A 1,153,433-nucleotide genomic window follows, 5' to 3' on the forward strand; every position below is an offset into this window, starting at 1 on the left:
AAAAAAAAGTACGTGGGGCTTCGCCCTATTTTTGTGTCCAGCCAGGTACAACTAGGCAGCTGGGGGCTGGAATCTGCAGCGCAGGGAGGCCCAAGCTTTCTGGGCCCCCCCCCCCCGCTACAAATTGCAGTCCGCAGCCACCCCGGAAAATGGCGCGTTCATAGAAGCGCCATCTTCTGGCGCTGTACCCAACTCATCCAGGGCCCTGGTGCGGTGGCTCACTGGGTAATAAAGGGGTTAGGGCCAGCTTGGTATTATCAGCTGGCCCCAAGCCCAAAATTCATGGGGTCACGCCAGTATTAGACATGACCGCCATGAATTTCTAGTAAAGTATTTAAAAAAAACACAACACCCAGAATAAAGTCCTTTAATTGAAATAAAGACACAATTCTTTATTGTTCTAAATTAAACCATACTTACCATCACACCCATTCCAGCTGAAGCCAACGATCTCCTGCAATAAAAGAAAAATAATAAACCAACCTCATCCTTACCTTTCCATGGTTCCCACGACAGCTTCAGCTCTGCTACATCGAGATGACTGGCTGGACCGCAGCAGAACGCTGCCATCCAGTCTGTCATCCCGCAGACACTGAGAAGCGCAGGCATGCTTGCGCTCCTCACTGTCTCGCTGTGACGGCATCCAGATGAGCCGAGGTCATGTCCAATGAACTCGGCTCACCTCATGCACGTCACTGACAGCGTGGGAAAATTCTCACGCTGAAGTGCTGAGTGCAGGAGAATTCTCCCACGCTGTCAGTGATGTGCATGAGGTGAGCTCATGTCCAATGAACTCAGCTCACCTCCTGCACGTCACTGACAGCGTGGGAAAATTCTCCTGCAATCAGCGCTTCAGCGTGAGAATTTTCCCACGCTGTCAGTGACGTGCATGAGGTGAGCCGAGTTCATTGGACATGAACTCGGCTCATCTGGATGTCGTCACAGAGAGACGCTGAGCAGCGCAAGCAAGCCTGCGCTTCTCAGTGTCTGCGGGATGACAGGCTGGATGGCAGCGTTCTGCTGCGGTCCAGCCTGTCATCTCGATGTAGCAGAGCTGAAGCTGTCGTGGGAACCATGGAAAGGTAAGGATGAGGTTGCTTTATTATTTTTCTTTTATTGCAGGAGATCGTTGGCTTCAGCTGGAATGGGCGTGATGGTAAGTATGGTTTAATTTAGAACAATAAAGGATTGTGTCTTTATTTCAATTAAAGGAATTTATTCTGGGTGTTTGTGTTTTTTTTAACTTTGACTATGGGGTTAGTAATGGGGGTGTCTTATAGACGCCTCTCCATTACTAACCTGGGCTTGATGTCAGCTGGCATTATAAGCTGACATCAACCCCAACCCTATTACCCCCTGCCACCGCACCAGGGCAGCGTGGAAGAGCGAGGCTAAGTGCCAGAATTGGCGCATCCTATGAATGCGCCATTTCTGGGGCGGCTGACGGCTGGTGTTTCTAGCCTGGGAGGGGGCCAATATTCATGGCTCCCTTCCTGGGCTATTAATATCAGCCCCCAGCTGTCTGCCTAGCCTTTGCTAGCTATTAAATTAGGGGGGACCCCACGTCATTTTTTTTGGGGGGTCCCCCATTTTAATAGCTAGTAAAGGCTATGTATTCAGCTGGGGGCTGATATTAGTAGCCTGGGAAGCTCCGTGGGTATTACCCCCTTCCCAGGCTTCAAACATCTGCCCCAGCCGTCTGCTTAACCTCCGCTAGAGCCTAAAATTAAGGGGAACCCCACGCCAATTTTTTTAATAATAAATCCTTTATTTTAATACTAAATGACAAGTACAGTAACCAACACTATCACTGTACTTCATATATATGTGACTGACATGTTTCTATCTATCTAATATATGTGTGATGCTCTATCTTTCTGTTCTAAATTGTCGGGTACCGCTGCTGAATTGCCGGCCGGCTTTTTTAAAGAGACAGTGCATGAAAACACTATTATTTTTTTAAATAAATCCTTTACACTAAATGACAAGTATAGTAAGCAACACTATCACTGTACTTATTATATATGTGACTGACATGTTTCTATCTATCTAATCTATGTGTGAAGCTCTATTCTTTCTGTTCTAAATTGTCGGGTACAGATGCTGAATTGCCGGCCGGCTTTTTTAAAGAGACGGTGCATGAAAACACTAATATTTTTTTTAATAAATCCTTTACACTAAATGACAAGTGCAGTAACCAACACTGTCACTGTGCTTCTTATATGTGTGACTGACATGTTTCTATCTATCTAATCTATGTGTGATGCTCTATTCCTTCTTGTCTAAATTGTCGGGTACCGGTGTATGCCGCTGCTGAATTTGCCGGCCGGCTTTTTTAAAGAGAGTGTCTTCTGAGCAGTTTGTCAGCTTTTGGACACCTTTGCAGGTGTTTTCTATGTGTTTCTATGTGTTTTTGTTTGCCTGCCATTGGTTTTAACGGTGTTCGACGGTGTTCTAAGGTGTTCGACGAACAGTTCGACGAACAGTTCCTCGAACATCCCGGTGTTCGACGAACCGAACCGAACCCGAACACTACGGGGGTGGCTCAACACTAGGAGCGACCCAACCCACCTGGAATTGACGATGCCAACGTCACGTAAGACACAGCAAGGGGACTCCAAAAAGAGTCTCCATTTTTTCCCAAAATTCTGGCACAGACACCACTTAACCCTAGAACGCATACCCGGGGCCTCGCAGGCCCGCACTGTTAATTGTTTTCTATTTTCTGCAAGATTACTTTAGTTAGAATTTTGAAACTCTAGGTATTCTTCATGTATATAGTTGTTTGTCATTTGAGTTTGAGTTATTCCATGTTATTTGCACACGAGCCTAAAAGGCCCCAGGTATATGAAAGTGTAGATTTTTATGGTCATGCGTTCTAGGGTTAAGTGGCATCAATTGCCCCACAGTTGCTTAAAACGGTTGGTGAGGTGATTTTACCAAATCCTCAAGGTTTTAGTCTCCCAAGGATAACACAGGGGTAGAAAAGTCCTTGCGAATCCATGATTTGTTCATCTTTATGAACGTGAGTCTGTCTACATTCTCAGTGGACAGACGCGTGCGCTTATCTGTCAGCACACCACCAGCAGCGCTGAACACACGTTCAGAGAGAACACTGGCTGCAGGGCATGACAAGATCTCCAAGGCGTGAGTGGCGAGCTCCGGCCATTTTTCCAGATTGGAATACCAAAATGAGCAAGGGTCCAGTGACACAGTCATGGCTTCGATGTTCACTTGGAGATACTCCTGCACCATCCTCTCTAGGCGTTGACTATGTGTCAGACTTCTTGTCTCCTGTGGCCTTGCAAAGGATGGTCTAAAAAAGTGGTGAAACGATTCCACAAAATTACTGTTACCAGCAGATACTGTGTTACTGTTACGGTTTGAGTGATGAAGACTCGACAGTCCCACGGTTGGCAAGTTAGAACTGTGAGATTCACTACGTGCACCACTGGTGTTTTGTGGAAAAGCACATGTAAGATTCTGCAACAGCATCTGCAGATACTCCTGCATGCGTCAATCCCTTTTTATGGCAGGAATTATTTCGGCAAATTTACTTTTGTACCGGGGATCTAAGAGTGTGGCAACCCAGTAGTCGGGATTACTTCGAATTCTGACAATCTGAGGGTCATGTTGCAGGTAGTGCAGCAAGAAGGCACTCATGAGTCTTGCGCATCCAGGAGGACCAAGTCCTTGTTGTGTTGGTAGCGAGGTAAGAATCATGCTTCCTTCCTCTGCCCTCTCCCCTCAACCTCGCACAACAGAAATGTGATCAAGGTCTCCCTCATCTGATGAGTCTTCCATGCCCATCGCCAGTTCGTCCTCCACTTCTTCCTCGGCTCCTGCACCTTCCTCAACAGTTTGGCTGCTACCATGCGCCCTGGTTAATCCCTCTCCCCCACCCTCCCATGCCTGCCGCCTTGGTGATGCCAACCGTCTGGACCTTGGAGATGTTATCCCTTCCGCATACGACTCCTCCTCTACTTCCTCCACCTCCTCTTGTCCCACCACCTGACTCTGAATTCTGTTTAGTGTGTGCTCCAGCATGTAAATCACCGGAATAGTCATGATGATAATGGCATCGTCGTCAGCACTAAACATCTTCGTCGCCATTTCAAAACTGTGCAGAAGGGTGTGTGGCGCCCCTGAGGGTTCAGTCGCCACAGAGTTACTGCATCTCACCCAGAGGTGTGGTATCTCACCCTCAGGTAAGGAAGGCATATGGCTCGGGACCCTAACACCTGCATCCAACACATACCCGCAGTGGGGGTAGGGCAAGATTGCTCCTAAGGGAGAGCACAGTCCCAGGTCCCTAAGCGGTGGAAGGGTCCTATGTAGTGGGTGCTTAGTGGAGCAGCTTAGCGGAGCACATGACAGGGAGAGTATAAATAGGAAGCTATCTTAGAAAGAGCAAGCCAGTCAGAGGAGGAAAAGTGACAGGAGCAGAGGCTCGGCATGAGCTCTGCTCCAGAGGCGGGCCTAGCCTGGGAGGCACAGGACTGAAGGAGAGAAGAGAGGAGTGGGAGCAGGAAGGCTCCAGGAACCAAAGGGACCCTAGGGCTATGGGCCGTGCAGAAGGCCACCCGTACTCCTGCTGCTACCAGGAGGTAGAGGGGTCAGACCAGATAAGGGGAACCGGTCCCTCAACTAGCGGAGAAACAGCAAGGCTCAACTAGAAACTAGAGGCTGCAGCATTTCATGTACTGCAGGTAAAAGTCCACACCAGTCTCACTAAGAAGGTAGCCACATAGAACCTAGGGGACGGAACACAAGTCGCCCGCCAACGCCCGAGGATACCGGATAGAAGTGTCACTGGGTGTGAGGTGCAGGTAGAAGGTCAGAGAAAGGACACACAGAAGGGGGTCCTGCTAAGTACTCCGGAGCTATCTGGGGGTGGACTGAGCCCCTCACTGAGTACGCACAGCACGACGGGTGAGAATGCTCTGGTACCTGTAATCTGGACTGCAACAACTGTGAGTAAAGATCTTGGGACTGCATCACACGGACTCTGTGTTCATTACTGACTCCCTGCACTACAACCACCATCATCCACCCACACTGCCCTCAAGCTACACTCTTCCTGTGGTGAGTAATAATACCATTGCTGCAAAACCACCAGCTTCAGAGGACTGTTCCGCAGCGGCGGCCCCTTTTGCCCCACTCCAGAGATGGCGTAGTCGGACATTATAAAACCCATATATACAAATTACCCTTAGATTGACCGCCCTGGATCACGGACCGGGTTGTTAGAGCCTTGCTCTTAGGTTTTTTCCTTTGCTGGTCACATGACCTTGTTGGCCTATTTAATCCTGCTCCGCCCTTCTGGCTTTGCTGGACTTCATTGTATAACTACTTTCTAGCTAGCCTGTGCTCTGTATCTAACTCTGTTAGTTTGCTTGGTCTACGGACCTCTATGTTCTATATATTTTGCTTGTTCGTCTGTCTGCTACTATTTCTGTTAGGAGGTGTCCCATTTTCCTCCCAGTCCTTAGTACTTGTAGGGATTCCTTCCCCACATCTATAGGTCTCCATGCAGACTAGCTTAGGACTTTAGCAGGTCTGATCGCAGGATCAGGTTCCCTGTTACATCGTAGGGATTCAGCTGAGTTCTATCGTAGGGACAGATCTCCTCTCTTTCCTTAGCTCTGGTAGCAGAACATAACAGTAAGTCCAGCCTGCAAATTCTCTAAGGAAAGATTTTTCTGTTCCATCATGGTGTCGGTTCAGGATTTGGCTCATCGCCTGCAGGGACTCTCTCTGGAGGTGGCCGAGCTCCGTCAGCACGTGAGTAACTGTCCTGGAGCACATTTCTTGGAGCCTAAGGTATGTTTGCCGGATTTATTTTTTGGTGAACACCGAGAATTTTTTTCATTTAAAAATGCTTGCTTATTGTATTTTCATTTGAGACCCAAGTCCTCTGGGGATGAATCCCAGCGCATAGGGTTCATTATGTCACTTTTGCGCAAAGAGCCTCAGGAGTGGGCCTTTTCTTTGCAACCTAGTGATACATGCTTCAGATCAGTGGATAGTTTTTTTCTGCTTTTGGACTATTATATGATGATCCTGACCGTGTCGCATCAGCTGAGACTGAGTTGAGACGTTTGAAACAGGGATCAGGTAATGTGGAAAAATATTGTGCTCATTTCCGTCGTTTGTCTACTCAAACAGGGTGGAATGATTCTGCTCTGAAAAGTCTATTTCTTGCTGGCCTCAATGAAAGGGTTAAAGACCTGCTAATTGCTTATCCTACACCTGAAGATTTGCAACAGGCTATGCAATTAGCTATACGGGTGGATAGGAGACTGCGTGCAAGGGTTAATGAGAGCAAATCCTCTGCTATGTCAGTTTCTGGTTATGAGAATGTGTGTACTAACAGTGGTGAACCGATGGAGATTGGATCGGTGGCACCTCGCTCTCAAGAAAAAGACCGTAGATTTTCTGAAGGCTTGTGTTTCTATTGCGGAAAATCTGGTCATTTGATTAAAGGCTGTGAGCTTCGTATGAAGAAAGAAAAAAAAATGGTCAGTCATGCCCGTATTGCCTGTTTAAATTCCAAGGGTGTATTTTTAGCTGCTTCCACGATTGCTCAGGAAAAATTAATGGAATTTCGGGTGTTTGTTGATTGTGGGTCTACTCTGAATGTAATTGATGGGGGATTCTTGGAAAGACTCAATTTAAAACCCGAACCTTTATCATCCCCCATTGCTGTGGTTTCTGTGGATGGTTCCCCTTTGAAGAATATTACTCTCAAGGTCTGTGAATTTCCTCTCACTATTAATGGTGTTCACCATGAGAAATTGGATTTGGTAGTTTTGAATAACTTGCCTTCTCCAGTAATATTGGGATTGCCCTGGTTAAAATTTCACAATCCTGTACTGGATTGGTCTACCAGTGAAATTAAATCCTGGAGCCATAAATGTTATGACAAGTGTTGTAACGGGCGTATTGCAGCTTTGGATAGGGGAGAATTGCCTGTTCCTATTCAGGATTTTTGGAGAGTTTTTTCTGAGAAGGAATCGCAGGTTTTGCCTCCCCATAGAGACTATGATTGTTCTATTGAATTTGTCCCTGGAGCGACTCTTCCTAAAAGTCGTTTATTTAACCTTACTATTCCTGAGAGGAAGGCTTTGGAGGAATACATACAGACAAGTTTGGCCGCCGGTCACATTAGGCCCTCTAAGTCTCCTGTGGCGGTTGGATTTTTTTTTGTAAAAAAAAAGGACGGCGGTTTACGTCCTTGTCTGGATTTTCGTGAGATTAACAAAATTACTGTACGCAATCCTTACCCACTGCCATTGATTCCTGATCTGTTTAACCAGTTAATGGGGGCCAATTGGTTCTCTATAATTGACCTTAAGGGGGCATACAATCTGTTGCGCATGAAGGAGGGTGACGAATGGAAGACTGCTTTTAACACTCCTGTGGGTCATTTTGAGAATCTGGTTATGCCTTTTGGTCTTACTAATGCTCCTGCATTTTTCCAGAATCTTATTAATGACATTCTTAGACCTTTGATCGGCAAAAATGTGGTTGTGTATTTGGATGACATTTTTATTTATTCGCCGGATCTGGAGTCTCATTGGCGGAGCGTACGTGAGGTATTACAGTTGTTAATGGACAATTCGCTTTTTGCTAAGCTGGAGAAATGTGAGTTCACTGTACAGAGAATTAGTTTTTTGGGTTACATTATCTCCAGCGAAGGTTTTGAGATGGACCCGGTTAAAGTTCAAGCTGTACAGGAATGGCCTAGGCCTATTGGTTTGAAATCGATACAGAGGTTTTTAGGTTTCGCCAATTATTACAGAAAATTCATAAAAAATTTTTCTAGTATTGTCAAACCTCTGACCGATCGCACCAGGAAAGGTGCTGATGCGGTTCAGTGGTCTTCTGAGGCCATTGAAGCTTTTGTGCATCTCAAGGAGAGGTTCACCTCTGCTCCCATCCTTATGCAGCCTGATGTGACTAAGCCGTTTTTGGTTGAGGTTGATGCTTCCTCTGTGGGGGTTGGCGCAGTATTGTCTCAGGATAACGGGGATGGATTACATCCCTGTGCCTTTTTTTCAAAAAATTTTTCGGAGACTGAACTGAATTACGATATTGGTAATCGGGAATTATTGGCTATTAAACTCGCATTTGAACACTGGCGCCACTTCTTGGAAGGTGCGGAATTTCCCGTTCAGGTTCTTACGGATCATAAAAATCTGATATATCTTGATGCTGCCAAGCGCCTGAATGCCCGTCAGGCTAGGTGGGCACTGTTTTTCTCGCGGTTTAATTTCTCCGTTACTTACATCCCTGGTACTAAGAATGTTAAGGCGGATGCCTTGTCTCGCAGTTTTTCTCCCATAGTCGGTGCTGAGAAAGAGGAGAACATTTTACAAGAAGGTGTTGTGATAGCTGCTTTGGACTCCGTTTTGGAAGATGAGATTCTTAAAGCACAGGAGAATGCCCCATCTAACACTCCTCATGGGAGGTTGTTTGTGCCTGGGACCTTTAGGAGAGATTTGTTTGTTGAGTGTCACGAATCTCGGTTGGCAGGTCATCCCGTAATCTCTGAGACCAAGAGACTGGTGGGTCGCAGTTTTTGGTGGCCTGGATGGCAGAAGGAAGTCATTAAGTGGGTGCGTCAATGTACTATATGTGCTAGATCTAAGTCCTCACATACTCCTGCTGCGGGGTTGCTTTGTCCTTTGGAGGTTCCCAGTGCTCCTTGGACACATTTGGCTATGGACTTTATAACTGACCTTCCCCCCTCTGAGGGTTTTACTGTCATCTGGGTGGTCGTGGACCGTTTTAGCAAGATGTGTCACTTGGTTCCCTTCGACAAACTGCCCTGCGCTAAAACTCTCGCTAAGGCCTTTGTCAAGGAAATTGTCAGACTTCATGGCGTTCCTACTGACATTGTTTCTGATAGGGGTCCTCAGTTCGTGGCTCGTTTTTGGCGTGCCTTTTGTGACAGGTTGGGAGTTCATTTGTCGTTCTCGTCCGGATATCATCCTGAATCTAATGGCCAGACAGAAAGGAAAAACCAGGATGTTGAGCAGTTCTTGCGTTGTTTTGTGGCAGACAATCAAGAGGGGTGGTCTGAGTTTCTGCCACTTGCTGAATTTGCTCTGAACAATCATACATCTTCTTCTGCTGGTTGTTCGCCTTTTTTTTGTTGTTCTGGGAGACATCCGTCGTTTGGGTCGTTCTCCAAGTTGGGATCTGCCGTGCCTGAGGAGGAGAATTTTTCCGGTGATTTGGAGAGAGTTTGGACGGATGTGCGTGGTAATCTTCAGAAGGCCAACAGAAAATCTAAAGACTACTTTGATAGGAAACGACAGGAGGTTTTGTTCGCTGTTGGTGACATGGTTTGGTTGTCCTCTAGGAATCTGCGGTTGAGGATTCCTTCTAAGAAATTGGGTCCCAAGTTTGTAGGGCCCTTTAAGGTGCTTCAGGTTGTCAACCAATCTGCTGTTAGGTTGGAGGTTCCTACCTCCTGGAGAATTAATCCGGTATTTCATGTCTCTCTGTTAAAAAAAGCTGTTGTGTCGGATGGTGACGCCTCTGCCTCTGTTCCTCCGGTGGTGGAAGACGGGGAATATGAAATTTCTCGCATCCTTAACTCTAGACGGTATAGAGGTAGTTTGCAGTATCTTGTGGCCTGGAAAGGTTTCGGACCCGAGGATAACTCTTGGGTGAGGTCAGATGATGTTTCCGCGTCCAGACTTATCAGAGCGTTTCACAGGAGATTTCCTGATAAGCCTGGTCCTAGAGGATCCGGAGGATCCTCTTAGAAGGGGGGGTACTGTTAGAACCATGCTCTTAGGTTTTTTCCTTTGCTGGTCACATGACCTTGTTGGCCTATTTAATCCTGCTCCGCCCTTCTGGCTTTGCTGGACTTCATTGTATAACTACTTTCTAGCTAGCCTGTGCTCTGTATCTAACTCTGTTAGTTTGCTTGGTCTACGGACCTCTATGTTCTATATATTTTGTTTGTTCGTCTGTCTGCTACTATTTCTGCTAGGAGGTGTCCCATTTTCCTCCCAGTCCTTAGTACTTGTAGGGATTCCTTCCCCACATCTATAGGTCTCTGTGCAGACTAGCTTAGGACTTTAGCAGGTCTGATCGCAGGATCAGGTTCCCTGTTACATCGTAGGGATTCAGCTGAGTTCTATCGTAGGGACAGATCTCCTCTCTTTCCTTAGCTCTGGTAGCAGAACATAACACGGGTCACCGTCACAGTGACTACAACCCCCAGCGTCTACCGGCCCAGCTCAGGGTACCCCACGGCCCAGGGGGCACGTCAACTTCATAGGTCCCTGATCTGAGACCACTCCTGCAGCGTGATTTGCCCCACCTCTGGATCTCGTTGGCCCAGGCTATACATCAGAACGTATTGCACCAGGGCTTGTCGGTGCTGCCACAGTTGCTGAAACATGGTCAGAGTTGAATTCCACCTTGTCGGCACATCGCATTTCAGCCGGTGAACTGGCAGGCCCAACGACTTCTGTAGAGATGTAATTCATTGAGCTGCGGGATGCGAACGGCGGAAGTGAGCACACAGCGACCGTGCCCCCTGCAGAAGGCCATCTAGTCCGGGATAGTGGGCTAACAATTTATGGACAACCAGGTTCAACACGTGAGCCATACAAGGCACGTGTGTGACATTGCCCCGGCGATGCAGCATTGTCGCACACGGCCTTCCCTGGTTGCAGGTCCAGTGGAGACAACCATTCATGAAACTGGGTCTCCAGAGCTGACCACAACTCCTCAGCTGTGTGACTCACATTTCCCAGACATTTCAAAGTAAACGCTGATGCCTTGAGCCCTGCTGCCAGCATAGTAAGGAGGTGTGCAGGATTCCTTCTGCGCAGTTAGAATGCAGGTGGCATTACCAGACAGGCTTTGGGTGCAGGTGGAGGACCGAGAGGAGGTTGAGGAGGCAGAAGCAGTGGAGGAACTTCGAGATAAAGAGGATTGACGCACAACTCGTGGGGACGGTAAGACTTGGACAGCAGCCCCTTGTCCTGCTGTCACCATAGTTACCCAGTGCCCAGTCAGCGACATGTAACGCCCCTGTCCATGCCTACTCGTCCAAGTGTCTGTGGTGAAATGCACCCTGTCACACACAGAGTTTCTCAAAGAAGCGGTGATGTTGTGTGTGACATGCTGGTGGAGCGCAGGCACACCTTTCTTTGAGAAGTAGTGCCGACTGAGCATCTGGTACTGGGGCACTGAGACGGACATAAGGTCTCGAAAATCCACTGTGTCCTCCAGGCAGAAAGGCAGCATTTCTGTAGCCAAGAGCTTGCAGATGGTGAAATTCAACCTCTTAGCTTTCTCATGGCTAGGAGGAAATGGTCTTTTACTTTTCCACATCTGAGGGACCGAGGGCTGGCTGCTGTGCTTAGACGGGGTTGAGTAGGATGTCCCCGGCAAACTGCCGGTCTGTGAGGAAGATGCAGGTGGACATGTTAGATTGCCTTGATCCAAAGCTGGTGCTCTCGATGTCAGAGAGCGCTCAACACCAGCAGGTGTTTCCACTTCCCAATGAACTGATGACCTGCCAATCACACTGGCTGTTGCAGGTAAAGAGGTGGCAGGTCTGCGTCCAAAAACATGTGTGACTGCTGTCCCCCCAGTCACAGAGGATGAAGAGGCCGCGGATGCACAAGATGGGGCAGACGGTGGTTGGCCCAGCCTGCTAGGCCGCATTGTAGCACAGTGAGCTTCCCACTGCAACTTATGCTTCATATCCATGTGCCGGTTCATGCATGAAGTACTCAAACTATGGATTTTTTGGCCTCTACTTATGTTTTGGTTACAAATATTACAGATAACACGAGTTGAGTCATCTTTATCATTCTGAATAAATGCCCAGGCTATGCAAGGCTTAGAGCCCATGCGACCTGAAGAGCCACTACGACTTGTGGTCAGAGGCAGAGTTGTGGTTGAGGATGCAGTTGTTGACGTGCTTCCAGTACTCCATCTGTGTCCAGGAAGGCGCAACCTAACCTCGTCGTCAATAGCATCTGTGACGCCCCGCTGTGCTTGGTATCACATATCCTAGAAGAGTGTATTGATGGAATCCTCCACAAGAGGCCCCCATAAACATTCACACATCTCCACCTTCCACCTCAGACCAGCAGAGGGAGCCAGTTAGGGATATAAATAGGGAAGGTGGAGCTAGGCAGTTCAGTTCCTCTGAAGAGTTCCTGCAGTAGAGAAGCCTAAGAGAGGTCAGTCTGCAGTGGAGCTCAGTCTAGTCTAGAGAACTCAGTTAATAGTTCAGCAGTGGAGCACGAGGCTCCTGCTAACTAGATTCAGTAAGGCATAACCGGAATCCCTGGAGAACTACAAGTCCCAGGATGGCTAAGGTGCTGATACGTAACAGAGCCAGGAGATGCTTAGGCCCCGCATAGTGGGAGCGTGAACTCCAAGAGAAGGCCCTACCACAAGGTCAGCCAGCGCAGGACAGAGACAAAGTTAGGCCTAGCTCCAGGCAGGTCAGAAACTTACTACGCAGAGGCAAGAAACAGGCGGCCCTACACACGCTCATTGGGGAGGATCCTGATATTCACCCTTCACCCTACAGTGCTCCGGGATGTGCCTGAATTTCCTCCAGTAAAAGGTACTGAAGTGACTACCATTTCCGTTCCCGTTCTTGCTCTGACCCAGCTGGGTCTCGCCTGTCCTGCATTCCCCCTGCATACGCTGCCCTGAGACCTAGCTCCACCTGTGGGGAGCTATACCATCGAGCAGCCTTATCACGGGTCTCAGTGGACTGCTGCAGCGCTGGTGCTTCTCACCAGATACCACAGGTGGCGTCACAAACTCTTATAAAATTAACCATTATCCACTCTTTTAAAGAGTGACCCCAGGGTACGGGCCAGGGAGCCGACCACCGCGACATCCCCAAGGCCAGGCAAAGGCCCGGGTACCGAGTCATCCCCATCCCCTGGGCTAGTCACATCCTCCTCCACCTCCTCCGTTGACCTCATCGACTGGCTGACTGTGGGTTGACAGTAAGTGGGATCTCCAACCTCGTCATCATCACCCTGTGTGTTATCACACCCGTCGTCCTCAAAGCCAACCTCTTCCTGCGCTGACCGAAAAGTCAAGTTGTCGCTCCAATCAGGTATTTGAGTCTCATCATCGTCTTCATCATTGTCTCCACCAACAGGAGTAACAGTTTGGGAACGAGGGTCTACATTATGCTCAGAACCTTCTTCATCTGGTCCTGGATCCGACTTATAAAGATTCTGGGCATCAGTGCAGATCATTTCCTCGTCTGGATTAACAGAAGCTCTGGAGCAGACTTACGTTTCCCAGGCTATAGTATGAGTAAACAGCTCTGCAGACTCAACCATCTGTGTTACCCCATACTCAGACGGGCAGCTGGAGACTTGGGAGCTGTGAGGAAGCAAGTGCGATTGGGGTGACACCTCTGAGGACTGGAATATTTGTAATGTTGAAATTGAGGTGGAGGAGAGCCCACTTGAAGGAGCACTTGATATCCGCTGAAGCACCTGCTGTTTTTGTGCCTCATCTGGAATTTGTAGCGATGGGCGTGTCCATAAGAAAGGGATCGTATCACATTGTCCACGAAAAGAAGTCGACATCTTAGCTTGGCTGGAAGATGGTCTTTCTTCTGCTGATGTTACCCCCCCCCCCACTGCGGGGGGGCTCGACCCACCAGCGGACAGGCACCAGTATTGGGAGAGGGGGGCTGGCCGTCAGGGTCCACCGCGGCTCTGGCACAAACCCGGCGACACGGAGGTGGCACGGGCAGGAACGAACTGGCCGTGTCGGCTTCTCACTTTTTGGATTTTAGAAGGGCATGACATGCCTATATCTGTGTCTCCCCCTCCTTTTACTCCTCCACCTCTTTTCTTTTCGCATGACTATATGTACTTGTCACTTTTCCATGTGTTAGTTATGTCTTCTGAGCAGTTTGTCAGCTTTTGGACACCTTTGAAGGTGTTTTCTATGTGTTTCTATGTGTTTTTGTTTGCCTGCCATTGGTTTTAACGGTGTTCGAAGGTGTTCGACGAACAGTTCGACGAACAGTTCGGCGAACACACGGGTGTTCGACAAACCGAACCGAACTCGAACACTACGGGGGTGGCTCAACACTACTCTTAAACAAAAGCACTGATGACGCTTCGTTTCAGAGAGGGGGAAGAGGTTGCGGCAGTCACTGACACTTCATTTCAGTATCAAGCATGCACTGGGATTCTCAAATGAAGCATCATCAGAGAGGAAGTAGTAAAAAAAATATAGCAGTTAATGTAGTTAGGGAAGGATAGGGAATTTTTAATTAAAGTATATTAGTAAAAAAAAAGATTATGACATTAAATAGAGTTTAGGATGAAAATATAATTTAGTTTTGGACCACCCCTTTGTTTTGTTTTGAATGTTTTATTTATTAAGAATCAAAAAATAATGACATTTCAGAAACATCATTGGCGGAACAACAACTGGAAATAGATCTATACAGGAAAATCAAAATGAAAGAGCAAAAAGAAGTGCCAGTTGTGTCAAGATAATGATTAGAATGGATTCCGTCAATGAAAATGGGAAAGCTTAGATAAGTGATTCTAATTTTTCTTCACAATCAAGAATTAACAATAAAATCAAATTTAACAATTTTAGACGATTCTATAGTAACGAGAATAAACAATAGAATCAGAATTAACGATTCTAGTCATTTCTGAAATCTTAGGTAAGGAAAGGTATGAAAATAACTAGAAAATGGGAAATCAATAAGGAAGGGGGGGACTTAGAGGGGAGGAATAAGTAGGTCCATAGGTAAGTTAAAGATTTCACATTTCTATAAGTAAGATCTAGGTGATTAAGGAAATAAATTTGACGGATTTCCAAAATGTTTCCCATGGGAACCAGATTTGAGCAAAAAAGGAGAGGTTTTGTTGTGAAAGAGCAGCCACCTCTTCAATATGATACAGATGGTCAATTTTAAGAATCAATTGCTTCTTGCTTGGGATGTTATGTGTGCGCCAAAGAGCGGGTATAAGGAGTTTACTTGCTGATAAAATGAAGAAGGATAGTTTTGATTCAGATTTTTTGTTTGGATCTATTGGTAGTTTCAAAAAAATATGTTCAGGCGTTAGAACAACGTGCATGTGAAGAACTTTGGACAGAATTTGGGACACGATTTTCCAAAATAATTGTATGGTCTGGCAAGACCACCAAACATGGAGATATGAACCCTTTTCTCTTTCACATCTCCAGCAAAGATCTGAGGTGGTAGGAAACTATTTGTGCGTCTGGAGAGGTGTGGTGTACCATTGGGTAATTATTTTGTAGCTATCGGACTACCCCTTTAAACAATGCACACTGTACGATCTGTCCCATATTATATTGAATCTCTTGCTATATATAGCGCCATTTCTTATTACATAGCATCCTCTATTATGTATATGTCTATGTTAGTTATAGCGCTGTACATAAGGGGAAAAAATGAGTGAGCCACCGGTGAGGTCAGCTGACAGGCTGGACAGGACATAAAATAATTCAATATCTCTCGGTGACATCCGGGCCAGTAGAACCTCTGGAGAATCCTCTCTTGGGTTTTTTCTACTCCCAGATGACCACCTAGGACATGTACATGGGCCAAATCTAAAACCTTGCGTCTGTACAGCCCTGGCACTAGTAACTGCTCAATTACCTCCCTTCTGAGCTGGTGACCCGATATAATAGCTCCCCATTTACGGCAAAGTGCAGATATCGGGTGTCAGCCACCGACTCTTGAGCAACACCATTCAGAACAGTGAGTTAAATTCCGGAGCAGGGACGGTTCCAAAGTTTCCCCTGGACACCTCCAGGTCAGGGTTGTTGGCCTCCGGGGATGCTGCCTCAGCCTCATCCCCAGTAAGCACACAAAAAGAAAACCCGTCGGCTGCGGCCTGTAATGAGGTTTCTTTAGGAGCGAACTGGTTGTTGTCCGGACAATCTGGCTTCCTCCCTTTGTCCCACAAGTCCCAAAACAAGGCAAAGTCCCACTCTATTATAACAGAATGCAAACGGTCCTTGAATATGTCCAACTCATGGCACTTGGCGCCACAGTTTGTGTCTATGATGACTCGGGCCTCTGGGTAGTCCTTAGCGTCCCCATGGATACAATGGACAGCATCCTTTTCCCCCGCAACCAGCCGATGAGGAATTGTGGCCCTCACTAGGGTTACCAAACTCCACGAGTCTAACAGAGCAGTCACTTGCACTCCATTTACTGACACAAGGCATGCTTGCGGTCCCTCGCCTGGTTGAGAGACAGCACTGCAGACAGAATATGCAAAGTACGAACAGCGCTGTCCTGTGCTGCAGTCCATTGGCTCATTTGTCATGGGGTAACGGGTGTCTATGTGACCTGGAGTGTGACATCTTCAACATAATATGTTATTGGGCGGGACCTTTGGCAGCAACTCAAACCCCTCCTTGGCTCTAGGACACCCCCTAAATGTGGCTCTAGTTCCCCTCTTTTGGGTGTCCGCCCCATTTTGGGATCCCCAGTATGGAGACGCAATGACCCCTTGTATCCCCAAGGAGCTCTCAAATGCCTGGTACCTTTCCACCAACCCCACCAAGTCATTGGCATTACGGGGATCTTCCTGGGCAACCCAGGATTGCACCAACCTCGGAAGGGAGTGTATGAACCTGTCCATGACAACTTTCTCCACCATCTGTGCTGGGGAGGAAGATTCAGGTTGCAACCACTTTTGGACCAGGTGTAGGAGGTAGAATATTTGGGACCGGGGAGGTTTGTCATTGCAATATGCCAAGTGGTGCACCCGTTGCGTTTTGACAGTCAGAGTCACTCCCAAGCACGCCAAAATCTCAGTTTTCAATTTGGCGTACTTCTTTGCATAGTGCAAGGCCAGGTCATAATAGGCCTTCTGCGGCTCCCCTGTTAAATATGGTACCAGCACCTCCGCCCGCTGCTCAGGAGGCAATTTCTCCCATTCCAGGCCCCTTTCAAATAAAGTCAGGAACGCCTCGACATCATCACCTAGGGTCATCATTTGTAACGCTCTCCTAACCTTCTTCCTGACGTGGGAGTCATCACCTGGACTTGCTGGTGCCACCGACCGCCTCTGCAAGCAACTCGAACTGCTGCTGCTGTTGACAATGCTGATCGTGTTGCTGCTGCTTCTGGAGCTGTATCTGCTGCATCAACACCTTAGTGGTCTCCTTTTACACCATTTGTTGCTGATGCAATAATTGCTGGTCCTGCTGGTGTTGTGCCTGCTGCGCATGCACCAGATGTTTCAGCAGGTCCTCCATTTTGCCTGGCATCACTTGCTGGCTTGTGGCAGACTTCACCCAGGACATACAGTGTCACATGATGTTGTAATGGTTGAATCATTACTAAAATTCAAGAAGGTCAAGAAGGGTCTGGACTAGTGTTGAGCCTTATTTAAAAAAGTCTGTTATACACCAGTAAATTATAACTGTGGTTTTGCTGTTCCATGGTTAAAAAATCTCTATCATCCTGCTTTTGGCATTTTTTGCCGTAAAAAAAACTAATAGTGTCTCCCTGATTTTTCAGACACAAATATATCTGTTGAAAATAGTCTGGTGTAGGCCAGAGAAACAGAAGTGTGGTTTTGCAGTTCCATGGTTCAAACGTCTGTATTATCCACTTTTGGGTCATTTGAATCTAAAAAAAAACAGTTTGAGTGTGTCACTCACTGTTCAGCCGCAAATATATATATTTAAAAACGTCTGGTATACACCAGTAAATTATAAATGTGGTTTTGCTGTTCCACGGTAAAAAATCTCTATTATACTGCTTTTGGCATTTTTTGCCGTAAAAAAAAACTAATAGTGTCTCCCTGATTTTTCAGACACAAATATATCTGTTGAAAATAGTCTGGTGTAGGCCAGAGAAACAGAAGTGTGGTTTTGCAGTTCCACGGTTCAAACCTCTGTATTATCCACTTTTGGGCCATTTGTATCTAAAAAAAAAACAGTTTGAGTGTGTCGCTCACTGTTCAGCCGCAAATACAGTACAGACCAAAAGTTTGGACACACCTTCTCATTTATAGATTTTTCTGTATTTTCATGACTAGGAAAATTGTACATTCACACTGAAGGCATCAAAACTATGAATTAACACATGTGGAGTTATATACTTAACAAAAAAGTGTGAAACAACTGAAAATATGTCTTATATTCTAGGTTCTTCAAAGTAGCCACCTTTTGCTTAGATAACTGCTTTGCACACTCTTGGCATTCTCTTGATGAGCTTCAAGAGGTAGTCACCGGAAATGGTTTTCACTTCACAGGTGTGCCCTGTCAGGTTTAATAAGTGGGATTTCTTGTCCTTATAAATGGGGTTGGGACCATCAGTTGTGTTGTGCAGAAGTCAGGTGGATACACAGCTGATAGTCCTACTGAATAGACTGTTAGAATTTGTATTATGGCAAGAAAAAAGCAGCTAAGTAAAGAAAAATGAGTGGCCATCATTACTTTAAGAAATGAAGGTCAGTCAGTGCGAAAAATTGGGCAAACTTTGAAAGTGTCCCCAAGTGCAGTTGCAAAAACCATCAAGCGCTACAAAGAAACTGGCTCACATGAGGACCGCCCCAGGAAAGGAAGACCAAGAGTCACCTCTGCTTCTGAGGATAAGTTTATCCGAGTCACCAGCCTCAGAAATCGCAGGTTAACAGCAGATCAGATTAGAGACCAGGTCAATGCCACACAGAGTTCAAGCAGCAGACACATCTCTACAACAACTGTTAAGAGGAGACTTTGTGCACCAGGCCTTCATGATAAAATAGCTGCTAGGAAACCACTCCTAAGGACAGGCAACAAGCAGAAGAGACTTGTGTGGGCTAAACAACACAAGGAATGGACATTAGACCAGTGGAAATCTGTGCTTTGGTCTGATGAGTCCAAATTTGAGATCTTTAGTTCCAACCACCGTGTCTTTGTGCGACGCAGAAAAGGTGAACGGATGGACTCTACATGCCTGGTTCCCACCATGAAGCATGGAGGAGGAGGTGTGATGGTGTGGGGGTGCTTTGCTGGTGACACTGTTAGGGATTTATTCAAAATTGAAGGCATACTGAACCATCATGGCTACCACAGCATCTTGCAGCGGCATGCTATTCCATCCGGTTTGCGTTTAGTTGGACCATCATTTATTTTTCAACAGGACAATGACCCCAAACATACCTCCAGGCTGTGTAAGGGCTATTTGACCAAGTAGGAGAGTGATGGGGTGCTATGCCAGATGACCTGGCCTCCACAGTCAGCAGACCTGAACCCAATCGAGATGGTTTGGGGTGAGCTTGACCGCAGAGTGAAGGCAAAAGGGCAAACAAGTTCTAAGCATCTCTTGGAACTCTTTCAAGATTGTTGGAAGACCATTTCCGGTGACTACCTCTTGAAGTTCATCAAGAGAATTCCAAGAGTGTGCAAAGCAGTCATCAAAGCAAAAGGTGGCTACTTAGAAGAACCTAGAATATAAGACATATTTTCAGTTGTTTCACACATTTTTGTTAAGTATATAATTTCACATGTGTTAATTCATAGTTTTGATGCCTTTAGAGTGAATGTACAATTTTCATAGTAATGAAAATACAGAAAAATCTTTAAATGAGAAGGTGTGTCCAAACTTTTGGTCTGTACTGTATATATATTTAAAAAAGTCTGGTATACACCAGTAAATTATAACTGTGGTTTTGCTGTTCCACGGTAAAAAATCTCTATTATCCAGCTTTTGGCATTTTTTGCCATAAAAAAAAACTAATAGTGTCTCCCTGATTTTTCAGACACAAATATATCTGTTGAAAATAGTCTGGTGTAGGCCAGAGAAAGAGAAGTGTGGTTTTGCAGTTCCACTATTCAAACCTTTGTATTATCCACTTTTTGGCCATTTGTATCTAAAAAAAAAGTTTGAGTGTGTCGCTCACTGTTCAGCCGCAAATATATATATTTTAAAAAGTCTGGTATACACCAGTAAATTATAACTGTGGTTTTGCTCTTCCACGGAAAAAAATCTCTATTATCCTGCTTTTGGCATTTTTTGCCGTAAAAAAAAAAACTAATAGTGTCTCTCTGATTTTTCAGACACAAATATACACTACCGTTCAAAAGTTTGGGGTCATCCAGACAATTTTGTGTTTTCCATGAAAACTCATACTTTTATTTATCAAATGAGTTGCAAAATGATTAGAAAATATAGTCCACACATTGACAAGGTTAGAAATAATGATTTTTGTTAGAAAGAATAATTTTCTCCTTCAAACTTTGCTTTCATCAAAGAATGCTCCCTTTGCTGCATTGCAGACCTTTGGCATTCTAGCTATTAAATTGCTGAGGTAATCTTGAGAAATTTTACCCCATGCTTCCTGAAGCCCCTCCCACAAGTTGGATTGGCTTGATGGGCACTTTTTGCGTACCATACGGTCAAGCTGCTCCCACAACAGCTCAATGGGGTTGAGATCTGGTGACTGCGCTGGCCACTCCATTACAGATAGAATACCAGCTGCCTGCTTCTTCCCTAAATAGTTCATGCATAATTTGGAGGTGTGCTTTGGGTCATTGTCCTGTTGTAGGATGAAATTGGCTCCAATCAAGCGCTGTCCACAGGGTATGGCATTGCGTTGTAAAATGGAGTGATAGCCTTCCTTATTCAAAATCCCATTGACCTTGTACAAATCTCCCTCTTTACCAGCACCAAAGTAACCCCAGACCATCACAATACCTCCACTATGCTTGACAGATGGCGTCAGGAACTCTTCCAGCATCTTTTCAGTTGTTCTTCTCCTCAGAAATGTTCTTCTCTGTGATCCAAACACCTCAAACTTTGATTTGTCTGTCCATAAACCTTTTTTCCAATCTTCCTCTGTCCAATGTCTGCGTTCTTTTGCCCATATTAATCTTTTCCTTTTATTAGCCAGTCTCAGATATGGCTTTTTCTTTGCCACTTTGCCCTGAAGGCCAGCATCCTGGAGTCGCCTCTTCAATGTAGACGTTGACACTGGTGTTTTGCGTGTACTATTTAATGAAGCTGCCAGTTGAGGAGCTGTGAGGTGTTGATTTCTCAAACTAGAGACTCTAATGTACTTGTCTTGTTGCTCAGTTGTGCAGCGGGGCCTCCCACTTCTCTTTCTACTCTGGTTAGAACCTGTTTGTGCTCTCCTCTGAAGGGAGTAGTACACACCGTTGTAGGAAATATTCAGTTTCTTGGCAACTTCTCGCATAGAATAGCCTTCATTTCTAAGAGCAAGAATAGACTGCCGAGTTTCACATGAAAGTTCTCTTTTTCTGGCCATTTTGAGAGTTTCATAGAACAAACAAATGTAATGCTCCAGATTCTCAACTAGCTCAAAGGAAGGACAATTTCATAGCTTCCCAAATCAGCCAAACCATTTTCAGCTGGGCTAACATACTTGTGCAAGGGTTTTCTAGGGTTTTCTAAACATCCATTAGCCTTCTTACACAGTTAGCAAACACAATGTACCATTAAAACACTGGAGTGGTGGTTGTTAGAAATGGGCCTCTATACACCTATGTAGATATTGCAATAAAAACAAGACGTTCGCAGCTAGAATAGTCATTTACCACATTAACAATGTATAGAGTGTATTTCTGATTCATTTAATGTTAGCTTCATTGAAAAAAAATGTGCTTTTCTTTCAAAAAAAAGAAATTCCTAAATGACCCCAAACTTTTGAACGGTAGTGTATCTGTTGAAAATAGTCTGGTGTAGGCAAGAGAAACAGAAGTGTGGTTTTGCTGTTCCACGGTAAAAAATCTCTATTATTCTGCTTTTGGCACTTTTTACCATAAAAAGACAAACTAATAGTGTCTCCCTGATTTTTCAGACACAAACATATTTGTTGAAAATAGTCTGGTGTAGGCCAGAGAAACAGAAGTGTGGTTTTGCAGTTCCACGGTTCAAACCTCTGTATTATCCACTTTTGGGCCATTTGTATCTAAAAAAAAAACAGTTTGAGTGTGTCGCTCACTGTTCAGCCGCAAATATATATATTTAAAAAAGTCTGGTATACACCAGTAAATTATAACTGTGGTTTTGCTGTTCCACGGTAAAAAATCTCTGTTATCCTGCTTTTGGCATTTTTTGCCATAAAAAAAAACTAATAGTGTCTCCCTGATTTTTCAGACACAAATACATCTGTTGAAAATAGTCTGGTGTAGGCCAGAGAAACAGAAGTGTGGTTTTGCAGTTCCACGGTTCAAACCTCTGTGTTATCCACTTTTGGGCCATTTGTATCTAAAAAAAACAGTTTGAGTGTGTCGTTCACTGCTCAGCCGCAAAAATATATTTTTAAAAACGTCTGGTATACACCAGTAATTTATAACTGTGGTTTTGCTGTTCCACGGTAAAAAATCTCTATTATCCTGCTTTTGGCATTTTTTGCCATAAAAAAAAAACTAATAGTGTCTCCCTGATTTTTCAGACACAAATGTATCTGTTGAAAATAGTCTGGTGTAGGCCAGAGAAACAGAAGTGTGGTTTTGCAGTTCCACGGTTCAAACCTCTGTATTATCCACTTTTGGGCCATTTGTATCTAAAAAAACCCAGTTTGAGTGTGTCGCTCACTGTTCAGCCGCAAATATATATATTTTAAAAAGTCTGGTATACACCAGTAAATTATAACTGTGGTTTTGCTGTTCCACGGTAAAAAATCTCTATTATCCTGCTTTTGGCATTTTTTGCCGTAAAAAAAAAACTAATAGTGTCTCCCTGATTTTTCAGACACAAATATATCTGTTGAAAATAGTCTGGTGTTGGCCAGAGAAACAGAAGTGTTGTATTGCAGTTCCACAGTTTAAACCTCTGTATTATCCACTTTTGGGCCATTTGTATCTAAAAAAAAACAGTTTGAGTGTGGCGCTCACTCTTAAGCCACAAATATATATATTTAAAAAAGTCTGGTATACACCAGTAAATTATAACTGTGGTTTTGCTGTTCCATGGTAAAAAATCTCTATTATCCAGCTTTTGTTATTTTTCCGTAAAGAAAAACAGTAATTGTCTCTCCCTGATTGTTCAGATTGTTTAAAAGAGTCGGGTGTAGGCCAGAGAAATAGAACTGTGGTTTTCCTCTTCCTCGGTTCTAATCTACTTTTTATTACCCTTTTTCCATTGATACTGCGAGTGTAAGCTATTTTACTTCCTTTACAATGGGCAAGGCGCGTGGCAAGGGACGTGGAACTGGAAGTTCTGGTTATGGTGCGTGCAGAGGACGGGGCCGTGGCCAAGGTGAAAATGTGCCACAACCAACAGCCACATCTTCTCGCTCCCACTTCTTGACCGAATTACTAGGGAAGCACAGAACAACACCAGTATTGCGAACTGATCAGTGTGAACAGGTTATTAATTGGATAGCAGATAATACTTACAGTTACCTGGGCACCACAACCTCCGGTCTGCCTTCCACATGGTCAAATCTTAGTAGCCGTGAGTCTCAAACGCATACTCCTCCTCACCCTGATGCTCCTTTCCCCCACATGCCGAGTGTCGTCAGACAGCAACTGATCCCACACTTGGACTCTCTGAAGAGCTGTTCACTGGTCCATTTCCAGATTTGTACCCCTCGCCTGCTCCGCTTGAAGTGGTGGAAGAGGAGATCCCATGTAGCGATGCACAAATATTTGAACAGCCACAGCCACAGGACGTCGACGCTGGCAATTTGTCACAAGAGGTGGACGATGACAAGACAAAATTGTCAGGAAGTGAGGAGGAGGATCGTGGTGTGCAAGTGGAAGAGGAGGAGGTGGTGGATGATCTACTAATTGACCCAACGTGGCAGGAGGACATGCAGAGCGAGGCCAGCAGCACACAGGGTGAGGGAGGCAGAGTACCCAAACAGGCAGGAGGAAGCAGTGTGGTGGCCGCACACAGAAGGCAGGCAACAGTTCCCCGTAACACCAACACGAGGGACGTTGCCAGTACAACCTGTAGGTCTTCCAGAGTCTGGAATTTTTTTAAAGACTCTGCTGATAACCCCAAAAAGGCCATTTGTACCACCTGCCATGCCAGCATCAGCAGGGGTGACAAAACTACCAGCCTGACCACCACCAGCATGATCAGGCACATGGCAGCAAAGCACCCGACTTTGTGGGGCGAACCCCAAGGTCCACGACCAGTGTCAGCGGGTGTCACCACTGCTTCTTCCGCTGTTGTGCGTGCAATAGAACCCCCTGTTGTGTGTGCAAGGCAATCCCCTGTCCATACTGCATGCAAAGATGCCCCCTCCTCTCAGTCTTCACTTGTTATGGCAGTTTCTCAAGAAACAGCATCAACGTCCACGTCCACTTCTCACCGCAGCGTTCAATTGTCCATATCCCAGACCTTTGAATGAAAGCGGAAATTCGCAGCTAACGCACCACAGGCCACAGTCCTAAATTCGCACATTTCACGACTGCTTGCGTTGGAAATACTGCCTTTTAGGCTGGTGGAGACGGAATCCTTCCGCAACCTTATGGATGTGGCCGTCCCTCTGTACTCGGTCCCCAGCCAACACTATTTTACCCGTTCTGCCATCCCCGCACTACACAAGCACGTGTCCCAAAACATCTGTCGTGCCCTCAACAACTCTGACTTTATGTTACGCTGCCTTAACTGTGACCCTCGCGTTGTCAAAATGTTGGGTGATAGTCATTACTGGTTGGTGACACTTTTAGACCCCCGCTACAAGGAAAACTTTCACTCTCTTATTCCTGAGGTGGAGAGGTCTACAAAAATGGGGCAGTACCAGAAGGCCCTTGCTGCAGAACTGTTAAAAAAATTCCCATCTGAACACGCTAGCGGCAGAGGTCACAGTTCGTTGGCCAACCAAGGCGTACATGCGAGAGAGAGGCAACTCCAATCCAGCAGAGGCAGGGGAACACTGTCAACGTTCTGGGACAGTTTTCTAAGACCCTCCCTTCGGACAGACCCTGAGGCGCGGGGTACTGTCACAAGGAGTGGAAAATTTCAAAAGATGGTGAGGAAGTACCTTGCCGACCGTACCAGTGTCCTCTTTGATTCCTCTGTGCCTTTTAATTATTGGGTATCCAAGCTGGACACTTGGAATGAACTCGCTCTGTACTCCTTGAAGGTCCTGGCCTGCCCTAGACACTAGCGTGTTATCGGAGCGTGTTTTTAGTGCCGCTGGGGGAATTATAACTGATAAGCGCACTCGCCTGTCAACTGACAATGCTGCAAGCTGACCCTTATCAAACTGAACAAGGGCTGGATTGGGCCAGACTTCTCATCACCACCAAATGACAGCAGAGTAACATAAAGTCAAATCCACTGTGTTATTTCGGGAGGTGTATTCACATGCACCGCTTCACACCCACATATGGGTATACGCTTCCTCATTTCGGCTGTTTTATGTTCTTTTCCTTATCCTCAGCCTCCACCACCACTATACCACCAGAGTGACCGTGGTCCGTGTTGCCATTATTAAAAGTTGCTCCGTCCTTATTTTTGTCAGTTTTTGCTTGGAAGACATAAGCAAAGACTGTGGGAGACCCACTCCCCAATAATAGGAATAATATTTTTAAGATGCTGTACTGTATGGCTCTTGTAAGGGGCATTAAAACCGTCTTGTTAAGCTACTGCGACCTCCACCTCTTTTCTAAGGGGCATTAAAACCGTCTTGTTAAGGTACTGTGACCTCCACCACTTTTCCAAGGGGCATTAAAACCGTCTTCTTAAGCTACTGGGACCTCCACGTCTCTTCCGAGGGGCATTCAAACCGTCTTGTTAAGCTACTGCGACCTCCACCACTTTTCCAAGGGGCATTAAAACCGTCTTGTTAAGCTACTGCGACCTCCACCACTTTTCCACGGGGCATTAAAACCATCTTGTTAAGCTATTGGGACCTCCACGTCTCTTCCGAGGGGTATTAAAACCGTCTTGTTAAGCTACTGGGACCTCCACGTCTCTTTGGAGGGGCATTAAAACCATCTTGTTAAGCTACTGCGACCTCCACCACTTTTCCAAGGGGCATTAAAACAGTCTTGTTAAGCTACTGGGACCTCCATGTCTCTTCTGAGGGGCATTAAAATCGTCTTGTTATGTTACTGGGACCTCCACGTCTCTTCCGAGGGGCATTACAACCGTCTAGTTAAGCTACTGTGACCTCCACATCTCTTCCGAGGGGCATTAAAACCATCTTGTTAAGCTACTGTGCCCTCCACCACTTTTCCAAGGGGCATTAAAACCATCTTGTTAAGCTACTGTGACCTCCACCACTTTTCCAAGGGGCATTCAAACCGTCTTGTTAAGCTACTGCGACCTCCACCACTTTTCCAAGGGGCATTAAAACCATCTTGTTAAGCTACTGGGACCTCCACGTCTCTTCCGAGGGGCATTAAAACCATCTTGTTATGTTACTGGGACCTCCACGTCTCTTCCGAGGGGCATTACAACTGTCAAGTTAAGCTACTGTGACCTCCACGTCTCTTCCGAGGAGTATTAAAGCGGTCTTATTAAGCTTCTGTGACCTCCACCACTTTTCCACGGGGCATTCAAACCATCTTGTTAAGCTACTGTGACCTCAACCACTTTTCCAAGGGGCATTAAAACCGTCTTGTTAAGCTACTGCGACCTCCACCACTTTTCCAAGGGGCATTAAAGCCGTCTTGTTAAGCTACTGGAACCTCCACGTCTCTTCCGAGGGGCATTAAAACCGTCTTGTTAAGCTACTGGGACCTCCACATCTCTTCCAAGGGGCATTCAAACTGTCTAGTTAAGCTACTGTGACCTCCATGTCTCTTCCGAGGGGCATTAAAACCATCTTGTTAAGCTACTGTGACCTCCACCACTTTTCCAAGGGGCATTAAAACCGTCTTGTTAAGCTACTGTGACCTCCACGTCTCTTCCAAGGGGCATTCAAACCATCTTGTTAAGCTACTGGGACCTCCACTTCTCTTCAAAGGGGCATTAAAAGCGTCTTCTTAAACCACTATGAACTCCACAGCTCTTCCAAGGGGCATTGAAATGTTGTTTTTAATTAACTCTAACCCCCATGACTCTTCCAACGGGCATTGCATTTCCTCCTAATTTTAGTAAACTTTTGCTTTTCAATGCAAAGGCGAAAACTAAGCGAGACCCACTCCCCAATAATGGGTAGAAGGTTTTTAGTACGCTGTAATCCACATCTGTTTCAAGGGGCATTGCAGTTCCTCATAATTTTTGGAAAGCCTTCCATTCACTGCTTAGGCCAACAGTGTACAGGAGATCCAGTTGCTATAAATGGAAAAAACGGTTTAGTTAAGGCCCTCTGACCTCCATGTCATTTCCAAGGGGCATTGGAGTGCCTCGAAATTTTTGGTAGGCATTGCACTCACTGTATGCCCTATAACTGTGTAGCCAAACCGCTCCTTTTGTTATAGAATTATATCCTACAAGACATATGTGGTTGACTGGCCTGATATTGATGTGAATGGTCCCTGTTCCTCCTGCTTTCTCCTTTGCCACCACCTCATCCAGCATTTATCACCTGAAGCTTTGTTTTAACGGGAGTCATAGAACTGGGATAGTAGCCTGAAAACATCCAGCAATCCTCAGAGGAGGTAGGATATGCGCCGAAACGCTGACCACCTCAAGCCTAGCCGCTACTACATACATGCGCTTGCATTCCAAGAAAGCAAAGCAGATGCTAACTTCTATCATCATCATCATGCTCCTCACCTTGGCACTCTCAACTCCACTGATGGAGAAGCCAGGACCCACCGGAGGAGTCTGTTTCTCTGGTGGGCTCGTCCAATGCTGCCCTAAAGCAGGCCAGGCTAAGAAAAGTGTGTGGGGAGGTGACAGGAGAAATAGGGGCGGCTGAGGACTGTTTATGGACATCCGGCCGCCCCCAGGTGGCTGGGGACCGTCTGTGGACACTCAGCCGGGGGGTGGCTAGGTACCGAGTATGGACACCCGTCCGCCCCCTGGCAGCTGGGGACCGAGCGTGGACACACGGCCGCCGGCCTCTGGGGACTGAGTATGGATACCTCGCTGCCGAAGCAGCCATGAGGTAGTGGCCAGCTTCGGCCACATCCAAACTAAAAGGCCCAATTTCAAGTGCAAGCTAGCAGTATAGTATTGCAGCCTGGGGTGGGTGGCTGCATATTTGCGCTTGCATTGCAAGGAATGGGGGAGGTACAATTGAATACTGCCCTGGGACAAGGACTTGCACGGGGATAGTTGCAAGTCTGCATCTTCTGATGCGGCAAGGATCACTTCTGATGGGCGCACTTTTAGGCAGAGACCTGGGTGTCAGAGATGCTTCCAGGGGTCTTCCCCATGCTGTTCCCATGTCTTTTCAGCACTGTATGCATGTGTCACACAGCACATGGCCAGATAAGGTTGTAAAATGTTACAATTACATTTCCCAGTGAATGCATTTGTCACGGTTGAAAGCAATGCAAAAGTGCAAAAACGCATAAAAAATGCTAGTTGTGAACATAGCCCAAGGTGTGGAGGAGTATTTTTTGGGGGGTTTATTTATTTTACCTTATACACAAGTCTTTACCCTGGAAAGGAACTTCCTTAACATATTTCACAGGAAAGCAGTTTCAGTTTCTTTTTTGAACGTTTTATTGTGAGCCCTTAAAAGTGGCTTAATATCTTTGACCACGTTGTTGACAGCAGTGACCTGGGGGTCAGAAATGCTTCCTGGGGCGATCTCCATGCTGTCCCCATGTTATTTGAGCACTGTCACTATGGTTTTGGGCACTTGTTAGGCTTTTAAAAGACTGCCGGGGGTGCCGCTGCAAAAATGCTCTGGTCTCAAATAGACTAACATTGGGCTCGTTGCTTGGGTCGAGCACCCGAGTATCACGGCGAGCTCAGCCCGAGCTTCAAGCACCCGAGCATTTTAGTGCTCGCTCAACACTAGTCTGGACGCCTTTCTTGATAAATATAATATTACAGGTTATGGGCACTAGATTCTGTGATTTGACGTTGATCCACAGAGCTAGTCTGATTGCCATATGTGGAGTCGGGAAGGAATTTTTCTCCTAATATGGAGCAATTAATGTCTTCCCCGTGGGTTTTTTGTCTTTCTCTGGATCAACATGTTGGGCTATAGGTTGAACATAATGGACTTAAGTCTACTGTCAACCTTAAAAACTATAAAACTATGAAAAGTCTGTCATTGCACTATGCTATTAAATAGACTGTTGCTTACTACTAGTTACTATCTATTTCTATGCTGAGATCACTTTCACATTACTAGGCGGTGTTAGTACTAAAAATCTTGAAAATGATTGGATACAGTCCTAGGAGACCTTAAAGTGATACACCTGTGTTTTAAGGGCAATTTGAGGAATTGCAGTATTGCAATTAGTGGCAAATCGATTAGGTGCAAATACAATTTGTTTAAGTTTTGACAAATCTGGAGAATTAGAATTTCAAAAGATTCGATCACCTTTACTAGCCATCATTTTCCCTTTGGAATCATGAGATAGAAAATGAAGTAAGCTTGCTAAAACAGGATACAAACCTGATGATAATGCAACTGACCATCCCTATGTTTAAAAACACCATTCAGGAAATTACAGCCTATGTTATTACCCTGCCCATTGTCATATGTACGTGTTTTAATCAACTTTAGTAGCTAAGTTTTAATTGATTAATGACTAGGTAACCCGTGCCTATAGGCAATTTACATTTCTGTCTCATAGTTTTAAGAACACCTTTATCTCTTATCACCCTGACAGCAGTCCTTCCCCTTCTATCTCTTATCACACTGGCAGTTGCATCCCTGCCAGGTAACACTATTGGGAGGACTCAATAATATTTCTAACTGTAAACCAATTGCTTCTGTGTTTTAAATTTAGAATATCTTTTATTAAATTATTAATGTCCTCATATCACTTCATTGTTTTATACATATTTACAGATTTTCTTTACTAACTGACATAATTCTCTCACTGAAAGGTGACGCTCAGTGAGAAATGACTGATTAGAACAAAAGTAAATATTAACGTTATTAAAATATGGAGACTGAACTAGTTTGACCATTGCAGCCATATCACATACACTGTGTGCAGAATTATTATTCAAGCTGTATTTTATAGGATTATTTTTATTATTGATCAACAACTATGTTCTCAATCAACCGAAAAGACTCATAAATATCCAAGCTTAATATTTTTGGAAGTTGGAGTGGGGTTTTTTGTAGATTTGGCTATCTTAGGAGGATATCTGTTTGTGCAGGTAACTATTACTGTGCAGAATTATTAGGCAACTTAATAAAAACCAAATATAATCCCATCTCACTTGTTTATTTTCACCAGGTAAACCAATATCAGTGCACAAAATTTAGAAATAAACATTTCTGACATGCAAAAACAAAAACCCCAAAAATTAGTGATCAATATAGCCACCTTTCTTTATGATGACACTCAACAGCCTTCCATCCATAGATTATGTCTGTTGCTTGATCTGTTTTCGATCAACATTGCGTGCAGCAGTCACCACAGCCTCCCAGACACTGTTCTGAGAGGTGTACTGTTTTCCCTCCGTGTAGATCTCACATTTTATGATGGACCACAGGTTCTCTATGGGGTTCAGATCAGGTGAACAAGGGCGCCATGTCATTATTTTTTCTTCTTTTAGACCTTTACTGGCCAGCCACGCTGTGGAGTAGGTGGATGCATGTGATGGAGCATTGTCCTGCATGAAAATCATGTTTTTCTTGAATGATACCGACTTCTTCCTGTACCACTGCTTGAAGAAGTTGTCTTCCAGAAACTGGCAGTAGGTCTGGGAGTTGAGCTTCACTCCATCCTCAACCCGAAAAGGTCCCACAAGTTCATCTTTGATACCAGCCCATACCAGTACCCCACCTCCACCTTGCTGGCGTCTGAGTCGGAGTGGAGCTCTCTGCCCTTTATTGACCCAGCCTCTAGCCCATCCATCTGGCCCATCAAGAGTCACGCTCATTTCATCAGTCCATAAAACCTTTGAAAAATCAGTCTTAAGATATTTCTTGACCCATTCTTGACATTTTATCTTATGTTTCTTGTTCAAAGGTGTTCGTTTTTCAGCCTTCCTTACCTTGGCCATGTCCCTGAGTATCGCACACCTTGTGCTTTTTGATACTCCAGTAACGTTGCAAGTCTGAAATATGGCAAAACTCGTGGCGAATGGCATCTTGGCAGCTTCATGCTCGATTTTCCTCAATTCATGGGCAGTTATTTTGCGCCTTTTTTGGCCAACACGCTTCTTGCGACCCTGTTGGCTATTTGCCATGAAACGCTTGATTGTTCGGTGATCACGCTTCAAAAGTTTGGAAATTTCAAGACTGCTGCATCCCTCTGCAAGACATCTCACAATTTTGGACTTTTCAGAGCCCGTCAAATCTCTCTTCTGATCCATTTTGCTAAAGGAAAGGAATAATAATTAAGCACACCTTATATAGAGTGTTGATGTCATTAGTCAACACCCCTCCTTATTACAGAGATGCACATCACCAGATTTACTTAATTGGTAGTTGGCTCTCAAGAATATGCAGCTTGGAGTAGGACAACACGTATAAAAAGTATCAAAGTGATCAAAATACGCATTTGCCTAATAATTCTGCACGTGGTGTAGACAAAAGGCAGATTTGCAGAAATTCCCTGCACACAAAATCAGTCAAAGAAATTTTCAAACACAAAAAGATAAAGATTTCAATAAATTTGGTGGTTACCCAAAATATCTAAGATTCTGTTCTGATCTCCACTGTAAACTGTTACGCTACCGGGTGTGGGAACCACTGTACTGTGGTACAAGAAGGGACCAGAGGGGCATAACTAGGGGCCTCACCCAGACCAACCTTGGCTATATGGCGGCTTAGTCGACTCAGTGAACCAAGGAAGGACCAGGAAGGTAGACCGGGTGCTACTCTGGAACCGACCTCGTGTGAGAGCAGGCGACTCTCACAGGACTGATGGCTGGCGCCGACTGGCACGGCAGATAGGCAGGTTGACACGGTTGGCGGACAGGCAGACAGGCTCAGCTGGCAGGCACGGCTGGTAGGCAGGCGGGCATAGTTGGTACCCAGGCGGGCTCTGTTGATAGGTTGGTGGGCACAGCTGATAGACAGGCTGGCAGGCACAGCTGATAGGCTGGCGAGCACGGCAGATAGACAGGCTTGCAGGCAGCACTGTTACCTAAGGGCTGATGAGAGTGTTAAGCACTAACATACAACATTGCTCAGGCACCTCCATATTGGGGGAGGTGCCTTATATTGTAGATGCCCTCCAGCCATGGGCCGGGGACATCTTAGGATGGCGTGCATGGCCCCTTTAAGAGACAGGAAGCGTGCGTGCCCTAAGCACAGTGCCCGGGGATCTGCGTGCGGCACGCGCACCCCAGGCAGACTGAGCGTGGGAGCCGGAAGGAGGAGCGGCGCGCAGACGACCGGGACCGCGGCGGTAAGGGGGTCGACGTCTCTGCTGGGGGAGAGAGGCAGAAGGCAGAGACGCCAGTGCTACCCCTTTTATGCTCCCTCTTCTTCAAGCCCGTAAGAAATTTGTCCAGAAGAAGAAGAGTATGAATGTTCTCCCTGGGTTCCCAGGACCTCTCCTCAGGACAAAAGCCCTTCCAATCCACAAGAAAAAAGGTTTCTCCTCTTACTTTCTTGGTAGCCAGAATACTCTCTACCTCAAAAACGTCCTCGGCGGAGACTAGAGCTGGAGTGGTACCCGGATCGTCAGAGAAAGGATTGAGAACAACAGGAGAGACACGTGAAAGGAATTGAGGATCTGTAACGAGGCAGGGAGTTTCAGTTTGTACACCACAGAATTAATTTGCCTCAAAACCTCGAAAGTACCAATGAAGCGTGGACCCAACTTGTATGACGGTATTTTGAGACGGACATACTTGGATGAAAAAACAGATCTTATCCTCCGGAGGGAATAGAGGCGGATCCAGACATCTCTTGTCTGCATGTTTCTTCTTCCGCTCAGAAGACTGAGTGTCCTCCCAGATCTCAGAAAAGTTCCTAACTAGAGACTCTGCAGCAGGGTGGTCAACAGAAGCTGATAAGAAATCCAAAGCAACATTCAGAAGCTTGCACGTAGCCCTCCATAAACGTGAAGTATACTGGACCCCTTTATCTGAGACAATATGAAGAGGTAGGCAGTGGAGACGGAAGATGTGCAAAATGAATTTCTCTGCCAGCACTGGCGTGGAGGGGAGGAGCAGGCTAGAGAACGAAGTGAGCCATTTCAGAGAAGTGGTCAGCAACCACCCAAATGACAGTACAACCGGCTGACACAGGAAGGTCCGTGATGAAATCCATCGCAATATGCTGCAACGTAGCGGAAGGCACAGGTAGAGGAAGTAGTATACCAGTTAGAAGTTGCCTACGAGTCTTGTTTCGGGCACAGGAAGAGCAGGCGGAGACAAAATGCACAACATCCTTGCGCAGGGTCAGCCACCAATAATGTCGGGAAATGAGCAGAACCGTTTTCTTCTGTCTGTCATGGCCTGCCAGCTTAAACGAATGATCCCAGATTAGGACCCTCTTCCTATCCAAAGCCGCCACAAAATCTCACCAGGTGGAAGATGAGACAGATCAAACGGGGCAACAGTAATTATTCTGGAGGGCTCAATGATGTGTTGAGGCTCCTCCTGTTGATTGGTCGACAGAAATGATCTGGCGAGCACATCTGCCTTGATATTTTTATCCGCCAGCCGGAAGTGGAGAGTGAAATTGAAGCAGGCAAAGAACAGAGACCATTTGGCCAGATGAGGATTAAGACGATGAGTGGACTGTAAGAAGGCAAGATTCTTATTGTCAGTGTAGATGACCACCAGATGCAGGGCCCCCTCAAGTAAGAATCGCCATTCCTCCAGCGCCATTTTAATGGCAAGCAGTTCCCGATCTCCAATGGAATAATTGCGCTCTGCGGGAGAGAAGAGCTTGGAAAAGAAGCCACAGGTCATCATTCGTCTGGACGAGGATCTCTGGTTGAGAACTTCTCCGGCCCCTGAGGAAGAAGTATCTACCTCCAGGAAGAACTGCTTGTTACAGTCTGGATGATGCAGCACTGGAGAAGAGAAGGCTTGTTTCAAGGACACAAAGGCACTCTCCGCCTCGAGAGTCCATTCCTTGGGATTAACCCGTTTTGCGGGTCAAGGCAGAGATGGGAGCAGTCCGGGAAGAGAAATGAGGAATGAACAGGTGGTAATAATTTTCAAATCCTAGAAACTGCTGAATAGCCTTCAACCCCTCAGGTCAGGGCCACTTTAGAACGGCGGACACATTTTCGGGATCCAACTTAAGGCTGGTCTCCGAGATGATGTATCCCAGGAATGGAAGAGAAGTCTGCTCAAAAACGCATTTCTCGAATTTGGCATACAGACTATTCTTTCTGAGCCTCTGCAATACCTGACGAACGTCTCTCCGATGTGAGGGCAAGTCAGGAGAGAACACCAGGATATCGCCCAGGTACACCACCACACATGTATAGAGAAGATCTTGAAAGATGTCATTCACCAGCTCTTGAAAGTCCGAAGGACATCATGCGGTACTCGTAGTGGCCGTCCCGAGTGTTGAATGCCATCTTCCATTCGTCACCCTGGTGAATCTGGATCAGAACATAGAAGGAGATTTTCTCCAAGTGTAGCATTCCAAAAAACCACAGGCTCTGTGACGAACAAGATGTACTCGAAAGGGGCTTTCGATCCACTGAAGAAACTGCCAACAAATCCGGGAAATGCTGTATAGGGATCTGATACTGCTCCACAATGGCTTGTTGGATGAGATTCCCAGCAGTGCTGGAATCCAGATAAGCAGACTCGACAAAATGGATTTTGCCGCAGGATATCGCTACTGTCAGAGTCAGGGATTTAGAGGAAAGATTCTTGCCCAGGATGACCTCTCCAAGTGATTCTAGGCTCTGAAGTTTCCCAGTCTCTCTGGACAGGAGCGGATTACATGATCCGAACTACCACAATAAAAGCATCTTCCCTCAGTGCATAGATTCTTGGGTAGATGCCAAGGCAGTGGCTTTTAGCGAGACTGGTTTTTGAAAGGTTGGTGCAAGGTGTAAAGGTCTTCTCTCATGGACCACCTCCTTAGAACGCTCCTGGAACCTGATGTCAATCAGCAAGGTCAAAGACACTAGGTCATCCAGAGAGGTGGGTATGTCACGACCAGCCAGTTCGTCCTTGATCCGCCCAGAAAGGCCTTCCCAAAAGGTAGCCACCAGAGCCTCATTATTCCAGGCGATTTCAGACTAGAGGGTGCAGAAACGTACAGAGTACTGGCCCACTTTGAAGTTCCCATAGTGCAGATGGAGGAGAGAGGAGGCTGTTGAGGACATGTGGCCGGGCTCATCGAAAACCCTCTGGAAGGCCGCAAGGAAAGCCTGGAGATCAGACACCAGAGGGTCCCCCCTTTCCCACAGGGGATTGAGCCACGCCAATGCCTCTCCTATGAGATGAGACATGATGAAGGCCATTTTAGCTCGGTCAGAAGCAAACTGATGAGCCAGAAGCTCGAAGTGCAGCGTGCACTGATTTACGAAGCCCCGACAGAGAGGGATCACCGCCAAATCATGGAGGAGCATACAGTTGGGGTCCAAAGCTGGATACAACAACGCCACTGTGTTGAGGTGCCGCGGTTACCGCTTAGGTAGAGGCAAACACAGCCGGGGTTGACAGTGCATCCAGGTGGGAGTGTACAGTCCGTAGAAAGGACAGGATTGTATCCTGTTGAGATCTCTGGTTGGAGACCTCTTTGTAAAGGTCCGAGACCAAGGGAGTCTGGGAGCCACCGGATTCCATGGCCTGAGCACACTGTCACGCTGCCGGGTGGTGGAACCACTGTGCCGTGGTACAAGGAGGGACCAGAGGGGCATAACTAGTGGCCTCACCCTGACCGACCTTGGCTATATGGCAGCTTAGTCAACTCCGTGAACCAAGGAAGGACCGGGAAGGTGGACCAGGTGCTTCTCCAGGACCGACCTTGTGTGAGAGCAGGCGACTCCCATGGGACTGATGGCTGGCGCTAACTGGCACGGCAGATAGGCAGGTTGGCACAGTTGGCAGACAGGTAGGCAGATGGGCTTGGCGCGTGGCGCACACACCCCGGGCAGAATCAGCGTGGGAGTCGGAAGGAGGAGCGGCGTGCACAGGACTAGGACATGTAGAAATACGCATGTGCAACAATAATAGCGCCTGCCGGGAGCAGTATTCAAAAACATGGGTGGTGCCATCAGTGACTGAATCCGGCGCCAACCCCTGACTGAGTAGCAGAATCACACCCCTATGACTGAAAACGAGCAGGTGGGATCTAAGTGCATAAAAGGTTATAAAATCATTATAATAGCACCAATTTTATTGAAAAAAGCTTGTTAGTGATGCACATTGCATCACTAACAAACAAGTGGGGGCAGTGTAGATAGTAGCTAGGACATGACAGGTGCAATATAAACACGCAGTGAGTGAACACAATCTTCTCTGTTCTTCAGACTGGAGGGATTTTTATTGTTATATTTTACAGCTTGTTGCCTAGGTAATCAGTCACCTCTGCAGTCTATCAGAGGTGGCTGGTTTTCTAGGCCAAGAGTGGGTGCTTGAAGATGTTTGCAAATTCTGCCCTGAAGCTAACCAAATTGCTAGATCACAACTCAGTGCCCTTGTGCTCTTTTGATGCTACAGAGGTAAAGCTGCCTCTGCTTCCAGTATGGTTGTAACCACAGTTCAGACCAATGGCACAACCATGCCACTGGTCTGAACTGTCAATCTTTAGGAGATCATGGACCCCAGGCAAGCAATAAGCTGGGAGGCAGAAGAGCAGTGCTCTCCTTAAGAAAAAAGGTTAGACAATGCCTTCAAGGTACTTTTATTATCCACAAAATGCAGTTTTTACTCATACTGATACACTTTCCATTTTAGATAACTCGTTCCTTTAATCCATGATCACCTCTACTAATGATAAAAATAAAGACATTAAAAATAGGTAATGCCCATCCCGAGCATCTGCAAGTGATTATTAATAACTAACAAGATTTGCCGGCTATAAGTATACTGAAGACATAAGCAGATGGCAAATGTGGGAAGAAAAGTTTAAGATCAATGATAATATTATACACCAAGTACAGTTATTTATCTATTTGTAGAAAGAAGAATATGTAAATGAGCTATTTCTGCTAAATTCAGCTTAATTACTCAGTAGTGATTAGAGGAAATGCCCTCAAATGGCTGTCAGAATTGATGTGTGGCTTGACAAATATCCCTAATTCTATTGTAAGGCTTGCTGGACATTGGCTCATTGAGAGTTCACTTGTTGCAAACCACAGGTGCAATGTGTAAACCTATTTTGAAAGGGTACCCAACTCCAATAGACCACTATTTTTTTTTAACTTCTGGGAGAGAGCTAATTTGCATGTTTTTCTCCCATGAAGCATTGCCAATAAGACTTCATGCACAACAGGTCTACTTAAAAGGGTTAGCAGTTTATTTTTACACTTTATGGGGGTACATCATTTTTTGTGGCGCGTACTAATTCATAAATATTGTACTGCACTTGTTAGACCTGCCTCACTCACAAACTGTATAGCTCTCCTGTCCATAAAAATGACTGCTCATGGAGCTGTAGGTGACCATATCCATCCATCAACCTCTTCCAATTGAAAAACACTACACATAAGAAAGTTGTCTTCAATTGGAGACAACTGATAGATCGGTCTGATCACACGCTCCCCCATCAGCAGCCATTTTATGGACTGGAGAGATGTGCAGTCTATGAGTAAGGTGGCACTAACCAAGTGCAGGAGGAGAACCTGTCCTACTTGAATATTAGTAAATGCCACAAAATCATGTCCCCAAAAACTCATATATATTTTCAGTTAATTTCCGCTGCAGAAGTGCATTAAAAATGTATGTAATCCACACATTACTGTATTAATAATGTTTTGTCAAAGCCAAATACCAGGAAGTATCACAAACAAAGCAGCTTTATTTAAAACATAACATATCAAAAAGAGACAAAAAACTGCAGCATCAAAAATAAAATAAAAACGTATGTAAAAAAACGCATTCAAGAACGCAATAAAAATGGATGTAAAAAAAACGCAATCGAGAATGGAATGAAAAAACCCAAGTAACATAATGGCGCTGACAGGAGCAGAAATTCTACAGAAAATGTTCAAAATCAAAAATTCACTAAAGACTCACCATGGGAACGAAACCTAACATGTCATTAGCTCCATTTCTATGTGAAACTAAATATCAAATACAGCAGTGATATCACGACCAGTTATACAATCTTACAAGCTAGAATATACTATATTTCACAACAACATAACTACAACAGTGCAACAAATAGGAAAGGTGCAAACAGATAATTGTAACATAGAGAAAATTCACGCTTTTGAATTTTATTCTGCTCAAATGAATGGTGGCAATATAGAAAAAATAAGAAATTTCATCAAACCGCAGTCTGGAGTTACAGGATTCTCCTTAGCACAAAGCAGTCACCAGACAGAGCAATGGAAGAGTAGACCTGGGAGTAAATGCATGTCTCCTCTGAAGATTCCTCATTGCCGTCAATAATAGCCATATACAGTTAGGTCCATATATATTTGGACAGAGACAACATTTTTCTAATTTTGGTTCTAGACATTACCACAATGAATTTTAAACAAAACAATTCAGATGCAGTTGAAGTTCAGACTTTCAGCTTTCATTTGAGAGTATCCACATTAAAATTGGATGAAGGGTTTAGGAGTTTCAGCTCCTTAACATGAGCCACCCTGTTTTTAAAGGGACCAAAAGTAATTGGACAATTGACTCTAAAGCTATTTCATGGACAGGTGTGGGCAATCCCTTCGTTATGTCATTCTCAATTAAGCATATAAAAGGCCTGGAGTTGATTTGAGGTGTGGTGCTTGCATTTGGAAGATTTTGCTGTGAAGTAAACATGCGGTCAAAGGAGCTCTCCATGCAGGTGAAACAAGCCATCCTTAAGCTGCAAAAACAGAAAAAAGCATCCGAGAAATTGCTACAATATTAGGAGTGGCAAAATCTACAGTTTGGTGCAGATTCCATGAAAACTTCCCCCTATTTTATAATCTTTCTATGCATATTATGAATAAAACATACAATTCTCTTGATGGGTGAAGTTCACAGCTTTAATGAGATCTATATATTTATAAAAAAGGCACTTGAACACCAAATACACAGGACAAGGAGTGTAATGGTACCGTAAGACTCCAAGTGAGTAAGCCAGCCTCCTGTATCAATCATGTCCGAATTATTTTGATCACCGCTGTGACTTGTCTAAAACAAAGAAAACACAAACATAATAAACACAATGAATAGCACGAGGAATCAAAAGCAGAAGGTTTCACTACCTGGACCAACAGGAGAGGAAGAAAGCTTGTATTTCTGAGCTAAAAAAAAGGTACTGAAAAATGTTAGGGGCTAAAGCCTTTTTGATTGGGCTACTTTGGTGAAATCAATCACAAAATAAGAAAAGGGGGAAAAAGAGGGATGGAGAAGACTATTGTCATAACTCTGTTGTGGGATATCCCGGGGCCAGAGGCTCCTTCCCGGTCACAAATGCTAGGGGCGCTCTGGCTATATCTGTTCTTCAGATTACTTCTAATGGTGAAGACGCCAGGGCCACGTACCTTGCTGGGCTCCTGAATCCGGCCCCCATTCTGTTCCCCCCCCACCCAGGGAAGAGGGGAGTAAAAGTATATGGCAATACACCAACCAGACTAACAAGGTAATATGTAATTTACATTTCCAGCAAAGTGTAATAGCAGGCCCTGTGCTTTCTTACGCAACCCAACCTGCGGAGCAATTTTGAAATCTGCAATATGTCAATCTCTGCTGCATCAAATATGCTTTTTTTGGATTCTCACTATAGACTTCAATGAGGTTTGGAAAATCTACAGACAAAAACATACATATGTGTAATACTGCATTTCTGAAACAAAATAAAGTCACATGCAATTTGCACATGACTTCATAAAGAAAATGTTAACAATGCCAAATAAAAAGAAGTTTCCAAAACAAAGCTGTTTAATTTAAAACATGACACATCAAAAGGAGACAAAAGCCACAGCTGAAAAAAATGCTATAAAAATACATTATAAAGAAAACATGCACTCAAAATGCAAAAAAAAGCACAAGTATCTTGAGATGATTGCATTTATCCGTAGAGGTTGAACTTTGAGGTGAATTTCCTGAAATTCGCAGTTTAGCACAATTTCAAATATTTTGAGATTCGATTCACGATTCTCGAATTAAAAAAAGCTTCCCCGATACCATTTCCCACAACTCCTGAAGTATCAGAGAGAAGGCTGACGTCACAGGCCTCCCCATAATGCCTTGCAGCTAAGGCATCTTGCAGATTATCACAGTGGGCAGTGGTGGTCAGTACCTGGGTCATCACAGATCAGCAGTTCCCAGTGGAGCACAATTTATATGGCAGACATTTTCCATCTCCAGAATCACTTGGAAAAGTTTCTATCTCCTACATTGTGTAAGTCTTATGGTCAGTGGTGTCCTCTATCTCTCCTGTAGAGTGTAAGCTCTTACAATCAGCAGGGTTCTCTCGCTTTCTCTCTTTTATAGTGGGTAAGTTCCTAGGGTCAGTCGGGTCTTCTTTCTCTCCTCTCATCCACGTGTATTTTCCAAGCCATTACAAGCTTTCCAGTATTGAAATTCACACAAGTTTATTCACAGCTAATCAAAGTCAACAAATTCAAATTTCAAATGATTCACTCATCTCTGCAAGTAAACTAATTTAGGTAATTGGTGTAGAAATGCAGAAAATCTGCAGCATCAAAAGTGCACCAAATACTCATAGAGGGAACTTAGCTTAAAAGCTCAGGAATCAGACACCAGGATAAAAGGTTAAAGGGGTTGTCTGGTCCAAATCATTAAGTCTGCAGTCACTCTGTGTGACTGCAGACTTATGAATTCTCCCATCATGCATAATGTGCCGGTTTTAGACCCATGAACGGAGGGTATGTATGAGTTGTACATACCCCCGGCCAGTGGGTGAGGCCTCGCTTCATACACTTGTATAGAGTCGAAGCCGCGCCCTGTCTAGTGACAAGCAGGGTCGGACTGGGGTGTCTGGGGCCCACAGGGGAAATAGACTCTAGGGGCCCACGTACAGCAATATACAAATATCTGTTATATCCCTGTTATAGTGGTGCATTGACTGGCAGCTCCTACACATCTACCGTGCACATACTATAACTGCGATGTACAATTACGGTAGTTTGCATTAAAGGGGTTCTTTAGTTAAAACAAGTTATCACCGATCCATGGGCTCCACAGGATAGGTGATCACTTATTGATCGTTTGAGTACGAACTTTGGAAAACACACTGATCGGAAGAATGGGGAAGTTTTATCCCTGACAGGACACTTATCCCCATTTTAAAATGCAGCAACAGGTGGGACGTCTGCCTGCAGCTCTATTCATTCTCTTGGGGAATTCCAAAAAAGAGCAGCGCTCGCAGCCACTGAGGGAATGAATGGATCAGTGGTCGAGTAGCACATGAACTCCAGTCTAATGGGGAGAAAAGCTCCACATTCTGCCGATTGTGTGCCTGCAGTCAGACCCCCACCAATCAATAAGTTATATCACTTATCCTGTGGAGAGATGATTACTTGTTTTCTCAAGAGACCTTTGTAAGTGCATCTCTGCCGCTTTGGCCCAAGTACTTAATCTCTAAGGCCACGGCCCCACTATCAGTATTCGATCAGTATTTTTTCTCAGGAGTGGGACCCAAAGCCAGGTGAGGAACAATCAGAGAAAAGGTATAATAGAAACAAGTGCATCAATTCTGCATTTATCACCCACTCCTGGTTTTGGCTGCCACTCCTGAGCAAAAATACTGACCGAATACTGATAGTGGGGCTGTGTACTAATGGAAAAAATCTTTTCCTAGCTAATATCAGCGAGAACAAATGACCCCCATACAGAACACAATCCACTATGCCAACACCAATGCATGACCAGATCACATATTACCACCACAAAGTGACCGAATAATACCACATACAAGGAACAAATACCGCCACACCATGACAAGATTACATATTACCACCACGGTGACCAAATAATACCACATACAAGCAACAAATACTGCCACACCATGACCGGACCACATATTACTACCACAAAGTAACCAAATACTACAATACTGATTATAAATACAAACCACAATACTAACAACACTGTTATTAGCACCAGCGACATTATACACAGGAGCTCTGTATATAGTGTCAGTGTACAGGTAACACAGTGATCATAAGTGACATTATAAACAGGAGCTCTGTATATAGTGTCAGTGTACAGGTAATACAATGATTACCAGGAACATTATAAACAGGAGCTCTGTATATAGTGTACAGGTAATACAGTGATCACCGGTAACACTATAGACAGGAGCTCTGTATATACAGCGGTGGCCAAAAGTATTGGCACCCCTGCAATTCTGTCAGATAATACTCAGTTTCTTCCTGAAAATGATTGCAATCACAAATTCTTTGGTCTCATTATCTTCATTTAATTTGTCTTCAATGAAAAAACACAAAAAGAATTGTCCTAAAGCCAAATTGGATATAATTCCACACCAAACCTAAAAAAGGGGGTGGACAAAAGTATTGGCACTGTTTGAAAAATCATGTGATGCTTCTCTAATTCGTGTAATTAACAGCACCTGTAACTTACCTGTGGCACCCAACAGGTGTTGGCAATAACTAAATCACACTTTCAGCCAGTTAAAATGGATTAAAGTTGACTCAACCTCTGTCCTGTGTCCTTGTGTGTACCACATTGAGCATGGAGAAAAGAAAGAAGACCCAAGAACTGTCTGAGGACTTGAGAAACCAAATTGTGAGGAAGCATGAGCAATCTCAAGGCTACAAGTCCATCTCCAAAGACCTGAATGTTCCTGTGTCTTCCATGTGCAGTGTCATCAAGAAGTTTAAAGCCCATGGCACTGTGGCTAACCTCCCTAGATGTGGACGGAAAAGAAAAATTGACGAGAGATTTCAACGCAAGATTGTGCGGATGGTGGATAAAGAACCTCGACTAACATCCAAACAAGTTCAAGCTGCCCTGCAGTCCGAGGGTACAACAGTGTCAACCCGTACTATCCATCGGCGTCTGAATGAAAAGGGACTGTATGGTAGGATACCCAGGAAGACCCCACTTCTTACCCCGAGACATAAAAAAGCCAGGCTGGAGTTTGCCAAAACTTACCTGAGAAAGCCTAAAACGTTTTGGAAGAATGTTCTCTGGTCAGATGAGACAAAAGTAGAGCTTTTTGGGAAAAAGCATCAACATAGAGTGTACAGGGAAAAAAAAGAGGCATTCAAAGAAAAGAACATGGTCCCTACAGTCAAACATGGCGGAGGTTCCCTGATGTTTTGGGGTTGCTTTGCTGCCTCTGGCACTGGACTGCTTGACCGTGTGCATGGCATTATGAAGTCTGAAGACTACCAACAAATTTTGCAGCATAATGTAGGGCCCAGGGTGAGAAAGCTGGGTCTCCCTCAGAGGTCATGGGTCTTACAGCAGGACAATGACCCAAAACACACTTCCAAAAGCACTATAAAATGGTTTGAGAGAAAGCACTGGAGACTTCTAAGATGGCCAGCAATGAGTCCAGACCTGAATTCCATAGAACACCTGTGGAGAGATCGCAAAATAGCAGTTTGGAGAAGGCTCCCTTCAAATATCAGGGACCTGGAGCAGTTTGCCAAAGAAGAATGGTCTACAATTCCAGCAGAGCATTGTAAGAAAATCATTGATGGTTACCGGAAGCGGTTGTTCGCAGTTATTTTGGCTAAAGGTTGTGCAACCAAGTATTAGGCTGAGGGTGCCAATACTTTTGTCTGGCCCATTTTTGGAGTTTTGTGTGAAATGATCAATGATTTTATTTTTGCTTCATTCTCTTTTGTGTTTTTTCCTTGCAAGCAAATTAAAAGAAGATAATAATACCAAAGAATTTGTGATTGCAATCATTTTCAGGAAGAAACTGAGTATTATCTGACAGAATTGCAGGGGTGCCAATACTTTTGGCCACCACTGTAGTGTATTGGTAATACAGTGGTCACCAGTGACATACACAGGAGCTCTGTATATACTATATAGTTTAAGTGTACATGTAATACACTGACTCACCAGTGACATCTCTAGGTGAAGTCCTTCATCTTTGCTTTTCTTCTTCATCTGGCACAGACGGCCATCACTTCTTCCAGCCAGGAATCATCTCTGCATGGAATAACACACAGTCATCAATAACTGATCTCTTCTAGAGCACATTCCCACTTTTCCCCCCTGACTTCTACACTACACCAGTTGAAGAAAAAAAGCGGCATATTGCCGCCGTGCACAGAAAACAGGACCCCCCTTCCCCCCTTTTGTCCCTTCCCATGGAAAACAGTTTCCTAAAAAGTAAATTACATGTAATAATGCCTCTAATTGGACTAATAAAGTAATAATGTTCCCCAATTGCCACCATAAACCCATAAAGTTCCTCAATCTGGCCCCCAAACAGTAATTAAGTCCCTTGTCTGGCCTGGCCCCCCCATTTATCCTTCCTGGCCCCGCCAACTGCATATATCCATCCTGACACCCCCTCCATATATCCCTTCTGGCCTCCATATGTCCAGTGTGGCCCCTCCATATATTTATCCTAGCCCACATGAATCGCGCTTGCCCCCTCCCATATATCCATCCTAGCCCATGTGTCTAGCCTGCCCCCCATATATCCATCCTGGTCTCCATGTGTCCAGCCTGCCCCCCCATATATCCATCCTGGCCTCCATGTGTCCAGCCTGCCCCCTCCCATATATCCATCCTAGCCCCCCATGTGTCTAGCCTGCCCCCCTATATATCCATCCTGGTCTCCATGTGTCCAGCCTGTCCCACCCATATATCCATCCTGGCCTCCATGTGTCCAACCTGCCCCACCAAATATCCGTCCTGGCCTCCATGTGTCCAGCCTGCCCCCCATATATCCATCCTGGCCTCCATGTGTCCAGCCTACCCCCCCAAATTCCATCCTGGCCTCTATATGTCCAGCGTGGCCCCCATATATCCATCCTGGCCTCCATGTGTCCAGCCTGCCCCCATATACCCTTCAGCTCCCCCTTCCCATGTGTCCAGCCAGCCCCCCCTTATGTGTCCATCAGCCTGCCCCCCTTATGTGTCCAGCCTACCACCCCTTATGTGTCCAGCCAGGCCCCCCCCTTATGGGTCCAGCCAGGCCCCTCCGTTATGTGTCCAGCCAGGCCCCCCTCCCATGTGTCCAGCCAGGCTCCCCCTCCCATGTGTCCAGCCAGGCTCCACCTTATGTGTCCATCCATGCCCCCACTCCCATGTGTCCAGCCAGGCCCCCATCCCATTCTGCATTCATTCACACACACACACAGACACACATACACAAAGATTCCTCTTCTTACTTTCCTGCGCTCCCGTGCGGTGTCCTCCTCCTCCAGCGGTGGAATTGCGCACTTCCTTCACAGCAGGTGCATAACGATGATGTCATACGCTGGCCTGTGAAGGGAGATGCGCAGCTTCAGCTGCTTCACTGGGACGTTCGCCGCGGCGGTTCAAGTAATGAATGCCGCGTGTGCGCGTCTCTGCATGCACTGTGCCTGCGCTTTTAAAGGGCCCGTGCCCCTTAAAACCGCAGGGTTTTTTTTCCCCGTTTCTCTTCTCCCCCCTCTCCTCTGCAGCAGGGGGAGGGGCCCACTGGTGAAATCCCCAGTACCCTGCCAGCCCAGTCCAACCCTGGTGACAAGTGTATGGAAACGAGGCCATGCCCACTGGCCAGTAGTATGGATAACTCATACATACCCTTCATTGCTGGGTCTGAAACCGATGAATCCCTGGAGCGTACAGTGCGTGCACTGGGGAGATTTATAAGTCTGCGGTCACACAGAGTGACTGCAGACTTATCGATTTGGAGCGTGAAACCCCTTTAATGTAGAATACCTATAAGTACTAAAGCTACAAAGCCTGTTGGACACTTTGGTAAAGCAATAAAACAAGTGGAATGAAGATATCTCAATGTGGGGAAAAGAGTAAACAATAGGATGTGTTATGCACACGCCCGGGCTAAGCGGCGTGTGCGTGTGATTGGTAGTGATTCCACTGGACCGTGCCGGAGAGTGAATGCCTGGAGGGGCGTGACTAAGTATTCACCCGATCCGACCAGGGTCGCACGACGGCATACGACGCCAGTGTACCAAGGAGGAACCGAGCAGAGGGACCAGGTGCTACTCCAGGACAGACCCCGGACACGGCTGTTGACCCACACAGGGGAATACAGGAACAGGCTGGTAGGCTGGCACACAGACTGGTGGGTATAGGCAGGCACGACTGGTATGCAGGCAGGCGGGTATGCAGGCAGGGGGGTAAAGGCAAGCACAGCTAGAGTGCAGACAGGGAGGCACTAGCAGGTAGGAACACAGGCGGGATAGGACCCAGTACACACCGGGACTCAGGAACAATACAGGCAGAGGGTTACAGGCAAGCACAGCTAGAGTGCAGACAAGGCTGAGCAGGGAGGACAGGGCTCTGTTCACACGGAACAGACAGGAAGGGAAAGACAGAGCCAGATACTCACACAGTACTTGCAGAGACAACAAGCAGGAGTTAGGTACGAGTTCAGACTCTGCAGAAAAAGGAAGGGAACGGACATAGAGGCAAAAACAGGTAAAGGACAGGAGAGAGTTCAGACTGGAACTGAGTGAACGGAGGAGACCGACACTGCAGAGGGATACAGGAGCGGGTCTGGGAATACGGCCCCCAGAGAGGCGGAACGAACAGGCAAGGAGCGTGTTCAGACAGGACAGACCAGACGCAGGAGCGGGTCTAGGAAATCGGCCACTAAAAGGCGGAACGAACAGGCAAGGAGCGTGTTCAGACAGGACAGACCAGAGAACACAAAAAGGACACAGTTCAGACACGGGAGCTGATACCGCAAAGCAGGAGACATACAGGACTCAGTTCAGACACGGGAGCTGAAACCGCAAAGCAGGAGACATACAGGACTCAGTTCAGACACGGGAGCTGATACCGCAAAGCAGGAGACATACAGGACACAGTTCAGACACGGGAGCTGATACCGCAAAGCAGGAGACATACAGGACTCAGTTCAGACACGGGAACTGATACAAAAAGCAGGAGACAAGAGACGGGACCTGGCACCTTCAGAGTGCAAGCACACACTGAAGGAAACACTATGCTCAGGCAGGGATAGAAGGGAGCTGCTGAGCTATATACCAAGTGACAGACAGCAATAGGCTGAGGACGCACAAGGGGTGTGACCCACAGCAGGTACAAAAGGCAGGAAGTGATCGGGCGCCGCCCTTAAGCAGCAGAAACAGACACAAACAGACAGCATGGAGGGAAGCCAGAGAGACATTCTGGACAGGAGATCAAGTGCGCGCTCCTGCACAGTGGGAGATGGACCACTATGCAAGGACGCCGCCAGGTATGTTACAGTACCTCCCCCCTTACGCCCCCTCTTCTTCAGGCCTGCCAGAATCTTCCGCAGGGAATTCGAGGACCAGTCGTTCACTGGGTTGGAGGGGGACAGAGACTTGAGGGTAATCTCTGCTTCGAGGTACATCTTGTCAAGCTCACAGGAAAAAATAGACGGGTTATCAGGTACATAATGAGGAAAAGTCACTGTCTCTTTGTTATCTGGTGGTATCCTGGAGGATTCAGGAAACAACTGGAGGTCCTCCGCCGGGTCAGAAGAGTGCAGAGGCTCAGAGAAAACAACTGCTTCAGAGTACACTAGGTCGGACTCACTGGAGGAAGCAGGCGAGGTATCGGGTACCGAGTATAGGAAAGTCTCTGTCCATTCACCACCAGGTGGCACCCCGAAGGGTTCTGAACACAACTGGAGGTCCTCCGCCTGGTCGGAGGGGTGTAGAGACTCAGGAGTAACCTCTGCTTCGGAGTACACTAGGTTGGACTTACTGGACGAAGCGAGCGAGGTATCAGGTACCGAGTATAGGAAAGTCTCTGTCCATTCACCACCAGGTGGCACCCCGAAGGGTTCTGAACACAACTGGAGGTCCTCCGCCTGGTCGGAGGGGTGTAGAGACTCAGGAGTAACCTCTGCTTCGGAGTACACTAGGTTGGACTCACTGGACGAAGCGAGCGAGGTATCAGGTACAGAGTATAGGAGAGTCTCTGTCCTTTCGCTACCAGGTAGCACCCCGAAGGGTTCAGGAGACAACTGGAGATCCTCCGCCTGGTCGGAGGGGTGTAGAGACTCGGAGGTAACTACCACTTTGGGGTACCCATTGTCAGGCTCACAGGATGAAGCGGACAAAGTATTGAGTACCGGGTGTAGAGAAGTCTCTCTCCATTTGTCATCGAGTGGTATCCCGGAGGGTTCAGGAGGCAACAGGGGATCCTCCGCCAGGTAGTAGAGGTGCACAGACTCTGAGGTAACCACAGCTTTGGAGCATCCTTGGACATGCACACCGGTTAAAGAGAAAGAAGCATCTGATGCCGGGTGCAGGAAGTTCTCCTGTGTGGAGTCTGGATGGGCAGGAGTCTCTTCGTCCAGAAGAACTGGTGCACTACCCACGCACATTACCCATTGGGGTTTCTCCGGGATACAGGGAGATGAAGCTTCAGTAGGGACTTCAAGGTTGGGGTCAGGAGGTCTCAGGGAGGACAGACCCTGGCGTGACGGCTTGCCTCTAAGTCTAGCACGTCTGGACTGCCTCTTGAGGTTGAGAGAAGTATTCCGGAAAGCGTAGTCACCCTGTGAGGATTCTGGGTGGGCAGTAGTCTCATTGGGCTGGAGGACTATTGCGCTACCCACACACATTACCCGTCGGGGCTGCTCCGGGATATTGGGAAGTGAAGCTTCAGCAGGGGCTTCAGAGTTAGGGTCCTCGAAGACCATACGAAAGGCCACCAGGAAGGCCTGCAGGTCAAGGATGACAGGATCCCATGCTTCCCATAGGGGGGTGACCCATTTCAAGGCATCACCCGCTAGGTAGTCAATCATAAAGGCCACTTTAGCCCAATCGGAAGGAAAATAGAGAGGGTAGGCCTTAAAGTGTAGCATGCATTGCTCCACAAATGCACGACACTGTCTTGGATCCCCATAGTAACGTGGCGGATCCGCAGGAATGAGAGCTGATAGATCCATCTGGACGGGTGCGTAATTCGCCTGGAACTCAGCTAAAGGGGGAAAAAAATTTATTTATTTATTTTAATGCATGTATTCGCTGGAAAAACTTCTCAAAGAGCGAAGGCCGTGGGGCTCAACGGGAACCATGGCCTGAGCATGCTGTTATGCACACGCCCGGGCTAAGCGGCGTGTGCGTGTGATTGGTAGTGATTCCACTGGACCGTGCCGGAGAGTGAATGCCTGGAGGGGCGTGACTAAGTATTCACCCGATCCGACCAGGGTCGCACAACGGCATACGACGCCAGTGTACCAAGGAGGAACCGAGCAGAGGGACCAGGTGCTACTCCAGGACAGACCCCGGACACGGCTGTTGACCCACACAGGGGAATACAGGAACAGGCTGGTAGGCTGGCACACAGACTGGTGGGTATAGGCAGGCACGACTGGTATGCAGGCAGGCGGGTATGCAGGCAGGGGGGTAAAGGCAAGCACAGCTAGAGTGCAGACAGGGAGGCACTAGCAGGTAGGAACACAGGCGGGATAGGACCCAGTACACACCGGGACTCAGGAACAATACAGGCAGAGGGTTACAGGCAAGCACAGCTAGAGTGCAGACAAGGCTGAGCAGGGAGGACAGGGCTCTGTTCACACGGAACAGACAGGAAGGGAAAGACAGAGCCAGATACTCACACAGTACTTGCAGAGACAACAAGCAGGAGTTAGGTACGAGTTCAGACTCTGCAGAAAAAGGAAGGGAACGGACATAGAGGCAAAAACAGGTAAAGGACAGGAGAGAGTTCAGACTGGAACTGAGTGAACGGAGGAGACCGACACTGCAGAGGGATACAGGAGCGGGTCTGGGAATACGGCCCCCAGAGAGGCGGAACGAACAGGCAAGGAGCGTGTTCAGACAGGACAGACCAGACGCAGGAGCGGGTCTAGGAAATCGGCCACTAAAAGGCGGAACGAACAGGCAAGGAGCGTGTTCAGACAGGACAGACCAGAGAACACAAAAAGGACACAGTTCAGACACGGGAGCTGATACCGCAAAGCAGGAGACATACAAGACTCAGTTCAGACACGGGAGCTGTAACCGCAAAGCAGGAGACATACAGGACTCAGTTCAGACACGGGAGCTGATACCGCAAAGCAGGAGACATACTGGACACAGTTCAGACACGGGAGCTGATACCGCAAAGCAGGAGACATACAGGACTCAGTTCAGACACGGGAACTGATACAAAAAGCAGGAGACAAGAGACGGGACCTGGCACCTTCAGAGTGCAAGCACACACTGAAGGAAACACTATGCTCAGGCAGGGATAGAAGGGAGCTGCTGAGCTATATACCAAGTGACAGACAGCAATAGGCTGAGGACGCACAAGGGGTGTGACCCACAGCAGGTACAAAAGGCAGGAAGTGATCGGGCGCCGCCCTTAAGCAGCAGAAACAGACACAAACAGACAGCATGGAGGGAAGCCAGAGAGACATTCTGGACAGGAGATCAAGTGCGCGCTCCTGCACAGTGGGAGATGGACCACTATGCAAGGACGCCGCCAGGTATGTTACAGGATGACACCCTGTGGAGAGAGAGTGGGTAAGTGTTTGGTTAATAGCCACCTGGTGGAGATGTGACAGGCACAACACCAATGTAAGCATGAAGAAAATACCGTATTTTTCGGACTATAAGACGCACCGGACCATAAGATGCACTTAAGTTTTAAAGGAGAAAAATAGGAAAAAAAATGTAAGCAAAAAATGTGGTCATGATGCCCTGTTATGGGGGAGGGGGTCTGCTGCTGAAACTGGTATTGAGGTAATGTCCCCCAATTCTGTTAATATCCTCTATCCTGGTATGTATGGCCCCTCCTTCCTGGTATAAGCGGCCCCCATCCCATCCTGATATACCTGGCCCTCATCCTCATCCTGGTATGCATGGTACTCCTTGAGCCCCTATCCTGGTAAGCATGGCACCTCTTTATCCCCCATCCTGGTATGCATGGCACTCCTTGAGCCTCCATCCTGGTATGCATTATACCCCCTGAGCCCCCATCCTGGTATGCATGGCACCCCTTGAGCCCCCATCCTGGTATGCATGGCACCCCTTGAGCCCCCATCCTGGTATGCATGGCACCTCTTGATCTCCAATCCTGATATGCATGGTACCCTTGAGCCCCCATCTTGGTATGCATGGCACCCCATGAGCCCCCATCCTGGTATGCAAGGCACCCCTTGAGCCCCCATCCTGATATGCATGGCACCCTCTGAGCCCCCATCCTGGTATGCATGGCACCCCTTGAGCCCCCATCCTGGTATGCATGGCACCCCTTGATCTCCCATCCTGGTATGCATGGCACTCCTTGAGCCCCCATCCTGGTATGCATGGCACCCCTTGAGCCCCCATCCTAGTACGTATGGCACTGTCTGAGCCCCCATCCTGGTATGCATGGCACCCCTTGAGCCCCCATACTGGTATGCAGGGCACCCCTTTAGCCCCCTTCCTAGTATGCATGGCACTCCTTGAGCCCCCATCCTGGTATGCATGGTACCTTCTGAACCCCCATCCTGGTATGCATGGCACCCACGGAGCCCCCATCCTGGTATGCATGGTACCTTCTGAGCCCCCATCCTGGTATGCATGGCACCCACTGAGTCCCCATCCTGGCATGCATGGCACTCTCTGAGCCCCCATCCTGGTAGGCATGGCACCCTCTGAGCCCCCATCACGCTGCCTACAAAAAAAAATAAACAATCATACTCACCTCCTCTCTCCTCCAGCGCTGTCCCGCTCTGCTGCCAACACTCTCACTGTGTGAGCCACGCATGGCAGGGCGCGCATGGCGTCCCTGCCATGTGCCCTCACACAGTGTGAGACGCTGTGCTGGAATAGTCACTGCTCCCCACGCCGGGACTCTGTGCGTGGGGAGCAGTGACCACTCTGTCTGTTCAATAGCTGGCACACTGTACCACAGCGCGGCTCCTGCTGCCACTCTGCGGCCTCTGTCCCGCTATTAAAGACCATGGATATTCACTACAACTCATGGGAGTGGGTTGTAGGGAATATTTAATAGCACACACACAGACCGCAGAGTGGCAGCAGGTGTGACGGCTATTAATAAAAATGAATATTCATTGCTCTCCACGCTCATGGGCGAGGGGAGCAGGGAATATTCATTTTCTTTAGTAGCGGCCACAGCATAGGCTGCAGCAGGCGGCTACTGCCTCCTGTGCCACGCTGATCCCCCCCTGCCACTCCCCCACACCCACCACCATGCTCAGCCATGTATATAGTATTCGGACTATAAGACGCACCCCCCACTTTCCTCCAAAATTTTGGAGGAAAAAAGTGCGTCTTATAGTCTGAAAAATACGGTAGCTGCTGCTGCCCCATAAAGATGCTGGTACGGCGTTGAAAGGCGTTGTGAATAAAAAAAACTTATTATCATCATTGTTTAAGAATCTGTTTACTCCAGTAGCGCAGCCCACCTCGCATGTTTTATCCAGCTGGATCCAAAACAAGTGGAATGGACATTCTAAAGACTCATCATTATTAGAGATGAGAAGATGTGCCAAAATTCACATTTGCCAAATCAGGCAGATTTCACCAAGAAATTTGATTTGCAGCAAAGATATTTTCCTCAAATTGAATGTTCCTTATGTCTCTCCAAAACCCAGAGCATAATAAACATAAAGTAAAAAAATATATATAGAGTGGTGGCCAAAAGTATTGGCACCCCTGGAATTCTGTCAGATAATACTCAGCTTCTTCCTGAAAATGATTGCAATCACAAATTCTTTGGTATTATTATCTTCATTTAATTTGTCTTCAATGAAAAAGCACAAAAAGAATTGTCCTAAAGCCAAATTGGATATAATTCCACACTAAACCTAAAAAAGGGGGTGAACAAAAGTATTGGCACTGTTTGAAAAATCATGTGATGCTTCTCTAATTCGTGTAATTAACAGCACCTGTAACTTACCTGTGGCACCTAACAGGTGTTGGCAATAATTAAATCACACTTGCAGCCAGTTAACATGGATTAAAGTTGACTCAACCTCTGTCCTGTGTCCTTGTGTGTACCACATTGAGCATGGAGAAAAGAAAGAAGACCAAAGAACTGTCTGAGGACTTGAGAAACCAAATTGTGAGGAAGCATGAGCAATCTCAAGGCTACAAGTCCATCTCCAAAGACCTGAATGTTCCTGTGTCTTTCGTGCGCAGTTTCATCAAGAAGTTTAAAGCCCATGGCACTGTGGCTAACCTCCCTAGATGTGGACGGAAAAGAAAAATTGACGAGAGATTTCAACGCAAGATTGTGCGGATGGTGGATAAAGAACCTCGACTAACATCCAAACAAGTTCAAGCTGCCCTGCAGTCCGAGGGTACAACAGTGTTAACCCGTACTATCCGTCGGCGTCTGAATGAAAAGGGACTGTATGGTAGGATACCCAGGAAGACCCCACTTCTTACCCCGAGACATAAAAAAGCCAGGCTGGAGTTTGCCAAAACTTACCTGAGAAAGCCTAAAACGTTTTGGAAGAATGTTCTCTGGTCAGATGAGACAAAAGTAGAGCTTTTTGGGAAAAAGCATCAGCATAGAGTGTACAGGAAAAAAAAGAGGCATTCATAGAAAAGAACATGGTCCCTACAGTCAAACATGGCGGAGGTTCCCTGATGTTTTGGGGTTGCTTTGCTGCCTCTGGCACTGGACTGCTTGACCGTGTGCATGGCATTATGAAGTCTGAAGACTACCAACAAATTTTGCAGCATAATGTAGAGCCCAGTGTGAGAAAGCTGGGTCTCCCTCAGAGATCATGGGTCTTACAGCAGGACAATGACCCAAAACACACTTCCAAAAGCACTATAAAATGGTTTGATAGAAAGCACTGGAGACTTCTAAAGTGGCCAGCAATGAGTCCAGACCTGAATCTCATAGAACACCTGTGGAGAGATCTCAAAATGGCAGTTTGGAGAAGGCACCCTTCAAATATCAGGGACCTGGAGCAGTTTGCCAAAGAAGAATGGTCTACAATTCCAAAAGAGCATTGTAAGAAACTCATTGATGGTTACCGGAAGCGGTTGTTCGCAGTTATTTTGGCTAAAGGTTGTGCAACCAAGTATTAGGCTGAGGGTGCCAATACTTTTGTCTGGCCCATTTTTGGAGTTTTGTGTGAAATGATCAATGATTTTATTTTTGCTTCATTCTCTTTTGTGTTTTTTCCTTGCAAGCAAATTAAATGAAGATAATAATACCAAAGAATTTATGATTGCAATCATTTTCAGGAAGAAACTGAGTATTATCTGACAGAATTGCAGGGGTGCCAATACTTTTGGCCACCACTGTAGATTCATTTTTTTTTCTCTTTAGCCAAAACTGTACACTAACTATTAGAAAGCACAGAAACAATAAAGCAATGATCTATTTTTAGTAACCATTAAATATTTCCAAGGTGTGTGTGTGTGAAGATCTGAGATTGAGGCTTTTAATAATCACCTAGGCAGGTTAACAATGCAACAATATTTTATTTCTTACATTCATGGTAATACAGCAATTCCAGGTAAATGTCCACAATACAATTCTCTCAGTCCACAAGTTCCCCTCCCCGGGGCAGTGGTTCAGCTGCCTTTGTGCCAGGCGATACTAACTGTCCCCAACTTTTTGTTGGCCCCCAGATTTTGTATCTCTAGTCAGTATAGTCTGTAGTCACAGTCCAGGATACTCCATATGACAGATAAAATGATAGAAGCAAAGGTATCCAGTAGCAACAGTCCTTTATAAAATCCAGATGACAGATCCCACAACTGTAGCACATTATCCAGCCCAGTTGGCAGCCGAGCTCTACTCCATAAGCCATCAATCCATCCGGTCCAGGTTCTCAGACTAGATCCTATCCCTTCGACTACATTCCATCAACTCCCCACTAAACATATGGCTTCTTTTCTCCTTCACTGGGATCAACCCCCTGAATGGGCAGAACAGCTCTCACCCTCCCCCCCAAAGCTAAATGTGCATTAGTGGAGGTATTTTTCTCAGGTTGAACCCATCACCTGGGTCTGCATGTGAGACTCCCTGTGGTGACGGCTCCACCAGATCTATTTTCAAAACTCACACAATGGGCCTAGTCGCTGTTGGAACAATGGTTAGAGGCTCCTGAGATACTAATGAGATTACTGGAATGCTGGACACTTTACAAGGGAAATTAGTGCACATACTGACAAGCAAGCAGAACAATAAAACGCAGCAAGAAATCACGAATAAAACACAAAAATAAGATCAATGAAAATTTGTGCTCCATGCTGGAAAAGTCTTTAGTAAATGGGCAGCTCCTCACAGTGTGCTACTAGCCCATCAGGGGTGAACTAGACCTGATTCGTAAAATCATGTACTTATAACCTGTTTCTGTTTAGCTGCTAGCATGTGTTTGGTTTCTGTAAATTGACTAATATTATTTTTATATTTTTACTTAATTTCCCTTGGCCCTGGTATCTTAGGCTATAAAGATAATTGAATGTTATCTTAAGGACTGGGTATAAAGGGCTGAGGGAAACACTATATAAAATATTCTGATAAATATAAAGCGATGGCCATTTGTCCTGTTGTTTCACAGAGTTCTAAAAAAAAACAACAACATTTTTTAGTTTCAGTGATCATTGACGTCTATCATAACTGAAGTAACGATTAATAATACTATATTTGATGAGTCAGAGGTATGCAGCAATAGCGAAAAGCACTAAATAAAAATCTATGATACATTTCGTTCAGGGAATTCAGTTGAAACTATGTTCAATACAAATGAAATGAATAAAAATGCTGAAATCTTCCAGGACTTTAACATGCTCTCATCTTTGTTTATGATTTATGGATATACAGTATGTGTAACCATTAATTTGCCATGAAAAGGGACTGTATGTTAAGGTTAAATGGAATCTGTCAGTAAGATCAGTATATATGGGCAAGTAGGTCTTTGAAATGTAACTCAATCAAAACCTTTATATCTTCTACAGATTGCTGCATCCCAAAGTAATTTGCATTTCAATACTTTTGTGAGATCAAGAGCTAATCAAGAAACTAAGACAGTAAGCTATCAATCAAATTAAAGAGACAGGTGCTGGGCAGGGAAACACATCAGGAGCCCTGTGGCTCCTTAAGCGCTTTGTCATGCCCAGAGCACTTAATGCCTCATTTGTAGAAATAAGTTGATCTGGCGAGATTCAAATTTCCCAAATCACATGGATATTAATATAAAATTTAATTTGCAGGGAATTCATTCTCCAAATGTCCATTATTATTCTCTGAGGTCCAGAGACATCCCAGAACATAGTAAATGTAAGATGTAGAAAAAAAAACTAATACCTCATTGCTCAACTTAGCTGCTCGCTGTCCACCATTCAGATCATGGTACTACTTCTTACAGCTAGATACTGAAACTCCAGGCATTGTTCCCCTAAGCTGGGACTTCCAGCCATGACAAGGCCCAAGACATCTCTTCTCATGTGTACAATGTAACTGTGACCTTACAACATGCTTGTGCAGAGATGTCCCAGGCCTAGAGTATACATCTGAAAGTTATCCATTTTGTGATGCGCCACAAGTTCACAATGCACATGCGGCGTTAGTTAGAAGAGGCTCCGAGGATCTTACGGGTGAGGGCAAGCAATGGAAGTGACCAGAGAGATGAGCATTCAGGTGATTATTATTTTTTTTTAATACCTTTTGTTCGCCCTCTATGGGATACTATCTGCCATTTTGATTAATTTGTGCAGAGTGAATTTCAAAATATTCGCGTTCTGGAGAATATGGATTTTTGTAAAATTCATGGACAATTCAATTCCACTCGAATAAATTTGCATACAAATAAAATGTAGAAATGGATAAAAGACTTAATGGATTAATGGATTTACGGTTTGGGAGGGTTATTTTCCTCATAGATTCCTTTCAAGGCATAACTTTCCAGTCTATTGTACAGTCCATTTCAATGTCACTTTTCTCTGTTAGATAAAAGATATGCTGTAGCTTCTAAATTTGCCATATGACCTAACCATCACCTCAGCGAATGTCACAATGTTCCTGGTCTATCTCACAAAACCCTGGTAATAAGGTTGTCATAATATTAACTGCCAAGTGCTCTCAATCAAGTCACAGCCTGCTGGAAGCAACATGTTATATATAGTAAGAATATATAAAGGGAATGCAACTTATTTTTGGGTTACTGGATTTTCTTAGAATTTTCTTTAAATGATTATAGTGGCACGAGGTGCCGTTCTGTGGACAGCAGTTCCATTGTTTCCCTTAACAGTAAGCATCTGGACAGAAGAATGTTGTGCAGGGAGAAAACCGTAGTTCAAGGTATGGCCATCATATATTGTTATATACTAGTTACAATATTAATAAAGTTAAAAAAATAAGCATTTTAAAGAAGATCAACCAGAGGAAAGGAGGAAAAGAGAAGATTTAGATAAAGGGTATTGTCAGGAGTAAATTTTGCAACTTCATTACCCTCTAATCCATCAAAGGAAGAAAAAAAAACATAGCGCATAAGCTAATTTGAAGTATATATATACGGTATATATATATATATATATATATATGTATATATATATATATATATATATATATATATATATATATATATATATATAAGCAGAGGGCCTAAAAATTAAAAAACTGGAACATCCTTTCCAGGGTAAACACCTGTATATAAGGCAAAATAAATATACAAAAATGCCCCTCCACAACTTGGGCTATGTTCACACATAGCGTTTTTGATGCGTTTTTGCACTTTTGCATTGCTTTCAACCAAGACAAGTGCACTCACCAGGAAATGTCATTTTAACATTTTACAACCTTATCTGGCAATGTACACTGTGTGCAGAATTATTAGGCAAGTTGTATTTTAGAGGATTATTTTTATTATTGATCAACAACTATGTTCTCAATCAACCCAAAAGACTCGTAAATATCCAAGCTTAATATTTTTGGAAGTTGGAGTGGTTTTTTTTAGATTTGGCTATCTTAGGAAGATATCTGTTTGTGCAGGTAACTATTACTGTGCAGAATTATTAGGCAACTTAATAAAAACCAAATATAATCCCATCTCACTTGTTTCGTTTCACCAGCTAAACCAATATCAGTGCACAAAATTTAGAAATAAACATTTTTGACATGCAGAAACAAAAACCCTCAAAAATAGTGATCAATATAGCCACCTTTCTTTATGATGACACTCAACAGCCTTCCATCCAGAGATTCTGTCAGTTGCTTGATCTGTTTTCGATCAACATTGCATGCAGCAGTCACCACAGCCTCCCAGACACTGTTCTGAGAGGTATACTGTTTTCCCTCCCTGTAGATCTCACATTTTATGGTGGACCACAGGTTCTCTATGGGGTTCAGATCAGGTGAACAAGGGGGCCATGTCATTATTTTTTCTTCTTTTAGACCTTTACTGGCCACCCACGCTGTGGAGTAGGTGGAGGCATGTGATGGAGCATTGTCCTGCATGAAAATCATGTTTTTCTTGAACGATACCAACTTTTTCCTGTACCACTGCTTGAAGAAGTTGTCTTCCAGAAACTGGCAGTAGGTCTGGGAGATGAGCTTCACTCCATCCTCAACCCGAAAAGGTCCCACAAGTTCATCTTTGATGATACCAGCCCATACCAGTACTCCACCTCCACCTTGCTGGCGTCTGAGTCGGAGTGGAGCTCTTTGCCCTTTACTGATTCAGCCTCTGGCCCATCCATCTGGCCCATTAATAGTCACTCTCATTTGATCAGTCCATAAAACCTTTGAAAAATCAGTCCTAAGATACTTCTTGGCCCATTCTTGACATTTTATCCTATGTTTCTTGTTCAAAGGTGGTCGTTTTTCAGCCTTCCTTACCTTGGCCATGTCCCTGAGTAGCTTTTTGATACTCCAGTAATGTTGCAGCTCTGAAATATGGCAAAACTGGTGGTGAATGGCATCTTGGCAGCTTCACGCTTGATTTTCCTCAATTCATGGGCAGCTATTTTGCACCTTTTTTGGCCAACACGCTTCTTGCGACCCTGTTGGTTATTTGCCATGAAACGCTTGATTGTTCGGTGATCACGCTTCAAAAGTTTGGAAATTTCAAGACTGCTGCATCCCTCTGCAAGACATCTCACAATTTTGGACTTTTCAGAGCCCGTCAAATCTCTCTTCTGACCCATTTTGCCAAAGGAATGGAAGTTGCCTAATAATTAAACACACCTTATATATGGTGTTGATGTCATTAGTCAACACCCCTCCTTATTACAGATATGCACATCACCAAATGTACTTAATTGGTAGTTGGCTCTCAAGCCTATGCAGCTTGGAGTAGGACAACATGTATAAAAAGTATCATGTGATCAAAATACTCATTTGCCTAATAATTCTGCACACAGTGCAGTATGTGACACCTCATCAGACACACCCTGTTTCATTTATGGTGGAGGGACTCTGAAAGTCACAAAGCCTAGTTTTATAGTGCCATCAGGCGGCCCTTACTATTCTTAAAAGGCCAGCAGTCAGCCCTCGCTATTGATAGAGAGCCATCGGCCGGCTATGCTTTGTTGTTCCCATTATTAAAGAGTAGGTCTCCTATACTGTTATTGCATATGCAGTGACTGCAAGGACTGCCAAAAATTTGCAAGCAACCCAATACCCCTTTGAAAAGACATAGAGTAGGGTCTCTGTAAAAAAAATGTTCCCATTATAAAGGAGCGGGTCTCCTATAGAGGTAATGCCCAGGCTGTGACTGCAAGGGCTGCCAAAATTTGGGAAAGACTCCACTAACAATTTAAAGACACATCGAGCTGGGCCACAGTAACAACATGTTCTAATTAGAAAGGAGAAGGTCTGCTATTCAGTTATAGGGTAAGCAGTGAGTCCAACGGCTGTCAAAATTTAGGAAAAACCCTAGTAACAATTTAAAGACACATAGAGCTGGGCCACAGTAATGACATGTTCCCATTAGAAAGGAGAGGGTCATATTGTATGCAGTGAGTGCAACGGCTGCCAAAATTTAGGAAAAACCCTACTAACAATTTAAAGACACATAGAGCTGGGCCACAGTAACGACATCTTCACATTAGAAAGGGGAGGGTCTGCTATATAGTTATAGAGTATGCTGTGAGTCCAATGGCTGCCAAAATTTAGGAAAAACCCTACTAACAATTTAAAGACACATAGAGCTAGGCCACAGTAATGACATGTTTCCATTACAAAGGAGAGGGTCTCCCATACTGTTTGCCTATGCAGTGACTGCAATTGCTGTCAAAAATTTGGAGGCACTCCAATGCCTCTTGCAAGAGACATAGAGGTCAGGGGGCCTCCTGAAAAAAATGTTCCCATTATTAGGAAGTGGGTCTCCCATACTGTTTGCCTACACAATGAAGCAACGGCTGCCAAAAATTTGGAGGAACTCCAATGCCCCTTGCAAGAAACGTAGAGGTCGGAGGGTCTCCTGAAAACAATGTTACCATTAAAAGGAAGTCCGTCTCCCATACTGTTTGCCTATGCAGTGAAGCAACGGCTGCCAAAAAATTTGGAGGAACTCCAATGTCCCTTGCAAGAGACGTAGATTTGTTGATATGGTACATATGGTGGTGATATGGTGGTGCAGGATGACGATGCGAAGAAGGGGGAGGACAAGATCAAATAGACAAAATCAGGAAGCGTATACCCATGTCTGGGTGTGAAGACAGAGGTGCATGGGAATAGAGTTAGACCTCCCAAAAAAGAGACACTGTATTTGAGTATATGTTACACTGCTATCATTCAGAGGTGTTGAGAAGTCTGGCCCAATCCAGCCCTTGTTCATTTTTATAAGAGTCAGACTGTCAGCATTTTCAGTTGACAGGCGGATGCGCCTCTCGGTTATAATTCCATCAGCAGCACTAAATACCCGCTCTGACAAAACGCTAGCGGCAGGGCAGGCCAGGACCTCCAAGACGTAGAGAACCAGTTCATGGCACGTGTCCAGCTTGGATACCCAATAATTAAAAGGCACAGAGGAATCATGGAGGACGTTGGTATGGTCGGCAAGGTACTCCCTCAGCATCTTCTGCAACTTTTCCCTCCCTGGGAGAGTACCCGGCGCATCAGAGCTTGTGTGATAGGAGGGTCTGAGAAAACTGTCCCAGAACTTTGACAGTGTTCCTCTGCCTCTGCTGGATTGCATTTGTGTCTCTCTCACCTGTACTCCTTGCTTGTCCAACAAACTATGACCTCTGCCGCCAGCGTTTTCAGATGGGAATTTTCTTAATAATTCTGCAACTGTTATGATAGGCTACAAGCACTAAGGAAAGACAGGAGATCTGTCCCTACAATAGAACTAAGCTAGATCCCTACGATGTAACGGGGAACCTGATCCTGCGATCAGACCCGCTAAAGTCCTCAGCTAGTCTGAACGAAGACCTATAGATGTGAGGGAGGGATCCCTACAAGAACTAGGGACTGGGAGAAAGATGGACACCTCCTAGCAGAAATTGTAGCAGTAAAAAGACAAACACACAACATAGAACATAAAGGTCAAAAGACCTAGCAAAAACTGACTGAGAAAGGTTACAAAGCACCTGGCTAGCTTAAGAGTAGAAATTACAATGAAGTCCAGCATGGCCAGAAGGGCGGAGCAGGATTAAATAGGCAAAAAAGGTCATGTGACGAGCAAAACAGAAAAAAACTAACAGGAGAGTTCTAACAGCAACAAGGGCCTTCTCGTACTGCACCATTTTATTAGGCCTGTCCTGCAATGGAATAAGAGACAGAAAGTTCTCCTTGTAGCGTGTGTCTAGAAGTGTCACCAACCAATAATGACTGTCACCCAAAATTTGAACAATGCGAGGGTCACGGGAAAGGCAGCGTAAGATAAACTCAGCCATGTGTGCCAGACTGCTAACAGGCAAGACTTCCGTGTCCTCACCAAGAGGACGACTGACCATGCTCTCCTCCTCATCTTCCTCCTCCTCCTCCCTCTCCCTGTCTTCAGGCCATCCACGCTGAACAGACGGTATGACAGTTGTGTAGGTAGTACTGTCTATAGCACAGGAAACTAGCTCCTGTTCTTCCTCCTCCTCTTCCTCATTGTCACCCAATCCATGTTGGGATGAGAAGACAGAGAAGCGGGATGGTGACACTAATTGTGGCGTCATCACCGCTCACCATCTTGGAGTCCTCAAAGTTTTGGAGGATGGTACATATGTCTGACATTCATGTCCACTCCTGAGGTTTTATATGTGGAGTCTGATCTGAATACCAACAGCCTTGTTGATGCTGGTAGTCAACAACTGCTCATAAATCCTTTCCAACATCTGCAATGTAGAGTTCCAATGCATGGGGACATCACAGATCAATCGGTGAGCTGGAAGCTGCAAATGCTGCTGAATCATGGTAAGGGTGGCGGAAGCTGTAGCTGACTTTCTAAAATGGGCACACAGGCGACATACTTTGACAAACAGATCCAACAGATCTGGGTAGGTTTTGAGAAACCGGTGAACCACGAGGTTAAGCACATGGGCCAGGCATGGTACATGTGTGAGCTCGCCTCAGAGCCGGCACCAGATTCCAGCCTTTGTCACACACGACCATGCCTGGCTGTAGGGTCAACGGTGTCAGCCACAGATCTTCCTGCTCTTTCAGAGCTGTCCACAACTCTTCAGCATTGTGTAGTTTGTCACCTAAACATATTAGCTTCAGCACAGCATGTTGCCACTTGACCAAGGCAGTGCAGCAGTGCTTCCAGCTTGTGACTGATGTGGTCATTTCGGAGATGGAGGCTGAAGAGGAGGAGGAGGAAGAGAAGGTGCAGCAGCTGTAGAATGTGAAGGCAATCCTGATTGACCCAGGGTCTGCAATCCTCGGCGTCGGGAGGACGTATTCTGTCCCAAGCTGGGTCCCAGCTTCCACTATATTAACCCAGTGTGCCGTCAGCGAGATGTACCGACCCTGCCCACAAGCACTTGTCCACGTGTCCGTGGTTAGGTGGACTTTCCCAGTAACTGCGTTGTTGAGGGCACGTCTAATGTTGTGGGACACGTGCTCGTGTAATGCGGGGATGGCACACTGGGAGAAAAAGTGACAGCTGGGGACCGAGTACCGAGGGATGGCTGCTGCCATTAGGTTGCGGAAAGCTTCTGTCTCCACGAGCCTAATAGGCAACATTTCGAGCGCAAGCATTCGCAAAATGAGTGAATTTAGTAGTGTGGCCTGTGGGGCCTTGGCTGCGTATTTGCGCTTTAGTTCCAAGGACCGGGGTTGGGACAACTGAACACTGTGCTGGGACAAGGATGTGGACGTGCTTGCTGATGGTTCTAGTTGAGAGTGTTCAACGACAGGTGTAGGGCGGGAAGCATCTTGGCATGCACCATGGACAGGGGATTGGCGTGCACGCACAACAGCGGAACAAGCAGTGGTGTCACCTGCAGACACTGTTTCTGGACCCTGGGGTTTGACCCACTTAGTCGGGTGCTTTGCTGTCATGTGTCTGATCATGCTGGTGATGGTCAGGCCGCTAGTTTTGCTACCCATGCTGATGCTGGCCTGGCAGATAGTGCAAATGGCCTTTTGGGGTTATCAGCAGAGTCTTTAAAATATAACAAGACTCGGGATGACCTAACAGTTGTACTGGCAACTTCTGTCGTGCTGGCGTTACGAGGAATTCTTTCCCATCTTGTGTCTGTGGCCATAACACTGCTTCTTTCTGTCTGTTGTGGTTCTACACCTCCCTCCCCCTGTGTGCTGCTGTCCTAGCTCTGTATGTCCCCCTGCCAGGTTGGGACAGTTACTATATCATCCATCACCTCGTCTTCCACTTCTGCACCCTGGTCCTCCTCCTGACTTTCTGGCAATTGTGTCTTATCATCATCATCCACCTCTTGCGACAGTAATTGCACTTTCCCACTGTTGCCTTCGTGTGACCGTGGCTGCTCCAATATTTGGGTCTTGCTACACACGTTCTCCTCTTGACTCGCTTGAAGCTGGCCGGGCGAGAGGCCCGAATCTACAAATAGAAAAGTGAACAGCTCTTCGGAGTGTCCAAGTGTGGGATCAGTTGGGTCCGGGCACTCGGCATGGTGGGAGGAAGGAGGATCAGGGTGAGGAATAAGCAGTCCAGACTCACGGCTGTGGAGACTTGACCATGTGGAAGACAGGGTGGTGGTGGTGGCAAAGTGTCTGGAAGCATTATCTGCTATCCAACAAACAAACTTTTGAGACTGCTCTGTGTTCAATAGTAGTGTTCTGCGGTCCCCTAGTAATTGGGACAGGAAGGTCGAGCGACAAGATGTGGGTGTTTGTTGTGGCACAATTTCAGCTTGCCCACGGCCACGTCCTCGGCCTCTGCATGCATCATCACCATCACGTCCACTTCCCCGTCCCTTGCCACGCATCTTGCCCATTTTTAATGGATTACAATATTTTCCACGTTCACGAGAAATGGCTGATTTTGGAATGCAGTTATATGTGATATGTTTGACAGAGAACCACAATTTTAAATAGCAGGCCTGTAATTTACTAATATTATTCTGCACAGAGACCTAGAGTGAATAGTTTGACCGACACACTGCAACAGAATGGAAATGGAAGAAATGTTTCATTTTGGAACAGTCTTATTTGTCTGACAGTGAACCACGGTTTTAAATAGCAGGCCTGTAATTTACTAATACTATTCTTCACAGACACCTAGTGTGAATAGCTTGACTGACACACTGCAACAGAATGGAAATGAAAGAAATGTCTGATTTTGGAACACTCTTATAGGTGTATTGTCTAACAGAGAACCACGGTTTTAAATACCAAGCCTGTAAATTACTAATACTATTCTTCACAGACACCTAGTGTGAATAGCTTGACCGAAGCACTGCAACAGAATGGAAAAGGAGGCCAATATTTTCCGCGTTCAGTTTAAATTTCTGGATTTTTATCGCTGAAATATGGAACAGATCTGGCTTTATTCTGCAGTGAGAACAGGCAAATGGAGCAGAATAATGGTGTACTCTGGATTGCTTTTTAGGAAACATAACCAGGATTAAGATCAAAAAAAATTTTTCCCTGGCCCCTGATATCTGGGGCTAGGTCTACAAATATCTGTAAGAACAGCAGCAACAGGATCGTTCAATGGACCCTCTTGAACTATATGCACTGCAGACTGTCACATACACTGCCTGCCTAATTCCTGCTATCACCACTGAATATACAGTTAGGTCCACATATATTTGGACAGAGACAACATTTTTCTAATTTTGGTTCTAGACATTACCACAATGAATTTTAAACAAAACAATTCAGATGCAGTTGAAGGTCAGACTTTCAGCTTTCATTTGAGGGTATCCACATTAAAATTTGATGAATGGTTTAGGAGTTTCAGCTCCTTAACATGTGCCACCCTGTTTTTAAAGGGACCAAAAGTAATTGGACAATTGACTCCAAGGCTATTTCATGGACAGGTGTGGGCAATCCCTTCATTATGTCATTCTCAATTAAGCAGATAAAAGGCCTGGAGTTGATTTTAGGTGTGGTGCTTGCATTTGGAAGGTTTTGATGTGAAGTAAACATGCGGTCAAAGGAGCTCTCCATGCAGGTGAAACAAGCCATCCTTAAGCTGCAAAAACAGGAAAAAAAACATCCGAGAAATTGATACAATATTAGGAGTGGCAAAATCTACAGTTTGGTACATCCTGAGAAAGAAAGAAAGCACTGGTGAACTCATCAATGCAAAAAGACCTGGGCGCCCATGGAAACCAACAGTGGTGGATGATCGCAGAATAATCTCCATGGTGAAGAGAAACCCCTTCACAACAGCCAACCAAGTGAACAACACTCTCCAGGAGGTAGGCGTATCAATATCCAAATCTACCATAAAGAGAAGACTGCATGAAAGTAAATATAGAGGGTTCACTGCACGGTGCAAGCCACTCATAAGAATCAAGAATAAAAAGGCTAGACTGGACTTTGCTAAAAAACAACTAAAAAAGCCAGCACAGTTCTGGAAGAACATTCTTTGGACAGATGAAACCAAGTTCAACCTCTACCAGAATGATGGAAAGAGAAAAGTATGCCGAAGGCATGGTACAGCTCATGATCCAAAACATACCACATCATCTGTAAAACACGGCGGAGGCATGCATGGCTGCCAGTGGTAATGGGTCACTAGTGTTTATTGATGATGTGACACAGGACAGAAGCAGCCAGAGGAATTCTGATGTATTCAGAGCCATACTGTGTGCTCTGATCCAGCCAAATACAGCTTTCTGATTGGTCGTCGTTTCATACTACAGATGGACAATGACCCAAAACATAAAGCCAAACCAACCCAGGAGTTTATTAAAGCAAAGAAGTGGAATATTCTTGAATGGCCAAGTCAGTCACCTGATCTCAACCCAATTGAGCATGCATTTCACTTGTTAAAGACTAAACTTCAGACAGAAAGGCCCACAAACAAACAGCAACTGAAAACCACCGCAGTAAAGGCCTGGCAGAGCATCAAAAAGGAGGAAACACAGCGTCTGGTGATGTCCATGAGTTCCAGACTTCAGGCAGTCATTGCCAAAAGGGTTTTCAACCAAGTACTAGAAATTACTAGTCCAATTACTTTTGGTCCCTTTAAAAACAGGGTGGCACATGTTAAGGAGCTGAAACTCCTAAACCCTTCATCCAATTTGAATGTGGATACCCTCAAATGAAAGCTGAAAGTCTGAACTTCAACTGCATCTGAATTGTTTTGTTTAAAATTCATTGTGGTAATGTCTAGAACCAAAATTAGAAAAATGTTGTCTCTGTCCAAATATATATGGACCTAACTGTATGCAGCTAGATTAGTCTCAAGAACTGTTAGTCCAGATGGATATACAGTGGGTACGGAAAATATTCAGAACCCTTTAAATTTTTCACTCTTTGTTTCATTGCAGCCATTTGGTAAATTCTAAAAAGTTCATTTTTTTCTCATTAAAGTACACTCTGCACCCCATCTTGACTGAAAAAAACAGAAATGTAGAAATTTTTGCAAATTTATTAAAAAAGAAAAACTGAAATATCACATGGTCATAAGTATTCAGACCCTTTGCTCAGTATTGCGTAGAAGCACCCTTCTGAGCTAGTACAGCCATGAGTCTTCTTGGCAATGATGCAACTAGTTTTTCACACCTGGATTTGGGGGTCCTCTGCCATTCTTCCTTGCAGATCCTCTCCAGTTCAGTCAGGTTGGATATTGAACGTTGGTGGACAGCCATTTACAGGTCTCTCCAGAGATGCTCAATTGGGTTTAGGTCAGGGCTCTGGCTCGGCCAGTCAAGAATGGTCACAGAGTTGTTCTGAAGCCACTCCTTTGTTATTTTAGCTGTGTGCTTAGGGTCGTTGTCTTGTTGGAAGGTGAACCTTCAGCCAAGTCTGAGGTCCAGTACGCCCATGGATGAGGTTTTCATCCAGGATATCTCTGTACTTGGCCGCATTCATGTTTCCTTTTATTGCAACCAGTCGTTCTGTCCCTGCAGCTGAAAAACACCCTCATAGCATGATGCTGCCACCACCATGTTTCATTGTTGGGATTGTTTTGGGCAAGTGATGAGCAGTGCCTGGTTTTCTCCACAAATACCGCTTAGAATTATCACCAAAAATTTCTATCTTCGTCTCATCAGTCCAGAGAATCTTATTTCTCATAGTCTGGGAGTCCTTCATGTGTGTTTGAGCAAACTCTATGCAGGCTTTCATATGTCTTGCACTGATGAGAGACTTCCGTCGGGCCAGTCTGCCATAAAGGCCCGTCTCGTGGACGGTTGCAATGATAGTTGATTTTTTGGAACTTTCTCCCATCTCCCTACTGCATCTCTGGAGCTCAGTCACAATGATCTTGGGGTTCTTCTTTACCTCTCTCACCAAGGCTCTTCTCCCACGATTGCTCAGTTTGGCTGGACGGCCAGGTCTAGGAAGACTTCTGGTGATCCCAAACTTCTTGTATTTAAGGATTATGGAGGCTACTGTGCTCTTAGGAACCTTGAGTAATGCAGAAATTCTTTTGTAACATTGGCCAGATCTGTGCCTTGCCACAATTCTGTCTCTGAGCTCCTTGGGCAGTTCCTTTTGAGCTCATGATTCGCATTTGGTCTGACATGCACTGTGAGCTGTGAGGTCTTATATAGACTGGTGTTTGCTTTTCCAAATCAAGTCCTATCAGTTTAATTAAACCCAGCTGGACTCCAATGAAGGAGTAGAACCATCTCAAGGAGGATCACAAGGAATGGACAGCATGTGACGAGTGTCTGAGCAAAGGGTCTGAATACTTATGACCATGTGATATTTCTACATTTCTGTTTTTTTCTGTCAAGATGGGGTGCAGAGTGTACTTTAATTAGAAAAAAAATAAACTTTTTAGAATTTACCAAATGGCTGCAATGAAACAAAGAGTGAAAAATATAAAGGGGTCTGAATACTTATACTCATATTCACCTTACTCTCATTATTGCTCTCCCACACCACCCACATTTATTGTTCTCCCCCACCACCTCCATCACTGTTCTCTCACACCACCTCCATCACTGTTCCCCCCTACCACCCTCATCATTGCTCTCCAGCATGACCCTCATCATTGCTCTCCCCCACCACCCCATCATTGTTCTCCCACACTACCCCATTATTGTTCTCCCCATCACCCTCATCATTGTTCTCCCACACCACAACCATCATTGTTTCCCCCACACCACCCCAATCATTGCTCTCCCTCAGCACCCCCATCATTGCTGTTCCCCACCACCCCATCATTGTTCTCCCTCATCACCCCATCATTTTTACCCCACACCACCCCATCATTGTTCTCCCACAACACACCTCAGTGTCCTCTCCTCCACTGTCCTCTCCTCCACCACCCCATCATTGCTCTCTTTCACAACTCCAATCATTGCTCTCCCTCACCACCCCCATCATTGCTCTTCCCCACCACCCCCATCATTGTTCTCCCTCACCACACCCTTCATTGATATCCCACACCAACTCATCATTGTTCTCCCACAACACACTTCAATGTCTTCTCCTCCACCACCCCATCATTGCTCTTCTCCATCACCCCCATCATTGCTCTCCCCATCTTTGCTCTCCCCCACCACCCCTATCATTGTTCTCCCCCACCACCCCATCATTGTTCTCACCCACCACTCCATCATTGTTCTCTCACACCACTCCCATCATTGTTTCCCCACAACACACTTCAATGTCCTCTCCTCCACCACCCCATCATTGCTCTTCTCCATCACCCCATCATTGCTCTCCCCATCATTGCTCTCCCCCACCACCCCTATCATTGTTCTCCCCCACCACCCCATCATTGTTCTCGCCCACCACTCCATCATTGTTCTCCTCCACCACCCGCATCATTGTTCTCCCCCGCCACCCCCATCATTTTTCTCCCACACCACTCCCATCATTGTTTCCCCACAACACACCTTAGTGTTCTCTCTTCCACCACCCCCACCACTGCTCTCCCCCATCACCACTCAGTGTCCTCTCCCCAGGGTGTTGGTTTAAAAAAAAACACACACACTTACCTCTCGGTCCTTTCCCCTGCAGCATCGTCGTCGCTGTCAACTTTCTCTCTGATATAGGCGTGCAGTGTGCTGAGGTCATCCCTGTAGCTCCGCTGCCATTTTCTCCTATTCATGGCTAATCAGGCCAGATTGCCTTCAGTATTAGCCGTCCGGCAAGGGCCACCCTTCACCTCCAGTATGTCTGCCCCTGAAAACTGCACCAGGGGTTTGAACCTCAGACTGAGCACATCATTAAAAATGAGTCTTTTGGCAGAAAAACATGATAAATGCACATTTTTTTGGCGTTTTAGCATATGTTGTTGATGCATTTTATTCCCATTCATTGAAATTGAATGTAAAAATGCAGAAAGAATTGACATGCTGCAGAACTGAAAATACTTCAAATTTGCAAGGAAAAAAATATGCAACATGTGTATAAGATTTCAGAAATCTCATTCATTTTTCTGGGACAGTAAAATGCTGTGTTTTTCAAGGCAAAAACATATAGAAAAAATACAGAGAAAGATGAATCAAAAATGCAAAGTGTGAACATACCATAAAGGAGAGATTTCACCTCTACATACTTTTTTTTTCAAGATGAAGAAGCATGCCAGCCTTTGTGGCTTTTCATCATCGTTATATTTATATGACTATACACATTAATCATAGATACTCTAGATTTCTTTAAAAAAACAAAATTATTTAGAATCTCTTGAAGGGGTTTTATAACCAATTCTTAGAACAAGACATCAATATCAGATTGGGGAAAAGTTTGTCTCCCAGCATCCACATTAATCAGCTGCTTGAAGGGGCTTTAACCCTTTTACAACATCATCTTTCCCGGCAAATGATGGCAGAGCTCCATCCGCAGCTGTTAACCTGTTAAATGGCTCTGTCAATCTCTGACAGCAGTATCTTACACTCTTACACGCGCCAGCAGGGTTACGCACCTGTAAAGTGATTGTGAGATGCTGGTGGGTTGCCATGACAGCCAGAGGTCGGATGAAGACTTCAGTGCTTATCTTGACAATTCTCCCGTGAAAGCCACCCTATAGCTGGCGTTCATAGGAGATCATGATTTTCTCTATACATAGCAGTGCTGACGATCACAGCTTCAAGTAACATAGTTTTTTTTAAGGTTGAAGGAAGACTAAGTCCATCTAGTTCAACCCATAGCCTAACTTGTTGATCCAGAGGAAGGCAAAAAAAAACATGTGGCAAACACTAAGCTCCACATTGGGGAAAAAAATTCCTTTCCAACTCCATACGACAATCAGACTAGTTCCCTGGATCAATGCCCTATCACGGGATCTAGTATTTATAACCTGTAATATTATACTTTTCAAGAAAGGCATCCATGCCCTTCTTAAATTTTAACAGTGAATCAGTCATTACAACATCATGCGGCAGAGAGTTCCATAGTCTCACTGCTCTTTCCTCCAGGCGTAGAAGATGCCCCCTTGTCCCCGTCTCAGGCCTCAGAGTAAAAAGATCAGCAGAAAGGTCTTTGTACTGTCCCCTCATATACTTGTACATAGTAATAAGATCACCCCTAAGCTTTCTTTTTTCAACAGTAAATAACCCCAAGTGTAATAACCTGTCTTGGTATTGCAGACCCCCCAGTCCTCTAATAACCTTGGTCACTCTTCTCTGCACCCGCTCTAGTTCAGCTATGTCTTTCTTATACACCGGAGACCAGAACTGTACACAGTATTCTAAGTGTGGTCGCACTAATGACTTGTATAGAGGTAAAATTATGTTCTCCTCATGAGCATCTATGCCTCTTTTAATGCATCCCATTATTTTATTTGCCTTTGCAGCAGCAGCCTGACACTGGCCACTAAACGTGAGCTTGTCGTCCACCAATACACCCAGGTCTTTTTCAGTTACAGTTTTGCCCAGTATTTTACAATTAAGCATATAATTATACATTTTATTTCCTTTGCCCAAGTGCATTACCTTACATTTATCCCCATTAAAGCTCATTTGCCATTTATCAGCCCAAGCTTCTAGTTTACATAGATCCTCCTGTAATATAAAATTGTCCTCCTCTGTATTGATTACCCTGCAGAGTTTAGTGTCTTCTGCAAATATTGAAATATTACTCTGTATGCCCCCTACAAGGTCATTAATAAATATGTTAAAAGAAGGGGGCCCAATACTGACCCCTGTGGTACCCCACTGATAACTGAGACCCAGTCTGAGTGTTTTCCATTAATAACCACCCTTTGTTTCCTATCACTGAGCCAATTCTTAACCCACATACATATATTTTCCCCTATCCCCATTGTTCTCATTTTATGTATCAACCTTTTGTGTGGAACCGTATCAAAAGCTTTTGAAAAGTCCATATACACAACATTCACTGCATTTCCTTGGTCCAGTCCAGAACTTGCCTCCTCATAAAAACTGATCAGATTAGTTTGACAGGAACGGTCCCTCGTAAACCCATGTTGATATTGGGTCATGAGGTTATTCTTCTTCAGATACTCTAGTATAGCATCTCTTAGGAAACCCTCCAGGATTTTACCCACAGTAGAGGTTAAGCTTACCGGCCTACAATTTCCAAGTTCAGTTTTTGTCCCCTTTTTGAATATTGGCACCACATTTGCTATACGCCAGTCCTGTGGTACAGACCCTGTTATTATGGAATCTTTAAAGATTAAAAATAATAGTCTATCTATGACGTTACTTAATTCCTGCAGTACTCGCAGGTGTATACCATCCGGGCCCGGGGATTTGTCAACTTTAGTGATTTTTAGACGCCGCCGTACTTCCTGCTGGGTTAAGCAAGTGACATTTACTGTAGAATTTTTGCTATCACTAATCATGTTTTCTGTCATGCGATTTTCTTGTGTAAATACGGTTGAAAAAAAATCATTTAGCATATTGGCTTTTTCCTCATCCTCATCCACCATTTCACCCAGACTATTTTTAAGGGGGCCAACACTATCATTTTTTAGTTTTTTACTATTTATGTAGTTAAAGAATATTTTGGGGTTATTTTTACTTTCTCTGGCAATGATTCTCTCTGCCTCAATCTTTGCTGCCTTGATTTGGTTTTTACATAATTTATTTAATTTTCTATATTTATTTAATGCCTCATCACTACCTACTTGCTTTAGTTCTCTAAATGCTTTCTTTTTGTCACCTATTGCGCCCCTTACAGCTCTATTTAGCCATAGTGGTTTCCTCCTATTTCTAGCATGTTTATTCCCATTGGGTATATATTGTGCACAGGTCCTATTCAGGATGTTAATAAATGTCTACCATTTGCTTTGTGTAGTTTTATGTCTCAGGATATCGTCCCAGTTTATTGCACTAAGATCATTTCTTAACCGTTGGAAATTTGCCTTCCTGAAGTTTAGTGTCCTTGTAACCCTTCTACTACACATCTTATTAAAGGTTACATGAAAACATATTATTTTGTGATCACTATTACCCAAGTGACCCCCAACTCGTATATTTGATATGCGGTCAGGCCTATTGGTTAATATTAGGTCTAGCAGTGCCCCTCTTCTTGTTGGGTCCTGAACCAGTTGTGAAAGGTAATTGTCTCTCATAGTAGTCAAAAACCTATTTCCTTTGCTTGAACTACATGTTTCTGTCCCCCAATGTATTTCAGGGTAGTTGAAGTCTCCCATAACAATGACTTCTCCTTGAGTCGCTGCTTCATCTATTTGCTTTACGAGGATATTCTCCGCTACTTCCATTATTTTTGGAGACTTATAACAAACTCCTATCAGTAATTTATTATTTTTTCCCCCTCCCCTTATCTCCACCCACAGAGACTCTACATTTTCATTAGATTCACATATATCCTCCCGCAAGACAGGTTTTAAGGATGATTTTACATATAAACACACACACCCGCCTCGCTTGTTTGTACTCCTAAGGTGAGTTTTTAAATACAGCAAAAAAAGTTTATAAAAATATAAATAATAAAAAAAAAAGTTCAAATCATCCAGCTTTTGCCTATTAAAAATAAAACACCTAAAATAAAAATGAAAAATACACCTTTGATATCACTGCGTTAGTAAAAGTATGATCTATCAAAATATAAAGCAAATTAATCCGATTCGTAAACGGCATAACAAGAAAAAAAATCAAAACACCAGAATTACGTTTTTTTAGGCCACCCCAACATTGCAATAAGATGCAATAAGAAGCAATCAAAACATATAACCCAAAATGGTATTAGTAAAAATATTAGCTCAGGGCACAAAAAAATAAGCCATCACCGAGCCCCAGATTCTGAAATTTGAAAGTGTTACGGGTCTCGGAAAACGGCGACACAAGTAAAGTTGCTTTTTTTAAAAAAAAAATTCAAATTTTTTTTCACCGCTTAAATAAAAAAACCTATAAATGTTTGGTATCGGTGTAATCATACTGACCTGGGGAATCATATTTCCTGATTAGTTTGACTAAATAGTGAACATGGTAAATAAAAAAGCGAACGAAAATAAAAAAATGGAAAATCGCCTGGGGGTGATGGGGTTAATGCTCAGCCAAGTTTTTTAACCTTTACATTGTTTACGTTATTCAGTATTGTCATATTGACAATGTCAGACTGGGGTGCCAAGGGCCAGCCGGAAACCAACTCCAGGACCCCACTTTTTAACTACATGTAAATGTGACATTATCCTCAATCACAAATATATATAACATCGAACTGGGTAGATTGTTAAATTAATAAGATGCTGCCTTTGTCTGTACATAGTGATTCAAGAATATTGTGGCAAGTACTGCTCATATAAGAGGGTGGTGGCGACTCCTGCACAGGGGCCCACTGGAGGATTGTCCTGTTCTCCTGTGGGCCAGTCCAAGCCTGCATATTGAGCTATCCTGACCAAAGGATCTTGTTATACCGAAAAACTCTTAATCTTTCCCTATAACTAAGGATCCATTTACACGGACCGACCGGCGGCACTAAACGACTGCCGATCGGTATACCACGCCATGTTGCATTTGGAGAACTCCTGATGCCCCTAAACAGTGGAAACCCCCCATAAGTGACCCCATTTTGGAAACTAGACCCCTCAAGGATATTATCAAGGAGTATAGTGAACATTTTGAACCCAGAGGTATGACACAGAATTTGATAACATTAGGTCATCATATTGAATAAGTTGTCATTAGTCTTGAGCATAAGTGCTCGCTTCTTGAGTTTGCATCGGGTACTGGCGTATGCACCATGCATTGCGGGTGCTCGAGTGACATGCATGTTTCACAGTTGTTAGACACTCAAAAAAAAACATGCGGAGTTCACTCGTGCATGGCAGACAATCCCCCAATCCCCACAAGTATTTTTTGGCTGTATAACAGCCGTGATACATATGGGGCGGAGACTCGAGCATGTCACTTGAGCACCCGTGGTGCTCAGTGCATACCCGAGCACCCGATGCAAACTCAAGTAGCGAGCACTTGCGTTCAACACTAGTCGCCATATAGACATCATTTTTTTTTCTTTAATTTTGAAAAAATCCTAACCCCAACACAACCCTAACCCCTACCCTAATACAACCCCAACCCTAATACAACCCCAACCCTAGCACAACCCCAACCCTAGCACAAACCTAACCATAGCACAACCCTAACACTAGCACAACCCTAACCCTAGCACAGCCCTAACCCTAGCACAACCCTAACCCTAGCACAACCCTAATCCTAACCCTAGCACAACCCTAACCCTGGCACAACTCTAACCCTAGCAAAACCCTAACCCTAACCCTAGCACAACCATAATCCTAACCCTAGCACAACCCTAACCCTAGCACAACCATAACCCTAACACAACCCTAACCCTAGAGTTTATTTTTTATGCCTTTCCTCGTGCGGTATAAGTGATTAAATGACTTTATTCATTGGGTCAGTGTGATTACAGCGATACCAGATTCATATCGGGTTTTATGTTTGGCAGCTGTCACACATTAAAAGACACTTTTTTTTGCAAAGACTAGTTTTTGCAATCATTTTTCCATATTTCAGCTGACAGTCATGTAAGGGCTTGTTTTTTCCGGGACGAGTTGACATTTTTATTGGTACCATTATCGGGCATGTGACATTTTTGATCACTTTCTATTCCGATTTTTGGACGCAGAATAAACAAAAACCAACATTTCAGGAATTGCTTTTTTTTTTTATGCCGTTCTGCGTGTGGTAAAATTGATAAGGCAGCGTTATTCGTTTACGTTTTTTGGATTATTTTCTCTTTTCTTTTTTTATATTTTTACAATTTTTTTTTCTTCACTTTCTTTCACTATTTTTTACTTTTACACTTTGTTCCACTATGGGACTTTCATTTTTTGCAGGTTGATCACTTGTATAGCATAGGGATGCAGCAACATCTCTATGCTATACAGCCTGTCAGCGCTGCACAGGCACAAGTTACTTTGATCGTGCACTGCGCATGATCAAAGTAACTTCCTGATGCCTGGTGACCAGGATGTCGATGACGACATCGGGTCACCATGGCAATGACCAGGACTCAGCGCCGGACTCCGGAAACAAGGTAAGAGGAGTGCGCTTACCACCCCTTGCTCCCAGAATGCTGAGATCGACTTTGATAGCAGCATTTTGGGGGTTAATGTGCCGGGAGCGGTGCGGGACCGCTCCTGGCACATAGCACCGGGTGTCAGCTGTGAGTACATTGTGCGTAATAGTACTTACCTGGACCAATAGCCCCAGGGCACAGGGACATACAATTACTGACATTGTCAGTAAGGGGTTAAAAATTATGGTAATCCTAATTGACCTAAGACGGGAAAGGTTTATTCTGATTGCATGTCAGATATTGAGAAAAATATGCACATGTGTCTTTTTATATAGTGTCTGTAAACTTCTGGCTTCAACTGTATTTCAGTACTACTAATGGTGAAATAGACCACTGAAAACTTCCTTATTACTAGATGTAAAACACAGTCTCATATGGGCTATTAGATCATGTGATTGTATAAAGCCCGCTCTTAAAAGGACTCTGTCAGCACAGAATGATTATCCTGCCGCTCGGTGCTTCACATTTATATACACCTACCCACTTTCTTGTTTTTCATCTATCTCCACTCTTCTCTAGCTCTATGCAGCCAGAGCTGTCAATGAAAAAAGAGTGGAGATAGAGGAAAACAAGCAGGTGGGAAGGTGTATTTACATGTATGGCCCCCAAATGAAGCACCAAGCGGCAGGACTTAGTTTGAACAGTCATACTGTGCTGACAGAGTCCATTTAAGAGTGGTGGTGTGAGGTCAAAAGAACACCTGTAGCTGGATGTCTGACTAATAGCCTAATGTCTTGCAAATGCCTTCTGATGGTTTGTATGGACACTATTTGGCACCTTACACTTGATATTTGATATTCAATTTCACTTTCAATACAGAATGGTACAGCCATTGCTCCAAAGTGTCCCAGAAGCGATTTTTCTACACAAAACTGCAAGGCTGACTCTCATTGAGCACATCTAGAACATCATTTGTAAAGGGAGCTGACAGCAGTGGATGTTGATGGTTTGTGTACCCAGGTGCATTCAGCGTGACAGAATATACCTTAGACAACCAATAATGACATCATTGATAGCAACAAAGGTGTGTAAGTGCAGGGATTTCTTCACTTAATACTCATATCTGATACCGAATAAATCAATATGTTTTGATTTTGTTTGCAAAACTCCATGAACCTCAAACACAGATTTCTTAGCGGAAGCAGGAACTTCCTTGTCACAGAGGTACAAGGTGCATGATTTCACCTCTGTGACAGTTTTCTTTAAGAGAAAAAGGATCAGTCATATGAATCCTTTTTTATCCCCTCCTTAATGTATCCATATTTAAACTCTTTGTATTAAAATTTGTTGGAAACAATATTGTCAATTAAAAGGGTTGAGAATGGTTATATCATAAAGACTTTAGTCTTCAGCTGTTCTAACCCTTACCAATCAGCTTTTAAAAATCATGTCTAGGAATACATTTCTCCTGCAGTGGTCACTTGCTGACCCTTTAACATTTAGAAAGTAACCATTTGTCCTTAAGTACTAAAAGTGGGTGTTGCGCACCTGCTTTAGCTCAGCAGGGCTCCACCACCTTCCACTATGGCCGCTGCACTCTGCTGTGCCCACGTCAGGTTTTAAAAGTCGATTGGTATGCCTCCATGACATCACCCACCTAGACCTATTTAAGGCCAACTAAGACATACCTGTGTCTTGGTATTAACCACTTCGCGCCAGAGCCTGTTTTTGCCTTCGTGACCAGGCCAATTTTTTCAATTCTGACCACTGTCACTTTATGAAGTAATTACTCTGGAACGCTTCAACGAATCCCCCTCATTCTGAGACTGTTTTTTCGTGACATATTGTACTTCATGATAGTGGTAAAATTTCTTTGATATCACTTGCGTTTATTTGCGAAAAAATCGGAAATTTGGTGAAAATTTTGAAAATTTTGCAATTTTCAAACTTTGAATTTGCATGCCCTTAAATCAGAGAGATACAGTATGTCACACAAAATAGTTAATAAATAACATTTCCCGCATGTCTACTTTACATCAGCACAATTTTGGAACCCAAATTTTTTTTTTGTTAGGAAGCTATAAGGGTTAAAAGTTGACCAGCGATTTCTCATTTTTCCAACAAAATTTACAAAAACATTTTTTTAGGGACCACATCTTATTTGAAGTGACTTTGAGGGGCCTTTATGACAGAAAATACCCAAAAGTGACACCATTCTAAAAACTGCACCCCTCAAGGTGATCAAAACCACATTCAAGAAGTTTATTAACCCTTCAGGTGTTTCACGGGAAATTTTGGAATGTGGATGAAAACAATGAACATTTAACTTTTTTTCACAAAAATGTTACTTTAGACCCAATTTTTTTATTTTCACAAGGGTAACAGGAAAAAATGGACTACACAATTTGTAATGCAATTTCTCATGAGCATGCAGGGTTCAGAAGGGAAGGAGCGCCATTAGACTTTTTGAAAGTAAAATTTGTTTGAATAATTAGCGGACGCAATGTTGCGTTTGGAGAGCTCCTGATGTGCCTAAACAGTGGAAACCCCCCACAAGTGACACCACTTTGGAAACTAGACCCCTTAGGGAACTTATCTAGATGTGTGGTGAGCACCTTGAACCCCTAGGTGCTTCACAGAAGTTTATAATATTGAGCTGTAAAAATAAAATTTTCACATTTTTCCCACAAAAATGTTTTTCATCCCTTAATTTTGCATTATCATAAGGGTAATAGGAGAAAATGCACCATGAAATTTGTTGTGCAATTTCTCCTGAACACGCTGATACCCCATATGTGGAGGAAAACCACTGTTTGGGCGCACAGCAGTGTTTGGAAGGGAAGGAGCACCATTTGACTTTTTGAATGTAAAATTTGCTTGAATAATTAGCGGACGCCATGTTGCATTTGGGGAGCCCCTGATGTGCCTAAACAGTGGAAACCCCCCACAAGTGACACCACTTTGGAAACTAGACCCCTTAGGGAACTTATCTAGATGTGTGGTGAGCACCTTGAACCCCTAGGTGCTTCACAGAAGTTTATAATATTGAGCCGTAAAAATAAAATTTTCACATTTTTCCCACAAAAATGTATTTCATCCCCTAATTTTGCATTATCATAAGGGTAACAGGAGAAATTGCGCCATGAAATTTGTTGTGCAATTTCTCCTGAGTACGCCGATACCCCATATGTGGGGGAAAACCACTGCTTTGGTGTATAGCAGGGTTCGGAAGAGAAAAGAGCGCTATGTTGGCTGGGATAGGTTGCAGACACCATGTCACATTTGAAGAGTCGCTGACATGCCGAAACAGCAGAAACCCCCACAAGTGACCCCATTTTGTAAACTACACCTCTCAAGGAATTCATCTAGGGAAGTAGTGAGTATTTTTTTTAGCTTTTAAATTTATACCATTGGGCAGTGAAGAAAACATAATTATATTTTTACCACAAAAAAATGTTTTTCCCTCATATTTTACATTTTCACACAGGGCAATGGGTAAAAATGGTGCCGAAATATGTCACACAATTTCTTCTAAAAGTAGCAATACCCCATATGTGGCTGTATCATACCGCTTAGCCATACGGCGAGATCTGGGAGGGATTGAGCGCTATTTGACAATTGGAGAACAAATTATTGAAGAATAGGCATTTGGATTTGGTACCACAAAATTTTCTGAATTTCTTTTGGGGGGCAAGGGCCATTTCGCTTTTCCAGAGCTTTTCTGCTACCAGTAACTTGGAAGTTTTTTTTGAGGACTGAGTTGAAGCTTTTATTGGGAACATTTTACGTAACATTTATCCGGCGCTCTAGGCTGAGCACTTACATCGGGGTTTCCATCTAAATTTCCAAGTGATGTAATTCAGATGAAACCCCTGCGGGATCCATTCACTATAATGAGGCAGCAGAGTTACTCTGGACTCTGTTTGGCCTCTGTTTAGCAGTGTCCTTTTTTTCAGAAGTGCACAAAACTGTGGCCAACCGCACTTTTATGCACGCCTAAAAAACTGACACCGTGGGATCACAGTCCAGACGGCATCCACAGTGGCCTATATCTGCCTCATTACAGTGAATCTTCCGTCATGGGTTCCGTCTGAATCATGTATTTCAGAGATTTACACGGAAACTCTGGTGTAAGTGCTCAGCGCAGAGCGCAGGATAAATGTGAGCAGAGCCTTACTGCGATCTTTGGGAGACATAATAAACAAATCAGTAGCAGGTGAAGAATTGGTTTTATTTATTTTTTACGGCGTTCCTCGTGCGGTATAAGTGATGATATTACTTTATTCTTCGGGTCGGTGCGATTACAGAGATACCAGATTTATATCGGGTTTTTATGACTGATAGCTGTCACACACTAAAAGACGCTTTTTTGCAAAATCTAGTTTTTGCATCGCCATATTTTGAGAGCTATAATTTTTCCATATTTCAGCCGACAGAGTCATGTGATGGCTTGTTTTTTGCGGGACGAGTTGACATTTTTATTGGTACCATTTTTCTGTATGGGACATTTTTTGATCGCTTTCTATTCCGTTTTTTGGGAGGTAAAATTAACAAAAACAAACAATTCAGGAATTGTTTTTTGAGGCTTTTTTTTATGCCGTTCTGCGTGTGGTAAAAGTGATAAGGCAGCATTATTCTACGGGTCAGTACGGTTACAGCAATACTACACTTAATGTATTTTTTTTTATGTTTTGGTGCTTTTACACAATAAAACAATTTTATAGAAAAAAATATTTTTTTTGCATTGCTTTATTCTGAGAGCTATAACTTTTTTATTTTTCGGCTGATGGAGCTGTGTGGCGGCTTTTTTTTTGCGGAACAAGATGATGTTTTTAGCGGTTCCATTTTTATTTCCATTTTACTTTTTGATCGCATTTTTTTCCACTTTTTGTTTGGCGATATGGTGAAAAAGCATAGTTTTTCGCTCCGTTTTTTTATTTATTTTTATTAAGGTGTGCACAGAAGGAGTTAATTAGTGTGACAGTTTTATAGATCAAGTTGTTTCGGACGCGGCGATACCAAATATGTGTACTTTTTTTGTTTTTGCATAAATATACGGATTTATTGGTTTAATATTTTATTTATTTATTTTTATTTATTTTGTGAATTACTTAGTCCTGTATGGGACATTAATTTTTATTTTTCTAATCACTGTTCTCATGCAATGCAATAGACATGTATTTGCATTGCATGAGAGCTTTGCTGACAGTTTCACACTGTCTCCTGCTGGACTTCAGCTGCAGGCTGAGCCTAGCAGGACACCATACATGGCAGATCTGGAGGCGGTCATGTGACCTCCGGCTGCCATGACAACGGCAGGTTCTGTAAGACATCAGGGGGCCGTTGGAGAGGTAAGTGGACGACCCCCTCTCCTCTCACTATCTTCTAAATGCCGCGATCACTATAGATCGTGGCATTTAGAAGATAGCAAAGGGTTAACATCATTGGGACCTGATCCAATCAGGTCCCGATGATGTCCCCTATCAGAGCTGTCGCTCTGCACCGCACCCGCAGCGCTTGCAGGACCCTAGGGGTCCTGAGGACTGCGGGACCACCGACCGTTCATAAACATCAGTGCTACATAGAGCCCAGGCAGCGTCGACGTTTATGTACAGTGGGCGGTCTGGAAGCGGTTAAGATTGTTAGTACTGTGTTATATTTGTTTTCTGTGCTCTTCTATTAGCTTCTAGTCTGTATCTTCCTTGTGACACTGCATACCTGTTGCCTTTGTTATTTTGGACTTTCCTGCATCCTCCCTACAACTGTCCTCCTGCTGTCCTGTTCCAAGTCCTCACTACACATGTGCCTTCCTGTCTGCTACACCATCATCCGGGGTCCATGTGTCCACCTTAACCTTAGGCTTTAGGGGATCCACCTTACGAGGTGAGCCTTTTTTGTATTTCAATACATTCATATTAAAATAGTCCCATATGTCTTCTCCCAGAAGATATGAGCCAATGTACATTTTGCAAGGTCTCTAATGTATATCAATAAGATGCAAACACTTTTGACCACATTTAAACTATTATTGCCAACTTGCATCATCTAGAAACATTCCCATTTCTCTTTAAAACCCTCATGAAGTTATGGTCTTTTCTTGCCAGATCCCCACCTCATTGACCTTAGACAATTCACCAATTGGCATCTGCTGCTTGATATCTGACACTTGAGGTGAAGAAGTAATAAAACTTGACACAAGTTCCTAAATGCATAAAAGATTTAGGCTGAGCAGACTAAGAACCAAGCAATTATGGTAAAACAAGTGGTCAGGATAGTCAGGCAGGCAGAGTCAAAACTGTCAAAGCAAAGGTAACCAGGCAAACATGCAGGTCCATGAAAAAAAGGAGACACAGTCAAAAAAGCCAGGAGTCAAATCCAAGAGTACTGAGCAGAATAGTCAAATACATGTAAGAGTAGAGGAGTATTCCAGCCTAACCAAGTTATCACCTAGCTAATGGATAGATTACAGTGGGCCCTGCTGCTAGAATGCCCATTAATCAGCAGGACTTGTGACCATCTAAGTTTAACATTGAAGATATCAACTGCACTGGCCTATTTCTGCCAGTGATATAGCCATTACAGATTAACTTCTTCTGGCAGTAGTCTTGCATCCAGGGTAGAAGCAGGAGAAAACAGGAAACACAAATCCCTTGTTTTGGTGCTCTAACAGTTATAAACTAACCAGTGGATAGGTGACAACTTGTATAAGATACAATAACCCTTAAAGGGAATCTGTCACCACATTTGACCTATCTAAACTATTAATATGGGCATAAAGGTTATAGACTGCCTTGTGGTTGATAAATCATCTTTTATCACTTTATATAAATGAGTTCTTCCTGGCTATGGGGAAGACCCTGCCTGGAAGACAACTCCACCTCCAGAGCTTGTTTTACATGAAGGGGGAGTTACCAGTGTGATGTGTAATGGCCGCTCTCTGCTCTCCTGATCTCACTGCAGAGCTGTGTGTGATTATACCTGACACATCTGCAGGTTCCTCTCCGCTTCACCTACCATCTCACAGGCAGACAGGAATGCAATGTTGTTGCAATACAGCAGAGCTCAGAGAGCTGCAAAAAATGTGTTTGCAAGAAGAAAAATTTCATTTCTCCTGTTCTGTATTTTAGTTACTTGTCTCACACTGGAAACTCCCCCTTCATGTAAACTGGAGGCAGAGTTATCTTCCAGGCAATATCCTCCCCATATCATGGAAGAGGTCATTTACATATAAGAGAAATGTGGATTTCTCTGGCGTAAGACATCAGATTGCAGATATCAAGGTATCAGTTTATTAAGCTTCTTATGACCTACATGCTTAGGAGGGTTGGTCCTACTGACATATTCCCTTTAAACAAATGGCATGCTAGAGCAGATATATGGATTTTATTTTCATAATTTCATAAGCAAGAAACTGCTATCCATGCATGTGATTCTTAATCTTCTACCTTCTTTAATTATGTGTACTTTGGCCTGTAGCTTTGGATGCTCAGTTTCCTGCATAGCGTCAGTCGGATGCACTTCTAGAAAAAAAAAAATAGCTAGCTTGGTTGTCCAAGGCCACTTCTCTTATTATTTCGGTATGACACTAATATGCCAATAATATAGTGTTGTTTAATATGTAAAGATAACAAAATAATAATAATAATAATAATAATAATAATAATAATAGTAAGAAAACAATATCTCACTACGCAATATAATGTGTAAATTTGTAACGTAGCTTTGGAAAATGTCTCTATGCCGTCTACTCTTCCATTCAATTTGAGCATAAATTAAAGTATGCAACAACATTAAGTTCCAATGGAGGAGAGATTAACATATGAAGTTTTTGCATTTCATGTGGCATCACAGAAGAAATTGTATATGAGTGCTATCAGTTATCTAACTGAAAAGAAGCTAGACTTCAAAGAACTCTTTGAGAAACTGAGCTGTCTGGGACCAGTTCTGCTATTGCATTACACATAGATCAATAGTGAATGGCTTTGTGGTGAGAATCCTCTGATTCCTTAATTCAATCCAATAAAAGAGTCAAATCTAATTTTATTAAATGTCACCATCAAAATATTACTTAAAAAATAAATATTGCATAATACTATGCAATAATAAACTATAAATATATAGTATTATACTATAGTGCTTACTTTTACCTGTTCCTCTTGGTCTTAAAAACAGAAACAGATTTTAGGGGCAAAAAATATTAGATAAATAATAGATAAAATGGGAAGATTGTCACCATTAAAAAAAGATAAAATAAAGCAGCTTTAATGTAGTATATGGTGAGCTCATCATATTCTGTAAGACTCCACTCATTGATATTTTACATGCATGGAAACTTATATAAATGACAACCATTTAATGATGCTTTTCCCTCACAGTGACTGCTATGGGAAATGGTAGGAGTCCATTTTTAAACAAAGGTTCTCCTATTTACAAGGGTTGTCCACTAATTTAGTACTGGTGACCTATCCTTGGAATAAATAGGTCATCAATATTAGTTTGGTGGGGTTCTAGTCAAACCATTGATCAGTTGCTACCAGCTGGATGTTTACTCATCTGTCCGCCATTGGAACTGATATCAGCTGATCGATGGGTGTGCCAGGTGTCGGACCACCATCAATCTCATATTGATGGCCTAATCTAGAAATAGGTAATCAATATTGATGTATTGGACATCCCTTTTAAATATAATAATGCATTTATAAGTGTTGGGTGTCCACTGTGTAGAACTCTTGGAAAAATTATTCCTACTTCTCTCCTAATAAAATAATCACAATATTTTAAATAAACATTATATTAATGTGTGTGCTACCATCCCCAGGTTACAGTTCCTTTTTGCCACACTAGAATAAATACATACCTAACCAAACACACTACATTATATTCATCCTTTACTTATATATTTATATATTCCTAAACAAGTTTAAGGCACCTGTGCCAATCTCAGGTAGCCGAAGCAAATTTATAAAATAAATATATTGTCAGGGAAACAGAACTAAACAGTACATAAATACAGTACCAGAACCAAACTCGTAAGTACAGCATCAGAACTAACCTCCTGTGTACATATGTATACTACCAGAACAAAGCAAATATAAAGCACCAGAACCAAACTCATAAGTAGAGCACCAGAAATAACCATGATTACATAAATATGCTACCAAAACCAAGCACATATACAGCACCAGAACTAATCTGAGAACATAAATATAGCATCAGAAAACAGACTCATAACTTAAACAAACATAAAGGTATGCTGAGAGTTGTTGTATTACAAACAAGAATGCTAGCATCCATCATCACAATGTATTCCATTATAGTTACTATAGTACTGATCACATGCAACCAGCTGCAGAATAAACATTCACATTCAGTGACTCTTAGAATGGAGATGCTCTTTTTTTCTTCTCCATTTGGCTCAGACATTCATTATGACTGCTCAAAGTCATTACTTTACAGAATTCATCACACAGATGCCTTTGGCTCTTAAGTTTAACTAGTAAAAATATGCCACACACTGTGGCCATACATAAAAATAGGCCCAGCACTTTAACCCTGAATAAATATGCCCAACATTGTGATGCCTCTTGTCAGAAGATGGAATGTAGAAGAGGGGGTTGCCGGCAGCAGAACGGAGAAGCTGCGCCCATCCAATACGTGAGTATAAGTTTTTTTCTTGCATCATCATGGGCCCATTAAATAGGATCTTTCATCAAATGTTTCAGGTTAAACTGGACACAAGATGTAATAGTGATTCTAGAGTAAAATAACACTTTTTGTATTTTTTGTTTGTTTGTTGTTTTTGTCTCTCCATTGCAGAGATATTGGCAATTTGGCACCTGATGAGTTAACTTTTTTAAGTCCAAGTGGGCGTCATTAGACAATCATTTTTCATTGAGCACTTGCACTTCTTTTCAAAGTATAGAAAGCACAGATGACTAATACCTTTCAGATAAGGTACCTGGGGGGGGCAGCACAGCAGCTGAGTTTAGCTGTGTCTCATTACAAATCCTTCTATCAGTTCTCCTCCTCTCCTAGCACTGTCAGCTCTGCTTTACTGCCAATCTCCCACATTGCCTAATTGGTTGCCATGGCTCGGTTTCTGAATTTGGTCTGCTGACATGTTGCTCCATGGTTGGTTCCTCTGTCTGCTGAGCTGTTGCCTTTTCTTCTTTGTCCAAATGTTGATAGTTGCAATTGTCTTTGTTTCCCCGTCTTGGTTTGTTCCTCTTCAGGTGTTTTCCATTTTCCCACTTTGGCCAGTCCTATCACTGTCAGGATTATCGCAGCCGGGAAGGTCACGCAGAACCTACCCGCTGTGATCTTTGTGTCAAACAGCTCTCTGCCGCCCCCTATCATCTGGATAATTACACGATTAGCCGACGACTAACATAGGAGGCAGAGGGCCATTTGCATTAACATGCCAGTTACTGGAAAACTAACAGTGAGCGTATGATATATACACCTCTGGATTCCAACACATGAAATATATGTATATACCCCTGTACAATCACTGCTAACTTCACGATAACCCAAGAAAGATTATTAGCTGCCACCACCAGTTGGGGTTTATACAGGCTGACTGGATGCCTAGGATGCGCCCCCTAAGACCGTGGGGTGCTCGCCACCGGGTCGGTCGGTACCTAGGGATTGTCACGGGGCTTGACCCGGTCTGGGGCCCTAGGCGGTCATTAAAAACCAAGGACAGTTTGTTTAGGGGAAAAGTTTTGTGACGCCACCAGTGGTATGTGGCTATAGGTGGCCGCCCCTGCTGAAAGAGACCGCTAGGGCCATTGGTGACACAGATGGGATGGATTTGCTCCCGACTGGTAGAGCGAGGCCCCAGGGCTACCGGTACCGTTCATGTAGGGGGCTGTGGATGTTGGGGTGCAGGACTGAGGGTGCAGATAATGACCAGACGACACAAGAATGGCGGTTTCCTCTACCTTTATTTGAGGTTTGATGGTGTAGACTGGGGCACTGGTAACAGAAGGTAATGGAGATCCGGGCGAACTAGGAGCAATTTGGGGATCCACCTCGCCAGGTGGAGTTGTAGGCCTTCCTTCTGAGCTGTCCTCTTTGGCCCTGCAAAGCTATGCTGCGGCCCTCTTTCCTGAGCAATCGTTTAATCCTCGCCCGTATGACAGGCAGTTCGAGCCTTTTTCCTGCGTCGCTCCTTCGTGGCGGCTCCAGGCTCTAGTATGCTGCTGAGCCGCCAGGTGTTTGGTGGGGCCAGGAGACCTGCAGTCTCCTGCCCTCCGGATTTAGCTGCCGGGACTTCAGTACCCGAACAACCACGGACTCCGGTGTCCAGTTTCTCGCGCTTTTCTCTGGGGCGAGCTTGGTCACAGCTCCCCTCCCCAGGTTCTCTCTCTTCGCTCTCCTGTCTCCAACTGACTTTTCTCACTCCAACTGACTTTTCTAAACCCTGCCTCCAGGCTCCAATTTAAAGGGGAAGCTCCCCTGAAACCGGGATAGAGCTCCCCCTTCTAGTCTGGAGCCAGGAAATGTGTTGGATGCTGGCGTTACCTGATAAGGGGACCCCTCCTTGCTTCTAGTCATGGCATCACCCCCTGTGAGGGAGGCAATGCCAATGTGGCAACTGGACCCCTGGGGTGCCACATTCCCCCCTAAATTCAGTACTCCCGGACAGAGGACACCTTTAGAGTTAAACAATTAACAACAATAACGATTTATATTCCAAAAAAATTACAAAGTCTCAAAAAGGCAAAAATTGCAGAGCAACAAAAAACAAACAAAAATTGGGAGCAGTCATTGTGGCGCTTATTCTTTATGCCGCTATCCGGGAATTGTCTTTTTCCGGGCACCTGAAGGTTGGTTGGTGGGAACCGCCTTAACCCACTTTGTGTATCGTCCCTGGGAGTGGCTTCAGGGCACTCTGTCGGTGGGCCTGGTTTTCGGCCACGCCTGCGGTTTATTTTTAAGGCTAACAATTAAGTTTACTCAATATTGCTCTGACCACATCTAGTCCTGTGGTCCATTTGTCCATAAATATAATAACTATATACACTCACGATTGTTTAAAAGTTCTTACAGGAAGTCTCTGTAGGCTCTCATGCTTAACGGTTGCAATTATATACTATACACTATTATTTTATTACACCTTAATCCCTATAACGTGCAGGGAGCTGACCTCTAGTACTTCGGGTTGATCTGCGCACAACAGTTATTGCTAATGACCTACCCGGGTCTCTAGTGTGGTGGGTGCACTATTCACTGCGCTACTTGTGGACTTACGTAGTACTGGTATACCAAATTGCTTTCTGCAAACTCCTAAACTCACCATGGGAGTGACAGATTCACCGCTAGCAGGGAACAGATTCACTCGTTCCACTGCAGTTGTGGCATCTGTTGCTGGGGCCGTCTGGTCTCTCTGCTGTTTTAGAGTCTCTGCAGCTTCGGGTAAGGCTACATGGGGAAAGGTCAGGACAGGTACGATGATTGCTTGGTTCACCTGTGTCCAAGACCGGGGAAATTCTCCTAGGGTGGTTTGGACCATCTCTTCCACCTTTTCTGTGTGCTGGGGGCTGTTTTGGTCTTCCTCTTGGTGTCTCAATCGATCAGGGCATATCTTTAGGTGGTCTCTTGAGACTGCTGCCGAAGTCTCTGCTCCATCTTTACTGATGAGGCATACCTTGGTGTTGTCGAAATTTGAAGGTAAGACGGTGTTTGGCTCAACCTCCAACTGATCGTCTAATTTGTGAACTCGTCTCTTCCTTTTGAGTACCTGTTCTCCAGGTGACAAGGGAACTGCAGGTGCGTGCTGATTATAAGTTCTTTCCTGCCTCTGTCTCGCCTGGTACAAACTTCTCTCTACAAATTCTTGCACCTTGCGGTATTGTTGCTGCCACTCCGTATCCCAGTCTGCATCTGGTGATGTCGTCTCAGGTGTTAAAACTCCCATGTCTAAGTCAATGGGTAACGTGCCACGTCTTGCCCTCATCAGGTAGGCGGGTGTACAGTTGGTGGAGTTCACCGGGATGTGGTTATATAGGTCTACCAAATCCGGTAACTTCTCTGGCCACAGGCTACGCTCTTCAAGGGGCAGCGTCTTCAACAGGTCTAGTACTACCTGGTTTATTTTCTCGCATAACCCATTGGTCTGGGGATGATACGGCGTCGTCCTTATTTTCTTGCAGCCGTACAAGTTACAGAACTCCTGAAACACTTCTGCTTCAAAGGCTGAGCCTTGGTCGGTAAGCACTCATTCAGGGTAACCGTGTGGGTGACAAAAGTGTTGTTGAAACACTTTGGCTGCCGTCTTAGCCATCTTATCCTTCACTGGCACTACTACCAGGAACGGGGAGTAGTGGTCTACTATGGTGAGAGCGTAGACATAGCCTGACTGGCTTGGGGATAGCTTCACGTGGTCCAAGGCTACCAGTTCAAGTGGTTGTTTGGTGGCTATGGGCTGCAGGGGAGCTCTCTGGCTATCACGGTCTTTCCGTCTCAGGTTGCATGGACCACATTCTCGACACCATCTCTCGATTGCTTTCCTCATGCCAACCCAGTAGAATCGCTCACGTAGCAGGACTTCCAACTTCTTCCACCCGAAGTGTCCTGCTCCATCGTGGTACGCCTCTAAGACCATTGGCGCATCTCGCTTCGGGACTACCACCTGCCAGACCAGTCCGTGTGTCCAGGAGTTGATGCTTCTCTGAAACAGCTTTCACTCGTAGATGAACAGCTTGCCCTTCTCCTTCCACAACTGTTGGGTCTTCTGTGGAGCATCTGGACCAGGGTGTAAGTCAGCTTGTGCCAGCAACTCCTTTGCTAGATAGACAGCCGGGTCGCTATCCTGCGTATCTGCCCATCCATGGTGGGGCAATGGGTTAAACGTGGCCTATCTGTTGGCGGAGTGCTTGTCCCTCACACAGTGGAAGCACTGGGTCACCCCATAACGATGGAAAGCCGGTAGCTATCTCCTCCAGCTCTTCCACGTCTTCTCCCCCATCTGGCAAATTGGGCATCCTGGATAGCGCATCAGCATTAGTGTTTTTATGCTCCTCCCGATACTTGATGGTAAACTCGTAGTTGGACAGCCGGGCCATTCATCGCTGCTGTTAGAACTCTCCTGTTAGGTTTTTTCTATTATGCTGGTCACATGACCGTTTTTGCCTATTTAATCCTGCTCCGCCCTTCTGGCCTTGCTGGACTTCATTGTAATTTCTACTCTTAAGCTAGCCAGGTGCTTTCTTTCCTTTCTCAGTCAGTTTAGCTAGGTCTTTTGACCTCTATGTTCTATGTTGTTTGTTTGTCTTTTTACTGCTACAATTTCTGCTAGGAGGTGTCCGTCTTTCTCCCAGTCCCTAGTTCTTGTAGGGATCCCTTCCTCACATCTATAAGTCTTCGTTCAGACTAGCTGAGGACTTTAGCGGGTCTGATTGCAGGATCAGGTTCCCCGTTACATCGTAGGGATGTAGCTTAGTTCTATTGTAGGGACAGATCTCCTGTCTTTCCTTAGTGCTTGTAGCAGATCATAACAGTAAGTCCAGCCCAAAAAAATTCTCTAAGGAAAGACCTCCAGTTTCCATCATGGTGTCGGTTCAGGATTTGGCTCAACGCCTGCAGGGACTCTCTCTGGAGGTGGCCGAGCTCCAACAACATGTGAGTAGCTGTTCTGGAGCACATTTTGTGGAGCCAAAGGTACGATTGCCTGATTTATTTTTTGGTGAACAACAAGATTTTTTTTCCTTTAAAAATGCTTGTTTATTGTATTTTCGTTTGAGACCCAGATCCTCTGGTGATGAATCACAGCGCATAGGGTTTATAATGTCACTTTTGCGCAAAGAACCTCAGGGATGGGCATTTTCTCTCCAACCTAGTGATCCGTGCTTTAGATCAGTGGATAGTTTTTTTTCTGCTTTGGGGTTGTTGTATGATGATCCTGATCGTGTCTCATCAGCTGAGACGGAATTGAGACATTTGAGGCAGGGATCAGGTAATGTGGAAAATTATTGTACTCACTTCCGTCGGTGGTCTGCTCAGGTGGGGTGGAACGATTCAGCTCTGAAAAGTTTGTTTCTTGCTGGGCTAGGTGAAAGGGTTAAGGATCTGCTGATTGCTTATCCTACACCTGGAAACTTGCAGGAGGCAATGCAATTAGCTATACGGGTGGACAGGAGACTGCGTGCAAGGGTTAATGAGAGTAAATCCTCTGCCATGTCAGCTCCGAGTCTTGAGAGGGTCTGTACTGACACTGGAGAGTCGATGGAGATTGGGGCGATGTCACCCTGCTCTCAGGAAAAAGACCGCAGGTTTTCTGAAGGTTTGTGCTTTTATTGCGGCAAATCTGACCATTTCTTTAAGAACTGTGTGCTTCGTATGAACAAAGAAAAAAAAAAGGTCAGTTACGCCCGTATAGCCTGTTTAAACACTAAGGGTGTATTTCTTTCGGCTACTACCGCAGCTCAGGAAGAATTAATTGAATTTCGGGTATTTGTGGATTGTGGTTCAACTCTGAATGTGATTGATGGGGGATTCTTGGAAAAACTTAATTTAAAACCCAAACCTTTGTCATCCCCTATTGCCGTGGTTTCTGTCGATGGCTCTCCCTTGAAATGTGTTACTCACAAGTCTTATGAATTTCCCCTCACTATTAATGGTATTCACCAAGAAAATTTGGATTTGGTGGTATTAAATAATTTGCCTTCTCCAGTAGTTTTGGGGTTGCCCTGGTTAAAATTGCACAATCCTGTACTGGATTGGTCTACCAATGAAATTAAGTCCTGGAGCCCTAAGTGTTATGACAAGTGTTGTAACGGGTGCATTGCTGCTGTGGATAAAGGGGAATTACCTGTACCTATTCAGGATTTTTGGAAAGTTTTTTCTGAGGAGGAGTCGCAAATTTTGCCTCCCCATAGAGACTACGATTGTACCATTGAATTTGTCCCTGGAGCGACTCTTCCTAAAAGTCGTTTATTTAATCTGACTATTCCTGAGAGAAAGGCTTTGGAGGAATACATACAGACGAGCTTGGCCGCCGGTCATATCAGACCCTCTAAGTCACCTGTGGCTGTTGGATTTTTTTTGTTAAAAAAAAGGACGGAGGTTTACGTCCTTGTTTGGACTTTCGCGAGATTAATAAAATTACTGTACTTAATCCCTACCCACTGCCATTGATTACTGATTTGTTTAACCAGTTAGTGGGGGCCAAGTGGTTCTCTAAAATTGATCTCCGGGGGGCATACAATTTGTTGCGCATGAAGGAGGGTGATGAATGGAAGACTGCTTTTAACACTCCTGTGGGTCATTTTGAGAATTTGGTTATGCCTTTTGGTCTTACCAATGCACCAGCATTTTTTCAGAATCATATTAATGACATCCTTAGACCTTTGATCGGCAAAAATGTGGTTGTGTATTTGGATGACATTTTGATTTATTCGCCTGACCTGGAGTCTCATTGGCGGAGCGTACGTGAGGTATTGCAGTTATTGATTGACAATTCACTTTTTGCTAAGCTGGAGAAATGTGAGTTCACTGTACAGAGAAATAGTTTTTTGGGCTACAATATCTCCAGCGAAGGCTTTGTGATGGACCCGGTGAAAGTTCAAGCTGTGCAGGAATGGCCTAGGCCTATTGGTTTGAAATCGATACAGAGGTTTTTGGGTTTCGTCAATTATTACAGAAAATTAATTAAAAATTTTTCTATTATTGTTAAACCACTGACCGATCTCACCAGGAAAGGTTCTAATACGGTTCAGTGGACTACTGAGGCCATTGAAGCTTTTGTGTTTCTAAAGGAGAGGTTCAGCTCTGCCCCCATCCTTATGCAGCCTGATGTGACTAAGCCGTTTTTGGTTGAGGTTGATGCTTCTTCTGTGGGGGTCAGTGCGGTGTTGTCTCAGGAAAACAAGGATGGAGTAAATCCCTCTGCCTTTTTTTCAAAAAAGATTTCTGAGACTGAACTTAATTACGATATTGGTAATCGGGAATTGCTGGCTATTAAACTCGCATTTGAACACTGGCGTCATCTCTTGGAAGGTGCTGATTTTCCCATTCAGGTTTTCACTGATCATAAAAATCTGATCTATCTTGATGCTGCCAAGCGCTTGAATGCCCGTCAGGCTAGGTGGGCACTTTTTTTTTCACGGTTTAATTTTTCCATTACTTACATCCCAGGTACCAAGAATGTTAAAGCTGACGCTTCGTCTCGCAGCTTTTCTCCCATGGTCGGTGCTGAGGAGGAGGAGAGCATTTTACAAGAAGGTGTTGTGATAGCTGCATTGGACTCCGTTTTGGAAGATGAGATTCTTAAAGCACAGGAGAATGCCCCATCTAACACTCCCCATGGGAGGTTGTTTGTGCCTAGGACCATTAGGAGAGATTTGTTTGTTGAGTGTCATGAGTCTCGGTTGGCAGGTCATCCTGGAATTTCTGAGACCAAGAGACTTGTGGGTCGCAGTTTTTGGTGGCCTGGATGGCAGAAGGAGGTCATTAAGTGGGTGCGTCAATGTACTGTGTGTGCTAAATCTAAGTCTTCACATACTCCGGCTGCGGGGTTGCTTTGCCCTCTGGAGGTTCCTAGTGCACCTTGGACACATCTTGCTATGGACTTTATTACTGACCTTCCCCCCTCTGAGGGTTTCACGGTCATCTGGATGGTCGTGGACCGCTTTAGCAAGATGTGTCACTTGGTTCCCTTCATCAAACTGCCCTGCGCTAAGACACTCGCTAAGGCCTTTGTCAAGGAGATTGTCAGACTCCATGGTGTTCCTACTGACATTGTTTCTGATAGGGGACCTCAGTTCATGGCTCGTTTTGGCGTGTCTTTTGTGACAGGTTGGGAGTTCATTTGTCATTTTCATCTGGATATCATCCTGAGTCTAATGGCCAGACAGAAAGGAAGAACCAGGATGTTGAGCAGTTCTTGCGTTGTTTTGTGGCATACAATCCAGAGGGGTGGTCTGAGTTTCTGCCGCTTGCTGAATTTGCTCTTAACAACCATACATCCTCTTCTGCTGGGTGTTCGCCATTTTTTTGTTGTTCTGGGAGACATCCGTCTTTTGAGTCATTCTCCAAATTGGTATCGGCTGTGCCTGAGGAGGAGAGTTTTTCCAGTGATTTGGAAAGAGTTTGGACAGATGTGCGTGGTAATCTTCAGGAGGCTAACAAAAAATCTAAGAGGTACTTTGACAGGAAACGTCAAGAGGTTTTGTTTACGGTTGGTGACATGGTTTGGTTGTCCTCTAAGAATCTGCGGTTGAGGATTCCTTCTAAAAAATTGGGTCCCAAGTTTGTAGGGCCCTTTAAGGTGCTTCAGGTAGTTAACCAATCTGCTGTTAGGTTGGAGGTTCCTACCTCCTGGAAGATTAATCCGGTGTTTCATGTTTCTCTATTGAAAAAAGCTTATGTATCAGATAGAGACGCCACTGCCACTGTTCCTCCGGTGGTGGAGGACGGGGAATATGAAATTTCCTGCATCCTTAATTCGAGATGGTATAGAGGGAGTTTGCAGTATCTCGTCGCTTGGAAGGGTTTTGGTCCCGAGGATAACTCATGGGTGAGGGCAGATGATGTTTCTGCTTCCAGACTTGTCAGAGCATTTCACAAGAGGTTTCCTGATAAGCCTGGGCCTAGGGGATCCGGAGGATCCTCATAGAAGAGGGGGTACTGTTAGAACTCTCCTGTTAGGTTTTTTCTATTATGCTGGTCACATGACCGTTTTTGCCTATTTAATCCTGCTCCGCCCTTCTGGCCATGCTGGACTTCATTGTAATTTCTACTCTTAAGCTAGCCAGGTGCTTTCTTACCTTTCTCAGTCAGTTTAGCTAGGTCTTTTGACCTCTATGTTCTATGTTGTTTGTTTGCCTTTTTACTGCTACAATTTCTGCTAGGAGGTGTCCATATTTCTCTCAGTCCCTAGTTCTTGAAGGGATCCCTTCCTCACATCTATAGGTCTTCGTTCAGACAAGCTGAGGACTTTAGCGGGTCTGATCGCAGGATCAGGTTCCCCGTTACATCGTAGGGATCTAGCTTAGTTCTATTGTAGGGACAGATCTCCTGTCTTTCATTAGTGCTTGTAGCAGATCATAACAGCTGCTCCAGCACACCTAGCTTCGCCGTTTCAAGGTGGGTAAGCGGATTATTGTCTGTGAAAATGGTAAACTTCACTGAAGCCAGGTAGTGTTTGAAGCTCTGTGTTACAGCCCAGACTATGGCTAAAAACTCCAACTTGAAGGAACTATAGTTATAACAGTTCCTTTCCGTGGGACGGAGCTTCCTGCTGGCATAGGCAATCACTCTCTCTCTGCCCTGCTGTACCTGAGACAGCACCGTTCCCAATCCCACATTGCTGGCATCCATATAGAGTATAAAGGGTTGGCCATAGTCGGGGTAGGACAGGACTTCGTGTCCCGTAAGAGCCACCTTCAGTCGAGTGAAGGATTCTTCTTCATTTTTACCCCACTTGAACGGAGGATTCGGGTTATTTGCCTTCTTGGACTGGCCCACTAAGAGGTCCTGCATGGGTGCCTCTATCTTGGTGAAAGCCTTGATGAATCTCCTGTAATAGCCTACCAGCCCGAGGAACTGCCGCACTTCCTTGATAGTGGAGGGTCTTGGCCAGTCCTTGATCACAGTGACTTTTTCAGGGTCTGGTGCTACACCTTCGGCTCTTACTACATGGCCTAAGTACTGCACCTTGGGCTTCAACAGGTGGCACTTGGACGGCTTTATTTTCAGGCCAAAACAGGATAAGGCCTCGAACACCTCAGCCAGGTGCTCCAGGTAGTATTCATACGTCTTTGAGTAGATGATTACGTCGTCCAGGTACAGAAGAACGGTTTCAAAGTTTTTGTGCCCTAGGCAACACTCCATTAACCGCTGGAATGTTCCCAGGGTGTTGCAGAGCCCGAATGGCATGCAGTTGAACTCGCAGAGGCCCATTGGTGTCGTAAATGTGGTCTTCTCTCTATCCGCCTCTGCCACGAGAACCTGCCAATACCCACTGGTGAGATCTAAAAAGGAGAAATAGTTAGCGGATCTCAGTGCAGCTAATGATTCCTCAATTCTAGGTAATGGGTAGCCGCCCTTATATGTAATGCGGTTAATCTGCCTAGAATCAACGCACATCCTCATTGTACCATCTTTCTTTCTAACGAGGACTAATGGAGCTGCCCAGGGGCTTCAACTATCTCTGATCACCCCAGCCTCCTTTTTCTCCAGTGACATTCCCTTGGCACATTGATAGTGAGCTGGGGGTACAGGGCGGTACCTCTCTTTAATGGGCGGATGATCTCCTGTGGGGATATGATGTTGGACCCCTTTTACCTGCCAAAGTTTAGTGGGTGATTGCTAAAGACTCGCTCATATTCTTGGACCACCCGGTACACCCCATGGGGTGGAGTCAGTGCCTACTTGTAGCTTCTGACACCAATCCTCCATATGCCCCTTGGAGCCATTGTCCTCCGCCTGTTCGGATGAAGGCAAAGGTTCCACTGCCTTTATTGCGTTGTTACTGACAGTGAACAACTAGCAAGGGTGGCATACCGGGGTTAATGGACCTCTTTCTCCCCACAATTCAGGATGCGTATCGGTACTTTCCCCTTGCGGACATTGACTACCCCCCTGGCCGTCAAGATGGTGGGCCTACTATCAGAATACATGGGTTCTACCAGGGTCTGATAATCTTGACCACTGAGACCTATTGGTGCCCGACACCATATTAACATTTCACTCCAAGGGGGTATTGCAGTGGGGAATGGATCACTCACTCTGATACTGCCGACTCCACCAGACAGCTCTACCTGTTGTCTCTGCATCAGGGCTTTGATCTCCTTCTGCAGAACTCTCTGCTGACTAAAACTGGCAGTCTCTGTGACCTGTTGCAACAAAACAATAATTTCCCCAAGACAATTCTCTATCACATTGGTGCCTAAGGTTATCATAGGGTGGCTTTCTCTGAGATCAATATCTACAATAATCAACCCTTGTGATGGCAATTCTACTCGGCCAACCTTTATGGTCACCTCTTTATACCCCACCTGAGGCGAGGGCTGACAAAGATGTTAAAGTGTTCATCTGGACTGCGGGTAATGTCTGAATCAGCCCAATATATATGACATTGTTGTCACCTGGGAACCAGTGTCCTGTAACGTGTTCATCGGGATACCATCAAGCACGACAGGCAGGACCGGTCGTCCTCCCACGTACTTGTCTTGCCAGCTTTGTGGGCCTGGTCGTCTCACTCCTGGGGGTGTGGATGTTGGGGTGCAGGACTGGGGGTGCAGGACTGATGATGCAGATAATGACCAGATGACACAAGAATGGCGGTTTCCTCTACCTTAACTTGAGGTTTGATGGTGTAGACCGGGGCACTGGTAACAGAAGGTAATGGAGAACCGGGCGGCCTAAAAGCAATTTGGGGATCCACCTCGCCAGGTGGAGTTGTAGGCCTTCCTTCTGCTCTATCCTCTTTGACCCTGCTGCTTAAAGCTATGCTGCGGCCCTCTTTCCTGAGCAAATGTTTAATCCTCTCCCGTATGGCAGGCATCTCCAGCCTTTTTCAGGCGTCGCTTCTTCGTGGCGGTTCCGGGCTCTAGTATGCTGCTGAGCCGCCAGGTGTTTGGTGGGGCCAGGAGACCTGCAGTCTCTTGCCCTCTGGATTAAGCTGCCGGGACTTCAGTACCCGAACAACCACGGACTCCGGTGTCCCGTTTCTCGCGCTTTTCTCTGGGACAAGCTTGGTCACAGCTCCCCTCCCCAGGTTCTCTCTCGTCACTCTCCTGTCTCCAACTGACTTTTCTCACTCCAACTGACTTTTCAAAACCCCGCCTCCAGGCTCCAATTTAAAGGGGAAGCTCCCCTGAAACCGGGTTAGAGCTCCCCCTTCTGGTTTGGAGCCAGGAAATGTGTTGGATGCTGGTGTTACCTGATAAGGGGACCCCTCCTTGCTTCTAGGCATGGCATCACCTCCTGTGATGGAGGCAATGCCAATGTGGCAACCGAACTCCTGGGGTGCCACACCTGGTTCTGGCAGCATATGGCTTCGGGTGCAGTGTATCGAACAAAAGGAACAGAACTATTCAATTTTATATTTAATCCAGAACAATAGACAGTGTTTAAATAAATATACAAAAGATTTTACAAAGGGGACAAAACAATACAGAATATACAATTACATAGAATAAAAGGATAAACCAAGAAAACTTACTGGACCTGATGTCACAGAAATGGCTTCAGATTTAGGGAGGCTCTCCAGGAAAAACAGACAGCACCTACAGTGAACTGTGCCTCCAAGTACTGACAACTCCCAATAGTGGCATTTGCTTTTTATTAGCTCCTATGTTACACCCACACACCTCCCCTTCATAACTCCATAGAGGGTTGGGTTTGGGCTGTGGCTTCAGTTTCAGAAAATTATGAGATTCCCTAAACGGACTATATCTTTGCTCCGGAGAGGTGCATGTGCTCGATATCGACGTCATATTTTATATCATGGTTTTATCTTTAAATAGACACCAAATATGACAGGTGTCGCCTCGTCTATCAGGTCCAAATTCAGTTGACAGTATTCTGGTCATCGCTCAGTGACTTGAAACCATGCTTTACATTTGCCACTTCATCACGTTTCTGAAAATATGATTTTCCTATCTATTGGATCAACGCAGCTCATGCAAACCTCCCTTCTTAATGTATAGCAATCACACAAAGGATACCCAGATCTTTACATTTTCTAAAACGCTTATCTTGGTCGTAAATCTAATCCACATTCCTGAAGCAGGGCCTCACTTCTGTTTAGCCTTTGGAGTATCTAAGGTTACCTAATTCCAAAGGAGGGGGTCAACTGCACAAAGGAGAGTGCAGGCTCTTCTCTCTCATCTATGTAAGCATTTTACTTTTCTCCATGACAATCATATTTGGGTTTTAAATGTTCACCCTTCACTGCACTTCTTTGTTGGCTATACCTCTAAGTTGACTTGGGTTTAGGAGTTCCTGCCCTTCAGCTAAGGGGTTTACCTTGCTTGATAAACACCAGTTAAATTCCTGCAATGAATCTGTTTGTTTTCCTTCCCAGTTCCTCTTCCTTTCACCTCTTTTGGTTTCTGGGAGGTTATACTTGATACGTTTTCCTTTGGCTTGCCTTAGAGTTTCCCCTCTACCTGATATGAATGTGTTTTAATTTTCTCACCCTGGGTTTCGTATCTTCCTGCACATTTTTCTCTCCTCTTGTTGGCAGTGTGTTGTGGCCTCCCCTCTGGTTCCTCAGGAGGTACAAGAAACCCCTTGATGGCCTTTTAGGGAGCCAGGTCAAAGGTGGTGTTTTGAGTTGAGCAGCTAGAGTCTTTCTAGTTTGTACAGGGATCAGTTTGGTGTGGGTGCGGCATCTCCCTGTAGTAGGGCTTACCTTTTTCCTTACCTGTAAGTGGATGTGTGTTACATTCATAACACCGGTGTTGTGTTAATAATCACACTTATGTCTGTTGTGCTCAACTTATACTTGCTCTGCAGTGCAAACAGAGCAGGGTCTCATTACATATTACACAAGACTTGTCACAATCCCACCACTCGCAGTGCCGTAAGGATGCTGTGAGTGACAGTTCAGCTGCCCTATAGGATCAGGGGCGTGTTGAGCTGTCAGGATTAGTAGTGACAGCTCAGCTGCCAAATTTGAAGCATGAGCTGAGCTGACAGTATTGTGAATGACAGCTCAGCTGTCCAATTTGGCTGGGTCTGTTCTGGGAGATTACCTGGCTATTTAGATGGCTGGCAATGATTAGAAGATTGCCAATTGTAGCTTAGCTCAATTGGTGTGTGTTTGCTTTGTGCTCTGAGTTCTTATATTCTGATCTTTGTTTTCTGACCTTGGATATGTCTTTGACTATCCGTAAGCCTAGCTCCTTTGTCTTGATCCACAACCTTCTTGGAATTCTGACCCCAGACTGTGACTTGACTATGCCTTTGTCTCACCCCTCTGTTTATGACTTACCCTCCTGGCTTATGACCTCGGACTCCTTGACTTCCCCGACTCATGGCTTGCCCATGAGAAGTGACTCAGTGTCACAGGAGTAGTCCAGAATAGACTGCTCCTGTATGAGCATTAAAATGACAGCCTGATCTCTCTGCAGAGCGATTATAAGTTGCTTGAGCACAACAGACATAAGTGTGATTACATTTCACACACTTAGAAATGTGCTCTAAGTTATGGTGGGGTGTGAGCTTCTTTCCTTTGAGTGTTGCTACCTACTTATAATTGGTCAGGATCATACAGTGAGAAGAAGTACACACCCCAGTGAAAACTATCTGATAATACACATTTTAGTAGTACATTACTCATTAGTAAACCTAATCAAATTGGAAGTCCAAAACTCAGTTTAGCAAACACAACCAGTTGGGCCCATAAATAAAAAAAAAGGGGTCCTGGAAACCAGAGTTATTGATGAACAAAAATTGTCCTTTATTTTACACAAGTGAAAAAGATTAAAAACAATACAGTACCACAAAAGGGAAGACAACCACTCCACAACATGCCAAATGACTGAATTATTACATTAAAAGAAATTAAGCGTAGTAATAAATCATATATCATATAGACAGGTATTAGGCCGAATTGATCATATGTAGTTATAAGTCATATTTAGTTACTACCAAAAAGTGCCAAGTGCCATAATAAACAGGGAAAAACATGCTTGAACAAAAGTCAATGCATAAAAGTACTATAGTCTGATGTACTGCCCGCTACATAAACAATCATCCTAAGTCCATAATAAAGATGTGTAAAGTGACAAGTGCATTTAAATAAGAATCAGGGTAGAGGTAATTCATAGATCAATGCATCATAAGTTGACAGGTACCGCATCAGATTCAGCCCTAAAGGTGTACCTTAATAGCACTATGACTTTTACTCCATAATGTCACAGGAAAAAGGTAGGTATACTTACAATCAAAATGTACTGTATGGAGTAGAGACCTCCGCTCTCCAATGCATGTTTCCCCCTATCTTCGTCAGGGGGTGTGTTTTTATGGGCGGTGGGGAGTTACTTAAATAGGGCACGGACATCGCCATGATAGCAAACCAACCAATCCGGTGGAGCAAGGTGTCGCCGACAAATAATACTTCCTGTGGCGTCAGTCCATCACGGCGCATGCACCACCGCAGATCACTTGCTGAAGGACACTTCTGTCCGGCGGGGGTGGAATGGAAGCACACCACCGCTGCCAAGCAGCTGTGCGTGTGCCAGCGTGCACTGTGCCGCCAGGCCGAAGGTCCGAGAGCAACAACGGTGCACATGCGCGCTGATGATGCACAGGTGCGGCAGTATCGTGACAGTGCGTGTAAGTTAAAAAGACAACATAATTCAGAGTTCAAATGCTACCATATGCACTGTCACACCAGGTTATGACTATTTGTAGAGAACAAAAATCACATGCAATTACAAGAAAACAGGTCTATACAAATTGAAATGCGGACCAAGTGAATCATATACTGTAGTTAATATAATTAAAATATAAGAACGCAGGGCATGGACCACTTTCATTGGAGTCAAAAAACCCTCAAATAATGCAGTTATGTAAACATATGAACCATGACTGCAAGCTATCATTAGGTTCCCATACATGTACAAAAGAATTTAGGCATGAGTAAATATAAATAAAACCAGCCTATCATCATAGAGCAATATTCCCTGCTCCTCATTTCAATCAGCAAGCCCTTAAGTAAAAAACTCATATAGTGTAAACAGATTGTATAAAAATTGGATGAAGACTGTCAAATACTCCAAATGAGTTATAACTAGTGTTGAGCGATACCTTCCGATACTGGGAAATATCGGATCGGATTGGATCGGACAGATACCCCAAAAGTATCGGATATTGCCGATTCCGATACCGGAAGCCAATGCAAGTCAATGGGACAGAAATATCGGAATGAAAATAAACCCTTTCTTTCCTTGTAGGTTAATTCTACATGAAGGAAAACAACTAAGAATAATGTAGAATGTATTGGGGGAGGTGGGGGAGACAATAAAGGCATAGAGGTTTAGCCCAATCAAATGGAATAGCAGGAATTAATATTTTTTTTTAAGACGTTCTGAGTTACGGAAATATTGACTATGTTAAGTATTTTTATATTTTGTCAGATATTTATGTTTCACTACGTCCATGCTCTTCACCACCTTTTTACTTCTCCCACACTTTCTCCTTCATCATCCTCAGCATCAGCATCTTTTTCATCAACATCTTCTTCACCTTCTTCATCTTCTTCTTCTTCACCTTCTTCGTATTATTCTTTTTTTTTACATTCTTCATATTCTTCTTATTTAACTATTATTCTTCTTCATATTCTACTTCTTCATCTTCTTCATATTCTTCTTCTTCATCATATTCTTATTTGTGACAGGCATTCCTGTAGTTGTTATCTATAAAAGTTTGAACATTACACCTTTCGTTCTGCCCATCACAAAAGATTTACAACAGGATTTGTCCGCGTTCAGTTTGGCCTGCAGCAGCAGTTCTTTTCCAGGGGCACCACGAGGAGGAACGGACTCACCCCCATACACTGCTTAGTCATCTTCTGCTTATAATTTAGATATTATCTTTTGCTCTGATTTTTAGTCTTATGCTTAATGTTCTTCCGCTTTTTGTTCTGCAGCTTCTTCTACTTCAGCTTCTTGGTTTTCTGTCTCTTGTTCTTCTGTATCTTGGTGGTTGTCTTCTCTTCTTTGTCCTCTTAGTCAACTTCTTCAGGGTCATCTTCTTGGTCTTCTTCGGGGTGATCTTCAGGGTCGTCGTCTTCGGGGTCCTCGTCTTCAGGGTCCTCGTCTTCTTCGGGGTGGTCTTCAGGGTCCTCGTGTTCAGGGTCGTCGTCTTCAGGGTCCTCGTCTTCTTCGGGGTGGTCTTCAGGGTCCTCGTCTTCTGGGTCCTCGTCTTCGGGGTCCTCGTCTTCTTCGGGTTGGTCTTCAGGGTCCTCGTCTTCAGGGTCCTCGTCTTCGGGGTCCTCGTCTTCTTCGGGTTGGTCTTCAGGGTCCTCGTCTTCGGGGTCCTCGTCTTCTTCGAGTTGGTCTTCAGGGTCCTCGTCTTCGGGGTCCTCGTCTTCGGGGTCCTCGTCTTCTTCGGGTTGGTCTTCAGGGTCCTCGTCTTAGGGGTCCTCGTCTTCTTCGGGGTGGTCTTCAGGGTCCTCATCTTCAGGGTCCTCGTCAGGGAGATCCAGAGTGATTACCGAGAACCATTTCAAAAAGCTTGAACTTGGAAATGTAGCAGAAGGTACAAGAAGGCTGAGGAACTACCGAGGACCAACTGACGGTACTGTAACCCGGATGGGTAGTTGAAGGTGCAAGAGCAAATGGAACTAACGAGGACCAGCTGACGGTACTGGAACCCGGATGAATAGCAGAAGGTACAAGAGCCAATGGAACTACCGAGGACCAGCTGACGGTACTGGAACTCGGTTACTAAGCAGGAGGTATCTGTGCCAGAAAGCACTACCAAGGACCAGCAGACGTTGGTGGAACTTGGATACCGAGAAGGAGGCACCTAAGCCAAAGGCACTGCCGAGAACCAGCTGACGGTACTGGAACCCGGATGGGTAGCAGAAGGTACCCATGTAAAAAAAAGTTTCAAGGCCGCGAGCCAGCCACAGTTACCAAAACCCACAGTCCAACAGGGGGTGCTTGTCCTATTGGCACTATGGAACCAGCCTTCATTGCCAGATCCCGCAGCCCACATAGGAGTCACCTAGACTGCACGCACCATAGAGTCGGCTAACCCGACCGCAACACGACAAGACAACGCATTGGAGGCAAAGTGACGTTGACACTACCCGGAAACAGCTGGCGTGCTGGAACCAGGCTGGGCAGGAGGGAGTACCCGTGCCAAAGATACTGCCGAGAACCAGCTGACGGTACTGGAACCCGGATGGGTAGCAGAAGGTACAAGAGCCAATGGAACTACCGAAGACCAGCTGACGGTACTGGAACTCGGTTACTAAGCCGGAGGTACCTGTGCCAGAAAGCACTACCAAGGACCAGCAGACGTTGGTGGAACTTGGATACCGAGAAGGAGGCACCTAAGCCAAAGGCACTGCCAAGAACCAGCTGACGGTACTGGAACCCGGATGGGTAGTAGAAGGTACAAGAGCAAATGGAACTAACGAGGACCAGCTGACGGTACTGGAACCCGGATGGGTAGCAGAAGGTACAAGAGCCAATGGAACTACCGAAGACCAGCTGACGGTACTGGAACTCAATTACTAAGCAGGAGGTACCTGTGCCAGAAAGCACTACCAAGGGCCAGCAGACGTTGGTGGAACTTGGATACCGAGAAGGAGGCACCTAAGCCAAAGGCACTGCCGAGAACCAGCTGACGGTACTGGAACCCGGATGGGTAGCAGAAGGTATCCATGTAAAAAAAAGTTTCAAGGCCGCGAGCCGGCCGCAATTACCAAAACCCACAGTCCTACAGGGGGTGCTTGTCCTATTGGCACTATGGAACCAGCCTTCATTGCCACATCCCGCAGCCCACATAGGAGTCACCTAAACTGCAGGTACCATAGAGTCGGCTAACCCGACCGCAACAAGACAGGACAACGCATTGGAGGCAAAGTGACGTTGACACTACCCGGAAACAGCTGGCGTGGTGGAACCAGGCTGGGCAGGAGGGAGTACCCATGCCAAAGATACTGCCGAGAACCAGCTGACGGTACTGGAACCCGGATGGGTAGCAGAAGGTACAAGAGCCAATGGAACTACCGAAGACCAGCTGACGGTACTGGAACTCGGTTACTAAGCAGGAGGTACCTGTGCCAGAAAGCACTACCAAGGACCAGCAGATGTTGGTGGAACTTGGATACCGAGAAGGAGGCACCTAAGCCAAAGGCACTGCCGAGAACCAGCTGACGGTAGTGGAACCCGGATGGGTAGCAGAAGGTACCCATGTAAAAAAAAGTTTCAAGGCCGCGAGCCGGCCGCAGTTACCAAAACCAACAGTCCTACAGGGGGTGCTTGTCCTATTGGCACTATGGAACCAGCCTTCATTGCCACATCCCACAGCCCACATAGGAGTCACCTAAACTGCAGGCACCATAGAGTCGGCTAACCCGACCGCAACACGACAGGACAACGCATTGGAGGCAAAGTGACCTTGACACTACCTGGAAACAGCTGGCATGCAGGAGCCAGGCTGGGCAGGAGGGAATACCCGTGCCAAAGACACTGCTGGGAAACAGCTGGCGGTGCTGGAACTCAGGGTAAATACTAAAAACAGAGTGGAGCCAGAGGCGTAATTGGAGCAACTTTAAAATCTGTAGTAGTGTGAATGTGGACAGAGCAGGAGAAATTGCCGGACACACAGCTGGGGATCAGCTGACGTTACTGAACCCCAATAACACTGGAGCAAGCATTGACTGTGCAGACGGCACTTCTGAGCAGCAACTAGCGGTGTTGGAGCTCAGGGATAATACTGAAAACAGAGGAGCCAGAGGTGTAATTGGAGCAACTTTAAAATCTGTAGTAGTGTGAATGAGGACAGAGCAGGAGAAATTGCCGTCCGCACAGCAGGGGAACAGCTGACGTTACTGAACCCCAATAACACGGCAGCAAGTGTTGACTGTGCAGATGGCACTTCTGAGCGCCAACTGGCGGTGTTGGAGCTCAGGGATAATACTGAAAACAGAGGAGCCAGAGGTGTAATTGGAGCAACTTTAAAATCTGTAGTAGTGTGAATGAGGACAGAGCAGGAGAAATTGCCGTCCGCACAGCAGGGGAACAGCTGACGTTACTGAACCCCAATAACACGGCAGCAAGTGTTGACTGTGCAGATGGCACTTCTGAGCGCCAACTGGCGGTGTTGGAGCTCAGGGATAATACTGAAAACAGAGGAGCCAGAGGTGTAATTGGAGCAACTTTAAAATCTGTAGTAGTGTGAATGAGGACAGAGCAGGAGAAATTGCGGTCTGCACAGCAGGGGAACAGCTGACGTTACTGAACCCCAATAACACGGCAGCAAGTATTGACTGTGCAGACAGCACTTCCGAGCGCCAACTGGCGGTGTTGGAGCTCAGGGATAATACGGAAAACAGAGGAGCCAGAGGTGTAATTGGAGCAACTTTAAAATCTGTAGTAGTGAGAATGTGGACAGAGCAGGAGGAATTGCCGTCCGCACAGCAGGGGAACAGCTGACGTTACTGAACCCCAATAACATGGCAGCAAGTGTTGACTGTGCAGACAGCATTTCTGAGCGCCAACTGGCAGTGTTGGAGCTCAGAGATTACAGTTCAGGTGGTAGAAACATGAACACAACAGGAGACCTGGATACTGTTGCCAACCAATTATTTATTCTGGAAGAGGAATGGCAAATTCATGAGAGATCTAGGCCTTGTTCATTTTGAGAAAAGTAAGCCGGTCAACGTTATCGGAGGATAGTCGCATGCGACGGTCTGTTAGTACACCACCTGCGGCACTAAAGACGCGTTCCGATATTACACTAGCAGCAGGGCAAGCTAGCACCTCCAATGCATACTGACTAAGCTCTGGCCATGTATCCAGTTTACAGACCCAAAACTTGAAGGGAGAAGAGCCATCTGGGAGTACACTAAGAGGGCAAGACATGTAGTCTGTCACCATCTGAGGGAAACGTTGCTGACTGGAGCCGTCTGTGATGGTGTAGACATTTGTGGCGGCGGGGATACAAAACTTTGCCACATTTCGGCCATACTGGTCTTGCCTTGTGCTGAGGCACTGCTTCTGCTCCCTCTTTGTGCAGAGCTTCCTCCACTGCCTCGACGCACTGAGCTGCTTTGTAAAGCACTAGCAGCACTGCTCTCGGTTGGAATGGAGAACATGATGGAATGCACCAGTGCGTCTTGGTACTCCCGCATTTTACGCTCCCGGTTCAATGGTGTTATGAGGCTTTGTAAGTTGTCCCGGTAGCAAGGATCTAGGAGGGTGGACACCCAATAATCAGCCGTGTTGAGAATGTGGGCGATGCGGCAGTCGTTTCTCAGGCACTGCAGCATGAAATCAACCATGTGCTGCAGACTGCCAACTGGCCAAGAAACGCTGTCCCCTGCTTGAGGCGTGATCTCTGCCTGCTCTGCATCACCCCACCCTCGCTCTAGATACTGACTACTAGAGCATTGTGTACCTCCCTCCTCTGGACAGATGTCTTCCTCATCCATTGACTCCTCCTCATCCTCCTCACAAAGTGTCCCCTGCCTAGGCCTTTGTGAGGAACCACGTTGCGCAGACTGTAGAGAAGCAGATGGCATTTGTGACTCCTCATCCTCCACCTCTTCCAAAACCTCGTCTCTTAGTGCTTGCAGTGTTTTTTCAAGCAGGCAGATAAGGGGTATAGTCATGCTGACTAGTGCATCATCTGCACTCACCATCCGCGTGGAATAATCGAAGGCACGCAAAACGTGGCAAATGTCCTTCATAGAGGCCCACTCAGTGGTGGTGAAGTGTGAACGGCGCGCACTGCGACTTGTTTGCGCCTGCTGCAGCTGGTACTCCATTACTGCTGCCTGCTGCTCACACAACCTCTCCAACATATGTAACGTTGAATTCCACCTGGTGGGTAGGTCACATATGATGCGATGTTCCGGAAGACGTAATCGGCGCTGCAGAGCTGCAATGCGTGATCTTGCATTGCTGGAACGCCGCAAGTGAGCGAACTCTATGCGGACCTTGTGAAGCAGTGCATCAAGATCCGGATAGTCCCTCAAAAAACTCTGCACGACCAAGTTGAGCACATGTGCAAGACATGGGATGTGAGTGAGGTTGCCTAGGCCCAGAGCTGCCACCAGATTTCGGCCATTGTCACACACTACCATGCCTGGCTGGAGATTCGCTGGCACAAACCACACGTTGCTCTGCTGCTTGATGGCATTCCAGAGCTCCTGCGCTGTGTGGCTTCGATTCCCCAAAGAAATTAATTTTAATACGGCCTGTTGACGCTTGGCCACGGCTGTGCTCATATCGGTCATCATAACAGGTAACCGTTCACGGGTCGATGTGGAGGTAGACCGTGACGGCTCCTGCAGAGCTGATTCAGAGGAACTGGAGTATGAGGAGGAGTCAATGTGTACAGACTGGATTCCTGCAATCCTTGAAGTTGGCAGAACAAATACAGCGCCACTCTCAAGATCTGTACCCGGCTCCACAACATTTACCCAATGGGCAGTGAGGGAAAGGTATCGTCCCTGTCCATGCTTACTGGTCCACGCATCGGTGGTCAGGTGGACCTTGCTACTGATGGAGTTTTGTAGCGCATGTTTAATTTTTCCCTCCACATGATGTTGCAGGGCAGGGACGGCTTGCCTGCTGAAATAAAAGCGGCTGGGCACGTTGTATTGTGGGACTGCCAATGCCATAAAGTTACGGAAGGTGTCAGTCTCCACCAGCCAGAATGATAGCATTTCAAGGGCCAGTAGTTTAGCAATGCCAGCATTCAGAGCCTGTGCTCGGGGGTGGTTTGCCGAGTATGGGTGCCTTTTCTCCCATGCCTGTGCTAACGATGGCTGTAGACTGGCCTGGGAGTGTGAGGATGACTGGGAAAGTGGTGCTGTGGTGGAATTACACTGTGTCTCTGTACAACAGTGCCAGAGATTCTTCCATGGCGATCCTGTGAGGAAGCCGAACCAGCTGTGTGTGAGCTGGAGGAAGAGGCTACAACACGAGCTGAAGAGGTGGTAGGTGGCGCTGTAGGTTGGCCTAGGTCTTCAGTGTGTTTTTGTAACTCCACCACGTGCTTGGTCCGCACATGTTTCCACATATTTGTGGTATTGAGGTTGCTGACACTTTTCCCTCTTTTCACCTTCTGATTACACAGCTTCCATTTGACAAAGCAAATGTCATCTGCAACTGTGTCAAAAAAGGACCAGGCACTGCAAGTCTTGGGAGCGCCCGCTTTGGATTTTGGAAGAGCCATGCTCCTAATGGGTGCTGAAGTGGAGGCTACAGGCAACCAAGTCTGCCCCCTCCCTCTCCCTCCTTTTTGGGCTGTTCGGGGAATCTCTTCCTCAAAGCTGCTCCCACCACCTTCCTGTCCCTCACGCCATGATGGGTCAAGGACCTCATCTTCTACACCACCCTCTTCAAACAACTGCTTCTCCTGGGTAGTCTCGACAGCACAGTACGCACCAGAAAGTGGCACCTGAGTCTCATCATCAGATGCGTACTGAGGTGTGCTGCTGACCATAGGCACTGGCCCACCCGCCTCTTCAGATTCAGAGAGACAAAACGGTTGCGCATCACTGCATACTACCTCTTCTTCAATTTCTCGAATTCTGCTTGGCTGGCCCCCTCTTTCCAAGCCAAGAGATTCAGAGAACAGAAGTAGAGATGGCTCCTGTCCAGGGCTCTCTGTCTGCCTGGGCAATTTCGCAGGTGGTGAAGAGACAGATGGGTGCTCTTCAGTGCTCAGGACCTGAGAGGATCTGGAACTAATTGAAGTCGATGCATTAGCTGCCATCCATCCGACAACGGCTTCTATTTGGTCCTCCCGCAGCAGTGGGGTACGGCTAGCTCCTACAAAGCTGCGCATAAAGGACTGTTCCCTGGTAAAACTGGGGGATGCTGAGTCACTGGTGCCTGCAGCAGGTACAGAATCCCCACGTCCTCTCCCTGCAGGCCCAGAATCCTCACGTCCTCTCCCTGCAGAAACTCCATGCCCACGCCCACGCCCATGACCACGACCACATGCCTTACTCCCTGCCTTCTTCATCTTGGTAGACTGATAAAGATAGGCAGAAAAGTACTAAGGGCTTAGTGTGCTTATTCCTGAACAGCTGCTAACAGGTATAAGAAACACTAATTTTATAAAGTGTGGACTAGACTTTAATATGAGCTAATGTGGCCTACACAACTGTAAAGTGGAGTGTTTGGTGAACTTTATTTAGGTTTTTTTTGTCACAAAAAGACACTGGATGTGCCCAAAGATGTAATACCGATAGTATCACAAACTTTTTGTAGCTATTACAATGTAGGAAGGTAACCTACAATGCAATAGATGAGGCTGCAAAAATTAGGCTAATACTAATCTGGCTGGGGCTGCAGGGCTCAATGCTGCAGAAAGGCTCCTCTAACTACTCCTATATAGTGTGTCTGGAACCAATGTAGCTGAATACGGATGGAACCACCACACTAATAGGAGAAATCAGGAAAAATTATGAATTGGCAAAAAAGGACAATATATGAGGCACACACTGAGTGCACTACAACCAGACGTGGCTGAAGCACACACTACAGGGTGAGCTGCACTCACACACACAGACCTTGCAGACAGCGGTGAACAGTGCAGATACAGAGCAATGTGCACTAGCGCTGCAAGACAAAAAAAAATTCTCTATCTACTCCTATATAGTGTGTTTGGAACCAATTTAGCTGAATACGGATGGAACCACCACACTAATAGGAGATATCAGGAAAAATTATGAATTGGCAAAAAAGGACAATGTATGAGGCAGTGACACACACTGAGTGCACTACAACCAGACGTGGTTGAAGCACACACTACAGGGTGAGCTGCACTCACACACAGAGACCTTGCAGACAGCGGTGAACAGCACAGAGAACTGTGCACTAGCGCTGCAAGGCACAGCGATTTATAAAGTAGCTTGGGTAAAGCAGAATAGACCAAATAGGTAGCTAAAACTGTCCCTCAGAACAACAGCGTCCTATCCCTAACTGAATTCACAGCAGAGTGAGCTGAAAATGGCGGCTGTGGCTTTTATAGTGCATCATGACATCATTTCAGCAGCCAATCACAGCCATGCCATTAGTTAAGATGCCTACATGCCTAACAGGATGTGCCCACACTTCTTAGGATCCTCATTGGCTGAATAAAATGAAACTGGCTCATTGCATTATGGGAACTTCCGATTCCGGTATACAATATTGCAAAAGTATCGGAATTAAGTATCGGAATTCCGATACCACGAATATCAGCCGATACCCGATATTTCAGTATCGGAATGCTCAACACTAGTTAGAACTAATTCCCATGATTAAGATATTGAAAATTCATCTGTTCTTCCTTCATCAGGGACCAAAGTGGGACAAGGCCAAAATCGAGGTCAGGACCAGAGCACCAACAATGGTTCTATGGTAACCCAGCGACCAATCTAAAAATGTAAACATCAAACAGACAAAATTAAAACCATACAAGAAAAAATTAAAAACCCATAAAAAACAGGGAGACCCATACGCTTTATATCACAGGAAAGACCCAAATCCACAATTCTCATTTAAGCCGAACGGGGTGATGGTTTTGAGCCTATATATCCAACGGCTCTCTACCTGTGAAAGTACCTTAAATAGGTGTAAGGCAGCGCTAGTCATCATACTGGGGGATACTCACTGCATCGGGTCAATTAAAGCACACCAGCCACGTTTTTCCAGTTTTCACACTCCAGCAGTTTATTATACAACATAACTGCTATAACCAAGTCCAACTCAGTGGCTCGCTGACATATTACATATAACGTCCAGGAGCCTTTCAAGTGGCAGACAGGCCCACTTGGCTCCAGTTGCAGCCCCCAACAAAGTCACTTATAGAAATGTCCACATCAATCAGTGTTTTTACCTTCGCCGGGTTTTAGCTGCTTCAGACTTATTCTGCCACCACTGTGGCTTTACGGCTTCCCAAGGCTACTGGTATGCTTACACAGCCAACATCCAGCCTCTGCCTTTCAGACTCTTGCCTTCCAAGCCTCTGGCCCTCCAAGGCTACTGGGATCGCCCACACAGCTAAGGATCCAGCCTCCGCCTTTCAGGCTTCACCAGGCTTCAATAGGCCTCACTGGGCCTCACACTCTAGCGGTGTCCCACACAGGAACAGGCCTCACGCCTTACACACCCTGTCTCAAGACTACCAGGGTATATATATCCTGTAGTACACACACACAGGACCTGTGCTGATGTCACAGTCATGTGATCAGACATTCTGTGTGCACAGGACCTGTGCTATGTCACAGTCATGTGACCAGACATTCTGTGTGCACAGGACGTGTGCTATGTCACAGTCATGTGACCAGTCACCTGAGGGGGAGGTACATGGTCAACCAAAACACATCCTGGACCATTACCGTAATGCCGCAAGTCGCTGCATTACATAGGTCACCACTCCTAGACCCCAGTTATACCTGATCAATGGCCAAGATCTTTAGATGCCTTGCATCACTGTTGTGAAAATTTCGAAAATGCTTTGGAAGCGTTTTTAATTCAACATCATCATCCACATCTTTAGACTTCTCTATGTCCCTTACATGTTCCCTTAGCCTGACACGCAGTTCACGGGTGGTCATGCCAATATACAACTTTTGGCAGGGACACTCAGCCAAGTAAATCATATCCTTAGACTATGTGCCCACGATGCAGAAATGCTCCAGATTTTTCCTGAGCGTTTCTGTATCTCCCTGGCAGAAAAAACGCATGCGGATTTTACATGCATTTTTCCTGCCAGGGACAAGTGTAAGTGAAGCGTTTTTCACATGCGATTTCGCTTGCGGGTTGTCAAGCGCTTTTCCAAGTGATTTTAGCATCACTTGGAAAAGTGCTTGACAACTTGGTCACACTATATAAATCCATGCAACCGCCATGGATTTATATAGTGTGACCAAGTTATAGTAAAAGAATGGTAAAAAATAAACATTATACTCACCTTCTGATGGCCCCCAGTCTCCTCCGGTGCGTCCAGTATGTTGGGTGGCTCGCGGTGGTCTAAAAGGACCTTCCATGACGTCATTTAGTCATGTGACAGGTCACGTGACCGCCGATGTCAGCGGTCGCGTGACCTGTTACATGACTAAATGCCGTCATGGAAGGTCCTTTTAGACCATCGCAAGCTGCCGGGGAGCCAGGACGCATCGCTATGGGGCCATCAGAAGGTGAGTATAATGAATTTTATTATTTTAAATTCTTTTTTTAACAGGTACTATGGTACCCGGGTCTGGAGAAGAGGAGACTCTCCTCCAGACCCGGGTACCATAGTACCTGTAAAAAAAGAATTTTTACAGGTGCACATTGAATCGCTTAATATCCGCATATGCACATGTAGTCATGCAGATATTAAGTGATTCAATGCAAGTCAATGGCGGCAAAAACGCAGATTTTTCTGCAATGATAATCCGCAGCCGGAATTTCTGCAGCATGTGCACAGCACAACATAGCAGACCTTCTACCAAGCATTTTTAAGCGTTTCTGTGGCGGAATTGCCGCTGCGGAAACGGTTAAAAAATGAATAGTGGGCACACAGCCTTAGAGGAGCACGTCAGGAACCGATTAATTACAAATTCCTTAATTTTATCCGAATTCTGGATTTTTTATCTTTTAATGAGATTTTGACATGCTTTGCAACGTCCGTAAGGGCAGAATTCCTTAATATAATTAGTAAAGGATTCATCCATTGTTTTGTCCTTTTGATAATGACTACGGACCAATAAGTCCTTAAGGTTTTTAGACCTCTTTGCTGTAATACAAGGTTTGTCCTTAATTATTTTTCCAAGAATCGGATCGGTTTGCAGAATACCCCAGTGGTCATAGATAATCTTAACAAATTGCTTCCACTGACTATTAAAGGGTGTTATTAATCTCACCTGATCCAAATTATCCTTTCGTTCCTTTACATCATTACTAGTGTTGAGCGACCACTAAAATGCTCGGGTGCTCAAAGCTCGGGCCGAGCTCGCCGTGATACTCGGGTACCCGACCAAAGCAACGAGCCCAATGTTAGTCTATGGGAGACCCGAGCATTTTTGTGGCGGCACCCCCGGCAGTCTTTTAAAAGCCTAACAAGTGCCCAAAACGATAGTGACAGTGCTCAAAGGACATGGGGACAGCATGGGGATCGCCCCAGGAAGCATTTCTGACCCCCAGGTCACTGCTGTGAACAACATTGTCAGATGTATTAAGCCACTTTTAAGGGCTCACAATAAAACGTTCAAAAACGAAACTGAAACTGCTTTCCTGTGAAATATGTTAAGGAAGTTCCTTTCCAGGGTAAAGACTTGTGTATAAGGTAAAATAAACAACCCCAAAAAAATACTCCTCCACACCTTGGGCTATGTTCACAAGTAGCATTTTTTATGCATTTTTGCACTTTTGTATTGCTTTCAACCGTGACAAATGCATTCACTGGGAAATGTCATTTTAACATTTTACAACCTGATCTGGCCATGTGCTGTGTGACACATGAATACAGTGCTGAAAAGACACGGGAACAGCATGGGGAAGACCCCTGGAAGCATCTCTGACACCCAGGTCGCTGCCTAAAAGTGTGCTCTTCAGAAGTTATCCTTGCCGCATCAGAAGATGCAGACTTGCAACTATCCCCATGCAAGTTCTTGTCCCAGGGCACTGTTCAATTGTACCTCCCCCATTCCTTGCAATGCAAGCGCAAATATGCAGCCAACCACCCACCCACCCCCAGGCTGCAATACCATACTGCTTGCTTGCACTTGAAATTGGGCCTTTTAGGCATGTGGAGGCGGAATCTGGCCACCACGTCATGGCTGCGTGGGCAGCCTGGAATCCATACTCAGACCCCAGCCGCCTGGTGGTCGGGTGTCCACACTCAGTCCCCAGCCGACCCCGTGGCCGGGTGTCCATACTCGGTCCCCAGCCGCCCCACGGCTGGGTGTCCACACATGGTCACCAGCCGCCTGGGGGCAGCCGGGTGTCCATAAATGGTCCCCAGCTGCCCAGATTTATCCTGTCAACATCCCCCCACACACTTTTCTTAGCTCAGCCTGCTTTAGGGCAGCATTGGACGAGCCCACCAGAGAACCAGACTCCTCCGGTGGGCCCTGGCTTCTCCATCAGGGGATTTGAGAGGGCCAAGGTGAGGAGCAAGATGATGATGATAGAAGTTAGCATCTGCTTTGTTTTCTTGGAATGCAAGCGTAAGTGTGCAGCCTGCCACCCACCCACCCCCAGGCTGCAATACCATACTGCTTGCTTGCTTGCACTTGAAATTGGGCATTTTAGGCATGTGGAGGTGGAATCTGGCCACCAAGTCATGGCTGCGTTTGCGGCCTGGAATCCATACTCAGTCCCCAGCTGCCCGGCGGCCGGGTGTCCATATTCAGTCCCCAGCAGCCCCGCGGCCGGGTGTCCACACAAGGTCCCCAGCCGCCTGGGGGCAGCCGGGTATCCATAAACGGTCCCCAGCCGCCCCTATTTCTCCTGTCAACTTCCCCCCACACACTTTTCATAGCCAGGCCTGCTTTAGCGCAGCATTGGATGAGACCACCAGAGAACCAGACTCCTCCGGTGGGCCCTGGCTTCTCCATCAGGGGAGTTGAGAGTGCCAAGGTGAGGAGCATGATGATGATGATAGAAGTTAGCATCTGCTTTGTTTTTTTCGAATGCAAGCGTAAGTGTGCAGCCTGCCACCCACCCACCCCCAGGCTGCAATACCATACTGCTTGCTTGCCCTTGAAATTGGGCCTTTTAGGCATGTGGAGGCAGAATCTGGCCACCACGTCATGGCTGCGTTGGCGGCCTGGTATCCATACTCAGTCCCCAGCCGTCCGGAGGCCGGGTGTCCACAGTTGATAGTGGCAAGGTGAGGAGCATGATGATGATGATAGAAGTTAGCATCTGCTTTGTTTTCTTGGAATGCAAGCGCAAATATGTAGTAGCGGCTAGGCCTGAGGTGGTCAGCGTTTTGGCGCATATCCTACCTCCTCCGAGGTTTGCTGGATGTTTTCCTGCTACTATCCCAGTTCTATGACTCCCGTTAAAACAAAGCTTCAGGTAATAAATGATGGATGAGGTAGTGGCAAAGGAGAAAGAGCAGGAGGAACAGGGACCATTCACATCAATATCAGGCCAGTCAACCACATATGTCTTGTAGGATATGTTTCTGTAACAAAAGGAGCGGTTCGGCTACACAGTTATAGGGCATACAGTGAGTGCAATGCCTACCAAAAATTTTGAGGCACTCCAATGCCCCTTGGAAATGACATGGAGGTCAGAGGGCCTTAACTAAACCGTTTATTCCATTTATAGCAACTGGGTCCCCTGTACACTGTTGGCCTAAGCAGTGAATGGAAGGCTTTCCAAAAATTATGAGGAACTGCAATGTCCCTTGAAACAGATGTGGATTACAGCATGCTAAAAACCTTCTACCCATTATTGGGGAGTGGGTCTCCCTTAGTTTTCACCTTTGCATTGAAAAGCCAAAGCTGACTAAAATTAGGAGGAAATGCAATGCCCGTTGGAAGAGTCGTGGAGGTTAGAGGTAATTAAAAACAACATTTCAATGCCCCTTGGAAGAGCTGTGGAGTTCAGAGAGGCTTAAGAAGATGCTTTTAATGCCCCTTTGAAGAGACGTGGAGGTCACAGTATCTTAACAAGACGGTTTTAATGCCCCTCGGAAAAGACGTGGAGGTCCAAGTAGCTGAACAAGATGGTTTGAATGCCCCTTGGAAGAGAAGTGGAGGTCACAGTAGCTTAACAAGACGGTTTTAATGCCCCTCGGAAAAGTGATGGAGGTCGCAGTAGCTTAACAAGACGGTTTTAATGCCCCTTACAAGAGCCATACAGTACAGCATCTTAAAAACATTATTCCCATTATTGGGTAGAGTGTCTCCCATAGTCTTTGCTTATGCCTTCCAAGCAAAAGCCGCCAAAAGTTAGGATGGAGGAAATTGCAATGCCCCTTTCAAGAGCCGTGCAGTACAGCATATTACAAACATTATTCCCATTATTGGGGAGTGTGTCTACCATAGTCTTTGCTTATGCCTTCCAAGCAAAAGCTGCCAAAAATTAGGATGGAGGAACTTGCAATGCCCCTTACAAGAGCCATGCAGTACAGCATATTACAAACATTATTCCCATTATTGGGGAGTGTGTCTCCCATAGTCTTTGCTTATGCCTTCCAAGCAAAAGCTGCCAAAAATTAGGACGGAGGAACTTGCAATGACCTTTAAAGAGCCATGCAGTACAGCATATTACAAACATTATTCCCATTATTGGGGAGTGGGTCTCCCATAGTCTTTGCTTATACCTTCCAACCAAAAGCTGCCAAAAATTAGGATGGAGAAACTTTCAATGCCCCTTACAAGAGCCATGCAGTACAGCATATTACAAACATTATTCCCATTATTGGGGAGTGTGTCTCCCATAGTCTTTGCTTATGCCTTCCAAGCAAAAACTGCCAAAAATTAGGACGGAGGAACTTGCAATGCCCCTTCAAGAGCCATGCAGTACAGCAAATTACAAACATTATTCCCATTATTGGGGAGTGGGTCTCCCATAGTATTTGCTTATGCCTTCCAAGCAAAAGCTGCCAAAAATTAGGACGGAGGAACTTGCAATGCCCCTTACAAGAGCCATGCAGTACAGCATAATACAAACATTATTCCCATTATTGGGGAGTGTGTCTCCCATAGTCTTTGCTTATGCCTTCCAAGCAAAAGCTGCCAAAACTTAGGACAGAGGAACTTGCAATGCCCCTTACAAGAGCCATGCAGTACAGCATATTACAAACAATATTCCCATTATTGGGGATTGTGTCTCCCATAGTCTTTGCTTATCCCTTCCAAGCAAAAGCTGCCAAAAATTAGGACGGAGGAACTTGCAATGCCCCTTACAAGAGCCATGCCGTACAGCATATTACAAACATTATTCCCATTATTGGGGAGTGTGTCTCCCATAGTCTTAGCTTATGCCTTGCAAGCAAAAACTGCCAAAAATTAGGACGGAGGAAATTGCAATGCCCCTTACAAGAGTCATGCTGTACAGCAGATTACAAACATTATTCCCATTATTGGGGAGTGGGTCTCCCATAGTATTTGCTTATGTCTTCCAAGCAAAAGCTGCCAAAAATTAGGACGGAGGAACTTGCAATGCCCCTTACAAGAGCCATGCTGTACAGCATATTACAAACATTATTCCCATTATTGGGGAGTGTGTCTCCCACAGTCTTTGCTGATGCCTTCCAAGCAAAAGCTGACAAAAATTAGGATGGATGAATTTGCAATGCCCCTTACAAGAGCCATGCAGTACAGCATATTACAAACATTATTCGCATTTCTGGGGAGTGTGTCTCCCATAGTCTTTGCTTATGCCTTCCAAGCAAAAGCTGCCAAAAATTAGGACGGAGGAACTTGCAATGCCCCTTACAAAAGCCATGCAGTACAGCATATTACAAACATTATTCCCATTATTGAGGAGTGTGTCTCCCATAGTATTTGCTTATGCCTTCCAAGCAAAAGCTGACTAAAATTAGGAGGAAATGCAATGCCCATTTGAAGAGTTAATTAAAAACAACATTTCAGTGCCCCTTGGAAGAGCTGTGGAGTTCAGAGTGGTTTAACAAGACGCTTTTAATGCCCCTCAGAAGAGACGTGGAGGTCCCAGTAGCTTAACAAGACGGTTTTAATGCCCCTCGGAAAAGTGGTGGAGGTCCCAGTAGCTTAACAAGACAGTTTTAATGCCCCTCGGAAAAGTGGTGGAGGTCACAGTAGCTTAAAAAGACACTTTTAATGCTCCTCAGAAGAGGCGTGGAGGTCCCAGTAGCTTAACAAGACGGTTTTAATGCCCCTCGGAAAAGTGGTGGAGGTCCCAGTAGCTTAACAAGACAGTTTTAATGCCCCTCGGAAAAGTGGTGGAGGTCACAGTAGCTTAACAAGACACTTTAATTGCCCCTCAGAAGAGGCGTGGAGGTCCCAGTAGCTTAACAAGACGGTTTTAATGCCCCTCGGAAAAGTGGTGGAGGTCCCAGTAGCTTAACAAGACGCTTTTAATGCCCCTCGGAAAAGTGGTGGATGTCACAGTAGCTTAACAAGACGCTTTTAGTGCCCCTCGGAAAAGTGGTGGAGGTCGCAGTAACTTAACAAGACGATTTTAATGCCCCTTACAAGAGCCATACAGTACAGCATCTTAAAAATATTATTCCCATTATTGGGGAGTGGGTCTCCCACAGTCTTTGCTTATGTCTTCCAAGTAAAAGCTGACAAAAATAAGGATGGAGGAACTTTCAATAATGGCAACACGGACCACGGTCACCCTGGTGGTATAGTGGTGGTGGAGGCTGAGGATAAGGAGAAGATAAGGAGAAGAACATAAAACAGCCTATAAGTTTCAGCACAGCATGTTGTCAGGTGGACTCTCCCAGTAACTGCGTTGATGAGGGCACGGCAGATGTTTTGGGACACGTGCTTGTGTAGTGCGGGGATGGCACATCGGGCAAAATAGTGTCGGCTGGGGACCGAGTACCGAGGGACGGCCACCGCCATAACGTTGCGGAAGGATTCCGTCTCCACCAGCCTAAAAGGCAGCATTTCCAACGCAAGCAGTTGTGAAATGTGCAAATTTAGGACTGTGGCCTGTGGGGCGTTAGCTGCAAATTTACGCTTTCTTTCAAAGGTCTGGGATATGGACAATTGAACACTGCGGTGGGACGTGGACGTGGACGTTGATGCTGTTTCTTGAGAAACTGCCATAACAAGTGAAGACTGAGAGGAGGGGGCATCTTTGCATGCAGTATGGACAGGGGATTGCCTTGCACACACAACAGGGGGTTCTACTGCACGCACAACAGCGGAAGAAGCAGTGGTAACACCCGCTGACATTGGTCGTGGACCCTGGGTTTCGCCCCACAATGTTGGGTGCTTTGCTGCCATATGCCTGATCATGCTGGTGGTGGTCAGGGGTTAGTTTTGTCACCCCTGCTGATGCTGGCATGGCAGGTGGTACAAATGGCCTTTTTTGGGTTATCAGCAGAGTCTTTAAAAAATTCCAGACTCTGGAAGACCTTCAGGTTGTACTGGCAACATCCCTCGTGTTGGTGTTACGGGAAACTGTTGCCCGCCTTCTGTGTGCGGTCACCACACTGATTCTTCCTGCCTGTTGGGGTACTCTGCCTCCCTCACCCTGTGTGCTGCTGGCCTCACTCTGTATGTCCTCCTGCCACGTTGGGTCAGTTACTAGATCATCCACCACCTCCTCCTCTTCCACTTGCGCACCACGATCCTCCTCCTCACTTCCTGGCAATTGTGTCTCGTCATCGTCCACCTCATGTGACAAATTGCCAGCGTCGACTTCCTGTGGCCGTGGCTCTTCAAATATTTGGGCATCGCTACATGGGATCTCCTCTTCCACCACTTCAAGCTGAGCAGGCGAGGGGCACAAATCTGGAAATGAACCAGTGAACAGCTCTTCAGAGTGTCCAAGTGTGGGATCAGTTGCTGTCTGACGACACTCGGCATGGTGGGAGGAAGGAGCAACAGGGTGAGGAGGAGTATGCGGTCAAGACTACTAAGAGTTGACCGTGTGGAAGACAAACCGGAGGTGGTGGTGCCCAGGTAACTGGAAGTATTATCTGCTATCCAATTAATAACCTGTTCACACTGATCAGTTCGCAATACTGGTGTTGTTCTGTGCTTCAATAGTAATTCGGTCAAGAAGTAAGTGGGAGCGAGAAGATGTGGCTGTTGGTTGTGGCACATTTTCACCTTGGCCACGGCCCCGTCCTCTGCACGCACCATCACCAGAACTTCCACGTCCTTTGCCACGCGCCTTGCCCATTGTAAAGGAAGTAAAATAGCTTACACTCGCACTATCAATGGAAAAACGGTAATAAAGAGTAGATTAGAAACGTGGAAGAGGAAAACCACAGTTCTATTTCTCTGGCCTACACCTGACTCTTTTAAACAATCTGAAAAATCAGGAAGAAATTATTATTGTTTTTCTTTACGGAAAAAATACCAAAAGCTGAATAATAGAGATTTTTTACTGTGGAATGACAAAACCACAGTTATTGTTTACTGGGGTATACCAGAAAATTTTAAAGAGATATATTTGCGGCTGAACAGTGAGCGACACACTCAAACTGTTTTATTTTAGGTAAAAATGGCCCAAAAGTGGATAATACAGAGATTTGACCCGTGGAACTGCAAAACCACACTTGTATTTGTCGGGCCTACACCAGACTATTTTCAACAGATATATTTGTGTCTGAACAATCAGGAGACACTAGTGTTTTTCTTTACGGCAAAAAATGCAAAAAAGCAGGATAATACAGAGATTTGATGCGTGGAACTGCAAAACCACACTTGTATTTCTCGGGCTTACACCAGACTATTTTCAACAGATATATTTGTGTCTGAACAATCAGGAGACACTATTATTTTTTTTTACGGCAAAAAATGCCAAAAGCAGGATAATAGAGATTTTTTACTGTGGAACAGCAAAACCACAGTTATAATTTACTGGTGTATACCAGACTTTTTTAAATATATATATATTTGTGGCTGAACAGTGAGCGACACACTCAAACTGTTTTTTTTTTTTAGATACAAACAGCCCAAAAATGGATAATACAGAGGTTTGAACCGTGGAACTCCAAAACCACACTTCTGTTTCTTTGGCCTACACCAGACTATTTTCAACAGATATATTTGTGTGTGAAAAATCAGGGAGACACTAGTAGTTTTTTTTTATGGCAAAAAATGCCAAAAGCAGGATAATAGAGATTTTTTACCGTGGAACAGCAAAACCACAGTTATAATTTACTGGTGTATACCAGACTTTTTTAAATATATATATTTGCGGCTGAACAGTGAGCGACACACTCAAACTGTTTTTTTTAGATACAAATGGCCCAAAAGTGGATAATACAGAGGTTTGAACCGTGGAACTGCAAAACCACACTTCTATTTCTCTAGCCTACACCAGACTATTTTCAACAGATATATTTGTGTCTGAAAAATCAGAGACACACTTATTTTTTTGGGGGGGAGGGGACACCAAAAGGTTAATAAGATGGGTATTTGTACAGTGTGAAGGAGGAAAAAAAAAAGAGGATTTAGATGAAAAAAAAAGGATTTTTCCTGGCCCCCGAGACCTGGAGCTAAGTCCAGCAATTTCAGCAACAGGAGCACACAGGACTGTAATGCATCGTTTGCAGGTATAACCACTCCGTCTCCTATACAGCCTGCCTGCCTGCCTGCCTGATATCTGGGATGCATATTAGTCCTGAGAAGGACTGTTTGTTTGATCTGGCAGCCTTTACAGACCCTACACTAACTATTTCGCAGGATATATCTCTCCCTAAATCAGCAGCGTTGTCCCTACACTGTCTGATCCGGAGCGACTGTGTCCAAGATGGCGGCGCCCGGTTTTAAATACTCGAGGTGACGCTGTGCGGCCAGCCAATCACTGTAATGCCCACAAACAACATGGCTGCGGCATTACAGTGATTGGCTGGCAATCCCTGCATGTTCATTGGCTCTGTAAAGAGCGCCAAACATTCAGGGCGGAGACCCGAGCTCCCGCCCGAGTAACCCGGAAATGCTCGGTGCTCGCCGAACATCCCGAGTAGCGTGATGCTCTGGCGAGTACCGAGCAGTGTCGAGCATGCTCGCTCAACACTAATCATTACTATAGAGTAATTGATCCATTGAGAGGTTCTTAGTCCTCCTATAACCCTTCTTGATCACTCTATGTCCATAACCCCTATCTCTGAATTGTGAGTACAAGTCTGTGGCCTCATGTTCAAAGGCCTCCTCAGTAGAGCATATACGCCTGGCCTTTAAGTACCGGCCTATAGGTATTCCTTGGAACGTGGACGGAAGGTGAGAAGAGTCTGCATGCAGTATGGAATTCGTGGCCGTAGCTTTTCTAAAGATATCAGTCATTATCTATCCATCGTGGGTGACTTGGAGATCTATATCCAAAAAATTAAGTTTTAAACTTCTTGAGTATGTTAATTTGATATTGACATCATTATTATTCAAATTGAACATATATGCATCCAACTCATCACATATACCCACCCATACAAAAAAAATGTCATCAATATAGCACATCCAGTTGTGGGCCCTATCAGATCCCACAACTGGAGCGCATTGTAAAACCTCCCTCTCCCATGCCTCCATAAACAGGTTAGCACACATGCCGCCCCCCATAGCTGTTCCTTGGGTCTGAATATACACCTGCTCGTTAAAGATTAAACAATTATGCATAAGGATGTATTCCAATAATACCATAATCACCTCTATTAGTTGGAGGTTGAGGTTACTATTGGTCAAAAACCAGTGGGACGCTTTCAATCCGTCTGTATGTTTGATAGAACTGTATAACGCTTCCACATCAGCAGTTACAAGCATCATACCCTCCTCAAATTGTACTTAATCTAACCTTCTCAAAGCCACTGTAGTGTCTTGGATAAAGGATGGTAAAGTCGACACTATGGGTTTTAAGAAGTGATCAATCATCTGGCATATACCCTCACATAATTCCCATTCCCAGATATTATCGGACGTCCTGGGGGGTCGGTCAGATTTTTATGGACCTTGGGGATTAAATAGAATGTCCTTAGACGAGGTTTCAATGTGATCATTTTATCTAGAAAACTCTTAGGAATGATGTTGTTATCCTGAACAATTTGGTGTAAGGTCCTCTTCAACAAAAGTGTTTAAAAGTAGTGGACAACTTCATTAAATTAAACAAGAAATATAGTTGCCCCCCACCGATTTAGTCTGTTGTATTTTCTGTATGATCTTGAAACACTCAGTCTTGTAGAAAATTTGCAGCCACAATGGGGGTTACTCTCCTGATGATAAGGTTAACGTACACTCGGTGTCTGACTAAGGACACTTTCCCTTGACCAAGGGGTTGGCTTTCCAATCTTTTAAGGAGGGACGTGACCGATCCTTAGATACTCAAAGTAGAAAACTTAGCACCACAAAAAAGGAAATGGGTTTGTAGTTCTTGCTGCAGTGTTATTTATTTTGATCTGGCAAGGAGTCAAAATAGATATGGTCCAACCAGAGAGGTATTTGTCAAGGACATCTAAGTGTGGCAAGAGCCTGGAAACAGGAAATGCCACAGGGTATAGGCCGTGGTATCCAAAGATACTGAAAGATCTCTATGTACAATTATGTTCAAAAGTTTACAGAATTTTTCCATTCTTGGCCTTGTTTCAGAGAATATGAATGATAACAAAAAACTTTTTCTCCACTCAGGGTTATTGGTTGGGTGAAGCCATTTATTGTCAAACTACTGTGTTTTCTCTTTTAAAATCTTAATGACAACCAAAAACATCCAAATGACCCTGATCAAAAGTTCCCATACCCTGGTTATTTTGGCCTGATAACATGCACAGAATTTGACACAAATGGGTTTGAATGGCTACTAAAGGTAACATCCTCACCTGTGACCTGTTTGCTTGTAATCAGTGTGTGTGCATAAAAGCTGAGTGAGTTTCTGGGATCCAGACAGACTCTTGCATCTTTCATCCAGCCACTGACATTTCTGGATTGTGAGTCATGGGGAAAGCAAAAGAATTGTCAACGGATCTACGGGAAAAGGTAGTTGAACTGTATAACACAGGAAAGGGATGCAAAAACATATCCAAGGAATTGATAATGGCAGTCAGCAGCGTTCAAACTGTGATTAACAAATGGAAAATCAGGAGCTCTGTAAAAACCAAACCACGGTCAGGTAGACCAACAAAAATTTCGGCCACAACTGCCAGGAAAATTGTTCGGGATGCAAAGAAAAACCCACAAATAACATCAGCTGAAATTCAGGACTCTTTGAAAAGTAGTGGTGTAGCTGTTTCAAGATGCACAATAAGGAGGCACTTGAAGAAAAATGGGCTGCATGGTCGAGTCGCCAGAAGAAAGCCATTACAGCTCAAGTGCCAAGTATCTCGCCTACAATACGCCAAACAGCATAGAGACAAGCCTCAAAACTTCTGTAACAAGGTAATTTGGAGTGATAAGACCAAAATTTAACTTTTTGGCGACAACCATAAATGTTACACTTGGAAAGAGGTCAACAAGGTCTATGATGAAAGGAACACCATTCCTACAGTAAAGCACAGAGGTGGTTTGCTGATGTTTTGGGGATGTGTGAGTTACAAAGGCACAGGAAACTTGGTAAAAGTTGAAGGAAAGATGAATGCAGAACGTTATCAGCAAATACTGGAGGCAAATTTGCACTCATCAGCTCAGAAGCTGCGCATGGGATGTACTTGGACGTTTCAACATGACAACGATCCAAAACACAAGGCCAAGTTGACCTGTCATTGGCTACAGCACAACAAAGTGAAGGTTCTGGAGTGGCCATCTCAGTCTCCTGACTCAATATCATTGAGCCACTCTGGGGAGATCTCAAGCGCGCAGTTCATGCTAGACAGCCCAGGAATTTACAGGAACTGGAGGCTTTTTGCCAAGAAGAATGGGCAACTTTACCATCTGAGAAATTAAAGAACCTCATCCACAACTACCACAAAAGACTTCAAACTGTCATTGATGTTAGAGGGGGCAATACACGGTATTAAGAACTGGGGTATGTGAACTTTTGATCAGGGTCATTTGGATGGTTTTGGTTATCATTAAGATTTAAAAAGAGAAAACACAGTAGTTTGACAATAAATGGCTTCACCCAACAAATAACCATGAATGGAGAAAAAGTTTTTTTGTTATCATTCATATTCTCTGAAACAAGGCCAAGAAAGGAAAAATTCTGCCGGGGTATGTAAACTTTTGAGCACAACTGTATTTCTCAGTTTTAATTGCAATATCAGACAAAACAGGATTAAAGCAAAAGAACTCTAACAATGGAAATGTGCAAAAGAAATTACGTTTTCTGTCACCCAACATTGCAGTAGGACGCCTGTCTCTAGCTACTCCTCCTCCCTCTCCTCTCTACACAAAACTTTATGAGCATGAGCTAACATCTCCCATGTCAGTAATGGCAAAGTCTGTATTCATTGAAGACAAATTTTACTACTGCATAAAGAGTTTACAGAGTGAAAGATCAGTCCTAGAGGGCAAGGAATCAGATTTCTCTGATAAGATACCTGTATATTACCAGTTTTCAGATTTCTCTGAGATATATTATACGTTTCTTATTTTCCTGTCTACTATTGATTAATGAAAACAATTAAAACAATGGCTACTCTTTAATTAATTGTTATTTTTTTTTAGTTATCCAACAGTGTCTACTTTAATTGTCAATAATGGGTCTAAACTGTCAATGATAATATTGTTTTTTCTGTGAAAACAAGAGCAATGTGATAATAGCTGCAACTATCTCAATTACCTGAAAAGACAAATATTCTTTTCAGGACTGTGTATTCAACATTAAAAAAGCTACCAGTGTAACAGATCGAAAGATTGGAGATGTTTTCTAGACTGGAGATCGTTTTTCTTGTAGAGTTTTTTAGGCATGCTATGTGATTTTTGCAGCGGTCACTGCTGGATGGAGGGTAGAGGTAAGCTGTAACTATTTGTTATATACTAGAGGTTTTATCATTGTAATTCTACATGTGATAATAATGGGATGAATACTGAAAAGTGGCTTAGTGGCCAGGGTGAACACTGTAAAATTCTAGTAATTGAAATAATAAGATAATAATTAAGTTGCCATAGTGGTGCAACCTCATTAACACTGATTGTGACTTTAGCAAATTAGTCTGGCTATTGGTGCCAGTCATGGGCGTGCTGAGACAATATGGAACTTGCAAACAAGCTTTACTTTGACTTTTAAGAGGTACTCAAGCAAAACAGTTACATGTCAATCAGGTACAGCACCAAAGTGGCACACAGAGGCACAATACTTAACGTATATACTTGGAAAACTGAAATGCTGACGACCTATGTGATGGAACTTTAGGACTCTTATGATTTTTAGGTGGTTGCAGTCTATTTCACCAAAAAATTGTTATGGCATGTCTAACACAGGTCTCACTCTCTACGATACATAAAGTCTATGTTCTCCATCTGCCAGGTCTCAAAACCGGTTTGCACATAGACTCCACTCTCCAATCTACACAATGAGCCTGTAAGACCTAATCTGCTTATCCCAATGACAAATACAATTCTTTGTTTCTACTGTAGCTGGACAACAATTTATAGGAAGCTATGCCATTGGGCCTCACTCCCAGGAGATGCTCATATCCACAAAGCAGTAAAATTACACCTATAGCTTCAAGTCTAACCAACTTGAATTGAGTCAACTTCACCCATTAAATGGTAAGTCATGAACACACCCCATGCTGTGATGACAGCCTCTGTTATACAAAGGAACCATGATGGTAGCCTCAACCAACATGACATCAGAGCTGATATTCCCAAGCACCATATCGCCAAGCTCAGATGGGACTAACTACTGTATGCTCCCACTTAAATGGGAAAAACAGTAACTCTCACATAATAAAATGCTAAATAGTTTGTGCATTTCAGGGGAAAATTAACTTATCTTACTTATCAGGATAAGATGGTTGGCCAAGAACATGTTTCTCCAACATAGTAAATTAGTTTCAAAACTGTCCATAAACAACTCTATTACCTTCATGTACAGCAAAGCAAGGACATCACATGTTTTGAACCCAACTCAAAAGCACAGAATTGTCTCTGTCACTGTTGCATACATTCCCTGGTTGACTGAATTGTCAGTTTACTGGCACAATTATGCCATCCCAACAGCTGCACTTACACAATGTACATGTTTGTACAGATCAGGAAAATAAGCAAATAAAAATTTCATTAGATTAAACATTCTTGCCAATGTTACACAACTTTCAAGACGATAGCCGACTTCCACATTTTAGAATGTCACAAAAAAACTGGGTTGTTTTCTAATGACACAATTCACCATTTCCAGTGTGTGTCATATGTTCTCTATAACCACAAGCATCCTTACAGGGTAAAGTCTATCTTTAGTCTAATGTCACATATCCAAAATGCTTCACTGCACAAAGACTGTTAACAGTATGACACATTTAGGTCCTACAGAGGTTGCCTAATAACATATGTCCCCACGCATTCTCTAAAGGGGTTGCCCACTACTATGATATTGTTGGATAGGTCATCAGTGTCAAATTTATGACACCTGGCAACCACACCAATCATTTGTTACCAGCTCTGGCAACCACAACAATCATCTGTTACCAGCTCTCGCAACCACACCAATCATCTGTTATCAGCTCTGGCAACCACAGCAATCATCTGTTACCAGTTCTGGCAACCACACCAATCATCTATTACCAGCTCTGGCAACCACATCAATCATCTATTACCAGTTCTGGCAACCACACCAATCATCTGTTACCAGTTCTGGCAACCACACCAATCATCTGTTACCAGCTCTGGCAACCACACCAATCATCTGTTACCAGTTCTGGCAACCACACCAATCATCTATTACCAGCTCTGGCAACCACACCAATCATCTATTACCAGTTCTGGCAAGCACACCAATCATCTGTTACCAGTTCTGGCAACCACACCAATCATCTGTTACCAGCTCTGGCAACCACACCAATCATCTGTTACCTGCTCTGGCAACCACACCAATCATCTGTTACCAGATCTGGCAACCACACCAATCATCTGTTACCAGCTCTGGCAACCACACCAATCACCTGTTACCAGCTCTGGAAACCACACCAATCAGCTGTTATCAGCTCTGGCAACCACAACAATCATCTGTTACCAGCTCTGGCAACCACAAAAATCATCTGTTACCAGCTCTGGCAACCACAAAAATCATCTGTTACCAGCTCTGGCAACTACACCAATCATCTGTTACCAGCTCAGGAAACCACACCAATCATCTGTTACCAGCTCTGGCAATTACACCAATCATCTGTTACCAGCTCTGGCAACCACACCAATCATCTGTTACCAGCTCTGGAAACCACACCAATATCTGCTACCAGCTCTGGCAGCGGCTGAATGTAAACACTATATGGAACAAACACTGCAGCTCCATCACACCATGTACTGCTGGGCACTACAGATCAACTTCTAGTTATTTGAATAAGAGCAAATCTGCAGTGGAAAACCCCGGTCATATAAAGGTGTCTCTTTGTTCGTCTTCTAGCTGGTTCAGATTTGTTCATTGAATCTGAGTATTAAATCCTGCATCACTGGGCTTATATTTAAAGGGGTTGTCCCTTTTACAATTTTACACGTGATATCACCGCTGCAGCTGATCAACAAAGACCAGCGCAGTGGCGGAGATGCAACACTGGACCAGAAAAAGGGGAACAGTTCAATGTGTTATTTTATACCTCTGCATCTAGATGGCATGATAACATTTTAAAAATGACAAACTTCTTCAAAGAAATTGTCCCATGAACAAATATTATCAATCAATAAGTAAGGAAAAAAATGCTCCTGTGTCTTGCGTGAAGCATAGTCACCATTTTGGTCGGTATACACATTACCTTTTGGTATTTGCTTGATTTTATTTGGTCACTTAGGATGTTTTATATGTCTAGAAGTATTGATTATTTTTTATGCCTGGTAGTTTTCCTCTCTTGGCTTCTGTTGATTACATGCAACTGATACAACAATTACAGCTTCTGTTTTGTGAGTTTGATGAAATGGTTGTTTCAATAATGAGAATTAACTTTGGGGAACACTTTTGTCCTGCGTACAATTTTTACGTTATGCTTCATCCACAATTCTGTTACGGTAAGTATTTCTTATGGCACCCTATCCTTTTTATTACTTCTTAAAATGTCTACCTTATTTGACAGAGCTGGTGGTCACACATGCTTAGTATCACTGCCAGGGTTGTAAACCATTGTCACACAAGCTTAGTATCAATGTCATTGTTGTAATCAGTTGTCAAACATGCTCAGTATCACCGCCAGGATTGTAACCCATTGTTACACATGCTCAGTTTTTCTGTCAGGGTTGTAAACCCTTGTCACACATGCTCAGCGTCACTGCTAGGGTTGTAAATTGTTGTCACACAAGCTTAGCATCAATGCTATGGTTGTAAACTGTCACACATGCTCAGTATCACTGCCAGGATTGTAAACCGTTGTCACATATGCTTAGCATCAATGTCATGGTTGTAATCTGTCACACATGCGCAGTATCACGGCCAGGATTGTAACACATTGTCACACATGCTCAGTATCTCTGTCAGAATTGTAAACCATTGTCATACATGCTCAGTATCACTGCCAGGGCAGTAAACCTTTGACTCATATGCTCAGTATAACTATCAGCATTGAAAACCATTATCACACATGCTCAGTATCACTACCAGCATTGAAAACCATTGTCACATATGCTCAGTATCACTGCTAGGCATTGTAAAATATTGTTATATGTGCTCAATATCATTGCCAGGATTGTAAACTATTGTCATACAAGCTCAGTATCACTGCCAGGGTTGTAAACCGTTGTTACACAAGCTTAGCATCAATGTCATGGTGGTAATCTGTCACACATGCTCAGTATCACTGCCAGGACTGTAACACGTTGTCACACATGCCCAGTATCTCTGTCAGAATTGTAAACCATTGTCACACATGCTCAGTATCACTGCCAGGGCAGTAAACCTTTGATTCATATGCTCAGTATAACTATCAGCATTGAAAACCATTGTCACACATGCTCAGTATCACTGCTAGGGTTGTAAACTATTGTTATATGTGCTCAATATCATTGCCAGGATTGTAAACTATTGTCATACAAGCTCAGTATCACTGCCAGGGTTGTAAACCGTTGTTACACAAGCTTAGCATCAATGTCATAGTTGTAATCTGTCACACATGCTCAGTATCACTGTCAGTGTTGTAAACCATTGTCACATATTCTCATTATCACTGCCAGATTTGTGAACCTTTGTCACACATGCTCAACATCACTACCAGCATTGTAAACCTGTCACACATGCTCAGTATCACGGCCAGGATTGTAACACGTTGTCACACATGCTCAGTATCTCTGTCAGAATTGTAAACCATTGTTAAACATGCTCAACATCACTGCCAGGGCAGTAAACCTTTGATTCATATGCTCAGTATAACTATCAGCATTGAAAACCATTGTCACACATGCTCAGTATCACTACCAGCATTGAAAACCATTGTCACACATGCTCAGTATCACTGCTAGGGTTGTAAACTATTGTTATATATGCTCAATATCATTGCCAGTATTGTAAACTATTGTTATACAAGCTCAGTATCACCGCCAGGGTTGTAAACTGTTGTTACACAAGCTTAGCATCAATGTCATAGTTGTAATCTGTCACACATGCTCAGTATAACTGTCAGGATTGTAAACCATTGTCACACATTCTCATTATCACTACCATGTTTGTGAACCTTTATCACACATGCTCAACATCACTACCAGCATTGTAAACCGTTGTCACACATGCTCAGTATCATTGCTAGGGCTGTAAACGATTGTCACATACTACATGCTCAGTATCACTGCCACGATTGTAAACTGTTGTCACACATGCTCAGTATCAGTACCAGGGTGGTAAAACACTGTCTCACATGCCCAATATCACTGTCATGGTTTTAATCTATTGTCCCACATGTTCAGTATCCCTGCCAGGGTTTTAAACTATTTTCACACATGCTCAGTAGCATTGCCAGGGTTGTAAACTGTTTTGACACATGCTCTGTATCACTGCCAGGGCTTAAGACTGTTGTCTCACAAGCTCAGTATCACTGCCATGATTGTAAACTGTTGTCACACATGCTCAGTTTCAGTACCAGGGTTGTAAACCACTGTCTATCATGTTCAGTATCACTGCCAGGGTTGTAAATCACCGAGAAATTCCTGGATAGTCGGTAAAAACAAGGTACCTTTTTCTCCTGTCCATAAAAAAAATTGGATGTGTCCATCATTGTTTTACTGGAAATTACAGATTTATTATGACTGTAAATCTCATCGTTTTACAGTTCACAGTGAATGCAGCTAATTAGTCTTCTTCATATCAGAATTTTGGGCTGTAGACGTATATCACTTAAAACCTTAATATTTTACGGACACGTTTTCCAACGTATCTGTAAAAAATGTTGGCTGACTCCGATTTTATGATAATCTATCCAGAAAAAATAAAAAATCAAGTTGTCAAATCTGATCATTACCCAGATTTTGTTGTATACAGGTGGCTAAGAATTTCCTGCTTTTGTGAAGGTTATACAGTTATATGAAAACGTTTGGGCACCCCTATTTATCTTAAGCTTAAAGTTTTATAAAAATTGGTGTTTTTGCAACAGCTATTTCAGTTTGATATATTTAATAACTGTTGGACACAGTAATGTTTCTGCCTTGAAATGAGGTTTATTGTACTAACAGAAAATGTGCAATCTGCATTCAAACAAAATTTGACAGGTGCATAAGTATGGGCAACCTTATCATTTTCTTGTTTTAAATACTCCTACCTACTTTTTATTGACGTACTAAAGCACTTTTTTTGGTTTTGTAACCTCATTGAGCTTTGAACTTCATAGCCAGGTGTATGCAATCATGAGAAAAGCTACTTAAAGTGGTCCCTTGCAAGTTGTTCTCCTGTTTGAATCTCCTCTGAAGAGTGGCATCATGGGCTCCTCAAAACAACTGTCAAATGATCTGAAAACAAAGATTATTCAACATAGTTGTTCAGGGGAAGGATACAAAAAGCTGTCTCAGAGATTTAACCTGTCAGTTTCCACTGTGAGGAACATAGTAAGAAAATGGAAGAACACGGGGACAGTTCTTGTTAAGGCCAGAAGTGGCAGGCCAAGAAAAACATCAGAAAGGCAGAGAAGAAGAATGGTGAGATCAGTCAAGGACAATCCTCAGACCACCTCCAGAGAGCTGCAGCATCAACTTGCTGCAGATGGTGTCACTGTGCATCGGTCAACTATACAACGCACTTTGCACAAGGAGAAGCTGTATGGGAGAGTGATGCGAAAGAAGCCGTTTCTGCAAGCACGCCACAAACAGAGTCGGCTGAGGTATGCAAAAGCACATTTGGAGAAGCCAATTTCTTTTTGGAAGAAGGTCCTGTGGACTGATGAAACCAAGATTGAGTTGTTTGGTCATACAAACAGGCGTTATGCATGGCGGCAAAAAAACACAGCATTCCAAGAAAAACACTTGCTACCCACAGTAAAATTTGGTGGAGGTTCCATCATGCTTTGGGGCTGTGTGGCCAATGCCGGCACCGAGAATCTTGTTAAAGTTGAGGGACGCATGGATTCCACTCAGTATCAGCAGATTCTTGACAATAATGTTCAAGAATCAGTGAAAAAGTTGAAGCTCCGCAGTGGATGGATCTTTCAGCAAGACAATGATCCAAAACACCGCTCCAAATCTACTCAGGCATTCATGCAGAGGAACAATTCCAATGTTCTGGAATGGCCATCCCAGTCCCCAGACCTGAATATCATTGAACATCTGTGGGATCATTTGAAGAGGGCTGTCCATGCTCGGCGACCATTAAACTGAACTGAACTGGAATTGTTTTGTAAAGAGGAATGGTCAAAAATACCTTCATCCAGGATCCAGGAACTCATTAAAAGCTTCAGGAAGCGAATAGAAGCTGTTATTTTTGCAAAAGGAGGATCTACTAAATATTAATGTCACTTTTCTGGTGAGGTGCCCATACCTATGCACCTGTCAAATTTTGTTTGAATGCAGATTGCACATTTTCTGTTAGTACAATAAACCTCATTTCAAGGCAGAAACATTACTGTGTCCAACAGTTATTACATATATCAAACTGAAATAGCTGTTGCAAAAACACCAATTTTTATAAAACATTAAGCTTAAGATTAATAGGGGTGCCCAAACTTTTTCATATAACTGTAATGTGAACAGCTTCTTCTCACCAGCATCGAACAGGGAATCAAAGGAACAGAAGAGTCTCTACCATAATGATGTAGCAGCAATACTTTGAATATTACACTTTAAAAAAAAATAAATACCGTAAATGCAATTATAAATGTGGTATATTTCAGACAATCTAACAAAGCAATGTAATATATAATTATGAGGCAACTCTTATAAATCCATCATGGAAAATCCCTTTATTGTTAGAAGGGTTCTCTCTTATGGACATGGGTGGGTCTTCCTAACAGATTTAATATATTTTATGCCTGAAACACAGCAGAAATCGGCATGTACTCATAACTGGTGTAGATTCCGATTTCTAACAGCGCAAAGATACACTAAAGATACACTACAATTATTAAGAGGCAGCACCTCGTGATTCACGTGCACATTTTACTCTGGTAGGATTTTGATCGAGACTTGAGAATAAAATACCAGTTTTGATTAAGTTTCATCTAAGATTTAGTAACTCTGCCCCTATGTTTTTTTTTGCTATTGATGTTAATAGACAGACATCTCAGCCGGGTGAGAGCTTAGACATCAGTTTGTCTGTGCCATATTTAACGGAATCTGTAGAATGAAATAATGTAATATGTATAAGGGGCCTAAGTCTGTACATACAGATTCATTATGAATTCAAGGGATAAATCACATAAATTATGCAGACTTCATAAAAAAGAATAAAACGGTAGAAACACAAGATAGATATATTGTATTACCTACATTTTTGTTTAACGATACCTTTAGTAAAAAAAAATTAATACAGCATGCTGCACTTTTTATTTTGGTAAAATAACAGGCACCATAATGTAAAATCGGACAGACCCTACTGTAGCCAGAAGGGGGGAAATTTGTGCATCCATTGCAAACTGGGTCCATGTTCCATATGAATTCCATTTTTATGTTCCTAGAATGCAGGTGTGAACAGAGCCTAAAACGATCAAATGACATCAAGTAGTAATTGCTAGATTTCACCAGCTTCGGTGCCCCTGCGTTCCTCCGATGCCGCAGAGGCAAAGTTGCTTCCACTTGCAGCATCGGACAGCGCAGAGTTACACGAATGAGCGTTGTCTGCAGTGTGAAGTCCTGCGGATCGGCCGCAGCGGTGAGCAGAGGGGCTGTGAGCGATGCTCTGGACCTCACACAGTAAATGCACAAATGAGCATTCTCTGCAAACAGTCCACACTCCAAGCAAGTGTCCTCTATCACGAATAGGGAGGTGGCCTCATGCAAAAAACAGTGGAGGGACGATACACACAGAACACAGCGGCTCCGCCACAACAAGGATGCACCAAGCACTCTAGGTAGCATAGAAAGGTTTAAAAGTAAAGCTGTGGGTTTTACAGGGGCTATATTCCCTCTAATGCAGTATCCTTAGCTTAATATGTAAGTTTGGGGTATATGGGAAGCTTATTATAAGTGGATTTCACGTATGGTATGTTCACACAGAGTTTTTTCACACAGATCTTGATGTATACAATGTACTGAAATCCATTCAAAATTACCCTCAAATGACCAACCTACTGTTATAAAGGGGGAAATCTGCGTTGCTTTTCATAAGGCTGTAGATATGAAAACTGCTACATTAAAGGGTACTCCCACCTCCAAGATCTTATCCCAATATGTAGTAGGTGTAATAATAATAATATTAGCAAACACCTCCAATTAGAAATGTAGTATAGTTCTTCTGATTTGCTATGTCGCTTACCCCATGTGCAGGGCATTGCATTAGCTTAGGTATCCATGGTTACAACCACTCATACAGTGACAGTTAGTTAGCTGCTAGTGGTCATTAGCATGGATACCTAAGCTACTGCAATGTCCTGCACATGAGGTAAGAGACATAGTTATTAGGAGAACTATACAGCATTTCTAATTGGAGGTATTTGCTAATATTGTTATTATTGCACCTACTACATATTGGGATAGGATTTTGGAGACAGGAATACCTCTTTCAGAAGTAACAGGTCAGATTTACAGTTTGAAAAGCTGAAGGTCCACACACAGATTAGCGCCATTCAATCCTTCTATGGCTACCTGCCATGGCTCCTGAGCCAAATTTGCATAGAAAGCATCTCAATGAGTGTCGTTTATAGAAGTGGTTTGGAAATCTGTAGATTGAGAAAATCATGACAGATTTCACATTGAAAAAAATGTTTTTGGGTAATTTTCAAGTTGATTTCACAGCACCAAAATCTATATGAAAAACCCTTCTGATAATGCAATAAAAGTGTCTTAGGCTGTGTGCCCACAATGCGTTTTTTAAGCGTTTCCGCAGCGGCCATAACGCTGCAGCAATGTTTAAAAAACGCATGGTAGAAGGCCTGCCATGTTCCCCAATGATAATCTGCATGTGTTGTGCACATGCTGCGGAAATTTCCGCTGCGGATTATCATTGCGGAAAAAAAAGCAGCACTACCAATTATTTTGCGGAAGCGCTGCGTTTTCGTCGCTATTGACTTGCATTGGAACGCATGGAATATGCATCACTGGATCTGTAGATGCGCATTCCATGCGTTTCAATGTGCGGACGGTACCCGGGTGTGGAGGACAGGAGACTCTCCTCCAGACCTGCCACCGTAGTACCTGTAAAAAAATGAATAAAATAAAAAATAAATATTATATTTACCTTCTGATGGCCCTGGGTGTGCTTGTCTTCGCTTGCCGGCAGATCGCGGTAGACTAAAGGATCTGCGCTGACGTCATTTAGTCATGTGACGGCAGGTCCTTCAGTGTACCGCGATCTGCCGGCAGCCAGGAAGGATCGAATAAAGACTGCTGGGGCCATCAGAAGGTAAGTATAGATTTATTTTTTTATTTTTTACCATTCTTTGGGGTCACACTATATAAATCCATGTCGGTTGTATGGATTTATATAGTGTGACCAAGTTGTCAAGCACTTTCCAAGTGATGCTAAAATCGCTTGGAAAGCGCTTGTCAACCCGCAAGCGGAAATGCATGTGAAGAACGCTTCACATCCGCATGTCCCTGGCAGGAAAAACGCATGTACAATCCGCATGTACAATCCGCATGCGTTTTTTCTGCCAGGGAGATGCAGAAACACTCAGGCAAAATCTGGAGCATTTCTGCATCGTGGGCACATAGCCTTAGTCTAGTGGATAGAAAAATAGAAGCTTGTGGTTGGCGTGTCGCCCTGAGGGAGAGAATCCAAGGACAGTAATGGTAGGCAACCTCTTTATTAATGAAGGTGTTGAGATACAACATGTTTTGGGGACATAGTGACCCTTCTGTACCACAAAAATACAATCAATTGGCTTTGCTGGTGGTTTTACAAAAATAAGAAACTCGGCATTCCAAGATATTCAGGTAAAAAAGACAAAAGTTTATTTGTGCAAATCCAAAAATGTGCAAAGAAATATTGACTTTTCGGTCTAAAATCTTGACCTTCATCAGAACGGTTGTGGAAGCTAGGAGATAAGCTATAGCTGGCGAGTAGAGATGAGTGAACCTGAACTGTAAAGCTCGGGGTTGTACCAGACATCTAGTGTCCGGTGCTGAACTCCGAACACTTCTCCAGGGAGTCCATTTTACAGTTCGGAGTCCGAGGACGAGAGAGGGAGACAGAGAGAGAGTTGTAGCTCCAAAGTTCGGGTCCCCAATGATGTCAATGGGGTTCGGGATCAGGTTCAAGTTCGGGTACAGTTCTGGACTAAAGTTTGGTCAGGTATCAGAACCTGAACTCCCACGGGACCGCTCATCCCTACTAGTGAGCGGTCTCCTAGCAGAGGACGCCCGACATATGTACATGTTGCTTCTTCTCGGTTTCCAAAGCCAGAAGCAGTTAAAACAAGTGACAAGGACTGAACCCGGTGATTTGGTGTTTTCCATTGCTGCATTATGGCCATTGTTTGTGGTGTTTTATCGCTGCACGGAGTCTGCCTGATAAAGACGCTGTGTGCACAAACCCATGTGGTTCATTCATGCAGAAAAGACGCTGTGTGCACATCCCCTCCAGAGGAATGAGCCACCATGCCCCACACCTGCCCATATATATATATATATATATATATATATATATATATATATATATACAGTCATATGAAAAAGTTTGGGCACCCCTATTAATCTTAAGCTTAATATTCTATAAAAATTGGTGTTTTTGCAACAGCTATTTCAGTTTGATATATGTAATAACTGTTGGATACAGTAATGTTTCTGCCTTGAAATGAGGTTCATTGTACTAACAGAAAATGTGCAATCTGCATTCAAACAAAATTTGACAGGTGCATAAGTATGGGCACCTCACCAGAAAAGTGACATTAATATTTAGTAGATCCTCCTTTTGCAAAAATAACAGCCTCTAGTCGCTTCCTGTAGCTTTTAATGAGTTCCTGGATCCTGGATGAAGGTATTTTTGACCATTCCTCTTTACAAAACAATTCCAGTTCAGTTAAGTTTGATGGTCGCCGAGCATGGACAGCCCTCTTCAAATGATCCCACAGATGTTCAATGATATTCAGGTCTGGGGACTGGGATGGCCATTCCAGAACATTGTAGTTGTTCCTCTGCATGAATGCCTGAGTAGATTTGGAGCGGTGTTTTGGATCATTGTCTTGCTGAAAGATCCATCCACTTTGTAACTTCATATTTATCACTGATTCTTGAACACTATTGTCAAGAATCTGCTGATACTGAGTGGAATCCATGCGTCCCTCAACTATAACAAGATTCCCAGTGCCAGCATTGACCACACAGCCCCAAAGCATGATGGAACCTCCACCAAATTTTACTGTGGGTAGCAAGTGTTTTTCTTGGAATGCTGTGTTTTTTTGCGACCATGCATAACGCCTTTTTGTATGACCAAATAACTCAATCTTGATTTCATCAGTCCACAGGACCTTCTTCCAAAAAGAAATTGGCTTCTCCAAATGTGCTTTTGCATACCTCAGCCAACTCTGTTTGTGGCGTGCTTGCAGAAACGGCTTCTTTCGCATCACTCTCCCATACAGCTTCTCCTTGTGCAAAGTGCCTTGTATAGTTGACCGATGCACAGTGACACCATCTGCAGCAAGTTGATGCTGCAGCTCTCTGGAGGTGGTCTGAGGATTGTCCTTGACTGATCTCACCATTCTTCTTCTCTGCCTTTCTGATGTTTTTCTTGGCCTGCCACTTCTGGCCTTAACAAGAACTGTCCCTGTGTTCTTCCATTTCCTTACTATGTTCCTCACAGTGGAAACTGACAGGTTAAATCTCTGAGACAGCTTTTTGTATGCTTCCCCTGAACAACTATGTTGAATAATCTTTGTTTTCAGATCATTTGACAGTTGTTTTGAGGAGCACATGATGCCACTCTTCAGAGGAGATTCAAACAGGAGAACAACTTGCAAGTGGCCACTTTAAGTAGCTTTTCTCATGATTGCATACACCTGGCTATAAAGTTCAAAGCTCCATGAGGTTACAAAACCAAAAAAAGTGCTTTAGTAAGTCAGTAAAAAGTAGGTAGGAGTATTTAAAACAAGAAAATGATAAGGGTGCCCATACTTATGCACCTTTCAAATTTTGTTTGAATGCAGATTGCACATTTTCTGTTAGTACAATAAACCTCATTTCAAGGCAGAAACATTACTGTGTCCAACAGCTATTACATATATCAAACTGAAATAGCTGTTGCAAAAACACCAATTTTTATAAAACATTAAGCTTAAGATTAATAGGGGTGCCCAAACTTTTTCATATGACTGTATATATATATATATATATATATATATATGTCCTATATATGACTCCATCACACCAGTGTACACTGGTTTCCTACATTGTAGACATTGACCATTGGCAGTGAGGAATTTCTGAGAAGTTGCCAGTCATCTGCACTTCACAGCCCCGTGTGTACCAGTGTCAGACCGCAGGCTTCTGGGAAGGAAACAGTTAACAAAGCAATCTAAGGAGAATTTATAATAGACATCAATGGCAGCGGAGTTTTTAACACTCTCACCGCTGGAGGGCTCGTCTCTCAGGTGCTCGGTGAGGAGAGGGAGGCCGCTGAGCCCCTCCAGCTGCAGAGCAGAGCCCTCCTCCCCCGATAGCTGCTTACTATGACAGCTATCACGGTTTTGGCCACCTAATGACGTCACATATCCCGACAGAAGGGGCGTGACCACAGCCGGCTAGAGGGGCGGGGCTGTGTCTGAGAAGTAACGGAGGGAGCCTGCCGCTGCTGCTGCCGGTGATTGTGCGCACCGCGGCTGCAGCCACTCTATGCCTGAGCATCAGCTGCCCATCTCTGAGGAGGCTGCAGCTCGCAGGAGACCACAGCAGCTCCTTCACCTGATTCCTCCTGTCATCTCTTATTACTACAAGGAGAACCTGAGGATCGGGAGCTCCTGCATGCCAGGGACTATAAGACATGCGTTCTATAAGGAAGAGGTGGACGATCTGCACCATAAGTATCCTCCTGATCTTCTATAAGACCACGGAGATCGCCAGGACTGATGAGCACCAGGATTCACCTCTCAATGGGTGAGTGCTGGCAGAGTGTGGAGGCTCTGTGCCAGTGTGCCTGCCACCTGTCTGGCTTCTGACCCCTGATTTGTGGGAGCTCCTGCTGGCATGCCTGCTAACAAAGGACAACTTTGCCTGTGCTGTCAGTGCTTTGTGTGGTGCTAGTGGAGGCTGAGGATTTCCTATGTTTCGCCATCAGACCCCATCAGAATGTGTCATTGTGTCAGTGCTGCACTAAACCAGCAGCCCTGGTGGCAGATGTGCTTGCTTTGCTGGTTTCCTCCTGTTTTGCTCACTGCTTGTGTCCCTGAAGTGATCTTTAGTAGTCTGCACACTTCCTCTAACTTTTTTCTGGTTTTCTGTATGACTGATCACACTTTTTTTTCCCTATTCTTTTCTTCTTTCACAAGTATTTTGTATATATATTTTTTTAAAGATGTTTTAAAATGTAACAACTTTTCATTCAGTAGGAGTCTGTTATAACAATGGTCATTGTAACAAGTCATCAGATGAATCGCAATCCCTTTTATTATTATTATGATCAGACTTTTTTGTCCCATCATCACTGTGCATGTAATTTATGGTGAATCACGCTGAACACGCCGGTTATGGCTCTTTCTCATACAGTACAAGCCTCGTGTATGGAGAAATTGGTTTGATTAAAAAATATTGGATTTTAAGAATTTTCTTACACTTCTGGCCAATGATATCCGTGTTCATCTTGCTTAGTAGAATAGTAATATCCCAGTATTTAGTGAGGTGATAGTTTGGATCGTGTTCCTCTCGTAGGTAATAATTAAAGGCTTTCAGTCTAAAAGACTCTACAGTAATATTTCGTACAGCGTGTTTAGTATTTCCCAGGGTTTTCTAGTGCAGTGAATGTGTGCTGATATACACAGTCTTTATATTGACAGACAAAAGTGAATCTCCTGCTGACTGGGGCTGCAATAAAATGGGTACATTAGCTAAGTACTGTAATTTTCTATTGAACTAAAATGTAATGCTGCTATAAAGCCCCAACATATGATTGACTGAAGCGGGAAAAAAATGTTGGATCACAACACTTTATCTCTGGTTTTATCACTGCCATTGATATTGGAGAAGAGCAAAAAAATAAAGTGTGACGCTGAATCCTAATCTGGGAACGCAGAACCCGAAAAGGAAAAATCTAGATGAGTGTAAAGGGAAGGTCAGAGGAGTCAAGAGGTTAAAAAATAGGGGGCCCGACTAATAAAAGGGACCGCTACTCGGTGAATGGGTAAAAGGCAAGACCAGAGAAAGGGAGAAGCACAAAGCCAGAAGAGCCTAACATGTAGGCACAGACAAAGAAACATGCATAGAGAATGAGCGAAACAAAGAAATGGATAGACAAAGCAGCCGGCCATAAGATGACCATATATAAATCAGGCCACCCCTAGATATAGGTACTCCTGGGATATAGGGTTGGAAGACAAAGCCAGATGGATATATAGAATCTGCCAGCAGAACATGCAAGTACATCAAGAAACCCATTGCTTGCTGCAAAAGTGAAAGCTTATAATAGGGGTATACCACAACAGACAGACACTCATTGTACAACATAATGGAGTAATCTTGTCTGAAAGAACGTGCAAGATAGGTGCGAGACATGTTGTCTGATATTCAGCTGAGCTGTCAGTCTCCCGCTTCTCATTTATTTCCATTCTTATTCAAAGAAAAGGCAAATGGGCGAGGGGCTGTGGCATGGCATGGACAGCAATCTGGTATCATGACAATGGGATTAATGTCATTAAGTCTTTAATTATCTATCCACTCTCACTGATTTCCCTTCTCGGTTATAATAAGCTTATCATAAGTCATGTGATTTGAAGGGGGGGGGGATAAAACCCCACCTGCTTCAGTGGTATAGAGGCACCCATGCCCACATCCCAGCCCCAGGAAGGTTTTTGTTACAATAATCAGGGGAGCACATGCAGTTCAGCCAGCATCACCCAATGTATTAATTAAGTTCAGCAATTACAAAGCTGTGGGTTGTGACAGATCGGTTGCTCTCCAAGTCTAAAGCCTTCTGTTGTTCTTATTTGCTTAACACTATTCAAAGCTAAAGACCACAAATGTTCGGCTATAAAACTATACTACCTCTAAGGGACATTAGTGTTTTCTAAAGAGTTCCATCTTAAGCCCATTACATTTCCCAGTTCGTACAGAACGAGGTTTGGATGTTCTCCAGGTTACTTCAGACATCACGATGCACATTTTTACCAATCCAGATTGTGACTATGGTAATTAGCACAACACTTCTGCTTTCCACAAAAGTAATTAGGGCCACATTATGCAACATGCATATTGATTATCACAGTCATGTTTTCTATTTTTTTTCTCCCCCCTAAGGAAACATGATGTGTTTTTGTTTGTCCTCGACTAGAAAAAACACATCTGTGTCCTGCTATAGGAAGTCTGCTTAATCTGCGCTACAATCATTGTCTTCATTCTTGTGATGGAAGTCACTAATGAGGCGAGATTTCTGTTCTCAGAAACTTGGCTGGAACTTAGTGTTCATAAAGTTTCATTGCTTAAAATTTTAACGTGGGCAGTGTATTGTTATGGGAGAAGGCAGAATTCTAATTATTTAATTCCTTGGAATATGAAACCATTTACTGTTATTGTTTTGAGGTGGTGAAATTGGTTTTCCAATATTTCTACTTTGGCACACCTTATGAAACTGCTTAATGGTTCAATATATTTATACAGTTGTCTTTATATAAGATCTGAATATGAAATGTCAGCAAAATATTATAGATTTTTTTGTTGTTGCAGTCAGGTCCAGTAAGACACTAAATCTTTGTACAGAATCTTTTAGTACTGCTGGATTTCATACAAATTTTTAGATTTTACAGGATGATTCCTTTTAAAGTTTTCACCCTAAGTTGGACGACCACATACTCAAATTATGTAGAGATTTCACTTGTTCTCTGCTTCATTTCTAATTCCTGACTGCCTCATCACCTACCTTTTAAAGCTAGCATGCCCATCTGCTTACCCATTTTGAACCCTTTAATAGTGAACAGTGGGTGCATATATTCAAGAGCTCATAAGGCTTTTTCTGACACAAGGTTGTGTATGCCTTGAAATTGAAATGAACCATAAAAAAAACATACATCTGTGCAGCATGGGATCCCATGTATGATGGAGAAATTTGTAGAGCACATTGTATTGTAAATTTCTGGTTTTGCCCTGAAACCAGTCACACAGATATGTAATATTAAAGGGGTATTGTCATGACATTAAATTGCTTTAGTTAGACACCATGAAAATATGGAAGTTTGCAACTGACTTGCTTTTTCTATCTGATGTCATTTTTCTGCAATGAGAACTTTTATCTTACATAGTGTACAGTTGGTTTCCATGTAGCTCGGTCACTACTGCTTGCCCAGGTCCTGGCCAAAATGTGCAGTAGTGACATTCCAGGAGAGGAAATCCAGTCATCTTTCTCCAACTCATTGATTTCTATACACTAGCTAGCTGCTCACCTTTCTTCCCCTTCCTCTCATCTCCTGTTAGGGTTTCTATCAGTCTGGTGGAATCACTATTTACCAGCCCCAAACATTGGCAGTTTCCAGGGCAGTTCTTCTAATCAGGACTCTCACTTTCCTGAGCTATGCGCTTGTTCACAGAAACTTTCCATGGAAGACTGGCACTACTGCTCCTAAAGTATGTGCTTTAGGTAAGGACAGTAGTGCAGGAAATGCATCATACCTCAGAATCTCGGATACCACAATCAATTTTTCAGAAAAAAAATGTGGAGCTCAACACCAGGTTATGAATTCAGGAGTGGCAGTGAAACTGTGATGAAAAAGATGGCATAATAACTTGGCACGTGTGCTAAAGCAGGGATGGGGAACATTTTTTGTGCCAAGGGCCATGAGGATCTTTATACCATCTTTCGAGGGCCGTACAAAATTATCATCTAAAAATATTTGGTCAAACATTTAATACATCACAGAAGATTTGGGTCTGCGGTATAGGCATCACATGGGGCTGGGGTATAGCCATCACCGGAGACATAAGGCTGCAGCATAGACATCACAGGTGATGCTGCCGCTGGTGTCTTCTGTGGGATGGGAGCACATTGAGTGCTCACTCCATCCACAGACTACGTGCAGACTCTGGCACTGGCCAGCATGATGACGTAATCTTTCATTGCACGTGTACTCAGTTTTCAGTACTGAATGCTGCGCGCGCGTACTCGCAGAGCAACAAGAAATTAAAGGGCCAGCAGCCATCAAAACGTAGCTGCTGGCCCGTGCACTGCAGTTCCTCTGTATCTGTGTGGGGGCTGGAGAAAAGGTCATTGAGGCCCAAGCCTGAGGTTCCCCACCCCTGTGCTAAAGTTTTAACCACAAATGTATTAAGAAATTGCATAAATACAAAGCATCTCTGAAAACAGAGACTGAAGTGCATTCACATTTGCTGAAAAAAATCTTTGTTATTACATAAGAGCAAGTATTTAAACCTGGATGCAAAATTCCTAAAATTGGTCTACTTCATGTCATCAGCAGTCACCCATGTATGGCTGTTTGGTATGAGATGTGCCATAATATATTGCTTCTTGTCAATTAATAGACACAGAATTATATATATTGAGCTCTGGTTTTGTAAAAAATGTGATTTCCTCACCAATACTTTAATTCTGGGTCACATATGCCTGTGCAGTGTGTGAATGGGCCCATAGATGCAGGTCTGTATTTTAACTTTTCTTTTCCTAAGAGGAAATTGTGCTTATCTGACTGACTGCATATTGTGATAAAATCTCTCACTTTATGAGAAACGCTTTTTTGTTTGGTTTTTCAGTTTGTATTCTAAATTAAAGCAACTTGTGAAATCCATCATTTAGGTGTCATGACATATAGGTCTATTAATCTCGCTGCTGGGCCACATATGCTGTCAAAGCTGTGATATATGGATCATGATGAAAACCACAAGAATATGTTGAGTGATTTTCTTTCTTTGTGGTAAACTCAGATCAGAATGTTGCTCTATTTAGTATACCGTTTAAAATGTGCAGTGCTATAGCATTGTAAAACTAGCCACAGACATGAGGAAACCGTTGGCTGAAGTGAACCTTTTCAAGTATTGTTCATTATTTTTATCCATTTATCGAAAATGTACAACAATCTTAACCTGTCATAAGTTTTTGTGCTGGTAGTTTATGGTAGAGTAACTGTTCCCATCAGCCCAAATTGGACTTCCACAGCCAGACTTACGGCCAGCCAGTCCGGTTAGTAGAAGTTAAGGAACTCCCTGGTTTTCAAATTTTAACACTTAGGCTGGGACGACACGGCGACTTTGGAAGTGACGCAGGTTGTGCTTTCAAGGATTGCTTTATGCTGCTGCCACATCACAGAATAAAACAAGAACTGGGGTCACATTGTGACCAATAAGGTACTGCGATAAGCAAATTACAAAGAAGCCACCTTCACTCTGAATTTTTGTAGCTTGGTTGTCTCAGAATCTTGGAGGTAATGGTGCAACTCCATTTACCTTCACTATGGTGTGGTGTTGCAGTGGCATGAAACGATCTTTAGCCATGTGACCTATGTTGTGTCCAAAGTGGCTGTGTAGTCCCAGCCTTGGGCTAGGTGCACATGAGCGTATTTGCTATCCGAGTGCAATTCGACAAAACATCGGATTGCACTTGGACCAATGTTATTCTATGGAGCCGTGCACATGTCCAATTCTATTCTTCTTCCTCGGACAGAGACTATCCAAGGAAAAAAATCGCTGCATGCCCGAGTTAGATCTGATATTTGGATCCCACTTGGCAAAGCAAGTCAATGAGTGCATGGGAAAACTTCAGACTGCACTCGGATGGAGAAGTTCTCTAACTTCTCATCCGAGAGAATCGGATCGCACTATCCTCACACTCTGATCAGAGTGTCACTTGCATAATTGATTTGATTCTCTCGGATGAGAGAATCTATGTTCATCTGCACCTGTTATTGTAGATAAATGGAGTTCGCTTAAAGAACTCCAGGTTGAGTCATAATAAATCTGCACACTAATAGTTGCCCAATAATTCTGCACACATGGATATTCTCCTAAAGAAGACAAAACCTCGTTATTACTTTCTCAAATATTCAGATTTATTAACCTTTTGGATTGAACGGCAGCACTGAAGTTGTTCAATAATAAAATTAATCATAAAAAATACAAATTGCCTAATAATTGTGCACTTTTTTTGCCATAGTTTTTTTTTCTCCTCTCAGTCTATTTTGTTCCTAAAGGTCCAGGGGCTAGAAGATAAAATAAGTCATGTAAATGCCACCAGTAGGAACTATTGAACTTCTTCTAATACCAGCACAAGAGCATATTCTGTACTTACCCGGAGAACTACAGGGATTGTTAGTGCGGGTTGTGCTGATCTACAGCCTTAGCATAAGGTGAGAATCTGTATGGATCACTGGTAAATATGAAATTTGCTTGTGAAGGGAAGCACAGAGTCCCAGTGCAGCAATAATTGCCTCCAATTGCTTCCTATAATTGATGTCTCTCGTTCCTGTTTCATCCCGCTTCTCTTTAACAAACTGCTTTCATTAAGACTCATTGATTGGTTTTCATGCACAAACTGCTTGTTTCTGATTTAGAAGATATAACAGAAAAATCTTAAGATATAGAGGGTAACAAGGCTTTGGGGCGCTCGAAAATCACAGTGGGAGTCATTATCTCTAAATAAAGAAGGCTTGTAGTGAAACTTCCCAGGGGTGACTGTCTACCAAGCTGACTATAAGGGCAAATGGACAATTCAGATAGAAAGTGGCAGGAACTTACTGAAAAACATAAAGTCTCTCTAGTCTTAGTTAAGGTGAATAATCCTGAGGAATCCTCAATATGACAAGATGAAGCAAAAATGACATTCACCAAAAAAGAATAATCCGAGACTGTTCTAAAAGTACATTAAAGTGACGACTACTTGTTACAAATTTGCAATTTGGGGGCAATAAGAGACTTTTTTCACTTCAGATATGTATTTTGACGACTTGACAAAAGAACTAAACCCCTATCTCTTGTGTATATCATACTCATGGCTCCTACCACTAGGCAATAAGTCCTCAGCTTTTAAAGGACTCATCATTTAGATAATGTTTGTTACTTGTAACGGAATTCTGCTGGTTACTTTAAAGCTTTTTAAAGAGTACGAGTCTATATCTAGTAGTATTATTATTATGCTTTTTTTTTCAGTAACGGACAGTAAAATCATTTTGCTGGTTGAATTATGTGCTTTTATTGGTGTGCTCAGATCCACATTAGTAATTTATGTTCATTTATTGAATTATGCTTTGAGTTTTGTATACCAATAATAAATGAGGATAGATGATGAAGTAGCTTCTATCAATAACAGTAAAAGGGCAACTCAGGATGTAGCCATGAATGCCTTCCACTCAGAGTTTATATCATCCTAAGTGTATTTTATTACTTTGTTGCTTCTTTGTGATATTTAGGTGTATGATGAATATTCTGTACAGCATGGTCTGGTTTGCTGTAGTGATTTACTATATGTTGTCTGCATAGTAATAGGGAGACTGAGTGGATACCTATAGAAAAGGCATGTCAAACAAACACACAAAATGGCCAAAATGAAAAACTTGGACAAAGTCGTGGGCCAACTAGTATACAGAATAGTGGCCCCACATAGTGCTCCATACAGCGTAATGGGCCCCATATAGTCCTCCATACAGAATATTGGCCCCCATCGTCCTCCATAGAGCGTAATGGGCCCCACACAGTGCTCCATACAGCGTAATGGGCCCCACATAGCCCTCCATACAGAATAATGTGCCCCACATAGTGCTCCATACAGAATACTGAGAATAATGGGCCCCACATAGTGCTCCATACAGATTAATGGGCCCCACATAGTCCTCCATACAGAATAATGGGCCCTACATAGTCCTCCATACAAAATAATGGGCCCCACATAGGGGTGGTAGTTTTGGTGTCGCATGACAAATATAACCACCATGCGGGCCAGATTTGGCCCACAGGCCAGAGTTTGACACGTATGCTCTAGAGCATGTTAGCTCCCGATCCCTTCCAGCTTCAGTGCAGTTGTGCTCCCCCGATACTGCAGAGGTGATGATGCGACTAGTCCAATCTTTCACTCACATAGGAACATGCCACTCCCCCAGCAAGAAGGAATCCTGAAAGCAAGGGAGTACACACCTGCAGAAAAAAAATGAACCAACCCCTTTAAGTTTTCCAATATTTACAACATAATTTTAGAAAATCTCTGGCGCCATTGCTGCAGTTTTTTTTTTTTTTTTTAACTGTGCTTTATTCACTCTCGCTGGTCCAGCGCTGAGTCTCTGCTGCTGCTCCCGGTGTTTGTTATTGGCTGCACTGCTGACGTAAAGTCCACAGTACTGCAGCCAGTCAGTGAGCTCAGCAGCTCATACCATTAACTCTGGCAGAGCCGCTGAGCTCAGGTATTGGCTGCAGCGCTGTTGATGTGATGTCAGTGCTGCAGACATTTATTGGCACTGGGAGCATAGTTTGGTTGGTTGTAAAGCACAGTTTGTTATTTAAACGAAACTACAACGTGGGGAATGTTTTACAAAATCATAAAACCCCTTTAAGACTATATCTTTAACCACTTCCCACTGCATGATGTAACATTATGTCTTGGAGCTGTTGAATAGAGAGGGCTCAAGAGCTGAGTCTACAACATATCTGGCAGATGCCGACTGTGCCACACAGCTGGCTCCTGCTGTAATCTCTTAAATGCCATTGTCAATCTCTGACAGTGGTATTTAAGGTGTGCCATTCCTGGTAAATTGATGTGGTATCTAAAGCTGACAGCTGAATGCCACAATGGCTGCCATGTTGGTACTGCTGTGAAGTCCAGCCAAAGTCTGGGCTTCATAGTCAGAGGGGATTGCTATTCTATATACAGATGTGTTTGAAAGTTTTTGAACCCTTCAGAATTTTGAAAATGTCTGCATAAATCTGCATCAGATTTTCACATAAATCCTGAAAATATATAGAGAGCCAAATAAAACAAGTCAAAATATGAGACTAATATTTTTAAGATATGGAAAATGATCCAATATCACTTGCTTTGAAAGGCAAAAGTATGTGAACCTTTGTTTTCAGTATCAATTGTGAACCTCTTGTGCAGATCCAGCAATAACTGCATATAAACATTTCTGGTAATGGTTGATTAGTCTTACGCATCAGTTTGGAGGAATTTTATCCCTCGCCTCTTTCATATGTCCAGATATTTCCGGTACTGGAAAAACCAGTACCGGACATATGCGTGTCCGTGTCTTTGTGTCCATGTGTATGATATGTGTGGCATCCCTGTGCCGCCCATGTGCCGCATCAGAATCACACGCATCGGCGCCTGGGAGTCAGTGGTGCAGTTCCCAAGTGCCAGGCGCTGAACGCTACTCTCATCATTGACCCCTGCCAATGCTGCAATTCGCGCCAGCAGGGGACAATGTTGAGAGTAGTATTCTGCTCCCGATGTCTCCAAAACCTGTAAAAATAAGTATAAAATAAAAAATCCTTATACTCACCTGTCCCAAGTGTCCCACGCTGTAATCCATCTGACCACACACGCTGAGGAGAATGACGCGCTCCAGCGAGCGGGCCCCTGTCCTCCACTGAGCTCACTGAGCGGTGTCCCGTCACTCAGTGAGCTCAGTGAGTTCAGGGGCCCACTCGCTGCAGCACGTCATTCTCATCTGCTTCTCAGCGTGTGAGGTCAGATGGATTACAGCATGGGACACTGTTCTGTGAGATTCCTGGGTTGACTTGCATGCACTGCTATTTTGAGGTCTCGCCACAGATTTTCAATGATGATCTGATCAGGGGACTGTGAGGACCATTGTAAAATCATCAGCTTGTGCCTTTTGTGGTAGTCTGTTGTGGATTTTGATGTGTTTAGGATCATTATCCATTTGTAGATGCCATCCTCTTTTCAACTTCAGCTTTTTACCGATGGTGTTATGTTTGCATCAAGAATTTGTTGAGATTTCATTGAATCCATTCTTCCCTCAACTTGTGAAATGTTCCTCGTGCCATTGGCTTCAACACAACCCCAAAGCATGATCGATCCACCCCCTTGCTTAATGTTTGGCGAGATGTTCTTTTCCTGAAATTCTGTGCCCTTTTTTCTCCACGCATATCTTTGATTACTGTGGCCAAAGAGTTCTATTTTAACCTAATCGATCCACAGGACTTGTTTCCAAAATGCATCAGGCTTGTTTAGATGTTCTTTTGAATATTTCTGACGCTGAATTTTATGGTGAGGAAGCCGGAGAGGTTTTCTTCTCATGATTCTTCCATGAAGGTCATATTTGTGCAGGTGTCTCTGAACAGTAGAACAATGTACCACAACTCCAGAGTCTGCTAAATCTTTCTTAAGGTCTTTTGCAGTCAAGCGCGGGTTCTGATTTGCCTCTCTAGCAATCCTATGAGCAGCTCTCACTGAAATTTTAATTGGTCTTCCCGACCTTATCTTCACCTCCACTGTTCCTGTTAACTGCCATTTCTTAATTACATTTTGAACTGAGGAAAGGGCAAATTGAAAACGCTTTATCTTCTTATAGCCTTCGCCTGCTTTGTGGGCCTCCACCATTTTCATTTTCAGAGTGCTAGGCAGCTGCTTAGAAGAACCCATGGCTGCTGTTTTTTGGAATGAGGTTAGATGAGGTTGGGTTTTTATAAACCTGGGAAATTTTCATCACCTGGCCTTTCCTAATGATAATAGTGAACAAGCCATAACCCTAACAGGCTAATTAAGGTCTGAACCCTTGGTCAAAGTTATCTGAGCACGCAAATCTCCAACGGTGCCCAAACTTTTGCATCGGCCCATTTTCCTTTTTGTAATTTTGAAAATGTAAAAAATGACTTTTTGGCCTAAAATACAAAGGAAATGTGTCATCTTTAACTTTAGACATTTTAGAGATCATTTCATCTTCTACTGTTCACAATAACAGTAATTTTGACCAGGGGTGCCCAAACATTTACATGCCACTGTATATCTCATCAGAAAAATGTGCTTCTTTTTCTGCCAGAATTGATCAGCCACTATCAAAATTCTCATTTCTGAGGTAAAAAAATAAATGTATTGGGGCAAAAAATATAAACATATGGGGGCAATTTAATGGACACATTAGGGCGCTTTTAACAGCAGGATCAGGCTGATGGGTACTACTGCTCCCATCGAACTGATCCTGCTGGCACTAGTGGATGGGGAACAGACATAGGCCGATGGGAGTAGTAGTGTCACATCGGCCTATGTCTACCTGCATGCAGACCCCACGCAGACTCACACAGACACTTACCATACTAATCCTGACAGGGACATTCAGGTCTATCCTCTTGTACCATCCCTGGTGCTCAGCCATGATCCAGGAAGAGGGGAATGGTATGCAATTCTTGTCTTCCTGGATTTATGGGATGGATTTATGGGATGCTCATGGGATGGCCGGAACGCCCCCACATGAGGTTACTTCCCATTTGCTGCGGATTTGGGCTACAAAATCGCAGCAAATGCGCTTCAAATCCGCAAGTAGTTTTACATATTTGCGGATTTGAAGCAGCTCAAAGCAAGTTTATGGCGGCGAAATCGCCGCGATTACGCAAAATAATTGGTGGTGCTGCGTATTTTTCCGCAATGACATCCGCATCACTGGATCTGTACATGCGGATACCATGCGTTTCAATGTGCGGATGGTACCCGGGTGTGGAGGAGAGGAGACTCTCCTCCGGACCCGGGTACCATAGAACCTGTGAAAAAAAGAATAAAATAAAAAATAAATATTATACTTACCTTCTGATGGCCCCCGGTGTCCTGGTCTTGGCTTGCCGGCAGCTCGTGGTAGACTGAAAGGACCTGCGGTGACGTCATTTAGTCCTGTGATTGGTCATGTTGTGGCGCCCCTGAGGGTTCGGTCGCCACAGAGGTACTGCACCTCACCCAGAGGTGTGGTGTCTCCCTTCTCTCAGGTAAGGAGGGAGTGCTGCAAAGAACCCCAACACCTACATCCAACACTACACTACCCCAGGCCAGCAGGAGGGGCAAGACGCAATGTAGTTTTCTGCTGAGCCCTGTCCCTGGCTGGGGTGGGGGGAACCCAAAGGTAGGGGGAACCAGTAGTGGGTGTGGGTGGAGGAAGTAGTTTATGGGAGCACTTATACAGTAGAGATATAAAAGGTAGACATCTTAACAGTAATTGGAGTCGAGGAATGTGGTTCAGAGGAACAGTCTGGGAGCAGAGTCTCTATAGGAGCTCTGCTCCACTACAAGGGCCCAGGACTGAGGCCCAGGAGGGGAGCAGGGAGTAGGCTCCGTTTTACAGAAGGGATCCTAGGGGAGTACGGCGAGTGCAGGTGGCACCCGTACACCCCGAACCTGCCAACTGTCAGGAGGGTCTGGGCTGCAAGAAGGGGACCGGCCCCTTGCCCAGTCGTGCAGCTTCAAGCCTCAGTTGTAAAAACCGGAGGCTTCTGGGTTTTATACCCAGAAGCCAAACCCCCACTCTAATCCAAGTAAGGTCAAGCAGGTCTGTGCAACTCCGACTGACAGAGGGGACCTCACAGCACCCGAACAGGATTAACAGTGGGAAGCGCAGGGCAGGAGGGAGTAAAGACCCAGCGTGAAGTCAGTCTAGAGAGGCACATAAGAAAGTGAGGTTCTGCCAGGTACACCCGAACTGCCTGATGAAGGACTGAACCCCTGCCCGGTGAACGCAGTGTGACGCGGGAGGCTTGCACCAGTACAGTGCACCTGTGGCCTGTCTAAGAACTGTGAGTAAATCTTGGATGACTGCACTGAGCTGCCTCCGCTTCTTTATTTCGCTGGTGCCATTTCCCTCCCTGCACTACAACGCCCAGTGCCTCCATTCGTTTACACTGCCCTGAGGCCTGCTCCACATGTGGGGAGCCGTTCCATCTCAAGCTGCCCTAACACCTGCCTCAGAGGACTGTCGCAGCGCTGGTGATCCTCACCAGACACCGCAGGTGGCGTCACGACAAATCCCCTATAAATTTCCCCTTTTTGCACTGACCGCCCTGGGTCACGGACCGGGCCAGCCACCGTGATCTCCCCCTAAAAAAAGCAGCCATAAGGCCCGGTGGCCGAGTACCCCATGGCCCTGGGGGCAAGTCAATATGACCACTGACGTCAGCAGGTCCTTTAATCTACTGCGAGCTGCCGGCAAGCCAAGGCAAGGACACCGGGTGCCATCAGAAGGTACAGTGCCTACAAGTAGTATTCAACCCCCTGCAGATTTAGCTGGTTTGATAAGATGCAAATAAGTTAGAGCCTTCAAACTGCAAACGAGAGTAGGTTTTATGAACAGAAGCATAAATCTTACAAACCAAAAAGTTATGTTGCTCAGTTGAATTTTATTAAATTTTAAACATAAAAGTGTGGGTCAATTATTATACAACCCCTATGTTTAATATTTTGTGGAATAACCCTTGTTTGCAATTACAGCTAATAATCGTCTTTTATAAGACCTGATCAGGCCGGCACAGGTCTGTGGAGTTATCTTGGCCCACTCCTCCATGCAGATCTTCTCCAAGTTATCTAGGTTCTTTGGGTGTCTCATGTGGACTTTATTCTTGAGCTCCTTCCACAAGTTTTCAATTGGTTTAAGGTCAGGAGACTGACTAGGCCACTCCAACACCTTGACTTTTTCCCTCTTGAACCAGGCCTTGGTTTTCTTGGCTGTGTGCTTTGGGTCGTTGTCTTGTTGGAAGATGAAATTACGACCCATCTTAAGATCCTTGATGGAGGAGCGGAGGTTCTTGACCAAAATCTCCAGGTAGGCCGTGCTATCCATCTTCCCGTGGATGTGGACCAGATGGCCAGGCCCCTTGGCTGAGAAACAGCCCCACAGCATGATGCTGCCACCACCATGCTTGACTGTAGGGATGGTATTCTTGGGGTCGTATGCAGTGCCATCCAGTCTCCAAACGTCACGTGTGTGGTTGGCACCAAAGATCTCGATCTTGGTCTCATCAGACCATAGAACCTTGAACCAGTCTGTCTCAGAGTCCTCCAAGTGATCATGAGCAAACTGTAGACGAGCCTTGACATGACGCTTTGAAAGTAAAGGTACCATACAGGCTCGTCTGGAACGGAGACCATTGCGGTGGAGTACGTTACTTATGGTATTGACTGAAACCAATGTCCCCACTGCCATGAGATCTTCCCAGAGCTCCTTCCTTGTTGTCCTTGGGTTAGCCTTGACTCTTCGGACAAGCCTGGCCTCGGCATGGGAGGACACTTTCAAAGGCTGTCCAGGCCGTGGAAGGCTAACCGTAGTTCCATAAGCCTTCCACTTACGGATGATGCTCCCAACAGTGGAGACAGGTAGGCCCAACTCCTTGGAAAGGGTTTTGTACCCCTTGCCAGCCTTGTGACCCTCCACGATCTTGTCTCTGATGGCCTTGGAATGCTCCTTTGTCTTTCCCATGTTGACCATGTCTGAGTGCTGTTCACAAGTTTGGGGAGGGTCTTAAATAGTTAGAAAAGGCTGGCAAAAGAGATCTTTAATCAACACATGTGAAGCTCATTATTCTTGGTGCCTGAACTACTTCTTAATAAAGTAGGGGGGCCAAATAGAATTCTTGTGGTTTGAGGGGTTGAATAATAAATGACACTCTGAATTAACTTTTAACGTTTAAAAAAAAAAAAAAAAAAAAAAATTTGCTGCAGTGCATTTCCCACTTCCAGGCTGATCTACAGTACAAATGTCACAATGCCAAGTTAATTCCGCATGTGTCAACCAGCTAAATCTGCAGGGGGTTGAATACTACTTGTAGGCACTGTAAGTATAATATTTATTTTTAGCATTCTTTCGGTTACATTATATAAATCCATGCCATTTGTATGGATTTATATAGTGTGACCAAGTTGTCAAGGACTTTCCAAGTGATGCTAAAATCGCTTGGAAAGCACTTGATAACCCGCATGCAGAAATGCATGTGAAGAACGCTTCCCATCCGCTTGTCCCTGGCAGGAAAAACGCATGTACAATCCGCATGTACAATCCGTATGTACAGTCCGCATGCGTTTTTTCTGCCAGGGGAGATGCAGAAACGGTCAGGAAAAATCCGGAGCATTTCTGCATCGTGGCCGTATAGCCTAAATCTGTATTCAGTGCAGACAGACTTTTCCATCACTGTGATAGAAGATGGAAGTTGCTACAGATGCAATTCTATATTAATGAGAGGAGGGTGGAGCTCTGTCTCTAGCTCCTTCCACTCCTATCTACAGAGAATTGTATCCACAAAACAAAGACACCTGAACCCCAGTCCAGAATCAAGAAGTGTAAAGATAAAAATTGTATATCTAAAATCACTTTTTATTTATATCCATAAGTAAAAAAATATTTATTTAAAATAAGGTGCCTCAAGACTTAAAGGGACGCAGTCTTAATACATATAATAAAGACTTATGACGCGCCCCCTGGGCCAGTGCTGTAGGGGATACCCGGAGCCGGATCTGGATAGGGGTAGTAGTCCTTGTGGCGGTGACCCGGTCCGTGCCCAGGGTGTCAAACTAAGTGGCAGTCTATGGCAGTAGATGTTAACTTGATTGTCGACTACGCCACCCGTTGAGTGCGGCTTTGAAGCCGCCGCTGCAGAGCAGTCCACTGAGGCCGGTGGTATATGTGCAGCAGTGATGGTATAACCCCCAACGGGAGGGGTATGGCCTCAGGGCAGCAGGTGTAGATGATGGGGGTTGTGCTGATGCAGAAAGAATATTCAGAGTCAGGAGATGCAGTTCAGGGTTTTTACTTACTGGTGTTCTCTTGGTCACTCTGGCCTTGAGTGACCACCCGAGCCGTGCTGCGTCCACCAGGTCCTGGACTCGGCCAACCCCCAGGCAATTCCGGAGCGTGGTCCTGAGCTCCTTTCTGACTCTCCCTTCCTCTGGCCGTTCCCACCAGGGATCCACTTTTGGCCGGCTCCCTCGGGTCTCTTGGTGGTCAAGCCTCCTCTGGGCTCCCTGACCCTATGCTCGGTGTGCCTTTCTAGTGGATTTGGTGAGGGTCGTGGCGGATCCTGACCACGACCTCCGGTTCCTGGCTAAGGTTCGTTTTGGGCCTCCGCCAGCTTGGGATCCGGTACCCTTGTCCGCCAACCCTTCACCCTTCTGTCCTTATTCTGGGATCTTGGGGTTCCTTCTTGTTTCCTCTCTGGGTCCTTCTCACTCCTCTCTCTCTCTCTCTCTCTGCAGGCTCTGCTCTGGAGCTGGGCCCAGCCGGAGCCGCAGCTCCCTGTCAGCCCTCCTGGCTGAGCTCCTCTGCTCTGCTCCTCAGGCTAAACTCTCACCCTGTTCTAAGATGGTGCCCACCTTATATACTCCCTCTATGTGTGAGCTCAGGTGACCAGCACCCAATGAGCTCCTATCTTTACCCAGACTACTCCCCCTATCTGCCCCTACACTACTGGGATGTTCCACCCCCCTCCCACTCCAGCCAGGGACAGACGCTGTCGTACCTGCACATAAACTGGTGGGAGTACCGTCGTTCTGTCCCCCGGAAATGGGATGTATGTAGTGCATGCAGCCTACTAGCTCAGTTCCACACTCCATCCTTACCCGGGAGTGGAATACCACACCTCTGGCTTGAGGTGTAATACCCCTGTAGCAGCCGAGTCCTCAGGGTGCTACATTCCCCCCTGGTAAATCACAGCACGTCCTCGGGCTGTAAAAGAATAAAAACATCCACAAACATACAATTTTTTTCAAAAACATCATAAACATATAAAACATTATATATATCATCAGCATAAAACTTTTTCATATAAACATTCTTGTTCCTCCGGCCATGGTGCAACTTGTGACCGGGTAATGTGCAACAGTCTCTTCAAGAAAAAACAGTTTCCTATAAAACCGGTAGGGGGCGCCTTAGAAAGCGCAACTATATACAAGGGATATGGCCGCTCTCAGTCCTCGGCCAGTGGGGAAAAGGGATGGCTGCTCACAGTCCTCAGCCTGTGGGGAGATGGGACACACTGTAACTGTTCACTGGTCCCAACGGGGACTATAATGGTAACAGTTCCTGTACCCTAACGGGTAACTATTTTACAGTTCCATTTACCGTACTTTAGTAGCGGCGTCCTCCTGATGCTTCCTCCCTGTACCCTTCAGACCCGTCCGGGTCCTCTTGCTCCTCCTGACACCTCAGCTCTTTCTCTGTCAGTCGGTGCACATGAAGGGCATAGGGTCCTTTGGCACATTGGTGCCGGGTGAAGGTGACCTCATCACCCAGGTAAAGATCACGACCTCTGTGTCCCTCCGGTAGGTGGGACTCGACATCTCTTCTGGTCACGAAGACGTCGCCGGGGGTGTGATGATCTCTGATGAAGCCCCAACCGTGCTGCAGTTGGAATTTAATTACAGTCCCGGTGGCACGGGGACCGTGGGCTGCACGGGGGTTCCTCCTGGTCCGGCTCTTCTGTTCTGCACTTTTTATTTGCAGCCGCTGCTCGCGGACCCGCCTCTCTCTTCTTTCTCGGTCAAAGGCTTCCAACTGCTGGCGGCAGCACTCTGCACGCTCCGCTGCAGCCGCCCGGGTCTCTTGAGTGAACCCGATGAGGTCTCCTCCTGCGGGGTCCCACTCAAACTGCGCCTCCTCTAACGAGAGCGGGGTCATCTTGACGGGCGCCGGAGCCGGGATCAGGGGCTCATCCAGAGGTCTTTCTTTCCGGAGTCGGGGATGGTGGAACTCCGGTGGCCACACAAAGGGCTGCCCATCCGGGCATGTGTGCTGGGCAAATAGGTCTTCACCCAGGTGTGGCGCTGTGGACGTTGAGGGCGCTGTTGTGGTGGCGGTGCCCGGGTTCACCAGGCCTTGCGACCAGGCTTGGGGCACCCTGAATGTAAAGGGCACCGTGAAGACGGCGGCGCCCGGGGTTACTTGGCCCAGCGACCAGGCCGGTGGCTCAGTGGAGGTAGAGGGCGCTGTTGGCACTGCGGCGCCCGGGGGTACTCGGCCTTGCGACCAGGCCGATGGCGCTTCCTGTTTGGTCGCACTCTGATTTGAGGCGCGTGACGTCACGGGGAGCGCGGCCGCGGCTTCTGTTTGAGGCCTAGTCGGGAGCGGTGACGGTGCAACGACGGGCACGGCAGGGGAAATTTCGGGCTCTGCGACGGGGAGCTGGGGCAGGCTCACGGCTTCTCGGCTCGGGGTAGTGACGTCCCCTTTACCTGCCTCCGTTTCTTTAGCTCCTTCCTCGGCGTCGTCTCCGGCCTTGATTCCTCCTGCGCCATCCTCAGAGGCGGTCTGACTCCTCGTCTCGGGTGGCGTGCTTCGCTGGCGGGTTCCAGCCTGCTGGGCCATCTCTCTGCTCCATGCGGCCAGTACGTCCCGCTGCACTCGGGCCATCCTCTGAGCCAAGCCCTCCAGTGCGGTCTGTGCACGCTCCCGGTCTCGGGGGAGCTGTGCCAGGATCTCCACCAGGCCTTCTGGGGTTGTCGCTTGCAACAGGCTCCTGACCACTGGGTCGGTGCTGCCTGCCTCTCCCTCCATCTCCAGGTACGGCTCCTCCAGACTCCTCCAGGCTGCTCCCATCTTCTCTCTTTTGTTCTGTATGCGCCCATACTGAGGGCGGTCCTGGGGTAACTTGGTGATTGTCAGTTCCAGGGGCAGTCCCCTCACGCTGATGGACATCTCTAACATCACAGTCTCTGCTGGTGGGGGCGGTTTCTGCTTTTGGCGCCATTCCTTGACCTGGCCCACGATGGGAGGTGGCCTCTTGCCACCCTCCGGCACGCCCATAATGGCGTCCGCTCTGCCAGGGCAGGAAATCTTCTGAAATGGCGGGAATCGTCTCCCAGTGGCGGGAAACTCCGTGGATGGCGGGAATCTTCACCGATGGCGGGAAGAAGGCTGAAGATGGCGCCGGATGGCGGGAAAACTTCACGGATGGTAAGTTTTAAAAGTCTCTTTTTCAGGCACGCAGTACCCGGTGGTTGCGGGCACGTTATCCTGCCGACTACGCCAAAAGTTGACGCGCCCCCTGGGCCAGTGCTGTAGGGGATACCCGGAGCCGGATCTGGATAGGGGTAGTAGTCCTTGTGGCGGTGACCCGGTCCGTGCCCAGGGTGTCAAACTAAGTGGCAGTCTATGGCAGTAGATGTTAACTTGATTGTCGACTACGCCACCCGTTGAGTGCGGCTTTGAAGCCGCCGCTGCAGAGCAGTCCACTGAGGCCGGTGGTATATGTGCAGCAGTGATGGTATAACCCCCAACGGGAGGGGTATGGCCTCAGGGCAGCAGGTGTAGATGATGGGGGTTGTGCTGATGCAGAAAGAATATTCAGAGTCAGGAGATGCAGTTCAGGGTTTTTACTTACTGGTGTTCTCTTGGTCACTCTGGCCTTGAGTGACCACCCGAGCCGTGCTGCGTCCACCAGGTCCTGGACTCGGCCAACCCCCAGGCAATTCCGGAGCGTGGTCCTGAGCTCCTTTCTGACTCTCCCTTCCTCTGGCCGTTCCCACCAGGGATCCACTTTTGGCCGGCTCCCTCGGGTCTCTTGGTGGTCAAGCCTCCTCTGGGCTCCCTGACCCTATGCTCGGTGTGCCTTTCTAGTGGATTTGGTGAGGGTCGTGGCGGATCCTGACCACGACCTCCGGTTCCTGGCTAAGGTTCGTTTTGGGCCTCCGCCAGCTTGGGATCCGGTACCCTTGTCCGCCAACCCTTCACCCTTCTGTCCTTATTCTGGGATCTTGGGGTTCCTTCTTGTTTCCTCTCTGGGTCCTTCTCACTCCTCTCTCTCTCTCTCTCTCTCTCTGCAGGCTCTGCTCTGGAGCTGGGCCCAGCCGGAGCCGCAGCTCCCTGTCAGCCCTCCTGGCTGAGCTCCTCTGCTCTGCTCCTCAGGCTAAACTCTCACCCTGTTCTAAGATGGTGCCCACCTTATATACTCCCTCTATGTGTGAGCTCAGGTGACCAGCACCCAATGAGCTCCTATCTTTACCCAGACTACTCCCCCTATCTGCCCCTACACTACTGGGATGTTCCACCCCCCTCCCACTCCAGCCAGGGACAGACGCTGTCGTACCTGCACATAAACTGGTGGGAGTACTGTCGTTCTGTCCCCCGGAAATGGGATGTATGTAGTGCATGCAGCCTACTAGCTCAGTTCCACACTCCATCCTTACCCGGGAGTGGAATACCACACCTCTGGCTTGAGGTGTAATACCCCTGTAGCAGCCGAGTCCTCAGGGTGCTACACTTACATATAATAATGATCAAATCAATCACATGCTATGCTGGTAATTAAATAGATATTTAAAGCAATATCCTTGAAAGGCATAAATATTATCCACAATGATTGACAAATGTGTGTATCATATATGGTAATAGTTTATATAGAGGCATAAGTGCAGAATGTCAAACAGATTGGAATTAGTAGACCATAGATAGTTGTTGGATGTATATGGGTCTGTCAAGTAGCCATAAATGTAGTAACAATATCTTGCCCCAATAAAAGTGCTAGTGCAAGGTACAAATTGTTCTAAAGTGAATACGCCAATGATAATTTAAGTACATACAAGTCTATGAAGTAGCTATAAATTGCGTCCCTCACCCCAACGTGCATTTTGCCTATCTTCTTCCGGGAGCGTGAACGTTCTTAGGCTTGTAGTAAAAAAATTAAATATTCATGGATAATCCCTTTAAAACCTATCTGATGACCACCAAGGATTGAGGGTGAGATACAGATTTCTGTATTTTCAGTCAACCTCACTTTATTTGATCATGTGCTAAGTAAGGAATCTACAAATTAATTAAAAATTACGTTGTCTCCCTCCTCCCCAAAATAAAATTACTCTAAGCTGCAGGCCACCACTCTTCTGTCTTTACCTTGCTGTCCACTGCCGGTAAAATCATCAAATGGGAACCATCACTAATAGTAAAGATTTTGAAACGGATTACTGGAAGTGGGGATGGGTTTTGTTTCTCTTCTCCGCCTCTCTTATCTGATACACTGCAAACAAGCATAGCAGAGGTGGGCTTTCAGTTTAGGGCAGGCTAGCTGTTGTCAAGCAAAGTACATGCTGGAAAGTGTGGGACAGGAAGTCCCAGCACTTGTAGTGCTGACAGAATATTGACCAAGAGGACCCGCCAAACACAGCCCATGACCAGAAGTGATGTTCTTTTTGAAAATGGCAAACCTTTTTATCTAATCTGGAGTTCTAGCCATTATTCTGAAGTCATTGGACGTTTTCATTGTGTTGTGGCTTAGTGACAGCAAAGACCTTTGTACGAAAAAAAACAGTCTTGCAAACTTAGTGCCTAGGAGAACAGTTCTTATAATAATAATTGTATACTTGCATAAATAAGGATGTAAGGAAGCAGAGCTATACCTCCAAAGTTTATTTAAATACGTAAACCACTTAATGTACAATACTTTTATGAGTGAAGAGCTTTCAAGTATTGATGTTTTACTGTCCACAGCTGTTTCAGTGTCTCATGCATAAGAAATATTTATTGACTATGAAGCTAATTAGCTCTTGTGTCTTTGTTACATTTCAGGGATGGTGAGCTCACATTGAGCAGACTGATGGTGAATAGCTCAGATAAAATCTTAAGAAAAGAAGGGTCAGCAGTCTTTAACCATGCAGAAGCAGGCTGGAAGATCAATTCTTCGTTGGCTTTGGAAATAAGGTGAGCGATCCAGAGTGTAAAATTGCAATGAATGAAAGTTAAATAATATTGTTTATGTGGCTGCAACTCTTGTACAAATCTGAAGATCGAACTTAAACCTGTTGATTTATCCTTAAAGAGGTTGTTCACTACTTTTACATTGATAATCTATCCTTAGGGTAAGTCATCAATGACCGGCCAGGGTCCGACACCTGGCCCCCCGCCGACCGGCTGTTATCGGTGTCGCCGTCCGCCAACTGGAGGTACTCACTTGCCAAGCAGCTCCATATTCTGGTAGTGGCCGACGCTTGGTACTACACATCCATCTAATATTCAAATCAATAGGAGGCGGATATTTAGTACCCTGAGATGACCAGCTCCGCAAGTGAGTACTTCCGGCCGGTGGCTGCCAACATGGATAACATCTGATCGGCAGGGGTGCCTGGTGTCAGACCTTGACCAATCAAATAGGATAGGTCATCAATGTAAAAGTAGTGGACAAACTCTTTAACCTGTTGGAGCATTTATTGGTTTGTCTGGTTTTGAAAACATTTTCAAATGACGAATTAAAAAACTATATTATCAGTTATAGTTGTGCTCAAAAGTTTACATACCCCGATAGAATTTTTCCTTTCTTGGCCTTGTTTCAGAGAATATGAATGACAACAAAAAAACTTTTTCTCCACTTATGGTTATTGGTTGGGTGAAGCCATTTATTGTCAAACAAATGTGTTTTCTCTTTTTAAATCTTAATGACAACCAAAATCATCCAATTGACCCTGATCAAAAGTTCACATAACCTAGTTCTTAATACCATGTATTGCCCCCTCTAACATCAATGACAGCTTGAAGTCTTTTGTGGTAGTTGTGGATGAGGTTCTTTATTTTCTCAGATGGTAAAGCTGTCCCATTCTTCTTGGCAAAAAGCCTCCAGTTCCTGTAAATTCCTGGGATGTCTAGCATTAACTGCGCGCTTGAGATCTCCCCAGAGTGGCTCAATGATATTGAGGTCAGGAGCCTGAGATGGCCACACCAGAACCTTCACTTTGTTCTGCTGTAGCCAATGACAGGTCGACTTGGCCTTGTGTTTTGGATCGTTATCATGTTGGAATGTCCAAGTACGTCCCATGCGCAGCTTCCGGGCTGATGAGTGAAAATTTGTCTCCAGTATTTGCTGATAACGTGCTGCATTCTTCTTTCCTTCACCAAGCTTCCTGTGCCTTTTGTAGCTCACACATCCCCAAAACATCAGCGATCCACCTCTGTGCTTTACTGTTGGAATGGTGTTCCTTTCATTATAGGCCTTGTTGACCTCTCTCCAAGTGTAACGTTTATGGTTGTGGCCAAAACGTTTTGAGGCTTGTATCTGTGCTGTTTGGCGTATTGTAAGCGAGATACTTTGTGGCATTTGCGCAGTAATGGATTTCTCCTGGCAACTCGACCATGCAGCCCATTTTTCTTCAAGTGCCTCCTTATTGTGCATCTTGAAATAGCTACACCGCTAGTTTTCAGAGAGTCCTGAATTTCAGCTGATGTTATTTGTGGGTTTTTCTTTGCATCTCAAACTATTTTTCCGGCAGTTGTGGCCAAAATTTTTGTTGGTTTACCTGACCATGGTTTACAGAGCCCCTGATTTTCCACACTACAGAAAAGAGAGGGGACCTCACTGACCATAAGAACTTAGTCTAGAGAACAGAGAGACATATCCAATGACTTTGAAGGTGGTAAACGACTTTACTGTACAAACTGCTCCGCTGATCTGTGTATGGCCCAGGTACTGACCACCAATGTACAAGATATGATAATCAGCTAAATGTCACAGCTGCAGGGCATTATGGAGAAGCCAGTGCGGACAAGCAAAAAGACATTCATCCACTTATTGATGCAGTTTCACACAAACTTGAACTTAATCCTTCGCGGATCGATCCACTCATCTTCAGTTCATAGGGGTGGCTCCCCATGCAAAATCCTCATCTGTTACCCGAGGAGAGAATGACTATAAAAAGTATCTCTCACTCGGGTGCACGCAGCACATCAGTTGGCCATTGATTTTTCCCTATGATGGCGTTGAAGGTGCATTGAAATTTTTGTTGATTCACAGTTCCCCATTTAAAGCTGGGTAGCCCAGCAAAAGAACAGATTGGGATTATTTTAGAGTTGAGTAATGGAATTCTCCAAAGACAAGTAGCACTTTCTGAAAGACAGAAGGATCTCGCTAAACTATTATTGGATGGTAACGAACACACTTAGAGTATATGCACAAGACTTCTTTTTCCACGTGGGTACGCCACAAAATGCAACTGAAAAAGAGCTCAAAGTGCTCAAAACAATGCAAATGTGCGTTTCCTAGTTGAAAATGACTTGCTGTGCATATGTTCAGGCATTTGAGTGTCTTTTAGCCACTCCAGGTTTCGAAACCCGCTAAACGTAGGTGTAGCGCCCCGAGGGTTCGGCCGCTACAGGGGTATTGCACCTCAACCAGAGGTGTGGTATTCCACTCCCAGGTAAGGATGGAGTATGGACCAGGGCTCAGTTAGCTGCACACTTATACACTCCTCATTTCCGGGGGACAGCTCGACGGTGCTCCCATTAGTATGCAGGCACGACTGACTATGACCCTGGCTGGAGTGGGGAGGGGGGAACCTAGTGATGTGGGAGCAGATAGGGGCTGGTTTCTGGGCATAGGAAGGAGCTCATTGGATGCAGGTCACCTGGGCTCAGACACTGAGGAGGAGGTATAAGAGGTGGGCACCATCTTAGAGTTCAGTTCAGTCTGTGAGGAGAAGACAGGGAGCAGAGGCTCTGCAGGAGCTCTGCTCCAGAGCCAGGCCCAGGGATGCGGGCAGGGCGAGAGAGAGAGAGGAGAAAGGAACAGAACAGAAAGAGAAGGAACCAAGGAGTGGAGAGGCCCAGAAACACGAAGGCAGAAGGGACCCTAAGGACCCAGGAGATTACGGGTGACGGGTCAGGCAAGAAAAGGGTACCGGAACCCAAGTTGGTGGAGGCAAATAATCCTCAGCCAAGAACCGGAGGTCGTGATCATCTATTGGTGCGACCCCCTGCTAAACCTGCTAGGAAGGCACCATATAGGATAGCTGGAAACGGGGCCCACGTTTGCCCGCATAGATCCGCGGCAGCTGGACAGAAGTTTGGTCACTGGTAGGGCACGAGCCAGAGAAAGGATAGAAGGGAGTTCTGTGCCATACTCCTGAATTGCCTGGGGGTTGACCAAGCCCCGCACCTGGTTGACGCAGCATGGCTTGAGCAGTCCTACTTGCGCAAAAGTGAGTTGGATAACAACTGTGAGTAAAAGAACCTGAACTGCAACACCTTGTCTTTGTGCTTCCTCGTCGTGTCAGCACTAACTGTACTGGGACGCCCTGCACCATCACCCCCAGCATCCACCTACACTGCCCTGGGGCTACACTCTTCCCGTGGGGAGTTATCCTACCCCTGCGCTGCACACCAACACCAGCCTCAGTGGTCTGCCTCGCAGCGGCGGTTATCCCTGACCGCAATCCACGGGTGGCGTAGTCGGACATTCAAGAACACTGATAAATAGACTGCCACCATTTGGTCTGACCACCCTGAGCCACGGGATCGGGTTGCCACTACTTCCACCAGCATCGTATAGAAGGCCCGGTCTCGAGTAATCCACGGCCTAGGGGGCGAGTCATAGGGACCTGACCATTCTTCAGGCGTCTTCCACTCTGAAGTTGCAGTATATTTTACTGAACAACTCAATGGGAAAGTTTAACGGTGCCTGGAAGACGCCCGAACATCTTTGAGCATTTTCAATTCAGGAACTGCTAGCGGTTTCTTCATTGTTGAATGGAGAAAATAAAACCCCAGAAAACGCTAGTGCAAAAGACGACCCAAAAGACGATTGAAAAAAAAACCTCATGGACACTGAAAAAGATGCTTCAGGCCAAAAAATGCCTACGTGTCCTGAAGCGTCTTCCTCTTCGAAAGCTTGGTGGGTTCACCCAAATTTGATGTATGTCATATCGTTAAAGCCCACGGCTTTTCACACCGCATTCTTGGTATCCCAACACCCCACCTATAGCAGATATATCTTGAAAAAGACCCTTTGGGTCGAAACGTTGGTCAATTTGGCATCTGCTTTGCCATATGGGGTTTAAATAAATTTTATTTGCATCATATTTGGAGTGCTAAAGTTTTTCTACTAATTTTGGAATCTACTATTACTTCAGAGCACCCGACATCAAACAGTCGAGCGACCCTTCTTTCTGGTTTATATCCTTAAAGAGAACGTGAGAGATGATGCATGCTGTCTAACTACAGGCAGAAAGTATCAAACACTGGCTGTATGGTTTCATCCATATATGTTTGACTTTACAATGCTGTGATGTTTCAGAGAAAAACATACTTTAAAAGCTACCAGGTACCAAGCTGCATCGGAGACTAGTCAGACAGGCGTGTCCCAGGCAACTTCACCCCACCCGCTCCTCTGGAGTGACAGGTCTCTCTGTGTGTGCATGTATAGGGAGAGACCTGTCAGTTATTAACAGGTAGAAACTGTCAAGGATCCACCTCTGACTAGTCTTCCATGCAGCTTGGTTCCAGGCAGCCTTTAAACCATGTTTTTCGCTGAAACTTTACAGCATTTTAGAGTCAAACATACTTGGCTGAATTCATACACCCAGTGTCTGTCATTGGGGCAGCAAATGTCTGCTGTCAGGTTGCCTTTAAAGTGCCTCTTGCCGGAGATGAGAAATCAAGCAGTATCCTCTGCAAAAACCAAACAAAAATAAAATGCTTATTTGCCCAGTGGCTATATTTCCTGATTCTTCCATACACATGAACACTGGGTGCACTGAGCAAGCATGTGTTTTCAATGGGGAGAGGAGAGTAAGCTGCTTCTAGATGCCTCTCCTGACTACAAAGAGGATCGGGCGTCTACATGTAAACTACCCTATTATATTATCCGTTGGGGAGAGTTAGGAGGCCTAATTACATATTAGATGGGCTGCCACTCCTGCCAATCATCCCGAGTTGGCCGATGTTATACTAATGTCTATTGGGGCCTTGTATATACAGTCTCTCTTGACTTTGTGAATACTGATGTGAGGACTAGTGTTGAGTGAACATACTTGGATGACATGTTATCTGAGCATGCTCGGTCTTATCTGAATATTTTCGGCGTGGTCGGCTAATATATTTGTCTCCCTGCGGCTGCATGTTTTCCAGTGGTAGACAGACACAACACATGCGGGGATTGCCTAACAAACAGGCAATCCCCGCATGTATTGCATCTGTCTACTGCTGGAACGCATGCAGCCTCAGGGAGACAAACGTATCCAGGACATGGGCTACAAGAGTCTCATTCCTTGTCAAGCCACTCATGACCAATAGACAACACCAGAAGCGTCTTACCTGGGCCAAGGAGAAAAATACCTGGACTGTTGCTCAGTGGTCCAAGGTGTCGTTTTCAGTTGAAAGTAAATTTTGCATTTCATTTGGAAATCAAGGTCCCAGAGTCTGGAGGAGGAGTGGAGAGGCCACAATCCAAGCTGCTTGAGGTCTAGTTTGAAGTTTCCACAATCAGTGATGGTTTGGGGAGCCATGTCATCTGCTGGTGTAGGTCCACTGTGTTTTATCAAGACCAAAGTCAGCACAGATTATTCTGTTTTTGATAAATGTGAACCTATGAGTTTATTACTTCTATATACAAAGTATATAAGTAATATAATAGAGACGGTAACACTAATAACAGTATGAATCATGTGAGAAGTAGGTGAAATAAATTGAACTCGTACTAATAACCGCACTAAACCTTAGGGAGAGGTTGTTTTTTTTTCACACAAGTTTCAGATAATTAGTTTTGCAACTCTTGAAGTGTGAGACTTTTAGCGGACTTCTTCAGTTTTTTCAGTTTTCAAGTTGCACAGTTGACATTGTGCAAATACATTTTGGAAACTTTCAGTATGTTGGGTAATATCATCTGGCTTGTTTCATGATCTTAATATGGGTCATTTTCCAAATGCCTCGCTACCTGTGTTTTTCCAGATAACACAGCCGTCTACCGCTGGTTCTATTATTAGTTAGTCCACTTAAAATATAGCACAGGGCATTGCAACATCAAAACGAACAATGGCAGGGGATCCTGTGCTGTGGTTTAACGGAAATGTCTAACCAATGGCACACTTTTGTGTAGCGTTTTCTTCTTTTTTTTAAAAAAAAATGAATATGCTGTAGACACAGTTTACCTGTCCTATACATTTATTTATCTGTACTAGGGAATATTGAAAGTGTATTTTAGAAAGGGCATATCCTTTACCTTCTTGCATTCAATGTTTCACATTCCCTGCTTAGAGGAACATCCTCAGCCCCCAATATCTGCAGAAAAAATGCGCTAAATACTAGAGCTCCAGAAAAGTCCAAAATGCTTGAAAAGTTCTTGGTTAGCTACTTTTATAGTAAGGCCACGGCCCCACTATCACTATTCGGTCAGTATTTTTTCTCAGGAGTGGGAGCCAAAACCAGGTGAGGAACAATCAGAGAAAAGGTATAATAGAAACTAGTCACCAATTCTGCATTTATCACCCACTCCTGGGAAAAAATGCTGACCAAATACTGACAGTGGGGCTGTGGACTAATGCTGCTCTTGGTTTCATCAACATCGGCTACCAGATTCACTTTCAGATCTCTTCAAAATGCCCATCAGAATTATCAGATTAGTTAAATACTAATCAGATTTTCAGTGAGTAGGCCCAATTAAAGAAAAAATTAATGGGCCGATTCATGAAGACTGACATTGTTCATGCAGGTCTTGATGAGGGTTGTGCTGGAGTCAGACATTCCTGGAGCGTCTGACGAGTGGCGTGCGCCATGCCCGAAATCTTACTCCAGTCAGGGACCGGAATGAGATTTCTGGTGTAGGGAACGTCACAGCTCATCATGGATTAGACAAGCTGTGGCATCCAGCTCCACCCATTTTGATGGCGTTGGGAGGAACTGGTGTGATGAATTGGGCCCTATATCTATTAAGACTGCATAAGGAAGTCTTTAGAATAGCATGGGAAGAACATTGCTTCCTAGTGGTTTTTACACACCTGCCTCTGTACAATAAAATAATATATAGATTTTTTTTTCAAATCCCTTGCTTTTGTATGTGACCTGCATACCAGCTTCTGAAGAAAAGTCAATCTAGACAGCATGCGAAGGTTTAAGGAACGCATCTGCTCAGCCCTGTTAGATATCTGCCTTGTGGTTTGTGGGTGACATTGAGCTATCGGTGTAATGTATCTCAAGCACAATTATACACTGGCTGCAAAATAAGTCTAGGAAGTGATGTGTCATCTTTTCAGTTCATTATACATTAGTTTAGCTATGTTAGTAGAAAAAAGACTTTCCTAGTTTTACTTTCCTTATCTTAAAAAAAAAGTTCTAGAAACCTGTTTAAAAAACTAAGATACACAAAGAAGCAAAGCCACCTAAGGCATAATAAAACAACCTTCTTCTAAAGACAGATCAGTATAGGGAGCTAGAAAAAGAGCCTGCTTCCCAAAATGAGCACCACGCATAGTGGTCCAGTATTGCATCCTAGTCTAACTTACTTGAACAGGATTGCATCACAGATTTCTAGAGAGGCTGCCCCTTTTTCTAGAGATCAGCATGGAATACAGTGATTAACAAATCTGCTGAACTTCAATTTCTGCAACTCACTTGAATCTGGCTAAGAAATTAAATTAGCTTCAATGTCAGTCAAATGTGCCTTATTTTGCTCAGTGGTCTCTCTAGACTTTGGAGTAGTGTTCCTCAACTCCCGTCCTCAAGAGCCACCAACAGATCATGTTTTCCAGATTTCCTTAGATTTTCTTAGTATTGCAGAGGTGATGAAATTATCACCTGGGAAACACTAAGGTAATCCTGAAAACATGATCTCTTGGTGGCTCTTGAGTACTGGAGTTGGGGATTATTGCCCTAGAGCACACATGTCAAACTCTGGCTGTGGGCCAAATCTGGCCCTCAGGGTGAATATATTTGGCCTGCGACGCAATATAGAGGACTATGTGGAGCCATTATTCTGAATGGAGGACTATGTGGGGCCCATTACACTGTATATAGGGCTGTATGGGGATCACAGTTGGGGCATTATACTGTGTTGGAATCACCATACATTGCCAGAGGATTTGAAGGGGGTACAGTAGGGTAATCATACAGTGTATGTGGAATGTACTGTGGAGGAATTCACTCTCGGGGTATCATACTGTGTTTGGGGGACACTTTTGTTGGCATCATACTTTATGGAGGCAATGAAAGGGCAATCTAGGGGCTTCAATAGGAGGAAAAATACTTTGTAAGGGCTGCAAAGTTGTGTGATATGCTCTTCTGTGACCCCATCAAATGTTAAGTTGTTTTTGTTTTTTTTGAGGTGGGGCGGGGCCCAATTAGAACTTTTGCTATGGGACGCCATGATTTCTTTGTGTATGGGGTATTTCACCTGCCCGTGAGGAACTACCCAATGCTCTAGTCATGTGTCTGTCTCTTAAGATTTATTAATTAAAATATACTTTGTTTGTGGGACAACCCCTTTAAGTTTGTTTCCATATTAGATGATAAGGACAAACTTCCTCAGTTGTAGACTTTTTTTTTTTAATAAATATCAAAGTTGGTCCACAACTTTGTCTAAGTTTTTAATTTTGGCCCTCTGTGTATTTGAGTTTGATCTCCCTGCCCTAGAGCATAATAAAAATGGGGGCTAAAAAAAAAATATTAGTCCCCTCGCTGCTTACCACTTATCCGCCGCTAGGTCCCCCCGAGTCTAGTCATTTCTAGTCCTCCTCTAAATTGACTAATGCCTATTCTGTGCAGGAAACGCCAGTGCAGATTGAAGATAGACCAGAAAAGTCTCGAGCTGGATTCGGCTAAGGACTGGGCTGAATTTTAGCCGAAAATTCTTTTTTTATTCTTCTCCCTGGAGATAAGCTACCAAAGGTGATTAAATTCCTGTTAAACATTTGCTTATTTCAAGAGCTGGTGGTCAGTTTTTTTTTAAGAACACCAGAAAAGATTGGAGATGAAGCGAGCCAGCTGAAAACCTGGAGATAAGCCGACACCAGTAGTGTCTGGCAGCGGCTCTCATAGACCACACAGGCACGCTCAGCAAAGCTGAGTATTCCTGTGTATGGAAAAATCGGGAGATAGCTGTCTGCCAAATGATCTGTTGGCAAACTATGCCAAATATGCATGTGGGGGAGTGATTTGCCATTACACTCTTGCAAAATAAAATAAACAATCTTGCAGAACCACTTAGGAAAGCTAGATAATAGCCACCATTTAGCCCAACGTTCTGCCTTTTAATGAGCTTTTTACAACATGACCAGGAATAAATGGCAGCCAGAAATTCATCTACAGATGGCCTGTTTTGGGGTGTTTGCCCCTCATCAGTGAAGAACAGCAGTTGGCTGCCTAAGTAAGACATTGATTATGCAACATGGGAGTCCTCTAAAACAGGCAGAGTCTGGCTGATTATAAAGCATGGCCTATAAGACTTTATATGCACCTAATCTCTTTAAGGAGAACCAGTACTTCTACCATGTTGCCTACATGGTGTCTTACTCAGCCAACCAGATGTTGTTCTACATTCATGAGGGGCAAGCAATATAAACAGACATGCACACAATAATGCATTGTATAGGCCGATAGGTTAGCATTATGTGGCAGAAGTTGTGTGTTTCTGTATGGAAATTATTGCTTTTAGGGTGGAATATAATTTGTGCTGAATCTGTAAGAAAAGAAAATTGATACCCACAAGGGTAAAGAAGTGGCCAGTGGCAGGTTGTGGGCATCTCCTAAAGGATCTGTACAACATGGATTCACAGTACAGCCGTGTACACGAGTTCTTACTGTATAAAAGGACCTGAACAGTTCCTGAATTATTACAATCATGTTTACGTGGTGTCCTCTCAAGCAGAAGGCAAGTTTCCTGTTTTTGCTCATAGTTTAGGGTTCCGTTTTTTATTGTTGTTCTTAGTGTAACGTTTTAGATACACGCCTAGTAGCAATTATTTCAGATCTTATCATACAAAGGCACATCACTGTAGCAATAGTAAGGTACTCAATATGATGGCACTTATCCATATCTGACAAATAAAGGAAGTAATTGAATCGAATATAAATGGCAGTATTACATTTATTACATCTGATGGTTCTGAAGATTTATATAACATTTCTCTTTTTGAATGTAGAAATTTACTAAAGTTACAGAACACCAAAAGCCATACTTAAACTGGCCAAATACATAAGATAAAAAAATCTTTTGAACATACCTATTGTAAGCCGCATTGACCCACGGTCTTACGTGTATAGATGAAGACGTGGAAAATTGAGAGATGTCAGACTCCTATAGCTGCTTGTAAGGGTATGGTCACATAACCATTTTCTTTCCATCTGAGAATAGTCTGATTATTCTGATCAGAGTGATGTCAGTTTTTATCGGACCGCACTCTAATGTGTTTTTTATTTTATTCTTATTTTTACACCTGTGGGAGACAGCGAGGGCAGAATACTACTCCCAACATTGTCCTTTGCTTGCGCTGAACGCATCACAAACAGGGGACAATGATGAGAGATGCCTCTAGCACCCGGCACTTGGGAACAGCGCTAACTGTACCGCTGATTCCCAGGCACCGTACATGTCACACTAATGACACACGGATGTTATCCATGTGTCATCAGTGTGCACGTGCGTTTGCTGCCTGTGCGACATGTAAAAAAAGAGACATGTCTACGTGTGGATTACACGGACACACTGTCTGTGGAAACACACTTACATGTGCGCAGACTGATTCATTTAAATGGGTCTACGTGTGTAAGTGTCTCCGATACGCGTGAAAACTTTCACCACACGTACCGGACATGAGGCCTAATGGAGAGGTTTCAAACTCGGGCAGGTAAATGGGTCGCACATTGAAAGAATTTGAAGTTAACAGGTTACATTACTTAAAGGACGATACATTTTTTTTTGTAATACAACTTTTTTTTCTACACTATTTTTTAACCACTTTCTATTCCATTCTTTGTATGTAAGTATTTAAAAAAATGTACATTTATCTTGTTTAAATTTCTTTTTATGGTTTTCATTGTATGGGTTATGGATCAGTTTTATAGCTTGGCTCATTCCAGACAAGGTGATCCCAAACATACTTTTACCAGTACGTCCATCATAACGGCATGACAGGAGTTAAGTCCTCTGTTCCTCTAGGGACAGGAAACGCATGAGAGGTTAAAAGCCCCCCCCCCCCCCATCACACCCTCAGTGTGTTTTTCCTGTCCCTAGCAGGACAGGACGCTATGGAGAGGTTCTCCGAAGATAAGAAGTTACCTGAGAGCCAGGGGGATTGGGGGGGTCAGAGAACTCTCCCCTTCCTTCGGTCCAGAAGCTCCATGCTGATACCCCTTTGCGGGGTCCCTCAGCCAGAAGACCGCCGCTTGCTGCTGTATCCCCCGGACAGGGGGCTCTGAGCGTTGCGCTATCCCACCGGCTGAGGGGCCGGCGTGCGCTCCACGGAGGAGCACGGTGTATGGCTTCCGGCTGGAGGCGGAGTTATTAAGGAACATCCGCTTTGGGGCCGGAGTCCATTCCAGGGTGGAGCGCACGCCGAGCGTGGTGCGAGACTTCCGGCCGGGAGGCGGAGTCAGAAGAGCGGACATCCGCTTTGGCCGGCGTGCGTTCCAGGGTGGAGTGCACGCCGCTTCTCCTTCCGGCATTGAGAAGGGGGGCTTCGGCATCCAGAACGCACAGGTGCCCGGAGGCAGTGGTGAGCCTCCAGGGCATTAAGAATGGCAATTATCGTTGGGGGCGTGGCTACCACCTGGATCAGGTAAGACCTTATAAAGGGTACACCTCAGCCACACACACACTGACACCATGGAAGCTAATCCTTCACGGTCAGAAGCCCCTTCAGAGTCCCTGGGCAGTGTGAGTACAGCCTTAGGCCCTTCTCTGGATAAAACAGAGTATTCTAGGACAGGTTTTTATAGTAAATCTCCGGTGTCCTTTTATATTTTTTTTTATGGATTAGGAGAGGGGAACCCAGAGGTCTGGATCTTCTTCCAAAAAATCAAGGCGATGTGTAGACTGCGACACAAAGCTTCAGGACTCGTATAAAAAGCGGCTGTGTAAAAAATGTATAGCCGAGGTCCTAAAGGAAAAACTTCCTTTTTGACGGATATAAGATCTATGATACTTGAGGAGGTCCAGAGTACAGTCTCGAGCCTTATGCCTTCCTGTACACAGCCGTCACCCCAAATAGTTCAGCCCTCTCCTCGCCAGAAAAGACCTAGGTGGGAGATTCAGATTCCGCATCAGAGCACAGTCTAGAAGAGGATGAGGATCGCTTCTCTCAGTTACCCTCACAAGAGAGAAAGAAATATGACTTCTCTACGTAACATACGGATGAACTATTAAAGTCCGTCAGGCGTACTATGAACTTGGAGGACACTCAGGTCTCCCATTCCAGACAAGATGAAATGTTCGCAGGTCTGAGAACTCAAGAGAAATAGTGTTCCCTGTAAATGAGCATTTAAAATCAATGATTATGGAGGAATGGGAAGAAGTGGAGAAAAGACTCATTGTACCAAGAGACTTTAAATCCCGCCTTCCTTTCAATCCGGAGGACATCAAACTTTGGGAAGAAATCCCTAAAGTAGATGTTCTAATAGCGAAAGTGGCTAAGAAAACATCCATCCCCTTTGAGGACTCGTCTTGCCTCAAGGACGCAATGGATAGGAAGGCAGAGAGCATGCTCAAGAGAAGTTGGGAGGCCTCAGCAGCCATAATTAAATCAAATATTGCTGCCACTTCAGTGGCAAGATCCATGTGCCTTTGGTTAGACGAGCTGTCAGATCAAATTAGGTCGGACTCCCCTGTAGAGATGCTATCAGACTCTCTTCCCATGTTAAAGCTGGCAACGCAATTCATGGCTGATGCCTCGGCCGAATCGGTCAGATTCGCAGCTAGGTGTAGCGTATTATCTAATACAGCTAGACGGGCGATATGGCTAAAGACGTGGTCGGGGGATAGCCACTCAAAGAATAAATTGTGCTCAATTCCCTTTTCGGGTGCTCGGGTCTTTGGTCCAGTGTTGGACGAGATCCTAGAAAGAGCATCCGACAAGAAAAAAGGATTTCCCGAAGATAGGGTTAAAAGATACCGGCCCTTTCGGGGACCCCGTCGATCCCCTAAACGTGATTACAGGGGTAAGGGTAAGACGGGGAGATGGTCTTACAGGAAGGGAGGAAAGGACAGAGCAGATCAGGTCGCCTCTGGGGCCCCAGTTAGACCATGACGCCATTGGAGTAGGGGGCAGGCTTCTTTTCTTTCAGGACAAGTGGGCGTCCATGACAAAAAATCAATGGATCCTACTTTCCTTAGGGGAAGGTTTCAAAATAGACTTCTCCCGTACCCCCCCTCGTCGTTTCCAAATCACTCGTCCTCGCTCCCCCGTAGATCTCAAAAGTCTATGGCAGGATATATTAGTCCTTCAATCCCTACACGTGGTGAAACAGGTCCCCCCCTTCAGAGCAGGGTTTAGGCCATTATTCCTCCCTTTTCTCGGTGTTAAAACCCTCGGGCAAACGCCGTACGGTTATAAACCTCAAGCCCCTAAACCAGTGGGTGGAATACAAAAGGTTCAAAATGGAAACTATAAAAACCAGCATTCCATTGATAGAGAAGGGATCGGTAATGTGCACCCTAGACCTCAAGGATGCATATTACCATGTTCCAATTCACCCAAGTCACCAGCAATACCTAAGGTTCGCTCTAGAGCAGGAAGGCACAGTACACCACTTTCAGTTCACTTGCCTACCCTTCGGTCTATCCTCGACTGTCAAAAGAACTAAAAAACTCCCTTTCTTGGTGGACAGACCTTTCAAACTTGGAAAACGCAGTAGACTGGATCCTTCTTCCTTCAATCCATATCCATACGGATGCCAGCCAAAAAGGCTGGGGAGCAAGCATAGGAAACAGATATCTACAAGGGATGTGGCCCAAGGAGATGCAACACAGGTCGTCAAATTTCAGGGAGCTAAAGGCGGTCTGGGAGACTCTTCAAAGATGTCAGCATTTGCTCAGAGGAAATCATATAAAAATTTTCTCAGACAACAGCACCACCATCGCTTTTCTTCGTCGACAAGGAGGTCCAAGAGGAAAATGGTTACAATCCTTGGTGTCAAGAATTTTCTACTGGGCGGAGAGAAATGTCCTTTCAATATCGGCTATTCATCTAAGGGGGTCCAAAAATGTGGTAGCAGACTTTCTTAGCAGAGCAAGAGTTGGTTCCTCAGATTGGGAGCTGAATCCGGAGGTGTTTCATCAAATCATTCAACGATGGGGCACCCCGTTCATAGACCTGTTCGCAACAAGAAGAAACAGGAAGCTGCAGCACTTCTTTTCCTTGGACCCAGCCGACAGCCCAGAAGGAATAGGTGCCCTTTCTCAATCATGGGGGACAAAACTGGTGTACGCCTTTCCTCCAGTCCCTCTCATCTCAAGAGTACTAAGGAAAATCCAACAGTAGAGGGGAGCTCTTATTTTGATAGCGCCCTACTGGCCCAAAAAGAGCTGGTTCCCCCTGCTACACCGGATGGCGGTGGATCTCCCTTTCAGACTCCCAGCCAGGAGAGATCTTCTATTGCAGGGTCCCTTGTTACATCCGAACATCCAATTCCTCCAATTGACAGCATGGAACCTGAGAGGCGGATCCTAGCCTCTAAGGGCCTTTCCCATCGGGTAATTACAACTCGACAAGCCTGTAGGAAACCAGTAACGTCAGCCATCTATACTAGGATTTCCCATAGACTTTGCAGGTCAGTCTATGGGAAATTCGTCTCACCCCAATATTCCAACGATATTGGATTTCCTCCAAGAGGGGTTTGATAAGGGTCTGAGGCCAAATACGTTAAAAGTTCATATCTCGGCCCGAAGTGCTTTTTTGGACTACTCCTTAATAGACCACCCATGGATATCAAGGTTCATAAAAGCAACTTCTCGTTTAAAACCCACGATAAGGAGTCTAGTACCGCCGTGGGATCTGAACCTGGTGTTGAGGGCTTTATGTAAGTCTCCCTTTGAACCCCTGGAAGAAACATCAGTAGACCTGCTCTCTATGAAATCAGCCTTTCTTGTGGCAGTTACTACAGCGAAACGAGTAGGTGAGATCCAGGCCCTCTGTTCTGGACCCATACCTTAAGATTCTGGAGGACAGATTGGTTCTTAAACTGGATCCTTCCTTTCTCCCTAAGGTGGTGTCCGGTTCGAACCTGAATCAAGAGATAATACTGCCGTCTTTCTGCCAGTCCCCCAAAAATGAAAAGGAAAAATCCTTCCATACCTTGGACGTCAGGAGGGCAATTGTTCGGTATATAGAAATCACAGCCCCCTGGAGGAGAGACTCAAACCTTTTTCTACAATTTTCGGGTGTGAATAAGGGCAAGAAAGCTTCTAAGCCGACTCTAGCAAGGTGGTTGACAAGGACTATCGCCCTCGCGTATGAATCTGAGGGGAAGGATCCACCAATTTCCCTTAAAGCTCATTATACTCGGGCAATCTCCGCTTCTTGGACAGAGAAAGCTGGAGCATCAGTGGGCCAAATTTGCCAGGCAGCAACCTGGTCCAATATATCCACATTTAGTAAACATTATAAATTGGATGTATTGTCCAGTCAACAATTAGCCTATGGCCGTAAAGTCCTCCAGGCAGTAGTCCCGCCCTAAATGTTCCATTTCTTTGATTTGGTATGTCTCCTGTCGTGCCGTTATGATGGACGTACTGGTAAAATAGGAATTATTCCTACCGTTAATTACGTTTCCAGGAATCCATCATAACGGCACCATATTTCCCTCCCCTGCTCTTGACACTAATATGAATGTAACATTGGTATATGTATATAATAAAATAGAGTTGCATCCATCCTGGTTTGGTGATTAGTACTAACACTGAGGGTGTGATGGGGGGGGGGGCTTTTAACCTCTCATGTGTTTCCTGTCCCTAGAGGAACAGAGGACTTAACTCCTGTCGTGCCGTTATGATGGACTCCTGGAAACGTAATTAACGGTAGGAATAATTCCTATTTTTCTGTTTACTTTTGCTTTTAGATAAAACAGCATTTTTTTGTGGCAACATAGTTTTCTGTTATTTTTTCATACTTTATTTTGAATTTTAACTTTTTTTTTTTTTAAGCTTGGTCACTATATAGGACCTTATCTTTTAACTTGCTGATCTAATGACCTGCAATACTTCTGTACTGAATGATATTAGATCTTTCAGTTTTAGGCTGGGGTCACAAGACTGTATGTTCTCTCATACGAGAGAATCGGGCCGATTATGGTAATGTCACTCTGTCAGAGTTTGACCCTAGTGTCATGTTAGTGTGACCCGAATCTCTCGTATGAGAGGGTCGTATCACAGGTACGGATAAGACTGAGAACGTAATTTCTACATCTTCTCCATTGCCCGGGTCCATGGTAATTGGATAGCACTTGGATGACATCCGAGTGCAGTCTAATGTTTTACACGCACCCATAGACATGACTGTAATAAATGATAACATCAATCGTGGCTGTTGCAGCAGGGCGTTGGCTATGATATATAGTTGACACCCACTGATGATGGTTTCAGCTTTGCTTGTGAGCCGGAGCCATCCTTACGCCATTTACATACGTCAGTTTGTAGGAAGTCGCCTCTACGGCGGATGTCCGGAGGGGGTTAAAAATCTGCGATCAGCAGCACAGGAAAGAGACGCCCCCGGTCTGACACACTGTGCTCCATTGCGATGTAGTAAAGGGGAGCTGGCGCAGCCCTCTACGGCCTGTATTTTGCTGTCCTAAGGATGATGTCCTGGGAGGTCTGCTGCCCTACGGGCAAGAGATGATGGTTTCAGGTACCATTCAGCAAAGCCAAACGTTCATGTGTATGAGGAAAATGGGACAGATGGGTAACTGCTACTGCGGGAACGTATTAAATATGTGTATGCATTTTTAACTGCGGATTTTCCTCATCTCATTCAAGTCTGTGGGGAAAATCTGCAAATAATATGCATATTTACCTCCAGAGAAATTGACATGTTGCAGATTTTAAAAACACCCCGTAGGTCAGTTTACGCAGGGTTAAAAAAAAACAAAAAAAAAAAACATAAGATTCCTATAAGTCCCATACATTTTTCTGGATTTGTAATACGCGGCATATTTTGTATAATGAATATATGAAGTGTAAAAAAGAACACCAAATACTCGTTGTGGGAACTTAGCCTAAGAAGGGAAAACCTCTTCAAAAGCTCTTTTTAAGCTTATAAAAAGTTGCTGAAAGACAGGCAGCATGATAAAATAACCAGAGAAGCCATAATCATCCATTCTATCCTCAGCCACCCTGCCGCCACCTCTCGGATGTCCCCGCCGTCCTTCATATACTTGGCTGTAGCAATAACGTCTACCCTCATAACTGTTGTAGCCAGTCACTGGCCTCCGCTGTGTACGGCGTGAGACTGCTGAGGCCAGTGATATCCTTAGCACCCACTTTGGTAAAGGGGCACCTTGATGCAACAACAGCGGGGAGCACTTGAGTAGCGTGGTGGGAGCGGCAGGTGATGAAAGGAATGAGCACAGGAGCTTTTTTATTTTTCTACATTGCCTGCCTTTTTTTAAAAGCCATAAAAACACCTTAAAGATTGTCAAGTGCATGTTTACAGGGCAAAATCTTAGTAGAGCTTGGCAGAACCTGAAAACCAGTGGCGTACCGCCAATGGCGGCAGACCACGCGACTGCTATGGGGCCCGTGAGCCGGGGGGGGCCCCATAGCAGTCCAGGGTTGGACATACCGCCACCGGTGCAGCTGCGCCGGGTCCCCACCATGCAGCTGCACCAAGGGGCCCGCAAGGTGCAGCAGCTCCTTGCACCTGGCGTGCAGCAGCTCCTTGCACCTGGCGGTCAGTGAGTGATCCCTGGAGCTCTGCCGCTGTCAGGAGGAGAATAGCAGCGGAGCTGGAGGGTTCGTCCTCTGCTTCCTCTCTGGCCCAGGCGTGTGCAGCTTGATGACATCATCATGCAGCGCGCGCCTGGGTCAGGGAGAAAGCTGCCGGTAACCAGGAGGATGTTGCAGGAGAGCGAGCTGAGGTAAGTTTTGTTTTTTACTGAAATGCTGGGGAGGGGAGAGCAATAATGGGGCTGATGCCGGGGCTGGGGAGAGGAATGATGGGCTGGGAAGAACAATAATGGGGTTGATGGGGCTGGGGAGAGGAGTGATGGGGCTGGGGAGAGGAATAATGGGGCTGGGGAGAGGAATAATGGGGTTGATGGGGCTGGGGAGAGGAATAATGGGATGGTGGAGCTGGGGAGAGGAATGACGGGGGCTGGGGAGAGGAATGACGGGGGCTGGGGAGAGGAATAGACGGGGGCTGGGGAGAGGAATAGACGGGGGCTGGGGAGAGGAATAGACGGGGGCTGGGGAGAGGAATGACGGGGCTGGGGAGAGCAATGATGGGGATGGTGGGGCTGGGGAGAGCAATGATGGGGATGGTGGGGCTGTGGTGAGCAATAATGGGGCTAGGGAGAGGAATAATGGAGCTGGGGAGAGGGGAGAGGAATAATGGAGCTGGGGAGAGGAATAATGGAGCTGGGGAGAGGAATGAAGGGATGATGCTGCTGGGGAGAGCAATGATGGGGCTGGTGAGAGCAATGATGGGGCTGGGGAGAGGAATGACGGGGGCTGGGGAGAGGAATAATGGAGTTGATGGAGCTGGGGAGAGGAATGAAGGGATGATGGGGCTGGGGAGAGCAATGATGGGGCTGGGGAGAGCAATGATGGGGCTGGGGAGAGCAATAATGGGGCGGGAGAGCAATGATTGGGATGGTGGGGAAGGGGAGAGCAATGACGGGGTGGTGGGAGAGAGCAATGATGGGGGTGGGGAGAGGAATGACGGGGGCTGGGGAGAGGAATAATGGAGTTGATGGAGCTGGGGAGAGGAATGAAGGGATGATGGGGCTGGGGAGAGCAATGATGGGGCTGGGGAGAGCAATGATGGGGCTGGGGAGAGCAATAATGGGGCGGGAGAGCAATGATTGGGATGGTGGGGAAGGAGAGAGCAATGACGGGGTGGTGGGAGAGAGCAATGATGGCGGTGCTGGGACAGAGCAATGATGGGGTTGCAGGGACAGAGCAATGATGGGGGGATGGGAGAGAGCAATGATGGGGTGCTGAGAGAGAGCAATGATGGAGATGGTGGGAGAGAGCAAAGATGGGGGTGCTGGGAGAGAGCAATTATGGGGATTTCACTTTGCTTGTACTGTGAAGCCTCGTATGTTTTCCGTGTGCACATAGCCTTACAGTTAATTGGGGAGAGTCACAGAGACTGAATAATTTATATTATTGGCTGGTAGAGATTATAGTTAATGGGGGGCACAGTGCTGCTTATCACTTTATATTTTGATTACGAAGTGGCTAATAGTATATTAATGGGGGGGGTACATATCTGTATTCGAGGACGCTGAGCAGGAGAAACACATGTATGCATACAATATGTGACCTTGTTATTTTCTAGGCTGGAGATCATCGTGACAAGATGAGTCGTGGCTGGGAGATGTCGACATGAAGGTCTGACCAGATGGAGAAGAAGCAGCAGAAACCGACTCTGATCAGACGAGACGTCAGCGGTAAGTGTCTGGATGTAAATATTATTCTGTATCTGCACTGTGTGACTTGGAGTGATAATGTTATCTGTAAAATCCCTTAGGCGACATTCTCACAATTGTGTGAAATGTCTGTGTGCTGCCAGATTTTTTTTGTCTGACAGTCTACTGGACTCGTAGAGTTTTATAGATCCATTCACACATCCATGAAAATCACGGATCTGAGAATGAGATCTAAGGGGGTCAGAGAATGTCCTGTTCTGATCCGATTTTGAGGATTAGAATAGGACATGCTAAATGCGTCGGTAAAACAGGGCAGCACACCGACACTGCACACAGATGCAGGAATGTAGCCGTATTATGTATAGCACAGTCCCTTAGTATATAGTGTACTCACTATATCCTTAGTTATATAGTTTCCTCTTTTATTATGTATAACACCCTCCCTTATTATGTACCATCCTCTCTAGCTCTAGGGGCTCACAGTTGGGGGATCATACTGTGTTGGGGTCAGCATACTTTGCCCTGGGAGTTGAGGTGGGGTATAGTAGGGTCATTATACTGCGTATGTGGAGGAATTCACCATGGGGGTATCATACTGTGTTTGGGGGGCCCTTTTATTGGCATCACATTTTATGGGACAATGAAAGAGAGATCTCGGACTTCAGCAAGAGGAAAATTACTATGTAAAGGATGGAAAGTTGTGAGATCTGATCTTTGGTGACCCCGACTATTATTTACATTTTCTTTTGACGGGGGGACCCAATTAGAACTTCTATGGGGCCCCATGATTTCTATGTACGCCCCGGCTGAAAACTCTAATTTAGGACTTTTGTAAAGAAAACGTGACGTCTTACAGAAATATATACTGTACAAGGGGCATAACAATAGGAACTGAAAGGTCTACGTGGCAGTGGGGTTGTTAAATATAGAAATGTCTTCAGGGCCATTTTATTCTCTAATATTGTACATGGGAGCGACTTACATTTATTATTTAGCGCTGTGTGCATTGTGTGTGGGCGCACAGGAAACACAATCATTTGTTTATTATAACACTGCTATCCTGGGCATATGTGAAAGACGATGTCTGACTTTTCGACTGAGCCAGCGACTTGTTTTTCAGCTCATGTACTGAGATCTAAAAAGAGAATCATATGGAGCAAGTCACCAGCATTTAATAACATTAATATCCTTTCTGCGTATCCGTAGTATTAATAGAGCTGCAGTTCAGAGCAATTTATTCTATGAACTTAAGTGCAGCTGTTTCCTTTGTTAGCACATGATGTTGATGATGTCTGGCTGTAAGTGGCTTTTTGTTTCTAGCCAAATAATAACGGATGGGTTAGTTTCTCAAAATTCTTTATCTAGTAACATGGATTTCTGTTATCTCATATATGATAAGTAAAATCTTTTTAACTATAGGTCAGTGTCTCAATACAAAATTACTCTCCCCCCAAAAAGGCTGCTTAAAGTATAACTAAACCAGTCTAAATTGTTTTCTATAATGCAGGGCTTTATGCTCCCTGTAGATTTGTGGGGGGTCTGGGTCCTGAGACCCCCCTTGAACGCTTAAGCCACAGTACTGGAGCACTCGGCTCCACAGACCGGAGTGTTCATCCCCTACCTGAACGCATGCACAGAAGAGTACAGGCTCAAAAAAGTATACAGGTCCATACACTGTTGTGCAGGAGCTGATCACTTCTGCCTCGTGAGCAGAGTGCTTTCCCCCATGGTTTGAGTGCTTGGTGGTATCACCCAGACCCCCACCGATTTACAGGTAATTTTTTTAGAGGCCGCATTATATAAAATAAAAAGTTAGAAAGGTTGTTATTTTGATAATATGCCATTTACAGAGTACAACATGTTTTCTTTTCTGTCTGATTTATATGTAATCTGTTAGAAAAGCTTCTGTGCAAATGAAATGGAAGTATACGGAAAAGTAAGGCCGTATAGAATGGTTTATATAACTCAAATGCCGTACAAGACTAAAACCGATGTGTCCACCCTTTAAAGGGAGTATGATGGCTGATATACAACCCCTGGCAAAAATTATGGAATCACCGGGCTTGGAGGATGTTCATTCAGTTGTTTAATGTTGTTGAAAAAAAAGCAGACCACAGACATGGCACAAAGCTAAAGACATTTCAAAAGGCAACTTTATGTCTTTAAGAAACACTAAAAGAAATCAAGATAAAAAATGTGGTACTCAGTAAGGGTAATTTTTTTCAGACCAAGCAGAGGGAAAAAATTATGGAATCACTCAATTCTGAGGAAAAAATTATGGAATCATGAAAAACAAACACAAAAAAGAACACTCCAATACATCACTAGTATTTTGTTGCACCACCTCTGGCTTTAATAATAGCTTGCAGTCTCTGAGGCATGGACTTAATGAGTGACAAACAGTACTCTTCATCAATCTGGCTCCAACTTTTTCTGATTGCTTGTGTTGGAGCCTTTTCATGGACCATTTTCTTTAACTTACACCAAAGATTTTCAATTGGATTGAGATCCGGACTATTTGCAGGCCATGACATTGACCTTATGTGTCTTCTTTCAAGGAAGATTTTCACAGTTTTTGCTCTATGGCAGGATGCGTTATCATCTTGAAAAATGATGTCATCATCCCCAATCATCCTTTCAATTGATAGGATAAGAAAACTGTCCAAAATATCAATGTAAACTGACTGTGGAAATTTGCATGTTCTCTTCATGCAGTCATCTTTATAAATCTCATTGGAACGGCACCAAACAAAAGTTCCAGCATCATCACCTTGCCCAATGCAGATTCGCGATTTATCACTGAATATGACTTTCATCCAGTCATCCACAGTCTACGATTGCTTTTCCTTAGCCCATTGTAACCTTGTTTTTTTCTGTTTAGGTGTTAATGGTGGCTTTTGTTTAGCTTTTCTGTATGTAAATCCCATTTCCTTTAGGCGGTCACAGACATTGACTCCAGTTTCCTCCCATTCGTTCCTCATTTGTTTTGTTGTGCATTTCCTGTTTTGGAGACATATTCCTTTAAGTTTCCGGTCTTGACGCTTTGATGTCTTCCTTGGTCTACCAGTATGTTTGACTTCAACAACCTTCCCATGTTGTTTGTATTTGGTCCAGATTTTAGACACAGCTGACTGTGAACAACCAGCATATTTTGCAACATTGTGTGATGATTTACCTTCTTTTAAGAGTTTGATAATCCTCTCCTTTGTTTCAATTGACATCTCTCGTGTTGGAGCCATGATTCATGTCAGTCCACTTGGTGCAACAGCTCTCCAAGGTGTGATCACTCCTTTTTAGATGCAGACTAATGAGCAGATCTAATTTGATGCAGGTGTTAGTTTTGGAAATGAAAATTTACAGGGTGATTCCATAATTTTTTCCTCAGAATTGAGTGATTCTATAATTTTTTCCCTCTGCTTGGTCTGAAAAAAATTACCCTTACTGAGTACCACATTTTTTATCTTGATTTCTTTTAGTCTTTCTTAATGCCCTAAAGTTGCCATTTGAAATGACTTTAGTTTTGTGCCATGTCTGTGATCTGCTTTTTTTCAACAACATTAAACAACTGAATGAACATCCTCCGAGCCCGGTGATTCCATAATTTTTGCCAGGGGTTTTATGCTGCTCGATCCACGGGACAGGATCAGACACTGGCTGCATGATTACATCCATATATGTTTAAGGCTGTGTGCCTACTATGCGTTTTTTAATCGTTTCTGCAGCTGCAATTCCACCTTAGAAACGCTTAAAAAGCGCTTGTTAGTAGGTCTGCTATGTTCCCCAATGATAATCCGCATGTGCTTTGCACATGCTGCGGAAATTTCCGCTGCGGATTATTAGTGTTGAGCGAACATGCTTGACACTGCTCGGTACTCGCCCGAGCATCACGCTACTCAGGATGTTCAGCGAGCACCGAGCATTTCCGGGTTACTCGGGCGGGAGCTCGGGTCTCCGCCCTGCATGTTTGGCGCTCTTTACAGAGCCAATGAACATGCAGGGATTGCCAGCCAGTCACTGTAATGCCGCAGCCATGTTGGTTGTGGGCATTACATAGATTGGCTGGCCACACAGCATCACCTCGAGTATTTAAAACCGGGCGCCGCCATCTTGGACACCGTCGCTCCGGATCAGCTAGTGTAGGCAAAGCGCTGCTGAGCTAGGGAGAGATTTATACTGCGAAATAGTTTAGTGTAGGGTCTGTAAAGGCTGCCAAATCAAACAAGCAGTCCTTCTCAGGACTAATATCCATCCCAAATATCAGACAGGCAAGCAGGCAGGCTGTATAGGAGACGCAGTGGTTATACCAGCAAATGCTGCATTACAGTCCTGTGTGCTCCTGTTGCTGAAATTTCTGGACTTAGCTCCAGGTCCTGGGGGGGCCAGGAAAAATCCTTTTTTTTTTTTTTTTTTAATCTAAATCCTCTTTTTTCTTTTCCTCCTTCACACTGTACAAATACCCGTCTTATTAGCCTTTTGGTGTGCCCCCCCCCCCCCTCCAAAAAAAAAAATATGTGTCTGTGACAGTTCAGACACAAATATATCTGTTTAAAGTAGTCTGGTGTAGGCCAGAGAAACAGAAGTGTGGTTTTGCAGTTCCACGGTTCAAACCTCTGTATTATCCACTTTTGGGCCATTTGTACCTAAAAAAAAAAAAAAAAACCACAGAAAAAAAAACAGTTTGAGTGTGTCGCTCACTGTTCAGCTGCAAATATATCTATTTAAAATTGTCTAGTATACCCCAGTAAACAATAACTGTGATTTTGCCATTCCACGGTAAAAAATCTCTATTATTCATCTTTTGGTATTTTTCCCATAAAGAAAAACAGTAATAGTTTCTCCCTGATTGTTAAGATTGTTTAAAAGAGTCGGGTGTAGGCCAGAGAAATAGAACTGTGGTTTTCCTCTTCCACGGTTCTAATCTACTTTTTGTTACCCTTTTTCCATTGATAGTGCGAGTGTAAGCTATTTTACTTCCTTTACAATGGGCAAGGCACATGGCAAGGGACGTGGAAGTGGAAGTTCTGGTGACGGTGCGTGCAGAGGACGGGGCCGTGGCCAAGGTGAAAATGTGCCACAACCAACAGCCACATCTTCTCGCTCCCACTTCTTGACCGAATTACTAGGGAAGCACAGAACAACACCAGTATTGCGAACTGATCAGTGTGAACAGGTTAATAATTGAATAGCAGATAATACTTCCAGTTACCTGGGCACCACCACCTCCGGTCAGTCTTCCACACAGCCAAATCTTAGTAGCCATGAGTCTCGACCGCATACTCATCAGACAGCAACTGATCTCACACTTGGACACTCTGAAGAGCTGTTCACTGGTCCATTTCTAGATTTGAGCCCTTCGCCTGCTCCGCTTGAAGTGGTGGAAGAGGAGATCCCATGTAGCGATGCCCAAATATTTGAACAGCCACGGCCACAGGAAGTCAACGCTGGCAATTTGTCACAAGAGGTGGACGATGAAGAGACACAATTGCCAAGAAGTGAGGAGGAGGATCGTGGTGCGCAAGTGGAAGAGGAGGAGGTGGATGATCTAGCAACTGACCCAACGTGGCAGGAGGACATGCAGAGCAAGGCCAGCAGCACACAGGGTGAGGGAGGCAGAGTACCCCAACAGGCAGGAAGAAGCAGTGTCGTGGCCGCACACAGAAGGCAGGCAACAGTTCCCCGTAACACCAACACAAGGGACGTTGCCAGTACAACCTGTAGGTCTTCTAGAGTTAGGAATTTTTTTAAAGACTCTGGTGATGTAACATACCTGGCCGCGCCCTTGCATGGTGGTCCATCTCCCACTGTGCAAGAGCGCGCACTTGATCTCCAGTCCAGAATGTCTCTCTGGCTTCCCTCCATGCTGTCTGTTTGTGTCTGTTTCTGCTGCTTAAGGGCGGCGCCCGATCACTTCCTGCTTTTTGTACCTGCTGTGGGTCACACCCCTTGTGCGTCCTCAGCCTATTGCTGTCTGTCACCTGGTATATAACCCAGCTGCTCCAATCAATCCCTGCCTGAGCATTGTGCTTCATTCAGTGTGTGCTTGCACTCTGAAGGTGCCAGGTCCGGTTCTGTGTTTCTCTTGTCTGCCTGTCCTGGAGGCTGTATTTCCAGGCCTGTCTGAACACGCTCCTAGCCTGTTCCTCCCGCCTTCTAGAGGCCGATTACCTAGACCCGCTCCTGTATCTTGTCTGTCCTGTCTGAACACGCTCCTAGCCTGATCCTCCCGCCTTCTAGAGGCCGATTACCTAGACCCGCTCCTGTATCTTGTCTGTCCTGTCTGAACACGCTCCTAGCCTGTTCCTCCCGCCTTCTAGGGGCCGATTACCTAGACCCGCTCCTGTACCTTGTCTGTTCTGTCTGAACACGCTCCTTGCCTGTTCGTCCCGCCTCTCTGGGGGCCGTATTCCCAGACCTGCTCCTGTATCCCGCTGCAGTGTCGGTCTCTTCCGTACACTCAGTTCCAGTCTGAACTCTCTCCTATCCTTTACCTGTTTTGCCTCTATGTCCGTTCCTTTCCTTTTTCTGCAGAGTCTGAACTCGTACCTAACTCCTGCTTGTTGTCTCTGTACTCCCGTTTGTGAGTTTGTGGTCCACTCGCTGCTTCACTGCGGGTGCCCTGTGGGTGTCTGGCTCTGCCTTTCCCTTCCTGTCTGTTCCGTGTGAACAGAGCCCTGTCCGTCCTGCTCTGACCCTTTTGCTCACTGCTCCGGCAGCCTTGCTCCGCTCTGACCCTTTTGCTCACTGCTCCGGCAGCCTTGCTTCGCTCTGACCCTTTTGCTCACTGCTCCGGCAGCCTTGTTCCGCTCTGACCCTTTTACTCACTGCTCCGGCAGTCTCGCTCCGCTCTTATCCTTTTGCTCACTGCTCCGGCAGTCTTGCTCTGACTCCTTGCTCACTGCTCCAGGCGGCCTCGTCCTGCTCTGACTCCTTGCTCACTGCTCCGGCAGTCTCGCTCAGCTCTGACCCTTTGCTCACCGCTCCAGGCGGTCTCGTCCTGCTCTGCTCTTGCTCAGCGCTCCAGGCGGTCTCGTCCTGCTCTGCTCTTGCTCACCGCTCCTGGCGGTCTCGTCCTGCTCTGCTCTGCTCTTGCTCACCACTCCAGGCAGCCTCGTCCTGCTCTGCTCTTGCTCACCGCTCCAGGCGGTCTCGTCCTGCTCTGCTCTTGCTCACCGCTCCAGGCGGTCTTGTCCTGCTCTGCTCTTGCTCACCGCTCCAGGCGGTCTCATCCTGCTCTGCTCTTGCTCACTGCTCCAGGCGGTCTTGCTCACTGCTCCAGGCGGTCTTGCTCACTGCTCCAGGCGGTCTTGCTCACCGCTCCAGGCGGTCTTGCTCACCGCTCCAGGCGGTCTTGCTCACCGCTCCAGGCGGTCTTGCTCACTGCTCCAGGCGGTCTCAACCAGCTCTGCTCTTGCTCACCGCTCCAGGCGGTCTCCTCCTGCCCTGCTCTTGCTCACCGCTCCTGGCGGTCTCGTCCTGCCCTGCTCTTGCTCACCGCTCCTGGCGGTCTCGTCCTGCCCTGCTCTTGCTCACCGCTCCGGGCGGTCTCGTCCTGCCCTGCTCTTGCTCACCGCTCCGGGCGGTCTCGTCCTGCCCTGCTCTCGCTCACCTCTCTGGGCGGCCTCACTCTGGTGTGTTTGTCCGCCACATCTGTGGTTCTGTTCCAGAGTCCCAGTGTGTACTGGGTCCTATCCCGCCTGTGTTTCTACCTGATAGTGCCTTCCTGTCTGCACTCTAGCCGTGCTTGCCTGTACCCGCCTGCCTGCATACCAGTCGTGCCTGCCTATTCCCACCAGTCTGTGTGCCAGCCTAACCAGTCTGTTCCTGTATTCCCCTGTGTGGGTCAACAGCCGTGTCCGGGGTCTGTCCTGGAGTAGCACCTGGTCCCTCTGCTCGGTTCCTCCTTGGTGCACTGGCGTCGTATGCCGTCGTGCGACCCTGGTCGGATCGGGTGAATACCTAGTTACGCCCCTCCAGGCATTCACTCTCCGGCACGGTCCTGTGGAATCACACGCACACGCCGCTCAGCCCGGGCGTGTGCATTACAGCATGCTCAGGCCATGGTTCCAGTTGAGCCCCACGGCCTTCGCTCTCTGAGACGTTTTCCAGCGAATACATGCATTAAAAATAAATAAATACAATTTTTTTTTTCTCTAGCTGAGTTCCTGGCTAATTACGCACCCGTCCAGATGGATCTATCTGCTCTCGTTCCTGCGGATCCGCCACGTTACTATGGGGATCCAAGACAAAGTCGTGCATTTGTGGAGCAATGCATGCTACACTTCAAGTTCTACCCTCTATGTTTTCCCACTGATCGGGTTAAGGTGGCATTCATTATGTCTAACCTAGCGGGTGATGCCTTGGAATGGATCAACCCCCTATGGGAAACACAGGATCCTATCGTCCTGGACATAATGGCCTTCCTGGTGGCCTTTCTAATGGTCTTCGATGATCCTAACCCGGAGACTCCTGCTGAAGCTTCACTTCCCAATATCCCGGAGCAGCCCCGATGGGTAATGTGTGTGGGTAGCGCAATAGTCCTCCAGCCCAATGAGACTACTGCCCACCCAGAATCCTCACAGGGTGACTACGCTCTCCGGAATACTTCTCCCAACCTCAAGAGGCAGACCAGACGTGCTAGACGTAGAGGCAAGCCGTCACGCCAGGGTCTGTCCTCCCTGAGACCTCCTGACCCCAACCTTGAAGTCCCTACTGAAGCTTCATCTCCCTGTATCCCGGAGAAGCCCCAACGGGTAATGTGCGTGGGTAGTGCACCAGTTCTCCTGCCCAAAGAGACTACTGCCCATCCAGACTCCACACAGGAGAACTTCCTGCACCCGGCATCAGATGCTTCACCCACTTTAACCGGTGTGCATGTCCAAGGATGCTCCGAAGCTGTGATTACCTCAGAGTCTGTGCACCTCTACTATCTGGCGGAGGACCCCCAGTTGCCTCCTGAATAGTGTTGAGCCACCCCCGTAGTGTTCGAGTTCGGTTCGGTTCGTCGAACACCCGTGTGTTCGCCGAACTGTTCGTCGAACTGTTCGTCGAACACCTTCGAACACCGTTAAAACCAATGGCAGGCAAACAAAAACACATAGAAACACATAGAAAACACCTTCAAAGGTGTCCAAAAGCTTACAAACTGCTCAGAAGACACAACTAACACATGGAAAAGTGACAAGTACATATAGTCATGCGAAAAGAAAAGAGGTGGAGGAGTAAAAGGAGGGGGAGACACAGATATAGGCATGTCATGCCCTTCTAAAATCCAAAAAGTGAGAAGCCGACATGTTCAGTCCGCTCCTGCCCGTGCCACCTCCGTGTCGCCGGGTTTGTGCCAGAGCCGTGGTGAACCCTGACGGCCAGCCCCCCTCTCCCAATACTGGTGGCTGTCCGCTGGTGGGTCGAGCGAGCCCCCCTGTGGTGGAGGCAGCTCTAAGCTTTTTAATTTAAATTGTCTCTCTAATTTGAATAAATACACTTTAAATCCATTTACAAGGATCTATTGGAGGGCAAGTCTCATGCCAGCAGCCGCGTAATTCCAGCTCCAGTAGCGTCCACTAAAGCTGCTGCAGTTAAAAAGCTTTTATAAGGATCGAGCTCGGCTGTCCACCGCAAGGCATCCTACTGCCAGTCCGAGCCCCTATGCCTTGGGGTGCCTCCTGATGCTCTTCACTGAGTATCCCGTGGTCCCGAAGCATTTCCTTTGAAAAAATGAAGTGTCCAAACTACAGGTGGTGTAGCTTGCTTAACAGCCAGGATAATCCGCTGACTAGCAGACCCTGCTACTAGGCACAAAGTATTTCCTGGGCTAGATGCAGTTAAAAATTTGTAATTCGATACTCTCGTTGGATGCTGAGAAAGCATTCCATAGAGTCTCCTGGCATGCCATATATGATTCTCTTAAAAAGCTTGGGGTAGGGGTCTAGGGGACCCTTTTATAGCCCAAATCACGGCCCTGTATCGCAATACGTCATCTAGGCTGAAGATAAATGGAACTGTAGCACCCTGAGGGCTCGGTTGCTACAGAGGTATTGCACCTCACCCAGAGGTGTGATATCTCACTCTCAGGTAAGGATGTAGTGTGGATCAGGACCCGACACCTGCATGCATTACACCACATTGCCGTAGGTCAGGGCGACCAATATGCCCCTGAGATGGGCACGACAGTCCCTGTCCCTGGCTGGAGTGGGGGGAGGGAACACTGAGGAAGGGGAACCCTGTAGTGCAGGAGCAGGGAGGAAGCAGTTCCTGGGTGCATTGAGAAGGGAGTATAAAAGGTGGGCACCATCTTAGTTCAGTGCAGAGAAGTCTGAGCAGAAGTGGCAGGGAGCAGGGGCTCTGCATGAGCTCTGCTCCGGAGGCGGGCCTAGTAACAGAGGCCCAGGCCTGGAAGAGGGAGAAGGAAGGAAGAGGAGCGGAGAAGGCTCCAGGAACGAGGAACGAAGGGATCTCAGGGGTGCGGACGGGCGAGTCGCCACCGCACGCCCGAATCCACCTGCGTGGAGGGGTCAGGCCAAAGGGGGAGACCCGTCCCCGAAACTAGTGGAGGCAGGAAACGACCCTCAGCTAGAAACCGGAGGCTGTGACATTTTATGTGGCGCAGCCCCTCGCTACACCCGCTAGGAAGGCACCACATAGGGTCAGGGAAACTGGCGCCAAGTTTACCAAGAGGAGGCCCGAGGCAGCCGGACAGAAGGGTTGGTAAGAAAGGCCAGACAAAGGACACACAAAGGGGGTCCTGTGAAGCACTCCAAAGTTATCTGGGAGTTGTCTGAGCCCCTCACCTGGTGAGCACAGTACGACGTGGGCAGCCGTTACCTGCAGACGTGGTCTGGATAATAAGAACTGTGAGTAAAGGCCCTGGACTGAATCACTGACTCCGTGTCATTACTGCTGCTGCCCTGCACCATCACCCCCATCCTCCGCATACACTGCCCTGAGGCTATACTCCTCCCGTGGGGAGTTATGCTACGCTCTGCTGCACCCACAACACCAGCCTCAGCGGTCTGCCCTGGAGCGGCGGTTCACTCTGACCGCAATCCACGGGTGGCGTAGTCGGACATTTAAACATCAAAACCACATAAATAGTTCCGCCACTGGTTTGACCGCCCTGAGCCACGGAACCGGGTTGCCGCCACGGAGACTACAACCACCAGCATCCACCAAAAAGGGTCTGGCTCCGGGTGTCCCAAGGCCCAGGGGGCGCGTCAGAACATTTTCATCACCTTTCACAATCACCAATGGGACAAGGCAGGGATGTCCTCTGTCCCCTCTCTTATACATCCTAGTGACGGAGCACCTGCTCTCATCAATTCGCCATAACCCCAATATTAGGTGGATTGAGGTGGGAGGCACCGAGTACAAGTGCTCTCTATTTGCTGATGATGTCCTAGTATATATCACTCAATCACATATATCCATCCATGCTGTTATGGCTGAAATAGATCACTTTGTTACATGGTCAAATTTTAAAATCAATGCAGCGAAGTCTGAGGCCCTTGATGTCTCCCTCCCCAAATCCATATAGGATTCCATCCAGTCCAACTTTCCCTTTGCCTGGCCCTCACAGGGTATCAAATACTTAGGAATTCCTATTCATAGAGACCTCTCCCATCTATGTTATCTTAATTTTGGGCCCTTTATTGAACAACTCCATACAGACCACGGTTGGCAAGTTAGAACTGTAAGATTCACTACGTGAACCACTGGTGTTTTGTGGAAAAGCACATGTACACTGCGTTCCAAATTATTATGCAAAAAGTGTTTAGGAGTGATAAGGGAAGAATTTGTTTGTTTGTCAGTTAAACTCATTGATGGTGATGTGTGTCAGGGCTCTTTATATCACTGTAAGCAATTGCAGACACCTGTGCTAATTAGTTTGGCAGGTGTGTCCAATGAAAGGCAAGACTACTTAAGAAGGCTCTCTCACATTATTAAGCAGCCTACATTTTCTGCCAAAATGGGAAAGAAAAAGGATGTGTCGGCTGCTGAGAAGCAACAAATTGTGGAGTGTTTAGGTCAAGGCATGACTACAATCAACATTGTGCGATGATCAGGATGAAGTGTCTTGGCAATCAAGAAGTATGTAGCTGATTCACAGTACACACGTGTGCGTGCTGATAAGGGCAAATTGAGGACTCTTTCCTACAGGCAATTACGTCAGGTTGAAAGAGCAGCGGCAAAAAAGCCTTGTCATAGCAGCAGACAAGTTTTTGAAGCTGCTTGTGCCTCCAACGTCCCCCGAACAACAAGATGCAGGGTCCTTCAGAGGTTTGCAGCTGTGCATACGCCATCCTGTCGACCTCCTCTATCCACTTCACACAAGCAGAAACGGCTCCAGTGGGCCAAACATTACATGAAGACTGATTTCAAAACTGTTTTGTTCACGGATGAGTGCCGTGCAGCGCTCGATGGTCCAGATGGATGGAGTGGAGGATGGCTGGTTGATGGACACCCCACGCAAACACGGCTACAGCGCCACCAAGGAGGAGGTGGAGTAATGTTTTGGGCTGGAATCATGGGGAGAGAGATTGTCGGCCCCTTTAGGATCCCTGAAGGCGCTAAAGATGAACTCCATAATGTATGTGGATTTTCTCAAACAGCACTTCCTGCCATGGTTCAAGAAGAAGAACCGTGTATTTCACAGCAAGATCATTTTTCTGCATGATAATGCACCATCTCATGCTGCACATAAAACATCTGCATCTCTGGCTGATATGGGCATAAAAGGGGACAAACTTATGGTGTGACCCCCATGCTCCCCTGACCTGTACCCCATTCAGAACCTTTGGAGCATCATTAAAAGGAGTGTCTATGATGGCGGGAGGCAGTTCACATCTAAGCAACAGCTCTGGGAGGGTATTCTGTCCTCATGCAAAACAATTGAAGCAGAAACCATCCAAAACCTGACAAATTCAATGGACGAGAGAGTTCAGAAGCTCCTTTCGAACAAGGGGTCCTATGTGAAAATGTAACATCACCTAGAATAAAGTTTTGAGTTGAAAACTGTTTGATTTCAGTTTCTAACAACCTGCTAATGCTTATAATTTCAAAAATGACCATTTTTTTGGTCTTTATTAAAATGAAAAGGTTGATCGAAAAGTTTGGGGGATCTAAGAGTGTGGCAACCCAGTAGTCATGATTACTTCGAATTCTGACAATATGAGGGTCATGCTGCAGGTAGTGCAGCAAGAAGGCACTTATGTGTCTTGCGCATCTCGGAGCCCCAAAATTATTTTCCGGGCTAGATGCAGCTAAAAATTATTATTAATTTTAAATCTGGTGAAGCTTTAGTATAGATGGCCTAATAGGATCAGTGCTGCACACTGCTACAAAGCCCAAATTATTTTCCAGTCAAGATACAGATAAACATGATTAGTAATTTTAAATCTGGTGGAGCTTATTATAGATGGCCTAATAGAATCAGTGCTGCACACTGCTACAAAGCCCAAATTATTTTCCAGCCAAGATACAGATAAACATGATTAGTAATTTGAAAGCTTAAAACTGTTGGTAGGGTGATTTTAACCAATCATCAAGCTTTTACTCTCCCCAGGATGACACAGGGGTAGAAAAGTCGTTTCGGATCCATGATTTGTTCATCTTTATGAACGTGAGTCTGTCTACATTCAGTGGAGAGCCGCGTGCGCTTATCTGTCAGCACACCACCAGCAGCGCTGAACACACGTTCAGACAGAACGCTGGCTGCGGGGCATGACAAGATCTCCAAGGCGTAAGTGGCTAGCTCCGGCCATTTATCCAGATTGGAAGCCCAAAAAGAGCAAGGGTCCAGTGACACAGTCGTGGCTTCAATGTTTACTTGGAGATACTCCTGTACCATCGTCTCTAGGCGTTGACTATGTGTCAGACTTCTTGTCTCCTGTGGCCTTGCAAAGGATGGGCTAAAAAAGTGGTGAAATGATTCCGCAAAATTGATGTTACCAGCAGATACTGTGGTTCTGTTACGGTTTGAGTGCTGAACACTTGACGGTCCCACGGTTGGCAAGTTGGAACTGTGAGATTCACTACGTGCACCACTGGTATTTTGTGGAAAAGCACATGTAAGATTCTGCAACAGTCTCTGCTGATACTCCTGCATGCGTGCATCCCTTTCTATGGCAGGAATAATTTCTGCAAATTTACTTTTGTACCGGGGATCTAACAGTGTGGCAACCCAGTAGTCAGGATTATTTCTAATTCTCACAATTCGAGGGTCATGTTGCAGGTAGTGCAGCAAGAAGGCACTCATGTGTGTTGCGCATCCAGGAGCACCAAGTCCCTGTTGTGTTAGTGGCGAGGTAACAATCATGCTTCCTTCCTCTGTCCTCTCCCCCCAACCTCGCACAACAGAAATGTGATCAAGGTCTCCCTCATCTGATGAGTCTTCCATCAGTTCGTCGTCCACTTCTTCCTGGGCTCCTGCACCTTCCTCACTAGTTTGGCTGCTACCATGCGCCCTGGTAAAACCATCTCCCCCACCCTCACATGCCTGCCGCCTTGGTGCTGCCGACCGTCTGGACCTTGCAGATGTTAGCCCTTCCGCATACAACTCCTCCTCCTCTACTTCCTCCACCTCCTCTTGTGCCACCACCTGACTCCGAATTCTGTTTAACATGTGCTCCAGCATGTAAATCACCGGAATAGTCATGCTGATAATGGCATCGTCAGCACTAAACATCTTCGTCGCCATTTCAAAACTGTGCAGAAGGGTGCATAGGTCCCTGATCTGAGACCACTCCTCCAGCGTGATTTGCCCCACCTCTGGATCTCGTTGGCCCAGGCTATACGTCAGAACGTATTGCACCAGGGCTTGTCGGTGCTGCCACAGTCGCTGCAACATGTGCAGAGTTGAATTCCACCGGGTAGGCACATCGCATTTTAGCCGGTGAAGTGGCAGGCCCAACGACTTCTGTAGAGATCTAAGTCGCTGAGCTGCGGGATGCGAACGGCGGAAGTGAGCACACAGCGACCGTGCCCTCTGCAGAAGGCCATCTAGTCTGGGATAGTGGGCTAAAAATTGCTGGACAACCAGGTTCAACACGTGAGCCATACAAGGCACGTGTGTGACATTGCCCCGGCGAAGGGCCGCACCCAGGTTTGCAGCATTGTCGCACACGGCCTTCCCTGGTTTCAGGTCCAGTGGAGACAACCATTCATGAAATTGGTTCTCCAGAGCTGACCACAACTCCTCAGCTGTGTGACTCACATTTCCCAGACATTTCAATGTAAAAACCGCCTGATGACGTTGAGCCCTACTGCCAGCATAGTAAGGAGGTGTGCAGGATCCCTTCTGCGCAGTTAGAAAGCTTGTGGCATGACCAGACAGACTTTGAGTGCAGGTGGAAGACCGAGAGGAGGTTGAGGAGGCAGAAGCAGTGGAGGAACTTTGACATAAAGAGGATTGACGCACAACTCGTGGGGACGGCAAGACTTGGACAGCAGCCCCTTGTCCTGCTGTCACCATAGTTACCCAGTGCCCAGTCAGCGACATGTAACGCCCCTGTCCATGCCTACTCGTCCAAATGTCTGTGGTGAAATGCACCCTGTCACACACAGAGTTTCTCAAAGAAGCGGTGATGTTGTGTGCGACATGCTGGTGGAGCGCAGGCACACCTTTCTTTGAGAAGTAGTGCCGACTGGGCATCTGGTACTGGGGCACTGCGACGGACATAAGGTCTCAAAAATCCTCTGTGTCCACCAGGCGGAAAGGCAGCATTTCTGTAGCCAAGAACTTGCAGATGGTGAAATTCAACCTCTTAGCTTTCTCATGGCTAGGAGGAAATGGTCTTTTACTTGTCCACATCTGAGGGACCGAGGGCTGGCTATTGTGCTTAGACGGGGTTGATAAGGGTGTCCCCGGCAAACTGCCTGTCTGTGAGGAAGATGCAGGCGGACATGTTAGGTTGCCTTGATCCAAAGGTGGTGCTATCGATGTCGGACAGCGCTCAACACCAGCTGGTGTTACCACCTCCAAAGAAAATGATGACCTGCCAATCATACTGGCTGTTGCGGGTAAAGAGGTGGCAGGTCTGCGCCCCAAAACAGGTGTGACTGCTGTCCCCCCAGTCACAGAGGATGAAGAGGCCGCGGATGCACAAGATATGGCAGACGGCGGTTGGCCCGGCCGGCTAGGCCGCATTGTAGCACACTGAGCTTCCCACTGCAACTTATGCTTCATGTCCATGTGCCGGTTCATGCATGAAGTACTCAAACTATGTATTTTTTGGCCTCTACTTAGCTTTTGCTGACAAATGTTACAGATAACACGAGTTGGGTCATCTTTATCGATCTGAAAAAATGCCCAGGCTATGCAAGGCTTAGCACCCATGCGACCTGAAGAGCCACCACGACTTGTGGTGAGAGGCAGAGTTGTGTTTGAGGATGCAGTTGTTGACGTGCTTCCAGTACTATGTCTCTGTCCAGGAAGGCGCAACCTGACCTCGTCGTCACTAGCATCTTCCTCCACCTCCTCTGCTGACCTCATCTCTTGGCTGACTGTGGGTTGACAGTAAGTGGGATCTCCAACCTCATCATCATCACCCTGTTCGTTATCACACCCGTCGTCCTCAGAGCCAACCTGTTCCTGCCCTGACAAAAAACTAAAGTTGTCGCTCCAATCAGGTATTTGAGTCTTATCATCGTCTTCCTCATTGTCTCCACCAACAGGAGTTACAGTTTGGGAATGAGGGTCTACATTATGGTCAGAACCTTCTGCGTCTGGTCCTGGATCCGACTCATAAAAATATATTCAGTTTGCAACCTGATGGAGGTCAGTATAGATGGACTAATACAACAAGTCCCACACACAGCTAGAAGCCCAATATTTTTTCAGAGGTAGATGCAGAAAAAAATATATTCAGTTTGCAACCTGATGGAGGTCTGTATAGATGGATTAATAGAACAAGTCCCACACACAGCTAGAAGCCCAATATTTTTTCAGAGGTAGATGCAGAAAAAAATATATTCAGTTTGCAACCTGATGGAGGTCTGTATAGATGGATTAATAGAACAAGTCCCACACACAGCTAGAAGCCCAATATTTTTTCAGAGGTAGATGAAGAAAAAAATATATGCAGTTTGCAACATGATGGAGGTCAGTATAGATGGACTAATAGAATGATGCTATGCCCAAAAGATTTTACTTCACTAGGTGCAGTAAAAAAATTGGTATTCTATACACAGGTGGTATATCTTGCAACACAGATAGGCTACTCCACTGACTAACACACTCTGCAATAGGCCAAAAAGGATTAGCTTTGCTAGATTCAGCCAAATGCTGTGAAAAAAACTTGCACAGCACTGGCACAGACCTGCCTGGCAAAAACTGATAGGAACTGATGTAACCTAGTCCTGAAAAGGACTCCAATTACAATTAGTCTTTACTCCCACAATCTATCTATTTAAGAGCACAGACCTGCCTGATAAAAGTCGTAGGAAATGCTGTAACCTAGTCCTTAAAAGGACTGCAATCACAACTATTCCCTACTCCCAAGCTATCTGTAGATTTGTGCGAAAATTGGCTTGAAATTAACAAGGTATAGAGCACACAGCAACAGCGGTGCCGTCTAACACGCAGCTGCAGCAGTGAGAAAATGGTGGCGACGGGGAAAATTGCTTGGTCTTATAGGGCAAGGACATGTGACATACACTGCCAATGACACATGCCCTTGCTTGTGTGAAAAAAAGCACTTCGCTCCGTGTGTGCACTGCTGATAGGCTGACAGATTGCACCTCCCCACTGTAAATGCGGGAAAGAGAAAAAAAAAATGGAGATCTTCATTGTTCCTGCAGAGATCCATCCCCTGCCCCTCCCGCCACCCCGCTGTACACTCAAACTGCGTATTAACATTAATTTTCATCATTACTGAGAAAAAATCCAGTTATGATTTTGGTGCACGAACAGTTATCGAACATAACCTCGAACAGCCGAATTTTTCTCAAATTGTTCGTGTTCGCCGAATGGCTCGAACACCGCCCAAAACAGCTCGAATTTGAGATTGGCGAACAGTTCGAGTAGAACAACGCTCATCTCTGCTCCTGAATTCTCCGGGATACCACTCGATGACAAATGGAGAGAGACTTCTCTACACCTGGTACTCGATACTTTGTCCGCTCCGTCCTGTGAGCCTGACAATGGGTATCCCAAAGTGGTAGTTACCCCCGAGTCTCTACACCCCTCCGACGAGGCGGAGGACCTCCAGTTGTCTCCAGAACCCTTCGGCGTGCTACCTGGTAGCGAAAGGACAGAGACTCTCCTATACTCTGTACCTGATACCTCGCTCCCTTCGTCCAGTGAGTCCAACCTAGTGTAATCTGAAGCAGAGGTTACCCATGAGTCTCTACACCCCTCTGACCAGGCGGAGGACCTCCAGTTGTCTCCAGAACCCTTCGGGGTGCTACCTGGTAGCGAAAGGACAGAGACTCTCCTATACTCTGTACCTGATACCTCGCTCGCTTCGTCCAGTAAGTCCAACCTAGTGTACTCCGAAGCAGAGGTTACTCCCGAGTCTCTACACCCCTCCGACCGGGCGGAGGACCTCCAGTTGTCTCCAGAACCCTTTGGGGTGCCACCTGGTGGTGAATGGGCAGAGACTTTCCTATACTCGGTACCCGATACCTCGCCTGCTTCGTCCAGTGAGTCCGACCTAGTGTACTCTGAAGCAGATGTTTTCTCTGAGCCTCTGCACTCTTCTGACCCGGTGGAGGACCTCCAGTTGTTTCCTGAATCCTCCGGGGTACCACCAGATAACAAAGAGACAGTGACTTTTCCTCATCCTGTACCTGATAACCCGTCTATTTCTTCCTGTGAGCTTGACAAGATTTACCTCGAAGCAGAGTTTACCCCCAAGTCTCTGCTCCCCTCCAACCCGGTGGAGGACTTCCAGTTGTCTCCTGTACCCTCTGGGGTGCCACCTGAAAATATGTGGAGAGAGACTTCCTTGTGTGCTGTTCCTGGTACTCCACCCGTTTTGTCTGTTGCTGAGGATGGCTGGATAGGAGGTAGCATCCTAGCTAACCAGATGAGACCAGTTTTTCCTGTGGACAGTGGGAGTGATCTCCTTGAAGTGAAGGATTGGCCCTCGAATTCCCTGCGGAAGATTCTGGCAGGCCTGAAGAAGAGGGGGCGTAAGGGGGGGGGGTACTGTAACATACCTGGCGGCGCCCTTGCATGGTGGTCCATCTCCCACTGTGCAAGAGCGCGCACTTGATCTCCAGTCCAGAATGTCTCTCTGGCTTCCCTCCATGCTGTCTGTTTGTGTCTGTTTCTGCTGCTTAAGGGCGGCGCCCGATCACTTCCTGCTTTTTGTACCTGCTGTGGGTCACACCCCTTGTGCGTCCTCAGCCTATTGCTGTCTGTCACCTGGTATATAACCCAGCTGCTCCAATCAATCCCTGCCTGAGCATTGTGCTTCATTCAGTGTGTGCTTGCACTCTGAAGGTGCCAGGTCCCGTTCTGTGTTTCTCTTGTCTGCCTGTCCTGGAGGCTGTATTTCCAGGCCTGCCTGAACACGCTCCTAGCCTGTTCCTCCCGCCTTCTAGGGGCCGATTACCTAGACCCGCTCCTGTATCTTGTCTGTCCTGTCTGAACACGCTCCTTGCCTGTTCGTCCCGCCTCTCTGGGGGCCGTATTCCCAGACCCGCTCCTGTATCCCGCTGCAGTGTCGGTCTCTTCCGTACACTCAGTTCCAGTCTGAACTCTCTCCTATCCTTTACCTGTTTTGCCTCTATGTCCGTTCCTTTCCTTTTTCTGCAGAGTCTGAACTCGTACCTAACTCCTGCTTGTTGTCTCTGTACTCCCGTTTGTGAGTTTGTGGTCCACTCGCTGCTTCACTGCGGGTGCCCTGTGGGTGTCTGGCTCTGCCTTTCCCTTCCTGTCTGTTCCGTGTGAACAGAGCCCTGTCCGTCCTGCTCTGACTCCTTGCTCACTGCTCCGGCAGCCTTGCTCCGCTCTGACCCTTTTGCTCACTGCTCCGGCAGCCTTGCTCCGCTCTGACCCTTTTGCTCACTGCTCCGGCAGCCTTGCTTCGCTCTGACCCTTTTGCTCACTGCTCCTGCAGCCTTGCTCCGCTCTGACCCTTTTGCTCACTGCTCCGGCAGTCTCGCTCCGCTCTTATCCTTTTGCTCACTGCTCCGGCAGTCTTGCTCTGACTCCTTGCTCACTGCTCCAGGCGGCCTCGTCCTGCTCTGACTCCTTGCTCACTGCTCCGGCAGTCTCGTTCAGCTCTGACCCTTTGCTCACCGCTCCAGGCGGTCTCGTCCTGCTCTGCTCTTGCTCACCACTCCAGGCGGTCTCGTCCTGCTCTGCTCTTGCTCACCACTCCAGGCGGTCTCGTCCTGCTCTGCTCTTGCTCACCGCTCCTGGCGGTCTCGCTCTGCTCTTGCTCACCGCTCCAGGCGGTCTCGTCCTGCTCTGCTCTTGCTCACCGCTCCAGGCGGTCTCGCTCTGCTCTTGCTCACCGCTCCAGGCGGTCTCATCCTGCTCTGCTCTTGCTCACCGCTCCAGGCGGTCTCATCCTGCTCTGCTCTTGCTCACCGCTCCAGGCGGTCTCCTCCTGCCCTGCTCTTGCTCACCGCTCCAGGCGGTCTCGTCCTGCCCTGCTCTTGCTCACCGCTCCGGGCGGTCTCGTCCTGCCCTGCTCTCGCTCACCTCTCTGGGCGGCCTCACTCTAATGTGTTTGTCCGCCACATCTGTGGTTCTGTTCCAGAGTCCCAGTGTGTACTGGGTCCTATCCCGCCTGTGTTCCTACCTGCTAGTGCCTTCCTGTCTGCACTCTAGCCGTGCTTGCCTGTACCCCCCTGCCTGCATACCCGCCTGCCTGCATACCAGTCATGCCTGCCTATTCCCACCAGTCTGTGTGCCAGCCTAACCAGTCTGTTCCTGTATTCCCCTGTGTGGGTCAACAGCCGTGTCTGGGGTCTGTCCTGGAGTAGCACCTGGTCCCTCTGCTCGGTTCCTCCTTGGTGCACTGGCGTCGTATGCCGTCGTGCGACCCTGGTCGGATCGGGTGAATACCTAGTTACGCCCCTCCAGGCATTCACTCTCCGGCACGGTCCAGTGGAATCACATGCACACGCCACTCAGCCCGGGCATGTGCATTACAGCTGATAACCCCAAAAAGGCCATTTGTACCACCTGCCATGCCAGCATCAGCAGGGGTGACAAAACTACCAGCCTGACCACCACCAGCATGATCAGGCACATGGCAGCAAAGCACCTGACTTTGTGGGGCGAACCCCAGGGTCCACGACCAGTGTCAGCGGGTGTCACCACTGCTTCTTCCGCTGTTGTGCGTGCAATGGAACCCCCTGTTGTGTGTGTGCAAGGCAATCCCCTGTCCATACTGCATACAAAGATGCCCCTTCCTCTCAGTCTTCACTTATTATGGCTGTTTCTCAAGAAACAGCATCAATGTCCACGTCCCAACGCTGCATTCAGTTGTCCATATCCCAGACCTTTGAACGAAAGCGGAAATTCGCAGCCAACGCCCCACAGGCCACAGTCCTAAATTCGCACATTTCACGACTGCTTGCGTTGGAAATGCTGCCTTTTAGGCTGGTGGAGAGGGAATCCTTCCGCAACCTTATGGCGGTGCCCGTCCCTCGGTACTCTGTCCCCAGCCGACACTATTTTGCCCGGTGTGCCATCCCCGCACTACACAAGCACGTGTCCCAAAACATCTGCCGTGCCCTCAACAATGCAGTTACTGGGAGAGTCCACCTGACAACGGACACGTGGACAAGTGCTTGTGGCCAGGGATGGTACATCTCCCTGACGGCACACTGGGTAAACATATTGGAAGCCGGGACCCAGTCGGACCTTGGGACGGAACAAATCCTCCCCACACCGTGGATTGCGGACCCTATGTCAGTCAGAGTTGCCCCCACAGTGTACAGCTCCTGCGCATCCTCCTCCTCCTCCTCCTCATGTTCAGCCTCCATCTCAGATATCACCACATCAGTTACAAGCTGGAAGCACTGCAGTACGGCCTCTGCCAAGCGACAACAGGCTGTGCTAAAACTCAGAAGCTTAGGTGAGAAACCTCACACTGCTTGTGAGTTGTGGACAGCTGTGAAAGAGCAGGCAGATCTGTGGCTGACACCGCTGAACCTACATCCAGGCATGGTCGTGTGTGACAATGGCCGTAACCTGGTGGCGGCTCTGAGGCAAGGCGAGATCACACACGTACCATGTGCTTAACCTCGTGGTTCAGCGGTTTCTTAAATCGTACCCCGAGTTGCCAGATCTGCTCGTGAAAGTACGCCGCCTGTCAGCTCATTATCGCAAGTCGGCTACAGCTTCCGCCGCCCTTGCTGTGTTGCGGCAGCATTTGCAGCTTCCGTCACACCGACTGGTGTGTGATGTCCCCACACGTTAGAACTCTACCCTCCACATGTTGCAAAGGTTTTGTGAGCAGAAGAGAGCAGTTGTGGAGTACCAGCTGCAACAAGGCCGTCGATATTCAGGTCAGACTCCACACATAAGACCTCAGGGGTGGACCTGGATGTCTGACATATGTACCGTCTTGACAAACTTTGAGGAGTCCACCAAGATGGTGAGTGGCGATGACGCCAGCATTAGCGTCAACATTCCACTTGTCTGTTTTTGCAACGCTCTCTGCAGAGAATTAAAGAGGAGGCATTGCAGCCAGAGTATGATGAGATGGATCAAGAAGCCATAGCGGTCGATTACACACAGCCCAGCCTCATCTCATCCAAAATTGCATTGGGGGACAATGAGGGAGAGGAGGAGGAGGAAGAACAAAAGCTTGTATCATGCGCTGTAGACGGTAGTACCTGTACAACTGTCATACCGTCGGTTCAGCGTGGGTGGCCTGAGACAGGGGGGAGGAGGAGGAGGAGAGCATGGTCAGTCGTCATCTTGGTGAGGACACGGAAGTCTTGCCCGTTACCAGTCTGGCACGCATGGCTGACTTTTTTACGCTGCCTTAACCGTGACCCTCGCGTTGTCAAAATGTTGGGTGACAGTCATTACTGGTTGGTGACACTTGTAGACCCCCGCTACAAGGAGAACTTTCACTCTCTTATTCCTGAGGTGGAGAGGTCTACAAAAATGGGGCAGTACCAGAAGGCCCTTGCTGCAGAACTGTTAAAAAAATTCCCATCTGAACATGCTAGCGGCAGAGGTCACAGTTCGTTGCCCAACCAAGGCGTACGTGCGAGAGAGACGCAACTCCAATCCAACAGAGGCAGGGGAACACTGTCAACGTTCTGGGACAGTGTTCTGAGACCCGCCAAGCTTACAGGCCCTGAGGCGCGGGGTACTCTCACAAGGAGTGGAAAGTTTCAAAAGATGGTGAGGGAGTACCTTGCCGATCGTACCAGCTTCCTCCGTGATTCCTCTGCGCCTTTTAATTATTGGGTATCCAAGCTGGACACTTGGAATGAACTCGCTCTGTACGCCTTGGAGGTCCTGGCCTGCCCTGCCGCTAGCGTTTTATTGGAGCGTGTTTTTAGTGCCGCTGGGGGAATTATAACTGATAAGCATACTCGCCTGTCAACTGACAATGCTGACAAGCTGACCCTTATCAAAATGAACAAGGGCTGGATGGGGCCAGACTTCTCATCACCACCAAATGACAGCAGAGTAACATGAAGTCAAATCCACTGTGTTATTTCGGGAGGTGTATTCACATGCACCGCTTCACACCCACACATGGGTATACGCTTCCTCATTTCGGCTGTTTTATGTTCTTCTCCTTATCCTCAGCCTCCACCACCACTATACCACCAGGGTGACCGTGGTCCGTGTTGCAATTATTGAAAGTTCCTCCGTCCTTATTTTTGTCAGCTTTTGCTTGGAATGCATAAGCAAAGACTGTGGGAGACCCACTCCCCAATAATGGGAATAATATTTTTAATATGCTGTACTGTATGGCTCTTGTAAGGGGCATTAAAAGCGTCTTGTTAAACCACTTTGAACTCCACAGCTCTTCCAAGGGGCATTGAAATGTTGTTTTTAATTAACTCTAACCTCCATGACTCTACGAACGGGCATTGCATTTCCTCCTAATTTTTGACAGCTTTTGCTTGGAAGGCATAGGCAAAGACTATGGGAGACGCACTCCCCAATAATGGGAATAATGTTTTTAAGATGCTGTACTGTATGGCTCCTGTAAGGGGCATTAAAACCATCTTGTTAAGCTACTGTGACCTCCACGTCTCTTCCAAGGGGCATTAAAACCGTCTTGTTAAACCACACTGAACTCCACAGCTCTTCCAAGGGGCATTAAAACTGTCTTGTTAAGCTACTGTGACCTCCATATTTCTTCCAAGGGGCATTGATATTGTCTTTTTATTCCACTGCGACCTACACTTCTCTTCCAAGGGGCATTAAAACCGTCTTGTTAAGCTACTGTGACCTCCACTTCTCTTTCAAGGGGCATTGATATTGTCTTTTTATTCCACTGCGACCTCCACCACTCTTCCAAGGGGCATTGATATTGTCTTTTTATTCCACTGCGACCTCTACTACTCTTCCAAGGGGCATTAAAACCGTCTTGTTAAACCACTCTGAACTCCACAGCTCTTCCAAGGGGCATTGAAATGTTGTTTTTAATTACCTCTAACCTCCACGATTCTTCCAACGGGCATTGCATTTCCTCCTAATTTTAGGCAGCTTTTGCTTTTCAATGCATAGGCGAACACTAAGGGAGACCCACTCCCCAATAATGGGTAGAGTTTTTAGTACACTGTAATCCACGTCTATTTCAAGGGGAATTGCAGTTCCTCATAATTTTTGGAAAGCCTTCCATTCACTGCTTAGGCCAACAGTGTACAGGAGACCCAGTTGCTATAAATGGAAAAAACGGTTTAGTTAAGGCCCTCTGACCCCCATGTCACTTCCAAGGGGCATTGGAGTGCCTCAAAATATTTGGTAGGCATTGCACTCACTGTATGCCTTATAACTGTGTAGCCGAACTGCTCCTTTTGGTACAGAAACATATCCTACAAGACATGTGTGGTTGACTGGCCTGATATTGATGTGAATGGTCCCTGTTCCTCCTGCTCTTTCTCCTTTGCTACCACCTCATCCATCATTTATCACCTGAAGCTTTGTTTTAACGGGAGTCATAGAACTGGGATAGTAGCAGGAAAACATCCAGCAATCCTCGGAGGAGGTAGGATATGCGCCAAAACGCTGACCACCTCAGGCCTAGCAGCTACTACATACATGCACTTGCATTCCAAGAAAACAAAGCAGATGCTAACTTCTATCATGATCATGCTCCTCACCTTGGCACTCTCAACTCCCCTGATGGAGAAGCCAGGGCCCACCGGAGGAGTCTGGTTCTCTGGTGGTCTCGTCCAATGCTACCCTAAAGCAGGCCAGGCTAAGAAATGTGTGTGGGAAGGTAACAGGAGAAATAGGGGCAGCTGGGGACCGTGTGTGGACACCCGGCCACCCCCTGGTGGCTGGGGACCGTGCGTGGACACCCGGCCGCCGGGCGGCTGGGGACTGAGTATGGATACCTTGCTGCCGAAGCAGCCATGAGGTAGTGGCCAGCTTCGGCCTCCTCCAAACTAAAAGGCCCCATTTCAAGTGAAAGCTAGCAGTATGGTATTGCAGCCTGCGGGTGGGTGGGTGGTTGGTTGGCTGCATATTTGCACTAGCATTGCAAGGAATGGGGGAGGTACAATTGAACACTGCCCTGGGACAAGGACTTGCACGGGGATAGTTGCAAGTCTTCATCTTCTGATGCGGCAAGGATCACTTCTGATGGGCACACTTTTAGGCAGTGACCTGGGTGTCAGAGATGCTTCCAGGGGTCTTCCCTATGCTGTTCCCATGTCTTTTCAGCACTGTATGCATGTGTCACACAGCACATGGCCAGATAAGATTGTAAAATGTTAAAATGACATTTCCCGGTGAATGCATTTGTCACGGTTGAAAGCAATGCAAAAGTGGAAAAACGCATGAAAAATGCTACTTGTGAACATAGCCCAAGGTGTGGAGGAGTATTTTTGCTTTTGGTTATTTATTTTGCCTTTACACAAGTCTGTACCCTAGAAAGGAAGTTCCTTAACATATTTCATAGGAAAACCGTTTCAGTTTCGTTTTTGAACGTTTTATTGTGAGCCCTTAAAAGTGGCGTAATACCTCTGACCACTTTGTTGACAGCAGTGACCTGGGGGTCAGAAATGCTTCCTGGGGCGATCCCCATGCTGTCGCCATGTCATTTGAGCACTGTCACTATCATTGTGGGCACTTGTTAGGCTTTTAAAAGACTGCCGGGGGTGCCGCCGCAAAAATGCTCGGGTCTCCCATAGACTAACATTGGGCTCGTTGCTCGGGTCGAGCACCCGAGTATCACGGTGAGCTCGGCCCGAGCTTCGAGCACCCAAGCATTTTAGTGCTCGCTCAACACTACGGATAATCATTGCGGAAAAGTCCGCAGCACTACCAATTATTTAGCGGAATCACAGCGTTTTCGCCGCCATTGACTTGCATTGAATCGCTTAATATCCGCATGACTACATGTGCAAATGCGGATATTAAGCGATTCAATGTGCAGATGGTACCCGGGTCTGGAGAAGAGGAGACTCTCCTCCAGACCCGGGTACCATAGTACTTGTAAAAAAAAAAAAAAAAAGATTTTAAAATAAAAAATAAACATTATACTTACTTTCTGATGGCCCCCGGTCTCCTTAGCGATGCGTCCTGCCTCCCCGGCAGCTCGCGATGGTCTGAAAGGACTTTCATTGACGTCATTTAGTCATGTGACAGGTCACGCAGCCGCTGACGTCGGCGGTTGCGGGACCTGTCACATGAATAAATGACATCATGGAAGGTCCTTTTACACCACCGCGAGACACCGGGAAGAAGGAGATCGGGGGCCATCGGAAGGGGAGTATAATTTTTTAATTTTTTTACCATTTTCATTCTTTTTTTTAACTAACTTGGTCACACTATATAAAATCCATGCAAGTTGCATGGATTTATATAGTGTGACCAAGATGTCAAGCACTTTCAAAGTGATGCTAAAATCGCTTGAAAAGCGCTTAACCTGCATGCGAAATCGCATGCTAAAAACGTGTGACAAACGCTTGTCCCTGGCTGAAAAACGCATGTACAATCCGCATGCGGTTTTTCTGGCAGGGAGATGCAGAAACTCTCAGGAAAAATCCGGAGCATTTCTGCATTGTGGGCACATAGGCTAACTCTGAAACGCTGCAGCATTTTAATGAAAAATATACTTTAAAATCCGCATTGAATGCTAGTCGGACAGGCGGGTCCCTGGTGGCTTCTCCCCACCCCCTGCCAGTGACTGACAGGTCACTCCCTGTGTGTGCATATAGGGTCAGACCTGTCACTCCAATGTAGTAGGTGGGGAGTAGCTGCCAGGGACTCGCCTGTCTGACTAGTCTCCTATGCGGCTTTTAAACAGTATTTTTCTGAAATGCCGCAGTGTTTCAGAGTTAAACATATATTGCTGAAATCATGTAGCCAGCATCTGAAATATGCTGCTTGATCCATGGGCAGCATGTATCAGGTTTTAGTTTCCCTTTTAAAGGGAAGCTGTCACTTGAAAAAAAAATGCTATTAACCTGCAGATATGGAGTTAATATTCTGATTAATAGCGTTCTGAACCTGCCTGGCTCCAACATTGAGAGCTCCACTGCCAGGAGGAAATGAACTTTATTCCTCCCGGTAGCGTTTGGTGTTCAGTCATGGTGGTGGCGCTGGCGCCCCCTTTAGTCACCACTCAGTGTATAGTGAGCGCCGGCTGTAACCGCGCCCCTGGTACTGACGGACAGCTCACTCAGCATAAGATCCAATGGGTGTAATTGATGCCTCTTCCATCATCGCAGTCACCGTCTCTCCAGCTTTGATTTACATGCCTGACTTCTCGTACATCATCCACACTTTCTTTTTAACTCTTGCTTGACAAGTAGGGAACAAGCGCTGTGCAGGTGCAACAGACTGTCTGAATGACATCTGCACGTCAATCAAAGCTGGAGAGAAGGCGCTTGCGTGGAACAGAAGGTATCCATCAAACTGCTCGGTGCAGATTATATCTTATGGAGAGGAACAATTATCAAAGGCGTTTTCTTGGGTGTACGGGAGAGCTGTAATCTTGTGAAGAGGTTGCAGGAATGCTATTAAAGAGATTATACACTACCCTAACTCATTTCATTTTTAATTCATTAATCTTTCTATTATGTGCCAGTAAATGCATCATACTCTCATTATAGTAATCATGCGGATAGCATCACTTGGTGTCATCAGCTGCAGCTCTGATGTTTACATCGATCACTTCCTGTCCCCAGGCTTACTGTGTTCTAATACTACAAGTTCCATCATGCATTGCAGTGGCCTGTGAGCCAGCACTTATCACACCCTCTCCATTCTTCACCCAAAGGCCTTCCTCTCTCCCCACTCTTCAGGAGGCATGCTCAGGCAAGCTGTCATTCAATCCAAAACGTGTGCACCGATCACCAGGAGCAAAGTGACCACTTCCTTTCATTTCGTACAATTCCTGTGCTGGAAAAGGAAGTACCATATTTTTCGGATCAGAAGACACACTTTTTTCCCTCCAAATTTGGGAGGAAAATGGGGTGTGCGTCTTATGGTCCGAACGTAGCTTACGGATAGTTGCTTTGGTGGTGGAGCAGGATCGTAAGGTCCTCCCTTAGGAACTTGCCGGCGGCGGCAGCAGAAGAGGTGAGAATCTGCAGGGCCGGTGTCTGTCTGTCGGCGATGAGGCAGAGCAGCGTGCGCTGCTTTCTGGTGGCCGTGGCCATCTTCCTGAAGCCGTGTTCTACAGGAAAATGGCCGCCCAAGCTGGCCCATGCGCGAACTGGGAGCTCGGGTGGCCATTTTCCTGTAGATCACGGCTTCAGGAAGATGGCTCCGGCCACCAGAAAGCAGCGCACGCCGCTCTGCCTCACCGCCGACAGAAAGACACCGGCCCCGCAGCATCTTCCTCTTCTGCTGCCGAAGCAGGCTTCCTGAGGGAGGGAGGGAATGGAGGGCCCTGCGATCCTGCTCCCCCACGACCGCAACTCTCCGCTGCTGGAGCACCGCCTTCTCACAGCCAATGTCCGCAGCATTCCTCCACTTCCACCGGCTTTATGAAGGACCCTGCCTCCTGTGACTCCGCTCCCCAGGTAAGATACTGTACCTATTCAGACGGACCCCCATCTTATAAAAAACTATTTTTTTACTATTTTTCACCCCAAAATTTGGGGTGCGTCTTATAGTCCGAAAAATACAGTATCAGAGGAGGAAGAAGAATCTTCATAACAATCCAGTGCCATATGATCCCTGCTGAGATGCGCTCATAGAAGCTATACATCTAATACAAGTATATTACAAAAGGTATTATTTTGGAGAGCTATGATATATAACGGAGGTAAAAAAGTAATGGAAAACCCATTTAAAGACAGGATAAGGGTGGTGGATAGTGTTTATATAGGAAAAAAACTGATGACTGGTTGTCTAACTTTTGGCCCACAGATGGCAAATGTCAGAGGTATCCATCATAGCCATCCAGTAAAGTATACCTTATACACATACAGATGAGTGAATGGATGATGGCATCTGACTAGGTATCTGCTAGATATATACATTTTTTTTATGTTTGGGTAACCATTCTCATTACCGTATATATCTTGAAAAATGTTGGATTTAGAGACTAGTTAAGAAAGGACACATCTGTACATCCGCGAGGCCTTAGCCTGTCCATGATGTTCAATATGCATATACAGAAGTAGAGTAAAAGTAGTAGAACAGAAAAGTAGCAGAAAAAATTGAGTCAGCAAATTATAGCACCGAGTAAGCATTAAAAAAAAGGAATAATGTTAAAACCCAGTTGGAGGTGGTGATGACCTCTGGAGAACTGTTCCAGGCTAAGCCGGTTGCCTATAATAGTAAATGATTACTAACCTCTATCCTGAAAACCACAAAATATTAAAGAAACTGTAAGCAAAGATTTTATTTTTACAAATGCGTTACAGGTCTGGAAAACTGCTACCCATTAATTCTTTCGACCGAAACTGATATGCTGCACAAAATACTGAGATTGACTGACAAATTTAAAGAAGCACTCCTCTCATCAAAGTTTTATCCTCTTAATATATTGCAGTCATCATATTATATAGCACTATGTACTTACAATTGCTCATTTTGCCTTTCTACCCAGATGCTCTATGTAAGTCTATGAAAGTCTTTTGTGCCTGCAGAAATTATTCCTCTTCGACTCCTGACCCAGCTGCTCCCTCCTCACCCCTGCCATTGACTTTTGCAGTGACTGATGAGTCATATAGGCAAAATTAACCTCCTGTTTCTACATAGAACTTAGAAGGATTCAGCTAGTAAGTTTTTAATTAAATGATTTCATAGATCTAATGGAAAACAGAAGAATTAAGTCTATTTTTCTCTGAAAAATTTTCTGGTGTTCCAGAGAAAATCTAATCAGAAAACCTTTTCTCATAGCTACCAGAAGTGATTGACAGATCTCTCGCTGTGAAAGAGTCCTAGCAATCACTTGCAGCTGCGCTGTGAGTAGCCGGCTGGGGACCATAGATAGAGATGTGGCTAGATCAGAGCCGCCCCCGGATCTTCAATTGCCAGAGCACTTCAGAGAAAAATACACCTGGCTACAATCGTGCATCCAGAATCTGATACAAGCTTCCATGGTTTGGGGTGCATGAATCAGTTCACAGGTTCCCTTTAAATGGGTTGTTCAATCTTAAGCTACAAGACCTGTGAATCCTCTCATTGTGTGCACTGCACACTGTGAGGTTTCTGTCTGTGCCGACTCTGGGAGCAGGCGGTCATGTGACCGCAAATATTTGATTTGCATACTTCCGGCCACATTCTGAATAGACTATATCCGGCCTCACTCCATACAATTGCGTGAAGCGGTACCACGCCCATCTATTCGGCACGAAATCGAACTTATTAAACCTGACAGGGCACACCTGTGAAGTGAAAACCTTTTCCGGTGACTACCTCTTGAAGCTTATCAAGAGAATGCCAAGAGTGTGCAAAGCAGTCCTCAAAGCAAAAGATGACTACTTTGAAGAACCTAGAATATGACATATTTTCAGTTGTTTCACGCTTTTTTGTTAAGTATATAATTCCACTTGTGTTAATTCATAGTTTTGATGCCTTCAGTGTGAATGTACAATTTTTATAGTCATGAAAATACAGAAAAATCTTAAAATGAGAAGGTGTGTCCAAACTTTTGGTCTGTACTGTATATACTGCGAAATAGTTAGTGTAGGGTCTGTAAAGGCTGCCAGATCAAACAAACAGTCCTTCTCAGGACTAATATCCATCCCAGATATCAGGCAGGCATGCAGGCTGTATAGGAGACGCAGTGGTTATACCAGCAAACGCTGCATTACAGTCCTGTGTGCTCCTGTTGCTGAAATTGCTGGACTTAGCTCCAGGTCTCAGGGGCCTGGAAAAATCCTTTTTTTTTTTTTTCATCTAAATCCTCTTTTTTTTTTTCCCTCCTTCACACTGTACAAATACCCGTCTTATTAAACTTTTGGTGCCCCCCCCCAAAAAAAAAAGTGTGCCTCCGAGAAACAGAAGTGTGGTTTTGCAGTTCCACTGTTTAAACCTCTGTATTATCCACTTTTGGGCCATTTGTATCTAAAAAATAAAAACAGTTTGAGTGTGTCGCTCACTGTTCAGCCGCAAATATATATATTTAAAAAAGTCTGGTATACACCAGTAAATTATAACTGTGGTTCTGCTGTTCCACGGTAAAAAATCTCTATTATCCTGCTTTTGGCATTTTTTGCCAGAAAAAAAAGACTAATAGTGTCTCCCTGATTTTTCAGATTGTTTAAAAGAGTCGGGTGTAGGCCAGAGAAATAGAACTGGTTTTCCTCTTCCACGGTTCTAATCTATTGCGAACTGATCAGTGTGAACAGGTTATTAATTGGATAGCAGATAATACTTCCAGTTACCTGGGCACCACCACCTCCGGTCTGTCTTCCACACGGTCAACTCTTAGTAGCCGTGAGTCTCGACCACATACTCCTCCTCACACTGATGCTCCTTCCTCTCACCATGCCAAGTGTCGTCAGACAGCAACTGATCCCACACTTGGACACTCTGAAGAGCTGTTCACTGGTCCATTTCCAGATTTGTGCCCCTCGACTGCTCCGCTTGAAGTGGTGGAAGAGGAGATCCCATGTAGCGATGCCCAAATATTTGAACAGCCACGGCCACAGGAAGTCGACGCTGGCAATTTGTCACAAGAGGTGGACGATGACGAGACACAATTGCCAGGAAGTGAGGAGGAGGATCGTGGTGCACAAGTGGAAGAGGAGGAGGTAGTGGATGATCTAGTAACTGACCCAATGTGGCAGGAGGACATGCAGCACACAGGGTGAGGGAGGCAGAGTACCCCAACAGACAGGAAGAAGCAGTGTGGTGGCTGCACACAGAAGGCAGGCAACAGTTCCCCGTAACACCAACACGAGGGACGTTGCCAGTACAATCTGTAGGTCTTCCAGAGTCTGGAATTTTTTTAAAGACTCTGCTGATAACCCCAAAAAGGCCATTTGCACCACCTGCCATGCCAGCATTAGCAGGGGTGACAAAACTACCAGCCTGACCACCAATAGCATGATCAGGCACATGGCAGCTAAGCACCCGACTTTGTGGGGCGAATCCCAGGGTCCACGACCAGTGTCAGCGGGTGTCACCACTGCTTCTTCCGTTGTTGTGAGTGCAATAGAACCCCCTCTTATGTGTGCAAGGAAATTCCCTATCCATACTGCATGCAAAGATGTCCCCTCCTCTCAGTCTTCACTTGTTATGGCAGTTTCTCAAGAAACAGCATCAACATCCACGTCCACGTCCCACCGCAGCGTTCAATTGTCCATATCCCAGACCTTTGAACGAAAGCGGAAATTCGCAGCTAATGCCCCACAGGCCACAGTCCTAAATTCGCACATTTCACGACTGCTTGCGTTGGAAATGCTGCCTTTTAGGCTGGTGGAGACGGAATCCTTCTGCAACCTTATGGCGGTGGCCGTCCCTCGGTACTTGGTCCCCAGCCGACACTATTTTGCCCGGTGTGCCATCCCCGCACTACACAAGCACGTGTCCCAAAACATCTGCCGTGCCCTCAACAACGCAGTTACTGGGAGAATCCACATGACAACGGACACGTGGACAAGTGCTTGTGGCCAAGGACGGTACATCTCCCTGACGGCACACTGGGTAAACATAGTGGAAGCCGGGACCCAGTTGGACCTTGGGACGGAACAAATCCTCCCCACACCGAGGATTGCGGGTATTATGTCAGTCAGAGTTGCCCCCACAGTGTACAGCTCCTGCGCATCATCCTCCTCCTCCTCCTCCTCATGTTCAGCCTCCATCTCAGATATCACCACATCAGTTACAAGCTGGAAGCACTGCAGTACGGCCTCTGCCAAGCGGCAACAGGCTGTGCTGAAACTCATAAGCTTAGGTGAGAAACCTCACACTGCTTGTGATTTGTGGACCGCTGTGAAAGAGCAGGCAGATCTGTGGCTGACACCGCTGAACCTACATCCAGGCATGGTCGTGTGTGACAATGGCCGTAATCTGGTGGCGGCCCTGAGGCGAGGCGAGATCACACACGTACCATGCCTGGCTCGTGTGCTTAACCTCGTGGTTCAGCGGTTTCTTAAATCGTACCCCGAGTTGCCAGATCTGCTCGTGAAAGTACGCCGCCTGTCAGCTCATTTTCGCAAGTCGGCTACAGCTTCCGCCGCCCTTGCAGTGTTGCAGCAGCGTTTGCAGCTTCCGTCACACCGACTGGTGTGTGATGTCCCCACACGTTGGAACTCTACCCTCCACATGTTGCAATGGATTTGCGAGCAGAAGAGAGCAGTTGTGGAGTACCAGCTGCAACAAGGCCGTCGATATTCAGGTCAGACTCCACACATAAGACCTCAGGAGTGGACCTGGATGTCTGACATATGTACCATCTTGACAAACTTTGAGGAGTCCACGAAGATTGTGAGTGGCGATGACGCCATCATTAGCGTCAGCATTCAACTTGTCTGTCTTTTGCAAGGCTCTCTGCAGAGAATTAAAGAGGAGGCATTGCAGCCAGAGTATGATGAGATTTGTCAAAAAGCCGTAGCGGTCGATTACACACAGCCCAGCCTCATCTCATCCTAACGTGCATTGGGGGACAATGAGGGAGAGGAGGAGGAGGAAGAACAGAAGCTTGTATCATGCGCTGTAGACGGCAGTACCTGTACAACTGTCATACCGTCGGTTCAGCATGGGTGGCCTGAGGACGGGGGGGGAGGAGGAGGAGGAGGAGAGCATGATCAGTCGTCATCTTGGTGAGTACACGAAAGTCTTGCCCATTACCAGTCTGGCACGCATGGCTGACTTTATGTTTCGCTGCCTTAACCGTGACCCTCGCGTCGTCAAAATGTTGGGTGACAGTCATTACTGGTTGGTGACACTTATAGACCCCCGCTACAAGGAGAACTTTCACTCTCTTAATCCTGAGGTGGAGAGGTCTACAAAAATGGGGCAGTAACAGAAGGCCCTTGCTGCTGAACTGTTAAAAAATTTCTCATCTGAACACGCTAGCGGCAGAGATCACAGTTCGTTGCCCAACCAAGGCGTACATGCGAGAGAGACGCAACTCCAACCAAGCAGAGGCAGGGGAACACTGTCAACGTTCTGGGACAGTTTTCTCATACCCTCCCTTCGGACAGACCCTGAGGCGCGGGGTACTCTCACAAGGAGTGGAAAGTCTCAAAATATGGTGAGGGAGTACCTTGCCGACAGTACCAGTGTCCTCCGTGATTCCTCTGTGCCTTTTAATTATTGGGTATCCAAGCTGGACACTTGGAATGAACTCGCTCTGTACGCCTTGGAGGTCCTGGCCTGCCCTGCCGCTAGCGTGTTATCGGAGCGTGTTTTTAGTGCCACTGGGGGAATTATAACTGATAAGCGCACTCGCCTGTCAAAAGACAATGCTGACAAGCTGACCCTTATCAAAATGAACAAGGGCTGGATTGGGCCAGACTTCTCATCACCACCAAATGACAGCAGAGTAACATGAAGTCAAATCCACTGTGTTATTTCGGGAGGTGTATTCACATGCACCGCTTCACACCCACACATGGGTATACGCTTCCTCATTTCGGCTGTTTTATGTTCTTCTCCTTATCCTCAGCCTCCACCACCACTATTCCACCAGGGTGACCGTGGTCCGTGTTGCCATAATTGAAAGTTCCTCCGTCCTTATTTTTGTCAGCTTTTGCTTGGAAGGCATAAGCAAAGACTGTGGGACACCCACTCCCCAATAATCTGAATAATATTTTTAAGATGCTGTACTGTATGGCTCTTGTAAGGGGCATTAAACCGTCTTGTTAAGCTACTGTGACCTCCACCACTTTTCCAAGGGGCATTAAAACCGTCTTGTTAAGCTACTGGGACTTCCACGTCTCTTCAAAGTGGCATTAAAATCGTCTTCTTAAGCCACTCTGAACTTCACAGGTCTTCCAAGGGGCATTGAAATGTTGTTTTTAATTACCTCTAACCTCCACGACTCTTCCAACGGGCATTGCATTTCCTCCTAATTTTAGTCAGCTTTTGCTTTTCAATGCAAAGGCGAAAACTAAGGGAGACCCACTCCCCAATAATGGGTAGAAGGTTTTTAGTACGCTGTAATCCACGTCTGTTTCAAGGGGCATTGCAGTTCCTCATAATTTTTGGAAAGCCTTCCATTCACTGCTTAGGCCAACAGTGTACAGGAGACCCAGTTGCTATAAATGGAAAAAACGGTTTAGTTAAGGCCCTCTGACCTCCATGTCATTTCCAAGGGGCATTGGAGTGCCTTCGAAATTTTTGGTAGGCATTGCAGTCACTGTATGCCCTATAACTGTGTAGCCGAACCGCTCCTTTTGTTACAGAAACATATCCTACCAGACATATGTGGTTGACTGGCCTGATATTGATGTGAATGGTCCCTGTTCCTTCTGCTCTTTCTCCTTTGCCACCACCTCATCCATCATTTATCACCTGAAGCTTTGTTTTAACGGGAGTCATAGAACTGGGATAGTAGCAGGAAAACATCCAGCAATCCTCGGAGGAGGTAGGATATGCGCCAAAATGCTGACCACCTCAGGCCTAGCCGCTACTACATACATGCGCTTGCATTCCAAGAAAACAAAGCAGATGATAACTTCTATCATCGTCATCATGCTCCTCACCTTGGCACTCTCAACTCCCTTGATGGAGAAGCCAGGGCCCACCGGAGGAGTCTGGTTCTTTGGTGGGCTCGTCCAATGCTGCCCTAAAGCAGGCCAGGCTAAGGAAAGTGTGTGGGGGGGAAGTTGACAGGAGAAATAGGGGCGGCTGGGGACCGTTTATGGACACCCGGCTGCCCCCAGGTGGCTGGGACCGTGTGTGGACACCCAGCTGCGGGGCGGCTGGGGACCGAGAATGGACACCCGGCCGCCCCCTGGCGGCTGGGGACCGAGTGTGGACACCCGGCCGCCGGGCGGCTGGGGACTGAGTATGGATACCAGGCCGCCAACGCAGCCTTGATGTGGTGGCCAGATTCCGCATCCACATGCCTAAAAGGCCCAATTTCAAGTGCAAGCAAGCAGTATGGTATTGCTGCCTGGGGGTGGGTGGGTGGCAGGCTGCATACTTGCGCTTGCATTGCAAGGAATGGGAGAGGTACAATTGAACACTGCCCTGGGACAAGGACTTGCACGGGGATAGTTGCAAGTCTGCAACGACAGGTGTAGGGTGGGAGGCATCTTCGCATATACCATGAACAGGGATTTGGCATGCACACACTACAGCGGAATAGACTGTCCTTCCCACTAAATGCACAGGTAATATTTTGGTATGCGCGCTTAATCTTATGTATAAGGCACACCGGGACAAATAGGGGCGGCTGGGGTCTGAGTATGGATACCTCGCTGCCAAAGCAGCCATGAGGTAGTGGCCAGCTTCGGCCTCCTCCAAACTAAAAGGCCCCATTTCAAGTGAAAGCTAGCAGTATAGTATTGCAGCCTGCTGGTAGGCTGCATATTTGTGCTTGCATTGCAAGGAATGGGGAGGTACAATTGAACACTGCCCTGGGACAAGGACTTGCACGGGGATAGTTGCAAGTCTGCATCTTCTGATGCGGCAAGGATGACTTCTGATGGGCACACTTTTAGGCAGTGACCTGGGTGTCATAGATGCTTCCAGGGGTCTTCCCCATGCTGTTCCCATGTCTTTTCAGCACTGTATGCATGTGTCACACAGCACATGGCCAGATAAGGTTGTAAAATGTTGAAATGACATTTCCCGGTGAATCCATTTGTCACGGTAGAAAGCAATACAAAAGTGCAAAAACGCATAAAAAATGCTACTTGTGAACATAGCCCGAGGTGTGGAGGAGTATTTTTGTTTTTGGTTATTTATTTTACCTTATACACAAGTCTTTACCCTGGAAAGGAACTTCCTTAACATACTGTATTTCACAGGAAAGCAGTTTCAGTTTAGTTTTTGAACTTTTTATTGTGAGCTCTAAAAAGTGGCTTAATACCTCTGACCACGTTGTTGACAGCAGTGACTTGGGGGTCAGAAATGCTTCCTGGAGCGATCCCCATGCTGTCCCCATGTCATTTCAGCACTGTCACTATCGTTTTGTGCACTTGTTAGGCGTTTAAAAGACTGCCAGGGGTGTCGCCGCAAAAATGCTCGGGTCTCCCACAGACTAACATTGGGCTCGTTGCTCGGGTCGAGCACCCGAGTTTCACGGCGAGCTCGGCTCGAGCACCCGAGCATTTTAGTGCTCGCTTAACACTATTCTTTACATGTAATCGCTGTCTTCTAGATCAAAGAGTTGGTCTGTACTGTATGTGTGTGTGTGTGTGTGTGTGTGTGTGTGTGTGTGTGTGTGTGTGTGTGTGTGTGTGTGTGTATGTATATGTATATATATATATATATATATATATATATATATATATATATATGTAGCACCCTGAGGATCCGGCTGCTACAGGGGTATTGCACCTCAACCCAGAGGTGTGATATTCCACTCCCGGGTAAGGATGGAGTGTGGACCTGAGCTCGGTAGGCTGCATGCACTACACACATCCCATTTCCGAGGAGCAGACCAACGGTACTCCCACTTAGAAATGTGCAGGTACGACCGAGTCTGTTCCTGGCTGGAGTGGGAGGGGGGTGGTACATCCCAGTAGTGTAGGGGCAGATAGGGGGAGCAGCCTGGGTAAAGATAGGAGCTCATTGGGTGCTGGTCACCTGAGCTCACACATAGAGGGAGTATTTAAGGTGGGCACCATCTAAGATCAGGGTCAGTCTGTCAGAGTCAGTAAGAAGCAGAGGTCCAGATGAGCCTGCAGAGAGAGAGTGGAGCAGAGAAGGAAAGACCCAGAGGGGGAAAAAGAAAGGACTCTGAGAACCCAAATTCAATCCCCGGGTGAAGAGTCGGCAATAGGGTACCGGATCCCAAACTGGTGGGGGCAAAAGCACACCCTAGCCAGAGACCGGAGGCCGTGGGCAGCGTCTGCCACGGCCACCCACCACATCCACCCCGAAGGCAAACCACGTGGAGGGTCAGGGAACCCAAGGCCAAGGGTCTCCCAACAGAAGGCCCGAGGGAGCTGGACCTAGGTGGATCACTAGTGGGGACGGCCAGAGGAAAGGACAGAAGGAGAGCTCAGGGTCACGCTCCGGACTTGTTTGGGGGTTTGCTGAATCCAGGACCTGGTGGACGCAGCACGGCTCGGGTGGTCACTTGAAGCTGGAGTGACCGGAACATCAGCAGTGAGTAAATACCCTAAACTGCACAACCCGACTCTGTCTTCACTTAACATCTACGCTGCACCACCACAACCCCCATCCTCTGCACCTGACCCCCTGAGGCTATACCCCACCCGTTGGGGGTTATACTACCAAAAGCTGCACCAACACCATCAGCCTCAGCGGACCCTGCTGCAGCGGCGGCCATAGTGACCGCAATACAACGGGTGGCGTAGTCGACAATAAAGAACTTAATAACATCTGTAGGACTGCCACATACAACTGAGTTTGACACCCTGGGCACGGACCGGGTCACAGCCACTCGGCGACTACAACTCCCATCTGATCCGGCTCCGGGTATTCCCCCTAAAGAATATGGCCCAGGGGGTGCGTCAACTTTGGCGTAGTCGGCAGGATTACGTGCCCACAACAACCGGGTACTGCGTGCCTGAAGAAAAGAACAAGTTTACCTCAAAAAGAAGTCTCCCGCCGGTTCCGGAGGGTCCCCGCCATCGGACTCCATCACAGATCGATTCCTGCCGGTTGTCCGCCATTAACAGCTTTTTCCCGCCATCTGCAGAGTTTCCCGCCACTGGGAGACGATTCCCGCCATTTCCAAAGGTTTCCCGCCTTGGAAGAGCGGACGCCATTATGGGCGTGCCAGAGGATGGCAAGAGGCCGCCTCCCATCGTGGGCCAGGACCGAAAATGGCGCCAAAAGTGGAAACCGCCCCCACCAACAGAGACTGTGATGCTAGAGGTGTCTGTCAGCGTGAAAGAACTGCCCCTGGAGCTGACAATCACCAAGTGGCCCCGGGACCGCCCTCGAAGTGGGAGGACTGAGAGCAAGAGAACAAAGATGGGTGCCGCCTGGAGCAGTCTGGAGAGAGCGCACCCGGAGGCAAGAAGCCTGGAGAAGAGTATCGGAGGAGCTTACCCGGAGATGGCGAGAAAGCAGAGCAGCACCGGCCCGTTGGCCAGGAGCCTGCTAGAAACAGAGGAGGGAGAGCAGAGCAGCACCGGCCCGCTGGCCAGGAGCCTGCTGGAAACAGTGGAAGGAGAGCAGAGCAGCACCGACCCGTTGGTCAGGAGCCTGCTGGAAGCAACGACCCCACTAGGCCTAGTGGAGGTCCTAGCACAGCTCCCCCGAGACCGGGAGTGTGCACAGACCGCTCTGGAGGGCCTCGCAAGGAGGATGGCCCGGGTGCAGCGAGAGACGTTGGCGGAGTGGAGCCGTGAGATGGCCCAGCAGACAAGAACTCGTCAGCGGAGCACGCCACCCGAGACGAGGAGACAGACCGCCTCTGAGGATGGCGCGGGAGGACTGAAGGCCGGAGACGGCGCCGAGAAGGGAGCCGAACGAAAGGAGGCAGGTAAAGGGGACGTCTCTACCCCAAGCCGGGAAACCGCGTACCTGCCCCAGCTCCCCGTCGCAGAGCCCGAAGTACCCCCTGCCGTGCCCGTAACCGCAACGTCACCGCCACAGACTAGGCCTCAACCGGAAGCCGCAGCCGCGACCCCTGTGACGTCACACGCCTCGACCCCGAGCGTGACCAAGCAGGAAGTACCACCAGCCTGGTCGCAAGGCCTAGTACCCCCGGGCGCCGCAATACCAACAGCGCCCCCTACCTCCGCGGAGCCACCGGCCTGGTCGCAGAGCCAAGTAGCCCAGGGCGCCGCCGTCCTTACGGTGCCCTTCACCTTCCAGATACCCCAGGCCTGGCCGCAAGGCCCGGGCAATCCGGGCGCTAACACCACCGCGCCCATAAGACCAAGAGTGCCGCATCTGGGAGAGGACCTGTTTACCCAACACACGTGCCCGGATGGGCAGCCTTTCATCTGGCCCCAGGAATATCATGAACTGGAACGGCAGAGGAAGGCTGGGGCCATGTGTGCACCCCTGATCCCGGCTCCAAAGCCCGTAAAGAGGATCTCGCCCCCGCTAGAAGAGGCCCAATTTGAGTGGGACCCCACCGGAGAAGATCTCATGGGGTTCACTCAGGAGAATCGGGCAGCTGCAGCGGAGCGTGCTGAGTGCTGCCGCCAACAACTCGAGGTCTTTGAGAGGGAGCGGAGAGAGAGGCGGGTCCGGGAACAGCAAGCTCAAATAAGGAGCGCGGAGCAGAAGAGCCGGGCCAGGAGAGACCCCCGTGCAGCGCATAGTCCCCGCACCACCGGGACTGTGATCAAGTTTAACATGCAGCATGGGTGGGGCTTCATCCGAGACCACCGCACCCCAGGCGACGTCTTCGTAACCAGGAGAGACGTTGAATCCCACCTACCGGAGGGACACAGAGGTCGTGACCTTTACATCGGGGACGAGGTCACCTTTACCCGGCACAAGTGTGCCAAAGGACCCTACGCCCTCCATGTGCATCGCCTGACGGAGGAAGAGCTGCGGTGTGAGGAGGAAGAACAAGAGGACCCGGACGGGTCTGAAGCTAAAGGTAACCACAAAGAAAGAGCAGGAGGACGTCGTCGTTAAGTACGGCAGAGTAGAGGCTGTACATAGTTACCCGTTGGAGTACCAAAGAAACTGTTGCTGATAATATAGTCCCCGTTGGGACCAGCATGTGTGAACTGTTTACCCGTTTATCCCTTAAATCCCACTGACCGAGGACTGAGAGCGGTCATTCCTCCCTTATACCTGGCCGAGGACTGAGAGCGGCCATATCCCCTGTATATAGTTGCCCGTCCTAAAGCGCTCCCTACTGGTTTTACAGGAAAGCCACGAGTTTTTCAAGAAAAGACTGTCGCACTTTACCCGGTCACACGTTGCACAGTGACCGGAGGAGGAGCAGAGGTGACGAGAATGTTATTTATATGAAAAGTTTTCTGATATATATATGATATTTTATATGTTTTTACTATGTTGTTTATATGAAAAAAATTTGTATGTTTTGTGGTGTTTTGTTCTTACAGCCCGAGGACGTGCTGTGATTTACCAGGGGGGAATGTAGCACCCTGAGGATTCGGCTGCTACAGGGGTATTGCACCTCAACCCAGAGGTGTGATATTCCACTCCCGGGTAAGGATGGAGTGTGGACCTGAGCTCGGTAGGCTGCATGCACTACACACATCCCATTTCCGAGGAGCAGACCAACGGTACTCCCACTTAGAAATGTGCAGGTACGACCGAGTCTGTTCCTGGCTGGAGTGGGATGGGGGTGGTACATCCCAGTAGTGTAGGGGCAGATAGGGGGAGCAGCCTGGGTAAAGATAGGAGCTCATTGGGTGCTGGTCACCTGAGCTCACACATAGAGGGAGTATTTAAGGTGGGCACCATCTAAGATCAGGGTCAGTCTGTCAGAGTCAGTAAGAAGCAGAGGTCCAGATGAGCCTGCAGAAAGAGAGTGGAGCAGAGAAGGAAAGACCCAGAGGGGGAAAAAGAAAGGACTCTGAGAACCCAAATTCAATCCCCGGGTGAAGAGTCGGCAATAGGGTACCGGATCCCAAACTGGTGGGGGCAAAAGCACACCCTAGCCAGAGACCGGAGGCCGTGGGCAGCGTCTGCCACGGCCACCCACCACATCCACCCCGAAGGCAAACCACGTGGAGGGTCAGGGAACCCAAGGCCAAGGGTCTCCCAACAGAAGGCCCGAGGGAGCTGGACCTAGGTGGATCACTAGTGGGGACGGCCAGAGGAAAGGACAGAAGGAGAGCTCAGGGTCACGCTCCGGACTTGTTTGGGGGTTTGCTGAATCCAGGACCTGGTGGACGCAGCACGGCTCGGGTGGTCACTTGAAGCTGGAGTGACCGGAACATCAGCAGTGAGTAAATACCCTAAACTGCACAACCCGACTCTGTCTTCACTTAACATCTACGCTGCACCACCACAACCCCCATCCTCTGCACCTGACCCCCTGAGGCTATACCCCACCCGTTGGGGGTTATACTACCAAAAGCTGCACCAACACCATCAGCCTCAGCGGACCCTGCTGCAGCGGCGGCCATAGTGACCGCAATACAACGGGTGGCGTAGTCGACAATAAAGAACTTAATAACATCTGTAGGACTGCCACATACAACTGAGTTTGACACCCTGGGCACGGACCGGGTCACAGCCACTCGGCGACTACAACTCCCATCTGATCCGGCTCCGGGTATTCCCCCTAAAGAATATGGCCCAGGGGGTGCGTCATATATATATGTGTATATATACACACACACACACACACACACACACACACACACACTATATATATATAATCTTGAAAACTGCAGCAAGCAATGTGTGAACTAAGCTTAATAATGGTAACAGTAGTGTAAAACTTATAATATCGTACAGCATTTTATTCTTAAATCACTTGCAGCTAATATTATAAGGAATTTCTTCCATTGCTGTCTCTCCATGGGCAGCATATGCATGTACTGTTGCTTCCAGCACTCATAAATGTTATCTGACAGTTCCCATAGCAGCATGCTTGGTAGAAAATATGTGGAAAGATGGGTATACAGATAAATCTGCAACAATCTGCAGCATGCCTATGTTATACCAGTTTAGTGCAGATTTCCCCCTTTGCAATTATAAAGGATGAAATTCGTCACAAAATCTAAATATAACGCATGCAAATATTATAATGAATTCACCATAGATTGGCAGTAAATTTGTGCTGTGCTTTTTTTCGACTGTTGACTTATCCTGTCGATAATGTATATGGGGGCTTCCTGATTCTCCCCTGACAAATGATGTCCGGGAGAGAATTATCTGACCTGTCTGATTTCCAACGTAATCTGGCAGATGCTGTCTCAAAGGGAGCTCAGGAAATCTCAGCCAAGCCATGCGTTCCTGTACATCGTAAAATTGGGCTAGATAGCTGTTGGCTTACAGCTCGCCATGCACATTAGATAGCTGTCAGCCATCTGCAGATAGCGGCTATCTCTCCCCAACACTCGGGAATCCAATGAAAGCTGCTGTCTAAATCAGCTTGTCTCTGCACCAAACAAAAGGATCAAGCAATTAAATTTCAACCGCCAATCCATATGCCCCCTACATAAAGTATCAGGGACCATATACGCATTAGATCAGGGCTGGAGAACCTCAGGTCCGAGGGCCATTTATAGCTCTCGATAACCTTTTCTCCGGCCCCCGGGCAGATTCCCAGGGACAGCAGTGCTTGGGCTGGCAGCTATGTTTGACAACCACCAGCCCTTTATTTTCTTCTTGGTTATGTTAGCACGTTCACACAGCATTCAACACTGAATGCTTAGGAACATGCGTGAACGATTATATCCTCACACCAGTTCCACCGTCAGGACGTATGTTGTGGGAGAAGTTTGTACGGCCTCTGAAGGATGATATAAATATCCAAATGGTCCTTGGCAGAAAAAAGGTTCCTCACCCTTGCATTAGATGGTCTAACAGTCCTTCTAAAAATTACCGGTTTGGCCAACTTTTTATAAAATTTTGTGTGGATTATTTAAAGTGCCCACAAACTTTAGGTAGTTGTAAACTAAACTTTCATTTTGGCAACAGCTATTCTCTCTCCCAACTCCCCCCAAACACACAAATGTTCAGCTAGCTGGAGCAGCTGGGGTTTAAAGAGATCCTGTCAGCACAATTTTGTAAGGTAAGGACATGGCTGTAATGGGGCTGTAATACAGATTCAATTGATACTATTGGTTAAGAAATCTACTTTTTGGTTCTTTTTTAATCACTATTTGAAGTTTTCTGCTAATCATATTTCGGTGCACAGGGGCCGGACTGTACATGGGGTATTCTCCTCCCTGTCTGCGATCCCCTGGTACCTCTGCCTGCCTCTGGTCTTTGAATGAGAGGTCATTGCTTTTTCAGTGACCTGTCTCCTCTATTTGCAATCTCCTCTTTAAGGAGGCAGGTGAAGGGCCTGTATAATCACAGGCAGGAGGGAGAAGACACAGTGCACAGTCCGGCCCCTGTGCACCGAAATCTAAGTAGAACAAAACTTCAAATGGTGATAAAGGAAGAACAACAAAGCGCATTTCTTCACCAAGGGTGTCAATTTAATCTGTATTCCAGTGACATTACAGCCGAGGCTTTACATTATAAGATTGTTTTGACAGGTTCTTTTTAATGAGTAGGTTATTGTTCTTATACTATACTGTAGCATTCCCATCCCCCAGCTTGCGTGTGTGTGTTTTTTCTTAATTCCGGCACAACCACTTGAAATATTGTAACGTAGAGCGAGGCCAGAGCATGGCAGTTTTGTCTTCTCATTAGAATCTCCATCAAGTCGCATTCTATTAATAAGTTCCATCTAGAAGAGCAACATTTATAGCTTTATATGCAATGTGTTGTCTCTCAGCAGCAAACAGAATCTGATGGAGCTAATGAGTAAAAAGTAACAGCAAGTGATTCCATTATATCGCTTATTAACACATAATGGATCATGTTTACTTGCCACCAGCAGCTATTACTCTGTTTGCTAGTCTGTTTCTGCAAGTTATATTTTTGGGATTTTGGTAATTAATATTGGCACTTTTTATTAGTTACATTTAGACGAAGTGGCAACACAAAATATAATTAAAGCAGTAATGTGTAATAACTTGATAATGACAGTACTTCTGCTATTAAAGAAGTACATTCAATTTTTACCAGGAGGAGTGAAAAAAACAAATTCCTACATACGGTAAATCCTGTAAAACACAATTCTATTTTACTTCTGTCTTCAAAGTTTAATATTTATTGTCAAGATATTTGGCCAATAAATGACCAGTTTCTAATATTTAAGAAAAGTATGTTTAGCTGAAAAGTAGATTAATAACACATTTATCAGTATTGAATTTCACTTAATTTTCTATATCCTTTTACAGCTCTGTCATTCCAGTCTCAGGCACTGTTCACACGGCATTTATGCAGTGCATGTACTATATGACTCTGCTGGGGGATTCGTCTAAATCAAATGGGCCCGTTCCCCCACAGAGCCACAGAGTGCAATAATACAAACAGAATTGCAATGGACTCAGATTATTGTATTGTTTTTTTTTTTTTCCATCTATGTGAATCTTTTCAGATGTGCACAAAAACATAGATGACATTCATGTGCCATCTGAAAAGGCAGGTGCCATCCCAAAAAAAGCACAAACAGTGCATTTCAAATCCATTTTTGTAATTCCCCTCTCTGGCTACATTGGGGATTTTGTCTGAGTCCTATTTTCAGGAGTTCAGATGAAACCATTACTAGAATCATAGACTCTACAATGTATTTTTTCAACAAAAAGGTCTCACATAGCTGTTACTAGTTTTATCTTTCAAAAAAACTTTGGTAGCTTCCACACTTCTTTTAAGGCTAAGTGCCCACGATGCAGAAATGCTGCATATTTTTCCGCTTCTCCCTGGCAGGAAAAACGCATGCGGATTTTACATGCCTTTTTCCTGCCAGGTAGAATAGTTTGTCAAGCGTTTTTCACATGCATTTCCGCATGCGGGTTATCAAGCGCTTTTCCAGGCGATAGCATCACTTGGAAAGTGCTTGACAACTAGTTCACACTATATAAATCCATGCAACCGGCATGGATTTATATAGTGTGACCAAGTAATAGTTAAAAAAAAAGAATAAAAATGGTAAAAAATAAAGATTATACTTACCTTCCGATGGACCCCGGTATTTTCTCCGCTCTGTCTGGTCTGTTGTATGGGTCGTGGTGGTGTGAAAGGACCTGCAATGACGTCATTGAGTCATGTGACAGGTCACATGACTAAATGACGTCATGGCATTTCCTCACACCACCGCGACCCATACAACAGACCGGACGCATCGCTGAGGAAACCAGGGGCCATCAGAAGGTAAGTATAATCTTTATTTTTTATTTTAAATTCTTTTTTTAACAGGTTCTATGGTACCCGAGTCTGGAGGAGAGTCTCCTCTTCTCCAGACCCGGGTACCATCCGCACATAGAATCGCATAATATCCGTGTGTGCAAATGTGCTGACACGTATATTAAGTGTTTCAATGCAAGGCAATGGCGGCAATTACGCTGCGTGTCCGCAAAATTAATGGAGATGCTGCATCTTTTTCCGCAATGATAATGAAATTTCCGCAACATGTGCACAACACATGCGGATTATCATTGGGGACCATTGGGCACGTATTACCAAGCGTTTTTTTAAGCGTTTTCGCATTCGTTGGGAAAGCGCGCTCTGGATGCTGAGCTGTGATGCGTGGTGAAACCCCACCCACAGCCCATCAATCAGGGGGAGCACGTCACTGGGTCACGCCCGGATGCAGCAGGAACTTGACGTGATATCAGCGGATGCCAGAGTTGGCTGCAGTCGGGGTCACGTGATGCCTGTGAGCGACCAGCGATAGCGCTGCTCACAGGCAAGACTCACAACAGAAGGTAGTTACCAAAAAACATATTTCCACCATTTAAATACATTGGGGCATTCTCCATAGTAGTGGACAACCTCTTTAATCATGTGATGTCATAGACCTAATGGAAAAGAGAAGAATTAGTTGGGTAGAAAGGCAAAAATGAACAATTGTAAGTACACAGTGCTATATAATATGATGACTGCACGACAGTATATTAAGAGGATAAAAACTTTGATCAGAGTGCTTTTTTAAGGTAGAGTATGTTTACTCTTTTGCTTATACAGCAGAATTGTTACTTTGTAATGTTTGTCCTGGACTATCAAATGTACATGCGAATCAGATGCCTCCAATAAATGCAGTACAGCAACAACTATCATTGGTGTCCCAATTTAAAAAGAAAACATATATACTTTTTACTGTATACCATTGTGGGAAATGAGGTACAACAAAAGTGAGATGTGCTTACCCGGCAGTAATTTAAAGTTCTCGGGCTGATACAATGAGTAAGAACTGTTAAAGTTTGAAACGCGTAGGTTTTCAACTCTGGCTCTTATCTGTGTATGGATATTTATCATTATGAAATAAAAAAGTTACCATTTTAAATAAACACTGGATTGTGTGACGGACATTTTCCAATTTCAGTGTGGTACATATCATCACTATTCCATACATTTGTTGTATGTGGTCTGCTGGTGTACACCAGATAGATGGATGGCAAAAGGAGACTCTTTTGGCCGCCTTTGGGCTATTATGATTTCATGAACACTATTTGTTGGGAACTCTAAAGAAATATATTTGAAAAAATATTTTTAAAATCTTAGAGATATAGAGAAATGAAGACTTCCATCAGCACTATAAGGCCTGGTGGACTATCAGATACACAGAACTTTAAAGTGGTTATTCCACAAACAACTTTAACTATGGTAACTTGGTTAGATTATAAAAAAAAATCTATGTTTTGAATTCGAATAATTTAAGAACAAATGCTGTTGTCTAGATTGATATTACATTTGTGACACCTTCTGCTATGCCAGTAAAAATTTAATACAATTGGCTTCGTCTTACCAGCGTCCAGCACCAGATCTTTATTAAAAATAAAACATAAGTAGTAACCCTTGAGTTTTGCCACTGGCACTATATTAGACTCATACTGTCCTTTCAGAAACCGTTTATAGAAGTCTCTCATCAGAAGCAGAATTACAATGACAGGTAATAACGCTATACAATACTGATTAAATTGGATCCACCAATCACAATAGTTGATGTCACAGCTGACCCTACCCCATCTTCGGGGGCGGACATATCATTTGTGCACAGGGGCCCAAAAGGTAAGGAGGTCCATTTATACCCCAAAGCAGGTGCAATTTTTCATTTTTAGGAGCTCTTGGACTGCAAAGGGCCCATATATTGTTCTTGCACAGGGGCCCTTTTTTGTCTCTGTCCGACAGTTCCCATCTCCCTTTACAAAGACCATTGCATGCTCTTTAGATGCCTCAATACAGATAGGATCAGTATGTTCATTGTGGTTAATGTACATGTGGATTTCCTAAAACAAGAAGTTAGAGAGTAAAAAAGTCCCAGTAGCCTGCAAGATTTTTAATTATTTTTAATAAAGATTGTGGTATGGAAAATAAAAACATTCCCAAATTTAAAAAAATCTACATTTAACACAAAAGCCTGATTTTTAAATAATAAATCATATTTTGATGATGGCTTCACTTTTAAAGCCATTCTCATCTAGGGTTATTGCTGGAGACAGGTTGGGGGAAGCATGGATTTGACCTTGACTCAGTTATCTCACTAATAGTTTAACGTAGTGTGATTTAATATTATTACTAGTGATGAGTGAGCATGCTCGTTACTCGAGATTTACGAGCATGCTCGGGTGTTTTCCGAGCATCTTCGGCGTGCTCAAATGTTATGTTTGAGTCACTCCGTGTGAATGATTTGCGACTGTTTGACAGCTTTAATATACGTGAGAAATGCCTGTTTGTTAGGCATTCCTCACATGTATTAAAGCTGTCAAACAGCCGCAAATCATGCCCACGGAGTGACTCAAACATAACATTTGAGCATGCCTCAAATACTCGGCGAGCACCGAAAGGGTTAACAGAACACGCTCGCTCATCACGAATTATCACATTTAGGGGCTCTAATTTTTTTCCAGTAGCATTGTGTTCTTCAGGGTCTTATTATGCTTGGGATTTTAATGAAATATTTACTTGACCTTTTCCACCTAAACATCTTGAGTGGAGATGGGTGGTCCAGCATCCAGGACAGTGGCACTCGGCGGCTAGACGGGAGGCCCGCGAATCTCTTTCTTTTGGTGTCCCCTGCGTGGCATTTGTTTTGTCAGTGCTGGCACAACGTCATCTATGCATCACGTCACACAGATGACGCTGTGCCGGGGACACCAGAAGGTAAGAGATTTGCAGTTCTACAGTCTAGCTGCCATGTACCACTGACCTGGATGCTGGATCGCAATCCTGTGAACCAATCCGCTCATCAGTAATCATGAGTTGTGTTCATTTCCTAGGATTATGAGTTGACCAAAGCACCCTATCACCGCAGGAGACACTAAATAGACCAGCTACCTCTGATCAGTGATCCCAACATCATTGAGTGTGTGCCAGATTACTTAGGCTTATTTCCTGCTTCTCACAATCTAAACCTTCAGCTATCATAAGAAGCATGGAAAAATATCCAGAAATTCTGCTAACAAATCACTGTAAAATGCTAAAAGCAGGCAGCACAAAAGGAATGAAAGCTGTAATAACGGCAAAGGGCAAACACACGGAATATTGAAAATTCTGATATTATATTTAGCTACGGAGGCTTTTATGTATTTTAATAATACAGAACCTGCAGAATTAAAATATACTCCAAACACCACTTTACTGTTATTACAATCTCTAGGCTTTAAGCAAGGCTTTTCACACCTTTTTCAGGATAACTTCTGACCACTGGCATCTCCTATAACAGGCTTAAACAGAAACTCACTAGAGTAAGGCGAATCCAAATACATTTGGCCCATCTTGGGCTCTCCATATGCCGCAAAGTGAAATCTATGTGTCTCATAAACTAGCGAGATTTTTGCTATACTTTGCTCCAATTCATGGTGTAAATGTTACGAAATCTGTTGGGCATTCGTTACACTCACCCATGACCAGGGGCCTGTATATACATTATTGATGCCTGTGTGAACTATTTTATGCTTTAAAAAAAGTCTCCTGCATATGACATGAGACTACGGCACTGAGCGCTAATGATTCCACGGTTCTCTGTGCTGAAAGCGCCAGGGATCTGCAGGGAGACTTAGTGATGGAGTAGAAGAGGCAGCAGGGCTTTGTAGTTGGGAATGAAAGGAGAAAAGTACTCCCTGTGTCAATCCTTCAAAGAGGGATCAAGTCACATAAAGCTGCCTGCAAGGATCATGTTAAGGGAGGACCCACAGCAATACCAGGTCAGATCTTGCTTACATTGCCCACTTGGATATTTCATAGTTTTGTAGCAGACGGCCAGGGCATTTAAGCCCTGTCCCTAGACCCACTTACATCTGGGGACCTAATTTGCATAAGCTCCACCCTTTTCAGAACAACCTATTTCCCCAGCATTACTGTATACTTACTACCAATGGGATAGCTGATAAGTACACCCCTGTACTCCTCTACCCCGTTGCTGGTGAATGCATGTCCACTGGGGAGAATTATGCACTAATATTGCATTGTGCTAATGCTATGTGGTCATAAATAAATCTATATTTATATGAAGTGGTGTCCATAGATGTATACATTGCAACAAAGTGAGACAACGTCTGGATCATCGTTTTTCCAATCAGCCACATCAATAGTATACTCTATCACTGCAAATTATGCCTTTAACAAAACCTCTTCATGGGTGAGGAAATCATCAGATTCTGGAAGACCATTGAGATGCGTTTTGATCCCATAAACAGGACAATTATTACTTATAGTCACATCATGTGAAAAATTGCTCCATTTGATTTAGGTTATTTTGCATTTTACAAATGAGAAATTCAGCCATTTTCCAGATAAAATTATGCAAACAGCTTTATTCCTAAATAGATTAAAAATAGGCAATCCAGGTAGGTAGTCCAAAATTGTAAGAATAAAGCCTATGCGTTTCAGACTAAAACTTAGTCCTTACTCATGGATCAAAGACTAAGTTTTAGTCTGAAACGCGTAGGACACTAGTCATCTATGCATCACATTTGCAGGCCTTCTCAGGATGCATGGTTTTAGAAGAAAACACTTACAAATTATTATCTCGTTGGTATAATACAACTAAGTGAAATATGCTGCGGATTGTGAGAGGTGGCTACATAATAATCACATTTAGTGGTGAGAGAAAGTTAGAGATTTCACTTAGTTGTAATATCCATTTATTGCCACCATAAATACATTGTTCTATGTAGTTATTTGTTTGTTACACGCTCTTTCCCCTTTACCAAAAAGGTATGTTTTGGGATCTGCAAAGGGGGTTGGGGACTTATGTACAGACTGCTGTAAACAAGACATTAAAGATGGTGGCCTTAGTTTATATTTGGAAAACCTGGTGGCAGGTTGCCTTTAAAAACTATGCCAGAATGGTGTTTTAACACTGATTTTAAAATGAGCATTTTATGAGTCCAACTAAATAGTGAAAGTGCTTGTGAGTCCAAGTGAATGCAGTCTCCACCTACCCAGCCTGACTGACAGCTGCAGCTTGTACTGAGCAGTGTAAGGTGGAAGCAGCAGGGAGGAGGAACCCTGATTAGCTGAATATCGGACACATTTGCTGAGATTAAATTTAAAGATGATGTTCGGCCCCGGCTGCAGTTTGTAAAAACATAACAAACCAAGCAGTACTCGCCTTCCCGGGTGAGTCACCACCATTGCTCCCATTGTCTATGATTGGCTGTGGGACTAACATCAGCGTGGCAGCATATCAGTGGGCTCCGCAGCTCTGCCCATGTAGACAGAATAACTTGTACAGAGTTTGCTGAGCTCACGGACTGGCTATCACACTGTTGGCGTAATGTCTGCACTGCGGTCGATGCCAGTCACCAGGAGCAGGGTGGGAGCCTTGTCGATGGACCCAGAGAAAGGAAATACAGTGCAGTTGGTTATGCTTTAATAAACTGCAGCAAGAGCAGAAACTGTCTGAAAGGGTACTACCCCTTAAAGGGAATCTGTCACCTGGTTTTTGCTATGTAATCTGAGAGCACCATGATGTAGTCCATGTCCTGGGTGTTCAGAAAATATAGGTGTCATTCTTGGCTGCTTCTCTTGTTCTCTACTGGTTCTATAACAATCTCAGGGATGGCATGCAACTGTTGCCAGCATGTTATGTCTGTACATTTACCAATATTGATTTTTTTTTTTTTCCAAAATAATACAAGTCTAAGGTTCATGTATCCGTGATATATACAATTTTTGATAGTATCTCGGTGTTACTCCGATTACTACTTTATAAACAGTCATGACCGAAAGTGTTGGCACCTTTGAAATTGTTTTAGAAAATGAAGGTAACATTGTCCTCACAAATCTTAAGGAATGCTAAAAATTTAGATTAGAAGATCATCAAATAGGTGTGTGTGAAAGCAATTGCTCCAGAACCTTGACATTAAAAATGTGTTGCCATGACAAACCGTCTACAAGTGTGCACCATGATTGCGGCTGCTGTTCTGACTTCATGGTGGAATCAAATAATCTCCATATAAACAGTCACATTTACAGGCTGCACGGTGGCTCAGTGGTTAGCATTGCAGCCTTGCAGCGCTGTGGTCCTGTGTTCAAATCCCACCCAGGACAACATCTGCAAGGAGTTTGTATGTTCTCCCTGTGTTTGCGTGGGTTTCCTCCAACTCCAAAGACATACTGATGGGGAATCTAGATTGTGAGCCCCAATGGGAACCATGCCGATAATATCTATAAGGCGCTATATAAATGAGTAAAATAATCCCTCAGGATCAAGCGATCTAAAGCCTAAAGCTTCTCATACACAGTACATACAGCGGGTACAGACAGTATTCAGACCCCTTTAAATGCTTCACTCTTTGTTTCATTGCAGCCATTTGGTAAATTCTAAAAAGTTCATTTTTTTTCTCATTAAAGTACACTCTGCACCCCATCTTAACTGAAAAAAAAACAGAAATGTAGAAATTTTTGCAAATTTATTAAAAAAGAAAAACTGAAATATCACATGGTCATAAGTATTCAGACCCTTTGTTCAGTATTGAGTAGAAGCACCCTTTTGAGCTAGTACAGCCATGAGTCTTCTTGGGAATGATGCAACAAGTTTTTCACACCTGGATTTGGGGATCCCCTGCCATTCTTCCTTGCAGATCCTCTCCAGTTCCGTCAGGTTGTATGGTGAACGTTGGTGGACAGCCATTTTCAGGTCTCTCCACAGATACTCAATTGGGTTTAGGTCAGGGCTCTGGCTGGGCCAGTCAAGAATGGTGGCAGAGTTGTTCTGAATCCACTCCTTTGTTATTTTAGCTGTGTGCTTAGGGTCATTGTCTTGTTGGAAGGTGAACCTTCGGCCAAGTCTGAGGTCCACAGCATTGTGGAAGAGGTTTTCATCCATGATATCTCTGTACTTGGCCGCATTGTACTTATTGCATCTCTGGAGCTCAGTCACAGTGATCTTGGGGTTCTTTACCTCTCTCACCAAGGCTCTTCTTCCACGATTGCTCAGTTTGGCTGGACGGCCAGGTCTAGGAAGAATTCTGGTGGTCCCAAACTGCTTCTATTTAAGGATTATGGAGGCCACTGTGCTCTTAGGAACCTTGAGTACTGCAGAAATTCTTTTGTAACCTTGGCCAGATCTGCGCCTTGCCACAATTCTGTCTCTGAGCTCCTTGGGCAGTTCCTTTTGAGCTCATGATTCTCATTTGGTCTGACATGCACTGTGAGCTGTGAGGTCTTATATAGATAGGTGTGTGCCTTTCCAAATCAAGTCCTATCAGTTTAATTAAACACAGCTGGTATTTTGAACCACATGAGTTCTTAATCATAGTCATAGTCCCATGTGGTTTGCGTCCGGAGAGCTTCTGAGTCCAAGCATTTTCAATCTCCGCCCACTGACAGCTGCAGCTTGTACTGAACAGATAAAGATCTCAGCAGCAGTGAGGAGGGAAACTGAGGAGGTGTGAATCAGGCTAAGTTGGGGAGATAGAGTTAGACTATGTATTCTTTTATGAATGTTTTCCCTCACATTGATTTTCAAAACAAATATGCTAGCCTCATCAGGTTTTAGAGATCTATTTACTATTGATACAGTTTGTATTGTGAAATCTGGTGACGGAGCCGCTGTAAGGGATTGCTAAGAATAAGATTTTCATATAGTTGAACTATAGGTGTCAGTGATGTGAGAGCATGACCAAGCTCCTGAATTCTGGATTCAGATTTGATGTATGCATGGGATGCTTTAGCAATGCTGATTTGTTTATTATATTCCTTTCTCACAGGAAAGATATTCTTCGATTTCTGGATGCTGAAAGAGATGTATCTGTAGTTAAAAGCAGCTTCAAGCCGGGAGATGTAATTCATTATGTTCTGGATAGACGCCGTACTCTAAATATTTCACAGAATCTGCACAGTCTTCTGCCTGAAGTATCACCGATGAAGAGCCGCCGGTTTCAGACTTGTGCAGTCGTGGGTAATTCCGGAATCCTTCTCAACAGTGGATGTGGCAACGAGATTGACAGCCATGACTTTGTAATAAGGTGAGCCGCTGTCTGTTTCTGGAGATTATCACTTCATATGTATCATAGGCATTTATCAGTCTCTGGTGCTTGACAAAGATATATCAAAGTCACAAAATGAAAAGAGCCCGGACCAGATGAAGTGATTGATTTAATGCTATTTTTCACCTTCAAAAGTGCAGCATTTTATGGCAGGTTTATTCTTCTTTGAAGTATTGTAATTATAGAAGTCTTAATAATAAAGGCACGTTCTTTGGAGTAAAAATTATTGCTAAAAATCCTGAAACTGGCTAAAAGTATTAAAAGAATATCCCTAATTTTCCTGCAAATCTCTCTTCTGGTGCTCACCCAGTTTTCTTAATTAGTTCCAACCAGTCTGTGCTTCTTGGTCTCGTCATTGTCTCCAAAAAAGGCCTGAAACACCAGATCTGCCAATCACTTGCCAGAGCAGTGACCTGCCTCAGACAGCTTTTCTAAATGGCCATTTCCAGTGTGTTCAAGACAGAACCAGAAGACATAGACCAAAAGGCCTCCCAATGAACAATGAGGAGGGACATACAGGGATTAGGAAGGGTGAGAATCAATGTGTGCGTGTGTGGATTTTTTTTTTTTAAAACCTGTCCAAGAATTTTTAGCAATTATTTTTATTCCATGGCAGTAGAACCCTCTAATCACTTTGTATGATATACTTATATTTCTACTGTCTGATTCATGAGTGAAATGGAAATGCCATATTAGAAAAGGCTTTCAAGAAGCTGATGCATCACAAGCTCCCAACTTCTTTATTGTTTCTCCAGCTCTAAGATAGTCCCACCGGTCTCAGCTCTGCGAAAAATGTACATGTAGACTGCAATTTGAGGGTACTTTCAATGCTCTTCCCTGTGTACGAAAGTCACTCGCTATTTCACCAAAGTCAATATGATTTCCCCTGAGTGCATTTCTATTACTTTACAGGTGCATCTCACAAAAAGTTAATTTATTTCAGTTCTTCAATACAAGAAGTGAAACTCATATATTATATAGTCATTACAAACACAGTGATCTATTTCAAGTGTTTATTTCTGTTAATGTTGATGATTATGGCTTTCAGCCAATGAAAACACAAAGGTCATTATATCAGTAAATTAGAATACATTATAACAGCTTGAAAAATGTTTTTAAAATCCGAAATGTTGGCCTACTGAAATGTGTGTTCAGTAAATGCAGTCAGCACTTGGTCGGGGCTCCTTTTGCATCAATTACTGCATCAATGCGGCATGGCATGGAGGAGATCAGCCTGTGGCACTGCTGGGGTGTTATGGAAGCCCAGGTTGCTTTGATAGCAGCCTTCAGCTCGTCTGCATTGTTGGGTCTGGTGTCTCTCATCTTCCTCTTGACAACATCCCAGAGATTCTCTATGGGGTTAAGGTCAGGCGAGTTTGCTGGCCAATGTAGCACAGTGATACTGTTGTTTTTAAACCAGGTATTGGCACCTGTCCACACTTACAAAAGTACCAGGTCATGCTGGAGAATGAAATTTCCATCTCCAAAAAGCTTGTCGGCAGAGGGAAGCATGAAGTGCTCTAAAATTTCCTGGTAGATGGCTGCGCTGTCTTTGGTCTTGATAAAACACAGTGGACCTACACCAGCAGATGACATGGCTCCCCAAACCATCACTGATTGTGGAAACTTCAAACTAGACCTCAAGCAGCTTGGATTGTGGCCTCTCCACTCTTCCTCCAGACTCTGGGACCTTGATTTCTGAATGAAAATTGGAACTCTGGGACCTTGTGGAGTGTGTCAATGACTGCCTTCTGGACATCTGTCAAGTCAACAGTCTTCCCAATGATTGTGGAGCCTACTGAAAGAGACTAAGTGACCTTTTCTAAACCCTTAGCAAGCCTTTGCAGGTGTTTTTTGTTAATTATTCTAATTTACTGAGATAATGACTTTTGCGTTTTCATTGGCTGTAAGCCATAATCATCAACATTAACAGAAATAAACACTTGAAATAGATCACTCTGTTTGTAATGACTCTATATAATATGAGTTTCACTTTTTGTATTGAAGAACTGAAATAAATTAACTTTTTGATGATATTCTAATTTTGTGAGATGCACTGTATATTCATTTTAAAAAAGTATTTTGAAAGGACGACCTCTCCTGCCAGCTGTTATATGCCATATGCACCATACATGGCTTATAATTCTACATCAGTACTTAGGGTCCAGAAATTCTAGGACAGTCCGTAAAAATTGTGCACTTTTTTGCCCTGTCCATAAAAAAAATTTAAGGCGTCATTGATTTTTTTTGAGGCTGAAGCAACTTATTCAGGTTATTTTACCTGTAATTATCATCGCTTTAGAGTTTCCAGTGATTGCAGCTCATGTATTCATATCAGAACTATGGGCTGTAGACATGTATCACTTATAATCATAATGATTTATTTTGGTTTTTCAAGGTGTCCGTAAAAAATAGTCTGTGATTTTTTTATAAGCTGTCCAGGAAAAATAAAAAGTCGGCAACCCTGCTTTCCACCTATACATCTGCTTTGTGACTTCTGAACGTATAACAGATGACATGTTGCAGTACGATGGAGTAACTAAATGCTTGTGGGCCCAATGCAAAATGTCCAACAGGGTTCTCAACTATTACAATCTTTAATAGTATTGGTCTTTGCATATAGGCCATAGCGACCATATGGATCTTTCTAGAATCTAGGACACGGGTGCTGCTGCAACCTCTGCACCCATTGTAGGTAGTCATTGGCCAACAATGCAAGTGTGAACGCCGCCTTAGCTTTACATTAGAACTGTATATCTGGCATCACATTTATGAATCGGGAGTCTCAGGATTAACCTCCCCTCGATGAGAAAGTGATAGTGTATGAAATTGACAGGAGACTGAGAAATAGGGAATTGAAGTGGTAACAATGGTGACAAAATATGATTATCTCTAGTAAAGTAATAATGCGTGTGTGGCGCAGTCTGTGGGGTGCACTGGAATATTGCTTTAATTATATTGCTTTTGTTAAATAATTGAAAATCTAGAATAAAATGCTTCAGTGTCCAGACTGACATCACTCTCGGTAGCATTACATGTCTATTGTTCGCCTAAGCAAACTAAACAGCTATTTTGTGTGTTAAGCAATTATTTCTAGAATGCAGCCTATCCTTTCCCTAGGGATCAGTAACATCCGTGATATATGTGGTTATTATACTGATTGTTTAGATTTTTCCATAGACTGCCAAGCTGAAATCTTTTCATTATTGGTTCAGTCTAACAGTACAGTTTACTTTTATTCCTAGATGCAAATATGTGTGTGTTTGATGTAAATGAAGCTATAATATATTGTATTTGTCTTTTATACCTTATTATCTGTATATTCTTATATTTTTATTTCTGATTTATGTGCTATCAGTTAATGGTAGTCTGTCCCCTTTAGAATGCTAATTTAAGGGAGTTTGTCACTCCAGATTTACACTACAAACTAACCACATAGACTTGTAGGAGATGGAGCATCAATAAAAATCGTTCTTTTTGTTTTTAAATCTTTTCCTCTATTTCCCTAATAACAACTTTATTGTAATGCGTAAATGAAGTTTCCCAGTGCACCCTTAGCGTGGCTAGTGCCTCACTGCACCAAGTCTGGAGATGTTGCAGGTCATGGTAGCTCCTGGGACTCTTTGGAGAAATGAATAGACCACTGGTTCCACAAATAAACCGTTCCATGCTGCTAGTGGAATTGGACATGAGTCACATACCAAGGCTACCGTTTCAGTGCCTACACAGACCATCAAAAGTCATTTGCACAACTTTTTGCTATGAGCCATACCTCCAGCTACAGTTATTCATTTGCCTCAAGCCATCACTTTTAAAGGCTATCATGGTGCAGATCATGATGTGTAATGGAGGGTGGAATATATCTGTCTTCTCACTTAATTCTTGCCTGGAAGAAATGATAACCGGAAATTGGTCTACAGACCAAATGGGCAATGCCATGAAGAGGGCTTCATGAGATAATGTCACACTTGTCATACTCTCGGAATTATAATGTGGGGTGGCATAAGTATAATATCCAGACTCCTCTAGTCTTCATTCCAGCTACACTAACAGCTCGACTGTACATTTATTGGGTCATGGAACCAGTGGAATGGACATTTCTCTTAAGTGTTAATTGAGACATTTTTTAAAAAGGCAACGCCAGGCTTCATGTTGCTCATGCTACTGTGCAGACCAAGCATGGCCTAAACATGCTATCATTGTACAGAGACCACCCTATAAGCAGTGTTCCAGGATAATCTGAAAAGACGTGTAAATAGAATTTAGGTTCATTCATCAAACCCAAAGCAATACCGAATCATCTCTCTAAATTTATCTGAAGCTATGGTGACGCCACTAAAGAGGCCTTTTGCTTTTGCACTTAAGCTCTAATGGATATACTGTAATTGCACAGAATGCTATTGGCTATTATCTTTTTTCTCGGGCTATATTTAGACCAGTCTTTAATCTGTCTATATTTATAAGAAAGACCAAAGGAAATAAGAATGTCAGAAATTACCACTGTAAATGTTCTGAAGTGTTGAGGTGAATGAGTGAAAGCTTTCATTATTTCTTTAAGATTTTCATCATGGCCTCCATTAGGGGCTCACAATCTGAATTCCCTATCAGTATGGACCTTAGGAGAAAACAGGAGAACCCAGTGGAAACCCATGCAAACATGGGGAGAACATACAAACTCCTTGCAGATGGGGTCCTAGGTGAGATTTGAACCAAGGACCCTAGTGCTGCAAAAAATAGTGCTAACCACTGAGCCACCATGCTGTCCATGGTGCATCATGCGATGGTTCTAACATACAAGTCCTACTGCTTAGAGAATGTGGTCATTTGGTGTTTTTCAAGTATATATCATGTAACATTTTCCCTACCAATACTTAGGAATGGTTAGTTTTTATTTCAGATTTATTCTTACCTTTTTATCTTTTAAATAAATCAAAATGCAGAAAAAAACAAATTTAGATTGGCTGTTATTTACTGTTCATTCTATTTTATAGCCTTGCTTTTCATTAAAAAGAATGTGTCATCAGAAATATCCTATTGTTTATAACAGGTTTTTATTAGTGATGAGCAAGCATTCTCGTTACTCAAGATTTACGAGCATGCTCGGGTGTTTTATGAGCATCTTCGGCGTGCTCGAATGTTATGTTTTTGTCACTGCGTGTGCATGATTTGCGACTATTTGACAGCTTTAATATATGTGAGGAATGCCTGTTTGTTAGGCATTCCTCACATATATTAAAGCTGTCAAACAGTCACAAATCATGCACACTCAGTGACTCAAACATAACATTCGAGCACGCCGCAAATACTCGGCGAGCACAAAAGGGTTAACAAAGCACGCTCGCTCATCACTAGTTTTTATGTTAAATGTTTTGAGAGTGTATTTTTTCGTATCGCAATAGACTAACTCAGAACCTATTAGTTTGACCCTTTTAGAAGTATAGACTGTGTATGCTGTAATCTTGGCAAAGTTCATTGTGAGGGAAGGTGGAGAGCTGTGACTATTATCTATTGTAAATGGATCTTGTGTTTTTTACTGTCTAAATAGCTACATGGACCCCATGAGTTGAAGGGCAGTGGGTGAATGGGTCAGCCCTGCATCCACCCACTTCCCCTGATATCTGCCAAATATGTATGCCAGAAGTCAGATTTGAGCCCACACTATACCTGGTGAGTGTTGGCTATTTTGTACAGCAGATACTGGTAACTGCCACAATTGGGACTAACTCTGATCAAAACAGTTTTAAGCCTTTATTTATTTATTTATTTTACTCACTTATATAGCACCATTATTTCTACAGCGCTTTACAGACATTATCAGCACTGTCCACATTGGGGCTCACAATCTAGATTCCCTATGAGGCTATGTGCAGACGAAGCGTTTTTGATGCGTTTTCGTGGCAGTTTTCCCGCCGCGGTAATGCTGCGAAAACACTTGTTAATAGGTCTGCCAGGTATAGCAATGGTAATCCGGATGTTCAATGTGTAATACGGATTCGCATTGCGTTAAAAACTGCAACATGACCATTGTTTCTGCGTTTACGCCGCAAATTCACGCCCATTGACTTGAATTGAATTGCAGCAAACCCGCAGGTATAATATCTATATGTGCTGTATTTCAATTAAAGCCAATGAGCGTGAATTCGCGGCGGAAACGCGCTGCGGGTGGTACCCAGGTCGGGAGAGGAGGACTACAACTCTTCTCATCTGACCGCCGCTTATGCTGATAAAAGCGAGAGCGGCGTGGCTGGGAGGAGCAGTAGTCTGTTCTGCCCAGCCTGTGTGCCCGCTGTAAAAAAATAAAATAAAAAAAAATAAATAAAAAGTAAAAAAAAAAAAAAAAACCTCATACTCACTTGTCCGGCAGCCACATGTCTTCCTTGAATCATGCGGATTTACCGCATTCAATACTTTCTAGTGGTCAAATTTCTGTTGCGGACACTAGCTACTCCGCAAGAGAATTTGACATGCTGCGGTCCTTAACCCCCTTTACAACCCAAGGTGGTTTGCACTTTAATGACCAGTCCAATTTTTACAATTCTGACCACTGTCACTTTATGAGGTAATTACTCTGGAACGCTTCAACGGATCCCCCTGATTCTGAGATTGTTTTTTCGTGACATATTGTACTTCATGATTGTGGAAAAATTTCTTTGATATCACTTGCGTTTATTTGTGAAAAAAACGGAAATTTGGCGAAAATTTTGAAAATGTTGCAATTTTCAAAATTTGAATTTTCATGCCCTTAAATCAGAGAGATATGTCACACAAAATAGTTAATAAATAACATTTCCCACATGTCTACTTTACATCAGCACAATTTTGAAACCAAAATTTTTTTTTTTATTGGGGAGCTATAAGGGTTAAAAGTTGACTAGCGATTTCTCATTTTTCCATCAAAATTTACAAAACCATTTTTTTAGGGACCACATCATATTTAAAGTCACTTTGAGGGGTCTTTATGACAGAAAATACCCAAAAGTGACACCATTCTAAAAACTGCACCCCTCAAGGTGCTCAAAATCACATTCAAGAACTTTATTAACCCTTCACGTGCTTCACAGGAATTTTTGGAATGTGGAAGAAAAAAATTAACATTCAACTTTTTTTCACAAAAATGTTACTTTAGACCCAATTTTTTTTATTTTCGCAGGGGTAACAGGAAAAAATGGGCCCCAAAATTTGTTGTGCAATTTCTCCTGAGTAAGCAGATACACCATATGGGGGGGGGAACCACTGTTTGGGCGCACGGCAGGGTTCGGAAGGAAGGAGCGCCATTTGACTTTTTGAATGTAAAATTTGCTTGAATAATTAGCGGACGCCATGTTGCATTTGGGGAGCCCCTGATGTGCCTAAACAGTGGAAACCCCCCACAAGTGACACCATTTTGGAAACTAGACCCCTCAGGGAACTTATCTAGATGTGTGGTGAGCACCTTGAACCCCCAGGTGCTTCACAGAAGTTTATAACATTGAGCCGTAAAAATAAAATTTTCACATTTTTCCCACAAAAATGTTTTTCATCCCCCACTTTTGCATTTTCATAAGTGTAACAGAAGAAATTGCACTATGAAGTTTGTTGTGCAATTTCTCCTGAGTTAGGAGATACCCCATATGTGGGGGAAAACCACTGTTTGGGCGCGCGGCAGGGTTCGGAATGGAAGGAGCGCCATTTGCCTTTTTGACTGTAAAATTTGCTTGAATAATTAGCGGATGTGCCCCTGATGTGCCTAAACAGTGGAAACCCCCCACAAGTGACACCATTTTGGAAACCAGACCCCTCAGGGAACTTATCTAGATGTGTGGTGAGCACCTTGAACCCCCAAGTCCTTTACAGAAGTTTATAACATGGAGCCGTGAAAATAAAAAAATCAAACTTTTTCCGCAAAAATTTTTTAGCCCCAATTTTTTTGTTTTCACAAGGGTAAGAGGAGAAAATGGACCCCAAAAACTTTTGTGCAATTTCTCATGAATACGCCAATACCCCATATGTGGGGAAAGTACAGTGTTTGGGTGCACGGCAGAGTTCAGAATGGAAGGAGCACTGTGTGACTTTTTGAACGTGAAATCGGCTGGAATCGAGAGCGGACGCCATGTCGCGTTTGGAGAGCCCCTGATGTGCCTAAATAGTTGAAACCCCCCACAAGTGACCCCATTTTGGAAACTACACCCCTCAAGGATTTTATCAAGGGGTATAGTGAACATTTTGAACCCAGAGGTACGACACAGAATTTGATGACATTAGGTCATCATATTGAATAAGTTGTCATTACTCTTGAACGCAAGTGCTCGCTACTTGAGTTTGCATCGTGTACTCAAGTATGCACCATGTATCACGGGTGCTCAAGTGAAATGCTCGAGTCCCCGCTTGCATGTTTCACGGTTATTAGACACCCAAAAAAAAACATGCGGGAATCGCTCGTGCATGGCAGGCAAACCCCGCGAGTTTTTTTGGCCACGAAGAATATGGGGCGGAGACTCGAGCACCCGCAATACCCGATGCAAACTCAAGTAGCGAGCACTTGCGTTCAACACTAGTTGCCATATCGTCATCTTTTTTTAAATTTTTTATTTTATTTTTACTTTTGAAAAAAAAAAACAACCCTAACATTAGCACAAACCCCTAACCCCAACCCCAGCCCTAGCATTTATTTTTTACGCCGTTCCTAGTGCGGTATAAGTGATTAGACGACCTTATTCTTCGGGTCGGTGCGACTACAGAGATACCAGAATGATATCGGGTTTTTATGATTGACAGCTGTCACACACTAAAAGACACATATTTTGTAAAATCTAGTTTTTGCATCGCCATATTTTGAGAGCTATAATTTTTCCATATTTTGGCCGACAGAGTCATGTGATGGCTTGTTTTTTGCGGGATGAGTTGACGTTTTTATTGGTGTCATTTTCAGGCACGTGACATTTTTTGATCGCTTTCTATTCCAGCTTTTGGGAGGCAGAATAAACAAAAAAACAACAATTCAGGAATTGTTTTTTTTTTTTTTTCTATTCTACTCCGCGTGTGGTAAAATTGATAAGGTAGCTTTATTCTTCGGGTCAGTGCGTTTACAGTGGTACCACATTTATATCGTTTTTGTATGTTTTGGCGCTTTTACACAATAAAAGCTATTTTATAGAAAAAAATATTTTTTTTGCATCGCTTTATTCTGAGAGCTATAACTTTTTGATTTTTCTGTATGGCAGCTTGTTTTTTTGCGGGACAAGATGACGTTTTCAGCGGTACCATTTTTATTTATATTCGTCTTTTTGATCGCGTGTTATTCCATTTTTTGTTTGGCGGTATGATGATAAAGCATTGTTTTTTTCTTCGTTTTTTATTTTTTACCGTGTTCACTGAAGGGGTTAACTAGTGGGACAGTTTTTATAGGTCAGGTAGTTATGGACACGGCGATACCAAATATGTGTACTTTTATTGTTTGTTTGTTTTTTTCATAATAATATTTATTGATGGGTACATTCTATTTTTATTTTTTATTATCCCTGTGTCATGCAGACAGTCAGCGCTGCACAGTGAGAAGATTGTTTGGTCATGCACTGCGCATGACCAAAAAATCTTCCTGCTGTCTGGTTACCCGGATGTTGTCATGACGACATCGGGTCATCATGGCAACACCCGAGAAGCCGCGGCAGACAGCGCTGGAGGCCGGAAGAGGAGGTGAGTATTGCGATCACCTCCCCTTAGCCACCGCAATGCTGTGATCGACTTCGATCGCTGCATTGCGGGGGTTAATGTGCGGGACCACTCCTTGCGCATTGTCACAGCTGACACCCAGTACTATCAGCTGACACCCGGCGGCGATCGCGCCCGCACAGCCTGTGTGCGCTTGCGATGGCGATGACGTACTAATACGGGTCATGCTCTTAAGTCCCAGAGCACAGACGCGTATTAGTACGTCATGGGCTTTAAAGGGGTTAAAGACGCGACGCATGTCAGTGTCCATGGGTGATCCGCAGCCTCAGATGCACGCATAGTGGACATGAGATTTCTAGAGCTCCCATCCAATATGCTATAACACCTGGACCAAACCTAATTAAAGTATAGAGTTAAATAAACACAGACACAGAGTAAACACTTTATTTGAAATCCAACAGACACATTCTTTAATCATTCAAATTAACCAATATACTCACCCCAGTTCTGATGGTAATCCAAGGTTTAAACAATGTCCCACCCAATAACTTTATTTAGCTCCAAAAAGCATTCATTGATGTACAAAAACGCATCAAAAATGCATGGACAATCTGCATGCGTTTTTCCTGCCAAGGAGATGCGGAAACGCACATGAAATTTCTGCTTCAAATATGGACTGTGCGCACATAGCCTCAGTATGTCTTTGGAGTATGGGGGAAAACCCACGCAAACACAGGGAGAACATACAAACTGCTTGCAGATGTTGTCCTTGGTTGGATTTGAGCCCAGGACCCCTGCACTGAGAGGCTGCAGTGCTAACCACTGAGCCACCGTGCTGCCTTTAGATCTTGTAATGAACAATCATGTTGTTCTCTCATCAGACTGACAGAATCACAGGACCCCGATTAGTATACATACTACTGGCAACTGTATGCCTTGGGGCTCCCAAATTGGACCTTTGCTATGGGGTCAGTATATCTTCTATAGACGTGTTACATTTATTGCAATATTGTCTGTCATGATAATGAGAGTACTGAAAAGTCATGTGTCTAGAACAGGAAGAGTCTAATATTTGTTTCAGTGGCCAGTTTGAAAATTGCAAGCTTTCTGGGTGGGAGTTCCAATTCTTTTTAATATATTTTTAATTCTCCATGTCACTATGCAAAATTTTCTGAAGACCTATTTGCTTAACCCCGTCCCGACATATTATGCACTGGTATGTTATGTCAGGTCCCCTGTGTGTGGAGTCGCCTCACGTGCCGAGAGACAAAGTCCCATTCCCACTTCCTGTAATCTCTATTTTGGCAATTTTTCTGCTAGAGACTGATTACGCTTGACAACAGGCGGTGGAGAATAAAATAGAAAGAATCGCCTTTAGAATATTTATCGGGACTACGGCATACTGTGGTCAGTATGAACACATTGACCCTGAGACGACGCCACTTTTGAACTTCATATAAAACTCTTCTTCTTGGAGCTGTTGTCACTTTGTGATGTTTGCAGTGCATTGCACTGCTGAAAAGAATCTCCGTTTTCATGCTTTATGCTGTCAACCTAGTCCTGGTTCCGGAACTGAAGTGATTTCATTAGTCTCTGGTGTTTGGGGGTTTCTGGCTTTCAGCCCAAATTGATTTCTTTCATCTCCACTTAAGCGCTTGTAAATACTGTATGGATGGTTGAGCCTTTGCCTGGTGGGCATTCTTCTGTGCTCTCAGACTGTTGGGAAATGCACTACAGAGGATGGTCCGAGGATACGGCAGTAATCATTCTAACAGTAGAATTGAACGTTCAGGCTCAAGGACATGCCGAGGTTGAGAATAGAGTGACTGCGGGGAAATACAGGTAAAAATTCAATAATGGACAACTTGTAATTCTTAGTACATATACTTGCAGACTGAGCATGTTGTGTTGGTTTAACATCTGTGATCTTATTCAATACATAACCTTATCGTTTTCTGGTTTACAGTAACAAGTTAATATTTCCTAACAGGATGTTAAGCAAGTTGAGTAGGGTCATCTTAGTATTTAGCCTAAGGAAACTATTTATCTCAGTGTGCAGCGGCTAATATAGTGCTACAAGCTGAGCCATTATTATACACCTGGACTTTTTCTGTATACTGTTCTCCAGTGGCCTCATAAAGAGGCCAATGGATATGTATGGTACCAAATCCAGGAGCGGAAAGTGGGGAAAATAACAGCACTCCTGCATGGCACAACAAACTTTTTTTTTGTCATGGTCATCTCCTTAAAGGGAATCTGTCACCTCCTGGGCGGTATCAGACCTCTATTATGGCCATACAGGTGATAGAAAAGTACATTTATACTTACCTGTAAGGCTTATAGTAGAGGTCTGATTGCTGAGAAATCTGGTTTTATAAAGTCTGTTTTCCAGAGGCTTGGCGTCCGGGGGACAGGAAGCAAACCCCTCCTATCTGCTTACTATTCCCCTAAACCACCCCCTCTGTGCTAAATTACCATATTCCCCCCTCCCCTGCATGTCACAGGGCCCAGTGACAGGCCCTGTGGGGGGCCCTTCACTGCATCCCCTGCCACGCATGTGCAAAGCATGCCACCGGCCTCGTTTGGCTGCGTACTGCGCCGCAGCCTTGTATTGCGCAAGCGATGGTGAGTCACTGAGACTTCTGCTCCGCTGGCAGTACGCAGCCAAACGAGGCCGGAGGGAAAGAAAGCGCACTCCATGTAAGCGGCGCTTTGCGAATGCGCGGGAGGGGAGGAAGAGCAGGGCACGTCACGTCACAGGGCCCTGTGACGTGCAGGGGAGGGGGGAATATGGTAATTTAGCACAAAGGCGGTGATTTAGGGGAATAGCAAGCAGATAGGAGGGGTTTGCTTCCTGTCCCCCGGACGCCAAGCCTCTGGAAAACAGACTTTATAAAACTAGATTTCTCTGCAATCAGACCTCTGCTATGGGCCATACAGGTAAGTATAGATTTACTTTTCTATAACCTGTATGCCCATAGTAGAGGTCTGATATTTCCCAGGGGGGTGACAGATTCTCTTTAAAAAGGTTGTTCACTATTTTAACATTCATGACCTATCCTTAGGATATTCTTAGGATAGGTCATCAGTGTTTGGTGGGGGTGTGACACCCAGCTCCCCCACCGATCAGCTATTCTCGTTGCCGGCAGTGGCCTGAAGTGCTCAGTTACGGAGCTGCTCTGTCTACTGATAGTGGCCGCAGACGGATGCTGCACATCCTCCTCCTTTTCAAATCAATAGGGGGCGGATGTGCAGTACCCGGCCGCAGCCACTATTCAATAAACAGAGCAGTTCCGTAACTGCACTTCTGGCCGCCGCCGGCACTGAGAGCAAGCTGATTGGCAGGGTTGCCGGGGTTCGGACCCCGACTAATCAGACATTGATGACCTATCCTAAGGGTCTTGATTAAGAGCTAGTTTAGCTCAAAACGCATAGACCGTTGAGCTAATATGTTTTTTAACTTTCACTTTTTCATGTTTTAATCTACAAATAAATGTGATGTTATAATAAATTTTGCGGTTGCTAGATTTTCCATATTTCTTTTTACGGTATCCTAAGGATATCCTAAGGGTAGTTCATCAATGTTAAAGTAGTGGACAACCTCTTTAAATTTGTAGGTCTCATTGTCAGTACAGGAAGGAAAATAAACGTGGAACACAGAAACAGACACGCATTTGTAGTTTCCATCAAGGACGGGTGACTGCTACCGTGGTACAAAACAGATGTAGCTAATATCACTAGCTACATAATATTCATTATAATTATGGAAAAACCACACAGAACAGAAAGATTTCATTGGCTCTTAAATAATATGACGCTGCACTTGTTTTTTCGATCTGCAACTTTTACCGAAATTCAGCTGGAAACTTTAAAGCCACAGTCTTGTGTAGTGTAAACTCTGCGTTACTTCCTCTGTTTTTTTTCCTGCACTGAACAGATCAAACAAAGTGGATATGATTTCATGAAAACTCCTGTCCACTGAGCGTTTAAAGATGTTGTTGAACTGTGCGTTTTTTTTTATTTGATTTTTCCTTGTAGACTTCTTTTGGAAGTGGAAAAATACATGTAAAAAAGCAATTGGATTTTTACGTGCAGAGTCCCAGTGTTTCTGCATTAAACACAATGTTATACCGAAACTGAATCAAATCAGATTGCTATGGAGTATGTTGGTGTGGACACCTGCAGAAAAAAATTTAGCACTGCCTTTCCGTCCATGGGCACATGGCCTTAAACTGCCAGCCAGAAAGCGATGGTCACATTAACATTTGAGCTGTGGATTGGACAGGGGGGGTTTGATCTCCACAAAAAGCTGGTCCAGTTGCTCCTCACTTTCAGTAAGGCGGCCGGGCAGCATTGTAGTGCAATTTACTTGCAGATTAACCCTATATCTGCAGGGAACTCATGTTTAACAAGGTGCCATGTTCCTATTAATGTATAAGCGACCATAGCAGACTGCACTCTCCTATACGAAGAATCCACTGCAAAAAAATGAATACCAGTAATATGTTTTTTTATATACAGTACAGACCTATATATATATATATATATATATATATATATATATATATATATATATATATATATATATATATATATATATATATATATATATATATATATATATATATATATATTACTTTTTATCTGGACACACCTTCTGATTTAAAGATTTTTCTGTATTTTCATGACTATGAAAATTGTACATTCACACTGAAGGCATCAAAACTATGAATTAACACATGTGGAATTATATACTTAACAAAAAAGTGTGAAACAACTGAAAATATGTCTTATATTCTAGTTCTTCAAAGTAGCCACCTTTTGCTTTGATGACTGCTTTGCACACTCTTGGCATTCTCTTGATGAGCTTCAAGAGGTAGTCACTGAAAATGGTCTTCCAACAATCTTGAAGGAGTTCCCAGAGATGCTTAGTGTAGCACCCCGAGGGCTCGGCTGCTACAGGGGTATTGCACCTCGAACCAGAGGTGTGGTATTCCACTCCCGGGTAAGGATGGAGTGTGGACTGGAACTCTGTTAGCTGCATGCACCACATACATCCCATTTCCGGGGGACAGATCAATGGTACTCCCACTAGGTGAATGTGCAGGTATGACAGCGTCTGTCCCTGGCTGGAGTGGGAGGGGGGGAGGAATATCCCAGTGGAGCAGGAGCAGAGAGGGGAGGGACTCTGGGCATAGGAAGGAGCCCATTGGTGGCTAGTCACCTGGGCTCGGGTGTCAGAGGGAGTATAAAAGGTGGGCACCATCTTAGGAGGGAGAGAGTTCAGTCAGACAGAAGAAGAGGAGAAGAGTAGTGACAGGGAGCAGCAGCCCTGTCTGGGTGCTGCTCCTGAAGGGAGCAAGAGAGAGAAAGACAAGAGGAAAGGAACAAGGAAGGAATGGAACCTGGAGAAAGGCCCAGAGACATGAAGGAAGAGGGAACCCTGAGATCCCACGAGTGAGCTAAAACGGGTGAAGGGTTGGCAGATCAGGGTACCGGATCCCGAACTGGTGGAGGCCACTTATCCTCAGCCAGGAACCGGAGGTCGTGGCCACGTCTTGGCGCGACCACTCACTACACTCACCACGAAGGCACGCCACATAGGGTCAGGGAAACCGGAGATAGGTTTCGCCACCAGAAGGCCCGAGGAAGCTGGACATGGGTGGGTCCCTAGTGGGGACGGCCAGAGAAAGGAACGGAGAAAGGAGTTCAAGGTCACACTCTGGAACTGCCTGGGGGTTGGTCGAGCCCCGTACCTGGTGGACGCAGCACGGCTCGGGTCGTCATCACCTGCAGGACTGACACTGATAACATCTGTGAATAAAGCATTGAAAACTGCAATCAGTCTCTGTGTTCCATCGCGCTACCAGCACTAAAGGTACCGGGACGCCCTTTCTATCACTCCCTTCACCCGCACCAGCTGCCCTGAGGCCATACCTCTCCCGTTGGGGGTTATACCACCATTGCTGCACACATACCACCGGCCTCAGCGGACTGTTCTGCAGCGGCGGCCTTGCGACCGCAAATCAACGGGTGGCGTAGTCGACACTTAAACAACATCTACTGCCATAGACTGCCATTTAGTTTGACACCCTGGGCACGGACCGGGTCCCCGCCACTCGGAGACTACTACCCCCATCGGATCCGGCTCCGGGTATTCCCCCGCGCACACGTGCGCCGCACTACAGCACTGGCCCAGGGGGCGCGTCACTTAGCACTTGTTGGCCCTTTTTGCCTTCACTCTGCGGTCCAGTTCATCCCAAACCATCTCGATTGGATTCAGGTCTGGTGACTGTGGAGGCCAGGTCATCTGGCGTAGCACCCCATCACTCTCTCTCTTGGTCAAATAGCCCTTACACTGCCTGGAGGTGTTTAGGGTCATTGTCCTGTTGAAAAATAAATGATGGTCCAACTAAACGCAAACCGGATGGAATAGCATGCCACTGCAAGATGCTGTGGTAGCCATGCTGGTTCAGTATGCCTTCAATTTTGAATAAATCCCCCAGTGTCACCAGCAAAGCACCCCCACACCATCACACCTCCTCCTCCATGCTTCACGGTGGGAACCAGGCATGTAGAGTCCATCCGTTCACCTTTTCTGCGTCGCACAAAGACACGGTGGTTGGAACCAAAGATTTCAAATTTGGACTCATCAGACCAAAGCACAGATTTCCACTGGTCTAATGTCCATTCCTTGTGTTCTTTAGCCCAAACAAGTCTCTTCTGCTTGTTGCCTGTCCTTAGCAGTGGTTTCCTAGCAGCTATTTTACCAAGAAGGCCTGCTGCACAAAGTCTCCTCTTAATAGTTGTTGTAGAGATGTGTCTGCTGCTAGAACTCTGTGTGGCATTGACCTGGTCTCTAATCTGAGCTGCTGTTAACCTGCGATTTCTGAGGCTGGTGACTCGGATAAACTTATCCTCAGAAGCAGAGGTGACTCTTGGTCTTCCTTTCCTGGGGCGGTCCTCATGTGAGCCAGTTTCTTTGTAGCGTTGATGGTTTTTGCAACTGCACTTGGGGACACTTTCAAAGTTTTCCCAATTTTTCGCACTGACTGACCTTCATTTCTTAAAGTAATGATGGCCACTCGTTTTTCTTTATCTAGCTGCTTTTTCCTTGCCATAATACAAATTCTAACAGTCTATTCAGTAGGATTATCAGCTGTGTATCCACCAGACTTCTGCACAACACAACTGATGGTCCGAACCCCATTTATAAGGCAAGAGATCCCACTTATTAAAACGGACAGGGCACACCTGTGAAGTGAAAACCATTTCCGGTGACTACCTCTTGAAGCTCATCAAGAGAATGAAATTCCACATGTGTTAATTCATAGTTTTGATGCCTTCAGCGTGAATGTACAATTTTCATGGTCATGAAAATACAGAAAAATCTTTAAATGAGAAGGTGTGTCCAAACTTTTGGTCTGTACTGTACATGTTTTACAGGAAGAGATAGAAGTATTTAACATATTCCCATTAATTATGTTAGCTTAGAATTTGCCTCCATATTTCAGCAAACAAATGGTTTACAGAGTACTTTTTTTTTTTAACTTTCACACTTTGTTATTGGTTGTCTACATTCCTTTTTTGTTTTACAATTTTTTTTTACACCATTTTAAAATGGTCTTAGCCATTTCTTTATACTCTGGTACAAAAACCACGTGCTGCCTGTAGAATTCTCGATTATTATTTTTTTAAAAAAAATATGGGTAATATCAACAAGAATGAGGGCAACATGCAGCTTTAAAAAAAAAAAAAAAAAAAATTATATATATGGATTCAGCTCTTAATGTATTTCATGTACAGTCATTTATAGCTAATTCTATTGTTCCTATAGAAATTCTCTAATCAGCGAGGATCTTGGCAAATATCAGACATTTAGGTAACATATCCTATATGTATGCCATTAATGTTTAAGGCTAAGTGCCCACGATGCAGAAATGCTCCAGATTTTTCCTGAGCGTTTCTGCATCTCAATGGCAGAAAAAACGCATACGTATTTTACATGCGTTTTTCCTGCCAGGGACAAGCATAAGTGAAGCGTTTTGATCATGCGATTTCACATACGGGTTGTCAAGCGCTTTCCAAGCGATTTTAGCATCACTTGGAAAGTGCTTGACAACTTGGTCACACTATATAAATCCATGCAACCCGCATGGATTTTATAGTGTGTGACCAAGTTAGTTAAAAAAAATAATAAAAATGGTAAAAAAAATCCCAAAACATATACTCGCCTTCCGATGGCCCCCGGTCTCCTTATCCGATGCGTCCGGTCTTCCCGGTGTCTCGCGGTTGTGAAAAAGGACCTTCCATGATGTCATTTAGTCATGTGACAGGTCACGTGACCTCCGACGTCAGCGGTCGCGTGACCCGTCACATGACTAAATGACGTCATGGAAGGTCCTTTTAGACCATCGCGAGCTGCCGGGGAGCCAGGATGCATCGCTATGGAGACCGGGGGCCATCGGAAGGTAAGTATAATGTATATTGTTTTTATTTTAATTCTTTTTTTTTTTTACAGGTACTATGGTACCCAGGTCTGGAGGAGAGTCTCCTCTTCTCCAGACCCAGGTACCATCCGCACATTGAAGCATTGAATATCCGCATGTGTACATGTAGTGATGCAGGTATTAAGTGATTCAATGCAAGTCAATACACCGGGATTGCGCAAAATAATTGGTAGTGCTGCGGATTTTTCCTCAATGATAATTCACAGCGGAAATTTCCGCAGCATGTGCACAGCACATGCGGATTATCATTGGGGAACATTGCAGACCTTCTACCAAGCGTTTTTTAAGCCTTTCTGCAGCGGAATTGCCGCTGCAGAAATGTTTAAAAAACGCATAGTGGGCACACAGCCTAAGACTGAAATACTTTTTTAGACGGTTTCTCCAATTTGGACAGTCCGTACTTATTAGAAGAGTCTCTTGACAATTGGCAGATCATAATGTGTCCCCCTGTTGTCCTGTTTTCTCACATATTACAGGAAGTGTTCAGTTATTCGGCAGAACCACTTCAGGGGAAATGAAGCATTACACACTGCCAATTAAATGCATTGGGTTGTCTGTGTAACGCCGACAGGACAGGTCCTCCAGAGTAAGAAAGCTCATGTAACCCTTTCTATTCTGTCGTAGAGATGAAAATCCTAAATAGGACTATATTAACTCAGAAATATCTAATTAAAGAAGCACTCCTCCCATAAACGTGTTTATCCTCTTAGTAAGTTGCAATCCTTATGTTATATAGTACTGTATACTTACAATTTCTCATTTTGCCTTTCTACCCAGTTAATTCTTCTGTTTTTCATTAGGTCTGTGACATCACATAGTTAAAAACTGACTAGCTGAATCCTTCTAAGCTCTACATAGAAACAGGAAGTCAATTTTTCCTGCATGAGTCACGAGTCACTGCAAATGTCTCTGGCAGGAGGGAGGAGGGAGCAGCTGGGTCAGGAGTTGAATGATAAATGCAAAGACAAGAAACCTGTTTCTACATAGAGCAGAGAAAAGAGAAGAATTAGCTGGGTAGAAAGGCAAAATGACCAATTGTAAGTACTGTATTTTTCGGACCATAAGACGCACCTAGGTTTTAGAGGAGGAATATCCCCCAATTCTGTTAATATCCCCCATCCTGGTATATATGGCCCCCTCCTTCCTGTTATACGTGGCCCTCATCCCCATCCTGATATGCATAGCACCCCAATCCCCCATCCTGGTATGCATGGCCCCCTCATCCCTCTTCCTGGTATGTATGGCACCCTTCATCCTGTTATGTATGGCCAATGGTCATTGCTCCCCATGTACACTGTCCCGGTGTGTGGAGCAGTGACTATTCCGGCACCGAGCTGAACACAGAGCTGGAGGAGAGAGGAGGTGAAAATGAAAGTTTATTTTTTTTCTGTGCAGCGTGACGGGGATCAGCGGGTGCCAAGCATACCAGGATGGAGGGGGGCCATACATCCCAGGATGAGGGATGAAGGGTGCCATACATACTAGGAGCCGCGCTGCGGGCACAGTGTGCCAGTTATTAAGGAAAATTTTCTTTAGTAGCGGGCACAGTGTAGACTGCAGCAGGCGGCTGCTGCCTCCTGTGCCCCGCTACTCCGCCACTGTCGCTTCCCTCACGTCCTCCACCACCCCCAGCATTTATGTATATCGGACTATAAGACGCACCTCCCACTTTCCTCCAAAATTTTGGAGGAAAAAAGTGCGTCTTATAGTCCGAAAAATACGGTACACAGTGCTGTATAATATGATGACTGCAATATATTAAGAGGTTACAAATTTTGATGGGGGGGGGGTGCTTCTTTAAAGGGAATCTGTCAGGTGATTTCTGTGTACCCTAATAATAGTATCCTGAAATAGAGCTTGTGCAGCCCTTTCAGGATATGTAAGTTCTATTTCTGTACGTGTCCCCATTATGTTCCTGTAAGCCCTGGACAAATGTATTGTCTTGTTCCAGCAAGTTTTCTTCTTCTTTTTCTTGCTTATATAGCGCCATCATATTCCATAGCGCTTTACAGACATGATTATCTCTGTCCCCATTGGGGCTCAAAATATAGATTCTCTATTAGTATATCTTCGGAGTGTGGGAGGAAACCACGCAAATATGGGGAGAGCAGGGCCGGCGTCAGCACCCGGCGTACCCGGGCAAGTGCCGGGGCCCTGGAAAATCAGAGGGGCCCAGCCGCCCACTCACTGTCGGGGCCCAGCCGCCCACTCACTGTCGGGGCCCAGCCGCCCACTCACTGTCGGGGCCCAGCCGCCCACTCACTGTCGGGGCCCAGCCGCCCACTCACTGTCGGGGCCCAGCCGCCCACTCACTGTCGGGGCCTGACCCAAACACCCGCCTGCCCGCCCACTCACTCACTGTCGGGGCCGGGCCCACACACCCACCTGCCCACTCACTGTCGGGGCCGGGCCCACACACCCGCCCGCCCACTCACTGTCGGGGCCGGACCCACACACCCGCCCGCCCACTCACTGTCGGGGCCCGGCCCAAACACCCGCCTGCCCGCCCACTCACTCACTGTCGGGGCCGGGCCCACACACCCACCCGCCCACTCACTGTCGGGGCCGGGCCCACACACCCACCCGCCCACTCACTGTCGGGGCCGGGCCCACACACCAACCCGCCCACTCACTGTCGGGGCCATGGCCGCATCTTCGGCACCTGTTCAGTGACACAGGCGCTGCTTGATTGCCGGCACTTCCCCCAGACATGGCCGCGCGCTGTGTGGCTGTGTCTGCTAGTAATGACGCGGCAGGGTCGACGGCACTGCACCTTTAATTTTGCTTGTGTGTCGCCCCTGCCGCGTCATTACTAGCAGACACAGTCGCACAGCGCGCAGCCATTTCTGGGGGGAGTGCCATCAAACACCGTCGGAGCGGAGGTCCTGCACAGATGGGGGGGGGGGAGCGGCCCGGACCCGACCGCAAGTGGGCCCCTCTGATGGTCCAGGGCCATGAAGTCTGTGACACGCCGGGGGCCCTGCACTGCCCCATACCTGAGGAGCTGCTGGACAGGACACTGGACCGGGGACAGGTGAGTGGGGCTTCCCCAATCCCCATATTAAAAATACTTGTAATGGGTCTGTGTGAGTGCATGTATGTGAATGTCAGTGTGTATGACTGTGTATATATATTTGTCTGTTTTATATATGTCTTTAAGAATTTGTGTAAAAATATGTGTTTGTCTGTATGTGTACATATCTGTGTACCGTGTGTGCGTCCGTGTGTGCGTGCGTGTGTGTGTCTGCGTACCGTGTGTGTCTGCGTACCGTGTGTGTGCGTGTGTCTGCGTACCGTGTGTGTGCGTGCATGTGTCTGCGTACCGTGTGTGCGTGCGCATGTCTGCATATGTGAAGGATGAGGTGGCAGGCTGGGCCCTGTGTACTATATATATATATTTCTCCGCCGTATCTGTGCATCATGAATCGTGTATGTGTTAAAAGGGTCCACTGAGACTCTTTCGCCCGGGGCCCAGAAAAACCTGGAGCCGGCCCTGGGGGAGAGCATACAGAATCACGGCAGATGTCTTTGGTGGGATTTGGACCCAGAACCCCAACACTGCAAGGCTACAGTGCTAACCACTGAGCCACCGTGCTGCCCAACGTTCAGCCACTTCAGTCCCAGGTGCAAACCCTACACTTCTGGCTTTATGCTCCGCATGAGACGACATTTCCTGTGTTGTCACCTGACCACTGATCCTAGGAGGATGGTTTGCTGCTCATTTCAATTACTAAGCCAGCCCCCTTATCTGTCTATTCATTAGCCATGATAGATAAGGGTGTTGGCTTAGCTACTTGAAAAGAGAAGACAGACAGCCCCTTTCACACCAGAAAAACCCTTTAAAATCCCTGCTTTGGCTTACCAGCCTTTTTGATCTTTGAAGGAAAGTTTAGAAAATAATTTACTTTTCACTTGACTGCTATCTGAAGGTCATTAGTGAAAGAAATTACAGCAATAGATAAGAGCCATGGAAAATGTGCATCTAAGGATATTAACATCTTAATACTATAGATTTCACAAGTGAAGTCAATGAGATCATGATTAAGTCTTTTTTTACATACAGTGTCCAAAGCCAAAAGGACACGACCACCTTGAGAGTTTTCTATTGATGCGTCGCACAATCAGAATTGTTAGGTATTCTTCTAATAGGAAACTGTCAGCAGAACAAGTTCCCATCACAGAACCAGTATGACACCCTATCAATGCTGAAACTGTGGGCTCTTGTTCCCATTCCTTCGGAAAAAGGCTGTATGAACATTACAAGTTTTTGCTTCGTTTTTTTTTCTGCAGCCAAAACCTGCTCTTTTGGCAGTAAAAAAACTGTGCTCAAAACACATGTTTTTGATGCTTTTTTGGATGTGGATTAAATGTGTGCTTTGTTTATAAAGTTAGGCAGCGAAAATGCAGCAAAAAAGTGTTGTGGTTTTTTTTTTACTTTCTCATTGCTATCTATGGGTGAAAAAACACTGCAAAAACGCTGCATGTGAACATAGCCTCAAGGCTGCAGGGAAGTACATGACATGACCCTTCTTGTGGAGCTAGGCATAGGTGGTTACTAATTTCCAGAGCACATTTTAACACTTGGAGTAGGGGGTTAATCCGTCGGCAAGATTGCATTCTCGCGGATCTACTGGATACCCTAATGTAAGTCATATCACAACACACAACTGAGACTTAAAGGGGTTTTTACACGAACAAAGCAAATTTTAATCAATACATTTCGGAATACTAACAATTTCCACAATTGGAGGTGCTAAAAAAATGTCAAGCATATGTAAATGACAAAATTAATATTCATCACTTCCCCTGCACATAATCCTGCCCACCCATCTGCACTGGCGTCACTGATTCAGTCAGAGTGCTAAGTTACTCGCCCGAGGATCGCATCGCAATCCTCGGACTGGCTGTCTGCACTCCTGCATAGAAATACATGGTGTCACATTCATGACAGGACAGCAGACGGCTAGTCCAAGGATTGCGATGCGATTCTCAGGCGAGTAACTCAGCAGTCTTACTGAATCAGTGATGCCAGTAGGGAGGGATGAGCGTGATTATGTGTTATGGGTGAGTGAATGGTTGAATATTCGCATTTATATATGCTTGGCTTGCTGGTGCGCATGTAAACTTGAAATGAATATTCACCCTGTAACCCACTTATAATCTCACCCATCCCTACCGGTTAGTGTCACTGATTACAAGCAGTCAGACCGCTGTGTTACTCGCCCAAGAATTGCATCTTCTGGCCATAGGCTCTCCTGACATGAGTGTGACACCATGTATTTCTATGCAGCTGTCACTCTCAGGTCAAGACAACAGATGACCAGTCCGATGATTATGATGCAATCCTCGGGCATACAGCACTCTGGCAGAATCAGTCACGCCAGTACAGAAGGGTGAGCGGGATTATGGATAGGGGAAGGGGTGAATATACATTTGCCATGTACATACGCTTGACATGCCGGTGTAAGGTGCACAGGGCGGTAGTCATGGGTGAGGGGCTGTTGTTCTCTCACACCCCGGCACCCCAGAAATAAATAGTGTCCCAGTTCCCATATGCTGTAGATGCAATGCAGTACACTCACATTTCAGCCAGAGGCATCCAAAGATCCCGGATCCAGGAACAGCGCACATAGACCAGGAAACACTTGCTTCATATCAAACAGTTCAGCTTTACTTAGCAGTCCATGTTCAATTGATGATACAACAAAGTAGATTGCCATGTTCTCTGTATGTTCAGCCTATGCTATCCCTTCACTTGATGGCACCCGGGCCGCCGGGATACTCCATCCTGCTCTGCAGCTCTCATGAGACCCATCCCGTCTCCACCTCATGTCTCTCCATCGGGCTTCCACTTGTTGGAAGGGTATCAGGCACACATTCCAGTACCTAGTTCTGGCCGTAAGCCCCAAACATTGCAGGGATGTCAGAAAGTTGTTCTCATGCTGCCTGAACAGTTCGTACTTTTTGTACCCTCTGGCCTTGAACACTGTTAAAATAAATTTTATCATCCAATCTAATCTCTAACTATAATTTCACACTGCAGTAACCTGGAAATACTCCCCTTTCTTAACTAACCCTTCCTCCTCCCATGCTGGGGCTGACCCCGAACACTTTAACTGTTTGCTAACCTTACTTCCTACTTCCTGTATGTAATGTACCCCCAACTGAATCTTTCCCTTCCTAGCTTAATCTCTAAGCCCTATGCTATACCTATGTCCTATACTTAACCCTAGACTTTCCCTAATATGTTACTCATAAAGAATATTATACATTAATCACATTACATCATATTAACTGCTCACATTAGTGCCTATTCATTCTATGGAGTTTCACATTTTACATTACTCATACAATACAATAAAACAATGTTCTAACAAATATTCACACACAGTTACTGCAGTTACTGTTGTCTTTAGGGGGAAAGGAGTATGACAGCTCCTGTCACACCCTTACATCGGTGCGAGACAATATATTTGTCCGGAGCTTACAGCAACACAATGGGCCTCGTAGAGAAATAAAAGTTACATATCATCAAAGGGCTGCACAAGCCCTATTTCAGGATACTATTATTGACCGATTCCTTTTTAGTATATTAATGTCTCTCTAAAACCCTTTAAGCTTTCACTATATATGTACTGTTTGTATGAAATCTATATCTACAGACCAAAAGTTTGGACACACCTTCTCATTTAAAGATTTTTCTGTATTTTTATGACTATGAAAATTGTACATTCATACCGAAGGCATCAAAACTATGAATTAACACATGTGGAATTATATACTTAACAAAAAAGTGTGAAACAACTGAAAATATGTCTTATATTCTAGGTTCTTCAAAGTAGCCACCCTTTGCTTTGATGACTCCTTTGCACACTCTTGCTTCAAGAGGTAGTCACCGGAAATGGTCTTCCAACAATCTTGAAGGGGTTCCCAGAGATGCTTAGCACTTGTTGGCCCTTTTGCCTTCACTCTGAGGTCCAACTCACCCCAAACCATCTTGATTGGCTTCAGGTCTGGTGACTGTGGAGGCCAGGTCATCTGGCGTAGCACCCCATCACTCTCCTTCTTGGTCAAATAGCCCTTACACAGCCTGGAGGTGTGTTTGGGGTCATTGTCCTGTTGAAAAATAAATGATGGTCAAACTAAATGCAAACCGGATGGAATAGCATGCCGCTGCAAGATGCTGTGGTAGCCATGCTGGTTCAGTATGCCTTCAATTTTGAATAAATCCCCCAGTGTCACCAGCAAAGCACCCCCACACCATCACACCTCCTCCTCCATACTTCACGGTGGGAACCAGGCATGTAGAGTCCATCCATTCACTTTTTCTGAGTCGCACAAAGACACGGTGGTTGGAACCAAAGATCTCAAATTTGGACTCATCAGACCAAAGCACAGATTTCCACTGGTCTAATGTCCATTTCTTGTGTTCTTTAGCCCACACAAGTCTCTTCTGCTTGTTGCCTGTCCTTAGTAGTGGTTTCCTAGCAGCTATTTTACCATGAAGGCCTGTTGCACAAAGTCTCCTCTTAACAGTTGTTGTAGAGATGTGTCTGCTGCTAGAACTCTGTGTGGCATTGACCTGGTCTCTAATCTGAGCTGCTGTTAACCTGCGATTTCTGAGGCTGGTGACTCGGATAAACTTATCGTCCGGAGCAGAGGTGACTCTTGGTCTTCCTTCCCTGGGGCGGTCCTCATGTGAGCCAGTTTCTTTGTAGCGCTTGATGGTTTTTGCAACTGCACTTGGGGACACTTTCAAAGTTTTCCCAATTTTTCGCACTGACTGACCTTCATTTCTTAAAGTAATGATGGCCACTCGTTTTTCTTTACTTAGCTGCTTTTTTCTTGCCATAATACAAATTCTAACAGTCTATTCAGTAGGACTATCAGCTGTGTATCCACCAGACTTCTGCACAACACAACTGATGGTCCCCACCCCATTTATAAGGCAAGAATTCCCACTCATTAAACCTGACAGGGCACACCTGTGAAGTGAAAACCATTTCCGGTGACTACCTCTTGAAGCTCATCAAGAGAATACCAAGAGTGTGCAAAGCAGTCATCAAAGCAAAAGGTGGCTACTTTGAAGAACCTAGAATATAAGACATATTTTCAGTTGTTTCACACTTTTTTGTTAAGTATATAATTCCACATGTGTTAATTCATAGTTTTGATGCCTTCAGTGTGAATGTACAATTTTCATAGTCATGAAAATACAGAAAAATCTTTAAATGAGAAGGTGTCTCCAAACTTTTGGTCTTTACTATATATATATATATATATATATATATATATATATATATATATATATATATATATATATTTTATTTATTTATTTATTTTTTTTTCATTCTACTTGAAAATTTAATAAAAAAATATTTGAATATAAAACCCTTTAAACTGTATAATTCTAGCACAATCTCTATTTTCCTCCAAATGCAATTCCTGTGCTGTTATTATTCTAGCGTATATTCTGTTTCTATTTCAACAAAGGTAATTTGCCGAAGACCTGGAGATATGACCCAATTCTCTATACTGGTAAAGACACAGGATGCAAACCCTAGAGGGAAAGCTAGAGGGATAGGAGAAGACATGTAGGCTAAACAACGTTATAGGGTTACATGAGTCTTAGAATCAGTTAAAATAAGAAAATCATAGGCAGTTAGTTACCTTGACAACAATTCTCGAAGCCCCCTGTGACCACACTAATAATTTTAAAAGCTCCCAGAACATCGGGAAGAAACAGGTATGTTCACATGTATACAGGATGGTTCTTGCCTGATGCTAAGCATCTGAGATTTACTGACGAGACATATTCTCACATCCTCCAAATAGATCATTAATCCTTCCTATTACAGGTCAGAAGTGAGCTATATGCAGTACATTAATCTACTGCAAACTACGATATACAGAAAAGCTGAAAATATGTTCATACAGTCATAACTTGTGGCTCCTGGGCCCTAGCAAAACCACAAGGCCAACAATGCCCTCATATATCTATACTTAATGTGATGGAATTGCTTGTAGAGCCTCAAAATATAATACAAAATAAAAATTTATTTTATGGTTTATTTTACAGTTCTTTTAATAGTTTTAATTCTCTCCTTGTGCAGTTGTAAAAAATAAGATAAGGCCAGCACACCTATAGTATTAAATTTAATATGCAGGTGTACACATACAAGTATATATACAAACACTGTGCAGTTAATCTATGCATGAGCTTCACAATACTGTAGTTACACACATAAACGAGAGGTACTTGGTCTACAGTTTTGATCAATATTGTGTAAGCCCACCTACAAGCGATAAGGTGACCTCTTCTCAGATGGAACCCTAAATCTACAGACCCCATTCTTCATGTGTCTTAGCCTCAAATAAACAGGGGAAGAACAGGATCCAGCTATACTTTGCTCTAATTTAAAACAGGCTAGCAAGTGATTTGCTTTCACCAGAACTGTACACATTGGAGCCGCCTTACTAATAAAATATAGAGAAAAGTAAAACAGCGCTCAAAACTTGGTTTGCTTCAACCATAGATTTGTTGACAAATTCCACACTCTACAAAAACACTGCTTTTGTGAGTCTTATTTATAACTAGCAACGTTTCGGGTCAAGAGACCCTTATCAGTCAGGGGATTTAGAGTCATGAGGGTCCATCTGCGAAAGTACGAAGGGTAGTGTCATTGTGTTATGGACCTGATAGTATGCAAAGTTCTAGTGTGCTAAAAAGAATGTGCCAGAATTCTGACTCCAGTTGAGCCAAAGTTTCTACCGTACACACACCTAGAACCACAATTACTGTATACTTAAAAAAAACTTTTGCACTTTTTATGGCAAGGGGTATGGCTACAACTTTTTGCTATCAAACCAAAATGTGTAACCTTAGATAAGAGTCAAATTATACAGTGTTTGAAATTTATCATCCATCCTGAACCACTCTGAAATAAATAATAAATATGGCACAAGTAGTCTTATCCTAAACTTTCTAAATTTAAGACAGTAGTAATAAATCTACCCCATAAAAGAGGACCTTTCAGCAAATTTTACAGGTTGAACCAGGCACATGATGTAATAGTGGCTGCAGAGAAGAATAAAACTTTTTTTTAAATTTTTAGTTGCGGAGATATTGGCACCTAATGAGATAGCACCCACTTGGCCTTAACAAAAGTTATCAAATAGCAACTTATACAGGGAGAAGAAGCACACGCCTTCAGTTAAAACTGTCCACCCACTTGGACTTAACAAAAGTTAACTCATTAGGTGCCAAATACTTTGCTGATATCTCCACAACAGGGATGATAGAAATTTAAAAAATAAGAAACATATTTTATTCCACTCTGCAGCCACTACACCATGTGTCCAGTGCAACATGTTATTCTTATGTACAGCACCATGGAATCAATGGCGCTATATAAATAAATAATAATAACATGTAAAATTTGGTGAAGGTCCTCTTTAAATGGGTTGTCCAGCTACAAGCCTGCAGTCACTGTATATGAAAATAGTCTTGTGAATCCTCAAATCGCGCACACTGTCTGCTGTTAGGATTCTCCTGGAGTGTGCGGTAATTTAACTACAAGTATGCAATTTGCATACTTCCGGCCACATTCTGACTTGACTGTATTCAGCCTTGCTCAATACACTTGCATTGAGTGAGATCGCACCCATCTAGTCAGCACATGACTTGCGGTCACGCTACAGGTGTCAGCACCAGAGAATCCTCACAGTTTGCAGTGCGCGCGATGTGAGGATTCACAAGTATGCAGTCACATAGAGTGACATAAACTTGTAGGCTAAGGCCCGACAAGCCATTTAAGGATTTATTGACACGTGATTTTTCCACATGCAAGAAAAAATGACTGATTATTCTGATCACAGTTTGATCAATGTCATCTATTTTTCTCATATGTGGAAACATTTTTAAAAACCCGATCTCCATCGTCAGTATGTTAATATTAGAGTGTTTTTTAGTAGAATATTTTTATTTATTTTTTTTGCTGTTATTTTTGGCTGAATGCCAATTGTGACATATAAAGGGCTGTATACATTTTTTTTGTTTGTACCATTTTTCTTTCTTTTTGTTGCATTTTTTGGCACATGATGACTTTTTCATACTAGTGAAAAGAACACATGAAGAAATGTATGCATAAGAAAAAAAAAAGCTTTTGAAAAACAGAGAGCAGGTAGCGCCCACACAGCTTATAAAATTATGTGCCACAAAACCTGTCCAACACAGGAAAAATGAAAAGGTAGCTCTAGAGATTGGGTCAAATTCTAGATATTGGGTCAGGTTCACTGAATAATGTAGTTTATTAGATAAACTGATCCAAAAAAGCTTGTAAATAAGTTTCTCACTAAAATACAGCTTAAAAAAGCAGAAATATGCGTGGGCACTTACAATGTCGTGGATATGGAGGATTATAATAAATAAATCAAGAACGTTGGACCCTTGGTGCATTGCTGCTGGACTGATGTTGATATCATTGCTCAACTCCTTTTTCTACTAATTGTCTTTTGGATTTTTATATTTCCCACAGTGTATGTACTGCTCTTTTGATTAAGTTTCAAGTAAAAGCAAAGTCCATTGCTCACATTTGGCTTTGCTAAATGATTCCCATTGCAATAAGTAATACCAGATAAAATCCAGTCACGATGTAAAGTTTTATGGTGGAAGGTCCACATGGTCCTGACACACCTGTGGGAAAACAGTTCTCTGGCCGGGGACACTGTATGAAAGATCTAAAAGTTTTAATACTAAAAGGTTACTTCAAAGGCAACAAAGAGAGAAAAATTTGGGAATTCAAATTGATAAGGATGTTCAATTCACTGACAACAGGACTAAATATAACACCTGGGTTCATGACTCACTTCATGGACCCAATTCACACCTCCAGATAATTAAACATTCCCAAGGCCACTCATTTTGCAGTAAAAAAGCATAATTTGATCTTCCTGACTTATCAGTAGGAGGCATCACAACTTACACCTCATGAACAATTTTCTTGTTGTAGCATCTCTCAAATGTTGTGCCTTTTGTATAATGAATTAATTTGTAATCTTGCCTGACTAAGGAGCCTCTGTGCTCTGAAAGCTTGCATATATATATTTTTTCTGGTTAGCCAATAAAAGTATCACTCCGAGAATACTTTTGTCAATTTTAGCATAAAAGCATTTACATTGATTTTTCTGGCTAACACGGTACCACAATATAACTTTGTATTGTACATCATCTTTTTTTCACAAAATTTTTACTTTAGACCCAATTTTTTTTTACTTTCACAAGGGTAACAGGAGAAAATGGACCCCAAAATTTGTTGTACAATTTCTCCTGAGCACGCTGATACCCTATACGTTCGGGAAAACCACTGTGTGGGTGCAAGGCAGGGCTCCGAAGGGAAAGAGCACCATTTGACTTTTTGAATGTAAAATTTGCTGGAATAATTAGCGGACTCCATGTCACATGTGAAGAGCCCCTGATGTGCCTAAACAGTGGAAACCCCCCACAAATAACACTAATCTGGAAACTAGACCCCTCTGGAAACTCATCTAGTTGTGTGGTGAGAACCTTGAACCCCCAGGTGCTTCAAAAAAGTTTATAATGATGAGCTGTGAAAATAAAACAATTCCATTATTCCCACAAAAATGTTCTTTAGCCCCATTTTTTTATTTTCACAAGGGTAACATGAGCAAAATGGACCACACAATTTGTTGTGCAATTTCTTCTGAGTACGCAGATATCCCATATGTAGGCGAAAATTACTGTTTGGGCGCACGGCAATGCTCAGAAAGGAAGGAGTGACATTTTGGAACTGCTAGGAATCGTGGTTCTGTGCTCCCACCTGGGAATGGAGCAAATCTGGTGCTACACTTCTCCCATTTCCAATCAACGCAGGACGCTGCTCTGTCTGTCACTATGCAGTGGTAGAATGTTGTCCATTCTGCTGTTCAAGCTAGCAGGGAGTGACTGTCTGGGGATGATTGGGAGGTATTCAACACCTGATCATTAAGCGGGCTATTTAATCTTGCTCCCGGCTCAGTCCTTTGCTGTTTATTGCAGTTCCCCATGTTCTTGGTGGTGAGTGGTGCTAGCATTAGTGTTGTTATATTTTCTTGAGTTTTCATATTTTCTCTTCTGGTTACACTTCCTGGGGCTCTTGCAGAGGTACTCACTTGGTTCTTGACTAGGCACTGACCACGTCACCAGATGCCATCTGTCCTGCTACTGTGGGCCTGGGAAGGGCTCTGCCAAAGTCCCCCTTCCAATTACCGATAGCTGGGTGAAGAGTATTCCCAGCCCTCTAGGGCTCACCTAGCTGGGCAGCTTGCACCAAGTGTGTCTGTAGCTGTGCCTTTGCTAATTTAGTGCCAGTCTTTTTGGGTCCCTCTGTAAAGCGCATAACAAGAACGCAGACTTTGATGCAATGGTCTGCGGGTGTCATGTAGCGTTTGGAGAGCCCGTGATTTTCCTAAACTGTGGAAAACCCCCACATGTAACCATTGGGCAATGAAGAAAAAAATAATTACATTTTTACCACTAAAATTTTGTTTTAGCCCCAGATTTTACATTTTCACACTGGGAAATGGGTAAAAATGACACCAAAATTTGTTCCACAATTTCTGCTGAATGTAGAAATACCCCATATGTGGCTGTACAGTACTGCTTAGCCATACGGCGAGACTCTGTAATGACAGAGTGCTATTTGCCTCCTGGAGTGCCGATTTTTCTAGAATAGTTTGCAGACTCCATATACTGAGCCCCTAAGTGCTAGCAAAGCAGAATCCCCCCTCAAGTGACCGCATTTTGGAAATTGTACCCCTTTGTGAATTTATCTACAGATGTAGTGACAATTTTGACTCCATGAGTATTTTCCAGAAACAAGCAGCAGCAGATGTTGCTTAGTGAAAATTGCAAACTGCCGTTGTAGTGACCAGTATGTTGTAGTGACCAGTATGTTGTAGTGACCAGTATGTTGTAGTGACCAGTACGTTGTAGTGTCCAGCTCATGCTTTTGTAGACATGCACCGCTAAATTAGGCGATTCTCACCGCTACTGAAATGCCAAACATGTGGACGCTAACTGCGGTTAGGCTCAAAAGAAGAGGGGGCATTTGGATTTGAGAGCACAGAATTTGCTGAATTCCTTTTGGAGGGTGAGGGCTATTTCGCTTTTCCAGAGCCTCTGTGCTACCAGTTACGTGTAAACCCCCTGTATTTCAAATAACAGATGATGGACCTGAGTGGTGACTTGCTTTTTTTTGTGGATCTATGCTGAGCATTTACATCAGGGTTTCCTTCTAAATCTGAGTGATGTGATTCAGATGAAACCCCCGAGGGATCCATTCACTACAAAGAGGCAACAGAGTTTCTCTGGACTCCATCTTGCCTCTGTTCAGCGTTGTCCTTTTTTTTCAGAGATGCACAAAACTGTGGCGGACCACACTTTTATGCATGCTTAAAAAGACTGACACTGCCAGATCACAGGTCAGACAGTGTCCATAGTGCCTCCATCTGCCTCATTATAGGGAATCTTCCACCGGGGGTTCTGTCTGAATCATGTATTGCAGAGATTTACATGGAAACCACTTTGTAAGTGCTCAGAGCAGAGCACGGGATAAATGAGAGCTGACCCTTACTGCAATTTATGGGAGGCAGAATAAACAAATGAACAGCAGGTGAAGAATTAGTTCTATTTATTTTTTATTCCATTCCTCATGCAGTATAAGTGATTAGACAACTTTATTCTTCGGGTCAGTGCGATTACTGCAATATCAGATTTATATCGGGTTTTTATGTTTTGGCGCTTTTACACAATAAAAACTATGTGATAGAAAAAATAAATAATTTTGCATCGCTTTATTCTGAGAGCTATAACTTTTTTATTTTTCCCCTGATGGAGCTGGATGGTGGCTTGTTTTTTGTGGGACAAGATGTCGTTTTCAGCTGTACCATTTTTAGTTACATTTGTCTTTTTGACCACTTTTTATTCAGCGGTATAATGAGAAAGCATCCTTTTTTGCCTCGTGTTTTTTTTTTTTTTTTTTTCTTTAAATTTTATTTTTGTGTTAGCTAAAGGGGTTAACTAGTGGGACAGTTTTATAGGTCGGGTCGTTCTGGATGCAGTAATATCAAATTTGTGTAATCTTTTATGTTTTTTTTTTCTTAAAAATATTTATTTATGGATACAATATTTATTTTTTTATATTTTTACCATTTTTTTTTACTTTTTTTCACTTTTTTTTACTTTTTTTACTTTGTCCCACTTTCACTTTTTGCAGGTTGATCGCTTGTAAAGCATTGGGATGCAAGAGCATTCCTATGCTGTACACACTTCCAGCGCTGCAGTGACAGACCAACTTACTAAATCATTCTCTGAGCATGGTGTAGCAAGTTTGCTAGCTCTGGTGACCCGGATGTCATCATGACGACATCGGGTCACCATAGCAATGATTGGGTCTCTGCCATGACGTCGCGGGGGCGCTGTTCCAAGGGCAGAGGGGCGCCATCCCTCTGCCTGCTCTCTAAATGCGGTGCGGCACTGCTCCTGGCACTCAGTGCTGGGTCTCAGCTGTCAGAATCAGCTGACATTCAGCGGCGATCGCTCGCACAGCCTCTGTGCACGCAAAATCTCCATAAGGTATTCATACGTCCAAGGTCGGTAAGTACCAGGCAACCTGGATGTATGGATATGTCAAAGGTCGTGAAGGGGTTAAAAGACTATGGCTGCTCTCCATCAATCAACCTCAATATACTTAATTATTTTTATAGATGAAGGACGTCTTTCAGATTTCTACAAACAGCTTATCTTTGCATATCATGAAAAATATCATGCCATTTGCATGTTTCATGCATTTTAATTAGTAATAAAGTTTTGCATTTTGTAACACACTGTAAATTATCAATTAACTGTAGCACATAAACTGCTCGATTCAATCTGTTTTAACTGCCTTTTTATGCTACATTTATTGCGCTCAAACTTTATTACTCAATTAAGTTAAGTTACAAAATGCTGCAAGTTTGAAGATGTGTGGCGATTAAAAGTCAGACCAATAGATTACCTGATCTAATATCTAAACCTTTCTAAAGAAATGAGAATTATTAGTCCACAGACACATATTTTAAGTGCTAATGAAATTAAGCATTGAAATTGAAAAAAATACACAATTGTCATATTTTATACTCATAATTTATCTATTATCTATTTTATTTATCTAGTAAGTAGTGTTGTTTTACTGATGTTTTGGAGAGTTTAGAAAACTATTACGTTTTGGGACTCTGACATCTTTCCTTTGTAATCTTTTTGAATGCTCTGCCCCTTTAAGCTATGTTCACACATCACGTTTTTTTCAGTGGTTTTTTGTGTTTTTTATGCAAATTTTCAGTTACGTTTTGCAGTACCAGCAAAGTTTATGAGAGAATTCTTAGTTCACACATGTTTTTTTTTTTTGTTCAGGATTTTGTGGCTTGCATGTTTTTTTGCAAAATAGAGCATGTCACTTCTTTCAGCGTTTTTCACTCATTGGAAGTAATGGGTAATGAAAAAATGCTGAAAAAATGTCAAGTGTGAACATGGCTATCAGGTTTTGCTGCGTTTTTAGTGAAAATAAGTAAGTACAACAGTATGTGAAATTCGTTTATTTTTGTGATTTTACCATCTTGTTTTGGTCACTGAAATGGTAGTTTGTGTTAGTACAGTGTAATTAAATTAATGATGTGTACAGTGTAAACATTGGCTGAGCTACCTGTACCTGTGAGATTGAACAATACCTGTGACCCAGTCAGGTGTGAAATTGAACAATGCCCTGAGCAACTCAATGGCAGACCCCATAATGTGAAAGTAAATAGTGTCATACAAACTCAATGCACTGCCAGTGTCATAGGTAAACTATTCCTGAACAGTTCACCTCCCCCACTGTACATTTGAAATTCTGGTTAATATGGTTTCACATATGTCTTGCTTGGGTGGCCTGTGTTCATGCTTCTGTGGTAGAAGCAAAGCTGAACTTAACAGAGACAAAAGAACAATGAGAAAAACGCTGAAAAAAATGCACCAAAGAAAAAGCAAGAAAACAGCAACAAAAATCCTGAACATCCTCCTGGCAAGAGATCCGGTTTTGCTGCAGAAAATGAAATTTGAAAAAACCATAATGTGTGAACATACACTTACAGGTTACTGTAATTTTCAGACTATAAGACGCACTTTTTTCCTCCAAAATATTGGAGGAAAGTAGGGGGTGTGTCTTATAATCCAATATACATAAAATACTGTAGCTGTGGGGGATGTGGGAGAAGCGGCAGTGGCGGAGTAGCGGTGCACAGGAGGCAGCAGCCGCCTGCTGCAGCCTACACTGTGTCCGCTACTAAAGAAAATTAATATTTACTGCTCCCCACACCCATGGGCGTGGGGATCAGTGAATATTAATTTTTCTTAATAACCGTCACATTGTGCCTGCAGCGCGGCTCCTGGTAAGTATGGCACCCTGTATGTAAGACCCCCCTCATCCCGGAATGCATGGCCCCCTCATCCTGGTATGCATGGCCCCCTTCATCCCTGTATGTATGGCCCGCTCATCCAGGTATGCTTGGCACCCCCTGATTCCCCTCATACTGCACAGAAAAAAAATAAACTTTCATACTCACCTCCTCTCTCCTCCACCGCTGTGTCATGCTCTGTGCCGGAATAGTCACTGCTCCCCACGCTGGGACTCTGTGCGTGTGGTGAATATTCATGACCTTTAATATCGGGCACACTGACAGCCGAGCGCAGCAGGAGCCATGCTGCGGCTAAAGTATGCGCGTTATTAGGGAGAATGAATAGTCACCGCTCCCCACGCACGCAGTCTCGGTGTGAGGATCAGTGACTATTCCAGCACAGAGCGTGAGACAGTGCTGGAGGAGAGAGGCGGTGAGTATGAGTGTTTATTTTTTTTCTGTGCAGCGTAACGGGGATCAGGGGGGGCCATACATACAGGGATGAGGCATGAGGGGGGCCATACATAAAGGGATGAGGCATGAAGGAGTCCATACTTACAGGGATGAAGGGGGCCATACATACAGGGATGTAGGGGGCCATGCATACCACGATGAGGGGGGCTATACATACAGGGATGAAGGGGGATGACGGTGCCATACATACCAGGATGGGTGTGAGGGGGGGCATACATAACAGGATGAAGGGTGCCATACATACCAGGAAAAGGGATAAGGGGGGCCATGCATACCAGGATGGGGGATTGTTTGCCATGCATATCAGGATGGGGATGAGGGCCACATATAACAGGAAGGAGGGGGCTATATATACCAGGATGGGGGACATTAACAGAATTAGGGGACATTACCCCTATAACAGTGTCAGCAGCAGACCCCCTCCCCCTTAACAGGGCATCATGACCACATTTTTTGCTTACATTTTTTTTTCTATTTTCCTCCTCTAAAACCTAGGTGCGTCTTATGGTCCAGTGTGTCTTATAGTCCGAAAAATAGGGAACTTTGTTGCTACTTCATGTATTACCCACTTAACTGCCACTGCTTCATTTCTATGATCTAAAAATCAGGTTTTCTATCTCTTGCCTCCTTTGTAATATAAACTTGGCAGTGGGAGAGGTGCTGGTCTCTTACTGGCACACTACCAGCTTGTTTGCATTATGCTTAAAGGCTATGGACACCTTTGACATAGGTTGGAGAAAACCTTTAGTTAATTCAATTTTATTAAGTTTCAATCTGTAATCCTTTTTTTTCATTCTTTTTTAGACCCCTTATATGCAGTTTGTAGCCTGTTCCAAGTTTCAGAATTTTTTCCTCTCGGAGTTTCTCTCCCAGTAATATAGGCTGGATCCAAGGTCTGTGTATGCTGCAATCTTCACTGTATCACAAATCAGCACAGCTTCTATCTGGCACTTATTTCTTCATCATGTGCTTTCTTCCTTATCTGCGGTCACTTTATCCTTCTGGAGAGTGTAGACACTTTATGCCCTTACCACACTGCGAATATCTGTGTGCATCCCCTTCCCTATCCCTGTTGAGAGAGAGTTATCAGAACCAGGAACAAGAACTCTGATGGATTTGTATCTATTTTGGAGAGTACTCAGCTAAAAAAAGAACAAATATTCTGTAGCAGCAAAACGATTGAACATTTTTTTATATCTACTTCAGTCCTCTGTGACTCCCTCTGAATCTTTGATCCTAATCTGAGGTCTGTGGTGCCGACTATATTGACGTGAATGGGTCTTTTACAGTCTTTACTTCAAGTTTTGGTCTCTTGTTTGGTTTTAATAACTCTGTGTTTTGCATGAAACAATAATTAAAATAAAAACTGCAAACAAACAGCATTTAATGACATGCAAAAAAGCATATTTTATGCAAAAGCGTATTTTACATATGTCAAACCTTATGCTGTTCATCTGTCAGTGCATTATGATCAAAACAGCTGAACCAGAGGATGGCCAATAGGCTTCTTTACAGTCTGCATTTAAAAGACAACCCATATACAGCCTAGCAGGATCTGTAAGTGGTCACCTGCTGCGAGCATCCTATCAGAATCTTATTTTCAAGAGGATTAACTGTGTTGGTGAAACAGAAAAATACAAGGTTCATCATGTTCAATATGGTATTACAGTAAATGCCTTTATCTAAAATAAGTCCAATTTAACCCCTTTCAACTAACTGACCTGTAATAATCTCTTTATTTTGTATTATGAATTATAGAAGTATTAATATATTTCCTTGCGAAGAAGAAAGCATTCATTACTTTCCCAATGCCATTACCATGTCCATTGATTTAAAATATATACCATGTGCAATTTGTTAAAAGCAGGGGTAGTCAGAGATATGACCCCTCTGTAAGCAAAACATATGGTCTTTTACTTAAGAGAACCCCCATAAAAGTTTTTATCCTCTTAATACAGTGCAATGATCATATTATATAGCAATGTGTACTTACAATTGCTAATTTTGCCTTTCTACCCAGATAATTATTCTCTTTTCTCTGCTCTATTTAGAAACCAGAAGTCTTTTCCCTGTATTTATCATTCCCTTCTTCAACTTCTGACCCAGCTGCTCGGCTCCACCCCCATGTCTGGAACATTTGCAGTGACTGATGAGTCATACAGGGAAAATTGACTTACTGTTTCTACATAGAGCTTAAAAGGAATCAGCTAGCCAGTATTTAATCATGTGATGTCATAGACCTAATGGAAAAGATAAGAATTAGCTGGGTAGAAGGGTAAAATGAGCTATTATAAGTGCTCTATAATATGATGTTTGCAATATATTAAAAGGATAACAATTTTGATGGGAGTGCTTCTTTCAATAGTTTGCACTTGAATAACTCATCCTATGTTTCTAACAAAATAAAAATAATTGTTGACCCATGAAAATCATATTCTTCCTTTATTTGTCACTTCCTTGCCATTGATCCTATTTTCCATTTTGTCTCACATTGCCGTTAAAGGGAATCTGTCACCACTTTGGAGTTATCAGACCTCTACTATGACCATACAGGGTATATAAAAGTAAATCTATACATAGTCGACTAAAGCTAAGCCACTTTCCCCATATCTGTCTCCCCTTGCTGTCGTTATTTGTCAGTAGGGATCAACTAGTGCTCATCCCCCTCTTCCCTATCTAGGAAGTGGGGTACCACAGGGCTCCGTCCTGGGACCTGTATTGTTCAACATCTTTATCAATGATTTAGATGAAGGAATTGAGGGTAAACTGATTAAATTTGCTGATGACACAAAGCTAGGAGGGATAGCTAATACTAGAGAAGAGAGAGAGAGGATTCAAATAGACCTAAATAAACTGGAGCAGTGGGCAGCAACCAACAGAATGGTTTTTAACAGGGAAAAATGCAAAGTACTATATCTGGGCAATAAAAATGAAAAAAGCATATACAGAATGGGAGGAATAGAGCTAAGCAACAGTACATGTGAAAAAGACTTAGGTATACTAATAGATCATAGACTGAACATGAGTCAACAGTGTGATGCAGCAGCAAAAAAGGCAAATACAATTCTGGGATGTATTAACAGAAGCATACAGTCTAGATCACGTGAAGTCATTATCGGTCTTTACTCCTCTTTGGTCAGACCTCATCTGGAATACTGTGTACAGTTTTGGGCACCACATTTTAAAAAAGACATAGACAAACTGGAGCAAGTTCAGAGAAGAGCGACCAGAATGGTGACTGGTCTGCAAACCATGTCCTATGAGGAACGGTTGCAGGATTTGGGAATGTTTAGCTTGCAAAAAAGAAGACTGAGAGGAGACTTAATAGCTGTCTACAAATATGTCAAGGGCTGTCACATTGTAGAAGGATCATCTTTATTCTCATTTGCACAAGGAAAGACTAGAAGCAATGGGATGAAACTAAATGGGAGGAGACACAGATTAGATATTAGAAAAAACTTTTTGACAGTTAGGGTGATTAATGAGTGGAACAGGCTGCCACGAGAGGTGGTGAGTTCCCCTTCAATAGACGTCTTCAAACAGAGGCTGGACAGACATCTGTCTGAGATGATCTAGTGAATCCTGCTTTGAGCAGGGGGTTGGACCAGATGACCCAGGAGGTCCCTTCCAACTCTACCATTCTATGATTCTATGATTCTAGGGCCAAGTGCTAGGGAAATATAGGGATAAGTTCCTGTGCGGCGATTGGTGTGGAACCAATATAGGGATGGTAGGGGAGCCAGGGTGATTGCAGATCAGCCTAGGAGGTCTCCACTTCCCCCTTTCCCTAGTGTCTGGGCTCCCTTCTCCCGCATCCCTTCATGTCGCACTTTGTCTTTTCTACACTGCGCGTGACATTGTCACCGGCCGTGCCCATTTAGAAAAAAAAACTGACACTTGGATTTAATGGTGTGTTTTTTTTTTGGGTGTGTTTTTTTTTTTTCCTTTCTCCCTTGGTATGGTTTAAGTTGCAGAGCTCACAGAGCGGCTGTGCAGTCTGTCTCTGGAGGTGAATGACCTCCGCTGTGGGGTTCAGCAACAGCATCAGCTGCTACAGGTCGCTAATGTGGGGGTCTTGTTGGTAGGCCTGTTCAGTCTGAACCCAAGGTTGCCCTCCTGGACAGGTTTTCAGGAGGTAGGGACAAGTTTTTTGTATTCAAGGAGGCCTGCAAACTGTATTTTAAACTTTGTACTTACTCCTCCGGAAATGAGGAGCAACGGATTGGAATTGTGATCTCTCTACTGCAGGGAGATCCTCAATCGTGGGCATATTCTTTACTGCAGGATTCGGTTGTCTCCAGTCTGAAGAGGAGTTTTTCAGGGCTCTGGCCCTCATCTATGATTACCCTGACCGAGTCGCCTTGGCTGAGTATAGGCTACTTCGCCTTCAGCAGGGGAATCAGTCAGTGGAGAAATACAGTTCTGAATTCCTTAGATGGGCAACGGATTCTAAATGGAATGACTCAGCCCTTAGAAGTCAATTTTGTGAGGGTCTTACTGAAAGTTTGAAAGGTGCCTTGGCAATATGTGAAACCCCTCAGTCCTTGGAGGCTGCCATGTCTTTGGTCATATGTCTTGATAGACTCCTTCGGGATAGACGGGTGAGACCACCTTCTCCAGGGCCTTCTTATCGGGGTTATGTAACTCTGCTGGGGGAGCAGTCTGGTGGTGAAACAGTACTGGGGGAGGTGTAGGAACCCATGCAGTTAGGGGGTATCTTTACATGATATGTTTCCCCAGAGATTCGTAAGAAAAAGGCCTATATTTTTTTTTTGTGGGGAGAAAGGGACATTTTATTGGGATCTGTCCTTCAATTCCTAAACAAAAGGAGACTCGATTAACTCTTGATAGTCTGGAGTTGGATAAGCAAGGGGTGCATTTGTTGCCAACCCGCAGTTCCCGGTTTGTCCTGACAGCAGAGGTAGTGCTAGAGAGCAAAACCGAGAAAATTTCTGTGTTTGTTGACAGTGGAGCCGGAGTCGGCAAGGTTGATGCTGAGTTTGTGAAAACTCATGGTCTTGCTTGCTGTACTGTAGCTAAATCTATTTCCATCTTCGCCATCGACTTGATTCCACTTGCACAGAAGGCATTAACTCAGATTGTACATAATGTAAAACTGAGGGGGGGGTCAGTTCATTGTGAAATAATCCCTTGCTATGTCCTGGATAGTCTTCCCACTCCAATTGTTTTGGGTCTCCCCTGGCTTGTTAAACATAATTTGTTGGTGAATTGGCAAGCCGGAGAGATAATTGAATGGGGAGTTTACTGCCATGAGAACTGTTTAGATATTTCCCTTGCTGCTGTCTCTACAGAAATATTACCTGCCTTTCTGTCTGGTTTTGAGGATGTTTTTTCTGAGAGGGGGTGTCAGGATTTGCCTCCTCATCGTACATACAGTGCCTACAAGTAGTCTTCAACCCCCTGCAGATTTAGCTGGTTGACACATGCGGAATTAACTTGGCATTGTGACATTTGTACTGTAGATCAGCCTGGAAGTGGGAAATGCACTGCAGCAAATTTTTTTTTTTTTTTTTTTTTCTTTAAAAACGTTAAAAGTTAATTCAGAGTGTCATTTATTATTCAACCCCTCAAACCACAAGAATTCTGTTTGGTCCCCCTAAAGTATTAAGAAGTAGTTCAGGCACCAAGAATAATGAGCTTCACATGTGTGGATTAAAGATCTCTTTTGCCAGCCTTTTCTGACTATTTAAGACCCTCCCCAAACTTGTGAACAGCACTCAGACATAGTCAACATGGGAAAGACAAAGGAGCATTCCAAGGCCATCAGAGACAAGATCGTGGAGGGTCACAAGGCTGGCAAGGGGTACAAAACCCTTTCCAAGCAGTTGGGTCTACCTGTCTCCACTGTTGGGAGCATCATCCGTAAGTGGAAGGCTTATGGAACTACTGTTAGCCTTCCACGGCCTGGACAGCCTTTGAAAGTGTCCTCCCGTGCCGAGGCCAGGCTTGTCCGAAGAGTCAAGGCTAACCCAAGGACAACAAGGAAGGAGCTCCGGGAAGATCTCATGGCAGTGGGGACATTGGTTTCAGTCAATACCATAAGTAACGTACTCCACCGCAATGGTCTCCGTTCCAGACGAGCCTGTATGGTACCTTTACTTTCAAAGCGTCATGTCAAGGCTCGTCTACAGTTTGCTCATGATCACTTGGAGGACTCTGAGACAGACTGGTTCAAGGTTCTATGGTCTGATGAGACCAAGATCGAGATCTTTGGTGCCAATCACACACGTGACGTTTGGAGACTGGATGGCACTGCATACGACCCCAAGAATACCATCCCTACAGTCAAGCGTGGTGGCAGCATCATGCTGTGGGGCTGTTTCTCAGCCAAGGGGCCTGGCCATCTGGTCCGCATCCATGGGAAGATGGATAGCACGGCCTACCTGGAGATTTTGGCCAAGAACCTCCGCTCCTCCATCAAGGATCTTAAGATGGGTCATAATTTCATCTTCCAATAAGACAACGACCCAAAGCACACAGCCAAGAAAACCAAGGCCTGGTTCAAGAGGGAAAAAGTCAAGGTGTTGGAGTGGCCTAGTCAGTCTCCTGACCTTAACCCAATTGAAAACTTGTGGAAGGAGCTCAAGAATAAAGTCCACATGAGACCCCCAAAGAACCTAGATAACTTGGAGAAGATCTGCATGTAGGAGTGGGCCAAGATAACTCCACAGACCTGTGGCGGCCTGATCAGGTCTTATAAAAGACGATTATTAGCTGTAATTGCAAACAAGGGTTATTCCCCAAAATATTAAACATAGGGGTTGTATAATAATTGACCCACACTTTTATGTTTAAAATTTAATAAAATTCAACTGAGCAACATAACTTTTTGGTTTGTAAGATTTATGCTTCTGTTCATAAAACCTACTCTCGTTTGCAGTTTGAAGGCTCTAACTTATTTGCATCTTATCAAACCAGCTAAATCTGCAGGGGGTTGAATACTACTTGTAGGCACTGTACACTGCTCAAAAAAATAAAGGGAACACTCAAATAACACATCCTAGATCTGAATGAATGAAATATTCTCATTGAATACTTTGTTCTGTACAAAGTTGAATGTGCTAACAACAAAATCACACAAAAATCATCAATGGAAATCAAATGTATTACCCAATGGAGGCCTGGATTTGGAGTCACCCCCAAATTTAAAGTGGAAAAACACACTACAGGCTGATCCAACATTGATGTAATGTCCTTAAAACAAGTCAAAATGAAGCTCCGTATTGTGTGTGGCCTCCACGTGCCTGTATGACCTCCCTACAATGCCTGGGCATGCTCCTGATGAGGTTGCGGATGGTCTCCTGTGAGATCTCTTCCCAGACCTGGACTAAAGCATCTGCCAACTCCTGGACAGTCTGTGATGCAATGTGATGTTGGTGGATGGAGCGAGACATGATGTCCCAGATGTGCGCAATCGGATTCAGGTCTGGGCAACGGGCAGGCCAGTCCATAGCTTCAATGCCTTCATCTTGCAGGAACTGCTGACACACTCCAGCCACATGAGGTCTGACATAGTCCTGCATTAGGAGGAACCCAGGGCCAACCGCACCAGCATATGGTCTCACAAGGGGTCTAAGGATCTCATCTCGGTACCTAATGGCAGTCAGGCTACCTCTGTCGAGCACATGGAGGGTTGTGTGGCCCTCCAAAGAAATGCCACCACACACCATTACTGACCCACTGTCAAACCGGTCATGCTGAAGGATGTTGCAGGCAGCAGATCACTCTCCACGGCATCTCCAGACTCTATCACGTCTGTCACATGTGCTCAGTGTGAACCTGCTTTCATTTGTGAAGAGCATAGGGCGCCAGTGGCGACTTTGCCAATCCTGGTGTTCTGTGGCAAATGCCAAGCTTCCTGCACGGTGTATGGTTGTGAGCACAACCCCCATCTGTGGACGTCGGACCCTCATTCCACCCCCATGGAGTTGGTTTCTAACAGTTTGTGCAGACACGTGCACATTTGTGGCCTGCTGGAGGTCATTTTTCAGGGCTCTGACAGTGCTCCTCCGGTTTCTCCTTGCACAAAGGCGGAGGTAGCAGTCCTGCTGCTGGGTTGTTGCCCTCTTACGGCCCCCTCCACGTCTCTTGGTGTACTGGCCTGTCTCCTGGTAGCGCCTCCAGCCTCTGGACACTATGCTGACAGACACCGCAAACCTTCTTGCCACAGCTCGCATTGATGTGCCATCCTGGATGAGCTGCACTACCTGAGCAACTTCTGTGGGTTGTAGAGTCCATCTCATGCTACCACGAGTGTGAAAGCACAACCAACATTCAAAAGTGACCAAAACATCAGCCAGAAAGCATTGGTACTGAGATGTTTTCTGTGGTTCCCACCTGCAGAATCACTCCTTTATTGAGGGTGTCTTGATAATTGCCAATAATTTCCATCTATTGTCTATTCCATTTGCACAACAGCATGTGAAATTGATTTTCAATCAGTGTTGCTTCCTAAGTGGACAGTTTGATTTCACAGAAGTTTGATTTACTTGGAGTTATTTTCTGTTGTTTAAGTGTTCCCTTTATTTTTTTTGAGCTGTGTATGACTGTCCTATTAACCTGACCTCCAGAGCTAAACTACCGAAGTCCAGACTGTATAATCTTTCTGGCCCTGAGAGACAAGCCATGAAGGATTTCATTACGGAAAGTCTGGAAAATGGACACATTAGGCCCTGATCTTCACCTGTGGTGGCAAGGTTCTTCTTTGTGAAGAAAAAAGATGGTGGTCTACGTCCCTGTTTAGATTTCCGGGAAATAAATCAAATTACCATCCGAGATCCATACACTCTTCCTCTGATTCCTGATTTGTTCAGCCAGGTTGTAGGAGCTAAGGTATTCTCCAAGTTGGATTTAAGGGGAGCCTACAATCTGGTTTGAATCAGTGAAGAGGACGAATGGAAAACAGCATTCAATACCCCTGAAGGGCATATCAAGAGTCTGGTTATGCCTTTCGGTTTGACCAATGCACCAAAAGTATTTAAGCATTTCATAAATTATATTTTCCATCATTTGGTGGGGAGGTTTGTGGTGGTCTTTCTGGACGATATTTTGGTTTACTCACCTGGTTTTGAGACACATCAGGGGAATGTTAAACAGGTGCTCCAGATATTAAGGGATAACAAACTTTATGCCAACCTGGAAAAATATGTTTTCGCCGTCCAGGAGGTGCAGTTTTTGGGGTACTTGTTGTCATCTTTGGGTTTTTGGATGGATCAGGAGAAGATCCGTGCAGTCCTTGATTGGGACCGTCCCGAGAACCTGAAGGCTCTACATCGTTTTCTGGGCTTCACTAATTTTTACCGGAAATTCATCCAAAATTACTCAATAATTGTGAAACCCCTTACTGACTTGACTAAGAAGGGGTCTGATTTTTCCAAATGGTTGTATGCCTCCCTCCAGGCTTTTTCTTCCCTAAAGAATTATTTTCCCACTGCACCTACACTGTCAATCCAATGTTTCCCAACCCTTTATTGTGAAAGTTGATGCGTCGGATGTGGTGGTTAGGGCTGTGTTATCTCAGGGTCCATCCTCTGGTAAATGGCGTCCATGCGCCTTCTTTTCCAAAAAATTGTCTTCGGCTGAGAGAAATTATGACGTGGGTAATAGGGAACTTTTGGCGATCAAATTGGCGTTTGAAGAATGGCGACATTGGTTGGAGGGGGCTGTCCATCCTATTACTGTTATTATAGACCGTAGAAACCTATCATGTCTCCAGTCAGCTAAACCTGTCAACCCTAGGCAAGCCAGATGGTCCCTGTTTTTTACTAGGTTCAGTTTTGTTGTCGCTTTCCATCCAGGGGTCAAAAATGTCAAGGCTGATGCTTGTCCCTGAGCTTGCCTGGTGGCGGTGACCATGAGAACCCTTTCCCGAAACTACAGAAGGGGGTAGTCATTTTGGCATTATATCCTGAAATGGAGGGTGAGGTGTTGGAGGCTCAGGGGGACACCCCTGCCTCCTGCCCTTCAGGAAGGTTATTTGTACCACCTAATATGCGCCACAAAGTAATTAAGGAACATCATAACTCTGTGCTTGCTGGTCATCCTGGTGGTAAGGCAACCGCGGACCTCCTCTCTCGTTGTTTTTGGTGGCCGGGGTTGTATCGGGATGTGATTGAAAACGTATCTGCTTGTATTATTTGCGCGCGTTCTAAGGTTTCGCATACCCGTCCATATGGTACTCTTCTTCCGCTACCTATCCCTAGTAGGCCATGGACACACTTGTCCATGGATTTTATTTCTGACCTACCGGTTTCTGCTGGTCGTTTTGGTGGTTGTAGATAGGTTTTGTAAAATGGTTCACTTCGTCGCATTTTCTGCACTTCCAAATGCCAAGACACTTGCTCATGTGTTCATAAATGAGATCGTGAAGCTTAACTGGGTTCCCTCTGATGTGTCAGAATGGGGGACCCAGTTTGTTTCCAAGTTCTGGAAGGCATTCTGTTCTGGACTGGGAGTGCAGCTGTCCTTCCATCCTCAGTCGAATGGTCAGACCGAGCGTGTCAATTAGAATTTGGAGACATACCTCAGGTGTTTTGTCTCTGAAACTCAGGAGCATTGGACATCCTACTTACCGCTGGCAGAATTTGCCATCAATAATCATCGTCAAGAATCGACTTGCAGATCACAGTTCTGTGATGCATACTGTTACCACCCACAATTTGGTACCTTTTGTGGAGGAGGAATTTCGGGAGTTCCTGAGGAGGAACATTTTGCTTTGTCGCTCTCCTCGGTGTGGCAGGCGTTCCTGAGAAATTTAAAGAACGCTTGTCCGATCAGGACCTGAATGTGAATGACTTTGTGTGGTTGACTACTAGGAATATTAAAGTGGTTGTACACTACTTTATAATACACCCCCAATGTATCTCCCCGGGGCCCCTAAGCCTTTTTTTAAATACCTTATGTTGCAGATAATGCCTGTGAGCGGCGCTATCACTGACCGCTCACAGGCATCACGTGACCCCCGGCTGAAGCTGGCTCTGACATCCGCTGATTTCATGACAAGTGCTGGCAGCAGCCAGGGGTCTTTGTCTTCCACATTCCAGGTGGATGCCAGGCTGTGGGCGGGGTTACCCCCCCCCCGTATCACACCCGGCATCCACCGCATTCTCTGCCTCTCCCCATTCAATGGGAAAGCGCGCGGTGGATGCTGGGTGTGACGCGGGGGGTAACCCTGCCCACAACCCAGCAGCCACCACGGGGACCCCAGCGCTGAGTCATGCCTCACTTGTCGTGACGTCAGCCTGGGGTCACATGATGCCTGTGAGCGGCCACCGATAGCGCCGCTCACAGGCATTATCAGTAACATAAGGTATTTACAAAAAGTCTTAGGGGCCCCGGGGGGGATACACTAGGGGGGTAATATAAAGTACAGTAGTATACAACTTCTTTAAGTTGAAAGTCCCTTCTTGGAAGCTGGGACCTAGGTTTATTGGTACCTATAAAATAACCACCATCATTAACCCAGCAGCGTTTCGTCTTGAGCTTACCCAGGCCCTTAAGGTCCACAATGTTTTCCACAGTTCCATACTCAAGAAATATGTGGAACCTCTTGAGCCCTCACCCCTACCACCTCCCCCAATAAAGGTTGTTGGTAATCTTGAGTTTCAGATTTCGAGGATTGTAGATTCTCGTCTCCAACATCATTTCCTACAATACTTGGTGCACTGGAAGAGTTTTATGGTCCAGAAGAGAGAATGTGGATTTCGGCATCAGAGGTGAATGCTCTCATATTGGTTCGCAAATTCCACACCTCTTATCCTGAGAAACCTGGTCCTGAGTGTCCGGAGGCCACTTATAGAGGGGGGGGGGGGGGGTACTGTCATGGGTGTGTCAGAGTTGGCACTATACTGTATTATGGAGCTGTGCTGTTTCACGCCATTTCCAGAGCTGGTAACTGGTGATCAATGGGGCTACTGTCTGTGGAACCCCTGCCCCCCCTGCCCCTGATATTGATGACTAATCCTTAAACAGAACATCTTAAGCAATCTAGCAACTATATCTTGTAATAACTTTCCACTGAAGAAAGGCTCTCAGGGCCCTTTTAAGATCATTATGTAAATTTTGGTATTGGGACCAAGTGAATTCCCCACAGAATGATGAGGAGATGGACATGTACATGCATGGAGATGTTTTTTGCTTTGCCAGCGTCATTTTAATAAAATAAGAAATGTGTTGTCTGTACAATGGTGTGTTCATAACTGTTGTTTTATTCTTATAGGTGCAATTTAGCGCCTGTTGTTGAATTTGCTGCCGATGTTGGAACCAAATCAGACTTTATTACCATGAACCCATCTGTTGTGCAAAGAGCATTTGGAGGATTTCGCAACGCAAGTGACCGGGCAAAATTTGTTCACCGACTCTCTATGCTTAATGACAGCGTGCTCTGGATACCAGCTTTCATGGTCAAAGGTGGAGAGAAGCACGTCGAATGGGTTAATGCTTTAATTCTTAAAAACAAACTTCGAGTACGCACTGCCTATCCATCGCTAAGGCTCATTCACGCAGTCAGAGGGTAAGTACCTGAAAATGACTAGTCTCTCTTGTTCCAATTGATTTCTTCAGTTAATTTTCTTCTAAAAGAATGATTTATGGGAAGACTTGAAAAAGAATATATAATTTGACTAGAGGCTTGTGTTCATATTGTAGAATAACTTTACATTTGAGAACAACGCGATGTAATGATTTATCGTGAAAGCATGATCCCATGCTATAAAGGAATATTTGATTGTGCATTAGTGTTTAACCTTTTGTTATAGTCGCCCTTTTGTGGAGAAAGATGACCATAATGTAAAAGGTTTAAATGTATGAAGTTGTATGCCAACAAAGGATGAATAATTGTTCCCTGTGGTACCTTACAGCGTACAAAACCGAACAGCTATTCATTATGTCTCTCTGAAATGTGAAAGACTATAAAAGTTAGGAGTGACAGAGTAGAAATATGAAACATATTACATATACATTGTTTTATATTCATGTGTCCTTCAGTTTTAACATTTTCCCTCGTAGTTTTCATATCTCCCGTTTCCTTCACCACCATGTTGTTCCCTAGGTGCATGATTTATTATATCTATAAAGTACAGAAATGTAGCCTTAGATACATTGTTGTTGGCCAGCGGTGTAGCATTGAAATATGAGCACAATTGATAGACCAGGACAAAATTGCCTGTGTTTCAGGTTCTTCCCATGTTTTTTGCAATTTTGCAACATAACATATTATGGGCAGTTAAGTAGTCTTAAAGGTTAATCTCTGAACCAAACTATTTACCAATTTTCTTGAGAATGATTCAGCATTTAACGTTATGTAAGGATGTAAGACTAAAGGTTATGCACACCTTCAAACTGAATTTCTTTTTGTTTATTTGCTTCTAAAATGCAAAGTTAAAGCTGTTTTTCTCTACTCTACGGCTCCTGCTTAAAGAAGCACTCCCATCAAAATTTGTATCCTCTTAATATATTCTAGTCATCATATTATATAGCACTGTGTACTTACAATTGCTCATTTTACCTCTCTACCCAGTTAATTCTTTTCTTTTCCATTAGAGCTATGACATCACATGATTAAGAACAGACAAAATCATTCTAAGCTCTATGTAGAAACAGGAAGTCTGTTTTCCCTGCATGAGTCAGCATTAGAACTACATTCCTACATCACTGAAAGTCCCTGGCAACCCAGCTCCACCCCCTCTTCAATTTCTGACCCGACTGTTCACGCCCCCACTTGCTTTTATCTCCTTTCTTTGTTTCCTTTTATGTGTGATGTAGGATTGTAGTTTTAATGCTGACTCATGCAGAAAAAAAGAGACTACCTGTTTCTACATAGTTCTTGGAAGGATTCAACTTTCTGTTTTTAATCACATGATTGAGAAGTTCTGGAGAGGCACAGAAGCGCACACAAACTAGGGCAATACCATCTGGTAGGGAATAGGTATAATCGATAGTAGCACTCACCTAAAGGTGTTGTGTTCCAGCACAATACCCATAAAGGTGTGGAAAGCCGCTGCTACTGCCCCATGGCTGGAGGAAAAGGTTCTTCCAGAGATATAATGGCAAAAATGGAAGCAGGCACGTTTACATGAGCTGCGCTGCATGAATGAAGAGGCTTGGGATTCCAAAATGTTTTTTATTAATGCCAAAGCATTTTATTAAAACAATGAACTCGGTTTTTATACCATGAGAAAGGCACCGGTCTGGTGCAGAAACATGTTGGTATTAATTAAAACCGTTTTGGAATCCCAAGGCTCTTCATTCCCGCAGCGTAGCCTGCCTAAAGGTGCCAGCTTCCATTTTTGCCCTTAATCATATGATGTCATAGATCTAATGGAAAAGAGAAGAAATAACTAGGTAGAAGGTCAAAATGAGCAAATGTAAGTACACTGTGCTGTATAATATGATGGCCTGATAAAACAATGGATACTTGCCTCCCTCAGCAGCAGCATTCCAGGAATGTCAACATTGCTGTTCCTGGAGAGTGAGGTGACTTGTTTCACATGTCCACTACAGCTAATGAGCAGCTCCTCAATATTTCATCAAGGTGGATGTCCACTCCTTAAATAGTAGGGGCTCAAACCAACCAGGGGCCATTCAATAGCTGCAGCCTGCACATAACACAACAAAAGTCACATCACCATCAGGGATCAGAGGAGCTGACATCACTCGAATGGTGCAGTTATGGGAGATATGAATTGTTTTTAACCTAATTGGAGTCCTCAATGGATTATCAGGGGTTGTCATAGTTCTTTATCTAGTTAAGTGATTAACAAAAATGATACAATTTGTAAGAGCTTCTGTTCCTTTGACTGTTTTTACTGCTCCCCCCTTCCTTTCTCTCAGTGTTAGAGATAGCAGCAGGGAGCTTTAGGGGTAGTACATATATCTGCAGTAGACAGATGGAAAAGAATCTAAAGGATAGCAAAGAAAACAGTCTATAGAAAACAAAAGGAATGAAAACACATGATGAGGGAATTACGGGATAGAAGTTGTAATGATGTATAAGCAACATCCAGAAGTGAAAAATCTGAAACCTGGACCTGAATGCAAATTGTAAATTAGGGGGGTTGAAAATAGAATTTAGGAACGAAGATTGCAACTGAAATTTAGTGCATTTTTTTAACTAAAGGGGACAACTGACATATGTAAAATTATTTTTTTTCCCCCTCTCCCATGACAGCACCACCTGAGAGAGGGTATCCGCCCACCAAGGACAGGAACCTACCGAATAAAAAGGCGGTACCTCTCTTCAGCATCAGTTTTGGTTCCAGTCCTTGATGGGAGCCTCTCTAGGTGGTACCTTGTACCTGTCGTGGGGTCTGGAGTGGATCCCGGGATCGATGCGGCCTGGAGGCCGTAAAGAGACAGCAGATGGCCTCCTGTTCCCAGCCCCATCTTGCTGTGCCTGGGTCTGCGTGCGGGGGGGGGCGTCTTCCGGTGTCCTCTCCCGCGTGCGCCGGGTCCTGCAGCCGGGTCTGCGCATGCACGATGGTCGTGGCTGGGCGCGCCGGCAGGCAGGCCTTCCGGGCTGCACACGCGCAGGGTCATGTTGCGCCCTGGCGCGAATGCTCCGGAAGCCCGGGTCTGCGCTTGCGCGGGGTACGATTTCCGGGTCATCCCCGTGCAAGCGCGCCGGGAGCCGCTGGGCTGCGCAGGAGGGATCCTGCAGCATAGCGCGCCAGCCGACAAAGAGAAAAAAAAGAAGGAATAATACATATGTATTTTATTATAAATTAAAAAAAAAAAAAGAAGAAAAAATAAAATAATTAGAAAAGAGAGAGCGCACTGCTGCCGGAAGGGGAGGAGGCCAAAGGAGGTGGAGCCCCTTATGCTTTTAAGGAATGGGAAGCTGTCAAGATGGCGTTGTCTGCATCCCCATCATCATGAGTGAGGAGCCGCAGTCACCTGGGCAGCAGCTGTCACCGCCGCAAGAGGAACAGCAGCAGCCACATGCGCCTAAACAGCGTAAACAGGTCAAGCAAAATGTGAGACAACCGGAGCAACGAGAGTCTTCCCATCATCAGAGCCACAGCAGTGGGGGTCGTACGAGTGCCAGCAGAACCGTTCAGAAGAAATCTCGTGAATCCACCTCCGCCAGATGGGAGCGTTCATGTGAATGGCAACCACCGCCTCCGGTACCCTAGTCTGAACGGCAGTGTGGTGAGTGATCTTCGTGAAAGTTCACCTTAGTAATGTGCTCTTCTCTGTTTTTTCTCTTTTCTCTCCTTTCATTTCCTTCTGGTTGTTAGGAACCAAAAAAGAGTAGTTCCAAAATTAAAAATAAGGAGTGTGCATTATGTAAAGATAGCCTTCCCAGCTCCTACGCTAAGAACCTTTGCTCTGATTGTATAGAGAAAACTATAGCGGAGGAGTCCCCTAGTTTTTCTATGGACTTAAAAACTTTAATCCAGACAGAGGTCAGGGATTCCTTAAAGAACTTAACCTCTCGTAAGAGGAAGAAGCAGAAACGTGTTTCCTCGGTCTCCGAGGAATCAGTAGTGTCCCATTTCACGAGAGAATATTCTTCCCCCTCTGACCTCTCTTTATCATCTTCAACAGAATCTTCGGATGATGATGGAGGGGGTAGGCCTTGTTTTTCGGTGGACAATACTGAGAAATTGGTCAAGGCTATCAGAGTGACTATGGATATTGCCGATGCCAAAACTCCCAGAACAGTTCAGGACGTCATGTTCAGGGGTTTAGATCAGAAGAGGAGATGTACAGTACAGACCAAAAGTTTGAACACACCTTCTCATTGAAAGATTTTTCTGTATTTTCATAACTATGAAAATTGTACATTCACACTGAAGGCATCAAAACTATGAATTAACACATGTGGAATTATATACTTTAACAAAAAAGTGTGAAACAACTGAAAATATGTCTTATATTCTAGGTTCTTCAAAGTAGCCACCTTTTGCTTTGATGACTGCTTTGCACACTCTTGGCATTCTCTTGATGAGCTTCAAGAGGTATTCACCGGAAATGGTCTTCCAACAATCTTGAAGGAGTTCCCAGAGATGCTTAGCACCTGTTGGCCCTTTTGTCTTCACTCTGCGGTCCAGCTCACCCCAAACTATCTCGATTGGGTTCAGGTCTGGTGACTGTGGAGGCCAGGTCATCTGGCGTAGCACCTCATCACTCTACTTCTTGGTTAAATAGTCCTTACACTGCCTGGCGGTGTGTTTGGGGTCATTGTCCTGTTGAAAAATAAATGATGGTCCAACTAAATGCAAACTGGATGGAATAGCATGCCGCTGCAAGATGCTGTGGTATCCATGCTGGTTCAGTATGCCTTCAATTTGAATAAATCCCCAACAGTGTCCCCATCAAAGCTCCCCCACACCATCACACCTCCTCCTCCATGCTTCACGGTGGGAACCAGGCATGTAGAGTCCATCCGTTCACCTTTTCTGCGTCGCACAAAGACACGGTGGTTGGAACCAAAGATCTCAAATTTGGACTCATCAGACCAAACACAGATTTCCACTGGTCTAATGTCCATTCCTTGTGTTCTTTAGCCCAAACAAGTCTCTTTTGCTTGTTGCCTGTCCTTAGCAGTGGTTTCCTAGATGCTATTTTACCATGAAGGCTGGCTTCACAAAGTCTCCTCTTAACAGTTGTTGTAGAGATGTGTCTGCTGCTAGAACTCTGTGTGGCATTGACCTGGTCTCTAATCTGAGCTGCTGTTAACCTGAGATTTCTGAGGCTGATGACTCTGATAAACTTATCCTCAGAAGCAGAGGTGACTCTTGGGGCGGTCCTCATGTGAGCCAGTTTCTTTGTAGCGCTTGATGGTTTTTGCTACTGCACTTGGAGACACTTTCAAAGTTTGCCCAATTATTCAGACTGACTGACCTTCATTTCTTAAAGTAATGATGGCCACTTGTTTTTCTTTACTTAGCTGCTTTTTTCTTGCCATAATACAAATTCTAACAGTCTATTCAATAGAACTATCAGCTGTGTATCCACCTGACTTCTGTACTACACAACTGATGGTCCCAACCCCATTTTTAAGGCAAGAAATCCCACTTATTAAACCTGACAGGGCACACCTGTGAAGTGAAAACCATTTCCGGTGACTACCTCTTGAAGCTCATCAAGAGAATGCCAAGAGTGTGCAAACAAAGCAGTCATCAAAGCAAAAGGTGGCTACTTTGAAGAACCTAGAATATAAGACATATTTTCAGCCTTTTCACACTTTTTTGTTAAGTATATAATTCCACATGTGTTAATTCATAGTTTTGATGCCTACAGTGTGAATGTACAATTTTCAAAGTCATAAAAATACAGAAAAATCTTTCAATGAGAAGGTGCTTTGGGTCAGTACTGTACATTCCCAGTTAACGAGAGGATCAAGACTCTTCTAGATAGGGAATGGAAAAAAACAGAGGGGAAAGGCCAGCTGCCTTCTTCTTCTAAGCGGAGATACCCCTTTGAAGAGGAGTATGTGGCTACATGCGACAAAACCCCTAAAATTGATGTGGCCATCGCGAAGTCCTCAGAAAGATCCACACTACCCTTTGAGGATTCAGGGGCCCTAAAAGATCCGCTTGATAAAAAGGCGGAGTCTTTTTTAAAGCAGGCCTGGGAGTCCTCAGCAGGGGCTCTGAAACCTGCAGTGGCTGCCACCTGCACCGCCAGGTCTATGATGATCTGGCTTCAACAGTTAGAGGACCAGATCAAAGGGAATGTCTCTAGAGAGAAAATTCTGTCGGGTCTGCCTCTTTTGTAGGGGGCGGCTGCATTCCTTGCAGATGCATCGGCAGTTTTAGTTAGGCTGGCTGCCAGGTCAGCAAATCTTTCCAATGCAGCCCGCAGGGCATTATGGCTCGAGAGCTGGCCAGGGGATGTGCAGTCAAAATCTAAACTCTGCTCAATCCCTTGCGAAGGGGACTTTCTTTTCGGGAAGGACTTAGATGACATCCTGGATAAGGCAGCGGACAAGAAACATGGGTTTCCTTCTGTGTCTGCTCCCCGATATAAGAGCTCCTTTCGGAAGAGGAAATACAATCAGAGCTCCTTCAGAACCATTGTCAACTTCAAAAGCTGAACGACTATTTGATTTACAGGCCATTCAAAATGGAATCAATAAAATTGGCCATAAAAATGTTGTTTCCAGAATGCTATATGTGCGTCCTCCATTTGAAGGACTCCTACTACCACGTCCCAATCTTTCCTGCACACCAACAGTTTCTGAGGGTAGCTGTACGGTTTGGCAAGCACATAAGGCATTTTCAGTTTGCAGTTCTTCCCTTTGGCATCTCCATGGCTCCAAGGGTTTTCACAAAGATTATCCTGGAAGTCACAGCGCATCTAAGGGAGAAAGATATCCTAGTCATCCCTTACCTGGATGATTTTTTAGTGGTGGGCAGATCAAAACAGCTCTGCGCACTGGCTCTGGCAGAAGTGTTGGCCAGTCTAAATTGCCTGGGGTGGATGTTAAACTTAGAAAAATCGAGACTAGAACCAAAAAAGGTTCAGTCATTCCTGGGTCTCATTTTGAACTCGGAAAACCAGACCTGTTTTCTGCCAGAGGGCAAGAAACTGAAGATCAGCTCCCTCATATCACGCGTAATCAACAATCCATCCATGACATTGAGGAATGCAATGTCTCTATTGTGTACAATGATATCTTGTATCCCAGCAGTTCAGTGGGCCCAGTTCCATACCAGACGTCTTCAGCAGGAGATCCTGACAGTAGACAGACGGCTCAGAGGTCGCCTGGATGTAAGAATATCCATTTCGAGTTTAGTAATCAACTCGCTGGAGTGGTGGATGAATCCGGAAAATCTATCTCTGGGGGTTCCTTGGTCTTTCCAGGTGTCGGATACGATTACGACAGACGCAAACGCAGAAGGCTGGGGAGCTCACCTGAGAGATCATTCAATATAAGGCCTCTGGTCAGACAGCAAGACGGGTCTCTCCTCCAACATAAGGGAGCTGTTGGCAGTCAGAAATGCGCTAGTAGAGTTCAGTTCTCTTCTTCAGGGTCATCACATCCGGATAATGTCGGAAAACCGAACGACAGTCGCCTACTTCAATCGTCAGGGGGGTACCAGATCCCTCCCTCTGATGTTGGTAGCGGACCAGATCCTTCGCTTTGCGGAGAGTCATCTGTTTACGCTCTCAGCGCTGCATATAATAGGAGAGGAGAACGTAAAAGCCGATTTTCTAAGTCGACACATCTTGAGACAAGGAGAATGGGAATTGAATCCAGCGGTATTCCAGCAGATTGTCGGCAGATGGGGACAACCTCAGATAGATCTGTTTGCGAACAAACACAATCGGAAGACCAAAATCTTTTGCTCCCTGAATCCAAAGGAGATGCCTTTTGCGGTAGACGCGCTGCAAATTCCTTGGGACTTTACCTTGGCCTATGCCTTTCTCCCTCTAATGCTGATCCCTACTCTCCTGAGGAAGATCCGAGAAGAACAGGCGAGGGTTATATTGATCGCCCCATTTTGGCCCAAGAGACCATGGTTCACTTGGATGATGAGAATGTCCCAGGTGGATCCATGGGTTATTCCAGACACCCCAGATCTCCTCAGGCAGGGCCCAGTCTTCCATCCCTAAAGTTCGGGCCTGCATTTGACTGCCTGGATTTTGAAAGGTCACTACTAACGCAGGAGGGGTTCTCTCCAGGTCTAGTTACTACTCTACTGGCGAGTAGGAAGCCGGTGACTACTAGGATCTATGGCAGAACCTGGGTTAAGTTTCTGTCTACCTCGGGTCAGTCCGCCAAAGTGATGGTTCCTATTGGGGCCATCCTGGAATTCCTTCAGAAAGGCTTAAGCATGGGGTTAGCCACCAGTACCCTTGAGGTACAAGTATCAGCTCTGGGGGCACTATATAATTACAACTTAGCAGCGAATAGGTGGATCATTAGATTCATTAAAGCTTGCAGTAGATCTAGACCTATTCCTACTCCAAGGATGCCTCCTTGGGATCTTAATCTGGTTCTAGAAGCACTAACCAAGTCCCCCTTTGAGCCCTTAGAGGAAGCTTCGGAAAAAATTCTCACCTTAAAAACAGCCATGCTGGTAGTTCTAACTTCAGCTCGTAGGGTTAGTGATCTGTACGTGCTGTTAGTTAACCATCCGTTCATGCAAGTGTGTATGGATAGAGTAATCTTAAGACCAGACCCGGCCTATCTTCCAAAAGTGGCCTCCAAATTCCATAGGACACAAGTAATTACTCTCCCTGCCTTCTATCCTGACCCTAGGGATCCGGAGGAACAAAAACTTCACACTCTAGATGTTAAGAGGGTATTAGTCCAGTATTTGGAGGTAACAAAGGCCTGGAGATAAAGTGACGCCTTATTCATTTCATTTCAGGGGGCTAGGAAAGGGCTTAAGGTTACAAGAGGGACCATAGCTTGGTGGGTCAGGGACACCATTGGCTTAGAATACTCTTCTAGCAATCTGCCAGTTCCAGAGAACCTGAAGGCCCACTCCACCAGAGCTGTAGCTGCTTCCTGGGCGGAGAGAACGGATGTGCCCATCGACATCATATGTAAGGCGGCAACTTGGTCACCCCCCGCTACATTTTACAAGCATTACCGTCTTGACCTTTCCTCTTCTACTGATCTGTCCTTTGGGAGGACAGATCTACTGATCTCTCTAAATCTCTCACGTGTTGCTGTCATGGGAGAAGGGGAAAAGATCCTAGTTACTTACCGGTAACGGGATTTTACAGAGCCCATGACAGCACCCTCCCCTTTATCACTTCTTAGGGTGTTTTATTAAGAAATGTTTAGGTGGCAGTTATGTACTAACCTATTTTTCGGAGGCCCTCTCATGCTCTGAAGCAAAAACTGATGCGGAAGAGTGGTACCGCCTTTTTATTCAGTAGGTTCCTGTCCTTGGTGGATGGATACCCTCTCTCAGGTGGTGCGGTCATGGGCTCTGTAAAATCCCGTTACCGGTAAGTAACTAGGATCTTTTCCGTGTCAAAGGTGTCCATAGATTTTAAAGGGATTTTATTCCTACAGATAGGTCATCAATTTAACAAGGATGGAAAACCCCTGTAACGATTATGGACATCTTTGACATGGGCAAATAAAATAATTTTTACATGTGGTAGTGGTTGCTTCTAGATAATAAAATTGCACTCAATTTCTGCCTGCAATCTTCATTTCGAAGGATATGTCATCGGTATTGTATGGCTAGTAAAAAACCTTTTTGTTCCTTTTTCAAATAAGTGTTTCCAATTGTGCTCTATATTTGTGTCAAGGCTTAGTGGTCCAAATTGAACGATAGACAAATTATGATTGACTTTCTGTTGGGCCCTGCAATTCAGCAAATCTGTTTTTTATATAGCATTCATATTAATCTTTGTATTACAGACTAAACTGTGAAGATGCAGGTCTGAAAATGTCACGACTATCTTTTGCTCATATCTATATGTAAACCGTTATAGAATAACCAAAATTCATAGTTAAAGAGATTTTCCAGCCTTTAACAATAATACTTAATGGGAGTAGTAATCTCTTCTTTGATAAACTCTGTCTGCTGCTTTCTCATGCTTTCCTTATACTTGATAACACCAACTGAAAACAATATTTTATCCAAAACCACAATCTGTGATTCTGATAGTTATTGAGTTCTTGAATATTATTACTGCAATATTTTACAGTGATATATAATAAGAATGCTGCCAATGCAGTCAGTATAATCTCCTGCATTTACAATTGTGAGAATCGCAGGAATTTTTTTAAGATTATTATATACAGTGGTGTGAAAAAGTGTTTGCACTCTTCCTGATTTCTTCTTTTGCGTGTTTATCACACTTAAATGTTTCAGATCACAAAACAAATGTAAATATTAGACAAAGATAACACAAGTAAACACAAAATGCACCCTTAGCAGCAACAACTGCCATCAAGCGTTTGCGATAACTGGCAATGAGTCTTTTACAATCCTCTGGAGGAATTGTAGCCCACTAATCTTCTTATAAAATTGTTGCAATTCAGCCACATTGAAGGCTTTCCGAGCATGAACCACCTTTTTTAGGTCATGCCACAGCATCTCAATCGGATTAAAGTCAGAACTTTGACTAGCCCACTCCAAAGTCTAAATTTTGTTTTTCTTAAGTAATTCAGAAGTGGACTTGCTGATATGTTTTGGATCATTGTCCTGCTGCATAATCCAAGTGCTCTTCAGCTTGAGGTCACCAACAGATGGCCGGACATTCTCCTTCAGGATTTTTTGGTAGACAGCAGAATTCATGGTTCCATTTACCACAGCAAGTCTTCCAAGTCTTGAAGCCGCAAAACAGCCTCAGACCATCACACCATATTTTACTGTTGGTATGATGTTCCTTTTGTGAAATGCTGTGTTAATTCTATACCAGATGTAATGGAACATACTCCCTCCAAAAAGTGCAGCTTTTGTCTCGTCAGTCCACAGAGTATTCTCCCAAAAGTCTTGGCGATCATCAAGATGTTTTCTGACAAAACTGAGGCGAGCATTTATGTTCTTTTTGCTCAGTAATGGTTTTCATCTTGGAACTTGCCATTTTTGCTCCGTCTCTTATGGTGGAGTTATGAATACTGACCTTAGCTGAGGAAAGTGAAGCCTGAAGTTCTTTGGATGTTTTTGTGGAGTCTTTTGTGACCTCTTGGATGAGTCGTCACTGCGCTCTTGGGGTAATTTTGGTCTACTGGCCACTCCTGGAAAGGTTCACCACTGTTCCATGTTTTCGCCATTTGTGCATAATGGCAGTCACTTTTGTTCGGTGGAGTCCCAAAACTTTAGCAATGGTTTTATAACATTTTCTAGACTGGTAGATCTCAATTACTTTGTTTCTCATTTGTTCCTGAATTTCTTTGGATCGCAGCATGATGCCTAGCTTTTGAGGATCTTTTGGTCTACTTCACTTTGTCAGGCAAGTCCTATTTAAGTGATTTCTTGATTGAGAACAGGTGTGGCAGAAATCAGGCTTGTGTGTGGCTACGGAAATTGAACTCAACTTCCCAAAGATGTGATAAACCACAATTAATTTATGTTTTAAGGGGGAGGGGGCAATCACTTTTTCACACAGGGCCCTGTAGGTTTGAATTTATTTTTCCCTTAATAATAAAAGCCTTAAAGGGCTTTGCCCAGATTGCAATTTACTTTTTATTAACATTTGCCCCTATTCACCTGAAAGATCTACCTTTATTTGATTGTTAATGTTTGTTTCCAATGGAAGTGGCCACTACTGCTGTCTGATAGCGGTGGCTGAGCATGCGCAGTGCTTACAAGCACTTTCCTCGTGTGCTTCTACATACCGCACTACAGTCGAGCAGAATCCATCCAGAATGCTGTTAGTATATAATCTTAGTCACTTCTCTGTACTTCCGATGCTGCAGAAGTACAACTACATCATATAACATGATTGTAAGCACGCAGAGTTCAGGTTAGCCGCTCGAGAAGCAGAGCACTCCTGAATAGGAAAGTCGAGATGGACCCAGTAATATTTCCTTGTCATCATTGCTCTAAGCTGGTCTTAACAACAGCCCATCCAATTCACAATTCTTCAGATGTTTTTCACGTTCGTATGAAGAATTAGGGTTAACCATTTATAGGAAAGGAGAAAAAATCGTAATCCGCTCACCTTCCTGCAAGAACATTTCAGTGTGAAAATTACTTGTATTCACATAGGAACCCTGGTAGTTCTTGTTTGGTCAGGGTGTGGTGCAAGGAGTGTAAGAACACACAAGACTGATATCCAGGTCCAAAACTGAAGAAGGGTCCATGAGGACTGGGCTTCAGCACCAATGGGAAAATGTTAAAAAAATACTTTTACTGTGACCTTAAAAACATGGTGAGAAAAAAAAAAAAAAAATTAAGGATCCCCAAGTTTACACGTTTCGGGAGTTGCTAGTGCTACGCTTAAACGTATGGATCCTTAATCTTTTTTTATCCTTTTTTTTGCTTTTTCTCACCATGTTTTTATTACACACTAAAAGTTAGGTTTTAACATTTTCCCATTGGTGCTGGAGCCCAGTCCTCATGGACCCTTCCACCATTAACCATTTCTAACCATGGTCTACATCTGGGGTCTCAATCTCGACTGGGTAAATAGGTCAAAAACTATTTTAATGGTTAGGCTGCATTCCTTGTGGTCCGAGATTACATTTACGGTGATACCATTTTTTTTTCTATATGACTTTTTGAACACCATTTATTTATTTATTTTTGTGTGTCAGTAAGATGAAAAAGTTACATTTTTCTTATTTTTTTTTTAATTGGTCATCACCATATGGATTGTGGTGCACTTTTATAGCTTGGGTCATTTACTCTGTATTGATGACTTTTTAACGAGGAAGTCTGAACAGTACATTTAAGGAGCATTAAAGTGATAAAATAATCTTCTGTCCAAGGGTAACATCACTGTCCGTCAAAAGGGGAAATAATAATGGAATGATCCATAATTCTTCTAGATAATGCTGTAGGAACTCATCATGCCAAAATAGTAGAACACAATTACAGTGGTCAGTCTGGTGTTGGAAGTGTAACGCTCTGGTACATATTGTCACTAGATAATGACCCAATATGTTTGCACCAGAAATGTTCTTCTGGATAATGTCTTATCTTAATGTTTCATGGCTGAAGTGTTTGAGGTGTTTTTTGGCTATGCAGATAGACAGTAGAGAGGGTGTAATATAACGTTCAAAATGTGGTCGGCACTCTGCAATCTTTTTGTGGTGCACGAGGAGAAATTATGTGTCCAAGAGCAAAAACGAGTCCTGGCACTCAGATGTGGTGAATTAATTTTGTTTATTTCCACATCCCAAAACGTTTCAGCTCATCCAGAGCCTTTGTCAATTGGCAAAGGCTCTGGATGAGCTGAAACATTTTGGGATGTGGAAATAAATGAGATTAATTCAATAGAGAGGGTTTGACTTTACCTACAGTAGCAGTTTGTTTAAAAAAAATCACCAGTGTGTCTGAAATGAAGAAATTCTGCAAGAAAAGATGGGGTAACCTCCCACAGAAGTGAGGTAATAGTCTGGTGTGAATTTATAGCGTTCGGTTTCAGAAGACAGTTACTTTTTTACAACACTGTTATGTGCGATGTGCAGTGGATCCTTTATCGCCTTAGTCACATTTGAAGTTTACATATACCCTGAATATACACTTAAATGAGATGTGAATGTAGCCTTACAAAGCTCTGCCATATAGCCAGTCTGCCATTATCCTAGTACATGTGAACCACAATGCTGATATTCTTGTTCCCAAGCTCTGATCGTGTCAGTGAACTGTGTGAAGATTTGAATTTAATATTTTCTTCGGTGCCTTCTTGGCCACAATTCATCTGTGTCTCCGCCAGCTGCTCCTTCTGATACCATAATACGGTACAAGCCATCAGGGGAGTACTTAGCATTACTCCTGAACTTCGCTGCAGTCATATTGAAATGCATGCATTCCCTCACTTCTCCATGCAGAAGAGCTTAGCATATTTTTTCTGATGCGTATTTATTTGACCTTCGCTGTTAACTTTTCATCATCCTAGGTGGAACAAGGTAGATCTGCTAAACTGCTGAAATGCAGAAGTGTAAAATGAGAAGTGTGTGGGAATAAATGTCTTTTTAAAACATTAAATGTGTTTTCCTACTTATGAAAAAAAATAAATTTAATTTCTTTGGTTGCAAAATCTGCATATATCACATTAGTGTCTAGCCAAGGAAATCAACAAATAATGTGCATATTCATGTAGCTCTGATGCTCCCTGTTATTCATTTATGCTCTATCAGGGGGGGGTTACCTATCTGAGCAGTCTGCCAGGAATATACTTACAGCAATTTCCACAATTTGCAGTGACCAATGAGAAGCCACCCCTAAATAGAAACCCCTCTTCTCTGTATTCTTGTCTGAGCTGTGACAGGTGAGAGCTGGAGTCTACAGACTGCAGCACAGTAAGAGCCAGAGGGGAGATCGAGCTGACAGCACAGTGAGAGCCAGAGGGGAGATCAAGGTTACAGCACAGTGAGAGCCAGAGAGGAGATCAAGGTTACAGCACAGTGAGAGCCAGAGAGGAGATCATCGTGACAGCACAGTGAGAGCCAGAGGGGAGATCAAGGTGACAGCACAGTGAGAGCTAGAGAGGAGATCGAGGTGACAGCACAGTGAAAGCCAGAGAGGAGATCGAGGTGACAGCACAGTGAAAGCCAGAGAGGAGATTGAGGTGACAGCAAAGTGAGAGCGGAGAGATTTAGCTGATAGACATCAGTATGAATAGTTAGGCTATATTCACATGTTGCTTTTTCACGGCATATTTTCCTTCAACCACAACCTTCTCTTTTGGCAGTAAAAAGCTGCTTATAAAAAGTAGGTTTTCCTGCGTGTATTTTTTTTTGCTGCATTTTTGGTGCAGATTATATGTGTCATTTGTCTTCAATACATGTTTAATAAAGTTAGTTTCATTCACCAAAAAAGCAGCAAAAAGGCATGGCTGCTTTTTATGCAGCATTTTTGCACATTCTTTCTATTGTGAAAAAAACACTGCCAAATTTCCGCAAAAAAATGCTTACAGAATTGACATGCTGTAGTTTTAGAAAAAGCAGCAGTTTTCCAATTTAGTCAGGGAAAAAAAAGCAATTGTGCGCATGAGATTTCTAAAAACTCATATCTTTTGATGGTACTGTAAAAAGTAGCTTTTAATTTGCATAAAAAGTGCTCAAAGGAAAACGCTGCAAAAACGCAACATATGAAAATACCCTTAGGCTGTGTGCCCACTATTTAGTGAACATACAGCAGCCTTAAATGCATGCCCAAAAGCAAACATAGCTGATAAACCATAAGAGCTAGATCAGCATGAACTCGACTCCAACAACATACTGAACCAGGAGAAAAACAGGAGTAGCTTGAATAAAAAACAGTCTTTATTAAATACATAAATATCAGAAATAAGTATTCAAGTCATAGCATTAACATAAATGGGGATACAGAAGGAGTGAAGTGGTGGCAGCACAAATCAGCCTGTGAACCCCCATGCATCCACATTATTAGAGTAATTTGTGGGCTGGGGGCTCCTAAGGCAAGGTACCCATCATATTCAAGAAAAAATGGACAGGGGACATTCAATCATACGTAATAATCAGGACCGAGTAAATAATGACATTTAGAGGTCCACAGTCCAAGTAAATCTAAGTGAAGAGAAGGAACCTTACCAGAGGAGGTAGAACACAGGACTAAAGTGCTGAGTGCAATAAACCCATGGGAGGGAGCGCCTCAACGCGCGTTTCGCCTGGGTGAATGTGGCTTTCTCAAGAGGCTGGGCAATGGTGCGTGTGAGGACCTTAAGTATGTCACTTCCGTGGTCATGTGACGCGTCACATGACCAACTAGTGGTACCAGACTTCCGCATAACGGCGCATGCGCCGTGTGTATCCTGTCGCGCGCACGCGCGTCCAAGCCGTCACGCTTACCGCGCGTGCGCGAAGCGCACAGAGCAGGAGGCTGCAGACAGCGGGGCGCGCGCGCTCCAAGGGAAACCAACGGTGTGTACACAGACAATGGCCAGAATATCCAATACAATACAACAAGACATATACAGTATTGCACATAATGGAAGTTCATGTTGTATTCTCAAATGGCATAAAGCCATTAGTAACATCACTCATCGCATAGTTATTATAACGTTGCAGAAAATAGATGTTCCTCCCAGTAGCTGGCGATGAAAGAGTAGACACGGACCTGACCACAGAAGCACTCTGTACAGAGGTGTACAACGCAACATCACTGAAATAAGGATAAAAATGTAAAAATTAGTACCAATATAAGAGACTATACAGCTAAAAAGTGAGTTAAAATAAATCACATGGGACCTTGGTCACTGCAGATACGTGGTATAGAAGTGGTGCGTCTCTTCTCCCGAGGTGGAAATATTAAACAACGGCTAGCCCAACGGGAGGCAAGATGGATGGTCACTCTGGACACGGTTAGCCCACGCGGATTAAATGAGGCTCTTGGCTTCGCCTCCTTCTTATGATCCAGCATGCTTTTTGGCACTGCTCTCCTGTTTCCTCTGTAACTATATCTCATGTGATTTATTTTAACTCCCTTTTTAGCCATATAGTCTCTTATATTGGTACTAATTTTTACATTTTTATCCTTATTTCAGTGATGTTGCGTTTTATGCCATTTGAGAATACAACATGAACTTCCATTATGTGCAATATTGTAGATGTCTCGTTGTATTGTATTGGATATTCTGGCCATTGTCTGTGTACACACCATAATTATTGACTTGTTTCATACTCTCACTATACAGTTTGCTGTAAATATGCTGGCTGACGTGGTGCGCATGCGTACCGTTTGTTTCCCTCGGAGCGCGCGTGCCCCGCTGTCTGTGGCCTCCTGCTCTGTGCGCTTCGCGCACGCGTGGTGGGCGTGACTCCTTGGATGCGCGCGACAGGATACCCACGACGCATGCGCCGTTATGCGGAAGTCTGATACCACTAGTTCGTCATGTGACGCGTCACATGACCACGGAAGTGACATACTTAAGGTCCTCACACGCACCATTGCCCCAGCCTCTTGAGAAAGCCACATTCACCCAGGCGAAACGCGCGTTGAGGTGCTCCCTCCCATGGGTTTATTGCACTCAGCACTTTAGTCCTGTGTTCTACCTCCTCTGGTAAGGTTCCTTCTCTTCACTTAGATTTACTTGGGCTGTGGACCTCTAAATGTCATTATGGACTTTACTCGGTCCTGATTATTACGTATGATTGAATGTCCCCTGTCCATTTTTTCTTGAATATGATGGGTACCTTGCCTTAGGAGCCCCCAGCCCACAAATTACTCTCATAATGTGGATGCATGGGGGTTCACAGGCTGTTTTGTGCTGCCACCATTTCACTCCTTCTGTATCCCCATATATGTTAATGCTATGACTTGAATACTTATTTCTGATATTTATGTATTTAATAAAGACTGTTTTTTATTCAAGCTACTCCTGTGTTTTTCTCCTGGTTCAGTGTGTGCCCACTATGCGTTTTTTAAGCGTTTCCGCAGCGGCAATTCCGCTGCAGAAACACTTAAAAAATGCTTTGTAGAAGGTCTGCCATGTTCCCCAATGATAATCCGCATGTGCTGTGCACATGCTGCGGAAATTTCCGCTGCGGATTATCATTGCGGATAAATCCGCAGCGCTACCAATTATTTTGCGTAATCGCGGCGTTTTCGCCGCCATTGACTTGCATTGAATCGCTTAATATCCGCATCACTACATGTGCACATGCGGATATTAAGCGATTCAATGTGCCGATGGTACCCAGGTCTGGAGAAGAGGAGACTCTCATCCAGACCCGGGTACCATAGTATCTGTAAAAAAAAGAATTAAAATTAAAAAATATACATTATACTCATAAGAAAGAAAAATGAGCTGCACTCACCAGTCCTTAAAAGCAGTATCTTTATTCCATGAGGATAAAAAGTCCAGCAAGCAGGAAGAGCGGGGAAGAAAAAAGCAGACATGTTTTGTGTGTAACACAGACCTGTAGAAGCGAAACAGCTGTTGTCTGCTTTTTTCTTCCCCGCTCTCCCTGCTTGCCAGACTTTTTATCCTTATGGAATAAAGATACTGCTTTTAAGGACTGGTGAGTGCAGCTCATTTTTCTTTCTTATGGTTATTTTGGACTGTTTAAACTTTTTTATGAGATTTTGCACCTGAAATGTTACCAAGTCCTATTTAGGTGTCTGCATTGTACTTGTTCAGGTTTGCACTGACTATTGCAGCTGCTTGCTGGTGGTGCAGGTTCTTCACTTTCCTTGCTGTAAGATTTATACATTATACTCACTTTCTGATGGCCCCCGGTGTCCATAGCTATACGTCCTGGCTCCCCGGCAGCTCGTGATGGTCTAAAAGGACCTGCCATGACGTCATTTAGTCATGTGACAGGTCACATGACTGCCGACGTCAGCGGTCGCGCGACCTGTCACATAACTAAATGACATCATGGAAGGTCCTTTCACACAACCGTGAGACACCGGGAAGACCGGACGCATCGCATAAGGAGACTGGGGGCCATCAGAAGGTGAGTATATGTTTTGTTGTTGTTTTTTACCATTTTTATTCTTTTTTTTTTTTTTAACTAACTTGGTAACACTATATAAAATCCATGTCGGTTGCATGGATTTATATAGTGTGACCAAGTTGTCAAGCACTTTCCAAGTGATGCTAAAATTGCTTGGAAAGCTCTTCACATCCCGCACGCGAAATCGCATGATCAAAACGCTTCACTTCCGCTTGTACCTGGCAGGAAAAGCACATGTAAAATCCGCATGCGGTTTTTCTGCCAGGGAGATGCAGAAACGTTCAGGAAAAATCCAGAGCATTTCTGCATCGTGGGCACTTAGCCTAATGATTACCGTCCTCTGTTTTATCCTGTTCAGTTACTATTCCTTGTGTATAGGTATGCCTTCTATATGTTATTAGACAGAGGATGGGGTGCAGACAGTGAAATCTTCTTTGATGTACTGCTAAAATTGGCTTATATATTTATGGGGAAATTGAAAAGTTGATTATGATGGGGCAGCATTGAGGTGGAGGACAGGGAGTTTAATAATTACTGTGTGGAGAGTAAAGGTTATGGGCAGTGCTTTTCCAAGTTATTTCAAAGCTGCTTACAACCAGCAATAAAGCTATAAAAATAAACTGCCCCATGCTATCCCTGCCCATGCAGTGTTTTATCTATGATCAGCCTCTGGTTTTATGTTAAACTTGGCAGCAGCTGAATATCCCACGTGACTGTAGTAGCCAGTCACTGGCCTTAGTTAATCCATCACATGATATCACTAAGGCCAGTGACTAACTGCAGTGGTCACCTGTGATATTCTGGGTGACTGCATTTCAGCCAATATAAAAAAAGATCAGCATGGTGCACCAGGAACAGGGGATTAAATAGGTGACTATGTATACTGTATATATACAGTGGTGTGAAAAAGTGTTTCCTGATTTCTTATTCTTTTGCATATTTTTCACACTTAAATGTTTCAGATCACAAAACAAATTTAAATATTTGACAAAGATAACACAAGTAAACACAAAATGCAGTTTTTAAATGAAGGTCTTTGTTATTAAGGGAAAAAGAAATCCAAACCTACAGGGCCCTGTGTGAAAAAGTAATTTCCCCCCTTAATTTATATTTTAACTGTTGTTTATCATATCTTTGATAAGCTGAGTTCAATTTCCCTAGCCACACACAAGCCTTATTACTGCCACACCTATTCTCAATCAAGAAATCACTTAAATAGGACCTGCCTGACAAAGTGAAGTAGACCAAATGATCCTCAAAAGCTAGGCATCATGCTGCAATCCAAAGAAATTCAGGAACAAATGAGAAACAAACTAATTGAGATCTATTAATATGGAAAAGGTTATAAAACCATTTTTAAAGCTTTGGGACTCCAGTGAACCACAGTGAGAGCCATTATTCACAAATGGCAAAAACATGGAACAGTGGTGAACCTTCCCAGGAGTGGCCTGCCCACCAAAATTACCTCAAGAGTGCAGCGACAACTCATCCAAGAGGTCACAAAAGACCCAACAACAACATCCAAAGAACTGCAGGCCTCACTTGCCTCAGTTAAGGTCGGTGTTCATGACTCCACCTGGAAGGGGCTACCCCTCTGTTAGCCCCTTCCAGGCCGATGCAACAGGAAGTGGGAGGAGGCCTGACAGGAAGTGGTGGAGGCGGAGCCTGCCGTGTGCTGCAAGAGTTGTGCTGTGTGTGGAGAGAGCTCCTGGGAAGGGAGGAGAGCCAGGCGGAGGTGACCGAGCAGACCGGGAGGACCAGTAGGAGGCGACCGGAGGGACGAGCGCAAGAGAGCGCTGTGGCAGCGTGCAGTGCCGGCCAGCGGAGGGTGCCAGGTGGTGGTGACCAGGAGGTGATCAGGAGGACCGGTAAGAGGCGACCGGAGGGACAAGCGCGCTGTGATAGCGTGCAGCGTCCCTAGAGGAGGTGAGTAAGGGGCAGTAGGCCGCGATAAGCGGCCCTACTGAACCCAAGTGTGTACTGTACTGTATTGTATTTGTATCTGTATTGTAATTGTATTGTATTCCCTAGTCCATATTTAATTGATTACCCCCCCGTCCATATTTAATTGATCACCCCCGTCCATATTTACATTGATTCCCCTGAACACCCCCGTCCATATTTAACTGATCCCTCTGACCACATTAAATTGACCCCCCCGTCCTCATTTAATTGATCCCCGACCACCCCCGTCCATATTAAAGTGATCCCCCTGACCACATTTAAATGATTGACCCCCCCAGCCCATAATTGATTGATCCCCCTTGTCCTATTTAATAGATTCCCCTTGTCCACTTTTACTCATCCCCAGTCCCTATCTATTTGCCTTATCCCCCACCATATTTAATTAACCCCTGTCCATAATTAATTGATTGATTCCCCAGACCACAATTAATTATTTCCCCAGTCCATATTTATTGATATTATTGATACTTATTGATCCCCAGTCCTTAGTTAATTGACCCACCGTCCATACCTATTTATTTGCTTTACCCCCCATCCTATTTAATTAAACCCCCTGTCCATAATTAATTGATTGATTCCCTAGTCCACAATTAATTATTTCCCCAGTCCATACTTATTGATCCCAGTCCATAGTTAATTGACACACCGTCCATACTTAATTAATCCACCTGACCCACTCAGCTGATCCCCCGTCCATACTTAATTGATACTTAATTGATCCCCCGTCCATACTTAACTGATCCCGCGCCGATATCTAATCGATACACTTGCACATCCCTAATTGATCCCCGTCCATACACCTATATATAAATAATTGTGTTTTGTACTTGTACATATATACTGACTGTATCCCCATATTTAGAATGACGTCCATGTTGGCCGGAGCCGTGCAGTGTACATCTTGCGCAATGTATGCATTCCCTGAGCTACCGCTCAGGAATCCATACTGCTGCGAGAGATGTGAGCATATCGTGCACTTGGAAGCCCAAATCCTGGATCTAAGTGCTCAGATAGCGGTACTGAGGAGCATCGACAACATGGAACGGAGTTTGCTGCTCACCGAGCAGACACTCAATGGGTCAACACTGGGGGTGGAGCTTAGTGGGGAAGCGCAGGCTGAACAGGCAGGGAGCTGGGTAACAGTTAGAAGGGATAGAGGGAAGAAGTATAGGAAGGCTGGTTCAGAACCGGCATTATTGGAGCACGACAGATCCTCTGACCGCCGGGGGAGTGTATGCTCCAGTAATGAGGGGGAGGGGGGAAGTGTAGGGCAGGCTAGACAGGTCCTGGTAGTGGGTGACTCTATTATTAGGGGGACAGACAGGGCAATCTGTCACAAAGACCAGGATCGCCGAACGGTGTGCTGCCTCCCTGGCGCTCGAGTCCGGCACATCGCGGATCGGGTTGACAGGTTACTGGGTGGGGCTGGCGAAGACCCAGCGGTCATGGTCCACATTGGCACCAATGACAAAGTGAGTGGTAGATGGAGGGTCCTTAAAAATGATTTCAGGGATCTAGGTAGGAAGCTTAGGGCAAGGACCTCCAAGGTAGTTTTCTCAGAAATACTACCAATCCCGCGAGCCACACAGGAGCGCCAACGGAAGGTTAGGGAGGTGAATAAGTGGCTAAAGAGTTGGTGCAAGGCAGAAGGGTTTGGGTTCATGGAGAACTGGGCCGACTTCGCTGTCGGCTACAGGCTCTTCCGTAGGGACGGGCTGCACCTCAATGGGGAGGGTGCAGCGGTGCTGGGGAAGAAGATGGCTAATAGGTTGGAGGAGTTTTTAAACTAGAGACGGGGGGGGGAAACCAAGGAAATAGGTGGGATGTGAGGCAAGCAAGGGGGAAGGGGAGAAGTGAATATAATGAGGGTGGAGAGGGGGGTGGGGATAGTACAGTTAGATCGTTAGAGAAGAATAGGATGCTAAATAACCCCAAAGTTTTATCTTGCATGCTGACCAACGCAAGAAGCCTGACCAATAAGGCGGATGAGCTGCGGGCGCTTATATCGGAGGAGAGGTATGACATCGTAGGTATAACAGAGACTTGGCTAGACGATAGCTACGACTGGGCGGTAAATTTAACAGATTATAGTTTATTTAGAAGTGACCGAAAACAGGGGAAGGGCGGAGGAGTCTGCTTATATGTAAGGTCACGTCTAAAGCCCAGACTAAGGGAAGATATAGGAGAGGGAGAAGAGGGGGTCGAGTCCATGTGGGTAGAGATAGAGGGGGCAAAAAATAATAATAAAATATTACTGGGGGTCTGCTATAAGCCACCTAATATAACAGAGGAGAATGAGAAACTGCTATTAGGACAAATAGACAAAGTAGCAAAACATAATGAGGTGATTGTAATGGGGGACTTCAACTACCCGGATATTGACTGGGAAACAGAAACCTGTAGATCGCAGAAAGGAAAAAGGTTCTTGACAAATATCAAGGATAATTATCTCTCCCAACTAGTGCAGGAACCAACGAGAGGGAAGGCCGTGTTGGACTTAATATTGACTAATAGGCCTGATAGAATAACTGAGGTACAGATAGGGGGGCACCTAGGTAATAGCGATCATAATATTATCAATTTCAAAATGCCCTTCAGTAGGGTTATCAATAAGGGAACAACTAAAACATTAAACTTTAGGAGGGCGAAGTTTGATCAGCTGAAAGAAAACCTTCAACTTATAGACTGGGACAAAGTTCTTAATCAAGGAAATACGAATAGTAAATGGGAAACCTTCAAAAGAATTCTGAATACTCAGTGCGAGAGGTATATACCGTATGGGAATAAAAGGGCCAGAAATAAGAGGAAACCAATATGGTTGAATAAGAACGTAAAAGGGGCGTTAAATAGCAAAAAAGAGGCATTCAAGAGATTAAAACAGGAAAACAGCAAGGAGGCACTAATGTGTTACAAGGAAAAAACGAGAACCTGCAAAAAACAAATAAAAATAGCAAAGGAGGAAACAGAGAGACGTATTGCTAGGGAAAGTAGATCAAATCCCAAACTGTTCTTTACGTATATAAATAGTAAAAGGATTAAATCGAATAATATTGGACCGATAAAAAGTGATGAAGGCAAAATCATAGAGAAAGATGAGGATAAAGCTAATCTATTAAATAAATTTTTTTCGGCAACTTTCACAAAGGAAAAAGAACTAACAGGCGAAATGAGAAGTGACAAGCTTAATCCTCCACTAAGTATGACAAATCTAACCCAAGCTGGGGTACAGAAACGCCTCAGTAACATTAAAATAAACAAATCACCAGGACCTGATGGCATACACCCACGGGTACTAAGGGAACTAAGTAATGTGATAGACAGACCGTTATATCTTATATTTAAGGACTCTGTTGAGACTGGGTCTGTACCACTTGATTGGCGACAGGCGAATGTAGTGCCAATATTCAAAAAGGGAGCAAAAAGTAACACCGGAAACTATCGGCCGGTGAGTCTGACGTCCGTTGTGGGCAAAATTTTTGAAGGCTTTATTAATGAGGCAATCATGGAGCATCTTGATGCTAATAATCTATTAACCCCGAACCAACATGGATTCATGAGGAATCGCTCCTGCCAAACAAACCTGATTGACTTCTACGAGGAGGTTAGCTCTCGAGTAGATCAGGGGGAACCAGTGGATGTCGTGTATCTCGACTTCTCAAAAGCGTTCGATAGCGTGCCACATAATAGGTTGGTATACAAAATGAGAATGATGGGGCTGGGGGAAAATGTCTGCAAGTGGGTAGCTAACTGGCTAAAGGATAGAAGGCAGAGGGTGGTTATAAATGGAATATTCTCAGATTGGGTAAGCGTCACTAGTGGGGTACCACAGGGGTCTGTACTAGGCCCAATGTTATTTAATATCTTTATTAACGACATAGTCAACGGGATAAATAGTAAAATATCAATATTTGCAGATGACACAAAGTTATGTAAAACAATTAATACAAAAGAGGATAGTGAAGACCTACAGAGGGATTTGGATAAGCTGGGTAGGTGGAGCATTAAATGGCAGATGAGGTTTAACGAGGAGAAATGTAAGGTCATACATATGGGAAGGAAAAATGGAAGTCACCAGTACTCACTGAATGGGAAACCATTGGGGAATTCAGAGATGGAGAAGGACTTGGGCATCTTGATTGATAGCAAACTAAATTGGAGTGCCCAAAGTCAGGCCGCTGCTGTAAGGGCAAACAGGGTAATGGGATGTATCAGAAGAGGTATAGCTGCAAAGGGTGAGAACATTGTTCTTCCACTGTACAAAGCACTGGTCAGACCACACTTGGAATACTGTGCTCAGTTATGGGCCCCAATATATAGAAAGGATATAAATGAGCTTGAAAAGGTACAAAGGAGGGCAACAAAATTAATAAGGGGAATGGAGGGACTGCAATACCCAGAGAGGTTGGCAAAACTAGGACTATTCAGCCTGGAAAAGAGAAGGTTGAGGGGGGACATAATAAATGTGTACAAATATGTTAGGGGACAGTATAGAGACCTTGCCCGGGATTTGTTCAAAAGGAGGGATATTACGGTAACAAGAGGGCACTCACTAAGACTGGAAGAGAAAAGGTTTCAGCACCAGCATAGGAAGGGGTTCTTTACGGTAAGAGCAGTGAGAATATGGAATTCACTGAGTGAGGAGACGGTAATGTCGGATTCACTAAACCAGTTCAAGCGGGGACTGGATGCTTTTCTAGATACCAGGCAGATTTCTGCATATACTTAAAAATAAAATAAAATAGTAGGTTGATACAGGGATTTATTCTGACTGCTGGTTTCAGAGTCAGGAGGGAATTTTTCCTCAGGTGAAGATTGGCTAAATCATTTGGGGTTTTTGCCCTCCTCTGGATCAACTTTAGCAATTACAGAACTAACAGGTCGAACTTGATGGACGCAAGTCTTTATTCGGCTTTACTAACTATGTAACTATGTAATCATAACAAAGAGAGTGGACAAAAATAGCACGCATGGCAGAGTTCCAAGACAAAAACCACTGCTGAGCAAAAGGAATATAAAGGCTCCTTTCAGTTTTGCCAGAAAACATCTTGGTGATCACTAAGACTTTTGGGAGAAAACTCTGTGGACTGATGAGACAAAAGTTGAACTTTTTGTTAAGTGGATGTCCCATTACATCTGGCATAGAAGTAACACAGCATTTCAGAAAAGGAACATCATACCAATAATAAAATGTGGTGGTAGTGTGATGGTTGTTGCTTCAGGACTTGCTGTGGTAAATGGAACCATGAATTCTGCTGTCTGCCAAAAATTCCTGAAGGAGAATGTCCATCCATCTGATGGTGACCTCAAGCTGAAGCGCACATGGGTTATGCAGCAGTACAATGATCCAAAACACATTAGCAAGACCACCCCTGAATGGCTTAAGAAAAACAAAATTAAGACTTTGGAGTGTCCTAGTTAAAGTCCTGACCTTAATCCAATTGAGATACCGTGGCATGACCTTAAAAAGGCGGTTCATGCCTGGAAACCCTCCATTGTGCCTGAATTACAACAATTTTGCAAAGATGATTGGGCCAAAATTCCTCCAGAGCATTGTAAAAGACTCATTGTCACTTATCGCAAATGCTTGATTGCAGTTGTTGCTGTTAAGGACCCAACCAGTTATTAGTTTTAGAGGGCAATCAATTTTTCACACAGGGCCCTGTAGGTTTGGATTTATTTTTTCCTTAATAATAAGACCTTCATTTAAAAACTGCCATCAATTTGTGACCTCTCAACATGGGCAGCACATGTGGCACGCAGATTCACAATGGTAGCTTAAGTCTCTCTCTTAAGTTTACTTGTGTTATCTTTCTCTAATATTTACATTTGTTTTGTGATCTGACCCATAAATTTAGAAGCTGCATAAGGGGTGCATGCGTGTGGGGTTGATGCATGCATCTTCTTCAGCAAAGTACAATACCTCTGCTTGCTGTCTGTCATGTGTTGCTACTCCCCCCTTGAAACAATCTAATGGTACAGTACCTCTGCTTGATATTTCTGCTTTATCTATTACATTCCATTGAATACTCAATGGTATGTCTGTCCTTTCCCCACTGTAGACTTTATCAGATATCTAAAGGTGCTAAACTGCATATTCCCACACAGCCGGAGCTCTTTCTTTGATCATCCAGCCATCTCCTGGTAATCTTACCAGCCTCTAATTTATCCAAAAGCAGCTCCCACAATGCCCCTCATCTGGTGGTTTAGTCTGACCCATAAATTTAGAAGCTGCATAAGGGGTGCACGCGTGTGGGTTGATGCACGCATCTTCTTCCACAAAGTGTGTCTTCGTCGCCAAGTGTGTGCAGTTACTTCAGAGGCAGTTAGTCAGGGCAGAAGTCGGGTAACTCTCACTTGGACTGCTTACTCTCTTTTAACTATGTTTTTGTTTGTTTTCACTCTCACCCCCATAATCATTCACTTTCTACTAACCCCCCTAATCCCTACACCTAGTAATGAACTCTTCATCTCTCCCTCCATCCTCCCCATCCACCTCACCTCCTCCTTAGATCTATTCCTCATCATTCAATCTTGTGTCTCTACACACAGACAGACACCTCATGTTCTCTCCTGCTCCCACCTGCTAACACTTTCTCTGGCCCTCCTCACTGCTGGTGATATCTCTCCAAATCCTGGTCCTTGTCACCACATCCCCACAGTCACTTCCACCTCCTATCTGTCACAAACTCTCGCAACCTCTCTAGCCTCATTAACATTCACCCTGCCCCCGCTTGTGCAGTCCCTCTAACAGGAGCTCGCTCCGTCTGTAGCAAACTTTCCTACATTTATGATCTTTTCATTACTAACAAACTTTCCTTCCTCACCATCATCGAAACCTGTTTCACCCCTTCTGACACAGCTTCTCTAGCTGCTCTCTTATATGGTGGATTCCACCTTTCCCACACCACCTGCCCCATCAGCAAACATGGTGGAGGCATAGCCTTTCTCCTCTCTGATTCATGTGCCTTCACCCAAATGCCACTACCGCCCTCCGTTACTCTCCCCTCTTTTGAGGTGCACTGTGTGCATCTACTCCCCCTCCAACCTCCAACTGGCTGTCCTTTACCGTCCCCCAGGGTCAGCCACCACCTTTCTCGACTATTTCACCACCTGGCTACTTCACTTCCTTTCCACTGACATCTCTACTATCATCATGGGCGACTTCAACATCCCCATTGACACTTCCCACTCATCTGTCTCTAAGCTTCTATCCCTCACTTCCTCCTTCGGCCTTGCTCAGTGGTCTTCCATAGCCACTCACAAAGATGGCCACACACTGGACCTCATCTTCACCTGCCTCTGTTCCCTATCTAACCTCTTTAACTCATCTCTCCCTCTATCTGACCACATCCTACTTACATTCTCTTCCCGCTCCTCTCCAGGTCCAGAAACCCCACACAACAAACTTACACATCCTCGCATAAATCTCAAACACCTTGACCTACACTCACTCTCTGAATCCCTCTTCCCTCTTACAGACATAAGTTCCTTACATGATGCAGATGTTGCTGCTGCTTTATATAACACCACAACAGCTGCAGCTCTCGATTCGGTCGCCCCCCTCACACTCACCAAAGCTCGCACAATCAATAGGCAACCCTGGCACACCAACTGGACTAAAAAACTGCGACGGGCCTCCAGGGTTGCTGAGCAGAGATGGAAAAGGTCCTGCTCCAACGAGCACTTCATTGCATTCAAACAATCCCTCATCATTTTCAAGTTCACACTCACTGCTGCAAAACAAACTTCTTATCTCTCATATCCTCCCTGTCTCACAACCCTAAACAGCTATTCAACACTTTCAATTCTCTTCTCCATCCCCCAGTGCCTCCTCCCTATCCTCTTATCTCAACTGAAGACTTTGCCTCATTCTTAAAGCAGAAGATTGACACCATCAGACAAAGCATTTGCCTTAAGTCCCCACAGCCTCTCCTCATATCTACCCAACCTTCCTCCTCCAAAACCAGCTTTTCCACCATTACAGAAGATCAAGTTTCCTCTTTGCTCTCCAAATCACACCTCACCACCTGTGAACTTAACCCAATCCCATCCCACCTAATCCCTAACCTTTCCACAGTCTTCATCCCAACCCTAACCCACCTCTTCAACCTGTCACTAACAACTGGTGTCTTCCCCTCATGCTTCAATCATGCCTCAAACACACCCATCCTCAAAAAGCCCTCCCTCGACCCATCTTCTCTGTCTAGCTTTCGCCAGATATCACTCCTCCCCTATGCCTCAAAACTACTGGAACAACACGTCCACCTTGAGCTATTCTCCCACCTCTCCTTCTGCTCCCTCTTTGACCACTTACAATCAGGCTTCCGACTGCACAATTCTACTGAAACTGCCCTAACTAAAGTCACCAATGACCTACTAACCGCCAAATCCAAGCGTCACTACTCTGCCCTCCTCCTCCATTCCCTCTTACTACATACTCTCTCTTCTCTTGGCATCACTGACTTGGCCCTATCTTGGATCTTTTCATACCTAACAGACAGGACATTCATCGTCTCCCACTCACACACCACCTCCTCGTCTTGCCCCCTATCTGTCGGTGTCCCCCAAGGTTCAGTCCTAGGGCCCCTGCTCTTCTCTATCTACACCTTTGGCCTGGGACAGCTTATAGAGTCTCACGGCTTTCAGTATCACCTCTATGCTGATGACACACAGATCTACCTCTCTGAACCAGATATCTCCTCCTTACTAACCAGAATCCCACAATGTCTGTCCTATATTTCATGCTTCTTCTCCGCCAGATTTCTAAAGCTTAACATGGACAAAACTGAATTCATCATCTTTCCCCACCTCACTCAACCCCCCCAACTGACCTATTCATCAAAGTTAATGACTGCCCACTCTCCCCAGTAACACAAGCTCGCTGCATCGGGTTAACCCTGGACTCTGATCTCTCCTTCAAACGACGTATCCAAGCCCTCTCCACTTCCTGCTGACTCCAACTCAGAAATATCTCCTGGATCCGCACATTCCTCAGCAAAGACTCTGCAAAAACACTAGTGCATGCCCTCATCATCTCCCGCCTCGACTACTGCAACCTCCTGCTCTGTGGCCTCCCTTCTAACACTCTCGCACCCCTCCAATCTATACTAAACTCTGCTGCTCGACTAATCCACCTGTGCCCCCGCCATTTCCCAGCCTCTCCTCCCTGTCAATCCCTTCACTGGCTCCCCATTGCCCAGAGACTCCAGTTCAAAACCCTAACCATGGTATATAAAGCCATCCACAACCTGTTACCTCCATACATCTGTGACCTAGTCTCCCGGTACTTACTTGCACGCAACCTCCAATCCTCACAAGATCTCCTTCTCTACTCCCCGCTTATCTCCTTTTCCCAAAAATCGCATACAAGACTTCTCCCATGCATCCCCCTACTCTGGAACTCTCTACCCCAACATATCAGACTCTCGCCTACCGTGGAAACCTTCAAAAGGAACCTGAAGTCCTACCTCTTCCGACAAGCGTGCAACCTGCAGTAACCACCGCTCCACCACACCACTGCACGACCATCTTTACCCCCACCTACTTTATCCTCACCCATCCCTTGTAGATTGTGAGCCCTCGCGGGCGGGGTCCTCTCTCCTCCTGTACCAGTCGCTGACTCGTTTTGTTCATATTATTATAAGTGTATTTGCTATGTATACCCCTTTTCACATGTAATGGAATAAATGACGCTATAATAATAAATAATAATAATAATCTGAAACTTTTATGTGTGACAAACATGCAAAAGAATAAGAAATCAGGAAGGGGCAAACACTTTTTCATACAACTGTATATTAGTTCCTTATTTTCTTTTTCTTTTTACTGCATGTGTGCAGTTTTCTTTTAGTTAACTTGTAAAACCCTTTTAACTGGAATCCATGGATACTAGAGAAGCAGTTTATATATAACCTTATAGAATTTGTATATGATACAATTACTGAATGTTTTCCTAGAGGTAAAACACCCCGACCAGTGAAAGCCTATGGCAGTTGTCAAACTGGCCATTACTTCTGCATTTATTGCATTTTGAAATAAATCAACTGAAAGTCACTGGAGCATTGTTGCTGATCAGTCTAAACATTTCAAGGTAGCCTGGCATAATCTGTAATAGTGGACAAATTTTCCAATATGAAATGAAAAAAGGAGTACAGTAATTATACAGACAGAAAGGACTCAAACTCTGAAATATGCCAGTAGCATTATGAGATCTATTCCCTTCTTCCCTTTTGTAAGCATAAATAGGAGTGGGAAATTTTCAGATGAGGAAATAAAAAAAGCTTTACAATATGAAGGGTTTAAGAATGCTATTTCCTTTTTTATGACAAAAAGGAATAGGTCTGTTTAATGACTCAAAAGGAGGCTTTCAGCGAGCAACCAACCAAAAAAACTTTTCAAACTAAGCACAAGCACTTGGTGCACCCTTGACGTGGTTGAGCGGTTCAGGCCGATCAGTTCCCACCTACGGTACTTGTTTTTCTTCTCTCTTTGCCACCTCTTTCTTGATTGACATCTCTGGCTTAATAAGAGGGAGATGAGCTCAGAGATGGAAAGCAATTAAGTGGGAAGTTGCACTGAAATTTTTCGCCATGTAAGTGTACACTGAGCACTTGCGCTTGGTTTGGACAGTCATTTAAACAATCGTTTCTTTAAAGATATATACACAAAATCATAAGTTGTGTATAAAAGGATAGACATAAAGCCTGTGCAGCTGATTTAAGTACACAAGGGCCCAAGAGAGGGGAGGGTGAAGGCAGCAAATTGATTTGTAATGATCTGATCAGAATTTGCCTTTAAACGCGGGATTGCCTTTCTCTACATGGTGTATACTTTATACTGCAGCCTCAGGACCCACCAAGGCCATCAAGGTGCCATGGCCTAAGGGGTCCATTGCTGCTCTGTGCTTTGTGCATGTCCTGTCTAGTGTATATACACAGAAGGGGTTATGATGAGGCTGAATGCCCATATACATGTCCTGCATAGGAGTGTAGGGTGCCAGAGGGTGGTAGTCATGGGCGAGCTGCTTCTCCATGTTGCCCTAGCACTCTATAGGAAATTTGTATCCCAGATCAAATGTGCGGTGGTATGTGGGGTGTGTTGCACGCCCTTGTAGGCCGCAAATCTCAGCTGTCTCCAAGTCTTCAGTTTCAGGAGCCACTGCACATGAATCAGGGGAGACCCAGTTCATTTCATGACAGAAGTTTACTCAACAGTCCATATGCATCATATTACAACACATAGTATTGGTCACAACACTTTCTGTTTCTTGTTTCCACAGTATAGTACACTTCCAGATTTTCCTTCCGTTCTACCTGGACTATCCCTGCTTTGACTGATCCTGTCAATCCCAGGGATCCCCAGCCCTGTCCCGCAGTACGTCCGAGGTCCGTTACTTCTATTACCCGTGACTCCACCTCAATCTTCCTCTGCAAGGAAGGGGATAAAGTGCTCACCATCACACCAGGATCGAGCCTTGATCTCTAGACGTTACAGAAATATATTCCCCCAGTGAATTATAGTAAGGTCTCATACTGTTCCGATCAGGGCTGTGGAGTCGGAGTCATGGAGTTGGATTCGGAGCTCAATTTGGTGGAGTTGGAGTCGGTATAAAATGGACCGACTCCAACTCCTAAAATTTATAGTAAATTGGGTACAGTAGTTCAATGCAGTTTGTAGGGGATATATTTTTTTCATAACAATTTGGGAAAGTTATGACATGTCCTATAAATGTCTGTCCTATTCCTGATCTAAGGGTCTGGACTTTTAGCTGAGATGAATCTGCTACAGTAAATTTATCACTTAAGCATGAGCCATGTATGAGGGAGTCGGAGTTGGTGTCATGGAAATTGAGGAGTCAGAGTCGAAGGTTTGGCTTGCCACCTCCACATCCTTGGTTCCGATCACCATGTACTCTCTTTTTCTATTCAGTCCCTAACTAACTTCTCCCCAGAAATCTATTCCTGTTTCTACACACCCCTCCTACAGTAGACTAGTTCCATGCTTAACCGTTTCCTGCCCTACATAACATTCCTTAGCATTTTATACTTATATTATACATTTTGCCTTACTTATCACACTCGCTTTACCTTACTTATATCACACTATGCAGAAACACATTACACTTCACATCACAATTCATATTAACCCGTTGGGTGTCTTGAGGGGTAGGAACATGACCACTTCCGTACAGGAGCAATTTACTGCCTATGTCCACCTCTGTGTGTATGGAAAAGGAAGTATAGACCGTTATATATGTGATTATTTTTCATAGCTACGAGCTTTCCATTTATGTTTTTTTGGCTTTCTGTCTCATTATTAAGTCTTTTATGAGTATTTTACACATATAGGTATTCATCTTTGTCTCTATTGAGTCTATTGTCTGTCTTTATGACCCATTCATATGTTTGTGAATGTGGGTACTGTGAGAATTATTAAGATTTATTGGGCGGGGGAAGAGATTTGTTGCTCTTCCTATTGTTATATTGTTATTATACAGCAGAATGTTAGCGAGTGTATGAGCCATTCTCCTGTAGCTTGGCTGTCATTATCATGCATCACTTCAAATTGCTTTTTTTTTTTCCACAATTTCTATGTGAATGCAGATGTATTGACAAAGAAACCGATATGCCGTGTAATCAGTCTAACAATACAGGATAAAAGTTACAGAGTACAAATGAAGGCTGTAATTGATTAAGATGATTTGTCGTTCTCTCTAGTTGTTCCCTGGAAAAATAATTACAAAGTAATTCCAGTTAGCGTTTTAATGACCTTGAACTAATAGGGCATTTCTAAAGAAGATAAAAATCAACTACTTAAAAGATGTTATTCTTGATATGTGTGGCTCAGGGAACAGGAGCAAAAAGAGATTAAGGGGTGTCTGTCACCTCCAAATTGCTAACTAAAACACTTATGTACTGGGTCTTAGCCTACATTAGTCATACCAGTATTAACATGTTTAGTGATTAAAATTATTTTGTATGCAAATGAGGGGTCTCTGATGCACCCTTGGCATAGCCAAAAGGCTCAAAGCACCATTATGCCCCCTCAATTTGCACACTTAACATTTTGTCATATTTTGACTTCACATTCTCCAGCCGCACTCACATTGCTGGCTCTCATCGACGGCTCTGGTCTGCGGTGGATACTCTGGACTGTACTGCAGGCTGCATTCTAAAAAAAATCACATAATAAAGGAACTCGCACCCATATAAACTTTTTCAAAAATGCTATTTTTCTTTTTTCTCAAAAATATTATACACATAAAAAATTTCAGTTCACAGACTAATCCATCAATGTGAAGTCAAATACTTGCTGGACATATATCTCCTTTTAGGCCATTTTATCAGAAAGTCCTCCCATATCATTCAAAGTGTGAAGAATCCATGGAGCAACCCAGCTGTATGCACAACCATCAATTTGATGGACACATCGCAAGGTGGGAGTCATTGTCAAGATGCATCGATAACTGCAACGTTTGGGGGTGGACCCCTTTTACAAGCATCAGGGATATTTATCCAGCAAGTATTTGACTTCATATTGATGGATTACTCTGCGAACTGGAATTTTTTATGTGTATAGTGTTTTTGAGAAAAAAAAAGAAAAATTATATAATTTTTGAAAAGGTTTATATAGGTATGTGTTCTATTATTATGCAGATTTTTTTAATGTGAAGTATTTGATGGTGTGGGAAACCATTTTATCCGCTTTCAGACCCAGTTGTTAACGTTACTCCTTATTTTTTTGCAGGCTGGATTGCACAATTACACTATGTGAGTGCCTGCAGAGTATATGGGCAGTCAGAATATTACAACATGCTCAGTATGCAAATTGAGGGGGCAGAGTGATGCAATGAGCCCTTTGGACATGTCAAAGGTACACCAAACCCCCTCATTCACATACAAAATATTTTTTTTTGCCAACTAAATCACTAAAAGCCATGCTACAGGTATAATTTTTATAGGGAAAAGCTAAGTCTCCTACACTGCTGTATAAGTGGTTTAGTTACTGTTTTGGAGGTGTTAGACTCTCTTAAAAGGAGAGATCTTGGACTTTCACCCTTAGGATATTACATGAAATATCTGAGTGATGAGAGATTAACTACTGTCATTCTCCATTGATTTGCTGTTTGAAGAGGCAAAGTGCTGCACTCCTTTCATTGTCTACTAGGCACAGCTCCATTCATTTTTACAGTTTGGTACTGCAGCTTTCTCCTGCAAAGTCACATTTTAGCTTCTGACACTAGGCTGCAATAACAGGCACAGCCACTAGGAAATATACAGGGCTGTATCTAAGAAAGAGACATGGGTTCTCCAATCAGCTGATCAGTGGTGGTTTCAGGAGTCATTAACCACCAATCAGATATTTACAGGATTAGCAAATCAATATTGCAGATAATCACTTTCAATTTCATAACATAAAATTCTGGAGTTTAAATGTCTTTTAAAAAGTAGCTCACTTCTACAATTTGTTAATGTTAGGCTGTGTGCCCACCATGCGGATTTAATGGGTTTCCGCGGCGGCATTTCCGCCATGAAAACGCATTAAAAACGCTTGTTAAGTTGTCTGCCATGTTTCCCAATGACAATCCGCATGTGCTGTGCACATGCTGCGCAAATTTCCGCTGCGGATTATCATTGTGGAAAAATCCGCAGCACAACCATTTCTTGTACGTTATCGCAGCGAAATCGCTGCCGTTGACTTGCATTGAACCACATAACATACGCATATATACATGTATGCATGCGGATGTTATGCGTTTCAATGCACGGATGGTACCCGGGTCTGGAGAAGAAGAGACTCTCCTCTAGACCCCGGTACCATTAGTAAAAAAAGAGTTAAAACGTAAAAAATAAAATAAAACATCATACTTACCTCACCGGTGGCCCCCGGTCTCCTCTCCCGTGGCGTCCTTTGTCCTCGGCGTCTCGCGGTGTTCTGAAAGGACCTGCGATGACGTCATTTATTCATGTGATGGTCATGTGACCTGTCAGCTGAGTGTTTAGTAACATAGCAGGTCATTGCTGAGTAATTTAATTACTGTAGTTTTTTTGGTTACATGATTACACTCTGCGGACAGGGTGCTGGGAGTGTATGGGCATTTGCCTATTACAACCTATTTTACTATCAGATTACCCCTTGATCATAAAGGGAGTAATTCTAATCGGCGGCTGTCCATGAACATCAGCAGCCCAGCTTTTACATTATGGCTCAGGAAATACAATATACAGTGAATAAAAAAGTCTACACGCCGCTGTTTAAAATTGCCAGGTTTTTGTCATGTAAAAAAAAGTAATTCCAAGAATAATAATGTCTGAATCTTTTCCGCCTTTAATGTCATCAAGAATATGTAGAAAACAAAAAAGGAAATCTTTTTGGGTGGAAAAAGAAAAATAAACAACTAAAATAATGTGGTTGCAGAAATATACACACTATTACATCTTGCACACATGATCCTATAACATGTCTGAGTGCTATCCAATGTTTTATCGGATATCACTTGGACTAATTTTATACTATGGGGCTGTACAGGTCTGCGATTTTTTTTTTCTGATGCGAATTCGGCATGAAAAGAAAATCGCAGCATGCTGTGGAGTGGCTCCGATATTCCGATTGCACTCACCGATTCAAGTCTATGGGTGTGTGTGAAAAATCAGACTGCATCAGACTGCACTCGGATCCTGATAGTTAGCAACTATGCTGGAGAAAGTGGGGACCGAACCTCATTGTGGGGCACACCGGAGGTCACTGGAGTGGAAGTCACAGTGACTCCCCGGCGCCTGCACACTAGAGCACAGCAAGTTATAGGCGCACTTTGGATGTGCAGATCTAGAGTGCACGTCACAGGGCCCTGTGACGTGCAGGGGAGGGGAGGGAATATTTAAATTAAGTAGGTAGGCGAGCATTTCTTGGCGTCCCCCAGTCGCCAAGTCTAAGAAAACTGATTTTATAAAAAGATATATCAAAGCAAGCAGAACTCTAATATGGGCCATACAGGTAAGTATAGATTTACATTTCTACCACCTGTATGCCCTTATTAGAGGTCTGAAAAGTCCCAGGGGGTGACAGATTCCCTTTAAATCTATTAAAGAAGTACTCCTGACAATTATTGTATCCCCTGAACCATTGTGAATATGTAAATGTAGTGCAGTTGTATAAAATACTTACGATAGCAAACTTTTCTGGTTTCCAGTGTTGGTCTGGTCTTATACTGGGTCACGTGACTTCAAATCAGGCTCGCCGGATCACACTGGGATTTATGTATGCACTAGAAGTCACTTTAACAATTTAAAGGGAATCTATCACTAGGATTTTTAACTTCTTCCTCCCCCAAACAATTTTTTTGTAAACTATCTTTATAAAGAAAGGTCCAGTGATACCTTTAGCTAGACAGTCTATTTGTTCATTCTCATGAAATCTGATATTGAATTGATGTGTAAATGAGACTGGCACCTGCCAAATACACTTCAAAGCACTGCCCAAACCTCTGTCACTCCAGCTCTAATTCCCACCCAGTGCTGCCTTTGTCTGCTTTACTCTTCTGCTTAAAGTCCTACAGCAAAGGAGCTGTCAGTTGAACAGGAGAAGGCAACCCTGGATGGGAATTACAACTAGAGAGAGCAAAAGCTTGGGAAGTGCTTTCACACGTGACAAAAGCACTTCAGCCTCATTTGCATATAGATTTGAATCGGGAAGACTGCGATCGTTAAGTATGTTATTCCAACTACACTATATTATAGACCTATTTGGAAAGATGATCACATGGCTGATGTATTGGAGATGTTAGAGAGTTATAGGTTAAGATAGAAACTTTGCTGACTGTGCCACATTGAAATTGAGAGATCCTGGATTATATACAGTGGCTTGTGAAAGTATTCACCCCCTTGGCTTTTTACCTATTTTGTTATATTACAACCTGTGTTTAAATAATTTTGTCATCTGATTTTTGTGATGCATCAACACTAAATAGTCTAAGTTGGTGAAGTGAGAAAAATACAGGCATGAATTACATTTATGGGATCAAATAACTAAAAACTGGCATGTGCATATGTATTCACCCCTTTTGAAGCCCCTTAAATTTTCTGGTGCAAGCAATTACCTTCATAAGTCACATGCTTAGTGAAAGGTAGTCCACCTGTGTGCAATCTAAGTTTCACATGGTCTGTCAGTATATACACACTTTTTCTGAAAAGCCACAGAGGCTGCAACATCATTAAGCAAGAAGCACCGCTAATCAAACAACACCATGAAGACTAAGAAGATCTCCAAAGAAGTCAGGGACTAAGTTGTTGAGAAGTACAAATCAGGGTTGGGTTATAATAAAAATATCCCAATTTCTGATGATCCTCCAGAGCACCATCAAATCCATTATCATCAAATGGAAAGAACATGGTACCACAGCAAGCCTGCTAAGAGAAGGCGTTCACCAAAACTCTCAGCCTGGGCAAGGAGGGCATTAATGAGAGAGGCAGCACAGAGACCAAAGGTAATCCTGAAGGAGCTGCAGAGATCCCAAGCAGAGACTGGAGTATCTGTCCATATGAACATAATAAGCTGTACACTCCATAGAGGTGGCCTTTATGAAAGAGTGGGCATAAAAAAGCCTTTACATACACACAAAAATTGTAAGGCTCATTTTGAGTTTACCAAAAGACATTTGGTAGACTCCCAAAATGTATGGAGGAAGGTGCTGTGGTCAGATGAAACCAAAATTGAACTTTTTGACCACCAAGTTAAATGCTATGTCTGGCGCCAAACCAATACAGCTCATCACTCCAAGAACGCCAACCTGACAGTGAAACATGGTGGTGGCAGCATCATGCTGTGGGAATGTTTTTCAGCAGCAGGGACTGGGAAAATGTTCTGAGCTGAGGGGAAGATGGATGGTGCGAAATACAGGGATATTCTTGAGCAAAACCTGTTTCAGTCTGTAAGTGATTTGAGACTGGGACGGAGGTTCACCTTCCAACAAGACAATGACCTAAAGCATACTGCTAAAGCAACACTCGAGTGGTTTAAGGGGAAATGTGTAAATGTTTTGGAGTGGCCTAGTCAAAGCTCAGACCTTAATCCAATTGATAATCTGTGGTGAGACTTTATAATTCCTGTTCACCATCTAACCTTAAGAATCTGGAGAAGTTTTGCCTTGAGAAATGGACAAAAATCCCAGTGACAAGATGTGGAAAGCTCATAGAGATTATCCAAAGCAACTTCCAGCAGTAATTACAGCAAATGGAGGCTCTACAAAGTACTGACTTTAGGGGGGTGAATAGTTATGCATACTGAAGTTATCAGTTATTTTGTCCTATTTGTTGTTTGCTTAACAATAAAAAGAAAACCAAATGTTCACAATTGTAGGCATGTTCCTTACATGAACTGTTGCAAACTCTCAAAATAAAAAACGGTGAAATTTCAGGTTGTGAGGTTTCAAAATGTGGAAAAAATGCCAAGGGGGTGAATTCTGCCACTGTAATGGTGCAATTCTACATGTAAATTAGAAAATTAATGTATTTGTAATAACATCAAAAATGCTCAAATCTCTGTAAACCTCTTTTAACTTTTTTTTTTTAAATAAATTCTATGTACATTAATGTCTATGAACATGGAGTGTGCACTAGTAGATGTGGATGTTATTGGTTTACACAAGGCACCAAGTATGTGAACTTTAGTGGCTGTCATTTTATATTAAAAAGGTGATGTATGCCCTAATATCATGCTATCAGCGCTGCGCTCTGTCTTGTGTGAGTATGCAGTTTTCTGTAATTTTATGTAAGTGATATACATCAGCATGGGATATAGTTTGTCTCAGACTTAATTGTAAAGAATCATTAAACGGGAAGAAAACACATTATTGGGCAAACTAAATGGGCCAATTAATCTTTATTCCTTCATCACATTCTGCGTGTCTGTTGTAATGGGGTTTCGTGTGTTATATTATCAGGGCCTAGGGTGTAAACACAGGATAATGTGGTGTTCAAAGATGAAGAAGTAAGCACAGTATGCAGAATTTATCCAGTGAAGTTAGCCGCAGTGATGATGAGATGATGGCTGCTTAGAGGCCTTGAATAACAGAACTGTGCCAAGGCAGCAATTCAGACATATCCAGGACATGCTGCTTAGTCAAGACTTTTTTTTATTATAATTTCTATATTGCTTATTTAACGTTGTAGAAAAAAAGTACACATAAAAGTGGGTAAAACATGGAATAAATTAGGTTTAACTAAACTGTGGATGAATACATATGAGGGGCGTTCATTAAAGATTTACCCTGGCCCATTTCCTGTGGACTGAGAGCAATGAAGTAATGCAGTTATTAGTCCTTCTCTTCATAGGTGCCACCTAGGAAGACACACTTCTCCCATCTCTAATAAACTATAAACACCTCGCTTGTAGAAGTCGACAGGTTGCTCCAAAAACCACGTTGTGACTTCGGAAATCATCATCTGGAAAATGCTTGTCCTTCAAAAATAACTTCATTTTTGGAAAGAGGTGGAAGTCCAATGGTGTGAGGTCGGGTGAATAAGGGGGATGTGGTAGAATTTCAACACAGGAGCATGCTTCCATTTGGGCAACATGCGAGTTGTGAACTGGTGCATTGTCTTGCAGAAGCCGGACACCTTTGGTGAGCATGCTGCATCTCTTGGTTTTGATGGCCTTCCACAGCAGTGAAGCATAGTATGCCCTAATGATCATGGACCTACCTTGGTCCCAAAATACTGTGAGCATGACCTTGCCTGCCGAGAGTTGGGCACGTGCCTTCTTTGGAGGCGGTGAGTAATGATGCTTCCATTGCATTGACTGGACTTTAGTCTCAGGATGATAGTGATGGACCCAGCTTTAATCCTGTGTGATCAGTCTGTTGAAAAAAGTCCTCCTGGTTTCCATGGCACATCGTCAATAGAGCCTGAGAGCATTCGACTCTTTCCTGCTTCTGGAAAAGGTGTTTGCAGCCAGGAATCCCAGCGAGCGGATCCCTTATGCATGTGAAGATGGTCTTGGATGATTTTTTCCACGGACCCCACACTAATCTTGACATTTTGGAATAGGTGGCGAATGGTTACTCTGCGATTTTCCAAAATGGAGACCTCCACTTGCTGGATGATTTGTTCATCAATAGCAGAGTGGGGTCGCCTAGGAATTGGAGCTGTTTGCACCGAAGTTCGACCACATTTCAGTTGACCATGCCAGTTCTTGACTACATCATATGATGGGGAAACATCACCATAACCTCTTTCATCTCATCGAACGTCTCCTTTGGTGTGCGGCCTTTCAAGTAAAGGAACTTTATGACTGCTCTGTATTCCACTGGGTACAAATCAAGACCGTTATCAGTTCTGAGTTGCAAATTGGCATGTAATCTATAGAGACTTATATCATTACACATGTGAAGTTTCAGCATCCTGTGATAAATAGAAGTGGGTCAGGGGAAATCTTTAATGAATTCCCCTTGTATTTAGGTTACTATCAGACGAAGTTTTATCAGTTTGTGTGTGCAAAAGACTGCCCATGGGCAAGACGCTGACCGATGTTAGCCAATGTGCTGGTGCACATATGCAATTTTCGTTGGAAAAAAGTCTCAGCATGCACAAATCCAAGACCATTGCCTGGCAACTTATGGAGCCGCACAAGACTAGTCCAAGAATACAAATACCGTCTGGACATTGCCTAGCAATATTTCCACTTTTATCGCCATAATAACTTGGTAAAGTTGACAAATACAAGTCCGTCACGTTCATTCTATCATTGAGCACTGTTGATCCAAAGAAAGCCAGTAGCCAATTTTCCTCATGAAGTGTATGAAAACATAAATCCCGAATAAACTCTTGGATCAGCAACACACGTCCATGCAATATACTTTAGATGACTTATAATATTACATATTTCTAGAAAGAGCCCAGAGTTTCATTATTGACGTATACAGAATAAATTTGTTCCAGATGCTGCCACCATGCTTGTCTGTTTTTTTTACCATGACGACTCTCAGCAGTTGTACCTTCTCCAAAAAATATATTCTTCCTGCTGCACAGAAGTAGACCCACATAGTGCCTAATCCAGAAGCATTGGTGAATGTCTGATGATGTGATCCTCACCAGCCTTCAGTAATAAAAGAACAGAATTCCGACCAATTAATTTACATAGAGCTGTGACGTGAATGCAGTGTGGTAGCTGGTGAGCGCCTATGTGTAGAAGGAACTGAATTGACAAGTATTTCAATATGTTCTCAATAGTTAGACTCTCACTGATTACAATGTTATGTCACAACATGAGATATATAGGATAGGAATATCAATTTTTTACCTTACAAGTGTTTTTTGTGGGATGACCTAATAATTAACAAATATACCAATGGTACTGATAACCATTAACTAGTTAAAAGAATTCTCCTTTTTTTTAAACAATAAAAAATAAAATTAGCAGCAAAAAAAGGAAACAACTTAAATCCCTTTTTCATCACTGATCCAGCACAGAAGATCCTGCGGTCCTACTGGTCCTTCTTTACAACAGGCCAGCATGTGACCTCTGCAGCCAGTCAGTGGCTATGTGCTGTACTTTAATGGCATCACTGTTCAGTATTGATACCAGTAGCCCAGAATGTGACTGTTGTAGCCACTACAGCTGTCAAAACAGAGGAGGAAACAGACTTCCAGAACCCAGAATTGATGCATTGATATCTTTATATCATGGCTGTTTTTTAAACTCATGTACTGTTGAGCTTTTGTAGCTTTTGCAATTTAAATGAGACCTGTCAGTCCAGAAAAGCTTTTTACCTGAAGATATAAAGTTAATCTGCACACAAATAGCTTTAGAATCATACCTGCCTTCCTGTAAGCAGATCTACAGGCAAAAAATACTTATATCCTCCCTGTAGCCACTCACTTTCAGTCAGAGGACTGTGCAGGGAACAGTAACAGTCACTGCTCACTATGCTGAGATCATGGCTGTAATCAGTCCCCATCAATTTGAATGATGGCTACTCTGCTGCGTGTGTGTGCAGCATGTGGGTGTGCATAGCAGGCTGTCAATCAATGTTCCGGGATTAGTTACAGCGCTCTCACTGTTTAGTGAGTGGTGACTTTTACAGCTCCCTGCATGCCCCTATGATTGAAAGTGAGCAGCTTAAGGGAGAATAAAACTTAATTTTCTCTCTGTAGCCACTGCTTAAATAGCAGTACATCGCAGCTTGGACTAAGATCTTTACAGATCGAAACGCGTCGCTATATTTGTTATTTTTGTTCAAGTTTTACTGCCTCTTTGTCATGGACCACACATCCTTTTTACTTTTGCTAATAAACATGGACTTTTAGAAGAATTCTTTTTTGCAGGACCTATCTTTCTTCAGCTTTTAATATAGCTCTGTGTTGTGTCATTCCTCCATTTTTCTTCCTAGAAATCTCTCCAATGTATTCTACCAAACCACTGCAGGTGCAAACTACCATGGTACCAGACGTATAGATTTAAGAGTCTGTATGGATCCCGAACCAATGAGCACCATGGAGAATAAACTATTGGACACTGGGGACTGTCAGGGACATAAAAAACACTGAAAATGATGGTGGTCTGTGGCACTAATAAAATGGACAGCAGAAGCTCACTAAGCCACTAGGCAGACCTGGAAGCTGACGTACGATGATAGAGAAAGGAGAACATTTCAGTCTTCTTACTTCTACTGTAACTAATGGAGTGTAGTCAAATAGTTATTTTTGTCACACATACTATAGTTTATAACACCTAGTTCTGCTGCTAGAACAATGACTCATGAACTTAAAAGGGAACCTGACAGCAGATACATGGTGCCCGATCCACGGGTAGCATGTATCAGACGGCAGCTGTATGATTTCAACCATGTATGTTTGACTCTGAAACGCTGCAACATTTCGGTAAAAAACATATTTTGAAACTCGCCAGTAATCAAGTCGCACGAGAGACTATTGGACAGGCGGGTCACCGGTGACTTTTCTCCGCCTGCTGCCCTGGAGAGACAGATTTCTCCCTGCATTCAGAGACTGTGAGACTCTGCAGCAGGTAGGGAGATGCCGCAGGAGACCAGTCCGACTACTCCCTTGAGCTATTTGGTCCTCAGGCGCTATTAAAGTATGTTTTTCTCCATTCGTTGTGTCACTTTTCTTCACAATTTAAGAAGTTTTTGTTTCAATTCAGCTGAGCTAGTAAAAATATTTTTTAGTTTATTTTTTTTTTAATCTGTAAAAGCTGCTATAGTCACATGTTATATGATTCAGACTCTTCCATTACATTTGTTTTTGTCCTTTCTTTCTAAAACCAAGGAGGACGATCTTTAGCTTTAATGCTGAAACGCTGCTCATTTCCTGTAGCCAGGATTCTAGGGGAAACCCTAGACTTGTGCACGTTTCCTCTTCCTAAAATTTCTCCTGACCTAAAGCAAAAACAGTGAACAAAAGCTATAGAATCACTGATTAATTAATTATATCTCTGGTCCTGAACATTGAATTTTTTATATTTTTTTTCATCTCCATAACCTTTTTTGCCATTTTCTCTGTGAAATTCTTCTTGAAAAAGAGCAGAGGTTTCAATAAATGAAACAATTACTTTATCGCTTAGAGATGCGGACAATTATTGCCTCATGGACCTGGGGAACTTTTAATTTTAGATCACTGCATTATGACGGCCATAACCTTTAAATTGTTTCATTTACATAATTATTAGGGCATTTTTTTTTTTTTGCATGATGAGTTGTATTATTTATTTAGCACGAAGCTATCATATTTAACTGTAGTCGTAGTGAGGAGCCATGATAGGAGAACAACGAAGTCCCCTCCCTTTGTTTTGGTCAATTAGATGCCAAAGTCACTATTCACAGCTGCATCTTAGGGGATAGACCGCAAAGATCTGAATTTTCTACAATTCCTGCCAGCTGTCAATCAAGCTATCATTGTAAGGAAAGAGTCAGACGGCTGTATAACTCAGACGAGGAATGCAACACAATGCTTGGACTGGCCATCTGCTCACCCGACCTGAGAGTGACGGCTTCATACATTTCTATGCAGCTGTCGCGCTCAGGCTCGGAGAGCCACCGGCCAGTCTGATCATTGCACTGCATTCCTCTTCCGAGTTATACGGCCTTGTGACTCTTCTCTTACTTCCCTTACGTTATATAATGACTGTATAATGCAGGCTTACAGTACCATGACTTTTAGTGCAAAGTGCTGTAAGAACACGGCACAGCAATGGACACAGCTAACACTCCGCTAGGATCACATTTATCTCTGATCCTGGCTGTTGCCGCCATTTATTCACAGAGATGCACAATCAGTGAGACTAAAATATTTAAGTGGTTAGATACATAAAGGGACAATGTGTCAACTCATTAAAAAAATATTTATTGCATGAAAGTATTAAAAAATAATGATAAATTTACATATTTTGATCATATAGACCAGCAAAATAAAGTTGTCTTTTTATATCGAACAGTCCAGGTCCTGGTGCTTAACCTCTGTGAAGAGACAATTTGCAAATTTCCCAGAGGAGCATTGTGGCTTTAAGTCTCCGCACCTGATGTGCTTAACATGTCGCTCACCGCAAGGAGAAATGTTACCCCTTAGATACTGGTCTGACGCCTCTCACTCAGCCAACCCAGAACTCACACTTTGCATTGACGAGGCACAGTACCCCGAAACAGTGTCTGAAAATTGAGTTTCTAGTTCTGGCTTATATCCTAAGTCATGTGATAAGGCTCGTTAAAGGGTCACTATTGACTTTTAGGATTGCTACTTCCTGTAGGTGGCACTAGAGTTCTGGTCCTCTTCCTCTCTGAAGAGTCAATTTGCATATTTCCCAGAGGAGCATTGCAGCTTTAAAAGTCTCCTCACCTGACGTGCTTAACATGTCGCTCTCCGCAAGGAGAAATGTTACCCCTTATATAACGAACAGTAAATGCTGTATAAATAAAACCCCAAAACAAGGGCAACATTGTGACTTTCCATTTTTCCCCTGAAAAAAATAAATTAATACATTGTATTAAAAAAATAAAGTTTTATACAGCTATATTAATAAATAACAAGTCAATAGATATAACGCTCAGAAAGTAGTGATGAAAACGAAAAAAAAAATTGCTATGTGTATGAGGCCCAAAATACCCACATGCTTATAGGATTATGGATATATACGACTTTAACTTCTTTTTTTTTTGTCTTGATTGCTCTATTGCAGGAGTTGGGAAAATCTGGCCTGCAGGCCATAAACGTCATTTTCTCCGGCCCCCAGGCAGATTTCCGGAGACTACAGTGCTTCAGCTGCTGGCTCCATTTTGCCGGCTGTTGGCCCCTTAAATCCTACTTACACTGTGCACATGCAGTGATCACTACTGATTGCTGTGGCACATGCAATGAAGGATTACGTTCTGCTATTTCCTAGTCATGGGCGGAGTTAGCTCGCTCTGTGCTCCCGACCCTCTCATGATGAAGCTAACTGTCGCAATGTCTTCTTTGTGAAGTATATGCTTCTGCCCCACTAATATGAAATGTATTTACACCAACCCCATTGTCTCCCATTAGTGATAAGTGCGCGTGTTCTGTTAACCCTTTCTGTGAAACAGGCTTTCCTCACATGTATTAAAGCTGTCAAACAGTCGCAAATCATGGACACGCAGTGACTAAAACATAACACTCGAGCACGTCATAAATATTCTGCGAGCACCCAAGCATGCTCGCCGAAAGGGTTAACAGAACATGCTCGCTCATCACTATTTCCCATTTATTCTATAAACATCAGTTCCACTGTCTCCTATGTAATGTATGCACCAGTCCCACAGTATCCTAAATAATGTGTGCACCAGCCCCACTGTCTCCTATGTGATGCTTACAGCAGTCTCAGTATCTCCTATGTCATGTCTGTGTCTCCTTTGTGATGTATACACAACAGTCTTAGTGTACCCTATGTGATGTATATACAGCAGACCTCCCACTGTTTTTTGTTCTTTAAATATTACATGAGCAGTGATAAATTTCCCACTGTGAGGAGACCTGCTGTGTAATATACAGTACAGACCAAAAGTTTGGACACACCTTCTCATTTAAAGATTTTTCTGTATTTTCATGACTTTGAAAATTGTACATTCACACTGAAGGCATCAAAACTATGAATTAACACATGTGGAATTATATACTTAACAAAAAAGTGTGAAAAGACTGAAAATATGTCTTATATTCTAGCTAGGGTCTTCAAAGTAGCCACCTTTTGCTTTGATGACTGCTTTGCACACTCTTGGCATTCTCTTGATGAGCTTCAAGAGGTAGTCACCGGAAATGGTTTTCACTTCACAGGTGTGCCCTGTCAGGTTTAATAAGTGGGATTTCTTGCCTTATAAATGGGGTTGGGACCATCAGTTGTGTTGTGCAGAAGTCAGGTGTATACACAGCTGATAGTCCTACTGAATATACTGTTAGAATTTGTATTATGGCAAGAAAAAAGCAGCTAAGTAAAGAAAAATGAGTGGCCATCATTACTTTAAGAAATGAAGGTCAGTCAGTCCGAAAAATTGGGCAAACTTTGAAAGTGTCCCCAAGTGCAGTTGCAAAAACCATCAAGCGCTACAAAGAAACTGCCTGCGCTCTACAGTGTCTCTGAAGGATGACAAGCTGGATGGCAGAACTCTGCTGCGATCCAGTCTGTCATCTCAATGCCATCCTAGCTTGGGAGAATTCTCCTGCTCAAGTGGTGAGCGCAGGAGAATTCTCCCACGCTGTCAGTGACGTGCATGAGGTGAGCTGAGTTCATTGAACATGAACTCGGCTCATCTGGATGCCGTCACAGCCAGACACTGAGGAGCTTCTCAGTGTCTGCGGCATGTCAAGCTGGATGGCAGCGTTCTGCTGCGCTCCAGCCTGTCATGTCAATATAGCAGAGCTGAAGCTGTCCTGGGAACCATGGAAAGGTAAGGATAAGGTTGGTTTATTATTTTAATTTTATTGCAGGAGATCGTTGGCTTCAGCTGGAATGGGCGATACGGTAAGTAGGGTTTAATTTAGAACATTAAAGGAATGTGTCTTTATTTCAATTAAAGGACTTTATTATGGGTGTGTTAGGAGGGCGGTTGCAGACAACTTTATTTAAATGGAATGCAACCGACCCCGGGGTCCGCGATGCAGCCTGGTGGACTGCTGCCGAACACTTCCCGGGTGGAAAGGGAAGAAACCAACTAAACTGATAACCCGTCCGTGTTAACAGCACACTGGACCGGGTAAAGCGGTACGCTCTATCTCCATTAACTGCACGGAGGGAGAGCGACCGGCGACGCACCTACAAGCTATCTAAGCCCTTCGTGTTAATGCACACGGAAGGGTAAGACGGTTCGCACAATCTCCAAGAACCGCAGGGAGACGTGCGACCGTGGGAAAAGCAGTAGCCCTGTCTTCGATACAGGCGCTACGCTATAGGAGTTGGCGCTAGCGTGCGGGTGTGATTCCCGCCGGGTATTCGTGCACTCAGCTGGCGTGCTACCGGACTGTGCAGACCCGCTCTATATGGCTCACAGGCGGTACTGGGAGAACGGCTACTGCAGACGGCTCGGGGTGTAAGGCGAACCCCCTGGTCAAAGCCGAGCTGTCAGCCTAAGCTACCTGCCTACATAAGCTATGGCTCTTCGAGGAGCTCAAGAGTAAGCGTGCACACCACAAACAACCAGCTTAAATGATCTGAGCGCATCGCCATGTTTGTGGGCGGGCCTTTAAAAGATTAAGCCCTGCCCACCGACGCGCCATTGGTGACGTTACCCGTGGACCAATCAGGCGGTGCCAGGTCACCGGGTCAGGTGGGTGCCAACCCACCAATCATGATCCGCCAGGTCACGGACATGCTCTGTGCGGCAAATCCTGGACTTAGATTCCATAAGCCCTGTCTCCCTCTGCAACCCAGGCTTAACATTGCTAGGCACAACTATCTGGGAGACAAACAGTGCTCGCGGACCAGCTAGGCGTTGGGGCTGACGGCGATGCTGAGCAGCATCAGCCCCGGCTGGACTGAAATGGGAGACCACAGAAGGTCCTGGTCCTATGGATGCGCCATTTCTGGGGCGGCTGACGGCTGGTGTTTCTAGCCTGGGAGGGGGCCAATATTCATGGCACCCTTCCTGGGCTATTAATATCATCCCCCAGCTGTCTGCCTAGCCTTTGCTAGCTATTAAAATAAGGGGACCCCACGTCATTTTTTTTTGGGTCCCCCATTTTAATAGCTAGTAAAGGCTAGGTATTCAGCTGGGAGCTGATATTAGTAGCCTGGGAAGCTCCGTGGGTATTACCCCCTTCCCAGGCTTCAAACATCTGCCCCAGCCATCTGCTTAACCTCCGATAGAGCCTAATATTATGGGGAACCCCACGCCAATTTTTTTTTTAATAAATCCTTTATTATAACACTAAATGACAAGTACAGTAACCAACACTGTCACTGTACTTCTTATATATGTTACTGACATGTTTCTATCTATCTAATCTATGTGTGATGCTCTATTCTTTCTGTTCTAAATTGTCGGGTACCGGTGTATGCCGCTGATGAATTGCCGGCTTTTCATGTTTCACTGTGAGCACTGTTCCCATCGATTTGGGCAATCACTGTAATGCCACAACCACCATGGCTGCGGCATTACAGTGAGTGGTAGACAATCCCTCATGATTGATGCTCTAATTAGCGCCAGACATGCAGGACGGGGACCCGAGCTCCCGCACGAGCATCTCGAAAGTACTCGGCGAGCTCCGAGCATCTCGAGTACCGAGCAGTGGTGAGCATGCTCGCTCATCACTACTCAGCAGGAATTGGAGTAGGATTTATGGTGAGGCGCACACGGAGGTGTATGTCACTCAGCAGATGCTCCCGATTCATTTATCAGGAGCGTCTGACTCCAGCACACCTGCTCATTAAGATCAGCATGAACAACGCCAGTCTTGATGAATTTTTACATGAGGTGCTGATTATTATCAATTATTGGATGCATATCCAGAGGATTGGTCATCAATTTCGCTGTGGTGGCATACCCATTGAAGCAAATCCTCTGTAGTCGCTAGCTTTTCTTCTTGGAAATATGTGTAGTCTAATTTGTCATACTCCCTTTCCTCTGCCCTTCTATTAGGCAGAGTAATATAGTCTGTAATGAAGGAGCTACATAGTCCCTTATGGCAGTCCTGCACAATATAGTGGGGCAGTTTGGGGGGTTATTTTGGAGAGGGGCAGTGTGTTTGGCTGACATTATGGAGATGGGCATTGTGGGAGTACATTAAAGAGAGGGGCAGTGTGGGAGGGATATTTTGTGCAGGAAGCACAGTCAGGGGTAATTATTTATTCAGGGGCATGGGAGATATTTATATTTACAGGGCAGTGTAATTATACTTTTATTTTTAATATGCACTGTGTCGGGAATCACTGCTGAAGACTGAGAAGAGAGAAGTTTAAAGAGATGAGCTGTGTGAGTGAAATCTCTGTACTTCCTGTAAACAGCCTGAGAATGACTCCAATCAGAAAAGATATCACCTACAATGTACCTGCATGCAAATGTTTATTTGCGATGCTGACTTTCTCATCAGTGCTGTGGTTCCTGTATGGTCTGCAGTCTGATGATGACATTGTTAAGGACATACTGGGAATTGCAGGTTAAAGTAATACAATTAAATATGGGGCAGACCTGACATTACAATTGACTTCTGTACTAAGCTTGGTGCTGTATACATGTACCAATGGTGGTTCTAGCACTGCATTCATGTACTGACTGTGGTTCTGGTGCTGAATTCATGTACTGATAGTGGTACTGGCGCCGCACTCACGTGCTGACGGCGGTTTTGATCTTGTATACATGTAGCAATCAATAACATGCTTCAAGTCTATGTTAAAACTTACAATTTCTCAAAACTTAAAGATTTGATATTGTGAGGAAGATGAGACAAGTTTCTGCTCCAAAAACTCAGTTTAAGTTAGTGTGTGTTCACATTGATTTTTTTTTAGCAGAAACCAGGCAGAAACTCTCCAAATCTTCCTCAAATACTCAAAACGTGGTTCTGATTATGTAATAATGTACTGATGGTGGTTCTGGTGATTGTATTCATGTAATTAAATCTTTAAAAAAATAGCAGACCTTTGAATTGGTTCAGTATGGCCCTTGGACCCAAAAAATGTGCACCCATGCCTTATAGGAACTAGAGACAAAGTGGCAGAAAATGTTTAATGAAGACTATATGCACATTAGTTTATTTTTTCATTTTAGATACTTTGAAATAATAACAGATCTTTCTAATTGGATATACTCATATGTTCTAATTAGATTGCATATAATTATTTGGCCCTATAAAAGTAATAATATCCATGAATAAATACAATAGTTGCACTGTATTTTCATTTTTTGCATGCTAAAATCTAGCCTGACATAAAGAACTGAAGGTATTGGTAATTCCAATAGTAAAAACAACATAAGGAATAATTTACCATGACTTGTTATGCATGAACATAATTTTCAGTGCCATTTGCATAAAACTTTGTTGTTGGCACTAATAACTTGATGTAACCTGATGTTATTGTGCTAAAGATAAATTCCCATCCATGCGGTGTTTTAGGTTAAATTATGCAGGCTCCAAGTTTAGGAGACAGACATGATTAAAGGCTTTAAGCAGTGATCAACATTTGCTATAAATGTTTATATGTAGATGATCAATAATTCAATAAAGATTGGAAATTAAAAGTGCCATTTGTTCCTGACAAGCAGTAACTGATACATATTAATAACGGCATCTTAATTATACTTTTACTTGTTATCATACGTTACAAAGGATGACTGATGGTAATCTGATTTATGACACCAGAAAGTCCAGCCATGTTTATCTTTTAATTATTATCTTCTCATCAACTGCACAATACTGATTAATCATGCTGAGAAAATGACAGTGGCTTGTCACTGTCTGAGAAACCAATTCAAAAGTGACAACTGTCAGAAAAACAGAAAAATGCCAATTTTTATGTCAGTAAAAGAAACATAACTACTAAACTTTCACAACTGCTATAACTTTTGATTTACTAATATATGACTCGTTCATACTACTTGTTTTCCTAAGGAATATAATGGAAAAAGTCACTATAATGTGATAGAAAACTTCAGAGGATTCAAGGGTGATAGCAGAAGACATCTGAAAGTACGGTTGTCTCCTGAAGCGGATATATAAAATACAATCTATTAATTTTATATGAATTTATTTTGCTCTAACTTCCTGGGGTAATCCTTTTGAAAAAATGTTATACACATTCTCTTTACAGCTCACCAATGGCTTTCAAGTCAAGGGAGTTAAAAAGTCTATACACCCTTCTTAAAAAGCCAAGTTTTTGTCATGTAAAAAAATCATATCAAGAAGAATCATTTCAAAACTTTTTCCATCTTTAATGTCCCTCATAATCTGTACAAATCAATTGAGAAACATATATAAATCATTTTGAGAGTGAAAATAAAAATAACAAAACTAAAATAATGTGGTTGCCTAAGTGTGAACACCCTCTTATAATTGGGGATGTGGTTGTGTTTAGAATTAGCCAATCACATTCACACTCATGTTAAATAGTCGAACACCTCTGTCATCATTTACAGTGATTCTGATTAGCCCCATATGAAGTTGACCTGTTCTAGCAGGATTTTCCCTGACATTTTCTTAGTTGCATTTTACAGGAAAAGCCATGGCCTGGTCAGGAGAAGGGTACAATTTTTTTTGCCAAGCATTACATATACAATGTAACACTGTGAAGATAGTCATCATGAAGTGGTTTAAATTTGGCACAACAGTGACATTACCTAGAACTGGACGTCCCTCAAAAATTGATGAAAAGACAAGAAAAAAAATTGTCCATGAGGCTACTAAAAGGCCATCTGCAACATTAATGTAGCTGCATGAATTTCTGGCAAGTATTGGTTGTGAACTGCTTGTGACAAGAATCTCCCGTATTCTTAATATATCTGGCCGCCTGTGGATTAGGGTGACAAGACTGAAACCTTTCCTTACACAGAAAAATATCCAAGTCCAGATACGTTTTTCAAAACCTACATCGTCTGCCGAAAGCATGTGGGAAAGCGTGTTATGGTCCGATGAGACTAAAGTTGAACTTTTTGGCCATAATTCTAAAAACGTATATGGCCACACTACACATCAGCAAAATAACACCATACCCACGGGGAAACATGGTTAAGGCAGCATTATGCTTTAGGGCTGTTTCTCAGCAGATGGAACTGGGGCTTTAGTCAAGGTGGAAGGGATTATGAACAGTTCCAAATATGAGTCAATTTTACGTCAAAACCTTCAGGCCTCTGCTAAACAGCACATGAAGAGGAATTTCATCTTGCAACCTGCAAAAACCCTAAGCATACCAACAGAAGAAAGGCTTTGCCAGAAGAAGATAAGTTTTGGTATGACCCATCCAGAACCCAAACCTGAATCCAAATGAAAATCTGTGGATTGACCTGAAGAGGGCACTGTACACAGGAGATACCCTCACAATCTGACATAATTGGAGTACTACTGAGAGGAAGAGTGGTCAAAGATTGCCAACTCTAGATGTCCCCTGCTGATATGCTCCTACCAAAAAAGACTAAATGCTGTCATAAACTCAAAGAGTACTTCAACAAAGTATTAGTTTAAAAGCATGACTATTTAAGCTACCACATTATTTCAGTTCTTTATTTTTTTTCCACCCAATTAGACTTCAATTTGCTTTTTAATTGAAAAGTTGAAAATGTGAAAAATGCTCTCTTGGCAGTAAAAATGCTGCTTTCAAAACATCCATTTTCCGGAGTTTTTGCAGCTTTTTTTTTTTTTTTACAGCATTTTTTGGGTGCGGATTACATGTATTTTACATGCTTTGTTTACAGTACACGTTTAATAAAATTAGTTTTATTCACCAAAAATGCATCAAAAAATGCTGTTGCGATATCTGCAGCTTTTTTTCATTTGCTTTCAATGGGTGAAAAAACGCTGAAAGAATTCACATGATGAAGATTTAAAAAACGCCGCAGTTCTGAAAATCAGTCAGGAAAAAAAACAACCACGTGCAGGTGATTTCCGAAATCTCATAGCTTTTGCTTGTGCTGTAAAATGCAGCTTCTTATTTGCCGAAAAAAAACACTACAAAAATAGTCAGAACAGCTTCACCGTCCTAGTAGCAGTTCTGGCTTTCATTGTTCTGTTGCTGCAAGGGTTAAACTGCTTGTTGGACTCCTGGTCTTTATTGTGTCAGCTGTTCTGAGATTGTTACTCTCTGTGGGTTTAAGAACCCTCCTCTTGGCTTTCTTCCTTACTGGTGATAGTTTTACCATTTCTTGGTTTGGAGTTGACGGAGGAGTTCGGTGTTAGTACCACATTTTTGGAGTGATTTTCAGGAGATTGCGATGTGAAGTTGGTTTGTGTGTTTTCCTTATCCTGTGCCATTTGGTTTGTCTCTCCTACACCTCCCCTGTTTCCCACTCAGTTGTTTTGTGAGTGTTTTTGAATGATCGTAGTTTTCTTTTATCCCTGTCTATTTACCCCTGTCTGGTTTGTGTTAGGCTGTGTGCCCACTATGCATTCCCCAATGATAATCCGCATGTGCTGTGCACATGCTGCGGAAATTTCCGCTGCGGATTATCATTGCAGAAAAATCAGCAGCACTACCAATTATTTTGCGGAACCGTGGCGTTTTTGCCACCATTGACTTGCATTGAATCGCTTAATAGCCGCATGACTACATGTGCACATGCGGATATTAACCCCTTTCCGATGACGTCAGTAATAGTACGCAGCTGTGCCCTGGGACTTATGGACCAGCTACGTACTATTACGCGTGCGGCGATCGCGCCCACACACAAGCGGTGTGGGGTGATCGCCGCCGGGTGTCAGGTGATTGTCACAACTGACGCCTGGTGCTATGTGTAGGGAGTGGTCCCGCACCGCTACCTGCACATTAACCCCCGCAATGCTGCGTTGGAAGTCGATCGCAGCATTGCTGTGGCAAGGGGGGAGGTGATTGCTATACTCACCTCTCCTGCCGGCATTCCGCAGTATCTGCGGCTGCTTCCAGGTGTTGTCATTACGACCCGATGTCATCATGACAACATCCGGGTAACCAGGAGGCAGGACGTTTCTTTGGTCATGCGCAGTGTATGACCAAAGTAATGTCTCCCCTGTGTGCAGCGCTGACAGGCTGCATGACATAGGGAGCTGCTGCTCTCTATGCCATGCAGCCAATCAGGCTGCAAAAAGTGAAAGTCCCATAGTGGGACATAGTGTAAAAGTGAAAAAAAAAAAAAATAAATGAAAAAAATAATCCCCAAAAAATAAAAATATATTGAACTCATAATATTTAATTATTATGGAAAAAAAAAAGAAACCTATAAAGGTCACATATTTGGTATTGCCACATCCAGAACGGCCTGACCTATAAAATTGTCCCACTAGTTAACCCCTATACGTAGTGAGCACGGTAAAAAATAGAAATGAAAAACGAAGCAAAAAACAATGCTTTATCGTCATGCTTCCAAACAAAAAATGGAATAACACGCAATCAAAAAGACGAATGTAAATAAAAATGGTACCGCTGAAAAGGTCATCTTGTCTCGCAAAAAACAAGCTGCCATACAGCTCCATAATCCGAAAAATAAAGAAGTTATAGCTCTCAGAATAAAGCAATACAAAAAAATTATTTTTTCTAGAAAATAGTTTTTATTGTGTAAAAGCGCCAAAACATAAACTATATAAATGCGGTACCGATGTAAACATACTGACCCAAAGAATAAATCTTCCCTATCAATTTTACCACACGCGGAGCGGCATAAAAAAACATCATTAGAACAATTCCGGAATTGCTTTTTTTTTTGTTTATTCTTCCTCCCAAAAATCTGAACAGAAAGAGATCAAAAAATTTCACATGCCCGAAAATGATGCCAATAAAAACATCAACTTTTCCCGCAAAAAACAAGCTGTCACATGACTCTGTCGGCCAAAATATCGATATGAATCTGGCATCGCTGTAATCGCACCGACCCGAAGAATAAAGTCGTCTAATCATTTATACCGCACGATGAACAGTGTAAAAAAAAATAAACTTTAGGGTTAGGGTTGTATTAGGGTTGGGGTTAGGTTTGGGCTAGGGTTAGGGTTGAGGTTAGGGTAGGGTTGGGGATGAGGTTGGGGTTAGGATTGGGGTTGGGGTAGGGTTAGGGTTATGCTAAGGTTGGGCTAGGGTTAGGGTCGGGCTAGGGTTAAGCTAGGTTAGGGTTAGGGTTAGGTTTGGGCTAGGGTTAGGGTTGGGGTTGTATTAGGGTTGGGGTTAGGGTTGGGACTTTTTCAAATGTAAAGAAAAAAAAAATGATGACGATATGGCGACCAGTGTTGAGCGCAAGTGCTCGCTACTTGAGTTTGCATTGAGTGCTCGTGTATGCACTGAGTATCGTGGGTGTTTGAGTGACATGCTCGAGTCTCTGCCCCATATGGTTCACTGCCATGCATGAGCAACCCCGCATGTTTTTTTTTGGTGTCTAACAACCATGAAACATGTGGGGCAGGAACTCAAGCATGTCACTCGAGCATCTGTGATACATGGTGCATACCCAAGTGCCCGATGCAAACTCAAGTAGAGAGCACTTGCGCTCAAGACTAATGATAACTTATTCAATATGATGACCTAATGTTATCATATTCTGTCATACCTCTGTAATGTAAACTATACCCCTTGAAAAATCCTTGAGGGGTCTAGTTTCCAAAATGGAGTCCATTGTGAGGGGCTTCCACTATTTAGGCACATCAGGGGCTCCCAAAATGAAACATGGCGTCTGCTCTTGATTCCAGCCAATTTTGCGTTCAAAAAGTCACGCAGTGCTCCTTCCCTTCTGAACCCTGACGGGCGCCCAAACAGTGTTTTTTCCCCGCATATGGGGTATTGGCGTACTCAGGAGAAATTGAACAACAGTTTTTATTTTCCAGTTTCTCCTCTTACCCTTGTGAAAATAAAATATTTGAGGCTAAAAGATTATTTTTGTGGAAAAAGTTAGATTTTATTTTTTATTATTTTCACGGCTTCATGTTATAAACTTCTGTGAAGCACCTGGGGGTTAAAGGTGCTCACCACACATCTAGATAAGTTCCCTGAGGGATCTAGTTTCCAAAATGGTGTCACTTGTGGGGGGTTTCCACTGTTTAGGCACATCAGGGGCACATCCGCTAATTATTCAAGCAAATTTTACATTCAAAAAGTCAAATGGCGCTCCTTCCCTTCCAAACCCTGCCGTGCACCCAAGAAGTGTTTTTCCCCCACATATGGGGTGTTGGCTGACTCAGGAGAGATTGCACAACAAGATGGATGGTGCAATTTCTCCTGTTACCCTTACGAAAATGCAAAACTGGGGACTGAAAAACATTTTTATGGGAAAAATGTGAAAATTTTATTTTCACGGCTCCATGATATAAACTTCTGTGAAGCACCTTGTGGTTCAAGGTGCTCACCACACATCTAGATAAGTTCCCAGAGAGGTCTAGTTTCCAAAATGGTATCACTTATGGGGGGGTTTCCACTGTTTAGGCAATTCAGGGGCTCTCTAAACGCAACATGGCGTCCGCCAATTATTCAAGCAAATTTTACATTCAAAAAGTCAAATGGTGCTCCTTCCCTTCTGAGCTCTGCCGTGCGCCCAAACAGTGTTTTTTCCCCATGTATGGGGTATCTGCGTGCTCAAAAGAATTTGCACAACAAATTTTGAGGTCCATTTTTTCCTGTTACACCTGCAAAAAAATTGGGGTCTAAAGTAACATTTTTGTCAAAAAAGTTAAATGTTCATTTTTTTCTTCCCCATTCCAAAAATTCCTCTGAAGCACATGAAGGGTTAATAAACTTCTTGAATGTGGTTTTGAGCACCTTGAGGGGTGCAGTTTTTAGAATGGTGCCATTTGGGGGTATTTTCTGTCATAAAGGCCCCTCAAAGTCACTTCAAATGTGATGTGGTCCCTAAAAAAATGGTTTTGCAAATTTTGTTGTAAAAATGAGATATCGCTGGTCAACTTTTAACCCTTATAGCTCCCTAATAAAAAAAAATTTGGGTTCCTAAATTGTGATTATGAAAAGTAGACATGTGGGAAATGTTATTTATTAACTATTTTGAGTAACATATTCTCTCTGATTTAAGAGCATAAAAATTCTAATTTTGAAAATTGCTAAATTTTCACAATTTCCGCCAAATTTCAGATTTTTTCACAAATAAACGCAAGTGATATCAAAGAAATTTTACCATTATCATGAAGTACAATATGTCACGAAAAAACAATCTCCGAATCAGAGGGATCTGTTGTAGCGTTCCAGAGTGAGTGACAGTGGTCAGAGTTGAAAAAATTGGCCCAGTCATTAACGTGCAAACCACCCTCGGGGGTAAAGGAGTTAAGCGATTCAATGTGCGGATGGTACCTGGATCTGGAGAAGAGGAGACTCTCCAGACCCGGGTACCATAGTACCTGTAAAAAAAAAAGATTTTAAAATAAAAAATAAACAACATACTCCTCTTCTGATGTCCCCCGGACTCCTTAGCGATGCGTCCAGGCTCCCCGGCAGCTCGCGATGGTCTAAAAGGACCTTCCATGACGTCATTTAGTCATGTGACAGGTCACGCGACCGCTGACGTCGGCGGTCGCGTGACCTGTCACATGACTAAATGACGTCATGGAAGGTCCTTTTAGACCACCGCGAGCCGCCCAACACACCGGACACACCGGAGGAGACCTGGGGCCATTGGAAGGTGAGTATAATATTTATTTTTTACCATTCTTTTACTATTAACTTGGTCACACTATATAAATCCATGCCGTTTCCATGGATTTATATAGTGTGACCAAGTTTTCAAGCACTTTTCCCAAGTGATGCTAAAATCGCTTGGGAAAGCACTTGACAACCTGCATGCGAAATCGCATGTGAAAAACGCTTCACTTATTCTTGTCCCTGGCAGGAAAAACGCATGTAAAATCCACATTTGTTTTTTCTGCCAGGGAGATGCAGAAACGCTCAGGAAAAATCCAGAGCATTTCTGCATCGTGGGCACATAGCCTTATCCTATTCACTTCTGGCACACACCTCCCTGGGTGGGGGAGGGAACATATCAATGTTAATATAGAAGCATAGCAAGGTACGAGACTTCAGCATCAGGAACAGGGGGACAGGAATAACCTAGGGTTCCCCTAGCTTGAGAGACAAGGTAGGTGCCCATTGTCCCTGACAATAATGTGAAACTGCCATTTACAGTGCCAGCTATGAGATTTCAGAAATCTCCTGCATGTGCTCGTTTTTTTTCTCCTGACTGAATTTCAGAAGTGCAGCATATTTGAAATCTGCAGCATGTCAATTCTTTCATCGTTTTTTCACTGCATTTTGACTGCATTTTTTAAGTGTTTTTAGTGAATTTAACTTTATTAGAACACTAGGAGTGGATGAAGAATGCAGAATTGGTGCACATTTCTAATATACTTTTCCTCTGATTGTTCCACTCCTGATTTTGACTTACAAATACTGATGTAAAATACTGACCAAATACTGAACGTGTGACAATGGCATTAATCATATTGTAGACAAAGCAAACATTCTATCCCCCCCAAAAAAAACTTTAAAAAAGTGTAAAGAACACAAAAAACGCTGAAAAACTGGAGTTTTGAACACAGCGTTTTTATTGCAAATATAACTGGTTTTGGCTACAGAAAAAAACAGTGTGTGTGACCATAGCCTTACTCTGGAATGCTATGACTTTTCAAAGAAAACCTAGTATAAAAAGCTGACCAGGAACTAAGGGGGCAATTCATTAAGACTGGCATTGTATATGCCAGTCTTAAAAGGAACTTTATACAGTGAGCGGCGGCTGTAAGCTAACCCCGGCACTGACTGTTAATTGGTCCTGCAGCATATCAGTACAGAGCCAGCTGTCAGTTATTGCTGGGGGCGCAGTTACAGCTTCAGCTCACTATGTACCTGATCAGTGACTGAAGGTGCACCTCTATGACTGAAAGCTGTAGGCTGCCGGAAGGAATAAAGTGAATTTCCTCCCATTGGCCATACTGCAGCTGCACAGCTTTAGAACACTATAAACCTGCAGACTAACCCCATATCTGCTGATTTATAGTGTTTTGGGATATGACATGTTCCCTTTAATGAGGGGTGTACTGCCAAAAATATTACTCCAGTCAGGGACTGAAGTAAAATTGGCATAACTTTTCATGAATTAGCCCTGGCCAGGCTCGGCCCATGCTGGGTGGAACTGGTGTGAAAGCACCAAAAGTTGCACAATTTTTATGTAAAAATGTTGTGACTTATTAAGGTATTTTAAACCAGAATTCTGGCATAAACACCTTAATGAATTGGGGCCTCTGTGCCTTGGCAGACTACTCCAAGTTCGGTCCGTAGCAGGCTCTCCCCAAAACTGCTCACCTAGACTGACAGGTCTCTCCTATACATACATGACTGCAATAACCAGCTAGTGCCTGATTCATGAAGCCTGTGATTTGGATAGCCAGAATCTCATGTCAGGTTCCCTTTATAAAAGCACTGGCTCCGGGCCCCTCTGCCAACTGTATCCGCTTCCTGCACATGTAATGTAGCCTAAATGTTTCTTTGTGATGGTACAGTATATTAGCATTTGGGGCCTCACTTCATACTTTTGTCCAGGTCCCCACTTTGTCTAAAACCGGTCCTAATTGGCAGTTTCTGCAATATATGAGGAATGTAACCACAAGAGTATACTAACAGGGTTAAGAGAGTGGCAAGTGTAATATAAGCTTTCAGGCTTCTAGAAACAGTAACTGTAATCAGACTGTATCTGTAACATGGCAGTGATCACAACTAGCAAATTAGGGAGAAGAGTTCTGTAGCCCAAACTACAGAACTGTGATGGAAAAGGCACCACAAAGATGTAGTACATGAGATTCAAAGAGCACTGTGAACGTTTTTTTTATTTTTCACAGAAGTTATGTTGAAAGCTGCCTGCCTTGCTCGTTTCATGATTTAAAAACTTTTGAATCTCAAGGTTCATATGTATTAGATGTAACACAATACTTCCCTAGAATAACAAGTTCCAAATTGGAAAAATGTCTGTTCTTTATGTTTCCGTCTTGACAGATTCAAATGCCTACAAAAGGTTTCTGGTAGCTCCTGTCCATTCTGTATCACATTGAACCTCGGCAAATTGGTAATTTAAATCAGTCTTTCCCATAATGCTATATTTTCCCTTTTATTTCGATGATCATCATTCAAGTCTAACTATTGATAAGAAATTGAGCTCTAATACACTTCTACTTCCATTTCCCCAGTCGTCGATATTACAATTAATTTATTAATCCAATATGTAGATTTTCCTGCATATGTATTTTATGTACCACAATTGTTTTTCATTTGAATATTTACTTTAAAACTTCCATATTCTCTTTCTTTTCTTAAGATTCATCCTGTATAATGTGGATATGCTTGACAAAGTAAGGAACTCATGCCTGAAAGAGCAGGGAACCGAGCTTGTCTCTTAGAATTTCAAACATTGTTACAGACATTTGGCCGACTTCAAAGCCTTCATCCCAGTGAGAATATATTTGTATGCTTCTACAATCACTGGCCATGGCTAGTCCTTTCAGCTGACAAAGCATTTTGGGCTTTGTAGCTGTTTCCTCTTCTATAAACAGTTGCCGGTAACATTTCAGACATTTTTGTCTCCAGTGATAATCCAACTGCTTATATAGATGATCTGTATGTAATCATAACACCAATTGTATTAAAAATCATTCAGGCTCTGCAATACCTTCAGGAATAAATTGAAAATGCAGCACAGGGCCACAGCATAATAAATGGCCTTTAAGCAACTTTCCTAGTAATGCAGTCAGACTGCTCCACCTGTTCTATTTTCAACATATTGCTTAACAAGTTAAAAGGGATATTTACATCTGCGACATTTTTGGAGCTCCCATAGTAATGATTGAAGAGTGCCATTCATGTGCAGCCACCTCTCTATTTATGACAGTATATGCCCACGGCCTCATTCTAAATATAGATATGGGTGATGGCAGTGGGATTTTGTAAGGTTCCAGAGGGCGGTAGTCGTGGGCGAGCTGCTGCTCCATGTTGCCCTGGCACTTTACAGGAAAATTGTGTCCTAGTCCCAATATGCTGTCGCATGTGTGGTGTGTTACACTCACTTGCAGACTGACTCCAGGTCTTCAACTTCAGGAGCCGCTGCACATAGATCAGGAGACACCCAGTTAATTTCATCTCACAGCATTATACATATAAACATGCATTATATACAGTGTCTATATTACATATTTGGGGGAGCCCCTATTGTACAGCATCACGCAGATTTTTTCTAAGGAGAATGAACTTAACCTTCTTCTCGTGGGCTCCAATGTTCTTTGTCTAACGCAAACTCATGATGACACAGGATACTGCAGTACCTTGAAAAAATATTGATATACCGTGAATTTTCCACATTTTTAATGTTACACATTCCATGTTCCACCCAAAAACTTAAATGTATATTATTTGGATTTTATGTGCTATATCAACACAAAGTAACAAGTGTTTGTGAAGTGTAAAGGAAATAACCATGGTTTTATAAATATAATCTAAACCTGAAAATTGTAACATGCATTTGTATTTACTCCCCCTTAGTCAATACTTTGTAAGACCACCTTTCATTGCAATTACTGCTGGTAGTTTTTTTTTTAGGTATGTCTCTACGAGCTTTGCTTCTCTAGACCACAGATTCTCAATGAGATTTAGGTCTGGATTTTGATTAGGCCAGGCAAACACACAAATATGCTTTGATCTAAACAATTCCATTGTAGCTCTGGCAGTATGTTTACGGTCACCGTCCTGCTGGAAGTTGAACCAATGCCCCAGCCTGAAGTCTTTTGCAGCCTTTGTTGCCCTGTATTTAAAGAAGTTGTCCATTACTTTATATTACCCCCCAATGTATCCTCCCCGTGCCCCTAAGGATTTTTGTAATTAGCTTACGTTGCAGATACTGCCAGTGAGTGGCCTATCCTTGGCCGCTCACGTGACTCCGCACTGACATCATGACAAGTGAGGCGTGACTCAGCGCTGGGGTCCCCGTGGTGGCTGCTGGGTTGTGGGCGGGGTTATCCCCCACGTCACACCCAACATCCACCACGCGCTTTCCCAATGAATGGGGAGAGGCAGAGCGCGCGGTGGATGCCAGGTGTGACGCGGGGGGTAACCCCACCCACAGCCTGGCATCCACCGTGGAACGCAGAAGACAGACACCCCCGGCTGCTGCCATCACTTGTCGTGACTCCAGCGGATGTCAGCGCCGGCTGCAGCCGGGGGTCACGTGATGCCTGTGAGCAGCCAGTGATAGCGCCACTCACAGGCTGTATCTGCAACGTAAGCTAATTGCAAAAATCCTTAGGGGCCCCGGGGGGATACATTGTGGGGGTAATATAAAGTACTGGACAACCCCTTCATCCATCTTCCCATCAACTCTGACCAGCTTCCCTGTCCCTGCTGAGGAAAAGTATCACCACAGCATGATGCTGCCACAACCATGTTTAATGGTGGGGATGTTGTTTTCAGGGTGATGCTCAGCGTTAATTTTCCACAACACATAGTGTTTTCAATTTAGCCACAAAATTTCTACTGTGGTCTCATCTGAACATGTCAATTTCTTCCACATGCTAGCATGGGTTTCTGAAAACTGCAAACGAGACTTCTTATGGCTTGCTTTCAAATATGGCTTTCTACTTTTCACTCTTTCATAAAGGCCAGATTCGTGAAGTATATGACTAATTCTCCTTTAGACAGGTTCTCTCACCTGAGCTGTAGATCCCTACAGCTCCTCTAGAGCAGAGGTCCCCAACCTTTTTTGCACCAGGGACCGGCTTTAAGCAAGACCAGTTTTCCATGGCCCGGTGGGGGTGGGGGCGGGGCTTTGGTCATATGGGGGTGGGGTTATGGAGGGGTGGAGCTGTATGGGGAGGATGCTGGCGGGACCTCGGTGTACAGCGCTGCTAAGTAGCAGCATTGTACATTGAGCTTCAGTGTATACAGCGCTGCTGCTTAGCAGCGCTACACACTGAACACCGGTACCGGGAGCCGCGTCACTGAAGCCAGTCTGCTGCCCCAGCACGCCCCACATAACATGTTCTGCCGGGGGCGTGTCAGTGAGGAGAGCCTGCCGCCCCACCCCGTCAGGAACACACCATGCTGTGCAGGAGGACTGCGTCACTAAGACCCGCCCGACGCCCCACCCCGTCCTGAATAATGTTCTCTGCCGGGAGCTGCGAGCTGTCACGGCTATGGCAGAAAACATTATAAATCCACACAGAGCGAGCTCTGACCAGGCGCAGGGCCGCGGAGCTAGCTGTCAGCGGCGCCGCGGACCGGCTGAAAAACCCCAACGGCCCGGTCCTGGTCCGCGGACCGGCGGTTGGGGACCTCTGCTCTAGAGTGACCATGAGCCTCTTGGGTACTTCTCTACTTAGTGCTCTCGTTGCTTGGGATGTCATTTTAGGTGGATAGCCATGCTTTGATAGGTTTGCAGTTGTGCCATACTCCTTCCATTTTCTAATGATGGATTGAACAGGGCTCTGTGAGATTTTCAGAGCTTAGGCTATTTATTTAGAACCTAACCCTACTTTACTCCACAACTTTATCCCCGACATGTTTGATGTGTTCCTTGGTTTTTATGATGCTGTTTGAACCCTAATGTTCTCAAACAAACCTCAGAGGCCTTCACAGAACCGCTGTAGTTATACTGAGAATACATTACACACAGGTGGACTTAATTTATTAATTATGTGACTTCTGGAGGCAATTAGTCTCTCAGGATTTTATTCAGAGGTATCAGACTACAGGGGACTGAATACAAATGCAAATCACAATATTCAGATTTGTATTTTTAAAATAATTAGAAAACCATGTGTCATTTCCTTTACACTTCAAATTGTCTCTTCAGAGAGGAAGAGGACCAGAACTCTAGTGCCACCTACTGGAAGTAGCAATCCTAAAAGTCAATAGTGGCCCTTTAATGAGCCTTATCACATTACTTGGGATTTAAGCCAGAACCAGAAACTCACAAATACTTGCTACTTTGTGTTGGTATTTCACATAAAATCCTAATAAAATACATTTATTTTGGTCTTATTCGTCTGTAAAGATCCTAAGTTAAACTGTACTTTGTCTTTGTTCAGTATTGTCTTGTTGGATTTATTGGTTAAAATTAACAAACCTACCCCTAACTATACAGTAGATGAAAGAGGACTTTATTACAAGACATTTTAGTTAACATAGCAACAGTTTGGGAGAAACTATTATTAATGAAAACTCCGTAGAGACTTTTAGTAACAGACTAGCTTGCTGTCTTTAGTCATTGCAATTTACAACATTTTTTTTCTACAGAATAAAAAAAACACATGTAAATTCTACATTTTCAAAGTTGTGATAACTTTCTGATGCCTATTGATCCGACCACAATGACACTAGATCAAAAAATGGGGCTCTGATTAAATTTCATTGATGTGGAATATCTCTTTATTATCTTGTCTTCTAAAGTGCTTTGCTCCTCTTCTGCTTGCTTGGGAGTGCTGTTTTCCTGCTTTATTAACAGATTGGACCCAAGTCATAGCCACACTACTGGCCTATACTGTGTGCTATCCAATACGGCCTGTGGAGACAGATTTTTGCCTTTGCAGCATTGGAGGAGCGCAGTTGCACTAAAACTGGCCCACTTCAGAGCAGCACTTTCAGGCTCTTTAGTAAGTGGTGACTAGTAACCTAGGCAAGGGACAGTAAACAATAAAAAATAATAATAAAAAAAGCTTTAAAAGGAAGAGGTCACAAACTTTTTGCACAACACAGATTTGCGCGAAAAAAAAAAAAATGCAAATGCGGCGGTTGACTTTTTCACCTGGAGCTGTGGAGGAACCCAGATAGGGTGTTACCATACTCGACTGGCCAACTCATCAAATCTGCTGGTGCTTTCTATGCCAGAAATTCTAATCTAGTTGTTGATTAGAGTAGCATTTGCGGCACATCTTATGGAGGCACGTAGTAGAAGTGCTGAATTCACTGAGTGATGTGCGTAATGACGTAGTGTGAGCATGATGATTCAACCCCTTTGTCTTTTGATGTTCTGCATTGTCACTAGCAAAGTAGCAGGTAAGGTCACCAGCTGCCGGAGTTAGCTGGGGATCTTGGGAGGAAGACAGAAACAATATTTAGTAAATAGAAGTATCAGCAATCTAGATGCTTCTTTTGATCCCAGCGATCACATGGCTACTGTGCCTCTGCCATATATAGCACAGCTGCTGGGACTTGGCAGATCAACTAATTTCTAACTTTTGAAATAGAGGAAAAACATCCCCCTGCTAACTTGGATGCCCCTGTTTCGGTGAAAAACTGAGAAAGAAAATGAAAATATAGTGTCCCATAGAAGTGTTTTTTTTTTCACCTGTTGTGGGACGTATTATGTAACAAATGCATGTAAATATAAAATGTAAAGGAATAATGTCATGATGAAAGCAATTCTATCCCCCCAGAAAATAACAGAATGCCACCATTTAGTATAAAATATACCATAATAACCATAAGAGTTTATTCATCAGGTTATTTTGTATGAAATGTAAACTGTGTACATAGAAGCAAAATAACCCCCCCAAATAGTTTTCTTTTTATATTATTATTATTATTTATTATTATAGCGCCATTTGTTCCATGGCGCTTTATATGTGATAGGGATATACATAGCAAAAACATTTACATAATCTTAACAAAACGAGTCAGCGACTGGTACAGGAGGAGCGAGGACCCTGCCCGCGAGGGCTCACAATCTACAAGGGATGGGTGAGGATACAGTAGGTGGGGGTAGAGGAGGTCATGCAGTAATGTGGTGGAGCGGTGGTTACTGCTGGTTGTAGGCTTGTCGGAAGAGGTAGGTCTTCAGGTTTCTTTTGAAGGCTTTATATTTGCATTATAAAATAAAATGAATATCAATTGCACAGTAATTTGGATGAACTCACAAAAATCACTGAAAAATAACATCCTCGTACAAAAAAAGTTACGACTTCAGAGGCTAAAAAAATAGAAAAAAAACAGCTGTTCATAATACCTATTCAGGCTTGGTTATTTAGGGATTAAAGAGATAGTTGGAAGATTTGTTTAGTTTTTTTATAGTAGATCCCAAAGGATGGTACTACATCCATCATGCGCTGCTACGATAAATGCACAACTAACATTCTGATGAAGGAAATGTTGGCGATGACAAGAGGTTTGAAAGAGTGTTGATGTAAGGGTTAGATATAGACTATAAAAGGTAGTCAGCGCTTTATGAATATTGGTATTTTTTTGTGTTGTCTGAAAATTGACAGCTGCAAAACTTAGATAACTTTGTCCAAATATGATATATAACAATACCCTTGGCGAATGGATGAGCTTCCTGATGGTACTGTCTGCTATCTTATCTTCTAAAGTAGCTAATGTTTTCAATTGTTTGTACTTTGTTGTGGATTATTCCTTTACTTACAGTTGTCTGTATTCCTACTCCTTCAACTGCAGCTTAAATTTCACATTTTTTTTGCAACCGTACAACTTGAAGAAAAGATTCTAAGGTACAAAAGATGCTTCTTCTCAGTTATTACACCTTTTAGTAGAGAAACGTATCATTTTTTCAGGGCATTTTGTTACATAAGCTTTCACAATATGGATGTTACAAAAAGTCAAGAATGTTTCTCTAGGCATGTAAATGAAATTCTTAAGATGATCTTGAAGAGACTATCTTCAGTAGTGCTTTGCTAAATAAAGTGTTAGTACAGATAACCATATGAATTCTTTATCAAAGGAATGTATATAAATGATCCAGTTCATCAGTTCTGTTAATACTCATTGTGGATTATTAATCAGACACACTTTAACTTTTTTGACTGCATGCTTATTAAAAGGAACCTTTATTTCTTAGGATCTTAAAATAGTATTGTTTTTTTAATATATATATATATATATTTTTTGCAATACAATTTTACTTTAGTGTCTAAATAAAAAATATATGATTACGATGTAACTACTCAATCTACTGAAGCAAAAATCCTGTTTACAAAGTAAGGCTGGATTTAGACATCTGTGTTTCGCGGTATAAGTGTGGTCCGCGATGCATGGAGCTGCTGTCTCCTGATTGAAGCTTAACCGTCCTATATGTGCCTAGGAAGCTCTCAGGAGACCCACAGCTGGTTCATTCATCGTGGACCATACTCAGAATGTAGAACAAGGATGTGTGAATTAGACCGAAGAGTGTCCTGTACCTTACACGCGCTGCAAGGGACAGTAGGCATGTGTGAATTTCCTCAGTCAGCATAATAGGAGAAAAATTAAAGGAGAAATATTTACTGGAAAGTCCTTTTATTCTTAAATAATAAGAGAACTAAATAAAAAAATATATCCCAGAGAACCTCTTAAATTTGTATTGAGCTATTATAGCACTACAATATTAACCAACAGGCCAGACCGCATATCAAATATACGAGTTGGGTAATAGTGATCACAAAATAATAAGCTTTCATGTATCCTTTAATAAGATGTGTAGTAGAGGGGTTACAAGGACACTAAACTTCAGGACGGCAAATTTCCAACAGTTGAGAGATGATCTTAGTGCAATAAACTGGGACTATATCCTGAGACATAAAGCTACACAAAGCAAATGGGAGACATTTATTAGCATCCTGAATAGGACCTGTGCACAATATATACACTATGGGAATAAACATGCTAGAAATAGGAGGAAACCACTATGGCTAAATAGAGCTGTAAGGGGCGCAATAAGTGACAAAAAGAAAGCATTTAGAGAACTAAAGCAAGTTGGTAGTGATGAGGCATTAAATAAATACAGAAAATTAAATAAATTCTGTAAAAACCAAATCAAGGCAGCAAAGATTGAGACAGAGACTCATTGCCAGAGAAAGTAAAAATAATCCCAAAATATTCTTTAACTACATAAATAGTAAAAATCTAAAAAATGATAGTGTTGGCCCCCTTAAAAATAGTCTCGGTGAAATGGTGGATGAGGATGAGGAAAAAGCCAATATGCTAAATGTTTTTTCAACAGTATTTACACAAGAAAATCGCATGACTGAAAACATGATTAGTGATGACAAAATTTCTTCATTAAATGTCACTTGCTTAACCCAGCAGGAAGTATGGCAGCTTCTAAAAATCACTAAAGTTGACAAATCCCCGGGCCCGGATGGGATACACCCTCGAGTACTGCAGGAATTAAGTAACGTCTTAGATAGACCATTATTTTTAATCTTTTAAAGATTCCATAATAACAGGGTCTGTACCACAGGACTGGTGTATAGCAAATGTAGTACCAGTATTCAAAAAGGGGACAAAAACCGAACTTTGAAATTATAGGCCAGTAAGCTTAACCTCTACTGTGGGTAAAATCCTGGAGGGTTTCCTAAGAGATGCTATACTAGAGTATCTGAAGAAGAATAACCTCATGACCCAATATCAACGTGGGTTTACGAGGGACCATTCTTGTCAAACTAATCTGATCAGCTTTTATGAGGAAGCAAGTTCCAGACTGGACCAAGGAAATGCAGTGGATGTTGTGTATATGGACTTTTCCAAAGCTTTTGATATGGTTCCACACAAAAGGTTGATACATAAAATGAGCACAATGGGGATAGGGGAAAATATATGTATGTGGGTTAAGAACTGTCTCAGTGATGGGAAAGAAAGGGTGGTTTTTAATGGAACACACTCAGACTGGGTCTCAGTTAACAGTGGGGTACCACAGGGGTCAGTATTGGACCTGCTTCTTTTTAACATATTTATTAATGACCTTGTAGGGGGCATGCAGAGTAGTATTTCAATATTTGCAGATAACACTAAACTCTGCAGGGTAATCAATACAGAGGAGGACAATTTTATATTACAGGAGGATCTATGTTAACTAGAAGCTTGGGCTGATAAATGGAAAATGAGCTTTAATGGGGATAAATGTAAGGTAATGCACTTGGGCAGAGGAAATAAAATGTATAATTATATGCTTAATTGTAAAACACTGGGCAAAACTGTTTGGTGGCCAGTGTCGGGCAGCTGCTGCAAAGGCAAATGAAATAATGGGATGCATTAAAAGAGGCATAGATGCTCATGAGGAGAACATAATTTTACCTCTATACAAGTCACTAGTGCGACCACACTTAGAATACTGTGTACAGTTCTGGTCTCCGGTGTATAAGAAAGACATAGCTGAACTAGAGCGGGTGCAGAGAAGAGCGACCAAAGTTATTAGAGGACTGGGGGGTCTACAATGCCAAGACAGGTTATTACACTTGGGGTTATTTACTTTGGAAAAACGAAGGCTTAGGGGTGATCTTATTACTATGTACAAGTATATGAGGGGACAGTACAAAGACCTTTCTACTGATCTTTTTACTCTGAGGCCTGAGACGGGGACAAGGGGGCATCTTCTACGTCTGGAGGAAAGAAGGTTTAATCATAATCACAGACGCGGATTCTTTACTGTAAGAGCAGTGAGACTATGGAACTCTCTGCCGCATGATGTTGTAATGAATGATTACAACTGGATGCCTTTCTTGAAAAGTATAATATTACAGGTTATATATACTAGATTCCTTGATAGGGCGTTGATCCAGGGAACTAGTCTGATTGTCGTATGGAGTCGGGAAGGATTTTTTTTCCCCAATGTGGAGCTTAGTGTTTGCCACATGGTTTTTTTTTTGCCTTTCTCTGGATTAACATGTTAGGCTATGGATTGAACCAGATGGACTTAGTTTTTAAGGTTGAAGGAAGACTATGTTTCTATGTTATGTTACAAGAACATTATTTTGCTAGATTTCTTTAGGCGGGCGGGTGGCACAAAGTTATGCTCTATGTATACCACACGCAATTATATATAGACCCCAGATCAGACCTCCCTTTTACGCAATCTCCAGAAGAAAACCTCTTCCAAACCCTTGTCCAGACCTCTCATTTGTGATATCCACAAACTAAAGCTCCATTTATTTGGGCCAAAGATCACAACAGATCCCCCTTTTATATATATTCTTGGATCAGGTCCCAGGCCATGTTTACAGATACTCGTGTCTTTTTCATCTAGCCCCCTCTTCACTCTTGAGCACTATGGCAGACAATCTTAATTACAGATATGGGTTAGAATTGGGGATAAGGGAGTATGTTTTAAAAATATACAATGCATGTAAGGGTGGTTCTGTCCATGTAGTATATGAACACAAGAAGCCAGCAGGTGGCAGATATAACACAACCTAACTTATTAATTAAATGTGGATTATAAAGTGATGTGAGACCGGCCTCCATAGACATCCATGTATCACAGACATAGGGCCTGATTCATTAACATTGGCGTTGTGCAGGCCAGTCTTAAGTGATGAGGACCGCTGGCATAAGGTGCGCCTAATTCATGAAGAGACACATGCCACTTAAAGTGAACATGTCAGCAGGATTTTGCTAAGTAAATTACAGGCCGTGTCATGTTGGGGCTGCTGCACTGATGGGCACTGATGATGATGCCTGTGGGCAGGACTTATCTTGCTGATCTGGCCTAGAGGACCAAGGAAAGACCCTGCCTACAATCCCGCCCCAGAGCATGGGTATATCATTAACTCCAGACTGCAAACACTGATTACACAGAACCACAAGATGGATTTCTTCACCTCAGGTATCATATTAACCAGTGCAGCAACCCCAACACGACACTGCCTATAGTTTACTTAGCAAAATCCTGCTGACAGGTTCACTTTAATTGAATTCACCTTATGTCTGCCATGTGCCTGCACAAGAAATGTACTCCTGTTAGCTGCACTAAACCACTTTAAAGGATTTGTCCAGCTGTAGAGATGAACTCATCTGACAAAATTTGAATTTACCAAATTCAATTTACAGCAAAGTTATTCTTCACAAATTTAATGTTCCCTATTAAGCTTTGTGGTCTTTACAGATGCTAGAACATAATAAATGTGAGATGTGAAAAGAAAAGAAAAACGCAGTCACATCATCGCTCACCTCTCTGGCTGCCCCCGCTGCTCCTTGCCGGCTGTCCAGTTCCCCACATCTCCATGGTGCCACATCTCCTGCTCAATATTCATTCTAGGCCAGGACTTTTAGGTGGGAGCAGGCCCTAGAGTTCACTGGCGGATGAAAATCCAGGCCCAGAGTTAACAGTGGGCCAAAGATGCTGAACATCGGAGGCGAGGAGAAGTAGAAAGGGAGGAGGATGCACCTAGGGTGGGGGAAGCAGTAAGGAGAGTATGTTGTTTTTTTTTTACATTTTAAAAAACTCAAGGTTACCTCAGCACCCACCGCCTAGGCCACACTGGCTGCTCCTTACCTGTTGTCCAGTTCTCTGCACCACTGTTGTGCTACATCCCTGACCCAGTGTTCATTCAAGGCAAGCAAAGGCTGTTTGCTGCCCTAAGTCCTGGGCTAGAGTGGCTGCCAAGCTGGAAGTCCGAGCCCAGAGCTAGTTTGACCATTGTTTTTTTGTTTTTTTTTAATTTTATGGCATTCAACTTTCTGCACAAATAGTGTTTATCTTATTTTTTGGGGTCAGTACAATAATGGCAATACCAAATTTATATAGTTTTATTTACTGCTTTGCACAATAAATACACAGTTTGAAAAAACAAAAAGCTTTTGTTTTTGTGTCATCATATTTTAATAGCTATAAGGTTAACATTTTTCCATTAATGGAGCAGTGCAATTTCGAATTTCTTTCAAGCCAATATGTAGTTTTGATTTGGTACAATTTTGTGCTATATACGTCTTTTATTATTCTTTTTTCTTTTTACACTTTTTGGTAGGTAGTGATCAATGGCACAGCAATTTTTGGTTATAAAACGTTTTTTGTATTTGTTTGTTTTTTTAAATACTGTTCATCTTTAAGTATAATTGACATATGTTTATTCTGTGGGCCAAAATAATTGTGATGATACCAAATTTATATAGTTTATTTTACTACTTTTGCACAAAAAAAGGAGTTTTATTCAGGCTTGTTTTTTTCAGGACCAACTGTGGTTTGCAGTTCTGCCATTTCATACATACAAAGTTTTAATAATCTTTTATTCCTTTTTTATCAAGAATGAATAAAAAACAATGTGAATATAAAAAACATTTCCAGATATATTTTTTACAGCTTTTGCAATATAATTCACGTTACCTTTATTCTGCGGCTCAATATGTTTATGCGGATAGCAAATTTATATACATTTTTTTATTTGACTAATATTGCAGAAGAAATTTTTTTTTTCTAAAAAATCTTTGTTTTTGTGGGGGGTCATTATATTTATTTTTTAGAGAATCTGCAGAAAGACTAATGGAAAAATTCCCCTCTAATCACAAATTTATCATAGTTCAATTAACATTCCCATAAGCTAAACCAAAGAATTATAATGAATGAAAAACAAATGCCACAAGCAGTAAAGACTGCAGAGAGTACATAGGTATGTATGTGTATAGATATATATATAGATCTATTTATATATAGACATATAGATATATATAGATCTATTTATATATAGACATATAGATATATATATGTGTGTAAATGTGTGTATATATACTACCAACGGATCTTTTTCTCTGCATATATTTTTATATATACACTACAGACCAAAAGTTTGGACACACCTTCTCATTTAAAGATTTTTCTGTATTTTCATGACTATGAAAAATGTACATTCACACTGAAGGCATTAAAACTATGGATTAACACATGTGGAATTATATACTTAACAAAAAAAAGTGTGAAACAACTGAAAATATGTCTTATATTCTAGGTTCTTCAAAATAGCCACCTTTTGCTTTGATGACTGCTTTGTACACTCTTGGCATTCTCTTGATGAGCTTCAAGAGGTAGTCATCGGAAATGGTTTTCACTTCACATGTGTGCCCTGTCAGGTTTAATAAGTCAGATTTCTTGCCTTATAAATGGGGTTGGGACCATCAGTTGTGTTGTGCAGAAGTCAGGTGGATACACAGCTGATAGTCCTACTGAATAGACTGTTAGCGGCTTTCTTCTTGCCATAATACAAATTCTAAGTAAAGAAAAACGAGTGGCCATCATTACTTTAAGAAATGAAGGTCAGTCAGTGTGAAAAATTGGGCGAACTTTGAAAGTGTCCTCAAGTTCAGTTGCAAAAACCATAAAGCGCTACAAAGAAACTGGCTCATATGAGGACCGCCCCAGGAAAGGAAGACCAAGAGTCACCTCTGCTTCTGAGGATAAGTTTATCCAAGTCACCAGCCTCAGAAATCGCAGGTTAACAGCAGCTCAGATTAGAGACCAGGTCAATGCCACACAGAGTTCTAGCAGCAGACACATCTCTTCAACAACTATTAAGAGGAGACTTTGTGCAGCAGGCCTTCATGGTAAAATAGCTGCTAGGAAACCACTGCTAAGGACAGGCAACAAGCAGAAGAGACTTGTTTGGGCTAAAGAACACAAGGAATGGACATTAGACCAGTGGAAATCTGTGCTTTGGTCTGATGAGTCCAAATTTGAGATCTTTGGTTCCAACCACCGTGTCTTTATGCGACGCAGAAAAGGTGAACGGATGGACTCTACATGCTTGGATCCCACCGTGAAGCATGGAGGAGGAGGTGTGATGGTGTGGGGGTGCTTTGCTGGTGACACTGGGGGATTTATTGGCTACCACAGCATCTTGCAGCGGCATGCTATTCCATCTGGTTTGCGTTTAGTTGGACCATCATTTATTTTTCAACAGGACAATGACCCCAAACACACCTCCAGGCTGTGTAAGGGCTATTTGACCAAGAAGGAGAGTGATTGGGTGCTACGCCAGATGACCTGGCCTCCACAGTCACCAGACCTGAACCCAATTGAGATGGTTTGGGGTGAGCTGGACCGCAGAGTGAAGGCAAAAGGGCCAACAAGTGGTAAGCATCTCTGGGAACTCCTTCAAGATTGTTGGAAGACCATTTCCGGTGACTACCACCTGAAGCTCATCAAGAGAATGCCAAGAATGTGCAAAGCAGTCATCAAATCAAAAGGTGGCTACTTTGAAGAACCTAGAATATAAGACATATTTTCAGTCTTTTCACACTTTTTTGTTAAGTATATAATTCCACATGTGTTAATTCATAGTTTTGATGCCTTCAGTGTGAATGTACAATTTTCATAGTCATGAAAATACAGAAAAATCTTTAAATGAGAAGGTGTGTCCAAACTTTTGGTATGTACTGTATCTTATTTGACCACGATTGGAGAAGTTGATTTAGCCCAAAAATTGAAACTCTCTGTAATACAATAAACGTGACATCCAGATTTTTCATTTGCTTTTGGGTATTTTTCCCACTTGGTTACTATAAAAGGAAGTTCCACTTTCCACAACGTTGTCACAATATTGCTAAATATTTTTGCAAATACTCAGTCCTCTCATAAATCTGTTTTCTGTTCTTATTTTCAGGTACTGGTTAACAAACAAGGTTCAAATCAAGAGACCCAGCACTGGCCTTCTAATGTACACATTGGCTACTCGGTTTTGCGATGAAATTCATCTTTACGGATTTTGGCCTTTCCCGAAGGATGTTTATGGAAACCTAGTAAAGTATCATTATTACGATGAGCTGAAATACAAATATTTTTCTAATGCCGGTCCCCACAGGATGCCACTTGAATTCAAGACATTGAACTTATTGCATAACAAAGGGGCGCTAAAACTTACTACTGGCAAATGTGAACAGCAATAAAGTTTACTAAAATGCAATCAGTAAAGCATCTCAGTCGAGATATTTTCAGGATATGTTTAGAGCTGTGCTCTTTTTAATGGAAGAGAATATGGTGTGACATTTTAGAAAACCTGTTCACACATGGGTTCTAGTTGATGTGCAAGGTGCTATAAACCAGTGTTACGGGAAGATGCTTGGTTCAGAGTAAGTGCCACTGAGTTGAATACTCGAATGTTTTACTAGTGTTTACAAGACCAGAAAATACAATCACTTGAACTGGAAGAATGAAGATAAGTCTGTGATTACATGATGAAAGTGCAAGTGATCCATGATGGTTGTTAAAAAAAACAAACTTAAGGCACCTAGTTTACATTCACATCTCAATCAATATTTATGTGGATTCCTTTTTTTGCTGTTAGACCCATTATTTTGATTGCCCTTGTAATATAAATTTGTAATTTTTCTAAACTTTTTTGTAGAGTAGAAACAATAAGAATGTCACGAGCGTAAGAGACAAAATAGTTACTTGGTATAGACTGTCTAGCATGATCATTGAGGTTGAATGAGTCTGCCCTTTGTAGAACATGTGGTTTACAAAATAAGTGGAAGACAACTAAACAGTTTATAATGGGCAGTCCATAATTTATAGATTGGAATTAGATGCCTAGTGATGATAGATGTTTCTGTGCTATCAGTTTTAGACTCTGCCACATCTGATGTTATTGGAAAGTTTGCCATTTTAGCTTTACAATTAGTGGACTAGAATAATGTACCATCAATACACCAACAGGCCTGGAAGAACACATGACAATAGATTGCGTATCTATGTTCACTCTTATCGCCAATACACAGCTGCGTTCTTGGGTTAGCGATTGGTCCACTTTACAGATTTCATGTTTTGTATATATAGATATTGGGGTGCTTTACACATACAGATATCTGATCAATTTCTGCTAAATTGAGTCAATGAGTTAAAAATGTTTGTGTGAACATGGGCAATTGATCTTATTGAAAACTGTCCCATCTGCCAGAAAAAAGTGGCTGGCAATCATGATGTAGTGTGTAAGTGGCATCTAAAATATGTAAACTCAACTCCAATTATAGGTAATAGAAAAGTCTCAGCTTAAGGCATCCATAGCTGATGAGGAAGATGAGAATTTGCTTTACAAAAATTTTGTGTGAAACTCATAATTTCGTTTCAGTAAAATTGGTCGGCTTAGTCAGAAATCTGTGTGTGTAAACCCAGCTTTATAAGTCTTTAAGGGAATACAGAAGGAATATAATAGGATGAGTTTGAAGTCGTTTTAAGATCCCCCCCCCCCCCCTACACATGAGATTTTTAGTTGATGGCAGTAAAAAAATTCAACTAATGAACAATATAGTTTAACAAGCAATTGTAATGCAGACAAAACTATGCACAGTTTAGTCCATATTGCCCCTCATAGTCTAACAACCTGGCCAAACATGTTTGATACCAGATAATCTTTCTGGGAATATTGTGACTGAGAAAAAATCTTCATCTTTCTTCAACCATGGCCAAGAAATATATTTTGTCTGACTTTCAAATGAAAAAATCAAATGTGGCCGACTTAAAGTGGTTGTCTGGTCTAAAACTACAAGTCTGCAGTCACTCTATGTGATGGCTGACTTGTGAATCCTCACATTGCGCGTTGTGAGGATTCTCCTGTGCTGGGAGCGGCACTGTGTGACCGCAGTTAAGTGATATGCACACTCCGGACTACATTCCGACTAGATGGGCGCGACCTCACTACATACAAGTGTATTGAGCAAGGCCTGAAACAGTAGAGTCGGAATGTGGCCGGTAGTGGCTGCAGACTTGTAATTTTAGACCGGACAATCCTCTTCACTTCAAACTATGACGGTCTGTGTTTGGTCAGCTAAAATGTCAATTCTTAAGCTTTTACCTGACAAACCATTTTGGTTAAAATTGTTCATTTTAATCAACTTTAATGTAATGTATATGGGGGTTTTAAAATTATTAGTGCAGTCTGATCCTTAGACCAGCCATGGTATTACTGTAGAGCAGCAAATACATTTCTAAATTTTCTGCGATTTTAGAACATTTTGTTACCAAATATAGGTGCCCTTAATTTTGGTACCAAAGATTTCAGTGATTTTGTATAAATATTTGTGTTCTATAATTTGATGTATTTCTAAATCTAATGTACATTTAGTATTGCAAAAGCTATGCTGCTGGAATATATATGTATATCAGTTATGTTTATTTTCAATAGTTTATTATACTGTTCTATTTTAAATTCATTTATTGAGAAGTTGCAATTTATGTTTATTTATGTTAATGTGGAGCAATGGTGTAATCATTTCAGTCTTGTACCAGATTGATGCCAATATACAGAAAAAAAATGGAATTTATGTTTACATAAATATTTCTTTTAATTGCCACAAATACAAAAGTTTGAAAATTCTTTACAGTTTTACATAAAGAGGCAACTTTATCTCGTAGAATTCTTGTGATTCAACATCAACAGTTTATTTTGTCTACTGAGTTCTCAGCACTGCCTTCTTGTTCAGTGTGCAGTTACTGGGGTGTTGGTACTACAACATGTAGTAATCGCATGTAAAAATATTTAAGGCAGAATATTAGCTAAAGACTGTGTCAATAATTGCTCATTTCTGAGGAATTGTGCCAATTATTGTGTTGTGCCAATATATAAAGCAAATCAACTGCAAATGTCTGCTGAAAAATCAGTGACTCAAGTATTGGACTTTGCGGTATTGTGATTACTACATTAGTGCAGTGACAGCCGCTGAATAGTACAACAAACCTATTCAAATGTTTTTTTGGCATAAAATGTAGTAGATTCTGTAGCTCATTATATTCGTGCAAAAAGTTGAGACTTTTTGTGATTTTACGACACTTTCACCAGCTTTGAAATGTGGGTGGAAAAATCATTGTAGTCAGCAAGGTTAGTAGGTGTGTGCCAAATGGATGAATTATGACTTTTTAAAAAGCCACAACCTCATTCTATTGGGAGGACATGTGGTGTACAAATTAGAGAAACCTCTGTAGACACAAGTGCTATCATGAAAGATTGAAAGATGGACCAAATTTATCAAAAAATTGTGCTATATTTTGATAAGTCTGAATTATCTTGCAGTACAAGAAACAGCGACACAACCTCAAGAAAATATGACTTAAAGAAGCACTCCCATCAAAATGTTTATCCTCTTAATATATTGCAGTCATCATATTATATAGCACTGTGTACTTACAATTGCTCATTTTTCATTTCTGCCCAGTTAATTCTTCTGTCTTCCATTAGGTCTATGACATCACGTGATTACAAACAGACTAGCTTAATCCTTCTAAACTCAAGGTAGAAACAGGAGGTCTATTTTCCCTGCATGAGTCATCACTGCAAGGTCCCTGGCAGAGGGAGGAGAGAGCAGCTGGGTCAGGAGTTGAATAGGGGATGACTCATGCAGGGAAAAGAGACTTCCTGATTCTACATAGAGTTTTGAAGGATTCAATTAGACTGTTTTTAATATTGTGATGTCTTAGACCTAGTGGAAAAGAGAAGAATTAGTTGGGTAGAAAGGCAAAATGAGCAATTGTAAGTACACAGTGCTATATAATATGATGACTGCAATATATTAAGAAGATACTTTGATGGGAGTGCTTCTCTAAAAGATACTGCGTATTCTAAATCTCCCTTAATATTAATAAATCTGATCCAATGAGCCTGTTGACATGCTATTAACTAGTTCCAGTGATGATATGCAGAATTGTGATTGCAGCTCTAGGCTACAACACATGCCATGATGTAAGATGAATGCAAGATGCATATAGATACTTATTTATATGTATTTTGTCTATTTATAAACTGTAAAATCACATTCAGAGACTAACTTTTAATGAGTAATATTTTCAGTTATTCCAGCAATATTTTTCACAAAAAAATACTGTTTGCTTATACTTTACAGACATCATCGCTGTCCACATTGGGGCTCACAATCTAGATTCCCGATCAGTATGTCTTTGGAATATGGGAGGAAATCATAGTACCCAGAGGAAGCCCACGCAAGCACGGGGAGAACATAACTCTTTGCAGATGTTGTCCTTGTGGGATTTGTACCCTATTGCCTTCTATAGTTTCACAAAGCACAATAGTATTTGCCCCTTATCCTACTGCACCATAGTTTACCAGGACATTTTATAAGATATTTATTTAAGGCATTGATGTATTTGATAACTAATAAATTAATGGATAATTTAAATCAAAGAATTTTAATTTTGTAATCATTTGCTTGAGCCCCAAAATGCAATACTTCCTTTACCAACCCCATTTGGACTACATTTTTTAAGTAAAAATTGTGTCTAGAACCTAAAGGGGTTGTGTGGTGTCAAAAAATAGGTTTGCTTTTTTACTACAGAAACCACTTTACTCTTGTCCATGAATTATGGTTGGTATAGCAGCTCCGCTTTATTCACTTGAATTAGGGGTCGTGCACACCAATGTATTTTAGGTCCGAGTGCAATGGGACAAAATATCGGATCACACTCAGACCAATTTTATTCTATGGGGCCGTGCACATGTCTGACTTGACCTCAGACCGGCAGCATGCTCGAGTTGGATCCGATTGACAGATCGCACTCGACCATGCAAGTCAATGAGTCCGTGGAAAACATTGGACTGCACTAGGATGACATCTCAGTGCAGTCCGATTTTCACGAACTGACAGAATGAAGAAAAGGTAGAATCTTTCTTTCCATCTTCCCCTCATCCCAGAAAATTGGATGACATAATGATCAAACTCTGATAAGAGTGTAATTTGCACAATTGGTCCGATCCTCTTTAATGAGAGAAAATACGTTGATGAGGGTCTAGACTTGGGGTGAGTAGTAATACCTAACCCAGCTTCTAGAGTGGAGCAGTTTCTGGAAAAAAAATGTGGGCTCTGATTTTGCGCCCCCTCAACGCCCCTCCAGAATGAGTTTAGTCAGGTGGTAAGTACTAGAAGAATTGTCATTGGCACCAGGAGCAGAATCTCACTAGATTCCTTGGGCTTGGGGCATAGGATTACTTTTTTTTATTTCATTTATTATTTTATGGAGGTATAGAATTAAAGAATGGCTAAAATAAAAAAATAAATGACCGTCTGGATAATTCTCTGAGTGTTTTCAGTATTATTATTTTCAGACTGGAATAGTATTAACCTTTTCTTCATTGTCCAGCTAAACCCCCGTGACACATATAATATTATACTACCAACAAAATGTATTGAAAACCTTTGCGAGAGCAACAATTGAATTTTTTAAACTTTGCCTTATTTGACCATTTATACAAAGATTTTCATTGGAATATTTATTTCATAACAGAATTAGTGACTTACATTGCAGAAATCATCAATACTCTTCTTTTTTACTCTTGTACAAAACAATTTGCCATTGTCAATGTTTTCTAAATTCAGAATAGCTAAAAAGCAGAACTCCATATTTTCTTTTGTATACAAAAACAAGAAGAGGTGACCAACATCTGTGGCAATGTGTCATGGATTTCACAGATTGCATCATCCCTCTAAAATAACATTTAACATTTCATGCATGGGGCTGGTTTGGGTGTGAATTTATCAATAGAGTGGCTTACATGGCATGCATAAACATAATAGACATATTTGCATGAAAGTACAGTATATGTACCTTTACGAATATTCTGTTGCCTTAATTCTAAAGAGATTTCCCAGAATTAGTCTGATTTTTTTTCTTTTTCCAGGACACGGCCCATCCTGAAGATGCGCTGCGATACCAGACGTAGCCCTTAGTCTTACGCGGTGCTGTTTTTGATGTTCTTTTTTTCTAATTGTAGGCAATCTCTTTAAACTAAATATATTACATTACATTTCAATGATACACAATATGAAATTATTAATATAATAAAATATATTTGACAGATATCAGCTATAATTAAAGACATGTTATGAAATTAGTCTTATAATGTAACAGTAAGACAAAAAAAACATTGGGTTACAATCCATGACCTAGTTTTGATTCTATACAATGGAGATCTTACTAATAATCCAAACCGATTTCTATATAGACTAAAACATATTTCTAGAATTACTTGTTAGAGGCCAGTAGCCCAGCAATAGGAACCTTCTAGGCTACAAAACAGCCCAAAATTTTAGGAACCAGAAGCAAATTCTTCAGCAAATTGGCTAGTTGGCTGCCGGGATTTGTCCATGTCTACTTTTATGTATTACATATGTTACTTTACTATACAAACTTTAGATTCTGACTTAATTATGAGACAGTGTGATTTTATATTTAGCAATGCTGTTTGCACATGACTGGACTCTAATGAGAATGTACTGCCGATACGATAGATCTCGCGTGGAAACAGATGGTAATCTTTAAACTTGATCTGGGAACTTTTCATCTTAGTTTTAATTTGAGCTTTGCTCTTTTTTCATTTTATCTTCACCGAATCGCACTTTTCATATTATTATCACAGTTGTAGAAAGAGTTACATAAATAAACAAATTCTTAAATCCTTTTACCATCAGGCTTTATATTTTGTCAATAGCTATTCAATTGCAAAGTGATTATAATAGAAATAGCTGCACATACTTTGGGGTTATGCCATATTGTCAGATTGCACCGAGGTTTACATGAAACTTAAGTAGCTTAAAATAGCAAAAAAATTCTCCATCTACACCTTCACAGGAGATTACTGCCCCTTTTAGCAGATTATTTTTGTCACACCTCACTTCTGCAACATATTCTGCCCCTTCATTCCGACATATACTCCATCTCCATTGCATCACATTTGTTCCCTGTCCTCCATTATTATAGCATATCCTCCCTTTTCTTATGCTGATTTTTCCTCTCCTTAGAACAATTCCCCACTCCTACCTTTAGTAAAAAAATTACCATATCCGTATGGAATCCAATTATTTTTTATTTTTTTTGCTCACCCATAGTCTCATCCAACAGACAGAAGAACTTAGTGCACGTGCAGGTTCACTGGCTTGAAAAAAAACTTTCATTAGCACCGCTCCATTGAATAGCACTGGTCTGAGTGCGGTGGGTTTTTTTTTTCTCTTGGAGTGCACTCGGATCAAAAATACGATTGTGTGAACTTGGTCTTATAGAAAGAGTTGAGCATGACCAAACTCTTTAAAGTGTATGTTTTTTTTTTCCCCAGAGTTGTATCCAATGGATATGCCATAAGTGTTTAAACAGGAATACTCCTTTAATATTCTAAAATTGCATATTGGCAGTGTCTACGAGATTTGTATTTAGAAGTCACTATATTATGTTAAACTTAGTTACCTATCAAAACTGTCCATGTAATTATTATAATTCCTGCCTTATGTGACCCAATAAAGCAATCGATGAGATGTCCTTAGCATGGACGTAATGGTCCCAGTGTTCCCAAGTCACATTTCCCCTACTCAAATAATAGTTCTCAAGATTATGTTCAGACACTGTTGTACATTAGAACCGCAAAATGTTGACTATCCTAACACCCCAGATACACATTGTGTGTTTGGGGTACATTCAACAAAGGCAAATAACCTAGATTCATTGATTGGATTCCCTGTTGGATATAAAATTGACCTATTAGTACAACTGACTTACCACTGTACATTCCAAATATGAACATCACCGGTCTGTCGTACACTATTTCACTCCCTTCATTGACAAAGCATACTTCAGCATAGTCAGAGGAGTCAGAAAGTCCAATACTTTTCTCTATCAAGATCTTGAAAGATCTTTCTTCCTTTCTGAACCTAATACAATATATTTCTGTTCTCACTAATAAAACAGTAACATGTGTTTTGTAAATGTATTGTAAATTGTTGCATTCATCTTTTGTGGATTTAGCCCTTTAATTCTGAAGAAGCAGTACTTTACCTTTGTCAGTAATAAATCTAAAATGTAGATGTTTATGTTGATAGCAAGTGAACGCAAACTGATAGCTTTTGAATAAGCGAAGAGCCTTTTTGCCTTTTTTAATTTTATAATATTTGCACATTTCTTGTTATAAGTACTGGTTATGTAGGTAAAAGCACAATTATTTCTATAGGGATTGCATTTTACAGTGTATGATGTAAGCTGGTCAGTACTACTGAGTATTATGAATATTGTAGTTATTACAGCAAACCATTCCTTTAAATACCATTGTACGATATGTGTTCTTATTGGTGTACAGCTTTTTTATGGTTATTTTATCATTTGTACAATTCTGAAACTTTATTAAAACATCTTTTCTATGAAGCTGTCAGAATGTATTTTTTGGGGGTATTCTAAATATTTTCTTTGGTTACCACAATGATACCATCGTTTAAAAAATAAGACAGTTTTTAGCAAAATATTAGCACAATTTTTCACTTAGATTCACCCTGTTACTTTGTATATCTTGGTGCTTTAGATTAGTATAAATTTTCTTGTCTTCATTACATGAATCTTAAAATATGAAATCATTAATTTAGAAAAGCAGCTTTGTAGGACAGGCTTCTGGCATAGGTCTGACCAGGCAACTGTACAATTATAATCTATTCAACATTTTTACAAGCAGACACTATTTCTGTGTGGGGACACGTAGAAGTCGACCAATTAACAATATTATGAGCTATCCACAGAATAAATGATAAATGATTGAGGTCTTGCTGCTCAGAACTCCACCATTTCCAGAAATGCGGCTTTCCTGTGTAAATCAAGTGGTAGTGACGACTACTCATATAGACAGTGAATAGAGCCATGGTCCGGTGCCATGATACTGAAGCCCACGGTAAGGTCAATCGGCTCAAGCGCCGTCTGCAGCTAGGACAGCGCAGGCGGGAGATTTAAATAAGGGATCGCTCGCACTGCCATATAACATGGCTAAGTGCTATCCGATGTTTTATTGGATAGCACTCAGATCAATGTTATACTATGGGACAGTGCAGATCAGCCATTATTTTCTCATGCCAATTCGGAATGAGAAAACCATTGCAGCATGCTGCGAGCAACTCCGATATTCATATCATACACCCCTATACAAGTCTATGGGTGCTTGTGAAACATCGGACTGCACTCTGATGTCATCCAAGTGCAGTCCAATTACCGCGGGCGCTGGCAATGGAGGAAATGAAGAAATTACTTTGTGTCTCCTCCACATCTTCTGAGATTCTCTCCTGCGAGGGAATCAGATCACAGTGCACTGACACTCAGCTGAAACCCTGTCAGAGCTTGAGAAGAGTGTCATTTGCATAATTGGTCCCTATTCACATGATAGAATCGAAGGCCATGTGTGTGACCCCGGCCTAAGGAAAAGGTTAAAGACACCAGAAGCAGCAGAGGGACCATGGCAGAGATGAATACCCTACCCACAGTCCCGCCCTAATGCATGGAGACCAAAACCTCTAATGGTGATTTTAAAACAACCAAGCTGTGGATATCATAACAACACCAGTATTAAATCAGTATAACAACACCATTATGGGTATACCTTTTAGTTTAATATGCATAACACTGATGACAGGTTCTCTTTAAAAATATCTCTGCCTTCGTTTTACCAAACTAAATAACTCCAAGTTTGATAACCTTTTTTGGTATTGAAGTTCACCTTTTCCCTTAATAACTTTAGTTGCTTTTCTCTGCATCCGTTCTAGATTAGCTATTATATGTCCTTTGTAGAATACCGTGCACAATTGTGGTCTCCAGTATATAATCCACGTTAGCATCTTCTGTATTTTTCACCCACTTCTGATTTTGGCTTACAAATACTAATGTAAAATATCATCTGAAGTGGTGCTCGTGTTTCTATTATACTTTATTTTCCTCTGATTGTGCCACTCCTGATTTGGGCTTACAATTACTGGTGTGAAATACTGACCAAATACTGAATGTGTGAACGTGGCCATAGTGTGGCCACACTGGATACTTGTGTAGCGGAAAAAACAATGTTCTCACAATGAGCATCTATGCCTCTTTTAATGAACCCCTTGATTTTATTATCCTTTGCAGCAGCTGCCTGGCACTGGTCACTAAGGATGAGTTTGCTCTACATCCATACACCGAAGCCTTTTTCAGTGATCGTTTTACGTAGCATTTTACCATTTAGTATAGAACTATGTATTTTACTTCCTCTGCTCAAGTCATGACCTTACATTTATGTACATTAAACTTGAATTACCATTACTCAGCCCAAGTGTCCAGCTTCCATAAATCTCTTAAATAAGCTCTGCAATATTAAATGTAATTATTGTGTTGATTACCTTTCAGTGTTTAGTATCTTAAAATATTAAAATTGTATGCCCTCTACAAGGTCATTAATAAATATGCTAAAAAGAAGAGGCCCCAATCAGAGTATATTCCATAATAAACCACCTTCTGTTTCCTATCACTGAGCCAATTACACATATGTTATCTTCATCCCATTCCTCTCATTTTACGTACCAAGCTTTTATGTGGTACTGTATCAAATGCCTACAGAGATGAGACATGGAAGTCTTCATGGTGATCTGAGACAGATGGAGAAGAGAAAATGAATGACTCCAACTAGAAGAGACATCACGAGTGAGTTACTAGATTTACCTGTACAGTAATAATCATAATCACAGACGGCAATTTTTTACAATGGAATTATGGAACTCTCTGCCATCTTTTGTTGTAATGGTCGTTTCAATACAAAATTTCAAGACGAATCTGCATGCCTATGTTGACAGATATAATACTATAAGTTATGAGTACTAGATTCTGTGATGGGACATTGTTTCAGGGAACTAATCTGATAGTCCTATGTGTAGTCTGTAAGATTTTTTTCCGTCATATGGGACACTGAGCTTATGCCTTCTTCTGGATCAACATGTTGGATGGACTTACTCTATGTCTACCTTTAACTTTAAAAACTATGACACTATGAAGAAATAACTTGTACAATATTCAGAGCTGATAACTCCGACTATATGGCCAGATGTATATGTATAATATTGGATTCAGTGTTCATATATTAAAATATACAAAAATACTGAAGTCATTGTACGGCAGTATTATTTGTCCCATATATAGAGGTGTTATTGATAATAAACTGCTACACTATATTTTTTGAGGAAAGAACATATATTCAACATTAACATTGCAATCCCGGGAAGGAAAATATGTGGAATTATGTAAATCACAGAATTGACAGACATATTATTGATAAGCAAATGACACTGTTTACAGCCAAATTGGTTCAGAGACGAAAACAGTTGAGCTTAACTAATATTGTGGTGCTGAAAAAGATTATATGATGCTTAAATTTGCTGATTGGATCTCATTTTCAAGATCCAGAGGAGGTTGTAATTACTTATGACTAGTGTTGAGCGAACATGCTCGACACTGCTCGGTACTCGCCCGAGCATCACGCTACTCGGGATGTTCGGCGAGCACCGAGCATTTCCGGGTTACTCGGGCGGGAGCTCGGGTCTCCGCCCTGCATGTTTGGCGCTCTTTACAGAGCCAATGAACATGCTGGGATTGCCAGCCAGTCACTGTAATGCCGCAGCCATGTTGTTTGTGGGCATTACAGTGATTGGCTGGCCGCACAGCGTCACCTCGAGTATTTAAAACCAGGCGCCGCCATCTTGGACACAGTCGCTCCGGATCAGACAGTGTAGGGACAGCGCTGCTGATTTAGGGAGAGATATATCCTGCAAAATAGTTAGTGTAGGGTCTGTAAAGGCTGCCAGATCAAACAAACAGTCCTTCTCAGGACTAATATCCATCCCAGGTATATCAGGCAGGCAGGCAGGCAGGCTGTATAGGAGACGCAGTGATTATACCAGCAAACGCTGCATTACAGTCCTGTGTGCTGCTCCTGTTGCTGAAATTGCTGGACTTAGCTCCAGGTCCCGGGGGCCAGGAAAAATCCTTTTTTTTTCATCTAAATCCTCTTTTTTTTTTTCCTCCTTCACAATGTACAAATACCCATCTTATTAACCTTTTGGTGCCCCCCCCCCCCCCCCAAAAAAAAAAAAAAAGTGTGCCTCTGATTTTTCAGACACAAATATATCTGTTGAAAATAGTCTGGTGTAGGCCAGAGAAATAGAAGTGTGGTTTTGCAGTTCTATGGGCCATTTGTATCTAAAAAAAACTGTTTGAGTGTGTCGCTCACTGTTCAGCCGCAAATATATATATATTTTAAAAAGCCTGGTATACACCAGTAAATTATTACTGTGGTTTTGATCTTCCACGGTAAAACATCTCTATTATCCTGTTTTTGGCATTTTTTGCTGTATAAAAATAATAATAGTGTCTCCCTGATTTTTCAGACACAAATATATCTGTTGAAAATAGTCTGGTGTAGGCCAGAGAGACAGAAGTGTGCTTTTGCTGTTCCACGGTAAAAAATCTCTATTATTCAGGTTTTTCCGTATAGAAAAACAGTAGTGTCTCCTGACTGTTGTGACACAAAAATATATCTGTTGAAAATAGTCTTGTGTAGGCCCGACATCCCAGTGTGGTTTCGCAGTTCCACAGGTCAAATCGCTGTACTATCCAGTTACCCTTTTTCCATTGATAGTGCAAGTGTAAGCTATTTTACTTCATTTACAATGGGCAAGGCGCGTGGCAAGGGACGTGGAAGTGGACGTTCTGGTGATGGTTCGTGCAGAGGACGGGGCCGTGGCCAAGGTGAAAATGTGCCACAACCAACAGCCACATCTTCTCGCTCCCACTTCTTGACCGAATTACTAGGGAAGCACAGAACAACACCAGTATTGAGAACTGATCAGTGTGAACAGGTTATTAATTGGATAGCAGACAATACTTCCAGTTACCTGGGCACCACCACCTCCGGTCTGTCTTCCACACGGTCAACTCTTAGTAGCCGTGAGTCTCGACCGCATACTCCTCCTCACCCTGATGCTCCTTCCTCCCACCATGCCGAGTGTCGTAAGACAGCAAGTGATCCCACACTTGGACACTCTGAAGAGCTGTTCACTGGTCCATTTCCATATTTGGGCCCCTCGCCTGATACGCTTGAAGTGGTGGAAGAGGAGATCCCATGTTGCGATGCCCAAATATTTGAACAGCCACGGCCACAGGAAGTCGACATTGGCAATCTGTCACAAGAGGTGGACGATGACGAGACACAATTGACAGGAAGTGAGGAGGAGGATCGTGGTGCGCAAGTGGAAAAGGAGGAGGTGGTGGATGATCTAGTAACTGACCCAACGTGGAAGGAGGACATGCAGAGTGAGGCCAGCAGCACACAGGGGGAGGGAGGCTGAGTACCCCAACAGGCAGGAAGAAACAGTGTGGTGGCCGCAGACAGAAGGCAGGCAACCGTTCCCCGTAACACCAACACGAGGGACATTGCCAGTACAAGCGGTAGGTCTTCCAGAGTCTGGAATTTTTTTAAAGACTCTGCTGATAACACCAAAAAGGCCATTTGCACCACCTGCCATGCCAGCATCAGCAGGGGTGACAAAACTACCAGCCTGACCACCACCAGCATGATCAGGCACATGGCAGCAAAGCACCTGACTTTGTGGGGCGAAACCCAGGGTCCACGACCAGTGTCAGCGGGTGTCACCACTGCTTCTTCCACTGTTGTGCGTGCAATAGAACCCCATGTTGTGTGTGCAAGGCGATCCCCTGTCCATACTGCATGTAAAGATGCCCCCTCCTCTCAGTCTTCACTTGTTATGGCAGTTTCTCAAGAAACAGCGTCAACGTCCACGTCCCACCGCAGCGTTCAATTGTCCATATCCCAGACCTTTGAACGAAAGCGGAAATTCGCAGCTAACGCCCCACAGGCCACAGTCCTAAATTCGCACATTTCACGACTGCTTGCATTGGAAATGCTGCCTTTTAGGCTGGTGGAGACGGAATCCTTCCGCAATCTTATGGCGGTGGCCGTCCCTCGGTTCTCTGTCCCCAGCCGACACTATTTTGCCCGGTGTGCCATCCGCGCACTACACAAGCACGTGTCCCAAAGCATCTGCCGTGCCCTCAACAACGCAGTTACTGGGAGAGTCCACCTGACAACGGACACGTGGACAAGTGCTTGTGGCCAGGGACGGTACATCTCTCTGACGGCACACTGGGTAAACATAGTGGAAGCCGGGACCCAGTCGGACCTTGGGACGGAACACATCCTCCCCACACCGAGGATTGCGGGCCCTATGTCAGTCAGAGTTGCCCCCACAGTGTACAGCTCCTGCGCATCCTCCTCCTCCTCCTCATGTTCAGCCTCCATCTCAGATATCACCACATCAGTTACAAGCTGGAAGCATTGCAGTACTGCCTCCGCCAAGCGGCAACAGGCTGTGCTGAAACTCATAAGCTTAGGTAATAAACCTCACACTGCTTGTGAGTTGTGGACAGCTGTGAAAGAGCAGGCAGATCTGTGGCTGAGACCGCTGAACCTACATCCCGGCATGGTCGTGTGTGACAATGGCCGCAACCTGGTGGCGGCTCTGAGGCGAGGTGAGATCACACACGTACCATGCCTGGCTCATGTGCTTAACCTCGTGGTTCAGCGGTTTCTTAAATCGTACCCCGAGTTGCCAGATCTGCTCGTGAAAGTACGCCGCCTGTCAGCTCATTTTCGCAAGTCGGCTACAGCTTCCGCCGCCCTTGCTGTGTTGCAGCAGCGTTTGCAGCTTCCGGCACACCGACTGGTGTGTGATGTCCCCACACGTTGGAACTCTACCCTCCACATGTTGCAAAGGATTTGTGAGCAGAAGAGAGCAGTTGTGGAGTACCAGCTGCAACAAGGCGATCGATATTCAGGTCAGACTCCACAGATAAGACCTCAGGAGTGGACCTGGATGTCTGACATATGTACCATCCTGACAAACTTTGAGGAGGCCACCAAGATGGTGAGTGGCGATGACGCCATCATTAGTGTCAGCATCCCACTTGTCTGTCTTTTGCAACGCTCTCTGCAGAGAATTAAACAGAAGGCATTGCAGCCAGAGTATGATGAGATGGATTAAGAAGCCGTAGCGGGCGATTACACACAGCCCAGCCTCATCTCATCCCAACGTGCATTGGGGGACAATGAGGGAGAGGAGGAGGAAGAACAGGAGCTGCTATCATGCGTTGTAGACGGTAGTACCTGTACAAGTGTCATGCCGTCGGTTCACCGTGGGTGGCCTGAGGACAGGGGGGAGGAGGAAGAGGAGGAAGAGGAGGAGGAGGAGAGCATGGTCAGTCGTCATCTTGGTGAGGACACGGAAATCTTGCCCGTTACCAGTCTGGCACGCATGGCTGACTTTATGTTACGCTGCCTTAACCGTGACCCTCGCGTTGTCAAAATGTTGGGTGACAGTCATTACTGGTTGGTGACACTTGTAGACCCCCGCTACAAGGAGAACTTTCACTCTCTTATTCCTGAGGTGGAGAGGTCTACAAAAATGGGGCGATACCAGAAGGCCCTTGCTGCAGAACTCTTAAAAAAATTCCCATCTGAACACGCTATCGGCAGAGGTCACAGTTCGTTGCCCAACCAAGGCGTACAGGCGAGAAAGATGCAACTCCAATCCAGCAGAGGCAGGGGAACACTGTCAACGTTCTGGGACAGTTTTCTGACACCCGCCCAGCTTACAGGCCCTGAGGCGCGGGGTACTCTCACAAGGAGTGGAAAGTTTCAAAAGATCGTGAGGGAGTACCTTGCCGATCGTACCAGCGTCCTCCGTGATTCCTCTGTGCCTTTTAATTATTGGGTATCCAAGCTGGACACTTGGAATGAACTCGCTCTGTACGCCTTGGAGGTCCTGGCCTGCCCTGCCGCTAGCGTGTTATCGGAGCGTGTTTTTAGTGCCGCTGGGGGAATTATAACTGATAAGCGCACTCGCCTGTCAACTGACAATGCTGACAAGCTGACCCTTATCAAAATGAACAAGGGCTGGATTGGGCCAGTCTTCTCATCACCACCAAATGACAGCAGAGTAACATAAAGTCAAATCCACTGTGTTATTTCGGGAGGTGTATTCACATGAACCGCTTCACACCCACACATGGGAATACGCTTCCTCGTTTCGGCTGTTTAATCTTCTTCTCCTTATCCTCAGCCTCCACCACCACTATACCACCAGGGTGCCAGCATTGCAAGTTCCTCCGTCCTAATTTTTGGCAGCTTTTGCTGGGAAAGCATAAGCAAATACCATGGGAGACCCACTCCCCAATAATGGGACTTATGTTTGTAATATGCTGTACTGCATGGCTCTTGTAAGGGGCATTGCAAGTTGCTCCGTCCTAATTTTTGGCAGGTTTTGCTTGCAAGGCATAAGCAAATACTATGGGACACCCACTCCCCAATAATGGGACTTATGTTTGTAATATGCTGTACTGCATGTGACGCGCCCCCTGGGCCGTGTGTACACGTGTGTGGGATACCCGGTGCCGGGTCTCTGGGGTCTGTAGTCTCCGTGGCGGTGACCCGGTCCCGTGGCTCAGGCTGGTCAAACCAGTGGCAATCTTTCTTAGGTTTTGAGGTTAATTGTCCGACTGCGCCACCCGTGGATTGCGGTCAGGGAGTACCACCGCTGCGAGGCAGACCGCTGAGGCTGGTGTTGTGTGCGCAGCATAAAATGGGATAACTCCCCTTGGGAGGAGTATAGCCTCAGGGCAGTGAGTGTGGATGATGGGGGTGATGGTGCACGAGCGCAGCAGGAATGACACAGAGTCTTTACAGTGCAGTTCAGGGTCTTTACTGATGATTATAAGGTAGACCCTCCTGGGAGTACTGGCTGGCATAAGAGGCCTGGTCAGTCTGTGAGCAAGCAGGAGTTCCCCTGGCCAGGTGGAGTTGTAGGCCTCCCCGTCTGTCTGCACTCTTCCTGGCTACCTTGCTGTAAGCGGGTAGAAGTAGCCCACGTCCCTGAGTGTACCGTGTAGTGCTCACCCGTATGGCTGGTGACTTGGGGCCTTCTGTTAGCCTCCGCTCCACGACGGCGGTGCTGGTCCCTTGCTTGTGACTGAGCCTCCGGGATTCTATGGCCAGAGGACCTGAAATCCCCTGCCGGCTGGTTTCTGCTGCTGGATATATAAGTCCTCACAGCTTCGGACTCCTGTGTCCGGTTCCTATTGTCTTCTGCCAGGGCGAGCTCTGCTCAACTTCCAGCCCCTCGTCTTTAGCTCCTAGCTCCTACAGAGCTCCTTGCTGTTACTTTCCCTTGCTCTCACTCTGACTCTGACTGTTCTCTGTTCTCTGACTCACTCAACCCCACCCCAGATCCAGTTTATAAGGGCAGAATTCTCCCCTCCCAGGACTGGGGCAGGAGGATGTTGCATGTTTAAGGGATCCTGACCAGGAAACCTCCCACTTGCTCTCCGACGTAATCTCTATTACTGTGGTGACCATACCCCTGGGGTGCCACACATGGCTCTTGTAAGGGGCATTGCAGTACCTCATAATTTTTAGAAAGCATTCCATTCACTGCTTAGGCCAACAGTGCACAGGAGACCCAGTTGCTATAAATGGAAAAAATGGTTTAGTTAACGCCCTCTGACCTCCATGTCATTTCCAAGGGGCATTGGAGTGCCTCGAAATTTTTGGTAGGCATTGCACTCACTGTATGCCCTATAACTGTGTAGCCGAACTGCTCCTTTTGTTACAGAAACATATCCTACAAGACATATCTGGTTGACTGGCCTGATATTGATGTGAATGGTCCCTGTTCCTCCTGCTCTTTCTCCTTTGCCACTACCTCATCCATCATTTATCACCTGAAGCTTTGTTTTAACGGGAGTCATAGGACTTGGATAGTAGCAGGAAAACATCCAGCAATCCTCGGAAGAGGTAGGATATGTGCCAAAACGCTGACCTCCTCAGGCCTAGCCGCTACTACATACATGCGCTTGCATTACAATAAAACAAAGCAGATGCTAACTTCTATCATCCTCATCATGCTCCTCACCTTGGCACTCTCAACTCCCCTGATGGAGAAGCCAGGGCCCACCGGAGGAGTCTGATAGTCCGGTGGGCTCGGCCAATGCTGCCCTAAAGCAGGCCAGGCTAAGAAAAGTGTGGGAAAGGTTACCGGTACAAATAGGGGTGGCTGGAGACCGAGTATGGACACCCAGCCACCCCCTGGAGGCTGGGGAGCAAGCGGGGACACCCGGCCACCAGTCGGCTGGGGACTGAGTATGGATACCAGGCCGCCGACACAGCCATGGCGTGGTGGCCAGATTCCGCCTCCACATGCCTAAAAGGCCCAATTTAAAGTGCAAGCAAGCAAGCAGTATGGTATTGCAGCCTGGGGGTGGGTGGGTGGCAGGCTGCATACTTGCGCTTGCATTGCAAGGAATGGGAGAGGTACAATTGAACACTGCCCTGGGACAAGGACTTGAATGGGGATAGTTGCAAGTCTGCAACGACAGGTGCAAGGTGGGAGGCATCTTCGCATGTACCATGAACAGGGGTTTGGCATGCACACACTACAGTGGAATAGGCTTTCCTTCCCACTAAATGCACTGGGGAGGGCACAGGTAATGTTTTGGTATATGCGCTTAATCTTATGTATAAGGCACACCAGGACAAATAGGGGCGGCTGGGGACTGAGTATGGATACCTCGCTGCCGAAGCAGCCATGAGGTAGTGGCCAGCTTCGGCCTCCTCTAAACTAAAAGGCCCCATTTCAAGTGAAAGCTAGCAGTATGAATTGCAGTCTGGGGGTGGGTGGGTGGCAGGCTGCACACTTGCATTAAAAGAAAACATAGCAGATGCTAACTTCTGTCATCATCATCATGCTCCTCACCTTGGCACTCTCAACTCCACCGATGGAGAAGTCAGGGCCCACCGGAGGAGTCTGGTTCTCTGGTGGGCTCGTCCAATGCTGCCTAAAGCAGGCCGGGCTAAGAAAAGTGTGTGGGGGTATGTTCCTTGGAGAAATGGGGGCGGCTGGGGACCGTTTATTGACACCCGACTGCCCCCAGGCGGCTGGAGACCGTGTGGACACTCGGCCGCGGGGCGGCTGGGGACTGAGTATGGATTCCAGGCCGCCAACACAGCCATGACGTGGTGGCCAGATTCCGCCTCCACATGCCTAAAAGGCCCAATTTCAAGTTCAAGCAAGCAAGCAGTATGGTATTGCAGCCTGGGGGTGGGTGGGTGGCAGGCTGCATACTTGCGCTTGTATTGCAAGGAATGGGGGAGGTACAATTGAACACTGCCCTGGGACTAGAACTTGCATGGGGATAGTTGCAAGTCTGCATTTTCTGATGCGGCAAGGATCACTTATGATGGGCTCACTTTTAGACAGTGACCTGGGAGTCAGAGATGCTTCCAGGGGTCTTCCCCATGCTGTTCCCATGTCTTTTCAGCACTTTATGCATGTGTCACACAGCACATGGCCAGATAAGGTTGTAAAATGTTAAAATGACATTTCCCGGTGAATGCATTTGTCATAGTTGAAAGCAATACAAAAGTGCAAAAATGCGTAAAAAATGCTACTTGTGAACCTAGCCGAAAGTGTGGAGGAGTATTTTTGTTTTTGGTCATTTATTTTAACTTATACACAAGTCTTTTCCCTGGAAAAGATGTTCCTTAACATATTTCACAGGAAAAAAGTTTCACTTTCATTTTATTGTGAGCCTGTAAAAGTGGCTTAATACCTCTGACCACGTTGTGGACAGCAGTGACCTGGGGGTCATAAATGCTTCCTGGGGCGATCCCCATGCTGTCCCCATGTCATTTGAGCACTGTCACTATCATTTTGGGCACTTGTTAGGCTTTTAAAAGACTGCCGGGGGTGCCACCGCAAAAATGCTCGAGTCTCCCATAGACTAACATTGGGCTCGTTGCTCGGGTCGAGCACCCGAGTATCACGGCGAGCTCGGCCCGAGCTTCGAGCACCCAAGCATTTTAGTGCTCGCTCAACACTACTTATGACACTTTTCATGCAGGCTTATAGAAACATTGTGTTTTTATTATTTCCTCGTCATTATTGCATTGTTAGTAGCTAGTCTATTGCATCATCTATTTAGTCTACTGAGCCTTCAGTATTCTATAATCTTAGGGTGACCAATCAAAAAAACGCCAATTCAGCTCTGATGAAGTAATCCTAATTACAGTTGCATCACTTTTATAAATGCTTTTTGTGTAAGGTATACAGTTTTTGGATTACTTAGCTTAGTTTCTTAGCATATTGACATTTCTGTAAGTTTTTTTCAGATATGCCTCATTCTTGCATTAACAAGGCCAATAGTTTTTACTACATATGCGAACAAGTCACTTTTGTGTCACAAAGGCGAAACTTGACTACCTTGATAAGGAAAGCCTACAACCTGTATTTTTGCTTCAGAATAGCAGATAAGGACAAGACTTAGGCTCCACATATATGCTGCATTAGATGTTTGTCACAACAACACTTGTTCAGACCTTGCAGCCCACTGACGCCCCCTTATCCTGCTGGTCAAACACGGTATTGACCGAGGATAAGCAACAGGGCGCAGCTGCTCTAATTTATGTCGACTATTGTAGCACGTGATGTGACAGGACGTATATATACTACCAGTTCCTTCCAGGAACGTATATATACCTCCATCCAGCCACCCTCAAACCACAATATCACATAAATACTGGTATACTGCCACCACCGATCTCTTAACAGGTGGATCGGGTACCCGTTAGGTAACTTGAATTAGCGGGTGAGGAACGTGTTTGCTCGACATAGGACAAGAAGAACGAATCTGCTAAATAATAATAATGATTTACTCCAGAAAGTGGGCAGTGTTTACAAAAGATATACAAGCTATTATAAAAGACAATTTACATATATGCATAAAACAGTTATTAAAATAAAAGGGGTAAATAATAGCAAAACCTGCGCCACGAGGTGATGGTCTCAGATTCGGTGGGGGGGCGCGGCTCCCCGGAAATTAGATGGGATTCCTCCATGCAGCGAGGAGTGCTTGTGTCTGACGTCCCTGGGTAAGAATGAGCTAAAATGCCCGTTCTGGTTTTTAGTAAGGGGCCAAAACACTAGGAGACACCCATGTTGTTTACCTCACACGGGGTCTCGGTTTTGTGAACCCACCCAGCCGCACAAGACATAAAAATCCTTCATATTTCATATCTTGATAAGGGGGGGTCCCATATCCAAGATGGAGACATCATGTTTGCCGTCACCAATATTCATGAAGATGGATATCAAATATGATATTTCTATGACGTTCAGAAGCTCAGAACCCATTTCCTGGGTTTCCAGTGGTTTCTCAGTTATGCAAGATATACCGTCATAATTGGAAAAAGATGAACATCCCAAAAATGTGGTCCTTGTGTTTGTGACAGTCATGTGCATTATTAAACTCGACATTAAAAGTTTGTACAGTTACACAATAGGATTGGAGGGAATTCCAGTTTACACCAGAATGCTTGTTCTTTGGCTGAGGTTTATGGCGGAAATATAAAAATTCCTTGTTTGGGGGAAGCAAGAGTGACCCTTCTAAACAGCAGGGGGTGGAGATTGAAGACATCTCTGGCTGTCCTTCCAACAATTTTAAACTAGGCCAAAAATATATTTTGCCTGACAATGTTCATCACATCTTACCAGTGGTTGCATGGCAAGAGGCAGTCTATGCCTTTTGCAGTCCCAATGATCTGGTGAGAGCCAACCGATCACACTACCAATTGGTATTTCTGCATGGTGCCCCCTATTAGGAAAGGAGTTTTAAGGAAGAAGTAGACTTTACAGTAGCCAAACATTCCATCTGCAATATGACCAGTACCACATACAGAAGAACTGGTTCTAAAAGCACCAGAAACATTTTCAGTCCAGTCAAGTGAGGAAGAAGAGGGCTGTTGGTGTCATGAAGCATATTCCTCTCATGACCCAGACTTTCTGTCAACAACTTCATCTGAACCACACCTTGTAATACAACGTGAACTGAATGATCTTGTTAGAGATTTGGATCTGTCCAAGAGAAAGGCTGGGTTCTTAGGTTCCAGGATACAGCAGTGGAATCTCCTTGCGGACGATGCTCTGATTTCTTTGTTCTATAATCGTGATAAAGATCTTGTCCAATACTTCTTCATGAAGGGTGATCTTGTGGCATGCAACATAAACAGTTTAATGGAAGTTCTGAAGATAAGTCATAATCCAGTGGAATGGAGGCTCTTCATTAATTCGTCCAAAACAAGCCTAAAAGCTGTCATGTTGTATAATGACAATATGCTACATTCAATTCCAATTGGTTATGCAGTCCACATGAAAGAAACCTATGACAACATGAAACAGCTGTTGAGGTGCCTAAACTATGACCAACATTTGTGGCCCCCCTGTGGTGACTTAAAGTTGGTTGCTCTCTTACTTGGTTTCCAAGGTGGATACACAAAGCACTGCTGCTTTCTGTGTGAGTGGAATGGTCATGCAAGAGCATTTCACTACAATAAAAGAGACCGGCCTCTCTGACATTCACTTCAGACAGGGAGTAAAAATGTCCTGCATCCAGACCTTGTTGACCCACATAAGATTTTGTTACCATCATTGAATATCAAGTTGGGCCTAGTGAATAACTTTGTACAGGCAATGGATAAAAATGCAAAAGCATTCAAGTGTTTCACTGATGCATTTCCAAGGTTGAGTGAAGCAAAGATAAAGGAAGGAGTCTTTATTGGACCTCAGATTCTTAAGTTTCTTCAAGATGAGGAGTTTCTCTGTTTGTTGCAAGGCAAGGAACAGCCTGTATGGGTAGCATTTGCATTAGTGGTTATTAATTTTTTGGGAAATTCAAGAGCAGATAACTGAAGAGTTGGTGGATAGTGATGAGCGAGCATATTCGCTACTGCTTGGTGCTCGGCGCTCACCGAGTATTTCCGGGGTTGCTCGGTGGGAGATCGGCTCTCCTCCCTGCATGTTTGGCGCTCTTTACAGAGCCAGTGAACATGCCGGAATTGCCTGCCATTCACTGTAATGCCGTAGCCATATTGGTTGTGGCATTACAGTGATTGGCTGGCCGCACAGCGTCATCAGGTCTATATCAGACCTGGCGCTGCCATGCTCGTCACAGTCACACCGGAATCAGACAGTGTAGGGAGAGGTGCTGCTGAGCTAGGGAGAGATTTGCTTGTTTCTAGTTAGTGTAGGTGTACCAAACTATATTAGAGACACATATCCATCTCAACAAACAGTCCTTCTGAGGACAAATCCATCTGCAGAGATATCAGGCAGGCAGGGTATATAGCAGACTGCAGTACACATAGCACAAGAGGCTCCATTCAAGTTTTGTCTGCTGCTGCTGTTAGATATTTCTAGAAATAGGCCCAGGTCTCAGGGGTCAGAAATAATTTTTTTTTGGATCTTAATCCTCATTATTTGCTTAAAAAGCAATCCAGAGAACACCGTTGTTCTGCGCCATTTGCTTGTTGGCACTGCAGAATTCACCAGGTCCTTTCCATATTACAGTGCTAAAAATCCAGCTATTTAAAACTGTGGCTTGTCCATCACACGGATCACATATAATTGTTCTGAAAATACTGCCATTTCTGGCATCCATTAAAAATTTGTTTCAGTGTGTCAGTGAAGCAATTGACACCAATTTGCTGTTCAAAATAGTTACTTACAGGCCAGATATTATAAACTGTGTTTTCTCCATCACACGGACAACATATACATTTTCAGAAAATACTATCATTTCTGGCCTCCATTAAAAATTTGTTTCAGTGTGTCAGTGAAGCAGTTGACACCAATTTGTTGTTCAAAATAGTTACCTACAGGCCAAGTACTTAAAAGTATGTTTTCTCTGTCACACGGATCACATATATGTTTTCAGAAAATACTGCCATTTCTGGCCTCCGTTAAAAAAAATTTCAGTGTGTCAGTGAAGCAATTGACACCAGTTTGCTGTTCAAAACAGTTACCTACAGGCCAGCTATTACAAACTGTGTTTTCTCCATCACACGGATAACATAGTATTTTCTGAAAACGTATATCATATCTGGCCTCCATTAAAAATTTGTTTCAGTGTGTCAGTGAAGCAGTTGACACCAATTTGTTGTTCAAAACAGTTACCTACAGGCCAAGTATTTAAAAGTATGTTTTCTCTGTCACCCGGATCACATATATGTTTTCAGAAAATTCTGCCATTTCTGGCCTCCATTAAAAAAAATTTCAGTGTGTCAGTGAATTGACACCAGTTTGCTGTTCAAAATAGTTACCTACAGGCCAGGTATTTAAAACTGTGGTTTCTCCGTCAAACGGATTACATATAACTTTGCTCCAAATTCAGCCATTTGTAGTGAGCGTGGAAGTTATTGTCCTCCATTTAAAATGGGCAAGGCGCGTGGCAAGGGACGGGGAACTGGACGTGATGGTGATGGTGCATGCAGAGTCCGAGGCTGATGCCGTGGGCAAGCTGAAATTGTGCCACAACAAACACCCACATCTTCTCGTCTGACCTTCCTGTCCCAATTCCTAGGGAACTGCAGCACACCACTACAGAACCCAGAGCAGTGTCAAAAGGTTGTTGGTTGGATAGCAGATAATGCTTCCAGTCACTGCGACCACCACCACCCTGTCTTCCACACGGTCAAGTCTCAGTAGCTGTGAGTCTGGACTGCATATTCCTCACCCTGATCCTCCTTCCTCCCTCCATGCCGAATACCCAGACACAACTGATCCCACACTTGGACACTCCGAAGAGCTGTTCATTTTTCCATTTATAACTGGGTGGGCCATTTATATGGATACACCTAAATTAAATGGGAATGGTTGGTGATATCAACTTCCTGTTTGTGGCACATTAGTATATGGGAGGGGGAAAACTTTTCCAGATGGGTGGTGACCATGGTGGCCATTTTGAAGTTGGCCATTTTGAAGTTAGCCATTTTGGATCCAACTTTATTTTTTTCAATGGGAAGAGGGTCATGTGCACATCAAACTTATTGAGAATTTCATAAGAAAAACAAAGGTGTGCTTGGTTTTAACGTAACTTTATTCTTTCATGAGTTTTTACAAGTTTATGACCACTTATAAAATGTGTTCAAAGTGATGCACATTGTGTTTGGTTGTCAATGCAACCCTCTTCTCCCACTCTTGGCTCACCGATAACAACACCGCAGAAGAAATGCTAGCACAGGCTTCCAGTATCTGTTGTTTCACGGCCAAGCGGTAACAGGCTGTGCTGAAGCTAATATGCTTAGGTGACAAACCGCACAATGATGAAGAGTTGTGGAGAGCTCTGAAAGAGCAGGCAGATCTGTGGCTCACACCGCTGAACCTACAGCCAGGCATGGTCGTGTGTGACAATGGTCGGAACCTGGTGGCAGCTCTAAGGCGAAGCAAGCTCACACACGTACTATGCCTGGCCCATGTGCTTAACCTCGTGGTTCAGTGGTTTCTCAAATCCTACCCAGAGCTGCCGGATCTGCTCATTAAAGTATGCTGCCTGTGTGCCCATTTTAGAAAGTCACCTACAGCTTCCGCCACCCTTGCCGTGTTTCAGCATTGTTTGCAGCTTCCGGCTCACAGACTGGTGTGTGATGTCCCCACGCGTTGAAACTCTACACTGCAGATGTTGGGAAGAATTTGTGAGCAGAAGAGGGCAGTTGTTGAGTACCAGCATCAACAAGGCCATCGGTATTCAGTTCAGACTCCACACATAAGACCTCAGGAGTGGACATGAATGTCAGACATATGTACTGATGAAGCAAGGAACCATACAGGTGATTACACACAGCCCAGCCTCATCTCATCCCAACGTGGTTTGGGTGACACTAAGGAGGAGGAGGAGGAGAAGGAAGAACAGGAGCTAGTTTCATGCGCTATAGACGGTACAACCTGCACAACTGTCATACCGTCTGTTCAGCGTGGATGGCCTGAGGACAGAGAGGAGGAGGAGGAGAGCATGGTTACTCATCCTCTTGGTGAGGACATGGAAGTCTTGCCTGTTAAACTCAGCCATGCGTGCCAGACTGCTATGTTACGCTGCCCTTCCCATGACCCTCGAGTTCTCAAAATTTTGGGTGATAGTCATTACTGGTTAGTGATACTTCTAGACCCACGCTACATGGAGAACTTTATATCTCTTATTCCCGAGGTGGACAGGTCTACAAAAATGGGGCAGTACCAGAAGGCCCTTGTTGTGGAACTATTAAAAAAATTCCCATCTGAAAACGCTGGCGGCAGAGGTCATAGTTCGTTGGACAATCTAGGACTACAGGTGAGAGAGACACAACTCCAATCCAGCAGAGGCAGGGTATCACTATCAAAGTTCTGGTAGAATTTTCTCAGCCCCTCCCGTCGCACAAGCCCTGAGCCGCGGGGTACTCACACAAGGAGTGCAAAGTTTGGGAAGATGCTGTGGGAGTACCTTGCCGACCATACCAACGTCCTCCATGATTCCTCTGTGCCTTATAATTATTGGATATCCATGCTGGATACGTGGAATGAACTGGTTCTCTATGCCTTGGAGGTCCTGGCCTGCCCTGCCGCCAGCGTTTTATCAGAGCGGGTTTTTAGTGCCGCTGGTTTAATTATAACTGATAAGCACATTCCCCTGTCAACTGAAAATGCTGACAGGCTGACTCTTATAAAAATGAAGAAGGGCTGGATTGGACCAGACTTCTCAACACCACCGAATGATAGCAGCATAACATAAACTCAAATCCAGTGTCTTTTTTTGGGTGGTGCATTCCCATGCATCTCTTCACACCCACACATGGGTATATACTTCCTGATTTTGGCTATTTGCTCTTGTCCTCCTCCTTCTCCTCATCCTCATCCTCCACCACTATATCACCAGGGTAACTGTGGTCAGTGATGCAACACCCACATAATTTTTTTAAAGGGTGATTGTGATGCCCGTAAAAAAAATGTTTTATACCGTATATTCATGTATACCCCCAGGGGTAAATGTTTGTCAGCCCATACACTTAGTGCATGGGCATTACAAGTATAGGAGACCCGCTTCTTTCTAATGGGAACATTTTTTATGAGGCCTTCCTCCGTGTCTCTTCCAAGGGGCATTAGAGTGCCTCCCAATTTTTGGCAGCCCTTGCATTCACTGCATAGGCAAACACAATGGGAGACCCACTTCCTAATAATGGAAACATTTTTTTTCAGGAGGCCCTCCTCTACGTCTCTTCCAAGGGGCATTGGAGTGCCTCCAAATTTTTGACAACCCTTGCATTCACTGCATAGGCAAACACAATGGGAGACTCACTTCCTAATAATGGGAACATTGTTTTCAGGAGGCCCTTTGACCTCCACGTCTCTTCCAAGGGGCATTGGAGTGCCTCCAAATTTTTGGCAACTCTTGCGTTCAAGGCATAGGCAAACACAATGGGAGACCTACTTCCTAATAATGGGAACATTGTTTTCAGGAGGGCCTCCTCTAAGTCTCTTCAAAGGGGTATTGGGGTGCATCCAAATTTTCAAAGCGGTATTGGTGTGCATCCAAATTTTGGGCAGCCCTGCCACTCACTGCATACGCAATAACAGTATAGGAGACCCACTCTTTAGTAATGGGAACAATAAAACATAGCCGGTTGATGGCTCTCTAAGAATAGTGAGGGCCGACTGCTGGCTCTATAAAAATAGGCTTAGTGACTTTCAGAGTCCCTCCTTCATAAATGAAACCCGATGTGTCTGATGATATGAATGCATTTGTCATGGTTGAAAGCAATGTAAAAGTGCAAAAACGTATCAAAAACGCTAGGTGTGAACATATCCCAAGGTGAGGAGGAGTATTTTTGTTTTTGGTTATTTATTTTGCTTTATATACAAGTCATTACCCTGGAAAGGATGTTCCTTAACATATTTCCCAGGAAAATCCATTTTGCTTTCGTTTTTGTATGTTTTATTGTGAGTCCGTAAGAGTGGCGTAATACCTCTGACAACATTGTTGACAGCAGTGACCTGGGAGTTAGAAATGCTTCCAGGGGTCTTCCCCATGCTGTTCCCATGTCATTTGAGCACGGTTCCCATCGATTTGGACAATTTTTAGACCCTCTGCAGACCACCAGGGGAAGCAGCCTGAAAAATGTTCGAGTTTCCCATAGATTTACATTGGACTCGTTTCTCGGGTCAAGCACCCGAGTATTCCAATGTACTTGACCCGAGCATTGAGCACCCGAGCATTTTAGTGCTCGCCCATCACTATTGGTGGAAAATCTCAAAACATTTAAGGATCTTGGCTGTAACATGTCCTTAAAGCTTAATTTCTTACATTTGCAGCTACTCTTTTATACCTAACTGCAGAGCAGTGAGCGATGAGCACATTGAGAGATTTCACTAAGATATTGCGGCTACGTAATAAAAATATCAAGGAAACTGGAATTTACCAATGCTTGCTGATTACTATTGGAGAGTTGTAAGAGATGATCCGATGCAAGAGTACAAGAGACAAGCAAAAAAGAGTTGTCACTGAATGAGGAACAATTTTGTAGTGCAATTTCTGTAACTGTTTATAATTCACAATAGTATTTAAATATGTTTTAGTTATTTGAATTGTTGCTAAGTTTCCTCTAAATAAATATCAGAAAATTGGCATAACGAAATATTCTGCATCTTTATATTTGCAAAAAGTAATTAAGCTTTTACGCATCAATTATGTGTAGCAGTAAAAAGAAAACTCTTTGATATCATAGAAACAATAGCCAACTAAAAATTTTCATTGTAATATTTGAATTCAAGATGTAAAAATCATTAAGAAGTGGCTCATATCATAACTGAACCTGACAATTTTTGAAAATACGTAGAACAGTATAATGAGTAGAGATGAGCGGTGTTCGACTCGAACTGTTCGCCAATCTCAAATTCGAGCTGTTTTGGGCGGTGTTCGAGCTGTTCGGCGAACACGAACAATTTGAAAAAAAATTGGCTGTTCGAGGTTATGTTCGATAACTGTTCGTGCACCAAAATCATAACTGGATTTTTTTTCAGTAATGCTGAAAATTAATGTTAATACGCAGTTTGAGTGTACAGCGGGGCGGGGGGAGGGGCAGGGGATGGATCTCTGCAGAAATAATGAAGATCTCCATTTTTTTTTCTCTTTCCCGCATTTACAGTGGGGAGGTGCAATCTGTCAGCCTATCAGCAGCGCACTCATGGAGCGAACTGCTTTTTTTTCACACAAGCAAGGGCATGTGTCATTGGCAGTGTATGTCACATGTCCTTGCCCTATAAGACCCAGCCATTTTCCCCTTCGCCACCATTTTCTCACTGCTGCAGCTGCGTGTTAGACGGCACCGCTGTTGCTGTGTGTGCTATACTTTGTTAATTTCAAGCTAATTTTTGCACAAATCTACAGATAGCTTGGGAGTAGGGAATAGTTGTGATTGCAGTCCTTTTAAGGACTAGGTTACATCAGTTCCTATCACTTTTATCAGGCAGGTCTGTGCTTTTAAATAGATAGGTTGGGAGTAAAGACTAATTGTAATTGCAGTCCTTTTGAGGGCTAGGTTACATCAGTTCCTATCACTTTTATCAGGCAGGTCTGTGCTCTTAAATAGATAGGTTGAGAGTAAAGACTAATTGTAATTGCAGTCCTTTTGAGGGCTAGGTTACATCAGTTCCTATCACTTTTTGCCAGGGAGGTCTGTTTTAGTGCTGTGCAAGTTTTTTTCACAGCATTTGGCTAAATCTAGCAGAGCAAATCCTTTTTGGCCTCTTGCAGTGTGTGTTAGTCAGTGGAGTAGCCTATCTGTGTTGCAAGCTACACCACCTGTGTATAGAATACTAATTTTTTTACTGCACCTAGTGTAGTAAAACCTTTTGGGCATAGCATCATTCTATTAGTCCATCTATACTAACCTCCACCAGGTTGCAAATTCAAAATAATTTTTATCTGCATCTAGCTCTGAAAAAATATTTCGGCTTGTAGCAGTGTGTGGGACTTGTTCTATTAGTCCATCTATACTAACCTCCACCAGGTTGCAAATTCAATATAATTTTTTTCTGCATCTAGCTCTGAAAAAATATTTCAGCTTGTAGCAGTGTGTGGGACTTCTTCTATTAGTCCATCTTTACTAACCTCCACCAGGTTGCAAATTCAATATAATTTTTTTCTGCATCTAGCTCTGAAAAAATATTTCAGCTTGTAGCAGTGTGTGGGACTTGTTCTATTAGTCCATCTATACTAACTTCCACCAGGTTGCAAATTCAAAATAATTTTTATCTGCATCTAGCTCTGAAAAAATATTTCGGCTTGTAGCAGTGTGTGGGACTTGTTCTATTAGTCCATCTATACTAACCTCCACCAGGTTGCAAATTCAATATAATTTTTTTCTGCATCTAGCTCTGAAAAAATATTTCAGCTTGTAGCAGTGTGTGGGACTTCTTCTATTAGTCCATCTTTACTAACCTCCACCAGGTTGCAAATTCAATATAATTTTTTTCTGCATCTAGCTCTGAAAAAATATTTCAGCTAGTAGCAGTGTGTGGGACTTGTTCTATTAGTCCATCTATGCTAACCTCCACCAGGTTGCAAATTCAAAATAAATTTTATCTGCATCTAGCTCTGAAAAAATATTTCGGCTTGTAGCAGTGTGTGGGACTTGTTCTATTAGTCCATCTATACTAACCTCCACCAGGTTGCAAATTCAAAATAATTTTTATCTGCATCAAACCCAGCCAATACTTTTGGGCTAATAACACAGTTTGGCCACTCAGCTCTGCTCGGTTCCCATCCATTGTTTTTTGTGCAAACAACTCCAGAGTTGTGAATTAGTTAACCACCAAAATGAGTGGAAAAAGGCCTGCTGCTGTTGGAAAGGGGAATAGGCGTGTTGGGAAGGGAAAAAAAGGTTGTGTCCGTGGGGTAGGTGTTAAAACAACAGTAACATCTGCAGAAGAAAGACCATCTTCCAGACAAACTACGATGTCTACTTCTTTTAGCGGACAATGTGATAAGATCCCTTTCTTACGGCCACGCCAATCGCTATAACTTCCAGATGAGGCACAAAAACAGCAGGTGCTTCAACGGATATCAAGTGCTCCTTTAAGTGGCCTCTCCTCCACCTCAACTTCAACATCACAAATACTCCAGTCCTCAGAGGTGTCACCCCAATCGCACTTGCTTCCTCACAGCTCCCAAGTCTCCAGCTGCCCGTCTGAGTATGGGGTAGAACAGATGGTTGAGTCTGCAGAGCTGTTTACTCATACTGTTGCCTGGGAATCAGAGGTCGGCTCCAGAGCTTCTGTGAATCCAGACAAGGAAATGATCTGCACTGATGCCCAGAATCTTTATGAGTCGGATCCAGGACCAGACGCAGAAGGTTCTGACCCTAATGTAGACCCTTGTTCCCAAACTGTAACTCCTGTTTGAGGAGACAATGAGGAAGACAATGATGAGACTCAAATACCTGATTGGAGTGACAACTTTAGTTTTTGGTCAGGGCAGGAAGAGGGCTCTGAGGGCGACGGGTGTGATAACACACACGGTGATGATGACGAGGTTGGAGATCCCACTTACTGTCAACCCACAGTCAGCCTGTCCATGAGGTCAGCAGAGGAGGTGGAGGAGGATGCTAGTGACGATGAGGTCAGGTTGTGCCTTCCTGGACAGAGACGTAGTACTGGAAGCACGTCAACAACTGCATCCTCAATCACAACTCTGCCTCTGATCACAAGTCATGGTGGCTCTTCAAGTCGCATGGGTGCTAAGCCTTGCATAGCCTGGGCATTTTTTCAGATCGATAAAGATGACCCAACTCATGTTATCTGTAACATTTGTCAGCAAAAGCTAAGTAGAGGCCAAAAAATACATAGTTTGAGTACTTCAAGCATGAACCGGCACATGGATATGAAGCATAAGTTGCATTGGGAAGCTCACTGTGCTACAATGCGGCCTAGCCGGCCGGGCCAACCACCGTCTGCCACATCTTGTGCATCCGCGGCCTCTTCATCCTCTGTGACTGGGGGGACAGCAGTCACATCTGTTTTGGAACGTAGACCTGCCACCTCTTTACCCGCAACAGCCAGCGTGATTGGCAGGTCATCATTTTCTTTGGAGGTGGAAACACCAGCTGGTGTTCATCGCTGTCCGACATCAATAGCACCACCTTTGGATCAAGGCAACCTAACATGTCCGCCTGCATCTTCCTCACAGACGGGAAGTTTGCCGGGGACACCCTTCTCAACCCCGTCTAAGCACAACAGCCAGCCCTCTGTCCCTCAGATGTGGACAAGTAAAAGACCATTTCCTCCTAGCCATGAGAAAGCTAAGAGGTTGAATTTCACCATCTGCAAGATCTTGGCTACAGAAATGCTGCCTTTCTGCCTGGTGGACACAGAGGATTTTCGAGACCTTATGTCCGTCGCTGTGCCCCAGTACCAGATGCTCAGTTGTCACTACTTCTCAAAGAAAGGTGTGCCTGCTCTCCACCAGCATGTCGCACACAACATCACCGCTTCTTTGAGAAACTCTGTGTGTGACAGGGTGCATTTCACCACAGACACTTGGATGAGTAGGCATGGACAGGGGCGTTACATGTCGCTAACTGGGCACTGGGTAACTATGGTGACAGCAGGACAAGGGGCTGCTGTCCAAGTCTTGCCGTCCCCACGAGTTGTGCGTCAATCCTCTTTATCTCAAAGTTCCTCCACTGCTTCTGCCTCCTCAACCTCCTCTAGGTCCTCCACCTGCACCCAAAGCCTGTCTGGTCATGCCACAAGCTTTCTAACTGCGCAGAAGGGATCCTGCACACCTCCTTACTATGCTGGCAGCAGGGCTCAACATCATCAGGCAGTTTTTACTTTGAAATGTCTGGGAAATGAGAGTCACACAGCTGAGGAGTTGTGGTCAGCTCTGGAGAACCAGTTTCATGAATGGTTGTCTCCACTGGACCTGAAACCAGGGAAGGCCGTGTGCGACAGTGCTGCAAACCTGGGTGCGGCCCTTCGCCGGGGCAATGTCACACACGTGCCTTGTATGGCTCATGTGTTGAACCCGGTTGTCCAGCAATTTTTTGCCCACTATCCCGGACCAGATGGCCTTCTGCAGAGGGCACGGTCGCTGTGTGCTCACTTCCGCCGTTCGTATCCCGCAGCTCAGCGACTTACATCTCTACAGAAGTCGTTGGGCCTGCCAGTTCACCGACTAAAATGCGATGTGCCTACCCGGTGGAATTCCACTCTGCACATGTTGCAGCGACTGTGGCAGCACCGACAAGCCCTGGTGCAATACGTTCTGACGTATAGCCTGGGCCAACGAGATCCAGAGGTGGAGCAAATCACGCTGGAGGAGTGGTCTCAGATCAGGGACCTATGCACCCTTCTGCACAGTATTGAAATGGCAACGAAGATGTTTAGTGCTGACGGTGCCATTATCAGCATGACTATTCCGGTGATTTACATGCTGGAGCACATGTTAAACAGAATTCGGAGTCAGGTGGTGGCACAAGAGGAGGTGGAGGAAGTAGAGGAGGAGGAGTTGTATGCGGAAGGGCTAACATCTGCAAGGTCCAGACGGTCGGCAGCACCAAGGCGGCAGGCATGTAAGGGTGGGCGAGATGGTTTTACCAGGGCACATGGTAGCAGCCAAACTATTGAGGAAGGTGCAGGAGCCCAGGAAGAAGTGGAGGACGAACTGATGGAAGACTTATCAGATGAGGGAGACCTTGATCACATTTCTGTTGTGCGAGGTTGGGGGGAGAGGGCAGAGGAAGGAAGCATGATTGTTACCTCGCCACCAACACAACAGGGACTTGGTGCTCCTGGATGCGCAAGACACATGAGTGCCTTCTTGCTGCACTACCTGCAACATGACCCTCTAATTGTGAGAATTAGAAATAATCCTGACTACTGGGTTGCCACACTGTTAGATCCCTGGTACAAAAGTAAATTTGCAGAAATTATTCCTGCCATAGAAAGAGATGCACGCATGCAGGAGTATCAGCAGAGACTGTTGCAGAATCTTACATGTGCTTTTCCACAAAACACTAGTGGTGCACGTAGTGAATCTCACAGTTCCAACTTGCCAACCGTGGGACCGTCAAGTGTTCAGCACTCAAAACGTAACAAACACAGTATCTGCTGGTAACATCAATTTTGTGGAATCATTTCACCACTTTTTTAGCCCATCCTTTGCAATGCCACAGGAGACAAGAAGTCTGACACATAGTCAACGCCTAGAGACGATGGTACAGGAGTATCTCCATGTAAACATTGAAGCCATGACTGTGTCACTGGACCCTTGCTCTTTTTGGGCTTCCAATCTGGATAAATGGCCGGAGCTCGCCACTTACGCCTTGGAGATCTTGTCATGCCCCGCAGCCAGCGTTCTGTCTGAACGTGTGTTCAGCGCTGCTGGTGGTGTGCTGACAGATAAGCGCACGCAGCTCTCCACTGATAATGTAGACAGTCTCACGTTCATAAAGATGAACAAATCATGGATCCGAAACGACTTTTCTACCCCTGTGTCATCCTGGGTTGAGTAAAAGCTTGATGATTTGTTAAAATCACCTCACCAACCGTTTTAAGCTTTCAAATTACTAATCATGTTTATCTATATCTTGGCTGGAAAATAATTTGGGCCTTGTAGTAGTGTGCAGTACTGATTCTATTAGGCCATCTATACTAAACTGCACCAGATTTAAAATTACTAATCATGTTTATCTGTATCTTGGCTGGAAAATAATTTGGGCCTTGTAGCAGTTTGCAGTACTGATTCTATTAGGCCATCTATACTAAACTCCACCAGATTTAAAATTACTAATCATGTTTATCTGTATCTTGGCTGGAATATAATTTGGGCCTTGTAGCATTGTGCAGTACTGATTCTATTAGGCCATCTATACTAAACTCCACCAGATTTAAAATTACTAATCATGTTTATCTGTATCTTGGCTGGAAAATAATTTTGGCCTTGTAGCAGTTTGCAGTACTGATTCTATTAGGCCATCTATACTAAGCTCCACCAGCTTTCAAATTAATAATAATTTTTAGCTGCCTCTAGCCCGGAAAATAATTTTGGGGCTCCTAGATGTGCAAGACACATGAGTGCCTTCTTGCTGCACTACCTGCAACATGACCCTCAGATTGTCAGAATTCGAAATAATCCTGACTACTGGGTTGCCACACTCTTAGATCCCCCACACTCTTTGATCAACCTTTTCATTTTAATAAAGAACCCAAAAATGAAATTATAAGCATTAGCAGGTTATTAGAAACTGAAATCAAACAGTTTTCAACTCCAAACTTTATTCTAGGTGATGTTACATTTGCACATAGGACCCCTTGTTCGAAAGGAACTTCTGAACTCTCTCGTCCATTGAATTTGTCAGGTTTTGGATGGTTTCTGCTTCAATTGTTTTGCATGAGGACAGAATACCCTCCTAGAGCTGTTGCTTAGATGTGAACTGCCTCCTGCCATCATAGACACTCCTTTGATGATGCTCCAGAGGTTCTGAATGGGGTTGACGTCAGGGGAGCATGGGGGTCACACCATAAGTTTGTCCCCTTTTATGCCCATTTCAGCCAGAGATGCAGATGTGTTATGTGCCGCATGAGACAGTGCATTATTATGCATGAAAATGATCTTGCTGTGGAAAACACGGTTCTTCTTCTTGAACCATGGCAGGAAGTGCTGTTTGAGAAACTCCACATACATTATGGAGTTCATCTTTACCCCTTCAGGGATCCTAAAGGAGCCGACAATCTCTCTCCCCATGATTCCAGCCCAAAACGTTACTCCACCTCCTCCTTGTTGGCGCCGTAGCCGTGTTTCCATGGGGTGTCCATCAACCAGCCATCCTCCACTCCATCCATCTGGACCATCGAGCGTTGCACGGCACTCATCGGTGAACAAAACAGTTTTGAAGTCAGTCTTCGTGTATTGTTTGGCCCACTGGAGCCGTTTCTGCTTGTGTTCAGTGGATAGAGGAGGTCGACAGGATGGCTTACGCACAGCTGCAAACCTCTGAAGGACCCTGCATCTTGTTGTTCGGGGGATGTTGGAGGCACCAGCAGCTTCAAAAACTTGTCTGCTGCTATGACCAGGCTTTTTTGCCACTGCTCTTTTAACCTGGCGTAATTGCCTGTAGGAAAGAGTCCTCAATTTTCCCTTATCAGCACGCACTCATGTGTACTGTGAATAAGCTACATACTTCTTGATTGTGCGATGATCAGGATGAAGTGTCTTGGCAATGTTGATTGTAGTCATGCCTTGACCTAAACACTCCACAATTTGTTGCTTCTCAGCAGCCGACACATCCTTTTTCTTTCCCATTTTGGCAGAAAATGTAGGCTGCTTAATAATGTGGGACAGCCTTCTTAAGTAGTCTTGCCTTTCATTGGACACACCTGCCAGACTAATTAGCACAGGTGTCTGCAATTGCTTACAGTGATATAAAGAGCCCTGACACACATCACCATCAATGAGTTTTACTGACAAACAAAAAAATTCTTACCTTATCACTCCTAAACACTTTTTGCATAATAATTTGGAACACAGTGTACATGTGCTTTTCCACAAAACACCAGTGGTTCACGTAGTGAATCTTACAGCTCTAACTTGCCAACCGTGGTCTGTATGGAGTTGTTCAATAAAGGGCCCAAAATTAAGATAACATAGATGGGAGAGGTCTCTATGAATACTAATTCCTAAGTATTTGATACCCTGTGAGGGCCAGGCAAAGGGAAAGTTGGACTGGATGGAATCCTGTATGGATTTGGGTAGGGAGACATCGAGGGCCTCAGACTTCGCTGCATTGATTTTAAAATTTGACCATGTAACAAAGTGATCTATTTCAGCCATAACAGCAGGGATGGATATATGTGATTGAGTGATATATACTAGGACATCATCAGCAAATGCAGAGCACTTGTATTCGGTGCCTCCCACCTCAATCCACCTAATATTGGGGTTATGGCGAATTGATGAGAGCAGGTGCTCCGTCACTAGGATGTGTAAGAGAGGGAACAGAGGACATCCCTGCCTTGTCCCATTGGTGATTATGAAAGGTGATAAAAATGTTCCATCTATCTTCAGCCTAGGTGACGTATTGCGATACAGGGCCGTGATTTTGCCTATAAAAGGGTCCCCTAGACCCCTACCCCAAGCTTTTTAAGAGAATAATATATGGCGTGCCAGAAGACTCTATGGAATGCTTTCTCAGCATCCAACGAGAGTATCTAATTACAAATTTTTAACTGCATCTAGCCCAGTAAATACTTTGTGCCTAGTAGCAGTGTCTGCTAGTCAGCGGATTATGCCAGCTGTTAAGCAAGCTACACCACCTTTAGTTTGGACACTTAATTTTTTCAAAGGAAATGGTTCGGGCCCCCGGGACACTCAGTGAAGAGCATCGGGGAGGCACCCCAAGGCACAGGGGTTGGGACTGGTGTTAGGACGCTTTGTGGTGGACCGCCAAGCTCGATCCTTATAAAAGCTTTTTAACTGCAGCAGCTTTTGTGGACGCTACTGGAGCTGGAATTACTGCGGCTGCTGGCATGAGACTTGCCCTTCAATAGATCCTTGTAAAAAGATTTAAAGTGTACTCATTCAAATTAGAGAGACAATTTAAACTAAAAAGATTAGACCTGCCTCCACCACAGGGGGCTCGCTCGACCCACCAGCGGACAGGCACCAGTATTGGGAGAGGGGGTTGGCCGTCAGGGTCCACCGTGACTCTGGCACAAACCCGGCGACACGGAGGTCGCACGGGCAGGAACGGACTGGCCGTGTCGGCTTCGCACTTTTTTGGTTTTAGAAGGGCATGACATGCCTATATCTGTGTCTCCCCCTCCTTTTACTCCACCACCTCTTTTCTTTTCGCATGACTATATGTACTTGTCACGTTTCCATGTGTTGTGTCTTCTGAGCAGTTTGTCAGCTTTTGGACACCTTTGAAGGTGTTTTCTATGTGTTTTTGTTTGCATGCCATTGGTTTTAACGGTGTTCGACGAACAGTTCGATGAACAGTTCGGCGAACATACGGGTGTTCGACGAACCGAACAGAACTCGAACACTACGGGGGTGGCTCAACACTAATAATGAGAAAATGAAAACAAAATTTTCAAAACATCTCAACTCATTCATTATTGAGTATGAGCACCACATACATAAATGCAATCAGGCTATCAATGAGGTTATTATCCCCTTTCTGACATGATACGTACTAACACGTATCTGCTCCCTGGGCCTGATGGACCAGATACGTATTAGTACGCATTGGCGATTCCGCCCGCACACAGGCTGTGCGGGCGGAATCGCCGCTGGGTGTCCGCTGATTGTCACAGCTGACACCCGGTGCTATGTGCTGGGAGTGGTCCCACACCACTCCTACCACATTAACCCCTGAAATGCTGTGATCGAAGCCGATCACAGCATTCCCGTGGCAAGAAAAGGTAAGCGCCGTTACTTATCTCCTCACCGGCGTCCCTAGCTGTCTGTGGCCGGGTCCCATGGTTGTCATGGTGACCCGGATGTCATCATGACATCCAGGTCACCAGACAGCAGGAAGATACTTTGATCATGCGCAGTGCATGATCACAGTATCTTCTGCCTGTGCAGCGCTGACAGGCTGTATAGCACAGGGATGGTGCTGCATCCTTATGCTGTACAGGCAATAAGACTGCAAAAAGTGAAAGTCCCATAGTGGGACAACGGGTAAAAGTTAAAAAAGAATCAGAAAGTGAAAAAAAAAATTGTAAAAATATAAAAAAAAAAAATGAAAAAATAATCCCCAAAAAATAAAAATATAATGTTCCCATCAATAAATAGTATTATGTAAAAAAAATAAAAATAAAAGTACACATATTTGGTATCGCCGTGTCCGGAACAACCTCACCTATAAAACTGTCCCACTAGTTCACCCCTTTAGTGAACATGGTAAAAAATAAAAATAAAAAACAAAGCAAAAGACTATTCTTTATCATCATACCGCCAAACGAAAAATGAAATAAAACGCAATCAAAAAGACAAATGTTAATAGAAATGGTACCGCTGAAAACATCATCTTGTCCCGCAAAAAACAAACCACCATACAGCTCCATCAGCCGAAAAATAAAAAAGTTATAGCTCTCAGAATAAAGCAATGCAAAAAATCTTTTTTCTATAAAATAGTTTTCATTGTGTAAAAGCGCCAAAACATAAAAAAAGATATAAATGTGGTACCGCTGTAAACGTACTGACCTGAAGAATAAAGCTACCTTATCAATTTTACCACACGCGGAACGGCATAAAAAAAACAAAAAAACTATTCCTGAATTGTTGGTTTTTGTTTATTCAACCTCCCAAAAATCGGAATAGAAAGCGATCAAAAAATGTCACATGCCTGAAAATTGTACCATTAAAAACGCCAACTCGTCCTGCAGAAAACAAGCCATCATATGACTCTGTCAGCGGAAATATGAAAAAATTATAGCTCTCGAAATATGGCGATGCAAAAATTAGTCTTTGCAAAAAAAGCGTATTTTAGTGTGTGACAGCTGTCAGTAATAAAAACCTGCTATAAATCTGGTATTGCTGTAATCGCACCAAACTGAAGAATAAAGTCGTCTAATCACTTACACGGCATGAGGAAAGGTGTAAAAAATAAACTCTAGGATAAGGGTTGTGCTAGGGTTAGGGTTAGGGTTGTGCTAGCGTTAGGGTTAGGGTTGTGCTTGGGTTAGGGTTGTGCTAGGGTTAGGGTTGTGTTGGTGTTGAGATTTTTTCAAAAGTAAAGAAAAAAATGGCGATATGGCGACAAGTGTTGAGCGCATATTTAGGCGCATCAGGGGCTCTCCAAACGTGACATGACGTCCGCTCTCAATTCCAGCCAATTTTGCGCTCAAAAAGTCCCACAGTGCTCCTTCCCTGCTGAACCCTGCCGTGCTCCAAAACAGTGTATTTTCCCCACATATGGGGGTATCGGCGTACTCAGGAGAAATTGCACAAAAGTTTTTGAGGTCCATTTTCTCATCTTACCATTGTGAAAATAAAAAAATTGTGGCTAAACCATCATTTTTGTGGGAAAAAGTTTGATTTTTTTCAATTTCACGACTCCATGTTATAAACTTCTGTGAAGCACCTCGGGGTTCAGGTTGCTCACCACACATCTAAATAAGTTCCCTGAGGGGTCTATTTTCCAAAATGGTGTCACTTTTGGGGGGTTTCCACTGTTTAAGCACATCATGGGCTCCCCAAACGCTACATGGTGTCCGCTAATTATTCAAGCAAATTTTACATTCAAAAAGTCAAATGGCGCTCCTTCCCTTCCGAACTCTGCCGTGAGCCCAAACAGTGATTTTTGCTCCACATATAGGGTATTGGTGTGCTCAGGAGAAATTGCACAACAAATTTTGGGGTCCATTTTTTCATGTTACCCTTGCAAAAATAAAAAAATGGGGTCTAAATGAACATTTTTGTGAAAAAAGTTAAATGTTCATTTTTTTTTTCCACATTCCAAAAATTCCTGTGAAGCAACTGAAGGGTTAATAAACTTATTGAATGTGGTTTTGAGCACCTTAAGGGGTGCAGATTTTAGAATGGTGTCACTTCTGGGTATTTTCTGTCATAAAGGCCTCTCAAAGTCACTTCAAATGTGATGTGGTCCCTAAAAAAATGTTTTTTTTTAAGTTTTGTTGGAAAAATGAGAAATCATTGGTCAACATTTAACCCTTATAACTTCCTAACCAAAAAAATGTTGGTTCCAAAATTGTGCTGATGTAAAGTAGACATGTGGGAAATATTATTTATTAACTATCTTGTGTGACATATCTCTCTGATTTAAGGGCATGAAAATTCAAAGTTTGAAAATTGTGAAATTTTCTAAATTTTCGCCAAATTTCCAATTTTTTCACAAATAAATGAAGAAGTAATAAATTAAGAAATTTTACCACTGTCATTAAGTACAATATGTCACGAAAAAACATATCAGAATCAGGGGGATCCGTTGAAGCGCTCCAGAGTTATTACCTCATAAAGTGTCAGTGGTCAGAATTGTAAAAATTGGACTGGTCATTAACGTGCAAACCACCCTTGGGGGTAAAGGGGCTAATGGCTTTCAGAGGAATGTTCTCCATGCTGAATGCACTTTGGCACACAAATCATCAAAATACGCTCCTTTGCAATTGCCGACCAATGATGTCTCAAATTTGCTTGATGGGAGAAAAGTCAGGAGACACTGCAGGCCATCATAACAATTTTCAGCTATGTAAGATGTTCAAAGTAGCACGAGCAACATGCGGTCTAGCATTGTGTTAAAAAATGGCTTCTGGGACACTTTGGAAAAATGGTCGTACCACTAGTTCAATCACCAAATCAATGTGATGCTGAGCTGTTAGTGGAACTAGAATGCAGACTGGAGGGTTCTGGCTAATATATGTTTTGTAACACCACACCATAATCCCAAGAGTAGGAACAGTTTGCGGTTTCTGTTGTGAAGGCATCTCTTTAATGCAATAAAATGAAATTTAATTATTTAAAAATCATACAATGTGATTTTGTGGTTTTTCTTTTTAGATTCTGTCTCTCATAGTTGAAGTGTACCTATGATAAAAATTACAGACCTATCCATTCTTTGTAGGTGGGAAAAATGGCAAAATCGGCAGTGTATATATACTTATTTTCGCCACTGTGTATACAGTACATCCCAGCAGCTGCATCTGAGCATCCAAGCAACAAGTTAATGTGGGTTATAGAAGTTGTCCTGGGACCAATAAAAGTTTACATAGGCCATTGGTTACAGCTACATCTTCTTCCCCTCCTTTCATAATAATGTTTGACCTGCATATCAGTTAATGGTTCTACAGTGGGTATGAAAAGTATACACACAAAAAATGCCAGGTTTTTGTAGTGTAAAAAAATCATACCAAGAAGAATAATTTCAAAACCTTTTTCACCTTTAATGTCAACTATAATATATACAATTCAATTGAAATACAAACTGAAATCTTTTTGGATGGAAAAAATAAAGAAGTAAAATAATGTGATTGCATAAATATGCACACCCTTAAACTAATACTTTGTTGAAGTACCTTTTGAATTTATGACCGTATAAATTCTATACAGTCTATAAACATGGCACATCTAGACTTGACAATCTACTGTTCCTTGCAACTTGCAGTAGTGCTCCAAATCTGTCAGATTGTGAGGGCATCTCCTGTGTGCAACCCTTTTGAGGTTACCCACATATTTTCAAGTGGATTCAGGTCTGGATTCTAGCTGCACCGTTCCAGAACTTTGATATTCTTCCGATGAAGCCATTCTTTTGATGATTTGGAGGTATGCTTAGGATCATTGTCGTACTGATAGGTGAAATTCCTCTTCATCTTCAGATTTTAGCAGCGGCTTGAGGATTTTTATTAAAAATTGAAAGATAATTGAAGCAGTTCTTAATTTACTTTCAACTTGACTAAAACCACACTTCTAGCTGCTCAAAAACAGCCCCAAATTATAATGCTGCCTCCATGCATCACTGTGGGTATGATATTGTTTTGGGGAAGAAAGGAGGAGAAATCCAGCATCCAAATCTTCGTATGAAAATACTAATTTATTCAAAATTGTTTTAAAAGCACACAGATGCATATAACCATATCCAAAAAGTTAATCTCAACAAACTATGAATAAAGGGGGTTATTCACAGGCAGAGAAGGCCATGTTTGTTTTACTAATGTTGCCCTGGTTTTATGCCGTATTTTTAATAAAATCAGAGGAAGATTTAAAGAGACAGTGTTCCTGTGTCTACCTCTATGTGCAGCCGATTGAGCCGATCTACCACAGAAGTTTATCGGAATCATTGTAAATTATAGCAGCTGTGTAATGACTACTATGTAACATGTGTAAATGTGATTGTCTAATTCGAAACACAACCACATCCACACTTATAAGGGGGTGTTCACACTTATGCAACCACATTATTTTAGTTTTGTTATTTTATTTTCCCCCTGAAAATGAATTCAGTTTATTTCTCAGTGGATTTGTACAGATTATGTTTGACATAGTTCTGAAATGATTCTTCTTGATAGGAGTTTTTTACATGACAAAAACTTAACATTTTAACAGGGTGAGTAGACTTTTTATATCCACTGTATATAAACGGAGTCTGAGTCCTTCTACATCTGTTAATGATGGCTATAAAAATGTGGCTGCTTAAAAGAATAGCAAGTAGGTTAACATAACAACCTAAAGATTCAAACAATAGGCCATTTTCTGATTAAATATTCCCTTTAAGGCCCCAGTCACACATTCAGTATTTGGTCGGGATTTGGTCAGTATTTGTAAGCCAAAACCAGGAGTGGGCGAAACATGTAGAAGTGGTGCACATGATTTTATTACAGTATACTTTTCCTCTAATTGTTCCACTCCTGATTTTGGCTTACAAATGCTGATGTAAAATACTGACCAAATACTGAACATGTGAACGTGGCCTAATATTTATCCTATAGATAGGCGATATAGGTTTTTTATGGGCAACCTCTTTAAGTTGGATACACTTTAACAAAGTTGCAGAGAGTGATAAATTCCATCCAATGGAAATATGCTCCATCTTTCAGAACAAATATCTTTCATGCTTAGATTTTTATGGTCATTAATGGTAAGCCATAAACTCCAGAACCCAGGGCATAATAAAGGAAAGATGTAAAAAAAATAAATAAATCTCTAGTCTCCTTACCGCTCACCTCTCTGGCCCCTCCGTTCCTCATCATCACATGTCCAGTTGTCATTACATCTTCTTATCACCGCTGCAAGCTCTGAATTCAGGACCTCTTCATACTAGGCCAGGACTTCTGACTCTAATGAGGCCTGGTACAGTTCTGCACAAGCCATTACCTTGCACGCTCAAGCATTGACGTGTCCTGGGGCTCTTTAGAGCTGGATGTCCCAGTCTAGTGTGAACAGGCCCCTGGGGATTATGACTCGCAGAGTGATAAGATGCAACAAGAACTGGATGGGGGATTATGAGGTGTGGAGGGCCTGAGTATATGTATATACTGAGTATAAGTATTTTTCCTTTTTTTTAACCTTTTTGGCCCTTTTTAGTTCAGCAAAGTGCTGGTCAGTAGATGCAGTTTTGCTGAATCCACATGGAAGCAAATTACAATTACATTATATTTTGTCAAATATGGATTTTTGTAATATTTGAGTAGAATTCAATTCCACTTGAAAATATTCGATCATCTTTACTCAAAGCTACACAAATTTATAGGTGGTCATAATAAACAGTGCTTGCTATTAATAAATTTGGTTCATTACATTGTCATCTTGCTTTAAAAATGTGTTTTTTCTTATATCGTATTTTTACTGTATATTTTCTCTCTATGAAATATATGCTTACAATTATAGACGAAATATGAATAAGCTTCATATAATTGTCTATTAGTAGATGAACATCCCAGTGTTCCTGGCATTACTGTAGTCGTTGGTAATTACTGATATTACTCTGTGTATGCTTTATTGTTTCCTAGGTCTATCAACATCCTGAAAAGTGAGGCAAATAATGATTATCCTCACAGAAGGTCAATTTTTTTCGAAGCAAACAGTAGTTCAAGATGATTAATCACAGAAGAGTCGTGTTATTATGTTATTACTGTAATGGACCAAAGTAAATTGAAGAAAAAGATCTGGACAAATAATGATATTCCATCATTCCATTTTATACAATGAAAATAATTCTATCGAAATTTAAGTGCATTTCCTAAAAGAGGAAAATATGAAAGGAAAGTGTTACATTAAAGAAGTTGTCCCACAAGTTCACGAAATCTCTAGAGCAATGCATATACGGTAATTCATTTAACCATATAAATGCAAAAAGACACCTCTCTGCAGTGTAATTTACACCCTTTTCAACCTCTTTACTCACTCGTCTGCAGTGACGGTCTCCTCACTTCCAGTCAGTGGGCAGATTGTGTAATGTCACCCCTGAGCAACAGAATTTCCCAGGAGTTCATTGCAGTTACAGTAGCTTATGCTAACTAACTTTATTCATCCCCAGACTTGAACAAAAAGTAGTGTCATTGATAATCATTCGGAATACTAGACACTTGACCCCCTTTAGCCCCCCAAGCCTGTTTCCACCTCCATGACCAGGCCAATTTTTACAATTCTGACCAGTGTCCAGTCATGAGGTAATAACTCTGGAACGCTTCAACAGATCCCACAGCTTCTGAGATTGTTTTTTTCAAGGCATATTTTACTTCATGATAGTGGTAAAAATGTATTTGATATGACTTGAGTTTAATTGTGAAAAAATCGGATATTTGGAGAAAATGTTGAAAATGCTACAATTTTCAAACTTTTAATTTTTATGCCTTTAAGCCAGAGAGTTATGTCACTCAAGATAGTTAATAAATAACATTTCCCACATGTCTACTTTACGTCAGCACAGTTTTTGAAACATAATATTTTTTCTGCTAGGAAGTTGGAAAGGTTAAAACTTGACCAGCGATTTCTCATTTTTCCAACAAAATTTACAAAACCATTTATTTTAGAAGCCACATCACATTTGAAGTGACTTTAAGGGGCCTCTATGACAGAAAATACTGAAAAGTGGCATCATTCTAAAAACTGCAACCCTCTAGATGCTCAAAACCACATTCAATAAGTTTATTAACCCTTCAGATGCTTCACAGGAATTAATAGAACGCAGAAGGAAAAAATGAACATTTAACTTTTTTTCACAAAGATTTTAGTTTAGACCCAATTTTTTTTATTTTCACAAGGGTAACAGGAGAAAATGCACCATACAATTTGTTGTGCAATTTCCCCTGAGTACGCCGATACACAATATGTGAAGAAAACTGCTGTTTAGGTGCATGGCAGGGCTCAGAAGGGAAGGAGTGCCATTTGACTTTTTGAAAGCAAAATTTACTTGAATCTTAGCAGACATCATGTCGCATTTGGAGAGCCCCTAATGTGCCTAAACAGTGGAAACTTTCACAACTGATCCCATTTTGCAAACCCTGAAGGAATGTATATAGATGTATGGTGAGCTTGTTGAATCTCAGGTGCTTCATAGGAGCTTATAACGTTAAGCTGTGAAAATAAAAAATCACATTTTTCCCAACAAAAATGTTTTTTAGCCCCAATTTTTTTATTTTCACAAGGGTAACAGGAAAAATTACACCATACAATTTGTTATACAATTTCTCCTGAGTACGCCGATACCCCATATGTGGAGTGCAGACTTTGATGGAATGGTCTGCGGGTGTCATGTCGTGTTCGGAGAGCCCCTGATGTGCCTAAACAGTGGAAACCCCACACAAGTGACCATATTTTGGAAACAAGACCCCTCATGGAATTTATCTAGATGTGTGGTGAGCACCTTAAACCCACAGTTGCTTCACAGAATTTTGCAACATTGATCTGTGAAAATGAAAACAATAGGGCTAAAATGTTGTTTTAGCCCCAAATATTCTTATTTTTACAAGGATAGCTGGAGAAAATTGACTCCCAAATTTGTTGTGCAATTTCACTGATTGCCAATACTGCAGGGTGTCAGCTGTCATGTACAGCTGACACCTGCTGGAATTTCAGCCACGGGGCGACACTACACTATTATTCCTCAGCGCCGTTTAAAAGTGACGCTGGGGAATAAGGCCCCTTAACGATAGCCACTAAAAGGTATATCGGTGGTAGTTAAGAGGTTAAATGACTGGTGATTAGTGCATATTTTCAGATTAGTGATTGTCTAATAACTTGTGTAGACAGGTAAACTGGATTTAATGTGCACACAGAACATTCAGTAATAGATCTTTCGGTGCACATAAGGTTGTCATTGTGTTCATTAGGATGTCCTGTTTAACACAGGATGATGTGCTGCCAAAAAAGATAATTTTTAAACAAGACAAAAAAATTTTTCAACTGACAAATGAGCATTTAGCAGCCTGTTTACACAGCATGATTGTTGGGAAACAAGCTTTCCTATGAACACCTGTTCATGGATAATGTAACTGCACCTATAGTAATATTTGAAGGCTTTTTTAATGGGTCAAACATTTACCATATTTTTCGGACTAGAAGATGCACTTTTTCCCTCCCAAATTTGGGAGGAAAATGGGGAGTGCATCTTATAGTCCGAAGGTAGCTTACCGGGAGTGGTGGTGGAGCGGGATCACAGGAGGCAGAGTCCCCTCCTCAGGAAGCCGGCGGCGCAGAAGTGTGGTGATGCTGCAGCCCGGTGTTGGCAGTGAGCTGAGTAGAGTGCATTGATTTCCCAGCGGCCATTTTCCCGAAGCCATGGTCTGCCTCCAGTGGCCATCTTCCTGAAGCCCACTGCCGGGAAAGCAATGCACTCCGCCCTGCTGCTTCAACAACGGGAAAGCAATGCACTCCGCTCTGCCTCACAGCCGACATCAGGCCCGCAACTTTGCACTGCTTTGACTCCACTTCCTCCCACCCAGGGACCGTAGCATTGCCCAATTTCTGCTGTCACCGGCTTCCTGAGGAGGGGACCACGCTTCTCGTGTCCCTGGTCTACCGCTGCCTCCCCCCAGGTAGCATACCTTAAATTCAAATTATAAGACGGACCCCCATTTTATAAAAAATATTTTTTTCCCATTTTCCACCTCAAAATTTGGGGTGCGGCTTATGGTCCAGTGCATCTTATAGTCCGAAAAGTACGGTAATTTTTTTTTTGCTCTCAAGGAGAGTCTGTTAGCACAGGATTACTAACATGCTGTGATTGTAAGGTTACAAATGTCCTGGAATAGTTCCAGTCACAATATAGCTTCATCATGCTGTGTGTCTATCACATGATCAAGTCAGTTTTTCTCAAATGGTAAAAACTAGCACAATATATAGAGTGCAGCATGTTTTCTGACTCCACTTAAGATGCCCTCAGAAGGATAAGTAATAGATTGTTTATTGCGCTTAGCATGTCATTCTTCTCAGCAGCATGTCCTGTTTACACATCTGAGAATGATGATCTTTTATCCAAGCAAAAATATAATTTCACATGATGAAAGAGCATTTTGCTAGTTCATCAGGTGATCATCGACTTGTTTATATGACATGATTATCTAGAAAACCTGCCCTTACTATAGCAATCCATCATTTAGCATTGTGGTTATTGAATGCCACTGAATATGACTTTAACTCACTTCACCTATTGTTGTGTGATATTTGCAAGGTTTTCACTTTGATCATCATCCTCTAGAAACTATAAATCATATTAAATTGGATAGCCACTACTCAGATAACCCCTTCTCAATGGCTACATTCCTGTGTAAAATAACAACAACCCACACTCACCTCCAGTGCCAGCGACATCGGCACCTGGTCTCTTGGGGCTTTTATGATGTTATGCCATGTGAACCCTACAGCCAATGAAAGGCCACTTCCCTCTCACTTTCTTCAGACCTAACAAAGGAAGCCAAGAACAGCAGCAGTGTTGGCACCAGAGGTGAGTATAGTCTCTTGTTATTTTACATAACGGTGGGAGAAGGGAAGAGGAGAGCTTAAAGGAAGGTGGGAGACATAGGTTGGTAACTTCATGTTCAGAGATGACTTCTATCTACAGTAGCGTGGCACCGCGATGGGCTCTAATGTGGCACTGGCTTATGCAAACGCATATATGCACAAATTTGAGGTGGACTTTGTCTATCCCAATGAACTGTTCAAACAATACTGCATCACATATCACAGCTACATAGATGACATCTTCCTCATCTGGCAAGGACCTGTAAACACGTTGACTACATTCTTTTCCTCACTCAACTCGGTCCGATCGGAACTCCAGTTTACATTGAGTCACGATCCTACACACATTTGCTTTCTGGACACGGTAGTCCTGAAGGACTCTGATGGTCACCTTTCCACAGACCTATACTCTAAACCCACAGACGGTAACAGTCTCTTACACTTTTCCAGTAGTCATCCCAGGACCACCAAAAATAGCCTACCCCGTTCCCAATTTCATCGAGTCACACGTATCATCAGCAACCCAGACCTTCTACCGGAACGACTGCAAACTATGTCCCAAAAATTCCAAGACCGACATTATCCTATCAAACTCCTCAACGAAGAGAAATCAAGGGCACTACAACCTAAACAACAATGATCCCCCTCCCCCAAAAGGGAACGGGTCCCATTTGTACATACTTACCATCCTCTAATGTCTAAAATTCATACCACTATCTGGAAGCATTGGCCATTACTATCCAGGGCCTACCCGGAAATGCCAGCATTTTCCAACCCTGCTCTTATGTGCACTAGAAGAGCCCCCAATATCAAGGATAGAATCATTAAGGCTGACTTGGGTAGTCCCCGCATCACCGCCACACAGCGCCTCCTCAGCACAAGGAGACACGGTACTTTTCCCTGTCTCAACTGTGCGGCCTGCTCAAATGTAACCAAGTCTGATACTGTCACGCACCCTAGGATGGGTAAAAGCTACCCAATTAAGGGGTTCTTCACCTGTGACTCTAATTTTGTGATATATGTCATTAAATGTCCATGTGGCCTACTCTATGTAGGAGAAACAACCCAACACGTGAGGGACGGCATCACCAGCCACAAATCTACCATTCGCTGTGGAAAAAACTGGCTCCCGCCATTCAGGTAATTTCACCAAAAACAAACACAACGTAGCTCAATATATATATATATACAGTATATACCAACCTGTATTGATACACCCTTTTTTTGTCTTTTAGTAGCGACTGAATTGAATAAGGCCGAGTGGGCCGAAACGTCTTCACTGTTCGCTATATTCTTTGTATTGTCGCCTTCTACCACTGGTCTGGTTTAAGTATTTCTACTTATGCTGTTTTAATAAACCACACTTTGCATCTATATGAGAGTGCGATGTATTAACTCTACTATACTCAACTTGGGCTTACTGGCCCATTACATCTGCACCTCAACCTGTGACAGAGTGCACGCCAATCTTAACCCCCATTGATGATTGATTGGGCGCTTGCACCAGTCCACCAATGACGTCTAATACCTTCGCATATGATAACGCCACCAGTAACAATATACTATCACTTGTTACTATATCTAATGATTTCCTCAGAATCCCTTCTGAAGAAATCCGTACTAGAGATTACGAAAAGGAAAGACGAAGGTTGGTCTCCTATGACCTACACCTTACCACCCTTGCAGAATATCACAGACAATGAAAAATCCCCAGGGGCTTACGGAGTCACCTCCGCCCCACTCTGTTCTCAGATAATACCGAATACTGTGACACATTTAAAAGAATTTTGAATAAATGTTCACTTGACATAATCATCTTAACCATTGAACACCTACAGAGAGCTATTAAGGATACAGAAAAAAGTATTGCGGCAACGGAAACACAACTTGCAGTGAACCTGTCTCTATTGGACTGGAATAACCTCAAATCTAAAATAGACAAAGTTATTCTGGAACACCAGAAAGCATTACAGGAACGAAAACGTCAAATGTTTCAGCGCGATAGCGACGACTACGCCCACGACCGAGTCTACCGATGGAACACCTCCTCCGCCAACTACTCCCATCGGCAACATACACAGCGCAACCTTGGCTCCTTCAGTTCCGGAAGCAACTCATCCACTGGCCACAAAGGACAACGTTTTTTATGGAAAGGCAGACGAGGGGGCCGGCAATGCATAGACCCACCAGAAGATCTCGGAGGACAAAGGATGACCACCCGGTCCCAGGTAAGATGACCAACCTGGTGAGGAACATTTCGAGTCACACCCTTACTGCCACAGAGTTACAAGTTCTACAGAAAGGCCTTTCCTTTAGCCCCACACCCAACTGGGATGCTTTCCAGCTGGAGAAGGACCTACAGCGGTTTTACCGCTCTATACGCCTTAAGACTCATTTTGGACTTGCTGTTGAGACATCCGTCCACAGAGTACCTCCAACAGGGGGTACAACTGTACCGGAACTCTCGATCACATCTTTAGGGCTACGGAATGTAAGCTCATTTATGCCACCGCACACCAACCACGCAGCTGAGACCACTATTTCTCTCATTGATAAAGACATCAAAGTCCTATTACATGAACAAAGCCTAGGTTTCTATCGTACACACCAGAATCTCTCTAATGATGAAAAACAGGCCTTAAAAACCCTTCAAAACAATAAACAAATAGTAATTAAACCGGCAGATAAGGGAGGGGCAACGGTCATCATGGACCAATCATATTATGTGGGTGAAATCAATCACCAACTATCAGATACCGACACGTATGTCAGAATCCAAAACGACCCCACTTCTGCAATTCACTCCAAAATACAAGATGTACTCAAAAGATACCACACTCTCAACACGACTCCAAAACTGTCACTTTTTTGACCAATCTACACCCCGTTATTCCGGGTTTTTACATATTACCCAAAATTCACAAGTCACTTACCAACCCACCTGGCCGCCCCATTGTGGCCTCCACTGATTCTATCCTATCACCTTTGGCCAAAGATCTGGAGAAGATTCTCACACCCATGGTCCATAAAACAAAGGCCTTTCTACTCGACACCAACCAATTTCTAGACATCATCAGGAATACCCATAGTGTTCCCCCTGACAGCGTATTGGTCACATTGGATGTCAACAGCTTATACACCTCTATTTCCCACGACAAAGGGCTAGAAGCTACCTTCTACCTATTATCTCAATCTAATCTATCACCTAACCCAATCCAGCTATGTCTAGAACTACTCTCCCTGGTATTACATGAAAACTACTTCATGTTCAGAGATGACTTCTATCTACAGAAGTGTGGCACCGCGATGGGCTCTAATGTGGCACCGGCTTATGCATACACATATATGCACAAATTTGAGGTGGACTTTGTCTATCCCAATGAACTGTTCAAACAATACTGCATCACATATCATCGCTACATAGATGACATCTTCCTCACCTGGCAAGGACCTGTAAACACGTTGACTACATTCTTTTCCTCACTCAACTCGGTCCGATCGGAACTCCAGTTTACATTGAGTCACGATCCTACACACATTTGCTTTCTGGACACGGTAGTCCTGAAGGACTCTGATGGTCACCTTTCCACAGACCTATACTCTAAACCCACAGACGGTAACAGTCTCTTACACTTTTCCAGTAGTCATCCCAGGACCACCAAAAATAGCCTACCCCGTTCCCAATTTCATCGAGTCACACATATCGTCAGCAACCCAGACCTTCTACCGGAACAACTGCAAACTATGTCCCAAAAATTCCAAGACCGACATTATCCTATCAAACTCCTCAACGAAGAGAAATCAAGGGTACTACAACCTAAACAACAACGATCCCCCTCCACCAAAAGGGAACGGGTCCCATTTGTACATACTTACCATCCTCTAATGTCTAAAATTCATACCACTATCAGGAAGTATTGGCCATTACTATCCAGGGCCTACCCAGAAATGCCAGCATTTTCCAACCCTGCTCTTATGTGCACTAGAAGAGCCCCCAATATCAAGGATAGAATCATTAAGGCTGACTTGGGTAGTCCCCGCATCACCGCCACACAGCGCCTCCTCAGCACAAGGAGGCACGGTACCTTTCCCTGTCTCAACTGTGCGGCCTGCTCAAATGTAACCAAGTCTGATACTGTCACGCACCCTAGGATGGGTAAAAGCTACCCAATTAAAGGGTTCTTCACCTGTGACTCTAATTTTGTGATATATGTCATTAAATGTCCATGTGGCCTACTCTATGTAGGAGAAACAACCCAACACGTGAGGGACCGCATCGCCAGCCACAAATCTACCATTCGCTGTGGAAAAAACTGGCTCCCCCTACCGGATCATTTCACCAAACACAAACACAACGTAACTCAATTACGATTCCAGGTCATAGAACAAGTACCAAGACCAAGAAGGGGAGGCAACGACATTAAGTTGCTTAAGGATAGGGAAACTTTCTGGATCTATACCCTACACACACTTTCCCCAAAAGGTCTTAATAGGGAATTAAATTGGATCAATTAACTTGTGCTTATCCTACCTACATAACAATCCAGTATATGTCTAATAAATAACAGTATACGTTTTCTCCCTTTCAGACACAATGATCCAACCTCTCCATAGGGGTAAGTAGCCTATCCATTTAAATACCAACCCACATACTGCCACATACCTAGTCATTCTGACAAACCCCCACTAGCCCTACTCCACATGATGCTGTATTAATACAAAGCTATTGTTGATCCAGTTCCCATAGCAACAGCCGGACCTGGCGACCCGCCCCTTCCAAATTAATGTACGTCCCCTGATTATCATATATACCTAGATCTCCTATAACCCCACACATTGCTATAACGTAAATGTGAACGCTAGTCTTAATGCTATAACCACTGTTACTCCTTTCCCCATAGCAACGATCGGACCCGTTGCCCCGCCCCTTCCGATCACATGACCGCTCTTAAGGTCCTCAAAGTAACACTATACACACTAGGTGGCCCGCCCCTTCCAAACTAATGTATGTCCCTAGATTATCTTTTGTACCTAATATTATGCCTAGATTTTTTATAACCCCATACGATCCTATAATGTGAACGCTAGACTGTTATTCTAATCCCCTAAGCAACGGATGGACCCATTGGCCTGCCCCTTCCGATCACATGACCGCTCCCAAGGTCCTCAAAATACTATACACACACCAACACATTCACTAAGATGACTTCAGGACCTTAATTTTAGGCACACCCCCTTCCAGTCCAGCCCCTACTCGGATGCTTAAAAAGGCGCCCTTTTCATTAGGAGATCACAGCTGATCCACAGAGCAAGGTGCTGGCAGCACCGCTATCCAGCATTACCTGACAGCCTCTAACCGGATGTTTTACCAGTCCCTACACGCTTACCTGGACTAAGAGGTACCTGGACCTTCCCTCTCTCTCTTTCCCCTGCATATATTGAGTAACAGACTACTGATTATTACAATATCTCTACTCCACAGTCTAGCTTCTAAAGAACCCTACCTACCTGAATACACAGCTATCATTTCTATACATATACTAACCTGTAGAAAGTAAGTGTAGCGCCGGCGTCCCTGCCCTCTGCTAGGCAGGGACGCTGTTCCCCTCACCTCTCTGCTCCGTGCCCGGCGTCCTCCTCCCGCTCTGCTGGCAGCGCACGCTCCTTCCCGGCCACTGTGCTTAGGGCGCGCGCGCTCTCCCTCCCTCTTAAAGGGGCCGCGCGCGCCGTCCTAAGGAGTCCCCGGCCAATGGCCGGAGGACTTCACCATATATAAGGCACCTCCTCCAAAATGGAGGTGCCCGAGCAATGTTGTTGCACTGTTCACTACTCTGCTTCAGCCCTCAGGTCCCGTTGCCAGTTACCTGCCAGATACCTGCCAGATACCTGCCAGATTCCTGCCAGCTTGCTGTCTTATTCCTGCCTGATATTCTGCTACCTGCCTGCTAGCCTGAGGTCCGACGGTCTGCCTTACTACTCCTGTCAGTCTGTCTAAGGACCAGCTTGCCCGCTCACCTGGGAGCGCACATCAACTACCTGCCTGCTTGACTGAGGTCCGACGGTCTGCCTTCCAACTCTTGTCAGTCTGTCTATGGACCAGCTTGCTCGCTCACCTGGGAGCGCACATCTGCTACCTGCCTGCTAGCCTACCTGGAGGCTCTGCCGTCACGTGCTGCGACCACCTGCCTGTCCAGTGACTCCTGCCCGCTCACCTGGGAGCGCTCATCTGCTGCCTGTCTGCTAGCCTACCTGGAGGCTCTGCCGTCACGTGTTGTGACCACCCGCCTGTCCAGAGACTTCTGCCCGCTCACCTGGGAGCGCTCATCTGCCGCCTGTCTGTTGGTCTTCCTGGAGGCTCCGCCGTCACATGCTGTGACCACCCGTTTATCCAGAGACTCTCGCCTGCTCACCTGGGAGCTCACGTCTACCATCAGCCGCCACAGGTCGTACCAACCCTTTACCCAGAGACTGCCCCGGTCACTTGCCGTGACCATCTGCCCGTTCACCCAGAGACTGCCCCGGTCACTTGCCGTGACCATCTGCCCGTTCACCCAGAGACTGCCCCGGTCACTTGCCGTGACCATCTGCCCGTTCTTCCAGAGACTGCCCCGGTCACTTGCCTTGACCTCCTGCCCGTTCTTCTAGAGACTGTCCCGGTCACCTGCTGTGACTGCCTGCCTGGTCGCCACCCGCTCCCTTACAAGGACCGCCCCCTTGTATAGTAGCTCAGAGGTTCCGCCTCCCAGACCCGTTACAGTTTGCTCGGGCCATGGTGGCACCCAAGCTCCCTTGCTCTCGGACCTGTGTCATGAACTGTCCCATCAGAGGTCCCAACAGGAGTCCATCCTGGGTCAATTCTCACCTGGACACTCTGACTGCTCCGCCAGCAACCTCCGCCAGTGCCATGACTCGCAATCCGGCAGCTCCGCTGTCCACTAATACCATGGAATCCTACCCCGGACCCCGGCTTTCTGCACCTCCTCGCTTCGGAGGCGACTCCGCCCAGGCTCGGGGCTTCATAAATCAGTGCACCCTGCACTTTGAACTCCTGTCCCACCAGTTTAACTCCGACCGGGCCAAAATTGCCTTCATCATGTCCCATCTCACCGGGGAGGCCCTGGCCTGGCTAAATCCTCTATGGGAGAGAGGAGACCCCCTGGTGTCCGACTTGCCTGCCTTTCTCATGGCTTTCCGGAAAGTCTTCGACGAACCCGGACGGAAGACCTCATCCGCATCATCACTGCTACGCCTCCGTCAGGGAAGTCTCACCGTGGGCCAATATGCCATACGGTTCCGTACCCTTGCCTCGGAGCGGGCCTAGGATAACGACGCTCTGGTATCCGTCTTCTGGGAGGGTCTGTCCGGCCGTATTAAAGATGAACTTGCCGGTCGGGACATTCCTACCACTCTCGATGACCTAATAACTCTTGCCACCCGGATTGACCTACGGTTCCAGGAGCGTGCCAAAGAGGTCACCCGTGAGAGGAGGTTTCCACGTCTAGCTTCTACTTTTCAGAAATCCGTCTCTCCCCAGGTACACTCTCCTGAGCCTATGCAGGTCGACCAGACCAAGATGGTCAAAACTCGTCAGGACTTACGCCGTGCCGAGGGGAGCTGCTTCTACTGTGGCAGTAAGGAGCACCGGATCCGTGCCTGCCCGGAGAGGTCGGGAAACGCCTGTGTCTAGGTTCGCTCAGAGAGGTCGACCTAGACAGGAATAAATCCTCTCCATCTCTGCTGCTGTCAGTCTCAATCGTCTGCGGGGAGAACCGTTATTTCGAACTAGCCCAACTTGACTCTGGAGCAGCCGGGAATCTTATTTCATAGTCCCTGGTAGACAAATACCGCATCCCCACCAAACCTCTGGCTGTACCCTTGTCTGTTGCAGCCGTGGATGGGGGTCTCTTACCACGCCCCATCCAACTCATCACTGAATCCATTACTCTGCAGGTGGGAATGCTGCATTCTGAGAGTATCTCCTTTCATGTTCTGCCTGGACTCTCTCACGCCCTCTTGCTAGGTCTACCTTGGCTCCAGAGACATGCACCCGTGCTTGACTGGCAGACCGGAGAAGTCCTTCGCTGGGGACAGGACTGCCATAAGACCTGTCTGGTTCCCGTCCATCCCGTCCGTCCTTCTCCTACCCCAGCTAATCTACCTGGACTTCCGATTCCTTATTGGTCTTATGCTGATGTCTTTAATAAAAAGGAGGCAGAGACACTACCCCCTCATAGACCATACGACTGCCCTATCGACCTGTTACCTGGTACTACTCCTCCCCTTGGGCGTATTTATCCATTATCCGCTGCTGAGACCCGGTCGATGTCCGAATATATTGAGGAGAATCTGGCCAGGGGATTCATCCGGAAATCTACCTCCCCGGCGGGAGCAGGCTTCTTTTTCGTCAAAAAGAAGGACGGCTCTCTCGGTCCCTGTATAGACTATAGAGGCCTTAACCAGATCACGGTGAAGAATAAGTACCCCCTTCCGCTCATTCCGGAGTTATTTGATCGTCTGAGGGGGGCTAGAATCTTCACCAAACTGGACCTCCGTGGGGCGTACAACCTGGTTCGTATCCGTCAGGGGGATGAATGGAAGACGGCATTCAACACCCGGGACGGCCACTATGAATATCTGGTAATGCCCTTTGGTCTCTGTAATGCTCCTGCCGTCTTTCAAGAGTTGGTCAATGACATCTTCCGGGACTTTCTCTACTCCTGCGTAGTGGTGTACCTGGACGACATCTTGGTCTTCTCTCCGGATCTCCAGACTCACCGGAGGGACGTTCGTCAGGTCCTGCTCAGGCTCAGGCAGAATCACCTCTTCGCTAAATACGAGAAGTGCCTCTTTGAGCAGACCTCGCTTCCGTTTTTGGGCTACATTATTTCTCAGGCCGGCCTACGAATGGATCCAGAGAAACTGTCTGCCATCGAGAAATGGCCTCGACCGGAGGGGTTGAAGGCCATTCAGCGGTTCCTGGGCTTCGCCAACTACTACCGCCTCTTCATACCGCACTTCTCTTCCCGGACTGCCCCAATTTCCGCGCTCACCCGTAAGGGTACTAATCCCAAAGAGTGGCCGCCCGAAGCAGAGGAGGCCTTTCTTTCCTTAAAACAGGCCTTCTCTTCCGCCCCGGTGCTGCATCGCCCGGACGGCAACAAGCAGTTCTTCCTGGAAGTTGACGCCTCCTCCTCAGGAGCCGGAGCGGTACTTACTCAAAAATCATCTTCCGGGAGGATGGTAACTTGCGGCTTCTTCTCTAAACTCTTCTCCTCCTCAGAGCGCAATTATTCCATAGGAGACCGAGAGTTATTGGCCATCAAACTGGCATTGGAGGAGTGGCGTTACCTGCTCGAGGGGGCTCTTCACCCGGTAATAATTTACACTGACCACAAGAACTTGGCTTACCTCCAGCATGCCCAGAGACTTAACCCGCGCCAAGCCCGGTGGTCCTTGTTTTTTGCTCGCTTTGATTTTGTTCTTCATTTTCGCCCGGCTGACAAAAACGTCAAGGCGGACGCCTTGTCTCGATCCTTTCTGGTGTCTGATCTCGAGGAAGATCCGAAACACATCATCGATCCCGCCAGAGTAATGCAGGTGGCTCCCGTGAGTCTAAATCGTCTCCCTCCCGGAAAGACGTTCGTATCAGTACCTGATCAGGAGAAGATCCTTCACTGGGGTCACTCGTCTAAACTGGCTGGCCACGCCGGTCAGAAAAAGACCCTCCAGCTTATTACCCGGCACTACTGGTGGCCTACCCTGCACAAGGACGTAATAGACTTTGTTTCTGCCTGTGTGTCCTGCGCCCGCAACAAGGTTCCGAGACATCTGCCAGCCGGTCGCCTCCTTCCGCTTTCTGTACCTGCTGCCTCCTGGCAGCATATCGCAATGGACTTTATAACTGACCTCCCAGTCTCTGCCGGTTGTACGGTCATTTGAGTGGTCGCTGACCGCTTCTCCAAGATGGCTCATTTCGTTCCCCTGCCAGGCCTCCCGTCTGCACCCGAGCTAGCTAAAGACTTTATTCGTCACATCTTTCGTCTTCATGGCCTGCCCCTCCACATCGTGTCGGATCGTGGGGTACAGTTCACCTCACGCTTCTGGAGAGCCACTTGTAAACTGCTAGACGTCACCCTGGACTTCTCTTCCGCTTACCACCCACAGTCCAATGGTCAAGTGGAGCGGATCAATCAGAACCTGACCAGTTACCTCCGGCACTTCGTTAATGCCCATCATTCAGACTAGGTGGATCTCCTACCATGGGCCGAGTTCTTTTATAACAATCACGAGAGCGAATCCTCCTCCAAATCCCCGTTTTTTGTAGTCTTCGGTCAGCATCCTCGGATTCCTTTTCCTGTCTCCACCTCTGTGGACAACCCGGCTGCGGAATCTCTCGTTAGCAAATTTTCCTCCATTTGGGAGAGTACCCGATCCGCACTCCTTCAGTCGTCCGAACGGATGAAAAGACACGCTGACAAAAAACGCTTGGATCCTCCACAATTTCGTCCTGGAGATAAAGTCTGGCTCTCATCTAAATATGTCCGACTCAAGATACCTTCTTACAAGTTAGGGCCTCGGTTCATCGGTCCTCTGGAGGTCATCAGTCAGATCAACCCGGTGGCCTATAAATTGAAACTCCCGGCCAACTTACGGATCCCTAACTCCTTCCATGTATCTCTCCTCAAACCTGTGGTACTTAACTCTTTTTCCAAGTCTACAGGTACGCCTCCTGCTCCGGTTTCTGCTAAGGACGAGTTTGAGGTAGAGAACATTCTTGCCACCAAAAGGGTAAGAGGAAAGACCTTTTTTCTAGTAGATTGGAAGGGGTTTGGTCCTGAGGAGAGAACGTGGGAGCCCCGGGAGAACATCCATGCCCCGCACATCCTTGCTAAATTTCTGTCTGGCCTAAAAAAGGGGGGGCCTAAAGGGGGGGTACTGTAGCGCCGGCGTCCCTGCCCTCTGCTAGGCAGGGACGCTGTTCCCCTCACCTCTCTGCTCCGTGCCCGGCGTCCTCCTCCCGCTCTGCTGGCAGCGCGCGCTCCTTCCCGGCCACTGTGCTTAGGGCGCGCGCGCTCTCCCTCCCTCTTAAAGGGGCCGCGCGCGCCGTCCTAAGGAGTCCCCGGCCAATGGCCGGAGGACTTCACCATATATAAGGCACCTCCTCCAAAATGGAGGTGCCCGAGCAATGTTGTTGCACTGTTCACTACTCTGCTTCAGCCCTCAGGTCCCGTTGCCAGTTACCTGCCAGATACCTGCCAGATACCTGCCAGATTCCTGCCAGCTTGCTGTCTTATTCCTGCCTGATATTCTGCTACCTGCCTGCTAGCCTGAGGTCCGACGGTCTGCCTTACTACTCCTGTCAGTCTGTCTAAGGACCAGCTTGCCCGCTCACCTGGGAGCGCACATCAACTACCTGCCTGCTTGACTGAGGTCCGACGGTCTGCCTTCCAACTCTTGTCAGTCTGTCTATGGACCAGTTTGCCCGCTCACCTGGGAGCGCACATCTGCTACCTGCCTGCTAGCCTACCTGGAGGCTCTGCCGTCACGTGCTGCGACCACCTGCCTGTCCAGTGACTCCTGCCCGCTGACCTGGGAGCGCTCATCTGCTGCCTGTCTGCTAGCCTACCTGGAGGCTCTGCCGTCACGTGTTGTGACCACCCGCCTGTCCAGAGACTTCTGCCCGCTCACCTGGGAGCGCTCATCTGCCGCCTGTCTGTTGGTCTTCCTGGAGGCTCCGCCGTCACATGCTGTGACCACCCGTTTATCCAGAGACTCTCGCCTGCTCACCTGGGAGCTCACGTCTACCATCAGCCGCCACAGGTCGTACCAACCCTTTACCCAGAGACTGCCCCGGTCACTTGCCGTGACCATCTGCCCGTTCACCCAGAGACTGCCCCGGTCACTTGCCGTGACCATCTGCCCGTTCACCCAGAGACTGCCCCGGTCACTTGCCGTGACCATCTGCCCGTTCTTCCAGAGACTGCCCCGGTCACTTGCCGTGACCTCCTGCCCGTTCTTCTAGAGACTGTCCCGGTCACCTGCTGTGACTGCCTGCCTGGTCGCCACCAGCTCCCTTACAAGGACCGCCCCCTTGTATAGTAGCTCAGAGGTTCCGCCTCCCAGACCCGTTACAGTAAGTCTCTCCCCTTTTTTTGTTTCCTTATCTCTACCAGACATGTGACTTATACCAAGTCTATATTGTGAATTGATGATTACCAACCTATGTCTCCCACCTTCCTTTAACCTCTCCTCTTCCCTTCTCCCCCATACCATCCCCTACCCTTCTTTCCTTCTTCTTGTTCCTGGTATTCATTGCTCTCCCCCTTCCCTTCTAATATGGAATTTTCTCTTTGGATATTTGCATATAATTTTCGTATATATTCCGTATGCACCATTCCATGAATATACTTGTATATACCAACCTGTATTGATACACCCTTTTTTTGTCTTTTAGTAGCGACTGAATTGAATAAGGCCGAGTGGGCCGAAACGTCTTCACTGTTCGCTATATTCTTTGTATTGTCGCCTTCTACCACTGGTCTGGTTTAAGTATTTCTACTTATGCTGTTTTAATAAACCACACTTTGCATCTATATGAGAGTGCGATGTATTAACTCTACTATACTCAACTTGGGCTTACTGGCCCATTACATCTGCACCTCAACCTGTGACAGAGTGCACGCCAATCTTAACCCCCATTGATGATTGATTGGGTGCTTGCACCAGTCCACCAATGACATCTAATACCTTCGCATATGATAACTCCACCAGTAACAATATACTATCACTTGTTACTACATCTAATGATTTCCTCAGAATCCCTTCTGAAGAAATCCGTACTAGAGATTACGAAAAGGAAAGACGAAGGTTGGTCTCCTATGACCTACACCTTACCATCCTTGCAGAATATCACAGACAAGGAAAAATCCCCAGGGGCTTACGGAGTCACCTCCGCCCCACTCTGTTCTCAGATTATACCGAATACTGTGACACATTTAAAAGAATTTTGAATAAATGTTCACTTGACATAATCATCTTAACCATTGAACACCTACAGAGAGCTATTAAGGATACAGAAAAAAGTATTGCGGCAACGGAAACACAACTTGCAGCGAACCTGTCTCTATTGGACTGGAATAACCTCAAATCTAAAACGGACAAAGTTATTCTGGAACACCAGAAAGCATTACAGGAACGAAAACGTCAAACGTTTCAGCGCGATAACGACGACTACGCCCACGACCGAGTCTACCGATGGAACACCTCCTCCGCCAACTACTCCCATCGGCAACATACACAGCGCAACCTTGGCTCCTTCAGTTCCGGAAGCGACTCATCTACTGGCCACAAAGAACAACGTTTTTTATGGAAAGGCAGACGAGGGGGCCGGCAACGCATAGACCCACCAGAAGATCTCGGAGGACAAAGGATGACCACCCGGTCCCAGGTAAGACGACCAACCTGGTGAGGAACATTTCGAGTCACACCCTTACTCCCACAGAGTTACAAGTTCTACAGAAAGGCCTTTCCTTTAGCCCCACACCCAACTGGGATGCTTTCCAGCTGGAGAAGGACCTACAGCGGTTTTACCGCTCTATACGCCTTAAGACTCATTTTGGACTTGCTGTTGAGACATCCGTCCACAGAGTACCTCCACCAGGGGGTACAACTGTTTTTGTCTTTTAGTTTCGACTGAACTGAATAAGGCCGAGTGGGCCGAAACATCTTCACTGTTCGCTATATTCTTTGTATTGTCGCCTTCTACCACTGGTCTGGTTTAAGTATTTCTACTTATGCTGTTTTAATAAACCACACTTTGCATCTATACGAGAGTGCGATGTATTAACTCTACTATACTCAACTTGGGCTTACTGGCCCATTACATATGCACCTCAACCTGTGACAGAGTGCACGCCAATCTTACCCCCCATGTACTTCATATGTCATACAAAGTCCCTGCCTTTTATGCAGGCTCGCACGCCGACCCCCCATCTTTCCCAACAGATGATGGCTGATTTAATTTGCACAAAGAAAAGCTAGAAGCAATGGAATGAAACTGAATGGGAGAAGATATAGATTAGATATTAGAAAAAACGTTTGCCAATGAGGGTGATCAATGAGTGGAACAGGCTGCCATGAGAAGTGGTGAGTTCTCCTTCAATGGAAGTCTTCAAACAGAGGCTGGACAGACATCTGTCCGAGATGGTTTAGTGAATCCTGAATTGAGCAGAGGGTTGGACCAAATGACCCTAGAGGTCCCTTCCAACTCTAACATTCTATTATTCTATGATCATGTGCCTTTAACATCCACAGGTGGCTGTTAAGAATGTCTCAGTATAAATCGGGAAACAATTCTGATGCATCTTGTGGCCTAAGAATATAGATGCAACGTGCACTTAGCCTCAGACTACTTTTTAGCATTTTGGGCTACTATCAGTTGCTCAGTCATGGCTTACCTCTGAAGTCTGGAAAATGTGATCTGAAAGGGGCTATTGACTTTAATGATGCAGAATGCAGATGGAGTCACATTGTGCTCTGTCCAACATCATTTTCAGCAGTGTATGTTTATTTGAAGGGACACCAAAACGTGGTGTCCAACAAAGCATAATGTGACTCTGCCTGCATCATTAATGTCAAGTGCAAACATCTAAATTCCATTTTTTAGGTGTAAGCCCCGACAAAGCCACTGACAGTAGCCTGAAATGCTGTGTGAACATAGCCTTAGATGTATAGGCATCTTTCTACAGAGAACCTCCTCAGATCTTATATATTTCTCTCCTGCTCTTTTTAGCTTTGCTGGTAATAAAATTGGTTTCTTTTGTTGAGGCAAATTTGACTTTAATTTTAAAAGATTTCAGTTTAATGAACATCCTTTCATCTAGTAAACTTCTACTTCTCAAACACTGTCAATAAAGGAAATGAGCTACAATAGAACTGTGTAATTTCTTGGCAAAACCAGTTGATAAGCCGTGGCTTATCTGCGGAGTTCTTATCAATGAAAGACACTTGTCAGCATTTGTTTCTTCCCTTTAGACCGCTTGTTAAGACTACTTGTACTGTACTGTCTTTGTTGACATTTGATATTTGTGCAGTGTTTATTGATTGCAGAAAACAAACCTTTTTCATCTGTCACTGCTTGCTGTGCCTTTTCAGACATTCCTTTGAAAAATGCAAACATTGATTACATTAAGAAAGAAAGCAGGTTCAGTGGTTATAAAATTGTTTTTCTGTTTTCGTTAAAACAATTATATGTATCATAATAAAAGTCCAATGGCTGCAAGAAATAACTGACTTCTAGGAAAATGATCCAAACAATGAAACTTTAATGAGTGTGATAGTCTAGGGAAATTGAAAAATAGCTTCACATTTGGCGATAATATACTCTAGCGCCAATTAAGTTCACAAGAAAGAATTTTTTTATGAGGAAATCCTATGTGTATTTGCACTGGAATCTGTGTCAAAAATTTGAGGCTTATGGGCAGGATTCACAATAGATAGCTGTCAGCTGTTTCCTGACTCCTCCATACTCTGGAACAGTTGCTCTGCCATGCTCTTGTGTTCTCTACAAGAGAACTGCTGCCAGTTTCCTCTGGCATTGGCTTCTCTGAGAACAAATGGCCGAATGTTGGGGATCCAAGCAGTGAGGTAAACAATAATAAGGTAATTTGTGCACATGTAATATTAGTTTTTTTTATTTGAAACCAGTATATAACATAATGTAACAATGTATATAACTGTAAAAATATTGATTTGGAGGTATACTTAGGGTCGTTGTCATGATGGAAGGTAAAAGTCATCACAGTTTTTAGCTGTTTAGCAGAGGATTGAAGATTTGTTTCAAAATTGACTGATATTTGGAACTGTTTATAAATCCCTTCACTAAAGCCCCAGTTCCATCTTCCGAAAAACAGCCCAAAAACTTAATGATGCCTCCATCATGCTTTAATGTGAGTATGCTGTTCCTTATTTTGATATAAGTGTTGGCTTTGCTCCAAATATACCTGTAGCTGGGCCGGCATGCTTGTATGACTGAAAGCTGGCAGCTCCCAGGATGAATAACGTTCATTTTCTACCGATAGCCACACTTTAAGTAAGGCACCCAGACTGTATTGTAATGCTATTATCCTGCAGATTGACTCTATATCTTCGGGTTAATGGCTATCAGAATTTTCTGTGATCGTCTTTGTGAGAGCAGAATGATGGTGGCATGTAACCTCTGTGGTCCTGATCCTAATTATTTTGACATTGTAATGCAATAACAGCAAAATATTAGTAATAATAATAATAATCTTTATTTGTATGGTGAGATGAAATGCCTGTGCCATACTATTACAGCGCTGACCATCAAAAGACGAAATGAGTTTGTAAATGGAAATACAAATATTATTGTGACTATTACAATAAGGAAAATAATACAGACCCTGGGGTATAGATATTAATTAATTCTTACATGGATCAGATTTAGACTAGACAGTTTTACAATGTGCCAGATTTATGAGAGTAGATCATGCTTTTTTGATAAATTTGACATATCTTCAGACTGTCCAGTCTAAGTTTACATAAGCTATTAGTTTGTATACTTTATGCTATAAATTTAGGCACATGTATTGTCATACAGCGTCACATGTTAGACCAAAGCCTTCTTCTGTAAAATCATGCACCTTGTTGGATAAGACCCAGAAAGTGCCTAAAAGACATAATAAATATGGTGGAAGTCATGAAAGTCAGTATTTTCATAAAATTGTCTGGAATTGACCCAGCTGCTCAAAAGTTGCTTCTTTAACTAAGTAAACATTGCTATTAAAAAGTTTTTATGTATTACTAGTTTTCTGGATTGAAGCATTGTCGGGTTCCTTGCGTAGGGAGTAGACCAGTTTCGGCATGGGAGGTTTTATAAATTTTGCTTTTTATTGAAAGTATTTCGATATCTTTTTATATATTAATACAGTCATTTTTAAAGTGTTGGCAACTTGGCACTCTTTAAATTGTTCTAGAAAATGAAGTTTTCCTCCCAGAAAATTATTGCAATTTCACATGTTTTGTTATACACATTTATTTCCTTTGTGTATATTGGAGCAACACAAAAAAACAGAGAAAAAAATGCAAATTGGACATTATTTCACACAAAACCCCAAAAATGGGACGGACAAAATTGTTGCGACCTTTTAAAAAATGTGGTTAAACAACTTTGTTTCAAGCATGTGATGCTTGTTCAAACTCACCTGTATGGACTTCAGGATGTCTTCCAAATTTCTGTCAATAAAATTGTCATGATTCTTAGTAATCTAGTTCCCCAGACATGGTATAGCTTGATTTTCCCATTTATGCTGGAATTCACTTTCAATGTTTTGACCGAGGCAAAATCCAATCTTTCTTTCTTTAGAGATTTCTCTTAATGATGTCAATGAGTTTGTTACTGATGGGATATCATTCACCAAAAGACTAATTTTATAGTTTCTGACATTAGTTGTAATGCCTTTGATTTTGCTATTATTTATTATCCTTTCTGCAAACGGTTCCATTACTAGTGCAAAAAAGATAGGAGATAGTGGGCAACCTTGCCTAGTACAGTTTGTGATATTGAACGGATCTGAAGCCTGGTTATTAGAGATGACTTTTGCAGAGAGGTTATTATATAATGCAAGGATACCTTTCAAGATTAAGTAAGATTTTTCCTTCTCAGCCCCCACTATATTGGAGAGATTGTGGTCATAATTAAGGATGAGCGGACCCGTGTAAGTTCAGGTTCTGGTACCCGACCCGAACATTAGTCCAAAATTCAGTTCAGGTACCAGAATTGCACCTGAACTTGAACCAGAACCTGAACCCCATGGAAAACAATGGTGACACTAAATGTCCGGTACAAACTTTTCAGCTCCAGTTCGCTCATCTGTAGTCATAATGGGAATTTAAAGCACTTGTTCTGGGAATGTAGCAGGATTAATAACCTATGGAAACAGGTTGAGACACTTATCTACAATGTTACTGGCAGTAGTATAAATCTTACTCACAAATGCTATACTCTCTTTAATGATTAAAGAACACCACTTTATCACTTCACATATTTTTACCACCACAAATCACTTGACAACCAAAAACATCCCTTCGATTGACATCATCACTGAAAGAATAGCAACCCATAATATATATGAACACAATCATACATTGAGAAATGGAAAAATACTCAATTATAAAATAAATTGGTTGTATTGGAATAGGAAATTCTCAACAACTTTATCCTTAATTCCTATGTAATTATTTGCTTTGGTATCTTTCAGATGGCTGACAATACAATATCATTATGTAGCATAATATCCTTTATGTATCTGCAATTAAGCTAATTATGTAATGGTGTTATGCTCCATATTTCCCATGCTTTTGTGCTTTAATTTTAAATGACAATTGACTCCTTTCCCTCCTTACCTTTCTTTCCACTTTGCCCCCCCCCCCTCCCCTACCCTATCTCTTCCCTTTTGTTTTTAGAAAAATTGTTTGGTTACTTTGTTATAACCTTACTAGATGGTGGCCCGATTCTAATGCAGCGGGTATTCTAGAATAGGTATGCAGCCGACCGGGCGCAATCAGCAGAGCTGTGTTTAAATTTTGCGCTAAAATCGCTGATTGGTTACCGTTGCCGGCCTCGACCAATCAGCAAAGCGGTGTTAAAATTTGGCGCCTATATCGCAGATTGGTCGCGGCTGGCGGTCGCGACTACTCAGCAGAGCGGGGTTTAAATTTGGCGCCAATAATGCTGCTTGGTTGCGGCCAGTGAACGTGACCAATCAGCACAGCGGTATTTATATTTGGCGCCAATAATGGTGATTGGTCACGGCCGCGACCAATCAGCAGAGCGGTGTTTAAATTTGGCGCTAATAATGCTGATTATTCGAGACCGGTAACCGCGACCAATCAGCAGAGCGGTGTTTAAATTTGGCACCAATATCGCTGATTGGTCACGGCCGGTGGTTGCGACCAATCAGCAGAGCGGTGTTTAAATTTTGCGCCAATACTGCTGATTGATCTCGGCTGGCGGCCTCGACCAATCAGCAGAGCGTTGTTTAAATTTGGCGCCAAAATCGCTGATTAGTCGCGGCTGACGGCCGCAACCAATCAGCAGAGCGTTGTTTAAATAAGGCGCCAAAATCCATGATTGGTCGCGGCCGGCGGCCTCAACCAATCAGCAGAGCGTTGTTTAAATTGGGCGCCAAAATCGATGATTGGTCGCGGCCGGCGGCCTCAACCAATCAGCAGAGCGTTGTTTAAATTTGGCGCTAATCTCGCTGATTGTTCGCGGCTGGCGGCCGCAACCAATCAGCAGAGCGAGGTTTCAATTTGGCGCCAATACTGCTGATTGATCTCGGCTGGCGGCCTCGACCAATCAGCAGAGCGTTGTTTAAATTTGGCGCCAAAATCGCTGATTAGTCGCGGCTGACGGCCGCGACCAATCAGCAGGGCATTGTTTAAATAGGGCGCCAAAATCGATGATTGGTCGCGGCCGGCGGCCTCAACCAATCAGCAGAGCGTTGTTTAAATTGGGCGCCAAAATCGATGATTGGTCGCGGCCAGCGGCCTCAACCAATCAGCAGAGCGTTGTTTAAATTTGGCGCTAATCTCGCTGATTGTTCGCGGCTGGCGGCCGCAACCAATCAGCAGAGCGAGGTTTCAATTTGGCGCCAATACTGCTGATTGATCTCGGCTGGTGGCCTCGACCAATCAGCAGAGCGTTGTTTAAATTTGGCGCCAAAATCGCTGATTAGTCGCGGCTGACGGCCGCGACCAATCAGCAGGGCGTTGTTTAAATAGGGCGCCAAAATCGATGATTGGTCGCGGCCGGCGGCCTCAACCAATCAGCAGAGCGTTGTTTAAATTGGGCGCCAAAATCGATGATTGGTCGCGGCCAGCGGCCTCAACCAATCAGCAGAGCGTTGTTTAAATTTGGCGCTAATCTCGCTGATTGTTCGCGGCTGGCGGCCGCAACCAATCAGCAGAGCGAGGTTTCAATTTGGCGCCAATACTGCTGATTGATCTCGGCTGGCGGCCTCGACCAATCAGCAGAGCGTTGTTTAAATTTGGCGCCAAAATCGCTGATTAGTCGCGGCTGACGGCCGCGACCAATCAGCAGGGCGTTGTTTAAATAGGGCGCCAAAATCGATGATTCGTCGCGGCCGGCGGCCTCAACCAATCAGCAGAGCGTTGTTTAAATTGGGCGCCAAAATCGATGATTGGTCGCGGCCATCGGCCTCAACCAATCAGCAGAGCGTTGTTTAAATTTGGCGCTAATCTCGCTGATTGTTCGCGGCTGGCGGCCGCAACCCATCAGCAAAGCGAGGTTTAAATTTGGCTCCAATAATGCTGATGGGTCGCGGCCGGCGACCGCGACCAATCAGCAGAGCGTTGTTTAAGTTTGGCACAAAAAACGCAGATTGGTCGAGTCCGGTGGTTGCGACCAGTCAGCAGAGTGAGGTTTAAATTTGGCGCCAATACTGCTGATTGGTCACGGCCGACAACCGCGACCAATCAGCAGAGCGGTGTTTAAATTTTGCGCCAATACTGCTGATTGATCTCGGCCAGCGACCGCGATCAATCAGCAGAGCGATGTTTAAATTTGGCGCCAAAATCGCTGATTGCTCGCAGCTGGAGTCCGTGACCAATCAGCAGAGCGTTGTTTATATTTGGCGCCAATCTCGCTGATTGGATGCGTCTGCGTCCGTGACCAATCAGCAGAGCGTTGTTTAAATTTGGCGCCAAGCTCGCTGATTGGTCGCGGCTGGCGTCCGCGACCAATTAGCACAGCAGTGTTTAAATGTGGCGGTAAGATCGGTGATTGGTCGCGGCCGCTATTTAAATGTGGCGCCCAAATCGGTGATTGGTCGCGGGCAGCGTCCGCGACCAATCAGCAGAGCGGTGTTTAACTTTAGCGCCAAGATCTCTGATTGGTCGGGTGTGGAGAGCGCGACCAATCAGTGAATCATATTGGTGAGGTGCGGGGAGCGGAATTGTATTAGTGAGGACCGGGGAGCGCCGCTGTCTGTGCGGGTACTTCCGCTGCGAGAACCCGGGACATGAGCGGGCGGTCGCAGCAGAAGTCTTGGCTCCACCTTTAAACACCGCTGTGGCCCGCGACCAATCACTGATTTGGGCGCCAAATTTAAATATTGGCCGCGATCAATCACCGATCTTGGCTCCACATTTAAACACCGCTGTGCTGATTGGTCGCGGCCGATATTTAAATGTGGCGCCCAAATCGGTGATTGGTCGCGGGCAGCGTCGGCGACCAATCAGCACAGCGGTGTTTAACTTTTGCGCTAAGATCAGTGATTGGTCGGGTCCGAAGACCGCGACCAATCATCAAATCGTCTTGGTGAGACAGGGGTACTTACACTGCGAGAACCCGGGACATAGCGGGCGCTCGCAACAGAAGTATCCAGACCCGCAGCGCCGCTCCCCGGTCCTCCCTTCCGCATGGAGGTCAGCGGCGCCGATGGTCCTTCCGCTGCTACCGGCCGGGAGATGAGCGCCTCGGGACGCTCATCTCCCGGCTGCATCTCTGTCCCGCAGATGGGTCCGGCGGTCAGGTTCCTTCTGCTGTTGCCGGCCGGGAGATGAGCTCCTCGCGGCGCTCATCTCCCGGCTGCATCGCCGCTCAGCTCCGTCCCGCAGATGAGCCGCTAACGGCCGCCATCTTTCTTCAGAAATCCCGTGGCGCTGATTGGCCGCTGGACCAATGAGCGACGCGGGATTTCCTGGACAGACAGACAGACAGACAGACAGACAGACGGAATAAGACGATTATATATATAGATACTATTATGGAAAATCTATTAAAAAACACTTGACTAAGTAAAAATAAGTGTAGGTATGTATTACTTAACATACACTACTATACAATCAATTAAATCATTACCATAGAAGAAAGTGAAGGAATCCAGGCAAATAGAGCAAAGCCAAGAACCCCTCTTTGCCCCCTCCCCCCACTCCTTACCCTCCTCCCTATTCTCCTCTAAGTTCATCTCTATTGTTTCTTCTTTACAAAATTAATGTTCACATTTATTATAGTGGCTATATTATATTTTTCCCCTTCTCCCATGACAGCACCACCTGAGAAAGGGTATCTGCCCACCAATGACAGGAACCTACTGAATAAAAAGGCGGTACCTCTCCTCCGCATCAGTTTTTGGTTCCTGTCCCTGATGGGAGCCTCACCAGGTGGTACCTCACGTACCTGGATTATGGACGGTGCGGCCTGGAGGCCGTGGAAGCAGCAGATGGTCCCTGTTCCCAGCCCATCTGGCTGCTGCTCGGGTCTGCGTGTGGGGAGGAGGTGCTGGTTTTTTTTGGATTCCTCCCCGCGTGCGCCGGGGCCTGCAGCCGGGTCTGCGTGTGGGGAGGAGGTGCTGTTTTTTTTGGATTCCTCCCCACGTGCGCCGGGGCCTGCGGCCGGGTCTGCGCCTCGCAAGACGAGCTGAGCGCACCGGCCGGCAGGTCTTCGGGTCTGCGCACGTGGGGGCGCGTCACACCCTGTGATTGAGAGCACCGGAAGTCCGGGCTGAGCACGCACGGGGTGCTGGAGCGCCCTATCACGGAGTGCACCGGAAGCCGGGTCTGCGCATGCGCGGGTGGAAAGCCGTTATCCCGCTGCAAGCGCGCCGGGTGCCGCTGAGCTGCGCACGCGCAGAAGGGAGCGTATCTGCGGTGTAGCGCGCCAGCTGGCTGAATTTAAATTAAAAAAATAAATAAATAAATAATTTTTTTTGGGGAATGAGCACGCTGCCGGACGGGGAGGAGCCTAAAGGAGGTGGAGCCCTACTGCTTTTAAGGATGGGGAGCAATCCAAGATGGCGGTGTCTGCATCCCCGCCATGATGAATGAGGAGCCGCAGTCACCTGGGCAGCAGCTGTCACCGCCACAGGAGGTACAGCAGCAGCCGCAGCCATCAAAGCAGCGCAAGCAGCTTAAGCAAATGGAATATAGAGAATCTTCCCATCGACAAAGTCACAGCAGTGGAGGGCGTGCAAGTTCCGGCAAGACTGGTCAGAAAAGACTTCGTCAGTCCACCTCCGCCAGATGGGAGCCCTCATGTGAACGGCAACCACCGCCTCCGGTACCCTAGTCTGAACGGCAGTGTGGTGAGTGATCTTCGTGAAAGTCTCACCCTGAATAATGTGCTCTTCTCTCTCTCTTTTCCTCCTTCTTCTCCTTTCATTTCTTGGGGCAGGAGGCGAAGAAGTGTAGTGCTAAAAGTAAAAACAGGGAGTGTGCTTTATGCAAAATCGGTCTTCCCACCTCCTATGCCAAAAACTTTTGCTCGGACTGTATTCAGAAAACCATTGCAGAGGAGTCCCCCAGGTTTTCTTTGGAATTAAAGGATCTAATCCAAACAGAGGTCAGAGAGTCTTTAAGAGGCTTAACCTCACGCAAAAAGAATAAACGTTTTACAAGAGAACTGCCTTCCTCCTCTAATCTCTCCTCATCATCATCATCGGAGTCTTCCGATGATGATGGGGGGGGGCAGACCTTGTTTTTCGGTTGATAATACTGAGAGACTAGTTAAAGCCGTCAGAGGGACTATGGGTATTACCGATACCAAGGTGCCCAGAACATTCCAGGATGTTATGTTCGGGGGCTTAGACCAAAGGAGGAGACGCTCATTCCCGGTCAATGACAGGATTAAATCTCTGATAGAAAGGGAATGGAAGAAACCGGAGAGGAAGGGTCAGCTGCCGTCATCCTCCAAGCGGAGGTACCCCTTTGAGGATGAGGATGCGGCTAAATGGGACAAAACCCCTAAGATTGACGTGGCCATTTCAAAATCTTCAAAAAAATCCACTCTGCCCTTTGAGGATTTAGGAGCCTTAAAAGACCCGCTGGATAAAAAAGCGGAGTCCTTCCTTAAACAAGCCTGGGAGTCGTCAGCAGGGGCCCTTAAACCGGCAGTAGCAGCCACCTGCACCGCTAGATCTATGATGATCTGGCTTCAACAATTGGAAGACCAGATCAGCGGGAATGTGTCCAGGGAGAAAATTCTATCGGACCTTCCTCTTGTGCAGGGAGTGGCTGCATTCCTGGCAGATGCATCGGCAGATTCAGTTAGGCTGGCTGCCCGGTCTGCAAACCTCTCTAATGCAGCCCGTAGGGCGCTATGGCTCAAAAGCTGGCCAGGGGATGTGCAGTCAAAGTCTAAACTGTGCTCCATCCCTTGTGAGGGGACTTCTTGTTTGGCAAAGGTCTAGATGACATCCTAGATAAAGCCGCAGACAAAAAACATGGATTTCCCACGGTGTCTGGTTCCCGGTTTAACAGCTCCTTTCGGAAGAGAAAATACAGCCGCAGTAAAGCTCCCAGAGACCAAGGAAGCTGGAAAGACAGAAAGCCGTATAACAGAGGCTTCATGTTCGGGGGTCCCTCCTCCGAGAATAAGAAAGCCCCTAAGTGACAGTTCCCCCCAGGTGGGAGGAAGATTGTCCCACTTCCCGCCTGCCTGGAAGGAAATTTCATCCAATCCTTGGATCTTAGGGATAATCAGGAGGGGACTCACATTAGAGTTCAAAAGCAGGCCCAAGAACACTGTCAAAATATCAGCCCCCAGGAGTTTAGCAGAACAGATAGCCTTACAGCAGGAAGCTCTCTCTCTTCTCAGGAAAGGAGTTCTGGTGGAAACACCTGCACCCAAGCAAGGAAGAGGATTCTATTCGACTCTCTTCCTAATAAAGAAGCCGGACGGCTCCTTCAGGACCATTGCGAACTTAAAGAGGCTGAACGACCATTTAATCTACAGGCCGTTCAAGATGGAAACAATAAAATCAGCCATAAAGATGTTATTTCCGGACTGTTTTATGTGCGTCCTCGATCTGAAGGACGCCTACTACCACGTCCCGATTTTGCCACATCATCAACAGTTTCTAAGAGTAGCTGTACAGTTCAGCAGGCACGTAAGGCATTTTCAGTTCGCAGCTCTTCCCTTTGGCTTTTCCATGGCGCCAAGAGTCTTCACAAAAATTATTCTGGAGGTCACAGCGCACTTAAGGGAAAGAGATATTCTGGTCATCCCTTATCTCGACGACTTCTTAGCAGTGGGCAGATCAAGTCAACTCTGTGCTCTAGCCCTGGCGGACGTCATGGCCTGTCTAAGACGCCTAGGTTGGCTATTAAATCTGGAGAAGTCAAGGCTGGAACCAAAGAGGGTTCAGTCTTTCCTGGGTCTCATTCTGGACTCAGAAAACCAAACCTGTCTTCTGCCAGAGGAAAAGAAGCTGAAGATCAGATCCCTAATATCTCAGGTTATCAGCAATCCGACCATGACCCTGAGGAGTGCAATGTCTCTGTTGGGTACAATGACGTCTTGCATCCCGGCGGTTCAGTGGGCCCAGTGCCATTCCAGATGTCTTCAACAGGAGATTCTGGCAGCGGACAGGCGGCTCAAAGGTCGCCTGAATGGGAAGATGTCTCTTCCAGATGTCGTGATCAACTCCCTAGACTGGTGGACATCTCCGGTCAACCTATCTTTGGGGGTTCCTTGGACCTTCCAGGTGTCGGATACAATTACAACAGACGCAAGTGCAGAAGGTTGGGGAGCTCACCTAAGGGATCGTTCTGTACAAGGCCTCTGGTCGGACAGCGAGACAAGTCTCTCTTCCAACACGAAAGAGCTGTTGGCAGCGAGAAACGCTCTAAAAGAATTCAGTTCTGCTCTTCGGGGTCCTCACATCAGGATAATGTCAGACAACAGATCAACAGTCGCCTACATCAATCATCAGGGGGGTACCAGGTCTCTCCCTCTGATGTTAGTAGCGGATCAGATCTTCAGGTTGGCCGAGAGTCGGCTGGTCACGCTCTCGGCGCTGCATATAAAAGGGGAAGAGAACATAAAGGCCGATTTCTTGAGTCGTCACACGTTGAAACAAGGAGCAGATTGTGGGTCGGTGGGGACAGCCCCAGATAGACCTATTTGCAAACAGACACAATCGGAAGACCGAAACCTTTTGCTCCCTGAATCCAAAGGAGGGGGCGTTTGCGGTGGACGCGCTGCAGATTCCATGGGATTTTACTCTAGCTTATGCCTTTCCCCCTTTAGTACTGATTAGTGTTGAGCCACCCCCGTAGTGTTCGAGTTCGGTTCGGTTCGTCGAACACCCGTGTGTTCGCCGAACTGTTCGTCGAACTGTTCGTCGAACACCTTCGAACACCGTTAAAACCAATGGCAGGCAAACAAAAACACATAGAAACACATAGAAAACACCTTCAAAGGTGTCCAAAAGCTGACAAACTGCTCAGAAGACACAACTAACACATGGAAAAGTGACAAGTACATATAGTCATGCGAAAAGAAAAGAGGTGGAGGAGTAAAAGGAGGGGGAGACACAGATATAGGCATGTCATGCCCTTCTAAAATCCAAAAAGTGAGAAGCCGAGACGGCCAGTCCGCTCCTGCCCGTGCCACCTCCGTGTCGCCGGGTTTGTGCCAGAGCCGCGGTGAACCCTGACGGCCAGCCCCCCTCTCCCAATACTGGTGCCTGTCCGCTGGTGGGTCGAGAGAGCCCCCCTGTGGTGGAGGCAGCTCTAAGCTTTTTAATTTAAATTGTCCCTCTAATTTGAATGAATACACTTTAAATCCATTTACAAGGATCTATTGGAGGGCAAGTCTCATGCCAGCAGCCGCGTAATTCCAGCTCCAGTAGCGTCCACTAAAGCTGCTGCAGTTAAAAAGCTTTTATAAGGATCGAGCTCGGCTGTCCACCGCAAGGCATCCTAGTGCCAGTCCCAGCCCCTATGCCTTGGGGTGCCTCCTGATGCTCTTCACTAAGTATCCCGTGGTCCCGAAGCATTTCCTTTGAAAAAATTAAGTGTCCAAACTACAGGTGGTGTAGCTTGCTTAACAGCCGGGATAATCCGCTGACTAGCAGACACTGCTACTAGGCACAAAGTATTTCCTGGGCTAGATGCAGTTAAAAATTTGTAAGTAGATACTCTCGTTGGATGCTGAGAAAGCATTCCATAGAGTCTCCTGGCACGCCATATATGATTCTCTTAAAAAGCTTGGGGTAGGGGTCTAGGGGACCCTTTTATAGCCAAAATCACGGCCCTGTATCACAATACGTCACCTAGGCTGAAGATAAATGGAACTGTAGCACCGAGGGCTCGGTTGCTACAGACGTATTGCACCTCACCCAGAGGTGTGATATCTCACTCTCAGATAAGGATGGAGTGTGGATCAGGACCCGACACCTGCATGCATTACACCACATTGCCGTGGGGCAGGGCGACCAATATGCCCCTGAGATGGGCACGACAGTCCCTGTCCCTGGCTGGAGTGGGGGGAGGGAACACTGAGGAAGGGGAACCCTGCAGTGCAGGAGCAGGGAGGAAGCAGTTCCTGGGTGCATTGAGAAGGGAGTATAAAAGGTGGGCACCATCTTAGTTCAGTGCAGAGAAGTCTGAGCAGAAGTGGCAGGGAGCAGGGGCTCTGCATGAGCTCTGCTCCGGAGGCGGGCCTAGTAACAGAGGCCCAGGCCTGCAAGAGGGAGAAGGAAGGAAGAGGAGCGGAGAAGGCTCCAGGAATGAGGAATGAAGGGATCCCAGGGGTGCGGACGGGCGAGTCGCCACCGCACGCCCGAATCCACCTGCGTGGAGGGGTCAGGCCAAAGGGGGAGACCGGTCCCCGAACTAGTGGAGGCAGGAAACGACCCTCAGCTAGAAACCGGAGGCTCTGACATTTTATGTGGCGCAGCCCCTTGCTCCACCCACTAGGAAGGCACCACATAGGGTCAGGGAAACTGGCGCCAAGTTTACCAAGAGGAGGCCCGAGGCAGCCGGACAGAAGTGTTGGTAAGAAAGGCCAGACAAAGGACACACAAAGGGGGTCCTGTGAAGCGCTCCAAAGTTATCTGGGAGTTGTCTGAGCCCCTCACCTGGTGAGCACAGTACGACGTGGGCAGCCGTTACCTGCAGACGTGGTCTGGATAATAAGAACTGTGAGTAAAGGCCCTGAACTGCATCACTGACTCCGTGTCGTTACTGCTGCTGCCCTGCACCATCACCCCCATCCTCCGCATACACTGCCCTGAGGCTATACTCCTCCCGTGGGGAGTTATGCTACGCTCTGCTGCACCCACAACACCAGCCTTAGCGGTCTGCCCTGTAGCGGCGGTTCACTCTGACCGCAATCCACGGGTGGCGTAGTCGGACATTTAAACATCAAAACCACATAAATAGTTCCGCCACTGGTTTGACCGCCCTGAGCCACGGAACCGGATCGCCGCCACGAAGACTACAACCACCAGCATCCACCAAAAAGGGTCCGGCTCCGGGTGTCCCAAGGCCCAGGGGGTGCGTCAGAACATTTTCATCACCTTTCACAATCACCAATGGGACAAGGCAGGGATGTCCTCTGTCCCCTATCTTATACATCCTAGTGACGGAGCACCTGCTCTCATCAATTCGCCATAACCCCAATATTAGGTGGATTGAGGTGGGAGGCACCGAGTACAAGTGCTCTCTATTTGCTGATGATGTCCTAGTATATATCACTCAATCACATCCCTTCTGTTATGGCTGAAATAGATCACTTTGTTACATGGTAAAATTTTAAAATCAATGCAGCGAAGTCTGAGGCCCTCGATGTCTCCCTCCCTAAATCCATATAGGATTCCATCCAGTCCAACTTTCCCTTTGCCTGGCCCTCACAGGGTATCAAATACTTAGGAATTCCTATTCATAGAGACCTCTCCCATCTATGTTATCTTAATTTTGGGCCCTTTATTGAACAATTCCATACAGACCACGGTTGGCAAGTTAGAACTGTAAGATTCACTACGTGAACCACTGGTGTTTTGTGGAAAAGCACATGTACACCGCGTTCCAAATTATTATGCAAAAAGTGTTTAGGAGTGATAAGGGAAGAATTTGTTTGTTTGTCAGTTAAACTCATTGATGGTGATGTGTGTCAGGGCTCTTTATATCACTGTAAGCAATTGCAGACACCTGTGCTAATTAGTTTGGCAGGTGTGTCCAATGAAAGGCAAGACTACTTAAGAAGGCTCTCTCACATTATTAAGCAGCCTACATTTTCTGCCAAAATGGGAAAGAAAAAGGATGTGTCGGCTGCTGAGAAGCAACAAATTGTGGAGTGTTTAGGTCAAGGCATGACTACAATCAACATTGTGCGATGATCAGGATGAAGTGTCTTGGCAATCAAGAAGTATGTAGCTGATTCACAGTACACACGTGTGCGTGCTGATAAGGGCAAATTGAGGACTCTTTCCTACAGGCAATTACGTCAGGTTGAAAGAGCAGCGGCAAAAAAGCCTTGTCATAGCAGCAGACAAGTTTTTGAAGCTGCTTGTGCCTCCAACGTCCCCCGAACAACAAGATGCAGGGTCCTTCAGAGGTTTGCAGCTGTGCATACGCCATCCTGTCGACCTCCTCTATCCACTTCACACAAGCAGAAACGGCTCCAGTGGGCCAAACATTACATGAAGACTGATTTCAAAACTGTTTTGTTCACGGATGAGTGCCGTGCAGCGCTCGATGGTCCAGATGAATGGAGTGGAGGATGGCTGGTTGATGGACACCCCACGCAAACACGGCTACAGCGCCAACAAGGAGGAGGTGGAGTAATGTTTTGGGCTGGAATCATGGGGAGAGAGATTGTCGGCCCCTTTAGGATCCCTGAAGGCGCTAAAGATGAACTCCATAATGTATGTGGATTTTCTCAAACAGCACTTCCTGCCATGGTTCAAGAAGAAGAACCGTGTATTTCACAGCAAGATCATTTTTCTGCATGATAATGCACCATCTCATGCTGCACATAAAACATCTGCATCTCTGGCTGATATGGGCATAAAAGGGGACAAACTTATGGTGTGACCCCCATGCTCCCCTGACCTCTACCCCATTCAGAACCTTTGGAGCATCATTAAAAGGAGTGTCTATGATGGCGGGAGGCAGTTCACATCTAAGCAACAGCTCTGGGAGGGTATTCTGTCCTCATGCAAAACAATTGAAGCAGAAACCATCCAAAACCTGACAAATTCAATGGACGAGAGAGTTCAGAAGCTCCTTTCGAACAAGGGGTCCTATGTGAAAATGTAACATCACCTAGAATAAAGTTTTGAGTTGAAAACTGTTTGATTTCAGTTTCTAACAACCTGCTAATGCTTATAATTTCAAAAATGACCATTTTTTTGGTCTTTATTAAAATGAAAAGGTTGATCGAAAAGTTTGGGGGATCTAAGAGTGTGGCAACCCAGTAGTCATGATTACTTCGAATTCTGACAATATGAGGGTCATGCTGCAGGTAGTGCGGCAAGAAGGCACTTATGTGTCTTGCGCATCTCGGAGCCCCAAAATTATTTTCCGGGCTAGATGCAGCTAAAAATTATTTTTAATTTTAAATCTGGTGAAGCTTATTATAGATGGCCTAATAGGATCAGTGCTGCACACTGCTACAAAGCCCAAATTATTTTCCAGTCAAGATACAGATAAACATGATTAGTAATTTGAAAGCTTAAAACGGTTGGTAGGGTGATTTTAACCAATCATCAAGCTTTTACTCTCCCCAGGATGACACAGGGGTAGAAAAGTCGTTTCGGATCCATGATTTGTTCATCTTTATGAACGTGAGTCTGTCTACATTATCAGTGGAGAGCCGCGTGCGCTTATCTGTCAGCACACCACCAGCAGCGCTGAACACACGTTCAGACAGAACGCTGGCTGCGGGGCATGACAAGATCTCCAAGGCGTAAGTGGCTAGCTCCGGCCATTTATCCAGATTGGAAGCCCAAAAAGAGCAAGGGTCCAGTGACACAGTCGTGGCTTCAATGTTTACTTGGAGATACTCCTGTACCATCGTCTCTAGGCGTTGACTATGTGTCAGACTTCTTGTCTCCTGTGGCCTTGCAAAGGATGGGCTAAAAAAGTGGTGAAATGATTCCGCAAAATTGATGTTACCAGCAGATACTGTGGTTCTGTTACGGTTTGAGTGCTGAACACTTGACGGTCCCACGGTTGGCAAGTTGGAACTGTGAGATTCACTACGTGCACCACTGGTATTTTGTGGAAAAGCACATGTAAGATTCTGCAACAGTCTCTGCTGATACTCCTGCATGCGTGCTTCCCTTTCTATGGCAGGAATAATTTCTGCAAATTTACTTTTGTACCGGGGATCTAACAGTGTGGCAACCCAGTAGTCAGGATTATTTCTAATTGTCACAATTCGAGGGTCATGTTGCAGGTAGTGCAGCAAGAAGGCACTCATGTGTGTTGCGCATCCAGGAGCACCAAGTCCCTGTTGTGTTGGTGGCGAGGTAACAATCATGCTTCCTTCCTCTGTCCTCTCCCCCCAACCTCGCACAACAGAAATGTGATCAAGGTCTCCCTCATCTGATGAGTCTTCCATCAGTTCGTCCTCCACTTCTTCCTGGGCTCCTGCACCTTCCTCACTAGTTTGGCTGCTACCATGCGCCCTGATTAAACCATCTCCCCCACCCTCACATGCCTGCCGCCTTGGTGCTGCCGACCGTCTGGACCTTGCAGATGTTAGCCCTTCCGCATACAACTCCTCCTCCTCTACTTCCTCCACCTCCTCTTGTGCCACCACCTGACTCCGAATTCTGTTTAACATGTGCTCCAGCATGTAAATCACCGGAATAGTCATGCTGATAATGGCATCGTCAGCACTAAACATCTTCGTCGCCATTTCAAAACTGTGCAGAAGGGTGCATAGGTCCCTGATCTGAGACCACTCCTCCAGCGTGATATGCCCCACCTCTGAATCTCGTTGGCCCAGGCTATACGTCAGAACGTATTGCACCAGGGCTTGTCGGTGCTGCCACAGTCGCTGCAACATGTGCAGAGTTGAATTCCACCGGGTAGGCACATCGCATTTTAGCCGGTGAAGTGGCAGGCCCAACGACTTCTGTAGAGATGTAAGTCGCTGAGCTGCGGGATGCGAACGGCGGAAGTGAGCACACAGCGACCGTGCCCTCTGCAGAAGGCCATCTAGTCTGGGATAGTGGGCTAAAAATTGCTGGACAACCAGGTTCAACACGTGAGCCATACAAGGCACGTGTGTGACATTGCCCCGGCGAAGGGCCGCACCCAGGTTTGCAGCATTGTCGCACACGGCCTTCCCTGGTTTCAGGTCCAGTGGAGACAACCATTCATGAAATTGGTTCTCCAGAGCTGACCACAACTCCTCAGCTGTGTGACTCACATTTCCCAGACATTTCAATGTAAAAACCGCCTGATGACGTTGAGCCCTACTGCCAGCATAGTAAGGAGGTGTGCAGGATCCCTTCTGCGCAGTTAGAAAGCTTGTGGCATGACCAGACAGGCTTTGGGTGCAGGTGGAAGACCGAGAGGAGGTTGAGGAGGCAGAAGCAGTGGAGGAAAAATGACATAAAGAGGATTGACGCACAACTCGTGGGGACGGCAAGACTTGGACAGCAGCCCCTTGTCCTGCTGTCACCATAGTTACCCAGTGCCCAGTCAGCGACATGTAACGCCCCTGTCCATGCCTACTCGTCCAAGTGTCTGTGGTGAAATGCACCCTGTCACACACAGAGTTTCTCAAAGAAGCGGTGATGTTGTGTGCGACATGCTGGTGGAGCGCAGGCACACCTTTCTTTGAGAAGTAGTGCCGACTGGGCATCTGGTACTGGGGCACTGCGACGGACATAAGGTCTCGAAAATCCTCTGTGTCCACCAGGCGGAAAGGCAGCATTTCTGTAGCCAAGAGCTTGCAGATGGTGAAATTCAACCTCTTAGCTTTCTCATGGCTAGGAGGAAATGGTCTTTTACTTGTCCACATCTGAGGGACCGAGGGCTGGCTATTGTGCTTAGACGGGGTTGATAAGGGTGTCCCCGGCAAACTGCCGGTCTGTGAGGAAGATGCAGGCGGACATGTTAGGTTGCCTTGATCCAAAGGTGGTGCTATCGATGTCGGACAGCGCTCAAGACCAGCTGGTGTTACCACCTCCAAAGAAAATGATGACCTGCCAATCACGCTGGCTGTTGCGGGTAAAGAGGTGGCAGGTCTGCGCCCCAAAACAGGTGTGACTGCTGTCCCCCCAGTCACAGAGGATGAAGAGGCCGCGGATGCACAAGATATGGCAGACGGTGGTTGGCCCGGCCGGCTAGACCGCATTGTAGCACACTGAGCTTCCCACTGCAACTTATGCTTCATGTCCATGTGCCGGTTCATGCATGAAGTACTCAAACTATGTATTTTTTGGCCTCTACTTAGCTTTTGCTGACAAATGTTACAGATAACACGAGTTGGGTCATCTTTATCGATCTGAAAAAATGCCCAGGCTATGCAAGGCTTAGCACCCATGCGACCTGAAGAGCCACCACGACTTGTGGTGAGAGGCAGAGTTGTGTTTGAGGATGCAGTTGTTGACGTGCTTCCAGTACTACGTCTCTGTCCAGGAAGGCGCAACCTGACCTCGTCGTCACTAGCATCTTCCTCCACCTCCTCTGCTGACCTCATCTCTTGGCTGACTGTGGGTTGACAGTAAGTGGGATCTCCGACCTCATCATCATCACCCTGTGCGTTATCACACCCGTCGTCCTCAGAGCCAACCTGTTCCTGCCCTGACAAAAAACTAAAGTTGTCGCTCCAATCAGGTATTTGAGTCTTATCATCGTCTTCCTCATTGTCTCCACCAACAGGAGTTACAGTTTGGGAATGAGGGTCTACATTATGGTCAGAACCTTCTGCGTCTGGTCCTGGATCCGACTCATAAAGATTCTGGGCATCAGTGCAGATCATTTCCTCGTCTGGATTCACAGAAGCGTTGGAGTCGACCTCTGATTCCCAGGCTATAGTATGAGTAAACAGCTCTGCAGACTCAACCATCTGTTCTACCTCATACTCAGACGGGCAGCTGGAGATTTGGGAGCTGTGAGGAAGCAAGTGCGATTTAGGTGACACCTTTGAGGACTGGAGTATTTGTGATGTTGAAGTTGATGTGGAGGAGAGCCCACTTAAAGGAGCACTTGATATCCGTTGAAGCACCTGCTGTTTTTGTGCCTCATCTGGAATTTGTAGCGATTGGCGTGGCCGTAAGAAAGGGATCTTATCACATTGTCCGCTAAAAGAAGTAGACATTTTAGTTTGGCTGGAAGATGGTCTTTCTTCTGCACCTACCCCACGGACACAACCTTTTTTCCCCTTCCCAACACGCCTATTCCCCTTTCCACCAGCAGCAGGCCTTTTTCCACTCATTTTGGTGGTTAACTAATTCACAACTCTGGAGTTGTTTGCACAAAAAAACAATGGATGGTAACCGAGCAGAGCTGAGTGGCCAAACTGTGGTATTAGGCCAAAACTATTGGCTGGGTTAGATGCAGAAAAAAATTATTTTTAATTTGCAACCTGATGGAGGTCAGTATAGATCGACTAATAGACCAAGTCCCACACACCGCTAGAAGCCCAAATATTTTTTCAGAGCTAGATGCAGAAAATTTTTTTATTCAATTTGCAACCTGATGGAGGTCAGTATAGATGGACTAATAGACCAAGTCCCACACACTGCTAGAAGCCCAAATATTTTTTCAGAGCTAGATGCAGAAAAAAATTATTTTTAATTTGCAACCTGATGGAGGTCAGTATAGATGGACTAATAGACCAAGTCCCACACACTGCTAGAAGCCCAAATATTTTTTCAGAGCTAGATGCAGAAAAAAATTATTTTTAATCTGCAACCTGATGGAGGTCAGTATAGATGGACTAATAGACCAAGTCCCACACACTGCTAGAAGCCCAAATATTTTTTCAGAGCTAGATGCAGAAAAAAATTATTTTTAATTTGCAACCTGATGGAGGTCAGTATAGATGGACTAATAGACCAAGTCCCACACACCGCTAGAAGCCCAAATATTTTTTCAGAGCTAGATGCAGAAAAAAATTATATTCAATTTGCAACCTGCTGGACGTCAGTATAGAAGGACTAATAGAACAAGTCCCACACACTGCTAGAAGCCCAAATATTTTTTCAGAGCTAAATGAAGAAAAAAATTATTTTTAATTTGCAACCTGATGGAGGTCAGTATAGATGGACTAATAGACCAAGTCCCACACACTGCTAGAAGCCCAAATATTTTTTCAGAGCTAGATGCAGAAAAAAATTATTTTTAATTTGCAACCTGATGGAGGTCAGTATAGATGGACTAATAGACCAAGTCCCACACACCGCTAGAAGCCCAAATATTTTTTCAGAGCTAGATGCAGAAATTTTTTTTATTCAATTTGCAACCTGATGGAGGTCAGTATAGATGGACTAATAGACCAAGTCCCACACACTGCTAGAAGCCCAAATATTTTTTCAGAGCTAGATGCAGAAAAAAATTATTTTTAATTTGCAACCTGATGGAGGTCAGTATAGATGGACTAATAGACCAAGTCCCACACACTGCTAGAAGCCCAAATATTTTTTCAGAGCTAGATGCAGAAAAAAATTATTTTTAATTTGCAACCTGATGGAGGTCAGTATAGATGGACTAATAGACCAAGTCCCACACACTGCTAGAAGCCCAAATATTTTTTCAGAGCTAGATGCAGAAAAAAATTATTTTTAATTTGCAACCTGATGGAGGTCAGTATAGATGGACTAATAGACCAAGTCCCACACACCGCTAGAAGCCCAAATATTTTTTCAGAGCTAGATGCAGAAAAAAATTATATTCAATTTGCAACCTGCTGGACGTCAGTATAGAAGGACTAATAGAACAAGTCCCACACACTGCTAGAAGCCCAAATATTTTTTCAGAGCTAAAGGAAGAAAAAAATTATTTTTAATTTGCAACCTGATGGAGGTCAGTATAGATGGACTAATAGACCAAGTCCCACACACTGCTAGAAGCCCAAATATTTTTTCAGAGCTAGATGCAGAAAAAAATTATTTTTAATTTGCAACCTGATGGAGGTCAGTTTAGATGGACTAATAGACCAAGTCCCACACACCGCTAGAAGCCCAAATATTTTTTCAGAGCTAGATGCAGAAAAAAATTATATTCAGTTTGCAACCTGATGGAGGTCAGTATAGATGGACTAATAGAATGATGCTATGCCCAAAAGATTTTACTTCACTAGGTGCAGTAAAAAAATTGGTATTTTATACACAGGTGGTATATCTTGCAACACAGATAGGCTATTCCACTGACTAACACACTCTGCAATAGGCCAAAAAGGATTAGCTCTGCTAGATTCAGCCAAATGCTGTGAAAAAAACTTGCACAGCACTGGCACAGACCTGCCTGGCAAAAACTGATAGGAACTGATGTAACCTAGTCCTGAAAAGGACTCCAATTACAATTAGTCTTTACTCCCACAATCTATCTATTTAAGAGCACAGACCTGCCTGATAAAAGTCGTAGGAAATGCTGTAACCTAGTCCTTAAAAGGACTGCAATCACAACTATTCCCTACTCCCAAGCTATCTGTATATTTGTGCGAAAATTGGCTTGAAATTAACAAGGTATAGCGCACACAGCAACAGCGGTGCCGTCTAACACGCAGCTGCAGCAGTGAGAAAATGGTGGCGACGGGGAAAATGGCTTGGTCTTATAGGGCAAGGACATGTGACATACACTGCCAATCACACATGCCCTTGCTTGTGTGAAAAAAAGCACTTCGCTCCGTGTGTGCGCTGCTGATAGGCTGACAGATTGCACCTCCCCACTGCAAATGCGGGAAAGAGAAAAAAAAATGGAGATCTTCATTGTTCCTGCAGAGATCCATCCCCTGCCCCTCCCCCCACCCCGCTGTACACTCAAACTGCGTATTAACATTAATTTTCATCATTACTGAGAAAAAATCCAGTTATGATTTTGGTGCACGAACAGTTATCGAACATAACCTCGAACAGCCGAATTTTTCTCAAATTGTTCGTGTTCGCCGACCGGCTCGAACACCGCCCAAAACAGCTCGAATTTGAGATTGGCGAACAGTTCAAGTAGAACAACGCTCATCTCTAGTACTGATCCCTACTATCCTGAGGAAGATCCGAGAGGAACGGGCGAGGGTTATAGTGATCGCCCCGTTCTGGCCCAAGAGACCATGGTTCACTTGGATGAAGAGAATGTCCCAAGCAGATCCATGGGTTCTTCCAGACATCCCGGATCTCCTCAGGCAGGGCCCAGTCTGTCATCCCCAAAGAGCAGGCCTGCATTTGATGGCCTGGATTTTGAGAGGTCGCTATTGACGCAAAGGGGGTTTTCTCCGGATCTTGTTACTACCCTTCTGGCAAGTAGAAAGCCGATAACAACTAGAATCTATGGTAGAACCTGGGCTAAGTTTTTGTCTACCTCGGGTCAGTCTGCCAAAGGGAGGATTCCTATTGAGGCCATACTAGAATTCCTCCAGAAGGGGTTAAATATGGGACTAGCCATCAGTACTCTTAAGGTGCAGGTATCAGCTCTGGGGGCACTGTATAATTATGACTTGGCAGCAAATAGATGGATAATTAGATTTATTAAAGCTTGTCATAGATCCAGACCTATTCCTATTCCAAGAATGCCTCCTTGGGACCTTAATTTAGTTCTGGAAGCGTTAACCAAACCTCCCTTCGAGCCCTTAAAGAAGGTTTCAGAAAAAATCTTAACTTTAAAGACTGCTCTACTGGTAGCCCTGACATCAGCTCGTAGAGTCTGTGACTTACACGCACTATCCGTTAACCATCCATTCACTCAAGTATGTACGGATAGAGTAATCTTAAGACCAGACCCGGCCTATCTTCCAAAAGTAGCCTCCAAATTCCATTGGACGCAAGTAATCACTCTCCCTTCCTTCTATCCTAATCCTAGGGATTCTGAGGAACATAAGCTTCACACCTTAGATGTTAGGAGGGTGTTAGTCCGGTATTTGGAAGTTACAAAAGCCTGGAGAAAGAGTGACGCCTATTTATATCCTTTCAGGGGGCTAGGAAAGGACTTAAGGTTACAAGGGGGACCATAGCTAGATGGGTCAGGGATACTATTACCTTAGCCTACTCTTCTAGCAATCTGCCGGTTCCAGAGAACCTGAAGGCCCATTCCACCAGAGCGGTAGCTGCTTCCTGGGCTGAGAAGGCGGATGTGCCCATCGACATCATATGTAAGGCGGCAACTTGGTCATCCCCCGCTACATTTTACAAACATTACCGTCTTGACCTTTCCTCTTCTACTGATCTGTCCTTTGGTAGGAAGGTGTTGCAAACGGTGATCCCTCCCTCTGGTATTTGATCTCTATAAATCTCTCAGGTGGTGCTGTCATGGGAGAAGGGGAAAAGATCCTAGTTACTTACCGGTAACGGAATTTTACAGAGCCCATGACAGCACCCTATTAATTCCCTCCCCTTTATCACTGTGGTGTGCACTTTTTAAGGTGTTTAGTGCAAATATTGAGGTGGTGGTTATGTATTAACCTGTCTTCGGAGGCCCTCTCATGCTCTGAAACAAAACTGATGCGGAGGAGAGGTACCGCCTTTTTATTCAGTAGGTTCCTGTCCTTGGTGGGCGGATACCCTCTCTCAGGTGGTGCTGTCATGGGCTCTGTAATATCCCGTTACCGGTAAGTAACTAGGATCTATTATTGACTTATTGATCATTCAAAAGCAAAGAGTATATATATAAATTCAAAAAGAAGCAATGCCAAGAGCAAGGCGAGACTACAAGTAGCCCACAAGGTTTCACTGATATGCAATGGAAAACAGCCACTAACACTACTAAAAAATCATCTGAAGGAAGCAAATATTGTGGCATCATCAGAATGCGTAATTATTGTTGCTCATGAAATCTGCACTGAAACAAGAGATATTTAATCTAATAGTTGTAATCACTCTCTATTAATGAAAAGGAATGAGAGACGGCTCCGGTCTGCCTCTTACTATTAACTTGATCTTGTTTAATCTTCACCTTGTACTTGTACATGTGTAATAAAAGATGAATCTACCCATGTTGTTAATAAAGATGAATCTGCCAAACTAGTTCCCAGGAAAGAAAACCTTAAGTGATTAGCAGGGACTATTTTCTGTAGATATAATTTACCACAATAAAGCTCTGACCTCCGCAGCTACAGCAATAGAATTACAAATCCACAGTGAACAGATGGGAGGGCAATGGTTGTCTTATACTACATACAAAGTCAAACCAAGTCACGAAAAAACAGTTTTTTATGTGTTAAATCATAAATTACATATTACACCTAACTATGTACAATGTAATGATGACAACAATATTTTCAATGCAATAAAAAGTGAAGGTGCACATGTTCTGTGTAGATGGAGCCTGGGCACTTACAATCATGTCCTATGATGGACTTAGTGAACACTGTACAGTTATGGGGGGAAACTCACTGGCAATGGCTATACAAAGAATAATATATTGATATGAAACATGCATAATATTTTTTTTCCGTGACGGAGGCCAACTATCAAATACAGATTGGGGATGGTCCGTTGGTCATGCTGATACTGTCGGGCTCAGCTGACAATAGTCTTATGAACATGGTTTCCTTTAGGCAAATCAATGCTAATGTGAGTGATAGAAATTACCTTCTTCTGTAAAGAACTGAAGACAAAAGTGTAGACTACAAAAATACTGCTTAAAGGAGTTATGAAATCATAAAGAATAGATTTAAAGAAGTTGTCCACTACTTGGCAACCTCTATTCATACCCCAAGCTTGGCCCCCATAAAATAATAAAGCTTATACTCACCTCCCATGCTGGCGCTGTCCCGCGGTGTCAGCACTCGCAGTCCCGGGGCTTCGGTGCTCTTGTTGTGACACATGGCGCCGGTGCCCAATCAGCACTGGTATCACTGTCCGCTCCTCCTGTCGAATTGAGCATGAAAAGGAAGTCCAAGATCAGCTGCAGCCCAGACTTCCTCTTCATGTTCGATTTGTCTGAAGTGAGTGTTGACACCGTGGGAATGGCGCCAGGACGGGAGATGAGTATAGGCTTTATTATTTTATGAGGACCCCAACATTTTGATCAAGAAAGGTTGTCCTAGAAGTGGACAGCCCCTTTAACTAAGCAGAAAAGCTGGAAATAAATAGTTTTGTAATTTACAGTTATTAAAAATTATGCTCCATGCAAAATATAACAAGCTTTCATCTACTGAAGTATGTTCACTGGTGCCCCCTTGCGTTATTCCATTCCGTCCTCCCTTTGGGCAATCAGCTGGCCAAGTCTGCGCAGTTCCTGTCATCATAAGATTTCCCCCCAACTCCCCACCTCTAGTGTGCACAACGTATGCTCCCTGTGCTCACACAGGACTGACATTTGGGTGAGATTGTTTTGCTTCATATGAGCACAATCAGACCTGTGTGAGCACAGGAAGCATCTGTCTGCAATCGCGCTCACACAGGTCTGACCGCATACATGTGAAGCAGAACGATCTCACCCAGAGGTCAGACCTGTGTGAGCGCAGGAGGAAGAATCACTGACACACTTCCCATGCTTCTTAGCAATCTGCTCCCTGTGCTCGATGTCAGACTTGTGTGAGCACAGGAAGCATACGTTGTGCACAATGGGGGTGGGGAGTTGGGGGAACTCTTTTAATTACAGGAACTTAGCATGCTTGGCCAGCTGATCGGCCACTGGGTAAACGGAATGGAATAACGTCAGGGGGCATACTTCAGAAGATGAAAGCTTGCTATTTTTTGAATGGAGAATCATCTTTAATAACTGTAAATTACAAAACCATTTATTTGCTCCTTTTCTGCTAAGTAAAATGTATTCTTTATGGTGGCACAGCCCCTTTAAGAGCACAGTTATATGTGCTATCTAATCTAGATCTATCTATCTAATTGTTAGACTCACTAGATTAGATGGATCCTCAAAGCCCAAGGTCCAGGTGGGCACACAGGCCACGGGCATCAGTGCAGCAGGCAGGAAACGTCCTGGAAGCAGCAGGCGGACATGTAGCAGAGGTCCTGGAAGACCAGGAAAAGGTAGCAGGGGTTCTGGAAGACTAGAAACAGGTAACAAACAGAACTCCAGAGCAACTAGAAAATCTAACTAGAAAGTCTTAATACCAAGATACAGATATATAGGCCCAGGCAGGTGATCACATGGGATCACATCGGGCCATCTGCAAAGCCCAACATGGAGGACTACAGAGATCAGCGGAATAGGCTGAGGGAAACAAAGCCCGGATCAGGATCAGGTGAGTTACAGCTATCATATATCTATCTTTCTTATCATCTATCCATCTAGCTATTTATTTTATCACATATCTATGCCTCAGCCTAATCATTTAAAGTGTTAAATGTATAGAACATTGCCAAATGCAAGAAACTTTCTAAAGAAAATACAGAGCCTCAAGCACCCATCACGTACTATGCAAATAAGCAATCAATTTTACTAAACCAGATGTTACCTGTCAGCTGCATATGAGTGTTCAATTACATGCATAGTAGTGAAGTAGTGCACTTAGTAGAACATGTATGTTTTTCTGGTATCACATTTTTAATTTGGATAGTAAAAATCATTATAGAAATACTATGGATCCTCTCCAATCAATAGGTTATTATTTCCATACTGTACATATAATGTATAACAAACATACAGAAATTCACTTGAAATTACAAAGCAAAATATTATACATTCTTAACATTTTTCATTTCTTTGAGAGTGACCTATATCCAGAAATAAGTTCAGCTGAGATGTGTACTTTCTTGCCAATTCATTTATATTGGCTTCATTAAAGTCGCTTACTGTTAAAATGAAAATCAATCAATGGCAAGTAGTGCGGCCTCTCACGTAACGGTGGCCACATATTTTTGGATATCCATAATAGAAAAGGTGCACCCATATTAATGTGGATTGCTTTGAAGTACGTCTAATTAACAGAACTGCTGCATTAGTTTTCTTTGGGAACAAGCGTTAGTGGTACATGCAGACATACGGGTGTTTCTGCTGTGTGTTAGTGACCCAAAGAATCTGAGGTGGTATGCGAGTCTAAATGCATTCAAACAACATGTGGAATGTATTGCTAAAATTATGGGATTCTAGTGTTCTTTGGAGCCACGGGTGCTCTTCTGAAATCGTCTTTCCATTGCGGTCCAGGGAATGTGCAGGTACTTGCAACTCAGGCTTATTCCATTGTGTTAGACTAAGGGGCTGTCTGCACTGATCGGCCAGCAGCACCATACGACTGCTGATAGGTTAACGTATATTTATCGGAGTTAATTTAATAGCCTGTTTACACCTGCAGAAGACGGTAAAGGATGCCCACTGAACGGTCTGTAGTGGATTGTTCAGTGCACATAAGTTGCCATTGTTCTCATCAGTGTGAATCCTGTTTAGGCAGGATTCACATCATGTTTGCCTTTACATTCAGTGACTCCATCGAGGCTTACGTCCAAACCCCTGCAAAATGGGATTCGGGCTTATGCGCTGATGGGGCCATTGACTGCACGATGCATATGGAGTCACAGGGTGTTCTGTCTTACATCATTTTCAACATATAGTTGAGGCGGCCCTTGGGTGTTCGTACGTAAGCCCTATTGAACGTAGCGACAAACACTACAAGTATGTGAACATAGCCTTACACGTGATGATGCACTGCCAAGAACAATGATTTTTGTGCTGTACAAAAGATCATTTATCCCGATTAATGATTTTTGCTCATTCATTAGGTGATCACATTAGAAACATTATAATAGTATAATAGGGCTGAGTATATCAAGTGGCACATCGTGACAGTATAGCAGAACAAAGTTTGTAAGGAGACACACTGAGGCTATATAGCAGAGGTGGGTATGTTAGGAGGCATACTGCTGTAGCACAGCAGATGTTAGTTTGTCAGGACACACACTGTGGCAGTATAGCAAAACTAATCAGCAGCAGTAATAGTGACATCTCACAGCCTGAGCTGAGCTAAATGGCTCAGGTGAGTGACATCACAGGAGAGTGTCAAGTTCCCATGTAAATCTGGTGCTTAGAGGAGCGGAGAGAGTTGGCTGTAGATAGAGGACAAATCACTCGGTTTTGGATCCAGGAGAAGTGAATATCCCAGTATTATGCTGTAATTCCTTGTGACTGGAATACCCCCATCCGACCTCTGACTAGTCATTTATACAAGAAAATAAGAAATAAGTGCCATAGGAGATATTCTCTGCAGCATTTATATGTACCAAACGCAAAACATTAACTATAGCTGAACCAACCTTGACCTACATGCAGTGTCCCGCCAATACCATTTATCCCTGTAAAACAAAGAAAAAGAGAAAAACGCACTAGGGTCTTATCCAGTTAAAATAGATAAAATAATTAAAGGTTATGCTAATCTTATAATGTTGTGTTCACACAACATATAAATGAGCATGTAATCCCAGCTGCAGCAGATCCACAGGTCCAAAGACCGAGCAGCAATATTGGAAAGAAAAAAGTGGAAAATTCTGTGCTACTGATAGATGGAAACAAATCCAGGTCCACACTAAGATAATATGCATTTTTTTTATTTAATATCCTAGTTTGGACCTGGATTTGTTACCATCTACCAGCAGCGCGGAATTTTTCACTTTTTTCTTTCCACAAATATAGTCCCGTAAGGCAGCTTTAAATGTGAAATGTCCAGAGAGATCCTTGTTTTTAATTACCAAATTCCCTCCCAATTGTCACATTTCATTAATATCAATTATCTTTCAAAATATTGAAAACAGAAATCACATAGTTCAGTCATATTTCTTGTCCTGCAAAACAAAAGTGATGCTTTAGGCTTACAAAAGTGGGAATCGGTAATATTTTGAGAAAGTGATGCAAAAAAATGGTGTCATATTTATATAAAGGTCTATAGTCAATATTTTGTTTTTCTGTAAGGGTGCTTTCACATTGCATTTTGCCACCCATTCGTTAGTCCCGTCGAGGCTAATGTGTGAACCCCCTCCACACAAATTCAGGAGTATGCTCTGACAGGGCCATAGACTATAATGGTGCCTACAGAGTGAATGTGCGCTTTGATGTGCATCTTTTCAGGCATATACGTCTACTGGAGGTTGGACACACAAACGTAGTAGACTGTGTCTCCATTAGCTGTATACGCCCAAAAATGATGTACATCAGAGAGCACGTTCACTCTGTCGGCGCATATGCCCAAATCCCGTTTTGCGGGGTAGGATTCGGACATAAGCCCCAAAGGAACCAGTGTATGGGTGGCAAAACGCAATGTGAAAGCATCCTAACCCTTACCTAAAAGTTTGCTGGAGTGACTATATATTCTGCAGACATATTTTTCATTTGAAAATTGAATATAACTAATTTTCTTTTTCATAGCACTGTTGGTGTTAGTGATGAGGTAGCCCTAATATACATTATAAATGGGTTTTCTAGAGGGTACAATGTCACACGCTGGCATCTACATATCGCATACCAAATAAGTACCCAAGCCTACTTGGTGTATATAAGGGTAGGGCTACAAGGCTACATTTGCTTTCAGACCCTGAAATTGCAGTGTTGCAATTCAACATCATACCTAATGATTTTCTATGGTGTCGCAAAATTTTTCAAATGACTTGTCTTTTCTGTCACTGGTTTCAAGTTGCACATGGCTCACTTGCCATGGACTTCATTGCAAGCTGCAACCTGGCTGTTGTATTTCACATCAAAATCAAGGCACTAAAATAGTTACGCCTTAGCAAGTTGAACATGATGCACAAATGTATTGCAATTCAGTAACATAGGAAACTGTAAATGGTCCTGTAAAAGATTAATAGTTGCTGCTGTTCTGGCAAAATCTCTTCAAGGAAGGACAGGTAGTAGGACTCTAAAATTGCCCCAATGACCAGAGTGAAAATCACAAGATTACTAATTTTACTTTTTAATAATAATTACTTTTTTTAAAAATAATTACTAATACTTTTTTGTGATCATGAAAAAATACATTTAACAAAAAAAAAATTTAAATAGACAATTTTCTGAAAATATATTCCTTTTAAGGAGTCTTAAAAAATGACAAACGTAAGACACATAGAAAGAACTGTTGTTGCTCCCTCAGTACTGGCCATTTAAACAGACTTACAAATGCACTTACTGAGGAATTTAAACATGCAATGTAGTGAACATCTGTCTAATATTGGGCTCTAAATTGAATTGGCTACTGAATTCCCTAGTACAGCATCTGCTCGGGGAACCACAAATACAGCAAGAGTACCACACATACCAAGTCTGTTACAAGACCTAAAATATGGAGAGCTTCACGTAGTGCCAATATTATAATCTCAACTCCAAATAATGATGACTGGTCAAGTCCTAACTTTAAGAGTCAGTTATAGCCCACAGATATAACTCACTTTGTGTTCTCCACTCCCTGGTGACGCAGTAATTAAGCAGTACCGGAGAGTGTGTCTCTGCATTGATACTGCTACATGCAGATTGTACTATGTCCTTTTTAGGGCTCCAAAATGAGCGTCCGGACTTAGTAATTGATACATACAAACATGATGTGTCAGCACATTGTGACTAATGAAGCCTAATATTGCTGTAAACTTTGAAAACGTAAGGTGCTTAGTTAGTGTTTTTTGATCAAAGAGCGCAAAAGCCATCCAACCACGTCAAGGTGACATTTTAATATGGATGGTCCCTAACCCTATATATCCTAACTCTCCATGTGCCAAACTAGGCCTAATCTGAATGGGGTAAGTGATGTCACAAGTGGGTGACTAGTGACAACACAAAGGTTGCAGGGATTTAGGTTGGTATGTTCTTTATTTAATCACCTACAATTCAGATTCCAGACAAGTTATTCAAAAGAAACTGCACTCACCAAAGTAGCTAAAATCCTAATAGCTGCCGAAGTCTAAAGAATACTTGTCTTGTACTTATCCTTCTTTATCCATTGTCCGCCTTTGACACTGTTGATCACTCTCTTCTTCTCCAGATTTTTTTGCAATTAGTAAGACCCTGCCTTCCTAACTTCTTCTCTGTAAGATCTCCTTCTGTCTCAGACAGGTCTTTCATTTTTGGACCAAAAAATTTAATCAAGTTAAATGTGGCTATTCTCTTTTAGCATGCATTTGTTTGTTGAGACATTTCATTAGCACAATATATCTATAATCATAGATATCAAAAAAGAAAGAAAAAAATTCCATCAGACACTTTCAATCATCTTTAAACTTTACTAATGGATAGTTCTTATGCATGGTCTGCTAAGTTGATTCCAAAGTTAAATGTAAAGAATATCAAATGGAACAATTCATCCCTGTTTGAAAATTCCTCTTCAACTATTTGTATGAATAAAATGATAGTTACACTCATAAAAGTTCAAGGACTGTTTGTTGGATTTTTTTATTCATGTTTCAGCTATTGAAAAATTGCAAAGTAGTTTTATAATGAAAAATGCTACTCGGCAATAATTTTACATCTATTAAAAAAGCAAGAAAAATAATTCAGTCTTTTTCTGTAAACCGGAGAGAAGAAAAGTCCCATTTTATGTGAATGTATTCAAATAGGTTATTAAATGCATAAGATAAAGGAGTCATTGAGGCTTTCAGCATGGTAATTAAAATACTTGATGTGTGTCTAATGCATTTATTGAATACTGCCTGCAGGAAGCTGCATGAATGTTTGTAACTTTATTCTGGAAGTGTTATTGTTAAAAATGATTCCTAGAAGTCGGGATGAGGTGGGAGTTATGAATTTAATTGTGCACCATGTTATTGACTAGGAAATATTTATATTTCAGTTTAGCTATGCCAATAGAACAATGAGTTATGGTTTTCTGCTCATCAACCATCGCTAAACTCATTTGAAAGTCATTTAACAATGATCCGTTTCAGTTGCGAGACTGAAAAATGAAATTCCGTTTTCAACATTCACTAACCTGAGCGTGAATCATAAATCTGAGCCTTAATCATAAAACTATCCGATAAGCGTCTTGGGCTAAAAGTTTCATTTCAATGTACGAGTCACATAATAGACATTTGCAAAGTCCAGATTCTTCAAGCTATTTTTCCAATCATCATTAAATGTGAAGAAACTCTAGTTAGCAATTAATTTGAAGAGAACTTCAATATTTTTCTAAAATATTACAATTGAAACTTCTAAAAATACTTTTTTAATAGCATTATAAATACTTTGATTTATTGTTTTATTTTAATTTTCTGTTATTTCATGTTTAGTTCTGCATTTATATACATTGACTAAGTCAATAGAAAAAAATCTAGATAAAGAGGTTGTCCATACCAGAAAATTATTTTCATAAATTATCCAGCATGATGTAAAATAAAAAAATCTACAATAATCTCCTTACTGATCCTCGCCGCACCTCTTCTAACACTGCCTGATTCACTCCCAGTCTCCGTACTTCCCCTTCTGCCTGGCCCACACATGTGGCTGCAGTAGTGACCAAATCATCCTCGATGTGGTTAACCATTGACTGTAGCTGGCACATGCCCATATGATCTACAGAGACTGGTTCTTTTCATCATATTCCGGTTATTTTAATATGTGCCCACTATGGCCTATGACTTGTTAGTCACGTGTTGATCATTGCTGCTGCCAGTCACTTAGAGCTCCATACTCTATACAAAGCTGTGTGCATGGGACGTTAAGGGCTTGGTCACTGTCACGTCTGTCAGAGGCCACAGGCTCAAAAAGGTTACCTCAGACAGAATGGCTTGTGTCAAGTCTATCTGGCAGGTTTCAGGGGAACCCCGACCTTCACCCTTTAACCTCTGTACAGGGATCTGGTCTAACAACAGGTTCCAATGGATTGCCATCCGGAAGAGCAAACCATAGGCCGGAAAAGTCACCAAACAGGGTCACAGAATACATCACAGAAAAAACTGCCTTACCATCACCAGGTCAGATTACCAAAGAACAAGCAGGATGCGGTAGACCCCAATGTTAAAGGCAGGGGCAGCACAGGTGTGAAATACTGATGCGACAGTGGCTGTGTGGTATTAGAAATGCACACAATTGCAGTTTGTATAGAACACCAGTCACCCAGATAGGTGTGGTGCACAGTGTCTGGCATCGAGCATATTAATGACGCCCATAATTTTAAATCGAGCCGGCTGCCCAGCACTATATACATGCACCACACAGGACAGACGCCCCAAATCACCCACCCAAAAATAAAGGACCTGGCCGCATCCTGCAAAAAATGGAAAATGTGCAATAAAAAGATGAAAAATAATGTATAAGATAAATACATTACATGAGGCATTGGTCAATATTTTGGTCAAAATACGCAAGTTCGCAACCCACACCAAGGGTCCTCATACTTGCAAGTCCCTACGCTAAAATTAAAAACAACTCGCAGAAAAGGAGAAAAATTTAAAAAAAATCACAGAAAAAAACAGCCTTACCCACACCAGGTCAGATTACCAAAGCACAAGCAGGATGCGGCAGATCCCCATGATAAAGGAGGAGGCAGCACAGGTGCAGAATACTGATGCAACAGCCACCCCCTCCATGAATTGGCAGATATGTGAGTGGCTGTGTAGTATTAGAAATGCACACAACTGCAGCTTGCATAGGACGCCAGTCACCCAGATACAGTCACCCAGATAGGTGTAGTGCACAGTGTCTGGCTTCGAGATTATTAATGACACCCATAATTTTAAATCGAGCTGGCTGCCTGGCACTATATACGTGCACCACACAGGACAGACGCTACAAATCATTCACCCAACAATAACGGGCCTGGCCGCATCCTGCAAAAAATGGAGAATGTGCAATAAAAAGATGAAAAATAATGTATAAGATAAATACATTACATGAGGGATTGGTCGATATTTTGGCGGCCAAAATACGCAAGCTCGCAACCCACATCAAGGGTCCCTACTCTACAACTAAAAACAGCTCACAGAAGAGGACAAAAATTCAAAAAAACATCACAGGAATAAACAGCCTTACCAACACCAGGTCAAATTACCAAAGCACAAGCAGGTAATCTGACCTGGTGTTGGTAAGGTTGTTTTTTTCTGTGATGTTTTTTTCAAACAGGGTCAAAGCCAAGAGGTGACGTCAGGAACAGAATAGTAAAACAAGAGGATGATCAAAATTTAGGCTGATGTCTGAAAAACAGGAGAAATCAGGGAACCAACACAAGCAATTACTAGCACAAGCCAGGTAGCAAAACGAATTACCTAGCAGTGGAGATCAGAGACCCAGGGGTTTAAATAGTAGATAGCCCCGCCCAGGACTCTAAGAAAGGAGCAGCAAAAACAATTAACCCCATAGTTTCCTGGTCTCATAGCACCATAGGCGACAGGAATAGAATTGGACTGATGCTGTCAAGCATCACCCGCAACAGAGGCATGGCACTGCCTTGCACCCGAAGCAGGGGCTGGCACAGATGTTACAGTCACTTGATGGCTTTGTTCACCAAAGTGTTGGAAACATTATTTTCTTCCTTTTAATATAAGCAGATCAGTGCTGATTTCTAAAGCAACACCTTCCTATTTGTAAACCCTTCTGCACAAACCGCATGATACTCAAAGTCTGATCATGCCCACTGGTGTATGGGCATGTGACTAGACAACTTTAATCAACCCCCATTCAAAAATACATTGCAGGTGCTATTTTCCCTTGCACAGTATTTTTCTTTGGGGGCTGCTGGTATACTGTATATGTGTTACCACATCAGTGGTCTGTCAGGAAGGCTGTGTGGAGCGGTGCTTTTCAGAAGAAGAAATTAGTGCTGATCTGCTAATATCTATATGATACCAATTGGCATACATTTGTCAAAATCAACTTAAAATGGCCAAACCCTTCAAACCTTTGTTTTTTATGTATTAGCTGTGGCAGAAATGGGGCTGGTTTGGTTATTGAATTGATCAGCCATCCAGCCCCCTTCACACACAGCACTGATGACATGCTGCCTGTCATAGATAATGCACAGAGCTGGAAGTAGAATTGAGGATCGTGGACCATGTGAAAATTAAGTATTTTCGTAAATTGTATAGCTTACTATTTTACACACATTTAAGTATAACTTTGTGTAACTGGACAATCCCTTTAATGATTCCAGTTTGTTATTACAAATAAGGACAAACTGAATATCTTCTAGATGAAGGAACCTGTTCCATTCCTTTCTCAGCAATCATGCACTGAAAAAGAGGAGCTGGAGATTGTTCCGTTTTAGCAGAAATAAATGACCTGGATTCACAGTAATAATATATTGGAAGTATTTCACACTTAATTGGCTTCATTTCTGCCTCATTTAGTAAGTGAGCACATACTTCACCTCAAACAAAATAAAATGCAGCGCATAGCACAAAAGTACCTAGTTTTATTCATAATAAAATGTAGTGAGCTGAGAAACACATGTCTCTTCTCCCCGGTATAAATGGCACAATAAAAACAAGTAATTAATATGTGCACAAAAACCAACTGCGCTATTAAATAAACCATCTCAATGCCACAAATATTCATGTTCACTTGTAAGCATAGTTAATAACCAAACATAATGCCTGCTGAGCGAGGATTAGTTGACAGGGAAATCCTTTATCAGGCAGCACAATGTCACCATGGTTGGTAGTGTTGGCATGTAGCATTGGTACATATCCAACAAGAGATCATGTGTGTGCATTGCCTTTCATAGGCAGCCTCTATCATTCTGAGGCATACAGAGTATAAGGTGCCGTGGGCACCCCTGCCAGGCTGGTGGCATGTCAGCCCATTTAGAGTTATGGTGTCCTATCCAACACAACACCTCAGGTCTTTGCTTTGTTCTGTGGTCCGTTCCAGTTTGAGGATTGAGACCTATAGTGGCATGTACTGTCAACAGCTCCAGTAATTTCTTGATTAGTTATTAACTAATCAAGATCTCCAGAGTTTTTTTGTTTACCTTCTGTGGATATTATGGATATAGCCTGGATATATGCCAAACCCTGTTTGATTTTAATAATCATGCACTGGGCCTGGCCTGATCTCATGACCCTGGTCCCCAAGCAATCTCTGGCTATATTTGTGTTAATTTTTTCTTGACATCTTGGCTGGTGCCTTTTTGCTGTTTTCTAATTTGACATTGGAATTTTTTAAAAAAATTCTGTTTATTGTTCTGGTTATGCTGGTTGTTTTTAATGATAGAGTAGGGACTCGCAAAATCGTGAGGACCCTTGACGTTTGGGTCGCGAGTTTACGTATTTTGGCCCAAATATTAACTAATACCTCATATGATATTTTTGCACTTTTTATCTGCCAGGGTGCAGCCAGGCCCATTAATGGTGACCTTGTGAATTAGGGGCTTTGCACCTCTGCGATGCATGGATAGGATGCCGGGCATCCCACCTAATCGAATAGTAGGGGCGTGTAAGAGGATGCTGACTAGGCGCGGTGCCGCGAGTGTGTGAATTGCACCCTATTGCAAGTTTCATCTGTGTGCAGTTTTAGTGCTAGGCAGTCGCTCCTCCAGTGAGAGGGGATGAGAGTGATTGTTCATCAGCATTCTGCACCTGTGCTACCTCCTTCTTGCAAAAGGGGGCCGGCTGCGTCCTGGTGTGCATTTTTTCTTGACATCTTGGCTGGTGAGCACCATTGACTTTTTGCTGTTTTCTATATCTGTGTTCAATACAAAACCATGACTCATTGCTGAAGAGGTTAAGCCTCCATTCCAGCCTCCATTGCTCCATTCGAGCCTTCAGTTTCTATCTCAAAACCACATGGGCAACAGCATGAAGAAACCTTCACGAGGGAAAGTCCCAGTACTCCTTGGATTATTGTGTGTGGCAGCATAAAGTAGGTATTCAGACTACTCTAGTCTTTATTCCAGGTACAATAATAGCTCAGCATTACATTGATTTGGTTGTGGAGCCAGTAGTATGGGTACCATGTAGTGCTATGACCCTTTTTCCAAAGTATTTCACGACAATGCCAGGCCTTTGCTACTGTGAATAATTTACAAAAAATAAGTAGTCACCTGCATGATAAGAGGAGTGCTGCCTATGTGTGTAAAATAGACAATGTATAAAGGAAGAAAAAGCTATATACTACGAGGGTCAGTCAATAAGTAATGCCTCCTATTTTTTTTCTCCTTTTAATTGGCAAGAAATTCAAATGCAATTACATAGGTTGAAAACCACAACATTAACGATTAATTTGCCACTTTTCAATATAATCTCCATCCATTTCCACAGTCTTGGTCCACCGTTTAACAAGGGCATGTATTCCAGCATGGTAAAAAGCATTCTTTGGACCCACCGTGCACAAACTTTTCTGTATCCCAGTTGTCCAATAATTTTCATCACACTGCCTTTACTAAGGCAGATAATGCCACACAATTCATCTGCAGTCACCCGGCGGTCACCACGAATGATGTCATCGACTTGCTGAATGTTGCTTGGAGTCACTGCGGTTACTGGCCTGCCACTCCGCATTTTGTCAGCCAACGGTGATGGCCCTTCAGCTGTGTTACAGCGACGAACCCATCGTCTAACAGTACTGACATCCACTGTTGCATCACCGTACACATTTTTCAGTCTCTCATGAATTCGAATGGGCGTTTCACCTTCTGCATGCAAGAATTCAATCACAGAACGTTGTCTAATACGAACATCGATGTCAGCCATTTTGCAAACAGATACAGTCCTGCCACCTGTTGCAGGAAGTTGCAATTGCTGTAGATTGGAGAAGGTTTGAGGAATTGTGCCAAATTCGAATATTTAACATAACTACCTTATTTAAGGAGAAAAAAAATAGGAGGCATTACTTATTGACTGACCCTCGTAATTAAGACACTCTTCACAAAATATATACTTACGTAAATCATTTATTGAGTATAATGACAAAAATATAATCAGGACACATAGTAAATAGCTTAAAGTATTTAAAAACATGTACAAAAAACAGATGATCTAAAATAAAGACCAAAAAACAAATATCAGCAAAGATTATAAATTAGAATAAAAAAAAAATGTATGATAAGCCCACTAATGGAAAAATAATTAGATTACCAATTTTATAACTGCCAGTGAGTATACATGACAGAGTAAAGCGCATATTTCAAATAAATATATGAACAACAAAAACAAATCCTAAATCCATATACATGGGAAAACAAAATAATGTGGTAATTAATAAGGAACTAATAAGGAACCCATACTATAAAAAGCCAAAATACAAAATAATGAAAATAATGACCAAGGTAGGTAATAAGGGAATTTGTGAATGAACCCCCCTCATATTACTGCACACCAACAGCTTCCTCAGGGGTAAAGTAAGTAGTAGTGCATGTGTCTACGTATAGTCAAATAATCAAAAAATTTAGAATGAATAGGTGGTGATGGGCACTTACAAAGAAATAATGATCAATGTTGGAAAGAAAGTGCCATGTTAATCCACGTCTGGAAGTGAGTACAAACAGCTACACTGAAGTTTTAGTACATGTGACACAAAGACAGCAATTTTATTGCTGCTGTGCAATACATCATCAAGACGCAACTGCAAACAAAGTCCAACGCAAGTATAAAACTTATCACTGATCCAGCGCATGCATATACAGAGAAATAAGACTAATTGTCAAGAAATAATAGATATAAGAAATTACAATTCTAGCTGTTAAAACAAAGCGGCATAGAAAATCAAGCATATGCATATGAAGTGAACGTAGACTGTTAATATGAGGACAATCAATAAAAAATAGAAATAACAATAACGAATGAATATCATTACAGCTACAAAATGAATCACCACAAAGCAGCCAATGCTATTGTAAGCAGCCTGCGAGGTCTGATTGTACTACCATGGCCTGTTGAGTCTACAGACTTTTCTCTCATCAAGCACATCTGGGAGATCACTGGTTGTCAATTGCAATGGGAGCTGCCAGCAGCAGATTTTGATGATTTGCCCAAGTACATTCAGCGTGTAGAACATCCCTCAGACAAACATTAATAACTTCATTGATAGCAGCCAATGCGTGTTAGTATGTGTATTTCTGCATGTGGCGCTCATAGTCTATGCTGAATAACTCAAGATTAGTGATGAGCGAGCACTAAAATGCTCGGGTACTCGTTGCTCGGGTCAAGCACATTGAAATACTCGAGTGCTTGACCCAAGCAACGAGCCCTATGTAAGTCTATGGGAAACTCGAGCATTTTTCAGGCGGCTCCCCCCGGCGGTCTGCAGAAGGCCTAAAAATTGCTCAAATCTATGGGAACAGTGCTCAAATGACATGGGAACAGCATGGGGAAGACCCCTGGAAGCATCTCTGACTCCCAGGTCCCTGCTGTCAACAACGTTGTCAGAGTATTACGCCACTTTTACGGACTCACAATAAAACATACAAAAACGAAACCAAAATGGATTTTCCTGGGAAATATGTTAAGGAACATCCTTTCCAGGGTAATGACTTGTATATAAGGCAAAATAAATAACCAAAAACAAAAATACTCCTCCACACCTTGGGCTATGTTCACATGTAGCGTTTTTGATGCGTATTTGCACTTTTGCATTGCTTTCAACCAAGACAAATGCATTCACCAGGAAATGTCATTTTAACATTTTACAACCTTATCTGGCCATGTGGTGTGTGACACATTATCAGACACATGCATACAGTGCTGAAAAGACATGGGAACAGCATGGGGAAGACCTCTAGAAGCATCTCTGACTCCCAGGTCGCTGCCTAAAAGTGTGCCCATCATAAGTGATCCTTGGCGCATGCGAAGATGCCTCCCGCCATGCACCTGTGTAATGTCGGCGTCCCTGCCTCCTGCTAGGCAGGGACGCTGTTCCCCTCACCTCTCCGCTCTGTGCCCGGCGTCTTCCTCCCGCTCTGCTGGCAGCGCGCGCTGCTTCCCGGCCACGGTGCTTAGGGCGCGCGCGCGCTCCCCCTCTCTTAAAGGGGCCGCGCGCGCCGTCCTAAGGAGTCCCCGGCCAATGGCCGGAGGACTTCACCATATATAAAGCACCTCCTCCAAAATGGAGGTGCCCGAGCAATGTTGTTGCAAAGCCTTCACTCTGCTTCAGCCCTCAGGTCCTGTTTCCAGTTACCTGCCAGTCACCTGCCAGATTCCTGCCTGTTACCTGCCAGTCACCTGACAGATTCCTGCCTGTTACCTGCCAGTCACCTGCCAGATTCCAGCCTGTTACCTGCCAGTCACCTGCCAGATTCCTGCTTGATACCTGCCAGATATCCGTTTACCTGCTTGCAAGCCTGCGGTCCGACGGTCTGCCTTCCGACACCTGTCAGTCTGTCTATGGACCAGCCTGCCCGCTCACCTGGGAGCGTTCGTCTGCTACCTGCCTGCTAGCCTACCTGGAGGCTCCGCCGTCACTTGCCGTGACCACCTGCCTGTCCAGAGACTCTTGTCTGCTCACCTGGGAGCGCTCATCTGCTACCTGCCTGCTAGCCTACCTGGAGGCTCCGCCGTCTCTTGCCGTGACCACCTGCCTGTCCAGAGACTCCTGTCTGCTCACCTGGGAGCGCTCATCTGCTACCTGCCTGCTAGCCTACCTGGAGGCTCCGCCGTCACTTGCCGTGACCACCTGCCTGTCCAGAGACTCTCGCCTGCTCACCTAGGAGCGCTCACCTGCTACCTGCCTGCTAGCCTACCTGGAGGCTCTGCCGTCACTAGCCGTGACCACCTGCCTGTCCAGAGACTGTCCCTGTCACTTGCCGTGAGTACCCGTCCTTCTACCCAGAGACTGTCCCTGTCACTTGCCGTGACTACCTGCCCTTCTACCCAGAGACTGTCCCTGTCACTTGCCGTGATTACCTGCCCGTCTTCCCTGGGAGCCACCCGCTTCCTTACAAGGACCGCCCCCTTGTATAGTTGCTCAGAGGTTCCGCCTCCCAGACCCGTTACAGTTTGCTCGGGCCATGGAATCCGGTGGCACCCAAGCTCCCTCGCTCTCGGACCTATGTCATGAACTGTCCCGTCAGAGGTCCCAACAGGAGTCCATCCTGAGTCACCTGCAGAGTGTCAACTCTCGCCTGGACACTCTGTCTGCTCCACCTGCAACCACCGCTAGTGTCATGACTCGCAACCCGGCAGCGCCGCTGCCCACCAATACCATGGTATCCTGTCCCGGACCCCGGTTTTCTGCACCTCCTCGTTTCAGGGGTGACTCCGCTCAAGCTCGGGGCTTCATAAACCAGTGCACCCTGCACTTTGAACTCTTGTCCCACCAGTTTATCTCCGACCGGTCCAAAGTAGCCTTTATCACGTCCCACCTCACGGGGGAGGCTCTGGCTTGGCTAAATCCTCTGTGGGGGAGAGGAGATCCCCTGGTGTCCGACCTGCCAGCCTTTCTCACGGCTTTCCGGAAAGTCTTCGACGAACCCGGACGGAAGACCTCATCCGCATCGTCTCTGCTACGCCTCCGTCAAGGAGATCTCACCGTGGGCCAATATGCCATACGGTTCCGTACCCTTGCTTCGGAGCTGGCCTGGGATAACGACGCTCTGGTGTCTGTCTTCTGGGAGGGTCTGTCCGGCCGTATTAAAGATGAACTCGCCGGTCGGGACATTCCTACCACTCTCGACGACTTAATAACACTTGCCACCCAGATTGACATCCGATTCCAGGAGCGCGCCAGAGAGGTTACCCGTGAGAGGAGGTTTCCACGTCTAGCCCCCACCTTCCAGAAACCCGTCACTCCCTCCGTTTCTCCCCAGGCACACTCACCTGAGCCTATGCAGGTCGACCAGACCAAGATGGTCAAAACCCGTCAAGACTTACGCCGTGCCGAGGGGAGCTGCTTCTACTGTGGCAGTAAGGAGCACCGGATCCGTTCCTGCCCAGAGAGGTCGGGAAACGCCTGTGTCTAGGATCGCTCAGAGAGGTCGCCCTAGACAAAAGTAAACCCTCTCCATCTCTGATGCTGTCAGTCTCTATCACCTGCGGAGAGAACCGCTATTTCGAATTGGCTCAACTTGACTCAGGAGCTGCTGGAAATCTCATTTCTCAGTCTCTGGTAGAGAAATACCGCATTCCCACCAAACCTCTGGCCGTACCTTTATCTGTCGCCGCCGTGGATGGGGGCCTCTTACCACATCCCATCCAACTCATCACCGAATCCATAACTCTGCAGGTGGGAATGCTGCATTCTGAGAGCATCTCTTTCATGTTCTGCCTGGACTCTCTCACGCCCTCTTGTTAGGCCTACCTTGGCTCCAGAAACATGCACCCGTGACTGGCAGACCGGAGAAGTCCTTTGCTGGGGACAGGACTGCCATAGGACTTGTCTAGTTCCCGTTCATCCTGCTTGTCCTTCTCCTACCCCAGTCAGTCTACACGGTCTACCGGTTCCCTATTGGTCTTATGCGGATGTCTTCAATAAAAAAGAAGCAGAGATATTACCCCCTCATAGACCATACGATTGTCCAATCGACCTGATTCCCGGCTCTACTCCTCCCCGTGGGCGTATCTACCCTTTGTCCGCAGCAGAGACCCGGTCAATGTCAGAATATATTGAGGAGAATCTGGCCTGGGGATTTATCCGGAAATCTACCTCCCCGGCGGGAGCAGGCTTCTTCTTCGTCAAAAAGAAGGACGGCTCACTCCGTCCATGTATAGATTATAGAGGCCTTAACCAGATTACAATGAAGAATAAATACCCCCTCCCGCTCATTCCTGAATTATTTGACCGCCTGAGGGGGGCTAGAATCTTCACCAAACTGGATCTCCGTGGGGCGTATAACCTGGTCCGTATCCGTCAGGGGGATGAGTGGAAGACGGCATTCAACACCCGGGACGGCCACTATGAGTACCTTGTAATGCCCTTCGGTCTCTGTAACGCTCCTGCCGTCTTTCAAGAGTTGGTCAATGACATCTTCCGTGACTTTCTCTACTCCTGCGTGGTGGTGTACCTGGACGACATCTTGGTCTTCTCTCCGGACCTTGCTACTCACCGGAGGGACGTTCGTCAGGTCCTGCTCAGGCTCAGGCAGAACCACCTCTACGCTAAATATGAGAAGTGCATCTTTGAGCAGACCTCTCTTCAATTTCTGGGCTACATAATCTCTCAGACCGGCCTACAAATGGATCCTGAGAAACTGTCTGCCATCCAGAAGTGGCCCCGACCAGAGGGGTTGAAGGCTATTCAGCGGTTCCTGGGCTTCGCCAACTATTACCGCCTCTTCATACCGCACGTCTCTTCCCGGACTGCTCCTATCTCTGCGCTCACCCGTAAGGGTACTAATCCCAGAAGATGGCCGCCCGAAGCTGAGGAGGCCTTTCTTTCCTTAAAACAGGCCTTCTCCTCCGCCCCGGTGCTGCATCGTCCGGACGGCAACAAACAATTCTTCCTAGAAGTTGACGCTTCCTTCTCCGGAGCCGGGGCGGTACTTACCCAAAAGTCATCTTCCGGGAGAATGGTAACCTGCGTTTTTTTCTCCAAACTCTTCTCCTCTTCTGAGCGCAACTATTCTATTGGAGACCGTGAATTGTTAGCCATTAAGCTGGCACTGGAGGAGTGGCGTTACCTGCTCGAGGGGGCTCTTCACCCGGTAATGATTTACACGGACCACAAGAACTTGGCCTACCTTCAGAGCGCCCAGAGACTTAACCCGCTCCAAGCCCGGTGGTCCTTGTTTTTTGCCCGCTTTGATTTTGTTCTTCATTTTCGCCCGGCAGACAAAAACATCAAAGCTGACGCCTTGTCCCGATCCTTCCTGGTGTCTGACCTAGAGGAGGAACCTAAGCACATCATTGATCCCACCAGAGTAATGCAAGTGGCTCTCGTGAATCTAAATCGTCTCCCTCCCGGTAAGACGTTTGTAACTGTACCTGATCGGAAGAAGGTCCTACACTGGGGTCATTCGTCTAAGCTAGCTGGCCACGCCGGTCAGAAAAAGACCCTCCAGCTCATTACCCGGCATTACTGGTGGCCTACCCTGCACAAGGATGTAATAGACTTTGTTTCTGCCTGTGTGTCCTGCGCCCGCAACAAAGTTCCGAGACACCTGCCTGCCGGTCGCCTTCTTCCTCTTCCAGTACCTGCTGCCCCGTGGCAGCATATTGCTATGGACTTTATAACGGATCTTCCTGTCTTTGCCGGTTGTACGGTCATTTGGGTGGTCGCTGATCGCTTCTCCAAGATGGCGCACTTCATTCCCCTGCCGGGTCTCCCGTCTGCACCCGAACTGGCTAAAGACTTTATCCGCCACATCTTCCGTCTCCATGGCCTGCCCCTCCACATCATGTCAGATCGTGGGGTTCAGTTCATCTCACGCTTCTGGAGAGCCACATGTAAGTTGCTTGACGTCACTCTGGACTTCTCCTCCGCTTACCATCCACAGTCGAATGGTCAAGTGGAGCGGATCAATCAGAACCTGACCAGTTACCTCCGGCACTTCGTTAATGCCCACCATTCGGACTGGGTGGATCTCCTACCATGGGCCGAGTTCTCTTACAATAATCACGAGAGCGAATCTTCCTCCAAATCCCCGTTTTTTGTAGTGTTCGGTCAGCATCCTCGGATCCCATTTGCCGTCTCCACCTCGGTGGACAATCCGGCTGCGGAATCTCTCGTTAGTGAATTCTCCTCCATTTGGGAGAGTACCCGATCCGCACTCCTTCAGTCGTCCGAACGGATGAAAAAACACGCTGACAAGAAACGCCTGGATCCTCCACAATTCCGTCTTGGAGATAAAGTCTGGCTCTCGTCCAAATATGTCCGGCTCAAGATTCCCTCCTACAAGTTAGGGCCTCGGTTCATCGGCCCACTGGAAATTATCAAACAGATCAACCCGGTGGCCTATAAATTAAAACTCCTGGCCAACTTACGGATCCCTAACTCCTTCCATGTATCTCTCCTCAAACCCGTGGTACTTAACTCTTTTTCCAAGTCTACAGGTACGCCTCCTGCTCCGGTTTCCGCTGAGAACGAGTTTGAGGTAGAGAACATTCTGGCCACCAAAAGGGTAAGAGGAAAAACCTTTTTTATGGTAGATTGGAAGGGGTTTGGTCCTGAGGAGAGAACGTGGGAGCCCCGGGAGAACATCCATGCCCCTCTCATCCTTGATAAATTTCTCTCTGGCCTACAAAAGGGGGGCCTAAAGGGGGGGGGACTGTAATGTCGGCATCCCTGCCTCCTGCTAGGCAGGGACGCTGTTCCCCTCACCTCTCTGCTCTGTGCCCGGCGTCTTCCTCCCGCTCTGCTGGCAGCGCGCGCTGCTTCCCGGCCACGGTGCTTAGGGCGCGCGGGCGCCCGGACTCCCCCTCTCTTAAAGGGGCCGCGCGCGCCGTCCTAAGGAGTCCCCGGCCAATGGCCGGAGGACTTCACCATATATAAGGCACCTCCTCCAAAATGGAGGTGCCCGAGCAATGTTGTTGCAAAGCCTTCACTCTGCTTCAGCCCTCAGGTCCTGTTTCCAGTTACCTGCCAGTCACCTGCCAGATTCCTGCTTGTTACCTGCCAGTCACCTGCCAGATTCCTGCCTGTTACCTGCCAGTCACCTGCCAGATTCCTGCCTGTTACCTGCCAGTCACCTGCCAGATTCCTGCTTGATACCTGCCAGATATCCGTTTACCTGCTTGCAAGCCTGCGGTCCGACGGTCTGCCTTCCGACACCTGTCAGTCTGTCTATGGACCAGCCTGCCCGCTCACCTGGGAGCGCTCGTCTGCTACCTGCCTGCTAGCCTACCTGGAGGCTCCGCCGTCACTTGCCGTGACCACCTGCCTGTCCAGAGACTCTTGTCTGCTCACCTGGGAGCGCTCATCTGCTACCTGCCTGCTAGCCTACCTGGAGGCTCCGCCGTCTCTTGCCGTGACCACCTGCCTGTCCAGAGACTCCTGTCTGCTCACCTGGGAGCGCTCATCTGCTACCTGCCTGCTAGCCTACCTGGAGGCTCCGCCGTCACTTGCCGTGACCACCTGCCTGTCCAGAGACTCTCGCCTGCTCACCTAGGAGCGCTCACCTGCTACCTGCCTGCTAGCCTACCTGGAGGCTCTGCCGTCACTAGCCGTGACCACCTGCCTGTCCAGAGACTGTCCCTGTCACTTGCCGTGACTACCTGCCCTTCTACCCAGAGACTGTCCCTGTCACTTGCCGTGACTACCTGCCCTTCTACCCAGAGACTGTCCCTGTCACTTGCCGTGATAACCTGCCCGTCTTCCCTGGGAGCCACCCGCTTCCTTACAAGGACCGCCCCCTTGTATAGTTGCTCAGAGGTTCCGCCTCCCAGACCTGTTACAACCTGTTGTTGCAGACTTGAAATAATCACCGTCCACGTCCTTGTCCCAGTGCAGAGTTCAGTTGTCCCTACCCCATTCCTTGGAATGTAAGCGCAAGTATGCAGCCAGCCACCCACCAACCCACAGGCTGCAATACTATACTGCCAAATTTTTGACAGCTGCTTGCACTTGAAATGTGGCCTTTTAGGCTCATGAAGGCGGAAGCTGTCCACAATGTTATGGCGGCGGTGACCGGGTATCCATGCTCGGTCCCCAGCCGCCACTATTTTTCCCGGTATCATCTCCGCCTTCCACAAGCACGGGTCCCACAACATTACCCGTGCCCTCCCCAGTGCACTTACTGGGAAAGACCGCCTAACCACAAACACGTGGACAGGTGAATGTGGCCAGGGACGGTACGGAGCCAGTTCACAGCTCAGCTTTTTTTGGTAAGTTGTATTTCACCACAGCCATATTCTTTAGCTTGGTGAAAGGACTTGGGAAACCATATCTACCCAGCTGTCATTTCTCCCAGGAAGTCCTCTAAAGCTGCTTTCACTTGAAATGTGGCCTTTTAGGCTCGTGGAGGCGGAAACTTTTCATAATCTCATGCCGGTAGCGGCCGGGTGTCCATACTCGGTCCCCAACCGCCACTATTTTTCCCGGTATCGTCTCCACCTTCCACAAGCACGGGTCCCACAACATTACCCATTCCCTCCCCAGTGCACTTACTGGGAAGGACCGCCTAACCACAAACACTTGGACAGGCGAATGTGGCCAGGTACGGTACAAAGCCAGTCCACAGCTTTTTTTGCTGAGAGTTGTATTTCACCAAAACCATATTCTTTAGCTCGGTGAAAGGACTGGCATAGAAGGAAACCATATCTACTCTGGGTGTTACTTCTCCCACGAAGTCCTCTAAAGCAGCTTGTTGCAGTAGCAATGGCAGCCCATCCAACATCAACTGTCACTTCTCGGTGGTGCTTTGACACTCAAACATCTTTCTTTGCGCATTTAATTTCATGGCTACAGAGTTGGGCAATGGCCTGATCTGCAATGCGGTTTGAGAAATAACATGCATAAGCACGTTCGATCCACATTAACAAAACAGCCATAGAGTGTCCAGGAACCTTCCCCCACACTTTTCTTATCCAGGGCTGCTTCTCGGCAGGGTTGGACGGACCCACCAGAAAACCGGAGACTCCTTCGGTGGGCCCTGGCTTCTCCTTCAGGAGAGTTCATAGTGCCGAGGTGAGGCCATGATGATGATAGAGGCCACCATCTGCTTAGTTTTCTGTTACTTGGAATGCAAGCGCAGGTATGCAGCCAGCCACCCACCCACAGGCTGCAATACTAAACTGCCAGATTTCTGGGCAGCTGCTTGCACTTGAAATGTGGCCTTTTAGGCTCATGGAGGCGGAAGCTTTTCACAACCTCATGCCTTATGCCTCGTATCCATACTCAATCCCCAAACGTCACTATTTCTCCCAGTGTTGTCTCCGCCTTCTACAAGCATGGGTCCCTGAACATTACCTCTGGTACTTTTCTGTGGGAATTTTCTTGCCTACTACCAGCATGGAAAATTTCCAGTAAACTATGGTACGACACCATTGTATTAGCACTGCCCCCAGTAACAGTAGAAAAGCCATCCCCAATTTCCTTCTCAGAAATTTTATTCGGTAGACTGAGTGGCTGCCCAAATACATTTGTTTCTCACAAAGGAGCTGAAGATAGAGTGGCAGTAGGTGCAAGTTTCTCCAGCCTGTTAGATATTAGAGGGTGAATGGCAGCACATTGGATCAGTGGTTAGCACTGAAGCCTTGCAGGGCTGGGATCCTGGTTTCAAATCCCAGCAAAGACAACATCTGCAAGGACTTTGTATGTTCTCCCCATGTTTTTGTGGTTTTCCACCACAGTAAAAAAGCAGCCATAGAGTGTCCGGGAACCTTCCCACACACTTTTCTTAGCCAGGACTGCTTCTCGGCAGGGTTGGATGGTCCCACCAGAGAATCCTCTGGTGTGCCCTGGCTTCTACATCAGGAGAGTTCATGATAGCGCTAACTTTGCAGCTGCTATGGGGCTCTTGAGTGGGGGAGAAAAGTGAGCCCTCAGAATCAAATCCTCTGGTGGGCACAATGTTTTTCAATCTGAAACAGCTTCTCAGTGGAAGTTGTATTTCACCACAGCCATATTCTTTAGCTTGGCGAAAGGACTGGCTTAGAGGGAAACCGTATCTACTCCGGCTGTCATTTCTCCATCACCAGGTTCCGCCCATTGTCACACACGACCATGCCTGGCTGTATGTTCAGCGGTGAGAGTCACAGATCAAGCTGCTGTGTTACAGCTTTCAACAACTCTGCAGCGCTGGGCGGTTTGTCACCTAAGCATTAAGCATGTAATCTTCAGCACAGCCTGTTGCCGCTTGGCCAAGGCAGTGCTGCAGTGCTTTCAGCTTGTGAATGATGTAGTCATTTCGGAGATGGAGGAGGAGGTGCAAGAGCTGAACAATGTGATTACATTGAGGTTACATTGGCGACTCTGTTTTTATACTAAAGAAAGATCCTACTGTTTTTGTTTTTACGTTATTTTTTAAGGCAAATGCATTCACCGGGAAATGTCATTTTAACATTTTACAACTTTATCTGGCAATGTGGTGTGTGACACATCATCAGACACATCCTGTTTCATTGATGATGGAGGGACTCTGAAAGTCACATAGAGCAGGGCCACAGTAATGAGTACGACCTGTTCCCATTAGAAAGGAGAAAGTCTGCTATACAGTTATAGGGTTTGGAGTGAGTCCAACGGCTGACCAAATTTATGAAAAACCCCACTAAGAAATTAAAGACACATAGAGCAGGGCCACAGTAACGACAAATTCCCATTAGAAAGGAGAGAGGCTGCTATAAAGTTATAGGGTATACAGCGAGTCCCAACGGCTGACCAAATTTAGTAAAATCCCCACTAAGAAATTAAAGACACATAGAGCAGGGCCACAGAAACAAGTACGACTTGTTCCCATTAGAAAGGAGAGGGTCTGCTATACAATTATAGGGTATGCAGTGAGTCCAACGGCTGACCAAATTTAGGAAAAACTGCACCAACGATTTAAAGAGACATAAAGCAGGGCCAGACAAATTCCCATTAGAAAGGAGATAGTCTCCCATAGTGTTGGCCTATGCAGTGAATGCAAGGGTTGCCAAAAATTTGGAGGCACTCCAATGTCCCTTGGAAGAGACATGGAGGAGGGCCTCATAAAAAAATGTTCCCATTAGAAAGGAGTGGGCCTCCTATACTTGTAATGCCCATGCACTAAGTGTATGGGCTGACAAACATTTACCCCTGGAGGGTATACATGAACATACTGTATAAAAATTTTTTTTACGGGCATCATAAACACCCTTTAAAAAAATTATGTGGGTGTTGCATCACGGACCACAGTCACCCTGGTGATATGGTGGTGGAGGATGAGGAGAAGGAGGAGGACAAGAGCAAATAGCCAAAATCAGGAAGCGTATACCCATGTCTGGGTGTGAAAAGGTGCATGGGAATACACCTCCCAAGAAAAGACACTGGATTTGAGTTTATGTTACGCTGCTATCATTCGGTGGTGTTGAGAAGTCTGGCCCCATCCAGCCCTTGTTCATTTTTATAAGAGTCAGCCTGTCAGCATTTTCAGTTGACAGGCGGATGCGCTTATCAGTTATAATTCCACCAGCGGCACTAAAAACCCGCTCTGATAAAACGCTGGCAGCAGGGCAGGCCAGCACCTCCAAGGCATAGAGAGCCAGTTCATTCCACGTATCCAGCTGGGACACCCAATAATTATAAGGCACAGAGTAATCATGGAGGACGTTGGTACCGTCAGCAAGGTACTCCCTCAGCATCTTCCCAAACTTTGCACTCCTTGTGAGATTACCCCGTGCCTCAGAGCCTGTGCGATGGGAGGGGCTGAGTGAACTCCCCCAGAGCTTTGACAGTGTTCCCCTGCCTCTGCTGGATTGAAGTTGTGTCTCTCTCGCCTGTATTTCTTGGTTGTCCAATGAAGTGTGCCCTCTGCCGCCAGCATTTTTAGATGGGAATTTTTTTAATAGTTCTGCAACAAGGGCCTTCTGGTACAGCCCCATTTTTGTAGACCTGTCCGCCTCAGGAATAAGAGATATAAAGTTCTCCTTGTAACGTGGGTCTAGAAGTGTCACCAACCAGTAATGACTGTCACCCAAAATTTTGAGAACGCGAGGGTCATGGGAAAGGCAGCGTAACATAAACTCAGCCATGCGTGCCAGACTACTAACAGGCAAGACTTCCGTGTCCTCACCAAGAGGATGACTGACCATGCTCTCCTCCTCCTTCTCTCTGTCCTCTGGCCATCCACGCTGAACAGAGGGTATGACTGCTGTGCAGGTAGTACCGTCTATAGCACATGAAACTAGCTCCTGTCCTTCCTCTTCCTCATTGTCACCCAATCCACGTTGGGATGACATGAGGCTGGGCTGTGTGTAATCACCCTGTATGGTTCCTTGCTCCATCTCATCATGCTCCGCGTGCAATGCATCCTCTTTGATTGTGAGCAGAGAGCGTTTCAGAAGACAGAGAAGCGGGATGGTGATGCTAATTATGGCGTCATCACCGCTCACCATTTGGTGGAGTCCTCAAAGTTTTGGAGGATGGTACATACAGTACAGACCAAAAGTTTGGACACACCTTCTCATTTAAAGATTTTTCTGTATTTTCATGACTATGAAAATTGTACATTCACACTGAAGGCATCAAAACTCTGAATTAACACATGTGGAATTATATACTTAACAAAAAAGTGTGAAACAACTGAAAATATGTCTTATATTCTAGGTTCTTCAAAGTAGCCAGTCACCAGACCTGAACCCAATTGAGATGGTTTGGGGTGAGCTGGACCGCAGAGTGAAGGCAAAAGGGCCAACAAGTGCTAAGCATCTCTGGGAACTCCTTCAAGATTGTTGGAAGACCATTTCCGGTGACTACCTCTTGAAGCTCATCAAGAGAATGCAAAGAGTGTGCAAAGCAGTCATCAAAGCAAAAGGTGGCTACTTTGAAGAACCTAGAATATAAGACATATTTTCAGTTGTTTCACACTTTTTTGTTAAGTATATAATTCCACATGTGTTAATTCATGGTTTTGATGCCTTCCTTGTGAATGTACAATTTTCAAAGTCATGAAAATACAGAAAAATCTTTAAATGAGAAGGTGTGTCCAAACTTTTGGTCTGTACTGTATGTCTGACATCCATGTCCACTGCTGAGGTCTTATGTGTGGAGTCTGAACTGAATACCGACGGCCTTGTCGATGCTGGTACTCAACAACTGCCCTCTTCTGCTCACAAATCCTTCCCAACATCTGTAGTGTTGAGTTCCAACGCGTGGGGACATCACACACCAGTCTGTGAGAAGGAAGCTGCAAACGCTGCTGAAGCATGGCAAGGGCGGCGGAAGCTGTAGGTGACTTTCTAAAATGGGCACACAGGCGGCGTATTTTAACAAGCAGATCCGGCAGCTCCGGGTAGGATTTGAGAAACCACTGAACCACAAGGTTAAGCACATGGGCCATGCATGGTACGTCTGTGAGCTCACCTCGCCTCAGAGCCGCCACCAGGTTCCTGCCATTGTCACACACGACCATGCCTGGCTGTAGGTTCAGCGGTGTGAGCCACAGATCTGCATGCTCTTTCAGGGCTGTCCACAACTCTTCAGCATTGTGTGGATTGTCACCTAAGCATATTAGCTTCAACACAGCCTGTTGCCGCTTGGCCAAGGCAGTGCTGCAGTGCTTCCAGCTTGTGACTGATGTGGTCATTTTAGAGATGGAGGCTGAAGAGGAGGAGAAGGCTTCTGTCTCCATGAGCCTAAAAGGCAACATTTCGAGTGCAAGCAGTCGTGAAATGTGAGAACTTAGTAGTGTGGTCTGCGGGGCGTTGGCTGCATATTTGCGCTTGCTTTCCAAGGCCTGAGGTATGGACAACTGAATGCTGCACTGGGACAAGGACATGGACATGCTTCCTGATGCTGCTACTTGAGAGTGTGCAACGACAGGTGCAGGGCAGGAGGCATCTTCGCATGCACCATGGACAGGGGATTGGCTTGCATGGACAACAGCGGAAGATGCAATGGTGCCACCCCCAGACACTGGTCCTGGACCCTGGGGTTCGGCCCACAAAGTCGGGTGCTTTGCTGCCATGTGCATGATCATGTTGGTGGTGGTCAGGCTGGTCGTTTTGCCACCCCTGCTGATGCTGGCCTGCCAGGTGGTGCAAATGGCCTTTTTGGGGTTATCGGCAGAGTCTTTAAAAAACAACCAGACTCGGGAAGACCTAACAGTTGTACTGGCAACTTCCTTTGTGTTGGTGTTACGGGGAACGGTTGCCTGCCTTCTGTTTGCGGCCACCACACTGCTTCTTCCTGCCTGTTGGGGTGCTCTGACTCCCTCCCCCTGTGTGCTGCTGTCCTCGCATTGCATGTCCTCCTGCCAGGGTGGGTCAGTTACTATATCATCCACCACCTCGTCTTCCACTTCCGCACCCTGGTCCTCCTCCTGACTTTCTGGCAATTGTGTCTAATCATCGTCCACCTCGTCCACCTCTTGTGACACTTTCCCACTGCCGCCTTCGTGTGACCGTGGCTGCTCAAATTTTTGGGCATCGCTACATACGATCTCCTCTTGCCCCACTTCAAGTGGACCGGGCGAGAGACCCGAATCTATAAATGGAAAAGTGAACAGCTCTTCAGAGTGTCCAAGTGTGGGACTCACGGCTACTGAGACTTGACCGTGTGGAAGACAGGGTGGTGGTGGTTGTGGTGGGTAAGTGACTGGAAGCATTATCCGCTATTCAACCAACAACCTTTTGACTCTGCTCTGGGTTCAATAGTGGTGTACTGCGGTGCCCTAGGAATTGGGACAGGAAGGTCGGGCGAGAAGATGTGGGTGTTTGTTGTGGCACAATTTCAGCTTGCCCACGGCCTTGTTCTCAGCCTCTGCATTCACCATCACCATCACGTCCAGTTCCCTGTCCCTTGCCCATTTTAAATGGAGGACAGTATCTTCCACGCTCACTACAAATGACTGAGTTTGGAGTGAACTTATATGTGATCCGTGTGACGGAGAAAACAGAGTTTTAAATACCTGGCCTAGTGTGAAGTGCTTCACTGACACACTGAAGGAAGTTTTTAATGGAGGCCAGAAATGGCAGTATTTTCTGACAACGTATATGTGATCCGTGTGACGGAGAAAACAAAGTTTTAAATAGCTGGATTTCTAGCGCTGTAATATGGAAAAGACCTGGCTCTATTCTGCAGTGCCAACAAGCAAATGGCGCAGAAAAACTGTGTTCTCTGGATTGCTTTTTAAGCAATTAATGAGGATTAAGATCCAAAAAAAAGTATTCCTGGCCCCTGAGACCTGGGCCTTTGTATAGAACTATCTAACAGCAGCAGAAGGCAGAATTGGAATGGAGCCTGTGGAGCTATATGCACTGCAGTCTGCTATATACACTGCCTGCTTATATACTCTGCCTATATACTCACCTACCGCTTACCTACACCTTGACCCTGATGTTCTTGTCCCCTGTAAAAAAATAAAAAATAAAAAAACACCATATACTCACCTTTCATCTACTCCCGAAGCAATTGTCCCCTGCAATAAAGGTAAAATAATAAACCACCATAATCCTCACATGTCAACCGTAGTCCACATACCGAGTGTCCCACGACAATCTCACTGATAGCACAGCCACATACGGAGATGTGACTGTCCTATTAGGCAGTCGGCGATACACTGATAGGAGTGCTATGGCTCCTGCAGTGTATCGCGAGAAGCTGCCGCCACTGCATTGGTGCTGAGCGAGAATTTCCCATGCAACACTAATGCCGTAATTGAGATCCTGGAGCTCTCAGTTGATCTTCAGCTGTTTGAACTCCAGTGACCTCAGCACCAGCAGCAGCGCAGCTCTATAAACTGACAGGAGTGATTACACTCCTGTCAGTGTATACATTGCTGTCTTCTACAGCAGTGACATCAGTGATTGCTGATGTGGCTGCTATAGAAGTGACCCGGATCGCTGTGGGACACTGGGATTACGTCATCATGGCGGAAAGGTGAGAGATATGGTTCTTTTTTATTTTTTTTCACAGGAGATGAGGGATTTGGGGATTAGGCGCTAGGTGAATATAGAGTGTTTTTTATTCTTAAATAAATTATTAAAACCGTGTGTAATTTTCTTTCAATAAACTACTTTATTCTGGCCGTGTCTTTATTGAAAATGTGTCGTAAACCTTACTACGGGGTTTATAATGGGGGTGTCTTATAGATGCCGCTCCATTACTAACCTGGGCTTCATGTCAGCTGCCAATACAAGACTAACAAGAACCCCACCCTATTACCCCACTCAACACCGCTACACTGCAGTGGGACGAGTGAGGCTTAGTGCCAGAATTGGCGCATCTTATGGATACAACGTTTCTGGGTCCACTGAGGGCTGATGTTATTAGCCTGGGGGGGGACCGGATCCATGGCCCCTTCCCTGGCTATTAATATCAGCTCACAGCTGTCTGTTTAGCCTTTGCTGGTTAGATTTTATAGGGGGACCCTACGTAAATTTTTTTCTGGGGTCCCCGATGTAATTTAGCCAGTAAAGGATAAGCAAACAGCTGTGAGCTCCTACTAATAGCGAGTGAACATCTTTGGCAAATGGCCCCTTCCCCAGCTAGTAATATCAGCTCCCAGCGGTCAGCTTTCCCTATGCTGGTCATGAAAATGAGACAGGAGCCCACGCCATTTTGTTTTATTTAATTCTTCATTTTATTTCATTTATAAGAATCCCATACCCACTGTGCTTGTTTTTTTTTGCTGAGTAAACTAACCTGCAGCATGTCAATTTCTGTAGATTTTGACCGATTGAAATGTCATTACATGCGGTGGATCCACATGTACTGACAAAACAAGTGCAGCATTAGAATGCAGCATCTTGGATGCAGTGAAAATACTCACCCCTGGTCCGAGGGTAATCCAAGGGTTAGAGTATGTGTGTAGCGCCCCGAGGGTTCGGTTGCTAGAGGGGTATTGCACCTCAACCAGAGGTGTGATATTCCACTCCCAGGTAAGGATGGAGTATGGACCAGGGCTCAGTTAGCTGCATACACACACTCACCCCATTCCCGGGGGACAGCTCGACGGTGCTCCCATTTATATATATGCAGGCACAACTGACCATGTCCCTGGCTGGAGTGGGGAGGGGGGAGAGAACCAGTCATTGGGTGCTGGTCACCTGAGCTCAGATACAGAGAAGCAGATAAAAGGTGGGAGCCATCTTTAGTCAGGGTTCAGAGAAGTAGTTCAGCCAGAGAGAGCTGACAGGGAGCTGTGGCTCAGCCTGAGCTCAGCTCCACGAGGCAGGCCTAGGGTGAAGGCCGGAGCCCGAAGGGAGAAGAGGAGAAGGAGAAGGAAGGAAGAAGGTGGAGAGAAAGAGGAGTAGAAAGGCTCCAGAAACACGAAGGCAGAAGGGACCCTAAGAACACACGAGATAACGGGTGAAGGGTCAGGCAGAATAAGGGTACCGGATTCACAAGTTGGTGGAGGTAAATCATCCCTCAGCCAAATACCGGAGGTCGTGATCATCTATTGGTGCGACCCCCCACCAAACCTGCTAGGAAGGCACCATATAGGATAGCGGGAAACGGGGCCCACGTTTGCCCGCATAGATCCGCGGCAGCTGGACAGAAGCTTGGTCACTGGTGGGGCACGAGAGGCCAGGGAAAGAACAGAAGGGGGTCCTGTGCCATACTCCTGAATTGCCTGGGGGTTGACTGAGCCCCTCACCTGGTGGACGCAGCACGGCTTGGGCAGTGACATGGATAACAACTGTGAGTAAAAACCCTGGACTGCATCATTGGACTCTGTGTTATTTATGCTGCGCTTGCACCATCACCCCCAGCATCCACATACGCTGCCCTGAGGCTACACTCTTCCTGTGGGGAGTTATACTATCTCAGCTGCACACACCATCAGCCTCAGTGGACTGCCTTGCAGCGGCGGTTCATAATAGCCGAAATCCACGGGTGGCGTAGTCGGACATTCCTAAATCTAAAAATAGACTGCCACAGTATTTGGTCTGACCACCCTGAGCCACGGGATCGGGTTGCCACTACTACCCGCAGCATTGCACCGAAGCCCGGTTCCGGGTGCCCCACGGCCCAGGGGGCGAGTCATGTGCACATCCGTACATGCCGCATTTTGGATGCAGCATACTTTATGCTGCGTCCTAAGCGCTGCGTTCTAAGGAATCATGTGTATTCACCACATTTAATACATTGTACTGATTAGATTTCTCTTGCGGAGGCTAGCAACTCCGCAAGCGAAATTGACGTGGTGCAGTCTTGAAAGACGCACCGCATGTTCATGTCTGCGGGTGATCCGCAGCCTCAGATGAACTCATAGTGGACATAGGATTTCTACAAATCCCATCCACTATGCGGTAACATCTGGCTGCTTCAGGTTTGACACTGCATAAGCATGCAGCTTTAAACCTGCAGCGGTTCCTGATCGTGTGCACTTACCTTTAAAGTGTTGTCCCACATTTCTTTTTTCAAATAGCTTTAGCTAGCAATGAATGCTTTTACGAGAAAATTAAAGATATTTGAAAAAAGAAACGTGGGACATCGCTTTAAGGGCTCATACTCATATACGAGAAAAAACGGACCAGTGCAATCCAATAAAAAATCGGATTGCACTGTGACCAATGTTATTCTATGAGGCACATCTCATCTGCAATTTTTTTATCAGCTGAATTCAGACTGAGAAAAAAATCGCAGCATGCTGCATATTGCCGTGTATCTCAGATGAGACTGGCCAATGCAAGTGAATGGGTGCGTGAAAAGAATCGCACGGCACTCGGACCATGCGAGTGCCGTCCGATTTCCACGCACTCATCTCCTTGAAACCTGACAATTCATCATCCGCGTACTGTAAAATCACAGCGGTACCCCGACTTAATAGAATAGACAGAATAGCTATACATAAATAGAATATCAGATAGAAAGATGTCAGTAGCATATATAATTAGTACAGTGACTGTCTTGCTTACTGTACATGTCATTTATTGCTAAATTTAAAAAAAAAATGACGTGGGTCCCCCGTAATTTCACACACCAGCAGAGGTTAAGCAGACAGCTGTGGGTAGATATTTGTAGCCTGGGAAGGGGGTAATACTCATGGAGCTTCCCAGGCTATTAATATCAGCCCCCGGCTGTATACTTAACCTTCACTGGCTATTAAATTGGGGGACCCCAAAAAAAATTGACGTGGGGTCCCCCTAATTTAACAGCCAGCAAAGGCTAGGAAGACCACTGGGGGCTGATATTAATAGCCTAGGAAGGGGGTATGAATATTGACCCCCTCCCAGACAACAAACACCAGCCCTCATCTGTCGCAGAAATGGCTCATCCATAAGATGTGCCAATTCTGGCACTTAGCCTCACTCTGCCCACTGCCATGTAGCAGTGGCGAGTAGGGTTATAGGTCTGGGGTTGATGTCAGCTTATATTGGTAGCTGACATCAAGCCCAAGTTAGTAATGGAGAGGCGTCTATAAGACGCTCCCATTACTAACTCTATAGTGCAAGTGAAATGTTAAAAAAAAACACCCACACCCAGAATAAAATATTTTATTTGAAATAAACACACTGACTCCTTTAATATTCTAAATTAAACCCTACTTATCATTTCGACCATTCCCTTTGAATCCATTGTCACCTGTAATAAAAATAAAATAATAAATCAACCTCATCCTTGCCTTTCCTATGTGAAGAACTTAATCCATGTGTCCCACGACAGGTCAAGTTCTGCTATATCTAGATTGCAGGCTGCATAGTAGCTTGACGCGACTATCCAGCCTGCTATCCTGCAGAAACACTGAGGAGCGCATTCTCAGCTGTTGAGGGAGGGCAGCAATGACCCTTCACGGTTGACCAAGTGAGTGTCAAATTATTATGTTACAAGGTTGATTGCAATCAGGGAACCAGACGGAGACAGAGCTCTGTATGGGAGGATTCGGAGAATCTCTAATTCCGTTTATTTTACTTGGCATTATATATTGTTTTGGGTATATCAATAGCTAATCACCTACAGCCATACTAAACCAATGTTAGTACAATTATTACGGAAACACACATATGGTCATATTGTCGTTAGTTCGGCACATGATGGAAAGTTACAAGGTTATACATCCCGGCTGAGATTATGTGTATGTGAAGAAGCATGTTCGGAAACACGGACTAGAACCATTGTTTGACGGACCATACCAAGCGCTCCTTACAACCCCAACAGCAGTACAACTTGAATGGAAGTCAACATGGATCCATGCTTCACACTGCAAACGTCAACCATCCTGAGATGTTTTATGATAATATGTGTGGTTAGACTAGTCAATACCTGGAATAGCCTACAACAGAGTACTGACCCTTTTAATAACAAGTTCATTACTCACCACCAGATTTTGGCACAAGAATTGAGTCAATTAGAGAACAACCAGATCAGTGACTGTTGGATATGTACTCACTCACCAGTTTCAGCCGCTAGTATGCCTTTTTTGGCAGTCCCAGTCACTCTGGAGGAATTACTAAACTGGCCCAATTGTAGCGATGCCCTTGCTAATAATGCTACTAAGTTTAGTAGATTATGGAACACCACTGTAGGTATACCAGTAGTTGGGTGGGTGGATCTCCCCTGGTGGCAAGGAAATCTTACTGTCACCAGTAGACACCTACAATTTCTTGCCCTTAAAGGAAACAAATGGGTGCCCAGAAACAAGTCCTCCTTGACTAATTTAGGCTTCATACCAACTGGAGGTCTACAAATCAGTTTTAATGCTACCTCTAGTACGGCAGATGCTTTTAAACTGTCATTGTTAGAAAGATACATTCATAATCACTCATGGGCACATGCAAATCTTTTTATAAAAGGTACCAATGACTGATGTTATAAAATATCTGGTAACATCCCTTGCAATGAATCTTCTAAATATAAGCCTACTGAACCAACATGTGGCAATCCGGATGTATGTTATCAAATAACACAGTTTTTATCGATTTGGTACATAAATTAGTATTACAGCACTCTGCTTTATGAGATCTGCCATCAGCCACATATTGGGTCTGTGGGAATAATGCATATAAATGGCTCCCAGTCGGAGTAGGGGGGACTTGTACGTTGGCCCAGCTAACTCCAGCCACTTATCTTATTCCCCATAGTAAAGTAGATATGAGAGCCATCCCTCTTCATACCATCTATAAACGTGCCAAGGACAACACCCCACGCCCATCAGGAAGACCTCATTTAGTACAAATGAGTATACCCAATAAGATAGCCAGTACCGTCTTCCTCTACCCTATGGTAACACAAATGTGGTACAAATTAGTTGAAGTCACTGACTACTTAGATGACCAGATTTGGAGTGTATTGGAAGTAATTAATACTACTGTTGCGGTGCAGAATCAACTTATTATAGTAGCCAATCAACATACTTTAGTGCTGGACTATTTGACAGCAGCTCAAGGAGGGATGTGTCAGGTTATAGGCCCTGCCTGTTGTCACTATATTGACCCCAATTCTACCATATGGTTAAAGACTAAAATGGAAGACATTAGGAAACTCAGGGAAGAATATAAGAAACATAATGAATTGACCAAAGACAGTTGGTGGTCTGATACGTTCTCCTTTTTAAATCCTGCTAATTGGTTTAAAGGGATTGGTGGCTGGATTGCTGGAATATTACAAGGAGTGTTGCATATTGCTGCTTGCATCTTAATAATGTATGTCTTACTAAAACTATTCTTTTTTTGTATCCCAATTTGCATGAGGAAAACCTGCCAGTCATCAGAGAGCAATGAGAACGCTGTCAACCAACATCCAGTGCTACTATACACGGACCTCTCAGACGTAACCAGCATTGAGGACCTGGACGGCAAGGGAATGATGACCTTCACCCGCACGCCCCGACCAACCTCACATCTGAAGATCAGAGCTTTATGATTATATCAACGGACAAGGGGGATGGACATGCTGCGACGGGTAAAGGATATATTGATATTCATGCTATAGTTGCTCCACTTCTGTTGCTTGTTTCTAAAATCATGTTATTGTACTCCTTGCATAGCATACATTCTTTTCACAGAACATTTTGAAGGCTACACTCTGCTCCTATTCTAACTAGTTTACACCGGGATGTGTAACTTTGTGTAACTTTGCATCACGCGCCGAGCTTATGATAATATGACCATATGTGTGTTTCCGTAATAATTGTACTAACATTGGCTTAAGCTTGTAGCTTGGCTGTAGGTGATTTGTTATTGATATACTCAAAACAATATATAATGATAAGTAGAATAAACGGAATTAGAGATTCTCCGAATCCTCTCATACAGAGCTCTGTCTCCGTCTGGTTCCCTGATTGCAATCAACCTTGTAACATAATATTTTGACACTCACTTGGTCAACCGTGAAGGGTCATTGCTGCTCTCCCTCAACAGTGGTGCCAGCAAATGACATCAGCGCATGTGCGGTGAGAACTTTTCCACGCTAAGGTCGATGAGTTGAACGGAGTTCATATAACATGGACCCCGCACAACCTGATGCCGACACAGCGAGTCACTGAGGAGCACAAGCATGCGCTCCTCAGTGTCTTTGCAGGATGGCAGGCTAGATGGTTTTGTCAAGCTACTAGGCAGCCTGCCATCTAGATGTAGCAGATCTGGACCCATTGTGGGACACATGGATTATGTTCTTCACGACGGAAAGGTAAGGATGAGGTTTGTTTATTATTTTATTTTTATTACAGGTGACAATGGATTCAGGGGGAATAGGCGTAACGGTAAGTAGGGTTTAATTTAGACTATTAAAGGAGTCAGTGTGTATTTAAATTGAAATATTTTATTGTTGCTGAGGGTGTTTTTTTAACATTTCTCTTGCACTATGGGGTTTGGAATGGGGGTGTCTTATAGATGCCTCTCCAATAATAACCCAGGCTTGATGTCAGCTGCCAATGTAAGCTAACATCAACACCAGCTCTATAACCCTACTAGCCACTGCTACACGGCAGTGGGCAGAGTGAGGCTAACTGCCAGAATTGGCGCATCTTATGGATGTGCAGTTTCTGGGGAGGCTGAGGGCTGGTGTTTGTAGTCTGGAAGGGGTACAATATTCATAGCCCCTTCCTAGGCTATTAATATCAGCTCCCAGCTGTTTGCCTAGCTTTTGTTGGCTGTTAAAATAAGGGGACCCTACACAATTTTTTTGGGCGGTTCCCCATTTTAATAGCCAGTAAAGGCTAAGTATACAGCTGGGGTTGATATTAATAGCCTGGGAAGCTCCATGAGTGTTACCCCCTTCCCAGGCTAGAAACATTTGTCCACAGCTGTCCGCTTTCCCTCTGCTTGTATGTAAAATTACGGGGGACCCCATGCCATTTTTTTTTAAATTTAGCAATAAATGACATATACAGTAAGCAGCACAGTCACTGTACTAATTATATATGTCACTAACATCTTTCTATCTAACTATTCTATGTATGTATAGCTATTCTGTCTATTCTATAATATTGGGGTGCCGCTGTGATTTTACAGTACTTGGATGATGAATTGTTGGGCTTCAAGGAGATGGGTGCGGGAAAATTGGACGACACTTGCATGGTCCGAGTGCCGTGCGATTTCTTTCACCCACCCATTGACTTACATTGCCGAGTCTCGTCCGAGATACGCATCAATATGCAGCATGCTGCGATTTTTTTCTCAGTCTGATTTTAGCTGAGAAAAAAATCACAGATGCCTCATAGAATAACATTGGTCAGAGTGCAATCCGATTTTTTATCGGATTGCACTCGTCCGTTTTTCTCGCATATGAGTATGAGTCCTTAAAGCAATGTCCCACGTTTCTTTTTTCAAATATCTTTACTTATCTCCAAAAAACATTCATTGCTTTACCAAAACGCATCAAAAAACACATGTAAAAAATGCATGCAATAATGCATCAAAAACTCTGCAGCAAAGTGAATGAGAAACGTGAAGTGTCATGCACGTGTTGAGTATTTTTGATTTGCACATTTGGTAGAGAAAATAATCATCAGCATGTCACTTCTCTGTGCATTTTTGTCGCATTTTTTGCCTGCGTTTGTTTCAGTGCATTTAATGGGTGAAAATCACAGGCAAAACGCACCAAATGTCAAAATAGAAAATAATCTTCAGCATGTCAATTCTCTGTGCATTGAATCCACTGAAAAAATGCAGGCAAAATTGCGACAAAGAAACGGGACAAAATTGCGGCAAAAACGCAGGCAATAACATGCATTGAAATCGCAGTAAAATTGTGGCAAAAGCACAGCAAAATCACAGGCAATAAAATGCATCAATATCGCGGTAAAATCATGGCAAAAATGGAGGCAATAAAACGCATCAAAATCATGGTAAAATTGCACCAAAAACTCAGTAAAAACGTAATGTGTGAACATAGCTCTATTCTGCAAAAAAACATGCAAAGCACAAAATTCTGATAAAAAAACAAAATGTGTGCATGAGATTTCTGGAATCTGGAATCTCATAGACTTTGCTGGTACTGTAAAACACAGCAGAAAATTTGCATAAAAAAACGCATAAAAAACACTGAAAAAACGCAATGTGTGAACATAGCCCTATTGCTTGTGTTTTGCCTCGATTTTAATGCAATATTGATGCGCTTTAGCCTAGATTTTACCGTGATTTCACCCCGATATTGATGCGTTTTATTGCCTGCATATTTGCCACAATTTTACCGTGATTTTGATGTGTGCTATTGCCAGCATTTTTGCCACGATTTTGCCTGTGTTTTTTCAGTGCATTCAATGCACAGAGAATTGACATGCTGAAGATTATTTCTATATTCGCTTTTGGTGTGTTTTGCCTGCATTTTTCACTCATTGAATGAACTGAAAAAACACAGGCAAAAAATGTGGCAAAACCGCACAGAGAATTGACATGCTGATGAGTATTTTCTGCACCAAATTTGCAAGTCAAAAATTTTTAACGTGTGCATGACACTTCACGTTTCTCATTCACTTTGCTGCAGATTTTTTGGTGCTTTTTTGCATGCATTTTTGTACAGCAATGAACGTATTTGAAGCTAAAGAAAGGAAGGACATCACTTTAAGGGTATGTGAACACGATCAGGAGCTGATGCGGGTTTGACGCTGCGTGCTTATGCAGCGTCAAACCCACAGCGCCAGATGTTACAGCATAGTGGATGGGATTTCAGGACTGCACCATGTCAATTTCTCTTGCGGAGTCGCTATTTTCCGCAAGAGAAATCTGATCATTACAATATATTGAATGCTGCGTTCAAAACGCTGCCTGTCCGGATCATGTGGATTACCGTCGGACTAGGGGTGGGTATTTTTACTGCATCTAAAACGCTGCATTTTAATTCTGCACTTGTTTTGTCAGTGCATGCGGATCCAGCTCATGTAATGACATTTCAATCAGTCAAAATCTGCAGCGTAGACTTGTGTCTCTGCTACAGAAATTGACATGCTGTGGGTGAGTTTACGCAGCGTTAAAAACAAGCACAGTGGGCATGGGATTTCTTATAAATAAAATGAAGAATTAAATAAAAAAATGACGTGGGCTCCCGCTTCCATTTCATAACCAGCAGAGGGAAAGCTGACCACTGGGGACAGATATTACTAGCCGAGGAAGGGACCATTAGCTAAACATGTTCCCTGGCTATTAATAACAGCTCACAGCTGTTTGCTTAGCCTTTACTGGCTAAATTACAGGGGGACTCCAGAAAATTTTTTATATAGGGTCCCCATATAAAATCTAACCAGCAAAAGCTAAACAGACAGCTGTGAACTGATATTAATAGCCAGGGAAGGGGCCATGGATCCTGACCCACTCCAAACCTAATAACATCAGCCCTCAGAGGACCCAAAAATGGCGCATCCATAAAATGTGCCAATTCTGGCTCTTAACCTTGCTCTTCCCACTGCCGTGTAGCGGTGGCGAGTGGGGTAATAGGGTAGGGTTGATTTTAGCCTTGTATTGGCAGCTGACATGAAGCCCAGGTTAGTAATGGAGAGGAGTCTATAAGACGCCCCCATTACTAACCCTGTAGTAAGGTTTACGATGCTTTTTCAATAAAGACACGGCCAGAATAAAGTATTTTGAAATAAAATTACAGACAGTTTTAATAATTTATTTAAAAATAAAAACTCTGTATACTCACCTAGTGCCTAATCCCCGAATCCCTTGTCTCCTGTAAAAAAACAAAAATAAAAAACAACCATATCCCTCACCTGTCCACTATCATGATGTAATCCCAGTGTCCCACGGTGATCCGGGTCAGTTCTACAGCAGCCACATCATCAATCACTGATGTCACTGCTGTTGAAGACAGCAATGTATACACTGACAGGAGTGATTTGACTCCTGTCAGTGTATAGTGCTGCGCTGCAAGAGTGAGGTTACTTGAGTTCAAACAGTTGAAGATCAGCTGAGAGCTCCAGGACCTCACTTACGGCATTACTGTTGTGTGGGAAATTCTCACGCAGCACCAATGTTGTAAGTGAGGTCCCGGAGCACTCAGCTGATCTTCAGCTGTTTTGAACTCCTGCGACCTCAGTGCCGGCAGCTTCTCACGATATACTGTGGGAGCCATAGCGCTCCTCTCAGTGTATCGCCGGCTGCTTGATAGGACGGTCACATCTCCGGATGTGGCTGTGCCATCAGTGACATCGACTTGGGACACTCGGTATATGGACTATGGTGGACAGGTGAGGATTGTGGTGGTTTATTAATTTACCTTTATTGCAGGGGAAATGGGCATCGGGGATTAGCTGTAAGGTGAGTATATGGTGCTTTATATTTTTTATTTTTTACATGGGACGAGAACATTGGGGTCAAGGTGTAGGTAAGTGGTAGGTGAATATAATGTGTTTATTATTTTTATTTACATAATTATTTATTTTAACTTTTTTTTTTTACTTTCACTGCGCAAGCGCAGCTGAAGAGGGATTACTTCTCCCATCAGCAGCGCTTGAGCAGCCTGTGTACTGTGACAGCAGGTGCCGGATGATGGGGCTAGTCGTCCCATTAGCCGGTGCCTGTGTCCTGCTGTCACAGCTGCGGGATCACGCTGACACCTGTGACCAGCAGTAGCGATCTTACTGATGATCACAGCCCCTGATTCCCGCGCTTTCACGCGGATGACAGCGTGTGAAGCCAGGGATGTTCGGGGCCCCGTTCGTGTTCAGGTTCGTGATCGGGTGCCCGAACACGAACATTTTTTTAATGTTGGGGTTTATTCGCCGAACCTGACCATCAAAACATTTGCTCATCTCTGTATATGATCATGCTGTAAACCTTTAATAAAAGCATTCTGAATAGTGCACAATTCAATTAACCCCTTCAAGATTTTAAGACATGCATCTGTGACTTCAAGATCTATTCTATTTCTGTGCTAGGAAACGGCATAAAATGAGAATATATATTATTTATGGTTGTTAAAAAGAAAAAAACAAAATATAGATTAAGTATATTTTTATATATTGGAAAGATGCCCTTCCATTATGCGTTCAGGGTAAAATATTTTTAGTAGAACAACAATACAGAATTTGTTATTTCCTGTGTTTTTTCTTCCACAAGTGCTTTGAAAAATGGCATCAGCCATGGCCAAGGACAGGATTGAATGTTCCAGCGACATATGGTTTAGCACTAATGGGGTTATAGAAACAGGTGTTCAAACAGTTAGCCAAAGGATAGGTTGAAAATCAGCAAGAAAGATGTTTTAGTGAGAACATTGGCCTGATTAGCTGACATGCATATGGTAATTTCAACTGCTTTAATTATATTAATTGCCAAATATTTCCTTATATCCAGAAAAATCAGCAACCAGTACATTTTCATTTATTGTACAAATTGATCTTCAAAGAATACACTTCTTTTGCATATTAAAAACTGATGCTGCCTGTTCTTGAGTGATCCGCACAACATGTGGCATTTTAAAAATAAAAAAAAATATACAGGAGGGACAGGATGGTGGTAGAATAGAAAATAAGAAAGGCAATGCTTCCAGAACTAAAGAAAGCCTAACTAGCTTCACAAACCTCAGTGTCATTAAGAGGGTTATCTGATGTTCCTGTCCTCAGGAGCACACTGTTCCCCTGTCACTCATCCCTCTGGATGCCGGGAGTAGTAGCGCTGCTGAAGATAGGAACATGGTTCCAGCAATCTGGCTAGCTTTAGAGGAGCATTTGGAAGTTAATAACAAACAGCTTGTAAGTGCACATGTGACGCCCCGGCGGGTTCAGTCGCCACAGAGGTACTGCATCTCACCCAGAGGTGTGGAATCTCACTCTCAGGTAAGGATGGAGTATTGCCCGGGACCCAAACACCTGCATCCAACACTACACTACTCCAGACCAGCAGGAGGGACAAGATGCACTGCTGCGCTGCTGAGCCCTGTCCTTGGCTGGAGTGGGGGGAACCAAGAGAGGGGGAACCATGTAGTGGGTGTGGGTGGAGGAAGAAGTTCAGGGGAGCACTTGAGAAGGAGGATATAAAAAGGGAAGCCATCTTTCGAGTTCAGTCAGTCAGTTTAGTTCAGTGCAGTTCAGTCAGAGGAGGAGAGTGAAAGGAGCAGGAACTCTGCAGGAGCTCTGCTCAGGGAAGAGGGCCTAGTGAGAGAGGCCCAGGACAGACTGAAGAGAGCAGAGGAGCAGGAAGGAAGGCTCCAGAACAGAAAGGATCCCAGGAGCACAGGCAGTGCGGATGCCACCCGTGCGCCTGAATCTACCAGGAGTGGAAGGATCAGGCTGCAGAGAGGGGACCGGCCCTAAACTAGCAGAGTTCTTCAAATCTCAGCTAGATAATCGGAGGGTGCAGCATTTCAGGTGCTGCAGCCATCAGTCACATCTAAATCACCAAAAAGGAGGCCATAGAGGACCCAGGGGACAGAGAAGACGTCACCCGACAAGGTCCTCGGTCACTGACTTGGGACACTGGGTGTGAGGAGCAGGGCAGGAGGGTGAGAGCCAGTGCAGGAAGTCAACCAGATAAGGCACACAGAACGGGGTCCCGCTAAGTGATCTTGAATTACCTGAGGGTTTGCTGAACCCCTCCCTGAGTACACACAGGATGACATGGGAGGTTATACACCAGTAACTGTAACCTGGAATCTTGGCAAACTGTGAGTAAAACCCTAAAGACTGCACCCCACTCTCTCTGTGAATAATTGCGCCATCACCTGCCTGCACTACACTGTAACAGCAGCATCTATGACATCCCCACTACACTGCCCTGGAGCTAAGCTCTACCTGTGGAGAGCTAAACCAACTTTGCTGCATTGACAACAGCTCCAGAGGACCTGCTCCACAGCGGCGGCTCCATATAGCCGCATACCACAGGTGGCATCATGAACATTTCATTAAAACTATAATCCTTTACTATAATTCCCATTTTATTGACCACCCTGGGTCATGGACCGGGTCACCGCCACTGTGACATCTCCCCTAGCAACGACTGGCCTTGCTACCGAGTACCCCACGGCCCAGGGGGCGCGTCACACACTCCTTAACTTGGAGACCAGTCATATCTGTGACATATAGTTCTCGCAATGAACAATAATACAGTGCCAAAATAACATTGCTAAATCAATAAGGTATGTACTGTAGCTGCACAGTCAGTACAGCTGCCTTTCTATATCTTTGGCTGAAAATGTGAGCTTTGGGTATCCATATTATTGCTGTTCCCTATAGAAATAGCATGTAGAACAACCTGTGTGACTGCACAAGTTGCACCTCCCAATGACCTGCAATGGTTCCAATTCCATCTACTGCACAGTTTTATCCCAACTCCTAGAGAAACAGTCCAGTCCAAGACTCTAATTAGGTGCATCACTAAGTGTATAAATGTCAATAGAACCAGGTCACAAAAGGTTTAAGATATAGAGATAGTAGTTTTGGGTCTTGAGAAAGCGTATTTAAAATTACTCGAATAAAGTATTGTATTTTTCGGACCATAAGATGCACCTAGGTTTTAGAGGAGGAAAATAGGAAAAAAAATGTAAGCAAAAAATGTGGTCATGCCGCACTGTTATGGGGGGATCTGCTGCTGACACTGTTATGGGGTAATGTCCCCCCAATTCTGTACTAATATTCCCCATCCTGGGCCCCTTACTGGTATATATGTCCCCCATCCTGGTATATATGTGACCCTTGCTAGTGTATATGTCCTTCCTTCTGATATACAGTGGGTACGGAAAGTATTCAGACCCCTTTAAATTTTTCACTCTTTGTTTCATTGCAGCCATTTGGTGAATTCTAAAAAGTTCATTTTTTTTCTCATTAAAGTGCACTCTTCACCCCATCTTGACTGAAAAAAAACAGAAATGTAGAAATTTTTGCAAATGTATTAAAAAAGAAAAACTGAAATATCACATGGTCCCTTTGCTCAGACACTCATATTTATGTCACATGCTGTCCATTTCTTTGTGATCCTCCTTGAGATGGTTCTACTTCTTCATTGGAGTCCAGCTGTGTTTAATTAAACTGATAGGACTTGATATGGAAAGGCACACACCTGTCTATATACGACCTCACAGCTCACAGTGCGTGTCAGACCAAATGAGAATCATGAGCTCAAAGGAACTGCCCAAGGAGCTAAGAGACAGAATTGTGGCAAGGCACAGATCTGGTCACGGTTAAAAAAGAATTTCTGCATTACTCAAGGTTCCTAAGAGCACAGTGGCCTCCATAATCCTTAAATGGAATAAGTTTGGGACCACCAGAAGTCTTCCTAGACCAGGCCATCCAGCCAAACTGAGCAATCGTAGGAGAAGAACCTTGGTGAGAGAGGTAAAGAATAACCCCCAAATCACTGTGGCTAAGCTCCAGAGATGCAGTAGGGAGATGGGAGAAAGTTCTACAAAGTCAACTATCACTGCATCCCTCCACCAGTCAGGCCTTTATGGCAGAGTGACCCGACGGAAGCCTCTCCTCAGTGCAAGACATATGAAAGCCAGCATAGAGTTTGCCCAAAAACTCATGAAGGACTCCCAGACTATGAGAAATAAGATTCTCTGGTCTGATGAGACGAAGATAGAAATTTTTGGTGATAATTCTAAGCGCTATGTGTGGAGAAAACCAGGCACTGCTCATGACCTGCCCAATACAATCCTAACAGTGAAACATGGTGGTGGCAGCATCTTGCTATGGGAGTGTTTTTCAGCTGAGGGGCAGGACGACTGGTTGCAATTGAAGGAATCATGAATGCTGCCAAGTACAGAGATATCCTGGATGAAAACCTCTTCCAGAGTGCTCTGGACCTCAGACTTGGCCGAAGGTTCAGCTTCCAACAAGACAATGACCCTAAGCACACAGCTAAAGAAACAAAGGAGTGGCTTCAGAACAACTCTGTGGCCATTCTTGACTGGCCCAGCCAGAGCCCTGACCTAAGCACAATTGAGCATCTCTGGAGAGACCTGAAAATGGCTGTCCACCAACATTCACCATCCAACCTGACGGAACTGGAAAGGATCTGCGAGGAAGAATGGCAGGGGATCCCCAAATCCAGGTGTGAAAAATTTGTTGCATCATTCCCAAGAAGATTCATGGCTGTACTAGCTCAAAAGGGTGCTTCTACTCAATACTGAGTTAAGGGTCTGAATACTTATGACCATGTGATATTTCAGTTTTTCTTTTTTAATAAATATGCAAAAATTCTACATTTTTGTTTTTTTTTCAGTCAAGATGGGGTGCAGAGTGTACTTTAATGAAAAAAAAAATGAACTTTTTAGAATTTACCAAATGGCTGCAATGAAGCAAAGAGTGAAACATTTAAAGGGGTCTGAATACTTTCTGTACCCACTGTATATATCCCCCATCCTGGTATATATGTTATCCATCCTGGTGTATATGTCCCTCATCCTGGTATATATGTTCCCCATCCTGGTATATATGTTCCCCATCCTGCCATATATGTTCCTCATCCTGGTATATATGTTCCCCATCATGGGCCCATCCTGGTATATATGTCCCGGACAGCGTTCCGGTTTCAGTCACAGGGGTAGCGCCGGTTCAGTCAGCGCTCTGAATATACAGAGCAGCGGCTGTAACTGCACCCGCGGCCCTAACTGACAGCCAGCCCCAATGCAAAGCCAGTGTGAATCAGGGCCAGGGGCACAGTTACACCCTACACTCTGTATACTCAGAGCAGTTACTGAACCAGTGCCACCTCCATGACTGAAACAAGAATGCTGCTAGGAAGAATAAAGTAAATTTTCTCCCCACTGCGTTTGGCTAAGTGAGGGTGCTGGGCAGGTTGGTAATGCTACTAATCTGCAGATTAACCTCATAGACTTGCATTGGCAATTTTGATCCAACACTCGGACAAAATGGGACATGTCACCACTCACCAATCTTTTCCTTGGACTACTCTTGTTACAAAGAGTATCTTTGTTAATATTTTACCCATGCAAACTCAAACGTAAAATTTTGTAAAGCATTTCCAAAAAATCAATGTGATATAACATTTTCTAAAAATTCACATGTGCCTTTTAGGCTTGTAGCCACATCTGTACCAAAATTCAAGTTGGGTTCTCAATGGGATCATACTTCAAAACATAACTATATGAACAGTATCAATTTGAAAATCTTTAATTCAGATCAGTTCAGCCTGTGGTCTAAAAGCGTAAGTTCTATGTTTTTTTAAAAAAAAAAGTTTCATGTGTTGTACTGATCCTATATAGTATTGAGCGAGCACTAAAATGCTCGGGTGCTCGAAGCTCGGGCCGAGCTCGCCGTGATACTCGGGTGCTCGACCCGAGCAACGAGCCCAATGTTACTCTATGGGAGACTTGAGCATTTTTGCGGCGGCTCCCCCGGCAGTCTTTTAAAAGCCTAACAAGTGCCCAAAAAAATAGTGACAGTGCTCAAATGACATGGGGACAGCATGGGGATCGCCCCAGGAAGCATTTCTGACCCCCAGGTCACTGCTGTCAACAACGTGGTCAGAGGTATTAAGCCACTTTTACAGGCTCAAAATAAAACGAAAGTGAAAGTGCTTTCCTGTGAAATATGTTAAGGATAGTGTTGAGCGATATCGGATTGGATCGGACCGATACCCAAAAAGTATCGGATATCGCCGATTCCGATACAGGAAACCAATGCAAGTCAATTGGTCACAAATATCGGAATGAAAATAAACCTTATCTTTCCTTGTAGGTTAATTCTACATGAAGTAAAACAACTAAGAATAATGTAGAATGTATTACGCGAAAAGCCGGCAATTCATCAGCGGCATACACCGGTACCCGACAATTTACAACAGAAAGAATAGAGCTTCACACATAGATTAGATAGATAGAAACAGGTCAGTCACATATATATGAAGTACAGTGACAGTGTTGCTTACTGTACTTGTCATTTAGTGTAAAGGATTTATTTAAAAATATAATAGTGTTTTCATGCACCGTCTCTTTAAAAAAGCCGGCCAGCAATTCAGCATCTGTACCCGACAATTTAGAATAGAAGGAATAGAGAATCATACATAGATTAGATAGATAGAAACATGTCAGTCACATATATATGAAGTACAGTGACAGTGTTGATTACTGTACTTGTCATTTAGTGTTAAAATAAAGGATTTATTTAAAAAAAAATTGGCGTGGTGTTCCCCTTAATTTTAGTCTCTAGCGGAGGTTAAGCAGACGGCTGGGGCAGATGTTTGAAGCCTGGGAAGGGGGTAATACCCACGGAGCTTCCCAGGCTACTAATATCAGCCCCCAGCTGAATACCTAGCCTTTACTAGCTATTAAAATGGGGGACCCCCCCAAAAACATGACGTGGGGTACCCCCTATTTAATAGCTAGCAAAGGCTAGGCAGACAGCTGGGGGCTGATATTAATAGCCCAGGAAGGGTGCCATGAATATTGGCCCCCTCCCAGGCTAGAAACACCAGCCGTCAGCCGCCCCAGAAATGGCGCATCCATAGGATGCACCAATTCTGTCACTTATCCTCGCTCTTCCACGCTGCCCTGATGCGGTGGCAGTGGGGTAATAGGGTTGGGGTTCATGTCAGCGCCAGCTGCCATGAAGCCCAGGTTAGTAATGATGGGCGTCTATAAGACACCCCCATTACTAACCTACAAAGTGTTAAAAAGAAAAAACACACTACACCCAGGAAAAAATAATTTATTTGAAATAAAACACACAATTTTATTTAATTCTTAGTTTACTAAAAAAAAATAGTTACCTTTCCACATTCCTGCGCTGATCTCCCATGCACAGCTGTCACATCTGGAGATGGTGACAGCTGTGCATGGCTGCTGTAAGCTCACGCTGCCGGGAACACGTCCGCTCCCGGCAGCGGGAGCCACTGACTGAGGTCACCGGAGTGCATTCAGGCAGCGCAGCTCCGGAGACCTCCTTTACGGCACTGCTGTACCGTGGGAATTTCTCACAATACAGCAGGGCCGTAAAGGAGCTAACCGGAGCAGCGCTGCCTGAACTCCGGCGAACCCGCTTATGCAATGACGGGGCTGCTTTACGGCCCCATCATTCTAGCGGCGGCAGCGGTTCAGAGCGGTCACATTCTATGTGGCTGCTCTAAACTGGAGATCATCGTGGGACACTCGTGGACTACTACGGAGGGGTAAGGATAAGGTTGTGGTTTATTGTTTTATATTTTATTACAGGAGATCAATGGCTTCGGGGAATTAGGTGTCTAGGTGAGTATAGATGTAGTTTTTTATTTTTTACTTTATTTTAGGTGGCGATCGGCGGGGACAGGTAATGTATGAACTAATTTATTGTAGGCAACCATTGGCCACCAATGACATGTATTTAAAATTTATTGGGGACACAGTAGGGCAATTTATATAGCAGGATCAGGCTGATGGGAACTACTGCTCCCATCGAGCTGATCCTGCTGGCACGAGTGGACCGGGGACAGACATAGGCCGATGGGAGTAGTAGTGTCACATCGGCCTATGTCTGCCTGCACGCACACACCCGCACACATCCCGCACACATCGCACAGACACCGCAGACATCGCACAGACACCGCGCACACCCGCACACATCGCACAGACACTTCACACACTCGCAGACACACGCACAAACACCCACACACACCAATCATGACGGGCTGATCGTCTGGGAGGTGACGCTGTGCGGCCAGCCAATCACTGTAATGCCCACAAACAACATGGCTGCGGCATTACAGTGACTGGCTGGCAATCCCTGCATGTTCATTGGCTCTGTAAAGAGCACCAAACATGCAGGGCGGAGACCCGAGCTCCCGCCCGAGTAACCCGGAAATGCTCGGTGCTCGCCGAACATCCCGAGTAGCGTGATGCTCGGGCGAGTACCGAGCAGTGTCGAGCATGTTCGCTCAACACTAATCCTATATCATTAGGTAAATCTATAGTGGATAAAGTGAAAGATTTTTACAATAGTGATGAAGTGAGCCAAATTATGCCTGGCAAGAAAGAATGTGTGTCTATGAAAGTGAATGGGAAGAAACCTCATATCCAAAAGAGGCTGGTTCTTGCTAATTTGAAAAAGACCTATGATTTTTTTTTTACCAAAATAAGATTTTCAAAATTTGCTGACCTGTGACTGAATAATTGTGTCCTGGTTGGTGGTAGTGGCACATACTCAGTATGTGTATGTACAGCACACCAGAACATACACATGGTGTTAGTGTATATGCCTACCTTTGGTTAACAACATTTGCAAAATCTATGTATATGTACTGGCTCTCCATTATCTCTTCCTTAGCTATAGCAATTGGATGTCATTTGTGGCCAGCACGCATGCGCGCCATGGTCCTGGCACCTCTGCTGGCCCTCGGCATCTCCATTGATGCCAACGCCGTGGAGCGTCCCGGTTACCATGGCAGCGCGTGTGTCATTTCCGGCACACATCCGGCATTCCCAATTAGCTTTACCGCTTCACCTTGACAACCAGCGTTACTCCCGGGGCGGGCACGAATGTGATTGGCCTGCGGTTTGCCACATGACTATTGGGCACACTTCCTTTAAATACACGCCGTCTCCATGTACTCATTGCCCCTTGACGAAGGCCCATGCTGAAACGCACGTTGGGGTTGAGCTGACAGGTCTGGCTTCTGACACATCGCTATACAGGTATCTTACCAACACTTTACATGTCTCGTTTTGGTTCTAGATAACAATGTGGATATGCAAAAGTACATTATTTTTCCTGTTATAGCATATCAGTGACTGTGATTACTTGTTACCAATGCATATGAGTTATCAAATGGATATTGTCATCCTTTAGATATATTTATGGTTGCCATATGCACTTTCACGTAGTCTACCTGTGTGCTCTCTCTTTTTTCATATGGCAATTGCTGCTGATGTTTTTATTCCACTCTAATCTGCTTGTAATGTTAAATAATAAAGTCTATTTTTGCATACTATGGACTCTGCTATCATTATTTAGGCGACATAGTCGTCTCTCCCCTTATTGTTATGTAAGATGATCCGTCTTGTAGATGGTCCTAAATCTGACCGCCATTAATACTATATACATGAACATGTTTAGTGTTTATCTATACACCTGGCTGATTTCTGTTAGCTATCTTTGACAGAATAAAAGCAGGAAAAACTTTACAAATGTCTGCCATCACAAGAAAGATTTTGGAGTTGAAGCTAAATGGCACTTTTTTGCCACAGCTCATGGCAAAGGTGTATGTGATGGTTTAGGAGGCACTGTGAAATGCCTTGTAGCTCGAGTTAGCCTCCAGAGACCCAAATCTTAACACCCATGCAACTTTTCAACTGGAGTGAGAAAAATATTCTTAACATCCAGTTCATGTAGTGTACAAACCAGGACTACGAAGAAGAGGAGAGTTTGTTAAAACATTGGTTTCTGGAAGCAGAACCCATCAGAGGAACTCGGCAATACCACACTTTCATTCCATGTAGTGAAATAGACATAAAAGCATGAATTTTTTCATTCAGCAACTACAGTGAAGTCCATGAAATGATTGAAGGTGGCACAAGATTGGCAATGGATGACATGATCGGCACTGATGGCCGGCTAATGTACTCTCCAAAGATTATGACAATGAAGAAGTAGAAGTGACTTTTTTGCACTTTCTGGTCCATTCCCATTTTTTGTGTATCCTAGAAAACCAGACATTTTAAAAGTAAACAAAGATCAGTTATAACTCAGGTGGACCCAAACCCCAATAACAGCCGGACATACTCTGACACAAAAGGAAATGGCCATTGTTAGTAAGAGATTGTGGACAAGATTACATTTCACCAAGTAGAAGGGACAAACCGATGATAAAGGCCAGTGTAAAGACTTACTATTAATTGTTTAAGATTAGTTCATATTGTTTTATTTTATAGCTTGATGATTTAACTACTGTACTATACTTTTTTAAAAACTTGAAAAAGGACATGTCTAGTATTTAATAATAAAAAAATTGTTACATGTATATTTAAAAAGGTGTTAAAAATATTGATTCTTTTGATTCAGTATTAAACATATATGATTATGATGAGACTGTATTTAGAAAATCACACTTCGAAATATGATCCTATGGCGATCCTAACTTGAATCCCTGCACAAATGTAACCAAGAACACAAGTAACACATATTTATTTTTTGAAAAATTTTAACATATTGTTTTCCCGAAATTGCCCATCAAAATTTAGAATTTGCGTTCTCAAAAACAAAATATCAACAAACATAGTCTTGTGACATATCAAATTAAAGGCTGTACAATTCTAAACAAAAATGGTGCCTCTCCCACATCTTTATTTTAAGCCCAAAATTCAGGCTTTTTAAAAAATGTAGAAATCTATAAAAAATTAACTAATGAATAAAAAAATTCAACATTTATTTTTTATTCACTAAAGTAGAACTTCAAAAAATATGAAAGAAAATAAATATCCTAAGATGTCAGGTAAAAAAAAAATTCAGAAACCTGTAAATCACCTGTCTTCAGCAGATGAACAGTGATATCAAAATGACAGCCTGTAGCCCGGTAAGTGAAACATAGCTGGAATCAGAGTCTCTGCCCCCAACATTATGCTGCTCTCAGATGGATTAGCAAAATCTTGGTGATGGATTCCCTTTAATTGTGCATAATCTCTTTCAAAAACATACCTGCTTGAGGAAATAATGGCTACGGCCAGGCAATTTTAAGCTCATTTCCACCTTTCTTACATGGCAAAGTATGTCCTCCTGGCTTTGCAAAAACAGAACTGTCTGTCAGAAAAATGCCTTATTTGTGATGTAGCAGCCTACCGGAATTGGATGCAGCAAATGCTAAAGCATTTGTACAAACAGCATAAACTGATGATAGATAGGTATTTTGAGATCCAACCATGCCCCTGTGTAATGGCTGTGTAATGACCATCAAGGACATGGTCTGATCATACCACATCTCCTGGGCAGGGGGGAAGCAAAAAAGTATACAGACATAACAGCAGGGGATCACAGCAGATTTCTTTTGTGAGGTAAAACATTTCCCTGCCTGTTTTTAAACAATGTTTTACTTCAAAGAAAGAATCAGAGGTGATCCCCTGCTGTAATCTCTGTATACTTTTTTCTCCCCCTGATCAGACCATGTTCCTGTATGGTCACACACAGCAGGGGCACATTTATAAGATTATCTCAGCACAGGAACATTTTATTTAAACATATCCAATTGATGAACTTATTATCATTTGAAGATCTATTGATCAAAATGAATCTTTGTTGGTGCGAAAACACCTTTAAGTCTTCAATTTCAAAACAGCACACCTTGATATTTCCCTAACAACGATATTTCTTGCATCACCCAGTGTGAAAAGCTATGGTTTCTTCTGCTTGCACCGCAAAACACTAACAAGTCAGGCATCTTCTCCAAACAAGGTATAATTTTGAACCATTTTTACAATTTAAGTAGCTTAGTCTGATACTGCTGTATGTTATTAAATACGCTGTTACCACTGGTTACCTTCCGTTTTCCCTAAACAGACAGATTCAGGACACTTGAACACTAATAAAGTGATATTTGTACTCAAACAAGCTTAAAAGGGATTCAGTACAGTCCATAAAGACCTCCAAGTACTATACATGTATTTTCCTGACAAGTAGAGGCTTTGTAGTATTGAGATTTGCTGCAAATTTTTTTTGCCACAAATTTAACTTTTACTGAAAATACTGAGAAGCTGGCAAGTTGGAATTTCAAACAATTCATCCATCTCTACAACTAAAAGATATAATTATAATGTAATACATTTTTATATATGACAATGTCAGTATTCTTGGGGACAGAGTATGCAGTACCCTTTATAAAGGATGTGATCTTCTCTACATAAGCCACTTGTACATTTGGCATTGAGTTTCGTATATTTAGTAGTGATGAGCGAGCACTAAAATGCTCGGGTGCTCATTTTTCGAGTCGAGCAAATTGGAATACTCGAGTGCTTGGTCCGAGTAACGAGCCCAATGTAAGTCTATGGTGTTACGCTCACGCACGGACTGACTGGCGTGAGCGTGGTTAGTGGTCCCACTGGGCCACGAACCGAGGAGTGCCTGGAGGGGCATGACTAGAGGCCTCGCCAGATCCGACCGCGAACACATGGCGGCTTAATCGACTCCGTGGTCAGAGGAAAGACGTGGGAGGTGGCCCAGGTGCTACTCCAGGTCAGACCCCGGTCACAGCTGTTGACCCACACCGGGGAATGCAGGAACGGGCATGTTTGGCTGGTATGCAGATTGGTGGGTACTGGCAGGTATGGCTGGTATGCAGACTGGAGGGTACTGGCTGGTATGGCTGGTATGCAGACTGGAGGGTACTGGCAGGTACGGCTGGTATGCAGACTGGAGGGTACTGGCAGGTACGGCTGGTATGCAGACAGGCCGGTACTGGCTGTTAGGAAAACAGGCTGGATAGGGACCAGTACAGACAGGGATAAAGGAACAGTGCCGCTGGTGTGGAGAGCAAGCGGAGCAGAGCAGAGCTGTAGGTGCGGAGAGCAAGCAGAGCGGGGAAGAGCAGAGCAAGTGGACGAAGTACCAGGAACAGGATACAATAAAGTCTCTCTCCATTTTTTAATATCGGGTAGTACCCCAAAGGATTCACGGGACAACTGGAGATCCTTGGTGACTAGGATGCTTCCTCCCATCGAGCCATCCTCAGCATCAGATGAAGTGGATGAAGTACCAGGAACAGGACACAGGAAAGTCTCTCCCCATTTGTTAATATCGGGTAGCACCCAAAGGATTCACGGGACAACTGGAGATCCTCCACCGGGTTGGAGGGCAGCAGAGACTCAGAAGTAACCACCGCCTTGACGTAGACTTTGCCAAGCTTACTGGATGAAGTGGGCGAAGTACCAGGTACAGGGTGTTGGAAAGTCTCTCTTCATTTTTTAACATCAGGTAGCACCCCGGAGGATTCAAGAGACAACTGGAAGTCCTCCACCTGGTTGGAGGGGTGCAGAGACTTGGGGGTAACCACCGACTTATTGCCAGACTTATTAAAGATGGAAGATCCTTGCTTCAGAACCATCTTCAGTCTGGTCTCGGAGATGACACGTCTATGAGGCGGGGCGGTACCTGAAGCCAGATCATAGGTATAATCGTCGAGAACATGTGAACTTCTTCATGTGTAATGCTCCAATCTGGAGATTAATTTGTACAGACGTATTTTGACTGTTTCTAAGTAGGGCTCGTCCTACAACTGACAATGCCCAAAGCGGATTCTGGAGTTGTCGGATGGGGATCAGACACTGACTCTTCACGGCTTTCAGCCCGAAGCTTCCGGTTAATCCGAGGCCTTCATTTGCCACTGAGACTGTCACGGTCATCTGTGGAGAGGAAACACTAACGCCAAGGGCAGCCTCTCCTACAGGCCTAATGTCTTGGGACTCTCCAACCTTCGCTGGACAAAGACTGTCAGGGTGTCCCAAACAACCGCAGCAGTTCCGCAATCCAATTTTATGACTGAGTTCCAGCCTCTGCTTTGCCTGACGAACATGGTCAACCTTCATGGATTCTGTGAGGGTAGCTGCCTCCACAGGCTGGGGAACAGGAGATCTTTGGGAGGCAGAACCTGACGTGACGGTTTACTTCTACGCCTTGCTCGTCTGGACTGCCTCTTGAGGTTGGGAAGGAAAGTATTCTGCGGAGCATTGTCATCCTCTGTGGATTCTGCGTGGGCAGCAGCCTCTTCAGGCTGGAAAACTGGTGGGTTACCTACACACATCACCCATTTGGACTGCTCCAGGATATTGGGAAGGGAAGCTTTAGCAGAAGATTCAGGGTTAGGGTCATCGAAGACCATTATAAGGGCCACCAGGAAGGCCTGCAAGTCAGAGACGATAGGATTCCTTGCTTCCCATAGGGAGGTGATCCAATTCAAGGCATAACCCGCTAGGTAGGACATCAGAAATGCTACTTTCACCTGATAGGTGGGAAAATAGTGAGCATATAATCTGAAATGCAGCATGCATTGCTCCACAAATGCACAGCTTTGTTTTGGATCCCCATAGTACCGTGGTGGATCCGTAGGTACGAGTGCTGATAGCTCCATTTGGGCTGGTGCGTAAATCGCCTGGACCTCAGCTTGACAAAAAAAAATTTTCTTGGTGCATGTATTTGCCAGACAAGGATTCAAATGTCTCCGAGAGCGATGGACCATGGGACTCAATGGGAACCATGGCCTGAGCAAACTGTTACGCTCACGCCCAGACTGACTGGCGTGAGCGTGGTTAGTGGTCCCACTGGGCCATGAACCTAGGAGTGCCTGGAGGGGCGTGACTAGGGGCCTCGCCAGATCTGACAATGAACACACGGCGGCTTAATCGACTCCATAGTCTAAGGAGTGACGTGGGAGGTGGCCCAGGTGCTACTCCAGGTCAGACCCCGGTCACAGCTGTTGACCCACACTGGGGAATGCAGGAAAGAGCATGTTTGGCTGGTATGCAGACTGGAGGGTACTGGCAGGTACGGCTGGTATGCAGACTAGAGGGTACTGGCAGGTACGGCTGGTATGCAGACAGGCAGGTACTGGCAGGTAGGAAAACAGGCTGGATAGGGACCAGTACAGACTGGGATAAAGGAACAGAGCTGCAGGTGCGGAGAGCAAGCGGAGCAGGGCAGAGCAGAGCAAAGCTGCAGGTGTGGAGGGCAAGCGGAGCGGGGCAGAGCAAAGCAAAGCCACAGGTGCGGAGGGCAAGCGGAGTGGGGCAGAGCAGATCAAAGCCGCAGGTGCGGAGGGCAAGCGGAGCGGGGCAGAGCACAGCAAAGCCGCAAGTGCGGAGGGCAAGCGGAGCGGGGCAGAGCAGAGCAAAGCTGCAGGTGCGGAGGGCAAGCGGAGCAGAGCAGAGCGGAGCAGAGCCACAGGTGCGGGCTGACAGGACACGGCTGTGTTCACATGAAACAGACTGGGAAACACAGGAAGATAGCTAGAACACAGGAGGTAGATACAGAGGCAGGGAAACGGGACAAGCAGAACCAGATACACACAAGGTACTTGCTATGAAGTAGCGAGTGGACACAAAACAGAAGTACACAGACAACAAGTAGGAGTTAGGTACTGGTTCAGACACTGCAGGAAAAGGGTAGGATCGGACATAGAGACAAACAGGTAACGGGCTAGGACACAGTTCAGACAGGAACTGAAACAGGAACGAGATACAGGAACGAGCCTGGGCATTCAGCCCCCAGGGTGGCGAAAATAGACAAAAAGTCACAGAAACAGGTAACGGGCCTGGGTACTCAGCCCCCAGGGTGGCAGAAACAGACAAGATTCTGGAAAGGACCTGGCAACTCAGTTGCACAGAACACACTGAAAGAATGTGTTGCTCAGGCACCTCCTACTGGGTGGAGGGGGTTTAAGTATTCAGTGACTCACAGCAATAGGCTGGGGATACATTAGGACTGCGCACATTGTAACTTTAAGAATCAGGAAGAAACAGCGCAGCCGCCCTAAGCCAGCAGACAAGAGACATGCACACAGCAAGAAAGGGAGCATAGTGTGCAGCCTGGACTGGTAGGTAAGTTGGCAGTCTTGCATGGTGGGAGATTATAAGTAGTGTTGAGCCACCCCCGTAGTGTTCGAGTTCGGTTCGGTTCATCGAACACCCGTGTGTTCGCCGAACTGTTTGTCGAACTGTTCGTCGAACACCTTCGAACACCGTTAAAACCAATGGCAGGCAAACAAAACCACATAGAAACACATAGAAAACACCTTCAAAGGTGTCCAAAAGCTGACAAACTGCTCAGAAGACATAACTAACACATGGAAAAGTGACAAGTACATATAGTCATGCGAAAAGAAAAGAGGTGGAGGAGTAAAAGGAGGGGGAGACACAGATATAGGCATGTCATGCCCTTCTAAAATCCAAAAAGTGAGAAGCCGACACGGCCAGTTCGTTCCTGCCCGTGCCACCTCCGTGTCGCTGGGTTTGTGCCAGAGCCGCGGTGGACCCTGATGGCCAGCCCCCCTCTCCCAATACTGGTGCCTGTCCGCTGGTGGGTCGAGCCCCCCCGCGGTGGGGGGGGGTAACATCTGCAGAAGAAAGACCATCTTCCTGCCAAACTAAGATGTCGACTTCTTTTCGTGGACAATGTGATACGATCCCTTTCTTATGGACACGCCCATCGCTACAAATTCCAGATGAGGCACAAAAACAGCAGGTGCTTCAGCGGATATCAAGTGCTCCTTCAAGTGGGCTCTCCTCCACCTCAATTTCAACATCACAGATACTCCAGTCCTCAGAGGTGTCACCCCAATCGCACTTGCTTCCTCACAGCTCCCAAGTCTCCAGCTGCCCGTCTGAGTATGGGATAACACAGATGGTTGAGTCTGCAGAGCTGTTTACTCATACTATAGCCTGGGAAACGGAGGTCTGCTCCAGAGCTTCTGTTAATCCAGACGAGGAAATGATCTGCACTGATGCCCAGAATCTTTATAAGTCGGATCCAGGACCAGATGAAGAAGGTTCTGAGCATAATGTAGACCCTTGTTCCCAAACTGTCACTCCTGTTGGTGGAGACAATGATGAAGACGATGATGAGACTCAAATACCTGATTGGAGCGACAACTTGACTTTTCGGTCAGGGCAGGAAGAGGTTGGCTTTGAGGACGACGGGTGTGATAACACACAGGGTGATGATGACGAGGTTGGAGATCCCACTTACTGTCAACCCACAGTCAGCCAGTCGATGAGGTCAACGGAGGAGGTGGAGGAGGATGTGACTAGCCCAGGGGATGGGGATGACTCGGTACCCGGGTCTTTGCCTGGCCTTGGGGATGTCGCGGTGGTCGGCTCCCTGGCCCGTACCCTGGGGTCACTCTTTAAAAGAGTGGATAATTGTTAATTTTATAAGAGTTCGTGACGCCACCTGTGGTATCTGGTGAGAAGCACCAGCACTGCAGCAGTCCACTGAGACCCGTGATAAGGCAGCTCGATGGTATAGCTCCCCACAGGTGGAGCTAGGTCTCAGGGCAGCGTATGCAGGGGGAATGCAGGACAGGCGAGACCCAGCTGGGTCAGAGCAAGAACGGGAACGGACACGGTAGTCACTTCAGTACCTTTTACTGGAGGAAATTCAGGCACATCCCGGAGCACTGTAGGGTGAAGGGGGAATATCAGGATCCTCCCCAATGAGCGGGTGTAGGGCCTCCTGTTTCTTGCCTCTGCGTGGTAAGTTTCTGACCTGCCTGGAGCTAGGTCTAACTTTGTCTCTGTCCTGCGCTGGCTGACCTTGTGGTAGGACCTTCTCTTGGAGTTCACGCTCCCACTATGCGGGGCCTAAGCGTCTCCTGGCTCTGTTACGTATCAGCACCTTAGCGATCCTGGGACTTGTAGTTCTCCAGGGATTCCGGTTATGCCTTACTGAATCTAGCTAGCAGGAGCCTCGTGCTCCACTGCTGAACTATTAACTGAGTGCTCTAGACTACACTGAGCTCCACTGCAGACTGACCTCTCTTAGGCTTCTCTACTGCAGGAACTCTTCAGAGGAACTGAACTGCCTAGCTCCACCTTCCCTATTTATATCCCTAACGGGCTCCCTCTGCTGGTCTGAGGTGGAAGGTGGAGATGTGTGAATGTTTATGGGGGCCTCTTGTGGAGGATTCCATCAATACACTCTTCTAGGATCTGTGATACCAAGCACAGCGGGGCATCACAGATGCTATTGACGACGAGGTTAGGTTGCGCCTTCCTGGACAGAGACGGAGTACTGGAAGCACGTCAACAACTGCATCCTCAACCACAACTCTGCCTCTGACCACAAGTCGTAGTGGCTCTTCGGGTCGCATGGGCTCTAAGCCTTGCATAGCCTGGGCATTTATTCAGAATGATAAGGATGACCCAACTCGTGTTATCTGTAATATTTGTCACCAAAAGCTAAGTAGAGGCCAAAAAATCCATAGTTTGAGTACTTCATGCATGTACCGTCACATGGATATGAAGCATAAGTTGCAGTGGGAAGCTCACTGTGCTACAATGCGGCCTAGCAGGCTGGGCCAACCACCGTCTGCCCCATCTTGTGCATCCGCGGCCTCTTCATCCTCTGTGACTTGGGGGACAGCAGTCACACATGTTTTTGGACGCAGACCTGCCACCTCTTTACCTGCAACAGCCAGTGTGATTGGCAGGTCGTCAGTTCATTGGGAAGTGGAAACACCTGCTGGTGTTGAGCGCTCTCTGACATCGAGAGCACCACCTTTGGATCAAGGCAACCTAACATGTCCGCCTGCATCTTCCTCACAGACCGGCAGTTTGCCGGGGACACCTTACTCAACCCCGTCTAAGCACAACAGCCAGCCCTCGGTCCCTCAGATGTGGAAAAGTAAAAGACCACTTCCTCCTAGCCATGAGAAAGCTAAGAGGTTGAATTTCACCATCTGCAAGCTCTTGGTTACAGAAATGCTGCCTTTCCGCCTGGAGGACACAGTGGATTTTCGAGACCTTATGTCCGTTGCAGTGCCCCAGTACCAGATGCCCAGTCGGCACTACTTCTCAAAGAAAGGTGTGCCTGCGCTCCACCAGCATGTCGCACACAACATCACCGCTTCTTTGAGAAACTCTGTGTGTGACAGGGTGCATTTCACCACAGACACTTGGACGAGTAGGCATGGACAGGGGCGTTACATGTCGCTGACTGGGCACTGGGTAACTATGGTGACAGCAGGACAAGGGGCTGCTGTCCAAGTCTTACCGTCCCCACGAGTTGTGCGTCAATCCTCTTTATCTACAAGTTCCTCCACTGCTTCTGCCTCCTCAACCTCCTCTCGGTCCTCCACCTGCACCCAAAGCCTGTCTGGTAATGCCACCTGCTTTCTAACTGCGCAGAAGGAATCCTGCACACCTCCTTACTATGCTGGCAGCAGGGCTCAAGGCATCAGTGTTTACTTTGAAATGTCTGGGAAATGTGAGTCACACAGCTGAGGAGTTGTGGTCAGCTCTGGAGACCCAGTTTCATGAATGGTTGTCTCCACTGGACCTGCAACCAGGGAAGGCCGTGTGCGACAATGCTGCAAACCTGGGTGCGGCCCTTCGCCGGGGCAATGTCACACACGTGCCTTGTATGGCTCACGTGTTGAACCTGGTTGTCCATAAATTGTTAGCCCACTATCCCGGACTAGATGGCCTTCTGCAGAGGGCACGGTCGCTGTGTGCTCACTTCCGCCGTTCGCATCCCGCAGCTCAACGACTTACATCTCTACAGAAGTCTTGGGCCTGCCAGTTCACCGGCTGAAATGCGATGTGCCGACACGGTGGAATTCAACTCTGACCATGTTGCAACGACTGTGGCAGCACCGACAAGCCCTGGTGCAATACGTTCTGATGTATAGCCTGGGCCAACGAGATCCAGAGGAGGGGCAAATCACGCTGCAGGAGTGGTCTCAGATCAGGGACCTATGAAGTTGATGCGCCCCCTAGGCCGTGGGGTACCCTGAGCAGGGCCGGTAGACTCTGGGGGTTGTAGTCACTGTGGCGGTGACCCGGTCCGTGATCCAGGGCGGTCAATCCAAGGGTAATTTGTATATATGGGTTTTATAATGTCCGACTACGCCACCTCTGGAGTGGGGCAAAAGGGGCCGCCGCTGCGTAACAGTCCTCTGAAGCTGGTGGTTTTGCAGCAATGGTATTATTACTCACCACAGGAAGAGTGTAGCTTCAGGGCAGTGTGGGTGGATGATGGTGGTTGTAGTGCAGGGAGTCAGTAATGAACACAGAGTCCGTGTGATGCAGTCCCAAGATCTTTACTCACAGTTGTTGCAGTCCAGATTACAGGTACCAGAGCAATCTCACCCGTCGTGCTGTGCGTACTCAGTGAGGGGCTCAGTCCACCGCCAGATAGCTCCGGAGTACTTAGCAGGACCCCCTTCTGTGTCTCCTTTCTCTGGCCTTCTCCCTGCACCTCACACCCAGTGACACTTCTATCCGGTATCCTCGGGCCTTGGCGGGCGACTTGTGTTCCGTCCCCTGGGTCCTATGTGGCTACCTTCTTAGTGAGACTGGTGTGGACTTTTACCTGCAGTACATGAAATGCTGCAGCCTCCAGTTTCTAGTTGAGCCTTGCTGTTTCTCCGCTAGTTGAGTTACCGGTTCCCCTTATCTGGCCTGACCCTTCTACCTCCTGGTAGCAGCAGGAGTATGGGTGGCCTTCTGCACAGCCCGTAGCCCTAGGGTCCCTTCAGTTCCTGGAGCCTTCCTGCTGGCACTTCTCTCTTCTCTCCTTCAGTCCTGGGCCTCCCAGGCTAGGCCCGCCTCTGGAGCAGAGCTCATGCCGAGCCTCTGCTCCTGTCACTTTTCCTCCTCTGACTGGCTTGCTCTTTCTAAGATGGCTTCCTATTTATACTCTCCCTGTCATGTGCTCCGCTAAGCTGCTCCCCTAAGCACCCACTACATAGGACCCTCCCACCAGCTAGGGACCTGGGACTGTGCTCTCCCTTAGGAGCAATCTCGCCCTACCCCCACTGCGGGTATGTGTTGGATGCAGGTGTTAGGGTCCCGAGCATATGCCTTCCTTACCTGAGGGTGAGATACCACACCTCTGGGTGAGATGCAGTAACTCTGTGGCGACTGAACCCTCAGGGGCGCCACACACCCTTCTGCACAGTTTTGAAATGGCGACGAAGATGTTTAGTGCTGACGACGATGCCATTATCAGCATGACTATTCCGGTGATTTACATGCTGGAGCACACATTAAACAGAATTCAGAGTCAGGTGGTGGGACAAGAGGAGGTGGAGGAAGTAGAGGAGGAGTCGTATTCGGAAGGGATAACATCTCCAAGGTCCAGACGGTTGGCAGCACCAAGGCGGCAGGCATGGGTGGGTGGGGGAGAGGGATTAACCAGGGCGCAAGGTAGCAGCCAAACTGTTGAGGAAGGTGCAGGAGCCGAGGAAGAAGTGGAGGACGAACTGGCGATGGGCATGGAAGACTCATCAGATGAGGGAGACCTTGATCACATTTCTGTTGTGCGAGGTTGGGGGGAGAGGGCAGAGGAAGGAAGCATGATTCTTACCTCGCTACCAACACAACAAGGACTTGGTCCTCCTGGATGCGCAAGACATATGAGTGCTTTTTTGCTGCACTACCTGCAACATGACCCTCAGATTGTCAGAATTCGAAGTAATCCCGACTACTGGGTTGCCACACTCTTAGATCCCCGGTACAAAAGTAAATTTGCCGAAATAATTCCTGCCATAAAAAGGGATTGACGCATGCAGGAGTATCTGCAGACGCTGTTGCAGAATCTTACATGTGCTTTTCCACAAAACACCAGTGGTGCACGTAGTGAATCTCACAGTTCTAACTTGCCAACCGTGGGACTGTCGAGTCTTCATCACTCAAACCGTAACAGTAACACAGTATCTGCTGGTAACAGCAATTTTGTGGAATCGCTTCACCACTTTTTTAGACCATCCTTTGCAAGGCCACAGGAGACAAGATGTCTGACACATAGTCAATGCCTAGAGAGGATGGTGCAGGAGTATCTCCAAGTGAACATCGAAGCCATGACTGTGTCACTGGACCCTTGCTCATTTTGGTATTCCAATCTGGAAAAATGGCCGGAGCTCGCTACTCACGCCTTGGAGATCTTGTCATGCCCTGCAGCCAGTGTTCTCTCTGAACGTGTGTTCAGCGCTGCTGGTGGTGTGCTGACAGATAAGAGCACGCGTCTGTCCACTGAGAATGTAGACAGACTCACGTTCATAAAGATGAACAAACCATGGATTCGCAAGGACTTTTCTACCCCTGTGTTATCCTTGGGAGACTAAAACCTTGAGGATTTGGTAAAATCACCTCACCAACCATTTTAAGCAACTGTGGGGCAATTGATGCCACTTAACCCTAGAACGCATGACCATAAAAATCTACACTTTCATATACCTGGGGCCTTTTAGGCCCGTGTGCAAATAACATGGAATAACTCAAACTCAAATGACAAACAACTATATACATGAAGAATACCTAGAGTTTCAAAATTCTAACCAAAGTAATCTTGCAGAAAATAGAAAACAATTAACAGAGCGGGCCTGCGAGGCCCCAGGTATGCGTTCTAGGGTTAAGTGGTGTCTGTGCCACAATTTTGGGAAAAAATGGAGACTCTTTTTGGAGTCCCCTTGCTGTGTCTTACGTGACGTTGGTATCGTCAATTCCAGGTGGGTTGGGTCGCTCCCCCCCCCTTTTAACTGAAAGAAACTACATACACTATGGCTTGGGGTAACACAGATGGTTGAGTCTGAAGAGCTGTTTACTCAGAGGTCTGCTCCAAATCTTCAGTGTCTGCTAATCAGCGTAGAATTTTTAACTGCATCTAGCCTTGGCAATACTTTGGGCGTAGTAGCCCAGCTGCGAAGCAAGCTGCACCGCCTGTGTATCTAATAAGAATTTTTAAATGCTTCTAGCCTAGGCAGACTGTGGGGACCCCCAACCAAACCCAGATGCTCGCCCCCCTACCGCCCCCCTTTCCTTGACAATACAATAATGTAACTCTTACAACTGGATGGGTGAGGATCGGTCACAGCTTTATTAACTCTTTATACTCATTCCATTAGAAAGGCATTTTATTTCTAAAATAATTCAGCTTGTTGCAGCATGCCCTGGGTCTCCACTCCGGCAACTTGGCCAACAAGTGTAACTCTCCAACATGTCCTTTCTATTTCCAGGCCATGGAGGATCCTGCGTACTCGTATGCAGGACTCTGACCCCCACCCATCACTCTTAACGCTTGTTCCACTCCGTCCTGGAGTCCTGACAGGAATATGTCCAGTACAATATCCATTAAGTGAACAACGTCGGGCCGTATGAGGCCTGCTTTATCTCCTTCCAGTTGTCGGTGTCATACCACTACACCGCCTCTGTCTCTTCTAAATTTTGCCATCCTAATATTTATTACCCGCCTTGTCCGTTCGATGGCCGTGATGTCTCGCGCACATTGCCATACCTCTATTGGCACAATCTCTGACCATACTATAGCTAGTTTTGTGAAAAATTCTCTGAAGCGCTCAGTGTCTAGTTTCATTATTGCCATTAGTTATGCGCTGTTGTGATGACCTAGGTTGTTTCCCCCGGCCTGTATAACTAAGATGACCGGACATCTTGCCTCTCTCCCTACCTTGATTACCTCCATTAGTACCTGTGGCCATAGCAGGCCTCTAATACCTTTCTAGTTGAAATATGTGTTATGAAACTCTAATTTCCTCCCGCCTGGGCAGACTTTCGCCTTTTTTTCTGCCCAATACATATACGAGTGGCCTATCACCCACACTGTTGGCTTAGCATCACTTGTAAAAGAAACAAACCACGTTAGGATAACAAGTCCGGTCTTATGTATCTTGCCAAACACGTGGATCGCCATCTCCCTATCCTCTGAACTTCCATTTCTGACAGTCCTGCTCTTGCTGCTTCCGTGGCTGCGCCTATGCGGAATGAGTGTGTCCCGTAATCTTTGGGGTGGTTCCTTGCCGATGTTATGCATTTATTAAATATAGCTTGGAACTGGTATCTTGATAATGGCATTCCATCAATGTGTGATAGGAAGAAATTACTTTGTGATCTGATGGTTAGATATGTTTTTACTATTGTTACCCGACTCAGTGTACCGTTTGTTGGTTGTAGAAGTACCCAAGTGCCCCTGCCCGCTGGAACCTTTTTCGATTGGCTATGACTACATCCTGGTGTAATAAGCCTCCACTGGTGGTAATTTTGGATTGAGGGACTAATTCGCTTATGCATAGCGCCCCGAAGAAGGCGATCACAAATGCAGTAGACAGTAGTGTTGCTTTAAATTGTGAGTGTCATGTTAATGGTGTTAGGGATATGATGTGAGAAATCAGTTTTAGTGACACGGGACGGGACGTCTACACTCCTGACTTGGCTGACCCCTTTTCCACCCTTTTATGGATTGTCTGATGATGAACCTTTGTCACATCTCCCCAATTCAGTAGTTGGAAGTGAAATGCTACTCCGGTCAGACACCGCTGCGCTGACGCCCCTGATATGCCCCTCATAATTAGCTGGTGGAGAAATTCTATGGTGACTTGTGATCTGGCTTGTTCACATTGGTCAACCCGTCTGCCTGCTACTAGTTGTGTCCACTCTTCCCATGCCTTACCGTATGCTTGCCACGTCGACGGGGCAACTGACGCTCTGATTAATGGCATCAACTATTCGCCACTAGATCCCATAGGGAAGGTGGGCAACTGTTGCCCGATGGGTGGGCGTTGTGGAAGAGCTCTGTGAAAATCTGCCAATTGAATTGTTATAAAGCGTTAGCAGCAGCTTTAGACCCCTCAGCATAGTGGCTAGCGCGGACCCATACATTGTGTTTTAGGCACAGGAATGCTAGCCTGGGTAGTAGGCCTAGCACTGGGAGAGACGATGATGCCATCTTATTAATGCAGTGTGCTAGGCTGGTGTTTTTTGTTATGAAGCGTATATTTTTGTAAGCCAGGCGCGCGCCCCATATTTCTATTGCTACCACTATTGGGAAGAAAAATTATTTTCAGGGCTAGATGCAGCTAAAAATTATTATTAATTTAAAAGCTGGTGGAGCTTGGTATAGATGGCCTAATACAATGAGTCCCACACACTGCTAGAAGCCCAAATATTTTTTCAGAGCTAGATGCAGATAAAAATTATTTTTAATTTGCAACCTGATGGAGGTCAGTATAGATGGACTAATAGAGAAAGTCCCACACACTGCTAGAAGGCCAAATATTTTTTCACAGCTAGATGCAGATAAAAAATATTTTTCATTTGCAACCTGATGGAGGTTAGTATAGATGGACTAATAGAGAAAGTCCCACACACTGCTAGAAGGCCAAATATTTTTTCAGAGCTAGATGCAGACAAAAAATTATTTTGAATTTGCAACTTGATGGAGGTCAGTATAGATGGACTAATAGAGAAAGTCCCACACACTGCTAGAAGGCCAAATATTTTTTCAGAGCTAGATGCAGACAAAAAATTATTTTGAATTTGCAACCTGATGGAGGTCAGTATAGATGGACTAATAGAGAAAGTCCCACACACTGCTAGAAGGCCAAATATTTTTTCAGAGCTAGATGCAGATAAAAAATATTTTTCATTTGCAACCTGATGGAGGTCAGTATAGATGGACTAATAAAGAAAGTCCCACACACTGCTAGAAGGCCCAATATTTTTTCAGAGCTAGATGCAGACAAAAAATTATTTTGAATTTGCAACCTGATGGAGGTCAGTATAGATGGACTAGTAGAACAAGTCCCACACACTGCTAGAAGGACAAATATTTTTTCAGAGCTAGATGCAGAAAAAATTATATTCAATTTGCAACCTGATGGAGGTCAGTATAGATGGACTAATAGAACAAGTCCCACACACAGCTAGAAGCCCAAATATTTTTTCAGAGGTAGATGCAGAAAAAAATTATATTGAGTTTGCAACCTGATGGAGGTCAGTATAGATGGACTAATAGAACAAGTCCCACACACTGCTAGAAGGCCAAGTATTTTTTCAGAGCTAGATGCAGAAAAATATTATATTCAATTTGCAACCTGATGGAGGTCAGTATAGATGGACTAATAGACCAAGTCCCACACACTGCTAGAAGCCCAAATATTTTTTCAGAGCTAGATGCAGAAAAAAATTATATTCAATTTGCAACCTGATGGAGGTCAGCATAGATGGACTAATAGAACAAGTCCCACACACAGCTAGAAGCCCAAATATTTTTTCAGAGGTAGATGCAGAAAAAAATTATATTCAGTTTGCAACCTGATGGAGGTCAGTATAGATGGACTAATAGAACAAGTCCCACACACTGCTAGAAGGCCAAATATTTTTTCAGAGCTAGATGCAGACATAAAATTATTTTGAATTTGCAACCTGATGGAGGTCAGTATAGATGGACTAGTAGAACAAGTCCCACACACTGCTAGAAGGACAAATATTGTTTCAGAGCTAGATGCAGATAAAAATTATTTTTAATTTGCAACCTGATGGAAGTCAGTATAGATGGACTAGTAGAACAAGTCCCACACACTGTTAGAAGGACAAATATTTTTTCAGAGCTAGATGCAGAAAAAAAATTATTTTGAATTTGCAACCTCATGGAGGTCAGTATAGATGGACTAGTAGAACAAGTCCCACACACTGCTAGAAGGACAAATATTTTTTCAGAGCTAGATTCAGAAAAAAATTATATTCAATTTGCAACCTGATGGAGGTCAGTATAGATGGACTAATAGAACAAGTCCCACACACTGCTAGAAGGCCAAATATTTTTTCAGAGCTAGATTCAGAAAAAAATTATATTCAATTTGCAACCTGATGGAGGTCAGTATAGATGGACTAATAGAACAAGTCCCACACACCGCTAGAAGGCCAAATAATTTTTCAGAGCTAGATGCAGACAAAAAAATATTTTTAATTTGCAACCTGAAGGAGGTCAGTATAGATGGACTAATAGACCAAGTCCCACACACTGCTAGAAGGCCAAATATTTTTTCAGAGCTAGATGCAGACAAAAAAATATTTTTAATTTGCAACCTGATGGAGGTCAGTATAGATGGACTAATAGAACAAGTCCCACACACTGCTAGAAGCCCAAATATTTTTTCAGAGCTAGATGCAGACAAAAAAATATTTTCAATTTGCAACCTGATGGAGGTCAGTATAGATGGACTAGTAGAACAAGTCCCACACACTGCTAGAAGGACAAATATTTTTTCAGAGCTAGATGCAGAAAAAAAATATATTCAATTTGCAACCTTATGGGGGTCAGTATAGATGGACTAATAGAATGATGCTATGCCCAAAAGGTTTTACTTCACTAGGTGCAGTAAAAAAATTGATATTCTATACACAGGTGGTGTATCTTGCAACACAGATAGGCTACTCCACTGACTAACACACTCTGCAATAGGCCAAAAAGGATTGGCTTTGCTAGATTCAGACAAATGCTGTGAAAAAAACTTGCACAGCACTGGCACAGACCTGCCTGGCAAAAACTGATAGGAACTGATGTAACTTAGTCCTGAAAAGGACTGCAATTACAATTAGTCTTTACTCCCACAACCTATCTATTTAAGAGCACAGACCAGCCTGATAAAAGTCATAGGAAATGCTGTAACCTAGTCCTTAAAAGGACTGCAATCACAACTATTCCCTACTCCCAAGCTATCTGTAGATTTGTGCGAAAATTGGCTTGAAATTAACAAGGTATAGCGCACACAGCAACAGCGGTGCCGTCTAACATGCAGCTGCAGCAGTGAGAAAATGGTGGCGACGGGGAAAATGGCTGGGTCTTATAGGGCAAGGACATGTGACATACACTGCCAATGACACATGCCCTTGCTTGTGTGAAAAAAAGCACTTCGCTCCGTGTGTGCGCTGCTGATGAGGTGCAATCTGTCAGCCTCCCACTGTAAATGCGGGAAAGAGAAAAAAAAATGGAGATCTTCATTATTCCTGCAGAGATCCATCCCCTGCCCCTCCCCCCGCCCCGCTGTAGACTCAAACTGCGTATTAACATTAATTTTCATCATTACTGAGAAAAAATCCAGTTATAATTTTGGTGCACGAACAGTTATCGAACATAACCTCGAACAGCCGAATTTTTCTCAAATCGTTCGTGTTCGCCGAACAGCTCGAACACCGCCCAAAACAGCTCGAATTTGAGATTGGCGAACAGTTCGAGTCGAACAACGCTCATCTCTACTTATAAGCCATGCCAGCACACCGCCAGGGATGTTACATATGGGAAACTCAAGCATTTTTCTGGAGGCCCCCCCTCCGGCGGTTTGCAGAGGGCCTAAAAATTGCCCAAATCGATGAGAACAGTGCTCATGGGAACAGCATAAGGAAGACCCCTGGAAGCATTTCTGAAGTCCAGGTCACTGCTGTCAACAACGTTGTCAGAGAATTAGGCCACTTTTACGTACTCATAATAAAACATGCAAAAACGAAACCAGAATGGATTTTCCTGGGAAATATGTTAAGGAACATCCTTTCCAGCGTAATGACTTGTAAATGAAGCAAAATAAATATACAAAAACAAAAATGTTCCTCCACACCTTGGGCTTTGTTCACATGAAGCGTTTTTGATGCGTTTTTGCACTTTTGCATTGCTTTCAACCAAGACAATTGCATTCACCTGGAAATGTCATTTTAACATTTTACAACCTTATCTGGCCTTGTGGTGTGTGAGACATGATCAGACACATGCATACAGTGCTGAAAAGACATGGGAACAGCATGGGGAAGACCACTGGAAGCATCTCTGACTCCCAGGTCACTGCTTAAAACTGTGCCCATCAGAATAGATCCTTGGCGCATGTGAAGATGCCTCCCGCCATGCACCTGTCTTTGTAGACTTGCAACAATCACCGTCCACGTCCTTGTCCCAGTGCAGCGTTCAGTTGTCCCTACCCCATTCCTTGGAATGCAAGTGCAAGTATGCAGCCAAACACTCACCCACAGGCCACAATAGTAAACTAGCAGATTTCTGGGCAGCTGCTTGCAATTGAAATGTGGCCTTTTAGGCTCATGGAGGCAGAAACTGTCCACAACCTCATGGTGGGGACAGCCGGGTGTCCATACTCGGTCCCCAGCCGCCACTATTTCTCCCGATTTCGTCTCCGCCTTCCACAACATTACCCGTGCCCCCCCCAGTGGACTTAAGTGGGAAGGACCGCCTAACCACAAACAAGTGGACAGGAGAATGTGGCCAGGGATGGTACATCTCACTAGAGCCAAGTCCAAAGTAAAAAAGCAGCCATAAAGTGTAAAGTGAAAAGCGCTACTTTTCTTAGCCAGGGCTTTTTCTCGGTAGGGTTGTATGGGCCCACCAGAAAACAGGAGAATCCTCTGGTAGGCCCTGGCTTCTCCTTCAGGAGAGTTCATAGTGCCGAGGTCGTGATGATGATAGAGGCCACAATCTCCTTAGCTTGATGCTGGTACTTTTCTATGGGAATCAGCTTTTCTCCAACCAGGCTGGAATATTTCCAATGAACTATGGCACAATGCCATGGTATTAGCAGTGCCCCCAGTACCAGTAGCAAAGCCATCCACAATTTCCTTTTCTTCTGCCCAAATTCATTAGTTTCTCAAATAGGAGCTGAAGATACTGAGCGGCCCACACAAAGAGACATAGAGTGTCCGAGAACCTTCCCACACACTTTTCTTAGCCAGGGCTGCTTCTCAGCAGGGTTGGATGGGCCCACCAGAGAACCAGAGAATCCTACGGTGGGCCGTGGCTTCTCCATCAGGAGAGTTCATAGTGTCGAGGTGAGGTCGTGATGTTGATAGAGGCTACCATCTGCTTAGTTTTCTGTTACTTGGAATGCAAGTGTAAGTATGCAGCCAGCCACCCACCCACAGGCCACAATACTAAACTGCCACATTTCTGGACAGCTGCTTGCACTTGAAATGTTCCATTTTAGGCTCGTGGAGGCGGAAGCTTTTCACAACCTCATGGCGGCGGCCAGGTCTCCATACTCCATATATCCAGTGAACTATTATGGTACGACGCCATGGTATTAGCACTGCCCCCAGTAAAAGTAGCGAAGCCATCCCCAATTTCTTTCTCAGGAATTTTATCTGGTAGACTGAGTGGCTCCCCAAATACATTAGTTTCTCACAAAGGAGCTGAAGGTACAGAGTGGCAGTAGGTGCAAGTTTCTCCAGCCTGTTAGATATCAGAGGATGAACGGCAGCAAAGTGGCTCAGTGAAGGCTGAAGCCTTGCAGAGCTGGGATCCTGGGTTCAAATCCCAGCAAGGACAACAAAGATTTTATATGTTCTCCCAATGTTTGTGTGGGTTTCCACCTCAGTAAAAAAGCAGCCATAGAGTGTCCGGGAACCTTCCACATACTTTTCTTAGCTAGGGCTGCTTCTCGGCAGGGTTGGACGGTCCCACCAGCGAACCCCCGGTGGTGCCTGGCTTCTCCATCAGGAGAGTTCATGATAGAGCAAACTTTGCAGCTCCTATGGGGCTCTTGAGGGGGGGGGGAGAAAGGTGGGCCCTCAGAATCAAATCCTCTGGTGGGCCCAATGTTTTGCAGTCTGACACTGCTTCTCAGTGCGAGTTGTATTTCACCACAGCCATATTCTTTAGCTTGGTAAAAGGACAAAGGACTGGCATAGAGGGAAACCGTATCTACTCCTGCTGTCATTTCTCCGCCACCAGGTTCCGCCCATTGTCACACACAACCATGCCTGGCTGTATGTTCAGCGGTGAGAGCCACAGATCAGGCTGCTGTGTTACAGCTTTCAACAACTCTGCAGTGGTGGGCGGTTTGTCACCTAAGCATTAAGCATGTTATCTTCAGCACAGTCTGTTGTCGCTTGTCCAAGGCAGTGCATTTCAGAGATGGAGGCAGAACTGGAGGAGGAGGTGCAGGAGCTGAACAATGTGATTACATTGAGGTTACATTGGCGAGTCTGGTTTTTATACTAAAGAAAGATCCTACTGTGTTTTTATTTATTTTTATTTTTTTTTTACTTCTCTTCAAATGTGTATTGGAGTGCGTCCTAATTTTTGGTAGCCCTTGAAATTGCTGCATATGCAATAACAGTATTGGAGACACACTCCTTAATAATGAGAAGGACAATTCAAATAGATTCTATATTCTAGAATATTAACTGTCTTATCTGAAATTCTTTCACGGGTGAGGTATCGCAGTATGGATAGTGTATTACACTGATCCAGCCAGGTATTATTGCCTTATACTGCGTACTGCTGGTGCAGCCCAAAAATATGTAAAATCGATTCTATTCCCTATCGATAATGCTGTTAGATGCATTTACAATAGGAACAGGTGCTGCTGCTAGGTGGTATCATCACCAGCTACAGATGAGTGTTCATTTTGGTCGCATAAATGTCTTCTACAGTTCATAACTTTATTTTTTTATTTCTTTGGCCTTATATACAAGTCATTACCCTGGAAAGAATGTTTCTCAACATTTTTCCATTTTAGCTTGTTTTTTGCATGTTTTTTTTTTGTCAGTCCGCAAAAGTGGCATAATACTCTGACAACATTGTTCACAGATATGCCATTTGTCAGCGGTCCAACTGAGAATAGATTTGAACCCTCAACGGTTTCAGACAGTCACCTAATAGTATGGTATTTGTCAGCGACCAGGTATCAATTGCTTCAACAAAACACAGGTGGCTGACTTTAAAAGGAGTGGGATATTTGGCATGCTCCACAAAATTTCTGTATTATTATGGCAGTCATGTGAATCACATGTGTCTGATCATTGAAAAAAAGTTCCTCTGCTTCCACAATACAGTAATATGAATAAAGCTAAAAAAAATCTGGCTCTATTCTGCAAACAAGCAAATGGAGCTGTAAAATGGTGTACACTGACACACTGCTACAATCTATAAATGGGGGACAATACTTTCCACGTTCAGTTCAAATTTCTGGATTTTTATCGTTGAAATATGGAACAGATCTGGCTTTTTTCTGCAGTGAGAACAAGCAAATGGAGCAGAAAAATGGTGTACTCTGGATTGCTTTTTAAGCAAATAACCAGGATTAAGATAAAAAAAAATTTGCCCTGGCCCCTGATTTCTGGGGCAATGTCTACAAATATCTGTAATTATTACAGCAGCAGCAGACAGGTCGTTCAATGGACCCTCTTGTGCTGTATCATATACTACCACATACACTGCCTGCCTGCCTAGCACTGATTATGCAACTGGATTAGTCCTCAGGAGGACTGTTAGTTCAGATGGATATATATATATGTTGTGGAATACCTATAATAACAGGATGTTCAATGGACCCTCTTGTGCTGTATCATGTACTGCAGTCTACCACATACCCTGCCTGCCTACCTAACTCCTGCTATCACCACTGAATATATGCATCTGGATTACTCCTCAGAAGGACTGTTAGTTCAGTTGGATATATGTGTATATATATATGTTGTGGAATACCTATACTAACTATAAACAAGCAAATCTTCACCTGACGCAGCAGCACCTCTCCCTACGCTGCCTGGTTCCAGGGTAGACTGTGACGAGCATGGCGGCACCAGGTCTTATATAGACCTGATGATGCTGTGCGGCCAGCCAATCACTGTAATGCCCATAATCAACATGGCTACGGCATTACAGTGCATGGCAGGCAATCCCTGCATGTTCATTGGCTCCCTAAAGAGCGCCAAACATGCAGGGAGGGGACCCGAGTTCCCGCTCGAGCAACCTGAAAATACTCGCCGAGCTTGTCGAGCACAGTGAAGCTCGGGCGAGTACCGAGCAGTGGCGAGCATGTTCGCTCATCACTAATATTTAGTTATTTAAAGTACACACAATATCCACCCTTGAATATTGTTTCATTTATCCAAATAGGTTTAAAATTATGTGCCAAATAATTGCTACATTTATTTTTATAACAAGAACAACTCCATTTCTATAATACTCTGATACCGATATAACATTCTGGCCACCTGAATCCATCGCTGGGCGAAACTAATGAACTTACAGTGTATTGTTTAGACAGTTACTTCTTTTATAAAACAGTATGTAGTAAGCTCTTTAGGACCCTCTAATAAATTCTGCAGGAATCCAGAATTGTATAGTTTAATTTTGTTTCTATGCTGAACCATAGATGGACAGAGTATCAAATATTAGGGTCGGGGGTCATAGTTATTACAAAATAATATGTTTTCCATTATGTTTTTCTAAGATGTTTAGTAAAGAGGCTACAAAAAATGATATTCATGCCATAAGTTGGAAAACTGTCCTCAAAAATAAAAGTATAACGGAAATAACACACTTTTATAAGCACCCTGAATCAGCCCTGAGCACAAGTTATAATGTATGAGAATAAACAAGTTCTCCAGCAGTATTGTTTAGGCGCTTATGCTTATTAAATTCAACTAGTATTGAACTACTAATTCACTAGTAGAACAATTATGCAAAAACTTGACCTTTTTATGTATCTTTTTTTATATATTTTTGTTTAAATTCCAGCTCCTTCTTAACAAAAATGTCATAACTCCAAAAAATGTTGCTGCTAGGTAGATCCACAAACAAAAAGTAGTAGCATTGTTGTTGCACATCTTTGTTAGATTTGACTAGTAAAACAATTCCAAAACCTTAAAATTTTGGGGATTTTATTTTATTTATTTTTTTAAATAACACCCATCTTGAACAAAAATACAAATTAATTGTAAAAACTAGCTGCATATAGGTTCTCATCTAGAAATAAACATGCAGCAACAGCATGCAGTGTGGTTGTGGGATGCATGGTTGCTAAATTGGAATATTAAAACAAGTATTAAAACATTAAAATATGGTCTTTCTTTAAGAGATTTAAAATAACAAAATAATACCCCTGGACCTTTACAGAAAAAGACAGGACATGAAAATATAAGTAGGTTCACAACCCAAAAGTGAGCAGCCGCTAAAGGCTGCTATATTCAAATGACTTGTATGAGTCTACTATTGGACTACTACAACAAAGAAGTGTGCAATATTTTTTCTTTACAGCACACACGCTTAGAGAGGTAGACAGTTGTGTTTAAATTTCTAAAATGAGAAGATTTTTATTTTTTTACACCATACTGTTTGTGGGTGGTATTGTTGGAGGCATCATGCTTTGTGGTGGGGATTATAGGAAGCCTTATTGTGATGGGTGCAGTAGGACCATCATACTGTGTAAGTGGGGGTTGTGGGGGCCTTATACTATCTAAAGGAGTGCCATACCATGTGGGGGGTACTATAGGCATCAAATTGTGTGTGGGGGCTTTGTGGGCATTATACTGTGTGGGAGGAATATATGGACAGAATACTGTTTTATTCTGGGTGCTTTGGGGGGCATCATACTTATTGTGTATTGGAGGAGCTGTGGGGGGGAATCAAACTGTGTGATGGGATTGTGGGGAACATCATACTGGGGGGGCTGTGGTGGCCATTGTGCTGTGCAGGTGTGGCAGGTTGTAGAGGCACTGTACAGTGTGCAGGGGACTGTGAGGACATTATACTGTTTCAGGGACTGTGTGAACATCATACTGTGTAGGGACATCATGCTGTGTTGGGGGCTGAGGGAGCATCATATTTTAGGGGGTGTCTTGGTACATCATATTGTAGGAAGTCACTGTGATGTCATCATACTGTGTTTGGATGTTGTGGAACCATTATACTGTATTTGGGGTACTGGACATACATCTTACTGTTTTAGGGGCATTGTGACAGCATCATATTATGTTGGGAACACTGTTGGGCATCACACTTTGCTGGGGTCATAGTGGGAACATCATACTGTGCAATGTGACATTGCTGTTGGGAATCATACTCTGTATGGGGGTCATTTTAGGGCATCATACTCTTTTGGGGGTCATGAAAGGGGTATCATAGTGATGGGGTAAGAACACTAAGGGGTTTCAATAGGGGCAAAATAATGCTGTAAGTGATTCAATATATTTCCCTCTCCCTGTCTGCACATATATACTATGACTTTCTAACCCATAACATGAAAGTCAAGGTTAATAATACTCTGAACACGCTGAATTTTTTTAAAAAAAGTTTAGGGTGTGGATATCGAATGAGGCCCAATTTAAGCTTTTTCTATGTGACACCATAATATATAGTTTCTGAAGGGGGCACTGGTAGGACCTAATTTGCTTTAAATGGGGACATTATTGATTTCGAATGGGGTACTCAGAAGGGCATTACTGGTTTTCAAGCGGTGTTTTGTCAATGCTTCAGTTTAAGGATAAACTTGGTGGCAATACTACTTTTTTCATGGTATAGTTACATTAAGGGGACAATCAGGGATTGCTACTACTTAAAGGGAGCACTTGGGGCATTATAACCTTCAAAGGAGCATATGGGATTTAGTTACTGTCCAGGAGCAAATAGGGAGTCTTAATATTTTCTAGATATCATAGTGGGGACATTATTACTTTCTATGGGACATTTATGTTTAGGGGCACTATCTGGCACATTATCTGTGTAGCATTTTTGGGGGAGTTGGTGGGAATTATAGTAATAACATAATTTTTCAAGTATTGGGGTCACTGTTCCAAGCAGCAGGTGCAGGCAAGACGGGTAGGTTTCCTTTGTGAACGACACCAACGAATGCCATTCCTCTGAGGTGTATGCCATATTGTGTCATGGGAAGCACTCACCCATATTTGGCTTTCTAGTTCTTTAGCTAAATTTAGTTAACTTGCATGTCAATTATTTTCAACCCTTCTCATCAGCAAAAGCTTCTGTTTAGGTGTTAACTTCTGTGGTTGGCCTGTACATCTCTGTGAGATGGTTGCAGCTCCATTTTTGTTAAATATTTGTATCACTTTTGCTATAGCATTCTGACTGGTAAGCAAAACTTGGCTGACTATCTTGTAGTCTTCATCTTTCTTGTATAAATAAAATGTTTTCTTTCTCCGGCCTTGTGCCATTTCTCTTTTATGTGGTGTCATTGCTGACAGCATGAAATGGGAAGGGGTTTTCTTTTTTAAGTAACGCCCTTTTCTAGTCAACTATCTGCAGGACACCTGTTTAATGAATTTAATAACTTATCTGTGGTTGAATTCCTATTAGGTAGAATTTTGTAGTCTAAACTTTAGCTTTTCTTCTATGACTTTCATATACTCATTTTTGCAACATGGTCTAAGACTCTTCAATCAATTTGTTAGGAAAACTACTTTTTTTGGTTGTGCACAATAACAAATTTTGTTTGTAATTAATGGCTTGCATTTATGAGGGTATTTTGTAGTATGATATACCATAGAAAAATGTAGATTCTGAAAGGCAGCTAAAGTTTTTCTGACAGATCTGTTGAGATGTACTCATTTATGCAGAGCACTATATATAGTGGTATCATTGGTCTTTGTACAGTGTGTTTTTTTTTAGAGGTATGGCAATATTATTTATTCTCTCTGTTTGAAACGGTAGTGGTCATCATGTAGAGGTATTCTTTGGGCATTGCATACTAGTAATTTGGGTAATATTGATCTTTGTATAGCATGTTTTAGTATGTAGGTAATTTTTAATACTTTTTTTACATTGATATAAGAAGATTATTATGCAGAGATTTTCTTTTAAGATGCGGGGGAGGAACAGGAGACATTCATTTTGGGGCTTGAGCCCTTGATCTTTTAAGACCTGAGAGATAACGATAACGAGAGAGGAGAAGGAGATATTGACGCCTTGCAATCCAAATGCTGGAAGTTGAAATCCGTATGGAGGGTGCCGGTCCTGCTGATGAAGTTCAGCCAAGTGCCAAGTAGTTAGAGTGAAAGAAGGAAGATAGTCGGCATATCCATACAACAATAGGTAAAATATATCAAAAGTTTATTGGGATATCTTTAAAATCTCTGGAATCCATGTTTTTAAAGATGTCCCAATAAATTTTCGATATATTTTACCTATTGTTGGATGTATGTGCCGACTATCTTCTTTCTTTCAGTCTAACCTTAGCAATACCCCTGGGTGGTACCATGTTTCTATTCGAATATGACAAAAATTTGCAGATTTGAATCTTTATTCTCTGTCTTTTAAAAATCCATTCCAGTTTTGGCATTGAAAAAAAAGCTTTAAATATGACGTAATGTGAACCTAGGTTTTAAGTTAAGCATCCAACACTTGTTCCAACTATGCAGAAAAGTGATTTGTACACGTTGGAATAATATTGGCTACAAAAATGCATCTGTATATTTATACTCAAGTTACTGAATATTTGTAGACTTAATTTGTGAAGCAAACGTAAAGACATATAAATCTGTATCACAACGGTAAATTTTATTTTTACAGCTTCTACTTGTGTCCTTATAAAACTGAACTAATAATATTGATATCTCAGTGAAAAAATATGTAGAGTTTATGCAAGTTTTGATCCATCTGGTAATGTGTCAGCTACAAATTTCATTATAAATTACTGTAATTGAACATTTTATCCTTACTTGTTTATTTTTAAATATTTTTTTTTCGCATTTGACTAGTGTCGTACAAGGCAGACTCATAAAAAATCCTTTTTATGTGAATTCATTTGAACTCTGGAAAATGCCAAGTCTTAAATCCTGGTGTTGTAGAATATTTTTGTTAACATATTCTAGAAAAGTAGTCAGCTATTTTTTATAAATAAAAGTTGAGCATAGATTCATGTATTATACAACATCTGCTCAAAAATCTTTATTCTGAGAATTACGGAATTGATTATTGACTATACATTTTTCCATCTGCCCAATGTTGCTATTGTTACAAATAACATTAGTCATTATTTAATATATTTGGTTTAGGTAATACACATGGGCTTTAGTATTTTATTTTGCTTTTTATTAAGAACAATCTTGCATATCTGTAGGGGGCTGCTGGGGGATGAAGTTGTCGGGTCAAGAAGGGGTTGTTAAGTGTTTTATATTTGTTATATGTTTATGTGGTTATGATAAAGTGTTTGCTGTGAAATCCCTATGGCCGATTATTGGATGCCAGTTCTCCTATAGGCTTTGCCTAAGGCCGTCCCTGGGATGCGGGAGGTCTGCCCAGAATGGTGAATCATACAGTAGAGATAGGGATTCAGTACACTACACTGCTTAGACACTAGGTAGTTAACCCAGGGGTTACATCATCAGCTGGGAGGAGTTACAGCATTAGAACAGTTTTATAGAAAATCATTTCCTGGTTACAGTCTAGCTGGGGGAGAGTGAGTAGTAAGGAGCATTAGGCAGTGTATGTGACGCACCCCTGGGCCTACTTGGTGTAGCGTTGCGCACGCGGGGACTACCCGGAGCCGGGCCTGTTGGGGGTAGTAGTCTCGTGGCGGTGACCCGGTCCGTGCCCAGGGAGTCAAACTGTGTGGCTGAGTATTAGCAGTAGATGTTGGACGACTACGCCACCCGTTGAATGCAGCTATGGAGCTGCCGCTGCAGGGCAGACCGCTGAGGCCGGTGGTACGATTGTGCAGCGTAGATGGTATAACCCCCAACGGGAGGGGTATGGCCTCAGGGCAGCCGACGTGGAAGATGGGGGTAGCAGGAACCACTCAGAGACGATGCGGTGTAGTTCAGGGTCTTTACTGGTGATAAAGATAGACCCTCCCGGAGTACTGGCTAGCGATCGGGGCCTGGTCAGTCTTTGAGCAGATGGGATTTCCCCTGGCCAGGCGGAGTTGTAGGCCTCCCCAACTAATTGTACTCTTCTGGCTACCTTGCTAGAGGCGGGTAAAAGTAGCCCACGTCCCTAAGTGTACCGTGTGGTGCTCACCCGTATGGCCGGTGACTCGGGGCCTTCTAGTGGCTTCCGCTCCACGACGGCGGTGCAGGTCCCATGCGTGTGACCGTGCCTTCGGGTTTCTTGGCCAGAGGACCTGAAATCCCCTGCCGGTCGGTTTCTGCTGCTGGGTAAGGATTAGTCCCCACAGCCTCGGACTCCGGGTCCGGTGGTAACTCTTCAATCAGGGCGAGCTCTACAGCTACCAGCCCCTGATTCCTTTTAGCACGACTTCCCCAGAGCTCCTGATCTCTCTTTCCTATAGCTGCTTCTCCTCTTCTCAACTCCCTAACCCTGCCTCAGCCCCAGTTTTATATAGGGGAAGTTCTTCCCCTCCCAGGACTGGGCAGGAGGTGTGGCATGCATAGGATTCCTGACCAGGAGACCTCCCACCTGCTCTCAGACGTAATATCTCTATTACTGTGGCAACCAGACCCCTGGGGTGTCACATTCCCCCCTAGTGAAATTTAGTACTCCGGGACTAAACATATTTTTGTAACATGACAAATTACAAACAGAAACAACGCAATAAAGAAAAACATTAGGATGGTCACGGCGTGTCCGCAACCGGGTGCAGTTTTTCAAGAAAAACAAGGGTGTCCATTTCACCAAAAACAGGGAGACGTAACCAGGTAGGGGTCTGTCCTGCCCCGAGTCCTTATCAGTCTTTTAGTCCGTCCTGGGTTACGCTCCAACTATATGCACAAAGGATTCCCGGTAAATCCACCAAAGACTCCTACAAATAACTAGAAACACATAATTATACACAAGCAACAATAAACAGGTAAACATTAATAGAATAGCTTGAACATTTAGATCCTCCACCGTATGGGCAACTGGCCTCTAGTGACCCTAGTGGACCTACAGAGCTGGCTGACTGGTCCTGAGCTACAGGGTATAGGAGCTGTCAAGGGTAAACTGGGCAGCCGTCTACAGACTCTTTGGCTCACTAGGGGTATGGCAGGCTCACTATAAGCAGAGGGTTGATTCTCCTGGTCTGCTTGTGTGGGGTCTTCTGCCTCCTGGACCGGCTGTTCTTCCAGCTCTACCTGTGTCTCCGTAGGCACTTGGGATGCTGGTTGGAGGAACGTGAGGACGGGTACCACAACAGTACCATTGACTTGAGTCCAAGACCGAGGGAAGTCTCCGAGCACAGTACTAACCATATCTTCCCTTTCCTCTACGGGTCGAGGGTCTTCTTGTTCCTCTTCAGGGTTCCGTAGCTGTTCAGGACACTTCTTCAGGTGATCCCGGGATACAATGGCTGTGGTTTCCCCTCCGTCTTTACTGATTGTACAGATCTTTGGGTTGTCGTGGCTTGAGGGCAGTACGGTGTACGGGTCCTTCTCCCACTGGTCGTCCAACTTGTGGAGCCGTCTTTTCCTCTTCAAGACCTGCTCTCCGGGCACCAGGGGAACAGCGGGAGCATACTGGTTGTAAGTTTTCTCTTGTCTTTCCCTAGCTTGACAGAGACTTCGCTCCACGCTCTCCTGTACTTTCCGGTACTGCTGCTGCCTCTCTGTGTCCCAGTCTGCTTCTGGTGAAGTGTCCTCGGGTGTCAGGACTCCCATCTCCAGATCAACAGGAAGCTTACCAGGTCTTGCCCTCATTAGGTAAGCCGGGGTACAGTTGGTGGAACCTACAGGGATGTGGTTGTATAGGTCCACCAGGTCGGGCAGCTTTTCAGGCCACAGACTACGTTCTTCCAGGGGCAATGTTTTCAGAAGATCTATCACCACCTGGTTCATTTTTTCACAAAGTCCATTAGTTTGCGGGTGATAGGGTGTTGTTCTAATCTTCCGGCAGCCATACAGGGTGCAGAACTCCTGGAAGACTTCCGCTTCAAAGGCAGGCCCCTGGTCCATCAGCACCTGCTCCGGGTATCCGTGCGGACGGCAGAAGTGCTGCTGGAAGGCTCTAGCTTCTGTTTGAGCCGTTAAGTCCTTGACGGGGACGACAACCAAGAACCGGGAGTAGTGATCCACGATGGTTAACGCGTAGACGTAGCCACTTCTGCTTGGGGTCAGTTTTACATGATCCAAGGCTACCAGTTCCAACAGCTGTCTGGTGATGATGGACTGCAGGGGAGTCTTCTGGCTGGCACGGTCCCTCCTTCTTAGGTTGCATGGGCCACAGTCTCTGCACCACCTCTCGATGGTTCCTCTCATGCCTACCCAATGGAACCGCCCGCGCAGCAGGAACTCCAGCTTCTTCCATCCGAAGTGCCCAGCTCCGTCGTGGTATGCCTCCATCACCATAGCTGCGTCTCCTCTTGGCACCACTACTTGCCAGATTAGTTCATGCGTCCGGGAGTTAACCATTCTGCGGCACAACTTCCCCTTGTAAAGGAACAGTCGACTCTTCTCAGCCCACAGTTGCTTGGCTTCCTCCAGAGCGTCTGGGTCAAGGAGTGCATCTGGCCGAGTCAGCATCTCCTTTACCAGTCGGACGGCAGGGTCACTGTCTTGCGTCTCCGCCCAGTTGTAATGAGGTAATGGGTTGAACGTAGCGGATTGCTTACTCCTTACACGGTGGGAATACTGGATAGTCCCATGACGGTGGAACGCGGGGAGTTCAACTTCTTCCAGTTCCTCTGAATCTTCCCCTACGTCCGGTAGGTTCGGCATCCTGGACAGGGCGTCCGCGTTGGTATTGGAGCGTCCTGCCCGGTATTTGATTGTAAACTCATAGTTGGACAAGCGGGCCATCCATCTCTGCTCTAGGGCACCGAGTCTTGCAGTGTCCAGGTGTGTCAACGGGTTGTTATCCGTGTACACGGTGAACCGGGAAGCAGCGAGGTAGTGCTTAAAGCGTTCGGTGACTGCCCACACCACTGCCAGGAACTCTAGCTTAAATGAGCTGTAATTCTCAGGGTTTCTTTCGGTGGGTCGCAGTTTTCGGCTGGCGTAAGCAATTACCCGTTCCTTCCCCTGCTGGATCTGGGACAGTACGGCTCCTAGCCCGATGTTACTGGCGTCGGTGTAGAGGATAAAGGGCTGGCTATAATCAGGGTACGCCAGGATTTCATCCCCCGTGAGGGCCATCTTCAGCTGGCGGAAGGACTCTTCTTCCAGCTTCTCCCATCTGAAGGGTGGCTTCTGGGTCTTGGCCTTCCTGGACTGGCCTATCAGGAGGTCCTGCATAGGAGCTGCCTTTTTGGTGAAACCGGGAATGAACCTTCGGTAGTAGCCTACCAACCCGAGGAACTGCCTCACTTCCTTTACGCTGGAGGGGCTTGGCCATTCCTTAATTGCGGTGATCTTATCAGGGTCGGGAGCCACTCCGTCAGCACTCACCACGTGTCCCAGGTACTGCACCTTTGGCTTCAGGAGGTGACACTTGGAGGGTTTCACCTTTAGGCCGTAACTTGCCAGAGCTTCGAACACTTCCGCCAGGTGTTTCAGGTGGTCCTCGTAGGTCTTGGAATAGACGATGACATCGTCCAGGTATAACAGGACCGTCTCAAAGTTTCGGTGTCCCAGACAGCATTCCATCAATCGCTGGAAGGTTCCTGGTGCGTTGCAGAGTCCGAACGGCATGCAGGTAAACTCGCTAAGTCCCATCGGGGTGGTGAATGCGGTCTTCTCCCGGTCCGCCTCTGCTACAGGAACCTGCCAGTACCCGCTAGTAAGATCCAAGGTGGAGAAGAAGTTAGCAGATTTTAAAGCAGCCAAAGACTCCTCTATTCTTGGTAAGGGGTACGCATCTTTGTGTGTGATACGGTTAATTTTCCGGTAATCTACACACATTCTCATGGTGTTGTCTTTCTTTTTGACCAAGACTAGTGGAGCTGCCCAGGGGCTACAGCTATCCCTGATTACCCCAGCCTCCTTCATGTCTCTAAGCATCCCCTTGGCGTGTTGGTAGTGTGCAGGGGGTACGGGTCGATACCTCTCTTTTATGGGAGGATGGTCTCCCGTGGGGATGTGGTGTTCTACCCCCTTGACTCGCCCGAAGTCTAACGGGTGTTTACTAAACACTCTCTCGTACTCTCGAACCACCCGGTAGACTCCCTGTTTCTGGTGGGAGGGAGTGGAGTCAGTACCCAAATGTAGTTGCTGACACCAATCCTCCATTATTTTCATAGAGCCGTTACCTTCCTCCGGGTGAGATGGAGGCAAGGGTTCCACAGACTGTATAGAATTTTGGTTGATAGTATATAATTTGGCTAGCGTAGCATACCGGGGCAGGTATACTTCCCTTTTCCCGATATTTATTATACGAACGGGCACCCTCCCATGGCGTACATCAACCACCCCCCGTGCTGTCAAAATGGTGGGCCTACTGTCTGAGTAGACTGGTTCTACCATGGCCTGGTAATCTCTACCTCTCAGACCAATAGCTGCCCGGCACCAAATCATCATTTCACTTTTCGGGGGCATGGCAATAGGGAAAGGGTCACACATTCTTACGCTACCAATCTCACCACCGGAGAGTTCCACCTGTTGCCGTCGCATCAGTGCCCGGATCTCTTTCTGGAGCACTCGCTGCTGGCCGGAGCTGGCGTTCTTGGCAACCTGCTGTAAAAAGAAAATCACCTCTGCAAGACAATTTTCAATCACATTAGTTCCTAGAGTTATCTTTGGGTGACTCTCGCGCTTGTCAATGTCTACAATGATCAGTCCCTGTGCTGCCAGTTCGACTCTACCGATTTTAATGGTCATTTCTTTAAATCCGATCTGTGGCACGGGCTGACCATTACTGGCGATGATACTCAAGTCGTCATCTGGATAGCGGGTTATATCCGAGTCATTCCAGTACTGCTTGAAGAGCACGTACGGGATGGTGGTGACCTGTGACCCGGTGTCCAGTAGGGCACTCATAGGGATGCCATCCAGTACCACAGGCAAGACTGGACGTCCTCCCACATATTTGTCGCGCCAGTTCGATGGGCCTGGTGATCTTTTTCCTGGGGGTTGGCCCTCTACCCCAGGTTGTGCCAGTTTAAAGGACAGTACCTTGCCATATGTCCGGGTTGATTGCAGCGGCGGCAGATGGGTTGTCCGTCCTCGTTGTATCGGTCGCTGGGTCTTCCTCTGGCCGGTGGGGTCCTCCTTGGTCGACGCCACGGGATGTCCTCCGGTCCGGATGCCAGCTGGATCTTCCCTGGAGTGGAAACCTGTAAAGACTGCACAGTTCGGGTTAGCGCAGCAACGCTTTTAGCTAGCTCTTGGACCTGATGGTGCAGGTCCGGAGCCGGGTCATTGTTCAAAGCCTGCGCATCAGCCCCCACTGGCCCTGCCGACAAGGGCGCCGCCTCCTGGTGGTAAGTGATAGCTGGGCGCCTGTGGGTCACAACGCCACCCGGTGCCGGTTCTCGGAGCACCCGGATGGCTCTGTCCTTGAACTGTGCAAAGTCCAGATGAGGATCCTGTAAGGCTATGGCCCGCAACTGGGTTCGGTGGACATTGCAATATAGTCCCTCTATAAATTGCTCGGTCAACAGCCTGTCCTCGTTTCCCACGCTGTCAGGGTCGGTCTGCTTAATGGCTCTCAGGGCCTCTTGTAGGTTTAGTGCATAGTCCCTTATACTCTCATGTGCTCGCTGCTTGCACCCATAGAATCTAAGCTTAATCTCGGCTGAGGTGCGGGTATCAAAGGTATCCCTCAGTCGGGTTAGTATCCCTGCGACAGTCCTCCTCCCAGGTGGCCAGGACTTTACCTCCCTTTGGGCTGCCCCGGTTAGTTGGGCCACCAGGATGCTCACTTTTTGCTCTTCTGTGAGGGGGTACACCTGGAAGAGGCTATCCAGCTTTTCTTTAAAGTCATTCAGGGTATGTGACTCCCCTGAGTACTGGGGTAGCCAGGCTGCTCCCGGGATATAGGGCATGGTGAAAGGCATGACTGCAGCAGCGGTGGCGCTGGCGGGGGTTGAGGCAGTGAAGCTCTCCTCCGTATCCGACATCTTTCTCCCCCCCTAGTGGACCGTGGCCTACCTTGCGATGATCCTCTTCCGTAGGCCGCGGCTCCGCAGTGGATCGTCAGGGTTGAGGACCCTCCGTCGCGCTCCTGTGACGTCGGCGTCTGCTGGGCTCCTTCCAGGACCTTACGCAACGTCCTGACGTGAGGCGGGGCTTCAGTTCTCGCGCGCTTTCAGAGTCCACGCCCCTCTTCTTCCCACGCGGTGTCTTCAAGATGGCGTCCAACGGCGGGAAAACTCCACGGATGGCGGGAAGAAGGCAGAAGATGGCGCCGGATGGCGGGAAAACTTCGCGGATGGCGGGAAGAAGGTAGAAGATGGCGCCGGATGGCGGGAATCTTCACCACTGGTAAGTTTGAACAGTCTTTTTCAGGCACGCAGTACCCGGTGGTTGCGGGCACGAAATCCTGCCGACTACGCCAAAAGTTGACGCACCCCTGGGCCTACTTGGTGTAGCGTTGCGCATGCGGGGACTACCCGGAGCCGGGCCTGTTGGGGGTAGTAGTCTCGTGGCGGTGACCCGGTCCGTGCCCAGGGAGTCAAACTGTGTGGCTGAGTATTAGCAGTAGATGTTGGACGACTACGCCACCCGTTAAATGCAGCTATGGAGCTGCCGCTGCAGGGCAGACTGCTGAGGCCGGTGGTACGATTGTGCAGCGTAGATGGTATAACCCCCAACGGGAGGGGTATGGCCTCAGGGCAGCCGACGTGGATGATGGGGGTAGCAGGAACCACTCAGAGACGATGCGGTGTAGTTCAGGGTCTTTACTGGTGATAAAGATAGACCCTCCCGGAGTACTGGCTAGCGATCGGGGCCTGGTCAGTCTTTGAGCAGATGGGATTTCCCCTGGCCAGGCGGAGTTGTAGGCCTCCCCAACTAATTGTACTCTTCTGGCTACCTTGCTAGAGGCGGGTAAAAGTAGCCCACGTCCCTGAGTGTACCGTGTGGTGCTCACCCGTATGGCCGGTGACTCGGGGCCTTCTAGTGGCTTCCGCTCCACGACGGCGGTGCTGGTCCCACGCGTGTGACCATGCCTTCGGGTTTCTTGGCCAGAGGACCTGAAATCCCCTGCCGGTCGGTTTCTGCTGCTGGGTAAGGATTAGTCCCCACAGCCTCGGACTCCGGGTCCGGTGGTAACTCTTCAATCAGGGCGAGCTCTACAGCTGCCAGCCCCTGATTCCTTTTAGCACGACTTCCCCAGAGCTCCTGATCTCTCTTTCCTATAGCTGCTTCTCCTCTTCTCAACTCCCTAACCCTGCCTCAGCCCCAGTTTTATATAGGGGAAGTTCTTCCCCTCCCAGGACTGGGCAGGAGGTGTGGCATGCATAGGATTCCTGACCAGGAGACCTCCCACCTGCTCTCAGACGTAATATCTCTATTACTGTGGCAACCAGACCCCTGGGGTGTCACATATGCCTTCCGTTAGGGGAGGCCTGTGTCAGGCCACCTCATCCCTGGGTTCAAGACCCGATTGCACAGGACCGATGTAGGTTATGTCCCATGTACTGAGAGAGAGACGGAGTGAGGAGGAAGACTGAGTAGACAGGAAAACAGACTCAATCAGCAGTAGCAGCAGTGAAGAAGTGTTTTACTAGTGCAAGTTATCAGAACAGAATAAGGACACATTTGAGACGGAATCTGGACGCCGGCACAGTCCTAGGCTCATGGCCTTTCAGAGTTGCTCAAGGCGACGCCTCTATATCCCTAGAGGGGCGATTCTTAGCTGGGTCCCAGAAGAAGTGGATGATATCGGGTCTCAGGAAGGGATGAGAGCAAACATTGGAAAGGCACATTACCAAGAGTACTCCACTAACCAAAGAACCTGTCTTGATCTGTATACTGCAGCCATGTATGAACAGTGTAACAGTGAGTACAGCAAATTCTCCATTGCAGCACACAATCCGGTCTCAGTCCTTAATAGTAGAGGGGGCATTGGGCAAAGAACAGATAATTACGGCACACAGCATGATGGTAGCGGCCCCGTGTGCTCCCCTCTACATAACACCTGCCTTCATTTACTTTTAATATGTATGCTGACCTTCAAATAACAGTTAATAAATAACAGCTAGTGATGAGCAAGTGTGCTTGTCGCTACTCGTTACTCACCTGAGTATCACTATGCTCGGGATGCTCGTTATTCGGCGAATATTTTTTTAATTTTCGGACGGGAGTTCAAGTCCCCACCCCACATGTTTGGCGCTTTTTAGGCAGCCAATAAACATGCGGGCATTGAATGCCAGTCACTGTAATGCCATAGCCATGTTGGTAGTGGCATTACTGTGATTGGCTGGCCGCATAGCGTGATTGGGTCTATATAAGACCCGGGACCCTATGCTCGTCACAGTCTACCCTGTACACAGGCAGAGTAGAGAGAGGTGCTGCATCTGAACGAGGGAGAGAATTTTATCTGCGTTTAGGCAGGGATTTCACACCACTTTTGTTTCTTTTATCTGCAACAACAGCCCTTGTAAGGGCTCATTTTAATCAATATTAATACTCCTGTTAGCAGTAGTTAGGGAGACTTTATGGAGGAATAGTGTAGGACAGGATATGGTTCAATGCACGTTCTTTCTGCTGCTGGAACTTATATCAATGGTATTGATGGGCAAGCACTAAAATGCTCGGGTGCTCGATGCTCGGGTCGAGCAAATTGGAATGCTCGGGTGCTCGACCCGAGCAAAGAGCCCAATGTAAGTCTATGGGAAACTCGAGCATTTTTCAGGCGGCTCCCCCCGGCGGTCTGCAGAGGGATTAAAATTGCCCATATCGATGGGAATAGTGCTCAAATGACATGGGAACAGCATGGGGAAGACCCCTGGAAGCATTTCTGACTCCCAGGTCAATTCTGTCAACAACGTTGTCAGAGGTATTACGCCACTTTTACGGACTCACAATAAAACATACAAAAACTAAACCAAAATGCATTTTCCTGGGAAATATGTTAAGGAACATCCTTTCCAGGGTAATAACTTGTATATAAGGCAAAATAAATAACCAAAACCAAAAATACTACTCCACACCTTGGGCTATGTTCACACGTAGCGTTTTTAATGAGCTTTTTCACTTTTGCATTGCTTTCAACCGTGACAAATGCTTTCACTGGGAGATGTCATTTTAACATTTTACAACCTTATCTGGCCATGTGGTGTGTAAGACATGATCTGACACATCCTGTTTCATTTATGAAGGAGGGACTCTGAAAGTCACAAAGCCTATTTTTATAGGGCCATCAGGCGGCCTTTACTATTCTTAAATGGCCATGCTTTGTTGTTCCCATTACTAAAGAGTGGGTCTCCTATACTGTTATTGCGTATGCAGTGAGTGGCTGGGCTGCCCAAAATTTGGACACACCCTAATACCCCTTTGAAAGTTTGGATGCACTCCACTACCCCTTTGAAGAGTCTTAGAGGAGGGCCTCCGGAAAATAATGTTCCCATTATTAGGAAGTGGGTCACCCATACTGTTTGCTTATGCAGTGAATGCAAATGCTGCCAAAAATTTGGACCTACTCCAATGCCCCTTGGAAGAGACATAGAGGAGGGCCTCTTGAAAATTGTTTTTCCCATTATTAGGAAGTGGGTCTCCCATTGTGTTTGCCTATGCAGTGAATGCAAGGGTTGCCAAAAATTGGGAGGCACTCCAATGCCCTTCGGAAGAGACGTAGAAGGCCTCATGAAAAAATGTTCCCATTATTAGGAAATGCGTCTCCCATGGTGTTGGCCTATGCAGTGAATGAACGGCTGCCAAAAATTGGGAGGCACTCCAATGCCCCTTGGAAAAGACGTGGAGGGTGGCCTCATAAAAAAATGTTCCCATTAGAAAGGAGCGGGTCTCCTATACTTGTAATGCCCATGCACTAAGTGTATGGGCTGACAAACATTTACCCCTGGGGGGTATACATGAACATACTGTATAAAATTTTATTTTAACGGACATCATAAATATCCTTTTAAAAATTATGTGGGTGTTGCATCACTGACCACGGTCACCCTGGTGATATGGTGGTGGAGGATGAGGATGAGGAGAAGGAGGAGGACATGAGCAAATAGCCAAAATCAGGAAGCGTATACCTATGTGTGGGTGTGAAAAGGTGCATGGGAATACACTTCCCAAAAAAAGACATTGGATTTAAGTTTATGTTACGCAGCTATCATTTGGTGGTGTTGAGAAGTCTGGCCCAATCCAGCCCTTGTTCATTTTTGTAAGAGTCAGTCTGTCAGCATTTTCAGTTGACAGGCCGATGCGCTTATCAGTTATAATTCCATCAGCGGCACTAAAAACCCGCTCTGATAAACACTAGTGGCAGGGCAGGCCAGGACCTTCAAGGGGTAGAAAGCCAGTTCATTCCATGTGTGTCGAGCTTGGATACCCAATAATTATAAGGCACAGAGGAATCACGGAGGACATTGGTACGGTCAGCAAGGTATTCCCTCAGCATCTTCCCAAACTTTGCACTCCTTGTGAGAGTACCTCGCGCCTCAAGGCTTGTGCGATGGGAGGGGCTGAGAAAATTCTCCCAGAACTTTGACAATGTTCCCTTGCCTCTGCTGGATTGGAGATGTGCCTCTCTCGTTTGTAGTCCAATGAACTATGACCTCTGCCTCCAGCGTTTTCAGATGGGAATTTTTTTTCTTAATACTTCCGCAACAAGGGCCTTCTGGTACTGCCCCATTTTTGTAGACCTGTCCGCCTCAGGAATAAGAGATATAAAGTTCTCCTTGTAGCATGGGTCTAGAAGTGTCACCAACCAGTAATGACTTTCACCCAAAATTTTAAGAATGCGAGGGTCATGGGAAAGGCAGCATAACATAAACTCAGCCATGCGTGCCAGACTGCTAACTGGCAAGACTTCCATGTCCTCACCAAAAGGATGACTGACCATGCTCTCCTCCTCCTCCCTGTCCTCAGGCCATCCACGCTGAACAGACGGTATGACAGCCGGTATGAATACTGACGGCCTTGTTGATGCTGGTAGTCAACAACTGCCCTCTTCTGCTCACAAATCCTTCAACATCTGCAGTGTAGAGTTCCAACGCATGGGGATATCACACACCAGTCAGTGAGCCGGAAGATGCAAACGCTGTTGAAGCACGGCAAGGGCGGCGGAAGCTGCAGCTGACTATCTAAAATGGGCACACAGGCGGCATAACTTTGACAAGCAGATCCGACAGCTCCGGGTAGCTTTTGAGAAACCCCTGAACCACGAGGTTAAGCACATGGGCCAGGCCTGGTACATGTGTGAGCTTGCCTCGCCTTAGAGCCGCCACCAGGTTCAGGCCATTGTGACACACGACCATGCCTGGCTGTAGGTTCAGTGGTGTCAGCCACAGATCTGCCTGCTCTTTCAGAGCTGTCCACAATTCTTCAGCATTGTGCAGTTTGTCACCTAAGCATATTCGCTTCAGCACAGCCTGTTGCCGCTTGGACAAGGCAGTGCTGCAGTACTTCCAGCTTGTGACTGATGTAGTCATTTCGGAGATGGAAGCTGAAGAGGAGGAGGAGGCTGAGGAGGATGAGGTGCAGAAGCTGTATACTGTGGGGGCCACCCTGATTGACCTAAGGCCCACAATCCTCAGCGTCGGGAGGATGTGTTCCGTCCCAATGTCCAACTGGGTCCCGGCTTCCATTATGTTAACTCAGTGTGCCGTCAGCGAGATGTACCGTCCCTGCCCACAAGCACTTGTCCACGTGTCCGTGGTTAGGTGGACTTTCCCTGTAACTGCATTGCTGAGGGCACGGCTAATGCTGTGGGACACGTGCTTGTGTAATGCGGGGACAGCACACCGGGAGAAATAGTAGCGGCTGGGGACCAAGTACCGAGGGACGGCCACCACCTTCAGGTTGCGGAAAGCTTCCGTCTCCACGAGCCTAAAAGGCGACATTTCGAGCGCAAGCAGTCGCGAAATGTGGGAATTTAGTAGTGTGGCCTTTGGGGCGTTGACTGCGTACTTGTGCTTACGTTTTAATGACTGGGGTATGGACAACTGAATGATGCGCTGGGACAAGGACGTAATTGCTGATAGGGCTAGTTGAGAGTGTGCAATGACAGGTGCAGGGCAGGAGGCATGTTCGCATGCACTATGGACAGGGGATTGGCTTGCACGCACAACAGCGGAAGAAGCTGTGGTGTCACCCGCAGACATTGTTCCTGGACCCTGGGGTTCGGCCCACAAAGTCGGGTGCTTTGCTGCAATGTGCCTGATCATGCTGGTGTTGGTCAGGCTGCTGGCTTTGCTACCCCTGCTGATGCTGGCCTATCAGGTGGTGCAAATGGCCTTTTTTGGGTTATCGGCTTTAAAAAACTACCAGACTCGGGAAGACCTAACAATTGTACTGGCAACTTCCATTGTGTTGGTGTTACGGGGAATGGTTGCCTGCGTTCTGTCTGCGGCCACCACACTGTTTCTTCCTGCCTGTTGAGGTGCTCTGCCTCCCTATCCCTGTGTGCTGCTGTCCTCACTCTGCATGTCCTCCTGCCAGGTTGGGTTAGTTACTATATCATCCACCACCTCGTCTTCCACTTCCGCACCCTAGTCCTCTTCCTGACTTTCTGGCAATTGTGTCTCATCATCGTCCACCTCTTGTGACACTTTCCCACCGTCGCCTTTGTATGACTGTGGCTGCTCAAATATTTGAGCATCGCTTCATGCAATCTCCTCTTGCCCCGCTTCAAGTGGACCAGGTGAGAGGCCCGAATCTATAAATGGAAAAGCGAACAGCTCTTCGGAGTGTCCAAGTGTGGGATCAGTTGTCTCTGGGCACTCGGCATGGCGGGAGGAAGGAGGATCAGAGTGAGGAATATGTGGTCCAGACTCACGGCTACTTAGACTTGACCATGTGGAAGTCAGGGTGGTGGTGGTGGCTAAGTGACTGGAAGCATTATCTGCTATCCAACCAATAAACTTTTCACACTTCTCTGTGTTCAATAGTGGTGTTCTGCGGTCCCCTGTTAATTGGGACAGTAAGGTCGAGCGAGAAGATGTGGGTGTTTGTTGTGGCACAATTTCAGCTTGCCCACGGCCTCGGCCTCTGCATGCAGCATCACCATCACGTTCAGTTCCCCGTCCCTTGCCACGTGCCTTTCCCATTTTAAATGGAGGACAATATCTTCCACTCTCACTACAAATGGCTGAATTTAGAGCGAACTTATATGTTATCAGTGTGACAGATTAACCACAGTTTTAAATAGCTGGCCTGTAGGTAACTATTTTTAACAGCAAATTGGTGTCAATAACTTTACTGACATACTGTAACAAAATTTCAATGGAGGCCAGAAATGGCAATATTTTCAGCGTAATTATATGTGATCCGTGTGACGGACAAACCACAGTTTTAAATATCTGGCCTGTAGGTAACTATTTTTAACAGTGCCGACCTCATGTCAATAAGTTCACTGACACACTGCAACAAAATTTCAATGGAGGCCAGAAATGGCAATATTTTTAGTGCAATTATATGTGATCTGTGTGACGAACAAACCACATTTTTACATAGCTGGATTTTTAGCACTGTAATATGGAAAGGACCTGGCTGTATTCTGCAGTGCCAACAAGTAAATGGCGCAGAAAAGCGGTGTTCTTTGGATTGCTTTTTAAGCAAATAATCAGGATTAAGATAAAAAAAAATATTCCTGGCCCCTGATACCTGGGCCTATTTCTACAAATATCTGTAGAAGCACCAGCAGACAGAACTGGAATGGACCCTCTTGCTATGTGCACTGCAATCTGCTATATACGCTGCCTGCTTAGCACTGATATTTCTGCAGCTGGATTAGTCCTCAGAAGGACTGTTAGTTGAGATGAATATGTTTCTTTAATATAGTCTGGTATACCTACACTAACTAGAAACAAGCAAATCTCTCCCTAGCACAGCAGCAGCTCTCCCTACACTGTCTGATTCCGGAGTGACTGTGACGGGCATGGCAGCGCCAGGTCTGTAATGCCACAACCAACATGGCTGCGGCAATACAGTGTGTGGCAGACAATCCCTGCATGTTGATTTGCACTCTAATGAGCGCCAAACATGCAGGGAGGGGACCCGAGCTCCTGCCGAGCAACCCCAGAAATACTCTGAGAGCATCGAGCATCTCGAGCAATGAGATGCTCGGTCGAGCACCGAGCAGTAGCGAGCATGCTCGCTCATCACTAATCAATAGCCCTTCCCAGGAATAATAATATTCTTTTTACTCTTAATCCTGCTAACTGTTGTGACAATAAATATAATACACCATTTATACTGATCCATTTCTGCGTTAAAAGCATACAGCCAGACTTGGTTAATTTGAATAGCATTGCTATATAGTGCAAGCAGTGAAAAAGTCCAACAGGGGTGTGCTAAATTTGCTGTGATACAAATACTGGACCAGCCCAGGTTTTCTAAATATAGAGTCCCCACCAGGTCCGGAACTTTTTGTCGGGCAGTTCCTTCCACCCCCCTTGAACGGTTGGACATTTCTGACTGAGAGTGGGACAGCATCGCTCTGTGGGGAATGAGTTGGGGGTAGCATCCTGGAGATATCCCTCCATAGCAACAAACCTCTCCACCAACTACACTAGATGATCCGCACTCTGGGGATCACCATGGCTGACGCAACGCTGCAATTTACTGGGAAGAGACCGGGAAAAAAGGTCGACAACCAGCCATTCCACGATCTGTGCAGGCATACAGACATTGGGTTCCAGCCATTTCTTTACCAGATGAAATAATTTAAATATTTGGGACTGGGAATATCTGTCCAACCGGTATTCCCAGGCCCGGACCCGTCTAGCTCGGACCCGTGTATCCCGCACCGCAGCCGTAACCCCTAGGCAAGCAAGAATCTCAGCTTTCAGTTTTGCATAATCTCACACATCTTGTTCACTGAGGTCATGATAGTCTTTTTGAGATTCTCATATCAAGTAGGGTGCAGGTACGTTCACTCTTACTTCCGTAGGAAACAGCTCCCTTTGGGCCACCCTTTCAAAGATAGTGAGGAAAGTCTCCACATCATCATCTGGAGTCATTTTTTGCAGGGAGCATTGCACCACCTTCCTGGCACCTCATGACATGGGGACATAGGGCTCATAGCTGGCCTTGTCTCAGAGCTTGCTACAACCACCTCTTTCAACAATTCCATTTGCTCCAGCTTTAAGCAGGTGTACTGCTCCTGGGCCTGGCGCTGCTGTTCCTGGGCCTGGTGCTGCTCCTCCTGATTCTGGCACTGCTTCTCCTGGGCCTGGCACAACTGCTGCAAGGCTCGATCCTGGGCCTGGACCCGAATTTTGAGAACTTCCCCCATAGTGCGGGCTTGTGACTGCATAGCATTCAGCGACTGCACCCAGGACATCCACAGGACACTCCCCTTAACTGCAGGGTAGGCAAACCTTCGGGAGCCCGCCGACTCCCCGCAAATGCTTCTCCCGGTTACAGAAGCCTTTGTGAACCCGTCGATTCACAGCAACAGCACACTGCAATCCTCACTGTCCTGCGAAGCCTTTATGTGTCACACTGTTGCTCTTAGCAACCAGAATGCCCACATTCTCCACCATATTGTAATGCGGTAGGGGCATTGCAGGGTGGCATGGCAGTGACATAGATGGCAATAGTCCATATAAAGAAATGTCAGCAAACCAACAAAGCAATCAAAAAATCAAAACCAAAAAAGACTTGCCCGGATAAGCGCTAACTAACGTACCATACTGTTTACTCAAGTTACCAGGGATGAATGCAGTCATGGCTTTTCAGCAACTCAGGTTGTGGCACAATAAACCGCTGTGTATTAACTCCTGAGGAACACCTCCTCTCAGTCTGGAGGGTGTGACTCTAATGAAGCCTTTTCCTTCAGGCTTTTCTGTGTCTCTAATGAAACAACATCTCTCAGCTGAGCTGGCTAAGCCTCCAGTACTGCCTTTACTGGAGAGGGAGTGATGAGTCCCACTGCCAAATCCTACTTATCACTCCAATGAAAAACAGCCCAGAACTACCATAAATCAAATGGCTCAGCAGCTAAGCTACTGCACCAACCAGCACTACCCGGCTTTAATATCTCACTAAGCTTAACTTTCTGGGAGAGATATACACTCCGTCCAGTATCTTCCTTGTCGGCCGCCAACAATATATAAATATATACATAAACAGAGAGAGAGAAAAACTGAACACTTTGGTCATAAAGCAATATCAAAACTCAATGTGTTAATTAAAAAACCTTTATTCTCAGTCAATGGTTCATGGTGGCACTGTAAACCAGAAGTGCACACACACATAAAACATATAAAAAATAACTCATACATGTGTATAATACATATGTAGCAGTTTACCATAAAAAAACTGACCAACCAGCAATAATTGTGTCTATATAGAGATATTACTATATTATTCAAATAATGATCATCACTGTAAGTCTCTACTATTATACCCTGTATCGCCATGAAAAAAATATACAGAGGGACATCCTCAATATGCTATTGGCAGGAATGTAACCCGGTGTATACACATATATACATCTCTTAAGATAGAAATGGTGTTACCATATATCATGAAACCAATGTAGTTCATACATAGTGGTGAGATGTGTATTGTGTCAAGCCTGATGTATTCATGTCACCTATTCATGCCACAGATTACTCCATGCTTAAACAGTAAGTGTATGGCACAGAGCTATAATTACCTAGAATAGATAAGCCAAACATGGTGAAAAGGGAGATACTCAAGTTAAAATATCTGGTGGTCCGTGGTGCCGTGTCTTGCACGCCGATCCCGACACGCGTTTCGGAACTACCTTCATCACCTGCTGAGTTTTGATGTTGCTTTATGACCAATGTGTTCGGTTTTTCTTGCTCTTGGTTTATATTAATTTTCCGAATGGTCAGCCATTTTTATAGTCCAGGCCTATATATATCACATATGTTGCTCTATTTTAGATACTTTATAGGAAATTCATTGAACATTGACATATAATATATGCTGAGTCCAGTTTATATATATACACATATATCAAAAGAATGCAGCAGCACTCCATATGGCCAAGATTTGATATATTTTATAGTTACGGCAGCTGGCACCAGTTCACACTAGGAGGTGCTGGTCAGGTTTCTCTGGCTTGTATTACTATAAGGGGGTGTAACTGCCTCTTGCCTGATTCTGCACTCCTCCCATAAACCAGCAGGTGTTATATAAACAGCTCTGCTTGCCCTTTAAATGTAGGTGTTTTTAGCCCAGAAGAAGACATGTTTGTCCGTTTAGTTGTAGGCTTGTAGCCCAAAAGTGGCATGTTAGGCAGAGTATTTACCCATCAGGGGGAGGTTACCTTGCCGTGGTTGATGGGCCAATTTATGTGCTAAAAAACTTCATTGTTTGTAAGTACTTGTTGCTAAGCAAAATAGTTTAGATCTAATATTTTCATTATTTTCATTGTTAAGACGTATCTTGGCCATATGGAGTGCTGCTGTATTCTTTTGATATATTTCATAGTTACGGCAGCTGGCACCAGCTCACACTAGGAGGTGTTGGTCAGGTTTCTCTGGTTTATATACATATATATATATATATATATATATATATATATATGAATATGGTCACCTCTGCAGTATATCAGAGGTGGCGGGTTTCCTAGGCAAGCAGTGCAGCAGTTGAAAGCTCTTTGCTATAGATTGTAAGCTCTGCTCTGAATATAGCTTGATCACTGGATCTGACCAGTTTCAGTAATCCTGTGATCCTCTGGTGCTACAGAGACAAAGCAGAGTCTGCCAGCAGCATGGGAGGAAACACAATAACACAATTTGGACTACTGGTCTGAACTGACAATCATAAGGGGCACAGTGCACCTGAGCAAGCAAGAATATAAGAGGAGGACCTTGGAAGATGTGCATTCCTGAAGAAAGACTGCTAGAATAACCCTTTAACTGATTGATTTAAAAGAGAAGGGGACAAATATTTTATCCTATACAGGCTGGTAGGGAAAACCAGCATTTTTTCTTCAATAAATGAAATCATGGTTTAAAAACATTTTGTGTGTACTTGAGTTATATGTATCTAATAATAAAAGTAGTTTGATGACCTGAAAAATATAAGAATAAGAAATAGGCAAAAACAGAAGGAGTTGGGTAGGAGGCAAATACTTTTTCATAGCACTACACAATAGAAACAATGTCATCTTCATTTATCAATTACCGCATAAATTGTAGCATATGCTGTATAATGTTATTTATTAGATACAGAGCGCTAGCTATACAGCTCTTCTAGGAGTTGGTTTCAGCGAAGGTTCAGATTTATACCTCTCAATTAGTAATTGTATTGAACACAATGTCATGTCAGATTCATACAAGTGAACAAAGCCGATGTATTCTGTATGAAGTAATTGCAAACTTTCCTGTGTTAAACTTGAACAGGAAAATTGCGTCATATTAAATGTAAATTTCCATTTATGTCTCATGCGTTAATCATTTCTACTAACCGGACAGATCTTTTGGCACAATTCCTTTCTGATACCGGTACGCTAATCCGAAAATAATGAAATTATAATTAGCAGTTAGGTAATTTTAGCTTTTCATTTGCGTTTGCGCTTTTTAGATTCAGTTGGGCTGTTTTCCCATCTACTTCATCATCGCTTTAAAGAAAAGATCTTGATGACCTACTTTTCAAATTGTCAGTTCTATAACACCTACTATTAGTGGATGATAATTATATTTACTAATGTTCTCAGCAAGGAACCACAAAGCAAAAATACAAAAAGAACAGTGAGAATACAGAAACAAGTGAGTAATGGAGAGCTGCAAAAAGTACATTAAAGACAATAATATTTATAATGAAATATTAGAAAAAAGTGAAGGCGACTCCTGCTGTATAATCAGCATCCATCACTTAGTAATAACCTATTAGATGTGTCATTAGTTCAAATGAGCTGGGTGCTAGAAGAGCAATTTTAATAGTGTTGTAATAGCAATGCTAATTAAGGTCAACCTTAAAAAAACATACCGAACAGGATAATTGAATTACGTTCTCCGCTCATCGCTGCTCATATCATTTTGCTTGTATATAGATTTAATCTATCTTGCTTTTAAACTGCTACCTGTCAATTCACAAATAATATATATTTTATTTTGTTGAATTTTTTATTTTACAAGGTATTCATGAGACCTAAAAATTGTTACATTGAAGAAAAAAAAAAACACTAAAATAGTCCAAAATTAAAAGAGTTGTACAGGTTTTGAACTAAGCCAAGAGAGGGAAAATGAAATCAATCACTGTCCTCAATTATCTTTTACGATTGGCTGCAGTGGTCACTTAAATGTATTGCCCATCACTGCTGTAGAAAAGTAAACAAAGACCTGAGACAACCACTGGATTTAACTGGTGAGTAGAGATGATCGAATTTTCTTGAAATTTGAATTTACCAAGTTCGGCAAGTTTTTTCCAAAAATTCAATTTGTAGCTAATTGCAAGTTATCCAATTGCATTGATATGGTGTGTGTGACTACCTGCAGTCCCTCAGGACTAGATCTGGTCTGTTTTATTTGTTTATCGTCAAGATAGCCCAAATGGGGTGGGGGAAGCACAGGGAGACTGAGAGATAGAAAGAGCGAGAGTGAGAAAGAGAAAGAGAGCTAAAGATAGAGAGACCCGCAGCACATTGTCTGACACTGATTTTACATTCCAAGCTAGTGTACTGCTTTTTGGTACAAAAAGGATGAAAAATGTGTGTAGGTTGAATGTAAATACAAATACAGCAGAATAGATACCAGATACACCATATAATTAAAGTGGTGTTCCTGGGTTTGGAAGTTATCTCCTATCCAATGGATGGGGGATACTTTCTGATCGCTGCGGGTCTGACTACCATAGCACAAGCGATAACAAGAACCGGAGCTCTGAAGATCATGTGCAAGGGGGCTCCATTCATTTTAATAGAAGCGCCGGAGGTTGCCGAGTGCTGTGCTCGGCTAATTTTCGGTGCTGCCATTAGAATGAATGGAGCGGTTGTGTGCATGATTGACCTCTGCTTCATTCAGCCAGGGCTCTTCAGAGTTCTGGTTCTCGTTATCACTGGCGGCCATGGCAGTCGGGCCCACAACGAACGTAAAGTAGATAGGAGATGACTTCTCAAACTTGAGAATATCCCTTTAAACAATTACACTGGCACTGCTGCCACCTATCTCTCTCTTTCCCTGTTTATTGCAACTCTGTATCGCAGACCAATGCTCTCATTTTCTTGCAAATATTCAACATATTTCTGACTGGAATATTTGATCAATGCTTTAGAAATTGTCTTCCTGACTCTATTGCTGAGCTATAATGTCCTCTCATTAGCCTAAAATTGGCTGCTGCAATCCCTGCTTAGGCTTTTATACAGGTTATAATAGTTCCTACTGACTTGCTTATTTGCCATTCGTGCAAATTTTTCTAAATCACAGACAACCCCTTTTAAAATATTTGGCCACATGTATAGCAATTGTTGTATGGAAAAGAGTCAATGTTACCCACAACAACCAATTTTCAGGCTTTATATTTGTAGAGTTTATCTTAAAATGGAAGCTGTGATCTGATTGGTTACTAGGAGCAATACTGAAACTAATTCTAGTACCTTATTCTAGTAACATGTTTTAAACCTGAAGTCTATTGTGTTTATTATTATACCCTGATCACATGCAGGGCTGGCGGGTTAGCTTGTGCCCTGCACAATACCATAGAGGGCTTCACTTACCCAAGTACCACATAGTGCTCTAATAATTCAATAGCAGGACATATAGAAAACCCTATTTTCCAGTGTTTCTTTACTACCATCAAACAGTACCCTAATAAAATTACCAGGTGGCTAACTAATAACAGCACCTAATTAATGTGCTAGGGATTGTAAATGTATCCTGTGCAGATGACTTTAAATTAGTGTTGAGCGATACCTTCCGATATCGGGAAATATCGGATCGGATTGGATCGGACCGATACCCAAAAAGTATCGGATATCGCCGATTTCGATACCGGAAACCAATGCAAGTCAATGGGACAGAAATATCGGAATAAGAATAAACCATTTCTTTCCTTGTAGGTTAATTCTACATGAAGGAAAACAACTAAGAATAATGTATAATGTATTGGGCGAGGTGGGGGAGACAATAAAGGCATAGAGGTTTAGCCCAATCAAATGGAATAGCTGGAATTAATATTTTTTTTAAGACATTCTGAGTTACGGAAATATTGACTATGTTAACTTTTTTTATATTTTGTCAGATATTTATGTTTCACTACTTCCATGCTCTTCACTTTCTTTTTTACTTCTCCCACACTTTCCCCATTCATCATCCTCAGCATCAGCATCTTTTTCATCAACTTCTTCTTCACCTTCTACATCTTCTTTTTCTTTACCTTCTTCCTATTATTCTTTTTTTTTTACATTCTTCACATTCTTCTTATTCAACTATTATTCTTCTTCATATTCTACTTCTTCATCTTCTTCATATTCTTCTTCTTCATCATATTATTTGTGACAGGCATTCCTGTAGTTGTTATCTATAAAAGTTTGAAAATTACACCTTTTGTTCTGCCCGTCACAAAAGATTTACAACAGGATTTGTCCGCATTCAGTTTGGCCTGCAGCAGCAGGTCTTTTCCAGGGGCGCCACGAGGAGGAACGGACTCACCCCCATACACTGCTTAGTCATCTTCTGCTTATAATTTAGATATTATCTTTTGCTCTGATTTTTAGTCTTATTGTAGCGTCGGATGCCGTTCCCCTCACCTCTTCGCTCCGTGCCCGACGTCTTCCTCCCACTCTGCTGGCAGCGTGCGCTGCTTCCCGGCCTCTGTGCTTAGGGCGCGCGCGCTCCCCCTCTCTTAAAGGGGCCGCGTGCGCCGTCCTAAGGAGTCCCCGGCCAATGGCCGGAGGACCTCACCATATATAAGGCACCTCCTCCAAAATGGAGGTGCCCGAGCAATGTTGTTGCAAAGCCTTTCAACTCTGCTTCAGCCCTCAGGTCCCGTTACCAGTTACCTGCCAGTCACCTGCCAGATTCCTGCTTGATACCTGCCTGATACCTGCCTGATATCTGCTTACCTGCTTGCTATCCTGTGGTCCGACAGTCTGCCTACCAGCTCCTGCCAGTCTGTCTATGGATCAGTCCGCCTGCGGACCAGGAAGTACCTGCCAGATACCTGCCTGCTAGCCTACCTGGAGGCTCTGCCGTCACTTGCTGTGACCACCTGCCTGTCCAGAGACTCTTGCCTGCTCACCTGGGAGCGCTCACCTGCTACCTGCCTGCTAGCCTTCCTGGAGGCTCTGCCGTCACTTGCTGTGACCACCTGCTTGTCCAGAGACTCTTGCCCGCTCACCTGGGAGCGCTCACCTGCTACCTGCCTGCTAGCCTACCTGGAGGCTCTGCCGTCACTTGCCGTGACCACCTGCCTGTCCAGAGACTCCTGCCCACTCACCTGGGAGCGCTCACCTGCTACCTGCCTGCTAGCCTACCTGGAGGCTTAGCCGTCACTTGCTGTGACCACCTGCCTGTCCAGAGATTCTTGCCCGCTCACCTGGGAGCGCTCACCTGCTACCTGCCTGCTAGCCTACCTGGAGGCTCTGCCGTCACTTGTCGTGACCACCTGCCTGTCCAGAGACTCTTGCCCGCTAACCTTGGAGCGCTCACCTGCTACCTGCCTGCTAGCCCTGTCTAGAGACTCTTACCCTGCTGTCACTTGCCGTGACCACCAGCCCGTCTAGAGACTCTTACCCTGCAGTCTTGCCGTGACCACCTGCCCGTCTAGAGACTCTTACCCTGCTGTCACTTGCCGTGACCACCCGCCTGTCTAGAGACTGTCCCTGTCACTTGCCGTGACTTCCTGCCCTTCTACTCAGAGACTGTCCCTGTCACTTGCCGTGACTACCTGCCCGCCTTCCCTGGGAGCCACCCGCTTCCTTACAAGGACTGCCCCTTTGTATCGTTGCTCAGAGGTTCCACCTCCCAGACCCGTTACAGTTTGCTCGGGCCATGGAACCCGGTGGCACCCAAGCTCCCTCGCTCTCGGACCTATGCCATGAACTGTCCCGTCAGAGGTCCCAACAGGAGTCCATCCTGAGCCACCTGCGTAGTGTTAACTCCCGCCTGGACACACTGACTACATCTTCGGGACCGGCTTCCAGTCGCACGACTCCTACCCCGGCAGCGCCGCTGCTCATCAATTCCATGGCATCTCTTCCCGGTCCCCGCCTCACCGCCCCGCCTCGTTTTGGGGGAGATCCCGGTCAGGCACGGGGCTTCATTAACCTGTGCACTCTGCACTCCGAACTGTTGGCACACCATTTTTACACCGACCGAGCCAAAGTAGCCTTCATCATGTCCCATCTCACGGGGGAGGCGCTGGCTTGGCTAAATCCTCTATGGGAGAGAGGAGACCCCTGGTGTCCAATCTGCCAGCCTTTCTCTCGGCTTTCCGGAAGGTCTTCGACGAACCAGGACGGAGGACCTCATCCGCCTCATCTCTGCTACGCCTCCGCCAAGGGAGTCTCACCGTGGGCCAATATGCCATACAGTTTCGTACCCTTGCTTCGGAACTTGCCTGGGATAACGACGCCCTGGTGTCGGTCTTCTGGGAGGGTCTGTCCGGCCGTATTAAAGATGAACTCGCCGGTCGGGACATTCCTACCACTCTTGACGACTTGATTACACTTGCCACCCGGATTGACATCCAGTTCCAGGAGCGCACCAAGGAGGTCACCCGTGAGAGGAGGTTTCCACGCTTTGCCCCTACCTTCCAGAGATCCATCACTTCCTCCGTTACTCCTCCGGCGCACTCACCCGAGCCTATGCAGGTCGACCAGACCAAGATGGTCAAGACCCGTCAAGAATTACGCCATGCCAAGGGGAGCTGCTTCTACTGTGGCAGTAAGGAGCACCGGATCCGTTCCTGCCCGGAGAGGTCGGGAAACGCCTGTGTCTAGGATCGCTCAGAGAGGTCACCCTAGACAGAAATAAACCCTCTCCATCTCTAATGCTGTCAGTCTCTATCATCTGCGGGGAGAACTGTTATTTTGAACTGGCTCAACTTGACTCTGGAGCTGCCGGAAATCTAATTTCTCAGTCCCTGGTAGAGAAATACCGCATTCCCACCAAACCTCTGGCTGTACCCTTATCTGTCGCCGCCGTGGATGGGGGCCACTTACCACATCCCATCCTACTCATCACCGAATCCATAACTCTACAGGTGGGAATGCTGCACTCTGAGAGCATCTGCTTCCATGTTCTGCCTGGACTCTCTCACGCCCTCTTGCTAGGCCTACCTTGGCTCCAGAGACACGCACCGGTGCTTGATTGGCAGACCGGAGAAGTTTTTTGCTGGGGACAGGACTGCCATAAGACTTGTTTAGTTCCCATTCATCCTGCTCGTCCTTCTCCTACCCCAGCCAATCTACCCGGCCTACCGGCTCCCTATTGGTCTTTTGCGGACGTCTTTAATAAAAGAGAAGCAGAGACATTACCCCCTCATAGACCATACGACTGCCCAATTAACCTGATGCCCGGCGCAACTTCTCCCCGTGGGCATATTTACCCTCTGTACGCTGCTGGCCCCGGTCCATGTCTGAATATATTGAGGAGAATCTGGCCCGGGGATTTATCCGGAAATCTACCTCCCCGGCAGGAGCAGGCTTCTTCTTCGTCAAAAAGAAGGACGGCTCACTCCGTCCCTGTATAGACTATAGAGGCCTTAACCAGATCACAGTGAAGAATAAATACCCCCTTCCGCTCATTCCTGAATTATTTGACCGTCTGAGGGGGGCTAGAATCTTCACCAAGCTGGACCTCCATGGGGCGTATAATCTGGTCCGTATCCGTCAGGGGGATGAATGGAAAATGGCATTCAACACCCGGGATGGCCACTATGAATATCTTGTTATGCCCTTCGGTCTCTGTAACGCTCCCGCCGTCTTTCAAGAGTTGGTCAATGACATCTTCCGTGACCTTCTCTACTCCTGCGTGGTGGTGTACCTGGACTACATCTTGGTCTTCTCTCCGGATCTTCTCACTCACCGGAGGAACGTTCGTCAGGTCCTGCTCAGGCTCAGGCAGAACCACCTCTACGCTAAATATGAGAAGTGCCTCTTTGAGCAGACCTCGCTTCCGTTTCTGGGCTACATAATCTCTCAGACCGGCCTACAAATGGACCCTGAGAAACTGTCTGCCATCCAGAAGTGGCCCCGACTAGAGGGGTTGAAGGCTATTCAGCGGTTCCTGGGCTTCGCCAACTACTACCGCCTCTTCATTCCGCACTTCTCTTCCCGGACTGCCCCTATCTCGGCGCTCACCCGTAAGGGCGCTAATCCCAGAGAATGGCCGCCCGAAGCAGAGGAGGCCTTCCTTTCCTTAAAACAAGCTTTTTAATCCGCCCCTGTGCTGCATCGTCCGGACGGCAACAAACAATTCTTTCTAGAAGTTGACGCTTCCTCCTCCGGAGCCGGAGCAGTACTTAACCAAAAGTCGTCTTCCGGATGAATGGTAACTTGCGGCTTCTTCTCCAAACTCTTCTCCTCTTCTGAGCGTAATTATTCTATAGGAGACCGAGAATTGTTGGCCATTAAGCTGGCGCTAGAGGAGTGGCGTTACCTGCTCGAGGGGGCTCTTCACCCGGTAATAATTTATACGGACCACAAGAACTTGGCTTACCTCCAGAGTGCCCAGAGACTTAACCCGCGCCAAGCCCGGTGGTCCTTGTTCTTCGCCCACTTTAATTTCATTCTTCATTTTTGCCCGGCTGACAAAAACATCAAAGCTGATGCCTTATCCCGATCCTTTTTGGTCTCTGATCTTGAAGAGGAGCCTAAACACATCATCGACCCCGCCAAAGTAATGCAGGTGGCCCCCGTGAATCTTAATCGTCTTCCACCCGGTAAGACGTTCGTAACTGTTCCTGATCGTGAGAAGGTTCTACACTGGGGACACTCGTCCAAGCTAGCTGGCCACGCTGGTCAGAAAAAGACCCTCCAGCTTATTACCCGGCATTACTGGTGGCCTACCCTGCACAAGGACGTAATAGACTTTGTTTCAGCCTGTGTGTCCTGCGCCCGCAACAAGGTTCCAAGACATCTGCCAGCCGGCCGTCTCCTTCCACTTCCTGTACCTGCTGCCCCGTGGCAGCATATAGCTATAGACTTTATAACGGACCTCCCTTTCTCTGCCGGTTGTACGGTCATATGGGTGGTCGCTGACCGCTTTTCCAAAATGGCTCACTTTATTCCCCTGCCAGGTCTCCCATCTGCATCAGAGTTAGCTAAAGACTTTATCAATCATGTCTTCCATCTTCATGGTCTTCCTCTCCACATCGTATCCGACCGAGGGGTTCAGTTCACCTCTCGTTTTTGGCGAGCCATGTGTAAACTGCTGGGAGTCACCTTGGACTTTTCTTCCGCTTATCACCCACAGTCCAATGGCCAAGTAGAACGGATCAACCAAATTTTAACCGGTTACCTCCGGCACTTTGTTAATGCTCACCATTCCGACTGGGTGGATCTTTTACCGTGGGCCGAATTTTCTTACAACAATCACGAGAGCAAATGTTCCTTCAAATCCCCGTTTTTTTGTAGTCTTCGGTCAGCATCCTCGGATCCCGTTTCCCGTCTCCACCTCGGTGGACAATCCGGCTGCGGAATCTCTCTTTAACGAATTTTCCTCCATTTGGGAAAGTATCAGATCCGCACTTCTTCAGTCATCCGAGCGGATGAAAGAACAGGCTGACAAGAGACGTCTGGATCCACCACAATTCCGTCCTGGAGATAAAGTCTGGCTCTCGTCCAAATATGTCCGGCTCAAGATTCCTTCCTGCAAGTTAGGGCCTCGGTTCATCGGCCCACTGGAAGTTATCAAACAAATCAACCCGGTGGCCTATAAATTGAAACTCCCGGCCAATTTTCGGATTCCCAACTCCTTCCATGTATCTCTACTCAAACCCGTGATACTTAACTCTTTTTCCAAGTCTACAGGTACGCCTCCTGCTCCGGTTTCCGCTGAAAACGAGTTTGAGGTAGAGAACATTCTGGCCACCAAAAGGGTAAGAGGAAGGACCTTTTTTCTAGTGGATTGGAAGGGGTTTGGTCCTGAGGAGAGAACATGGGAGCCCCGGGAGAACATCCATGCCCCGCTCATCCTAGAAAAATTTCTGTCTGGCCTAAAAAGGGGGGGCCTAAAGGGGGGGTACTGTAGCGTCAGCGTCCCTGCCTCCTGCTAGGCAGGGATGCCGTTCCCCTCACCTCTCCGCTCCGTGCCCGGCGTCTTCCTACCAGCTCCTGCCAGTCTGTCTATGGATCAGTCCGCCTGCGGACCAGGAAGTACCTGCCAGATACCTGCCTGCTAGCCTACCTGGAGGCTCTGCCGTCACTTGTTGTGACCACCTGCTTGTCCAGAGACTCTTGCCCGCTCACCTGGGAGCGCTCACCTGCTACCTGCCTGCTAGCCTACCTTGAGGCTCTGCCATCACTTGCTGTGACCACCTGCTTGTCCAGAGACTCTTGCCCGCTCACCTGGGAGCGCTCACCTGCTACCTGCCTGCTAGCCTACCTGGAGGCTCTGCCGTCACTTGCTGTGACCACCTGCTTGTCCAGAGACTCTTGCCCGCTCACCTGGGAGCGCTCATCTGCTAACTGCCTGCTAGCCTACCTGGAGGCTCTGCCGTCACTTGCTGTGACTACCTGCTTGTCCAGAGACTCTTGCCCGCTCACCTGGGAGCGCTCACCTGCTACCTGCCTGCTAGCCTACCTGGAGGCTCTGCCGTCACTTGCCGTGACCACTTGCCTGTCCAGAGATTCCTGCCCGCTCTCCTGCTACCTGCCTGCTAGCCTACCTGGAGGCTTAGCCGTCACTTGCTGTGCCCACCTGCCTGTCCAGAGACTCTTGCCCGCTCACCTGGGAGCGCTCACCTGCTACCTGCCTGCTAGCCTACCAGGAGGCTCTGCCGTCACTTGCTGTGACCACCTGCTTGTCCAGAGACTCTTGCCCGCTCACCTGGGAGCGCTCACCTGCTACCTGCCTGCTAGCCTACCTGGAGGTTCTGCCTTCACTTGCCGTGACCACCTGCCTGTCCAGAGACTCTTGCCCGCTCACCTGGGAGCGCTCACCTGCTACCTGCCTGCTAGCCCCGTCTAGAGACTCTTACCCTGCTGTCACTTGCCGTGACCACCTGCCCGTCTAGAGACTCTTACCCTGCTGTCTTGCCGTGACCATCTGCCCGTCTAGAGACTGTCCCCGTCACTTGCCGTGACTTCCTGCCCTTCTACCCATAGACTGTCCCTGTCACTTGCCGTGACTACCTGCCCGCCTTCCCTGGGAGCCACCCGCTTCCTTACAAGGATTGCCCCTTTGTATCATTGCTCAGAGGTTCCACCTCCCAGACCCATTACACTTATGCTTAATGTTCTTCCGCTTTTTGTTCTGCAGCTTCTTGTACTTCTGCTTCTTGGTTTTCTCTCTCTTGTTCTTCTGTATCTTGGTGGTTGTCTTCTTCTTCTTTGTCCTCTTTGTCAACTTCTTCAGCGTCATTTTCTTGGTCTTCTTCAGGGTGGTCTTCAGGGTTGTCATCTTCAGGGTCGTCGTCTTCGGGGTCCTCGTCTTCAGGGTCGTCGTCTTCGGGGTCCTTGTTTTCTTCGGGGTGGTCTTCAGGGTCCTCGTGTTCAGGGTCGTCGTCTTCAGGGTCCTCGTCTTCTTCGGGGTCCTCGTCCTCTTGGGGTTGGTCTTCAGGGTCCTCGTCTTCAGGGTCCTCGTCTTCAGGGTCCTCGTCTTCTTTGGGGTGGTCTTCAGGGTCCTCGTCAGGGAGATCCAGAGTGATTACCAAGAACCATTTCAAAAAGCTTGAACTTGAAAATGTAGCAGAAGGTACAAGAAGGCTGAGGAATTACCGAGAACCAGCTGACGGTACTGGAACTCGGTTACTAAGCAGGAGGTACCTGTGCCAGAAAGCACTACCAAGGACCAGCACACGTTGGTGGAACTTGGATACCGCGAAGGAGGCACCTAAGCCAAAGGCACTGCCGAGAACCAGCTGACGGTACTGGAACCCGGATGGGTAGCAGAAGGTACCCATGTAAAAAAAAGTTGCAAGGCAGCGAGCCGGCCGCAGTTACCAAAACCCACAGTCCTACAGGGGGTGCTTGTCCTATTGGCACTATGGAACCAGTCTTCATTGCCAGATCCCGCAGCCCACATAGTAGTCACCTAAACTGCAGGCACCACAGAGTCGGCTAACCCGACTGCAACACAACAGGACAACGCATTGGAGGCAAAGTGACGTTGACACTACCCGGAAACAGCGGGCATGCTGGAACCCGCCTGGGCAGGAGGGAGTACCCGTGCCAAAGACACTGCCGAGAACCAGCTGACGGTGCTGGAACCCGGATGGGTAGCAGAAGGTACAAGAGCCAATGGAACTACCGAAGACCAGCTGACGGTACTGGAACTCGGTTACTAATTAGGAGGTACCTGTGCCAGAAAGCACTACCAGGGACAAGCAGACGTTGGTGGAACTTGGATACCGCGAAGGAGGCACCTAAGCCAAAGGCACTGCCGAGAACCAGCTGATGGTACTGGAACCCGGATGGGTAGCAGAAGGTACAAGAGCCAATGGAACTACCGAAGACCAGCTGACGGTACTGGAACTCGGTTACTAAGCAGGAGGTACCTGTGCCAGAAAGCACTACCAAGGACCAGCAGACGTTGGTGGAACTTGGATACCGCGAAGGAGGAACCTAAGCCAAAGGCACTGCCGAGAACCAGCTGACGGTACTGGAACCCGGATGGGTAGCAGAAGGTACAAGAGCCAATGGAACTACCGAAGACCAGCTGACGGTACTGGAACTCGGTTACTAAGCAGGAGGTACCTGTGCCAGAAAGCACTACCAAGGACCAGCAGACGTTGGGGGAACTTGGATACCGCGAAGGAGGCACCTAAGCCAAAGGCACTGCCGAGTACCAGCTGACGGTACTGGAACCCGGATGGGTAGCAGAAGGTACCCATGTAAAAAAAAGTTGCAAGGCCGCGAGCCGGCCGCAGTTACCAAAACCCACAGTCCTACAGGGGGTGCTTGTCCTATTGGCACTATGGAACCAGCCTTCATTGCCAGATCCCGCAGCCCACATAGGAGTCACCTAAACTGCAGGCACCATAGAGTCGGCTAACCCGACCGCAACACGACAGGACAATGCATTGGAGGTAAAGTGACGTTGACACTACCCAGAAACAGCTGGCGTGCTGGAACCAGGCTGGGCAGGAGGAAGTATCCGTGCCAAAAACACTGCCGAGAACCAGCTGACGGTACTGGAACCCGGATGGGTAGCAGAAGGTACAAGAGTCAATGGAACTACCGAAGACCAGCTAACGGTACTGGAACTCGGTTACTAAGCAGGAGGTACCTGTGCCAGAAAGCATTACCAAGGACCAGCAGACGTTGGTGGAACTTGGATACCGCGAAGGAGGCACTTAAGCCAAAGGCACTGCCGAGAACCAGCTGACGGTACTGGAACCCGGATGGGTAGCAGAAGGTAACCATGTAAAAAATAGTTGCAAGGCCGCGAGCCGGCCGCAGTTACCAAAACCCACAGTCCTACAGGGGGTGCTTGTCCTATTGGCACTATGGAACCAGTCTTCATTGCCAGATCCCGCAGCCCACATAGGAGTCACCTAAACTGCAGGCACCATAGAGTCGGCTAACCCGACCACAACACGACAGGACAACGCATTGGAGGCAAAGTGACGTTGACACTACCCGGAAACAGCTGGCATGCTGGAACCAGGCTGGGCAGCAGGGAGTACCCATGCCAAAGACACTGCTGAGAACCAGCTGACGGTACTGGTACTCGGATGGGTAGCAGAAGGTACAAGAGCCAATGGAACTACCGAGGACCAGCTGACAGTACTGGAACCCGGTAACTAAGCAGGAGGTACCTGTGCCAGAAAGCACTACCAAGGACCAGCAGACGTTGGTGGAACTTGGATACGGCGAAGGAGGCACCAAAGTGACATTGACACTACCCGGAAACAGCTGACGTGCTGGAACCAGGCTGAGCAGGAGGGAGTACCCGTGCCAAAGACACTGCTGGGAAACAGCTGGCGGTGCTGGAACCCAGGGTAAATACTAAAAACAGAGGAGCCAGAGGTGTAATTGGAGCAAGTTTTAAATCAGTAGTACAGTGGATGTGGACAAAGCAGGAGAATTTGCCGGACACACAGCTGGGGATCAGCTGACGTTACTGAACCCCAATAACACTGGAGCAAGCGAATGTGCAGACGGCACTTCTGAGCAGCAACTAGCGGTATTGGAGCCCAGGGTAAATACTAAAAACAGAGGAGCCAGAGGTGTAATTGGAGCAACTTTAAAATCTGTAGTAGTGTGAATGAGGACAGTGCAGGAGAAATTGCCGTCCGTACAGCAGGGGAACAGCTGACGTTACTGAACCCCAATAACACGGCAGCAAGTGTTGACTGTGCAGACAGCACTTCCGAGTGCCAACTGGCGGTGTTGGAACTCAGGGATAATACTGAAAACAGAGGAGCCAGAGGTGTAATTGGAGCAACTTTAAAATCTGTAGTCGTGTGAATGAGGACAGAGCAGGAGAAATTGCCGTCCGCACAGTAGGGGAACAGCTGACGTTACTGAACCCCAATAACACGGCAGCAAGTGTTGACTGTGCAGACAGCACTTCCGAGCGCCAACTGGCGGTGTTGGAGCTCAGGGATAATACTGAAAACAGAGGAGCCAGAGGTGTAATTGGAGCAAATTTAAAATCTGTAGTAGTGTGAATGTGGACAGAGCAGGAGAAATTGCCGTACGCACAGCAGGGGAACAGCTGACGTTACTGAACCCCAATAACACGGCAGCAAGTGTTGACTGTGCAGACAGCACTTCCGAGCGCCAACTGGCGGTGTTGGAGCTCAGGGATAATACTGAAAACAGAGGAGCCAGAGGTGTAATTGGAGCAAATTTAAAATCTGTAGTAGTGTGAATGTGGACAGAGCAGGAGAAATTGCCGTACGCACAGCAGGGGAACAGCTGACGTTACTGAACCCCAATAACATGGCAGCAAGTGTTGACTGTGCAGACAGCACTTCTGAGCGCCAACTGGCGATGTTGGAGCTCAGGGATAATACTGAAAACAGAGGAGCCAGAGGTGTAATTGGAGCAAGTTTTTAAATCAGTAGTACAGTGGATGTGGACAGAGCAGGAGAATTTGCCAGACACACAGCTGGGGAACAGCTGACGTTACTGAACCCCAATAACACTGGAGCAAGCATTGACTGTGCAGATGGCACTTCTGAGCAGCAACTGGCGGTGTTGGAGCTCAGGGATTACAGTTCAGGTGGTAGAAACATGAACACAACAGGAGACCTGGATACTGTTGCCAACCAATTATTTATTCTGGAAGAGGACTGGCAAATTCATGCGAGATCCAGGCCTTGTTCATTTTGAGAAAAGTAAGCCGGTCAACGTTATCGGAGGATAGTCGCATGCGACGGTCTTTTAGTACACCACCTGCGGCACTAAAGACGCGTTCCGATAATACACTAGCAGCAGGGCAAGCTAGCACCTCCAATGCATATTGGCTAAGCTCTGGCCATGTATCCAGCTTACAGACCCAAAACTTGAAGGGAGAAGAGCCGTCTGGGAGTACACTGAGAGGGCAAGACATGTAGTCTGTCACCATCTGACGGAAACGTTGCCTCCTGCTGACTGGAGCCGTCTGTGATGGTGTAGACATTTGTGGCGGCGGGGACACAAAACTTTGCCACATTTGGGCCATACTGGTCTTGCCTTGTGCTGAGGCGCTGCTTCTGCTCCCTCTTTGTGCAGAGCTTCCTCCACTGCCTCGACGCACTGAGCTGCTTTGTAAAGCACTAGCAGCACTGCTCTCGGTTGGAATGGAGAACATGATGGAATGCACCAGTGCGTCTTGGTACTCCCGCATTTTACGCTCCCGGTTCAACGGTATTATGAGGCTTTGTAAGTTGTCCCGGTAGCGAGGATCTAGGAGGGTGGACACCCAATAATCAGCCGTGTTGAGAATGTGGGAGATGCGGCGGTCGTTTCTCAGGCACTGCAGCAATGAAATCAACCATGTGCTGCAGACTGCCAACTGGCCAAGAAACGCTGTCCCCTGCTTGAGGCGTGATCTCTGCCTGCTCTGCATCACCCCACCCTCGCTCTAGATACTGACTACTAGAGCATTGTGTACCTCCCTCCTCTGGACAGATGTCTTCCTCCTCCATTGACTCCTCCTCATCCTCCTCACAAAGTGTCCCCTGCCTAGGCCTTTGTGAGGAACCACGTTGCGCAGACTGTAGAGAAGCAGATGGCATTTGTGACTCCTCATCCTCCACCTCTTCCAAAACCTTGTCCCTTAGTGCTTGCAGTGTTTTTTCAAGCAGGCAGATAAGGGGGATAGTCATGCTGACTAGTGCATCATCTTCACTCGCCATCCGCGTGGAAGGCACGCAAAACGTGGCAAATGTCCTTCATAGAGGCCCACTCAGTGGTGGTGAAGTGTGAACGGCACGCACTGCGACTTGTTTGCGCCTGCTGCAGCTGGTACTCCATTACTGCTGCCTGCTGCTCACACAACCTCTCCAACATAGGTAACGTTGAATTCCACCTGGTGGGTAGGTCACATATGATGCGATGTTCCGGAAGACGTAATCAGCGCTGCAGAGCTGCAATGCGCGTTCTTGCGTTTCTGGAACGCCGCAAGTGAGCGCACTCTATGCGGACCTTGTGAAGCAGTGCATCAAGATCCGGATAGTCCCTCAAAAAACTCTGCACGACCAAGTTGAGCACATGTGCCAGACATGGGATGTGAGTGAGGTTGCCTAGGCCCAGAGCTGCCACCAGATTTCGGCCATTGTCACACACTACCATGCCTTGCTGGAGATTCGCTGGCACAAACCACACGTCGCTCTGCTGCTTGATGGCATTCCAGAGCTCCTGAGCTGTGTGGCTTCGATTCCCCAAAGAAATTAATTTTAATACGGCCTGTTGACGTTTGGCCACGGCTGTGCTCATATCGGTCATCATAACAGGTAACCGTTCACAGGTCGATTTGGAGGTAGACCGTGACGGCTCCTGCAGCGCTGATTCAGAGGAACTGGAGTATGAGGAGGAGTCAATGTATACAGACTGGACTCCTGCAATCCTTGGAGTTGGCAGAACACGTACAGCGCCACTCTCAAGATCTGTACCCGGCTCCACAACATTTACCCAATGGGCAGTGAGGGAAAGATATCGTCCCTGTCCATGCTTACTGGTCCACGCATCGGTGGTCAGGTGGGCCTTGCTACTGACGGCGTTTTGTAGCGCATGTTTCATTTTTCCCTTCCACATGCTGTCACAGGGCAGGGACTGCTTGCCTGCTGAAATAAAAGCGGCTGGGAACGTTGTATTGTGGGACTACCAATGCCATAAAGTTACGGAAGGTGTCAGTCTCCACCAGCCTGAATGATAGCATTTCAAGGGCCAGTAGTTTAGCAATGCCAGCATTCAGAGGCTGTGCTCGGGGGTGGTTTGCCGAGTATGGGCGCCTTTTCTCCCATGCCTGTGCTAACGATGGCTGTAGACTGGCCTGGGAGTGTGGGGATGACAGGGAAAGTGGTGCTGTGGGTGGAATTACACTGTGTCTCTGTACAACAGTGCCAGAGATTCTTCCATGGCGATCCTGTGAGGAAGCCAAACCAGCTGTGTGTGAGCTGGAGGAAGAGGCTACAACACGAGCTGAAGAGGTGGTAGGTGGCGCTGTAGGTTGGCCTAGGTCTTCAGAGTGTTTTTGTAACTCCACCACGTGCTTGGTCCGCACATGTTTCCACATATTTGTGGTATTGAGGTTGCTGACACTTTTCCCTCTTTTCACCTTCTGATTACACAGCTTGCATTTGACAAAGCAAATGTCATCTGCAACTGTGTCAAAAAAGGACCAGGCACTGCAAGTCTTGGGAGCGCTCGCTTTGGATTTTTGAAGAGCCATGCTCCTAATGGATGCCGAAGTGGAGGCTACAGGCAACCAAGTCTGCCCCCTCCCTCTCCCTCCTTTTTGGGCCGTTCGGGGAATCTCTTCCTCAGAGCTGCTCCCACCACCTTCCTGTCCCTCACGCCATGATGGGTCAAGGACCTCATCATCTACACCACCCTCTTCAAACAACTGCTTCTCCTGGGTAGTCTCAACAGCACAGTACGCACCAGAAAGTGGCACCTGAGTCTCATCATCAGATGCATACTTAGGTGTGCTGCTGACCATAGGCACTGGCCCACCCGCCTCTTCAGATTCAGAGAGACAAAACGGTTGCGCATCACTGCATACTACCTCTTCTTCAAATTCTCGAATTCTGCTTGGCTGGCCCCCTCTTTCCAAGCCAAGAGATTCAGAGAACAGAAGTAGAGATGGCTCCTGTCCAGGGCTCTCTGACTGCATTGGCAATTTGGCAGGTGGTGAAGAGACAGATGGGTGCTCTTCAGTGCTCAGGACCTGAGAGGATCTGGAACTAATTGAAGTCGATGCGTTAGTTGCCATCCATCCGACAACGGCTTCAATTTGGTCCTCCCGCAGCAGTGGGGTATGGCTAGCTCCTACAAAGCTGCGCATAGAGGAGTGTTCCCTGGTAAAACTGGGGGATGCTGAGTCACTGGTGCCCGCAGCAGGCACAGAATCCCTACGTCCTCTCCCTGCAGGCACAGAATCCTCACGTCCTCTCCCTGCAGAAACTCCACACCCACGACCACGACCACGACCACATGCCTTACTCCCTGCCTTCTTCATCTTGGTAGACTGATACAGATAGGCAGAAAAGTACTAAGGGCTTAGTGTGCTTATTCCTGAACAGCTGCTAACAGGTATAAGAAACACTCATTTTATAAAGTGTGGACTAGACTTTAATATGAGCTAATGTGGCCTACACAACTGTAAAGTGGAGTGTTTGGTGAACTTTATTTAGGTTTTTTTTGTCACAAAAAGACACTGGATGTGCCCAAAGATGTAATACCGATAGTATCACAAACTTTTTGTAGCTATTACAATGTAGGAAGGTAACCTACAATGCAATAGATGAGGCTACAAAAAAAATAGGCTAATTCTAATCTGGCTGGGGCTGTAGGGCACAATGCTGCTGAAAGGCTCCTCTAACTACTCCTATATAGTGTGTTTGGAACCAATTTAGCTGAATACGGATGGAACCACCACACTAATAGGAGAAATCAGGAAAAATTATGAATTGGCAAAAAAGGACAATGTATGAGGCAGTGACACACACTGAGTGCACTACAACCAGACGTGGCTGAAGCACACACTACAGGGTGAGCTGCACTCACACACACAGACCTTGCAGACAGCGGTGAACAGTGCAGATGCAGAGCACTGTGCACTAGCGCTGCAAGACAAAAAAAAATTCTCTATCTACTCCTATATAGTGTGTTTGGAACCAATTTAGCTGAATACGGATGGAACCACCACACTAATAGGAGATATCAGGAAAAATTATGAATTGGCAAAAAAGGACAATGTATGAGGCAGTGACACACACTGAGTGCACTACAACCAGATGTGGCTGAAGCACACACTACAGGGTGAGCAGCACTCACACACACAGACCTTGCAGACAGCGGTGAACAGCACAGAGAACTGTGCACTAGCGCTGCAAGGCACAGCGATTTATAAAGTAGCTTGGATAAAGCAGAATAGACCAAATAGGTAGCTAAAACTGTCCCTCAGAACAACAGCGTCCTATGCCAAACTGAATTCACAGCAGAGTGAGCTGAAAATGGCGGCGGCGGCTTTTATAGTGCATCATGACATCATTTCAGCAGCCAATCACAGCCATGCCATTAGTTAAGATGCCTACATGCCTAACAGGATTTGCCCACACTTCCTAGGATCCTCATTGGCTGAATAAAATGAAACTGGCTCATTGCATTATGGGAACTTCCGATTCCGGTACACGATATTGTAAAAGTATCCGAATTCCGATACTGCGATTATCGGCCGATACCCAATATTTCAGTATTGGAATGCTCAACACTACTTTACATAAATTTGAAGATTAGAAAAAGATTAATCTACATTCACATTTTGAACATTTCATTTTTTTTCTAAGGGGAACAATCAAAAGATATTCATGCAAATAAGAACAGGTTTGTTGCGTTACTGATACAAACGACCCCATTGATTATTATGAGGTCTGTCTTGTTTCAGTTTTGTGCCAGTTTTTAGCACGTTAGAAAAAGTTCCACATGCTGTGTTTTATCTTGTGTTCTAGAAACCGGCACAAAATGGAAACCAGATGGACCCCATAATTATCAATGAGGAGCCTCTGCATCCATTTCCATCAATAATACGACAGACCTGTTTTGCATATGAATTCTATTTGTTATGAAATTATATTTCTAAACAGAACAGACAAATGGAAATTTGCAAACTTACAAAAATAAGGTTCCCCATGTATATGTTCCGCTTCTGTCCCTGGTATCCCAGGCTTTGCTTCCTTCCCCTGAGGCCGCTGTCCTCTGTTGTGCTCCACGTTGAGTTTTGTAAGTTGCCTAGTGTGGCTCCATTACATCATCTCTCTAGGGCTATTTAGGTCCCACTAAGACGCATACTTGTAACTTAGGATGAAGACTCTAGTGTCCTGTGTTTGGGCTGCTCCACCATTTGTGCTTCTGCTTGCAAACCATCTCTGGCCCTTCATACATTCAGCTCATTGGGTTAATCCTCGCTCTGCCATCTCTGGATTAACCCACCGGTTGCAGAAAAAAAACTACTGCTGCACAATTCATATTGCATTCATCCTTTCTGGGTTCCCTTCATCTATACTACTGATGCTGAAACTCTTGTGTGTGCCAGGTCTTTGCTTCCCACGTGCCTTCCTGCTTGCTGTACTAATGCCTGGGGTCATGTGTGCCCACCTGGACCTGAGGTTTCTTGGATCCACCTCACAAGGTCAGCCAAACAATAGTAGACCTATAGGTCAAGAAAGATTGTCTGGGTTTAATGGAAAAAGGCACTGATACTGGAAACACATAAGCCTAAAATAATCAATGCGTAATAGATTGTTATTTATCATTATTAATTTATGTAACTAACAATTCAACAAATTAGTGTTAAATTATAGTTTATATATTATAACTACTAGTAAAAAAAATCTAATAGATACATAGCATTTTAGCATTTTGCTAAAATTAACATGTAAAGCAAGATAGTGGCCCTGTGTGCTTTATCTGGAATAAAAATAATTGTATTCTTCCTGTACCAACCCAGCCATTAAATAGGTGTTGTTACTCAGCATGGGCTTCTGTTCAGTACAGGGGGACATAATTTCTAACATCTGTTACTGCTGTGCATGTAGATAATAAACACTTGTAAACATATAAGCACATTTTACTGTATGTAAGTCAGCTTGTATACATCTGTAATTGATTCTTATACTCTAATATGTCAGAACAGCAGGAGAGAATAGTAAAAAGTTATATTGTACCTACAGCAGAAAGATGAAAGGAGCAGCTGAGGATCTTTTTTTACTGTGATATAAATACATGTGTACATGTATTCTGCAATTAATTGCAAGATATTTTATCCAAGCAAGACCACGTTCACACGTCATTATTTTATCAGTAATTTCCATCAGTATTTTTAAGGCAAAGTCAGAAGTGAAACATACAAAGAAAAATTATAATGGAAACACATTAACACACCAATGTATTCAGCATTTGTCACCCTCTCCTGGGTGGGCCTAAACATGTTGATGGAAAATACTTATCTAAATACTGTCATATACACATGGCCTTAGGCTAATTCAGATTCATGTAATTTTACTCACAGACAGCACGCTGACCACTGTAACTCAATGTAGAAGTTCACAAGAAATTTTTCACATAGACCACAATATGAAGTTAGCTCTGTTGCTTTGCAGCGCTGGGGTCCTGGGTTCAAATCCCAAGGACAACATGTGCAAGAAGTTTGTATGTTCTCCACTTGTTTTTGTGGGTTTTTACTCTGGGTTCTTAGATTGTGAGCCCCAATGGTGAAAGTGATGATAACGTCTGTAAAGCGCTGTGGAATATGATGGCATTATATAAGCAAAGCATAATATATATATGTATATATATATATATATATATATATATATATATATATATATATTATTCTAGTCCAAATTGCAGACAAGACAATGATAGTTTGAATCGTGCAGAATGGATCATAGTTAGTGCAATGTCAGCGATGCGGACGTACACATGAAGAATCACAAAAACATGACAGGCCTGAAAATAAATACTGAAATACTGTTGCTTAACTTAATCTTCACGTCCATGCACATAAAGCCACATGCTTGGATCATGTGTGGTGGTAGAATATGGATATGAACATATTCTTTGGGCCACCATTTGGTGCTCCAGAGAAGTACTGTTTTTACCCCAAGATGCAGGTGAGCACAGATCTGCAATATTACTATGGGCGTGACCCCTGACAGTGTCGGATTCGTGAGCCTAGGACCCACAAGTAGCATTGACTCTATGGATCCACACTAGAGCTACAGTGGTGGCCAAAAGTATTGGCACCCCTGCAATTCTGTCAGATAATACTCAGTTTCTTCCTGAAAATGATTGCAATCACAAATTCTTTGGTATTATTCTCTTCATTTAATTTGCTTACAAGGAAAAAACACAAAAGAGAATGAAGCAAAATCAAATCATTGATCATTTCACACAAAACTCCAAAAATGGGCCCGACAAAAGTATTGGCACCCGCAGCCTAATTGGTTGCACAACCTTTAGCCAAAATAACTGCGAACAACCGCTTCCGGTAACCATCAATGAGTTTCTTACAATGCTCTGCTGGAATTGTAGACCATTCTTCTTTGGCAAACTGCTCCAGGTCCCAGATATTTGAAGGGTGCCTTCTCCAAACTGCCACTTTGAGATCTCTCCACAGGTGTTCTATGGTAATTCAGGTCTGGACTCATTGCTGGCCACCTTAGAAGTCTCCAGTGCTTTCTCTCAAACCATTTTATAGTGCTTTTGGAAGTGTGTTTTGGGTCATTGTCCTGCTGGAAGTCCCATGACCTCTGAGAGAGACCCAGCTTTCTCACACTGGGCCCTACATTATGCTGCAAAATTTGTTGGTAGTCTTCAGACTTCATAATGCCTTGCACACGGTCAAGCAGTCCAGTGCCAGAGGCAGCAAAGCAACCCCAAAACATCAGGGAACCTCCACCATGTTTGACTTTAGGGACCGTGTTCTTTTCTTTGAATGCCTCTTTTTTTTCCTGTACACTCTATGTTGATGCTTTCTCCCAAAAATCTCTACTTTTGTCTCATCTGACCAGAGAACATTCTTCCAAAACGTTTTAGGCTTTCACAGGTAAGTTTTGGCAAACTCCAGCCTGGCTTTTTTATGTCTCGGGGTAAGAAGTGGGGTCTTCTTGGGTATCCTACTATACAGTCCCTTTTCATTCAGAGGCCGGCGGATAGCACGGGTTGACACTGTTGTACCCTCGGACTGCAGGGCAGCTTGAACTTGTTTGGATGTTAGTCGAGGTTCTTTATCCACCATCCGCACAATCTTGCGTTGAAATCTCTCGTCAATTTTTCTTTTCCGTCCACATCTAGGGAGGTTAGCCACAGTGCCATGGGCTTTAAACTTCTTGATGACACTGCGTACGGAAGACACAGGAACATTCAGGTCTTTGGAGATGCACTTGTAGCCTTGAGATTGCTCATGCTTCCTCACAATTTGGTTTCTCAAGTCCTCAGACAGTTCTTTGGTCTTCTTTCTTTTCTCCATGCTCAATGTGGTACACACAAGGACACAGGACAGAGGTTGAGTCAACTTTAATCCATGTTAACTGGCTGCAAGTGTGATTTAGTTATTGCGAACACCTGTTAGGTGCCACAGGTAAGTTACAGGTGCTGTTAATTACACGAATTAGAGAAGCATCACATGATTTTTCAAACAGTGCCAATACTTTTGTCCACCCCCTTTTTTAGGTTTGGTGTGGAATTGTATCCAATTTGGCTTTAGGACAATTCTGTTTGTGTTTTTTCATTGAAGACAAATTAAGTGAAGATAATAATGCTAAAGAATTTCTGATTGCAATCATTTTCAGGAAGAAACTGAGTATTATCTGACAGAATTGCAGGGGTGCCAATACTTTTGGCCACCACTGTATATACAAATACATGTTAGGCACTACCTCTGTTAGAAAGGAGTGATGGCTGTAAAATACAAAGAGCTCTTGCACATCTACGGTGTTCACATCATAATTGTGATGTATAATTATGCTTATTTGTATCATTGCATCTTTGACACTGTGTAATAGCATATCACAAAGCAAGGAGGGTTTAAACTTTCAAGACATTAACCTCGAATAAAATGAATAAATCCAACCAATTCGTTACCAAATATTATAACCACGTAATGTCAGAATATAACCACCATCCTGTTACTGAACAAAATTCATTATTCCAAGACTAATATACCAATATTACCGCATACAAGGGACAAATAATGCCCAATCATAACCAGACCACATATTACCATCACATAGTGACCTAAAATTTCCACCAATCTGATCATTGACAAAAATCACAGCACTACCAATGATATTATGACCATTGAAAATTATACAAAGGCGTTTATAAGAGTATAAGTATACAGAGGATTTAAAAAGGCTACACAAGTTTAACTACAATCTATCTTTTTATGTCTCTGTGTCAGCAGTGAGGTTCTCCTAGGTCTCCTGCTATAGCGTTTCATTTGATTCAAATACCGACGGTGCTATGCCCTGTGCAGAGGGACCCAGCAAGACGGACACCAAACCAGCAAAGGCACAGATGCACTTAGCACAAGCTGCCCTGCTAGGCAAGCCCTTGAGAGCCGGGAATACTCTTCACCCAGCTCCCAGTAAATGGAAGGGAGACTTTGGCAGAGCCCTACCCAGGCACTCTGTCGCCGGACAGCTGGTGCCTAGTCAAGAACCAGGTGAGTACTTCTGCAAAACCCCAGGAAGTGAAACCAGAAGAGAAACAGAGAAAAACCCCTGAAAAGATAGCAAGACTAATGCTACCACCACTCACCACCAAGCACATAGGGAACTGCAATAAACAGCAAATGACTGAGCAGGGAGCAGGATTATATAGCCTCCTTAATGATCACGTGTTGATTACCTCCCAATCATCCGCAGACAGCCACTGCCTGCTAGCTTCAACAGCAGACTGGACAACATCCCACCAGTGCGTCCTCACACATCCCACAACACCAGAACGCGACACTCAACAAAAATGGGACAGTATCCCTGCACGCGTAGTAACTCCACCTCCATGGTCAGGACAATGGCGGCGCTTGTGACTGGAGTAGCGTAGCACTGGACTTGCTACATTCTCAGGTGGGAGCACAGAACAATGATTCGTAACAGATGGATAGTTAGAGCTGACACTGTGCTGATGGAGCTTTATTTTGGCTGCTTATCCACCATCCGGACTATCCTGCGTTGCAACCTTTCATCAATTTTTCTCTGCCGCCCACATCCAGGGAGATTAGATACAGTTTAATGGATTGGAAACTTCTTGATTATGCTGTGCACCGTGAACAAAGGAACATCAACATCTCTGGAGATGGACTTGTAACCTTGAGATATTGATTGTTGATATTTTGGTTCTCAAGTCCTCAGACAGTTCTCTTCTCTTTCTGTTCTCCATGCCTAGTGTGGCACACACAGGCACACAAAGCAAAGATTCAGTCAACTTTCACATTTGCATTTGGTTTCAGGTGTGATTTTCATATTGTCCACACCTGTTACTTGTTACAGGTGAGTTTGAACGAGCATCACATGCTTGAAACAAAGTTGTTTACTCATAATTTTGAAAAGGTGGCAATAATTTTGTCTGGCCCATTTTTGGGATTTTGTGTGACATTATGTCCAATTTGCCTTTTTTTCTCTTTTTTTTCTCTTTTTTTTTGTGTTGTTCCAATACGCACAAATGAAATAAACGTGTATAGAAAAATGTTTGTAATTTCAATAATTTTCTGGGATGAATACTTCATTTTCTGGAACAATTTAAAGGGCACCAACACTTTTGGCCATGACTGTATATACACACTGCATATATATATATATATATATATATATATATATATATATATATATATATATATATATATATATATATACAGTACAGACCAAAAATTTGGACACACCTTCTCATTTAAAGATTTTTCTGTATTTTCTTGACTATGGAAATTGTACATTCACACTGAAGGCATCAAAACTATGAATTAACACATGTGGAATTATATACTTAACAAAAAAGTGTGAAACAACTGAAAATATGTCTTATATTCTAGGTTCTTCAAAGTAGCCACCCTTTTGCTTTGATGACTGCTTTGCACACTCTTGGCATTCTCTTGATGAGCTTCAAGAGGTAGTCACCGGAAATGGTTTTCACTTCACAGGTGTGCCCTGTCAGGTTTAATAAGTGTGATTTCTTGCCTTGTAAATGGGGTTGGGATCATCAGTTGTGTTGTGCAGAAGTCAGGTGGATACACAGCTGATAGTCCTACTGAATAGACTGTTAGAATTTGTATTATGGCAAGAAATAAGCAGCTAAGTAAAGAAAAACGAGTGGCCATCATTACTTTAAGAAATGAATGTCAGTCAGTCCGAAAAATTGGGCAAACATTGAATGTGTCCCCAAGTGCTGTTGTAAAAACCATCAAGCGCTACAAAGAAACTGGCTCACATGAGGACCGCCCCAGGAAAGGAAGACCGAGAGTCACCACTGCTTCTGAGGATAAGTTTATCCGAGTCACCAGCCTCAGAAATCGCAGGTTAACAGCAGCTCAGATTAGAGACCAGGTCAATGCCACACAGCGTTCTAGCAGCAGACACATCTCTACAACAACTGTTAAGAAGAGACTTTGTGCAGCAGGCCTTCATGGTAAAATAGCTGCTAGGAAACCACTGCTAAGGACAGGCAACAAGCAGAAGAGACTTGTTTGGGCTAAAGAACAAAAGGAATGGACATTAGACCAGTGGAAATCTGTGCTTTGGTCTGATGAGTCCAAATTTGAGATCTTTGGTTCCAACCACCGTGTCTTTGTGCGATGCAGAAAAGGTGAACGGATGGACTCTACATGCCTGGTTCCCACCGTGAAGCATGGAGGAGGAGGTGTGATGGTGTGGGGGTGCTTTGCTGGTGACACTGTTGGGGATTTATTCAAAATTGAAGGCATACTAAACCAGCATGGCTACCACAGCATCTTGCAGCGGCATGCTATTCCATCCGGTTTGCGTTTAGTAGTGTTGAGCGAGCATGCTCAACACTGCTCGGTACTTGCCCGAGCATCTCACTACTCGGGATGTTCGGCGAGCACCGAGCATTTCCGGGTTACTCGGGCGGGAGCTCGGGTCTCCGCCCTGCACGTTTGGTTCTCTTTACAGAGCCAATGAACATGCAGGGATTGCCAGACAGTCACTGTACTGCCGCAGTCATGTTGTTTGTGGGCATTACAGTGATTGGCTGGCAGCACAGTGTCACCACGAGTATTTAAAAACAGGCGCCGCCATCTTGGACACAGTCGCTCCAGATCAGAGAGTGTAGGGTCAGTGCTGCTGAACTAGGGAGAGATTTATCCTGCCAAATCATACAAACAGTCCTTCTCAGGACTAATATCCATCACAGGTATCAGACAGGCAGGCAGGCTGTATAGGAGACGCAGTGGTTATACCAGCAAACGCTGCATTACAGTCCTGTGTGCCCCTGCTGGTGAAATTGCTAGACTTATTCCCCGGTCTCAGGGGCCAGGAAAAATCCTTTTTTTTCCATCTAAATCCTGTATTTTTTTTTTCCCTCAGTCAGACTGTCCAAATACGCGTCTTATTAACCATTTGGTATTTCCCACCCCCCCCCCCAAAAAAAAAATTGAGTGTGTCTGTGACTGTTCAGACACCAATATATCTGTTTAAAAGAGTCTGGTGTAGGCCAGAAAAATATAACTGTGGTTTTGCAGTTCCACGGGTCAAATCTCTGTATTATCCTTTTTTTGGCATTTTTTGCTGTAAAAAAAAAACTGTAATAGTGTCTCCCTGACTGGTCAGACACCAATATATCTGTTTAAAAGAGTCTGGTGTAGGCCAGAAAAATATAACTGTGGTTTTGCAGTTCTACGGGTCAAATCTCTGTATTATCCTGTTTTTGGCATTTTTTGCCGTAAAAAAACAGTAATAGTGTCTCCCTGATTGTTCCGACACAAATATATCTGTTTGAAAGATTCTGGTGTAGGCCAGAAAAGTATAACTGTGGTTTTGCAGTTCCACGGGTCAAATCTCTGTATTATCCTTTTTTTGGCATTTTTTGCAGTAAAAAAAAACTGTAATAGTGTCTCCCTGACTGGTCAGACACAAATATATCTGTTTAAAAGAGTGTGGTGTAGGCCAGAAAAGTATAACTGTGGTTTTGCAGTTCCACAGGTCAAATCTCTGTATTATCCTTTTTTTGTCATTTTTTGCCGTCAAAAAAAACAGTAATAGCGTCTCCCTGATTGCTCAGACACAAATATATCTGTTTGAAAGATTCTGGTGTAGGCCAGAAAAGTATAACTGTGGTTTTGCAGTTCCATTGGTCAAATCTCTGTATTATCCTTTTTTTGGCATTTTTTGCCGTAAAAAAACCTGTAATAGTGTCTCCCTGATTGCTCAGACACAAATATATCTGTTTGAAAGATTCTGGTGTAGGCCAGAAAAATATAACTGTGGTTTTGCAGTTCCACGGTTATAATCTCCTTTTTATTACCCTTTTTCCATTGATAGTGCGAGTGTAAGCTATTTTACTTCATTTACAGTGGGCAAGGCACGTGGCAAGGGACGTGGAACTAGACGTTCTGGTGATGGTGCGTGTAGAGGACGGGGCCGTGGCTAAGGTGAAAATGTGCCACAACCAACAGCTACATCTTCTCGCTCCCAGTTCTTGACCGAATTACTAGGGAAGCACACAACAACTTGACCACTATTGCGAACTGATCAGTGTGAACAGGTTATTAATTGGATAGCAGATAATACTTCCAGTTACCTGGGCACCACTACCTCCGGTCTGTCTTCCACATGGTCAAGTTTTAGTAGCCGTGAGTCTCGACCGCATACTCCTCCTCACCCTGATGCTCCTTCCTCCCACCATGCCGAGCGTCGTCAGACAGCAACTGATCCCACACTTGGACACTCTGAAGAGCTGTTCAATGGTCCATTTCCATATTTGTGCCCCTCGCCTGCTCCGCTTGAAGTGGTGGAAGAGGAGATAAAATGTAGCGATGCCCAAATATTTGAGCAGCCACGGGCAGAGGAAGTCGACGCTGGCAATTTGTCAAAAGAGGTGGACGATGACGAGACACAATTGCCTTGAAGTGAGGAGGAGGATCGTGGTGCGCAAGTGGAAGAGGAGGAGGTGGTGGATGATCTAGTAACTGACCCAACGTGGCAGGAGGACAAGCAGAGCATAGCCAGCAGCACAGAGGGGGAGGGAGGCAGAGTACCCCAACAGGTAGGAAGAAGCAGTGTGGTGGCCGCAGACAGAAGGCGGGCAACCATTCCCCATAACACCAACATGAGGGGCGTTGCCAGTACAACTGGTAGGTCTTCCAGAGTCTGGAATTTTTTTAAAGACTCTGCTGATAACCCCAAAAAGGCCATTTGTACCACCGGCCAGGCCAGCATCAGCAGGGGTGACAAAACTACCAGCCTGACCACCACCAGTATGATCAGGCACATGGCAGCAAAGCACCCGACTTTGTGGAGTGAACCCCATGGTCCACAACCAGTGTCAGCGGGTGTCACCACTGCTTCTTCCGCTGTTGTGCGTGTAATAGAACCCCCTGTTGTGCGTGCAAGGCAATCCCCTGTCCATACTGCATGCAAAGATGCCCCCTCCTCTCAGTCTTCACTTGTTATGGCAGTTTCTCAAGAAACAGCATCAACGTCCACGTCCACGTCCCACCGCAGCGTTCAATTGTCCATATCCCAGACCTTTGAATGAAAGCGCAAATTCGCAGCCAACGCCCCACAGGCCACAGTCCTAAATTCGCACATTTCATGACTGCTTGCTTTGGAAATGCTGCCTTTTAGGCTGGTGGAGACGGAATCTTTCCGCAACCTTATGGCGGTGGCTGTCCCTCGGTACTCGGTCCCCAGCTGATACTATTTTGCCCGGTGTGCCATCCCCGCACTACACAAGCACATGTACCAAAACATCTGCCGTGCCCTCAACAACGCAGTTACTGGGAGAGTCCACCTGACAATGGACACGTGGACAAGTGCTTGTGGCCTGGGACCGTACATCTCCCTGATGGCACACATAGTGGAAGCCGGGACCCAGTCGGACCTTGGGACGGAACACATCCTCCCCACACTGAGGATTGCAGGCCCTATGTCAGTCAGAGTTGCCCCCACAGTGTACAGCTCCTGCGCATTATCATCCTCCTCCTCCTCATGTTCAGCCTCCATCTCAGTTATCACCACATCAGTTACAAGCTGGAAGCACTGCAGTACTGCCTCAGCCCAGTGGCAACAGGCTGTGCTGAAACTCATAAGCTTAGGTGATAAACCTCACACTGCTTGTGAGTTGTGGACAACTGTGAAAGAGCAGGCAGATCTGTGGCTGAGACCGCTGAACCTATATCCCGGCATGGTCGTGTGTGACAATGGCCGTAACCTGGTGGCGGCTCTGAGGCGAGTTGAGATCACACACGTACCATGCCAGGCTCATGTGCTTAACCTCGTGGTTCAGCGGTTTCTTAAATCGTACCCCGAGTTGCCAGATCTGCTCGTCAAAGTACGCCGCCTGTCAGCTAATTTTCGGAAGTCGGCTACAGCTTCCGCCACCCTTGCTGTGTTGCTGTAGCGTTTGCAGCTTCCAGCACACCGACAGTTATCAATGAGTGGAACAGGCTGCCACGAGAGGTGGTGAGTTCCCCTTCAATGGACGTCTTCAAACAGAGGCTGGACAGATATCTGTCTGAGATGATTTAGTGAATCCTGCTTTGAACAGGGGGTTGGACCAGATGATCCAGGAGGTCCCCTCCAACTCTACTATTCTATGACTCTATGTCCCCACACGTTGGAACGCCACCCTCCACATGTTGCAAAGGATTTGTGAGCAGAAGAGAGCAGTTGTGGAGTACCAGCTGCAACAAGGCTGTCGATATTCAGGTCAGACTCCACACATAAGACCTCAGGAGTGGACCTGGATATCTGACATATGTACCATCCTGACAAACTTTGAGGAGTACACCAAGATGGTGAGTGGCGCTGACACCATCGTTAGCGTCAGCATCCCACTTGTCTGTCTTTTGCAATGTTCTCTGCAGAGAATTAAAGAGGAGGAATTGCAGCCAGAGTATGATGAGATGGATGAAGAAGCCGTAGCGGGCGATTACACACAGCCCAGCCTCATCTCTTCCCATCATGCATTGGGGGACAATGAGGGAGAGGAGGAGGAAGAACAGGAGCTGGTATCATGCGCTGTAGACGGTAGTACCTGTACAACTGTCATACAGTCGGTTCAGCGTGGGTGGCCTGAGGACAGGGCGGAGGAGGAGGAGGAGGAGAGCATGGTCAGTCGTGATCTTGGTGAGGACACGGAAGTCTTGCCCGTTACCAGTCTGGCACGCATGGCTGACTTTATGTTACGCTGCCTTAACCGTGACCCTCGCGTTGTCAAAATGTTGGGTGACAGTCATTACTGGTTGGTGACACTTTTAGACCCCCGCTACAAGGAGAACTTTCACTCTATTATTCCTGAGGTGGAGAGGTCTACAAAAATGTGGCAGTACCAGAAGGCCCTTGCTGCAAAACTGATAAAAAAATTCCCATCTGAACACGCTAGCGGTCACAGTTCGTTGACCAACCAAGGCGTACAGGCGAGAGAGATGCAACTCCAATCCAGCAGAGGCAGGGGAACACTGTCAATGTTCTGGGACAGTTTTCTGAGACCCGCCCAGCTTACAGGCCCTAAGACACAGAGTACTCTCACAAGGAGTGGAAAGTTTCAAAAGATGGTGAGGGAGTACCTTGCCGACCGTACCTGCGTACTCCGTGATTCCTCTGTGCCTTTTAATTATTGGGTATCCAAGCTGGACACTTGGAATGAACTCGCTCTGTATGCCTTGGAGGTCCTGGTCTGCCCTGTCGCTAGCGTGTTATCGGAGCGTGTTTTTAGTGTCGCTGGGGGAATTATAATTGATAAGCGCACTCGCCTGTCAACTGACAATGCTGACAAGCTGACCCTTATAAAAATGAACAAGAGCTGGATTGGGCCAGACTTCTCATCACCACCAAATGACAGCAGAGTAACATAAAGTCAAATTCACTGTGTTATTTCGGGAGGTGTATTCCCATGCACCGCTTCACACCCACACATGGGTATACGCTTCCTCATTTCAGCTGTCTTTTGCTCTTCTCCTTATCCTCAGCCTCCACCACCACTATACCACCAGGGTGACCGTGGTCCGTGTTGCCAGCATTGCAAGTTCCTCCATCCTAATTTTTGGCAGATTTTGCTTGGAAGGCATAGGCAAAGACTATGGGAGACCCACTCCCCAATAATGGGAATAATGTTTTTAATATGCTGTACTGCATGGCTCTTGTAAGGGGCATTAAAATCGTCTTGTTAAGCTATTGCGACCTCCACCATTCTTCAAGGGGCATAAAAACCATCTTGTAAAGCTACTGCGACCTCCACGTCTCTTCCAAGGGGCATTTAAACCATCTTGTTAAGCAACTGAGACCGCCACCACTTTTCCAAGGGGCATTAAAACCGTCTTTTTAAGCTACTGCGACCTCCATCGCTTCTCCAAGGGGTATTAAAACCGTCTTGTTAAGCTTCTGCGACCTCCATGTCTCTTCCAAGGGGCATTTAAACCGTCTTGTTAAGCTACTGCGACCTCCACGTCTCTTCCAAGCGTCATTTAAACCGTCTTGTTAAGCTACTGCGACCTCCACCATTCTTCCAAGGGGCATTAAAACCGTCTTGTTAAGCTACTGCGACCTTCACGTCTCTTCCAAGGGGCATTTAAACCGTCTTGATAAGCAACTGAGACCTCCACCACTTTTCCAAAGGGCATTAAAACCCTCTTGTTAAGCTACTGCAACCTCCACGCCTCTTCCAAGGGGCATTTAAACCGTCTTGTAAAGCTACTGCAACCTCCACGTCTCTTCTAAGGGGCATTTAAACCATCTTGTTAAGCTACTGGGACCTCCACGTCTCTTCCAAGGGGCATTAAAACCATCTTTTTAAGCTGCTGCGACCTCCACCACTTCTCCAAAGGGCATTAAAACCATCTTGTTAAGCTACTGCTGTTATGATCTGCAACATGTACTAAGGAAAGATAGGGGAAAGCTGTCCCTACATTAAGACTAAGTTGAATCCCTACGATGTAGCGGGCTGCCTGTTCCTTGTGAACAGACCCGCCTTAGTCCTCGGCTAGTCTGAACGAAGACCTATAGAAATAAGGGAGGGGTCCTTAAAGAACTAAGGACTGGGACAAAAATGGGACACCTTCTAAACAGAAATTGTTGTAGAACACAAAAGACAAACTGACAAAAAGTACTAGAGGCCCCAGAGGACCAAGCAAACTGACAGAGATAGGCACCGAACACAAGGCTATCAAAACAGTCAAACAACACTGAAGTCCAGCAAAGCCAGAAGGGCGGAGCTGGAATATATAGGCAGATGGTCACGTGACCGCAAAACACAAAATAGAAAAAACTAACAGGAGGGTTCTAACGACTGTGACCTCCACCACTTTTCCCAGGGGCATTAAAACCATCTTCTTAAGCTACTGCAACCTCCACCGCTCTTCCAAGGGGCATTAAAACCGTCTTTTTAAGCTACTGCGACCTCCACCACTTCTCCAAGGGGCATTAAAACCATCTTGTTAAGCTACTGCGACCTCCACCACTTCTCCAAGGGGCATTAAAACCGCTTTGTTAAGCTACTGCGACCTCCACCACTTCTCCAAGGGGCATTAAAACCATCTTGTTAAGCTAATGCGACCTCCACCACTTTTCTCAGGGGCATTAAATACGTCTTGTTAAGCTACTGCGACCTCCACCACATTTTCAAGGGGCATTGATATTGTCTTCTTATTCCACTGCAACCTCCACGTCTATTCCAAGGGGCATGAAAACGTGTTTTTAAGCTACTGCGACCTCCACCGCTCTTCCAAGGGGCATTAAAAGCATCTTTTTAAGCTACTGCGATCTCCACGTCTCTTCCAAGGGGCATTTAAACCGTCTTGTTAAGCTACTGCGACCTCCACGTCTCTTCCAAGGGGCATTCAAACCGTCTTTTTAAGCTACTGCGACCTCCACTTCTTTTCCAAGGGGCATTTAAACCATCTTGTTACGCTACTGCGACCTCCACGTCTCTTCCAAGGGGCATTAAAACTGTCTTGCTAAGCTACTGCGACCTCCACCACTTCTCCAAGGGGAATTTAAACCATCTTGTTAAGCTAATGCGACCTCCACCACTTTTCCCAGGGGCATTAAAACCGTCTTGTTAAGCTACTGCGACCTCCACCACATTTTCAAGGGGCATTGATATTGTCTTTTTATTCCACTGCGACCTCCATGTCTCTTCCAAGGGGCATTTAAACCGTCTTGTTAAGCTACTGTGACCTCCACCATTCTTCCAAGGGGCATTAAAACCGTCTTGTTAAGCTACTGCGATCTCCACGTCTCTTCCAAGGGGCATTTAAACCGTCTTGTTAGGCTACTGCGACCTCCACGTCTCTTCCAAGGGGCATTAAAACTGTCTTTGTAAGCTACTGCTACCTCCACTTCTCTTCCAAGGGGCATTTAAACCATCTTGTTACGCTACTGCGACCTCCACGTCTCTTCCAAGGGGCATTTAAACCATCTTGTTAAGCTACTGCGACCTCCATGTCTCTTCCAAGGGGCATTAAAACCGTCTTGTTAAGCTACTGCGACCTCCACGTCTCTTCCAAGGGGCATTAAAACCATTTTGTTAAACCATTCTGAACTCCACAGCTCTTCCAATGGGCATTGAAATGTTGTTTTTAATTAACTCTAACCTCCATGACTCTTCCAACGGGCATTGCATTTCCTCCTAATTTTAGTTAGCTTTTGCTTTTCAATGCATAGGCGAACACTAAGGGAGACCCACTCCCCAATAATGGGTAGAAGTTTTTAGTATGCTGTAATCCATGTCTGTTTCAAGGGCCATTGCAGTTCCTCATAATTTTTGGAAAGCCTTCCATTCACTGCTTAAGCCAACAGTGCACAGGAGACCCAGTTGCTATAAATGGAAAAAACGGTTTAGTTAAGGCCCTCTGACCTCCATGTCACTTCCAAGGGGCATTGGAGTGCCTCGAAATTTTTGGTAGGTATTGCACTCACTGTATGCCCTATAACTGTGTAGCCGAACAGCTCCTTTTGGAACAGAAACATATCCTACAAGACATGTGTGGTTGACTGGCCTGATATTGATGTGAATGGTCCCTGTTCCTCCTGCTCTTTCTCCTTTGCCACCACCTCATCCATCATTCATCACCTGAAGCTTTGTTTTAACGGGAGTCATATAACTGGGATAGTAGCAGGAAAACATCCAGCAATCTTCGGAGGAGGTAGGATATGCGCCAAAACGCTGACCACCTCAGGCCTTGCCACTACTACATACATGCGCTTGCATTCCAAGGAACAGAAAGCTAAGGAGATGGATGGCCTCATGATCATGAATAATTTACTCGTTGTGTAGGAGGCCGACCACTGCTGCTGTCTACCTTTTGAACTTTGTGTTGAAGCCTGATTGACCCAGGACCCGCAATCCTCTATGTCTGGAGGACATGTTGCATCCCAGTGTCCAACTGTGTCCTGGCTTCCACAATATTAACCCAGTGTGAAGGCGTGAGATGGACCATCTCTTGCCACATTCACTTGTCCACGTGTTTGTGGTTAGGCTGTACTACAAATAAGGGCGGCTGGGGACCGTTTATGGACACCTGGCCGCCCCCAGGCGGCTGGGGACCGTGTGTGGACACCTGGCCGACGGGCAGTTGGGGACTGAGTATGGATACCTCGCTGCCGAAGCAGCCATGAGGTAGTGGCCAGCTTGGGCCTCCTCCAAACTAAAAGCCCCCATTTCAAGTGCAAGCTAGCAGTATGGTATTGCAGTCTGGGGGTGGGTGGCAGGTTGCACACTTACGCTTGCATTCCAAGAAAACAAAGCAGACGCTAACTTCTATCATCATCATCATGCTCCTCACCTTGGCACTCTCAACTCCCCTGATGGAAAAGCCAGGGCCCACCGGAGGAGTCTGGTTCTCTGGTGGGCTCGTCCAATGCTGCCCTAAAGCAGGCCGGGCTAAGAAAAGTGTGTGGGGGATGTTCCGCGGAGAAATCGGGGCGGCTGGGGACCGTTTATGGACACCCGGCCGCCCCCAGGCGACTGGGGACCGTGTGTGGACACCCTGCCGCGGGGCAGCTGGGGACCAAGTATGGACACCGGGCCGCCCCCAGGTGGCTGGGGACCAAGCGTAGACACCCGGACGCCGGGCGGCTGGGGACTGAGTATGGATACCTCGCTGCCAAAGCAGCCATGAGGTAGTGGCCAGCTTCGGCCTCCTCCAAACTAAAAGGCCCCATTTCAAGTGCAAGCTAGCAGTATGGTATTGCAGCCTGAGGGTGGGTGGGTGGCAGCACTGTCACTATCGTTTTGGGCACTTTTTAGGCTTTCTACAGACTGCCGGGGGTGCCGCCGCAAAAATGCTCGGGTCTCCCATAGACTAACATTGGGCTCATTGCTCGGGTCGAGCACCCGAGTATCACGGCGAGCTCGGCCCGAGCTTCGAGCACCCGAGCATTTTAGTGCTCACTCAACACTAGCGTTTAGTTGGACCATCATTTATTTTTCAACAGGACAATGACCCCAAACACACCTCCAGGCTGTGTAAGGGCTATTTGACCAAGAAGGAGAGTGATGGGGTGCTACGCCAGATGACCTGGCCTCCACAGTCACCAGACCTGAACCCAATCGAGATGGTTTGGGGTGAGCTGGACCGCAGAGTGAAGGCAAAAGGGCCAACAAGTGCTAAGCATCTCTGGGAACTCCTTCAAGATTGTTGGAAGACCATTTCCAGTGACTACTTCTTGAAGCTCATCAAGAGAATGCCAAGAGTGTGCAAAGCAGTCATCAAAGCAAAAGGTGGCTACTTTGAAGAACCTAGAATATAAGACATAATTTCAGTTGTTTCACACTTTTTTGTTAAGTATATAATTCCACATGTGTTAATTCATAGTTTTGATGCCTTCAGTGTGAATGTACAATTTTCAAAGTCATGAAAATACAGAAAAATCTTTAAATGAGAAGGTGTGTCCAAACTTTTGGTCTGTACTGTATATACAGTATATGCTTATATATATTTAGATATGAAAAAAGCATAAGCTGCACCATATTAGCAGAAATTGGCTCCTAACAATTAATCAAAGTACATCTAACAAGCTCCCTGCTCTTGCAGCCTGCATGCACATGCACATAGTGTAGTATAGGCTCAACAAACAGTCTATGGATCCATACATGACTCTGGGCATAGGCTTATAGACTTTCTGCATGCAGAAGATGAGCGCTCTCAGTACCTATGCTTCCACCAGTCAGCAGCATGTGTAAGGGGGAATAATAGATTAAAAAAAATTAAGATGATTTTACCATAAGTAGAGAAGAACTCTACTATTTGGTCATGACAAGATGAGAATTCCTATTTTGCATCAGTTTTCTCTCATAAAGAATATGTAACATCAACTGATCTTCACTGTCCTATTAAAGGAATAGAATAATCCAGGTTATCTGTAAACTGAAAGACTGTGAGGGAATATTTAGCAAACATAAATGAGTTCAAGTCTCCAGGTCCAGATGAATTACACCCCAGAGTGCTGAAGGAGATTGTAGAAGAAATTTTAGAACCATTCTCCATAATCTTTGAAAATTCTTGGAGAACAGGAGAAGTCCCAGAAGACTGGAGAAGAGCAAATGTTGTTCCTATCTTCAAAAAGGGGAAGAAGGTGGACCCAGGGAACAATAGGCCGGTGAGTCTGACTTCTATACCAGGAAAGATCTTTGAACAAATTATTAAACAACATGTATGTAAGTACCTGGAAAAAATGAAGTGATTAATCAGAGTCAGCATGGGTTTGTAACTAAGTCATGTCAGACTAACTTAATTTCCTTCTATGACAGAATCACTGACTGGGTGGATCAGGAAAATGCTGTAGATATAGTATATCTTGACTTCAGCAAAGCATTTGACAAAGTATCTCACGCCATCCTTATTGAAAAAATGACCAAGTATGGAATGGACAAGGCAACTGTTAGGTGGATTCATAACTGGCTTAGTGATCGGACTCAAAGAGTGATCGTAAATGGCTTCACATCCAGTTGGATGAATGTCTCAAGTGGGGTACCACAGGGCTCTGTCCTGGGACCTGTATTGTTCAACATCTTTATCAATGATTTAGATGAAGGAATTGAGGGTAAACTGATTAAATTTGCTAATGACACAAAGCTAGGAGGGATAGCTAATACTAGAGAAGAGAGAGAGAGGCTTCAAAAAGACCTAAATAAACTGGAGCAGTGGGCAGCAACTAACAGAATGGTTTTCAACAGGGAAATATGCAAAGTACTACATCTGGACAATAAAAATGAAAAAAGCATATACAGAATGGGAGGAATAGAGCTAAGCAACAGCACATGTGAAAAAGACTTAGGTATACTAATAGATCATAGACTGAACATGAGTCAACAGTGTGATGCAGCAGCAAAAAAGGCAAATACAATTCTGGGATGTATTAACAGAAGCATACAGTCTAGATCACGTGAAGTCATTATCGCACTTTACTCCTCTTTGGTCAGACCTCATCTGGAATACTGCGTCCAGCTTTGGGCACCACATTTTAAAAAAGACATTGACAAACTGGAGCAAGTTCAGAGAAGAGCGACCAGAATGGTGACCGGTCTGCAAACCATGTCCTATAAGGAACGGTTGCAGGATTTGGGAATGTTTAGCTTGCAAAAAAGAAGACTGAGAGGAGACTTAATAGCTGTCTACAAATATCTCAAGGGCTGCCACATTGTAGAAGGATCATCTTTATTCTCATTTGCACAAGGAAAAACTAGAAGCAATGGGATGAAACTGAATGGGAGGAGACACAGATTAGATATTAGAAAAAACTTTTTGACAGTTAGGGTGATCAATGAGTGGAACAGGCTGCCACGAGAGGTGGTGAGTTCTCCTTCAATGGACGTCTTCAAACAGAGGCTGGACAGACATCTGTCTGAGATGATTTAGTGAATCCTGCTCTGAGCAAGGGGTTGGACCAGATGACCCAGGAGGTCCCTTCCAACTCTACCATTCTATGATTCTATGATTCTATGAGAACACGGACAAGAAATTTGGGTTTATTATTTTGTTATAAATGATGATTTGTTTTAATTCAAATGATCACATTTTATGTTAGGTAAACTGGTTAGGACTAGTGTTAAGCCACCCCCGAAGTGTTCGAGTTCGGATTAGTTCTTCGAACTCCCTTGTGTTCGCCGAACTGTTCGTCGAACTGTTTGTCGAACACCTTCGAACACCGTTAAAACCAATGGCAGGCAAACAAAAACACATAGAAAACACCTTCAAAGGTGTCCAAAAGCTGACAAACTGCTCAGAGGACATAACTAACACATGGAAAAGTGACAAGTACATATAGTCATGCGAAAAGAAAAGAGATGGAGGAGTAAAAGGAGGGGGAGACACAGATATAGGCATGTCATGCCCTTCTAAAATCCAAAAAGTGAGAAGCCGACACGGCCAGTCCGTTCCTGCCCGTGCCACCTCCGTTTGTGCCAGAGCCGCGGTGGACCCTGATGGCCCGCCCCCCTCTCCCAATACTGGTGCCTGTCCGCTGGTGGGTCGAGCGAGCCCCCCTGTGGTGGAGGCAGCTCTAAGCTTTTTAATTTAAATTGTCTCTCTAATTTGAATGAATACACTTTAAATCCTTTTACAAGGATCTATTGAATGGCAAGTCTCATGCCAGCAGCCGCGTAATTCCAGCTCCAGTAGCGTCCACTAAAGCTGCTGCAGATAAAAAGCTTTTATAAGGAACGAGCTCGGCTGTCGACCGCAAGGCGTCCTACCGCCAGTCCCAACCCCTATGCCTTGGGGTGTCTCCTGATGCTCTTCACTGAGAATCCCGTGGTCCCGAAGCATTTCCTTTGAAAAAATTAAGTGTCCAAACTACAGGTGGTGTAGCTTGCTTAACAGCCGGGATAATCCGCTGACTAGCAGACACTGCTACTAGGCACAAAGTATTTCCTGGGCTAGATGCAGTTAAAAATTTGTAATTAGATACTCTCGTTGGATGCTGAGAAAGCATTCCATAGAGTCTCCTGGCACGCCATATATTATTCTCCTAAAAAGCTTGGGGTAAGGGTCTAGGGGACCCTTTTATAGCCAAAATCAAAGGCCCTGTATCGCAATGCGTCACCTAGGCTGAAGATAAATGGAACTGTAGCACCCCGAGGGCTCGGTTGCTGCAGAGGTATTGCACCTCACCCAGAGGTGTGATATCTCACTCTCAGGTAAGGATGGAGTGTGGATCAGGACCCCGACACCTGCATGCATTACACCACATTGCCATGGGGCAGGGCGACCAATATGCCCCTGAGATGGGCACGACAGTCCCTGTCCCTGGCTGGAGTGGGGGGAGGGAACACTGAGGAAGGGGAACCCTGTAGTGCAGGAGCAGGGAGGAAGCAGTTCCTGGGTGCATTGAGAAGGGAGTATAAAAGGTGGGCACCATCTTAGTTCAGTGCAGAGAAGTCTGAGCAGAAGTGACAGGGAGCAGGGGCTCTGCATGAGCTCTGCTCCAGAGGCGGGCCTAGTAATAGAGGCCCAGGCCTGGAAGAGGGAGAAGGAAGGAAGAGGAGCAGAGAAGGCTCCAGGAACGAGGAACGAAGGGATCCCAGGGGTGTGGACGGGCGAGTCACCACCGCACGCCCGAATCCACCTGCGTGGAGGGGTCAGGCCAAAGGGGGAGATCGGTCCCCGAAACGAGTGGAGGCGGGAAACGACCCTCAGCTAGAAACCAAAGGCTGTGACATTTTATGTGGGGCATCCCCTCGCTACACCCGCTAGGAGGGCAGCACATAGGGTCAGGGAAACTGGCGCCAAGTTTACCAAGAGTAGGCCCGAGACAGCCGGACAGAAGGGTTGGTAAGAAAGGCCAGACAAAGGACACACAAAGGGGGTCCTGTGAAGCGCTCCAAAGTTATCTGGGAGTTGTCTGAGCCCCTCACCTGGTGAGCACAGTACGACGTGGGCAGCCGTTACCTGCAGAAGTGGTCTGGATAATAAGAACTGTGAGTAAAGGCCCTGGACTGCATCACTGACTCCATGTCATTACTGCTGCTGCCCTGCACTATTACCCCCATCCTCTGCATACACTGCCCTGAGGCTATACTCCTCCCGTGGGGAGTTATGCTACGCTCTGCTGCTCCCACAACACCAGCCTCAGCGGTCTGCCCTGCAGCGGCGGTTCACTCTGACTGCAATCCACGGGTGGCGTAGTCGGACATTTAAACATCAAAACCACATAAATAGTTCCGCCACTGGTTTGACTGCCCTGAGCCACGGAACCGGGTCACCGCCATGGAGACTACAACCACCAGAATCCACCAAAAAGGGTCCGGCTCCGGATGTCCCAAGGCCCAGGGGGCGCGTCAGAACATTTTCATCACCTTTCATAATCACCAATGGGACAAGGCAGGGATGTCCTCTGTCCCCTCTCTTATACATCCTAGTGACGGAGCACCTGCTCTCATCAATTCGCCATAACCCCAATATTAGGTGGATTGAGGTGGGAGGCACCGAGTACAAGTGCTCTGCATTTGCTGATGATGTCAATCACATATATACATCAGCAGGCTGTTATGGCTGAAATAGATCACTTTGTTACATGGTCAAATTTTAAAATCAATACAGCGAAGTCTAAGGCCCTCGATGTCTCCCTCCCCAAATCCATATAGGATTCCATCCAGTCCAACTTTCCCTTTGCCTGGCCCTCACAGGGTATCAAATTCTTTGGAATTCCTATTCATAGAGACCTCTCCCGTCTATGTTATCTTAATTTTGGGCCCTTTATTGAACAACTCCATACAGACCACGGTTGGCAAGTTAGAACTGTAAGATTCACTACGTGAACCACTGTGTTTTGTGGAAAAGCACATGTACACTGTGTTCCAAGGGAAGAATTTGTTTGTTTGTCAGTTAAACTCATTGATGGTGATGTGTGTCAGGGCTCTTTATATCACTGTAAGCAATTGCAGACACCTGTGCTAATTAGTTTGGCAGGTGTGTCCAATGAACGGCAAGACTACTTAAGAAGGCTGTCCCACATTATTAAGCAGCCTACATTTTCTGCCAAAACGGAAAAGAAAAAGGATGTGTCGGCTGCTGAGAAGCAACAAATTGTGGAGTGTTTAGGTCAAGGCATGACTACAATCAACATTGTGCGATGATCAGGATGAAGTGTCTTGGCAATCTAGAAGTATGTAGCTGATTCACAGTACACATGTGTGCGTGCTGGTAAGGGCAAATTGAGGACTCTTTCCTACAGGCAATTACGTCAGGTTAAAAGAGCAGCGGCAAAAAAGCCTTGTCATAGCAGCAGACAAGTTTTTGAAGCTGCTGGTGCCTCCAACGTCCCCCGAACAACAAGATGCAGGGTCCTTCAGAGGTTTGCAGCTGTGCGTACGCCATCCTGTCGACCTCCTCTATCCACTGCACACAAGCAGAAACGGCTCCAGTGGGCCAAACATTACATGAAGACTGATTTCAAAACTGTTTTGCTCACGGATGAGTGCCGTGCAACGCTCGATGGTCCAGATGGATGGAGTGGAGGATGGGTGGTTGATGGACACCCCACGCAAACACGGCTACAGCGCCAACAAGGAGGAGGTGGAGTAATGTTTTGGGCTGGAATCATGGGGAGAGAGATTGTCAGCCCCTTTAGGATCCCTGAAGGGGTAAAGGTGAACTCCATAATGTACGTGGAGTTTCTCAAACAGCACTTCCTGCCATGGTTCAAGAAGAAGAACCGTGTATTCCACAGCAAGATCATTTTCATGCATGATAATGCACCGTCTCATGCTGCACATAACACATCTGCATCTCTGGCTGATATGGGCATAAAAGGGGACAAACTTATGGTGTGACCCCCATGCTCCCCTGACCTCTACCCCATTCAGAACCTCTGGAGCATCATCAAAAGGAGTGTCTATGATGGCGGGAGGCAGTTCACATCTAAGCAACAGCTCTGGGAGGGTATTCTGTCCTCATGCAAAACAATTGAAGCAGAAACCATCCAAAACCTGACAAATTCAATGGACGAGAGAGTTCAGACGCTCCTTTCGAACAAGGGGTCCTATGTGCAAATGTAACATCACCTAGAATAAAGTTTTGAGTTGAAAACTGTTTGATTTCAGTTTCTAATAACCTGCTAATGCTTATAATTTCAAAAATGACCATTTTTTTGGTCTTTATTAAAATGAAAAGGTTGATCGAAGAGTGTGGGGGATCTAAGAGTGTGGCAACCCAGTAGTCAGGATTACTTCGAATTCTGACAATCTGAGGGTCATGTTGCAGGTAGTGCAGCAAGAAGGCACTTATGTGTCTTGCGCATCTCGGAGCCCCAAAATTATTTTCCGGGCTAGATGCAGCTAAAAATTATTATTAATTTTAAATCTGGTGGAGCTTAGTATAGATGGCCTAATAGAATCAGTACTGCACACTGCTACAAAGCCCAAATTATTTTCCAGCCAAGATACAGATAAACATGATTAGTAATTTTAAATCTGGTGGAGCTTAGTATAGATGGCCTAATAGAATCATTACTGCACACTGCTACAAAGCCCAAATAATTTTCCAGCCAAGATACAGATAAACATGATTAGTAATTTTAAATCTGGTGGAGCTTAGTATAGATGGCCTAATAGAATCATTACTGCACACAGCTACCATGCCCAAATAATTTTCCAGCCAAGATACAGATAAACATGATTAGTAATTTGAAAGCTTAAAACGGTTGGTGAGGTGATTTTAACCAATCATGAAGCTTTTACTCTCCCCAGGATGACACAGGGGTAGAAAAGTCGTTTCGGATCCATGATTTGTTCATCTTTATGAACGGGAGTCTGTCTACATTATCAGTGGAGAGCCGCGTGCGCTTATCTGTCAGCACACCACCAGCAGCGCTGAACACACGTTCAGACAGAACGCTGGCTGCGGGGCATGACAAGATCTCCAAGGCGTAAGTGGCGAGCTCCGGCCATTTATCCAGATTGGAAGCCCAAAAAGAGCAAGGGTCCAGTGACACAGTCATGGCTTCAATGTTTACTTGGAGATACTCCTGTACCATCGTCTCTAGGCGTCTCTATGTGTCAGACTTCTTGTCTCCTGTGGCCTTGCAAAGGATGAGCTAAAAAAGTGGTGAAATGATTGAGCAAAATTGATGTTACCAGCAGATACTGTGTTTCTGTTACGGTTTGAGTGCTGAACACTCGACGGTCCCACGGTTGGCAAGTTGGAACTGTGAGATTCACTACGTGCACCACTGGTGTTTTGTGGAAAAGCACATGTAAGATTCTGCAACAGTCTCTGCTGATACTCCTGCATGCGTGCATCCCTTTCTATGGCAGGAATTATTTCTGCAAATTTACTTTTGTACCGGGAATCTAACAGTGTGGCAATCCAGTAGTCAGGATTATTTCTAATTCTCCCAATTCGAGGGTCATGTTGCAGGTAGTGCAGCAAGAAGGCACTCATGTGTCTTGCACATCGAGGAGCACCAAGTCACTGTTGTGTTGGTGGCGAGGTAACAATCATGCTTCCTTCCTCTGTCCTCTCCCCCCAACCTCGCACAACAGAAATGTGATCAAGGTCTCCCTCATCTGATGAGTCTTCCATCAGTTCGTCCTCCACTTCTTCCTGGGCTCCTGCACCTTCCTCACTAGTTTGGCTGCTACCATGCGCCCTGGTAAAACCGTCTCCCCCACCCTCACATGCCTGCCGCCTTGGTGCTGCCGACTGTCTGGACCTTGCAGATGTTAGCCCTTCCGCATACAACTCCTCCTCCTCTACTTCCTCCACCTCCTCTTGTGCCACCACGTGACTCCGAATTCTGTTTAACATGTGCTCCAGCATGTAAATCACCGAAATAGTCATGCTGATAATGGCATCGTCAGCACTAAACATCTTCGTCGCCATTTCAAAACTGTGCAGAAGGGTGCATAGGTCCCTGATCTGAGACCACTCCTCCAGCGTGATTTACCCCACCTCTGGATCCCGTTGGCCCAGGCTATACGTCAGAACGTATTGCACCAGAGCTTGAAGGTGCTGCCACAGTCGCTGCAACATGTGCAGAGTTGAATTCCACCGGGTAGGCACATCGCATTTTAGCCGGTGAAGTGGCAGGCGCAACGACTTCTGTAAAGATGTAAGTCGATGAGCTGCGGGATGCGAACGGCAGAAGTGAGCACACAGCGACCGTGCCCTCTGCAGAAGGCCATCTAGTCAGGGAGAGTGGGATAAAAATTGCTGGACAACCAGGTTCAACACGTGAGCCATACAAGGCACGTGTGTGACATTGCCCCGGCGAAGGGCCGCACCCAATTTTGCAGCATTGTCGCACACGGCCTTCCCTGGTTTCAGGTCCAGTGGAGACAACCATTCATGAAATTGGTTCTCCAGAGCTGACCACAACTCCTCAGCTGTGTGACTCACATTTCCCAGACATTTCAAAGTAAAAACCGCCTGATGATGTTGAGCCCTGCTGCCAGCATAGTAAGGAGGTGTGCAGGATCCCTTCTGCGCAGTTAGAAAGCTTGTGGCATGACCAGACAGGCTTAGGGTGCAGGTGGAGGACCGAGAGGAGGTTGAGGAGGCAGAAGCAGTGGAGGAACTTTGACATAAAGAGGATTGACACACAACTCGTGGGGACGGCAAGACTTGGACAGCAGCCCCTTGTCCTGCTGTCACCATAGTTACCCAGTGCCCAGTCAGCGACATGTAACGCCCCTGTCCATGCCTACTCGTCCAAGTGTCTGTGGTGAAATGCACCCTGTCACACACAGAGTTTCTCAAAGAAGCGGTGATGTTGTGTGCGACATGCTGGTGAAGCGCAGGCACACCTTTCTTTGAGAAGTAGTGCCGACTGGGCATCTGGTACTGGGGCACTGCGACGGACATAAGGTCTCGAAAATCCTCTGTGTCCACCAGGCGGAAAGGCAGCATTTTTGTAGCCAAGAGCTTGCAGATGGTGAAATTCAACCTCTTAGCTTTCTCATGGCTAGGAGGAAATGGTCTTTTACTTGTCCACATCTGAGGGCCTGAGGGCTGGCTGTTGTGCTTAGACGGGGTTGATAATGGTGTCCCCGGCAAACTGCCGGTCTGTGAGGAAGATGCAGGTGGACATGTTAGGTTGCCTTGATCCAAAGGTTGTGCTATCGATGTCGGACAGCGCTCAACACCAGCTGGTGTTACCATCTCCAAAGAAAATAATGACCTGCCAATCACGCTGGCTGTTGCGGGTAAAGAGGTGGCAGGTCTGCGTCCCAAAACAGGTGTGACTGCTGTCCCCCCAGTCACAGAGGATGAAGAGGCCGCAGATGCACAAGATGGGGAAGACGGTGGTTGGCCCGGCCGGCTAGGCCGCATTGTAGCACAGTGAGCTTCCCACTGCAACTTATGCTTCATGTCAATGTGCCGGTTCATGCATGAAGTACTCAAACTATGTATTTTTTGGCCTCTACTTAGCTTTTGTTGACAAGTGTTACAGTTAACACGAGTTGGGTCATCTTTATCGATCTGAAAAAATGCCCAGGCTATGGAAGACTTAGCACCCATGCGACCTGAAGAGCCACCACGACTTGTGGTCAGAGGCAGAGTTGTGTTTGAGGATGCAGTTGTTGACGTGCTTCCAGTACTACGTCTCTGTCCAGGAAGGCGCAACCTGACCTCGTCGTCACTAGCATCCTCCTTCACCTCCTCTGCTGACCTCATCTCTTGGCTGACTGTGGGTTGACAGTAAGGGGGATCTCCAACCTCATCATCATCACCCTCTGTGTTATCACACCCGTCGTCCTCAGAGCCAACCTGTTCCTGCCCTGACAAAAAACTAAAGTTGTCGCTCCAATCAGGTATTTGAGTCTCATCATCGTCTTCCTCATTGTCTCCACCAACAGGAGTTACAGTTTGGGAATGAGGGTCTACATTAGGGTCAGAACCTTCTGCGTCTGGTCCTGGATCCGACTCATAAAGATTCTGTGCATCAGTGCAGATCATTTCCTCGTCTGGATTCACAGAAGCGCTGGAGCCGACCTCTGATTCCCAGGCTATAGTATGAGTAAACAGCTCTGCAGACTCAACCATCTGTTCTACCTCATACTCAGATGGGCAGCTGGAGATTTGGGAGCTGTGAGGAAGCAAGTGCGATTGGGGTGACACCTCTGAGGACTGGAGTATTTGTGATGTTGAAGTTGATGTGGAGGAGAGCCCACTTAAAGGAGCACTTGATATCCGTTGAAGCACCTGCTGTTTTTGTGCCTCATCTGGAAATTGTAGCGATTGGCGTGGCCATAAGTAAGGGATCTTATCACATTGTCCGCTAAAAGAAGTAGACATTTTAGTTTTGCTGGAAGATGGTCTTTCTTCTGCAGATGTTACTGTTGCTTTAACACCTACTCTACGGACACAACCTTTTTTCCCCATCCCAACACGCCTATTCCCCTTTCCACCAGCAGCAGGCCTTTTTCCACTCATTTTGGTGGATAACTAATTCACAACTCTGCAGTTGTTTGCACAAAAAAACAATGGATGGGAACCGAGCAGAGCTGAGTGGCCAAACTGTGGTATTAGGCCAAAACTATTGTCTGGGTTAGATGCAGAAAAAAATTATATTCAGTTTGCAACCTGATGGAGGTCAGTAAAGATGGACTAATAGAACAAGTCCCACACACAGCTAGAAGGCCAAATATTTTTTCAGAGCTAGATGCAGAAAAAAATTATATTCAATTTGCAACCTGATGGAGGTCAGTATAGATGGACTAATAGAACAAGTCCCACACACTGCTAGCAGGACAAATATTTTTTCAGAGCTAGATGCAGAAACAAATTATATTCAATTTGCAACCTGATGGAGGTCAGTATAGATGGACTAATAGAACAAGTCCCACACACTGCTAGAAGGCCAAATATTTTTTCAGAGCTAGATGCAGAAAAAAATTATATTCAATTTGCAACCTGATGGAGGTCAGTATAGATGGACTAATAGAACAAGTCCCACACACTGCTAGAAGGCCAAATATTTTTTCAGAGCTAGATGCAGAAAAAAATTATATTCAATTTGCAACCTGATGGAGCTCAGTATAGATGGACTAATAGAACAATTCCCACACACTGCTAGAAGCCCAAATATTTTTTCAGAGATAGATGCGGAAAAAAATTATATTCAATTTGCAACCTGATGGAGGTCAGTATAGATGGACTAATAGAACAAGTCCCACACACTGCTAGAAGCCCAAATATTTTTCCAGAGCTAGATGCAGAAAAAATTATATTCAATTTGCAACCTGATGGAGGTCAGTATAGATGGACTAATAGAACAAGTCCCACACACTGCTAGAAGGCCAAATATTTTTTCAGAGCTAGATGTAGAAAAAAATTATATTCAGTTTGCAACCTGATGGAGGTCAGTATAGATGGACTAATAGAACAAGTCCCACACACTGCTTGAAGCCCAAATATTTTTTCAGAGGTAGATGCAGAAAAAAATTATATTCAGTTTGCAACCTGATGGAGGTCAGTATAGATGGACTAATAGAACAAGTCCCACACAATGCTAGAAGGCCAAATATTTTTTCAGAGCTAGATGCAGAAAAATATTATATTCACTTTCCAACCTGATGGAGGTCAGTATAGATGGACTAATAGAACAAGTCCCACACACAGCTAGAAGACCAAATATTTTTTCAGAGGTAGATGCATAAAAAAATTATATTCAGTTTGCAACCTGATGGAGGTCAGTATAGATGGACTAATAGAACAAGTCCCACACACTGCTAGAAGCCCAAATATTTTTTCAGAGGTAGATGCAGAAAAAAATTATATTCAGTTTGCAACCTGATGGAGGTCAGTATAGATGGACTAATAGAACAAGTCCCACACACTGCTAGAAGGACAAATATTTTTTCAGAGGTAGATGCAGAAAAAAATTATATTCAGTTTGCAACCTGATGGAGGTCAGTATAGATGGACTAATAGAACAAGTCCCACACACTGCTAGAAGGACAAATATTTTTTCAGAGGTAGATGCAGAAAAAAATTATATTCAGTTTGCAACCTGATGGATGTCAGTATAGATGGACTAATAGAACAAGTCCCACACACTGCTAGAAGCCCAAATATTTTTTCAGAGGTAGATGCAGAAAAAAATTATATTCAGTTTGCAACCTGATGGAGGTCAGTATAGATGGACTAATAGAACAAGTCCCACACACTGCTAGAAGGCCAAATATTTTTTCAGAGCTAGATGCAGAAAAAAATTATATTCAATTTGCAACCTGATGGAGGTCAGTATAGATGGACTAATAGAACAATTCCCACACACTGCTAGAAGCCCAAATATCTTTTCAGAGCTAGATAAAGAAAAAAATTATTTTGAATTTGCAACCTGATGGAGTTCAGTATAGATGGACTAATAGAAAAGTCCCACACACTGCTAGAAGCCCAAATATTTTTTTCAGAGCTAGATGCAGATAAAAATTATTTTCAATTTGCAACCTGATGGAGGTCAGTATAGATGGACTAATAGAACAAGTCCCACACACTGCTAGAAGCCCAAATAGTTTTTCAGAGCTAGATGCAGATAAAAATTATTTTGAATTTGCAACGTGATGGAGGTCAGTATCAATGGACTAATAGAACAAGTCCCACACACAGCTAGAAGCCCAAATATTTTTTCAGAGGTAGATGCAGAAAAAAATTATATTCAGTTTGCAACCTGATGGAGGTCAGTATAGATGGACTAATAGAACAAGTCCCACACACAGCTAGAAGGTCAAATATTTGTCCAGAGCTAGATGCAGAAAAAAATTATATTCAATTTGCAACCTGATGGAGGTCAGTATAGATGGACTAATAGAACAAGTCCCACACACTGCTAGAAGCCCAAATATTTTTTCAGAGGTAGATGCAGAAAAAAATTATATTCAGTTTGCAACCTGATGGAGGTCAGTATAGATGGACTAATACAACAAGTTCCACACACTGCTAGAAGGCCAAATATTTTTTCAGAGCTGGATGCAGAAAAAAATTATATTCAATTTGCAACCTGATGGAGGTCAGTATAGATGGACTAATAGAACAAGTCCCACACACTGCTTGAAGCCCAAATATTTTTTCAGAGGTAGATGCAGAAAAAAATTATATTCAGTTTGCAACCTGATGGAGGTCAGTATAGATGGACTAATAGAACAAGTCCCACACAATGCTAGAAGGCCAAATATTTTTTCAGAGCTAGATGCAGAAAAATATTATATTCAATTTCCAACCTGATGGAGGTCAGTATAGATGGACTAATAGAACAAGTCCCACACACAGCTAGAAGACCAAATATTTTTTCAGAGGTAGATGCATAAAAAAATTATATTCAGTTTGCAACCTGATGGAGGTCAGTATAGATGGACTAATAGAACAAGTCCCACACACTGCTAGAAGCCCAAATATTTTTTCAGAGGTAGATGCAGAAAAAAATTATATTCAGTTTGCAACCTGATGGAGGTCAGTATAGATGGACTAATAGAACAAGTCCCACACACTGCTAGAAGCCCAAATATTTTTTCAGAGGTAGATGCAGAAAAAAATTATATTCAGTTTGCAACCTGATGGAGGTCAGTATAGATGGACTAATAGAACAAGTCCCACACACTGCTAGAATGCCAAATATTTTTTCAGAGGTAGATGCAGAAAAAAATTATATTCAGTTTGCAACCTGATGGAGGTCAGTATAGATGGACTAATAGAACAAGTCCCACACACTGCTAGAAGCCCAAATATTTTTTCAGAGGTAGATGCAGAAAAAAATTATATTCAGTTTGCAACCTGATGGAGGTCAGTATAGATGGACTAATAGAACAATTCCCACACACTGCTAGAAGCCCAAATACCTTTTCAGAGCTAGATAAAGAAAAAAATGATTTTGAATTTGCAACCTGATGGAGTTCAGTATAGATGGACTAATAGAACAAGTCCCACACACTGCTAGAAGCCCAAATATTTCTTTCAGAGCTAGATGCAGATAAAAATTATTTTCAATTTGCAACTTGATGGAGGTCAGTATAGATGGACTAATAGAACAAGTCCCACACACTGCTAGAAGCCCAAATAGTTTTTCAGAGCTAGATGCAGATAAAAATTATTTTGAATTTGCAACGTGATGGAGGTCAGTATCAATGGACTAATAGAACAAGTCCCACACACAGCTAGAAGCCCAAATATTTTTTCAGAGGTAGATGCAGAAAAAAATTATATTCAGTTTGCAACCTGATAGAGGTCAGTATAGATGGACTAATAGAACAAGTCCCACACACAGCTAGAAGGTCAAATACTTGTCCAGAGCTAGATGCAGAAAAAAATTATATTCAATTTGCAACCTGATGGAGGTCAGTATAGATGGACTAATAGAACAAGTCCCACACACTGCTAGAAGCCCAAATATTTTTTCAGAGGTAGATGCAGAAAAAAATTATATTCAGTTTGCAACCTGATGGAGGTCAGTATAGATGGACTAATACAACAAGTCCCACACACTGCTAGAAGGCCAAATATTTTTTCAGAGCTGGATGCAGAAAAAAATTATATTCAATTTGCAACCTGATGGAGGTCAGTATAGATGGACTAATAGAACAAGTCCCACACACTGCTAGAAGCCCAAATATTTTTTCAGAGCTAGATGCAGAAAAAAATTATATTCAATTTGCAACCTAATGGAGGTCAGTATAGATGGACTAATAGAACAAGTCCCACACACTGCTAGAAGCTCAAATATTTTTTCAGAGCTAGATGCAGATAAAAATTATTTTGAATTTGCAACCTGATGGAGGTCAGTATATATGGACTAATAGAGCTAGTCCCACACACTGCTAGAAGCCCAAATATTTTTTCAGAGCTAGATGCAGATAAAAATTATTTTGAACTTGCAACGTGATGGAGGTCAGTATAAATTGACTAATGGAACCAGTCCCACACACAGCTAGAAGCCCAAATATTTTTTCAGAGGTAGATGCAGAAAAAAATTATATTCAGTTTGCAACCTGATGGAGGTCAGTATAGATGGACTAATAGAACAAGTCCCACACACAGTTAGAAGGCCAAATATTTTTTCAGAGCTAGATGCAGTAAAAAATTATATTCAATTTGCAACCTGATGGAGGTCAGTGTAGCTGGACTAATAGAACAAGTCCCACACACTGCTAGAAGGCCAAATATTTTTTCAGAGCTAGATGCAGAAAAAAATTATATTCAATTTGCAACCTGATGGAGGTCAGTATAGATGGACTAATAGAACAAGTCCCACACACTGCTAGAAGCCCAAATATTTTTTCAGAGGTAGATGCAGAAAAAAATTATATTCAGTTTGCAACCTGATGGAGGTCAGTATAGATGGACAAATAGAACAAGTCCCACACACTGCTAGAAGCCCAAATATTTTTTCAGAGGTAGATGCAGAAAAAAATTATATTCAATTTGCAACCTGATGGAGGTCAGTATAGATGGACTAATAGAACAAGTCCCACACACTGCTAGAAGGCCAAATATTTTTTCAGAGCTAGATGAAGAAAAAAATTATATTCAATATGCAACCTGATGGATGTCAGTATAGATGGACTAATAGAACAAGTCCCACACACTGCTAGAAGGCCAAATATTTTTTCAGAGCTAGATGCAGAAAAAAATTATATTCAATTTGCAACCTGATGGAGGTCAGTATAGATGGACTAATAGAACAATTCCCACACACTGCTAGAAGCCCAAATATCTTTTCAGAGCTAGATAAAGAAAAAAATTATTTTGAATTTGCAACCTGATGGAGTTCAGTATAGATGGACTAATAGAAAAGTCCCACACACTGCTAGAAGCCCAAATATTTTTTTCAGAGCTAGATGCAGATAAAAATTATTTTCAATTTGCAACCTGATGGAGGTCAGTATAGATGGACTAATAGAACAAGTCCCACACACTGCTAGAAGCCCAAATAGTTTTTCAGAGCTAGATGCAGATAAAAATTATTTTGAATTTGCAACGTGATGGAGGTCAGTATCAATGGACTAATAGAACAAGTCCCACACACAGCTAGAAGCCCAAATATTTTTTCAGAGGTAGATGCAGAAAAAAATTATATTCAGTTTGCAACCTGATGGAGGTCAGTATAGATGGACTAATAGAACAAGTCCCACACACAGCTAGAAGGTCAAATATTTGTCCAGAGCTAGATGCAGATAAAAATTATATTCAATTTGCAACCTGATGGAGGTCAGTATAGATGGACTAATAGAACAAGTCCCACACACTGCTAGAAGCCCAAATATTTTTTCAGAGGTAGATGCAGAAAAAAATTATATTCAGTTTGCAACCTGATGGAGGTCAGTATAGATGGACTAATACAACAAGTTCCACACACTGCTAGAAGGCCAAATATTTTTTCAGAGCTGGATGCAGAAAAAAATTATATTCAATTTGCAACCTGATGGAGGTCAGTATAGATGGACTAATAGAACAAGTCCCACACACTGCTAGAAGCCCAAATATTTTTTCAGAGCTAGATGCAGAAAAAAATTATATTCAATTTGCAACCTAATGGAGGTCAGTATAGATGGACTAATAGAACAAGTCCCACACACTGCTAGAAGCTCAAATATTTTTTCAGAGCTAGATGCAGATAAAAATTATTTTGAATTTGCAACCTGATGGAGGTCAGTATATATGGACTAATAGAGCTAGTCCCACACACTGCTAGAAGCCCAAATATTTTTTCAGAGCTAGATGCAGATAAAAATTATTTTGAACTTGCAACGTGATGGAGGTCAGTATAAATTGACTAATGGAACCAGTCCCACACACAGCTAGAAGCCCAAATATTTTTTCAGAGGTGGATGCAGAAAAAAATTATATTCAGTTTGCAACCTGATGGAGGTCAGTATAGATGGACTAATAGAACAAGTCCCACACACAGTTAGAAGGCCAAATATTTTTTCAGAGCTAGATGCAGTAAAAAATTATATTCAATTTGCAACCTGATGGAGGTCAGTGTAGCTGGACTAATAGAACAAGTCCCACACACTGCTAGAAGGCCAAATATTTTTTCAGAGCTAGATGCAGAAAAAAATTATATTCAATTTGCAACCTGATGGAGGTCAGTATAGATGGACTAATAGAACAAGTCCCACACACTGCTAGAAGCCCAAATATTTTTTCAGAGGTAGATGCAGAAAAAAATTATATTCAGTTTGCAACCTGATGGAGGTCAGTATAGATGGACAAATAGAACAAGTCCCACACACTGCTAGAAGCCCAAATATTTTTTCAGAGGTAGATGCAGAAAAAAATTATATTCAATTTGCAACCTGATGGAGGTCAGTATAGATGGACTAATAGAACAAGTCCCACACACTGCTAGAAGGCCAAATATTTTTTCAGAGCTAGATGAAGAAAAAAATTATATTCAATATGCAACCTGATGGATGTCAGTATAGATGGACTAATAGAACAAGTCCCACACACTGCTAGAAGGCCAAATATTTTTTCAGAGCTAGATGCAGAAAAAAATTATATTCAATTTGCAACCTGATGGAGGTCAGTATAGATGGACTAATAGAACAATTCCCACACACTGCTAGAAGCCCAAATATCTTTTCAGAGCTAGATAAAGAAAAAAATTATTTTGAATTTGCAACCTGATGGAGTTCAGTATAGATGGACTAATAGAAAAGTCCCACACACTGCTAGAAGCCCAAATATTTTTTTCAGAGCTAGATGCAGATAAAAATTATTTTCAATTTGCAACCTGATGGAGGTCAGTATAGATGGACTAATAGAACAAGTCCCACACACTGCTAGAAGCCCAAATAGTTTTTCAGAGCTAGATGCAGATAAAAATTATTTTGAATTTGCAACGTGATGGAGGTCAGTATCAATGGACTAATAGAACAAGTCCCACACACAGCTAGAAGCCCAAATATTTTTTCAGAGGTAGATGCAGAAAAAAATTATATTCAGTTTGCAACCTGATGGAGGTCAGTATAGATGGACTAATAGAACAAGTCCCACACACAGCTAGAAGGTCAAATATTTGTCCAGAGCTAGATGCAGATAAAAATTATATTCAATTTGCAACCTGATGGAGGTCAGTATAGATGGACTAATAGAACAAGTCCCACACACTGCTAGAAGCCCAAATATTTTTTCAGAGGTAGATGCAGAAAAAAATTATATTCAGTTTGCAACCTGATGGAGGTCAGTATAGATGGACTAATACAACAAGTTCCACACACTGCTAGAAGGCCAAACATTTTTTCAGAGCTGGATGCAGAAAAAAATTATATTCAATTTGCAACCTGATGGAGGTCAGTATAGATGGACTAATAGAACAAGTCCCACACACTGCTAGAAGCCCAAATATTTTTTCAGAGCTAGATGCAGAAAAAAATTATATTCAATTTGCAACCTAATGGAGGTCAGTATAGATGGACTAATAGAACAAGTCCCACACACTGCTAGAAGCTCAAATATTTTTTCAGAGCTAGATGCAGATAAAAATTATTTTGAATTTGCAACCTGATGGAGGTCAGTATATATGGACTAATAGAGCTAGTCCCACACACTGCTAGAAGCCCAAATATTTTTTCAGAGCTAGATGCAGATAAAAATTATTTTGAACTTGCAACGTGATGGAGGTCAGTATAAATTGACTAATGGAACCAGTCCCACACACAGCTAGAAGCCCAAATATTTTTTCAGAGGTAGATGCAGAAAAAAATTATATTCAGTTTGCAACCTGATGGAGGTCAGTATAGATGGACTAATAGAACAAGTCCCACACACAGTTAGAAGGCCAAATATTTTTTCAGAGCTAGATGCAGTAAAAAATTATATTCAATTTGCAACCTGATGGAGGTCAGTGTAGCTGGACTAATAGAACAAGTCCCACACACTGCTAGAAGGCCAAATATTTTTTCAGAGCTAGATGCAGAAAAAAATTATATTCAATTTGCAACCTGATGGAGGTCAGTATAGATGGACTAATAGAACAAGTCCCACACACTGCTAGAAGCCCAAATATTTTTTCAGAGGTAGATGCAGAAAAAAATTATATTCAGTTTGCAACCTGATGGAGGTCAGTATAGATGGACAAATAGAACAAGTCCCACACACTGCTAGAAGCCCAAATATTTTTTCAGAGGTAGATGCAGAAAAAAATTATATTCAATTTGCAACCTGATGGAGGTCAGTATAGATGGACTAATAGAACAAGTCCCACACACTGCTAGAAGGCCAAATATTTTTTCAGAGCTAGATGAAGAAAAAAATTATATTCAATATGCAACCTGATGGATGTCAGTATAGATGGACTAATAGAACAAGTCCCACACACTGCTAGAAGGCCAAATATTTTTTCAGAGCTAGATGCAGAAAAAAATTATATTCAATTTGCAACCTGATGGAGGTCAGTATAGATGGACTAATAGAACAATTCCCACACACTGCTAGAAGCCCAAATATCTTTTCAGAGCTAGATAAAGAAAAAAATTATTTTGAATTTGCAACCTGATGGAGTTCAGTATAGATGGACTAATAGAAAAGTCCCACACACTGCTAGAAGCCCAAATATTTTTTTCAGAGCTAGATGCAGATAAAAATTATTTTCAATTTGCAACCTGATGGAGGTCAGTATAGATGGACTAATAGAACAAGTCCCACACACAGCTAGAAGACCAAATAGTTTTTCAGAGCTAGATTCAGATAAAAATTATTTTGAATTTGCAACGTGATGGAGGTCAGTATCAATGGACTAATAGAACAAATCCCACACACAGCTAGAAGCCCAAATATTTTTTCAGAGGTAGATGCAGAAAAAAATTATATTCAGTTTGCAACCTGATGGAGGTCAGTATAGATGGACTAATAGAACAAGTCCCACACACAGCTAGAAGGTCAAATATTTGTCCAGAGCTAGATGCAGATAAAAATTATATTCAATTTGCAACCTGATGGAGGTCAGTATAGATGGACTAATAGAACAAGTCCCACACACTGCTAGAAGCCCAAATATTTTTTCAGAGGTAGATGCTGAAAAAAATTATATTCAGTTTGCAACCTGATGGAGGTCAGTATAGATGGACTAATACAACAAGTTCCACACACTGCTAGAAGGCCAAATATTTTTTCAGAGCTGGATGCAGAAAAAAATTATATTCAATTTGCAACCTGATGGAGGTCAGTATAGATGGACTAATAGAACAAGTCCCACACACTGCTTGAAGCCCAAATATTTTTTCAGAGGTAGATGCAGAAAAAAATTATATTCAATTTGCAACCTGATGGAGGTCAGTATAGATGGACTAATAGAACAAGTCCCACACAATGCTAGAAGGCCAAATATTTTTTCAGAGCTAGATGCAGAAAAATATTATATTCAATTTCCAACCTGATGGAGGTCAGTATAGATGGACTAATAGAACAAGTCCCACACACTGCTAGAAGGCCAAATATTTTTTCAGAGCTAGATGAAGAAAAAAATTATATTCAATATGCAACCTGATGGATGTCAGTATAGATGGACTAATAGAACAAGTCCCACACACTGCTAGAAGGCCAAATATTTTTTCAGAGCTAGATGCAGAAAAAAATTATATTCAATTTGCAACCTGATGGAGGTCAGTATAGATGGACTAATAGAACAATTCCCACACACTGCTAGAAGCCCAAATATCTTTTCAGAGCTAGATAAAGAAAAAAATTATTTTGAATTTGCAACCTGATGGAGTTCAGTATAGATGGACTAATAGAAAAGTCCCACACACTGCTAGAAGCCCAAATATTTTTTTCAGAGCTAGATGCAGATAAAAATTATTTTCAATTTGCAACCTGATGGAGGTCAGTATAGATGGACTAATAGAACAAGTCCCACACACTGCTAGAAGCCCAAATAGTTTTTCAGAGCTAGATGCAGATAAAAATTATTTTGAATTTGCAACGTGATGGAGGTCAGTATCAATGGACTAATAGAACAAGTCCCACACACAGCTAGAAGCCCAAATATTTTTTCAGAGGTAGATGCAGAAAAAAATTATATTCAGTTTGCAACCTGATGGAGGTCAGTATAGATGGACTAATAGAACAAGTCCCACACACAGCTAGAAGGTCAAATATTTGTCCAGAGCTAGATGCAGATAAAAATTATATTCAATTTGCAACCTGATGGAGGTCAGTATAGATGGACTAATAGAACAAGTCCCACACACTGCTAGAAGCCCAAATATTTTTTCAGAGGTAGATGCAGAAAAAAATTATATTCAGTTTGCAACCTGATGGAGGTCAGTATAGATGGACTAATACAACAAGTTCCACACACTGCTAGAAGGCCAAACATTTTTTCAGAGCTGGATGCAGAAAAAAATTATATTCAATTTGCAACCTGATGGAGGTCAGTATAGATGGACTAATAGAACAAGTCCCACACACTGCTAGAAGCCCAAATATTTTTTCAGAGCTAGATGCAGAAAAAAATTATATTCAATTTGCAACCTAATGGAGGTCAGTATAGATGGACTAATAGAACAAGTCCCACACACTGCTAGAAGCTCAAATATTTTTTCAGAGCTAGATGCAGATAAAAATTATTTTGAATTTGCAACCTGATGGAGGTCAGTATATATGGACTAATAGAGCTAGTCCCACACACTGCTAGAAGCCCAAATATTTTTTCAGAGCTAGATGCAGATAAAAATTATTTTGAACTTGCAACGTGATGGAGGTCAGTATAAATTGACTAATGGAACCAGTCCCACACACAGCTAGAAGCCCAAATATTTTTTCAGAGGTAGATGCAGAAAAAAATTATATTCAGTTTGCAACCTGATGGAGGTCAGTATAGATGGACTAATAGAACAAGTCCCACACACAGTTAGAAGGCCAAATATTTTTTCAGAGCTAGATGCAGTAAAAAATTATATTCAATTTGCAACCTGATGGAGGTCAGTGTAGCTGGACTAATAGAACAAGTCCCACACACTGCTAGAAGGCCAAATATTTTTTCAGAGCTAGATGCAGAAAAAAATTATATTCAATTTGCAACCTGATGGAGGTCAGTATAGATGGACTAATAGAACAAGTCCCACACACTGCTAGAAGCCCAAATATTTTTTCAGAGGTAGATGCAGAAAAAAATTATATTCAGTTTGCAACCTGATGGAGGTCAGTATAGATGGACAAATAGAACAAGTCCCACACACTGCTAGAAGCCCAAATATTTTTTCAGAGGTAGATGCAGAAAAAAATTATATTCAATTTGCAACCTGATGGAGGTCAGTATAGATGGACTAATAGAACAAGTCCCACACACTGCTAGAAGGCCAAATATTTTTTCAGAGCTAGATGAAGAAAAAAATTATATTCAATATGCAACCTGATGGATGTCAGTATAGATGGACTAATAGAACAAGTCCCACACACTGCTAGAAGGCCAAATATTTTTTCAGAGCTAGATGCAGAAAAAAATTATATTCAATTTGCAACCTGATGGAGGTCAGTATAGATGGACTAATAGAACAATTCCCACACACTGCTAGAAGCCCAAATATCTTTTCAGAGCTAGATAAAGAAAAAAATTATTTTGAATTTGCAACCTGATGGAGTTCAGTATAGATGGACTAATAGAAAAGTCCCACACACTGCTAGAAGCCCAAATATTTTTTTCAGAGCTAGATGCAGATAAAAATTATTTTCAATTTGCAACCTGATGGAGGTCAGTATAGATGGACTAATAGAACAAGTCCCACACACAGCTAGAAGACCAAATAGTTTTTCAGAGCTAGATTCAGATAAAAATTATTTTGAATTTGCAACGTGATGGAGGTCAGTATCAATGGACTAATAGAACAAATCCCACACACAGCTAGAAGCCCAAATATTTTTTCAGAGGTAGATGCAGAAAAAAATTATATTCAGTTTGCAACCTGATGGAGGTCAGTATAGATGGACTAATAGAACAAGTCCCACACACAGCTAGAAGGTCAAATATTTGTCCAGAGCTAGATGCAGATAAAAATTATATTCAATTTGCAACCTGATGGAGGTCAGTATAGATGGACTAATAGAACAAGTCCCACACACTGCTAGAAGCCCAAATATTTTTTCAGAGGTAGATGCTGAAAAAAATTATATTCAGTTTGCAACCTGATGGAGGTCAGTATAGATGGACTAATACAACAAGTTCCACACACTGCTAGAAGGCCAAATATTTTTTCAGAGCTGGATGCAGAAAAAAATTATATTCAATTTGCAACCTGATGGAGGTCAGTATAGATGGACTAATAGAACAAGTCCCACACACTGCTTGAAGCCCAAATATTTTTTCAGAGGTAGATGCAGAAAAAAATTATATTCAATTTGCAACCTGATGGAGGTCAGTATAGATGGACTAATAGAACAAGTCCCACACAATGCTAGAAGGCCAAATATTTTTTCAGAGCTAGATGCAGAAAAATATTATATTCAATTTCCAACCTGATGGAGGTCAGTATAGATGGACTAATAGAACAAGTCCCACACACAGCTAGAAGACCAAATCATTTTTCAGAGGTAGATGCATAAAAAAATTATATTCAGTTTGCAACCTGATGAAGGTCAGTATAGATGGACTAATAGAACAAGTCCCACACACTGCTAGAAGCCCAAATATTTTTTCAGAGGTAGATGCAGAAAAAAATTATATTCAGTTTGCAACCTGATGGAGGTCAGTATAGATGGACTATTAGAACAAGTCCCACACACTGCTAGAAGCCCAAATATTTTTTCAGAGGTAGATGCAGAAAAAAATTAAATTCAGTTTGCAACCTGATGGAGGTCAGTATAGATGGACTAATAGAACAAGTCCCACACACTGCTAGAATGCCAAATATTTTTTCAGAGGTAGATGCAGAAAAAAATTATATTCAGTTTGCAACCTGATGGAGGTCAGTATAGATGGACTAATAGAACAAGTCCCACACACTGCTAGAAGCCCAAATATTTTTTCAGAGGTAGATGCAGAAAAAAATTATATTCAATTTGCAACCTGATGGAGGTCAGTATAGATGGACTAATAGAACAATTCCCACACACTGCTAGAAGCCCAAATACCTTTTCAGAGCTAGATAAAGAAAAAAATGATTTTGAATTTGCAACCTGATGGAGTTCAGTATAGATGGACTAATAGAACAAGTCCCACACACTGCTAGAAGCCCAAATATTTTTTTCACAGCTAGATGCAGATAAAAATTATTTTCAATTTGCAACTTGATGGAGGTCAGTATAGATGGACTAATAGAACAAGTCCCACACACTGCTAGAAGCCCAAATAGTTTTTCAGAGCTAGATGCAGATAAAAATTATTTTGAATTTGCAACGTGATGGAGGTCAGTATCAATGGACTAATAGAACAAGTCCCACACACAGCTAGAAGCCCAAATATTTTTTCAGAGGTAGATGCAGAAAAAAATTATATTCAGTTTGCAACCTGATGGAGGTCAGTATAGATGGACTAATAGAACAAGTCCCACACACAGCTAGAAGGTCAAATACTTGTCCAGAGCTAGATGCAGAAAAAAATTATATTCAATTTGCAACCTGATGGAGGTCAGTATAGATGGACTAATAGAACAAGTCCCACACACTGCTAGAAGGCCAAATATTTTTTCAGAGCTGGATGCAGAAAAAAATTATATTCAATTTGCAACCTGATGGAGGTCAGTATAGATGGACTAATAGAACAAGTCCCACACACTGCTAGAAGCCCAAATATTTTTTCAGAGCTAGATGCAGAAAAAAATTATATTCAATTTGCAACCTAATGGAGGTCAGTATAGATGGACTAATAGAACAAGTCCCACACACTGCTAGAAGCTCAAATATTTTTTCAGAGCTAGATGCAGATAAAAATTATTTTGAATTTGCAACCTGATGGAGGTCAGTATATATGGACTAATAGAGCTAGTCCCACACACTGCTAGAAGCCCAAATATTTTTTCAGAGCTAGATGCAGATAAAAATTATTTTGAACTTGCAACGTGATGGAGGTCAGTATAAATTGACTAATGGAACCAGTCCCACACACAGCTAGAAGCCCAAATATTTTTTCAGAGGTAGATGCAGAAAAAAATTATATTCAGTTTGCAACCTGATGGAGGTCAGTATAGATGGACTAATAGAACAAGTCCCACACACAGTTAGAAGGCCAAATATTTTTTCAGAGCTAGATGCAGTAAAAAATTATATTCAATTTGCAACCTGATGGAGGTCAGTGTAGCTGGACTAATAGAACAAGTCCCACACACTGCTAGAAGGCCAAATATTTTTTCAGAGCTAGATGCAGAAAAAAATTATATTCAATTTGCAACCTGATGGAGGTCAGTATAGATGGACTAATAGAACAAGTCCCACACACTGCTAGAAGCCCAAATATTTTTTCAGAGGTAGATGCAGAAAAAAATTATATTCAGTTTGTAACCTGATGGAGGTCAGTATAGATGGACAAATAGAACAAGTCCCACACACTGCTAGAAGCGCAAATATTTTTTCAGAGGTAGATGCAGAAAAAAATTATATTCAATTTGCAACCTGATGGAGGTCAGTATAGATGGACTAATAGAACAAGTCCCACACACTGCTAGAAGGCCAAATATTTTTTCAGAGCTAGATGAAGAAAAAAATTATATTCAATATGCAACCTGATGGATGTCAGTATAGATGGACTAATAGAACAAGTCCCACACACTGCTAGAAGGCCAAATATTTTTTCAGAGCTAGATGCAGAAAAAAATTATATTCAATTTGCAACCTGATGGAGGTCAGTATAGATGGACTAATAGAACAAGTCCCACACACTGCTAGAAGCCCAAATAGTTTTTCAGAGCTAGATGCAGAAAAAAATTATATTCAGTTTGCAACCTGATGGAGGTCAGTATAGATGGGCAAATAGAACAAGTCCCACACACTGCTAGAAGCCCAAATATTTTTTCAGAGGTAGATGCAGAAAAAAATTATATTCAGTTTGCAACCTGATGGAGGTCAGTATAGATGGACTAATAGAACAAGTCCCACACACTGCTAGAAGCCCAAATATTTTTTCAGAGCTAGATGCAGAAAAAAATTATATTCAATTTGCAACCTGATGGAGGTCAGTATAGATGGACTAATAGAACAAGTCCCACACACTGCTAGAAGCCCAAATATTTTTTCAGAGCTAGATAAAGAAAAAAATTATTTTGAATTTACAACCTGATGGAGTTCAGTATAGATGGACTAATAGAACAAGTCCCACACACTGCTAGAAGCCCAAATATTTTTTCAGAGCTAGCTGCAGATAAAAATTATTTTGAATTTTCAACCTGATGGAGGTCAGTATAGATGGACTAATAGAACAAGTCCCACACACTGCTAGAAGCCCAAATATTTTTTCAGAGGTAGATGCAGAAAAAAATTATATTCAGTTTGCAACCTGATGGAGGTCAGTATAGATGGACTAATAGAACAAGACCCACACACAGCTAGAAGGCCAAATATTTTTCTAGAGCTAGATGCAGAAAAAAATTATATTCAATTTGCAACCTGATGGAGTTCAGTATAGATGGACTAATAGAACAAGTCCCACACACTGCTAGAAGCCCAAATATTTTTTCAGAGCTAGCTGCAGATAAAAATTATTTTGAATTTTCAACCTGATGGAGGTCAGTATAGATGGACTAATAGAACAAGTCCCACACACTGCTAGAAGCCCAAATATTTTTTCAGAGGTAGATGCAGAAAAAAATTATATTCAGTTTGCAACCTGATGGAGGTCAGTATAGATGGACTAATAGAACAAGACCCACACACAGCTAGAAGGCCAAATATTTTTCTAGAGCTAGATGCAGAAAAAAATTATATTCAATTTGCAACCTGATGGAGGTCAGTATAGATTGACTAATAGAACAAGTCCCACACACTGCTAGAAGCCCAAATATTTTTTCAGAGCTAGATGCAGAAAAATATTATATTCAATTTGCAACCTGATGGAGGTCAGTATAGATGGACTAATAGAACAAGTCCCACACACAGCTAGAAGCCCAAATATTTTTTCAGAGGTAAATGCAGAAAAATATTATATTCAATTTCCAACCTGATGGAGGTCAGTATAGATGGACTAATAGAACAAGTCCCACACACAGCTAGAAGCCCAAATATTTTTTCAGAGGTAGATGCAGAAAAAAATGATATTCAGTTTGCAACCTGATGGAGGTCAGTATAGATGGACTAATAGAACAAGACCCACACACAGCTAGAAGGCCAAATATTTTTCTAGAGCTAGATGCAGAAAAAAATTATATTCAATTTGCAACCTGATGGAGGTCAGTATAGATTGACTAATAGAACAAGTCCCACACACTGCTAGAAGCCCAAATATTTTTTCAGAGCTAGATGCAGAAAAATATTATATTCAATTTGCAACCTGATGGAGGTCAGTATAGATGGACTAATAGAACAAGTCCCACACACAGCTAGAAGCCCAAATATTTTTTCAGAGGTAAATGCAGAAAAATATTATATTCAATTTCCAACCTGATGGAGGTCAGTATAGATGGACTAATAGAACAAGTCCCACACACAGCTAGAAGCCCAAATATTTTTTCAGAGGTAGATGCAGAAAAAAATGATATTCAGTTTGCAACCTGATGGAGGTCAGTATAGATGGACTAATAGAACAAGTCCCACACACAGCTAGAAGCCCAAATATTTTTTCAGAGGTAGATGCAGAAAAAAATGATATTCAGTTTGCAACCTGATGGAGGTCAGTATAGATGGACTAATAGAACAAGTCCCACACACTGCTAGAATCCCAAACATTTTTTCAGAGGTAGATGCAGAAAAAAATTAAATTCAGTTTCCAACCTGATGGAGGTCAGTATAGATTGACAAATAGAACAAGTTCCACACACTGCTAGAAGCCCAAATATTTTTTCAGAGCTAGATGCAGAAAAATATTATATTCAATTTGCAAAGTGATGGAGTTCAGTATAGATGGACTAATAGAACAAGTCCTACACACAGCTAGAAGCCCAAATATTTTTTCAGAGGTAGATGCAGAAAAAAATTATATTCAGTTTGCAACCTGATGGAGGTCAGTATAGATGGACTAATAGAACAAGTCCCACACACAGCTAGAAGGTCAAATACTTGTCCAGAGCTAGATGCAGAAAAAAATTATATTCAATTTGCAACCTGATGGAGGTCAGTATAGATGGACTAATAGAACAAGTCCCACACACTGCTAGAAGCCCAAATATTTTTTCAGAGGTAGATGCAGAAAAAAATTATATTCAGTTTGCAACCTGATGGAGGTCAGTATAGATGGACTAATACAACAAGTCCCACACACTGCTAGAAGGCCAAATATTTTTTCAGAGCTGGATGCAGAAAAAAATTATATTCAATTTGCAACCTGATGGAGGTCAGTATAGATGGACTAATAGAACAAGTCCCACACACTGCTAGAAGCCCAAATATTTTTTCAGAGCTAGATGCAGAAAAAAATTATATTCAATTTGCAACCTAATGGAGGTCAGTATAGATGGACTAATAGAACAAGTCCCACACACTGCTAGAAGCTCAAATATTTTTTCAGAGCTAGATGCAGATAAAAATTATTTTGAATTTGCAACCTGATGGAGGTCAGTATATATGGACTAATAGAGCTAGTCCCACACACTGCTAGAAGCCCAAATATTTTTTCAGAGCTAGATGCAGATAAAAATTATTTTGAACTTGCAACGTGATGGAGGTCAGTATAAATTGACTAATGGAACCAGTCCCACACACAGCTAGAAGCCCAAATATTTTTTCAGAGGTAGATGCAGAAAAAAATTATATTCAGTTTGCAACCTGATGGAGGTCAGTATAGATGGACTAATAGAACAAGTCCCACACACAGTTAGAAGGCCAAATATTTTTTCAGAGCTAGATGCAGTAAAAAATTATATTCAATTTGCAACCTGATGGAGGTCAGTGTAGCTGGACTAATAGAACAAGTCCCACACACTGCTAGAAGGCCAAATATTTTTTCAGAGCTAGATGCAGAAAAAAATTATATTCAATTTGCAACCTGATGGAGGTCAGTATAGATGGACTAATAGAACAAGTCCCACACACTGCTAGAAGCCCAAATATTTTTTCAGAGGTAGATGCAGAAAAAAATTATATTCAGTTTGCAACCTGATGGAGGTCAGTATAGATGGACAAATAGAACAAGTCCCACACACTGCTAGAAGCGCAAATATTTTTTCAGAGGTAGATGCAGAAAAAAATTATATTCAATTTGCAACCTGATGGAGGTCAGTATAGATGGACTAATAGAACAAGTCCCACACACTGCTAGAAGGCCAAATATTTTTTCAGAGCTAGATGAAGAAAAAAATTATATTCAATATGCAACCTGATGGATGTCAGTATAGATGGACTAATAGAACAAGTCCCACACACTGCTAGAAGGCCAAATATTTTTTCAGAGCTAGATGCAGAAAAAAATTATATTCAATTTGCAACCTGATGGAGGTCAGTATAGATGGACTAATAGAACAAGTCCCACACACTGCTAGAAGCCCAAATAGTTTTTCAGAGCTAGATGCAGAAAAAAATTATATTCAGTTTGCAACCTGATGGAGGTCAGTATAGATGGGCAAATAGAACAAGTCCCACACACTGCTAGAAGCCCAAATATTTTTTCAGAGGTAGATGCAGAAAAAAATTATATTCAGTTTGCAACCTGATGGAGGTCAGTATAGATGGACTAATAGAACAAGTCCCACACACTGCTAGAAGCCCAAATATTTTTTCAGAGCTAGATGCAGAAAAAAATTATATTCAATTTGCAACCTGATGGAGGTCAGTATAGATCGACTAATAGAACAAGTCCCACACACTGCTAGAAGCCCAAATATTTTTTCAGAGCTAGATAAAGAAAAAAATTATTTTGAATTTGCAACCTGATGGAGTTCAGTATAGATGGACTAATAGAACAAGTCCCACACACTGCTAGAAGCCCAAATATTTTTTCAGAGCTAGCTGCAGATAAAAATTATTTTGAATTTTCAACCTGATGGAGGTCAGTATAGATGGACTAATAGAACAAGTCCCACACACTGCTAGAAGCCCAAATATTTTTTCAGACGTAGATGCAGAAAAAAATTATATTCTGTTTGCAACCTGATGGAGGTCAGTATAGATGGACTAATAGAACAAGTCCCACACACTGCTAGAAGGCCAAATATTTTTTCAGAGGTAGATGCAGAAAAAAATTATATTCAGTTTGCAACCTGATGGAGGTCAGTATAGATGGACTAATAGAACAAGTCCCACACACTGCTAGAAGCCCAAATATTTTTTCAGAGGTAGATGCAGAAAAAAATTATATTCAGTTTGCAACCTGATGGAGGTCAGTATAGATGGACTAATAGAACAAGTCCCACACACTGCTAGAAGGCCAAATATTTTTTCAGAGCTAGATGCAGAAAAAAATTATATTCAATTTGCAACCTGATGGAGGTCAGTATAGATGGACTAATAGAACAAGTCCCACACACTGCTAGAAGCCCAAATATCTTTTCAGAGCTAGATAAAGAAAAACATGATTTTGAATTTGCATCCTGATGGAGTTCAGTATAGATGGACTAATAGAACAAGTCCCACACACTGCTAGAAGCCCAAATATTTTTTTCATAGCTAGATGCAGATAAAAATTATTTTCAATTTGCAACTTGATGGAGGTCAGTATAGATGGACTAATAGAACAAGTCCCACACACTGCTAGAAGCCCAAATAGTTTTTCAGAGCTAGATGCAGATAAAAATTATTTTGAATTTGCAACGTGATGGAGGTCAGTATCAATGGACTAATAGAACAAGTCCCACACACAGCTAGAAGCCCAAATATTTTTTCAGAGGTAGATGCAGAAAAAAATTATATTCAGTTTGCAACCTGATGGAGGTCAGTATAGATGGACTAATAGAACAAGTCCCACACACAGCTAGAAGGTCAAATACTTGTCCAGAGCTAGATGCAGAAAAAAATTATATTCAATTTGCAACCTGATGGAGGTCAGTATAGATGGACTAATAGAACAAGTCCCACACACTGCTAGAAGCCCAAATATTTTTTCAGAGGTAGATGCAGAAAAAAATTATATTCAGTTTGCAACCTGATGGAGGTCAGTATAGATGGACTAATACAACAAGTCCCACACACTGCTAGAAGGCCAAATATTTTTTCAGAGCTGGATGCAGAAAAAAATTATATTCAATTTGCAACCTGATGGAGGTCAGTATAGATGGACTAATAGAACAAGTCCCACACACTGCTTGAAGCCCAAATATTTTTTCAGAGGTAGATGCAGAAAAAAATTATATTCAGTTTGCAACCTGATGGAGGTCAGTATAGATGGACTAATAGAACAAGTCCCACACAATGCTAGAAGGCCAAATATTTTTTCAGAGCTAGATGCAGAAAAATATTATATTCAATTTCCAACCTGATGGAGGTCAGTATAGATGGACTAATAGAACAAGTCCCACACACAGCTAGAAGACCAAATATTTTTTCAGAGGTAGATGCATAAAAAAATTATATTCAGTTTGCAACCTGATGGAGGTCAGTATAGATGGACTAATAGAACAAGTCCCACACACTGCTAGAAGCCCAAATATTTTTTCAGAGGTAGATGCAGAAAAAAATTATATTCAGTTTGCAACCTGATGGAGGTCAGTATAGATGGACTAATAGAACAAGTCCCACACACTGCTAGAAGCTCAAATATTTTTTCAGAGGTAGATGCAGAAAAAAATTATATTCAGTTTGCAACCTGATGGAGGTCAGTATAGATGGACTAATAGAACAAGTCCCACACACTGCTAGAATGCCAAATATTTTTTCAGAGGTAGATGCAGAAAAAAATTATATTCAGTTTGCAACCTGATGGAGGTCAGTATAGATGGACTAATAGAACAAGTCCCACACACTGCTAGAAGCCCAAATATTTTTTCAGAGGTAGATGCAGAAAAAAATTATATTCAATTTGCAACCTGATGGAGGTCAGTATAGATGGACTAATAGAACAATTCCCACACACTGCTAGAAGCCCAAATACCTTTTCAGAGCTAGATAAAGAAAAAAATGATTTTGAATTTGCAACCTGATGGAGTTCAGTATAGATGGACTAATAGAACAAGTCCCACACACTGCTAGAAGCCCAAATATTTTTTTCAGAGCTAGATGCAGATAAAAATTATTTTCAATTTGCAACTTGATGGAGGTCAGTATAGATGGACTAATAGAACAAGTCCCACACACTGCTAGAAGCCCAAATAGTTTTTCAGAGCTAGATGCAGATAAAAATTATTTTGAATTTGCAACGTGATGGAGGTCAGTATCAATGGACTAATAGAACAAGTCCCACACACAGCTAGAAGCCCAAATATTTTTTCAGAGGTAGATGCAGAAAAAAATTATATTCAGTTTGCAACCTGATGGAGGTCAGTATAGATGGACTAATAGAACAAGTCCCACACACAGCTAGAAGGTCAAATACTTGTCCAGAGCTAGATGCAGAAAAAAATTATATTCAATTTGCAACCTGATGGAGGTCAGTATAGATGGACTAATAGAACAAGTCCCACACACTGCTAGAAGCCCAAATATTTTTTCAGAGGTAGATGCAGAAAAAAATTATATTCAGTTTGCAACCTGATGGAGGTCAGTATAGATGGACTAATACAACAAGTCCCACACACTGCTAGAAGGCCAAATATTTTTTCAGAGCTGGATGCAGAAAAAAATTATATTCAATTTGCAACCTGATGGAGGTCAGTATAGATGGACTAATAGAACAAGTCCCACACACTGCTAGAAGCCCAAATATTTTTTCAGAGCTAGATGCAGAAAAAAATTATATTCAATTTGCAACCTAATGGAGGTCAGTATAGATGGACTAATAGAACAAGTCCCACACACTGCCAGAAGCTCAAATATTTTTTCAGAGCTAGATGCAGATAAAAATTATTTTGAATTTGCAACCTGATGGAGGTCAGTATATATGGACTAATAGAGCTAGTCCCACACACTGCTAGAAGCCCAAATATTTTTTCAGAGCTAGATGCAGATAAAAATTATTTTGAACTTGCAACGTGATGGAGGTCAGTATAAATTGACTAATGGAACCAGTCCCACACACAGCTAGAAGCCCAAATATTTTTTCAGAGGTAGATGCAGAAAAAAATTATATTCAGTTTGCAACCTGATGGAGGTCAGTATAGATGGACTAATAGAACAAGTCCCACACACAGTTAGAAGGCCAAATATTTTTTCAGAGGTAGATGCATAAAAAAATTATATTCAGTTTGCAACCTGATGGAGGTCAGTATAGATGGACTAATAGAACAAGTCCCACACACTGCTAGAAGCCCAAATATTTTTTCAGAGGTAGATGCAGAAAAAAATTATATTCAGTTTGCAACCTGATGGAGGTCAGTATAGATGGACTAATAGAACAAGTCCCACACACTGCTAGAAGCCCAAATATTTTTTCAGAGGTAGATGCAGAAAAAAATTATATTCTGTTTGCAACCTGATGGAGGTCAGTATAGATGGACTAATAGAACAAGTCCCACACACTGCTAGAAGGCCAAATATTTTTTCAGAGGTAGATGTAGAAAAAAATTATATTCAGTTTGCAACCTGATGGAGGTCAGTATAGATGGACTAATAGAACAAGTCCCACACACTGCTAGAAGCCCAAATATTTTTTCAGAGGTAGATGCAGAAAAAAATTATATTCAGTTTGCAACCTGATGGAGGTCAGTATAGATGGACTAATAGAACAAGTCCCACACACTGCTAGAAGGCCAAATATTTTTTCAGAGCTAGATGCAGAAAAAAATTATATTCAATTTGCAACCTGATGGAGGTCAGTATAGATGGACTAATAGAACAATTCCCACACACTGCTAGAAGCCCAAATATCTTTTCAGAGCTAGATAAAGAAAAAAATGATTTTGAATTTGCATCCTGATGGAGTTCAGTATAGATGGACTAATAGAACAAGTCCCACACACTGCTAGAAGCCCAAATATTTTTTTCAGAGCTAGATGCAGATAAAAATTATTTTCAATTTGCAACTTGATGGAGGTCAGTATAGATGGACTAATAGAACAAGTCCCACACACTGCTAGAAGCCCAAATAGTTTTTCAGAGCTAGATGAAGATAAAAATTATTTTGAATTTGCAACGTGATGGAGGTCAGTATCAATGGACTAATAGAACAAGTCCCACACACAGCTAGAAGCCCAAATATTTTTTCAGAGGTAGATGCAGAAAAAAATTATATTCAGTTTGCAACCTGATGGAGGTCAGTATAGATGGACTAATAGAACAAGTCCCACACACAGCTAGAAGGTCAAATACTTGTCCAGAGCTAGATGCAGAAAAAAATTATATTCAATTTGCAACCTGATGGAGGTCAGTATAGATGGACTAATAGAACAAGTCCCACACACTGCTAGAAGCCCAAATATTTTTTCAGAGGTAGATGCAGAAAAAATTATATTCAGTTTGCAACCTGATGGAGGTCAGTATAGATGGACTAATACAACAAGTTCCACACACTGCTAGAAGGCCAAATATTTTTTCAGAGCTGGATGCAGAAAAAAATTATATTCAATTTGCAACCTGATGGAGGTCAGTATAGATGGACTAATAGAACAAGTCCCACACACTGCTTGAAGCCCAAATAATTTTTCAGAGGTAGATGCAGAAAAAAATTATATTCAGTTTGCAACCTGATGGAGGTCAGTAAAGATGGACTAATAGAACAAGTCCCACACAATGCTAGAAGGCCAAATATTTTTTCAGAGCTAGATGCAGAAAAATATTATATTCAATTTCCAACCTGATGGAGGTCAGTATAGATGGACTAATGGAACAAGTCCCACACACAGCTAGAAGACCAAATATTTTTTCAGAGGTAGATGCATAAAAAAATTATATTCAGTTTGCAACCTGATGGAGGTCAGTATAGATGGACTAATAGAACAAGTCCCACACACTGCTAGAAGCCCAAATATTTTTTCAGAGGTAGATGCAGAAAAAAATTATATTCAGTTTGCAACCTGATGGAGGTCAGTATAGATGGACTAATAGAACAAGTCCCACACACTGCTAGAAGCCCAAATATTTTTTCAGAGGTAGATGCAGAAAAAAATTATATTCAGTTTGCAACCTGATGGAGGTCAGTATAGATGGACTAATAGAACAAGTCCCACACACTGCTAGAATGCCAAATATTTTTTCAGAGGTAGATGCAGAAAAAAATTATATTCAGTTTGCAACCTGATGGAGGTCAGTATAGATGGACTAATAGAACAAGTCCCACACACTGCTAGAAGCCCAAATATTTTTTCAGAGGAAGATGCAGAAAAAAATTATATTCAATTTGCAACCTGATGGAGGTCAGTATAGATGGACTAATAGAACAATTCCCACACACTGCTAGAAGCCCAAATACCTTTTCAGAGCTAGATAAAGAAAAAAATGATTTTGAATTTGCAACCTGATGGAGTTCAGTATAGATGGACTAATAGAACAAGTCCCACACACTGCTAGAAGCCCAAATATTTTTTTCAGAGCTAGATGCAGATAAAAATTATTTTCAATTTGCAACTTGATGGAGGTCAGTATAGATGGACTAATAGAACAAGTCCCACACACTGCTAGAAGCCCAAATAGTTTTTCAGAGCTAGATGCAGATAAAAATTATTTTGAATTTGCAACGTGAGGGAGGTCAGTATCAATGGACTAATAGAACAAGTCCCACACACAGCTAGAAGCCCAAATATTTTTTCAGAGGTAGATGCAGAAAAAAATTATATTCAGTTTGCAACCTGATGGAGGTCAGTATAGATGGACTAATAGAACAAGTCCCACACACAGCTAGAAGGTCAAATACTTGTCCAGAGCTAGATGCAGAAAAAAATTATATTCAATTTGCAACCTGATGGAGGTCAGTATAGATGGACTAATAGAACAAGTCCCACACACTGCTAGAAGCCCAAATATTTTTTCAGAGGTAGATGCAGAAAAAAATTATATTCAGTTTGCAACCTGATGGAGGTCAGTATAGATGGACTAATACAACAAGTCCCACACACTGCTAGAAGGCCAAATATTTTTTCAGAGCTGGATGCAGAAAAAAATTATATTCAATTTGCAACCTGATGGAGGTCAGTATAGATGGACTAATAGAACAAGTCCCACACACTGCTAGAAGCCCAAATATTTTTTCAGAGCTAGATGCAGAAAAAAATTATATTCAATTTGCAACCTAATGGAGGTCAGTATAGATGGACTAATAGAACAAGTCCCACACACTGCCAGAAGCTCAAATATTTTTTCAGAGCTAGATGCAGATAAAAATTATTTTGAATTTGCAACCTGATGGAGGTCAGTATATATGGACTAATAGAGCTAGTCCCACACACTGCTAGAAGCCCAAATATTTTTTCAGAGCTAGATGCAGATAAAAATTATTTTGAACTTGCAACGTGATGGAGGTCAGTATAAATTGACTAATGGAACCAGTCCCACACACAGCTAGAAGCCCAAATATTTTTTCAGAGGTAGATGCAGAAAAAAATTATATTCAGTTTGCAACCTGATGGAGGTCAGTATAGATGGACTAATAGAACAAGTCCCACACACAGTTAGAAGGCCAAATATTTTTTCAGAGGTAGATGCATAAAAAAATTATATTCAGTTTGCAACCTGATGGAGGTCAGTATAGATGGACTAATAGAACAAGTCCCACACACTGCTAGAAGCCCAAATATTTTTTCAGAGGTAGATGCAGAAAAAAATTATATTCTGTTTGCAACCTGATGGAGGTCAGTATAGATGGACTAATAGAACAAGTCCCACACACTGCTAGAAGGCCAAATATTTTTTCAGAGGTAGATGTAGAAAAAAATTATATTCAGTTTGCAACCTGATGGAGGTCAGTATAGATGGACTAATAGAACAAGTCCCACACACTGCTAGAAGCCCAAATATTTTTTCAGAGGTAGATGCAGAAAAAAATTATATTCAGTTTGCAACCTGATGGAGGTCAGTATAGATGGACTAATAGAACAAGTCCCACACACTGCTAGAAGGCCAAATATTTTTTCAGAGCTAGATGCAGAAAAAAATTATATTCAATTTGCAACCTGATGGAGGTCAGTATAGATGGACTAATAGAACAATTCCCACACACTGCTAGAAGCCCAAATATCTTTTCAGAGCTAGATAAAGAAAAAAATGATTTTGAATTTGCATCCTGATGGAGTTCAGTATAGATGGACTAATAGAACAAGTCCCACACACTGCTAGAAGCCCAAATATTTTTTTCAGAGCTAGATGCAGATAAAAATTATTTTCAATTTGCAACTTGATGGAGGTCAGTATAGATGGACTAATAGAACAAGTCCCACACACTGCTAGAAGCCCAAATAGTTTTTCAGAGCTAGATGCAGATAAAAATTATTTTGAATTTGCAACGTGATGGAGGTCAGTATCAATGGACTAATAGAACAAGTCCCACACACAGCTAGAAGCCCAAATATTTTTTCAGAGGTAGATGCAGAAAAAAATTATATTCAGTTTGCAACCTGATGGAGGTCAGTATAGATGGACTAATAGAACAAGTCCCACACACAGCTAGAAGGTCAAATACTTGTCCAGAGCTAGATGCAGAAAAAAATTATATTCAATTTGCAACCTGATGGAGGTCAGTATAGATGGACTAATAGAACAAGTCCCACACACTGCTAGAAGCCCAAATATTTTTTCAGAGGTAGATGCAGAAAAAAATTATATTCAGTTTGCAACCTGATGGAGGTCAGTATAGATGGACTAATACAACAAGTTCCACACACTGCTAGAAGGCCAAATATTTTTTCAGAGCTGGATGCAGAAAAAAATTATATTCAATTTGCAACCTGATGGAGGTCAGTATAGATGGACTAATAGAACAAGTCCCACACACTGCTTGAAGCCCAAATAATTTTTCAGAGGTAGATGCAGAAAAAAATTATATTCAGTTTGCAACCTGATGGAGGTCAGTAAAGATGGACTAATAGAACAAGTCCCACACAATGCTAGAAGGCCAAATATTTTTTCAGAGCTAGATGCAGAAAAATATTATATTCAATTTCCAACCTGATGGAGGTCAGTATAGATGGACTAATGGAACAAGTCCCACACACAGCTAGAAGACCAAATATTTTTTCAGAGGTAGATGCATAAAAAAATTATATTCAGTTTGCAACCTGATGGAGGTCAGTATAGATGGACTAATAGAACAAGTCCCACACACTGCTAGAAGCCCAAATATTTTTTCAGAGGTAGATGCAGAAAAAAATTATATTCAGTTTGCAACCTGATGGAGGTCAGTATAGATGGACTAATAGAACAAGTCCCACACACTGCTAGAAGCCCAAATATTTTTTCAGAGGTAGATGCAGAAAAAAATTATATTCAGTTTGCAACCTGATGGAGGTCAGTATAGATGGACTAATAGAACAAGTCCCACACACTGCTAGAATGCCAAATATTTTTTCAGAGGTAGATGCAGAAAAAAATTATATTCAGTTTGCAACCTGATGGAGGTCAGTATAGATGGACTAATAGAACAAGTCCCACACACTGCTAGAAGCCCAAATATTTTTTCAGAGGAAGATGCAGAAAAAAATTATATTCAATTTGCAACCTGATGGAGGTCAGTATAGATGGACTAATAGAACAATTCCCACACACTGCTAGAAGCCCAAATACCTTTTCAGAGCTAGATAAAGAAAAAAATGATTTTGAATTTGCAACCTGATGGAGTGCAGTATAGATGGACTAATAGAACAAGTCCCACACACTGCTAGAAGCCCAAATATTTTTTTCAGAGCTAGATGCAGATAAAAATTATTTTCAATTTGCAACTTGATGGAGGTCAGTATAGATGGACTAATAGAACAAGTCCCACACACTGCTAGAAGCCCAAATAGTTTTTCAGAGCTAGATGCAGATAAAAATTATTTTGAATTTGCAACGTGATGGAGGTCAGTATCAATGGACTAATAGAACAAGTCCCACACACAGCTAGAAGCCCAAATATTTTTTCAGAGGTAGATGCAGAAAAAAATTATATTCAGTTTGCAACCTGATGGAGGTCAGTATAGATGGACTAATAGAACAAGTCCCACACACAGCTAGAAGGTCAAATACTTGTCCAGAGCTAGATGCAGAAAAAAATTATATTCAATTTGCAACCTGATGGAGGTCAGTATAGATGGACTAATAGAACAAGTCCCACACACTGCTAGAAGCCCAAATATTTTTTCAGAGGTAGATGCAGAAAAAAATTATATTCAGTTTGCAACCTGATGGAGGTCAGTATAGATGGACTAATACAACAAGTCCCACACACTGCTAGAAGGCCAAATATTTTTTCAGAGCTGGATGCAGAAAAAAATTATATTCAATTTGCAACCTGATGGAGGTCAGTATAGATGGACTAATAGAACAAGTCCCACACACTGCTAGAAGCCCAAATATTTTTTCAGAGCTAGATGCAGAAAAAAATTATATTCAATTTGCAACCTGATGGAGGTCAGTATAGATGGACTAATAGAACAAGTCCCACACACTGCCAGAAGCTCAAATATTTTTTCAGAGCTAGATGCAGATAAAAATTATTTTGAATTTGCAACCTGATGGAGGTCAGTATATATGGACTAATAGAGCTAGTCCCACACACTGCTAGAAGCCCAAATATTTTTTCAGAGCTAGATGCAGATAAAAATTATTTTGAACTTGCAACGTGATGGAGGTCAGTATAAATTGACTAATAGAACAAGTCCCACACACTGCTAGAAGCCCAAATATTTTTTCAGAGGAAGATGCAGAAAAAAATTATATTCAATTTGCAACCTGATGGAGGTCAGTATAGATGGACTAATAGAACAATTCCCACACACTGCTAGAAGCCCAAATACCTTTTCAGAGCTAGATAAAGAAAAAAATGATTTTGAATTTGCAACCTGATGGAGTTCAGTATAGATGGACTAATAGAACAAGTCCCACACACTGCTAGAAGCCCAAATATTTTTTTCAGAGCTAGATGCAGATAAAAATTATTTTCAATTTGCAACTTGATGGAGGTCAGTATAGATGGACTAATAGAACAAGTCCCACACACTGCTAGAAGCCCAAATAGTTTTTCAGAGCTAGATGCAGATAAAAATTATTTTGAATTTGCAACGTGATGGAGGTCAGTATCAATGGACTAATAGAACAAGTCCCACACACAGCTAGAAGCCCAAATATTTTTTCAGAGGTAGATGCAGAAAAAAATTATATTCAGTTTGCAACCTGATGGAGGTCAGTATAGATGGACTAATAGAACAAGTCCCACACACAGCTAGAAGGTCAAATACTTGTCCAGAGCTAGATGCAGAAAAAAATTATATTCAATTTGCAACCTGATGGAGGTCAGTATAGATGGACTAATAGAACAAGTCCCACACACTGCTAGAAGCCCAAATATTTTTTCAGAGGTAGATGCAGAAAAAAATTATATTCAGTTTGCAACCTGATGGAGGTCAGTATAGATGGACTAATACAACAAGTCCCACACACTGCTAGAAGGCCAAATATTTTTTCAGAGCTGGATGCAGAAAAAAATTATATTCAATTTGCAACCTGATGGAGGTCAGTATAGATGGACTAATAGAACAAGTCCCACACACTGCTAGAAGCCCAAATATTTTTTCAGAGCTAGATGCAGAAAAAAATTATATTCAATTTGCAACCTGATGGAGGTCAGTATAGATGGACTAATAGAACAAGTCCCACACACTGCCAGAAGCTCAAATATTTTTTCAGAGCTAGATGCAGAAAAAAATTATATTCAATTTGCAACCTGATGGAGGTCAGTATAGATGGACTAATAGAACAAGTCCCACACACTGCTAGAAGCCCAAATATTTTTTCAGAGCTAGATAAAGAAAAAAATTACTTTGAATTTGCAACCTGATGGAGTTCAGTATAGATGGACTAATAGAACAAGTCCCACACACTGCTAGAAGCCCAAATATTTTTTCAGAGCTAGCTGCAGATAAAAATTATTTTGAATTTGCAACCTGATGGAGGTCAGTATAGATGGACTAATAGAACAAGTCCCACACACTGCTAGAAGCCCAAATATTTTTTCAGAGCTAGATGCAGATAAAAATTATTTTGAATTTGCAATGTGATGGAGGTCAGTATAAATGGACTAATAGAACAAGTCCCACACACAGCTAGAAGCCCAAATATTTTTTCAGAGGTAGATGCAGAAAAAAATTATATTCAGTTTGCAACCTGATGGAGGTCAGTATAGATGGACTAATAGAACAAGACCCACACACAGCTAGAAGGCCAAATATTTTTCTAGAGCTAGATGCAGAAAAAAATTATATTCAATTTGCAACCTGATGGAGGTCAGTATAGATTGACTAATAGAACAAGTCCCACACACTGCTAGAAGCCCAAATATTTTTTCAGAGCTAGATGCAGAGAAATATTATATTCAATTTGCAACCTGATGGAGGTCAGTATAGATGGACTAATAGAACAAGTCCCACACACAGCTAGAAGCCCAAATATTTTTTCAGAGGTAGATGCAGAAAAATATTATATTCAATTTCCAACCTGATGGAGGTCAGTATAGATGGACTAATAGAACAAGTCCCACACACAGCTAGAAGCCCAAATATTTTTTCAGAGGTAGATGCAGAAAAAAATGATATTCAGTTTGCAACCTGATGGAGGTCAGTATAGATGGACTAATAGAACAAGTCCCACACACTGCTAGAATCCCAAACATTTTTTCAGAGGTAGATGCAGAAAAAAATTATATTCAGTTTCCAACCTGATGGAGGTCAGTATAGATGGACAAATAGAACAAGTTCCACACACTGCTAGAAGCCCAAATATTTTTTCAGAGCTAGATGCAGAAAAATATTATATTCAATTTGCAAACTGATGGAGGTCAGTATAGATGGACTAATAGAACAAGTCCTACACACAGCTAGAAGCCCAAATATTTTTTCAGAGGTAGATGCAGAAAAATATTATATTCAATTTCCAACCTGATGGAGGTCAGTATAGATGGACTAATAGAACAAGTCCCACACACAGCTAGAAGACCAAATATTTTTTCAGAGGTAGATGCATAAAAAAATTATATTCAGTTTGCAACCTGATGGAGGTCAGTATAGATGGACTAATAGAACAAGTCCCACACACTGCTAGAAGCCCAAATATTTTTTCAGAGGTAGATGCAGAAAAAAATTATATTCAGTTTGCAACCTGATGGAGGTCAGTATAGATGGACTAATAGAACAAGTCCCACACACTGCTAGAAGCCCAAATATTTTTTCAGAGGTAGATGCAGAAAAAAATTATATTCAGTTTGCAACCTGATGGAGGTCAGTATAGATGGACTAATAGAACAAGTCCCACACACTGCTAGAAGGCCAAATATTTTTTCAGAGGTAGATGCAGAAAAAAATTATATTCAGTTTGCAACCTGATGGAGGTCAGTATAGATGGACTAATAGAACAAGTCCCACACACTGCTAGAAGCCCAAATATTTTTTCAGAGGTAGATGCAGAAAAAAATTATATTCAGTTTGCAACCTGATGGAGGTCAGTATAGATGGACTAATAGAACAAGTCCCACACACTGCTAGAAGGCCAAATATTTTTTCAGAGCTAGATGCAGAAAAAAATTATATTCAATTTGCAACCTGATGGAGGTCAGTATAGATGGACTAATAGAACAATTCCCACACACTGCTAGAAGCCCAAATATCTTTTCAGAGCTAGATAAAGAAAAAAATGATTTTGAATTTGCAACCTGATGGAGTTCAGTATAGATGGACTAATAGAACAAGTCCCACACACTGCTAGAAGCCCAAATATTTTTTTCAGAGCTAGATGCAGATAAAAATTATTTTCAATTTGCAACTTGATGGAGGTCAGTATAGATGGACTAATAGAACAAGTCCCACACACTGCTAGAAGCCCAAATAGTTTTTCAGAGCTAGATGCAGATAAAAATTATTTTGAATTTGCAACGTGATGGAGGTCAGTATCAATGGACTAATAGAACAAGTCCCACACACAGCTAGAAGCCCAAATATTTTTTCAGAGGTAGATGCAGAAAAAAATTATATTCAGTTTGCAACCTGATGGAGGTCAGTATAGATGGACTAATAGAACAAGTCCCACACACAGCTAGAAGGTCAAATACTTGTCCAGAGCTAGATGTAGAAAAAAATTATATTCAATTTGCAACCTGATGGAGGTCAGTATAGATGGACTAATAGAACAAGTCCCACACACTGCTAGAAGCCCAAATATTTTTTCAGAGGTAGATGCAGAAAAAAATTATATTCAGTTTGCAACCTGATGGAGGTCAGTATAGATGGACTAATACAACAAGTCCCACACACTGCTAGAAGGCCAAATATTTTTTCAGAGCTGGATGCAGAAAAAAATTATATTCAATTTGCAACCTGATGGAGGTCAGTATAGATGCACTAATAGAACAAGTCCCACACACTGCTAGAAGCCCAAATATTTTTTCAGAGCTAGATGCAGAAAAAAATTATATTCAATTTGCAACATGATGGAGGTCAGTATAGATGGACTAATAGAACAAGTCCCACACACTGCTAGAAGCCCAAATATTTTTTCAGAGCTAGATGCAGAAAAAAATTATATTCAATTTGCAACCTAATGGAGGTCAGTATAGATGGACTAATAGAACAAGTCCCACACACTGCTAGAAGCTCAAATATTTTTTCAGAGCTAGATGCAGATAAAAATTATTTTGAATTTGCAACCTGATGGAGGTCAGTATAGATGGACTAATAGAACTAGTCCCACACACTGCTAGAAGCCCAAATATTTTTTCAGAGCTAGATGCAGATAAAAATTATTTTGAATTTGCAACGTGATGGAGGTCAGTATAAATTGACTAATGGAACCAGTCCCACACACAGCTAGAAGCCCAAATATTTTTTCAGAGGTAGATGCAGAAAAAAATTATATTCAGTTTGCAACCTGATGGAGGTCAGTATAGATGGACTAATAGAACAAGTCCCACACACAGTTAGAAGGCCAAATATTTTTTCAGAGCTAGATGCAGTAAAAAATTATATTCAATTTGCAACCTGATGGAGGTCAGTGTAGCTGGACTAATAGAACAAGTCCCACACACTGCTAGAAGGCCAAATATTTTTTCAGAGCTAGATGCAGAAAAAAATTATATTCAATTTGCAACCTGATGGAGGTCAGTATAGATGGACTAATAGAACAAGTCCCACACACTGCTAGAAGCCCAAATATTTTTTCAGAGGTAGATGCAGAAAAAAATTATATTCAGTTTGCAACCTGATGGAGTTCAGTATAGATGGACAAATAGAACAAGTCCCACACACTGCTAGAAGGCCAAATATTTTTTCAGAGGTAGATGCAGAAAAAAATTATGTTCAGTTTGCAACCTGAAGGAGGTCAGTATAGATGGACTAATAGAAAAAGTCCCACACACTGCTAGAAGGCCAAATATTTTTTCAGAGGTAGATGCAGAAAAAAATTATATTCAGTTTGCAACCTGATGGAGGTCAGTATAGATGGACTAATAGAACAAGTCCCACACACTGCTAGAAGGCCAAATATTTTTTCAGAGCTAGATGCAGGAAAAAAATAATATTCAATTTGCAACCTGATGGAGGTCAGTATAGATGGACTAATAGAACAATTCCCACACACTGCTAGAAGCCCAAATATCTTTTCAGAGCTAGATAAAGAAAAAAATTATTTTGAATTTGCAACCTGATGGAGTTCAGTATAGATGGACTAATAGAACAAGTCCCACACACTGCTAGAAGCCCAAATATTTTTTTCAGAGCTAGATGCAGATAAAAATTATTTTCAATTTGCAACTTGATGGAGGTCAGTATAGATGGACTAATAGAACAAGTCCCACACACTGCTAGAAGCCCAAATAGTTTTTCAGAGCTAGATGCAGATAAAAATTATTTTGAATTTGCAACGTGATGGAGGTCAGTATCAATGGACTAATAGAACAAGTCCCACACACAGCTAGAAGCCCAAATATTTTTTCAGAGGTAGATGCAGAAAAAAATTATATTCAGTTTGCAACCTGATGGAGGTCAGTATAGATGGACTAATAGAACAAGTCCCACACACTGCTAGAAGCCCAAATATTTTTTCAGAGGTAGATGCAGAAAAAAATTATATTCAGTTTGCAACCTGATGGAGGTCAGTATAGATGGACTAATAGAACAAGTCCCACACACAGCTAGAAGGTCAAATACTTGTCCAGAACTAGATGCAGAAAAAAATTATATTCAATTTGCAACCTGATGGAGGTCAGTATAGATGGACTAATAGAACAAGTCCCACACACTGCTAGAAGCCCAAATATTTTTTCAGAGGTAGATGCAGAAAAAAATTATATTCAGTTTGCAACCTGATGGAGGTCAGTATAGATGGACTAATAGAACAAGTCCCACACACTGCTAGAAGCCCAAATATTTTTTCAGAGCTAGATGCAGAAAAAAATTATATTCAATTTGCAACCTAATGGAGGTCAGTATAGATGGACTAATAGAACAAGTCTCACACACTGCTAGAAGCTCAAATATTTTTTCAGAGCTAGATGCAGATAAAAATTATTTTGAATTTGCAACCTGATGGAGGTCAGTATAGATGGACTAATAGAACTAGTCCCACACACTGCTAGAAGCCCAAATATTTTTTCAGAGCTAGATGCAGATAAAAATTATTTTGAATTTGCAACGTGATGGAGGTCAGTATAAATTGACTAATGGAACCAGTCCCACACACAGCTAGGAGCCCAAATATTTTTTCAGAGGTAGATGCAGAAAAAAATTATATTCAGTTTGCAACCTGATGGAGGTCAGTATAGATGGACTAATAGAACAAGTCCCACACACAGTTAGAAGGCCAAATATTTTTTCAGAGCTAGATGCAGTAAAAAATTATATTCAATTTGCAACCTGATGGAGGTCAGTGTAGCTGGACTAATAGAACAAGTCCCACACACTGCTAGAAGGCCAAATATTTTTTCAGAGCTAGATGCAGAAAAAAATTATATTCAATTTGCAACCTGATGGAGGTCAGTATAGATGGACTAATAGAACAAGTCCCACACACTGCTAGAAGCCCAAATATTTTTTCAGAGGTAGACGCAGAAAAAATTATATTCAGTTTGCAACCTGATGGAGGTCAGTATAGATGGACAAATAGAACAAGTCCCACACACTGCTAGAAGCCCAAATATTTTTTCAGAGGTAGATGCAGAAAAAAATTATATTCAATTTGCAACCTGATGGAGGTCAGTATAGATGGACTAATAGAACAAGTCCCACACACTGCTAGAAGGCCAAATATTTTTTCAGAGGTAGATGCAGAAAAAAATTATATTCAGTTTGCAACCTGATGGAGGTCAGTATAGATGGACTAATAGAACAAGTCCCACACACTGCTAGAAGCCCAAATATTTTTTCAGAGGTAGATGCAGAAAAAAATTATATTCAGTTTGCAACCTGATGGAGGTCAGTATAGATGGACTAATAGAACAAGTCCCACACACTGCTAGAAGGCCAAATATTTTTTCAGAGCTAGATGCAGAAAAAAATTATATTCAATTTGCAACCTGATGGAGGTCAGTATAGATGGACTAATAGAACAATTCCCACACACTGCTAGAAGCCCAAATATCTTTTCAGAGCTAGATAAAGAAAAAAATGATTTTGAATTTGCAACCTGATGGAGTTCAGTATAGATGGACTAATAGAACAAGTCCCACACACTGCTAGAAGCCCAAATATTTTTTTCAGAGCTAGATGCAGATAAAAATTATTTTCAATTTGCAACTTGATGGAGGTCAGTATAGATGGACTAATAGAACAAGTCCCACACACTGCTAGAAGCCCAAATAGTTTTTCAGAGCTAGATGCAGATAAAAATTATTTTGAATTTGCAACGTGATGGAGGTCAGTATCAATGGACTAATAGAACAAGTCCCACACACAGCTAGAAGCCCAAATATTTTTTCAGAGGTAGATGCAGAAAAAAATTATATTCAGTTTGCAACCTGATGGAGGTCAGTATAGATGGACTAATAGAACAAGTCCCACACACAGCTAGAAGGTCAAATACTTGTCCAGAGCTAGATGTAGAAAAAAATTATATTCAATTTGCAACCTGATGGAGGTCAGTATAGATGGACTAATAGAACAAGTCCCACACACTGCTAGAAGCCCAAATATTTTTTCAGAGGTAGATGCAGAAAAAAATTATATTCAGTTTGCAACCTGATGGAGGTCAGTATAGATGGACTAATACAACAAGTCCCACACACTGCTAGAAGGCCAAATATTTTTTCAGAGCTGGATGCAGAAAAAAATTATATTCAATTTGCAACCTGATGGAGGTCAGTATAGATGCACTAATAGAACAAGTCCCACACACTGCTAGAAGCCCAAATATTTTTTCAGAGCTAGATGCAGAAAAAAATTATATTCAATTTGCAACATGATGGAGGTCAGTATAGATGGACTAATAGAACAAGTCCCACACACTGCTAGAAGCCCAAATATTTTTTCAGAGCTAGATGCAGAAAAAAATTATATTCAATTTGCAACCTAATGGAGGTCAGTATAGATGGACTAATAGAACAAGTCCCACACACTGCTAGAAGCTCAAATATTTTTTCAGAGCTAGATGCAGATAAAAATTATTTTGAATTTGCAACCTGATGGAGGTCAGTATAGATGGACTAATAGAACTAGTCCCACACACTGCTAGAAGCCCAAATATTTTTTCAGAGCTAGATGCAGATAAAAATTATTTTGAATTTGCAACGTGATGGAGGTCAGTATAAATTGACTAATGGAACCAGTCCCACACACAGCTAGAAGCCCAAATATTTTTTCAGAGGTAGATGCAGAAAAAAATTATATTCAGTTTGCAACCTGATGGAGGTCAGTATAGATGGACTAATAGAACAAGTCCCACACACAGTTAGAAGGCCAAATATTTTTTCAGAGCTAGATGCAGTAAAAAATTATATTCAATTTGCAACCTGATGGAGGTCAGTGTAGCTGGACTAATAGAACAAGTCCCACACACTGCTAGAAGGCCAAATATTTTTTCAGAGCTAGATGCAGAAAAAAATTATATTCAATTTGCAACCTGATGGAGGTCAGTATAGATGGACTAATAGAACAAGTCCCACACACTGCTAGAAGCCCAAATATTTTTTCAGAGGTAGATGCAGAAAAAAATTATATTCAGTTTGCAACCTGATGGAGTTCAGTATAGATGGACAAATAGAACAAGTCCCACACACTGCTAGAAGGCCAAATATTTTTTCAGAGGTAGATGCAGAAAAAAATTATGTTCAGTTTGCAACCTGAAGGAGGTCAGTATAGATGGACTAATAGAAAAAGTCCCACACACTGCTAGAAGGCCAAATATTTTTTCAGAGGTAGATGCAGAAAAAAATTATATTCAGTTTGCAACCTGATGGAGGTCAGTATAGATGGACTAATAGAACAAGTCCCACACACTGCTAGAAGGCCAAATATTTTTTCAGAGCTAGATGCAGGAAAAAAATAATATTCAATTTGCAACCTGATGGAGGTCAGTATAGATGGACTAATAGAACAATTCCCACACACTGCTAGAAGCCCAAATATCTTTTCAGAGCTAGATAAAGAAAAAAATTATTTTGAATTTGCAACCTGATGGAGTTCAGTATAGATGGACTAATAGAACAAGTCCCACACACTGCTAGAAGCCCAAATATTTTTTTCAGAGCTAGATGCAGATAAAAATTATTTTCAATTTGCAACTTGATGGAGGTCAGTATAGATGGACTAATAGAACAAGTCCCACACACTGCTAGAAGCCCAAATAGTTTTTCAGAGCTAGATGCAGATAAAAATTATTTTGAATTTGCAACGTGATGGAGGTCAGTATCAATGGACTAATAGAACAAGTCCCACACACAGCTAGAAGCCCAAATATTTTTTCAGAGGTAGATGCAGAAAAAAATTATATTCAGTTTGCAACCTGATGGAGGTCAGTATAGATGGACTAATAGAACAAGTCCCACACACTGCTAGAAGCCCAAATATTTTTTCAGAGGTAGATGCAGAAAAAAATTATATTCAGTTTGCAACCTGATGGAGGTCAGTATAGATGGACTAATAGAACAAGTCCCACACACAGCTAGAAGGTCAAATACTTGTCCAGAACTAGATGCAGAAAAAAATTATATTCAATTTGCAACCTGATGGAGGTCAGTATAGATGGACTAATAGAACAAGTCCCACACACTGCTAGAAGCCCAAATATTTTTTCAGAGGTAGATGCAGAAAAAAATTATATTCAGTTTGCAACCTGATGGAGGTCAGTATAGATGGACTAATAGAACAAGTCCCACACACTGCTAGAAGCCCAAATATTTTTTCAGAGCTAGATGCAGAAAAAAATTATATTCAATTTGCAACCTAATGGAGGTCAGTATAGATGGACTAATAGAACAAGTCTCACACACTGCTAGAAGCTCAAATATTTTTTCAGAGCTAGATGCAGATAAAAATTATTTTGAATTTGCAACCTGATGGAGGTCAGTATAGATGGACTAATAGAACTAGTCCCACACACTGCTAGAAGCCCAAATATTTTTTCAGAGCTAGATGCAGATAAAAATTATTTTGAATTTGCAACGTGATGGAGGTCAGTATAAATTGACTAATGGAACCAGTCCCACACACAGCTAGGAGCCCAAATATTTTTTCAGAGGTAGATGCAGAAAAAAATTATATTCAGTTTGCAACCTGATGGAGGTCAGTATAGATGGACTAATAGAACAAGTCCCACACACAGTTAGAAGGCCAAATATTTTTTCAGAGCTAGATGCAGTAAAAAATTATATTCAATTTGCAACCTGATGGAGGTCAGTGTAGCTGGACTAATAGAACAAGTCCCACACACTGCTAGAAGGCCAAATATTTTTTCAGAGCTAGATGCAGAAAAAAATTATATTCAATTTGCAACCTGATGGAGGTCAGTATAGATGGACTAATAGAACAAGTCCCACACACTGCTAGAAGCCCAAATATTTTTTCAGAGGTAGACGCAGAAAAAATTATATTCAGTTTGCAACCTGATGGAGGTCAGTATAGATGGACAAATAGAACAAGTCCCACACACTGCTAGAAGCCCAAATATTTTTTCAGAGGTAGATGCAGAAAAAAATTATATTCAATTTGCAACCTGATGGAGGTCAGTATAGATGGACTAATAGAACAAGTCCCACACACTGCTAGAAGGCCAAATATTTTTTCAGAGGTAGATGCAGAAAAAAATTATATTCAGTTTGCAACCTGATGGAGGTCAGTATAGATGGACTAATAGAACAAGTCCCACGCACTGCTAGAAGGCCAAATATTTTTTCAGAGGTAGATGCAGAAAAAAATTATATTCAGTTTGCAACCTGATGGAGGTCAGTATAGATGGACTAATAGAACAAGTCCCACACACTGCTAGAAGCCTAAATATTTTTTCAGAGGTAGATGCAGAAAAAAATTATATTCAGTTTGCAACCTGATGGAGGTCAGTATAGATGGACTAATAGAACAAGTCCCACACACTGCTAGAAGGCCAAATATTTTTTCAGAGCTAGATGCAGAAAAAAATTATATTCAATTTGCAACCTGATGGAGGTCAGTATAGATGGACTAATAGAACTATTCCCACACACTGCTAGAAGCCCAAATATCTTTTCAGAGCTAGATAAAGAAAAAAATGATTTTGAATTTGCAACCTGATGGAGTTCAGTATAGATGGACTAATAGAACAAGTCCCACACACTGCTAGAAGCCCAAATATTTTTTTCAGAGCTAGATGCAGATAAAAATTATTTTCAATTTGCAACTTGATGGAGGTCAGTATAGATGGACTAATAGAACAAGTCCCACACACTGCTAGAAGCCCAAATAGTTTTTCAGAGCTAGATGCAGATAAAAATTATTTTGAATTTGCAACGTGATGGAGGTCAGTATCAACGGACTAATAGAACACGTCCCACACACAGCTAGAAGCCCAAATATTTTTTCAGAGGTAGATGCAGAAAAAAATTATATTCAGTTTGCAACCTGATGGAGGTCAGTATAGATGGACTAATAGAACAAGTCCCACACACAGCTAGAAGGTCAAATACTTGTCCAGAGCTAGATGCAGAAAAAAATTATATTCAATTTGCAACCTGATGGAGGTCAGTATAGATGGACTAATAGAACAAGTCCCACACACTGCTAGAAGCCCAAATATTTTTTCAGAGGTAGATGCAGAAAAAAATTATATTCAGTTTGCAACCTGATGGAGGTCAGTATATATGGACTAATACAACAAGTCCCACACACTGCTAGAAGGCCAAATATTTTTTCAGAGCTGGATGCAGAAAAAAATTATATTCAATTTGCAACCTGATGGAGGTCAGTATAGATGGACTAATAGAACAAGTCCCACACACTGCTAGAAGCCCAAATATTTTTTCAGAGCTAGATGCAGAAAGAAATTATATTCAATTTGCAACATGATGGAGGTCAGTTTAGATGGACTAATAGAACAAGTCCCACACACTGCTAGAAGCCCAAATATTTTTTCAGAGCTAGATGCAGAAAAAAATTATATTCAATTTGCAACCTAATGGAGGTCAGTATAGATGGACTAATAGAACAAGTCCCACACACTGCTAGAAGCTCAAATATTTTTTCAGAGCTAGATGCAGATAAAAATTATTTTGAATTTGCAACCTGATGGAGGTCAGTATAGATGGACTAATAGAACTAGTCCCACACACTGCTAGAAGCCCAAATATTTTTTCAGAGCTAGATGCAGATAAAAATTATTTTGAATTTGCAACGTGATGGAGGTCAGTATAAATTGACTAATGGAACCAGTCCCACACACAGCTAGAAGCCCAAATATTTTTTCAGAGGTAGATGCAGAAAAAAATTATATTCAGTTTGCAACCTGATGGAGGTCAGTATAGATGGACTAATAGAACAAGTCCCACACACAGTTAGAAGGCCAAATATTTTTTCAGAGCTAGATGCAGTAAAAAATTATATTCAATTTGCAACCTGATGGAGGTCAGTGTAGCTGGACTAATAGAACAAGTCCCACACACTGCTAGAAGGCCAAATATTTTTTCAGAGCTAGATGCAGAAAAAAATTATATTCAATTTGCAACCTGATGGAGGTCAGTATAGATGGACTAATAGAACAAGTCCCACACCCTGCTAGAAGCCCAAATATTTTTTCAGAGGTAGATGCAGAAAAAAATTATATTCAGTTTGCAACCTGATGGAGGTCAGTATAGATGGACAAATAGAACAAGTCCCACACACTGCTAGAAGCCCAAATATTTTTTCAGAGGTAGATGCAGAAAAAAATTATATTCAATTTGCAACCTGATGGAGGTCAGTATAGATGGACTAATAGAACAAGTCCCACACACTGCTAGAAGGCCAAATATTTTTTCAGAGCTAGATGAAGAAAAAAATTATATTCAATTTGCAACCTGATGGATGTCAGTATAGATGGACTAATAGAACAAGTCCCACACACTGCTAGAAGGCCAAATATTTTTTCAGAGCTAGATGCAGAAAAAAATTATATTCAATTTGCAACCTGATGGAGGTCAGTATAGATGGACTAATAGAACAAGTCCCACACACTGCTAGAAGCCCAAATATTTTTTCAGAGGTAGATGCAGAAAAAAATTATATTCAGTTTCCAACCTGATGGAGGTCAGTATAGATGGGCAAATAGAACAAGTCCCACACACTGCTAGAAGCCCAAATATTTTTTCAGAGGTAGATGCAGAAAAAAATTATATTCAGTTTGCAACCTGATGGAGGTCAGTATAGATGGACTAATAGAACAAGTCCCACACACTGCTAGAAGCCCAAATATTTTTTCAGAGCTAGATGCAGAAAAAAATTATATTCAATTTGCAACCTGATGGAGGTCAGTATAGATGGACTAATAGAACAAGTCCCACACACTGCTAGAAGCCCAAATATTTTTTCAGAGCTAGATAAAGAAAAAAATTATTTTGAATTTGCAACCTGATGGAGTTCAGTATAGATGGACTAATAGAACAAGTCCCACACACTGCTAGAAGCCCAAATATTTTTTCAGAGCTAGCTGCAGATAAAAATTATTTTGAATTTGCAACCTGATGGAGGTCAGTATAGATGGACTAATAGAACAAGTCCCACACACTGCTAGAAGCCCAAATATTTTTTCAGAGCTAGATGCAGATAAAAATTATTTTGAATTTGCAACGTGATGGAGGTCAGTATCAATGGACTAATAGAACAAGTCCCACACACAGCTAGAAGCCCAAATATTTTTTCAGAGGTAGATGCAGAAAAAAATTATATTCAGTTTGCAACCTGATGGAGGTCAGTATAGATGGACTAATAGAACAAGACCCACACACAGCTAGAAGGCCAAATATTTTTCTAGAGCTAGATGCAGAAAAAAATTATATTCAATTTGCAACCTGATGGAGGTCAGTATAGATGGACTAATAGAACAAGTCCCACACACTGCTAGAAGCCCAAATATTTTTACAGAGGTAGATGCAGAAAAAAATTATATTCAGTTTGCAACCTGATGGAGGTCAGTATAGATGGACTAATAGAACAAGTCCCACACACTGCTAGAAGGCCAAATATTTTTTCAGAGCTAGATGCAGAAAAATATTATATTCAATTTGCAACCTGATGGAGGTCAGTATAGATGGACTAATAGAACAAGTCCCACACACAGCTAGAAGCCCAAATATTTTTTCAGAGGTAGATGCAGAAAAAAATGATATTCAGTTTGCAACCTGATGGAGGTCAGTATAGATGGACTAATAGAACAAGTCCCACACACTGCTAGAATCCCAAATATTTTTTCAGAGGTAGATGCAGAAAAAAATTATATTCAGTTTGCAACCTGATGTAGGTCAGTATAGATGGACAAATAGAACAAGTCCCACACACTGCTAGAAGCCCAAATATTTTTTCAGAGCTAGATGCAGAAAAATATTATATTCAATTTGCAACCTGATGGAGGTCAGTATAGATGGACTAATAGAACAAGTCCCACACACAGCTAGAAGCCCAAATATTTTTTCAGAGGTAGATGCAGAAAAAAATTATATTCAGTTTGCAACCTGATGGAGGTCAGTATAGATGGACTAATAGAACAAGTCCCACACACTGCTAGAAGCCCAAATATTTTTTCAGAGGTAGATGCAGAAAAAAATTATATTCAGTTTGCAACCTGATGGAGGTCAGTATAGATGGACTAATAGAACAAGTCCCACACATTGCTAGAAGCCCAAATATTTTTTCAGAGGTAGATGCAGAAAAAAATTATATTCAGTTTCCAACCTGATGGAGGTCAGTATAGATGGGCAAATAGAACAAGTCCCACACACTGCTAGAAGCCCAAATATTTTTTCAGAGGTAGATGCAGAAAAAAATTATATTCAGTTTGCAACCTGATGGAGGTCAGTATAGATGGACTAATAGAACAAGTCCCACACACTGCTAGAAGCCCAAATATTTTTTCAGAGTTAGATGCAGAAAAAAATTATATTCAATTTGCAACCTGATGGAGGTCAGTATAGATGGACTAATAGAACAAGTCCCACACACTGCTAGAAGCCCAAATATTTTTTCAGAGCTAGATAAAGAAAAAAAATATTTTGAATTTGCAACCTGATGGCGTTCAGTATAGATGGACTAATAGAACAAGTCCCACACACTGCTAGAAGCCCAAATATTTTTTCAGAGCTAGCTGCAGATACAAATTATTTTGAATTTGCAACCTGATGGAGGTCAGTATAGATGGACTAATAGAACAAGTCCCACACACTGCTAGAAGCCCAAATATTTTTTCAGAGCTAGATGCAGATAAAAATTATTTTGAATTTGCAACGTGATGGAGGTCTGTATAAATGGACTAATAGAACAAGTCCCACACACAGCTAGAAGCCCAAATATTTTTTCAGAGGTAGATGCAGAAAAAAATTATATTCAGTTTGCAACCTGATGGAGGTCAGTATAGATGGACTAATAGAACAAGACCCACACACAGCTAGAAGGCCAAATATTTTTCTAGAGCTAGATGCAGAAAAAAATTATATTCAATTTGCAACCTGATGGAGATCAGTATAGATGGACTAATAGAACAAGTCCCACACACTGCTAGAAGCCCAAATATTTTTTCAGAGGTAGATGCAGAAAAAAATTATATTCAGTTTGCAACCTGATGGAGGTCAGTATAGATGGACTAATAGAACAAGTCCCACACACTGCTAGAAGGCCAAATATTTTTTCAGAGCTAGATGCAGAAAAATATTATATTCAATTTGCAACCTGATGGAGGTCAGTATAGATTGACTAATAGAACAAGTCCCACACACAGCTAGAAGCCCAAATATTTTTTCAGAGGTAGATGCAGAAAAAAATGATATTCAGTTTGCAACCTGATGGAGGTCAGTATAGATGGACTAATAGAACAAGTCCCACACACTGCTAGAATCCCAAATATTTTTTCAGAGGTAGATGCAGAAAAAAATTATATTCAGTTTGCAACCTGATGTAGGTCAGTATAGATGGACAAATAGAACAAGTCCCACACACTGCTAGAAGCCCAAATATTTTTTCAGAGCTAGATGCAGAAAAATATTATATTCAATTTGCAACCTGATGGAGGTCAGTATAGATGGACTAATAGAACAAGTCCCACACACAGCTAGAAGCCCAAATATTTTTTCAGAGGTAGATGCAGAAAAAAATTATATTCAGTTTGCAACCTGATGGAGGTCAGTATAGATGGACTAATAGAACAAGTCCCACACACTGCTAGAAGCCCAAATATTTTTTCAGAGGTAGATGCAGAAAAAAATTATATTCAGTTTGCAACCTGATGGAGGTCAGTATAGATGGACAAATAGAACAAATCCCACACACTGCTAGAAGCCCAAATATTTTTTCAGAGGTAGATGCAGAAAAAAATTATATTCAGTTTGCAACCTGATGGAGGTCAGTATAGATGGACTAATAGAACAAGTCCCACACACTGCTAGAAGCCCAAATATTTTTTTCAGAGCTAGATGCAGAAAAAATTATATTCAATTTGCAACCTGATGGAGGTCAGTATAGATGGACTAATAGAACAAGTCCCACACACTGCTAGAAGGCCAAATATTTTTTCAGAGCTAGATGCAGAAAAAAATTATATTCAATTTGCAACCTGATGGAGGTCAGTATAGATGGACTAATAGAACAATTCCCACACACTGCTACAAGCCCAAATATTTTTTCAGAGCTAGATAAAGAAAAAAAATATTTTGAATTTGCAACCTGATGGAGTTCAGTATAGATGGACTAATAGAACAAGTCCCACACACTGCTAGAAGCCCAAATATTTTTTCAGAGCTAGCTGCAGATAAAAATTATTTTGAATTTGCAACCTGATGGAGGTCAGTATAGATGGACTAATAGAACAAGTCCCACACACAGCTAGAAGGCCAAATATTTTTTCAGAGCTAGATGCAGAAAAATATTATATTGAATTTGCAACCTGATGGAGGTCAGTATAGATGGACTAATAGAACAAGTCCCACACACTGCTAGAATCCCAAATATTTTTTCAGAGGTAGATGCAGAAAAAAATTATATTCAGTTTGCAACCTGATAAAGGTCAGTATAGATGGACAAATAGAACAAGTCCCACACACTGCTAGAAGCCCAAATATTTTTTCAGAGCTAGATGCAGAAAAAAATTATATTCAATTTGCAACCTGATGGAGGTCAGTATAGATGGACTAATAGAACAAGTCCCACACACTGCTAGAAGCCCAAATATTTTTTCAGAGCTAGATGCAGAAAAAAATTATATTCAATTTGCAACCTGATGGAGGTCAGTATAGATGGACTAATAGAACAAGTCCCACACACTGCTAGAAGCCCAAATATTTTTTCAGTGGTAGATGCAGAAAAAAATTATATTCAGTTTGCAACCTGATGGAGGTAAGTATAGATGGACTAATAGAACAAGTCCCACACACTGCTAGAAGGCCAAATATTTTTTCAGAGCTAGATGCAGAAAAAAATTATATTCAATTTGCAACCTGATGGAGGTCAGTATAGATGGACTAATAGAACAAGTCCCACACACTGCTAGAAGCCCAAATATTTTTTCAGAGCTAGATGCAGATAAAAATTATTTTGAATTTGCAACCTGATGGAGGTCAGTATAGATGGACTAATAGAACAAGTCCCACACACTGGTAGAAGCCCAAATATTTTTTCAGAGCTAGATGCAGAAAAAAATTATATTCAATTTGCAACGTGATGGAGGTCAGTATAGATGGACTAATAGAACAAGTCCCACACACAGCTAGATGCCCAAATATTTTTTCAGAGGTAGATGCATAAAAAAATTATATTCAGTTTGCAACCTGATGGAGGTCAGTATAGATGGACTAATAGAACAAGTCCCACACACAGCTAGAAGGCCAAATATTTTTTCAGAGCTAGATGCAGAAAAAAATTATATTCAATTTGCAACCTTATGGAGGTCAGTATAGATGGACTAATAGAATGATGCTATGCCCAAAAGGTTTTACTTCACTAGGTGCAGTAAAAAAATTGGTATTCTATACACAGGTGGTGTAGCTTGTAACACAGATAGGCTACTCCACTGACTAACACACTTTGCAATAGGCCAAAAAGGATTAGCTTTGCTAGATTTAGCCAAATGCTGTGAAAAAAACTTGCACAGCACTGGCACAGACCTGCCTGGCAAAAACTGATAGGAACTGATGTAACTTAGTCCTGAAAAGGACTGCAATTACAATTAGTCTTTACTCCCACAACCTATCTATTTAAGAGCACAGACCTGCCTGATAGAAGTCGTAGGAAGTGCTGTAACCTAGTCCTTAAAAGGCCTGCAATCACAACTATTCCCTACTCCCAAGCTATCTGTAGATTTGAGCGAAAATTGGCTTGAAATTAACAAGGTATAGCGCACACAGCAACAGTGGTGCCGTCTAACACGCAGCTGTAGCAGTGAGAAAATGGTGGCGACGGGGAAAATGGCTGGGTCTTATAGGGCAAGGACATGTGACATACACTGCCAATGACACATGCCCTTGCTTGTGTGAAAAAAAGCAGTTCGCTCCGTGTGTGCGCTGCTGATAGGCTGACAGATTGCACCTCCCCACTGTAAATGCGGGAAAGAGAAAAAAAAAATGGAGATCTTCATTATTCCTGCAGAGATCCATCCCCTGCCCCTCCCCCCGCCCCGCTGTACACTCAAACTGCGTATTAACATTAATTTTCATCATTACTGAGAAAAAAGCCAGTTATGATTTTGGTGCACGAACAGTTATCGAACATAACCTCGAACAGCCGAATTTTTTTCAAATCGTTCGTGTTCGCCGAACGGCTCGAACACCGCCCAAAACAGCTCAAATTTGAGATTGGCGAACAGTTTGAGTCGAACAACGCTCATCTCTAGTTAGGACTACAGTTTGTAGCATTTCCTACTAACATCTTAGTCCTGTGTTAGGTTCACTCCATAAACTTTTTGTAAATTACATTGTATAACATTCTTTTGATTTTTAAATTAATGTAATATTTATATGTGTATTCTTTATTCCTTATTCACATTCTTTGTCTTGAGAGCAATCCTCACTATTTCCTAAATAAGGAGGTTATTGTTTTCCATGATATTTATTAGTGTGGATATGAAATATAATTATGTCTAAGATAATACACTCTAACTGTGAAAAATAACTACACACTAAAGTCATGAGGTAGTACTCTAACAATAAAACAGACTGGTTTTATATAAGTATAAGTGTCATGGCAGGGGTGCATTATTCTTTTTAGTACTTGACAAATTCATTATGGTTCGTTACTGTAAAACTATTTTTATATTTTTATGACACCTCACTGGTAGAGCTTGACAGCTGTACCTAATGGCTGTGTTTTACTGAGCTTCCCTTCATTAAAAGGCACTATAATATCCCACATAAGAGTTAAATATTGCGACAATATCCTCCAATCAAGTGTCTGAATGCTAAAGCACTGATATTGTGGGGTAAAAGGTCAATCCAGCAGTCTGAGATTGTTTCTTCATGACACATTGTACTTTATGTTAGTGATAAATTCAGGTGAATGTTTATTTATAAAAATATCTGTAATTTCATGAAAAATTTTTAAAATTTGTAATTTTTAACCCTTTCACAAAGGGACTAGTGATGAGTGAGCAGTTAAATGCTCAGGTACTCATTGATCGGGGTGAGCAAATTGGAATGCTCGAGTGCTCGGTCCGAGTAACGAGCCCAATGTAAGTCTATGGGAAACTCGAGCATTTTTCTGGCAACCCTCCCCGGCGGTCTGCAGAGGGTCTAAAAATTACCCAAATTGATGGGAACAGTGCTCAAATGATATGGGAACAGCATGGGGAAGACCCCTGGATGCATCACTGACTCCCAGGTCACTGCTGTCAACAACGTTGAGAGAGGAATTACGCCACTTTTACTGACTCACAATAAAGCATACAAAAACGAAATCAAAATGGATTTTCCAGGGAAAAATGTTAAGGAACATCCTTTCCAGTATAATGACTTTTATGTAATGCAAAATAAATAACCAAAACCAAAAATGCTCCTCCACACCTTGGGCTATGTTCACACATAGCATTTTTGATGCGTTTTTGCACTTTTGCATTTCTTTCAACGGTGAAAAATGCATTCACAAGGAAATGTAATTTTAACATTTTACAACCTTTTCTGGCCATGTGATGTGTGAGATATCAGACACATCCTGTTTCAATTATGAAGGAGGGACTCTGAAAGTCACAAATACAATTTTTATAGGGCTATCAGGTGGCCCTTACTATTCTTAAAGGGCCAGCAGTTGGCTATGCTTTGTTGTTCCCATTATTAAAGAGTTGGTCTCCTATACTGTTATTGCATATGCAGTGACTGAAAGGGCTGCCAAAAATGTGGACGCACCCCAATACCCCTTTGAAGAGACATAGAGGAGGGTCTCAGTAAAAAAAATATTCCCATTATAAAGGAGTGGGTCTCCTATAGTATTAATGCCCATGCAGGGACTGAAAGGGCTGCCAAAATTTGGATAATACCCCAATAACAATTTAAAGACACATAGAGCTGGGCCACAGTAATGACATGTTCCCATTAGAAAGGAGTGGGTCTCCCATACTGTTTGCCTATGAAGTGAATGCAATAGCTGCCGAGAATTTGGAAGAAGTCCAATGTCCCTTGCAAGAGACGTAGTGGTCGGAGGGCCTCCTGAAAACAATGTTACAATTATTAGCAAGTGGGTCTCCCATACTGTTTGCCTATGCAGTGAATGCAATGGCTGCCAAAATTTTGAAGGAACTCCAATGCCCATTGCAAGAGACATAGATATGGTGATATGGTAGATACTGTGGTGATATGGTGGTGGAGGATGAAGATGAGGAGAAGGAGGAGGACAAGAGCAAATAGATAAAATCAGGAAGCTTATACCCGTGTCTGGATTGAAGACAGACATGCATGTGAATAGAGTTAGACCTCCCAAAAAAACGACACTGTATTTGAGTTTATGCTATGCTGCTATCATTCGGTGGTGTTGAGAAGTCTGGCCTGTCAGCATTTTCAGTTGACAGGTGGATGCACCTATCAGTTATAATTCAACCAGCGGCACTAAAACCCGCTCTAACAAAACGGCGGCAGGGCAGGCCAGGACCGCCAAGGCATAGAAAGCCAGTTCATGCCATGTGTCCAGCTTGGATACCCAATAATTATAAGGCACAGAGGAATCACAGAGGACATTGGTACAGTAGGCAAGGTACTCCCTCATCATTTTCCAAAACATTTCCCTCCTTGGGAGAGTATCACGCATCAGGGCCTGTGTGATTGGAGGGTCTGAGAAAACTGTCCCAGAACTTTGACAGTGTTCGCCTAGTTGTCCAACGAAAAGAGAAAAAAACACAAAATTTGAGCTTGGTTTTTAATATTAGACAGAGTAGGTTATATCCCGAATGGGTTCACCTTGTCGCTGGTGGGATAGCTTTCATACTATTTTTGATCAAAAACAGTGTTACTGAGAACTCTATTTTATTTAAATGCACTTGCTTTTTATTTATTTACTGCAGGGTTTATTTTCATTTTGATTCTTGTAGGTTTTTCTGGTTCATGGCCATTGTGAAACATGCATTTATGTGCTGCATGTATACCATTTTAAACCAAGCTCAAATTTTGTGTTTTTTTCTTTGTATATTTTGCATTCTGTGCAAACCTGGGTGTGGCCTCCCTTCCTAGAGCTGGTCAACACATTTAAAAGCTTCCCTTGGCTGGTGTTCGTAGTTTGGGACCGGAGCCTCAGTCTGCCCTTATTCACACAGAGGTCAACTTTGACACATGGTAAGGTTTTTAATATTAGACAGAGTAGGTTCTATCCCGAACTGGTTCACCTTGTCGCTGGTGGAATAGCTTTCATACTATTTTTGATCAAAAACAGTGTTACTAAGAACCCTATTTTATTTAAAATCACTTGATTTTTATTTATTTACAGCAGGGTTTATTTTCAGACTGCAAAGAGGCAACACTTCCTTGTCCTCACCAAGAGGACAACTGACCATACTCTCCTCCTCATCCTCCTCCTTTTCCTCCTCCTCCCTGTCCTCAGGCCCTCCATGCTGAACAGATGGTATGACAGTTGTGCAGGTAGTACCGTCTGTCACGCAGGAAACTAGCTCCTATTCTTCCTCCTCCTCCTCATTGTCACCCAATCCACGTTGGGATGAGATGAGGCTGGGCTGTGTGGAATCACTCTGTATGGTTCCTTGCTCCATTTTATCGTGCTCCGCCTGCAATGCATCCTCTTTAATTGTGAGCAGAGATCGTTTTAGAAGACAGAGAAGCAGGATGGTGATGCTAATTATGTCATCATCTCCGCTCACCATCTTGGTTGACACCTCAAAGTTTTGGAGTATGGTATAGATGTTTGACATCCATGTCCACTCCTGAGGTCTTATGTGTGGAGTCTGACCTGAATACCGATGGCTGTGTTGATACTGGTAGTCAACAACTGCCCTCTTCTGCTCACAAATCCTTCCCAACATCTGCAGTGTAGAGTTCCAACATGTGGGGACATCACATACCAGTCGGTGAGCTGGAAGCTGCAAACGCTGTTGAAACACGGCATGGGCAACGGAAGCTGTAGCTAACTCTCTAAAATGGGCACACAAGGGGCCTACTTTGACAAGCAGATGCAACAGATCTGGGTAGGTTTTGAGAAACCACTGAACCACGAGGTTAAGCACATGGGCCAGGCATGGTATGTGTGTGAGCTCGCTTTGCTTCAGAGCCGCCACCAGGTTTCAGCCATTGTCACACACAACCATGCCTGGCTGTAGGTTCAGCGGTGTCAGCCATAAATCTGCCTACTCTTCAGCGGTGTGCGGTTTGTCACCTAAGCATATTAGCTTCAGCACAGCCTGTTGCTGCTTGGTCGAGGCAATGCTGTAGTGCTTCCAGATTCTGACTGATGTGCTCATTCAGGAGATGGAGGCTGAAGAGGTGGAGGATGTGCAGGAGCTGTAGAATGTGGGGGCAACCCTGATTGACCAAGGGCCTGCAATCATCGGTGTCGGGAGGACAAGTTCCACCCCAAGGACGGACTGGGCCCCGACTTACACTATATTAACCCAGTGTGCCGTCAGTGAGATGTACCGCCCCTGCCTACAAGCACTTGTCAATGTGTCCGTGGTTAGGTGGACTTTCCCAGTATCTGCGTTGTTGAGGGCACGGCTAATGTTGTGGGACATGTGCTTGTGTAATTCGGGGATGGCACACCGGGAGAAATAGTGGCGGCTGGGGACCGAGTACCGAGGCCACCGCCATCAGGTTGTGGAAAGCTTCCATCTCCACGAGCCTAAAAGGCAACATTTCGAGTGAAGACAGTCGCGAAATGTGTGAATTTAGTGTGGCCTGTGGGGCGTTGGGTGAGTATTTGCACCTGCATTTCAAGGACTAGGGTAGGGACAACCGAACGCTGTGCTGGGACGTGGACGCGCTTGCTGATGGTGCTAGTTGAGAGTATGCAATGACACGTGCAGAGCAGAAGGCATCTTTGCATGCGCCATGGATAGGGGATTGACGTGCACGCAAAACAGTGGAAGAAGCAATGGTGTCACTCATAGACACTGTTTCTGGACACTGGGGTTTGGCCCACTGAGTAGGGTGCTTTGTTGCCATGTGCCTGATCATGCTGGTGGTGGTCAGGCTGCTAGTTTTGCTACCCTTGTTGATGCTGGCCTGGCAGGTGGTGCTAATGGCCTTTTTGGGGTTATCTGCAGAGTCTTTAAGAAACAACCAGACTCGGTGAGACCTAACAGTTGTACTGGCAACTTCCATCGTGTTGGTGTTACGGGGAACGCTTTCCCGCCTTGTGTCTGCGGCCACCACACTGCTTCTTCCTGCCTGTTGTGGTGCTACGCCTCCCTTCTCCTGTGTGCTGCTGTCCTTGCTCTGCATGTCCCCCTGTCAGGTTGGGTCAGTTACAATATCATCCACAACCTCGTCTTCCACTTCCGCTCCCTGGTCCTCCTCCTGACTTTGGGCATTGCTACACGCGTTCTCTTCAGCTTGAAGCTGAAGCAGGTTAGGCGAGAGGCTCGAATCTACAAATAGAAAAGTGAACATCTTTTCTGAGTGTCCACGTGTGGGATCAATTGTCTCCGGGCACTCGGCATGGTGGAAAGAAGGAGGATCAGGGTGAGGAATATGCGGTCCAGACTCACGGCTACTGAGACTTGACCGTGTGGAAGACAGTGGTGGTAGCAAAGTTACTGGAAGCATTATCTGCAATCCAACCAACAACCTTTTGGTGTGCTGCGGTCCCCTAGCAATTGGGACAGGAAGGTCAGGCGACAAAATGTGGCTGTTTGTTGTGGCACAGTTTCAGCTTGCCAACGGCCACAGCCTCGGCCTCTGCATACACCATCACCATCTCGTCCACTTCCCTGTCCCTTGCCACGCACCTTGCCCATTTTAAATGGAGGACAACATTTTCCACGTTCAATAGAAATGGCTGATTTTGGAATGCAGTTATATGTGATACGTCTGACAGAGAACCATGATTTTAAATAGAAGGCCTGTAATTTAATTATATTATTCTTCACAGACACCTAGTGTGAATAGCTTGACCGACACACTGCAACAAAATGGAAGGCAGAAATGGCTGATTTTGGAACACTGTTATATCTGATATGTCTGACAGAGAACCATGGTTTTAAATAGCAGGCCTGTAATTTATTAATATTATTCTACACAGAGACCTAGTGTGAATAGCTTTACCAACACACTGCAACGAAATGGGAGGCAGAAATGGCTGATTTTGGAACACTGTTATATGTGATATGTCTGACAGAGAACCACGGTTTTAAATAGCAGGCCTGTAATTTACTAATATTATTCTACACAGAGACCTACTGTGAATAGCTTTCCTGACACAATGCAACAGAATGGAAAAGGAGGCCAATATTTTCCAGGTTCAGTTCAAATTTCTGAATTTTTATCGCTGAAATATGGAACAGATCTGGCGGCATTCTGCAGTGCTGACAAGCAAATTTAGCAGAAAATGGTGTACTCTGGATTGCTTTTAAGCAAATAACCAGGATTAAGATGAAAAAAAATTTGCCCTGGCCCTTTATATATGGGGCTATGTTTACAAATATCTGTAAGAACAGCAGCAGCAGGAACGTGCTATGGACCCTCTTGCACTATATGCACTGCAGTCTGCCACATACACTGCCTGCCGGCCTAACTCATAGAATCATAGAATCATAGAATGGTAGAGTTGGAAGGGACCTCCTGGGTCATCTGGTCCAACCCCCTGCTCAAAGCAGGATTCACTAAATCATCTCAGACAGATGTCTGTCCAGCCTCTGTTTGAAGACATCCATTGAAGGGGAACTCACCACCTCTCGTGGCAGCCTGTTCCACTCATTAATCACCCTAACTGTCAAAAAGTTTTTTCTAATATCTAATCTGTGTCTCCTCCCATTTAGTTTCATCCCATTGCTTCTAGTCTTTCCTTGTGCAAATGAGAATAAAGATGATCCTTCTACAATGTGACAGCCCTTGACATATTTGTAGACAGCTATTAAGTCTCCTCTCAGTCTTCTTTTTTGCAAGCTAAACATTCCCAAATCCTGCAACCGTTCCTCATAGGACATGGTTTGCAGACCATTCACCATTCTGGTCGCTCTTCTCTGAACTTGCTCCAGTTTGTCTATGTCTTTTTTAAAATGTGGTGCCCAAAACTGTACACAGTATTCCAGATGAGGTCTGACCAAAGAGGAGTAAAGACCGATAATGACTTCACGCGATCTAGACTGTATGCTTCTGTTAATACATCCCAGAATTGTATTTGCCTTTTTTGCTGCTGCATCACACTGTTGACTCATGTTCAGTCTATGATCTATTAGTATACCTAAGTCTTTTTCACATGTACTGTTGCTTAGCTCTATTCCTCCCATTCTGTATATGCTTTTTTCATTTTTATTGCCCAGATGTAGTACTTTGCATTTTTCCCTGTTAAAAACCATTCTGCTATCACCTTCGCCACTGAAAATATGCACCTGGTTAGTCCTCAGAAGGACTGTTAGTTCAGACGGATATATAGATATATGTTGTGGAATACTTATACTAACTCTAAACAGGCAAATCTCTCCCTAACTCAGCAGCAGCTCACCCTACTGATTCCGGGGTAGACTGTGACGAGCATAGCGGCGCCCCGGTCTTATATAGACCTGATGACGCTGTGCGGCCAGCCAATCACTGTAATACCCACAACCAACATGGCTACGGCATTACAGTGCGTGGCAAGTAATCCCTGCATGTTCATTGGCTCTCTAAAGAGCAGTAAGAAGTAGATTAGAAAAACTCCAGCACCTTCCCCGTATCCATCACAAGAGATGTAAAGTTAAAACGTCCATTTTATTAGTTCCATTAAAAAACCGCCATATGTAAGGCAGACCTTATGAGTTTCGAACCAAACAGGGGTTCTTAATCATAGGTTAAGGAACCTATGATTAAGAACCCCTGTTTGGTTCGAAACGCGGACCCTTATGGCATATGTATGGTAGGCTGAAATTTTCCCTTTTTTTTTCCTTATACAGTTATGTCCATATATATTTGGACAGAGACAACATTTTTCTAATTTTGGTTCTAGACATTACCACAATGAATTTTAAACAAAACAATTCAGATGTAGTTGAAGTTCAGACCTTCAGCTTTGAAGGGTATGAGGGTATCCACATTAAAATTGGATGAAGGGTTTAGGAGTTTCAGCTCCTTAACATGTGCCACCCTGTTTTTAAAGGGACCAAAAGTAATTGGACAGATTAAATAATTGCAAATAAAATGTTCATTTCTAGTACTTGGTTGAAAACCCTTTGTTGGCAATGACTGCCTGAAGTCTTGAACTCATGGACATCACCAGACGCTGTGTTTCCTCCTTTTTGATGCTCTGCCAGGCCTTCACTGCAGTGGTTTTCAGTTGCTGTTTGTTTGTGGGCCTTTCTGTCTGAAGTTTAGTCTTTAACAAGTGAAATGCATGCTCAATTGGGTTGAGATCAGGTGACTGATTGGCCATTCAAGAATATTCCACTTCTTTGCTTTAATAAACTCCTTAATAAATTTAATATCTTTATTTTCAATTGGGGGAAAAGGGGAGGTGATTTGAACGTTTAGGTTTTTTCATGTTTTTTAAAACTTTTTTTCTACTTTTCACTGTTATTTTTAGCCCCCTTAAGAGACTTGAAGATACGATTGTCCAATCGCTTGTGCTATATACAGCGATAACACAGCATCGCTGCATATAGCAAAAATCACAGTCTCATTCCAAGCCTGGCCACAGGTAGTGTTTCAGAGGAGCTCTGTAATGATATCAGCTGACCCCAGGCTGTCATGACATCCCATCAGTGACCCGTGATCACGTCAGGGGCTCTCTGATGGGCGGAGAGAACGATGCGCACGCATGCTAGCGCGTGTTAAATGCTGCTGTCATAGACTGACAGTGGAATTTAACAGGTTAATAATCGCGGGGGGAGCACCTCTCCCCGCACAATTGTTAGCAGCAGGTCCTGGCTATAGTACCCAGTCTTCACTGCATGAGCCCTCTCCATGCACCTAATTTTGGCTTGCGCTGTACATGTACGGCAAATGTCATGAAGGGGACAACATAAAAAAACAAAGAAAAAAAAGGCGAATTGGACATAATTTTGCACAAAACCTCAAAAATGGGCCGGACAAAATTGTTGGCACCATTCCAAAAATGTGGGTGAAGAATTTTGCTTAAAGCATGTGATGCTCGTTCAAACTCACCTATGGCAAGTAACATGTGTGGGCAATATGAAAATCACGCCTGAAACCAGATAAAAAGGCAAAAGTTGACTTTGCATTATGTGTGTGTGTTGCATACTTAGCATTGAGAACAGAAAGAGAACAGAACGAGAAGATAATTGTTTGAGAACTTGAAATCCAAAATTGTTGAAAAATATCAACAACCTAAAGGTTACAAGTCCATCTCCAGAGATCTTGATATTCCTTTGTCCATAGTACGCAACATAATCAAAAAGTTTAATACCCATGGCACAGTAGCTAATTTCCCTGGACATAGATGACAGAGAAAAACTGATGAAAGGTTGCAACGCAGGATAGTCTGGATGGTGGTTAAGCATCCCCAATCAAGTTCCAAAGAAATTTAAGCTGTCCAGCAGGATCAGGGTGCATCAGTGTCAGCACAAACTATCCATCAACATTTAAATGAAATGAAATGCTGTAGCAGAACACCCAGGGAGACCCCACTGCTGACACAGAGACATAAAAAAGCTAAACTGAAATTTGCCAAAATGTACGTGAATGAGTCAAAATCCTTCTGGGAAAGCGTCTTGTGGACAAATGAGAAAAATGGAAACCGAATGAGTCCTACAAAGAAAAGAACACAGTACCTACAGTCAAATATGGTGGAGGTTCAAAGATGTTTTGGGTTTGCTTTGCTGCCTCTGGCACTAGATGCCTTGATTGTGTGCATGGCATCATGAAATCTAAAAATTACCAAAAGATTTTGGGTCGCAATGTAGTGCCCAGTGTCATAAATCTGGGTTTGCATCCCTGGACATGAGGCTTCCAGCAGGACCATGACCCCAAACATACTTCAAGTGCCAATACTTCGGCCATGACTGTTTACCATTTTATAGCTGGCAAAGCATTAGATGTTTCCGTGATATTTTGAGGCTTCATTTTTTTTTGACAAATATTATTGGACTTCTTTATTCTTTTTTACTTAAAGTGGGTAAAAGATCTCCTATCAATTACTTATTTGTTCTGGTCATTTAATAGCGTGCTTTGATTTAATTTAATAACTGCACAGAAAAATAAGTAATAGATCATTACATGGGACAATGTAGTGCCAATACCGATGATCTTTTAAACATCATTTTTCTCAATGTACAAGCGTTGTTTACACTGCACAATTATCGAAAGACAAGCATTCCTAGGAACGCTTTTTCACTATACTCGTGATGTACAAATGTACCTTTGATTTCACTATGGGGTTTGAATATTTTACACTTTGAATACTGTGGAATGCACTGCAGTACTTGTGTAGTGCAGTGCATTAGACCTATCAGTTTCATACTGACATACAGCCTGTTGGACTTTGCTTATGACAGGGCCTAATATGCCAACATAGCTGCAGACTTTGAAGCCATTGCTTGCCCTGAGATTGTCATAGAAGCATTGCCTGCTTGCGATCACATTGTGGCTGAATCAATGGGTTAAGGCAGGGAGCCCCCTCTCTCTGTTAGGATTGGCACTGACTCTGGCTTATGCTGCAAGAGCTTGGCTCTTAGTTAACCTGAGCTCCCTGTGGGATCAGGCGAGCGCTGCACCTGTGACCATACAATCATGTGCTTGTTCGTCATGTTGTGATAACATTTTACCGATCATAGTGTACATGTACATAAAATTTTAGGATGGGGTTAAGATTTGCATATTATACACCAGTCTACAAAAAGATCATTAACTTGAACTAAATGTATTAAATAGTGCAAAACGCTTAATAAACTTGCAAATATTTAGAATGTCCTACAGTTAGAAAATGAAATCTATATTTATAAACAGGTGCACATCCAGAATTGGCTACATTTGATGGTATAAAGATTAATAAATATGTCTTTAAAGTTTATGGCCATGTGCACTTTATCAAATTTTGACAATTATCTTGTAGAATATGAAAATTTTACACAATTTGACATTTTTTTTGTAGGTATTTGTGCTAATTGTGAATTTTGTTGACTACTTAATAAATATGGCCAGCATTCTGGCTAATATATAAAAGCATTAAAATACCTTTCTCACTGGTAAAGAAGCCAAATAATCTTGTTACTATGATATACTACCCATTGTGAATTTCAAAATAAAATGCATCAAAGTCAAACTCCTGCTAGAGGGAATATGGGCTTAAAGCTGGTGTTGGGAACCTTTTCTCTGCCAAGAGCCATTTTGATATTTCTATCATCCTTTGGGGCCGCAGAACTGGGCTTATACCGCAGTTCCAGCCCCAATGGCTCTTGTGCTTATACTGCAGCTCCAGCCCAAATGTCTCCTGTGATCATACCGCAGTCCCATGCCCAATATCTCCTGTGATCATACCGCAGCCCCAATGTCTGCTGTGCCTATATCACCGCCCCATGCCCAATGTCTCCTGTGATTAAACCAGATCCCCAGCCCCAATGTCTTCTGTGATCATACCGCAGCCCCATGCCCAATGTCTCCTGTGCCTATACTGCAGCCCCAACCCCACTGACTCTTGTGATTATATCGCAGCTTCAACCCCAATGTCTCCTGAGGCTGCTGCTTCTGTCTTTGTGTCTGTGATGGGAGCACATCACGCACTAACTCTATCTACATATTACGTCAGCTTTAGTACGTAGTCCCTCAAAGCATGTGTATGCAGAGTTTCCAGTACTGTGCTTCCAGTACAAGAAGGGTTTAAAAGGCCGTCAGCCAGCAAAATGAGGCTGCCGGCCCAAGCACTGCGGTCCCTAGAAATCTGCCCGGGAGCTGCAGAAAAGGTCATCGTGAACAGGGGGGTAACCCACCCTCGTAAAGGCACTTTTACGACTTTTTTTGTACTCAAACTCCGTATGTCACACATTAATAAAAAAATGATCCTGCTTTGGTTATGATTCCCCAATCCTTTTGGTGCATCAATATTTAATGATATCATTTAAGCTGCTAGGATAGCATTGACATTCAGACCTGGAAACTTACAAACACTCCCTACTTAAAGGTTTGTTCCCTTGTTTAACTTAAAGCACCACTCCACCGTGTTTTTCTATTTCAACGCTGGAGTGGTGCTGAAATTCAAGTCCCCTGCCCCATGACTGATACTTACCTTCCGGTGTTTTCATCTGTTTTCGACACTGCTCTGGTCGGTCTCCTGCAGTTTGAGGTCACTAATCAATGTAAGTAAGAGGGCCTCATTCTGCCCTTGTTCTAGCTCTTATAGACTTGCATTGAGAGCTTCTGACTTCCGGCCAGTCATAAGCTGCACTTACAAGATGGTGCTGCAGGACTGAACCAGAGCCGGAAAATCGTGAAGATACCAGAGGGTGAGTATATTGAATGTAATGATGTGCACTAGTAGAGTTGGTGCAAATCGATCCATAGAACCCAGTCCGACAGTCAGGTCAGTAGTCTCTGTCGGTCAAAAATCAAAAGACTGACCGGAACCTCTAAACAGAATAATACAAGTGTGAACAGGTGCAAGCCATCATGACAATTCAATATAACAAAGAAAATACAGCTGCACTCTGAAATGCTATAATATGCAAACACAGAATATATTAAATTATAATGCAAAAAATGTGGACATTTAACTGTTCAGGTCTGTTTTTGCACACCTGATTTACTTTTTAAAAACTGTGCAGTCCTTGTCTATTCTTTGTCATGTAGCCACATTTTGCTTTCTGTATATGCACCTACCTACCTTTTTAAAAATAGTTGAATAATTGAGGTTGAAAAGATTATCAAAAGTTAATTATAGTGTTGTATAAAATCTATTTTAAAATAAAAAGTGCCAATGGAAGTGGAGGAGGTAGTGTGAAAGAGAAAAAAAGACATACTATAGCTAAGAATGTGGCAGCCATTAGTAGCAAACGAAGTACTACTACAAACACTGCCAGCAATTATCCGGGCAGTAGTACTGCCAAAAGCAGATAACAATTGGCCTCCTCTGCCTCTGGAAAGCTTATTAGTGGAAACATAGAGGAGGACGTTATGTAATATATGGCATTTCACTTATCTCAGTCGCAGCAGGATGATGACACCTGATACAATAATATAACGAGGGCACCACCATGTAAATAGAGATCAGTGTCAAGCATATCAAAATATACTATGTAGTAGAAAAAAGAAGCATGCCAAACAATGGATATCCTATAAAATCACTATTTTATTGATTATATCACAAAAAGAGACCACATAAGGTTAAACACAATAAAAACAGCCAAAAGGCTACATGACAGATACCTCTCCATTATTAACATCAGGGCTTGATGTCAGCTGTGTATTTAGACAATTCACAGCTGACATCAACCCCAACTACCATTACCCCGATTGCCACCGCACTAGTGCAAAAGGGAAGAGTGAAGGCAAAGTGCCAGAATTGCAAGCATCTCATCTGATGCACAACTTCTGGGGTGGCTGTGAGCTTGTGTTTCAGGCTGAGAAGGACCCAATAACCATGGATCTTCCCAGTCTGATAATATCAGCCCCCAGATGTCTGCTTTACCTTGTCTGGTTATCAAAAATAGGGGGGGGGGGCAAGCTACAAACGCAAGGCACTAATGATATATCTCACAGAAAACTCTCTATTTAGCTCATATACAGTAGAGACCAAAGGTTTGGACACACCTTCTCATTTAAAGATTTTTCTGTATTTTCATGACTAGAGATGAGCGGTGTTCGCCAATCTCAAATTCGAGCTGTTTTGGTCGGTGTTCGAGCCGTTCGGCGAACACGAACAATTTGAAAAAAATTCGGCTGTTCGAGGTTATGTTCGATAACTGTTCGTGCACCAAAATCATAACTGGATTTTTTCTCAGTAATGCTGAAAATTAATGTTAATACGCAGTTTGAGATCTCCATTTTTTTTTCTCTTTCCCGCATTTACAGAGGGGAGGTGCAATCTGTCAGCCTATCAGCAGTGCACACATGGAGCGAAGTGCTTTTTTTCACACAAGCAAGGGCATGTGTCATTTGCAGTGTATATCACATGTCCTTGCCCTATAAGACCCAGCCATTTTCCCCGTCGCGACCATTTTCTCACTGCTGCAGCTGCGTGTTAGACGGCACCACTGTTGCTGTGTGTGCTATACTTTCAATGTTAATTTCAAGCCAATTTTTGCACAAATCTACAGATAGCTTGGGAGTAGGGAATAGCTGTGATTGCAGTCCTTTTAAGGACTAGGTTACAACATTTCCTACGACTTTTATCAGGCAGGTCTGTGCTCTTAAATAGATAGGTTGGGAGTTAACACTAATTGTAATTGCAGTCCCTTTGAGGGCTAGGTTACATGAGTTCCTATCACTTTTTGCCAGGCAGGTCTGTGCCAGTGCTGTGCAAGTTTTTTTCACAGCATTTGGCTAAATCTAGCAAAGCAAATCCTTTTTGGCCTCTTGCAGTGTGTGTTAGTCAGTGGAGTTGCCTGTCTGTGTTGCAAGCTACACCACCTGTGTATAGAATACAAATTTTTTTACTGCACCTAGTGAAGTAAAACCTTTTGGGCATAGCATCATTCTATTAGTCCATCTATACTAACCTCCACCAGGTTGCAAATTCAAAATAATTTTTATCTGCATCTAGCTCTGAAAAAATATTTGGGCTTGGGCTTGTAGCAGTGTGTGGGACTTGTTCTATTAGTCCATCTATACTAACCTCCACCAGGTTGCAAATTCAAAATAATTTTTATCTGCATCTAGCTCTGAAAAAATATTTGGGCTTGGGATTGTAGCGGTGTGTGGGACTTGTTCTATTAGTCCATCTATACTAACCCCCACTAGGTTGCAAATTCAAAATAATTTTTATCTGCATCTAGCTCAGAAAAAATATTTGGGCTTGGGCTTGTAGCAGTGTGTGGGACTTGTTCTATTAGTCCATCTATACTAACCTCCACCAGGTTGCAAATTCAATATAATTTTTATCTACATCTAGCTCTGAAAAAATATTTCGGCTTGTAGCAGTGTGTGGGACTTGTTCTATTAGTCCATCTATACTAACCTCCACCAGGTTGCAAATTCAAAATAATCTTTATCTGCATCTAGCTCTGAAAAAATATTTTGGCTTGCAGCAGTGTGTGAGACTTGTTCTATTAGTCCATCTATACTAACCTCCACCTGGTTGCAAATTCAAAATAATTTTTATCTGCATCTAGCTCTGAAAAAATATTTCGGCTTGTAGCAGTGTGTGGGACTTGTTCTATTAGTCCATCTATACTAACCTCCACCAGGTTGCAAATTCAAAATAATTTTTATCTGCATCTAGCTCTGAAAAAATATTTCGGCTTGTAGCAGTGTATGGGACTTGTTCTATTAGTCCATCTATACTAACCTCCACCAGGTTGCAAATTCAATATAATTTTTTTCTGCATCTAGCTCTGAAAAAATATTTTGGCTTGTAGCAGTGTGTGGGACTTGTTCTATTAGTCCATCTAAACTAACCTCCACCAGGTTGCAAATTCAAAATAATTTTTATCTGCATCTAGCTCTGAAAAAATATTTCGGCTTGTAGCAGTGTGTGGGACTTGTTCTATTAGTCCATCTATAATAACCTCCACCAGGTTGCAAATTCAAAATAATTTTTATCAGAATATAGCTCTGAAAACATATTTCGGCTTGTAGCAGTGTGTGGGACTTGATCTATTAGTCCATCTATACTAACCTCCACCAGGTTGCAAATTCAATATAATTTTTTTCTTCATCTAGCTCTGAAAAAATATTTCGACTTGTATCAGTGTGTGGGACTTGATCTATTAGTCCATCTATACTAACCTCCACCAGGTTGCAAATTCAATATAATTTTTTTCTGCATCTAGCTCTGAAAAAATATTTCAGCTTGTAGCAGTGCGTGGGACTTGTTCTATTAGTCCATCAATACTAACCTCCACCAGGTTGCAAATTCAAAATAATATTTATCTGCATCTAGCTCTGAAAAATTATTTCGGCTTGTAGCAGTGTGTGGGACTTGTTCTATTAGTCCATCTATACTAACCTCCACCCCGTTGCAAATTCAAAATAATCTTTATCTGCATCTAGCTCTGAAAAAATATTTTGGCTTGCAGCAGTGTGTGAGACTTGTTCAATTAGTCCATCTATAGTAACCTCCACCAGGTTGCAAATTCAAAATAATATTTATCTGCATCTAGCTCTGAAAAATTATTTCGGCTTGTAGCAGTGTGTGGGACTTGTTCTATTAGTCCATCTATACTAACCTCCACCCCGTTGCAAATTCAAAATAATTTTTATCTGCATCTAGCTCTGAAAAAATATTTCGGCTTGTAGCAGTGTGTGGGACTTGTTCAATTAGTCCATCTATAGTAACCTCCACCAGGTTGCAAATTCAATATAATTTTTTTCTGCATCTAGATCTGAAAAAATATATCGACTTGTAGCAGTGTGTGGGACTTGATCTATTAGTCCATCAATACTAACCTCCACCAGGTTGCAAATTCAATATAATTTTTTTCTGCATCTAGCTCTGAAAAAATATTTCAGCTTGTAGCAGTGCGTGGGACTTGTTCTATTCATCCATCAATACTAACCTCCACCAGGTTGCAAATTCAAAATAATTTTTATCTGCATCTAGCTCTGAAAAATTATTTCAGCTTGTAGCAGTGTGTGGGACTTGTTCTATTAGTCCATCTATACTAACCTCCACCCGGTTGCAAATTCAAAATAATTTTTATCTGCATCTAGCTCTGAAAAAATATTTCGGCTTGTAGCAGTGTATGGGACTTGTTCTATTAGTCCATCTATAATAACCTCCACCAGGTTGCAAATTCAATATAATTTTTTTCTGCATCTAGCTCTGAAAAAATATTTCGGATTGTAGCAGTGTGTGGGACTTGTTCTATTAGTCCATCAATACTAACCTCCACCAGGTTGCAAATTCAAAATAATTTTTATCTGCATCTAGCTCTGAAAAAATATTTCGGCTTGTAGCAGTGTGTGGGACTTGTTCTATTAGTCCATCTATACTAACCTCCACCAGGTTGCAAATTCAAAATAATTTTTATCAGCATATAGCTCTGAAAACATATTTCGGCTTGTAGCAGTGTGTGGGACTTGATCTATTAGTCCATCTATACTAACCTCCACCAGGTTGCAAATTCAATATAATTTTTTTCTTCATCTAGCTCTGAAAAAATATTTCGACTTGTATCAGTGTGTGGGACTTGATCTATTAGTCCATCTATACTAACCTCCACCAGGTTGCAAATTCAATATAATTTTTTTCTGCATCTAGCTCTGAAAAAATATTTCAGCTTGTAGCAGTACGTGGGACTTGTTCTATTAGTCCATCAATACTAACCTCCACCAGGTTGCAAATTCAAAATAATTTTTATCTGCATCTAGCTCTGAAAAATTGTTTCGGCTTGTAGCAGTGTGTGGGACTTGTTCTATTAGTCCATCTATACTAACCTCCACCCGGTTGCAAATTCAAAATAATTTTTATCTGCATCTAGCTCTGAAAAAATATTTCGGCTTGTAGCAGTGTGTGGGACTTGTTCTATTAGTCCATCGATAGTAACCTCCACCAGGTTGCAAATTCATTATAATTTTTTTCTGCATCTAGATCTGAAAAAATATATCGACTTGTAGCAGTGTGTGGGACTTGATCTATTAGTCCATCAATACTAACCTCCACCAGGTTGCAAATTCAATATAATTTTTTTCTGCATCTAGCTCTGAAAAAATATTTCAGCTTGTAGCAATGCGTGGGACTTGTTCTATTCGTCCATCAATACTAACCTCCACCAGGTTGCAAATTCAAAATAATTTTTATCTGCATCTAGCTCTGAAAAATTATTTCAGCTTGTAGCAGTGTGTGGGACTTGTTCTATTAGTCCATCTATACTAACCTCCACCCAGTTGCAAATTCAAAATAATTTTTATCTGCATCTATCTCTGAAAAAATTTTTCGGCTTGAAGCAGTGTGTGGGACTTGTTCTATTAGTCCATCTATACTAACCTCCACCAGGTTGCAAATTCAAAATATTTTTTATCTGCATCTAGTTCTGAAAAAATATTTGGGCTTGGGATTGTAGCGGTGTGTGGGACTTGTTATATTAGTCCATCTATACTAACCTCCACTAGGTTGCAAATTCAAAATAATTTTTATCTGCATCTAGCTCTGAAAAAATATTTGGGCTTCGGCTTGTAGCAGTGTGTGGGACTTGTTCTATTAGTCCATCTATACTAAACTCCACCAGGTTGCAAATTCAAAATAATTTTTATCTGCATCTAGCTCTGAAAAAATATTTGGGCTTGGGCTTGTAGCAGTGTGTGGGACTTGTTCTATTAGTCCATCTATACTAACCTCCACCAGGTTGCAAATTCAATATAATTTTTATCTGCATCTAGCTCTGAAAAAATATTTCGGCTTGTAGCAGTGTGTGGGACTTGTTCTATTAGTCCATCTATACTAACCTCCACCAGGTTGCAAATTCAAAATAATTTTTATCTGCATCTACCTCTGAAAAAATATTTGGGCTTGGGATTGTAGCGGTGTGTGGGACTTGTTCTATTAGTCCATCTATACTAACCTCCACCCGGTTGCAAATTCAAAATAATTTTTATCTGCATCTAGCTCTGAAAAAATATTTGGGCTTCGGTTTGTAGCAGTGTGTGGGACTTCTTCTATTAGTCCATCTATACTAAACTCCACCAAGTTGCAAATTCAAAATAATTTTTATCTGCATCTAGCTCTGAAAAAATATTTGGGCTTGGGCTTGTAGCAGTGTGTGGGACTTGTTCTATTAGTCCATCTATACTAACCTCCACCAGGTTGCAAATTCAAAATAATTTTTATCTGCATCTAGCTCTGAAAAAATATTTTGGCTTTTAGCAGTGTGTGGGACTTGTTCTATTAGTCCATCTATACTAACCTCCACCAGGTTGCAAATTCAAAATAATTTTTATCTGCATCTAGCTCTGAAAAAATATTTTGGCTTTTAGCAGTGTGTGGGACTTGATCTATTAGTCCATCTATACTAACCTCCACCAGGTTGCAAATTCAATATAATTTTTTTCTGCATCTAGCTCTGAAAAAATATTTCAGCTTGTAGCAGTGCGTAGGACTTGTTCTATTAGTCCATCAATACTAACCTCCACCAGGTTGCAAATTCAAAATAATTTTTATCTGCATCTAGCTCTGAAAAAATATTTTGGCTTGTAGCAGTGTGTGGGACTTGTTCTATTAGTCCATCTATACTAACCTCCACCCGGTTGCAAATTCAAAATAATTTTTATCTGCATCTAGATCTGAAAAAATATTTCGGCTTGTAACAGTGTGTGGGACTTGTTCTATTAGTCCATCTATAGTAACATCCACCAGGTTGCAAATTCATTATAATTTTTTTCTGCATCTAGATCTGAAAAAATATATCGACTTGTAGCAGTGTGTGGGACTTGATCTATTAGTCCATCAATACTAACCTCCACCAGGTTGCAAATTCAATATAATTTTTTTCTGCATCTAGCTCTGAAAAAATATTTCAGCTTGTAGCAGTGCTTGGGACTTGTTCTATTCGTCCATCAATACTAACCTCCACCAGGTTGCAAATTCAAAATAATTTTTATCTGCATCTAGCTCTGAAAAATGATTTCAGCTTGTAGCAGTGTGTGGGACTTGTTCTATTAGTCCATCTATACTAACCTCCACCCAGTTGCAAATTCAAAATAATTTTTATCTGCATCTATCTCTGAAAAAATTTTTCGGCTTGAAGCAGTGTGTGGGACTTGTTCTATTAGTCCATCTATACTAACCTCCACCAGGTTGCAAATTCAAAATATTTTTTATCTGCATCTAGCTCTGAAAAAATATTTGGGCTTGGGATTGTAGCGGTGTGTGGGACTTGTTCTATTAGTCCATCTATACTAACCTCCACTAGGTTGCAAATTCAAAATAATTTTTATCTGCATCTAGCTCTGAAAAAATATTTGGGCTTCGGCTTGTAGCAGTGTGTGGGACTTGTTCTATTAGTCCATCTATACTAAACTCCACCAGGTTGCAAATTCAAAATAATTTTTATCTGCATCTAGCTCTGAAAAAATATTTGGGCTTGGGCTTGTAGCAGTGTGTGGGACTTGTTCTATTAGTCCATCTATACTAACCTCCACCAGGTTGCAAATTCAATATAATTTTTATCTGCATCTAGCTCTGAAAAAATATTTCGGCTTGTAGCAGTGTGTGGGACTTGTTCTATTAGTCCATCTATACTAACCTCCACCAGGTTGCAAATTCAAAATAATATTTATCTGCATCTAGCTCTGAAAAAATATTTGGGCTTGGGATTGTAGCGGTGTGTGGGACTTGTTCTATTAGTCCATCTATACTAACCTCCACCCGGTTGCAAATTCAAAATAATTTTTATCTGCATCTAGCTCTGAAAAAATATTTGGGCTTCGGTTTGTAGCAGTGTGTGGGACTTCTACTATTAGTCCATCTATACTAAACTCCACCAAGTTGCAAATTCAAAATAATTTTTATCTGCATCTAGCTCTGAAAAAATATTTGGGCTTGGGCTTGTAGCAGTGTGTGGGACTTGTTCTATTAGTCCATCTATACTAACCTCCACCAGGTTGCAAATTCAAAATAATTTTTATCTGCATCTAGCTCTGAAAAAATATTTTGGCTTTTAGCAGTGTGTGGGACTTGTTCTATTAGTCCATCTATACTAACCTCCACCAGGTTGCAAATTCAAAATAATTTTTATCTGCATCTAGCTCTGAAAAAATATTTTGGCTTTTAACAGTGTGTGGGACTTGATCTATTAGTCCATCTATGCTAACCTCCACCAGGTTGCAAATTCAAAATAATTTTTATCTGCATCTAGCTCTGAAAAATTATTTCGGCTTGTAGCAGTGTGTGGGACTTGTTCTATTAGTCCATCAATACTAACCTCCACCCGGTTGCAAATTCAAAATAATTTTTATCTGCATCTAGCTCTGAAAAAATATTTCGGCTTGTAACAGTGTGTGGGACTTGTTCTATTAGTCCATCTATACTAACCTCCACCAGGTTGCAAATTCATTATAATTTTTTTCTGCATCTAGATCTGAAAAAATATATCGACTTGTAGCAGTGTGTGGGACTTGATCTATTAGTCCATCAATACTAACCTCCACCAGGTTGCAAATTCAATATAATTTTTTTCTGCATCTAGCTCTGAAAAAATATTTCAGCTTGTAGCAGTGCGTGGGACTTGTTCTATTCGTCCATCAATACTAACCTCCACCCGGTTGCAAATTCAAAATAATTTTTATCTGCATCTAGCTCTGAAAAAATATTTCGGCTTGTAGCAGTGTGTGGGACTTGTTCTTTTAGTCCATCTATAGTAACCTCCACCAGGTTGCAAATTCAATATAATTTTTTTCTGCATCTAGCTCTGAAAAAATATTTCGGCTTGTAGCAGTGTGTGGGACTTGTTCTATTAGTCCATCTATACTAACCTCCACCAGGTTGCAAATTCAAAATAATTTTTATCTGCATCTAGCTCTGAAAAAATATTTCGGCTTGTAGCAGTGTGTGGGACTTGTTCTATTAGTCCATCTATACTAACCTCCACCAGGTTGCAAATTCAAAATAATTTTTATCTGCATCTAGCTCTGAAAAAATATTTCGGCTTGTAGCAGTGTGTGGGACTTGTTCTATTAGTCCATCTATACTAACCTCCACCAGGTTGCAAATTCAAAATAATTTTTATCAGCATATAGCTCTGAAAACATATTTCGGCTTGTAGCAGTGTGTGGGACTTGATCTATTAGTCCATCTATACTAACCTCCACCAGGTTGCAAATTCAATATAATTTTTTTCTTCATCTAGCTCTGAAAAAATATTTCGACTTGTATCAGTGTGTGGGACTTGATCTATTAGTCCATCTATACTAACCTCCACCAGGTTGCAAATTCAATATAATTTTTTTCTGCATCTAGCTCTGAAAAAATATTTCAGCTTGTAGCAGTGCGTGGGACTTGTTCTATTAGTCCATCAATACTAACCTCCACCAGGTTGCAAATTCAATATAATTTTTATCTGCATCTAGCTCTGAAAAAATATTTCGGCTTGTAGCAGTGTGTGGGACTTGTTCTATTAGTCCATCTATACTAACCTCCACCAGGTTGCAAATTCAAAATAATTTTTATCTGCATCTAGCTCTGAAAAAATATTTCGGCTTGTAGCAGTGTGTGGGACTTGTTCTATTACTCCATCTATAGTAACCTCCACCAGGTTGCAAATTCATTATAATTTTTTTCTGCATCTAGATCTGAAAAAATATATCTACTTGTAGCAGTGTGTGGGACTTGATCTATTAGTCCATTAATACTAACCTCCACCAGGTTGCAAATTCAATATAATTTTTTTCTGCATCTAGCTCTGAAAAAATATTTCAGCTTGTAGCAGTGCGTGGGACTTGTTCTATTCGTCCATCAATACTAACCTCCACCAGGTTGCAAATTCAAAATAATTTTTATCTGCATCTAGCTCTGAAAAATTATTTCAGCTTGTAGCAGTGTGTGGGACTTGTTCTATTAGTCCATCTATACTAACCTCCACCCAGTTGCAAATTCAAAATAATTTTTATCTGCATCTATCTCTGAAAAAATTTTTCGGCTTGAAGCAGTGTGTGGGACTTGTTCTATTAGTCCATCTATACTAACCTCCACCAAGTTGCAAATTCAAAATATTTTTTATCTGCATCTAGCTCTGAAAAAATATTTGGGCTTGGGCTTGTAGCAGTGTGTGGGACTTGTTCTATTAGTCCATCTATACTAACCTCCACCAGGTTGCAAATTCAATATAATTTTTATCTGCATCTAGCTCTGAAAAAATATTTCGGCTTGTAGCAGTGTGTGGGACTTGTTCTATTAGTCCATCTATACTAACCTCCACCAGGTTGCAAATTCAAAATAATTTTTATCTGCATCTAGCTCTGAAAAAATATTTGGGCTTGGGATTGTAGCGGTGTATGGGACTTGTTCTATTATTCCATCTATACTAACCTCCACCCGGTTGCAAATTCAAAATAATTTTTATCTGCATCTAGCTCTGAAAAAATATTTGGGCTTCGGTTTGTAGCAGTGTGTGGGACTTCTTCTATTAGTCCATCTATACTAAACTCCACCAAGTTGCAAATTCAAAATAATTTTTATCTGCATCTAGCTCTGAAAAAATATTTGGGCTTGGGCTTGTAGCAGTGTGTGGGACTTGTTCTATTAGTCCATCTATACTAACCTCCACCAGGTTGCAAATTCAAAATAATTTTTATCTGCATCTAGCTCTGAAAAAATATTTTGGCTTTTAGCAGTGTGTGGGACTTGTTCTATTAGTCCATCTATACTAACCTCCACCAGGTTGCAAATTCAAAATAATTTTTATCTGCATCTAGCTCTGAAAAAATATTTGGGCTTGGGATTGTAGCGGTGTGTGGGACTTGTTCTATTATTCCATCTATACTAACCTCCACCCGGTTGCAAATTCAAAATAATTTTTATCTGCATCTAGCTCTGAAAAAATATTTGGGCTTCGGTTTGTAGCAGTGTGTGGGACTTCTTCTATTAGTCCATCTATACTAAACTCCACCAAGTTGCAAATTCAAAATAATTTTTATCTGCATCTAGCTCTGAAAAAATATTTGGGCTTGGGCTTGTAGCAGTGTGTGGGACTTGTTCTATTAGTTTATCTATACTAACCTCCACCAGGTTGCAAATTCAAAATAATTTTTATCTGCATCTAGCTCTGAAAAAATATTTTGGCTTTTAGCAGTGTGTGGGACTTGTTCTATTAGTCCATCTATACTAACCTCCACCAGGTTGCAAATTCAAAATAATTTTTATCTGCATCTAGCTCTGAAAAAATATTTTGGCTTTTAGCAGTGTGTGGGACTTGATCTATTAGTCCATCTATACTAACCTCCACCAGGTTGCAAATTCAATATAATTTTTTTCTACATCTAGCTCTGAAAAAATATTTCAGCTTGTAGCAGTGCGTGGGACTTGTTCTATTAGTCCATCAATACTAACCTCCACCAGGTTGCAAATTCAAAATAATTTTTATCTGCATCTAGCTCTGAAAAATTATTTCGGCTTGTAGCAGTGTGTGGGACTTGTTCTATTAGTCCATCTATACTAACCTCCACCCGGTTGCAAATTCAAAATAATTTTTATCTGCATCTAGCTCTGAAAAAATATTTCGGCTTGTAACAGTGTGTGGGACTTGTTCTATTAGTCCATCTATAGTAACATCCACCAGGTTGCAAATTCATTATAATTTTTTTCTGCATCTAGATCTGAAAAAATATATCGACTTGTAGCAGTGTGTGGGACTTTATCTATTAGTCCATCAATACTAACCTCCACCAGGTTGCAAATTCAATATAATTTTTTTCTGCATCTAGCTCTGAAAAAATATTTCAGCTTGTAGCAGTGCGTGGGACTTGTTCTATTCGTCCATCAATACTAACCTCCACCAGGTTGCAAATTCAAAATAATTTTTATCTGCATCTAGCTCTGAAAAATGATTTCAGCTTGTAGCAGTGTGTGGGACTTGTTCTATTAGTCCATCTATACTAACCTCCACCCAGTTGCAAATTCAAAATAATTTTTATCTGCATCTATCTCTGAAAAAATTTTTCGGCTTGAAGCAGTGTGTGGGACTTGTTCTATTAGTCCATCTATACTAACCTCCACCAGGTTGCAAATTCAAAATATTTTTTATCTGCATCTAGCTCTGAAAAAATATTTGGGCTTGGGATTGTAGCGGTGTGTGGGACTTGCTCTATTAGTCCATCTATACTAACCTCCACTAGGTTGCAAATTCAAAATAATTTTTATCTGCATCTAGCTCTGAAAAAATATTTGGGCTTCGGCTTGTAGCAGTGTGTGGGACTTGTTCTATTAGTCCATCTATACTAAACTCCACCAGGTTGCAAATTCAAAATAATTTTTATCTGCATCTAGCTCTGAAAAAATATTTGGGCTTGGGCTTGTAGCAGTGTGTGGGACTTGTTCTATTAGTCCATCTATACTAACCTCCACCAGGTTGCAAATTCAATATAATTTTTATCTGCATCTAGCTCTGAAAAAATATTTCGGCTTGTAGCAGTGTGTGGGACTTGTTCTATTAGTCCATCTATACTAACCTCCACCAGGTTGCAAATTCAAAATAATATTTATCTGCATCTAGCTCTGAAAAAATATTTGGGCTTGGGATTGTAGCGGTGTGTGGGACTTGTTCTATTAGTCCATCTATACTAACCTCCACCCGGTTGCAAATTCAAAATAATTTTTATCTGCATCTAGCTCTGAAAAAATATTTGGGCTTCGGTTTGTAGCAGTGTGTGGGACTTCTTCTATTAGTCCATCTATACTAAACTCCACCAAGTTGCAAATTCAAAATAATTTTTATCTGCATCTAGCTCTGAAAAAATATTTGGGCTTGGGCTTGTAGCAGTGTGTGGGACTTTTTCTATTAGTCCATCTATACTAACCTCCACCAGGTTGCAAATTCAAAATAATTTTTATCTGCATCTAGCTCTGAAAAAATATTTTGGCTTTTAGCAGTGTGTGGGACTTGTTCTATTAGTCCATCTATACTAACCTCCACCAGGTTGCAAATTCAAAATAATTTTTATCTGCATCTAGCTCTGAAAAAATATTTTGGCTTTTAACAGTGTGTGGGACTTGAACTATTAGTCCATCTATACTAACCTCCACCAGGTTGCAAATTCAAAATAATTTTTATCTGCATCTAGCTCTGAAAAATTATTTCGGCTTGTAGCAGTGTGTGGGACTTGTTCTATTAGTCCATCAATACTAACCTCCACCCGGTTGCAAATTCAAAATAATTTTTATCTGCATCTAGCTCTGAAAAAATATTTCGGCTTGTAACAGTGTGTGGGACTTGTTCTATTAGTCCATCTATAGTAACCTCCACCAGGTTGCAAATTCATTATGATTTTTTTCTGCATCTAGATCTGAAAAAATATATCGACTTGTAGCAGTGTGTGGGACTTGATCTATTAGTCCATCAATACTAACCTCCACCAGGTTGCAAATTCAATATAATTTTTTTCTGCATCTAGCTCTGAAAAAATATTTCAGCTTGTAGCAGTGCGTGGGACTTGTTCTATTCGTCCATCAATACTAACCTCCACCCGGTTGCAAATTCAAAATAATTTTTATCTGCATCTAGCTCTGAAAAAATATTTCGGCTTGTAGCAGTGTGTGGGACTTGTTCTATTAGTCCATCTATAGTAACCTCCACCAGGTTGCAAATTCAATATAATTTTTTTCTGCATCTAGCTTTGAAAAAATATTTCGGCTTGTAGCAGTGTGTGGGACTTGTTCTATTAGTCCATCTATACTAACCTCCACCAGGTTGCAAATTCAAAATAATTTTTATCTGCATCTAGCTCTGAAAAAATATTTCGGCTTGTAGCAGTGTGTGGGACTTGTTCTATTAGTCCATCTATACTAACCTCCACCAGGTTGCAAATTCAAAATAATTTTTATCTGCATCTAGCTCTGAAAAAATATTTCGGCTTGTAGCAGTGTGTGGGACTTGTTCTATTAGTCCATCTATACTAACCTCCACCAGGTTGCAAATTCAAAATAATTTTTATCAGCATATAGCTCTGAAAACATATTTCGGCTTGTAGCAGTGTGTGGGACTTGATCTATTAGTCCATCTATACTAACCTCCACCAGGTTGCAAATTCAATATAATTTTTTTCTTCATCTAGCTCTGAAAAAATATTTCGACTTGTATCAGTGTGTGGGACTTGATCTATTAGTCCATCTATACTAACCTCCACCAGGTTGCAAATTCAATATAATTTTTTTCTGCATCTAGCTCTGAAAAAATATTTCAGCTTGTAGCAGTGCGTGGGACTTGTTCTATTAGTCCATCAATACTAACCTCCACCAGGTTGCAAATTCAATATAATTTTTATCTGCATCTAGCTCTGAAAAAATATTTCGGCTTGTAGCAGTGTGTGGGACTTGTTCTATTAGTCCATCTATACTAACCTCCACCAGGTTGCAAATTCAAAATAATTTTTATCTGCATCTAGCTCTGAAAAAATATTTCGGCTTGTAGCAGTGTGTGGGACTTGTTCTATTACTCCATCTATAGTAACCTCCACCAGGTTGCAAATTCATTATAATTTTTTTCTGCATCTAGATCTGAAAAAATATATCGACTTGTAGCAGTGTGTGGGACTTGATCTATTAGTCCATTAATACTAACCTCCACCAGGTTGCAAATTCAATATAATTTTTTTCTGCATCTAGCTCTGAAAAATTATTTCAGCTTGTAGCAGTGTGTGGGACTTGTTCTATTAGTCCATCTATACTAACCTCCACCCAGTTGTAAATTCAAAATAATTTTTATCTGCATCTATCTCTGAAAAAATTTTTCGGCTTGAAGCAGTGTGTGGGACTTGTTCTATTAGTCCATCTATACTAACCTCCACCAGGTTGCAAATTCAAAATATTTTTTATCTGCATCTAGCTCTGAAAAAATATTTGGGCTTGGGCTTGTAGCAGTGTGTGGGACTTGTTCTATTAGTCCATCTATACTAACCTCCACCAGGTTGCAAATTCAATATAATTTTTATCTGCATCTAGCTCTGAAAAAATATTTCGGCTTGTAGCAGTGTGTGGGACTTGTTCTATTAGTCCATCTATACTAACCTCCACCAGGTTGCAAATTCAAAATAATTTTTATCTGCATCTAGCTCTGAAAAAATATTTGGGCTTGGGATTGTAGCGGTGTGTGGGACTTGTTCTATTATTCCATCTATACTAACCTCCACCCGGTTGCAAATTCAAAATAATTTTTATCTGCATCTAGCTCTGAAAAAATATTTGGGCTTCGGTTTGTAGCAGTGTGTGGGACTTCTTCTATTAGTCCATCTATACTAAACTCCACCAAGTTGCAAATTCAAAATAATTTTTATCTGCATCTAGCTCTGAAAAAATATTTGGGCTTGGGCTTGTAGCAGTGTGTGGGACTTGTTCTATTAGTCCATCTATACTAACCTCCACCAGGTTGCAAATTCAAAATAATTTTTATCTGCATCTAGCTCTGAAAAAATATTTTGGCTTTTAGCAGTGTGTGGGACTTGTTCTATTAGTCCATCTATACTAACCTCCACCAGGTTGCAAATTCAAAATAATTTTTATCTGCATCTAGCTCTGAAAAAATATTTGGGCTTGGGATTGTAGCGGTGTGTGGGACTTGTTCTATTATTCCATCTATACTAACCTCCACCCGGTTGCAAATTCAAAATAATTTTTATCTGCATCTAGCTCTGAAAAAATATTTGGGCTTCGGTTTGTAGCAGTGTGTGGGACTTCTTCTATTAGTCCATCTATACTAAACTCCACCAAGTTGCAAATTCAAAATAATTTTTATCTGCATCTAGCTCTGAAAAAATATTTGGGCTTGGGCTTGTAGCAGTGTGTGGGACTTGTTCTATTAGTTTATCTATACTAACCTCCACCAGGTTGCAAATTCAAAATAATTTTTATCTGCATCTAGCTCTGAAAAAATATTTTGGCTTTTAGCAGTGTGTGGGACTTGTTCTATTAGTCCATCTATACTAACCTCCACCAGGTTGCAAATTCAAAATAATTTTTATCTGCATCTAGCTCTGAAAAAATATTTCGGCTTGTATCAGTGTGTGGGACTTGTTCTATTAGTCCATCTATACTAACCTCCACCAGGTTGCAAATTCAAAATAATTTTTATCTGCATCTGGCTCTGAAAAAATATTTCGGCTTGTAGCAGTGTATGGGACTTGTTCTATTAGTCCATCTATACTAACCTCCACCAGGTTGCAAATTCAATATAATTTTTTTCTGCATCTAGCTCTGAAAAAATATTTCGGCTTGTAGCAGTGTGTGGGACTTGTTCTATTAGTCCATCTATACTAACCTCCACCAGGTTGCAAATTCAAAATAATTTTTATCTGCATCTAGCTCTGAAAAAATATTTTGGCTTGTAGCAGTGTGTGGGACTTGTTCTATTAGTCCATCTATACTAACCTCCATCAGGTTGCAAATTCAATATAATTTTTTTCTGCATCTAGCTCTGAAAAAATATTTCGGCTTGTAGCAGTGTGTGGGACTTGTTCTATTAGTCCATCTATACTAACCTCCACCAGGTTGCAAATTCAAAATAATTTTTATCTGCATCTAGCTCTGAAAAAATATTTCGGTTTGTAGCAGTGTGTGGGACTTGTTCTATTAGTCCATCTATACTAACCTCCACCAGGTTGCAAATTCAAAATAATTTTTATCAGCATATAGCTCTGAAAACATATTTCGGCTTGTAGCAGTGTGTGGTACTTGATCTATTAGTCCATCTATACTAACCTCCACCAGGTTGCAAATTCAATATAATTTTTTTCTTCATCTAGCTCTGAAAAAATATTTCGACTTGTATCAGTGTGTGGGACTTGATCTATTAGTCCATCTATACTAACCTCCACCAGGTTGCAAATTCAATATAATTTTTTTCTGCATCTAGCTCTGAAAAAATATTTCAGCTTGTAGCAGTGCGTGGGACTTGTTCTATTAGTCCATCAATACTAACCTCCACCAGGTTGCAAATTCAATATAATTTTTATCTGCATCTAGCTCTGAAAAAATATTTCGGCTTGTAGCAGTGTGTGGGACTTGTTCTATTAGTCCATCTATACTAACCTCCACCAGGTTGCAAATTCAAAATAATTTTTATCTACATCTAGCTCTGAAAAATTATTTCAGCTTGTAGCAGTGTGTGGGACTTGTTCTATTAGTCCATCTATACTAACCTCCACCCAGTTGCAAATTCAAAATAATTTTTATCTGCATCTATCTCTGAAAAAATTTTTCGGCTTGAAGCAGTGTGTGGGACTTGTTCTATTAGTCCATCTATACTAACCTCCACCAGGTTGCAAATTCAAAATATTTTTTATCTGCATCTAGCTCTGAAAAAATATTTGGGCTTGGGATTGTAGCGGTGTGTGGGACTTGTTCTATTAGTGCATCTATACTAACCTCCACTAGGTTGCAAATTCAAAATAAGTTTTATCTGCATCTAGCTCTGAAAAAATATTTGGGCTTGGGCTTGTAGCAGTGTGTGGGACTTGTTCTCTTAGTCCATCTATACTAACCTCCACCAGGTTGCAAATTCAATATAATTTTTATCTGCATCTAGCTCTGAAAAAATATTTCGGCTTGTAGCAGTGTGTGGGACTTGTTCTATTAGTCCATCTATACTAACCTCCACCAGGTTGCAAATTCAAAATAATTTTTATCTGCATCTAGCTCTGAAAAAATATTTGGGCTTGGGATTGTAGCGGTGTGTGGGACTTGTTCTATTATTCCATCTATACTAACCTCCACCCGGTTGCAAATTCAAAATAATTTTTATCTGCATCTAGCTCTGAAAAAATATTTGGGCTTCGGTTTGTAGCAGTGTGTGGGACTTCTTCTATTAGTCCATCTATACTAAACTCCACCAAGTTGCAAATTCAAAATAATTTTTATCTGCATCTAGCTCTGAAAAAATATTTGGGCTTGGGCTTGTAGCAGTGTGTGGGACTTGTTCTATTAGTCCATCTATACTAACCTCCACCAGGTTGCAAATTCAAAATAATTTTTATCTGCATCTAGCTCTGAAAAAATATTTTGGCTTTTAGCAGTGTGTGGGACTTGTTCTATTAGTCCATCTATACTAACCTCCACCAGGTTGCAAATTCAAAATAATTTTTATCTGCATCTAGCTCTGAAAAAATATTTGGGCTTGGGATTGTAGCGGTGTGTGGGACTTGTTCTATTATTCCATCTATACTAACCTCCACCCGGTTGCAAATTCAAAATAATTTTTATCTGCATCTAGCTCTGAAAAAATATTTGGGCTTCGGTTTGTAGCAGTGTGTGGGACTTCTTCTATTAGTCCATCTATACTAAACTCCACCAAGTTGCAAATTCAAAATAATTTTTATCTGCATCTAGCTCTGAAAAAATATTTGGGCTTGGGCTTGTAGCAGTGTGTGGGACTTGTTCTATTAGTTTATCTATACTAACCTCCACCAGGTTGCAAATTCAAAATAATTTTTATCTGCATCTAGCTCTGAAAAAATATTTTGGCTTTTAGCAGTGTGTGGGACTTGTTCTATTAGTCCATCTATACTAACCTCCACCAGGTTGCAAATTCAAAATAATTTTTATCTGCATCTAGCTCTGAAAAAATATTTCGGCTTGTATCAGTGTGTGGGACTTGTTCTATTAGTCCATCTATACTAACCTCCACCAGGTTGCAAATTCAAAATAATTTTTATCTGCATCTGGCTCTGAAAAAATATTTCGGCTTGTAGCAGTGTATGGGACTTGTTCTATTAGTCCATCTATACTAACCTCCACCAGGTTGCAAATTCAAAATAATTTTTTTCTGCATCTAGCTCTGAAAAAATATTTCGGCTTGTAGCAGTGTGTGGGACTTGTTCTATTAGTCCATCTATACTAACCTCCACCAGGTTGCAAATTCAAAATAATTTTTATCTGCATCTAGCTCTGAAAAAATATTTTGGCTTGTAGCAGTGTGTGGGACTTGTTCTATTAGTCCATCTATACTAACCTCCATCAGGTTGCAAATTCAATATAATTTTTTTCTGCATCTAACTGTGTAAAAATATTTTGACTTGTATCAGTGTGTGGGACTTGATCTATTAGTCCATCTATACTAACCTCCACCAGGTTGCAAATTCAATATAATTTTTTTCTGCATCTAGCTCTGAAAAAATATTTCGGCTTGTAGCAGTGTGTGGGACTTGTTCTATTAGTCCATCTATACTAACCTCCACCAGGTTGCAAATTCAAAATAATTTTTATCTGCATCTAGCTCTGAAAAAATATTTTGGCTTGTAGCAGTGTGTGGGACTTGTTCTATTAGTCCATCTATACTAACCTCCATCAGGTTGCAAATTCAATATAATTTTTTTCTGCATCTAACTGTGAAAAAATATTTTGACTTGTATCAGTGTGTGGGACTTGATCTATTAGTCCATCTATACTAACCTCCACCAGGTTGCAAATTCAATATAATTTTTTTCTGCATCTAGCTCTGAAAAAATATTTCAGCTTGTAGCAGTGCGTGGGACTTGTTCTATTAGTCCATCAATACTAACCTCCACCAGGTTGCAAATTCAAAATAATTTTTATCTGCATCTAGCTCTGAAAAATTATTTCGGCTTGTAGCAGTGTGTGGGACTTGTTCTATTAGTCCATCTATACTAACCTCCACCCGGTTGCAAATTCAAAATAATTTTTATCTGCATCTAGCTCTGAAAAAATATTTCGGCTTGTAGCAGTGTGTGGGACTTGTTCTATTAGTCCATCTATAGTAACCTCCACCAGGTTGCAAATTCAATATAATTTTTTTCTGCATCTAGCTCTGAAAAAATATTTCGGCTTGTAGCAGTGTGTGGGACTTGTTCTATTAGTCCATCTATACTAACCTCCACCAGGTTGCAAATTCAAAATAATTTTTAACTGCATCTAGCTCTGAAAAAATATTTCGGCTTGTAGCAGTGTGTGGGACTTGTTCTATTAGTCCATCTATACTAACCTCCACCAGGTTGCAAATTCAAAATAATTTTTATCAGCATATAGCTCTGAAAACATATTTCGGCTTGTAGCAGTGTGTGGGACTTGATCTATTAGTCCATCTATACTAACCTCCACCAGGTTGCAAATTCAATATAATTTTTTTCTTCATCTAGCTCTGAAAAAATATTTCGACTTGTATCAGTGTGTGGGACTTGATCTATTAGTCCATCTATACTAACCTCCACCCGGTTGCAAATTCAAAATAATTTTTATCTGCATCTAGCTCTGAAAAAATATTTCGGCTTGTAGCAGTGTGTGGGACTTGTTCAATTAGTCCATCTATAGTAACCTCCACCAGGTTGCAAATTCAATATAATTTTTTTCTGCATCTAGATCTGAAAAAATATATCGACTTGTAGCAGTGTGTGGGACTTGATCTATTAGTCCATTAATACTAACCTACACCAGGTTGCAAATTCAATATAATTTTTTTCTGCATCTAGCTCTGAAAAAATATTTCAGCTTGTAGCAGTGCGTCGGACCTGTTCTATTCATCCATCAATACTAACCTCCACCAGGTTGCAAATTCAAAATAATTTTTATCTGCATCTAGCTCTGAAAAATTATTTCAGCTTGTAGCAGTGTGTGCGACTTGTTCTATTAGTCCATCTATACTAACCTCCACCCGGTTGCAAATTCAAAATAATTTTTATCAGCATATAGCTCTGAAAACATATTTCGGCTTGTAGCAGTGTGTGGGACTTGATCTATTAGTCCATCTATACTAACCTCCACCAGGTTGCAAATTCAATATAATTTTTTTCTTCATCTAGCTCTGAAAAAATATTTCGGCTTGTAGCAGTGTGTGGGACTTGTTCTATTAGTCCATCTATACTAACCTCCACCCGGTTGCAAATTCAAAATAATTTTTATCTGCATCTAGCTCTGAAAAAATATTTCGGCTTGTAGCAGTGTGTGGGACTTGTTCAATTAGTCCATCTATAGTAACCTCCACCAGGTTGCAAATTCAATATAATTTTTTTCTGCATCTAGATCTGAAAAAATATATCGACTTGTAGCAGTGTGTGGGACTTGATCTATTAGTCCATCAATACTAACCTACACCAGGTTGCAAATTCAATATAATTTTTTTCTGCATCTAGCTCTGAAAAAATATTTCAGCTTGTAGCAGTGCGTCGGACCTGTTCTATTCATCCATCAATACTAACCTCCACCAGGTTGCAAATTCAAAATAATTTTTATCTGCATCTAGCTCTGAAAAATTATTTCAGCTTGTAGCAGTGTGTGCGACTTGTTCTATTAGTCCATCTATACTAACCTCCACCCGGTTGCAAATTCAAAATAATTTTTATCTGCATCTAGCTCTGAAAAAATATTTCGGCTTGTAGCAGTGTATGGGACTTGTTCTATTAGTCCATCTATACTAACCTCCACCAGGTTGCAAATTCAATATAATTTTTTTCTGCATCTAGCTCTGAAAAAATATTTCGGCTTGTAGCAGTGTGTGGGACTTGTTCTATTAGTCCATCTATACTAACCTCCACCAGGTTGCAAATTCAAAATAATTTTTATCTGCATCTAGCTCTGAAAAAATATTTCGGCTTGTAGCACTGTGTGGGACTTGTTCTATTAGTCCATCTATACTAACCTCCACCAGGTTGCAAATTCAAAATAATTTTTATCAGCATATAGCTCTGAAAACATATTTCGGCTTGTAGCAGTGTGTGGGACTTGATCTATTAGTCCATCTATACTAACCTCCACCAGGTTGCAAATTCAATATAATTTTTTTCTTCATCTAGCTCTGAAAAAATATTTCGACTTGTATCAGTGTGTGGGACTTGATCTATTAGTCCATCTATACTAACCTCCACCAGGTTGCAAATTCAATATAATTTTTTTCTGCATCTAGCTCTGAAAAAATATTTCAGCTTGCAGCAGTGCGTGGGACTTGTTCTATTAGTCCATCAATACTAACCTCCACCAGGTTGCAAATTCAAAATAATTTTTATCTGCATCTAGCTCTGAAAAATTATTTCGGCTTGTAGCAGTGTGTGGGACTTGTTCTATTAGTCCATCTATACTAACCTCCACCCGGTTGCAAATTCAAAATAATTTTTATCTGCATCTAGCTCTGAAAAAATATTTCGGCTTGTAGCAGTGTGTGGGACTTGTTCTATTAGTCCATCTATAGTAACCTCCACCAGGTTGCAAATTCATTATAATTTTTTTCTGCATCTAGATCTGAAAAAATATATCGACTTGTAGCAGTGTGTGGGACTTGATCTATTAGTCCATCAATACTAACCTCCACCAGGTTGCAAATTCAATATAATTTTTTTCTGCATCTAGCTCTGAAAAAATATTTCAGCTTGTAGCAGTGCGTGGGACTTGTTCTATTCGTCCATCAATACTAACCTCCACCAGGTTGCAAATTCAAAATAATTTTTATCTGCATCTAGCTCTGAAAAATTATTTCAGCTTGTAGCAGTGTGTGGGACTTGTTCTATTAGTCCATCTATACTAACCTCCACCCAGTTGCAAATTCAAAATAATTTTTATCTGCATCTATCTCTGAAAAAATTTTTCGGCTTGAAGCAGTGTGTGGGACTTGTTCTATTTGTCCATCTATACTAACCTCCACCAGGTTGCAAATTCAAAATATTTTTTATCTGCATCTAGCTCTGAAAAAATATTTGGGCTTGGGATTGTAGCGGTGTGTGGGACTTGTTCTAATAGTCCATCTATACTAACCTCCACTAGGTTGCAATTTCAAAATAATTTTTATCTGCATCTAGCTCTGAAAAAATATTTGGGCTTCGCCTTGTAGCAGTGTGTGGGACTTGTTCTATTAGTCCATCTATACTAACCTCCACCAGGTTGCAAATTCAATATAATTTGTATCTGCATCTAGCTCTGAAAAAATATTTCGGCTTGTAGCAGTGTGTGGGACTTCTTCTATTAGTCCATCTATACTAACCTCCACCAGGTTGCAAATTCAAAATAATTTTTATCTGCATCTAGCTCTGAAAAAATATTTGGGCTTGGGATTGTAGCGGTGTGTGGGACTTGTTCTACTAGTCCATCTATACTAACCTCCACCCGGTTGCAAATTCAAAATAATTTTTATCTGCATCTACCTCTGAAAAAATATTTGGGCTTCGGTTTGTAGCAGTGTGTGGGACTTCTTCTATTAGTCCATCTATACTAAACTCCACCAAGTTGCAAATTCAAAATAATTTTTATCTGCATCTAGCTCTGAAAAAATATTTGGGCTTGGGCTTGTAGCAGTGTGTGGGACTTGTTCTATTAGTCCATCTATACTAACCTCCACCAGGTTGCAAATTCAAAATAATTTTTATCTGCATCTAGCTCTGAAAAAATATTTTGGCTTTTAGCAGTGTGTGGGACTTGTTCTATTAGTCCATCTATACTAACCTCCACCAGGTTGCAAATTCAAAATAATTTTTATCTGCATCTAGCTCTGAAAAAATATTTCGGCTTGTAGCAGTGTGTGGGACTTGTTCTATTAGTCCATCTATACTAACCTCCACCAGGTTCCAAATTCAAAATAATTTTTATCTGCATCTGGCTCTGAAAAAATATTTCGGCTTGTAGCAGTGTATGGGACTTGTTCTATTAGTCCATCTATACTAACCTCCACCAGGTTGCAAATTCAATATAATTTTTTTCTGCATCTAGCTCTGAAAAAATATTTTGGCTTGTAGCAGTGTGTGGGACTTGTTCTATTAGTCCATCTATATAAACCTCCACCAGGTTGCAAATTCAATATAATTTTTTTCTGCATCTAACTCTGAAAAAATATTTTGACTTGTATCAGTGTGTGGGACTTGATCTATTAGTCCATCTATACTAACCTCCACCAGGTTGCAAATTCAATATAATTTTTTTCTGCATCTAGCTCTGAAAAAATATTTCAGCTTGTAGCAGTGCGTGGGACTTGTTCTATTAGTCCATCAATACTAACCTCCACCAGGTTGCAAATTCAAAATAATTTTTATCTGCATCTAGCTCTGAAAAATTATTTCGGCTTGTAGCAGTGTGTGGGACTTGTTCTATTAGTCCATCTATAGTAACCTCCACCAGGTTGCAAATTCATTATAATTTTTTTCTGCATCTAGATCTGAAAAAATATATCGACTTGTAGCAGTGTGTGGGACTTGATCTATTAGTCCATCAATACTAACCTCCACCAGGTTGCAAATTCAATATAATTTTTTTCTGCATCTAGCTCTGAAAAAATATTTCAGCTTGTAGCAGTGCGTGGGACTTGTTCTATTCGTCCATCAATACTAACCTCCACCAGGTTGCAAATTCAAAATAATTTTTTTCTGCATCTAGCTCTGAAAAATTATTTCAGCTTGTAGCAGTGTGTGGGACTTGTTCTATTAGTCCATCTATACTAACCTCCACCCAGTTGCAAATTCAAAATAAATTTTATCTGCATCTATCTCTGAAAAAATTTTTCGGCTTGAAGCAGTGTGTGGGACTTGTTCTATTTGTCCATCTATACTAACCTCCACCAGGTTGCAAATTCAAAATATTTTTTATTTGCATCTAGCTCTGAAAAAATATTTGGGCTTGGGATTGTAGCGGTGTGTGGGACTTGTTCTAATAGTCCATCTATACTAACCTCCACTAGGTTGCAATTTCAAAATAATTTTTATCTGCATCTAGCTCTGAAAAAATATTTGGGCTTCGCCTTGTAGCAGTGTGTGGGACTTGTTCTATTAGTCCATCTATACTAACCTCCACCAGGTTGCAAATTCAATATAATTTGTATCTGCATCTAGCTCTGAAAAAATATTTCGGCTTGTAGCAGTGTGTGGGACTTCTTCTATTAGTCCATCTATACTAACCTCCACCAGGTTGCAAATTCAAAATAATTTTTATCTGCATCTAGCTCTGAAAAAATATTTGGGCTTGGGATTGTAGCGGTGTGTGGGACTTGTTCTATTAGTCCATCTATACTAATCTCCACCCGGTTGCAAATTCAAAATAATTTTTATCTGCATCTACCTCTGAAAAAATATTTGGGCTTCGGTTTGTAGCAGTGTGTGGGACTTCTTCTATTAGTCCATCTATACTAAACTCCACCAAGTTGCAAATTCAAAATAATTTTTATCTGCATCTAGCTCTGAAAAAATATTTGGGCTTGGGCTTGTAGCAGTGTGTGGGACTTGTTCTATTAGTCCATCTATACTAACCTCCACCAGGTTGCAAATTCAAAATAATTTTTATCTGCATCTAGCTCTGAAAAAATATTTTGGCTTTTAGCAGTGTGTGGGACTTGTTCTATTAGTCCATCTATACTAACCTCCACCAGGTTGCAAATTCAAAATAATTTTTATCTGCATCTAGCTCTGAAAAAATATTTCGGCTTGTAGCAGTGTGTGGGACTTGTTCTATTAGTCCATCTATACTAACCTCCACCAGGTTGCAAATTCAAAATAATTTTTATCTGCATCTGGCTCTGAAAAAATATTTCGGCTTGTAGCAGTGTATGGGACTTGTTCTATTAGTCCATCTATACTAACCTCCACCAGGTTGCAAATTCAATATAATTTTTTTCTGCATCTAGCTCTGAAAAAATATTTTGGCTTGTAGCAGTGTGTGGGACTTGTTCTATTAGTCCATCTATATAAACCTCCACCAGGTTGCAAATTCAATATAATTTTTTTCTGCATCTAACTCTGAAAAAATATTTTGACTTGTATCAGTGTGTGGGACTTGATCTATTAGTCCATCTATACTAACCTCCACCAGGTTGCAAATTCAATATAATTTTTTTCTGCATCTAGCTCTGAAAAAATATTTCAGCTTGTAGCAGTGAGTGGGACTTGTTCTATTAGTCCATCAATACTAACCTCCACCAGGTTGCAAATTCAAAATAATTTTTATCTGCATCTAGCTCTGAAAAATTATTTCGGCTTGTAGCAGTGTGTGGGACTTGTTCTATTAGTCCATCTATACTAACCTCCACCCGGTTGCAAATTCAAAATAATTTTTATCTGCATCTAGCTCTGAAAAAATATTTCGGCTTGTAGCAGTGTGTGGGACTTGTTCTATTAGTCCATCTATAGTAACATCCACCAGGTTGCAAATTCAATATAATTTTTTTCTGCATCTAGCTCTGAAAAAATATTTCGACTTGTAGCAGTGTGTGGGACTTGATCTATTAGTCCATCAATACTAACCTCCACCATGTTGCAAATTCAATATAATTTTTTTCTGCATCTAGCTCTGAAAAAATATTTCAGCTTGTAGCAGTGCGTGGGACTTGTTCTATTAGTCCATCAATACTAACCTCAACCAGGTTGCAAATTCAAAATAATTTTTATCTGCATCTAGCTCTGAAAAATTATTTCGGCTTGTAGCAGTGTGTGGGACTTGTTCTATTAGTCCATCTATGCTAACCTCCACCCGGTTGCAAATTCAAAATAATTTTTATCTGCATCTAGCTCTGAAAAAATATTTCGGCTTGTAGCAGTGTGTGGGACTTGTTCTATTAGTCCATCTATAGTAACCTCCACCAGGTTGCAAATTCAATATAATTTTTTTCTGCATCTAGCTCTGAAAAAATATTTTGACTTGTAGCAGTGTGTGGGACTTGATCTATTAGTCCATCAATACTAACCTCCACCAGGTTGCAAATTCAATATAATTTTTTTCTGCATCTAGCTCTGAAAAAATATTTCAGCTTGTAGCAGTGCGTGGGACTTGTTCTTTTAGTCCATCAATACTAACCTCCACCAGGTTGCAAATTCAAAATAATTTTTATCTGCATCTAGCTCTGAAAAATTATTTCGGCTTGTAGCAGTGTGTGGGACCTGTTCTATTAGTCCATCTATACTAACCTCCACCCGGTTGCAAATTCAAAATAATTTTTATCTGCATCTAGCTCTGAAAAAATATTTCGGCTTGTAGCAGTGTGTGGGACTTGTTCTATTAGTCCATCTATACTAACCTCCACCAGGTTGCAAATTCAAAATAATTTTTATCTGCATCTAGCTCTGAAAAAATATTTGGGCTTGGGATTGTAGCGGTGTGTGGGACTTGTTCTATTAGTCCATCTATACTAAACTTCACCAGGTTGCAAATTCAAAATAATTTTTATCTGCATCTAGCTCAGAAAAAATATTTGTGCTTGGGCTTGTAACAGTGTGTGGGACTTGTTCTATTAGTCCATCTATACTAACCTCCACCAGGTTGCAAATTCAATATAATTTTTATCTGCATCTAGCTCTGAAAAAATATTTTGGCTTGTAGCAGTTTGTGGGACTTGTTCTATTAGTCCACCTATACTAACCTCCACCAGGTTGCAAATTCAAAATAATTTTTTTCTGCATCTAGCTCTGAATAATTATTTCGGCTTGTAGCAGTGTGTGGGACTTGTTCTATTAGTCCATCTATACTAACCTCCACCAGGTTGCGAATTCAAAATAATTTTTATCTGCATCTAGCTCTGAAAAAATATTTCGGCTTGTAGCAGTGTGTGGGACTTGTTCTATTAGTCCATCTATACTAACCTCCACCAGGTTGCAAATTCAAAATAATTTTTATCTGCATATAGCTCTGAAAACATATTTCGGCTTGTAGCAGTGTGTGGGACTTGATCTATTAGTCCATCTATACTAACCTCCACCAGGTTGCAAATTCAAAATAATTTTTATCAGCATATAGCTCTTAAAACATATTTCGGCTTGTAGCAGTGTGTGGGACTTGATCTATTAGTCCATCTATACTAACCTCCACCAGGTTGCAAATTCAATATAATTTTTTTCTTCATCTAGCTCTGAAAAAATATTTCGACTTGTATCAGTGTGTGGGACTTGATCTATTAGTCCATCTATACTAACCTCCACCAGGTTGCAAATTCAATATAATTTTTTTCTGCATCTAGCTCTGAAAAAATATTTCAGCTTGTTGCAGTGCGTGGGACTTGTTCTATTAGTCCATCAATACTAACCTCCACCAGGTTGCAAATTCAATATAATTTTTATCTGCATCTAGCTCTGAAAAAATATTTCGGCTTGTAGCAGTGTGTGGGACTTGTTCTATTAGTCCATCTATACTAACCTCCACCAGGTTGCAAATTCAAAATAATTTTTATCTGCATCTAGCTCTGAAAAAATATTTCGGCTTGTAGCAGTGTGTGGGACTTGTTCTATTACTCCATCTATAGTAACCTCCACCAGGTTGCAAATTCATTATAATTTTTTTCTGCATCTAGATCTGAAAAAATATATCGACTTGTAGCAGTGTGTGGGACTTGATCTATTAGTCCATTAATACTAACCTCCACCCAGTTGTAAATTCAAAATAATTTTTATCTGCATCTATCTCTGAAAAATTTTTTCGGCTTGAAGCAGTGTGTGGGACTTGTTCTATTAGTCCATCTATACTAACCTCCACCAGGTTGCAAATTCAAAATATTTTTTATCTGCATCTAGCTCTGAAAAAATATTTGGGCTTGGGCTTGTAGCAGTGTGTGGGACTTGTTCTATTAGTCCATCTATACTAACCTCCACCAGGTTGCAAATTCAATATAATTTTTATCTGCATCTAGCTCTGAAAAAATATTTCGGCTTGTAGCAGTGTGTGGGACTTGTTCTATTAGTCCATCTATACTAACCTCCACCAGGTTGCAAATTCAAAATAATTTTTATCTGCATCTAGCTCTGAAAAAATATTTGGGCTTGGGATTGTAGCGGTGTGTGGGACTTGTTCTATTATTCCATCTATACTAACCTCCACCCGGTTGCAAATTCAAAATAATTTTTATCTGCATCTAGCTCTGAAAAAATATTTGGGCTTCGGTTTGTAGCAGTGTGTGGGACTTCTTCTATTAGTCCATCTATACTAAACTCCACCAAGTTGCAAATTCAAAATAATTTTTATCTGCATCTAGCTCTGAAAAAATATTTGGGCTTGGGCTTGTAGCAGTGTGTGGGACTTGTTCTATTAGTCCATCTATACTAACCTCCACCAGGTTGCAAATTCAAAATAATTTTTATCTGCATCTAGCTCTGAAAAAATATTTTGGCTTTTAGCAGTGTGTGGGACTTGTTCTATTAGTCCATCTATACTAACCTCCACCAGGTTGCAAATTCAAAATAATTTTTATCTGCATCTAGCTCTGAAAAAATATTTGGGCTTGGGATTGTAGCGGTGTGTGGGACTTGTTCTATTATTCCATCTATACTAACCTCCACCCGGTTGCAAATTCAAAATAATTTTTATCTGCATCTAGCTCTGAAAAAATATTTGGGCTTCGGTTTGTAGCAGTGTGTGGGACTTCTTCTATTAGTCCATCTATACTAAACTCCACCAAGTTGCAAATTCAAAATAATTTTTATCTGCATCTAGCTCTGAAAAAATATTTGGGCTTGGGCTTGTAGCAGTGTGTGGGACTTGTTCTATTAGTTTATCTATACTAACCTCCACCAGGTTGCAAATTCAAAATAATTTTTATCTGCATCTATCTCTGAAAAAATATTTTGGCTTTTAGCAGTGTGTGGGACTTGTTCTATTAGTCCATCTATACTAACCTCCACCAGGTTGCAAATTCAAAATAATTTTTATCTGCATCTAGCTCTGAAAAAATATTTCGGCTTGTATCAGTGTGTGGGACTTGTTCTATTAGTCCATCTATACTAACCTCCACCAGGTTGCAAATTCAAAATAATTTTTATCTGCATCTGGCTCTGAAAAAATATTTCGGCTTGTAGCAGTGTATGGGACTTGTTCTATTAGTCCATCTATACTAACCTCCACCAGGTTGCAAATTCAATATAATTTTTTTCTGCATCTAGCTCTGAAAAAATATTTCGGCTTGTAGCAGTGTGTGGGACTTGTTCTATTAGTCCATCTATACTAACCTCCACCAGGTTGCAAATTCAAAATAATTTTTATCTGCATCTAGCTCTGAAAAAATATTTCGGCTTGTAGCAGTGTGTGGGACTTGTTCTATTAGTCCATCTATACTAACCTCCACCAGGTTCCAAATTCAAAATAATTTTTATCTGCATCTGGCTCTGAAAAAATATTTCGGCTTGTAGCAGTGTATGGGACTTGTTCTATTAGTCCATCTATACTAACCTCCACCAGGTTGCAAATTCAATATAATTTTTTTCTGCATCTAGCTCTGAAAAAATATTTTGGCTTGTAGCAGTGTGTGGGACTTGTTCTATTAGTCCATCTATATAAACCTCCACCAGGTTGCAAATTCAATATAATTTTTTTCTGCATCTAACTCTGAAAAAATATTTTGACTTGTATCAGTGTGTGGGACTTGATCTATTAGTCCATCTATACTAACCTCCACCAGGTTGCAAATTCAATATAATTTTTTTCTGCATCTAGCTCTGAAAAAATATTTCAGCTTGTAGCAGTGCGTGGGACTTGTTCTATTAGTCCATCAATACTAACCTCCACCAGGTTGCAAATTCAAAATAATTTTTATCTGCATCTAGCTCTGAAAAATTATTTCGGCTTGTAGCAGTGTGTGGGACTTGTTCTATTAGTCCATCTATAGTAACCTCCACCAGGTTGCAAATTCATTATAATTTTTTTCTGCATCTAGATCTGAAAAAATATATCGACTTGTAGCAGTGTGTGGGACTTGATCTATTAGTCCATCAATACTAACCTCCACCAGGTTGCAAATTCAATATAATTTTTTTCTGCATCTAGCTCTGAAAAAATATTTCAGCTTGTAGCAGTGCGTGGGACTTGTTCTATTCGTCCATCAATACTAACCTCCACCAGGTTGCAAATTCAAAATAATTTTTTTCTGCATCTAGCTCTGAAAAATTATTTCAGCTTGTAGCAGTGTGTGGGACTTGTTCTATTAGTCCATCTATACTAACCTCCACCCAGTTGCAAATTCAAAATAAATTTTATCTGCATCTATCTCTGAAAAAATTTTTCGGCTTGAAGCAGTGTGTGGGACTTGTTCTATTTGTCCATCTATACTAACCTCCACCAGGTTGCAAATTCAAAATATTTTTTATTTGCATCTAGCTCTGAAAAAATATTTGGGCTTGGGATTGTAGCGGTGTGTGGGACTTGTTCTAATAGTCCATCTATACTAACCTCCACTAGGTTGCAATTTCAAAATAATTTTTATCTGCATCTAGCTCTGAAAAAATATTTGGGCTTCGCCTTGTAGCAGTGTGTGGGACTTGTTCTATTAGTCCATCTATACTAACCTCCACCAGGTTGCAAATTCAATATAATTTGTATCTGCATCTAGCTCTGAAAAAATATTTCGGCTTGTAGCAGTGTGTGGGACTTCTTCTATTAGTCCATCTATACTAACCTCCACCAGGTTGCAAATTCAAAATAATTTTTATCTGCATCTAGCTCTGAAAAAATATTTGGGCTTGGGATTGTAGCGGTGTGTGGGACTTGTTCTATTAGTCCATCTATACTAATCTCCACCCGGTTGCAAATTCAAAATAATTTTTATCTGCATCTACCTCTGAAAAAATATTTGGGCTTCGGTTTGTAGCAGTGTGTGGGACTTCTTCTATTAGTCCATCTATACTAAACTCCACCAAGTTGCAAATTCAAAATAATTTTTATCTGCATCTAGCTCTGAAAAAATATTTGGGCTTGGGCTTGTAGCAGTGTGTGGGACTTGTTCTATTAGTCCATCTATACTAACCTCCACCAGGTTGCAAATTCAAAATAATTTTTATCTGCATCTAGCTCTGAAAAAATATTTTGGCTTTTAGCAGTGTGTGGGACTTGTTCTATTAGTCCATCTATACTAACCTCCACCAGGTTGCAAATTCAAAATAATTTTTATCTGCATCTAGCTCTGAAAAAATATTTCGGCTTGTAGCAGTGTGTGGGACTTGTTCTATTAGTCCATCTATACTAACCTCCACCAGGTTGCAAATTCAAAATAATTTTTATCTGCATCTGGCTCTGAAAAAATATTTCGGCTTGTAGCAGTGTATGGGACTTGTTCTATTAGTCCATCTATACTAACCTCCACCAGGTTGCAAATTCAATATAATTTTTTTCTGCATCTAGCTCTGAAAAAATATTTTGGCTTGTAGCAGTGTGTGGGACTTGTTCTATTAGTCCATCTATATAAACCTCCACCAGGTTGCAAATTCAATATAATTTTTTTCTGCATCTAACTCTGAAAAAATATTTTGACTTGTATCAGTGTGTGGGACTTGATCTATTAGTCCATCTATACTAACCTCCACCAGGTTGCAAATTCAATATAATTTTTTTCTGCATCTAGCTCTGAAAAAATATTTCAGCTTGTAGCAGTGAGTGGGACTTGTTCTATTAGTCCATCAATACTAACCTCCACCAGGTTGCAAATTCAAAATAATTTTTATCTGCATCTAGCTCTGAAAAATTATTTCGGCTTGTAGCAGTGTGTGGGACTTGTTCTATTAGTCCATCTATACTAACCTCCACCCGGTTGCAAATTCAAAATAATTTTTATCTGCATCTAGCTCTGAAAAAATATTTCGGCTTGTAGCAGTGTGTGGGACTTGTTCTATTAGTCCATCTATAGTAACATCCACCAGGTTGCAAATTCAATATAATTTTTTTCTGCATCTAGCTCTGAAAAAATATTTCGACTTGTAGCAGTGTGTGGGACTTGATCTATTAGTCCATCAATACTAACCTCCACCATGTTGCAAATTCAATATAATTTTTTTCTGCATCTAGCTCTGAAAAAATATTTCAGCTTGTAGCAGTGCGTGGGACTTGTTCTATTAGTCCATCAATACTAACCTCAACCAGGTTGCAAATTCAAAATAATTTTTATCTGCATCTAGCTCTGAAAAATTATTTCGGCTTGTAGCAGTGTGTGGGACTTGTTCTATTAGTCCATCTATGCTAACCTCCACCCGGTTGCAAATTCAAAATAATTTTTATCTGCATCTAGCTCTGAAAAAATATTTCGGCTTGTAGCAGTGTGTGGGACTTGTTCTATTAGTCCATCTATAGTAACCTCCACCAGGTTGCAAATTCAATATAATTTTTTTCTGCATCTAGCTCTGAAAAAATATTTTGACTTGTAGCAGTGTGTGGGACTTGATCTATTAGTCCATCAATACTAACCTCCACCAGGTTGCAAATTCAATATAATTTTTTTCTGCATCTAGCTCTGAAAAAATATTTCAGCTTGTAGCAGTGCGTGGGACTTGTTCTTTTAGTCCATCAATACTAACCTCCACCAGGTTGCAAATTCAAAATAATTTTTATCTGCATCTAGCTCTGAAAAATTATTTCGGCTTGTAGCAGTGTGTGGGACCTGTTCTATTAGTCCATCTATACTAACCTCCACCCGGTTGCAAATTCAAAATAATTTTTATCTGCATCTAGCTCTGAAAAAATATTTCGGCTTGTAGCAGTGTGTGGGACTTGTTCTATTAGTCCATCTATACTAACCTCCACCAGGTTGCAAATTCAAAATAATTTTTATCTGCATCTAGCTCTGAAAAAATATTTGGGCTTGGGATTGTAGCGGTGTGTGGGACTTGTTCTATTAGTCCATCTATACTAAACTTCACCAGGTTGCAAATTCAAAATAATTTTTATCTGCATCTAGCTCAGAAAAAATATTTGTGCTTGGGCTTGTAACAGTGTGTGGGACTTGTTCTATTAGTCCATCTATACTAACCTCCACCAGGTTGCAAATTCAATATAATTTTTATCTGCATCTAGCTCTGAAAAAATATTTTGGCTTGTAGCAGTTTGTGGGACTTGTTCTATTAGTCCACCTATACTAACCTCCACCAGGTTGCAAATTCAAAATAATTTTTTTCTGCATCTAGCTCTGAATAATTATTTCGGCTTGTAGCAGTGTGTGGGACTTGTTCTATTAGTCCATCTATACTAACCTCCACCAGGTTGCGAATTCAAAATAATTTTTATCTGCATCTAGCTCTGAAAAAATATTTCGGCTTGTAGCAGTGTGTGGGACTTGTTCTATTAGTCCATCTATACTAACCTCCACCAGGTTGCAAATTCAAAATAATTTTTATCTGCATATAGCTCTGAAAACATATTTCGGCTTGTAGCAGTGTGTGGGACTTGATCTATTAGTCCATCTATACTAACCTCCACCAGGTTGCAAATTCAAAATAATTTTTATCAGCATATAGCTCTTAAAACATATTTCGGCTTGTAGCAGTGTGTGGGACTTGATCTATTAGTCCATCTATACTAACCTCCACCAGGTTGCAAATTCAATATAATTTTTTTCTTCATCTAGCTCTGAAAAAATATTTCGACTTGTATCAGTGTGTGGGACTTGATCTATTAGTCCATCTATACTAACCTCCACCAGGTTGCAAATTCAATATAATTTTTTTCTGCATCTAGCTCTGAAAAAATATTTCAGCTTGTTGCAGTGCGTGGGACTTGTTCTATTAGTCCATCAATACTAACCTCCACCAGGTTGCAAATTCAATATAATTTTTATCTGCATCTAGCTCTGAAAAAATATTTCGGCTTGTAGCAGTGTGTGGGACTTGTTCTATTAGTCCATCTATACTAACCTCCACCAGGTTGCAAATTCAAAATAATTTTTATCTGCATCTAGCTCTGAAAAAATATTTCGGCTTGTAGCAGTGTGTGGGACTTGTTCTATTACTCCATCTATAGTAACCTCCACCAGGTTGCAAATTCATTATAATTTTTTTCTGCATCTAGATCTGAAAAAATATATCGACTTGTAGCAGTGTGTGGGACTTGATCTATTAGTCCATTAATACTAACCTCCACCCAGTTGTAAATTCAAAATAATTTTTATCTGCATCTATCTCTGAAAAATTTTTTCGGCTTGAAGCAGTGTGTGGGACTTGTTCTATTAGTCCATCTATACTAACCTCCACCAGGTTGCAAATTCAAAATATTTTTTATCTGCATCTAGCTCTGAAAAAATATTTGGGCTTGGGCTTGTAGCAGTGTGTGGGACTTGTTCTATTAGTCCATCTATACTAACCTCCACCAGGTTGCAAATTCAATATAATTTTTATCTGCATCTAGCTCTGAAAAAATATTTCGGCTTGTAGCAGTGTGTGGGACTTGTTCTATTAGTCCATCTATACTAACCTCCACCAGGTTGCAAATTCAAAATAATTTTTATCTGCATCTAGCTCTGAAAAAATATTTGGGCTTGGGATTGTAGCGGTGTGTGGGACTTGTTCTATTATTCCATCTATACTAACCTCCACCCGGTTGCAAATTCAAAATAATTTTTATCTGCATCTAGCTCTGAAAAAATATTTGGGCTTCGGTTTGTAGCAGTGTGTGGGACTTCTTCTATTAGTCCATCTATACTAAACTCCACCAAGTTGCAAATTCAAAATAATTTTTATCTGCATCTAGCTCTGAAAAAATATTTGGGCTTGGGCTTGTAGCAGTGTGTGGGACTTGTTCTATTAGTCCATCTATACTAACCTCCACCAGGTTGCAAATTCAAAATAATTTTTATCTGCATCTAGCTCTGAAAAAATATTTTGGCTTTTAGCAGTGTGTGGGACTTGTTCTATTAGTCCATCTATACTAACCTCCACCAGGTTGCAAATTCAAAATAATTTTTATCTGCATCTAGCTCTGAAAAAATATTTGGGCTTGGGATTGTAGCGGTGTGTGGGACTTGTTCTATTATTCCATCTATACTAACCTCCACCCGGTTGCAAATTCAAAATAATTTTTATCTGCATCTAGCTCTGAAAAAATATTTGGGCTTCGGTTTGTAGCAGTGTGTGGGACTTCTTCTATTAGTCCATCTATACTAAACTCCACCAAGTTGCAAATTCAAAATAATTTTTATCTGCATCTAGCTCTGAAAAAATATTTGGGCTTGGGCTTGTAGCAGTGTGTGGGACTTGTTCTATTAGTTTATCTATACTAACCTCCACCAGGTTGCAAATTCAAAATAATTTTTATCTGCATCTATCTCTGAAAAAATATTTTGGCTTTTAGCAGTGTGTGGGACTTGTTCTATTAGTCCATCTATACTAACCTCCACCAGGTTGCAAATTCAAAATAATTTTTATCTGCATCTAGCTCTGAAAAAATATTTCGGCTTGTATCAGTGTGTGGGACTTGTTCTATTAGTCCATCTATACTAACCTCCACCAGGTTGCAAATTCAAAATAATTTTTATCTGCATCTGGCTCTGAAAAAATATTTCGGCTTGTAGCAGTGTATGGGACTTGTTCTATTAGTCCATCTATACTAACCTCCACCAGGTTGCAAATTCAATATAATTTTTTTCTGCATCTAGCTCTGAAAAAATATTTCGGCTTGTAGCAGTGTGTGGGACTTGTTCTATTAGTCCATCTATACTAACCTCCACCAGGTTGCAAATTCAAAATAATTTTTATCTGCATCTAGCTCTGAAAAAATATTTTGGCTTGTAGCAGTGTGTGGGACTTGTTCTATTAGTCCATCTATACTAACCTCCATCAGGTTGCAAATTCAATATAATTTTTTTCTGCATCTAACTCTGAAAAAATTTTTCGGCTTGAAGCAGTGTGTGGGACTTGTTCTATTTGTCCATCTATACTAACCTCCACCAGGTTGCAAATTCAAAATATTTTTTATTTGCATCTAGCTCTGAAAAAATATTTGGGCTTGGGATTGTAGCGGTGTGTGGGACTTGTTCTAATAGTCCATCTATACTAACCTCCACTAGGTTGCAATTTCAAAATAATTTTTATCTGCATCTAGCTCTGAAAAAATATTTGGGCTTCGCCTTGTAGCAGTGTGTGGGACTTGTTCTATTAGTCCATCTATACTAACCTCCACCAGGTTGCAAATTCAATATAATTTGTATCTGCATCTAGCTCTGAAAAAATATTTCGGCTTGTAGCAGTGTGTGGGACTTCTTCTATTAGTCCATCTATACTAACCTCCACCAGGTTGCAAATTCAAAATAATTTTTATCTGCATCGAGCTCTGAAAAAATATTTGGGCTTGGGATTGTAGCGGTGTGTGGGACTTGTTCTATTAGTCCATCTATACTAATCTCCACCCGGTTGCAAATTCAAAATAATTTTTATCTGCATCTACCTCTGAAAAAATATTTGGGCTTCGGTTTGTAGCAGTGTGTGGGACTTCTTCTATTAGTCCATCTATACTAAACTCCACCAAGTTGCAAATTCAAAATAATTTTTATCTGCATCTAGCTCTGAAAAAATATTTGGGCTTGGGCTTGTAGCAGTGTGTGGGACTTGTTCTATTAGTCCATCTATACTAACCTCCACCAGGTTGCAAATTCAAAATAATTTTTATCTGCATCTAGCTCTGAAAAAATATTTTGGCTTTTAGCAGTGTGTGGGACTTGTTCTATTAGTCCATCTATACTAACCTCCACCAGGTTGCAAATTCAAAATAATTTTTATCTGCATCTAGCTCTGAAAAAATATTTCGGCTTGTAGCAGTGTGTGGGACTTGTTCTATTAGTCCATCTATACTAACCTCCACCAGGTTGCAAATTCAAAATAATTTTTATCTGCATCTGGCTCTGAAAAAATATTTCGGCTTGTAGCAGTGTATGGGACTTGTTCTATTAGTCCATCTATACTAACCTCCACCAGGTTGCAAATTCAATATAATTTTTTTCTGCATCTAGCTCTGAAAAAATATTTTGGCTTGTAGCAGTGTGTGGGACTTGTTCTATTAGTCCATCTATATAAACCTCCACCAGGTTGCAAATTCAATATAATTTTTTTCTGCATCTAACTCTGAAAAAATATTTTGACTTGTATCAGTGTGTGGGACTTGATCTATTAGTCCATCTATACTAACCTCCACCAGGTTGCAAATTCAATATAATTTTTTTCTGCATCTAGCTCTGAAAAAATATTTCAGCTTGTAGCAGTGAGTGGGACTTGTTCTATTAGTCCATCAATACTAACCTCCACCAGGTTGCAAATTCAAAATAATTTTTATCTGCATCTAGCTCTGAAAAATTATTTCGGCTTGTAGCAGTGTGTGGGACTTGTTCTATTAGTCCATCTATACTAACCTCCACCCGGTTGCAAATTCAAAATAATTTTTATCTGCATCTAGCTCTGAAAAAATATTTCGGCTTGTAGCAGTGTGTGGGACTTGTTCTATTAGTCCATCTATAGTAACATCCACCAGGTTGCAAATTCAATATAATTTTTTTCTGCATCTAGCTCTGAAAAAATATTTCGACTTGTAGCAGTGTGTGGGACTTGATCTATTAGTCCATCAATACTAACCTCCACCATGTTGCAAATTCAATATAATTTTTTTCTGCATCTAGCTCTGAAAAAATATTTCAGCTTGTAGCAGTGCGTGGGACTTGTTCTATTAGTCCATCAATACTAACCTCAACCAGGTTGCAAATTCAAAATAATTTTTATCTGCATCTAGCTCTGAAAAATTATTTCGGCTTGTAGCAGTGTGTGGGACTTGTTCTATTAGTCCATCTATGCTAACCTCCACCCGGTTGCAAATTCAAAATAATTTTTATCTGCATCTAGCTCTGAAAAAATATTTCGGCTTGTAGCAGTGTGTGGGACTTGTTCTATTAGTCCATCTATAGTAACCTCCACCAGGTTGCAAATTCAATATAATTTTTTTCTGCATCTAGCTCTGAAAAAATATTTTGACTTGTAGCAGTGTGTGGGACTTGATCTATTAGTCCATCAATACTAACCTCCACCAGGTTGCAAATTCAATATAATTTTTTTCTGCATCTAGCTCTGAAAAAATATTTCAGCTTGTAGCAGTGCGTGGGACTTGTTCTTTTAGTCCATCAATACTAACCTCCACCAGGTTGCAAATTCAAAATAATTTTTATCTGCATCTAGCTCTGAAAAATTATTTCGGCTTGTAGCAGTGTGTGGGACCTGTTCTATTAGTCCATCTATACTAACCTCCACCCGGTTGCAAATTCAAAATAATTTTTATCTGCATCTAGCTCTGAAAAAATATTTCGGCTTGTAGCAGTGTGTGGGACTTGTTCTATTAGTCCATCTATACTAACCTCCACCAGGTTGCAAATTCAAAATAATTTTTATCTGCATCTAGCTCTGAAAAAATATTTGGGCTTGGGATTGTAGCGGTGTGTGGGACTTGTTCTATTAGTCCATCTATACTAAACTTCACCAGGTTGCAAATTCAAAATAATTTTTATCTGCATCTAGCTCAGAAAAAATATTTGTGCTTGGGCTTGTAACAGTGTGTGGGACTTGTTCTATTAGTCCATCTATACTAACCTCCACCAGGTTGCAAATTCAATATAATTTTTATCTGCATCTAGCTCTGAAAAAATATTTTGGCTTGTAGCAGTTTGTGGGACTTGTTCTATTAGTCCACCTATACTAACCTCCACCAGGTTGCAAATTCAAAATAATTTTTTTCTGCATCTAGCTCTGAATAATTATTTCGGCTTGTAGCAGTGTGTGGGACTTGTTCTATTAGTCCATCTATACTAACCTCCACCAGGTTGCGAATTCAAAATAATTTTTATCTGCATCTAGCTCTGAAAAAATATTTCGGCTTGTAGCAGTGTGTGGGACTTGTTCTATTAGTCCATCTATACTAACCTCCACCAGGTTGCAAATTCAAAATAATTTTTATCTGCATATAGCTCTGAAAACATATTTCGGCTTGTAGCAGTGTGTGGGACTTGATCTATTAGTCCATCTATACTAACCTCCACCAGGTTGCAAATTCAAAATAATTTTTATCAGCATATAGCTCTTAAAACATATTTCGGCTTGTAGCAGTGTGTGGGACTTGATCTATTAGTCCATCTATACTAACCTCCACCAGGTTGCAAATTCAATATAATTTTTTTCTTCATCTAGCTCTGAAAAAATATTTCGACTTGTATCAGTGTGTGGGACTTGATCTATTAGTCCATCTATACTAACCTCCACCAGGTTGCAAATTCAATATAATTTTTTTCTGCATCTAGCTCTGAAAAAATATTTCAGCTTGTTGCAGTGCGTGGGACTTGTTCTATTAGTCCATCAATACTAACCTCCACCAGGTTGCAAATTCAATATAATTTTTATCTGCATCTAGCTCTGAAAAAATATTTCGGCTTGTAGCAGTGTGTGGGACTTGTTCTATTAGTCCATCTATACTAACCTCCACCAGGTTGCAAATTCAAAATAATTTTTATCTGCATCTAGCTCTGAAAAAATATTTCGGCTTGTAGCAGTGTGTGGGACTTGTTCTATTACTCCATCTATAGTAACCTCCACCAGGTTGCAAATTCATTATAATTTTTTTCTGCATCTAGATCTGAAAAAATATATCGACTTGTAGCAGTGTGTGGGACTTGATCTATTAGTCCATTAATACTAACCTCCACCCAGTTGTAAATTCAAAATAATTTTTATCTGCATCTATCTCTGAAAAATTTTTTCGGCTTGAAGCAGTGTGTGGGACTTGTTCTATTAGTCCATCTATACTAACCTCCACCAGGTTGCAAATTCAAAATATTTTTTATCTGCATCTAGCTCTGAAAAAATATTTGGGCTTGGGCTTGTAGCAGTGTGTGGGACTTGTTCTATTAGTCCATCTATACTAACCTCCACCAGGTTGCAAATTCAATATAATTTTTATCTGCATCTAGCTCTGAAAAAATATTTCGGCTTGTAGCAGTGTGTGGGACTTGTTCTATTAGTCCATCTATACTAACCTCCACCAGGTTGCAAATTCAAAATAATTTTTATCTGCATCTAGCTCTGAAAAAATATTTGGGCTTGGGATTGTAGCGGTGTGTGGGACTTGTTCTATTATTCCATCTATACTAACCTCCACCCGGTTGCAAATTCAAAATAATTTTTATCTGCATCTAGCTCTGAAAAAATATTTGGGCTTCGGTTTGTAGCAGTGTGTGGGACTTCTTCTATTAGTCCATCTATACTAAACTCCACCAAGTTGCAAATTCAAAATAATTTTTATCTGCATCTAGCTCTGAAAAAATATTTGGGCTTGGGCTTGTAGCAGTGTGTGGGACTTGTTCTATTAGTCCATCTATACTAACCTCCACCAGGTTGCAAATTCAAAATAATTTTTATCTGCATCTAGCTCTGAAAAAATATTTTGGCTTTTAGCAGTGTGTGGGACTTGTTCTATTAGTCCATCTATACTAACCTCCACCAGGTTGCAAATTCAAAATAATTTTTATCTGCATCTAGCTCTGAAAAAATATTTGGGCTTGGGATTGTAGCGGTGTGTGGGACTTGTTCTATTATTCCATCTATACTAACCTCCACCCGGTTGCAAATTCAAAATAATTTTTATCTGCATCTAGCTCTGAAAAAATATTTGGGCTTCGGTTTGTAGCAGTGTGTGGGACTTCTTCTATTAGTCCATCTATACTAAACTCCACCAAGTTGCAAATTCAAAATAATTTTTATCTGCATCTAGCTCTGAAAAAATATTTGGGCTTGGGCTTGTAGCAGTGTGTGGGACTTGTTCTATTAGTTTATCTATACTAACCTCCACCAGGTTGCAAATTCAAAATAATTTTTATCTGCATCTATCTCTGAAAAAATATTTTGGCTTTTAGCAGTGTGTGGGACTTGTTCTATTAGTCCATCTATACTAACCTCCACCAGGTTGCAAATTCAAAATAATTTTTATCTGCATCTAGCTCTGAAAAAATATTTCGGCTTGTATCAGTGTGTGGGACTTGTTCTATTAGTCCATCTATACTAACCTCCACCAGGTTGCAAATTCAAAATAATTTTTATCTGCATCTGGCTCTGAAAAAATATTTCGGCTTGTAGCAGTGTATGGGACTTGTTCTATTAGTCCATCTATACTAACCTCCACCAGGTTGCAAATTCAATATAATTTTTTTCTGCATCTAGCTCTGAAAAAATATTTCGGCTTGTAGCAGTGTGTGGGACTTGTTCTATTAGTCCATCTATACTAACCTCCACCAGGTTGCAAATTCAAAATAATTTTTATCTGCATCTAGCTCTGAAAAAATATTTTGGCTTGTAGCAGTGTGTGGGACTTGTTCTATTAGTCCATCTATACTAACCTCCATCAGGTTGCAAATTCAATATAATTTTTTTCTGCATCTAACTCTGAAAAAATATTTTGACTTGTATCAGTGTGTGGGACTTGATCTATTCGTCCATGTATACTAACATCCACCAGGTTGCAAATTCAATATAATTTTTTTCTGCATCTAGCTCTGAAAAAATATTTCAGCTTGTAGCAGTGCATGGGACTTGTTCTATTAGTCCATCAATACTAACCTCCACCAGGTTGCAAATTCAAAATAATTTTTATCTGCATCTAGCTCTGAAAAATAATTTCGGCTTGTAGCAGTGTGTGGGACTTGTTCTATTAGTCCATCTATACTAACCTCCACCCGGTTGCAAATTCAAAATAATTTTTATCTGCATCTAGCTCTGAAAAAATATTTCGGCTTGTAGCAGTGTGTGGGACTTGTTCTATTAGTCCATCTATAGTAACCTCCACCAGGTTGCAAATTCAATATAATTTTTTTCTGCATCTAGCTCTGAAAAAATATTTCGGCTTGTAGCAGTGTGTGGGACTTGTTCTATTAGTCCATCTATACTAACCTCCACCAGGTTGCAAATTCAAAATAATTTTTATCTGCATCTAGCTCTGAAAAAATATTTCGGCTTGTAGCAGTGTGTGGGACTTGTTCTATTAGTCCATCTATACTAACCTCCACCAGGTTGCAAATTCAAAATAATTTTTATCTGCATCTAGCTCTGAAAAAATATTTCGGTTTGTAGCAGTGTGTGGGACTTGTTCTATTAGTCCATCTATACTAACCTCCACCAGGTTGCAAATTCAAAATAATTTTTATCAGCATATAGCTCTGAAAACATATTTTGGCTTGTAGCAGTGTGTGGGACTTGATCTATTAGTCCATCTATACTAACCTCCACCAGGTTGCAAATTCAATATAATTTTTTTCTTCATCTAGCTCTGAAAAAATATTTCGACTTGTATCAGTGTGTGGGACTTGATCTATTAGTCCATCTATACTAACCTCCACCAGGTTGCAAATTCAATATAATTTTTTTCTGCATCTAGCTCTGAAAAAATATTTCAGCTTGTAGCAGTGCGTGGGACTTGTTCTATTAGTCCATCAATACTAACCTCCACCAGGTTGCAGATTCAATATAATTTTTATCTGCATCTAGCTCTGAAAAAATATTTCGGCTTGTAGCAGTGTGTGGGACTTGTTCTATTAGTCCATCTATACTAACCTCCACCAGGTTGCAAATTCAAAATAATTTTTATCTGCATCTAGCTCTGAAAAAATATTTCGGCTTGTAGCAGTGTGTGGGACTTGTTCTATTACTCCATCTATAGTAACCTCCACCAGGTTGCAAATTCATTATAATTTTTTTCTGCATCTAGATCTGAAAAAATATATCGACTTGTAGCAGTGTGTGGGACTTGATCTTTTAGTCCATTAATACGAACCTCCACCAGGTTGCAAATTCAATATAATTTTTTTCTGCATCTAGCTCTGAAAAAATATTTCAGCTTGTAGCAGTGCGTGGGACTTGTTCTATTCGTCCATCAATACTAACCTCCACCAGGTTGCAAATTCAAAATAATTTTTATCTGCATCTAGCTCTGAAAAATTATTTCAGCTTGTAGCAGTGTGTGGGACTTGTTCTATTAGTCCATCTATACTAACCTCCACCCAGTTGCAAATTCAAAATAATTTTTATCTGCATCTATCTCTGAAAAAATTTTTCGGCTTGAAGCAGTGTGTGGGACTTGTTCTATTAGTCCATCTATACTAACCTCCACCAGGTTGCAAATTCAAAATATTTTTTATCTGCATCTAGCTCTGAAAAAATATTTGGGCTTGGGATTGTAGCGGTGTGTGGGACTTGTTCTATTAGTGCATCTATACTAACCTCCACTAGGTTGCAAATTCAAAATAAGTTTTATCTGCATCTAGCTCTGAAAAAATATTTGGGCTTGGGCTTGTAGCAGTGTGTGGGACTTGTTCTATTAGTCCATCTATACTAACCTCCACCAGGTTGCAAATTCAATATAATTTTTATCTGCATCTAGCTCTGAAAAAATATTTCGGCTTGTAGCAGTGTGTGGGACTTGTTCTATTAGTCCATCTATACTAACCTCCACCAGGTTGCAAATTCAAAATAATTTTTATCTGCATCTAGCTCTGAAAAAATATTTGGGCTTGGGATTGTAGCGGTGTGTGGGACTTGTTCTATTATTCCATCTATACTAACCTCCACCCGGTTGCAAATTCAAAATAATTTTTATCTGCATCTAGCTCTGAAAAAATATTTGGGCTTTGGTTTGTAGCAGTGTGTGGGACTTCTTCTATTAGTCCATCTATACTAAACTCCACCAAGTTGCAAATTCAAAATAATTTTTATCTGCATCTAGCTCTGAAAAAATATTTGGGCTTGGGCTTGTAGCAGTGTGTGGGACTTGTTCTATTAGTCCATCTATACTAACCTCCACCAGGTTGCAAATTCAAAATAATTTTTATCTGCATCTAGCTCTGAAAAAATATTTGGGCTTGGGATTGTAGCGGTGTGTGGGACTTGTTCTATTATTCCATCTATACTAACCTCCACCCGGTTGCAAATTCAAAATAATTTTTATCTGCATCTAGCTCTGAAAAAATATTTGGGCTTCGGTTTGTAGCAGTGTGTGGGACTTCTTCTATTAGTCCATCTATACTAAACTCCACCAAGTTGCAAATTCAAAATAATTTTTATCTGCATCTAGCTCTGAAAAAATATTTGGGCTTGGGCTTGTAGCAGTGTGTGGGACTTGTTCTATTAGTTTATCTATACTAACCTCCACCAGGTTGCAAATTCAAAATAATTTTTATCTGCATCTAGCTCTGAAAAAATATTTTGGCTTTTAGCAGTGTGTGGGACTCGTTCTATTAGTCCATCTATACTAACCTCCACCAGGTTGCAAATTCAAAATAATTTTTATCTGCATCTAGCTCTGAAAAAATATTTCGGCTTGTATCAGTGTGTGGGACTTGTTCTATTAGTCCATCTATACTAACCTCCACCAGGTTGCAAATTCAAAATAATTTTTATCTGCATCTGGCTCTGAAAAAATATTTCGGCTTGTAGCAGTGTATGGGACTTGTTCTATTAGTCCATCTATACTAACCTCCACCAGATTGCAAATTCAATATAATTTTTTTCTGCATCTAGCTCTGAAAAAATATTTCGGCTTGTAGCAGTGTGTGGGACTTGTTCTATTAGTCCATCTATACTAACCTCCACCAGGTTGCAAATTCAAAATACTTTTTATCTGCATCTAGCTCTGAAAAAATATTTTGGCTTGTAGCAGTGTGTGGGACTTGTTCTATTAGTCCATCTATACTAACCTCCATCAGGTTGCAAATTCAATATAATTTTTTTCTGCATCTAACTGTGAAAAAATATTTTGACTTGTATCAGTGTGTGGGACTTGATCTATTAGTCCATCTATACTAACCTCCACCAGGTTGCAAATTCAATATAATTTTTTTCTGCATCTAGCTCTGAAAAAATATTTCAGCTTGTAGCAGTGCGTGGGACTTGTTCTATTAGTCCATCAATACTAACCTCCACCAGGTTGCAAATTCAAAATAATTTTTATCTGCATCTAGCTCTGAAAAATTATTTCGGCTTGTAGCAGTGTGTGGGACTTGTTCTATTAGTCCATCTATACTAACCTCCACCCGGTTGCAAATTCAAAATAATTTTTATCTGCATCTAGCTCTGAAAAAATATTTCGGCTTGTAGCAGTGTGTGGGACTTGTTCTATTAGTCCATCTATAGTAACCTCCACCAGGTTGCAAATTCAATATAATTTTTTTCTGCATCTAGCTCTGAAAAAATATTTCGGCTTGTAGCAGTGTGTGGGACTTGTTCTATTAGTCCATCTATACTAACCTCCACCAGGTTGCAAATTCAAAATAATTTTTAACTGCATCTAGCTCTGAAAAAATATTTCGGCTTGTAGCAGTGTGTGGGACTTGTTCTATTAGTCCATCTATACTAACCTCCACCAGGTTGCAAATTCAAAATAATTTTTATCAGCATATAGCTCTGAAAACATATTTCGGCTTGTAGCAGTGTGTGGGACTTGATCTATTAGTCCATCTATACTAACCTCCACCAGGTTGCAAATTCAATATAATTTTTTTCTTCATCTAGCTCTGAAAAAATATTTCGACTTGTATCAGTGTGTGGGACTTGATCTATTAGTCCATCTATACTAACCTCCACCCGGTTGCAAATTCAAAATAATTTTTATCTGCATCTAGCTCTGAAAAAATATTTCGGCTTGTAGCAGTGTGTGGGACTTGTTCAATTAATCCATCTATAGTAACCTCCACCAGGTTGCAAATTCAATATAATTTTTTTCTGCATCTAGATCTGAAAAAATATATCGACTTGTAGCAGTGTGTGGGACTTGATCTATTAGTCCATCAATACTAACCTACACCAGGTTGCAAATTCAATATAATTTTTTTCTGCATCTAGCTCTGAAAAAATATTTCAGCTTGTAGCAGTGCGTCGGACCTGTTCTATTCATCCATCAATACTAACCTCCACCAGGTTGCAAATTCAAAATAATTTTTATCTGCATCTAGCTCTGAAAAATTATTTCAGCTTGTAGCAGTGTGTGCGACTTGTTCTATTAGTCCATCTATACTAACCTCCACCCGGTTGCAAATTCAAAATAATTTTTATCAGCATATAGCTCTGAAAACATATTTCGGCTTGTAGCAGTGTGTGGGACTTGATCTATTAGTCCATCTATACTAACCTCCACCAGGTTGCAAATTCAATATAATTTTTTTCTTCATCTAGCTCTGAAAAAATATTTCGGCTTGTAGCAGTGTGTGGGACTTGTTCTATTAGTCCATCTATACTAACCTCCACCCGGTTGCAAATTCAAAATAATTTTTATCTGCATCTAGCTCTGAAAAAATATTTCGGCTTGTAGCAGTGTGTGGGACTTGTTCAATTAGTCCATCTATAGTAACCTCCACCAGGTTGCAAATTCAATATAATTTTTTTCTGCATCTAGATCTGAAAAAATATATCGACTTGTAGCAGTGTGTGGGACTTGATCTATTAGTCCATCAATACTAACCTACACCAGGTTGCAAATTCAATATAATTTTTTTCTGCATCTAGCTCTGAAAAAATATTTCAGCTTGTAGCAGTGCGTCGGACCTGTTCTATTCATCCATCAATACTAACCTCCACCAGGTTGCAAATTCAAAATAATTTTTATCTGCATCTAGCTCTGAAAAATTATTTCAGCTTGTAGCAGTGTGTGCGACTTGTTCTATTAGTCCATCTATACTAACCTCCACCCGGTTGCAAATTCAAAATAATTTTTATCTGCATCTAGCTCTGAAAAAATATTTCGGCTTGTAGCAGTGTATGGGACTTGTTCTATTAGTCCATCTATACTAACCTCCACCAGGTTGCAAATTCAATATAATTTTTTTCTGCATCTAGCTCTGAAAAAATATTTCGGCTTGTAGCAGTGTGTGGGACTTGTTCTATTAGTCCATCTATACTAACCTCCACCAGGTTGCAAATTCAAAATAATTTTTATCTGCATCTAGCTCTGAAAAAATATTTCGGCTTGTAGCACTGTGTGGGACTTGTTCTATTAGTCCATCTATACTAACCTCCACCAGGTTGCAAATTCAAAATAATTTTTATCAGCATATAGCTCTGAAAACATATTTCGGCTTGTAGCAGTGTGTGGGACTTGATCTATTAGTCCATCTATACTAACCTCCACCAGGTTGCAAATTCAATATAATTTTTTTCTTCATCTAGCTCTGAAAAAATATTTCGACTTGTATCAGTGTGTGGGACTTGATCTATTAGTCCATCTATACTAACCTCCACCAGGTTGCAAATTCAATATAATTTTTTTCTGCATCTAGCTCTGAAAAAATATTTCAGCTTGTAGCAGTGCGTGGGACTTGTTCTATTAGTCCATCAATACTAACCTCCACCAGGTTGCAAATTCAAAATAATTTTTATCTGCATCTGGCTCTGAAAAATTATTTCGGCTTGTAGCAGTGTGTGGGACTTGTTCTATTAGTCCATCTATACTAACCTCCACCCGGTTGCAAATTCAAAATAATTTTTATCTGCATCTAGCTCTGAAAAAATATTTTGGCTTGTAGCAGTGTGTGGGACTTGTTCTATTAGTCCATCTATAGTAACCTCCACCAGGTTGCAAATTCATTATAATTTTTTTCTGCATCTAGATCTGAAAAAATATATCGACTTGTAGCAGTGTGTGGGACTTGATCTATTAGTCCATCAATACTAACCTCCACCAGGTTGCAAATTCAATATAATTTTTTTCTGCATCTAGCTCTGAAAAAATATTTCAGCTTGTAGCAGTGCGTGGGACTTGTTCTATTCGTCCATCAATACTAACCTCCACCAGGTTGCAAATTCAAAATAATTTTTATCTGCATCTAGCTCTGAAAAATTATTTCAGCTTGTAGCAGTGTGTGGGACTTGTTCTATAAGTCCATCTATACTAACCTCCACCAGGTTGCAAATTCAAAATATTTTTTATCTGCATCTAGCTCTGAAAAAATATTTGGGCTTGGGATTGTAGCGGTGTGTGGGACTTGTTCTAATAGTCCATCTATACTAACCTCCACTAGGTTGCAATTTCAAAATAATTTTTATCTGCATCTAGCTCTGAAAAAATATTTGGGCTTCGCCTTGTAGCAGTGTGTGGGACTTGTTCTATTAGTCCATCTATACTAACCTCCACCAGGTTGCAAATTCAATATAATTTGTATCTGCATCTAGCTCTGAAAAAATATTTCGGCTTGTAGCAGTGTGTGGGACTTCTTCTATTAGTCCATCTATACTAACCTCCACCAGGTTGCAAATTCAAAATAATTTTTATCTGCATCTAGCTCTGAAAAAATATTTGGGCTTGGGATTGTAGCGGTGTGTGGGACTTGTTCTATTAGTCCATCTATACTAACCTCCACCCGGTTGCAAATTCAAAATAATTTTTATCTGCATCTACCTCTGAAAAAATATTTGGGCTTCGGTTTGTAGCAGTGTGTGGGACTTCTTCTATTAGTCCATCTATACTAAACTCCACCAAGTTGCAAATTCAAAATAATTTTTATCTGCATCTAGCTCTGAAAAAATATTTGGGCTTGGGCTTGTAGCAGTGTGTGGGACTTGTTCTATTAGTCCATCTATACTAACCTCCACCAGGTTGCAAATTCAAAATAATTTTTATCTGCATCTAGCTCTGAAAAAATATTTTGGCTTTTAGCAGTGTGTGGGACTTGTTCTATTAGTCCATCTATACTAACCTCCACCAGGTTGCAAATTCAAAATAATTTTTATCTGCATCTAGCTCTGAAAAAATATTTCGGCTTGTAGCAGTGTGTGGGACTTGTTCTATTAGTCCATCTATACTAACCTCCACCAGGTTCCAAATTCAAAATAATTTTTATCTGCATCTGGCTCTGAAAAAATATTTCGGCTTGTAGCAGTGTATGGGACTTGTTCTATTAGTCCATCTATACTAACCTCCACCAGGTTGCAAATTCAATATAATTTTTTTCTGCATCTAGCTCTGAAAAAATATTTTGGCTTGTAGCAGTGTGTGGGACTTGTTCTATTAGTCCATCTATATAAACCTCCACCAGGTTGCAAATTCAATATAATTTTTTTCTGCATCTAACTCTGAAAAAATATTTTGACTTGTATCAGTGTGTGGGACTTGATCTATTAGTCCATCTATACTAACCTCCACCAGGTTGCAAATTCAATATAATTTTTTTCTGCATCTAGCTCTGAAAAAATATTTCAGCTTGTAGCATTGCGTGGGACTTGTTCTATTAGTCCATCAATACTAACCTCCACCAGGTTGCAAATTCAAAATAATTTTTATCTGCATCTAGCTCTGAAAAATTATTTCGGCTTGTAGCAGTGTGTGGGACTTGTTCTATTAGTCCATCTATAGTAACCTCCACCAGGTTGCAAATTCATTATAATTTTTTTCTGCATCTAGATCTGAAAAAATATATCGACTTGTAGCAGTGTGTGGGACTTGATCTATTAGTCCATCAATACTAACCTCCACCAGGTTGCAAATTCAATATAATTTTTTTCTGCATCTAGCTCTGAAAAAATATTTCAGCTTGTAGCAGTGCGTGGGACTTGTTCTATTCGTCCATCAATACTAACCTCCACCAGGTTGCAAATTCAAAATAATTTTTTTCTGCATCTAGCTCTGAAAAATTATTTCAGCTTGTAGCAGTGTGTGGGACTTGTTCTATTAGTCCATCTATACTAACCTCCACCCAGTTGCAAATTCAAAATAAATTTTATCTGCATCTATCTCTGAAAAAATTTTTCGGCTTGAAGCAGTGTGTGGGACTTGTTCTATTTGTCCATCTATACTAACCTCCACCAGGTTGCAAATTCAAAATAATTTTTATCTGCATCTAGCTCTGAAAAAATATTTGGGCTTGGGATTGTAGCGGTGTGTGGGACTTGTTCTATTAGTCCATCTATACTAACCTCCACTAGGTTGCAAATTCAAAATAATTTTTATCTGCATCTAGCTCTGAAAAAATATTTGGGCTTCGGCTTGTAGCAGTGTGTGGGACTTGTTCTATTAGTCCATCTATACTAAACTTCACCAGGTTGCAAATTCAAAATAATTTTTATCTGCATCTAGCTCAGAAAAAATATTTGTGCTTGGGCTTGTAACAGTGTGTGGGACTTGTTCTATTAGTCCATCTATACTAACCTCCACCAGGTTGCAAATTCAATATAATTTTTATCTGCATCTAGCTCTGAAAAAATATTTTGGCTTGTAGCAGTTTGTGGGACTTGTTCTATTAGTCCACCTATACTAACCTCCACCAGGTTGCAAATTCAAAATAATTTTTTTCTGCATCTAGCTCTGAATAATTATTTCGGCTTGTAGCAGTGTGTGGGACCTGTTCTATTAGTCCATCTATACTAACCTCCACCAGGTTGTAAATTCAAAATAATTTTTATCTGCATCTAGCTCTGAAAAAATATTTTGGCTTGTTGCAGTGTGTGGGACTTGTTCTATTAGTCCATCTATACTAACCTCCACCAGGTTGCAAATTCAAAATAATTTTTATCTGCATCTAGCTCTGAAAAAATATTTCGGCTTGTAGCAGTGTGTGGGACTTGTTCTATTAGTCCATCTATACTAACCTCCACCAGGTTGCAAATTCAAAATAATTTTTATCTGCATATAGCTCTGAAAACATATTTCGGCTTGTAGCAGTGTGTGGGACTTGATCTATTAGTCCATCGAAACTAACCTCCACCAGGTTGCAAATTCAATATAATTTTTTTCTGCATCTAGCTCTGAAAAAATATTTCGACTTGTATCAGTGTGTGGGACTTGATCTATTAGTCCATCTATACTAACCTCCACCAGGTTGCAAATTCAATATAATTTTTTTCTGCATCTAGCTCTGAAAAAATATTTTGGCTTGTAGCAGTGTGTGGGACTTGTTCTATTAGTCCATCTATATAAACCTCCACCAGGTTGCAAATTCAATATAATTTTTTTCTGCATCTAACTCTGAAAAAATATTTTGACTTGTATCAGTGTGTGGGACTTGATCTATTAGTCCATCTATACTAACCTCCACCAGGTTGCAAATTCAATATAATTTTTTTCTGCATCTAGCTCTGAAAAAATATTTCAGCTTGTAGCATTGCGTGGGACTTGTTCTATTAGTCCATCAATACTAACCTCCACCAGGTTGCAAATTCAAAATAATTTTTATCTGCATCTAGCTCTGAAAAATTATTTCGGCTTGTAGCAGTGTGTGGGACTTGTTCTATTAGTCCATCTATAGTAACCTCCACCAGGTTGCAAATTCATTATAATTTTTTTCTGCATCTAGATCTGAAAAAATATATCGACTTGTAGCAGTGTGTGGGACTTGATCTATTAGTCCATCAATACTAACCTCCACCAGGTTGCAAATTCAATATAATTTTTTTCTGCATCTAGCTCTGAAAAAATATTTCAGCTTGTAGCAGTGCGTGGGACTTGTTCTATTCGTCCATCAATACTAACCTCCACCAGGTTGCAAATTCAAAATAATTTTTTTCTGCATCTAGCTCTGAAAAATTATTTCAGCTTGTAGCAGTGTGTGGGACTTGTTCTATTAGTCCATCTATACTAACCTCCACCCAGTTGCAAATTCAAAATAAATTTTATCTGCATCTATCTCTGAAAAAATTTTTCGGCTTGAAGCAGTGTGTGGGACTTGTTCTATTTGTCCATCTATACTAACCTCCACCAGGTTGCAAATTCAAAATAATTTTTATCTGCATCTAGCTCTGAAAAAATATTTGGGCTTGGGATTGTAGCGGTGTGTGGGACTTGTTCTATTAGTCCATCTATACTAACCTCCACTAGGTTGCAAATTCAAAATAATTTTTATCTGCATCTAGCTCTGAAAAAATATTTGGGCTTCGGCTTGTAGCAGTGTGTGGGACTTGTTCTATTAGTCCATCTATACTAAACTTCACCAGGTTGCAAATTCAAAATAATTTTTATCTGCATCTAGCTCAGAAAAAATATTTGTGCTTGGGCTTGTAACAGTGTGTGGGACTTGTTCTATTAGTCCATCTATACTAACCTCCACCAGGTTGCAAATTCAATATAATTTTTATCTGCATCTAGCTCTGAAAAAATATTTTGGCTTGTAGCAGTTTGTGGGACTTGTTCTATTAGTCCACCTATACTAACCTCCACCAGGTTGCAAATTCAAAATAATTTTTTTCTGCATCTAGCTCTGAATAATTATTTCGGCTTGTAGCAGTGTGTGGGACCTGTTCTATTAGTCCATCTATACTAACCTCCACCAGGTTGTAAATTCAAAATAATTTTTATCTGCATCTAGCTCTGAAAAAATATTTTGGCTTGTTGCAGTGTGTGGGACTTGTTCTATTAGTCCATCTATACTAACCTCCACCAGGTTGCAAATTCAAAATAATTTTTATCTGCATCTAGCTCTGAAAAAATATTTCGGCTTGTAGCAGTGTGTGGAACTTGTTCTATTAGTCCATCTATACTAACCTCCACCAGGTTGCAAATTCAAAATAATTTTTATCTGCATATAGCTCTGAAAACATATTTCGGCTTGTAGCAGTGTGTGGGACTTGATCTATTAGTCCATCGAAACTAACCTCCACCAGGTTGCAAATTCAATATAATTTTTTTCTGCATCTAGCTCTGAAAAAATATTTCGACTTGTATCAGTGTGTGGGACTTGATCTATTAGTCCATCTATACTAACCTCCACCAGGTTGCAAATTCAATATAATTTTTTTCTGCATCTAGCTCTGAAAAAATATTTCAGCTTGTAGCAGTGCGTGGGACTTGTTCTATTAGTCCATCAATACTAACCTCCACCAGGTTGCAAATTCAATATAATTTTTTTCTGCATCTAGCTCTGAAAAAATATTTTGACTTGTAGCAGTGTGTGGGACTTGATCTATTAGTCCATCAATACTAACCTCCACCAGGTTGCAAATTCAATATAATTTTTTCTGCATCTAGCTCTGAAAAAATATTTCAGCTTGTAGCAGTGCGTGGGACTTGTTCTATTAGTCTATCAATACTAACCTCCACCAGGTTGCAAATTCAAAATAATTTTTATCTGCAACTAGCTCTGAAAAATTATTTCGGCTTTTAGCAGTGTGTGGGACTTGTTCTATTAGTCCATCTATACTAACCTCCACCCGGTTGCAAATTCAAAATAATTTTTATCTGCATCTAGCTCTGAAAAAATATTTCGGCTTGTAGCAGTGTGTGGGACTTGTTCTATTAGTCCATCTATACTAACCTCCACCAGGTTGCAAATTCAAAATAATTTTTATCTGCATCTAGCTCTGAAAAAATATTTGGACTTGGGATTGTAGCGGTGTGTGGGACTTGTTCTATTAGTCCATCTATACTAACCTCCACTAGGTTGCAAATTCAAAATAATTTTTATCTGCATCTAGCTCTGAAAAAATATTTGGGCTTCGGCTTGTAGCAGTGTGTGGGACTTGTTCTATTAGTCCATCTATACAAAACTCCACCAGGTTGCAAATTCAAAATAATTTTTATCTGCATCTAGCTCTGAAAAAATATTTCGGCTGGTAGCAGTGTGTGGGACTTGTTCTATTTGTCCATCTATACTAACCTCCACCAGGTTGCAAATTCAAAATAATTTTTATCTGCATCTAGCTCTGAAAAAATATTTTGGCTTCTAGCAGTGTATGGGACTTGTTCTATTAGTCCATCTATACTAACCTCCACCAGGTTGCAAATTCAATATAATTTTTTTCTGCATCTAGCTCTGAAAAAATATTTTGACTTGTATCAGTGTGTGGGACTTGATCTATTAGTCCATCTATACTAACCTCCACCAGGTTGCAAATTCAATATAATTTTTTTCTGCATCTAGCTCTGAAAAAATATTTCAGCTTGTAGCAGTGCGTGGGACTTGTTCTATTAGTCCAGCAATACTAACCTCCACCAGGTTGCAAATTCAAAATAATTTTTATCTGCATCTAGCTCTGAAAAATTATTTCGACTTGTAGCAGTGTGTGGGACTTGTTCTATTAGTCCATCTATACTAACCTCCACCTGGTTGCAAATTCAATATAATTTTTTTCTGCATCTAGCTCTGAAAAAATATTTCGACTTGTATCAGAGTGTGGGACTTGTTCTATTAGTCCATCTATACTAACCTCCACCAGGTTGTAAATTCAAAATAATTTTTATCTGCATCTAGCTCTGAAAAAATATTTTGGCTTGTTGCAGTGTGTGGGACTTGTTCTATTAGTTCATCTATACTAACCACCACCAGGTTGCAAATTCAAAATAATTTTTATCTGCATCTAGCTCTGAAAAAATATTTCGGCTTGTAGCAGTGTGTGGGACTTGTTCTATTAGTCCATCTATACTAACCTCCACCAGGTTGCAAATTCAAAATAATTTTTATCTGCATCTAGCTCTGAATTAAAATTTCGGCTTGTAGCAGTGTATGTGGCTTGTTCTATTAGTCCATCTATACTAACCTCCACCAGGTTGCAAATTCAATATAATTTTTTTCTGCATCTAGCTCTGAAAAAATATTTCGGCTTGTAGCAGTGTGTGGGACTTGTTCTATTAGTCCATCTATACTAACCTCCACCAGGTTGCAAATTCAAAATAATTTTTATCTGCATCTAGCTCTGAAAAAATATTTCGGCTTGTAGCAGTGTGTGGGACTTGTTCTATTAGTCCATCTATACTAACCTCCACCAGGTTGCAAATTCAAAATAATTTTTATCTGCATATAGCTCTGAAAACATATTTCGGCTTGTAGCAGTGTGTGGGACTTGATCTATTAGTCCATCAATACTAACCTCCACCAGGTTGCAAATTCAATATCATTTTTTTCTGCATCTAGCTCTGAAAAAATATTTCAGCTTGTAGCAGTGCGTGGGAGTTGTTCTATTAGTCCATCAATACTAACCTCCACCAGGTTGCAAATTCAAAATAATTTTTATCTGCATCTAGCTCAGAAAAATTATTTCGGCTTGTAGCAGAGTGTGGGACTTGATCTATTAGTCCATCAATACTAACCTCCACCAGGTTGCAAATTCAATATAATTTTTTTCTGCATCTAGCTCTGAAAAAATATTTCGGCTTGTAGCAGTGTGTGGGACTTGTTCTATTAGTCCATCTATACTATCCTACACCAGGTTGCAAATTCAATGTAATTTTTTTCTGCATCTAGCTCTGAAAAAATATGTCGGCTTGTAGCAGTGTGTGGGACTTGTTCTATTAGTCCATCTATACTAACTTACACCAGGTTTCAAATTCAAAATAATTTTTTTCTGCATCTAGCTCTGAAAAAATATTTCGGCTTGTAGCAGTGTGTGGGACTTGTTCTATTAGTCCATCTATACTAACCTCCACCAGGTTGCAAATTCAAAATAATTTTTATCTGCATCTAGCTCTGAAAAAATATTTGGGCTTGGGATTGTAGCGGTGTGTGGGACTTGTTCTATTAGTCCATCTATACTATCCTCCACCAGGTTGCAAATTCAATATAATTTTTTTCTGCATCTAGCTCTGAAAAAATATTTCGGCTTGTAGCAGTGTGTGGGACTTGTTCTATTAGTCCATCTATACTATCCTACACCAGGTTGCAAATTCAATGTAATTTTTTTCTGCATCTAGCTCTGAAAAAATATGTCGGCTTGTAGCAGTGTGTGGGACTTGTTCTATTAGTCCATCTATACTAACTTACACCAGGTTTCAAATTCAAAATAATTTTTTTCTGCATCTAGCTCTGAAAAAATATTTCGGCTTGTAGCAGTGTGTGGGACTTGTTCTATTAATCCATCTATACTAACCTCCACCAGGTTGCAAATTCAAAATAATTTTTATCTGCATCTAGCTCTGAAAAAATATTTCGGCTTGTAGCAGTGTGTGGGACTTGATCTATTAGTCCATCTATACTAACCTCCACCAGGTTGCAAATTCAATATAATTTTTTTCTGCATCTAGCTCTGAAAAATATTTCGGCTTGTAGCAGTGTGTGGGACTCGTTCTATTAGTACATCTATAATAACCTCCACCAGGTTGCAAATTCAAAATAATTTTTATCTGCATCTAACCCAGCCAATACTTTTGGGCTAATACCACAGTTTGGCCACTCGGCTCTGCTCGGTTCCCATCCATTGTTTTTTGTGCAAACAACTCCAGAGTTGTGAATTAGTTAACCACCAAAATGAGTGGAAAAAGGCCTGCTGCTGGTGGAAAGGGGAATAGGCATGTTGGGAAGGGAAAAAAAGGTTGTGTCTGTGGGGTAGGTGTTAAAGCACCAGTAACATCTGCAGAAGAAAGACCATCCTCCAGCCAAACTAAGATGTCTACTTCTTTTAGCGGACAATGTGATAAGATCCCTTTCTTACGGCCACGCCAATCGCTACAAATTCCAGATGAGGCACAAAAACAGCAGGTGCTTCAACGGATATCAAGTGCTCCTTTAAGTGGGCTCTCCCCCACCTCAACTTCAACATCACAAATACTCCAGTCCTCAGAGTTGTCACCCCAATCGCACTTGCTTCCTCACAGCTCCCAAGTCTCCAGCTGCCCGTCTGAGTATGGGGTAGAACAGATGGTTGAGTCTACAGAGCTGTTTACTCATACTATCGCCTGGGAATCAGAGGTTGGCTCCAGAGCTTCTGTGAATCCAGACGAGGAAATGATCTGCATTGATGCCCATAATCTTTATGAGTCGGATCCAGGACCAGACGCAGAAGGTTCTGTCCATAATGTAGACCCTCGTTCCCAAACTGTAACTCCTGTTGGTGGAGACAATGAGGAAGATGATGATGAGACTCAAATACCTGATTGGAGCGACAACTTTAGTTTTTTGTCAGGGCAGGAAGAGGTTGGCTCTGAGGACGACGGGTGTGATAACAGACAGGGTGATGATGACGATGTTGGAGATCCCACTTACTGTCAACCCACAGTCAGCCAGTCGATGAGGTCAGGAGGATGCTAGTGACGACGAGGTCAGGTTGCGCCTTCCTGGACAGAGACGTAGTACTGGAAGCACGTCAACAACTGCATCCTCAAACACAACTCTGCCTCTGATCACAAGTCGTGGTGGCTCGTCAGGTCGCATGGGTGCTAAGCCTTGCATAGCCTGGGCATTTTTTCAGATCAATAAAGATGACCAAACTCGTGTTATCTGTAACATTTGTCAGCAAAAGCTAAGTAGAGGCCAAAAAATACATAGTTTGAGTACTTCAAGCATGAACCGGCACATGGATATGAAGCATAAGTTGCAGTGAGAAGCTCACTGTGCTACAATGCGGCCTAGCCAGCCGGGCCAACCACCGTCTGCCACATCTTGTGCATCCGCGGCCTCTCCATCCTCTGTGACTGGGGGGACAGCAGTCACACCTGTTTTGGGACGCAGACCTGCCACCTCTTTACCCGCAACAGCCAGCGTGATTGGAAGGTCATCATTTTCTTTGGAGGTGGAAACACCAGCTGGTGTTCAGCGCTGTCCGACATCGATAGCACCACCTTTGGATCAAGGCAACCTAACATGTCCTCACAGACCGGCAGTTTGCCGGGGACACCCTTCTCAACCCCGTCTAAGCACAACAGCCAGCCCTCGGTCCCTCAGATGTGGACAAGTAAAAGACCATTTCCTCCTAGCCATGAGAAAGCTAAGAGGTTGAATTTCACCATCTGCAAGCTCTTGGCTACAGAAATGCTGCCTTTCCGCCTGGTGGACACAGAGGATTTTTGAGACCTTATGTCCGTCGCAGTGCCCCAGTACCAGATGCCCAGTCGGCACTACTTCTCAAAGAAAGGTGTGCCTGCGCTCCACCAGCATGTCGCACACAACATCACCGCTTCTTTGAGAAACTCTGTGTGTGACAGGGTGCATTTCACCACAGACACTTGGACAAGTAGGCATGGACAGAGGCGTTACATGTCGCTGACTGGGCACTGGGTAACTATGGTGACAGCAAGACAAGGGGCTGCTGTCCAAGTCTTGCCGTCCCCACGAGTTGTGCGTCAATCCTCTTTATCTTGAAGTTCCTCCACTGCTTCTGCCTCCTCAACCTCCTCTCGGTCATCCACCTGCACCCAAAGCCTGTCTGGTCATGCCACAAGCTTTCTAACTGCGCAGAAGGGATCCTGCACACCTCCTTAATATGCTGGCAGCAGGGCTCAACGTCATCAGGAAGTTTTTACTTTGAAATGTCAGGGAAATGTGAGTCACACAGCTGAGGAGTTGTGGTCAGCTCTGGAGAACCAGTTTCATGAATGGTTGTCTCCACTGGACCTGAAACTAGGGAAGGCCGTGTGCGACAATGCTGCAAACCTGGGTGCGGCCCTTCGCCGGGGCAATGTCACACACGTGCCTTGTATGGCTCACGTGTTGAACCTGGTTGTCCAGCAATTTTTAGCCCACTATCCCGGACTAGATGGCCTTCTGCAGAGGGCACGGTCACTGTGTGCTCACTTCTGCCGTTCGCATCCCGCAGTTCAGCGACTTACATCTCTACAGAAGTCGTTGGGCCTGCCACTTCACCGGCTAAAATGCGATGTGCCTACCCGGTGGAATTCAACTCTGCACATGTTGCAGCAATTGTGGCAGCACCGACAAACCCTGGTGCAATACGTTGTGATGTATAGCCTGGGCCAACGAGATCCAGAGGTGGGGCAAATCACACTGGAGGAGTGGTCTCAGATCAGGGACCTATGCACCCTTCTGCACAGTTTTGAAATGGCGACGAAGATGTTTAGTGCTGACGATGCCATTATCAGCATGACTATTCCGGTGATCTACATGCTGGAGCACATGTTAAACAGAATTCGGAGTCAGGTGGTGGCACAAGAGGAGGCGGAGGAAGTAGAGGAGGAGGAGTTGTATGCGGAAGGGCTAACATCTGCAAGGTCCAGACGGTCGGCAGCACCAAGGCGGCAGGCATGTGAGGGTGGGGGAGATGGTTTTACCAGGGGGCATGGTAGCAGCCAAACTAGTGAGGAAGGTGCAGGAGCCCAGGAAGAAGTGGAGGACGAACTGATGGAAGACTCATCAGATGAGGGAGACCTTGATCACATTTCTGTTGTGCGAGGTTGGGGGTAGAGGGAAGAGGAAGGAAGCATGATTGTTACCTCACCACCAACACAACAGGGACTGGGTGCTCCTGGAAGCGCAAGACACATGAGTGCCTTCTTGCTGCACTACCTGCAACATGACCCTCGAATTGTGAGAATTAGAAATAATCCTGACTACTGGGTTGCCACACTGTTAGATCCCCGGTACAAGAGTAAATTTGCAGAAATTATTCCTGCCATAGAAAGAGATGCACGCATGCAGGAGTATCAGCAGAGACTGTTGCAGAATCTTACATGTGCTTTTCCACAAAACACTAGTGGTGCACGTAGTGACTCTCACAGTTCCAACTTGCCAACCGTGGGACCGTCAAGTGTTCAGCACTTAAAATGTAACAGAAACACAGTATCTGCTGGTAACATCAATTTTGCAGAATCATTTCACCACTTTTTTAGCCCATCCTTTGCAATGCCACAGGAGACAAGAAGTCTGACACATAGTCAACGCCTAAAGACGATGGTACAGGAGTATCTCCAAGTAAACATTGAAGCCATGACTGAGTCACTGGACCCTTGCTCTTTTTGGGCTTCCAATCTGGATAAATGGCCGGAGCTCGCCACTTACGCCTTGGAGATCTTGTCATGCCCCACAGCCAGCGTTCTGTCTGAACGTGTGTTCAGCACTGCTGGTGGTGTGCTGACAGATAAGCGCACGCGGTTCTCCACTGATAATGTAGACAGACTCACGTTCATAAAGATGAACAAATCATGGATCCGAAACAACTTTTCTACCCCTGTGTCATCCTGGGGAGAGTAAAGGCGTGATGATTTGTTAACCCCTTAAGCCCCGCGGGTGGTTTGCACGTTAATGACCGGGCCAATTTTTACAATTCTGACCACTGTCACTTTATGAGGTAATTACTCTCGAACGCTTCAACGGATCCCCCTGATTCTGAGATTGTTTTTTCGTGACATATTGTACTTCATGATTGTGGAAAAATTTCTTCGATATCACTTGCGTTTATTTGTGAAAAAAACGGAAATTTGGCGAAAATTTTGAAAATTTTGCAATTTTCAAAATTTGAATTTTTAAGCCCTGAAATCAGAGCGATATGTCACACAAAAGAGTTAATAAATAACATTTCCCACATGTCTACTTTACATCAGCACAATTTTGGAACCAAAATTTTTTTTTGTTAGGGAGCTATAAGGGTTAAAAGTTGACCAGCGATTTCTCATTTTTCCAACAAAATTTACAAAACCATTTTTTTAGGGACCACATCACATTTGAAGTCACTTTGAGAGGTCTTTATGACAGAAAATACCCAAAAGTGACACCATTCTAAAAACTGCACCCCTCAAGGTGCTAAAAACCACATTCAAGAACTTTATTAACCCTTCAGGTGCTTCACAGGAATTTTTTGAATGTGGAAGAAAAAAATGAACATTTAACTTTTTTCACAAAAATGTTAATTTAGACCCAATTTTTTTTATTTTCACAGGGGTAACAAGAAAAAATGGACCCCAAAATTTGTTGTGCAATTTCCCCTGGGCACGCAGATACCCAATATTTGGGGAAAAAATACTGTTTGGGCGCACGGCAGGGCTCGGAAGGGAAGGAGCGCTATTTGACTTTTTGATTGTAAAATTTGCTTGAATAATTAGCGGACGCCATGTTGTGTTTGGAGAGCCCATGTGTGCCCAAACTTTGGAGCTCCCCCACAAGTGACCCCATTTTGGAAACTAGACCCCCCAAGGCACCTTTCTAGATGCATAGTGAGCACTTGGAACCCCCAGGTGCTTCACAAATTGATTCGTAACAATGAAAAAGTGAAAAAAAAAAAACACTTTTTCATTTTTATGAATCAATTTGTGAAGCACCTGAGTGTTCCAAGTGCTCACAATGCATCTAGATAGGTGCCTTGGGGGGTCTAGTTTCCAAAATGGGGTCACTTGTGGGGGAGCTCCAATGTTTGGGCACACAGCGGCTCTCCAAACGCAACATGGTGTCGCTAACAATTTGAGCCGATTTTCCGTTAAATTTGTTAGAGGACACCATGTTGCATTTAGAGAGTCCCTGTGTGCCCAAACATTGGAGCTCCCCCACAAGTGACCCCATTTTGGAAACTAGACCCCCCAAGGCACCTATCTAGATGCATAGTGAGCACTTGGAACCCCCAGGTGCTTCACAAATTGATTCGTAACAATGAAAAAGTGAAAAAAAAAACACTTTTTCATTTGTATGAATCAATTTGTGAAGCACCTGAGGGTTCCAAGTGCTCACTATGCATCTAGATAGGTGCCTTGGGTGGTCTAGTTTCCAAAATGGGGTCACTTGTGGGGGAGCTCCAATATTTGGGCACACAGCGGCTCTCTAAATGCAACATGGTGTCCGCTAACAAATTTAACGCAAAATTGGCTCAAATTGTTAGCGACACCATGTTGCGTTTGGAGAGCTGCTGTGTGCCCAAACATTGGAGCTCCCCCACAAGTGACCCCATTTTGGAAACTAGACCCCCCAAGGCACCTATCTAGATGCATAGTGAGCACTTGGAGCCCCCAGGTGCTTCACAAATTGATTCGTAACAATGAAAAAGTGAAAAAAAAAACACTTTTTCATTTTTATGAATCAATTTGTGAAGCACCTGGGGGTTCCAACTGCTCACTATGCATCTAGATAGGTGCCTTGGGGGGTCTAGTTTCCAAAATGGGGTCACTTGTGGGAGAGCTCCAATGTTTGGGCACACAGGGACTCTCTAAATGCAACATGGTATCCGCTAACAAATTGAATGGAAAATCGGCTCAAATTGTTAGCGGACACCACATTGCGTTTGGAGAGCTTCTCTGTGCCCAAACTTTGGAGCTCCCCCACAAGTGACCCCATTTTGGAAACTAGACCCCCCAAGACACCTTTCTAGATGCATAGTGAGCACTTGGAACCCCCAGGTGCTTCACAAATTGATTCGTAATAATGAAAAAGTGAAAAAAAAAACACTTTTTCATTTTTACGAATCAATTTGTGAAGCACCTAGGGGTTCCAAGTGCTCACTATGCATCTAGATAGGTGCCTTGGGGGGTCTAGTTTCCAAAATGGGGTCACTTGTGGGGGAGCTCCAATGTTTGGGCACACAGGGACTCTCTAAATGCAACATGGTATCCGCTAACAAATTGAATGGAAAATCGGCTCAAATTGTTAGCGGACGCCACATTGCGTTTGGAGAGCCCCTCTGTGCCCAAACTTTGGAGCTCCCCCACAAGTGACCCCATTTTGGAAACTAGACCCCCCAAGGCACCTTTCTAGATGCATAGTGAGCACTTGGAACCCCCAGGTGCTTCACAAATTGATTCGTAATAATGAAAAAGTGAAAAAAAAAACACTTTTTCATTTTTACGAATTAATTTGTGAAGCACCTAGGGGTTCCAAGTGCTCACTATGCATCTAGATAGGTGCCTTGGGGGGTCTAGTTTCCAAAATGGGGTCACTTGTGGAGGAGCTCCAATGTTTGGGCACACAGGGACTCTCCAAATGCAACATGATATCCGCTAACAATTTGAGCCGACAATTTGTTAGCGGATATCATGTTGCATTTGGAGAGTCCCTGTGTGCCCAAACATTGGAGCTCCCCCACAAGTGACCCCATTTTGGAAACTAGACCCCCCAAGGCACCTATCTAGATTCATAGTGAGCACTTGGAACCCCAGGTGCTTCACAAATTGATTCATAAAAATGAAAAAGTGTTTTTTTTTTCACTTTTTCATTTTTACGAATCAATTTGTGAAGCACCTGGGGGTTCCAAGTGCTCACTATGCATCTAGAAAGGTGCCTTGGGGGGTCTAGTTTCCAAAATGGGGTCACTTGTGGGGGAGCTCCAAAGTTTGGGCACAGAGGGGCTCTCCAAACGCAATGTGGTGTCCGCTAACAATTTGAGCCGATTTTCCATTTAATTTGTTAGCGGATACCATGTTGCATTTAGAGAGTCCCTGTGTGCCCAAACATTGGAGCTCCCCCACAAGTGACCCCATTTTGGAAACTAGACCCCCCAAGGCACCTATCTAGATTCATAGTGAGCACTTGGAACCCCAGGTGCTTCACAAATTGATTCATAAAAATGAAAAAGTGTTTTTTTTTTCACTTTTTCATTTTTACGAATCAATTTGTGAAGCACCTGCAGGTTCCAAGTGCTCACTATGCATCTAGAAAGGTGCCTTGGGGGGTCTAGTTTCCAAAATGGGGTCACTTGTGGGGGAGCTCCAAAGTTTGGGCACAGAGGGGCTCTCCAAACGCAATGTGGTGTCCGCTAACAATTTGAGCCGATTTTCCATTCAATTTGTTAGCGGATACCATGTTGCATTTAGAGAGTCCCTGTGTGCCCAAACATAGGAGCTCCCCCACAAGTGACCCCATTTTGGAAACTAGACCCCCCAAGGCACCTATCTAGATTCATAGTGAGCACTTGGAACCCCAGGTGCTTCACAAATTGATTCATAAAAATGAAAAAGTGTTTTATTTTCACTTTTTCATTTTTACGAATCAATTTGTGAAGCACCTGGGGGTTCTAAGTGCTCACTATGCATCTAGATAGGTGCCTTGGGGGGTCTAGTTTCCAAAATGGGGTCACTTGTGGGGGAGCTCCAATGTTTGGACACACAGGGGCTCTCCAAACGCAACATGGCGTCCGCTAACAATTTGAGCCGATTTTCCATTCAATTTGTTAGCGGACACCATGTCGCGTTTGGAGAGCCCGTGATGTGCCTAAACAGTGGAGCTCCCCCACAAGTGTCCCCATTTTGGAAACTATACCCCTCAAAGATTTTATTAAGGTGTATAGTGAACATTTTGAACCCAGAGGTACGGCACATTATTTGTTTACATTAGGTCATCATATTGAATAAGTTTTCATTATTCTTGAGCGCAAGTGCTCGCTACTTGAGTTTGCATCGGGTACTCAGGTATGCACCATGTACAGCGTGTGCTCGAGTGACATGCTCGAGTCCCTGCTCCGCATGTTTCACGGTTATTAGACACCCAAAAAAAAACATGCGGGGATCGCTCGTGCATGGCAGGCAATCCCCGTAAAGTTTTTTGGCCGCGAAGCATATGGGGCAGAGACTCGAGCATGTCACTCAAATACCCACGATACTAAATGCATACCAGAGCACCCGATGCAAACTCAAGTAGCGAGCACTTGCTCTCAACACTAGTCGCCATATCGTCATCTTTTTTTCTTACTTTTGAAAAAAATCCCAACCCCAGCCCTAACCCTAGCACAACCCTAGCCCCAGCACAACCCTAGCCCCAGCACAACCCTAGCCCCAGCACAACCCTAGCCCCAGCACAACCCTAGCCCCAAACCCAGCCCTAACCCTAGCCCAATCCTAACTCAAGAGTTTATTTTTGACGCCGTTCCTTGTGCGGTATAAGTGATTAGACGACTTTATTCTTCGGGTCGGTGTGATTACAGCAATGCCAGAATCATATGGGGTTTTTATGACTGACAGCTGTCACACACTAAAAGACGCATTTTTTGTAAAATCTAGTTTTTGCATCGCCATATTTTGAGAGCTATAATTTTTCCAAATTTTGGCAGACAGTCATGTGACGGCTCGTTTTTTGCGGGATGACTTGACGTTGTTATTGGTGCCATTTTCAGGCACGTGACATTTTTTGATCGCTTTCTATTCCGATTTTTGGGAGGCAGAATAAACAAAAACCAACAATTCAGGAATTGTTTTTTTTTTTTTTTTTTTATTCTGTTCCGCGTGTGGTAAAATTGATGAGGCAGCTTTACTCTTCGGGTCAGTACGTTTACAGCGGTACCACATTTGTATAATTTTTCTATGTTTTGGCGCTTATACACAATAAAAGCTATTTTATAGAAAAAAATATTTTTTAGTATCGCTTTATTCTGAGAGCTATAACTTTTTTATTTTTCGGCTGATGGAGCTATATGGCGGCTTGTTTTTTGCGGGACGAGATGACGTTTTCAGCGGTATCATTTTTATTTATATGCGTCTTTTTGATCGCGTGTTATTCCACTTTTTGTTTGGCGGTATGGTGATAAAGCATTGTTTTTTGCTTGTTTTTTTTTTTTTTTTTTTTACCGTGTTCACTGAAGGGGTTAACTAGTGGGACAGTTTTATAGGTCAGGTTGTTCCGGACGCGGCGATACCAAATATGTGTACTTTTATTGTTTTTTTTTTATTTTTTTTATAATAATATTTATTGATGGGTACATTATATTTTTATTTTTGGTGTATTATTTTTTTTATTTTTTTATAATATTTTTGCACATTTTTTTTTTTTTTTTTTTCCACTTTCACACAGTTTATACACTTTATTACTTTGTCCCACTCTGGGACTTTCACTTTTTTTTTTCTGATCGCCTGCATGGCACAGGAATGGAGCACCATCCCTATGCCATGAAGGCTGTCAGAAGTGCACAGTGTGAAGATTGCTTGGAGATGCACTGCGCATGTCCAAGCAATCTTCCTGCTCTCTGGTGACCCGGATGTTGTCATGACGACATCGGGTCGTCATGGCAACACCCGGGAAGCCTTTGCAGACTGCGCTGGAAGCCGGAAGAGGAGGTGAGTATCGGCGATCACCTCCCCTTGCCCCCGCAATGCCGCGATCGACTTCGATCGACTTCGATCGCAGCATCGCGGGGGTTAATGTGCTGGGAGTGGTGCGTGACCGCTCCCTGCACATAGTACCGGGTGTCAGCTGTGACAATCAGCTGACACCCGGCGGCGATCGCGCCCGCACAGCCTGTGTGCGCGCGCGATCGCCATGACGTACTAATACGGGTCTGGCTCTTAAGTCCCAGGGCACAGACGCGTATTAGTACGTCAGATGTTATTAAGGGGTTAAAATCACCTCACCAACCGTTTTAAGCTTTCAAATTACTAATCATGTTTATTAGTGTTGAGTGAGCACTAAAATGCTCGGGTGCTCGAAGCTCGGGCCGAGCTCGCCGTGATACTCGGGTGCTCGACCCGAGCAACGAGCCCAATGTTAGTCTATGGGAGACTCGAGCATTTTTGCGGTGGCACCCCCGGCAGTCTTTTAAAAGCCTAACAAGTGCCCAAAACGATAGTGACAGTGCTCAAATGACATGGGGACAGCATGGGGATCGCCCCAGGAAGCATTTCTGACCCCCAGGTCACTGCTGTCAACAACGTGGTCAGAGGTATTAAGCCACTTTTACAGGCTCACAATAAAATGTTCAAAAACGAAAGTGAAACTTTTTTCCTGTGAAATATGTTAAGGAACATGCTTTCCAGGGTAAAGACTTGTGTATAAGCTAAAATAAATGACCAAAAACTAAAATACTCCTCCACACCTTAGGCTATGTTCACAAGTAGCATTTTTTATGTGTTTTTGCACTTTTGTATTGCTTTCAACTATGACAAATGCATTCACCGTGAAATGTCATTTTAACATTTTACAACCTTATCTGGCCATGTGCTGTGTGACTTGCAATGCCCCTTACAAGAGCCATGCAGTACAGCATATTACAAACATAAGTCCCATTATTGGGGAGTGGGTGTCCCATAGTATTTGCTTATGCTTTCCCAGCAAAAGCTGCCAAAAATTAGGACGGAGCAACTTGCAATGCCCCTTACAAGAGCCATGCAGTACAGCATATTACAAACATAAGTCCCATTATTGGGGAGTGGGTGTCCCACTGTATTTGCTTATGCTTTCCTAGCAAAAGCTGCCAAAAATTAGGACAGAGCAACTTGCAATGCCCCTTACAAGAGCCATGCAGTACAGCATATTACAAACATAAGTCCCATTATTGGGGAGTGGGTGTCCCATAGTATTTGCTTATGCTTTCCCAGCAAAAGCTGCCAAAAATTAGGACGGAGCAACTTGCAATGCCCCTTACAAGAGCCATGCAGTACAGCATATTACAAACATAAGTCCCATTATTGGGGAGTGGGTGTCCCATAGTATTTGCTTATGCTTTCCCAGCAAAAGCTGCCAAAAATTAGGACGGAGCAACTTGCAATGCCCCTTACAAGAGCCATGCAGTACAGCATATTACAAACATAAGTCCCATTATTGGGGAGTGGGTGTCCCACTGTATTTGCTTATGCTTTCCTAGCAAAAGCTGCCAAAAATTAGGACAGAGCAACTTGCAATGCCCCTTACAAGAGCCATGAAGTACAGCATTTTACAAACATAAGTCCCATTATTGGGGAGTGGGTGTCCCATAGTATTTGCTTATGCCATGCATGCAAAGGCTGCCAAAAATAAGGACGGAGGTACTTGCAATGCTGGCACCCAGGTGGTAGAGTGGTGGTGGAGGCTGAGGATAAGGAGAAGAAGATTAAACAGCCGAAACGAGGAAGTGTATACCCATGTGTGGGTGTGAAGCGGTTCATGTGAATACACCTCCCGAAATAACACAGTGGATTTGACTTTATGTTACTCTGCTGTCATTTGGTGGTGATGAGAAGTCAGGCCCAATCCAGCCCTTGTTCATTTTGATAAGGGTCAGCTTGTCAGCATTGTCAGTTGACAGGCGAGTGCGCTTATCAGTTATAATTCCCCCAGAGGCACTAAAAACACGCTCCGATAACACGCTAGCGGCAGGGCAGGCCAGGACCTCCAAGGCATACAGAGCGAGTTCATTCCAAGTGTCCAGCTTGGATACCCAATAATTAACAGGCACAGAGGAATCACGGAGGACGCTGGTACGATCGGCAAGGTACTCCCTCACCATCTTTTGAAACTTTCCACTCCTTGTGAGAGTACCCCGCGCCTCAGGGCCTGTAAGCTGGGCGGGTGTCAGAAAACTGTCCCAGAACGTTGACCGTGTTCCCCTGCCTCTGCTGGATTGGAGTTGCATCTCTCTCGCCTGTACGCCTTGGTTGGGCAACGAACTGTGACCTCTGCCACTAGCGTGTTCAGATGGGAATTTTTTTAAGAGTGCTGCAGCAAGGGCCTTCTCGTATTGCCCCATTTTTGTAGACCTCTCCACCTCAGGAATAAGAGAGTGAAAGTTCTCCTTGTAGCGGGGGTCTACAAGTGTCACCAACCAGTAATGACTGTCACCCAACATTTTGACAACGCGAGGGTCACGGTTAAGGCAGCGTAACATAAAGTCAGCCATGCGTGCCAGACTGGTAACGGGCAAGATTTCCGTGTCCTCACCAAGATGACGACTGACCATGCTCTCCTCCTCCTCCTCTTCCTCCTCCCCCCGGTCCTCAGGCCACCCACGGTGAACCGACGGTATGACACTTGTACAGGTACTACCGTCTACAATGCATGACAGCAGCTCCTGTTCTTCCTCCTCCTCCTCCTCGTCCTCCTCTCCCTCATTGTCCCCCAATGCACGTTGGGATGAGATGAGGCTGGGCTGTGTGTAATGCCTCCTCTTTAATTCTCTGCAGAGAGCGTTGCAAAAGACAGACAAGTGGGATGCTGACACTAATGATGGCGTCATCACCACTCACCATCTTGGTGGCCTCCTCAAAGTTTGTCAGGATGGTACATATGTCAGACATCCAGGTCCACTCCTGAGGTCTTATGTGTGGAGTCTGACCTGAATATCGACGGCCTTGTTGCAGCTGGTACTCCACAACTGCTCTCTTCTGCTCACAAATCCTTTGCAACATGTGGAGGGTAGAGTTCCAACGTGTGGGGACATCACACACCAGTCGGTGTGCCGGAAGCTGCAAATGCTGCTGCAACACAGTGTGATCTCACCTCGCCTCAGAGCCGCCACCAGGTTACGGCCATTGTCACACACGACCATGCCGGGATGTAGGTTCAGCGGTCTCAGCCACAGATCTGACTGCTCTTTCACAGCTGTCCACAACTCACAAGCAGTGTGAGGTTTATCACCTAAGCTTATGAGTTTCAGCACAGCCTGTTGCCGCTTGGCGGAGGCAGTACTGCAATGCTTCCAGCTTGTAACTGATGTGGTGATATCTGAGATGGAGGCTGAACATGAGGAGGAGGAGGAGGAGGAGGATGCGCAGAAGCTGTACACTGTGGGGGCAACTCTGACTGACATAGGGCCCGCAATCCTCGGTGTGGGGAGGATGTGTTCCGTCCCAAGGTCCGACTGGGTCCCGGCTTCCACTATGTTTACCCAGTGTGCCGTCAGAGAGATGTACCGTCCCTGGCCACAAGCACTTGTCCACGTGTCCGTTGTCAGGTGGACTCTCCCAGTAACTGCGTTGTTGAGGGCACGGCAGATGCTTTGGGACACGTGCTTGTGTAGTGCGGGAATGGCACACCGGGCAAAATAGTGTCGGCTGGGGACTGAGTACCGAGGGACGGCCATCGCCATAAGATTGCGAAAGGATTCCGTCTCCACCAGCCTAAAAGGCAGCATTTCCAATGCAAGCAGTTATGAAATGTGCGAATTTAGGACTGTGGCCTGTGGGGCGTTAGCTGCGAATTTCCGCTTTCGTTCAAAGGTCTGGGATATGGACAATTGAATGCTGCGGTGGGACGTGGACGTGGACGTTGATGCTGTTTCTTGAGAAACTGCCATAACAAGTGAAGACTGAGAGGAGGGGGCATCTTTACATGCAGTATGGACAGGGGATTGCCTTGCACACACAACAGGGTTTCTATTGCACGCACAACAGTGGAAGAAGCAGTGGTGACACCCGCTGACACTGGTCGTGGACCCTGGGTTTCGCCCCACAAAGTCGGGTGCTTTGCTGCCATGTGCCTGATCAGGCTGGTGGTGGTCAGGCTGGTAGTTTTGTCACCCCTGCTGATGCTGGCATGGCAGGTGGAACATATGGCCTTTTTGGGGTTATCAGCAGAGTCTTTAAAAAAATTCCAGACTCTGGAAGACCTACCGCTTGCACTGGCAACGTCCCTCGTGTTGGTGTTACGGGGAACGGTTGCCTGCCTTCTTTCTGCGGCCACCACACTGCTTCTTCCTGCCTGTTGGGGTACTCTGCCTCCCTCCCCCTGTGTGCTGCTGGCCTCACTCTGCATGATCTCCTTCCACGTTGGGTCAGTTACTAGATCATCCACCACCTCCTCCTCTTCCACTTGCGCACCACGATCCTCCTCCTCACTTCCTGGCAATTGTGTCTCGTCATCGTCCACCTCTTGTGACAGATTGCCAACGTCGACTTCCTGTGGCCGTGGCTGTTCAAATATTTGGGCATCGCAACATGGGATCTCCTCTTCCACCACTTCAAGCGTATCAGGCGAGGGGCCCAAATATGGAAATGGACCAGTGAACAGCTCTTCAGAGTGTCCAAGTGTGGGATCACTTGCTGTCTGATGACACTCGGCATGGTGGGAGGAAGGAGCATCAGGGTGAGGAGGAGTATGCAGTCGAGACTCACGGCTACTAAGAGTTGACCGTGTGGAAGACAGACCGGCGGTGATGGTGCCCAGGTAACTGGAAGTATTGTCTGCTATCCAATTAATAACCTGTTCACACTGATCAGTTCTCAATTCTGGTGTTGTTCTGTGCTTCCCTAGTAATTCGGTCAAGAAGTGGGAGCGAGAAGATGTGGGTGTTGGTTGTGCCACATTTTCACCTTTGCCACGGCCCCATCCTCTGCACGAAACCATTACCAGAACGTCCACTTCCACGTCCCTTGCCACGCGCCTTGCCCATTGTAAATTAAGTAAAATAGCTTACACTTGCACTATCAATGGAAAAAGGGTAATAAAGAGTAGATTAGAACCGTGGAAGAGGAAAACCACAGTTATTGTTTCCTGGGGTATACCACACTTCTTTAAATAGAGATATTTGCGGCTGAACAGTGAGTGACACACTCAAACTGTTTTTTTTTTAGATACAAATGGCCCAAAATGGATAATACAGAGGTTTGAACCGTGGAAGTGCAAAACAACACTTCTGTTTCTCTAGCCTACACCTGACTATTTTCAACAGTTATATTTGTGTCTGAAAAATCAGAGACACGCTTTTTTGGGGGGGGGGGGGACACACACCAAAAGGTTAATAAGACGGGTATTTGTACAGTGTGAAGGAGGAAAAAAAAGGAGGATTTAGATGGAATAAAAAGGATTTTTCCCCGACACCTGGTGCTAAGTCCAGCAATTTCAGCAACAGGAGCACACAGGACTGTAATGCAGCGTTTGCTGGTATAACCACTGTGTCTCCTATACAGCCTGCCTGCCTCGTATCTGGGATGGATATTAGTCCTGAAAAGGACTGTTTGTTTGTTCTGGCAGCCTTTACAGACCCTACACTAACTATTTCGCAGTTTATATCTCTCCCTAAATCAGCAGCGCTGTCCCTACACTGTCTAATCCGGAGCGACTGTGTCCAAGATGGCGGCGCCCTGTTTTAAATACTCGAGGTGACGCTGTGCGGCCAGCCAATCACTGTAATGCCCACAACCAACATGGCTGCAGCATTACAGTGACTGGCTGGCAATCCCTGCATGTTCATTGGCTCTGTAAATAGCGCCAAACTTGCAGGGCGGAGACCCGAGCTCCCGCCCGAGTAACCCGGAAATGCTCGGGGCTCGCCGAACATCCCGAGTAGCGTGATGCTCGGGCGAGTACCGAGCAGTGTCGAGCATGTTCGCTCAACACTAATGTTTATCTGTATCTTGGCTGGAAAATAATTTGGGCCTTGTAGCAGTGTGCAGTACTGATTCTATTAGGCCATCTATACTAAACTCCACCAGATTTAAAATTACTAATCATGTTTATCTGTATCTTGGCTGGAAAATAATTTGGGCCTTGTAGCAGTTTGCAGTACTGATTCTATTAGGCCATCTATACTAAGCTCCACCAGCTTTCAAATTAATAATAATTTTTAGCTGCATCTAGCCCGGAAAATAATTTTGGGGCTCCTAGATGCGCAAGACACATGAGTGCCTTCTTGCTGCACTACCTGCAACATGACCCTCAGATTGTCAGAATTCGAAATAATCCTGACTACTGGGTTGCCACACTCTTAGATCCCCCAGACTCTTCGATCAACCTTTTCATTTTAATAAAGAACCCAAAAATGGTCATTTTTTAAATTATAAGCATTAGCAGGTTATTAGAAACTGAAATCAAACAGTTTTCAACTCAAAACTTTATTCTAGGTGATGTTACATTTGCACATAGGACCCCTTGTTCGAAAGGAGCTTCTGAACTCTCTCGTCCATTGAAGTTGTCAGGTTTTGGATGGTTTCTGCTTCAATTGTTTTGCATGAGGACAGAATACCCTCCCAGAGCTGTTGCTTAGATGTGAACTGCCATCATAGACACTCCTTTTGATGATGCTCCAGAGGTTCTCAATGGGGTTGAGGTCAGGGGAGCATGGGGGTCACACCATACGTTTGTCCCATTTTATGCCCATATCAGCCAGAGATGCAGATGTGTTATGTGCAGCATGAGACGGTGCATTATCATGCATGAAAATGATCTTGCTGTGGAATACACGGTTCTTCTTCTTGAACCATGGCAGGAAGTGCTGTTTGAGAAACTCCACATACATTATGGAGTTCATCTTTACCCCTTCAGGGATCCTAAATGGGCCGACAATTTCTCTCCCCATGATTCCAGCCCAAAACATTACTCCACCTCCTCCTTGTTGGCGCCGTAGCCGTGTTTGCATGGGGTGTCCATCAACCAGCCATCCTCCACTCCATCCATCTGGACCATCGAGCGTTGCACGGCACTCATCGGTGAACAAACAGTTTTGAAGTCAGTCTTTATGTATTGTTTGGCCCACTGGAGCCGTTTCTGCTTGTGTACAGTGGATAGAGGAGGTCAACAGGATGGCTTACACACAGCTGCAAACCTCTGAAAGACCCTGCATCTTGTTGTTCGGGGGATGTTGGAGGCACCAGCAGCTGCAAAAACTTGTCTGCTGCTATGACAAGGCTTTTTTGCCGCTGCTCTTTTAACCTGACGTAATTGCCTGTAGGAAAGAGTCCTCAATTTTTCCTTATCAGCACGCACACGTGTGTACTGTGAATAAGCTACATACTTCTTGATTGTGCAATGATCAGGATGAAGTGTCTTGGCAAGATTGTAGTCATGCCTTGACCTAAACACTCCTCAATTTGTTGCTTCTCAGCAGCCAACACATCTTTTTTCTTTCCCATTTTGGCAGAAAACGTAGGCTGCTTAATAATGTGGGACAGCCTTCTTAAGTAGTCTTGCCTTTCATTGGACACACCTGCCAAACTAATTAGCACAGGTGTCTGCAATTGCTTACAGTGATATAAAGAGCCCTGACACACATCACCATCAATGAATTTAACTGACAAACAAAAAAATTCTTACCTTATCACTCCTAAACACTTTTAGCATAATAATTTGGAACACAGTGTACATGTGCTTTTCCACAAAACACCAGTGGTTCACGTAGTGAATCTTACAGTTCTAACTTGCCAACCGTGGTCTGTATGGAGTTGTTCAATAAAGGGCCCAAAATTAAGATAACATAGACGGGAGAGGTCTCTATGAATAGAAATTCCTAAGTATTTGATACCCTGTGAGGGCCAGGCAAAGGGAAAGTTGGACTGGATGGAATCCTGTATGGATTTGGGGAGGGAGACATCGAGGGCCTCAGACTTCGCTGCATTGATTTTAAAATTTGACCATGTAACAAAGTGATCTATTTCAGCCATAACAGCAGGGATGGATATATATGATTGAGTGATATATACTAGGACATCATCAGCAAATGCAGAGCGCTTGTACTAGGTGCCTCCCACCTCAATCCACCTAATATTGGGGTTATGGCGAATTGATGAGAGCAGGTGCTCCGTCACTAGGATGTATAAGAGAGGGGACAGAGGACATCCCTGCCTTGTCCCATTAGTGATTATGAAAGGTGATGAAAATGTTCCATTTATCTTCAGCCTAGGTGACGTATTGTGATACAGGGCCGTGATTTTGGCTATAAAAGGGTCCCCTAGACTCCTACCCCAAGCTTTTTAAGAGAATAATATATGGCGTGCCAGGAGACTCTATGGAATGCTTTCTCAGCATCCAACGAGAGCATCTAATTACAAATTTTTAACTGCATCTAGCCCAGGAAATACTTTGTGCCTAGTAGCAGTGTCTGCTAGTCAGCGGATTATCCCAGCTGTTAAGCTAGCTACACCACCTGTAGTTTGGACACTTAATTTTTTCAAAGGAAATGGTTCGGGCCCCCGGGACACTCAGTGAAGAGCATCGGGGAGGCACCCCAAGGCACAGGGGCTGGGACTGGCGATAGGACGCCTTGCAGTGGACCGCCAAGCTCAATCCTTATAAAAGCTTTTTAACTGCAGCAGCTTTAGTGGACGCTACTGGAGCTGGAATTACCGCGGCTGCTGGCATGAGACTTGCTCTTCAATAGATCCTTGTAAAAGGATTTAAAGTGTACTTATTCAAATTAGTGAGACAATTTAAATTAAAAAGATTAGACCTGCCTCCACCGCAGGGGGGCTCGCTTGACCCACCAGCGGACAGGCACCAGTATTGGGAGAGGGGGGCTGGCCGTAAGGGTCCACCGCGGCTCTGGCACAAACCCGGCGACACGGAGGTCGCACGGGCAGGAACGGACTGACCGTGTCGGCTTCGCACTTTTTTGGTTTTAGAAGGGCATGACATGCCTATATCTGTGTCTCCCCCTCCTTTTACTCCTCCACCTCTTTTCTCTTCGCATGACTATATGTACTTGTCACGTTTCCATGTGTTGTGTCTTCTGAGCAGTTTGTGAGCTTTTGGACACCTTTGAAGGTGTTTTCTATGTGTTTCTATGTGTTTTTGTTTGCCTGCCATTGGTTTTAATGGTGTTCGAAGGTGTTCGACGAATAGTTCGCTGAACAGTTCGGCGAACATTTCGCTGAACAGTTCGGCGAACATACGGGTGTTCGACGAACCGAACCGAACTCGAACACTACGGGGGTGGCTCAACACTATTCATGTCTTTGAAAATTGTACATTCACACTGAAGGCATCAAAACTATGAATTAACACATGTGGAATTTTATACTTAACAAAAAAGTGTGAAACAACTGAAAATATGTCTTATATTCTAAGTTCTTCAAAGTAGACACCTTTTGCTTTGATAACTGCTTTGCACACTCTTGGCATTCTCTTGATGAGGTTCAAGAGGTAGTCACCGGAAATGGTTTTCACTTCACAGGTGTGCCCTGTCAGGTTTAATAAGAGTGATTTCTTGCCTTATAAATGGGGTTGGGACCATCAGTTGTGTTGTGCAGAAGTCAGGTGGATACACAGCTGATAGTTCTACTGAATAGACTGTTAGAATTTGTATTATGGCAAGAAAAAAGCAGCTAAGTAAAGAAAAACGAGTGGCCATCATTACTTCAAGAAATGAAGGTCAGTCAGTCCAAAAAATTGGGCAAACTTTGAATGTGTCCCCAAGTGCAGTTGCAAAAACCATCAAGCGCTACAAAGAAACTGGCTCACATGAGGACCGCCCCAGGAAAGGAAGACCGAGAGTCACCTCTGCTTCTGAGGATAAGTTTATCCGAGTCACCAGCCTCAGAAATCACAGGTTAACAGCAGCTCAGATTAGAGACCAGGTCAATGACACACAGAGTTCTAGCAGCAGACACATCTCTTCAACAACTGTTAAGAGGTGACTTTGTGCAGCAGGAGTTCATGGTAAAATAGCTGCTAGGAAACCACTGCTAAGGACAGGCAACAAGCAGAAGAGACTTGTTTGGGCTAAAGAACACAAGGAATGGACATTAGACCAGTGGAAATCTGTGCTTTGGTCTGATGAGACCAAATTTGAGATCTTTGGTTCCAACCACCGTGTCTTTGTGTGACACAGAAAAGGTGAACGGATGGATTCTACATGCCTGATTCCCACCGTGAAGCATGGAGGAGGAGGTGTGATGGTGTGGGGGTGCTTTGCTGGTGACACTGTTGGGGATTTATTCAAAATTGAAGGCATACTGAACCAGCATGGCTACCACAGCATCTTGCAGCAGCATGCTATTCCATCCGGTTTGCGTTTAGTTGGACCATCATTTTTCAACAGAACAATGACCCCAAACACACCTCCAGGCTGTGTAAGGGGTATTTGACCAAGAAGGAGAGTGATGGGGTGCTACGCCAGATGACCTGGCCTCCACAGTCACCAGACCTGAACCCAATCGAGATGGTTTGGGGTGAGCTGGACCGTAGAGTGAAGGCAAAAGGGCCAACAAGTGCTAAGCATCTCTGGGAACTCCTTCAAGATTGTTGGAAGACCATTTCCGGTGACTACCTCTTGAAGCTCATCAAGAGAATGCCAAGAGTGTGCAAAGCAGTCATCAAAGCAAAAGGTGGCTACTTTGAAGAACCTAGAATATAAGACATATTTTCAGTTGTTTCACACTTTTTTGTTAAGTATATAATTCCACATGTGTTATTTCATAGTTCTGATGCCTTCAGTGTGAATGTACAATTTTCATAGTCATGAAAATACAGAAAAATCTTTAAATGAGAAGGTGTGTCCAAACTTTTGGTCTGCACTGTATATCTAAATGTTTCCACATCTCTAAGGTGCACATGTCAGCAGGATTGTGTTCAGTAAACCACATACACTGTCAGGTGGGCGATATTACACTGATTAAAATGATACCTTGGTTGATGAAATCCGTGCTGTGGTTATTGCTTAATCTTCATTTTCAGTTAGGAGATAATGATATTCTTGTGCTTCGGGGCGGCCTGTGGTGGCACTCTATCTGGTGCTCTGCTTATTTATCCAGCTTTATGCTCTTATGACAGGTCACTATACCTTCAGTGACCGGCCTCCTATTTAACCTAGCCCCGCACTACTAGATGCATTATGTAAAATAAGAGGCAGGTCAGTGAAGGCACAGTGAGATATCATAAGAGCATACAGATGAATATTTAAGCAGAGCATCAGATAGATCGCCCCCCACAGGCCTCCCCAGAGCACAATCATATCATTATCTCCAAAGGTAAGGATTACACAACAACCACAGCATGGATTTCATCAACCAAGGTATCATTTTAAGCAGTGTAATGTCGCCCACCTGACAGTGTATATAGTTTACTGAGCACAATCCTGGTGCGCGTTAACACATAAAAATCTGTAATTTCTATTCTGTATTCTATTCCTGTGCGTGTCACACGGACAGCACATGGATGTCACACTTTATGTCATCCGTGTGCACATGTGCGGGACATATTGACATCCTTGCTGCCGGAAAAAATGGACATGTCTACATGTGGGTCACACGGACACATGGTCCATGTGAAAACACGGACATGTACACAGCCCCATAGATTATAATGGGTGTGCATGTGTACGTGGCTGCGGTACATGTGAAAATGGACCACACATTTACCAGAAACACGGATGTTTGAAGGAGACCTTATATCATGCATTTCACCAATCAATTTTGGTGAGGTATAATTTGTTGTCATTGTGCCGGTGATATACTTTTCTGTTGCACTTATTGCATGCCTTCTATGCACCACTTACTTATTAAACCGGTGACTGGAAAATTGTTTATTTCCAAGTTTGTCAGGGTTATGATTTCTTATTGTCATGATTTCTTTTGACATTTGATATTCACATCTATAATTGAATTATTATTGCATCATTGTCTAACTGGTGCTAATAGTTCAGTATATATCTTTCCATGTTTATCTAAGGTATCTTTTGTTCAGTGCTTCTTATCACTGCATTTCAAAACTAACATTATTACATGACTTGGAAAAAAGTAATTCAGCATCTGGTGTTTAGAGCATCGTCCAACAGTCATTGGAGGTTAGCAATTAGTCATGTTGTGATTTGCACTTGTAGGCATTCTGCTGTTTTGTTTTTAACCTTATGTAGTCTGTTTTTGTCTTGGGATATAATCAATAAAATAGTGATTTTTATAGGTGATCCCTTATTTAGCATTCTTATTTTTTTTTACTGCGTAGGATGATGATATTTCTGGAAGCAACACTGTCAGTTTTAGTCAGTGAACTGTACAGAATGGTCTGCATGATATATTATTATTATAGTGCCATTTATTCCATGGCGCTTTACATCTGAAAAGGGGTATACATAATAAAAACAAGTACAATAATTTTAGACAGTAGAAGTTGCTGACTGGTACAGGAGGAGAGAGGACCCTGTCCACGAAGGCTCACAATCTACAAGGGATGGGTGAGGATACAGTAGATGGGGGCAGAGATGGTCGCGCAGTGGTAGGGTGGAGCGGTGGTTACTATAGGTTGTAGGTTTGTCGGAAGAGGTAGATTTTCAGATTCCTTTTGAAGGCTTCCACGGTAGGCGAGAGTCTGATATGTTGTGGTAGAGAGCTCCAGAGTAAGGGGATGCATGGGAGAAATCTTCTATTCGATTATGGGAAGAGGAGATAAGATGGGACTAGAGAAGGAGATATTGTGAGGATTGGAGGTTGCGTGTAGGTATGTACCGGGAGACTAGGTCTCAGATGTATGGAGGAGACAGGTTGTGGATGGCTTTGTATGCCATGGTTAGGGTTTGAACTGGAGTCTCTGGGTAATGGGGAGCCAGTGAAGGTATTGACAGAGGGGATAACTGGTAAATTAGTCAGGCAGCAGAGTTTAGGATAGATTGGCTAGCTAGAGTGCTAGAAGGGAGGCCACACAGCAGGAGGTTGCAGTAGTCAAGGCGGGAGATGATGTGGGCATGCACTAGTGTTTTTGCAGATTCTTGAGTAGGGAATGTGCGGATCCAGGAAATATTTTTGAGTTGGAGTCGGCAAGAAGAGGAAAAGGCTTGCATATGTGGTTTGAAGGAGAGATTAGAGTCCAGGGTTACCCCAAGCCAGCGAGCTTGCAGGACTGGGGAGAGTGAGCAGCCGTTTACTTTAATTGATAGGTCTGTTGGGGGATTGAGAGAGATGGGGTAAAGATGATGAATTTTGTTTTGTCCATGTTAAGTTTTAGAAATCTAGCAGAGAGGAAGGATGAAGCAACAGACAGACATTGTGGGATTCTAGTTAGTAGGGAGGAGATATCGGGGCCAGAGAGGTAGATATGTGTGTCATCAGGATAGAAGTGATACTGAAAGCCGTGAGACTCTATGAGTTTTCCCAGGCCGAAGGTATAAATGGAGACGAGCAAGGGCCCTAGGACTGAACCTTGCGGGACATTGACAGATAGGGGGCAAGGTGAAGAGGTGCTGTGTGAGTGGGAGACGCTGAATGTCCGGTTTTTTAGGTATGACAAGATCCAAGCTAGGGCCAAGTCTGTGATGCCAAGAGATGAGATAATCTGTAGAAATAGGGAAAGTTCCACTGTGTCAAAAGCAGAGGACCGGTCCAGGAGGAGGAGGAGAGAGTAGTGTCGCTTGGATTTGGTGGTTAGCAGGTCGTTGGTGACTTTAGTCAGGGCAGTTTCAGTGGAATGATGCAGTTGGAAGCCAGATTGTAAGCGGTCAAAGATGGGTCAAGAGGAGAGTTGAGAGGACACTTCAAGATGGACGTGTTGTTCCAGCAGTTTTGAGGCATAGAAGTGATATAGGGTGATAGCTAGACACAGAGGATGGCTCAACGGAGGGCTTTTTGAGGATGGGTGTGACTGAGGCATGTTTAAAGCATGAGGGGAAGACACCAGTTGTCAGTGATAGGTTGAAGAGATGGGTTAGGGTTGAGGTAAAGACTGTGGTGAGGTTTGGGATGAGGTGGGACGGGATCAGGTGAGTGCACAGGTGGTGAGATGTGATTTTGAGAGTAGAGCAAAAAGTTGATCTTCTGTGATTGTGGAGAAGTTGGTTTTGGAGGAGGAGGAAGCCTGAGTAGTTATGAGGAGGGGCTGTGGGGGTTGTAGGCCAAAGTTTTCTCTGATGTTATCAATCTTCTGCTTGAAGGATGAGGCAAAATCTTCAGGTGAGAGGAGAGGGCTGCAGTTATTGTGGCATTATATAAAGCGGCAGCAGCATCTGAATAGTGTAAGGAACTTATGTCTGTAAGAGGGAGAAGGGATTCAAATAGTGAGTGTGGATCAGGGTGTTTAAGATTTCTGTGAGGGTGTGCAGGTTTGTGGAGTGGAGGTTGCAGACCTGGAGAGGAGAGGGAAGAGAATGTAAGTAGGTTATGGTCAGAAAGAGAGAGAGGTGAGTTAGTGAGGTTAGATAAGCAACAGAGGCGGGTGAAGATGAGGTCCAGAGTGTGGCCATCTTTGTGAGTGGCTGCGGAAGACCATTGAGTGAGGTTCAAAAGAGGAAGTGAGAGATAGAAGCTTAGAAACAACTGAGCGGGAAGTGTCAATGGAGATGTTGAAGTCGCCCATGATGATAGTGGGGATGTCAGCTGAAAGGAAATTAAGCAGCCAGGTGGTGAAGTGGTTGAAGAAGGTGGTGGCTGACCCTGGGGGGCGGTAAATGATGACAAGTTGGAGGTTGGAGGGGGAGTAGATGCGCACATAGTGCACCTCAAAAGAGGGGAGGGTAATGGAGGGTGGCAGTGGAATTGGGCGTAGGAGCAGTTATCTGACATGTTGCAGACAGAGCGAGCATTCCATAGGGCTCCTGTAAGCAGGACTGGGGAAATGGGGCTGGGCAGATGGATATAAGGTTAGAAGAGTTACAGAAATTTGTGATAGATCGTGGATAGGAGATAGAAGTGACTGTAGGGATATGGTAAGGAGGAACAGGATTAGTGGAGATATCGCCGGCAGTGAGGAGGAGCAGAGAAAGTGTAAGCAGGTCGGAGCAGGGGAGAGCATGAGGTGGCTGTCTGTGTTTGGAGACACAGGATTGAATGTTGAGGAATAGTTCTGAGGAGGAGGTGAGAATGATGGGGAGGACGGAGGGAGAGATCATTCCCAGTTCCTTACTAGGTGTAGGGATTAGGAGTGGTTGTAAAAAATGAAGGATTATGGGGGTGAGAGTGAAAACAAACACAAACATTGTTTACAGTTTCCAAGTATCCAGTTACCTTCAGTTCCTTTCTGGTTCAATTCTGGTATAACTTATATTTCTACACTTAAGCGATGAGGCACTTAAGGCGATGGACGCAGACTAAAGTCTATACAGACAAGTAACTCACAATATATTTGCTGCAGAATGCATTCAGTTGTGAAGCAGAGGGGAGTGTTCTGTGCTCATCTTGATCATCTGAGCCAGATGTTGGATATTCAGGGTCGAATAAACAAGGAGATCATAAATAAAAGTGGGAAAGTGGGGGTAGAGCAGTGGGAAGTTGAAGAACATACCAAGTGAATGCAAGGAGCAGAGGTAGGGAAAATCACAGAATGGAAAAGCTGGGTGACATACCAAGTGAATGCAAGGAGCCGAGGTAGGGAAAATCACAGGATGGAAAAGCTGGGTGACATACCTCTAGGAGGAATTGATAAATAGAAATGCTGATTAGAGTGCAATTGTAGTAGATGGTAAGGTACAGTCTGTGTACATCATATTAAATTCTGGTTTAATTCATATGTCTACACTTGAGCGATGAGACACTTAAGGCGATGGACTCAGACTAAAGAGTGATAATATTTGGATTGTTTTTAATTAAAAAAAGTCTGTTAGTTTGCTGTGTTATTAAATGGGCCATTACACACATATTATTAGGGCAATTGGAGGGTTTGCAGTATTATGATTTGCTGCAAAGTTATTTTTTGAGAAAAATTAGTCGTGCCTAGTAAATTAAAATTTCAAAAATTCAATCATCTCTAATATCAACAAAAACATCTTTTTTGTTTCAATATGTTTGTTTCTATAAAACAATGTAGCTGTGTATTACTTCTTTGATGTATCAATAATTTTTTAATCTTAACCTAGAATTCAATAAAAATGAGTTCAAAGAGTTTATACACCTAATTGAAGTAAATTTGGATGGGAATGACAAAAATGATCAGAAGAGAACATATTTGTGGCACTTACAAGCTTGAGATAAAATCCACATAAGTTGTTTTATTCAATCTATACAGTCAGAAGACAGTAGAGAAATAGGCTGCCTATGGCCATTTCGCACACACATCACTTCCTCAAGGCATGCTGGGATTTTACATCCTTACATTTTAATCACTCCTATAATAAAGGGGTTTTCCCACAAACATTTTAATTAAAATATCTTATATTAATAATAAGGAGTTATAGTATGTTCAGACAATGTTCAGACGCAGCCACTACACAGTACATAGCAGGAGCACATTTATAAGATTATCTCAGCACAAGAACACTATTCTTAACACATCCAATTGTGGAGCTTATTTTTATTCCAAAATCTTTTGACTAAAATGTACTTTGTTAATGGGACGACTCCTTTAACCCTTACATTGTCACACTGAGTAGACTAGAAATAAAACAACTTCCATGAAGTATTTACATAAGCTTATAATATTTACAAAAATGCTGAGAGATAATTAAAGTAATAAACTCTTCATGATTAGACATTATTTTTCCATTTTTGAGCTTTTTTAAACTTCCCTTCTTATAAGAGCCTTAAGCCCCCTTTTTACCACTGCTGTAGCTTTATGAGGGCTTGTATTTTGCTAGATGAGTTGTAGTTTTGAATAACAACATTCATTTTACCATAAAATGTACTGAAACACAAATTTTGTTTTTTTATTCATTATTAACGAGGTAAAAGGGGGGTGATTTGAATTTTATATTTTTTTCATATTTTTAAAAGCTTTTTTTTAATTTCTACATTACGTTTTAGTCCCCATAGGAGACATGAACCTGAAATTATTTGATTGCTACAGTATTGCAGAATATAGACTAAATTATGTTCTCTTATGAAGCTTAGCCAATGGATAGGCTTCTCAGCCGGCCACTGGCTGCCATTGGCGCCTCTCAATTTTGGTATTTAAATTGTTAAAATGGTTTACATGGTTAAACAGCTACTTGCCAGTTGTATATGACAGTCAGCATCTCCCGGGTATAGTTCAGGCTCAGCTCCTGAGCCCGCTTCATTTACCAGCCAGACCAGACCAGGTAGACCCAGGGCTTCCATTCTAATTATCCTATTTGCATCATGTCTTAGTAACTGTGTGTGTCTATCTCCTTCACCCATAGAATCAAAACCATGTATATTTTTGACTTGATTGTTAATAAACTGCAATCAGTGCTTTTCTGTACAGGTAGAAGGTGTTTGCGAAAATGGTCAAAAACAGGATCTATAGTTTTGAAAAAAATCTTTCATACATAATATATTTTGTCTTATATGTTAAAAATTGTGTCACTGATAATATGAGTGATAACTGAAACCAACTCTTAAATTTACCCAATTTGCATTTCCCCACAATAGGAACTGCATTTACGATTACCAACAGATATCAAACATCTTAACCTACTATCGCTTCTCTCTGCTAAATTATTTCTATAGTTTCTACATCTCCATTATTAGACTATAGGAGCAGTACTTGTTTTATCAAGTAAATCTTCATCAGCTTAAATAATATGCCAATGTTTCTTCATTGCACTTTTAATTTGCTCGGCCAAAAGAACTACACTGAAATGAAAAAGCACACCATTTATTTTGCTGTTTATCTTTTACACCAAACCTAGTTTTTGTCTATCTTGTGCAATGAATTTATTAAAGACGTCAGAGACAACTTATTTGTTGTAACCCTTAGTTATCAATCTGTTGGCCAAATCTGTAGACTTTTCCAAAAAGCTGTTATATTCATGATTAATGTGAATCAAATGTACAAACTGAATGCAAGGTAAAGAACTTTTACAAAGGGTGGTTGGTAGCTAGCATAATGCAATAGAGAATTTATGTCAGTTTACTTTCTAAACCTACATGTACTTAATCCATATTCATCAGACCTAATACAGATATCCAAGAAACTACCCTGTCAATCCCCCAAAATACCAGTAAACTCCACATTAAAGGGATGGTCTGAAGTCCAAAGTAATTTTCATTCTAAATCCATCTATTTAGTGCCATAATCTAAACTATTTTCTAATATACTTGAATTAAAAAATTCATATCCTTCCCTAACTCAAACAAAGCGTCATCAAGGGGCAGAGGCTGCGGTCACTGCCATAGCCTCTGCCCCCTCCCTGACACAAAGAGTAATGTTCATTGCAGAGGTCGGGCTAGTCCCTGCATGATGTGCACAATGTCAGCGTGCTTTCTGTTGCCGGTTTAACTCAGCAGTAACGAGGCGGCAACAGAGCGGGTTGTCAGAATGTCCGGCGTGCAGAGACCAATAACGTCACTAGCAGGAGGCAGATTTTTAAACAAAGTGTCATCAAAAAGGAAGTGAGAAAAAAAGAAAGAAAAGCAGTTAGGGAAGGATAGCTAATTTGCAATTCAAGTGTATTTGAAGATAAATTATAGCACTAAATGGATAGGGATTTAGGATGAAAATTTCTTTGGACTTCGGACCACTAGTTTAAAATTGTTCACATTTCTATATACCATAAGTGCATTAAATGCTTGTACTGGTTATACTAGTGGTCACCAAAACAAAGCACAAATTCAGGAGTTACACATATAAAAACTACACACTTCTCATCCTTATTAGATTTTTCAAGAAAGGTTCTCACTGCAATTATACTATTAGAAAGGCAAATGTTACACGCACGCCGCTAGGTTCAGATAGGGCCAGATGAGTTTCATGAATTCTTTGGAATCCTGGGGAAACTGTTACTTAGGGCGACCATAGGCTACAGCATCTCTCAGGCACACAATAGATTCAATTGCTGACCAGACACATCTGACAAGAGTCTTTTTCAACAGTTTAACAATGGAATTTAATCTGAAGCACGGCCAGTGCAATTCAGGGATATTACAGCAACAATCTTCATTGCAGTATAGTCTGAGTTTCTTGAGCAACCAGCTCCAGTAACAATACAGTAGTTTCTTCACAAGGCACAGTATTACAGTCTCTTCAGTAGCATAATTCAGCATAGATTAGATCTCATACCAGCACACTTCTATGCATACACAACCACAAGCTTTTCCTTCACAAAGACTCAATAGTAAACAACATTATTTATCCTACATGGAGATGGAGGGGGGGAGGGTTTGATGAAGGAGATGATCCCTGTGACACAATTCCTTCCAGTCCTTATCTTCCTGCCCGATAATACTCTGCACTGTTAGTTCAGGGAGTTTATCTGGCCTGTGTTTAGTTTCTCTCCACCATCCCCCTGGGGCTCTGCTAAAACACTCCCGATCTCCTGTGACTGTGATAAACCCCATTCGTCTTAATTGGTCAATCTGACCAATTCTGAGACAGTGGTGAAAGTTGAGTAACTTTATATACAAATTGGCATAACATTTATAAAAACCTATCCTCTGACCTTTTCCTTGTAGTACTCCTGTAAGAAATAAACAATTAACACAATTAACACAATTAGCGTCTCTTCAGCTGGAGCTTTTCGTACGTCTTCAACCAGCTCTCTCTCTCACTAGGCCTTAACAGTTCTTTGTTTCTACAAAGTCTTTTAAGGAAAGTCAAAGCATGAAAACAAGTCTTTCCATCAGGCAACATTTTCCATACTGCCTCTTGGTGGTGAATACCACTCAAGTGGGCTTACCTGGTCCACAGGCAAAGATACCTGTTTCCAGTCAGCAGTCCTTGGCACTTGACTCGGTTCACCAAGTGTCTCGCACGTCAACATCACGGGCCTCCTCACTTCTCGAGTCGACATCCTCCTGGTGGGTTGTTCCTCAGATACCACTGGTTCTTCGGAGTTTCTTCCGCCGCACTAATTTCCCGTGCTTCCTCAGATGCTCTTGGAGCTGCCTCTGTAAGTTCCTGTACTTCTCCTAAATCGCCTGTTTCTGCATGGTCTGGTAATTCCGCTCCTCCTGAGTGTTGATCGGTCTCTTCAGGGGTCGGTGTTCGATCATCAGATCTGAATTGGACTTCATCTGTACTCCTTGGTACAAACTCAGCAGCCTCGGGACTTAGTTCACTCTCCTGAGGATGGTACATCCCTCTCCTTGCCAGTCCGAGAAATACAACGGTGTGCTCTTCTTCATCGGAACTTCCAAGGTCACTATCCACCTCTGGAGCTTCAGTCTGTGGTGGTCCCTTTTTCGATCTCAGACGATGTCGGTTTACTTCTGGGAAGTCGTGTTGTGGTGGGAGATAATCAGAGGATAGCAGTAAATTCCGATGGACTATTCTGGTTTTCTTGTCTCCAATTTCCAATCGGATTTCATACACTTGACTGTCATCGGCTTTCCTCCTTACGACCACATACACCTTGTCTTCACAGTACGAACAAAGTTTTCCTGGACCACCTTTTTCACGTACATTCTTGAATAGCGCCTGGCTTCCCGGTGCCAATTCTGCCCCATAACATTTTTGATCATAGTACTCCTTACTCTTGCTCTGTCCTTGCATAACCACTTCGGACGCTTTGTTGTATGCCTCTGTCATCCGTTCCTTCCATTTCCGAATGTACTCCGGATACGTTCTGTAAGTCTCTGACACCGGAGTATCGAACATGATGTCGATTGGCAGTCTTGGCGATCGTCCATACAATAGGAAGAAGGGTGAGTAACCCGTTGCATCGCTTTTTGTACAGTTATAGGCATGTACCACTTTTGACAGAGAACTCTTCCAGTCTTTCTTCTTGTCAGCTGTTAAAGTGCGCAACATCGGCAATAATGTCCGGTTAAAACGTTCCACTTGTCCATTACCATCTGGGTGATAGGGCGTTGTGTGGGATCTCTGAATCCTACAGTACTTTACTAGGTTGTCAAAGAGTTGGTTCTCAAATTCTCTTCCTTGGTCATGGTGTAACCTCATAGGGAACCCAAACCTAAAAGCAAAATCATTGAAGATCTTCTCTGAAACTGTTCGACCCGCTTTATTGGTGGTGCCATATGCTTGAGAAAATTGAGTAAAATGGTCCATCACCACCAATATGTATTCGTAACCACCCTTGCATGTCTCGAGATGTAGAAAGTCTATTGAGACCATCTCAAATGGATACGTAGTTTGGATGTTGCCCATAAGTGCCCGGGTTGATGTGTTGGGACATTTATCTTTCAGACATCCACATTCCCTGGGCATGTACTTCTGAATATCTAACTGCATATATGGCCAGAAGAAACGTTCACGGATCAAGTTGGTTGTCCTTTTCACTCCCAGGTGTCCCATGTTTTCATGGAGTTCAAGAATCATAGAATGGTAGAGTTGGAAGGGACCTCCTGGGTCATCTGGTCCAACCCCCTGCTCAAAGCAGGATTCCCTAAATCATCTCAGACAGATGTCTGTCCAGCCTGTGTTTGAAGACGTCCATTGAAGGGGAACTCACCACCTCTCGTGGCAGCCTGTTCCACTCATTGATCACCCTAACTGTCAAAAAGTTTTTTCTAATATCTAATCTGTGTCTCCTCTGTATTGCTAATAAAAATATGGATATCTTATAGCCTACATATTGTAACATATTGTTTATATGCTTTGATAAAGTGTGGTGATTAGACCAAGTGTGGAATATATTGCAATATACTGCAGTGTAACATCATTGATATACTCTGATACTGATAAAGTAGTTCTTTCACATGAACTGTCCTTGATGCACGCTATCCACAAAGTGTTTGCTAGGTGTCAATACAGTAAGACAATGTTAATTGTTCTATGGTCTATGAAGTTGTGTGTTTCAAAGATTCATTATCCTGATTTGTACACAAGTGACCACTGTGATATTTGCTTTGACAAATAGTGTTATTGTAACCAAAATCCTGATTCAAATAATGTGTGTACACTTACCATTATGTTCCACGAGAAATACACAGATCTATTGTCTAAAACAATGTTTATAGATAAACTTCTCGAGATTACAGAACCTGGCCAATTCTGTATTATCGACGAATCATACTTATAAACATTAACCAGCTTTATGCTTCCATTGTCTAAACCTTATAAAAGTCTCTGGAATCATGATACAGACAGAAGCTTTCTTGTGTAGACTTCTCAGGGGTTCTCTGTCAATTAGACAGATGATGCTCATAAACTCCTAGATGAAGAAGCCATAAGTTGTACCTGCACTGATGTGTGGTGTTGTATGTACCTGCCCATGCAGTGTTGTGAAGACTTCCAGGGGTTTCTCTGTCTTGGTGAAATTGCTTCTCTGATCTTCCAGACGGATGATGTTTAAAAGCTCCTTGGTGATGAAGTGAGTATATATATATGTACTTAACCTTTGTATTATAACATTTACAAAAGTGTATGCAATATCATCATATCATACTATTCCTTTAATTATGAATTTTACCTTTTAAATCAATTATTATAAATAAAATTGCATTATATCGCAAAGGGTTGCCTTCTTTAAAGCCGTATCCGAACCTTAGTGTTAAAAACTTGGCAAAACATTTGGCGTAGTCGGCAGGATACGCAGAAGGCTCAGAAGTTCTTTTTTGTTAAAAATTACAATCATCTTGAATTGATAAGGACTCTGTGTGATAAGGTGTGATAGAGTGATATTGCGTAAAACATGCCTTTCTTTAAGAGAAAGGTAGATGTAAGAGAGTCTGTTGAGATTCCAGGTTGGGAACAGACTCCCTATAATATTTTGGCAACCAAATGGTCCCACATTGTTGGTTTGAGTGAACCATGGGACAAATGTTTGAATGATGCTGAACCTGATGATGTGGTTTCATGCTTGCAGAAAGTAAAAGTAGAAAAAGGTAAAGAGTTGGGTGCTGTTGGCAGGCGTGGATGGATCCTGCTGTCTGCATATAGAAAACAGCATGAGGAAAGAATATGTATATTAACAAAAGTTCAGGAATTGGAAAGACAGTTGTGTGAGGCCCAGAATGCATCGGTTATAGCACAGTGACAGAATAAGTTATTAATGGACAGATGTGATGGATATCAGCATGTTGCAGAAAAGGCTGCTGTATGTGTAGCGCAGTATAAATAAAAAAGGAGGCGAGGGAAGGTTAATAAAAAGAAAGTAGCTTTGGCCATAGCCAAAGCAGGGATAGAGTGGAGCCCTGATCAGTGGGATGGGGATGTATGGGATTCAACTAACTCCGAAAACATCACCGATCCAGAGACTGAGGATCAATATTTCAATGGAAAGAGAGAAATTGATCCTCCTCTTAACCCAGTGAAAGTTCATCCTATATATCGGAGACGGATTGTAGAGACTGCTGCAGGTAAACAGAATAATAATGCAGTAGAGGATTACAGTCAGCAGGAGCTTAATGACCTTCATGATCATTTTTCTCAAAAGCCAAATGAAACTTTGGTAGCTTGGGCTGTGAGATTATGGGAGATGGGGGCTCATGGAGTGCAGGTGGATGCTGTGGATGGTCCAAAATTTGTCCAACTCAGTCATGAACCTGTAGTGAAGGAGGCCTTCCGTACCTTGACAATTCAGCAGCCACATGTGGTGTGTAGTATGCTTGATGTTGTGGCCATGGCATTGCAGCATAAATACCCATCCGAGGCGGACTGGCCACCCAATGAAAAACCATGGCTTACATTGAAAGATTGTGCTCAGAGGTTGAAGGAGGAGGTCATGAAAAATGCTATTTCGGCAAGCTCTTATGATGATTATATGCAAGTTGCTGTGAGTGTTTCTGTTAGAAATTGTATCATTAGAAATGCCCCTCCAGCCTATAAGCATATCATGATGACACTAATGATAAATCAGACTGGGAAAACTATCGCCAATACATTGGAGGCAATTAGACAGTTAGGGGATCTGGGAGATTGGGGTCCCAAACAAAAGGGTAATTTTCCCTCTGAAGAGCAGCGTGACTATGTCAAAAGTAACTACAATCCTAGATCCCATATTACCCGGAAAGATATGTTTATGGCCTTGATAAAGGATGGTGTCCACAGGGATAAAATAGACGGGATTGGTACTGACGAGATGTGTAAATTGTATCAAAAGCGAGGACTTAATAAAAAGTCAGGGGTTTCACATAATAGAAAGGTTACAGTAAAAGATTCTGAATCCCCACAGCAGGGGCCGGGCAGGACACAGGGAGAGAGAGGGCTCACTCCCTCCTCATCACCAGCAAAGCCCACAGCACCGGGGTTTGAGGGTCTTTATGCTAAACTTAAATCCTTGATACAGGAATTCAAAGCCCAACAGAAGGGGGCATCAATTTCTCCTAATAAGATGTCTTCATCTGAAATGGAGGTCGATGGAGGGAGACAGATAAAAGTGATTGACATGCTGGCCACACCCCACAAATGTTGGCAGATACAGGGGCGGAGGCCAGTTTGATTAAGGGAACTCCAAAACAATTCAGTGAGTGCAAGGTTATAACTACAGAATTAGGAGGAAAGCAAATTGAGGCAATTCAGGACAGAGCAAAACCAGGAGTTAGTGGAATCTCCACATTGCATGAGAAGTTAGGCAAAGTCCCTATAGGACTTCAGGAGCAGGAGATACCCTTTGAACAATTTATCCCTGAGTGGAGGAAACTAGCGTGGTTTACAGAAGTGTCAGCTAGTTACCAAGGTAACAACTGTGTGTGGAATGCAGTGGGCTATCAGACTACAAGTAAACATAGCAAAGAAGTATGGGGAAAAGAGTTGTGGCAAGATATCTGGGCAATTGTACAAATAATTAAAGTGACTGTGTTTCATGTTGATGCTATTTGTGCTTCAGATACCCTGGAAAGATTCTTCAACTCAGTAGCAGACGAACAGTCCAAAATATCAGTCACTGAATCCAGTAAAAAGACTGACACCACTGAGGAGCTGCTTGGACTGACTCAATGGGCACAGACCAGAGAGGTGCCCATCAGGTTAGATTTCATAAAGGAAACCATCATGAAGTGTCAACATTCAAAACAGAGACCAATCCCTCATGTGGTGAGAGGCCAGAAAGCTCGAGCAAAACTTCCTGGGCAAATTTGGCAAATGGACTACATTGGCCCTCCTCTACATGATGGAGGATGTGTATGCATGGCTGTGGATGCATATTCTGGGTATACGTTGATTTGTACCTGTAAAATGGCCAATGCTAACAATACTATTAAGACTTTGGAAACAATGGTATTGTACTGTATCCCAATACAGATTCAAAGTGACAATGAAAGTCACTTCAAAGAAGGTGTAAAGAAAATCAGGACTGCTATAGGCTTGCAAATGCCACCTGAGCATTTTGGTCTTATAACCTCAAGGTCAGGCTTGGCCTTAAAGGGTATTCAGGTAAAGGGAGGAGTGACAGACCAGGATTATCAGGAAGAAATTAAAGTACTTTTAATGAATGATGAAGAAAAGGTCATGATAATACAGAAGAGAGATAAGATAACTCAGTTACTGGTACTGTCTATTTCTAAAACGAAGGTGGTCAGAGTAAGGACCCCTGCAGTTGTGACAGTCAGAGGAGGTGAAGGATTTGGATCCTCACATCCTATCAATGATGGTGGAAAAATCTGGGTGAAAAAACTGGGTGACAAAGGTCCTCCAGAACCTCCTGAGGTAATTGTTCGAGGAGCAGACAATGTGTTGATAGTTATGAAACCCGGGCAAAAGAGAGGGGAACACGTCCCAACTGACCGGGATTTTGTGCAGAGAATAATATGTGTTTTCCCTTTCTGGAAATCTGGAAATGATGACCCAAGCGACCTTCAGACCGAAAATCGAGAGACCAACCATGAAAAATGTGGCGTCATGGAAAACCAAACCAAACCAAACAGAATCTATGGATTTACTTGGCTCAAATGATGAACACTAGCCATTTTTGCGTGACAAAGGTTACCACTGCTATCAATATATTTGAGACTTGGTGGCAGTACCGACCCCCTTAACAGTTATGGACAAAGCTTATAGGGGTATCTACTTGAGATGAGGTCACAGAAGGAGAAGCTGTGACCCAGAGCTTCACGTGCAATCCATGGTGTGCCTGTGTGAACTGCATTGGGGAAAGTTTTTTGGCAGAGGAGATGATTGCCATGAAGACTTTGAGTATTAGGCTAGCTGATTTATTTTTTTGCTATAATTTGTTCATGCATTACTTTGTGTTGTTGTACACAGTGTACAATTCCATTATTATTTTTATGCCAATCTTCCGCTAAAACCATCCCCTTTGGATAGGGTGCTTTGTATAAATAATGTGTGGCTATAAGATATCCAAGTGTGGATTATTGTATTGCTAATAAAAATATGGATATCTTATAGCCTTCATATTGTAACATATTGTTTATATGCTTTGATAAAGTGTGGTGATTAGACCAAGTGTGGAATATATTGCAATATACTGCAGTGCAATATCATTGATATACTCTGATACTGATAAAGTAGTTCTTTCACATGAACTGTCCTTGATGCACGCTATCCACAAAGTGTTTGCTAGGTGTCAATACAGTAAGACAATGTTAATTGTTCTATGGTCTATGAAGTTGTGTGTTTCAAAGATTCATTATCCTGATTTGTACACAAGTGACCACTGTGATATTTGCTTTGACAAATAGTGTTATTGTAACCAAAATCCTGATTCAAATAATGTGTGTACTGTACACTTACCATTATGTTCCACGAGAAATACACTGATCTATTGTCTAAAACAATGTTTATAGATAAACTTCTCGAGATTACAGAACCTGGCCAATTCTGTATTATCGACGAATAATACTTATAAACATTAACCAGCTTTATGCTTCCATTGTCTAAACCTTATAAAAGTCACTGGAATCATGATACAAACAGAAGCTTTCTTGTGTAGACTTCTCAGGGGTTCTCTGTCAATTAGACAGATGATGCTCATAAACTCCTAGATGAAGAAGCCATAAGTTGTACCTGCACTGATGTGTAGTGTTGTATGTACCTGCCCATGCAGTGTTGTGAAGACTTCCAGGGGTTTCTCTGTCTTGGTGAAATTGCTTCTCTGATCTTTCAGACGGATGATGTTTAAAAGCTCCTTGGTGATGAAGTGAGTATATATATATATATATATATATATATATATATATATATATATATATGTGCTTAACCTTTGTATTATAACATGTACAAAAGTGTATGCAATATCATCATATCATACTATTCCTTTAATTATGAATTTTACCTTTTAAATCAACTATTATAAATAAAATTGCGTTATATCACAAAGGGTTGCCTTCTTTAAAGCCGTATCCGAACCTTAGTGTTAAAAACTTGGCAAAACACTCCTCCCATTCAGTTTCATCCCATTGCTTCTAATCTTTCCTTGTGCAAATGAGAATAAAGATGATCCTTCTACAATGTGACAGCCCTTGCCATATTTGTAGACAGCTATTAAGTCTCCTCTCAATCTTATTTTTTGCAAGCTAAACACTCCCAAATCCTGCAACCGTTCCTCATAGGACATGGTTTGCAGACCGGTCACCATTCTGGTCGCTCTTCTCTGAACTTGCTCCAGTTTGTCAATGTCTTTTTTAAAATGTGGTGCCTAAAACTGGACACAGTATTCCAGATGAGGTCTGACCAAAGAGGAGTAAAGTCCGATAATGACTTCACGTGATCTAGACTGTATGCTTCTGTTAATACATCCCAGAATTGTATTTGCCTTTTTTGCTGCTGCATCACACTGTTGACTCATGTTCAGTCTATGATCTATTAGTATACCTAAGTCTTTTTCACATGTACTGTTGTTTAGCTCTATTCCTCCCATTCTGTATATGCTTTTTCCATTTTTATTGCCCAGATGTAGTACTTTGCATTTTTCCCTGTTAAAAACCATTCTGTTAGTTGCTGCCCACTGCTCCAGATTATTTAGGTCTTTTTGAATCCTCTCTCTCTCTTCTCTAGTATTAGCTATCCCTCCTAGCTTTGTGTCATAAGCAAATTTAGTCAGTTTACCCTCAATTCCTTCATATAAATCATTGATAAAGATGTTGAACAATACAGGTCCCAGGACAGAGACCTGTGGTACCCCACTTGAGACATTCATCCAGCTGGATGTGAAGCCATTTACGACCACCCTTTGAGTCCGATCACTAAGACAGTTATGAATCCACCTAATAGTTGTCTGGTCCATTCCATACTTGGTCATTTTTTCAATAAGAATGGCGTGACATACTTTGTCAAATGCTTTGCTAAAGTCAAGATATACTATATCTACAGCATTTCCCTGATCCACTCAGTCAGTGATTCTGTCATAGAAGGAAATTAAGTTAGTCTGACATGACCTGTTAGTTACAAACCTATGCTGACTCTGGTTAATCACTTCATTCTTATCCAGGTACTTACATACATGTTGTTTAATAATTTGTTCAAAGATCTTTCCTGGTATAGAAGTCAGACTCACCGGCCTATAGTTCCCTGGGTCCACCTTCTTCCCCTTTTTGAAGATAGGAACAACATTTGCTCTTCTCCAGTCTTCTGGGACTTCTCCTGTTCTCCAAGAATTTTCAAAGTTTATGGAGAGTGGTTCTAAAATTTGTTCTACGATCTCCTTCAGTACTCTGGGGTGTAATTCATCTGGACCTGGAGACTTGAACTCATTTATGTTAGCTAAATATTCCCTCACAATCTTTCTGTTTACAGATAACCTAGATTCTTCAATTCCTTTAATAGGACAGTGAAGATCAGTTGATGTTACATTTTCTTTCTGAGAGAAAACAGATGCAAAATAGGAATTAAAAAGTTCGGCCTTCTCAACATCCTTTCTTACCATTTCACCTTTTTCATCCTGTAAAAATCCTATAGCATCTTTGACTTTTCTTTTACTTTTGACATACCCCCAAAATCCTTTTTTATTGCTTTTGACATCTCTTGCAAGCCTTAATTCATTGTCAGCTTTAGCTAACCTGATACATGCCCTACAGGATCTGCAGACTGCATTATAATCTTCTTTAGATATGCCTCCCTCTTTCCATTTGATAAACATTTCTTTCTTTCTTTTTAGCATGTGTTTAAGTTCTGTGTTCATCCATCCTGGTTTCCTTAAATGCTTCCCATTCTTCTTACTTTTCGGGATTGTTAACGATTGTGCTTTGAGAATCTCATTTTTAAAAATGTCCCATCCTTCCTGGACATTTTTGTCCTTAAGGACATCCAGCCATTGGATCCCTCCTATTCTCTTTCTGAGTCTCTTAAAATCTGCCTTTCTAAAATCTAACCTTGAAGTTTGAGTCTTCACAAGTCTTCCTCCACTAGTTATCCAAAATTCTATAATAGCATGATCGCTGCCTTCTAGGGTCCCAGCCACTTTTGCCTCCTCAACCATTTCCTCCCTCTTTATAAGGATTAGATCCAAAGTAGCAGATCCCCTTGTTTTCTCCCCTTCCTTTTGGAAGATAAAGTTGTCAGCAAAAGAGGATAAGAATTTGCTTGACCTGTTAGTTTTACGTGAGAGAGATTCCCAACAAATTTCTACATAGATGAAATCTCCCATGACCACTACGTCATATTTTTTGGAGAACTTGGTCATTTGATACATAAAGAGTTCATCCATATCTTCAGCTTGCCCAGCTGGCCTGTAGTAAATGCCTACAATGGTGTCCTTTCCGTTGTTCTCTCCTTGTATTCTTACCCAAACAGTTTCCACAGAACTCCCAGTCTCTGAAGCTTCAATCTCTGTGCAGATATACGCTTTTCTAACATACAAAGCGACAACTCCTCCTCGTTTATCAAATCTGTTTCTTGCAAATAAGTTGTATCCTTTTAGCCTTGTATTCCAATCATGTGTATCGTTCCACCAAGTTTCAGTGATTCCAAGGCCATCATATTTCTTTTCCTGCGTTAGTAGTTCCAATTCTCCTTGTTTGTTGCCCATGCTTTGTGCATTTCTATAAAAACATTTTAGCTTGTGATTGGTTTCTCTTCCTCCCATATTTTTATTACTTAGATTTTTTTGTCTTTGTTCTTCCTTTCCACTTCCAATAGCAGAGATCTCAATAGTATTTGTCAGCTGTATGGCTTTTTCTGGCCTTTTGCTTCCGTTCCCACATTGTTCTAGTTTAAAGCTCTCCTGATGAGTGTAGCAAGGCGACTTCCAAATACATGTTTTCCAGTCTTCGTAAGGTGCACCTCATCTCTAGCAAGTAGTCCATCATATAGGTAATTCATTCCGTGATCCAGAAATCCAAATCCTTGTTGACGGCACCATCGACATAGCCAGTTGTTCACCTGTAGAATCTTATTCCACCTCATTGTTCCATGGCCATCCACTGGGTGGATGGATGAGAAGACCACCTGCGCTCCCATTTCTTTCACTTTCTTTGAAGATCAACCTACGGAATACTCTGGGTAGTACCAACTGCCAGTTTTGTCCTCCTTTATGATACAGGATACCATCTTCACTGAGGTAGAGCTTCGTCCATTCGTTAACTAAAACAGATACTGCTGGTGACTCATTATCTCTCTCTCGTTTACTTGGAAACAGATTTTGGTCCACATAAAATAGTATTCTACCAATTATCTGATCTTCCCATTGTGCTCTATGGACACCACAATGGTGTGTCTTTCTATTGATAAACTCGCACTGCTTGGGTAGTGCTCTCAATTGCTTCCAGACTGACTTCCTCAGAGCATTCTTGCATGAACTCCTAAGGCTCTAGTGGCATTTTCGACAATCCGTCAGCATAAGCATTGCATTTTTCCTGTCACCCATGACAGCACTACAACTAGAGAGGGGTCCGCCCTTCCAGGACAGGAAACCTACAGAATTAAATGGCGGCCTGTCTCCACCACCTCAGTTGGTTTCCTGTCCTTGAGGGGGAACCTTGTTAAAACAGCGGCAGAGGGTCCTTGATGGGAGAACCTTAGACAGGCTTACCTGTTGAAGATCTGGATATGACTGAGTGGAGCCCCTGCCTGGGCTCGGCAGCTCCAGCTCCGTGCATCAGTGGAGAAGCTGCTGTGGAACTGCGCCCCTGTCTGGGGTCAGCAGCTCCAGCTCTGCACATCAATGGGAGCACCTGTTGAGCTGTGCCTTTGCCTGGGGTCAGCAGCTCCAGCTTTGATCAGCACACTATTGGAGGTGCCCCTCCATCATAGCATAGTGCCTCATGGCACATCATAGCATAGTGCCTCATGGCACATCACAGTGCCTCATAGCATAGCGCTTCATGGCACATAATAGTGCCTCATAGCACATCATAGCATAATGCCTCATAGCACATCACAGTGCCTCATGGCACATCACAGTGCCTCATAGCACAGCGCTTCATAGCACATAATAGTGCCTCATAGAACCTCATAGTGTCTCATAGCACAACATAGTGCCGCATAGCCTTTCATAGTACTTTATAGTTCCTCATGGAATAGTGGCTCATAGCACTTCATAGCGCCTTATGGCTCTTCATAGCGCCTCATAGCATAACATATCATAGTGACTCATAGCATATCATAGTGCCTTATGGTGCATTCATAGTGCTGCATAGCACCTGTTAGTACTTCATATTGCCTCATAGAGCTTCACAGTGCCTGTAAGTACCTCATGGGGCCTCATAGTGTCTCTTGGTGCTTCAGGGTGCCCCTGTGCCTTGTAGTTCTTTATAGGGTGTCTGTGCCTTGTAGCGCCCCTGTGCCTCATAGTCCCTCTTTGTAAAGATACTGGTTGCCCAACTAAGTTTATGTCTGACAAAACTAAGTTCAGCGACTGTAAACTGTGCATGGCAAGCTTACCGAATTCAGTGGGAAAAATATCCTAGCCTTTATTTTGAGACAGAGGGTGGCAGTATTCCTGGCTGGTGCTCAGCTGGCTCGGTGGAATGCCAATTGGAGGCAGGTGACAATAAGAGCGCTTCCTTAGTTTTGCAGGTTAATAATAAACCTTGTAGGGTTTCACTCGTAAAGGTAGGAGGCATCATGTAGTGCTCATACAGCCATTGTGGGTTTGGTCCAATCAAGCGCAGTTTTATTGCTTTTTACAGGTTGCACAGAAGTCATAAGCATTAATATTTCTGGTCTTGTTCAAGCTCTGACTAAATAGGAAAGACCCTGACTACTCATATACAGTTCAGCTAACCCAGCTTGATCAAACAAAACAATATTATCCAGGGCAACCACTGATACTTGTGGAGTCTGGCCTGTGTCTCTGATTAACTCCAAGACACATACCGTCTGCTCTGCTTTCCAGCAGTCTGACTAAGGTGGATGCCTAGCCTGCTCTTGTGCTTATCTCTCCAGGTGCCCTAATCAAGACCTGTAAGGCTATGTGCCCACAATGCAGAAATGCTCCAGATTTTTTCCTGAGCATTTTTTCATCTCCCTGGAAGAAAAAAAAGCATGCGGATTGTACATGCGTTTTTCCTGCCAGGGAAAAGCGGATGTGAAGCGTTCTTCACATGCATTTCCGCATGCGGGTTGACAAGCGCTTTCCAAGCGATTTTAGCATCTGTTGGAAAGTGCTTGTCAACTTGGTCACACTAGACTTATAATTCCACCAGCGGCACTAAAAACCCGCTCTGATAAAACGCTGGCGTCAGGGCAGGCCAGGACCTCCAAGGCATAGAGAGCCAATTCATTCCACGTATCCAGCTTGGATACCCAATAATTATAAGGCACAGAGGAATGACGGAGTATGTTGGTACGGTCGGCAACGTACTCCCTCTGCATCTTCCCAAACTTTGGATTGAAGTTGTGTCTGTACTCCTTGGTTGTCCAACAAAATGTGACCTCTGCGTTTTCAGATGGGAATTTTTTTAATAGTTCCGCAACAAGGGCCTTCTGGTACTGCCCCATTTCTGTAGACCTGTCTGCCTCAGGAATAAGAGATATAGAGTTCTCTTTGTAGCGTGGGTCCAGAAGTGTCACCAACCAGTAATGACTGTCACCCAAAATTTTGAGAGCGCAAGGATCATGGGAAAGGCAGCGTAACATAAACTCAGCCATGCGTGCCAGACTACTAACAGGCAAGACTTCCGTGTCCTCAAAAATCACTGACTGAGGTGGAATAGCAATAATTAAAAAATGATACTTTATTATAAATATTAAAATATGATGAACAAAACCACCGTACTAAATGCAGTCTATCCTGTATGTCCCCTCTTTTATCACACGGTCATACTCAGGATATTAATATTCCCTAAAACCAATCACCCAATGTGTAATAACTGATGTCTAGACTACTCTCAATATATCTCTGTCCTAAATTGCCAACCCTTAGACGAATATAAGTTATTTCCACAGGGGGAACAAGGGATTATTATTATTGCACTTTGCCCTCTGCAGAATATCAGACTATAGACCTCTTCTTATCCTGTATATAGTCGGGGTTATATGAAAAAGGAGAGGTTTAAATTATTTCCACAGGGGGAGCATAGAATTATTATTGCACTTTGCCCTCTGCAGAAAATATAGACCCCTTCTCATCTTGTGTATTGTCGTAGTTATACGAAAAAGGACGGATTTTTTTTTTCCCTCCCTATCCCCCCTCTAATCTTTTTACATAAACTACAATCCACTAATAGAGGATACAGATAACACGATTCTACCTATATTGTGCTATTGTCTAAAAGCAATTGGTATGCGATATCAGTTTACTGCCTGTAAATTTCTGTTGAATCACAGATGACTCAATGACAGCTCTACATCTACATAGGACACAGCTCTTTTTGTTTCACTTACAGACCTAATGAATCGTCTGTCATTACGTTGTCCCTTTAAGACTTGCTGCCCCTTTATTTATAACTCAGGCTATCACAGCAGCCTCTTAGCATGTACGTCCCTATATCCACATACATGCCCCAAAACATACAAGTACGCCTCAAAACATACAAGTACGCCTCTACGCGTTTCACCCATCTAATATTTTTATGGGCACATCAGGAGGCTCAGGCACTATGTTGCTTGCTAATACATTTGCAGGAGTTTCTGCTCCCAGCTGCTATGAGAGCCACATTCGGCAGCACAGACGCCGAACTCTTATAGATAATACTCCTCCCCCCTCCCAGTGATGCAACAAAGCATGGGCCACTCACAGACCCCCTCCCTTGGGGCCAATAAGGAGCTGCCAAATCACATGCAAGGATTCACGTGTCACGGGGGGGGGGCAGAGTCATCATAGATACCACAGCACAGATAGGCAGACTGCATCCTGATGTCAGCTGGCAACTTAAACAAACTTTTAACCCATTATTGATGTGGATGCTTACATCAGAAAGCCAGAAAATCCAGTAGAAACAGTATAGCATCTTTTTAATTAAAATTCGCCAGGACTGAGGAGACTAAAGGATGTCAGTTTTAATAAAAATGGTTAGTTAATCGACAAGTATAGAGGTACTCATGCTGTATACCCAAATGCTCATTGCTATTAAATATTATTACCAACCATAAACTCCCAAACTTCCACAGTTATTATATGAAGGCAGTAAAGAACATACATTCATTTAAACCCATTGGAGCAACAGTTTTTAATCTGTGAATCCACTGGGTTTTTTCCGTGTCCTCACCAAGAGGATGACTGACCATGCTCTCTTCCTCCTCTCTGTCCTCTGGCCATCCACGCTGAACAGACAGTATGACAGCTGTGCAGGTAGTACCGTCTATAGCGCATGAAACTAGCTCCTGTTCTTCCTCCTCCTTCTCTTCCTCATTGTCCCACAATCCATGTTGGGATGAGATGAGGCTGGGCTGTGTGTAATCACCCTGTATAGTTCCTTGCTCCATCTCATCATGCTCCTCCTGCAATGCATCCTCTTTGATTGTGAGCAGAGAGCATTTAATTTTTTTGATGGAGGCAAAAATGGCAGTATTTTCTGAAAAGGTATATGTGATCCGTGTGACGGAGAAAACACGGTTTTAAATAGCTGGATTTTTAGCACTGTAATATGGAAAGGACCTGGCTGTATTCTGCAGTGCCAACAAGCAAATGGCGCAGAAAAACTGTGTTCTCTGGATTGCTTTTTAAGCAAATAGTGAGGAATAAGATCCAAAAAAAATTATTCCTGGCCCTTGAGACCTTGGCCTTTGTCTAGAAATATCTAACAGCAGCAGAAGGCAGAACTGGAATGGAGCCTCTTGTGCTATATGCACTGCAGTCTGCTATATGCACAGCCTGCCTATATACACTGCCTGCCTGATATCTCTGCAGATGGATTAGTCCTCAGAAGGACTGTTTGTTGAGATTGATAAGTGTAATGTACTTGCTTTCTCCCTACACTACCTAATACACAACCAAATCTCTCCCTAGCTCAGCAGCACTTCTCCCTAAACTGCCTGATTCCGGAGTGACTGTGACGAGCATGGCGGCGCCAGGTCTTATATAGACCTGATAACGCTGTGCGACCAGTCAATCACTGTAATGCCACAACCACCATGGCTGTGGCATTATAATGAGTGGCAGGCAATCCCTGCATGTTGATTGGCGCTCTAAAGAGCGCCAAACATGCAGGGAGGGGACCCGAGCATCTGCCCGAACATCTCGCAAGTACACGGCGAGCTCCAAGCATCTCGAGTACTGAGATGCTCGGGCAAGTACCGAGTACTTGTGAGTATGCTCGCTCATCACTAATGGTCACCATGTAAAGGTCTTGTCATACAAAAGTGTAGCTTTATCTTATGTAAACCATTATGAAGGAACTATGCCAAGATCACTAATAACACTTATGTCTAATCAGTTCAGATGACGAAGTCTCACCTTTTATCTTTAATAGTGTTGAGCCACCCCCGTAGTGTTCGAGTTCGGTTCGGTTCGTCGAACACCCGTGTGTTCGCCGAACTGTTCGTCGAACTGTTCGTCGAACACCTTCGAACACCGTTAAAACCAATGGCAGGCAAACAAAAACACATAGAAACACATAGAAAACACCTTCAAAGGTGTCCAAAAGCTGACAAACTGCTCAGAAGACACAACTAACACATGGAAAAGTGACAAGTACACATAGTCATGCGAAAAGAATAGAGGTGGAGGAGTAAAAGGAGGGGGAGACACAGATATAGGCATGTCATGCCCTTCTAAAATCCAAAAAGTGAGAAGCAGACACGTTCAGTCCGCTCCTGCCCGTGCCACCTCCGTGTCGCCGGGTTTGTGCCAGAGCCGTGGTGAACCCTGACGGCCAGCCCCCCTCTCCCAATACTGGTGCCTGTCCGCTGGTGGGTCGAGCGAGCCCCCCTGTGGTGGAGGCAGCTCTAAGCTTTTTAATTTAAATTGTCTCTCTAATTTGAATGAATACACTTTAAATCCATTTACAAGGATCTATTGGAGGGCAAGTCTCATGCCAGCAGCCGTGTAATTCCAGCTCCAGTAGTGTCCACTAAAGCTGCTGCAGTTAAAAAGCTTTTATAAGGATCGAGCTCGGCTGTCCACCGCAAGGCATCCTACTGCCAGTCCCAGCCCCTATGCCTTGGGGTGCCTCCTGATGCTCTTCACTGAGTATCCCGTGGTCCCGAAGCATTTCCTTTGAAAAAATTAAGTGTCCAAACTACAGGTGGTGTAGCTTGCTTAACAGCCGGGATAATCCGCTGACTAGCAGACACTGCTACTAGGCACAAAGTATTTCCTGGGCTAGATGCAGTTAAAAATTTGTAATTAGATACTCTCGTTGGATGCTGAGAAAGCATTCCATAGAGTCTCCTGGCACGCCATATATGATTCTCTTAAAAAGCTTGGGGTAGGGGTCTAGGGGACCCTTTTATAGCCAAAATCACGGCCCTGTATCACAATACGTCACCTAGGCTGAAGATAAATGGAACTGTAGCACCCTGAGGGCTCGGTTGCTACAGAGGTATTGCACCTCACCCAGAGGTGTGATATCTCACTCTCAGGTAAGGATGGAGTGTGGATCAGGACCCGACACCTGCATGCATTACACCACATTGCCGTGGGGCAGGGCGACCAATATGCCTCTGAGATGGGCACGACAGTCCCTGTCCCTGGCTGGAGTGGGGGGAGGGAACACTGAGGAAGGGGAACCCTGTAGTGCAGGAGCAGGGAGGAAGCAGTTCCTGGGTGCATTGAGAAGGGAGTATAAAAGTTAGGCACCATCTTAGTTCAGTGCAGAGAAGTCTGAGCAGAAGTGGCAGGGAGCAGGGGCTCTGCATGAGCTCTGCTCCGGAGGCGGGCCTAGTAACAGAGGCCCAGGCCTGGAAGAGGGAGAAGGAAGGAAGAGGAGCGGAGAAGGCTCCAGGAACGAGGAATGAAGGGATCCCAGGGGTGCGGACGGGCGAGTCGCCACCGCACGCCCGAATCCACCTGCGTGGAGGGGTCAGGCCAAAAGGGGAGACCGGTCCCCGAAACTAGTGGAGGCAGGAAACGACCCTCAGCTAGAAACCGGAGGCTGTGACTTTTTATGTGGCGCAGCCCCTCGCTACACCCGCTAGGAAGGCACCACATAGGGTCAGGGAAACTGGCGCCAAGTTTACCAAGAGGAGGCCCGAGGCAGCCGGACAGAAGGGTTGGTAAGAAAGGCCAGACAAAGGACACACAAAGGGGGTCCTGTGAAGCGCTCCAAAGTTATCTGGGAGTTGTCTGAGTCCCTCACCTGGTGAGCACAGTACGACGTGGGCAGCCGTTACCTGCAGACGTGGTCTGGATAATAAGAACTGTGAGTAAAGGCCCTGGACTGCATCACTGACTCCGTGTCGTTACTGCTGCTGCCCTGCACCATCACCCCCATCCTCCGCATACACTGCCCTGAGGCTATACTCCTCCCATGGGGAGTTATGCTACGCTCTGCTGCACCCACAACACCAGCCTCAGCGGTCTGCCCTGCAGCGGCGGTTCACTCTGACCGCAATCCACGGGTGGCGTAGTCGGACATTTAAACATCAAAACCACATAAATAGTTCCGCCACTGGTTTGACCACCCTGAGCCACGGAACCGGGTCGCCGCCACGAAGACTACAACCACCAGCATCCACCAAAAAGGATCCGGCTCCGGGTGTCCCAAGGCCCAGGGGGTGCATAAGAACATTTTCATCACCTTTCACAATCACCAATGGGACAAGGCAGGGATGTCCTCTGTCCCCTCTCTTATACATCCTAGTGACGGAGCACCTGCTCTCATCAATTCGCCATAACCCCAATATTAGGTGGATTGAGGTGGGAGGCACCGAGTACAAGTGCTCTCTATTTGCTGATGATGTCCTAGTATATATCACTCAATCACATATATCCATCCATGCTGTTATGGCTGAAATAGATCACTTTGTTACATGGTCAAATTTTAAAATCAATGCAGCGAAGTCTGAGGCCCTCGATGTCTCCCTCCCCAAATCCATATAGGATTCCATCCAGTCCAACTTTCCCTTTGCCTGGCCCTCACAGGGTATCAAATACTTAGGAATTCCTATTCATAGAGACCTCTCCCATCTATGTTATCTTAATTTTGGGCCCTTTATTGAACAACTCCATACAGACCACGGTTAGCAAGTTAGAACTGTAAGATTCACTACGTGAACCACTGGTGTTTTGTGGAAAAGCACATGTACACTGTGTTCCAAATTATTATGCAAAAAGTGTTTAGGAGTGATAAGGGAAGAATTTGTTTGTTTGTCAGTTAAACTCATTGATGGTGATGTGTGTCAGGGCTCTTTATATCACTGTAAGCAATTGCAGACACCTGTGCTAATTAGTTTGGCAGGTGTGTCCAATGAAAGGCAAGACTACTTAAGAAGGCTGTCTCACATTATTAAGCAGCCTACATTTTCTGCCAAAATGGGAAAGAAAAAGGATGTGTCGGCTGCTGAGAAGCAACAAATTGTGGAGTGTTTAGGTCAAGGCATGACTACAATCAACATTGTGCGATGATCAGGATGAAGTGTCTTGGAAATCAAGAAGTATGTAGCTGATTCACAGTACACACGTGTGCGTGCTGATAAGGGCAAATTGAGGACTCTTTCCTACAGGCAATTACGTGAGGTTAAAAGAGCAGCGGCAGAAAAGCCTTGTCATAGCAGCAGACAAGTTTTTGAAGCTGCTGGTGCCTCCAACGTCCCCCAAACAACAAGATGCAGGGTCCTTCAGAGGTTTGCAGCTGTGCATACGCCATCCTGTCGACCTCCTCTATTCACTTCACACAAGCAGAAACGGCTCCAGTGGGCCAAACATTACATGAAGACTGATTTCCAAACTGTTTTGTTCACGGATGAGTGCCGTGCAGCGCTCGATGGTCTAGATGGATGGAGTGGAGGATGGCTGGTTGATGGATACCCCACGCAAACACGGCTACAGCGCCAACAAGGAGGATGTGGAGTAATGTTTTGGGCTGGAATCATGGGGAGAGAGATTGTCGGCCCCTGTAGAATCCCTGAAGGCGCTAAAGATGAACTCCATAATGTATGTGGATTTTCTCAAACAGCAATTCCTGCCATGGTTCAAGAAGAAGAACCGTGTATTTCACAGCAAGATCATTTTTTTGCATGATAATGCACCATCTCATGCTGCACATAAAACATCTGCATCTCTGGCTGATATGGGCATAAAAGGGGACAAACTTATGGTGTGACCCCCATGCTCCCCTAACGTCTACCCCATTCAGAACCTCTGGAGCATCATCAAAAGGAGTGTCTATGATGGCGGGAGGCAGTTCACATCTAAGCAACAGCTCTGGGAGGGTATTCTGTCCTCATGCAAAACAATTGAAGCAGAAACCATCCAAAACCTGACAAATTCAATGGACGAGAGAGTTCAGAAGCTCCTTTCGAACAAGGGGTCCTATGTGAAAATGTAACATCACCTAGAATAAAGTTTTGAGTTGAAAACTGTTTGATTTCAGTTTCTAATAACCTGCTAATGCTTATAATTTCAAAAATGACCATTTTTTTGGTCTTTATTAAAATGAAAAGGTTGATCGAAAAGTTTGGGGGATCTAAGAGTGTGGCAACCCAGTAGTCATGATTACTTCGAATTCTGACAATATGAGGGTCATGTTGCAGGTAGTGCAGCAAGAAGGCACTTATGTGTCTTGCGCATCTCGGAGCCCCAAAATTATTTTCCGGGCTAGATGCAGCTAAAAATTATTATTAATTTTAAATCTGGTGGAGCTTAGTATAGATGGCCTAATAGGATCAGTGCTGCACACTGCTACAAAGCCCAAATTATTTTCCAGTCAAGATACAGATAAACATGATTAGTAATTTTAAATCTGGTGGAGCTTATTATAGATGGCCTAATAGAATCAGTGCTGCACACTGCTACAAAGCTCAAATTATTTTCCAGCCAAGATACAGATAAACATGATTCGTAATTTGAAAGCTTAAAACGGTTGGTAGGGTGATTTTAACCAATCATCAAGCTTTTACTCTCCCCAGGATGACACAGGGGTAGAAAAGTCGTTTCGGATCCATGATTTGTTCATCTTTATGAACGTGAGTCTGTCTACATTATCAGTGGAGAGCCGCGTGCGCTTATCTGTCAGCACACCACCAGCAGCGCTGAACACACGTTCAGACAGAACGCTGGCTGCGGGGCATGACAAGATCTCCAAGGCGTAAGTGGCTAGCTCCGGCCATTTATCCAGATTGGAAGCCCAAAAAGAGCAAGGGTCCAGTGACACAGTCATGGCTTCAATGTTTACTTGGAGATACTCCTGTACCATCGTCTCTAGGCGTTGACTATGTGTCAGACTTCTTGTCTCCTGTGGCCTTGCAAAGGATGGGCTAAAAAAGTGGTGAAATGATTCCGCAAAATTGATGTTACCAGCAGATACTGTGGTTCTGTTATGGTTTGAGTGCTGAACACTTGACGGTCCCACGGTTGGCAAGTTGGAACTGTGAGATTCACTACGTGCACCACTGGTGTTTTGTTGAAAAGCACATGTAAGATTCTGCAACAGTCTCTGCTGATACTCCTGCATGCGTGCATCCCTTTCTATGGCAGGAATAATTTCTGCAAATTTACTTCTGTACCGGGGATCTAACAGTGTGGCAACCCAGTAGTCAGGATTATTTCTAATTCTCACAATTCGAGGGTCATGTTGCAGGTAGTGCAGCAAGAAGGCACTCATGTGTGTTGCGCATCCAGGAGCACCAAGTCCCTGTTGTGTTGGTGGCGAGGTAACAATCATGCTTCCTTCCTCTGTCCTCTCCCCCCAACCTCGCACAACAGAAATGTGATCAAGGTCTCCCTCATCTGATGAGTCTTCCATCAGTTCGTCCTCCACTTCTTCCTGGGCTCCTGCACCTTCCTCACTAGTTTGGCTGCTACCATGCGCCCTGGTAAAACCATCTCCCCCACCCTCACATGCCTGCCGCCTTGGTGCTGCCGACCGTCTGGACCTTGCAGATGTTAGCCCTTCCGCATACAACTCCTCCTCCTCTACTTCCTCCACCTCCTCTTGTGCCACCACCTGACTCCGAATTCTGTTTAACATGTGCTCCAGCTTGTAAATCACCGGAATAGTCATGCTGATAATGGCATCGTCAGCACTAAACATCTTCGTCGCCATTTCAAAACTGTGCAGAAGGGTGCATAGGTCCCTGATCTGAGACCACTCCTCCAGCGTGATTTGCCCCACCTCTGGATCTCGTTGGCCCAGGCTATACGTCAGAATGTATTGCACCAGGGCTTGTCGGTGCTGCCACAGTCGCTGCAACATGTGCAGAGTCGAATTCCACCGGGTAGGCACATCGCATTTTAGCCGGTGAAGTGGCAGGCCCAACGACTTCTGTAGAGATGTAAGTCGCTGAGCTGCGGGATGCGAACGGCGGAAGTGAGCACACAGCGACTGTGCCCTCTGCAGAAGGCCATCTAGTCTGGGATAGTGGGCTAAAAATTGCTGGACAACCAGGTTCAACACGTGAGCCATACAAGGCATGTGTGTGACATTGCCCCGGCGAAGGGCCGCACCCAGGTTTGCAGCATTGTCGCACACGGCCTTCCCTGGTTTCAGGTCCAGTGGAGACAACCATTCATGAAATTGGTTCTCCAGAGCTGACCACAACTCCTCAGCTGTGTGACTCACATTTCCCAGACATTTCAAAGTAAAAACCGCCTGATGACGTTGAGCCCTACTGCCAGCATAGTAAGGAGGTGTGCAGGATCCCTTCTGCGCAGTTAGAAAGCTTGTGGCATGACCAGACAGGCTTTGGGTGCAGGTGGAAGACCGAGAGGAGGTTGAGGAGGCAGAAGCAGTGGAGGAACTTTGACATAAAGAGGATTGACGCACAACTCGTGGGGACGGCAAGACTTGGACAGCAGCCCCTTGTCCTGCTGTCACCATAGTTACCCAGTGCCCAGTCAGCGACATGTAACGCCCCTGTCCATGCCTACTCGTCCAAGTGTCTGTGGTGAAATGCACCCTGTCACACACAGAGTTTCTCAAAGAAGCGGTGATGTTGTGTGCGACATGCTGGTGGAGCGCAGGCACACCTTTCTTTGAGAAGTAGTGCCGACTGGGCATCTGGTACTGGGGCACTGCGACGGACATAAGGTCTCGAAAATCCTCTGTGTCCACCAGGCGGAAAGGCAGCATTTCTGTAGCCAAGAGCTTGCAGATGGTGAAATTCAACCTCTTAGCTTTCTCATGGCTAGGAGGAAATGGTCTTTTACTTGTCCACATCTGAGGGACCGAGGGCTGGCTATTGTGCTTAGACTGGGTTGATAAGGGTGTCCCTGGCAAACTGCCGGTCTGTGAGGAAGATGGAGGCGGACATGTTAGGTTGCCTTGATCCAAAGGTGGTGCTATCGATGTCGGACAGCGCTCAACACCAGCTGGTGTTACCACCTCCAAAGAAAATGATGACCTGCCAATCACGCTGGCTGTTGCGGGTAAAGAGGTGGCAGGTCTGCGCCCCAAAACAGGTGTGACTGCTGTCCCCCCAGTCACAGAGGATGAAGAGGCCGCGGATGCACAAGTTATGGCAGACGGTGGTTGGCCCGGCCGGCTAGGCCGCATTGTAGCACACTGAGCTTCCCACTGCAACTTATGCTTCATGTCCATGTGCCGGTTCATGCATGAAGTACTCAAACTATGTATTTTTTGGCCTCTACTTAGCTTTTGCTGACAAATGTTACAGATAACATGAGATGGGTCATCTTTTTCGATCTGAAAAAATGCCCAGGCTATGCAAGGCTTAGCACCCATGCGACCTGAAGAGCCACCACGACTTGTGGTGAGAGGCAGAGTTGTGTTTGAGGATGCAGTTGTTGACGTGCTTCCAGTACTACGTCTCTGTCCAGGAAGGCGCAACCTGACCTCGTCGTCACTAGCATCTTCCTCCACCTCCTCTGCTGACCTCATCTCTTGGCTGACTGTGGGTTGACAGTAAGTGGGATCTCCAACCTCATCATCATCACCCTGTGCGTTATCACACCCGTCGTCCTCAGAGCCAACCTGTTCCTGCCCTGACAAAAAACTAAAGTTGGCGCTCCAATCAGGTATTTGAGTCTCATCATCGTCTTCCTCATTGTCTCCACCAACAGGAGTTACAGTTTGGGAACGAGGTTCTACATTATGGTCAGAACCTTCTGCGTCTGGTCCTGGATCCGACTCATAAAGATTCTGGGCATCAGTGCAGATCATTTCCTCGTCTGGATTCACAGTAGCGCTGGAGTCGACCTCTGATTCCCAGGCTATAGTATGAGTAAACAGCTCTGCAGACTCAACCATCTGTTCTACCTCATACTCAGACGGGCAGCTGGAGATTTGGGAGCTGTGAGGAAGCAAGTGCGATTGGGGTGACACCTTTGAGGACTGGAGTATTTGTGATGTTGAAGTTGATGTGGAGGAGAGCCCACTTAAAGGAGCACTTGATATCCGTTGAAGCACCTGCTGTTTTTGTGCCTCATCTGGAATTTGTAGCGATTGGCATGGCCATAAGAAAGGGATCTTATCACATTGTCCGCTAAAAGAAGTAGACATTTTAGTTTGGCTGGAAGATGGTCTTTCTTCTGCAGATGTTACTGTTGCTTTAACACCTACCCCACGGACACAACCTTTTTTCCCCTTCCCAACACTCCTATTCACCTTTCCACCAGCAGCAGGCCTTTTTCCACTCATTTTTGTGGTTGACTAATTCACAACTCTGGAGTTGTTTGCACAAAAAAACAATGGATGGGAACCGATCAGAGCTGAGTGGCCAAATTGTGGTATTAGGCCAAAACTATTGGCTGGGTTAGATGCAGAAAAAAATTATATTCAATTTGCAACCTGATGGAGGTCAGTATAGATGGACTAATAGAACAAGTCCCACACACAGCTAGAAGCCCAAATATTTTTTCAGAGGTAGATGCAGAAAAAAATTGTATTCAGTTTGCAACCTGATGGAGGTCAGTATAGATGGACTAATAGAACAAGTCCTACACACAGCTAGAAGCACAAATATTTTTTCAGAGGTAGATGCAGAAAAAAAATATATTCAGTTTGCAACCTGATGGAGGTCAGTATAGATGGACTAATAGAGAAAGTCCCACACACTGCTAGAAGGCCAAATATTTTTTCAGAGCTAGATGCAGACAAAAAATTATTTTTAATTTGCAACCTGATGGAGGTCAGTATAGATGGACTAATAGAGAAAGTCCCACACACTGCTAGAAGGCCAAATATTTTTTCAGAGCTAGATGCAGATATAAATTATTTTTAATTTGCAACCTGATGGAGGTCAGTATAGATGGACTAATAGAGAAAGTCCCACACACTGCTAGAAGGCCAAATATTTTTTTAGAGCTAGATGCAGAAAAAAAATATATTCAGTTTGCAACCTGATGGAGGTCAGTATAGATGGACTAATAGAACAAGTCCCACACACAGCTAGAAGCCCAAATATTTTTTCAGAGGTAGATGCAGAAAAAAATTATATTCAGTTTGCAACCTGATGGAGGTCTGTATAGATGTTTTAATAGAACAAGTCCCACACACAGCTAGAAGCCCAAATATTTTTTCAGAGGTAGATGCAGAAAAAAATTATATTCAGTTTGCAACCTGATGGAGGTCTGTATAGATGGATTAATAGAACAAGTCCCACACATAGCTAGAAGCCCAATATTTTTTCAGAGGTAGATGCAGAAAAAAAATATATTCAGTTTGCAACCTGATGGAGGTCAGTATAGATGGACTAATAGAGAAAGTCCCACACACTGCTAGAAGGCCAAATATTTTTTCAGAGCTAGATGCAGGCAAAAAATAATTTTTAATTTGCAACCTGATGGAGGTCAGTATAGATGGACTAATAGAGAAAGTCCCACACACTGCTAGAAGGCCAAATATTTTTTCAGAGCTAGATGCAGATATAAATTATTTTTAATTTGCAACCTTATGGAGGTCAGTATAGATGGACTAATAGAGAAAGTCCCACACACTGCTAGAAGGCCAAATATTTTTTCAGAGCTAGATGCAGAAAAAAATTATATTCAGTTTGCAACCTGATGGAGGTCAGTATAGATGGACTAATAGAACAAGTCCCACACACAGCTAGAAGCCCAAATATTTTTTCAGAGGTAGATGCAGAAAAAATATATATTCAGTTTGCAACCTGATGGAGGTCAGTATAGATGGACTAATAGAGAAAGTCCCACACACTGCTAGAAGGCCAAATATTTTTTCAGAGCTAGATGCAGACAAAAAATTATTTTTAATTTGCAACCTGATGGAGGTCAGTATAGATGGACTAATAGAGAAAGTCCCACACACTGCTAGAAGGCCAAATATTTTTTCAGAGCTAGATGCAGATATAAATTATTTTTAATTTGCAACCTGATGGAGGTCAGTATAGATGGACTAATAGAGATAGTCCCACACACTGCTAGAAGGCCAAATATTTTTTCAGAGCTAGATGCAGATAACAATTATTTTTAATTTGCAACCTGATGGAGGTCAGTATAGATGGACTAATAGAACAAGTCCCACACACTGCTAGAAGGCCAAATATTTTTTCAGAGCTAGATGCAGAAAAAAATTATATTCAGTTTGCAACCTGATGGAGGTCAGTATAGATGGACTAATAGAACAAGTCCCACACACAGCTAGAAGCCCAAATATTTTTTCAGAGGTAGATGCAGATAAAAATTATTTTTAATTTGCAACCTGATGGAGGTCAGTATAGATGGACTAATAGAGAAAGTCCCACACACTGCTAGAAGGCCAAATATTTTTTCAGAGCTAGATGCAGACAAAAAATTATTTTGAATTTGCAGCGTGATGGAGGTCAGTATAGATGGACTAATAGAACAAGTCCCACACACTGCTAGAAGGCCAAATATTTTTTCAGAGCTAGATGCAGAAAAAAATTATATTCAGTTTGCAACCTGATGGAGGTCAGTATAGATGGACTAAGAGAACAAGTCCCACACACTGCTAGAAGCCCAAATATTTTTTCAGAGCTAGATGCAGAAAAAAATTATATTCAATTTGCAACCTGATGGAGGTCAGTATAGATGGACTAATAGAATGATGCTATGCCCAAAAGATTTTACTTCACTAGGTGCAGTAAAAAAATTGGTATTCTATACACAGGTGGTATATCTTGCAACACAGATAGGCTACTCCACTGACTAACACACTCTGCAATATGCCAAAAAGGATTAGCTTTGCTAGATTCAGCCAAATGCTGTGAAAAAAACTTGCACCGCACTGGCACAGACCTGCCTGGCAAAAACTGATAGGAACTGATGTAACCTAGTCCTGAAAAGGACTGCAATTACAATTAGTCTTTACTCCCACAATCTATCTATTTAACAGCACAGACCTGCCTGATAAAAGTCGTAGGAAATGCTGTAACCTAGTCCTTAAAAGGACTGCAATCACAACTATTCCCTACTCCCAAGCTATCTGTAGATTTGTGCGAAAATTGGCTTGAAATTAACAAGGTATAGTGCACACAGCAACAGCGGTGCCGTCTAACACGCAGCTGCAGCAGCGAGAAAATGGTGGCGACGGGGAAAATGGCTTGGTCTTATAGGGCAAGGACATGTGACATACACTGCCAATGACACATGCCCTTGCTTGTGTGAAAAAAAGCACTTCGCTCCGTGTGTGCGCTGCTGATAGGCTGACAGATTGCACCTCCCCACTGTAAATGCGGGAAAGAGAAAAAAAAATGGAGATCTTCATTATTCCTGCAGAGATCCATCCCCTGCCCCTCCCCCCACCCCGCTGTACACTCAAACTGCGTATTAACATTAATTTTCATCATTACTGAGAAAAAATCCAGTTATGATTTTGGTGCACGAACAGTTATCGAACATAACCTCGAACAGCCGAATTTTTCTCAAATCGTTCGTGTTCGCCGAACGGCTCGAACACCGCCCAAAACAGCTCGAATTTGAGATTGGCGAACAGTTCGAGTCGATCAACGCTCATCTCTAATCTTTAACAGCACCTCATATAAAGAGGAAGAGAATTGCAAGTGGACCTTTTTAGCCACAGACTACTGAAACAGTGTCCAACCTGCATTGAATAAGCAAGGAATGTGAAAGTGAGCTTTGGATCTAGGCCCATTTTCAATCCAAAGATGGCGGCCTGGTATCTGAATCCAGTGCTTACGGCTCTAAAAAGCCTTCGCTTGAACCCATGGATTCAGGGTCTTCACATTAAAGACTATTATCCCTGTGGCCCTGACTTCAGCATGGTAAGTTAGTGACTTTCAAGCTGTTGGTTAATCCTTTGTTTATACTGATCCTAGAAGATGGTCTGGTTCTAGAGCTACCCTATCTTCCGAAGATGGCTTCCAATTTCCATAGAAGTTAGGAAATTGTGCACCCTACTTTCTGTGCTAATCCGAGGAATCCATGGCAGAACAATATGAAAGCGGAAGTCCCCATCAAGCATTTTGTAAAGTTGCGATTCAGTCTTCACCTTGCACCTTCTATAGACACTATAGGCTTGACCTGGGATCTTCTGCTGTCCTTTCCTTTCGGAAAACTGTTCTACAGGTTGTGGTCCCACCCTAACTTTCAAGTTTTTTCTCTGTAAATCTCTCGTTGTGTTGCTGTCATGGGTGATAGGAAAACACTAAATTACTTACCGGTAATGTGATTTTCCTGAGCCCATGACAGCACCCTTATATTCCCTCCTATCACTGGTAGAAGTTGATAATTTCATTTTCTTCGTTGTGTTTGATTCACACGAAGTGTAGAAGGAAAAATCATGGGATATATAACTATTAAGCAGTGTCCTCTCATGCTCTATAAACAACTAAGGTGGTGTGGAGAGGCGCCGCCCTTTTATTCTGTAGGTTTCCTGTCCTGGAAGGGCGGATCCCCTCTCTCATTGTGGTGCTGTCATGGGTTCAGGAAAATCACATTACCGGTAAGTAATTTAGTGTTTCCTGGCCTCTACTTGATGCTGAAATTGAAGTCAGCTAGTTCAGCGACCCATCTCTGACCCGTTGCCTTCAGTTTGGCTGTAGTGAGGACATAGGTCAAAGGGTTGTTGTCAGTGTATACCTCAAACTCTTTGCTGTAGTAGAGATAATCTCTAAATCGTTCACAGATAGCCAATTTTAATACTAGGAATTCCAATTTTCCAATGTAGATGGCAATTCTTCTCGGCGTCTGTCAGCGTTCAAGAACCATAACCGATGACTCTCAATTTTCCATCCAGGGCAGCTCCCAGCTCAACTTGAGAAGCGTCACAATGAAAAACAAATGGTAAGTTGAAATCAGGATATCCCAAGATGGGTGGTTTTACCAGGTAGTCTACTAGTTCTTCCAATACCTCATGGTGGTCTGCTGTCCAGAGAATGGGCTGTTGGAATGACAGGGCGTTGTTTCTTTTAAGCCCGGTACTACCCGCGTTCTTCTTTTTCTCCGTGGTTGTTGTTGACTCTGTCGTCACCCCATGAGGAGGTATAGCGGGGTGGCAATCCTGGAGAAGTTCCGAACGGAAGTACGATAGTAGAAGAGGAATCATAAGATCTGCCTCAACTCCCCGACAGTAGAGGGCCGCTTATCTTTTAAGGCCAGTACCGGAGCGATTTCTGCTGGGTCCATGGTATATCCTTCTCTGGACACAATTTTCCCCAGAAATCAGACTCGCCTTTTGAACAGTTCACACTTCTTTGGGGTCAACTTAACTCTATGTTGTTGATACTGCTGTAATACGGTCCTCATGTGTTCAACATGCTCCCAGAAGGTTTTGCTGTGTACCACATTGTCATCCAGGTACGGCTGGCAGATATCATCCCTCAATCCTTCCAAACAGATCTCCAAATAGTGCAGCAAGAAGGCGCAATTGTGTCAGGCGCTTCCATCAGGTCCAAATCCTTGATGTGTTGGTGGTGGGGTAACATTTAAGCTTGCTTCCTCTGTCCCCTCCAGCCAACGACGGACAACAGAGAGTGGATCATTATCTTCTTCATCTCCTGACTGTTGCGCGCCCATCACCTCTTTCTCCTCATCCTCCTCCATTTGTTTCTCAAGTCCTGCACCTTCACTAACAGTTTGTCTTGTACCATGAGCCCCTCTTGATCGCTGTAATCCATCCTCCCATGGCACCCGCCTTTGCAACAACAATCCGGAACTTAGAGATATTGTTATCCCTTCCGCATCCTCCTCTTCCTGTGGACCACCACCTCCTCCCGCAGATTGTTCAAAGTGTACTCCAGCATGTAGATGACAGAATAGTGATGATGATGATGGCATCGTCAGAGCTAACCATCTTAGTAGCCATTTCAAACTGTGCAGAAGGGTGCAGAGGTCCTTCATCATTGTTCACTCTACAAGTGTGATTTGCACCACGTCCGTACTGCGTTGGCCCAGTCTATGCAAAATTACATACTGTATCAAGTTTTGTCGCTGCTGCTACAGTTGCTGCAAGAGTGGAATTCCACCGTGTCGGCACATTGCATATCAACTGGTTAACCGGTAAGCCGAAAGACCTCTGTAGCGATTCAAGTCGGTGACCCGCGGGTGCGAATGGCGAAAGTGAGCCCACAGCAACCATGATTTCCGCAGCGACGCATCCAGGCTGGGATAGTGGCAGAGAAATTGCTGTGCCATCAGGTTGAGGACGTGAGCCATGCAAGGCACATGTGTGAAGTTGCCCCGGCGTAGGGCCGTCACTATGTTTGCACCATTATCGCACAAAGCCTTCCCTGGCTCCAGGTTCAGTAGAGACAGTCATTACTCAAACTCGGTCTGGATAGCTGTCTCCAACTCTTAAACTGTGTGACTGTGATCTCCATGGCATATTAATTTAAACACTGCGGGATTGCGTTGAGCCCTGGCTGCGCAGTACGGAGGTGGGGGGGATTGAGGATGAGGGCACAGGTGGAGTCCCTAGAGGAGGTGGAGGAGGCAGAAGCAGTGGAGGAAGTGTTAGATACATGTCCTGCAAGCCTTGGGAATTCCAACACTTTGTTTCTAGTGACATTTTGGTGTCTATTGTTTAGTTCTCCATCCCCTGGTGTTTAGTGGTTTAGTTCTCCATCCCTTGGTGTCTAGTGGTTTAATTCACCATTCCTTGGTGTGCAGTGGTATAGTTCTCCAACCCTAGGTGTTTAGCAGTATAGTTCTTCAACCACTGTTATCTAGTAGTTTAGTTCTACATTTTCTGGTGTGTAGTGGTTTAGTACTCCATCCCCCTAAGGTCTAGAGCTTTAGTTCTCTACTTCCTGATGTGTGAAAGTTTAGTTCTCTATTAGTGTTGAGCGAGCATGCTCGACACTGCTCGGTACTCACCCGAGCATCTCACTACTCGGGATGTTCGGCGAGCACCGAGCATTTCCGGGTTACTCGGGCGGGAGCTCGGATCTCCGCCCTGCACGTTTGGCGCTCTTTACAGAGCCAATGAACATGCAGGGATTGCCAGCAAGTCACTGTAATGCCACAGCCATGTTGCTTGTGGGCAATACAGTGATTGGCTGGCCTCACAGCGTCACCTCGAGTATTTAAAACCGGGCGCCGTCATCTTGGACACAGTCACCCGGGATCAGACAGTGTAGGGTCAGTGCTGCTGAGTTAGGGAGAGATACATAGTGCAAAATAGGTAGTGTAGGGTCTCTAAAGCCTGCCAAATCAAACAAACAGTCCTTCTCAGGACTAATATCCATCCCAGATATCAGGCAGGCAGGCTTTATAGGAGACGCAGAGGTTATACCAACAAACAGTGCATTACAGTCCTGTGTGCTCCTGCTGGTCAAATTGCTAGACTTATCCCCCAATCTCAGGGGCCAGGAAAAATCCTTTTTTTTATCTAAATCCTGTATTTTTTTTTCCTCAGTCAGACTGTACAAATACGCATCGTATTACCCTTTTGGTATTTTTCCCCCACCAAAAAAAATTGAGTGTGTCTGTGACTGTTCAGACACCAATATATCTGTTTAAAAGATTCTGGTGTAGGCCAGATAACTAGAACTCTGGTTTTGCAGTTCCATGGTTCAAACCTCAGTAATATCCAGCTTTTGGCCTTTTTTTCCGTTAAAAAAACAGTAATAGTGTCTCCCTGACTGTTCAGACACAAATATATCTGTTTAAAAGATTCTGGTGTAGGCCAGATAACTAGAACTGTGGTTTTGCAGTTCCACGGTTCAAATCTCAGTATTATCCAGTTTTTGGCCTTTTTTCTGTAAAAAAAAAACAGTGATAGTGTCTCGCTGACTGTTCAGACACAAATATATCTGTTTAAAAGATTTTGGTGTAGGCCAGATAACTAGAACTGTGGTTTTGCAGTTCCACGGTTCAAATCTCAGTATTATCCAGCTTTTGGCCTTTTTTCCGTAAAAAAAAACAGTAATAGTGTCTCCCTGACTGTTCAGACACAAATATATCTGCTTAAAAGATTCTGGTGTAGGCCAGATAACTAGAACTGTGGTTTTGCAGTTCCACGGATCAAATCCCAGTATTATCCAGCTTTTGGCCTTTTTTCCGTGAAAAAAAACAGTAATAGTGTCTCCCTGACTGTTCAGACACAAATACATCTGTTTAAAAGATTCTGGTGTAGGCCAGATAACTAGAACTGTGGTTTTGCAGTTCCATGGTTCAAATCTCAGTATTATCCAGCTTTTGGCCTTTTTTTCCGTAGGAAAAAACAGTAATAGTGTCTCCCTGACTGTTCAGACTCAAATATATCTGTTTAAAAGATTCTGGTGTATGCCAGTTGACTAGAACTGTGGTTTTGCAGTTCCACGGTTCAAGTCTCAGTATTATCCAGCTTTTGGCCATTTTTTTGTAAAAAAAAAAACATTAATAGTGTCTCCCTGACTGTTCAGACACAAATATATCTGTTTAAAAGATTCTGGTGTAGGCCAGATAACTATAATTGTGGTTTTGCAGTTCCACGGTTCACATCTCAGTATTATCCAGCTTTTGGCCTTTTTTCCTTAAAAAAAAACAGTAATAGTGTCTCGGTGACTGTTCAGACACAAATATATCTGTTTAAAAGATTCTGGTGTAGGCCAGATAACTAGAACTGTGGTTTTGCAGTTCCACGGTTCAAATCTCTGTGTTATCCAGCTTTTGGCCTTTTTTCCGTAAAAAAAACAGTAATAGTGTCTCGCTGACTGTTCAGACACAAATATATCTGTTTAAAAGATTCTGGTGTAGGCCAGAAAACTAGAACTGCTTTTGCAGTTACACGGTTCAAATCTCAGTATTATCAAGCTTTTGGCCTTTTTTCCGTAAAAAATAACAGTAATAGTGTCTCGCTGACTGTTCAGACACAAATATATCTGTTTAAAAGATTCTGGTGTATGCCAGTTGACTAGAACTGTGGTTTTGCAGTTCCACGGTTCAAGTCTCAGTATTATCCAGCTTTTGGCCATTTTTTTGTAAAAAAAAAAACATTAATCGTGTCTCCCTGACTGTTCAGACACAAATATATCTGTTTAAAAGATTCTGGTGTAGGCCAGATAACTATAATTGTGGTTTTGCAGTTCCACGGTTCACATCTCAGTATTATCCAGCTTTTGGCCTTTTTTCCTTAAAAAAAAACAGTAATAGTGTCTCGGTGACTGTTCAGACACAAATATATCTGTTTAAAAGATTCTGGTGTAGGCCAGATAACTAGAACTGTGGTTTTGCAGTTCCACGGTTCAAATCTCTGTGTTATCCAGCTTTTGGCCTTTTTTCCGTAAAAAAAACAGTAATAGTGTCTCGCTGACTGTTCAGACACAAATATATCTGTTTAAAAGATTCTGGTGTAGGCCAGAAAACTAGAACTGCTTTTGCAGTTACACGGTTCAAATCTCAGTATTATCAAGCTTTTGGCCTTTTTTCCGTAAAAAATAACAGTAATAGTGTCTCGCTGACTGTTCAGACACAAATATATCTGTTTAAAAGATTCTGGTGTAGGCCAGAGAAATAGAACTGTGGTTTTCCTCTTCCACGGTTCTAATCGCCTCTTTATTACCCTTTTTCCATTGATAGTGCAAGTGTAAGCTATTTTACTTCATTTACAATGGGCAAGGCGCATGGCAAGGGACGTGGAACTGGACGTTCTGATGATGGTGCGTGTAGATGACGGGGCGGTGGCCAAGGTGAAAATGTGCCACAACCAACAGCCACATCTTCTCGCTCCCACTTCTTGACCGAATTACTAGGGAAGCACCCTACAACAACAGTATTGCGAACTGATCAGTGTGAACAGGTTATTAATTAGATAGCAGATAATACTTCCAGTTACCTGGGCACCACCACCTCCGGTCTGTCTTCCACACGGTCAAGTTTTAGTAGCGGTGAGTCTCGACTGCATACTCCTCCTCACCCTGGTGCTCCTTCCTCCCACCATGCTGAGTGTCGTCAGACAGCAACTGATCACACAGTTGGACACTCTGAAGAGCTGTTTACTTGTCCATTTCCATATTTATGCCCCTCGCCTGCTCCGCTTGAAGTGGTGGAAGAGGAGATCCCATGTAGCGATGCCCAAATATTTGAACAGCCACGGCCACAGGAAGTCGACGCTGGCAATTTGTCACAAGAGGTGGACGATGACGAGACACAATTGCCACTAAGTGAGGAGGAGAATCGTGGTGAGCAAGTGGAAGAGGAGGAGGTGGTGGATGATCTAGTAACTGACCCAATGTGGCAGGAGGACAAGCAGAGCGAGGCCAGCAGCACACAGGGGGAGGGAGGCAGAGTATCCCAACAGGCAGGAAGAAGCAGTGTGGTGGCCGCACACAAAAGGCGGGCAACAGTTCCCCGTAACACCAACATGAGGGACGTTGACAGTACAACCGGTAGGTCTTCCCGAGTCTGGATTTTTTTTTAAAGACTCTGCTGATAACCCCAAAAAGGCCATTTGTACCACCTGCCATGCCAGCATCAGCAAGGGTGACAAAACTAACAGCCTGACCACCACCAGAATGATCAGTCACATGTCAGCAAAGCAACCGACTTTGTGGGGCGAACCCCAGGGTCCACGACCAGTGTCAGCGGGTGTCACCATTACTTCTTCCGCTGTTGTGCATGTAAGAGAGCCCCCTGTTGTGCATGCGAGGCAATCCCCTGTCCATACTGCATGCAAGGATTCCCCCTCCTCTCAGTCTTCACTTGTTATGGCAGTTTCTCAAGAAACAGCATCAACGTTCACGTCCACGTCCCACCGCAGCGTTCAATTGTCCATATCCCAGACCTTTGAACAAAAGAGCAAATTTGCAGCCAATGCCCCACAGGCCACAGTGCTAAATACGCACATTTCACGACTGCTTGGGTTGGAAATGCTGCATTTTAGGCTGGTGGAGACGGAATCCTTCCGCAACCTTATGGCGGTGGCTGTCCCTCGGTACTCGGTCCCCAGCCGACACTATTTTGCTTGGTGCGCCATCCCCACACTACACAAGCACGTGTCCCAAAACATCTGCCATGCCCTCAATGCAGTTACTGGGAGAGTCCACCTGACAATGGACACGTGAACAAGTGCTTGTGCCCAGGGATGGTACATCTCCCTGATGGCACACTGGGTAAACAAAGTGGAAGCCGGGACCCAGTCGGACCTTGGGACGGAACATATCCTCCCCACACCGAGGATTGCGGGCCCTATGTCAGTCAGAGTTGCCTCCACAGTGTACAGCTCCTGCGCATCATCCTCCTCCTCATGTTCAGCCTCCTTCTCAGATATCACCCCATCAGTTACAAGCTGGAAGCACTGCAGTACTGCCTCAGCCCAGCGGCAACAGGCTGTGCTGAAACTCATAAGCTTAGGTGATAAACCTCACACTGCTTGTGAGTTGTGGACAGCTGTGAAAGAGCAGGCAGATCTGTGGCTGAGACCGCTGAACCTACATCCAGGCATGGTCGTGTGTGACAATGGCCGTAACCTGGTGGCGGCTCTGATGCGAGGCGAGATCACACATGTACCTTGCCTGGCTCATGTGCTTAACCTTGTGGTTCAGCGGTTTTTTAAACCGCACCCCGAGTTGCCAGATCTGCTCGTCAAAGTACACCGCCTGTCAGCTCATTTTCTCAAGTTGGCTACAGCTTCCGCCGCCCTTGTTGTGTTGCAGCAGCGTTTGCAGCTTCTGGCACACCGACTGCTGTGTGATGTCCCCACACGTTGGAACTCTACCCTCCACATGTTGCAAAGGATTTGTGAGCAGAAGAGAGCAGTTGTGGCGTACCAGCTGCGATAAGGCCGTCAATATTCAGGTCAGACTCCACACATAAGACCTCAGGAGTGGACCTGGATGTCGGACATATGTACCATCCTGATAAACTTTGAGGATTCCACCAAGATGGTGAGTGGCGATGACGCCATCATTAGCATCAGCATCCCACTTGTCTGTCTTTTGCAATGCTCTCTGCAGAGAATTAAAGAGGAGGCATTGCAGCCAGAGTATGATGAGATGGATCAAGAAGCTGTAACGAGCTATTACACACAGCCCAGCCTCATCTCATCCCAACAGGCATTGTAGGACAATGAGGGAGAGGAGGATGAGGAAGAACAGCAGCTGGTATCATGCGCTGTAGACGGTAGTACCTGTACAACTGTCATACCATCGGTTGAGCGTGGGTGGCCTGAGGACAGGGTGGAGGAGGAGGAGGAGGTGAGCATGGTCAGAAGTCATCTTGGTGAGGACACGGAAGTCTTGCCCATTACCAGTCTGGCATGCATGGCTGACTTTATGCTACGCTGCCTTAACCGTGACCCTCGCATTGTCAAAATGTTGGGTGACAGTCATTACTGGTTGGTGACACTTTTAGACCCCCGCTACAAGGAGAACTTTCACTCTCTTATTCCTGAGGTGGAGAGGTCTACAAAAATGGGGCAGTACCAGAAGGCCCTTGCTGCAGAACTGTTAAAAAAATTCCCATCTGAACACTCTAGCGGCAGAGGTCAGAGTTCGTTGCCCAACCAAGGCGTACAGGCGAGAGAGACGCAACTCCAATCCAGCAGAGGCAGAGGAACACTGTCAACGTTCTGGGACAGTTTTCTGAGACCCACCCAGCTTACAGGCCCTGAGGCGCGTGGTACTCTCACAAGGAGTGGAAAATTTCAAAAGATTGGGAGGGAGTACCTTGCCGACCGTACCAGCATCCTCCGTGATTCCTCTGTGCCTTTTAATTATTGGGAATCCAAGCTGGACACTTGGAATGAACTCGCTCTGTATTCCTTGGAGGTCCTGGCCTGCCCTGCTGCTAGCGTGTTATTGGAGCGTGTTTTTAGTGCCGCTGGGGGAATTATAACTGATAAGCGCACTCGCCTGTCAACTGACAATGCTGACAAGCTGACCGTTATCAAAATGAACAAGGGCTGGATTGGGCCAGAGTTCTCATCACCACCAAATGACAGCAGAGTAACATAAAGTCAAATCCACTGTGTTATTTCAGGAGGTGTATTCCCATGCACCGCTTCACACCTACACATGGGTATACGCTTCCTCATTTCAGCGGTATTTTGCTCTTCTCCTTATCCTCAACCTCCACCACCACTATACCACCGGGGTGACTGTGGTCCGTGTTGCCAGCATTGCAAGTTCCTCTGTCCTAATTTTTGGCAGATTTTGCTTGGAAGGCATAGGCAAAGACTATGGGAGACCCACTCCCCAATAATGGGAGTAATGTTTTTAATATGCTGTACTGCATGGCTCTTGTTTGCCAGCATTGCAAGTTCCTCCGTCCTAATTTTTGGCAACTTTTGCTTGGAAGGCATAGGCAAAGACTATGGGAGACCCAATCCCCAATAATGGGAATAATGTTTTTAATATGCTGTACTGCATGGCTCTTGTAAGGGGCATGAAAACCATCTTGTTAAACCACTCTGAACTCCACAGCTATTCCAAGGGGCATTAAAACCGTCTTGTTAATCTACTGTTGTTAGAAACCTCCTGTTAGTTTTTTCTATCTTGTGTTTTGCGGTAATGTGACTATCTGCCTATATATTCCAGCTCCGCCCTTCTGGCTTTGCAGGACTTCAGTGTTGTTTGACTGTCTCTCTAGCCAGGTGCTTTGGTGCCTATATCTCTCTAGTTCGGTTGGTCCTCTTGGACCTCTAGTACTTTTTGTCAGTTTGTCTTTTGTGTTCTGCAACAACTTCTGTTAGGAGGTGTCCCATTTTTGTCCCAGTCCTTAGTACTTTTAGGGACCCCTTCCTTATTTCTAGAGGTCTTCGTTCAGACTAGCCGAGGGCAAAGGCGGGTCTGTTTACAAGGAACAGGCAACCCGCTACATCGTAGGGATTCAGCTTAATCTTACTGTAGGGACAGCTTTCCCCTATCTTTCCTTAGTTTATATTGCAGATCATAACAACTGTGCCCTCCAACACTCTACCAAGGGGCATTGATATTGTCTTTTTATTCCACTGCGACCTCCACCACTCTTCCAAGGGGCATTAAAACTGTCTTGATCAGCTACTGTGACCTCCACGTCTCTTCCAAGGTGCATTAAAACCATCTTGTTAAGCTACTGAGACCTCCACCACTCTTCCAAGGGGCGTTGATATTGTCTTTTTATTCCACTGTGACCTCCACCACTCTTCCAAAGGGCATTAAAACTGTCTTGTTAAGCTACTGTGACCTCCACGTGTCTTCCAAGGGGCATTAAAACCATCTTGTTAAAGCACTCTGAACTCCACAGCTCTTCCAAGAGGCATGAAAACCATCTTGTTAAGCTACTGAGACCTCCACGTCTCTTCCAAGGGGCATTAAAACCGTCTTGTTAAACCACTCTGAACTACACAGCTCTTCCAAGGGGCATTAAACCGTCTTGTTAAGCTACTGTGATCTCCACGTCTCTTCCAAGGGGCATTAAAACTGTCTTGTTAAGCTACTGAGACCTCCACCACTCTTCCAAGGTTCATTGATATTGTTTTTTTATTCCACTGCAACCTCCACCACTCTTCCAAGGGGCATTAAATCTGTCTTGTTAAGCTACTGTGACCTCCACGTCTCTTCCAAGGGGCATTAAAACCGTCTTGCTAAACCACTCTGAACTCCACAGCTCTTCCAAGGGGCATGAAAACCGTCTTGTTAAATCACACTGAACTCCACAGCTCTTCCAAGGAGCATTAAAACCGTCTTGTTAAGCTACTTAGACCTCCACCACTCTTCCAAGGGGCATTGATATTGTCTTTTTATTCCACTGCAACCTCCACCACTCTTCCAAGGGGCATTAAATCTGTCTTGTTAAGCTACTGTGACCTCCACGTCTCTTCCAAGGGGCATTAAAACCGTCTTGTTAAACCACTCTGAACTCCACAGCTCTTCCAAGGGGCATGAAAACCATCTTGTTAAATCACACTGAACTCCACAGCTCTTCCAAGGAGCATTAAAACCGTCTTGTTAAGCTACTGAGACCTCCACCACTCTTCCAAGGGGCATTAAAACCGTCTTGTTAAGCTATTGTGACCTCCACGTCTCTTCCACGGGGCATTGATATTACCTTTTTATTCCATTGCGACCTCCACCACTCTTCCAAGGGGCATGAAAACTGTCTTGTTAAGCTACTGTGACCTCCACGTCTCTTCCACGGGGCATTGATATTGTCTTTTTTTTTCCACTGCGACCTCCACCACTCTTCCAAGGTGCATGAAAACCATCTTGTTAAGATACTGTGACCTCCACGTCTCTTCCACGGGGCATTAAAACCGTCTTCTTAAACCACTCTGAACTCCACAGCTCTTCCAAGGGGCATGAAAACCGTCTTGTTAAACCTCTCTGAACTCCACGGCTCTTCCAAGGGGCAATAAAACAGTCTGGTTAAGCTACTGAGACCTCCACCTCTCTTCCGAGGGGCATTGATATTGTCTTTTTATTCCACTGCGACCTCCACCACTCTTCCAAGGGGCATTAAAACCGTCTTGTTAAACCACTCTGAACTCCACAGCTCTTCCAAGGGGCATGAAAACGGTCTTGTTAAATCACTCTGAACTCCACAGCTCTTCCAAGGGGCATTAAAACCGTCTTGTTAAGCTATTGAGACCTCCACCACTCTTCCAAGGGGCATTGATATTGTCTTTTTATTCCACTGCGACCTCCACCACTCTTCCAAGGGGCATGAAAATCATCTTGTTAAGCTACTGTGACCTCCACGTCTCTTCCAATGGGCATTAAAACCGTCTTGTTAAACCACTCTGAACTACATAGCTCTTCCAAGGGGCATGAAAACCGTCTTGTTAAGCTACTGTGACCTCCACGTCTTTTCCACGGGGCATTAAAACCGTCTTCTTAAACCACTCTGAACTCCACAGTTCTTCCAAGGGGCATGAAAACCGTCTTGTTAAACCTCTCTGAACTCCACAGCTCTTCCAAGCGGCATTAAAACCGTCTTGTTAAGCTACTGAGACCTCCACCATTCTTCCAAGGGGCATTGATATTGTCTTTTTATTCCACTGCGACCTCCACCACTCTTCCAAGGGGCATTAAAACCGTCTTGTTAAGCTACTGTGACCTCCACGTCTCTTCCACGGGGCATTGATATTATCTTTTTATTCTACTGCGACCTCCACCACTCTTCCAAGGGGCATTAAATCTGTATTGTTAAGCTACTGTGACCTCCACGTGTCTTCCAAAGGGCATTAAAACCGTCTTGTTAAACCACTCTGAACTCCACAGCTCTTCCAAAGGGCATGAAAACCGTCTTGTTAAGCTACTGTGACCTCCACGTATCTTCCAAGGAGCATTAAAACCGTCTTGTTAAACAACTCTGAACTCCACAGCTCTTCTAAGGGGCATGAAAACCATCTTGTTAAACCACTCTGAACTTCACAGCTCTTCCAATGGGCATTAAACCGTCTTTTTAAGCTACTGAGACCTCCACCACTCTTCCAAGGCGCATTGATATTGTCTTTTTATTCCACTTCGACCTCCACTACGCTTCCAAGGGGCAATTAAAACTGTCTTGTTAAGCTACTGTGACCTCCACGTCTCTTCCAAGGGGCATTAAAACCGTCTTGTTAAACCACTCTGAAATCCACAGCTCTTCCAAGGGGCATGAAAACCGTCTTGTTAAGCTACTGTGACCTTCACGTCTCTTCTAAGGGGCATTAAAACTGTCTTGTTAAACCACTCTGAACTCCACAGCTCTTCCAAGGAGCAAGAAAACCGAATTGCTAAACTTCTCTGAACACCACAGCTCTTCCAAGGGGCATTATAACCATCTTGTTAAGCTACTGTGACCTCCACGTCTCTTCCACGGGTCATTGATATTATCTTTTTATTCCATTGCGACCTCCACCCCTCTTCCAAGGGGCATGAAAACCGTCTTGTTAAGCTACTGTTACCTCCACGTCTCTTCCACGGGTCATTGATATTGTCTTATTTATTCCACTGTGACCTCCACCACTCTTCCAAGGGGCATTAAAACCGTCTTGTTAAGCTACTGTGACCTCCACGTCTCTTCCACGGGGCATTGATATTATCTTTTTATTCCATTGCGACCTCCACCACTCTTCCAAGGGGCATGAAAACCGTCTTGTTAAGCTACTGTTACCTCCACGTCTCTTCCACGGGGCATTGATATTGTCTTATTTATTCCACTGCGACCTCCACCACTCTTCCAAAGGGCATTAAAACCGTCTTGATAAGCTACTGTGACCTCCACGTCTCTTCCAATGGGCATTAAAACCGTCTTGGTAAACCACTCTGAACTACATAGCTCTTCCAAGGGGCATGAAAACCGTCTTGTTAAGCTACTGTGACCTCCACGTTTCTTCCACGGGGCATTAAAACCGTCTTCTTAAACCACTCTGAACTCCACAGCTCTTCCAAGGGGCATGAAAACCATCTTGTTAAACCTCTCTGAACTCCACAGCTCTTCCAAGGGGCATTAAAACCGTCTTGTTAAGCTACTGAGACCTCCACCATTCTTCCAAGGGGCATTGATATTGTCTTTTAATTGCACTGCGACCTCCACCACTCTTCCAAGGGGCATTAAAACCGTCTTGTTAAGCTACTGTGACCTCCACGTCTCTTCCACGGGGCATTGATATTATCTTTTTATTCTACTGCGACCTCCACCACTCTTCCAAGGGGCATTAAAACTGTCTTGTTAAGCTACTGTGACCTCCAAGTGTCTTCCAAAGGGCATTAAAACCGTCTTGTTAAACCACTCTGAACTCCACAGCTCTTCCAAAGGGCATAAAAACCGTCTTGTTAAGCTACTGTGACCTCCACGTATCTTCCAAGGAGCATTAAAACCGTCTTGTTAAACAACTCTGAACTCCACAGCTCTTCTAAGGGGCATGAAAACCATCTTGTTAAACCACTCTGAACTCCACAGCTCTTCCAATGGGCATTAAACCGTCTTTTTAAGCTACTGAGACCTCCACCACTCTTCCAAGGCGCATTGATATTGTCTTTTTATTCCACTGCGACCTCCAATACGCTTCCAAGGGGCAATTAAAACTGTCTTGTTAAGCTACTGTGACCTCCACGTCTCTTCCAAGGGGCATTAAAACCGTCTTGTTAAACCACTCCGAAATCCACAGCTCTCCCAAGGGGCATGAAAACCGTCTTGTTAAGCTACTGTGACCTTCACGTCTCTTCCAAGGGGCATTAAAACTGTCTTGTTAAACCACTCTGAACTCCACAGCTCTTCCAAGGAGCAAGAAAACCGTCTTGCTAAACTGCTCTGAACACCACAGCTCTTCCAAGGGGCATTATAACCATCTTGTTAAGCTACTGTGACCTCCACGTCTCTTCCAAGGGGCATTAAAACCATCTTGTTAAACCACTCTGTAATCCACAGCTCTTCCAAGGGGCATTAAAACCGTCTTGTTAAGCTACTGTGACCTCCACCACTCTTCCAAGGGGCATTGATATTGTCTTTTTATTCCACTGCGACCTCCACCACTCTTCCAAGGCACATTAAAACTGTCTTGTTAAGCTACTGTGACCTCCACGTCTCTTCCACGGGGCATTGATATTATCTTTTTATTCCACTGCGACCTCCACCACTCTTCCAAGGGGCATTAAAACCGTCTTGTTAAGCTACTGTGACCTCCACCACTCTTCCAAGTGGCATTGATATTGTCTTTTTATTCCACTGCGACCTCCACCACTCTTGCAAGGAGCATTAAAACCGTATTGTTAAACCACTCTGAACTCCACAGCTCTTCCAAGGGGCATTGAAATGTTGTTTTTAATTACCTCTAACCTCCACAACTCTTCCAACGGGCATTGCATTTCCTCCTAATTTTTGTCAGCTTTTGCTTTTCAATGCATAGGCGAAAATTAAGGGAGTCCCACTCCTCAATAATGGGTAGAAGGTTTTTAGCACGCTGTAATCCACGTCTGTTTCAAAGGGCATTGCAGTTCCTCATAATTTTTGGAAAGCCTTCCATTCACTTCTTAGGCCAACAGTGTACAGGAGACCCAGTTGCTATAAATGTAAAAAACAGTTTAGTTAAGGTCCTCTGACCTCCATGTCACATCCAAGGGGCATTGGAGTGCCTCGAAATTTTTGGTAGGCATTGCACTCACTCTATGCCCTATAACTTTGTAGCCGAACCGCTCCTTTTGGTACAGAAACATATCCTACAAGACATGTGTGGTTGACTGGCCTGATATTGATGTGAATGGTCCCTGTTCCTCCTGATCTTTCTCCTTTGCCACCACCTCATCCATCATTCATCACCTGAAGCTTTGTTTTAACGGGAGTCATAGAACTTGGATAGTAGCAGGAAAACATCCAGCAATCTTCGGAGGAGGTAGGATATGCGCCAAAACGCTGACCACCTCAAGCCTAGCCGCTACTACATACATACGCTTGCATTCCAAGGAACAGAAAGCTAAGGAGATGGATGGCCTCATGATCATAAATAATTTACTCATTGTGTAGGAGGCCAACCACTGCTGCTGTCTACCTTCTGAACTTTGTGTTGAAGCCTGATTGACCCAGGACCCGCAATCCTCTATGTCTGGAGGACGTGTTGCATCCCACTGTCCAACTGTGTCCCAGCTGCCACTATATTAACCCAGTGTGAAGGCGTCAGTCAGATGGACCATCCCTGGCCACATTCACTTGTCCACGTGTTTGTGGTAAGGCTGTCCTTCAAATAGGGGCGGCTGGGGACCGTTTATAGACACCCGGCCACTCCCAGGCAGCTGGGGACCGTGTGTGGGCACTCGGCCGCGGGGCGACTGGGGACCGAGTATGGACACCCGGCCGCCCCCTGGCGGCTGGGGACCAAGTGTGGACACCCAGCCGCCTGGCGGCTGGGGACTGAATATGGATACCAGGCCGCCGACGCAGCCATGACGTGGTGGCCAGATTCCGGCTCCACATGCCTGAAAGGCCCAATTTCAAGTGCAAGCAAGCAAGCAGTATGGTATTGCAGCCTGGGAGGGGTGGGTGGCAGGCTGCATACTTGCGCTTGCATTGCAAGGAATGGGGGAGGTACAAATGAACACTGCCCTGGGACAAGGACTTGCATCTGCAAGGATCACTTTTAGGCAGTGACCTGGGTGTCAGAGATGCTTCCAGGGGTCTTCCCCATGCTGTTCCCATGTATTTTCAGCACTGTATGCATGTGTCACACAGCACATGGCCAGATAAGGTTGTAAAATATTAAAATGACATTTCCCGGTGAATGCATTTGTCACGGTTGAAAGCAATACAAAAGTGCAAAAACGCATAAAAAATGCTACTTGTGAACATAGCCCAAGGTATGGAGGAGTATTTTTGTTTTTGGTTATTTATTTTACCTTATACACAAGTCTTTACCCTGAAAAGGAAGTTTCTTAACATATTTCACAGGAAAACCATTTCAGTTTCGTTTGTGAACGTTTTATTGTGAGCCCGTAAAAGTGGCTTAATACCTCTGACCACGTTGTTGACAGCAGTTACCTTGGGGTCAGAAATGCTTCCTGGGGCGATCCCCATGCTGTTCCCATGTCACTTGAACACTGTCACTATCGTTTTGGGCACTTTTTAGACTTTCTACAGACTGCCGGGAGTGCCGCCACAAAAATGCTCGGGTCTCCCATAGACTAACATTGGGCTCGTTGCTCGGGTCGAGCACCTGAGTATCACGGTGAGCTCGGCCCGAGCTTCGAGCACCCGAGCATTTTAGTGCTCGCTCAACACTATTCTCTATCCCTTGGCGTTTATGGGTTTATTTATACATCCCCTGGTGTGTAGTGGTTTAGTTCTACATCCCCTAGTGTCTAGTGGTTTAGTTCCCCATCCCCTGTTGTCTACTGGTTTAGTTCTCCATCCCCTGGTGTGCAGGGGTTTAGTTATCCATCCCATGGTGTGTAGTGGATTAGTTCTCCATCCTTAAGTGCCGTGCAAGCCTTGGGGATTCCCAGATTTGTGTAGCAGCCCCTTCTCCATCTGCCCCCACAGTCACCAGAGTCACCCAGTGCCCAGTCAGCGAGATGTAACGCCCCTGGCTATGCTTGCTCATCCAGGTGTCAGTGATGAAATGCACCCTGTCAGACATAGATTTTTTCAAGGAAAGGGTGGTGTTGTCAGTGACATGCTGGTGTAGCGCAGTCACATCTTTCTTAGAGAAGTAATGGCGACTGTGTAACTGATATTGGGGGACTGCGCTGACCGTCAGCTTTCATAAACCGTCTGTATCCACCAGGCGGAATGGCAGCATTTCCGTGGCCAACAGTTTGGAGATGGTGAAGTTCAAGCTCTTAGGTTTGGCATGTGTAGGAGGAAACAATCTTTTACATGACCACAACTGCGGGTCCGAGGGCTGGCTGCTGTGCTGAGAGAGGGTGGAGTAGGGTGAACATGACATACTGCTGGACTGTGAGGTGCAGGCAGAGATGTTCTGGAGAATTAAGAAAAATGTGATGTGCTTGGTGTTTGAGATAGGTCAAAAACAGCAGTCATGTCCATTTACGTAACAGCTGATGGGATCTCACTCACCCCAACTGGAGAGGGTAAACAAGTGGAGACCTGTGTGAGAACACTTGCCATGGTGATGGAGGAGAAAGCAGCAGGTGCGGTTGATGGGATGGCTAGTGGTTTGTGGGCCCGCTAGTCCACATTTTAGCACAGTGAGATTCCCAGACTAACCCATGTTGATCGCGCATGTGACGGTTCATGAATGTGGTAGTCAAATTATTGGAATTTTTGCCTCTATTGAGTTGTTTTTTACAAAGATGGACTATAACGTGAGTTGGGTTATGATTTGCGGTCTCAAAAACAGCCCAGGGTAGGCAACCCTTGCCACCCCTGTGAACTGCAGACCCGCAACCAATGCTGGACACAGCCAGAGTTGTGGCTGAAGATGCAGTGCTTGGCGTGGTTGCATTACTCTGTGTCTGTGCGGGAAGCCGCAACATAACCTCTCTTCTGCTGAGCTACTCAGCTGCGTACCTCTGGGTTCACACCAAGTGGGATCTACAACCTCATCATCATTCTCTCTGTTCTCAGGCTCCTCACCCTAAGAGTCACCCTTCTCCTCTTTCTGCCCTGGCAGCACAGTACACTCCGCGGGCGCCTCAAGTATCTTAGTCTCATCAGGATCACCTCCACCTCTAGGGGTTAACGTCTGGTGATGAGGGTCTGGAATCTGCTTGGACCCTACTTCGTCCGGCCTTGGATCCAACTGAAAAAAATTTTGGGCATCGGTGGAGATGCTTTCCTCCTCTTGAGTTTGTGAATCTTTGGTGCAGACCTCTGATGCCCATGGCATAGAATGTGTGAAGAGCTCTGCAGACCCGCCCATCTGTGGTTCCTCACAGTTAGCTGGGCTGTTGGAGAGTTGTGATATGGGGGCGGAAACAAGGGTATTGGGGTGTCACCTCTGAAGACTGTACTGTGTGTAGTGTTCAGGAGGAGGAAGAGGAGGAGGGGCCACTTGATACAGCGCTTATCATCAACTGGAGCACATGCTCTTTCTGGCCCTCATCTACAAGGTGTACCGCTGTACGGCTGTAAACGAAAACGAGTCGGGTAGCCCATTCATTAATAGAAGTTGTAAAAATGCTGGGCAATTATACTATTTATACTCTGAGTCAATTGATACCACTTTTCCTGGTGTCTGCACCTAATTTGAGCTGTTTTGGCAGCTTTTGGGCCCTCCCTGAAGGTGTTGTCTATGCATTTGGTTTTGCCTCCCATTGAATTCAGTGGGGTTTGGATATGTTCGGCGAACTGTTTTGTCTAATTATTCGACGTTCGCCGATCCAAACCGAACCTTGAAAGGTTCGCTCATCTCTAGTTAACACCTAAGCATGGCATTTCTGTTGGTATAGGATTACCAGTTTCCTGACCGACGTCATGTTCAAATGCAAAGAGAAAGTATGAGAAACAAGCCATGCTCTATAGAAATAAATTGGGTGCACTCCTCATGATGGATTGTCATCTTGCTAAATCACCAAAGTAACCAAGTAAAAGTAGAAAAACTTCAATGGAAAAGAAGTGTAATTATATACCAATATCCAATATTCCTTGGTTCTTAATATACAATGCACACTGCATTGCTGTGTAAATGTAAGAAAACTCTCCAGATGCATACACCAAGGGTATTCATAGATTTTGATAGATCTGAGTTCCTATGGTGCCCTATTAGGCATTAGTTTACCTTCTAGCCAATTTAGTTTTATTTTATTTGCTTTATATTGCTATTAATTCCACAGTGCTTTACAGACATCATCATCACTGTCCCCATTGGAGCTTGCAATCTATATTCCCTATCAGTATGTCCTTGGAGTGTGGAAGGAAATTGAGAAACCAGGAGGAAACCCACACAAACACGGGGAGAACATACAAACTCCTTGCAGATGTTGTCCTTGGTGGGATTTGAACCCAGGGCCCCAGTGCTGCAAGGCTGCAGTGCTAACCACTGAGCCACTGTGCTGTCCTGCACTACAACAGTATAGAGGTGTTCCACACAAAAAAAGTATATGATGTAGTATGCTATTTTTTTTCTAGTTGGAGTCAACAATTTACATTTATACAGTAACTATATAGTACATATCCAGGTTATATGTTCAGCCTATACATCAGGAGATGTTCCCGCCGAATAAGCCAACTACACAAAACTGTTTTTTTTATAACATTTTACCATGCAGAGACAAGCATCTCTAGAAATGGAATAAATACAGTACATATGTAAATATTCTTTGTTCACACAGTAGCAGAACATTTTTTTATGTGTTCATATATAACATATATTAAAATTATGGGCAAGTTTGCTAAAATTCTATAGAAAGTCCTCTTGTATATTAACAGTTGACACATTTCAATGCTAAATAACCCGACTGACTAAATATAAGTATGTTAAATGTTGACTCTCCTTAAAATTGATTTTGGAGATTTTACTGGCATTTCTGTTTCCGCTTTTGGTTTGATCACCTGCCATGCATGTTCTCTTCGCTCTATTGCTGCCTGTCTTCTGCCTAAGCCCCATGTCACTTCTGCTCTGACACATCTGTGCTCCATCTACATTCTGCATTGCATTTCTAAAACTCCCTTGGGCAGATGTTACTATCCAAAAGACTTCTTTTGCCATTTAATACAAAATATAAAAATCTTATCAAAAGAAATCACATTTTCTTAATTATTAAAACTTTCTAAAATCCTTAAGTAGAAAAAGAAACTTTGTGTAAATCATTTTCAGATTATTATCTAATAGACATAGAAGATAGAATCTAGACTTTTGGAAAATAGATGTGAAATGTGAATTAACAAATATACAGTAATCTAACCTATCTTATTTTATTACAGAAAGGGTGGTAAATATTAGCCTGGAACGTAATATTACTTAATATTATACTAAAGACTCCCATAAACCTTACGTTATATTTGGAAGATCCCACCTTATAATGATACCTAAGTACAATCTAATGCTTATGGGGGCTGCCACAGTCCCACAAAATCGGCAGTTTGGGTACCAGTAATTTTCATCAGAAAGATTATATTATACCATTATGTATAATGCCTTAACAATCCTACTGAATTAAATGGGTTGTCCAATCAAAACCGATAAGTCTGCAGTTAGTATGTGTGACTGCAGACTTATGAATCCCCCCAGGGCACGCACTGCGAACTGCTGGGATTCGCTGGTTTCAGGCCCGGTAACGGAGGGCATAAATGAGTTATACATACCCCGGGCTAGTGGGAGAAGCCTCGCTCTTCATACAATTGTACTGCAGACTTATCGGTTTTGACCGGACAACCCCATAAAATTATAGAGGTATTGGTGCAAATAGAGGTTGGTGAACATATCATTTTAAGGTTATGTCCAAGGCTGCTTAAATAGTATTTCTTCTTTAGTTATTCTTCTCCATCAAGTTTATAAAACATACTTCAGATTTTATTAGTGTTTTTTTCTTGCCACGGTTTCCAAAAGTGATCGCTCGTATAGACTGCCATTTCTTATCACACTGGGAAAAACAGTGAGGAGAATAGCATATAAAATTGGCACACTTCATTTACAACCGCTTTATAAAACATTTTCAATAAAATTGCAGATAGATACAAAGCCCAGACTAAGTTAAAGAAGCCATCCCGTCAACTTTTTTTTCTCTAAATGTGTGTATATGTGTATATAGTGTTGTATGTATGCATTAAGATACTCACCTACCACTCTCTTCTCCATCATTCAGTGCAGTTCCGCTCTTCTGTGTGACCTCACCGTCTTTCAGACTAGCTGGCTCACATTGTAAAAGCCACTTCCGGGTCATGCAGAGTGCAGTGTCTGACGTTACTCAGAAAAGGAGTGGAGCGGCACTGGATACCGGAGAAGATTGTGGTAGGTGAGTATATTAACACATACACACTACACTACATACAAATATACATAGATTTAGTATATAAAATAAGTTCAAAACAATTGAAAACTCACACTCAGACAATGTGTCATCACCGTCAGACCAAAATAATGTGCTAGACACCCCAAACAGGATATTGAGAATGCATATTTTATGAGGATATCAAAACAACTTAAAGTCGTACTACAAAATCAGCACAGAAAAACTATGATTAAATGTGTTTATATAAACAGGCATCTAAGGGGTAACATTTCTCATTGCGGAGAATGACATGTTAAGCATGTCACGATGAGGAGACTTTTAAAGCCACAATGCTCCTCTGGGAAATATGCAAATTGTCTCTTCAGAGAGGAAGAGAACTAGAACTCTAGTGCCACCTACAGGAAGTAGCAATCCTAAAAGTCATGCGTTCCTTCAAAGAATACAGTAGGTATCAATGATGTATGAACAACAGTTTAAAGTCAAATACTAACTCAGCATAAAGTACATATATAAAATTCCAGTTTCCCAAAAGGAAGAAAAAGTGCTTAGAAGAAGAAAGAAGTGTGCTCATGAAGGTTTAGTAAGCACCAAGTTCACAGCGGTAGGTAAAATTTGGAGGGATGGGAGATAGACCACGTGTATCACCAAAATCCAGTTTCTACAGGAGGTGGAGACTGATGAACGAATGTGTCTAATTTAACAATATCTAAATTGTGAAAGCAAAATGCTTACATTACACGCGCTAAAAGAAATGTTAGGCTGTGTGCCCATGATGCGTTTTTTAAGCGTTTCCACAGCGGCAATTCCGCTGCAGAAACGCTAAAAAAGCTTGGTAGAAGGCCTGCCATGTTCCCCAATGATAATCCGCATGTGCTGTGCACATACTGCGGAAATTTCCGCTGTGGATTATCAATGCGGAAAAAAACGTAGCACTACCAATTATTTTGCGGAAGCGCTGCGTTTTCGCCACCATTGACTTGCACTGGAAAGCTTCGATTCCGCATCACTGGATCTGTACATGCGCATTCCATGCGTTTCAATGTGCGGATGGTACCCGGGTCTGGAGGAGAGGAGACTCTCCTCCGGACCCGGGTACCATAGAACCTGTAAAAAAAATAATAAAATAAAAAATATTATACTTACCTTCTGATGGCCCCCGGTGTGCTTGTCTTGGCTTGCCGGCAGACCGCGGTGGACTCAAGGACCTGCGCTGACGTCATTTAGTCATGTGATCGGCCACGCGACCGCTGACGTCGGCAGGTACTTCAGTGTACCGCAAGCTGCCGGCAAGCCAGGACGCATCGAATAAAGACTCCGAGGGCCATCAGAAGGTAAGTATATATTTATTTTTTTTATTTTTTACCATTCTTTCGGTCACACTATATAAATCCATGCCATTTGCATGGATTTATATAGTGTGACCAAGTTGTCAAGCACTTTCCAAGTGATGCTAAAATCGCTTGGAAAGCGCTTGTCAACCCGCTTGCGGAAATGCATGTGAAGAACAAACGCATGTACAATCCGCATGCGTTTTTTCTGCAAGGGAGATGCAGAAACGCTCAAGAAAAAATCCGGAGCATTTCTGCATCGCGGGCACATAGCCTTAATGCTGTCCCAATTAGAGTAAGAGGGGAAGACAATGCGCATGCACTGATAAGATAGAATACAGACGCATACAATACAAGGACCAGAAAAAGGCAAGTATTTACCCACTTATGGCACATAAATAAATGAATGAGATAATAAATGATGATATAAGCCCACATACACAGCAGAGCCATCAATACAGAAACATTTGCACAGGGTTGTATCCAACTCAAGGCACCTGCAACACAAGTATATGTGTATGACATTTCAATAAAAGTGACCAATCCAGGGGTACAGATAGACGTGGACATATACTGTATATAGAGAATATTCATAATAAACCACAGAAGACAATGCAAATACACTAAAATAAATGGTTAATGTCCAAGCAGAAAATAGTATTGTATAAGCTTGTTGTGAGATGTACAAAATACATTAATTATAAATGCCATGTACTCAACCTAGGAAACGTGAATAAATTACTGATAAGCAAAATGCCCTGTGCACCTATGTGAATATAAAAGTGGAAAATAAATCAAGAAATACAAGGAAAAAACAACACTATAAAATAAAAAAACAAATGTGCATAAGATTGAGCACGAAATCGTCTAGATAACTGTTAAGAACAATAGTGGAATCAATGGCGCTATATAAATAAATAATAATAATGATAATAATACCATAGAAAGGGTTGAATACACAGTTGTATATAAAAACAACCATAAGGTGTACAGCAGTGGTGGGGAACCTCCGGCCAATAATTAGCCATTTACAGTCCACGATGACCTTTTCTGTGGCACCCAGGCAGATTCCCAAGGACCGTAGTACTTAGGCAGGCAGCTCCGCTTTGCTGACCCTTCAACCCCTTCTTGTACTGTGAACACACGGGCAAAGTATTCATTACTGGGTGCTGTGGTGCATGCATTGAAGCATTACGTTCTGATGCTGGCCAGTGCCAGCATCTGAACGTACTTTGTGGGAGGAGTTGGCAAGTGATGCGCTCCTGTCTCACAGATAAAGACAGCAGCAGCCCCTGTGATGTATATGCTCTAGCCCAGTGCCTCCTATTGTATATACTTCATCCCTGTCTCCTGGGATGTATATGCTCCAGCCCCAATGTCTCATGTGATGTATATGCTCCAGCCTCAGTCTCCTGTGATGTGTATACTTCAGCCCCAATGTTTCGTATTGTATGCAATCCAGCCCTAGCATCTCCTATGTCATGTATATACATCAGCCCCAGCATCTCCTACGTGATATTTATGCTGCAGCCCCAGTTTATCCTATATGATAATGCACAGCAGTGTCCATGTTTCCTATGTGATGTATATTCTGCAGGTCTCCCATTGCTTGCATTAATAAATGTTACATGGGCAGTGATAAATTTCCCTCTTTTAAAAGACATGCAGTATAATATACATCTGTGTTCAGAACAACTTACTGCTAAATTTTTTTTTACAAAACATGATCACAAAGAGTTAATGGCATTCCAGACCGATGCAACTCTGGAAAAGCAGTTACAAGTAGCAACATAATCAATCCCACCTAACATTACAGTCGTACCAAAGACAAGCAGTTCCAGGCACTACATTGGGAGTGAGTTAATTAAATGTTTGACCAAATATACCAGAGAAATTTTCAAGTTGATAATTTTGTGGAGCCCCGAATGATGGTATAAATATCCAAATGGCCCTTGGCAGAAAAAACAGGTTCCCCACCCCTTGTGTACAGTTACGCTCAAGTAAATTAATAAGCATCATACCTAATATACATAGTCAAAAAATACTGAATAGAAGCCCAAGGGAGAAAGTGGCTGAAGTCAAGAGCATGCACAATAACAGTAAGTATAAGTAAGGTGTACTGCATATGACCAAAAGATATTTGAACATGAAGCTGTCTCGAAACAGCTCACAATAGATAGCATAATGTAGCGTAATGTAAGAGCAAGATCTATACAGTGTGGCAGAGCGAGACTAAGTGCCAACAAGACCTCTAATATGAGGCATACAGGTAAGTATAGATTTACATTTCTATCACCTGTATTATTAGAGGTCAGATAAGTGCCAGGGGGTGACAGATTCCCTTTAAGGTATATTTTCTCCCAAACACCGATGCATTTTCAGAGACATATATACCTGGCTGCAATCAGGCAGGCAGGTTTTGATTTATGCTGCTTGCAGTTTGGTCATCATGAATCAGATGACAGGCTCTCTTTACAAAGAAGAATGGGGTGACGGGTAGTCGTGTATAAAAATGTTACCCCTTGGATACTGGTCAGATGCTTCTCACCCAGCCAAACCAGATCTCACACTTTTCACTGACGAGGGGCAGTACCACGAAATACAGTGTCTGCAAATTGAGAGTTTGGTTTTGGCTATTATCCTGAGTCATATGACAAGGTTCTTTAGAGAGTCGATATTATCTTTTAGGATTGCTACTTCTTACAGGTGGCACTAGAGTTCTAGCTCTCTTCCCCGCTGAAGAGACAATTTGTATTATTAGAGAGATTCACTCATCAGTCTCCACCTTCTGAAAAAGCCAGTTTCTGGCAATACGCAAGGGGCTATCTTCTCCACAGGAACTCCCCATTCAACTACTATCCTGGATTTGGTATTTATTATACCCTCATTGGGCACACTTCTTTCTTATTCTGAACTCTTTTTCTTCCTTTTAGCGAACTGAATCCTGTTCCTACTTCTTGTTTTGGAACTGGAACTAATACTGCTTTGTGTACTAGCTCAAAAACTTACCTAAAGAAAAATCATGAATTTCCAAAACTACAATCATTTTTGGTTAGAAATTTTAGTTTGACGTCCAAATCTGTTATGTCTAGAATTCAATTGCCTTAAGGAAATTCTGATTAGGAAGGGATTGATTAACAATTAGACTCTTTGCTTTCAGAGAAGTGACCATCAAACATAACTCCCCCTATTTTTCCCTATGGAATTTTTCCATTTACTTTATCTTTTGTTAATCTTTAAACAAAATTTCTTCTGGAACTAAAGGACTATCAGATTGAATCTTTGAATAAAGAATGAAGGGAAATCTTCCTTCCTAATACTTTTTCCAAAATTTCATCCAATACAGGACCAAATAGATATTCCCCATGACATGGCAAAGAACAGAGTCTGGATTTTGACTGAATATGGAGAGATGTTAGAAAAATTTCACTTGAGGCCTTTCCCTTAATCTGAGCTTCCAGCTGTTCAATCCAAAGAACTGATGAATGATCTTTCTGTCCAAGTGACTGCTATAGCAGGTTTAAAAGGAACCTGCCAAGGGCTTCCCAGGTCTATTTCAGGAAAATATCTGCTTTTCTATCCAGGGAATCTTTTAACAGGCCCATGTCATTAAAGGGAAGCAATGATTTTCTAGAGATCTTCATGACTGCCACATCAATTTTTGGAGATCTATCTCAATTTGCCAAATCTTTATTCTTAAAGAGTTATTTACATTTTACACTATTAAGTAGTAAATACTTCTAGTCAGGCGTTCTGCTCTTAAGTTTTATTAACGAGAACACATTTTTATGACCTGGAAGAGTTTTGCGTTAACAATGCACCAATCACTCTAACATAATATCCCACATGGATTTAATGCATTCAGTTTTTTTGCTTCTCTATATTCATGACTGATCCAACGGCTTTAACTAATTTATCCAAGTCTTCTACAGGAAAGATGGGAAAACCTTCTACGCCCTCATTAGACAATGATGATGAGGATGAAAACAAAGAGTTCACCATCAGAAAATTCCACCTCATCAGAATTCAAAGGGATGGACACCATGCTGAAGTTCAAGCCAGAAAAATCATTAAGGTGAACTATCCGTTTTAGAGAATTTTAATTTCTATTTTAATCATAGATCTGATAACAGTAACGAACTACGGGGATTCCTCACACATAGTGTTTTCAATACATGTTTGACATAACCCCTTAACATGGATGCTAGTTAGTTTAAATTTGCAAAGGGCATTTTTTGTCCTTGGCCTTTGTATGTAATTTTTCTTCAGGAAAGTCCAATAAAATTAATTTCCAACTCCCCTTAAAATTAACATTTACAAAGGAGGTCACTTATGCACTCATGACGGAAACTAACCGAATGAGACACTTTGGAGGCAGCATCTTCCATGGTGGTGACAGGAGAGATAGCACTGTCGTGAAGGGACCATAAATCAGGCTAATTAACACCTCCTGAAGCAAAAGCCACCAAGAGGGTAATTCTGCCACTTTTATGACACAACAGACAGCTCATCAGGATACCTGGAAGCAGGAAGATAAGAGGGTCACTGACCAGTATCCACTCCTTTACAAGGAAGTTTAGGGTATCATATTGGAAATTTTCAGATGTTTCAATCTTCTTCTGACATTATCATATTACGAACATACCTCGGCGCTTATTATATGAGCAGCAAGTCCATATCTGGGAAGCTTGCTAGAGCTACATAACCCAACATCAGAAGCATTACTCTGATGTCAGTAGTATCCCTCATGTGCCCAGCTTGCTGCAAGGACTTCCAAAATATGATGCACTGTCGCACCCTGTACCTATGCACCCCTGGAAACTTATTGATCTTAGAAAAAAAATTATAAAGAATATGAAATATAACCTCTCCCTTGCAGCACCAGAGTGTAAGTTCCCTCTGGAAGGACAGGAAAAACACTAATACATCCGAATGCATCTGAGACATTCCATCTCTTTATTTGTAGGTTTTCTGTCCATGGGAGGTACAGTACAGACCAAAAGTTTGGACACACCTTCTCATTTAAAGATTTTTCTGTATTTTCATGACTATGAAAATTGTACATTCACACTGAAGGCATCAAAACTATGAATTAACACATGTGGAATTATATACGTAACAAAAAAGTGTGAAACAACTGAAAATATGTCTTATATTCTAGGTTCTTCAAAGTAGCCACCTTTTGCTTTGATGACTGCTTTGCACACTTTTGGCATATCTTGATGAGCTTCAAGAGGTAGTCACCGGAAATGGTCTTCCAACAATCTTGAAGGAGTTCCCAGAGATGCTTAGCACTTGTTGGCCCTTTTGCCTTCACTCTGCGGTCCAGCTCACCCCAAACCATCTAGATTGGGTTCAGGTCTGGTGACTGTGGAGGCCAGGCATCTGGCGTAGCACCCCATCACTCTCCTTCTTGGTCAAATAGCCCTTACACAGCCTGGAGGTGTGTTGGGGGTCATTGTCCTGTTGAAAAATAAATGATGGTCCAACTAAACGCAAACGGGATGGAATAGCATGCCGTTGCAAGATGCTGTGGTAGCCATGCTGGTTCAGTATGCCTTCAATTTTGAATAAATCCCCAACAGTGACACCAGCAAAGCACCCCCACACCATCACACCTCCTCCTCCATGCTTCACGGTGGGAACCAGGCATGTAGAGTTCATCCGTTCACCTTTTCGGCGTCGCACAAAGACACGGTGGTTGGAAACAAAGATCTCAAATTTGGACTCAACAGACCAAAGCACAGATTTCCACTGGTCTAATGTCCATTCCTTGTGTTCTTTAGCCCAAACAAGTCTCCTCTGCTTGTTGCCTGTCCTTAGCAGTGGTTTCCTAGCAGCTATTTTACCATGAAGGCCTGCTGCACAAAGTCTCTTCTTAACAGTTGTTGTAGAGATGTGTCTGCTGCTAGAACTCTGTGTGGCATTGACCTGGTCTCTAATCTGAGCTGCTGTTAACCTGCGATTTCTGAGGCTGGTGACTCATATAAACTTATCCTCAGAAGCAGAGGTGACTCTTGGTCTTCCTTTCCTGGGGTGGTCCTCATGTGAGCCAGTTTCTTTGTAGCGCTGGATGGTTTTTGCAACTGCACTTGGGGACACTTTCAAAGTTTGCCCAATTTTTCGGACTGACTGACCTTACTTCATAAAGTAATGATGGCCACTCGTTTATCTTTACTTAGCTGCTTTTTTCTTGCCATAATACAAATTCTAACAGTCTATTCAGTAGGACTATCAGCTGTGTATCCACCTGACTTCTGCACAACACAACTGATGGTCCCAACCCCATTTATAAGGCAAGAAATCCCACTTATTAAACCTGACAGGGCACACCTGTGAAGTGAAAACCAAATCCGTTGACTACCTCTTGAAGCTCATCAAGAGAATGCCAAGAGTGCAAAGCAGTCATCAAAGCAAAAGGTGGCTACTTTGAAGAATCTAGAATATAAGACATATTTTCAGTTATTTCACACTTTTTTGTTAAGTATATAATTCTACATGTGTTAATTCATAGTTTTGATGCCTTCAGTGTGAATGTATAATTTTCAAAGTCATGAAAATACAGAAAAATCTTTAAATGAGAAGGTGTGTCCAAACTTTTGGTCTGTACTGTAGATCCTCGTTCTCTCTCTGGTGCGGTCATAGGTGAAAGGGGACAACTATTCTATCATCCTACATAATGGAGAATCCTTCATGGATAAACCTCTTCTGAATAGATTTTTCTAAAATAGACTGGTCCAAACTGAAGAATCCCAATTTAGGTCAGAGATTTAAAATTCTCTGTAGATGAGATCCAGAAATATCATTGGAAGATTGCCAGGTCCCTGCAATTCCACTTCCTGCTTGTCTTCAAGATGGATCAGCATTTTCTGTTTTGGCAGCTCATCAGTACTATATGTGAAGAACGGTGACTGACTGGTTTATTTAAATAACTAAGTCAGCTCCATAATTTATCTGTCTATTCATTGGCTGTTATAGAGTGGGGAGGCTGATGTTGCTATTTATTTTTAAATAGTGAGAGACAGAAACTCAGATGCAAACAACACAGTAAAGATAAATCTAATCCCAATGGACCCATGTTATTGCATATAGGACTAATAAAGAGAACGGGCCATCATCTTGTAACAATAAAGATAAGGGGGGATTGTTCCTCTGTGAAGCAGAGAAACAAAAAGATGGCCACACAAGTTCAAAATTGTAAAGAAGTAAGAAAATTCCTTTATTAACACATGTAGTAAACACAAATTACAAAGATAAATGCGGACGACAGAGTAGACACAGAGTGCTGGATCCACATGAATAAAACAATGTTAAAAACTGTGACACAGCGCCCGAAAGGTCAGCCTATATAGCAAGTGGAAATATAAGGGGGGGGGACAGCGACAGGGTCACATGTATTAATAAATATATACCACCCATCATGAATACCTTTTACAAATAGTACCCCCAAAGCAATAATATCCCATCACAATCAAAATACCCAGAAACAAAAGGGTTAAAACCCTTATACAAATGGAAGTAATGCAACCAATTGGTCTTAAATAAGCTAAAATAGCTATGTACCTGGGTAAGGCCACCAGACAGGCTCTGCTACCGTCACCCCGACGCACGTTTCGGTAGGAAAACCTTTTTCAAGGGGTAATACTGCACACCAACTATCCACCTTTTATACCCCCACATCCATATCTGCAGTGTGCACATGTTGCACAGTAAAGCGGAAGTGCCATGTAACTGACTTCCTGTTTCACTCACTGCATGTAACTGACTTCCTGCCTCACTCACAGTGTCTCCATGGAGAGGCGTCAACAGCCCTGTCATGTGGCTCCAGGCTCCACCCCCTCGCTTCACATGATCAAGCCCAAGTAACTGACTTCCTGTCTCACTCACTGCTTGTAACTGACTTCCTGCCACATTCACTACGTCTCCATGGCGAGGCATAAACAGCCCTATCATGTGGCTCCAAGTTCCACCCCCTCACTTCACATGATCAAGCCCGAGTAACTGGCTTCCTGTCTCACTCACTGCATGTGACTAACTTCCTGCCACATTCACTGCGTATCCATTGAGAGGCATCAACAGCCTTGTCATGTGGCTCCAAGTTCCGCCCCCTCGCTTCACATGCTCAAGCCCAAGGTGCCACCCCCATGATCATGGGATATAAACACCACTGCTGCCCGGCCAAAAATGACGCGGAAACTCCGCCGCACCACAGGCGCACAGCGGCGTCGGCATCACAAGGACGTCGAGAGCCACTGGGCGCATGCACGAAGCGGAGGGACCGCGTACCGGCCAGACAGCGATGGCGTACACCGGAGCCACCACCAAGGCACCTGACAGCTGGCAGAAGACAAAGAAAGGGAACGAAAGAAGAAAGATTTAAAGGAGAAGGAGGAGAGGACAAAATTGACTCAGGTGGAACATAGGAGGCAGACAAGAAAGGGAGCAAATAAGAAATGTGTATACAAATAAGTACTGCAATCAAAAGTATTACCATAATAGGTGGAAGACATATGTATATCCAAAACTGTTAACCTATATCCATATCAGTACATACAATATAGAGTACATAAATATCAATCCCATTAGAGCATTGTGCAATACAATCTTCTGCAGATTCATCTCATTAGAAAAAATAATACATTGATGTAACAGCAAAAACCACATATATCTCTCAATATATGCTATATCGATGAATTATGCAATCATCTTCTCATGGTGTCTGCAAGACTACATCATCACCATCCTCCATGGAATCCAGGTAGATAGCTGCATGATGTCAAACAATGGAGAACCGGGAGGTAAGGGCAACTCACTCATCACTGGCAACAGGGCAGACAATATGTCACGGGCAACAATCTAGTGGAAAGTCAATGTGCAGCATTAAAATAAGAACAATGATAAAATCTGAAATGCAAAAAAGAATATAAAAACAACTGAGGACATCACATGCAGACCGGAAATTAAAGAAATGGGACGAAGCTAATACTCTCGTTCAACCCCTTCGGTTGCAGGGTTTTAAGTGCCCATATCCATTTAGACTCCAGCTGGGCCAACCTCTGGGTCACTCGACCACCACGGATACCCACAACTATATTGTCTATACCTCTCACACGCAGCCCAGTGGAGTCACATCCATGGTATAATTTGAAGTGGCGTGGGATGGTCTTGAGGGTGGATGCATCAGTGTGGCCAAGTGCCGCCTCTATGCCCAGTATGTGTTCCCTTACCCGTGTTTTAAACTGACGAGTAGTCATGCCCACATAGATGAGACCACACGGACAGGTTGCATGGTATATCACGTACCGTGTTTGGCAGGTGATGTAACTAGTGATCGGAAGTCTATTACCGTCAGAGTCCCAAAATTCATTACTTCGATCAATGTTGGGACAGGCGACACACCGGCCACACGGACTACATCCACGCCGTGCACCACCCACACCACTCAAAAAAGTCTGTCGCGGTACCCCCTCATACTGACTCCGCACGAGATGATCCCCTAAATTTTTAGCGCGTCTGAAAGTTATGCATGGTTTTTCAGACACATATCTCGTTAGAATCGGGTCATTCATGAGCACCGGCCACGCTTTCTCCAGTGCTCTCCTCATAGCCGGTGCTTGAGTGTGGTACTTAGTGATGAACCTAACGATCTCAGTGTTGGTATCATCTCTTGACCCATATAAGAGATCATCTCGTGCAGAGTATTTAGCCCTATTAAAGGCCTTTTTCACAGATCTACGGCTATAACCACGGGCATAAAACCTCTCCATTAACTCCCTGGACTGAGTGAGAAAATCACTGTCCGTTGAGCAGAGCCGTCTTAAACGCAGAAATTGGCCCACCGGAACCGACCTTATGATGTGTTGTGGGTGGGATGACGATGCATGCAGCAATGTATTGGTGGATGTGGGTTTCCTGAATATATTGGTCTTAATGCTCTGATTCGCTTCTCTATTAAGAGTCACGTCCAGAAATTCTGCCCTGTTGGGATCAAACTGATATGTAACGTGGATATTTACGTTATTGCAATTGAGTTTGTCCATAAATTCAATTAAGCATTGCTGTGAGCCCTGCCAGATCAGGAAGATGTCGTCGATGTAGCGTGCCCAAAAGAGGACACGGTCCATCGACGACCCTAGATCTGACAGGGAGAGGTCTCTCTCCCACAGCCCCAGGAAGAGGTTAGCGTATGAAGGGGCGAAAGCCGCCCCCATCGCTGTCTCCTGGAGCTGTAGGTAGAAAGACCCCTTAAAAATAAAAAAATTATGCGTCAGTGTGAAATCCAACAATTCCACCAGTAAGGACCTCATTTCTTCTGACAGGTTAGATCCCCCCAGGAAAAAAGCCACAGCCCGTAAACCGTCAGCATGCTTGATATTGGTATACAGTGGGATGATGAATCTAATAATCTACAGGGGCTACTATGTAGACGTACTAAATTATGGTGGAACCGTGCCCTGCTGGAAACCTATATATCGAGAAAATTGATTCCAAGGGGGTTACGTGTTCGAGTGGTGCCGGCCTTTCATGTGGAGGATGACGAATTTGTAGCAAAGTGGGAGGAATTAAGCAACAGTTGTTCAATTGGATTTATGAAATTATTAATAGGTTTAAATACCCACACGATCGACAAATTGGACAGTCTGATTGATGCCTCTCAGGCCTCTATTAAATTGGACCCTAAGTCTGATAGATTGACCAAGTTTGAAACCACGACTGATCAGATGATCGATGACCTTGTCAAAAAAATTCAAATAAACCATGCTGCTAAACTCAAGAGGGATACACGTGATTATCAAATGAAGCAAGTGTATAAATGGAGACCATCCCCTAGTGCACGATCCAATGTACCTCGTATGTCATTTGCGGCTTCTACGTCTTCCCTAAGTGATATTTCTGATGGGTCCACCTCATCGATTACAACGGGACCTGGGACATATACCAGAAAGTACCGTAATTTTCATCCGTATAAACGTCGTAATGGTGGACCTCCTGAACAATCTGATCGTGGGAATGCTAAGGTAAACAGTTCCTCCAGTGCTGTTGTACATCATACGTGCATAGGCAGTGATTCTGATAATAAGGTGGTTAACCTTAGTGGTCATTTACTCTCTGCGGAGGACCTGTCGCTTCTCAGCAGGGGCCTTTCCTTTTCGCCGTCTGCTGGGTTCGATGAGTTCACCGCGGTGAAGGACCTACATATGTTTGCACGATCATTGCTGTTCAAGCGCCATTTTCATAATGATAATACCTGCAAATTATTTCCTTCAGAAAAAGAACAAATGGCATTAAAAGCACTGGAGGAACTGGCAGTAGATCATAATACATCTGAAAGCGGTAAGATACCCCCTTCCATCCGCCCTAGATCAAAGAAATTCCCTCCATTATCCTCCTGTACCAATGTGGACGTGTTTGTTCAGATTGTCAGCAAAGAATTTCATAAAATTCCTAAATACATATCTGGTGACAATCTGACCAAGAATGAAAGGAGGAGATTAAAGGTACTTAGGGAACTTCCAGGAGTAGTAATTAAGCCTGCCGACAAGGGGGGAAACGTTGTTATCTGGCCTCTTGATATGTATGAATGCGAAGCATTCCGCCAGCTTCACAATAAAAATTGCTACAAGAAGCTCACGTTCAACCCCTTGTCGGCATTCTGTGTACAATTGGAATCTATTTTGGGTAGGGCGAGTGGAGAGGGGGTGATCACCCGTGAACTAGCGTCAGCATTGAGAGTGACGGAGCCTACCATCCCTACAATGTACCTACTCCCGAAATTACATAAAAACATTAATAAACCACCTGGGCGTCCGATAATTTCGGGAAGGGGTAACTTTCTCGAGAATGTTAGCCGCTGGATTGATTCCAAATTGCAGCCTTTGGTAGAGAACCTCCCATCATTTCTACGGGATACGGGTGATCTCCTTAGGAGAGTTGATGGCCTTTATTTAGATCATGACACCATGATGGTAACAGTGGATATTGAATCCCTGTATACCAATATCAAGCATGCTGACGGTTTACGGGCTGTGGCTTTTTTCCTGGGGGGATCTAACCTGTCAGAAGAAATGAGGTCCTTACTGGTGGAATTGTTGGATTTCACACTGACGCATAATTTTTTTATTTTTAAGGGGTCTTTCTACCTACAGCTCCAGGGGACAGCGATGGGGGCGGCTTTCGCCCCTTCATACGCTAACCTCTTCCTGGGGCTGTGGGAGAGAGACCTCTCCCTGTCAGATCTAGGGTCGTCGATGGACCGTGTCCTCTTTTGGGCACGCTACATCGACGACATCTTCCTGATCTGGCAGGGCTCACAGCAATGCTTAATTGAATTTATGGACAAACTCAATTGCAATAACGTAAATATCCACGTTACATATCAGTGTGATCCCAACAGGGCAGAATTTCTGGACGTGACTCTTAATAGAGAAGAGAATCAGAGCATTAAGACCAATATATTCAGGAAACCCACATCCACCAATACATTGCTGCATGCATCGTCATCCCACCCACAACACATGATAAGGTCGGTTCCGGTGGGCCAATTTCTGCGTTTAAGACGGCTCTGCTCAACGGACAGTGATTTTCTCACTCAGTCCAGGGAGTTAATGGAGAGGTTTTATGCCCGTGGTTATAGCCGTAGATCTGTGAAAAAGGCCTTTAATAGGGCTAAATACTCTGCACTAGATGATCTCTTATATGGGTCAAGAGATGATACCAACACTGAGATCGTTAGGTCCATCACTAAGTACCACACTCAAGCACCGGCTATGAGGAGAGCACTGGAGAAAGCGTGGCCGGTGCTCATGAATGACCCGATTCTAACGAGATATGTGTCTGAAAAACCATGCATAACTTTCAGACGCGCTAAAAATTTAGGGGATCATCTCGTGCGGAGTCATTATGAGGGGGTACCGCGACAGACTTTTTTGAGTGGTGTGGGTGGTGCACAGCGTGGATGTAGTCCGTGTGGCCGGTGTGTCGCCTGTCCCAACATTGATCGAAGTAATGAATTTTGGGACTCTGACGGTAATAGACTTCCGATCACTAGTTACATCACCTGCCAAACACGGTACGTGATATACCATGCAACCTGTCCGTGTGGTCTCATCTATGTGGGCATGACCACTCGTCAGTTTAAAACACGGGTAAGGGAACACGTACTGGGCATAGAGGCGGCACTTGGCCACACTGATGCATCCACCCTCAAGACCATCCCACGCCACTTCAAATTATACCATGGATGTGACTCCACTGGGCTGCGTGTGAGAGGTATAGACAATATAGTTGTGGGTATCCGTGGTGGTCGAGTGACCCAGAGGTTGGCCCAGCTGGAGTCTAAATGGATATGGGCACTTAAAACCCTGCAACCGAAGGGGTTGAACGAGAGTATTAGCTTCGTCCCATTTCTTTAATTTCCGGTCTGCATGTGATGTCCTCAGTTGTTTTTATATTCTTTTTTGCATTTCAGATTTTATCATTGTTCTTATTTTAATGCTGCACATTGACTTTCCACTAGATTGTTGCCCGTGACATATTGTCTGCCCTGTTGCCAGTGATGAGTGAGTTGCCCTTACCTCCCGGTTCTCCATTGTTTGACATCATGCAGCTATCTACCTGGATTCCATGGAGGATGGTGATGATGTAGTCTTGCAGACACCATGAGAAGATGATTGCATAATTCATCGATATAGCATATATTGAGAGATATATGTGGTTTTTGCTGTTACATCAATGTATTATTTTTTCTAATGAGATGAATCTGCAGAAGATTGTATTGCACAATGCTCTAATGGGATTGATATTTATGTACTCTATATTGTATGTACTGATATGGATATAGGTTAACAGTTTTGGATATACATATGTCTTCCACCTATTATGGTAATACTTTTGATTGCAGTACTTATTTGTATACACATTTCTTATTTGCTCCCTTTCTTGTCTGCCTCCTATGTTCCACCTGAGTCAATTTTCTCCTCTCCTCCTTCTCCTTTAAATCTTTCTTCTTTCGTTCCCTTTCTTTGTCTTCTGCCAGCTGTCAGGTGCCTTGGTGGTGGCTCCGGTGTATGCCATCGCTGTCTGGCCGGTACGCGGTCCCTCCGCTTCGCGCATGCGCCCAGTGGCTCTCGACGTCCTTGTGATGCCGACGCCGCTGTGCGCCTGTGGTGCGGCGGAGTTTCCGCGTCATTTTTGGCCGGGCAGCAGTGGTGTTTATATCCCATGATCATGGGGGTGGCACCTTGGGCTTGAGCATGTGAAGCGAGGGGGCGGAACTTGGAGCCACATGACAAGGCTGTTGATGCCTCTCAATGGATACGCAGTGAATGTGGCAGGAAGTTAGTCACATGCAGTGATTGAGACAGGAAGCCAGTTACTCGGGCTTGATCATGTGAAGTGAGGGGGTGGAACTTGGAGCCACATGATAGGGCTGTTTATGCCTCGCCATGGAGACGTAGTGAATGTGGCAGGAAGTCAGTTACAAGCAGTGAGTGAGACAGGAAGTCAGTTACTTGGGCTTGATCATGTGAAGCGAGGGGGTGGAGCCTGGAGCCACATGACAGGGCTGTTGACGCCTCTCCATTGAGACGCTGTGAGTGAGGCAGGAAGTCAGTTACATGCAGTGAGTGAAACAGGAAGTCAGTTACATGGCACTTCCGCTTTACTGTGCAACATGTGCACACTGCAGATATGGATGTGGGGGTATAAAAGGTGGATAGTTGGTGTTCAGTATTACCCCTTGAAAAAGGTTTTCCTACCGAAACGTGCGTCGGGGTGACGGTAGCAGAGCCTGTCTGGTGGCCTTACCCAGGTACATAGCTATTTTAGCTTATTTAAGACCAATTGGTTGCATTACTTCCATTTGTATAAGGGTTTTAACCCTTTTGTTTCTGGGTATTTTGATTGTGATGGGATATTATTGCTTTGGGGGTACTATTTGTAAAAGGTATTCATGATGGGTGGTATATATTTATTAATACATGTGACCCTGTCGCTGTCCCCCCCCCTTATATTTCCACTTGCTATATAGGCTGACCTTTCGGGCGCTGTGTCACAGTTTTTAACATTGTTTTATTCATGTGGATCCAGCACTCTGTGTCTACTCTGTCGTCCGCATTTATCTTTGTAATTTGTGTTTCCTACTTGTGTTAATAAAGGAATTTTCTTACTTCTTTACAATTTTGAACTTGTGTGGCCATCTTTTTGTTTCTCTGCTTCACAGAGGAACAATCCCCCCTTATATTTATTTTTAAAGCAGGCTAATATGGGACAAAATTTCAAAAACATCACAGAAAAAGATACAGCCAGCCTTACCAACACCAGTAAGAAGCAGCAGATCCCCATGATTAAAGCGGGGGCAGCACAGGTGCAAAATACTGATGCAAACAGCCAATCACAAACATACCAATTCATGGAGGGGGTGGCTGTGTAGTATTAAACATGCACTCAGATTGGGCTTGCATAGGACACCAGTCACACAGATACGTGTAATGCAGTTTCTGGCTTAGAGCCTGTTGATGACACCCATACTATTAGATCAGGCGGGCTGCCCAGCACCACATAAGTGCACCCCACAAGACTGATGCCCCAATTCACCCAAACAGTACTAAAGGGCCTGGCTGAATCCTTTAAAATGGAAAAATGTGCAATACAAAGATGAAAAATATTGTATAAAATAAATACATTACATGAGGTATTGGTCGATATTTTGGCCAAACACTAAAATTAAAAATGGCTAACATAGGACAAAATTTCAAAAAACATCACAAAAAAAGATAGACTTTGCAACACCAGGTCAGATTACCAATGCACTAACAGAATGCAGCAGGCCCCCATGATAATTGTGGGGACAGCAAAGGTGCAAAATAATGATGCAAACAGCCACTCACAAACCTAACAATTCATGGAGGGGGTGGCTGTGTAGTATTAAACATGCACACAGATGGAACTTGCATAGCACGCCAGTCACAAAGAAACATAGGTTTTTGATTGGCTGTTTGCATCAGTATTTTCCACCTGTGCAGCCCTATGCCTTTATCATGGGGGTCTGATGCATTCTGCTAGTGCATTGGTAATCTGATCTGGTGTTTGTTAGGTTATATCTTTTTCTGTGATGTTATTCTTAAAGCATACGTTTCCATGGTGCTATACATGTGAAACTGTTTCATACATATTACATACATAATATAAACTGAAAGGCTGGTGCATGATAATGGGGAAGGACACAGTAGATTGGGGGGATCAGAGCAGGTCTGGTGGTAATGAGGTGGCATCAGGGTTATTGCAGGCTGTCGATTGTCCTGAAGAGATAAGTTTTCAGGTTACATCTGAAGGTTCCAAATATAGGAGGCAATTGGATGTGTTAAGGCAATGAATTCCAGAGGTAAGACATGCTCTAGAAGCCGGAATATGAGCTACCAGGTCTGAGCAGATATATTTCTTGAGTAAAATCAAGATTTGTTGTGGATATTTTTATTTGAAAATTCCTAACTAAATTCATGCACAAATGACAGGAAAGCTACTTATTTGAAGATCAATAACATGAAAGTAAAAGAACAAAAAATGTAAAACACCTGTGGCAAAACCACTAAATATTGGGAGTCCTTATTGTGGGAAATACACATTATCTTTTGTGAAAGAATGGGAACTGAAAAACAAATTATCCCTGACAGTAATATAAATTTATGATATTTCTGGCCCAAAAGTAATCCAATCAGTCTTTTCTTCTTTACAGAACATGCAAGCTGTTTTTTTCATTATTACATTACAGAACTATATCAAGAGAAATAGGGCAATTTATCTTAGGTTATTTACAAAGTTCCCAGTAACATACACATCAGCTACAGTGTGCCAATAATTATATAAAAAAGAAACACTTACTTGAAATTGTCAGCTATTTAATACTGTAGCAAACCGACAGAAACATTTCTGATACATGAAATGTAAATCTTAATATGAGCTCTGCAGATCCAAGCCCCCACATACACATTAGTTAGCTGTTGGCCAATAGCTATTTTCCCCGACTTCTCCATACACAGGAGTGCTCTTTTGTTCTCAATTAAAGCAGCTGTCAGACTCCTGTTGTAGCTGCTTATCTCAGAGAAAACAAAATGATCTGATGCGCCAAATCAATGTGCCAGATCCTTCCTTACACAGACATCTGTCGGGGGGAGAGGAAGGACGCACTTGTACACATTAGGTTGTTGTCCGATCCCCACTAATATCAGAGGTTCAGACAACTTTAGTCTAGTGTTTTTGGGAGCCTTTAAAGGACATTGTTGCAGATGTAAAATACAGTACAAACCAAGAAGAGAATTATTGGCCAGTCAACACCAATCTAAGTAAAGGAGATAAGTGGAATAATTTGCCTCAATTTAAGTTTAGCAGCAATTTTTCAAACAACATTAACAAAACCATTTTTTTCTTCTTAGGGACCACATCAAATGTGAAGTGAGTATGAGGAGTCCTATGTGACAGAAAAAAAAAAAAACTGACACCATCTTAAAAATTGCATCCCTCAAAGTGCTCAAAACCACGTTCAATAACTTTATTAACCCTTTAGGTGCTTCACAGGAATTAAAGCAATGTGCAAAAAAAATGAATAAAATATTGATTTAGCCCAAAATTTAGCATTTCCACAAGGTTAAAAGGAGAAAATGGAGAGTACGAATTATTTTGCAATTTCTCCTGAGTACACCGATACCCCATATGTGGGGGAAAACTATTGTTTGGGTGCAAAGCAGGGCTCAAAAGGGAAAGAAGCACCATTGGACTTTAGCACCGCAAAATTATTTGGAATGGATAGAGGATGCCATGTCACATTTGCAGAGACCCTGATGTCATGGAGTGCTGTCATGGAGGGTCTTAGAAACCGAATTACTGGTCTAATTCTATTTTCTCCAATCCCCTCCATGACAGCACCCTAGGAATAGTACGAAAGAATAATATTTTAGGGCAGGACAACAGCTTGAAGGATCTTCCTTTCAAAGGCTAGATCACTATTAGCCGCCACATCTAAACAATAATGTTTTGCAAAGGTATGGACTGATGGCCAAGTCGCCACTCTGAAAGTCTGCTCGACTGATGCACTCGCTTGCTCAGACCAGGAAACAGACATCACTCTGGTAGAATGCGCCTTTAAAGATTCTGAAGGAGTTAACCCCTGAGTCTTGTATGCTTCGCTGATTGCTTTCTTGATCCAATTTGCCAGTGTATTTTTGTATATCTTCTTCCCTTTGTTGGGCCCACCATATTGGACAAAGAGACTTTGATCTTTCCTCCATGTCTGGGTTTGCTGTAAGTAATGTAGGATAATCCTTCTGACATCCAGGGTATGGAATACTTCTTCTCCGTTCTTTGAAGGATTGCTTTAGGCCAAAATTTAGCATTTCCACAAGGGTAAAAAGAGAAAATGGACAGTACAAATTATTTTTCAATTTCTCCTGAGTACACCAATACCCCATATGCGGGGGAAAACTACTGTTTGGGTGCAAGGCAGGGCTCGAAAGGGAAAGGAGCACCATTTGACTTTAGGGCCGCAAAATTATTTGGAATGGATAGAGGATGTCATGTCGCATTTGCAGAGACCCTGATATGCCTAAATAGTGGAAACCCCTCTCAAGTGACTCCATTATAAAAACTACACCGCTCAATGAATTCATCTGGGAGTGCAATGAGCAAAAGGTGTGTCCCGATTTTATACCATCGGTTCGTGAAGAAAAAATAAGTATATTTTTACCACTAAAATGTTGTTTTAGTCCAAAGTTTTTAATTTTATAAGGGCTAATAGGAAAAAAATGGAAATCAGTGTTTGTTGTGCAATTTTTCCTGAGTGCACCAATAACCTACATGTCATCGGGAAATACTTTTAGGAAGAGTGGAAATCTCAAAAGAGGAGGAGCGCCATATTATAGTGCAGATTTTTCTAAAATGGTTTGGGGGTGTCATGTCATATTGGCAGAGGAGCCAGAGCAGCAGAACCCCCCATAAGTGACCCCATTTTACAAACCACCTCTCAATGAACTCATCTAAGGGTGCAGTGATCATATTGACACCACGTGTGACAGAATGTTACACCATTGGGACGGTGAAGAAAAAAATTACATTTTTTCCACAAAAAAAATTTTAGCCACAGACTTTACATTCTCACATGGGAAAATGGGTAAAAATTGTCACCTGGAGAAATGGGCAAAGATGACAACAAAACAATTCTACTGAATGTGGCAATACCCTATAAGTGGGAGTACAGTATTGTTTAGCCACTCAGTGAGACCCAGATGGGAAGGAGCGCTATTTGACTCTTGGAGCACAGATTTTCTTAGAATAGTTTGCAGACTCCATATACAGAGCCACTAAGAGGCAGAAGAGCAGAACTCCCCCTCAAGTGACCCCATTTTTGAAGTTACAATTTATCTACAGGCATAGTGCCTCTTTTGATTCCATGGGTTTCTTCCAGAAACAAGCAGCAATGGATGTTGCGAAGAGAAAATTGCAAATCTCCCACTGTAGTGCCCAGTATATTGTTGTGTGCAGCTTGTGCTTCTGGAGACACATACACCACAAATTAAACAAGCTCTCATCGCTACAGTGCTGACAAACATGTGGATGGTAGCTGCGGATTAGGCACATAGTGGGACTAAGAAAAACACAAGAGAAAACTGAGTGTACAGCATATAGAAAAGGGCTTTATTAGTAGAAGTATAAGTATAAATACATCATATTACATATATAATAAATAGATACAGATAGGGAGACGATACAGAACCACGGAAGTACGTAGCAGTTATCCGCAGCTAACCATTGTAGCAGGATAATGTGGAGAAAAGGGGGGGAGGGGAAGGGAAAGAGCGACCCTAAATAGTATGTACTAAAACATAGCAAATGGCAAGATAGGGGAGGTATATGCACAAGGATACCAATACTTAAAGTAGTGATGGATACAGGTCCCATTTCGGTCTGCTCCTGCCTTGTCCCCTGGCCCCCTCTTTGAGCGTCCCTTGGCTACTTCATTGGTGAGTGTATCTGACATTAGGGACTACATCCACTTTGACCCCATTAGGGGGATAAATGGGACATGTATCCATCACTACTTTAAGTATTGGTATCCTTGTGCATATACCTCCCCTATCTTGCCATTTGCTATGTTTTAGTACATACTATTTAGGGTCGCTCTTTCCCTTCCCCTCCCCCCCTTTTCTCCACATTATCCTGCTACAATGGTTAGCTGCGGATAACTGCTACGTACTTTCGTGGTTCTGTATCGTCTCCCTATCTGTATCTATTTATTATATATGTAATATGATGGATTTATACTTATACTTCTACTAATAAAGCCCTTTTCTATATGCTGTACACTCAGTTTTCTCTTGTGTTTTTCATATTTATCGTGAGTTAGCAATCTTTTGTGTGACTATGGGGTGTGAGTTGTGGCTCTTCCGCACTCCATCCTCGTGATTCTCATTATGAGGGCCGAAGTGTTTATCACATAGTGGGACTAAGAAGGGATGGATTTCTTTTAGTGGTGAGGAGCCATTTCACATTTCTAGAGCCTTGGTGTTACCAGTAACGTAGGCAGCAGTGTAATTCCAGACTCCGTCTTGCCTCTGTTCAGTGGTGTCAGTCTTTTCAAAGGTGCACAAAACTGTGGTCGATAGCTCTTTTATGCCCACTTAAAAAGATGGACACTGCTGGATCATAGGCTAAACAGAGTCCACAGTGCCTCCAGCTGCCTCATTATAGGGAATCTTCAGCCGGAGGTTAAATCTGAATCACGTATTTCAGAGATTGACACAGAAATCCCAGTATGAGCGTTCAGTGTAGAGCGCAGGATAAATGTGCGGCAAGCCTTACTGCGATCTTTGGGAGGCAGAATGCAAAAATCAACAGCAGGTGAAAATAGAATTAGACTTACCGGTAATTCGTTTTCTAAGACCCTACATGACAGCATCGTAGGAGGTTGCCTCCCCATTCTAATTAGGGACAGGAAACACAAGAGGTTAAATAGCCCCTCCCCACCATGATCCTCAATGTTTTTCTAAAGGACTACACAGTATGAATGCTTCAAATATTTTAATCACACAGGAATTCATAAAAAATGGAAATTTTAAAGGGTGGGACCTACCCGTGCTGTCATGGAGGGTCTTAGAAACTGAATTACTGGTAAGTCTAATTCTATTTTCTCCAATCCCCTCCATGACAGCACCCCAGGAGTTGTACCAAAGAATAATGTTTTAGGGAGGGACAACGGCTTGAAGGATCTTCCTTCAAAAGGCTAGATCCCTATTAGCTTAGATACTTTGATCTTTCCTCCATGTCTGGGTTTGGTGGAAGTAATGTAGAATAATCCTCCTGACATCCAGGGTATGGAATATTTCTTCGCTGTTTGAATGATTTTGCCAAAAAGAAGGGAGGATTATAAGTTGGGACCTATGAAAATCTGTTACCACTTTAGGAAGAAACGAAGGTTCAAACTGGAAAACTATCCTATCCTCTGAAATCTTCAGATAGGGTTCTCTTATGGATAGCGCTTGGATCTCGCTTACTCTTCTTGCCGTTGTTATGGCTACTAGAACAGCAGATTTCCATGACAGCTTATCAATTTGTACCTCCGTGACTGGTTCATAGTACGATCTTTAAGTACAACATTCAGATCCCAGGGAGGGACTGTTTTTGTTTGTGTAGGATTTATTCTGGAGGTGGCTGTCAAGAATCTTTTAATCCATCTGTGATTTGCTACATCTTTATCAAAGTAAGAACTCAAAGCTGATATCTGAACTTTGAGGTTATTTGGACGTAGTCCCTTTGACAGGCCTTCCTGTAGGAAATCCAGAATCTTGGCTACATCCGGATGGAAAATGTCTGGTGAATGAGAACCGCGCCATAAGCCAAAAGCCTTCCAGATTTTAGCATATATAGAATTTGTGACCGACTTCCTGCTTTTCTGGAGGATCTGGATCACCCCTTCTGAGAGGCCTCTGGCTCTTAAGATTGAGGCTTCAGAAGTGAGGCTGCTAGATTTAGGCTCTGAGGATCCGGATGGATGATCAGGCCTTGCTGTAGTATGTTGTGGACTGGAGGAAGCAGTATAGGTCCTTCAATCGTTAGGCTGTTCAGAGTCCCAAACCATCCTCTTTTTGGCCAATTTGGAGCTATGATGATTGTCTTGACTCAATCTGCTCTGATCTTTTGTAGTATTCTTGGTAGCAATTGGATTGGCGGGAATGCGTAGATGAGACTAGCTTCCCAAGAATGGGCAAAGGCATCTATCCTCACTGAAGCGTCTTAGGGATCCAGGGAGAAGAATCGTCTCACTTTTGCATTTTGTTGATTCGCAAATAGATCTGCTTCCGGATAACCCCATCTTTCCATCAGCATCTGGAATACCTCTGTGTTCAAGCTCTATTCCCCCGGATGTATATCCCTTCTGTTCAAGAAATCTGCCTGAGAGTTGTAGTAACCCCTTAGGTGAAGGGCTGACAGGGAGAGAAGATGCTGTTCTGACCAGGTGAAGATTCTTGTTGAGATCTGCTGCAGCATTTTGTATCTCGTGCTCCCCTGATGTATTAAGCGGGCCACTGTCGTTATGTTGTCTGAGTATACTTTGACATGTGTCCCTTGAAGTAGAGAGGTAGCGGCTTTGTGGGTCTCTTCCATCGCCTTTAATTCTCTGAAGTTTGAGGACTGGTGTGCAATCTCTGGAGGCCAGATTCCCTGAAATATTGTTTGGGATATTACTGCTCCCCAGCCTTTTTTGCTGGTGACGCGCCTCTGGGCCTGTGTCGCGCTGCGTTGCGCACGCGGGAGCTTACCCGGAGCCGGATCTGTTTAGGGTTGTAGTCTCGTGGCGGTGACCCGGTCCGTGCCCAGGGAGTCAAACTGGACGGCAGTCTGTTAGCGGTAGAAAATGGTTGATGACTACGCCACCCGTTGAATGCAGCCAGGGGGCTGCTGCTGCAGGGCAGACCGCTGAGGCCGGTGGAAGGATGGTGCAGCGTGATAGTATAACCCCCAACGGGAGGGGTATGGCCTCAGGGCAGCCGACGTGGATGATGGGGGTAGCAGGAACCACTCAGAGACGGTATGGTAGCGTTCAGGGTCTTTACTGGTAACAACGATAGACCCTCCCGGAGTACTTGCTAGCGAACGGGGCCTGGTCAGTCCTTGAGCAGATGGGATCTCCCCTGGCCAGGCGTAGTTGTAGGCCTCCCAAGCTGACTGTACTCTTCTGGCTACCTTGCTAGAAGCTGATGTAAGTAGCCCACGTCCCTGAGTGTACCGTGTGGTGCTCACCCGTATGGCCGGTGACTCGGGGCCTTCTAATGGCTTCCGCTCCACGATGGCGGTGCTGGTCCCACGCGTGCGACCGGGCCTTCGGGCTTCCGGGCCAGGGGACCTGAAATCCCCTGCCTGACGGATTCTGCTGCTGGGTAGAAGTTAGTCCCCACAGCCTCGGACTCCGGGTCCGGTAAAGAATCTTCTTAGTCAGGGCGAGCTCTTTAGCTGCCAGCCCCTGACTCCTTGTGCCTCTGCTGCTTCCTATGCTGCTCTTGTCTCTACTCTTCCTGGACTCACTAACCCTGCCTCAGCCCCGGGTTTATACAGGGGAAGTTCTTCCCCTCCCAAGGCTGGGCAGGAGGTGTGGCATGCACAGGATCCCTGACCAAAGGACCTCCCACCTGCTCTCAGACGTAATATCTCTATCACTGTGACAACCAGACCCCTGGGGTGTCACACTGGCATCTGTTCTTACTGATATCAGAGGAAGCTGCATCCATGACGTTCCTCTCCGTATGTTCCCTCGATTCAGCCACGAATCTAAGGATATCTTTATCTACTCTGGAAGGTGGATATTGCTTATGAGAGACCTTGGCAATCTATCCCAGTGAGAAAGAATGTAATTCTGTAGAAGTCTTGTGTGGACCTGGGCCCATGGGATAGCTTGAATACAGGAGATCATGGATCCTAGGACTGACATCACCAACCGTATAGAGACCGTCTTTCTGTTTTTCAGAGCATAGACCTTTGATCTCAACTGTATTTGTTTCCTTTTGGGTAGAAATTAGGTTTACTTTTGTGAGTCTAACAGGATTCCAAGGAAGCTTTTCCTGGTGGACAGGATTAGATCCGATTTCTCTCAGTTTACAGTCAACCCAAAGATTCCAAGATGTAGAGGGTGTAACATCCCTGATGGCGTGCTTGCATGGCTTACCATCTCCCACCATGCAAGACCGCAATCTTACCTTTCAGGCCAGGCTGCACACTTTTGCTCCAGTACCTGCTGTTTGTATGTCTCTTGTCTGCTGGCTTAGGGCATCGGCGTTGTTGCTTTCTGATTCTTAAAGCTACAGTGTGTGCATTCCTAATGCTTCCCCCGCCTATTGCTGTGAGTCACTGGATACTTAAACCCCCTCCACCCAGTAGTAGGTGCCTGAGCAACACTTTCCTTCAGTTGTGCCTTGCAACTGAGGTGCCAGGCCCTGTCCTGTATTTTGTCTGTTTTCGCCACCCTGGGGGCTGATTACCCAGGCCTGTTACCTGTACCTTTAACTCCTAGTCTGATTCCGCCACCTTGGGGGCTGTATACCCAGGTCCGTTATCTGTATCTGTGACTTCTAGTCTGTTTCTACCACCCTGGGGGCTGAGTTCCCAGGCTCGTTCCTGTATCTTGTTCCTGTCTGAACAGTGTCCTAGTCCGTTACTTGTTTGTCTCTATGTCCGTACCTTCCCTTTTCCTGCAGTGTCTGAACCTGCACCTAACTCCAACTCGTTGTCTCTGTACTTCTGTTTGTGAGTTTAGTGTCCACTCGATACTTCATTGTAAGTACCTTGTGTGTATCTGGTTCTGCTTGTCCCTCTTCCCTGCCTCCATCTCTACCTCCTGTGTTCTAACTATCTTCCTGTATTTTCCAGTCTGTTCCATGTGAACAGAGCCCTGTCCTGTCTGCCTGCTCCTTCTGCTCTGTTCTGCTCCGCTTGCTCACCGCACCGGCGGTTTCGCTCTGCTCTGCTTGCTCACCGCACCTGCGATTTCACTCTGCTTGCTCACCGTACCTGCGGTTTCGCTCTGCTTGCTCACCGCACCGGCGGTTTCGCTCTGCTTGCTCACCGCACCTGCGGTTTCGCTCTGCTCTGCTTGCTCACCGCACCTGGGTTCCGCTCTTCTCTGCTTGCTCACCGCACCTGCGGTTCTGCTCTGCTTGCTCACCGCACCTGCGATTTCACTCTGCTTGCTCACCGCACCTGCGGTTTCGCTCTGCTTCTCACCGCACTGGCGGTTTCGCTCTGCTTGCTCACCGCACCGGCGGTTTCACTCTGCTCTGCTTGCTCACCGCACCTGAGGCTTCGCTCTGCTTGCTCATCGCACCTGCGGTTTCGTTCTCCTCTGCTTGCTCACCGCATCTGCGGTTTCGCTCTGCTTGCTCACCGCACCGGCGGTTTCGCTCTGCTTGCTCACTGCACCGGCGGTTTCGCTCTGCTCTGCTTGTTCACCGCACCTGCGGCTTCGCTCTGCTTGCTCACTGCACCTGCGGTTTTACTCTGCTCTGCTTGCTCACCGCACCGGCGGTTTCGCTCTGCTTTCTCACCGCACCTGCGGTTTCGCTCTGCTCTGCTTGCTCACCGCACCTGGGTTCCGCTCTTCTCTGCTTGCTCACCGCACCTGCGGTTCCGCTCTGCTGCTTGCTCACCGCACCTGCAGCTTCGCTCTGCTCTGCTTGTCCACCGCACCTGCGGTTCTGCTCTGCTTGTCCATCGCACCTACGACTCTGTTCCTGTATCCCAGTCTGTACTGGTCCTTCTCCAGCCTGCGCGCCTACCTGCTAGTATCTGCCTATCTGCACAAAAGCCGTGCCTGCCATTACCCACCTGTCTGCATACCAGCCGTGCCTGCCAGTACCCACCTGTCTGCATACCAGCCGTGCCTGCCAATACCCACCTGTCTGTATGCCAGCCTAACCTGCCTGTTCCTGCATTCCCCGGTGTGGGTCAACAGCTGTGACCGGGGTCTGACCTGGAGTAGCACCTGGTCCATCTGCTCGGTACCTCCCTGGTTCACAGAGTCGACTGAGCCACCGTGCGACCTTGGGTTGATACTTAGTTACGCCCCTCCAGGCACTCCTCAGTTCATGGTCCAGTGGGATCACTAATCACGCTCACGCCAGTCTGGCCGGGCGTGTGCGTAACAGAGGGTAGCCTGCAGATCTTGTTTGAGTTGAGAAACCGAGGAGGCCATTACTAGGAAGTTGTCTAGGTAGGGGATGATGGAGATACCCCGATTCCTTATGAACGCTACCACCTCCGCCATGAGCTTTGTGAAAAGCCATGGGGCTGACGAAATCCCAAAGGGCAGGACGTTAAATTGGAAATTCCTTACATTTTGAACCCTGTTTGACTGCAAACCTTAGATATTTTCAGTAAGATGGATGTATGGGTATGTGATAGTAGGCCTCTTGCAGGTCGATGGTTGCCATGACGTACCCCTTGCATATTAACGGAACCGTAGATTTTATAGATTCCATCTTGAATCTTCTGTAATTGACATAATGATTAGTGATGAGCGAAAATGCTCGCTACTGCTCGGTGCTCGCCCGAGCATCTCACTGCTTGAGATGCTTAGCGCTCGCCGAGTATTTCCGGGGTTGCTCAGCGGGAGCTCAGCTCCCCTCCCTACATGTTTGGCGCTCTTTAGAGCACCAATCAACATGCAGGGATTGCCTGCCACTCATTGTAATGCCGCAGCCATGGTTGTTGTGGCATTACAGTGATTGGCTGGCCACACAGCGTCATCAGGTCTATATCAGACTTGGCGCCGCTGTGCTCGTCACAGTAACTCCGGAATTAGGCAGAGTAGGGAGAGGTGCTGCTGTGTCAGGGAGAGATTTGCTTGTGTATTAGGTAGTGTAGGGAGAAAAAAACGTACATTACACATATCCATCTTAACAAACAGTCCTTTTGAGGAATAACTAATCCATCTGCAGAGATATCAGGCAGGCAGTGTATATAGGCAGGCTGGGTATATAGCAGACTGCAGTGCATATAGCACAAGAGGCTCTATTCTAATTCTGCCTTCTGCTGCTGTTAGATATTTCTATACAAAGGCCCAGATCTCAGGGGCCAGGAATACTTTTTTTTGGATCTTAATCCTCATTATTTGCTTAAAAAGCAATCCAGAGAACACCGTTTTTCTGCAGCATTTCCTTGTTGGCACTGCAGAATAAAGCCAGGTCCTTTTCATATTACAGCGCTAGAAATCCAGCTATCTAAAACTCTGTTTTCTCCGTCACACGGATCACATATACGTTGTCAGAAAATACTGCCATTTCTGGCCTCCATTAAAAATTTCCTTTAGTGTGTCAGTGAAGCAATTAACATCAGTTTGCTGTTCAAACTACTTACCTACATGCCAGGTATTTAAAACTCTGTTTTCTCCGTCACATGGATCACATATACGTTGTCAGAAAATACTGCCATGTCTGGCATCCATTAAAAATTTCCTTTAGTGTGTCAGTGAAGCAATTCACACCAGTTTACTGTTCAAACTACTTACCTACAGGCCAGGTATTTAAAACTCTGTTTTTTCCGTCACACGGATCACATATACGTTGTCAGAAAATACTGCCATTTCTGGCCTCCATTAAAAATTTCCTTTAGTGTGTCAGTGAAGCAATTCACACCAGTTTACTGTTCAAACTACTTACCTACAGGCCTGGTATTTAAAACGCCGTTTTCTCCGTTACATGGATCACATATACGTTGTCAGAAAATACTGCCATTTCTGGCCTCCATTAAAAATTTCTTTCAGTGTTTCAGTGAAGCAATTCCCACCAGTTTGCTGTTCAAACTACTTACCTACAGGCCACGTATTTAAAACTCTGTTTTCTCCGTCACATGGATCACATATACGTTGTCAGAAAATGCTGCCATTTCTGGCCTCCATTAAAAATTTCCTTTAGTGTGTCAGTGAAGCCATTCACCGCAGTTTGCTGTTCAAACTACTTACCTACAGGCCAGGTATTTAAAACTCTGTTTTCTCCGTCAAAAGGATCACATATACGTTGTCAGAAAACACTGCGATTTCTGGCGTCCATTAAAAATTTCCTTTAGTGTGTCAGTGAAGCAATTCACACCAGTTTACTGTTCAAACTACTTACCTACAGGCCAGGTATTTAAAACTCTGTTTTCTCCATCACACGGATCACATATAAGTTCACTCCAAACTCAGTCATTTGTAGTGAGCGTGGAAGATACTGTCCTCCATTTAAAATGGGCAAGGCACGTGGCAGGGGACGGAGATCTGGACGTGATGGTGATGGTGCATGCAGAGGCCAAGGACAAGGCCGTGGGCAAGCTGAAATTGTGCCACAACAAACACCCACATCTTCTCGCCTGACCTTCCTGTCCCAATTCCTAGGGGACCGCAGCACACCACTATTGAACCCAGAGCAGTGTCAAAAGGTTGTTGGTTGGATAGCGGATAATGCTTCCAGTCACTTAGCCACCACCACCCTGTCTTCCACACGGTCAAGTCTCAGTAGCCGTGAGTCTGGACCGCATATTCCTCACCCTGATCCTCCTTCTTCCCACCATGCCGAATGCCCGAAGACAACTGATCCCACACTTGAACACTCTGAAGAGCTGTTCACTTTTACATTTATAGATTTGGGCCTCTCGCCCGGTCCACTTGAAGTGGGGCAAGAGGAGATCGCGTGTAGCGATGCCCAAATATTTGAGCAGCCACGGTCACACAAAGGCGACGGTGGGAAAGTGTCACAAGACGTGGACGATGATGAGACACAATTGCCAGAAAGTCAGGAGGAGGACCAGGGTATGGAATTGGAAGATGAGGTGGTAACTGACCCAACCAGGCAGGAGGACATGCAGAGTGAGGACAGCAGCACACAAGGGGAGGGAGGCAGAGCACCCCAACAGGCAGGAAGAAGCAGTGTTGTGGCGGCAGACATAAGGCAGGCAACCGTTCCCCATAACACCAACAAGAAGGAAGTTGCCAGTGCAACTGTTAGGTCTTCCCGAGTCTGGTTGTTTTTAAAGACTCTGCCGATAACCCCAAAAAGGCCATTTGCAACATCTGCCAGGCCAGCATCAGCAGGGGTGGCAAAACGACCAGCCTGACCACCACCAGCATGATCAGGCACATGGCAGCAAAGCACGCCACTTTGTGGGCCGAACCCCAGGGTCCAGGAACAGTGCCTGCAGGTGGCACCATTGCTTCTTCCGCTTTTGTGCATGAAAGCCAATCCCCTGTCCATGGTGCATGCAAAGACGCCTCCTGCCCTGCACCTGTCATTGCGCACTCTCAAGTAGCAGCATCAGGAAGCACGTCCATGTCCTTGTCCCAGCGCAGCGTTCATTTGTCCATACCCCAGTCCTTGGAAAGCAAGCGCAAATATGCAGCCAACGCCCCACAGGCCACACTACTAAATTTACTAAATTCTCACATTTCACGACTGGTTGCGCTCAAAATTTTGCCTTTTAGGCACGTGGAGACAAAAGCATTCCGCAACCTGATGGCGGCGGCCATCCCTCAGTACTCGTTCCCAAGCCGCCACTATTTCTCCCGGTGTGCTGTCCCCGCATTACACAAGCACGTGTCACAAAACATTAGCCGTGCCCTCAACAACGCAGGTACCGGGAAAGTCCACCTAACCACGGAGACGTGGACAAGTGCTTGTGTGCAGTGACGGTAGATCTCGCTGACGGCACACTGGGTTAACATAGTGGAAGCTGGGACCCAGTCAGACCTTAGAATGGAAAACGTCCTCCCGTCGCCAAGGATTGCGGGCCCTAGATCAAACAGGGTTGCCCCCATGGTCTACAGCTCCTGCACCTCATACTCCTCAGCCTCCTCCTCCTCTTCAGCCTCCATCTCCAAAATGACCACATCAGTCACAAGCCTCGGCAAAGCAGCAACAGGTTGTGCTGAAGGTAATATGCTTAGGTGACAAACCGCACAATGCTGAAGAGTTGTGGACAGCTCTGAAAGAGCAGGCAGATCTGTGGCTCACACCGCTGTACCTACAGCCAGGCATGGTCGTGTGTGACAATGGCCGGAACCTGGTGGCGGCTCTGAGGCGAGGCAAGCTCACACACATGACCGGTCCATGTGCTTAACCTCGTGGTTCAGCGGTTTCTCAAAAGCTACCCGGAGCTGCCGGATCTGCTTGTTAAAGTACGCCGCCTGTGTACCCATTTTAGAAAGTCAGCTACAGCTTCCGCCGCCCTTGCCGTGTTTCAGCAGCGTTTGCAGCTTCTGGCTTACAGACTGGTGTGTGATGTTCCCACGCGTTGGAACTCTACACTGCAGATGTTGGGAAGAATTTGGGAGCAGAAGAGGGCAGCTGTTGAGTTCAGCATCAACAAGGCCGTCGGTATTCAGTTCAGACTCCACACATAAGACCTCATGAGTGGACATGGATATCAGACATATGTACCATCCTCTAAAACTTTGAGGACTCCACCAAGATGGTGAGCGGCGATGACGCTATAATTAGCATCACCGTCCCACTTCTCTGTCTTCTGAAATGCTCTCTGCTCACAATCAAAGAGGATGCATTGCAGGCGGAGCACGATGAGATGGAGCAAGGAACCATACAGGGTGATTACACACAGCCAAGCCTCATCTTATCCCAACGTGGATTGGGTGACAATGAGTAAGAGGAGGAGGAGGAAGGACAGGAGCTAGTTTCATGCACTATAGACGGTACTACCTGCGCAGCTGTCATACCGTCTGTTTAGCGAGATGGCCAGAGGACAGAGAGGAGGAGGAGAGCATGGTCAGTCATCCTCTTGGTCAGGACACGGAAGTCTTGCCAGTTAGTAGTCTGGCACGCATGACTGAGTTTATGTTACGCTGCCTTACCCATGACCCTCACGTTCTCAAAATTTTGAGTGACAGTCATTACTGGTTGGTGACACTTCTAGACCCACACTACAAGGAGAACTTTATATGTCTTATTCCTGAGGTGGACAGGTCTACAAAAATGGGGCTGTACCAGAAGGCCCTTGTTGCGGAACTATTAAAAAAATTCCCATCTGAAAACGCTGGCGGCAGAGGGCACACTTCGCTGGACAACCAAGGAGTACAGGCGAGAGAGACACAACTTCAATCCAGCAGAGGCAGGGGAACACTGTCAGAGTTCTGGGAGAGTTTTCTCAGACCCTCCCATCGCACAGGCCCCGAAGCACGGGGTACTCTCACAAGGAGTGCAAAGTTTGGGAAGATGCTGAGGGAGTACCTTGCCGACCGTACCAACGTCCTCCGTGATTTCGCTGTGCCTTATAATTATTGGGTATCCAAACTGGATACGTGGAATGAACTGGCTCTCTATGCCTTGGAGGTCCTGGCCTGCCCCCGTTTTATCAGAGCAGGTTTTTAGTGCCGCTGGTGGAATAATAACTGACTCTTATAAAAATGAACAAGGGCTGGATTGGGCCAGACTTCTCAACACCACCGAATGATAGCAGCGTAACATAAACTCCAATCCAGTGTCTTTTCTTGGGAGGTGTATTCCCATGCACCTTTTCACACCCACACATGGGTATACGCTTCCTGATTTTGGCTATTTGCTCTTGTCCTCCTTCATCTCCTCATCCTCCACCACCATATCACCAGGGTGACCGTGGTCGGTGATGCAACACCCACATAATTTTTTTAAAGGGTGTTTATGATGCCCGTAAAAAAATTTTTTTATACAGTATGTTCATGTATATCCCCCAGGGGTAAATGTTTGTCAGCCCATACACTTAGTGCATGGGCATTTCAAGTATAGGAGGCCCGCTCCTTTCTAATGGGAACATTTTTTTATGAGGCCCTCCTCCATGTCTCTTCCAAGGGGCATTGAAGTGCCTCCAAATTTTTGGCAGACCTTGCATTCACTGCATAGGCCAGCACTATGGAAGACCCTCCTTCCTAATGGGAATTTGTCATTACTGTGGCCCTGCTCTATGTCTCTTTAAATTGTTAGTGGAGTTTTTCCTAAATTTGGTCAGCCGTTAGACTCACTGCATACCCCATAACTGTATAGCAGACTCTCTCCTTTCTAATGGGAATTTGTCGTTACTGTGGCCCTGCTCTATGTGTCTTTAATTTCTTAGTGGGGTTTTTCCTAAATTTGGTCAGCCGTTAGACTCACTGCATACCCCATAACTGTATAGCAGACTCTCTCCTTTCTAATGGGAATTTGTCGTTACTGTGGCCCTGCTCTATGTGTCTTTAATTTCTTTGTGGGTTTTTCCTAAATTTGGTCAGCCTTTGGACTCACAGCATACCCTATAACTGTATAGCAGACCCTCTCCTTTCTAATGGGAACATGTCGTACTTGTTACTGTGGCCCTGCTCTATGTTTCTTTAAATTCTTAGTGGAGTTTTTCCTAAATTTGGTCAGCTGTTGGACTCACTGCATACCCAATAACAGTATAGCAGACTCTCTCCTTTGTAATGGGAATTTGTTGTTACTGTGGCCCTGCTCTATGTGTCTTTAATTTCTTACTGGGGTTCTTCCTAAATTTGGTCAGCCTTTGGACTCACTGCATACCCTATAACTGTATAGCAGACCCTCTCCTTTCTAATGGGAACATGTCGTACTCGTTACTGTGGCCCTGCTCTATGTCTCTTCCAGAGCCCCTCCATCATCAATGAAACAGAATGTGTCTGATGATGTGTCACACACCACATTGCCAGATAAGGTTGTAAAATGTTAAAATGACGTTTAACGGTGAATGCATTTGCCTTAAAAAATAACGTAAAAAAACCCCAAAACAGTAGGATCTTTCTTTAGTATGAAAACAGAGTCGCTAATGTAACCTCAATGTAATCACATTGTTCAGCTCCTGCACCTCCTCATCCATCTCCGAAATGACCACATCAGTCACAAGCTGAAAGCACTGCAGCACTGCCTTGGCCAAGCGGCAACAGACTGTGCTGAAGATAACATGCTTAATGCTTAGGTGACAAACCGCCCAGCGCTGCAGAGATGTTGAAAGCTGTAACACAGCAGCTTGATCTGTGGCTCTCACCGCTGAACATACAGCCAGGCATGGTCGTGTGTGACAATGGGCGGAACCTGGTGACAGAGAAATGACAGCTGGAGTAGATACGGTTTCCCTCTATGCCAGTCCTTTCACCGAGCTAAAGAATGTGGCTGTGGTGAAATACAAGTCCCACTGAGTAGCTGTTTCAGATTGAAAAACATTGGGTCCACCAGAGGATTTGATTCTGAGTGGTCACCTTTCTCCCCCGCTCAAGAGCCCCATAGCAGCTGCAAAGTTAGTGCTATCATAAACTCTCCTGATATAGAAGCCAGGGCACACCAGAGGATTCTCTGATGGGACCGTCCAACCCTGCCGTGAAGCAGTCCTGGCTAAGAAAAGTGCGTGGGAAGGTTCCCGGACACTCTATGGCTGCTTTTTTACTGAGGTGGAAACCCATGCAAACACGGGGAGAACATACAAAATCCTTGCAGATGTTGTCCTTGCTGGTATTTGAACCAAGGATCCCAGCGCTGCAAGGCTTCAGTGCAAACCACTGATCCAATGTGCTGCCGTTCACCCTCTGATATCTAACAGGCTGGAGAAACTTGCACCTACTGCCACTCTATCTTCAGTTCCTTTGTGAGAAACTAATGTATTTGGGCTGCCACTCAGTCTAGCAAAGAAAATTCCTGAGAAGGAAATTGGGGAAGGCTTCGCTACTGGTACTGGGGGCAGTGCTAATACCATGGCGTCGTACCATAGTTTACTGGAAATATTCCAGGCTGGTAGGCGGCAAGCAGATTCCCACAGAAAAGTACTAGCAGTAATGTTCAGGGACCCGCTCTGGTAGAAGGCGGAGACAACACCGGGAGAAATAGTGGCGACTGGGGACCGAGTATGGACACGAGGCATGAGGTTGTGAAAAGCTTCCGCCTTCACGAGCCTAAAAGGCCACATTTCAAGTGAAAGCAGCTTTAGAGGACTTCCTGGGAGAAATAACAGCTGGAGTAGATATGGTTTCCCAAGTCCTTTCACCAAGCTAAAGAATATGGCTGTGGTGAAATACAACTATCAGCAAAAAAAAGCTGTGGACTGGCTCCGTACCATCCCTGGCCACATTCACCTGTCCACATGTTTGTGGTTAGGCGGTGCTTCCCAGTAAGTGCACTGGGGAGGGCACGGGTAATGTTGTGGGACTCGTGCTTGTGGAAGGCAGAGACGATACCGGGAGAAATAGTGGCGGCTGGGGACCAAGTATTGATACCCCGCCGCCGCCGGCATGAAGCTGTGAAAAGCTTCCACCTCCACGAGCCTAAAAGGCCCCATTTCAAGTGCAAGCAGCTGCCCAGAAATCTGGCAGTTTAGTATTGCAGCCTGTGGGTGGGTGGCTGGCTGCATACTTGCGCTTGCATTCCAAGTAACAGAAAACTAAGCAGATGGTGGCGTCTATCATCATCATGGCCTCACTTCGGCGCTATGAACTCTCCTGAAGGAGAAGCCAGGGCCCACCAGAGGAGTCTCCGGTTTTCTGGTGGGTCCGTCCAACCCTGCCGAGAAGCAGCCCTGGTGTGGGGGAAGGTTCCCGGACACTCTATGGCTGTTTTTTTAATGTGGATTGGACGTGCTTATGCATGTTATTTCTCAAACCGGATTGCAGATCAGGCCATTACCCAACTCTGTAGGCATGAAATTAAATGCGCAAAGAAACATGTGTGTCAAAGCACCACCGAGAAGTGCGAGTTGATGTTGGACGGGCTGCCATTGCTTCTGCAAAAGCTGCTTTAGAGGACTTCCTGGGAGAAATGACACCCAGAGTAGATACGGTTTCCCTCTATGCCAGTCCTTTCACCGAGCTAAAGAATATGGCTGTGGTGAAATACACCTCAGCAAAAAAAGCTGTGGACTGACTCCATACCGTCCCTGGCCACATTTACCTGTCCACGTGTTTGTGGTTAGGTGGTCCTTCCCAGTAAGTGCACTGGGGAGGGCACGGGTAATGTTGTGGGACCCGTGCTTGAGGAAGGCGGAGACGACACCGAGAGAAACAGTGGCGGCTGGTGACTGAGTATGGACACCCGGCCGCTGCCAGCATGAGGTTATGAAAAGCCTCCGCCACCACGAGCCTAAAAGGCCACATTTCAAGTGCAAGCAGCTGTCTAAAATTTGGCAGTATAGTATTGCAGCCTGTGGGTTGGTGGGTGGCTGGCTGCATACTTGCGCTTGAATTCCAAAGAATGGGGTAGGGACAACTGAACGCTGCTCTGGGACAAGGATGTGGACGGAGATTGTTGCAAGTCTGCAACGACAGGTGCATGGCGGGAGGCATCTTCGCATGTGCCAAGGATCACTTATGATGGGCACACTTTTAGGCAGTGACCTGGGAGTCAGAGATGCTTCCAGAGGTCTTTCCCATGCCTTTTCAGCACTGTATGCATTTGTCTGATGATGTGTCACACACCACATGGCCAGATAAGGTTGTAAAATGTTAAAATGACATTTCCTGGTGAATGCATTTGTCTTGGTTGAAAGCAATGCAAAAGTGCAAAAATGATTCAAAAACGCTATGTGTGAACATAGCCCAAGGTGTGGAGGAGTATTTTTGTTTTTGGTTATTTATTTTGCCTTATATACAAGTCATTACCCTGGAAAGGATGTTCCTTAACATATTTCACAGGAAAATCCATTTTGGTTTTGTTTTCGTATGTTTTATTGTGAGTCCGTAAAAGTGGCGTAATACTCTGACAATGTTGTTGACAGCAGTGATCGGAGAGTCAGAGATGCTTCCAGGGGTCTTCCCCATGCTGTTCCCATGTCACTTGAGCACTGTTCCCATCGATTTGGGCAATTTTTAGGCCCTCTGAAGACCGCCGGGGGGGAGCCGCCTGAAAAATGCTCGAGTTTCCCATAGACTTACATTGGGCTCGTTGCTCGGGTCGAGCACCCAAGTATTCCAATGTGCTCGACCCGAGCAACGAGCACCCGAGCATTTTAGTGCTCGATCAGCACTAATAATGATTCAACCGTTTTAGATTTAGAATTACACCCCAGAGTACTGAAGGAGATTGTAGAAGAAATTTTAGAACCACTCTCCATAATCTTTGAAAATTCTTGGAGAACAGGAGAAGTCCCAGAAGACTGGAGAAGAGCAAATGTTGTTCCTATCTTCAAAAAGGGGAAGAAGGTGGACCCAGGGAACTATAGGCCGGTTAGTCTGACTTCTATACCAGGAAAGATCTTTGAACAAATTATTAAACAACATGTATGTAAGTACATGGATAAGAATGAAGTGATTAACCAGAGTCAGCATGGGTTTGTAACTAACAAGTCATGTCAGACTAACTTAATTTCCTTCTATGACAGAATCACTGACTGGGTGGATCAGTGAAATGCTGTAGATATAGTATATCTTGACTTCAGCAAAGCATTTGACAAAGTATCTCACATCATCCTTATTGAAAAAATGACCAAGTATGCAATGGACCAGGCAACTGTTAGGTGGATTCATAACTGGCTTAGTGATCGGACTCAAAGGGTGGTTGTAAATGGCTTCACATCCAGCTGGATGAATGTCTCAAGTGGGGTACCACAGGGCTCCGTCCTGGGACCTGTATTGTTCAACATCTTTATCAATGAGTTAGATGAAGGAATTGAGGGTAAACTGATTAAATTTGCTGATGACACAAAGCTAGGAGGGATAGCTAATACTAGAGAAGAGAGAGAGAGGATTCAAAAAGACCTAAATAAACTGGAGCAGTGGGCAGCAACCAACAGAATGGTTTTTAACAGGGAAAAATGCAAAGTACTACATCTGGGCAATAAAAATGAAAAAAGCATATACAGAATGGGAGGAATAGAGCTAAGCAACAGTACATGTGAAAAAGACTTAGGTATACTAATAGATCATAGACTGAACATGAGTCAACAGTGTGATGCAGCAGCAAAAAAGGCAAATACAATTCTGGGATGTATTAACAGAAGCATACAGTCTAGATCACGTGAAGTCATTATCGGTCTTTACTCCTCTATGGTCAGACCTCATCTGGAATACTGTGTACAGTTTTGGGCACCACATTTTAAAAAAGACATAGACAAACTGGAGCAAGTTCAGAGAAGAGCGACCAGAATGGTGACTGGTCTGCAAACCATGTCCTATGAGGAACGGTTGCAGGATTTGGGAATGTTTAGCTTGCAAAAAAGAAGACTGAGAGGAGACTTAATAGCTGTCTACAAATATGTCAAGGGCTGTCACATTGTAGAAGGATCATCTTTATTCTCATTTGCACAAGGAAAGACTAGAAGCAATGGGATGAAACTAAATGGGAGGAGACACAGATTAGATATTAGAAAAAACTTTTTGACAGTTAGGGTGATTAATGAGTGGAACAGGCTGCCACGAGAGGTGGTGAGTTCCCCTTCAATGGACGTCTTCAAACAGAGGCTGGACAGACATCTGTCTGAGATGATCTAGTGAATCCTGCTTTGAGCAGGGGGTTTGACCAGATGACCCAGGAGGTCCCTTCCAACTCTACCATTCTATGATTCTATGATTCTATTCTGTATGCCCCAGAGGGCCTTTTTATGAGGAAAAGTCGGAAGTAATGACCTCTTCCTTGTTCCTCGCAAGGTACTGGACATACAACGTCAGATTCGTGTAGATCTTGAAGACCTGCTAATAAGATCTTTTGCAGATTTGGGGTTGATAGAGGTGGTATCTCTAGTCTCTGAGGAGGATGTGAAGAGAACTCTATTTGTGCTCCCACTTGAACCATTTGTAGAATTTTCTGGTCTGAGGATATTTGTTGCCAATGTGGGAGAAAGTGAGCAATCCTGCCTTGTACATGCATAGTGTCATGGTCTTTCCTGTCGCAGGTTTTGAAAGATGTTCTTTCCTCTTCCTCCTTTCGGATAACTCCAGCAGCCCGATTTTCCTTTCCCTCTATACTGCAGGTTCTGAGCCTGTGATGGACGAAAGGATCTCCTTTTAAACACTTTTGGCTCCGGTAGTGACTTCTTTTTATCCGAAGCATTTTCCAACATCTCATCCAGAGCTTCCCCGAATAAATATTTTCCTTTAAATGGAATAGTACAAAGCTTAGATTTGGAAGTATTATCCCTGCTCCACATCTTCAACCATAGCGCCCTTCTCGCCGAATTGGATAAAACCAGGGATTGGGCTGTCATCCTAACTGATTCTGCCGAAGCATCCACTAGGAATCCCGTGTATTTTTTCAGCAAAGATAACGCGGCAAGCAACTCTTCTCTCTGGGTACCTTTGGCAATATGCTCCTCCAGCTGTTGTAGCCAGCGAAAAACAGACCTTGCCACACAAGTTGATGCGATGTTAGTATTTAAAACGTTGAGGATGTTTCCCATGATTTCCTTAATAAGCGGTCTGATTTCCGGTCCATCGGATCTCTAAGCTGAGATGAATCCTCAAAAGGCAGCATCGTCTTTTTCGCTACTCTCGCCACTTGTATATCCACTTTAGGGATTTCTGTCCAGTATTTGGCAATGTCTTCATCTAGGAGATACCAGTTTTTCATTTCTCCTGGGATACTCAGCCTTTTTCCAGGATACTCCCATTCGTCTGTTATCAAACTTTGGATGTTATCATGGATTGGAAGCACCAATTTTTTCCTGGACTTTAGTCCTCCAAACATTTCATCCAGCACTGACCGCGTCTTCTCCTCTTCCTCCACTCCCATCTTATTCCTGTTAACAGCTGTTCCATATCTTCAGAAGAGAAGTAATATATTTTATCTTCTTCTGAATGTTGCACATTTAATTCTCCTTCTACTAACCATTCATCTGATACACATATCTGTACGTCTGAGTCTGATGAATCTCTAGGGTCGTATTTCCTCTTTTTAGGAGCAGGTGAACCTCCAGACTGCGAGAAGGTTTTTGAGAAGGAGGCTAAGGATGATTGAATTTCTTGTCAGACCATCCCCCAACTTCGTCCATCATGGAAGGTTGCTCCCGTTTTACAATTTTTTCCTTTCACTTCTGGCATAGCGTTTTTTTATGACTAGGAGAGCTTTTTGCTAAATATGGCTGTTACGGATCCGGGTGGTGGAACCTCTGTGCTGCGGTGCAAGGAGGGACCAGAGGGGCGTAACTAGGTATCAACTCGGACCGACCAAGGTCGTACGGCGGCTCAATCGACTCCGTGACCAGGGAAGGACCGAGCAGAGGGACCAGGTGCTACTCTGGGACCGACTTTGTATGAGGGCAGGTGACTCCCACGGGTCAGAAGGCAGGGACTGACCGGTACAGCAGATGAGCACGGCAGGCAGGCTGACGGGTGATCCGGGCAGATGGACCGGCAGACACGGCAGGTAACAAGCAGGAGCCTCCAGGTAAGCATGCTGGCAGGCACGGCAGGTAACGGGCAGGAGACTCCAGGTAGGCTGGCTGGTAGGCATGGCAGGTAACATGCAGGTGCTTCTAGGTAAGCAGGCTGGCAGGCACGGCAGGTTACGGGCAGGTGCTTCCAAGTAAGCAGGCCAATAGACAGACTGGCGGACTGGACTGTAGACAGACTGTCGGGCTGGAGAGTAGACAAGCTGGCGGACCGGACTTGTAGTCAGGCTGGCGGACTGGACTTGTAGTCAGGCTGGCGGACTAGACTTGTAGTCAGGCTGGCGGACTGGACTTGTAGTCAGGCTGGCGAACTGGACTTGTAGTCAGGCTGGCGGACTGGACTTGTAGTCATGCTGGCGGACAGGACTTGTAGTCAGGCCGGCGGACTGGACTTGTAGTCAGGCTGGCGGGCTGGACTTGTAGTCAGGCTGGTGGGCTGGACTGGTAGTCAGGCTGGCGGGCTGGACTGGTAGTCAGGCTAGCAGCGGGACCTGAGGGCTGAAGCAGAGTATAACACACAAAGCTACAACCTTGCACGGGCCCCTCCATTTTGGAGGAGGTGCCTTTTATATGAGAGGTCCTCCGGTCATTGGCCGAGGACTCCTTAGGACAGCGCGCGTGGCCCCTTTAAGAGCGAGGGAGCGCGCGCGTGCACGCCCTAAGCACAGTGCCCGGGGAGCTGCGCATGCCGGCAGCAACAGAGACAGGAGCACCGGAGGATGCCGGGCAGGGAGCGCGGCTGTAAGTGGGACGGCATCTCTGCCTGTCAGGGGGCAGAGACGCCGATACTACAATGGCACATTTGTGCCCGGTAGTTTTTTCCCCCATTCTTGATGCAGGCTCCTTGTCTGCCTAGAAAGAGAGAGAGGGAGACAGACTAAATATGGATTCTACTGCAAGAGAGTGGAAATCTCCCCAAACCCAATTTACTTACTGGGGCTGGGTCTGCACTGGGCTCTGCAGATGCAGATCTTTGGGAACCTACACCTTCCATGGTCAAATGGATTTTGTCCTACCTTAAGGTGTCTTCCCATCAGGGCCCTCTTATAAGCAGAGACCGTGATCCAGCGCTTCTTACATCCAATAGGATAAAAGATTCCTCCCTCTGACTAGAGATGAGCGGTGTTCGAATCGAACTGTTCGCCAATCTCAAATTCGAGCTGTTTTGGGAGGTGTTCGAGCCGTTCGACGAACCCGAACGATTTGAAAAAATCCGTCTGTTCGAGGTTATGTTCGATAACTGTTCGTGCACCAAAATCGTAACTGGATTTTTTCACAGTAATGCTGATAATCAATGTTAATACACAGTTTGAGTGTACAGCGGGGTGGGGGGAGGGGCATGGGATGGATCTCTGCAGAAATAATGAAGATCTCCATTTTTTTTTCTCTTTCCCGCATTTACAGTGGGGAGGTGCAGTCTGTCAGCCTATCAGCAGTGCACACACGGAGCGAAGTGCTTTTTTTCACACAAGCAAGGGCATGTGTCATTGGCTGTGTATGTCACATGTCCTTGCCCTATAAGACCCAGCCACTTTCCCCGTCGCCACCATTTTCTCACTGCTGCAGCTGAGTGTTAGACGGCACCGCAGCTGCTGTGTGCGCGCTATACAGTATAACTGTGTAAATTGCAAGCGAATTTTATCTGAACTAGACAGAGAGCTTGGAAGTAGGGACTAGTTCTAATTGCAGCCCTTTTGAGGGCTTGGTTACAGCATTTCCTACGACTTTTAGCAGGCAGGTCTGTGCTCTTAAATAGACAGATAGGTTGGGAGTAATGACTAGTAATTGCAGCCCTTTTGAGGGCTAGGTTACATCAGTTCCTATCACTTTTTGCCAGGCAGGTCTGTTTTAGTGCTGTGCAAGTGTTTTTCACAGCATTTGGCTAAATCTAGCAAAGCAAATCCTTTTGGGCCTCTTGCAGTGTGTGTTAGTCAGTGGAGTAGCCTATCTGTGTTGCAAGCTACACCACCTGTGTATGTAATACAAATTTTTTACTGCACCTAGCCAAGTAAAGCCTTTTGGGCATATTAGCAGTGTGTGGTACTCATTCTATTAGGCCATCTATACTAAGCTCCACCAGCTTTCAAATTACTAATAATTTTTAGCTGAATCTTGCCTGTAAAATAATTTTGGGCATATTAGCAGTGTGTGGTACTCATTCGGTTAGGCCATCTATACTAAGCTCCACCAGCTTTCAAATTACTAATAATTTTTAGCTGCATCTAGCCCGGAAAATAATTTTGGGCATAGTAGCAGTGTGTGGTACTCATTGTATTAGGCCATCTATACCAAGCTCCACCAGCTTTGAAATTAATAATAATTTTTAGCTGCATCTAGCCCGGAAAATAATTTTGGGCATAGTAGCAGTGTGTGGTACTCATTGTATTAGGCCATCTATACCAAGCTCCATCAGCTTTGAAATTAATAATAATTTTTAGCTGCATCTAGCCCGGAAAATAATTTTGGGCATAGTAGCAGTGTGTGGTATTCATTGTTTTAGGCCATCTATACCAAGCTCCACCAGCTTTGAAATTAATAATAATTTTTAGCTGCATCTAGCCCGGAAAATAATTTTTCTTCCCAATAGTGGTAGCAATAGAAATATGGGGCGCGCGCCTGGCTAACAAAAATATACTCTTCATAACAAAAAACACCAGCCTAGCGCACTGCATTAATAAGATGGCATCATCGTCTCTCCCAGTGCTAGGCCTACTACGCCGGCTAGCATTCCTGTGCCTAAAACACCATGTATGGGTCAGCGCTAGCCACGATGCTGAGGGGTCTAATGCTGCTGCTAACGCTTTATCACAATTCAATTGTCAGATTTTCACAGAGCTCCTCCCCAACACCCATCAGGCAACAGTTGCCCACCCTCCCTATGGGATCTAGTGGCGAATAGTTGATGCCATTAATCAGAGCGTCAGTTGCCCCGTCGACGTGGCAAGCATACGGTAAGGCATGGGAAGAGTGGACACGACTAGTAGCAGGCAGACGGGTTGACCAATGTGAACAAGCCAGATTACAAGTCACCATAGAATTTCTCCACCAGCTAATGATGAGGGGCATATGAGGGGTGTCAGTGCAGCTGTGTCTGACTGGAGTAGCATTTCACTTCACTGAATTGGGGAGATGTGACAAACAGATTTATCATCAGACAATCCATAAAAGGGTGGAAAAGGGGTCAGCCAAGTCAGGAGTGTAGACGTCCCGTCCCGTGTCACTAAAACTGATTTCTCACATCATATCCCTAACACCATTAACATGACACTCACAATTTGAAGCAACACTACTGTCTACTGCATTTGCGATTGCCTTCTTCGGGGCGCTATGCATAAGCGAATTAGTCCCTCAATCCAAAATTACCACCAGTGGAGGCTTATTACACCAGGACGTAGTCATAGCCAATAATGCAATACGTCTACGCATAAGCAAATCGAAAATGGTTCCAGTGGGCAGAGGCACTTGGGTACTTCTACAACCCACAAACAGTACACTGAGTCGGGTAACAATAGTAAAAATATATATAACCATCAGGTCACAAAGTAATTTCTTCCTATCACACATTGATGGAACGCCATTATCAAGATACCAGTTCCAAGTTATATTTAATAAATGCCTAACATCGCCAGGGAACCACCCCAAAGATTACGGGACACACTCATTCCGCATAGGCGCAGCAGCGGAAGTAGCAAGAGCAGGACTGTCAGAAACGGAAGTTCAGAGGATAGGGAGATGGCGATCCACGTGTTTGGCAAGAAACATAAGACCGGACTTGTTATCCTAACGTGGTTTGTTTCTTTTACAGGTGACGCTAAGCCAACAGTGTGGGTGATAGGCCACTCGTATATATATTGGGCAGAAAAAAGGGCGAAAGTCCGCCCAGGCGGGAGGAAATTTGAGTTTCATAACACATATTTCAACTGGAGAGGTATTAGAGGCCTGCAATGGCCACAGGTACTAAAGGAGGTAATCAAGGTAGGGAGAGAGGCAAGAGGTCTGGTCATCTTAGTTATACAGGCCGGGGGAAACGACCTAGGTCATCACAAGAGCACATAACTAATGGCAATAATGAAACTAGACACTGAGCGCTTCAGAGAATTTTTCACAAAACTAACTATAGTATGGTCAGAGATTGTGCCGATAGCGGTATGGCAAGGTGCGCGAGACATCACGGCCATCGAACGGACAAGGTGGGTAATAAATATTCGGATGGCAAAATTTAGAAGAGACAGAGGAAGGAGATAAAGCAGGCCTCATACGGCCCGACGGTGTTCACTTAATGGATATTGGACTGGACATATTCCTGTCAGGACTCCAGGACGGAGTGGAACAAGCGTTAAGAGTGATGGATGGGGGCCAGAGTCCTGCATACGAGTACGCAGGATCCTCCGTGGCCTGGAAATAGAAAGGACATGTAGGAGAGTTACACTTGTTGGCCAACTTGCCGGTGTGGAGACAAAGGTCATGCTGCAACAAGCTGAATTATTTTAGAAATAAAATGCCTTTCTAATGGAATGAGTATAAAGAGTTAATAAAGCTGTGACCGATCCTCACCCATCCAGTTGTAAGAGTTACATTATTGTATTGTCAAGGAAAGGGGGGCGGTAGGGGGGCTGATCATCTGGGTTTGGTTGGGGGTCCCCACAGTCTGCTAGGCTAGATGCAGTTAAAAATTCTTTTTAGATACACAGGCGGTGTAGCTTGCTTCAGAGCTGGGCTACTACGCTGACTAGCAGACACTGAAGCTTTGGAGCAGACCTCTGAGTAAACAGCTCTTCAAACTCAACCATCTGTGTTACCCCAAGCCATAGTGTATGTAGTTTCTTATGGTTAAAAGGTGGGGGGGAGCGACCCAACCCACCTGGAATTGACGATGCCAACGTCACGTAAAACACAGCAAGGGGACTCCAAAAAGAGTCTCCATTTTTTTTAAAAATTGTGGCACAGACACCACTTAAGTGGCATCAATTCCCCCAGAGTTGCTTAAAACGGTTGGTGAGGTGATTTTACCAAATCCTCACGCTTTAGTCTCCCCAGGATGACACAGGGGTAGAAAAGTCCTTGCAGATCCATGATTTGTTCATCTTTATGAACGTGAGTCTGTCTACATTCTCAGTGGACAGCCGCGTGCGCTTACCTGTCAGCACACCACCAGCAGCACTGAACACACGTTCAGAGAGAACGCTGGCTGCAGGGCATGACAAGATCTCCAAGGCGTGAGTGGCGAGCTCCGGACATTTTTCCAGATTAGAAGCCCAAAATGAGCAAGGGTCTAGTGACACAGTCATGGCTTCGATGTTCACTTGGAGATACTCCAGTACCATCCTCTCTAGGCGTTGACTATGTGTCAGACTTCTTGTCTCCTGTGGCCTTGCAAAGGATGGTCTAAAAAAGTGGTGAAACGATTCCACAAAATTGCTGTTACCAGCAGATACTGTGTTACTGTTACGGTTTGAGTGATGAAGACTCGACAGTCTCACGGTTGGCAAGTTAAAACTGTGAGATTCACTACGTGCACCACTGGTGTTTTGTGGAAAAGCACATGTAAGATTCTGCAACAGCCTCTGCTGATACTCCTGCATGCGTGAATCCCTTTCTATGGCAGGAATTATTTCGGCAAATTTACTTTTGTACCGGGGATCTAAGAGTGTGGCCACCCAGAAGTCGGGATTACTTCGAATTCTGACAATCCGAGGGTCATGTTGCAGGTAGTGCAGCAAGAAGGCACTCATGTGTCTTGTGCATCCAGGAGGACCAAGTCCTTGTTGTGTTGGTAGCGAGGTAAGAATCATGCTTCCGTCCTCTGCCCTCTCCCCCCAACCTCGCACAACAGAAATGTGATCAACGTCTCCCTCATCTGATGAGTCTTCCATGCCCATCGCCAGTTCGTCCTCCACTTCTTCCTCGGCTCCTGCACCTTCCTCAACAGTTTGGCTGCTACCATGCGCCCTGGTTAATCCCTCTCCCCCACCCTCCCATGCCTGCCGCCTTGGTGCTGCCGACCGTCTTGGCCTTGGAGATGTTATCCCTTCTGCATACGACTCCTCCTCTACTTCCTCCACCTCCTCTTGTCCCACCACCTGACTCCGAATTCTGTTTAACGTGTGCTCCAGCATGTAAATCACCGGAATAGTCATGGTGATAATGGCATCGTCAGCACTAAACATCTTCATCGCCATTTCAAAACTGTGCAGAAGGGTGCATAGGTCCCTGATCTGAGACCACTCCTGCAGCGTGATTTGCCCCACCTCTGGATCTCGTTGGCCCAGGATATACGTCAGAACGTATTGCACCAGGGCTTGTCGGTGCTGCCACAGTCGCTGCAACATGTGCAGATTTGAATTCCACCATGTCGGCACATCGCATTTCAGCCGGTGAACTGGCAGGCCCAACGGCTTCTGTAGAGATGTAAGTCATTGAGCTGCGGGATGCGAACGGCGGAAGTGAGCACACAGCGACCATGCCCTCTGAAGAAAGCCATCTAGTCCGGGATAGTGGGCTAAAAATTGCTGGACAACCAGGTTGCAGAATTGTCGCACACGGCCTTCCCTGGTTGCAGGTCCAATGGAGACAACCATTCATGAAACTGGGTCTCCAGAGCTGACCACAACTCCTCAGCTGTGTGACTCACATTTCCCAGATATTTCAAAGTAAATACCGCCTGATGCCATTGAGCCCTGCTGCCAGCATAGTAAGGAGGTGTGCAGGATTCCTTCTGCGCAGTTAGAAAGCGGGTGGCATTACCAGACAGGCTTTGGGTGCAGGTGGAGGACCGAGAGGAGGTTGAGGAGGCAGAAGCAGTGGAGGAACTTCGAGATAAAGAGGATTGACGCACAACTCGTGGGGACGGCAAGACTTGGACAGCAGCCCCTTGTCCTGCTGTCACCATAGTTACCCAGTGCCCAGTCAGCGACATGTAACGCCCCTGTCCATGCCTTCTTGTCCAAGTGTCTGTGGTGAAATGCACCCTGTCACACACAGAGTTTCTCAAAGAAGCGGTGATGTTGTGTGCGACATGCTGGTGTAGCGCAGGCACACCTTTCTTTGAGAAGTAGTGCCAACTGGGCATCTGGTACTGGGGCACTGCGACGGACATAAGGTCTCGAAAATCCTCTGTGTCAACCAGGCGGAAAGGCAGCATTTCTGTAGCCAACAGCTTGCAGATGGTGAAATTCAACCTCTTAGCTTTCTCATGGCTAGGAGGAAATGGTCTTTTACTAGTCCACATCTGAGGGACCAAGGACTGGCTGTTGTGCTTAGACGGGGTTGAGTAGGGTGCCCCTGGAAAACTGCCGGTCTGTGAGAAAGATGCAGGCGGAAAAGTTAGGTTGCCTTGATCCAAAGGTGGTGCTATCGATGTTGGAGAGCGCTCAACACCAGCTGGTGTTTCCACTTCCAAATGAAATGATGACCTGCCAATCACACTGGCTGTTGCGGGTAAAGAGGTGGCAGGTCTGCGTCCAAAAACATGTGTGACTGCTGTCCCCCCAGTCACAGAGGATGAAGAGGCCGTGGATGCACAAGATGGGGCAGACGGTGCCTGGCCCGGCCCGCTAAGCCGCATGGTAGCACAGTGAGCTTCCCACTGCAACTTATGCTTCATATCCATGTGATGGTTCATGCATGAAGTACACAAACTATGGATTTTTTGGCCTCTACTTAGCTTTTGGTGACAAATATTACAGATAACACAAGTTGGGTCATCCTTATCGATCTGAAAAAATGCCCAGGCTATGCAAGGCTTAGAGCCCATGTGACCTGAAGAGCCACCACGACTTGTGGTCAGAGGCAGAGTTGTGGTTGAGGATGCAGTTGTTGACGTGCTTCCAGTACTACATCTCTGTCCAGGAAGGCGCAACCTAACCTCGTCAATAGCATCCTCCTCCACCTCCTCTGCTGACCTCATCTCTTGGCTGACTGTGGGTTGACAGTAAGGGGGATCTCCAACCTCGTCATCATCACCCTGTGTGCTCTCACACCCGTCGTCCTCAGAGCCAACCTCTTCCTGCCCTGACCGAAAAGTCAAGTTGTCGCTCCAATCAGGTATTTGAGTCTCATCATCGTCTTCATCATTGTCTCCACCAACAGGAGTTACAGTTTGTGAACGAGGGTCTACATTATGCTCAGAACCTTCTTCATCTGGTCCTGGATCCGACTCATAAAGATTTTGGGCATCAGTGCATATCATTTCCTCATCTGGATTAACAGAAGCTCTGGAGCAGACTTCTGTTTCCCAGGCTATAGTATGAGTAAACAGCTGTGCAGACTCAACCATCTGTGTTACCCCATACTCAGACGGGCAGCTGGAGACTTGGGAGCTGTGAGGAAGCAAGTGCGATTGGGGTGACACCTCTGAGGACTGGAGTTTTTGTGATGTTGAAGTTGAGGTGGAGGAGAGCCCACTTGAAGGAGCACTTGATATCCGTTGAAGCACCTGCTGTTTTTGTGCCTCATCTGGAATTTGTAGCGATGGGCGTGTCCGTAAGAAAGAGATCGTATCACATTGTCCACGAAAAGAAGTAGACATCTTAGTTTGGCTGGAAGATGGTCTTTCTTCTGCAGATGTTACTCCCCCCCACCGCGGGGGGCTGCGACCCACCAGCGGACAGGCACCAGTATTGGGAGAGGGGGGCTGGCCATCAGGGTCCACCGTGGCTCTGGCATAAACCCGGCGACACGGAGGTCGCACGGGCAGGAACGGACTGGCCGTGTCGGCTTCGCACTCCAGCGTAGTCCCTCTGCCCGCTCGCGCCCGTAACCTCAAAGGGATGCACAAGCGGCTTTTCTTCCCAGGGCTGTTCCCCGCCCAGCAGGAACGTGGGGGAGCTCAGGTCAGCCTTCCACTGTACTCCCTTACATCCCTCGCCCTCTTTCCTTCTTCCGTTCTCCATCTAACCCCTCGGCTCTGTGGTGTCCGCTCTCCCTCCAGCTCTCTCCTTCTCACAGGTGGACTATCGCGTGTATTCACATTGTGGCGAATCTTTTGGGCCCAGGCATAAGAAGTTGTCGAGGTAATGGATAATATGAGCCCCCTTAGAAACGTCCATTACAACCCTTTCGAAGAAGCAACTAAACGCCTCAAATAGTGAGCAGGATCTGGACCACCCCATGGGCAAACAGCGATCTATATAGTATGCTCCTTCCCAGAAGCAGCCCAATAGGTGGACACTATTCGGAGGCACAGGTAGTAAGTAACCGGAACGCCGCATCAATGTCTGTTTTGGCCATTAGGGTGACCCTTCCCAACTTCTTGATCCACCTGATTGCCTTGTCAAAGGATGTATGGTATATACTACTGTACTTGGTTCCGCGTCGATGTTGTCGCTTACTGACCTGCCCCTTGGATATGACAAATGGTGGATTAGTCCGAATGTATTGGGTTCCATTTTTGGCACAACTCACAACGGGGATACCACTACGTCTTGTAAGGAAAGTGTTCTGAATGGAACCGCCATTCTACCTAAAGATATTTCTTTTTTTAATTTTCTTGTCACGACGTCTGGGTGTTGGTAGGCTGATTTTAGATTTTTAGTCCAGCCTTTCTTGATTTTAGAAGGGCATGACATGCCTATATCTGTGTCTCCCCCTCCTTTTACTCCCCCACCTCTTTTCTTTTCACATGACTATATGTACTTGTCACTTTTCCATGTGTTAGTTGTGTCTTCTGAGCAGTTTGCCAGCTTTTGGACACCTTTGAAGGTGTTTTCTATGTGTTGTTATGTGTTTTTGTTTGCCTGCCATTGGTTTTAACGGCGTTCGACAGTGTTCGACGAACAGTTCGACGAACAGTTCGACGAACATACCGGTGTTCGACGAATCAAACCGAACCCGAACACTACGGGGGTGGCTCAACACTACCTCTGACTTCATTCCACCAATCTTCGGCATCAAATTCTTCCTTTTTTTTTCTCTAATTTCCCACCGGTGACATGCCATGCGTTCCACCCTGGAACGTACCAGAAGTGACGTCACCGGCTGCTGATACGGGAACTTCCGGCATTTCCTGCAAGCGTGCAGAGCGCAGTGGAGGATAGGAGGAAGATCGGGGCTGGGGAGCTACGGGAGGCACCCAGCCCTTTACATCACTCAGCGTTACCTTGCGGCGCGGGCAAGTGGCGGGGTCCCGCTCCGGAGAGCGGGAGCTGACAGAGGAGGAAGGCTGAAGCAACCGACCTCTGCAGCCGGCTTCCAGGTACATAGGGGGATACTGCTCGCCGGCCACAGCACCTCACAGATAACCTCTTCATCCCATTAGGGACAGAAAAAACACTGGGGATGACGATAGGGAGGGGCTATTTAACGTCTTGTGTTTCCTGTCCCTAATTAGGATGGAGAGGCAACCTCCTAGGATGCTGTCATGGAGGGGATTGGAGAAAAATTGATTTAATTTATTTTTTACACAGTTTCTCGTGTAGTATAACTGATAACACTGCTTTATTCTGTGGGTCAGTGAGATTACAGCAATAACACATTTATATAGTTTTAAGTTTAGCTACTACTCACAGACGTAAAAAAAAAGTTTTTGCATCGCCATAATTTGAGAGCTATAATTTTTCTAGCTTTCTCCAGACAGTTATGTGAAGGCTTGTTTTTTGTGGAATGAGTTGAAAATTTAGTGGTACCATTTTCAGGCATATAACATTGTTTTGATCGCTTTCTCTTCCGAATTTTTGGGGAGGCAGAATGAACAAAAACCAGCAATTCAGGATTTTTTTTTTTTATGCCGTTCACCGTGTGGTAAAATTCATAAGACAGCTTTATACTTCAGATCAGTACAATTACAGCGATATCATTTCTATAAAAAAAAAAATTGTTTTGCCACTTTTACACAAAAACTATTTTATGGAAAAAAAGTATTTTTGCATCGCTTTATTATGAGAGCTATAGCTTTTGATTTTTCCCTTAACAGGGCTGTATGGCGACTTATTTTTAGCGAGACAATATGATGTTTTCAGCTACACCATTTTTATTTACATACGACTTTTTGATCGCACTTTTTTTCACTTGTTTGGCAGTATGATGAAAAAGCATAGTTTTTTGCCATGTTTATTTTTTTAGGTGATCACTGAGGAGTTAGCTAGTGTGACAGTTTAATAGATCGGGTCATTCTGGCTGGGGCCATACCAAATATGTGCACTTTTTTGTTTTTTTAGATTAATATATGTATTTATTGGTAAAATATTATTTTCATTTTTTTGCTCTTTATTTTGTGATTTTTTTTACTATTTTTGTCCAATTTTTTTAAAACCTTTTTTTTTTAGCTTAGTCCCTTTATGGGACTTTAACTTTTCTTACTATGATCACTGGTATAATGCATTGCAATTCATTACACCTGTCAGTGTTAGGCCATGTTTAATATTTGGTTAGTATTTTACATTAGTATTTGTAAGCCAAAATCAGGAGTGGGTTAAAAATATAGAAGTAGTGCGCATGTTTCTATTATACTTTTCCTCTGATTATTCCACTCCTGATTTTGGCTTACAAATACTGATGTAAAATACTGACAAAATGCCTTTTAGACCATGCTTCTGGCATGATCTAACAGGCCACTGTAGCTGGATGGCAAATCAGGAGATCACTAAATGAACTTCTGCTGCCATGGCAAACATCGGCCCCTGGGATCATGTCACGGGAGTGCCGATTGGGTGGGAGAGGGAGCCCCCTCCCTCTGTTGATCGCAGTACTTAGAGGGCTAAACAGCCAAAGGCAGAGTGGGCACCGACCCTGGCTGTGACAGCCAGAACTCAGCTATCACTTAAGCAGACCTCCCACTCCTGTGCCCACAAGATTGTCATGACTTACCGGTACATCTTATGTCGGTAAATCACTGCTAAATATGACATACGGGGTCGTCATATGTCGGGAGAGGTTAAAGGTCACAGACCATACAGTAGTGTTCAAAATAATAGCAGTCCAATATGACTAACCAGTTTACTCTCTGTCTTTGGTATAAATTCTATACAATACAATTATAAACAATTTACCAGTTGGTACAGTAGATTCTAAGAAAACCAACAGACTCAGCATTCATGATCTGCATGTTTTTGAATCTGTGTATTTGAGCAATTAATTTAAAGGGGGTGTGTTCAAAATAATAGCAGTGTGGAGTTCAATTGGTGAGGTAAATCATTCTGTGAAGAAACAGGTGTGAACCAGGTGGCCCTTATTTAAAGGGAACCTGTCACGTCCTAGCTGCCATCTAGACTGCCCCCATAGCATTGTTAGTGATACAATGTGCATCACTAACAAGCTGTTTCATGAAAATTGGTGCAGCTGTAATGATTTTATAACATTTAATATACTTAGATCCTACCTGGTTTTCAGTCATAGGGGTGTGCTTGTCATATCTAGTCATGGGCGGGCACAGCATCCACTCACTGCTGGCGCTGCCCATGTATTTGAATCCCACTTCCGGCAAACGCTGATATTGTGGGGTGCAGGCGTACTTGTATATGTCCGGCCGCCTGAGCAGTGAGGCTGTGTGCGGGGGGAACATAGCACATCATAAAGCATGCGCAGTGAAGCTGTGTAGTTCGCAGCTGCACTGTGCATGCGCTATGATGCTCTATTCCCCGCACATGCGCATTGAGGCTGTGTGATTACCAGTTTCACTGCGCATGCGTTATGACGCGCTATGTTCCCCACGCATGCGCAGTGAAGCTGATAATCACACAGTATCACTGCGCAGGAGGCCGGACATATACAAGTGCGCCTGCGCTCCACAATATCAGGGCTTGCCGGAAGCAGGATTCAATTGCATGGGTGGCGCCAGCAGTGAGTGAAAGCTGTGCCCGCCCATGACTGAATATGAAAAGCACGCCCCAATGACTGAAAAAGAGCAGGTAGAATCTAAGTATATTAAACGTTATAAAATCATTATAGCAGCACCAATTTTCATGAAAACAGCTTGTTAGTGATGCACATTGCATCACTAACAACGCTATGGGGGCAGTCTAGAGGGCAGCTAGCACGTGATAGGTTCCCTTTAAGGGTGAAGCCAGCACATGTAGTCCATGAATTTCTCCATGAAAGCCTGAAAAATATATATGGATTGTTCGAGACATTGTTCAAAAGAACAGCGTACTTTGATTAAAAAGTTGATTGGAGAGGGTAAAACTTATAAAGAAGTGCAGACAATGATAGGCTGTTCAGCCAAAATGATCTCTAATGCTTTAATATGGAAAGCAAAACCAGAGCGACGTGGAAGAAAACGGAAAACTACTTTTCGAATTAATCGAAGAATAGGGCAGCTCGATGGCTCTGAGGTTAGCACTGCAGCCTTGCAGCGCTGGGGTCCTGTGTTCAAATCTCACCAAGGACAACATCTGCAAGGAGTTTGTATGTTCTCCCCATGTTTGTGTGGGTTTTCTCTGGGTTCTCCGGTTTCCTCCCACACTCCAAAGGCATACTGATAGGGAATCTAGATTGTGAACCCCAATGGGGACAAGTGCCAAAACTGTCTGTAAAGCACTGTGAAATTAATGGTGCTATATGAGTAAAATAAATAAATAACCAGAATGGCAAAAACTCAGCCAATGATCAAAGACAGTCTCACGTTACCTGTGAGTACTGTGACAGTTAGAAGACGCCTGTGTGAATCTAATCTCTTAGCAAGAAGTCCCCTCAAAGTCCCACTGTTAAAAAACAAACAAAACACATGTACTGAAGTGGATACAATTTGCCAAAGAACACATCAACTGGCCTAAAGAGAAATGGAGAAACATTTTGTGGACTGATGAAAGTAAAAGTCTTAGTTACTTACTGGAAACGTGATTTTTTGGAGCCCATGACAGCACCACGAGAGAGGGGATCCGCCCACCAAGGACAGGAAACCTACAGGTTTAAAAGGGGCGGTCCTCCCTCTCGACTCAGTTTGGGTAACAGAGCATGAGAGAACCGCCAAGGTTAGCAAGAACAAAACATCATAAGGTATACAAAACAAAATAACACGTACTCTCTTTTTCTTTTTTACTTATTTATTCAAGAGAAAAAAGAGGCAACAACCAAATACCTATATATCCATACAATCACCCACACCAAAACACCTTATATGAGTGAGTGAATATCCAGCTAAAAGAGAGTGCTCCCACAAACGTGAGGGGAGGGAATATAAGGGTGCTGTCATGGGCTCCGAAAAATCACGTTACCAGTAAGTAACTAAGACTTTATTCGTTCCCCCATGACAGCACCACGAGAGAATTACAGAGAATGGAAATTCTAGGGGGAAACCACAGCCTGGAGCACCTTTCTCCCAAAGGTGAGGTCGGAAGAGCCACCCATATGCAACCTATAGTGTTTGAAAAAGGTATTTGGAGAGGACCAGGTAGCGGCCTTACATATCTCCTCTATGGAGACGCCCGTTTTCTCCACCCAGAAGGCCGTGATGGCCCGAGTAGAATGGGCCCTCAGACCCTCTGGTATTTCTTTCCCACTTGACGAATAGGCCAGAGCAATGGCGTCCCTAATCCAATGAGCAATGGTGGGTTTCGAGGCCATACAACCTTTTTTAACCCCCTGGTGACAAACAAAAAGGGATATCTCCTTCCTAAAACCTTCAGTGACAGACAGGTATTTGATTATGCACCTTCTAACATCTAGGGCATGTAGCTAGTTCTCTACAGGATTTTAGGGGTTGGGGTAAAAGGATGGTAGAATAATTTCCTGGGTTCTGTGGAAGAGGGTAGTTACCTTAGGGAGGTATGCCGGATCTGATTTGAAGACTACTCTATCCTCAAGAATCTGAGTATAGGGTGGAACCGAGGAGAGGCTCTGGATAGCACTTACTCTCCTAGCCGAGGTCAGTGCGACCAGAAGAGCTGTTTTGAAGGAAATGTCTTTTAGGGAGACCGATTCTAAGGGCTCGAAGGGAAGGCCAGTTAACGCTGTTAAGACCAAATTTAGGTCCCAAGGCATCAAGTTAGATCCTGAGATGGGTCTAGACCTAAAAGATGCCCTAATAAACTGAGAAATCCAAAATTTTTTCGCTAGATCACAGCTAAATAAGGCCTCGAGCACTGACACCTATACCTTTAGGGTACTTATGGATAAAATATAAATCTAGCACGGTAGAAGGTATAATAAAATATAACTTTTATTGGATACATGTTAAAATAACCATATGGCTCAAATATAAAATGGACAAAGGACAAAAAAAAAAAAAAACGACACACATCAATAGAAGTCACAAACACAACGGGGGAGGGAAAGCATGCCCTAATACTATAGCCCCCTTTTAGTGTAATAGTGACGTAGATATAGCATATGAATGAGAAAGGAACGGTCTCACAATTAGTTAGAGTACAGCCTTACTCATAGCAGTTGGGATCCCCACTCAGCTGGTATTCCGTCCAGAGAGGCACAGTCCACAGAGGAGATAATAACAATGGGGGGGGAGAAAAACACCCTCACAGTACCCAAAGAGAATATCCCATGTATAGGAGGAGGGCAGGGGATCTATTGCATATGTCCCAAAAATATTCCCATTCCCTTTGCGTTTCATTGATTAACTCATCAGGGGAGAGAGGGGGAGGAGGGGACAGCCGTATTGGCTCTTGGCAGGAAAGGATTCCCAAACCAAGTAATAGTGAGGAACTACATGTGCTGCGTTAACATATAGGTGAGAGGCGTTTAAATATGCTCACTTCTGGCGCCACATTTCAGACGGAAAACATCACTTCCGGTGCGTGATATATTGCATCACGGCGCCCATTCCGTGCGCTCCAAGCTGGAGTCAATAACGGTCCGATGCGCTCCAACCTGGAACGCACCGCTTATTCCTGCGCAGCAGTGTCACACTACTAGAGATAAGAGGAGGCACATATTACACACCTTGAGCTCCAAACAGGGACACAGGAAAAACAAAAAAATATTTATTTAAGGTGCCACTAATAGAACACCCACAAGCATACATAGGGGTGTAATTAGAAAGGGGAGCATCATATACTGTAATGCAGCAACGTGCTTGCATTACGGTAATGGTCTAGGATGTGTTTTACCTGACCATATACCTTTCCCCTCAGGTGACTGGTCACATGACTGTGACATCACACAGGTCCTGTATGCACAGTAAAGGTCTGTACACATGACTGGGACAGCACACAGGACCTATACACACAGCTGACTGATCACATGACTGTGACATCAGCAAGCTCCTGTCAGTTTGTGTGTGTGTGTGCACAGGATATATAAACCCTGGTAATTTGAGACAGGTGTGTTCGGTGTGAGGCCTGTGCTCCGTGTGTGTGGGACACCGTTTGTGAGAGGCCTAGGGAGGCCGAGAGTGAAGCCTGGCAGCCTGGAAGGCCGAGCCTGGATCCTGTGCGTGGATGTCAGTGGCCTTTGAGGGAGAGCCGGCTTGGTGAAGAACCCTGAAAGGCGCAGGCTGGATGTCAAGTGTGGAAGACATACCAGTAGCCTACGAGGGGACGACGGCTAGAGACCCCCACCTGGGAAAGCCGCAAAGCCACAGTGGTGGCGGAATAAACGGACTGTAGCAGCTAAAACCCGGCAAAGGTAATACACTTTGTTACATGGACTGTGTTATGGACATTGATAATTTATTACCTTGCCGTAGGCTGCAACCTGGAGGAAGTGGGCCTGTGGGCCACTTGTCTCATGAATATTGTAGATATGTGTGTCGGCGTGCCACGGAGTTGGACCCGGTGAACTGTGGCTTATGATGTAATAAACTGCAACATTGTGAGAAAAGCGTAAAGACATTGCATATGTGCCTTAATTGACCCGGTGCAGCGAGTAACCCCCATTATGATGACTAGCGCTGCCTTACAATACATACAGAAAAAGGTATAATTCATGTCCACATGTATAACAATATAACAATATTCCATATAAGCCATAACACTTGGTCAGAAGAAAAAACAAATGTATTAAATACAAATACTGGGTATGAAATAGATAAATAGAAACATCATAATAAGCCCAATAAATGCATCCCAAATGTAAGTAATTATAAAACTAAAGGGGTAAGAGTAGCAATCCAACAAAGTGGTTGCATAGCCCCTAAAAAAGACTTGCAAACATAAATAATCCTACAACCTTGGGCATACATTACCCGAGGGAGGAAAACATTTTTTTTATATTTTAAAGTGGTAGTTTAGGCGGGGTAAGAGACCAAAGATCATGAATAAAAGTCAGAAAAACTTGCTGACGGGCAGGTATACAGATAGATGGTCCAACATGGAGGGAAAGGATAAAGAAGAAGGGGGGGCCCTAGTATGCCCTAGTATAACTGTTCTTGGCACCCTACCTACCAGCGGAGGTTGGTACCCTAGGGGAACACGAGATGGCACCCCCGCTCCACTATGGCTCTCCCTAAATATCCCTGATAGGCCCTAAAGTCAAAGGAAATAGCCAAAAGTTAGAATCTTGTTGAGGCCAAAGGTCATGAATAAAAGTCAGAAAAACATGCTGACCGGCAGGTATACAGATGGATGGACCAAAATGGAGGGAAAGGATAGAGAAGAAGGGGGGGCTCTAGTATGCCCTAGTATAACTGTTCTTGGCGCCCAACCCAAATATACTCACTCCTATGACAGCGCATTTAAGGAACTATTAAAGGTATGCAAAAATCAGATCATGTCCTGGTGGGAGGTCCAGAGTTATATCAAAGCCAAGATTGTCCCCCGTAACCTACGGATAACCTTGAGTCCAGGTTACAGGTATCACTTTGCATGAAAAGTGGGAAAAAGAGGACACATTAAGTTCTTTGAGGTTAATGGAAATTTTGTTGGAGGAGGAAAAGAGAAACCTCCTAGTTCTGAGTGAGGACTTCAAAGAACAAATAGACATAACAAAAAATTTTCTTCTGAACCTGATTTTGCCTCTAAAGAATTGACACTGCAAAATAGCCTTGAACGTTTCCAATTCCATCTAAAGGAACGCAAACACAAGAACTTCATTAGAGACTCTCAGGAATTCAAGGACAATAGATCCTACCAAATCCCTAGTAACAAAAATACTGGTAGAAATTTCAATACTGATTTATCCTCCAGAGACACTGAGGCATCAGACTTAGATATCCGCCCAAACAATTCACGGGCCAGACAGAGGGGTCGGGGTTTTAGAAGGGGGCGTTCAAATGAGAGACCATTGGGCACCCATTTTTTAGATCAGGGGTACTTCCTTCGGAAGAGAACCAACAATTAGTTCAGTCCTATAAACCCCAAGTGATTAATCTATCCAAAAAGATTTTAAGCCCTTTAGATGAGCAGTTCCACAATAGAGGTCTTTCGTTTGTCCCCACCTCTGACTTATGTCTATTTGAGGGAGTCAGGGACCTCCATTTGTTTGCAAGAAAGCTTAAATGGCGGAAACACTTTATCAGGGAAGATAAATGCACATGTAGGGATATCGGTATTCCTGACACTCTCCTTTTAGACATGAGATTTCTCTACAACCTATCTGATTATATTCCAGTAAACACAGGAGTGGGCCCCTTTACAAAGTTAAAATTGAAAAGTGAAAAAATGCCCCCCCCTCCCCTCAGAATGATTTATCCACCATTGATGTATGTATGTAGTACTGGTCACCAAAGATCTTGAACAATTGAGTATGCACAATAGAACAGGCTGATTGAATTTGTCTAAAGTTGAAATAGAAGTCCTACATAATCTTGAGAAAGATCCCCAGATCGTTATTAAACCATCAGACAAAGGTGGAAATATAGTGATTATAGATTCATCTTACTACCAGGATCTGTGTATGGCTATTCTCAGCGACCCTTCTAGTTATACTAAATTATCTTCCAACCCTATGACCAGCTTTTTAGTTCAGCTCAAGGATATTTTGGATGACGGGCTGAGTAATAACTTTATTGAAAAGAATGAGCTGAATTTTATGTTTCCCCGACATCCTATTGTGGCAACCTTCTATTGTCTCCCTAAGATACACAAGAGCTTAACATCCTTGAAGGGGAGACCTATAGTCTATGGTGTAGGGAGTCTTTGCAAAAAATGTTGGCATTTACCTGGACACTTTACTACAACCATTTGTTACATCTCTAAATTCATACACCAGAGACTCTATGGATTTGCTGAGAAAATTGGATGGTATTACCCTTGAGCCTAACACGATCTTGTGTAGTATTGATGTAGAGGCACTCTACTCGTCCATTATACACTCTAAAGGTCTGCAAGCAACATGATACTTCTTACAGAGTCGAGGTCGCCAATATACAGGCCACAACACTTTTCTTCTATCTCTACTGGAATTTTGTCTTACAAAGAATTTTTTCTTGTTCAATGGGCAGTCCTACCACCAGCTCAGGGGCACAGCTATGGGTAGCCCATGTGCGCCCGCCTACGTTAACCTGCTCCTGGGCTGGTGGGAAGAAACCCATCGATGACATCCTGGTCATCTGGAAAGGAGACCAGGATAGTTATTCTCAGTTTATGGCTCTTTTGAATAACAACTCTCTGGGACTATTCTTTACACACGAGTGTCACGCGAGGGAACTAGCATTTTTGGACATACTTATTCGAAAAATATCAGAAGGGCACCTATCAACAGAAACATATAGGAAACCCACATCTTCCAATGCTCTGCTGCGATGGGAAAGAAGCCACCCCACTTCCCTGAAAAAAGGTATTCCCAAGGGACAATACTTATGAGCCCGGCGGAATTGCTCCCTGCCTGAATCCTTTGAAAGACAGGCAAGGGATCTCAGACGGCACTTTCGTGGTAGGGGGTACCCCGACGGCATACTTAAGAAAGCATACAATGATTCCAAGTCCAGGGATAGAGTATCATTATTGGTTCCCAAAGTCAAAGAAACAGAGCAGACATCTATTCGCTATATCACTACCTATGATAACAGCTTGCAGGAGGTCCGCTCTATCTTGCGGACACACTGGCAGGTATTACAGATGGATACCGACATTGGTGAACTCATTGGTTCGCGTCCTCTTGTCACCTTCAATAGAGGCTGTTCAATCGGTGATAGACTGGTACACAGCCATTTTGTTCCTCCCCGGAATACTACCATGTTTACATCTAATATCTAGGGCTGTTACTAGTGATGAGCGAACGTGCTCGCCACTACTCGGTACTTGCCCGAGCATCATGGTGTTTGACAAGCTCGGCGAGTATTTCCAGGTTGCTCGGGTCCCCTCCCTGCATGTTTGGTGCTCTTTAGAGAGCCAATGAACATGCAGGGATTGCCTGCCATGCACTGTAATGCCGTAGCCATGTTGGTTGTGGGCATTACAGTGATTGGATGGCCGCACAGCGTCATCAGGTGTATATCAGACCGGGCGCCGCCATGCTCGTCACAGTCACTCCGGATCAGACAGTGTAGGGAGAGCTGCTACTGAGCTAGGGAGAGATTTGCTTGTGTATTAGGTAGTGTAGGGAGAAAAACCGTACATTACACATATCCATCTTAACAAACAGTCCTTTTGAGGACTAACTAATCCATCGGCAGAGATATCCGGCAGGCAGCGTATATAGGCAGGCAGGCAGTGTATATAGCAGACTGCAGTGCACATAGCACAAGAGGCTGCATTCCAGTTCTGTCGGCTGCTGCTGTTAGATATTTCTAGAAATAGGCCCAGATCTCAGGGGCCAGGAATAATTTTTTTTGCATCTTAATCCTCATTATTTGCTTAAAAAGCAATCCAGAGAACACGTTTTTTCTGCGCCATTTGCTTGCTGGCACTCCAGAATACTGCCAGGTCCTTTCCATATTACAGCGCTAAAAATCCATCTATTTAAAACTGTGTTTTCTCTGTCACACGGATCACATATACGTTTTCAGAAAATACTGCCATTTCTGGTCTCCATTAATTTTTTTTTCCAGTGTGTCAGCAAAGTTTTTGACACTGGTTTGCTGTTCAAAACAGTTACCTACAGGCCAGGTATTTAAAACTGTGTTTTCTCCGTCACACGGATTACATATACGTTTTCAGAAAATACTGCCATTTCTGGCCTCCATTAAAAAATTTTTTCAGTGTGTCAGCAAAGTTTTTGACACTGGTTTCCTGTTCAAAACAGTTACCTACAGGCCAGGTATTTAAAACTGTGTTTTCTCCGTCACACGGATTACATATATGTTTTCAGAAAATACTGCCATTTCTGGCCTCCATTAAAAAAAATTTCAGTGTGTCAGTGAAGCAATTGACACAGATTGCTGTTCAAAATAGTTACCTACAGGCCAGGTATTTAAAACTGTGTTTTCTCCATCACATGGCTCACATATACGTTGTCAGAAAATACTGCCATTTCTGGCCTACGTTAAAAATTTCTTTCAGTGTGTCAGTGAAGCAATTCACAGCAGTTTGCTGGTCAAACTACTTACCTACAGGCCAAGTATTTAAAACTGTTTTCTCCGTCACACGGATCACATATAAAATTCGCTCCGAACTCAGTCATTTGTAGTGAGCGTGGAAGATACTGTCCTCCATTTAAAATGGGCAAGGCACGTGGCAAGGGACGGGGAACTGGACGTGATGGTAATTGTGCATGCAGAGGCCGAGGACAAGGCCGTGGGCAAGCCGAATTTGTGCCACAACAAACACCCACATCTTCTCGCCTGACCTTCCTGTCCCAATTTCTAGGGGACCGCAGCACACCACTATTAAACCCAGAGCAGGGTCAAAATGTTGTTGGTTGGATAGCGGATAATGCTTCCAGTCACTTAGCCACCACCACCACCCTGTCTTCCACACGGTCAAGTCTCAGTAGCCGTGAGTCTGGACCGCATATTCCTCATCCTGATCCTCCTTCCTCCCACCATGCCGAGTACACAGAGACAAATGAAGCCACACTTGGACACTCTGAAGAGCTGTTCACTTTTCCATTTATAGATTCGGGCCTCTCGCCCGGTCCACTTGAAGTGGGGCAAGAGGAAATCACGTGTAGCGATGCCCAAATATTTGAGCAGCCACAGCTACACGAAGGCGACGGTGGGAAAGTGTCACAAGAGGTGGACGATGATGAGACACAATTGCCAGAAGTGGAAGACGAGGTGGTGGATGATATAGTAACTGACCCAACCTGGAAGGAGGACATGGAGAGTGAGGACAGCAGCACACAGGGGGAGGGAGGCAGAGCACCCCAACGGGCAGGAAGAAGCAGTGTGGTGGCCGCACACAGAAGGCAGGCAACCGTTCCCCGTAACACCAACACAAAGGAAGTAGCCAGTACAACTGTTAGGTCTTCCCAAGTCTGGTTGTTTTTTAAAGACTCTGCCGATAACCCCAAAAAGGCCATTTGCAACATCTGCCAGGCCAGCATCAGTAGGTGTGGCAAAACGACCAGCCTGACCACCACCAGCATGATCAGGCACATGGCAGCAAAGCACCCAACTTTGTTGGCTGATCCCCAGGGTCCAGGAACAGTATCTGCGGGTGGCACCATTGCTTCTTCCGCTGCTGTGCATGCAAGCCAATCCCCTGTCCATGGTGCATGCGAAGATGCCTCCTACCCTGAACCTTCATTGCACACTCTCAAGTAGCAGCATCAAGAAGCACATCCATGTCCTTGTCCCAGCGCAGCATTCAGTTGTTCATACCCCAGTCCTTGGAACGCAAGCGTAAATATGTAGCCAACGCCCCACAGGCCACACTACTAAATTCTCACATTTCACGACTGCTTGCGCTCGAAATGTTGCCTTTTAGGCTCGTGGAGACGGAAGCATTTCGCAACCTGATGGTGGTGGCCGTCCCTCAGTACTCGGTCCCCAGCCGCCACTATTTCTCCCGGTGTGCCGTCCCCGCATTACACAAGCACGTGTCCCAAAACATTAGCCGTGCTCTTAACAACGCAGTTACCGGTAAAGTCCACCTAACAAAGGACACGTGGACAAGTGCTTGTGGGCAGGGATGGTACATCTCGCTGACGGCACACTGGGTTAACATAGTGGAAGCCGGGACCCAGTCAGACCTTGGGACGGAACACGTCCTCCCGACGCCAAGGATTGCGGGCCCTAGGTCAATCAGGGATACCCCCACGGTCTACAGCTCTTGCACCTCATCCTTCTCAGCCTCCTCCTCCTCTTCAGCCTCCATCTCCCAACTGACCACATCAGTCACAAGCTGGAAGCACTGCAGCACTGCCTCGGCCAAGTGGCAACAGGCTGTGCTGAAGCTAATATGTTTAGGTGAAAAACCGCACAATGCTGAAGAGTTGTGGACAGCTCTGAAAGAGCAGGCAGATCTGTGGCTCTCACCGCTGAACCTACAGCCAGGCATGGTCGTGTGTGACAATGGCCGGAACCTGGTGGCGGCTCTGAGGCGAGGCGAGCTCACACACGTACCATGCCTGGCCCATGTGCTTAACCTCGTGGTTCAGCGGTTTCTCAAATCCTATCTGGAGCTGCTGGATCTGCTTGTTAAAGTACGCCGCATGTGTGCCCATTTTAGAAAGTCAGCTACAGCTTCCGCCGCCCTTGCAGTGTTTCAGCAGCATTTGCAGCTTCCGGCTCACAGACTGGTGTGTGATGTCCCCACGCATTGGAACTCAACACTGCAGATGTTGGGAAGGATTTTTGAGCAGAAGAGGGCAGTTGTTGAGTACCAGCATCAACAAGGCCGTCGGTATTCAGTTCAGACTCCACACATAAGACCTCAGGAGTCAGACATATGTACCATCCTCCAAAACTTTGAGGACTCCACCAAGATGGTGATCGGCGATGGCGCCATAATTATCGTCACCGTCCCGCTTCTCTGTCTTCTGAAATGCTCTCTGCTCACAATCAGAGGATTGAATTGCAGGCAGAGCACGATGAGATGGAGCAAGGAACCATACATGGTGATTACAGACATCCAATTCTCATCTCATCCCAACGTGGATTGGGTGACAATGAGGAAGAGGAGGAGGAGGAGGAAGGACAGGAGCTAGTTTCATGCAATATAGATGGTACTACCTGCACATCTGTCATACTGTCTGTTTAGCGTGGATGGCCAGAGGACAGAAAGGAGGAGGAGGAGAGCATGGTCAGTCATCCTCTTGGTGAGGACACGGAAGTTTTGCCTGTTAGTAGTCTGGCACGCATGGCCGAGTTTTTGTTACGCTGCCTTTCCCATGACCCTCGTGTTCTCAAAATTTCGAGTGACAGTTGTTACTGGTTGGTGACACTTCTAGACCCATGCTACAAGGTGAACTTTTTATCTCTTATTCCTGAGGTGGACAGGCCTACAAAAATGGGGCTGTACAAGAAGGCCCTTGTTGAGGAACTATTCAAAAAAATTCCCATCCGAAAACACTGGCGGCAATGGGCACACTTCGTTGGACAACCAAGGAGTAGAGGCGAGAGAGACACAACTTCAATCCAGCAGAGGCAGGGGAACACTGTCAAAGTTCTGGGAGACTTTTCTCAGACCCTCCCATCGGAGGCGCGGGGTAGTCTCACAAGGAGTGCAAAGTTTGGGAAGATGCTGAGGTAGTAACTTGCCGACCGTACCAACGACCTCCGTGATTCTGCTGTGTCTTATAATTACTGGGTATCCAAGCTGGATACGTGGAATGAACTGGCTCTCTATGCCTTGGAGGTCCTGGCCTGCCTTGCCGCCAGCGTTTTATCAGAGAGGGTTTTTAGTGCCGATGCTGGAATTATAACTGAAAATGCTGACAGGCTGACTCTTATAAAAATGAACAAGGGCTGGATTGGGCCAGACTTCTCAACACCAACGAATGATAGCAGCGTAACATAAACTCCAATCCAGTGTTTTTTCTAGGGAGGTGTATTCCCATGCACCTTTTCACACCCACACATGGTTATACGCTTCCTGATTTTGTCTATTTGCTCTTGTCCTCCTCCTTCTCTTCATCCTCCACCACCATATCACCAGGGTGACCGTGGTCCGTGTTGCAACACCCACATAATTTTTTTAAAGGGTGTTTATGATGCCTGTAAAAACATATTTTTATACAGTATGTTCATGTATACCCCCCAGGGGTAAATGTTTGTCAGCCCATACACTTAGTGCATGGGCTTACAAGTATAGGAGGCCCGCTCCTTTCTAATGGGAACATTTTTTTTATGAGGCCTTCCTCCACGTCTCTTACAAGTGGCATTGAAGTGCCTCCAAATTTGGCAGCCCTTGCATTCACTGCATAGGCCAATAATATGGGAGACTCTCTCCTTTCTAATGGGAATTTGTCGTTACTGTGGCCCTGCTCTGTGTGTCTTTAAATTCTTAGTGGGTTTTTCCTAAAATTGGTCAGCCATTGGACTCACTGCATACCCCATAACTGTATAGCAGACTCTCTCCTTTCTAATGGGAACATGTCGTACCTTGTTACTGTGGCCCTGCTCTGTGTGTCTTTAAATTCTTAGTGGGGTTTTTCCTAAATTGTCAGCCGTTGGACTCACTGCATACCCTATAACTGTATAGCAGACTCTCTCCTTTCTAATGGGAACATGTCGTACCTTGTTACTGTGGCCCTGCTCTGTGTGTCTTTAAATTCTTAGTGGGGTTTTTCCAAAATTTTGGCAGCCTTTGCAGTCACAGCACGGGCATTACCACTATAGGAGACCCGCTCGTTTATAATGGGAACATTTTTATTACTGAGACCCTCCTCTATGTCTCTTCAAAGGGGTATTGTGTTGCGTCCAAATTTTTGGCAGCCCTTGCAGTCACTAGATAAGCAATAACAGTATAGGAGACCCACTTGTTAATAATGGGAACAACAAAGCATAGCCGGCTGATGGCTCTCTAACAATAGCTAGGGCCGACTGCTGGCCTTTTAAGAATAGTAAGGGCTGTCTGATGTCCCTATAAAAATAGGCTTTATGACTTTCAGAGTCCCTCCATCATAAATAAAACAGGATGTGTCTGATGATGTGTCACACACCACATTGCCAGATAAGGTTGTAAAATGTTAAAATTACATTTCCCGGTGAATGCATTTGTCTTAAAAAAAAACGTAAAAAAACAAAACAATAGGATCTTTCTTTAGTATAAAAAAAGTCACCAATTTAACAACAATGTAATCACATTGTTCAGCTCATGAACCTCCTCCTCCATCTCCAAAATGACCACATCAGTCACAAACTGACAGCACTGCAGCACTGCCTTGGCCAAGCGGCAACAGGCTGTTCTGAAGATAACATGCTTAATGCTTAAGTGACAAACCGCCCAGCGCTGCAGAGTTGTTGAAAGCTGTAACACAGCAGCCTGATCTGTGGCTCTCACCGCTGAACATACAGCCAGGCATGGTCGTGTGTGACAATGGGTGGAACCTGGTGATGGAGAAATGACAGTAGGGGTACATACGGTTTCCCTCTATGCCAGTCCTTTCACCGAGCTAAAGAATATGGCTGTGGTGAAATACAACTCCCACTGAGAAGCTGTTTCAGATTGAAAAAAATTGTGTCCACCAGAGGATTTGATTCTGAGGGCTAACTCATCTCCCCTGCTCAAGAGCCCCATAGCAGCTGCAAAGTTGGCGCTATCATGAACTCTCCTGAGGTAGAAGCCAAGGCACACCAGAAGATTCTCTGGTGGGCCCGTCCAACCCTGCCAAGAAGCAGTCCTGGCTAAGAAAAGTGTGTGGAAAGGTTCCCGGACACTCTATGGCTGCTTTTTTACTGAGGAGGTAACACACGCAAACACGGGGAGAACATACAAAGTCCTTGTAGATGCTGTCCTTGCTGGGATTTGAACCCAGGATCCCGGCGCTGCAAGTCTTCAGTGGCGGCTGGGGACCGAGTATGGACACCCGGCCGCCGCCGGCATGAGGTTGTGAAAAGCTTCCGCCTCCACGAGCTTAAAAGGCCATATTTCAAGTGCAAAAAGCTGGCAGTTTAGTGTTGCGGCCTGTGTGTGGGTGGGTGGGTGGCTGGCTGCATACATGCACTTGCATTCCAAGTAACAGAAAACTAAGCAGATGGTGGTCTCTATCATCATCATGGCCTCACCTCGGCACTATGAACTCTCCTGAAGGAGAAGCCAGGGCCCGCCGCAGCAGTCTACGGTTCTCAGGTGGGCCCGTCCAACCCTACAGCAAAGCAGCCCTGGCTAAGAAAAGTGTGGGGGAAGGTTCCCGGACATTTTATGGCGGCTTTTTTAATGTGGATCGGTCATGCTTATGCATGATATTTCTCAAACCGCATTACAGATCAGGCCATTGTCCAACTCTGTATTCAAGAAATTAAATGCGCAAAGAAAGATTTGTGTGTGTCAAAGCACCACCGACAAGGGTGAGTTGATGTTGGATGGGCTGCCATTGCTTCTGCAACGAGCTGCATTACAGGACTTCCTGTGAGAAATGACATGCAGGGTAGATAGGGTTTCCCTCTATGCCAGTCCTTTTACCGAGCTAAATACAACTGTCACCAAAAAAAGTTGTGGACTGGCTCTGTACTGTCCCTGGCCACATTCACCTGTCCACGTGTTTGTGGTTAGGCGGTCCTTCCCTGTAAGTGCACTGGGGAGGGCATGGGTAATGTTGTGGGACCCGTGCTTGTGGAAGGCAGAGGCGATACCGGGAAATATAGTGGCCATAGGCGGATTATAATGAGGGCAATCTGGGCTACCGCCCGGGGCCCTGGGGCATCCATGGCCAGACTGTCCTCATTATAATAAGTGCGGCGCCACGGCACATACCGGCAGTCAGAGGCGGGGGGCCCGCGGACTCCTCCCCAAGCAGCTTCTTCTTCGGCCGGGGCAGCACTGCACCTGTTAACTTCCCTGTGCTGGCCCGGCCGCATCACAGCTAGGAGACATGGCCCTGTGCGTGGCCGTGTCTGCTACTGTGACGTCACGCAGTGCGCACCCTGCACTGCTACTTACCACCAGAAAGGAGCTGGACGACGGGAGCTGTGGGATGGTGAGTGTGTGTGTGACTGTGTGTGTGCAGGCAGATATCATTGTGTGATGTCTGTTTATATGCATTTTTGTGTTTCAAATGTGTTTATGCGTGTATGTATATGTCTGTATATGTTTGTGTGTGTGCGTAACTGCGTGCGGCCTCTCGCTGTCTCGGGGGGGCGCTGTGCGGCCGCATGCTGTCTCTGGGGGGGCGCCTTGCGGCCTCCTGCTGTCTCTGGGGTGGGCGCTGTGCGGCCTCCCGCTGTCTCTGGGGGGCGCCGTGCGGCCTCCCGCTGTCTCTAGGGGAGGCGCGTGAGGCCTCCCGCTGTCTCTGGGGGGCACTGTGCGGCCTCCCGCTGTCTCTAGGGAGGGCGCCGTGCTGCCTCCCGCTGTCTCCTCGGGGGGGGGCGCCGTGCGGCTTCCCGCTGTCTCGGGGGGGAGCCGTGCGGCCTCCCGCTGTCTCTGGGGGTGCGCCGAGCGGCCTCCCGCTGTCTCTGGGGGGGGGCCGTGCGGCCTCCCGATGTTTCTGGGGGGGCGCAGTGCGGCCTCCCGCTGTCTCTGGGGGGGCGCTGTGCGGCCTCCCGCTGTCTCTGGGGGTTTCCCTCTATGCCAGTCCTTTCACCGAGCTAAATACAACTGTCAGCAAAAAAAGTTGTGGACTGGTTCCGTACCGTCCCTGGCCACATTCACCTGTCCACGTGTTTGTGGTTAGGCGGTCCCTCCCAGTAAGTGCACTGGGGAGGGCATGGGTAATGTTGTGGGACCCGTGCTTGTGGAAGGAGGAGGCGATACCGGGAAATATAGTGGCGGCTGGGGACCGAGTATTGACACCCGGCTGCCGCCGGCATGAGGTTATGAAAAGCTTCCGCCTACACGAGCCGAAAAGGTCACATTTCAAGTGCAAGCAGCTGTCAAAAATTTGGCAGTATAGTATTGCAGTCTGTGGGTGGGTGGCTGGCAGCCTGCATACTTGCGCTTGCATTCGAAGGAATGGGGTAGGGACAACTGAACGCTGCAGTGGGACAAGAACGTGGACGGTGATTGTTGCAAGTCTGCAATGACAGATGCATGGCGGGAGGCATCTTCGCATGCGCCAAGGATCACTTATGATGAGCACACTTTTAGGCAGTGACCTGGAGTCAGAGATGCCTCCAGAGGTCTTCCCCATGCTGTTCCATTGACTTTTCAGCACTGTATGAATGTGTCCGATGATGTGTCACACACCACATGGCCAGATAAGGTTGTAAAATGTTAAAATGAAATTTCCTGGTGAATGCATTTGTCTTGGTTGAAAGCAATGCAAAAGTGCAAAAATGCATCAAAAACGCTACGTGTGAACATAGCCCAAGGTGTGGAGGAGTATTTTTGGTTTTGGTTATTTATTTTGCTTTATATACATTGTACATGTCATGGAAAGGATGTTCCTTAACATATTTCCCAGAAAAATCTATTTTGGTTTCGTTTTGGTATGTTGTATTGTGAGTCCGTAAAAGAGGAGTAATACCTCTGACAACGTTGTTGACAGAAGTAACCTGGGAGTCAGAAATGCTTCCAGGGGTCTTCCCCATGCTGTCTCCATGTCATTTGAGCACTGTTCCCTTCGATTTGGGCAATTTTTAGGCCCTTGCAGACCGCCGGGGAGAGCCGCCTGAAAAATGCTTGAGTTTCCCATAGACTTACATTGGGCTCGTTGCTCGGGTCGAGCACCCGAGTATTCCAATTTGCTCGACCCGAGCAACGAGTACCCGAGCATTTTAGTGCTCGCTCATCACTAGCTGTTACAAATGCAGTGGTTGTATCGCTTGCCAGGCCCTGACAACAGGGAAGAGATTCTCTAGTAATGTCACAGGAAAAGAATATACCATTCGTTCCTTTATTAGTTGTCGTATGAAGGGGGTCATTTACAAAGTTACATGCGGATGCGGTTTAGAGTAATTAGGAAAGACCACCCATGAATTCCGAAGACGAATCGGGGAACATTTGAGGGACATCGCCAATAAAAGAGACACCCCCCTGGCAAGGCATATTAAAATAACACATGGGAGTGATGGTTCCTCATTGACTTTCATGGGAATTGACAAAGTTGACGTCCCTTTACGGGGTGGTAACTGGGATAAACAAATTCTACAATCCAGGTGAATTTTTTGTCTCAAGACTCTGTCTCCAGACTCTGTCTCCACTTGGCCTCAATGAGATTCTAACTTTTGACTGTTTCCTTTGACTTTAGGGCCTATCAGGGATATTTAGGGAGAGCCGTCGTGGAGTGGGGGCGCAATCTCGTGTTCCTCTAGGGAGACAACCTCCGCTGGTAGGTAGGGTGCCAAGAACAGTTATAGTAGGGCATACTAGGGCCCCCCCCCCTTCTTCTCTATCCTTTCCCTCCATTTTGGTCCATCCATCTGTATACCTGCCTGTCAGCAAGTTTTTCTGACTTTTATTCATGACCTTTGGCCTGAACGAGATTCTAACTTTTGGCTATTTCCTTTGACTTTAGGGCCGATCAAGGATATTTAGGGAGAGCCGTAGTGGAGCGGGGGCACCATCTCGTGTTCTCCTAGGGTACCAACCTCCGCTGGTAGGTAGGGTGCCAAGAACAGTTACACTAGGGCATACTAGGGCCCCCCCTTCTTCTCTATCCTTTCCCTCCATTTTGGTCCATCCATCTGTATACCTGCCTGTCAGCAAGTTTTTCTGACTTTTATTCATGATCTTTGGCCTCGACGAAATTCTAACTTTTGGTTATTTCCTTTGACTTTAGGGCCGATCAGGGATATTTAGGGAGAGCCGTATTGGAGTGGGGGCGCCATCTCGTGTTCCCCTAGGTTGCCAACCTCCACTGGTAGGTAGGGTGCCAAGAACAGCTATACTAGGGCATACTAGGGCCCCCCTTCTTCTCTATCCTTTCCATCCATGTTGGTCCTGTTAGAACCCTCCTGTTAGTTTTTTCCATCTTGTGTTTTGCGGTCACGTGACCATCTGCCTATATATTCCAGCTCCACCCTTTTGGCTGTGCTGGACTTCAGTGTTGTTTGACTGTTTTGCTAGCCAGGTGCTTCTGTGCCTATCTCTGTCAGTTTGCTTGGTCCTTCTGGGACCTCTAGTACCTTTTTGTCAGTTTAGCTTTTTGTGTTCTGCAACAACCTTTTCTGTGCAAGAGGTGTCCCATTTTTGTTCCAGTCCTTAGTTCTTTTAGGGACCCCTTCCTTTATGCTATAGGTCTTCGTTAAGACTAGCCGAGGACTAAGGCGGGTCTGTTCGCAAGGAACAGGCAGCCCGCTACATCGTAGGTATTCAGCTTAGTCTTACTGTAGGGATAGCTTTCCCCTTTCTTTCCTTAGTTCATGTTGCAGATCATAACAGTAAGTCCAGCCCAAAAAAACTAAAAGGAAAGAAATTCGGGGATCAGTATGGCTTCCATCCAGGATTTGGCTCAACGCTTGCAGGGATTGTCTCTGGAGGTGGCCGAGCTCCAGCAACACGTGAGTAGCTATTCTGGAGCACATTTTGTGGAACCCAAAGTAGGACTGCCTGATGTTTTTTATGGTAAACAGCAAGATTTTTTTTCCTTTAAAAATGCTTGTTTGTTATATTTTCGTTTGAGACCAAGGTCCTCTGGGAATGAATCACAGCGCATTAGTTTTATTATGTCACTTTTGCGCAATGAACCACAAGTGTGGGCCTTTTCTCTCTAACCTAATGATCCATGCTTAAGGTCGGAAGAAGAAATTTTTTCTGCTATGGGTCTATTATATGACGATCCTGATCGAATCTCATCTGCTGAGGCAGAACTCAGGCGTTTGAATCAGGGGTCAGGTGATGTTGAAAATTATTGCACACACTTTAGAAGATGGGCTTCAGAAGTCAAATGGAATGATCCTGCTCTGAAATGTCTATTTCTTGCTGGTCTGAGTGAATGGGTTAAGGATTTGCTAATTGCATTCCCCGCACCTGAGACTATGCAGGATGCCATGCAATAAGCTGTTCGTGTGGATAGGAGGCTTAGATCTAGGTAGAATGAGGTAAAGACTCCTGTAATGCCAGGTCCTAGTCCCCAGAAAATCTGCTCAGACGGCGGAGAACCGATGGAGGTTGGGGCAATGTCGCTTCGCTCTCAGAAAAGAGACAGGAGGTTCGCCGAGAGATTGTGTCTTTATTGTGGTAAAGCTGACCATTTGATTAAGTTTTGTGAGCTTCGGTTAAGTAAAGAAAAAAAAAAGGTCAGGTACGCCCGTATAGCTTGTTTATGCTCTGCAGGAGTATTTCTTTCAGGGAGTACTACTTTGCATGAAAATTTGATTGAATTTCAGGTATTTGTGGATTGTGGTTCAACACTTAATGTGATTGATAAAGGGTTTTTGGGAATACTTAAATTGAAATCCAAACCTTTGTCATCACCTATTTCTGTGATTGCAATTGATAACACTCCCTTGAAATGTATTACTCACAAGGTTGCTGCATTTCCCCTCACTATCAATGGACTTCACCAAGAAATTTTGGACTTGGTTGTATTAAATAATTTACCCTCTCCGGTCGTTCTAGGATTGCCTTGGTTAAAACTGCACAATCCTTTGCTGGACTGGTCTACTAATATGATAAAGTCTTGGAGTCCGAAGTGCTATGATAAATGTTGTAATGGTCACATTGCGGCTGTGGAAAAAGGGGAATTACCTGTACCTATTCAAGATTTTTGGAGGGTTTTTTCGGAGGAGTCGCAAGTTTTACCTCCTCATAGGGATTATGATTCCGCCATTGAGTTTGTTCCGGGAGCTACTCTTCCCAAGAGTCGCTTGTTTAATCTGACTATCCCTGAAAGAAAGGCCTTGGAGGAGTACATACAGACTAGCCTGGCTGCTGGTCACATTAGACCTTCTAAGTCACCTGTGGCAGTTGGATTTATTTTGTTAAAAAAAGGACGGGGGTTTACGTCCATGTCTGGATTTTCGTGAAATTAATACGATTACCGTACGCAATTCCTACCCATTGCCGTTAATTCCTGACTTGTTTAACCAGTTAGTGGGGGCCAAGTGGTTCTCTAAGATTGATCTCTGGGGGGCATACAATTTGTTACGAGTGAAGGAGGGTGATGAATGGAAAACTGCTCTTAACACTCCGGTAGGTCATTTTGAGAATCTGGTGATGCCTTTTGGTCTTACCAATGCACCTGCATTTTTTCAGAACCTTATTAATGACATCCTGAGACCTTTGATTGGTAAGAATGTATTTGGATGACATTTTGATTTATTCACCAGATCTGGAGTCCCATTGGCAGAGTGTACGTGAAGTTTTGCAGTTATTGAGTGATAATTCACTCTTAGATAAGCTGGAGAAATGTGAGTTTGCTGTGCAGAAAATTTGTTTTTTGGGCTAAATTGTCTCCAACGAGGGCTTTGAGATGGACCCGATGAAGGTTCAGGCTGTGCAGGAATGGCCTAGGCCTATTGGTTTGAAATCTATACAGAGATTTTTGGGTTTAGCCAATTATTACAGGAAATTCATTAAGAATTTTTCTGTAATTGTTAAGCCTCTAACCGATCTCACCAGGAAAGGTGAGATACGGTCCGGTGGACTACTGAGGCCATTGAAGCGTTTAAGTATCTCAAAGAGAGGTTCAGTTCTGCCCCTATCCTTATGCAGCCTGATGAGACCAAGCCTTTTTTGGTCGACGTTGATGCTTCATCGGTGGGGGTCTGAGCAGTTTTGTCTCAGGAGAACAGGGATGGAGTACATCTTTGTGCCTTCTTTTCGAAAAAAATTTCGGAAACCGAACTGAATTATGATGTTGGAAATCTTGAGTTGCTGGCTATTAAACTTGCGTTTGAACATTGCGTTAGGTTGGATGTCCCTACTTCCTGGAAGATTAATCCTGTGTTTCATGTTTCTTTGTTGAAAAAGGCTGATGTATCAGATAGGGATGCCACTGTTACAGTTCCTCCTGTGGTGGAAGACGGCAAATATGAAATTTCTCGTATCTTGAATTATAGATGGCATAGAGGGGGATTACAGTATCTCGTCTCCTGGAAGGGTTTCGGTCCCGAAGATAACTCCTGGGTAAGGGCGGATGATGTCTCTGCTCCTAGGCTTGTTAGAGCTTTCCACAAGAGGTTTCCGGATAGGCCTGGAGGATCCTCATAAAAGAAGGGGTACTGTTAGAACCCTCCTGTTTGTTTTTTCCATCTTGTGTTTTGCGGTCACGTGACCATCTGCCTATATATTCCAGCTCCGCCCTTTTGGCTGTGCTGGACTTCAGTGTTGTTTGACTGTTTTGCTAGCCAGGTGCTTCTGTGCCTATCTCTGTCAGTTTGCTTGGTCCTTCTGGGACCTCTAGTACCTTTTTGTCAGTTTATCTTTTTGTGTTCTACAACAACCTTTTCTGTTCAGGAGGTGTCCCATTTTTGTTCCAGTCCTTGGTTCTTTTAGAGACCCCTTCCTTTATGCTATAGGTCTTCGTTCAGACTAGCCGAGGACTAAGGCGGATCTGTTCGCAAGGAACAGGCAGCCCGCTAAATCGTAGGGATTCAGCTTAGTCTTACTGTAGGGATAGCTTTCCCCTTTCTTTCCTTAGTACTTGTTGCAGATCATAACAGGTCCATCCATCTGTATACCTGCCAGTTAGCACGTTTTTCTGACTTTTATTCATGACCTTTAGCCTCTTACCCCGCCTAAACTACCACGTTAAAATATAAAAAAAAATTTTTCCTCCCTCGAGTAATGTATGCCCAAGGTAGTAGGATTATTTATGTACTTTGTTGGATTGCTACTTATACTCCTTTAGTTTTATAATTACTTAAATTTGGGATGCATTTATTGGGCTTATTATGATGTTTCGATTTATCTATTTCATACCCAGTATTTGTTTTTTCTTCTAAGTGTTATGGCTTATATGGAATATTGTTATATATGTGGACATGAATAATACCTTTTTCTGTATGTATATCATGCTCCCCTTTCTAATTACACCCCTATGTATGCCGGTGGGTGTTCTATTAGTGGCGTCTTATATAAATATTTTATTGATTTTCCTGTGTCCTTGTTTGGAGCGCAAGGTGTGTAATATGCGCCTCCTCTTATCTCTAGTAGTGTGACACTGCTGCGCAGGAATTACCGGTTCGTTGCAGGCTGGAGCGTATCGGACCGGCATTGACGCACTCACCCGCCCCGTCTGGTTCTTGTATGACGCGAGCGTTCCAAGGGTGTGTTCCAGCTTGGAGCGCACGGCATAGTAGTCTCTGCGCCCTATGCCGCCTAACATGGGCACCGTGATGCGATATATCGCGCACTGAAAGTGATGTTTTCTGTCTGAAATGTGGCGCCAGAAGTGAGCATATTTAAACGCCACTCACCTATATGTAAACGCAGCACATGTAGTTCCTCACTATTACTTGTTTTGGGAATCCTTTCCTGCCAAAAGCCAATACAGCTGTCCCCTCCTCCCCTGATGAGTTAATCAACGAGACACGTAGGTATCCCCGGCCCTCCTCCTATACATGGGATATTCTCTTTGGGTACTGTGTGGGTGTCCCCCCCCCCCCCCAATTGTTATTATCTCCTCTGTGGACTGTGCCTCTCTGGCTAGAATACCAGCTGAGTGGGGATCCCAACTGCTATGAGTAAGGCTGTACTCCAACTAATGGTGAGACCGTTCCTTTCTCATTCATATGCTATATCTACGTCACTATTACACTAAATGGGGGCTATAGTATTAGGGCATGGTTTCCCTCCCCCGTTGTGTTTGTGACTTCTATTGATGGGTGTCGTTTTTTGTTTTTTTTTGTCCTTTGTCCATTTTCTATTTGAGCTATATGGTTATTTTAACATATATCCAATAAAAGTTATATTTTATTATACCTTCTACTGTGCTAGATTTATATTTTTTCATGGTTGGTAGTCCTACCTCTAGTACTTGTGGATAAACCCAGCTCTAGCCCCTTCTGAAGGAATTCCAGAACCCCTCCCACAGGGGCCCCATCCTCCACATTAGCCTCCGAGAAGGTTAAGAATTTTTTCCAGGTTATCGCATAAATGTGTGTGGTGACCGCTTTTCTGCTACGTAAGAGGGTGTCTACTAAATTTAATGAGAAACCTCTTCTCTTCAATAATGCCCTCTCAAATTCCACGCCGTAAGGTGTAAATTCAGAGCATGAGGATGGATAACTGGCCCCTGTGAGAGAAGATCCAGAATCTCCAGAAGGACCCAAGGATCTTAAATTGACATCTCCCTCAGGCAAGAGAACCAAGGCGACCCTGATTTTCCTGATGACAGCTGGAAGAAGGGATAACGGAGGGAAGGCATAACCCAGGCTGAAGTTCCACGGGATTAGGAGGGAGTCTACCACTAGAGGATCTTCCCTCGGGTTCAGGGAACAGAAAACTTCCAGTTTTCGATTCTGTGTTGTCCCCAACTCTGGGCAATCCAAAAAAAAGACCCTTTGATTGAGAACCCATTCTCCTCCTTTTAGCATATTTCGACTCAGAAAGTCTGCGTTGGCATTCTCTTTTCCCTTTATATGCAAGGCGGTAAGGGAGAGATGTCTTTCTGCCAACTGTAGCAACCGGTCTGAAACCTTCATTAAAGTTTTTGATCTGGTGCCCCCTTGGTGGTTTAAGTCCCGGTTGTCCGACAAAACCTTGACTTCCTTGCCCTGCAAGGACACAAGGAAGAAACTTTCAGCTCATTCCACAACTAACAACCATCTAGTTTCCAAAATGGTATCACTTGTGGGGTTTTTCCACTGTTTAGGCACATCAGGGGCACATCCGCTAAGTATTCAAGCAAATTTTACATTCAAAAAGTCAAATGGCGCTCCTTCCCGTCCGAACCCTGCCGTGTGCCCAAACAGTAGATTTTCCCCACGTATGGGGGGTATCTGCATGCTCAGGGGAAAGTGCACAACTAAGTTTGGGGTCCATTTTTTCCTGTTACCCTTGCGAAAACAAAAAAAATTGGGTCTAACGTAACATTTTTTGTAAAAAAAAGTTAAGTTATTTTTTTTCTTCCACATTCCACAAATTCCTGTGAAGCAGCTGAAGGGTTAATAAAGTTCTTGAATGTGGTTTTGAGCACCTTTAGGGGTGCAGTTTAGAATGGTGTCACTTTTTGGTATTTTCTGTCATAAAGATCCCTCAAAGTGACTTCAAATGTGATGTGGTCCCTAAAAAAAAAATGGTTTTGTAAATTTTGCTGGAAAAATGAGAAATCGCTGGTCATCTTGTAACCCTTATAGCTCCCTAATAAAAAAAAAAAAAAAAGTTTTGGTTCCAAATTTGTGCCGATGTAAAATAGACATGTGGGAAATGTTATTTATTAACTATTTTGTATGACATCTCTCTAATTTAAGGGCATAAAAATTAAAATTTTGAAAATTGCTAAATTTTCACCAAATTTCTGTTTTTTTCACAAATAAACGCAAGTGATATCGAACAAATTTTACCACAATCATGAAGTACAATATGTCACGAAAAAGCAACCTCATAATCAGGGGGATCCATTGAAGCGTTCCAGAGTAATTAGCTCATAAAGGGACAGTGGTCAGAATTGTAAAAATTGGCCCGGTCATTAACGTGCAAACCACCCTCGGGGGTAAAGGGGTTAAAATACTTTAAGAGGTCATGTTGCCTTACGCTGAAGTTGATATGCCCTTGAATTGTGTGTTTCCACAAGACAACGACCCAAAACACACAAGTAAACAAGAAAAATCTTGGTTAGTGTTCAACAAAACTGAGGTTAGAGTGGCCAGCCCAATTCCCGGATCTTAATCCGATAGAACACTTGTGGTGTGACATCAAAAATGCAGTTTCTGAGGCAAAGCCGACAAATGCCCAAAAATTGTGGGATGTAGTTAAAGCATCCTGGGCTGGAATAACAGTTGACAGGTGCCAGAAGCTGGTTCACTCTATTCAACATAGATGTGAAGCAGTTCTAAAAAACTGTGGGTATACAACTAAATATTAGGTTAGTGATTCACAGGAATACGAAATTCTCAAAAAAAAAACAGTACATATTGTGAGTTTGTAAAAGGAAATGCAGACACTGCTATTTTTTTTCTTCTTTTTTTGAACAGCCGAATGTTAATTTTTTGTTATTTTCTGTAAAGTAGTTAAAAATATACCGTATTTTTCGGACTATAAGACGCACTATTTTCCGCCAAAATTTTGGAGGAAAGTGGGGGATGCATCTTATAGTCTGATATACATAAATACTGTGGATGTGGGGGAAGAGACAGTGGTGGTGGAGCGGGCACAGAAGGCAGGAGCCGCCTGCTGCAGCCTACACTGTGCCCGCTACTAAAGAAAATGAATATTCACTGCTCCCCATGCCAGCAGTGAATATCAATCTTCCTACATAACAGTCACACTGTGCCCACAGCGCGGCTCCTGCTATGTATGGCACCCTTCATCCCTGTATGTATGGCCCCCCCTCATCCAGGTATGCTTGGTACCCCCTGATCCCTGTCACAGAAAAAAAATAAAATAAACTTTCTTACTCACCTTCTCTCTCCTCCAACGCTGTGTCTCGCTCTGTGCCGGAATAGTCACTGCTCCCCACGTTGTGCATGGGGAGCAGTGACCATTCATTCTCCCTAACAGCGCGCACACTGTAGCCGCAGTGTGGCTCCTGCTGCGCTCGGCGGTCAGCATGCCCGCTATTAAAGGCCATGAATATTCACCACTCCCATGGGTGTGGTGAATATTCATGGCCTTTAATAGCGGGCATGCTGACCGCCGTGCGCAGCAGGAGCCGCACTGCGGCTAGTGTGCGCGCTGTTAAGGAGAATGAATGGTCACTGCTCCCCACGCACAGAGTCCCGGCAAGGGGAGCAGTGACTATTCTGGCACAGAGCAATACACAGCGCTGGAGGAGAGGAGGTATGAAAGTTTTTTTTTTTTCTGTGCCGAGTGACGGGGATCAGGGGGTGCCAAGCATACCAGGATGAGGGGGCCATACATACAGGGATGAAGAATGCCATACATACCAGAAAGAGGAATGAAGGTGCCATATACGTACCAGGATAGGTGTGAGGGGGGACCATGGAGCCATACATAACAGGATGAAGGGTGCCTTAAATACCAGGAAGAGGGATGAGGGGGCCATGCATACCAGGATTGGGATTGGGGTGCCATGCATACCAGGATGGGGATAAGGGGTGCATGCATAGCAGGATGGGGATGAGGGCCAAGTATAACAGGAAGGAGGGGGCCATATATATACCAGGATGGAGGATATTAACAGAATTGGGGGACATTACCCCTATAACAGTGTCAGCAGCAGACCCACTTCCCCTTAACAGGGCATCATGACCACATTTTTTTGCTTACATTTTTTTCTATTTTCCTCCTCTAAAACCTAGGTGCGTCTTTTGCTCCGGTGCATCTTATAGTCCCAAACATACGGTACATTTGTCATGTTTTGAATTAAAAAACAGTGTGCAATGTTGCCAATGCATTGAAATAAAAACTAGTATAAAGATTTTGTGCTTAACTCATGTGAACACACTATTATTTTGAAAACTACTGTACATGCATGCAGCCAATTAGGGCAGACATATCAGATAAACCTATTGCAAAGACATGATAGCTCAAGCTGTCAAGTGTATTTCCAGGTTGGTTCTGTGTCGCTTTGTCACAGTAACATTACCCCAAATTTCTGCATGTAAAAAAACACTATTCAAAATAGTGGTCCCCAACCTTTCTTACCTTGAGAGCCACATAAATCTTTGAGAGGTGGTCATGAACCACACGCAGCACCCCCCCCCTCCAAGTAATGATATACCAGTAATGGGGGGACTCTGGGTAACAGCAAAGCTTCCTCCACAGACGGCACACTGAGCAGGGTTGCCAACCGTCCAGAAATTCCTGGACAGTCCGTAAAAATTGGGCAATTTTCTCCAGCCATAAAAAGCGTTGCAGTCGTGATTTTTTTTTGAAACTTGAGAAACTCAGATTATGACTTTAATTATCCTACAGTTCAGTGAAATCAGCTGATTTCTTCATATCAGAAAAATGGGCTGTAGAGATGTAAAAAAATGTCCCCAATCCACTCAGGGTATAATAAATGGTATTTTTTGGGATCTGCAGAAAGTGTGGTCTGATTGGAATTTCTCATCTTGATGCGGTGCCTCCTCTTTTCCTTCAATCACTGTACTCCTTCCCTGTTTCGTGCGGAGATGCCTCTCATGTCATCCACACCGTGCCCCCCAATCACACTTCTGTTCAAGCACACTGCTCTCTGCCCTGTCGTGGACAGAGCAGAGTACTACAGTACTGTACTGGGGGGAGCACTGTGTGGATGAAGTAGGACGAGTCATCCACACGAATCAGGGAAGGAGGTTCAAGATCAAGACGAGAGATGCCCACTGGACCATGCAGTCAGTGAGTATAATAAAGGGTCTTTTTTTGGATGTACAGAGTAGCTTTGGGCCTTTTTTACAGCATTCTAGCATCTGTTAAAGAGGCCTTAATGGCGGAGGCGGTACTTTATATGTGGCAAATCTGGTGACAGGAGCCTTTAATAATTCTGCCCCAATACAATTAAAGTACAGTCATGGCCAAAAGTTTTGAGAATGACACCAAAATTATATTTTCACATGATCTGCTGGCCTCTGGTTTTTATTAGTGTTTGTCTGATGTTTATATCACATACAGAAATATAATTGCAATCATATTATGAGTACCAATAGGTTATATTGACAGTTAGAATGAGTTAATGCAGCAAGTCAATATTTGCAGTGCTGCCCCTTCTTCTTCAAGACCTCTGTAATTCTCCCTGGCATGCTCTCAATCAACTTTTGGACCAAATCCTGACTGATAGCAGTCCATTCTTGCATAATCAGTGCTTGCATTTTGCCAGAATTTGTTGGTTTTGGTTTGTCCACCCGTCTCTTGATAATTGACCACAAGTTCTCAATGGAATTAAGATCTGGGGAGTTTCCAGGCCATGGACCCGAAATCTCTATGTTTTGTTCCATGAGCCATTTAGTTATCACCTTTTCTTTATGGCAAGGTGCTCCATCATGCTGGAAAAGGCATTGTTGGGTGCCAAACTGCTCTTGGACGGTTGGGAGAAGTTGCTCTTGGAGGACATTCTGGTACCATTCTTTATTCATTGCTGTGTTTTTAGGCAAGACAGTGAGTGAGCCGATTCCCTTGGCTGAGAAGCAACCCCACACATGAATGGTTTCAGGATGCTTTACAGTTGGCATGAGACAAGACTGGTGGTAGCGCTCACCTCTTCTTCTCCGAATAAGCTGTTTTCCAGATGTCCCAAACAATCGAAAAGGGGATTCATCAGAGAAAATGACTTTGCCCCAGTCCTCAGCAGTCCACTCCCTGTACCTTTTGCAGAATATCAGTCGGTCCCTGATGTTTTTTCTGGAGAGAAGTGGCTTCTTTGCTGCCCTCCTTGAAACCAGCCCTTGCTCAAAGAGTGTCCGCCTCACAGTGCCTGCAGAAGCACTCACACCAGCCTGCTGCCATTCCTGAGCAAGCTCGGCACTGCTGGTAGTCCGATCCCGCAGCTGAAACAGTTTTAAGATACGGTCCTGGCGCTTGCTGGTCTTTCTTGGGCGCCCTGGAGCCTTTTTGACAACAATGGAAGCTCTCTCCTTGAAGTTCTTGATGATGCGATAGATTGTTGACTGAGGTGCAATTTTTGTAGCTGCGATACTCTTCCCTGTTAGGCCATTTTTGTGCAGTGCAATGATGGCTGCACGTGTTTCTTTAGAGATAACCATGGTTAACTGAAGAGAAACAATGATACCAAGAACCAGCCTCCTTTTAAAGTGTCCAGTGATGTCATTCTTACTTAATCATGACTGATTGATCGCCAGCCCTGTCCTCATCAACACCCACACCTGTGTTAATGGATCAATCACTAAAACGATGTTAGCTGCTCCTTTTAAGGCAGGACTGCAATGATGTTGAAATGTGTTTTGGGGGTTAAAGTTAATTTTCTTGGCAAATATTGACTTTGCAAGTACAGTAATTGCTGTTAAGCTGATCACTCTTTGACATTCAGGAGTATATGCAAATTGCCATTACAAAAAATGAAGCAGTAAACTTTGGAAAAATTACTATTTGTCTCATTCTCAATACTTTTGGCCATGACTGTACAGATGATTTAAAAAATGCAGTATAGGAGGTATGTGGGAGTGAATAATCTGACAGTGTGTATAGAAGCGATATATTACTTATTGTGAACATGAATAAGCTACCTTTAAAACCATCAGCTTTCATTCATTCAAGGGAACTTCAGATAAGTCATAACTAGGATGAGGAACATAAAATACATTACAATTGTTTTAGCTTTTATTGACAATATTTACAATAAAACACTTTACCTGCAATTTGCATTTTAATGCATTTCTCACATGGGAACATAAATAACATAAATTAGTACAAGTGAAATGTACCACAGTAACTAGGCAAATAACCAGCTCTTAAATAAGAATATTGGCATTTTTAATGAAGAACACGTGACATTTTCATATTGCTATATGGTATGTACAAAATAAGCATAGATAGTGTTCAATACAAACAGTATGGAAATGTATTTGCTTTCATCAAGCGGATCGCTGTCCTGTAGTCAACAGCAAACAATTAAAAGGCATTGTCTTATCTAAAAGAAAAAGAAAACAGTTGGACAGTTAGTCAAGATAATCCAGCACATGAGTAACCGGAGCACTTATGCTGGTTTAGTGTTTACACAAAAAGGGGTCGTCAGACACCAATTCTATCATGTGATTAACTCACATCTAAGAAATCAACACTCCTTAGGTCAGGAACCTCGGTCTTAGGCAACGGCCCCACTATATTCCATCAGTACTTTTTCCTCAGGAGTGGGAGCCAAAAGCAGGTAGGAATAATCATAGATAAGGTAGAATAGAAATATGTGCACCAATACTGTATTTATCACCCACTTCTGGTTTTGGCTCCCACTTCTGAAAAAAAATAATGACCGAATACTGACCAAATACTGACAGTGGAGCGTGGCCTAACACGGACATTAAATTATGCATTTGAAGTAGAATAATCAAAGGAATGATTGAATGATTAAAGTGTATCTCCCATTTCACGTAAAATGTATGAGCAGGCCGACCTTACTGGAACAAATCAGTCAGTTCAGGGCTCCTCAACTCCAGTCTTCAAGGCCCACCAACAGGCCATGTTTTCAGGATTTCCTTAGTATTGCAAAGGTGATAATTCCATCACCTGCACAGGCAATAATTCCATCACCTGTGTAATACTAACGCAATCCTGAAAACATGACATGTTGGTGGACCTTGAGGACTGGAGTTGGAGAACACTGATATAGTTCATTCATAACGGAGGATTAGCCAGGCTGTGTTTTTGCTGGTAATAAGTCACCACCAGACTTGACTAGCAGCATTAAAAACACGATTGCCGGGCCAAGCAGAACATTCATGTGTACGACAAAGTTGAGAGACAGTTGCTGGCTGAACTCCATTTACACATAGTCAAATAGGATTAGAAAACAATTACCATATTTTTCGGACTATAAGACGCACTTTTTTCCTCCAAAATTTTGGAGCAATGTGGGGGGTGTATCTTATAGTACGGATAATACATTCTGGCTGTGGATGGTGGGGTGGAGGAGGAGCGGCGGAGGAGTGGGGCACAGGCAGTAGCTGTGGCCGGCTGCTGCAGCTATCACATGTGCCTGCTACTAAAGAGAATGAATATTCACTCCTCTCCATGCCCATGGGAGTGGAGTGAATACTCATTCTACTTAATAAAGCACACTGTCCGTCGCATCCGTCGACTTCCTGTGGCGGTTCAGTGATCCTGGTGCCTGCTATTAGAAAGTATGAATATTCACTCCTCCCCACACTCCCATGGGTGTGGAGAGGAGTGAATATTCATTCTCTTCAGTAGCGGGCACACGTGATCCCTGAGCCGCAGGAGGAAGCCGACGGCTGCGATTGACAGTGTGCGCTATTAAAGAAAATTAATAACTCCTCTGCATGCTCATAGTCCCGGCGTGAAGAGGAGTGACTATCCCGGCAGCTGATATCAGAGTGTGAGGGCTAATGGCAGTGATGTCATGTGCTGCTCGCATGCTGGGCAGCAGAATAGGATGCAGCGCTGGAGCAGAGGGAAGGTAGGAGAGTAGAATTGTTTATTTTTTTTTCAAGTGTGTAGTCATGGGGGATGAGGGGGAGCCATGCATACCAGGCTGGGAGGATGAGGGGAAGCCATGCATATAACGATTGGGGAGGGGGGCTAGGGGGAAGCCATGCATACAAGGATGGGGAGGGAAATGGGGGGGGGGGGCCATGCATACCAGGATGGGGGGGGGGGGGAATGAGGGGAAGCCATGCATACCAGGATGGGGATGAGTGGACCATATATAACAGGATGGGGGACATTACCCCTATAACAGTGCCAGCCGCAACCCTCCCCCCTACCACATAGCAATGCATCATGACATTTTTTTTTTTGCTTACATCTTTTTTCCCATTTTCCTCCTCTAAAACCTAGGTGCGTCTTATGGTCCGGTGCGTCTTCTAGTCCGAAAAGACGTGGTTACTCACCGGTAACGGGATTTCTCAGAGCCCATGACGGCACCACGGAGAGAGGGGATCCGCCCTTCAAGGACAGGAAACCTACAGATAAAAGGGCGGTGCCTCTCTCCCGCATCAGTTGTTTACAGAACATGAGAGGACCACCAGGTTAGTAACACGAAATTTTACAATTTAAGACCTCGTCAGACACACCACGTGGCTACAACAAGTAACTAATAAGTGTGCGCACCCACACGTGAAGGGAGGGAATGTACGGGTGCCGTCATGGGCTCTGAGAAATCCTGTTACCGGTGAGTAACTACATCTTTCTCCTTCCCCCATGACGACACCACGGAGAGAATTACAGAGAAGTGACTCATTGGGGGGGGGGACCACAGCTTCTAGAACCCTTCTCCCGAAAGTAAGGTCCGAAGTCGAGCTGATCCTGCTGGCACGAGTGGACGGGGGACAGACATAGACCGATGGGAGTAGTAGTGTCACATCGGCCTATGTCTGCCTGCACGCACACACCCCCCAGACATCGCACAGACACCGCGCACACCCGTACACACTCGCAGACATCGCACAGACACCGAGCACACACCCGCAGACATCGCACACACTCGCAGACGTCGCGCACACACTAATCATGACGGGCTGTGTGGGAGGTGTGGCTGACCTGTGCGGCCGTGGGAAAGTTCATGTGAGTTCATGCAATGCAGTCAAGCATGAACTCACATGAACCCTCTGAGGGCACCGCGACTACTTCAAATGAACAGCTGATCAGCATCACCTGATACCTCAGCTGTTCATTTGAAATAACCGGCGGGAAAGCGCAGCACAGAACGGGAAAGACGGCGGTGAAGTCTTTTCACTGCCGGCTTCCCCGCCCGGGTCCTTCGCTCCCCGCTCCTTGGTGCTGTGCTCCCCGCCCGGTCCTAACTTACGATCGGGATGGGAGGTGACGAGGGGAGCGGAGGATCGGGGTCGGAGGCTGCGGGGAAGCAGTATGGGGCTGTTGTTTAAAAGTCGGCGGCTTTTTACCGCCCGCCGGCTTTTAAACAATCAGGAGAATTCTCTCACGCTGGGATGGCATTATGATGACAGGCTGGATCGCAGCTGAGCGCTGCCATCCAGCCTGTCATCCTTCAGAGACACTGCAGAGCGCAGGCATTATGGGAACTTCCGATTCCGGTATTCGATATTGTAAAAGTATCGGAATTAAGTATCGGAATTCAGATACCGCGAATATCGGCCGATACCCGATATTTCAGTATCGGAATGCTCAACACTACTCTTAATACATCCCAGAACTGTGCGCCTTTTTTTCTGCTACATTACAGTGTTGACTTATGTGCAGTCTGTGATCTATTAGTATACCCAAGTCTTTTTCACACATGCTGTTTAGTTCTATTCCTTCCATTATGTAGATGTGATTTACATTTTTTTTACCCAGATGTAGAATCCTGCATTTCTCCCTGTTAAATACCATTCTATTAGTCGCTGCCCATTGTTGAAGCTTATCTATATCCTTCTGAATCCTCTCTCTCTTCTCTAGTGTTCGCTATCCCTCCTTGCTTTGCATCATCTGCAAATTTGATTAGCTTACCTTCAGTTCCCTTATCTAGATCATTTATAAAAATGTTGAACAACACTGGGGCCAGGACAGAGCCTTGTGCTACCCCACTTGAAACACTCTTCCAAATGGATGTGTAACCATTTATTACTACTCTTTGAATACGATCACTGAGCCAGTTATGAATCCACTTAACAGTAGCCTTGTCATTCCCATACTTGGTCAATTTTTCAATAAGGATCTTATGAGATACTTTATCAAATGCTTTGCTGCAGGGCTGTGGAGTCGGCAAGCCAAACCTTCAAGTGACTCCTCAATTTCCATGACACCGACTCAGATTCCCTCATACATGGCTCATGTTTAAGTGATAAATTTACTGTAGGACACATTTTTCTCAGCTAAAAGTCTAGACCCACAGATCAGGAATAGGACAGAAATTTATAGGATATTTCATTTCTTTCAAAAATGCTTATGAAAAAATATTCCCCACAAACTGCATTGAACTACTGTACCCAATTTATTATATATTGTCGGAGTCTGTTCATTTTATATTGACTCCAACTCAGACTCCACCAAAATAGGCACCGACTCAGACTCCACAGCCCTGCTTTGCTGAATTCGAGATATAGTATATCGCATTATCCTCATCCAGTCAGTGAATCCATCATAGAAGGAAATTCGCTTAGCCTGGCATGATTTGTTTGCTACAAACCCATGTTGGCTCTGGGTAATTGCTTTATTCTTTTCCAAGTACTTACATTCATGCTGTTTTAATAATTTGTTCAAAGATCTTTCCTGATATAAAGGTAAGGCTCACTGGCCTGCAATTTCCTGGTTCCATCTCCCATGGGTGTGGTGAATATTCATGAACTTTAATAGTGGGCACACTAACCGCCGAGCGCAGCAGGAGCCACGCTGCGGATACAGTGTGCGCGCTTTTAGGGAGAAAGCCTTAGTTACTTACTGGTAACGGGATTTTTCGAAGCCCATGACAGCACCACGAGAGAGAGGATCCGCCCATCATGGACAGAAAACCTACAGGTTAAAAAGGGCGGCACCTCTCTCCCGCCTCAGTTTAGTTAACATAGCATGAGAGGACCGCCAAGGTTAATAACAAAACAAATTCATTTTAAGCCAATTACTCTAAGTAACTTCCCCCGAAGGTGCAAAAAAGAAAAATAACTCTACGGGAGTGCAAAAACACCAGTGTAGGGAGGGAATATAAGGGTGCTGTCATGGGCTCCGAAAAATCCCGTTACCGGTAAGTAACTAAGGCTTTATTCGTACTCCTATGACAGCACCACGAGAGAATTACAGAGAAGAAAGGAGATTAGGGAGGGACCACCGCTTGAAGCACCCTTATCCCAAAGATGAGATCAGAAGAGTCACCCAAATCCAATCTATAATGCCTATAGAAGGTGGAGGGAGAAGACCAGGTGGCAGTCTTACATATGTCTTCGATGGAAACCCCCGTCTTCTCGGCCCAGGAAGTTGCTATCGCTCTGTGGAGTGTGCCCTCAACCCTTCAGGTACTTCCCTATCCCCCGAGGAGAATGCAAGGGAGAAGGCCTCTCTAATCCACCTCGCAATTGTAGATTTTGAAGCTTTACAACCCTTTCTAGCCCCCTGATGGCATATAAATAGGGAACTATCTTTCCTAAAACTGCGTGAAACCTCCAGATATTTAAGCATGCACCTTCTAACATCTAATGTATGTATTTTTTCCTCTTTCTGATTTTTAGGGGGGAAACAAAAGGTTGGAAGATTTACCTCCTGAGTTCTATGAAAACGTGAGACTACTTTTGGAAGAAAAGCCGGATCAGGCTTTAACACAATTCTATCATCCATAATTTGGGTAAATGGTGGGGATATAGAAAAGGCCTGTATGTCACTTACTCTTCTGGCCGAAGTTAGGGCCACTAACAGGGCTGTTTTAAGAAGAATAATTTTGTGGGTGGCTGAATCTAGAGGTTCGAAGGGGGGGGTTAGTCAAGGCATTTAAGACCAGGCTTAAATCCCAGGGAGAGGGTTTGGATTTAATAATAGGTCTACATCTGAAAGAGGCCTTTATAAACCGTGCTACCCAATAATTAGCTGCTATATCAAACGCAAATAAGGCTCCTAAAGCCGAAACTTGTACCTTCAAAGTACTAGTGGTTAGGCCCTGTTCTAAACCCCGCTGTAGAAACTCTAGTATCTTCCCAATAGGGATCCCATCCTCTAGTTTGAATTCTGCAAAGGACAGGAACTTTCTCCAAGTTATAGCATAGATATGGGTGGTAACGGGCTTTCTGCTACATAGTAGAGGGCTTACTAAATTTGAGGAAAACCCTTTGCTGGTTAACAGTGCCCTTTCAAATTCCATGCCGTTAAATGGAGGTTTGAGGCTGGAGGATAGGAAACCGGACCCCGAGTAAGAAGGTCCGGGATTTCCGGAACGATCCAGGGGTCTGATATTGACATTCTGCGGAGACAAGAGAACCATGGCCTCTTGGGCCAAAAGGGGCAGATGAGGATCATTCTGGCTTCGTCTGTCCTGATCTTTCTTAGGACTGAACTGACGGAAGCAGGACCATAGGAGGGAAAGAGTACGCCAAAGGAAACTCCCAGGGAATCATGAAGGCGTCCACCACCAGGGGCTTTTCTCTGGGGTTTAGAGAACAAAATGTTGTCACCTTCCGATTGGACTTTGTCGCGAACAAGTCCACTGCTGGAAGACCCCACATTGAACCATTCTCCAAGATTATGGCAAGGACCATTCTCCTTCTTTTAGGGAATTGCGGCTGAGAAAATCTGCCCTAATGTTTTCTTTTCCTCTTAGATGAACTGCAGAAAGGGAGAGAAAATGATCTTCTGCTTTCTGTAGTCTGTTTTCAAGTCTCTTGAACGGATCCCCCCTTGATGATTTATATTCGCTACTGAGACTTGATTGTCCGAGAGTATACGGACATATTGGCCCTGTAAATATATAAGGAACCCATTGAGCGCATAATCAATCGCCAAAAGCTCCTTAACATTCGAGGGAAAACTGTACCTCATTTTCTGACCAGGTTCCCTGAATTAAGCTGTTTTCAAAATGAGCTCCCCAACCTGTAGCACTTGCATCTGTAGTTAGAACTGCATAGGTTTACTTTCCCAAGGGACTCCCCTAGAAAGATTAGTGTATACCAACCACCAGCGAAGGGATTGTAAGGAGCGAGGGACCAAGGTAAACTCCCGGTCTAGATGTCCATCTAGGATTGATTATATAACACATCCCAGTGAAGAGCCCTTGAGTGAAATTGGGACCAACGTACTGCAGAAAAACTTGAGGTCAGGGTCCCTAATAATGACATGGCTTTGTACAGTGTCATGGAGGGTCTATCCATACAATGTCTCACTAGTCCCTGGATTTTTGCAATTTTTTCATCTGATAAATGACATAACTGTCTTTCTGAATCTAAAATGACCCCCAGGAACTGTTGGGCTTTTTGTGGAGTCAACCTAGATTTTTCCAGATTTAGAAACCAACCTAGGCCTTGTAGGACAGAAATGGTTACTGAAGGTGGGCCTCGCACTGTGCAAAGGAATTCCCCACTATCAGGAAATCATCGAGGTAAGGGATTATTAAAATATCTTTTTCTCTTATGTGGGCCATAACTTCTGCCACCAGTTTAGTAAAAACTCTCGGGGCTATAGCCAACCCAAAGGGAAGAGCGGTATACTGGTAGTGTTTTACTACCCCTTTTATTTTGATGGCTAATCTTAAATACTTTTGATAATCCCTATGAATGGGAACATGGTAATAAGTGTCTTTAAGATCCAGGACTACCATATAACAGTGGGGGAAAAAGCTATTTTATTATTGTTTTTAATGATTCCATTTTGAAGGTGTCTATTTTAAGAAACCTATTTAAGGATTTTAAATTTATGATAGTCCTAAAACACCCATCTGGCTTGGGAACCAAGAAGAGCGTGGAGTAGAATCCTTCTCCCTCTTCTATTTTCGGAACCTCAATCAGGATGTTTTTCTTTGTTAGGTCTTGTATTTCCGATATGAGGGCAGTCTGCCGCTCTGGGGAGGAACTAGAGGGAATAATTACGAATCTCCTGTAAGGAAGGGCTTGCAATTGAAATTTAAGACCAAAACTAATCAGGCCTAAAATCCAACTGCTATGTGAAATACGTTCCCAAGCCGGAAAAAACAACGCCAATATCCCTCCCTGTTTTTTGATTCCCCTGGCTTCTGCTCATCTCTGGAACAAGAACCAAAGAGTAGGCCTCTACCTTTGCGACCTCTTTCCTTGAATTTCTCCTGTTCTCTAAAGAATCGTCTTCGGACAAACTTCTTTTTCCGAAAAGATTTTTTAAAAGAGGGTAGAGGTACAGACGGAAAGCCCCTCTTAGGATCTCCAGCTGTTTCCAACAGATCATCCATGGTTTGGCCAAAAAGATATTCACCCTCACAAGGAATTGTACAGAGTCTAGATTTTGTTTGTACATCTCCAGGCCAGCACTTTAGCCAAAGGGCTCGCCGAGCAGCATTTGAAAGAGCTGACGATTTCGCTGCTAGTCTGAGTCCGCAGATGCGTCAGCAAGAAAGGCAGCTGCACCCTGGACTAGGGGGAGAGAAGAAATAATCTCCTTCCTGGAGGCACCCTACTTCAATTGGTTGTCTAGCTGTTCCAGCCAGACCATCAGGGCTCTGGATGTGCAGGTGGCAGCCACTGCTGGTTTCAGGGCTCCTGTAGTGGTGTCCCAAGGACCTTTTAAAAAGGTATCCGCTAGTCTGTCCAGGAGGTCTCTTCAAGCTCCCATGTCGCCGAAGGGGAGGGAAGCCTTTTTTGATGCTTTAGCAATGGCAACATCAAGCCTTGGTGCCTTTGACCAGGAGGAGCATGCGGTATCATCAAACGGATACCTCCTTTTGAAAGAGGGAGGGATGCTGCCCTTTCTGTCTGGCTTTTGCCACTCTCTTTCACTGAGATCCTTAATCTTTGTATTCATGGGGAAGGATCTTTTCTTTTTTTGACCTAATCCTCCAAACATAACATAATCCAGAGACTTCTCTGGTCTAGTGTCCACAATGTCCATAGTAGAACGGACAGCTTTCACCAAGGCATCCACCTCATTTAAAGGAAAACATTGTCTCTCAGATTCGCTATCAGAGGAGGATAGGGAAGAGGCAGAAATGTCTGAGATGTCGGAATTTGAGCCTGGTCAAGGGTCCTGAGGAGAATGCCGGACCTCAGAATTCCCTCGCAAAGCCTTGCCTACTTCTTCTTTAATTAGAGTTTTTAGACCCAAAGAAAACCCTGGGGTTTCTTCCGTCATCACCTTGTCAATACAAGGCTGGCACAACTTTTTAATATATGCATCAGGGAGCGGGCTGCTGCATAGGGCACATTCTTTATGCTTTGATTTAAACGAACAATTCTTGCTCTGAAAAGATTTCATAGACAGAGAAGTAAAGGGAAACAATTAGTAGAACTTTCACGAAGATTCCACTTTCCCCCTGGCATATGCGGTACCGTAGAAGCAGAGGAATCCTTCTTAACCGGCGGAGGATCATGCCGAACGACAGGACCTTCCTTCCTGCTCTTAGCGGTGAATTTCTTAGTTGAACGGCTGGACCCGGTAAGGGAACGACGTTGCACCACCTGTTGTGAGGGCTCCCCAGAGGGCTGCTCCAGCAGCAGTTGTTCTTGCTGAGGTGAAAGCTCCTATGTATCTCCCATTGTCACGAAAAAACAAGGGGCTGGGAAGCACCTCTGCATGTAACCAGGCCTTTTTTTATACCGGCCATGCAGGTACCTGTGTGGAACAGGATGGGGGCCTCACCTTCCCCCTCCCCGGGGTGGGCAGAACACTGCACGTAGCAGTACTTGCGGGATGCCCATACTGTTCCGGGCTCCGGCGTCACCTCTGCTCGCATGTGGCCCGTACTTCCTGGCCACGCGCGAGCTGCGCCCACTTCCGGTGGAGGCCGGCGCACCGGAAATACGTCATAGGCCCGCCGACACAGGGCCGCGCCTGATAAGTTCCCCGCCGGCGCAGCCCAGATCTCTTGTAGTGAAGTGGGTGGGTGCCCCAATGAGCCCTGCCGTGGCGTCTCCAGGAAGAACAGGACCGACCAGGGCAGGAACTTCACTGATCCAGGTACCCTGTCTATCCCTCTGGGCAAGAGACCAATATTCATCCTGCAGGTACCTGATGGGAGACCTATCATGGACAGGAAACCTAAACTGAGGCGGGAGAGAGAGGTGCCGCCCTTTTTAAAGTGTAGGTTTCCTGTCCATGAGGGGCGGATCCTCTCTCTCGTGGTGCGGTCATGGGAGTACGAATAATGAATGGTCACTGCTCCTCACGCACACAGCAGTGACTATTCCAGCACAGCATCTCGCTGTGTGAGGGAGCATGGCAGTTTCGTCATGACCGGCTCACACAGTGAGATCCCTGTCGGCAACAGAGCAGGACACAGCGCTGGAGGAGAGAGGAGGTGAGCATAATTGTTTATTTTTTTCTGTGTAGCGTGACGGGGATCAGGGGATGCCATACATACCAGGGATGAAGGGGGCCATACATACCAGGAAGAGGGATGAAGGTGCCATAGATACCAGGATTGGGGATTGGGGTGCCATGCATACCAGGAAGAGGGATGAGGAGGGCCATGCATACCAGGATGGGGGATTGGGGTGCCATGCATATCAGGATGGGGATGAGGGCCACATATAATAGGAAGGAGGGGGCCATATATACCAGGATAGAGGATATTAACAGAATTGGGGAACATTACCCCTATAGCAGTGAAAGCAGCAGACCCCCTCCCCCTTAACATGGCATAATGACCACATTTTTTGCTTAATTTTTTTTTCTATTTTCCTCCATTAAAACCTAGGTGTGTCTTATAGTCCGAAAAATATGGTATATATTTCAAATATCCAGTGCCATGCATCAATAGGCGGAATGATCTCATAGTTATAATGAAGTATAACAATACCTTTAGACATTATGGTCTACAAGAGGGGCAGAGAATCTCGCCGCACATCTCTCTGCTACAATGCGCCTTTGTTGAAGTAGTCTCTGCCCTCTGCCCCACATGCAGAACAGAATTTCCATACCACTATCCATTTAAAAATAATAATTTAAAACAAACAGAAAAAAAGTGATCTCAGAAGAACAGGGACAGCCAGGAATGGGGAAAAAAGGGAGAGATGATACTGAGGTTTTAGTGAGGTGCTCAGAATATAAAATGTATATAGCTATAATGTAATGTTCTGTCTCTAAAACCTGTTATACCAAACTGCCAATAGTTTCAGGTTTGTATCAGGAAGTTGTCACCATTTATCACACAGATGCAGTTTTGTACACCTGTTCACACCGTTCGTGATAGATGAAGTTTTGAGCATATTCGTCTATTTTACATGCATTTTAGGGCCATTTAAAAGCACTAGATTGTAAAGGACTCCAGAACACAAATCAAACATGAAGCCATATTTTACTCTGCACTAAACAACTGTATCACAAGATTTACATTATCTGCATAAACCATCTGCTAGTGCACATAGTATACAACATGCCCTGCGGCACTATGAAATAAACAGGCTCCATTAGATCTACAAAGCGGTCTTCATTTCACAGAGCTTTACAAATTAGACTTCTAAAACACAAATAGTAGCACAATAAGCTGAGAAACGAGGCTACTAATCTTCATTAAAACTTTTATACGTACAGTACAGACCAAAAGTTTGGACACCTTCTCATTTAAAGATTTTTCTGTATTTTCATGACTTAAAATTGTACTTTCACACTGAAGGCATCAAAACTATGCTTAACTTATATACTTAACAAAAAAGTGTGAAATAACTGAAAATATGTCTTATATTCTTGGTTCTTCAAAGTAGCCACCTTTTGCTTTGATGACTGCTTTGCACACTCTTGGCATTCTCTTGATGAGCTTCAAGAGGTAGTCACCGGAAATGATTTTCACTTCACAGGTGTGCCCTGTCGGGTTTAATAGGTAGGATTTCTTGCCTTATAAATGGGGTTGGGACCATCAGTTGTGTTGTGCAGAATTCAGGTGGATACACAGCTGATAGTCCTACTGAATAGACTGTTAGAATTTGTATTATGGCAAGAAAAAAGCAGCTAAGTAAAGCAAAACGAATGGCCATCATTACTTTAAGAAATGAAGGTCAGTCAGTCTGAAAAATTGGGCAAACTTTGAAAGTGTCCCCAAGTGCAGTTGCAAAAACCATCAAGCGCTACAAAGAAACTGGCTCACATGAGGACCGCCCCAGGAAAGGAAGACCTCTGCTTCTGAGGATAAGTTTATCCGAGTCACCAGCCTCAGAAATCGCAGGTTAACAGCAGCTCAGATTAGAGACCAGGTCAATGCCACACAGAGTTCTAGCAGCAGACATCTCTTCAGCAACTGTTAAGAGGAGACTTTGTGCAGCAGGCCTTCATGGTAAAATAGCTGCTAGGAAACCACTGCTAAGGACAGGCAACAAGCAGAAGAGACTTGTTTGGGCTAAAGAACACAAGGAATGGACATTAGACCAGTGGAAATCTGTGCTTTGGTCTGATGAGTCCAAATTTGAGATCTTTGGTTCCAACCACCGTGTCTTTGTGCGACGCAGAAAAGGTGAACGGATGGACTCTACATGCCTGGTTCCCACCGTGAAGCATGGAGGAGGGGTGATGGTGTGGGGGTGCTTTGCTGGTGACACTGTTGGGGATTTATTCAAAACTGAAGGCATACTGAACCAGCATGGCTACCACAGCATCTTGCAGCGGCATGCTATTCCATCCGGTTTACGTTTAGTTGGACCATCATTTATTTTTCAACAGGACAATGACCTTAAACACACCTCCAGGCTGTGTAAGGGCTATTTGACCAAGAAGGAGAGTGATGGGGTGCTACGCCAGATGACCTGGCCTCCACAGTCACCAGACCTGAACCCAATCGAGATGGTTTGGGGTGAGCTGGACCGCAGAGTGAAGGCAAAAGGGCCAACAAGTGCTAAGCATCTCTGGGAAATCCTTCAAGATTGTTGGAAGACCATTTCCGGTGACTACCTCTTGAAGCTGATCAAGATATGCCAAGAGTGTGCAAAGCAGTCATCAAAGCAAAAGCTGGCTACTTTGAAGAACCTAGAATATAAGACATTTTTTCAGTTGTTTCACATTTTTTTGCTAAGTATATAATTCCACATGTGTTAATTCATAGTTTTGATGCCTTCAGTGTGAATGTACAATTTTCAAAGTCATGAAAATACAGAAAAATCTTTAAATGAGAAGGTGTGTCCAAACTTTTGGTCTGTACTGTATAGGAAACAGTTGGTTTTGTAAAAAACTAAATCTATTTTTCCCATTTGTATGCATTAATATAATGTTTAGTAAATAACTGATCAAACATCTACCTGGAGTGCAAAAATGGAAAGTACGCAAAGCTTTCTTTTACCTAATGGACAATTCAGTGGTCCAGACATAGTGGGGATCTACAAAGGGGCAGGAGGGTTCTGATGACCAGAAGGAAGATGGTTTAATAGGTCCATCTGCATCAGGAAGATCATGTATATACTGGTTGCCCTTTACATGGCATTTAGATCAGCAGATTATATTATATGCTAGAATGATTGCGGTGAAAAAGTGCCCTCTGTTCTCTGAAAATTCTGGCAATGGGTCATGTTGCTTGACAGATGTCACCATGCAACCCTAGCTGACCAACACTTTTCTTCTAGTCAACCGGGCTAACAGCCAACCTTTTGGACTACAATGGGTGAAATATGGCTTATGAAGAAATTTGATGCATGCATGTATGTTTTTTTTCAGAGTTCTAAACGTGAAGTTCGAACATAGCCATGCACAGATGGTTACGAAAGCTAGTGATAAAAAAACATTAATATCTAATTAGAACTATATAACAGAAGAACAAAAAAAAATTGTTGGACCTTAGCACTGAACTGGAGACTTTCAGCATCAGTATATGGGTCTTAAAACAGTAAAAAAAAACAAAAAAACAAACACACACCACACAAGTTTTCCATAGCTTTTTGGCATCCATGTTAAGCAATACTATTATTTTCAGTATTTAAACTTGTGTTACCAACTGTTTATAAAAACCTTATTTCAAGCAGATTAACCTTTCATTAGTTTGGATCAACTGTATATCCTTTACACAAACGTGATTTTTTACTGAAGGTAGTGGATGGAGGCAATAACCGGGGCTGTGGAGTCGGTAAGCCAAACCTCCGACTCCTCAATTTCCATGACACCGACTCAAACTCCGACTCCCTCATACATGGCTCATGTTTAAGTGATACATTTACTGTAGCACAGATACATCTCAGCTAAAAGTCTAGACCCTTAGATCAGGAATAGGACAGACATTTATAGGACATTTCATAATTTTCCAAAATTGTTATGAAAAAATATTCCCCACAAACCGAATTGTACTGTGCCCAATTTATTATAAATTTTAGGAGTTGCAGTCGGTCCATTTTATACCGGCTCCACAGCCCTGGCAATAAGAATTTTCCAGAGCTAGTAACAATGTTCTGATATCAGGGACAGGCTGGATAGACCATACAGCTTAAAAACATGATCTAGACAGGGAGAACAACTGATGTCTTTGTGCCATTATTCTGAGTGTGCAGAATATCCAATTGCAAATTCTCACCTTCGTGGCTGATTGGCATCAAACAAAGTGTCATCATCTTCTTCCTCTTGTTCTAAGGGAGTTAGTTCCATATTCCCTATATTTGTATCCAATACTCCATATTTCCTAGTTTTCTTATTTTTTCTCCTTGTTCTGTAGGAATTAAAAGTAAAATGTAAGATGAATGCTACAAAGATTCAGGAGAACTAAATGTACAGAACTGGATCATGGAGCATGTCATGAGGAAACAAGCTATGTATTGTAGTTAAAAGGTAAGCGTTATTCCAGGCTGCGCTACTCAGGAAAGCAGGTAGAACTTTTCACAGGAATTTCTCAGTTAAAGATGCCCTCCCATGATTTTTTTTTACTAAATCTGTGTATATCTTTAAGTAGTGTGTATATGTTAATATACTCCTCTACTGCCACCTTCTCTGGGATCCAGCTCCACTCTGCTCCTCTGCTCTTCTCAGTAACATCATTGAACTTCAGGCTAGCTGGATCACTATGTTCTATGCGTGAGCAGAAAGTCTCATTAACCGGTTCAGGACCGCCCACTGTACATAAACGTCGGCGCTGCCTGGGCTCTGTGCAGCGCCGACATTTAAAAACGGTGGGTGGTCCCGCAGCGCTCAGGACCCCCAGGGTCCTGCTAGCGCTGCGGTACCGGTTCAGAGCGATAGCTCTGACATGTGGCATCATGGGGACCTGATTGGATCAGGTCCCCATGATGTTAACCTGTTCCTATCTTCTAGATGCCGCGATCCATAGCGATCGCGGCATTTAAAAGATAGGGACAGCCGGTGGTCGGCGATCGGGACCCCCCACATACCTGTCAGCGGCGGGGATCCCGGTGCTGTGACCTCTGACATCATCGAGACCTGATTGGCTCAGGTCTCGATGATGTCAGCGTCACACCAGCCAATCAGAGAAATCACCAGGGAAGTTTGTTTTAGCAACAAACTTTCCCGGGCGATCTGCCTGATAAATGCAGTTTCTCCTCCGATCTCAGTGAGAGAGCAGAGGAGAAACAGTGTGACAAGAGCTGTCAGCCTTGCCACTGTGAAAGTAAAAAAAAATAAAAAATAAAAAAGAAAGTAAGAGTTAGGGTTAGTGAGTCTGTCAGATCTGTCAGTCCTGTCAGATCTGTCAGTCCTGTCAGATCTGTCAGTCCTGTCAGATCTGTCAGTCAGTCAGTCCTGTCAGTCCTGTCAGTCAGTCAGTCCTGTCAGATCTGTCAGTCCTGTCAGTCCTGTCAGATCTGTCAGTCAGTCAGTCCTGTCAGATCTGTCAGTCAGTCAGTCCTGTCAGATCTGTCAGTCAGTCAGTCCTGTCAGATCTGTCAGTCAGTCAGTCCTGTCAGATCTGTCAGTCAGTCAGTCCTGTCAGATCTGTCAGTCAGTCAGTCCTGTCAGATCTGTCAGTCAGTCAGTCCTGTCAGATCTGTCAGTCAGTCAGTCCTGTCAGATCTGTCAGTCAGTCAGTCCTGTCAGATCTGTCAGTCAGTCAGTCCTGTCAGATCTGTCAGTCAGTCAGTCCTGTCAGATCTGTCAGTCAGTCAGTCCTGTCAGATCTGTCAGTCAGTCAGTCCTGTCAGATCTGTCAGTCAGTCAGTCCTGTCAGATCTGTCAGTCAGTCAGTCCTGTCAGATCTGTCAGTCAGTCAGTCCTGTCAGATCTGTCAGTCAGTCAGTCCTGTCAGATCTGTCAGTCAGTCAGTCCTGTCAGATCTGTCAGTCAGTCAGTCCTGTCAGATCTGTCAGTCAGTCAGTCCTGTCAGATCTGTCAGTCAGTCAGTCCTGTCAGATCTGTCAGTCAGTCAGTCCTGTCAGATCTGTCAGTCAGTCAGTCCTGTCAGATCTGTCAGTCAGTCAGTCCTGTCAGATCTGTCAGTCAGTCAGTCCTGTCAGATCTGTCAGTCAGTCAGTCCTGTCAGATCTGTCAGTCAGTCAGTCCTGTCAGATCTGTCAGTCAGTCAGTCCTGTCAGATCTGTCAGTCAGTCAGTCCTGTCAGATCTGTCAGTCAGTCCTGTCAGTCAGTCAGTCCTGTCAGATCTGTCAGTCAGTCCTGTCAGATCTGTCAGTCAGTCAGTCAGTCAGTCCTGTCAGATCTGTCAGTCAGTCAGTCCTGTCAGATCTGTCAGTCAGTCCTGTCAGATCTGTCAGTCAGTCCTGTCAGATCTGTCAGTCAGTCCTGTCAGATCTGTCAGTCAGTCCTGTCAGATCTGTCAGTCAGTCCTGTCAGATCTGTCAGTCAGTCAGTCCTGTCAGATCTGTCAGTCAGTCCTGTCAGATCTGTCAGTCAGTCAGTCCTGTCAGATCTGTCAGTCAGTCAGTCCTGTCAGATCTGTCAGTCAGTCAGTCAGTCAGTCAGTCCTGTCAGATCAGTCAGTCAGTCAGTCAGTCCTGTCAGATCAGTCCAGTCAGTCAGTCCTGTCAGATCAGTCCAGTCAGTCAGTCCTGTCAGATCAGTCCAGTCAGTCAGTCCTGTCAGATCTGTCAGTCAGTCAGTCCTGTCAGATCAGTCAGTCCTGTCAGATCAGTCAGTAAGTCAGTCCTGTCAGATCAGTCAGTCAGTCCTGTCAGATCAGTCAGTCAGTCCTGTCAGATCAGTCCGGTCAGTCCAGTCCGGTCCCGTCCTTTCAGTCCGGTCCGTTCAGTCCAGTCAAAAAATATAAAAATAAAATGGCCCGTCAGACTTATACCGCAGAGGAGGTGTATGCCCTGCTGTGTTCTGACACTGATGACAGCGCAATCTCAGATGGAGATATGGATTTTGAGGGCTTTAGTAGCGGCGACACTGAGAGCCCAGAAATGAGCAGTGATTCTGTTCCATCCTCAAGCCCAAGGACCAGTACAGCAATAGGGGCAAATAGCGCTACTGGAGAAACGTCTCCAAATCAGGGAACACTGCCCAGTACAAGCGCTGTCCCTGCTACTAGTGAATTGGCGCACGCCAGTGTACAAGGGGCGTTGCCACATGATCTAGCATTTCCCAGATGGGAGGCTTCAGATTCGGCTGCTCCATTCAGCCCTGATTTCAACGCCATTCCTGGTATAAATGTGGAGGTGGAAGATTTTGGACCAATTCATTTTTTTAATTTGTTTTTTACAGACAGCTTGCTAGAGCATATTGTCGTGCAAACAAATTTATACGCGTCCCAATTCATAAGCCAGAATCCCCGATCTTACTATGCTAGGGCAAATTTATGGACACCAACTAATGTCCCGGAAATAAAAAAAATTTTAGGACTTACATTTGCCATGGGGCTTGTTAAAAAACCGAGCATTCGATCCTACTGGTCCAACCACCCTGTTCAAGCCACCCCTATGTTTTCAGTCATTCTGCCTAGGACCCGTTATGAAATGCTCATGCGGTTTTGGCATTTTAACGACAATAGTCAATGCCTGCCCAGAAATGCCCCAGAACATGACAGGTTATATAAAATTAGACCCATCATTGAAAATTTGTCAGAAAAATTCTTAAGCCTCTACACCCCAACACAAAATATTTCTATAGACGAGTCCCTTGTAAAATTCAAAGGAAGACTGCACCTCAAGCAATTTATCCCATCTAAAAGGGCAAGGTTTGGAATAAAGCTCTATAAAATGTGCGAAAGTTCAACTGGATACACATCCGCTTTTCGCATATATGAGGGGAAAGATAGCCAACTAAACCCACCAGGATGCCCTACTTATCTGGGGACATCTGCAAAAATTGTTTGGGAGCTGATAAGTCCATTTTTTCAAAAAGGCTACAATCTATATGTGGACAATTATTACACCAGCATACCCCTATTTAAAAGTCTGGTTGAACACAACATCGGGGCTTGTGGGACCATCCGTAAAAACCGTCAGGGGTTTCCACAACCATTGGTCAACCAAAAGTTTCAAAAGGGGCAGTCAGGGACTGTACGCAACGGAGAGCTGCTTGCCCTGAAATATAGGGATAAGAGGGATATTTTTGTCCTCAGCTCGATCCACACAGATGCCACAAGGGCCACTGTAGAACTAGGATCCACCACTCCGAAGCAAAAACCTGTGTCAGTCATTGACTACAACAAACACATGGGGGGTGTGGACCTTGCAGACCAGGTTCTACAGCCATACCAGGTATCAAGAAAGTCCTATACCTGGTATAAAAAGTTGGTTATTTATTTGTTTCAGGTGGCCACATACAATTCTTTTGTGTTGTACAAAAAAGCAGGAAATTCAGATCCTTTTCTTGATTATCAAGAAAAGGTAATTGAAAATCTTGTCTTTCAAAGTGTTAGCCCCGCTCATCCATTAGAATCTGAGGATGTGAAAAGACTCACTGAGCGACATTTTATTGCACTTATTCCAGCAACGGAAACAAGAAGGAACCCCCAGAAAAGATGTCGTGTATGTACTAAGAGAGGAATGAGGCGTGATACCCGCTACTATTGCCCACAATGCCCATCATTGCCAGCCTTATGCGTCACTGACTGCTTTAAAATCTTCCACACAGAACCACGTTTTTAAACTGTAAAAATGTATCCCAATTTGTCATTCAAACATTTGGTTCATTTAGTGAATGACACATTCGAGTAGAGCTCACTTAATTTCCAGGGGGGGTTCTCCAGAATCTAAACCTTCCATTGCGTGCTTGTTTCTGGAAATCATCCATTGAGTTAAAATGGTCACTAAACCCATAGATGAATTCCCAGAGGGGTTTCATTTCTATAATGGGGTCACTTCAGGGGGGATTCTTTAGCTCTGGTACTCTGAAAAGTGCCAGAACAGCATAATCCCCCCTGAAGTGACCCCATTATAGAAATGACACCTCTGTGGGAATTCATCTATGGGTTTAGTGACCATTTACCTATCTACTTATTTTCCCAACACTAGATTAATTTATACAGAGGAGTAGATTGTAAAATTCGGTCACTTGTTGTGGGTTTCCTCTGTTTAGGCACCTCAGGGGCTCTCCAAATGCAACATGGCGTCCGCTATCCATTCCAGTCAAATTTCCATTCCAAAAGTCAAATGGCGCTCCTTACCTTCCAAGCCATGCCGTGCGCCCAAACAGTGGCTTTGCACCACATATGGGGTATCAGCGTGCTCAGGAGAAATTGCACAACACATTTTGGGGTCCATTTTTTCTGGCTGCCCTTGTGAAAATTAAAAATTTGAGGCTAAAGTAGCAGTTTTGTGTTAAAAATGTGTTTTTCTATTTTCACACTTCAACATTATAAAATTCTGTGAAGCCCCTGGGGGTTCAAGGTGCTCACCACACATCTAGATAAGTTCCTTGAGGGGTCTAGTTTCCAAAATGGGGTCACTTGTTGGGGGTTTCCTCTGTTTAGACACCTCTGGGGCTCTCCAAATGCAACATGGCATCCGCTATCCATTCCAGTCAAATTTCCATTCCAAAAGTCAAATGGCGCTCCTTACCTTCCAAGCCATGCCGTGCACCCAAACAGTGGCTTTGCACCACATATGGGGTATAAGCGTGCTCAGGAGAAATTACACAACACATTTTGGGGTCCATTTTTTCTGGCTGCCCTTGTGAAAATTAAAAATTTGAGGTTAAAGTAGCAGTTTTGTGAAAAAAAGTTAAATGTTCATTGTTTTCTTCCACATTCCAAAAATTCCTGTGAAGCACCTGAAGGGTTAATAAACTTCTTGAATGTGGTTTTGAGCACCTTGAGGGGTGCAGTTTTTAGAATGGTATCACTTTTGGGTATTTTCTGTCATAAAGGCTCCTCAAAGTCACTTCAAATAAGATGTGGTCCCTAAAAAAAATGTTTTTGTAAATTTTGTTGTAAAAATGAGAAATCGCTGGTCAACTTTTAACCCTTATAGCTTCCTAACAAAAAAAAATTTTGTTCCAAAATTGTGCTGATGTGAAGTAGACATGTGGGCAATGTTATTTATTAACTATTTTGTGTGATATATCTCTCTGATTAAAGGGCATGAAAATTCAAAGTTTGAAAATTGCAAAATTTTCAAAATTTTCGCCAAATTTCCGATTTTTTTCACAATCAAACGCAAGTGATATCAAAGAAATTTTACCACTATCATGAAGTACAATATGTCACAAAAAAACAATCTCAGAATCAGGGGGATCCGTTGAAGCGTTCCAGAGTAATTACCTCATAAAGTGACAGTGGTCAGAATTGAAAAAATTGGCCCGGTCACGAAGGCAAAAACAGGCTCTGGCGCGAAGTGGTTAAAGCTTCGTTCTCACGATGAGCTTTTGGAGTATTTGTCGCTGTGTATTTTTGATATGACAAAAACACAGCATCTTACAGTTCCAGTAAAGTGGATGGGATTTATAGATTGATGCAGAAAAACTGCAGGTAAAAAACTTATGTGCTTTTAGTGCATTTCTGGGGTGGAAAAGCATCAAAAACAAATGTGACCCACACCAAATTATATAAAGTTTTGTCAAAGCCAAATACCAGGAAGTATGAAAAACAAAGCAGTTTTATTTAACGCATGACACACCAAAAAGACAAAAAAACGCAGTCAAAAAGGCATGTTAACAAAAATGCAAGTAACCTCATTTAAATAATAGGTACAGAAATTCTGCATCATCAAAAACTAACAAAATACTCATTGTGGGAATCAAGCCTTACAATGTAAACCTTATGAAGTCTCAATCTGACGAACCATACAGTTACATTGTAAAAGCCACTTCCAGGTCACAGACCACAGTGTGAAGAGTGGTGATGTCACTAGAAGAGCCTAATGACGCTGGATACAGGACAAGGCGGGGGTTGGCGAGTATATTAACACACAGACTACACTACATGCCAAAAAACAAGCACAAAAGACTATACAATATGGTTGGAACTAGTGTTGAGCGAACATGCTCGACACTTCTCGGTACTCGCCCGAGCATCACGCTACTCGGGATGTTCGGCGAGCACCGAGCATTTCCGGGTTACTCGGGCGGGAGCTCGGGTCTCTGCCCTGCATGTTTGGCGCTCTTTAAAGAGCCAATGAACAAGCAGGGATTGCCAGCCAGTCACTGTAATGCCGCAGCCATGTTGTTTGTGGGCATTACAGTGATTGGCTGGCCGCACAGCGTCACCTCGAGTATTTAAAACCAGGCGCCGCCATCTTGGACACAGTCGCTCCAGATCAGACAGTGTAGGGACAGCGCTGCTGATTTAGGGAGAGATATATGTGGTTTTGCAGTTCTATGGGCCATTTGTATCTAAAAAAAACAGTTTGAGTGTGTCGCTCACTGTTCAGCCGCAAATATATATATATATTTTAAAAAGCCTGGTATACACCAGTAAATTACTGTGGTTTTGATGTTCCACGGTAAAAAATCTCTATTGTCCAGCTTTTTTTATTTTTTTTACAGCAAAAAATGCAAAAAGTGTCTCCCTGATTTTTCAGTCACAAATATATCTGTTGAAAATAGTCTGGTGTAGGCCAGAGAGACAGAAGTGTGCTTTTGCTGTTCCACGGTAAAAAAATCTCTATTATCCTGCTTTTTGCATTTTTAGCTGTAAAAAAAAAAAAAAAAAAAATAGTGTCTCCCTGATTTTTCAGACACAAATATATCTGTTGAAAATAGTCTGGTGTAGGCCCGAGAAATACAAGTGTGGTTTTGCAGTTCCACGGTACAAACCTCAGTATTATCCACTTTTGGGCCATTTGTATCTAAAAAAAAACAGTTTGAGTGTGTCGCTCACTGTTCAGCCGCAAATATATATATATTTTAAAAAGCCTGGTATACACCAGTAAATTGTAACTGTGGTTTTGCTGTTCCACGGTAAAAAATCTCTATTATTCAGGTTTTGGTAGTTTTTTCCGTAAAGAAAAACAGTAGTGTCTCCTGACTGTTGTGACACAAAAATATATCTGTTGAAAATAGTCTTGTGTAGGCCCGACATCCCAGTGTGGTTTCGCAGTTCCACGGGTCAAATCGCTGTACTATCCAGTTTTGGGCCTTTGGTATCTAAAAAACAAGCAGTTTGAGTGTGTCGCTCACTGTTCAGCCGCAAATATCTCTATTTAAAAAAGTGTGGTATACCCCAGTAAACAATAACTGTGGTTTTCCTCTTCCACGGTTCTAATCTACTCTTTATTACCCTTTTCCATTGATAGTGCAAGTGTAAGCTATTTTACTTCATTTACAATGGGCAAGGCGCGTGGCAAGGGACGTGGAAGTGGACGTTCTGGTGATGGTTCGTGCAGAGGACGGGGCCGTGGCCAAGGTGAAAATGTGCCACAACCAACAGCCACATCTTCTCGCTCCCACTTCTTGACCGAATTACTAGGGAAGCACAGAACAACACCAGTATTGAGAACTGATCAGTGTGAACAGGTTATTAATTGGATAGCAGACAATACTTCCAGTTACCTGGGCACCACCACCTCCGGTCTGTCTTCCACACGGTCAACTCTTAGTAGCCGTGAGTCTCGACCGCATACTATTCCTCACCCTGATGCTCCTTCCTCCCACCATGCCGAGTGTCGTCAGACAGCAAGTGATCCCACACTTGGACACTCTGAAGAGCTGTTCACTGGTCCATTTCCATATTTGGGCCCCTCGCCTGATACGCTTGAAGTGGTGGAAGAGGAGATCCCATGTTGCGATGCCCAAATATTTGAACAGCCACGGCCACAGGAAGTCGACGTTGGCAATCTGTCACAAGAGGTGGACGATGACGAGACACAATTGCCAGGAAGTGAGGAGGGGGATCGTGGTGCGCAAGTGGAAGAGGAAGTGGTGGATGATCTAGTAACTGACCCAACGTGGAAGGAGGACATGCAGAGTGAGGCCAGCAGCACACAGGGGGAGGGAGGCAGAGTACCCCAACAGGCAGGAAGCAGTGTGGTGGCCGCAGACAGAAGGCAGGCAACCGTTCCCCGTAACACCAACACGAGGATGTTGCCAGTACAAGCGGTAGGTCTTCCAGAGTCTGGAATTTTTTTAAAGACTCTGCTGATAACCCCAAAAAGGCCATATGTTCCACCTGCCATGCCAGCATCAGCAGGGGTGACAAAACTAATAGCCTGACCACCACCAGCATGATCAGGCACATGGCAGCAAAGCACCCGACTTTGTGGGTAGAAACCCAGTGTCCACGACCATTGTCAGCGGGTGTCACCACTGCTTCTTCCACTGTTGTGCGTGCAATAGAACCCCCTGTTGTGTGTGCAAGGCAATCCCCTGTTCATACTGCATGTAAAGATGCCCCCTCCTCTCAGTCTTCACTTGTTATGGCAGTTTCTCAAGAAACAGCATCAAAGTCCACGTCCCACCGCAGCGTTCAATTGTCCATATCCCAGACCTTTGCACGAAAGCGGAAATTCGCAGCTAACGCCCCACAGGCCACAGTCCTAAATTCGCACATTTCACGACTGCTTGCATTGGAAATGCTGCCTTTTAGGCTGGTGGAGACGGAATCCTTCCGCAATCTTATGGCGGTGGCCGTCCCTCGGTACTCGGTCCCCAGCCGACACTATTTTGCCCGGTGTGCCATCCCCGCACTACACAAGCACGTGTCCCAAAGCATCTGCCGTGCCTTCAACAACACAGTTACTGGTAGAGTCCACCTGACAACGGAAACGTGGACAAGTGCTTGTGGCCAGGGATGGTACATCTTTCTGACGGCACACTGGGTAAACATAGTGGAAGCCGGGACCCAGTCGGACCTTGGGACGGAACACATCCTCCCCACACCGAGGATTGCGGGCCCTATGTCAGTCAGAGTTGCCCCCACAGTGTACAGCTCCTGCGCATCCTCCTCCTCCTCATGTTCAGCCTCCATCTCAGATATCACCACATCAGTTACAAACTGGAAGCATTGCAGTACTGCCTCTGCCAAGCGGCAACAGGCTGTGCTGAAACTCATAAGCTTAGGTGATAAACCTCACACTGCTTGTGAGTTGTGGACAGCTGTGAAAGAGCAGGTAGATCTGTGGCTGAGACCGCTGAACCTACATCCCGGCATGGTCGTGTGTGACAATGGCCGTAACCTGGTGGCGGCTCTGAGGCGAGGTGAGATCACACACGTACCATGCCTGGCTCATGTGCTTAACCTCGTGGTTCAGCGGTTTCTTAAATCGTACCCCGAGTTGCCACATCTGCTCGTGAAAGTACGCCGCCTGTCAGCTCATTTTCGCAAGTCGGCTACAGATTCCACCGCCCTTGCTGTGTTGCAGCAGCGTTTGCAGCTTCCGGCACACTGACTGGTGTGTGATGTCCCCACACGTTGGAACTCTACCCTCCACATGTTGCAAAGGATTTGTGAGCAGAAGAGAGCAGTTTTGGAGTACCAGCTACAACAAGGCCGTCGATATTCAGGTCAGACTCCACACATAAGACCTCAGGAGTGGACCTGGATGTCTGACATATGTACCATCCTGACAAACTTTGAGGAGGCCACCAAGATGGTGAGTGGCGATGACGCCATCATTAGTGTCAGCATCCCACTTGTCTGTCTTTCGCAACGCTCTCTGCAGAGAATTAAAGAGGAGGCATTGCAGCCAGAGTATGATGAGATGGATCAAGAAGCCGTAGCGGGCGATTACACACAGCCCAGCCTCATCTCATCCCAACGTGCATTGGGGGACAATGAGGGAGAGGAGGAGGAGGAAGAACAGGAGCTGCTATCATGCGTTGTAGACGGTAGTACCTGTACAAGTGTCATACCGTCGGTTCAGCGTGGGTGGCCTGAGGACAGGGGGGAGGAGGGGGAGGAGGAGGAGGAGAGCATGGTCAGTCGTCATCTTGGTGAGGACACGGAAATCTTGCCCGTTACCAGTCTGGCACGCATGGCTGACTTTATGTTACGCTGCCTTAACCGTGACCCTCGCATTGTCAAAATGTTGGGTGACAGTCATTACTGGTTGGTGACACTTGTAGACCCCCGCTACAAGGAGAACTTTCACTCTCTTATTCCTGAGGTGGAGAGGTCTACAAAAATGGGGCAATACCAGAAGGGCCTTGCTGCAGAACTCTTAAAAAAATTCCCATCTGAACACGCTAGCGGCAGAGGTCATAGTTCATTGCCCAACCAAGGCGTACAGGCGAGAGAGATGCAACTCCAATCCAGCAGAGGCAGGGGAACCCTGTCAACTTTCTGGGACAGTTTTCTGACACCCGCCCAGCTTACAGACCCTGAGGCGCGGGGTACTCTCACAAGGAGTGGAAAGTTTCAAAAGATGGTGAGGGAGTACCTTGCCGATCGTACCAGCGTCCTCCGTGATTCCTCTGTGCCTCTTAATTATTGGGTATCCAAGCTGGACACTTGGAATGAACTCGCTCTGTACGCCTTGGAGGTCCTGGCCTGCCCTGCCACTAGCGTGCTATCGGAGCGTGTTTTTAGTGCCGCTGGGGGAATTATAACTGATAAGCGCACTCGCCTGTCAACTGACAATGCTGACAAGCTGACCCTTATCAAAATGAACAAGGGCTGGATTGGGCCAGACTTCTCATCACCACCAAATGACAGCAGAGTAACAAAGTCAAATCCACTGTGTTATTTCGGGAGGTGTATTCACATGCACCGCTTCACACCCACACATGGGTATACGCTTCCTCGTTTCGGCTGTTTAATCTTCTTCTCCTTATCCTCAGCCTCCACCACCACTATACCACCAGGGTGCCAGCATTGCAAGTTGCTCCGTCCTAATTTTTGGCAGCTTTTGCTGGGAAAGCATAAGCAAATACTATGGGAGACCCACTCCCCAATAATGGGACTTATGTTTGTAATATGCTATACTGCATGGCTCTTGTAAGGGGCATTGCAAGTTGCTCCGTCCTAATTTTTGGCAGCTTTTGCTTGCAAGGCATAAACAAATACTATGGGACACCCACTCCCCAATAATGGGACTTATGTTTGTAATATGCTGTACTGCATGTGACGCGCCCCCTGGGCCGTGTGTACACGTGTGTGGGATACCCGGTGCCGGGTCTCTGGGGTCTGTAGTCTCCGTGGCGGTGACCCGGTCCCGTGGCTCAGGCTGGTCAAACCAGTGGCAATCTTTCTTAGGTTTTGAGGTTAATTGTCCGACTGCGCCACCCGTGGATTGCGGTCAGGGAGTACCACCGCTGAGAGGCAGACCGCTGAGGCTGGTGTTGTGTGCGCAGCATAGAATGGGATAACTCCCCTCGGGAGGAGTATAGCCTCAGGGCAGTGAGTGTGGATGATGGGGGTGATGGTACACGAGCGCAGCAGGAACGACTCAGAGTCTTTGCAGTGCAGTTCAGGGTCTTTACTGATGATTATAAGGTAGACCCTCCCGGGAGTACTGGCTAGCATAAGAGGCCTGGTCAGTCTGTGAGCAAGCAGGAGTTCCCCTGGCCAGGTGGAGTTGTAGGCCTCCCCGTCTGTCTGCACTCTTCCTGGCTACCTTGCTGTAAGCGGGTAGAAGTAGCCCACGTCCCTGAGTGTACCGTGTAGTGCTCACCCGTATGGCTGGTGACTTGGGGCCTTCTGTTAGCCTCTGCTCCACGACGGCGGTGCTGGTCCCTTGCTTGTGACTGAGCCTCCGGGCTTCTATGGCTAGAGGACCTGAAATCCCCTGCCGGCCGGTTTCTGCTGCTGGATATGTAAGTCCACACAGCTTCGGACTCCTGTGTCCGGTTCCTATTGTCTTCTGCCAGGGCGAGCTCTGCTCAGCTTCCAGCCCCTGGTCTTTAGCTCCTACAGAGCTCCTTGCTGTTACTTTCCCTTGCTCTCACTCTGACTGTTCTCTGACTCACTCAACCCAGCCCCAGATCCAGTTTATAAGGACAGAATTCTCCCCTCCCAGGACTGGGGCAGGAGGATGTTGCATGTTTAAAGGATCCTGACCAGGAAACCTCCCACTTGCTCTCCGACGTAATATCTCTATTACTGTGGTGACCAGACCCCTGGGGTGCCACACATGGCTCTTGTAAGGGGCATTGCAGTTCCTCATAATTTTTGGAAAGCCTTCCATTCACTGCTTAGGCCAACAGTGCACGGGAGACCCAGTTGCTATAAATGGAAAAAAAGGTTTAGTTAACGCCCTCTGACCTCCATGTCATTTCCAAGGGGCATTGGAGTGGCTCGAAATTTTTGGTAGGCATTGCACTCACTGTATGCCCTATAACTGTGTAGCCGAACCGCTCCTTTTGTTACAGAAACATATCCTACAAGACATATCTGGTTGACTGGCCTGATATTGATGTGAATGGTCCCTGTTCCTCCTGCTCTTTCTCCTATGCCACCACCTCATCCATCATTTATCACCTGAAGCTTTGTTTTAATGGGAGTCATAGTACTGGGATAGTAGCAGGAAAACATCCAGCAATCCTCGGAGGAGGTAGGATATGCGCCAAAACGCGGACCACCTCAGGCTTAGCCGCTACTACATACATGCGTTTGCATTCCAAGAAAATAAAGCAGATGCTAACTTCTATCATCATCATCATGCTCCTCACCTTGGCACTCTCAACTCCCCTGATGGAGAAGCCAGGGCCCACCGGAGTCTGGTTCTCTGGTGGGCTCGTCCAATGCTGCCCTAAAGCAGGCCAGGCTAAGAAAAGTGTGGGGGAAGGTGACAGGAGAAATCAGGGCGGCTGGGGACCGAGTATGGACACCTGGCCGCCACCTGGCGGCTGGGGACCGAGCGTGTACACGCGGCCGCCGGGCGGCTGGGGACAGAGTATGGATACCTCGCTGCGGAAGCGGCCATGAGGTAGTGGCCAGCTTCGGCCTCCTCCAAACTAAAAGGCCCCATTTCAAGTGAAAGCTAGCAGTATGGTATTGCAGCCTGCGGGTGGGTGGTTGGCTGCATATTTTCGCTTGCATTGCAAGGAATGGGGGAGGTACAATTGAACACTGCCCTGGGACAAGGACTTGCACGGGGATAGTTGCAAGTCTGCATCTTCTGATGCGGCAAGGATCACTTCTGATGGGCACACTTTTAGATAGTGACCTGGGGGTCAGAGATGCTTCCAGGGGTCTTCCACATGCTGATCCCTTGTCTTTTCAGCACTGTATGCATGTGTCACACAGCACATGGCCAGATAAGGTTGCAAAATGTTAAAATGACATTTCCCGGTGAACGCATTTGTCACGGTTGAAAGCAATACAAAAGTGCAAAAACGTATGAAAAATGCTACTTGTGAACATAGCCCAAGGTGTGGAGGAATATTTTTGTTTTTGGTTATTTATTTTATCTTATACAAAAGTCTTTACCCTGGAAAGGAAATTCCTTAACATATTTCACAGGAAAACCGTTTCAGTTTTGTTTTTGAACGTTTTATTGTGAGCCCGCAAAAGTGGCTTAATACCTCTGACCACGTTGTTGACAGCAGTGACCTGGGGGTCAGAAATGCTTCCAGGGGCGATCCCCATGCTGCCCCCATGTATTTTGAGCACTGTCCATATCGTTTTGGGCACTTTTTAGGCTTTCTACAGACTTCCGGGGGTGCTGCCGCAAAAATGCTCGGGTCTCTCATAGACTAACACTAGCACCCGAGTATCACGTTAAGCTCGGCCCGAGCTTCGAGCACCCGAGCATTTTAGTGATCGCTCAACACTATCAGTCGTCATATTGGTGAGGACACGGAAGTCTTGCCCGTTACCAGTCTGGCACCCATGGCTGACTTTATGTTACGCTGCCTTAACCGTGACCCTCGCATTGTCAAAATGTTGGGTGACAGTCATTACTGGTTGATGACACTTTTAGACCCCCTCTACAAGGAGAACTTTCACTCTCTTATTCCTGAGTTGGAGAGGTCTACAAAAATGGGGCAGTACCAGAAGGCCCTTGCTGCAGAACTATTAAAAAAATTCCCATCTGAACACGGTAGCGGCAGAGGTCACAGTTCGCTGCCCAACTAAGGCATACAGGCGAGAGAGACGCAAATCCAATCCAGCAGAGGCAGGGGAACACTGTCAATGTTCTAGGACAGTTTTCTGAGACCTGCCCAGCTTACAGGCCCTGAGGCGCAGGGTACTCTCACAAGGAGTGGAAAGTTTCAAAAGATGGTGAGGGAGTACCAGCGTCCTCCGTGATTCCTCTGTGCCTTTTAATTATTGGGTATCCAAGGTGGACACTTGGAATGAACTCACTCTGTATGCCTTGGAGGTCCTGGCCTGCCCTGCCGATAGCGTGTTATCGGAGCGTGTTTTTAGTGCCGCTGGGGGAATTATAACTGATAAGCGCACTCGCCTGTCAACTGACAATGCTGACAAGCTGACCCTTATCAAAATGAACAAGGGCTGGATTGGGCCAGACTTCTCATCACCACCAAATGACAGCAGAGTAATATAAAGTCAAATCCACTGTGTTATTTCGGGAGGTGTATTCCCATGCATCGCTTCACACCCACACATGGGTATACGCTTCCTCATTTCGGCTGTTTTTTTGCTCTTCTCCTTATCCTCAGCCTCCACGACCACTATACCACCAGGGTGACCGTGGTCCATGTTGCCAGCATTGCAAGTTCCTCTGTCCTAATTTTTGGCAGCTTTTGCTTGGAAGGCATAGGCAAAGACTATGGGAGACCCACTCCCCAATAATGGGAATAATGTTTTTAATATGCTGTACTGCATGGCTCTTGTAAGGGGCATTAAAATAGTCTTGTTAAGCTACTGTGACCTCCACGTCTCTTCCAAGGGTCGATAATATTGTCTTTTTATTCCACTTCGACCTCCACCACTCTTCCAAGGGGCATTAAAAGCGTCTTGTTAAGCTACTGTGACCTCCACGTCTCTTCCACAGGGCGTTGATATTGTCTTTTTATTCCACTGCGACCTCCACCACTCTTCCAAGGGGCATTAAAACCATCTTGTTAAGCTACTGTGACCTCCACATCTCTTCCAAGGGGCATTAAAACTGTCTTGTTAAACCACTCTGAACTCCACGTCTCTTCTAAGGGGCATTAAAACCGTCTTGTTAAACCACTCTGAACTCCACAGCTCTTCCAAGGGGCATTGACATGTTGTTTTTAATTACCTCTAACCTCCACGACTCTTGCAACGGGCATTGCATTTCCTCCTAATTTTTGTCAGCTTTTGCTTTTCAATGCATAGGCGAACACTAAGGGAGACCCACTCCCCAATAATGGGTAGAAGGTTTTTAATACGCTGTAATCCACGTCTGTTTCAAGGGGCATTGCAGTGCCTAATAATTTTTGGAAAGCCTTCCATTCCCTGCTTAGGCCAACAGTGTACAGGAGACCCAGTTGCTATAAATGGAAAAAACGGTTTAGTTAAGGCCCTCTGACCTCCATGTCACTTCCAAGGGGCATTGGAGTGCCTCGAAATTTTTGGTAGGCATTGCATTCACTGTATGCCTTATAACTGTGTAGCTGAACCGCTCCTTTTGGTACGGAAACATATCCTACAAGACATGTGTGGTTGGCTGGCCTGATATTGATGTGAACGGTCCCTGTTCCTCCTGCTCTTTCTCCTTTGCCACCACCTCATCCATCATTCATCACCTGAAGCTTTGTTTTAACGGGAGTCATAGAACTGGGATAGTAGCAGGAAAACATCCAGCAATCCTCGAAGGAGGTAGAATATGCGCCAAAACGCTGACCACCTCAGCCCTAGCTGCTACTACATACATGCGCTTGCATTCCAAGGAACAGAAAGCTAAGGAGGTGGATGGCCTCATGATCATGAATAATTTACTCTTTGTGTAGGAGGCCGACCACTGCTGCTGTCTACCTTCTGAACTTTGTGTTGAAGCCTGATTGACCCAGGACCCGCAATCCTCTATGTCTGGAGGACGTGTTGCATCCCAGTGTCCAACTGTGTCCCGGCTTCCACAATATTAACCCAGTGTGAAGGCGTCAGTGAGATGGACCATTCCTGGCCACATTCACTTGTCCACGTGTTTGTGGTTAGGCTGTCCTTCCCACTAAATGCACTGGGGAGGGCACAGGTAATGTTTTGGTATGCGCGATTGTGTATAAGGCGCACCGGGACAAATAGGGGCGGCTGGGGACTGTTTATGGACACCCAGCCACCCCCACGTGGCTGGGGACTGTGTGTGGGCACCCGGCCGCGGGGCGGCTGGGGACTGAGTATGGACACCCGGCCGCCCCCTGGCGGCTGGGGACCAAGCGTGGACACCCGGCCGTCGGGCGGCTGGGGACTGAGTATGAATAACAGGCTACCGACGCAGCCATGACGTGGTGGCCAGACTCCACCTCCACATGCCTAAAAGGCCCAATTTCAAGTGCAAGCAAGCTAGCAGTATGGTATTGCAGCCTGGGGGGTGGGTGGGTGGCAGGCTGCATACTTGCGCTTGTATTGCCAGTTATGGGGGAGGTACAATTGAACACTGCCCTGGGACAAGGACTTGCACGGGGATAGTTGCAAGTCTGCATCTTCTGATGCGGCAAGGATCACTTCTGATGGGCACACTTTTAGGCAGTGACCTGGGTGTCAGAGATGCTTCCAGGGGTCTTCCCCATGCTGTTCCCATGTCTTTTTAGCACTGTATGCATGTGTCACACAGCACATGGCCAGATAAGGTTGTAAAATGTTAAAATGACATTTCCCGGTGAATGCATTTGTCACGGTTGAAAGCAATACAAACGTGCAAAAAAGCATAAAAAATGCTACTTGTGAACATAGCCCAAGGTGTGGAGGAGTATTTTTGTTTTTGGTTATTTATTTTACCTTATACACAAGTCTTTACCCTGGAAAGGATGTTCCTTAACCCCTTTCCGACCTGGTCAGTAATCGTACGCACCAGGTCGGGAAGGCCGGTTCAGCGGGGGCTCCGGCGGTGAGCCCGCACTGAAGCGAGCACGTCAGCTGATTATTGGAATCGCAATCCACCCGCGGCTGTTAATATGTTAAATCTCTGACAGTGGCATTTAACTCGCGCTTCCGGGAGTCCTAAGCCCCGCCCATCAGTGACCCCGTCACGTGATCGCGGGTCACCAATGGGTGGGCATGACAACTCAGGGTCTGCAGCAGACGCCTGTGGTTGTCATGTCTCAAGTGCTATGAGCGCCAACTAGTGGTCAGCGCTCATAGCAAGTGAGCATTTCTCCTGCATACAAGCGATCTGCTCATCGCTTGTATGCAGTAGAAGCAATCAGACAACTGCGGCTTCTAGTCTCCTCTGGAGACTATAGAAGCAAGCAGAAAGTGTAAAAAAAGTTTTTAAAAAAATAAAAAATATATAAAAGTTTAAGTCACCCCCCTTTCGCCCCATTCAAAATAAAATATATATATATATATATAAAAAAAAACCACATACACATATTTGGTATCGCCGCGTTCAGAATCGCCCGATCTATCAATATAAAAGAAGAATTAATACAATCAGTAAACGGCGTAACGAGAAAATTTTTTTTAAAAACGCCAGAATTAAGTTTTTTTGGTCGCTACAACTTTGCAATAAAATGCAATAACGGGCGATCAAAGCATCGGATCTACCCCAAAATGGTATCAATAAAAACGTCAGCCCGGCATGCAAAAAAATAAGCCCTCACCTGGCCCCAGATCCCGAAAAATGGAGAAGCTAAGGGTCTCGGAAAATGGCATCATTTTTTTTTGTTTTTTTAGCAAGCTTTGGATTTTTTTTTCAACACTTAAATAAGAAAGAACCTATACATGTTTGGTGTCTATGAACTCGTAACGACCTGGAAAATAATGATGGCAGGTCAGTTTTAGCAATCTGTGAACGTGGTAAAAAAAGGACCCAAAAAACAACTGTGGAATTGCATTTTTTTTTGCAGTTTCACTGCACTTGGAATTTTTTTCCCATTTTCCAGCACACGATATGGTAAAACCAGTGATGGTGTTTAAAAGTACAACTCGTCCCGCAAAAAATAAGCCCTCACATGGCCAAATTGAACAAAAATTAAAAAAGTTCTGGCTCTGGGAAGAAGGGGAGCAAAAAAGGAAAACACAAAAACAGAAAGACCCATGGTCGTTAAGGGGTTAACATATTTCACAGGAAAGCACTTTCACTTTCGTTTTTGAACGTTTTATTGTGAGCCTGTAAAAGTGGCTTAATACCTCTGACCACGTTGTTGACAGCAGTGACCTGGAGGTCAGAAATGCTTCCAGGGGCGATCCCCATGCTGTCCCCATGTCATTTAAGCACTGTCACTATCGTTTTGGGCACTTTTTAGGCTGTCTACAGACTGCCGGGGGAGCCGCCGCAAAAATGTTCGGGTCTCCCATAGACTAACATTGGGCTCGTAGCTCGGGTCGAGCACCCGAGTATCACGGTGAGCTCGGCCCGAGTTTCGAGCACCCGAGCATTTTAGTGCTTGCTCAACACTAGTTGGAACGCATTTAAAGGGCACCTGTCAGCAGGATTGTGCTTAGTAAACCACATACACTGTCAGGTGGGCGCCTTTACACTGAGTAAAACGATAACTTTTTGTTTTTTAAATCCATCCAGTGGTTCTTTAATAATCTTTATATTCAGTTCTACAAAAATGAGTTGCTCGTGCTATGGGGCGGGACATTAACTGGTGCTCTCATAAAGGTATGCTTATCTCTGGCCTCTGACCGGTCACTGTGCTTTCAGCGACCTGCCTACTATTGTAAATATTGTCTTTGCAATTTTTCTGACCATGTGAAATTTACATCCCCCGAAATGGCTGCCGGCACCCGCACATCTTTTGGTTGCCGAGAGATGCTACTGCACACGCGCCATCTTGCTTTTGGAAAAAGAATGTGGGTGCAGCAATATGGCGCCGCGCTTGTGCAGTAGCATCTTTCGGCAACCGACAAATGCTACTGTGCAAGCGCGGGCAGAGGGGGCCATATTGCTGCAGGCAAGTTTCTTTTTCCTGTAGCAAAATGGCGCACTTAAAGAACAGTGACTTGTCAGAGGCCAGAGACAGGCATACATAATGAGAGCACCAGTTACATACAGCCCCTCCCTAAAGTCCCGCCCCAGAGCATGAGCATCTCATTATGGTAGAACTGAATATAAAGATTATTAAAGAACCACTGGACGGATTTCATCAACAAAAAGTTTTCATTTTACTCAGTGTAATGGCGCCCACCTGACAGTGCATGTAGCTTACTAAGCACAATGCTGCTGACAGGTGCGCTTTAAAGCCACATTCACACAAGCCGATACAAACAGTTCGAGGCAGACAATTGTTCAGTCCCTACGTGTCTACTTACCAAAGAAAGAAGCCCTGTTACATATAGCACAAGCGATCGGACGATCGCAGCTTTAATTCCCCTAAAAGGGCTATTCAAATTCAGTAAAATGTGAGTTAAAAAAAATTAAGTTTAAAAAGATGAAAAGAAAAAAGGAAACAAGTTCAAATCACCCCCCTTTTGCCCCATTAAAAATAAAACCTTTTAAAAAAAAAAAAAAAAACAATTGATAATCGCTGCGTTCGTAAAAGTCCAATCTATCAAAATATAAAATTAATCAGATCGATAAACACAGAGTAACGAAAAAAAAAATATCAAAACCACCATAATTAAGTTTTTGGGGGCGGACGCAACTTTGCAATAAAATGCGATCAAATCATCGTATCTACCCCAAAATGGGATAAAAACATCAGCTAAGGGCCAAAAAAAATAAGTCCTATATCCCGAAAAATGAAAAAAAGTTACGTTTCGGAAAATGGCGATATAAGCAGAATTTTTTTTTCTTACAATTTTTTTTTTTTTTTCACCACTTAAATAAAAAACAAAACAAAAACAAAACTATGTTTGTCATTTGCGTACTCGTACTGACCTGGAGAATCATATTGTCAGGTCAGTTTTACCATACAGTGAACATGATAAATTAAAAGCAATCGTGGAATTGCACTTTTTTTGCAGTTTCAACACACTTGGAAATTTTTTTCATGCTTTCCAGTGCATCACATGATAAAATGCAGGGCTGTGGAGTCACTAAGCCAAACCTCAGACTCAGACTCCTTAATTTCCACGACTCCGACTCCCTCATACATGGCTCATGTGTAAGTGATAAATTTACTGTAGCAGATTCATCTCCGCTAAAAGTCTAGACCCCTAGATCAGGAATAGGACATTTCAATATTCCCCACAAACTGCATTGAATTACTGTACCCAATTTATTAAATAAATTTAGGAGTCGGAGTTGGTCCATTTTATACCAACTCCGACTCTACCAATATGGGCTCCGACTCCACATCCCTGAAAAATGAATGGTGTCATTCAAAAGTATAACTTCGTCCCGCAAAAAAAACGAGCACTCATACGGCTATGGGGACGAAAAAATAAAAAAGTTATGGCTCTTGGAATATGGGCAGGAAAAAACAGAAGCATAAAAACTGGAAAATCGCAAGGTCATGAAAGGGTTAAAAAGGATATTGGGAAGTTAAAGTCAGTTCAAAAGCGGGCGACTAGATTATTACATGGATGAAAACTCTCCTGTAATGAGAGATTTAAAAAAAAAAAAAAAAAAAAAAAAAAAAAAAAAAATAGATGCCTCAAAAGGAGATCTCACTTACACACATTCTGTGGTGTGAAAAGTGTTTGCCCCCTTCATGATTTATTCTTTTGCACGTTTGTGATCTGTGGCTCCCGGCGTGTGCACAGTCAACATATCTTACGGTCACCGCATGAACAGTGACCGCCCGATACATTGACCGCGCACGCGCCGGGAGCCACAAGTAACAGCACGTGCGCACTGAAGCTGGTAATCATACAGCCTCAGTGCGCATGCGCCGGACAAGTGACCCAACGTGTGCAAATGCGCATGCGCCCCACAAACATAGCGCTTGCCAGCAGTATTCAAATGGCATGGGCGGCACCAACACTAACTGAAAGCAGTGACCGCCCATGACAATCTGAGAATCACTCCTTTATGACTGAATACGAGCAGGTAGGACAAAGTATATAAAACGTTTCAGGAATACAGCTTGTTAGTGATGCACAATGCATCACTAACAACGCTATGGGGGCAGTGTAAATAGCAACTAGGACGTGACGGGTTCCCTTTAAATATTAGACAAAGATAACACAAGTAAACACAAAATATTATTAAGCGAAAAAAAAAAAAAAAAACCTATAGGGCCCTGTGTGAAAAAATGATGGCCCCCTAAACCTAATAACTGGTTGGGCCACCCTTAGCAGCAACAACTGCAATAAAGTGTTTGTGATAACTGGCAATGAGTCTTTTACAACGCTCTGGAGGAATTTTGGCCACTCATCTTAGCAAAATTGTTGTAATTCAGCCACATTGGAGGGTTTCCGAGAATGAATAACCTTTCTAAGGTCATGCCACAGCATTTCAATCGGTTTAAGGTCAGGACTTTGACTAGGCCACTCCAAAGTCTTAATTTTGCATTTCTTAAATCATTCAGAGGTGGACTTGCTGGTGTATTTTGGATCACTGTCTTACTGCATAACCCTAGTGCACTTCAGTTTAAGGTCATGAACAGATGGCCGGACATTCTCCTTCAGGATTTTTTGGTAGACAGAATTCATGGGTTCCATTTACCACAGCAAGTCTTCACGGTCCTGAAGCAGCAAAACAGCCCCAGATCATCACACTACCACCACCATATTTTACTGTTGGTATGATGTTCCTTTTTTGAAATGCTGTATTACTTCTATGACAGATGTAATGGGCCATACACTTTACAAAAAGTTAAACTTTTGTCTCGTCAGTTCAGAGTATTTTCCGAAAAGTCTTGATCATCCAGATGTTTTCTGGCAAAACTGAAAACGAGCCTGTATGTTCTATTTGCTCAGCAGTGGTTTTCGTCTTGGAACTCCGCCATGCATGCAATTGTCGCCCAGTCTCTTTCTTATGGTGGAGTAATGAACACTGACCTTAACTGAGGCCTGCAGTTGTTTGAATGCTGCTATGGGGTCTTTTGTGACCTCTTAGATGAGTCGTTGCTGCGCTCTCGGGGTAAATTTGGTGGGCCACTCCTGGGAAGCTTCACCACTGTTCCATGTTTTCGCCATTTGTTGATAATGGCTCTCACTGTGGTTTGCCAGAGTCCCAAAGCTTTAGAAATGACTTTATAATCTTTTCCAGAGACTAACAGATCTCAATTACTTTGTTTCTCATTTGTTCCTGAATTTCTTTGGATTGCAGAGTGATGTCTAGCTTTTGAGGGTGCTTTGGACTACTTCACTTGGTCAGGCAGGTCCTATTTTTTTAAAGTGATTTCTTTATTGAGAATAGGTGCGGCAGTAATCAGGTCTGTGTGTGGCTAGGGAAATTGAACTCAGCTTCCCAAAGATGTGAGAAACCACAGTTAACTTATGCTTTAAGGTGTGTGTGGGCGGAGGGCCTGTAGGTTTGGATTTCTTTTTCCCGTAATAAAGACCTTAATTTAAAACCTGCATTTTGTGTTTACTTGTGTTATCTTTGTCTAATATTTAAATTTGTTTTGTGATCTGAAACATTTAAGTGTGACAAATATGCAAAAGAATAAGAAATCAAGAAGGGGGCAAACATGTGTAGACAATACAAAGGACTGGCCATGACTTATTCCTTCCAAATACCTTACAAAAGGACCGGGTGACATTTGTTACATGTCAAGGAAAGGTGATTCCAGCATCTAAATAGTAATGGGTTCTTTACAGTTAGAGCAGTCAGACTGTGGAATGCCAGACTGCAAAAGGTAATAATAACAGATACTAGAACAGCATTTTAGAAAAGGCCAAATGCTTTTCTCACAACAAATGGCATTGTGGTTATAAATAATCTAGGGAAAGAGAATGTATAACTGGTGCAGAAAGGTTGAAAGTGATAGACCTGTCTTTTTTCAACCTACCGTATGTAACTGAACTGGTGAGAATGCGTTATTGCCTGAAATACGGACACCTGTATTTACAGCAATGAATAAAAAAAACTACTGAGGGATTCCTTATATATTAAATATTATTATGGATAATTATATTATTTCCTTATTTATTAAAATGGTGTACCAGAAAACAGTTCTTGGCCAAAGTAACAAATTGGACATCTTGCATTGCTTACAGTTTTCCAAGTTAATTAAAATGTTAAACAGAGGCAGCAATACAGCTTAAATAAGTAATCCATACCATTCCAACAATGCATCATTCATCCTCCTTGTTGAATACCTTCCATGACCACTATAGACAATCACTGGCCTTAGTGGTATAGGGCATAAAACTGCTGATGATTGGCTGCAGTAGTCACCTGAGGTATACAGGATGTGACAGTTGCAGCCAAGATAAACAAGAGACAAGTAGGGAGCATCGGGATGTGGCGCTAGAACCCTGAAACGGGCAAGTATATATTTATTTATTTCAGTTTCTCAGCCCATTTTATTCTGCAGATCACTACGTACAGTGAATATTTAATATTACCAACCCTGCAATGATAATAACGGCAGCCTGTCTGATGTGAGCTCCTAGATGCAATCAACATTAGGTCATTCCAAATTATTCATTGGATTTCAGGGAGCATTCTGCATATGCTGGAAAGCAATTCTCCAGTAATAAAAGGTGGCAGATTGTCTATTGGAATATACAGATCGTGCATAATTATGACACGTTAGCAGCTTAATGTCAGACAGAAACACTCAGATCTCGCTCTATTACTGCATTAAATGGGATTTTAGAACGCAACAAGCAAAGTTTTCTTGTGGGTTTGGATCGTTAAGATTCAGCCGGTAGACAGACCAGCCCCCCACTGACACCATGAGAAGTCTGTGATTCACACGTGAATCAATAACACATGCGCAGGCTACTTATCAATATTGCTATTCTTTTATTCTCGGATGTATGTCTGCAGGTGACAGAATACAATCCACGACCTTGCAATGTGATAACTCACGGCGGTGAAACACACGCTATATAACTTTATGCTTCCATAAAACATTTATTGTAAAACCTGTCTCTTCCATAATAGTGGCTATATATATTATATATCTCACAGCCATCTGCATCATATTCTGACATTCTACTATTGTTTGACAGCAAAAAAGCATGACAATAGTTTCCATTGTGCTTACAACCAAATCATGGCAAGACAAAGAAATAGCTTCAACATTGGTCATCACATGAATATATCTGGAAAATCCATCCACACAGGGTAGTTCCCTGCTGGAATTTTTTATTTACAGGAGATAACTTAAAGAAGTGCTCCTCCACCTATCAAAGTAATCTTCTTACTATATTACAATCATCATATTACATAGCACTGTGTACTTATAATTGTTCATTTGTCGCTATACCCAACTAATTCTTCTATTTTCCATTAGGTCTATGATGTCACATCATTAAAAACTGACTAGCTGAATCCTTCTAAACTATGTACAAACAGGAAGTCTCTTTTTCGTGCATGACTCTGCATTAGGGCTCGCTCACACTGGCGTATAATAAGGAGGCGTGCAATGCGAGAAAACATCATAATCTGGCCAACGTTATTAAATGAGGCAGTGCTCATCTGCGAGTTTTTTCTCAGCTTGGATCAGACTGACAAAAAAAAAAAAAAAATCGCAGTATGCTACGTTTGTCTACAAGAATTAGATCGTAGTCACCAGTCGAAATCAATAGGTGCGAACGGGAAAAAAGACAGAAAAAATGTATACACATATTATAATATATATATATATATATATATATATATATATATATATATATATATATATATATATATATATATATATATATATATATATATATATATATACATATATACACACTGCTCAAAAAAATAAAGGGAACACTCAAATAACACATCCTAGATCGGAATGAATGAAATATTCTCATTGAATACTTTGTTCTGCACAAAGTTGAATGTGCTGACAACAAAATCACACAAAAATCATCAATGGAAATCAAATTTATTAACCAATGGAGACCTGGATTTGGAGTCACCCCCAAAATTTAAGTGGAAAAACACACTACAGGCTGATCCAACTTTGAAATAATGTCCTTAAAACAAGTCAAAATGAGGCTCAGTATTGTGTGTGGCCTCCACGCGCCTGTATGACCTTCATACAATGCCTGGGCATGCTCCGGATGAGGTTGCGGATGGTCTCCTGTGGGATCTCCTCCCAGACCTGGACTAAAGCATCCGCCAACTCCTGGACAGTCTGTGGTGCAACGTTGGTAGATGGAGGGAGACATGATGTCCCAGATGTGCTCAACCGGATTCAGGTCTGGGGAACGGGCGGGCCAGTCCATAGCTTCAATTCCTTCATCTTGCAGGAACTGCTGACACACTCCAGCCACATGAGGTCTGGCATTGTATGGCATTAGGAAGAAGCCAGGGCCAACGGTACCAGCATATGGTCTCATAAGGGGTCTGAGGATCTCATCTCGGTACCTAATGGCAGTCAGGCTACCTCTGGCGAGCACATGGAGGGCAGTGCGGCCCTCCAAAGAAATGCCACCTCACACCATTACTGACCCTGCCAAACCGGTCATGCTGAAGGATGCTGCAGGCAGCAGATCGCTCTCCACGGCGTCTCTAGACTTTGACACATCTGTCACATGTGCTCAGTGTGAACCGGCTTTCATCTGTGAAGAGCACAGGGCGTCAGTGACGACTTTGCTAATCCCGATGTTCTGTGGAAAATGCCAAGCATCTCCTGGTATCTGCTCCATGCTCTGGACACTACGCTGACAGACACAGCTACCCTTCTTGCCACAGCTCGCACTGATGTGCCATCCTGGATGAACTGCACTACCTGAGCAACTTCTGTGGGTTGTAATGTAGACACCGCCTCATGCGACTGTATCTCTAGGGGTGAGAGCAATGGTAAAATGAAAAAGTGACCAAAACAACAACCAAAAAGGATGAGAACACAGAAATGGTCTGTAGTCACCACCTGCAGAACCACTCCTTTATAGGGGGTATCTTGCTAATTGCCTATCATTTCAACCAGTTGTCTGTTCCATTTGCACAACAGCAGGAGAAATTGATTCACAATCAGTGTTGCTTCATTACTGGACAGGTAGATTTCACAGAAGTGTTATTGACTTGGAGCTACATTGTGTTTTTTAAGTATTCTCTTTATTTTTTTTGAGCAGTGTACATACAGTACAGACCAGAAGTTTGGACACACATTCTCATTTAAAGATTTTTCTGTATTTTCTTGACTATGAAAATTGTACATTCACACCGAAGGCATCAAAACTATGAATTAACACATGTGGAATTATATACTTAACAAAAAAGTGTGAAACAACTGAAAATATGTCTTATATTCTAGGTTCTTCAAAGTAGCCACCTTTTGCTTTGATGACTGCTTTGCACACTCTTGGCATTCTCTTGATGAGCTTCAAGAAGTAGTCACCGGAAATGGTCATCCAACAATCTTGAAGGAGTTCCCAGAGATGCTTAGCACTTGTTGGCCCTTTTGCCTTCACTCTGCGGTCCAGCTCACCCATACCATCTCGATTGGGTTCAGGTCTGGTGACTGTGGAGGCCAGGTCATCTGGCGTAGCACCCCATCACTCTCCTCCTTGGTCAAATAGCCCTTACACAGCCTGGAGGTGTGTTTGGGGTCATTGTCCTGTTGAAAAATAAATGATGGTCCAACTAAAAGCAAACCGGATGGAAGAGCATGCCGCTGCAAGATGCTGTGGTAGCCATGCTGGTTCAGTATGTCTTTTGAATAAATCCCCAACAGTGTCACCAGCAAAGCACACCCACACCTCCTCCTCCTCCATGCTTCTCGGTGGGAACCAGGCATGTAGAGTCCATTCGTTCACCCTTTCTGCGTCCCACAAAGACACGGTGGTTGGAACCAAAGATCTCAAATTTGGACTCATCAGACCAAAGCACAGATTTCCACTGGTCTAATGTCCATTCCTTGTGTTCTTTAGCCCAAACAAGTCTCTTCTGCTTGTTGCCTGTCCTTAGCAGTGGTTTCCTAGCAGCTATTTTACCATGAAGGCCTGCTGCACAAAGTCTCCTCTTAACAGTTGTTGTAGAGATTTGTCTGCTGCTAGAACTCGGTGTGGCAGTGACCTGGTCTCTAATCTGAGCTGCTGTTAACCTGCGATTTCTGAGGCTGGTGACTCGGATAAACTTATCCTTAGAAGCAGAGGTGACTCTTGGTCTTCCTTTCCTGGGGCGGTCCTCATGTGAGCCAGTTTCTTTGTAGCACTTGATGTTTTTTACAAACTTTCAAAGTTTGATCAATTATTCGGACTGACTGACCTTCATTTCTTAAAGTAATGATGGCCACTCGTTTTTCTTTACTTAGCTGCTTTTTTCTTGCCATAATACAAATTCTAACAGTCTATTCAGTAGGACTATTAGCTGTGTATCCACCAGACTTCTGCACAACACAACTGATGGTCCCAACCCCATTTATAAGGCAAGAAATCCCACTTATTACACCTGACAGGGCACACCTGTGAAGTGAAAACCATTTCCGGTGACTACCTCTTGAAGCTCATCAAGAGAATGCCAAGAGTGTGCAAAGCAGTCATCAAAGCAAAAGGTGGCTACTTTGAAGAACCAAGAATATAAGACATATTTTCAGTTGTTTCACACATTTTGTTGTTAAGTATATAATTCCACATGTGTTAATTCATAGTTTTGATGCCTTCAGTGTGAATGTACAATTTTCGTAGTCATGAATACACAGAAAAATCTTTAAATGAGAAGGTGTGTCCAAACTTTTGGTCTGTACTGTACATGCTTGAGAAAGGTCCACAACCTTGGAAAAAAAAGTTGCCATATCGGCTATTAAATCATATCACTTCATTCTATTTTGTGTGCGGCCTCCATATTTTTTACATGGAGATAGATAGATGCACAGCACACGGACCATGCGCACACATCTCAAAAGGAAACCCAACATTTCATCAGCCAAGTACAGTAAAATGGAGGTCCCACGACAATCCCTGTCTTCTTCGTCCATTGTATGGAGGCCCATTCAGAGAACAAAGCTCCATAGGCTGGAGCCGTAGTCAATGCCGGTTCTCACGCTGTGATCCACAAAAACTGTGCCTTGAAAAGTGGTGACATCAGTAAGGTTACAGCAGTTCACAGCTGCGCACCACTAATCATTCCGGCTCTTGCTCTGCCCTCTGCGTGACAGAGGACTCCATGGGACAGAGCTCGGCTTTTTTCCGCAGAGCATGAATGAAGCAATAGAGCATGTGCACTGTGACTCCATTCTAACAGTGGGTAAATTGCCCTGTTCGTGTGATTAGTTGGGGGTCTCAATGATCGGATCTCATACCTTAAATGTGGCACTTTTATCCCTATTAGAATAAAGTGATAGTGAGCTTCCATGGCCATCATTTCACTTAATCTGCTATTTGACTGCAGAGCTTGGCTTTTTTTTTTGGCATTGGATGGATGGTTGGAGCAGTTGAGAATATGCATTCTGTCCTGTTCTGGCGACTAGTTGGTAGCTGGGTGTCTCAGTGGTTGAACTTCCCTTGTTGATCTAAGCCAGGGGTCCTCAAACTACGGCCCGCGGGCCACATGCGGCCCACGGAGGACTTTTATCCGGCCCGCCGGGCTATGGGCGGAGTAGAGGAGAGCGGTGTCAGCGCCCGCCCTTCTCCCCCGCTTGCTCAGGGCCCCGGCAGGCGGATACTTACCTCTCCCCGTGCCTCTGCAGATCCGCTGTCTTCCTGCTCTGCGCTTCCTATGAAGTCTCAGGTCAGAGGGCGCGGTGACGTCTTTACACCGTGCCCTCCCGAGTGCCGTCACAGGCAGCGCAGAGCGGGACGCCGCCGCCGCGACGCTGGAGTCCGGACCAGAGTAGAGCAGCGGCAGCAAGTGAGAAGTGAGGGGAGTATTGGATTTTTTTTTTTTTTAATGTATGGAGGCATAGGTCATTATATGGGGGGGTGACATCCTGCATGGGGCATTATATGGGGGGGGAAAGGGACATCCTGCATGGGGCATAATATGGGGGGGGTGACATGCTGCATTGTATTGGGGGGGTGACATGCTGCATGGGGCATTATATGGGGGGGGGGGGGGGGGAACAGCCTGCATATGGCATTATAAGGGGGAAACAGCCTGCCTATTGGGAACATTTACCTGCCCATTGAGGACCTATGCTGCCTATTGGGGACATTTACCTGCCTATTGGGGACATTTACCTGCCTACTGGGGACCTATGCTGCCTATTGGGTACAGTTACCTACCTATTGAATTACCGGTTGATTTAACTTTACTTGTTCTTCATTTTAAATATTGTATTTGTTCCTGTATTGTTTTTTTTACTACAAAATAAGATATGTGCAGTGTGCATAGGAATTTGTTCATAGTTTTTTTTAAAAACTATATTCCGGCCCTCCAATGGTCTGAGGGACCGTGAACTGGCCCCCTGATCTAAGCTATCACCTATTCTATAGAGATGTCACAACTTATCAAGGGGACGGACATCCCCTTTAACCACTTCACAAAATCCACGGCACTCGTACAGCTTTGCGGGATGTATGTACTGTAATGCAGCGGCTTGCGGCTTTACTGTAATGGTCCAGGGGGTGTGCTCTAGCTGACCATTTACCTCTCCCTCAGGTGACTGATCACATGACTGTGACATCATCGCAGGTCCTGTGTGCACTAAAGGATATATAAATCCTGGTGGTTTGGAAACAGGGTGAAAGGCGTGAGGCCTGATCCCTGTGTGTGGGACACCATTAGCCTGGAGAGGTTGGAAGAGAGAGACCTGGTGAAGCCTGGAAGGCAGAGGCTGGATCTAGGATACCAGTAGCCTTTTGAAGGTACGTGGCTTGGAGACTACGTCTGAGAAGCCTTAAAGCCCCTGCAGTGGCAGAACCGAGTTGAGAGAAGCAGCTAAAACCCGGCAAAGGTAAAAACGCTGCTTGATGTGGACATTGTTATTGTTACCTTGCTGAAGGCGGTATCGGGAGCCAAGTGGACATATCTGTCACTGGAAAGGCTCTTGGACATTATATGTGTAATATGTCGGTGAGCCACTGAGATGGACTATGTTATGTGCAGTTTATGATGTGTAATAAACTGCTGGACTGTGAAATACCGGAAAGACGTTGCATGTGTGCTTTAATTGATCCGGTGAAGCGAGTACCCCCAGCGTGATGAATAGCGCTGCCTTACAGTACACATATGGCAGAACAACCACGTCGGCTCACTCAGAGTGCCGACACGATCAAAAGCAAATGTCAGCGCTATGAGAGCCGACACCCTGCAGCAACACCCACGATGGGAGCTAGTGCCGATCGCGGGCATAACCCCTCTGATGCCGCTAACAATAAAAGCAACATCGATCGGGTTGCCGAGGGAGGGAGCTCCCTCTCTGCTCTCATCAACACAAAGTGATTGCGATCGCGTTGTGCTGATTCGGCCCGGGGTCAACGTGGAGACAAAGAAGGCTGCAGGCTCACCCAGGTATGGTGCCCTGTAAGCTTCTGCTCTGAGCAGGAGCCGACACGCCTGCTGCCAGTGTGCCATGAACAAATGCATTGGAGAGTATTAGATAAGCAATCAGGGCAGGGAAAGTTGAGGTCCCATCCAGGGACAAGGTAAAAAGAGTAAAAGAAAAAAATGTGAAAAAAAAAAAAAAAGAAAAAATGAAAAATATATTAATCCAATGAATACATTTACAGTGGGTACGGAAAGTATTGAGACCCCTTTAAATTTTTCACGCTTTGTTTCATTGCAGCCATTTGGTAAATTCTAAAATGTTCATTTTTTTTCTCATTAAAGTCCACTCCGCACCCCATCTTGACTGAAATAAAACAGAAATGTATAACTGTTTGCAAATTTATTAAAAAAGAAAAACTGAAATATCACATGGTCATAAGTATTCAGACCCTTTGCTCAGTATTGAGTAGAAGCCCCCTTTTGAGCTAGTACAGCCATGAGTCTTCTTGGAATGATGCAACAAGTTTTTCACCCCTGGATTTGGGGATCCTCGGCCATTCTTCCTTGCAGATCCTCTCCAGTTCCGTCAAGTTGGATGCTGAACGTTGGTGGACAGCCATTTTCAGGTCTCTCCAGAGATGCTCAATTGGGTTTAGGTCAGGGCTCTGGCTGGGCCAGTCAAGAATGGTCACAGAGTTGTTCTGAAGCCACTCCTTTGTTATTTTAGCTGTGTGCTTAGGGTCATTGTCTTGTTGGAAGGTGAACCTTCGGCCAAGTCTGAGGACCAGAGCACTCTGGAAGAGGTTTTCATCTAGGATATCTCTGTACTTGGCCGCATTCATGTTTCCTTCAATTGCAACCAGTCGCCCTGTCCCTGAAGCTGAAAAACACCCCCAGAGCATGATGCTGCCACCACCATGTTTCACTGTTGGGATTGTATTGGGCAAGTGATGAGCCGTGCCTGGTTTTCTCCACACATACCGCTTACAATTATCACCAAAAAGTTCTCTTTGTTTCATCAGACCAGAGAATCTTATTTCTCATAGTCTGGGAGTCCTTCATGTGTTTTTGAGCAAACACTATGCGGGCTTTCATATGTCTTGCACTGAGGAGAGGCTTCCATCGGGCCACTCTGCCATAAAGGCCCGACTGGTGGAGGGCTGCAGTGATAGTTGACTTTGTGGAACTTTCTCCCATCTCTCTACTGCATCTCTGGAGGTCAGCCACAGTGATCTTGGGGTTCTTCTTTACCTCTCTCACCAAGGCTCTTCTCTCACGATTGCTCAGTTTGGCTGGACGGCCAGTTCTAGGAAGACTTCTAGTGGTCCCAAACTTCTTCCATTTAAGGATTATGGAGGCCACTGTGCTCTTAGGAACCTTGAGTAATGCAGAAATTCTTTTGTAACCTTGGCCAGATCTGTGCCTTGCCACAATTCTGTTTCTGAGCTCCTTGGGCAGTTCCTTTGAGCTCATGATTCTCATTTGGTGTGACATGCACTGTGAGCTGTGAGGTCTTATATAGACAGGTGTGTGCCTTTCCAAAACAAGTCCTATCAGTTTAATTAAACACAGCTGGACTCCAATGAAGGAGTAGAACCATCTCAAGGAGGATCACAAGGAAATGGACAGCATGTGACTTAAATATGAGTGTCTGAGTAAAGGGGCTGAATACTTATGACCATGTGATATTTCAGTTTTTCTTTTTTAATAAAATTGCAAAAATTTCTACATTTCTGTTTTTTTTTCAGGCAAGATGGGGCGCAGAGTGGACTTTAATGAGAAAAAAATGAACTTTTTAGAATTTACAAAATGGCTGCAATGAAGCAAAGAGTGAAAAATTTAAAGGGGTCTGAATACTTTCCGTGCCCACTGTATGTAAAAACAAAAACAAATAAAGTACACAAATAAAACTGTCACTAGTTTACCCCTTCAGTTAACACCGTACATAAATAAAAACGTGGCAAAAATTATGCTTTTTTCCCCCTTTGCTGGTATGATGAAAAAGTGGAATAAAACTTGATCAAAAAGTGAAAAGTAAATAAAAATGGTACAACTGAAAATGTCATCTTGTCCAGCAAAAACAAGCCACCATATAGCTCTATCAACAGAAAAATAAAAAAGCTATAGCTGTCAGAATATAGAGATGGAAAAACCTTTTTTTATTTTTTTTTATATAAAATAGTTTTTGGAGTAAAAGAGGCAGAACAAAAGAAATGTTATAAGTGTGGTATCGCTGTAATCGTACTGACCCGAAGAATAAAGCTGCCTTATCCCTTTTACCACACTGTGAATGGCATAAAAAAAAAAATTCCTGAATTGCTGTTTTTTGCTCATTCTGCCTTCCAAAACTCAAAATAGAAAGCGATCAAAAAGTGATATGTGATTGAATCTAAAAACAATTCTTGACCTGTTGTTGATTTGTTCATTTTGCCTCATAATGATCGCAGTGAAGCTTATCCTGCGCTCTACGCTGAGCGCTTCCACCGGGGTCTCTATGTAAATCTCTGAGTTACGTGATTGATATGGAACCTCTGGCGGATAATTCAATATAATGGAGGCAGATGGAGGTACTGTGGATGCCATCAGGCCTATGATTCTGAGGTGTCTGTCTTTTAAGGCGTACATAAAAGAGCGGTCGGCCACAGTTTTGTGCACCTCTGGAAAGAAGGACACCGCTGAACAGAGACCAGACTGAGTCAAGAGTAACTCTGCTGCCTCATTATGGTGAATGAATCCCTCGGGGAGTTCATCTAAATCCAATCACTCAAGAGATTTAGATGGAAACCCCGACGTAAGTGCTCAGTGTAGAGCTCAGGATAAATGTTATCCAAAATGTTATGCAAAATGTTCTCAATAAAAGCAAATCCCTGCTCGGGTCCATCATTCGTCAATGGAAATATAGGGGGCTTCCACGTTACTGGTAGCAAAAAGGCTCTGAAAAAGCGCTATGGATCTTCTACCCCTGAAAAAGAAATCCAGTAAATTCTGCGGTCCCAAATTCAAATATCCCCCTTCCTCCAGAGCCCCACAGTGTGCCTAAAATACATTTAGAACCCACGTTATTTTTCACTTGGCAACATCCACTGCTGCTTGTTTCTGGAAAACACCAATGGAGTGAAAATCGTCACTAAACCTGTAGATAAATTCCCAGAAGAGTGTAATTTCCAAAATTGGGTCACGTGAGGGGAGTTTCTGCTCCTCTGGCACTTATGGGTACTATATCAGGAGTGCACGCACTATTCTACAAAAATTTGTTCAAGAGACAAATATCGCTCCTTCCCTCCAGAGTCTTGCCGTGTGGTTAAGCAGTATCATACAGACACATATGGGGTATTGCCAAGTTCAGCAGAAACCGTGTGACAAATTTTGGTGCCATTTTTACCCATTTCTTTGTGTGAAAGATTAAAATCTGCAGCTAAAACAAAAGTTGTGGCAAAAATTGTATTATTTTTTCATCACCACCCAATGGTGTAAAATGCTGTGACACATCTTAGTTGTCAATATCCTTGCTGCACCCCTACATTAATTTATTGAGAGGTGTAGTTTGTATAATGAGGTCACTCTTGGGAGGTGGGGGGGGGGGGGGTTTCTGCTGTTTTGGCACCTCCAATGCGACATGGAACACTCAAACCATTACTGCAAAATCTGTACTCATATATGGCGCTACTTCCCTTCTGCGCTCTGCACTGTGCCTCAAAAGTAGTTTTCAACCACATATGGGGAGTACTGGCGGACTCAGGAGAAATGGTTTAACAAATTATACAGTTTTCTACTATCTCTTTTGAAAATTGAAAACTTGGGGCCAAAGCAACATTTTAGTGGAAAGAAAAAAAGGTAATTTTCCACTAAACTCAGCCCAATATTATACAATTCTTTGAATCACCTGAGGATTAAAGTGCCCACTACACCAGTAGATGAATTCCTCAAGAGGTATAGTTTCCAAAATGGGGTCATTTGTGGGTGTTTTTGCTCTTTTGTCATGTCAGGGGCTCTTCAAATGCAACAAGGCATCCGCAATCTATTCCAGCCAATACTGCGCTCCAAAGTTCAATTGGCGCTCCTTCCCTTCCGAGCCCTGACGTGCGCCAAAACAGCAGTTTTCCACTACATATGGGGTTTTGGCGTACTCAGAAGAAATTGCACAACAAATTGTAAAAGTGCATTTTCTCCTGTTACCCTTGTAAAAATGCAAAATTTAGGGCTAAATTAAATTTTTTGTCGGAAAAATTAAAAAAAGTGTTCATTTTTTCCTTCCACATTGCTTTAATTCCTGTGAACCATTTAAAGGGGTAATAAACTTCTTGAATGTGGTTTTGAGCACTTTGAAGGGTTCAGTTTTTAAAATGTTGCCCCTTTTGGGTATTTTCTGTCACACAGGGCCCTGAAAGTTACTTTAAAATAACCTGTGGTCCCCAAAAAAAAAACAAAAAAAAAAAAAAACACTGTTTTGTAAATTTTGTTGGAAACATGAGATTTTTAACCCTTCTAACTTCCTAACAGAAAAAATACGGTTTAAAAAAAGATGCTTATGTAATGTAGACATATGGGAAATGGTATTTCTAAAGTATTTGGTACAGCATGAATGACTGGTTTAGGGATATCAAAATTGAAAGTCTGAAAAATGCTAAGTTTAAAAATTTTTCGCCAACATTCCGATATTTCGACAAATAAATGCAAAAAATGTTTTACCACTAACAAAGTACAATATCACGAATAAACAATCTTCGAATCAGTGGGATCTGTTGAAGCCTTCCAGAGTTATTATCACACAAAGTGACACTGGTCAGAATTGTAAAATTTGGCTTGGTGAGGAAGGTGAAAACAGGTTTCGGGGTGCAGAGGTTAATAAAACCTCAACATATTCCATAGCACTGTACAGAGACTGTTGACATATATATTTCCCTCTGTCCTGTGGCTCGCAATTAAATTATTGGTATTTTTTTGTTGTGTGGGATTAAACAAATCTAAAAATGGGGACAATGTATGCATTACTTCATCAGTTGTGAATCCAAAACCCCAGGCAAGGCAACTGTGATAACCACTGACCAACTGGCTAGCTATACAATGCCAGGAATAATTAGCCTAATTATACAGAAGGTAAACGAGGCAAGTCTGTCACCACCTCCTCCAACCTTCCATCTTACTCATCCCACTAGCAAGAGTTAAAAAAATAAAGCAATAAATCAGGGGTGGGGAACCTCAGGCCCACGGCCTCCTTATATCCGACCCCCATGCAGATTCCCGGGGACCGCAGTGCTTGGGACGGCAGCTGTATTTTGACAGCCGCTGGCTCATTAATTTCTTCTTGCTCTGTGAGCATGTGCATGCAGTGTTCACTACTGAACGTTGAGGCATGTGCAATGAAAGATTAGGTATTGATACCAGTGCAAGCATCAGGACGTACTGTACTTTGTGGGCGGAGTTACCAGCAATTTATACGGCCCCCGAAGGATGGTATAAATATCCAAATAGCCATTGGCAGAAAAAAAAAAAAAAGATTCCCCATCCCTGAATAAAATGTTTTAATAGGAGGCAGAATGCTGGGTGTGGATATCTGGCTGCCGGGGAGGAAGCAATCATCAAACTTGTTAAAAGAGGACCTATCAGCTATGGGAAAAACATATCAGATGACTTCACTCAGTATTTTAGGGATGCAAGTTTACTCCAATTTTACCAGAAAGAAAGCAAAATCTGGCAACTTCTCTTCTTTGGGAAATACCAAGTATAAATAAGGAGAAACCATTCTCTACATAAGCAATGTGTAGAGAGTATTGGGCCAAAATCTGGTCTGGGTTTGGCCATTTTGTTGACCGCACTAGTCCATAAAATGTAACAGGAGAATCAATTCAATGTTTTCTCTAATTTTCTAAAAGAGAATGGCAAACACAATTAATTAATTCGCTAATGCATCTCAAAGAGCTGCACCTCCAGCCAGGAACCTAAAAATTTACTTTGACCCGAATATTGACATTTATCAGCCAGGTAATTAGATGCCCCTTATTATTTGGCCTAGATAAATGGAAACAATACATCAGCTTGAAAAGGGTAAATTGGTTAGCAGAGGATATAGCTGCTTGTAAAGGGTTGGTCTGAGTGGCTCACTATATAGACACTGACAGACAGAACCTCTTTCCCCTGTTGGTAATACATAATTCCTATTATATAACAGAATCTAGCATGAAAGTAGCAACACTGATCTCTCCTGTGTTTCCATGCTGCACATTCTCAGTCTCACTCCACACTGTGGTATCTCCCAGCTTAGAACCAGGAAGTCTTACAAAGCTAAAAAAAAAAAAATGAATAAGTGGAGATTCCCCAACTTCAGTCTCCCTTTCTAAAACAACCAGAGCTTTCATCATTAAATTAAGCAAGTTGTTTTTACTAGCTCATAAACAGGTGCATCTCACTAAATTAGAATATAATCAAAAAGTTAATTTATTTCAGTTCTTCAATACAAAAAGTGAAACTCATATTATAGAGTCATACCAAACAGAGTGATCTATTTCAAGTGTTTATTTCTGTTAATGTTGATGATTATGGCTTACAGCCAATGAAAACACAAAACTCATTATCTCAGTAAATTAAAATAATTAACAAAAAACACCTGCAAAGGCTTCCTAAGAGCTTAAAAAGGTCCCTTAGACTGTTTCAGTAGGCTCCACAATCATGGGGAAGATTGCTGACTTGACAGATGTCCAGAAGGCAGTAATTGACACACTCCACAAGCCACAAAAGGTCATTGCTAAAGAAGCTGGCTGTTCACAGAGTGATGTATCCAAGCATATTAATGGAAAGTTGAATGGCAGGAAAACGTGTGGTAGAAAAAGGTGCACAAGCAACCGGGATAACCGCAGCCTTGAAAGGATTGTTAAGAAAAGGCCATTTAAAAATTTGGGGGAGATTCACAAGGAGTGGACTGCTGCTGGAATCATTGCTTCAAGAGCCACCACACACAGACGTATCCAGGACATGGGCTACAAAGGTCGCATTCCTTGTGTTAAGCCACTCATGACCAATAGACAACACCAGATGCGTCTTACCTGGGCCAAGGAGAAAAAGACCTGGACTGTTGCTCAGCGGTCCAAGGTGTTGTTTTCAGATGAAAGTAAATTTTGCATTTCATTTGGAAATCAAGGTCCCAGAGTCTGGAGGAAGAGAGGAGAGGCACACAATCCAAGCTGCTTGAGGTCTAGTGTGAAGTTTCCACTAGTGTTGAGCCACCCCCGTAGAGTTCGAGTTCGGTTCGTCGAACACCGTTAAAACCAACGGCAGGCAAACAAAAACACATAGCAAACACATAGCAAACACATAGCAAACACATAGCAAACACATAGAAAACACATAGAAAACACATAGAAAACACATAGAAAACACATAGAAAACACATAGAAAACACATAGAAAACACATAGAAAACACATAGAAAACACTTCAAAAGGTGTCCAAAAGCTGACAAACTGCTCAGAAGACACAACTAACACATGGAAAAGTGACAAGTACATATAGTCATGCGAAAAGAAAAGAGGTGGTGGAGTAAAAGGAGGGGGGAGACACAGATATAGGCATGTCATGCCCTTCTAAAACCAAAAAAGTGCGAAGCCGACACGGCCAGTCCATTCCTGCCCGTGCGACCTCCGTGTCGCCGGGTTTGTGCCAGAGCTGCGGTGGACCCTGACGGCCAGCACCCCTCTCCCAATACTGGTGCCTGTCCGCTGGTGGGTCGAGCGAGCCCCCGTGCGGTGGAGACAGGTCTAATCTTTTTAATTTAAATTGTCTCTCTAATTTGAATGAGTACACTTTAAATCCTTTTACAAGGATCTATTGGAGGGCAAGTCTCATGCCAGCAGCCGCGGTAATTCCAGCTCCAGTAGCATCCACTAAAGCTGCTGCAGTTAAAAAGCTTTTATAAGGAACGAGCTTGGTGGTCCACCGCAAGGCGTCCTACCGCCAGTCCCAGCCTCTGTGCCTTGGGGTGCCTCCCGATGCTCTAAACCGAGTATCCCGGGGGCCCGAAGCATTTCCTTTGAAAAAATTAAGTGTCCAAACTACACGTGGTGTAGCTTGCTTAACAGCTGGGATAATCCGTTGACTAGCAGACACTGCTACTAGGCACAAAGTATTTCCTGGGCTAGATGCAGTTAAAAATTTGTAATTAGATACTCTCGTTGGATGCTGAGAAAGCATTCCATAGAGTCTCCTGGCAAGCCATATATTATTCTCTTAAAAAGCTTGGGGTAGGGGTCTAGGGGACCCTTTTATAGCCAAAATCACGGCCCTGTATCGCAATATGTCGCCTAGGCTGAAGATAAATGGAACTGTAGCACCCTGAGGGCTCGGTTGCTACAGAGGTATTGCACCTCACCCAGAGGTGTGATATCTCACTCTCGGGTAAGGATGGAGTGTGGATCAGGACCCCGACACCTGCATGCATTACACCACATTGCCGTGGGCAGGGCGACCAATATGCCCCTGAGATGGGCACGACAGTCCCTGTCCCTGGCTGGAGTGGGGGGAGGGAACACCGAGGAAGGGGAGCCCTGTAGTGCAGGAGCAGGGAGGAAGCAGTTCCTGGGTGCATTGAGAAGGGAGTATAAAAGGTGGGCACCATCTTAGTTCAGTGCAGAGAAGTCTGAGCAGAAGTGACAGGGAGCAGGGGCTCTGCATGAGCTCTGCTCCGGAGGTGGGCCTAGTAACAGAGGCCCAGGCCTGGAAGAGGGAGAAGGAAGGAAGAGGAGCGGAGAAGGCTCCAGGAACGAAGGGATCCCAGGGGTGCGAACGGGCGAGTCGCCACCGCACGCCAGAATCCACCTGCGTGGAGGGGTCAGGCCAAAGGGGGAGACCGGTCCCAGAAACTAGTGGAGGCGGGAAATGACCCTCAGTTAGAAACCGGAGGCTGTGACATTTTATGTGGCGCAGCCCCTCGCTACACCCGCTAGGAAGGCACCACATAGGGTCAGGGAAACTGGCGCCAAGTTTACCAAGAGGAGGCCCGAGGCAGCCGGACAGAAGCGTGGTCACTGGTGGGGTAAGAAAGGCCAGACAAAGGACACACAAAGGGGGTCCTGTGAAGCGCTCCAAAGTTATCTGGGAGTTGTCTGAGCCCCTCACCTGGTGAGCACAGTACGACGTGGGCAGCCGTTACCTGCAGACGTGGTCTGGATAATAAGAACTGTGAGTAAAGGCCCTGGACTGCATCACTGACTCCGTGTCGTTACTGCTGATGCCCTGCACCATCACCCCCATCCTCCGCATACACTGCCCTGAGGCTATACTCCTCCCGTGGAGAGTTATACTATGCTCTGCTGCACCCACAACACCAGCCTCAGCAGTGTGCCCTGCAGCGGTGGTTCACTCTGACCGCAATCCACGGGTGGCGTAGTCGGACATTTAAACATTAAAACCACATAAATAGTTCCGCACTGATTTGACCGCCCTGAGCCATGGAACCGGGTCGCCGCCACGGAGACTACAACCCCCAGCATCCACCAAAAAGGGTCCGGCTCCGGGTGTCCCAAGGCCCAGGGGGTGCGTCAGAACATTTTCATCACTTTTCATAATCACCAATGGGACAAGGCAGGGATGTCCTCTGTCCCCTCTCTTATACATCCTAGTGACGGAGCACCTGCTCTCATCAATTCGCCATAAACCCAATATTAGGTGGATTGAGGTGGGAGGCACCGAGTACAAGTGCTCTGCATTTGCTGATGATGTCAATCACATATATCCATCAGCAGGCTGTTATGGCTGAAATAGATCACTTTGTTACATGGTCAAATTTTAAAATCAATGCAGCGAAGTCTGAGGCCCTCGATGTCTCCCTCCCCAAATCCATACAGAATTCCATCCAGTCCAACTTTCCCTTTGCCTGGCCCTCACAGGGTATCAAATTCTTAGGAATTCCTATTCATAGAGACCTCTCCCGTCTATGTTATCTTAATTTTGGGCCCTTTATTGAACAACTCCATACAGACCACGGTTGGCAAGTTAGAACTGTAAGATTCACTACGTGAACCACAGGTATTTTGTGGAAAAGCACATGTACACTGTGTTCCTAATTATTATGCAAAAAGTGTTTAGGAGTGATAAAAGGTAAGAATTTTTTGGTTATGTCAGTTAAACTCATTGATGGCGATGTGTGTCAGGGCTCTTTATATCACTGTAAGCAATTGCAGACACCTGTGCTAATTAGTTTGGCAGGTGAGTCCAATGAAAGGCAAGACTACTTAAGAAGGCTGTCTCACATTATTAAGCAGCCTACATTTTCTGCCAAAATGGGAAAGAAAAAGGATGTGTCAGCTGCTGAGAAGCAACAAATTGTGGAGTGTTTAGGTCAAGGCATGACTACAATCAACATTGTGCGATGATCAGGATGAAGTGTCTTGGCAATCAAGAAGTATGTAGCTGATTCACAGTACACACGTGTGCGTGCTTCTAAGGGAAAATTGAGGACGCTTTCCTACAGGCAATTACGTCAGGTTAAAAGAGCAGCGGCAAAAAAGCCTTGTCATAGCAGCAGACAAGTTTTTGAAGCTGCTGGTGCCTCCAACGTCCCCCGAACAACAAGATGCAGGGTCCTTCAGAGGTTTGCAGCTGTGCGTAAGCCATCCTGTCGACCTCCTCTATCCACTGCACACAAGCAGAAACGGCTCCAGTGGGCCAAACAATACATGAAGACTGACTTCAAATCTGTTTTGTTCACCGATGAGAGCCGTGCAACGCTCGATGGTCCAGATGGATGGAGTGGAGGATGGCTGGTTGATGGACACCCCATGCAAACACGGCTATGACGCCAACAATGAGGAGGTGGAGTAATGTTTAGGGCTGGAATCATGGGGAGAGAGATTGTCGGCCCCTTTAGGATCACTGAAGGGGTAAAGATGAACTGCATAATGTATGTGGAGTTTCTCAAACGGCACTTCCAGCCATGGTTCAAGAAGAAGAACCGTGTATTCCGCAGCAAGATCATTTTCATGCATGATAATGCACCGTCTCATGCTGCACATTACACATCTGCATCTCTGGCTGATATGGGAATAAAAGGGGACAAACTTATGGTGTGACCCCCATGCTCCCCTGACCTCAACCCCATTGAGAACCTCTGGAGCATCATCAAAAGGAGTGTCTATGATGGCGGGAGGCAGTTCACATCTAAGCAACAGCTCTGGGAGGGTATTCTGTCCTCATGCAAAACAATTGAAGCAGAAACCATCCAAAACCTGACAAATTCAATGGACGAGAGAGTTCAGAAGCTCCTTTCGAACAAGGGGTCCTATGTGCAAATGTAACATCACCTAGAATAAAGTTTTGAGTTGAAAACTGTTTGATTTCAGTTTCTAATAACCTGCTAATGCTTATAATTTCAAAAATGACCATTTTTTTGTTCTTTATTAAAATGAAAAGGTTGATCGAAGAGTGTGGGGGATCTAAGAGTGTGGCAACCCAGTAGTCAGTACTACTTCGAATTCTGACAATATGAGGGTCATGTTGCAGGTAGTGCAGCAAGAAGGCACTCATGTGTCTTGCGCATCTAGGAGCCCCAAAATTATTTTCCGGGCTAGATGCAGCTAAATATTATTATTAATTTGAAAGCTGGTGGAGCTTAGTATAGATGGCCTAATAGAATCAGTACTGCAAAGTGCTACAAGGCCCAAATTATTTTCCAGCCAAGATACAGATAAACATGATTAGCAATTTGAAAGCTTAAAACAGTTGGTGAGGTGATTTTAACAAATCATCAAGCTTTTACTCTCCACAGGATGACACAGGGGTTGAAAAGTCCTTTCGGATCCATGATTTGTTCATCTTTATGAACGTGAGTATGTCTACATTATCAGTGGAGAGCCGCGTGCGCTTATCTGTCAGCACACCATCAGCAGAGCTAAACACACGTTCAGACAGAACGCTGGCTGCGGGGCATGACAAGATTTCCAAGGCGTAAGTGGCGAGCTCCGGCCATTTATCCAGATTGGAAGCCCAAAAAGAGCAAGGGTCCAGTGACACAGTCATGGCTTCAATGTTTACTTGGAGATACTCCTGTACCATCGTCTCTAGGCGTTGACTATGTGTCTGACTTCTTGTCTCCTGTGGCCTAGCAAATGATGGGCTAAAAAAGTGGTGAAATGATTCCGCAAAATTGATGTTACCAGCAGATACTGTGTTTCTGTTACGTTTTGAGTGCTGAACACTCGACGGTCCCACGGTTGGCAAGTTGGAACTGTGAGATCCACTAAGTGCACCACTGGTGTTTTGTGGAAAAGCACATGTAAGATTCTGCAACAGTCTCTGCTGATACTCCTGCATGCGTGCATCTCTTTCTATGGCAGGAATAATTTCTGCAAATTTACTTTTGTACCAGCGATCTAACAGTGTGGCAACCCAGTAGTCAGGATTATTTCTAATTCTCACAATTCGAGGGTCATGTTGCAGGTAGTGCAGCAAGAAGGCACTCATGTGTCTTGCGCATCCAGGAGCACCAAGTCCCTGTTGTGTTGGTGGCGAGGTAACAATCATGCTTCCTTCCTCTGCCCTCTCCCCCCAACCTCGCACAACAGAAATGTGATCAAGGTCTCCCTCATCTGATGAGTCTTCCATCAGTTCGTCCTCCACTTCTTCCTGGGCTCCTGCACCTTCCTCAATAGTTTGGCTGCAACCATGCGCCCTGGTAAAACCATCTCCCCCACCCTCACATGCCTGCCGCCTTGGTGCTGCCGAAGATCTGGACCTTGCAGATGTTAGCCCTTCCGCATACAACTCCTCCTCCTCTACTTCCTCCACCTCCTCTTGTGCCACCACCTGACTCCGAATTCTGTTTAACATGTGCTCCAGCATGAAAATCACCGGAATAGTCATGCTGATAATGGCATCGTCAGCACTAAACATCTTCGTCGCCATTTCAAAACTGTGCAGAAGGGTGCATAGGTCCCTGATCTGAGACCACTCCTCCAGCGTGATTTGCCCCACCTCTGAATCTCGTTGGCCCAGGCTATACATCAGAACATATTGCACCAGGGCTTGTCAGTGCTGCCACAGTCGCTGCAACACATGCAGAGTGGAATTCCACCGGGTAGGCACATCGCATTTTAGCCGGTGAAGTGGGAGGCCCAACGACTTCTGTAGAGATGTAAGTCGCTGAGCTGCGGGATGCGAACGGCGGAAGTGAGCACACAGCGACCGTGCCCTCTGCAGAAGGCCATCTAGTCAGGAATAGTGGGCTAAAAATTGCTGGACAACCAGGTTCAACACGTGAGCCATACAACACAGGTGTGTGACATTGCCCCAGCGAAGGGCCGCACCCAGGTTTGCAGCATTGTCGCACACGGCCTTCCCTGTTTTCAGGTCCAGTGGAGACAACCATTCATGAAACTGGTTCTCCAGAGCTGACCACAACTCCTCAGCTGTGTGACTCACATTTCCCAGACATTTCAAAGTAAAAACCGCCTGATGACGTTGAGCCCTGCTGCCAGCATAGTAAGGAGGTGTGCAGGATCCCTTCTGCGCAGTTAGAAAGCTTGTGGCATGACCAGACAGGCTTTGGGTGCAGGTGGAGGACCGATAGGAGGTTGAGGAGGCAGAAGCAGTGGAGGAACTTCGAGATAAAGAGGACTGACGTACAACTCGTGGGGACGGCAAGACTTGGACAGCAGCCCCTTGTCCTGCTGTCACCATAGTTACCCAGTGCCCAGTCAGCGACATGTAACGCCCCTATCCATGCCTACTCGTCCAAGTGTCTGTGGTGAAATGCACCCTGTCACACACAGAGTTTCTCAAAGAAGCGGTGATGTTGTGTGCGACATGCTGGTGGAGCGCAGGCACACCTTTCTTTGAGAAATAGTGCCGACTGGGCATCTGGTACTGGGGCACTGCGATGCACATAAGGTCTCGAAAATCCTCTGTGTCCACCAGGCGGAAAGGCAGCATTTTTGTAGCCAAGAGCTTGCAGATGGTGAAATTCAACCTCTTAGCTTTCTCATGGCTAGGAGGAAATGGTCTTTTACTTGTCCACATCTGAGGGACCGAGGGCTGGCTGTTGTGCTTAGACGGGGTTGAGAAGGGTGTCCCCGGCTAACTGCCGGTCTGTGAGGAAGATGCAGGCGGACATGTTAGGTTGCCTTGATCCAAAGGTGGTGCTATCGATGTCGGACAGCGCTGAACACCAGCTGGTGTTTCCACCTCCAAAGAAAATGATGACCTGCCAATCACGCTGGCTGTTGCGGGTAAAGAGGTGGCAGGTCTGCGTCCCAAAACAGGTGTGACTGCTGTCCCCCCAGTCACAGAGGATGAAGAGGCCGCGGATGCACAAGATGTGGCAGACGGTGGTTGGCCCGGCCGGCTAGGCCGCATTGTAGCACAGTGAGCTTCCCACTGCAACTTATGCTTCATGTCCATGTGCCGGTTCATTCATGAAGTACTCAAACTATGTATTTTTTGGCCTCTACTTAGCTTTTGCTGACAAATGTTACAGATAACATGAGTTGGGTCATCCTTATCGATCTGAAAAAATGCCCAGGCTATGCAAGGCTTAGCACCCATGCGACCTGAAGAGCCACCACGAATTGTGGTCAGAGGCAGAGTTGTGTTTGAGGATGCAGTTGTTGACGTGCTTCCAGTACTACGTCTCTGTCCAGGAAGGCGCAACCTGACCTCGTCGTCACTAGCATCCTCCTCCACCTCCTCTGCTGACCTCATCTCTTGGCTGACTGTGGGTTGACAGTAAGTGGGATCTCCACCTAGTCATCATCACCCTGTGTGTTATCACACCCGCCGTCCTCAGAGCCAACCTCTTCCTGCCCTGACAAAAAACTAAAGTTGTCGCTCCAATCAGGTATTTGAGTCTCATCATTGTCTTCCTCATTGTCTCCACCAACAGGAGATACAGTTTGGGAACGATGGTCTACATTATGGTCAGAACCTTCTGCGTGTTCCTGGATCCGACTCAAAGATTCTGGGCATCAGCGCAGATCATTTCCTCGTCTGGATTCACAGAAGCTCTGGAGCCGACCTCTGATTCCCAGGCTATAGTATGAGTAAACAGCTCTGCAGACTCAACCATCTGTTCTACCCCATACTCAGACGGGCAGCTGGAGACTTGGGAGCTGTGAGGAAGCAAGTGCGATTGGGGTGACACCTCTGAGGACTGGAGTATTTGTGATGTTGAAGTTGAGGTGGAGGAGAGCCCACTTAAAGGAGCACTTGATATCCATTGAAGCACCTGCTGTTTTTGTGCCTCATCTGGAATTTGTAGCGATTGGCGTGGCCGTAAGAAAGGGATCTTATCACATTGTCCGCTAAAAGAAGTAGACATTTTAGTTTGGCTGGAAGATGGTCTTTCTTCTGCAGATGTTACTGTTGCTTTAACACCTACCCCACGGACACAGCCTTTTTTTCCCTTCTCAACACGCCTATTCCCCTTTCCACCAGCAGCAGGCCTTTTTCCACTCATTTTGGTGGTTAACTAATTGACAACTCTGGAGTTGTTTGCACAAAAAACAATGGATGGGAACCGAGCAGAGCTGAGTGGCCAAACTGTGGTATTAGCCCAAAAGTATTGGCTGGGTTAGATGCAGATAAAAATTATTTTGAATTTGCAACCTGGTGGAGGTTAGTATAGATGGACTAATAGAACAAGTCCCACACACTGCTACAAGCCCAAATATTTTTTCAGAGCTAGATGCAGATAAAAATTATTTTGAATTTTCAACCTGGTGGAGGGTAGTATAGATGGACTAATAGAATGATGCTATGCCCAAAAGGTTTTAGTTGCCTAGGTGCAGTGAAAAAAATTGTATTCTATACACAGGTGGTGTAGCTTGCAACACAGATAGGCTACTCCACTGACTTACACACACTACAAAATGCAGCTTAGCTAGATTTAGCCAAATGCTGTGAAAAAAACTTGCACAGCACTGCCACAGACCTGCCTGGCGAAAAGTGATAGGAACTGATGTAACCTAGCCCTCAAAAGGACTGCAATTACAATTAGTCCCTACTCCAAACCTATCTATTTAAGAGCACAGACCTGCCTGATAAAAGTCGTAGGAAATGATGTAACCTAGTCCTCAAAAGGACTGCAATCACAACTATTCCCTACTCCCAAGCTATCTGTAGATTTGTGCGAAAATTGGCTTGAAATTAACAAGGTATAGCGCACACAGCAACAGCGGTGCCGTCTAACACGCAGCTGCAGCAGTGAGAAAATGGTGGCTACGTGGAAAATGGCTGGGTCTTATAGAGCAAGGACATGTGACATACACTGCCAATGACACATGCCCTTGCTTGTGTGAAAAAAAGCACTTCGCTCCGTGTGTGCGCTGCTGATAGGCTGACAGATTGCACCTCCCCACTGTAAATGCGGGAAAGAGAAAAAAAAAATGGAGATCTTCATTATTTCTGCAGAGATCCATCCCCTGCCCCTCCCCCCGCCCCGCTGTACACTCAAACTGCGTATTAACATTAATTTTCAGCATTACTGAGAAAAAATCCAGTTATGAATTTGATGCACGAACAGTTATCGAACATAACCTCGAACAGCCGAATTTTTTTCAAATCGTTCGTGTTCGCCGAACGGCTCGAACACCGCCCAAAACAGCTCGAATTTGAGATTGGCGAACAGTTCGATTCGAACACCGCTCATCTCTAGTTTCCACAATCAGTGATAGTTTGGGGAGCCATGTCATCTGCTGGTGAAGGTCCACTGAGTTTTATCAAGACCAAAGTCAGCGCAGCCGTCTACCACGAAATTTTAGAGCACTTCATGCTTCCCTCTGCCGACAAGCTTTTTGGAGATGGAAATTTCATTCTCCAGAAGGACTTGGCACCTGTCCACACTGCCAAAAGTACCAATACCTGGTTTAAAAACAACAGTATCACTGTTCTTGATTGGCCAGAAAACTCAACTGACCTTAACCCACAGAGAATCTATGGGGTATTGTCAAGAGGAAGATGAGAGACACCAGACCCAGCAATGCAGACAAGCTGAAGGCTGCCATCAAAGCAACCTGGGCTTCCATAACTCCTCAGCAGTGCCACAAGCTGATCGCCCCCATGCCACGCCACATTGATGCAGTAATTGATGCAAAAGGAACCCAACCAACTATTGCGTGCATTTACTGAACATACATTTCGGATTGTAAAAACATTTACTGAGATAATGACTTTTGTGTTTTCATTGGCTGTAAGTCATAATCATCAGCATTAACAGAAATAAACACTTGAAATAGATCACTCTGCTTGTAATAACTCTATATAACATATGAATTTCACTTTTTGTATTTTAGAATGGAAATAAATTAACTTTTTGATTATATTCTAATTTAGTGAGATGCACTTGTATATACGGTAATTTAATGTGAAGCTAGGCTAAAAACAATTAGTAATTAAAGCACTTTTTTTTTTATCCCTTAGTCACTTTTCAACGTAGTAAACCTGAAGCTGATGAATTGACTCTCCCGATTTCTACAGAGAAGCCAACAGCAATCAACCTTGTCGTTCTTGTGAATCCTCTAACGATCCGCGCTCAATTCTCTTTATATTCTATATCACTTGTGGATCGGCCACTCCATCCCTTATTGGATTACTTCTTTCTGTGGAAAAGGCTTCTGTTTTGCCTGAGATGAAATTTGTGACTTTGAAAAACTGTGTTATGGCAGCATTATTACAGTTGTCAAAAAAAAATGGTGCAACATGTTTAAGTCTGTGTCTATAAAAAGGGGATATACAATACACCAAATTTAAAATGAAAAAAATAAATAAATAATGGTGTGAAGACAGTCAAATTTGACAAGTTGTAATAAACATTAAAGTCATGGGGCCAGATTCATCAAAGCTTTCAAGACAGAATTCTGGCGTAAAAGGTTTGAAAAGTCGCATAATGTAGGCGAAACTCAGAATTGCGCCTATATGTTGCGGCTATTGGCGCCTTCACACAAGTTTCTCCCAGCTCCACAGAAATGGGCAGAGCTGTAGCAGGACAGGGAGGTGGCAGGGCCTGAAGTAGGATTTGTGGTGAAACGCACACATAGGTGTACACCCCTTCATGAATCTGGAGCGACTGACTCCAGCACATCCCCTCATGAAGGCCGGCAACAATGCCAGACTTGGTGAAACAGGCCCTTTCTTCTGATGTGATGCAGCAAAGTTATCACAAAGGGTGTGTGTATGGGGGAGAGCATCGATAGCAGATCAGTGGGGTCTGACAAGCAGTAACCCCCATGAGCAGTTATTACAAGCTCTGGCAGCGGCTGGATGGAAAAACAAGGAGCAGAACTGCACAACTCCATTCACTGTGTACCAGCAGTTTCTTTTGAGTAAGTGCGGCTCCATTCCATGTGCTTACATCCGGCTGCCACAAGAACTTGCAACAGCTCTTTGGTGAGCGTCCAACGCCTTGCACCATAACCAATCAGTCGTTAGAAGATGGATATAAACACATGGAGCGGAGCTGCTCTGCACAGCCCTTTCATTGTGCAGCAGCTATTGCAGACTAGCTCCTATTCTCTTGATTAGAAGCTGCTCTGCAATACCTGGGAGCAGCCACTACATCCGGTCAGTGGCAGAACTTGTAACAGCTGATTGGTTGGGGTTCACACTCGGAGCTCTCACCTACCTGATAATGATTACGTATCCTGAAGATACTTCTCCTACATCTTGGGCTGTGAATAAGCCACAATCTGAATCCTACACCAGAAACCTTGTGGATCAGGAAACTTGTGTGCAGTTTAGCCTTCCCGGCGCATGCGCACAAGTTTCCTGCTACACAGCCGGCAGAGATTACTGCGCCTTCTGTACAGGGTAAATTGCGCAGGAGCGGGATCTGGCCGGGAATTGCATGTCACAGGCCCCTGTGATGTACAGGGGAGGGTGGAAATATGGAAATGAAGTTAATAGGCGGGGATTTCTTCTCATCCCCCGGACACAAAGCTTGACAAAACTTATTTAATAAAAAGCTATTTCAAAAGCAAGCAAACCTCTACTATGGGCCATACAGTAAGTATAGATACACATTTCTATCACCTGTATGCCCATAGTAGAGGTCTGACAAGTCCCAGGGGGTGATAGATTCCCTTTAAAGTTGTAATAATAATATTAGCAAAAACCTCCAATTAGAAATGTAGTATAGTTTTTCTGATTCGCTATTTCTCTTTCCTCATGTGCAGGCATTGCAGGACCTTAGGTATCCATGGTTACAACCACTCATGTAGTGATACAGTAGCTATTAGTGGTCGTAACTATGGATACCTAAGCTACTGCAATGCCCTGCACATGAGGAGAGATACACGGCAAATCAGAAGAACTATACTACATTTCTAATTGGAGGTATTTGCTAATATTATTATTATTACATCTACTACATATTGGGATATCGGAGATGAGAGAGAGAGAGCGAATACCCTTAAGGTTAAAAGAAAACAAAAATAAACAAAGGGTCTGATCTGACCGCTAACCATTTTATTAGAAGGAAAAAAAAAAAAGATGTGGAGAGCAACTTTTTTGTATGTTTGGACAGTGACTAAGTGGAATTTATGCTAATTGAAGACATATCAGGGAAAACAATGAACATGTCACTATGTCAACTTTAATTTCCATCTTCATTCTCCTCAAACAGAATTACAGAGATGTGACCTGCGCCTAATGTCAGACATCGCTCAGCGCACAGAGTGCAAACCCTTCTGTAAATCCAGTACAGTCCTAACCTGAGCAATATAACAGGACAGTTTTTATACTAGCAATGACGTCGTGCCCTGATGACGTCACCGCAAGCCTGGCCCGCGCTCACCTGATCGTCCTGATCACGAAGTAGATGATGACGGCCGCGCTCACCACCACCAGCACGGCCAGGGCCCTCTGGGTCTGAGGCTTGGGGGCGGCCGGAGCGGCCATGGTGGAGGCCTGCTCGCCCTTGGCAGTGTGTGAAGTGCTCCCATTGGCGGCGGCAGGAGGCTGCGGAGCGCTGGCCCCGGTGGGCGATGCTATGGCAGCTGAAGTGGGGCCCGGAGAGCTGTGTACGCCGGGCACGGAGCAGAGAGAGAGCAGCACGCACAGGACGCAGGTCACCCAGGCGGGGGGCGGCACCGAGCTGCCCGCACACATCCTCCTCCCCGCTGCCCGGAGGAGAGGACAGCTACAACCGCCACACAAACCGCAGGCACAGCGCACGACACGGCTGCCTGCGCCTCTACTACTTCCTGGTCTGAGAGCGCACGCTGCGTGGTTGCTAGGCGATAGGCAGCTGTACGTGATGACGTCACACGTCCACACTGGGGGCGGTGCCTCTGGAGTTGGCTCTTTGGTTGTGTACATGTTCTCTGAGTGCAGTCTGTTCTCTGGCATCAGCCACGTCTGGAAGAGGGAAGGTGCAATGTCCTATAGGATTCCTGACTGATCTCCTCAGCTGTCAGAACCTTCCCTTCATGGGGCACAATCACACAGTGCAGATTTTCTGTGTGGATTTGCACGTGGACAATCCACAGCCTAGTACAAGCCGGGAAAACAGGAGATTTCAACAGATCCCATACACACTTTGCTAAACTTTCTGCAAGAAAATCTGCAATGCAAATCTGCAGCGTCACCTCCTGAGCTGGTGTACTGCGGATTAGGGCTCTGTCACCACTTTGGGGTTTGTAGTCTCTGCTGTTTTATAACCACGTATGACCAGGACCGGCTCCAGGTTTTCGTGGGCCCCGGGCAAAAGCGTCTCAGTGGGCCCCTTTAACACATTCCAAGATTCATAATGCACAGATACCGCAGAGAAATATATATATAGTACAATGCAAAGATTTCACTGACTTGTTGCATTACATGAGTGATATTTATTGTAATTTCTACAATAGCTCAGAACCCGGCGAATCCTCACAGCGCACAGTGCGTGTCCTGGGGAGATCCAAAAGTTCACTTTAGACCTCCATACAGTATTATGGGCACCACATAGTCCTCCATACAGTATAATGAGCCCCATATATTGCTCCGTACAGAATAATGGGCTGTTATGCGCTTTGCAGAGGGACCCAGCAAGACTGGCACCAAACCGTCAAAGGCGCAGCCACAGACGCACTTGGCACAAGCTTCCCAGCTAGGTGAGCTTGAGGCCCAGGAATACTCTTCACCCAGCTCCCAGTAAATGGACGGGGAACTTTGGCAGAGCCCTTCCCAGGCCCATTGTTGCCTAGTCAAGAACCAGGTGAATACCTCTGTAAGAACCCCAGGAGAGTAGCCAGAAGAGAAAATGAGAAAACTCCAGCAAAGATAGCAACACTAATGTTAGCACCACTCACCTTCGAGCACATAGGAACTGCAATAAACAGCAAAGGACTGAGCAGGGAGCAGGATTAAATAACCTGCCTAATGATCAGGTGTTGAATACTTCCCAATCATCCCCTTACAGCTATTCCCAGCTAGTTTGAACAGCAGAATGGACAACATCCCACAACTGCATAGTGCCAGACACCGCAGCATCCTGCGTTGCCTGGCAACCAGAGAAATCAGTGAGAGACATGGCGTCCTGCGTCCTCACACATCCTACAACATGAGAACGCAATGCTCCACCTACAAGTCAGGACAATGGTGGAGCCTGCGACCGGAGTAGCGTAGCACCGCATCTGCTTCATTCCCAGGTGGGAGCACAGAACCACGATTTTTAACATGGGCCCCATATAATGTTCCATACAGAATAATGGACCCCATATAATGCGCCATACAGAGTAGTGGATCCCATATAATGATCCATAAAAAATAATGGACACCATATAATTCTCCATACAGAATAATGGACTACATATAATGCTCCATACAAAATAATGGGCCCCATATAATGCTCCATACAAAATAATGGGCCCCATATAATGCTCCATACAAAATAATGGGGCCCATATAATGCTCCATACAGAATAATGGGCCCCATATAATGCTCCATACAAAATAATGGGCCCCATATAATGCTCCATACATAATAACATAGAATGCTGCATACAGAATAGTGGACCCTATATAATGCTTCATACAGAATAATGGGCCCCATATATTGCTCCATACAGAATAATAGACCCAATATAATTTCCATACAGAATAATGGGCCCAATATAATGCTCCATACAGAATAATAGACCCCATATAATGTTCCAAACAGATTAATGGGCCCCATATAATGTTCCATACAGATTAATGGGCCCCATATAATGCTCCATACAAAAAAATGGGCCCCATATAATGCTCCATACAGAATAATGGGCCCCATATAATGCTTCATACAAAATAATGGGCCCCATATAATGCTCCATACAGAATAATGGACCCCTTAGAATGCTGCATACAGAATAGTGGACCCCATATAATGCTCCATACAGAATAATGGATCCCATATAATGCTCCATACAGAATGGATCCAATAACATGCTGCATACAGTATAATGGGCCCCATATTATGCTCCATACAGAATAATGGACCCCATAGAATGCTGCATACAGATTAGTGGACCCCATATAATGCTCCATACAGAATAATGGACCCCATATAATGATCCATACAGAATAATGGACCTCATATAATGCTCCATACAGAATGGACCCCATGGAATGCTGCAAACTGAATAATGAGCCCCATATAATGTTCCATACAGAATAATGGGCTCCATATAATTCTCCATACATAATAATGGACCCCATATAATGCTCCATACAGTGTAATGGGCCCCATATAATGCTCCATACAGAATAATGGGCCCATATAATGCTCCATACAGTATGGGCCCCATATAATGCTCCATACATATAGACCCCATATAATGCTCCATACAGTATGGGCCCCATATAATGCTAAGTACAGAATGGGCCTCATATATTGCTCCATACCATATGTGCCCCTTATATTGCTCCACACAGTATGGACCCCATATAATGCTCCATACAGTATGGGTCCCATATAATGCTCCATACAGTATGGGCCCCATATATTGCTCCATACATTAAAAAAAAAATCAAATACCTCTCCTCGCTGGCTGCTGCTCTGCCCCGGACTCCCCACCGTCTCCCGGCTCTCTGCACTGTTACTACTCAGCAGAGGGCGCGCTATAGTGACGTCATCGCGCCCTCTGCCCTGAGATGTCACAGAGTCAGAAGACGCCAGCGCTGCGGAAGAACAGGGAGAGGTAAATATTACAAGTATCGGAGCCCTGAGCAAGTGGGGGGGTCCACTCACGGGCGCTGGCACAGGGCTCCCCCGACTCATGGGCCCCATTGCGTGCCAGTGTCCCCAACGGCGAATGGGCTCCCCTGCTTACTCAGGGCCCCTGCGCTTGTCCGGGTGCGCCGGGTGGTGACACTGGCCCTGCGCATGACACATTGCAAAAAAATGCTCACTGGGAATGTGACACCCAAGGGCCCACTCATACCTCCCAACTTTTGAAGAACAGAGAGAGAGAAATTATGCGACGCGCCACACCCCAGTGCACACCCATTCACCATTCCTTTCTCCCCTGGCATGAGGAGGTGTCAGAAGGGCGGTGATAGTGAGGGAAATTCAGCAGATGCCCGAGAATGCAGAGCGTAGACCCAAATCCGGGACTGTCTGCTGTATCTGGGACAGTTGGGACTAGAGATGAGTGAATCGATTAACTGAACTCCAGTTCAGCGTCTAGATCAGTGCTACCTGGCGGCTGGATGCGAGGCCGTTGCATTTTCAAGCACAGAATCAAAGCTTTAAAGCATTAAAAAAGCGTTAAAAACTCTGCTTCATATCTGCACCAAAATCCAATATATGGGGGAAAATGCATAAAAGAAACGCAGCAAACTGCGTTGTGTGGTGAAGACACCTGCAGAAAAAAAGCAGTAGAAAGAACGCAGCATTCGCTACATGTGAACACAGCCTCAGTGTTAAAGTTTTATTATTTTTCTTTATTAAACCCATAAAAAAATGATCAATCACCCCATTTATCGATCCCTGTAAATAATCTGATCGATGTATTGTGCGGGTCGTTACGATTACAGGGACACTGCCTTAAATGTCAGTTATTTGCTGATTTCTGATGTTTATTATAAAAAAAACCCCGCATTAAATGTGATATTTTTTTCATTAACATGTGTTTTTCATTATTTTTTAGTAATTTTAAAGGATGAAAAAATGTATTTTATTCTCCCTCTAGAATACAAATACATAGAAATACACTGCTGTGTACAATTTATCAGTACAATCTGCCAGTGGCGTCCGAGCCTGCAATACAGATCAAGTATAGAAAGTTCTCCTAATGACATCACCAGAGCCTGGGTCTCAGTATCTTTAGCTCGTCCCCTGTAATGTTGAAAGTTGCAGGTTCACATACTGCGGAGACTCTACAAAAAGAAAAAAATGAAATTTTTGTAATTGATTTTTATTAATTTCAGCAGTTTTATAGGAACCAAAAAATCTGACTTTTTCTTCACTGCTAGCATACAGGGAACATAGAAATACATAGTTATATACAATACATTTCTATGGACATGTATAATCTGCTTCTGGGTTCATAGCCTGCAACACAGGTCAAGATTACCTAATTCTCCTATCTACAACATTGTGGGCTGTGGCTCATCGATAGAGCTGCAGAATGCAAACATGGAGATGCAAGTTTGAGTCCTGGGAACACCCTATCACAAGAGAGGGGTGAATATTATAATTTAATTTATGCATTGAGCGGAGAGATGTGGTCCTGCCATCAAAGACATCGGAGAGAGGTGAATATTTTGTGACTGGACAGTCCCGCTGAATCCAGGACGGTTGGGAGCCATGAGCCCACTGGGAAAGTGGCACCCAAGGGCTCACACACACCTGAAGTCGGCCCTGATTTCACCCTTGGCGTCTGCTCCGGTGCTGCAATTTTCCAGGTGAAACCCGTGGCCTGTTGTGAAAATTGTGCAGTGACATTGCAGAGAGTAAGATTCACACTGATAAGCGCTGAGTAAACTGAGCAGCACTACAGATATAGTCTCAGTTCTGGTCAATTTATGCTGTGGACATTTTTGCAGCATGTGTATAAGTCTAAAGTCACACATCCTTGTTTTGTCCAGTTTTTCCTCATAGAATGTCATTGATCTATACAAATCCATGAAAAGCACAGATCCATATGTGAGATCTGTGAGACTTAGAGCATGTCTTATTCTCTAAGTGTTTGCATATCAGACTCGGTCACACAAGTCAATGAGAATCAGTGAAATATGGATCCAGTAGACAAGGTTCATATTTGATTCCGTGACTCGTGGATCTGTTACTTAGTAATCAATTTGAATATAATTAGAATTAAAAAACTTCCAGGAGTCTTTTTATTTGGTTGCGAACATAAAAAATACCCCAGATGCAACTAGGATGATACATTCATGTGCTGTCCCTTTGTACTCAAACAGCACACAGACCCATAGAGCTTCATTGATTTATACACTACTGTTTTAAAAATGGATCCCTGTGTCAGTTCTGTGAGACTCAGAGCAGGTCATATTCCCACCCGTTTTGCGGATTAGACTCAACAAGTCTATGGGGATCTGTATAAAGATGATGAAAAAGATAAGACATTCTTCTTCGTTCTATTTTCCATCCGTGTTTCATCTGTTTTTAACAGATCCGTTGTTGAAAGGGGTTGTCTAGGCTTTTCACAAAATCTGTAGTCACTCTATGTGAATGTAATTTTATGAACCCTCACATTGAGCGCAGTGCATGCTGTGCGGTTTCTCCGGTACCTTGTGGTTTCATGTGACCACAGATATACGATATGCATACTCCACATTCCAACTAGACGTCTGTTTCTTAGGCATTCCTCACATGTATTAAAGCTGTCAAACCGTCGCAAATCATGCACACAGAGTGATTCAAACATAACACCCGAGCACACTGAAGATACTCGGCGAGCACCCGAGCATGCTCGTAAATCTCGAGTAACGAGCATGCTCGTTCATCACTAGTGGTTATATGATGACCCCTGGAATCAACGAAACAGAATAAAATCAATGAGCAAATACCCTGCAGTAAGTAAATACTAATAGTAAATGTAAATAACATAGGGTACTTGGTTGAGAATATTTTGATCAAAAAAGCATAAAACCATCCCAAGGTTGACAAGGTCTGCCCAATCAGGATGGACCTATCTCTAGTATTTCACCTCACTATGTGCCAGCAGGTCTCAATAGATGGGCCAGAGCAGGATCCAGATGTGACTGTTTTGCACCTGCAATGGAAAGCTATATAGACAAGATTTTTAGTTAAGGGGAAGATAATTTAAGAAGCTCTGACCCCCCCCCAAAAAAAAATAAATACATTTTAAATAAAACACAAAGAAAAGATTTTGCAACTGTTTTGCTAGTCCAATTTAACAGCCGTACATGCCATCATAATGCTACTTATAAACAAAAGAATACAGCAGCACTCTATGTAAACATTGAATACAGTGGGTGAAATAAGTATTGAACACGTCCCCAATTTTCTAAGTAAATATATTTCTAAAGGTGCTATTGCCATGAATTTCTCACCAGATGTCTGTAACAACCCATCCAATCCACCCAGGCAAAGAAATCACCATAGATGTCCATAAACTAAGTTATGTGTAATAATGAGAAATGACACAGGGAAAAAGTATTGAACACATGAAGAAAGAGGTGCAAAAAGCCATGGAAAGTCATGACACCAGCTGAAATCTATCAGTAATTAGAAAGCAATCCTGCCACTTAGTGAAAAATATTATCATCTAGCTCAACTGATGGCCTATGAAAAGGTGCAATCTGATTCCCGTGCACTGACAGAATAGAGAAGATGGGGGCATTTTTTTCTCCATCTTCTTCTCATCCAAGAGAATTGGATCACACTATGCTGACACTGTGATCAAACATTTATACTCTTTTTAGGCTGCGTTCACACGCATTAGTCACGCTGCGGTTGAATACCGCAATAGCCCTGTACGGGCGTGCTCTTTCCACTGCGCAATCACTTAATCCTGCAGGGAAACAGCTGTTTCACCTTCAAGATCACGCGACCGATTGAAATGTTCTCTGCGGTTTTTCTAATGAAACTGCTGTTTCCCTATGTGATAATTATACAGGGAAACCGTGAAAGGACCGGACTGTTGCAATTTTCAGCCGTGACTACTGAGTGTGAACGCAGCCTAAGTCATAGCTCCATCTTGACCACTGTGTGTAGTTTATTCCCTGCAGCTTTTTCCTCTCAGTATGTATAGTGCTTTACCACCAGATTTTACAAAATGATCACAGCTTCTTCTGTCAACCAGATATATAATTTATAATGCGCTTGCCTCTGATATCACCCTGTTTCTACATTTATAGTTGGAAAATATTAATAAGCTTGTGGCTCGTTGCATATTTATATGCTATTTTGTAATCCTTATAAACATTTGTGAAGCTTAAAATATCTTGTAAATGGAGCGATCTCATCATTCAGACAAAATATCATTTGAAATATGGAATATTTCAAAGTAAAACATCTGTGCAAAACGCAATTTTTACTGAGTAATATTTTCACTGTCCAGAGTGACGTAACCGGCCGGTAATGAGGTCAGCTAATAGAAGTGCGGTCACTAAGATATTCGTTCTCAGTTATGCCTTCTTTAGACGTTCATGAGCTGTCTCTCATTGACAGATTAGAGGAAAATTTTCAAGCTAAATGTATGAGAATTTTGCCGTACAAAGTAGGCTAAATAAAGAGTGGTGTAAAGACCACACAGCCATAATACGACGTATTAGTCAAACAGCATGAATTACTTTTTGCCAAATCTGACATTTAAGACAATCTAGTCTAGAATTAGCTAATATTTGTAAATCTGCCCCATTTTACTCTATGGGGCTGTTGACATGTTAGCTTTTTCTGATTGATGGTCAACATAAATAAATAGAGACTTGCCCTTTTTGTGGACAAAGCTCATCCATTCAAGGAGATACCTCCGTCCAATTTTGTTTTCGCATATAAGAAAAACTGATGACGCGCATGAATGGTAAAAATGGACAAATGGAATGCAAATGGATGAAAAACAGTGTATTTTTGCTAATGAAAAGTGAACATAGATGTGTGAATAAAGCCTTATTCATTAAAGGAGTCTAAAACCTTTAACATCTTCCCAACATCCAACATGCAGTGGCTTGCGAAAGTATTCACCCCGCTTGGCTTTTTACCTATTTTGTCACATTACAACCTGTGCTTAAATATTTTTGTTATCCGATTTGTGTGTGATGCATCAGCACTAAATAGTCTAAGTTGGTGAAAATGAAGTGAGAAAAATATTAGGCATAAATTACATTTTTAGAATCAAATAACTAAAAATTGGCATGTGCATATGTATTCACCCCTTTTGCTATGAAGCCCCTAAAAATTTCCGGTTCAAGCAATTACCTTCATAAGTCACATGCTTAGTGAAAGGAAGTCCGCCTGTGTGCAATCTAAGTGTCACATGTCTGTCAGTATATACACAACTTTTCTGAAAAGCCACAGAGGCTGCAGCACTATTAAGCAAAATAATAATAATAATTTTTTATTTCTATAGCATCAATATATTCCGCAGCACTTTACATTTTAGAGTGGACTTGTACAGACAATAAAAGACATTACAGAATAACAATAATCACATAAAATAAAAAGATACCGGGAGGAGAGAGGGCCCTGCTTGCAAGCTTACAATCTATGAGACACCACTAACCAAACAAAACCATGAATACCAAGGAGATCTCCAAACAAGTTAGGGACAAAGTTAAGAAGTACAAGTCAGGGTTGGGTTATAAAAAAATTTCCCAATCTGTGATGATCCCCCGGAGCACCATCAAATCCATTATCATCAAATGGAAAGAACAAAGTACCACAACAAACCTACCAAGAGAGGGCCACCCACCAAAACTCTCAGCCTGGGCAAGGAAGGCATTAATCAGAGAGGCAGCACAGAGACCAAAGGTAACCTGAATGGAGCTGCAGCGCTGCCAAGCTGAGACAGGAGTATCTGTTCATACAACCACAATAAGCCATACAGTCTATAGTGGTGGCCTTTATGAAAGAGTGGGCAGAAAAAAAACTTTACTTACAAAACTTGTAAGACTCGTTTTGAGTGTGCTAAAAGACATGTGGGAGACTCTCCAAATGCATGGAGGAAGGTGCTGTGGTCAGATGAGACCAAAATTAAAATTTTTGACCACCAAGGTAAACACTATGTCTGGCGCCAAACCAACACAGCTCATCACCCCAAGAACACCATCCCCACAGTGAAACATGGTGGTGGCAGCATCATGCTGTGGGGAGTGCCAAGTCATAGGGAAGATGGGTGGTGCAAAATACAGGGATATTTTTGAACAAAGCCTGTTTCATTCGGTCAGTGATTTGAGACTGGGAAGGAGTTCACCTTCCAATGGCCCAAAGCATACTGCTAAAGCAACACTTGAGTGGTTTAAGGGGAAATGTATAAATGTTTTGGAGTGGCCTAGTCAAAGACTAGACCTTAATCCAATTAAGAATCTGTGGTCAGACTTGAAGATTGCTGCTCACCAGAGGAAACCATCTAACTTGAATGAACTGGAGCAGTTTTGCCTTAAGGAATGGGCAAAAATCCCAATGGCAAGATGTGGAAAGCTCAAAGAGACTTATCCAAAGCGACTTGCAGCTGTAATTACTGCAAAAGGAGGCTCTACAAAGTACTGACTTTAGGGGGGTGAATAGTTATGCACACTGAAGTTTTCTTTTATTTTGTCCTATTTGTTGTTTGCTTCACAATAAAAAGAAAACAAAATGTTCACAGTTGTAGGCATGTTCTTTACATGAACTGATGCAAACCCTAAAAAAACTTGTGAAATTCCAGGTTGTGAGGTAGCAAAACAAAATTGCCAAGGAGGGTGAATACCTTCGCAAGTAACTGTACATGTGTGTATATACAGTACAGACCAAAAGTTGGACACACCTTCTCATTTAAAGATTTTTCTGTATTTTCATGACTATGAAAATTGTACATTCACACTGAAGGCATCAAAACTATGAATTAACACATGTGGAATTATATACTTAACAAAAAAGTGTGAAACAACTGAAAATATGTCTTATATTCTTGGTTCTTCAAAGTAGCCACCTTTTGCTTTGATGACTGCTTTGCACACTCTTGGCATTCTCTTGATGAGCTTCAAGAGGTAGTCACCGGAAATGGTCTTCCAAGTTTGGACAAGGTGTGTCCAAACTTTTGGTCTGTACTGTATATATTATATATTGGACAATGAAATAGCACACTGTATACCTGGAAAAAATACTATGTTTACTTTGCACCATCCACTGTGCATTAATTTGTAAAAAAAATCTACGGACTGAAAATGAGAAGTGCATCATTAACATACAAGCTAGGTTAAAAAAATTACAAATCATTAGTAATTAGTAATTACAAGTTATTAGTAAAAAATAACTAATTTATTAATGTATGATAACATATAAGACAAACCCAACAAGACAATACATAAACTACCACATAATACAGGGTGCCCCAGTAATAAAAAAAATTGCTCAAAAAGACCATCCAATCCAGATTGGGAACCACATGCAACTAATTCACACCTAATTCATACCTGTAGACATAATGAGGAAGGCATAGTTTGGACCCCTTTCTTCTGTTTTCTCATTTTTATATAAGTTCATGAATAAATATTCATTTTCTCACTTTATTTTGTATGTGATTATATATTTTTCATGTTATTTTTTATGTGGTTATATGTGTCCGCTTGAAAACAGAGAAAACTACTTACAAAACTGAAATAATAGTTCCCCGGGGAGGATAGAATTCACTTATCTATGAGAAGTCTAAGTTGGAAAAAACTGAGATGATATTAATCCAACTCATTCATCATCTAAAGAGAGCAATAGTAATACAAAAATGAAAGACAAAACCAAATAATCCATACTTAAAGGTAGGATGCAAAGCCTATACTCTCATTAAGACCATTAGGCAACGTTCCCACAATTAGTTTTTGGTGAGTTTTTTACTCTGCATATTTTAAAAAGAAATCCAAGCAACGTATTTTACTTAATAGGTGCAGAAAATCTGCAACATCAAAAACTCACCAAAAGCTCATCGTGGGAACATAGCCTTAGGGGACAAGGTATCCATGGTATCTTCCCACTTTCTTTTGCGTTGCAAAAGACACTTCCTAACATCTCCACCACAATTCCTTACATAGGATCCTGCTAATACCTACACTTGAAACCAGAAGTTTACATACACTATATAAAAAGACACATCTGCATGTTTTTCTCAATATCTGACATGAAATCAGAATAAACCTTTCCCGTTTTAGGTCAATTAGGACTACCATCATTTTTAATATTTGCCAAATGCCAGAATAATGAGAGAGAGAATGTTTTAAGGCATTTTTATTACTTACTGCAAATTGAAAACTTTACATACATTTCATTAGTATTTGGTACCATTGCCCTTAAACTGAATGACTTGAGTCAAACGTTTAGGATATCCTTCCACAAGCTTCTCATAGTTTGGGCCCATTCCTCCTGACAACACTAGTGTAACTTATCCAGGTTTGTAGGTCACCTTGCTCGTACCTGCCTTTTCAGCTTTGCCCATAAATTTTCAAGAGGATTGAGATCAGGGCTTTGTGATGTCCACTAGTGATGAGCGAGCGTGCTCGTTTAAACCTTTAAGCACGCTCGGGTACTCGCCGAGTAGTTTCGGTGTGCTCGGCATTTTAGTAACAGCCGCAGCTGAATGTGTCACATCTGTTACGCAGCTGTGACACATGCAGGGATAGCCTTTCAAACAGGCATCCACAGGTATGTCTCTAATTTACTCAGATGCTGCGAAAAAACCTATTAGATGCTTCCAAACACATGACATCATCATATGGGCAGTCCAGAATTCTTTAAAGGCATAGTAATCTTAGTGTATGTAAATGGTAATCCTAATTGACCTAAAATGGGAAAGGTTTATTCTAATTTCATGTCAGATGTTGAGAAAAACATGCATATGTGTCTTTTTATATTTTTATATAGTGTATGTAAACTTCTGGTTTCAACTGTATCACTTTTAATTTTCTTCAGTCTCCCCCATGACAGTCTAAGGTGTCTACCGAGAGGTTTGCCCAACAAAATTTGAGACCTCTGTTCATTTGTTTTGTTAGTGCTTTTGATGTTACGTACATGATTGAGAATTTAATCCTTTAAAGGGAATCTGTCACCCCCTGGCATTTATCTGACCTCTAATATGGGCATATAGGGGATAGAAATGTAAATCTATACCTACCTGTATCCGTCATATAACATTATAATTCACAAAGGAGGCGGGATTTCTTGCGGGCCCCTGGACGGGAACACATCAGAAACTCGTAGGAATAAAAAGACATTTCACAGCAACAAGACCTCTAATATGGGACATACAGGTAGATATAGATTTACATTTCTATCACCTGTATGCCCATATTAGCAGGTCAGATAAGTGCCAGGGGGTGACAGATTCCCTTTAATTCATGCGATTCCATGCCAACATAAATTTTAAGACAGGGAAAACTGACATAATAAATGGGATTGGTAGTAGAGCAATTGATAAAGTGAACGACCTTAAATTCCCTTGGAGAATAACGTTCACAGGTCACTTTTACAATACAATGAACATAAAAGCAAAACAAAATAAAAATGAAGGAATTGCCTTTATTCACTTCAGGCTTATATTGGACAGTTAGAATCAGACCTGCTTAGTAGATCACCTTTGGCTTTTATGACTTACTACAAACATGATGCATAGTCAGACCGGTTTCTGGTAGTCTTCCTGAGGAATCTTAGACCATTCTTCATGGGCAGAGACCTGAAGTTTACTAATAATTTGGGGTTTGAATGCTGCAACTGCCTTCTTCATTTTCTACCTAAGTTGTTTATGGGGTTCAAGTTAGGTTACTGTGATGGACGGCTCAGAATCTTTTTCAAAGAAGTTTTTAAAAACTTCTAAGGCAGCACACCCCCTGTCAAAGGTTTCACTCAGCCATACAGTTCTCCTTCTTTTTACTGATGAGGAGCAAAGCCCCCAAAACAGCTATATGCAAATGGAGATCGTTGTTTGGCTTCATATCTTACTATCTACTGAGTAATGTGAAGGATTGTTATTAGAGATGAGTGTATCAATTAGTGGAGGATCGAGTTAAGAGTTGAAGTTCCTGAAATTTGTGGTCTCATGCTAAAAAATTGCCAAGCACCATTTCCCACACTGCTAAAGCATCAGAAAGCAGGCAACTGCATCGCCGCTCGGGTTTTCCTATAATGCCCTGCAGCTATGACATCTTATGGATTATCAAGCCTTCTCTAAGGGGGTCAGTACCTGGTACATCACAGATCAGCGGTTCCCAATTTAGTACACCCAGCTAAACCAGATCTCACACTTTGCACTGACGAGGGACAGTACCCCGAAACACAGTTTCTGCAAATTGAGATTATGGTTCTGGCTTTTATCCTAAGTCATGTGACAAGGCTCGTTAAAGGGTCACTATTGACTTTTAGAATTGCTACTTCCTATAGGTGGCACTAGAGTTCTAGTCCTCTTCCTCTTTGAAGAGACAATTTGCAATTTAACACAGTCATTTTCTACCTCCAGAATCACTGGGTAAGTTCTTTCTCCTGTAGAGTGTAAGCTCTTATGGTCAGCAGGGTTCCCTTTCACCCCCTTCTCCCTCACATGTATTTTACGAACAATTACAAGCTTTTCAGTATTGAAATCCGTGAAAATTTGTTTGCGCTAATCAAATTTGGAGGGAAAATTCAGCAAAGTCGATGAATTCAAATTTCAAAAGATCTATTCATCTCTAGCTGCTTTTGACTTATAGGATTGTTACTTCCAATAGATGTCACTCTGAGAAGAGGCGTTCTGCATATATAACCCGTATTGTCATTTCTTTACCTGCTTTAACAAGTAATTGACTGGTTTAGTGACTATTTTAATGGTATACTGAGGGTCACAAGGTGAATGATAAATAGTATTTTTTTTTCAATTTTTGCAAGGTCTATTGATGGTGAGGTTCAGGCATCAGCTAAGAACAATGAGCTGCCTTCTGTTAATTCAGAATTCTTAATAGGGTATCTGAAAATTGGTTTTCTAGACCAGTTAACCCCTTTATGATACATTTATACAAGAATGATGATTGCAATAATGCATTATGGTGTCATAGTGGAAATGCTCTTTACAGACAGTGGAGAACATATATGCTGTCTTATATATCATATCTACTGGAAATATCTTGCTTTGTGGATTATATTAGACAAGATATTTGTGTTCTGTGAATTACCTTTACACTGATACAAATCTTACAGTGACATATAGAATATATTGTCGGTATGAGGCCACAAGGTGTATTTGCCACATTATTCATTTACTTTTCATATAAAAATACAATATGTTTCTGTGTGCATTTATTGAATTGTCAGGGGGTAAGTGAATATGTCACAGGTTGTAAAACACTGATATACTTTGACAAATCTGTAGGTCATATGTAATAAAGTAGAAATAGCAGAGTTAACCAGAAGTAGAAAATGGCCAATTGAAGCCTACATAACATTCAGCTTATATCAGAGCAGCCAGACTTTCGCTCATGATTCCCCGAGACATGTTTATATTCTTCCCATTTATTGCACGAATGAAAAAATAGACAAAACCTGAGTGAAAGCTACAGCTGTAAATTTGCTCTATCTAGAGTAACAGATCACGAAGTTTTGTATCTCTTAGTAGAAAAGGAATTAATGAACCGGTTTGGAAATCGTAAGAATTCTATTATCTGTTGGTCATAAATCCTGCGTCTCGCAAACCAGTTTACTTTTGTGATATATCTACTGAGTTGTGAAAGTTTGGAGATACAGTTATTGAACAAGAAATGTATTTAAGAATAGTTTATATACATTGCCCATTTATGTTGTCTGGTGACAAGTTTAGTAAATGAAAATGCAAAAAGGCATTAGTGATTTTGTTTGAAGACTTTCAATCAAACCAATATCTAAAGCTGGGGCTGCACGGCGACTTTGGGTGTGCACAGCCAAAGTTTGCTAGGTGTCATGGCTACATCGCAATTCAATGCAAGAGAATGGTGTTGTCATGACAAGTTGCAAGAAGTCCAACCATGTCAGATTTGTTGAAATTTGCTTGTCAGTTTCGCAGTGCCCTCAGGGTCGCAATGCAACCCCATTCACTTGTATTGCACTGTGATGTAGTGGCGACACCTAGAAAAGTTTGGCCACATGACACAGGTTGCACCCAAAGCTGCTATGTATCCATAGCCTTAATATTACAACTTTAAAGGTGAAAAATACTTTTTTTATGGTTATACTTATAAGCAATGAGAGGATAAGCCAGCCAGAAGTTCCAAGATATTCCTAGTTTTTATCTTTCAACCGCTGCAAGCCAATCTTGATGTCACGGGTTTACCGTGACAGAGAGGAGTCAGAAGACCACAGTGTCTGAGTTTATGTACTCCTGCACTGAGTAAAAGCATTTCTCCCTCTTATTAAATGGTGCTGGTTTCTTTCAGCAGTGTAGGAGTTAATCTGTTCAACTTTGAGTCTCTGTAGCTTCCTTCATGGAAGTTCTCAGCTGAGCAGTATCAACCACTCCCCTCTCTCATATGGTTTCTGCTCTGGCAATCTGCATTGCCATTGTTAAGTCTTGTACTGCCTGGTGAGGAGTGGCGAATTCAGTGTTCAGTAGAGGTGTTAAAGGGAATCTGTCACCCCCTGGGATTTTTCAGACCGCTAATATGGGCATACAGGTGATAGAAATGTGAATCTATACTTACTTGTATGGCCCATATTAGCGGTCTGGTTAATGTGTAATAGCAGAAATAATTTAATAAAAAAGCTAAGCTTCGCGTCCCCCAGACGCCAAGAAATGGCTCCCTACTAGCCCTATTTCAATATCCCCCCTTCCCCTGCACGTCACAGGGCCCTGTGACGTGCAGTTTCCGGCCGGATCCAGCGCCTGCACTGTTTCCTCTGTACGGACGGCGCTCTTCTCCCTGCCGTCAGTGTAGTGTTTTGCAGCAGGGAACTTGTGCGCAGGCGCCGGTGAGTCACTCTGCCTTCCCAGCGCCTGCGCGCAAGTTCCCTGCTGCACAACACTACACAGACGTCAGGAAGAAGAGCGCCATCCGCACAGAAGAAACAGCGCAGGTGCGGGATCTGGCCGGGAACTGCACGTCACAGGGGAGGTGGGGTGAGTATGGAAATAGGGCTAGTAGGCAGGCATTTCTTGGCGTCCGGGGGATGCGAAACTTAGCAGAAATAATTGAATCAAAAAACTATCACACAACAACCAGAAAGCTAATATGGGCCATACAGGTAAGTATAGATTCACATTTCTATTTCTATTGTATGCCAATATTAGCGGTCTGAAAAGTCCTAGGGGGTGACAGATTCCCTTTAAGGAGAGTTGTTCTGTCACTGCTGCTTGGTGTTTTGGTTGTGTGCATAGTCCCATCCTCTTCTATTTTTGTTTACCTTCCTCATCCTTTCGGTGTTTTCCTCTGTTGTCTGTGAGTGCATATTTTGTATGATTGGTATTTTCATTTATCCCTGTATGTCCTTCCTTGTTTGTCTGGTTGATGTATTTACACACAATATTCCTCCCCTCTTCCCTGGCTGGCGGAGGGGACAGATTAGGGCTGCTTCAGGAGAAGAGCAAGATTCATGACTCTAGCATCCTTGCCATCTGAAGTAACCTGGGGAACAGGGATAGATAGGGCGTCCCTAGTGTTAAGGACAGGATAGGAGCCCCTGGTCCTGGGTTGTCAGACAACAGCATCATGACACCTTAATTTGTTAATTTTCTTCTGTTCACAAATCCTGGATTAGTCACTGACTGCCCGCTCCACTCATGGCATCGGCACAATACTTACCTCTCCCCATGCCTCCGCAGCTCCGGTGTCTTCCACGTCCTCTGCTGTGACATCTTAGGTCAGAGGGCGCGATGACATCTTTCCACCGCGCCCTCTGCTAAGCAGTCACAGTGCAGAGCGGGGAGACTTCAACGCTGAGGAGTCCGGAGCAGGGCAGCTGCAGCAGGAGAGGTGAGTATGTGATTTTTATTTATTTTTTTATGTATGGAGGCATGGGGCAGTAGATGGGGCCATACACTATATGGTGGCCCGAACACTGTATGGAGGACTATATGGGGGCCAGTATACTGTATGGAGGACTATATGGGGACCCATACACTGTGTGGGGGACTATATGGAGGCCAGTAGACTGTATGGAGGACTATATGGGGGCCCGTACACTGTATGGAGGACTATATGGGGGCCCGTACACTGTATGGAGGACTATATGGGGGCCCGTACACTGTATGGAGGACTATATGGTGTCCGGTATACTGTATGGAGAACTATATGGGGGCCAGTACAATGTATGGAGGACTATATGGGGGCCAATACACAGTATGGAGGACTTTATGTGGGCCCATACACTGTGGAGGACTATATGGGGGCCATACACTGTATGGAGGGCAATATGGGGGTCAGTATACTGTATGGAGGACTATATGGGGGCCAGTATACTTTATGGAGGACTATATGGGGGCCAGTATACTGTATGGAGGACTATATGGGGGCCAGTATTCTGTATGGAGGACTATATGGGGGCCAGTATTCTGTATGGAGGACTATATGGGGTCCAGTATTCTGTATGGAGGACTATATGGGGGCCAGTATTCTGTATGGAGGACTATATGGGGGCCAGTATTCTGTATGGAGGACTATATGGGGGGCAGTATTCTGTATAGAGGACTATATGGGGGCAAGTATTCTGTATGGAGGACTATATAGGGGCCAGTATTCTGTATAGAGGACTATATGGGGGCCAATATTCTGTATGGAGGACTATATGGGGGCCAGTATTCTGTATTGAGGACTATATGGGGGCCAGTATTCTGTATGGAGGACTATATGGGGGCCAGTATTCTGTATTGAGGACTATATGGGGGCCAGTATTCTGTATGGAGGACTATATAGGGGCCAGTATTCTATATGGAGGACTATGTGGGGCCATTATTCTGTATGGAAGACTATATGGGGGCCAGTATTCTGTAAGGAGGACTATGTGGGGCCAGTATACTGTATGGAGGACTATATGGGGGCCAGTATACTGTATGGAGGACTATATGGGGGCCAGTATACTGTATGGAGGACTATATTGGGGCCTGTATTCTGTATGGCTAGTGTCTTATACTGTGTGGAGGACCATGGCGAGTGCATTATACTGTGTGGAGGACCATGGCAAGTGTCTTACACTGTGTGGAGGACCATGGTGTGTGCATTATACTGTGTGGAGGACCATGGCGAGTGCATAATACTGTGTGGAGAGATGTGGAGCCATTATACTGTATGGAGGACCATGGCGAGTGCATTATACTGTGTGGAGAGATATGGAGCCATTATACTGTATGGAGGACCATGGCGAGTGTCTTACACTGTGTGGAGGACCATGGCGAGTGCATTATACTGTGTGGAGGACCATGGCGAGTGTCTTAGACTGTGTGGAGGACCATGGCGAGTGCATTATACTGTTTGGAGGACCATGGCGAGTGCATTATACTGTGTGGAGGACCATGGCGAGTGCATTATACTATGTGGAGGACCATGGCAAGTGCATTATACTCTGTGGAGTGTGGAAAGGTGTGGGGCCATTGTACTGTATGGAGGGCTGTGTGGGAATTCACCATTGGCGTATCATACTGTGTTTGGGGGGCACTTTTGTTCGCATCATACCTTATGGGGCAATAAAAGAGGAATCTAGGACTTCAGCAGGAGGAAAATTACTGTGTAAAGGCTGGAACGTTGTGAGATCTGCTCTTCTGTGACCCCGACAATTATTTTCATTTTTTTTTTGGGGGGGGGGGTGCCCAATTAGAGCTTCTGCTATGGGGCCCCATGATTCCTATGTATGCCTCTGACTGTGGGGTGCATTATACTATATGTGGGCTGCATTTTACCCTATGGGGTATATAATATACTTTATGGAGGACTATGGGAGTGCATTATATTCTATGGAGGACCATGGGAAGTTCATTATACTATATGGAGGATTATGGGGGGCGCATTATACTATATGGAGGATTATGTGTGGCGTATTATGGAAGGCTATGTGGGCCCATTATAATATTTTGAGGGCTATGTGGGGGGCCATTATACTGTATGAAAGCAATTATATGGTGTGAAGGTTTGCGTGGGGTCCATCATACTGTTTAGAGGGCTGTGTGGGGCCATTATACTGTTTGGAGGGCTAGTGCGGGCCATTATACAATGTGGAGACATTATACTGTATGGAGGGCTGTGGGAAGTTCATTATACTATATGGAGGATTATGGGGGGCTAGTGCGGGCCATTATACTGTATGTCGGCCCATTATACTGTATGGAGGGCTGTGTGGGAGTCACAGTTGGGGGATCACACTGTGTCAGGGTCACCATACTTTGCCTTGGGAGTTGAAGTGGGGTACAATAGGGTCATTTTACTGTGAATGTGGAGGCTAATATGGAGGAATGCATGATGGGGGTATCATATCGTGTTTGAGGGGCACTTTTATTGGCATCATACTTTATGGGGGCAATGAAAGAGGAATCTAGGACTTCAGCAGGAGGAAAATTACTATGTAAAGGATGGAAAATTGTGAGATCTGCTCTTCTGTGACACAAACAAATATTTATTTTTTGTGGAGGGAGAGGGCAGGGGGGCCCAATTAGAGCTTCGGCTATGGGGCCCCATGATTTCTATGTTCGCCCCTGTGTACATCGGTGTTATCTTTTATTGTAATCCTGCTAGAAAATATCTTGTAAGCGCTGCGCTCCTTGCCTAGGAGACTAGCCACCTCTGATAGATTGCAATGATTGCCAGTATATTAGACAATGATCAGTAAGGAATACAATTAAAAATCGCTCTGTTCTTGAGAAAAGAACTTTTTTTTCTTTAAAAAGAGATAAATTGCAAAGTTGCTTATTTTTACAAGACAGTTGTAATTGTACCTATTGAAGAACTTGAGAGCCTCGTTCAGACATCTATATTTCATGTGTTCTTTTAACCTTGATTTTGTTAGTTTTAAATGTTACATAGTAAATTATCATTTATTATATTTATGATATTGCAAAATTAAGAGTGTTATGTAATGTCTATATGCTATAACTGTAGTATTAACCCCTTAATAACGTGAGACATACATTTTTGTAAGAGTTATATGTGTGGTATATGGAGTTGGCTCAGGAGCATTTACATGTAACAGCAGCTCCTGGAGTTAGCTCTGATAGCTGTTGTTTAACTATTTAAATGCCACTGTCTCTGTCAGTCACTAACCGCAGCATTTAAATGTCTTATTTGCCAGCAACCATTGTGCCCCCCATCCCTGTGACACAATTGTGGGGAACTGATGGATTTCCATAGTAGCCCAGGGCCTGCTGAAGACCTCCATGGCTGCCACCTTAGCCCTCCTTAATCTTAAGAAAACTTATCTTTCACTATACACTGCAAAATTGTAGTATTACAGATTATATGAGTGATGAAACAATTGCAGAAATAAAGCAAAAATGTTGAAAAATTATAAAAAAAAATATACAATTTTAAACCCCCTTTTCTTCCTTTAAAAATAGAGAAATTCAAACATTTAAAAAAAGACATTTGTTATTGACTAAAAGCCTGATCAAGATATAAAATTATTTAAACAGTACCTTTAACGCCAAAAAGAGAAAATAATTGAAATGCCAGAACTAATGTTTTTCAGCCATCATTCTTCACCCCAAAAATGCAATAAAAAGCAATCAAAATTCTATTTGTACCCCCAAATGATATCAATAAAAACTACAGCTCAGTGCGTAAAAAACAAGCACTGCACACTTTCATCAACAAAAGTTAGGGGTCTCAGAAAATGTGGGCAAAGAAAACTTCATATTAACCAGTAAAATATAAAAGAAAAATTACAAGTTTGGTAACGCTGTAATTGTACTGACCTGGAGAATCATATTGTCAGGTGATTTTTACCTCACACTGAACACTGTAAAAGCAAAACCCTCAAAGCAATAACAGAATTGCATTTTTTTTAGCATTTCACCCCACTTGGAATTTTTTTTCCTGTTCAGTATTCAAAACTACAAAAAAAAACTAAAAAAAAACTGGTTGTTTTTGAAAGATGGGAGGAAAAAAAACGAGAGCTTAAAAATGATAAAAGAACCAGGTCTTGAAAGGGTTAATTGACCTATTATAACATAAAAGGAGAATGCAACTTTATGTGAAGTGTTTCCAGCATTCCAACAAGAGTTCCGCAGCTTCATGTGTAGCCGCATTTCTTAAGACCTCATTCAGACAAGTCTTTTTCATATGTGTTTTATCTGTATTTTTCACCGATTGACCATTATAGTCTATGGGGTTATTCAAATGTCTGGATTTTTACCGTCCACGTGTAACCTATGTGCTGTCTATTTTTGACATTGCAACGGGCAGGAGAAGCTTTGAATTTTTTTTTGCATTTGAGAAAATCTCTGATGAAATAATGATGGTAAAACTGGATACACTGACCAAACACTGATGGAAATCTGTTCGTAATCACTGATGAAAATTGATCTGCTTTTTTCCTTATTAGCATTTTTCACTTATGGGAAAATGCTTGAAGTCTGATGAAACCTTATACTTTGATTGATAAAATGTACAATGTAATTTTTATTTGTCATAATGTTGTATACAGTCAAAAAGAACATACAGCCAAAGCATGAACCTAGAATAAGGCCTCATTCAGTCATTCGTTTTTTTGACATACGAGAAAAATAGAACAAGTTTTATCAATGATTATCATCAAAGTTTGGTCAGAGTTTCAACAGTTTTTATCACTGATGATAAAAAAATAAAATTTCTCCTCCTTCTTCTATTTATCAGTCAGTGAAAAATGGTCAGTACACAGATGGCATCCGAATGCTGTCAGATTTTTTCACGGAACCATAGACTTGCATTGCCAATTTCGATCTGACACTCAGCTCAATACCGGAAATGTCTCCGCGATTTTGCATGGACCACTCGGCTCAAGGAAAAAAGCTAACATGTAAACAGCCCATAGACTAAATGATAATTTCGTAGGATGAGCTGAATCCAAATGTAATTTATTTACAAACTTAAGCCAACCAGTAATGAACAGATAAATAATCCAATCCAACGTTTCGGCTATATAACCTTTTTCAAGGATATCTGTGTATACAAACATGAACAAAGTATATAATACATAAAGCAATCAATAATAATAATAATAACCAGACACATTTCAAAGACAAAGTCATTATTATCGGGCATCTTATCAAAGTGAAAAGACCATGATATACTCATGTAGGGTTTCAGAATCACGTAGAAATCCTATTCATGAAACTCATATGCGATATATATTGAAAGATATATGATTGTCTAAAAAACAAAAGTGGTATACAGTACAGACCAAAAGTTTGGACACACCTTCTCATTTAACCCTCCGTCACATACAATAGGCCTGACAGGCACATCTCTTCACATTCTCCTTCCTCACCAGATTGTGAGGAAATCCCCTCCCTCCAGGTAGTCTCCTGTCTCTAGCAGCTCTGTGAAATCTCATACCACAGTTGGATTGCAGAGCTTCAGGAGGACAGATATAACTGTGCTTATCTCTCAGGCTCATTGTATGTGAACACGTCACACTCAATAAGGTTGGTATATTATGTTTTTATTCATCACAATTGTTTATTTAGCTTGTTTCATGAATGTATAGCACAAAGTGTGAGGATATTTCATAGAAATAAAGCAGATTAAAAAAGAAAGTGTGCTGCTCAGGCATATACAGTAGTTCCCTAACACATATTCCTTCTCTTGCTTCAGATTATCTGCTGAAATGGAGAGGAAAATGTACAATTTATCAAAAAACCTTGATGTTGAGGAAGTAACAAACATGCTGTTAGATGATGCAGACCCCACACTGAATGAGGATTTAGGAGAGGAAAATGAGATTGATTCTCATGATGAGGTGGAAGTATGTGAAGTGGATTCTGAAACAGAGCAAGATGGTGACAGTGATGAGGATGAAGATGTAGAATCTTAGTATATGGGAAAAGATAAAAAAACCCAATGGAACAAGAAGCCACTCCAGAAAAAACGTAGGGAACCTCAAAACATTATTACTCACCTTCCTGCAGTTATAGGAACTGCAAGTAATGCAAAAACTGCAGTTGAATGCTGGAATAGTTTATTCACAGATGACATTCTGGACTCTATTGTCACATATACCAACCAATATATAGACATTATAAAGGACAAGTTCATCTGCAACAGAACCATCAAGGCCACAGATGAAATAGAACTGCGTGCTTTTTTTGGATTATTATACCTTGCAGGAGCTTATAGGGCAAATAGACAAAGTTTGGAGGAACTTTGGAGTAAAGATGGGGATGGAGTTGAAAAATTTGGCCTTGTTATGTCCATAAACAGATTCAAGCTTCTAATTCGTTGCCTTCGGTTTGACGACAGAACTACCCGAACCAAACGTAAAACACATGACCGACTTGCTCCAATTCGTGATATATTCCAAAAATTTGTTGAAAACTGTAAAAAAAGCTATTGCCCTGGGGAGAATCTCACTATTGTCGAAATGCTCCCTGGTTTTCATGGTAAATGTGCCTTTCGTCAATATATTCCATCAAAGCCTAACAAATATGGAATAAAAATGTATGCCCTTGTTGATGCCAGTAAGACCTACACTTACAACCTGGAAGTTTATGCAGGAAAACAACCAGAAGGTCCTTACTGTGTCAGCAACAAACCCAGTGATGTTGTAAAAAGACTGGCTGAGCCCTTATTTGGATCGGGTCGCAATATAACAGCTGACAATTGGTTTTCAAATTGTGATCTGATTGATTATCTGAAAATGCAGAAGCTTTCATATGTCGGAACTGCAAGAAAAAATAAAAAAGAATTGCCTACACAGTTTGTAAGTGTGAAAGGGAGACAACAGTACTGCAGTATGTTTGCATTCCATAATGGAAAGGTTTTGGTTTCCTATGTACCACAAGCAAAAAAAATTGTACTTCTTCTATCAACACTTCATGATGATGATGCCATCGATCCTGGGACTGAGGCACAAAAAAAACCGGAGATAATTACATTTTATAATGCAACCAAAGGGGGTGTTGATACAGCTGATCAGATGTGCTCAACTTTCAACGTCAGCAGAAACACCAAACGCTGGCCAATGGTCATATTTTTTGCTATGTTGAATTTGGGTGGTATAAATTCACAAGTAATTTACCTTGAAAACAAGCTTGAACCACGATTCTATCTGAAAAAATTGGCCCATGAACTAGTGCTTGGAGAGCTACGCAGGAGAAGTATGAAAACAATCGGTATCCCCTCTCGCCTTCAAGTTCAGCTCAAAAGATTCCGCCCAGAAGATGATAGTGAAAATTCACCACCTGCACCACCTCCCAAAAGAAGGAGATACACCACCTGCACCACGGAAAGCGGAATCAGAAGGCTTTCTAATTATGAATGTCACAAATGTCATAATGCAATCTGCCTGACACATGCAAAAATGATGTATAATTCTTGCTCTTTGCTCTGCAAGTGTAATTTTTCTGGGGAAACTTCAGGATCTAATTCTGATTGAATATGTGTTTAATAGTACTTAAGGTACCTTAAAATTAAGTTTGTTTCCATAAATTTTATTTGTAGAGTTTTTTGACAGAGTCGAACTGGGGACTATTTGGCGGGAGTTTTGAAATGTTTGTATTTCAGAGTTATTAGTTTTATGTTAAGTAAATGGGTTTGTTTTGCACCTGATTATGTGTAGTCACTTTTATTACATCCCTATGAAGGTCACTGATCACTTTTAGAGCACTGAAATTGCAAACATTAGATATTATAGGTATTTTTCTAGCCTGCGCCTGACAGTCACATTGTATGTGAACTCGTTAGAACCGATATTGTATGTGACGGAGATTTTTCTGTATTTTCATGACTATGAAAATTGTACATTCACACTGAAGGCATCAAAACTATGAATGAACACATGTGGAATTATATGCTTAACAAAAAAGTGTGAAACAACTGAAAATATGTCTTATATTCTAGGTTCTTCAAAGTAGCCACCTTTTGCTTTGATGACTGCTTTGCACACTCTTGGCATTCTCTTGATGAGCTTCAAGAGGTAGTCACCGGAAATGGTTTTCACTTCACAGGTGTGCCCTGTCAGGTTTAATAAGTGGGATTTCTTGCCTTATAAATGGGGTTGGGACCATCAGTTGTGTTGTGCAGAAGTCTGGTGGATACACAGCTAATAGTCCTACTGAATAGACTGTTAGAATTTGTATTATGGCAAGAAAAAAGCAGCTAAGTAAAGAAAAACGAGTGGCCATCATTACTTTAAGAAATGAAGGTCAGTCAGTGCGAAAAATTGGGCAAACTTTGAAAGTGTCCCCAAGTGCAGTTGCAAAAACCATCAAGCGCTACAAAGAAACTGGCTCACATGAGTAGTGTTGAACCACCCCCGTAGTGTTCGAGTTCGGTTTGGTTCGTCGAACACCCGTATGTTCGCCGAACTGTTCGTCGAACTGTTCGTCGAACACCGTCGAACACCGTTAAAACCAAAGGCAGGCGAACAAAAACACATAGAAACACATAGAAAACACCTTCAAAGGTGTCCAAAAGCTGACAAACTGCTCAGAAGACACAACTAACACATGGAAAAGTGACAAGTACATATAGTCATGCGAAAAGAAAAGAGGTGGAGGAGTAAAAGGAGGGGGAGACACAGATATAGGCATGTCATGCCCTTCTAAAGCCAAAAAAGTGCGAAGCCGACACGGCCAGTCCGTTCCTGCCCGTGCGACCTCCGTGTCGCCGGGTTTGTACCAGAGCCGCGGTGGACCCTGACGGCCTGCCCCCCTCTCCCAATACTGCTGCCTGTCCGCTGGTGGGTCGAGCGAACCCCCCTGCGGTGGAGGCAGGTCTAAGCTTTTTAATTTAAATTGTCTCTCTAATTTGAATGAGTACACTTTAAATCCTTTTACAAGGATCTATTGGAGGGCAAGTCTGATGCCAGCAGCTGCGGGAATTCCAGCTCCAGTAGCGTCCACTAAAGCTGCTGCAGTTAAAAAGCTTTTATAAGGATCGAGCTTGGCGGTCCACCGCAAGGCATCCTACCACTAGTCCCAGCCCCTGTGCCTTGGGGTGCCTCCCAATGCTCTTCACTGAGTGTACCGGGGGCCCGAAGCATTTCCTTTGAAAAAATTAAGTGTCCAAACTACAGGTGGTGTAGCTTGCTTAACAGCTGGGATAATCCGTTGACTAGCAGACACTGCTACTAGGCACAAAGTATTTTCTGGGCTAGATGCAGTTAAAAATTTGTAATTAGATACTCTCGTTGGATGCTGAGAAAGCATTCCATAGAGTCTCCTGGCACGCCATATATTATTCTCTTAAAAAGTTTGGGGTACGGGTCTATGGGACCCTTTTATAGCCAAAATCATGGCCCTGTATCGCAATACGTCACCTAGGCTGAAGATAAATGGAACATTTTCATCACCTTTCATAATCACCAATGGGACTAGGCAGGGATGTCCTCTGTCCCCTCTCTTATACATCCTAGTGACGGAGCACCTGCTCTCATCAATTCGCCATTACCCCAATATTAGGTGGATTGAGGTGGGAGGCTCCGAGTACAAGTGCTCTGCATTTGCTGATGATGTCCTAGTATATATCACTCAATCACATATATCCATCCCTGCTGTTATGGCTGAAATAGATCACTTTGTTACATGGTCAAATTTTAAAATCAATGCAGCGAAGTCTGAGGCCCTCGATGTCTCCCTCCCCAAATCCATACAGGATTCCATCCAGTCCAACTTTCCCTTTGCCTGGCCCTCACAGGGTATCAAATACTTAGGAATTCGTATTCATAGAGACCTCTCCCGTCTATGTTACCTTAATTTTGGGCCCTTTATTGAACAACTCCATACAGACCACGGTTGGCAAGTTAGAACTGTAAGATTCACTACGTGAACCACTGGTGTTTTGTGGAAAAGCACATGTAAACTGTGTTCCAAATTATTATGCAAAAAGTGTTTAGGAGTGATAAGGTAAGAATTTTTTTGTTTGTCAGTTAAACTCATTGATTGTGATGTGTGTCAGGGCTCTTTATATCACTGTAAGCAATTGCAGACACCTGTGCTAATTAGTTTGGCAGGTGTGTCCAATGAAAGGCAAGACTACTTAAGAAGGCTGTCCCACATTATTAAGCAGCCTACATTTTCTGCCAAAATGGGAAAGAAAAAGGATGTGTCGGCTGTTGAGAAGCAACAAATTGTGGAGTGTTTAGGTCAAGTCATGACTACAATCAACTTTGTCAAGACACTTCATCCTGATCATCGCACAATCAAGAAGTATGTAGCTGATTCACAGTACACACGTGTGCGTGCTGATAAGGGAAAATTGAGGACTCTTTCCTACAGGCAATTACGTCTGGTTAAAAGAGCAGCGGCAAAAAAGTCTTGTCATAGCGGCAGACAAGTTTTTGAAGCTGCTGGTGCCTCCAACGTCCCCCGAACAACAAGATGCAGGGTCCTTCAGAGGTTTGCAGCTGTGCGTAAGCCATCCTGTCGACCTCCTCTATCCACTGTACACAAGCAGAAACGGCTCCCGTGGGCCAAACAATACATGAAGACTGACTTCAAAACTGTTTTGTTCACCGATGAGTGCCGTGCCATGCTCAATGGTCCAGATGGATGGAGTGGAGGATGGCTGGTTGATGGACACCCCACGCAAACATGGCTACGGCGCCAACAAGGAGGAGGTGGAGTAATGTTTTGGGCTGGAATCATGGGGAGAGAGATTGTCGGCCCCTTTAGGATCACTGAAGGGGTAAAGATGAACTCCATAATGTGGAGTTTCTCAAACAGCACTTCCTGCCATGGTTCAAGAAGAAGAACCGTGTATTCCGCAGCAAGATCATTTTCATGCATGATAATGCACCGTCTCATGCTGCACATAACACATCTGCATCTCTGGCTGATATGGGCATAAAAGGGGACAAACTTATGGTGTGACCCCCATGCTCCCCTGACCTCAACCCCATTGAGAACCTCTGGAGCATCATCAAAAGGAGTGTCTATGATGGCGGGAGGCAGTTCACATCTAAGGAACAGCTCTGGGAGGGTATTCTGTCCTCATGCAAAACAATTGAAGCAGATACCATCCAAAACCTGACAAATTCAATGGACGAGAGAGTTCAGAAGCTCCTTTCGAACAAGGAGTCCTATGTGCAAATGTAGCATCACCTAGAATAAAGTTTTGAGTTGAAAACTGTTTGATTTCAGTTTCCAATAACCTGCTAATGCTTATAATTTCAAAAATGACCATTTTTTTGTTCTTTATTAAAATGAAAAGGTTGATCGAAGAGTGTGGGGGTCTAAGAGTGTGGCAACCCAGTAGTCAGGATTATTTCGAATTCTGACAATCTGAGGGTCATGTTGCAGGTAGTGCAGCAAGAAGGCACTCATGTGTCTTGCGCATCTAGGAGCCCCAATATTATTTTCCTGGCTAGATGCAGCTAAAATTATTAATAATTTGAAAGCTGGTGGAGCTTAGTATAGATGGCCTAATAGAATAGAAAGACCTAAATAAACTGGAGCAGTGGGCAGCAACCAACAGAATGGTTTTTAACAGGGAAAAATGCAAAGTACTACATCTGGGCAATAAAAATGAAAAAAGCATATACAGAATGGGAGGAATAGAGCTAAGCAACAGTACATGTGAAAAAGACTTAGGTATACTAATAGATCATAGACTGAACATGAGTCAACAGTGTGATGCAGCAGCAAAAAAGGCAAATACAATTCTGGGATGTATTAACAGAAGCATACAGTCTAGATCACGTGAAGTCATTATCGGTCTTTACTCCTCTTTGGTCAGACCTCATCTGGAATACTGTGTACAGTTTTGGGCACCACATTTTAAAAAAGACATAGACAAACTGGAGCAAGTTCAGAGAAGAGCGACCAGAATGGTGACTGGTCTGCAAACCATGTCCTATGAGAAACGGTTGCAGGATTTGGGAATGTTTAGCTTGCAAAAAAGAAGACTGAGAGGAGACTTAATAGCTGTCTACAAATATGTCAAGGGCTGTCACATTGTAGAAGGATCATCTTTATTCTCATTTGCACAAGGAAAGACTAGAAGCAATGGGATGAAACTAAATGGGAGGAGACACAGATTAGATATTAGAAAAAACTTTTTGACAGTTAGGGTGATTAATGAGTGGAACAGGCTGCCACGAGAGGTGGTGAGTTCCCCTTCAACGGACGTCTTCAAACAGAGGCTGGACAGACATCTGTCTGAGATGATCTAGTGAATCCTGCTTTGAGCAGGGGGTTGGACCAGATGACCCAGGAGGTCCCTTCCAACTCTACCATTCTATGATTCTATGATTCTATGATTCTAATCAGTACTGCAAACTGCTACAAAGCCCAAATTATTTTCCAGCCAAGATACAGATAAACATGATTAGTAATTTTAAATCTGGTGGAGATTAGTATAGATGGCCTAATAGAATCAGTACTGCACACTGCTACAAGGCCCAAATTATTTTCCTGCTAAGACACAGATAAACATGATTAGTAATTTGAAAGCTTAAAACGGTGAGTGAGGTGATTTTAACAAATCATCAAGCTTTTACTCTCCCCAGGATGACACAGGGGTAGAAAAGTCGTTTCGGATCCATGATTTGTTCATCTTTATAAACGTGAGTCTGTCTACATTATCAGTGGAGAGCCGCGTGCGCTTATCTGTCAGCACAACACCAGCAGTGCTGAACACATGTTCAGACAGAACGCTGGCTGCGGGGCATGACAAGATCTCCAAGGCGTAAGTGGCGAGCTCCGGCCATTTATCCAGATTGGAATCCCAAAAAGAGCAAGGGTCCAGTGACACAGTCATGGCTTCAATGTTTACTTGGAGATACTCCTGTACCATCGTCTCTACGCGTTGACTATGTGTCAGACTTCTTGTCTCCTGTGGCCTTGCAAAGGATGGGCTAAAAAAGTGTTGAAATGATTCCGCAAAATTGATGTTACCAGCAGATACTGTGTTTCTGTTATCTTTTGAGTGCTGAACACTCGACGGTCCCACGGTTGGCAAGTTGAAACTGTGAGATTCACTACGTGCACCACTAGTGTTTTGGGGAAAAGCACATGTAAGATTCTGCAACAGTCTCTGCTGATACTCCTGCATGCGTGCATCTCTTTCTATGGCAGGAATAATTTCTGCAAATTTACTTTTGTACCGGGGATCTAACAGTGTGGCAACCCAGTAGTCAGGATTATTTCTAATTCTCACAATTCGAGGGTCATGTTGCAGGTAGTGCAGCAAGAAGGCACTCATGTGTCTTGCGCATCCAGGAGCACCAAGTCCCTGTTGTGTTGGTGGTGAGGTAACAATCATGCTTCCTTCCTCTGCCCTCTCCCCCAACCTCGCACAACAGAAATGTGATCAAGGTCTCCCTCATCTGATGAGTCTTCCATCAGTTCGTCCTCCACATCTTCCTGGGCTCCTGCACCTTCCTCACTAGTTTGGCTGCAACCATGCGCCCTGGTAAAACCATCTCCCCCACCGTCACATGCCTGCCGCCTTGGTGCTGCCGACCGTCTGGATCTTGCAGATGTTAGCCCTTCCGCATACAACTCCTCCTCTACTTCCTCCACCTCCTCTTGTGCCACCACCTGACTCCGAATTCTGTTTAACATGTGCTCCAGCATGTAAATCACCGGAATAGTCATGCTGATAATGGCAGGCCCAACGACTTCTGTAGAGATGTAAGTCACTGAGCTGCGGGATGCGAACGGCGGAAGTGAGCACACAGCGACCGTGCCCTCTGCAGAAGGCCATCTAGTCCAGGATAGTGGGCTAAAAATTGCTGGACAACCAGGTTCAACACGTGAGCCATACAAGGCACGTGTGTGACATTGCTCCGGCGAAGGGCCGCACCGAGGTTTGCAGCATTGTCGCACACGGCCTTCCCTGGTTTCAGGTCCAGTGGAGACAACCAATCATGAAACTGGTTCTCCAGAGCTGACCACAACTCCTCAGCTGTGTGACTCACATTTCCCAGACATTTCAAAGTAAAAACCGCCTGATGACGTTGAGCCCTGCTGCCAGCATAGTAAGGAGGTGTGCAGGATCCCTTCTGCGCAGTTAGAAAGCTTGGGGCATGACCAGACAGACTTTGGGTGCAGGTAAAGGACCGAGAGGAGGTTGAGGAGGCAGAAGCAGTGGAGGAACTTTGAGATAAAGAGGATTGACGCACAACTCGTGGGGACGGCAAGACTTGGACAGCAGCCCCTTGTCCTGCTGTCACCATAGTTACCCAGTGCCCAGTCATGTAACGCCCCTGACCATGCCTACTCGTCCAAGTGTCTGTGGTGAAATGCACCCTGTCACACAAAGAGTTTCTCAAAGAAGCGGTGATGTTGTGTGTGACATGCTGGTGGAGCGCAGGCACACCTTTCTTTGAGAAGTAGTGCCAACTGGGCATCTGGTACTGAGGCACTGCGACGGACATAAGGTCTCGAAAATCCTCTGTGTCCACCAGGCGGAAAGGCAGCATTTCTGTAGCCAAGAGCTTGCAGATGGTGAAATTCAACCTCTTAGCTTTCTCATGGCTAGGAGGAAATGGTCTTTTACTTGTCCACATCTGAGGGACCGAGGGCTGGCTGTTGTGCTTAGACGGGGTTGAGAAGGGTGTCCCCGGCAAACTGCCGGTCTGTGAGGAAGATGCAGGCGGACATGTTAGGTTGCCTTGATCCAAAGGTGGTGCTATCGATGTCGGACAGCACTGAACACCAGCTGGTGTTTCCACCTCCAAAGAAAATGATGACCTGCCAATCACGCTGGCTGTTGCGGATAAAGAGGTGGCAGGTCTGCATCCCAAAACAGGTGTGACTGCTGTCCCCCAAGTCACAGAGGATGAAGAAGCCGCAGATGCTCAAGATGTGGCAGACGGTGGTTGGCCCGGCTGGCTAGGCCGCATTGTAGCACAGTGAGAATCCCACTGCAACTTATGCTCCATATCCATGTGCTGGTTCATGCATGATGTACTCAAACTATGTATTTTTTGGCCTCTACTTAGCTTTTGCTGACAAATGTTACAGATAACACGAGTTGGGTCATCCTTATCGATCTGAAAAAATGCCCAGGCTATGCAAGGCTTAGCACCCATGCGACCTGAAGAGCCACCACGACTTGTGGTCAGAGGCAGAGTTGTGTTTGAGGATGCAGTTGTTGACGTGCTTCCAGTACTACGTCTCTGTCCAGGAAGGCGCAACCTGATCTTGTCGTCACTAGCATCCTCCTCCACCTCCTCTGCTGACCTCATCTCTTGGCTGACTGTGGGTTGACAGTAAGTGGGATCTCCAACCTTGTCATCATCACCCTGTGTGTTATCACACCCGTCTTCCTCAGAGCCAACCTCTTCCTGCCCTGACAAAAAACTAAAGTTGTCGCTCCAATCAGGTATTTGAGTCTAATCATCGTCTTCCTCATTGTCTCCACCAACAGGAGTTACAGTTTGGGAACGAGGGTCTACATTATGGTCAGAACCTTCTGCGTCTGGTCCTGGATCCGACTCATAAAGATTCTGGGCATCAGTGCAGATCATTTCCTCGTCTGGATTCACAGAAGCTCTGGAGCCGACCTCTGATTCCCAGGCTATAGTATGAGTAAACAGCTCTGCAGATTCAACCATTTGTTCTACCCCATACTCAGAAGGGCAGCTGGAGACATGGGAGCTGTGAGGAAGCAAGTGCGATTGGGGTGACACCTCTGAGGACTGGAGTATTTGTGATGTTGAAGTTGAGGTGGAGGAGAGCCCACTTAAAGGAGCACTTGATATCCATTGAAGCACCTGCTGTTTTTGTGCCTCATCTGGAATTTGTAGCGATTGGCGTGGCCGTAAGAAAGGGATCTTATCACATTGTCCGATAAAAGAAGTAGACATCTTAGTTTGGCTGGAAGATGGTCTTTCTTCTTCAGATGTTACTGTTGCTTTAACACCTACCCCACGGACACAACCTTTTTTTCCCTTCCCAACACGCCTATTCCCCTTTCCACCAGCAGCAGGCCTTTTTCCACTCATTTTGGTGGTTAACTAATTCACAACTCTGGAGTTGTTTGCACAAAAAACAATGGATGGGAACCGAGCAGAGCTGAGTGGCCAAACTGTGCTATTAGCCCAAAAGTATTGGCTGGGTTAGATGCAGATAAAAATGATATTGAATTTGCAACCTGGTGGAGGTTAGTATAGATGGACTAATAGAACAAGTCCCACACACTGCTACAAGCCGAAATATTTTTTCAGAGCTAGATGCAGATAAAAATGATATTGAATTTGCAACCTGGTGAAGGTTAGTATAGATGGACTAATAGAACAAGTCCCACACACTGCTACAAGCTGAAATATTTTTTCATAGCTAGATGCAGAAAAAAATTATATTGACTTTGCAACCTGGTGGAGGTTAGTATAGATGGACTAATAGAACAAGTCCCACACACTGCTACAAGCCAAAATATTTTTTCAGAGCTAGATGCAGAAAAAAAATATATTGAATTTGCAACCTGGTGGAGGTTAGTATAGATGGACTAATAGAACAAGTCCCACACACTGCTACAAGCCGAAATATTTTTTCAGAGCTAGATGCAGAAAAAAATGATATTGAATTTGCAACCTGGTGGAGGTTAGTATAAATGGACTAATAGAACAAGTCCCACACACTGCTTCAAGCCAAAATATTTTTTCAGAGCTAGATGCCGAAGAAAATTTATTGAATTTGCAACCTGGTGGAGGGAAGTATAGATGGACTAATAGAACAAGTCCCACACACTGCTACAAGCCGAAATATTTTTTCAGAGCTAAATGCAGATAAAAATGATATTGAATTTGCAACCTGGTGGAGGTTAGTATAGATAGACTAATAGAACAAGTCCCACACACTGCTACAAGCCGAAATATTTTTTCAGAGCTAGATGCAGAAAAAAATTATATTGATTTTGCAACCTGGTGGAGGTTAGTATAGATGGACTAATAGAACAAGTCCCACTCACTGCTACAAGCCAAAATATTTTTTCAGAGCTAGATGCAGAAAAAAATTATATTGAATTTGCAACCTGGTGGAGGTTAGTATAGATGGACTAATAGAACAAGTCCCACACACTGCTACAAGCTGAAATATTTTTTCAGAGCTAGATGCAGAAAAAAATTATATTGATTTTTCCTGTTGGAGGTTAGTATAGATGGACTAATAGAACAAGTCCCACACACTGCTACAAGCCGAAATATTTTTTCAGAACTAGATGCAGAAAAAATTTTATTGAATTTGCAACCTGGTGGAGGTTAGTATAGATGGACTAATATAACAAGTCCCACACACTGCTACAAGCAAAATATTTTTTCAGAGCTAGATGCAGAAAAAAATTATATTGATTTTTCCTGTTGGAGGTTAGTATAGATGGACTAATAGAACAAGTCCCACACACTGCTACAAGCCGAAATATTTTTTCAGAACTAGATGCAGAAAAAAATTTATTGAATTTGCAACCTGGTGGAGGTTAGTATAGATGGACTAATAGAACAAGTCCCACACACTGCTACAAGCAAAATATTTTTTCAGAGCTAGATGCAGATAAAAATTATATTGAATTTGCAACCTGGTGGAGGTTAGTATAGATGCAACCAGGCATGTAGAGTCCATCAGTTCACCTTTTCTGCATCGCACAAAGACATGGTGGTTGGAACCAAAGATCTCAAATTTGGACTCATCAGACCAAAGCTCAGATTTCCACTGGTCTAATGTCCATTCCTTGTGTTCTTTAGCCCAAACAAGTCTCTTCTGCTTGTTGCCTGTCCTTAGCAGTGGTTTCCTAGCAGCTATTTTACCATGAATGCCTGCTGCACAAAGTCTCCTCTTATCAGTTGTTGAAGAGATGTGTCTGCTGCTAGAGCTCTGTGTGGCATTGACCTGGTCTCTAAACTGAGCTGCTGTTAACATGCGATTTCTGAGGCTGGTGACTCGGATAAACTTATCCTGAGAAGCAGAGGTGACTCTTGGTCTTCCTTTCCTGGGGCGGTCCTCATGTGAGCCAGGTTCTTTGTAGCGCTTGATGGTTTTTACAACTGCACTTGGGGACACTTTAAAAGTTTTCCCTATTTTTTGGACTGACTGACCATCATTTCTTAAAGTAATGATGGCCACTCGTTTATCTTTACTTAGCTGCTTTTTTCTTGCCATAATACAAATTCTAACAGTCTATTCAGTAGGACTATCAGTTGTGTATCCACAAGACTTCTGCACAACACAACTGATGGTCCCAACCCCATTTATAAGGCAAGAAATCCCACTTATTAAACCTGACAGGGCACACCTGTGAAGTGAAAACCATTTCCGGTGACTACCTCTTGAAGCTCATCAAGAGAATGCCAAGAGTGTGCAAAGCAGTCATCAAAGCAAAAGGTGGCTACTTTGAAGAACCTAGAATATAAGACATATTTTCAGTTGTTTCACACTTTTTTGTTAAGTATATAATTCCGCATGTGTTAATTCATATTTTTGATGCCTTCAGTCTGAATGTACAATTTTCATAGTCATGAAAATACAGAAAAATCTTTAAATGAGAAGGTGTGTCCAAACTTTTGGTCTGTACTGTACGTACAATTACATATAATGAAATATGGCATAAACATCATAATGGCATCATCCTAATTTCATAAGAGATAGAAGAAGGAAAAAGAAGGAGAAAAGAAAAGGAGAGAACAAAAGGAGCAAAGAAGAAAAAAAAAGCGGGGGAGGAAAAAAAAGGGGACAAAGAAAAACAGAAAGGAAATGGAAAAAAAGAAAAAGAAAAACAGTAGAGGGAGAGAGGGGAAAATAAATCAAGAAGAATGAGAAAACCAAAGAATAACCAGAGGAAGAAGATGGAAACCGAAAAATAAATGAAGACAGAAAGAAACAAAAGCAATAAGGTAATACGTGTGAAGTATCTGTTGGCAGTCATAAGCTACTCATAATGGTGCTGTGCAGTGAGTCATATCTAGAACTCGGATTCACAGACTGAGAGGTAAGAAGACGATGAAATAAAACGAGAAAAAAAACACCATAGTGGCTAATAAGTAAAAGGTGAATGCTATATGTGATCACTGAATCATACCTGTAGCGTCGTCATCTGGCATTTGTAGGAGGCTTTTTTCTTGTGCCGAAGGTTTTTCCATTTATCTATTATTACTATTTTTCCATCAGAGCACAGTATTTTACTTAGTTGTGCGAGCCTTTACACTCATACCATAGCCAAATAGATTGTCATTGGTTTGAACGCTATTCGTGAAAATAAGAGATAGCACTCACAGGTGAAAAACTGACGTGTGAATGAGCTCCAACACGATTACTCAATCCTGGCCAAGTTTAGCTTTTTCATGATAGATGTTACATTTTTCAATATGATTACATGTTTGTTTTTCTTTATGGAACAGAAAAAACAGGTAACATTTTGAATAATCTCCTTTAAATCTTTGAATTTTGTATATAGTTTGATTTGTGGTGAAATGATCAGATGTAATTTTCCTTGTAAATGTATCTTCTTCCCTACTGTGGCACTTCTGGAGACGTTGCACCATCCTGCCAGCAAAATAGGACATTAGTATTATTTACACCATATGGCATTTTTATTTGCTGTGATTTAAGAGCCTCTTAACATGGCTGGTTCCTAATATAAATCTTCCAGCTCTCTCTGAGCACTTTACTGTTCTAACACTAACAGCTCAGAACTGAGGATTGGGTAGGAGAAACCCTCAGACATGCTTAATTGCATTTTATAATGACCCGATAATGATACCTTCCAATTGTGCACTTAGTCACAGAGATCGGAGACCACTGAGACTTTCTTTCTAAATTATTCCATGCGCTAATTATCGCATTCACTTGTTTCACAACAAATAAGCTTTCATTTTTTTTCTTCAATTGATTGTTTAGCTTTTTATTACACTCTCAAATCTATTACATTTCTAAACTGTCTAGTGGAAGTCAATAGTGTTTGTCAGTGATGGGATTGTTGATTTATCCTGACTCCTCTTTGAGTTTAAGCCTGCCAGTTTTGTCAGGTGAAGCCAACCAGACCGGTGGAACAAATACGTGTTACTGAAACCTCAGAAATGAATCCGAAAACATCTCTAGTGTCACATTATATTCTCGAAATCGGCAGACAGAGTTCAACGATGGATGAAAATTACATGCCCCATGCGGAAAGAGTGTTCCATAATTAAATGTGTTATAGTAATAATCCATAAACTGAATATTCGAGTTACAGAGTGAAGCAACTTCATAAAAAACAACATATTCAGCAAAATAAAGAATTATTTGTATATGTAATAGTTTTATAAGAAAAATTCAGTTTTCAGGGTCTGTGCCCACGATGCATTTTTCAAGCGTTTATGATGGGGAATTTTTGCAGCGTAAACGCTTGGGAAACGCTCGGTAATCCGTCCCCCATGGTCCCCAATGAAATTCCGCACTTTCAATGTCCATGCTGCGGATTTTTCCGCAGCGTTTTTGATGCGCTCAAAAATCCACAGCATGTCCATTATTTGTGCGTTTACGCATGCGGAATTGCCATCTACAATGCATTAGGAAACGCATGGCAATTCCGCATGTGCAAAACGCGCAAAAAACGCGTGTGAAATTCCGCACGCGTTTTTCCGGGCAAGGAGATGCAGAAATGAGGCAGAAATTTTCTGCTTCATTTCTGCATCGTGGGCACATAGCCTTACCATATAAAAAGTGTACTTCCTGAGCTTTCATCTTGGCTTGTTGCTGTATAGCCCAAGAAGTACCATATATGATTTACTTGTACTATTACTATTCATTTATTTACTTATTTACTATTGTGTATTTGCTCATTCTTTTTTATCTTAGGTTTTGTCTGTTAAGTGGCCACGGTGTGAACATGCTCCTACACACAGCACTTATACCAACATGTGTTCTGGCTCTTTTTTTTTAGTGTTGCTTTAGTTTTTTAGTTTGTACAAACAGGGGTGGGCCCTTCTCCCCCTTTTGAGCCAGTCATCTTGTCTTCATTGCTTTCCATTGGCAGGTGTCTGAACAGTTGGGTCTTGGTCCTGCTCTGGCCTCACCTATTTTGAGGTCTGCTGACACTTAGAGATGTTTAATACTAGAGATAGGACTGTCCTAATTGGGTACACCTTGATGCAGTGGGATGGCGTTTATGCTTTTTTGATCAAAATAGTGTAACTAAGTATTGTATGTTATTTACATGTACTATTACTATTTATTTATTTATTTACTTACTGCAGGGTATTTGCTCATTTTGTTTTTATCTTAAGTTTTGTCTGTTAAATGGCCAGTGTGAACATGCGCCTACAAACTGAACTTACACCAACATACAGTACAGACCAAAAGTTTGGACACACCTTCTCATTTAATGATTTTTCTGTATTTTCATGACTATGAAAATTGTACATTCACACTGAAGGCATCAAAACTATGAATTAACACATGTGGAATTATATACTTAACAAAAAAGTGTGAAACAACTGAAAATATGTCTTATATTCTAGGTTCTTCAAAGTAGCCACCTTTTGCTTTGATGACTGCTTTGCACACTCTTGGCATTCTCTTGATGAGCTTCAAGAGGTAGTCACCGGAAATGGTCTTCCAACAATCTTGAAGGAGTTCCCAGAGATGCTTAGCACTTGTTTACCCTTTTGCCTTCACTCTGCGGTCCAGCTCACCCCAAACCATCTGATTGGGTTCAGGTCTGGTGACTGTGGAGGCCAGGTCATCTGGCGTAGCACCTCATCACTCTCCTTCTTGTTCAAATAGCCCTTACACAGCCTGGAGGTGTGTTTGGGGTCATTGTACTGTTGAAAAATAAATAATGGTCCAACTAAACGCAAACCGGATGGAATAGCATGCCACTGCAAGATGCTGTGGTAGCCATGCTGGTTCAGTATGCCTTCAATTTTGAATAAATCCCCAACAGTGTCACCATCAAAGCTCCCCCACACCATCACACTTCCTCCTCCATGCTTCACAGTGGGAACCAGGCATGTAGAGTCCATCCGTTCACCTTTTCTGCGTCGCACAAAGACACGATGGTTGGAACCAAAGATCTCAAATTTGGACTCATCAGACCAAAGCACAGATTTCCACTGGTCTAATGTCAATTCCTTGTGTTCTTTAGCCCAAACAAGTCTCTTCTGCTTGTTGCCTGTCCTTAGCAGTGGTTTCCTAGCAGCTATTTTACCATGAAGGCCTGATGCACAAAGTCTCCTCTTAACAGTTGCTGAAGAGATGTGTCTGCTGCTAGAACTCTGTGTGGCATTGACCTGGTCTCTAATCTGAGCTGCTGTTAACCTGCGATTTCTGAGGCTGGTGACTCAGATAAACTTATCCTCAGAAGCAGAGGTGACTCTTGGTCTTCCTTTCCTGGGGCGATCCTCATGTGAGCCAGTTTCTTTGTAGCGCTTGATGGTTTTTGCAACTGCACTTGGGGACACTTTCAAAGTTTGCCCAATTTTTCGCACTGACTGACCTTCATTTCTTAAAGTAATGATGGCCACTTGTTTTTCTTTACTTAGCTGCTTTTTTCTTGCCATAATACAAATTCTAACAGTCTATTCAGTAGGACTATCAGCTGTGTATCCACCTGACTTCTGCACAACACAACTGATTTTCCCAACCCCATTTATAAGGCATGAAATCCCACTTATTAAACCTGACAGGGCACACCTGTGAAGTGAAAACCATTTCCGGTGACTACCTCTTGAAGCTCATCAAGAGTGTGCAAAGCAGTCATCAAAGCAAAAGGTGGCTAGGCTACTTTGAAGAACCTAGAATATAAGACATATTTTCAGTTGTTTCACACTTTTTTGTTAAGTATATAATTCCACATGTGTTAATTCATAGTTTTGATGCCTTCAGTGTGAATGTACAATTTTCATAGTCATGAAAATACAGAAAAATCTTTAAATGAGAAGGTGTGTCCAAACTTTTGATCTGTACTGTATGTTCTGCCTCTTTTCTTTCATATCCTAAGATGAGTAACAGGAGACTGGCTTAGAAAAAAAAACATGACTTTACAATTCACGATGTCTGTGCTATAGGTGTCTATATGTGGCATGCATTGGTGCTGAGGCTGCGGCCTATTTAGTTTTGCTATAATGTACTACATTTGTAGAGAGAGACAAAATATATATATATAGCATTTATATATCCGGCCAACCATGATGGTGGTTATATTGACCCCTCTTCAAGGGTAAAAGGGCCTAGTATTTTGTTCTGCCTTCACCCTTTCCATGACCATTGAGACAAGTAATCACCCCCTTATTTGCACTAAGTCGTGTAACAGGAAGGTGTTAAGGATGAATTCACACTGATACCTGCATATGCACATATAGAATGAGAAAAATCACACATAGATGTAGCATTTAGTTAATTTATTTGCTTATATATAGCACCATTAACTCTACAGCACTTTACAGACACCATCATCACTGTCCTCATTCAGGCTATAAGTATGTCTTCGGAGTGTGGGAGGAAACCTGAGAACCCGGAGATAAGGTTATGCTAGGTAAAAAAGGACCCAGCGTATGATGATCGGAAGAGGGGGGAAGCCCAGCAACTAGGGAAAGGTAGAGTTTAGGACCCTAGGTAGATCTCACAACACACTAGCTCCCCTATCGTCCCTAAATAGGTTCCTCACCTATCGCCGAGCAGGATACCTAATTCCTGAATGACCCTAGAGCTAGGCCCTAGGTAGAGAGGGGTAGGGGTGAGCACTAATCTGCCCCACTGCAACTAAAGACAAACAAGGTAAACAGACAAGGGGATAAACTAAGCTTTGGGAAGACACCAGAGCGATCATGACAACAATCACAAAGGGACTCCAAGAAGAAACTATCCGACTGCTAGAACTCCAGGCCTGAACAGAGGAATATACTTCTATCACCAGCGATTCTCTGGAGAGGCTGAGTGTTATTTAAAGGTCCAGCAAGAGTGTGTTAATTAGCAGCAGAAAGTGATACTCACCGCTGGGTCCTAGAGCGGGAGGGATGGTGAAAGGATCAAGAAGGTGTCTACAAGGCCAAGCGGAGTGACCTTCTACAGTCGGATCCAGAATAACTGCTTGTCACATCCAAGACACCCGTGACAGATGACCCATGCAAAACATGGGGAGAATATACAAAGCTCGTTGAAGATATTGTCCTTTATGGGATTTCAGCCCAGAACAAGGTTACAGTTCTAAGCACTTAGCCACCTTGCTGGCCCACAAACTATGTTTAATACTGTACATGTATATTCCTTAGGGCTCTTGTAGACAATCATCAGTGCAAATCGGTCCAAGATTGGACAGTATTGCACAGACTGTCCACAGCTCTCCTGATCCAATACTTGATGCTGTTATGATCCAGTTGGGAGACCCGTGACCAGTCCGTGCATTACAGTCTGGTCTTGGACCGATTTGCATGGATACCTGAATGAGCCCTTAGGCTGATTTACACTTACACCAGACATTTAAATTATGGTTGAATCAAGTTTTATTAGGAAGCATAGCAAATATAGCAATACATGTACAATAATGTGTATACACACAGTAATATGACAAACCAAGACAGATCATTGATCAATGTACTTAGAGCCAGAAGTACAGTGAATAAGGAAAATATATCAGTCACCTAAAAACTGGTATCAGTACTAAGCCATTTAAATTATTACAGACCAGAAAGCTGTAAAATCTCTCTGCAGTATTCTAAGCTGAAGGTCTTATCTAAAATATTACTAGAACAAATAGCTGAAGACTAAATGCCTGAGTCATTTGGATGGTTTGACACCGGCCCTGAAATGGATATATGGTTAACTCCACAGCAATAAATAGGATAAAACAGAAATTCCAATGAATGATGTCAGATAGCTTCAATTGGCCTAAAATACAACGATAAGATCATCGGAATAAATCATTTTTACAACCTATCTGCCCCAAGTCATTTAACAAGCAGTTAGATTTCATTGCCTGCCCTCCATTTTACAGCTCACTTTGTAGAAATGACTGAAGCCAATTAGGTGTGCGTTCCAGTCATCCAGCAATGTGTATGATAGCCTCTTGTTTTTATGCTTGATCATGTACAGCTTATCTGCATTAATGTGTGATACCGGCTCATTGGAAATGAACTGAGATCTAAATTATCTTCAAATGCCACAGTTCCCAGAGAAAATCCATTTATAAGAATGGACTTACTGCTATACTGGCTTTTCTGATAATTAAATACCGTCAGATCCTTATTTATTAAGCATTTGGATCAAAAAGCCCTAAGGTATGTTTCTAACAAATTTATAAGATTGAAAAGATATCCTCTGAAACCATTACCATTGTTTGCAGGTACCAATTTCTAGTTTTGGAGCCTTTAAATACATTTACAATATCTTTTAGCACAAAGTTCCAAAACTAGTTTATTTTGTAAATATTTCAAATAAGAGAAAGAGTGAGGAGCCGATTAGATATAGAGACAAATTACATTTACAGAAAAAAATTCAGTTAGCTATTAAGACTGCAGAGTCGAATTTACAAAAAGTAAAAGGGGGCAGATTTATCAGTTTACACCAGAAAAATGTAGCTACTTTTCACATTTTTATGCCAGCTGCAAAAACTTTTTTGAAAAGTTGGTGCAGCTTAGCAGGAGGGAACATGGGCAAGAACGACCTGACAAATTCATCATAGTTTATGCCGCAAAAGTGCTGTAAACTAAGCCACAAAGATTCTCAGGTTCATGGCACACAGCAGCTGAAAGAAGTGCCAAAATTATTAGGAGATGCACAACTCTTAATCAATTTTGCACATATTACTCTAATGAAACCAGGAAATGGATACAAGCACATATCCATGGGGTACAGAGAATTAGACATGGAGTAGATTGCAGATTTGCATCCACAGCAATAAGCTGGATGGCAGCCGGCTCACCAGCAGAACTCAGTTCGATGAGTTCCACATTCAGATTTGTGGAAGAGACTATACAGTGGAGTCAAAGTGGCCGATTCATCAAAGTTTTCACTCCACAAATCTGCGACTTTTGGCATTTTCACAAAACTCTGGATCAGCTCCACTTTAATGGACGGAGCTGTGGAGTAGACAGGACAGGATGGAGGAATGGCCACGTCCACCCATTCAATTCATGAAAAGTGACAGTGATTTTTATGCCAGAAATGCTACTCCAGCATGGAGGTGAACGCCACTCAGAAGAGGCTCTGAATACATTAAGTGGCATGCGCCTCTTAATGAGTTTGGTGCTTCTTCTACTCCATCAAAAAAGGTCTTGTTGAATTAGTCCCAAAGTCTCTGTTCTACCGTGGGTCCTCAGCAGTCTCATAATGGAAATCTGATTAAATTCAAAGCAATTCTGCAAGAATTATGCCTTAAATTGCTTTGAAAAGTCACAAAATTTGAGTGCAATTCGGAGTTGCGTAAAGATGTTGCAGCTTTTGGTGTTTTCACGCCAGTTTCTCACAGCTTCACCAAATTCGGTGGCACCGGTTGTATTGGGGGTTGATGCCACCCACAGCTTGTCCAATTCATGATAAGCTATGGCATTCCTGATGCCAGAAATTGGATTCCAGTAATGGACTAGAATAAGAAGATTTTTGATGGGTGTGCAAGCCACTTGTCAAACGGTCCAGACTCATGAAGAGACTTTTGCCTCTTCATAACTTAGGAGCATCTGACTCCATCATTCCCCCTCATCAAGACTGGAGAGAAAATCACATGATGAATCAGGGCGGAAATGTTATGGAGGCACTGTTCGTGGCAGTCTGGCAGCTGTTAATAGGGCTTGCACAGACAGCACAAGCCACTGCATCTACCAGATTCCAATGGTTGTCCTGGACTTCACTCTTTAACCCCTGTACAGGAATCTGGAACTACACAGGGCCCCTCGTTTGGGGCCACAGAGTTGGCTGCTGAAGGTATGTCATGCAGCATTGGTAAGAGGCAGAATCGTTAGAAGAATTGCTAGGAATAGGCCAAGGTCAGAATGAGGTAAATACAGGCATAACTGGTGCAAACAGACTGCAGACAACCAGAGTAGTAATCACTATAACTGGCACCGGAAGCTGACTCTCAGGAGATAAATAGAGAGCAGTCCCACCCAGACCTGACAGCAGGGAGAAACACTAACTTTCCAGGATTTGACCCTCCACCTTCTTAGATGGGCGGAACCAAAATTTCCAGGGATAAAACATGGCTACCATAATGTTGCCCTGAATTGCATAGCAACTGAAGCGGACACAAAGAGGACAGTCACCAGCATGGATGTCACACAAAGGTTATGGAGTTTAAGATGCACCTCTAGATAGCAGTGTACAGGAGCAGGATTGGAGTTCAAGGGGCATGTGCAAGTTTTCTAAGGGCCTCTTCCCTGCAAAATCAAGACCTAGGTTTCAGGTTGCAGGTTCAGTTTTAAAGGTTCAGGCCCCGGGCTAAAGGTTCATGCAAGGTTAAGCGTACAGATTCATGTAAGTTGCTCACCACACTAATTGTTGAGTGAGGTTATCTCCTGGCACTGTGTACATTTGCAAATCATTGTTGCTGCATGATTTTATTATTCTCCATCACTGAGCGAATATCACTAGTTTGTAGTTAGGGTGTCTTCCTTACAGTTAGTGTTTCACTTTAAAGCTACAGATATGTAATACAATAATCTGAAAAAAAAAAGAGTTTTGTCAAATTTCGGCAGTACGTACTTTAAGAAAAAGTTATTTAATGCACACAATCTGTACATCTAGCATTTAGTATCGACCAATGATGATGTGCGAACAGTCCAGGAGCAAGGGATGGCTCATTGAGTGACATAGGCTGCTACGATGGACAATAATGAGCTCACCACAGTTATACAGCCAGGGATTAGAAGTACATGTGACTCTCAAACAACTGATTGGAGATCACAGCTTTAATGCATTTCTTAGGTAATGTTCTTTTTGAATTAATGATAATACCCCATTTGATAACAACCTATCTGATAATGTCCTGTCTGATATTTAGTAGTATATTATAGATCTGTCATGGGAATATATGAAACTTGGGATACCTGCTGTTGCATTTCTTGCAATATGGGATGATTCTTCACCACCGGCTGCTTTGGGGTGCGGAGCATAAGCAATGTCCCCATTCTTTGCTTTTAACCCCTCAAGAAGGTTTGGACTTCTTGTACAGATTGTTGTGAGTTTAGCAGAGGAAACTTTATTTCAGTCTGGACCAGAGCCTTCGGTTGCCATCAGAAGTACAGTTTGGATGTCACAAGCCAGAGGTGACTAGGAGGATAAAATAAGAGGACAAGCGGATCAGAAGCAAGAGAAGGACCACAGTTGCAAGGCAACAAATGCATAGAGTGAGGCAAAAATAAAATCCAGTTATAAAGTCAGGGTGAGACTCAAGATCAGAAGTCAGTAATGATAACAATACAGGAATGTAACTTAAAGGAGTTACCAAAGACAATGCAATTATATATAAATTCTTAAGTACTCTTAATTAGCAGGTCACACTTCTTTTGTCTAGGGAGGTATATAGAATTACAATTCCTATCGTCTTGCTCCACTGACAGAAACCTGTCCTAGAATGTTAATAGGAAAGGTGCATGTGAGCATGTGCAATAAAGAAGCTCCACCCCTCTCCCTTCATGTGGTTGAAGATGTGCTCCCAGGGAATAGACTGATCTGAATACTGGTGACACCAGGGGTGCTGAGGTAAGAAGAGGCTGGTCACACTGCTGTCTACTCGGTCTATCTGATCTAATACTGGAGATACCAGGAGTGCTGAGGTAAGAAGAAGCTACTCACACTGCTGTCCACCCTGTCTTTATAGTATAGTAATGGAGATACCAGGAGTGCTGACATAAGGAGAAGCTACTCACACTGCTGTCCACTTTAACATCACTGCCAGCGTGCCTGTATGGCTTACCATCCCCCACCATGCAGGGACACCGACTTACTCACCACTCCGGTCTGTGCAGTGTGTTCCTTGTCCTCTGCTTGCTGCGCATGCTTCCTTGCTGCATGCTTAGGGCGGCTGCGCCTGTACTTCCTGATTCTTAAAGACACAGTGCGTGCATTCCTATGGCAGGGGGGCACTTGGTACTTAAAGCACCTCCACCTGTAGGGAGGTGCCTGAGCAACACTCTCTTTCAGTGTGTTAGGGCAACTGCTGAGTTGCCTGGTCCTGTCCTGTTTTTGCCTCCCGGGGGGCTGAGTACCCAAGCCTGAACCCCGAACCTGTTTGTTCCTGTGTCAATTCTTGTCTGAATTGGGACCTATCCTTGAACCCTGATCCTGTTTGTATCTGTGTCTTTTCCTTCACCTCTTGTGTCTGAACCTGTACTTATCCCTTAAACCTGCAGTGTCTAAATGAGTGCCTATCTCTAATCTGTTGTCGCTGTGCAACATTAGTGTTTAGTGAGTACACGTGCTACTTCATTGTAAATACCCTGTGTGAACTTGTTCCAATCTGTCTTGTCCATACCTTTCCTTGTATGCGTCCTGACTTTGTCTACTCCTTGTGAGCAAAAGTCCTGCCCTACCAGTCTGCCTCTGTGGTTCTCTGCCTGTCTGCGGTTCTCTGCCTGTCTGCGGTTCTCTGTCTGCATCTGCGGTTCTCTGCCTGTCTGTCCAGTTTGAACTGGGTCCTACCCGTCTCTGTATATCAGCTGTGTCTCTCAGTACCTGCCTGCATACCAGCCTGACCCCTCCACACCTTCAAGTGCTTATCTGTATACCAGCCGTACCTGCCAGTACCTACATACCGCGTTGATGGTCAGCAGCCATGTGTCTGAGGTCTGCCCTGTGTAGCACCTGGTTTCGCCCCTCTAGTGCTCTCCTCGGATTGCGGCACCATCAGTTGTCATGCATCAGAGGTCAGTCTGGGAGTGGCACTTGGTCATGCCCCTCCAGGCACTCCTCTGTCCATGGCACAGTGGGACCACAGTGGGCTCTCGTGAAGCAGTCCAAGCGCGAGCGTAACATCCACCCTGTCTTTATGGTATAGCACTGGAGATACCAAGAGTGCTGTGGTACTAAGAGGATGCTCACATTGCTGTCCACCCTGTCTATGTGATCTAATTCTGGAGATACCAGGAGTGTTAAGGTAAAAAGAGGCTGCTCACACTGCTGTCTACTATGTGTTTCTAATGTAATACTAGTGATACCAAGAGTACTGAGATAAGACGAGGCTGCTCATTCGTCTGTCCAACCTATCTGATCTAATACTGGAGATACCAGGAGTGCTGAGGTAAGAAGAGGCTGCTCATACTGCTGTCCACTTTGCCTTTCTGATCTAATATGAGAGACACCAAGGACTAAGGTAAGAAGAATCTGCTCACACTGCTGTCCATGCTGTATTTCTGATCTAATACTGGAGATATCAGGAACTAAAGTAAAAAGATACTGCTCACACTGCTGTCCACCCTGTCTTTCTGATCTAATACCGGAGATACCAGGGACTAAGGTTAGGAGAATCTGCTCATACTGCTGTCCACCCTGTCTGTCAGAGATAATAGTGGAGATTTCAGGGACTAAAGTAAGAAAGGGCTGCTCACACTGCCGCCTGCTTTGTCTATCTGATCCAATACTGGAGATACCAGGGGTGCTAAGAGACTGCTGACACTGCTGTCTATCCTGTCTTTCTAATCCAGTAATCCAGTACTGAAGATACCAGAGGTGCTGAGGCAAGAATTAAATACTCATACTGTTATTCTCCCTGTCTTTCTGAATGCTGAGTGGCTACTGTGTGTTGAAGATACCTTGACAATACTTGGTATATGTTATCTCCAAGCCACAGCGTTACAACAGTGGAGCCTCCAAGCATACATGCTCTCAGACACCTTTCCTATTACCATCCTTGGACAGGTTTCTGTCAGTGTAACAAGGCAGTGGCTATTTTAATGTGCTGCAGTGATTACTTCTTTGGACAAAGCTAGTGTGATTTGCTTATGTAAGGTGTGTGCACACATTGAATGTTTGTAGCAGATTTTGCAGAAAAAACTGTGTTGGCAGGAAAAACACTTTGTAAAATACACTCATTTGCCCCGTCTTTTTGAGTGTAAAACGCTTCATTTTTTCTGTGACAAAAACAGCATGTGAACAAGCCCTAAAGGTATTTAGGAATTTATTATAATGCCATATTTCCTTTAGTTACTTATTTTTTCCTCTTTCTGGAGACTGCTTTTAATTTACAGGAGATGCATAGCTAAAGCCACTATTGAATAGGCAATAAAGACCAACATCTTTAAGGCTTGCTGGTTGCAATGATAACCCCAAAAGTCCAGCAGCAGAAAGGAAGAGAAGTGCTGTCAGGAGACTTTACTGTACTGGAGAGAAATGAGCAGGTTGAGCTGTGGATATAGTACCATATCTGTGGCAAGTGCAGCTACACAGGGCGAAGTAGTAAGGGAGAGGCTTTAAGTAGTTTCCTACTGTCTATTACAGTGCATGTAAGGGACTAAGTTAATGACTTTCATTTCTTACACTTACTAGAGATTTGCTATAGATACATGAGCAGATGATCTATGATGAAATTTTGGGAAGCAAGGAGCCCTTATTCTGTTTTTGAACGGGTGTCTTCTGCTGTCTGTCGACTTCTGGTCAGGTTGCCTAGCAACATGTTGTCCCCAAAGATGCAGCTTCTGTAGGGACCTCTGCTTGAACAATCTACATAGATTGTGGACAGGAGAACTCAAGAATGATGTCACAACCACCAGTCACCTGACCCTGGAGCCAATCAGGGGCTTTAGCAGTCAGGTCACTGGTGGTCATGACATCATCTCTTCTGATTCGACAGAGACCAATGGAGCAGTTTCGCTAGAGTGAAGGGCAGATACCCTTTGATAATTTTGTCTTCTTTTTTTTCTTTCATATGACTTAACACTGTGAAGTTTTAACCCCTTAGTGATGCAGCCAATTTTTACCTTAATGTTGAGGCCAAATATTTGAAATCTGACCAGTGTCACTTTATGTTAAGAGTTAATTTAGATCGCCATTTTTTGCATTTATTTGTGAAAATCTCAGCATTTTTGCGAAAATTTTGAACATTTCTCAATTTTCAAACTTTTAATTTTGATATCCTTAAACCAGTTAGTCATGCAGTACAAAATAATTAATAAATAATTCCCATGTGTCTACTTTACATCTGCATCATTTTTCAAACGTCATTTTACTTTGTTAGGATGTAGAAGGGGTAAAAGTTGAGCAGCAATTTCTAATTTTTTCAAGAAATTTACAAAACGTTTTTCTTTAGGGACCTATTCAGATTTAAATGGACTTTGAAGAGCCTATATATTGGAAACTCCTCTAAAATGTTGCTTTAGCCCCAATTTTTTCACTTTTACAAGAAATAGCACAAGAAAATGGACCCCACAATTTGTTACCCAGTTTCTTCTGTGTGCGTTGATACCACACATGTGGTCAAAAACCTCTGTTTGGATAGACGGCAGGGCTCAGAATGGCAGTATGACCATTTGAGTTTTGAAACACAAAATTGGCTGAAATAGATTGTGAGTGCTGTGTCGTATTTGCAGAGCCCTTTAGGAGCCTAAACAGCAGAAACCCCCACAAGTAGCCCCATTTTGAAAACTACACCCCTCAAGGATTTTATCCAGGGGTATAGCGAGGATTTTGAACTAACAGGCACTACACATAATTTCATAGCACTAGGTCGTCATATTGAAAATGTTCATTTCTTTTAACAAAAATGTTGTTTTAACCCCAAATGTTTCACTTTAATAAGAGATAACATGAAAAAGTGGACCCCACAGTGTGTTAAACACTTTTTTTCTGAGCGTGAGGATAACCCATATGTAGTCAAAAAGTTCTGTTTGGACACATGTCAGGGCTTAGAATTGAATAAGCGACATTTGGTATTTGGAATGTAAATTTGGCTGGAATAGATTGCAGACACCATGTCCCATTTGAAGAGCAGCTGAGATACCAAAACAGCAGAAACCTCCACAAGTGACCCCATTTTGGAAACAAGACACAAAGTAAATTATCTAGGGATGTGTTGAGCTTGTTGAACCTGTATGTGCTTCACAGACCTTTTTAAATTTTGAATGTGAAAATTAAAATTAATTTTTTTATGCTAATGTGTTGTTTAGCCACAATTTTGTACTTTTTACAATGGATAATAGGAGAAAAAAGACGCCTTCATTTGTTACAAAATTTCTCCTGAACGCAATGATACCCTATATGTGGTCAAAAACTGCTGTTTGGGCACATGGCAAGCCTCAGAAAGGAAAGAGCGCTATTAGTTTGTTGGAGCGTAAACTTGTCTGAAATAAATTGTGAATGCCATGTCACATTCGCAGAGCCCCGACTTGCGAAAAGTGACCCTATTTTGGAAACTAGACCCCTCAAGGAATTCATCCATTGGTGTACTAAGCATTTTTAACCAATGGGTGATTCACAAAAGTTTATAACACTTAGATGTGAAAACAAAAATTTAATTTTTTTAAACTAAAATACTGTTTTAGCACCAAATTTTAAATTTACACAAAGAATAATAGGAGAAAATGGACCCCGTAATTATTTATGCAATTTTTACCGAATGTGGCAGTTCCCCATATGTGATTGTACACTACTGTTTGAGCACACGACAGGGATCAGATGGGAAGACGCGCTACTTGGCTTTTAGAGCGCAAATTCCATTTGAACAGATTGTGGGCTGGAGCTGATGCTTCTTATGACGATATTAATAATAAATAATAATTTTTATTCATATAGCGCCAACATATTGAAGTCAAGGCTTTTTCACCTTTTTTCGGACTGTTTCAGACTTGTGTAAGGTGTGTCATACAGTGCTTGCATGGACGTCTGTGATCTCACTATTGCGAAGCATATGAGCCACCTCCACTACAGTGTTTATCGTGCTGGAACTGATAGACCTTGTGATGAGCCGACTTGTTGACTCCAAAAGTTTGCTTGGATAGCTACCTTTTGGCTTTTGAATGGATGAAAAGACTTCATTTTGTATTCTCCCAACTGTCATGGCACTCACATGATGCAGTCTGGCGATTTTCTTGGCCAAGAGACAGCTATCGATGAGCTGGATGATGTTGTTTCTCTTTTCTTGGGAAATCTTAATGGCTGCTCCTCGATTTGAACCATTGACCTTTCGCTTGAGAATCAACCTAGTAAGACACTGAGCTATTAGATAATATTAGAACTGGTTGAAATTTGTAGCACACAAGAAGAAAAAGATTTTTTCACTACCAGGAGCAAAACAGTAACAATGCAGTGACATAACAAGAATCTGCATAACTAATCATATGCTAAATAGTTGCAAGTCAAATTTATGTATGAGAAAGCCAAGATGATTGTCTATAAAATTATTGTAGTCTCACGTTCAAAGCAGTAGTGGATGGTGAGATATGGAGCCTGAAAGTCAAAAGGTCAAAACATTGTTACCGCTTTGCTCGTCAGTGTATACAGAGTGAGTGTTAGGGGGACGGTTGCAAACACTTTATTACATAGGAACGCAACCGACCCCGGGGTCCGCGATGCAGCCTGGTGGACTGCTGCCGAACTCTTCCCGGGTGAGAAGGGAAGACAACCAACTAAAGATAACCCTTCCGTGTTAGCTTCACACCGGACAGGGTATAGCGGTACGCTCTATCTCCGTTGACTGCACTGAGGGAGAGCGACCGGCGACGCACCTAACAAAAACCTTAGCCCTTCGTGTTAAAGCACACGGAAGGGTAAGACGGTTCGCACAATCTCCAAGAACCGCAGGGAGACGTGCGACCGTGGGAACAGCAGTAGCCCTGTCTTTGATACAGGCACTACACTATGGGGATTGCCGCTAAAGCGGTTCACACTATTCTCCAAGAACCGCAGGGAGACGTGTGACCGGACTAGGAGCAGTAGCCCTGTCTGCGATACAGGCGCTACGCTAAGGAGAAGACGCTAGTGTGCGGGAGTGATTTCTGCCAGGTACTCGTGCACTCAGCCGGCGTGCCACCGAACTGAGCCGACCCGCTCAATATGGCTCTTAGAGGAGCTCAGGAGAGATGCGTGCACAACCAAACAGCTAGCTCAAATGATCTGAGCGCGCCACCATGTTTGTGGGCGGACTTTTTAAAAACTAAGCCCTGCCCCACTGGTGACGTCGCCTGTGACCAATCAGGCGGTGCCAGGTCACCAGGTCAGCTGGTTCCTGAACCACCCATCACGATGCGCCATGTCACGGGCATGCTCAGTGCGATGCATTTTAGACTTAGGCTGCGGTGGCCTAGTCTCTCTCCGCAACCTGTGCTTCATGTTGCTAGGCACAAATACACAGGATACCACTTGTACCTCTCGTGCATTCGCTAGGCGTTGGGACCGACAGTGATGCTGAGCAGCATCAGCCCTGGCTGAACTAGAATGGGAGACCACAGAATCCACTGATGATTCGGAACCCATTTCTGATCCAGCCAGCGCCCGGCGCCTAACAGTGAGCCCCACATAGTATCTTACATACAGCGTGTGCCCCGCATAGCCTCACTATATAAAGTATGAGCCCTCCACATATACAGTGTGAGCCCCCCACATAACTTCCTACAGTGGTGTGAAAAAGTGTTTGCCCCCTTCCTGATTTCTTATTCCTTTACATGTTTGTCACACTTAAATGTTTCAGATCACAAAACAAATTTAAATATTAGACAAAGATAATAAAAGTAAACCCAAATGAAGGTCTTCATTATTAAGGGGAAAAAGAAATCCAAAACTACAGGGACCTGTGTGAAAAAGTGATTGCCCCCCCCCCCCCATCCTTAAAACATAAATTAACTGTTGTATATCAAATCTTTGGGAAACTGAGTTCAAATTTCCCTAGCCACACACAGGCCTGATTACTGCCACACCTGTTCTCAATCAAGAAATCACTTAAATAGGACCTGCCTAACAAAGTGAAGTAGACCAAAAGATCCTTAAAAGCTAGAAATCATGCTTCGATCCAAAGAAAATGAGAAACAAAGTAATTGAGATCTATCAGTTTGGGAAACGTTATAAAGCCATTTCTAAAGCTTTGGGACCCCAGCGAACCACAGTGAGAGCCTTTATCCACAAATGGCGCAAACATGCAAAAGTGGTGAACCTTGTACAGTGGTGGCCAAAAGTATTGGCACCCCTGCAATTCTGTCAGATAATACTTAGTTTCTTCCTGAAAATGATTGCAATCACAAATTCTTTGGTATTATTATCTTCATTTAATTTGCTTGCAAGGAAAAAACACAAAAGAGAATGAAGCAAAAATCAAATCATTGATCATTTCACACAAAACTCCAAAAATGGGCCAGACAAAAGTATTGGCACCCTCAGCCTAATACTTGGTTGCACAACCTTTAGCCAAAATAACTGCGAACAACCGCTTCCAGTAACCATCAATGAGTTTCTTACAATGCTCTGCTGGAATTGTAGACCATTCTTCTTTGGCAAACTGCTCCTGGTCCCTGATATTTGAAGGGTGCCTTCTCCAAACTGCCATTTTGAGATCTCTCCACAGGTGTTCTATGGGATTCAGGTCTGGACTCATTGCTGACCACCTTAGAAGTCTCCAGTGCTTTCTCTCAAACCATTTTATAGTGCTTTTGGAAGTGTGATTTGGGTCATTGTCCTGCTGGAAGACCCATGACCTCTGAGGGAGACCCAGCTTTCTCACACTGGGCCCTACATTATGCTGCAAAATTTGTTGGTAGTCTTCAGACTTCATAATGCCATGCACACGGTCAAGCAGTCCAGTGCCAGAGGCAGCAAAGCAACCCCAAAACATCAGGGAACCTCCGCCATGTTTGACTGTAGGGACCGTGTTTTTTTCTTTGAATGCCTCTTTTTTTCCTGTACACTCTATGTTGATGCTTTTTCCCAAAAAGCTCTACTTTTGTCTCATCTGACCAGAGAACATTCTTCCAAAACGTTTTAGGCTTTCTCAGGTAAGTTTTGGCAAACTCCAGCCTGGCTTTTTTATGTCTCGGGGTAAGAGGTGGGGTCTTCCTGGGTATCCTACCATACAGTCCCTTTTCATTCAGACGCCGACGGATAGTACGAGTTGACACTGTTGTACCCTCAGACTGCAGGGCAGCTTGAACTTGTTTGGATGTTAGTTGAGGTTCTTTATCCACCATCCGCACAATCTTGCGTTGAAATCACTCGTCAATTTTTCTTTTCCATCCACATCTAGGGAGGTTAGCCACAGTGCCATGGGCTTTAAACTTCTTGATGACACTGCGCATGGAAGACACAGGAACATTCAGGTCTTTGGAGATGGTCTTGTAGCCTTGAGATTGCTCATGCTTCCTCACAATTTGGTTTCTCAAGTCCTCAGACAGTTCTTTTGTCTTCTTTCTTTTCTCTATGCTCAATGTGGTACACACAAGGACACAGGACAGAGGTTGAGTCAACTTTAATCCATGTTAACTGGCTGCAAGTGTGATTTAGTTATTGCCAACACCTGTTAGGTGCCACAGGTAAGTTACAGGTGCTGTTAATTACACGAATTAGAGAAGCATCACATGATTTTTCAAACAGTGCCAATACTTTTGTCCGCCCCCTTTTTTAGGTTTGGTGTGGAATTGTATCCAATTTGGCTTTAGGACAATTCTTTTTGTGTTTTTTCATTGAAGACAAATTAAATGAAGATAATAATACCAAAGAATTTGTGATTGCAATCATTTTCAGGAAGAAACTGAGTATTATCTGACAGAATTGCAGGGGTGCCAATACTTTTGGCCACCACTGTATATAGGAGCTCCACATAGCTTCCTATATACATACATATAAAAACAAACAACCACACATACTCACCTCGCTCCCATTCCCCCAGTGCTCTGCTCCTGTCTCCTGTGCACTGAGTCTCAGCAGCAGCGTGATGAAATGACGTTCTGCTGTCTCACTCGCGATTGGTGGAAGATGGAGCCGGCGGCCCTGTCTTCTACCAATGTCTTCACCGCTATCTGCTTCCTGAGGATGCGTATAGTGGTGACAGCGGGCAGCAGCAGATACAGCTGTCATCCACGGGAATTGCGCCCGCTGGGCAGCGCTATTCACTTTTTCCTCAGCGCCGTTGAAAAGTGGCTCTGAAGAATAAGGCCCCTTAAAGGGGTATTCCCATCTCCAAGATCCTATCCCAATATGTAGTAGATGTAATAATAATAATATTAGCAATTACCTCAAATTAGAAATGTAGTATAGCTCTTGATTCGCTATGTCACTTACCCCATGTGCAGGGCATTGTATGACCTTGGGTATCCATGGTTACGACCACCGATCTAGTGAAAGTTAGCTAGTTGCTTATGGTCGTAACCATGGATACCTAAGGTCCTGCAATGCCCTGTATATGAGGAAAGAGGCAGCGAATCAGAAAAACTATACTACATTTCTAATTGCTACATTTTTATATTTGCTAATATTACTATTTTTACACCTACTACATATTGGTATAGGATCTTCGAGATGGGAATACCCCTTTAATGACCACTGTTAAAATGTGTGTTGGTGGTCGTTAAAAGGTTAAAGAAAAGAGAAAAACCAGTTTAATCTTTATACCACATCCAAACATGTAGTGATAATGTGCATAAATACTTACTGTATGTTTAAATACTGGATTCTTACATTTTGCGCTATTAGGTAGAATAGAAACCTGACATTACATCAACAGTTAGTGCAACACAGCATTAGAAAAAATGCTTAATTATAGAAATAATGCAGAAGGAGGAAAAGACCCTAATTATGTTGTTTAGACAATGCACTTGTAGCCGGACTACACTGATCTCTTTGCCTTAGTAATGTCATAGCTGTTAACATGATCAGTAAAAGTTGTCAGGTCCATGGATTAACCACTTCGTGCCAGAGCCTGTTTTCTCCTTCGTGATCAGGCCAATTTTTTCAATTCTGACCACTGTCACTTTATGAAGTAATTACTCTGGAACGCTTCAACGGATTCCCCTGATTATGAGATTATTTTTTGTGACATATTGTACTTCATGATAGTGGTAAAATCTATTCGATATCACATGATTATTTGTGAAAAAAATGGAAATTTTGCGAAAATTTTGAAAATTTTGCAATTTTCTAACTTTGAATTTTCATGCCCTTAAATCAGAGAGGTTTGTCACACAAAATAGTTAATAAATAACATTTCCCACATGTCTACTTTATATCAGCTCAATTTTGGACCCAACATTTTTTTTTGTTAGGAAGTTCTAAGGGTTAAAAGTTGACCAGCGATTTCTCATTTTTCCAACAAAATGTACAAAAACATTTTTTTAGGGACCACATCTTATTTGAAGTGACTTTGAGGGGCCTTTATGACAGAAAATACTGTAATGCAGTGACTTGCTGGCATTACGGTAATGGTCCAGGATGTGTTTTACCTGACCATGTACCTCCCCCCTCAGGTGACTGGTCACATGACTGTGACATAGCACAGGTCCTGCACTCACAGAATGTCTGTCTGATCACATGACTGTGACATCAGCAAGGTCCTGTCAGTATGTGTGTGTGTGTGTGCATGGGATGCATATATAAACCCTGCTTGATGGGAGACAGGTGTGTTCGGTATGAGGCCTGTGCTCCGTGTGTGTGGGACACCGTTTGTGAGAGGCCTAGTGAGGCCGATTGAAGCCTGGCAGCCTGAAAGGCAAAGACTGGATCCTGTGTGCATGCTAGTGGCCTTGGAAGGCAGAGGTTTGAGGAAGAGTCCTGAAAGGCAGAGCCTGGATCCTGTGTGGATGTCAGTGGCCTTTGAGGGAACGACGGCTGGAGACCCCACCTGGGAAAGCCTTAAAGCCACAGTGGTGGCGGATTAAATGGACTGCAGCAACTAAACCCGGCAAAGGTAATACACTTTGTTATATGGACACTTATATAGACATTGCTATAGTGTTACCTTGCTGAAGGCTGTAACTTGGGCCAATTGGGCCTGTCTGCTACTTGAGAGACTCCCGGATGTGAAGTGTGTAAACATGCCGGTGATATACTAAGAAGGACTGTGTGATATGTGGTTTATGATAAGATAATAAACTGCTGTATTGAGAAAATACCGGAAGGACATTGCACGTGTGCCTAATTTACCCGGTGCAGCGAGTATCCCCCATTATGATGACTAGTGCTGCCTTACATATGATTCGAGAGTGCGGGCAGCTGCAGTCTGGTTGCTAGGGCAATTGCAGCCCGGTTGCTAGCGGCAACGACAACCCGGTTGCTAGCGGCAATGACAACCCGGTTGCTAGGGGCATCTGCAGCCCGGTTGCTAGGGGCAACGGCACAGGACGACGAGTGTGGATTAAAGCATCTGTCTGCAACTCGGTGGGGTTGCGAAGTTTGTCGTCGCACTCAAACCTGGTTTACTGTGACTCGGCGGGGCTCACGAAGTTTAAAGCATCTGGCTGCAACTCGGCGGGGTTGCGAAGGTTGTCGTCGCACTCAAATCCGGTTTTGCTGTGGCTCGGCCGGGCCACAAAATTTTTCCGGGGAGGTATGAAGCAGATACCTCCTCGAGTGATGTGGGCTCGGAGGGTTCGGTGGATGTCGGAGCCGAGATCAAGCAGCTCAAGGAGTTGCAACAAACCCAGTGGACGCAAGAGAAGCGTGAGAGACGGGCTGCTGAGAGGCGAGTGGCGGAGCTAGAGGAAGAAGTTTCCGGGCTCAAAAGTCGCCTGACAAAGTATCACTCAGTGAACGAGGCCTTCTTGGAGAAGGAAAAGGGCGAACACGTTGCACTCACTCCCTTATACCATGAGAAGGTGGACCAGAGGAGAGCTAAGAGAGTGTTAACCACAGATAAATATGAGATGGAAGTGGTCAAGACGAAAATTCGTGAATTTGGAGCTGTGAGTCAGCTCAGGGGAAGCATACAGGGAGAAGAAGCTGGAGGTCAGTTGCCCCTGAAACCTGAGCTGGTTGATCGTCTGGAAACCACTGGTGAGACCGAAATGTCTTGGTACTAGTGCCTTGCAGATGTACCCGAGGATTTGAGGGAAGAATGCACCAGTGAGTCCGTGCATGAGGAGTTTAAGAAGGCCATGGGAGCCTTTAAGGTGTACTTAACCTCAGAAGCTAAACAGCTGGTGGTCCTGTCCCCATCCGAAGTCACAGTGAAGAGGGTGGCTATCCTAAGTGACATGCACTGGTGATGTATTCACACGAAGCGGTTTCTCCGGTTGAAGACGGAACAAGCCGTTAGACAACTGGAGTTGATGAGGAAAGCTCACAGTATGTGTGAAGAGGTCATCCGGGTGCCTCATGTTCTGGTGAGGAAGCTCATTGGGAGAAATGGTCGAGCCATGCAGGTGATGGTCAAGAAGTCTGGTGTGGTGAAAGTAAGCAGTCCACGTCATCGTCAGGACTGGATACCAGATGAAGACGGCAAGGTATCATTCTCCGCTGTAGGAACAGAAGAAAGCCTGGAATATATGCGCATGCTGTTGGAGTACCGAGTGACCTACCTGCGAGACGTAGAACAGTTGAATCTCGCTAGACTGCGAGTGGATAGACAGCATCATCTGAGTAACAGAAGATGGCAGCCGTCTAGAAATTATGAGACCAGACTGAGAAAGGGCCCCCTAAATAACAGAACAGCTATAGCTGGAGTTAGGGACCTTTCAATATGTCCTGAGAGTAGTGGGCGTGGGTTTAGAGGTAGTGAAACCTCCAGTAACTCAGGTTTGAGCAGCCCATGCAAATGACCCAATAGAGGATGGGACATTACGGAGTCGAACTGGACCTTAGATACCAGGGCATATGAGTCGCACCGCCGTATGACTGACCCCTGGGAGCGGGGGAGACCTGACGAGGTTACGACTGACCGCTGGGAGCGGGGGAGGTCTGACAAGATTATGACTGACCGCTGGGAGCGGGGGAGCTCTGACAAGGTTACGACCCGGAAAGGTGACCTGACGAAGTCAGTGACTGTGACAAATGGTAGGTCCCTAAGGAATGGGCTAATGTTGTTGACTAATGTTCTAGGGGCTGAGTAGCACAATTGTAAAGTACATGGTCTCTATGTGAGCTGGGGGTTATAGTGATTGTGTATATTATGTGTTCAACCCCACAAGTTTGAACAGAGGGGGGGATATGTAATGCAGCGACTTGCTGGCATTACTGTAATGGTCCAGGATGTGTTTTACCTGACCATGTACCTTCCCCCTCAGGTGACTGGTCACATGACTGTGACATAGCACAGGTCCTGCACGCACAGAATGTCTGTCTGATCACATGACTGTGACATCAGCAAGGTCCTGTCAGTATGTGTGTGTGTGTGTGCACGGGATGCATATATAAACCCTGCTTGATGGGAGACAGGTGTGTTCGGTGTGAGGCCTGTGCTCCGTGTGTGTGGGACACCGTTTGTGAGAGGCCGAGTGAAGCCTGGCAGCCTGAAAGGCAAAGACTGGATCCTGTGTGGATGCTAGTTGCCTTGGAAGGCAGAGGTTTGAGGAAGAGTCCTGAAAGGCAGAGCCTGGATCCTGTGTCGATGTCAGTGGCCTTTGAGGGAACGACGGCTGGAGACCCCACCTGGAAAAGCCTTAAAGCCACAGTGGTGGCGGATTAAATGGACTGCAGCAACTAAACCCGGCAAAGGTAATACACTTTGTTATATGGACACTTATATAGACATTGCTATAGTGTTACCTTGCTGAAGGCTGTAACTTGGGCCAATTGGGCCTGTCTGCTACTTGAGAGACTCCCGGATGTGAAGTGTGTAAACATGCCGGTGATATGCTAAGAAGGACTGTGTGATATGCGGTTTATGATAAGATAATAAACTGCTGTATTGAGAAAATACCGGAAGGACATTGCACGTGTGCCTAATTTACCCGATGCAGCGAGTATCCCCCATTATGATGACTAGTGCTGCCTTACAATACCCAAAAGTGACACCATTCTAAAAACTGCACCCCTCAAGGTGCTCAAAACCACATTCAAGAAATTTATTATCCTTCAGGTGTTTCACGGGAATTTTTGAGATGTGGAAGAAAACAATGAACATTTAACTTTTTTTCACAAAAATGTTATTTAGACCCAATTTTTTTATTTTCACAAGGGTAACAGGAAAAAATGGACTACACAATTTGTAGTGCAATTTCTCATGAGCACGCTGATACCCCATATGTGAGGAAAAACCACTGTTTGGGCGCACTGCAGGGTTCAGAAGGGAAGGAGCGCCATTAGACTTTGTGAATGTAAAATTTGTTTGAATAATTATCGGACACCATGTTGCGTTTGGAGAGCTCCTGATGTGCCTAAAAAGTGGAAACCCCCCACAAGTGACACCATTTTGGAAACTAGACCCCTTAGGGAACTTATCTAGATGTGTGGTGAGCAACTTGCACCCCCAGATGCTTCACAGAAGTTTATAATATTGAGCTGTAAAAATAAAATTTTCAAATTTTTCCCACAAAAACGTTTTTCATCCCTTAATTTTGCATTATCCTCAGGGTAATAGGAGAAATTGCACCATGAAATTTGTTGCGCAATGTCTCCTGAACATGCTGATACCCCATATGTGGAGGAAAACCACTGTTTGGGCGCATGGCAGGGTTTGGAAGGGAAGGAGCGCCATTTGACTTTTTGAATGTAAAATTTGTTTGAATAATTAGCGAACGCTATGTCGCATTTTGGGAGCCCCTGATGTGCCTAAACAGTGGAAACCCCCCACAAGTGACACCATTTTGGAAACTAGACCCCTTAGGAAACTTATCTAGATGTGTGGTGAGCACCTTGCACCCCCAGGTGCTTCACAGAAGTTTATAATATTGAGCCGTAAAAATAAAATTTTCACATTTTTCCCACAAAAAATGTTTTTCATCCCCTAATTTTGCATTATCATAAGGATAACAGGAAAAATTGCACCATGAAATTTGTTGTGCAATTTCTCCTGAGTACGGCGATACCCCATATGTGGGGTAAAACCACTGCTTTGGTGTACGGCAGGGTTCGGAAGAGAAAGGAGCGCTATGTTGGCTGGGATATGTTTTAGACACCATGTCACATTTGAAGAGTCGCTAACATGCCGAAACAGCAGAAACCCCCACAAGTGACCCCATTTTGTAAACTACACCTCTCAAGCAATTCATCTAGGGAAGTAGTGAGTATTTTTTAATTTTTAAATTTATACCATTGGGCAGTGAAGAAAACATAATTATATTTTTACCACAAAAAAATGTTTTACCCTCAGATTTTACATTTTCACACAGGGCAATGGGTTAAAATGGTGCCGAAATGTGTCACACAATTTCTTCTAAACGTGGCAATACCTCATATGTGGCTGTACCGTACCACTTAACCATACGGCAATATCTGGGAAGGACGGAGCGCTATTTGACTATTGGAGAACAAATTATTGTAGAATAGGCATTTGGATTTGGGAGCACAAAATTTTCCAAATTTCTTTTGGGGGGCAAGGGCCATTTCGCTTTTCCAGAGCCTTTCTGCTACCAGTAACTTGGAAGTCCCTTATATTTTTAACAGATAACGGACCTGAGTGGGGACTAGCTTTTTTTGAGGACTGAGTTGAAGCTTTTATTGGGAACATTTTACATATTGTTTATCCTGTGCTCTATGCTGAGCACTTACATCGGGGTTTCCATCTAAATTTCCAAGTGATGTAATTCAGATGAAACCCCTGGGGGATCCATTCACTGTACTGAGGCAGCAGAGTTACTCTGGACTCTGTCTGGCCTCTGTTTAGCAGTGTCCTTTTTTTTCAGAAGTGCACAAAACTGTGGCCAACCGCACTTTAATGCACGCCTAAAAAAACTGACACCGTAGGATCACAGGCCAGACGGCATCCACAGTGGCCTATATCTGCCTCATTAAAGGGAATCTTCCGTCATGGGTTCCATCTGAATCACGTATTTCAGAGATTTACACGGAAACTCTGGTGTAAGTGCTCAGCGCAGAGCGCAGGATAAATGTGAGCAGAGCCTTACTGCGATCTTTGGGAGACATAATAAACAAATCAGTAGCAGGTGAAGAATTTGTTTCATTTATTTTTTACGCTGTTCCTTGTGCGGTATAACTGATGAGATTACTTTATTCTTCGGGTCGGTGCAATTACAGAGATACCAGATTTATATCGGGTTTTTATGACTGACAGCTGTCACACACTAAAAGACGCTTTTTTTTGCAAAATCTAGTTTTTGCATCGCCATATTTTTAGAGCTATAATTTTTCCATATTTCGGCCGACAGAGTCATGTGATGGCTTGTTCTTTGCGGGACGAGTTGACATTTTTATTGGTACTATTTTTGGGTACGTGACATTTTTTGATCGCTTTCTATGTTGTTTTTTGGGAGGTAAAATTAACAAAAACTAACAATTCAGGAATTGTTTTTTGAGGTTTCTTTTTATGCCGTTCTGCGTGTGGTAAAAGTGATAAGACAGCATTATTCTTCGGGTCAGTATGTTTACAGCGATACTACACTTACCGTATATTTTTTTTAATGTCTTGGTGCTTTTACACAATAAAACTATTTTATAGAAAAAAAAATTTTTTTGCATCGCTTTATTCTGAGAGCTATAACTTTTCTATTTTTTGGCTGATGGAGCAGTATGGCGGCTTTTTTTTTTGCAGAACAAGATAACGTTTTCTGTGGTACCATTTTTATTTCCATTTTGCTTTTTGATTGCATTTTATTCCACTTTTTGTTTGGCGATATGATGAAAAAGCATAGTTTTTTGCTCCATTTTTTATTTATTTTTATTACGGTGTGCACTGAATGAGTTAATTAGTGTGACAGTTTTATATATCGGGTTGTTTCAGACGCGGCGATGCCAAATATGTGTACTTTTTTTGTTTTTGCATAAATATACGGATTTATTGGTTTAATATTTTATTTATTTATTTTGTGATTTTTTTTTTAACAGTTTGAAAACATTTTTTTGACTTTTTTTTTACATTTTTACTTAGTCCCTGTATGGGACATTAATTTTTATTTTTCTAATCACTGATCTCATGTAATGCAATAGACATGTATTGCATTGCATGAGAGCTTTGCTGACAGTTTCACAGTCAGTGTCCCCTCCTAGACTTCAGCTGCAGGCTGAACCTAGCAGGACACTGTTCATGGCAGACCCGGAGGTGGTCATGTGACCTCCGGCTGCCATGACAACGGCAGGTCCTCTCAGATATCAGGGGGCCGTCGGAAAGGTATGTGGACGACCCCCTCTCCTCTCACTTTCTTCTAAATGCCCCGATTGCTGTACATCTAGAAGATAGCAAAGGGTTAACATCATTGAGACCTGATCCAATCAGGTCCCGATGATGTCCCCTGTCAGAGCTACTGATCTGAACCGCAACCGCAGCGCTTGCAGAACCCTGGTGGTCCTGAGCGCTGCGGGACCACCGACCGTTTATAAACGTCAGCGCTGCACAGAGCCCAGACGTTTATATACAGTGGGTGGTCGGGAAGCGGTTAAAGAATAACCTATCAGGCATCAGTGCATTTACAGAGGGTCCTGGGGTTATGACATCATTATCAATGATGTCATTAACATTGCTTGATATTTTACACTTTTGGGTCACAGAACTAGAGTGACATCACATATAATAATATCACAAATTAGGAATGGTAGAGGTTGACATCACAAGCGGTACCCACCATATAAAAGCAACAAAAAAATTCAGCACACAATTCAGACCGAGTTTAAGAACACACCAGTCGTTAAAAATGCGTCCGGTTTCACCTCCTTGCGCCCCTTATCCCCAATCATGCCTATACCTAGGCATATTTTAGTGTTGCCATATCTATTTTAATTATGGAATAAAGGGTTTGATTTTATGGATTGAAGTTGGACTCACTTCCTTTACAAGCAGTTCCCAACATATAAATTGAGCTCTGCCTGACATCTACGAGGCTTCAATAGGGAGTAAGGGTGACAGTTGGTCCTGATACTGTCACACCAAAAAGGGAAAATATCACAACCTTTCGTCATTTCAAGGATCATCATAATATTATAAGGTTGGTCATATAATAAATGCCAATGTAATCAACATTGCTTGATTCATATTTTTTGGCCCCAGAATGCATGAGGACTTCAAAGTGGAGGAATGATGGGCAAAAGATGTTGGCAGGAATTTATGTTTAGGATCCACCTTTGTCACATAAGTATACATTTCTTTCTTTTGAAGACCACAAAGAGAAAGGCTTTATATTATGGGTAATTTTACTAGATATACATATATAACACACATCACCCACTATAGGCAATATTAGGGGGTATACTGGAGTCTAGACACAATAAGATAAAAATTATAGTTTTTATTGAATCATCTTAAAAACGGTTTTACACAAAATTAAACAGTTAAGCAGGAAAATTTCAGCTAAACAGGATTGTACATATGGGACTCAATCCGAAGGCTCATTTCGGTGGGGGATAAGGTAGAGGCGTATACAGATATCGATGAAAACAATCCGGCTTAATAATCAGTAACCAGGAAACCTAAAGTGCAGATGACCTATAAAGTGTCAGTGCCAGCAGCATGGCTTTAATACCTGAATAATAACTATCTCAGAGAAATGTCAAGTGACAATAATGTGCTGCCTCTGTATAGTGAACACGGAACAAAAAGTGCACATGCCTTAAACAATGTCAGTACCCACAGTGATTGCTAGAGGTCTAAATGTTCCTGTCTGATCTTCATAGTGAGCTGCATGAGCAAAATATATATACCAAAGACCTAATCACTATATCCCCAGCAGATGTCATGGTAATGACTACTTACAGCCAGAGGTGAGAGAAGGTAACCGACTGCTCCTGATGCTGCACCCCAACGACGCTGTTTCACCACGCTTCTTCCAGGGGGCGTTAACCACTACAGCTTAACCGGCTCCTTAAGTAATGCCCCTACCCAATGAGATCGCAGTAAGTGCGTGATGTTCAGTGTGTTGGGCGCATGAATGCCGTCCGGCCTCTCGTAGCTGAGAGGACTTCCAGTTCCGGCGCTTGGAACGCAAGCGTGGAACTCTTCGCCTTCCTGTGTGCGCCCGACCGGAAGTCCACGAGCGCTGCCGGCTGTGCATGCGCACCCACCGAGCGTGGCACAAAAGAACTGGGAATAAACAGTGTGCACAATAGCAGAGTACAAAGAGGGCGGGGCTGACAAGGTAAGTATGATAGGGGGTTATTGTCGTATTCCTAATGGAAAAGGAAAGGTTTTTAAATATTTTTAAATCAAAAAATCTTCATTGGGTCTCAGAAGTGCAAATCACTCAACAGAAGTATCCTTGTCCCTATGAATAACTGAGACCCAAGGAAAGAAGAGAACAAAACAAAAGGAAAAAACCCAAATGGATAATATTAGGACCCTGGTGCTAGTAAGTGTCGGAAAATTGGGGGAATCGAAACTAAGCAAAATGAAAGAGGTAGCAGAAAAAAAGGGGGGGGGGAGTAGAAATGATCCCCATATCCCTACTCCCACTTAATGTCCCGCCCATTCCCTATCTTGATTGGGACAGCAAAATAGGTGATTTTTTTACCCTAATGCTGGGGATTATCCAATAGTGCGGGGAAGGGAAACTAAGGAGAACAGAGACAAGGTAGGAAAAATGGGGGGGGGGGAGAAATGGTCCCCGTATCCCTACTTATCCCCACAATCCCGCCCCTTCGATATCCAACTATACGACAGCACCAGCGGAGGTGGAGGCAAACATAAACCAAAGGGGAATTAGATTAGAGGCCTATGTGAACGGGGGACTCTGGAAAAGGGTAGCAGGCTATTTACCCATCGGAAGACACCCATGGGTATTTATATGATGTTCAGAACAGGAAACTGATTTGGACAGTCTGGGGGTCTGTCCACCATAGTCCATGGCCAGGATGGTTCAGCTTATCTCATTACCGACGGCCTCCAATTGGAGTGTTGGTACATCTAGGATGGGAAGGAGATCTGCTAGAGTTTGACTTCCCCGGGGGCCAAACCGACAATCCTTCCTGATTCCTCCTTGTATGTCCGGGCGTAGGGAGAGGTCTCTCCATCCAATCTCCAGCCACCACCAGATAGATCCAAATCCCCCAGCCACAGAGAGCTCGTGACCGCACCATCAAACTAAGCAGCAGAGTTAAAAACAAAATAAATGTACACATTAAAAAGTAACGGAGTTAAAAACCATACATTCGACTCAAGAGGTTACAGAATATGTGTATCTCATCACAGAAAAGAGGCAAACCCTAAATTTTCATTTAAACACTGGGGAGATATGGCATCCAGTCTGTATATCCACCTACTCTCTGTTTGAGCTAAGATCCTCCTCAAATCACCTCCCCTGGGGCCCAAAGTGACCTGATCGATGGCTTTAATCACTAAACCCTCTGTTTTGCAGTCATGATATTCCTTGAAGTGTCTAGGTAGGGTTTTCAACATTTTAGTTTCATATTGTTTTATTTGAAAAGGAACAATAAATTCGGTGACAATTACCCCACGCAGGGGGAGTATAATACTATTCATGTCCATTTGTCCCTTCCCTTTTTACATTTTTACAGTAACACATCAAACAAATACAAATAAGACTCCAGACTCAACATGGGAAGGGGAGGGAATGGATATCCAGAGGTTACCATGTCAATCACATTTCCTAAATCTCATTGTCCACCTTTAATTTGTTACAGATGGATAGGCAAACTCAAAGTGACCCTAATGACACATAATATGATGTCCTTTAATTAAGCCTACCAAGCTAATATGATCCAATCATGCCCATCTTTATGTACAAACTCCATATCAAGGGGAGATGCGCAGGGCTGCAGCTAGCTGTGTGTCCGTGTGAAAATCTATCCAGGGGGTCCAGGTGTCGAAGTATGTTATCAGGCTGTCAGTTCTTGTGGCTTCTATTCTTTCGTGTAACATTATTGTATTAATTCTGTGTTTTACTTCCAAAAGGGATAATGTTGTTGTTTTCCATTTGGATGCTATATGGATCCTTGTCGCCATGGTGATATAACTAAGGAGTTTAAAAGAAGTGTTAGAGATTCCAGAAGGTTTATCTCCTAGTAGCAAAACTGTCGAAGATATCTGGACAGATGTCCCAAGCAGTCTCGTGATCAAATCTCCAATATCTTTCCACAAGGCTTGCACCTTGGAACACGTCCACCAGATATGTTTCACGTCTCCCTGGGCATCACATCCTCTGAAGCATTTTTCCGAGACCCCCCGGGTAGATTCTGTGCAGTCTAGTTGCGACATAGTATGTTCTGTGTAGTAGTTTTATTGAGGTTTCTGTCACTGAAGTTTGATTGCTACCCTTTGAAATTGTGTCACAACAGCATTGCCATCTTTGGGGGGTCATTGTTACATTGAGGTCTGTTTCCCAGTTTAGCATGAATTTTTGTTTTCTATTATGTGTTGGGGTGTTAAATATAGAATATAAGTGTGAGATGATTCCCCTACCGAACGGGTCGTAGATACATTTTTGTTCAAAACTCGTTGGATGTGAGAGAATTTTCTTTGAGACTTGTCTTCCTACAAAATGTAGTACCTGGTTGGTGTGCATTGCTTCTCTATATGGAGGGGTGTGTGTGTCTATGAATTCCTGTCTAGTGATCAGTTTATAGGACTTGCAAAATTCCTTCAAACTTATAAGCCTCTTTAGCTTCCACCATTGGAACGCTTGTGGTTCTAATCCAGGGGGGGACATCGGATTATTAAGTATCCTCAGCAACGGGGAGGGTTGAGATTGTAGATGGAACTTAAATCTTACTTTCCTCCAGATGCTCAGAGAGTGGATTGAAATTGGGGAAAATATAGTCACATTTTTAGGTAATTTGCACACTGACCACAGGAGCCCTGGGAGTGAGTATGGCTCCAATAGTGAAGATTCAATTCCTACCCATCTGGGCACATCATTGATTTTGAGTCCTGAGATTTTTTCAAACCATTTGAGGAGGGAAAATAAATTGGGCAGGGATATTAAAGGCTGGGTAATGGATAGAAGGTCATCTGCAAATAAACTCACCTTGTATTCATCGTTGGAGAGCTTAAAACCACTTATGTCAGGGTGGCCTCAGATTGCTTCAGACAGGGGTTCCATCGCCAGTGCAAATAGCGCAGGAGAAAGTGGACAGCCTTGGCGTGTACCTCTGCATATATTTATAGGGGTCAGTTTGGTTGTTGGGAGTTTAAGATAAGCGGAGGGTTTATCATAAAGCAATGCAATGGAGTCGAATAACGAGCGGGGGAATCCATACTTACTCAAAATGTTGAAAAGATAGGGCCAGGATATCGAATCAAAGCTTTTTCAATATCTAAAGCGAGCATCATTAGTGGTGTCTTTTTCGTTGTTGCGGCTTGTATAATATTTAGGTTACGCCTAATATTGTCTGGCGCTTGCCTAGTGGGGATAAAACCTACCTGATCTCTATGCATTAGAGATGGCAAAAGTTTGTTTAATCGTCTGGTGATGATAGATGTATAAATCTTAAGGTCAATGTTAAGTAGGGATATTGGTCTATAATTTTTGATCATGAGGGGGTCTCGTTTGGGTTTGGGTATTACCGTAACTTGAGCAGTATAAAATTCTGTCGGCATTTGTTCACCTAAAAGTAAGGCATTAGAGTATTTTTTGATGTGTGGGAGAAGGGTGTCAATATATTTTATAAAGTACATGGCTGTCAGCTCATCGGGTCCTGGAGCCTTCCCTTTCTTAAGCTGTTTTATCACCATAGTGATTTCCTCTTCCGTTATCTCAGATTGCAAAACTTTACTTGTATTATTGTCAATTTTGGGGAGGTGTATTGTTTGTAGGAAGGACTCTATCTGGTTTTGAGGCAAGGGTTGGGGCTTTGAATATAGTTGTTGATAGAAAGAATGAAATGTGGCATAAATTTTGTCAGGGTGTGATGTTACGCTACCTGAGGTATCTTTTATGGAGAATACTGTGTTTAGTAGTTCTTTTTTACGGAGTTGTCTAGCTAATAGCTTACTGGGTTTGTTCGCTTGTTTTTGTCCATTTCATAAACTTCTCCGTTTTTGTAATTAAAAGGGCATTTAATTGTAGTTTCGTGTCTAGGATGCGTTTTATTAGATATTTCGATGTTTGCGATTGGTTCGCTATTTCATATCTAGCTAGTTGGGTTTCTAGATTCCTTTCTATTTGGGATCTTTCTTTTTTTCTATGAGCCGCCAATTTAATTAGTGTTCCTGTTATGTATTTTTTTGAGCCAACCAAATGGTTCCAGAGCTAATGTCTTCCGTACAATTTGTAGAAAAATAAGTATCCAGGTCTTCCTTAATTTGAAAACCCCAAAAAAGAGGTATAAAGAAACTATAATAGTATCAAATACAATTAATAATATATTTTATTTCATTCAAATACAAACAAATAAAAAAACAGACAACAAGACAATAAAAATAAATAAAACATAATTAAAATACAGCTCAGGAGGGGGGAGGGGGATGCTCACAATAAATATTCCACATGGATCTTCTATATAAAAACGTGTATATATATGAATAACAAACAAATTTGATTCACCGTAATTAAATATATAAAAATAAAATAAATACACATAATCATCTCTAATAGCAGCATAATATTCAAAAAACAGTAAATAATATATAAAAAAAACAATATATATAGATGCATGTAAAGTGCTTGTGCCTTAAGCATATGTATATATGCAAATGATTAACAAGTGTTTAGTTACCATGATAATGAAATGCTGCTATGATGTCCCTGACGAAGCAAGGAGCAAAACAGCGTTGGAGTGGTGTGAGGGGGCCGGGGTATGTTTCCAATCTTATTTTTATAATCATGGTCTCCTCTGTGTGATTTTCCATTTATGTTACCCCTTATTCAAGGATTTGTGTATGACACGATTTGATTCTTTGCAGCCAAAACTTTCAGTTAAGGCTTTATCATCATAGCAGCATTTCATTATCATGGTAACTAAACACATCTTAATCAATTGCATATATACATATGCTTAAGGCACAAGCACTTTACATGCGTCTATATATATTGTTTTTTTGATATAATATTTACTGTTTTTTTGAATATTATGCTGCTATTAGAGATGATTATGTGTATTTAATTTATTTTTATATATTTAATTACGGTGAATCAAATTTGTTTGTCATTCATATATATACACGTTTTTATATAGGAGATCCATGTGGAATATTTATTGTGAGCATCCCCCTCCCCCCTCCTGAGCTGTATTTTAATTATGTTTTATTTATTTTTATAGTCTTGTTGTCTGTTTTTTTATTTGTTTGTATTTGACTGAAATAAAATATATTATTAATTGTATTTGATACTATTGTAGTTTCTTTATACCTCTTTTTTTGGGGTTTGCATTTTGAGTTTTGAGGTATTTGGATTTATTTATTTTTGACATTTGTGGTATTTCCTTCTCTTTATAGGATTTATCTTCCTTAATTTGAGCTACTATTATTGGGTCTGTGAGGATAGCCTCATTTAGTCTCCAAGAGAAAAGCCGTGTTGTTGGAGTATTAAGTTTGAAAACCGTTAAAACCGCATCATGATCTGACCAGGAGGAAGGGATATGTCTAGAGTATAACATTGTTGGTACCGTACATGAGTTTGTTAGGATCAGGTCAATCCTAGAGTAGTTTTTATGCACTGGGGAGAAGAACGTATACCCTCTGTTAGAGCTATTGGATTCACTCCAGGTATCAGTTAGTTGGTTGGATTTAATAAGGTAATTGATCCTTTTACGTTCTATTTTTTATAAATCCGCTCTGCCAATGGCGGAGCTGTCCAGGCTAGGGTTTAAGGTCAGATTAAAATCCCTGCACCATATTAAATGTTTGAAGGTGAAGTTATTGAGCTTAGTAAGAATCATTCGGAATAATGAAAGCTGTTGACCAGCTGGGGTGTAGCTATTAATTAGACATAGTTCTAAGCCCTGCAATGTTCCCATTAAGATAACAAAACGGCCCTCTGGGTCAACTAGGGTATCGCTCAGTTGGAAAGGTAAGCTATTTTTAAGGAATATTGCCACTCCTCTATTTTTTTTGTCATTAGTTGCCAAATAAACCCTATTGTATGCAAAATTAAAATATGAAGGGAATGACGTGTTTGAGAAATGGGCTTCTTGGAGGCAGATAATATCCGGATTATGCTTAGCATAGTTAATGAATGCCTTTCTTCGTTTTGATGGGGAATTAAATACCCGGACATTATGCGATAAGACCCTACACATGGTTATGGTGTGTGGGGTGTAGAGTGGGTTACCTATTACATATCGCCTTATATTCAATGTTCGTGTCGGTGGTTCCAAATTGGCATGGTATATCTGGAAAGGATCTGTGGACATGGTCGGAGAATCTGGATCATAGGAATAAAAATACATATATAGGGTGAATAAGACAAAAAATAACATAAATACAAGTTGGGAGATTAACCCAAACAGGTTGGTAACATAGAGGTTCCTAACACCCTTGGAATTCCTCCTTATTACCATGGTGGGCAACACACAGTATCCCGGGTCGCCCAACACAGTTAAATGTATGGAAATTCACCGTAAACAGGTGAAAAAAAAAAAGAAACAATCTAATATGCGCCTTATGATGTACCCGTCCTCCCAAATCATATACATGTGTTTTCACATGTATATACCACATATGAACCTTCTTTTTTTTTTTCTAACAATTTTTATTAATAAAGGTTTATGTGGTATAATTACTAGGGTCGGAGGGATATCATAAGAGTAAAACTGTCCCATTTCTGGGTTGTAGGTACACGTTACCTGTTTAATCTCAATAAACAAAAAGAGCATAGGCAAACACCTTAAAAAGAGACCTATGTAACTTCTCAAGTTCCAAAACCCATCTCAGACTCGAGGGCATAAGAAACCATAGAAGGTCTCTGTAATTTAAGTTCAGGTCGTTGATACTCTGGTCTGTTGTCTCCTTCTTATGTTGGCTTCGGTCCATTCTTTCACTTGGTTTTCAACATTTTGACATCATTCGCTGTTACTGCCTTCTCTATGTCCCTAACATGTTCTCGGACAGGTACCCCCAGTTCCCTCATTGTTAGACCTATGTAAATCTTTCTGCAAGGACACTTAGCGTGGTAGATTACACCTTTTGATGTACAGGTTAGATGTTTTCTTATTTTAAATGTCCTGGATGCATCATAGTTGACAAAGGTCTTACATTTTCTCAGATTTTTACATGCTTTGCAAAAACTGCAGGGAAAAAGCCCACAAGTGTACTAGCATCTGTTTTCTTTGAGATGGTGCCAGGCTGGTAATGACTATGTACTAGGACATCCTTAAGATTTTTTGATCTTCTGGCCACTATGGAGGGTGTCTGTGGGAGAATTCTCTTAAGTACTGGATCCATCAACAATATTTTCCAGTGTTTATGAACTATATCAGAGACTTCCTTCCATTGTTTGTTATAGGTGGTAATAAGTCTCATTTGTTGACTGGGTGCCTGCTTTTCTCTTAGGGTCTTCCCAAATAGTAGTTCCTTTCTTGGGGTGTGGTAAGCTTTTTGGAATCCCTTCCGTACACGTCTACTGTATACACGTTCCTCAAATCTGCGTGCCAACTCCTCTGCTTGATTTATGAAGGCCTCATCACTTGAGCAGATCTTCTTGGTTCTTAAAAACTGACCAATCGGTATTGCTCTAATCGTAGAGGGAATATGGGACGACGAAGCATGTAGAAGTGTATTGGTGGAAGTGGCTTTCCGAAATACATCCATGACAATCCGTCCATCCGTGAGGGCCTCAATGCGGAGATCCAAGATGTCCAATTGTCTTCCATGATTATACATTAATTTAATGTTCAAATGATTGTTAAGATTAGTCATAAGGTCTTTAAGTTCCGCCATTTGGCGCTCCCAGATGAACCAGACGTCGTAGATGTAGCGCATCCGGCCGTGTACGATCTCCATTCCCACCACCGGTTCCACTTGAAAAATTTGGCGTTCCCAGGCTCCTAGAATTAAATTTGCATGGGAGGGGGCACACGCAGCCCCCATTGCTGTCCCTTGTAATTGCAGATACACCATGTTGTTAAACATAAAGACATTGTGTTCCAAGATGAACTCCAGAAGAATAATCAAAAGTTCAACTAGAGGTGGATCCATCCCCTTGATCCCTGAAACCATTTGACCGCCCGAATGCCATCAGTGTGTCTAATGGAAGAATATAGGACTTTGATGTCCGCCATTACCATTATCATGTTTTCTTCCAGTTGGAGGTCACTTAGTCGCTGCAATTGCTTAGTTTCCCTTCTCTCAATTTTCCGACACTTATTAGCACCAGGGTCCTAATATTATCTATTTGATTTTTTTTGTTTTTTTGTTTTGTTTTGTTCTCTTCTTTCCTTGGGTCTCAGTTATTCATAGGTACAAGGATACTTCTATTGAGCGATTTGCACTTCTAAGACCCAATGAAGATTTTTTGATTTAAAAATATTTAAAAACCTTTCCTTTTCCATTGGGAATACGACAATGACCCCCTATCATACTTACCTTGTCAGCCACGCCCTCTTTGTACTCTGCTATTGTGCACACTGTTTATTCCCAGTTCTTTTGTGCCACGCTTGGTGGGTGCGCATGCGCAGCCAGCAGCGCTCGTGGACTTCCAGTCGGGCGCACACAGGAAGGCGAAGCGTTCCACGCTTGCGTTCCAAACGCTGAACCGGAAGTCCTCTCTATCAGCTACGAGAGGCCGGACGGCATTCATGCGCCCAACACACTGAACGTCATGCACTTACTGCGATCTCATTGGGTAGGGACATTACTGAAGGAGCCGGTTAAGCTGTTGTAGTTAACGCCCCCTGGAAGAAGCATGGCGAAACGGCGGCATTGGGATGCAGCATCAGGAGCAGTGGGTTACCTTCTCTCTCCTCTGGCTGTAAGTAGTCATTACCATGACATCTGCTGGGGATATAGCGATTAGGTCTTTGGTATATATATTTTGCTCATGCAGCTCACTATGAAGATCAAACAGGAACATTTAGACCTCTAGTAATCACTGTGAGTACTGACATTGTTTAAGGCATGTGCACTTTATTGTCACTTGACATTTCTCTGGCACTGACACTTTATAGGTCATCTGCACTTTAGATTTCCTAGTTACTGATTATTAAGCTGGATTGTTTTCATCGATATCTGTATATGCCACCCTCTACCTTATCCCCCACCGAAATAAGCCTTCGGATTAAGTCCCATATGTTCAATCCTGTTTAGCTGAAATTTTCCTGCTTAACTTTATAATTTTGTGTAAAACCGTTTTTAAGATGATTCAATAAAAACTATAATTTTTATCTTATTGTGTCTAGACTCCAGTATACCCCCTAGTATTGCCTATAGTTGGTGATGTGTGTTATATATATTGATCTTGGAGTGACTATACTTTTTTTGTGACGTGTGTTGGTTATTGAATCTTAGTAGATAATCTAGTCAACTTGCCTGACTAAAAAACACAGAGAAGACATCGAAAGATATTATTACTGTATCACTTTTCGGTCTTTAGAGAACCTTTTTACTATTTAAGAATAAAATTAAAAGAATAGATGTTTGGTCCGGAGCCTTCACATAAGAAGTTAAAAGTAATTCCTAAGGGGGTTATTTTCTCATGATTCTCCGGGTACCATCGTTTCTGAACACTGTCCAGTAAATAAACCATTGATGCTTTGTCCCCTTTAGAGTTCAATTAAACCTTAATATAACCTATTAAAACTGGAAGCAAATCTACTGCTTTACAATGTCTTTTCTCCCTAATGTGCAAATAGTAGATAAGGATTGCTAACCTCTAGCATCCACTGATAAATCTGGATCCCATAGTAGTAGTAAATTGAAACTGAATGTTTATGTGAGGCATGATTTAACCTAAGAATCAATGTTAACGCCTCAGTAAGCACTTCCATGTAATTGCCGGATTTGTTCCTCTTTCTATTATAACCTGATCCTCCAGTGTAAATCAGCTTGCAGTTTTTAGACTTACACTGATTAAGTCCTATCACAAAATCCCTAATCCTAATGTCTAATGAGATTTGTGCACACAAAGCCACATTACACAGAATAGATATCACTTTCAGTGTCCACCGCAAGAAAAATGCAGCGTTACATGGCTATACCTGTAATACATAGGCTGCTCCATCTGTTTAAGGCCTTATTCAGACATCTGTTTTTCGCTTATGAGTGCTATCCGTTGGATGGGTGACTCAGTCGGGACCCTGTCCTGCTCTAGCCTTACTCACATTGACATTGTATAACACATGGTAAGATTATAATACTAGACAGGTTAGGACCGTCCCGATGGGTACACCTTGTCATGGTGGGATGCTTTTATGCTTTTTTGATCAAAATAGCGTTAACTAAAGTACCCTCTGTTATTTACATGTACTAATACTATTTACTTATTTATTTACTGTACTTTATTTAGGGATATATATGCTCATTTTTATTTTCCTGTTTTATTTCTGCAAAATTAGTAATCAGCCAGCCTCCATTTCACACTGCTTTAGTCCCTTATCACCACAGGCCTGGAAGAAAACCTGTTGAGACCCAGGATGCAGTGGGTAGGGAACGATGGGTTCATCTGGGCTAATAAGACTCAATTACTTAAAGATGTCCTATAAAATGTTTCATTTAGCAATCCATCCAAATTATATATGTAATGATGTGCAAGTGCATTAAAATACATATAGATTGCCAACTTCTCCAGTTTCCTGCGCCACACAGGTCCTATTTTGGCCGATGTGACCTGAAAAAATACTAAACCGCTCCCACAGAGGTTTGTGAGTGAACCAGAAGTCGCTTCATCAATGTAAATCTACAGAGCTTTGTTCCAAGATTCCATATTCTTACATTGATAGAAGTAGCACCATCCCACACAGCGGTCCCTGTGTGAGCCGGCAAAGAAGAATTGCAGTCACGTGGGAACAGAATGGCGCTGGATACCAAAGAAAATGGTAATCACTAAGTATTTTAATGCATTTACACATCATTACACACACAATAATGAGGGATTACAAAAAATGATGGGACATATTTAATTATCTATGAATAGATCATTTAGCAAATTTTTTTAATTAACTGGAAACTTTCTTTAACTAAAAATAATATAATTACTTCAAAACAAAATAGAAATGAAATGATTTTTGGTCCCTCCTAACTTTTATTGCTTATTTTGAAGCACTCAAACTTAAACTGGACCTTTCACCTCCTGGGAAACCTTATAAAGAAAAAGAAAACCAAATTATAATGAGAAAAATTAAAACAATTAAAACATGTTCTCGCTAATTTAGTGATAAAAGCTCTGGCCCTTTAAAAGAGGAACACAACCTAAGATATAAAGAAAATGGGCAAATACACTGCAGTCAAATACACTGGCTCCCTGACAAAGGTTCGCCGAAACACGCGTTGGGGTGGACGTGCACCCATCCAGCCGTTGGCCTTCTCTTGGTTTCCCTTATTCAAGGTAGCTATATATCCCACATACAATATACTTAATCATGTATTGTCTATAAAACACCACAATTGGTAGGGACATTGATGTGGTGGCATAGATTTGAGCGTGTAACTAATTGTTGATTGTTCTGATACGTCAAAGGGTCTGGATGTTGTGTGTCCCCGTTCATTGCTGTACATGGCCATCTGTGTCAAACATTCCTTATGGGATTGAATTGTTTTTAATCAAGATATGCTTAATAAAATTGTTTTATTTTTACATTAACAAACCTCTATGGGCTTGATGTCGATATGTTCTTTTTCTCTTTCGTTAGTAAGTAAATCAATAGCAATAGTGCATGAAAATAACATAGGGTACTTAGTTAACATTGTTTTGATAAAAAACCGTAAAAGCCATCCCACCAAGTCAAGGTGACCCTATTCGGGACGGTCTTAACCTCTAGTATTAAAACCTTACCATATGTCAAATGAGGAAAATGGGAATAAGAGCCAAGCAGGACCAAGACCCAGACTACTGGACACCCAGCCATGGGGAGCTTTATTAGCCTAATGTACAGCTTAAAGAAAAGGAAGACCACACCCTTATTTGCACAGAGTGCAAAAGACTTTAAAAGAAGGAGACAAGTTGGTTGAAATTGGGAGTCTCATTATTTGACATCTATGTGAGGCTTCCTGTTTTGAAGCTGGCAGAAATCATTGTGTGGGATAAGGCTGTAGTGTGCAGCATGTAATCAACACAGAAGAGTCTCTTTAGGCTGAATGTAAATATACATGTGGCAAAATCAAATTGATTTCTGTATGTTAAGAAACAAGTGCAGGAGGAAGAGGATAGAAGCAGCAGTACAGTAAATCCTACAGCTGTCTCTGATTGACATGGTAGCTGCTTTTTCTATGCAGTATATAGTAGGGGGTTCAGATTAAAGGGAACTTGATAGTTTATACACTACCGTTTGGGGTCATTTAGAAATTTCATTATTTTTTAAAGAAAAGCACATTATTTTTCAATGAAGCTAACATTAAATGAATCAGAAATACACTCTATACATTGTTAATGTGGTAAAACCCTAGAAAACCCTTGCACAAGTATGTTAGCCCAGCTGAAATCGGTTTGGCTGATTTAAAACCTATAAAATTTACTTTCCTTTGAGCTAGTTGAGAATCTGGAGCATTACATTTGTTTGTTCTATGAATCTCTCAAAATGGCCAGAAAAAGAGAACTTTCATGTGAAACTCGACAGTCTATTCTTGTTCTTAGAAATGAAGGCTATTCCATGCAAGAGATTGCCAAGAAACTGAAGATTTCCTACAACGGTGTGTACTACTCCCTTCAGAGGAGAGCACAAACTGTTATGATCTGAAACGTACTAAGGAAAGATAGGGGAAAGCTGTCCCTACTGTAAGACTAAGCTGACTAGCCTTAGTCCTCGGCTAGTCTGAACGAAGACCTATAGAATTAAGGGAAGGGTCCCTAAAAGAACTAAGGACTGGAACAAAAATGGGACACCTCCTAAACAGAAGTTGTTGCAGAACACAAAAAGACAAACTGACAAAAAGTACTAGAGGTCCCAGAGGACCAAGCGAACTGACTGAGATAGGCACCGAAGCACCAGGCTAGCAAAACAGTCAAACAACACTGAAGTCCAGCACAGCCAGAAGGGCGGAGCTGGAATATAAAGGCAGATGGTCACGTGACCGCAAAACACAAGATAGAAAAAGCTAACAGGAGGGTTCTAACACAAACAGGCTCTAACCAGAGTAGAAAGAGAAGTGGGAGGCCCCGCTGCACAACTGAGCAACAAGACAAGTACATTTGAGTCTCTAGTTTGAGAAATCGACGCCTCACAGCTCCTCAACTGTCAGCTTTATTAAATAGTACACGCAAAACGCCAGTGTCAATGTCTACAGTGAAGAGGCGACTCCGGGATGCTGGCCTTCAGGGCAAAGAAAAAGACATATCTGAGACTGGCTAATAAAAGGAAAAGATTAATATTGAACACAGACATTGGACAGAGGAAGACTGGAAAAAAGTTTTATGGACAGACAAATCAAAGTTTGAGGTGTTTGGATCACACAGAAGAACATTTGTGAGACGCAGAACAACTGAAAAGATGCTGGAAGAATGCCTGACGCCATCTGGCAAGCATGGTGGAGGTAATGTGGTGGTCTGGGGTTGCTTTGGTGCTGGTAAAGTGGGAGATTTGTACAAGGTAAATGCGATTTTGAATAAGGAAGGCTATCACTCCATTTTGCAACGCCATGCCATACCCTGTGGACAGCGCTTGATTGGAGCCAATTTCATCCTACAACAGGACAATGACCCAAAGCACACCTCCAAATTATGCATGAACTATTTAGGGAAGAAGCAGGCAGCTGGTATTCTATCTGTAATGGAGTGGCCAGTGCAGTCACCAGATCTCAACCCCATTGAGCTGTTGTGGGAGCAGCTTGACCGTATAGTACGCAAAAAGTGCCCATCAAGCCAATCCAATTTGTGGTAGGGACTTCAGGAAGCATGGGGTGAAATTTCTCAAGATTACCTCAGCAAATTAACAGCTAGAATGCCAAAGGTCTGCAATTCTGTAATTGCTGCAAAGGGAGCATTCTTTGACGAAAGCAAAGTTTGAAGGAGAAAATTATTCTTTCAAATAAAAATCATTATTTCTAACCTTGTCAATGTCTGGACTATATTTTCTATTCATTTTGCAACTCATTAGATAAATAAAAGTATGAGTTTTCATGGAAAACACAAAATTGTCTGGGTGACCGCAAACTTTTGAACGGTAGTGTACATGCTGCCCAAACCATTTATCAGACACTGGCTGTATGATCTCATCCAATGCTGTGGTGTTCCAGAGAGGAACATAGGTAAATAAACGCCGGGGACCAAGACGCTCAGGAGACTAGTTGGACGGGGAGGTCCCCGTGTGGCTTCTCCCCTTCCACTGCTAAAGGCTGACAGGTCTTATGTCAATATGCGCACACAGGGAGAGACCTATCAAGCCAGGGCAGTTTTGGGGAGAAGCTGCTGGGGACCTTCTTGTTTGACTAGTCTCCTGTGTGTCTCATTTCCCTTATAAAGTGTATATAGGTTTTGTTTTCAGCAGAGGGATATTTTAATACCTTGTACTGTGCTGTTTTCCTGCTCACAGTTTACTTGACCATTTTTGTTATTGTGCGATAGTTGATGATAGTTGATAGTTCTGAACCTAGGTTGCTGTTTTTTATTTGTTTCCTGATCTCAGCTAAATTTAACCATGAGTGTTTATTTATTTGTGAACCTTTCTGCATTTGGCTATTGTACTTCTCCGCTCTGACACAGGCAAGTTTTTCTTTTCATATTTGTCTCATCTTTTGGCACTGCTCTCCACTGATTTATCATCACTTTGCTAGAGAACAAAGAAATTTCTATTTCTACTAGCAACCAGTCTCATTACTCAGAAACCTACTTATCGGAGAACATTTTTACACATAAGCCTAATACCAAGACCCAAAGCAAAGTCCCTGTGAAAAAGGGCTTCCTTACAGGTCCCATTCTGTTTAACTCTTTGGCTACATTAACACATCTGTGCAACATGTCCAAGTGCTGTCTGTTTTTTTCTCGGACAGCACATGGACCCATAGAGTTTCATTGAATCATACATACTGCACATCGGTTTTAAAAATGGATCCGTGTGTCCGGACTGTGAGACTCAGGGCAGTTCTTATTCTCATTCATTTTGTGGATCACATTCGGCCAGTAAAGTCTATGAAGATTCATATAAAAAAATGAAACAACAAAAACACATTTTCACTGATCCTTTGTTAGACTCTATTCACATGTTCATGGTTCTGGTACAGGTGGCATCTGTATTTCTTCACAGATACCACACGTACCTGTAGCACCCTGAGGATTCGGCTGCTACAGGGGTATTGCACCTCAACCCAGAGGTGTGATATTCCACTCCCGGGTAAGGATGGAGTGTGGAACTGAGCTCGGTAGGCTGCATGCACTACACACATCCCATTTCCGAGGAGCAGACCGACGGTACTCCCACTTAGAAATGTGCAGGTACGACCGAGTCTGTTCCTGGCTGGAGTGGGAGGGGGGTGGAACATCCCAAGTAGTGTAGGGGCAGATAGGGGGAGCAGCCTGGGTAAAGATAGGAGCTCATTGGGTGCTGGTCACCTGAGCTCACACATAGAGGGTGTATATAAGGTGGGCACCAACTAAGAACAGGGTCAGTTGCAGAGAGAAAGTCAGCGAGCGGAGGAGAAGAGAGACCCAGAGTGAGAGAGGAGAGAGAGAGACCCAGAGGGGGAACCAGAAGAAAAGGACTCCAAGAACCCAACTTAAATCCCCGGGTGAAGAGTCGGCACAGGGTACCGGAAGCCAAGCTGGTGGGGGTAAAAACACTCCCCAGCCAGAGACCGGAGACCGTGGGCAGCGTTTGCCACGGTCACCCACCACATCCACCACGAAGGCATACCACGAGGAGGGTCAGGGAACCCAAGGCCAAGGGTGTCCCAACAGAAGGCCCGAGGGAGCTGGACCTGGGTGGATCAATAGTGGGGACGGCCAGAGAAAGGACAGAAGGAGAGCTCAGGGTCACGCTCCGGACTTATTTGGGAGTTGGCTGGATCCAGAACCTGGTGGACGCAGCACGGCTCGGGAGGTCACTCGAAGCTGGAGTGACCAGAACATCAGCAGTGAGTAAAACATCCTAAACTGCATAACCCGACTCTGTCTCTGATTGCCGTCTACACTGCATCACCACAACTCCCATCCTCTGCACCTGATCCCACTGAGGCTATACCCCTCCCGTTGGGGGTTATCCTATCAAGCTGCACCAACACCACCAGCCTCAGCGGACCCTGCTGCAGCGGCGGCCACAGTGACCGCAACACAACGGGTGGCGTAGTCGACAATAAAGAACTTATAACATCTGTATGACTGCCACATACAACTGAGTTTGACACCCTGGGCACGGACCGGGTCACAGCCACTCGGAGACTACAACCCCCATCTGATCCGGCTCCGGGTATTCCCCTAAAGAATATGGCCCAGGGGGCGCGTCATACCCATTATAATCTATGGAGCTGTTCACATGTCCGTGTTTTAACACAGACCGTGTCTATGTAAACCACACAGAGACTTGTCTTTTTTTTTACCAGCAGCATGAATGACAAGGGCCAATATAAGTCTATGGATCCGTATGAAACACGTTCAGCACATGGATGTCATCCGTGTGTCACCCATGTGCTGTACCTGTTTAACATTGCAAAATATAAGAGAAGCTTTTAATTTCTTTTTTTTTATCCATACCAGAAAACCACTGATGGTAAAATCGGACACACTGATGACACACTGATCCAAAACACTGATGACGCCAGTACTGTTTTTTCAGGTTTTGGTTTTATACGGATGTCTGAAGGAGGCCTTAAAAGGGTTCAGAAAATTAGAGAAAAGCGTTCTGTTTTTTACGGATTTAAAATTTACACGAATGTGTGAAACCTTTTTCAGAGCATCACAGAACCAGGGAATTTATAGATACAACATGTCAGATTGTCAATAATTTTAGCTTCTCATTATTCCATAGCCTTTTACGATATAACCTCAGAAAATATATTTTTATTAGGCCTCCATCTTCAGAATGTTTTAAAAATAATTTTAAGTTAAGAAAATCTTTTAGGACAATTTGTGGTAAAGGGACAACTTTATTTAGTATGAAGAATACCCAAACAAACAAAGGTTTAGAGATGATTGAGCCTTTTAAAATTCAAATTCAGCCGTCTCAGCAAAATTTTCCCCCAAAATTTGATTTGTGGTGAATTTATGTTTCGGTGAATTTCAAGTAGTCCAATTGACTTGGAACAGTGTGTAGAACATTTTACCACCCGTTATTACAGAAACCAATATGTTTTATTGTTAATATACTGTAGCCTTAGGGGAAGGAGAGTGATGCAAGAACGATGAGAAATGTATGTAATTTGATGAAAGTCTCAGTGCACCGTTAAGCGCTCAAATTTGCATATCTAGCAGCACTGTCCCGGATTTTGATTGACAGTTCTGGGTTTCTCACAGCTCCCTAAACTCAAATTCTTCCAGCATGTGGCCACCACTCTGTACATCCTGGAAGTTTAGCTAGTGAGTGGCTTCGGAAAGGAGCTGGCTCCTCCAGTTTCAGTGAGCAGGGATTTGCGTTTAGGGAGCACTCACTGTGAGAAAGCGAGCGCTGTCACTCAAGGTCAAGGATCATGCTAGATAGACAAATCAGAGGGCGTAATAATGGTGCACTGAGACATTGGCCACACCAAGGGTGCACCAAATCGCCCTCATTAGCATATGGATTAAAACTGATTTTTTTCGCCAACTACAGTACTAAAATATTTGTTACTTTAATTATTTTTTAAAGGGGCTAAGTCCCCTATATAAATATTTATATAGCAAAATTTGCAGTTTAGAAGTAACAGATTCACTTTTAAATCCTGCATTTTTTTTCTTGGCATAATAGTGCAGTGCATTGTGTAATCCCAGATATATGTTACATGGCTTTATCACTTAAGCAACATGTCTAAAAATATGGATAAATAGTCCCTATTCAAAGTACAAAAATAATATCTGAATATAAATGAGGAAAAAGATGTGATAAAGAGCGTGAAATAAATTTAACAAAATCCAATAAAAAATAGTAAACAAATTTTTAATTGCTTAGTTTCTAAAGCTGAATTAATTGTTTAGTTTCTAAAGCTGAATGCATATTTTTAAATGGAATAAAATGAGATCTAAGGAATGCTTTTAAAACAGGACTCCAGCAGTTTTTTTAACCTATGCACAGATGGGTATATACGGTATACATCTATATATATCTATATCTATAATATAACGGGAGATGTGTTCGTCTGTCCGAAGCCTCTACAGACTGCTATTGCGCAATGCGCCTGTGCAGTCTGGCCCAAGCCAGAAGAACGCATCCAGCCATTACAGGTGACAGGTAAGAGGAGTGTGGTGCCAGAGATCGTGGTATGCGTAGGCACTGAATGCATACCGCCATCTCCGCCACCAAAAGCACATACATAACCGGGAGGAATGTTGCCACAGCATCTCTGTTCGGGCCGGAGGCCGGGGGGAGGAGTGTGGTGTTGGAATTAGTGCATGCACATAACGCGCTATCCGGCGCCATTTTAGTAAGGACACATTTGCAGTGTGTCTTCAACAAAATGGCTTCGGACAGCACAGTATGCAGGTGCTGATTCCTGTGCCATTTTAGGAAGATAAAATAGGCGACATGCTGCAGGGGAGCGATGGAAAGGTGAGTAGGAGTGTTTTTTTTATTTAATTGATGGAGAATGGGGGGAGCACATAACAGGATGGGGAAGTACATAACAGGATAGGGCAGCAGGATGAGGATGCACATAAGAGGATGGGGGAGCATATACCAGGATGGGGGAGAACATAACAGGATGGGGGAAGCTCATAACTGGATGGGAGGAAGTACATAACAGGATGCGAGGTAGCACATAACAGGATGGGGGGTAGCACATAACAGGATGGGGGGAAGCACATAACAAGATGGGGGGTAAGCATATAACAAGATGGGGGAGCATATACCAGGATGGGGCAGCATATACCAGGATGGGGGAGCACATAACAGAATGAGGGAACAGGATGGGGGTGCACATGACAGGATGGGGAAGCATATACCAGGATGGGGGAGCATATACCAGGATGGGGGAAGCACATAACACAATGAAGGCGAAGGTTGGGGAAGCACATAACAGGATGGGGGAGCACATAATAGGTTGGGGCGCAGGATGGGGGAGCATATACCAGGATGGGGGAGCTTATACCAAGATGGGGGAGCACATAACAGGATGGGAGTACACATAACAGGATGGGGGAAGCACATACCAGGATGGGGAAAGCACATAACAGGATGGGGCGCAGGATGGAGGAGCATATAACAGGATGGGGAGCACATAACAGGATGGGGAAAGCACATAACAGGATGGGGCACAGGATGGAGCAGCACATAACAGGTTGGGGAGAACATAACAGGGTGGGGAAAGCACTTAACATGATGGGGCGCAGGATGGGGAAGCATATAACAGGATGGTTGAGCACATAACAGGTTGGGGCGCAGGATGGGGGAGCATATAACAGGATGGGGAGCATATACCAGGATGGGGGAGCACATAACAGGATGGGGGAGCACATAACAGGATGGGAGAGAACAACAGGATGGGGGAGCGCATAACAAGATGGGGGAGCAGGATAGAGGAGCAAATAACAGGATGGGTGCGCAGGATGGGGAAGCACATAACAGGATGGGGGAGCACATAACAGGTTGGGGCGCAGGATGGGAGAGCATATACCCGGATGGGGGAGCATATAGCAGGATGGGGGAGCACATAACAGGATGGACGAGCACATAACAGGATGGGAGAGAACAACAGGATGGGGGAGCGCATAACAAGATGGGGAGCAGGATGGAGGAGCACATAACAGGATGGGGAAGCACATAACAGGATGGGGGAGCACATAACAGGCTTGGGCGCAGGATGGGGGAGCCTATACCAGGATGGGGGAGCATATACCAGGTTGGGGGAACACATAACAGGATGGGGAAAGCACATAACAGGATGGGGAAGCACATAACAGGATGGTGGCGCAGGATGGGGAAGCATAAAACAGGATGGGGAGCATATAACAGGTTGGGGCGCAGGATGGGGGAGCAGATACCAGGATAGGGGAGCATATACCAGAATGGGGTAGCACATAACAGGATGGGGGAGCACATAACTGGATAGGGAGCAGGATGAGGGAGCACATCACAGCATGGGGGCACACATAACAGGTTGGTGGAGCACATAACAGGATGGAGGAACACATAACAGGATGGGGAGCAGGATGGGGGAGCACATAACAGGATGGGGGAGCATATACCAGGATGGGGGAGCAGGATGGGGGAGCAGGATGGAGGAGCTCATAACCACATGGGGGAGCAGGATGGGGGAACACATCACAGGATGGGGGCACACATTACAGGATGAGGGAGCAGGATTGGGGAGCAGGATGGAGGAGCACATAATAAGATGGGGGAGCACATAGCAGGATGGGGAGCATATAACAGGATGGGGGAGCATATACCAGAATGGGGGAGCATATACCAGGATGAGGGAGCAGGATGGAGGAGCACATAATCGCATGGGGGAGCAGGATGGGGGAGCATATAACAGGATGGGAGAGCACATAACAGGATGGGGGCACACATAACAGGTTGGTGGAGCACATAACAGGATGGAGGAACACATAACAGGATGGGGAGCAGGATGGGGGAGCACATAACAGGATGGGGGAGCATATACCAGGATGGGGGAGCAGGATGGGGGAGCAGGATGGAGGAGCTCATAACCACATGGGGGAGCAGGATGGGGGAGCACATCACAGGATGAGGGCACACATTACAGGATGAGGGAGCAGGATTGGGGAGCAGGATGGAGGAGCGCTTAATAAGATGGGGGAGCAGGATGGGGGAGCACATAGCCACATAGCAGGATGGGGAGCACATAACAGGATGGGGGAGCATATACCAGAATGGGGGAGCATATACCAGGATGAGGGAGCAGGATGGAGGAGCACATAATCGCATGGGGGAGCAGGATGGGGGAGCACATCACAGGATGGGGGAGCATATAACAGGATGGGAGAGCACATAACAGGATGGGGGAACACATAACAGGGTGGGGGAGCAGGATGGAGGAGCACATAACAGGATGGGGGAGCACATAACAGGATGGAGGAGCACATAACAGGATGGGGGAGCATATACCAGGATGGGGGAGCAGTTAACAGGATGGGGGAGCACATAACAGGATGGGGGAGCAAATACCAGGATGGAGGAGCCCATAACCGCATGGGGGAGCAGGATGGGGGAGCACATCACAGGATGATGGAGCACATAACAGGATGGGGGAGCATATACCAGGATGGGGGAGCACTTAACATCATGGGGGACCAGGAAGGGGGAGCATATGCCAGGATGGGGGAGCATATGCCAGGATGGGGGAGCATGGACCAGGATGGGGGAGCATGGACCAGGACAGAGGACCATATACCAATAAAAATGCTTGCCACCCGGGCGTAAAACAAGTTCAATAGCTAGTACATATATACATATAAATATATATATATATATATATATATATAAAAATATCCTTCAATGTGTGAAGACTTATTGGTGATGTGAAATGTAGCATGTAGTGATGGGCGAGCACTAAAATGCTCGGGTGCTCGATGCTTGGGTCGAGCACATTGGAATACTCGGGTGCAACGAGCCCAATGTAAGTCTATGGGACACGCGAGCATTTTTCAGGCGGCTTTCCCCGGCGGTCTGCAGAGGGCCTTAAAATTGCCCAAATTGACGGTAACAGTGCTCAAATGACATGGGAACAGCATGGGGAAGACCCCTGGAAGCATTTCTGACTCCCAGGTCACTGCTGTCAACAACGTTGTCAGAGGTATTACGCCACTTTTACGGACTCACAATAAAACATACAAAAACAAAACCAAAATGGATTTTCCTGGGAAATATGTCAAGGAACATCCTTTCCAGGGCAATGACTTGTATATAAGGCAAAATAAATAACCAAAAACAAAAATGCTCCTCCACACCTTGGGCTATGTTCACACATAGCGTTTTTGATGCGTTTTTGCACTTTTGCATTGCTTTCAACCAAGACAAATGCATTCACTGAGAAATATCATTTTAACATTTTACAACCTTATCTGGCCATGAGGTGTGTGACACATTATCAGACACATGCATACAGTGCTGAAAAGACACGGGAACAGCATGGGGAAGACCCCTGGAAGCATCTCTGACTTCCAGGTTACTGCCTAAAAGTGTGCCCATCATAAGTGATCCTTGACGCATGCAAAGATGCTTCCCGCCATGCACCTGTTATTGCAGGCCTGCAACAATCACCATCCATGTCCTTGTCCCAGTGCAGCGTTCAGTTGGTCCTACCCCATTCCTTAAAATGCAAGCGCAAGTATACAGCCAGCCACCCACTCACCCACAGACTGCAATACTATACTGCCAAATTTTAGACAGCTGCTTGCACTTGAAATGTGGCCTTTTAAGCTCATGGAGGTGGAAGCTGTCCACAAAGTTATGGCGGCGGCAACCAGGTATCCATACTCGGTCCTCAGCCGCTATTATTTGTCCCGGTGTCGTCTCCACCTTCCACAAGCACAGGTCCTACAACATTACCCGTGCCCTCTCCAGTTTACTTACTGGGAAGGACAGCCTAACCACAAACACGTGGACAAGTGAATGTGGCCAGGGACGGTACTGAGCCAGTCCAGAGCTTGTTGGTGAGTTGTATTTCACCACAGCCATATTCTTTAGCTTGGTGAAAGGACTTGGGAAACCGTATCCACTCCAGCTGTCATTTCTCCCAGGAAGTCCTGTAATGCTGCTTGCACTTGAAATGTGGACTTTTAGGCTCGTGGAGGCGGAAGCTTTTCACAACCTCATGCCGGCGGCGGCCAGGTGTCCATACTCGGTCACCAGCCGCCACTATTTCTCCCGGTATCGTCTCCGCCTTCCACAAGCACAGGTCCCACAACATTACCCGTGCCCTCCCCAGTGCACTTACTGGGAAGGACCGGCTAACCACAAACACGTGGACAGGTGAATGTGGCCAGGGATGGTACGAAGCCAGTCCACATTAAAAATGCAGCCATAGAGTGTCCAGGAACCTTCCCACACACTTTTCTTAGCCAGGGCTGCTTCTCAGCAGGGTTGGACGGGCCCACCAGAGAATCCTTGGTGGGCCCTGGCTTCTCCATCAGGAGAGATCATGATAGGCGCAAACTTTGCAGCTGCTATGGGGCTCTTGAATGGGGGAGAAAGGTGGGCCCTCAGAATCAAATCCTCTGGAAGGCCCAATGTTTTTCAGTCTGACACTGCTTCTCAGTGAGAGTTGTATTTCACCACAGCCATATTCTTTAGCTCGGTGAAAGGACTGGCATAGAGGGAAACCGTATCAGCTCTGAGTGTCATTTCTACCAGGAAGTCCTCTAATGCAGCTTGTTTCAGAAGTAATGGCAGCCGGTCCAACATCAGCTCGCACTTGTCGGTGGTGCTTCGAAACACAAACATCTTTCTTTGCTCCTTTAATTTCATGACTACAGAGTTGGGCAATGGCCTGATCTGCAATGCGGTTTCAGAAATAACATGCATAAGCACGTCCAATCCACATTAAAAAAGCAGCCATAGAGTGTCCGGGAACCTTTCCACACAATTTTCTTTGCCAGGGATGCTTCTTGGCAGGGTTGGACGGGCCCACCAGAGAACCAGAGACTCCTCCGGGGGGCCCTGGCTTCTCCTTCAGGAGAGTTCATAGTGCCGAGGTGAGGCCACGATGATGATAGAGGTCACCATCTGCTTAGTTTTCTGTTACTTGGAATGCAAGCACAAATATGCAGCCAGCCACCCACCCACAGGCCGCAATACTAAAATGCCAGATTTCTGGGCAGCTGCTTTCACTTGAAATGGGGCCTTTTAGGCTCGTGGAGGTGGAAGCTGTCCACAACCTCATGGCGGCGGAGGCCGGGTGTCCATACTCGGTCCCCAGCCGCCACATTTTCTCCCGGTATTGTCTCTGCCTTCTACAAGCTCGGGTCACTGAAAAAAACTGCTGGTACTTTTCTGTGGGAATCTGCTTGCTTCCTATCAGCCTGGAATATTTCCAGTAAACAATGGTACGACGCCATGGTATTAGCATTGGCCCCAGTACCAGTAGCGAAGCCATCCCCAATTTCCTTCTCAGAAATTTTATTTGGTAGACTGAGTGGCTGCCCAAATACATTAGTTTCTCACAAAGGAGCTGAAGATAGAGTGGCAGTAGGCGCAAGTTTCTCCAGCTTGTTAGATATCAGAGGGTGAACGGCAGCATATTGGATCAGTGGTTAGCACTGAAGCCTTGCAGCGCCAGGATTTTGGGTTCAAATTCCAGCAAGGACAACATCTGCAAGGATTTTGTATGTTCCTCCCATGTTTGCGTGGGTTTCCACCTCAGTAAAAAAAGCAGGCATAGAGTGTCCGGGAACCTTCCCACACACTTTTCTTAGCCAAGAATGCTTCTCGGCAGGGTTGGACGGTCCCACCAGAGAATCCTCTGGTGTGCCCTGGTTTCTACATCAGGAGAGTTCATGATAGCATAAACTTTGCAGCTTTTATGAGGCTCTTGAGCGGAGGGAGAAAGGTGAGCCCTCAGAATCAAATCCTCTGGTGGTCCCAATCTAAAACAGCTTCTCAGTGAGAGTTGTATTTCACCACAGCCATATTCTTTAGCTCGGTGAAAGGAGAGGGACAAATGCATTCACCGGGAAATGTCATTTTAACATTTTACAACCTTATCTGGCCATGTGGTGTGTGACACATCATCAGACACATCCTGTTTCATTTATGATGGAGGGACTCTGAAAGTCACAAAGCCTGTCTATTATAGGGCCATCAGGCGGCCCTTACTACTCTTAAAGGGCCAGCAGTCGGCCCTCGCTATTGTTAGAGAGCCATCAGCCGCCTATGCTTGTTGTTCCCATTATTAATGAGTAGTTCTCCTATACTTTTATTGCATATGCAGTGACTGCAAGGGCTGCGAAAAATTCGGACGCAACCCAATACCCCTTTGAAGAGACATAGAGGAGGGTCTCAGTAAAAAAATGTTCCCATTATAAAGGAGCGGGTCTCCTATAGTGCTGTGACTGCAAGGGCTGCCAAAATTTGGGAAAAACCCCACTAACAATTTAAAGACACATAGAGCAGGGCCACAGTAATGTCATGTTTCCATTGCAAAGGAGCATGTGTGCTATACAGTTATAGGGTATGCAGTGAGTCCAACGGCTGACAAAATTTAGGAAAAACCCCACTAACAATTTAAAGACACATAGAGCACGGCCACAGTAACAACAAATTCCTATTAGAAAGGAGAGGGTCTCCCATACTGTTTGCCTATGCAGTGAAGCAACGGCTGCCAAAAATATGGAGTAACTCCAATGCCCCTTGCAAGAGATGTAGAGGTCGGAGAGCCTCCTAAAAACAATGTTCCCATTATTAGGAAGTGGGTCTCCCATAGTGTTTGCCTATGCAGCGAATGCATAAGCTGACAAAAATTTGGAGGCTCCAATTCCTCTTGGAAGAGGTGTAGAGGGCCTCATGAAAAAATTTCCCATTATTAGGAAGTGGGTCTTCCATAGTGTGGGCCTATGCAGTAAATGCAAGGGCTGCCAAAAATTGGGAGGCACTCCAATGTCCCTTGGAAGAGACTTGGAGGAGGGCCTCATAAAAAAATGTTCCCATTAGAAAGGAGCAGATCTCCTTTACTTGTAATGCCCATGCACTAAATGTATGGGCTGACAAACATTTACCCCTGGTGGGTATACATGAACATACTGTATAAAAAAAATTTTTATGGGCATCATAAACGTCCTTTAAAAAAATTATGTGGGCGTTGCATCACAGGCCACGGTCACCCTGGTGATATGGTGGTGGAGGATGAGGATGAGTAGAAGGAGGAGGACAAGAGCAAATAGCCAAAATCAGGAAACGTATACCCATGTGTGGGTGTGAAAATGTGCATGGGAATACACCTCCCAAAAAAAGATACTGGATTTGAGTTTATGTTACGCTGCTATCATTCGTTGGTGTTGAGAAGTCTGCCCCAATCCAGCCCTTGTTCATTTTTATAGGAGTCAGCCTGTCAGCATTTTCAGTTGACAGGAGGATGCGCTTATTAGGGCTTGGGCGATGGGAGGGTCTCAGAAGACTGTCCCGGAACCTTGACAGTGTCCCTCTGCCTCTGCTGGATTGCATTTGTGTCTCTCGCCTGTAGTCCTTGGTTGTCCAACGAACTATGACCTCTGCGCCAGCATTTTCAGATGGGAATTTTTTTAATAGTTCTGGAACAAGGGCCTTCTGGTCCTGCCCCATTTTTGTAGACCTGTGCGCCTGAGGATTAAGAGATATAAAGTTCTCCTTGTAGCATGGGTCTAGAAGTGTCACCAACCAGTAATGACTGTCACACAAAATTTTAAGAATGCGAAGGTCATGGGAAAGGCAGCATAGCATAAACTCAGCCATACGTGCCAGACTGCTAACAGGCAAGACATCCGTGTCCTCACCAAGAGGATGAGTGACCATGCTCTCCTCCTCCTACTCCTCCTCCCTGTCCTCAGGCCATCCACGCTGAACTGACGGTATGACAGTTGTGTAGGTAGTACCGTCTATAGCGCATGAAACTAGCTCCTGTTCTTTCTCCTCCTCCTCTTCTTCTTCATTGTCACCGAATCCACATTGGGATGAGATGAGGCTGGGCTGTGTGTAATCACCCTGTATGGTTCCTTGTTACATCTCATCGTGCTCCGCCTGCAATGCATCCTCTTTGATTGTGAGCAGAGAGCATTTCAGAAGACAGAGAAGCGGGATGGTGATACTAATTATGGCATCATCTCCGCTCACCATCTTGGTGGACTCCTCAAAGTTTTGGAGGATGGTACATATGTTTGACATCCATGTCCACTCCTGAGGTCTTATGTGTGGAATCTGAACTGAATACCGACTGCCTTGTTTATGTTGGTACTCAACAACTGCCCTCTTCTGCTCACAAATCCTTCCCAACATCTGCGGTGTAGAGTTCCAGCACGTGGGGACATCACACACCAGTCTGTGAGCCAGAAGCTGCAAACGCTGCTGAAACATGGCTAGGGCGGAGGAAGCTGTAGGTGACTTTCTAAAATGGGCACACAGGCGGCATACTTTAACAAGCAGATCCGGCAGCTTCGGGTAGGATTTGAGAAACCGCTGAACCACGAGGTTAAGCACATGGGGGAGGCATGGTACATGTGTGAGCTCGCCTCGCCTCAGAGCCGCCACCAGGTTCCGGCCATTGTGACACATGACCATGCCTGGCTATAGGTTCAGCAGTGTGAGCCACAGATCTGCCTGCTTTTTTAGAGCTGTCCACAACTCTTCGGGATTGTGCGGTTTGTCACCTAAGCATATTAGCTTCAACAAAGTCTGTTGCCGCTTTGCCGAGGCAGTGCTGCAGTGCTTCCAGCTTATGACTGATGTGGTCATGTCAGAGATGGAGGCTGAAGAGGAGGAGGAGGCTGAGGAGGATGAGGTGCAGGAGCTGTAGACTGTGGGGGCAACCCTGATTGACCCAGGGCTTGCAATCCTTGGCGTCGGGAGGACGTGTTCCATCCCAAGGTCCGACTGGGTCCCAGCTTCCACTACGTTAACCTAGTGTGCCATCAGCAAGATGTACTGTCCCTGCCCACTAGCACTTGTCTACATGTTCGTGGTTAGGTGGACTTTCCCAGTAACTGCATTGTTAAGGGCACGTCTAATGTTTTGGGACATGTGCTTGTGTAATACGGGGACGGAACACCGGGAGAAATAGTGGCGGCTGGGGACCGAGTACTGAGGAACGGCCGTCGCCATCAGGTTACGGAATGCTTCCATCTCCACGAGCCTAAAAGGCAACATTTCGAGCGCAAGCAGTCACGAAATGTGGGAATTTAGTAGTGTGGCATGTGGGGCATTGGCTACGTATTTGCGCTTGCGTTCCAAGGACTGGGGTATGGACAGCTGAACGCTGCGCTGGGACAAGGACATGGATGGGTTTCCTGATGCTGCTACTTGAAAGTGTGCAATAACAGATGCAGGGCAGGAGGCATCTTCACATGCACCATGGACAGGGGATTGGCTTGCATGCACGACAGCGGAAGAAGCAGTGGTACCACCCGCAGACACTGTTCCTGGACCCTGGGGTTCGGCCCACAAAGTCAGGTGCTTTGCTGCCATGTGCCTGATCATGCTGGTGGTGGTCAGGCTGGTAGTTTTTCCACCCCTGCTGATGCTTGCCTGGCAGGTGGTGCAAATGGCCTTTTTGGGGTTATAGGTAGAGTCTTTAAAAAACAACCAGACTCGGGAAGACCTAACAGTTGTACTGGAAACTTCCTTTGTGTTGGTGTTACGGGGAATGGTTGCCTGCCTTCTGTCTGTGGCCACCACACTGCTTCTTCCTGCCTGTTGGGGTGCTCTGCCTCCCTCCCCCTGTGTGCTGCTGTCCTCGCTCTGCATGTTCTCCTGCCAGGTTGGGTCAATTACTATATCATCCACCATCTCGACTTCCACTTCCGCACCCTGGTCGTCCTCCTGAGTTTCTGGCAATTGTGTCTCATCATCGTCCACCTCTTGTGAAACACTCCCCCCCTTCGTGTAACTGTGGCTTCTCAAATATTGGAGCATCGCTACATGCGATCTCCTCTTGCCCGGCTTCAAGTGGACCGGGCGAGAGGCCCAAATCTATAAATGGAAAAGTGAACAGCTCTTCGGAGTGTCCAAGTGTCGGATCAGTTGTCTCTGGGCACTCGGCATGATGGGAGGAAGGAGGTTCAGGGTGAGGAATATGCGGCCCAGACTCATGGCTACTGAGACTTGACCGTGTGGAAGACGGATGGCGGTGGTGGCTAAGTGACTGGAAGCATTATCTGCTATCCAACCAATAACCTTTTCACACTGCTCTGTGTTCAATAGTGGTGTTCTGCGGTCCCCTATTAATTGGGACAGTAAGGTCGAGCGAGAAGATGTGGGTGTTTGTTGTGGCACAATTTCAGCTTGCCCAGGGCCTTGGCCTCTGCACTCACCATCACCAACACGTCCAGTTCCCCGTCCCTTGCCACGTGCCTTGTCCATTTTAAATGGAGGACAATATCTTCCATGCTCACTACAAATGGCTGAATTTGGAGCGAACTTATATGTGATCCGTGTGACGGACAAACCATAGTTTTAAATAGCTGGCTTGTAGGTGTCTATTTTGAACAGCAAACTGGTGTCAATAGCTTCACTGACACATTGAAACAAATTTTTAATGGAGGCCAGAAGTGGCAGTATTTTCTGAAAACGTATATGTGATCTGTGTGACAGAGAAAACACAGTATTACTGTAAATACCTGGCCTGTAGGTAACTATTTTGAACAGCAAACTGGTGTTAATAGCTTCACTGACACACTGAAACAAATGTTTAATGGAGGCCAGAAATGGCACTATTTTCTGAAAACGCATATGTGATCTGTGTGACGGAGAAAACACAGTTTGAAATAGCTGGCCTGTATGTAACTATTTTGAACAGCAAACTGGTGTCAATAGCTTCAGTGACACACTGAAACAAATTTATTTTCAGCGCAATTATATGTGATCCGCGTGACGGACAAACCACAGTTTTAAATAGCTGGATTTTTAGTGCTTTAATATAGAAAGGACCTGGCTGTATTCTGCAGTTCCAACAAGCAAATGGCACAGAAAAACTGTGTTCTCTGGATTGCTTTTTAAGCAAATAATGAGGATTAAGATCCCAAAAAAATATTCCTGGCCCCTGAGACCTGGGCCTATTTCTAGAAATATCTAACAGCAGCAGCAGGAGACAAAACTGGAATGAAGCCTCTTGTGCTATATACACTGCAGATGGATATGTGTCTCTAATATAGTTTGGTACACCTGCTAACTAGAAACCAGCAAATCTCTCCCTAGCTCAGCAGCACCTCTCCCGACACTGTCTGATTCTGGATTGACTGTGACGAGCATGGCGGCGCCAGGTCTGATATAGACCTGATGACGCTGTGCGGCCAGCTAATGGCTGTAGTGCTACAACCAACATGGCTGCGCCATTACAGTGAGTGGCAGACAATCCCTGCATACTCATTGGCTCTGTAAAGAGCTTCAAACATGCAGGGAGGGGACCCGAGCTCCTGCCAAGCAACCCCGGAAATGCTCGGCGAGCGCCGAGCATCTCGAGCAGTGAGATGCTCGGGCGAGCACCGAGCAGTAGCGAGCATGCTCACTCATCACTAGTAGCATGTCTTTTGCTAGCATGCTACAATAGTTTATTCAGTTTGTTAAGTTAGAAATTGGAGTCCTTCACCAGATTCAAGATACATAAAGGTGGACACATCCGCAGTGCTCACTAAGCTGTTATTAAAACGTTATGTAGAGGCTCTTATATATACAAAGTGTATATCTGTGTTATATTGAGTTTGTCAGCAGTAGAGATTAGTGTTGAGCGAATTTGTTCAGCATTTCAAATTCGGGTTTGTGTTCGGGGTTCCGGCTTGTTTGCGCAAAAAAATCGGCTCCGCCCACGAACATTCCTGACTTGCCACGCTGTCACGCTGATGTTATCTGTTTGACATCGTGGCAAATCAGGATGTGTCCTCCTTTATGTATCTTGAATTTGGTGAATTAATCCAATTTCTAACTTAACGTCTGCGCGACAGAGTTAAACAAAATCGCTCAACACTAGTAGAGATGAGCGAATATTTTAATATTCAGTTTGGATTACGTACATCGAATTTGCAATATTTGCCAATTTATTCGTTGAATTTTCGTCAAACATTGTCAAACCCCTGGGGGTAGGCTCAGAGGTGCACTCATTTACTTTGCTTTCACAGGCCTGTGTTATGCCTTCACACAGGCTTGCGGTGCACAGAGCCTCTTTCTCCTCCGCTAGCGAACAAACCACTGACACACCCAAACCTTTGCTGAGGTTTAAATGTGAATCCCGGCCATGAGCCAGTTGTAAGACCCGGGCTGGGGGGAGTGACCCGCACCACTACCATCCTGTAGATCACTCAAAAAATAAAAGCTCAGCTCAGGTTTTCTTAAATCCAACTTGGTCAAATAGCTTGACAAAGTCCAAACTTTTACTTTTATTTTTCACTGCAAGCACAGCTGTTTCTGTGATTGCAATGCACTCCAGCAGGTTCAATATGCCTCTATGTGCATCCTAGGGGATACATACCGTACCTCGCATATGATCCCCCTCACTGCCTCACAACAGCTATCCATGCCGAGTTTGAGCAATGGCTGTCTCCACTGAATCTGGAGCAAGAGAAGACCGTGTGTGATAATGGTAAAAACCTGGTGGCAGCCCTACGCCAGAGCAACATCACACACGTGCTTTGCATGGCTCGCATCCTCAACCTGATGGTACAGCAATTTCTCCGCCACTATCCCATCCTGGATGTGCTGCTGCAGAAACCACAGTCTCTGTGTGCTCATTGCTGGTTATAATGCAGAATGAGGGGTCGCTCACTGTAAAATTGGGTGCTCAGAGGTAATATGAAGTCTAGATATATGAAAGAAAACCTCGGCACACCATTAGAAAAATAGAGTTCAGACAATGCAGATTGTGCAAAAAAATGTGTAGTTTTTATTCAGTCATCCTTTTCATTTTCATAGTCCATAGACAACCATAGTTTCATTGCTGGTTGTCACGAATAATTTGGAGATTCGTGGCAGCTCTGGTTATGCTGCAATTTAAATGTAGTTTTTTCCTTTTGGCCCAGCAAGGGTTAATGTTAGTCTCTAGCTGGCAGCCTTTTGTTAGTGGTCAGCTGATGTTGGTTGGTGCCACTCCCTTTAAATAGCCACACGATCCATCAGCTGACTGCCGGTTATAGGTCATTCTATGCTGACCTCTTTGATGGAGCCAGTCTCTGGAGAAGCTGTGGTATTAGTTGCTATTGCAGCGGTGAAGTTTTCTGTTGGAGAGATGTGTATTTTATGTTGTTATCTTCCCATTGTTTGTCTTCCCTTCCTTGTGTTGTCCTATTGTAGTGGTGAGACTAGTGTCTCGCTGGCCTGCACACTAGCCAGGTTAAGTCCAGGGCCAGCGAGGGCTTAGGCATGTCATCGCGGATGGGGGGGGGGGGACCCGTCCAGGGACAATAGGGGAGCTTAGGGACAGACACAGGTTGGTGTCAGGGGGTGTCCCTTCACTTGTTCCCTAGGGCCCTCCTTCCCCCTCTATCTCCCATTGCATCCATGTGTTGACCCTGGTACTTTTCTGTGGGAATGAGTTTGTCTCCAACCAGCCAGGAATATTTCCAGTTAATTATTGCACTCTGTGGTATGATATTAGAACCGAGTACCAGAAATGAAGCCATCCACAATTTCCTTCTCAGGAATTTTATTTGATAGTCTGAGTGGCTTCCCAAACATTAGTTTCTCACAAAGGAGCTGAAGAAGACACTGAGTGGCAGTAGGTGCCAGTTTCTCCAGCATGTTAGATATCAGATGGAGAACAGAGAAGGCATTATGGTAGCTCAGTGGTTAGCACTGCAGCCTAGCAGTGCTGGGGTCCTGGGTTCAAATCCCACCAAAGACAACATCTGCAAGAAGTTTGTATGTTCTCCCCAGATTTGCATTGGTGTTCTCTGGTTTCCTCCCACACTCCAAAGACATACTGATATGGAATGTAGATTGTGAGCCCCAATGGGGACAGTGCCGATAATGTCTGTAAATTGTCTGAATTGTAAAGCGCTGCGGAATATGTTGCCGCTATACAAATAAAAAGATTATTATTATAATTGGGCTTTGCCAGATTGCAGATCCTAAATCTTAGAGATTGCTGGAGCCAGTTCACAGTAAAAAAAAACAGCTATAGACTGCTATAAACAGCTATAGACTGTCCAGAGAACCGGAGAGTCCCTTCATGAGAGTTCATAATTCAACTTTACAGCTGCTATGGGGCTCTTGAGTGGGGGAGAAATAATCATTTGGTGGGCCCAATGTTCTTCAGTCTGAAACTGCTTCTCAGTGGGACTTGTATTTCACCACAGCCATATTCTTTACCTGAGTGAAAGGACTGAGTATCTACTCCGGCTGTGATTTCTCCAGGAAGTCCTCTAATGTTCCATAAGCAATGGCAGCCCGTCCAACATCAGCTCATGCTTTTTGGTGATTCGACACACAAAGCTCTTTCTTTATACCTTGAATTTCATGACTACAGAATTGGGCAATGGCCTGATATGCAATGTGTTTTAAGAAACAACGTGCATAAGCAAAGCCACGGTTTAGTCCACTCAAGGTCTTCATTAAGCGAAACTCATGCAGCTTTCCCCACAGACTGGAAGAGGAGTATCAAGACTTACAAGACAGCCAAGACTTCCCTGTCCTCACCAATAGGACGACTGTCCATGTTCTCCTTCATATAGTTGATACACACCCTGATAGACTAAATCGTCTCATTACACGTGAAAATTATTGGATTTTCAAAATGGGAACCTTGTCTCCTGAAGGTTTGAACCTTAATATAGAGAAGACAACTTTTTAAATAATTGTTTTTATATTTTAGCAAATTTATTATATATATCCATTATATGGAGGAGGAGGGGGGGAGGAGAGAGAGAAGGAGGGAAGAGGGGAAAGGAGAGAGGGAGGGGAGGAGGGAGGAGAGAGAGAAAAGAGAAAAAAATGTAAAAAAAAATTTTTGGGGGGGGGATTTTTTTTTGGGAAAATTTTTTGGGGGATTTTTTTTGGGGGGGATTTTTTTTTTTTGAGGAATTTTTTTGGGGAAATTTTTTTTAAAATTTTTTTTTTCTCTTTCCTTTCTTCATCTACTTTTCCCTAATTATAATGATAGAAACTGATTGTAATTTTATAACTTTATATTTATACATTGTTTTATGTTGTATGTAAAAATTATTATTTTTTTTTTTAGAATATAAAATATAGGGTGGTAGATGACAATATATCCTATGAAGTATTATGATTATAGGATTCACAAGTTTTCATACAGCGAATCCTTTTTATAAGAACCCTATATGCTTCATTAGGCATTAATTTATAACAATCCTTTTTACTCTATTGAGCATATATGAACTCAAGGGGTTAATATAGAGGTATTACTCTGTATCTGGCCCCGCCCCTTTTAAGTAATTGTATACTAGTCAAATGTATATAAGGATCAATTGTTTGCTGCTTGTCACACCTGATGAAGGTGGCTGTGTCCACTGAAACGCGTTGTGTGTATTAATAAATCAGTCCTTTTAATATTTTTGCCCTGTTATTGGTGCTCTGGTACCGCTATTCATATTCACTGATTGTCCTTTTCCCCCTGTTGGGGTGCGGTAGAGCTGCCTTTAATTTATTGTTCTTTCACCTGTGGGAGGAATTTAATTAGAATTACTACCCTGGTTTTCCAAGCTGCGCTGCCCTAACCCCTCTGGAACGCTGCCGGGGGTGTTGGTGAAGCTGGGAATCCATCTCGGCGTTACATGCTACTAACCTGACCACGTGATCCACCACCGAGAGATCAGGATCTGTGAACGCCGCTGGAAATAGATGACAGCCACCAACAGAGCGGAGCTTGTGGAGCTTTACACTGGGGTTGTGCAGAGGTGCACAACTTCACAAGGTTAGTAGCCATCACCACACCCCTCTAACAATTGCAATACTGAGTCACCCATTGCGCCTTGTTCTCTCCTCTCTTTACATGTTCTCCTTCTACTCCTTATCACCCAATCCTCGTTGAGATGAGATGAGGCTGGACTGTGTAGCATCACCCTGTATAGTACTGTGCTCCGCCTGCAATGCCTCCTCTTTAATTGTGAGCAGCGAACATTTCAGTAGACAGAGAAGCGGGATGGTGATGCTAATTATGGCGTCATCGCTGCTCACCATCTTGGTGAACTCCTCAAAGTTTTGGAGGATGGCACAGATATCAGACATCCACGCCCACTCATCATCTCTTATGTGCGGAGGCTGACATGAATTCTAATGGGCGTGTTGAAGCTGATACTCAACAACTGCCCTCTGCTGCTCAGAAATCCTTCCCAACATCTGCAACGTTGATTTCCAACGTGTAGTCACATCGCACACCAGTCGGTGAGCTGGAAGCTGCAAACACTGCTGAAGCACTGCCAGGGTGGCGGAACCTGTAGCTGACCTTCTGAAATGGGCATACACGCGGCATACTTTCACAAGCAGCTCTGGCAGATCTGGGTAGGTTTTGAGAAATCGCTGAACCACTAAGTTGAGCACATTTAGTGATCACTTCTCACTAACGTGTACCCCTGTATGGACAAACGTGTACCCCTGTATGGACAACAATATCTGCACCAAAGACTTAAAAGATGAACTGTATCCTGCTTTATAAACCACTGTAGTAACAAAACCAATTTTTTTACTTTATCATGTGTACCCCTGTGAGAACAATATCTGCACCAACGAATTAATTTCACTAGAGTAGAACTAGTGTAATGGGGACCGACACTTCTTACACTATAGCCAACCCAGCAGATGAAGACACAATCAAGAGTCTTCAAATCTAAAAAAAATTAGGGCCTGGCACCACCCTTTCCGTGGCCAACAGATTGGAGATGGTGGAGTTCAACCTCTTAGCTTTGTCATGTGTAGGAGGAAACAATCTTTTATGTGACCACAACTGCGCTACCAAGGGCTAGTTGCAGTGGTGAGAGAGGGCGGAGTACGGTGAACCAGACAACTGCTGGACCATGAGTGAGGTGCAGGTGGAGATGTTATGATGAATTGATAAAGTTGTGGTGTACTCGTTGTCTGAGATTGGTCAAAAACAGCAGGCATGTCTGCTTCCATTACAGCTGACGGGCCCTCACTCAACCTGACTGGAGTGGGTAAAGAACTGGAGGTTCTGTGGTGAGAGACCTGCGTAACAATACTTGGCACGGTAACAGAGGAGGAGGAAGAAGCAGCAGATGCGGGTGATGGGGCGGCTGATAGTTGTTGAGGTCCGCTGGTCCACATTTTATCACAGTGAGATTGCCAGAGTAACACATGTTGATTGCTCATATGAAGATTCATGCATGTAGTAGTCAAATTATTGCACTTTTTCCCTCTAGTGAGTTTTTTCTTGCAAAGTTGCCAGATAACGGGAGATGGCTCATCCTTTGCAGTGTCAAAAAAAGGCCAAGCTAGGCAACCCTTGCCGCCCCTGCGAGCTGCAGACCCGTGACCGGTGCTGGTCACTGCCACAGTTGAGGCTCATGATGCAGTGCTCGACGCAGTTGCATGACTCCATGTCTGCACTGTAGTACGCAACGTAACCTCCTCGTCCTCCACCTCCTCACATGAGCTATTCAGCTGCGTACCTGGGATCCACAACCTCATCATCATCAAATGTGTTATTCCATTCCTCGCCCTGAGAGTCACCCTCCTCCTCTTCTTGCCTTGACAGCACAGTACAGTCCGCGTGACCCTCCGGTATCTGAGTCTCATCAGGATCATCTTCCCCCACCCAGGGGTTAACATCTGGTGATGAGGGTCAGGAAGCTGCTCGGACCCTACTTCGTATTTTTGTCCCTTGTATGGAGAACAATATTTGCACCAAATAATTTAAAGATGAAACGTAGCCTGCTTTATATACCACGGTAGTAAGAAAACCAATTTCAATTTCATCATGTCTCTGTACCCCTGTGAGAACAATATCCGCACCAAAGAATTTAAGGATGAAATGTAGCCTGCTTTATACACCATGATAGTAAGAAAAACAATTTCATCATGTGTACCCCTGTGTGGAGAACATCTGCACCAAAAAAATTAAAGCTGAGATTTAGCCTGCTTGATATACCATGGTAGTAAGAAAATCAATTTCAATTTCATCAACCCGTGTGTAGAGAACAATATCTGCACCAAAGAATTATTTTCACTAGAGTATAACTATTATAATGGGGACCGACACCTCTTCCACTACAGCCAACCCAGCAGATGGAGACCCAACCAGGAGTGTTCACATTTCAAAAAATTAGTGTTAACATCTGCAGCAGAAGCAACAGCAGGCACAGAAGCCACAATAAACAGATTATAGACTGCAATTATGCGAGATCAAAAGTCCTTGGAGATCCATGACTTGTTCATCTTGATGAAAGTTAGGAGGTCTACACTTTCAGGGGACAGCCAGATGCGCTTATCCATCACGATACCACCAGCAGCGCTGAAGACATGTTCTGAGAGAACGCTGGCTGCCGGGCATGATAAAACCTCCAAGGCATGACAGGTGAGCTCAGGCCACTCATCCATTTTTGAAGACCAAAATGTCAAAGGGTCCAAATGCTCCCTGATGATATTGATATTGAGTTCTAGATACTCCTGCACCATCCTCTCCAGTTATTCACCACGTGTCAGACTTGTACTCTTTTATGCTGGTGCACGAGTTGGTCTAAAAATTGTATGAAAGGACTTACAGAAATTGCATCTGCCACTTACATTGCTGCTTCTAATATTTTGGCATTCACAAATTGACGTGCCGGAGGTTGGAAGTGTAGAGCTGTGATGCACACTGTGTGCCTCACTGCTGTGTTGGGGAAAGGTTAAGGTTGTGTAAAAGCGTGTTTCAATACTCCATCATTCGCGGGTCCCTTTCCAGGGCGGGAAGCATCTGGCAAAATTTACTCTTATAAAGTGGATCTAACAGAGTGGCAACCCAGTAGTCAGTACTATTTTGAATCATAACTATATGGGGATCATGTTGCGGATAGTACAGCAAGAAGGCATTCATATGTTGGGCTCTTCCATGAGGTCCAAGCCCATGCTGTGTTGGTGGCTGAGTAACTCTGATGCTTGTTTCCTCCATCCCCTCCTGCCAACCACGAACAACAGAGAGGGGATGATTATCCTCTTGATCTCCTAACAGTTGCTCGCCCATCACCTCTTCCTCCTTGATTTGTTCCTCAGCTCTTGCACCTTCACTAATAGTTTGTCTGGTATCACCATCTCCCCCTCGATCACACTAATCCACCCTCCCTTGGCACTCTGAGATGTCCCCTACTGTATCGCATTAGTAATAGAAGAAAGTATTTTTTTAGTGTGGATGAGGCCTGTATAACAGAGAAGATATGCTCCAAACTATTTCAAACTCAGATCTAACCTGTTGAATCACGTTTGTCACAGAAAAAAAATTTATTTTGTTACTCTGCATACAGCTTAATTTCACCGCCACAATACGACAAGGTAGCCTATGTCATGCTGCGCCACGTTACTCACAAAAAAAAATATTTTTTTCTTTTGTTAACAATTTTTTCCAGTTGCCTTTTTTTTTACTCAGTCTGCACACAGTTGAATTTCAATGCCACAAAATGACAAGGTGGGCTACTTGCTGTATCACGTTAGCAACTTAAAAAAATAGATTTTTAAAACGTGTATGGAACACAATAGAAGCAGTGCACAACAGACTTCTATGACATGTGCCCTGCTGTCTTTGTGTGGACCTCAGTAATGGCACAAAAAAAAAATTTGATGGAAGGTCGATTTCACAGCCACACAGGACACTAGCTATCTAAACTATCTGACCTAGAAGCAACTGCCTATAAAACTAGCTAACATCTCTAATGAATCAAGGAGCAGCATTAGCAGCAGCCTCTGTGACCTGTTATAATCACAAAATGGCGCTGACACAACATGTCCGCTCTTTATACAGAGAGGGACATGTGATTTCAGCAGCCAATGGCACAAGTACTTGTGTCTATACAGTGTTGTTGCTTCCTGCACCCTGATTGGCTAGACGCGATATGCACACAAAGTTTTGGGTAAAAAAAAAAAAAAAAGATTACAAGCATGCCACTGCTCTAAGCTCCTGTGAGCTCTCCCCAGCCCCTCCCCTCATCAAACACATCCCCCCTCTCATCATACACCACCACTATGCTAGCCAAAGTGTTAAAAATACTTTTGTTGCCATGCAATAATATCCCGCACTTTTTCACCGAATTTTACTGATTTTAAGGAAAAATACTAGTGTTTCCGATCACGAATGCGAATGTGCCATATTTTGAAACTTACGATCGTTTTTCAAACATATTCGCTCATCACTAGTCAGCAGACACACTTGTGGTAATGTAGCAGTGAACAGCAAAGTAACAGATCTGGGTTTGTCAGGTGGCACACTTGTGGTAATGTAGCAGCACTGAGTTTGTCAGTAGGCATACTTGAAAAAAAAAGCAAGATCTAGCAGTGTGGTAGTGTCATTCTACTGCATGAACTGGCCTATTGGCGCGATATGTGCACCACCCATTCATTCTCTGTGAAAAAAGCTGAGCACTGTACTTGACTATGTCTCGTTGTCTAATAGAAAAGGAATAGAACAAACACTGTTCCATTCAGTCAGGGCATTTCAGAGCCCTGTTTCTGGAATCAGGTGCAGTAAAAAACCCACAGATGAGTAGGTTTTCACATCCTATGATTAGTTCATAACTGCTGAATATGGGAATAACCCTTTAAATACAATGCTGGAGTAAACAGCATTGAATTCATCAAGAGGCACACGCAACTTAATGAGTTTGGCACCTCTTCTGAGTGGTGTGTATCACTGTGCCACAGTGACTGAAATAGAATTTCTGGCATACAAAATGATGGCAATTTTCATGAATCGGACACGTAGGTGAGGCCATTCCCCGTCCTGCCCCCATTCCTACACAGCCCTGCCAATTTGGGTGGACCTGATTCAAACTGGCATGAAAACAACAAAAGTTAAAAGCTTGAGACTTTTCAAAACTTTTATGCCACTTTTCTGGCATAAAACCTTTGCTGTATTGTCCCCATTGTTTCAACGTGTAAAGGCAGGTGAAACAATCAGGCCGATTATGCAAATGACACTCTGATCAAACTCTTATCAGAATTTGATCAGAGTGTGATCACAGTGTTCTCTGATTCTCTCAGATGAGGAGAAACTGGAGAGAAAAAATGTTTCCAACTTCTCCACTCTGTGAGGTCGCAGAAATTAGACTGCACTTAGATGGCATCCGAGTCCAGTCCGATGTTTCCCACGGACTCACTGATTTGCATGGCTGAGTGCTATCCAAATAGCAGATCAAATTTGGGCATGCAGCAAAGAACTCTTTCACACGTCAGTGTGTCCGGTACATGTGGTGACAGTTTCCACACATACCGAAGACACTGACACATGTAGGCCCTTTCAAATCTATGGGTCTGCACACATGTCAATGTGTTTCTACGGACCATGTGTCCATGTGCTCCACACTGTGACATGTCCGGTTTTTTGCAGGCTGCACGGTCCGCATAATGTCTTCCACTGAACACACACGGATGACATCCATGTGTCATCAGTGTGACATGTACCGGCGCCTGGGAATCAGCGGTACAGTTAACACCCAAGCGGCGGGTGCTGACCGCTGCCCTTATCATTGTCCCTTGATCGTGCTGTGATCAGCACGAGCAAAGGACAATGTTGGGAGTAGTAGTCTGCTCCTGCAGTGTCCATGTGTAAAAATAAGAAGAAAATAATAAAATCCTTATACTCACCTGTCCGGAGATGTCCCCCACTGTAATCCTCTGACTGCTGATGCCGAGGAGCCAGGGAGAATGAGCCACTCTGGAGCCGGCTCTCTGGAGAGGCTCATTCTCCTCCCCGTCTCCTCAGCGTCAGCGGTCAGAGAATTACATCGGGGGACATCTCCGGACAGGTGAGTATAAGGATTTTATTATTTTATTCTTATTTGTACACATGGACACTGCGGGAGCAGACTACTACTCCCAATATTGTCTCTTACTCGTGCTGATCACAGAGCGAGCAAGGGACAATGATGAGGGCAGCATTCAGCACCCAGCGCTTGGGAACAGCGCTAACTGTACTGCTGATTCCCAAATGCCGGTACATGTGCTCCTGATGGAGGAGCACACGTGTGCCAAACAGGTGCACACGGACATCTCTGGTACAGTTTTTTTCGGTACCGGAAATACCTGGACGTGACATAAGTAGAGATAGTCCTAATGCCTACTTGTATGATCTATTCAATAAAAATAAATTAATGAGGAGAAAATATTGTAAGGATATGGTAGGAAATATTGTAGAATTTGAGTATAGTTAGATGGTTAAATTGAATTGTGAGATATTCGATTCTTAGTGTTAAAGTCATAAAACAGATGTCAAAATGTGGCTATATTATGGTCATCTCAAATGCTACAAAGACATAATTACTATTTTTTCTTTAAATGTCCAATATTTTGGTTTCTTCCTCTGGATAAAGCCAATTAATTATAACATTGAAATTCAGCGGGATATAATTTATTACTTGGATCTTCTCCTCGTCTTGGCACCATAGTCATGTAATTCCCTTCTCTGTGAAAAATGTAAAAAATATGCATATTTTCTTCATAATCATAGTTTCCTCATCCATGTTTCTCTTTTAGGCCTGACGGTTTAAACCGCGGGTGGGGAACCTCAGGCCCATGGGCCATTTACAGCCTTCGATGACCTTTTATCTGGTCCCCAGGCAGATTCTCGGGGACCTCAGTGTTTGAGCCAGCAGCTGTTTTTCACCTGCCATTAATTTCTTCTTGCTCTGTGAGCACACTCGCACACAATGTTCACTACTGAACACGGAGGCACGTGCAATGAAGGATTACGTCCTGACACCAGTGCCAACATCAGGACGTACTTTGTGGGCGGATTTTGCTCACAAATTATACTGCCCCGAAGAATGGTATAAATGTCCAAATGTCCCTTGGAAGAAAAACGATTCTCAACCCCTGGTTTAAACAAACACTACTATACCCCTACTTACAGTACATGTTTATTAGTAATGAGCGAACGTGCTCTCCACTCCTCGGTACTTGCCCGAGCATCACTGTGCTCGGCGAACTCGGCGCTTGGAGAGTATATCCGGGTTGCTTGGGAGGGAACTCGGGTCCCCTCCCTGCATGTTTGGTGCTCTTTAGAGAGCCAATGAACATGCAGGGATTGCCTGCCATGCACTGTAATGCGTAGCCATGTTGGTTGTGGGCATTACAGTGATTGGCTGGCCGCACAGCATCATCAGGTGTATATAAGGCCGGTCGCTGCCATGCTCGTCACAGTCTACCCCGGAACCAGGCAGAGTAGGGAGAGGTGCTGCTGCGTCAGGGAGACATTTGCTTCTTCATAGTTAGTGTAGGTATTCCACAACATATATATATCCAACTGAACTAACAGTCCTTCTGAGGACTAATCCAGCTGCATATATTCAGTGGTGATAGCAGGAGTTAGGCAGATTGCAGTGTATGTGGCAGATTGCAGTGCATGATACAGCACAAGAGGGTCCATTGAACGTCTTGTTAGTATAGGTATTCCACAACATATATATATCCATCTGAACTAACAGTCCTTCTGAGGACTGATCCAGCTGCATATATTCAATGGTGATAGCAGGAATTAGGCAGGCAGGCAGTGTATGTGGCAGACTGCACTGCATATAGTGTAAGAGGGTCCTTTGAACGTTCCCGCTGCTGCTGTTCTTACAGATATTTGTAGACATAGCCTCAGATATCAGGGGCCAGGGCAAATTTTTTTTTTATCTTAATCCTTGTTATTTGCTTAAAAAGCAATCCAGAATACACAATTTTTCTGCTTCATTTGCTTGTTCTCACTGCAGAATAAAGTCAGATCTGTTCCATATTTCAGCGATAAAAATCCAGAAATTTAAACTGAGCATGGAAAATATTGGCCTCCTTTTCCATTCTGTTGCAGTGTATCGGTCAAGCTATTCACACTAGGTGTCTGTGAAGGATAGTATTAGCAAATAACAGGCCTGCTATTTAAAACTGTGGTTCTCTGTCAGACATAACACCTATAAGAGTGTTCCAAAATCAGACATTTCTTTCATTTTCAGTCCGTTGTATTGTTTTGTTCAAGCTATTCACACTAGGTGTCTGTGAAGGATAGTATTAGCAAGTAACAGGCCTGCTATTTAAAACCGTGGTTCTCTGTCAGACATAAGACAGACTGAAAGAGTATTCCAAAATCAGACATTTCTTCTATTTTCATTCCGTTGCAGTGTGTCGGTCAAGCTATTGTAATGCAGCGGCTTGCAGCATTACTGTAATGGTCCAGGGTGTGTTTTGGTCGACCATGTACCGCCCCCGGGTGACTGGTCACATGACTGTGACATCGCACAGGTCCTGTGCACACAGAAGGTCTGATCACATGACTGTGACATCAGCACAGGTCCTGTGTGTGCACTAGAGGATATATAAACCCTGGTAGATTTGAGACAGGTGTGTAAGGCGTGAGACCATTTCCCGTATGTGGGACACCGTTAGCCTGGAGAGGCTTAGTGAGGCCTGGTGAAGCCTGGAGAAGATTGGAAGGCAAGAGTCCTGGAAGGCAGAGGCTGGATGTTAGGTGAGAAAACATACCAGTAGCCTTTGAAGGTAAGAGGGCTGGAGACCCCCATCTGGGAAGCCGTAAATCCACAGTGGTGGCAGAACAAATCTGTCTGAAGCAGCTAAAACCCGGCAAAGGTAAAACACTGCATTAAATGGACATTGATATAAATGACTTTGCTGAAGGCTGTAACTGGAGCCAAGTGGGCCTGTCTGCCACTTGAAAGGCTCCTGGACATTATATGTGTATGTCGGCGAGCCACTGAGTTGGACTATGTGATAAGCAGTAGTGTGAAATACTGGAAAACATGGCTAGTGTGCTTTCATTGACCCAGTGCAGCGAGTGTCCCCCAGCATGATGACTAGCGCTGCCTTACATGTGTTTGGAGAATGCGGGCAACTGCAGCCCGGTTGCTAGGGGCAACTGCAGCCCGGTTGCTAGGGGCAACTGCAGCCCGGTTGCTAGGGGCAACGGCACAGGACGACGAGTGTGTATACAAGCATCTTGCTGTAACTCGGCGGGGTTACGAAAATTGTCTTCGCACTCAAACCTGGTTTGCTGTGGCTCGGCGGGGTCACGAAAATTAAAGCATCTGGCTGTAACTCGGCGGGGTTACGAAAATTGTCCTCACACTCAAACCTGGTTTGCTGTAACTCGGTGGGGTTACGAAAATTGTCCTCGCACTCAAACCTGGTTTGCTGTGGCTCGGTGGGGCCACAAAAATTTTTCCGGGGAAAGCGGTGAAGTGTCTAGTGTGAATAGTATACCGCGATGGCTGTGAACAGAGCAGCAAAAGAAAATGAAGCTATTGAGCGATTAAAGTGCCGGTTAAAACCGCAGCAGGTATTTGAGAAACGTCTACAGGACATGGTGCAGGAACGGCAGGAGCTGTGGGCACCGTATAGAATGGCGGCAGTGGACCATTCTGTGAACTCTCCGGGGGCGCCAGTATTGTCCCAGAGTGCCCGGGGAGGTGGTAAAAGATGTTGTGAACTGGGTCCTAAGACTATTGCTGATTTTTTTTGTAAAAATTCCCCTACCAGTGTGATTGTTCAAAAGGGGGCGGAGTCTCAAAAGGGTGCGGATTTTCAAAAGAGCATGGAGTATAGAAAACCAAAATTTGTTACTGGTTGTGGGTTGGTACCGCCTAAAAATGACAATTTGACCGTTGATAACGGGGTAGCTCCAGTAGAAGGGGTTGATGTCAAAGTGGGAGGTGACCTGTTAGTCCACAAAACCATGGGGAGTGACACAGACCCCGTAGCTGATGGTGACACTACAAAAGTAGAAGGAGAGTTGAGTCAGGAGGAGCTAGACGAGGAGAGAAAGTCCCCCTCTCGTCGTCGACGGCGCAAGGGCCACAAAAAGGTTGCTTCTGTAGTCTTTGCTGAAAGTGAAAATAAAGAAAATGTAGTACTGTGTGCCTTTGTTTCAAGTGTGGATCCTCCTTTAGAGGCAGAAGAGGAGGTGACGTTGCCAGTAGCAACCTCCGGTACAGTACTGAGACAGAAGGATCAGGATCTGACAGCCCTGAAAGAGGAGGTGGCCAGTCATGACCAAGAGCTGTAGCCTATCAGGCAGCAGTGTCAGAGTGACGTGCAGCCACTATGGGAAAACCTGTAGAACGTATCCTCAGACCAGCGGAGCCTGGAATCTGAACGGCAGAAAATATACCAGGTTGTGAGGAACTTACAGCGAGACCTGGAGGGAAGCAACGAGGAAATTAACCAATGGAAGGAAATGTTCCAGGAAATTAAGGAGGACCGCCGCAAAACCAAGGAGTAGGTTTTGCAGTTGAAGCTTGAGAAGGAGGCGCTGCAGGATGAAGTTTCTGCGCGTGAACAAAACCTAGAATGACTGCGTGAACAGTTCAACCGGGAGCTGTGTGAATCCAAGAAGGAATATGGTGAACGCAGTGGGGAAGTGCAACAAATTAAGAGAGACTATGAGGATCTCCTCAAGGTTAAGGAAAAACTAGAGGAGGATAAGGCGGATGCAGACCACATGCGCCAAGTGGGTGAGACCACTCTGCAGGACACCCGTGATGAAAATGATGATCTCCGCAGAAAGACCCTATGTCTGGAAGTTCAGGTGAAGGAGCTGCAGACGTTCTGTGATAATCTCCAGAGGGCAGAGACGTGCCTTAAGGAAAGAATCAGCAAGATGGAAGCTGAGCGGAAAAAGATGGAGGAGTCTATCAGAGAAGCCACAGACCAGGGCCAGGAGTTGGCCACTGGAGATGGGAGGTATGAAACAGATACCTCCTCAAATAATACGAGCTTGGGTAATTCGGTGGATGTAAGAGCCTAGATCAAGGAGCTCAAGGAGTCGCTACAAGCCCATTTGAAGCAAGAGAAGCTTGAGAGATTGGCTGTCGAGAGCCGAGTGGGCTCATTGGAGACAGAGAGGTCTGAGAGAACTCTACTGTTAAAGGAGCAGTTGAAGCAGGAAGAGCTTCAGAGATCGGCTGCTGAGAGGCGAGTAGCTGAGCTAGAGGAAGAAGTTTTCGGGCTCAAAGGTCGCCAGGAAAAGTATCACTCAGTGAACGAGGCCTCCTTGGAGAAGGAAAAGGAGAGTTAAGAGAGTGTTAACAGAAGATAAGTATGAAATGGAAGTGGTCAAGATTAAAATTCTTGAATTTGTAGCTGTGAGTCAGCTCATGGGAAGCATACAGGGTGAAGAAGCTGAAAGTCAGTTGCCCCTGAAACCTGAGCCAGATGATCATTTGGAGACCACTGGTGAGACAGAAACCTCTCGGTACAAGTGCCTCATAGATGTACCCGAGGATTTGAGAGAAGAATGCACCAGTGAGTCCGTGCATGAAGAGTTTAAGAAGGCCGTGGGAGCCTGTAAGGTGTACTTGACCTCAGAAGCTAAACAGCTGGTGGTCTTGTCCACGACCGAAGTCACAATGAAGAGGGTGGCAATCCTAAGTGACATGCACTGGCGATGTATTCGCACGAAGCGGTTTCTCCGGTTGAAGACGGAACAAGCCGTTAGACAACTGGAGCTTATGAGAAAAGCTCACAGTCTGCGGGAAGAGGTCATCGGGTCATCTGGTGAGAAAGCTCATTGGGAGAAATGGCCAAGCCATGCAAATGATAGTAAAGAAGTCAGGCGTGAATAAAGTAAGCTGTCCACGTGATCGTCAGGACTGGATACCAGATGAAGACGGCATGGTGTCATTCTCCGCTGTAGGTAAGGAAGAAAATCTTGCATATATACGCATGCTGATGGAGTACCGAGTGACCTACCTGCAAGAGGTAGAACAGTTGAATCTCGCTAGATTGCGAGTGGAAAGACAGCATCGTCTGAGCAGCAGAAGATGGCAACCGTCTAGAAACTGTGAGACCAGACAGAGAAAGGGCCCTTCAAATAATAGAACGGCTACAGTAGAAGTTAGAGACTTTCCAAGATGTCCTGAGGATAGTGGGCGTGGGTTTAGAGGTAGTGAGACCTCCAGTAACTCAGGTCTGAGTGGCCCATACAAACGACCCAATAGAGTTCGGGACAGTACGGAGTCAAACCGGACCTTAAATACCAGGGCGTGTAAGTCACGCTGCTGTATGCGCCGCTGGGAGCGGGGGAGGTCTGACAAGGTTATGACTGACCGCTGGGAGCGGGGGAGGTCTGACAAGGTTATGACTGACCGCTGGGAGCGGGGGAGGTCTGACAAGGTTACGACCCAGAAATGTGACTTGACGAAGTCAGTGACAATGACGGATGGTAGGTCCCTAAGGAATGGGCTAATGTCGATGACTAATGTTCCAGGGGCTGAGCAGTGCAATTGTCAAGTACATGGTCTCTGTGTGAACTGTGGGTTATAAGGTGATTGTGTATATTATGTGTTCAACCCCACAAGTTTTAACAGAGGGGGGGATATGTAGTGCAGTGGCTTGCGGCATTACTGTAATGGTCCAGGGTGTGTTTTGGCCGATCATGTACCTCCCCCGGGTGACTGGTCACATGACTGTGACATCGCACAGGTCCTGTGCACACAGAAGGTCTGATCACATGACTGTAACATCAGCACAGGTCCTGTGTGTGCACTTGAGGATATATAAACCCTGGTAGATTTGAGACAGGTGTGTAAGGCGTGAGGCCATTTCCCGTATGTGGGACACCGTTAGCCTGGACAGGCTTAGTGAGGCCTAGTGAGGCCTGGTGAAGCCTGGTGAAGCTTGGAAGGCAAGAGTCCTGGACGGCAGAGGCTGGATATTAGGTGAGAAAACATACCAATAGCTTTTGCAGGTACGAGGGCTGGAGACCCCCATCTGGGAAGCCGTAAAGCCACAGTGGTGGCAGAACAAATCTGACTGAAGCTGATAAAACCTGGTAAAGGTAAAACACTGCATTATATGGACGTTGATATAAGTGACTTTGCTGAAGGCTGTAACTGGAGCCAAGTGGGCCTGTCTGCCACTTGAAAGGCTCCTGGACATTATATGTGTATGTCGGCGAGCCACTGAGTTGGACTCTGTGATAAGCAGTAGTGAAGAGTAATAAACTGCTGGATTGTGAAATACTGGAAAACGTGGCTGGTGTGCTTTAATTGACCCGGTGCAGCGAGTGTCCCCCAGCATGATGACTAGCGCTGCCTTAAACTATTCACACTAGTTGTCTGTGAAGGATAGTATTAGCCAATAACAGGCCTTCTTTTTAAAACCGTGGTTCTCTGTCGACATAACACCTATAAGAGTGTTCCAAAATCAGACATTTCTTCCATTTTCATTCCGTTGCAGTGTGTCGGTCAAGAAATTCACCCTATGTGTCTGTGAAGGATAGTATTAGGAAATTACAGGCCTGTAATTTAAAACCGTGGTTCTCTGTCAGACATAACACCTATAAGAGTATTTCAAAATCAGACATTTCTTCCATTTTCATTCTGTTGCAGTGTGTCGGTCAAGCTATTCACACTAGGTGTCTGTGAAGGATAGTATTAGCAAATTGCAAACCTGCTAATTAGAATTGTGGTTCTCTGTTAGACGTATCACATATAACTGTGTTCCAAAATCAGCCATTTCTCGTGAACGTGGAAAATATTGTCCTCCCTTAAAAATGTGCCAGGTGCGTGGCAAGGGGCGGAGAAATTGACGTGATGGTGATGATCCATGCAGAGACCGAGGACGTGGCCGTGGGCAAGCTGAAATTGTGCCACAACAAACACCCACATCTTATCGCTCAAGCTTCCTGTCCCAATTATTAGGGGACCGCAGAACACCACTATTGAACACAGAGCAGTGTCAAAAGGTTATTGGCTGGATAGCAGATAATGCTTCCAGTCACTTAGCCACCACCACCACCCTGTCTTCCACACGGTCAAGTCTCAGTAGCCGTGAGTCTGGACCGCATATTCCTCACCCTAATCCTCCTTCCTCCCACCATGCCGAGTGCCTGGAGACAACTGATCCCATACTTGGACACTCAGAAGAGCTGTTCACTTTTCCATTTGTAGATTCGGGCCTCTCGCTGGCCAGCTTCAAGCGTGTCAAGAGGAGAACCCGGGTAGTGATGCCCAAATATTGGAGCAGCCACGGTCACAGGAAGGCGATAGTAGGAAAGTGCAATTACTGTCGCAAGAGGTGGATGATGATGATGAGACACAATTGCCACAAAGTCAGGAGGAGGACCAGGGTGCGGAAGTGGAAGACGTGGTGGTTGATATAATAACTGACTCAACCTGGCAGGGGGACATACAAAGCGAGGACAGCAGCACACAGAGGGAGGGAGGGGTAGCACCACAAGCAGGAAGAAACGGTATGATGGCCGCAGACATAAGGCGGGAAAGCGTTCCTTGTAACGCCAACATGACGCAAGTTGCCAGTACAACTGTTAGGTCTTCCCAAGTCTGGTTATTTTTTAAAGACTCTGCAAGTAACCACAAAAAGGCCATTTGCACCACCTGCCAGGCCAGCATCAGCAGGGGTAGCAAAACTAGAAGCCTGACCACCACCAACATGATCAGGCACATGGCAGCAAAGCACCGGCTGTCCCTCGGTGCTCTATCCCCAGCCACCACTATTTCTCCCGGTGTGCCATCCCTGCATTACACGAACACGTGTCCCACAACATTAGACGTGCCCTCAACAATGCAGATACTGGGAAAGTCCACCTAACCAAGGACACGTGGACAAGTGCTTGTGGGCAGGGATGGTACATATCGCTGACGGCACACTGGGTTAATATAGTGGAAGCCGGGACACAGTTGGACCTTGTGACGATACACGTCCTCCCAACGCCGAGGTTTGTGGGCCCTGGTTCAATCAGGGTTGCCCCCATATTCTACAGCTCCTGCACCTTTTCCTCCTCCTCTGCCTCCATCTCCAAAATGACCACATCAGTCATAAGCTGGAAGCACTGCAGCACTGCCTTGGCTAAGCGGCAACAGGCTGTGCTGAAGCTAATATGATTAGGTGACAAACCGCACAACGCTGAAGAGTTGTGGACAGCTCTGAAAGAGGAGGCAGATCTGTGGCTGACACCGCTGAACCTACAGCCAGGCATGGTCGTGTGTGACAATGGCCGCAACCTGGTGGCGGCTCTGAGGCGAGGCGAGCTCACATATGTACCATGCCTGGCCCATGTGCTTAACCTCGTGGTTCAGCGGTTTCTCAAAACCTACCCAGATCTGTCAGATCTGCTTGTCAAAACATGCCGCCTGTGTGCCCATTTTAGAAAGTCAGCTACAGCTTCCGCTGCCCTTGCCGTGCTTCAGCACCGTTTGCAGCTTCCAGCTCACCGACTGACCTGCGATGTCCCCACGCGTTGGAACTCTACATTGCAGATGTTGGGAAGGATTTGTGAGCAGAAGAGGGCAGTTGTTGACTACCAGCATCAACAAGGCCGTCATTATTCAGGTCAGACTCCACACATAAGACCTCAGGAGTGGACATGGATGTCAGACATTTGTGCCATCCTCCAAAACATTGAGGACTCCACCAAGATGGTGAGCGGAGATGATGCCATAATTATAGTCACCATCCCGCTTCTCTGTATTCTGAAATGCTCTCTACTCACAATTAAAGAGGATGCATTGCAGGCGGAGCATGATTAGATGGAGCAAGGAACCATACAGGGTGATTTCACACAGCCCAGCCTCATCTCATCCCAATGTGAATTGGGTGACAATGAGGAAGAGGAGGAGGAGGAAGAACAGGAGCTAGTTTCTTGTGCTACAGACGGTACTACCTGCACAACTGTCACACCGTCTGTTCAGCGTGGATGGCCTGAGGACAGGGAGGAGGAGGAGGATGAGGAGGAGAGCATGGTCAGTCGTCCTCTTGGTGAGGACACGGAAGTCTTGCCTCTTTGCAGTCTGGCACACATGGCTGAGTTTATGTTACGCTGCTTTTCCCGTGACCCTCACATTTTGGGTGACAGTCATTACTGGTTAGTGACACTTCTAGACCCACGCTACAAGGATAACTGTCTGTCTTTTATTCCCTTGCACAACAGGCCTAATAAAATGGGGCAGTACGAGAAGGCCCTTGTTGTGGAATTATTTAAAAAATTCCCATCTGAAAATGCTGGTGTCAGAGGTCACAGTTAATTGGACAACCAAGGAGTACAGGCAAGAGAGCCACAAATGCAATTCAGCAGAGGCAGGGAAACACTGTCAAAATTCTGGGACAGTTTTCATAGACCCTCCCATTGCAAAGGCCCTGAAGCATGGGGTATTCTCCCAAGGAAGGAAAAGTTTCGGAAGATAGTGAGGGAGTACCTTGCCGACCGTACCAACGTCCTCCGTGATTCCTCTGTGCCCTATAATTATTGGGTATTCAAGCAAGACACATGGCATGAACTGGCTCTCTACGCCTTGGAGGTCTTTGCCTGCCCTGAGCGCATTTTTAGTGCTGCTGGTGGAATTATAACTGATAGGCGCTTCCGCCTGTCAACTGAAAATGCTGACAGTCCGACTCTTATAAAAATGAACAAGGGCTGGATTGGGCCAGACTTCTCAACACTACCGAATGAGGCAGCGTAATATAAACTCAAATACAGTGTCTTTTTTGGGAGGTCTAACTCTATTCCCATTCACCTCTGTGTTCACACCCAGACATGGGTATACGCTTCCTGATTTTGTCTATTTGCTCTTGTCCTCCTCCTTCTCTGCAACCTCATCCTCCACCACCATATCACCACAATATGTACCATATCAACATATCTACATCTCTTGCAAGGGGCATTGGAGTTCTTCCAAATTTTTGGCAGCCGTTGCTTCACTGTATAGGCAAACAGTATGGGAGACACACTTCCTAATAATGGGAGCATTTATTTCATTATGCCCTCTGACCTCCATGTCTCTTGCAAGGGGCATTGGAGTTCCTCCAAATTTTTCATAGAATCATAGAATGGTAGAGTTGGAGGGGACCTCCTGGGTCATCTGGTCCAACCCGCTGCTCAAAGCAGGATTCACTAAATCATCTCAGACAGCTGTTACTTCACTGCATAGGCAAACACTATGGGAGACCCACTTCCTAATAATGGGAACATTGTTTTTAGGAGGCTCTACGACCTCAACGTCTCTTTCAAGGGGCATTTGAGTTCCTCCAAATTTTTGGCAGCCGTTGCTTCACTGCATAGGCAAACAGTATGGGAGACACAATTCCAAATAATGGGAACATTGTTTTCAGGAAGCCCTCCGACCTCTATGTGTCTTGCAAGGGGCATTGGAGTTCCTCCAAATTTTTGGCAGCCGTTGCTTCACTACATAGGCAAACAGTATGGGAGACACACTTCCTAATAATGGGAGCATTTTTTGCAGGAGGCCCTCTGACATTTACGTATCTAGCAAGGGGCTTTGGAGTTCCTCCAAAATTTTTGCAGCCATTGCAGTCATTGCATACGCAATAACAGTATAGGAGAGCCACTCGTTAATAATGGAGTAAATATAGAGCATAGCCAACTGCTAGCCCTTTAAGAATAGTAAGGGCCACCTGATGGCCCTATAAAAATAGTTTTTGTGACTTTCAGAGTCCCTCCATCATAAATGAAACAGGATGTGTCTGATTATGTGTCATACACCACATGGCCAGATAAGGTAGTAAAATGTTAAAATGACCTTTAATGGTAAATGTTTTTTCACCTTTGAAATCAATGCAAAAATGGAAAAACGCATCAAAAACGCTATGTGTGAACATAGCCCAGGGTGTGGAGGAGCATTTTTGTTTTTGGTTATTTATTTTGCCTTACATACAAGCCATTACCCTGGAAAGGATGTTCCTTAACATATTTCCCAGGAAAATCCATTTTGGTTTCATTTTTGTATGTTTTATTGTGAGTCTGTAAAAGTGGCGTAATAAATCTGACAACGTTGTTGACAGCAGTGACCTGGAAGTCAGAAATGCTTCCAGAGGTCTTCCCCATGCTGTTCCCATGTCATTTGAGCACTGTTCCCATCCATTTGGGCAATTTTTAGTCCCTCTGCAGACCGCCGGGGGGAGCCACCGGAAAAATGCTCGAGTTTCCCCTAGACTTACATTGGGCTCATTAATCGGACCGAGCACTCGAGCATTCCAATTTGCTTGATTCGAACAACAAGTACCTGAGCATTTTAGTGCTCGCTCATCACTAATATTTATCCCTCATAATACAACAATTAGGTAGAGGGAGCTGGACATAGGGAAATTCAGTCATAGGCACACAGGCATTAGAATGTTTGAAGGAGTCTCTGCAGCTCTGTATTGTGAAGTTGTAGGCACTCTCTGTACCAATGTATTGGGTGCCTATTATGGAATCTGGCAGAAGAAAAACTATAAGCTTCTGTATGAAAATGGAGAACTACAGCTGTATAAAAGAGACCATTAGAAAATACAAGTTGGTATTAATGCAATGTATATGCGCAAGTTCACACTGGCCAATAAACTAACAAAACCTAACTTAAAAACAAAATGATCAAATACCCTGCAGTAAATAAATAAATAGCAATAGTGCATGAAAATAACATAGGGCACTTTGTTAACATTGTTTTGATAAAAAAAATGTAAAGCCATCCCACCTCATCAAGGTGACCCTACTCGGTACAATCCTAACCTCTAGCATTAAAACTGTACCATATGTGAAATGATGTAAATATAAATAAGGGCCGAACAGGACCGGGGCCCCGACTATTGGACATTCAGCCATGGAGATCTATATGAAAGTAATGTCCAGCTCAAAGAAAAGGGAGGCGGCTCCCTTATTTGCACAGAGTGCAAAAACCTAAAACAAAACCGAAAGAAATGAACTGGAATACAAGATGGTATGCATACAGCGTGTAATCGCATGTTCACACTGTTTGTTTAGTGGCCAGTGTGAACATGCGCCTACACATTACATTCATACCGACTTATATGCCCCCGTGACTGAAACTGGAACACTGACGGGGGGATGGGAACAAAGTTAATTTTCTCCCAGCAGTGTTCGACTACGTGAGGGCATCGGGCAAGTTAATAATGCTGCTATTAACCTGCATATCAACCTCATATCTGCAGGTTATTAGCATTTTTTCTGGTGACAGGTTGCCTTTAATATCTATTACTGTAAAAAAACAGATTGCACACGGATGATGAAGTGAGAAAAAAATCATCCCATTTTTCTGGATGAAAATTGGACCAAATTTTTAATACTGTCGTATGACTCTAGCCTTATAATTAGAATTCTGTGCAAATAATGTCTATAATAAATCCGGGAATTAGATGTTTCACCCCCAGCAGTTCACCCCCAGCAATTCGCCCCCGGGTACATTTCGCCCCCACACATTTTGTCCCCAGCATTTGACCCCCAGGATGTTTTGCCCCCGCACATATCGCCCCCAGTTAGAAACGTCCGGGGTCAAAACGTGCAGAGGCGAAATGTGCGGGAGCGAATCTTCCTGGGGGCGAAATGATAGGGGCGAAATGTACCTGGGGGCGAACAGATGGGGGCGAACTGCTGGGGGCAAATTGCTGGGGGCGAAACTTCCTATAACCGATAAATCAGATGACATCACCATTTACATAATGGTTCTGTCCAGTTTCCTCATGAATTAAAGGATATATAATGGTTCATTTCTACGTAGGAGATCTATGATTCTTATTCTTATCAATCCTGTTGAGCCTCCCACTTGTAAATCCCCAGATGCTATAATTCTGTGAATCTGTGCTAGGAATTATCTAAATGATAAAAGTGGAGCGCTGCTTGCATTATTTATTTCGTAGAATGGAATTATTATGCTTATTTCCGTGATCTGTGGCACCTCACAACTTGTGGTAATTATTTTTATATTTTGTACAAGTTCCTACTGAGTTTCCTTTCTTTTATCTGCATTTTGTGCTCTTACAGTATTGGGATTTGACACAGAGAGAACAAAATAATGTTATATTTTGAACAGATTAGCCATTATACATTGCATCCTCTATTAGTTCTTTATTTCACACGTGTTTCTAGATACATTTTGGAATGGCTCCATATTCAGGGGATATGTGAGACATAAGTAAGTTCAAAAAGATGAGGGTAGTTTGGAGTCATCCAGAAAAAGGATTAAACAGATGAGGCTGTCCAAGACTTAACCTCATGTCATGAGCTCATAGACCCATTAGAGAGTCATCTGATCTTTTTATTACTTATTTAGATTATCTACATACAGGATTAAAAATATTCCTGTATTGCTTAGGCCGGTTTCACACGTCCGCCTATCTATGATATCGGAGATATCCATGTTCCGTGTGCCCATGTGTGTTTTACGTGTTGCATCTGTGTACTGCATTAGGATCACACGGACGGGTGCCTGGGAATCAGTGCTACAGTTATCGCTGTTCCCAAGTGCTGGTGCTGAACACTGCCCTCATCATGATTCCCTGCCGGGGTAGTGGTAGTTTGATCCCAGTATATTGTCCCCACCTGTAAAAATAAGAATAAAATAATAAAATCCATGGATGCCGGGAGAATGAGCGGCTCTGGAGCTGCGCTCAGTGGCTGACAGGACACCACTCCTGAGCTGAAGCTCTGGCCTGTAAAAAATACCTGTCCTACGTGTACTCTCATCATTGTCCCTAGTGGTGCTGATCGCAGCGCCAGCAGGAAAAAATGAGGAGGGCAGCATTCAGCACCCGGAGCATTTGGGAACAGCGCTAACTGTACCGCTGATTCTCAGGCGCCGGTACGTGTGATCCTGATGCGGCAGACGTGCGACACACGGTTATCAGATGTGTGCCACATGGGTGCATACGGTCACACGGACACGGATATCTCCGGTAATGTTTTTTCCAGTACCGGAAATATCAAGACGTGTAGAAGAGCCCTTATACTTTAAAGGGAACCTGTCAGGTTCACTAAGGCCCACAAACTAACACCATTATTTACCAACACTCTATTCATATGAGCTTAAAAAACACTTTTCCATCAGTGCTCATGATTTGCTAATTAGCCAGCACTAGTCTGGTTGCGTGTCTATTCCCCCTGGCTAGTCCTACTTCAGGTGCTATGATTACGTCTCCTCGGCGTAACTATGTTTCCTTCACTGTCGCCTATCATAGCTTTAGTGTGGGGACAGTAAAGAAGAGGTCAGTCACTCTGAAGGTGCATGATTACAGCACCTGAGGCAATAGTAGTCAAGGGAATAGACGGCCCGCCAGAATAGTCTTAAGTAACTAACTAGCATATCAGGAGCGGTGCCAAAGATATAAAAGTATTTTTGCCATTCATATCAGCAGAATTTTGGAACATTACACACATAATAAAAGTACTGGAACACAGTTCTGAAAGATACAGGCAGTTCTGGGGCCTTGGGGAACTTGAGAGGTTTTCTTTAGAACATTGTTGCTATTTCAGTCATTCGTGGCTGAAACAGCAATATTAGGCCGGAGACACATTAGCCTATGGCATCTGATGCGAGAGCCACTGATGCAATATTCTAATGGTAATCGGCTCCTGCTCTGCTGTGAGTGTGAGCCGAGTGTCAGTGCTCGGTGCTCCGGTCCTCTCGCATGAGAGAATCACGGCACAGCTGCGGAGGAGATGCAGAGAGTAATTTCTCCCTCTCTTCTGTTGCCGGTGTCTGCAGGAATCGCACTGCACTCTAGTGATATCCGAGTGCAGTGCGATGTTTCTCACGCACCCATAGACTTATATGGGTGCGTGCGATCCGAATGTCACATGTAATCGCAGCATACTGCGTTTTTTTTCAGTCTAATCTCAATTTGATCGGAGCTGAAAAAAATAGCATATGAGCACACACTCATAGATTAACATTGGACCGAATGCAATTCGATTTTTTTTATCAGATTGCATTCGTCCAATTTTATCGCAAGTGGGAGTGAGCCCTTACGACGAAGACAGACGACAATATAGATCAGACTGCAATGCATGGACTGACCAGCACGACTCTCGATCCGAGTGTGACAGCTTCATATATTTCTATGAATCTGTCACGCTCAGGTCGGGAGACATCCCTGCCAGTCCGTGCATTGCAGCCCGATCTCAGTCCGAGTTATGCTGTCGTCTGACTTCGCCCTTCGTGTTCAAGTACCTGCCATTAGATTTTGGGCTTTGGAAACAGACAAGCACTGCTGAGCTATGCTGTTTTTGTAACTCAAATAGAGGTGAATGGGAGTTATGGAAACTGCATAGCACAGCCCTGTTTGGCTGTTTCTGGAGCCCACCACCAGTAGCCAGTGCTTGACTTTTGAATTTTCAGGGGTCATAGACTTTATTGATTGACTCACATGAAACCAGGATTCAATGTTTTATTGTCCATTAAGATAAGGTTGTGAGGAGTTGAAAACCAATACTAATTAAAGGGATATTCTTGCTCAGCCATGAAAGGCTGAGATGGGAATATTCCTTTAAGTATTTTTGGTTTTCCACTCCTTAGAACCTTATCTTATTGGACAATAAAACATTGAATCCTGGTTTGATGTGAGTGAATGAATAAAGTTTGTAACCTCGGCAAATTCAAAATCGCTGTATTTGTGAAAGACAACTAAACAAGCAATCACTTTAATTACCTTGATGTCATTAGGAGAGCTCGCTGTTAACCCCAGGGTGTAGCTGCAGCTCTGTGGGTAATAATACGAATGTAATGCAGCAGAGCATTAAGACAATTTTCAAGTGGTTTATGGCAAGGATTGTTTCTGATCAGCACCATCTGTCAGATCTTCATGCGATCTTGCCCATAGGAGATAAACATTCGCTTTATTAGCCTGATCTGGAGATTATGATAAACACACTTATAAATCTTATGATTATTAGTTTAGAAAAAACAATTACATGAAGTTAAAAGATGTCATTTGTAGAAAACTGCATCTAACAAATGTTTTGGAAATAAAGTAACTAACAGAAGAGAAAATGATTGGAGATATTGGATATTTGTAATTTTTTTTTTCAGTGACTCTTATCACCTATTCTGTGGATGGGTGACTCTTTGTAATTGTGAGAAAACCCCTTTAAAGGGGACCTGTCACCAGGACAAAAGTCAGAAATTTTTGCTCTTATTTTATTCCCGCTTCTCCCTTGAGTATTCCTTTTTTTTTTTTTTTTTTCTTTTTTTTTAATCTGCCAAAATGTGGGCCTTTTTATTTAGTGCTAATTTTTATGACCTTTAAAAAGGTGTAATTATGCAGAGAAGTGGAAAGATAATTTCCCAGAGAATCATGTGAGCACCGCCCCCTTGGGAAAGACCATAAAAATCAACAATAAAAAAAATAACCCCTATTTTTGGAACTGTATCGCAGAATTAAAAAAAAAATGAATACCCAAATGGAATCTCATTTGGAGTTGGAAAGGTTGTATCTTTTTCTGTCATGTTTTTTGAAATATTGTCCTGTGTTCGCTCTTTTTGATTTTGGTGTTAGGGCTCACAAATTTGAGGACACTTGACGTGGGTTGTGAGCTTATGTATTTAGACCAAAATATCAACCAATACCTCATTTAGTGTATTTTATCTTCTACATTATTTTACATCTTTATACAGGATTCAACCAGGCCCTTTAGTGTTGTTTGGGTGTACTGGGGTATACTTATATAGTCTGATCTAAGAGTATGGGCGTCATCAATAGGCTGTAAGCCAGACATTGTGCATCACACCTACCTGTTTGACTTGCACCCTCTGCAAGCCTCATCTGTGTGCATGTTTAATACGAGGCATCCACCCCATCCATGAATTGGTAGGTTTTGAGTGGTTGCTCCATTAGTATTTTGCACCTGTGCTGCCCCAGCCTTTATCATAGGGGTCTGCTGCATCCTTCTAGTGCATGTGTAATTTGATTTGGTGTTGGTAAGGGCAGAGACAGACTGCCGTATAACATGTGCGATGATCACATCGCACTGAACGGACTGGTCAGCACTAGTGATGAGCGATTATGTTCTGTTAACTCTTTCAGAGACCATGCTCGGGTGCTTGCCGAATATCTTCAGTGTGCTCGACTGTTATGTTTTAGTCACGCTGTGTGCATGATTTGCGACTGTTTTGACAGCTTTAATACATGTGAGGAATGCCTGTTTCTTAGGCATTGTCCTGTATTCACCACTTTTGACCAAGTCCTTTTTACAACATCATTTTTCATCAACACATCCAAAACAATGTACTTGAAAAACAGGCTGGTTATGACATATGTTGTAACATTGACAACTAGAATAGAAAACAGTGAACTTGAAGAAGGAGAATTATAGTCCTGAATTAGAGTCCTCATTTGGCTTTTTTAAAGTTGCTGCCTCTCTTTTTCTGTGCCTTAGGGCTCTTGCAGACGACAGTAGTTTCGAACCGAGTATGATCCATCAAAACATCGGATCGCACTCGGACCAATGTTATTCAATGAGGACCAAGTGGTTCAAGGGAAAAAATTGCAGCATGCACGATTTGCCTCCGATGAATGGGCACTTGCCAATTCATGACTATGGGTCCATTGAAGACATTGGACTGCACTTAGAGGACATCTGAGTGGGGTACGATTTTCACGGAAACAGACTTAATGGAGAAGATGAAGCAACTTTTTTTAAAAATTTTAATTCTCCACATCAGAGAAAATCAGATAGCACTCTGATCAAATTCTGATCAAACGTTGATCAAAGTGTGATTAGTAGTGATGAGCGAACGTGCTCGCCACCGCTCGGTACTCGCCCGAGCATCACTGTGCTCGACAAGCTCGGCGAGTATTTCCGGGTTGCTCAGGTGGGAACTCGGATTCCCTCCCTGCATGTTTGGCGCTGTTCAGAGAGCTAATGAACATGCGGAGATTGCCTGCCACGGACTGTAATGCTGTAGCCATGTTGGTTGTGGGCAGTAGAGTGATTGGCTGGCCGCACAGCATCATCAGGTCTATATAAGACCTGGCACCACTATGCTCGTCACAGTCTACCCTGGAACCAGGCAGAGTAGGGAGAGGTGCTGCTGTGTCAGGAAGAGATTTGCTTGTTTATAGTTAGTATAGGTATTCCACAACATATATATATATACAACTGAACTAAAAGTCCTTCTGAGGACTAATCCACTGCATATAATCAGTTCTAGGCGGGCAGCCAGTGTATGTGGCAGACTGCAGTGTATGATACAGCACAAGAGGGTCCATTGAACGTCCTGTCTGCTGCTGTAATAATTACGGATATTTGTAATAATAATAATAATAATTTGTATTTATATAGCGCCAACATATTCCGCAGCACTTTGCAATTAAGCAGGGACATGTCCAGACAATAAATTCAATACAATTTAAGACAGTTTAAACAGTTACATTAGGAGTGAGGTCCCTGCTCGCAAGCTTACATTCTACAAGGAAATGGGGGGACACAATAGGTGAAAAGTGCTTGTTATTTCAGGTCTGGCAATTATAATAAATAGGGATTTTCATATAAAGCTGTATGATCTGGTCAGTCAGTATGTTTAAGTGCAATACTCAAGTACCGAGTGCAGTTATCTTGTGCATGGAGGGTGTGGAGACAGATAAAGAGAAGGGAACAGATTCTGAATAATATTTAGAAGGAGGGAACAGGGGAAAGTTAATTTACTGAGTAGTTAAGGTGGTAGGCTTGTTTAAATAGATGGGTTTTTAAAGCACGCTTGAAGACATGGGCGCTAGGCATCAGTTGGATCACCTGGGGTAGTGCATTCAGGAGAACTGGCACAGCACGAGAGAAGTCTTGGAGATGGAGGTGCGAGGTTCGGATTATGGGGGATGTTAGTCTTGGGTCATTTGTAGAACGGAGGGCATGTGTAGGGCGATAGGCAGAGATGAGAGAGGAGATATAAGGCGGTGCAGAACTGTGGAGAGCTTTGTGAGTGAGAGCGATGAGTTTATATTGGACCATGTAGCGGACGGGCAACCAGTGTAAAGACTGCCACAAGATGGAGGCATCAGTGAAGCGGCTGGACAGAAATACGACCCTAGTTGCCGCATTCAGGATGGATTGGAGAGGAGAAAGTTTGGTAAGAGGGAGACCGATCAGAAGAGAGTAGCAGTAGTCCAGACGAGAGTGAATAAGAGCGACAGTCAGAGTTTTAGCAGTTTCAAAGGTGAGAAAAGGTCAGATTCGGGAGATGTTTTTAAGATGCAGGTGACAAGAGCGAGTGAGTGATCGGATATGGGGAGTAAAGGAAAGGTTAGTGTCGAATATGACCCCAAGGCAGCATGCGTGCTGCTTGGGAGTTATGGTTGAACCCACCAATGTAATTTCGATGTTAGATAGAGTTGGGTTAGTAGAGGGGAGAAACACAAGAAGTTCAGTTTTAGAGAGATTCAGTTTAAGATAGAGGGAGGACATGATGTTAGAGACAGCGGACAGACAATCCTTGGTATTTTGTATTAGGGTAGTGGTGATGTCAGGTGAAGAGGTGTATAGTTGGGTGTCGTCAGCATAGAGATGATACTGGAACCCAAATCTGCTGATTGTTTGTCCAATAGGGGCAGTGTATAGAGAGAAGAGGAGGGGGCCTAGGACTGAGCCCTGCGGGACCCCGATAATAAGGGGATGAGGAGAGGAAGAGGAGCCAGCAAAAGATACCATGAAGGAGCGGTCAAAGAGGTAGGAGGAGAACCAGGAGAGACCGGTGTCCTTGAGGCCTATAGAGCGGAGAATAGTGAGGAGGAGCTGGTGATCCACAGTGTCAAATGCGGCAGAGAGATCCAGGAGAAGCAGTGACCTTTGGATTTAGCTGTTAGTAGATCATTAGAGACTTTAGTGAGGGCAGTTTCAGTGGAGTGTAAGGAGCGGAAACCAGATTGTAGAGGGTCGAGGAGAGAGTTATCTGAGAGATAGCAGATTAGACGGGAGTGGATCAAGCGTTCCAGGAGTTTAGAGATGGAAGGAAGGTTAGAGACAGGTCTGTAGTTAGCAGTGCAGTTCTGGTCCAGGGATGGCTTTTTAAGTAAAGGGGTTATGATGGCATGTTTAAATGAGGAGGGAAATATACCTTAAGAAAGAGAGAGGTTAAAAATTTTAGTTAGGTGAGTGGTGACCACCGGTGAGACATAGCCCCAGATATCAGGGGCCAGGGCAATTTTTTTTATCTTAATCCTGGTTATTTGCTTAAAAAGCAATCCAGAGTACACCATTTGCTTGTTCTCACTGCAGAATAAAGCCAGATCTGTTCCATATTTAGCGATAAAAAGCCGGAAATTTGAACTGAACGTGGAAAATATTGGCCTCCTTTTCCATTCTGTTGCAGTGTGTCAGTCAAGCTATTCACACTAGATGTCTGTGAAGAATAGTTTAATTAAATTACAGGCCTGCTATATAAAACCGTGGTTCTCTGTCAGACATATCAAATATAAGACTATTCCAAAATCAGATGAGATTTCTTCCATTTTCATGCAGTTGCAGTGTGTCGGTCTAGCTCTTCACACTAGGTGTCTGTGAAGGATAGTATTAGCAAATTACAGGCCTGCTATTTAAAACCGTGGTTCTCTGTCAGACATATCACCTATAAGACTGTTTCAAAATCAGACATTTCTTCCATTTTCATTCCGTTGAGGTGTGTCGGTCAAGATATTCACACTAGGTGTCTGTGAAGAATTGTATTAGTAAATTACAGACCTATTTAAAACCGTGGTTCTCTATCAGACGTATCACATATATAACAGCGTTCCAAAATTAGACATTTCTGCCTTCCATTTCATTGCAGTGTGTTGGTTAAGCTATTCACACTAGAACTTTGTGTAGAATAATCTTAGTATATTACAGGCCTGCTATTAAAAACCGTGGTTCTCTGTGAGACATATCACCTATAAGAGTGTTCCAAAATCAGCCATTTCTTCCATTTTCATTTCGTTGCAGTGTGTCGGTCAAGCTAGTCACACTTGGTCTCTGTGTAGAATATCATTAGTAAATTACAGGCCTGCTATTTAAAATTGTGGTTCTCTGTCAGATGTATCACATATAACTGCATTCAAAAATCAGCCATTTCTCGTGAACGTGGAAAATATTGTCCTCCGTTTAAAATGGGAAAGATGCGTGGCAAGGAACGGGGAAGTGGACGTGATGGTGCATGCAGAGTCCGAGGGCGTGGCCATGGGCAAGCTGAAATTGTGCCACAACATCCACATCTTGTCGCTCGACCTTCCTGTCCCAATTACTAGGGGACCGCAGAACACCACCATTGAACACAGAGCAGTGTCAAAAGGTTGTTGGTTGGATAGCAGACCTTGCCATCACCACCTCCATCCTGTCTTTGGGCCTCTCACCCAGCCAGCTTCAAGCGAGTCAAGAGAAGAACATGTGTAACGATGCCCAAATATAGAAGCAGCCACGGTCACACTAAGGCGACTGTGGGAAAGTGAAATTATTGTCGCAAGAGGTGGATGATAATGATGATGAGACACAATTGCCAGAAAGTCAGGAGGAGGACCAGGGTGCGGAAGTGGAAGACGAGTTGGTGGATGATATAGTAATTGACCCAACCTGGCAGGAAGACATACAGAGTGAGGACAGCAGCACACAGGAGGAGGGAGGTGTAGCACCACAAAAAACAGGAAAAAGCAGTGTGCTGGCCGCAGACACAAGGAAGGAAAGCGTTCCTCATAACGCCAACACGACAGAAGTTGCCAGTACAACTGTTAGGTCTTTTCAAGTCTGGTTATTTTTTAAAGACTCTGCAGATAATCCCCAAAAGGCCATTTGCACCAACTGCCAGGCCAGCATCAGCAGGGGCAGCAAAACTAGCAGCCTGACCACCACCAGCATGATCAGGCACATGGCAACAAAGCACCCGACTAAGTGGGCCGAACCCCAGGGTCCTGCAACAGTGTGTGCGGGTGACACCACCGCTTGTTCCGCTGTTGTGCGTGCATGCCAATCCCCTGTCCATGGCTCATGCCAAGATGCCTCCCACCCTGCACCTGTCATTGAACACTCTCAACTAGCACCATCAGCAAGCACGTCAACGTCATTATCCCAGAGCAGCGTTCAGTTATCCCTACCCCAGTCCTTGGAACGCAAGCGCAAATATGCATCCAATGCCCCACATGCCACACTACTAAATTCACACATTTCGTGAATGCTTGCGCTCGAAATGTTGCCTTTTAGGCTCATGGAGATGGAAGCTTTCCGCAACCTGATGGCAACGGCCATCCCTTGGTCCCCAGCTGCCACTATTTCTCCCAGTGTGCCATCCCCGCATTACACGGGCACGTGTCCCACAACATTAGACGTGCCATCAACAATGCAGTTACTGGGAAAGAACACCTAACCACAAACATGTGGACTAGTGCTTGTGGGCAGGGATGGTACATCTCGCTGATGGCACACTGAGTTAATATAGTGGAATCCGGGACCCAGTCAGACCTTGGGACGGAACACGTCCTCCCGACTCCAAGGATTGCAAGCCCTGGGTCTATCAGGGTTGCCCCCACATTCTACAGATCCTGCACCTCCTCTCCCTCCTCTTCAGCCTCCATCTCCGAAATGACCACATCAGTCGCAAGCTGAAAGCACTGCAGCACTGCCTTGGCCAAGCGGCAGCAGGCTGTGTTGAAGCTAATATGCTTAGGTGACAAACTGTACAATGCTGAAGAAGAGTTGTGGACAGCTCTGAAAGAGCAGGCAGATCTGTGGGTGACACCGCTGACCCTACAGCCAGGCATGGTCATGTGTAACAATGGCCGGAACCGGGTGGCAGTTGTGAGGCGAGGCAAACTCACAAACATACCATGCCTGGCCCATGTGCTTAACCTCGTGATTCAGCGGTATCTCAAAACCTACCTGGATCTACCAGATCAGCTTGTCAAAGTACACCGCTTGTGTGCCCATTTTAGAAAGTCAGCTAGAGCTACTGCCACCCTTGCCGTGCTTCAGCAGCATTTGCAGCTTCTGGCTCACCAACTGATCTGCGATGTCCCCACATGTTGGAACTCTAGATTGCAGATGTTGGGAAGGATTTGTGAGTCGAAGGGGAGAGTTGTTGACTACCAGCATCAACAAGGCCATCGATATTCAGGTCAGACTCCACACTTAACATGGATGACATGGATGTCAGACATATGTATCATCCTCCATGACTTTGAGGACTCCACCAAGATGGTGATCGGCGATGACGCCATAATTAGCATCAACATCCCACTTCTCTGTCTTCTGAAATGCTCTCTGCTCACAATTAAAGAGGATGCATTGCAGGTGGAGCACGATGAGATGGAGCAAGGAACCATACAGAGTGATTCGTCACAGCCCAGCCTCATCTCATCCCAACGTGGATTGGGTGACAATGAGGAAGAGGAGCAGGAGGAGGAAGAACAGGAGCTAGTTTCCTGCGCTATAGACGGTACTACCTGCACCTGCACAACTGTCATACCAACTGTTCAGCGTGGATGGCCTGAGGACAGGGAGGAGGAGGAAGAGGAGGAGGATGAGGACGAGAGCATGGTCAGTCGTCCTCTTGGTGAGGACACGGAAGTCTTGCCTCTTTGCAGTCTGGCACACAAGGCTGAGTTTATGTTACGCTGCCTTTCCTGTTTCCCTCGCGTTGTCCAAATTTTCGGTGACAGTCATTATTGGTTGATGAAACTTCTAGACCCACGCTACAAGGAGAACTTTCTGTCTCTTATTGCCGTGCAGGACAGGCCTAATTAAATGGGGCAGTAAGAGAAGGCCCTTGTTGCGGAATTATTAAAAAAATTCCCATCTGAAAATGCTGGCGGCAGAGGTCACAGTTCATTGGACAACCAAGGAGTACAGGCGAGAGAGACACAAATGAAATCCAGCAGAGGCAGAGGAACACTGTCAAAGTTCTGGGACAGTTTTCTCAGACCCTCCAATCGCACAAGCCCTGATGCGCGGGGTACTCTCCCAAGGAGGGAAAAGTTGCGGAAGATGCTGAGGGAGTACCTTGCTGACCATACCAATGTCCTGTGTGATTCCTCTGTGCTTTAGAATTATTGGGTATCCAAGCTGGACACGTGGCATGAACTGGCTCTCTATGCCTTGGAGGTCCTGGCCTGCCCTGCCGCTAGCATTTTGTCAGAGCGGGTTTTCAGTGCCGCCGGTGGAATTATAACCGATAGGAAAATGCTGACAGGCTGACTCTTATAAAAATGAACAAGGGCTGGATTGGGCCAGACTTCTCAACTCCACCGAATGATAGCAGCGTAACATAAACTCAAATACAGTGTCTTTTATTTGGGAGGTCTAACTCTATTCCCATGTACCTCTGTCTTCACACCCAGACATGGGTATACGCTTCCTGATTTTGTCTATTTGCTCTTGTCCTCCTCCTTCTCCGCATCCTCATCCTCCACCACCATATCCCCACTATATGTACCATATCAACATACAGTACAGACCAAAAGTTTGGATACACCCTCTCATTTAAAGATTTTTCTGTATTTTCATGACTTTGAAAATTGTACATTCACACTGAAGGGATCAAAACTATGAATTAACACATGTGGAATTATATACTTAACAAAAAAAGTGTAAAACAACTGAAAATATGTCTTATATTCTAGGTTCTTCAAAGTAGCCACCTTTTGCTTTGATGACTGCTTTGCACACACTTGGCATTCTCTTGATGAGCTTCAAGAGGTAGTCACCGGAAATGGTTTTCACTTCACAGATGTGTCCTGTCAGTTTTAATAAGTGGGATTTCTTGCCTTATAAATGGGGTTGGGACCATCAGTTGTGTTGTGCAGAAGTCTAGTGGATACACAGCTGATAGTCCTACTGAATAGACTGTTAGAATTTGTAATATGGCAAGAAAAAAGCAGCTAAGCAAAAAAAACGAGTGGCCATCATTACTTTAAGAAATGAAGGTCAGTCAGTCCGAAAAATTGGACAAACTTTGAATGTGTCCCCAAGTGCGGTTGCAAAAACCATCAAGCGCTACAAAGAAACTGGCTCACATGAGGACCGCCGCAGGAAAGGAAGACCAAGAGTCACCTCTGCTTCTGAGGATAAGTTTATCCGAGTCACCAGCCTCAGAAATCGCAGGTTAACATCAGCTCAGATTAGAGACCAGGTTAATGCCACACAGAGTTCTAGCAGCAGACACATCTTTTCAGCAACTGTTAAGAGGAGACTTTGTGCAGCAGGCCTTCATGGTAAAATAGCTGCTAGGAAACCACTGCTAAGGACAGGCAACAAGCAGAAGAGACTTGTTTGGGCTAAAGAACACAAGGAATGGACATTAGACCAGTGGAAATCTGTGCTTTGGTCTGATGAGTCCAAATTTGAGATCATTGGTTCCAACCACCGTGTCTTTGTGCGACGCAGAAAAGGTGAACGAATGGACTCTACATGCCTGGTTCCCACCATGAAGCGTGGAAGAGGAGGTGTGATGGTGTGGGGGTGCTTTGCTGGTGACACTGTTAGGGATTTATTCAAAATTGAAGGCATACTGAACCAGCATGGCTACCACAGCATCTTGCAGCGTAATGCTATTCCATCCGGTTTGCGTTTAGTTGGACCATCATTTATTTTTCAACAGGACAATGACCCCAAACACACCTCCAGGCTGTGTAAGAGCTATTTGATCAAGCAGGAGAGTTATGGGGTGCTACGCCAGATGACCTGGCCTCCACAGACCTGAACCCAATCGAGATGGTTTGGGGAGAGCTGGACCGCAGAGTGAAGGCAAAAGGGCCAACAAGTGCTAAGCATCTCTGGGAACTCCTTCAAGATTGTTGGAAGACCATTTCCAGTGACTACCTCTTGAAGCTCATCAAGAGAATGCCAAGAGTGTGCAAAGCAGTCATCATAGCAAAAGGTGGCTACTTTGAAGAACTTATAAAATAAGAAATATTTTCAGTTGTTTCACACTTTTTTGTTAAGTATATAATTCCACATGTGTTAATTCATAGTTTTGATGCCTTCAGTGTGAATGTACAATTTTAATAGTCATGAAAATACAGAAAATTCTTTAAATGAGAAGGTGTGTCCAAACTTTTGGTCTGTACTCTATCTACATCTCTTGCAAGAGGCATTGGAGTTCCTCCAAATTTTTTGCAGCCATTGCGTCACTCCATAAGCAAACAATATGGGAGACCACTTCCTAATGATTGGAACATTTTTTTCAGGAGGCCCTCCGACCTCTATGTCTCTTGCAAGGGGCATTGGACTTCCTCCAAATTGTTGACAGCCATTACAGTCACTACATAGGCAAACAGTATGGGAGACCCTCTCCTTTCGAGTGGGAATATGTCATTACTGAGGCCAGCTCTATGTGTCTTTAAATTGTTAGTAGGGTTTTTCCTAAATTTTGGCAGCCGTTGCACTCACTGCATACCCTTTAACTGTATAGCAGGCCCTCTCATTTCTAATGGGAACATGTCGTTACTGTGGCCCAGCTCTATGTGTCTTTAAATTGTTAGTAGGGTTTTTCCTAAATTTTCGCAGCCGTTGCACTCACTGCGTACACTATAACTATATAGCAGACCCTCTCCTTTCTAATGGTAACATGTCGTACTCATACTGTGGCCCAGCTGTATGTGTCTTTAAATTGTTAGTGGGGTTTTTCCTAAATTTTGGCAGCCGTTAGCCTCACTGCATACCTTATAACTATATAGCAGACCTTCTACTTTCTAATGGAAATATGTCGTTACTTTGGTCCAGCTCTATGTTCCTTAAATTGATATTGTGGTTTTTCCTAAATTTTGGCAGCTGTTGGCTCACTGCATACCCTATAACTTTATAGCAGACCCTCTCCTTTCTAATGGGAACATGTCGTACTTGTTATTGTGGCCCAGTTCTATATGTCTTTAAATTGTTAGTGAGGTTTTTCCTAAATTTTGGCGGCCGTATGACTCACTGCATACCCTATAACTGAATACCAGACCCTCTCTTTTCGAATGGGAACATGTCGGTACTGTGGCCCAGCTGTATGTGTCTTTAAATTGTTAGTAGGGTTTTTCCTAAATTTTGTCAGCCGTTGCACTCACTGTATACTCTATAACTGAATAGCAGACCCTCCCCATTCTAATGGTAACATGTCATACTCGTTACTATGGCCCAGCTGTATGTGTCTTTAAATTGTTATCGGGGTTTTTCCTAAATTTTGGCAGCTGTTAGACTCACTGCATACCCTATAACTGTATAGCAGACCCTCTCCTTTCTAATAGGAACATGTCGTTACTGTGGCCCAGCTCTATGTGCCTTAAATTGTTAGTGGAGTTTTTCCTAAATTTTGGCAGCCGTTGGACTCACTGCATACCCTAAAACTAAATAGCAGACCCTCTCCTTTCTAATGGGAAGATGTCGTACTCGTTACTGTGGCCTAGCTCTATGTGTCTTTAAATTGTTAGTGGGGGTTTTTTGGCAGCCGTTGGACTCACTTCATACCCTATAACTGTTTAGCAGACCCTCTCCTTTCTAATGGGAACATGTCGTTACTGTGGCCCAGCTCTATGTGTCTTTAAATTGTTAGAAGGGTTTTTCCTAAATTTTGTCAGCAGTTGGACTCACTGTATAGCCTATAACTGAATAGCAGACCCTCCCCTTTCTAATGGTAACATGTCGTACTCTTTACTGTGGCTCAGCTGTATGTGCCTTAAATTGTTAGTGGGATTTTTCCTAAATTTTGGCAGCCATTGGACTCACTGCATACCCTATAACTGAACAGCAGACCCTCTCCTTTCTAATGGGAGCATGTTGTACTTGTTACTGTGGCCCAGCTGTATGTGTCTTTAAATTGTTAGTGGGGTTTTTCCTAAATTTTGGCAGTGGTTGGACTCACTGCATGCCCTATAACTGAAAAGCAAACCCTCTCCTTTCTAATGGGAACATGTCCTTCTCGTTACTGTGGCCCAGCTGTATGTGTCTTTAAATTTTTAGTGGAGTTTTTCCTAAATTTTGGCAGCCGTTGGTCTCACTGTATACCCTATAACTGAATAGCAAACCCTCTCCTTTCTAATGGAAACATGTCGTTACTGTGGCCCAGCTCTATGTGTCTTTAAATTGTTAGTAGAGTTTTTCCTTAATTTTGGCAGCCATTGCACTCACTGCATACCCTATCACTGAATAGCAGACCCTCTCCTTTCTAATGGGCACATGTCGTTACTGTGGCCCAGCTCTATGCGTCTTTAAATTGTTAGTGCGGTTTTTCCCAAATTTTGGCAGCCCTTGCAGTCACAGCATGGGCATTACCACTATAGTAGACCCGCTCCTTTATAATGGGAACATTTTTTTTACTGAGACCCTCCTCTATGTCTCTTCAAAGGGGAATTGTGTTGCATCCAAATGTTTGGCAGCCCTTGTAGTCACTGTATAGGAGACCCACTCGTTAATAATGGGAACAGCAAAGCATAGCCGGCTGATTGCTCTCTAACAATAGCGAGGGCCGACTGCTGGCCCTTTCAGAATAGTAAGGGTCGCCTGATGGCCCTATAAAAATAGGCTTTGTGACTTTCAGAGTCCCTCCATCATAAATGAAACAGGATGTGTCTGATGATGTGTCACACACCACATGGCCAGATAAGGTTGTAAAATGTTAAAATGACCTTTCCTGGTGAATGCATTTGTCTTGGTTGAAAGCAATGCAAAAGTGCAAAAACGCATCAAAAAGGCTACGTGTGAACATAGCCCAAGGTGTGGAGGAGCATTTTTGTTTTTGCATATTTATTTTGCCTTATATACAAGTCATTCCCCTGAAAGGATATTTAATACATATATTACCCAGGAAAATCCATTTTGGTTTCGTTTTTGTATGTTTTAATACCTCTGTCAACATTGTTGACAGCAGTGACCTGGGAGTCAGAAATGCTTCCAGGGGTCTTCCCCATGCTGTTCCCATGTCATTTGAGCACTGTTCCCATCGATTTGGCCAATTTTTAGGCCCTCTGCAGACAGCCGCGTGGCGCCGCCGGAAAAATGCTCGAGTTTCCCATAGATTTACATTGGGCTCGTTGCTTGGGTCGAGCACCCTAGTATTCCAATTTGCTCGACTCGAACAACGAGTACCCGAGCATTTTAGTGCTCACTCATCACTAGTGATTAGCATAATGAGACCGATTTTCTTGGATGGTGAATATACGGTCGTCTGCCCTTCTCACGTGAAAAAGATGAACAGTACACAGACCAATATTATTCAATGGGTCAGTGCAGATGAGCGATTTTTATTTTCACTGACCGAATTTGCGTGTGAAAAACTTACCACATGCACGGGTTTCTAAATCGGATGAAACTTGCACATTCAAATCTATGGGTGCGCAAAAAGAATCCGATATTTATGGATACATTGCAGTTCTGTAACATAGGAAGCTGTAAATGGTTCTGTAAATGACTAATAACTGCTGACTAAAAAAATGGATTGTATACAGATTGCACACTGATGACAAATGAGAAAAAATATCTGGATGAAACTGAACAATTTTTTATATGCTCGTGTGAACCTACCCTTAGACTGACCCCTCAATATCTGGTCACCATTTTTTGCCTGGGCATTTCTAATTTAAGTGATGTATGGGCTAAAAAGAAAGTCTATAAGCCTAATTCAGTCTGTACAGCCTCATAGACTTTCTGTTCAGCCTGTACAGCTCTCTGTGTGCACAATCAGGCAGAAGCTCAGTGCTACAAACTGATGAGCTACAAAGTGGCTTCTTGTGTGATCGGTTGGGGTTTCAAGGCCTGGACTCCAATGATCTGCTTACATATGTTAGGTAGGACCTAACATAAAAAAAATGTAAATTATACAGTACAGACAAAAAGTTTGGACACACCTCATTTAAAGATTTTTCTGTATTTCATGACTATGAAAATTGTACATTCACACTGAAGGCATCAAAACTATGAATGAACACATGTGGAATTATATGCTTAACAAAAAAGTGTGAAACAACTGAAAATATGTCTTATATTCTAGGTTCTTCAAAGTAGCCACCTTTTGCTTTGATGACTGCTTTGCACACTCTTGGCATTCTCTTGATGAGCTTCAAGAGGTAGTCACCGGAAATGGTTTTCACTTCACAGGTGTGCCCTGTCAGGTTTAATAAGTGGGATTTCTTGCCTTATAAATGGGGTTGGGACCTTCAGTTGTGTTGTGCAGAAGTCTGTTGGATACACAGCTGATAGTTTTACTGAATAGACTGTTAGCTGCTTTTTTCTTGCCATAATACAAATTCTAAGTAAAGAAAAACGAGTGTCCATCATTACTTTAAGAAATGAAGGTCAGTCAGTCCGAAAAATTGGGTAAACTTTGAAAGTGTCCCCAAGTGCAGTTGCAAAAACCATCAAGCGCTACAAAGAAACTGGCTCACATGAGGACCGCCCCAGGAAAGGAAGACCAAGAGTAACCTCTGCTTCTGAGGATAAGTTTATCTGAGTCACCAGCCTCAGAAATCAGAGATTAACAGCAGCTCAGATTAGAGACCAGGTCAATGCCACACAGAGTTCTAGCAGCAGACACATCTCTGCAACAACTGTTAAGTGGAGACTTTGTGCAGCAGGCCTTCATGGTAAAATAGCTGCTAAGAAACCACTGCTAAGGACAGGCAACAAGCAGAAGAGACTTGTTTGGGCTAAAGAACACAAGGAATGGACATTAGACCAGTGGAAATCTGTGCTTTGGTCTGATGAGTCCAAATTGTTAGAACCCTCCTGTTTGTTTTTTCCATCTTGTGTTTTGCGATCACGTGACTATCTGCCTTTATATTCTAGTTCCGCCCTTTTGGCTGTGCTGGACTTCATTGTTTGACTGTTTCTCTAGCCAGGTGTTTCGGTGCCTTTCTCTGTCAGTTCGCTTGGTCCTTCTGGGACCTCTAGTACCTTTTTGTCAGTTTGTCTTTTTGTGTTCTGCAACAAGTTCTGTTTAGGAGGTGTCCCATTTTTGTCCCAGTCCTTAGTTCTTTTAGGGACCCCTCCCCTTATGCTATAGGTCTTCGTTCAGACTAGCTGAGGACTAAAGCGAGTCTGTTCACTAGGAACAGGCAGCCCGCTACATCGTAGGGATTCAGCTTAGTCTTACTGGAGGGACAGCTTTCCCCTATCTTTCCTTAGTACTTGCTGCAGATCATAACTAGAGATGAGCGTTGTTCTACTCGAACTGTTCGCCAATCTCAAATTCGAGCTGTTTTGGGCGGTGTTCGAGCCGGTCGGCGAACACGAACAATTTGAGAAAAATTCGGCTGTTCGAGGTTATGTTCGATAACTGTTCGTGCACCAAAATCATAACTGGATTTTTTCTCAGTAATGATGAAAATTAATGTTAATACGCAGTTTGAGTGTACAGCGGGGCGGGGGGAGGGGCAGGGGATGGATCTCTGCAGGAACAATGAAGATCTCCATTTTTTTTTCTCTTTCCCGCATTTGCAGTGGGGAGGTGCAATCTGTCAGCCTATCAGCAGCGCACACACGGAGCGAAGTGCTTTTTTTCACACAAGCAAGGGCATGTGTGATTGGCAGTGTATGTCACATGTCCTTGCCCTATAAGACCAAGCCATTTTCCCCGTCGCCACCATATTCTCACTGCTGCAGCTGCGTGTTAGACGGCACCGCTGTTGCTGTGTGCGCTATACCTTGTTAATTTCAAGCCAATTTTCGCACAAATATACAGATAGCTTGGGAGTAGGGAATAGTTGTGATTGCAGTCCTTTTAAGGACTAGGTTACAGCATTTCCTACGACTTTTATCAGGCAGGTCTGTGCTCTTAAATAGATAGATTGTGGGAGTAAAGACTAATTGTAATTGGAGTCCTTTTCAGGACTAGGTTACATCAGTTCCTATCAGTTTTTGCCAGGCAGGTCTGTGCCAGTGCTGTGCAAGTTTTTTTTCACAGCATTTGGCTGAATCTAGCAAAGCTAATCCTTTTTGGCCTATTGCAGAGTGTGTTAGTCAGTGGAGTAGCCTATCTGTGTTGCAAGATATACCACCTGTGTATAGAATACCAATTTTTTTACTGCACCTAGTGAAGTAAAATCTTTTGGGCATAGCATCATTCTATTAGTCCATCTATACTGACCTCCATCAGGTTGCAAACTGAATATAATTTTTTTCTGCATCTAGCTCTGAAAAAATATTTGGGCTTCTAGCAGTGTGTGGGACTTGGTCTATTAGTCCATCTATACTGACCTCCATCAGGTTGCAAATTAAAAATAATTTTTTTCTTCATTTAGCTCTGAAAAAATATTTGGGCTTTTAGCAGTGTGTGGGACTTGGTCTATTAGTCCATCTATACTGACCTCCATCAGGTTGCAAATTAAAAATAATTTTTTTCTTCATTTATCTCTGAAAAAATATTTGGGCTTCTAGCAGCGTGTGGGACTTGTTCTATTAGTCCATCTATACTGACCTCCATCAGGTTGCAAATTAAAAATAATTTTTTTCTGCATCTAGCTCTGAAAAAATATTTGGGCTTCTAGCAGTGTGTGGGACTTGGTCTATTAGTCCATCTATACTGACCTCCATCAGGTTGCAAATTAAAAATAATTTTTTTCTGCATCTAGCTCTGAAAAAATATTTGGGCTTCTAGCAGTGTGTGGGACTTGGTCTATTAGTCCATCTATACTGACCTCCATCAGGTTGCAAATTGAATAAAAAAATTTTCTGCATCTAGCTCTGAAAAAATATTTGGGCTTCTAGCGGTGTGTGGGACTTGGTCTATTAGTCCATCTATACTGACCTCCATCAGGTTGCAAATTAAAAATAATTTTTTTCTGCATCTAGCTCTGAAAAAATATTTGGGCTTCTAGCAGTGTGTGGGACTTGGTCTATTAGTCCATCTATACTGACCTCCATCAGGTTGCAAATTAAAAATAATTTTTTTCTTCATTTAGCTCTGAAAAAATATTTGGGCTTCTAGCAGTGTGTGGGACTTGTTCTATTAGTCCTTCTATACTGACGTCCAGCAGGTTGCAAATTGAATATAATTTTTTTCTGCATCTAGCTCTGAAAAAATATTTGGGCTTCTAGCGGTGTGTGGGACTTGGTCTATTAGTCCATCTATACTGACCTCCATCAGGTTGCAAATTAAAAATAATTTTTTTCTGCATCTAGCTCTGAAAAAATATTTGGGCTTCTAGCAGTGTGTGGGACTTTGTCTATTAGTCCATCTATACTGACCTCCATCAGGTTGCAAATTAAAAATAATTTTTTTCTGCATCTAGCTCTGAAAAAATATTTGGGCTTCTAGCAGTGTGTGGGACTTGGTCTATTAGTCTATCTATACTGACCTCCATCAGGTTTCAAATTAAAAATAATTTTTTTCTTCATTTAGCTCTGAAAAAATATTTGGGCTTCTAGCAGTGTGTGGGACTTGTTCTATTAGTCCTTCTATACTGACCTCCAGCAGGTTGCAAATTGAATATAATTTTTTTCTGCATCTAGCTCTGAAAAAATATTTGGGCTTCTAGCGGTGTGTGGGACTTGGTCTATTAGTCCATCTATACTGACCTCCATCAGGTTGCAAATTAAAAATAATTTTTTTCTGCATCTAGCTCTGAAAAAATATTTGGGCTTCTAGCGGTGTGTGGGACTTGGTCTATTAGTCCATCTATACTGACCTCCATCAGGTTGCAAATTAAAAATAATTTTTTTCTGCATCTAGCTCTGAAAAAATATTTGGGCTTCTAGCAGTGTGTGGGACTTGGTCTATTAGTCCATCTATACTGACCTCCATCAGGTTGCAAATTGAATAAAAAAATTTTCTGCATCTAGCTCTGAAAAAATATTTGGGCTTCTAGCGGTGTGTGGGACTTGGTCTATTAGTCCATCTATACTGACCTCCATCAGGTTGCAAATTAAAAATAATTTTTTTCTGCATCTAACCCAGCCAATAGTTTTGGCCTAATACCACAGTTTGGCCACTCAGCTCTGCTCGGTTACCATCCATTGTTTTTTTGTGCAAACAACTCCAGAGTTGTGAATTAGTTAACCACCAAAATGAGTGGAAAAAGGCCTGCTGCTGGTGGAAAGGGGAATAGGCGTGTTGGGAAGGGGAAAAAAGGTTGTGTCCGTGGGGTAGGTGCAGAAGAAAGACCATCTTCCAGCCAAACTAAAATGTCTACTTCTTTTAGCGGACAATGTGATAAGATCCCTTTCTTACGGCCACGCCAATCGCTACAAATTCCAGATGAGGCACAAAAACAGCAGGTCCTTCAACGGATATCAAGTGCTCCTTTAAGTGGGCTCTCCTCCACATCAACTTCAACATCACAAATACTCCAGTCCTCAAAGGTGTCACCCAAATCGCACTTGCTTCCTCACAGCTCCCAAATCTCCAGCTGCCCGTCTGAGTATGAGGTAGAACAGATGGTTGAGTCTGCAGAGCTGTTTACTCATACTATAGCCTGGGAATCAGAGGTCGACTCCAGCGCTTCTGTGAATCCAGACGAGGAAATGATCTGCACTGATGCCCAGAATCTGAGTCGGATCCAGGACCAGACGCAGAAGGTTCTGACCATAATGTAGACCCTCATTCCCAAACTGTAACTCCTGTTGGTGGAGACAATGAGGAAGACGATGATAAGACTCAAATACCTGATTGGAGCGACAACTTTAGTTTTTTGTCAGGGCAGGAACAGGTTGGCTCTGAGGACGACGGGTGTGATAACGCACAGGGTGATGATGATGAGGTCGGAGATCCCACTTACTGTCAACCCACAGTCAGCCAAGAGATGAGGTCAGCAGAGGAGGTGGAGGAAGATGCTAGTGACGACGAGGTCAGGTTGCGCCTTCCTGGACAGAGACGTAGTACTGGAAGCACGTCAACAACTGCATCCTCAAACACAACTCTGCCTCTCACCACAAGTCGTGGTGGCTCTTCAGGTCGCATGGGTGCTAAGCCTTGCATAGCCTGGGCATTTTTTCAGATCGATAAAGATGACCCAACTCGTGTTATCTGTAACATTTGTCAGCAAAAGCTAAGTAGAGGCCAAAAAATACATAGTTTGAGTACTTCATGCATGAACCGGCACATGGACATGAAGCATAAGTTGCAGTGGGAAGCTCAGTGTGCTACAATGCGGTCTAGCCGGCCGGGCCAACCACCGTCTGCCATATCTTGTGCATCCGCGGCCTCTTCATCCTCTGTGACTGGGGGGACAGCAGTCACACCTGTTTTGGGGCGCAGACCTGCCACCTCTTTACCCGCAACAGCCAGCGTGATTGGCAGGTCATCATTTTCTTTGGAGGTGGTAACACCAGCTGGTCTTGAGCGCTGTCCGACATCGATAGCACCACCTTTGGATCAAGGCAACCTAACATGTCCGCCTGCATCTTCCTCACAGACCGGCAGTTTGCCGGGGACACCCTTATCAACCCCGTCTAAGCACAATAGCCAGCCCTCGGTCCCTCAGATGTGGACAAGTAAAAGACCATTTCCTCCTAGCCATGAGAAAGCTAAGAGGTTGAATTTCACCATCTGCAAGCTCTTGGCTACAGAAATGCTGCCTTTCCGCCTGGTGGACACAGAGGATTTTCGAGACCTTATGTCCGTCGCAGTGCCCCAGTACCAGATGCCCAGTCGGTACTACTTCTCAAAGAAAGGTGTGCCTGCGCTCCACCAGCATGTCGCACACAACATCACCGCTTCTTTGAGAAACTCTGTGTGTGACAGGGTGCATTTCACCACAGACACTTGGACGAGTAGGCATGGACAGGGGCGTTACATGTCGCTGACTGGGCACTGGGTAACTATGGTGACAGCAGGACAAGGGGCTGCTGTCCAAGTCTTGCCGTCCCCACGAGTTGTGCGTCAATCCTCTTTATGTCATTTTTCCTCCACTGCTTCTGCCTCCTCAACCTCCTCTCGGTCTTCCACCTGCACCCAAAGCCTGTCTGGTCATGCCACAAGCTTTCTAACTGCGCAGAAGGGATCCTGCACACCTCCTTACTATGCTGGCAGTAGGGCTCAACGTCATCAGGCGGTTTTTACATTGAAATGTCTGGGAAATGTGAGTCACACAGCTGAGGAGTTGTGGTCAGCTCTGGAGAACCAATTTCATGAATGGTTGTCTCCACTGGACCTGAAACCAGGGAAGGCCGTGTGCGACAATGCTGCAAACCTGGGTGCGGCCCTTCGCCGGGGCAATGTCACACACGTGCCTTGTATGGCTCACGTGTTGAACCTGGTTGTCCAGCAATTTTTAGCCCACTATCCCAGACTAGATGGCCTTCTGCAGAGGGCACGGTCGCTGTGTGCTCACTTCTGCCGTTCGCATCCCGCAGCTCAGCGACTTACATCTCTACAGAAGTCGTTGGGCCTGCCATTTCACCGGCTAAAATGCGATGTGCCTACCCGGTGGAATTCAACTCTGCACATGTTGCAGCGACTGTGGCAGCACCGACAAGCCCTGGTGCAATACGTTCTGACGTATAGCCTGGGCCAACGAGATTCAGAGGTGGGGCAAATCACGCTGGAGGAGTGGTCTCAGATCAGGGACCTATGCACCCTTCTGCACAGTTTTGAAATGGCGACGAAGATGTTTAGTGCTGACGATGCCATTATCAGCATGACTATTCCGGTGATTTACATGCTGGAGCACATGTTAAACAGAATTCGGAGTCAGGTGGTGGCACAAGAGGAGGTGGAGGAAGTAGAGGAGGAGGAGTTGTATGCGGAAGGGCTAACATCTGCAAGGTCCAGACGGTCGGCAGCACCAGGGCGGCAGGCATGTGAGGGTGGGGGAGATGATTTTACCAGGGCGCATGGTAGCAGCCAAACTAGTGAGGAAGGTGCAGGAGCCCAGGAAGAAGTGGAGGACGAACTGATGGAAGACTCATCAGATGAGGGAGACCTTGATCACATTTCTGTTGTGCAAGGTTGGGGGGAGAGGACAGAGGAAGGAAGCATGATTGTTACCTCGCCACCAACACAACAGGGACTTGGTGCTCCTGGATGCGCAACACACATGAGTGCCTTCTTGCTGCACTACCTGCAACATGACCCTCGAATTGTGAGAATTAGAAATAATCCTGACTACTGGGTTGCCACACTGTTAGATCCCCGGTACAAAAGTAAATTTGCAGAAATTATTCCTGCCATAGAAAGGGATGCACGCATGCAGGAGTATCAGCAGAGACTGTTGCAGAATCTTACATGTGCTTTTCCACAAAATACCAGTGGTGCACGTAGTGAATCTCACAGTTCCAACTTGCCAACCGTGGGACCGTCAAGTGTTCAGCACTCAAACCGTAACAGAACCACAGTATCTGCTGGTAACATCAATTTTGCGGAATCATTTCACCACTTTTTTAGCCCATCCTTTGCAAGGCCACAGGAGACAAGAAGTCTGACACATAGTCAACGCCTAGAGACGATGGTACAGGAGTATCTCCAAGTAAACATTGAAGCCACGACTGTGTCACTGGACCCTTGCTCTTTTTGGGCTTCCAATCTGGATAAATGGCCGGAGCTAGCCACTTACGCCTTGGAGATCTTGTCATGCCCCGCAGCCAGCGTTCTGTCTGAACGTGTGTTCAGCGCTGCTGGTGGTGTGCTGACAGATAAGCGCACGCGGCTCTCCACTGATAATGTAGACAGACTCACGTTCATAAAGATGAACAAATCATGGATCCGAAACGACTTTTCTACCCCTGTGTCATCCTGGGGAGAGTAAAAGCTTGATGATTGGTTAAAATCACCCTACCAACCGTTTTAAGCTTTCAAATTACTAATCATGTTTATCTGTATCTTGACTGGAAAATAATTTGGGCTTTGTAGCAGTGTGCAGCACTGATCCTATTAGGCCATCTATAATAAGCTTCACCAGATTTAAAATTAAAAATAATTTTTAGCTGCATCTAGCCCGGAAAATAATTTTGGGGCTCCGAGATGCGCAAGACACATAAGTGCCTTCTTGCTGCACTACCTGCAGCATGACCCTCATATTGTCAGAATTCGAAGTAATCATGACTACTGGGTTGCCACACTCTTAGATCCCCCAAACTTTTCGATCAACCTTTTCATTTTAATAAAGACCAAAAAAATGGTCATTTTTGAAATTATAAGCATTAGCAGGTTGTTAGAAACTGAAATCAAACAGTTTTCAACTCAAAACTTTATTCTAGGTGATGTTACATTTTCACATAGGACCCCTTGTTCGAAAGGAGCTTTTGAACTCTCTCGTCCATTGAATTTGTCAGGTTTTGGATGGTTTCTGCTTCAATTGTTTTGCATGAGGACAGAATACCCTCCCAGAGCTGTTGCTTAGATGTGAACTGCCTCCCGCCATCATAGACACTCCTTTTAATGATGCTCCAAAGGTTCTGAATGGGGTAGAGGTCAGGGGAGCATGGGGGTCACACCATAAGTTTGTCCCCTTTTATGCCCATATCAGCCAGAGATGCAGATGTTTTATGTGCAGCATGAGATGGTGCATTATCATGCAGAAAAATGATCTTGCTGTGAAATACACGGTTCTTCTTCTTGAACCATGGCAGGAAGTGCTGTTTGAGAAAATCCACATACATTATGGAGTTCATCTTTAGCGCCTTCAGGGATCCTAAAGGGGCCGACAATCTCTCTCCCCATGATTCCAGCCCAAAACATTACTCCACCTCCTCCTTGTTGGCGCTGTAGCCGTGTTTGCGTGGGGTGTCCATCAACCAGCCATCCTCCACTCCATTCATCTGGACCATCGAGCGCTGCACGGCACTCATCCGTGAACAAAACAGTTTTGAAATCAGTCTTCATGTAATGTTTGGCCCACTGGAGCCGTTTCTGCTTGTGTGAAGTGGATAGAGGAGGTCGACAGGATGGCGTATGCACAGCTGCAAACCTCTGAAGGACCCTGCATCTTGTTGTTCGGGGGACGTTGGAGGCACAAGCAGCTTCAAAAACTTGTCTGCTGCTATGACAAGGCTTTTTTGCCGCTGCTCTTTCAACCTGACGTAATTGCCTGTAGGAAAGAGTCCTCAATTTGCCCTTATCAGCACGCACACGTGTGTACTGTGAATCAGCTACATACTTCTTGATTGCCAAGACACTTCATCCTGATCATCGCACAATGTTGATTGTAGTCATGCCTTGACCTAAACACTCCACAATTTGTTGCTTCTCAGCAGCCGACACATCCTTTTTCTTTCCCATTTTGGCAGAAAATGTAGGCTGCTTAATAATGTGAGAGAGCCTTCTTAAGTAGTCTTGCCTTTCATTGGACACACCTGCCAAACTAATTAGCACAGGTGTCTGCAATTGCTTACAGTGATATAAAGAGCCCTGACACACATCACCATCAATGAGTTTAACTGACAAACAAACAAATTCTTCCCTTATCACTCCTAAACACTTTTTGCATAATAATTTGGAACGCGGTGTACATGTGCTTTTCCACAAAACACCAGTGGTTCACGTAGTGAATCTTACAGTTCTAACTTGCCAACCGTGGTCTGTATGGAATTGTTCAAAAAAGGGCCCAAAATTAAGATAACATAGATGGGAGAGGTCTCTATGAATAGGAATTCCTAAGTATTTGATACCCTGTGAGGGCCAGGCAAAGGGAAAGTTGGACTGGATGGAATCCTATATGGATTTAGGGAGGGAGACATCGAGGGCCTCAGACTTCGCTGCATTGATTTTAAAATTTTACCATGTAACAAAGTGATCTATTTCAGCCATAACAGCAGGGATGGATATATGTGATTGAGTGATATATACTAGGACATCATCAGCAAATAGAGAGCACTTGTACTCGGTGCCTCCCACCTCAATCCACCTAATATTGGGGTTATGGCGAATTGATGAGAGCAGGTGCTCCGTCACTAGGATGTATAAGAGAGGGGACAGAGGACATCCCTGCCTTGTCCCATTGGTGATTGTGAAAGGTGATGAAAATGTTCTGACGCACCCCCTGGGCCTTGGGACACCCGGAGCCGGACCCTTTTTGGTGGATGCTGGTGGTTGTAGTCTTCGTGGCGGCGATCCGGTTCCGTGGCTCAGGGCGGTCAAACCAGTGGCGGAACTATTTATGTGGTTTTGATGTTTAAATGTCCGACTACGCCACCCGTGGATTGCGGTCAGAGTGAACTGCCGCTACAGGGCAGACCGCTAAGGCTGGTGTTGTGGGTGCAGCAGAGCGTAGCATAACTCCCCACGGGAGGAGTATAGCCTCAGGGCAGTGTATGCGGAGGATGGGGGTGATGGTGCAGGGCAGCAGCAGTAACGACACGGAGTCAGTGATGCAGTTCAGGGCCTTTACTCACAGTTCTTATTATCCAGACCACGTCTGCAGGTAACGGCTGCCCACGTCGTACTGTGCTCACCAGGTGAGGGGCTCAGACAACTCCCAGATAACTTTGGAGCGCTTCACAGGACCCCCTTTGTGTGTCCTTTGTCTGGCCTTTCTTACCAACACTTCTGTCCGGCTGCCTCGGGCCTCCTCTTGGTAAACTTGGCGCCAGTTTCCCTGACCCTATGTGGTGCCTTCCTAGCGGGTGGAGCAAGGGGCTGCGCCACATAAAATGTCAGAGCCTCCGGTTTCTAGCTGAGGGTCGTTTCCTGCCTCCACTAGTTCGGGGACCGGTCTCCCCCTTTGGCCTGACCCCTCCACGCAGGTGGATTCGGGCGTGCGGTGGCGACTCGCCCGTCCGCACCCCTGGGATCCCTTCATTCCTCGTTCCTGGAGCCTTCTCCGCTCCTCTTCCTTCCTTCTCCCTCTTGCAGGCCTGGGCCTCTGTTACTAGGCCCGCCTCCGGAGCAGAGCTCATGCAGAGCCCCTGCTCCCTGCCACTTCTGCTCAGACTTCTCTGCACTGAACTAAGATGGTGCCCACCTTTTATACTCCCTTCTCAATGCACCCAGGAACTGCTTCCTCCCTGCTCCTGCACTGCAGGGTTCCCCTTCCTCAGTGTTCCCTCCCCCCACTCCAGCCAGGGACAGGGACTGTCGTGCCCATCTCAGGGGCATATTGGTCGCCCTGCCCCACGGCAATGTGGTGTAATGCATGCAGGTGTCGGGTCCTGATCCACACTCCATCCTTATCTGAGAGTGAGATATCACACCTCTGGGTGAGGTGCAATACGTCTGTAGCAACCGAGCCCTCGGTGCTACAGTTCCATTTATCTTCAGCCTAGGTGACGTATTGTGATACAGGGCCGTGATTTTGGCTATAAAAGGGTCCCCTAGACCCCTACCCCAAGCTTTTTAAGAGAATCATATATGGCGTGCCAGGAGACTCTATGGAATGCTTTCTCAGCATCCAACGAGAGTATCTACTTACAAATTTTTAACTGCATCTAGCCCAGGAAATACTTTGTGCCTAGTAGCAGTGTCTGCTAGTCAGCGGATTATCCCGGCTGTTAAGCAAGCTACACCACCTGTAGTTTGGACACTTAATTTTTTCAAAGGAAATGCTTCGGGACCACGGGATACTTAGTGAAGAGCATCAGGAGGCACCCCAAGGCATAGGGGCTGGGACTGGCACTAGCATGCCTTGCGGTGGACAGCCGAGCTCGATCCTTATAAAAGCTTTTTAACTGCAGCAGCTTTAGTGGACGCTACTGGAGCTGGAATTACGCGGCTGCTGGCATGAGACTTGCCCTCCAATAGATCCTTGTAAATGGATTTAAAGTGTATTCATTCAAATTAGAGGGACAATTTAAATTAAAAAGCTTAGAGCTGCCTCCACCACAGGGGGGCTCTCTCGACCCACCAGCGGACAGGCACCAGTATTGGGAGAGGGGGGCTGGCCGTCAGGGTTCACCGCGGCTCTGGCACAAACCCGGCGACACGGAGGTGGCACGGGCAGGAGCGGACTGGCCGTCTCGGCTTCTCACTTTTTGGATTTTAGAAGGGCATGACATGCCTATATCTGTGTCTCCCCCTCCTTTTACTCCTCCACCTCTTTTCTTTTCGCATGACTATATGTACTTGTCACTTTTCCATGTGTTAGTTGTGTCTTCTGAGCAGTTTGTCAGCTTTTGGACACCTTTGAAGGTGTTTTCTATGTGTTTCTATGTGTTTTTGTTTGCCTGCAATTGGTTTTAACGGTGTTCGAAGGTGTTCGACGAACAGTTCGACGAACAGTTCGGCGAACACACGGGTGTTCGACGAACCGAACCGAACTCGAACACTACGGGGGTGGCTCAACACTAATCATATCAGTAAGTCCAGCCCCAAAAAAAACTAAAAGGAAAGAAATTCGGGGATCAGTATGGTTTACGTCCAGGATTTGGCTCATTTGAGTGATAATTCACTCTTTGCTAAGCTAGAGAAATGTGAGTTCGCTGTGCAGAAAATTATTTTTTTTGGGCTTCATTGTCTCCAGCGAGGGCTTTGAGATTGACCCGGTGAAGGTTCAGGCTGTGCAGGAATGGCCTAGGCCTATTGGTTTGAAATCTATACAGAGATTTTTGGGTTTTGCCAATTATTACAGGAAATTCATTAAGAATTTTTCTGTAATTGCTAAGCCTCTGACCGATCTCACCAGGAAAGGTGCGAATACGGTCCAGTGGACTACTGAAGCCATTGAGGCGTTTGAGTATCTCAAAGAGAGGTTCAGTTCTGCCCCTATCCTTATGCAGCCTGATGAGACCAAGCCTTTTTTGGTCGAGGTAGATGCTTCATCGGTGGGGGTCGGAGCAGTTTTCTCTCAGGAGAACAAGGATGGAGTACATCCTTGTGCCTTCTTTTCGAAAAAAAATTCGGAAACCGAACTGAATTATGATGTTGGAAATCTGGAGTTGCTGGCTATTAAACTCGCGTTTGAACATTGGTGTCATTTTTTGGAAGGCGCTAGATTTCCTATTCAGGTTTTCACAGATCATAAGAATTTGATCTATCTGGATGCTGCCAAGCGCTTGAATGCACGTCAAGCTATGTGGGCACTTTTTTTTTTCTCGGTTTCATTTTTCTGTTACCTATATCCCTGGTACTAAGAATGTTAAAGCCGATGCTTTATCTCGCAGCTTCTCTCCTATGGTCGGTGCCGAGGAGGAGGAGAGCATTTTATAGAAAGGCGTTGTGGTGGCGGCATTGGACTCCTTTTTGGAGAATGGGATTCTGAAAGCACAAGATAATGCTCCATCTAACACTACCCATGGGAGGTTGTTGGTGCCTAGAGCCTTTAGGAGAGATTTGTTTGTGGAGTGTCATGAGTCTCGGTTGGCAAGTCATCCAGGAATTTCAGAGACTAAGAGACTTATCAGTCCCAGTTTTTGGTGGCCTGGATGGCAGAAGGAAGTCATCAAGTGGGTATGTCAATGTACTGTGTGTGCTAGGTCAAAGGCTTCACATACTCCTGCTGCGGTGTTGCTTTGCCCTCTGGAAGTTCCTAGTGCACGTTGGACGCATCTCACTATGGATTTTATTACTGATCTTCCTGTATCCGAGGGTTTTACTGTCATCTGGGTGTTCGTGGGCCGTTTTAGTAAGATGTGTCATTTGGTTCCATTCATAAAGTTTCCCTGCGCCAAGACACTCACTATGGCATTTGTTAAGGAGCTTGTCAAGCTCCATGGCGTTCCCACGGATATTGTTTCTGATAGAGGACCTCAGTTTGTGGCTCGCTTTTGGTGCGCTTTTTGTGACAGGTTGGGAGTCCATTTGTCATTTTTGTTTGGGTATCATTCTGAGTCTAATGGACAGACTGAAAGAAAGAACCTGGATGTTGAACAGTTTTTGCGTTGTTTTGTGGTGGACAATCAAGAGGTGTGGTCTGAGTTTCTGCCTCTCGCAGAATTTGCTCTTAACAATCATACATCCTCCTCTGCTGGTTGTTCTACTTTTTTTGTTGTACTGGGAGACATCCGTCTTTTGGTTCGTTCTCCAAATTAGGGTCGGTGGTCCCGGAGGAGGAGAATTTTTCCGGTGATTTGGAGAGAGTTTGAACTAATGTACGTTGCAACCTGCAAGAGGCTAACAAGAAGTCCAAGAAGTATTTTGACAGGAAACGTAAGGAGGTTTTGTTTACTGTGCATGACATGGTTTGGTTGTCCTCAAAGAACCTGCAGTTGAGGATTACCTCTAAAAAACTGGGTCCTAAGTTTGTGGGTCCATTTAAAGTGCTTCAGGTTGTTAACCCGTCTGCTGTTAGGTTGGATGTCCCTACTTCCTGGAAGATTAATCCTGTTTCATGTTTCCTCGTTGAAAAAGGCTGATGTAACAGATAGGGATGCCACTGTCTCAGTTCCTCCTGTGGTGGAAGACGGCGAATATGAAATTTCTCTTATCTTGAATTCTAGATGGCATAGAGGGAGATTACAGTATCTTGTCTCCTGGAATTGTTTCGGTCCCGAAGACAACTCCTGGGTAAGGACGGATGATGTCTCTGCTCCTAGGCTTGCTAAAGCTTTCCACAAGAGGTTTCCGGATAGGCCTGGGCCTGAAGGATGCAGAGGATCCTCATAAAAGATGGGGGTACTGTTAGAACCCTCCTGTTTGTTTTTTTCATCTTGTGTTTTGCGGTCACGTGACCATCTGCCTTTATATTCCAGCTCCGCCCTTTTGGCTGTGCTGGACTTCAGTGTTTGACTGTTTCTCTAACCAGGTGCTTCGGTGCCTTTCTCTGTCAGTTCGCTTGGTCCTTCTGGGACCTCTAGTACCTTTTTGTCAGTTTGTCTTTTTGTGTTCTGCAACAACTTCTCTGTTTAGGGGGTGTCCCCTCTCCTTATGCTATAGGTCTTCGTTCAGACTAGCCGAGGACTAAGGCGGGTCTGTTCGCTAGGAACAGGCAGCCCGCTACATCGTAGGGATTCAGCTTAGTCTTACTGTAGGGCTTGCTTTCCCCTATCTTTCCTTAGTACTTGTTGCAGATCATAACACAAATTTGAGATCTTTGGTTCCAACCACCGTGTCTTTGTGCGACGCAGAAAAGGTGAACGGATGGACTCTACATGCCTGGTTCCCACCGTGAAGCATGGAGGAGGAGGTGTGATGGTGTGGGGGTGCTTTGCTGGTAACACTGTTGGGGATTTATTCAAAATTGAAGGCATACTGAACCAGCATGGCTACCACAGCATCTTGCAGCTTAATGCTATTCCATCCGGTTTGCGTTTAGTTGGACCATCATTTATTTTTCAACAGGACAATGACCCCAAACACACCTCCAGGCTGTGTAAGGGCTATTTGACCAAGAGGGAGAGTGATGGGGTGCTATGCCAGATGACCTGGCCTCCACGGTCACCAGACCTGAACCCAATCGAGATGGTTTGGGGTGAGCTGGACCGCAGAGTGAAGGCAAAAGGGCCAACAAGTGCTAAGCATCTCTGGGAACTCCTTCAAGATTGTTGGAAGACCATTTCCGGTGACTACCTCTTAAAGCTCATCAAGAGAACGCCAAGAGTGTGCAAAGCAGTCATCAAAGCAAACGGTGGCTACTTTGAAGAACCCAGAATATAAGACATATTTTCAGTTGTTTCACACATTTTGTTGTTAAGTATATAATTCCACATGTGTTAATTCATAGTTTTGATGCCTTCAGTGTGAATGTACAATTTTTATAGTCATGAAAATACAGAAAAATCTTTAAATAAGAAGGTGTGTCCAAACTTTTGGTCTGTACTGTATCATATCAGAGAACGATCTCCTATGATTGGTTAAAGAGGTATGGGATGAGAAGGTAAGGATACAGATCCCGGACTGTGATCTGATTGAGTTTGCTGAAATCTAGACAGAAAAACCCCAAAGCAACGGGGGATGAGAAACTTTTGGTCTGTACTGTAGGTAGTCTTTAACTATATTCCTATAGTCAACTACATTCCTGAACTCACAAATCATGTCCTTTATGACTTTGAAACAAAAAATTGGCTAATACCCCCTGCCACATACCCGTGCACTGCAGAAAGTGATAAACCCAAGAATTGACTGTAGTTCTATTTTCGGCGACGGCCCCACTATCAGTATTTTGTCAGTATTCGGTCAATATTTTTTCTCAGCAGTGGGAACCAAAACCTGGTGAGGAACAATCAGAGAAAAGGTATACTAGAAACAAGTACACCAATTCTGCATTTATCATCCCCTCCTGGTTTTAGCTATGACTCCAGAGAAAAAATACTGCCCGAATATTGATAGTGGGGCCGTGGCCTAAGTTTCTAAATTGAATTTGAAGACAACTAAATCCTGCAGTTACCTCTGTATAAAAGTAGAGGTGTGTGTGTAAATAAAGCATTTGTACCTCTGTAACTGCTCTATTACAGCTCTATACAGCACAGAGCCATGATACAGCCTTGCGCTCTGACACTTTGGTCAATATGTTTTTTTTCTGTATAAAGTAACATGTGTTACAGTGAAACAACCTCAGTATATACTTATGTTTAGTTGAACTTAATGTTCAGATGTGGAAAGCCCGCAGGCAAAGTAAATTGTATTTATAAAAAAAAGTTTTCAGTTTAAAAACTGGGCAATCAACCAAATGCAAGCAGTAATATGCAATATATCACAGTGGGAACACAAAATTGTTGTGTTTGTTCTTTTCTATTTTCTGTTTTCGGATTTCTACATCAGTCTTAGAATAAAATACCCTGTCCTTAGCCAGAGCGTAGAAATTGAATGTTACGACGTGTCTACAACGTGTGGTTATATGCAAATACCCTCTGTGTAACAATCCTAAGGTAATTGTATTGTTCATATCTCATTTCAAATGAATACTATTGATTTGATCAATTTTAAAAATCACCAAATATGACAGCTCAAAATATGAAAGCTATGGCCAACTAATTTTTCTTATAGAATGGTTTGAATAGATCCTATCCAATCATTGTGTATTACCATCTCACTTCTGTATTCAGGACATACTTTGCCTTTTTTCTTCCTTTGCTGTTATTTGTGAATAGACAATCTTTACATGCCTGACGATGTCAGGTCATTGCTGTGTGGGCTCTATCAATCGGATGTTTCTCCTGACTTGGTCTAGCTTTTTTTATTTACTGCAGAGAGACCCTTTATGTCCCATGAAATTCAACAACTAAGCAAAGTTAGCAAACATCTACAGTGGCTGAATAGTGTGTTTGTATTGTAAAAAAAATCATGATATTTAGGCTCATAACTTCTAAAATGTAGGGGATTGTTCAGGATTTTTAAAAAATGTATTCACTTTAGTATTGATGAACAGCAGTACCAGATACAACTTTTGAACAGACATGCCACTATTTCTAGAAGAAGAGTTTCTACTAATTCTTGACAATCTTCTAAAATAAGCACTCCCATCAAAGTCTTTATCCACTTAATATATTGCAATCATCATATTATACTGTATACTGTAGCGCTGTGGACTTACAATTGCTCATTTTGCCTTTCTAACCAGCTAATTATTATCTTTTCCATAGGTCTTTGACATCAAGTGATTAAAAACCGACTAGCTGAATCCTTCTAAGTTCTATGTAGAAGCAGGAAGTCTCTTTTCCCTGCATGAGTTATCCCCTTCTTCAATGCCTGACCCAGCTGTTCCGCTCCACCCCCTGCCAGGAACTTTGCAGTTGTAACGGGTCTGGGAGGCGGAACCTCTGAGCAACTATACAAGGGGGCGGTCCTTGTAAGGAAGCGGGTGGCTCCCAGGGAAGACGGGCAGGTAGTCACGGCAAGTGACAGGGACTGTCTCTGGGTAGAAGGGCAGGTAGTCACGGCAAGTGACAGGGACAGTCTCTGGGTAGAAGGGCAGGTAGTCACGGCAAGTGACAGGGACAGTCTCTGAGTAGAAGGACGGGTACTCACGGCAAGTGACAGGGACAGTCTCTGGGTAGAAGGACAGCAGGCAGGTGGCTGGTGAGCGCTCCCAGGTGAGCGGGCGAGAGTCTCTGGACGGGCAGGTGGTCACGGCAAGTGACGGCAGAGCCTCCAGGTAGGCTAGCAGACAGGTAGCAGGTGAGCGCTCCCAGGTGAGCGGGCAAGAGTCTCTGGACAGGCAGGTGGTCACGGCAAGTGACGGCGGAGCCTCCAGGTAGGCTAGCAGGCAGGTAGCAGATGAGCGCTCCCAGGTGAGCGGGCAGGCTGGTCCATAGACAGACTGACAGGTGTCGGAAGGCAGACCGTCGGACCGCAGGCTTGCAAGCAGGTAAACGGATATCAGGCAGGTATCAAGCAGGAATCTGGCAGGTGACTGGCAGGTAACAGGCAGGAATCTGGCAGGTGACTGGCAGGTAACTGGTAACGGGACCTGAGGGCTGAAGCAGAGTGAAGGCTTTGCAACAACATTGCTCGGGCACCTCCATTTTGGAGGAGGTGCCTTATATATGGTGAAGTCCTCCGGCCATTGGTCGGGGACTCCTTAGGACGGCACGCGATGCCCCTTTAAGAGAGGGGGAGCGCGCGCGCGCCCTAAGCATCGTGGCCGGGAAGCAGCGCGCGCTGCCAGCAGGGCGGGAGGAAGACGCCGGGCACGGAGCGGAGAGGTGAGGGGAACAGCGTCCCTGCCTAGCAGGAGGCAGGGACGCCGACGCTACAGCAGTGATGTAGAATTGTAGTTCTAATGATAACTCACGCAGGGAAAAAAACTTCATGTTTCTACATAGAGCTTAGAAGGATTCAGCTAGTCAGTTTTTAATCACATGATGTCATAGACCTAATGGAAAAGAGAAGAACTAAATGTGTAGAAGGGCAAAATGAGCAATTGTAAGTACACAGTGCTGTATAATATAATGATTGCAATATATTAAGGAGTGCGTCTTTAAAAGTGTCGTGTCATGAAGACAACCCATTTTTAAGTAGAAGATTATCTGAATGATGTGGGTCCAACTTAATTGTTCTCCAGTGATCATCTGTATTCAGCAGGAATGTTGTGTCTGGATATATTACTCATTACATCTTAGCTATTATAACTCAAATGTAATGCATAAACAGATTGAGCATTAGGAGCAGAAGCAATTCTTTAGCGCTCTTCTCTGGTTCTTCAAGTAGGTTGTTGAAAGGGAGAAAACCCTTTATAATACAGTATCTATATGCCCTGATAGGGCATGTGAAGAAGTCATGTTTAAGAGATGACCCATTAAAAAATCCACCCTATTCTTATTCATTATAGACATAATGAACAGCAAACAATTTTCTTAGTTATTTTTTTCTTATGAAAAAAAATCCTTTTTAAAGGAAAGGCCTTTAAAACTGAAAGAACCCAATGCTGGGTACCCCAAGTGTCACCTTCCTAGGCCATTAGCAGAATACAAGCCATTGCTTACTGTAGCTTATATTCTTCCTAGCAATAGGCTCATACAGTTATAAGTCTATAACTGTATGCTGGCTCCACTTCTTCTCCTCTTCCTTTCCTTTATTGGGATCCCTCAGGGTTCAGTCCTTGGCCCTCTTCTCTTCTCTCACTACACGGCCCCAATTGGACAGACCATCAGTAAATTTGGCTTTCAGTACCATCTTTATGCTGATGACACACAACTTTACATTTCATCCCCTGACTTTACCCCTGCTATACTACAGAACACCAGTGACTGTCTATCCGCAGTTTCCAACATCATGTCCGCTCTCTATCTGAAACTCAACCTTTCCAAAACTGAACTTCTTCTGCTCCCACCGTCTACATCTCCTTCTGAGTGTGTGGCACCACAATAATGTCTAGGCAGCAGACGCGCTATCTGGGTGTTAAGTTTGACGTCAATCTTTCCTTTACCACCTATATACAATCTCTTGCATGATCTTGTCGCTTGCACCTGAAGAACATCTTTAGAATCCGCCCCTTTCTCCCCATTGAAACAAAAACCCTCACTGTTGCCCTGATCCATTCCCACCTTGACTAATGTAACTCTCTATTAATTGGCCTCCCTCTCACTCAACTTTCCCCTCTCCAGGCCATCCTTAATGCAGCAGCCAGGGTCTTCTGTCTGGCTAGTCGTTACTTGGATGCTTCCGTTCTCTGCCAGTCATTGCACTGGCTGCCCTTACGTTGTAGGATCCAATTGAAATTTCTTCTTCTCACCCACAAAGCTTTCCACAGTGCGGCATCCCCCTACATCTCCTCCCTCATTTCTGTTTATCGGCCTACCCGTTCTCTACATTCCACAAGCAACTTTCACCTAACATACGCACTAATCCATACCTCCCTTTCCCGGCTCCAAGACTTCTCCCAAGCAGCACCTATTCTTTGGAAAGCTCTACCCCAGGAAATTAGGATGAACCACAACTTACATAGTTTTAGGCGCTCCCTAAAAACAAATCTGTTTAGGGCGGCCTATCACGTTCCCTAATGAAAGTCCTTTTTATATATTCACTACTTCTCTGAACATAATTCCCCATCGAACTCCATCGCACCCAAAAGCACTACAGATCTGGTGGCTAGCACATGCAGCCTTTATCTATCTCCCATTCCCTCAAGATGGCTGGACCATCATTGTAAATAAGCACCTGTACGTTGTGTCACCCTCACCTCATTGTAGATTGTAAGCTCTTACGAGCAGGGTCGATATTATTTTTGCATTAATTATTGCATTATCTTTAACTATGTTACTTATGACTGTTGTATATGAAACTCTGAATTGTAAAGAGCTGTGGAATATGTTGGCGCTATATAAATAAAAATTATTATTATTATTATTCATGGGATGCAAACAAAAATGCCGCAGATGACTTGTCCTTAAGGTGACATTCTTTTCCTTTGATGGTAGTTGCCACAATCATCTATATGAAGACAAGTCTCAGCCTAATTGTGGGTCTAAAGAACCAAACCAACAGCATTATAATACTACACTAACAAGAAATATCATGCTGTTAGTTTAGGTTGCAAGATCTGCGGTCGAGCCAGGACACATGCCATGCTCTTCTGCTAAATTGCTCCGTCTTGTAAAAAAATATAATTTCCAATCGTATGTCTATCTTTGATTTGCAAACATGTCTACACTGTGTATGAAACACTTCAACACTCACTAATTCCCAACATCATCAATGCACCTTAATGCCGGGTACTTGCAATACATGCTGCATGATATCGCTAAATGACATAAAATAAGAGATTTCACATCAGCCAAGAAATGTTTATTCCTCTCTTGTTATTGTTTCAGTTCACTGTATTATAAATGCGTTGTAAGTTCAATGACTTGAACGACAATGATACATATTTTCCTTTGCATGACTGTCGTTTTTCTTTTTTTCTTTACTTCCCTTAAATTCATTCATATACAAACTGATTGATATTCCTCTCTGTTTTCTTTCTGACATGGATTATTGCCTGAATAAGAAACAACAATAAATACAAAACTCTATTATTTCTCAAACTGAATACATTCAGAAGATGAATGGTATAATCCACATTTATGACATGTAGAAGTGCATTCAGTTAACTTACTTGAGAAGAGGGAATTTCTGGTAGACAAATGTTCTTTTACTTGGTGAAATTTTGCCCACTTTATTACATAGAGGAAAAATATTTTTAAAGGGAATATGTCAGAAACTTCTACTACCCCTAAACTATTAATAAAACTGTATAGCCCTTTAAAAGATAAGCCAGTTGATCTTTTTATGACACCAAAGCTTTGCTGATGGAATCTAATTCACATTTTCAAGTTCAGTGTACACCAGTCTGAAGTGCATTTGGGCATGACGATGCATTTCTTACACCTTACGGTATATTTTCAGACTATTGCCACCCTCCTCTGGTTGATTGTCAAGTTCTTAGCCATGCATCATAGCAAATGACCTGTGAATCAAAAAAGGAGGATGAGGCCAGGCAGGGGGTACAACGTGAAGCCGAAGAACTGGAGGGGCAATGTCATCCCCCTTACACTTTTTAAAAAAGCAATTAAAGGGGTTTTCCCACCAACAAAACTTAATTTTATTCAATAGAATTAGAATTATAATAACTTCCACAATTGGATTTGTTTAAATTAAATGTTCCTGTGCTGAGATAATCTTATAAATGTGCCCCTGTGTAATGTGTAATGGCTGTGTCTGACCGTGCAGGGACATGATCTGATCATACCACAGCTCCTGGGCAGGGGAGGAAGCAAAAGAGAATATACAGAGATTACAGCATAGGGTCGCAAATGATTCTTTCTTTGAAGTAAAACATTGTTTAAAAACAGACAGGGAAATGTTTTACCTCACAAAAAGAATCAGCTGTGATCCCCTGCTGTCCTGTCATTATACTCTTTTGCTTCCTCCCCTGCCCAGGAGAAATGGTATGATCAGACCATTTTCCGTGCCGGTCAGACACAGCCATTACACAGGTGAATGTTTATAAGATTATCTCAGCACAGGAATATTTTATTTAAACACATCCAATTGTGGAAGTTATTATTATTCCAAGATCTATTGATTAAAATTAACTTTTGTTCTTGGGAAAACCCCTTTACGAAATTAACTGTCTTTTCTTATAACGGACTTAAAGCACCACTCCAGCATTTGTTTAGCACTGGCATGGTTCTTTAAACCTAAGGTTCCTGCCCATAGTCTTATACTCGCCCTCTGACATCTTCATCTATTTTTGGTACCGCTCCAGTCCCACTGCGCCATCTTGTGATCACAGCTTCTGACTGGCCGGAAGTGAAAAGCTACGTGACAAGCTCTCATTGCTAGTCTATGGTAGCCAGAATAAGGTCAGAACAAGACTCACATTGACTTGAATTGAGTTGTGACCTCTGGCTAGCTCCATGAAACACTGCCGGAGAATGACGGGAGCGGCAGTGACAATGGATGAAGACCCTGAAAGGTTGATTATAAGACAGGGGGCAGGGAAATTCGATTTGAAGCACCACTCTAGTAGTAAAATAGAAAAAAAATGCTGAAGGGGTACTTTAATAGTCATATATTTGGTTTGAGAGGATAGAAGTTTCTGACAGGTTCCTTTCAAAGAGGACCTTTTTCTAGTTTCAGCATAGTAAACTGGCCACATTATGGAATAGTTGGTGCAGACCTGAGTAAAACATTTTTTATATTTTTTAATTTCTCATCTCAGTTGTAGAGATATTAGCTTCTAAAGTTTCTGTTATAATTTATGATAGACCTAACTGAGAGTAACCAGATTTTCTTATTGGGGGAGAGTACGTTGTTCCCTCCATGACTTTAACTAGAGATGAGCAGATCTTTTGAAATTTAAATTAGCTTCATAAACTTATCCGAAAAAATTGTATTTGCGGAGAATATTTTTGGGCAAATGTCAATACTGTAAAGCTTATAATTGGTTGGAAAATACACGTATGGGAGAGGAGAGAGAACTTTGCTGACCATAAGAGCTTATTCTCTTATTCTCATAAGAGCTTATACAGGAGAGAGAGAACAGCTCTGAACATAAGATCTTACACTGTAGAGAAAAGAGAGAGAGGACCTTGCCGATTATAAGAGCTTACACTCTAGAGGACAAAGAGAGAGAAGACCTTGCTGGCCACAAAAGCTTAAACTCTATAGGAGAGAGAGAGGACCCAGCTGACCATAAGAACTTACACTCTAGTGGAGAGAGAACACCCAACTGACCATAGGAACTTACAGTCCACAGGAGAGAGAGAAAGAAGAGAGGACCCTGCTGACCATAAGAACTTACACTCTACAGGTAAGAGAGAGGGAAATAACCCTTCTGATGTTAAGAGCTTAAACACTACAAGAGATAGAGACTGACTCAGTGACTCTGAAGATGGAAAACAACTCTGCTGTACAAACTGTGCTCTACTGGGGACTGCTAATCTGTGATGCACCAGGCACTAACCCCCACTGTACAAGATATGACAATCTGTAAGATATCAGAGCTGCAGAGCATTATGGGGAGGTCTGCGCGGCAACACAAAATGATATTAACCCAATCTCTGATGCTTCAACAGTGTGGGAAATGGTGCCTGGCAAGTTTTTTACCATTTGTGATCCGCAAATCATCTCTGAAGATATTCAAATTCGACATGAAACCGCAAATTTCAGGAAATTAGACTCAAACTCGAGCCTCCACGATCAATCCACTCATCTCCTACTAATCTAAACATAAGCAGGAGGTATCATGCAGAGAATAAAGAACACTCCCTCCTCTCAGCTCTGATCCCTGCAGCTACTGTGTATTATAGAGCTCTCACAGAGTGTCACTATAAACATGTCTATTTGTGTTGAGCGAGCACTAAAATGCTCGGGTGCTCAAAGCTCGGGCTGAGCTCACCATGATACTCGGGTGCTCAACCCGAGCAACGAGCCCTATGTTAATCTATGGGAGACCAGAGCATTTTTGCGGCGGCACCCCTGGCAGTCTGTAGAAAGCCTAAAAAGTGCCCAAAACGATAGTGACAGTGCTCAAAAGACATGGGGACAGCATGGGTACCACCCCAGGAAGCATTTCTGACCCCCAGGTCACTGCTGTCAACAACGTGGTCAGAGGTATTAAGCCACTTTTACGGGCTCACAATAAAACGCTCAAAAACGAAACTGAAACTTTTTTCCAGTGAAATATGTTAAGGAACTTCCTTTCCAGGGTAAAGACTTGTGTATAAGGTAAAATAAATAACCAAAAACAAAAATGCTCCTCCACACCTTGGGCTATGTTCACAAGTAGCATTTTTTATGCGTTTTTGCAATTTTGTATTGCTTTCAACCGTGACAAATGCATTCACAGGGAAATGTCATTTTAACATCTTACAATCTTATCTGGCCATGTGCTGAGTGACACATGCATACAGTGCTGAAAAGACATGGGAACAGCACGGGGAAGACCCCTGGAAGCATCTCTGACACTCAGGTCACTGCCTAAAAGTGTGCCCATCAGAAGTGATCCTTGCCGCATCAGAAGATGCAGACTTGCAACTATCCCCGTGCAAGTCCTTGTCCCAGGGCAGTGTTCAATTGTACCTCCCCCATTCCTTGCAATGCAAGCGCAAGTATGCAACCTGCCACCCACCCACCCCCAGGCTGCAATACCACACTGCTAGCTTGCACTTGAAATGGGGCCTTTTAGTTTGGAGGAGGCCGAAGCTGGCCACTACCTCATGGCTGCTTCGGCAGCGAGGTATCCATACTCAGTCCCCAGCCGCCCGGTGGCCGGGTGTCCACGCTTGGTCCCCAGCCGCCAGGGGGCGGCCGAGTCTCCATACTCGGTCCCCAGCCGCCCCACGGCCAGGTGTCCACACACTGTCCCCAGCCACCTGGGGGTGGCTGGTTGTCCATAAACGGTCCCCAGCCGCCCCTATTTCTCCTGGGATCTTCCACCACACTTTTCTTAGCCTGGCCTGCTTTAGGGCAGCATTGGACGAGCCCACCAGAGAACCAGACTCCTCCGGTGGGCCCTGGCTTCTCCATCAGGGGAGTTGAGAGTGCCAAAGTGAGGAGCATGATGATGATGATAGAAGTTAGCATCTGCTTTGTTTTCTTGGAATGCAAGCGTTAAGTGTGCAACCTGCCACCCACCCACCCCCAGGCTGCAATACCATACTGCTAGCTTGCATTTGAAATGGGGCCATTTAGTTTGGAGGAGGCCGAAGCTGGCCACTACCTCATGGCTGCTTCGGCAGCGAGGTATCCATACTCAGTCCCCAGCCGCCCGGCGGCCGGGTGTCCATACTCGGTCCCCAGCCGCCAGGGGGCGGCCGGTTGTCCATACTCGGTCCCCAGCCGCCCCACGGCCGGGTGTCCACACACAGTCCCCAGCCGCCTGGGGGCGGCCGGGTGTCCATAAACGGTCCCCAGCCGCACCCATTTCTCCTGGGAACTTCCCCCACACTTTTCTTAGCATTGCCTGCTTTAGGGCAGCATTGGACGAGCCCTCCAGAGAACCAGACTCCTCCGGTGGGCCCTGGCTTCTCCATCAGGGGAGTTGAGAGTGCCAAGGTGAGGAGCATGATGATGATGATAGAAGTTAGCATCTGCTTTGTTTTCTTGGAATGCAAGCGTAAGTGTGCAACCTGCCACCCACCCACTCCCAGGCTGCAATACCATACTGCTAGATTGCACTTGAAATGGAGCCTTTTAGTTTGGAGGAGGCCGAAGCTGGCCACTACCTCATGGCTGCTTCGGCAGCGAGGTATCCATACTCAGTCCACAGCCGACCGGCGGCCGGGTGTCCACGCTCGGTCCCCAGCCGCCCCGCGGCCGGGTGTCCGCATACGGTCCCCAGCCGCCTGGGGGTGGCCGGGAGTCCATAAACGGTCCCCAGCCGCACCCATTTCTCCTGGGAACTTCCCCCACACTTTTCTTAGCATTGCCTGCTTTAGGGCAGCATTGGACGAGCCCTCCAGAGAACCAGACTCCTCCGGTGGGCCCTGGCTTCTCCATCAGGGGAGTTGAGAGTGCCAAGGTGAGGAGCATGATGATGATGATAGAAGTTAGCATCTGCTTTGTTTTCTTGGAATGCAAGCGTAAGTGTGCAACCTGCCACCCACCCACTCCCAGGCTGCAATACCATACTGCTAGATTGCACTTGAAATGGAGCCTTTTAGTTTGGAGGAGGCCGAAGCTGGCCACTACCTCATGGCTGCTTCGGCAGCGAGGTATCCATACTCAGTCCACAGCCGACCGGCGGCCGGGTGTCCACGCTCGGTCCCCAGCCGCCCCGCGGCCGGGTGTCCGCATACGGTCCCCAGCCGCCTGGGGGTGGCCGGGAGTCCATAAACGGTCCCCAGCCGCCCCTATTTCTCCTGGGAACTTCCCCCACACTTTTCTTAGCCTGGCCTGCTTTAGGGCAGCATTGGACGAGCCCACCAGAGAACCAGACTCCTCCGGTGGGCCCTGGCTTCTCCATCAGGGGAGTTGAGAGTGCCAAGGTGAGGAGCATAATGATGATGATAGAAGTTAGCATCTGCTTTGTTTTCTTGGAATGCAAGCGTAAGTGTGCAAACTGCCACCCACCCACCTCCAGGCTGCAATACCATACTGCTAGCTTGCACTTGAAATGGGGCCTTTTAGTTTAGAGGAGGCCGAAGCTGGCGACTACCTCATGGCTGCTTTGGCAGCGAGGTATCCATACTCAGTCCCCAGCTGCCCGGCGGCCGAGTGTCCATGCCGGGCAGATGGTTTTAATGCCCCTTGGAAAAGTGGTGTAGGTCGCAGTAGCTTAGCAAAGTGGTTTTAATGCCCCTTGGAAAAGTGGGAGAGGTCGCAGTAGCTTAACACGACGGTTTTAATGCCCCTTGGAAGAATGGTGGAGGTCGCAGTGGAATAAAAAGACAATATCCATGCCCCTTGGAAAATGGTGGAGGTCGCAGTAGCTTAACAAGACAGTTTTAATGCCCCTTGGAAGAGACGTGGAGGTTGCAGTAGCTTAAAAAGATGGTTTTAATGCCCCTTGGAAGAGACATGGAGGTCGCAGTAGCTTTATAAGAAGGTTTTAATGCCCCTTGGAAAAGTGGTGGAGGTCGCAGTAGCGTAACAAGATGGTTTTAATGCCCCTTGGAAAAGTGGTGGAGGTCGCAGTAGCTTAACAAGACTGTTTTAATGCCCCTTGGAAGAATGGTGGAGGTCGCAGTGGAATAAAAAGACAATATCAATGTCCCTTGGAAAAGTGGTGGAGGTCGCAGTAGCTTAACAAGACGGTTTTAATGCCCCTTGGAAGAAACGTGGAGGTCGCAGTAGCTTAACAAGACGGTTTTAATGCCCCTTGGAAGAGACGTGGAGGTCGCAGTAGCTTAACAAGATGGTTTTAATGCCCCTTGGAAGAATGGTGGAGGTCGCAGTGGAATAAAAAGACAATATCAATGCCACTTGGAAAACTGGTGGAGGTCACAGTAGCTTAACAAGACGGTTTTAATGCCCCTTGGAAGAGACGTGGAAGTCGCAGTAGCTTAACAAGACGGTTTTAATGCCCCTTGGAAGAGACGTGGAGGTTGCAGTAGCTTAACAAGATGATTTTAATGCCCCTTGGAAAAGTGGTGGAGGTCGCAGTAGCTTAACAAGATGGTTTTAATGCCACTTGGAAAAGTGGTGTAGGTCGCAGTAGCTTAACAAGATGGTTTTAATGCCCCTTGGAAGAATGGTGGAGGTCGCAGTAGCTTAACAAGACGGTTTTAATGCCCCTTGGAAGAGATGTGGAGGTCGCAGTAGCTTAACTAGACGGTTTTAATGCCCCTTGGAAGAGACGTGGAGGTCACAGTATCTTAACAAGATGGTTTTAATGCCCCTTGGAAGAATTGTGGAGGTCGCAGTGGAATAAAAAGACACTATCAATGCCCCTTGGAAAAGTGGTGGAGGTCGCAGTAGCTTAACAAGACGGTTTTCATGCCCTTACAAGAGCCATGCAGTACAGCATATTAAAAACATTATTCCCATTATTGGGGAGTGGGTCTCCCATAGTCTTTGCCTATGCCTTCCAAGCAAAAGCTGCCAAAAATTAGGACAGAATAACTTGCAATGCTAGCAACACTGACCACGGTCACCCTGGTGGTATAGTGGTGGTGGAGGCTTCGGATAAGGAGAAGAGCAAAATACAGCCGAAATGAGAAAGCGTATACCCATGTGTGGGTGTGAAGCGGTGCATGGGATTACACTTCCCGAAATAACACAGTGGATTTGACTTTATGTTACTCTGCTGTCATTTGGTGGTGATGAGAAGTCTGGCCCAATCCAGCCCTTGTTCATTTTGATAAGGGTCAGCTTGTCAGCATTGTCAGTTCACAGGCGAGTGCGCTTATCAGTTATAATTCCCACAGCAGCACTAAAAACACGCTCTGATAACACGCTAGCGGCAGGGCTGGCCAGGACCTCCAAGGCGTACAGAGCGAGTTCTTTCCAAGTGTCCAGCTTGGATACCCAATAATTAAAAGGCACAAAGGAATCACGGAGGACACTGGTACGGTCGGCAAGGTACTCCCTCCCAATCTTTTGAAACTTTCCACTCCTTGTGAGAGTACCCCGCGCCTCAGAGCCTGTAATCTGGGCGGGTCTCAGAAAACTGTCCCAGAATGTTGACAGTGTTCCCCTGCCTCTGCTGCATTGGAGTTGCGTCTCTCTCACCTGTGTGCCTTGGTTGGTCAACGAACTGTGACCTCTGCCGCTAGCATGTGCAGATGGGAATTTTATTAACAGTTCTGCAGCAAGGGCCTTCTGGTACTGCCACATTTTTGTAGACCTCTCAACCTCAGGAATAAGAGAGTGAAAATTCTCCTTGTAGCTGTGGTCTAAAAGAGTCACCAACCAGTAATGACTGTCACCCAACATTTTGACAACGCGAGGGTCACGGTTAAGGCAGCGTAACATAAAGTCAGCCATGCGTGCCAGACTGGTAACGGGCAAGACTTCCATTTCCTCACCAAGATGACGACTGACCATGCTCTCCTCCTCCTCCTCCTCCTCCCCCCTGTCCTCAGGCCACCCACGCTGAACCGACTGTATGACAGTTGTACATGTACTACCATCTACAGCGCATGATACCAGCTAATGTTCTTCCTCCTCCTCCTCTTCCTCATTGTCCCCCAATGCACGTTGGGATGAGATGAGGCTGGGCTGTGTGTAATCGCCCATTCCGGCTTCTTGATCCATCTCATCATACTCTGGCTGCAATGCCTCCTCTTTAATTATCTGCAGAGAGCGTTGCAAAAGGCAGACAAGTGGGATGCTGAAGCTAATGATGGCATCATCGCCACTCACCATCTTGGTGGACTCCTCAAAGTTTGTCAGGATGGTACATATGTCAGACATCCAGGTCCACTCCTGAGGTCTTATGTGTGGAGTCTGAGCTGAATATCGACGGCCTTGTTGCAGCTGGTACTCCACAGCTGCTCTCTTCTGCAAACAAATCCTTTGCAACATGTGGAGGGTAGAGTTCCAACGTGTGGGGACATCACACACCAGTCGGTGTGCCGGAAGCTGCAAACGCTGCTGCAACACAGCAAGGGCGGCGGAAGCTGTAGCCACTTCCGAAAATGAGCTGACAGGCGGCGTACTTTGACGAGCAGATCTGGAAACTCGGGGTACGATTTAAGAAACTGCTGAACCACGAGGTTAAGCACATGAGCCAGGCATGGTACGTGTGTGATCTCGCCTCGGCTCAGAGCCACCACCAGGTTACGCCCATTGTCACACACGACCATGCCTGGATGTAGGTTCAGCGGTCTCAGCCACAGATCTGCCTGCTCTTTCACAGCTGTCCACAACTCACAAGCAGTGTGAGGTTTATCACCTAAGCTTATGAGTTTCAGCACAGCCTGTTGCCGCTTGGCTGAGGCAGTACTGCAGTGCTTCCAGCTTGTAACTGATGTGGTGATATCTGAGATGGAGGCTGAACATGAGGAGGAGGAGGAGGATGATGCGCTGGAGCTTTACACTGTGGGGGCAACTCTGACTGACATAGGGCCCGCAATCCTTGGTGTGGGGAGGATGTGTTCCGTCCCAAGGTCCGACTGGGTCCCGGCTTCCACACGGCTTCCAGTGTGACGTCAGGGAGATGTACTGTCCCTGGCCACAAGCACTTGTCCACGTGTCCGTTGTCACGTGGACTCTCCCAGTAACTGCGTTGTTGAGGGCACGGCAGATGTTTTGGGACACGTGCTTGTGTAGTGCGGGAATGGCACATCGGGCCAAATAGTGTCGGCTGGAGACCAAGTACCGAGGGACGGCCACCGCCATAAGGTTGCGGAAGGATTCCGTCTCCACCAGCCTAAAAGGCAGCATTTCCAATGCAAGCAGTAGTGAAATGTGCAAATTTAGGACTGTGGCCTGTGGGGCTTTGGCTGCGAATTTGAGCTTTCTTTCAAAGGTCTGGGATATTGACAATTGAACGCTGCGGTGGGAAGTGGACGTGGACGTTGATGCTGTTTCTTGAGAAACTGCCATAAAAAGTGAAGACTGAGAGGAGGGGGCATCTTTGCATGCAGTATGGACAGGGGATTGCCTTGCATGCACAACAGGGGGTTCTATTACACGCACAACAGCGGTGAATCAGTGGTGACACCCACTGACACTGTTCGCCCACAAAGTCGGGTGCTTTGCTGACATGTGCCTGATCATGCTGGTGGTGGTCAGGCTGGTAGTTTTGTCACCCCTGCTGATGCTGGCATGGCAGGTGGTACAAATGGCCTTTTTGGGGTTATCAGCAGAGTCTTTAAAAAAATTCCAGACTCTGGAAGACCTACCGGTTGTACTGGCAACGTCCCTCGTGTTGGTGTTACGGGGAACTGTTGCCCGCCTTTCTGTGCGTCCACCACACTGCTTCTTCCTTCCTGTTGGGGTACTCTGCCTCCCTCCCCCTGTGTGCTGCTGGCCTCGCTCTGCGTGTCCTCCTGCCACATTGGTCAGTTACTAGAACATCCACCACCTCCTCTTCTTCCACTTGCGCACCACGATCCTCCTCCTCACTTCGTGGCAATTGTGTCTTGTCATCGTCCACCTCTTGTGACAAATTGCCAGCGTCGACTTCCTGTGGCCGTGGCTGTTCAAATATTTGGGCATCGCTACATTTTATCTCCTCTTCCACCACTTCAAGCGTAGCAGGTGAGGGGCACAAATATGGAAATGGACCAGTGAACAGCTCTTCAGAGTGTCCAAGTGTGGGATCAGTTGCTGTCTGACGACACTCGGCATGGTGGGAGGAAGGAGCATCAGGGTGAGGAGGAGTATGCGGTCGAGACTCACGGCTACTAAAACTTGACCGTGTGGAAGACAGACCGGAGGTGGTGGTGCCCAGGTAACTGGAAGTATTATCTGCTATCCAATTAATAACCTGTTCACACTGATCAGTTCGCAATACTGGTGTTGTAGTATGGTTCCCTAGTAATTCGGTCAAGAAGTGGGAGCGAGAAGATGTGGCTGTTGGTTGTGGCACATTTTCACCTTGGCCACGGCCCCGTCCTCTACACGCACCATCACCAGAACGTCCAGTTCCAAGTCCTTTGCCACGCGCCTTGCCCATTGTAAATGAAGTAAAATAGCTTACACTCGCACTATCAATGGAAAAATGGGGTAATAAAAAGGAGATTAGAACCGTGGAAGAGGAAAACCACAGTTCTATTTCTCTGGCCTACACCAGACTCTTTTAAAAAGATATATACTGGTGTCTGACCAGTCAGGGAGACACTATTACAGTTTTTTTTTTACGGCAAATAATGGAAAAAGCAGGATAATACAGAGATTTGACCCGTGGAACTGCAAAACCACAGTTCTATTTCTCTGGCCTACACCAGACTCTTTTAAACAGATATATTGGTGTCTGACCTGTCAGGGAGACACTATTACAGTTTTTTTTTACGGCAAAAAATGTCAAAAGCAGGATAATACAGAGATTTGACCCGTGGAACTGCAAAACCACAGTTCTATTTATATGGCCTACACCAGACTCTTTTAAACAGATATATTGGTGTCTGACCAGTCAGGGAGACACTAATATAGTTTTTTTTTACGGCAAAAAATGCCAAAAGCAGGATAATACAGACATTTGACCCGTGGACCTACAAAACCACAGTTCTATTTATCTGGCCTACACCAGACTCTTTTAAACAGATATATTGGTGTCTGACCAGTCAGGGAGACACTATTACAGATTTTTTATGGCAAAAAAATGCCAAAAGCAGAAGAATACAGAGATTTGACCCGTGGATCTGCAAAACCACAGTTCTATTTCTCTGGCCTAAACCAGACTCTTTTAAACCGATATATTGGTGTCTGACAAGTCAGGGAGACACTATTACAGTTTTTTTATAGCAAAAAATGCCAAAAGCAGGGTAATACAGAGATTTGACCCGTAGAACTGCAAAACCACAGTTATATTTCTCTGGCCTACACCAGACTCTTTTAAACACATATATTGGTGTCTGACAAGTCAGGGAGAAACTATTACAGTTTTATTATGGCAAAAAATGCCAAAAGCAGGATAATACAGAGATTTGACCCGTAGAACTGCAAAACCACAGTTCTATTTATCTGGCCTACACTAGACTCTTTTAAACAGATATATTGGTGTCTGACCAGTCAGGGAGACACTATTACAGTTTTTTTTTACGGCAAAAAATGCCAAAAGCAGGATAATACAGAGATTTGACCCGTGGAACTGCAAAACCACAGTTCTATTTCTCTGGCCTAGACCAGACTCTTTTAAACAGATATATTAGTGTCTGATCAGTCAGGGAGACACTATTACAGTTTTTTTTAAGGGAAAAAATACCAAAAGCTGGATAATGCAGAGATTTGACCCGTGGAACTGCAAAACCACAGTTCTATTTATCTGGCCTACACCAGACTCTTTTAAACAGATATATTGGTGTCTGACCTGTCAGGGAAACACTATTACAGTTTTTTTTTTTCAGTAAAAATTGCCAAAAGCAGGATAATACAGAGATTTGACCCGTGGAACTGCAAAACCACAGTTCTATTTATCTGGCCTACACCAGACTCTTTTAAACAGATATATTGGTGTCTGACCAGTCAGGGAGACACTATTATAGTTTTTTTTTACGGCTAAAAATGCCAAAATCAGGATAATACAGAGATTTGACCCGTGGAACTGCAAAACAACAGTTCTATTTATCTGGCCTACACCAGACTCATTTAAACACATATATTGGTGTCTGAGAAGTCAGGGAGACACTATTACAGTTTTTTTTGCGGCGAAAAAAATGCCAAAAGCAGGATAATACAGAGATTTGACCCGTGGAACTGCAAAACCACAGTTCTATTTCTCTGGCCTACACCAGACTCTTTTAAACAGATATATTGGTGTCTGACCTGTCAGGGAGACACTATTACAGTTTTTTTTTACGGCAAAAAATGCCAAAAGCAGGATAATACAGAGATTTGACCCGTGGACCTACAAAACCACAGTTCTATTTATCTGGCCTACACCAGACTCTTTTAAACAGATATATTGGTGTCTGACCATTCAGGGAGACACTATTACAGATTTTTATGGCAAAAAAATGCCAAAAGCAGGATAATACAGAGATTTGACCCGTGGATCTGCAAAACCACAGTGCTATTTCTCTGGCCTACACCAGACTCTTTTACACCGATATATTGGTGTCTGACAAGTCAGGGAGACACTATTACAGTTTTTATATGGCAAAAAATGCCAAAAGCAGTATAATACAGAGATTTGACCCGTAGAACTGCAAAACCACAGTTATATTTCTCTGTCCTACACCAGACTCTTTTAAACACATATATTAATGTCTGACCAGTCAGGTAGACACTATTACATTTTTTTTTACAGCAAAAAATGCCAAAAGCAGGATAATACAGAGATTTGACCCGTGGAACTGCAAAACCACAGTTCTATTTCTCCGGCCTACACCAGAGTCTTTTAAACAGATATATTGGTGTCTGACCAGTCAGGGAGACACTATTACAGTTTTTTTTTACAGCAAAAAATGCCAGAAGCAGGATAATACAGAGATTTGACCCGTGGAACTGCAAAACCACAGTTCTATTTCTCTGGCCTACAACATACTTTTTTAAACAGATATATTGGTGTCTGACCAGTCAGGGAGACACTATTAGAGTTTTTATTTATGGGAAAAAATGCCAAAAGCAGGATCATGCAGAGATTTGACCCGTGGAACGGCAAAACCACAGTTCTATTTATCTGGCCTACACCATACTCTTTTAAACAGATATATTGATGTCTGACCTGTCAGGGAGACACTATTACAGTTTTTTTTTACGGCAAAAAATGCCAAAAGCAGGATAATACAGAGATTTGACCCATGGAACTGCAAAACCACAGTTCTATTTATCTGGCCTACACCAGACTCTTTTAATCAGATATATTGGTGTCTGACCAGTCAGGGAGACACTATTATAGTTTTTTTTTACGGCTAAAAATGCCGAAAGCAGGATAATACAGAGATTAGACCCGTGGAACTGCAAAACCACAGTTCTATTTATCTGGCCTACACCAGACTCTGTTAAACAGATATATTGGTGTCTGACCAGTGAGGGAGACACTATTACAGTTTTTTTTACAGCAAAAAAATGCCAAAAGCAGGATAATACAGAGATTTGACCTGTGGAACTGCAAAACCACAGTTCTATTTCTCTGGCCTACACCAGACTCTTTTAAATCGATATATTGGTGTCTGACAAGTCAGGGAGACACTATTACAGTGTTTTTTATGGCAAAAAATGCCAAAAGCAGGATAATCCAGAGATTTGATCCGTAGAACTGCACAAAAACAGTTCTATTTCTCTGGCCTACACCAGACTCTTTTAAACAGATATATTGGTGTCTGACCAGTCAGGGAGACACTATTACAGTTTTTTTTTATGGGAAAAAATGCCAAAAGCAGGATAATACAGAGATTTGACCCGTGGAACTGCAAAACCACAGTTCTATTTATCTGGCCTACACCACACTCTTTTAAACAGATATATTGGTGTCTGACCAGTCAGGGAGACACTATTACAGTTTTTTTTTACGGCAAAAAATGCCAAAAGCAGGATAATACAGTGATTTGACCCGTGGAACTGCAAAACCACAGTTCTATTTCTCTGGCCTACACCAGACTCTTTTAAACAGATATATTAGTGTCTGATCTGTCAGGGAGACACTATTACAGTTTTTTTTTTATGGCAAAAAATGCCAAAAGCAGGATAATACAGAGATTTGACCCGTGGAACTGCAAACCACAATTCTATTTCTCTGGCCTATACCAGACTCTTTTAAACAAATATATTGGTGTCTGACCAGTCAGGGAGACACTATTACAGTTTTTTGTAAGGGAAAAAATACCAAAAGCAGGATAATGCAGAGATTTGACCTGTGGAACTGCAAAACCATAGTTCTATTTATCTGGCCTACACCAGACTCTTTTAAATAGATATATTGGTGTCTGACCTGTCAGGGAGACACTATTACAGTTTTTTTTTACGGCAAAAATTGCCAAAAGCAGGATAATACAGAGATTTGACCCGTGGAACTGCAAAACCACAGTTCTATTTATCTCGCCTACACCAGACTCTTTTAAACAGATATCTTGGTGTCTGACCAGTCAGGGAGACACTATTATAGTTTTTTTTTACGGCTAAAAATGCCAAAAGCAGGATAATACAGAGATTTGACCCGTGGAACTGCAAAACAACAGTTCTATTTATCTGGCCTACACCAGACTCATTTAAACACATATATTGGTGTCTGAGAAGTCAGGGAGACACTATTACAGTTTTTTGTAAGGGAAAAAATACCAAAAGCAGGATAATGCAGAGATTTGACCTGTGGAACTGCAAAACCATAGTTCTATTTATCTGGCCTACACCAGACTCTTTTAAACAGATATATTGGTGTCTGACCTGTCAGGGAAACACTATTACAGTTTTTTTTTTTCAGTAAAAATTGCCAAAAGCAGGATAATACAGAGATTTGACCCGTGGAACTGCAAAACCACAGTTCTATTTATCTGGCCTACACCAGACTCTTTTAAACAGATATATTGGTGTCTGACCAGTCAGGGAGACACTATTATAGTTTTTTTTTACGGCTAAAAATGCCAAAATCAGGATAATACAGAGATTTGACCCGTGGAACTGCAAAACAACAGTTCTATTTATCTGGCCTACACCAGACTCATTTAAACACATATATTGGTGTCTGAGAAGTCAGGGAGACACTATTACAGTTTTTTTTTGCGGCAAAAAAAATGCCAAAAGCAGGATAATACAGAGATTTGACCCGTGGAACTGCAAAACCACAGTTCTATTTCTCTGGCCTACACCAGACTCTTTTAAACAGATATATTGGTGTCTGACCTGTCAGGGAGACACTATTACAGTTTTTTTTTACGGCAAAAAATGCCAAAAGCAGGATAATACAGAGATTTGACCCGTGGACCTACAAAACCACAGTTCTATTTATCTGGCCTACACCAGACTCTTTTAAACAGATATATTGGTGTCTGACCAGTCAGGGAGACACTATTACAGATTTTTTATGGCAAAAAAATGCCAAAAGCAGGATAATACAGAGATTTGACCCGTGGATCTGCAAAACCACAGTGCTATTTCTCTGGCCTACACCAGACTCTTTTACACCGATATATTGGTGTCTGACAAGTCAGGGAGACACTATTACAGTTTTTATATGGCAAAAAATGCCAAAAGCAGTATAATACAGAGATTTGACCCGTAGAACTGCAAAACCACAGTTATATTTCTCTGTCCTACACCAGACTCTTTTAAACACATATATTAATATCTGACCAGTCAGGTAGACACTATTACATTTTTTTTTACAGCAAAAAATGCCAAAAGCAGGATAATACAGAGATTTGACCCGTGGAACTGCAAAACCACAGTTCTATTTCTCCGGCCTACACTAGAGTCTTTTAAACAGATATATTGGTGTCTGACCAGTCAGGGAGACACTATTACAGTTTTTTTTTACAGCAAAAAATGCCAGAAGCAGGATAATACAGAGATTTGACCCGTGGAACTGCAAAACCACAGTTCTATTTCTCTGGCCTACAACAGACTTTTTTAAACAGATATATTGGTGTCTGACCAGTCAGGGAGACACTATTAGAGTTTTTATTTATGGGAAAAAATGCCAAAAGCAGGATCATGCAGAGATTTGACCCGTGGAACGGCAAAACCACAGTTCTATTTATCTGGCCTACACCATACTCTTTTAAACAGATATATTGATGTCTGACCTGTCAGGGAGACACTATTACAGTTTTTTTTTACGGCAAAAAATGTCAAAAGCAGGATAATACAGAGATTTGACCCATGGAACTGCAAAACCACAGTTCTATTTATCTGGCCTACACCAGACTCTTTTAATCAGATATATTGGTGTCTGACCAGTCAGGGAGACACTATTATAGTTTTTTTTTACGGCTAAAAATGCCGAAAGCAGGATAATACAGAGATTAGACCCGTGGAACTGCAAAACCACAGTTCTATTTATCTGGCCTACACCAGACTCTGTTAAACAGATATATTGGTGTCTGACCAGTGAGGGAGACACTATTACAGTTTTTTTTACAGCAAAAAACTGCCAAAAGCAGGATAATACAGAGATTTGACCTGTGGAACTGCAAAACCACAGTTCTATTTCTCTGGCCTACACCAGACTCTTTTAAATCGATATATTGGTGTCTGACAAGTCAGGGAGACACTATTACAGTGTTTTTTATGGCAAAAAATGCCAAAAGCAGGATAATCCAGAGATTTGATCCGTAGAACTGCACAAAAACAGTTCTATTTCTCTGGCCTACACCAGACTCTTTTAAACAGATATATTGGTGTCTGACCAGTCAGGGAGACACTATTACAGTTTTTTTTTATGGGAAAAAATGCCAAAAGCAGGATAATACAGAGATTTGACCCGTGGAACTGCAAAACCACAGTTCTATTTATCTGGCCTACACCACACTCTTTTAAACAGATATATTGGTGTCTGACCAGTCAGGGAGACACTATTACAGTTTTTTTTTACGGCAAAAAATGCCAAAAGCAGGATAATACAGTGATTTGACCCGTGGAACTGCAAAACCACAGTTCTATTTCTCTGGCCTACACCAGACTCTTTTAAACAGATATATTAGTGTCTGATCTGTCAGGGAGACACTATTACAGTTTTTTTTTTATGGCAAAAAATGCCAAAAGCAGGATAATACAGAGATTTGACCCGTGGAACTGCAAACCACAATTCTATTTCTCTGGCCTATACCAGACTCTTTTAAACAAATATATTGGTGTCTGACCAGTCAGGGAGACACTATTACAGTTTTTTGTAAGGGAAAAAATACCAAAAGCAGGATAATGCAGAGATTTGACCTGTGGAACTGCAAAACCATAGTTCTATTTATCTGGCCTACACCAGACTCTTTTAAATAGATATATTGGTGTCTGACCTGTCAGGGAGACACTATTACAGTTTTTTTTTACGGCAAAAATTGCCAAAAGCAGGATAATACAGAGATTTGACCCGTGGAACTGCAAAACCACAGTTCTATTTATCTCGCCTACACCAGACTCTTTTAAACAGATATCTTGGTGTCTGACCAGTCAGTGAGACACTATTATAGTTTTTTTTTACGGCTAAAAATGCCAAAAGCAGGATAATACAGAGATTTGACCCGTGGAACTGCAAAACCACAGTTCTATTTATCTGACCTACACCAGACTCTTTTAAACACATATATTGGTGTCTGAGAAGTCAGGGAGACACTATTACAGTTTTTTTTTGCGGCAAAAAAAATGCCAAAAGCAGGATAATACAGAGATTTGACCCGTGGTACTGCAAAACCACACTTCTATTTCTCTGGCCTACAACAGACTTTTTTAAACAGATATATTGGTGTCTGACCAGTCAGGGAGACACTATTACAGTTTTTATTTATGGGAAAAAATGCCAAAAGCAGGATAATGCAGAGATTTGACCCGTGGAACTGCAAAACCACAGTTCTATTTCTCTGGCCTACACCAGACTCTTTTATACCGATATATTGGTGTCTGACAAGTCAGGGAGAAACTATTACAGTTTTTTTATGGCAAAAAATGCCAAAAGCAGGATAATACAGAGATTTGACCCGTAGAACTGCAAAACCACAGTTCTATTTATCTGGCCTACACTAGACTCTTTTAAACAGATATATTGGTGTCTGACCAGTCAGGGAGACACTATTATAGTTTTTTTTTACGGCTAAAAATGCCAAAAGCAGGATAATACAGAGATTTGACCCGTGGAAATGCAAAACCACAGTTCTATTTCTCTGGCCTACACCAGACTCTTTTAAACAGATATATTGGTGTCTGACAAGTCAGGGAGACACTATTACAGTTTTTTTTTGGCAAAAAATGCCAAAAGCAAGATAATACAGTGATTTGACCCATAGAACTGCACAAAAACAGTTCTATTTCTCTGGCCTACACCAGACTCTTTTAAATAGATATACTGGTGTCTGACCAGTCAGGGAGACACTATTACAGTTTTTTTTAGGGCAAAAAATTCCAAAAGCAGGATAATACAGAGATTTGACCCGTGGAACTGCAAACCACAATTCTATTTCTCTGGCCTATACCAGACTCTTTTAAACAGATATATTGGTGTCTTACCAGTCAGGGAGACACTATTACAGTCTTTTTTTATGGGAAAAAATACCAAAAGCAGGATAATACAGAGATTTGACCCGTGGAACTGCAAAACCACAGTTGTATTTATCTGGCCTACACCAGACTCTTTTAAACACATATATTAATGTCTGACCAGTCAGGTAGACACTATTACATTTTTTTTTACAGCAAAAAATGCCAAAAGCAGGATAATACAGAGATTTGACCCGTGGAACTGCAAAACCACAGTTCTATTTCTCCGGCCTACACCAGAGTCTTTTAAACAGATATATTGGTGTCTGACCAGTCAGGGAGACACTATTACATTTTTTCTTTTACAGCAAAAAATGCCAGAAGCAGGATAATACAGAGATTTGACCCGTGGAACTGCAAAACCACAGTTATATTTCTCTGGCCTACAACAGACTTTTTTAAAACAGATATATTGGTGTCTGACCAGTCAGAGAGACACTATTAGAGTTTTTATTTGTGGGAAAAAATGCCAAAAGCAGGATAATGCAGAGATTTGACCCGTGGAACTGCAAAACCACAGTTCTATTTATCTGGCCTACACCAGACTCTTTTAAACAGATATATTGATGTCTGACCTCTCAGGGAGACACTATTACAGTTTTTTTTTTATGGCAAAAAATGCCAAAAGCAGGATAATACAGAGATTTGACCCGTGGAACTGCAAAACCACAGTTCTATTTCTCTGGCCTACATCAAACCCTTTTAAACAGATATATTGGTGTCTGACCAGTCAGGGAGACACTATTACAGATTTTTTATGGCAAGAAAATGCCAAAAGCAGGATAAAACAGAGATTTGACCCGTGGAACTGCAAAACCACAGTTCTATTTCTCTGGCCTACACCAGACTCTTTTACACCGATATATTGGTGTCTGACCAGTCAGGGAGACACTATTACAGTTTTTTTTTACAGCAAAAAATGCCAGAAGCAGGATAATAAAGAGATTTGACCCGTGGAACTGCAAAACCACACTTCTATTTATCTGGCCTACACCAGACTCTGTTAAACAGACATATTGGTGTCTGACCAGTGAGGGAGACACTATTACAGTTTTTTTTACAGCAAAAAAATGCCAAAAGCAGGATAATACAGAGATTTGACCTGTGGAACTGCAAAACCACAGTTCTATTTCTCTGGCCTACCCCAGACTCTTTTAAATTGATATATTGGTGTCTGACAAGTCAGGGAGACACTATTACAGTTTTTTTTATAGCAAAAAATGCCAAAAGCAGGATAATACAGAGATTTGATCCGTAGAACTGCACAAAAACAGTTCTATTTCTCTGGCCTACACCACACTCTTTTAAACAGATATATTGGTGTCTGACAAGTCAGGGAGACACTATTACAGTTTTGTTTTACGGCAAAAAATGCCAAAAGCAGGATAATACAGAGATTTGACCCGTGGAACTGCAAAACCACAGTTCTATTTCTCTGGCCTACACCAGACTCTTTTAAACAAATATATTGGTGTCTGACCAGTCAGGGAGACACTATTACAGTTTTTTGTAAGGGAAAAAATACCAAAAGCAGGATAATGCCGAGATTTGACCTGTGGAACTGCAAAACCATAGATCTATTTATCTGGCCTACACCAGACTCTTTTAAATAGACATATTGGTGTCTGACCTGTCAGGGAGACACTATTACAGTTTTTTTTTACGGAAAAAATTGCCAAAAGCAGGATAATACAGAGATTTGACCCGTGGAACTGCAAAACCACAGTTCTATTTATCTGGCCTACACCAGACTCTTTTAAACAGATATATTGGTGTCTGACCAGTCAGGGAGACACTATTATAGTTTTTTTTACGGCTAAAAATGCCAAAAGCAGGATAATACAGAGATTTGACCAGTGGAACTGCAAAACCACAGCTCTATTTATCTGGCCTACACCAGACTCTTTTAAACACATATATTGGTGTCTGAGAAGTCAGGGAGACATTATTACAGTTTTTTTTTTGCGGCAAAAAAAATGCCAAAAGCAGGATAATGCAGGGATTTGACCCGTGGAACTGCAAAACCACAGTTCTATTTCTCTGGCCTACACCAGACTCTTTTAAACCGATATATTGGTGTCTGACAAGTCAGGTAGAAACTATTACAGTTTTTTTATGGCAAAAAATGCCAAAATCAGGATAATACAGAGATTTGACCCGTAGAACTGCAAAACCACAGTTATATTTCTCTGGCCTACACCAGACTCTTTTAAACACATATATTAATGTCTGACCAGTCAGGTAGACACTATTACATTTTTTTTTACGGCAAAAAATGCCAAAAGCTGGATAATACAGAGATTTGACCCGTGGAACTGCAAAACCACAGTTCTATTTCTCTGGCCTACACCAGAGACTTTTAAACAGATATATTGGTGTCTGACCAGTCAGGGAGACACTATTACAGTTTTTTTTTACGGCAAAAAATGCCAAAAGCAGGATAATACAGAGATTTGACCCGTGGAACTGCAAAACCACAGTTCTATTTATCTGGCCTACACTAGACTCTTTTAAACAGATATATTGGTGTCTGACCAGTCAGGGAGACACTATTATAGTTTTTTTTTACGGCTAAAAATGCCAAAAGCAGGATAATACAGAGATTTGACCCGTGGAACTGCAAAACCACAGTTCTATTTCTCTGGCCTACACCAGACTCTTTTAAACCGATATATTGGTGTCTGACAAGTCAGGGAGACACTATTACAGTTTTTTTATGGCAAAAAATGCCAAAAGCAGGATAATACAGTGATTTGACCCATAGAACTGCACAAAAACAGTTCTATTTCTCTGGCCTACACCAGACTCTTTTAAATAGATATATTGGTGTCTGACCAGTCAGGGAGACACTATTAGAGTTTTTTTTATGGGAAAAAATGCCAAAAGCAGGATAATACAGAGATTTGACCAGTGGAATTGCAAAACCACAGTTCTATTTATCTGGCCTACACCAGACTCTTTTAAACAAATATATTGGTGTCTGACCAGTCAGGGAGACACTATTTCAGTTTTTTTTTACGGCAAAAAATGCCAAAAGCAGGATAATACAGAGATTTGACCCGTGGAACTGCAAAACCACAGTTCTATTTCTCTGGCCTACACCAGACTCTTTTAAACAGATATATTAGTGTCTGATCAGTCAGGGAGACACTATTACAGTTTTTTTTAAGGGAAAAAATACCAAAAGCAGGATAATACAGAGATTTGACCCGTGGAACTGCAAAACCACAGTTCTATTTATCTGGCCTACATCAGACTCTTTTAAACAGATATATTGGTGTCTGACCTGTCAGGGAGACACTATTACAGTTTTTTTTTATGGCTAAAAATGCCAAAAGCAGGATAATACAGAGATTTGACCCGTGGAACTGCAAAGCCACAGTTCTATTTATCTGGCCTACAGAAGACTCTTTTAAACACATATATTGGTGTCTGACCAGTCAGGGAGACACTATTACAGTTTTTTTTACGGCAAAAAAAATGCCAAAAGCAGGATAATACAGAGATTTGACCCGTGAAACTGCAAAACCACAGTTCTATTTCTCTGGCCTACACCAGACTCTTTTAAACCGATATATTGGTGTCTAACAAGTCAGGGAGACACTATTACAGTTTTTTTTATGGCAAAAAATGCCAAAAGCAGGATAATACAGAGATTTGACCCGTGGAACTGCAAAACCACAGTTCTATTTATCTGGCCTACACCAGACTCTTTTAAACAGATATATTGGTGTCTGACCTGTCAGGGAGACACTATTATAGGTTTTTTTTTACGGCAAAAAATGCCAAAAGCAGGATAATACAGAGATTTGACCCGTGGAACTGCAAAACCACAGTTCTATTTATCTGGCCTACACCAGACTCTTTTAAACAGATATATTGGTGTCTGACCAGTCAGGGAGACACTATTATAGGTTTTTTTTTACGGCTAAAAATGCCGAAAACAGGATAATACAGAGATTAGACCCGTGGAACTGCAAAACCACACTTCTATTTATCTGGCCTACACCAGACTCTGTTAAACAGACATATTGGTGTCTGACCAGTGAGGGAGACACTATTACAGTTTTTTTTACAGCAAAAAAATGCCAAAAGCAGGATAATACAGAGATTTGACCTGTGGAACTGCAAAACCACAGTTCTATTTCTCTGGCCTACCCCAGACTCTTTTAAATTGATATATTGGTGTCTGACAAGTCAGGGAGACACTATTACAGTTTTTTTTATAGCAAAAAATGCCAAAAGCAGGATAATACAGAGATTTGATCCGTAGAACTACACAAAAACAGTTCTATTTCTCTGGCCTACACCACACTCTTTTAAACAGATATATTGGTGTCTGACAAGTCAGGGAGACACTATTACAGTTTTGTTTTACGGCAAAAAATGCCAAAAGCAGGATAATACAGAGATTTGACCCGTGGAACTGCAAAACCACAGTTCTATTTCTCTGGCCTACACCAGACTCTTTTAAACAAATATATTGGTGTCTGACCAGTCAGGGAGACACTATTACAGTTTTTTGTAAGGGAAAAAATACCAAAAGCAGGATAATGCCGAGATTTGACCTGTGGAACTGCAAAACCATAGTTCTATTTATCTGGCCTACACCAGACTCTTTTAAATAGACATATTGGTGTCTGACCTGTCAGGGAGACACTATTACAGTTTTTTTTTACGGAAAAAATTGCCAAAAGCAGGATAATACAGAGATTTGACCCGTGGAACTGCAAAACCACAGTTCTATTTATCTGGCCTACACCAGACTCTTTTAAACAGATATATTGGTGTCTGACCAGTCAGGGAGACACTATTATAGTTTTTTTTACGGCTAAAAATGCCAAAAGCAGGATAATACAGAGATTTGACCAGTGGAACTGCAAAACCACAGCTCTATTTATCTGGCCTACACCAGACTCTTTTAAACACATATATTGGTGTCTGAGAAGTCAGGGAGACATTATTACAGTTTTTTTTTTGCGGCAAAAAAAATGCCAAAAGCAGGATAATGCAGGGATTTGACCCGTGGAACTGCAAAACCACAGTTCTATTTCTCTGGCCTACACCAGACTCTTTTAAACCGATATATTGGTGTCTGACAAGTCAGGTAGAAACTATTACAGTTTTTTTATGGCAAAAAATGCCAAAATCAGGATAATACAGAGATTTGACCCGTAGAACTGCAAAACCACAGTTATATTTCTCTGGCCTACACCAGACTCTTTTAAACACATATATTAATGTCTGACCAGTCAGGTAGACACTATTACATTTTTTTTTACGGCAAAAAATGCCAAAAGCTGGATAATACAGAGATTTGACCCGTGGAACTGCAAAACCACAGTTCTATTTCTCTGGCCTACACCAGAGACTTTTAAACAGATATATTGGTGTCTGACCAGTCAGGGAGACACTATTACAGTTTTTTTTTACGGCAAAAAATGCCAAAAGCAGGATAATACAGAGATTTGACCCGTGGAACTGCAAAACCACAGTTCTATTTATCTGGCCTACACTAGACTCTTTTAAACAGATATATTGGTGTCTGACCAGTCAGGGAGACACTATTATAGTTTTTTTTTACGGCTAAAAATGCCAAAAGCAGGATAATACAGAGATTTGACCCGTGGAACTGCAAAACCACAGTTCTATTTCTCTGGCCTACACCAGACTCTTTTAAACTGATATATTGGTGTCTGACAAGTCAGGGAGACACTATTACAGTTTTTTTATGGCAAAAAATGCCAAAAGCAGGATAATACAGTGATTTGACCCATAGAACTGCACAAAAACAGTTCTATTTCTCTGGCCTACACCAGACTCTTTTAAATAGATATATTGGTGTCTGACCTGTCAGGGAGACACTATTACAGTTTTTTTTTATGGCTAGAAATGCCAAAAGCAGGATAATACAGAGATTTGACCCGTGGAACTGCAAAGCCACAGTTCTATTTATCTGGCCTACAGAAGACTCTTTTAAACACATATATTGGTGTCTGACCCGTCAGGGAGACACTATTACAGTTTTTTTTACGGCAAAAAAAATGCCAAAAGCAGGATAATACAGAGATTTGACCCGTGAAACTGCAAAACCACAGTTCTATTTCTCTGGCCTACACCAGACTCTTTTAAACCGATATATTGGTGTCTAACAAGTCAGGGAGACACTATTACAGTTTTTTTTATGGCAAAAAATGCCAAAAGCAGGATAATACAGAGATTTGACCCGTGGAACTGCAAAACCACAGTTCTATTTATCTGGCCTACACCAGACTCTTCTAAACAGATATATTGGTGTCTGACCTGTCAGGGAGACACTATTATAGGTTTTTTTTTACGGCAAAAAATGCCAAAAGCAGGATAATACAGAGATTTGACCCGTGGAACTGCAAAACCACAGTTCTATTTATCTGGCCTACACCAGACTCTTTTAAACAGATATATTGGTGTCTGACCAGTCAGGGAGACACTATTATAGGTTTTTTTTTACGGCTAAAAATGCCGAAAACAGGATAATACAGAGATTAGACCCGTGGAACTGCAAAACCACACTTCTATTTATCTGGCCTACACCAGACTCTGTTAAACAGACATATTGGTGTCTGACCAGTGAGGGAGACACTATTACAGTTTTTTTTACAGCAAAAAAATGCCAAAAGCAGGATAATACAGAGATTTGACCTGTGGAACTGCAAAACCACAGTTCTATTTCTCTGGCCTACCCCAGACTCTTTTAAATTGATATATTGGTGTCTGACAAGTCAGGGAGACACTATTACAGTTTTTTTTATAGCAAAAAATGCCAAAAGCAGGATAATACAGAGATTTGATCCGTAGAACTACACAAAAACAGTTCTATTTCTCTGGCCTACACCACACTCTTTTAAACAGATATATTGGTGTCTGACAAGTCAGGGAGACACTATTACAGTTTTGTTTTACGGCAAAAAATGCCAAAAGCAGGATAATACAGAGATTTGACCCGTGGAACTGCAAAACCACAGTTCTATTTCTCTGGCCTACACCAGACTCTTTTAAACAAATATATTGGTGTCTGACCAGTCAGGGAGACACTATTACAGTTTTTTGTAAGGGAAAAAATACCAAAAGCAGGATAATGCCGAGATTTGACCTGTGGAACTGCAAAACCATAGTTCTATTTATCTGGCCTACACCAGACTCTTTTAAATAGACATATTGGTGTCTGACCTGTCAGGGAGACACTATTACAGTTTTTTTTTACGGAAAAAATTGCCAAAAGCAGGATAATACAGAGATTTGACCCGTGGAACTGCAAAACCACAGTTCTATTTATCTGGCCTACACCAGACTCTTTTAAACAGATATATTGGTGTCTGACCAGTCAGGGAGACACTATTATAGTTTTTTTTACGGCTAAAAATGCCAAAAGCAGGATAATACAGAGATTTGACCAGTGGAACTGCAAAACCACAGCTCTATTTATCTGGCCTACACCAGACTCTTTTAAACACATATATTGGTGTCTGAGAAGTCAGGGAGACATTATTACAGTTTTTTTTTTGCGGCAAAAAAAATGCCAAAAGCAGGATAATGCAGGGATTTGACCCGTGGAACTGCAAAACCACAGTTCTATTTCTCTGGCCTACACCAGACTCTTTTAAACCGATATATTGGTGTCTGACAAGTCAGGTAGAAACTATTACAGTTTTTTTATGGCAAAAAATGCCAAAATCAGGATAATACAGAGATTTGACCCGTAGAACTGCAAAACCACAGTTATATTTCTCTGGCCTACACCAGACTCTTTTAAACACATATATTAATGTCTGACCAGTCAGGTAGACACTATTACATTTTTTTTTACGGCAAAAAATGCCAAAAGCTGGATAATACAGAGATTTGACCCGTGGAACTGCAAAACCACAGTTCTATTTCTCTGGCCTACACCAGAGACTTTTAAACAGATATATTGGTGTCTGACCAGTCAGGGAGACACTATTACAGTTTTTTTTTACGGCAAAAAATGCCAAAAGCAGGATAATACAGAGATTTGACCCGTGGAACTGCAAAACCACAGTTCTATTTATCTGGCCTACACTAGACTCTTTTAAACAGATATATTGGTGTCTGACCAGTCAGGGAGACACTATTATAGTTTTTTTTTACGGCTAAAAATGCCAAAAGCAGGATAATACAGAGATTTGACCCGTGGAACTGCAAAACCACAGTTCTATTTCTCTGGCCTACACCAGACTCTTTTAAACTGATATATTGGTGTCTGACAAGTCAGGGAGACACTATTACAGTTTTTTTATGGCAAAAAATGCCAAAAGCAGGATAATACAGTGATTTGACCCATAGAACTGCACAAAAACAGTTCTATTTCTCTGGCCTACACCAGACTCTTTTAAATAGATATATTGGTGTCTGACCAGTCAGGGAGACACTATTAGAGTTTTTTTTATGGGAAAAAATGCCAAAAGCAGGATAATACAGAGATTTGACCAGTGGAATTGCAAAACCACAGTTCTATTTATCTGGCCTACACCAGACTCTTTTAAACAAATATATTGGTGTCTGACCAGTCAGGGAGACACTATTTCAGTTTTTTTTTACGGCAAAAAATGCCAAAAGCAGGATAATACAGAGATTTGACCCGTGGAACTGCAAAACCACAGTTCTATTTCTCTGGCCTACACCAGACTCTTTTAAACAGATATATTAGTGTCTGATCAGTCAGGGAGACACTATTACAGTTTTTTTTAAGGGAAAAAATACCAAAAGCAGGATAATACAGAGATTTGACCCGTGGAACTGCAAAACCACAGTTCTATTTATCTGGCCTACATCAGACTCTTTTAAATAGATATATTGGTGTCTGACCTGTCAGGGAGACACTATTACAGTTTTTTTTTATGGCTAAAAATGCCAAAAGCAGGATAATACAGAGATTTGACCCGTGGAACTGCAAAGCCGCAGTTCTATTTATCTGGCCTACAGAAGACTCTTTTAAACACATATATTGGTGTCTGACCAGTCAGGGAGACACTATTACAGTTTTTTTTACGGCAAAAAAAATGCCAAAAGCAGGATAATACAGAGATTTGACCCGTGGAACTGCAAAACCACAGTTCTATTTATCTGGCCTACACCAGACTCTTTTAAACAGATATATTGGTGTCTGACCAGTCAGGGAGACACTATTATAGGTTTTTTTTTACGGCTAAAAATGCCGAAAACAGGATAATACAGAGATTAGACCCGTGGAACTGCAAAACCATACTTCTATTTAGCTGGCCTACACCAGACTCTGTTAAACAGACATATTGGTGTCTGACCAGTGAGGGAGACACTATTACAGTTTTTTTTACAGCAAAAAAATGCCAAAAGCAGGATAATACAGAGATTTGACCTGTGGAACTGCAAAACCACAGTTCTATTTCTCTGGCCTACCCCAGACTCTTTTAAATTGATATATTGGTGTCTGACAAGTCAGGGAGACACTATTACAGTTTTTTTTATAGCAAAAAATGCCAAAAGCAGGATAATACAGAGATTTGATCCGTAGAACTGCACAAAAACAGTTCTATTTCTCTGGCCTACACCACACTCTTTTAAACAGATATATTGGTGTCTGACAAGTCAGGGAGACACTATTACAGTTTTGTTTTACGGCAAAAAATGCCAAAAGCAGGATAATACAGAGATTTGACCCGTGGAACTGCAAAACCACAGTTCTATTTCTCTGGCCTACACCAGACTCTTTTAAACAAATATATTGGTGTCTGACCAGTCAGGGAGACACTATTACAGTTTTTTGTAAGGGAAAAAATACCAAAAGCAGGATAATGCCGAGATTTGACCTGTGGAACTGCAAAACCATAGTTCTATTTATCTGGCCTACACCAGACTCTTTTAAATAGACATATTGGTGTCTGACCTGTCAGGGAGACACTATTACAGTTTTTTTTTACGGAAAAAATTGCCAAAAGCAGGATAATACAGACATTTGACCCGTGGAACTGCAAAACCACAGTTCTATTTATCTGGCCTACACCAGACTCTTTTAAACAGATATATTGGTGTCTGACCAGTCAGGGAGACACTATTATAGTTTTTTTTACGGCTAAAAATGCCAAAAGCAGGATAATACAGAGATTTGACCCGTGGAACTGCAAAACCACAGCTCTATTTATCTGGCCTACACCAGACTCTTTTAAACACATATATTGGTGTCTGAGAAGTCAGGGAGACATTATTACAGTTTTTTTTTTGCGGCAAAAAAAATGCCAAAAGCAGGATAATACAGAGATTTGACCCGTGGAACTGCAAAACCACAGTTCTATTTCTCTGGCCTACACCAGACTCTTTTAAACCGATATATTGGTGTCTGACAAGTCAGGGAGACACTATTACAGTTTTTTTATGGCAAAAAATGCCAAAAGCAGGATAATACAGTGATTTGACCCATAGAACTGCACAAAAACAGTTCTATTTCTCTGGTCTACACCAGACTCTTTTAAATAGATATATTGGTGTCTGACCAGTCAGGGAGACACTATTAGAGTTTTTTTTATGGGAAAAAATGCCAAAAGCAGGATAATACAGAGATTTGACCCGTGGAATTGCAAAACCACAGTTCTATTTATCTGGCCTACACCAGACTCTTTTAAACAAATATATTGGTGTCTGACCAGTCAGGGAGACACTATTTCAGTTTTTTTTTACGGCAAAAAATGCCAAAAGCAGGATAATACAGAGATTTGACCCGTGGAACTGCAAAACCACAGTTCTATTTCTCTGGCCTACACCAGACTCTTTTAAACAGATATATTAGTGTCTGATCAGTCAGGGAGACACTATTACAGTGTTTTTTAAGGGAAAAAATACCAAAAGCAGAATAATACAGAGATTTGACCCGTGGAACTGCAAAACCACAGTTCTATTTATCTGGCCTACACCAGACTCTTTTAAACAGATATATTGGTGTCTGACCTGTCAGGGAGACACTATTACAGTTTTTTTTTATGGCTAAAAATGCCAAAAGCAGGATAATACAGAGATTTGACCCGTGGAACTGCAAAGCCACAGTTCTATTTATCTGGCCTACAGAAGACTATTTTAAACACATATATTGGTGTCTGACCAGTCAGGGAGACACTATTACAGTTTTTTTTACGGCAAAAAAAATGCCAAAAGCAGGATAATACAGAGATTTGACCCGTGAAACTGCAAAACCACAGTTCTATTTCTCTGGCCTACACCAGACTCTTTTAAACCGATATATTGGTGTCTAACAAGTCAGGGAGACACTATTACAGTTTTTTTTATGGTAAAAAATGCCAAAAGCAGGATAATACAGAGATTTGACAAGTAGAACTGCACAAAAACAGTTCTATTTCTCTGGCCTACACCAGACTCTTTTAAACAGATATATTGGTGTCTGACCAGTCAGGGAGACGCTATTATAGTTTTTTTATGGCAAAAAATACCAAAAGCAGGATAATACAGAGATTTGACCCATGGAACTGCAAAACCACAGTTCTATTTATCTGGCCTACATCAGACTCTTTTAAACAGATATATTGGTGTCTGACCAGTCGGGGAGACACTAATACAGTTTTTTTTACGGCAAAAAATGCCAAAAGCAGGATAATACAGAGATTTGACCCGTGGAACTGCAAAACCAGAGTACTATTTCTCTGGCCTACACCAGACTCTTTTACACTGATATATTAGTATCTGACCTGTCAGAGAGACACTATTACAGTTTTTTTTTATGGTAAAAAATGCCAAGAGCAGGATAATACAGAGATTAGACTCGTGGAACTGCAAAACCACAGTTCTATTTATATGGCCTACACCAGACTCTTTTAAACAGATATATTGGTGTCTGACCAGTCAGGGAGACACTAATATAGTTTTTTTTTACGGAAAAAATGCCAAAAGCAGGATAATACAGAGATTTGAACCGTGGACCTACAAAACCGCAGTTCTATTTATCTGGCCTACACCAGACTCTTTTAAACAGATATATTGGTGTCTGACCAGTCAGGGAGACACTATTACAGATTTTTTATGGCAAAAAAATGCCAAAAGCAGGATAATACAGAGATTTGACCCGTGGATCTGCAAAACCACAGTTCTATTTCTCTGTCCTACACCAGACTCTTTTAAACCGATATATTGGTGTCTGACAAGTCAGGGAGACACTATTACAGTTTTTTTATGGCAAAAAATGCCAAAAGCAGGATAATACAGAGATTTGACCCGTGGACCTACAAAACCACAGTTCTATTTATCTGGCCTACACCAGACTCTTTTAAACAGATATATTGGTGTCTGACCAGTCAGGGAGACACTATTACAGATTTTTTATGGCAAAAAAATGCCAAAAGCAGAAGAATACAGAGATTTGACCCGTGGATCTGCAAAACCACAGTTCTATTTCTCTGGCCTAAACCAGACTCTTTTAAACCGATATATTGGTGTCTGACAAGTCAGGGAGACACTATTACAGTTTTTTCATAGCAAAAAATGCCAAAAGCAGGGTAATACAGAGATTTGACCCGTAGAACTGCAAAACCACAGTTATATTTCTCTGGCCTACACCAGACTCTTTTAAACACATATATTAATGTCTGACCAGTCAGGTAGACATTATTACATTTTTTTTTACAGCAAAAAATGCCAAAAGCAGGATAATACAGAGATTTGACCCGTGGAACTGCAAAACCACAGTTCTATTTCTCCGGCCTACACCAGAGTCTTTTAAACAGATATATTGGTGTCTGACCAGTCAGGGAGACACTATTACAGTTTTTTTTTACAGCAAAAAATGCCAGAAGCAGGATAATACAGAGATTTGACCCGTGGAACGGCAAAACCACAGTTCTATTTCTCTGGCCTACAACAGACTTTTTTGAACAGATATATTGGTGTCTGACCAGTCAGGGAGACACTATTAGAGTTTTTATTTATGGGAAAAAATTCCAAAAGCAGGATAATGCAGAGATTTGACCCGTGGAACTGCAAAACCACAGTTCTATTTATCTGGCCTACACCAGACTCTTAAACAGATAAATTGGTGTCTGACCTGTCAAGGAGACACTGTTATCATTTTTTTTTTACGGCAAAAAATGCCAAAAGCAGGATAATACAGAGATTTGACCCGTGGAACTGCAAAACCACAGTTCTATTTATCTGGCCTACACCAGACTCTGTTAAACAGATATATTGGTGTCTGACCAGTGAGGGAGACACTATTACAGTTTTTTTTACAGCAAAAAAATGCCAAAAGCAGGATAATACAGAGATTTGACCTGTGGAACTGCAAAACCACAGTTCTATTTCTCTGGCCTACACCAGACTCTTTTAAATCGATATATTGGTGTCTGACAAGTCAGGGAGACACTATTACAGTTTTTTTTTATGGCAAAAAATGCCAAAAGCAGGATAATACAGAGATTTGATCCGTAGAACTGCACAAAAACAGTTCTATTTCTCTGGCCTACACCAGACTCTTTTAAACAGATATATTGGTGTCTGACCAGTCAGGGAGACACTATTACAGTTTTTTTTTACGGCAAAAAATGCCAAAAGCAGGATAATACAGAGGTTTGACCCGTGGAACTGCAACACCACAGTTCTATTTCTCTGTCCTATACCAGACTCTTTTAAATAGATATATTGGTGTCTGACCAGTCAGGAAGACACTATTAGATTTTTTTTTTATGGGAAAAAATGCCAAAAGCAGGATAATACAGAGATTTGACCCGTGGAACTGCAAAACCACAGTTCTATTTATCTGGCCTACACCACACTCTTTTAAACAGATATATTGGTGTCTGACCAGTCAGGGAGACACTATTACAGTTTTTTTTTACGGCAAAAAATGACAAAAGCAGGATAATACAGAGATTTGACCCGTGGAACTGCAAAACCACAGTTCTATTTCTCTGGCCTAGACCAGACTCTTTTAAACAGATATATTAGTGTCTGATCAGTCAGGGAGACACTATTACAGTTTTTTTTAAGGGAAAAAATACCAAAAGCTGGATAATGCAGAGATTTGACCCGTGGAACTGCAAAACCACAGTTCTATTTATCTGGCCTACACCAGACTCTTTTAAACAGATATATTGGTGTCTGACCTGTCAGGGAAACACTATTACAGTTTTTTTTTTTCAGTAAAAATTGCCAAAAGCAGGATAATACAGAGATTTGACCCGTGGAACTGCAAAACCACAGTTCTATTTATCTGGCCTACACCAGACTCTTTTAAACAGATATATTGGTGTCTGACCAGTCAGGGAGACACTATTATAGTTTTTTTTTACGGCTAAAAATGCCAAAATCAGGATAATACAGAGATTTGACCCGTGGAACTGCAAAACAACAGTTCTATTTATCTGGCCTACACCAGACTCATTTAAACACATATATTGGTGTCTGAGAAGTCAGGGAGACACTATTACAGTTTTTTTTGCGGCAAAAAAAATGCCAAAAGCAGGATAATACAGAGATTTGACCCGTGGAACTGCAAAACCACAGTTCTATTTCTCTGGCCTACACCAGACTCTTTTAAACAGATATATTGGTGTCTGACCTGTCAGGGAGACACTATTACAGTTTTTTTTTACGGCAAAAAATGCCAAAAGCAGGATAATACAGAGATTTGACCCGTGGACCTACAAAACCACAGTTCTATTTATCTGGCCTACACCAGACTCTTTTAAACAGATATATTGGTGTCTGACAAGTCAGGGAGACACTATTACAGTTTTTATATGGCAAAAAATGCCAAAAGCAGTATAATACAGAGATTTGACCCGTAGAACTGCAAAACCACAGTTATATTTCTCTGTCCTACACCAGACTCTTTTAAACACATATATTAATGTCTGACCAGTCAGGTAGACACTATTCCATTTTTTTTTACAGCAAAAAATGCCAAAAGCAGGATAATACAGAGATTTGACCCGTGGAACGGCAAAACCACAGTTCTATTTATCTGGCCTACACCATACTCTTTTAAACAGATATATTGATGTCTGACCTGTCAGGGAGACACTATTACAGTTTTTTTTTACGGCAAAAAATGCCAAAAGCAGGATAATACAGAGATTTGACCCGTGGAACTGCAAAACCACAGTTCTATTTATCTGGCCTACACCAGACTCTTTTAATCAGATATATTGGTGTCTGACCAGTCAGGGAGACACTATTATAGTTTTTTTTTACGGCTAAAAATGCCGAAAGCAGGATAATACAGAGATTAGACCCGTGGAACTGCAAAACCACAGTTCTATTTATCTGGCCTACACCAGACTCTGTTAAACAGATATATTGGTGTCTGACCAGTGAGGGAGACACTATTACAGTTTTTTTTACAGCAAAAAAATGCCAAAAGCAGGATAATACAGAGATTTGACCTGTGGAACTGCAAAACCACAGTTCTATTTCTCTGGCCTACACCAGACTCTTTTAAATCGATATATTGGTGTCTGACAAGTCAGGGAGACACTATTACAGTGTTTTTTATGGCAAAAAATGCCAAAAGCAGGATAATCCAGAGATTTGATCCGTAGAACTGCACAAAAACAGTTCTATTTCTCTGGCCTACACCAGACTCTTTTAAACAGATATATTGGTGTCTGACCAGTCAGGGAGACACTATTACAGTTTTTTTTATGGGAAAAAATGCCAAAAGCAGGATAATACAGAGATTTGACCCGTGGAACTGCAAAACCACAGTTCTATTTATCTAGCCTACACCACACTCTTTTAAACAGATATATTGGTGTCTGACCAGTCAGGGAGACACTATTACAGTTTTTTTTTACGGCAAAAAATGCCAAAAGCAGGATAATACAGTGATTTGACCCGTGGAACTGCAAAACCACAGTTCTATTTCTCTGGCCTACACCAGACTCTTTTAAACAGATATATTAGTGTCTGATCTGTCAGGGAGACACTATTACAGTTTTTTTTTTATGGCAAAAAATGCCAAAAGCAGGATAATACAGAGATTTGACCCGTGGAACTGCAAACCACAATTCTATTTCTCTGGCCTATACCAGACTCTTTTAAACAAATATATTGGTGTCTGACCAGTCAGGGAGACACTATTACAGTTTTTTGTAAGGGAAAAAATACCAAAAGCAGGATAATGCAGAGATTTGACCTGTGGAACTGCAAAACCTTAGTTCTATTTATCTGGCCTACACCAGACTCTTTTAAATAGATATATTGGTGTCTGACCTGTCAGGGAGACACTATTACAGTTTTTTTTTACGGCAAAAATTGCCAAAAGCAGGATAATACAGAGATTTGACCCGTGGAACTGCAAAACCACAGTTTTATTTATCTCGCCTACACCAGACTCTTTTAAACAGATATATTGGTGTCTGACCAGTCAGGGAGACACTATTATAGTTTTTTTTTACGGCTAAAAATGCCAAAAGCAGGATAATACAGAGATTTGACCCGTGGAACTGCAAAACCACAGTTCTATTTATCTGACCTACACCAGACTCTTTTAAACACATATATTGGTGTCTGAGAAGTCAGGGAGACACTATTACAGTTTTTTTTTGCGGCAAAAAAATGCCAAAAGCAGGATAATACAGAGATTTGACCCGTGGTACTGCAAAACCACACTTCTATTTCTCTGGCCTACAACAGACTTTTTTAAACAGATATATTGGTGTCTGACCAGTCAGGGAGACACTATTAGAGTTTTTATTTATGGGAAAAAATGCCAAAAGCAGGATAATGCAGAGATTTGACCCGTGGAACTGCAAAACCACAGTTCTATTTCTCTGGCCTACACCAGACTCTTTTAAACCGATATATTGGTGTCTGACAAGTCAGGGAGAAACTATTACAGTTTTTTTATGGCAAAAAATGCCAAAAGCAGGATAATACAGAGATTTGACCCGTAGAACTGCAAAACCACAGTTCTATTTATCTGGCCTACACTAGACTCTTTTAAACAGATATATTGGTGTCTGACCAGTCAGGGAGACACTATTATAGTTTTTTTTTACGGCTAAAAATGCCAAAAGCAGGATAATACAGAGATTTGACCCGTGAAAATGCAAAACCACAGTTCTATTTCTCTGGCCTACACCAGACTCTTTTAAACCGATATATTGGTGTCTGACAAGTCAGGGAGACACTATTACAGTTTTTTTATGGCAAAAAATGCCAAAAGCAAGATAATACAGTGATTTGACCCATAGAACTGCACAAAAACAGTTCTATTTCTCTGGCCTACACCAGACTCTTTAAAATAGATATACTGGTGTCTGACCAGTCAGGGAGACACTATTACAGTTTTTTTTTACGGCAAAAAATTCCAAAAGCAGGATAATACAGAGATTTGACCCGTGGAACTGCAAACCACAATTCTATTTCTCTGGCCTATACCAGACTCTTTTAAACAGATATATTGGTGTCTTACCAGTCAGGGAGACACTATTACAGTTTTTTTTTATGGGAAAAAATACCAAAAGCAGGATAATACAGAGATTTGACCCGTGGAACTGCAAAACCACAGTTGTATTTATCTGGCCTACACCAGACTCTTTTAAACACATATATTAATGTCTGACCAGTCAGGTAGACACTATTACATTTTTTTTTACAGCAAAAAATGCCAAAAGCAGGATAATACAGAGATTTGACCCGTGGAACTGCAAAACCACAGTTCTATTTCTCCGGCCTACACCAGAGTCTTTTAAACAGATATATTGGTGTCTGACCAGTCAGGGAGACACTATTCCATTTTTTCTTTTACAGCAAAAAATGCCAGAAGCAGGATAATACAGAGATTTGACCCGTGGAACTGCAAAACCACAGTTATATTTCTCTGGCCTACAACAGACTTTTTTAAACAGATATATTGGTGTCTGACCAGTCAGGGAGACACTATTAGAGTTTTTATTTGTGGGAAAAAATGCCAAAAGCAGGATAATGCAGAGATTTGACCCGTGGAACTGCAAAACCACAGTTCTATTTATCTGGCCTACACCAGACTCTTTTAAATAGATATATTGATGTCTGACCTGTCAGGGAGACACTATTACAGTTTTTTTTTTATGGCAAAAAATGCCAAAAGCAGGATAATACAGAGATTTGACCCGTGGAACTGCAAAACCACAGTTCTATTTCTCTGGCCTACATCAAACCCTTTTAAACAGATATATTGGTGTCTGACCAGTCAGCGAGACACTATTACAGATTTTTTATGGCAAGAAAATGCCAAAAGCAGGATAAAACAGAGATTTGACCCGTGGAACTGCAACACCACAGTTCTATTTCTCTGGCCTACAACAGACTTTTTTAAACAGATATATTGGTGTCTGACCAGTCAGGGAGACACTATTAGAGTTTTTATTTATGGGAAAAAATGCCAAAAGCAGGATAATGCAGAGATTTGACCCGTGGAACTGCAAAACCACAGTTCTATTTATCTGGCCTACACCAGAATCTTTTAAACAGATATATTGGTGTCTGACCTGTCAGGGAGACACTATTACAGTTTTTTTTTACGGCAAAAAATGCCAAAAGCAGGATAATACAGAGATTTGACCCGTGGAACTGCAAAACCACAGTTCTATTTATCTGGCCTACACCAGACTCTTTTAAACAGATATATTGGTGTCTGACCTGTCAGGAAGACACTATTATAGGTTTTTTTTTACGGCAAAAAATGCCAAAAGCAGGATAATACAGAGATTTGACCTGTGGAACTGCAAAACCACAGTTCTATTTCTCTGGCCTACCCCAGACTCTTTTAAATTGATATATTGGTGTCTGAAAAGTCAGGGAGACACTATTACAGTTTTTTTTATAGCAAAAAATGCCAAAAGCAGGATAATACAGAGATTTGATCCGTAGAACTGCACAAAAACAGTTCTATTTCTCTGGCCTACACCACACTCTTTTAAACAGATATATTGGTGTCTGACAAGTCAGGGAGACACTATTACAGTTTTGTTTTACGGCAAAAAATGCCAAAAGCAGGATAATACAGAGATTTGACCCGTGGAACTGCAAAACCACAGTTCTATTTCTCTGGCCTACACCAGACACTTTAAAACAGATATATTAGTGTCTGATCAGTCAGGGAGACACTATTACAGTTTTTTTTTTATGGCAAAAAATGCCAAAAGCAGGATAATACAGAGATTTGACCCGTGGAACTGCAAACCACAATTCTATTTCTCTGGCCTATACCAGACTCTTTTAAACAAATATATTGGTGTCTGACCAGTCAGGGAGACACTATTACAGTTTTTTGTAAGGGAAAAAATACCAAAAGCAGGATAATGCCAAGATTTGACCTGTGGAACTGCAAAACCATAATTCTATTTATCTGGCCTACACCAGACTCTTTTAAATAGACATATTGGTGTCTGACCTGTCAGGGAGACACTATTACAGTTTTTTTTTACGGAAAAAATTGCCAAAAGCAGGATAATACAGAGATTTGACCCGTGGAACTGCAAAACCACAGTTCTATTTATCTGGCCTACACCAGACTCTTTTAAACAGATATATTGGTGTCTGACCAGTCAGGGAGACACTATTATAGTTTTTTTTATGGCTAAAAATGCCAAAAGCAGGATAATACAGAGATTTGACCCGTGGAACTACAAAACCACAGCTCTATTTATCTGGCCTACACCAGACTCTTTTAAACACATATATTGGTGTCTGAGAAGTCAGGGAGACATTATTACAGTTTTTTTTTTGCGGCAAAAAAAATGCCAAAAGCAGGATAATGCAGGGATTTGACCCGTGGAACTGCAAAACCACAGTTCTATTTCTCTGGCCTACACCAGACTCTTTTAAACCGATATATTGGTGTCTGACAAGTCAGGTAGAAACTATTACAGTTTTTTTATGGCAAAAAATGCCAAAATCAGGATAATACAGAGATTTGACCCGTAGAACTGCAAAACCACAGTTATATTTCTCTGGCCTACAGCAGACTCTTTTAAACACATATATTAATGTCTGACCAGTCAGGTAGACACTATTACATTTTTTTTTACGGCAAAAAATGCCAAAAGCTGGATAATACAGAGATTTGACCCGTGGAACTGCAAAACCACAGTTCTATTTCTCTGGCCTACACCAGAGACTTTTAAACAGATATATTGGTGTCTGACCAGTCAGGGAGACACTATTACAGTTTTTTTTTACGGCAAAAAATGCCAAAAGCAGGATAATACAGAGATTTGACCCGTGGAACTGCAAAACCACAGTTCTATTTATCTGGCCTACACTAGACTCTTTTAAACAGATATATTGGTGTCTGACCAGTCAGGGAGACACTATTATAGTTTTTTTTTACGGCTAAAAATGCCAAAAGCAGGATAATACAGAGATTTGACCCGTGGAACTGCAAAACCACAGTTCTATTTCTCTGGCCTACACCAGACTCTTTTAAACCGATATATTGGTGTCTGACAAGTCAGGGAGACACTATTACAGTTTTTTTATGGCAAAAAATGCCAAAAGCAGGATAATACAGTGATTTGACCCATAGAACTGCACAAAAACAGTTCTATTTCTCTGGCCTACACCAGACTCTTTTAAATAGATATATTGGTGTCTGACCAGTCAGGGAGACACTATTAGAGTTTTTTTTATGGGAAAAAATGCCAAAAGCAGGATAATACAGAGATTTGACCCGTGGAATTGCAAAACCACAGTTCTATTTATCTGGCCTACACCAGACTCTTTTAAACAAATATATTGGTGTCTGACCAGTCAGGGAGACACTATTTCAGTTTTTTTTTACGGCAAAAAATGCCAAAAGCAGGATAATACAGAGATTTGACCCGTGGAACTGCAAAACCACAGTTCTATTTCTCTGGCCTACACCAGACTCTTTTAAACAGATATATTAGTGTCTGATCAGTCAGGGAGACACTATTACAGTTTTTTTTAAGGGAAAAAATACCAAAAGCAGGATAATACAGAGATTTGACCCGTGGAACTGCAAAACCACAGTTCTATTTATCTGGCCTACACCAGACTCTTTTAAACAGATATATTGGTGTCTGACCTGTCAGGGAGACACTATTACAGTTTTTTTTTATGGCTAAAAATGCCAAAAGCAGGATAATACAGAGATTTGACCCGTGGAACTGCAAAGCCACAGTTCTATTTATCTGGCCTACACCAGACTCTTTTAAACACATATATTGGTGTCTGACCAGTCAGGGAGACACTATTACAGTTTTTTTTACGGCAAAAAAAATGCCAAAAGCAGGATAATACAGAGATTTGACCCGTGAAACTGCAAAACCACAGTTCTATTTCTCTGGCCTACACCAGACTCTTTTAAACCGATATATTGGTGTCTAACAAGTCAGGGAGACACTATTACAGTTTTTTTTATGGCAAAAAATGCCAAAAGCAGGATAATACAGAGATTTGACAAGTAGAACTGCACAAAAACAGTTCTATTTCTCTGGCCTACACCAGACTCTTTTAAACAGATATATTGGTGACTGACCAGTCAGGGAGATACTATTACAGTTTTTTTTTCACGGAAAAAATGCCAAAAGCAGGATAATACAGAGATTTGACCTGTGGAACTGCAAAACCACAGTTCTACTTATCTGGCCTACACCAGACTCTTTTAAACAGATATATTGGTGTCTGACCAGTCAGGGAGACGCTATTATAGTTTTTTTATGGCAAAAAATACCAAAAGCAGGATAATACAGAGATTTGACCCATGGAACTGCAAAACCACAGTTCTATTTATCTGGCCTACATCAGACTCTTTTAAACAGATATATTGGTGTCTGACCAGTCGGGGAGACACTAATACAGTTTTTTTTACGGCAAAAAATGCCAAAAGCAGGATAATACAGAGATTTGACCCGTGGAACTGCAAAACCAGAGTACTATTTCTCTGGCCTACACCAGACTCTTTTACACTGATATATTAGTGTCTGACCTGTCAGAGAGACACTATTACAGTTTTTTTTTACGGTAAAAAATGCCAAGAGCAGGATAATACACAGATTTGACTCGTGGAACTGCAAAACCACTGTTCTATTTATATGGCCTACACCAGACTCTTTTAAACAGATATATTGGTGTCTGACCAGTCAGGGAGACACTAATATAGTTTTTTTTTACGGAAAAAATGCCAAAAGCAGGATAATACAGAGATTTGAACCGTGGACCTACAAAACCGCAGTTCTATTTATCTGGCCTACACCAGACTCTTTTAAACAGATATATTGGTGTCTGACCAGTCAGGGAGACACTATTACAGATTTTTTATGGCAAAAAAATGCCAAAAGCAGGATAATACAGAGATTTGACCCGTGGATCTGCAAAACCACAGTTCTATTTCTCTGTCCTACACCAGACTCTTTTAAACCGATATATTGGTGTCTGACAAGTCAGGGAGACACTATTACAGTTTTTTTATGGCAAAAAATGCCAAAAGCAGGATAATACAGAGATTTGACCCGTGGAACTGCAAAACCACAGTTCTATTTCTCTGGCCTACACCAGACTCTTTTAAAATGATATATTGGTGTCTGACAAGTCAGGGAGACACTATTACAGTTTTTTTATGGCAAAAAATGCCAAAAGCAGGATAATGCAGAGATTTGACCCGTAGAACTGCAAAACCACAGTTCTATTTCTCTGGCCTACACCAGACTCTTTTAAACACATATATTAATGTCTGACCAGTCAGGTAGACACTATTACATTTTTTTTTACAGCAAAAAATGCCAAAAGCAGGATAATACAGAGATTTGACCCGTGGAACTGCAAAACCACAGTTCTATTTCTCCGGCCTACACCAGAGTCTTTTAAACAGATATATTGGTGTCTGACCAGTCAGGGAGACACTATTACATTTTTTCTTTTACAGCAAAAAATGCCAGAAGCAGGATAATACAGAGATTTGACCCGTGGAACTGCAAAACCACAGTTCTATTTATCTGGCCTACAACAGACTTTTTTAAACAGATATATTGGTGTCTGACCAGTCAGGGAGACACTATTAGAGTTTTTATTTATGGGAAAAAATGCCAAAAGCAGGATAATGCAGAGATTTGACCCGTGGAACTCCAAAACCACAGTTCTATTTATCTGGCCTACACCAGACTCTTTTAAACAGATATATTGAGGTCTGACCTGTCAGGGAGACATTATTACAGTTTTTTTTTTACGGCAAAAAATGCCAAAAGCTGGATAATACAGAGATTTGACCCGTGGAACTGCAAAACCACAGTTCTATTTATCTGGCCTACACCAGACTCTTTTAAACAGATATATTGGTGTCTGATCAGTCAGGGAGACACTATTATAGTTTTTTTTTACGGCTAAAAATGCCAAAAGCAGGATAATACAGAGATTTGACCCGTGGAACTGCAAAACCACAGTTCTATTTCTCTGGCCTACACCAGACTCTTTTAACCCAATATATTGGTGTCTGACAAGTCAGGGAGACACTAATACAGTTTTTTTTATTGCAAAAAATGCCAAAAGCAGGATAATACAGAGATTTGACCCGTAGAACTGCACAAAAACAGTTCTATTTCTCTGGCCTACACCAGACTCTTTTAAATAGATATATTGGTGTCTGACCAGTCAGGGAGACACTATTAGAGTTTTTTTTACGGGAAAAAATGCCAAAAGCAGGATAATACAGAGATTTGACCCATGGAATTGCAAAACCACAGTTCTATTTATCTGGCCTACACTGGACTCTTTTAAACAGATATATTGGTGTCTGACCAGTCAGGGAGACACTATTATAGTTTTTTTTTACGGCTAAAAATGCCAAAAGCAGGATAATACAGAGATTTGACCCGTGGAACTGCAAAACCACAGTTATATTTCTCTGGCCTACAGCAGACTCTTTTAAACACATATATTAATGTCTGACCAGTCAGGTAGACACTATTACATTTTTTTTTACGGCAAAAAATGCCAAAAGCTGGATAATACAGAGATTTGACCCGTGGAACTGCAAAACCACAGTTCTATTTCTCTGGCCTACACCAGAGACTTTTAAACAGATATATTGGTGTCTGACCAGTCAGGGAGACACTATTACAGTTTTTTTTTACGGCAAAAAATGCCAAAAGCAGGATAATACAGAGATTTGACCCGTGGAACTGCAAAACCACAGTTCTATTTATCTGGCCTACACTAGACTCTTTTAAACAGATATATTGGTGTCTGACCAGTCAGGGAGACACTATTATAGTTTTTTTTTACGGCTAAAAATGCCAAAAGCAGGATAATACAGAGATTTGACCCGTGGAACTGCAAAACCACAGTTCTATTTCTCTGGCCTACACCAGACTCTTTTAAACCGATATATTGGTGTCTGACAAGTCAGGGAGACACTATTACAGTTTTTTTATGGCAAAAAATGCCAAAAGCAGGATAATACAGTGATTTGACCCATAGAACTGCACAAAAACAGTTCTATTTCTCTGGCCTACACCAGACTCTTTTAAATAGATATATTGGTGTCTGACCAGTCAGGGAGACACTATTAGAGTTTTTTTTATGGGAAAAAATGCCAAAAGCAGGATAATACAGAGATTTGACCCGTGGAATTGCAAAACCACAGTTCTATTTATCTGGCCTACACCAGACTCTTTTAAACAAATATATTGGTGTCTGACCAGTCAGGGAGACACTATTTCAGTTTTTTTTTACGGCAAAAAATGCCAAAAGCAGGATAATACAGAGATTTGACCCGTGGAACTGCAAAACCACAGTTCTATTTCTCTGGCCTACAACAGACTTTTTTAAACAGATATATTGGTGTCTGACCAGTCAGGGAGACACTATTAGAGTTTTTATTTATGGGAAAAAATGCCAAAAGCAGGATAATGCAGAGATTTGACCCGTGGAACTCCAAAACCACAGTTCTATTTATCTGGCCTACACCAGACTCTTTTAAACAGATATATTGAGGTCTGACCTGTCAGGGAGACATTATTACAGTTTTTTTTTTACGGCAAAAAATGCCAAAAGCTGGATAATACAGAGATTTGACCCGTGGAACTGCAAAACCACAGTTCTATTTATCTGGCCTACACCAGACTCTTTTAAACAGATATATTGGTGTCTGATCAGTCAGGGAGACACTATTATAGTTTTTTTTTACGGCTAAAAATGCCAAAAGCAGGATAATACAGAGATTTGACCCGTGGAACTGCAAAACCACAGTTCTATTTCTCTGGCCTACACCAGACTCTTTTAACCCAATATATTGGTGTCTGACAAGTCAGGGAGACACTAATACAGTTTTTTTTATTGCAAAAAATGCCAAAAGCAGGATAATACAGAGATTTGACCCGTAGAACTGCACAAAAACAGTTCTATTTCTCTGGCCTACACCAGACTCTTTTAAATAGATATATTGGTGTCTGACCAGTCAGGGAGACACTATTAGAGTTTTTTTTACGGGAAAAAATGCCAAAAGCAGGATAATACAGAGATTTGACCCATGGAATTGCAAAACCACAGTTCTATTTATCTGGCCTACACTGGACTCTTTTAAACAGATATATTGGTGTCTGACCAGTCAGGGAGACACTATTATAGTTTTTTTTTACGGCTAAAAATGCCAAAAGCAGGATAATACAGAGATTTGACCCGTGGAACTGCAAAACCACAGTTATATTTCTCTGGCCTACAGCAGACTCTTTTAAACACATATATTAATGTCTGACCAGTCAGGTAGACACTATTACATTTTTTTTTACGGCAAAAAATGCCAAAAGCTGGATAATACAGAGATTTGACCCGTGGAACTGCAAAACCACAGTTCTATTTCTCTGGCCTACACCAGAGACTTTTAAACAGATATATTGGTGTCTGACCAGTCAGGGAGACACTATTACAGTTTTTTTTTACGGCAAAAAATGCCAAAAGCAGGATAATACAGAGATTTGACCCGTGGAACTGCAAAACCACAGTTCTATTTATCTGGCCTACACTAGACTCTTTTAAACAGATATATTGGTGTCTGACCAGTCAGGGAGACACTATTATAGTTTTTTTTTACGGCTAAAAATGCCAAAAGCAGGATAATACAGAGATTTGACCCGTGGAACTGCAAAACCACAGTTCTATTTCTCTGGCCTACACCAGACTCTTTTAAACCGATATATTGGTGTCTGACAAGTCAGGGAGACACTATTACAGTTTTTTTATGGCAAAAAATGCCAAAAGCAGGATAATACAGTGATTTGACCCATAGAACTGCACAAAAACAGTTCTATTTCTCTGGCCTACACCAGACTCTTTTAAATAGATATATTGGTGTCTGACCAGTCAGGGAGACACTATTAGAGTTTTTTTTATGGGAAAAAATGCCAAAAGCAGGATAATACAGAGATTTGACCCGTGGAATTGCAAAACCACAGTTCTATTTATCTGGCCTACACCAGACTCTTTTAAACAAATATATTGGTGTCTGACCAGTCAGGGAGACACTATTTCAGTTTTTTTTTACGGCAAAAAATGCCAAAAGCAGGATAATACAGAGATTTGACCCGTGGAACTGCAAAACCACAGTTCTATTTCTCTGGCCTACACCAGACTCTTTTAAACAGATATATTAGTGTCTGATCAGTCAGGGAGACACTATTACAGTTTTTTTTAAGGGAAAAAATACCAAAAGCAGGATAATACAGAGATTTGACCCGTGGAACTGCAAAACCACAGTTCTATTTATCTGGCCTACACCAGACTCTTTTAAACAGATATATTGGTGTCTGACCTGTCAGGGAGACACTATTACAGTTTTTTTTTATGGCTAAAAATGCCAAAAGCAGGATAATACAGAGATTTGACCCGTGGAACTGCAAAGCCACAGTTCTATTTATCTGGCCTACACCAGACTCTTTTAAACACATATATTGGTGTCTGACCAGTCAGGGAGACACTATTACAGTTTTTTTTACGGCAAAAAAAATGCCAAAAGCAGGATAATACAGAGATTTGACCCGTGAAACTGCAAAACCACAGTTCTATTTCTCTGGCCTACACCAGACTCTTTTAAACCGATATATTGGTGTCTAACAAGTCAGGGAGACACTATTACAGTTTTTTTTATGGCAAAAAATGCCAAAAGCAGGATAATACAGAGATTTGACAAGTAGAACTGCACAAAAACAGTTCTATTTCTCTGGCCTACACCAGACTCTTTTAAACAGATATATTGGTGACTGACCAGTCAGGGAGATACTATTACAGTTTTTTTTTCACGGAAAAAATGCCAAAAGCAGGATAATACAGAGATTTGACCTGTGGAACTGCAAAACCACAGTTCTACTTATCTGGCCTACACCAGACTCTTTTAAACAGATATATTGGTGTCTGACCAGTCAGGGAGACGCTATTATAGTTTTTTTATGGCAAAAAATACCAAAAGCAGGATAATACAGAGATTTGACCCATGGAACTGCAAAACCACAGTTCTATTTATCTGGCCTACATCAGACTCTTTTAAACAGATATATTGGTGTCTGACCAGTCGGGGAGACACTAATACAGTTTTTTTTACGGCAAAAAATGCCAAAAGCAGGATAATACAGAGATTTGACCCGTGGAACTGCAAAACCAGAGTACTATTTCTCTGGCCTACACCAGACTCTTTTACACTGATATATTAGTGTCTGACCTGTCAGAGAGACACTATTACAGTTTTTTTTTACGGTAAAAAATGCCAAGAGCAGGATAATACACAGATTTGACTCGTGGAACTGCAAAACCACTGTTCTATTTATATGGCCTACACCAGACTCTTTTAAACAGATATATTGGTGTCTGACCAGTCAGGGAGACACTAATATAGTTTTTTTTTACGGAAAAAATGCCAAAAGCAGGATAATACAGAGATTTGAACCGTGGACCTACAAAACCGCAGTTCTATTTATCTGGCCTACACCAGACTCTTTTAAACAGATATATTGGTGTCTGACCAGTCAGGGAGACACTATTACAGATTTTTTATGGCAAAAAAATGCCAAAAGCAGGATAATACAGAGATTTGACCCGTGGATCTGCAAAACCACAGTTCTATTTCTCTGTCCTACACCAGACTCTTTTAAACCGATATATTGGTGTCTGACAAGTCAGGGAGACACTATTACAGTTTTTTTATGGCAAAAAATGCCAAAAGCAGGATAATACAGAGATTTGACCCGTGGAACTGCAAAACCACAGTTCTATTTCTCTGGCCTACACCAGACTCTTTTAAAATGATATATTGGTGTCTGACAAGTCAGGGAGACACTATTACAGTTTTTTTATGGCAAAAAATGCCAAAAGCAGGATAATGCAGAGATTTGACCCGTAGAACTGCAAAACCACAGTTCTATTTCTCTGGCCTACACCAGACTCTTTTAAACACATATATTAATGTCTGACCAGTCAGGTAGACACTATTACATTTTTTTTTACAGCAAAAAATGCCAAAAGCAGGATAATACAGAGATTTGACCCGTGGAACTGCAAAACCACAGTTCTATTTCTCCGGCCTACACCAGAGTCTTTTAAACAGATATATTGGTGTCTGACCAGTCAGGGAGACACTATTACATTTTTTCTTTTACAGCAAAAAATGCCAGAAGCAGGATAATACAGAGATTTGACCCGTGGAACTGCAAAACCACAGTTCTATTTATCTGGCCTACAACAGACTTTTTTAAACAGATATATTGGTGTCTGACCAGTCAGGGAGACACTATTAGAGTTTTTATTTATGGGAAAAAATGCCAAAAGCAGGATAATGCAGAGATTTGACCCGTGGAACTCCAAAACCACAGTTCTATTTATCTGGCCTACACCAGACTCTTTTAAACAGATATATTGAGGTCTGACCTGTCAGGGAGACATTATTACAGTTTTTTTTTTACGGCAAAAAATGCCAAAAGCTGGATAATACAGAGATTTGACCCGTGGAACTGCAAAACCACAGTTCTATTTATCTGGCCTACACCAGACTCTTTTAAACAGATATATTGGTGTCTGATCAGTCAGGGAGACACTATTATAGTTTTTTTTTACGGCTAAAAATGCCAAAAGCAGGATAATACAGAGATTTGACCCGTGGAACTGCAAAACCACAGTTCTATTTCTCTGGCCTACACCAGACTCTTTTAACCCAATATATTGGTGTCTGACAAGTCAGGGAGACACTAATACAGTTTTTTTTATTGCAAAAAATGCCAAAAGCAGGATAATACAGAGATTTGACCCGTAGAACTGCACAAAAACAGTTCTATTTCTCTGGCCTACACCAGACTCTTTTAAATAGATATATTGGTGTCTGACCAGTCAGGGAGACACTATTAGAGTTTTTTTTACGGGAAAAAATGCCAAAAGCAGGATAATACAGAGATTTGACCCATGGAATTGCAAAACCACAGTTCTATTTATCTGGCCTACACTGGACTCTTTTAAACAGATATATTGGTGTCTGACCAGTCAGGGAGACACTATTATAGTTTTTTTTTACGGCTAAAAATGCCAAAAGCAGGATAATACAGAGATTTGACCCGTGGAACTGCAAAACCACAGTTCTATTTCTCTGGCCTACACCAGACTCTTTTAAACCGATATATTGGTGTCTGACAAGTCAGGGAAACACTATTACAGTTTTTTTTATTGCAAAAAATGCCAAAAGCAGGATAATACAGAGATTTGACCCGTAGAACTGCACAAAAACAGTTCTATTTCTCTGGCCTACACCAGACTCTTTTAAATAGATATATTGGTGTCTGACCAGTCAGGGAGACACTATAAGAGTTTTTTTTTTACGGTAAAAAATACCAAAAGCAGGATAATACAGAGATTTGACCCGTGGAATTGCAAAACCACAGTTCTATTTATCTGGCCTACACCAGACTCTTTTAAACAGATATATTGGTTTCTGACCAGTCAGGGAGACACTATTACAGTTTTTTTAAGGCAAAAAATGCCAAAAGCAGGATAATACAGAGATTTGACCCGTGGAACTGCAAAACCACAGTTCTATTTCTCTGGCCTACACCAGACTCTTTTAAACCGATATATTGGTGTCTGACAAGTCAGGGAAACACTATTACAGTTTTTTTTATTGCAAAAAATGCCAAAAGCAGGATAATACAGAGATTTGACCCGTAGAACTGCACAAAAACAGTTCTATTTCTCTGGCCTACACCAGAGTCTTTTAAATAGATATATTGGTGTCTGACCAGTCAGGGAGACACTATAAGAGTTTTTTTTTTACGGTAAAAAATACCAAAAGCAGGATAATACAGAGATTTGACCCGTGGAATTGCAAAACCACAGTTCTATTTATCTGGCCTACACCAGACTCTTTTAAACAGATATATTGGTGTCTGACCAGTCAGGGAGACACTATTACAGTTTTTTTAAGGCAAAAAATGCCAAAAGCAGGATAATACAGAGATTTGACCCGTGGAACTGCAAAACCACAGTTCTATTTATCTGGCCTACACCAGACTGTTTTAAACAGATATATTGGTGTCTGATCTGTCAGGGAGACACTATTACAGTTTTTTTTTATGGCTAAAAATGCCAAAAGCAGAATAATACAGAGATTTGACCCATGGAACTGCAAAGCCACAGTTCTATTTATCTGGCCTACACCAGACTCTTTTAAACACATATATTAGTGTCTGACAAGTCAGGGAGACACTATTACAGTTTTTTTTATGGCAAAAAATGCCAAAAGCAGGATAATACCGAGATTTGACAAGTAGAACTGCACAAAAACAGTTCTATTTCTCTGGCCTACACCAGACTCTTTTAAACAGATATATTGGTGTCTGACCAGTCAGGGAGACACTATTACAGTTTTTTTTTTACGCCAAAAAATGCAAAAAGCAGGATAATACAGAGATTTGACCCGTGGAACTGCAAAACCACATTTCTATTTCTCTGGCCTACACCAGACTCTTTTAAACAGATATATTGGTGTCTGACCAGTCAGGGAGATACTATTACAGTTTTTTTTTCACTGCAAAAAATGCCAAAATCAGGACAATACAGAGATTTGACCCGTGGAACTGCAAAACCACAGTTCTACTTATCTGGCCTACACCAGACTCTTTTAAACAGATATATTGGTGTCTGACCAGTCAGGGAGACGCTATTATAGTTTTTTTTATGGCAAAAAATACCAAAAGTAGGATAATACAGAGATTTGACCCATGGAACTGCAAAACCACAGTTCTATTTATCTGGCCTACACCAGACTCATTTAAACAGATATATTGGTGTCTGACCAGTCAGGGAGACACTAATACAGTTTTTTTACGGCAAAAAATGCCAAAAGCAGGATAATACAGAGATTTGACCCGTGGAACTGCAAAACCACAATACTATTTCTCTGGCCTATACCAGACTCTTTTAAACAGATATATTGGTGTGTGACCAGTCAGGGAGACACTATTAGAGTTTTTTGTACGGCAAAAAATGCCAAAAGCAGGATAATACAGAGATTTGACCGGTTGAACTGCAAAACCACAGTTCTATTTCTCTGGCCTACACCAGACTCTTTTAAAATGATATATTGGTGTCTGACAAGTCAGCGAGACACTATTACAGTTTTTCTTATGGCAAAAAATGCCAAAAGCAGGATAATACAGAGATTTGACCCGTAGAACTGCACAAAAACAGTTCTATTTCTCTGGCCTACACCAGACTCTTTTAAACAGATATATTGGTGTCTGACCAGTCAGGGAGACACTATTACAGTTTTTTTTTACGGCAAAAAATGCCAAAAGCAGGATAATACAGAGATTTGACCCGTGGAACTGCAAAACCACAGTTCTATTTCTCTGGCCTACACCAGACTCTTTTAAACTGATATATTAGTGTCTTATCAGTCAGGGAGACACTATTACAGTTTTTTTTATGGCAAAAAATGCCAAAAGCAGGATAATACAGAGATTTGACCTATGGAACTGCAAAATCACAATTCTTTTTCTCTGGTCTATACCAGACTCTTTTAAACAGATATATTGGTGTCTGACTAGTCAGGGAGACACAGTTATAGTTTTTTTTTGCGGCAAAAAATGCCAAAAGCAGGATAATACAGAGATTTGACCCGTGGAACTGCAAAACCACAGTTCTATTTCTCTGGCCTACACCAGACTCTTTTAAACCGATATATTGGTGTCTGACAAGTCAGGGAGACACTATTAGAGTTTTTATTTATGGGAAAAAATGCCAAAAGCAGGATAATGCAGAGATTTGACCCGTTGAACTGCAAAACCACAGTTCTATTTATCTAGCCTACAAAAGACTCTTTTAAACAGATATATTGATGTCTGACCTGTCAGGGAGACACTATTACAGTTTTTTTTTTACGGCAAAATATGCCAAAAGCAGGATAATACAGAGATTTGACCCGTGGAACTGCAAAACCACAGTTCTATTTATCTGGCCTACACCAGACTCTTTTAAACAGATATATTGGTGTCTGACCAGTCAGGGAGACACTATTATAGTTTTTTTTTACGGCTAAAAATGCCGAAAGCAGGATAATACAGAGATTAGACCCGTGGAACTGCAAAACCACAGTTCTATTTATCTGGCCTACACCAGACTCTGTTAAACAGATGTATTGGTGTCTGACCAGTGAGGGAGACACTATTACAGTTTTTTTTACAGCAAAAAAATGCCAAAAGCAGGATAATACAGAGATTTGACCTGTGGAACTGCAAAACCACAGTTCTATTTCTCTGACCTACACCAGACTCTTTTAAATCAATATATTGGTGTCTGACAAGTCAGGGAGACACTATTACAGTTTTTTTTATGGCAAAAAATGCCAAAAGCAGGATAATACAGAGATTTGATCCGTAGAACTGCACAAAAACAGTTCTATTTCTCTGGCCTACACCAGACTCTTTTAAACTGATATATTGGTGTCTGACCAGTCAGTGAGACACTATTACAGTTTTTTTTTACGGCAAAAAATGCCAAAAGCAGGATAATACAGAGGTTTGACCCGTGGAACTGCAAAACCACAGTTCTATTTCTCTGGCCTATACCAGACTCTTTTAAACAGATATATTGGTGTCTGACCAGTCAGGGAGACACTATTATAGTTTTTTTTACGGCTAAAAATGCCAAAAGCAGGATAATACAGAGATTTGACCCGTGGAACTGCAAAACCACAGTTCTATTTCTCTGGCCTACACCACAGACTCTTTTAAACCAATATATTGGTGTCTGACAAGTCAGGGAGACACTATTACAGTTTTTTTTATGGCAAAAAATGCCAAAAGCAGGATAATACAGAGATTTGACCCGTAGAGCTGCACAAAAACAGTTCTATTTCTCTGGCCTACACCAGACTCTTTTAAATAGATATATTGGTGTCTGACCAGTCAGGGAGACACTATTAGAGTTTTTTTTTACGGGAAAAAATGCCAAAAGCAGGATAATACAGAGATTTGACCCGTGGAATTGCAAAACCACAGTTCTATTTATCTGGCCTACACTAGACTCTTTTAAACAGATATATTGGTGTCTGACCAGTCAGGGAGACACTATTATAGTTTTTTTTTACGGCTAAAAATGCCAAAAGCAGGATAATACAGAGATTTGACCCGTGGAACTGCAAAACCACAGTTCTATTTCTCTGGCCTACACCAGACTCTTTTAACCCAATATATTGGTGTCTGACAAGTCAGGGAGACACTAATACAGTTTTTTTTATTGCAAAAAATGCCAAAAGCAGGATAATACAGAGATTTGACCCGTAGAACTGCACAAAAACAGTTCTATTTCTCTGGCCTACACCAGACTCTTTTAAATAGATATATTGGTGTCTGACCAGTCAGGGAGACACTATTAGAGTTTTTTTTACGGGAAAAAATGCCAAAAGCAGGATAATACAGAGATTTGACCCATGGAATTGCAAAACCACAGTTCTATTTATCTGGCCTACACTGGACTCTTTTAAACAGATATATTGGTGTCTGACCAGTCAGGGAGACACTATTATAGTTTTTTTTTACGGCTAAAAATGCCAAAAGCAGGATAATACAGAGATTTGACCCGTGGAACTGCAAAACCACAGTTCTATTTCTCTGGCCTACACCAGACTCTTTTAAACCGATATATTGGTGTCTGACAAGTCAGGGAAACACTATTACAGTTTTTTTTATTGCAAAAAATGCCAAAAGCAGGATAATACAGAGATTTGACCCGTAGAACTGCACAAAAACAGTTCTATTTCTCTGGCCTACACCAGACTCTTTTAAATAGATATATTGGTGTCTGACCAGTCAGGGAGACACTATAAGAGTTTTTTTTTTACGGTAAAAAATACCAAAAGCAGGATAATACAGAGATTTGACCCGTGGAATTGCAAAACCACAGTTCTATTTATCTGGCCTACACCAGACTCTTTTAAACAGATATATTGGTTTCTGACCAGTCAGGGAGACACTATTACAGTTTTTTTAAGGCAAAAAATGCCAAAAGCAGGATAATACAGAGATTTGACCCGTGGAACTGCAAAACCACAGTTCTATTTCTCTGGCCTACACCAGACTCTTTTAAACCGATATATTGGTGTCTGACAAGTCAGGGAAACACTATTACAGTTTTTTTTATTGCAAAAAATGCCAAAAGCAGGATAATACAGAGATTTGACCCGTAGAACTGCACAAAAACAGTTCTATTTCTCTGGCCTACACCAGAGTCTTTTAAATAGATATATTGGTGTCTGACCAGTCAGGGAGACACTATAAGAGTTTTTTTTTTACGGTAAAAAATACCAAAAGCAGGATAATACAGAGATTTGACCCGTGGAATTGCAAAACCACAGTTCTATTTATCTGGCCTACACCAGACTCTTTTAAACAGATATATTGGTGTCTGACCAGTCAGGGAGACACTATTACAGTTTTTTTAAGGCAAAAAATGCCAAAAGCAGGATAATACAGAGATTTGACCCGTGGAACTGCAAAACCACAGTTCTATTTATCTGGCCTACACCAGACTGTTTTAAACAGATATATTGGTGTCTGATCTGTCAGGGAGACACTATTACAGTTTTTTTTTATGGCTAAAAATGCCAAAAGCAGAATAATACAGAGATTTGACCCATGGAACTGCAAAGCCACAGTTCTATTTATCTGGCCTACACCAGACTCTTTTAAACACATATATTAGTGTCTGACAAGTCAGGGAGACACTATTACAGTTTTTTTTATGGCAAAAAATGCCAAAAGCAGGATAATACCGAGATTTGACAAGTAGAACTGCACAAAAACAGTTCTATTTCTCTGGCCTACACCAGACTCTTTTAAACAGATATATTGGTGTCTGACCAGTCAGGGAGACACTATTACAGTTTTTTTTTTACGCCAAAAAATGCAAAAAGCAGGATAATACAGAGATTTGACCCGTGGAACTGCAAAACCACATTTCTATTTCTCTGGCCTACACCAGACTCTTTTAAACAGATATATTGGTGTCTGACCAGTCAGGGAGATACTATTACAGTTTTTTTTTCACTGCAAAAAATGCCAAAATCAGGACAATACAGAGATTTGACCCGTGGAACTGCAAAACCACAGTTCTACTTATCTGGCCTACACCAGACTCTTTTAAACAGATATATTGGTGTCTGACCAGTCAGGGAGACGCTATTATAGTTTTTTTTATGGCAAAAAATACCAAAAGTAGGATAATACAGAGATTTGACCCATGGAACTGCAAAACCACAGTTCTATTTATCTGGCCTACACCAGACTCATTTAAACAGATATATTGGTGTCTGACCAGTCAGGGAGACACTAATACAGTTTTTTTACGGCAAAAAATGCCAAAAGCAGGATAATACAGAGATTTGACCCGTGGAACTGCAAAACCACAATACTATTTCTCTGGCCTATACCAGACTCTTTTAAACAGATATATTGGTGTGTGACCAGTCAGGGAGACACTATTAGAGTTTTTTGTACGGCAAAAAATGCCAAAAGCAGGATAATACAGAGATTTGACCGGTTGAACTGCAAAACCACAGTTCTATTTCTCTGGCCTACACCAGACTCTTTTAAAATGATATATTGGTGTCTGACAAGTCAGCGAGACACTATTACAGTTTTTCTTATGGCAAAAAATGCCAAAAGCAGGATAATACAGAGATTTGACCCGTAGAACTGCACAAAAACAGTTCTATTTCTCTGGCCTACACCAGACTCTTTTAAACAGATATATTGGTGTCTGACCAGTCAGGGAGACACTATTACAGTTTTTTTTTACGGCAAAAAATGCCAAAAGCAGGATAATACAGAGATTTGACCCGTGGAACTGCAAAACCACAGTTCTATTTCTCTGGCCTACACCAGACTCTTTTAAACTGATATATTAGTGTCTTATCAGTCAGGGAGACACTATTACAGTTTTTTTTATGGCAAAAAATGCCAAAAGCAGGATAATACAGAGATTTGACCTATGGAACTGCAAAATCACAATTCTTTTTCTCTGGTCTATACCAGACTCTTTTAAACAGATATATTGGTGTCTGACTAGTCAGGGAGACACAGTTATAGTTTTTTTTTGCGGCAAAAAATGCCAAAAGCAGGATAATACAGAGATTTGACCCGTGGAACTGCAAAACCACAGTTCTATTTCTCTGGCCTACACCAGACTCTTTTAAACCGATATATTGGTGTCTGACAAGTCAGGGAGACACTATTAGAGTTTTTATTTATGGGAAAAAATGCCAAAAGCAGGATAATGCAGAGATTTGACCCGTTGAACTGCAAAACCACAGTTCTATTTATCTAGCCTACAAAAGACTCTTTTAAACAGATATATTGATGTCTGACCTGTCAGGGAGACACTATTACAGTTTTTTTTTTACGGCAAAATATGCCAAAAGCAGGATAATACAGAGATTTGACCCGTGGAACTGCAAAACCACAGTTCTATTTATCTGGCCTACACCAGACTCTTTTAAACAGATATATTGGTGTCTGACCAGTCAGGGAGACACTATTATAGTTTTTTTTTACGGCTAAAAATGCCGAAAGCAGGATAATACAGAGATTAGACCCGTGGAACTGCAAAACCACAGTTCTATTTATCTGGCCTACACCAGACTCTGTTAAACAGATGTATTGGTGTCTGACCAGTGAGGGAGACACTATTACAGTTTTTTTTACAGCAAAAAAATGCCAAAAGCAGGATAATACAGAGATTTGACCTGTGGAACTGCAAAACCACAGTTCTATTTCTCTGACCTACACCAGACTCTTTTAAATCAATATATTGGTGTCTGACAAGTCAGGGAGACACTATTACAGTTTTTTTTATGGCAAAAAATGCCAAAAGCAGGATAATACAGAGATTTGATCCGTAGAACTGCACAAAAACAGTTCTATTTCTCTGGCCTACACCAGACTCTTTTAAACTGATATATTGGTGTCTGACCAGTCAGTGAGACACTATTACAGTTTTTTTTTACGGCAAAAAATGCCAAAAGCAGGATAATACAGAGGTTTGACCCGTGGAACTGCAAAACCACAGTTCTATTTCTCTGGCCTATACCAGACTCTTTTAAACAGATATATTGGTGTCTGACCAGTCAGGGAGACACTATTATAGTTTTTTTTACGGCTAAAAATGCCAAAAGCAGGATAATACAGAGATTTGACCCGTGGAACTGCAAAACCACAGTTCTATTTCTCTGGCCTACACCACAGACTCTTTTAAACCAATATATTGGTGTCTGACAAGTCAGGGAGACACTATTACAGTTTTTTTTATGGCAAAAAATGCCAAAAGCAGGATAATACAGAGATTTGACCCGTAGAGCTGCACAAAAACAGTTCTATTTCTCTGGCCTACACCAGACTCTTTTAAATAGATATATTGGTGTCTGACCAGTCAGGGAGACACTATTAGAGTTTTTTTTTACGGGAAAAAATGCCAAAAGCAGGATAATACAGAGATTTGACCCGTGGAATTGCAAAACCACAGTTCTATTTATCTGGCCTACACTAGACTCTTTTAAACAGATATATTGGTGTCTGACCAGTCAGGGAGACACTATTATAGTTTTTTTTTACGGCTAAAAATGCCAAAAGCAGGATAATACAGAGATTTGACCCGTGGAACTGCAAAACCACAGTTCTATTTCTCTGGCCTACACCAGACTCTTTTAAACCGATATATTGGTGTCTGACAAGTCAGGGAAACACTATTACAGTTTTTTTTATGGCAAAAAATGCCAAAATCAGGATAATACAGAGATTTGACCCGTAGAACTGCACAAAAACAGTTCTATTTCTCTGGCCTACACCAGACTCTTTTAAATAGATATATTGGTGTCTGACCAGTCAGGGAGACACTATTAGAGTTTTTTTTTTACAGTAAAAAATACCAAAAGCAGGATAATACAGAGATTTGACCCGTGGAATTGCAAAACCACAGTTCTATTTATCTGGCCTACACCAGACTCTTTTAAACAGATATATTGGTGGCTGACCAGTCAGGGAGACACTATTACAGTTTTTTTTAAGGCAAAAAATGCTAAAAGCAGGATAATACAGAGATTTGACCCGTGGAACTGCAAAACCACAGTTCTATTTCTCTGGCCTACACCAGACGCTTTTAAACAGATATATTAGTGTCTGATCAGTCAGGGAGACACTATTACAGTTTTTTTTTAGGGGAAAAAATGCCAATAGCAAGATAATACAGAGATTTGACCCATGGAACTGCAAACCACAATTCTATTTCTCTGGCCTATACCAGACTCTTTTAAACAGATATATTGGTGTCTGACCAGTCAGGGAGACACTATTACAATTTTTTTAAGGCAAAAAATGCTAAAAGCAGGATAATACAGAGATTTGACCCGTGGAACTGCAAAACCACAGTTCTATTTATCTGGCCTACACCAGACTCTTTTAAACAAATATATTAGTGTCTGACCTGTCAGGGAGACACTATTACAGTTTTTTTTTAGGGCAAAAAATGCCAAAAGCAGGATAATACAGAGATTTGACCCGTGGAACTGCAAAGCCACAGTTCTATTTATCTGGCCTACACCAGACTCTTTTAAACACATATATTAGTGTCTGAAAAGTCAGGGAGACACTATTACAGTTTTTTTTACGGCAAAAAATGCCAAAAGCAGGATAATACCGAGATTTGACAAGTAGAACTGCACAAAAACAGTTCTATTTCTCTGGCCTACACCAGACTCTTTTAAACAGATATATTGGTGTCTGACCAGTCAGGGAGATACTATTACAGGCTTTTTTTTACGGCAAAAAATGCAAAAAGCAGGATAATACAGAGATTTGACCCGTGGAACTGCAAAACCACATTTCTATTTCTCTGGCCTACACCAGACTCTTTTAAACAGATATATTGGTGTCTGACCAGTCAGGGAGATACTATTACAGTTTTTTTTTCACGGCAAAAAATGCCAAAAGCAGGACAATACAGAGATTTGACCCGTGGAACTGCAAAACCACAGTTCTATTTCTCTGGCCTACATCAGACCCTTTTAAACAGATATATTGGTGTCTGACCAGTCAGGGAGACACTATTAGAGTTTTTTTATGGGAAAAAATTCCAAAAGCAGGATAATACAGAGATTTGACCCGTGGAACTGCAAAACCACAGTTCTACTTATCTGGCCTACACCAGACTCTTTTAAACAGATATATTGGTGTCTGACCAGTCAGGGAGACGCTATTATAGTTTTTTTTTATGGCAAAAAATACCAAAAGCAGGATAATACAGAGATTTGACCCATGGAACTGCAAAACCACAGTTCTATTTATCTGGCCTACACCAGACTCGTTTAAACAAATATATTGGTGTCTGACCAGTCAGGTAGACACTAATACAGTTTTTTTACGGCAAAAAATGCCAAAAGCAGGATAATACAGAGATTTGACCCGTGGAACTGCAAAACCACAATTCTATTTCTCTGGCCTATACCAGACTCTTTTCAACAGATATATTGGTGTCTGACCAGTCAGGGAGACACTATTACAGTTTTTTTTAAGGGAAAAAATACCAAAAGCAGGATAATACAGAGATTTGACCCGTGGAACTGCAAAACCACAGTTCTATTTATCTGGCCTACACCAGACTCTTTTAAACAGATATATTGGTGTCTGACCTGTCAGGGAGACACTATTACAGTTTTTTTTACGGCAAAAATTGCCAAAAGCATGATAATACAGAGATTTGACCCCTGGAACTGCAAAACCACAGTTCTATTTATCTGGCCTACACCAGACTCTTTTAAACCGATATATTGGTCTCTGACCAGTCAGGGAGACACTATTACAGTTTTTTTTTACGGCTAAAAATGCCAAAAGCAGGAAAATACAGAGATTTGACCTGTGGAACTGCAAAAACCACAGTTCTATTTATCTGGCCTAC

At 43.7% G+C, this 1,153,433-nt stretch overlaps 2 protein-coding genes across 5 annotated transcripts; one reads left to right on the plus strand and one right to left on the minus strand.

The window, feature by feature from the left end:
• The first annotated feature begins 139,753 nt into the window (after positions 1–139,753).
• ST8SIA4 (ST8 alpha-N-acetyl-neuraminide alpha-2,8-sialyltransferase 4) lies at positions 139,754–363,636 on the plus strand. Of its 2 annotated transcripts, XM_073677965.1 has the most exons (6): positions 140,039–140,156; positions 146,402–146,557; positions 161,678–161,809; positions 235,982–236,239; positions 284,600–284,893; positions 359,803–363,636. In XM_073677965.1, exons 2-6 carry the CDS (start codon positions 146,436–146,438, stop codon positions 360,083–360,085), a joined length of 1,089 nt encoding a protein of 362 aa, XP_073534066.1. In that variant the 5' UTR covers positions 140,039–140,156; positions 146,402–146,435; the 3' UTR covers positions 360,086–363,636. The 2 variants fall into 2 exon arrangements, with proteins under 2 accessions (XP_073534074.1, XP_073534066.1); XM_073677973.1 differs by lacking the exon at positions 146,402–146,557 and having other exon boundaries at positions 139,754–140,156.
• A 59,809-nt stretch (positions 363,637–423,445) lies between these two features.
• Positions 423,446–936,664, minus strand: FAM174A (family with sequence similarity 174 member A). Of its 3 annotated transcripts, none has more exons than XM_073677998.1 (3): positions 936,216–936,663; positions 885,274–885,405; positions 423,446–423,470 (listed from the first exon to the last, which is right to left on the minus strand). In XM_073677998.1, exons 1-3 carry the CDS (start codon positions 936,527–936,529, stop codon positions 423,461–423,463), a joined length of 456 nt encoding a protein of 151 aa, XP_073534099.1. In that variant the 5' UTR covers positions 936,530–936,663; the 3' UTR covers positions 423,446–423,460. The 3 variants fall into 3 exon arrangements, with proteins under 3 accessions (XP_073534099.1, XP_073534088.1, XP_073534109.1); XM_073677987.1 differs by lacking the exon at positions 423,446–423,470 and adding an exon at positions 787,624–787,705 and having other exon boundaries at positions 936,216–936,664; XM_073678008.1 differs by lacking the exon at positions 423,446–423,470 and adding an exon at positions 870,797–871,128.
• Positions 936,665–1,153,433: the final 216,769 nt, after the last annotated feature.

Source organism: Phyllobates terribilis, unplaced genomic scaffold, assembly GCF_046119375.1.
Source record: "Phyllobates terribilis strain yellow unplaced genomic scaffold, ASM4611937v1 Scaffold_1__5_contigs__length_1240528914, whole genome shotgun sequence".
Classification (NCBI taxonomy): domain Eukaryota; kingdom Metazoa; phylum Chordata; class Amphibia; order Anura; family Dendrobatidae; genus Phyllobates; species Phyllobates terribilis.

Bases quoted from the DNA above. Each gene is read 5' to 3' on its own strand.
- FAM174A (XM_073677987.1), bottom strand. From the start codon at position 936,529: ATGTGTGCGGGCAGCTCGGTGCCGCCCCCCGCCTGGGTGACCTGCGTC. The intron at 885,406-936,215 runs GTGAGCGCGGGC...TAATTCCTACAG, and splicing joins TTCGTGATCAGGACGATCAG to AACAAGGAGAAAAAATAAGA. The intron at 787,706-885,273 runs GTGAGAATTTGC...TGTTTTTCCCAG, and splicing joins GATGCCAATCAGCCACGAAG to TGTGATAAGAAATGGCAGTC.
- ST8SIA4 (XM_073677965.1), top strand. From the start codon at position 146,436: ATGCCACCAGTAGGAACTATTGAACTTCTTCTAATACCAGCACAAGAG. The intron at 161,810-235,981 runs GTGAGCGATCCA...CCTTTCTCACAG, and splicing joins TCGTTGGCTTTGGAAATAAG to GAAAGATATTCTTCGATTTC. The intron at 236,240-284,599 runs GTGAGCCGCTGT...TTATTCTTATAG, and splicing joins AGCCATGACTTTGTAATAAG to GTGCAATTTAGCGCCTGTTG.